The sequence below is a fragment of the Gopherus flavomarginatus genome, chromosome 5, assembly GCF_025201925.1.
Source record: "Gopherus flavomarginatus isolate rGopFla2 chromosome 5, rGopFla2.mat.asm, whole genome shotgun sequence".
Taxonomy (NCBI): domain Eukaryota; kingdom Metazoa; phylum Chordata; order Testudines; family Testudinidae; genus Gopherus; species Gopherus flavomarginatus.
The window spans coordinates 93646636-94585125 of NC_066621.1; the positions used below are offsets into that span (position 1 = coordinate 93646636).

The 938490-nt window shown below is 42.6% G+C and overlaps 4 protein-coding genes across 18 annotated transcripts in view; 2 read left to right on the forward strand and 2 right to left on the reverse strand.

Moving 5' to 3' along the window:
• The first annotated feature begins 87662 nt into the window (after positions 1-87662).
• RGS6 (regulator of G protein signaling 6) lies at positions 87663-580162 on the forward strand. The gene is made up of 17 exons (XM_050953554.1): positions 87663-88051; positions 114099-114203; positions 396273-396372; positions 460720-460770; positions 462798-462904; positions 467700-467751; positions 470884-470948; positions 474670-474746; positions 478869-478950; positions 479551-479625; positions 481286-481384; positions 482906-482967; positions 493478-493588; positions 496204-496329; positions 504639-504825; positions 527443-527532; positions 580033-580162. The coding sequence occupies exons 2-17, from the start codon at positions 114120-114122 to the stop codon at positions 580081-580083; spliced, it is 1419 nt and encodes a 472-aa protein (XP_050809511.1). The 5' UTR covers positions 87663-88051; positions 114099-114119; the 3' UTR covers positions 580084-580162.
• A 56743-nt stretch (positions 580163-636905) lies between these two features.
• DPF3 (double PHD fingers 3) lies at positions 636906-884642 on the reverse strand. Of its 10 annotated transcripts, none has more exons than XM_050953565.1 (11): positions 843349-843395; positions 755605-755765; positions 749828-749935; positions 724273-724400; positions 716616-716711; positions 711284-711362; positions 691562-691699; positions 681213-681341; positions 647453-647565; positions 644777-644858; positions 636906-637322 (listed from the first exon to the last, which is right to left on the reverse strand). In XM_050953565.1, exons 1-11 carry the CDS (start codon positions 843378-843380, stop codon positions 637252-637254), a joined length of 1137 nt encoding a protein of 378 aa, XP_050809522.1. In that variant the 5' UTR covers positions 843381-843395; the 3' UTR covers positions 636906-637251. The 10 variants fall into 10 exon arrangements, 7 of the variants coding, with proteins under 7 accessions (XP_050809522.1, XP_050809520.1, XP_050809524.1 ...); XR_007774468.1 differs by lacking the exons at positions 636906-637322; positions 644777-644858 and adding exons at positions 650973-651054; positions 652206-652564 and having other exon boundaries at positions 647470-647565; XM_050953563.1 differs by lacking the exon at positions 636906-637322 and having other exon boundaries at positions 644106-644858.
• Positions 884643-892691: 8049 nt separating this feature from the next.
• DCAF4 (DDB1 and CUL4 associated factor 4) lies at positions 892692-910280 on the forward strand. Of its 4 annotated transcripts, none has more exons than XM_050953548.1 (14): positions 892692-892784; positions 894129-894246; positions 895759-895850; positions 896746-896903; positions 898329-898411; positions 899189-899291; positions 900672-900815; positions 901533-901582; positions 903189-903268; positions 905316-905411; positions 905522-905619; positions 906364-906540; positions 908229-908343; positions 909855-910280. In XM_050953548.1, exons 2-14 carry the CDS (start codon positions 894137-894139, stop codon positions 910067-910069), a joined length of 1521 nt encoding a protein of 506 aa, XP_050809505.1. In that variant the 5' UTR covers positions 892692-892784; positions 894129-894136; the 3' UTR covers positions 910070-910280. The 4 variants fall into 4 exon arrangements, with proteins under 4 accessions (XP_050809505.1, XP_050809504.1, XP_050809506.1 ...); XM_050953547.1 differs by lacking the exon at positions 892692-892784 and adding an exon at positions 892806-892892; XM_050953549.1 differs by lacking the exons at positions 892692-892784; positions 909855-910280 and adding exons at positions 892806-892892; positions 909343-909582.
• Positions 910281-920309: 10029 nt separating this feature from the next.
• Positions 920310-938490, reverse strand: part of ZFYVE1 (zinc finger FYVE-type containing 1) — a 32230-nt gene continuing 14049 nt past the window's right edge. For all 3 annotated transcript variants that reach the window (XM_050956584.1, XM_050956583.1, XM_050956582.1), the window contains exons 3-12: positions 936910-937414; positions 934577-934791; positions 931054-931160; positions 929569-929677; positions 928800-928897; positions 928571-928688; positions 927631-927801; positions 926415-926595; positions 924284-924397; positions 920310-922422 (exon numbers count right to left, since the gene is read on the reverse strand). In XM_050956584.1, the coding sequence (XP_050812541.1) occupies positions 922190-922422; positions 924284-924397; positions 926415-926595; positions 927631-927801; positions 928571-928688; positions 928800-928897; positions 929569-929677; positions 931054-931160; positions 934577-934791; positions 936910-937414 (1851 nt within the window). In that variant the 3' untranslated portion in view covers positions 920310-922189. The remainder of the gene's footprint in view (positions 922423-924283; positions 924398-926414; positions 926596-927630; positions 927802-928570; positions 928689-928799; positions 928898-929568; positions 929678-931053; positions 931161-934576; positions 934792-936909; positions 937415-938490) is intronic.

Below are 938490 nucleotides of genomic sequence, written 5' to 3' on the forward strand. Positions count from 1 at the left end.
CAACACTTTCCTACTTCACAGAGGTGCTGTCAGGATAAATACATTAAAGCTTGTGAGGTGCTCAGATACTACAATGATGTAAGACATAGAAGTACCTAAGATGGGTGGATGAGGTGGAAGTGCATTGTCCTACAGAAGCTAAAAAAGCATTGTACCTCCAGCAGCTTATGGACAGTGTGATTTGCATTCTACACTTTTTGAAAGCCTGAAACATGCTTTCCTCTGTATGAGGCCAGCTCTCTTGGCTACTGAGAAAGATGAGCAGAGCCCTGCTTTTACCCATCCACTGGGGAGGCTAGCACTGCTGAAGGCACTAACTCAGCACAGACTGTATTTTCCCATGTGCAAGGAACGATTATGCTCAGCCCCTGAGCAGGTTATAAGAGGGAAAGTTCCTTGCTCTCTTTACTTCTGCACAGGGCCTGGCATAATATAGGCCCCCACAGGGCAAAGGGCAAATATCTCAGCTGCCCTGCGTGTAGATGTGTAGCCATCCCTTCATGTCTGTTGTTTATGGTGCTGCATGTTGCTAATGAGTCTCCTACTGTGCAGTGATTTTTTTCCCAAGGATTTTGCATAACTACAGTCAGCTTTATTTATACACACATAACAATGCATTGACCAAATCCCTGATTCAGAATTCTGCTCCACACAATTGCACTCTTGAGAAGGCTGTACCTATCATCAAGTCTGGAAGAGCAGCTGGTGGGGATGTTGTGCAGATGGCACTGCTAGTAACCAAAAGAGAGACCTTGTCCTCATCAATTTTCAGTGCCCAAAGAAGCCTAATTAACTAACACTGGCATCCACTCAAGGACAAGCTCCTTAAGCATCTTCCTAACTTCAGGTTGTCATAGTGGTCGATATCACTGAAAAACAACTATAAATAGGTCTCTCGCCTAAAGGGCAGAGGAAGAGGGATGCTTATAACAAGTCACTTTCAGCTTTGTGTCTGCCCTTTTCCCTTCCCTCCCGCCCACCCTAAACCCTGCATTTACCTCTCCTGAAAAATAGTTCACTTTGCTTGATTGATCATTTTCTCTCTTAGTTGCTATCTCTCCCGGGCGTACAACTTCCAGTGCAGCAAGAGCTATTCCAACTCTGATTCTGGCAAACAGATGGCAGTCTGGAAGAAAAAGTGTGGTAACTTGAAGCACTTCATTAAACAATGAAACGTGGCTGTCACCTGTTAATGTGAAAGGAATCAAATCAAGAATAAAAATGTGTATCATGTGCCCTAAGATTTCACTCAGACAAAATATGCATGTTCAAGTGGGAGTGGCATCCACTTACAGTAGGCCTGAATTTGGTTAGCCCTGAGGTCGAGCAGGGCAATGACAATGGTTAACTATGGCAGGAGGAAGTTCTGGCATGCCCCAAAGGCATGTAACCACATGTTCTGGGCGGCTCTAGCCTGTGATTGCCAGATGCTGGGAGTGGACGATGGGATGAATCACTCAGTAATTGCCCTATTCTTTTCATTCCCTCTGAAGCACGTGGCATTGGCAACTGTTAGAAGACAGGATACTGGGCTGGATGGATCATTGGTCTGACCCAATATGGCCGTTCTTATGGTGTTTATATTGGAGCTTACCCTTAGACCCAAGCTCAGCAAGGGGGCTTCTGGAAAGGTGGTGGTAGTGGCTGGGAAACAACTCAAACCTGGGCTTCCCTCTGTAAGAGACAGTCCCTTCCCGGAAAGGAGAAGAGCAAGACAGCAATATTGGGGTGAAGCTATCTGTTCCAATGGACTATGAACTGAGAGTCTACTAACTGGATGTAAGAATACAACTCCCAGACTTTGATCTTCTGTAACAGAAATTTCCTGACCCTTAGTTGCATAGTGTTCCCAAAGCTTATGTCTGGAAAATAAGAGGAAAGGGTTTTGCTTTATTTTTTCCAGTTTCTCTACTTTTTCTTAAAGGGACACTATACGCTTGCACTTGAGTCAATTTTTTAAAAATAATCTTTAGCTTCCGGTTCTCCATTTGCCCCAGACTTTCTCCTGTCAATTTTTTTCTAGTCACATAAGGTTAGATTGACAAAGGTATTTAGGTGCCTCAATATGCAGATAGGCACCTAGTGGGATTCACAAAAGCACCTAAGCAGGTTAGGTGCCTGACTCCCAATAACTTGAAGACTTGAAATCCAGCCCTATGTGACTCTGAAATCACAAAACTTGAAGTCAATGAAAGTTGGGTGCCTGGGCACTTTTGTAAATTCCACTGGGCACTTGCCTACATCTTTAGGCACCTAAATACCTTTGAAAATCTGTCCTCCATATTTGTATTATTGAAGTGTTGCTGTGAAAGAGACTGTCACAAAGAGAGGAACTGTATAGACTGACCATGTTGGGGATAGTCTGAAATGCCCTATACACCAGGCCCCATCGAAATGCATGAAATAAACAAACTGAAAAAAATCAAAGCTTTTCCCCCTGATCTCTTGTCATAGCTTTAGATGTTCTGTGTAAGAGCATTAGGTCTTTTTTGACAGAAGTGTCCCTGGTAATGAAGGATCCTTCACACTCTGGAAAGGAGAGAGAGAGAAAGGTGGGGTTAACTGACTTGGACGTACCAAAGATCAGAGGAGGGGACATTGGAGATGCTGAGATTATTGCTTATATAGTTGCCAAAACCAGAAGGCGAAGTGTGGGTTGGCATACATTTAACCATTGACTTTAGGGATTCTGGGACACAATGAGCTGTTGCCAAAGGATGTAATGAAAACAAATAAGTCCATTTCTTAGGCTGTCTAATAATATCAGAGGGGTCATTCAAAATTACTGGCATTAAAATTTAGAATAAGTACAAAGAAAATAGGGGCCAGATTGTTAAAGGTATTTAGGCACCTACAGATGCAGGTAGGCACTTGCTGGGGTTTTCAAAAGGGCCTAAGTAGGTTAGGTGCCTGACTCTTATTGATTTCAATAGACATGAAGTACCTGGACACATCTGAAAATCCCATTAGATGCCTACCTGCATTTTTAGGTCCCTAAATTCCTTTAAAACTCTGGCCCAAGGTATATACACAGCAGTTGCGCAGCTGGTGGAATCCACAGCAGAAGGTCACAGCCAGCGACTATAGCTAGATTTTTTAAAAGGTTGAATAATTTGCTTTATGGCCAATGCTATTTGTACATATGCTTGTTAAGATAAGGATAATCAAATCTCAAACTCAGGGGCATAAGCAGATCACTTCTGTAGTTACTAAGGGTGTTTTCCCTTGTGTACCGCAGTACACGTTTAGCTAAGTGCAGTAAAGGGATTTCTGGACACTGCCAGAGGCGGAATACGGGTCTGTATGCAATGGTTTGAGCCAGTACAACAAATCCTGTTTTCTAAATCTTTGGTATGTAAATCTTAGCATGCCACACTGCAAAATTGGTCTATTTTCTTGGACTATGATACAGAAAGCAAGTAATAGGTAGCTGTAATTTACAAGAGAGGTGTGGGGTTGGTTTTTTTTTTTTTGTGTTTTTGTTTTTACAAATTCTTGTTGATATGGCATTGTTTTTTCAAATCTAAAAGCAGAAGTGATTTGGCTCTGGCTTTTATTTTTATATGAACCAAGTGCTGCAGGATGGTTTGGATAAAAGGTTTCAGTTTTGTTACATCCCAATAAGGAGCAAACTGGGGTGGATTTGGTTTTGAAAAATATTGCTGCAGTCAGATTTTGGGTTTGCAAACCCAGTTCCTGGTGGCATTTTGAACCTGGGTTCAGTTTTATCAGAAACACCAAAGTTCAGGAGTGAGAGTGATTGGAGTGTGGCCCAGGTCTACATATCAGGAAATCATCCATTCATCCTTCCTTCCTTCCAGTGATGACACAACCTATGAGCTGCACTTACCTGGATTTTATTTTATATGTGGCTGCAAGTTGCTCTCCCTTCTACAAAATGCACTGTCTCTTTCATGGCTGGAACAAAGCAATCAGCCTGTTTTTAACTGTACGCTCAACTGTCCATTCTAGAGCCACCTTTTTTGTTCTCCCTCACAAACCAGACAATATATCACTTTGACTATTGTAAATAATTTAAATCATAAACACTGGATCCTGAAGCTGAACTGATACATGCAGACAGTGCTTAGAACAAGGGACTAGGTGTTGGAGCTCCAGGGTTCTCTTCTCAGGTCTGGTACTGCGCAGTTGTGTGATGATGGGGTAAGGAGAAGTAATTTTCAAAAGTGGCCACTAAATGTGCTTGTCCAGTTTCAGAGACTGCAATAACAACAGTCTATTTTTAGAGACCACAAGGCCAATCTCGATTTCATGTTGACCACTTCTAAAATAGAGACACCCAAAATTAGTGACAATTTTTTTTTTTTTAAATTTAGCTGTTAACCTCTCAGGGCCTTAGTAGTTAATATTAGTCTGTGCAAAGCTTTGAGATCCTCTGGTAATACCTGTCCTGCGGGATAACAGCAAAGTCACGCTTTGTTATTAATAATGTTATAGAAATCCACTTTGCAGTATTTTAAGCATCTTGTACAACTCTCTGGACTTGGAAAGCTGTCGGCCAAGTCTGTTGTCTGATGGAGAGGGAGTGGTCAGTCTTGGTTAGCTTCTCAAAGTTTTTCCCTCTGCCCACTCTGATCTTGACAAAGGGGATATTGGTAATTTTAATCCCTTTACTCCTGCAGATTAGAACCACATCAATGTCAATAACGGCTGCTGTAGCACTGGTGCTGAGAGCAGATGTGAATGTTGGCAGCTGCTGGAAAGGAATGTAATTGAAATGAGGCAGATATTGGAGTCATATAATTAAATAACATGCAAATTGATCAGCCATGAAGCCTGGAACTACTTTGCTTTTGCTGGTGATGATGATAACCCTGAGTACAAAGGCTATCCCTACGGCCCCGGATAGTACTCTGTGCCACATACTGCAGTCAAGCTGTCCTCACAGCAGCGCTTCTGCTTTAAGGATGGGAAGAGAATTAGAGTAGGTATTTGACATGGAGATGACACCATGTCTGCTAAAGATTAGCAGAGAGAATTTGCACAGCATGGCTCTTGAGCACTTCTAGCCTCAGAGTCTCACGGATGGAAAAATTAACCACAGCTATTTTACTTCTAAAAAGAATAAAGCACTAGAAATAATCCTGTAGAGAATAATCCTTCTCTGCTCCCTGAGGATGGATTAGATGTAATAAAGTCTTTCCCATCTCTAATGTCTGTGATAAAACCAAAAACCTTGGGGGTGGGGGGAGATTAGCTGACACAGTGATATTCTAATGCTCGCTATAATTCACTTTTTATTCACAAGACCTGACATCTGGTCACAAAATGAGCTTTCGCAGTGTTTGGTCTCTGAGAGATTTCTTCCTGGGATGTCAGGTCTTTGGGCACTGATGATTAGGACTGAGACACAATGGTAACAATATCTATCTGTATGTGGTGTCTTCCATCCATATTTTTTAAGAACACCAAATACAAGGTAAGGTAGAAAAGGGTATTTGAAGTCAGGAAATGAGCCCTGTATTTTGTTCTTCTCTTACTCGCAATATAACCTGGATTAAATTATTTAACCTCTCTGCTACAGTTTTCTCAACTGTAAAATGGAGAGAATATCCTACTCTACCCCGCCTTAGTGAAGTGCTTTGAGATAAAAGTTGCTGTCCGGGGGCTCTTCTCACTGCAGTGTTAGCTTGAGTTATCTGCACTGAGTTAACCCCCCAATTTAGCCTAGCTCAGGTGAGAGAGGTCACCCTGCACAATAACACTTGGGCTGCAGAGTGTTTGTATTAGCAGCAGACAGTGCTGAGTGCCCACTGCCTTAGTAGTGCCAGCGTCAGCAGGACTCCAGCTGTAACCCATACCCCCTGCTGGGCAGTCAGCTCGAGTTTAAAGCACCTCTCTGCTCAATCTAGACGTGTGCATGCAGATGGGAGTCGGGCTGGAGTGCCAGTCGGGCTCAAGCTAACTCTGCAGTGATGACAAGCCCACTGTACCAAATGCCATTATATCTGTAACACTTTAATCACTGCAGTTTCCAAGCAGCTAACACCTGGGACCGGGCTGGGAATTGGTCAACTGAGGAAGCATGTCCCAGGTTTGTAAGAGGACTTTCTCCAGGTAGAGTTGCGCTCCCCGGGCTTGACCAGTGCCCACTGAAGTCAACGGAAAGATTCTCACTGACTTGGGTGAGTGTTGAATTGAGTTTCATGTCAGGAAGAGTTTTTGCAGACTGCAAGGTCATCAGTAGGATTAGCCAGAAAACAAGAATTTTGTTTCATGAAAATTTTTTAAGATTGGTTTTTGTTCCAATGTGGAATTAAAATGAGGCCTTTTGAAAATGTTCACAAAACACCCTACAAGTGATCCACCCTAGAATAGCCCACTGGTCAGGGCACTCACCTGGGATTGGAAGATCCATATTCAAGTCCCTGCCTTGCGTCAGGCACTGAACTATTGTGATATGTGTCTCATATAGTCCTAGATTTGAGAAACAATAGACAAGAGCAGCACTCATTGTCAGATGATATCATTATTGTAATGGAAGGGAACTAGCAGAGGAGGAGCAGATTGTGGGAGGGTCAGGCATCTTAGAGGTGGCCCGGGTGCAGGCAGTAGTGGGAGGACGTGTGTGACGGGTTGGATCACAGAAACCCCCTTGGGGCTGCCAACTGATGTGCCAAGACTACTTCTGCCCCTGCTTTCCTGCCCTGGCAGCTTAGGATTTCAGTGCCCTGCCTGGTTTGAGCAATATCCGCTCGGCTGCTGCAAACCGAGACCCAGGGTCTGAACAATGTCCCATAACAGCTGTAGGCTTGACTGAAAGCAACTTACAGAAGTGTTCCTGTCTTTAACACTCAGGTGTCCAACTACCAATGGGGTCCAAACCCCAAATAAATCCATTTTACCCTGTATAAAGCTTTTCCAGGGTAAACTCATAAATTGTTTGCCCTCTATAACACTGATAGCGATGCACAGCTGTTTATCCCCCCCCCACCGCCCCAGGTATTAATACATACTCTGGGTTAATTAATAAGTAAAAAGTAACTTTATTAAACACAGAAAGTAGGATTTAAGTAGTTCCAAGTAGTAACAAACAGAACAAAGTGAATTACCGAGTAAAATAAACACGCAAGTCTATGTCTAAGAAACTGAATACAAATAAAACCTCACCAGTTCCAGTAAGCTTCCTTTTACAGATAAGTCTCCTGCTAGTCTGGGTCCAGCAATCGCTCACACCCTGTAGTTACTGTCCTTTGTTCCAGTTTCTTTCAGGTGTGCTTGGGGGTGGAGAGGCTATCTCTTTAGCCAGATGAAGACAAAATGGAAGGGTCTCCCAGGTGTTTAAGTAGACTTTCTCTTGTGGGTGGAGACCCCCTCCCCTCTTCTATGCAAAGTCTAGCTCCAAGATGGAGTTTTGGAGTCACATGGGCAAGCCACATGTCCATGTATGACTTAGTTTTTACCAGCCAAGCCACATTCCTGGGAAGGCTCAGATGTGAATTATCATCTTCAAGTTCATTGTAGGCTTAAGTGGTTTTTGACTGAGCACTTAATTTGCACTTTTCTCAAGAAGCTGACCAAATGCTTTACTAGGCTAGTTCAAATCAAGCCAGTACACAGCCAACATTCATAACTCTGAATACAAAAATGATACATGCATAGAAATAGGATGACTACATTCAGGAGATCATAACCTTTACATAGATATGTTACATGGCATATGTAGCCTAAAACATATTCCAGTTATGTTACATAGACAATCATAAGCATATTCCATAAAGCCTTCTGGGGGGGGCATCATTACATGTGACCCCAGGCACCACTGCAAAGATATACGTACAAAGTATACGTTGTGAGGTATCATTTAAAAACTAATAACACAGTGGTTAATAATATCATGGTGAAATGTATGTGACAATGCGTGTGTGGAATTATGGATACTCATTGGTATTGTGCTTTAAAATCAGTCACTAAAAGGTGTTTAAACGAGGCATGTCAGAGAGAGTTGATAAACAGGTTTCTCAAGATAAAGGAAAGAAGCCAACACTTCAAGGTGTGGCCAAATTTAATGGGCTGTTCATTTGTATCAGAAGTTGCAGGAAGGGAACATTAACATTGTAAAATTACAGCAAAAAGCATCACATTGGAACACACCAGGAGACCTCTTAATCAGCCCCTTGGAGGAGACAGGAAATTAAACCTAAGGGGATCAGTTTAACCCTTAAAACCAAGGCAGACTTCAAGATTTGAGGACTCCTTGAAAGATTTTGGATGATCCATCCCCTGAGGAGACAAGGAAAACCATGGACTCTGTGGGGATCTTAGCGAAGAGTTAACCAGCTATTGCTGGGAAAGGAAGATTGGTGGGGAAACTACCTTGAATAAAGACTGTGGTTTAAGTTAGGTCTTGGCCATTGGAAAGCCTGTTTTTACTTTTGTTTGTTTGTAACCATTTCTACCTTTATTCCTTTTACTTGGTATCACTTAAACCATGTCCTTGTGTTAATAAACTTGTGTTATTTTTCCTATAAACCAACTCAGTGTGCTGTGTTAGAAGGGAAGGGCATGTTTACCCAAGTTTAGTTAATACACCGTAATATACTGACTCTTAAAAAGAGTTATGAACTTAATATCTTTTCTGACTATCCAGTGATAGGGGCTGTGCATGGCAGAGAAACATCTCTGAGGAGCTCAGGGGTTGGAGTTCACTGATTGTTACCTGCTAGGCAAGGTTTGGGCTAGTAGAGCCTTGAGGGGCTTGCAGGTAAGGAAGACAGACCAGCGCAGCAGGGAGCTGACACAAAGTCGAACTCCAGCGTAGTTCATTCTTGCTGAGACAGAGAGGTAACACAGTGGCTCGCCGTTCTGGGTTTCCCCGCCAGCATGTTACACAGGAATCAGCACTTGTTGGGAGCACTAGGCTAATTTTACAGAGGAGGCAGTGGGAGGGCCCAGGAGTGTGGAAGGGCCTAGGAGCTGTGAACTAGTAGATTTGTCTTTAGTACATTTTGCTGAGTGTGATTATCATTGCCAGCACTTTTGTTAGGATTTATAGAAATCTGTCTGAAAGACACTTTCCCAGCCAGGAGAAAACTGCTCTCACCTTCATCCAGCAGTAATTATATATAATATAAAAATATAATATGGGAGTTATTGGGTTATATAGAGACATGTCAGGTTCCAGTTATATCATCTGGTTTATTAGAAGGTCTAATTTCTTCATAATTAGATCTAACCATGTGTTGTAATAAACTCCCAGCCCCCAATTTGCCCAGAATTAGGGAGGCAGATAACACAAAATTGTTATATTGATTTGTATACATTACTATGCAGCCACATACATACAACCCCAATTTTCCATACAAAGTGGAGAGTACCTCTGGGTGACCTTATGCACATAACTTGGGTAATCTTGAAAATAAGAGGAAGATTAAGGCTTGTAGGAGGCATCCATGCAGTTGCCTCTGAAGAGTGGATTTTGTAAAAATTAAGTAAGTGCTTTGTGAAATTATCTAAAATACATAGTGTCAAGGTTCCTTCCCCACTCTGAACTTTAGGGTACAGATGTGGGGACCTGCATGGACACTTCTAAGCTTAATTACTAGCTTAGATCTGGTACACTGCCACCATCCAGAATTCCAGTGTCTGGAGCACTCTCTGTCCCCCCAAAACTTTCCCCTCCCTGGGTTGCCTTAAGGGACTTCACCAATTCCCTGGTGAACACAGATCCAAATCCCTTGGATCTTAGAACAAGGAGAAATTAACCATCCCTCCTCCTTTCCCCCCACCAATCCCTTGTGAGTCCAGATCCAATCCCCTTGGATCTTAAAACAAGGAAAAATCAATCAGGTTCTTAAAAAGAAAGCTTTTAATTAAAGAAAGAAAAGTAAAAATCATCTCTGTAAAATCAGGATGGAAAATACTTTACAGGGTGATCAGATTCATATAGCCCAGAGGAACCCCCTCTAGCCTTAGGTTCAAAGTTACAGCAAACAGAGATAAAATCCTCTCAGCAAAAAAGGAACATTTACAAGTTGAGAAAACAAAAATAAGACTAACATGTCTTGTCTGGCTATTACTTACAAGATTGAAACATGAGAGACTGATTCAGAAAGATTTGGAGAGCCTGGATTGAAATCTGGTCCCTCTTAGTCCCAAGAGTGAACAATCCCCAAAACAAAGAGCACAAACGAAAGACTTCCATTCACTAAGATTTGAAAGTATCTTGTCCCCCTATTGGTCCTCTGGTCAGGTGTCAGCAAGGTTTACTGAGCTTCTTAACCCTTTACAGGTAAAAGAGACATTAACCCTTAACTATCTGTTTGACACATAGCGATTTACCTACTGAAGCATCCTGTCAAAGAGGGCAGCTAGAAGTGCAGTCAGGAGGCCAAAAGCGATAAGTGGCTCTTTTGTGAAGGGAAAGAATGGACTGATGGATGGCTCGGCAAGACTAGTGGCTCAAGCAAGTTGGAACACTTTTCTGTCTGAACTTGCAGTGCTTTATTCTTTTGTTTCAGGTAATTGAAAGTCTTGGTTTATCTACATATCTCAACTTACATGAGGAGGATGTACAGCACTTTAATGGGAACAGGACTTGCTGCACACTTAATTGTGTAACACTTTTCTATGCTTTCATTGATGCAATGGGCATTTATGGCAAAGAAAATGTGACTCCTCCTGGCACCACAGGGTTAATGTGTGTTGATCCATCCCACTGGCAAATGTGTGTGTTATATTGAATCCCTGCAAACCCCTTATATCAAACAGTGGGATGCAACTCCTTAGGATCATAGAACATTTGGGATGAGGAGGGCGGGTACGGATGGAAGGCACAAGGAGTTTGCTGAAAAGTAAATTTGCACTAAGAAAATCTGTCACATGCTGGAGGGTTTTTGTTTTCTTTTTTCCCCTCTAATCAAAAGGACAACTGCGCCTTTGATTTTATGACTCGCAGAGAATGAATAGCACTGTTTGTCCTGGGGACCCAGTTGTGATGGACAGTACAGCACTTAGTTCTAAGTTTGAGAGATCGTTTGTTCATGAGACTGGCACTGGAGACACCTGAGGTGTTTGGACTACTGCAATGGGAGGAGGGCAGTGCAATCCAGGGTATAGGATTTTGGGCTAGAAGTCAGGACACCTGGGGTCTATTCTCACCTCTGATTCACACTCTGGGCAGATCACTTTTCTGTCTGTGTTTCCACATCTAGGCCCGAATTCAGGACAGTACTTAAGCATGTGCGTCAGTGCCATTGGCTTCAATGAGACTTAAGCATGCTTACGTGCTGTCCTAAATAGGGCAGCTTTCCTGAAATGGGTCCTTAATGAGGATTATAGTGGTTGGCCACGTTTATGAAGTGCTGGGGGATCAGTGGATAAGAAGCGGCATAACTATTTTTAATGATACTCTCCCTTTTCCCTTTTAACTTGTTGATCTTTCTGTCCCTTTGATTGATGGAATGTCTTGCAGCCCACCTCATACTGGAGAGATCTTTCCTGGGCAAGCTCCCCTCTTCAGCCCTCACTGCTTGAGTCTCAAAACATTTAATTTCCATAGACTTACAGCACACGGGTCACAGAACCTCTGGAGTAAGACAATGCTATAGAATAGTCTTGTAAAATTTTACTTCTCTGGTCACCTGGGGTGAGTGATTATTTTGACAAGAAATAAAATATAATTCTTATTATTTGTAATCGTCCACGTGAGTAAATATGAGCAAGTACATTTTGCTCCAGGGCTGATAAATTTTCATGAAGATTTTTCCATGCTTTTGTTCTAACATTATGCTAACTATAGACCAGTGGTCTCCAAACTTTTTTGATTGCGCACCCCATCAGTAAAATCTTTTGAGCTCAGAATCCCGCCCAAACTGCTGAAGCGCCCCCCCAAAAAAGTGCTCCTCTTGCTGCGCACCCCCAAGGATCCTCTTATGCACCCCCTGGGGTGGATGCACCCCACTTTGGAGACAGCTGCTACAGACTAATATGAGCTAGGCTGTAGACTGAGAGCTATACTACAGCTCCAACAATTAGAGCTCAGACAGCCAATTAATCAGTGTCTTCAGGGAATTTTTCTAAAATGCCTGAGGAGGAAAAATAAACCTTCTTGGCATGTTCATCATATCTGCATTGCTGAAGCATCAGCCTCTTCACCCAGTGCTGGCAGTACAGACCCCTATCTTTGTCTATTCACCCAATACCCAGAAGGATTCAGCACATCTAAAACTCTGCATGGGAATTAGTTCCATGTTGAATGACACCTTTTGTACTTCATGGACAGAAGGATCTGCCACTTCCACTAAATTGTTTAATTTTTCACTGAGGAAGATCTCCATGTTTATCTGTGACACTATGACAACTGTATAATAGCCTTCCTCTAATACCCTGCTGCTTTAAGAGAACGTCTAAGATCACAGTGAAAAAAATAAAGATTTGCAGTTCTTACAATTGCCTCAGAAGATTAAGCTCCCATCACAATATTGACACTTAAAGCACATGGTAGAAAGCCTATTAGGTAACCAACAATTAATCACTAATGTAAAAATCAATGCTAGAGCAATAACAGTGAGTTTACTCTCCACCTAAGTGGTGTGAACGCTCATCTGCAGCAGCATGCAGAAGAAAAACCAATCCCACATGGCTTTCTGTGAAGGCTTTTCTGAATTCCCAAGTGAAAAGCTAATTTTAACTACACTTTATTAGTTAGCTTACATCCTCTACAAAAATCTTGATCAAAGCTCTGTGCAAGCAGCTCACCCAGAGAACTAGGAAACTGAAAAGAAGGCTGTTGGCTCCCTCTAGTGTTGGCTTCTGCAAACAAGGTCAGTTCTTTTCTCCTTGAAAAAACATCTATTTAGCACGGGATGTTAGCTAGCTATTCAGCACGTGTTTGACATTGCAGGCTATTCTAAAAGGCAGTGAGAAGGGAAATGTGCATGTTTATTAAATGGGAGTTAATCCCAGAGTTGAGTAGATTGAGATAACCAAGGTATTTTGGATAAACTGTGTTAACTGTGGGAAGGACAACTGAGAGTGTGACCATATGTAGTAAAGGGCAATTAAACCAAAAAGAGGCTTGGGGTGGAGTTAGGATGAGGAGGATGAGGTTCTTTAATATTTGGAGCTGGGCTTGGCCTCCACAGGAATGCAAAAAAGCTGGGTGGAATTAACAATGCTGAAAGGAAATGGATCGCTGAATGCTCATTGGATGTCCAGAGCGGTATTTAATTGGAAAACAAGAATTCACAGAATCAGGTTGATGGCATTTAAGCCAAAATTTCCAACCTGATGCACAAAGTAATTGCCTACATCTGTATGATTGTTCCTTGATAAAAATGGCCTGATTTTCGGAAGTGCAGGTTTCACTAAATTCAATAGCAGCTGCTGGTGCTCAGCACCTCCGGCCATTGGGTGTATTTCTTTAGGCTTTCTCAAAATATTGGCCTTGGCCTCTAATCAGGTTGAGCAGAATTTCTCCATGGATCCTGCCCCAGTGAACCAAAGGGAGAGCATGTTCATCAGGGAGCCAAATTAGCATATAGAATCAGGCTTTTTCAGACTCCCGCCTTTCAATCAGTTTGCCCCTGAAACAATGAATTTAGAACAGGTTACAGAAGTGGTTTTCTAAATGTGCACTCAAGCATATTTCTTATAACTGCTGCACTTATCTCCTTTAACGAATACCTGATCTGCTTATCCTGTTTGCTGATGTGGACCAGGCCTGGGAGATATTAGGAGACGGTAGAAGAACTGGGGCAGAAAACTGTTCCAGGACATTTTTTTTTCTCCTTTCCCTCTCCTATTCCCTTCTGTCTCCTCATTGCTCCTTATGTCTTATTTACATATTTCCATTTCCCTTCATCTCTCCTTATTTTTACTCTGCCACTTTTTCCTTTCAATTTTCTTTCACGTGCTCTGTAAAGTACAACTCTTAGGCAACCCCCCCACCCAATCACTTTTTGGCTCAGGTTTTAAACCCCATTCTCTCGCCCTCTTTTAAAAAGGTGAAAGCAAACTCAGAGCCAAGCACTCTGATGACTTCCAATTTATTTTCTCCACAAGAGGGGTACACAAATAATTGCATGGTTCATTAGGATATTAAGAGGGTGTGTCAGTGCCAGTACTTGGTCTCTGGTGAACAAGGAATTAATATTCGCTTTGATTCATCTTTCTTCCCTTTGCACACATGATGGGGGCAGGGCTAATGAGTGTCTGCTGGGAAGAGGGAGGAGAAGAGAGAATGCCTTTGCGAAGGTGCAGTGGGACTCCACACCCAGGCTCATAGGACTGGATTGAACCCCAAGCTGAGGAATTTTCTGTTTCTACATATGTTAACTTATTCTTCTTTCTGGTTCTAAATATTTTCCCTGAAGGAAAAGATCCTGTTGGCTGCAATTGTTATTTGCTAACCTCCTGGTTGATAGTCACATACAAGAGTCATATGGCTACAGTCAGTTTCTTTCCTTTAGAAATCACAGTACAGGTTTCACCTCATCTTTGAAAGTGTTTGCACATTGGGTCGTTTGATATATGAGTTTCTCAACTAGTAAATTATCCTTCATTGATATCATGTCATTCTCTTGATGTGGGACTGAGTCAACACTGTAGTGAGTGACAAAGAGTCTGGTGGCACCTTAAAGACTAACAGACGTATTGGAGCATAAGCTTTTGTGGGTGAATACCCACTTCATCAGATGCATGCATCTGACAAAGTGCGTATTCACCCATGAAAGCTTATGCTCCAATAAGTCTGCTAGTCTTTAAGATGACACCGGACTCTTTGTCGATTTTTACAGACCTAGACTAACACAGCTACCCCTCTGATACTTAACACGGTAGTGGTTTAGATACAGTTATTTATTTAGTTTTGCTGGTAATATGTGCTCTCAATATGCAGTTTTCTTAATCTCCCTTCCTCTTACATTCCTAATAAATGAGGGCGAGGGCTGGAGTTAAAAGGAACTGTACGTTTGGGGCTATTAATGGGAAAAAAACCACTTTGCCAAATAATTTCCCCCACTGATTTCTCTATCTCTCCTCCTACATTTTTCTTGTTGTAAAACCTTTTAGATGTCTAATATGGTTGTCATAGGCCATTTCCCCCCTGCTGTGTTGAGTCAGGACTTCAGACAGCAGTGCCTCCTCTCAGTAGGGAGAATCAGCTGTCAAGTGATAAGAGGTGTGTAGCTTCCGCTCATCAGATCCACCTCCTACACTAATGGATGCTATTCCTAGCCTTAAGTCTAGCAGGCAGATAAACTACTTTAGCTGCGCTGTGATATACCCTATCTTGGATTGACATTTTAAATTGTCCAAAGTGGATGAAGGGTGGCAGGAGGGTAATTTTAACCTCTATTTTATGTAAGATGGTCATTGAAAGGACGCACAGAACTGAGTCAAAGAAATGATACAAACTGAATTTTCCTAAACTAAAACGACTGTCCGTTTCCTTAAGGGCTTAGAGAGATTGTGCCCCCAGGTGTCAGAACCTGTCCCCTCCAGGATCTCAACCTGGTCTTGTTCAGGCTTACTGGGCTCCCATTCAAGCCACTGGCAATGTGCTCCCTGTTATACCTTTCCTGGAAGTGTCTTCTTAGTGACCATTACTTTGGCCAGAAGGGTTTTGGAGATCTGTGCCCTCACTTTGGAGCCACTGAACATGGTTTTCTTTAAGGATAAGGTGCAGTTGAGTCCTCACCTTTGCTTTCCTTCCAAAGATGGTCTCCCAGTTTCATAATAATCAAGATATTTTCCTGTCAGTTTTCTATCTGAAGCCAAATGCAAACAGGAAAGAGCAGAGACTCCACTTGTTGGACATTAGGCTTGCACTAGATTTCTACATTGAAAGGACCAAACCATTCTGGAAATCCACCCAGTTGTTTGTAGCGGTTGCAGACAGGATGAAAGGTCTCCCTATCTCAGGTCAGAGAATCTCATTGTGGATCATGTCATATATCTGCCCATGCTATGAGCTGGCAAGTGTTCTGCCCCCACCTATCCTAGCTGCTCACTCCACAAGGGTGCAAGCATCTTCAGCGGTGTTTCTGACACAGGTCGCTATTCAGGACATTTACAGAGGAGCGATTTGGTCATCAGGGCACACGTTTTCTTCTGATTACTCCATCACTCAGCAGGCTAGGGACAATGCTGGATTTGGCCAAGCCATGTTGCAGTCAGCATATCCTTAAACTCCGAGCCCACCACCGGTTCTACTGTTTGGAAGTCACTTACATTGGAATGAACATGTGCCAGGACATGAAAAATAAAAAACAGTTACTAACCTTTCTGTAACTGTTGTTCTTTGAGATGTGTTGCACATGTCTATTCCATGACCTGCACTCCTACCTCTCTTTTAGAGTTGGCCAGAAAGAAGGAACTGAGGGGATGTAGGGTCAGCTGAGCCCTTTATACCGGCGCTTTGGACACGTGCACCAGAGGGTGCCAGAGCCAACCTGATGGATACCATTGGGGGAAAAATTTTCAATAACTGTGGCTGGGGCGTGCACACACCTACATTGGAATGGACATGTGCAACACACCTTGAAGAACAATGGTTACGGAAAGGTTAGTAACCATTTATTTTTTGGAGTGAGACATAAAACTGAACGCTTATTTGCCACTGAGCAGAATCACAAGTGCCAAAGATTTTTCATCCATTGAAAGGAACCAACAGTATATGTGAGTGGTGCCCTTCTAATGTCCCAAGTAAGACCGGGAATATGCTGTATAAAAACTTTCTCCCTTTGCTGAGGAAAAAGTCTGTCAGCATATGTGTTTGCTACAGAGTTAATTCAAGTGATTGGCACCTGGGTCTAGGCACCTGGATTAGTCTAGTCCAGGTGTGAGCAGTCACAACTGGAAGGCCATACCCAAATAACTGTGACCTGACAGGTGCTACACTCACCCGTGTGTATCACTAGGATTTCTAGGGAGCATAGCTTATCACTTTTTGTGTTGCAGGATCCTGTTGCTGGGAGTGGTCAGTGCCAAATGCTTCAGAGGAAGGTGCAAGAAATCTGACAGTGAACAATTATTATATAACTATAACCTGCTTGTAATGGAAATATCTTCCTAGCCCTTGTCAGTTAGTAGTTGACTGATACCCTGAAGTATGAGGATGTACATTCTGTATTTTTATCCTATCTAATGTCACTGTGGATGTTCTCATTATTGATATAAATATCTAAGCTTTTCTTGAATGCCACTAACCTATTGGCCTAATGAAAGAGACCACTAGCTTTGTTCACCCTATGGTACAAATGTGTATTAGGTAGTATTAGGTGCTACCAGGAACTGTATTACTTGGAGACGTCCAAGTAATTTCAGCTTAAATATCCTTGTAGAGTATATGTCTAGAGTGCAGTTGGGAGCAAGTTTCCGAATCCCAGTAGCCAGACTTGTGCTAGAGGTATTCAAGCAAGCATGTTAAAAGTAGTAGTATGGACACACAGCTTTGAGTTGGAGCTCAGGTTCTCCAGCTCACCCAAGTCCCTAGGGTTGAGAGTCTGAGTTCCAGCAAGAGCTCCAATGAGCACACTGCTACTTTTAGCATGCTAGCTCAAGCCTTGTTAGCGGTAGTCTGTTTAACTTGGGGTGGAGGCTGTCTCCCTCCTGGAGTATAGATATACTCTTTGTTAGAGAGTTTTTCCTCAAATTTAACCTAAATCTCCCTTGCTGCAGATTAAGCCCATTGCTCTTGTCCTACCTCCAGTGGACTTGGAGAACAATTGATCATCATTCTCTGCATAACAGCACTTAACATATTTGAAGACTGTTATCATGTCCCTTCTTTTCTTAAGATTATACATGCTCAGTTTTTTTTAACTGTTCCTACTTGGTCAGGTTTTCTAAACCTGTTATAATTTTTGTTGGTCTCCTATGGACTCTGTCCAATTTAGCCACAGCTTTCCTAAAATATGGTGCCCAGAACTCATGATTTCCGAGCAGAGTGGGATAATTACCTCCCATGTCTTACATACAACACTCCTGTTAATACAAGCCAGAATATTAACCCTTTTTGCAACTGTATCAAATTGTTGACGCATATTCAATTTGTGATCCACCATCACCCTCAGATTCTTTTTAACAGTTCTGCCACCTAGCCACTTATTCCCCATTTTGTAGCTGTGCATTTTATTTTTCCTTTCCAAATGAAAACTTTGCACTTGTCTTTTTTAAATTTCTTCTTGTTGAATTCAGACAGTTCTCCAATTTGTCAAGAGTGTTTTGAATTCTAGTCCTCCAAGGTGCTTGCAACCAGTCCCATCTTGGTGTCATCCGTAAACTTTATATGCATATTCTCCACTCTATTACTTGTGTCATTAATGAAAATATTGAATAGTACCAGAGCTAAGACTCACCCCTGTGGGACCCAACTAGATAAGCCCCCCTTCCCCCAGTATGACATCAAACCATAGATAATTACTCTTTGAAAATAGTTTTTCAATCAGTTTAGCACCCACCTTATAATATTACATCTAGAGCACATTTCTCTACTTTGCTTATGAGAATGTCATGTGGGACTGTGTCAAAAGCCTCACTAAAATCAAGATATATCACATCTTCTGCTTTCCCACATCCACTAGGGTAGTAATCCTGTCAACAAAGGAAATTAGGTTGGTTTGGATTATTTGTTCTTGACAAGTCCATATTAACTATTCCTTACAACACTACAGCCCAATACATGCCCTGGGAGAATTTATTTAGGTCTCAAAGGGGTTTACTTCCATGCCTTACACTTTTTCATCCTTTCTCTTTCACGTCCTTTTCTGAGAAGGAAAGCTTCTTGTGGGTATTACTTGTACCCAATGGGTGGAGCAGCCTACTGCTTATTATGTGCTGCAAATATTTTCCCTTTCACTCTCTTTTTGGGAAAAAAAATTCCAGATCAAAAATCAAGCTAAATTACAAGGAAAATGGTCAGAGGGGATGGGTGACGCAAAGACTTGTGTCTAGAAATCACAGCGGCAAGAATCCAGCCTTAGTGGATTACCCTTGATGTTTTGATTTTTCCCTAAGTGGGACAAAGGAGATCGCAAAGCTCCATCTCTGATAACCAGCCAGCTCTTCCCCAGTTTTAGCTTTCAAAGTGTGCACAAATGTGTGCTGGCAAAAAATTTAAACTCTGAACAAGGATATTAACCAGAGAAGGAATACTTGACTGGCTGGTACTGCATAGAGCTGCTCAGGATGATTTCAGCACAATATATTTGTGATGAAAAATGGCTATTTGACAAAAATATATCGTTTCACAGAACATTTTCATTTCAGTAGAAATTTTCCAGGTTTTTAATGAAAAATGGGAACTGGACATTTTTACTGAAAATATTTTTTAAAAACTGAAAAAAGTTGTTTTTTTAAATTTTTTCAGTTAACTTTTTTTCAAAATTATATAAGGAAAAATTACTGGGATTTTTTGTCCATCTCTAGCTCTGTTATAGTGAAAACCAAAAACTGAGCCAAAACTCATGAAATTCTCCTTCTTCCTTCTACAGCAGCAAAGGGAAAAGACACTTCCTTACCTGCAACAATCAGTCGCAACCTGCAGAGGGAACTAAAAGGTCACTCACTAGGCTCTGCAGTCTCTTTTCCTTACTCTTCCCTCCAGAGCAGCACAAAGCCCAGGACAGGAGTGACCATACAAATAAATGACATCAAAACTGCTCCCAAAGCATGATGTACCACTTGTCACCAATGGGAAACACCCATCAGAGGAACATGAAGGCAGACACCGGGATCCAGAGCTCAATACAAGATCAATGGTAAGAAACCCATTTGTCATCTACAGTATCATTGTAAGAGACACCTCATGCCTTGATTTGGTCTGTATTGCACTGTATGATACCGCAGGCCCAGGGTTCACTCATCTCATCCCCCCAGATAATAGCCTGCTACAGACCCAGTCACAGAAAACAGAATGATGTAGTGGAGAAAGCCATCCTATTCCACTCTAGTTTCAAATACAGGAGAGAGTCCCTGAGCCAGATCCTTCAGGTGCATCTTTCTACTCTGTTAATGCAGAGAGAAGTCCAAGAAGTGCATCCTGCTGATCTCTGGACCTGTAAAAAGGAGAGGTTTCCTGGAGAAGCTGACAAAATTGCTACCTAATATGGTGTGATGCAGAGGCTCAATGGCAAAGGGGCACCTGTTCTTTGAAAAGGGCTCTCACCTTAGACCTGACAAACTCACTACACCAAACAAGTCTTGCAGGATATTGATCCATAAACAATGACATGTACTATATCTACAGAAAGCTTGTAGCTTGTCAAGATTCATGATGGTGAAATGTGTGCATGGGTAATATTTAAGGAATAATGGAATTATATTGAAAATACGTTTTCTGGCGTTGGGATAAAAGTTAGTCACCAGGGGATAATATGTTTTCATGATGACCCATTCAAACAGGAGGATGTTTTCACCCTGCCCTGGTTAGCTGGTGAAGTAATGCAAAGCTCAATTATTTAGCCTTGCTCCATCCCAAGACTTTCAATGGAAAAACATCAGAGAAAACTGCAAACAATTGAAACCTCCTGCTTTCCTAGGCATCCGGGGCTCTCCACAGGGTCAGAGGCTGCTTGCCCTCAGCCTGGCTATTTTCTGCCCTATGCCTGGCTCCTGGCAACTGCTGTGGTCTCTCCACTTCCCCTCACCAGGGTGACCATGACCTCTCCTCTTCCTGCCCCTGCCCTGTCTCATGCTCCCTAGGCCTGCGTGTGTTCCAGAACCTTCTCAGGGACTTTCCCGCCTTCGGATGCTGCCTCTCCAGACTCTCACCCTCTCTCTGTTTCCACATGTCTGCCAGCAGCAGCAGGAGTGTGGGAGGGATGCATGCTCAATCTTTGACCCACTTGAGGCCCAGCAGCAGCCTTTTTCTTTAGCTCCCCCCCCGCCCATATCCACCTGCTTCAGGGGAGTCAACAATGCAGGACTCTGTCTTCGACCCCACGGGGGCCCGAAAGGTGAGGCTTTTGGGGCACAGCCCCTTGCTAAGGGGGATGGGGTTACAGATAGAACTGGTAAGCTGGGCTACAGTGCTCCATCGGGAGCAGATGATCTGTGATTTCTGTGAGTAGCCAGTGTCATGGGTTGGATATCACAGGGGAATGACTGAAAGGGACTTGTGGACCACGGTGCGCCTCTTGTTAACCTGAGAGGCAGAGACAGCTGGCATAGCCCAGAGGAGAGTGCTTGAGTGGCTAAAAGGCTGGTGGTGTTGTGGAGTTAACAACCAGCCATACTATAGACAAGCCTCCCGCTTGCTAGAGGCAGAGAGTAACAAGATGAAGCACAGTCCTGGGTACCTCGAGAACCACCAAATAGAGTGATGAAGTTCCCATGACTTATTTTCTTGAAAACCTTCAACATCCACACTGGCACAACCTCTGATGCAATGATCCCAGATCTCCTCTCTACACCATCCACCTTCAGTTTCTCACAGGTTATCTCAGAACTTGTACACACAGTGAGTGGTTCATTCCCTTACTCTCACCTCCCAACATAAACCTATTATGATGATGAAAGCTCCTCGCATAGCTGGGATATACATTATTATATTATGTCACAGTGCACTCACGTACAGCACCCCACTCCTATCATCTCTGGTCCTAGAAGCCCAGTTTCCCACTAACTCCTCAAAGTGTTTGAAGCAGGTGGGGGAAAGCAACATGTTAAAATTATTTCACTATTTAATTTATTTCAATGAATTCTTCTCTGAAGAGCCCCTAATGAGAATGACCTTTAGTTGCCAATTAGGCTCATTGAAATGGCATGATCACATGTAAATAGTGTTGTCTTCTTTATACAATAATCCAGATAAGGTCCTCGCCATGATGTAGGTTTGAAAAGAATTTTGCCATCTAATTGTTCCATATGTGGAGGCCAGTCTAGAGATCTGTCACTCTGGCACACTGTGAAAACCAGCAGTTGAGCAGTGCCAAACAAAGCCCAAACAGATGCTGCTTTTTATTAGATTGTAATCATGTTTATTGTATTATAAAAATACATTGCTAAAAATATTTTTGAGAGTGGTAAGTATTCAGAAGAGCTTTCATACACTAGGAAGTACAACCAAAATTCACAAAAATTGTCTGAAAATTCTTATTACTATGTTTCTGAATACAGCAGCAGCAGTTTCACATAGGAAAAAATATCCAATGTCAAAAGTTACACAATCAATCATCCATGTGCTGTGTTATACTAGAGAAACATATGCGCAAGGAAGAAGGCTTGATCAATGCAAAATATATTTATCTGATGGCTTTTAAGAATCTTACGTGAAATGTTTTGGGTTTCTCAGTCCAGTTCTCCAGTGGGCAAGAGTCCACATCCTAAAAATCATCACCACAGTCTGTATGTTTATCATCTTTGGTAGCAGTATAAGCAGATTCATTCCTGACTCCATCCACCTTTCAGCATGCCTTAGAAAACTACCCAACTATAAGGCCAATAGGTAGTGCCCTTGAGTTGGTAGATCAGTAAAACCACCAGATGACGTCAGCCATCAATACCTTGTTCCTAAATCACTATCTTCTGTGGTGACTGAGAATGTACCTGGGGGTCATTCCTATACCAAGTCAGATGAAGTGCACAGCAGAAGGATAGTGCACTGGTCACGTGAAACCCATTTTGAATCCATTTTCTAGCTCTACAAAGATTTCCTACAGGACTGTACCACTGCAGAAAAAGGAGGAGAGTGTGTTCCCTCTTCCATCATCACTGCCAACATCATGGTCAGCAGAGATTTTCTGCATAGTGAATCAGTCTAGATGACATAACCCAGACATCAGAACCAAGCACTACCTGCTGTACACAATCCTGGTACTACTATGCAGAAAACAACCACCAATCCTGCAGTCCTATGCAGGCTCAATTCCTGCTAAAATAAATGAGAGCATTTCCTGCATTGGTGGCTCAATCCTGCAAACTGCTGAGCATGCTGGCTGTGATCCAGGAAAGCATTTAAGCACATGCTTAACTTTAAGTATGCAAGTAATTAGAATATGGTAACATTTTTCTGCATAAAAGGATCTTTTTTAACATTCAGCTTCAACAGAAAGTTTCCTATAAACAAACCACTTGGAGGAAGAAATAATAATAATGACATAATATGTATATATAGTAAATAGTTCATTTATAATAACAACAACAACAAGAAATAATAACTAAAAAGAGTTTCCGTCCCTGTATGCCCATTAACTGCATTTTATGGGAATGGATTCAGTTCTCCAAGGTCTTGACTTTTCTGTCTAAAAGTAAATAGCATTTCATTAACATTTTCAGTATAAAGGATTTTCTTATTCCCCTGGAGTGTTTTAGTACCTCATCTTCTATATGCTGAATCTATTGTTCTGCTTCATCAACCTACCTGTCAAGTGCATTGATCTTTGAATTGAAGGCTTGAGACTTCCCCTCCAACAAGGTCATTCAAGCTTGCAGCTTGTCCATTATTGCGACATTTAGATCCAGAAGGCCTTTTACCAGTCTGTCCTATTCTGAAGATGTTGGTGTATTACTTGCAGCCCGTGTGCTTAGCTTTTGCCATTTGGCTGCAGCTTTTTTTAAAAACCCAACTCTTGTCCCAGCATTAGTTTTGTTCTTATTTGGTGTGATTGCTGTATTCATTCAGCAATTCACTGAATGTTTCTTGAATATAGAGCAGCCTCTGAACACTGTGTCTGCATTCTTATGAGCACTTAGTTTGGAAAGCAAACAAAGCATTTCCTCTGTATTCTATACAGGCTATCCTCTGAGAATTAGCAAATTGTGATCCATATGTTGACAACATACAGAATGATGCAAGACATTAAGCAGTTACCTTGTGATGGGTTTTCCTAAAGTTAAAGGATTATTTACTATCACTGAAGTTAAATATAGGATGGATTAGGATGATAACTTGTATGACTGCATAGTACATATGATTCACAACTGAGTGAAGTGAACGCTATAGGTAAATCTTTAAGAGGATCTTAGCAATATTCGTAGCCATCTCATGTTCACAGGACTGATGTGTGAGGCGTTATGAAACACTGTTTGTCAGATGATTTCATGGTGTTATAGTCTTTAAGTAAAACATGGACAAATTTTCAATGTGCTGCCTGGATGTCCAAGTTCAGAAATTGACTCTCATGCTGCCTCCTTGATATCTACAGAATCTAGAAGTCCTTCCTAAGCAATTTTTTTTAATTCACACAGTTGTTCATTTGTACCATTTTATTATTGCTAATTATTTCTACAGCACATGTATATAGTATTTTAGACACTACAGCATACAATTTCAAAAGTGACTAGTGATTTTGGGTCTTTCAGTTTTTGTGAGTCACCTAAACAGGGGACCAGATTTTCTCAGAGTGGATACTCAGTTGAAAATGTCAGTCAGATACAAGAAGTTCCTTGACCCAAAATCTTTACCATATTAGTTTGCCAATGAATTAGCAGAAGTTGGAAGAGCGGAGGTGATAAGTTCATTTGAGTTTGTGTTGTTTAGGTTTGGCACATAGTAGTTCCAAGATTTTTTTAAATAACATATTAATCATATATTATCAAATCATAATCTCATTTCATAGTAGCCCAGAGGGCAGTTGCAGAGGCAGTTAGTTGTGAAAAGCTAGCCAAAAGAAGTGCATTTTGAGGAGGGGAGAGCAAGGTGCCAAGTTTGTTTAACACTGCTAATTTTCAGTCATTTAATCTTTTTAATTACTGAAACGACAGTGTGTGCTCAGTTAACATATCGGACTACTGCAATAGCCTTCCTGTTGGAATCCTCATGTAGTGATTGTGTTGTTAAATGCCTACTTCCTGCACTCGTGATCGCAGATTAGCTTTAGACAGTCCTGCTACTCAAAGGCTTAACATGGGTTCATTTTCACTTCAGAATGTCTGCCTACATAGGTTAGATGAGGTAAACTAAGGCCCAGAAATTATTGGCATGTGTCCACAGCCCTGGCTTTTGGAGTGACATGTTGGGGTCAGAATCTGTTTTCTTTAAGAATTCAATATATAAACGAATAAATAAATCTGTTTCTAGCCCACTTAGTTGCAAAAATAAACTTAAACATACAAACCAAGTTTAAACCAAATTAATGACATCTGTCTGAGTCTGCAGACAGCCTGAAACAATAGCCCTGTTCACCTTATTGGTGTCAAGTTTCCTTCCCTACTCTGAACTTTAGGGTACAGATGTGGGGACCTGCATGAGAAGCTCTAAGCTCAATTAACAGCTTAGATCTGGTCTGGCTGACACCAACCTGAAGCACTCCCTTCCCTGGGTAGCCTTGAGAGACTCCTCCACCAATTCCCTGGTGGACACTGATCCAAATCCCTTGGATCTTAAAACAAGGAGAATTTAACCATCCCCGCTCCTTTCCCCCCACCAATTCCTAGTGAGTCCAGATCCAGTCCCCTTGGATCTTAAAACAAGGAAAAGTCAACCAGGTTTTTAAAAAGAAGGCTTTTAATTAAAGAAAAGAAAGGTAAAAGAAAACCCTCTGGGAGAGATTAGCATACCAGCTACTTTCACAGACAATAGATTCCAAACACAGAGGATGTTCCCCTGGGCAAAACCTTAGTTACACCAAAAAAGTACCCAAATACCCAATTAGATTCTTCCTCTAATTGCACAAGACAGGTTACAAAGAAATAAACATAAACCTGTTTGTTTCTTTCTAAAACTTACTACTCTGATAAGAGGCTGGTTCCTTGATCTTTTTCACTCTGGCTGAAACTGAAACTGACTAAACAAAGGAAACTTCCCTCCTTCCTTTTGAAACATCTTGTTCCCCCATTGGTTCCTCTGGTCAGGTGTCAGCTAGGCTAGGTGAACTTCTTAACTCTTTACAGGTAAAAGAGGCATTAGCCCTTAACTATCTGTTTATGACAATTGGGATGTTAACTTTACAACTCCTTGCACTGGGAGAGCCCCTCTGAACATAATCCCAGAAGAAGATTCTGGTTTTGGCAGGGGCCATGCTGCAGTCACACCATCATAGCTCGTGAGAGCTATAAGAAGAAACCCGCAGCTCACCTGTGGAAAGTGGTGGTCCGTGGAGGGGGAGACCCTGCCTGGCTAACAGGAGTGATGGTGGCCTTGTCTCCACAAGCCCATTTGATGGCTTTTGTGTGAGTGGCTTGTACAGCTGCCACCCCAAGAAGTGGTAGGACCATAGTGTACAGGGTATGGTCACAGCAGGGGAAAGTGGCTAGAGCATGGAGTCAGAGTGGTAAGTGAGGATGTGCCTAAATCCTTACATTGCCTTAATTCAGTTTTTAGACTGGATGCTGTAGATCATAAACTTTTCCTTTTGGCTTTTCAACTTTCCAAAATTTTGGAACTCCTGTCTGAAAAGGATCCTGGTTTTCATCTAAAGTGAAAAGATTTTTGATCCAAAGGCAGGTAATCTAGTGTCTTACTGCTTATCCAGCTGTACATTTGATAGTATCAGTTGGTAAGACCACTGGTATGAATTTGTATGACAATCAACAAGGACAATAAACATGGAACTAGGATGAGACTGAGTCACAAAGCGCAGATTTGGATCCTAGCTTTCACATAGATTAACAGATACTAAGGCCAGAAGGGACTACTGTGATTATCTGGTATGACCTCCTGTATAACATAGGCTATAGAACTTCCCCAAAATAATTCCTAGAGTATAGCTTTTAGAAAAACATCTAATCTTGATTTAAAAACTGTAAGTGACGAAGAATCCACCATCACCTTTGGTAAATTGTTCTAGTGGTTGATTACTCTCACTGTTTAAAATTTACACCTTATTTCCAGTCTCAATTTGTCTAGCTTCAACCTCCAGTCATTGGACCATGTTATACCTTTCTTTGCTAAATTGAAGAACCCAGTATTAAATATTTGTTCCCCATGAAGATTCTTATAGACTATAATCAAGTCACCTCTTAACCTTCTCTTTGTTAAGTTAAATAGATTGAGCTCACTGAATCTATCATTATAAGGCATGTTTTCTAATCATTTAATCATTCTTGTGGCTCTTCTCTGAACCCTCTCCACTTTATCAACATCCTTCTTGAATTATGAGCACCAGGACTGAATACGGTATTCCAGCAACAGTCACACCAGTGCCAAATACAGTGGTAAAATAACCTCTCTACTCAGACTGAAGATTTCCCTGTTTGTGCATCCCAAAAGAATTAGCTCTTTTGGCCACAGCATCACACTGGGAGCTCATGTTGTGCTGATTTTCCACCACTGCCCCCTAATCTTTTTCCGAAGTCACTGCTTCCTAGGATACAGCCCCGCAGCCTAAGCATGGCCTACAGTCTTTGTATCCTGGTAATATTACAACAAATATTGTTTTCTTGCTCCCAGTTTAACCAAGCAATCTAGATCACTCTGAATCAGCGATCTGTCCTCTTCGTTTATTTACCACTCTAACCCCACAACTTTTGTGTCATCTGCAAACTTTATAAGGGATGATCTTATATTTTCTTGCAGGTCATTGATAAAGCTGTTGAAAAGTGCAGATCTCTGCTGCACCTGACTGGAAATACACCTAACTGATGACGATTTCTCATTTACAGTTTCATTTTAAGACTTACCGGTAACCCTTAGCCAGTTTTTAATCCATTTAATGTGTGCCATATTGTTTTTATATCATTCTAGTTTTTTAATCAAAATGTCATGCTCCTGACAGAAATCTACATGTATTACAACAGTATTACGTTTATTAAAAAAAAGTTAGTTTGACAGGATTTATTTTCCATAAAACTACGTTGATTTGCATTAATTACAGTAACCTCCTTTAGTTCTTCATTAATTGAGTCCCGCATCAGGTGCTCCTTTTATCTTGCCTGAGATCAATATCAAGCTGACAGGCCTATAATTACCTTGGTCATTTCATTTACCCTTTTTCAGAATTAGCAGATTATTAGCTTTCTTCTGGAACTTCCCTAGTGCTCCAAGACTTACTGAAAAATCAACATTATGGGCCAGCAAGCTCTTCCACTATCTTTTTAAAAGCTCTTCTATACAAGTGATCTGGACCTGCTGATTTAAAAATGGCCAATGTGAGTAGCATCTGTTTAACATCCTCCATAGATACTAGTTAAATGGAAAGAGTGTTATCACATATGATGAGACTGCATCATCTGTTTGTTCCCAAATACAGAGCAGAAATGTTTATTGAACACTTTTGCCTTTCCTAAATTATTATTGATGATTCTACCATTTGCATCTAGTAATGGGCCAATATTATTCTCAGGATTGTTTTTGTTCCTATTATATTTAAAAAACTGCTTCTCATTGGCCTAAATTCTGCTGGCCACAGACTCCTTTGACTTCCATTATCAATTTTCTACAATTGCTAACTTCTGATTTGTATTCATTACTATCAGTGTCCTCTTTCTTCCATTTGTTATATATTATTTATTTATATTTTACAGCTGCCTTCTCTTCCCCTCTAAACCAACTTGGTTTTTTAACCAGCACATCCTTCTTCTTCTGTTATGGGATTTTGGCTTTTTGGGTATCTAGTGAGGTGTTCTTAAATGATTCCCATTTATCATTCATACTTCTCTCATTAAATTCTTCCTCCCAGCTGATTTGGCTCATAATTGTTTCTGGTTTTGTGATATTGGCTCTATTAAAGCAGAAAGGGCAAATTTCACCACGTAGCAACACAGTGTCATGATGTGTTGTAGCATGAGCTTTGAAAATATTGTAGAGTATATTAATATCCTGGAAACTATGGGACAGCCCCATGAAAACAGCACAACCAAAGAAATGTGTTTTGTTTTTAATATATAGCAGGAAAAATGTGTGGGTTTTGCTCTAAAGGCCCAGAGACAGAAAACGTTTTTGTGCCATGAAGTACTGCATTTTAATCAAGCTGAGAGACTGTGTCTTTGCAAATATTTATCATAATCCATTGCCAAGCCCCTGGTGGCAACTGCATCTGGCTCTTTTTAGTTCACCCAGCCCCTAAGTTAGATGTTATTAAATGAGCACTGTCATACTTGTTCTGATTTGTAAGCTGAAAAACTTTTTTATACAAAACCTGTTTTGGGGAGCAAATTCCTCAGAAAATTATATTAAGGATCACAAACCAGTTTTTATTTCATTTCCTCTTGGTATCCAAATACTCTACAATCACTGTAACAGAGCACAAAACAGAGGAGTGATTTCAATAAGGTTTATTATCTTCACCCCATTTACAATTCCCATTATTGTTGATTATTAGACACCAAGGTAGTAAAGTTCACTCATGAAGATGGGAAGTCAATATTACATTTTACTTTCATAAGAAAGGGTCAATTAGAGAGGGCAAATCACCACAGTATCAGAGCACTAAACATATTATTACTAATAAATATAACCTCACACTTTTATTTAGCTGAGAATGTCAAAGTGGTTTAACAATGGCAAAGTTCTTTCACTATATGGCAAATAAGACATCTTTATATATACTTGGGCCTGCATTTTCCAAGGGGATTAGACGTATTGGGTATCCAACTTGAACGCCTTAAAAAGGCTTACTTATGAGAAAGTGCTCAGCACCGACCTTCTTGAAAATCAAGCCCCTTTAAGGTATCTCAGATTGAGCATTCAAACATTGAAGCATCTGGAATTACTAGTCACATTTCAAAAGGGACAGGCTCACTTTTTAAAATACAGTCCAGGGAACTTTTAATTTCAAGATGTCAAGTATCAGAGGGGTAGCCGTGTTAGTTTGAATCTGTAAAAGCAGCAAAGAATCCCGTGGCACCTTATAGACTAACAGACATTTTGGAGCATGAGGTTTCGTGGATCACCCAAAACTTCTATTAGTCTATAAGGTGTCACAGGACTCTGCTGATTTCAAGATGGGGGCTTGTGCTAGAAAGGGGATGGTTTTCAGGGAAAGGTATGGATGATGTGGCAAGGGGACATGAGTGTTGTTGCCATCTGGTCTGAGGATGGGGTGGAAGGTGTGCTTGGTTTGGCTAGTGAAGAAGGAAGGAAAGTGAACCAGGAGGACAGAGTGAGCAAAAGAATACTTTGCCTTAGAATAGAACTTCTGTAGGTGAGGGGAAACACTTTGTACATATTATGGAACAATTCGTGCATAACAACTGAGTTAAACCTTGCTCTTCTCACCTCCTATTTCCCCACCTATTGTTCGCAAGTCTCACTTTTGCATTATGCCCATCACTAGATGGTAAACTCTTCAGGGTAGGGAATATCTATTGGTATGTTCTTTAAGGTGCCTACCACACTGTGGGTACCATGAATAAGTAAATGAACAAGTATTAACCTGGTATTAGCAGACCAGAAATTGATGGAAGTGTTGACTTTTTACAGTTATTGAGCCATGTTCACCCCTAGTCTAACCCCAATGACTTAATTACTTCCTGTAAAGCATTCTATAACTGGGGACTGCAAGACTCCTGTGGATTAGCCCTATTAGCAGATGTTGATCCTCCTGGGAGATGCTAAGTGAGTCCTGCTGATTTATTGCTACTGGTGGCTCCTTAACACCACTGTGGCTATAAAGGTGATGGGAGTGTCTCTCTTGAGAAAGAGAAATCTGAGGTGCCAGGCTGAGAACCCCTAGGGAAGCAAGCCCTGAGAGAAGACCAGGGTTGGAACTGAAGTAGTTAATAAAGCCAAACCATAGAAATAAGATGAATTCTCACCCTGAACAACATGTATGAACTGTGATTTGGAGCAGGCTGGAAAAGTCACCTGCTCAGACACACCTCTAATGAGGAGCTTGAAGTCCTTTGGAGTTTTCAAGTGGAAAAGCCTTATAAATATCCATGGGGAAGCATTTGTTCCTGATTTTCAGGGATAGAAGCCATTCTTCATGGGGGCTGCTGCCTCTGCTGGTCTCACTCTTCCCTGACAGTACTACCACTCTGGACCTGTGTCGCCACTGGTTGTCCTTTCTGTTCTTAAGAGGACTACAACCTGGAAGTTGCATGTAATACTGCAATTCCATTTAATTACATTCTTTCCAAACTCTGCCTCTCTTTTCTTCCTTTGTATTCCTCCTGCCTTTCAGTTTGCCTCTTATGTTGCTGTTTGCTGTACTCTTATGTAATTTACACAAGTGCTATTGAGTTTGCAGTAATCCTAATTGCCATAATGATTTAATGGTTTTGGACTTCAGTCACTCTGCTGTTGTATTCTCTATAGTCAGAGCTGATCTTTGTCAGTAATTTCCATTGGGGAAAATGTAATTAACAGTTTATAAAAACCAAAAGCACCATGATTAGAGGTGTGGAGAAAACAGATGTTTTGGTGTGAGCATTTCTGATGGTGTTGAGATGGGTCTGGCTGTGTGATGTCCCAGGTCTTGAACGCAGGTCTTGGAGTCCCCAGAGAGCTACTGCATCCTGGCCTCTGCCCAATATCCGCTGAAACCTGGTGAGCTGAGAAGCTAGTAGGACTATAGCCACAGTCAAGACACCACTCACAGAAGCCCTGATTGGATGATCAGCCGGCTCCACTACTGGTCCAACTGAACTATTTAAGCCAGAAGGAGGCACAGGAAGTTAGTCTGAGCAGCAAGGTGATTTCCTGTTGTGGCTGTGTTGGACCCTAGTTGTGCTCTGCCTTTTGCATCCAACCCTGTTCCTGCTTGTCTCCTGCCTTCACTCCTGTTTCCACCATGCTCCTGTTCTGTGCTTGATTCTTGCCTCTCCTCCCCTCCAATTCCTGCTCTTGCCTCCAGTCATCAGTTACCAGTCCTGGCTTCGATCCTGGCTTCCACCTTCTGACCCTTGTCTTCGGCATTTGGTATCTGACCTTGGCTCTGACCCTCAGCTTTGTTTCCTGGTTCTGACTCTGTCTTGACCTCTGGCTCTGGTAATTGGCAGTTGACTCTGGTGCTGACCCTTGACTTTGTTCCCTGCCACGTAGACCTGACTCCTGCTCTGACTATTAGACCAGGCAGCCTACATCCTGGTCATAACAGCTTGCACCTACTGAACGGTTTGGGTTTTTATTACTCACCATTGGTGTTGCTCTAACAATTATATGGGATGTCTGTATCACTCATTTTCAGGTGCTTGATGATATTTATTCTGGAACCTTTTTCCTTGGACTAGTGATGAGCCCAATCAATAAGGTTAGAGACTGGGTTTTGAGTTTTGGTTTGCCCCATTAAAAGTATAGCCTCTCCATGAAGTTAAGAACTCATTCTTGATTTTCCAAAGCTCAGGGTTGTTCGGATATGGGGTTTGGTTGTATTCACTACCCACTTACAATGTGTAGCTCTCTAGTTTAATGCTCCTCTCTTATATCTCTGCTATTTCATTGACTTCAGTGATGTCTCACCAGTTTAAGAGCATTTGTCCCTCTCTCTTGATTTACTTGTTGGCTTATCTATTATTTTGATTATAGTTTTACAATGATTAATGGGAAAGGTATCTCTAAAATAACATTAGATTTGGTAAAAAGAACAGGAGTACTTGTGGCACCTGAGAGACTAACAAATGTATGTGAACATAAGCTTTTGTGGGCTACAGCCCGCTTTATCGAGTGCATGCAGTGGAAAATACAGTAGGAATATATATATATATATATATATATATATACATACACACACACACACACACACACACAAATAACATGAAACAATGGGTGTTACCATACACACTCTAATGAGCATGATCAGTTAAGGTGAGCTATTACCAGCAGGAGAGAAAAAAACTTTTTATAGTGGTAATGAAAATGGTCCATTTGATTACCACTACAAAAAGTTTTTTTTCCTCTCCTGCTGGTAATAGCTCACCTTAACTGACCACTCTCCTTCAGCACCAGCCCTGGCTTGCCTGTTGGAATGAAAGGTGCACTGGGCTATAACCCGTCCCTTACTGCTCATTTTGGACAGCCTAATACTTATGATATGCCTCACCCAGCTGCATGAACATCATCAGGAGGAGTCTAGCTGCCTGGGAGCAGATGCAGCTGTGGGAGAAGGGTTCCCTGTGTCCTTTCCCTCTTACATGCCCATAGTAGGGAACCAGAATCTGGCTCTAGTGGCTGAGGTTTGGGGAAGCATTAATTATAGCAACATAAGTAACTGGCTGTGTGGAGAGGCTCTAAAAGAGCAATACAAGAGCATTCAAGTCCCTACTTCACCTAATTTACTACTACCAGCAGGGGGAAAAACTGTCAACGTGAATCATTTTAATTAGATGTATTAATACTTAATAAAGTGCAATGCATAATAAATTGTGGCCAGCCCACCCATCAGGGGTGCAAACTGTTCATGAATACTAAAAGCCAGTGAAAAAGAGATCAGAAAATTATCAGACATTTTTCCCTAACACCATCCCTTCCCCGTACCAAACAACAAACCTCAACTCCTGATGACTAAATGACAAATCCTGTGCCACTCACTCCACCCATGGCCATAGCAGGCCTTGAATACATGGGAGCTGGGACAGTCCTGTATGGGGATTGTTGGATGTAGGAAGCCTGCTCTGGGGAATGTTCCAGCTGTGTAGTGTGAAGCACAGCTTGACAGGGGCTTCCAGTGCCTTGCTTGGGAGGGGAGGGCAAGGGGCTATATAATCTGGGGAGGAAGAGATGGTGAGCCCACCGGAAGCAGTTGTAGCTGAAGTGCATGGGTGGGAGGATTTGTTCCCATATGGATGTCCCAATTTCACAACTCCATTCATTTCTTGTCTCATCTGGAGCAACAGCATGAATCAGTCTATACAGGCACCCACATTAGATTACCGCTTGGGCCAACGGGGCAACACTGTTAGGCAATACAGGGCCTTGCCGGGTTGTTTCTGTTAAGAGGAAAACATGATTAAATGAGTCAGGTATGTCTGTAGGGCAATCCTGGTGATTCAAAAGGAATATACACAGAGTGCTGTGTCCCTAAACACAGTGGGAACGAACAGGAGGTAGTTTTCTTGCTCACAATTCCCAAGCCTGCCTTTCTAGCCAGTACTGTGCCCTGAGGAGCTCTGTCTCTGTTCCTTCTCAGGGCCACACTCATGATTTCTTTTCTGGTTGCTTTCATACAGACACACCAGCTGCAACCTAATCAGTGCACCAGCCCCTGCGATTTCACTCAGTTCCCAGGGAAACCGCTTGGCTTGTATAAGTTAGCAGCTGATTGGTCTTGCATGTCTAATGCCTTGGTTAGTGGCTTCTAGTGTGCCCAGTTATCTTACGCCATAAATAACTTTAATTGCTTCCTCCATTCTGTTTGAATGAAGTGTCGCTAGCCCATCATCTTAAATGAAGTCTGTGATTGTCCATAGATTAGAGATGCACTTAAAGGCATTCATTAATATCTTCCAGTATAACCACAGTCTGGAGTTTGGATGGAGAGGGCTAGGATTTGACTGCCAATGCATGGGCACACTCACTTTTGGCAACCTACAACTTTTCAATGTTGCAACATTATTTATTTTATTAGTTTAATCAAGGAGAACAGCCTCTACTCAATAAAGGGGGAGCTTTTTACTTACCTGTTGATCCTTTATTCATAAATATGCAGCTTTTCAGCTTCCTAGTGACACTGTGTTAAAATCATTTAATGTTCTGTGATAACAGAATGAAAGAATTTCACCCAGCCTTAAAACACTGTAAAACTGATAGCCAGGTTACAATCCTGTCTCAAGGATGTACTACTTACTGTTTTGTCTTAGTGAAAACTTTATATGAGCAGCTCCTGTGACAACATCTTTCCTTATACTATATCCCTAGTAATCCAATCTGACTTTGATTAAAGTTAATGGAAATACTCCTTTTAGCTTCAGTTGGAATTTGAGTCCTCCCACTCATGATCACACAAACCCTAGTGCAACATACAAAACATACCTCAGTACAACATACAACATAAGCAAGCATATTGGGTGAAATCCTGTCCCTGCTGAAGTCAATGAGAGTTTTGCTATTGATTTCAAATGGGACCAGAATCTCACCTATTGTCTCTTAGAGCCAGAGTTTTAAAGATATACAGATAAGTGCCTTGTGGGATTTTCAAAAGCACCTAGGTACCTAACTCTCAGATAGCTTTCTGCATCTCTAGGCACTAAATACCTTGGAAAATCTTGCCTTTAGATGACAACATGTAATATTGAAATTCTTGTAATTTTTTTAATCACCTACCTGATAAACATATTTATGGAAGTTTCATTACCTAAAATCTTATAAATAGAATTGTGACTGCTGATGACCATCATGTCTCCAAAAACTGTCTGCCTCACAGAAAGAATTGTAATAGTTTTTTTGTTAATTAGTTACCTCCTTAGATGCATGAACGTGCACTTGGATATTTGAAACCCGATGCAAATGACTGATGGAAATCTGGTTAGAGCAACCAGTGATCTTTTGGTTGCCTCTGATGGAAAGGCCAAATTTGTACTTAGGTATACTTACATTTATGCACATAGGGCAAAGTTGACCCCTGGGTAAAACACCAGCACAAAAGCTATGCATTATTTATGTCCTACTTAAGCCGTATTTTGAGGCAGTAAGGGATGCATAAATCTTCTGCACGTTTGTGAATTTCACCCATATAGTCTAGAGGACAAGTGAGTATAACTGCCAAACTGCTTAAAGGTAAAGACTCTAATAAAGACCAGTAAAAACCTGAGATTTTCAGATTCCTCCGGAACCCAAGTTCTAGCGCTTGTGATTTACTGTTCTTTGTAATTAGATGTATAGTGATTTGTTATAAGAATGACACTAGCCTTTCCCTTTATCTCAACTGCCAGGCTGCCGTTAGCATCCAATTGGAAATACTGTGCAACTTATTATAGTAGTTAAAATTGTTTTCAAAAAAGCACTACCAAAAGTAACCCTTTTATGACAAACCTCCAGCCTGAGATTCAATAACACAAGATTCTCTGCCAGCCTGCAGCCTTTAGTTACTGGATCCTATATAATACAAGTCCCTATATAAAACTGGGGTAAATAAAATCAATCTGATTGTCCATTGGTTTTGCCTACCAGGGAATTCTGCCTTATAAATACAATAGGCTTCATCCCACTCTCTCTCTCTTCAACCCAACTTTACAGTTTTTTCCCCCAACAGCTCCAAATTCAAAGCAGTTTAATATTTATTTGTCATTTACTTCAAATGCAGCTCTATGGGATACGTGTATACAAAATTAGGTACAAGGATAAATATAAAGAAATAGTTTACCAGAAAGACATCTAGCTGATGAAATTGTGAAGCATTTAAAATGTTAGGGATCTCATAATGCAACATTAAAAAAACATAGACATAGATTCTAGGCAAGAGATGCTAATAAATTCCTTACAGGTGGAGAAAATTCATTTCTCCTTAGTCTCCATTGAGCCACCTGAATCTTGTTTATTTCCATATCACATATTTCCCCCCATCACTGTAATCCTTCTCTTGTATCACATTCATTGTGATTCCCATCTGCCACCTTCTACACCAGAGCTGCTCTCTATAATCTCTGTGTTTCTTATCTGTCAATAATGTTGGGGGACTCTATCAGGGCACTGTAGGGCCTCTGTTTCACTGACCTTTCAAGGGGTTTGTTGTAGTTGTAAGAGACTTACTTATACCTCTTAAATGATTATTTAAAAATTGATGTTGCAGGAGTCTAGAACTTAAAACCACAGAGATTCAGTAGGGCTTTTGTGCTGGGCATCCACCAGATGCAACACAGGAGGACAGGAGGTAAAGGTGGTTTTAAATCATCATTGTGCCTTCCTGAATCTGAGCTGCTCCAGGAGCTGAAAATGACAACTGGTATAAATTCGAGCAGGCCCAACATCGAAGGCTACCCACAAGCTCTCTGTAGTCCAGATTTTTTGTAGTGATGTGTACTACGGAGACCGTCCATCCAAGCGCCTCCACCACGATGGCATCTTGCAAGGGGTACAGCTGCTAACACTGGACTTATGCTGTGCCTGCACAAGGGAAATTCTTTCTCAGCCCGTTGCAGCACACTTCTGACACATGTAAGCCATCAACATAGCATATACGGACTGGGATGGGGGCAGAATCTATCCCAGTGTTTCTAGCGGTGAATGTAGGAAACTGAGGTCAGGACTCCTGGGACTCTGCCACTGACTTGCTGTGTGGCATTGGGCAAATCCTTTAACCTCTGTGCATCTCAGACAAGCTACCTATTGATTGATCAATCAAAAACATGTCCCTACTGTTCTAGCCTAACCAGATTAGGAGACATTGTTAAAATTGAAGGTAGGACTTCTTAGGAGGGAGGCCGTGTAATATTTCCTTTTAAGTATATTAGTGTCACTTTCTGTTTGTGTTTTGTGTTTGTTGTGAATATGGCTGTATGATGATTTGAAAATCAATAAAATGTTTCAACAGGAAAGAATCTAATTTCCAGTTACTACTTCTAATTACAAAGAAGAGTAAATCACTCAGAAAAAGAACCCTATGCAAAGAGCCAGCACAAAACCAATTCATTACTAATGTCCCACTTGTGCCATATTTTGAAGTTTTAAGTGGTGCATATACATTGCGCTGAAACCCTGTACAGGAATGAATTGCAACTCATTTTAGGAGTTGTCAAGGTATTTTTCCAACTTTGAACTTCAGCGTCCTAAAAGTGGGGACCTGCATGTACCCTTCTAAGCTTAATTCCTAGCTTAGATCTGATAGCGCTGCCACTAGCCAAAATATAGTGTTTGGCACACTTTCTGTTCCCCCAAAACCTTCCCTGGGGAACCCAAGACCCAAACCCCTTGGGTCTTAAAACAAGAAGAAATAAACCATTCCCCCTCCTTTCCCCCTCCCAGACTTTCCCCTCCCTGGGTTACCCTGAGAGACTACACTGATTCAAACTCCTTGGATCTTAAAACAGAGAGGAATTAACTTCCCCCCCCCATCCTTTCCCCCCACGAATCCCTGGTGAGTTCAGACCCAATCCCCTTGGGTCTTAAACAAGGAAAAAAATCAATCAGGTTCTTAAAAAAGAAAGCTTTTAATTAAAGAACGAAAAAGTATAAATTATCTCTGTAAAATCAGGATGGAAAATGTTTACAGGGTATTCAAAATCATATAGCCTAGAGGGACTCCCTCCCCCCTAGCCTGAAATTCAAAGTCACAGCAAACAGAGGTAAAAATATCCTTCCAGCAAAATACACATTCACAAGTTAAGAAAACAAACATAAGACTAATCCGCCTTTTCTAGCTAGTACTTACTATTTCATACATAAGAGACTGTTTCAGAAAAATTGGGGAAACCTGGGGTGCACGTCTGGTCCCTCTTAGCCCCAAGAGTGAACAAAGAACAAAAAAAACAGCACAAACAAAGACTTCCCTCCACCAAGATTTGAAAGTATCTTGTCCCCCCATTGTCCTCTGGTCAGGTGTCAGCCAGGTTCACTGAGCTTCTTAACCCTTTACAGGTAAAAGAGACATTAACCCTTAACCATCTGTTTATGACAGGAGTTAAAATAGTTTTTAAAAAGCACTACCAAAAGTGTCTGATACTGCCATCCTGACAATTTGGTGATGTAGAGCGGGACTCAGGAAATCTGCTCAGCTCTTGAATATATGGCAAATTAGACTTCTAATGTGTTTTCTAAGAAATTGGTTAATTTAACTCAAGACAGATCCTGAGCTGCAGAATTCTGATCCAGGCATCTCCCACCTTTGGGATTTTTCAGATTCTTGATTTAAGTTTGGCTCCTTACAGAGTTGAAGCCAACCGCAAAGTGCTCTTCAAATCCAAACTTCTAAAATGTTATATTAACTAAAAATTGTCTTTTTAAATTGCAGAAGTTACAGCAACTTTGAAAATCTCTGGTTTCTTATGTACTCAGATGGCAAGCTGAGTCCTTGAGTTTTATTCTGTCATTAGGTTAGGCCTACTATCTGAAAATGTTATTAGCATGTCAGTTCCTACCAAGGCCAGTCAGGGTGATGGAGATAGTGAAATAATGGCAGGTATTGCTTAATATTATTTGAAAATTCATTTTCCATACTCTTATTTAATCAGTATTTATTTAGCTCTCTAAAGTCTCTAGCCATCGATGCAGTTTTCCATCAATAAAAATGTCAAGGAGATAAACTTACATGCTATCTTTCAGTCAAGCCTTTCTTTTGTATCATCAAAACAGCAAGGGACAGGAGAAGAGAACTGTGTTTTTTAAAAGACTAAAAAATTCAAACCTTTTGAAAACTACCTATCAGTTTATTAGCAACCGGATCCTGGCCTGAGGTCTAATGTAATCATGGTGTAGGATTACAGCGGACAGCATGCTGAGAAGGTGCTAATAATGGTTTACCAGTTGAAAATGACACTGTTTCTAATTAGCACAAGTTATCATTTTGGAGGGAGTCATAATAACTGAAAAGACTTCAGAAAATTCTTTTTCTGTTCTTGCTTTCTTGGCCTGTGTGTGATTATCTCTGTACAAGACTATTTCAAAGTGGTGTTGGAGATGGCAGAACTGCAGAGAGCAGAAGTCTTTGGTACTAGTTTTGCAAATATTGCAAATAGTCATACTTACTAACTGAGCCTCCCCCGCCCTCCCCATAGATTTTTTCCTCTTCCAGGCTTCCACACCCAGCTCAATCCCATTCTATTGTCTCAACTCTGACCTGGAGGCAACACGGGTAGATGTGAAAGATTATTTAAGTCTCCAGGCCGCTTAAATCCATTGGCTTCTCTCCTCTGACTACAAACATGGGGTGCCACTTGGTGCTAGTTGTGATGATGCATTTTTGTGACAGGAGAGCTTGCTGACTAGAAAACAGATTGAGGTCACTTTTTGACTACCAAAACCTGATGGTTATTTTCTATCATATCTGAATAAACTCTTGGTGTTTGTCTCCTAAATCTTGAATCATGCACTGGTTCTGCACAGATTAATGCTAAGATCAATGGAGAGTGAGAAAGCAGAACTAGTGTTGCTCTCTCTCTCTCAAACCACAGACGGAAGCAAACTGAATCATTGTCAGTTTCTTCCCATTCCATTTTTGCGTAAGCTCCCTGATGATCTTCTCCAGCCAGGGTCTGAGAGACTGCAGATGACAATGTTTTCTAAGTCCAAGGTTTGTTTGTTTTTTGGTGGTATAAGGATCTTAGAAACAAATACTACCACCTACAATATGTATGGTATGAAGTAATCCTGCACTGGCTCGTGGAGCTGCAAAGAATGAATTGATGAGTTTTTCCAATCCTAATTTCTGTCATTCAGATGATTCACAAAATGAAAAGCTGTCCTTAGAAATATTCCCATGAAATACTATATATCCTTATCATGGGCTAGATTCAACTCCTATTGATGTCAATGGAAATATTCCCAATTGTTTTAGCTGGAGTTGGACCGAGTCCATGTCACCAACCCAGGGTGTAAGTTCACCATGTTACTATAGTTGAACACTGAGGCTGATGAAGAGTCTTGCTCTGCATCTGCTACGAACTCTGCCTTTAACCCACTGATTACGGCAAATTCATAGGGTAAGAAACACTTCCCCAATTTCTGGCCTCAAGAATTAATATACATCGACAGAGCTGTGTGGGAAGCTTGCAAATTTTACTTTCAAGATCACTGAGTTCACTCATAAATATTGAAAAGTGAATAACAAATGATTATATATTGTGTTTTCCAGGGGACAGAAAAATGTTTGCAATAAAGAATAGGGGGAAAATGTTTATTTACTGGGTATAGTTTGGCAAGACTTAAGGAAGGGCACACAGTGAGATTTAAAGGTGATTGTCAGAAAGTAGCAGGTAATGTCTTCGCTGCTTTAATTAAGTGTACTCAAAATCTCTTTCATAATTCAGATCTCTGGCCATGCAAGAGTTTTTGGTCTTTGCCTCAATGTGTGGAAAGAAATTCTGAACTCTGAATCAATCAGCCATTACTGTCCTGTGTTATCCTCATCTTTGAGGGTAAGTAGCTTTTTGTCCTATGATCTGCCAACTGTTGTTTTTTAGTGTCGCCAGTGCTGCTGGATTGCCAGCCATATCTATAAGGCCCCTCGGTGCCCTTTGTATAACTTAGACACATTCTGTTTAGAGACAATCCCACTGATAGGATAAAATTCATCTGCATACAGAGGGCTACCACAAAGTATGTGCACCAGTTAAACCCACTTAAACCCTCCAAGTATGGCTTATATGTTACATAGATCTGGTGCTAACTAACCTACACAGGGGCCATTGTTACCCATAATGAATAAGAAGCAGCAGTAGAAATAAAGATCATGTTTTCTAGAAATTGTATCCCGAAAGAAGAATAGATGGGGAAGGGAAGAATCTTCACCTACATGACATATAGAGAGACCAGTTTCTAAAGGGAGCGCTTTCTAAGGCTCTTAACTCATTTGCTGTTTCCAGAATAGGCCCATATCCTCTCAGCAGCTTTCATTCAAATGAATGGATTGTTGTGTGGGTGCATCGTATTACTCTCTCAGGACAGGGAAGTGCACTTTCCCAGGATAATATTGTATGTACGTTATCCAGTGATAAAGGGCCAGACTCTGCACTGATAGGTGAGTGCATGCAGGGAGGTGCTGCCAGTCCCTATAAGTGTTGTGGCCAATTCCTGTTTGGCTCTAACTTTCCATGCTTGACCTTAACTTCAAAGTAGTTTGATGGACATTCTTTTCAGCCGGGTTTGAGTTATCTCCCTCTTTGAGGGCAGTGGAGAAATAAATATTTATCACTTTGAGCAAAAATATAATTACATCTGTGTTTGTGCGTCGTGACAGACCCAAACCAGTGGGGTACAGGAATCTGGTAGAGGGCAAATATACTGGTCATTGGATGAGTAGTTTTCTGTTCCCTGAGTCACCAGAGCCGGGGCTGCACTAGAGTGATCAGGAAACTACTAGAACCAATTAAGGCAGACAGGCTGATTAGATCACCTGCAGCCAATCAAGGCAGGCTAATCAAGGCACCTGGATTTAAAAAGGAGCTCACTCCAGTCAGGTGAGGGGGAGCCAGAGGAGAGGAAGTGTGTGTTAGGAGCTGGGAGCAAGAGGCACAAGGAGCTGAGAGTGAGAGGGGGTGCTGCTGGAGGTGTAATAACCTTAGTCCCAGATTTGGACCTTAGCGTCCAAAATATGGGGGTTAGCATGAAAACCTCCAAGCTTAGTTACCAGCTTGGACCTGGTACCTGCTGCCACCACCCAAAAAATTAGAGTGTTTTGGGGCACTCTGGTCCCTCTGAAAAACCTTCCCTGGGGACCCCAAGACCCAAATCCCTTGAGTCTCACAACAAAGGGAAATAATCCTTTTTCCCTTCCCCCCTCCAGGTGCTCCTGGAGAGATACACAGACACCAGCTCTGTGAATCCAAACAGAGTGAATCTCCCTCTCTGTTCCCAATCCTGGAAACAAAAAGTACTTTCCTATTCCCCCAGAGGGAATGCAACATCAGGCTAGCAATCCAACACACAGATCTCCCCGATTCCTTCCTCCCACCAATTCCCTGGTGAGTACAGACTCAATTTCCCTGAAGTAAAGAAAAACTCCAACAGGTCTTAAAAGAAAGCTTTATATAAAAAGAAAGAAAAATAAGTACAAATGTTCTCTCTGTATTAGATGATACAACACAGGGTCAATTGCTTAAAAGAATATTGAATAAACAGCCTTATTCCAAAAGAATACAAATCAAAGCACTTCAGCACTTATATTCATGCAAATACCAAAGAAAAGAAACCATATAACTTACTATCTGATCTTTTTGTCCTTACACTTGGAAACAGAAGACTAGAAAAAAGAAACTACTTCTCCAAAGCTCAGAGAAAGCAGGCAGCCAGAAAACAAAGACAAAAACACTCAGTTCCCTCCACCCAAAGTTGAAAAAATCCGGTTTCCTGATTGGTCCTCTGGTCAGGTGCTTCAGGTGAAAGAGACATTAACCCTTAGCTATCTGTTTATGACAGGAGGACTAAGGAGTACAAGCGCTATCAGACACCAGGAGGAAGGTCCTGTGGTGAGGATAAAGAAGGCATTTGGAGGAGGCCATGGGGAAGTAGCTCAGGGAGTTGTAGCTGTCATGCAGCTGTTACAGGAGGCCCTATAGACAGCTGCAATCCACATGGCCTTGGGCTGGAACCTGGAGTAGAGGGTGGCCCCGGATTCCACACAAACCTCCCAACTTCTGATCAGACACAGGAGGAGTTGACCCAGACTGTGAGGAAGATCATTGAGGCTGCCAATAAGCGCAGGACCCACCAAGGTAGAGAAGGAACTTTGTCACAGTGTGTACATGCACACACAAGAAACCTATGTGATAAATTGCAGAATCATGCACCATTGATCACCACACTTTGCATTCTTCCCACTAATCCATCTCTCTGGACTTTTTCTTGCATTCCAACCCCTTGAGCAGCTTCAAAAAGCTGGCAACTCACTCTGGCAAGGAAACATTCCTTTTCCCCAAATGTGACTCCTCCTCCACTCCAGGTCGTGTTGCCTCCCTTTATGGCTATAAGAGTGTGTTTTATTTAAATGAAAAAACAAATAGATTTTCCTTTCCTAACTCACTCATCCCTTCTGCAAGGTCAGACACCTTTGCCACAAGGGGTTTATGTTAATGAGGCACAATACAGAAGAGATTCTATCCCATAGCAGGGTCAGGGCCATGCTATGTGGCTCCCAGAAGCAGTGGCATGGTCCCCTGCGGCTCCTATGTGTAGAGGCAGCCACGTGGCTCTGCTCCGCACACTGCCTCTGCCCCAAGCGCAGTCCCTGCAGCTCCCCCTGCATGCCAAGCCCCCCCTGCATGCCAAGCCCTTCATCCCTGGCCCCACCCCAGAGAACATATCTCCAGCCAGAGCCCTCACCCCTGCCCCAACCTGGTGCACCCTCCCTCCCCCTGAACCCCTCATTTCTGGCCCCACTCCAGATCCCGCACCCCCAGCTGGAGCTCTTATTCAATCCCGCACCCCAACCCTCTGCTCCAGCCTGCTCAAAGTGAGTGAGGGTGGTGGAGAGTGAGTGACAGAGGGAGGAGGAATGGAGTGAGCGGGGGTGGGGCCTTGGAGAAGGGGTGGACCAGGACAAGAGTGTTCAGTTTTGTGTAATTAGAAAGCTGGTAACCTTAGGGTTACCTGCGACCAGAACAGAATTTTCTGTATGTTACAATCAGGTGTCCTGTGATCTAATTTTCTGTGACATCACCTATTGGCTCATCTTTTACAATAATCATGTGGTCTTATTGGCATAGGGTCAGTCTTAGGTCACCGACTCATGTCTAGTTTCCTTAAACTAGTGTGGCTAAGCTGAAATCTTACAGCCTGCAGGCTGTGCTTTACTGCCTTACCTTATTTATTACACACTTGTCACTGCTAAATACTTGTCAGTCTTCTACTTCTGTAATCTTTTCATACTTATCTATACGTCACACAGTGATTACCTATGAAATAATATGTGAGTTAACCACAGCAATAACTCAATTAAATGATAAAAAGAACTAATTGGCTACAAGGAATGAAAGTTAATTTCTAGAATTTTGCCAAGTTGCCTAATTTTCAGGAAAATTACTGACCTTACCAACAATAATAACAAAGTCACTGCAGGAGTAGAGTCTACTTGTTTACATCTAAGTGGCACTGTTCATCTCTCTTACTGTATGGATTTTGTGCTATCAAAACCGTGCCACTTCAGCAATTCATTCTGGCTTCTTTGAGTAGGCTGTTTCTGATAAAGGCAGATGACAGAGTAAATAAATAGAGTCATGTGGGGGTCTGGGACTGGTTGGTTTAGAGGAAGCTGGATGCACTTAAAGAAAGCTCCAGTGCTATTGTGGGAATTGAGGAATTAAAATTCAAATAGTACAATATGACAGCTGAAATTTACTCCAGGAAGAAAACTGTATACTGTTAAGCATAGTTTGTGAACAGACAGACATCCTGAATTCCTTGAGTACCAAATCCATTGCAGGAATATTAGGATCCTAGGAGACCCTGAAGACAAAAGACCTAAACTTAAAAATTTGCTAATCTAGTCCAAAATAAAATTCCTTCATTGGATGTGGATGTAAATGAGGGCCTTGTGTATGTGAAAAAGTGGTAGAGTTTCTCTTACAAAATCTTTCAGAGGGTCTTGAACTGAAGCTGTGATTGCCACACTGCCAGATTTTAGAAGCAGGGAGAGTTTTACAGGCAGTTTATAAGAAAATATCTTGTTATTATAAAGACTTGATTTTTTTCCCCTTAGTTAAGGTGGAAGTAAACCTCCCATTCTAAGCCTGATTTTTAGCATGCATAACCATAACTTCACTGTTGTTATACCAATCCGTCTGAAATGTTATATAGCACCCAAGGGAAGAATTTCTGCTTTGTTTGGAAAGTTTGGTTCAAGTTGAACAAACTCTTTGGAGATTATGGGCTCAGTCCTCATCTCTGTCGAGTCTGTGCTCAGTGGGGCTGAGGAGGAGAGGTGGAAAGGTGGCTTTCCTAAGAAGCACAACAAGCCAAGAGCCAGGACCAACAATTGAGCTCTGGGTTCAAAAACATAAGGTTTTCCATTTTAATTTTTTTTCTAATACTATTTTGGTTCCTTCTATCTCCGCAATGGCTTGACCTACAAACTCCTTGTTTGTTTTACTGTATTGGCCATGCTGAAGTGAAGTTCTTCTCAGTGTGATGAGGCTGGTGAGGGAATTATAAAGATGTAAACAGGTGTTTTCAAATAAATACATCACACAATATGACTGATGTGGTGAAGCTACCCCCGCGTTAATGTATGTGTATAATAAAACGAGGGGCCTCATTCTCCACTGCCTCATATAATTATTTACACCTGAGTAAGACAGATGTAAAAAGTTAATCAGAACAGTAGAATTTTACATCCATTTTGCAAAGAAGTAGGTGACTACTCATGGTATAATGCAGTGGAGAATCCCATCCTAGTTATATTGTATTAATTGGCAGAGCAAAGTGAGGCCTAACATGCAACTTGATGGCATTTCTGTGTTGTCTGTCAAATCTGTTTTAGTTCAATGGTTGAAAGCCCCATTGCTTGAGACAGTAATTTGGAAATAAATAGGACAAAGGACTCAAGAGTACACTGTAGGTAATAATCCTGCACTGGAGCTCCGGGGACTGACTAGATGGAACTTAATAGGTCTCTCCCATCTCTGCCTTCTATGATTCTATGCATGGATGCCAGCAGAGCTCTACATTTGGTTGAAACATGTGAGTCTGTTGCAAATTAATTTCACTTCATAGAAGCATAATTGTCTTCCCAGGTTGCTTCCCTTTTGCTAATCTCCTCCTCCTACGTAATTGGATTATTGAACTGGAAGCATTTTGGGCACTGAAAGACTTAAAAGCTAATAGAGATGCAATGTAAAAGACCGTGTTCCCTTAGGAAATGATGGTGGAACGTGGTGAGATAATGTTAAAATTGGAAGAAAGTAAAAAATATAAGTATTCAGGGACTTGAAGCATTAGGCACTTCTGCTGATTGAAGACTTGAACCACTAGGCACTATCACCAACCCAGAGACTCGCACCATTAGGGGGTATGGTGAGCTTGTGCCCTGGCCAATAGAGGGTTGTCTCTTACATCACAAGGAGAAGATATTTACTGGCCTCCATTAAAGCGACTAGTGATCTTGAGTTCCTTAACTTTTGAGTGCCCAACAGGAGACAACATAAAGGGGTCTGATTTTCAGAGTGTAGGTGCTTAGCATTTTCTGAAGATCTGGCCCTGTTAGGGTATGTCTACACACACACACACACACACACACACACACACACACACACACACACACACACACACACACACACACACACACACACACACACACTGCAGCAGCAGCAAGTCCCAGAGCTTGGGTCTTCAGACTTGGGCTTGCACTACGGCACTAAAAATAGCTGTGTAGACATTCTGGCTCAGGCTGGAGCTTTGGCTCTAAAGCCCCGAGTGGAGGGTCAGTTTCAGAGCCAGAGTTCCAGTCCAAGCTGGAATGTCTATACAGTTGTTTTTAGCTTTGTAGCAGTAGCTTGAGTCTGTAGATCTGGGTTCTGAGACTTGCTGCCAAGTGCCATAAGGTTTATTTTTGCTGTGTAGATGTACCCTTAAAGTGCTAAAGTTAAGCCCTTAAAAATTGAGAAGCCACAAATCGCTAGTCACTTTTGAAAATGTAAGCATGAGTGGTTCATGAATCCCCCATTCAGGGAGGCTAGTCCCCACCCTGCAACTCTCACTCCAGAGCCCAACCCCATCCTGTCCTAGACCGCACTCCCATTCCTCCCCACTCTCACCTGCTGGGGCCAGAGGAGCCCTGAGCCCCCTACCGGGTCTGGAGGAGGCCTGACCAAGCTCCCTGACCTGCCCATCCAAGCTGCCCCGAGCTCCGAACACCTGGAGGAGGCCAGAGCTCTGGCCGCCTGGAGGAGCTCTGAGCCTTGCTGTGGCAGGGAGCATTTGGGGAGGTTTAGCCTCCCCCAGCCTCCATTACGTGCCTCCCATGAATTTAAGTGATTTATTACTAGAAATGTTTTCAATATTAAAAATATTTCTTCTAAGAATTCACCTGCAGAGTTGGGAACCCAATCCACAGCAGCCTTGGGATAGTGCATGAGAACCAGAGACTGAAACTGATCCATCTACTTTCACTGCCCAAGCTTATGGAAGAGCCAAAGTCAGCATATATCAGTTCACTAATGGTGAAATGCAAACCCAATCTTTATTTATTTATTTTTCAGTTTTATTTGTTGTGGGATTTTTACATGGTTAATAGATTTTAAGTGTGATTTTCATCTTGTTGTTTTTCATCTTGTGCACCTTTACTGCATTGCACACTTTTGTTTCTGAGGTTTACAATTGTTCTTTGCTGCTAAGTAATTGAAAAATTGGTGGTCATTGCCTTTGGATAATGGTCTCTTGATGTGACATAAGTGCCAGGGCAAAGCTGAGATTTATTTCCAAATCAAGGCAGGTTTATCTGCGACAATGGCCTTACGATATGTTAATAGTAACATATTACATTTGCAAAATATAGCACCTCCTGTGTGAGAATCTCAAAGTACTTCACAAACAATTTTCACAACACCCTTTTGAGTCTGATACGTATTATTGTCCTTTTATAGATGGGGAAATTGAGACACAGAAAAGTTAAATGACTTGTCCAAGATCACATAGTGAGTCAGGGGCAGAATTAACAACAAAACTCAGGAGTCCTAATTCTCAGCCCATTGCTCTAACTACTAAACAACAAACACTCTGTCACTATTGAACAATAGATGAAGTAACAGTGAATATTAGTGTTGGGAAAAGATGGCTGATGATGGGCATAGATAATGGGAGCAATATGTCCTAATCCTGAATAAACCTGGCGATTACTTTAAGGATAATGAAAGCTTAACATGAACTTTTTCTCCATAATCTCTTGAAATTGAAGGATCACCTCTGAGAACTCTGGATGTTGACTCCCTTCCATGTAAGTAAGGCAAAAATACACTCATAAAGAAATTAGGACTTAGTGCTTTCACTTTGTTTATGACGGTGTTTATCGTATAATTCTGTATATGCCAACCAGTGACTTTAAATCAGTTGCCATCAAATACAATGTCATTGCACATATTTCAGAAATATAAATCTTAAACATATGGACATGTCTGTGCAGCTTTAACAGGTAGAAATGGCTAGAAATTAGTAAGAATGTATCTCTGCAAGTTAAGCATAAAAATGCAATTCCCAGTGGCATTCCTTGTATTAAATTTTCATACAGGTCATTCAATATTAACAAAACATAGCTACAGTAAAATAGAGGAAACATCCATTTGTTCATATTTCCTCAGCTATATAGTACATTATTCTATAAATTACATCAAAGCTTTCTTTTCTAATTCAGCTCTGCATGGACTGGTCCCTCCTGACTATTCAGACTGGCAGAAAATGTGGCCAGAGGGTACCAAATTCAGATATCCTTTTCCTGCTGGAGTGCAGTGCCTATCTTTCCAAAGCACAACGTACCTATTTTTGAATCATCATGAGACTGTAAGCGTATTATCTAATACCCATTCTGCTGCTCTTCATTTGGAGGAATGGTGTATGTGGGAGGAGGATGTACTCTCTTCCATGACAAATTTATCCGTTTGATGAAGGAAGTTTGATCTCTGAATAATCCACAAGAGGTCATTCTGCTGGAAGATGGTAAATGGATCCAGAATAAGGAGAGTTTTGCTGAGAGCCCTGCAGCTTCCATAGAAGGGATAAATTGACTGAGACAGGACAAAAATTTGGACTGGGTTCATAAAAGGAAAACACCTAGTTTGAAGCACCAGAAAGATACATACACAAGACTCTCTCTCTCTATATATATGAGGATTTAGGTATTGATTGATTAGTGTTACATTAAGTACTCAGCAATACTTAAGGAGTATAGCGTCTCGATACATTAGTCTCATTTCTTTAACCATTTGCAAAGAAAGAGTTGGATGAAAGATTCCAAGAAACTGCTGAAAAATCCCATCGCTGGGGGGTCTTGCAACAAGTGAAATGCTTTAGCTGTCACCTTCCTAAAATGCAGGAAGCAGAATTTGATCTCTGAGTGCCCAGAGCGTCATAGTGAAATTTGCATCTCTTCACATTTGATTAGGGAAAGGTAAGAACAAGAATTAACAAACATTTTAGTGATTGACTTATGACTATGTGTCTCCTTTGGAGAAACCACGGTTCCCTGCCAGTCCCCCATTATGAGGACAGAGAACATCGACTAGGCTTGGAAACATCAGAGAAGTGTATGATTGGGGACATCATTTAGGAAGAGGAATGGTGCTTATGTAAATGGATGCAAGGTGAGGTTTTTTACCTGGCAGACACTGCTTTCCTTGTGGATCTAGGAAAATCTGTCACCAGGGTAGCTATATGTGACACATGAGTCAGAGCAACTGCCATCTCCACAAATTATATGCCCTTTGCCCCCAGTTCAGCATTTAATCAGGTGAGAAATCCACCCCTAATCAGCAAAACGCTTAGGCAGGTGGGATGGGGATAGGGAGACTTGTGTGCTCCATTTCTTTGCTGAATCAAGGCATTGATGAAGATCAAAGATAATTAAGAAGACTGTAGTGAGAAACCTGTCAGACCCCTCTTTTGCCTAGACAATTAGTGGTGCCTTGCCAAGCTCCAGGACTTCGCCGTCCTCCTGTTTCCCTCTAACTGCTTAGAACTGCAGCCAGCACAAACTGCATGCAAATCCTGTCAGCTTTACTTAGTTTCCAGGGAATATAAGAAAGGTTTCTTGTCAATTACCAGAGGCCAAACTTTAAAGGAGCAATGGCAGCCTGGACTGTTTTTTCCTAGTGCCCTGATCCTGAAAGAGGTCTTTAGATGCTATTACAATGCAAGTTTATAAGAATGCTGCAGTGCTAGAAAACAGTAATATCATATCAGAGATCTAGTGCTTTCTCTGTGACTTCATTCACTGGATGTTGCTAAGCAATGAATGCTGCTCTGACGCAGATATACACAGAGCCTGGGGTGACCAACTAGGGAAGAGGGCAGGCATGCAGAGAATTGAGTAACCTATGTGTAGCCAAATATGTCGTAAAAATCCATGTAAATTTCCTGGTGGCATAGGACTGGGTTGGAGTGTCTATTACAGTGGTGGGGAACCTGTGGGCAGCACGCCCATCAGGGTAATCTGCTGGCCATCTGCCAGACTGTTTACATTTGCATGGCCTCCTGCAGCTCCCATTGGCCGGGAATAGCCAACCAAGGCCACTGGGAGCTGTGTGTGGCCGTGTGAATGTAAATAAATGGTCTGGCAGCCTGCCAGTGGATTACCTTGTGGGCCGCAGGTTGCTCACCACTGGTCTATTAGGTGAAAATTAGCATATGCAAACTAGCCATTTACCAGTATGAATGAGATCTGGACATCCAGAATAGGGCAGTTAAAAAATCAGGCAATTTTTAAACACTATTGGAAAGTAGTAGAAACCACAGAGTTGGGGAAGTTTCAAAGGCACAATTGGCAATTAAGCACCTAACTCCCATTGAAAGTCATTATCATTTGTGCCTTAGAAAATATTCCAGGAATGGCAAAAGCAACAGCTTCTGGGGTAGGCTCAGGTGATGAGAGGGAATGAGGGAGGGGGAAAAGGAGTCCATCTACAGAGAGCCAGAACTAATACCATATTAATAGCAATGACACCCTTCCCCTTCAGTGAAGAGATGCTTGGCAAGGGCTCCAGGCTCCTTGAGCAGCCTTAAGGAGAAACTGTGGGCTCTCATTTCTGCAGAGGACAATGGCAGGACAGCAGCGAAGATGAAGATAAAATAAAGGGATATCCACAGTGTCAGAGTTCAGGGTAACTGCACCTTTGTTTCCCCATAGTCGTTCAGCAAGGACACCCACTCTCAGGCTTCTGGCCTCTAGCTGTTGCCTTTTTTGGGTGGAGACCTGCATTTCTCTCTCTCTTAACTGGGGTATTTCCAAGATGAATTGTTCCCTGTCTTCACTATGATTTTTCCCAGAAAAAGACAGACTGCCTAAGCAATCCTGTTTCTTTTCTCTTCTAAGAGATGGCACACAGTGTGATTGCCACAGTTATAAGGTATGACACAGTTGTTTCTAAGCAAGCAGATTTATTCTTAAAATAGAAAGCATTACAGAGAAAACATTAAAAACTATAAAAGAACCGACATGCTTGCTAATAAGCTTACCAGAAATCACGCCCTAGCTTCAACAAAGGTTTTGGTTGATGATTAGTCTTTAGAACCCTACACAGGGGTGTTCTCTGTAATTGTGAATTCATCACAGCCTCAGCTCAGAATGAGCACTCAGTCTTATGGGGCCTCAGTAGGACAAGGTCCTTCCAACCTTTTCCTAAGGATTGGGGCTCACCTTGGACAGAACGTCCTGTCCATTCGCTGGATCAGAAAGGTGGCCCTGAGCTAGTTTAAAACAGGCTATTTATCCAAAGATCGCAACTTCACAAACCAAGCCCCATATCTGCACAAAGTTCCCACTCTCCACAATTAGCTAGGCCATATACATTCACCATCCCACCCCCCTTCACCATCATCTATCCAAACTCATCTCTTATTTTCCCAATGCTAATGAAAAAGTTGCATGTATGAAGCTTAAGTGGCTATCCCATATTTATTACATTGTCTGGATGGAAGATCCATGTCTGGAGAGGATGTTTTCAGTGCTTGTTCATGTTTGCTGAGCAACATCTATTCCCCTTTGAGGCACCATCAGGAAAACCTTCAGCCATTCAGCCATGGTTCATCTATGGCTGGAAGATATCAAGTATCTGTGGAAGAAGAAAACTCCACCATTTCTTTCCACTTCCTCTCTGTGCAATGATACATTAACCCCAGCATTGTCAATAGAGGGGGATGACCCTAGGTTTTCCATTGAGACTGTCCTTTTTATCGTAATCTCAGCTCTCCCCTTCCCCAAATAACATTGAGTGGCAGCCTTACATGAGTCCTGCCTTTGGAAATAATGGCAAACTATGGTAAGCTCTATTAGTTTGCTGTGGGTATGGCATGGATATTATGAATGGGGATGCTTGCAGGTATATCTTCAGTTTATTATCTGGTCTTTCTTGATTAGACTCACCTGTTTTCATTTCCCCTCTACTTTTTCTGTCATTCCGTCATTCCCTCCCTTCTGAGTTCTTCCCTTCTAGCCTCCTCGTCTGTTCTTTTTGAAGGTATTAAGGCTGCCCCTCATGCTTCTTCAGAGCTGACCAAGTGCTGAAAGAATCACTGAGCTAATCAGCAAGCTCTGGCTCTCGAAAAAGTGCACCAAAAAACCTCTTTAGCTTTTGACAGAAAGAGATTGAAGGGGAAGGGTTGGCTGGCACCAGCCCAGCACATACATTTAAACAATAGGCCGGCCAAGCCAAAACAATTGTAGGGAAAGTGTGAAAATTGCACAACTGGCAATTTACTCCCATTATTGAGCTTTGCCTGTCCCCACTAATGGCACAGAGATTCTACTACAGGAATACTATTTTAAGTTACAGCAATGTGTATTACTACTGAAAACACTTCACATCCCATAGCATCATCACTCCATAAACACTTGGGAAATGCATCTTTTGTACAGAGACAGTGAGTTGGTAAGTGTAGCTGAATGGATATTATTTCTGATTCTGCTCAAACTGGTTGGATTCTGAGCTGGAATTCCCCCTCTTCTGTTTTTTACCTCATTTCTCACTGTAACAAAGCTATGATGAAGGGGCTATATATTAATTAAGTGAATGTAACTACCCTGTAGTTACACTGCAATTACTTTGTAATTACATTGTGGTTGTGCTTTATGATACCTACAATTACCACTAATTCAGGTAACTGGTTAATTAAATGAATGAATTATTTATTATCCCTTGACTTTCAGACTTAATACATCACATTTTAATTACTCTAAAATTATACTTTGTATATGTACCAAATGGCTTACAGTGATCGAATTACTTATATTTTGTTATAACTTACATTATTATGTTAACCTAAAATAGTCTGGTTTTGAGTGCTTTGTCTGTGTTTTCAGTTGTCTATTATTTATTTGTATTGCAGTAGAGCCTCGAGACCAGACCTCCATTGTGCTAGGTGCTGTACAAACATATAACACAGAGACAGCCCCTGCCATGAAGGGCTGATAATTTAAGTGTAAGACTGCAGACAACAGGTGGATACATAAGCAGATGGAGGCAGCACAAAGAAACAATTAGGGTATATTTATAATAGGGGTGTACCTGTGTCCTGGCTCACGTGCACGGTCAGTGCATTAACTAAGCTTGCTTCCAGTGTCCACACTGCAGAGCGCGCATGTGTCACACCCAGTGTAGCGGCATCCATGACGATGCTGCAGCTACATGTTGTTTTGTGCTTGGATTCATATATCCCACAGTCCCAGTAGTTCGTGAGACCTGGAGCTGCTTTAGTGCTTGGTTTGCAGTCTATTGTGGGAGAACTTGTCCATCCTTCACACACACCGTGTGGAAGTGCTTTCAGCAGCTGTCACTTCTGGATATGCAAGTCGCTCACTTCTGTCTGTTCCAACTCAGGGCCAAGCCATGGATCCATTTAATCAGCTGCTTCTGCTTGCGGGTGAATGGTTTATGCAGCAGAGCAGACATTTGGGAAGATGCTGGATGGCATTTCAGGAATGCTTTCCGAGATGAAAGCAGCACTGGGACTCATAGGAGGCTGTATTCATGCCAGACTGTACAGACCTAATGCATGCCACCAATGGTGCGTATTTTCCATGTGTGGAGCAGGAGTTTTCGTGCAGGACAATTAGCACAGTGTGGTGGGACCACATTGTCCTTCAGACCTGGGATAACCAGTAGTGCTTCCAGAACTTCTGCATGAGAACGCACCATCCTGCAGCTGTGTGAGGAGCTAGTCCCGACCCTCCGGTGCCAGAACACTTGCTTCAGGGTGGCCACAGCAGTGCAAAAGTCGGCTGCTACTGCCCTCTGGAATCCGGCTACTCCAGACTGTTACACGTCTGTGGCTAGCCCGGTTAGTGTCAGCAAGTCAGCTGTGGAGGTTATGGGGGTAGAAATGGGCTAGGCTATCGTTAATTGCCATAAGCTAGGAGTGGGTGACAGGGAATGGATCATTTGATGATTGCCTGTTCTGTTCATTCCCTCTGGGACACCTGGCAGTGGCAATGGAACACTTTTTATAGTGAGGGTGCTGAAAGCCAACAAAACTTCAAAGCCCTTTTTCTACCTCATACCCACTCTTGCCCCTGCCTGTGCCCCCCATCGCCTATAGCTGGGACCAGGAGCAGGACTGTGGCTCCGGGAGAGGGGGACATGGACAGGGTAAGGGGGCTGAGGCTGGAGACAGGCATGGAGCTCCAGGCACCGAGCCAGCAGCTGGGACGCTGGGCACGGGGCCAGGAGTGGAGCTATGGGCCTGGAGGTGGCAGACAGGACCTGCATGGGGGGCTGGGAGTGTAGCCCTGGGCCTGGAGCCAGCAGACAGGACATGCTTGGGGGGCTGGGAGTGAAGCCTTGGGCATGGAGCTGGCAGACAGGACCGGCATAAGGGGTTGGGAGCAGAGCCCCGGGTGCGGGACTGGCAGCTGGGACCTAGAATCCAGGGCTGTGAGCAGAGCCCTGGGCATGAACCCAGCAGCTGGGAGCCGTGTGTGATGCTGGGAGTGGAGCCTCGGGCACAGGACCAGCAACTAGGACTCGTGTGTGGGGCCAGGAACAGAGCCCCAGGTGTGGAGCCGGCAGCTGGGACCCATGTGTGGGGCTGGGAGTGGAGCCCTGGGTGTGGGGCCAGGAGGAGCGGAGCCTGGGCATGGACCGGCATCCTGAGCCCCGTGTAAAACCTGGGGGTGATGCAGCACCCCCCTCACACACACACACATCTAGTTCCCATGCCTATGGCACCTGGCATTGGTCACTGTTGGAAGACAGGATATTGAGCTACATGGACCTTTGGTTTGACCCAGTATGGTCATTCTATGTGCTGTGACTGTGGTTGGCATTGGAAATGTGCAAGGAATAATAGCTGACTTTCACAGAATGGGGCTCCCCAACTGCACTGGGGACTATTGCTGGCACACAGGTGCCCATAATTTGCCTGCAACAGGGAACAAGTGAATATGTAAACTGCAAAAAGTAGTGTGCGGGCTTTGGAGAAAGGTTCATGAATACCAGTGTGGGTAGTACAGACAAGATGCATGAAGTGAGGGTTTTGAGGAGTTCTGGACCATACCTGTTGGGAGGAGCCCTATTTTCCCCTGCTGTTGTTGTTATCAATGGAGTGTTGGTGCCTACTGTTAATTTTGGGGGACCCAACTACCTGCTCCGGCAGTGGCTCATGGACACATACCCGGACAACACCGCACTTGGCAAGAGAAGGTTCAGTTAAATTCTCAGCAGTTGCTGGGTTGTGGTGGAGTGTGTATTTGACAGGCTGAAGACAGAATGGTACTGCTTACAGAACCATGTGGATAATATTGTGGCTAATGCCATCTTTATGATTATTGCTTGCGGAACCCCCTACAACACATGCAAAGTTAAATACTTTTATATGGAGTGAACTCAAGACATCATTGATTTGCAGGCCAGGTACATACAACCAGAAAGGGCACCTGTCCTCTATGGGGCTGCTTCCTGACATATAAGAGAAATAAGGGATGCTTGTGTGCCTCCATATTTGCACATCAGGGTGCTGTAAATGACATATGATGATGTAATGGGGCCCTGGACTGTGTATTGTTAATAACTGTTACCTGTGTTCTCACTTTTCTCCTGTCATTTATGGACGCGTGCCTTACTGCATGGGTTGTTGGGGGACACTGCAATGCAGGGGGCCGTGCATGCTCAGCACACAGCCTGGACGACCAATCACCAATATGCAGTGTGTTGGTGCACAGTGAACTGTGGGGTCAGCCACCTAGGCAGCAAACGGTGATCGATTGAGGCATCACAGACAGTTGTGTGGGTCTGGTGACTAAGGGCCTTGGATGATCCTGGGGTTGTGGGTTTCATTTCTTTTAAGTATGCATCTGATTCTTATACCTTTATTATGATCCCTGATAACTTTCACTGTTCATGCAGAAAGCCATCAGAAATAATACCCATCACTGCAAAACCTAATATGTCACAGGAAAAGACAAAAATATGGCCAAATGTGCAGAAAGCCAAGTGCAACATACTTCCCCACAGTTAAAGCCCACAAGCAATAAGTGTGCATGTAGGCATAAGTGCAACATGCAAAACATACAATTGTATGAAACCTTATCAAACAATTAAATGATAACAAATACAAACCACAATAAATAAATAAATAACTGAAATAGTAATGTACAACAGAATCAATATGTATCATAACATATCAGTAATATTTATAGTAACAGAAACATACTTAATATAGTACTGTACATAATATGACAATAAGATAAATTAGTAAAATAACAGCTAATACATAATTAATAAGTAGATGCATTAATAATAAATAGTATATAACCAAGTCTGCAGCATGAAACTGTAACAGTGAAAACTCCAAATTATATAAGTATAAAAGACAGGCAAGTAAATATGATAGATAACTATTCAAAACTGCAATGAAAACTTAGAATAGTGTAAAACATAATTTTTGTAACTGTCCAACACAGGGAACACACAAATAACCCACCTCAGTGTACCTCAAACTGTCAATAGTCCACAGTGCAATTTCAGCACATTGGCATCACTCACTGTACTGTACTATACTGTCTGGGATAATGTTTAGCAGCTGCTGATTCTGCTGCTTCTATGCCCCTTCCCTTGACTTTCTTCTGCAGGGCTGTGGGAGAGTTGAAGTTTGTGCAGGAGTGGGCTCTGCATTGATTTCAGGATGTGCAGCTATGGAGGAGACTCCTATTGTGCTGGCACATAAACCTGTACTACAGACACTGCAGCTGGCACAGGAGCTCTGATTTCAGGTAACTGTGGACCTGCCAGTGGAACTGGCTGAACCACACTGCTGACTCATGTGGTCATCAGCTGCTCCAGGAACAGTTGGTGGTCCTCTTTGTTCCTCTTCTCTTCTGCAAAGAATCTCTCTAGCGATATGTCCTCATGGGGTGTATCCCTCTCTTCCTTGGCCCTTACCTCTGGAAGGTAAGGTGCTTCTTGCTCCTTTTGGCCACATTCCTCTTTATATGGAAATGATGCTGCCATCTAGTGGTGCCTGCAGTGGTTCACAGGAGGTCACACCAACAGGTGGAGTGCCTCCCAACTGAATAAAAAGCACGGTATATTGTTTGAATTACCATGTGGAGGACAAAAAAATAGTAGTTAGCATTTGTTGTTCTCACAAGGCCATGACTTACAACATCAAGGAATGCTTGAAAATTACTCCTTCAGTTTTTCTAATGAGAAGACCTTCTCACTTCTGGCACTGGAGTGGTCTCCCTCTCTCTTTCTCTCACTCACATGCTCATGCACACACACAGGCTCTCTCTCTCTCTCGTAAGTAACCCTGATATATTATTTTCATAGAAAAAGTTTTGGGAAGTGGAACTTGTTTGGAGAAGGTAGGGTGAAATAATGTATCAGGGACATCTATCAATAGCAGCTCTAACTTTTGTCTTGGGCAAGGGAAGCAACCAAAGACGTACATATTTTCGAAATACCAGAATGGAAAAATAATTGTGAGGGCCAGGCAATGGGTAGCCAGTGTGAACTAGTCAGTTACCAAGTTGCAGTCAGGAGATGTGTATCAGGGTCTGAGTTGAGTCAGGTCAGAATACCAGGAAGCTGGTATCCTTCAGGATCCTCTCCCCAGGGTGATGCCAGTCCAGGCTTCTTGGGGTGAGTCCTATGGAACTCCCTCACAGAGTTTGGGGCAAGGACATGGGAAGCAGGTTCTCTATGTGGTCTTTGGGGCCATATCTCATGTGTCCACTGGGAACTGAGGATGGCATGCATTTCATTCACCTTGTGACCCTGGACTTTGACTGGGAGAGGCAGTGATGTGGTTCAGTCGGGAAAGGGTTTCTCAGTATAGGACTTCAGAAATGAAACTTGAAAAACTGGGTATATTTTGAGGGACTGTGGAAGGTAACTGGGTTGATCTGCTGGCATATTTGGAGGGTCCCAGCAACTGGTGGTACAGTTTTTGGGAAAGTCAATTGGTCTAGAGATGCTTTGTGGCAACCAACAACTGCTGGCCTACTGTGAATACCAGCGCTTCCTGTCATTGATGGTCCACATGCCTCTTGTAAGCCTTCTTCACCTCTTCTAGGTGGTTCTTGAGATCCTCCAGGATGAGCTGGATCTGTTGGATCTGGTTTGGGGAGACTGCTGGTAATGTTAGATGAAAACGGGTGGATCCTGTAATTTGCGAAGAAGGAGCTTTGACCTGTAGATGCATAGTTGATGTTGTTTTATGAAACTCTGCATACAGCAGGAGTGTGTACCAATTATCATGGTGATAGTTCATGAAACACCTCAAATATTGTTCTACTACTTGGTTCACCCTTCTGTTTATCTATTTGGGGTTGGTACACAGTGGAAGTGGATATGTGGATGTCCAATAACTTGAGTCCATTACACCAAAAGTGAGAGGTAAACTGTGGGCATCAGTCTGAAACTATGTGTTCTAGAAGTCTGTGAAGATGAACCATGGTTTGCACCAGGAGTTGGGCAGTAGTTTCAGCATTGGACAGGTGGTAGCAAGAGATGAAGTGGGTCATTTTAATCAGATGATCCATCATTGTTAAGACTATTTTGTGGCCACTGGTAGTTCCACAATAAAGTCTAAGGTGATGGTAGACCAAGGCCTGGCTGGAGTATCCAGAGGTACTAAAGTGCCAAGAGGTCTAGTTCTGGCTGTCTTGGTACATGCATAGCACTCAGAAGAATCCACATAAGCTTGGACTTTAGCCTGTATGCAGGGCCACCAGAAAAAAGGGGCAACAATGCAGGAGGTCTTAAGGTGGGCAAAGTGACCTGCCAACAGCTTGTCTATCCATAGTTGTAGCACTTCCAGTTGGGAGCTCCCTGGGGGAATATAACTGTTTGCACTTAGACTCTTAGGTGCATCTTAGACTCTAATGGTGTAGATTGTGTTCCTTGGGTGACTGAGCCTTCTTTTGTGATGGACCAGATGAGGGAGATCAGGTTTTGATGGATTGCAACACCAGGGCCGCCTGGGGAGGTGGGGGGGGCAAGTGGGTCAATTTGCCCCAGGCTCTGGGCCCCACAAGCCCTGGCCCGGCGGTGGTCCTGGTCTTCGTAGGCATTTCAGCGGTGGGGGGCCCTTCAGTGCTGCTGAAGACGTGGAGTGACTAAAGGGCCCACCACCACCAAAATGCCTCCGAAGACCCGGACTGCTGCCAGGTGAGTACAAGTGCCGCAGCTCCCTTGCTTTGCCCCAGGACCCCTGAATCCTCTGGATGGCCTTGTGCAACACTGATAAAGTTACTGGGTTTGAGGAAGTAGGTTGGGCTCGGAGGTAGGTTCCTTGTTTTCCCAATTGTATTCCACCTTTTTTGATAGAAAGTTTGCTTTCCTGTTTTGGTGCCCCAAGAGGTAAGTGATCATAAACTTGAATTGAGAGAACAACAAGGCCCACCATACCTGCCTCTGGTTCAAAGCTCAAGCCTTGCAGAGGCACTCGAGGTTCTTATGGTCAATAAGACATGTACCGGGTACTGTGCTCCCTCAAGGAGGTGACACCATTCTCACCAAATATGGAGGAACTGGTTTCAAATTTGAAAGTGATCATGAAATGGTAGAATTCATGATTCTAAGGAATGGTAGGAGGGAAAACAGCACAATAAAGATAATGGATTTCAAGAAGGCAGACTTCAGCAAACTCAGGGAATTGGTAGGTAAGATCCCATGGGAAACAAGTCTAAGAGGTAAAAACAGTTTAAGAGATTTGACAGTTTTTCAAAGAGACATTATTAAGGGCACAAAAACAAACTATCCCACTGAGTAGGAAAGATAGGCAGGAGATCTTCAATGATCTGAAAATCAAAAGAGTCCTACAAAAAGTGGAAACTAGGTCAAATTACAAAGGATGAACATAAACCAAAAAAAAACCAAATATGGAGGGATAAAATTAGAAAGGCCAAGGCATAAAATATGGCTGGGAGGGCTGAACTGAGATGTGGAAGTGGAGCGATCCATACACACAAAAGGAGAGGGGTAAACGCTGAGCAAGGGAGTACAAACAGCAGGTTACTTCTGGTCCATAGAGAATAAGTGAGAGAAAACTGAGGAGGCTGAATGGTGGGAAGATACAGGCCACAGAATTGTTGGAATGGTGGTGGAGGACTATGTAGACTCACCACTTCACTGCTGCATTCATACCACAAAATAGGCAGCTAGAGACATGTATCAAATGTTAATACTTTTTTTTACCGACATCCCCAGGCAGGTACACTAACTTACATTCTCTGTGCCCCTGGACACCGGTTAGAGGGTTTCCCATGTGGATAGCGGGGCAGGGGACAGGAGCAAAAACCCACCCCTTGACATGCATAAAGCTGGAAGTGTTCCCATAGATAATACTAGTCTGCATGATTACCTGTGACCACAATAATCCAGCTGCTAGCAGTATGATTATACCTAAACTGATTAGGTATAATCAACTGATTATACCAGAACAAAATCTTGTGTGTTTCAAGGCTAACAGAATGCTCATTACTTGATCTGGAAGAAGAGGGAGGGCTAGTCAGGATGAGGGGGTGGACATTTGGCTTCAAGACTTGCCTCCTGACAGCAAAGCTTTGTAGCGTTCTGTGAGCCCTACGAGCCCTTTGAAGTAAGAGCAGTTCTGGCTCACTACTGCAGTGGCACACAGGGAGTTAGTCAAAGCATGTACCAACCCTACCTTGCACTTTAGTGGTGAAATCCTAAACCCAGTTAACTCAATAGGAGTTTTGCCATTGACTTCAATGGAGCTAGGATTTCACTTAGGCTTACAGTGCTGCATTCCTGGTGTGGACGTTGATTTTACCTAATGTTTTGGTTGTGAGGCGCCATTTAAGTGGCATATCAGAATCACTTGCACTTCAAAGGATTTGCATGATCCTGGGAGCCCTGCAAACCTTTGATGTGAGAAGGTTGCAGGGAGCAGCTCCTTTCTACCCAGCTTTCAGCTTCATTCCCTCCCCCACCGGCCTCGCCTTTTAATCTCCAGCAGCAACTCTGCTAGCTGGAAGTAGCAGCAAGCTGGCCAGCAGAGCAGGGCTGACACACACTGCCAAAGTGCCTCCTCAGCCAGCTGGGAATCATTGCAACATGCTATCTCTAGCCAACAGAAATCCTGCCCTAGCCTCCTTCATCTGCCAGTCTTCCTTCCTCCACCCCAGGAATCGCTCCAAAAAGTCCCTGCTCTCCCCTCCCTACATCTGCCTCTTTTATGGCTCCTGCTATGTTCCCCATGACCCCCAACATCAACTCAAATTTCACCTAACTCTCCTGCTCCCCTGGCTTCCTCACTCTGTTGACTTACTATCTGTTCCCCACTCCGTATTACTCCTCCCCCTGTCTCTCTAGCCATTCCCCCCCACCCCCCCGCAGACACTACTTCCTACCTCCCGAACATCTAGTCATGATTTTAACAGTAAATCAGGAATGAAGAGATTAACAAAACTCACATGTGGATAACTAGAAGCGAACTCCTGAAGTTAACAGAAGTAGGTCACCCCCTTTTTTGCTTTTCTCCTCCTCAAATCTCTAAAAAAGTTTTTTATTGATTTACTTGAAAGGCAAAAACTAATCACAGAAAAAGTTTTAGAGACTGAGTTTCTAAATAGAAAGGCAGCGAGACCTCCACAGCCTGGATTATTGCTTATTACCACATTCTGCTATTTGACAGTGCCAATGACTGACTATGTGACCTTGGCAAACCACTTATTCCTATGTGCCTCAGTTTTGTCATTTGTAAAATGGGGATAATAAGACTTAGGCCTGGTCTACACTGTGGTGGGGGGTGTCAATGTAAGATATGCAACTTCAGCTATGGGAACCCATAGCTGAAGTCGACGTATCTTATTCTGATTTACCTCCCATCCTCACGGCACAGGATCGACGGCCACGGCTCCCCCGTCGACTCCGCTACCGCTGCTCGCTCCGGTGGAGTTTCGGAGTTGATGGGGAGCATGTGTGGGGATCAATATATTGCATCTCGATATAGCGATCCCTGATAAATCGATCGCTACCCGCCGATACGGCGGGTAGTCTGGACATACCCTTACTCCCATCACAGGGAGGTTTAGACTAGGATTTTCAAAGAGGACTAAGAGTTAGGCACTCAGATCCCATTGAAATTCAATGAGATTTTGGCACCGAATTCTTTTATGCTCCTCTGAAAATCCCAACCTAAATTAATTAGTGCTTGTAAAACGCTTTGAGACCCTTCCATGGAAGGCACTGCAGAACAGCACAGTGTTATTATTTTTGTATCTGCTATTCACTGGTATTCAGGGAACATTCACAAACCACTCAGCCATCTACTCACCCATAGAGAAAAAACAGCCTTGGTGTTTTTGTGCAGTAGACTGGGGATCAAAAGGAGGTCCTGGATTTTTACTCCCAGGAATACGTCTAACTGCTGAAATGTCAAGCTTGATGTGCTGGGGTGGAGTGGAATGAGAAAGAAGGGGGCAGTAAGGGGAAGGATGCCTTAAGCAGCCCATTTTTAAACCATCTTTTCTACATGTAGAAAAATTAACATAATTATCTCTCTTCTGGTAAGTGACTGCTGTTGTGCTTTTGCTGTTTATATGTATCTAGAGGGAAATTGTAGGCAGTGCCTGCCAAGTGTATCCCCAGAAATATCTTTGAAACTGTCATCTGCAGGCATTGAACATCAGCAGTTGTTTGATCTCTCTCTCAACCCCCACTTCCACTTGCTGGCTTGCTTATATAGAGGAGTTGAGCATCTTAACTGGATGTGAAGTACCAGACACTTGACTTTAGGACAAAAAAAAGAAGTCCAACTAATATTATAGTTTGAATCCTTGGGGATATCCCCTCATGAAGACAATGCAGCTTCCGTTTGAGATAGAGAATGGGGAGCAGCTGATCAAAGTATGTGCATTTCAGAAAAAGGACGTGAAACTGGGGAAGAATCCCAATCACTAGGAAAGTTGGCCAGTTCTCCCCTCTCCCCCATCAGAAGAGTGAAGGTTTGCAACTGTAGTCAGCTCTTGTGCCAGGGGTATGATGGGGAGGTTCCCTATGCCCTTGTGGGCTGTCCAACCGCACACATGCTAGCCATAATCTGTCCTTGTCTTACTAAATGTGTAGTTTGGTATATATTTTCATGCTAATACATACCATTACGTATACAGTAGGTGACTAAGAACAGGATTATCTGAGTGTGTCTGCCTAAGACCTTATCCTATGAGAGGTGCTGAGAGGCCTCGGCTCCCAATGAAAACAATAAGGTTAGACAGGTATAACTGAGGACATTAATAAAGATCATGCATGTGAAATACTTTGATTTTATCAGTGATGTGAGAGATGAGAAGAAACTACCTTGATTATTGGAGCTGAGTTTTTCACATAGAAAAAGCCTCTCTACTATGAAAACTTGATAGAGTAAAACGATCACTGATACACTAACAATTATTTGCCCAGTCATCTACAAAGCCTGCCAGGGTTAACTAGCAATTTGTGAGAGATGAAGCAGGAAGTGGTGAACTCCAGATTTGGAGATTTTGGACTGGATAAGAATAGATTTTTCAGCTATGGAGTACTGTGGGTTCATGGCACAAAGTTATGCAAGAATCTGGGTAGGGGCTTGTCTACACAGGACTTTATTGTGCAGCAAGCCAATGTGTGAATCTACACTGCACTAGTTTGCTGTGCACTACGTCCAATGTGGACACTGCTAAAACGCACTACAAGGTCAGTAAATTTGCTTTAACATATTCCTGTTTTAAATAGCAGTATGTCAAAGCACACTATGGAACCTTAGTGCACTGTAGCAATGTCCGCATTATACATTACCGTGTTGCCAGCTAGTGTGCTGGAGATTCACACCCTGGCTCATCTTGTACTAATATCCTATGTAGGCAATCCCCAAGACTGCAGAACTGATCTCTATTCTTCCACTCTATGGTAAGGTGGGGGAGCATGTGTTCATTGTGATCAAGAAATTGAAAACTTCTATGCAGGAAAGCCTGAAGTTGTCCAGAACCCCTCTGATAATCACAGTGAAGTTGATTGGAAGCAACAATACTGAGCTGCCAAAATAGGTGATGGGGGAAACCCCCCCCTACAAAAAAGGCAACTTGGAGTAAAACAAAAAATGGTTCAAAAAGCACCGATTTTTGTGGCTCAGAAAACAGCCTCATTCATAGCATACTACTTTGATTTGTAATTGCTTTATGAAAATATTGGGCCAGATCCCAAACTGGTATAAACTGGCACAGATCAACTGACTTCAAGGAAGCTATGCCAATTTACACTAGATAAGGATCTGGCCTATTATCTTCATATTATCATATGCTACAACAAAATTCTGAAACTGAAAAATATTGGCAGAATTAAAATATTTTAAAACTCCCACTGCATGTATATTTACTTCAGTTTAAAAACCAACAGCACCACATTTGCTGCCCACTTCTCAGCTGCCTCAACCAGGACAGAAACTCCTAGATTCAGTGTGATTTCCTGTATATACACCCTTTGATCCATGTAGCAGAAACATCATTTTAAATTATTATTCTCTATTTGTATTGCTGTGGGCCGTAGGAGTGTCAATTGGGGGCCAGGGCCCCCTCATGATACATGTTCTTGAAGGTCTGGAAGTGTGTGAGGCAAATATTAAGAGCTCAAGTCAAATGCTATTGAAGTCACTGGGAAACTTTCCAGAGTACAAGGAAAGATGTAGCAGAAAAGCCCCGTTCTTGTTTCTTTCAAGACACATTCTGCTTGGTAACCATTCAGTGACATCATTTCTGGCTCTCATATGAGATTTCTGGTTCTCCCTGTTTCTGATCAGACTGAAAATACTGTAAGAAATTTTCCTTCTATTGCAGCATTTACATTTTTGGCACCTGCCAGATCTAGGATGTATAGAGTCAGAAATGTGCAGCATGCAAAAATATTTTCAAAAGATATTAACTCAGTCAACCTGTTTGCACTTCTAAAAATGGCCTTTTTAAGACTTGGGTAGAGAGTTGGGTCATTTCTTATTTTAGCTATGGTAATTGGCCAATCTTTAGATATTTGTGTAATGAAGTATGTGACAGATGCAGCAATTTACCTGCAACATGTTTGGGGGATCTTATTGAATTACATTTAAACAATTTTGGAGTCCATTGTATTATAAATATAAAGTTTATGTATTATTGTGGAATTGCATGTAGCTTCTCTATGGGGGGGAGATGTGGCCAACGTAAGCCTTGGAGAGTGTTATGAGCCTCCAAGGACTATTTTCAACAATGTGCCTGAGAAGGAACTTTTGGACAAAGTTAACTTGGTTTCCTGGGAAATACCTGTGGGGAGGGAAACACAAATTCCTACCTTTAGACCCAACTTTTTGAAGCTATGTCTTGAGGCAAGAAACCATTATCTGTTGCCCTATTCTGGAATCTAAAGACCAAAGGGCCAACCCGTATAAAAGATTAACTCAGCTCTGAACAAGCACCCCATGAATCTAACTTATAACTGCAGAAACACCTCTTGGTTGCAGTTGCAGTTTGGATGATCTCTGATAAACCGATTAGCATTCGTGTAGGTTATTTTATTGTTTTTAGGATGGTTCTTTGTATTTTTTTCATTTTAAGAATAAATGTGCTTGCTTAGAAAGGGCTCTGTGATAACTTACAACTGTGAGCAATTATGCTGAGTTGAAAACAAAGTGCAGATGCTGGCCTGTTTAGACAGTCTGGCTTGCTGAGGAATTCACAGTGTAGGCAGGGCACTTGTATAGCCTGGAAAAAACCCGTCAGGAGGGAGAAAGACACATGAGTCTCTACCCCTGGAGACATAAGCAGCGACTCTGTGGGTGCTTCAGGGCTGGAGCACCCACAGAAAAAAATAGTGGGTGCTCAACACACACTGGCAGTCCCAGTGATCAGTGCCTTCCCTTCCCCCCCCGCCGTGATCATCTGTTCAGCGGCATGCAGGAGCCGCTGGGAGGGAGGGGGCAAAGTAAGGGTGGGGCATGCTCAGGAAAGGAAGCAGAACAGGGGCAGAGCAGGGGTGGGAAGAGGCGGGACAGGGATGGGGTCTTGGAGGAAGGAGTAGAGGGAGGCGGTGCCTGGGGTGGAGGAGGGGGTGAGCAGACCCGGCCCCCAGGAGTTGACAAAGTCAGTGCCTTTGTCAAGAGAGGTTATGGCTGAGGAGCTGGGAGCCTAAAAGTGGGATCAGATGCCCTGAACTTTGACAGAGTAATATTCAGATATTGACTGCATATGAATGTCCAGGTGCATCCAACAGACTGGAGATCTTGGGTTTATAGTTTGCTTACAGCCTGTAGATACAAAAATATCAGGTCAATTGTTCTCCTAAGTAATGGATTGACTATGCTGCTCTCTTAAGTGGATGTATACACATTAATTATCTTCTTCTGAAGGGCTTCACCTTTTAAAACCAGCCTGACAGAGATGGAAATCACTTCTCTGAGCTTTTCGCAGAGGGTTAAGAATGCTCACTGGATTCTCAAGCATTTGGTACCACCATTTCTTTCCTCCTCAAATCAGTCCTGTTTGCACCTAACCTCAGGAAAGGGTGCTCTCTACGAGGAAAAAAATCTGACTTGCACTGAATCTTTTGTGCCTTGTCATTATCCTCTCAGAAATATTGTTATTGAAAGTAAAAGCAGATGATGGCAGCAAATCCACTCCCATCCAAGCAGTTCGGTTATGATTTTAGCAGATAGTCTAAAACTTTTTTAGTGTTAGTGTCTTCATGTGCATCCAGTACCATGGGGCACATGCACTTTCTAGATCAGCACCACGCAATCCCAAGGCATGTAAAGCTGACTTTTAAAGAACCGATACATTATTTTTAAAACTAGCTCATCAGGACACAGTAGCACTTTGAGCAGGGATACTTAATCTGCATTTCTCTATTCTGTGCACATTTTATAGACAAAACTCAATGTAGTTCAATATCCTTTCCAGTGAAGAAGTTTTTTTTTTAATTATTAATTATTTACTGAGTGCTGTCATTAAGATTGATGCAGTGCAAATCAGAGGAAGACACTGCTCCTACCATAGGGAACTTAAATTCTGAGTTAGATAACATGGTAAATTAAGTATGTGAGTGGTGGCAGAACGCAGAGATTTTGCATTCTGCACATGTATTGGGCCTGATCTACTTGCTCATCCACCAAGTTACAGTATTGTGCAGCTGAGATCAGATTCAGGCCAATAGTACTTTGGATAAGTAAATCATGCAGTGCAGAATCAGTCTGTGCAAAAGAGTCACTTGCAGCTTCTCAGATGAGTGACCATCACAGCTGTAATTGTTAGCATTGAGGGAACTAGAGTACTGAAATGGCTTGTGTATAGGTTTACGTATCTTTGTAAAAATAAAAAATAGCTAATCATAACATTTGTCTGTACTTCTATCTTCCTTGACAGATGGATAGAAATTGCTTGGCAGTTGAGTTCACCATAAATAATTTAAAAAACTGGAGTTGTCTGTACACCTCACTGAGGCCAATCTCTCACTGAAGTTGATGAAAGTTCTGAGTGGGTCTGTAGGATCAGGCCTGTAACCTGATTTTATTTCCTACATAGCAAGTTACAGAGACATGGAGGTTGCACCCATCTCAGGGCTGCATTTGGCTCTCAGCTGATGCACTGTATTTCCCTACCTATGGGTCTGACTGATCCTGCTTCCACGCAAGTCCAGTGGGCTTGAGCAAATGGCTTTAGATCAGGTCCTATGTGATCTAAATATTGTTTTGATGGTGCTTTCAGTTGCTCCTATGTTATCTTTTGTTCTGTGTTTTAATGGACACCCTGACATTTCAAGAGGATAGGAGGTTTATTTGGGATTGATGGTGTCAATATATTAATAGGGGATCCAACATAAAATTTTTGTTTAGCACCAGCAATCTTCTCAGCACTGAGTAATACACATATATAAAACAGCCCCTTCCCCAAAAGTCACGGTGTAAAAGATAGATGTATATAAGACAGGGCCATGGGAAAATATAATTGGGGAAAGGGAGATAATTTAGTAATGAAATGTCATCTCTTGTCTAAGAATTGCTTAAAGATTTGGACAGCTTGAGTAACTTTCTTCTAAAACATATAAAATGAATGAAATCATAGAATGAATTAAAATGATTGTGTTATCCAGGCTGATTTACCCTGCGCGAACGTACCTTTACCATTTGAAAGAGGACATTTAGGGGGTTAAATTAAGACATTTCTAAATATTTTATTTAGTAAGCAAAAAAGGTCACTTTAATCTCTTGCATCTTGAAATATTGCCAAATCTATGAGCTGTGCTGATTCCAGAGCTGCAGTGTGATTGGTCATAAATCTAGCATCATTTGCCTGATTGATGCAAAATGAATGAGTTTTTCTAGCCTCCTATATTTGTCTCTGTATCTTTGGAAAGGATCTAGCAGTCTGTATGGGGCCTATTGACTTCAGTGAGGCCCTGTTTTGTGATACATGGCAATAGAATGAACAGGACCATACATACGTTAGACAAGAGTCTAAACTATTTTAGCTCTTCAAGGAGTGAAGGCAGAGACCCTTGGAGAAATGACTTATTATATCAATAGAAGTTACATTTAATTAATCTCCAAAAAAATCCAGAGGAAAGCTAACTGGGCCCGCCCCTGTAAGTAATACAGGGATAGTAGTAAATGGACCATTATTTTTAGGTGAGTTAGACAATTTACTTAGTTTGTTAATTTATTTTTAAGAAATATGTAACTACCTCTGGTTTTTTTTTTTTAAATCAATGAATTGCTAATGGAATATTCCTATCTATTACAGGGCAGTCAGAAATAGGTTAGAAGTGTCTTTTTAAAAATGTGTCTCTGCCTGCCCTGCAAGCCTATGAAATCCTCTGGCATTTCCTGGTTCTCTTCAGATCTAGCCTAGAATGCATTATTCTGTGCTAACACAAGAGTCTCATGTAATTATGTCACAGATTAGAGATTTATTTTTCCAGTTGAAATTCACAGAGGGGAATTGTTTTTTAAAAGTTTAGTTAAACTTCTCTGGACTGAATGCACCTTGCAACCTTGCTAGTGGGGGCAGTCAGCACATACTGTACTTGAGTTTAATGCAGGTGATCATTAAAAACCCTTCACATGACAATTACAGGGCTGGGAGGCAAACCCAGTTCTGTTTGTGTTCCATTTATAATCTCAAGTTTGGGTAACTCAACCTCCCCTGCATCATGATGCAATGTCAAAATGCCAATCTAGAAAAATGCATGTTGCATTCTGGCAGGCAGAGCTGCTGACGTTCTTAATTTGTCCAGCATCTTTACAGGTTTTGTCAATCTATCCTAGCTAATTGTTTTCTTGGCCAATATCCCAGGGCTATGATGTCACTGGAGAACGCTGCAGCACTTCTGTGTTCAGAATGCAGCAGTGTCACTCAATTCTACAATCCCAGTCTCCTGACCCTGCTGGCCTCCCTTTCAGATGCAACCTACTGCTCCAGGGTAGAGCTGATAGGTTTTTTTTCTTGGCAAATGCTGATACATCAAAACTAGGTTCTTAGGTAGAGACAGTGTTCTCCAGTCACCCCAGACTAGCCAATGGTTGGGTGATTAGGGTACTTAGCTTGAATGCGGGAGAGTCAGACTCAAGTCCGTTCTCTGTCTGATACAGACTGGGGACTTGAACCTGGGCTCCCATATCCCAGGTGAGTGCTTCAACCATCAATCCATTGGCTATACCAATGTGGTCTGGGTTGTCTGCTTTTTTCACTGAAAGATATAAAAAGTCTCAGTTTTGTCCTGATGCCAAACAGGAAAAATGTTGAAATCTCAAAAATTTGACAGGATAGGGAAACACTTTCCCCCACAACTCCATTGTGCTTCTTAAAGTTTTCAGCAGAAAAAAAACTTCCACTGAAGCCAAGAGGCAGGTGCCAGGACCTAGGAGAATGAGGGGAAATAATTCTGAAGAAATTTAAAAATGAAGTGGCTGAGCTCTTGATTATTAAATCAGCTGCTTTACTGGGAATACCGAAGGGTAGAAAATGTTGTAACTACTGGTCAAAATTGCTGTCGTCTTCTGGGATACAGTGGTCAGTTCTGGTCACCTGAAAAGATATAGCAGAAATAGAAGAGGTCCAAGAATGGGCAATAAAAATTATTTGAGGGCCTGGAGAGATTTCCATATGAGGAGAGATAGAAAAATAGAATTCATAGTTTATTGAGGAGACCAAAATACTTCTTGATACAGTAAATATATATATACACACACACACACCAACCCCATAATTAACTTGTGGAATTCCTTCTCACAAGATGTTATTGAGACTGAGAAGTTTGTAGGATTCAAGAAGGACCAGATACATTTGTCCCAGTTTCAGGGCAACTGCATCTATATTTCTCCTCCATGGGCCAGCAAGGGCACTTACTTTTAAGCTGCTTGCTCCCTAGCAGTCACCTTTCTTGGGCAGAAACACGCATCTCTCTCCCTCCTGACCAGAGTATTTCCAGGCTGGATGGTTCCCTGCTTACACTGTGAATTCCCCAGCAACGTCAGACTGCCTAAGCAGGCCTGCTCTGCAATGCTTTCTTTTCAAAGCCTATGCACAGGGGTAGTTGCCACACTGAAGTTACCACACTGCTCTTTCTAAGCAAGCAAATGTATTCATATGGCTTCTTACATTACAGAGAAAATGTATTTAAAACAGTAAAAGAACCTACTTGCATGCTAATAAGCTTACCAGAGATCACTCCCCAGCTTCAACAAGGGCTCTGGCCAGTGAGCCATCCATCAAGCCACACTAAAGGGGTTTTCTGTAGTCAAAAGTTCAGAACAAGCACATCCAGGAGTCTGTGAATTACTACTGTATCCAGTTTTGCATCTTTGATGTGCAGACACCAGGAATAGGCAATCATACAGAGATAGTGGATTTTTTTACATAGGGGTCTGTAGCCATCCCTTCCCATCAGTCTTGGAGGGAGCCCACACCCTCTCACTACCACATATATATAAAGGCAAGGCTCAAAGGGGAATTAGCAGTTTTGGGGTTCTGGCACCTTTGCCAGGGTAGAGCAATAAATGGTCTTTGGCCTGCCTCCTGGCTCAGGCAGACAGTGGACAAGTTCAGGCCAGGGGTGGGTTGGCTGCAGGAGGTAGGGGGAGTCAGGCCCACCCTACTCCACCAGGTCCCAGCCCAAGGCCCTAACAATGGCTCCTTTAAATACTCACTTGCAGTCAGAGCATTCAGACATGGGAGCAGCGAGAGGCCCTAGTAAGTGTATTATAGTAATACAGGTAAACAAGCGGTGCCCTAGGACTAAGTTTTGACTAAGGAAATAAACCATATGCAAACTTATCTGCTTTCCAGAAATAGAAAGTAGGAAGAAATTTATTGCAAGCTAGGTTGCTTTTGCTTCCCTAGGAAATGAAAGAGAGATAAATAGGAGTCTTGATGGAACATCAAATTAGACAACTTCTATACTGCCTGAAAATGTTTCAAGTAATTGCAGTAAACACAACAGCTCACATGAAATGTAACCAGTTGCATCAAGATATTGCAGCAGGCTAAACCAATGACCTAAAATATTTCTTACAAAGAGCCTATTAGTGAATTTTTACTCTTTGTCAGTATAACTAGGTTGTGTTGCATTACCTACTGCATAGTACAGGGCATCAAAAGCCAACATGGATTTTCATTTCATGCAGCAACTATTTAAATCAAGCTTATGAAGGAAGAGTGAATGAAGAGACTGATCAACATTCTATGGTATTTTGGGGGCTCATCCATTGAAGGGGGTAGTGTTTATATTTATTGGACTATTTAGGTGGCAGATTGCTTCTGAAAACAAAGATTTTATAGCTATTCTATTTAGCTAGCTCTGTGACCCAGCAGACTCATAGCTGTTGCATGTCTAAACAAAGTTGAGGGACAGATATAGTGGGCTGTTTGAGATTGCAGAACATTCCCATGGCCTTAAAGCCCCAAAATAGTATTGTTCCCTGCCTAAGGCCACTTGAAACCTTAATCTAGCCTTGACCAAAATGTTTGTACATGGAAGCAGGCCCAGCTGTAATATTTAAAGCAGATTTTTTTTTCATCTGTCTATAACTTTCTGCACCTCGTGAGCCAGTGTACTGGGTTTTTGCTACAGTAGCTGTGTTTAAATTGCTCTTGCTAAAACTTAAAACTATAATACTTAACTCTCTAATTATACATATAATATATTTGATATCAAAAGTGTGTGGGGAAAACATTGCCTAGCACATTCAGCAGCTGGATACTGTAAATTGGCAAGACCACAGGGACGGAGTTGGCATATAGTTGGCTAGATGCACCTACATGTTGGCAGGATGTATTCAACTACTGGTCAGGGAGTCTAATAGGAGGCAAGGAGCTGTGCAGAATACTAATGTTAGAAGGATGAGATGACAACAGGGGTCTTGCTTATTATCACTTTCGTCTGCATTTCTCTCTTTCTCTCCATTTCCTTCAAGGTCTCTTCTTCATAATCCTGTAACTGCAGATGGCAGTGCTGTGTTCAGGGGCTGAAAATCTGTGTATGCTGGGCTAGCGAAGGAGAAAAATTGATCAAAGTTTTTGATGAGCCAAATATCTTTCCCTCTGCAGCCAGCGCCACATGTAAAGTGCTTCTAATGCTGATCCCAGTTGCTCCCCTTTTGAATATATAGTAATTTGCATCGCTCCATTTGATAACTTTTATGCTTTACCATGCTAGCCTATGATGTAATGTGGTCTCATTACGCTTTGGATTTTCTGAGACCTAGGCAAATAAAATCAGCCATAAGGTTGCAATACTTCATTTAATTTCCTTTACAAATAATTATCAGAATTTGGCTTTAAAGGTTGAAATAGAAGCAAATATCGGAAGGAATTTAATGTGCTCTGACTTATTCTTGCCTTTATTTATTTTTTGGCCTTTCCCCAGGCTCAGGGACCAGTCCGGCAAAATAGCAAGATGCCATCAATGTCAATGAGAGGTGAGAATGCTCAGCACCTCACAGAATGAGGCCCCTTGTGACTAGATTCTATAAGTGTTTTACTGTCCCTGTAAAAGAAAACAGTGCATGTCCACTGCCTGTCCCTGTGCACCCATCCCTCAAACAATACGGTTCTCTATAGGTGATGCTAGAAAAGGAGTGGAATATTTGAGCTTTGTTTTGAATAAATTTACGATTATCTAAATAAACACGATGTCATCTGGACAATTAATATGCAAAGGAACCTAGCAAAAACCAAAACAATGCATCTATTTTACAAAAGAAAGTAAGGATACAACTAAGGCTCGATTCTGTCATGGAGCCCAGAATATAAAAGCTGTGCTTCACTTCTATGCCTCATTTTGGGGACTGTGTGTGGGTGGGTAGGTAGGTAAGTGATGTGCTGGGGTTATTTTTTGTTTACCTGATCATCAGAAAAACTGAATACTTGAGCTTCTAGGGAAACAGAACTCCCTTTCTGTCATGTCATATGATAGAGGGAATTTAAGAGGGATCTTATCATGATAAAGAGAGGAGAACTTTGGGGAGTGAGATTGTAGCTGGCCACTTTAATTGCTTAAAAAAGCTTTTATGTAAAATTAAGACACTAACATCTTCCTTTTAAAATAATTAAAGGAGATGGGCAGTGAGTCATCTCCAGACACTAAACAAATAGTAGGGAGATTTTTACTCATTTGTTTGATGTAGGTTTAAAAGTATAAAAGTGTAAGTATTGCAAATCAAATTTAAAGGAAGCTAGGATACTAGAGATAGAATTGATGAGAAGGATGAGAATTGATGAGAATCTGGAAAAGAAGTTGCAGCTGAGAGAATTGGATACTTGTGCCCATTAGGATGGGGTTAGCAAAAACAACAAAGGAGTCCTTGTGGCAACTTGGAGACGAACAAATTTATTTGGGCATAAGCTTTCGTGGGCTATAACCCACTTCATCAGATGCATGGAGTGAAAAATTCAGTAAGCAGGTATAAATATACAGCACATGAAAAGATGGGAGTTGCCTTACCAAGTGGGGAGTCAGTGCTAATGAGGCCAATTCAGTTAGGGTGGATGTGGCCCATTCCCAACAGTTGACAAGAAGAGGCGAATAATTAGGTTGGGGTTGTGTCTAAAGGATTTACAGATATTGAGGAGAGGAGCTTGTCTCTCATATTCCTCCTTCAGCCTCTATTTTCACTAGTAGCATAACGTGTCCAATTGTTATATTGCAGACTTCAACAACATTATTCTAAGTGAGGTACTTTTACTGTAATATTGCAGTTGCATCATGCGATAGTTGGGCTAAGAACTTGTCTTTTCCCGTATAAAGTGTTCCTGTATTTCAGTATGTTGTTACCATCTGCTGCTGAGCTAAGGGCTAGAGAAGCCCTTTCAGAAGTGGGACCAGGACTGATAGGGGAAGGGAGCTGGATGGAAAGAATTGAGCCAGGCCAAGTCCTGAAACAACAGCTGCATCTCATGGCTGCTAACAGAGCTAAATGGATACCAAAACCATTTCCCACAAATATCCACTTGAATTAAAAGTTGAATTTGCTTCACCTGGGCTCACGACCCTTCTGTGTTTGCATTGCATGAATATTTTAGTGAATTAGTTTACTGGCAGAAAAGTTGACAACAGTGAATTTTAAGCAAATATTCACAGAAGCCAGGTAATTGTATTGGAAACCTGATGCTCAGTTACACTTATCCAATCAGGGAATGGAAAAAATATTGTGTAACCTACAATCCAATCAAAACTAACCAAGCCATAAATGTGTAATAATAAATTCTTGCAGTAAACTGCTGGAAAACAAACCACAGACCAATAATTTGTAGAATAAAGTATTAAATAACAAAAGAGACTAAAATAATAGAAATAAAATATCCACTCAAAATTGTTCATTCAGCTCCACTTGTTAATGTATCTCATCATAGAACCATATCTCAGAAATCAGCTCTAAATTTGAACATTGGATGTAGGTAGGGGTTCCATATTAATCCTGTATGTGGCTGTGACAGCAGAATTTGATCCATAAGAACAGAACGGACTTCATGGGTAATTAAGTCCAATCCATTGCACCTAATGCGGGTTATTCTCTCACCTATTCTCCTGAGTATTATCTTACATGGCAGTTACAATGTCTTCTACAGTCAGTGTTGTTGTGCAACTAATATGTTACCGTAGTGTGTCTCAGGGATCGTAATGTATAAGGTAGAGCTGACTAAAAAAACAGGATGAAATTTTACAAATGATTTTTCCTTCTTTTTGTCAATTTTTGAAATTTCTGTGAAGAATTGTGGCAAAATACCAACTCTGTTATAAGATATGAAGTCCGAAGAGGAGTGACTTCAATTACCTGAGAAATGCAATGATCTCCTAGACCAATATTTCTCAAACTGGGATCTGGGGACCCCTGTGGGTCTGCGAGGGTACTCCAGGGGGTCCGTGGGCCCTGCTGATCAATTCCTCCCCATCTCTCCCTCAACTCCTCCATCTTCCTCCCAGTGCCTCCTGCACGCTGGGGAACAGCTGTTCGGTGGCATGAAGGAGGTGCTGGGAGGGAGTGGGAGAAGCTTGGACAGGGCACACTCGGGGGAGGGGGTGGAAAGAGGTGGGAAAGAGGAGGGGCGGGGGTGGGAAGAGATGGAGTGGGGCCTTGGAGGAAGAGGTGGAGTCGTGGCTGGGTCTGGGGCTTAACGGGAGGCTTGGGCACCCATGGAAAAATTTAAATCAGAACGGGGGTCCTTGGATTGTTAAAGTTTGAGAACTGCTGTCTTAGACAATGTTTGAGGGCCTAAACGGGCCAACCCCTGCTATAATTTCAAGTCCCTCCTCCAAAGCATGGGGACACAAGAGTTTCTCAATGAAAAAGTTGTAAGAATTTTTTAAAATGGGCAAAACAGCTGAAACTTAAAAATTAGCCTGATGCAGACACCCAGGATGGAAAATGTAACCCCATACAGTTAAAGTTTGGCAAAGTTATAAGCAACTAAAAACAGGATTCTATCGAAGAACCTTAACTAAAAGCAGTGCTATCAGCTCTGCCTATAATACTTAATACATCAAAATGGATTTGAGAACTGCGATTACTTCATTAATGTGTGTAAAGCACTTTGAGTTCCTGGGATGAAAGGTGGTATATAAGTGTCATATATCTTTAAATATATTGGGAGATTTGTAATGGTGAAACTGTTATGAAACAGCTTATTGGACAATTTGTTTTTAAAAATTAAAAACCTTGTCTTTTAAAATAGGCCCTCTGCATCGTTGTGATGGCCATTGTGCAAGCATGTTGCTCTGATGTTCCAGCTTAATGGCACAGAACAATTTCACTTTTGTTTTAATTGAATCAGGCCCTATCAGTCTTTTCATAGGAGCTTTTTGATTGGCATATTTAAATAAAGTCTATGTTCCAAATAGGGAGTTTCAGAGGGACTTCAGTGAGTGTGAGAAACTGAAGACAATAAACCCATACCACGGAGCAGAGTACCTGGACCACCATTTGGTATCACCACTATCTTTGCTTTTTTCTAATGTCACAATCCTCCTTTCTCTCGTAGTTAAATAAGCAGTAGTATAGGCTAGATAGTTAAAGAATGAGGCTGTTCAGCTTCCCAATGGAGTTCTTTACTTTTGAGCCAAAGAAGGCAGTTCAGTATCTCACTCTACTAAAGATGCAGGATGAGATTTTTTTCAAAGCTGCCTAAGGGATTTGCTACCCAATTCCTATAATTTTAATAAGAATTGGACATCCTCAACCCCTAATATAGCTTTGAAAATCTCAGCTACACTTCCTTCCTAAGTACATTTTCTTTCCAGAAGATGAGGTGAGGAAATAGTTGGAAAAAATTGTCCATGAATATTCAACTTGAATTTGAAAATGAATTTTAATTTGACCATGTTTACAACACTTTCATGGTAATTTCCCACAAACATTTGAATGCTCAAGCTTTATTAGTGTGAGTACTCACAAAACTAATTTTAGCTTGCATATTTGAATATTCACCAACAGCAAATTTTACATTGCATATTCTATTGTCAAAATCAGACTGTGTGCTGCGGTGTTTACTGTGTAAGTTATTCAAAGAGGGAATAGAAGTAGCACCATGTGACTTACATAACTAACTGATACAATGTAAATTGAATACATTTTGAAATTCAAGCTGTCGGTTACTTACGTCAGTCAAGTGGTGGTGTTTGTTTTCCATGATAGGATAACTTACATAACTAACCAACACATGAACTGAAAATATTACAACTGAATATATGTACTTTGAAATTTGAGCTGTGTTGGTTGGTGACATAAATCATCCAGGCAGGAAAGATAAATAATGTATTATCTACATATTTATTACTGGATTTGCAATAGTACCCACCATATGTGAGGTGTTTTCCAAATGCATGGGAAGATACAGTCCCCTGCCCTAAAAAATGTACAATCTAAGAAGACAAAGTGTGGGGCGGGAGGGATACAACATACAAACAATGTGATCAGAGTGATGATCGGCACGTATCCATCCTGTTGTTGGTTTTTAAAAAACTCAAACACATTTAATTTCTTCCTCCACAATTCAACCTCCTCATCCTCCCTCCACACCACTTGAAAACATGGTTTATGTAACTAACCTATACTGCACATATTTCAGATTGCAAATATCCACAGCAAACTTGAGACTGGTCTGCAGCACAAGAAATATCCAATGAAGAAATCCATGAGAATAATTCTGAATGGCTTGAGAATTCTGAGGTTTGTTCAGACTAATTATAAAGAGATGTTTTGTTTTGTTTTTTAAAGTAAATTTTTTCAAATAAATTATTCCTTGTGAATCTTTCCTTCATCTTGATGGGAAGGGGCCTGAATTTTCTGTTTGTCCTTCACTCATCTCTGCCACATAGCACAGCAACCCTTCATGTATTTTGACATCCACCATGGCCAAAGTGCAGAGTGTTGTCATGTAACATTTCTAAAGTTTAGACTAGTTTAGGGAGGCTGGGCAATGGTTTAGAACTGATGATCCTTACTGAGAGAGAGAAGAGGAGGAATAGCTTTATTTTGCTGTTAGATAGCAAATAACTGAATTCTGAATAGGCGGAGATAAATTATTTCCTTGCAGGTGATGGTGAAATCATGGAATATCCCTAGTTCTGAAAGGTAGGAAGCCAGAATCTTTTTTAAGTACTTGCCAGTAGCAGTGGAATGCTACTGAAACATACTGACTTTTCTTTGGACAGCGCCCCCTCATTCAGCAAACGTCCTAGATTGTTCCAGGTGTCTGGTCACCAGGGGAGAAGGGAAGGGACTGCCAATAAGTGGGGAATGTCTTGCCTATGGTAGAGGGAGGCCCATCCAGGACTAGAATAACATGGAAACTGAATCACTCCCTCCCCCCTTAATAACTGTTACTCCACATCTGGTTTAGGGCTACTGGTATGGCAGTATAAGACACGGGTCCTTATACAAACTGCTGTTTAATACTTGTGGTGAACAAAGTCATCTATGCTGTCCCAGAATGAGTCTGCAAAGAGTGTTTCTTTTATCATGTTCTTCTCTGATTACAAAAATCTAAAATAACAGAGGCTGCACAAGGTATTCTCTGATGTTTTTAGCTTTTTACTGAAAATGTGCTCTTAATGTTTTCAGTTTGCAATTTTCATGCCCATTCAGAGCCAAAGTCAGGGGTGAAAGTAACTTAAGGGACTTACTGGTACGCAGGGCGGCCGGGGTCCTGAGCAAGGTGGGGTGGGGGGCAGCTCAACCATAAGGGGTGGGGCCTCTGGCAGAAGGTGCAGGGCTGAGGCTAGACTCCCCCAGCCGGCCCTTTAACGCGGCTTGACAGTAATTTAAAGATCCTGGAGCTCCTGGCCACTGCCTCCAGCGCTACCACGGGGCTCCGGCAGCAATTTAAAGAGCTGGAGGCCGGGTCCTCTAAATCGCCGCCAGAGCCCTGGGGCTCCCAGCCGCTGCAGCTACCCTGGGGCAGTGATTTAAAGGGCCCGGAGCTCTGCCTTTTGGCCTCCCTTATCAGCCCTGCCAGTACAGTCGGCTGTGTACCAGCTCTTACTGGTATGCCATACCGGACTGGCTTACTTTCAGCTCTGGCCCAAGTTCTCTTGTATGTGAAACCCGCAACCATCTCTTTTTTTCTGACGACAACAAGCCCTATGGAAATCTTGCAAAGTCCATTAAAAAATTTAAGAAGCATTAGAGTTGACATAAACATCATGTGTGCACAGACAGCTGAAATCCCATTGCACAAAGCTATGAATTCAGTGAAGCTGAACAATAAAGTGAGAGCAGCCTGGCTCTGCTTGCTTCAGAATGTTTTTGATTAAGTTTTCCATGTTTTCACGGCTTGCATTATCTTTGAAGATGTAGCGATTTGACTTGATGTTGATTTTTCCATCGTGACTTAGAAACTATCAGTATACATTATGGGCTGGATTCTCCAGTCTGCCAGGTTCAGTGTGTACTGTGTGCAAAAGTGGTGCAAAGTGAACCTGAAGTGGCTGGAGATTCCCACTGGAGACTTCCCCCTGTCTAAGGGGAATTTCCACCAGATAAAGCTGGCAGAGGTGGCTGCATCTCCTACACTGAAATCCGTTCCACAACATAAAGGGAGGGAGCATACATGGTGGAGTGAAGTTCTGCTATGCCTGATTCTCCACTGGTGAAGGTCCCTGAGAGGCCTTATGTCAGTGATGTAAGAACCTGCCCCCTGTGATGATGTCGGCTAAGACACAGATGAAAATCACCATTGGGATGCACGAGAAAAGCCAAGACATTCCAAGCTGTTGTTGTTAGGTCGCTGTTAAATTAAATATTGTTTTAAAAAAATAGAACTTGAACAACTCTGAAAGACTCCCTGCCGCTCTCGTCATTCCAACTGGGAGCTGCGTTTTCTGTCTCTTAATGTTCCCAGTGGGAAGTGATGTTTGAGGTATCAGCAGCACCCTTCTGAGAGCCACCAGCTCTGTTTGGCTTATTAATAAGCATTTAATATTTATATCAGGGTAAATCTAGAGGCTCTGGTCAAGATTAGCGCTCCTATTGTGCTAGGTACTGTACAAACTGGAAGGAAGTCATTATGTCTACCCCAAAGATCTTACAATTAACAGCTGAATTCTGGCCCCTGCTCCAGCCCCTTTGTGTCAAAAGCCTAACCTAAGAGTATGTTTATACTACAAGTGCTGGCCTGCAGTAGCATGGTGGCGGTGCTGCAGCTATGCTGCTGTAAAGCTGCAGTGTAAATACTTGCTATAGTGATAGAAGGTTTGTTTTTTTTCTGTTTCTATAGTAGATTCACCCCCTTGAGAGGCAGTAGCCAGATCACTGGAAGAATTCTTCTGTTGCTGTATCTGTGTCTACAGTGGAGGTTGACCTAACTATGTAGCACAGGAGTTTTGCCATGTGATTTACTCTTTATTTCCTGGTCTCATGACACAGTTCGGGGTAAGAAGGATTAATGCCGCTGTCACATGACAGGATTCAGTCTCCACTGACCCTTTTCATTGAAAAACAAATCCAAATAAAATATTACTGATGTAAGCAGCACCTTATATTATTAAAACTGAAATGATTTTTTACGGTTTAATTTATTTGTGCTTTTTTACTGTTCCTTTGTTGATCTTGAACAATGAAAGTGGACTGGTCACTTTTACTTGGTTAATATTTCTAGTCAACTTCACTTTCTGGTTTTCAGGTGCTAGCATAATTTTTCAATGTTTGGGCTGGAAACACTGCAGGAAAATGTATTTAAAATCTGTTGGCATGAAAACCTTCCCCCTGATCTTAAATTTTGAAAAACATTTTTACAGAGCCTACATTTTGGTCTGAATTTGACCTGGTAGTTTCCCTTTAAGTGCTGTCTCTGTATTCTTTTGGGAGGGATAGAAGAAGAAAGACAGAACAAAACAGAATAGAAATCAAATTTTCTGGCCCTAAAGTGGTATAAGATACTGAAATATTCAGTCCTTGATGTGACATTGGTGGTAGGCAGAGTAATATCCTGGGATAATTTTCTAGTTCAATTTAACTAGTATTAACTATATTTCTAATAAAACCCTGACAGAAGTATATATTTCATAAGTGCTAAAAATATAACTAAGAAGCCTTTATAAGGCAAATACTGTGTAACATGTTTTAGCTTTATTTAAAGTACACTGACAACTAGAGTAAATACAAAACTAATATAAATAGAAATATTTTTAAACACATGAGTTTTCAAAAAGTAAATGATCCTGTGACATTTTGGAAGCACAAATTCAAGCTCTTTGTGTTAATACATGAAGTGAGAGGAACAAAGAAACAATACAATTCAGCCTTATTTTGCATAGCATTTGTCATAAACAGATAGCTAAGGGTTAATGTTCTTTTACCTGTAAAGGGCTAACAAAGGAAGCCAAACACCTGACCAAAGGACCAATCAGGAAACAAGACTTTTTCAAATCTGGGTGGAAGGAAGTTTTGAGTGTGAGTTCTTTGTTCTTTGTCTTGGTTCGGTGACCCTCTTGGCTCTGAGAGTGATTTTTCTATCTCCAGGCTTTCTAATCTTCTGTTTCCAAGTTGTAAGTACAAGGATAGTAAGACAATAGGTTTATATTGTTTTCTTTTGTATTTACATATGTGTAGTTGCTGGAATGTTTTAAATTGTATTCTTTTTGGATAAGGCTGTTTATTCATTTTTTTCCTTTAAGCAATTGACCCTGTATATGGTCACCTTAATACAGAGACTATTTTTAATGTCTTTTTCTTTCTTTTTATATAAAGCTTTCTTTTTAAGACCTGTTGGAGTTTTTCTTTAGTAGGGACTCCAGGGAATTGAGTCTGCAGCTCACCAGGGAATTGGTGGGAGGAAGAGGTCAGGGGGAAAATCTCTTTGTGTTAGATTTACTAAGCCTGACTTTGCATACCCTCTGGGTGAGGGGGAAGAGAGATTAGATCTCTCGGTACTTGTGTTTCCAGGACTGGAAGCAGGGAATCTCCTAGGGTCGTCCAGGGAGGGGAGCCTGGGAGGAAGTAACAAGGAAACAAGGGGAGGGAGTTATTTCCCTTTGTTGTAAGACTCAAGGCATCTGAGTCTGGGGGTCCCTCAGGGAAGGTTTTGGGGAGACCACAGTGAGCTAGGCACTGTATAATTCCTAGCTGGTGGCAGCGATACCAGGTCCAAGCTGGTAACTAAGCTTGGAGGTTTTCATGCTAACACCCATATTTTGGACGCTAAGGTCCAGATCTGGGAAGAAATGTTATGACAACATTCATAAACACTGAACCCCAAAATAGTTTCCAGAGTTAAATAATTGTTGTAATGTTTAAAGGGGGAGATATCAAAAGAGAAACAAAGAAGCTTCCAATGAGATTTTGAGAGTTGAGGACGCAGATATTGAAAAGTTCTACATGCAGGAGCTACAGAGGAGAAAACTCTAGTGCTAACTAGGGATTATGTCAAGGGAGGCCATTGATAGAGGAGTGGAAGAAGTGAGAAAAGGAGTAGAGGAAGACAAGGTCCACTAAGACTGGAATTAGTCCACAGAAGGTTCTCAATACCCAATGCTAAAGTTTCCACTGATTTACACCCCACGAAATCACATCAGCTTCCGTGATGTGCAGAACTTAGCCCCAAGAGGTAGTTTTGGAACAAGATACTAAAATGAATACATATCCAGTGAAGTATCTGAAGATGAGGGAGGATGTATCTACTGCCTGCAAAGTAGGGTTCAACATTCTGCACATGCTAGATTCTGGGGCTTGGGGAGGCCAAATAGAAGGAGGAATTGAAATGCTTAAGACAAGAAGAGATGAAGGTGTGGATTGGGTTTTCAATATAAATGGAGCTGAGGAAGTGGCATATATAGGAAATGTTGTAGAGTGGTTGATAAATCAATATTTTTGTTTGCCTTTTGATTTACACAAAAACATTATTTTCCTTCAGAATGTTGGCGATGGTTATTTATTATTTGTATTATGGTTGCACCTTCAGGCACTAACAATAGCTAGAAACTGATTGTGTTAGGCACTGCATAACCTGGGTAAAAGGCAGTCCATGATCAAAATAGCTTTCCATCTCAATCAACAAAACAGACAAACAGAAATAGACAGTCATAGAGCCAAACAAGAGGAGAAGAGAAGACTGAGGGGGTGCATAGCAGTCTTCAAATATGTCAAAGGTTTTTATAAAGAGGATAGCAGTCAATTGTTCTCCCTGTCCACCAAGAGTAGGACAAGGAGTAATCTGCTTAGTCTGCAGCAAGAGAAATTCAAGTTAGATATTAGGAAAAACATTCTAACTATCGTGCTAGGTAAGCACTGGAACAGATTACCTAAGGAGGCTGTGGAATTCCCATTCTTGGAGGTTTTCAAGATTAAAGTGTTGCAACAGGAGTTGTGATAGAATAAGGGTGGAGTGTGGACACTAGTACAGGGTGGTCTTTCAATTTAAGATCTTTTAGTGAGGTGGCTGTAGTGGAATACACCCATGTATTCACACCCTTCACACTATTGTAATGATATCTGTACAAAATATGCCTTGTAAGGTATCATCTGAAACTCATAATTTGCTGGTCAATATTGTTGTGGTGAAATGTGTGTGACAATATTGTATGTGAAGTTATCAAATTCCCCTGTATGATGATATTAACACATGTTCCAAACCCCACAGCCCTGCCCAGGCAGAAGTCAGGTCTGTCCTAAACAAAGGAAGGAATGTATGCTTGCCTTAATTTTCATTTAAGCAGTAAACTGAGTCATCAAGCAGGAAGGGAAAACAAAGGAAATTCAGACAGGTGAAAAAAACAGCAGGGAATATGCTTCCCACAGACTCTTTGGGCTTGTCTACACTATGCAGCTTTTAGTCAGTGTGTATGAATATTCTCTATTGGTATTTTGTCGGCACTTTTGCTGACAAAATACTTCCATCCCCACGAGCGACATAAGGGTTGTTGGCAGGAGAGCGCTCCAGCTGACAAAGCCACATTCACACTGCCGCTTGCGTAGGCAAAACTTTTGTCTTTCGTGGGGGGCTTTAAGTACCAACGAAAGACAAAAGTTTTGGTGACAATGTCACAGTGTAGACAAGCCCTTTGTTTTCTGGGTCTCAGCTGGAAATATTTTTTTAAGAAGGGGACTGAAACTATAAAAAGGAGAGACAAACAGCCCCAAAGGCCCCTTCTCTTTCTCCCTACCCTACTCATTTTCTGCACCTGAGAAGACAAAAGGAAACAGCTGTTTGGACTCTGGAGGAGGGGTCCTGACCTGAAAGTTTGATCAGTAAGGCTGCTGGAGCATGTAGTGAGAAAATTTGCTTTGCAGCTAAGATAGTTTCTTAAGTAGATACTAGTAAGCTTTCTATCTTTATTTTACTCTTTACTTGTAACCACTTGAAATCTATCTCTTTGTAGTTAATAAACTTGTTTTACCGTTTTATGTAATCCATTGTGTTTAAATAGATGTATCTGGGTAACTCCATTTAAGATAATAACATGGTATTTTATTCCACTCTGCCCTGGTATGTCACAGTGGGTAGCTAAGGTATCATTGTTCTTCTCTCAAGAAGATAAACTACACGAAGGTGAGTGCAGCCTCTCTGTGAAGAAGGTAAGGAGCCTGGACAAAAGGGGGGTAGTTGTGTAGAAACCCAGACTTGTAACCTCTGAACTTTTTGTCATAGGTACTAGTGTGGCACCACATAGCAGCGCAGGTCACATGAGACAGCCAAGGGACTCATCCAGAAATCTCTGACCCCTGGGGCGTTCTGAGATGTTTATGGATCTTGGGGACATCTGTGAGCTTAGTGGGGCTAAATCGTCTGTCATTCCCTGTGGGAGAAGAGGTGCAACCCTATCAGTCTGCACCAATTTTTTCCCTTGAGGAACAATCTATGAGAAAAAACTCAGTTTCTAAGCCCCTAAACAGGTAAACCCTTAGAAGGGCAATCTGTGGCACAGTATGTCTGTAAAGAACTTTGAGTTCCTCAGATGAATGGTGTGATATGACAGAAAAATATTATTTAATATGAATGCATGAAATATCATTGTGAATTTCCTTACATTCATTGCCATGGAAAGAAGCAAGAGGGGTCAGAAGAATGAGGAGGTCTCTTTATTGGGAAGGGGGCTGAGAATAACATTGCCCCACAATTGTGGAAGCTCTGGGGGTGGGTTGCTTTCCTCCTAACTAGTCTTCAGGACCTTCAGTAGCATCAATCATCAACAATTCAGGTTCAATTGAAACTGGGGGCCTGTGGGAAGCCATTTAATGGGGTCCTTCAGTGTGCATTGTCCTCCCTCATACCTACTTCAAACTGCTTTGCCTTGCCATCATGCATGCGTGGGGGAGGATGCAGAGGGGATGGCTCATACAGGAGGGAAGTTTCTCTGTGTGTGTGTGTGTGTGTGTGTGTGTGTGGAGGTGGGAATGTGTCCATAACTGGCTTGCAAATTCCCCTTCTCACCCAGAGGCCTCTATGGCTAAGTGTCATGTATCTCTTGTGACATTAATGCCGGTGGCTGTCCTGTCATCCATTCTGCTTGGCTCAGATTTTGCCTTGCAGTTGCTTGTTGCAGCCATTGGGAGTCGTTGTGGTGCCTGCTCTGCAGGCAGCCAGGCAGCCTCTCTGTTTCCCCTCTTGCTGTTCCCATGCCAAGACAGTATAAAAAAGGGAAAGTGCAGCCTGGAGTAGGTAGCAACAGAGGTGATGTTGCTGCATATTAGTCCCATGTTCTCTTACCACATAGAAAACCCTCCAGAAAACCCACGACCCACTCACATCTGCCAAGGTTTTTACAGCTTCATGTCTCACCCCTGCCACTGATTGGAGCATGCCTGGTGTGTTGAGCAAATAGATGTTCTCTACAATTGTGCAGCCTGGAGCTGCACAGAACTTGGCTATCTGAGCCTTAAATGATCTCCACAGTGTTCTCTGTCAGTACAATACAGCACTCTTTAGGTCAGGACTCAGGAAGACCCTGCATGGAGACATTAAATATCTCACACACAGTTTAGTTAGTCTAGGAGCTGAAAACTTTTTTTATTTTTTATTTTTTTATTTTTTATTTATTTAAAACTCTAGGGTCTGTGTCCAGCAGCTTGAATGAAAAATCCCTTTTATATTCATTACAAGAGGGGGACAGCAACCTTTGAAGTAAGTCTGAAGATCAAACACAACATCTCCTCACAGAAAAAATTGTTTTTAAAAAGTTTTTTCTTCCACCCATCCCCACCCTCCCAACAGGGCATCTCAGCTCCCATTTCTGCTCAGTACTGTAGTGCATTAATGTTATATTTTATGGGAAAGTTGAGATTTCCAGGTACGACAGACCGACCGGGCTTCCCACCTGTAAGGCAGCTCTGCCTACAAGAGCTACATCGTCAGTAGTTACTGCACTGTCTGTCCCTTTGCAAATGGTCTCATTGGACTCCCAACCAGTTAAAGCACTTGACTCTCTATTATAATACTACTACGAATAATAAACAAAATGGAAAACATGGTTCCAAGTTATCTGAGGGAACCTACAGGATTTGCAGCTAGCTTGATGCATGTGCTTTGCCTTAGTCCATCACCCTCTGTCACCCAACTTGTGCATCTCTCCAGTGATGTGTGTGTGTGTGAGAGAGAGAGAGAGAGGGTGTCTCCTATGGATGGAAGGGAAGGAGTCACATAAAGATCTCAAAGCGTGTGGACAAAGGTAAATAATGCATCTTCATCTTCTTGGCTAATAACCATAATAATTAATAAACACACAGCAAAAATGGGGGTGGGAACACAGCCTGAGGCTGAGAAATTATTGAACAATGTTCCAGGAGAACAGATAGTTTGAGAGGGGGGCTGTGGGGATTTCCTTTGCTTTCCTCCATCTCAAAACAAATTTTTGTCCAATCTTCCCCCAGGAAGACCATTTCTAATAGTCAAGGACAGGCGTAGTGGAACATGTGGCATCAACTGAACTGTGGTGAAATCTAGTCTTGTTTTTTTTTTGGGGGGGGGGCTTGTAGGGAGAGGTTAAGGTGCTTTGCGTGATCTCCCAACCCAGTTCCTGCTTCCTTTGTCCCTTACTGCCTGTCAGGTGCACGTAATGAGACTGCAGGTCCTCACTCCTCCCTACAGCAGGCGCTGCTGCTGCAAATCCTTTGCAAGGGACAAATCTTTTACTTGAAGCCGCTTCTCCCTCCCTCCCCCGGTTTCTCATCTCCCTCTCTGTATCTTTCCTGTAACACTGGGCTCCCACAGCTGGCGAGCTGTTTTTTCCCTCCAGTGTGCGCTGAGACACCGGAGTGTGAGTGTGTGCAGAGAGAGAGAGAAGGAGGACAGAAAAATCAGGGAGACAAATTCCGTGGCTGGGGAGAGAGGGGAGAGAGCATATTGCCAGTGGCTGTTAAGCAGCAGCCTTCCTGTTTCCATCTTCTCTAACTGCACCCCAAAGCCTCAGTCTCTTCTGCAGCCAGGGACACTGAGAAGAACAAGAAATTTTGAAAGCGGGGGGAGAGCCCCCAGGAACCTGCAAGTCTCTCCCATTCATTTTTTCCTCCAGTTTTACCATGAACCAGGCTCTTTCCTGTCTCTGAGGAGAAATTAATAAGCAGAAGGGGGAATTCAGCAATTCTTTGGTTGCTAAGGTAATTGGAGTGGTTGCACACAGATTTCTCAAGGAGCTTAATGGACAGATGATGTTATACATTTCGGGGCTTTTTGCTTGTTTGGTTAAAGAGAGAGCTTTTAAATCTGCAATTCAGCTCTGTCTACAAAACCGATTGAGAGTCAAGGCATGTTGGTTGTGCTCAGTGTTTTCAGGAACACTTTTGGGGCACAGGGAGGTTCTTAATATGGGATGAAAAGATTTTTTCTCTTCCAGAGAGTGGGCTGCATGTTCTGTATGTGTATTTGAGAATAGGAAAGGGGTGTATGCGTGAGAGTGAATTCGTTTACTGTCATATAGGACCTGCAACTCTGTTACTCAGAGTAACGTTATTTAAATATGATGGTGTGTTTTGTGCCTAAATGAAAGCCGCGGGATGGTATTTGTGAATGTACGCAAGCTTCTCTGACACAGGCGGCTGGAGAAGGCTTGTTCCAAAGGAAAAGCGATCTTACACGAATGGGAAGGAATCGCGGTTGAAGAAAACATACTGGAATCACTAAGCAACCAGTCTGGGGAAAGGGGGGACTTTTGTGTGTGGTTCTTCAGCTATATTGCTTCAGTTGCATTTATCAATGAAGGAAGATGGGAGACTGGAGTTCAGCAGTAGTTTACAAGAGTCTCTACTGTGCTGGCTGTCAAATTGCAGCCCAGGGCTCAGCAAAAGCACGACAGTGAAATCTTTGGTGAGAAAGGGCAGTACGGCGATATATACTGCAGGGGCTTTGGGGGCAAGCTGGAGCTGCTGCGAGGGCGAAGGGTGCTTTGGGTGATCAAATTTTCTACCGAAAAGGAAGTAAGTTTGGTTTAAAGGCAAAATCTTGTGAGAGCTGTTGCTTATCGAGATTCTTAGGCGGGCGTGTAGCTGCACGTGTTTAAATGATGAGCTCGCCTCGCTCCAAGGATTTCGGGAGAAGTTTTCTAAGATACGTTCTGCAGACAGGTGCTCTCGGAAGGGGTTGGGAGCGGGGGCTCTGGCCGCTGGTTGAGTAGCTTTTGAATGCAGCAGGAAAGCGGTGCGTGGCGTTTTTGCTAGGTTCTTTGATTTTCTTTTGTGGGGGAGCGGGTTTGAGGGACTACGGACTTCATTGGGAGATCCCCGAGCAGGAGATTTCTCCGCACAGCAACACAGCGGAAAGTTTGTCTCGTAATTACAACGAGTAATCCTCCCCTTCCAGTGCGAAGTCCTGCACAATAGAAAATATTGGGAGTATGGTGCTTTGTAGCCGCCTCATCTAACCCACCGCCAGCCAGACAGCTCACTCAGAGTCACATTTTTGTGTTTGAGAAATGTCAGCTCTTGCAAAGCACCGAGGAGGAAGGAAATGGTGTTTAATAGGGTTTATTTTTTAATGCAAATACGAATGTTTGTATCAGCCGTCTCCTTCAGTAATTGCAATGCTCACTGAATCCACATCATGGGGGCGTTAAACAAATGCTGCTGCCTTGTTTTTAAAAAGCCATGTTCTGATGCCATATAAAAGGTTGCAGTAAGGCCTTCTGGGTTAAGAGTATGAAATGGGACACTGGATAGGGAGTTAAAAATAAGCAGTAGGATGTGGCTCTAAACAGCAAGTGAAAACTGCCGAACGACATGCTTTTCGGAGGCAGGTTTGCTTAGTAGCAAATTGAATGTATTTTCGTTCTCAATTACAAAGGACATTTGCTTCAAGACAAGATCGTTGCTTAAGAGATCAGCTGCTACCTGTTCCCCGCACATAATCATTCTCCTCTGTGACACTATCAACATATCTTTAGTAACCAATGTGCTGTCATGAGGGAAGATTAGGGAACAGGTTGCGGAGCCAGCAAAAAGCTTCACAGCAATGCTGTGTGTCAGGGACACCCAGCAGTTCAGAGGGCTAACAAGACCCTGCCCCATCTCTGCGCTGTGGACTGCTGCGCCGAACTAGCAGTCACGGTCACTGCTCCGAAGCGCGCGTCGGCTCGGTGCTGCAAAGCCCAACTCACAGGAATCATCCTTGCTCACGCACGCTGTCCCTACGGACATCAGCGTGATTGCTCACGAGTGCATTACTCTAGCGAGGAAGGATTTACAGGACCTGGCCATTAAAGGTTTTTCCAGGCTTATGCCTTAATTATAACCTGTATATCACAGAGTTGCGCGATGTTTCTTGGCGCTTTTGAAACTAAGGATTATGTGATGCGCCTCAGTAAATCGCTCTTTGCTGGTTTTATTTATGTGTGTAGCTTCCCATGAGTACTGCTGAGAACAACAGGAAAATCTATCTTTTGTAAATAGCCCCGCATTAGAAAACTTCCCCCCGCGGTTGTGGTGATGCTGTGCTCCTGCTTCCCCTCCCCGCCACCAAAGGTGGTTGCATTTCAGTTTCTGCTCTGCCTGTGCTCGCGCGCAGTTTGCAGAGTGCTTTAAGATCCTTGAGCATGAAAGGCGCTTAATAAAAGACAAAGTAAAGTATTATTTGTGATAATTCAGTGCAGATCATACCAAAAGATGCCATCGGTAAATTAGAGCTTTGGGAATTTTAAGAGGATACAAAGTGCATTAGAATTCTGGGAGTGTGGTTTTGTTTGTGTTTTAAGGAACTGCACGTGCTTCTTCCCTTCCCGTCATTACTTCCATCACCTGACTTTACAGTGAATACCACATTTATACTGATTTTTGGATGTCAAAAGAATTATCAATCTTTTGTTTAATTATGAAGTGCAATATTTTCTTTGCCAGTTGATTTAAGCACATTTCATGTGTGCCCTTGGAAATCTGCTCATACAAGTCTCTTAAACAGAATAAAATGCTTGAAGAACAGTTATTTTCTTAGGGACATAAAGGCACAGAATAATAAATGTAATTGTTTGAATCTCTGTGCCAAATGCTGAACAAACTGTGTAGACCCTGCCAAAATTGACTTTATTTTTGCATGGGATGCTGCCTATTCTAATGCCCTGATTTATTAAAATAATTAATGGTAAATGTTAGTATATGCAAGTGTGATGGAATTTAAATAGCCTTCAAACACTCCACCCCCAATTTTGAATTATAGCAAAGACCATGAACTGGTGAGAGAAAGAGAGAGTGTAACAATTTTCACATACTTCAGTGTGAGTTATACCTAGAATAGGTGTTTAAAGGCCACAGTTAAACCATCTCACTAGTTTTATGGTTGCCCTCTTAATACTATTCCAGGAAAAGCTATAACACACAGCTGCATATTATCATTATCATCATTATTATTGACACTGCTTGCCCTCAATTTGTGGCTGATCATTACTGTAAGGGTGATGGTACAGCAAACTGTTTTCATCCAATAGCCTTTGATGATAGGGCAAAAACACATTGCTGCAAATTAGTGATTCCCAACCCTTCTCTCTGGAGGCATAGGAAGTTCTTCAGGGTCCAGCATGAATTTCTGGTGTAGCCCACAGGTCTGATGAAAATGAGCAGAGTGCTGTTCACAGGAATAGCTTGCCGTGTGTGTGACAGCAGAAGCAAAATTGAGTAATGGATCAGAACTGCCAGAATCCTTCACTATCTCTTTCAGCACCCAGGAAGGGAAGAAAAGGAGAAGGAAATATTCTCCCAATGATTGCACTGGGCTAGCAGATGGAGGAGAAAGAAAAGGTACTGTGCCAATTGAAGTCACAGAAAGAGACAAAATAGCTGCGGCGTGGCAACTTGACATTGTTTGTTGTGATGTTACATCAGTCCATTTTAAATTGACTAATGATGTTGTCATGCCATGACTCAGTCTTCCCATGTTGCAATTATTTTGTGGATGTCTGTGAGTCCATTCTATGGTGGTGATGCTCTCCAGCACTTCAAGAATAAAGACCGCTATCTTAAAGAATCTGGCTCAGAACAGTCTTGACCATTTCATTGAGACAAGATTTTACATTAAATCCTACCTCCACCATGATATGTTCACTAAAAACAGCAGTGACAGATCTATCTAACAACAATGATGTCAGAACTAGGGTTGGTTATTTCTCAACAGTGCCCTAAAACAGAGGAACGTAGATTCCCCTTCATGGGCAGGATTTTGCATTCTTACCACCAGAGACAGAGTTTGATTTGTATTATTTCTGGTAAGGCATGCAGGTACGATAGTAAGGGGGATCATATGAGTAGTTAGATTTACTTTACTGAGCAATAGTGGATTATTATAAATTAATATTATTCTATCTTGCTTTAGCAGCTGAGATAATGCCCATTACTTATGAGATTTTCTCAACTGGCTTCTAAATGCATTATTTTCTATGCCATCTTGTGGTATTATCTTTTCATTTCTTATGGCTTAGCATGGTGAGGCCTGTATGTATTTGGATGGAAGACCTCCAAAGGAAACCCTTGGTATTCTCGGGTCTCATGCTGTTGATTCATTAGGGTTCTGCTCCTTCAAATCAGTATTGAACCAACATAATGTGAGTTGACACTTCGCTGCTTGACATGTCAGATCAGATGTAAAATTGACATCCGAGCCACCTGTTGTCACTAAAGATTTTATGGTACTGTTTATAATGGAGGCATGTAGACAGCCAGATAGATATACGAGAAAAGAGATGCTAGTGACCAAGGGCCAGATCTGGGTTTAAAGATGCAGATAAGTACCCAATGAGATTTAAGTGCTAACTCCCATTGATTCTGATGGGAGTTAGGCACATAACCTACTTTTGAAAATCCCAGTAGGCACCTATATGCATGTTTAGGAACCTAATTACCTTTGAAAATCTGGCATCAAATTCCAATTCATTATATTGTTTGCAGTGGTGTTCTAGCATTGTGACCCAAAGAACAGCTCTGTGAAGCTCGAAAGCCTGTCTCTTTCACCAATAGAAGTTGGTCCCAATAAAAGATATAACCTCACCCACCCTGTCTTTCTCTGTCCAGATTATTGCATTCTGCCTACCCAAAATTTTCTCTGCAGTTTCAACTTGATACAGTGTTCCTTACTTCCTGTCGTAAATTATTGTGTAGTGTTGCTGTGTACTGTGAAATAGCCGCTGACTTGCACCATGGAAGTGGCTGCATTACAGTGATGGTTGAGGTGACTTTAGCATATATATACAATCTGAAGTGCTTTGGAATTCTTCACCATACATTTGATTTTGTTTTTCTTCCAAAAACATGTAGACTTGACAAAACTTTTCAAAGACACAGTTGTCACTAGTGAGGCTGCCATTCTTTTTTGACTGGGGAGGAAACTGTTTGTTGTTTATGAGGAGAAGCAAGGAAGAAAAGCTAACCCATAATTTTCTCCTTGGCTATCAAGTGTATAGAAGTGCTGTGGATGCAAGACAGGTTGCTGCTGCCCACTCTCGTTATATCACATTTACTTTCGAGCATCAGTGGCAATGAATATCAACAAATATGTATAAGTTGAAGTGAGTAGTAAGATTTTGACATTTCACTGTGTCAGGAGCTTAGTAGTAATGCTCTGCTCTTCACTGCCGTGTAGGAAACAACTATCCTGTTCTTCTCCTTCCTGACTCAGCTGTGGCGGGATAACACAAAGGCAGTGTGCTTGGACCATTTGAAAATGCAGCTAGGAATATCAGATAATAAAGAGGAGTTACTTATATTGCTCACTAGTGAGCTTGAGAGCCAAAAAAGGAGTGACACACACAGACAAATTCAAAGGGTGTTTCTTCTCTTTCTCTGTAGTTTAGATTCAGAGCAGTAATGAAGGCCTCTGAGGGCAGCTGCAACGTCCTCCTCACAGGGGAAAACTGACTAGTACAAATATCCAAGTAATGGTAGCTGTAATATGCTACATGCTCAGGGCCATAGATGATGAGGGAATATTGACTAATAATCTGGAAGCCTGGCCTCCTATGTTCAATTCATTGCCCTGCCACTGATTGTATGGCCTTGTACAAGTCACTTAACCTCTCTGTGCCTTAGTTCAGCCCTCTGTAAAACTGGGAATAATAATATTTGTCTTGCATGTGGATGCGGCTATTTTGTGGGCCTAAATCTTCAAAAAACAATTATACTTCCCATTTTACTTTAATTAGCAATCTTTAATTTTCTTGAAGGAGCAACCTGTAAGAACTCTAAGCACCTTGAGGAGTTTGTAGTGAGATTGTGTAATAGTCTGATGCAGTGGTGGATTGGTTATCGTGCCATTTTAGATTAAGCTTACTTGAAGGGAATTTATTTAATCAAGCCATGTTCAGCACAGGGAGTTTAAGTCGAGTAGTTCTGCATTTAGAATCTAATTCTATTGGAGTTTATATTTGCCGATTGTAATAATTTGATTTTTACTTTCTGATCAGTACATATTAGAATGTTAGTACTGTACTTTTGATCTCCAAATTTTTTTTTGTACATTAATCTTTCGCTAACAGTTTTCAAACAAATGATTTTGTTACTCGTGTAACAGAAAATTTAGTCCATCCATTGTAAGTCACTTTTGTAAATCATGATTAGCAATTTTTATCGTGGAAAAGAGAACCTCATCCCCCAGACTGAAGTGGGAGACAAAGTATTACTATTTTTTCCTCATCACTGCATTTAGTGGACCAGATCCTGAAGCACTGCTGTGCCCAAGTAAACTGACTTTGCAAAGTGGGGTTTCTCTCAGGGAGAGGAGATTGAATTCTCTTCCCCCTCATGCCCCAGACCATAGAGTGCCAGTCAGAGTTGCCAACTTTCACATGGTAAATAAATAATCACCCCGACTTTCACAAACATCAAGCTAATCCCTTTTCAAAATATGGCCAAAATAAGCCAATCTCTAAGAACCCCAACGCTCTATGTGACCAGATCCCCTCGCTGTGCAGTCTGGGACTGTGGTGGGCCCCCTGGGTACCCCTGACTCTCCCACCCCGCTTGTCCCTGCTTGCCTCCCCTTGCCCCTGCTTGCCAGGAGCCGATCAACAAAAAAAGAAGCAACAAGCTATAAGCCCAATGAGCTACAAGCCAATTGAGCCAAAAACAAGCCCAATTTCTGCCTTTTTTTAGCGAGTTTGGCACCAGTATGGTTACTCATCTCATCCCCTGAAGGGAAGGGTTTGGCCAGTGAATTGGCTTAATTGCAAAGTAACTGGATGCAGTTTTATAGCCCCCCGGTGAATCTCCTCTATGAAGACTGATAGCGCTTAACAAATATTACCATAGTTTGGGATCACTAGTTCAGATGAAGTTTAGGATAGGATTGTTTTTATCCTTTTGCATTTCTGAATTCCTATAGTGCTGACATTTATATTAGTTAAAGAGTCAATGTGTCTTCACTATCATATTCTCCCTGGCTATTCTTGATAACAAGATCTTGGTGTATAGCCTTCCCACAGTGCCACTTTTTGTTGGAAGGTAAAATACTTATGGACAAATTGGGCCCATTAATACCGATTTTAAAAATAGGCTGAACAACAGGAAAAAAATCTGATTGGGCAGCTAAACTGCAATCTGTGTGTGTGTTCAATACCTAGCCTTTTCCCCACCCCTTCCTACTCTGTGCCCTTTTTTTCCCCCTGCTGGTTAGTTTGTTTATTACCCTCACTTGTTAAGTCATGTCAAATTTAAACTTAAAGTTTTTGGGATGGGAATTGTCTCCAGTTGAGTCTCTTGATATTTCTAGCACATTTTAGATGTTCAGAAATAATAAATATGATACACACTTCTGTAATAAATAAAAGGGGAGGAGGGATAGCTCCCTTCGATGGACACCCAACCAGCCAGTTAGCTGTAAACTCCCTCTTGGTAGCTGTTCTTTACTTGTAAAGGGTTAAAAGTCCCCCAGGTAAAGAAAAACAGGCGGGGGGGGGGGGCTATCATAACATTTCTTCCCAGATCTGGACCTTAGCGTCCAAAATATGGGTGTTAGCATGAAAACCTCCAAGCTTAGTTACCAGCTTGGACCTGGTATCACTGCCACCAGCTAGGAATTATACAGTGCCTAGCTCACTGTGGTCTCCCCAAAACGTTCCCTGGGGGACCCCCAGACTCAGATGCCTTGAGTCTTACAACAAAGGGAAATAACCCCCTCCGCTTGTTTCCTTGTTACTTCCTCCCAGGCTCCCCTCCCTGGACGACCCTAGGAGATTCCCTGCTTCCAGTCCTGGAAACACAAGTACCGAGAGATCTAATCTCTCTTCCCCCTCACCCAGAGGATATGCAAAGTCAGGCTTAGTAAATCTAACACAAAGAGATTTTCCCCCTGACTTCCTCCCACCAATTCCCTGGTGAGCTGCAGACTCCATTCCCTGGAGTCCCCACTAAAGAAAAACTCCAACAGGTCTTAAAAAGAAAGCTTTATATAAAAAAGAAAGAAAAAGACATTAAAAATAGTCTCTGTATTAAGGTGACAATATACAGGGTCAATTGCTTAAGAAAAAAAGTGAATAAACAGCCTTATTCCAAAAGAATACAATTTAACACATATCAGCAACCACACACATGTAAATACAAAAGAAAACAATATAAACCTATTGTCTTACTATCCTTGTACTTACAACGTAGAAACAGAAGATTAGAAAGCCAGGAGATAGAAAGATCATTCTCAGAGATGAGAAAAGGAACAGACCAAGAACAAAGGACTCACACCCAAAACTTCCCTCCACCCAGATTTGAAAAAGTCTTGTTTCCTGGTTGGTCCTCTGGTCAGGTGTTTCAGGTTACTGTTGTTACCCCTTTACAGGTAAAAGAACATTAACCCTTAGCTATCTGTTTATGACAGAGGCTCCTGACCAAAAGCGCCAGTGGGAAGGTAGAACTTTTTAAAATTGGGAAAGAAACTTTCCCTTTGTCTGTCTCTCTGGGCTGAAGGGACAGGGCAGCCATGCTATAAGCACCTAAGCCAGGTATGATTATAAGTCATCAGATCATGCCTAGAACTACTTCTCTGAACTCCAGTGTGTAAGTAGATCAGAATGTTTAGCTAGATGTGATTAGGATTATTTCTTTTATTTCTTATTGGTTTGTGGACTCCTCTGTGCTAACCCCAGATGCTTTTGTTTGCTTGTAACCTTTAAGCAAAACCCCCAAATACGCTATTTTGGGTGCTTGATTTTTGGAATTGCTCTTTTAAAATCTATCAAAAGTCTAAGTTCCAGATGTATTTTCTTTCTTTTTGTTTTTTAATAAAATTTACCTTTTTTAAGAACAGGATTGGATTTTTGGTGTCCTAAGAGGTTTGTGCATGTTGTTTGATTAACTGGTAGCCACAGCTAATTTCCTTTGTTTCCTTTTGGAATTCCCAAATCTCCTTTCTGGGTTCAAAGGGGGTTTTGTTGCATTTGTATGGTGGCAGCATTTACCAAGCGAAGGTCAGAGAAAAGTTGAATACAATAAAGTGTGGGAGTTTAATACAAGCCTAGAGTGGCAAGTATTATTTTTTAAAATCCTTGTGGGCCCCACTTCTGCACTTGGAGTGACAGAGTTAGGATTCAGCCTTGACAACTTCCCTTTTTGTTAAAAGAGACTACCAGCTAGTGATTAGAGGAGGAGTCTGGGGTATCAGGAGACCTGGTTCTATTTGGTGTGAGACCTTGGGCAAGTCACTTCATTTCAGTTTCCACGCATGTAAAATAGGTTTAACATCCAACTCTGGAAAGTGTTTTGAGAGCATCTGAAAATATCTACAAATAACTGCAAGTTGTTATGTTTCATTTGTTATTGTATATCATGCTAGTAGAAACAGAATCAATTATGCACATTAACTGTATATTCAAAATGAGATGCAGATTTCTTATGGGAGAAAAATGATCTGTCATCTTTAAGCAGTGGCAATCAAGGAATAGTCTGATCTCCTTCCAGATGAGGGAGACAGGGACCCCATGAACAACAGTTGTAACACTTAATACTTTTTACCTTCAAACCACATCATCACTAACATTCCTTACAACACCTACGTGAGGTGGTTCAATACTATTACTGGTGCTATTACAGATGGGCAAACTAGAGACAAAGTTACTGGTTGAAGACCACAGAAAATCCTTCTCAGATGCAGTCTTAGGTCCCTGGGAGTTTCTGGTTGTCAGCCTTCTGCTTAGACTACTAGACCATGCCTTTTTTTAATCATAGAAGGATGGTTGTCTAAAAGGAGGTTGTTTTTTAAGAAAAGATATAATTGAGGGAGCCAAGTGTTTCAATGGGAAAGAGAACATACAGAAAACAAATGCCTCACATGGGATTTTATAGTGGTGCTGGGTATGACTCATGGGGCATGCAGAAAGAAATCTTGAGTCAGATTTCTCTTAGGAAGCTCATAGGGAGCAACAACACATTGTGGAAATATTTCTGGGGGTAACAGAGAACCAGAAGTCCCCACCCCATTGTGATACTAGTGTCATCAGTAAGGAAAAAGGGAGTGGGCCTACAGTGGTTTCTTTTCCCACTCGCTCACCCCAACATAGCTGGAAAGAGAGAGAGGGAGAGAGAGAGACCACCTCCACACACAGATGGGTGCTGCATCCATAGTCCGGTGGTACACCAGACATCTTGTTTCTTTGCAAAAGGATCCAGTCAAATGTAGGAAATTCAAATTTCAGGCTGGCTCCCAATCCCTAAATAATCTCTGATGTGGTGTGCATACCAAAAAGGGTCAGTTCTCTCAGAATGATCTTTTAAATCCAACTGATGCATGTTTCCTGGAGGGCCATTTTGGGGTGTTATGTTTTTGATTGACTTAGCTTTAATCTGCCCTTGGTGCTTCCCTCTCTGCTCCCCACACTGTTCTTCTGTCTTCATTAGTTATTTCCCTCTCTCATTCTTCTTATCGCAGCTGCTCTTGCTACCCCTGTCCTTTCTGCCAATGCTCCAAGACATCTATCTATAGCTTCAGCAATGCCACATCTCTCCCCAACTTCCATCCGCCTGGTTCTCCTTTATTTACTGTTGATATGACCTTGCCTTCCCCCTCTAATGGAAGTATTGGAAAAGTGATATGCTGCCAGTACTTCCATTTTAGCTTGTGATGAAACCCCCAGTCCCAGGGTTGGATGTGCTCAAAGGGTAGGCACAAGGGAATTGGGAGTCTATTCATTTGTTTCAAATATAAACAAAAATACTTTCTTCACAACCCAGGGAGGAGGCACTTGACAAACAAGTTAATAGTAAGTGCTCTTGCTGGAAATGTTTATACTTTGTTCCTGAAAAAATAGGGATATCTTGACAGTCTACCAGAGTGTTCAGTTTATATATTTTGAAATGATTAGGGGAGGGGTATTGGTGATAATCTGCTATAGTGTTTTGAAAATAATTTCTTTGTAGTGCATTTCTATGGCCATAAGAATTGCTCTTCTGTTTTTATGAGTGTTTGGGATTATCCCTCTCTGACACAGAAGATTTCAGTATCCAGACTGGGGGTAAACTCCATCAGAGGGAAATCACTCCAAGCTTCCCTTCAGTTTAATGGGGAGATGTTAATGAGGGGCTCTGCAAGGACTCTCCAGCACATACCTGCTTCAGTGTGGCTCTCTCCATCTGCTCCATCAGCCCTCTTTTCAACAGCACATATGTCCTGCTGTAGTGGTTATTTCAAGAGGGAGCAAGCACAGCCGGACAGTGTTGTCAGAACCTTGTCATTCACGAGTGTGTGCTTTCACCTCTGTGAGTTTGGTCCATTTTTATAACTTTATAGGAAAGCATCTTAGTTAACAATGAAACCTCCATGTTACATACATGATATTGCATACATGAGAGATAGCATGGGCCAATGGATAGAGCACTGAACTGGGACTCAAGAGCCCAGGGCCTGGTTCTTCTATTAGTCTGCAGTGTGACTCTGGGAGAAGTCACGTTACCCATCTGTGCCTCTGTTTTCCTGTTCAGGCATTGCCTGTCCTGTCAATCTAAACTATAAACAAGGGGTGCCAAACTCTGTTGGAGGAAAGGGCTGGATTTCATGTTTGTTTATGGTTGTCGACTTGGGTATGTAAATTCAGGATGTCAAATTCCTTTCAGCCACAGGGGAAGACCCCACTAATATCCATGGGAGGTTTGCACAGAGATCAAGGAGAGAGCCTTTATATAGTAAATACTTTTTTATTTTTCTTTTCTTCCCCCTTTGCAACAACTCCCAAATCCCACTCTCTGAGGGCTTCATTACCACCTCCATCCCCTGTTCCATCTGCTTTAAATGATCAGGAATGCAATAGATAATGTTGACAGTCAAGGGTCATCATTAGTCCTCAGAACTGGCACATCAATCAGATTAATAGGGGGCAGAAGAGTTTGTGGCTCTTACTCATTGTTTCAGGCTGTCTGCTGACTCAGGAAGACATCATGTTATTTGGAAAGTTATCGCTGCAGGCATGAAGATTAGAAATTTATGTTTTAAATAAAACTAAAGCTGAGATTTTGGATAATCTTAAATCATGCTGGCCACAAAACTACATGATGTGAGCAGGATGCCTGATACACCTGCTATAAACTCTTTGGGGAAGGGACTGTTATTCTCCTATGTGTTATTTTACATTGCCTACCAGTATACAAATCTTGGTTGGCACCTCTAGGTGCTAATGTAATATAAAGAGAATATAAAGATACAGATTCCCTTCTGTCAAGTGGCATTCTAGAGAGATTTATGGCAGCAGATGTGAAACATCAATTTAGAGTTAATGGAAACTAACTGAATTCAAATTAACTAATTTTTTTCCTTGTCCTTTCCCTCCTGTCACTTTAACTAATTACCCAATGAATTGGGTGTAAATATTTCACCCAACCAGGTAGACTTTTTCTGGTAGATAATTATCAGTTCAGCAACTCACATGGCTGTAGAAGTTTTCAAGCACATGAACAGTAGAGAGTTTTAGATATGCATGTTACTCAGTACAGTGAAATAGGGTATGTTTTAATGACATCAAACTGCTTTTTATGCTAGATTTGCACAACTGTGGTCACTATGAGCTCCCAGTCTCTCACATTTGGACGGGAGCATGACATCTCAGACACAGGCAGTTTTTTAAATATAAAAATGATACAAAACCAGTTATTCCTATTAATTATCATATGACATATTATTGCAGTCAGGAAATGCTGATGGATTTTTGTGTGGGTATTCAATTAATATGTTCCATTTTATGGGCTGAAATTTGTGCTCATTACCTAGGCAAAACGTCCCATTGAAATCAAACATGCTAGAATTGTCCTGTTCATCACTTCCATTATGTTGATTGACTTCAGAGGAAGTTTTATGGAAGTGCTGAACTGGACCTCAAATCTGCAGCTGTTTTGCTTGGAAAATCCTACATGCATTTAATGAGAATATTTAGGTACCTTTGCAGAATATCTTCTCTTAATTCTCCTTTTTTCTCACTCTACCCCTCCCTACAAAATGTGTGGTTTACTGTGACTCTGATGAGGTAGTATATTGCTCTCTTTCTACATGCTTAGGTAGAAGATTGCCTTGTGGGACTAGAAGATGGCTCTGGTGTTACAGCTGTCGTACTTTTGATTGACTAGGTACTTTAGAAAGCATATTGAAGAGCCCTGTTAATATTCATGCTGATTAGTTCTGACTGATTTAGCATTTTCTTATAGGGATTCCTATTAACAATATCCTGCATTAGGATGTTGGTATTGTTGGTTGTCAACACCTGTTGTCTCACTTCAAAATCCAGCATTAGGCAAGATTAATAGCTTGGTTGTAGATAAACTAGTGTTTGCATCTCAAGGCTACTGTACATATTGGTTATCATAGTTTAAGTGACGTTGGCGATCTTGATGTAACATAAAGGAACCATTTGTTCTTTACAGTTGATGATCCTCCTGTTCTTCCGAGGAGGTTCCAGGAACCCAGTCAGATAAGAGACGGATTAAATAACCTCTTACACCAACCAAGTACATTTTGTCTAGTGCTGCCTGTCTGCTCTAGTCAGATTATTTTTCAGGGAAGAGTGGAGCTGGGTGTAAGCAAAAAAGAAGGAAATATGTAATGGAAAAATATCAGTAGTAGGGACGTGTGCCAATCCCCCTCCCCCAAAATCTTATCCTACAAGAATCTGTTAGCACATTTATTAACATTTTAATTTGCCACTAAACATTGTTTTTAAAAAAATCTTTTAAATGATCTTTATACCAAGAGCAAAATGTTGAATATTATTGGCTTGCAGTGTGTGTGAGAAAACCAGAATGAAACTCATTTAGGTAACAGGTCAGACAAAAAACTCTAGAGGATGTGAAGCAGTATAGTATGTCAAATGTAAAATATGTGTCTAGATTTTTGCTTTTGATTGCTTTGTGGCTAATGTCAGAAAAGTGGTTTCTGTGAGTGAGTTAGTGGCCTCAATCCAGTCCTGAGTGAATATATGCCCACAATTCAAAATCCAACATCAAAATGGGCACCCTTTTAGGCAATCTCAGCAGAGTGCCTATAGCGGGGTAGGCAAACTACCACCCGCAGGCCGGCTCCGACCCCTCAGGGCTTTGGATCCGACCCGCGGGATTGCCACGGGCCCTGTGCCACTCTCAGCAGCGGCCGGCCCACCATCTCTGCGGCCCCCAGGCTCTTGCCTCCAGGCACCACCCCCCGCAGATCCCATTGGCCGGGAACAGGGAACCACGGTGAATGGGAGCTTTGGAGGAGGTACCTGGAGGCACAACGAGGGCAGCGCATGCGGAGCCCTCTGCCCGCCCCCCTTCCCCAGGGGTCGCAGCACTCCCTGGAGCAGTGTGAGGCCAGGGTCAGGGCAGGCATGAAGGGAGCCTGCCCTGGCCCCAGTGTGCCACTGCCACCCCGGAGCCTGAACTCCTCCTGCACCCCACCCCCCAACTCCCTGCCTTAAGCCCCCTGCCTGCACTGTGTACCCCTCCTGCACCCCAACTCCCTGCCTTGAGCCCCCTCATATAGCCCGCACCGCTCCTGCACCGCAACTCCCTGCCCTGATCCCCCTCCTACACCCCAACCCCCTGCCCTCAGCCCCCTCATACAGCCTGCACCCCTCTTTTGCCCCAACCCCTTGTCCTGAACCCCTTCCTGCCCCCCCCCCACACCCCGTACTCCCTCCCGCACTCCAACCCCCTGCCCCGGCCCTGCATACAATTTCCCCACCCAGATGTGGCCCTTGGCCCAAAAATTTTGCCCACCCCTGCCCTATGGGTTGGCTAACCTAAGCAGAACAAAGTGCTCTGATTACTAGTGATGGTCCCTCCAGACCAAGAGCCCACAGGTCATAATTAAAATTGTAATTTTGCCCCCTTCACAGAATGAGTTTAACAATCCTGCACAGAGATGCTCTTGAGAGCAGTTATTAAAATTCTGTTCTACTCAGGAAAAATAACTCTAAGATGGCATCAAGAGGCTCGAATATTGAAATGGATTCCTTGAAAAGACAAATATACTTTGTTTGCCTGAGTGTTTTTAATTTTTTTTCCTCATGGCCTGCCTTGTACTTCAACCTAGGATCTGAAAGTCAAACTTGGATTTTTCTGCATTGCCATCACCGCCATCACCACCACCACTAAAGATTCTGCAATCTGAATTCTGTTAATAATTGTGTTTAATGATACATAAGCCAGAAGAGAATCCAGTTTGTTGGCCTGTAGCTATATTAGGACTGGGAGGAGAAAAACATAGTAAAACATTTTTGGTCGCGGAAGTATCATTGTTTTATGTTTGTACAATACCTAGCATAATGGGGTCCTGGTCCATGACTAGGGCTCCTAGGTGCTATAGAATTACAAATAAATAATAATAAATATTTTATTTAGATTTAGAATAAATAAAAGGATGAATACACAAACTCTAAGAATCCTTCCAATTATTTATTACACAAACATAGCACAATGCAACGAGCTCCTCCCTTCTACCAAGCAGCACCACATAATCAAATACTAATGTGGTTTTTTGTACCTCAGTCTACTTACATCTCTTCAAAGTCCAGGTGAAACAAATGGTCCCTGAATTCATCTAGAGAACAGATGTATTGCTTAAGAAGACTCTCTTATTTTTACACAGCCACTTATCTGATGTTAGCCACAAAGAAGTCAAAAGCAAAAGTGATACAAATCTAGAAGTATGTTTTGCATTTGATATACTGTACTGTTTTGCATTCTCTAGAGTTTTTTTTTGTCTGACCAGTTAGCTAAATAGGTTTCATTCTGTTATGTCGCTCACAGTGTGAACCAATACTATGGTCTTGAGGTAGCTACAATTTTCAGTCATTACCTACATTGGCTGGCTATGAACCAGTGAACTAGAGGTGATAGTCTCATACTCCATTATCCATCCCCTGGGTCATCTTGTCCCTAATTCTACCATAGCTTGAATTTATTATAGATATTTTTTCTCCATACACTCCCTGGTTTTCATTTTAAAAATAAAAACCATTTTTATTTTCTGTCAAAACATTGTTACCTTTCCTATTGCTTCTCCAACTCTCTATATAAACAAGTAACAACTTGTAATCTTTAGCACAGACTGTGTGTCACATCTGTCAACATTTTCTGTTACATACCTGAAGCATCTCTAAATCCAGCTTTTTTCTATTGTACTGAGGCTAAATAAAATAATTGTATTTAAAAAACAATAAGTTGCAATTGGTAGATGATGAAAAGCCTGTTTGTAAAGCACATAGAATGCAAGTTTATTTGCCAGCATATTCTCTCAGAGCAGTTATGATTTACTAAACTGAAAAATTCTTGGGTTTAGTTTTAGAGTTACATAAAGCAAACAACTAAAGTCAATTGCACATTTATGTATTGCTCACAAAGCTTACAATCCATTTTTAATAAAGTAAGAGTATATCAGATCTAAGCTGACTGTTAAATTTAATACAGTTAAAGATGATTACTTCTATTAACATTATTTAGAAGGCTAAAGTCATACATCATAGGAAGCATGAAAGAAAAAGGGGGAATAGGCAGTAATAAGAAGACTTTATTTTTATTCAACCTCCCCCCCTTTTTTTTGACCATTCATTGAATCCTGAGACTGAAACATTGGCTAATTATTTTTACATCTACATAGGTTAAATTTATAGAGTTCACCTGCCTATATGTAAATCTGTAGTCCAGGTGCTTATCTCTCTTGGTGGTGTGCTCTAAAACCAAGTAAAACAGAAACAGTCTGATTAGAGAAAAATGTTTTTCTTCTCATTTCAGTGACTTTTGACCTTACTGTGATAATACCATAGTCTCTGCAGAGTTGAGTCTGATTATTAATGGAAGGGATAACCTGTAATTTCTTTAAAATGTATGCAAGTATGGTAGGCTTGAGTTACATAGGCGATGGATGAACTGAACCTTTCTTATCATGTAAAGAACAGATTTCTGTTAGCTTAAACTGTGTTTGCAGTATTAAAGCAGGAAAATATTAATCGTGCTGAAACAAAAAATTGAGGAAAACTGTGTGACTTACAAAATTTTATCCTCTTGTTGATTTTTTTAAGAGTAACTTACCTTACAATAATATCCAAAATCTTTTAAACCAAATATAACATTATTTGTAAGGCCATTTATGCTTTGCTTAGTTGCAAATATGGTGTATTAAGATAGCTACTATTAAGAGGATATTTCACTTAGCAAAAAATTATCTTTCTCCTCCATTTAGATACCATATACCTCTGGAGTGCTGGGGATTCTCCACTTTTCTGTCGTGATGGCTGGCCTTTCATCCAAAGAAGGCTGGACTGGCACTTCCATTAGTGTATCAATACTTTTACTGTGTCAGCTAGAATAGCCACTGCAGAGTGACATGAGGCACTTCAGCTGGGTGCCTTAAATACAATGCCAGCGTAGCACTCCCAACCTCTTCTAGTGAAGGGAGCGAGAAATGAGACCTGGGAATTGAATTGAGCCTGGTCACTAACATGCAAGTAAGGCAGAGCTCCACTCAACAGCTGGTGATCTTTTTAGCTTTCATTTAACTTGTACAGTTTATGCATGTGTAAACAGCACAAATGGAACAGGCCTTAGTAGGAACCTAGCACTGTCATGCTTTTCATCTTGAACAGCAGCTCTGAGTACACTTTCTCTCTTTCCCTTTATGTTCTCTTTTTCCTCCTTTTTGCGTCAATGGAAAAAGAAAACTATCTAATAAATCAAAAACAGTTTTCAACTAAGTGCATCAAATGAGGCAAAGGAAAGAAAGCATTACTCCGCAGATCTACTAGGAGCTGTTCAGCAGTGCTTTGGCTGAATTCACTTTGCCACTATCATGACCCTCCCAGAACTCAGTAGCTTATTACTATAAATTAAATGAGACTTCTTTTTTAACTTCCTTTCTTTTCTTGTTGAACTGTACTAGACAAAACATGGCAGAAAACAATCCTGAACTGGCATAATGGAAGACTAGGTGAACTCTCATTCCTCTGATGATGGTGTGTGCATTTTGCGAACATGCCCTCAGGAAAACCTCTCACTAGTGTATCTTTTTTTTTTTTTTTTTTTTAAGAGTAGAAGGATACTAAAGACCTGTCTGAAAAATCAGAAAATATGGCCATTTAAGGTTAAGGATGAAAATTGTGATGTCTGAATAAGATGAAGCACAACTGAGTAACACTGCAGGAGGCTGTTTGACTAGATATCAGAAGTATCATCTGTAAAGTGTGCACTGTCAGTTTAAAATTAATATATTTTTTAAAAAGAAAAAACCAAAAAACCTATGATCTTGATTTGCGATATATCAATGGAGCGCATCTGTGCTCTTATGTCTTGAAGATGGAGCTGGGGAGTCAGGAGACACGAGGCCCATTCTCAACTCTACTTTGACTTTGAGTGATCTTCAGAAAGTCACTTAACCTTTCTGCCTTAATTTCCCAATCCGTAAAATTGGGAAAATAATACCCAAATGCTTTGTGGTTTAAAGTACTTAGAAATCTATGGATAAGAAGTGCTATAAAAGTGTAAAATATATTAGCATCTTATTTAAAGTGAAATAATTTTAGAACTGATACTTTTTACCATCTATTCTATTTTAAATATTTTTTGCATTTAATCATTTTCGATAGAGAAATTAGTTTCATTTTCAGGTTCTCATGCACTTGAACAATATTGCAGGGCTGGGTTTCCAACAATGTATAGAAATAGGTAATGCTACGTGGAATGAAAAACAATTGGTAGAAACATTTCTGTTTATCTTTGTTTTTGTGTTTTTTTAAAAAGCATTAAAATATCTAACTCTTGTGCATGAATTGACCTAAGTGTCTCTACAATTGAGTATTTCCATATTTTTAGGTTTAAGCTAGAATCTTAATGTTGAACTACAAAATGTGTGTGCTTGTGCACATGATGCGAGAATGAGGGTTGTTGGTGGAGGAAGAAAAATATTTTGAACCCACATCAGCAATAAAAAAAGACGATAGTCTTCCTTGGCCCTTGTCCATGAAGAAATCTCTCAACTGATATAGCTAGCCACTCCTGGCTCCTTTGAAGTATGTGGTGTTCTAAGTTGGGCTCAAGGGTTCTCCTGGATGGGATGGAGCAGGGCTGGTAGGTGGTGGGTCAAGATGATCCTGGCCAGATGGAGTAGCTCCTTGGGAGCTGTTATTTGACAATGTAATTTAGAGCAATTTGGGGGCTGCTCTAACATATGCTGGAGTGGTATAGCCCTTGGCAGCCTCCAGGAATAGGGGAGAGGTGTGGAAAAGTGGTGAAAACCATCTCTTTCTCTTCTCAGATTCAATGACTGCTGCTCTGGATCAACCAAAAATGTGGGATCCCAAAACTTGGAAGAGGCAATGGTAGGCAAATTATATTGGTAGGTGTTTGGGGGAGTTTGTAGATAGTACACCTTAGTTTTGCTAGTGTAGAAGAAATCTGATTGGAGGCCCTTGCTACAGGAGAATATAAGTGTTAAGCTTCAGGGAGGGCAGGGTCCTGCTGTTGTAGGCTTTTGTCATGGAAGTACTAGAGGCTTGAACAGCTTAGGGAAGGTCAGAAATTCTTGTCACAGGAGAGATGTGAGAGGATGTTGCAGTTGGTGGGAGGCAGTTCTAGTGTAAGCATGGAAAAAGATACTTTCACAAATCCACAAGAAGTCTATAAGTGCTGGACATTGGGTCTTGAAATGTGTATATCATAGACTCCTTTCCCAGATGCCTTGATAATGCATGTTCACATTTAAATCTTGTTATACTCTTTGCCTCAATGTCTTATTGCTCTGATTTACACAGGTTAAGTATCTGTTTGGCTAACTAAATAACTTTGTCAGTTTTAAATTTGTTGCCTTTTGAATTTAATTGCATATGTCTTTATTTTATTACACAAAGGAATAAACTGGAGTGCCTGGCTGACCTTCCCTAGTGTATTCATTCTTTGATGTATTACTATCATGTCACTTTTTATTTACTTCCTCTCTAACCTAAATAGTCTTAACTTTTTAAATCTCTCATGTGGAAGTGAAGGTATACTGAAGACCCCCTGACTGGTCTTGATGAATATCTTTTAAATATATCATGTTTTTAGCATATTCAGCAGGGCTGGCTGAAAAATGTTGTACAAAATATTATCTTGTTGAAAACTGGGGTTTCATTGATGTTTGTGTGATATCAGTCTTTTCATGCAGAAAATTCCCATGGGGGAAATCAAACTTAACCATTTCATTTTGGTTTCTTGACCCAAAACAAAACACTGCATGTTGAGGCAACATGCAATCTCTGCATCTGCCTGAGTTGCCTCATAGGAGTTGTAGTTTGGGGTTCCCCATGCCTTCATTAGGCACTGTGGCAATTCAACCACAAGGAGAGACCAACATGTATCATGGAGGATGTGGTCCAGTCAGGAGCTGGGCCCCCTAGGCGTATGTTGTCATGGGGATAAAAAACCTGCAGATAGCATGGGTCAACTGACTTGACTCAGGCTCTGGGACTGAAAAATTGCAGTGTAGATGTTTGGACTTGGGCTGTGAGGGTGGAGGATCCCAGAGATCAGATTTCAGCTGACTTGGGCCTGCTGTGGGTTTTTTATCCCTGTATAGATGTACCCGAGGGGAGAATGAAGGACTTGGAACTACAACTCCCATAAGACAGCATGACAGCTCAGATTAATACTGACTAAAAACCAAAATAATTTTTTTGAGAATCTCTAAATGTTTCTGTCACGGTTTCAGGGTAACTGCACCTCTGACTCGTCTGTTGTCTGCTCAAAGGATGCTGTCCTTCGATTTCAGGCTTCTAGCAACTACCTCTCTATGGGCTGTGACTTGCGTCCCTCTCCCTCTATGCCATGGGGCATTTAGGCTTGCAGTCCCCCTGAACTTCACTATGATTATCCGAGAAGTTCAGACCTTAGCTCAGATCCTGTAGTTTTGCTCTCTCCCACAGGTTAAAATAGTTGTTTACCAGAGATCTGATAGCCTTCATAAAGCAAAGTACATTTATTGGACAAATGCCTTACAGAGAAACTGCATCATAAAACAATAAACAATCTATAAGCTTACATAATTTTACCAGGTGTTACCCATCTTCCACATGGAGATTTTCACAGGTTCCAGTCCTTCAAACTCTTCAGCAGGGTTTGTCCCCTTGGTTAAAATTCACATCAGTTTGTTGGATCAAAATGAAGGCCTTCTGGCAGTTCAAACTCTCACTTTTATATAGTTTGAGGCCGTTGTTGCCCAGGCCTCCTGAAACAATCAATGCCTTTTTCTCCTGGGCATAAACCTTCAAAGAGAGGATATCTGCATAACTGGCGCTGGGCTTTTTATTGATCACCCTTTAGTGATTCCAGATTCTACAGGGGATCCACCCAGTGAAACCAGAACACAGAAATATAGTGTGTATTGATACACAGGTCTCTGCATATTCCACAGGCCAGATTATCTGCCCCATCTCAATATCATAGTCTTCTAAGTTTTCATGCTTCCAAGGTCTGGCTCACAAAGAAGAGGCAGATGAGATGGATAAGATGGGTGAGGTAATATCTGTTATTAGACCAACTACTTTTGGTGGAAGGGACAAACTTTCAAGATTCACAAAGCTCTTCATCAGGTCTGGGGAAGGTAACCAGAGTGTCTAAGCTAAATACAAAGTGGGATAGATTGTTAAACATAAAGGGTTCACCCATGTTGTAGGAGACCACTGAAAATGAACACCTCTGGAGCTGTAGGACAAAGGAGGGTGTAGTGGGCAGCACAGTGTTTTACAAATTGTTCCAATGAGCCACAAAACTAGTGTCTCTGTTAAGTCCATGGTTTGTAGTTTCCAGCAGAGTTCTGAATTTAAGTTCACAGGCTTGTCTTTTGAAGGTGTCATGCAGGTTTCTTTTGAGGACAAGGACAGAGAGGTCAGATATTGAACGATCGCTTTGTGAAGTGTTTGCCCATGGGTAACGAGGTGTTTTTGTCTTTTATCATTTTTCTGTGTGAATTCATTCGAGAGCATACTGCGTTTTTGGTTTCACCCACCTAGTTGTTGTGGGGGCACTGGATGGACAGATGTGGTACACTGCATGTGTAGGACCCATCGCTTTTGAGGGGAGTATTTATAATTGTATCAGTGAAGACCTGTCTGCAGGCTTTGCTCTGTTGTTAGGGACGGATTTGGTACCGCTTTGAGTTGTGTCCTAGTCTGTTGGGGAGCTTGCTTCTGATGATGAGCTTTATGCAGGATGGTTTGAAGGCCGGAAGAGGGAGGTTCAGGAAAGATTTCTTTCAGGATGTGTTCCCCATTGAGTACGTATAGGTTATAATTGTTTGATAATATCATGTAGGGGTTCCAGTGTGGGGTGGTAGGTGAGAACTAGGGGTATGTGATCAGTAGTTGTTCTCCCCCCTCACCCTGTTTTGAAGCTAGTTCTCTCTGGGTGTTTGGATGACTCTTTCTATGATGCACAATCTCCTTCTCTGGTGGAGTGTCCTCATTTGATGAAGAGATTTTAAGTGTATCCCGGACTTTCCCTTTGGAGCATATTCTAAACTATTGGAAAGCTGATAACATTTATAAAGTTGATGCAACCATCTCAAATATATGCCTGCATTTGTCATATCTGTCACAATTTCCTTTAGATTAAAAATGTTACAGTGAAATGTGTCCATGTTTCCAAACTGAACTTCTCATTCTGTGGAAAGTTAAAATATTTTGCCTTTTTTTTTAATAAAAATGTGTTGAAACACTGGAATTTCTGGGGAATGGAAATTCTGTTTTTCAGTCAGCTCTAATATTAAAGTCAAGAACAGATAGGTGTGAGCCATTGTGCTTATTATTTGTGGCTCATGACACACTCCCACAAGTGCCTAATCCATCTGGGGCAGTGATGTCAAACCTCTGGGTCTTTAGGACAACTTTGTTAAGTACAAAGTTTTGTATATGACTATGAAGTTAAATTTCCTCTCTGAATTACACTCTGCAATTTTTAAACTGATATGTTAGAATCAAGCCTGTCACTATGGAGAGGAGGCATCACCTCTCCTGTTGCCTCCTACTGCTTCCTCTGCAGCCTCAGAAGCAGCTTGGGTATGAGCTGGGAGAACTCTGAGTAGTTGCTGTCTTTTTCTGGCTGTTCAATAGTTTCATGCGGGCTGCATCACGAGGGGGCAGGGGGATGGGGAGAAGAGAATAATGCTGCTTGCTCCATTACCTACTTCCCTGCTGAGCTATGGGAGCTGCAGGGAGGAAAGGAAAGGAGACTCTCCTTCACAGTGATGCATTCAGGAATCTTGACAATGGGTAGGCTGCTGGTGCACTGAAACCACATACTATTATGCTGACTAATATTGTCTCACTGTTTCCTTGTGCTCCCTGGTCTCCTGTATCCATCTGTTGTCACTTGTCTTATATTTAGATTCTAAGCTCTTTGGGGCAGGGACTTGTCTGTTTCTACCCCTGAGCACAATGGGTTCATGGTTCATGACTAAGGCTTCTATGTGCCACAATAATACAAATAATAAATAATAGATTGATGACCTCTTACTAAGCCTAAGGGAGTGTGTAGGAAAGGATGGCTCCCTTCCCCTCCACAGCCACACAGAGCAATCCAGGAAAGGAGAAGACATTTAAAACCAACAACCAGTTATACTTCCTAGTTTTGGGCTTTAGCCCAGGTTAGAGAAGTGTAGGGGCTGCTGTAACTTGTATCATCTGGGAACAATTCCCTATGGACCACCCACCAGTGAGGGATGGCTGGAACAAAGTGCACTTCCTCTTCCTGCCCTGCCCACTCCACACCCACTACATCAGAGGCTGCAGCAGAGCAGGTATAGGAACTGCCTCTGCCAACTCTACACCTTCTGCCCCATGCTAATGAACTCCCCAACAGGAGACTTGCAGGTGTCTTCCACTCCTTTGTGCTGCCACAGATTCTGCTCTAAAATATTGACTGTGCCCCCTTGATCTATTTTAAGTAAAATGTTTGGCTGCTCAAAGGTGTCTCTGTATAGAGAGAGCACCAGTCACTGAATTGTCTAGGTAGTATCTATTAATTTGTATGGTTAGGAACTGTAGATGCTGACATTTACAGCTAGCTCACACTAGACAGATGCCTGGATATGTTAAAACTAATTCATAAACCCCATGCCTTGATCAAAGCCATTGTGGAGGTAATACTGAAACCATTAAGGTAACTAAGACAGCTGGTGAGACAACCTACACCAGCAATGTCATTCCTCTGGAAATAGCACCAATGGATTTAAAAATTCAGTTTTCATTACTTATCTGTAAGAGAATGGTCTGTCCCTTTAAGGGCTGGGGGTCCTGGGGCCAGCCAGCACTGTTCATTTGTCAGACCAGCAATTATAAAAGCCAGAATGTGGCTCAGTTGGGGAGGAGAGTTGGGAAAGGGAATCTGGATCCTGCAACTGGCCAGGGAGTAGAGGGAAAGGTGTAGAATTAAAGGTCTCTGGACCCCTATAGCCTCTGTTGCTCTGAGGAAGAGCTTTTTTGTGTTATTTTGTGATTGTTTTTAAAAAAATGTGAATTAATCAGGCATTGAGGGAAGGGCGTGAAAGAGACTTGTCTGTGGTGGTAGTTCTTCCTGGGCTGGGGACAGACAGGCTAGCAGGCCTATGCTATTAAATTAAAGAGAACAAATCTCAAGTGGAACAGGACGTTAGTGTGCTAAATGACCTGTAGGAATGGAAACTTCATGGTCTAAAAAATTCTTACTACGTAATAACTTATACTGCACACTTGGGGCCTGATCCAATGGCTGTTGAAGTCAATGGAAAGACTCTCATTGACTTTAGTGGTCAAAGAATCAGATCTTATAGCATGGGTTTTCAACCTGGATGTTGTGAATAGGCCCAGGGGGTAATGACTGCTCTTACCTTCTCTATGGGAGATAGGCCTCCAAACTATTGTCTGTTGTAACATGAGTTCACCCTACTGAATGCTTTGAGAACCACTAATGTAGGAGAAAAACATTAAGGCTGGGTTTTCAAAAGATCCAGAGTGACTTTCAATGGGACCTGTGTTCCAAAGACACTTAGTTGCTTTTGAAAATTTCAGCCGAAGTGCCTAATAAATCACATGTAGACTCGAGCTTTTAGTTTACAGACAAACCTATTATCCTTTGGGTTGACGTTGGCCTCCTCTGGGCAATAATGCCTCCTGTCACTTTTGCAGTCTTTATAGTTCATAACTAACAGGTTCATAACCAGTACAGATCCTGAGACTCAAACTGTGATCTTGACACTGAGGAAGCCGGATTGATGTTGATGTGCCATGCATCCATGACAATCAATCTATTGTTTCTACCAGTGAGAGTCCCCCTTACGAACAGTAGCAATTTGACTTGTTCCTGTGAAATTCATTCAAGTGTATTCTTTCTCTGATTTTTGAATTTGATTTGGGGTGTCTCAGGCACATACAGCATGTAAGGAAAAGAAATAAATTCCTAAGAAGATACCCGTCAGTAATGTGCTATTTTGGGGGGGTTTATTGTAAGGGGAGGAAGTTTTGTGCAAAACACTCATCTCCCCCTTTCTGAAAAGGGTCTTGCAATGTCATGCTGGAAATGGGGAAAGACAGCTATTTGATAAAGACAAATGTTTCTCTGTCTCACACATCCAAGCTATTCTGTGAGTGAGTGTGACAAATCTATGCAGGAATGAGATCAGAGCGCATTTCTCTGTCCCTTTCTCTCTTGTATATCTATCTTTGAATTTGGAATGTATCTTATCATCCTTCTGTGTGACTTGATGTTCCATTGTATTCTATTCTTGTCCTTGCAGTGTGAGTGACAACTGTTAAGCATGGCCCAAGGAGCCACTGATCAAAGTAATGTGGAAACTGCTGACCCAGAGGAGAGTTCTCCAAATATGATTGTCTACAGAAAGGTAATGAATTTGGGTTTATTCATAAAAACTTTCTGTACCATCTGTGGAAGGATCCTATTGACCCTTTAAAAGTTAAATATATATTTTATTCTATTTGAGAGCATGTATGTAACATTTCATAGTGCAGCAAATGCTTATACTATAAGATTTGAGGGCTGACGTTGGTTTCTCTATGCTTGCAAGTATTACTTTTTTGTAACTGTATGGTGACCAGATGTCCCAATTTTATAGGGACAGTCCTGATTTTTGGGTCTTTTATATATGCTCCTATTACCCCCCCCCCATCCCATTTTTTCACATTTGTTGTCTGGTTACCCTATGTGCATGTAATATATAAAAATATATAAAAATTTGCTATATGAAACATAATGACTAGACCAGGGGTCAGCAACCGTTCAGAAGTGGTGTGCTGAGTCTTCATTATTCACTCTGATTTAAGGTTTTGCGTGCCAGTAATACATTTTAATGTTTTTAGAAGGTCTCTCTCTATAAGTCTATAAACTACTGGTGTATGTAAAATAAACAAGTTTTTTAAAATGTTTAATAAGCTTCATTTAAAATTAAATTAAAATGCAGATCTTATTAGTTTAGTGCAGTGGTTCCTAACCTGGGGTGCAGGCACCCCCTGGGGCAGGGCCAGTGCAAGGATATTTTGCGCCCTAGGCGAAACTTCCACCTTGTACTCCTCCTCCCCCCCGCACATCGGTTCACTGAGGGGCAAATCCCAATGAGCCTTTATAGACCACAAGGACCAGCCTGCCCAGGGGCCAGCTGTGCCCAGGGGCTGCTCCCCAGACCAGGTTCCCCTTGAACTCCCCTGGAGGGTACAAAGCCCCCCCCGCAAGCTCTCCCCTCCCCATCCCACCCCACCCCGGTGGCCCCCACCCTGAGTCCACTCACTGGCTTTGCCGGGCTTGGGCCGCTGCAGCAGCTCAGCAGGAAGGAGCCGCCTTCCGGAGGCACCAGAGAGCCAGAGGGTCCCGCTTGCGGCAGCAGCGAGCCCCAGCCATGGAGGAGCCAGTGCTGTGCACAGGGGGCAGCAGCCCTGCAAAGGCGGCAGCGCCGCTAGCAGGGAGCAGCTGCACTCCCCTACTCCTCCTGCCCAGGCTGCGGCCCGGTGCCCCCCCCGGGGGCTCCTGCAGGCTGCATTGGATATATGTGGGCGCCGGCTCCCCCCTCGTCCAGAACTCCAGAACCCCACCCCCTACCTAAGCCTCCCTGCTCCTTGTCCTCTGATTGCCCCCTCCTGAGACCCCTCTACCCTAACTACCCCCTAGGACTCTACCTGTCCCCTGACTGCCCCAATCCTTAACCACACCTCTGCCCCCAGACAGACCCCCGGGACTCCCATGCCCCATCCAACCACTCCCCGCCCCCTGACAGGACACCCAGAACTCCCGACCCGTCCAACCCTCCCCCTGCTCCCTGACTGTCCCCCGGAACTCCTCTTACCAGGCCCATGCTGGTTAGATGCTGGCTCCACGTGGAGGCACAACATGGTGCCGGGCTACTGTGCGCACAGCCCTCCCCTGCAGAGTGCTGAGGCAGCGGGATGGGGGGATCTATGGGAGGGGCAGTGGCGGCTCACACTTCTGGGAGCCGCAAAATCCGAGCATGGTGAGTGGGGAGCCGGGGGACACACCTGCCTGGGCTGTGGCCCCAGTGCCCCCCCTGTTGGGGGGCTCCTGCAGCAGATGCATGCGGGCAGCGGTCCCCGTGCGCCCCCCGGGCTCCCTCCCCTCGCCATGCTTGGGCTCTGCGGCTCCTGGGAATGTGAGCTGCCACTGCTCCTCCCGCAGCAGGCTCAGGGCAGCTCACACTCCTGGGAGCCGCAGAACCCACCAGCCTGGCATTCCATTCACTCAGCGGGCTGAGCGGGGTCAGCAGCGGGGACTCCTGCTGTCAGCCGCGTGCCAGGCAAAATTTGCTTGTGTGCCACGTTTGGCACATGTGCCATAGGTTGCCGACCTCTGGACTAGACCAATACTAATACAGCTTGCAATTCATTTTTTTAATAGTGAAGCAATTATTTACTTATTCAATTTACTAAAAATACCTGTCTAAAAATTACATACTTTACAACCCTTATCCAATATATTGTTCTTCCATACAGTGGATTCATTACAAATTTTTAAATGCCTTTTGCATGTAATTTAGTGTTACCATTTACTATGGCATTCCTTATACTAAATATAGGCAATAACACAAGTACTAGAGAAAAATCAATTAGGCAAAAGGTAAAATTATAAACATGCTAATGGTTACTATGGGATATAGTGGCTGTTAATAACCATGACACTGTAGATGTACACAGAGCTCTGTAATATAGGGTAGGGGAAACTGTCCCTGTCCTGGAATGCACATATGTACATACAATACCTGCCTGCTTGTACTGTGACTTAAATTTCCATTGATGTTAAACCTAACCCCCTACGTCACTCATCTAGTTATTGTAATACACAAATCTGAGGCCCATATGTATTTGGACTTCCAGGAGGGAGTAATGAACCACACTGTCTCCCAAATTCATATACTGGAGAGGTTTCCCTCTTTTTGTTTTTGTTTTTTTAAAAGAAGCCTCTAAGCTTTCTTTAAAATACATTTTTCACAGATTAAAGAATGCTCTGGCTTTGAGGTAAATGATGTATGTATTTAAGAATCAGAGTGCTTAAAACGGGAGGTGGAGATGATTTGAAATCCTGACAAGTGATGTATCTCAGTTGGCAGCATATGAAGCTTAACTTATTAAACTGTACCATAAAACCCCAAGTGTTGTTTTTATTTTTTTTTAAATAGATATAGTACATTCATTCAATGTGATAAAATGTCTCATTTTGAAGTACTCTGGGGGTGGGGGAGTTAAAGCTGAAGGAAAAGCAATCTTAAATTATAGCTATGAGAGCATTGATTTATTTTCAGATTTGTGTGTCTGTGGACTATGGAATTGAGTCTCTCTATAAGGAATAGTAAAACACTGAGAATGTTTTCTATACAGTGTGGAAAACTGCTGTATGGTTCTGCTAAAAATGAAATTTCCTGCATAAATCAGGAATAACTATGGTCTACCATCTGTTTATCTGTGCCCTGAGAGAAATGCTGAGTTTTATTAGGTTAAGTCATTCAGCACAAATAACGTTTGCGTATATAGAACAGCCCTGATTTTAAATTATTTTTACTCATTTCTTTGATTAACAAAATGGTTATAAATAAGGGAAATATGCTGTTGTCACATTCCAAGATTTTGTTTTTTCACTGCATGATTGTGATCTCATATAATTTTCATATGCTGGAAAATAATTTGGGTTGCATCCACAGCACCAAGCTTTGAACTTGCTGTTTTTGATAACCCTGGTTTGGATTTGGTTGTTGCATGTTAGGTCTGGATTGTGATTGTTAACCTAGTACAGTTCTCTGAGTAATTATGGGTTTTGGTTTTAAATGTGATATAAATTCATTTAAGCTGCTAATTGAAAAGTAGCTGTAGTTGTTTACCATCAGATATAGCTACCGTAATCTGAAAGATCTAACCACCACCATAAGGCTCATCTGGGACCTGTACTTTAAAGGAGGCCTCTGGTTTCATCATCCAGAATTGAGGGCATTGGTTTCATTTGAGACTCTTTATCCAGTCCTGAAAATGTGATTATACTTGTATATTCACCAGTTTTCTATTCCTCACATAGTTTTTACACTGATACATTTATTCAGTGTCCGTGACTGCTGCTATTTCACTGTTATCACTGTAAAATAATTGTTGTGTGATCTGCAATATTAATGGGGAAAAATGCTCCTGCCATTTGATTCATTTTTCTACTCTGGGTACATCAGATGTCAGTACTATCGCAATTTCATCCATACTCCATCCAAGTACACTTGTACTTCTTGATTAGCATGTTCCATACATCATTCAGTAAGACTGTTATTACACTAATATATTGCTGTGACTGTGTTTTTTTTCTGGTGCTGGGTTTCGCTGAGGATGTTGCTTTTGTGTTTAGGGCTGGTAAGTGCTGTTCTTTCAACATAGCTCATCCGGTAGCTGTCTGACTTTTTGGGCCTTTGTAGTTGTCTGTTATTAGTGCATTCATTATCTGTGCAAGAAACTACCATAGGAAAAGCTCAACAGGTTGTGCATGTTCAGCCATTATTCTTCCTCAGAGCCAGACACCGATGGAAAAATCTGAGACCCACTTCTGTTCTTTTGGCCACATCCTCTCCTTCCTGAGTAGTCTTTGGCTGTTTATCTCCTCTCATTTCCTTTCAAACAGCCTTATGACCAGTAATGAGTGAAGAGAACATTGGCTAAGACCTCTGAAGTGTGGGCTACACAATCCCCTCAGCAAGTTGATATATCTGTCATTGTATGAACTATACATTACATTTAGAACACTGAATCTACATGTAATAATTTGGAATCAAGGTTAGTTTGTACCTTTCAAAGGAAAGAGTTTTGTTCCTTATTCCTCAACTGCAGAATAAGAGTCAAACCCAATTCTCCCTTTTCCTGATCCCTTCAAAGAAAGAAGCCAACACTTGAATGACAAGAATGTAATGGGTAGGTTATTTAGAGGCTGCTGACATGTCTCCCCAGCCCAGAAAGGATTCGTGCCATACCCAGTATCTGTTCAGGTCTTTTCTTCAGGACACCGTTTACTGAATGCATGGACAATCTTCAGCAAATCCCAAAATAAAACAATTTAACATAAAGCCAACAGCTAACTTTCCCCTGACCCAGGGGCTCCTTTCTAGAGCCCTCCCTGTTCTGGCCATCTCTTCCCCAGTCGTCCTATATGCCATTTTCCTGGGACTCCCCCTGGTCTAGGGCCTGCCACATGAGCCAACCTTCTTCCTTTAGCTTCCAGCTTCCCTTCAGCTGAGCTCTTTCAGCTTTCATAGGAATCAGGTCTTATTAGGTAGTTACCTGACCTCTTCCCATCTGGGTCTGATAATCCCCTCTACCAGGCCCATACACCTGTTATTAAAGGGGGCTCTGCCTCAGAACAGGGCTGTCTGGCCCCAGATCCCTCACCCCTTAAAGGGGCAAACACTCTATTACAGTCACCATTTAGTTTTATGTCTCTGTACACATGAGGATAGACCAGAGTGAAGTATTTTAGCTCTAATTAGTTTGTGCTGCACTTTAAAGTGGCTTCTAATCCTCCTCTTAACTGTTCTGGTTTCTACTCGATTTACGTTCTTTGAGAAATCCTTTTTATTTCTGTTTCCTTCAGAATTAACTTTCTGGTGCTGAGGTTGGTAATAGTCACAAGGCATGTGATCACTGAATGTTGAAAGGGCACTCTCCGGCCACTTCCTTCAAAACCAGCGGCCCAGCTCCTGTCTTACCTGGCTGGCAGCAGGGCCTCGTTCACCTCGTCACAAAAGAAGTCTATGTCCTGTAGTGAGACTGCTCTGTCAGTCACAGAGCGTGGTTTCCAGTCTGCTAAAGCTCATGCTACCCACCTATCTCTGTGTATACCTCAAGATGTAGCCCAAAGAAGCAAACAGGTCTGTCAGATAGGGTGATGTGGGCTTCATTGTAAGAAGTGCCTGCTGTAATTTGTCTTGTTTTGAATAGCTTTGAGCAGGGGTGAAAGTAAGATGAAAGACTTACCAGTATGGGGGCCCAGAGTCAGGCCCCTGGAAGGGGCGGGGCTGGGGGTCAGCCTCCCTTAGCCAGCCCTTCCATGCTGTCTGGCCTGCACTGGCCTGGGCTCTGGCGGCAATTTAAAGGGCCCAGGGCTATGGCTGCTACCATGGCAGTGGTGGCTGGGAGCCCTGGGCCCTTTTTAAGTTGCCAGACCCCGGGGCAGCTTCCCGTTTTGCCCCCCCCACCCCCCCGTCAGTGGCCCTAGGGGGTGAGGGCAGGCCACATTAGATTCCTGTCTAGGGTGACCAGATGTTAAGGGGAAAATATTGGGACCGCCGCAGGGAGGTGTTTTTGTTTTTTTTACATTCACCTGTCCAGGAGTTCGGAGGCAATTCGGCGGAGAGTCCTTCAGTCACGGACAGTCTTCGGCGGTATTTCGGCAGGGGGTAATAAACCTTGCCACCAAAGACAGAAACACCCACTGCTGAAATACCGTCGAAGACTGCCCGCGACTGAAGGATTATCTGCCGAATTGCTGCCAAAGACCAGGAAACAAAATATCGGGACAGATGGCGTCCCGACCATACTCTGGTTGAGACGTGGGACAAAGTCCTCAAAAGCGGGACAGTCTCGATTTTATCGGGACGTCTGGTCACCCACACCTGGCCACTCATGTATTGAGCTGTGACTAAAAAGAAGTAACAATATTTTTTGTGTGGCTCTGGAAAAGATGTTGGATTTTGCTTTTGATGTGATTACAGCAGATAGGAAAAATTTTAATTTTGTATTTTTAAAATTGTATTTAAAACACATTCTTTTATCCTTTAGCCTACTTTTCATGGAAGCAGGTGTTGTCTAAACATAAGGGCTTTCACTGGAAGTGAGTGCAATGCTGCTGCTTATTGCTATCTGTGGGTGTTGCTGAGGGTGCTTCAGGAAGAGGGACAAATGCAAAAGAAGGCTGGAAAGAGGAAAAACAATAGCAGAAAGTATTAATTCATTTTCAGGGCTGTCACTTTTCCTTGAAATCCAAGCTCTGGTGTATCTTTCCAAAAATCTAGCCCCTAAAAGTTCAAGCTCTGTGGACCATATCAAGAGAGGATGCATTCATTGATGGAATCTGGCATTAGTAAATAAACAAAACAAATCTGAGTGACTCACTACCAGAAATAAATTGGTGAATTTGGAGGGAGTTCAGAGACATCAGCAAAAAATGATCAGGGGGCCGAAAGGAAAGATATATGAGGAAAGAGTAAAAGGCTTAACTAAGCAGGGGCATAGCCTTCTAAAATATTCAAAGAATGTAAGCACGAAGGAGGGATAGGAATTGCTTAGGATTGTAGTTGGGAAATATAACCAAGAGCAATAAGATGAAATAAAAAAACTGAGACTTTAGACTGAATATCAGAAAGAGTCTCTCAGTGAGATCTCTTAGGCTGTGGAATAGTCTCCCAAAGGAATTTTGTAAGTCTCATTGCTTGAGATAGGCAAAGCTAGACTGAACAAAGCTCTAGAAAATACATCACAGGGAACAATCCTGCGTGGGTGGAGATGAATTGGATGATCTAATAGGACTTTTCTACCTCTGGAGCTCAGTTTTGCCAGATACACCTGGATTTTTTGGCAGCAGTGAACTGTTTAAATTGTGAATGTTTGTTGTTAGTCATTTTTTCTTTTAAGTAAGCCACAAAATTCAATTTCAAAAGGCAATTGCTATGTAAGTAATTCTAGTGTGAATCTGCAGCTGGCACCTGATACTTTTAAAAAGTCTTAATGGTCTGCTAACCTCAGTGTTTCTCTGTCTTGCCACTTTTCAAACATTTCCATGTTTAAAAAAAAGTTTAGTTAAAACAATTTAAAAAATAACTTTTACATTAGCAGCCTGTGTCCCAGGTAAACTCTGTGGAAACCCAGAACTGGCAGGTACTTTGAATGTAAGAAGGCGAGCAAATCTGGAATGGTGACGTGGAGAGGACTAGTAGGAGAAGAACAGAGAGGGTATATTAACCAGAAGGACAGAGAGAGAGGCCAGAATAACAGCGTAGCTGGTTCAGATTGGTAGAGCATAGAGGTCAGGTTATATGGGGGCAGTAAAAAAAGTAGAGCAACAGGGAGTAACAAAACTTAACTGCACATGGTAAAGAATATATTGCTGATTTTTAGAACCTGCTCAGAAGATCAAGTCTGTACTTTTTTTACCATTCTAAATAGCGGAGGCAAAAACCATCTCAAAATTAGCCATTGCACCCTAATGGATGGGATATAGTCCTACTGGCATTAACACACCCAAATAGAATGAAAAGGCTCCTGTGCATGGTTGAGAACATGAGAATGAGACTCTTTTCATCGATGTAACTTTCATATTTATTGAAAGAAAAAGGGCTGTATCTTGAGGTTTCATTAAGTCTTCCAAGAATATATGCCCCCTTCATGAGAAACTCAGATCTCCTGTTTCATGCAGTAGCACTATAGTTTGTTCTTGTCTGCTAAGTTTCTTTGTATATCTGAGAGTGTTGACTCAGTATTGTGAGCCCCAAACATTCAAAAACAATGAGTCAGGTCTCCCGAAATCATGAGATTGGCTTAAAATTTGTGATATTTCAAAAGAAAAATGTTATTTGCTCTTTATCTGCGGTCTGGCTTTTGAGGCTTTAGGTTACACTCTGGTCATATTTTCAAGCTTTTCTTGGCAACCATGGAGGCTAGAATCTTACTTTTAAAAAAAATTTTTTTTTAAAGAAAGCTGAGATTCTCTCAGAATTACTTGTCTCCAGATTCTGAAGCTTTAAGTGAAATACTATCACAAGACTTGCAATAAAATTGCAAGTGTTGGCAACACTGCTAGACTATAGTGATGCAATTTCCCACTGACATCTTAAAGGAGCTTTGTACTAACCTGTGTTTGTGTAATATTTCCAGACAAGAAAATGACATTAAACTGGAATTAAAGTTTAGAGTACATATCACTAGTTTAAGAGTAAATGGCATTGCAATGATGATATAATTATCCCCAGGCAAGCCAGGAAATTCAGTTAAGGTTAACCCACAAAATAAATCCAGACATGTTAAGAAGCCATGGGCATGCCGAGTTAGGGGACCCAGACAGCCTTAACTATGCCCAATAGTGATGCCATGGGAAAACATATTTGGAAAAACACATCTAATTAAAAACCAATTTAATCTAATATGGGACTGTAAACACTAAAATGTCTTACTCATAATCAAATGTTAATGGAAGACTGAGCTAAAGAACATGAGTTTATAATTTCACATCTGACAGATTGTCACATTTTCTGAAAGAGGTGCCTGAACCAGGAATTTATACAGTAACAAAGACTGGAGTGTGGTTACTGCCTTTTCCACTTTCTTGTTTTGTACTGTTACCTATAAGTCTAATAGAAGTATTTTTGCAGGAAGATGCTTTTCATTGCCAATGAAAGGCAGTGATGCTTGTAGCTTTTCATTACTATACAACTATATTTCAAGGATACAGTTTTTCACTCCTATACAACTGTATTTCAAGGATACAGTTTCAAGGATACAGGCAGTAACAAAACTGAGAGCAAATGAAGCCATTCCAAACAATAATATGAATAATACTGTATCAGAAGTCCCTTGTCTGGAAAATATTTTTGAATCTCTCCACAGCGGCTATTGGGGATGCCCAGCCCATGATAATCTTTCATATAACAAATGGAATCTAGATTGTTTTAGAACATAGAACCTATGTTGAGTATTCCACAGCACTTTCAGATGCTTCAATGACCTAGGCCACTTGGCTTGCATTCAGTAATAACTTAATCGGAATAGTCCCATTGCAACAGTAGGGCTATTTATAAAATGAGATATTACTCAGCATGAATAAGGGTGGCAGAATCTGACCCTTATTTAACAAAAATGATTTTAACAGAGGTGCCTTAATATTTGTTCAAAAAAGTATCATAAACTGAAATACTAATAAGAGAATGGAAAGTTGAGAGAGAAGGGTGTTTTAAAAGAATTGCAGAGTAGATTTTTAAAGGAGATGTGAAATAGAAGTATTGAAAAGAGAGAGACTGTTTATTAAAGTTAGAGATGAGTGTTTCAGAAGAGTTGGAGGGAGACAAAGGTAGCAGAATGCATCTAAAGAGGCATCTAAGGAAAAAGGCAACTGAAATGTAGGGACAATACCTGGAGACTAGGTTGAGAGTGGAGAAGACAAAAAGAGACATGCAAAGTCAGAATCTGGAGAAATGCTGGATCTATGGGCAGGAGAATTCAGAAGAAATCTTTAATGGGTTAAAGGAAGAAACTGGAAGACCTGCTAGTGAAAATGTATAGACATCTAGACAAGATAAAAGCATAAAGAAGCAGTTCATCTGGAAAGGGAAAGAAAAGACCAATTCGTTAGGTATTTAAAAGTGGAAGTGACAAGTTCTGACAGCAGATAAGATAAAATGACCCAAAGATAACGAGTTTAAAAATGATGTCAAGATCAATTGGAAATAGTCGTGGTTATGGCAAGGAATGTTTTTCCATAGTTTTTGGCAGCAAGTCTGAGGTGAAGAGTATGGAAAGAAAATAAAGAACTATTTTATTCAGGGTAAGTCTAGACAGTGGTGTTTACCAGTGGAAAGTTACAGATGGTGACAGAAGTAAGAGATGGGGAAAAAAATGAAAATCTGGAGAGTCATCGGCATATGAATAATAGTAGAAACCAGAGATAGAGGTGAACAGTCTTAAAACTGTACAAAGGGAGGTAGGGACTGAAAAGAAAACCTTGTGGTACCTCAGCACAAAAAATAAGCAGATGAGTTTGCGAGAAGAGGTCATCTGGTGAAAATGTTTAGAAAGATAATCTGGGAACCATGAGAAAACAGAATCCCTTGAGGAGTCTGTAGTCAACAGTACTAAAAGCAAAAGAAAGATCAAGACTGGATTTTTTTTTAAAGATATGCTCTAGCTTAAAAGGAATTATTTTGGAGATGTTTCCTCACGGAAGGTGAGATTAGTGGTATCCTTCAAGTGTTCACCACTTTGAAAATCAAACAAGTGTCTAAATATGCATTTCCAAACCTAACATCAGACTTTGATTTTTTAAAAAAAATCTTGGTCCTATAGGATTACCCAGCTTTTGGGTTGAGCTGCCTAAAAGATTACTGGTTACTAAGTGAAGAGCCATGAGAATCATAAAAGGCCATGGAAATGATAACAAGTCTTATAGTGATAGACTTAAGGAGCTGCATCTGTTTCATTTAACAAAGAGAAGGTTAAGAGGTAACTTGATCACAATCTTTAAAACCCTCCATCGGGAAGAAAAAATTGATAATGGTTTCTAGAAGACAAAGGGATAACAAGATCCCGTGGCTGGAAGTTGAAGGTAGAACATTCAACTTCCATCACTGGCAATTTTAAAGATTGGATGCTTTTCTAAAAGCTATTCTCCTGGTTCAGACAGGAATTAATTCAGGGAAGTCCTATGGCCTATGTTGCACAGGTAAGACTAAAGGATCACTGGGGTTACTTCTGGCCCTGAAATCTATGAATCAAAGAGAAGTTAAAAAGAAGAGGTGAGAAAAAACTTAGTAAAATAGGAATGAATGGAACAGATAGCTGATAAATTGAAGTAGAATGTACCAAAGAAAAGCCTAACAGTAATGGGTGAAGTAGGGTGTGGCATTAATGTTGTAAATGAACAATGCCCTCCAGAACATGAGAAAAATGGGATAAATGAGATTAGATGATCGTTATTCTGAAACAGAGTTTCAGCTGTATCTCTGTAGTGCTTCAATGTAGAGGCTACCTGTGCCAACAGGAGGGGTCTCCCATTGGCATAGGTAATACAGCTCCCCAAGGGGCAGTAGCTAGGTATACAGAAGAATTCTTCTGTCAACCTAGTGTTGTTTACATGGGAATTCAGGTCAGTTTAACTACACTGCTCAGGGGTGTGGATTTTTCAACCCCCTGACCAACATAGTTAAACCAACCTAATGTTCTAATGCAGACCAGGCCTTAATCTTTCATAACTGAGGTAGTAAAAAGACCAGAGCAATGATGAATCAGTGAAAAGACAGAGCATTGCAAGAGTTTACAGCAACAAAGAGGATATGGTCTTACATGAGGAAACAAAACGTTTGAATGTCACATTGAGAGAAGATGGCAATGAGGTAATGAAGCAGTAGGAAGAGTTAAGGAGCAGGTAAGGGACAGAAGAGATGAAGGAGAAAATGAGCTGTTTTCAAGCTAAATGTGGCAAATCCTCTGCAGATAAGACAGAAGATGGAGATGAAGGAGTGAATCAAAAGTATAGGAAAGTTTATGGGTTTGAACTATCAGAATTAATAAGACTGCGATAGCAGGATTGCTTTTACAGGGGAAAGAGGGGGAGTGTGAGGTAATATACCAAGAGGGATTTAAACTATAACAAGTCAGTGGTTTGCTTTTCTCAATGTAAATTCTACTGCTATTTCAAATGGATAAGGCAAACTACTTTGCTACTTGTCATTGGAAAGAGTGACATTTGAAACGGAGTACGTACAACGATATGATTGAGGCCAATTTACATTAGAGGTTAAAAGTCCCAGTGCATGTGACCTGAAACTGCACAGACAAATCTACTCAGCTAATTCTGGAGAGCCTGTACAGTTTTCTGCCCTAAATGGTTAAGTACTCTTGCTGATCACTGTCAAATGCTGCATTCTTTTACCTCAGAGGTGACTGCACCTCAGTGGAGCATTGAGTGATACTGTACAGTATACATGCAGTTTGTACAGTCATTGTTATTCATAAGGACACTATTAGGGGACCGCTCATAGAGACAGATGCACAGTAATAGAGCTCCAGTACTAACCTCCTCATTTCTGTTTAAATCTTGTAAAGTAACCAAGATTTTTACTTCAATCTACACATGAGATGTCAGTAAGAATAACTAGACAACTTACCTACAAAGAAAGAGAAGCAAAACGGATTCTACATTTTAGACTTCAGCAAGGCCACATTCTCTTCCTCAGTGAACACACAAGCCAGTAATCAGAGTGGTAGCCATGTTAGTCTGTATCAGCAAAAACAACGAGGAGTCCTTGTGGCACCTTAGAGACTAACACATTTGTTTGGGCATAAGCTTTCATGGGCTAAAACCCACTTCATCAGATGCATGGAGTAAAAAATACAGTAAGCAGGATATATATCACAGCACATCAGAAGATGGGAGTTGCCTTACCAAGTGGGGGGTCAGAGCTAACGAGTCTAATTCAGTTAAGGTGGAAGTGGTCTAGTCTCAATAGTTGACAAGAAGGGGTGACTAGCAAGAGAGGGAAAATTACTTTTATAGTGCCAACGAGGCCAGTGAAATCAAGGTGAATGTCACCAATTTCCAACAGTTGATAAGAAGGTGTGAGTATCAGCAGAGGGAAAATTACTTTTTATAGTGACCCATCCACTCCCAGTCTTTATTCAGGCCTAATTTGATGGTGCCCAGTTTGCAAATTAATTCCAGTTCTGCAGTTTCTCCAGTTCTTGAAGTCTGTTTTTGAAGTTTTTTTGTTGAAGAATTGCCACTTTTAAGTCTGTTATTGAGTGTCCAGGGAGATTGAAGTGATCTCCTACTGGTTTTTGAATATTACAATTCTTGATGTCTGATTTGTGTCCATTTATTTTTTTGAGTGGAGACTGTCTGGTTTGGCCAATGTACATGGCAGAGGGGCACTACTGGCACATGATGGCATATATCACATTGGTAGATGTGCAGGTGAACGCGCCCCTGAGGGTGTGGCTGATGTTGTTAGGTCTTACGATGGTGTCCCTTGAACAGATATGCAGACAGAGTTGGCAGCGGGGTTTATTGCAGGGACTGGTTCCTGGGTTAGTGTTTTTGTTGTGTGTTGTGTAGTTCTGATGAGTATTTGCTTCAGGTTGGGGGGATGTCTGTAAGTGAGGACTGCCTGTCTCCCAGGGTCTGTGAGAGTGAGGGATCGTCCTTCAGGATACGTTGTAGATCCTTGATGATGTGCTGGAGAGGTTTTAGTTGGGGGCTATAGGCGACGGCTAGTGGCGTTTTGCTACTTTCTTTGTTGGGGCTGTCTTGCCAGAAGGGTATCCAGAAGTCACCTACTACAGGACAGGCCCAATAAAGAAAGTAACATCTTTTCATGTGCTGTGATATATATACTGCTTATTGTATATTTCACTCCATGCATCTGATGAAGTGGGTTTTAGCTCACGAAAGCTTATGCCCAAATAAATTTGTTTGTCTCTAAGGTGCTGCAAGGACTCCTCGTTGTTTTTACAAGCCAGTAATATAGATGAAGCTGCTGCAGATGTGACTGCAGAGAAATTTCCAGGCTGGCAACTTATAGAAATCTGTGTTGGAAATCTACTAGCCAAGCAAAAATTACGGCAATCTATTAGAACTTTAGTCTTGAAACTGGAAAAATTAAGTCCAAGAATTGCAGAGATTGAAGAGAGAGTCTCCTTTGCCAGCAGAGGTCTTTTTTCCCCCAAGCGATTTAGTAAAAGTAACAGTATTTTGAAGATGGGAAGCAGATCGTAACTCTCAGACCTAATAATTATATTGGACAGGAAGCTGAAGGCAAAGGCATAGTTGGTTATAAACCCAGTCTGATGACTAAAACCATGTTGGAAGAGCAGGAAATACCTTCATGCATAAATTGAAAGTTGAAGGAGCACAGTTGAAACCCCCAAAAAAGGCACAGATCAGAGGCCATGATAATGAAACTGCTGAGATTTCAGGACAAGGAAAAAGTTTTAGCACAAGCTAGAAAGCATGGAAAATTCTTCTGTGAGCAATATCTGTTATACATCTTTCCAGGCGTGAGTTTTGAGATGAAAAAGAGATTTGGAGTGAAATTCACTCTTATGCAAAAGGTCATTTCAAAGCTTCTCCAGCACTTGGGCCCTAACTGAGAGCTCAAGTGGGATTTAAGTTGTGCATAGTGTAACCTACTGTTGAGTATTGTTGTGTGTGCCCCTTTGTGTCCAGTCCAGAGATGATGAGAGTCTGGTTCAGCCTGCAGCTAAACAGCCTGGTTCTTTAGCTCAAGCTGAAGAGACTCGTGCATTTAGCTCTGAAAGTCCACAATAGCAGCCAAGGTGGGGACTATCACAATAGGCTCTTGTGCTGAATGGCTGCAGTGGATGAATTTTTCTTTTTTTATAAAGAAAAATGTGCAAACGTAATCATTTAGCAAAGTTATTCACTCTGCTTATAGATTCTATGATGTATTTATATACCAAAATCAATATGATTATTATAAAACTCAGTCATTTAAAAATTCCACACTCTGTAGAATTGGTCACATCCTGCAAACTTTTGAAGTCACTTTCATGACCTGATACATACCTCAGTGAGACACAAGTTAAATAATTCCTCTGAATGTGAATTCCTCTGAAAATTCCGCAGAGGCCAATGCTGTTGTATGGCTCATGAGATCACCTGCATACTCCCGCCAAAAAAAGAAACAAGAGTCTTGAGACTACTTCTGGTCTGTTGTGGATTGCTTTTCCTTACTGTAGTAGCTTTTGTTCCCAATCCCCACTGTGGAATGGGTGGGACTGCAGTAATTTGATAGGCCTGAAACAGGATAGTTGATTCACAAACTGGTTGAGGATGCATGATGGTATTTTTATTCGGGGCCAAGTATGCTGTGGAAGAGGAAGTACCATGAATCTTTGGTTGGGGATAGTTCTCTTTCCCCAGTAAATGTTGCAAATAATCACACAGCGGGAGTTCTGGTCTATAGCTATTTGATTTTATTATTATAACTCGTTATAGTTTACACATCAGAGGGTAGCCGTGTTAGTCTGGATCTGTAAAAGCAGCAAAGAATCCTGTGGCACCTTATAGACTAACAGACGTTTTGGAGCATGAGCTTTCGTAGGTGAATACCCACTTCCTCATGCATCTGAGGAAGTGGGTATTCACCCACGAAAGCTCATGCTCCAAACGTCTGTTAGTCTATAAGGTGCCACAGGATTCTTTGCTGCTTTTATAGTTTACACAGTTGTCTTGTATAGTTAATCAAATTCCTGGATGCTAAGGCATCCCCTTTATTCCTTGAAAATTAAAACCACTTTTCCCACAGACAGATCCCCAGTAAGAGCTGTTCATAGAATCATAGAATATCAGGGTTGGAAAGGACCTCAGGAGATCTAGTCCAACCCCCGGCTCAAAGCAGGACCAATCTACAACTAAATCAGCCCAGTCAGGGCTTTGTCAAGCCTGACCTTGTTGTTCCTTCCTCTAGCTAGGCTGGGCTGTATTGATCTTGTTCTCTGTCCTCCTTGAATGTTCAGAATTTACTTGCTTCTCCTGGTCTATTGTGCCTCTCTTTGTATGAGAAAATATTCACAATACCACTGGAGAGCTCAGCCTTAAATTGCCAGTAACCTTAATTATTTCACTACTATCATAAAAGAAAAATCTGCATAATTTAAAATACAGCTAGATAAAAAAACATTTTTTCTTTCGTGGAGAAAGAGCAGTTTTTACCTATCTTGATTAAATGAAACTCAAAGCGCTTAGTTATTTGAGTCTGTTTTATGATCAGTCACTTCACTAATGCTTAAATATACAGTCCTTAAATTCTGTTCCTGTCATGGTATAATCCCCACTCTGAACCTTAGCATCCAAAAGATGGGGTACCAGCATGAATTCCTCTAGGCTCAATTACCAGCTTAGTACTTGTAGCGCTGCCACCAACCAGGAATTCCAGTGCCTGGTACACTCTGGTTCCCCCAAAACCTTGCCCGGGGACCCCCAAAACCCAGTCCCTCTGGATCTTAACACCAGGAAAGTAAACCCTTTCCCTCACCGTTGCCTCTCCCAGGCTTCCCCTCCCTGGGTTACCCTGGAAGATCACTGTGATTCAAACTCCTTGAATCTTAAAACAGAGAGGAAAATCCACCTTCCCCCCCATCCTTCTCTCCTCCTCCTCCCAGACTCTCCCTGAGAGAGACAGTAATCCTAACACTGAGAGAAATTAACATTTCTCTCCCCCTTCCCTCCTTTCTCCCCACCAATTCCCTGGTGAATCCAGACCCCGTCCCTTGGGGTCTCACACCAGAAAAAAAAATCATGTTCTTAAACAAGAAAAGCTTTTAATTAAAGAAAGAAAAAACAGTAAAAAGTATCTTTGTAAATTTAAGATGGAATATGTTACAGGGTCTTTCAGCTATAGACACTGGGAATACCCTCCCAGCCTAAGTATACAAGTACAAATTAAAATCCTTTCAGCCAAATACACATTTGAACTCCTTCCAGCCAAATATACATTTGAACTCCTCCCAGCCAAATACACATTTGCAAATAAAGAAAACAAACATAAGCCTAACTTGCCTTATCTACCTAGTACTCACTATTCTGAACTTATAAGAGCCTGTATCGGAGAGATTGGAGAGAAACCTGGTTGCACGTCTGGTCCCTCTCAGAACCCAGAGAGAACAACAACCAAAAACTAACAGCACACACACAAACTTCCCTTCCTCAAGATTTGAAAGTATCCTGTCCCCTGATTGGTCCTCTGGTCAGGTGACAGCCAGACTCACTGAACTTGTTAACCCTTTACAGTCAAAAGAGATATAAAGTACTTTTGTTCTATTAACTCCTACTATCAGTTTATGACAGTTCTATCCTGTAATTTTCTGAGAAATAAGTGTAAATTTATCCATATAGATTATAGGAAAAAAGGCACAGTGCTAGTTGTTTGTACTATTACAATAAAGGTAGTAACTGTGTTGTTCTCCAGGCAAGAACAACACAGATGCTGTTCAGGGTTTTAATTCGTTGTCCGGAGGTAACTTTGATATCTTTGAGAATTATGAAGCAGCAGTAGCCTGATTGTTAACCCCTATCTCCAGCTTCTCCCCAAAGAAATCAATCCCTCCTGAAATGTTACATTCCGCACCTCATCCTAGGTAGAATATTTTGGAACATTTGGGAAAAAAATTTAAAAAGATTTTTTTAAAGTTCTGGTCTGGGTTAGGTCTGAGAAATGCAAGCATGGGGCAGAGGCCTGGCAACCCTCCAATATCGGGACAAATGGCATCCCGACTGTACATCGGTCGGGATGCGGGACAGAGAGTTAAATATCAGGACAGTCCTTATGCTTTTATTATTTAAAAGAGCTAACCATTGATTATTTTATAGAGCTTAATAATGTTTCCTCTAAGGTAAACAGTCCCAATTGTTTCCATCTTTCTCCATGTGAGTCTTTTCCGTGCCCCTAATGTTCTCATCACCCATCTCTGAATGCTCTCTATTTCTGCTATATCCTTCTTGAGATGTTTTAAGATGTATAAAGATGGGTCTTTTATATACATTAAAAATGCTAAATATCTTAAAATTTCAATGTGTATAAAAGACCCTTTCTCCTTCATTCCACTCCGTTGTTCACCACCGCTAGGTACCCCAAGGTACTGTAGAACAATAACACCCCTTTCCTCTCAGCTCTAACCACATATGCTTCCCCTTAACTCGCTAAAATTGTCCACTGATGAGCCACAATAAGATCTTGCAGAGTAGGATCATGTCCTGTGAACCTTATATACCAACTCAGTTAAAACTTTTGTCACTTATTCGGAAATAGAAGTTCCCAAACAAAATCCTTTGTAAAAGGAGTTAAGGTTAAAGGTGTTTCAGTAACCCAAGCTAACCCCTAAAATCATGTTATACTTCCTTGCAAAAATTGTATATCACTTATATAAACCCCCAATGTTAAAATCTGGTAAGTTACAGTCTAGTGATCCAGCCACAGTAGGAGTAGTGCTGAACTGATCTCAACTGGAATTTGTTCTTTGCATCTTCCTCCCTCCTTGTTTCCCACTTGTCATTTCCTAAAATAAAAAGGCAGAGCACTTAGTAATTTCCTTTTCCTGCTTCTCCTCCTTCATTTCTCCCTGGCTGCTTTGAATGGACATCTGTGAAAAATTTTGTCATCTCGTTCAGTTATAAGCAGTTTGCCTTACTGAAGTGTGACAGACCTGCATAGATATTCCTGAGCTGAGCTAGCACAGCTGACCCTTTGCTTAATGGGTAGGGAAGCCATGTGATGAAGTGCATTGTCATGGTTTGAATTCTATAGCTGCAGAATGTATATTAACCATCCAAAAGTTTGTATAAAATGGCAAAATATTGGTCTGTGGAAGCTGTGAAGTTGATTGTCAAAAGCTGTCCTGCAGCGGCTCAGGAATATGAATCCCAGCCTCAGGACAGATTGTTAGGAAGCAGGGCACACACCCCAATCTGGCTGTAAGTTCTATACTTAGATTTCAACAGCCAGGTGTCAAGTGTAAACTCCTTAGGCACTATAACAGCCTAACCATGGAGTCACAGACAGTCCCTTTGAATACCCTGGTCTATCTTGCCATGCAGGTAGGCCTGCTTTTGTGATAGATGGTTACTTACACCAAAAATCACAATTATATTCAGGTTACTCCCAGTCCCAAAGGATGGTCACTTACCATCTCAATTGCACTTGAGATCTCACAGCAATGACACAGCTTGTAGCCAGTCCTATCATAAACTATCCAAAGATCTATTAACTAGGAAAAAGAAACAAGAGTTATTTCCCAACTTAAAGCTGGAACGTGAAGGAGTTCGTCTTAAGTTTCAAAAGGTAATAGAAGCTTCCATAATAAGGAAGCTCTTTATGTCCTTTAAGACTAACCCAGGACAAGCACTGGGAGTCCTTTGCTTATGCTTAGAAATCTTGCCCACACAAAATCCAAGAAGCATAGAGATACATTTTTTTCTTAGTAGGGATTTCTGTTCCTTGCCTCATGAGAGTTCAAGTTAATTGAGTAAGTTCACAGGCATGTTTCCTCTTCAGGGGTTGTGGGAGAGCAATCAGCAGTCTTTTGTCCTTTCATGTTCCATAACAGTTTGTCTGAGGTTTATGGACCACCTTTTGTTTGCCACAGGAGGTGTTATCGTCTGCCCAGCTAGTATTTCACACTTGGTAATGCTTCTCTCCTGACTGGTGGTTTACAGTCACAGAGCAAACACTTTTACAGTTACAGAATAAACACTTAAAGATTATCTGATAACACGGGGATACAAATATTATAAATGAGATTAATGCATGCAGCAACTTGCAAGCATTTTATAAAGTCTAAACACTAGACATATTTTTGTAACTCTAATACCTATTTATTTTAACAGTACTAACACGTAGGTGAGCCAGCCTTGCTCTAGCTATGTATTTGTCAGTGTTCAGTTGAGGTAGGGTATTTTTGTATTTGTATTATAGTAGCATCTAGAGACCTCATCTGAGATAAGGTCTCCATTATGCGAGGCACTATGCAAACAAAGTTACTACAATTGTTCATGTAGGTAGGAAGATGCATGCCAAACGGTTATTAGGCAGCAAAATAGTCACTTGCTTATGTTTTTCTCTAATATATGAATGCATTTGAAGTAAGCAGGTAAGCACAGAGTGCATATGTGCAATAATTTTCGTTTGTTTTGCCCACACACATGGACCTCTTTACTTTTGAAATATTGTCCCTTAACTCCTGAGTATTGCTTCTCTGCTTAGAGGAATACTTTTTGCTTAGCAGATAATTCATAAAATTAGATGTTTTTCTTCATACTTTTTTGCAATCTTCTTCATTTTCAGTGAATTGAGTGTCTCTCTTTTATTTACTTGGTTTTACTGTCCTTTCTAGTGATGTTTTCCCTTGTCCCTTTTGTAACTCTAAGCTATCTCTTGGAGCTATCAAAGACTAATGGCAGTGATCCATTGTAATAATTTTTCTCAAATGCCTAGGGACTGAAAAAGGATGAATGAGGACCAGAAGTTATGAACACATTTTGGAGTTGTCCTAGTAGCCAGTGTGTTTTGCAGGAGAGCAGGGAGGGTGTTAAGGATAATTCAGCTAGAGACCTAGGTTATTCCAGCATTTGCACCTGTAAAATTCTTCATACTTGTTATGAGGAGTCCTTTTCTCTCTCTCTCAACATCTTTCTCATATCATTCCATGTGTGTTTGCTGCTGTTAGCATTTTTCAGACATTATGGTCTTGGAGTATTTTCAGTATGTTTGCTGTTTTATTTTCACATGTTCTGTGCAAATAGCTAAATATGAATGTTTTGTTTTCTTTCTGCCTAAAGCATCATTAAGCATTGGATTGTTCATTTAAAAATCAAACCAAACTGAATCGAGAAACTACTTAGCTCAACAAACAATGTTAATACTTGAATATAGGTTATCTCACGCTTTTCAGCAGCAATTTCTAGAAACAAAAGGGCATCTACTATTGGTCCATCCGTATTTTTACCACATTTCTAACCAGGTTGTAACATAGATGACTTCAGATAGAGTTCCTATCTACATGAATAATTCTTGGCTCCTAACATTATTAGTGCACTATATTTGAATCTTGTTTGAGAGCTAGGCTGTATGGGGATAATTGTAAGGCTTGTCTGAATTGTAAGCCTCTTTTTTTACATAGTATGTAGATGAGATCACCTAGCTATGCTTTTATAACTAGGTTAGCCAGTCCTCCCTCTGAACTCCAGGACTTTATGCAGAAAGACATCCCAAAGTGCTCCATGTGTAAAGTAGCCCTGGCACCAGCAACTCAGGGAATGAGAGAGTAGCTCAAGTTTTGCACAATGCACCATGCAAACATAAGATTTGTAGTTTGATAGCTGTGGACTAGCCATCATGGTTGACAAATGGTTGTGCTGCTAAAATGGTTCAGCGTGAACATTCCGGATTATGATAGTTGTAACCATGTCAGATATTTGTTTCAGAGCCTTATTACCCTTATTTCCTTCATTTTTTCCCAATTCTCTTTGCCCCCACCCCCTTTATTCCCCTTTCATCACCATTCTTCCTCAGTTTTTTTCCTCAATCTCCCTTTTCCTCTCACAATTATTCTTTTATACTTGTCACCCTTTCTTCTACTTAAGTATCTTACTCCTTTTTAATTCCTGCATTCCCATGTTTTGCCCCCGAGTTCTCTATATTCCTCTACCCTTCTCTTCTCTCCTACTGCTAAGGTCCAGCATGACCCCCAAATCCTCCTTTAGTGGTGCTGAGTCCCTGAGCAACCTGAAGATCTGCTGGAAGCACAAAAGCCAGTTCCTGCTGCTTTGTGCCTAGCTGCCAGAGGTAGGTTCTTAGGTTTTTACAGGCCCATGCAAGAACTAAACATGACAGTCCAACCCCCAGACAAAAAGTGGGGACAGAATGACATGAATGACAGAATGAAAAATGCTCCCCAAAGCCTATTAATTCTGCCCCAGTCAATAAATATTCTTCCCCTCAAATTAAATTACTGCTTCCTTCCATCAAATAAGTGAATTAATGATAATGCCGCACCTGTTCTGGCACCTCTCATGGATTCCTGGAGGTCCTCAGCCTCCCTACTACTCTGCTCCCTCATTTCACTATTCTATTTTGAGAAAGAGACAGTGGTACATGCACAGAGCTGCTCCCTGCTTCCACCTCCTGGGTGTTGGCTAGGGTGCACAGAGCCAGGAGTGATGAGATGTCTCAAGATTCTAGTAAAAACCTGGTGTCACCAGAACTGAGCGGAAGTCTGGGACTACTCTATCTAAGCTAGAGACTTCATTAAACCAGGGCCTCTGGTTCTTATAATCACAGCATAGCTATCTGGTGTCAATCACACATTTTATTTTTTTTGTACTCCTGTATATTCTGATTTTGACCCATCTCTAATTTGGGTATAATTGCCCCTTCCATACACAAACCATTGGATCTGTTGTTTTTCAGGGTGTGATGAATGGTAACAACCTGTACTTTGTAGAGCAGATCTTAGATGACTTCAGTAGTTTGTAGGGTGATCAGATGTCCCAATTTTATAGGGACATTTGGGGCTTTGTCTTATATATGCTCCTATTACCCCACCACCCCATCCCGATTTTTCAGACTTGCTGTCTTGTGGCCCTAGTAGTAGCTGTGCTGACTGACTCTCTTCTCCTCCTCCTTGAACAGTGCATCTGATAATCTATTAATCCCTCAGAAAAACATTTCTCCCTTTATTTTAATGTTCTCTTACTACCCCACGCACAGAAAACTGTGATGGAATATAAAATAGTTTCTAATCACTTGATGCAATGTAAATCATGACTAAATCACTAATAATTATTTCTTTAAAATTCTCTTTATAAAAAAATTATATATGAAACAATGGATCAGCAAGCAGCCATGTTGTCAGTTTGATGGCATATGTCACGAAGGTAAGTCTAGGGTTGCAGCAGATTTCCACAACTGTTTTTTTTTCTTTTTTAAAGTAGGTTATATATTTCTCTGGTGGTCTTTGATTTAATGCATACTGTGCATCCGGATAATATTTCTGCTCCTTGCCTTCAAGCATCATCTTCCTGTGTCTCTGGCTGCTGCTCTGGTCATCTCTTGTTGATGCATGTGAACAGGCTGAATATATTTATCTTTAAAATGGCAGACCTTCCCCCTCCCCTCTCCCTCCAAGATTACACGCTGCCTGACACACACTGTGATTAAGTGAATTTTTCTGTAGTTCTTTAAGGAAGTAGTAATAATCACTGTAGGTATCTTCAAATATCTCTGGGCTGCTAATTCTCATTATTTTATTATGAATCTCATAATATCTGGTATTTTTCTTAATGCTGGAATCAAGAGATTGAATGAGAATCTCTGCTTTTGTTTTTTTTTTAAAAGTAAGTTTCTAGAGAAGAGCTTGCAAGCAAGAAGCAAGTACGCCCTTAAGGCTTGGAAGCCAGAAGGCAAATTAAAAAGAAATTCATTATTTGTTTTTAAATCTCAAGAGCCAATGGCATGAATTTTTGCGGTCTGATTCATAGATTTTGAATGGTTGGGGCTGCCAATACTGATCTCTAGTGTTTACACCATTGCTCAAAGTGATATGAAAAATATGAAAGAACTAATCAAGGGTCAGCCTTGCTCCTTGGCCCCAGGTCGATAGGAGATTAAGATCTGATACATCCTCTACCTTTGGCCATATCCTGTAGTTGGAGGGGGAGAGTTGTGCTTATCTTTCCATCTCTAATTTCTGTGGTTCTAAAAGCTGTAACACCAATCTGAACTGGAGAAGCACAGCATGTGGAATGGTGATTAAATTAAGCAGCATCAAGCCTGGATAACAGATTGAATCTGACACATGTATAAATGTTCCCTTTAACATTTAAATATCATTATCTTTATACAGTATTTCATAGTTTCTTCATTTATAGTTTCTTTTCATACTGCAGTAAAACAGTGATACTTTATTTTGAAATTCCAGAACAGTTCTAGTACTCAGTACTGCGTATGTGTGTAGGAAGTGCTAGAGTTCATCTAAAGATTTACAAAATTCCAACAGTGTAAAGATTTTTCCCTGGTCAACCATACATTGGATTACTCACTATATTCAGGAATTAAGTAATTTTTCTCATTTGGTAGCACACTTGTAATAAATGTCCACAGCAATTGATTAAGTGCTGAAGTGGATTGGAGAAATGTAATCAATAGTAAAAGCTATTCTTTGATGTTATGAAAAAGAAACCGTGGTTCTATGTAATTGTGAATTAACAATCTGCCCTAAGCAAGGGGCTGGATGGCGTTGTGCTTCCCCTGGAACAGAGCAAGAAGGAGATTGGTATAACAAGTCCCAATCTTTCACCTGGTGTCCCTTCTGCTAGGGGAAGGAGTAAACTGTGCTGGGTCTGCAGCATATGTCAGCTGATGTGCTGCCATCCACATGCCATGGCTTAGTCCTGAACAGAAATGCCACTCTCCCTTAATGAAGTAATTTTGGTGCTGTTTGTGATTCATCCCATTTCAGAGCGGTTTAAGTAGAGCGGCCGCCACCACTCATTTCTAATGACTTCTAGACTTTTTAATGCTGTCTCAAACTTTAAAATCAGATGCAAGAGGGAGGAGTTAAGATGAAAGTGGATATGAGAAAGAGAGAGACTTTAAAAAGAAAAAAGAAAAACAAAACTTCAGCTAAACTTTTTCTCTGTCCTGATTAATAAAATATCACTTTGGAGGATTAGGAACTTCCTTCAAGAGGATCTGAGTTAAGCTTTGAGTGGGAGGATTCATTTCAATAAATGGAATTATGTGTGCAGGACCATGAATAGATGCAAATGAAATTCCATTGAAAAAGCCATGTTTTGTATTTTAAGACATTCCGAAGCTCTTTTTGCCCCCCATGAGAAGCTGTCATATCATGTTCAAGGGGAAGCAATTGCCTGTTTTTTTTTTAAATTATTGTCCTGTTTCTCCCTTTCCCTTCTCTCTGTTTCCAAAGTTGAATGAACTGAAGAAGATAGAAATTAAATATCAGGCAGACTGATTAACCCAACCAGATGCCAAAGTGTGTTTTGCTGCCTCACAGGCAAACACAGTCCTTCATGCCTCATGGCTGTGGGGCAAAGGTCTCAATATTGACGCAAAACAATATTAATAAAATTATATCTTATTTTTTTAAGTTGTTACATACTTGTTTGCACCTTTGCTGAATATTAAAATATACCTACGAGAATGTTATAGCTAAGAGGCTTGTAAGTCTAATAGCACACATAGATAATTATGTTACAAAATATTAAAGCTAATCACAAAAATTCCAAATGATTTCTGCTTGGAGTTCCCAAAGACAAGTAAACATCAAGCAGGCAAACCATGTAAACACTTTTAGGGGAAAAAAGACTAATTGTAAAAGAAATGCAGGTTTGTATTATCAGAGAAATAAATCTAGAGGTAAAGTGGGCCTATACTAATCCTCACTCCCTTTTTGAAAGAAAAACCTGAGTTTAAATCCAGTTAAAGAATTCTAAAAATATCCTTATTAAAATTGATTTCTTTTGTAAACACATTAAAGTCATCATTCTCTAACCTTGGAAAACATTTATGGTGGTATATGTTTTATAGAAAATACTGTTTTTTTCCCCAACTCATGTTTCCTACTTAAAAGTGAAAACCTTTGTTGTTTCTCAAATGCTTAAAATGGCATACATTTCTTTTAATATATATATTTGCAAATATTTTGTATCTAAATGCAAAAGCCTTCATATCACAACTGCCTGTACTAGTTGTTATATAAATAGTGAAATAGGTTATGTACAAATATAGCACGGTCATCTGATGCCAGACTAATTACTAATGTCAGAAGCCATTTAAACTTACAATATTTATAGTAATAGAGAATTAATGAATTAATGAATTACTTGCACTGCACAATCAAACACTCATCCAACTCAAGAAAACAAACAAAAAAAATTGTCACAAAAATTGTCATGTAAAGTCACCAACGTAGGCTACAGACTTTCTAAAAGTTATTTAATGTAAATAAAATAAAATAAAAACCTGAATGAAAATGAAAACTAAATCTCTTTTATACAAAGAACTGAAGTGTTTGGACTTTTAAAAAACAGAATTTCATTTCCTGTTAAACTCTAATAAAAGTAAAAATTATTTTAAAATGGACTAAATAAGAAAAGTTACTTTTAACTTTAAAAGTTATCTAAATCCTTCCTGGTACAAGAAAAATACAGGTAATAATGAAATGTTAGGTATTCATTAAACAAACTGCATATAGAGGAGCTAAAAGTGCCATCTAAGCAAACCCTGAAGGCATGGGACCAATAATAAAAACTTAAGCATAAAAAGGTTTTTCCTATAATTTCATACCAATAAGAAGGAAAAGAGTATAAAAAGACTTTAAAGTAAGCATACCAAACTCATCCCCTGCTACTCTGCTTAAATAGCAAGCACTTCACAACTCATTCTGCCCATCTCTACAAGCAAGGTGCCACAGACAGACAAACAACCCCCTCCATGAAGTTCTGCTTCTGAAGTAGGGCCAAAAGTTTTTTGGAAGTGGCTAGTGTTTGAGGACTGACTTTACTGAGCTGTCCTCTCCAAACTACTACAACATACATTCATAATGAATAGTGTTGGGAGAAGGTAATGTACAGCCCCTTTTCGCCACAAGGAGAGGGAGGGATTGTGTAGCATTTGAATGAGGTAGTTTGGGAAATGTCCTGGAAGCTTGGCATCCCTAAAGGGAAGAGTTAAATCTCAGTGGCAAAAGAATCTTTTGCTAATCTATAGCTGTAAAGAAATGCTTAAAAATTATTTAATCAGTATTGATCTTTGGCACTCTAAAGTTACCATGCTATTGTAACTACTTTCACATAAGCTCCCATTCTAATATTTTATTTTTAAAAATTGTGTGAGATTGTATTATTTGAGAAATATTATTTGACATGCTGTGAAACACACTAAGGCATAATGCAGATGCAAAAGAAGGGAAAGCTAAGGCTGCATGCTCAAATTTAATTTCACTATTTCCTGACTTTTGAGTGTTGCACTTCATAACCATAGCATTCCTATAATGTAGCTTTTGTAAGCTGGTGGACATTAACTGAAGGATGAATGTCATTTGGGTCAAAATGGGTTCCATGGGTAAATTGGTGAATTGTGCTTCTCATCTGCGAAAAGCTGCTATACATTTGGAAATAACATGTGGTGGATGTTGCTCTACTTCAGCTGAAAGTACTAAAAACTGTAAAGCACTGAGAAGTGGTCAATTACTTGAAAAATGAGGTCAGATTAAGATAGAGCTGGTTGATGAGGGCTCCCTCGAGGGTTCAAGCAGGTGTGGCTGAGATATTCTTTTCTAAATGGATTATGAAAATGCTGTGGAATGGACCACTTCTGTTTTCTTCATTCTTCTTCAGTTTCTTCCAGTCTGTTGCAAATCTCACGAGGGCAATTGGCCAACTTTCTGTCACCAGGAATTTAAGGATATCCTCAAATCCTTCCCCAAACAACTCCAAGAAAAAGTCTACAAACTCATTCCCCACAGGCCCACCCCAGGGACCATCTACATTCTTCTGAAAACACACCAACAAGGGGATCCAGGCAGACCCATCATATCTGGCCACAGCACTCTTACTGAAGGAATATTGGGACTCATAGACAGCATCCTCAAACCACTCATCACACAAAGGGCCAGCTTCCTCCAGGACACTGACATCATCCACTAACTCAGCAACAATAACAGTCAGTGGAGACAGACAGGCTCTTTTCACCTGGATCAGTAAAATGACATTTTCTCTCTTATTTTGTGTTCTGTGTTTGCTAACCAGGGACATTAAAAACTGGGTTGCTTCAGATTTTTTTATTTTTTTTTTTTAACACTGGACATCTCTGTCTCAGACATTAAATATTCTTAACTAATGCTGGGATCCTATCCAAAAAACTGCTTTTTACTTTCATATAATTCTTAGTGTATAAATCTCAAATTACTGCTGACAAAATGCATGCAAAATGCTTAATCAATAAACTTTTTGTGCCTTAATTCTTCAAGGTAAGTTTTTTTTTAAAGGAAACTCTGTTTGTTGTTTGTTCAGTAAATTGTGCAAACTTCTGAGCAAATAATTAAATTATTATGAAAAGGCACGAATGCACTGAGGACGTACATGCTATGTAGTAGAACTGGTTGGCAATTTTTTGACACACACCTTTTTTTTGTCAGAAAATGCCAGTTTGACAAAACCATAACTTTTTACAGAAACATATCAGTTTTGATTGAACTTATATCACAAAGATTTCTCAGGCTCAGGATGGCATTTCTTGTCAAAACCAGAAAGAGAGAGACACCAGAATAGCCTAATTCTACTTGATTCAGAATAGGGACTTGAACCTGTGTCTCCTATCTCCTAGATGAGGGCCCTGTCCACTGGGATAAGGCTATTATGGGTTAGTTGTTTGTTTTTTTCTGTATCTATTCATGTTTTTTTGCAAAAAAATTCAAAAGGGCTCATTTATGTTCCATATCAGAATGAAACCAAATCTTATGGAATTCTTGTTTTCTGGTCAGCCTGACTATGCAGTAGCTTGCAGGATACATAGGCTAGGACCTGAACCAAGTCTTACAAAGTTCCTCCCTCTTACCTACTATTATTAAGACAAACCTCAGCATTTTTAGAATTCAGGTTCAGTTCAGATAATCTGTTGCAAAATTAGGCTGGAAACCTCACAAGAAGAAGATCTTGTCAGATTTCTTGCACTCCCATGTCCATATGTGCTGGAACTATCGGTGATGGGAGTGCTGCTGCACCCCCGGCTTGAAGTGGTTTCCATCATAAACAGGATTTACAGTTTGGTTCAATGGTTTTCAGCAACCCCACTGTATAAATTGCTCCAGCAGGCCTGCCTATGTCCCCTTCTGGCTGGTAAATTGAAGATGCGGGGTCAGGACAGTCTACATTTTCTATTCTGTCCAGATAACACTCAGCACAAAGGTGTTTCCACTGTCCCTAAGTGTGGATAATGTTTTCCTGCTCTGGCTGGCCTGTCACAGTTCCAGAACCGCAAATATGTTTCTATTCTAAAACTGAGTGGAAGTTCATCATGTTTTCTCCTATCCTTAATTAAAACCAGGAACACTCATAATCCATAAGAATGGCCATACGGGGTCAGACGAATGGTCCATCTATCCCAGTATTCTGTCTTCCAGCAGTGGGCAATGCCAAGTGCTTCAAAGGGAGTGAACAGAACAGGAAATCAGCAAGTGACTGCTCCCCTGCGATCCAATCTCCTCATCTGGCAATCACAGACTTAGGGAAACCCAGAGTATGGGGTTGCATCCCTGATCATCTTGGCTAATAGTCATTGATGGACCTGTCCTCAATGAATTTATCAAATTCTTTCTTTAAATCCAGTTATACTTTTGTCCTTCACAACATCCCCTGGCAATGAGTTCCACAGGTTCTGTGTGTTGTGTGAAGAAGTACTTCCTTTTGTTTTTTTTAAACCTGATGCCTATTAATTTCATTGGGTGACCCCTGGTTCTTGTGTTATGTGAATCCATTATGTTAATACAGAAAGAAAACAGTATTGCTGCACAATTATGTAAATGAGATGTAGCCCCTTGCCCTTTGGGGTCAGGTCAGGGGTAGTGTGGCTGCGAGTGTGGAATTTGAAACTTTTTTGTCTGTTACTTCATATTGTTGAAATTAATTTTCAGCAAGAAGTAGCTTTTATCATGGAGTATTCCAGTACTTTATAAGCTATTTATATGCTCTTCTGTCTCTTTCTGTAGAAGAGCGCTGTCTTGAGAACAGTTCAGACGAAAGAATTGTACAGTTTCACTTCATGGTCCTCCTCTCAGCCAGAGTGTCTCAAGAAAATACTAAATAAAGAGAGACACTCCAGAAAATGTATCAATATTAGATCATTTTGTTTGGTTTTATCATTTCGGATATAATGACCTCAATTTGCACAAGTGGCACTTTTAACTTTTCTTGCTAAAAGGATCTTGGGCATGAAACCGTTGTAAAAAAAAGTGTTAAATATTTAAGACTTTAATATAACTTAGATATACCCATTGGACTGTGCTGTTGTAGCATCCTTTGTCTGAGGTCTGCGCTCAGATATAATATTGGTGGGAGTTTAAATAAGTATATCCATTGTTAACTTTATAAAAAGTATTAACAGTGAGATCAAATGTTGCACATAAATTGTTTATTTGTAATGTCCTAATTTTTAAAGTTTGTGTTGTCTTTAAAAAGAAAATATGATTTGGTATTGTGGCCCCATTTTGGAATATGTAGGGTGTGGGGGCTCTGACTGATTAAGAACTTGCCCTAGAGTCAATGGTTTTAGAGAGAAAAGTTGCTAGCAATAAATCTGTGTTGCAGAAAAGGGGTGGAACTGATAAATTAGAGTACAGTAATTTGCCTTTTTTATTTTGCATTGTAGCATTGTTGGAATGACTACAGTGAATTAAGAAGTGACATTTATCTGTTGTGCCTTTCAGGTGCATTCACATTACTCCCGCTTAGGGAAAAATTCCTAAAATCTTTCTTGTACAGATGATCTGGGGGCAGGAGACAGTTCAGAGAGACTCTCTACTTCCTAGCACATCCGTGAAGGAGCAGGGAAGATCACAGATCCATGGCTTCCCTGGAGTACTAGATAGGGTGCACAGTTAACACTACTAGTGAAACTTCAGACCCCGATGGAGCATCACTGGGGAGAGCGGTCCAGACACAAGCCCCACTGCATGCATACATCCCTCAGCAGCAAGCACTGAGAGAGCACATGCTGGTTCATTTTGGAGTAGCATTAACCAATAGTGTGCAGTATGGTGTGTCTGCTAGTCTCTTCTGAGGCACCATCTTACCCCATGCTTCTTGTCCCACCCCAATTTGCTTCATTGGTCATTTACACAGAATTTTGCCCTTCCTCTTTTTTCCAGTTGAGGAGCATTAATGACTTACAAGGTGACTTTTGGTTTTGTTCACATACGCGATGCTTCTTTCATTAGGCAAGGACTGCTTAATGGACCAATCAGAGCAATAAATTTTCTTTATATTCTATCAGGTTCACAGGATACATGACACAGTACATCAATCCCCTTGCTTTACACTGCCTATACAACTAGCTATATTAAGAGAGGAGAACACTAGAGACCATCTTTTTCTCATGTTTACAGTTGGTCTTTGAGGGACATTAATTGGCATAATTACTGTCTCCTCAGTCCCATGTGAAATGAGTTGCAATCACAGCAAATTTTTTTTATCTGTTTCCCTGAGCAATGACTGTGAGTCTTTTCCCCTCGAGGTTTTAGAGCTGAGCTGGGATGTCTAATTCTGTCTTGGTGCTGGGGCCAAATGATTGTTTTGTAATACTGAGAACAGTTACAAACAAAGTAAGGCGGAGGAAGTGACGTTGGTGGAGAGTTCGTCATTTGGAATGGGCAGATTGGAGGGCACTGTAACAAACAGGTGTGGGAGGAGCATAGGGATAATGTGGTGGGCTGGGTGTACTTGCCTCTGGGTATTCTAGGAGTAGCATTAGTGGGAACCATTCAGTATTTCATATTAAATGGCTTTTAAAATGTAACCTTTATAACTTCTTAAAATGTTCTCTGAGGACAGGTTGTTACACTGCAGCATAATTTGAAATCATGATCTGGATATCTTTGAAGAAATATGAGATGAAAAAAGAATTTAAGTTATTGTATTTTAAGTGCTATTTCTAGCTGAAGGATATTATTACTAAGGGTATAATGGTATAAATAATGCACATGATCCATTAGCTGGAAGCTGAGGATATCAAAGAGTGGCTTGCTAACAACCAGTAATGCATAATGTATCCTTTCTGTCATCTTTCCTCTTTCCATATTGTTTGTACTTCTTTTGCCTTATTGCATGTCATAGGAATGGATGGGCTAGTGATGGGAAAGAAAAACAGAATGACAATTCTGAACATTAGTTCCCTTTAGCATCTAGATGCTGAGTTTGTGTGTCTCTGTAAAGTAACCCTGGTCAAAGAGAGATGAATGGAGAAATTAAAGTGCCTATATTTCCTTAAAGAAAAAAATAGTGTACTCTTACTAGCTTTATTCCATCACCTGACTTTTAAGTTATCTTTGGCTACGTCTTCACTACCCGCCGATACGGCAGGTAGCAATCGATTTCTCGGGGATCGATATATCGCGTCTCATCTAGACGCGATATATCGATCCCCGAACGAGCTCCTATCAATCCTGGAACTCCACCAACCCGAACGGCGGTAGCGGAGTCGACATGGGGAGCTGCGGACATCGATCCCACGCCGTGAGAACGGTAGGTAATTCAATCAAAGATACTTCGACTTCAGCTACGTTATTCACGTAGCTGAAGTTGCGTATCTTAGATCGATTTCCCCCCGTAGTGTAGACCAGACCTTTGTATCTTGTACTGTCTATTATTCTAGTTTACAGGATGCCAGTTCATGCAGTGACAGCATGTTTGCGCAGCTAGTTCTTGCCGATAACACTAGATGCTACTGACATCAGTCTTCCTGTATAAATTTACAAGGAAAATGAGGTAATAATTTTGTTCATTGTGCAATTCACTCTTCTTATTCTTCTTTACTTCCTTCAATTTTATTATCTCAGCTCTCCCAAAAATCATTAAAGTGCTTATTAGATCTTAATATATAGTTTATTCTCTAGAGAAAAGTTAATAACTTGCCATAACTTGCTATAATTTTAGAGAAAAGTAATTCTGTAATGACAACTTTTTGAAAATCAGAATTAAAAATTGCTTAATCAGGTATACCTCTGTGGAATAGCATTCCCTTCTAGCTAATGAATACTAATTAAAATGAAATAAATACCAATAATATTCCTAGAGCCTTTACTTTAGTATAAGTTAACATGTAATGCAGCCAACTCTGAGGTTGAACACAGCAGCAGTTTAACAGCTCGAATCTATTAAATTTTAGTAGAGGAACTGAAAAGGAATGCTGTATTAGACAAAATTATAGAGAGAGGCTTTAGTGAATCAAAATATAATAACTGAAGCTGGAATTTGGCCAGGATGCTGGGGCTGACACTCCTATTCTTAAAAGAAATATTAGATCAGTAGCTTACTTTAAAGTCTCATCTGAAAAGTGGCCAGTCCAAAATCACAGTGTTCCTTAATACCATGCTGGGGTAGTAGATTAATACTGACTCACCTACTGACTTATCCACAATGCTGTCTGCAGCACACTGTGTTGCCTTGGAGGCCTCCCATACAACTGACTGGAATTTTCCTTGACGGAAAGTTAATTCAATATTAGCTGGCCAAGATCTTGTTACAGGCCTGATCCAAAGCCCATGAAGTCAATAGAAAGACTCCCATTACCTTCAATGGCCTTCCAGTCAGGTCCCAGACTAGTACAATGACAGAATTTGCCATAACAGCTGGATTTTGCACTAAATATAATTGTAAAAAATGCAAGAATAGTTAGTATTTGCTGAAATATTTTTATCTTTGAGTGCCAGCTGTAAAGTAAGAGATCCACATAGCAGTGAAAAATGGAAGTCCACTTTACTTTCTAGTTGAAAGACAGCTCTGATCTGGTGGGAAGTGGAGCTGGATATTTTACAATAACAGTGATATCTATAGTACCATAGTTGTATCTGCCACTTTACAGGTAAATGAAAAGGCAAGACCTCACGTGTTGTAGAGCTCAAAGTCCAAATGCAAGCCTGACAACATAGAGGTTGTGGAGTGCAAAGGTAAAAGAGATCCACAGGAGTGAAAAGTCTGCAGTCCCACTAGATTTAAAGTTAATGCTCTTTCTTTTGTATTTGTATGTTCTCTCTTTCAAAATCTAAGGTTTCATTTCCAGCATTATGCAGAGCTTTTTTAAAAATCCTCTCTGGCTGTGAAGACTGCTTTTGATATGTAGATAAGTGTACTATTGCTAGTGCAATATCTTAGATCTACAGATACCCTAAATCAATAGCTCTGGGAGAGGAGTCCAATTATTCATATCACTAAGATGTCCGTTTAATTCTGATCATTCAGATATCTGTGTATCATTGAGAGTTTATCCAAAATAGGAGCACACAGGTTAGAGTCATTTAGATTCAATGACCAAATCCTCTTGGCAATGCTTAACTACTATGCATGCCTTCTCCCTGATTTCACAGCAAGGGCCTGGGCTAAACTTCCACCATTAACCCTCCACTTACACTTTTGGATACTAATGTTGTAATGGAAAAATGGAGGGCATGGAGAGAAAAAGGCAGTTTAGACAGCTTAATCAGCAGCTAATTGGATGTAGGAAGTGCAGGAAGTGCCCAGGAAAGCCTTTAAGAATTATATATATTAGGTTGTTCTATGCTTTGATGATATAAAGAGAGGAAGGATGATCATGTGATTGAGGTACTGACTGGAACTCTGAAGATTTTGGGTTCAGTTTCTCTTACAGACATCGTGTGTGACATTGGACAAATCACTTAGTCTCCTTTCTCTAGAATGCAGATAAATACTGCTTCTCTTGCTTGCCTATCTTGTCTATCTTAACTGTAAGCTCTTTGGGGCTGGGCTATCTCTTACTATATGTATGTAAAACCCCTAGCACAATAGGGCTTCTAGGAACTACTATTCTGATATATATAATAAATAAAATACTATGTAAATATATGTAGTTATTATTAAGTATACTGTTACATTTCTTACTTGGCAATAATCCCTGATAGCGCAGATATTGTACTGTAAAATAATTATGCTGACAGCATTTAGTTAGTCATAATGCTGTCATGTACTAATCAGAGAAATATCCATATCCTAGCATATGGCACTTCTTGGATTTATTGAGGTTTACTTAATGATAATCATGTAAATAATATTTTAAATTAAATGAAGTATTGTTTTATGCTTTTTGAACTATAAATCAAAGGAATAGATAAACGAGAACCTATTTAAGAAAAAATGTATTACTTTGTTCCCCTTATAAATCTGGAATGAGGCTAATCGTCCTGTCTTGCCCACTGGTGGAAACAGAAACACTGAAGATCTAAGTGACTTCATACTTTAAATAACCATCTTCTTAGAGCAGTTGGAACAAATGTTTGCAACTTACTGGGACTAAACTACTGTATTTCTGTGCTTTTAGATCTAGTATTCTGGAGTGTAAGGTTGACCAGTCCCATCTGTCATCTCCTTGCTCCTAGTCTCAATCCTGAATAGCATCGAGACATTCTGCTTAGTCCTCAGAATCCTAAATGTCTTTAAAATATCCCATTGAGAAATCTTCTGAAATGATTGATACCTCCCATTCCCAAACTGTTGATCCTGGCAGTCCAGCAGACTTTGACAGAGCTGGGAAATGTCTTTCAGATTTAAATTTTTACTAAAAATGCAGATTCAGGCTGACTCAGATATTTTGCAAATTTGAATAGGTTTTGACAAATTGTTTTGATTGATACAAAAAACCCAAAACATTTCAGAAATGTTGAAGCAAACTGTTTCTCAACATTATCAAAAAGAAATGTTTCCTTGACTTCTAAAAATTGTTTAAAAATGTCTGAAAAAAATGAAATGTTTTGTTTTGGGGCAAACATTCCCCCAAAATGTCATTTTCAGCTCAGTCCAAACCAATTTTTAAAATTTTTGCAACTGTCAGTGAACCAAAAACCCAGTAAAATAAATAATAAAATATTATGGTGAATGAACTTAAAGAAATGTTTTCCTTATTTTGGTATTGACTTTACCAGTTGCTTAACGTTAGTATTTTCCTGTGCTTAGATTGCAACATTACACCAAAATGTTTCTGTTGTCATAGGCTAAATATTTCATCTTAACATTTAAAGAGTGCAGTATTAAAACAATGGAGAACAGAAAAATGAAAGGAAATTTTAAAGAAAAAGATGTTGTCCTTTAATACTCTTACACAGTGAATTATATAATCCGGTCTTTTAATTAGACTTGTACAGATTTTACCATTGTTTATGGAGTCACAATTTTTTTTGTCTTCTGCTTCCTAGTTATTTATCATTCTGGTAAGGCTGTAGGCAGTTTAATTAATACTTTATAACAAAAGAGAAGAAGAGTGAATATGCAAGCAGCAGTTTTTATTTGCTTCTCCTTAATGAGTTTGAATTAAAGTTCCCTGGCATTGGCCCAGGAGAATCAATGCAAATACATTAACTCTGTGGCAATAGTTTCCCTGCCACTTTGCTGCAGTTCTATTTGGAAGAGTGATTTTCTGATAAGCTTGGTATCAGACCTATAGCTCTTATCCTAAATGCTCTTTGCTGGAACTAAAACCTATGTCTTACAGCAATGACAGTCTGGTCTTTCAGAAAGATGAATTCCCTCAATTATCAATTTGGAATTTATTTTATTTAATTTCATTGGTTTGCAATAGTACTTTCCCCATCAGTCAGCAGCTGGGTTTGGGTAGTGGGGGTTGGAAAAAGAAACTTAGGGGTGAGATTTTCAAAGCTGACTAAAGTCAACAAAACGTCATGCCATCCAATGGCTGCAAAAGCAATTCCAAATCCAAGTGGGTCTGGCTTTGTGAAGGCTTTTCAGATTAGCAATGGTCGCGTATGTGATAAAGTGTCCAGGAAAAGGCCCATTTTCCGTGTCTGCCTGAAGCTGACACCCATACATAAAATAATTACTTTCAGGAAGAATGGCGAATTTAGTGGTTTTCAAAGTACAGTCAGATAGTCAACTCCCTACCAACGACACATGAATAGATGTTCAAGTACACAAGTTACTCCAGCAATGGTTAGCACTTATTTATACTCATCAAGCTCGCCAAATATCTTCTGGGTTTGGATTTTATCATACATCTTAGTTTGCATTTTGACTAATGCTACTCATTGATGAGCAGGTCATACTCTGTCAGCAAGGTCCGGTGACTAGAACATGGGAGCGGGAATCAGCCTGCCTGAGTTCTGTTCCTGGCTCTGCCACATCTTTGCTATCTAACCTTTGGTAACTTGCTTACCTTCTCTGTTAATTCAGTCTTCCAGTTATAAAATGGAGATAATGATGATTTCCTGTCTCAGTGGCGCTGAGAGGATCAATCAATGTTTGTAAAGTGCTTTGAGACCCTTAAATGAAAGGCTTTATAGAAGTACAAGTGTATCATTTTTTAGGGGAAATAGGATAACGCTGTAAAGATCTCAATATAAATACCAAATTTAACATATCTGTCGTAAGGCTCTGATGGAATCTTATCATTCCTCCAGTTATCAGAATTTAATTCTTAAATGGAGGAATTTGGTCTCTGCAGCTTCTGATATTTGGCAGCTGATATTTTAACATAAAGGTTCTGCTTCAAGCATTGGCGTTCAAGAATATGATGACGGTTAGAGAAAATCTATGGCAGACTTTGGTTTCATAAACAAAATTATCTTAGAGGCTTGTGACAGGAATCAACCTCCATATCTGTGAGGTACACTGTTAAAAGGCTATTTGGCAAGGATTAAAATACATGAAAGAACACAAAACTGGCAAGGAAAACATGGCAATGAAATGCAGTTTCACTAACGGTAAGACAAAGAATAACAGAAAAGAGGAAATGGGCAAGGTTTAAAGTAATAGAAAGGAGTTAAGGAAGGAAACTAAATCAGCACAAGGCATGGAGCTAAGTAACAATGAAAAATGGGATTTAGAGTGTGGGTTCTAATATACTATTGGGTATTTTTAATCCATTCCTTTCCAAGTTCCCCTTTGTCTGTTAATTATCTTGTTATATTTTAAGATCTGTGGGACTGGAATCTGTCTTATTTTACATGTCTGCTCTGCAACATTTAGATGATATGGCCAAGATTTTCAAATATGGCTTCTTAAATGTAGGCTCCTAAATTCATATGTAGGTGACTGAATCAATACCCATGTAACTTTAGTGCCCCTGTGGCCAAGATGGAGTCTACTCTGTAGGCAGCTCTTGCCAAGAGAAGGCGCGTGCAGCAATGCAGCAGGAGAAATTCTTTCCACCCCAAGGGCACCTGTTCCAACCCCCCCAGAGTGAACACACCCACCCACAGGAAAAGTACAATGGATACAAGGGAGATATTTATTTACAGAGGGATGAGAGGAGAAATACAACAAGGGGAAATACAGGTAGAGCAGTAAGACAAGGCTGCATCCAAACCAAGGCCCAGTGGTAGCACAGTCTGGAAGGGCAGACACCGAGCAATGTGTCTGCACTCAGAGTTCAGGAGTCCTGAGCAAAGTTTCAGTTCAGTGGTGAGTTTTGGGTGCTTCTGGTTGTCTTCGGTGCCAGTGAACTCTCCCCAGCAAACCCCTCTGGTGCCCTCTTCTGCCGCTCTCTGCAAAGCCACACTGAGCGACCACCTCCCCACTTACCTATCTAGCAACCTCTCTCCTTGTTCCCAATGCAGAGTCACAAGCCCCAGTACTCACAGCCCCATGCAGCTCTGAGCAGCCATAATACTGGGTCCAGCTCCGGCCTGTTCCTCCTCGGGCGATTCCTGCCTGGCACTGTGCTCCTCCTGGCTCCTGTCCTGGGGTGTCCCTGATCGGCCGCCCTGGCCTTCCCAGGCTCCAGGCAGGTTTCTCTGCTGCTTCCTTTGCCAGGGCCTGCGGGCTGCCCTCTCTCTCCCTCCCAGCTTCCGTGCCACCCCCTGGAATTTCCCTCCTTTTTTCTCACTCTCCCTCTAGGAAGAAGATTTAAAGGGGCCATGCTCTTTAAACCCCAAAGGGGTTACACTCAGATTTGGAAAAGTGCTGTGCCCCTGCAGCTTTGATTGAATTTAGTGAGAACTGCTGGTGGCTCATTTCTGAAAGTGAGAACACTTCTTTATGCATTTGCATTTGGACTTGAACTCCAATTATTAGGCACCCATTTAGATAAATTAGAACAAAAATGGCACAAGCTGGGGTGTATATCATACAAATGATAAGTTAGTGACTAATAAGTCAAACACTTCTTTAAAATGCATTCAGTTAAAATTCATGCCAATGCATTGCTCTGGGCTTATTGTGCTTATGTATATTTTAGTATTTAGAGCCACCCTAAAGACACTGTTGCTGAACAGAGCAAGAGTGAATAAATGAAACACATATGCTAGCGTGCTAGAAGGAGATTCGGAAGAAAGATGAGATGATGGAAGTTGTTGCACTTTTCAGTTTTCTTGCGCAAAGAATCATTTAATCCTAATGACTGTCTATTCCCTCAAAATACAGCTATGCTTTTGTCCACGCCTCATAAGAACATATGAACGGTCACATTGGGTTAGATCAGTGGTCCATCTAGCCCTGCTGTATCCTGTCTCTGACAGCAGCCAGAGGCTTCAGAGGGAATGAACAGAACAAGGCAATTTTGAATGTCATCCAGTCCCAGGTTCTGGCAGCTGGAAGTTTAGGTACCCCCGGAGCATGAGGTTGCGTCCCTGACCATCTTGCTAATAGCCATTGATAGACTTATCCTCCATGAACTTATCTAATTCTTTTTTAACCCAGTTTTACTGTTGATCTTCACAATATTGCATGGCTATGAATTCCACCGGTACGCTGCGCGTTGTGTAAAGAAGTACCTCATCTTGTTTGTTTTCAACTTGTTACCTATTAATTTAATCAGGTACCTCCTAGTTATTGTGTTCTGTAGAGGTTATAAACCTCTAGTCATCTCTTTTGTAAGATGAACAATCCCAGTCATTTTCATCTTTCCTCATATGGAAGCTGTTCCATAGCCTTAAACATTTTTGTTGCCGTTCTCTGCATCTTTTCCAATTTTAATATAACTTTTTTGAGATGGGGCGACCAGAACTGCATGCAGTATTCAAGATTTGGGCGTGCCATGGATTTTTATACTGGCATTATGAGATTTTTTGGTTTTATCATCAATCTCTTTCCTAAGTGTTCCTAAAGGGGCAGAGGGTGATGCATCCAGAGAACTATCCACAGTGACTCCAAGATCTTTCATCAGTGCTAACAAGTTATTTAGACCCTTATCATTTTGTATGTATAGTTGGGATTATTTTTTTCCAGTGTGATTTACTTTGTATTTATCTACATTGAATTTCATCTGCCATTTTGTCACCCAGTCACCCAGTTTAGTGAGATCCCTTTGTAACTCTTTGCAGTCGGCTTTCGATTTAACTATTTTGAGTAACTTTGTGTCATCTGTAAATTTTGCCACTTCACTGTTCACCCCCTTTTCCCAGATCATTTATGAATCTGTTGAAGCCCCACGTATAGCTCTGTGGGCTACTACAGCCCAAGTAATGTAGTAGGGGCAGTGGAGAAGTTGTGTGGCTGCTTTGTACCAAGCCAGTGAGTTGGCGGATTCTTTCCTTCAATGCTTCTTCAGGCCCCTGGTTATATCTTCTTCACATACAGGGAGGGAGTTTCAAAGTGGGGTAGATCAAAGTGCATCACATAACTTTTAGCGTGCTGCAGCTGCAGCCACATGTACATTTAGTGTGTGGCGGACTAGTGTGAGGTAGATTTACTCTCCAGCTAGCTGCAAACTAAGTGTTTGTATAGGCAAGCTTTTACAGTAGCAGATTTTCCCAGCTTTCCATTGTGCTACTGATGATGATGATCCTTCTTGAGTCAAACACTAGATAAATCCTTATAGAAATCCAGTCTGTCATCTTTGAAAATACTTCCCTCTAATAGTGTATATTGTACTGAAATGCTTCATACAGTAAAAGAGGTTAGGCTTCCTGTACTTTCTAAAGAAAAGAACAAAAGTCTTACACTGCACTTTAAGGCAAGGCATTGAGATTGTGTAAAATAGGTCAGAGATGTATTTAATTTTAAAAAGGGTGGAGTGGGGAGGGGGAGAGAATAAAAATTTCCATAATTGCAATCAGGTAACCCTGTGGTGTGGTTATCATAAAATAATTACACCCCGGAGGGATTAGAGGCATCTGCCATTGCCTGCTGCCTCATAATGCCTCAGGGATGTGATTAATTTATGATAATTAAAGATCTTAAAGTGGAAGTACTGCGCAAACATGGGAAATCTGAAAAAGTTTGGAGGATGGGGACTGGCACAATGTTTTATGGAATTTATGTTTTAAGTTTTTTTGTTTCTGATCTTCTTTTTCCATCCCGCATGTTCCCTGGCTCTTAACTGTGGAAGTGGCATCATGGATGATTTAAATTCCCACAGGACCCTAAATATATCAGTGCCCTGCTCACATTAGCATAAGATTATTAGTTGTGTAGCTATCCAAAGTGGGGCATCGCCTTTGGTAAGCAGTTTAATAATTTAAGTACCTGTCACTTTGAACTTGCTCAGGTTGGAGGCTGAGATCACTATTACCACTGTCCATGATAGTGAAAATTTGCAAAAATATATATGTTGTAGAGAGGGCTCCAGACAAATAATTCTGGATTCAAACTTTCCTCTCATTTAGTTGTATTTAGGGTCTGGAGGTTTGGTTTGGGTTCATATCTAATCCACCTTCCCTTCTCCCCTCTAATTAACCAGTGAAATTTCTGCTCTTCTTTCCTCTTATTTAGCTTATGCGTAGGCTATTAAAAATGCTAAGGTTGTAACCACTGTAGGTTTTTCACTATCCATGTATATTTCTGTAGTATGTTCAATACTCCCTTCATTTCCCTCTCAAATCCAAGAGTGCTATTGCAAAGAACATCTATTTCCTATTATCAAAATTATCAAGACTAACAAAAGACCATCACACAATAGATGAGATACTAGCAAACAAACAGAGCAATCTTGAGGTCTCTTTGCAGATGAAATTCTGTGGAGCTGTAAACGTATTTTTTCTTCTTAAATTTCTATAGTTTGGTTCATTGCTAACTCCACTTCAGACCATGCATGGACCAGGAAAGATTTTGTTGTTCTTCTAATTGGTTTAATGACTTAGTAGAAGTAGCTCTTGCCTCTTGGGGGGAAAACCACATTAACCACACAATAAGAGAGTGCTAGATTTTGAATTTTAATTCTTGTGCAAAAGCCCATGTCTGAAGTAGAATTAGCATTCCTCTCCCCACCCCTATATCCACAGTGGGGTATTAGTGACATGTTTACTAGAAATTTCAAACTTTGGGCAGAAAAATCTTTTTTGCTCTTTAGAGTAAATATGGAGACTAACACCACCAAAGGCCAACTTCAGTGCTGAATTTAGTAGCTAGATGTGTGTGACACTATTTTGTGTGCAAATCACTCTTCTTGCTACTTTGACAGTCAAAGCGATGTTTTTTTTTTATAGTAAGCAGTGCAATGCTTCAAAGCATTACAGATAACTCTCTTGGTGACTGACATTGCATGATGAAAAATGATCATTTGGTCAGGTCAATCGGAGATAGGGGTAACAGAAACTTTTCCTCTTATACCAGAGATGTTTTGCCTGTGTCTTGTTGACCTCCACACAACCTCATCGAGATGGGATAGTCATGCTTAGCTGAATGCAAGTGGAAAGATTGGTCTCGTTACTTATGCTTTTAAATGTAGGCTAATTTCTCTCTGAAATCTGTGAGTGCAGGATTCAGATTTAGAAGTTTTTTGACAACTGCAGAGTTAACGATTTTCATTTTACGCTAAGGATATTTTTAGTAATAGTTTGCTATCCAGTGGATTTCTGAAGAATATGTTTTATCTGCATAGATGAGTCTAGCTGTCTACTCTATAACATTACCCGCTTTCATTTCCCTTCATTATTTGATGCCTGCCTATCACTGAACCCTTTCAAAATAAGAAACAGTACCGTGTTCTTTGAACCACTTTACCAGTGTCTGCTCTAATTACACCTTTGTACACCATCCATATCTATCCACAATATAACTAAATTTGTGCATCTTTATGAAACTCAATATTTTTTAAGTTTAATTCTGTTTATGGGCTACTCTGTGTGTCTTGTCCATATTACTTTGCAGAGATGTAAATATGCAATATTTGCCTTTGTCATAATGGCAGTTCTTCCTGTGCTGCATTTACTATATATGATTTTGGTAGTCTAGAAATAATTTAATTTCTAGATCATTTAGTTTAGAAAGAAGGATGGAATAAAGGGAATTGTTTAATGAACAGGTGAATTACACTATGCAAGATTCACTTTCACCCGTTAAGAGAGATAGTAGCTGGGTTTATTCCATGACAGCTCTTTGTATTTTTAAAATGAGGTTATTTGGAATCACTCAGCATGACTGTTGAAGCTTTTCTCTTGTAATGATATTCCGATCAAGTGGTTCTGGATATGACTTCTTTAGGGTCTCATTCACACTACTGCATGTCATTTGGGGTCCTCTACCAACCATGCATTATTGCCTATGGGCAATATCGGAGATATCAGTTAAAAACAGCATGGAGAATTAACTCCATCTTTCCTTGCCCCCTCACTCCAAAGTGGATGAAAATGCTGCCTCCATATTGCTCCCAATTCCTCACAATGAAGACTAGCAACATGCTTGAAATTTGGTACCAGTGTGGTACCATGTTATGTTGCCACTGTCTAACCAAGTCTTATGCTAGCTCTTTACTTACAGGCTTTTTGTGGTGTTGTGTCAAGCTGGAAGGAATGAAGAAGTGTGTGCAGTATCAAGAGAAAGTTAATGATATGTAGTAAAAGGGAAGTTAATTCAGAAAGATGTTTACTGGTATCCCAGTTTATCTTAACCAGCTTGTCTTGTGGTGATGGTAGGACCAAGGAAGAGCTTCCTATGCAAATATAATCAGAAAGCATAAAGTTCCATTTCTTAATTTAGAACAATCTCTCTTCTTATTTACCATTATGTGCACTGCTACCTGGTGTCAAAATGTTAATGCATATGAATTTTGTGCAGGCTGAGGGAGCAGAATTGTCTCAAATTCAGAATTATTAATGCTCTTCACTTTACCATCTGGGGCATACTCATCTGATTGCAGAGGAGGACTGTTTGGTATTTGCAGGTAATCCTTGTATTTATTTCAGTCTCCATTTTGCCTAATGATTTTTGACATTTCTCCACTGACCAGCGTATACCTCTCTAAATGTTATTTCCCAGAGCAAAGGTAAACCTGCAGGCCTTTTCAGGTTTAACTCTTTAATCCTGCCCACTATTTTCTAACAAGAATATTTGAAAATCCATATAATTGTGCAGCATGCCTGACAAACTAATCAGCTTTTCACACTCACTAATAAGGCCTTCCCATTCTCTCTGCATTTTTATTCAAACTTCTCACCTATTCACAGTGAAAGTCATTGCATTTTCGGCATCGTTCATTTCCAGTGAGCTAAATCACCAACAGCTATGGTCAGTCTTTTAATCCAAAAAAAGCTTCGTTTGGATTTGGATGAACATGTATTAAATCAAAGAAAAATCATTCAGCAAGTGCCTGTAAAAATTAGAAGCATTTTCTAAGAATGGATCTGTAAAGTGCTTTGCTTACTGGTATCATGTTGCTCAGTATTTGTTAATGGAAGTTGTTAATGGCCATTAACTCAGTGCGTAAATTTTTTTCTGATTCTGGCATTGGAGATTCAGATTCTCCAAATCTGAACCTTTTTGCTTGACTTTTTTGTCATTAATTTTTAATATCTTAACGTGCAATCACAGTTCTTGGTTTTATCTAAGACTGGAAACTGAGATACCAAAATGCACCAAAGAATTAATCCTGTGGTATTTCTGACCAGAAAGAGAAAAATCATCTGCATCGACAAACTGAAGCGAACACTTTGAATCATCTGAGATTAGAACATAAGAATGGCCCTGCTGGGTCGGACCAAAAGTCCATCTAGCCTAGTATCCTGTCTTCCGACAGTGGCGAATGCCAGGTGCCCCAGAGGGTATAAACAGGACACATAGTGATCAAGTGATCCACCCCGTCGCTCATTCCCAGATTCACTCATTGCTCATTCTCTTCAGTTTGAAAAGTTTGTTTAAATGATTCTGATATTTAGCTCTTGAACTTAAAAGTGGCAGTCTTAGTCTCAGGCATGGCTCTATGTATTATGCCACCCCAAGCATGGCAGTCAGGCGGCTTTCGGCGGCATGCCTGTGGGAGGTCCCCCGGTCCCGTGCCTTCGGCATACCCACTGCCGAAACCGAGGGACTAGTGCACCTCCCACAGGCATGCTGCCGAAGGCTGCCTGACTGCCGCCCTCACGGTGACCGACAGGCCGTCCCTCCGTGGCTTGCCACCCCAGGCACGCACTTGGTGCGCTGGTGCCTGGAGCTGCCCTTGCTTAGCCTGTCCAAACACTTCCCTGCCCACAAAAAAACCTGCTGTATGCATGAGGTTATTAAAGGTTTCATTCTGCTGGGGCAAGAGAGAACTTATCTATTACAGTCCTGGGATATTAAAAGAAAAGAATATAAAATATTTTTAATGAAATAAAATAAAAACTTTCCATTCTGATAAGGTAGAAAATCTTTGTTTTGATTTTTTTCTAAGCAAAATTTAATTGAAGTCAACATATTCCTGCAGAATGTTTTTTGATTTTCAGAAATTGGCAGTTTTTTGATTTTGAGAAATTGGCAAAAAAAAGTTCAGTTGGAAGATTGTCCTCTTTGTTTGGTGAATGTGATAAATTGCTATTTAAAGGATGTGACAATAAAGATGGTCCTTACTCTTGTATATTGTGTATTTTGTGTCACTTCCATGCAGTTCAGTCCGTTGAAAGGGCTTTGTTTAGAGTGTCCCAAAAAGAGGTGGGTCCAGTGAATAGAACAAAAATACCAGCAGGCAGTAAGATTCATGTGAATGTACTAGGTTGAGAAATACAAAATAAAATGAACTCTAATACATTTTAATTAGGATGAGTCTAGAATGCAAAGTTCAGAATTGCCAGGTGCCCAGTTTTCAACTGGAAAGTCAGGTCGAAAAGGAGACCTAGCGTCGTCTGGTCAGATGTATTGACTTGACACCAAAATCCCAGTTACCAGGGAGCTGAGGGGAAAGGAGAGAGGGAAGGGGGAAGTGCACGCTAGGTCATTAACCTCAGTCAAGCCTGCCTTCTACCTGCAGGTAGGCTCCTTGTCAGGCCGGAGTAACTCCCATGCCAGCCCCAGAGCAGAGAGGGGCCAGCTGGTGCGGGGAGGGAGGTGGAGATGATCCAGCAAGTGAAGGGGTGGGGCCTTGGGGGAAAAAGGCAGAGAAGGGCTGGGTCTGGAGGAAAAGGGGGGGCAGGGGTGGGGCCTCGGGTGTCCAGTTACCAGCAATTAGAAAGATGGCAACCCTAAACTGGACATTCCCCAAGTCTAGGAGTGTGTTTGGATCTAAAGTTTTTGGTTTGATCTCATCTAGTGGTAAACAAGGCGCAGGCATCAAACTGGGATCTGGATTCTGTGACACTCAGGTGCCGAGATTGAAAATTCTGTAGCAGCATTATTGTAGGTTTGCAATGAATTAAGTATGAAAATGAATTATACTGTCAGTACAGAAACCCCTGTGATATTTCTGAGATCTTAGTTTATGTTATAAAATTCCCCACTTTTTGTCAAGCCTGCAGATTACTGTATTTACAACTCAAAAGTGAGTCAAAGTTATCGGGAAAGCTGCATGTTTTGGCAGCTGGATAGGGGACAGTTTGGGCTTTTGACCTCTGGTGGGCACCTTAGCTGAATGCTCCTGCTAATCAGCAATGCAATAGTTAAATGTTGATAGTTTAAAGTATATTTAGGAGAATGGGTCAGTTCATAACTCCCAGCAGCTTTAGTTTTAGGTTGTCTGAGAAAGACAACACTGCACTGGTTCACACTTGGTTCGTGTTTCTGGGGTGATCTTCACAACCCCGAGGCTGGAAAGATATTTTAAAATGAAATTGTGGATTCTGGAGCACAATTCTGTGGCAAGGAGCAGATTCCATGACACCCCCCCCACACACATAAAGAGATATACTATGCTCCCACCTTATTTCTGTCCCTAAATGTACACTTCTACGTATAGAATGGAAGAGTGTCATATCACTGATTCTCTGGGTCAGATTCTTCCTTCTGCATAGCACTGTTGACTTCAGATGAGGCTCCTGGGTGCAGCAGAATACAGTCCTAAGCACCATGGCACATCTAAATTGAAATGACCTTTGAAGCTAAAATCCTAGGGTGAAATCCTGGCCTCACTGTAGTCAATGGGAATTTTGCAGTTGACTTCAGTGGAGCCTGGATTTTACCCCTAGTCTCAAAATTTAATTTTAAAACAAAAATGAAATGAACAAAATGGTGACAGTTGCAACGTGCGTTCTTCAGTGCTGGGAATAACTCCAACAATAACATAATCATAGAGAATAAAAGGAATTAGGAATGGTTCCTGATACATGGAGACCTGGACAGCTAATCTGTGGTGTAGACCTATCCATATTGATGAAGTAAAGGATAAAGCTGACCCCAGTAAGACTAGTCTCTGGAAATGTGCCACCACACATTAGATTGTAACTGGGCAAACAAAATAGCTTTTTCGGACCACATATGACTGAAAAAAAATCATACAAGCATTTTGGAATATTTAATATCTCCAATTCAGCAGTGGACTTCGTAACTTTAGCCTGAAGCAGAGAGACCGTCTCAGTTCAGGAATAACTTTGTGATTTTTCTGTAAATCATCCAGGAGACAGAATGCTGTTACAACGTCACATGTGGTGCCAAGACATGAGAAGTCATTCTTTGGCTCTACTCTGTGCTGGTTAGGTCTCAACTGGAGTATTGTGTCCAGTTCTGGGCACTGCATTTCAAGAAAGATGTGGAGAATTTGGAGATGGTCCAAAGAAGAGCAACAAGAATGATTAAAGGTTGTCGTGGAAATGACCACCACCGTGTTGAGTTGATCAGACAGCCTGAGGCTCTTTTTTATTGATTAATCAGAGATACATGTGTACACACGGAGAGACGACAAATCCCCTAGCAAGGGGTAAGTCGCTCTGGGTTACAGCAGTGATACCTGTGCTTATAAAGCTTAAAACCGCAAATTATCATATGAGCTTATACATCCGTCATTACCTTATTTGGCTAATACATGACATCTTCTGAAAACAATTGCTATTAATATTTCTATATATCATAAGTGAGCTAAAAATTGCAAGCCTGTTCTTTTCTACTTCCTCATGGAAAGTTCTCGTAATTGTCAGGACATTGACACCTCGGTTTTCCCTTACTTGCAGTTAAGCTGTTACGCGTCGCTAAGCTTTTTGAGGAACTTGTGTCCAAAAATACATATTGTTTGTACCTTTGGCCAAATTATCATGAGTTATATTTTATGCTTACACGAGCAACTTAATGAACTATAATGAACTAGAAGCTGTTAGTATATTCCGGCAGTGATGGACTGTTTATTTAAGGGACTTTATGTCAGTTCTAACCCCTTTTAGCAGCATTATTCATGGTTTGTGTATAATAAAATCAGAGAGTTAGCCTCAGGTGTGTTAGTAATAATTATTCATGATTATCTTCTTACTTTCTATATGTTAGTATGATTGAGGCCTATGGCCTTGATTTAATTATTAGCTTAATCAAGACCTGGCTCCGGGGCCTGGGGTTTATTTTCTTTATCAAGGTCTAGAGAACATGACCTGCGAAGGAAGGCTGAAAGAATTGGATTTCTTTAGTTTGGAAAAGAGAAGACTGAGAGGGGACATGATAGCAGTTTTCAGGTATCTAAAAGAGTGTCATCAGGAGGAAGGAGAAAACTTGTTCATCTTAGCCTCTAAGGATAGAACAAGAAGCAATGGGCTTAAACTGCAGCAAGGGAGGTTTAGGTTGGACATTAGGAAAAAGTTCCTAACTGTCAGGGTGGTTAAGTACTGGAATAAATTGCCTAGGGAGGTTGTGGAATCTCCATCTCTGGAAATATTTAAGAGTAGGTTAGATAAATGTCTAGACCATCCCGGATAGACAGTATTTGGTCCTGCCATGAGGGCTGGGGACTGGACTCGATGACCTCTCAAGGTCCCTTCCAGTCCTAGAATCTATGAATCTATGTTAATTTCGATGAGATGGCAGCGTGTTTCAGTACTTTGAGCACAGGATTGGGAGTCAGGAGACAGAGTTTTATTATTTTTGACTCTGCCACTGACCTGCTTGGAGTGCTTGGACAAGTGAAATGAGTAGAATATGTACATTTTTTTGTAACCTGCTTTGAGATTCTGTGATGGAAAGTGCTATTATATATTACCCGTCTTCCCCTCTGGCTCCTGATTGTTTGTTCCTTTTTTATGCTTAACCTCGCTATAAGCCTAGATTGGGAACTCTCTGGGGCAAAGACTGTCTTTTTACTGAATGTTTGTAGCATCCATCACAATGGGGTCCTGGACCGTGAATGGGGCCCCTAGATAATACTGCAGTACAAATAATTAATGTCATGGGAGTCTTTACTTTATTAACTTTTCAAAACTGACCTGTTGGATTGAGATACAGGCATAAGAATAACAGAAGGAAGAAGTTTAGGAATGGATTTATGTTATAAGAAACCATAAAGAAAAGGAATAGGAGTACATAAGCCCACGGAAGCTTATGCTCAAATAAATAGGCTAGTCTCTAAGGTGCCACAAGTACTCCTGTTCTTTTTGCGGATTACAGACTAACATGGCTGCTACTCTGAAACCTGTCATAAAGAAAAGGGTAAAGGATAAAGTGAAGCAAATACGAATATAGGTTTTTCTGACAATTTATTTGGCTTTTTAAAATATCAGATAAAATACAAATTAAAATTGTTGAAGTTTTTAAAAAAACACATTTGGACTTGGGGTATATAATGGTAGTGGCAATACCTTGTGGTTCTGTTTGGACTGCTTCAGGAGGCACTTATAACCTTGTTGTGAATCTCGGGAGCTATGCATTTTGCATGACAGCAGAGAGGGCAGGGTTGACGGAGCTTTGCCTGGTTTTACTCCTGAAGTAGCTCATTCTAAAGTTAAAGCTGGTAATGGTTTGCCAGAAACCTCTGCATCATGGAAACATACCTTTAGCAATAGACTCAAGGAGCTTAATTTGCTTATCTTCACAAAGAAAAGGTTAAGAGGTGACTGGATCACAGTCTGTAAGCACTATAATGTGGAACAAACAAATGATTTTAAAAAGAGCTCTTCATTCTGACAGGCAGTGATATAACAAGATCCACTGGCTGGAAGTTAAAGCAAAACAAATTCAGACTAGAAGAAATAAGAGGCAAATTTTTAACAATGAGGGTAATCTGCCACTGGAACAACTTACCAAGTGTTGTGATGGATTCTCTGTCCCTGTCAAGTTTAAAATTAAGATTGGATGTTTTACTAAAGTATAGGCCCCGGTAGGAACAGGAATTAATTTTCAGGGAAGCCGTATGGCCTGTGTTATACAGAGGTCAGAGTAGATATTGACAAAGGTGTCTTCTGGCCTTCTAATCTATTACTGTATGAAAACTATAGCTCTCTGAATTATTGTCAACTGTATATCAATTAACAATTCACAGTGCTCTCACATTCATTCATTAATGTGAATGTATTTGACTCGGGGGATTAATTGCATACTGTTCGCTGTGAGTATTCAGTAGGCAATATTAAAAATGTAAGATCTGTTGCTTACCTGTAATTGGACAGATAAATCTCATGGTATTGTTTCTGTTCCATGACTGGATGAACATGTGCACAGGCAAATATAACATTTGTTTTTCCAGGTACAATCATGGATGTAACGCTAACATTTTGCTTGAGGTGAACATACATGTCAGTAAAACCCCTAGCATTTGAATGTCCAGAAAACACAAACATATAAGGGACACAATTATAGTTGAAACAAATGTTTGTAGGAAATCATTTGAAGTCTTCACTCAGCTCTAGCATTAGTAAGGTAACATTAGAAAACTGTTCTGAAAAGGAAACCTTCAAAATATATTAAGTGTAGTAAACCATGTAGATATTTTACATAAAAATGCCTTCTTTGGCTGCTTTTCTATTTGCTTTTTTGATTGTAATTAAATTACATTGTTTCTTAAATAAATACGGACACACAATTTTTGCACGGCAGCCTTTAATCTCTTTTGAGAATGCTGTTTTTTTTGTTTTTTCCAAAATGGAATCTCATTGTGAACAGAATTTGGAAACCAAAGATCCTGTTAGAAAGGCACTAAAATCTCCAGGGCAATCGCTTTGAGTATGAAATGCAGAGTGGTGTCCACTAAGCGAATGCACTGTAGCTAAAAGTATTTTAGCTTAAACTACATAAAATAAAAAAAGCTGGCAAACTCCTAGAGCATAGGCTTTACTTCAGGGCTTGATGTTAAACCCTTTGCTTCTGGGGATCTGCTGCTTGTTAGCTCTGTGCTCCTGATTTTAAGTTGGTACTTCAAAAAAGGGGTAGAGAGAGGAAGACCCCATAGGCATCTGAGCGATGAAAGGTATGAAAGACCCACAAAGTTCCCATTGTTCTAGAAATGTGCTTTATTTCTTCCAGAGGCCTTATAAAATCAAACTTTCCCCCTCTATGAAATGAAATGTGGGGAGCAGGCAAGAGAAAGATAGGAAGTCTTTATCTAGAGCTTTTTTTTCTTCTTTGCATTATTTTCTGCTCCCTGTTTGATTTTGCTCTTAATGTTTGCTTTTGTTCCCAGTTCAGATTTCTGTCACATTTTTGCCTTTTTGCTTCACATTAATTTACAGAAATATTTCAATCTTTATTCCTACACTGTTCTGTCTGCAGTATATTGTTACAGGAAACATTTCAGAAATCTTTTCTGTATATTCTATATAGTCATTCAGATACACAAAGATCTCAGCTTCAGTATTAATATGTTGCTTTTGCATTTGTAAAAGCAAATGCTGTACAGGTAGTGTCTGATTCATTAAGAGCAGCCATGGGGAGGAGGGTATTCTAGTTATGGCGGTCTTCCTAGTGCTGTTTGTGGCACAAGCCAGAATGCACATAATTATGTGTGATATGCCATTTCTTCTGATCCGCACTTCTGTCCAGAGCATGTCGGGGCACAGTTTAGGGCTTTCTGTGGTGACCCAGTACAGTTCCAATGACGTGATCATTCTTCCCCTGTACCTGTACTCCATTGGAGAGGGTGGAGGGGGCATAATTCCTTTGGTAGATTGCATTTCAGCCTCCATACTTTCTCAAATTCTCCTTTAGAATTGAAACCCACCATATTTGGCTTCAGCCAAGTTTGTGCAACATCGCTTCAGCCATTTTTAATTAAATTAATTTAAATTAGAGCAGGAGGAATTATATAAATAATAATTAAATCTGGTTGAAAAACTGTCAACACAAATTTTTCACTGAAAAATGTAGTTTTGTCAAAATTGAAATATTTTGTGGGAACATGTCGGTTTTGAAAAAAAGTTTGATAGAAAAGTGTTGAAGCAAATCATTTTGACTTTTTCTTTTCATTCTGGAAATGTCAATGATCATCTGTTTTGACCTGTTTGAAATGTTAATTTTAGTATTATTTATACATAATATTATGTATATCTAATAGTATGTAGTGATGCTTGGAAATTATCAAAACAAAATGATATACCTTATCAAAATGATTCAACATGATCAAACAATTAGATTTTTCCAAATCAGTTTTTTTTTAAATTTCTGTTCCCCAGTAATGTTCAAAATTCTGATCTGTTTTTTGTTCTGACTAAAAATTATTTGTTTTCAAAATCTTGGAATTTCACACTAAATGGTCATGTTCCAACCATCTCTTACATATATAATATTTGAGTGTGTACATGTATGATTAGGACTCTTGTGCAGAGAACTCAGAAATGGATGAACTTCAAACTTACTATGCAGCTAGTCCTCAGTGAAGATTAATCTTCAGATGAGTTTCATTTTTATTTTAAATAAAAAAGTAATTAATGTTTGAAAATTTGCATTATTGTATATAGACTAAAACATTTCTATTACTTTTTTTTTGTTTCATGCTTATCTGTGGAATTATGGAGTTGATAAACTTCATAATGCTTTAGCTAAAGTTTTTTTTGGATATCCATACAGTAGAGATGTGTAGAAGATGTGCAGTTGCATAAAACTCTATTGTGTAACTATAGAGTGCCACAATGTTGGCATTTATAACAAATGTACTATATATATAGTTAACTGTGTTACATTTTAAAATCAGTAGTTCTCAAACTTACGTTGTGAAGAACTTCTTAAGACTGTTGTCCTCTTGTGTGCTCTTCTTCCACCATCCCAAATTTTAGTGTAAGAAAATTAAAAATACTTGAAAGATACTTTTAAAAGTAACTGTTACTAAGTATAAGGGATTCACGAACACTTATTGTTTCACAGTACTATATATCTGTGGCTGTTTTATTTAAAATAATACAACACATTTTCAAATATTAATGAGAAGGTTTGCACTTTATTCATTTTTTTCTTTTAAAAAGTATACTATTTTCTACTTTCACTTTAAATGCAGAATCTATATTGCTCAGAAGTAGAGCTCAATGACATTTTAAAGACTTTTTTTCCGCATTCTTGCGAATTCTTATTGATTTTGGCAAATTGTTTTAGCCAAAATGAAAAAAGAAAACAGTTCTGAAATGTGTCTGGGTTTTCCACATCCCAGGTGAGCGTTCTAGCCACTGAGCTAAAGATTAGTAGGGCGACTCCACCACTACCACCATTTTTGTAAGCCCAGCTCTTCATTTCTTTTGCTTTTAGTAAAAATACTCAAAATGAAATTGCATTTTGGGCCAAACAAAAGGTTTAATTTAACCTGAAACAAAACTTTTCTTGACTTTTTTGATTTGCGGTTTGTCCTCCCTTGATTTTTTTCCTCCCCGGAGCTGCCAGTGAACTGAAAAATCAGTTCTACTCAGTAATCCATCAAGAAAACTTACATGTCTCCAAATGTGTTTGTGTTGTTTATATACAGATATGTTGTGACATAATGAGAACTTTAATATTAAGCACATGTAGACAGAATTCTCACTAGAAACGAATGCTGTGTATATGTCATAGGAAAACCTTGAAAACCAGTTGCTCAGTGTTCTGAGTCTTGATGAAAGTGTTAGGTGTAAGGCTAAGATTTTGTCATGGATATTGTTAGTAAAAGTCAGGGACAGGTCACAGGCTTCCATGAATTTTTCTGTACTGCCCATGACCTGTCCATGACTTTTACTAAATATATCCATGATAAAATGGGAAGAGACTGGGCAGTTGGTGGGGTGGCTGGGAGCTCTGGGGCCCCCACCACCTCTGGGGGATCAGAGCTCCAGGGTCCCTCTGCCACAGGCGGGTCCCTCTGCCACCAGTGGCAAAGGGGAGCTGCAGGGTCCCCTTACCCCCTCCCAAGTGGTGGGGAGCACTGTTGGAATCTCCCTGCCACCACCATAGTGGAGAGCTGCAGGGGTCCCCCTGCATCCACATGGTGACTGGGGAGCTGTGGGGGTCCCCCCTGCCCTCCTGTAGTGGTGGCTGGGCAGCTGCAGGGGTACCTCCACTGCCCATGGCGGCTGAGAGCTTGGGGGCCTGTAGCCTTAGTTATGTGGTATCAGATGTTAACATTATTAGTCTTAGGCCATGTTTACATTACCGACTAAATGGTGTTGTCAATTTAGTGGATCTGGTGAAGACATGCTAAGTCGATGGGAGAGCGTCTCCCATCAACATAGTGTAGTGTAGACAGCACTGTAAGCTAACTTAAGTTATGTTGACTTCAGTTATGTAATTTACGTAACTGAAACAGCATAACTTAGATCGACTTAAGGTGTTAGTGTAGACCAGCCCTTAGACTTTGGACCAATGTAGTTTTGGAATGAGGGGAAAAACATTTTCTGTGGCAGATTCTCTTTAAATAGATCAATGACAGCTATTAACTGCTCAGAGTTTGAGTGTTAAAGTAGTGCTGGAGGTGATGGGCAGGTGGGCAGGGTACAGATGAAGAGTTGATCAAAGATGCATGAGAAATGCAGTTTATATTGTAGAAATAAAGCAATTTATCACAAAGATATCATCCCCACTTATATGCTGCATGTGGTTATAAAGTATATCCATTTGGATATATTGAGGGGAAACTACCCAAAGTTGTGGGCTCTGAGAGCTTTAGTTCCCAAAGAAGATAACCTTTTAAAGTTACATGAAAAATATTACTTCATAAGCCAAAACCACCAATGTGTATATGCTATACTCAATACTTAATGTATTACAAATATGAGTGCGTTCTAAGTACATTGTAAGGACTCTCACTTCAGACATAAAAGGGAACTTACGTGTTCTGTGCAGGCAACATTTTTCTGGTCAGTTTTTATGTATTTATTCATTTCTGTTCTTCTAGTAGCATGGCAAGAGTGACGGAAAAATAGGTATTTTAGGGATAAGCTTACCTCTCAACTAGGCATTTAGTTTTATTTCACTCTGGGTGTAGTGGTGACATTTTGTAGTAAAAACTACTGGTGTAATAATTTCATATATTCACATCCTACGCAGCAGTAAAGAGAAGAAGGAGAAAATTCGGAGTAACTGCTCTAAGGTTTGCAGATTGCTAAACAGACATTTATTTTTATGCCACAAAACATATAGTGATGTTGTATTACAGTGAAAGCCCCAATATAGCCTATGAATTAGAAGAGGGGTAGAGCTATTTAGAGGTGTCTGTAGAAATAAAAGGAAATGGAGATGTTTACAGCAAAATGTCTTTCAGACTGACAGCTTGAATGTAGACTGTAGAGATGTTATTAAGCATAACAAAGAGGAGAGGTGTAGCCTTTTAAGTGAAGACTTCCTTCAGCTATACATGAGCTCTATTAGAATAATTGAATATATATACTATTACTTCTGAAAAACTTCTTAATTGAAAATAGTCCATTAATGCTGAAAGTATTCTATTTTAAAAAAATTATATTGCAAATGGAATAAGTGACATCTTTTGTTTTTTCCTCATTCAGTTCCACTAATTTCGGTTGCTGAATCATACCCATGCTCTCATCCAAGTGACAGGCAGCAATGACATTTGGACAGTTTGGATGAAATTCTGGCATGGAATAAGAGATCACAGCTCTTCTTAACTTCAGTGCACAGGGGTGCTGGAACAATTTGTATAGTCAGGGTGCTGAGAGCCATTGAACCAAACTGTAAACCCCGTATATGATGGAAACTACTTCAAACCAGGGGGTGCGGCAGCACCCCTAGTTCCAGCACCTATGTCAATGCACCCATTTTATTTATGCAGGGATTAATGTAGCCCTCTGCCTATTTCTTCCTGTCTCAGTCTCTAGTTACTATATTGGGGTGGGCAAACTTATTGGTGCTCCAGGGTGCATACAACAATCTTCAGAAGTTCTAGAGACGGAGCACACCTGCTGGGAGCTGGGGCTTGAGGCTTCCACCCCACTTCTGCTGAAGCTCCAAGCCCTAGCTGGTGTGCCTCTCAGGGCTGAACCCCCAAACCCTCCTCCCTGCTGGACAGAAGCTTCTACCCCACCACCCCACTGAAAGACAGAGATCCCAAGCTCTCCCCACTAGTTTGGGAGGCGGAGAATTGGAGTGGAAAGGGCTTGTGAGATGCACTTTAATGGTAAAAGACCCCCATGTGTCTCACGAGCCACAGTTGGCCACCTCTGTTCTATATTGTTGATCAGTGAGTAATTGCATCAGTAGCTCTGCTCTATTGATTTTAAGCCCTTCATGCAAAAAGTCGACAGAGAAGTCTCTCTCAAAAGCCGCCTTTGTGGCCCACTGTTATTGGGTCAGTCTGTACATGCTGTTCACAGGAAACCAAGTATTTTAGATGAGTTAGAGCTGGGATACTGGATTTTTCAGAGCTTCCCTTTCCTGGTTCAGTCCAAAAGTAGTAAAGAGCTCTGGGCAGGTGCTCAAGAAGGTAGGGGCTCAGATTGGTATACCTCAGACTTTATACATACGGGGCCAGATTTACTTCATGAATTGACACAGACCAGCTGACAGTGGAACGGTTTCCAGAGGGGCAGCTATAGAGCATTAGGTACCTCTGTAACCTCCTCTCCACTGGGTGACTCACACACATCTCCCAGAGTGCATGGCAATGGTCAGGAAGGGGAGAAGCCATCTATCTCTTTCCTCCATTGAAGAGCAGGCCAGGCTGGGGCAAAGAGGTTTAACTTACACCTCTCCTCACCAAGAAGAATGAATCTGACCCATTTGACACTTCGTGCTAACTCTTTCACAAGTCTACTGGTTTCAAAGTCTTGGGGTCCATACACCTCAGCTGTGACTCCAAGAGCATGGCTATATGAGGCTATAAATATGGTTCAAACAATTCTGGGGCTTCATTTGATTACAAACCCATTTCAAACCTAAGGTATTAGTGAGAGAGTGTTTTTCTGTCCTTACATGCCCCTTATTCCTGTGCCAGGTCTGTGACAAATGGGGCAGCGTCTTGTTCCTCAAAAGAGGCTGAAGTTATCATACAAAGTGGTTCATCTGAACATGTTGTTCACTCAGTAATTTAAGCCTAACAACACTCCCGCAAGGTAGGTTAGAATTACCAACTCCATTTTACAAACGAGGAAACTGAAGCATAGAAGTCACTTGAGTTGCTCAAGGCTACATGATGATTAAAGATGCTGAGGTGGATCCTAAATCTCTTGACACATGACCTCTGCCCTGACCACAAAACCATTCTTCCTCATTGAGAACTAAATGTTATCTAGCATTTCACCGTGAGGCCCCTGGTGAGGGTTGTTAAACCCTTGCAGTACATTTGCTGAACTACTGTTATGTGGACAAAATAGTTAAGGAGAACTCCAATTTACAGCTAAGTAGTTTAATATTTGTTTTGGCTTGTCCTGTAATCTTCATTAAGTATAGTTGTCACCATTTAAAAAGTCGTCATTTTCCAGTTGCTGTCATGCAGTGATACCACTGTTTCTCCTTCATACTTAGAATAGAAGAGAACTGTGGTAAGGGAAGGCAAATGTTTACTCTTTTTAATAATGTCTTATAGTGAACTGTTGATTAGAGAGGGGAAGTAATTTTAAGCAGGAGCACAGAAATAGAATTGAGCTAAAAGCAAAGTGGAGCCAGAATGTATTGCTCAGGTGAGGATTCTAATCCTTGCACTGTGTTAAACTGTACTATGTAATTCAAATGAAACAATAGACTTCATAGACTTTTTTTTCCCTATTACTAATACACAACATAGTCTTGACTTAAGCTAAATGTGGCACAGGCTATTCCCTGTCTTTCGTTACTTAGAGTTGTCTCAGCCCTCAAAGGGTACTTGTTTTCAGCAGTCCCTCTATATCAAAAAATATCCACTTACCAAGCAGCAAAGAATCCTGTGGCACCTTATAGACTAACAGACGTTTTGGAGCATGAGCTTTCGTGGGTGAATACCCACTTCGTCAGATTCTGACGAAGTGGGTATTCACCCACGAAAGCTCATGCTTCAAAACGTCTGTTAGTCTATAAGGTGCCACAGGATTCTTTGCTGCTTTTACAGATCCAGACTAACATGGCTACCCCTCTGATGCTATCCACTTACCAGTAATTCTGATATTTAGGTACATAAACTTAAAATATTTCCCGTTGTTCAGTATAAGTATTGATTTGTAAGAGCATGTATATTAATAATAATTCGGTATAAGTATTGTTTAAATTTTTATTTGCGATGCTATATTTAGAATGTATAATGGCTATGGCTGGTATTTTCCTGATAAATGATTTTATATAGACTTTTATGTGTTGGTAATTGCATTGCTGGAAGCAGTGAGGGTAAGAGGAGGAGTGATGCAGGTGATGTTTAAATGGCCTTTTTATTTGTTTGTTTATTAATCACGGGCAACCTAAACATCAATATATTGATCGTTTTGATGCCATTAGAGTCCTCAAACCCTTAATTTCTATAGTAAACAGCAAATGACCTTTTTGAATGAAGCTATCCTTCCTTTTATTTAGGCAGTGTTCTAAAAAGAGGTCCCATCTGCCACCTTATCATTATGAATAAACCAGACTCTGTATGCAGATATTTAGCACATTGAGGAGAGTTTTGTAGTCATTCAGTTAAAAGAGCAAAAAATTAGGGCTTGAGAAAAAATAAATACTTAAAAAATGTTCACATATGGCTGCAGCCATTCAATAATCAGTCCATATAGCTGTTCTGATCACTGGATTCACGGTTTGACTGGGTGCATACACAGTCTCTTCTGAATATGCAATGCTATTTTAATAATAAACCAATTAAAAACTGCAAGTTTGCTCTGCCACACACCCTCTCCCTCCTTATTCCTTCCAATTTGTGCTGGGATCTATGAATAGCATTTCCAAGGGGATTTCCCCACCTAGCTAACACTACTTTTTCTTGTAAGCGTTCATCACCTTTTTGTCCTTGGACTTTTATTTCTCAGTTAACTACCAAATTATGTAACTTAAAAAACAATCAGACTTTATTGCCATGCTCTGCACAGAATGGAGGATATAACGTACATAATCAAGGCCTAGTCTACATTAGAGAAGTTTTGCCATTATAACTATATCAGAAAACCCTCCTTGAGTAGATGCAGCTTTTGCTGGCATAGTTTATACCAGTTCCTTGAACAAAATAAGCTATACCAGCAAAAACCTTTTTGCTTTTTATCACTTTTGTTTAATACCACTAGAGCATGATGGTCTAGTGCAGGCCTGCACAACTCGTAAAGTGGCAAGGGCCACATTACTCCAAAGAAAACAGCTGAGGGCCGAAACCCCCCAGCCCCGCGGAAACACCCCCCCCCGGCCCAGCGGAAACACTCCACCCCAGCACCGCCCAGCCCTGCAGAAATAAACCCTCCTTCCCCAGCGCCGCCCCACCAAAACAGCTGTGGGCCAAAAAGGAAGGTTGGGAGTAGGGAGGTGATACTTGATTTTAAATCAACCAGGGGCTCCCAGCTGAAAAGCTGGCTGGGAGCCCTCAGGGTCAAATTAAAGGGCCCGGGGCTCCGGGGGCTGCAGGAACCCAGAGCTTTGTGGGGCTGGGGCAGGGATTTAAAGGGCCCAGAGCTCCTGCTGCTGAGGGGAGCCCAAGCCCTTTAAATCTCAGCCCCAGCGCATCTGTTGGAGCCGCCGCTGGGATTCAAAGGGCTCTGGGCTGTCCGTGGCGGCATGGGAGCCCTGAGCCCTTTAAATCTCAGCCATGGCCGAGAATCTCTGCGGGCAGCCCAGAGCCTTTGAATCCCATCCACAGTTGGAAGGGCCGGCTTTAGGAAGTGTGGGGCCCAATTCGAACATTTTTGGCGGGGCCCCGGCAGGGATGACTAAAAAAAAAGAAACATGTAAAAAAAAAAGCCTTTCATTTCTTAGCAACTGGTTCTCTATAAAAAGTTCTGCCACAGTATGTATTTTTTGTACCAGTAGGTTTAGCATACGTCTGTATTTTCCTCCTGGATGGCGATTTAAGATCCAAAAAGCCTGACATGTCCGGGAAAGTACAGATGTATGTTAACCCTACCTAAAGTTCTTTTTTAAAAAATGTGTCTGAACTAGAAATGAGCTCCGCCACTCCCTGAGGGTGTGCTAGGGTGCACGTGTGGGTCCCAGCTGCTCCCTGCCCACCTCATTGAAGCAGGTGTGCAGGGTTACTTCCCTGGGAACTACAGGGCACCAGTGCACATGGGGCTGGCTGGAGGTGGGAGGGAGGTGGCTGGAGGTAGGGTCTGGATGCAGGCTGGGCAAGGGGTGTGGGGCAGGCTGGAGACGGTGTGTGGGATGAGCTGGGTGGCTTCAGGCACGGCCACAGGGGGGGTGCGGCATGGGTTGGCAGGGCTGGAGACAAAGGAGTGCAGGACTGGCTGGCTTCAGGCAGGGGGGTGCGGCAGGGGTTGGCTGGAGACAGGGAAGGGGTGCAGGGCTGGCTGGAGACAGGGGTTGGTGCAGGGCTGAAGGCAAGGCAGGGGATGAGGGGCTGGCTGGAGACGGGCTGGCTGTGGGCAGTGGGTGCAGGGCTGGCTGCAGACAGGAACTGGTGCAGGCAGGGCAGGAGGTGCGGCAGGGGTTGGCTGCGGGCAACTGGTGCAGGTACAGGGGGTACAGCCCATCCTGTATGGTGAATGCCCCCTCCTCCTGCCTCCTCCACCAGGGTAGCAGTAGCAGCCCGTGGCTCAGAAGCTATTTAAAGGGCCTGGGGCTCCCCTGCTTCCACTGCCCCAGCCCCGTAAATAGCTGCAGGAGCCCTGGGGAAGTGGTGGGGCTCCGGGGGGCTATTTAAAGGACCAGGGCAGCAAAGGCATCTGGAGACCCCCCCCCGCTACCCCAGGGCTCTGGGAGCTATTTAAAGAGCCTGCGGCTCCCCTGCTTCTACCACCCTAGCCCTGTAAATAGCTGAGGGAGCCCTGGGGAAGCGGTGTGGCTTCAGCGGCTATTTAAGGACCAGGGCAGCAGCGGCAGCTGGAGCCCTGGCCCTTTAAATAGCCCCCAGAGCTCCCCGCTACCCCAGGGCTCTGGGGGTATTTAAAGGGCCCGGGACTCCCCTTCTTCTACCGCCCCAGCCCTTTAAATAGCCATGGGAACCCTGGGGAAGTGGTGGGGCTCTGGTGGCTATTTAAAGGGCCGGGGCGATAGAAGCGACGGGAACCCCGGACTTTTTAAATAGCCCCAGAGCCGCACAGCCCTACCCCAGGGCTCCAGCAGTGGTGCTCTGGTGGCAATTTAAAGGGCCTGGGAGCCACTGACCTTTTAAATTGCCCCCTGGGGAAGCTGGGCCACCCTGCTACAGCGCACTGGCTTTTGCCGGTACACCGTACTGGGGCTCGGGCATGTGGCCCTCTTAGGGGCGGGCTGATTCAGGGGAATTGGATGAATTGGCCTAAAGCAGGCCCTGGCGGCTGAGATTTAAAGGGCTCTGGGCTCTCTGCGGCTGCGGGCAGCCCAGAGCCCTTTGAATCCCGGCTGCGGCTGAGAATTAAAGAGCTCTGAGCTCGTGACAGCTTGCAGCTCAGAGCCTTTTGAATCCTGGCCGCGGCTGAGATTTAAATGGCTCTGGGCTCCCCACCACTGCGGGCAGCCCAGAGCCTTTTGAATCCCGGCCGCAGCTGGGATTTAAAGAGGTCTGAGCTCCCCGCCACTGCGGGCAGCTCAGAGCCTTTGAATCCCGTCCGCAGCTGGGATTTAAAGAGCTCTGGGCTCCCCGCCACTGCAGGCAGCTCAGTGCCTTTTGAATCCCACCGCGGGCTGCACAGCGAGCCTCTGCGGGCTGCATGCAGCCCGCAGGCCATATGTTGTGCAGGCCTGCTCTAGTGGTATTAAAATTCCCAAAAGGTTAGGAGAATAGGAGGAAGGATACTGTGGTGAATGTACTTCCTTACAGATGCATTTTCAAGGTGGTAAATGTTATCTAGTATTACACATCACTGTCATTCTGCCACTGAACTGCAAACAATATACTTTGGAATGGAAGTTAGAAGGAAAGAAGAATAAATTGCAGATCTTGGCATTATTGTAAATAATTTTGAATTTGTAAACTTTCACTTTTCTTTATAAATGTTTTATCCTCCTGCCAAAATTTTCAATGTGGATGAAATCTTAGTTAAGGAAATGCAAATCTTCTTATATCAAGGGGAAAATACAATGCACAGGGTTATAGGCATGCAAGTCATTATGTTTTGAAATGTCTTCAATCTGCTGGTCTCTCAGCATATGGTCTTTTTAATTTTTATGTAGATTTTCAAAGTCATTTTGTCTGAAGCAGAGTTGGGTGGTAATAGTTATTTATCTCTCAGTTTTCTCACTTATTCTAAATGCTATCTCTCTCTCATAAACAGAGGAAATCTTCAGTGAATGGGCTTTTTGGTCAGTCTTTGAGAAAGCAGTTTGTTAATTTCAAGGATATGCACTTTTAATTTTGGAATAAAAAATTTAACCTTTATCATTCAAACTTCAAGCATGACAGTATTATTGTAATGTGTCCTTTGTTTTTGATGAGTGGAGGGGAAATCAATAACCCCCATCCCCTAACCATAAAATACTGAACCAGTAGTAAGGAATTCAGTATAAATGAATCAGCTGATGAATTTTATATGAGAAACACTCGTTACTAAACAGCCAACAAACATGAGGCATTGTATTTTTTCAAGCCTCTTTATGCAAATAAATCATTCAGCATAACACGGATTTTTTTGTTTTGTATGAAACTGATCCTTTCCACGAGGCTTCTCCAGACACGGATGGCTCGTTTTCATAAGGTAATTGTACCCATGGAGAGTTAGCATTGCTAGGCAGAGCTTTGTGCCTCACACCATCCTAGAGGTAGGATTCTGTGTCTAACGACAACAGCTATTCCCCTTAATGAGCCTGCTTGCTGCCTTCACTGGTGTGTGCTTGGTAAATTGAATGTACAGAAACTGCATGAAGCTAGTGATGCTCCATAGGAGATTCTCAAGAACTTCTTGTTCTGCCATCAAATTAACAGGAGTGTTGGAGTGATTTCCCTGCCTTTACCAGAGCTCACACCTTTTCTGTTTCTCCAGAGCAAATTTTTGGACTCTGCAATAGACTACATTGTATCACATTTCCTCAAGGAAGGATCTGTCTTTCTCCCCTACTTTGAATTATATAAGTTGAACACATTTATGTTATTTGCATAATCAGTATATTTGTACAGAAACTATATGTAAAAACATTTCCAGCAAAGTGCAGCTTAATAGAAGGTTTTTGTGCAGTGTTGTTGCATCCTTCTTTAGTTATTAGTGAGGGCTTTTTTTGCTGAAATGGAAAAACAAATAGGTTTGCCAGTCTCTTGCCTCACCCCTCGGCAAGCCTGCAACCTCTGGGATAAAAAATTTATCACTGTCAAAACTCGCATATGGGTGGTCTGATCTAAAGGTTGGAGCCCAGAGTAGAGTTGTGGTTGTCGTCAGGGGTCATGCCTAGGATCATAGCCAGAGTCAGAAGCCACAAGCCACACCAAGAGTTAAACCAGAGTTGCAGTCAGAGTCACACCAGTGTCAAACTGGAGTCAGAGTCATGTCAAGAGTCATGGGCCTGGGAACAGGAACAAGGTGAGGAGGCAGGAACTTGGTCTCAGGGGTCTGGTCAGCAGCTGGTTTAGAAACTAGTTGCTCAGGCAAGGGATGTTGAAGGAAGCTTTATGCTAAGAGGTGACCAGTCAGCAGACTGCTGCTAGTCAGCTAAGCCCACTGCGTCAGTGAGTATAGCTCCTGTTTGCATGGTGGTAGCTGAAGTTTCCCTGTTGGGCCTTGCAGCATGGTGGTACAGAGGGTAAGATCCAAATCAAGATAAAATGCATGCTAATAAGACTGAACTGTAGGACTTCCTGATGTTCCCGTGTCATCACATCTAAAGATGTGATCTCTCCTGAGTAACTTGACCCAACTTCACTGGGGACCCACCCTCTGTTCCCTCTTTATCTGTGGTGGTTTAGGGTTGTATCAGAAGGCCAAGGATCTGGGACAGGGAAAAATCCATGAAATTATCCCCTACTCCTGAATTAATCAAGGCCCATTGCATGGAAATGCCTGCTTGTCCTATGGGATCTGCAACTGCAGGGGAATTTGTAGAGGTGGGAAGGAATGAGGGCTTCCTGGTTGAACATAACCTTAGGATCTTTTGCTGGTAGTGCCCAGAATTGGAACCCAACTGAACCTTGGCCGAATCTTTTTCTCCTTTTGTTGGGCTGATGGAGATTTTCGCAGGGCACATGGATATTATTTATCCTGCTCTTCCACAGTAGAAACGGAGGTTTTCCTGATTCCAGAGCTCTTGCTCACCCCGGGACAGATGGGGCTACACCATATCTATCTGTCTGGGCTCAGCCATGGCTAAGCTTCCTTAAGTATGAAGGCAGAACTTTAGGCAGGGCCCTTCTGCATTCCATTTGTCATTCATGAAATCTGGTGTCTATCCTGATACACATAAAGGCCTCCAGCCTGGTGGGAGGGTGGTCTTCTACCTGTTTGTCCTTTAAGTAGTCACAGAAGCAGAACCAAAACTGATGGATGGGTGCACCATCATTCCAGGCAGAGAGAGAGAGAGAGAGTGTGTGTGTGTGTGGCCAAGTGTCTAAACTGGGCATCATAGGAAGGGCCTGATGCCAGGGTTTGCTGAAATTTACATAAAGCAGTCTCCACAATAAGAGCTTTATGTGAGTCATCAAAAATGGTGGCAAATGGTTGCAGGAAAGAACTTCAGCTTGCCAGCACATGGTGATCTTTCTCTTGAAGGGGAAAAAGCCTAGACTAAGGGCTCCCAGATTAGCAAGTGAAGAACCAGCACCACCTCAGCTTGGTCCATGGTGTATTCCTGGGGCTGGAGCATAAACAAGAGTCTGCATTGCATAATAAACCTGTGAAACTTGCTGCGGGTGCCACCACATCTCTCTGGTAACAGAACTCTGGGGCTAGTTGTCTGAGCTGGTGATGAAAGGAGAGGATGAGTGGGTACCCACAGCTACTCTGAATGCTGCAACTTGTTGCTTCATGGAGAAATTTTCCATTTGAAGATGCCATACTTGCTCCCTCAGCCTCTGGTTCTCAGCTTGGATTACAGTGATCTGTTCCTGTGGACTCAGACTCTTGGGGCATCAGTAAAGCAGAAGCCCTACCAATGTCCATACTTGGTCCAGGAGTTCAGCAACGAGTCCCAGAAGAGACCAAGAGGGTCTGAGAAAATTGTCAAAACTTGTATGTGAACGACCTGACCTAATGGTCGAGGCCTTGAGTAGAATCATGGTCAGGATCATGCTAAGGGTCACAGCTAGAGTCAGACTCACACCAGGGGTCAAGTGGGTGTCAGTTAGAAGCCATGCAAAGGTCAGACTAAGGACAGAGCCATGACAAGGGTTAAGCCAGAGTCAATAACTGCAGTTAGGGCGAGGGAGCAGGAAGAACGCAAAGTAACAGGAATAAGGAGCAGGAACCAGAAACTTGGTCTCAGGGGTCAGGTAGGTTAGCATCAGGCCTAACAACTAGTTGCTCAGACAAAGGGTGTGGCAGGAACAGCAAGCTTTATGCTAAGAGGCGACCAGTCAGCAGCTGTTAATCAGCTGATCCCACTGAGTCAGTGGTGTAATCACGTTTGTGGAGTATCAGGGTATGTCTACACTACAGGATTGTTCCGATTTTACAGAAACCGCTATTTGGAAACAGATTGTATAAAGTTGAGTGCACACGGCCACACGAAGCACATTAATTCGGCGGTGTGCGTCCATGTACCGAGGTTAGCGTCGATTTCCGGAGCATTGCACTGTGGGTAGCTATCCCATAGCTATTCCATAGTTCCCGCAGTCTCCCCTGCCCATTGGAATTCTGGGTTGAGATCCCAATGCATGATGGGGCAAAAACAGTGTCGCGGGTGATTCTGGGTAAATGTCAATCCTTCTTCCGTGAATGCAACAGCAGACAATCATTTCGCACCCTTTTCCCTGGATTGCCATAGCATGGCAACCATGGAGCCCATTTAGCCTTTTTTCACTGTCACTGTATGTCTACTGGATGCTGCTGACAGACGCAGTACTGCAGTGCTACACAGCAGCAGTCACTTGCCTTTGCAAGTTAGCAGAGATGGTTACCAGTCCTATTGTACTGTCTGCTGCTGTCATGGGTGCTCCTGGCTGGCCTCGGTGAGGTCAGCTGGGGGCGCATGGACAAAAATAGGAATGACTCCCCAGGTCATTCCCTTCTTTACATTTTGTCTAAAGGTAGAGTCAATCCTGCCCAGAATATCGGGCAAGCCTACTAAAGAACCAGAGAGGACAGCCGTTCCGGGTCAGAACCCTAGACATCCTGCAGAAATGATGAGCTGCATGCCATTCTAAGGGGTGCCCTTGCAACAACCCCACGTGTTGCTTCCCTCCTCACACACCTGGGCTACCGTGGCAGTTATCCCCCCATTTGTGTGATGAAGTAATAAAGAATGCAGGAATAAGAAACACTGACTTTACTGAGATAAAACAGGCGGGGAGGGCGGGGGGACGCAGCCTCCAGCTGCTATGATATTCCAGGCAGGACGGAATCTCCATTAAACATTAAAGTGGGGTGGGGAGGAGCGTAGCCTCCAGCTGCCATGATATTCCAGACAGGACTGAATCTCCAGGAGACAAAGCTCAAAGAAGGGAATGACCGGGAGTCATTCCCATTTTTGCCCAGGTGCCCCCGGCCAACCTCACCGAGACCAGTCAGGAGCACACACGGGATGATGACAACAACTACCAGGCCTATTGCAGCATCTGCCTTCAGGAAGGGAAGGGGAGGGGATGCTGCTGTTCAGCGCTGCAGCACCAAGTCTACCAGCAGCATTCAGTAGACATACGGTGACATTGAAAAAAGGAGAGAAATGATTTTTTTCCCTTTTCTTTCACGGGGGGGGGGGCAGGAGGAAGGGGGGAGATTTACGACATATACCCTGAACCACTCGCGACAATGTTTTTGACCCTTCAGGCACTGGGAGCTCAGCCAAGAATGCAAATACTTTTCAGAGACTGAGGGAACTATGGGATAGCTCGAGTCCTCAGTCCCCACTCCCTCCCTCCATGAGTGTCCATTTGATTCTTTGGCTTTTCATTACGCTTGTCACGCAGCACTGTGTTGAGTCTCTGCTGTGGCCTCTGTCTATCATAGCCTGGAGATTTTTTCAAATGCTTTGGCATTTTGTCTTTTGGAACGGCATTCTGATAAACAGATTCATCTCCCCATACAGAGATCAGATTCAGTATCTCCCGTACGGTCCATGCTGGAGCTTTTTTTTGATTCTGGGACTGCATCGCCACCCGTGCTGATCGGCGCTCCACGCTGGGCAAACAGGAAATGAAATTCAAAAGTTTGCGGGGCTTTTCCTGTCTACCTGGCCAGTGCATCTGAGTTCAGATTGCTTTCCAGAGCAGTCACAATAGCGCACTGTGGGATAGCACCCGGAGGCCAATACCGTTGAATTGCGGCCACACTAACCCTAATCCGAAATGGCAATACCGATTTCAATGCTACTCCCCTCGTCGAGGAGGATTACAGATACCGGTATTAAGAGCCCTTTATATCAATATAAAGGGCTTTGTTGTGTGGACGGGTGCAGGGTTAATGTGGTTTAACACTGCTAAATTCGATATAAACTCATAGTATAGACCAGGCCTCAGCTGCAGTTAGCACATCTGGTATTATAATGTGGTGGTGCAGAGGGTAAGTCTTTTGCTTAGCAACCATGCAGATATAGATTACAATATTTATAACAATATTGCCAGTGGTAGTATGAATTTGTACAGCTCTGGAAACCCTGTTGAGAATTTCCCTCATTTTTTTTTTTGGTTAGCTAAATGCTTCCTGAAAGGAAGGGGAAGAAAGTATATATTTGAGAGACCCAAAATGATGATGATGGCTCTTTTTTCCTTTTCCTTTACTTTCTTGCATCATATCTTGAATTTCTTGAAAATGAACTGATAGGATTAAAAACAGTAATGAAACATGGGATCAGAGGTTAATTTCTCATTATAGGGTTCCATTTTAATACTCTGTCCTCTGAGACAAAATCCCAGTGTTGTAAAGTTAAGGTGTTTGTCGTTGCATCTTCACACTGTAATGCAAACATAATCACACAATGACGTAACACCACAAAAAGATGACTCGAGATGTCAGCCTAGATGATATGTTGACATGCTTTTAATTTCATGCAAACCAGGCAGAACACAGGGCACAGATACCAAAATCAAGATGGTTCTATAAATTTTACATGTGGATAAATTAACTATATTGAAGCATAGTAGTTTTAAAATAGACCAAAAGTTAGGTGTATAATTAGAGCTGGTCAGAACCTGAAACTCCTGTTCCATGTGAAATTCCAAAATTTTAATTTTTTTCATTCCAGACTGGAATAAAAAACTAAAATTTTGAAATTTCATTCTGAAAAAATTGAAATGACATTTCGTTTCAACCTTAATAAAACATTGTTGATTAAGGTTGAAATAGTTTTGTTTTGATTTTATTGACTTATGTTATACTATAAAGGTAAAAATATTTAGACTAATATGTTGTCATATCATGAGATGTTGTGAAATAAAATATTTTGAGCCTGTTGAAATTAAATGAGATCTACAATTTTTTGCCCAAAATTTTGCCAAAATGTTTATATTTCCATGGAATGTTTTGATTTTGAATCGGTCTTTCCTGATAGAAAAAGGTTCCCCTGACAAAAATTTGACAATTTTGGATATATTTCATCTTGGATGTATCCTGACATTGCACTAGAGTCATTTTATGGAAAGACATGTTAAAGAAGGATAAAATCTTGTAAGGGAATGTAATTTATCACTGTTCACTGTGCACATTGTAAAGAATGCTTGGGGAACAAGGTCTGATTTGGAAACATCTTGGGGTTCTTAGGCTTCAAGTTTGCAGGGGCTGAAAGAACTACAGAGGTGATTCAATCTTAGTAAGGAGGATTGGCTAACATTACACTATTAGCTTCTTCTATTGGCTGCCAGGGTCTGGGCAGCCCTGGTGACTGATTTCATTCTGATGCTGGTAAAACAATGACAATGCAAGTTATAAGTAACCTTTAAAAGCATCCTTACTAATCAATAGCTACACAGCCTTCTTCCTATCTCAGCAAGAGGGTTTTCAATAAGTCTTTCCAATGTAAAAGTAAGGGGTGAACAAACAGCAGGTTCAGCACATTGCAGCATTGTGACAATAGATGGGCAATAACACTTAATCTTTTACCATTTTTAAGTATCATGGGGACATAAAGAAATCAATCTTTAAATCCAAATGTCAGCCAACTTGGTCAAAGGTCAGTTAACAGTTTCATGTAATAGCTATTAAAGTACTTTTCATTCCATAGTGTTTAATTTTTACCAACACATTTTGTTAGAAGGCATAATAGTGGTAATCCCTAATTGTTATGGCAAGAGATGGTGCAGCTTATCATAGATAAACAAACTCATTTCATATTTGGTAGACTATGAAATGAGTCACGCCTGTTCTCTCCCTGTCATACAGTGACAAATTGCTTTCATTACAGAGTATCCACAGTATGCCTTTTCAGCCAATTGGATCACTTGTTTTACTGTATGTTCAGAAATCTCGCTCTTTTTTTAATCAACTTCTAAAATATTGAACTGCTCCATTGAGTCTGGTTTTGAGATAAGTGGGGAGGGAGTTATTTTCTATACTTTTATCATTTAGATTTTTCAGAATTTTGAGTTTCATAATACATTAGTACAGTGAAAATCTCCCAAGTGACTGCTCAAGGGACCAACAAATTGGCTTCATAAATATGTGTTCTCCTATTAAAGGATAACATTAATCAAAGGGTGCATGAATCAATCCCCTAGATGAGCTGTAAGATGCTGCTTACAACAAAATTGTATTGGTGTAGCTGAGTATTTCTGATCTTTGTTTGTTTGTAGTGAGGCATCTCACAAGGAACTGATTTTGTCTTGAATGGCTTCACTCCCTCCCAGATTTGGTCCAAATGGAATCTTCATGTTTTCCCCGTATTTTCTCATTGTGAGGTCACTATTAATCCTGTATTATCCTCCAAAAGCTGGTGCTACTGATTGTATTGTCCACCAAGTGTTGTTAGTAGGGCTGACATCCAGCAGCACGTTCTTACCAACTGTATTTGTGCGAGCCCCCCTGAGTTTCCTCCGATGTAAGAGAGCGCCCCCATTTCATTGTTCCCTTACATGGCTGTTTGTTACTAGGCTGCTGCTTTAATCAGATCCTGTGCACTAAGTTCAAAGTGAGGGCAATGTGAATATATTATCCAAGTACATTTATTGCACTAATTAATTTCTTTCTTGTGCAGAGGGAACTGATATCTAAGGTGTAAATGTTGATGTGCTTATTTTATAGCACAAAGAAAATTAGCTGCTGGAATAAGCCACTTATGCAAGAAATGTCTTGTCTAAAAACACATCTCTAGTTCACCTAGTCTCTCTAAAAGTAACTGGAAAAAATGTTTGTCTTCTTGTGACTTTCTCTTCATCCCTTGTGTCCCTCCCTTTAGTTCAGGACTGATTTTTTCTCCTCACTTGCAGATATCTTTTCCTTAGGGACACACTACAATTATTTTAATTGAGGGAAGAAATATGCAAAGTGAGTTCTGTCTCCAAAAAAAAAATAATAAAAAAATTTAAAAAAAGGACTCCAATTAAGTGCTCTATTTAAAAATGTTAACAAAACTGACTGATCTTACTTTCCACCACAGGCACACTATTAAGGGGAGATGACACTGTGTTCTACAAATGCCCTGGATCCAAAGGCCCTTTGCTTAAAGGTCATTCTGCTTCCAATTGCTCAAAATCCATCAGCACTCTTTTGGTTTTATGATGATGAATTTCTTACAGTCAGTGTTAACCAAGGGTTACTTGAATGCTAAATGTGCTTCACTTATGTTTACATTTCCATGGTGGAAGAAAGAAATCCTCTGCAGCTGAATGGAACTCATTTTGATACCTGCCTAATTAGATTTATAAAAGGGTGTGGGGATTGTTGCAATCAGGAAACTGCTTACAAAGCAGTAAAGCCCTGTGGGAAGTACTTGGTTGCACAGTGGTTAGAAATAAGATAATTATGATAAGTTCTTGATGAATCAAATAACTCCTCATTGAACCTGTAAACAAAGAACTATAAAAACAGTGATCCTGAAATCATAGGTTTGTTTATACAAGTGTGAAAAAGTTAGGGCCCAATCCAGTGCGTTTTAAAATTAACAGGAGTCTTTCAAGTGACTTTAATAGGTGTTGGAACTAAATCAGCAGGGTGACTAAACAGTTTGTGATGACTAGCACAGAATACTTTTATTTTACTATATTGACATGTATTTAAAAGTGAATCTAAGCCAAAAAAACTAGCCACAAAATATACCATTTCTTTTGTTCTTCTTCCTTCCCCATATCTACAGATAATTAAATGCCATTCTGTTGAAGAAAAGGCATGCTGATCAGGTGCCTTTTGTATTACATTCTAAAGATTACACACACATGCATTGAGTGTGTATTTGTCTCTGCACCATGTCAGTACCAAGTTCCCAGTGAACAAGAGATTAACACTGATTTCTCTTTTCCCCTTACAATTGTTTAGGGAAGAGTAAAGTCCTTGTCTACTCTAGAGAAATTTGGCATGTTAAGAATAACATTGAGGGTCCAGAGAAGAGAACTCCTTTGGGAATGAGGGGCTCCACACCCAGATTCTGACAACGGTATTGAACCATTTCCCTTGGGACCAGCTGGTTGTGGCATAAAGACAGAATCTGGTTATAGAACAGGAAAACTGTTTCCTGAATTGAGCCACCGCAGTTTCAGTAATGATAGAAAGGATTTTACCATTTTTTTCCCTTGAACTCTCCCTCAGTATTTAACTCTTGCACACCTCACATCCTGTGTTCTTCTTGGTCCTAGTGGTGAACAGGCCTTCTTTCAGAGCTTGTTAATGCCACTTACGAAAAAGAAGGAAGGGTGACTCAGCTGAAGCTGCAGTGCTCAGCAATCCTATCCTCCCTCTGGGCTGATCAAACAAGTAAAGAGACTAAGGCTTGGAATGAACCTTGAAGTGTGGCTTGTTTGAATTGTGTTCAGTATCAGTTCCAACTATTAGGAGCAGTGACGTTTCACAAGCAGCTTTCGTGGCCTTGTTTTTCCTTTGTTTTTTTCCTTTCCATCTCCCAGTCAAATAATCATCTAGTCATTCTTCTCTTTGACTTAGTGATGAGATCAACTTTTATTCCTTACAGGAAGATAAAAGCAAATCAAATAGGATCAGGTACTATGTTGATTGTTTTATCCACAAGATGATTTCTGGCCCTGTGAGATGGGAGTAGATTAGAGTGCCTGACCAAAGGTTTGCCTACTCTGCCCAATCCACCCTAGTAGAGAAGTCATATTACTCAGATACTGCCATTTGAACTGAAGGAGAGAACAGTGTCCAGAAAGTTTTGAGTTTTAGTATACAGGCACCTCGGCCTCATATATTCCACAGGTTCCATGATTGCAGGATTTGTCACAGAATTCATCCCTTGCTGCACAATTGTGTTCCAGAATCTCAGATTTTATTTTAAAAATAAGTTTCTAGCCCTTATTATTGTAAACATAACCTTGAAAATGTGAAGACTAAACTAGGGCTTTCAAACGATTAAAAAAATTAATCCTGATTAATCACCTTGTTAAACAATAGAATACTATTTATTTAAATATTGTTGGATGTTTTCTACATTTTCAAATATATTGATTTAAATTACAACACAGAATACAAAGTGTATAGTACTCACTTTGTATTTATTTTTATTACAAATATTTGCACTGTAAAAAACAAAAGAAATAGTATTTTTCAATTAACCTCACACAAGTACTGTAATGAAATCTCTTTATTGTGAAAGTTGAACTTACAAACATCGAATTATGTACAAAAAAATCTGCATTCATAAACAAAACAATGTAAAACTTTATAGCCTATAAGTCCACTCAGTCCTACTCCTTGTTCAGCCAATTGCTCAAATAGGTTTGTTTACATTTGCAAGAGATAATACTGCTTGATTCTTGTTTACAGTGTCACCTGAAAGTGAGAACAGGTGTTCTCATGGCACTGTCATAGCTGGCATCGCAAGATAGTTACGTGCCAGATGTGCTAAAGAGTCATGTCCCTTCATGCTTCAATCACCATTCAAGAATACATATGTCCATGCTGATGGCAGGTTCTGCTTGAGAATGATCCAAAGCAGTGAGGACTGGCACATGCATTTTCATCATCTGAGTCAGATGCCACCAGCAGAAGGTTGATTTTCTTTTTTAGTAGTTCAGGTTCTGTAGTTTCCGCATCGGAGTGTGGCTCTTTTAAGACTTTTGAAAGCATGCTCCACACCTTGTCCCTCTCAGATTTTGGAAGGCACTTCAGATTCTTAAACCTTAATTTGAGTGCTGTAGCTATCTATAGAAATCTCACATTGGTACCTTCTTTGCGTTTTGTCAAATCTGCAGTGAATGTGTTCTTAAAATGAAGAACATGTACCGGGTCATCATCTGACACTGCTATAACATGAAATATATGGCAGAATGGGGGTAAAACAGAACAGGAGTCATACAGCTCTTGCCCAAGGAGTTCAGTCACTAAGTCATTAATGCATTTTTTTTTAAACTAGCATCATCAGCATGGAAGCATGTCCTCTGGAATAGTGGCCGAAGCATGTAGGAGCATATGAATGTTTAGCATATCTGGCATGTAAATACCTTGCTCTGGTTAAAAAAGAGCCATGCAAACACCTGTTCTCGCTTTCAAGTGACACTGTAAATAAAAAGCAGTCAGCAGTATCTCCCGTAAATATAAACAAACTTGTTTTAGCAATTGGCTGAACAAGAGGTAGGACTGAGTGGACTTGTAGGCTCTAAAGTTTTACATTGTTTTGTTTTTGAATGCAGTTATATAACAAAAAGAAAGCTACATCTGTAAGTTGCACTTTCATCATAAAGAGAGTACACTTCAGTACTTGTATGAGGTGAATTGAAAAATACTATTTCTTTTGTTTTTTACAGTGCAAATATTTGTAATAAAATACAAAGCGAGAACTGTACACTTTGTATTCTGTGTTGCAATTTAAATCAACATTGAAAAATGTAGAAAAACATCCAAAATATTTAATAATTTTCAATAGGTATTCTATTGTTTAACAGTGCAATTAATTTTTTTAATTGCAATTAATTTTTGAGTTAATTGCGAGAGTTAACTATGATTAATCGACAGCCCTATTTTAAACCAGTGCCCATCCGAGTTGGCAAAGAGCTTCAATAAATGTGTCTAAGAAGTGTAAACTTCTCAGTCATCTCATTCATTCCCATGGTCTCTGTGCAGTTTAAGTATTTAGTATTTTTCCAAGATACCACAGAATTCAGTATTCTTGCTACAGAATTAATTATTTTGTTGCCTCCAGGCCTCAGCATTTTGTTTTCTGTCTCCATGCCTTGCTAGGATCTGCCTCTGCCGTTCCCTCTTGCTCTGAACTTTCCCCACAATAGGGGTCTAATTGGATTACAGTGAATGCTTCCATCACTATTCTATAGAGTCAGTCCAGAGGGGGAAGTCAAGAACCTAGAGCTAGAGACCAGTTTTTACCCAGAGAGCAGGAGGAGCCAGCATTACAGGTTGGTAGTGGGGCTACTGACAGAATGAAGCAGAAGCCTGGAAAGATGAAAAGATGAACCAATGAAGCTGACTAAATCCACTGATTCCTTTCTTGCATACATGGAGTAGGAGAAGGAAATTCTGAGATAACATTGTAACTTCTGAAACCCATAAAGTTAAAATCTGTCATCAACAATAATCAGTGCTGATACGTACATCAAGGAGTATTTTCAGATACAAGCCTTAGTTGTATGTGATTAGATGCGGAAGAGATGGGAATGAAGGGTATTTCATGTAATAGCATGGAATCATGCTATTGAAAAAAATCAATGAGTCCTTCTCCTGGCAATGCAGGATTCGAGATATCAGTTACTGGAGTTACGGTCAGAAGATCATCTAGTTTGAACTCCTGTATATCACAGGCCATTAAATGTCTCCCAGTTACCCCTGTACTGAGTCCAATAACTTGTTTTTGATTGAAGCATATCTTCCAGAAAGACACCAAGTCTTTTGATGTGAAGACATCACTTCCCTTGGGAGTTTGTTCCAGTGGTTAATCACCCTCACAGATAAAAATGTGTGCCTGATTTCTAATTTGAATTTCTCTGGCTTCAATTTCCTGGTTCTTGTTATACTTTTCTCCGCTAGATTAAAGAGCTCCATAGCACCTGTTATTTTGTCCCTGTGAAGGTACTTCTACACTGTAATCAAGTCACCTCTCAATCTTCCTTTTGCTAAGCTAAACAGATTGAGCTCATTTAAGTCTCTCACTGAAAGGCATTTTCTCCAGTCCTCGGATCACTTTCATGTTTCCTTTCTGTGCCTTCTCCTATTTTTCTACATCCTTTTGTGCATATTATGGGTCAAAATCTTTGCAGCCAAAACTATATTGGCAAAGAGTTTGGCTTCATGAACTTGGTTTAAAAAGTCATCCAAAACATACTACACGTGTATAGAGCAAGATTTTCTGTAAGTCATAATTAAGTCAAATACAAACCAATTTTCACCAGAACACAGTTAGGTCCCATGTAAGTGGTCAAAATATGAGAGGAACTTAAGTGGTGAATAGGCCTTATGCTGCCCCTCTTTCCAGGACTCAATTTTACCCATCAAGGAGGAGCATGTAGCAGACATTGCTGGGTCACTGAGGCAACATGAATAAATATACTACATCCCTGTCGTGGGGTAAGTGCACCCTGTCATGGGGTGCCTGGTTACAAGAGAGGGAAGAGGCTGTGCTGCAGATGTTTAGGTCCTATGTGGAAGGCCCTTACTATGGAACTTGGTAATATGGCCTAGTGACCGGAGTAACAGAGTGGCCCTTCCATTCAAGGTGGCGTGGCCTAATGGCTGAAGTCAATAGTGAAACCCCTTACAATCAGGGTAATGTGGCCCAATGGCCAGAGTTGATAAAGTAACCCTCACAGTCAGGGTAGGGTGGCCTAATGGCCAGATCCACTGAGGTAGCACCCCTCTGTGAGGTTGCATGGCCTATTGGCCCATTGGGGAAGTGGGGCACCACTTGGGGGTATGTGGCACCCCGGATAGGGTGACTCAGGTCTTCCCTGGTCCTCCGAGCCCCAGCCCAGGGCCCTGGCAGTGGCAGGGTTACTTGCCACTGAGTAGGCAGGGATCCTCCCAAAACATGCTGACTGGTTCTCCAATTCACTCACCAGAGCAAGTCCCCCGGGCTGCTTCCTACCCCGTCTTCGCCAGCAATGGACCACTGTTCCCACGGGTGTCCGGGGTCCTCAGGTGGTGAAGCTCCTGATGGCGCAGCCTCCACTCTGGGCTGGTTAGGCTGCCTGGAATCCATCTGGGGCTCGGCAGGCCTTGCTTCTGGGGTCAGGTCCTGTTGCAGCTCCATGAACAGAGCCTGAAGTCTATGTCCTCTCCTTTCAGCAGCCTGCCCAGACTGAGCTTGGATGCTTCCTTTTATACCCTGCCTCCAGGCTGAGCATGCTCAGCAGAGGTGAAGGGGTGTGGCTTCCTTAGGCTGCAATATGCATTTAACCCCTGCAGAGCCAGGGCGGGGGAGGTGCACCCCATCACAATCCCCTAGTTCCTAGACCATGCACAATGAAATTCTTTTGTGCTTCTTTGTTGCAGAAGGCCTCCAAAGCAACTTCTTCATGTTTTATAGGAGTGTCCAACATCTATTTTGTGATTCCACTGTTGCCTGTGGATTTCTGGCATGCACATATTGGTATGCACAGCATTAGCAGTGATTTTGTCCAGCAAGATATTATGCACTATTATTTAACAGATGGATTAAATAATTCTGTTGTTCCAGGTAGTAAAAATTCAACTGCAAAATTTTATATACACAATAGCTCCTGAGATATAATATGAATATCTATAGCTCCATCTCTCTCCCAACTATCATCCTATCTATAATCTTCTCTGAAGAAGCATTTTGTTTGTCTTTTTAACTAAATTCAGGGATAGTTTCCTCTGCAAAAATTTGAACTATTTCCATGAAAATACTTTGCTTTGATGTCTTTTATTTTGATTCTTCCTATGCACCATCATCCTTAATATAGTATAAAATCATTAACAAAAACATACCATAAAAGAAATATGAAAGAATGAATAAATAATGTTGTAACTTTGTATTCTAAGTGAACTAGGACTGAGAACTTCCATCATTCCATCTTTGACCCAAGCAGTAGAATGGAGAGGAAAATAAATATGAAGAAAGACCTAACACTGTATCTACATCAGACACCCTGCATGAATAGAGGAAAAAAGCCCACAATCAAAGCTTTAGTTTAAGTTATCAGAATTTGGCACGTTAGGAACTTTATCCTCCAAATACTTGTTTGGAACTGATTTAAAAAAAACAACCAAACAAAAAAACCCCACATACCCTGTTTTGGAGCTCCACTTATCATGTTCCTGTCTTTGGTAGTGAGGTGTTTCTTTTGAAACCCCCCTATTAATGAAATTTATGTTCTTAACATTGTTTACTTTCGTCTTGTCTTAATTATAAGATAATTCACAGTGGAGGACTATGTAAAACGATATGGTGTTTGCAGGTATTATCAGACATCTCAGCTTCCTTGTACCATTTAATCACAAAAGCTGTTGACTGTGATTATGCTCCAGTTCTATGAACATTATTCTGTTATATGAAAAGGAAGAGAAATGAAGCAAACCAGACAGTAATATTTTTCTTGCCCGATGAGGATTTGAAATGCCTGTGTTGCTGCTTCTATGGTTGTGCTTTTGGTACCACAGAGATTCAGGAAATAACTATTCAATGGCAAGTTCAAGAAGTGAATAATTGTTCAAGGGGCTGATGTGCATGGAAAAGTAGTGATATGACTCCATATGTCTAGTGTCATGGACGGTCATATTCAGTCTTTTTTATGAAAGGATATTTGATTTTCCAAGGCTGAGACTGAAAACTTTTCTTGCTGTATGTTTTTGTGAGTGAGGCAACGGCAGTTTAGTTTCAGGTTGCATAAGGTTTTCTCTTTTAATCTCCTCTTTTCAGTTGTTTATAACTTTCTGAAAGTTTCCCCTTTGGGGATTAACCTTTTGAGATTTGATCTCTGCCTGGAAAGTGAAATTTATTTCTTTTTAAGTTTGAGCAAACTTTGTTTAGCTGTTTTTAATATGAAGCAATGCGTAAAATAACTTTAGCGATTATTTTAAAAAGAGAAAACAGGAATATTTTTGTGATGTTGTAACATTTAATGCACAGCTCCATACAACTTATTTTCAATCAACAACAGAGCCTATGAGCAGTTAGCCACGGAGCTAATTTTAGATGGACTACTGTATACATGCAAGCAAATTTTCACATATACTGTGTTACTATACCTAACCTATAAGTTGTATAAGGCCACAATAAATTAATGGACTCTGACTGCTATACAGTGATTGCACATAGTACTGGAAAATGCTACATAGCTATATCTAAAGTAGTTGGAAAATGGTGTGATATGTTGTATTATGTGAGAAATAGCATGTGATCATATCATTAGATTATGGTAGTGAATGAAAGGGGAAAAGAGTTAAGGTTGCATGTATGACCTTAACTATGACATTTCCTAACTTGAGTGCTTACCTGTGCAACCTCAATATTCTTGCAACATTGCTTGTTTTGATGTAAATTATACATTTGTCAGTGTCATATTTTTTCTTGGAAACACAGCAATTCATCATGCTTTGCATAGCTTTTTATTTAAAAACAATATGTCCTGTGTTCTAAATAAACCTTATAGCTCTATTAATAGGGCCATATTTTGCCCTCCCTGTCCTGTCCATCCCTCCGCATACATCCTCATGTTCCAATCCCCACAGTTTAACAAGTTTAACAAACATCAAAGTGCCAGAAGGGTTAAAGTAATATCCAAGGATAGATACACAAGATGATGGTTCTTCTCTTTCTGGTGCAATGTTTAGGGCAGAAGTCAATCTTGCATCCTCACTAACTGCTGGGAAAGGAGAGGTTGCAGTGTTTCCTACCAAAGGGCTGTCACTGGACCCTGCTTAGCTAGCGCCATAGTTCATATTAGACTCTGCCTTGTACGTTTCTGATTAAATTTGATCTTCCGCTCCACCCAAACCCCTTTGGTGGCAGAAAGAGAAAATAAGCATTCTTTCTCTAGCCCTCCATCTTCCATCACCAAGCCTGCTGGTTGCTATGGTTGGGGGAATGGGTAAGAGGTGAAGATCTTCACTAGTCCCTCTAGAGCGTCCATTTTCGTCCAGTATGTGAGTATGAGTGTCATAAACAGATAGCTAAGGGTTAATGTTCTTTTACCTGTAAAGGGGTAACACCAGTAACCTGAAACACCTGACCAGAGGACCAATCAGGAAACAAGACTTTTTCAAATCTGGGTAGAGGGAAGTTTTGGGTGTGAGTTCTTTGTTCTTTGTCTTGTGTCTGACCCTCTCGGCTCTGAGAGTGATCGTTCTGTCTCCTGGCTTTCTAATCTCTGTTTCCAAGTTGTAAGTACAAGAATAGTAAGACAATAATAGGTTTATATTGTTTTCTTTTGTATTTACATGTGTGTAGTTGCTGGAATGTTTAAATTGTATTATTTTTTGGATAAGGCTGTTTATTCATTTTTTTCTTTTAAACAAATGACCCTGTATTTGTCACCTTAATACAGAGAGACCATTTTTATGTATTTTTCTTTCTTTTATAAAGCTTTCTTTTTAAGACCTGTTGGAGTTTTTCTTTAGTGGGGACTCCAGGGAATTGAGTCTGCAGCTCACCAGGGAATTGGTGGGAGGAAGAAGTCAAGGGGAAAATCTCTTTGTGTTAGATTTACTAAGCCTGACTTTGCATACCCTCTGGGTAAGGGGGAAAGGAGATTAGCTATCTCGGTACTTGTGTTTTCCAGGACTGGAAACAGGGAGGGTGAAGTCCCTCTGTTTAGATTCACGGAGCTTGCTTCTGTATATCTCTCCAGGAACCCAGGGAGGGAACACCTGGAGGGGAGGAGGGGGAAGGGAAATGGTTTTTTCCCCTTTGTTGTGAGACTCAAGGAATCTGAGTCTGGGGGTCCCCCATGGAAGGTTTTGGGGAGACCACAGTGCGCCAGGCACTGTATAGATTCCTGGCTGGTGGCAGCTTTACCAGATCCAAGCTGGTAACTAAGCTTGGAGGTTTTCATGCTAACACCCATATTTTGGATGCTAAGGTCCAGATCTGGGAAAAAAGTTATGACAATGAGTATATAATGAAAGCCATCCTACGTGGTCACACAAGGGTCCAGCAGAGATTGAGAGGAGAGGCATAGGCAAAATCTTAAGGGAGGTCTTCATTTTGAGCTATCCTGTTTACTTTCAGCAGAAGCAGTAGCAGCAGAGATAATACAACGGCTCTTTGGGGCAAATGTATCTTGGGAGTCTTCCTTTATTTCAGCTTCTCAAATATTGTATATGGCTGTGCTTTCAGAATTGGATCTCTGCAATTATGAGAGAAGCACCATTTTGGGGCTAGGGGGATTAGAAAACAGAGTTATCTATTAGTTTAAATAAATTTCCCCAAGTCATTTATACAGCAATAACTTAATCTTTCTTCTAAGGTACCTAGAAAAAATTTTAGATAATAAAAATGATTAATAATCAAAATCTAATTCTTCAGGATCCCTTCTTAAGTCAACAACAGGAATTTGGTTTGCTTTTCCACATGTTCACAGCTACTTATTTACACTCTTAATTTGAAGTTATACTATTTTTGGTCTTAGCATTATGTTTCCATTAACTCTCCTTCCTGTGGGCTTCTCCTGATTGTTAGCTGCTTCACAAACTGGCCCTACTTTTACAACCCTGGTGACCAATTGAGTTGGACAGACTTTAGGTTCGTCAGGTCACTTCTAGACTTCCCAAGGCTGTGCCGAAGTCTTTAGTGCTTTCTCCTTGAATGCTGGCTAAAGTTTCCAAATGCTGTAGTTAGTAAAAATGAGTTGACACCCCCAAGAACTCCTGTTCTCCTTTTGACTTTCTAACTCTTTCTTCTTAAGTTCTTCATAGGTTTCTTTAGTTGTCATCTTGCTTTTCCACATGAATCTATTTGATTCCAGTTAGAACTCATTAGCCTTTCCAGAAAGCGTTTGCCCATTTTCTGTGTCTCAGAACAGCAGTCTTAGTTCATTCTTCATTCCTAGTCAACTAGACCAGTGAGCACAGAATTCCTTATAAGATATAGTTAAATAGTCAGTGGTAAGTGCTGTACTGCTACCAGAGTCAGAAGAACTCTACTTGCACAGGAGAGAGCGGCATATCCATCCCCTTGCTCACACTCAAACAGTGACAGGAAGAGGAGACTGTGTTTATTAAATAAGAGGTCATCTCTAAAAGTGTATTTATGCCATACACAAGAGTTTTGAATGGCTCAGTGAACTTGCCTCTGAAGGCATGGTAGCTTGCTAGATTAGATGTTGCATTTCAGGATCTTACAAAACTAAGTAAAAAGATAACAAAGATTAATGTTTAATTGGAGCTATGTTTTCTTTTGGGATAGAAGGGGTAAATTCACTTTACTATGATGGCAATGAAGCAACTGCATGTTTTCTCTCCACCCATCACCATTTAAGTATAGTGGTGGCCTAAGTTATTTACTGAGCTATCACAAAATGCTTGATGGTGTTTTGTGGTAACTCCATTAAAAACAGTGCCATCTGTATATTTTGACTTTTGTTATCAGTGGATAACATAGCCTAGACCTCATTAATAAATGAGCCTCTACAAATAGTGTTTTGGAGGATAACATTTTTCAGGTAATGATTTTTTCCAGTCTGTTAATTAGGTTATTTGTGAAATCTTGAAAGCTAAAATTGTCACTGTGAATTTATTTTCTTTGAATTACTCAAATAGTCCTTCCCTCAAATAACCTTGTAAAAGGTATCTTTTATTGGAGGAGCTCCATCTTTCTAATACTGTCCTTTGTCTTTTTGCAGTTTGAGTCCTGAGATTGGGTTTAGTGTTGTGTAATAGATCTCAGTCTATGCTATGCAGAAAAGTATTTCATAGCCAATAGGGTGAAGCTGAATAAACATTCAGATGCCATGGTGGTGCTCAGATACTGCAGTGATGGATATGCTTCAAGAATCAAAACAGTGGAGAGTAGTAAAACATAACCGACTGCTTGTCTGGAAGTTTCAGTCCTCTTGTTCAAAATTGGGATCCACAGATCCAAAGTGAGGCCCTGGTTCAGGAATATGTCTTGAGTCTCAAAAGTGATCATGTAAATGCTTTCCTGAATGGGGGCCTGAAACAGCAAGAGGGGAAAAAAAATCACAAGAAACAAACAGATTTTTTGTGTCAGGAACCGATTGTGACCTTTTAAAACCAATGATTAAACAGAATTAATCATGACTTCACAAAGCCATGCTGATGCATCCAGTGCTTTCTCATTGAATACCTGCTAAACCTTCCAAGCATGGTAGGTGGTAAGGATCATATTCAGTTTGACTGTTGTGCAGTCGTGGCTCAAGAGACTGTTGCTAGTATTCATAGAATGTCAGGGCTGGAAGGGACCTCAGGAGATCATCTAGTCCAACCCCCTGCTCAAAGTTGGGCCAATACCCAACTAAATCCCTAAATGGCCCCCTCAGGGATTGAGCTCACAACCATAGGTTTAAGTAGGCCAATGCTCAAACCACTGAGCTATTCTTCCCAAGATACTCTGTTGTCTCTTGGAAGAAGAGGTGTACAAGCACAAAGTTAAGTATACTTTGCTAAATGTCATGTATTAAGATACTTGTGTCATACAATTCCTGTGTCCTGGAAAAAAATGTAGACATAGGCCTTGATTCGGCATAGCACATAGACATATGCTTTACTTCCATTGAAGTCAATGAGATTTAAGCACGTATTTAAGTAATTTGTTAATCAGGACCATAACAGCACTGAATTACTGTGTATGTACTTCTGGTAACGATCACTGAAAAGTTGTGCAGGGAGTCTCCATTTTAATGTGTTTTCTTGTTTTGTAGTTATCTGTATATTCTGCCATTCCTGCAGCTGCTCTGCATAGAGTGGGCTAAGATTTCATATGCTTGGAGTTAGTTTCTTATCTTGAGGCTTAGGATTTACATGCATAATTCCTTATGATTCTGGAAGAAAATATACTAGTTGCCATGTAAAGAGTGAACTTCCCTCTTGATTAAAAATAAGTTTTCATCATGTCACATGTCATTTATTTCAAGGCTGGTGGTGTGTCATGGAAAAATATGGAAAAATCATGCTGTGGTCGTAGGGAAAATAGGCAGAATTTGCAAATGTATAGGGAAAAAGCAATTGGTCATATTATACTAAGCAAAATATCCTTAAGTTTTGCAATAAATATTGTTTAAAACCAGTGAATAATATGTAATAAAATTCATGGAGGGGTCTTCCACAGTAGCAGACCAGCTGGGGTGACAAAGACTGTGGGTAACATTTTCAAAAGTACCTAAGTAAGTTAGGAGCATAAATTCTATTTTCAAAATTGACATATGCACTTAGGCCCAGATTTTTTAAGGTATTGAGGTGTTGCTCTGCTCAGCATTGCAGGACTTAAGTGACTTAGCTAAATCCCATTTTCAGAAATGACTTGGGCACCTAGGAATCTAAGTCCCATTGACTTTCAAAGAGACACAGTCTAAGTGCCTAAGTTACTTTTGAAAATGGGATGTAGCCATCTGAGTCCTTGTTTTTACTTGAAAGTTATTTCAGATTAATTTGAATTTTTTCAGGATGCACCTGCCTTGCATCCACACACAAGAGTTTGTTTAGAATAATTTGACACCTCAACCTGTTTTAATTAATCCACTTTGGAAGTGAGTTTCTTGACTTTTGGAATGAGTTTTCCCATTACAAGGTAGGTGTGTATGCATTACTTTTTTGGATCAACTGTTCTGCCTCTGGCAGTCTTCCCGTCCTGCTATCCTGTACTACTTTGCTGCCCACTTGAGTTGGCCTGTCAGTTTACTGGTGTGTCCTCTTCTGCTCTGAGGTCATCTTGACTGGTGTTGCCTGATTTATTGATTGTGTATTCATTATACTGGTTATCTAAGAATTCTCAATTAACACTCTGGTAGGTTCTCATACAAAGATCAGGCCCAGTATTATTAAAATTACTATTGAGTTGGGACCACAACATGCATGATTGCAATACTCTCACCTAGGAAAACTATCTGTATCTGTAATAATTGTATTAATACAATTAGTAAAGTTACAAACACTCCAACCCAGCAAGGTAGATAGAGGAAATACGGGACTTATGCAGAGCATCCATGTACTCACAGCATCCCCTGCAAAAGGACCTAGAGTGTTAGTCGTCATCCTCATCAGTGGACTCACCATCACTATCATCCCCAGTTGTCAGCATCCTGGCTTCTCCCAAGAATTACATCTCCACAGGCACACAGGCCTGGATACAACTTTTATAATGTGTTAAGCTGACGCCATTGTCATATTCAGTTGGGGTTTCATCCCCTTTTCATTATTTGTTGAGGTGCTCCTCTCCCATAGATTACTAATCCTTTTACCTCTAGCTTATTAGCATATATGTCATGGCACTCTTGTGGTCAGATATCTGCTGATGTTCCTAACTTAAAATATCCCAAGCTGGTATAAACAAGCATTTGGTAGTTACCTGTCAACAGTTTAGTCATACTTGTGTATTACAGAATTCTATCTTGTGATATCTTATGATCTAGGGTTTACTCTTGATTAGCTGCTTAGTGCTCTGACAGGGATATAAAAACATCAGGGACAATAACAGGACCTCTGGGAAAGCTCAGGTGTTCTGTGCTTTCTGTAAGGAGATGGAGGAGATATTTGCAAAAGAGGCCGCCCCTGAACCCTGGCATGTTGTGGACTCCAACAAGGATGCCTTTGTGAATGCTGACCTGGATAACGAGCAGGAGAAGATTGACTGGACAGCCAGGATCTTTTCAACCCAGCCTGAGGCAGAGACATTGCCAGAGAACCCAAAAACACAGACAGAGAACCAACCTGATAGTGCAGGGAGAGGAGGTCTCCCCCAGTAAGTATTATGTGCTATATTATAATATACTGTACAGGAGGTTTTATACATCTTTGTTTCGGGAACCATCAGGGTGCTGGCCATGCCTGATTCGCCTCTCTCCACCACTTTGGCTTTTAGCCTCTGCATGTTCAAAATGGCGGCTGGACTAGAGAATTTAATAGTTCTATGCCATTATTTCTGTGAAATAGCAAATTCAACAATCCACTAAACATGCTGCGTCACCCCCTTCTTATTTGGCTTATTGCTTCCTCTCCTCATGGTCCATCATAGGCCCATTTGCACACACCCCCTCAAGATGATGAGACCACATGGGTTGAAAATCAGACTCACTGCATGGCATGTTTAATTTAGTGGCAGATACAGTAAGAGAAAAGACAATAGAAAAAGTACTCTGGCCCACAGTTTCATTAATGCCTTCAGCTTTCAGCTAACTTGAGTTTTGATGTAAAGTGCCCATCTCAGGCTACATAGGTATTTCAAAATGCATAGATATTTTAAGCCATTATGAGACATTGATGGATATCCCCTTTTAGGTTCAGAACAACTATTATTTATTTTGGAGTGCTTTGCCTTAAGTTCTCGTTCATAACACCCACAGATCAGCACACAATGCGCTGCAAAATAAATAGAATACTGCAGTAAATGGCTCTGTTTTGTCTAAACTATGTGCTCCTCTGCACTGTCAGCTTTCTCCCACCCTTTAGTTTAAAAACTTCTCTACAACCTTATTAATTTTAAATGCCAGGAATCTGGTCCCATTTTGGTTTAGGTGGAGCCTATCCTTCCTGTATAGGGTCCTCTTTTTTCAAAAGGTTTTCCAGTTCCTAAAAAACCTAACCCCCTTTCCCCTACACCATTGTCTCATCTACACAGTGAGACCATGCAGTTCCACCTTTCTAACTGGCCCTGCATATGGAACTGGAAGCATTTATGAGAATGCTACCATAGGTCCTAGATTTTCATCTCTTTCCTGGACACCTAGATTTGGCCTTCAGGACTTCTCTCCTCTCTTTCCCTGTCACTGGTACTTATATGTACCATAACCCCTGCCTCCTCTCCACAGAGCACATAAGTCTGTATAGATGTGTGCTGAGATCTGCAATCTTCACACCTGGGAGCTAGTTCACCATGTGGCTCTCCTGGTCATCACAAACCCCACTACCTGAGTTTCTAATAATTGAATCCCCCATTACTATTACCTGTCTCTTCCTGATAACTGGAGTCCCCTGTCCCCAGAGAGGTATCCTCAGTTTGAGAGGGTAGAACACCATCTGAAAGGAGGGTTCCAACTATGGGATTGTTTCCCTCTGCTCCAGTTTGATGGTCTCCTTCCCTGAGACTTTCATTCTCAACAGCACAGCGACTGTCAGATGGGGTGGGACCGTTCTACTGTGTACTGGAAAGTCTCATATATGTAGCTTTTTCTCCCTTCAGTCCTCCAGTTCAGCCACTCTGGTCTCAAGAGCCCATACTCAGTTTCTAGGGGCCATGACCTGCTTGCACAACATGCACACATACACCATCTGCCCATACGTGTTGCATTCAGTGCAATACACTGGATAGCCCCCATTCTGCAGCTGGACTTCTGCCTGCATTATTTTTGCTTTTGTGGCTTTGGCAGGGGGAAGGGTGTTTATTGGCCTAGATTTAGAGAATGTTAGGTCTATTTAGCTCTATCACATCCCCTCTAAACTCCGTTGTTTGCTGCTCTTGTTCACTACTTCTCTGGTAGCTTAGAAGCTGGCTTTTTAACCCCCCTGTTCTCCCTGAGTAGCCCTGCCCCCTGGTTAAGGGATCCTAAAGGAATTAGGAGCCGAAGCCTCATTAGGAAGCTCTCAGCCTTGCCTAGCAGTTGGCTAGGCTCAGCACAACCCCCACACACACCAAACAGACCACACTATAAACTTCAGTCAAGTAGGCACATGGCAAGCAGCAAGCACACAACAAACAAACAAGACGACAAACTCATTGCAAAGGTCACCTGTTGCTCCTCCTGGAGAATGCTTTCACAAAACTCCGCTGTTTGCTGCCTCTTCTGTGCACTAAAGGGTTTTTTTTTATATTTACTGCTTACAATTTGGTTTATCATTTATTTAAATGTATTAAAATGTTATGAAAACATTTGAAAAAAATCATGAAATTGTTACATAAAGCATCAGGATATCCTCAAAGTATAATATCTGTATGTAAAGCAAGATAAAATCTCTACACAAAGTTGTATACATTTTTCACAATACCCTCGCCTCAAAATAAGAGCACAACACACCTCTTGACTCTGTCTCTTTTACCAGTTGCAGCATTTAGTAGAGCCTGCATCTGACAGTTCATAAGGTTCAGAAGGTCTGTTCACCTTCCCCTCATAACCACTGGTGAGAGTCTCTACCTCTAGCTTTCACAAACATTGTGCAAATGCAGCTGGCAGCTATCACACAAGGCAGATATTGCTCAGCAAGCTCTAGCCTTGTCACAAGGGACCACCACCTACATTTCAGCCTTCCAAATGCACATTCCTCTGTCATTCTTCAGTTGCTCAGGGAATAAACTTCTCCTTTCTTCTGTCCAAGTGTTCAGTAAAATGTTACATAAGCCATGGAAGCAGAGGGTACGCTAGGTCTTCATAGTGTTCCTGGAACTAGAAATTACATTTTTCATTGCAGAAAACAGGCCAGAATTTCTAAAGATCATGGCATCGTGGACTTTTCCGTCTCCACATTAATTAGGGTGACTGGATGTCCTGATTTTATAGCAACAGTCCTGATATGCAGGGCTTTGTCTTATATAGGCACTTATTACCCTCCACCCCCGTCCCAATTTTTCACACTTGCTGTCTGGTCACCCCAACATTAATATTGGTGGATACATGCCAGGGCCCAGTCCCCACACCTCATTCTGGCAGTTAGCACACTTGATCTGAGTCCTGTCCCTTGCCCAGTCTGAGTGTTTCCCACCTGCTCCCCGACAACCAGCCAGATGGCGCATGCTGAAGCAGCTGATCTGGCCTCTCTTCCATGTCCTGCTCTTGCCTTCGCACCTCCCCTTCCTCGGCATGCATACATGGTGGGGAGAAACAGCTGTGCCCCACTCTTGCCTCCTCAAGTTATCAGGCAGAAACATACCTCATCTCCCAGTATTTTGCAGAGGTGCTTTCCCTCATTGTGTCCCCTGATCCGGTTCTGCCACTCCTCAGTTCTGCCACCACTGCTGGTTGCCTCCGGTCTCCAGTATGATCCTGTCCTCCTAGCAAATGCTGGTTGGCAGAGTCCCAACGCAGCAGCTGCTCCAGGAAAAGTTGATGCAGAAGTCAATGGGGACTAGGCACCTAACCTGCTTAGGCACTTCTGAAAATCCTATTAGGCATCTCTTTGAAACTTTAGGCACCTTTGACAATCTGGGGCTCAGGAGCTAAAGTCAGGATTTATTTTTGTAATGGAAGTCAAGACAGATCCAGCTGTAATTATGCCACTTCTATGCAAATTGTGGGAACTGCATTGCAGGTCCCAAAAGTATCTACAGATGCTCCCACAAATCACGTTTCAGGCAATTTCAACACCTTTTAACTGGTAGAGCGAGTGACTGTGAATGTAAAAAGAGCAGGAGTACTTGTGGCACTGTGAATGTGTGACTCCAGGCAGGAAATAGTCTGCTTCTGAATGTCAAGCTTGGTGTAGGGACCAAGTTCAAGATTCATTTCCTTCCACTGTGGGCATGAACTTACTATTATTGGAAGATAACGAGCTCCCAGCAGTTACTGTAGGTGTCATGTGGTAACGGATACCAGGCTTTGATTAGTGGCTTGTGTGTGTTACATCTAGATCACCCCAATTTGTGCTGTCTGATGCCCTGGATTTTCATTTTTTTCTTATTTATCTTTTTCTTATTTCTCTGATTTCTCTTGCTCTTGTCTTTTAAATGGCATTTACCGTTATGTGCATTTTTCTTTTGGAGTTAGTTTTCAAAGGGAACTTCCCAGGAGGCATTTTATGTAACGCTTTTAGGGCTTTTCTAGATTGTGATTATGTGGAAGTGGGTGTTGTTTCATTCTTTACAGGCTGATTTGGCAGTGGGGTGAAATCTATTGTGCCCTCTGGATTTTTTGTTGTATAATATAGCTATTTTAACATTTTTTCCCCATCCCAAGAATAACACTCTCTTTGGTAACTGGTCTCCTTTTATTCTACGAGGATGACCAATGCTTATTTATGAAGCTGCAAAGCAGGTCGCTGGATGTTTAAAAGGTGTGATTACATACTTTGATCCCTCAGTGACCAAAGCACAGAGCAGCAATAGTAAGTATATATTTTTCTAAAGAAATATGATGGCAGAAGTGAGAGTAATGGGAGCTTCATTTCCTGCCAAGAAAAACCAACCCATTGCAGAAGTAGTAGTTTGGGAAGGATAGGGGCTGAGTGCCTGGGGCCTCCAAAGTGTGCCAGGTAGCCATTTCCCTGTCTTGCAACTTGAAAGGAGGGACTACCAGGCAAGAGCCACTCTCCTTTCTTCCTCCCAGCACCCTTCTCCAGTTTTTGAAAGTCATTGTAAAGTGGAACAATGAGTGGCCATAGATGTAGGAGTGTGGAACCTGAATTTCCAAGTGCAAGCTAAACCCTTTACAGTTCCCTTTGTGATAGAGTGACCAGATGTTAAGGGGAAAATATTGGGACCACTGTGTGTGTGTGTGTGTGTGTGTGTGTGTGTGTGTGTGTGTGTGTGTGTGTGTGTGTGTGTGTGTGTGTGTGGTTTAAACTCACCCATCCGGGAGTTCGGCAGCAATTTGGCGGAGAGCCCTTCAGTCGCGGACGGTCTTTGGCGTTAGTTCGGTGGCGGGTAGTAAACCTTGCTGCCAAAGACAGAAGCACCCACTGCCGAAATACTGCCGAAGACTGCCCGCGACTGAAGGATTATCTGCCGAATTGCTGCCGAAGACCAGGAAACAAAATATCGGGACAAATGGTGTCCCGTCCGTACTCTGGTCAGGATGCAGGACAAACTCCTCAAAATTGGGACAGTCCTGATTTTATCGGGATGTCTGGTCACCCTACTTTGTGAGCCCCTCATGAACTGAAGCCTGCAGGGTTCATCTATTGCTATTTATGATGACTCCATTGCTTGGACTGTAGGAATATGCTACATAGAGTAAGCATGCCTTTTTGAACACATCATCGTTCTCTGTCTCTTGATTCTAATTCAATAAAACTGAATTAGATGTCCACATCTTTCATGTGGTTTGGCCTATGAAGCAATTTTCACAGCTCAGTTCACCACAATTCAGTTTTGTTTCCCTACTTAATACTAGACTTAGTGAGAAAGAACTCCTCAAACAAAAAAGCATTTGTGTATCTGCCGGAGTTTACATGCTTGGCTGTTCGTTTATTTTTGAAGTCTGAATAACTTAAAAAGCAAACAACTTAAGAATTCTAGCCAAAATTTTCAAAAGTGACTAGTGAGTCTGGGTGCCTCAACTTTTGGCTTCCCAGTTGAGTCACTATAAAAGAAATTTTTCAGAAAATTCTAAGCACCTACGCTCTGAAAATCAGGCCTTTTTTAAGAGGTCTCAAGTTGGGTAATCAGAATTATTAGTCCTTTTTCAAAATATAGGCCCTTGTCTACGTTATTCCTCTTAGGGCTGGTCCACACTACGGGGGGGAAATCGATCTTAGATACGCAACTTCAGCTACGTGAATAACGTAGCTGAAGTCGAATATCTAAGATCGGATTACTCACCCGTCCACACCGCGCGGGATCGATGTTCGCGGCTCTCCCTGTCGATTCCGGAACTCCGTTGGGGTTGATGGAGTTCCGGAATCGATATAAGCGTGCTCGGGGATCGATATATCACGTCTAGATTAGACGCGATATATCGATCCCCAAGCAATTGATTTTAACCCGCCGATACGGCAGATAGTCTGGACGTGGCCTTATGGAAGATTGTTACCCTTGCTGTTCAATTTTTATTGTCTTTATGCATTTTCAACTATTTTCCAAAATGTCTGTAAATACAGCAAAGAATGACATAATGACAGATTTGTTGTCTGCTTCTTTTTTCTTGTCTGGATGCACTTTTATCAGAGCACCTTCCTTCTAAATTTAAAACAGTTATATTCCTTCACTAGTCTCTTCACTTGGCTGACAATATGTTTTGTGCAATATTAATCACTAAGTTCACGTATTAAATCATGATAATCTTAGATTGGAAGGAAAAATCAAATCAGCAGTCCAGAAAACAGTTTGCTTTTTCTTTTTAAAAATTGGGTTGTATAGAGTGCAATTAAGTATGATACTGGGGCTTATCTTTTAAATGCTCATAAAAAAACCATCATTTTTTCAGCCCTATCCTCGTAAATCTCCTTATTTTATGACCTTAACGGCAGAAGCATATATTCGAAGCATAACATACTGTAATAGTAGTAGTTTGCCTTTCTGTGCCACCTTACATTGGCAAATCTCAATGTGCCTTAAAAACATTAATTAAAATTCTCAAACCCAGTGTAATAATTGGATATTGTACCTATTTCAAAAAAGAGTGAAGTGTGAAATTGAACCCAGGCCCTATATACCACTTAGAGCCTAGTTAAGTTACATATTATGGTGTGTAGGGTCTAAAGCGAGCCCTCTAAACCACTGTAAAATTAACCCAAGAGCCTTACCTAGGGTCATGCAGCCTGTTAGTGGCAGAGTCAGGAATAGAATCCAGGAGTCCTGACTCCTGATCTCCTGCTATCATAGCTACATCAAAAGATACTTGCCACAGAACATATGACTACAAAAGAACGTCTGGCTCTTCCAGTGGTTGGATGAGAGTTGCATGTCTGTTTTGGCCTAATGAAATCACCCATAATGACACGGTTGTTACAAGGACAACAGGCACAGTTAGTTGGTGTGCAATACAAATACAAAACAGAGAGGTAATAGGAAAAGTGCTTATTTTGATTTTTACAATAATATAATGAGGATGCCTGTGCAGAGCTGCAGGTGCCCCTGGCAAAAAATTGATATTGGTCAGTGTCACGGGTTTTGCTCCACTCACCTCTCTGGCCATTCTTTGGAGCTCATCTGAGGATCAGCTCACCACAGGTTTGATAACCCCCTTGCAGTTTCTCTGCTGCTTTTTCCAAGTTCTCACTCTCTGGCCTCTCTCACAGTCCACAAGCTGCAGTGCTTTCTCTTTGTGGCTTGGTCCTCTAGGCAGGTTGCTATAGTTTTCCCATCCTTTTGGTGTATCAAAGTCTCTCTAAACAAACCCCCAGCAGGTTTAAAACAAACATAAGGAAGTACATCTTCACTGAGCACACAGTCAACCAGAGGATGTTGTGAAGGCCAAAAGTATATTTGGGTTAAAAAAAAAAAGAATGAGATAAGTTCATGGAGGATAAGTGCATCAACAGGGCCACCCGGGGGGGAGCAATTTGCCCCAGACCCCCACAAGAGTTTTTCGGGGCCCCTGGAGCAGGGTCCTTCACTCGCTCCGGGGCCCCCGGAAAACTCCCGCGGGGCACGGGCTCCCGGAGCTTCTTCCACTCCGGGTCTTCGGCAGCGGGGGGTCCTTCAGCTCTGGGGCGGAAGGACCTCCTGCTGCTGAATTACCACCAAAGCAGGACCCCGTGCTGGGTCTTCGGCGGTAATTCGGAGGTGGGTCCCAGAGCAGAAGGACCTCAGGCCGCTGAACTACCGCCGAAGCAGGGGTCCCCCGCCGCCGAAGACCCCAGACCCCCTGAATCCTCTGGGCGGCCCTGTGCATCAATGACTATTAGCCAAGATGGTCAGGGATGCAGCCTCATGATCTGAGTGTCCCTAAACCTCTGTCTGCCAGAACCTGGGACTAAATGACAGGGGATTAATCACTCAATTATTACTCTGTTCTGTTCATTCCATCTGAAGTATCTGACACAGACCACTGTTGGAAGACAGGATACTGGGCTAGATGGATCATTGGTTTGACCCAGTATGTCCGTTCTTATGTTCTTCACATCATGAAAAATCACAGATTGTAACAGAAATGGCATTCTCTGATTAGGAAAGACTCAGCAGTGCAAGTCAAGAGTGAGGTGCACTTATAGATTTGTGCTATGGAAACTTGTATAGTGCTCAACTGGCTCCAGCCAGCCGTGTTATTAGACCTTCTCTTTCATGTACAGAAAAATTCCTTACATTGTACAAAATCAGATGAAAAATAGTGATTTGAGACTTCCTCAGCCTGTCTCTTGAGGATCACTGAACCTTTCTCCCATGCCTCATTTCCTGCAGGTGCCAAACATTTTGAAAGGCAGGAAGTTTAATTTGAAATAAAGTGAAATTAATTCCCAAGGAGCAAGAAGAATATCTTACCCAAGAAGAGTAATTATATTTCTTTCATTTGTAGAGAGAAAATTATTTTGTTCACTTTCAAAAGAGTCTTTCACTACAGTAGTTCCTAAGTACTTTGTGAAAGATACGATAATATCCGTCCTCTATGGGTGAGAAATCTTATGTTTCCTGGGATTACTGTCTTTCTCTAATCTAATTCATTATCAGCTATAGCAGGAGGGAAAGAGCAGCAGGGTTTTTCAGCCTCTCTGCACCCGAGAAATTGTCAGTCTCTTTCAGGGAAAGTAGAACGCAGCAGTTGCTGTACCAGATCAGACCAATAGCCAGCTTATTCCAGTATCCTACCATTGACAGTAGCCAATACCTGCTGCTTCAGATTTAAGGTAATTTCTTCCCACCCAACAAATGCACTCACACCATTAATGCATCTGTCAATTTATGTAGTACTGTCCTGGGGAGTGTTGGGGTGGTGGTGGAAATTCCTTCTTCATCTCTGCAATGATCAGATTTTGCATTGAAACACATGATTTGATTACCATTATTATATTAAATCAATATCTGCAAATGTTGATAAGGGCTATACAATTATTAAGAGTGGGCAAACCTGAAAAGATTTGAGGTTAAACCTCAATGATTGATGACCCTTGAATACAGACCTAGTGTGGGGATGTATGTCACCACACCAGTTTCTGGTACTGGAAAAGGGCCTTAAAATTGGGGTAACTGTAATTTAAATGCAATTTTCATCCACTTGAAGGCCCCCTTATACTGCCAAAGCAGTGTAAAATAGCCTCAGTATAAATGAGAATTAGGCCTCAGAGTAGAGGGTTCTTCTTGGTTTTCCGCTTCTCCATTCACCCCTTCTTCATTTGCCAACCAGATTCTAGGAGTGAGATGCTAGAAGATGGAGTTTTTTGAAGTGCTGTCATCACGCTGCAGTTTGATGACATGCTCACAACATTAGATTGAACATGCTGTTCTTGGATTTAATGTCATAAACTTGAACATGACCGGGGCAGCCCTAGACTAGCTGCAAGCAACTGGTGCCCTGGGCGAACCATGCAATCGGCGCCCCCATCCCTAAAGCCCAAGGGCAGATCTAGGCTGAGGTTTTGGGTAAACTGGGAAACATTTTGCCCCTTTTTTCCTTTTAATGTTTTTTAAGCTTTTATTTTTTTTTTTAAACAGAGGCTTAATTATTCGGTTTGTCTGTCTGTCTGTACAACCAATGTTTCTGAGATCAGATAAAATAGAGACACAAAATTTTCCGAATAGATTTGTACAGGACAGTTAGATGATGTTTCAGTCCGATTTAAAATAAAAATGCATTAAAAATGTTAGTTAATTTTATTATTAAAAATCCAAAATCATCCATTATGCTATTCTGTTTTAACTACTATTAGCATCACATCCAATATAGAAAGAAATAAGAAAACTCTTTAATGAACATTAACCTGTATTTACAAAACACTCTGAATAAAACACACTCTGTGCTCTTAAAACATGATTTTTCTTGCTTTAAGTTTTGAAAATTCAGTCACTAGTTCTTTTAGATACAGTTTTCCAACTATTTCATGTGGCAAGTCCAACAAGTCTCTCTTGCACCATTGTTGAACGCAGGTATGTTTTATCAGTTTTAACTTTGAGAAGCTACGTTCCACAGTAGCTACAGAAACTGGCAAAGTTAAAAGAATGCGTAGAGCTGTAAAAATGTTTGGAAAACTGTCTATGAGTTTATTTTTACAAACAAACATCAGTACTTCTTCAGAAGTGGAATGTTTCTTAAATTGTCTTAAAAAAGCCTGAAGCTCACTACACAAATCTGTAGCATCAATCAATGACTTTTGAATTTTCATGAATCAATGCCGACTCCAGTTTTATACAAAATTCTCTTATCTGTTTTGCTGTTTTCTTTTGCAAGCTGTGGATATCATATAGAAAGCCAAATACTGACTCTAGCTGCTGCATCTGTTGAAATCTTTCGTCAACCAAGTGACTAGCAGTATCAAGGACTGTGAATAGAAATTCACTTTGACCCTTTATTTTGGGTTCTGAATGGGTGTGTTTTGTCCTTCATATGAAAACTGCTATTTATTTTGCTGAATGTAAAATGGCTCTGGTTCAAATTCTGTCAGAAAGTCGATTTCTTCAGCAAGCTCCAGAGAATCTACCATGTTCTTTTGAAACCTTAATCACTTTTGAATTCCTCCAGAATATTTTTAGTTTGCTGCAGTTTTTGAATAGCAGAATGTCTGTTCAAATTCTTTTCCTGAAGCTGCTTACTGGTGAGGTTAATCTTGAAAAGGATATTATACCACAAAATGAACGAAGTCACAAATTTGAACTTGGAAAGGCCATTTGCAAGAGCTTCTGCATCTGAACGTATCTTATTGCCAGATGATCCAGTAAAGGTAATATCGTCAGAAATTTCAATCAGGGCATTGTAAATGTTTCCAAGTTCATAGCAAAGAGGTTTCAAAGCATCAATGTGATTCTCTCATCTTGTCTGGTTAAGCGGTTTCACCGTTAGAGAATTCACATGGTGAGTCAGAATCTCCCACCGGTGTGTTGAGCCTGAGAAAAACACAAACACATTGCACCAGGTCAAAGAAACTGCTGGCCTCCAAACAGCATCTAGCAGCATCATTGACAACCAAATTCAGAGACTGCATACTGCAAGGAACGAAAAAGGCTCTTGGATTGATTCCCATCATTCTCCTTTGCACACCATTGTCTTTACTCTTCATATTACTCCCATTATCATAGTCTTGGCCACATAAGTTTTCAATAGATATTGACATTGTTTCAAGCTCTTGTAGAATAGTTTCAGTCATAAGTGCTCCAGTCATCTCCTTTGGTGATACGAAACCCCAAAAATGTTCCTTTATGAGCACTTCAACATTATCCTCATCTGCAGACTTCTCCATATCCACAAAACGAATGATTGTCATTTGTTCAACATGACTCACATCTGATGTGCAGTCCAGTATTATTGAAAAGTATTTTGCAGAATGGGTAGCGTTTACAATTTTCTTTTTAATGGCATTTGCCAGGATTTGAATCTGTTCATTCTGCATATTTTTTCCTAAGTAATGAACCTGTGTTTCATGATCAGTTATTTTATGTAGATGCTCCTTCATGACTGGATCAAACAAAGCTACGTATTCAACAAATTTTAAAAAGTTTCCGTTACCTGGAGTATATAATTTTTTATACCTACTGTGGCCACGGAATGCTAAATTTTGCCCACTGAGAACTCACTAAAGCAATCAGATGCTCTAATATTTGTTGCCAATATTCTTCTTTTTCCTTGATCACATGTAAATTTTCTTCATTGATAGTTTTTCCTTGTTTCAATCCTAATTCAAGTTCTTTCCAATTTTGAAAAGATTCTGAATGTTCTGTACTTCTTTCACATGAAGAGAGAATTGAAGATATGTTTTTCCAGTACTTCGAACCATTTTCAGTAAGTGATATACCTATTGCTTGATTTCTGAACAAGTTGCAGCAAAAGCAAAACACAGAGTCCTTCGACACTGAATATTGTAACCAGTTTCAATGATTTCTTCCCCATTAATGAGTTTCCTCTTGTAATGCTGAGCAGAGAATTTTCTTTTATTTCCATCCTTAGGGAAGGGAAATTCATGAACTTGTTCGGATTCATGTTCCTCGAGAATTTGCCACACACTGTCATCACATCTGGGCCATGAAGCTGGGTCCCCATACTGTAACTTGTTTGTAACTTCCTCATCCTTTCTTCCTTCTACTTCATTTACTTCAATTTCTGCATGTGTCTCTGAAGTCGAATAAGTTTTCTCCACTTCCATACCAGTCTGATGCTGTGAGCTGCCTTCATCTAGAAGTAAGTTTCTATCATCTTGAGTTTCCAAATGGCTTTTTTGTGGATGTGAGCTACCCTCCTCTCCAAGTAAAATTCCTTCACCTGGATGCTGGGAACTGCTTCTATCTTTATTTGGATTAAAGAGAAGATATTTCAGGAATGATCCCTGCTGTTTTTCTTGGTCCATTTCATTCTCAGCCTTTTGTTTATGATACTCAGCTTCTGAGGGTTTTCTTTTTCCTCTCTGACATGGAGTATTTGAATATTGTTATGTACTGTGCTCCCGACTGCAAGCATTATAGTGTTATGGATGGCTGACACCCACCACATGGTTGGCGATTTAAACCACATTGCAGCCATCCCAACACGTCTTTTCACTGCTTAAAGGTTCAATGATTAGTAACATACACTCATTTACTTATTAAAACAGTTAGTTACTGCATTTACATGGAAACCAAATGACCTTTTTTGATTTTATAACCCAACATTGGTTGTTTGGAAAGTAATCCCCTTCCTCATGGTTACCTGCTTGGAGTGTGATGTCATCACTTTCATTTTGGATTTATAATGCTGAAAGACATTATTCTTTATTCTTTGGCACCAAGAAACACAATTTTCCACAATATTCGCTGGATTCTTAACCATCTACCTGTGACGTGTGTTAAAATGACCATTTGACATGTATCAACTTGTGATATCTCCACTCTACATGAATTTCCGACTATGCGACCTTGATGTATATTCGAGTTAGGTGTCACTAGCATTGCAGCTCTTGCCACAGGCGGGTGTGTTTCATTGTGGCTGAATTATTGCTTATCAAAATTGTGGAGTGGGTCATCTTGACCCTACGTCGCAATTTGAAAAAAAAATTCACTAAAATATTTATTTGTGCAGTAAATAAAAGATTTGACATATTAATAAATTGTCAGAAATGTAGAGAAATGAATTATAATTCATATTCCCTCCGTACGTGCACAGGAATTGAAATAATGACATGTTCGTAATTTTATTTGTATTTTTTCCCCCAAATTTGATTTATTTCCTCGAATTTGGTACCTCATTTAACTTGGCACCCTAGGTGACTGCCTAGTTCGCTTATATGGATAGGTTGCCCCTGAACATGACTAGATGTGTGAGTTCATATTTTTCAGCATTTCCTCACAGCCATTTGTAAGTGGCCATTGAGTGTTGAGCTCTTTCCAAAATCCTACAGGTGTACGGAGGAGATCAGATCCAGGTGTTTGGTCTGGGAAATATCAGTCTCTCATTTTCACAAGAAGGCGCTAATTCCAGATGTTAATGAATAAAAACAAAACATTAGACCAATTTACTTAGGGTAACTCTCTGCAACCTGCCATTTTAACCCTTTGTGCAGATGATCAGCAAATATAAAATGGATACTTAAATTACTTGTGGTGGAATTAGGAAGCACTCCATTTCTCTACCAGAATTAAAAGAGAAAGAGGGAACACCCTAGTTGGCACCAGAAGCAAATGAGTCATTCTTAATGCCACTGGAAAGCTAATTCTGCCTGGCTTCAAAGGAACACATCAAAGGATGTTTCACCATATAACTCGGTGCTGAAAGAAGAGCTTTTCCACATTGTTGTGATCCAGGCTGGGGTCACAGATGAGTTTTGCTTGCTCATTAGTAATCTGAAATCATAATTAAATAAAGCATATCAAAATGTTATTTACACAGGGTAGGGATCTGCATTGACAAGTTGGAAAGTGCTCTCCCTGTTTTCTGTTGCAGGATGAGCAGCAGAAGAAAATTGAGAGATAAGACAGAAGAAAATCATTAGGTGCCCCCTCCTTTGCTAAACAAAGGAGCTAAATATTCCTTAAGAGATCCCTTATTTATACTATCTCTGTGGAATCAACCACTTCACTGTATGTTTTCCCATATATAATTAAGAGATTTCTCCATTTTCCCTGCTTGTTACCTTTATCATGTCTGACAGCTAGTAGCCAGACACTGGAGTGGACTTAACACAATCCTCCAACCACATGGTGTATAGAATCATTGTATGGGTGTGCATGTTCTACATATTACTGTAGTCAAGTCTCGATTAAAAAAGAATTGAAGGAGGGCAATTAATTCCAATTAACATGGGTTTATTGAAAATAGATTCTGTCAGACTAACTTGATATATTTTATGGATGAGATTAAAAGTTTGGTTGATAAAGGTTAGTGTTAATGTAATATACATAGACTTCTGAAACACATTTCACTTGGTACTGCATGACTTTTTGATTAAAAAACTAGAATAATATAAAATTAACATGGCGCACAATAAATGTATTAAAAGCTGGCTGACTCGATAAGTTTCAACATGTAATTGTAAATGGGAAATCATCGAGTGAGTGTGTTTCTAGTGGATCCCACAGGGCTCAGTTCTTGGCTCTATGCAATTTAACATTTTTATCAGTGACCTGGAAGAGAACATTAAATTATCGCTGATAAAATTTGCAGATTCAAAAAAATTGCGGGAGTGGTAAATAATAGAGGACAGGTCACTAATATATGCAGTGCTCTGGAACACTTGGTAATCTGTGCACAAGCAGACAATGTGTGTTTTAATACATCTAAATTCATCTACGCATCTAGAAATGAAGAATGTAGACATACTTACTCTTTCCTGGGAAGCAGTTACTCAAAAAAAGATTTGAGCGGGAGGTTGGATAATCAACAGAACATGAGCTCCCAGTATGACTCTGTTGCCTAAAGGTCTAATGTGACCCTTGGATGTGTAAATAGAGGAGACTCCAGTAGATATAGACTGGTTGTTTTACTTCTGTACTTGACACTGGTGCGACTGCTTCTGGAATATTGTGTATAGATCTGATGTGCATAGTTCAAAAAGTATATTCATAAATTGGAGAGGGTTCAGGGAAGAGCCAAGAAAATGATTAAAGGATTAGAAAATGTATTTTACAATGATAGACTCATGGAGTTCAATCTGTTTATCTTAACAAAGGGAAGGTTAAGGGGTGACTTGATTATAGTCTGTGAGTACCTACATGGGGAACAAATATTTAATAATGAGCTCTTCAGTCTAGCAGAGAAAGGTATTACATGATCCAATGGCTTCAAGTTGGGGCTAGACAAATTCAGACTGGAAATAAGGTGTACATTTTTAACAGTGAGAGTAATTAACCACTGGAACAATTTACCAAGGGTTGTGGTGAACTCTCCATTACTGACCATTCTTCAATCAAGATTGAATGTTTTTCTAAAATATAAGCTCTAGGAATTACTTTCGGGAATTTCTATTGCTTGTGTGTGTGTATGTACATTTTATTTTTTGTAAAGAGTAGAATCTGTAGGATGAATGGCTGTCACCATGGCATACAAAGTCGGTACAGACAAGGCAATAGTTGATGCTCTTCTGTAGTAGAAAACAATTGAAATAGGAAACCATTAGTACTGGCCACCAGCAGAGGTGTGTGTATCTTGTATTATACTTCAATCCATCAGGAGATAACTTGAATAAGTAACACTGTTCTACCCTGTCACAGGCTTTTTCAGCAGCCAGAGGGACCAGGTTCCTTTCTGCCTTGATGCAGAGAATAAAGGATATTTAATTGCCTAAATTTAGACACAATCTAATCTAACGACAGACTAGAAATCCTCCCTGTTATAATTTTAACAGTTTAGTAAGCAGAGTGTTTTGTGAAGAAGCCAAGATTTTTTTTTTTAATTTTATTATAGCAGTGTCTTCAGGCCTCAGTCGGGATCTGCACCAAATGCAGAATACAAGACAATGTCTACTCTGAAGAGCCATAAAAGGAAATTAAAAGGACTCACAGTTTTTCTGGTCTCTGTCGTGTTTCTAATTCAGAGAAATGCAGGCCATGTTAGAGTACTGTGGAAGTGACCCCTGTTAAACTACTGGCATCCCTACTTCTTGAAGGTATTCAGAAATATTTTTTTGAGGCCTGTAGAACCATGCGCAATTTAAATTGGACAATGGCTGATATTAACATAACTCCTGTGTAAAGCCATTGAGAGTTAAGTATGTGTTCCTCAGGAAGAAAATACACCCTTAAAAAGAGTTCCTAATTCAGTCACAATAACAATATAATAATTTTACTAGATCATATTGTGGATATTTCCATAAGATTACTATGATAATATGAATAACAGAAAGAAGGCAACTGTTGTGAAAGAAAAATTTTCTATTGAAAGCCTTCCTTTAATAATTAGTTAGTTACTTAATTGAATCCCCACAAAAGGTAGATAGTGTGTGTGTGTGTGTAATAAATAATGAACCAAATTCATCATTGGTTTAACTCTAGTGAATTTAATGCTATTATACCAGGAATTATGTTTATAGAACATGTTTCCAAAGTACTGTACAGCCGAGTATAAATATTACACATTCATGCAGAATGTACTACATGCAGAAGTTTTGGGGTTTTTTTTGTTTGCATCAGAATAGTGTCCTGCTCTGTGCTTCATAAAACAGAAACCTACATTTTTACAAAGCAGGTTCAACAAATGACAGCATGTAAACTGTTGAGATATTTACTGAAAATAACAATGTTTTTTTGGCCATGTATGCAGTATTCTCTGTATTGCTGAGTCTTTGACTTTCCATTCTGAATAGTAACAGTGGCACATGATTCTCAGGGTGGCATCAGTTACAAGTGCTGTGTATGTCAAATTCTCGCTAAAAAGGGACCATCAGTTGTCTAAGCCAAAAATCTGTAATTATGTATGTAATGGGTTTATCTAACTCAGGTCTTGTGCTACATTGTTGGTACTTTGGTCAAAGACTGCCTAATTGCTGTATTACTTATAACTGCTTCTAAAGTTCATGAATTTAAATAAGACTGTAAACCCCTTGGGGCATGGTTCATATCTTTTGATGTTTTTGTACCAAGCATTTCACAACAAGGTCCGACTCTTGCGATGGGGCACTGGGGTGCTAACTCATTTCAAATAATAGCAGTAATCCTATCTTTGTTACTTGATATTCGTTGTGATCTAATCAAATAATGGTACAGTATAGCGAGGCGGTGGGATACCCCACAGCCTCGCTGAGGGACAAACCTCCCCCAACCCTGCTGTGGGCGGAGCCGCTGGGTCCTGCGCCCGCCCCTCAGAGGTCATGGCGCCAACCCGGAAGTATAAAAGCTGACCTGCAGAGCTCAGTAGGAGCCCAGCCACTGCTGGGACCAGACGTCTGCGGCCGCTGCCAGCCGGAGCTCACACCCGGCCAGCCAAGCTTGCTCCGCGCCTGCTACCCCGAGGAGAACTGGCTGAGCCTGCCTCGCGCCCACTACACCGAGGACAACTGGCTGAGTCTGCCTCGGGCCCGCTACCCCGAGGACGACTGGCCGAGCCTGCCCCGCGCCCAATACCCCAAGGACTACTGGCCGAGTCTGCCTCGTGCCCGCTACCCCAAGGATGACTGGCCTAGCCTGCCTCACGCCCGCTACCCCCAGGACAACTGGCTGAGCCTGTCTCACGCCTGCTACCCCCAGGACAACTGGCCGAGCCTGCCTCGCGCCCACTACCCCGAGGAGGACTGACAAAGCCTGCCCCGCGCCGGCTACCCCGAGGAAGGGCCCAGCCTGCCTCTTGCTCACTACCCTAAGGAAGAGTCTAGCCTGCCTCTTGCCAGCTACCCCAAGGAACCGCTGAGCCCACCTTCGAACACTTACCCAGAGGAGCCGATGGTGTTTGAGACCGCTGGTGACGCTACGATGACTCAGGTACCCGACGAGGGGGAGAGTGGAAGTAACCTGGGGGAAGCTGACCCCAGTCTGGCTGCAGTACTGCCAGAGCCAATGTCAGTGTGTTGCGGCCAGGATCCTCACTGACAGCAGCGGGTTTCTGCCACTGCTAGGCCGCGGGCTGGGACGCAGTGGAGTGGGAGGGCCTGCGTCCCCCCTGCCACCCCATTCTGGGGTGGCAGACTCCTCCTTCCCCTGGCCTGAGGAGGCCGAAACCTACTGTTGCTGGTCAGCCCTACCTGAGGGCCTGAGCTGCCCTGACGTAGAACTGGGCTTAAGACTATTGCTGCTCAGCCCTGCCTGAGGGCTTGAGCATACTGACTTAGTGTTTGTTGCCCCGCCCTGACCTAGGACTGGGCTTAAGACTATTGCTGCTCAACTCTGCCTGAGGGCCTGAGCGTACTGACTCAGTGTTTGTTGCCTCGCCCTGACCTAAGGCTGGGCTTGGGACTATTGCCCCCCAGCCTTGCCTGAGGGCCTGAGCATTTGGACTCAACGTTTGTTGCCCCGCCTTGACCTAGGGCCAGGCTTAAGACTATTGGTAGCAAGGTGGTGAGATACCCCACTGCCCCGCGGAGGGACCAACCGCGGCTGAGCTGTACTACATGTGGTACCAGAAGTGAGGACTCTGCCCAGAATGTGGGCTCGAGCCCTTGACCCCTGTGAGAAAGGGTCTGGGGGAGAGCGATCCCCCACAGGAGATATGGATCTGGCCAAGCTCTTTGCCTTTCTAACGGAGAGCCAGGAGCAACAGCAGGAGGCCCAGCTGCAGCAGCAGCAGCAACAACGGGCTGCCCAGCTCCAACAGCAACAATAGCTTGTGGAGCAGCTGGGAGCACAACAACAGCAGCTGATCCAGGAGCTGATGGTACAGAACCAAGAGTTCCAGCGACAATGTCTGCAGCAGCTAGCGACGGCGCTGCCCCAACCCTCGGAGCTCCAGCTGGGAGGCACGGATGGGACCCCTAGGCTAAGCCTGCCCGTAAGAATGACTAAGATGGGCCCACTGGATGATCCCGAGGCCTTTCTGGTGACTTTTGAAAGGGTGGCTCAGGTTGCTGGGTGGGCCCCAGACCAGTGGGCCACTCTCCTGGCCCCATACTTGATGGGGATGGTGCAAACAGCTTACCGGGGTTTATCCACGGCGGATGCCAGGGACTATACCCGGGTGAAGGTGGCGATTTTGGACGCCCTGGACGTCAGCCCAGAAGCCTTCTGGCAGCGGTTCCGGAGTCTCGCCTACAACGCAGGCACCCGCCCCCGGTTGGTGGCTCAAGACCTGAGAGACTTATGTAAGCGATTGCTGCAGCCTGACAGGTGGAACCCCGAAGAGCTCATGGAGCAAATTGTCCTGGAGCAGTTCCTCCACATCCTCCCACCACGGGGAAGGGTTGGTTCCTCCGTCACCGGCTCCCGACGGTCGCGGCCGCTGCCACCCTTATGGAGAACTTTCTTGTGGCAGAAACCCCAGTCGGGCCTGGTATGCAGGGTCATCCTCCAGGGCTCGAGCGCCCCAACCCCGAGAGACGGGTGAAGACCCGCGCCAAGCCACGGACTCCCCCGCAGGGTCAGGAACCCCGCTATAGGTGTCCCAAGGGTCCATCTCAACAAACCGGAAGAGTGGTTTGATCTGGCCCTGTTTCTCCTGTGGGAAGCATAGGCACCTCCAATGGGACTGCATGGAGATGGAGTGCAGCTTTGGACACATCTGCACCGGAGAAAACTGGGCCCGACGGCCGCAGGCTGCCAAAGTCACTGTGCCCATAGTCGTCAGGGACTGCCAGACACAGGCCCTGGTTGACTCTGGCTGTGGGCAGACACTAGTCCGCCAAAGCCTTGGCTTCCCCGAAGACCCTCGACTGGGAACTATCCAGCTGCACTGTGTACATGGCAATGTTCGACTGTATGCCAGTGCCCAGGTCCCACTTACTGTGGATGGAGTCACACGAACCATTGTGGTCGGCCTGGCCCCACAACTTGCCTACCCCGTGATCTTGGGGCGGGACTGGCCAGAGGGCACATATGCAGGACAACCCAGAGGTCGCCCCCGCATTGAAACGGGACTGCCCCAAGGACCCTATGAAGGAGGCTGAAAGGCTGGGACTAAGAGGCAAGAAGGTGCATCGGATGACCTCCTGCTGATGCCCACCAACAACCCCACGATCGACACAGACTTCTGCTGGGACCAGAGGGAGGACCCCACCCTGGGCCGGGTGTATGAACAGCTCACCGCAGTCGACGGCGCCCCAGTTGATCCGGCACAGACTAAGAGCTGGCCGCACTTCGAGCTACATCGCGACCATCTCTATCGGGTGGATCGAGATTCCTGCACCAGGGAGGTCCAGACACAACTGTTGGTGCCTCGGTGCCACTGACGCGCAGTATTGCGGCTTGCCCATGACGTCCAGGCAGCTGGGCACTTGGGCCAGGAGAAGACCCTCGCTCGAATTCTGTCTTGGTTTTTCTGGCCCAGGGTGCACCAGGAGTTGCGGAACTACTGTAGCTCCTGTCCGGAGTGCCAGCTGGCCGCTCCCTCACTTACGGCCCCGGTCCCCTTAATACCCATGCCCATCGTGGAGACACCGTTTGAGCGGGTGGCGATGGACTTCGTGGGACCCCTCCCGAGAAGCCGGGCCGGGTTTCTATACATTCTCGTCATCGTGGACTATGCCACCCGCTTCTCCAAAGCTGTCCCGCTCCGGAGCATCACTGCCAGGACTATTGCCGATGAACTGGTCAAGGTCTTTGCCCGTGTGGGCATGCCCCGGGAAATCCTTACTGACCAGGGTACCAATTTTACCTCCCAGTTGCTGCAGCAGGTCTGTGAACTCCTCAGGATTAAGCAGCTGTGCACCTCCGTATACCACCCACAAACCAACGGCCTGGTGGAGCGGTTCAACCGGACCCTGAAAGGCATGCTGCGCAAGTTCTCTTCCGAAGACCTGCGCTGATGGGACCAGTTGATCCCACCATTGCTCCTGGCCGTCTGCAAAGTGCCCCAAGCCTCCACTGAATTCTCCCCCTTGGAGCTGCTGTATGGCCAGCTTCCGAGGGGACTCCTCGACCTCATGAGGGAGACCTGGGAGCAGACCCCATCCCCCACCCAGGGTCTTCTACAGTATGTCCTCCAGCTGCGGGGCCATCTCACCCAAGCCAGAACGCTAGCTCGCAAGAATTTGAAGGTGGCGCAGGAAGCCCAGGCCCAGACTTATAACCGAGAGGCCTGGGCTCGCAAGTTCCAGCTGGGAGACTGTGTGCTGGCTTCTCTTGCCCTCCACTGAGTCCATGCTACTGGCCCGGTGGCAGGGGCCCTATGAGGTGGTCCGGAAGGTCGGGCTAGTCACCTATGAGATTAACCAGCCCGACCGCCGGAGGAAAACTCAGAGGTACCATATCAACCTCCTGAAACCCTGGCGACAACGAGAAGGCCTCCTGATCAACCCCTGCCCCCCAGAGCCAGAATTAGGGCCCCGGGCTACCCCGCCCGAAGACCCCTCAGCTCAGGGGGTCACTAACGGAGGAGCAACGAAAACAGACCGGATGCCTCCTACAGGCATTCCGTAGGAAGTTCACCACCCAGCCAGGCTACATGACCCTCGAGCACCATACCATCCAGACTGAGCCGGGGGTGGTGATCTGAGAGTCAACTAGGCCTGTACCCTATCGGATGTGGCAGGTCATCGAGGAGGAAGTTCGGGCGATGCTACAACTGGGCGTTATCGAACGGTCGCAGAGTGAATGGCGCAGCCCTGTAGTCCTGGTTCCCAAACCGGACGGCACCCAGCACTTCTGCATCAATTTCCGCCATGTCAATTCGATTTCAAAATTTGATGCATACCTGATGCCGTGTGTAGATGAGCTGCTGGATCGATTAAGCAAGGCCCGCTTCCTCACGACACTTGACCTCAGCAAAGGGTATTGGCAAATCCCCCTCGACCCCACGTCCCGGGAAAAGACCACGTTTGCCATGGCCTCGGGCCTCTACCAGTTCACCCGAATGCCCTTTGATCTCCATAGTGCCTCTGCAACGTTCCAGCGGCTCATGGATCGCCTTCTTCATCCTCATCAAGAGTATGCAGCTGCGTACCTGGACGATGTCGTCATTTACAGTGATCGCTGGGAGAACCACTTGGAAAGTGTGGCTGCGGTCCCTACGGGCCATAGGGTTGACTGCCAATCCAAAGAAGTGCCGTATTAGGTGCCAGGAGACCACCTACCTGGGGTACACTATTGGGAGGGGACAAGTGAGACCGCTCGTGAGAAAGGTCCAAGCCCTATCCACATGTCCACCCCCCACCACGAAGCGGCAGGTGCGCCAATTTCTCGGACTGGTGATGTGAAAGCTTTTCCATTACACGGACAGTCCATATTTTACTATACCACAATTCCATAGGCGGAGGAGAAATCACATTTTTCCAATAATGTGCAAAGTCTGGCTGCTAACAATATAAAAAAAAATGAATTTGTTTTTCTTTTTAAAATGTAGATCCCTTACCGGAGCATTAGTAAACAGGTCAGGGGATCTCTAGGAAGCTGGCATTTTGTCATAAAATGAATCTTTTCAATAATTTTCTCCTGTTACAATCTGATTCCTGTACACAATCACCACATATGCAAGCATGTTCCTCTTTCCCCGCAACCCCTCCAACAGAGCATCTTTCCAGTAGGAAAAATATGATGGATCTTAACTGGAATCAAATGCCATCTATATCAGTGTTTACAAAAATATTCTTTATGAGCTAGACAAATAGAAACTATAAATCCCCTATCACACACAGAGACCCATTCTCTCGGATCAATTTCTTCAGATTCCTCTCTTATCTTTTCATCTGGACTGTTTTCTTGTCAACGTCCTTTTCAATCAAAATTGTTATCTTACAAATTAAACCTTTTGTTCCAGCTTGCTCCTGGGTCAATTCCACAAATGTGGTTAAAAGTCTAGATAGAGCCATCTCATATCCAGATGTCACAATAAAATGTTTGACTTTTAAATACTGAAAATATGGGATCATTATATTAACATTATTATGTATTTCTTGGTAAGATTTCAAATCAATACCTAGGAACAACTGTCCAAATTGAGTAATCTTAGCTCTTACCTACAATGATTAGTCACTTTGATATTTCCTAGCAATACATTTCTGATTAATAATGAAAGTAGCTAAGAGCAAGAGCTTCAGTGACAACAATTTTTTAAAAATTGCCCAAAGTTGTAAGGAGGTCTGTATGAATGGATGATTTTATTTTTTATTTTTGGTGACCTAATTTTTTTCTTTACCCAACAATTACTATGAACAGCTATATTTGGGGTCCAGTCTTGTTCAAGTTTTACCCAGTGTTTTGATGGTCTATTGTTAACCCAATTGATTACATCTTTTAATTGTAATGCATAATAATAAGCCAAATAGGAAAAGCTGGTCCACTTCACTTTGTAAGCTTATCCAGAGCTTTAGCACACACCCTTTGTCTTTTGTGTTTCCATGTAAATTTTAATAGCACATCCTCCCATGCTTTAGAATCATAGAAGATTAGGGTTGGAAGAGATCTCAGGAGGTCATCTAGTCCAATCCCCTGCTCAAAGCAGGACCAATTCCCAACTAAATCACCCCAGCCAGGGTTTTGTCAAGCCAGGCCATTCCATTCCATTCCAGTGCTTCACCACTCTCCTTGTGAAATAGTTTTTCCTAATATCCAACCTAGACCTCCCCCACTGCAACTTGAGACCATTGCTCCTTGTTCTGTCATTTGACACCACTGAGAACAGCCTAGCTCCATCCTCTTTCGAATCCCTCTTCAGGTAGTTGAAGGCTGCTATCCAATCCCCCCTCACTCTTCTCTTCTGCAGACCAAATAAGCTGAGTTCCCTCAGCCTCTTCTCATAAGTCATGTGCCCCAGCCCCCTAACAATTTTTGTTGCCCTTCACTGGACTCTCTCCAATTTGTCCACATCCTTTCTGTAGTTTCAGGCCCAAAACTGGATGCAATACTTCAGATGTGTCTTCACCAGTGCCAATTAGAGGGGAATAATCACTTCCATCGATCTGCTGGCAGTGCTCCTACTAATGCAGCCCAATATGCTGTTAGCTTCTTGGCAACAAGGGCACACAATTGACTTATATCCAGCTTCTCATCCACTGTAATCCCCAGGTCCTTTTCTGCAGAAGTGTTGTTTAGCCCATCAGTCCCCAGCCTGTAGCAGTGCATGGGATTATTCCATTGTAAATTAGGACTCTGCACTTGTCCTTGTTGAACCTCATCAGATTTCTTTTAGACCAATCCTCCAATTTGTCTAGGTCACTCTGGACCTTTTCACTGTCATGTCAGGGATACCAACAAAGATGTACTGAAACAAAACAACAACTTTGGGAGGACATTAATCTTTACTGAGGCTACCCTACCTAGCCAAGAAATTTCTTATTTGTTCCATTCCTCCAAGTTTTTTATTATATTGTTCCACATTGGAGGGTAAATAGCCTTCACACGATTTGTATGTTTCTCCACAAGTTTTATTCCTCAATATTTTAAAGATTCCTTTACCCATTTAAATTTTATGTAGCTGACAGTTTGCTTTGACCCTTTGGGAATATTATTTCCTAAAATTTCAAATGTATTATAGTTTATTTTGAAGCCTGATACCTACCTAAATTCCATAGTCAATTGTTCTATAATTTTTAACAAAGCTTCTGGACCCTGCAAATATAACAGGACATCATGAACATACAAAGCTATTTTGTGTTCTACTCCAGAAGGCATTTTGATGTCCTTTTCCAAGGGACTGTTTCTCATATTTATTGCAAATGGCTCCATTGCCAAAACAAACGACAGAGGGGAAATAACTGGCAACCCTTTCTCATACTCTTAGACAAATTAAAAGGAGGGAACGGGGATTGATGATCATTAACCAAAGCAGATACTCAAGGATGAGTATATAGGGTTGGTATGTCCCTATACAACTGTTTACCAAAACCAAATCTTACTCAAATCTATCTGCTCCATTCAGTCAAAGCTTTCTCAATATTCAAAGAAAGCAGCATGCAAGAAGAATTGTTATAATTACCAATATACATCAAATTCAGAGTTCTCCTAATATTCTCATCTAGATGCCTGCCAACAACAAATCCAGGTTCATCAGGGTGAACATAGTTGGGCAAGATGGCGCTCAGTCCTTTTGCTAGCATGTTGGCGTAAATTTTAACATCCTCATTAATTAAAGAAATAGGTCTGTATGGTGCACAGTTGGTAAGATCTTTCAATAAGAATGATCTAAATTTTTGCTTCTTTCCAGATATCCTGTAATCTTGTTCCCCTGCAATATACCATTAAACAATTCAGTGAAAATAGAAACCAACACTTGCTTTAGAGCTCTATAATATTTCCCAGAAAAGCCATCAGGATCTGGTGCTGTACTGGATTTTAAATTCTTAATGACAACTTAAACTTCCTGTGCAGCAAATTGCCTATCAAGAGCTGCAAAATCATTCTCTGAGAGCTGATGTAGTTTCACACTTCTCAGATATCTATTTAAAAGTTCAGGGTTTAGACGTTCTGAAGTGTACAAGGTATGGAAAAAGTTAAATGTTTCAGAGATCTGTTTGATGCCCAGTTATAAAATCTCCTTTTTATTTCTAATCAGAGGGATCCTGTTTCTTTTAAAAATTTATAGCTAAAAGCTTTATTTCCCTTTTCATAATATATTTTTTATGTATCTCAGTGTTTGCTCAGCCACATCTGTTTGTAACTGGTTAATCTTCTCTCTCATTTATTTTCTTATACACTCTTTTAGATCCTGGAGAATTATGTGTGCCTTCCAAAACATAAAGTTCTTTAACCAAACTCTCTTCTTTAAGAACTCTCATCTTTTTAAGGTATGGTGTTGTATTTATAAGGATTTCTCCCTCATTATCATCCTTCCAGCATCCCAGAGAATATTTTCATTTGATCTCTTCCTTAATATTTTCTTCTGTATAGTTCTGAAAATTTCTTCCAGCTCTTGAATTCTAAGTGGTCATACAACAAAACTCTATTCAACTTCCAGGCCCTTTGTTTTTCCACTGAGTCCCAATCTTTTAATCTAATATATGCAGAGGTGTGATCAAACTAAGTAATAAACCCAGATTAGTTTTTTTTTGACCAAATTACCAAGGTTTTAGAAAGAAATCCTATCACTCCTGGAATAAGATCTATTAGTAGAAGAATAATATGTATAGTTCCTGATATCTGGATTCATCTCCCAGCTGACATCCACCAACAGATTTGCACTTGCCCCTCCCCGAACACTCTTTGTGTACATTCAGTCAATCCAAAATGGGATTAAACTCCTCATTAAAATCCCCTCCAGAACAATATCCCTTTCCCTAAAACTTCCTAAATTCCTAAATAACTGATCAAAAAAAAAAAGAAGATTGTCTTTTATTGGGAGCATATACATTAGCAAAGGTGAGACTTTCAGCTTTACAGGACACCTTCATTAAAATATGTTGGCTCATTTTAACTGAGAGTTATGCTGAAACAATAAAAAGTGTTTAGCGTGATCATTCTTCTATTAGATTGCCTGGAGAGTCATATGATAGCATGGGAACTACCATATATAAATGGGAACTCTCATCTGTGTCTTACATTGTTCTTTCTAAGAATTATGATCTCTTGGTATAGTTTTCTTTACTTTCTAAGGGTGGAAGCTAACAGATCTGGGAAAATGTGTATGGACCGATTAACAGGGCCACTGATGGGGTGTCAAAGGGGACAATTGCCCAGGGGCCCGGCCAATTTAAAAAGACCCAGGGGCCCTGGTCAGTGCCAGGTTTCCTGCCTGCCCTCACTCTGCACCACTCCGGGAAGCAGCTGCCTGGCACAACTCTGGAGCCCCTGGAGTGGGGAAACTGCAGCCAATGGGAGCTGCGGGGGTGATGCCTGCAGTGGTGCCCTGACCTAGCCTGGTGAAAGTGAGTGAGGGTGGGGGAGAGCAAGTGACAGAGGTAGGGTGGATGGAGTGAGCAGGGGGCAGAGACTTGAAGAAGGGGTGGTACAGGGGTGTGGTCTCAGTGAAAGGGCAGGGCAAGGGTCTTTGGTTTTGCGCAATTAGACAGTTGGCAACCCTACTGGGCGGGCATATGGAAGCCCTGGCTGTGCCAGAAGAGCACGCCCAGCAGCGCAGCCGGCAGCTTGCTGGGCACCAGCCAGCACAGGCACAGCACCCACCAAATGTCAGGTGGACCGTGTCTGCACGGGCGCGGCTCATGTGTGCATAGGGACCCATTGACTGCTCTGCCCGGAATTGCTGTCATTGAGTCTGCTGATTAAGAATAATCATTTGGTTCAGCTCTCTCCCTAATTATCCTCAACATTTTAGCCTTGTGTTGATAGTAGTGTAGATGGACTATCACACCTCTTGGGCAGAAGCCAGCTAGGGGCCTGGGGAAAAGGAATATGTGAGTCCTCTCTATATGATTGCGATCCTTATTGCGCAGTTTTAATGTATAATGGAAAATATCATCCCATGTCCCCAGCAGATTTCTTCCTTCAGTCTTCTCTGAATACGAAGTGACACCATCATAGGAGCTAATCACATCAGCCACGCCATCAGGGGCTCGTTCACCTGCACATCTACCAACTTGATATATGCCATCATGTGCCAGCAGTGCCCCTCTGCCATGTACATTGGCCAAACCGGACAGTCTCTATGCAAAAGAATAAATGGACACAAATCTGACATCAGGAATCATAACATTCAAAAACCAGTGGGAGAACACTTCAACCTCTCTAACCACTCAGTGACAGTCTTGAACGTGGCAATTTTGCAACAAAAAAACTTCAAAAACAGACTCCAAAGAGAGACTGCTGAACTCGAATTAATATGCAAATTAGATACAATTAACTTAGGTTTAAACAGAGACTGGGAATGGTTGGATAATTACACTAACTGAATCTATTTCCCTATGTTAAGTTCTCCTCACACCTTCTATGGGTCATCTCAATTATCACTTCAAAAGTTTTTTTTCTCTTGCTGATGATAGCTCATCTCAATTGATTAGACTCTTCCTGTTGGTATGCATACTTCCACCTTTTCATGTTCTCTGTATGTATAAATATCTCCTGTCTGTGTGTTCCATTCTATGCATCTGAAGAAGTGAGCTGTAGCCCACGAAAGCTCATGCTGAAATAAATTTGTTAGTCTCTAAGGTGCCACAAGTACTCCTGTTCTTTAATCCTTATGTATCAGAGGGGTAGCTGTGTTAGTCTGGATCTGTAAAAAGCAACAGAGAGTCCTGTGGCACCTTTAAGACTAACAGATGTATTGGAGCATAAGCTTTCATGGGTGAATACCCACTTCATCAGATGCATGCGTCCTTATGTTATTCCTGAATTCTTTATGTCCTCCAGCTTTAATTCTATTTCTTTTTTTTTCTTGTTTCAGTTATTTGGATTCTTTCATCTAGAGTAGAAATGCTGCCCAATTGCTAATTTATTCCTGTTTCCACGGTTGATATTTCCCCAATAATCTCATTAATTTAACTTTTTATATCTTCGGTGTAAGCCTGGAACTCTTCTCTCATCTCCTTATTCATCTTTTTGATTTCTAACAGGTCTTTCAGGTCCGCCTTAGTGACGTGCTTCTCCACCTGCCTTCATAATTTGTTTGCTGGAGGGGGAGGTAATCTCTGTTTGGCTGTGTCTTTGTTTGGGGGAGGGGAAAGAGAGATCTTTGTACTGGAAAATTTCTTTCCTTTTCCAGCCATCTAGATCTTCTTTTCTTTCCTCCTTGCTTGTTGCACCTCTTTCAAGCTGGCTGCTTCCAGACTTGCCCTATGTTTGTCTGAGATGTCCAAAATGGCCACTGCCACATTTCCTCCCCCAGCCACAACAATAAAAATTTTTTTAGTTATTTAAAAAAAAAATCTCATTGCGCTCACCCACTGTCTCTTTATGGGGCAATGCAGGTCCAGTTCAGTGTGTCCAAGCTTTTGGAGTCATTTTGAATATATTCTGCTGGCTGATGGCACTGGATTCAGTTGCTGGATTTTCTCCCCCAGAGGCTGATTTCTGGGACTGGGATCTGTCAGCTCTCTTCAGCTTTCTCTCTTTCTTTTCAAAACTGGCTCCATGGGTGGTTATTCTTATTCAGGACACATATCTGTGGATTCAGGTTGGCTTCGTTCTTTTTATCTTCTTAAATTGTTTTAATTTAGTTCCCTTTTATTTCAGACGGAGCTGGTTTGAGCCATTCCCACTGCCCACTTCATTGATATATTTTTAAATTTAAATTGTATAGTAAATGCAAGATTGGGAACATTTTTTACTTTGGATAAGTAGTCACCAACCTGAAAAGATTGAGCATCATGGATTTTGTGCTGTTGCACAGTAAAGACATGAATAAGACACACAATTCTTGGATCCAGAGTCAAAAATCCTAAAATTTGGAAGTGTTTATATTGAAGGTTTGGGTTTGATCCCATCACATCACACGAAAAATTTTTTGTCACAGCAATGTGTGCGACCCTAGCTGGATAGTATCAGAGGGGTAGCCATGTTAGTCTGGATCTGTAAAAGCAGCAAAGAATCCTGTGGCACCTTATAGACTATCAGACGTTTTAGAGCATGAGCTTTCGTGGGTGAATACCCACTTCATCAGATGCATGTAGTGGAAATTTCCAAGGGAAGGTATATATATGCAAGCAAGCTAGAGATAATGAGGTTAGTTCAATCAGGAAAGATAAGGCTCTGTTCTAGCAGTTGAGGTGTGAAAACCAAGGGAGGAGAAACTGGTTCTGTAGCTGGCAAGCCATTCACAGTCTTTGTTTAATCCTGAGCTGATGGTGTCAAATTTGCAGATGAACTGAAGCTCAGCAGTTTCTCTTTGAAGTCTGGTCCTGAAGTTTTTTTTGCTGCAGAATGGCCACCTTAAGGTCTGTTATAGTGTGGCCAGGGAGGTTGAAGTGTTATCCTACAGGTTTTTGTATATTGCCATTCCTAATGTCTGATTTGTGTCCATTTATCCTTTTCCGTAGAGACTGTCCAGTTTGGCCGATGTACATAGCAGAGGGGCATATGATGGCGTATATTAGATTGGTGGACGTGCAGGTGAATGAACCGGTGATGGTGTGGCTGATCTGGTTAGGTCCTGTGATGGTGTCGCTGGTGTAGATATGTGGGCAGAGTTGGCATCGAGGTTTGTTGCATGGATTGGTTCCTGAGCTAGAGTTCCTATGGTGCGGTGTGCAGTTACTGGTGAGAATATGTTTCAGGTTGGCAGGTTGTCTGTGGGCGAGGACTGGCCTGCCACCCAAGGCCTGTGAAAGTCTGGGGTCATTGTCCAGGATGGGTTGTAGATCCCTGATGATGCGTTGGAGGAGTTTTAGCTGGGGACTGTATGTGATGGCTAGTGGAGTCCTGTTGGTTTCTTTCTTGGGTTTGTCTTGCAGTAAGAGGCTTCTGGGTACACGTCTGGCTCTGTTGATCTGTTTCCTTATTTCCTCGTGCGGGTATTGTAGTTTTGAGAATGCTTGGTGGAGATTTTGTAGGTGTTGGTCTCTGTCTGAGGGGTTAGAGCAGATGCGTTTGTACCTCAGTGCTTGGCTCTAGACAATGGACCTTGTGATATGCCCGGGATGGAAGCTGGAGTCATGAAGGTAGGCATAGCGGTCGGTAGGTTTTCAGTATAGGGTGGTGTTAATGTGACCATCACTTATTTGCACCGTGGTGTCTAGGAAGTGGACCATTCGTGTAGATTGGTCCAGGCTGAGGTTGATGGTGGGGTGGAAGCTGTTGAAATCGTGGTGGAATGTTTGCAGAGTCTCCTTCCCATGGGTCCAGATGATGAAGATGTCATCAATGTAGCGTAGGTAGAGAAGGGGCGTGAGTGGACGAGAGCTGAGGAAGCGTTGTTCCAGGTCGACCATAAAAATATTGGCATATTGTGGGGCCATGCGGGTGCCCATAGCGGTGCCACTGATCTGGAAATATATATTGTCATCAAATTTGAAATACTTGTGTGTAAGGATAAAGGCACAGAGCTCAGCAGCCAGTTGTGCTGTGGCATCATCAGGAATACTGTTCCTGATCGCTTGTATTCCATCTGTGTGTGGGATGTTTATGTAAAGAGCCTCTACATCCATGGTGGCTAGGATGGTGTTTTCTGGAAGGTCACCAATGCATTGTAGTTTCCTCAGGAAATCAGTGGTGTCACAGAGATAGCTGGGAGTGTTGGTGGCATAGGGTCTGAGTAGAGAGTCCACATATTCAGACAGTCCTTCAGTGAGAGTGCCAATGCCCGAGATGATGGGGTGTCCAGGATTTCCGAGTTTGTGGATTTTGGGTAGTAAATAGAATAACCCTGGTCGGGGCTCTGAGGGTATGTTGATTTGTTCCTGTGTTAGTGTAGAGAGTGTCCTGAGTAGATGGTGCAGTTTCTTAGTGTATTCCTCAGTGGAATCTGAGGGAAGTGGCCTGTAGAATTTGGTATTGGAGAGTTGTCCGGCGGCCTCCTTTTGGTAGTCAGGCTTCTTCATGATGACAACAGCACCTCCTTTATCAGCCTCTTTGATGATAATGTCAGGGTGGTTTCTGAGGCTGTGGATGGCATTGCGTTCTGTACAACTTAGGTTATGAGGCAAGCGATGTTGTTTTTCCACAATTTCTGCTTGTGCACATCAGCGGAAGCATTCAATGTATAGGTCCAGACTGTCATTTCGACCCTCAGGAGGAGTCCATGTGGAGTTCTTCTTCTTGTGGCAATATACAAAATGGCAATATACAAAAACCTGTAGGAGAACACTTCAATCTTCCTGGCCACACTATAGCAGACCTTAAGGTGGCCATCCTGCAGCAAAAAAACTTTAGGACCAGACTTCAAAGAGAAACTGCTGAGCTTCAGTTCATCTGCAAATTTGACACCATCAGCTCAGGATTAAACAAAGACTGTGAATGGCTTGCCAGCTACAGAACCAGTTTCTCCTCCCTTGGTTTTCACACCTCAACTGCTAGAACAGGGCCTCATCCTTCCTGATTGAACTAACTTTATTATCTCTAGCTTGCTTGCACATATATACCTGCCCCTGGAAATTTCCACTACATGCATCTGACGAAGTGGGTATTCACCCACGAAAGCTCATGCTCCAAAACGTCTGTTAGTCTATAAGGTGCCACAGGATTATTTGCTGCCCTAACTGGATAGGATAGCCTGGTAAAATGTTATCTATTTAGTCTTTTTCTGTGGTACTTTCTAGTGTTGTGAAGTCTTCACAAACATTAATGGATGTATTCTGTCAGCACTTCTAAATGATAGGGAAATGTTATTTATCCCCATTTTACAGATGTGCTCTGACACACAAAAATATTAAGCAACTTGAGCAAGGTCATATAGGAAGTCTGTGGCATTCTGGGAATAGAACCTAGATCTTTGAATTCTAGTTCAATGTCTTAACAGCTAGGATGTCCTTCCTCGCTGAGAAGATCTTGGTATAATGAAGTTTGTTGGAATATTTTATGCTTTAATTCATCTTTATTCCAAAAATTCCAGCTTCCTCAGTAGTAATATTGTGATTCTTTCATTTCAACATCACTGTAAACGTGTCCTTATCTTTAATTAAGGCTGGCTAGTTCACTGACAGTTAACATTTAAAAATCACTCATCTGAGACAGAAGTATAGAAGGCAAGAGAGAAATAGAAAGAAAATGCACAGTAGGCTTCTGGTTTCAGTCAGGACATCAGCTTAAAACAGAAGTTGGAAGTGACTATAAGGATTTTCCTGGGACAGTTATAAAATATGAAAATATAGAATGAATGTCATTTTGTGTGGGTCTCCTAAGACAGGCAATGAGTTGTTGACCAATAGGGAAACAAATGATGTTCAGTAAGGCTAAAATGAAATATGTGAAAAAGAATGAATCCAGTTTCCTCCATATTTCATAAGTGTTTCTGCTCTGCTTTTATCTGTTATGATAAATGCATTTTTAATCCATTTTAATGCCACTCTAGATGCATCAGCGAGACTTTTATATTATGGATTCTGCTTTCCTCTTCCTAGCAGTTTCTTCTTAAATTTGTGAGTGAGCTTGATGTTCTTGAAGGTGAGATTGTAATAGCACCTATTAGACTGAGGCTAACCTGGACAGGCTCTGTTTATGTCCCCCCCAGCTCTTCTCAATGCTGCCCTACAGCACAGCCTAGTGTTTCAGTCCAATCAAAGATGACCTATTGCGCCAAACCGTTTTTCTCATCTTAGTGTCCCTTAGGCTTAGTTCAGAAAACTGCCACCCGCTGTTTTTACTTGAGCAAGAATTTGAACTCAGGTCTTAGTAGTGAATTGTACTAATCCTCTGCATCTTTCCTTCCCTCAATCTTACATTCCAGTACCAGCCTTCAGATTTCTGTAAACATGATCTATAGTAGGTGCACACTGGGTCATATTAACAGTACTGAGGTACACTAGAATGTAGGCCCAAAAGACAATTGGGGAAAGTAAATTTCATAGTGAATGAATGATTTTGTGGATAACAAGTTTTAAATCAGGAATGGGTGAACCAGTTTGTTAAAAATGTGAATAGAATCAGATTTTCACACATTCCTTTGAATATAACCCAACTTTTCCCATACCTTTTCTAAGGTTAAAAATTGGCGCAGCAGTCCTCATTTGGCTGTCTTGGCCCCTATTCCCCTTGTCCACTGATATGACTCTCAAATCCAAGCTATCCAACTTCGCTGTGAACTTTTTTCCTGCTTGCATCACCATCTTCACCACTTCACATTTTTCTTGATTTCATTGTGTATCTCAGAACCTCTGGATGCCTGGACCTTCTAGTTGCTTAACTCTAATCTTATGTACTTGGAGGCACATGTTATACTTTGAGCTTTATAATTCCAGAGAATTCAAATTCAGTAGCAATAAGGCCCAGGCTCCAGCAGAGAAGCTTCCGGAGGTGCTGTGCTCTGCCACTGCTTAAAGGAGTTGTCCAAATATTGGGAGTGAAAGGCTCTTATTTGTCATCATAATATTAACTCCTGTGCTCGTCAGCTGCTGTGTCCCACCATAACTGGGGCTGGAAATACAGAAATGTCCACATTGGTTAGAAATGTACAGAACAAGAAAGTGACATGAAATATAAAGAATGCCACCTGCCAAAAAGTAAACTGATCATTGCAAGGTTAGGTTAGAGAGAGAGAGAAATTAAAAAGTAGTAAGGCCTGAAATAGCCAGAAAAAGCAACCTATGACTACACAATCTCCTTAGGAAGCACACAGGCCAGCAGCCAGAAGTTTGCTCATCACTGTATCTGAAAAATAAAGTTTATTATCACCAGACAGTATTACCACATTTATCATAAAACTGTGAAAGAAATACCTATTCGTTCTTTCTTCCCTATCTGTCGGCCTTTTGTCCATATTAGTCTGCTTTTAGCAGCCTTATAAAGGTTTGTGGAACTATGAAGGAAGAATTTAATATATGATATTGTATGGTTTGCCAAGTAACTAGCAAAGAATGAGAACTTTGGGAACAAAGGATGCATTTACTCTTAATCAGCTCCCTTTTCCTCTGCCCTTTGCATGATGAGGTTGTGATCTAGTGATTAGAGATCAGAATGGGAAGCTAGGACTCCTGAGTTCTCTTACCATCCCAGTTACTGACTTTGAAAAAGTAATTTAATTACCTTGTGCTTCAATTTACCCATCTCCTAAAAGGGTGATAAAACTCCTTCTACAGGTGTTGAGACTTGACTGATGTTTATAACATTCTCTGAAAGCCTCAAATAAAAGGGTGAAATATTATTATAATTCTCTACACGAAAAAAGTTGAGCGATGAAGCTTCTTAATTTGCTGCACTCTCCATGCCACTGTTGCAAAATGAAAATAGAACTGTTTCTGGTCTTGTTTCAGGTCACAAACAAAAGGGTCTCTTGATTAAAGGAGGAAAAATACAACATGTCCTGCTTTGAAAGGACTTGTGGATAAATTTAATCAGAGTGGATCAAAAGAAGGTTGGATTTGGGAGAACAGAGATAGCTAGGAAAAATTAAAGGCCTGAATTTAGTCAGTAGGTTAAATTAATGTTATAACTTGTGACAATACACCTCTAGTCAGCATAACTCCACAACAGAATTGTACTCTCAGTATTTAACCAAGCTTTTTTTCCGCTCATTCTTGTTTGTATATGTACCAATAGTATGGTGGCTTAAAAGCAGAAATGGGATAAGTATTTCCCTAAGGATGCTGAAAATACTTACATATACACATTTTGTAATGCTCTTAGCAGGCAGGGAATGATGATCATGATTGTAATCCTAGAAAAACCACCTCTGAAATTGATGCTATTGAAGAAATGACACTATTTGACACCGCGCTAATCCCATTTGCTGCCTTTCTCTGATGCTACAGTGATAATCCAGGCTACAGCTGGTTGGGAATTTTCCAATGAAATGTTTTTCATCAGAAAATATTGATTTGTTGAATCCGAAACATTTCTCAGGAAAGAGTCAGTTTCAATGACTCCCGCTAATTGAAAAAATTTTAAAAATAAAAGTTTCAAAATTATCAAAATGTCCCATTTCGACTTTTTCAAACCAAAGTTTTGGTTTTTTTGGTTCAAAATGATTTTTCATTTCTAGTTTTTAATAAGTTTGTACAAAAATGGTTAAAATGTAAAAAAAAGTCAATATCGGAATGAAATATTTTGAAATTATCTAAAATAAAATATTTTAACTAACGCAATCCAATTTTTTTTTCAGATTATCAGTTTGCTTTTTTTTTTTTTTTAATTTTGCCTTTTTATCCCAATTTGGAATGGGAATTTTTTTTGAAATCTTGAAAAGATCATGGGACAGGAAAACCATTTCCTATCCATCTCTACTCCAGTCATTGCTTCTGTTGATATCTGCCCTTCTTCAACTGATCAGCAAAATATAGTAATGTCTCCTGTGGGTAGAGTTTATGAATTCTGGGTGAGCTTATACACTCCATGGATCTCTACCAAGTTGCAAACTCCATTTTGAATGTGCAGCCTTTTGGCTTCTCTGTAATCTTTTTGCCTCACTGTTGGGCTAAAATTCCAAAGACTGGTGGCAAAAGCATTACAAGAGCGTCATTGACTTAAAATGTTTGACCATTGAAATGTAATTGTTCTAAAGAATAGATTGACTCTCAATCAAAAGGACTGGTTTAGCAAGAAGAGATCACGTTGACACCAAAGTAACAGGGTTTTTCTGGTCACCTGGGGAGGCCAAAAAGGACATCACCTGCTCGAAGGCAGCTAAGAGTTATAAATATGGAGGAGCTGATTTATCTGGGTCTTTGGCCATTTTGTCTTTAGCTCAAAAGGGGAGAGAAGTAACCTGGCATGTTGGGTCCTGCATACCTTCCTGGACACAGACAATCCTCAGGGATTCGTAGAGGAAGAGTGCGCTAGTGTGGGACACTGTGGTTAAATTGTTTATTGTTTTCTAAATAAACTGCACTCTCTTGTGCTTTATATGATTAAAAGAGCAGTTGTCAGTGTGAGTCAGTGTTGTATGCTTCAACTATTGTGTGCCTCCAGAGAGAATTAAATGGTAAACCAGAACATTCACTCCTTTGTGGTGGAGTTCTGGGTGAGAGAGTTTTTAAGTGGGGGGTGGGTCTGAAGGATGAGCACTGCCCACAGAGGGGCTAGCTATCTGGACAGTGGGTTCCAGCTCTCAGAAGGGATTGATTGTTAGACTGCAGTTCTGCACTCTGGTAGTATGCCTAGGGACTGCAAGACTGGGGCAGCATCTGGACTCCGTTCAGACACCAAAGGCTTAAAACACCTGGGACCCAGAGGTGCGGATTCCTCACACAGCAGTCCAAGGGCGGCCAGTAAGTGGTCTCCCAGCTTGATCTGTGACTATAGAAAATTATCTATTCTGCCACTGATTCAGTGAGTGACTTTGGGCAGTTCATTTAATCTCCCAGGGTAAAATTTTCAAAAGCACCTAAATTCCACTTTTGTAAGGCCTGGTCTACACTACGCGTTTAAACCGAATTTAGCAGCGTTAAACCGAATTAACCCTGCACCTGTCAACACAACAAAGCCCTTTATATCGATATAAAGGGCTCTTTAAACTGATTTCTGTACTCCTCCCTGACGAGGGGAGTAGCACTGAAATTGGAATTGCCATGTCGGATTAGGGTTAGTGTGGCCGCAATTCGACGGTATTGGCCTCCGGGCGGTATCCCACAGTGCACCATTGTGACCACTCTGGAAAGCAATCTGAACTCGGATGCACTGGCCAGGTAGACAGGAAAAGCCCTGTGAACCTTTGAATTTCATTTCCTGTTTGCCCAGCGTGGAGCTCTGATCAGCATGGGTGGCGATGCATTCCCAAATCCAAAAAGAGCTCCAGCGTGGACCATACTGGAGATACTGGATCTGATCGCTGTATGGGGAAACAAATCTGTTCTATCAGAACTCCGTTACAGAAGATGAAATGACAAAGCATTTGAAAAAATCTCCAGGCTACACAGTGCTGCGTGACAAGCGTAACGGAAAGCCAAAGAATCAAATGGACGCTCATGGAGGGAGGGAGGGGGTGCTGAGGACTCCAGCTATCCCCCAGTTCCCGCACTCTCCGAAAAGCATTTGCATTCTTGGCTGAGCTCCCAATGCCTGAAGGGTCAAAAACATTTTCCCAGGTATTTCAGGGTGTATGTCATCAATTTACACCCTTCTCCCCCCCCCCAAAAGAAAAGGGAAAAAAATCATTTCTCGCCTTTTTTCAGTGTCACTGTATGTCTACTGCATGCTGCTGGTAGACAGGGTGCTGCAGCGCTGAACACCAGCATCCCCTTCCTGGTGGCAGGTGGTGCAAAATGACTGGTAGCCATCGTCATCATCAGACCGTGAGTGCTCCTGGCTGGCCTCGGTTTGGTCGGCCAGGGGCACTTGGGTGAAAATGGGAATGACTCCCAGTCATTCCCTGCAGACGATACAAAAGGCTTGGTAATCATCATAGCAGCTGGAGCCTGAGCTCCATCAGCCCCCTTACTTTCATGCCTAAAGAAGATTCTGTACTCCTTGGACTATCATAGCAGTGGGAGGCTGCACTCCTCTCCCCCCCCCCATCCTTTAATGTCCTGCCTGGACTATCATAGCAGCTGGAAGCTGCCTCCCCCCATTTTATCTCACTAAAAACTCAGTGTTTCTTATTCCTGCATTCTTTATTACTTCATCACACAAATGGGGGGGACACTGCCACGGTAGCCCAGGAGGGCTGGGGGAGGAGGGAAGCAATGGGTGGGGTTGTTGCAGGGGCACCCCCTAGAATGGCATGCAGCTCATCATTTCTGCGGGATCTCTGGGGCTCTGATCCAGAGTAGCTGTGCTGTCTGGTTCTCTAGTACACTTGCCCCATATTCTAGGCAGGACTGACTCTATTTTTAGACAAAACATAAAGAAGGGAATGACGCGGGAAGTCATTCCCATTTTTGTCCATGTGCCCCCGTCCGACTTCAGCGAGGCCAGCCGGGAGCACCCATGACAGCAGCAGACGATACAAAAGGATTGATAACCGTCATCGCCAATTTCCAGTTGCATATGGTGCAAAATGATTGATAACCATCATCTCATCTCCAGTTTACAATGGCAGACAGTGTAATAGGGATGGTAACCATCTCTGCTACCTTGCAAAGGCAAATGAATGCTGCTGTGTAGCGCTGCAGTACCGTGTCTGTCAGCAGCATCCAGTACACATATGGTGACAATGACAAAAGGCAAAACAGGCTCCATGGTTGCCATGCTATGGTGTCTGCCAGGGAAATCCAGGGAAAAAGGGCGCGAAATGATTGTCTGCCGTTGCTTTCACGGAGGAAGGATTGAGTGACGACGTTTACCCAGAATAACCCGCGACACTGTTTTTGCCCCATCATGCATTCAGATCTCAACCCAGAATTCCAATGGGTGGGGGAGACTGCGGAAACTATGGGATAGCTACCCACAGTGCAACGCTCTGGAAATCGACGCTAGCCTCGGTACATGGGCACACACTGCTGAATTAATGTGCTTAGTGTGGCCACGTGCACTCGACTTTATACAATCTGTTTTAAAAAACCGGTTTCTGTAAAATCAGAATAATCCTGTAGTGTAGACATACCCTAAGTGAATTAGACCCTTAGCCTATGTCTACACTACAAATTACTTTGGCATAGTTTACAATGTTCAGGGGGTTGAATAATCCACACCACTGAGTGACATAAGTTATACCGACTTAAGCACTAATGTGGACAGCGCTATGTCTGTGGAAAAGCTTCTCCCATTGACATAGCTCCTGCCTCTTGTGGAGGCAGGAGTTATTAAGCCAACAGGAGAGCTTTTCCCTGTCAGGTTCCAATGTCTTCAGTAGATGTGCTAGAGCAACACCGTTGTAGCTGCTGTAGTGTAGGCATAGCCTTAGTCACTTTTGAAAGTGGCACTTAGGCTCCAAAGTCACTTATGGCCAGATTTTTAAAGGTATTTAGGCATCTGGCCCTTAAATGCTTTTCAAGATGTTACCATGTGTGCCTCAGATTACTTCTCTGTAGAATGGAGGCATCAACACTTTCCTGTTTCATGGGGTTGTAGTGAGGCTTTATTAATTGATCATAAATTATTTTTAAGGTCTTAAGATGTTAGAAATTGTAGAAGTGCATAGGAGGAGGATACCCTAGGGCAGGTCGGTAAATGGCAGAGAAGTGACATGATTTCACTTAACAGAGGATTATAGAAGCATATACTCATTGCTAAAACTGTTAAAATAGTCTCCATTCGTGCATCCATGTATGTCTGCACAAGTAAACACCAGAGTAGTGGTTTTCAACCTGTGGTCTGCGGTCCACAGACTGTCTAAGATTTCCAAAGGGATCTGCACCTCCATTCAAAATTTGTTAGGGGTCCACAAATTAAAAAAAGTTCAAAAACCCACTGCACTACAGAATGGAGACCCTCAAAAAGTCCAACAGTTCCTTTTGTACACACCTGAACATCTGGATGTTTGTTTGAACCCTGCCAAACTTATAAGACAACTGCCTCCAAGGAAATAATGTCAGGCTTGATAAACATCCCAAATGAATCTGTGATGTCCTGATATGGAAGGAGATTATGTGGATGACTAGTATTCAGTCAGTCAGGGAGATATTTCAAAGGCGATGGATGACCCAAAACTCATTCTCGGGATAGGCTAAAATGGGAAGGCTCCAGCTAAGAGTTAAATGGCTCATCGAGCCAAGGATTGCCTCATCTGCTACTCCCCCAAACCAAACAGTATTTGAGGAAGGGTGTATGTGTGTGTGTGTAAGGATGAATGTGTCAAATTATGATACAATTGTGTATGTTAAGTCTCTTAGTTTGCCTACTGTGAACTAGGTTTCTCCAGAAACCTGAGAGGTGTCACACTAAGCTAGGGGGTTATGCATTTAATAGCCTTTTCTCTAGATAAATCTGTGACTTTTTAAGAGTTTATTGAACACTACCAGCAGGGGGATTGAAGGAATGGGAGGTGAGGGCTGTCCTCTCTCCATTGATCTTAAGTGAAGCTTGAACCAACCTCCAACGTAATTATTCTTAGATTTTGAGTGGCACTTTTAATGTGAAAATCTCAAAATGCTTTTTAAAGTAAGTATCATTATCAACATGTTACAGACGGGAAACTGAGACACAGCAAAGTGCTCACACAGCAGGTGAGTGGCAAAGTTATGAATAGACCCTAAATATCCCAACTCACAGGCTCATGCCCAGTCCCCCAGCTCGCTTTGCCACACAAGACAATTTAAAAACTCGCAGAGCACCCATAATTCATTCAGGCTGTGCCCCCCTCCTTCTTAAAAGGCTGTGCATAGAAGTGTGAACACTAGAGTGTCTAGTGTTGTGGTGTCGACAGAAACAGGTCCAGCCTGTGTTATTGCTTTAGAGCATATGAAGTTCCCTTCTCCCCACAGGAGCTCCTCTGTAAGCCTGGCATGTCAGGTTGATTGTTTTCTCCCAAAGCGGGTAGAGAGGATGTGGGCTTCCAAAACAGGCTAACATTTCACCTGAGCAGGTCAGCTCTGCTCCCAGACCCAGCATCCATGGTCTGTTGGGGCTTGCAGAGCTCAGGAATCTGTGGATGTGTTGTGATAGCAAATACTCGGTTTTGGGGTCTGTTAGATTTGAAAAGAGTTAAGATGAGCTTTGGAAGACAAGCAAAAATCACCAACAGAAGCCTTTGTCAGCCAACAGTATTACATGCATCTTCTTATACAATGTTTATTTCCAATAAACCGTGCCACCACACAAGGGACTATGCTGATCAGAGCTTGGGCATGCTGAATCATTCTAAATGATTTATCATTCAGAGGGAGATAGGGCTGTGATTGACTACTCATGTCTCTCACACAAAGTCTTGTCTCCCCTGTTACTTTCTGCGAAAGCCTCCTGTGTCTGTGCCATTCCCTCAGGACGTTTTCTGGGTGGCCAGTGGGCAGCTCTTTGACATTGCCCCCCTGAGTTGGTACTGCCTCTTGGCTCCTCTACTTTCACACTGTCTATGAGTGGATTTCTCATGCTGCAGAGAGTGTGGGAGCTGGGAGGCTTTGTGAGCTCGGCCAGGGAGTTTGCCTCCTCACTCTACTAAATGAGGAAAACTTCCCACTCATGTTTGTGGCTGAGAGTTGGTCAAAAATTTTTTGACTGAACATTTTTCTGTTAAAATCGAAATGTTTTGTGCAATCGTGCTGGTTTTTACAAAATTTTCATCCAAAGGTTGCTCATGTCCATGATGGAATTTCTGGTGAGAGAGAAAAAACGCACCCACCCACTAGACAATAGCCCAGTGATTAGGGCACTCACCTACAATGTAGGAGATCAGGTTCAAGTCCCCTCTTTGACAGCTACCTGCCAGCAGCTTGAACCTGGGCCTGCTGCATCCCAGATGAGTGCTCTAACCCCCAGACTATTCTTGGTTGGATTTCTCACTTTGTTTTTTCATGAAAAACATGGCAACGTCTCATTTTTGTTCTGATGCAGAACAAAACCCAAATTTTAAAACCTCAAAAAATTTTGTGAAACAGAATTCTTGTTTTCTGACCAGTTCTGTAGTGGTTTAGCGGTTGTCAAGTGACTGGCAGAAGGGAAGAGTGTGCAAGGCTAACAAGCTACAGCAGAGAGTCCTCTAAGTCAGAGCAGGGCAGCTGTGTTCATTCTTTTCTCAGTGCGGAGAAAGAAGGGGGCCACAGCCACCATCTTAAAGTGACTGCTTCACTCGCCCCCAAAAGAGGGTGCTGCTTCTGTTTGGGGAAGTGTCAGTGACAGGCTTCCCTAGGAGCCAATGAATCTTCCATGTTCCCAGGTGAGGAAAATTAGAAGAAAGTATCTAGGAATCCTGTGGGAGTAACCCAAGTTGCTGGGACAAGGAGGGAAATATGGGTGTGGGGATTCAGGAAAGAACACTTTCCCCCTTCTTATTGCCTCTCCCCCCAAAAAGTAAGGCCATCTGTGCCTCTGCACCAAATGTGATTTTTCTATCAAGTGTAGAATTTTTTGTTTCCTTTGTTTATTGCCTGTATAGTGCCCAGAGTGTGCTAGGCTTTTCTCAGACAAAAGGTGAAACCAAGGTCTCTGTCCTAAAGTACTTATACATTCTAATGCTGACAACAGAGATGAAAGAAGAAAGCAACAAAAGCATCTCTCTCATATTCACTTACATCCGCTATGGTGTAAACAGTACTCTGAAGGAAGAACTCCAGGGTTTATAAACCTCATAAAAAAGTGTGTTTTGAGGACAGAAGTGGGGGTGGGGAGGGGGAGGGAAGGAGGGAGTGGAAGCAAAGGAGGGCCTGATCAGAGTCCGGGGTCATAACCATTGGGCCTGCATGGAAGAAGACCTGGAGATGGGAATGGGGTGAAAACATGAAGGAGACAGATGGTCATGGAGTTTGGGAGAAGTGAAAAGAAATGAGAGCAGACAGAAAGGCAAGAGGTAAATGGTGCAAGGTCTTGAAGCTATTGCATAGTGAAAGACTCCAGAATGTAAGAAGGCATCTCCGTCTTATAACCCAATTATGGTGCTTAGGCTCTCAATTGAAATTAATTTGCAAGCCTGTCATATGGAACTGCTGTACTCACTTTTGTTGCCCCCAGGTAGAATCTTCCTGCATCTAGAACATTGACTCTGTTGGAGTTAATTATATGCCCTGAATAATTAATGTTCAGGTTTGGTAAATCAAATATAGTAAATGAGATTTCTTTGTTAAAGTTTATATAACAAAATATACGCTGTGTGTGAACAATAAGGTTTTAACAGCAAAATAATCTCTGTGCGAGGATCTTTATAAATAAACCTTGCACTTGTCCATTACAGCGTGACAGTCTTGCCGTCTGTAACACCGTTTTGTCTTCCATTCCCTACATCCCATGTAAAGGAATTATTGTCATGCGTTTTATTACTAAGTAGCAGGGAAAAATGAAAGAGGGCCACAAGGTTATATTTTGTATCAGGGGGTAGCCATGTTATTCTGGATCTGTAAAAAGTGACAAATAGTCTTGTGGCAGCTTATAGGCTAACAGATGTATTGGAGCATAAACTTTTGTGAGTGAATACCCACTTTGTATTCACCCACGAAAGCTTATACTCCAATATGTCTGTTAGTCTATAAGGTAACACAGGACTCTGTCACTTTTTAAAGGTTATATTTGTAATTATAAATGCATTTTCATACCTACAAACAGCTAATAAATTTGAGTCAAAGTAGGTGTTTATTGTAAGCGGGAAGATAACAGAAAGAGGAACTTAGCTTTTTCTGCATCACTCTTAATTCTACGGCATTTTACTAGTACCTGATATGTTAATCAAGTTAATCAACACACCATTAATTGAGCCTCCTTATCTTGTGAGAACCTTTTTCTATTTAGGTAAATGATGGAAAATATTTATTTGCAGGAATAGATCCAGCAGGATACCGAGGACTCTTACTAGTGATTTAGACAATGAGAGTTGAGGGTGCTTAGCACCTTGCAGAATGAAGAAGTAGGTTTTGAGCTCCTGGAGTCTGGGAACTAATGGATAGTTTAGATTCTAAACTGCACTGAAATTCTAGAATTTGCAATATCCCTAATGGAAATCCTATTCCAAGGAGAGAGATTAAAAATTTTCTCACATCACTGGAATCTGGAGTTCTCATCAATATTAAAATAATATTAAAAAATTGGAATGTACATTATAGATTAGCTTGCTCTCATCCATAGTTAAGGGAGAAGCTAGCTTCCCATTATTGGCTTACTGGAGACCCCATTTGGCCACATTATGGACAAATTGCTCTATTTGAAAAAGTCCCTGTAATTTTCCTACCTTTTTTGGCTCATACTCCAAAATGGTCTGGCCTATGAACTCCAAATTTCTTTTGTTTTGTTGGCCATGCTAAGGAGAATTACGTTTTCCTCCAGTTTTAGGGGATATGGCTGGAAGCCTTAGCTGATCATTTCCATGGTTTTTTAAAATATTTTGTTTAAGTTGCAGAATTTTAGTAAGGAAACTGTCATTTTTGTTGGGGTGGGGAGCTAAATTCACTTGAATCACACTTTCATGCTTCATGTTTTTAATAGATTTTTGCTTAGGAAAAATTTGGTATAGTTACATTTAAGGAATTTAAAAATTCTACTTTGTATGGAGTGGGATGGGAGGGAAGTATTTTTTCTCCTTTTAGTTACTATGTATACAATTTGAATTTACACAAAATAAAATAAAAAACCTCTCTAAAATGCAAGTGAGATTTTAGGTGTTTAGGAAGTTGACCTTTCACTGAATGCTGTACTTTGATGTTCTTTGGAATGTTCTGCTGCTCTACATCTCTCTTTATGGAATGGAGTTTCTCTCCTCTGCAGAGCTCAAGCAAATAGTAATAAAGTATTTTGAGAGTTCAGCATTTGTCTTAATTCCAGTTAGGAACAAAACCTGAAAATATCACTGTTTTTCATGAAAGAAAATTCTGGAAAAAAAATCATTTAGGCATTTTTATGTCACTTTTTAAATTTAATTTAATTTTATATTATTATACATAATATACAAAATAAAAACATTTTATAAAAATAGTTTCAAAATGAAAAATCATTTTTTTTGGTTTTCCTCTTAACAAAGTTTTGGTGAAATCAGCGTGACTTTGCAAAGGGTTTTGACTTTGATGAAAGTGCCTTCTATGACAGAAAGTGGTTCTATCAAAGTTTTTTGACTAGCTCTACTGTCTCTTGCAGTTTGACATGTCATTCATATTTTGTCAACTGTTCTGCATTTCAGCCCTGATCCAACAAAGCGCTTAGGCACATGCATAACTTTAAGCATGTGAATCGTCACTTTGACTTCAATGGGAATACTCACATGCTTATGTGCTTTACTGCATTTGTTGTTTGTGATGGGAATGCATGTGCTATAAAAAGAATCAGATGAACATACTAAATATGACCATATCCATTGACCATGTGCATGTTGCACCAAATTCCTTTTGTACTGAATTCCTTGATGTGCAGAAGTGACACCATTCTCTCTCTAAGGCAGTTTGGTTTTGTGGGTTTAATTTTGTAATGAAGGAGGTGCTGGGGTGCAAGCAATTTTTTTTACTTTCATAATTGATGTGTCAAGAGTAGAGGTGCAGGTGCTCAGCCCTGCCAAGCCCTGGAAAATTAAGCACTGTTGCTTTCCCTTTGTTTAGGTGGGTGGCTGTGGTGGTGCTGATGCTGGAGAGTGGGAGAAGGAGAAAGTGAGCTTGCTAGCAGATGGCTGCATGCTGGCTGTAATCTCAGAAATACACTTAAAATAGAAAATCTGTTTCCCTTAAGAAGGGTGTCATAAGTGTATGGGCTCAGATAGATTGAATGTGTCCAATCACAGAGGACGATTTTAATCTAGGTCAATCTATGTTGTTGCTACCACTCTGTGCCCACCCCCCAGCCCCAAGCAAACACAAACAAACCACCACCTTCACTGGGTTCTTGGATTCTACTACATCAAAACCTGGTTCTTTTCTCCCCTTCAACTTCCTAATTCATCCTACACCCTCATACACTGCTGTCCACATTTCATTTTGTTTCCTACAGTCCACTCTCATTGCTCCCTTAATTTCCTTCTGCTCTTTCTCTTTGTGCCTTTGTCTGTACTGTGCTCTGTACTTTGAACTCTTTCTGAGCTGGTGTAAATTAGCATAGCTCCGCTGATTTAAACTGAGCTATGACAGTTTACACTAGCTGAGGATCTGTCCCCTCCCCCCCATTCTTATCTGCTAAGCACACACACTCTCTCTCCTTCAGATCTCACCCTAAACCCCATTTCTTCCAGGATCTCTTCCTATCTTTATATCTAAACTATTGTCTGTATCTTGTTTCTTAGATTGTAAGTTCCTCTGGGAAAGGAGCATGGTTTACTTTGTTTTGAGAAGCATCATATACATTTGCACCATTATGTAAATAATAAGGCATTCACAATGATTTTTGTGTTATCTCTATTGTGCATTGTTGCTTATTTTATTTAGCTGCTGTGTGTGTGCACCATACTGCAAAGATATATTTGTACCATCTGTTTTGTAGTTACCCTTTTCACATGAATGAAAGATCTCCTTATGTTTCTTTACCAGCTGTTTCTCTGTCATGTATTGCTCTCCTCCCTGTATTTCACAGGAGCAATATAGCTCCCAACGTGGCATTGTTGGCACACACTGTGGATATTTACAGAAAGGTTTTCTGTTAACTATGTAACCAGTGAATTTAAGGATGCTTTCTGGTTTATGAACGTAAGTTGGCAGCTGAAACACCTCCACCTAGAAAACATGTACAAGGAATGACAGAGGTTTTACTGTTTCTTAGAGTGCAAAGTTTAAAAAACCGTATGTTTGTTACATTTTAAACTCAAGAAAAAGTCACTGGTGAGTTTACAGTGAATGGTAATCCATGAGATAAGTAATAGTTGCTTGTGATGGCTTCTGTACATAAGAATAGCAGCTGTCATCTTTTTTTCATAATGGAGACCATATCTTAACAGTTTATCACATGGACACCTCCCCTCTCATTCATGATCACAGGGACCCGCAAGGATCTCACAATTTCCTAGTGAGGATTACAGTTGCTTACATGGATAAGCGGTATTAGGAAAGTGTTTCAGGTATTTTTAGCTGTTTTTAATGCAATGTAGTAGCTGGAGGAAAGGGGGAAAGTCATCCCCATATGACCAGTCAGCAATCCATAGCCAAAAGGTTATTTATTTATATGCATTATAGAAACCCCTACAAGCCCCAATCAGGGTTCCTTAGACCATATTTTGGGAACCAGTGCACTAGCATAAGTGCTACAAAATGTTAGTTGTACTTTGTCCTCTAGTGAAACTTCCATAGTGGTCTTTGAATTTACAGGATGTTCTACATGTTGCTGCTTTGCTGTCATGCTATAGAGAACAAGGACCTCTTATTCTTTTAACAGTAATATTGTAACAAATCAATATGCTGAGGCATTAGACACAATTGCCAGGTTAATTTCACACATACTTGAGGAGCTGGGAGTAGAACCACAGTCAGCGCATCACCCATAAGGATGAATATGCTGAGTTCTCTCAAAGAACTCCAGTTACAAGTAACCAAGGTTTATATCTTCATCCTCCAAAATCTACATCTCTACCACCTGAGCTAAAGAATTGCTTAATTTAATAGTAGCAGGTCCCTTATCTTCTCGGTGAGCCAGATCTTAGGGATCAACCTCTTATCCCTTATTTTTTCTCTGTCGCACACAATACAGAGTGCATTGCAGGGGCAACAAGATGTTGAGTTGAGTGAAATGATTATTGTAGTGTATAGAATTGGGTAATATCCCTTTAAATACTTTGGCGTTGTCTAGCTGTCATCACTGTGTTCTGTGTTTTGGAAACCAGCCAAAGCGAGTGTGCATGTGTATGTAAAAAACCAAGACTTGCATGTTGTGTGTATTCAGTGAATATGTTTATTTAGACTAGATCTGGTTGGAATGTTTTGTTGTAGCAAATTTTTCATTGAATCTATTACATATTTAACAAAACTTTTGCAGAAACATAGGTAAAATCTCCAGCCATTTCTCACCCAACATAGGTAAAATCTCCAGGAGGAGGTCACTTGATATTAACAAAAAAATATGCATACTGCAGAAATCAATGTAACTGTTACAAATATTTAAAAACAAAGGAAATTTGCCCAATTGTTGATAATAAGGTAACATTTAGGGATTGATTGCAGCCCAAAGGAGGAAGCAAATTCAGAGATAAGGACATGGCACAGAACATTTCACATGATCTCAGACTTCCGTGGTACCTAGCTACACTGGTACTTTGATAAACCTTTGAGTTTACCAGGCTGTAAGTTGTTAAAATCAGATGGTGTTTTGAACATCTGCTAATAGTCTATTGAAATCAGAGCAACATGGAAATGGACTGGATATATTCAGTCCAGCAAGTGCATTCTATCTGGATATAACTTGGCACTCAGAAGCACTTGAGCAGTTAATATTATTATAATGTACAATTCTTTTGTGATAATTATACTGTTATGTGATCTGAAACCAAATTATGTGCTACCCTCTTTGTATCTGATTTTTTAAGTACAGGTTTGCAGTGCTAGTGTGCATTATTTATTCTGGTAACTGTTTATTCTTTATATCCCATGATTTAAATTGGAGGCAGAAAACTTCAGTCTCATTATGAATGCAAATGTTTAAGCAATTAAAATAAATAAAGTTGAGTATTACCATTTCCACATATTTTATCTATATGAGCATCTACATAGATACCCTACATAAAATCCTGGCTCCAGTGAAGTCATTCTGATTTGTGTCATTGAATTCTCTCGGGCCAGCATTTCATGCTCCATCTTTCAGAATTCCATGATTTTTAGGAAATTCTGAAGTTATGATTTCTCCATGTTTTTGCTATGCTTTTCATAATACTCTTTGAGCCATAGCTGTAGAAGGATAATCTATAGTATCTATGCAAATTCCAAGAGACATTCAATGGAAGATGTGTTGTTTTTCTTTTCAGTTATACCATTTCCTCCCACAGTTATAGTTGACAGTATGCTTTGGAACTCTTCTTTCATGTACCAGCTGATAACATATGATTTTTAACATTAGCAATGCCCTTATTTCTTGTGTCCTTGTTGTTACTCACTGTTGAGATTTTTATCATGGAGGTATTAACAAAAATGTCACCTGTGTATGTGGTTGGTACTCTTATGAATCACATTGTGGTTCATTGATACTATAATGTTGTTCTCCAGACAACACTTCCAGGAAAGACATTGACTTAGTGGTGTGCAAGTAAAAATAGATACCAACAAGTAATGTAATACCCATTCATGTTTATCCAGAGTATTGTACTTGCTTTTTTTTAATTGACTCACAGTTAGGGCAGGTGGAGCTTCTGCCCTCCACTTTTAGGGGGAGGAATAGCTCAGTGGTTTGAGCACTGGCCAGCTAAACCCAGGGTTGTGAGTTCAATTCTTGAGGGGACCATTTGGGGATTTAGTTGGGGATTGGTCCTGCTTTGAGCAGGGGGTTGGACTAGATGATCTCCTGAGGTCCCCTCCAACCCTAATAATCTATGATTCTGTGATCACTTCATACTGTATGTCATGTAAGAAAATGATTTGGTGTCTCTACTGAACTGCTGGATGCCAGATATACTGGTCCTACAGCCTATTCTGAACTCTTTAATTCTGGGAATCAGTATTTCCCTGTGCCTGTTTCTCCCCCAGCCCACTAGTGATATGACATGATGACAAACATGAGTGGGCTCAATTAAGTTTCAGGGATAATTAAAGTTGACACCACATTAGTTGTATTTTTTTTTCATTTTTGAATGTAATATATCTAGTGATGGTATCTTTCTTCTCCTCCTGTTTCTTGTATCTGGAAGCAAGTAAATGTGAGTAGTGTTTTAAACCTCACTCTACCACGCTTTCTGTTCTCTCGCTTGATTTCTCAACTCCAGCCATTTCTCACCCAACATGCCATGTAGAGGCTTGCTTCTCAGTTGCCCTGGCTTGGGAAATGTGTTTCTCCAAACTTCTGGATTGTTCTTGGTTTCATCTAATAATGGAATGATTAGAAAGCCCATTTTTCACTATCACCACCTTGCTGCACATAAACGCCCCCCAAAATCCCAACTGTATGAGAGGGAGAGGTTTTGCTGTATTTTTTAAATGGGTATATTGTCTATTACAAAATTTCCAAATTGTGAGGTAAATTACCATGATTTCCCTGAAAAGGGATAACAGAAAAAGAGTGTGATTTAGTCTTTTATTAATATGAATCCATTTTGCTGAGCAGTGGACTTTTAGTTTTTCAGATCAATACATATTGGTACTGCCACTTAACCTTGATGTGTCTTTCACTGTGAAAATCCTCCAGGCTGAAAGCAAACTTTTATCACATGCACTGTGATGAGTATTTTTTATTATGGCCTTTTTTGTTGGGGAAGAAAAGAAGGGAATGATTGAACTCCAGCTTACTGGCAAGAAAGTAGTTTTTCTGTTTAAAAATAATCTCAAACATTTTGTAAAAGCAGCAAAGAATCCTGTGGCACCTTATAGACTAACAGACATTTTGAAGCATGAGCTTTCGTGGGTGAATACCCACTTCATTGGATGCATGTAGTGGAAATTTCCAGGGGCAGGTATATATATGTAAGCAAGAAGCAAGCTAGAGATAACAAGGTTAGTTCAATCAGGGAGCATGGGGCCCCAACACAAAGGTCAAAAAAAGTTTCAAAATTAGTGACAGCCCAAGTCTGGCACCCAAGCATCTTTCATGGTTGGTTTAAAAAATATAGAAGAAGGAGAATTAGAAGCAAAACGTGGTAAAGGGACACTGTAAATTTAAATATCTCATTTGCCTGTGGGAACCGTGTAGTTACTATTGTTATAATTTGCCTCTGAGATCAGTGCAAGAGTAAGAGTCAGAGAAAAAATGTTCTCAATTTTTTTCTAGTTAGTTTACTTTGTGTAGAATCACTTTTTGTTTCCACTATGCATTTAGTTAGCTTCCTCTGCTGTTTGTGTCAGACTTTCACACACCAATGAGGAAGAGAAAAACAACTGAAAACCATGATTTTGTAAATCTCCAAAATGGTGTGGGGAGGGAAAACAGGAGAAGGACTCTAAAGCAGGTGGATCTGAAACTGTTTTAATTAATTTTGGTGAAAATGACAGCTTGTCTCTTCAAGAGTTGGCTAACATTCTTTAAAATGCTTTCTTAATGTCTACCCCAATGTGGGTAAGCCATAAGTAACTGCATTTAACTTATTCTCTTATACCAAATTGAGAAGTTGTGACTTATTCAGGCCAGTAGGTGAACGCAGTAACAAATGTGGAGGTGTTCACCTAGCTGCTATTGCAGCTTCCCAACATCTTCCCCCCACCCCCAAATGTTTACTATCCTAACATTTGGAATAAACTATTATAACTTCTCTTTAGAGAGTGCTGCTCCGAACTCTGTAAGATTTACAGTTGGACCATTGGTGAAAGTTGTTATTCCAGGGGATCACTTTCAGACCCATGGCTGCAGTTCTTTTTGCTGTAGACTCTCTTTCCTTTGCTTTAGCTCCCCGGTAATTTAGGCCTGCATATGGGAGATTGCTTTAACACCCATCATTTTAAAGGAATATACTTACACGAATAGGGAGCTCTCTCCTAAGAATAGTTTACTTTGGTATTTATTTTCGTATCTGCCCCAAAAATATATGGTCTAAGTACTGCAGTAGTCAACTTTTCCTTCCAGCTCTAACTCCCTTAGGACTAGTCTACACAGAGACCATATACGAGTATAATTATACCAGTATAGCTATGCTGAGCTAACTCCTTGTACGGACACTTATTTCAGAATTTAGACTACCTTTTTTCAGTTTAGCTTAAATCACTTCCAAAGTGACATAAGCTAAACTGAAAAAGGCACTCTAAATCCCAATAAAGTGTGTCCAAATTTTCCCCATATAAAAAACCCCTTCATTAGATAATCTCCAGTCTCACAGTTATTTTTTACTCAGATTTTGTACCTGGTACTTACATTAGGATGTATAAATTATATTTACAACCAGGAAGGAAGAATCAAATGCACAGCTACAAAATAGGAAATAACTGGTTAGGTGGTAGTACAGGTGAAAGGGTTCTAGGGTGATAGTGGATCACAAATTGAATGAGTCAGAAAAGTGATGCAGTTGCATAGAAGGATAATATCGTTCTGGGATGTATTAACAAAATTGTTGTATGTAAGACATGGGAGGTAATTGCTCTGCTCTCCCTCAGGTGGAGAATTATGTCTACATGTTAAGAAAGTTATGGACAGTTTGGAGAGAGTCCAGAGGAGAGCAAAAAAACTAAAAAAAGTTTAGAAAATCTGACATAAGAGGAAAGGTCTAAGACACTGGGCATGTACAGACTTGAGGAAAAATTGACTGAAGGGGGGACCTGATAACAATCTTTAAATACATTAAAGGTTGCTATCAAGGTGATGATGACCAATTGTTCTCCATGTCCACTGAAGGTAGAAGAAGAGAGACTGGCACTGATCTACAGAAAGGGAGATTCAGGCTGGATATTAGGAAAAGCTTTTAATCATAAGGGTAGCTAAATTCTGGAATAGGCTTCCAAGGGAGGTTGTGAAAAGCCCACCATTGGTAGTTTGTAATATGTTGGACAAACATCTATCAGCAATGGCCCAGGTTTGCTTAGTCCTGGCTTCCAGCTCCACATTTCTATGCTCATTTACAAGAGATGCATAAATCCACAGGAAAACAGAGCTGGATACCTTGTTGCCGTTAGAAATAGCAGGTATTCTAATCAGTTTAGGTAAAACAGTACTAATCCCTGGGGATTAGGGTTAGTGTTAGAAATGTAAGGCTCCCCAATTTAGCGTTAGGGTTACAAAGAGCAGGCCTTCCTGGGCTAGGGTTAGGGATACAAAGGGTAGGGCTCCCCAATGAGGGTCAGGGTTACAAAGTTAGGGCTCCCCAGGCTAAGGATAGGGTTATATAGTGTAGCACTTCCCAGGCTAGAGTTAGGCCTGGGGCTTTTTGGGATCCCAGGTGTGGGTTAGCTGAAGGTAAATGTTCCTGGGGTAATCCTGGGTTAGGGTAAATCTTCCCAGGTTAATGTTTAGGCTTACAAATTGTAGGGCTTCTTGGGCCAGGATAGGATTAGAAAGGGGAGGGCTACCCAGGCTATGCTTATGGTTACAAAGAGTAGGGGTCTCCAATGTAAGTAGTGTCTGAGACCATTAGGGTTCTCTGGGCTCTCAAACACTTTATAAATACGTATTACTGAATTAAGCCTCACAGCACCAAAGGGAAAATGTTCTAAAGTCTGTACATTTTGCTAAAATTGTGATTATATTGTGATACTATCTGGCTTATACAAGTTGATTTGGTTCTCTTTTAGCCAGCCTCTGTAACTGGTGTGGAGATCTCTTCAGGATTCCACATGCTGTAGTTGAGAAGGCATGTGAATATCCAGTTGTACATAATGTTGGGAGAGGAAGAGGGGTGATAAATGGCTATCCCCAACACACTGGAGCAGGGAAAAGCACAAAGATCTGATGCCACTGGAAAAATGTAGCAATAATAATATAAGTAGGGCTGTCGATTAATCGCAGTTAACTCATGCGATTAACTCAAAATTAACTGCAATTAAAAAAAATGAATCACGATTAATCGAACTGTAAGCAACAGAATACCAATTGAAATTTATTCAATATTTTTGGATGTTTTTCTATGTTTTCAAATATATTGATTTCTATTACAACACAGAATACAAAATGTACAGTGCTCACTTTATATTATTTTTAATAAAAAATATTAGCACTGTAAATGATAAACAAAAGAAATAGTATTTTTCAATTCACTTCATACAAATATTGTAGTGCAATCTGTTTATCTTGAAAGTGTAACTTAAAAATGTAGATTTTTTTTTGTTACGTAACTGCTCAAAAACAAAACAATGTAAAACTTTAGAGCCTACAAGTCCACTCAGTCCTACTCCTTGTTCAGCCAGTTGCTAAGACAAACAAGTTTGTTTACACTTATGGGAGATACTGCTGACTGCTGCTTATTTAAAATGTCATCTGAAAGTGAGAACAGGCGTTCACATGGCACCATTGTAGCCGGCATTGCAAGATATTTACATGCCAAATGCACTAAAAATTCATATGCCTCTTCATGCTTCAGCCACCATTCCAGAGGACATGCTGCCATGCTGATGACACTCATTAAAAAAATAATGCTTTAATTAAATTTGTGACTGAACTCCTTGCGGGAGAATTATATGTCTCCTTTTATGTTTTTCCTACAGTCTGCCATATATTTCATCTTATAGCAGTCTCAGATGATGACCCAGCCCATGTTGTTCGTTTTGAGAACACTTTCACAGCAGATTTGACAAAACGAAAAGAAGATACCAATGTGAAATTTCTAAGGATAGATACAGCATTCGAACCAAGCTTTAAGAATCTGAAGTGCCTTCCAAAATCTGGGAGGGGCGAGGTATGGAGTATGCTTTCAAAAGTCTTAGTAGAGCAACACTTTGATACAGAAACTACAGAACCCAAACCACCAAAAAAGAAAATCAGCCTTCTGCAGGTGGCATTTGACTCAGATGATGAAAATGAACATGCATTGATCCGCTCTGCTTTGGATCATTATCAAGCAGAACCCGTCATCAGCATGGACATATGTATTCTGGAATGGTGGTTGAAGCATGAAGGGATGTATGAATCTTTAGCACATCTGGCACGTAAGTGTCTTGCAATGCTGGCTACAGCAGTGCCATGCGAACGCCTGTTCTCACTTTCTGGTGACATTGTAAACAAGAATCAGGCAGCATTATCTCCTGCAAATTGTAACCAAACTTGTTTTGTCTGAGTGATTGGCTGAAGCAGGACTGAGTGGATTTGTAGGTTCTAAAGTTTTACATTGTTTTGGTTTTGAATGCAGTTATTTTTTGTACATAATTCTACATTTGTAAGTTCAACTTTCATTATAAAGAGATTGCACTACTGTACTTGTATTAGGTGAATTGAAATAAACTATTTCTTTTGTTTTTACAATGCAAATATTTATCATCAAAATAAATATAAAGTCAGCACTGTACGCCTTGTATTCTGTGTTGTAATTTAAATCAATATATTTGATAATGTAGAAAAAATCCTAAAATATTTAAATAAGTGGTATTCTATTATTATTTAACGGTGCGCTTAATCACAATTAATTTTGTTAACTGATTGACAGCACTAAATAAAAACATCGTGTCTGAGAATTTGAGAGAAGATGACAAACATTAATCTCACAATCCCTCTGAAGTAGTTATTGTTATTGTCTGGCTATGCCGAAAGGACAGCAGACATTTGACATGAGTTTAATCAGGCCACAACTTTATTATTAAATGTCTCAGCCTTGGTCCATGTGAAAAGGAAGGCTTTAGGCACCGAGCTGCCCCTTTTAAACTCTGCATTTCCAGAGGATGAGCCAACGACCACGCTGACCCCTTTTTGCAGCAGTTTTCATCTTCCCCCCCCCACCTGCCATAAAGCACTGTTCCCTTCGCTCGGCCAGCCAGCCAAACATCCTCCCGTTTAAAGGTGCAGGGTGGTCATTATTCCCATTTTACAGGTGGGGGATCTGAGACACACAGACCTTAAGTGACTTGCCAGGAAAATACTGATCTAGTTGATTAGGCATGTATGTAGAAGTCAGACAAGATTGGGTTCTAATATGAACTTGTGACCTTGGGCTAGTCACTAAACTGCTCTCTACAATAGGGATAGCAACACTTACCATTGAGCTGTGAGAGCACATACAACTCTGCTGTGTAAGTATTACTATTATAGGTGAGAAAAACTGAAACACAAATTATCAAGGTCAAGTGAATCCTTGGCTATACTATGGATAAACTGTATATCCCAGAAATGCTGTCTATGAAGTCAAATAATGGATTTCCTCTTATGACTCCATGTTCGATATTAGCTATGAATTTGTCATTCTTCATTGATTATGTACTTCATCAGGAAGCAAGCATAGTATATCACCTCCTATCCCTATCCACCCTTCCCTTGCCGCACTCATACATATAGAGTGCAGTGACAGTTGACCATCTGGTTTGAATTACTAGAAAGGAAATTGTACATAAAGGCCACTTAGGGACTATTAAAGAGAGACACAGAGGAAAGAGCACTATCTCTTAATTAGCAGTTCATTAGTAGTAACAACGTGAGTGCAGAATTGTGCATAGGAAACTGCTGAGATTTATGTATCTCTAATTGTTTAAACTGGAAATTTGAAAACTTATTAGGATCTTGGGTGATTACTTCTGAAATGCTTTCCACTCTCAACCAAACAACCAAAGTTTATCAATGTGCAAGAAGTAATGAGTAGCAGCTGAGGACTGGCAATAGTAGGAAAAACACAGTTTTCCCTAAATTAAATAAGTTGAATTACATAGAAAATAAGATAATCAAGTGGCCATTTTGGAAGATAAGAAGCAAAACCATGTTGCTGCAACTGCTTTTGTATGGATGGACTTCTGTACTCATGAAAGGCTGCATGGGGCTCCGCACAGGTGTAGTGATTTGCAGGATCAGAGAATGAATTAGGAGCCTATTAAATAAAAATAATTGTGAGCAGTTGATCAAACTGACTGGAGATTAACTTTTGCCACCACCAAAAAAAAAAAAGACTAATTTTACACCTTATTGTGAAACTAGTTTTTCCTTTTGAAAAGTCCTCTGTTATTTGAACTATCTGGCAGTAGCCGGAATATATTTTGGAAAGATGATGAGGAAAAAATACTTTCAAAGATACTACTTTGAAGTTTGGAAGGAAATTCTAAATCAGAAGATTCACATCCCTCCTTTATCATTAACCTACACGGGCCTTATCTTATTTCAAATATACAAATTCAGTGAGACCTGTATTCTTCCAAGTATTCCACATAGGAAAATGTAATACATTTATAATCATTTTAAGGAATAAAATAGCCCGCTCAATGTGTTTCATCTTTGAAGTTTTGGAACTTCTGCATGTCTACAGAGCAATATTGACAATCCCAAGTGTTCAAAGGTCAGGCCCCCCCAAAAATCATGAACCTAGCTTAAAATCATGATTTTAGTATGTTATAAATTTGGAGATTTTTATGTAACTTCTGGTACTTGAGCAATTAGCATTCATGTAGCTATCTTCCACATTCACCAAGGCTAGAAACTTACTTTAAAAGACAGAAAAAAAGAGCTGAGATTTTCACATAATAGCATGACTCCTGGAGCTGAGATTTTAAGAAAATCCCCAATTAACACAACACTTCGGATAAAATTGTGGGAGTTGGCAACACAGATTAGTGTCTTTCATCTGAAGATCGTGCTTTACAAATGCAAAGGTGTGATGGGGTGTTCACACTACACTGGCCATGAAAAGGCCAGTGGGCCACAGCTGAGAGGAATCAGGTGGCTGAGCGATCCCCTGACTCAATGAGAGAGCCTGGGCTGGAGGTATAAAGAAGGAAATTGGAATCAGGTTGGGTGGCAATTTGCAGTCACTCCCCGGGAGAAGTGTTTGGAGGCTGCAGAAACAGGCAGTCTACAGTTACTCCCTTCAAAGAGGGAGTTGTGTGACTGGCAAATCCAGAGGGGAGGGAGCGTTATATGGTTTGGAAAGGGCTCAGGGAAAGGGAGTAAAGTCTAGAAGGTCCCTGAGCTGGAACTTGGAATACGAGGGCGGGTCTGGGTTCCCCTGTCAGCCACTGAAGAAGTGATACAATGGGGCAGTGAGTGGGAAGACTACCTAAGATTGCTGAAGAAAGACTTGATACCCTGGAAGTGGAAAATGCATACAGTGACCTGGCTGAAGGAGCCAAGTCATGAATACGCAGCAACAGTTCATGGAGCAAGAATGGGGCTGTAGAGGTGAAGAGACAGCATGCAACTGCGAAAAGGGGCATCAACCTCACAAAGCTAATCCCTAGAATAGCCACGTGGAAGCACCATCCTAACAGTGAGTCAGGCACCCCCTGTCACATATGTTTTCAAATGTGGATGCCTACACACGGATATGTAAATAAGTGACCTGACTTGTCAGAAATGCTGAGCATCTTCAGCTCTCATTGACTTTGAATGGCTGGTGCTCAGCACATCTTAAAATCAGGTGACTTAATTGGGTGTCCAAAAATGGAGTTGGTTGCATGACTTCAGACTCTGAAGTTTGAAAATTTTTTCCTAATTAATTAATCCTCACAATACCCTGGTTAGGTAGGTAGGGTGGTCATATTGCCTATCACTGAAAGCTTTTTCTCTGGGATGTGGCACAGCAGCTGCTTAGTCCTAAGGACACTGCTTCCTGGATTAGGGTAGGTTTCTAAGGACACTAGTGTGAGGAAGAGTGGCTGGAGCATTCCTGTCATGTCCCATTTGCCTCCTTAGGCTGGCCTTTTCACACAGAAGTAGCAAGGGTTGGGCAACATAAAGGTGAAGCAACTAGAGACAGAAGTTTCCTGGAATAGTGCTTAAAAGCTTTATTCTGAGTTCTATACTAAAGAGGTGGTGACTAGCAAGGTGGTCACTGTCCCCATTTCAGTGTTTGTGGAGAAGGCTAGCGAGGTGGGGGAGACATCATTCAAAAAAGGACAAGAAGGGGGAGGGAGGCAGAGTATACTTTATCCCATTCCTCATGTTAGAATTCTAAGAACATATGTACCCAGTCACCTGTAGGGCTGCAAGGACTAAAAGCCCACTACTGGAACATTACTTAATTATGGTCCATTTAAAACTCTCTCTTTCCATAGATGTTAAAAGTGGGATTTTTGATGCAGTATTGTCTATTTTGTCCCTGTAAGTATCAGGTTGGCCTCATTGGCAATGTCATAAGAGATCTTTCATTCCCATTCTGATAAACAGTGTCTGCCACTGTTTCCTGAATTACCTTTGGAGTGGCAACTTGGCAATAGCAAAAGTCTGATAGTGTGGGCTGTCTGTGAGAGTAATGATCAGCAAATGCAAACTGGCACCAGGACCCCTCATCGGCTCATGTTTTATATACACGGAGTGTTCCAGTTTTATACCGATAACTAGGGCTTTCAAACGATTAAAAAAATTAATCGTGTGATTAATTGTGCTGTTAAATAATAACAGAATATCATTTTATTTAAATATGTTTGATATTTTCTACATTTTCAAATATATTGATTTCAATTACAACACAAGATACAAAGTATATAGTGCTTAATTTGTATTTTTTATTACAAATATTTGCACCATAAAAACAAAAGAAATAGTATTTTTCAATTCACCTAATACAAGTACTGTGGTGCAATCTTTTTATCATGAAACTTGTACTTACAAGTGTAGAATTATGTACAAAAAACCCTTGCATTCAAAAAAAATGTAAAACTTTAGAGCCTGTAAGTCCAATCAGTCCTACTTCTTGTTCAGCCAATTGCTCAGACAAACAAGTTTGTTTACATTTGCAGAAGATAATGTTGCCTGCTTCTTGTTTACAATGTCACCTAAAAGTGAGAACAGGCATTCTTATGGCACTATTGTAGCCAGAATCACAAGATGTTTACATGCCAGATGCATTAAAGATTCATATGTCCCTTCATGCTTCAACCACCATTCTAGAATACATCTGTCCATGCTGATGACAGATTATGCTCGATAATGATCCTAAGCAGAGCAGATGGACGCATGTTCATTTTCATCATCTGATTTAGATGCCACCTGCAGAAGATTGATTTTCTTTTTTGGTGGTTTGGGTTCTGTAGTTTCTGCATCAAAGTGTTGCTCTATTAAGACTTTTGAAAGCATACTCCATAGCTCATTCCTCTCAGATTATGGAAGACACTTCAGATTCTTAAATCTTGGTTCGAGTGCTGTATCTATCTTTAGAAATTTCACATTGGTATCTTCTTTGCATTTTGTCAAATTTGCAGTGAAAGTGTTCTCAAAACGAACAACATGGGCTGGGTCATCATCTGAGACTGCTATAAAATGAAATATATGGCAGACTATGGGAAAACATAACAGGAGACATACAATCCTCCCGCAAGGAGTTCAGTCACAAATTTAATTAATTCATGTTTTTTAACGAGCATGATCAGCATGTCCTCTGGAATGGTGGCAGAAGCATGAAGAGGCATATGAATCTTTAGTGCATCTGACATGTAAATATCTTGCGATGCCGGCTACAACGGTGCCATGTGAATGCCTGTTCTCACTTTCAGATGACATTGTAAATAAGCAGCAGTCAGCAGGATCTCCCATAAATGTAAACAAACTTGTTTGTCTTAGCGATTGGCTGAACAAGAAGTAAGACTTGTAGGCTCTAAAGTTATACAGTTTTGTTTTTGAGTGCAGTTATGTAAAAATACCCAACCTACATTGTAAGTTTCACTTTCATGATAAAGAGATTGCACTACGATACTTGTATGAGGTGAATTGAAAAATATTTCTTTTGTTTATCATTTTTACAGTGCAAATATTTGTAATCTAAGATAATATAAAGTGAGCACTGTACACTTTGTATTCTGTGTTGTAATTGAAATCGATATATTTGAAAATGTAGAAAAACATCCAAAAATATCTAATAAATTTCAATTGGTATTCTATTATTTACAGTGCGATTAATAGCGATTAAGTTTTTTTGAGTTAACTGTGTGAGTTAACTGCAATTAATTGACAGCCCTACTGATAACTAAAATTTTAGTATAAACTTTGATTCGTCCCTGAACTGTGATTCCTGGCGTGTAACTTTCCTCAGCAGGGGACATTGGGCCAAATTCGTCTCCCATTTATATGGGTACTTTTCCCTTGACCTCCGCAGCACCCAGTAAGAGAGACTAAAATTTGGCCCATGAACCAGAGGAGAGGCTTCCTCCATGGAGAAACCGGTTCATCAACCTCTTGAAAACAACTAAGGACTTGTCTCCATGCACACTGGAACTGAAGTTGTGACTGGAAGCTGGGTTAGTTATTTCAATCCCAGTTTGTATGCAGACAAGCCCTCACTGAACATAGCCTTCCTTTTTCTCAGAGGTGGAATATAGATTTATTTCACAAATTATGTGAAGAGACATGACTTCTCTCTATAGAAATTTCCATGCTGAGCAATATTCTGCATTATTGAACATCATACTTACAGTGTCATTTTCATGGCTAGGTAGTTGCAGTAAATAGAATGAAGTGAAATGGACTAAAATGAAAATAGATTGCTACGTTGATTAAACCTGCTTTGATTTTTATTCTAGTCAACAATATCAATAATTATAAGATAAATTATACAGTGCAGTGTTTTCTGTCAAAATAATAAACTAGGATTAATGTCTGTCACCTGTGGTAAGACATTTAAAGCTAACATAATATGTTAAGTGTGTGAAGAGTTATTGATCTGTTACTGTCTTCCCTGAAGAGTTGATAAAATTGTTATTTCCAAACAAGCTTTAAATCTTATTACATGTGTATCCCATATACTATAACATTTAAAAATGGAGTTACGGCCAAATTCCTGCTGATTGGTGTTATACATTGGTAGTGGGCAGGTGAAGATTCTCTTGACCCAACCCTACAGTTTCCCTCCTTCTTGTTCCAGGGAATGCAAAAGATGTTTCACTGTCTGTCAGGTAGATGCTAATTATTGTGACCATAAAACTATACTACATAGATTCTTCCCAGTGTCAGCTCCCTGCCCCAGATTATCAGCCAATGTATATGGATAATATAAAGTGGTGTTGAGGCAGGGAATGAGTACTTCCAAATATTTGACCTGTGGATGCACTGAAGTCTTTAATCCATGGTAAGGAGAACAGGAACACATTTTTTGAGGCACCTGGGGGATTTAATGAAGTGGAGGAGAGAGACTAAATGCCCTAGAACAGACACAAGCATATGAGAAACAGATTGTGGAAGTAATTACTTTCCATGCTTTCTTGACATTAGCAGCAGGACTGGTGTTTTGATGAGAAAATTTAATTAAAACTTTAATTTATTTTAAAGAAAAAATATTCAGCATGGCTCATTGGTGAGTGGAATTTGGGGTGCTCTGCAGTTTTAATTGCTTTCAAGAGACATGCTGTATGAATACTGCTAGAGACAAGAGAAACAAAGAAAATCAGAATTGAGTAGCTACCATAGGTAAAGATACGAACACTTATAAGCCATATCTATAGTAGGCCTCTTTTTGACAAATTTCCCATAATTGCTAGCACAGGTGGCTCTCCATCAGAGAGAGGAAGCAATGGAGTGAGCCCCAGCGTAGACAAGGCATTGCTGGGACCTGGCATTTTTATCACTGTGTTGTGTAAACTTGCTGTGGTGGTGATTAAAACATCAGGGAGCACCTGGAGCATTTGCTATATTAGAGATACCAGTATTGCATCTACTGAGTTGCGACAGGGAACTTCTTTACAAAAATGCCTAGAATATTATTATTTATTATTACATGTACTGCAGTAACATGTAGAATCCCCAGTCCTGGAACAGGACCCCATTGTGCAAGGTGCTGTACAAATATAGAACAAAAAGATGACACCTTAAGCCCTAGCTACACTACATAAATATCAATATTTGAACATGTAGCTCAGTGGTGAATGTGTTTTTTTTCATATCCGTGTGGACAAAAAAAAAAGGAATCATTACAGTAAGGAACCGTTTTTTTTAATGTAGGTACTTACCAAGGTTAATTTGTGGTTCATTAATGTTATGACTTAGTTTATTCTGCCCACACAGGTAAGCAAAAATGTTATAACATGGTTGGTCCATAGCCATTTTTTAAACATGTTTATTTTTATAGTGTGGGCAGAGTCTTACAGTTAAATCTTTCATGGGTAATTTATTCTGTAAGAGAGCAGGTACAGGCTATTTCTCTAAGGTTCTTAAATAAAAGTACAGCTACCATTGACTTCAAGATGAGAAACATAAACATTTGCCAGGTTTCAAACAATAGCTTCAGGGGATTGCTAACCATGCTCCCCTCTGAGCCTGGCTTCTTGCTGTGCCTTTCAGCTTTCCAGCCAGGAAGATACTGTACATCCCATGGCTGGTAGAACGCCCTTCCTCTCCAAGTCCCTCTGCTGTTTTTGCACAATTCTGCGTGGTTCATCTTTCTGTTAACACAGAACTGCAAATATACTAAGGATAAACAACATACAACAGTGTGCTGGGTAGTCCAGAGGAGTTAGGAAGCTTGTATTCCCACTGCCTTTTGTGTAGCCATTGTCTGGAACAGAGCACCAGGGCAAGTCTACACTTAATGGTCTAAGCAGACAGGAGAGAGCTCTCCGGTAAGCACAGTTAGTCCACCTCCACAAGAGGTGGTAGCTATGTTGGTGGAGAAGCTATGTTGCTGACATAATCCCCCACGTAAACAGCACTATGTCGGTATAAGAATGTCGCTCAGGGGTGTGGATTCTTCATATCCCTGAGTAATATAGTTATAAGGCTATAGGTCTGTAGTGTAGACCAGACCTCTGTCTCCAGTATCAACCTTACACTAAATTCACTTAATTTTGAAACTGGAAAGTTTGCAAGCTCCACTTCAGGGATGTGAATCAACTTTTTAATCAACTCAGCTAAATTAGAGAGAGAAAGAGAGACTACATTACATCTTGTCTGTTCTTTCAGCCTTTCTAAAACAGGTCTTTGTTGCCTTAAAGAGAGAGTTCCAGATTTTAGGTGTCAAAACTTGAAAAATCATAGGAACCAGGATTAGTGTTTGAAAAGGAACCATTGTTAGGTTTCCTAATGCCAAGGTAGACTGTGAATTAGAAAACACTGGACCCTCAAAAGAATAGCAAGAGTCTGAGATGAAAAGCAAGAGGAACAGAGCTCTGGTGCATTAATGTCAACATTATGTAATATCACGCACTAGAGAGGAAAAATGGGGTCATATGGAGAAGAGCTTTGTTCTAGTTGGTGAATTATTTATTTTAGTTACCCGCTTCACTGTGTCTAGGAAATAGGCAAGGAGAAGATATGAAAGTAAACCATGAGGATAATGGATGCGCAATGTGGGGTAGGGGTGGTTCTCTGTGGAAATGTACAAATATTGCTTTGTACAGACTGTGTGAATCCTGCATGCTGCTCAGGCTTCATGAAGTACACTTGTGGCAAACTACAACCATTTATAGAAACACAGCTTCCCAAGGAGAGCAGCATAGTGCATGATGAATATGAAGAAGACTCATAAAAAGATGACACAGCACATTTGCTGTAGCTCTCTTTAACAACACTCAGACATTAGTCATGCAACAGTGATAAAGAATCACAGAAGGAGATGCTTTCTTCTAGCATAGACAAGGAACTTTGTTAGAATAAGGCCAACAGGTTTGTCTCTAAAGCTACTCTCTCTCTCTGTTTCACTGTCAAGTCTATACCTACAATTTCCCCATCCTTACTCCTGCTTGGCTTCCTGTTGCTTTTTGAATGAAACAGTACAGAGGGATTCCAAACATTCTCTTCTTCCCACTCCCCTCACACAAAGCCCTACTAATTTCTGAAGGGGTATTATGTGAAATGTTAGCATCCTTTGCTTCTTGCCCATACCTTTAAGCTGTTCCTGATCATGCCATTATAACTCTTTCCTCACTCTACACAGACCTGACTCTTTCTTTCTTCTATATTTATAAATATTGTATTTCAGAAATGTTGAATGATGAAAGTCAGAGTGTAACAATTGTGGGAGTTTTCTGTAATATTTTTATGAGCTCTCTGTATTGCTTTGTACCCATTATGTAGCCTGATGTCCCACAACCAGGGGGAAAAGTGGATTATTTTCCCCCAGTGGGGAGCAGGACAAAGGTATTTAAGACATACAGTGGCTAGGACTGTCTGGGATAGAACCAACACGTTTGAAGGAAAAACCCCACAGAGACAATAGGAGCCTCAATGACCAAAAAGTGACACCTAGCTGCAGAGGCAGCTGAACATGTGAATACAGCAGGGCTGTATCTGCAGAACAGGCAAGACATTTTGTGTCTCTGATAAGAAGAGCAAGGTACACAGGGCTCCTGAAACTGGGAGACAAAGGAGACAGGACAGGCGAGGATGGGCTCAGTGGAGCAGGACATGCCAACACTCTGGCTTCCACCAACACAAACCATATCTTAAGCTTGCCTCTCTTGCGCTAACTCAAAGACTTTGGTCTCCTGTATGCTGGGTGATTAATAAATTGTTATCTTGTATTGAAGAGGCTGCCTAATGTCACTGCAGATACTTAGAACATTGCATGCTGAAGGAGTAAAGCCTCCCACAGGAATCTGGCTTGGCTGGACTTGAGGGAGCCATGGATGCAGGGATTGCTGGCACCCAAAGGTCCAGTATCAGAGTGGTGGAAGTCATGGGGCTATCCCTGTGGATCTGTGTGGATCTTGGGTTCAGCACACTAAAGGGGTCACACTCAAGTCACTGGCTACAGGCTGGAGAATAGACGAGCCCCGATGAATCTGTGACAGAGGGTATAGAAATGATCCCATGCTAAAGAAAGGATCCCATATTGTCTTAAGATAGCTGCATTTTAATTTTTTGTATGCCTTCTTTTCAGAATCTTGTGCTTCTTTTGAGCCTTGTCCAGTTGAGAACAATGTTTTCCTTTCCTTAGTGCATATCTTTTCCCCTGCCCCTGCTCCCTCCACAGTGTAATTTCCCTTTTCACTTATCAGCCGCCCCTGTTTCCTTGTGGGGTGTCACTTCTCCCTGCCATTTTGACTCTTCCATTGCTCTAGTGACACACCTCTCTGTTTGGAATGTGTTAGCAGTAGTGGGAAAGGATCCAAGTCTCTCAAGATCTGGCACAGGGTACTTCAAATATCAGAAGTCTAGTCCATTTCAGTCTGTTGCTGCTACATAGAGAAGTAAAAGGAACAGATCTGCAGCAAAAGACTGCAATTTAGGATCTCAATAGGTAAGAACATCTATAAGAAGGTAGTGTAAATGAGAACCCAGACTCAAATAAAGGAGATACATGCCTTAACAGCATGATACCTTTAATTTCTCTCTGTATATCCTGCGTTCCAAAACACAGAAGCATTACGTAACGAGGGAGTAATGTATGCAGCATATATAAAATGCAGTTCTGTTTCATTTAGTCAAAGGGCTTTCCACCTTATGTAGTTTAAGACAAATGGCACTGAGTGGACAATAGAGTGTTCTGTGGCATCTATCCAGTGAGAATGAAGTTGAAAGTGAATTATCAATAAGGGAGGTCCCCTTCCAAACGTGCCTATTGAACCTGTAGGGCTGGATATCTGGTGACTTAATGCAAAGGACATAATGATGTTACATAATTTCTCTTCTTCTTTGAGTTCATATCCCCTGACAAGGTCCACAGATTTTGTTTATTCCATTAGGATCACTGTGTGAAGAAATATGTCAAAGCTTGGGTGAGGAGGAGGTCAAAGAGACAGAAAATACCTGAAAATATTTTCCATTGGGCTCTAAAACTGACCCTTACATTTCCCATCCCAGCGACCCCACTTAAGGCCACAAAGGTGGAATAGTAAAACCCAACAATGGCAAAGTGTCAGGGGACAAGGGAAATCTATAACGTCTACCAGTCAAAAGTGCTCATGGATGCTTTACCTAAAATGGACTCAGTCTTGTTGGCTCTGCTCAAGGACATTATCATCCCCACTCAAGGTGACTTCCTACCCAGAGATATGACTTTCAGAAGGGTGGAATCAGCTCTTTGCAGGGGCTATGAAGTGGTCTCGGTGACATTTGGAGCCTCAGCGGTAGCTGTCTTTTCACCAGAATACTAAATGCTTATATTGAGTCCTTTCTCCCCAACATTTCCAGAAAGGTCAAACGGTACAAGGGTTAGTGTCTTCCTTAAAGGAAATCTCCCTCAGTGCCTTTTGTTCTCTGACAGATTGTTGGCATTCAGCATGGTGGCAAGAAGGCTCCTTTGGCTATGGACAGGAAAGGCAGGTACTTCCGCAAAACAGTATTTGTATTTGACCATTACGTCAAAGAGAAACTTTTCAAGGAACCAATAGAAAAAGCCGCAGCCAAAACATAGGACAAAAACAAACCAGTCCCCCTCCCTTATTGATAACAGGACTCAGAAGAGAGGTTCTTTAAAGCTTTCTCTCTGCTCTAGGCAGCCATTTTCAGGTGACGGGGCTGTTGATAGGAGAGACAACAAATTTTCTAACAACAGATGTGTGGGGGGAAACCAGGCTCAATAAACCCACAGGTGACTCCTTCTCCAGGAATACCCCTAGGAATAATCAGTGACTATCCACCTCCCTGCATACCTTCCTCTGGGAGGCAATCTGTCTCTGTTTTTTCCCACCAAGTGTGCCTCCACATTGCACAAATAGGTGAGAGGCATCGTTTCCAAGGGGTACTGCTTAGAACACAAAAGGACCTCTCTGCCCCTGATTTCTCCCCTCCTTCCACTCCTCCAAGAGGAAGGAGGCAAATTGACAGTATATATTCAGGCAAATTGACAGTCTTCTCCAACTCAGGGGGTAATAGAGCCTGTCCTAGATCAGGAACAGGGTCGGGTCTTATGTTCCATACTGTTCCTGGTTCTGAAGAAATCAGGAATGCAAAGTTGCCCTAGATATTAAGACTGTCAGTGCATCAATCCACTCCCACAAGTACAAAATGGAGACAGCTCAATCCACCATGGCAGTTGTTACCCAGGAGGATATACTGACTCTGTGAGCTTCCCTACTCACATTTGCAATTCCAGCTCACACTGTAATACTTCTCCCCACATTAAAGAAGGTTTCTCAGATGGTGGCTACGTTCAAAGATAGACACCATAATGATGGATATCAGTTTGGAGGGATGGGGAGCTCTCACAACCTGAGATGTGGTACGAAGTCGGTGGTGGTGGATAGAATCTCATTGCACTATTAACTGTTCATTCCAGATACATGCATGTATTCACAGGCAGCACCACTACCCTGGCATACCCTGGCAGGGTGCCACACAGTCAAGTTTGTTACAAGTGGAAGTCACAGCCTTCTTCAAGAGGTCTGAGAGAAACATTGTCAGTTCATGCTCCCAGAGTGGCATAGTGGCCAAAAGAGCTACTGCGATCCTGGGGTAGATAAGCAAGGGAATCTTGAGTTGAAGTAGAAAGATTACTTTACCTCTCTATTTGCCACTGGTATGACCACTGCTGGAATACTATCTAGTTCTGCTACCCAAAATTCAAGAAGGATGTTGATAAACTGGAGTGGGTTCAAAGAAGGGCCACAAGATTGATGAAAGATTAGCAAGCATTGCTTATTGTGATAGACTCTGAGGGCTCAATCTATTTAGCTTAACAAAAAGAAGTTTAAGGCATCACTTGATTAGTCTATAAGTATCTATGTGGGGAACAAATATTTAATAATTGGCTCTTCAGTCTAGCAAGGAAAGGTATAACATGATCCAATGGCTGGAAGTTGAAGTTAGACCAATTTAGACTGGAAATAAGATATAAAATTTTTAACAGTGAGAGTAATTATCGGTTGGAACAATTTACCAGGGGTTGTGGTGGATTCTCCATCACTGACAATTCTTAAATCAGTTTTTGATGTTTTTCTAAAATATATGCTCTAGGAATTAATTTGGGGAAGTTCTCAGGCTTGTGCAATACAGGAGGTCAGACTACATGATCACAATGGTCCCTTCTGGCCTTGGAATCTATGAATCTGCAGAGTCAGTCCAATCAATCAAAAATATCTGCCTCTGCCTCTTACAATATGGGGGACTGAGGAACCATCATTAGTGAATTTATGGACCCATCCCCCTATCCAGAAAGAAAGTTTCCTGGTGAGTGAGACAGATATTCTCTTTTATATAATATCTGTCTATCTACCTATAATTATATATATTCTCTTTTATATAAAATATAGATCTATATATATTGTGATAGACCCAGACCAGTTGGGTACAGCAGAATAGTAGAAGGGAGATATACTGACCACTGGATTAACAGTTTTCTGTTCCCTGACTGACCAGAGTAGGGGCTGCTCCAGGCTAATGACTCTAATTAACCTGCAAAGAGTCAGGTGAGGCCATTAAGCTAATGTGACCACCTGACTCTAATTAAGGCCCTGCTGATACTATAAAAAGGGCTCACTCCAGTCAGGCAGAGAAGAGCCAGAGGAGAGCAAGTGCAGCTGAAGGGCTGGTTAATGAAGACACCCTCAAACCATCGGTAAGGGAGCCCTAAGGTAAGGGTGAAGAAGGGAGAAGCAGGAGAGCTGTGGGGAAGTGGCCCAGGGAAATGTAGCAACTCTGGCAGTGAAAGGTTGGCTGCCAGCAGCTGCTACCATTAGGGTCCCTGGACCGGAACCCGGAATAGAGGGCGGGCCCGGGTTCCCCCAACCCACTGCTACAGGAACATCTCCTGGGAGGGGAAGTCCGGCCCCTGTCAGGACAGGAGGCTACAATGTTCTGAAATAAGCCCCCAGAGACAACAGAGACTGTGGGAGTTCTCTCACCAACCTCCTTGCTGGCCTATGATGAAAAGGGCTCAGTAGACTGTAACCCTGGCCCTAGAGAGAGAAGGGCTATGTGGAGGGTCACAGTGAGCCACTGAAGCTAGCATAAACTGCCTAGAAATGCAGGACCCACGGGGGCAAGATCAGAGCTCTGCCACAAAATATATATCTTTATTAATGAAAACAGCCAAGTTTCAGTTCTCTGCACGATGACAGACAAAAAGAAAATTACAATCAAAGCAGAAGTTCAAAAGGGTGCAGCTGTGTACAGAATAAAGGCACTTTGCCTCCAAAGAGTCAGGGAACCAGGTGACAAATTGTAAAACTCCATTGTTGCTCAAATGGGTTTAGGGAAGTATCTCTGAAATAACAACTCTGGTAGCTATTGGGTTACAGTTTAACTGATTGGTTTTTTCTGTTTGATAAATTGACCAAAACACTGAACGGTTCCGTTTTCCTTAGGCAGCAACTCAGTGTGTGGAAGTCATGAAAGCTTAGTCGCACACTTCTATTAATAGATGTTGGTTAAGGATGCATAATATCAGAGAAATCAGATATTCCAATTAAACCAAGAATACCTTCCTATAGGGAGTGATGTTATGAATGAACTTATGCCTGTGACAAGGTTTCAGTATGACTTCCAGTGCTGTTAATATCCACTCAACTACTTCAGGCTATGCTGTTGTCATAGCAAAGGTTGGGTTTGGTCAGTACATCTATAGAAAATGAAGGTTTCTACAGGAAGTTGTCATGATGGCAATCTTCCCTCTGAGTCAGCAGTAGATTAATATTTAGGACGATGTTAGAGAGCACTGTTATGCTAGGCATGCTATCTTTTGGATAGGAGATGATGAACGTAACACATTATAGCTGGGGCTTGTGGCACCAGCTATTATTAAGGTTGCCCAACAGTTCCCATTATAAGATGCTGTTTTAAGTTGCTTATACTTTTGCAAAACTTTGAATGTTTGAGCTAAAATGTTCCAGGCTGTGTTGGATGCCTGCCTCAACTTCAAGCTAGATGTTTCTGGAAAATTTCAACCAAAATAGATCAGCTGTTTCTGAGAGTGATGAAAAATACGTTGTTTTGCCCATGTTAAAAAGTTCTGATGACCTTTACTTTTAAAAGCTCTCGTGCCCTTATGTTTTAGAGCAGGGATGTGAAATTTGGCAGGAGGGTGCCCTTTGTGCCAGGAATGTAGCTTTTGCTGTTCCCATCAAAATGTGCCCAAATTTGACCTGTTGTAAGCCTTTGTAATGTAATAGTTCACACATGATCAGTAGATGCGTCTCAGATTTTTAGCAACTCATTTCCCCAAAGATTCCACCGAAATGAGCAGCCTGGGCCTAAGCAAGACTTTCCTTGCAACTGCAGTGCTGGGCCACTCTGAAGTGTGCTGCGTTTGGGTCAGAACTGAAAGCAGGGAGCCTCTGTCTCCTGTTCTCTCAGTGATCCCCTCGCTGGTCCCAGGCAGGATGGAGGAGGAAGATGCCTGATTCAAATGCAGAGGGGGAGGGCAGGGATAGTAGATTGGGTAAAAGGGAACTGGGAATGTGGGGTGTCATGGAGGAGAGGGAAACTGGGACTGGGATTTGAAGTAGGGAACTGGGACTGGCTGGCAAGGAAACTGGGACTGGTAGCCAGGAGTGGAGATTGGGACTGGATGAACAAGGACACTGGGTCTATGAGCCGTGGGGGTTGGGGAGTGGGAGTTGGCTGTGCAAGGAGACTGATACTCAGAGCTAGGGGTGTGGGGAGCTGTGATTGTCTGGGCAAGGAGACTGGGTCATGGAGCTGAGGAGGGGAATGAGGGCGGGGAAAGACAGGGATGCAGTGGTGGTGAAGCAACTAAGATCAGATGAGAAGCTTGGATTGGGAGATTTGGACTGGCTGGAAACTGGAAGTGAGAACCAGTGGGGTGGGGAAGAGGGCAGACAGATCTGCCAGTGAGCTCGGGTGTGGGTGGGAGAACCAGGAATAGCTGCCCAAAGAAATGGGAACACACATCTGGAGGGAGACTGACACCGAGGTTGGATGAAGAGCTCGGAGACAGAGACAGGGACTGGGAACCAAGAGGAACAGAGAAGGAGGGGGTGATTTGAAGCCTGTGTGGGAGGGAGAAACAGATCAGATGAGAAGCTGGAAGTTCAGGACTGGCTGGGCATGGCAACTGGAAGAGGGGAGAAGACTGGACCTGGGACATGGAGTCCAGAGCAGTGAGACTAGGACTTGCTGGTAAAGAGACTGGGACTTGAATGAGAAGCCTGAGGAGTGGGGACTGGGGCTGGCTAGATGAGGAGAATGGGGCTGGGATGCGGAACAAGGGTGAGGAACAGACCGGACAGGTACAAGGGGATGTGTGTGTGTGTGTGTGTGTGTGTGTGTGTGTATAGAATGCTACCAAATCAAACGGTGGTGTTTTATACTCAGAAACATGCTTTGCACCGGTGTAAATGATACCCAAGGTGCAAGGCTTCAGAGAATCAACCCCCCTATTTTAGAACTAAACATGTAGTCTGCTGAAAATTATTTTCAATGACAGTTTGTTTACACTTCTCCTGCCACAGTAAATAAGTAATGGCTGTATAAAGTGCTCCATCAAACCTCCTACTGGGACTCTGAAATATAGGGAATGGTTTGATAAGAGACAAGCCCTTTATTTTGTGTTAGGATGGCCAGCAATCCATCTTCATTTTATGAGATATCCCCTCACCTGTTTCTATAAATTTAACTTTGGTGTCACTAGGGCACACGTTTTAGCTAGGTTTCTCAATGTTCTTATAAGCTGGTTATCCAGATGGAGATAAAAAAAACGTTATGCTTCCCTTTCCTTTTGTAAACCTATTTGAGACCTTCAGATGAAAAGCACTAAATAAATGTGAAGTATTCTAGTTATTTAATATATATTTGGTGGATTTTAGGCTATTTCTATGCTACGCACTTGGGGTGTGATTCCCTGTTCATGTAGACTTATTCAAGCTGGCTCTTATCTGAGATAGCATGAGCTAAAATCGTAGCAGAGCATGGGCAGCAGCAGTGGCAGCACAGGCTAGCTGCACCGAATACAAACCTGCCTGAGTCCAATGGCTACATACTTGACATGGCTAGTCCCAGACCACCTCTGCCCTTGATACCCTGGTTTGAACATACTAGACAAATGAGAGCTGTCTACTTGTATGAGTATGTTTACGTGAAATGGGAATCACACCCCTAGCATGTAGTTTAGATGGAGCCTTAGCGCTGTGAACCATACTGGATTGACAGTACTAGAAAATGAATCTGTCTTTTCATAAAACAAGTACAGTCCTAGCAGAAGCTTAAAAACACGTAAACAACAAATGTCACCTAAAAACTGTTTAAATTCAACTGTTGCTGCCCTGACTCATGGTACTCTCAATCCACTGGAATTAACTGTATTCTCTCCCTGTAACTAAAAATCCTAATTACTCCCTTTCCCTGCTTAATATAAATGCCTATTTTAGGAAAAGTCTTGTATTTTCTTTTATAAGAAAACACTGCACAACTTTAAACAACTATATTTTCTAACTGTTCAGTGACATAACAACGAAACGACGTTAACTGGGACGACGTTAAGTGAGGAGTTACTGTACTGATTTTGCGTGAGAACTGTTCCCCAACTACGCAAGTATGTTCTTATGTATGAAAATCAGAAAGTGAAACTAACCTGTTTCATTGTCCAAACTAAGTGCAAAGAGCAAACAAAAAGGATAGCTGATGGTGATATTAGTGAGAAAGAAAAGGAGATTTCTTATAGAATATTTGGTTTGTATACAGGCAGTAGCCATTTAAAATAGTAAAATAATATGGAAACAGCTAACTGGCAGAAGGCTTCTGAGGGAGATAGTCCACTTTGACAGAGGGTGCGAAGGCCCCAAAAGTAGGAGGTTCTGACTTTGGAGAGAGCTTAACTTGTGCTATCCTGTTATGTACTGATGTGACTCTGAAATGCATCCCCCAGCAGAAATTAAAGCTACTCTTCATGGAAAACTCAAAGGGGGGGAGGGCAATGGTGGTACAACTGCTTACCCTCGCTTGGAAGAATCCTTCAGTAGGCCATGCTGTCACAGGAAGATGTGATTCATGCCTCCTTCCACAGGCTTCAGGGGATTTGACCCTTTATATTCAGGCACTCGTGGCCATTTGAGGAATGACTGTGTTGTTACAAACCAAGAATTTAGTCTACATGTGCAGTCAGGTTGGGAAAGTTGGTCCTGAAAATGGTTTTCTGAACATAACCGTATGTGTTAAATACAACCAACTGTTTTTGAAGCAGTAGAGGAAGCAGACTGAAAAGTAGATGAGCTCATATTTATTTTTAGAATAGGAGTTGTTTTAATTAGTGAGAGCAAAGGTTCACTGGTCAGGGAATACAGTAAATCTTTATTGCGTCTCTATTACAAAGCTGGTATAAGTCTGAAAAATGTAATGCATTTCATCTCCCAAATCCACGAAGGCTCATTATACTTTAAATACCTTTTGTGATGCATGACTAAGTAGAACATGAACAATACTGCCTGCAGTGCTGTGCACTTTCTCTCTGGCTTAATCTGTCACAGTTTGTTTGGAGCAATTGTTTCAAAGTTTGATGAGCATCTATCTACCTGAGCATCATGTTGAAAAAATTTGGTCTGGATATAAGGAGAAAAGATTCTCATACAATCAGCTTTGTTCAAATAAACCAGTGTGATGGGGCGCTAAGGGGTTAATAGAGCCCTAGGGAGGATGCACAGGAGGCAGCAAATCAGAGAAGGGCTGAAGAGAGCAGCCAATCAGAGCCAAGCAGACCTATATAAAAAGGGAAGAGGATGGCACTCTGCTGGAAGCCCAGGGAGGAAGGATGGACTGTGTCTCTGGAGGGCTGAGAAAACTGTCAGCACCCTGGACAGAACAGTGCTGCTAGCAGGGACTGGGGGAGCAAGAGACAGCTTCTGGCTGGCTTCTGGGGTTTGCAGGCTCAGGCCCTGGGGCCATGAGGAAGTGGACAGGCAATTCAGGGAAGTGGTTGAACAGTGGACTGCAGGTCCCCTAGAAGAGGGGAGCACAATATGTCACATGGCTGGAAGGCTGTGTTGCTGAAGAGGATGCTGCGGTCCTTGGAGAGACGTGGATCCTAAAGCAGGAGTGATGGCAGCGAGACACCACCCAAAGAAGGTGCACTAACATGCAGAGCTAATTCCCAAGACAGCCAGCAGGAGGCACCACAGTGGTGAGTGAGCCCCATTGCAACCAGAATGAGTGATGCAGGAATCACTTTCATAGCTTGTTCAAAATAATGCTTACCACTTTCAAATTCTTCCTTGTCTAATTGTTTTTGATTCCCTGCCTGTTACTAAGTAAGGCTAGCATGAGATATAACAAAACTAAAGAAGAAGAGAGAAAGAATCAAGGGTTTAAGAAGAAACTGGAACAAGAGCTGTGCCTGTTACCACACTAACTAGTTTATGTGTGTGTTGCCTGGGTATGTTTTCTTTTAACTATAAACTCTTTAGGGCAGGGACAGACTAGCTCTGTGTTTATACAGTGCATAGGACAATGGGGTCTGGATCCTGCCCTGGTGGGAGCAGAGTGTAGGGCATACTTTCTCCCCTAACACATCAGGTGCAGAGCAGAGATAGCCACTGCTACTAGCAAAGCTCAAGGCCCCAGAAGGATCTGTTGGGACAGCACAGTGTCACATTCTGGTGTGCAGTACAGACCAATGAGGGGTCTTGTCACCACTTGCCCTGCAATCCTGGGTGCCTTATTATGCTTTGCTGCTGTAGCTCCTAGCATGGGATGCTCACAATGCAGGTCACACCCTGAAGTGGCTGTTTGCTAGATAGCTCTAGTTCAGCAGCTCTGACCCCAGCAGCATGTCGGCTTCCACTAGCCTTGGTTACAACCAGCAAGGTGACCCCAGCACACTCCCAGTCCTGAATTTCTCCAGAACTATGCAATCTGCAATATCCAGCCCCCTCCTGAACAGCTCAGAGAAGTGATGAGGTTTGATTGTTCCTCATAAAAGGCAAAGGCACATCAGCTTTTTAACTTAGGTGGGGTAAATACACCTTTCCCTTTAAAAACAGCACTGAACTGGTTAATAGTAAAAATAAAACAAATGTATTAATGATAGGACATCAGTTAAATGATGCCAAGAAAAAGAAGTAAGTTAGAGTTACAAACAAATAAAAAGCAAAAACACGCATCTAAAAGTCTAAAACTTAACCTAGCAAAATACAGGTTTTGTTCAAGATGTGTTTTTTCACCTATATTCAGTACCCAGAGACTTCAAACCCTCCTTCGTTCAGGGACCCATTTTCATAGCTTGTATCTGTCTAGTGATGGATAACTTAGGAGTTTTCTGCCCCTCCCTCTATAGTATAGTGAACCTTTGGAAAGCATCTCTCTCAAAGTTCATTGACCTTGTTTCAAAAGGCAGGATGACCTCATGCTGTTCTTCCCTCCTGTGGTCTTCCCATACCCCAGCTGATTTCTGTGTAAATGGGCTTTCATTGTTTTGGTCACATATTGAACATGTTCAAGTGACATCATACAGGGGGAATTCATAACTTTACATATAATCTTGCTGCATACATTTCATCATCATATTGTTGACCAGTGAATTATATGTTTTTAAATGATATCCAATAGGGGATATTTTGAACAAAGATTATCACAATAGTGTGTAAGGTCTGAATACTTTGGTGCTTTGGGAACAGGTTTTGGCTTTGGGGAGTGCAGCCTACAGCCTTACCAATATCATCAAAGTGGTGGGCATCAGCAGGCTGCTGCTTGCTGAGCTTGTGACTGGTTGGAACACACCGGTCAATCACAAGCCAAGAAGTTCCCTTTTGTATAAACAGACACTCTTTGGGCCTGAGGAAAGACAGCAGAGGATAAATTGCATCCTTTGGATATTTGCAGGGTGATAATGCATGGTAGCAACAAAGCCAGAAATCTCTCAATTAAACAAGGCAATATTGCCAATATTTTTAGAAATAAAGTATTTAAATGTTAATCGCTGAAGTGACATACATAATGTCATGTCCTGCAGAGTAACATGAGACAAGTATCTCAACAGCCCAGTGCTTATGTGAACTCTTGGGAACAAACAAATTCAGAGATGCAAAGCTTGATTTTTCTCTTATTTACACTTGCTGTACATCAGTGTAATTCTATTGACTCTTGATTCTCACTACATAAGAACGGCCAAACTGGGTCAGACCAAAGATATCCTGTATCCTGTCTTCCAACAGTGGCCAATGCCACATGCCCCAGAGGGAATGAACAGAACAGGTAATCATCAAGGATCCATCCCGTCACCCATTCCCAGCTTCTGGCAGATGGGCTAGGACCATCCCTGTCCATCCTGGCTAATATCCACGACAATACCTGTTGATGGACCTATTCTCCATGAACTTATCTAGCTCTTTCTTGAACTTCTGTGAGAGCAGAATTAAACCCAATGTATCTAAGTATTCACAAATGTAAATATTACATAATTTATGTGAATGACAGTGATACAGCCATTGTTCAATAGCCTTTGAGCCTGGGGGTCAGATCTGGGCTGGTTTTCCCCTTGGGAAGCACAAGAAGGTTCCTAGATCTAAACATACAAATGTTTTCTATGTCTAAGATTTCATAGTAACAAAATTAGCAAATACACTCTGATATTGTTAAAGTATATTTTATCTGGTTGCAATAAGTGGATGTTGTCCACTGATTGGAGTTGGTGAGGTGAGGTGCTGGAAATCCTGGGTTCTGATTCTGGTTCTGCCACTGACTCACTTGGGTGACATATTCACTCACTCTTGGCTTCAATTTAGGTATCTGGAAAATGGGGATAATATCTACCCCAAGGAAAATTGAGAGACTTCATTAATGTTTGTAAAGTGCTTTGCAAGCCTTAGATGAAAAGTGTTATGTAAATATATTTTATCATTATTATTAAAGGTTTTTGGCACATTTTCATACTTTATTGGAGCACTGTATATATTAACACCAGTCTGTTGCAGGGTAAATTTCTCTCCAGCGATGCTCCTGTCCAGAATGCTGAAAGAACTTGGCACAGTCTTGCTGCACTTGGACAGAGTGAGTTGGCGGTGATTGGGATACTGTTTGCCAAGTTAGTCTAATCACTGATCTCACCACCACTGCTGAACCTGACAAGAACACGTGTGCTCAATTTCATCATGCTAGAGTGAAAAATAGTCCTAAATTTACATAGCTGCTTAAATATTTCCACTTGCATCTCTACATACCAGGTCTCGTTACTAAAAAATAATGAGGTGTGAGATAGAGACTTCTGTTTCCAGGTTATACTAGGATCAGACGCAATTTCGACATACAGATCACCCTTCCTCTGTGCAGTATTCTTTCTGTGACTTTTTCCATATTCACCTAGATTCCTTCTCTTCATATAACCATCACAGAAACAAAACTTGGTGCCATCTGCAGGAAGCTTCCCAAGATTGCACTATACAATTTCAATAAAATAGCTCACATAAAACTAAAATGGGTAACTTTTTACAAATGAAGAGAGATAATGGCCTGTGCTGTAGCCTTTGATTTTAAGAATAAACATTTCCTTCTTAAAATGCATTCATATTTATAACCAAAAAGCGATAATGTCATTCCAGTTAGGTTATTCAAATAACTTTATACATACAGTACCTGGACAAAACAAAAATCTTAATTCAGTATTTGTGAAAGGTCCCTTAGCAAGAATACAAGAGAGCACCATAGATGTATGCACTTGAACATAATTTGCAAGTCCTCAAGTAGCAGCTGTTACAGTAATGGGTATACACAGCTGACTTTTACTTCATCTTTTCTTAATGAGGTTCAATGTAATTTCTTCTTCAGTTTTTTTTCATTAAAAGCTTCAGAGAATTTTAGTTCAGTTTAGACTCACCAGATTCCTCTGGGAGAAATTCCTCCCACCTATCCCTACTAGTGTGTCAGAAATCCTTTATTATGTGACTTGTTAGGGGCTACTGGAATTGAATTGCCTCCTAATGCATCTCAAATAGCTTTATGGCAGCCAAGAATAGCTGATCAACTATCTTGTAATTCTGTCTCTCTCTCTCCAATTAGCTACCTCAAGTGAAGAAAATACTCAAAGGCTAAATTTATTGTTGTGTATATGTTAAATTTCATTAATCCAGTCTATTTTATTTCTTTGCCCATTTCTAACCAGGAAACACCTCTTCTGAAAAATTGTAATGTTTGGAAGTTGACATTGCCCTCCTGGTGATAGATGGATGAATGAATATGGTATATGTAAGGACAGTGTTTGGAAACTGTTTCAAAATCAGCATTTCTGAATTAGGACAATTGAGTATTTTCTCCTTAGAACCAGCCCTTCAACTTTTAACCCATGAGCCCAGACAACCCATTTTGACCCAAACCCTGATAGCCTTTACTATTTGAGAATCCTGGCCAAAAATGCAAAGCTTTGCCTGCATCTTTCATTAGCAACTTAGCCTCATGATGCTAACTAAATATTCCACAGCATCTGTCAGCATTAACACTCTATCAGCATTGCACTCTATCAAAACTAAGTTATGATAAGGCAGTGTTTATACCGCAGCAGTATTAAAAATAAAAAGGCTGTCAGTCAAACTTCTGATGACACACAGAGTATTGAAATAAATAGCTGATAATGCACAATGTATTGAAATAAATGTGCATTATCAGCTATTTATTTTTATACTAAAATATGCCATGACAGTAATAGCAGGCAGTGTATTAGAGGCAGTTATCAACTATCACTGTTTTGTGAGACAAATTACTAATTGCTCTTTTTGAAACATGTTTTCAGTGAAGACACCATAAATAACTGGTTTGCGCTATTCGTTTGGACACCATTTGTGTTCTTGGAATTACTTGTGCTGGAACACAGTACTACCCAGTTAAGACAATAATACAGCTTTATTTTGTAGAGAAGCTTTCATGGAAAATTGTATCCCCAAATGCCTTATACTTATGCCAGATGGTTAAAACTAGAGATGAGCCCAACCTAAGATGTCCAGATCTAGCTCTAAACTTCTCAAAATCAAAGGGTTTTGGATTCATTGTTTCAGTTCAACAGTCTGTTTGTGTGTAAGGAGCAGGTGAGAGGAGGGGAAGCATTTCCAGTTACAATGGAGAACAACAACAGAGAGGGAGAAATTAAGAAGTTTAAAGCAAGGGGGACAAGATATATTTTCTGATGAGATTTGTGAAGAGCTGAAGATTTGATGACAGAGGTACAAGAAGCTGTTCCAGACGGCCGGAGCTGCAGAGAAGGAGGCTGCTGTATCAGCAATAGTGAGATTACTTGAATGGGAAGATCAGAGGCCAATGTTAGATAAAAATGGTGAGCAGAGAGACTGAGACGCTGGACATACAAATAAGTTTAAACTTCAACTAGAAATCTGTGTGGAGACATTGGACTTATATGAGAACAGTGTGATATGGTTGTGCAATCTATGTATGCTGCAGTTTGGAACTTGACAGGTCAATAGAAAAGAGAGTGACAATAGTCAAGATAAGAGGAGATGAAGGTATGAATGGGGATGAGGCAATAGCATGCATCTCCAGTGTTCTGAAGGTGATGACAAATATACTTGTAGAGGTAGTAAAGGAAGAGAAGAAAAGATTAGCTCAAAAATGAAAGGTCAAAACTGAAGATGGAGATAGATTCTAGTTTGTGTTCTCATGATCTTTTAGGAGTTTGAAAATATCGCTCTGCCTTTAAAATACTGACTGAACCAGAATGTCTGCAGGAATGTTGGGGAACACAGCAATGGGCACCTTTTGAAAGAGTGCAATGTATACCCCATCTTGCACTGCATCTATTCTGCTGACTGGTGCAGCAGATGTACAGTGCAATAGCTGTATTCCATTGGTTCATCTAGTGCAGTGTTTCTCAATCTTTTTAATACCAGGGACTGGCATGCTGCCTTCCTAAACTGTGACAGGGAGATCTCAGGGACCAGTGCTCATCTACTGGTTACTGAGAAACACTGGTCTAGTGTCCCTGTTTGTCGTAGACATCTTGAATGTGGGCAACAAAACAGCAGGTGAAATTCACTGTAGATAAATGTAAAGTAATGCACACTGGAAAACATAATCCCAACTATACATATAAAACAATGGGTTCCAAATTAGATGTTACCACTCAAGAAAGAGATCTTGGAGTCAGTGTGGATAGTTCTCTGGAAATATCCACTCAATGTGCAGTCAAAAAGGTGAACAGAATGTTGGGAATCATTAGGAAAGGGATAGATAAGACAGGAAATATCATATTGCCTCTATATACATCCAAGGTATGCCCACATCTTGAACAGTGCATGCAGATGTTTTTGCCCCATCTCAGAAAAGGTACACTACAGAAAAGGGCAAAAAATGATTAGGGGGTATGGGGAGAGATTAATAAGACTAGGACTTTTCAGCTTAGAAAAGAGACAACTAAGGGGAAATATGATAGAGGTCTATAAAATCATGACTGGTGTGAAGAAAGTAAATAAGGAAGTGTTAATTACTCCTTCTCATAACACAAGAACTAGGGGTCACCAAATGAAATTAATAGGCAGCAGGTTTAAAACAAACAAAAGGAAGTATTTCTTTACACAACACATAGTCAACCAGTGGAACTCGGCCAGAGGATGTTGTGAAGGCCAAGACTATAACAGGGTTCAAAAAAGAACTAGATAAATTCATGGAGGATAAGTCCATCAATGGCTATTAGCCAGGATGGGCTGGGATGGTGTCCCTAGCCTCTGTTTGCCAAAAGCTGGAAATGGGCACCAGGGGATGGATCACTTGATGATTACCTGTCCTATTCATTCCCTCTGGCGCACCTGGAATTGGCCACTGTCAGAAGACAGGATACTGGGCTAGATGGATCTTTGATCTGACCCAGTATGACTGTTCTAATGTTCTTGGGCACTAGGGTTTGGGTTTTCAAAGGCATCTAAAGGTGTTAAACATCCAAATGCCATTGATATGTGATGGGTGTTGGCATCTAATTCCCATAGGTCCTTTGAAAATCTCTGCCTAGGAATGCTGAAACAAGAATTGTGGCTGCATGTTAAACAAGTGTGAACCTTCCCTCCCTGACAAACACACGCACCCAACACAGGCCTAACTACAATCAAGTGCTGCGTATTTTAAAAAGAAAATTGTCAGTTATAGTCTGTCCTATCTCGGGGACTCTCTTTCTGTCCTGCCACCCCCACCAACATGATATAGTTCTGTGGCGATCTGGAAGCCTACTTTCGCCGTCTCCGACTCAAAGAATACTTCCAGGACAACACTAAACAATGCACTGATCCACAGGTGCCCTCCCACCAACAGCAAAAGAAGAAGAACTCCACATGGTCTCCTCCTGAGGATCGAAATGACAGTCTGGACCTATACATTGAATGCTTCTGCCGGGTGCACAGGCAGAAATCGTGGAACAACAACATCGCTTGCCTCACAACCTAAGTCGTGCAGAACGCAATGCCATCCACAGCCTCAGAAACCACCCTGACATTATCATCAAAGAGGCTGATAAAGGAGGTGCCGTTGTCATGAACAGGTCTGACTACCAAAAGGAGGCCGCCAGACAACTCTCCAATACCAAATTCTACAGGCCACTTCCCTCAGATCCCACTGAGGAATACACTAAGAAACTACAGCATCTACTCAGGACACTCCCTACACTAACACCAGAAGAAATCAACATACCCCTAGAGCCCCGACCAGGGTTATTCTATCTACTACGCAAGTTCCACAAACCCGGAAATCCTGGACGCCCCATCATCTCAGGCATTGGCACTCTCACTGAAGGACTGTCTGGATATATGGACTCTCTAATCAGACCCTATGCCACCAGCACCCCCAGCTATCTCCGTGACACCACTGATTTCCTGAGGAAACTACAATGCATTGATCACCTCCCAGAAAACACCATCCTAGCCACCATGGATGTAGAGGCTCTCTACACAAACATCCCACACGCAGATGGAATACAAGCTGTCAGGAACACTATCCCTGATGATGCCACAGCACAACTGGCTGCTGAGCTCTGTGCCTTTATACTTACACACAACTATTTCAAATTTGATGACAATATATATCTCCAGATCAGTGGCACCGCTATGGGCACCCGCATGGCCCCACAATATGCCAATATCTTTATGGCCGACCTGGAACAACGCTTCCTCAGCTCTCGTCCACTCACGCCCCTTCTCTACCTACGCTACATTGATGACATCTTCATCATCTGGACCCATGGGAAGGAGACTCTGGAAACATTCCACCACGATTTCAACAGCTTCCACCCCACCATCAACCTCAGCCTGGACCAGTCTACACGAATGGTCCACTTCCTAGACACCACGGTGCAAATAAGTGATGGTCACATTAACACCACCCTATACTGAAAACCTACCAACCGCTATGCCTACCTTCATGCCTCCAGCTTTCATCCCGGACATATCACACGATCCATTGTCTACAGCCAAGCACTGAGGTACAACCGCATCTGCTCTAACCCCTCAGACAGACCAACACCTACAAAATCTCCACCAAGCATTCTCAAAACTACAATACCCACACGAGGAAATAAGGAAACAGATCAACAGAGCCAGACGTGTACCCAGAAGCCTCCTACTGCAAGACAAACCCAAGAAAGAAACCAACAGGACTCCACTGGCCATCACATACAGCCCCCAGCTAAAACCCCTCCAACGCATCATCAAGGATCTACAACCCATCCTGGACAATGATCCCACACTTTCACAGGCCTTGGGTGGCAGGCCAGTCCTTGCCCACAGACAACCTGCCAACCTGAAACATATTCTCACCAGTAACTGCACATCGCACCATAATAACTCTAGCTCAGGAACCAATCCATGCAACAAACCTCGATGCCAACTCTGCCCACATATCTACACCAGCGACACCATCACAGGACCTAACAAGATCAGCCACACCATCACTGGTTCATTCACCTGCGCATCCACCAATGTAATATACGCCATCATATGCCAGCAATGCCCCTCTGCTATGTACATCGGCCAAACTGGACAGTCTCTACGGAAAAGGATAAATGGACACAAATCAGACATTAGGCATGGCAATATACAAAAACCTGTAGGAGAACACTTCAACCTCCCTGGCCACACTATAGCAGACCTTAAGGTGGCCATCCTGCAGCAAAAAAACTTCAGGACCAGACTTCAAAGAGAAACTGCTGAGCTTCAGTTCATCTGCAAATTTGACACCATCAGCTCAGGACTGAACAAAGACTGTGAATGGCTTGCCAACTACAGAACCAGTTTCTCTTCTCTTGGTTTTCACACCTCAACTGCTAGAACAGGGCCTCATCCTCCCTGATTGAACTGCCCTCGTTATCTCTAGCTTGCTTGCTAGCATATATATACCTGCCCCTGGAAATTTCCACTACATGCATCTGAGGAAGTGGGTATTCACCCACGAAAGCTCATGCTCCAAAACGTCTGTTAGTCTGTAAGGTGCCACAGGATTCTTTGCTGCTTTTACAGATCCAGACTAACACGGCTACCCCTCTGATACTTGTCAGTTATTGTAATCCCATGTAAAATTAAAAAATGTGACTAAAATATGCAATGGAAAATATGGTTGTTTTATAGCAGTGCCTCTCCTGTGTCTAATATTTCCTTGGGCACTTACATTGTGGTGTTTGGATCTATTTACATTGCTTCTGGCCCTGGAAGTATCTCCTCTCTCTCTCTCTCTCTCTCCTGTTCCGAACTGTGCATCCGTATCTAGGTTAGATCCAAGTCTGAAGTCACAATTAAATGTGGTCGCTTGTATAATTTGGCTGATTAATTGGCTAGTGATCTGGCCTATAATTAGCATCATAGGTCTATAAATTACCATTATGTTAATACAGAAATAATTGCAGGTACTGAGCTGGTAATAAGTTGCATTTTATATCCTTCTGTAATAGCAATGTTTTATCACTCATTTAGTGAGAACAATTAAGTTTCAGGCCCAAGGTGCAATGTACAATTCACAGTTGCACACAAATAGTACATCAATTTATAAACCTGTAGGGAAAAGGGTAGTTGAAAGGACATGAATAATACCCCAGGCCTGAAGGAAAAAGAGAGGAAATAAAATGAAAAACAAACAAACAAAAACTGCCAAAAATATGGTCCTTTGAGTATAACCTAGATACAAAAGAGTGCTGCCTTTTGCCACCTACCCTCTCCCCATATCTGAGCTGTATGTGTAGCAGCACTGTATGCTTTTGTGAAGGATATCATACTTTCTAAGAGGCCCAACAAACTAAACTGAAAGCCTGTGGAGCTCTCACAAAGAAATCATAGGGGTCGTCATGCTTGTGTGCCCAGACACAACATTACTGTTATTTTTAATCAGAAAACCTAGTACAAACTACTAGGAGGGCAGTACAAATACTAGGCACTCTTCTGGCTCTCTGTACTTTACATTCATACTTGTGGAAACAGAGCACGTATGATTAGTTTCTAACGTTCAGTGAACAAAAACCAATTTATAACATGCAAAAAAACCCCACTCAGTAGAAAAAACTGATGCTGAAAAAATGTCCCTTTGGAGACTGATGATGGTGTAAATACTCCTGCTGCACTGGGTTCCTTTCTCTCTCCCTCCAAGAGATGATAATGGGCCTGCCTCTCATTGAGACTAGTTTGGCTCACCTTCCACATTCCTGCCTTTTTTCTGTCTTGCTCCGCCAGCTTGCGTTACCTTTATTTATATTGAGCACAGTAAAGCCCAGCCTCTGAAATGCTGAAAGGCTTTTCTCTCATTTTGGCTTAGCTCAAAAATATGAGGTGTTCTGAAGTGACTTCTTTCTCGCTGGGATACAGGACCGTTCCAGACACATGTTCATCAGCACAGCCTGACCTCCTTTTAACCCAGCAGATCTATTTAACAGTGAAACCACATTGTGGAAAGCAGCTAATTGGTTTAAAAACTCATTTTTTTGTTCCTCTAAGAGGGTTTTCTGTAAACTTTCTAGAGGAAACAAAACCAGAATTGCAAACTGTAGTTTGTAAATATATAAAACATCATGTGTTTACATATAATGTCTGTCATGCCAACTGCATTCTAAAACTTTACCAAAGTAAACAGGGTGGTTGAGTACCAGGAAAGAAAATGTTCAGGGTTTTCTTTGTTTCTTTCTGAGTGGTGGATTCAGTTTGCTTTAGAAATATACAATGGCAGAAGGTAAGAAAATTGAAGATTGGATCAAGGAGAAAGGAGGCTGTCAGTTATGATTGTATATGAGATGTAGAGTTTATGAGGTGAAGACACAGGAAGAGTGTATCAGATCCTAGAAGCAGGTAACAGAGAAGATTCTTGCACCCCCAGTGCTAAAATTGTTTGAAGGGAAAAAGAGGAAGTCACTACTAATGAGATCAGCAAGTGGGATAAGAGCAAAGAAACATAAGCAAAAACAGAGACGTAGAGCACCGGGGTGGGTGTGGGATGGATATTTACCTGTGATAACACAGACAACCCATGAAAGTCTGGATTTGAAGGCCCAATCATCTACTCTGACCTCCTATATGATACAGATTATAGAATTTCACTCATTTACAGTGTACTGAGCCCAATAATTTGTGTTTGACCTCATTGGCCTGTGTGTGTTTGAGCTGGCTCGCCACTGGAAAAGCTCTCACTTTATCTATGTTGCTGCTGCTGTTCTTGTCACTTATAGATTGTGTGTTTTTTTTCTTTCTAGACCAAGAGATAGTTTATCACATACAGAGAACAGCTCTTGACATTGGTACATTTTTGTACCCATTGACCTTGGTAAAGCAGGAAATATTACAGGTATCCAATCGACCATACAGGCTAAACACTTAGAGTCCTGTTCTCCTGTTATAATTAGTAATAACTTATGCTGAGAGTAATCCAGAAGAAATCAGTGTGACGGTTTGTGGAATAATGTATTATTCATTGACTAAAGAGGCAGATTTGGGCCCTTGATGTTTAACAGTGTTATTTGACTGGGTCCAACATTTTTGTGGTTGTTATCCTCAGGTTGTTAAGCTGTTTTGCTAGTTTGCAGTGACTTCATGTGGCCAAGTGAGGGAGGTTGATGTAAATGAGGACATTAAGGCAATTGGAAAATCCTTCGCTGATGACTAATTATAAAGCCTCTCTTTTTGTTTAAACAGAGTGGAGGGAGGGGGAGGAGAAGGCAGCAGCAGCAGCGAAGCTAACCCCATTAACCCCCTATCTATGCCACACAAGTACTCCATCTGTTAAATAGTCAGCTGGAAGAGGAATCCTGTCTTTAAAAACAAAACAAAACAAAAAATATCTCACCACTAGGAAGATTTTTGGTGATGTTCTGCCTGATTGTTCCTTTCCTTGGCTACATCTTGTTGCTTGACTGCAAACCCCAAACACAATTCCTCTTCTTCCTATGGGCTTTACATTCTCCATAAATGTATAGGTAGTTATGTCTCCCCTAAGTTATAATTCAATCAAACCAAGCATCTTTAATCTTTTCCTCCTAGTTGATTCCTCTGGCCCCTTAATTATTTTGTTGTCTTTAGATAAGAACGGCCATACTGGGTCAGACTAAAGGTCCATCAAGGCCAGTATCCTTTCCTCTGATAGTGGCCAATGGCAGGTGCCCCAAAGGGAATGAACAGACAGGTTATCATCAAGTGATCCATGCCCTGTAACCCAATCCCAGCTTCTGGCAAACAGAGGCTAGGGACTCCATTCCTGCCTATCCTGGCTAATAGCTATTGATGGACCTATCTTCCATGAATCTATCTAGCTCCCTTTTGAACCCTGTTATAGTACTGGCCTTCACAACACCCTCTGGCAAGGAGTTCCAGAGGTTGACAGTGCATTGCATGAAAAATACTTTCTTGCATTTGTTTTAAACCTGCTACCTATTAATTTCATTTGGTGGCCCCTTGTTCTTGTATTAATTATTATTCACTTTCTCTATACCACTCATGATTTAATAGACTTCTATCATATCCCCCCTTGTCGCCTCTTTTCCAAGCTGAAATTACCAGAATTACCTACAAACAACCTCAAAGCTTATGCAGAAGCTGTAGCCTGAAATAAATGTTAACATTACAATTTTAGCAAGCTCACATGTAAATCCCTAAAAATAGGATTTTGATCATACAAAAACAGACAGGCACTTTTTATTAATATTGTATTTTTTAAATTAAAGTACATGTATATAGAATATATTACAACTAAACACAATACAAGTGACTCACTGATCATGATGTAGACACCTTATAACTATTTACTTTGCAAAGCATTCTCTAGTGAATTATATGTGAGCAAGTTGATACTGTGAAAAAACAGTTAATAAAACAAAATAATCCAAAGGAGAGAACAGAAGAGAGTGGTTGTGATGGGGTGTCCACCCCCACACAATGCCTGAAGGGGAGAAGGTGGCTAGCTGGGCCAATTAACTGCCCAGATTGCACCTGGAGGAGGAGGCAGGGAGTAGAGATTGATTAGAGATTAATTAGATGAGGCTCAGCTGGACAGGAACAGGAGGGGGCTGTATAAAGCCCAGTCACTGGGAGCAGCTGGGGCTGCAGGGAAGTAGTTGGAAGTTATTCCCTAGCTGGTGGGAGGTGTGTATGGGACTATAGAGGCTACAGTTATTTCCTGGGAGGTGGAGTTTGGGCTGGCAAACCAGAGGGAGCCAGGAAAGTAGGAAAGGCTCAGGGGAAAAGCAGCAAGGTATAGGATAGTGCAGGCCTTGGCTGCTGATCAGAGGGTCCCTGAGCTAGAACCTGGAGTAGAGGGTGGGCCCGAGTTCCCCTACCAGCCATTGGGGAAGTGGCACAGACCAGCCAGTGAAGAGTGGACAGTTCACTCTGGAATACTTTGGAATGCTTCCTGGAAAGGGAGACACATACTGACCTGGCCAGAGGGCCAAGTCGCAAAGAGGAAGCTGCAGTTCCTGGAGCAAGAGGGGGCCACAGGATGAGAACGGGTGACAGGCCACCACAGCACCTGGAAGGAGCTAATCCCCAGAGTGACCAGGAGGAAGCGCTTCCTCTGGAGAGTGGCTGCATGACAGGGTGATACTTACTTATCTCCAGATATCAGCAAAACTCTGTCATGGATGCATGTGTGATACGTAGGGTAGTGAGGGGACACATTGAGGTAATTTCTCACAATACAGGTCACAAAATGAGCTCTACATTACATACCATATCCTGCATATTTTACTCAGTGCTGCACGTGAGTAAAGAGTAGGATGTTAAATGAAATCCTAGCAATCATTTTTGGCTTGCCTTAGGAAGGGAGCCTCATCACATTTTGTAATGTTTTATTAAGCATTTTTCCTCACATGGGGTCAGCATAGATGTCCAGTTCCTCAGAATGATCCTTTTTGGAAATGAAGGGTCTCTCTCTTTTTCCACGGGCCTAGAGAACATGTACACAAAGAGTGCTCCTTAAAGGAGTGCCAGTAACTCATTTGCTTTAGCAATCCCCACAGTCTTAGCAATTGAATTCACAATCACACTGCAAATGAGGGCACACTCTAGGACTCCTGCAGATCAGATGTAGCATTTTTGCTTTATAGTCCCAGCTCTTCCAGTATAGTGTATCTGATATGATACCAGGCCAGCACAAGTGGTTGAGAGTCCAAAAGCCTGTAAACCAAACTGTCTTGATTCTATGATCCATAGAAGAGCACTAGATATGTTGACGGATCATATTAATCAGGTTTTGTGGGTAATAACCTGAGATCCTGTAACGGCTTTAAACCAACATTCATGACTCACTGTCTTTTCAAACACTTAAATATGTTTGAGATCAAATTGATTATATATTTTATAGTTCTGTGTATTGTTCGTTCTGGTGTTAGGGGAGTAGAGAGTGAATTTCCCCTAAAATAGCTAAGTGGCAGGTCTTTAGTTGGAGAAATTTTCATAATTGGCTCTGAGGCAGCCCTTTACTACACAATATGAGAAGTCAGTCTAAAAACAGGAGGGTTTATTCCTGCTTTCCCATTTGGATTATCAAGTGCAGTACTGTATACTTAGTAGAGGTATCAGAAGGATATGGTGGCTTCAGTCAGGCTTGTTGTCTTTGATGATACTTAAGAGAAGTTGTGTGAAATAAATTGCTCATCAGCTCGTTGATGGGGATGGGGGAGACATACTGTATTCTATGTATTCTGTGCCAAACACACCTTGCTGTTTCATATGAATTATTATATAATCTAATGGTTTTGTTCACAAGGTTTTTCCTATTTTGTTTTCTCAACTTCATAAGCAGAATTTAAAAATAACACCATGAAAGAGCCTAATGGCTTTAAAAGAAAAAGGGGAAATGGCTCTTAAGCTGACATCTCCAAAAGACTATGAAGTTGCACTTGATATATGCTATAATTCTGCTCCCTAACTAGGAAAAGTTAAACAATAAATTATCACCCCTTGTGTGGCCTACATCTGCATTTACTGTAGGATATTGGTTCCTGAGATACATTGCATTCTGGGGCAACTCAGTGAATTAGTGGGACCATTTGCAATGGCAGCTATTGGACTGGAGGAATCTTTTTTGCATCCTAGTTTGTTGGGTACAGAACAAGTGGCTGGGAGCCCACATACCCTACCCCTATGCAGACTATTTCAGGAGAATTTGAGGGGCAAGTGGACCTATTGACCAGTCTCTGAAAAAGCACGCTGGAGGGGCAGAACAACTGATTCTTTCATTGAAGCGAAAAGAGTTTAAAAACCACTGCACTTCTCCTCAGAAGGCATCTAAGGACCTAACTGGTTGAATCCCATGGGCACTTGCACATGCTTACATACTATGGAAGTCAAAGTAGGACTAAATAAACTTTCTACTTTCTCTAAGAGGTGAATTGAAAAATACTATTTTTGTCATTTTTATAGTGCAAATATTTGTAAAATATGTAATAAGTTTCACGCGGTAGTCTATTGTTTAACAGTGTGATTAAAAGTGCAATTAATTGTGATTAACCTTTTTAATCGCAATTAATTTTTTTGAGATTAATCAACAGCCCTAAACTGAACACAAAGCACAAGAAATGCTTCTGGAAATCGTGCTTACTACCTAAGACATTTCCTACTTTGCCATGCAAAATACAAACAAGTATGAGGAAAAATAGTTCCCCAAGCTGCTGTTTTAGAAACAGTAAATGACTTGACACTAAAAAACAATGAAGAAAAGCTGTTACAGTGGTGGGGGGAAGACCACAGAAACAACTTCATGATGTGCATGATCAGTAATGCAAAATGGACCCACTGTCCTCCTCCTCGCTTTACATCCATGTACTTCCGTTTACTTAACTGGAGTTACCTTTGTTGTTGTAGGCTTGCTTGCAGTGTGCCTGCTTCATTGAAGTCTTATGTGGTCTTTTGCGGGGTGGCGGCAGACATATGTTTAAGCTAGTGGCCTGCTATGCAGGAGTGAGAGCTTCCCAGAGAGGCTGTAGCCTGCCATCCTTTGACTCCTAATCCCTTTAGGATTCCTTGATGGGGGGATGGGGTTAACCCAGGAATTTAAAAAGCCAGTGCCTAAACAACTAGAGGAGGTAGTCAACAGAAGCAGTAAATGGGGGAGTTTTGAGAGGGTGTGTGAGATGAGGTAGATTCTCCACACTAGCATTGCAAGAGCTGAATTAGTCCAGGAAGGCTCAATCAGAGAATTAGACAGCAAGCAGGGGAGATTTAGGTTGGAGGCAGCTAATTAAAGACTGGCTCTCACCTGCGTGGGAACAAGCAGGGCCTGTATAAAACCAGGTAGCTGGCTGCAGAGAGGGGGGCTGCTGCTGTGGGGGAAGGCTGCAGTCACTTCCTGAGTAAAGAAAGTTGGAGGCTGGCAGATCCAGACTGGGGGAAGCCAGCTATGTAGGCAGAAGCTAGGGAAACAGCAGAAAGAGGTAGGACTGTAGAGGGACTGGGGTTGCTTGTTGTAAGGTCCTGGGGCTGGAACCCAGTGTAGAGGACAGGCCTGAGTTTCCCTACCAGCCTCTGGGGCGTGGCCAGGGTGAGTGAGGTGCCAGCCAGACAGTTGGTCTGGAAAGACTGAATTTCCCAAAAGGGAAGGACTTCAGTGACCTGGCTGAAGGACCAACTCATGGAGAGGCAGTGAGTAGGCAGCTGAATGAGACAAGATCAGAGAAGACAATACTTGAGGGAGAGCGCAAGCTGGCAGAGCTAATTCCCAGGACAGCCACCAGGAGGCACCACTCGCAGTGAGCAGACCCTGTGACAGAGTGAGAGGGCCAGATAAAGACACCATAACAGAAACTCATACTTTACGTATACCCAAATTAAAAAAAAAAAGTCAGAGGACCAAAAAAAAAATGCCATAATGGCTTAACAAAAGAGTAAAAGTGGTAGTTAGTGACAAAAAGACATCCTTTAAAAATTGGAAGTCAAATACTATTGAGGAAGATAGAAGCTCGGACTCTGGCAAGTCAAGTGTAAAAGTATAAAGAGGAAGGTGCAAAGAAGTAGAGTTTTATTTAAAGTTCTCTTTTGGAAATTTACAAACACTTTATAAGATTTTAAAATGTAAATGATTTAGGTCAGTTCTTGTATCCTCCTCAGGTGACAAAACTGTTCCACTTTGTAGTTTCCTATCCTCAGAATGTGCGAGATAACCTTTTATTAGCCAGGATTTGTCCATTGATGAACTGTCTGTCTTTCTAGCCTGGTAGCCCATTATAAATGGCCTCATCCTTAGAGGCCTGCAACTCACATTGACATGACTGGGAGCTGTGGTTACTAAGTACTTCTCATGATCATGTCCTAAATGAGCATGTTTGGTATTGTCCCCTCCTCCTGTTATCACACTTATATCTTGTTTCTCCATTTCTTCCTTGGTATCAGCTCCTTGTTGGACTGTGATATCAGTGGTTATTCCTCTCCACATTTTTTTCTTTTCTTTCTTCCTTAGAAACACGGGGGTTATTGTCACACAGGACTATTCTACTGAATCAGTTAGTCTAGTATCCAGTGGCCAATAATAGATATGTCAGAGAAAGGTGTAATACCTACACCTCTAATAATGTGGAAATGAAACCATATTAAAAAAAAAGTTAAGATGTGGGGAAACCTGGGGTCAGCATATATTAGTCCTGCAGCCACTCTCAGAGTGGGACAGGGAAGCAAGGGTTTTGCAAAAAGTTGGAGAGGAAAAAATGTACCCTTAGTTTTTAAATACTTGAAGTGCTTAGATACCAAGTGGTAGTGAGTGTGTGTGTGTGTGTGGTTCTGCCTATGCAATATGGCAACTAGAGCTGGCTGGAAAATGGAATGTCCATCCCATGGGAATTCCAACATTCTGAAATGTCCTTTTGTGCTGAATCAGGCCAAAAATTCAAAACTTTGAAATTTACTGCAGTACAAAGATTCCAAAATATTTATTTTGGAAACATCGAAATGACCTTATTGAAACATAACCTCTCAACATTGTTTGCTAATAACATTAAATATTTATAAAGATTAAATATAATGTTCATTAAAAGTAAAAAAATTGAAATTAATTTGGAATAAAATACTCCATTCTGATTTGAATTGTTTTCAATGTTTTCCATTGAAAATTTCATCAAAATTGACATGTACCTACCAAGCAGTTTGATTCTGACAAAAGAGCTTTTTCTGATGGGAAAACTGCTTAGTCAAAAAAGTTTTGACCAGCTTGAGTGGCAACTTTCCAATACTATACCCTGGAGGAAAATGCATTTGTGTTCCCAGATAGTTAAAGGATTGCCAGCCCTCCAGGATTGCCCTGGAATCTCCAGGAATTAGAGTATGTCATGTGATGAAAGCTCCAGGAATACGTCCAACCAAAATTGGCAGCCCTAGCTTGTGAAGCTCCTATTGTCTTGTGCATGAGAGTTTAGAGGCCTTATCGTTTTAATCAACTGGAACTTCAGCTACCATTTTAACTAAACTGATTTAAAAAAAATAGGTCTATAAAATGACTGGTGTGGAGAAAGTGAATAAGGAAGTATTGTTTGCTCCTTCTCATAACACAAGAACTAGGGGTCAGCAAATGAAATTAATAGGCAGCGGGTTTAAAACAAATAAAAGGAAGTATATGTTCACACCATGCACAGTCAACCTGTGGAACTCTTTGCCAGAGAATGTTGTGAAGACTACAACGGGGTTCAAAAAACTAGATAAGTTCATGGAGGATAGGTCCACCAATGACTGTTGTCCATCATGGGCAGAGACAGGGCTGGATTTTCCATTAGGCACAGTAGGCTCATTCCTAGGGGAGCTAGCATTCTAGGGGCATCTAAAAATTCAAATTTTGCCGCTCCTGGGCCCTGGGAGGGGGCAGGGCCAGGTGACAACCTCATGCAGCCCTGCTGGGAGCACTCCTTGTTCAGCCTGGTGGACAGAGTCACCTCCCAACAATGCCAGGGAGTGTGGCTGGGGAGCAGGGCTTAGGAGAGTGTCTCTGGGGGGATTTGTGGGGGTGCTGGGCAGTGGGGTGTGGAGGAAGTCTGTGTGTGCTGGGGTGCTGGGCAGTGGAGGGGCTGTGGGTGGAGGGGTGCTGGGTGGCTGGGCATCTAAAAGTTAAAAGTGGCGGGGTACCCCTGCGGTGGTTAGGAGCTCTGAGGTGCTGTGCGGGGAGCACTTGCAGCTCCAAGCCCTTTGCCTACGGAGGCCCAAGATGTAAATCCAGCTGTGGGGAGGAATGGTGTCCCTAGCCTCTGTGTGCCGGAGCTGGGAATGGGCGATGGGATAGATCGCTTCATGATTGCCTGTTCTGTTCATTCCCTGTGAAGCACCTGGCATTAGCCACTGTCAGAAGACAGGATACTGGGCTAGATGGACCTTTGGTCTTACACAATTTGACCGTTCTTATGGTTGTGTTTTACAGTGTTTAAAATTTCCCTTTAGAGAGGAAAATCCTGATGAAGTGATGTGTTTTGTGTGACACAAGCAGTGTGAACACCCACTGGAAGAAATGCTTTCTAAGCTGCCTCTGCAACCCCCAGATTTCTTTAGTAAAGAGTAAGGCATCTGTCAAAAAATGTTATGTTAAATTGTGAAGCAGACAGAGAAATCTATGCTTCATGTACTGCTTTCTTTTTTTTTCTTTTTTTTCCCCTGCAGACGTCCACCATAGGTCCAGGTCTTAGGTCCAGGCATTTCATGTGGGTCCCATGGAAATTCCTTTGCTACCAGTTGATGTTGCAGATTAATTGCTTACTCTTTTGTTGAGAAACTGACAAACCCCATTAGGTAATTCTTAGATGGCCTTGCAAATGCTAAGACCGGCTCTGACAGCAATAGAATTTTTGAACCTATCCTTAAAGGAAAAAGGGAAAAACACATCACAATTTACTGCAACTTCACTAGAATTACAAGAGCTGTTGTTACTAGAGCACTTTTCTGGCCTTACTGAAGTGCTGGCTTTTATTACTAATTGGCCTATCAATATATTTTGTTGTAATGTAGGACATGGCTTTCCTCTGATATACACTGGTATAATTCCTAGGACTTTAGTGGAGTTTCTCCTGACATACCAGTGGGGGAAATCAAGCTGTTAGGACTGAGAGTGGGCTGAAACTGTCTGAACAGCAGCAAAACTCTGTCAGTGTTTGCAGGCAAAAAAAATTGGAGTTAATAGTTGCTTCTTACTTGAAATGAATAGCTACAGTGTAAATTATCCTTGTCTCCAGAGACTGTTCTAAATTTTTTAGGTCATTTCTGATTCATTGCTCTATGTAAAGCTATGGGATTTGGAGCTACAACCCTCTTTTAGAAAAGGAAGGAGAAAAATAAAATAACAAAACTTCTCCTGTGCTTGTGATTCTGCATGTACATCCCCAGGTTATAGAATAAAGTCAATCCGTTTAAACAGGGATGGTTAGACCATTTCAGATGAAAATACAAACAAGTATGAGGAAAAATACTCACTCATGTCCTTAACTAAAATTCCATCTTTTCAGGGGAATAAAGAAAAAGTCTTTGTGTGAGAGAGAATTTAGGGTTAGTAAAAACTGACAACCTTGGAGACTGAAGTTGTCAATAGGAGAGGTTCAGCATAAGTAGCAACAGCCGTACAAGCTTTCCCCATGCTGTCTCTCCATTATAATTTAAGTCTAATCAGAGGGGAGCATTTCTAGGGATGGAAGAGTTCAGTGTGATTGGCCTGTTCAGTCTTTGACTGCTCTGCTGAGATGGACAACAAGGGTGCCAAATTTGTGATGGTGGATTCTGAGATGTGAGGCTTGTCCACTAAGAGCTGGAGTGTGGACTAAATAATTTCACATAGCCGTTGAATAGAATGGTTTTGCTTTCAATTGTCATGCACTCCAGTATTCATCACAATAGTTAATTTCATGTAGAAATGTTATATGCATGTGTGCACACTCAAGTGTATCAAATTTGTAAGCAGCAGGACATGCCTTAACATTCCTCTAAAGGGTGAGTCCCTAAGCCATTTTCATAACAGCATCTTTAACAAGACATTAAGAATGTCCAAGCTTTTTAGTGATGAAATTCATCACTGGCTCAGCATGTGTCCCTGTTTTAAGCAACAGCCTTGTTTAAAATTGCTACTTATCCAATTACTCTCTTTGCCACTTGGTATACAGCCAGTGTCAAAAAGTATAATGTCCGGTTGCCAGGTAAACAGAAAAATCCATCTGCCACTCTTTGTGTTTGCCAAATGCAAGGTAGTATTATCACATTTGGTCTTTTATTTCCCAGTTAGGAGGAATGTTTTGCCTGGCCACACATTTGAAAGTAAATTCATGCATTCCTCAGTGGTACTTGGTGAGTTCTATAATTATGCTGATGTTTGTTTTGTGTATACAGCTACTAATCAGCCGTCAGAGAGGGAATGAAGTTTTCCTTCTTGATAGCACAAATAGTTGTTTGATATTATGGTGGCCACTTTCTTCAGGAGTAGAACAATAGCTGCATTTTCACCTGGGGTCCAGTGGTCTCTAATCCCAGCTGTAGCACCAGTACATGTTTTACGTAGCTCTGTACAATAGTCTTTGATCAATGAATTCTAGGATTCAAATAAGGCTGGGGCGTGGCACATTTTCCTCTTCCTATAAAATGAATTCTTCCTGAGGAAGTGGGGGAGTGGGAGCTTCATTTCTTATCATGAGGCAAACCAGCAGCCAGACCAGGGCTGCTCACACAGGTGCCCTTCCAGCAGAGGTGAGGTGAATCACCACTCAGGCATGCAGCAACAATCCATCTGCACTGACTTACCCTTCCAAAACAGCCTGCAGGGACTCAGCATTCAGGCATGTGGTAGCAACTTGTCCCTGAGCTGAGCCTGGGTCAAATAACCCCCAGACTCAGGTATTTCCCCAACCTAGCCAGAGCTGCAGATCAGTCTGTGCAACACTACCTGGCCAGTAACCTACTCCATGCCCAGGGCTGGCTCCAGCGTTTTTGCCGCCCCAAGCGTTGGAAAAAAAAAAAAGCCGCAACTGGCAGTACTTCAGCTGCAGTCAGGGACCCATTGCCGCCGAAGACCCAGACATGCCACTCCTTTCCTTTGGCTGCCCCAAGCACCTGTTTGCTGCACTGGTGCCTGGAGCCAGCCCTGACCATACTTTATGGTGTATCAGACTTTGGAGACAACCAGAGTCTGTTCCTGCCCCAACCTTGCCTGAGCCCTGTTCTGTTCTAGCCCGATTAGTGACCCACTCCAGCCTTGCCTCTGCTTCCTGACTCTGACCATCCAGTTTCAACCCCTGGCTTACACCTAGACTCTGGCTACAGTACTGATTCTGGCTTGTCTATGGACTCTGATCTTGGTTCTGACCTCAACCTGTCCCCAGATCTTAATTCCAGAAGCACCCTTGGCCCAGTACTGACTCAACATCTGACTTTGACTTCTGCTCTGACCATTAGGTCTGGCAACTGGTAGACAGTACTGGACACTTAGCTTCTCTAAGAATTTGGGGTTGGAGAGTGTACAATCAAAGACCCATTCTGTTAATTGTGCATACACTTATATGCCAATATTTAATGCACATTGTTCGCTGTTGATAAACTAATGGAATGTTATGATTTAACAGTCTAGTCTCTTATCTGTATGGGGAGTTCTCCTCCTGTCCCAATCTCCCATTGATTCTAAGTGACTGCCTTGGTGTCTCTCTCCAACCAGTTCATTTTTTTTCCCCTCTGTCAATTTGGGCTTATGGGATAAGTACTGAAGAACGGGGGCGGCTCTAGGTATTTTGCTGCCCCAAGCATGGCAGGCAGACTGCCTTTGGCGGCTTGCCTGCAGGAGGTCCCTGGTCCTGCGGATTCGGCAGCACGCCTGCAGGAGGTCCGCCAAAGCCGCGGGACCAGCGGGCCCTCCGCAGGCATGCCACTGAAGGCAACCTGCCTGCCGACCTTGCGGCGACCGGCAGAGCTCTCCCCACAGCTTGCTGCCCCAGGCATGCGCTTGGCGTGCTGGTGCCTGAAGCTGCCCCTGCTGAAGAGTGCAGTGGGAAAGCTCTAGATTAGTTGCCCCCACCTCCTGCTCTTTTATTTTTCAGTCCTGTGAACACCTTATCTTAACCAAGTCTGACAGGGAAATTACAGTGCCTTTTTCCTCCTAAACTTGATCTAGAGAGAGTCTTTCTCTCAACTGGTTGCTTGCTAACAGAGGCTGGTATAAGGCACCAGGCAACCCAACTGTGGCCAATTTCAAGAGTAGCAATAAGCCAATAAGTAAAAAAACTGAGGCAGCATGGGTAATTCTGTTGTACAGGAGTTTGAAACAATTGGCCAGGGAAGGTGGGATGTTCATTTTGGTGGGGAAGCAGCATCATTCAAGAAAAAGCTCTACTATGGTACCAGGCAATAAAGTCCTAGACCAGTGGTTCTCAACTAGGGGTCCAGGGCCATCTGGGGGGCTGCAAGCAGGCTTCAAGGGGGTCTGCCAAGCAGGGCCAATGTTACACTCACTGGGGCCCAGGGTAGAAATCTGAAGCCCCACCACATGGGTCTGAAGTCTGAGGCCCTGAGCCCCATTACCTGGGGTTGAAGTCAAAGCCTGAGCAATGTAGCTTGGTGGGGGCCAGGGTTGCTAGGCATCCAGTTTTTGACTGGAACACCTGGTTGAAAAGGGACCCTGGAGGCTCCAGTCAGCATTGGTGACTGGGCCATTAAAAGTCTGATCGGTGGCGCAACGGCGCTAAGGCAGGCTCCCTGCCTGTTCTGGTTCTGCACGGCTCCCAGAAGCTGGTGACATATCCCTGTGGCCCTCAGGTGCAGAGGTGGCCAAGGAGGCTCTGTGCACTGCCCCTGCCCTGAGCGCGGGCTCCACAGCTCCCATTGGCCAAGAGCCATGTCCAATGGGAGCTGCAGCAGTGGGGCCTGTGGGCTCGGGCAGTGTGCAGAGCCACCTGGCCACACCTCTGCCTAGGGGCCACAGGGACATGCCAGCCTTTTCTGGGAGCCACCGAAGTTAAGTGCTGCCTGGAGCCTCCACCTTGAACCTCCTACTGCACCCCAACCCCATTCTCCATCCCTGAGCCCGCTTCCCCACTGCAAACCCTGCGGCCCCACCCCAGATCCTACACCCCCTGTCGGAGCCCTCACCACTAACCCCCCTGCCTCAGTCCAGAGCCCTCCTACACTCCATACCCCTCAGCCCCCCGCTGGCCCAGAGCCCACTCCTCCACCCCACGCCCTCATCCTTGGCCCCACCCCAGAGATTGCACCCCCCCAGCCAGAGCCTTCACCCCCTTCCGCACCCCAACCCCATGCCCCAGCCCAGTGAAAATGTGCAAGGATGGGAAAGAGCAAGGGAGGGGGGTTGGAGTGTGTAGGGGTGGGGCCCAGGGTAGGGCAGGGTAGAGTGCGGGGCAAGGGTGTTCTGTCTCCTGCAATCAGAAAGTTGGCAGTCCTAGTGATGGGGCCACCTGTTGCATGGGGCCCCAGACAATTGCCCTGTTTGCTACCCCCTAATGCTACCCCTAATGCCTGCTTTTATATCCAGAAAAAACAGGTGTTGTGGCACTTGTGGGCCATGGAGTTTTTATAATAGATTGCAGGGGATCTCAGAAAGAAAAAGGTTGAGAATCCCTGTCCTAGACTATAATTGCACTCAGGATTTGAGGGAGTTGGTCGCCTATACTTTCCCTTCTTATTAAACATTTGATATAAGTACTTTAAATCAGCTTATTCTCAGTCTCAAGTCTAACCCTACATATGACATAGCAGGATACCCTCTTTATTCTTTCTCATAAATTCTTTATCAAATGTGCTCAGCCACAACATAATTTGCCTACCAGTCAGCTTCTCAAATTGAGGCCGGGATCTGAAAATGAAGCTGAGTTCCTTCTGGTTTGCATATCAGCACCATTCATAAAAAATAGTCAATAGACATTTTGGCCCCAATTTTGAAACCTGTTGAGCACCCACCACTCCCTCTGGCTTCAGGCCAGTAGATGTTAATGTTGCTTATGCATGAGGCAGAATAGAAAAGTGTTCTCAGTTATTTATTATTCATTCCTTCGAATTTCTCAAAATGTAACTAGAGGGGCTCACCCTGTGCTGCAGCTGCCTAGCTGATGCATTACTGTCTGTAAGCACATCCACTTCAGCCTACTTCTTCCTCAACAGCCTTAATGAAAAGAGATAAAACTGGGCATTTCACAGAATCAGAAAGGTTAACAAATTTGGGCTTTGGCAGACCATGCGAGGAGCAAATTCCAAAACTGAGGGCCCTCCGCAGAGAGCACCCTGCCAGCTACTCCTTCAAATTTATGTTGAGGCAGCTCCAGCTTGAGCTCCTCTGCTGACCTCAGTTGGCGCACGCAGCCTGGCCATCTCCAAGCCTTAAATAATCATTAGATTTAAAAACAATAATGGTCAATTTGATGTCCTTTTCATTTACCTTTTGGGTTCACATTTTCAGTCTTTTTCTCTGAAGTGACAAGGACGAGAATTTTTTTTAAATGAAAGTTAAGGAGCTGAGTATTGATAAGTTCTCTGTGGGTACATTCAGATCCAGAGAGGAGATTATTATCTTTTGTATTTGATTGTTCTTTACTTTTGGGGGAAAACAGGATCCTTGAGTTGTGAAGCAAGATACATTAAATATTTTTTTATTTTGAGATCTTTGAGTAAAAGTGTTGGATACTGCAAAGTATGTATGTCAGGACAGGATTATTATCCTCATTTTACAATTGGCAAAATGATGCACGTGTGATTAATGACTTACCCAAGGTCACACAAGTGAGTCAGTGGCAGAGCTGGGAAAAGACTCAATTAGTCTTGATGATCAGTAGTAGCAGTAGTAAAATATTATATTATGGTAGACCCCAAAGGTCCCAATTTATCTGGGGCTCTATTAGGTTGGGCGTTATACAAAAACAGAAAAACAATAATCCATGAAGAGGGGCTGTGGATACAGCGCACCAGCAAATGAATACGGTGAAGAACTGGTACCGCTTAGTTATATATATTGTAAGCTTTGAGGTTTTTTAAATCGGGGGTAGAGGGAGGGAATAGAAAAGGAAAAGAAGAGAAAGGAATAGGCACAGCTTGTTACCTGCTCAGCCATGATCAGCAACATGGGTTTTGTAGGCATCATGGCAAAGTTGAGTCTTAAGGTGAGAGATGTGCCTACACTAACCACTAGACCATATTCATTCATGGAGGATAACTCCACCTGTCCTTTCTCCACCTGACTATTCTGCTTCTTTGAACCTATGCACTGCTGGCTGCTCAGGTAATCGGATACTAATCTAAAACCTGGATCTTCTAGGCTAAATGTTATGAAAAATTATATACTTTTAGCATACTTGAAGGAAACATATACTTGAAATAAAATGAAGTAAGCTGCTACTTGTATAAGGAAAAATAGATGAGTTAGCAAGTTATGCAACATATAGAATCAAATTTAGTCCTGTTATTACTCCATTATAACATGTGAAGTTACACCAAGTAGAAATATAATTGTATGTGCTCTTCTCTCACTCTCATGCAAATTGCTGCTGGTGTCTCCTTTCCCCTTTCCCTTGTAGCAATATGTCCATCTTGAGCTTTTCAGAAGCCAGCAGCTAAACTTATACCTCTGATATCACTTCTGAGCTATCTCAGTCAATGATTATACTTCACCTGAAGCGTAGTTGAATACTGCAATCCCATTGGTTAAAATAAAATGAAGCATTTGCAGAGAAACAAAACAAGACCTTTTCATCCATAGGTCACTTAATCAGAAATGTGTGTCCTTATTGCATGTATACAGGTTGCTGGATTTCAGATGATACCAGTCATTTTAAAATCAGTGGCACAATGGCAGAGCCTTTCACCAGAAATATATTCATTAATGCATGCACTCATACAGACTCGGGAAATTTGTAATATAGATATTTGTGAAGTTTTTTGAACTCTTCAGAGGTAATGTTCCATATAATTGGAAAGGGTTGTTTTATTTTAATTTATTTATTAACATAGACATTTCAGTCTCTCTCCAGCAGAAGCTAGTTCAATAAAAGATATTACCTCACCCACCTTCTCTCTGAGGCCATGTTTACACTAGTGAGCTTACAGCAGTACAGCTGTACTTATGCAGCTGTAAGATTGTGCATGTAGCTGCTCTATGCTGACAGGAGAGAGCTCTTCTGCTGACACAGCACTGTTCACGCTGGTGCTTATGTTGGTGTAACTTAGGATGCTCGGGGCTGGTTCATTCACACCCCTGAATGACATAGGTTATACTGGCGTAAGTGGTAGTGTAGAGATATCCTAATGGCCTGGAACCAATATGACTACAATGACACTGTGTATCACTAGCAAAGATATTAAAGCAAAGTCATGCCTATTGTCTCTCAATTTACATTGACTCCAATTAACAGTCCCAAGGTCTATAATTTTTTCCAGTATTCTCCACTAGTGAAACCATATCCTATTATCCATCCTGGCTCTCAGGATTGCCACCAGAATATAATATATATGCATAATATATCACCTCTGTGGCCACTTCATTTTGCTGTATGTAATTTTATCGTTATCAGGTGATGTGAAGGGACACCATGCAAAATAGTTTAAACTTCAAGTTAGACTGATAGTACCTAGGATATTAGGAAATAGGCCTTAGAGATGGAAAAAGACCTCTTTGATCAAATCTGTTCGCTTTCAAGGGCAGGACGCCACCTCCTACTACAAGATATGTAATTGGGACATGTCCTCTGGAACTCAAATATTATATAGAAAAAAATATCCACTGTTTAACAAAAGGCAACTATATTGGCTGTAGATATGTTTGCAAATCAGCTGGAGAGGGAATGAATGAAATACAAAATCATGAAAGAGTTCTTATTTGTGAAAGTTTCAGAGACATTGTTGTAAATACTGGTGAGTTTTAAAAGAAAATCATAAAGAAATAAGATTTTTAAAGGGCTTGTATGTGGATCTTCTAAGGCAAAAATATTCGAGCAGTTTTGTTTGTAAAGTCAGATTATAGTTTAACTATAGGAGTAATAGATTCAGTATTTTCAAAATTATGCATAGCATGGTATCTAAAAAAACAAAGCACTTCTCAATACTTAGAATAAGAAATAGCTCAGGTATCTTGGAGGATGGATTGGTAACTACTTGTCAGTGTTGACTTTTAAAATCTGATCCCCTTTCATCGATAGAGGTGATCTGTCCATATGTGTTGGAGGCACACTGCTGCAGAGGCATTGTGTGGGAAAGAAGCCTGCTCTGTCAACTGAAAAAGATCTTCATTCTCCAGGGCTTTCAATCTTGTACTAACATTAAAGATGCTGCTTAAAACTGACTGATTTATTTCTGAAGTAGTCAAAATTCTTGACAGACATGGACTTCCTCCTGATATGGAACAGAGTATGGAAAAGAAATGCTGTCTGGCTAAAAACATTGTCAGAGGAGGGATAGCTCAGTGGTTTGAGCATTGGCCTTCTAAACCCAGGGTTGTGAGTTCAGTCCTTGAGGGGGCCACTTAGGGATCGGGGATAAAAATCTGTCTGGGGATTGGTCCCGCTTTAAGCAGTGGTTGGAATAGATGACCTTCCAACCCTGAAATTCTGTGAAGTCAGGCATCTTATAATCTATCAACTATAGGATAGGTGCTGAATTCAGGAGATAAATTTTACTTTTCCTACCCAAAATGCTCATTTTTATTTCCTGATCTCTCACTACAGATTTTGACTAGAACAGGTAAGTTCTGCTTCATAAATCTTTCATCCAAGTGCAGGAAGGCCTTGGTGATGTATTGCTTGCCTCAGACATGAGGTGACTTCCATATGTTTGTCTAGCTGTAAACATTCAGCTAACAGACAGCGTCGAATGCTGGAGTAAAACTACATAACTCTATACAGCTACCCTGCTAGGAGGTAGGTCTACTGGCTGCTCTAGTATCACCTTTTTAAAGATATAAAAGAGTTGAATAACAAAATAATTCTATACTGCATGTGCAGTTAGAAGAGGGATGACCTTTAGGGGCCTGATTCCTGTCCCACCGAAATCAGTGGGACTCTTTTAATGACTATAACAGGTATTAATCAGACTTTACATCTCTGTGACTGCACTGTATTTCTTTCCCATTCTGTATGGAATTCTCCATAAATTAAAATGAATTATGTGAATGAATATGGGTTTATTGTCAATACTGACTTCATTAATGACAGGTTTCAGAGTAGCAGCCATGTTAGTCTGTATCCGCAAAAAGAACAGGAGTACTTGTGGCACCTTAGAGACTAACTAATTTATTTCAGCATAAGTTTTTGTGTGCTACAGCCCCACTTCATCAGATGCATGCAGTGGAAAATACAGTAGGAAGATATATATACACACACACGCAAAGAACATGAAACAATGGGTGTTACCATACACACTCTAACGAGACTGATCAGTTAAGGTGAGCTATTACCAGCAGGAGAGAGAGAAACTTTTTGTAGTGGTAATCAAAATGGTCCATTTGCAGCAGTTGACAAGAAGTTGTGAGGAACAGTGTGTGTGTGGGGGGAATAAACATGGGGAAATAGTTTTTCTTTATGTAATGACCCATCCACTCCCAGTCTTTATTCAAGCCTAATTTAATGGTGTCCATTTTGCAAATTAATTCCAATTCAGCAGTCTCTTGTTGGAGTCTGTTTTTGAAGTTTTTTTGTTGTTGTAATATTACCACTTTTAGGTCTGTAATCGAGTGACCAGGGAGATTGAAGTGTTTTCTGACTGGTTTTTGAATGTTGTAATTCTTGACGTCTGATTTGTGTCCATTTGTTCTTTTACATAGAGACTGTCTGATTAGCACTATTGTTTAGTGTTTGCTTGAGCTAAGCAGACTCTCTTCCATTAAATCTAATGTACAGATTATCTGGAAGTCTGAAGGTTGTTATAAGGGTGTAAGCACCAAGGAGGGAGAAGAACTATTTGGGGAGATAAAGTAATGTATAATAGGACGAAATTAAGAAAGAGAATTTAAGACAAATATCAGGAAAAAGCTCTGCTAATGAGATCTATTACACTGAAGAATCCCCATCACTTGGGACATTTATATCTGAACTGGGCCAAACACTATTAAATGTGCTCTAGGGAGAGTCCTGCAGTCTCAAGGAGACTTGTGTGTAGCCATAGCTATTTCTAATCTCTGTATTGGTAATCTATCAATTGAGGAATTGTTAGCATTAGTACTATATAGTCTCCTCATTTGTGTTTATCTGTTGTGTACTATACTTTTTTACACACACTCGCCCCGCACCACCTTCATTAACAAGGCTTTAAAAGGGCTCTCTCCCTTGATTGGTTAACTAGCTATTAAGTAAGTGTATCACTATTTAATGGTGGAGACCATAGCCCCCACATACTGGGTCTGATTCACTGGCACTCTCCTCTCTTGGCTTGATTTGGGGAAGAATGGAGAGCAGCATTCTAGATGAAGTGCGTGTCCAGTACTAAAGAGATGTATTCCTTTCAGTATGTCCATCCTACTCGGAAGATCTGTTCTCTTTCCATTCCTCTCCCCAAATCCCCATCACCTAGGTGAGAGAGAGCATGAAACTTCCTTGACTCTCAGTCCCTGCTCTGGACTCTGGAAGGCATAGGAAGGAGAAAGAGCTGGAGACAGGCTCCTCACTCTCCAAGCAGTTGAGTGGTGGGAGGTAGCTCAGAATTTGTCAGACACCAGCTAGGTAATTTACTGTCTAAGACTAATACCACAATGCACAATTGCTCTCCACAAATGTATCCAGTGCCTTGCCCTGCTGGGAAGGCCTTTCCCCAATAGCAAAGACAGTGAAGTCATATATATTAGACTATATTAGTGGAGATATAGTAGACTTCCATCAGGGTGCTATCCTTGGATTCTGATGTGCGCACTGTGACTTTGGTGTTGGTATTTGCCAATACAATAGGTTAAAGCTTTTGGCAAATGTGTTCTTTACTGTTCTCAGTACCTTCTAACATTTAGCTACAGTGCTGGAGTGGCCCAGAGTATATAACCACAAACAATTTCAGTAAATTAAAAAAAGATAAAAATAATCCCTTCGAATACGTGCAGCACGAATTCCAGGATGGGACTGTGCAACACCAATTCCTTAGCATGCATTTGATGATGTGCAAGCAAAACTGCTTCCATGTATTCCTCCTACCGATCTACGTGTGTATTAAACAATGTGTCTAATGAAAATTAATCTGAGCAGGGGTAACGATTGCCTAGTCAACCATGGTCCTCAGTTTAGTCAATCAATGGTACTGTATTTGAGTGACCTTCCAAGTCCTCCTTTGCCTCTCAGAGGACATCACCCCAGGAGAGTTATGATGATGAGCTTTAATCTTTTTTTGGATCTGAGCTACTTAATGAATTTTCTTCTCTAAGGGTTGCCAGTCTTTGCTGTCATGAAATTGCTTCTCTGGATGGTGAGCTATCTTTTTGTTCTGCATAAATGCAGTTTCCACTGCGCGGTGGCTCACATAGATTAAGAAACCTTTTCAGAATGCCGACCAGCCACTTGGAACGATCTTTTATCCCCTTCAGTTTTTATAATGGCTGTTGGAATTACTGAACTGACTTACCTGAGAGCATTGTAATGTGGGTAATAAAACAATATGCCAATTTACATCATATAGTATGATACAATTATAGTGAAAGTTTTGTATTGTTAAAACAAAGAAAAAAAACACTGTTTTTTTAGAAGAAGAAAAATCTGTTCAGTCTGTGCTGTGATTAAGTTGCAGCCAGTTACAATATGTTAATCTAACCAATGCACAATACAGAGTTAGGTTGAATGCCTCATTAAGGAAACTGAGTCCATCAGGCTCTTTTTAACCATTTGCTCTTTGTAAAAGATGGAAGGGTGGTCTCTGGTTAAAGGCATAAAGCTAGGAGTCAGGAGCCAGGAGACTTGAATTTTATCCCCAGCTATGCTATAGACTTCCTGTGTGACCTTGAGAAAAATAATTTACTCATTTTGTGCCTCACTTTCTTTATCTGTAAAATGAGGATAGCAGGAGTGTTCTGAGGCTAAAATTAATGAATTTTATAATGTGTTTTGGAGTTCTCAGGTGGACAGTACTGTATTGTCCACCTGTTATCTGCCTACCTTTGTATTTACATGGCCCGCTTCTCTGAAGGTCTGAAGGTATCCCAAGTACTTAAAAATAGAAACAGAATATTGAAAACTCTAGCCCCTGCCCTTCTTCCCTGCCTTTAGGAGAAACGGCTTAATTCTTCAGAGTTGTGTTTTTGTTTGTGTGACTGAGAGAGTGCCTGTGATTGTAGAATTTGGTCAAAGAAAAGTGAGTCAAAGAAATGGCTCTTGCATTTAGTTCTGAAAGTGATGAGGTCTTTGGTCATTCTCATCTTTTGCAGGAGCAAATTCCGAAGTTTAGGTCCAGCTCTTGAGAAAGTTCTGTCTGTCACCACCCAGTGTATCCTACTGGTCAGTTGAATTGCTCAGGCAAAATGTATCTGTTGTGAGAGACTGTAAGTGTGGAATGAGATGCAGTCTCCGAGATAGCAAGGGCCAGTTCTGTGGGCCAGCTTTATAATTCCTGTAATTGTTATTTATTTAATTTGTTGCAAACAAAAAACCAATTCCAAGGGAGTATAGCAAAATTAGTCACTGTTCTGATGGTATTATAGTCAGTCATTGTTAACTGATGTTAATTACAGGTTTTCTTTTTGGGTGAATTTAAATGTGCCATGTGAGGAGAGAGCATAAATATCTGTTAATTTGCAATCCATAATGTTTTCTGCAGAGGCATGCAGAATGTGAGAAGCTGTATTGCCTTATGGGTTGTAGCCATTACTCATAACTAGGTATCTCTGGAGGCTGGAATAAAAAAAAAACAAAAAGCAAATCTTGCTAGGGTGAGTGTAATATTGACTGGTTACTCTGGAATTCTAATCCCAATAGTAATAGAGTTTACAAATTGATTCAGGTTTACTGGGCCTGACTGAACTTCCATTACCTCTCCAGATACATTAAAGAAAACATCTAATTTACAGAGGACATTGTAGAGGGAAGGCAGTTGTAACTCCTTTAATATCAACTTTTTAATTCTATGCTCTAGGCTCCTGACTGATTGTGTGGATAAATGTGACAGATATGGCAATTTCCTGCAATATCCTGGACAAACCTTATCTAATTAAGTAAAATCTTACTGTATTAAGTTCTTGTATCACTGTGGGTGAGAGATTGTCTGTCTTTACTTCCATGAGGGAGGGGATCCACAGCCCTCTAGCCAGGAACTAAGAAGAGTGGAGGGTGGCTGAGCAAATTCACTCAAGTTATAACACTTCCGAAGAGGCACCACAATTTGGAGAACATAAGAACAGCCATACTGGGTCAGACCAGTGATCCATCCAGCCCAGTATCCTGTATTCCAGCAGTGGCCAAGGCCAGGTGCCCCAGAGGGAATGAACAGAACAGGTAATCATCAAGTGATCTGTCCCCATCACCCATTCCCAGCTTCTGGCAATGCGTGATTTTGTATCCCTGTTCATCCTGGCTAATAGCCGTTGATGGATCTATCCTCCATGAACTTATCTAGCTGTGGTTTTTGAACCCTGTTATAGTCTTTGCCAGAGGATGTTGAGAAGGCCAAGAGTTCCACAGGTTGGTTGTGTCAAGAAATACTTCCTTTTGTTTGTTTTTAAACCTGCTGCCTATTAATTTCATTTTGTGACCTCCTAGTTCTTGTGTTATGAGGAGTAAATAACACGTCCTTATTTACTTTCTCCACACCTGTCATGATTTAAGTCCCAGTCTTATTAATTTCTCCTTATACGGAAGCCATTACATCCCCTTCATCATTTTTGTTGCCCTTTTCTGTAGCTTTTCCAATTCCAATATATCTTTTTTGAGCTAGGGTGACCACATCTGTATTCAAGATGTGGGCGTACCGTGGATTTACATAGGGGCAATATGCTATTTTCTGTTTTATTTTCTGTGCTTTTCCTAGTGATTCACAACATTCTGCTAGGTTTTTGTGACTGCTGCTGCACATTGAGGGGATATTTTCGGAGAACGCTTCTCAGTGACTCCAAAATCTGTCTCAAGTGGTAATGGCTAATTTAGATCCCATCATTGTATATGTATAGTTGGGATTATGTTCTCCAAGGTGCAATACTTTGCGTTTATCTCCATTGAATTTCATCTGCCATTTTGTTGCCCTGTCGCCCACTTTTGTGAGATACCTTCATAGCTCTTTGCAGTCTGCTTGGCCTTAGTGATCTTTAATAGTTTTGTATTATCTGCAAATTTTGCCATCTCACTTTTTACCCCCTTTTCCAGATCATTTAGGAATATGTTGAACAGCACTGGTGGCAGTACAGACTCCTGGGGGCACCACCACACTATTTACCTTTCTCTGAAAACTGACCATTGATTCCTAAACTTTGTTTTATTTTTAACCAATTACTGATCCAGGAGAGGATCTTCCCTCTTATCCCATAACTGCTTACTTTGCTAAAGAGCTTTTGATGTTGGACCTTATCAAAGTCTTTGTGAAAGTTCAAGTAGACTATATCCACTGGATCACCCTTGTCCAAGTGCTTGTTGACCCCCTAAAAGAATTCTAGTAGATTTGTCAGGCATGATTTCCCTTTACAAAAGTCATGTTGACTCTGCCCCAACATACTGTTCATCCATGTGTCTGATAATTCTGTTCTTTAGTATAGTTTCAACCAATTTTCCTGGTACTGAAGTTAGGCTCACAGGCTTGTAATTGCTGGGATTACCTCTGGAGCCTCTTTTGGAAATTTGGCATCACATTAGCAAGCGTCCAGTCATCTGGTGGTCCAGAAGCAGATTTAAATGACAGGTTACATGCCACTGCTTCAGAAGTCACAGTGCTCCTGGAAAGTCACAGAATCCATGACCTTCATGAAAGACTTGCAACCTTACCCATTATTACTGAGATTATTTTCTCCCTTCATTTCCCATCCACACTTACTCAGGATCTATAATTTATATGGCTGTTATATGCCATTACCAACAGGGCTCAAAAACTGAAATGGGAGCACTAGAGCCATGGATTGTTGGTGCTGGCAAGATAATGCCCCTAAAAGCCAAGGAATGCATGCGATTTTTGAAGTGTAAAACTAGGCTGCAATGATAGGACTGAGTGCTACTGTCCATACTCTAGCCAAATTCCAATTGGTTTCAATGGCAGTTTTAACAGAGGTCTGTATGTGCCCTTCATCATACAGTAGGCCATGGAGCACATGCTATCATAATGGATATATTATCTGCATCTGCAAAATACACTATGATTACAGCATGCAAAAGGGTTGTCTCTACTGATGCAAGACTATAGATGCTAGAATTAACAATTTTAAGTATTGTGTGGCAGGAGGGGATGGGCTGGCTGATTAAATCTGTGTTGTCTAAAGAATTTTCTATCTTCCAAAGACCCACAGAAGTCAAAGAACAATGGAATCCCACAGTGATGTTTAATTTTCCTTTCTAGGTTCTTATTTCAAGTTTAATGAAACATTTTAAATTAGTCACTAACAAGCATAGAAATAATTACCAACATCAGGCATGCAAATACCCAGATCAAATTGCATGCCCTTGCACATAACCCTAACTCTAAGGAAACAATAATTAAAGCATGCTACAAATGAGTGCCTGGTTGAGGGAAATTGCATGAAATTATAAGCCTGTAAACACAGCACTGGGTCTATTGTGTCAAGTTTAGAAAGCTCTGTGCTCACATTGTGCTCTCTCCTTCACCCCCTCAGTTTTATGATGTTGGGGATGGGGGAGAGCGGAGTCTTATATCTACCAAGATGGTACTCACAATCCCATGTTGTTAATTTTTTTATTCTTGGATATCTAACAGTTGTCATTTCCAGGACCCAAACATCCTGGACATTTGAATGAAATGACACTGAAGCAGAGGCAGTCTGTCTATTGGCTCTGGCCTGTCAATAGTGGATAGGACTATTATGGGGTGATTACAACAGTTGGAAGGGAGATCCTGTGCTCCTAGCTGACCCAATTGCTTGTTCTTCCTGCCAGTGCAGGATTGTTCTTCACAATAGAAGTGACAAATGGACAGTAGACAGTCAGTCATGTGTGTTCATGTATATGCATGCGTGTGGATGCAGGAGAGATTTAACTAGCAATTGTCTATTGCCTGCAGCACATAGTTTTGTGCTAGATTGGCCTCTGAACAAGCACTTGAAAGTATCTCAACTTTCAGGTGCTTGGGGTAAACATTCTCTGACTTGGGGAAAATATACCCTTTGCTGGCTTGATGAGTGAGTGATGTTTCCTAGGGGCTGACTCGGAGAGAGAGACAAAGGGACCTGCTGCTTTGACTAGCAAAGGTTGCTGTTTAGCCTAAGTGCTAGACGCCTCTGTCTTTGGCTACAAAAGATGAAGTTTCTAGTCCCAGCTGCCCATGTACTAGTGTGATTATCTAATACTTGTCTGTTGTCTTCAGCACAAGCATCCTTTCCAGCTTCCCATCTTAATCATTAGTGAAACATAAAACCTCAATTTCCATGAAACAAAACACTGGCCTCTATAATCCTAGTACAATGATGAGTAAGAAGTTTAACTAATGTTCCCCACTGGGCTTTAACATTTCCATCTTATCCTTACAATGTAGCCTTGTTTTTATGTTGTCTTGTTATATCCAGGGGAAACTGAAGCACAGAATATTTCATCTTAAACTTATTTGTAAAACATTTTGGAGTGCAGATGGTCTTCAGAAACATGTTTTAAGAAAATGTTTTAAAAATCATGTATTTTCACCGGAACCCTTTTATATAGATGGATTTAGGAAATTCCCATTTGGATTGTTACACCCAAATGATCGCAAAAGCATAAAGTGAATATCCTAAATCAGAAATATGAATAAAAGCAAAATCTCTAGGCCTTATTGTCACTGCCTAGCACTTTGTATGTGATGGGGGGCTAGGGGGAAGTAGCATACAGCCACATTTGCTCCCTTGGTTTTCTGCCAAGCAGAGCTTTGAGATGAGAATTGAGATTATTGCCACAACTAGGAAATAGATAAAAAAAATTACCCTTCAAAGGCTATCTAAGCTCAGTGATCTCTATACGTAATACTCATTAAAAGTGAATTTTATTAAGTGTGGCTGGTATCCTTTTGTGATTCATGTTTATGTCCATTCATATTTTGCAATGTAAAGCCCCATGTCTCTTTGATCATTCTAAATCAGGGATCCAAACCTGACTATTGCATATATTCATATATGTATTTTTCAGAGTTCCAGAACTGCACAATTTCCTGAAACTTTTTCTTGAGTAGCGTATACTTTTCCCTACCATAGAAGAGTGAATGGGTGTTGCCAGAAGATCTCTTCCTTGAGCAGCCAATTCTTGAAACTGGTACCAGATATAGTGCTTGCTCTTGGCTAGAAAATGAGATCCTGTTAATTAACATGTTAAAATGGGACTTTGTACTCAATGGAGACAGGAACTAGCATGACATCAGCTGGTCATGGATAAGCCCTGCGATGGAAGCATCTATTGATTTTCTTGTTTACCCTAAAAGTATGGTGAATGGTGGGGGTTAGGGAGATTAGAAGCGGTGCAGACAAGTGCTGTAGGGCAGGCTTTGGCAGGAATAATTGTTTAAAAAAATTTGCCTAGGCGTGGCGGTGTTTTTTCCTGAACCTAAATCAAGTTGCTGTTATTACTTTGAAATTACAGTGTATATAATCAACCTGCTCCTTAAAATGTAAAGAGAGATCAATTCTAGCTACCCAAGACACCTAAATAGGAGACATTTGTCAAGTTTGTCTGCCTCAAAGTTTTAATTGGTAAAGGGCAACTTGTTTATAATTTATATATGTTCCAGTGTGTATTTAACATCTAAGTCAAACCTGTAACTCATAGTCATCTTTAAAGTATATTTACTACGCCACTTAGGATGCCCCTTTTTGTAAACATTATTTTGCAATGATAGTATTCTATTCTAAGGCTTAATAGATATGGTTTTCACTTAGATGGGTGGTGAAAATTTCAGATGCAATCAGATGAAGGTTGGGTAGTATTAGACCTTAGGTTCTGAGATAAAATTGTCCAAACTGGTTCAGATTAGCCGCTGTATCTCTGAAGATCTTGCTTGACCTGCAGACCGAGTTCTTCTTGTTGTTTGTTTGTTTGCTTGTTTTTTTTGTTACCCACTGCCAAGGAGACCGAAGTTGTTAACCCAGCCACACCAGTCATGGAAGAGTCTAATGAAGACAGTGGCATTATGCACCATACAGCCCATAGCTCCCACTGCCTCAGAAACTACTACTTTAGTGATGTGCCAGCAGCCAGTTTAGTTTGCCTCTGGCTGTAAGACCATCATTGAGATATTGCCCATCAAAAGAACACTCTACTCTTTTCTTTAGTAACTGTTAGTGCTGGCTGCCAGCCTGAGAGAAACAGTTGTACTCTTGACCACTGTAGACAGGCTGACGTAGCTGTTGAAAACAGTGATTGTAGAGAGACCAGGAAAGCTGAAGTACTTGCACAATATGTATTGTGGCAACAGCTTTCTGGTATCACTCTATGAATGCATGTGCAGTAGCATCAGCAAGACTAGTGCCACAGTCAGTCCCCGGAATACATATTTAAACCTTGAGTAGAGGCAACAGGAGTTGCTAAAATAGGTGCGGCTAAGCCAGATATGTCATTGGTCCATCTCAAAGATACTTTGTGCTGCCTTTTTGCCACCAGCAAGCACATCTATTGTTTTTTTTTAATTGAGCCAAATATATGTAAGGTGCCTTAACAGATATAGATATATGTAATACAATAATAAGCAGGAAGAACTGGAAGTGCTAATAAATAAATACAACTATGACATTATTGGCATTACTGAAACTTGGTGGGATAATACACACGACTGGAATGTTGGTGTGGATGGGTATAGTTTGCTCAGGAAGGATAGACAGGGGAAAAAGGGAGGAGGTGTTGCCTTATATATTAAAAATGTACACACTTGGACTGAGGTGGAGATGGACATAGGAGACGGAAGGGAGGAGAGTCTCTGGGTTAGGCTAAAAGGGGTAAAAAACACAGGTGATGTTGTGCTGGGAGTCTACTACAGGCCACCTAATCAGGCGGAAGAGGTGGATGAGGCTTTTTTCAAACAACTAACAAAATCATCCAAAGCCCAAGATTTGGTGGTGATGGGGGACTTCAACTATCCAGATATATGTTGGGAAAATAACACCGCGGGGCACAGACTATCCAATAAGTTCCTGGACTGCATTGCAGAGAACTTTTTATTTCAGACAGTTGAAAAAGCTACTGGGGGGAAGCTGTTCTAGACTTGATTTTAACAAATAGGGAGGAACTTGTTGAGAATTTGAAAGTAGAAGGAAGCTTGGGTGAAAGTGATCATGAAATCATAGAATTTGCAATTCTAAGGAAGGGTAGAAGGGAGTACAGCAGAACAGAGACAATGGATTTCAGGAAGGCGGATTTTGGTAAGCTCAGAGAGCTGATAGGTAAGGTCCCATGGGAATTAAGACTGAGGAGAAAAACAACTGAGGAAAGTTGGCAGTTTTTCAAAGGGACGCTATTAAGGGCCCAAAAGCAAGTTATTCCGATGGTTAGGAAAGATAGAAAATGTGGCAAAAGACCACCTTGGCTTACCCTTGAGATCTTGCGTGACCTACAAAATAAAAAGGCGTCATATAAAAAATGGAAACTAGGTCAGATCACGAAGGATGAATATAGGCAAATAACACAGGAATGCAGAGGCAAGATTAGAAAAGCAAAGGCACAAAATGAACTGAAACTAGCTATTGGAATAAAGGGAAACAAGAAGACTTTTTATCAATACATTAGAAGCAAGAGGAAGACTAAGGACAGGGTAGGCCCACTGCTCAATGAGGAGGGGGAAACAGTAACGGGAGACTTGGAAATGGCAGAGATGCTTAATGACTTCTTTGTTTCGGTCTTCACTGAGAAGTCTGAAGGAATGTCTAGTATAGTGAATGCTTACGGGAAGAGGGTAGGTTTAGAAGAGAAAATAAGGAAAGAGCAAGTAAAAAATCACTTAGAAAAGTTAGATGCCTGCAAGTCACCAGGGCCTGATGAAATGCATCCTAGAATACTCAAGGAGTTAATAGAAGAGGTATCTGAGCCTCTAGCTATTATCTTTGGGAAATCATGGGAGACGGGGGAGATTCCAGAAGACTGGAAGGGGGCAAATATAGTGCCCATCTATAAAAAGGGAAATAAAAACAACCCAGGAAACTACAGACCAGTTAGTTTAACTTCTGTGCCAGGGAAGATAATGGAGCACGTAATCAAAGAAATCATCTGCAAATACTTGGAAGGTGGTAAGGTGATAGGGAATAGCCAGCATGGATTTGTAAAGAACAAATCGTGTCAAACTAATCTGATAGCGTTCTTTGATAGGATAACGAGCCTTGTGGATAAGGGAGAAGCGGTGGATGTGATATACCTAGACTTTAGTAAGGCATTTGATATGGTCTCGCATGATATTCTTATAGATAAACTAGGAAAGTACAATTTAGATGGGGCTACTATAAGGTGGGTGCATAACTGGCTGGATAACCGTACTCAGAGAGTAGTTGTTAATGGCTCCCAATCCTGCTGGAAAGGTATAACAAGTGGGGTTCCGCAGGGGTCTGTTTTGGGACCGGTTCTGTTCAATATCTTCATCAACGATTTAGATGTTGGCATAGAAAGTACGCTTATTAAGTTTGCGGACGATACCAAACTGGGAGGGATTGCAACTGCTTTGGAGGACAGAGTCAAAATTCAAAATGATCTGGACAAATTGGAGAAATGGTCTGAGGTAAACAGGATGAAGTTCAATAAAGATAAATGCAAAGTGCTCCACTTAGGAAGGAACAATCAGTTTCACACATACAGAATGGGAAGAGACTGTCTAGGAAGGAGTATGGCAGAAAGAGATCTAGGGGTCATAGTGGACCACAAGCTTAATATGAGTCAACAGTGTGATACTGTTGCAAAAAAAGCAAACATGATTCTGGGATGCATTAACAGGTGTGTTGTAAACAAGTCACGAGAAGTCATTCTTCCGCTTTACTCTGCGCTGGTTAGGCCTCAACTGGAGTATTGTGTCCAGTTCTGGGCACTGCATTTCAAGAAAGATGTGGAGAAATTGGAGAGGGTCCAGAGAAGAGCAACAAGAATGATTAAAGATCTTGAGAACATGACCTATGAAGGAAGGCTGAAGGAATTGGGTTTGTTTAGTTTGGAAAAGAGAAGACTGACAGGGGACTTGATAGCAGTTTTCAGGTATCTAAAAGGGTGTCATCAGGAGGAGGGAGAAAACTTGTTCACCTTAGCCTCCAATGATAGAACAAGAAGCAATGGGCTTAAACTGCAGCAAGGGATATTTAGGTTGGACATTAGGAAAAAGTTCCTAACTGTCAGGGTAGTTAAACACTGGAATAGATTGCCTAGGGAAGTTGTGGAATCTCCATCTCTGGAGAGATTTAAGAGTAGGTTAGATAAATGTCTATTAGGGATGGTTTAGACAGTATTTGGTCCTGCCATGAGGGCAGGGGACTGATTCGATGACCTCTCGAGGTCCCTTCCAGTCCTAGAGTCTATGAGTCAAAGGGCCAGAGTCTTAGGTGCACTGGAGCAGCAATTGGTGCACCTGAAGTGGGCAGGGGCAGAGGTAGCTTCCAGCTGGCTTTCCATGATTTCTCTTTCTTTCTCTTGCGCATCCTGAGGTCAGTCTCAGGGCCCAGGTTTGCCTGAGTGCAGGGTTTTAAAATGCCCAGCCCCCTCCTGTCTGCTGTATGGGGGGTCAGGACCACACGCAGGTGCAGCTCTAATAGTATTATGCTATCTGAGGATTCCCCTATGACAGCTTTCAACCCTCTTTCTGCTGCCAAAGTGGTACCAAGAGGATGGAACGAGGCTAGGATTTGATCCAAAGCTGCGGCCCCAGTTGCTTACAATCTAAATAAGAGAAGAGACACACAATTAGAAGAGGAAGCAGGAGAGGTATAGAGAATTTCTCCAGCTTATCACAATTGATGCATCCCAGTTGCAATAAAATGATGACCTATGATGACAAGCCTGAACCTCCTATTGGTACATCTGTAGTCATAGTATATCCACCACTGGTGCATCAACACCAATTTGCTGCTGCTAATAATAATAATAAAACACAACCCCACTGTCCCTTACTCCTTTTCTTCTCACTCTGGAGAAACTCTTAAAATGCAAAGTCCAAGAGCACTAACATTAAGCTACCAAAGAAAATTAAGATCTTATAGCAGGTGGTGCCACCTGCCTACAATCTGCTTCAGAGAGGAGTGCGGAGCATGCTAGTGATTCACAGTGAGGGTGGAGGAGTGAGAGCAGGACTGCTGACTCAGGCAATGAATGCGTTATCGGAGATGAATATTATTAGTTCCCATGCCACCACATCGCACTCTCACTCTTCACACTGTCACTCTCCCTCTCATGTTTATATCTACATATACTGTATGCACAGTTTATATATATATATAAATATATATATATATGTATATTCTAACCAAATAAGTCTCTCTGTGCTTGGCTTGTTAATTACGGCAATACCTGTGGGCCAGATGTGCAGAACTGTCATCACAGCCAAGCCTTCTGTACTGCATGCCAGTTTCTTTACTTAGAGTAGGTCATGAGTGTGGATCTGTTAGAGGATACCTGAAAAGCTAGTTTGTTCTATGTTAAATACACTATACAGTATTCACTGGGGCGGAAGTACTACACTGTCTTTGCAATGACCTAAAGCTTTTGGAAACACGTCCAGGATTCAAATCCTGTAGTCCTGGGTCTGACACTGCAGGGGCTTTCTGTAAAAACTGGTGAATTCTGGCTTGCACATTAGTAAAGCTGCTAAGGCACATGAGGATGGCATATAACAGAGCAAAGTTAAATGTTTGCACTGAAACCTCAAAGCAATTGATATTCAACTTGTTTGGGGATCTATTACAAATATGAAACTCAGACCAGATTTCCTAAAAGGATTGTGAAGGTCTGTGAAACTTTGGGGTGGACCTGAACCCAGTTTGTTTTGCATCAGAATCATGCAAAATTACAGGCTGGAGATGCTGATGCTGATTGATGAAAAATGAAGGGGTTCTCATGACTAAGGTTTGCTTTCAGATTTGGGATTTGTTCAAACATGAGACTCAAAGTGATTGCAGAGCAAAAAGAGGCAGAGAAATGCAGATCAAAACTGAGGCAAATGTTTGTATGAATCCTGTCAGATAAAACCAACCCTGTTTTGGGAAGCTCTATTAATAGCTGAGAAACAGATCTTGTCCCTGACTAACCTCCACTTACATCTAGGGAAGTACAGTAACAGCAAACAGCTTTTCACAAAATATTATTTTTCTTGTATGTAAAATTTTGTGAAAAGATGATTTCACATTGAAGTTGAAATTTTGTATTTTTTGGTAAAAAAACATTATTTAATAAAGTATTGAGGATTTACTTAAAATTTTTTGAATGGAAAAACTATGTTTTTGCATAATTTAAATAATTTCACCCAATCAGACCTAAATATAATGACCTCAGATTTTGTGGCTTTTAAATTTCATGGTGAACATTGTGTTATTCGATGCATGAAAAGCTTCTGTTAAAGTTCAGTTCCAGAAATGGGCAAAAATTCAAGGGTTTATTTTAACCAAATTGCTAACACAGAGGTAAACATTAAAGCTTACATTTTAAAAGTGGCACTCAAAATTAGAGGCTGCTCTAGAAAATTTGGTTCAAATGTACTATACTGTTGATTATGTTCACTTACTATGTCTGTCTATGCCTCCATCTGCCACACAAGAATTTTTTTAGAGTCTGAAAAGGAATACATCCCATGTATGCCACTAAACACAGAAGTAGTCTGCTCACTTTGCCTATCTACAATTTTTATCATTACAACAATAATGCAAATTGGTTCATCCAAATAATTATACAGTTTATACCTATCCATGACAGTGCTCCAGTCATGTGAGTTACCCCACCAAGTCTCGTATTCCAATCACAGCTTGTATGTCCTACAGACGAAGTCGCTTCTATGCTCAGGGAGAAAGACAAACATGGCATATCCTATGCAGGTCAAAACAGCTGATCACTCACTATCCATAATGTCTTTCTTCTAAAAGCCTCTTGAGATCTTGTATTTACTGGTCACAGAAGCCTGAAAGGGGAGAAAAAAACTCTGTGGGAACGCCCAAGCAAACTCCCAGGCAAACTCCCTCTGTTTGCCTGTATCAGAGGCCTGCTGTGAGGGCTGGGATAAAGTAGTAGTCAAGCTTTTCTAATATAAAGCAAAGTCAGGTTGTGAACTAGAGGCAGGGCCTGCTCACAGAACCTGGCAAGAACAGGGATGATATTGCAGAAATATACCTTCGTAAGTAGTGCCAGACACAAGAATACACATACACACACATTCCAGAAGGGTGTTACCAGAATGCCTTGATACCAACACATTCCCCAAAGATAACAGGAACATGCTGACCCATCTGAAAAATAGGATCAGGATGATAGCATAATGGATAGAGATGTTCTGATTGAACCAACACATATACGGTAATAGGTGGCACATAGATACGTCAGAGGGAGGCACCTGGCCACATCAGAGGGGCAATATGAAACTTGTTTGTATCGGTGTATAAAGAGAGATCTCAGAGGGAGGGTCTTTGGCCAGCCGAGGGGAGAATGGAAAATCCCCATTCGCTGAGCTGCGTCCATTGTCATAGGCATATATGTCTTAGTATCATCATAGTATACCAGGTGCTATTACCATGCTTCGTTGACAATAAACCTGGCTTGTCGCCTTCGTACCTTGATGGATCTTGTGGTCATTGGGCGGTTTGCTCAAGGTCTGCTGTGCCAGCTACCTGCGCAGAGCTGGGATGGCACACAAAGAGAGTGCGTGCACACACACACACACAAACACCTGACAACATACAGTAGTAAACTATAACATGCTGAATTCCTTCTTCGATTAATCAGCTAAACAGAGCTCATCAAATACCAAATATGAACCTGGATGATGTCACACAATTGTTTTAAAAGTCTAATTTATTCCACAAGCATTTAAAAAGGGAAATCAGCAAAATATACCATACTCTGTGCTTTATAAGCTAAAACTGCAATACAATGTGCACACTATACTGAATTCTTCAGCCCTGATCCAGCAGAGCACTTGAGCATATGCTTCACTTTAAATCTCAGGCATGGGGCAGAGCCATCGGGCCTGTGACCCCAAATTGTCTTAATCTAGCCCTGTACACAGATGTTTTCTGATGGGGTGTCATGCACTTTGTAAATGTCATTATGTTTTCTGGAATGTGTCTTGTGTGTAGTTTTAGAAATTTAAATAACATATGAGATGTTGACTAGAGATGGCTTCAAAACTATCAACTGTTGATTCATGAGATTTGAGAGAAACCTGAAGGTTTCATAAGAACTTGCAACACTTTTCCACTGAAAGTTTCTCCAGGGATGAAAATTCTTTCAAACTGCCTTCATGGTAATAATGACCCTTCTCTCCCTGCAGTTTATCATGTGGCCCACAACTGCTATTCTGCATGTGCAGGTGTTCTGAGGATTACACATTTTTAAAAAATTGACATCTTTGTCACCTTCATGCTGAGTTTATTCATGTACTTCTCAAGAGATCCTCCTGAAGAGTTAAAAACTGGACCTAACTCAAACACTAGTGAAAGTGTCTGTCAAAAGTGGCAGGCTTTGTGTGTAACATGCACCAAAATGTCTGTACAGGATAAGCAGGATGTAGAGTTTACTCAGGCTGTGTGTTGCTATCAAGTGACATTTGAGTCAGTTAGAGATATGCCTATCTCATAGAACTGGAAGGGACCTTGAAAGGTCATGAAGTCCAGCCCCCTGCCTTCACTAGCAGGACCAAGTACTAATTTTGCCCCAGATTCCTAAGTGGCCCCCTCAAAGATTGAGCTCACAACCCTGCATTTAGCAGGCCAATGCTCAAACCACTGAGCTACCTCTCCCCCCAGGGCTGGTGCTACCATTTAGGCAGCCTAGGCAATTGCCTAGGGCACCAGAATAATTGGTGGGCACCGTTTTGCCGGAGGGGGCAGCAGGCGGCTCCGGTGGAGCTGCCGCAGTGGTGCCTGCGGACGGTCGGCTGCTCGCACGGCTCTGGTGGACCTCCCGCAGGCACGACTGCGGCAGCTCCACCAGAGTCGCGGAGCACCGGACCCTTCGCAGGCACCACTGCAGCAGCTCCACCGGAGCCACGGGACCAGCGCGCGGGGCGGCGAAATGGCCGTGCACCTAGGGCGCTCAAACCCTTAGCGCTGGTCCTGTCTCCCCCCAAACTTAAAACCCCACTGCTCTTAATTAACTGTATGGCATTATAATTAGCAGCTGTCTCTGCCATTGTTTTCATTATTAATTATGGTGATATAAGCTTATAGTGGTAGCAATTTCCACAGGGAATTTCTAGATTTATGCAGCAGTGGAAGAAAGAAAAAGGAAATATTTACACCTTTCTGGTATTTTTGCTGGCAATTCTGAGACTTTGTTTGGATAGTGGTCTGGGAGTTAATCATTTTATTGTATTACTTCTCTCTGATTACAAAATTTCTCTTGTTTGGCTTTCATTTAGAAGGCAATTTTCATCACTTAAATATCACATTGATTGTCTTAAAGTGAGCCTATCTTTTTGTCAATTTGTTTGCTACCAATGCTCATGTTGCAATCTGAATTCTTTAGGCTACTGCTTTAAAATAGGACACTACCAGGACATCCTTCTATCTGGGATCCTTTCCAACTGTTCTTTAAACAGGTGCGCTCCTGCATCCTCAGATAGAAAATACACCTTTGTAGTATCATTGCACAATTTCAGTTTCAAATGTTGGATATCCACATAAGTCAAGTGGTGGAGGAAGTTATTAATTCTAAGGGATCTAAGCATTATCAACAACTGGAGAAGGTATAATTGGATTTGTTCACTGTTCTGTGCCCATCCTTCCATCATTTTAATAGAAATACAATGAGATGACGCCCAGTGGAAATGACAGGGGAACAGAAAATTCCTTGTGTCCTCTCCAAATGGTGCAGACGTAGTTAGGTGGTGTGTGTGTAGGTTGGGGGAAGGTTTCAGCTCTCTCTCAAAACTGTTTTGGCCACTGTAGGAGAAAGGATACCAGGCTAGAAGGACCAGCATTTTTTCCTCAGTGTTGTCATTATTCATATTTACTGAGTGCCAATACTGTGAGGCAGTTTACAGAACATAGAAGATGGTATCCCTGCTTCTAGAGACTTACAGTACATGGGTCTCACACTATGATGTGTTGAGGCTGCTGTGATGCTGTACAAAAAGAATAATCAGATGTACACTACTGTTACAATCACTAATGTATCATTACTGTTGCACAATTGCACTAGACCTGATAAAAAGTATGTCATGTAAGATATCAATATTTGCCCTGTTTCTTACAGTCTGCCCTAAATGTGGCATTCTCAGCTGTGAGCCACACCAGGCACAGTCCACAGTTGCACAGCACTTTGCAAGAGACACTCAAGTCCTCTGATATCTAATATGAGCTTAAGACACTCAGCACACAGCAGCATTGGGCCTTAGATTAATTACAGACATACATTCCACACTAAGCATGCTGGATGTATTGGCAGGCCCTTGCATGACCCCAGAATATGGAGCATGCAGAGGTGGCTTAATGTTCCTCTATCACTGCCCGAAGTAATTGAGAATTAGGCCCTTAATCTAACAGGGGCAGCCAGCTACTTCGCTAGCATCAGTTTGTGTAAAGAGGTCCAAAGGTTTTACTCATGGTTTCATTCACCATCAGATATGCAGCCAGGTTAGTCTTGTGCAACAGAATGTTGAAAATCTGTACTCAGAGAAGTTATCAATGACTTGCTGTCAAACTCTGGGGACTTATCTAATTGGATCCAGTGGGGGTCTGTCCTGGGTCCAGTATGCTTATAAAATTTGCAGATGACACCAAGCTGGGAAGGATTGCAAGCACTTTGGAGGACAGGATTAGAATTCAAAAGGACTTTTACAAATTAGAGAATTGGTCCGAATTCAACAAGGTAAATTCGGTAAAGACAAGTGCAAAATACTGTATTTAGGATGGAAAAATCATATGCACAAATACAAAATGAGGAATAACTGTCTGTGGTAATACTGCTGAAAAGGATCTGGGGTTTATAGTGGATTGCAATTGAATATGAGTCGTCAATGTGATGAAGTTGCAAAAAAGGCTAATATCCTTTTGGGATGTATTAACAGAAGTGTTGTATGTAAAAAATGGGAGGTAATTGACACTGGAGAGGCCTCACCTGAAGTAATGTGTCCAGCTTTGGGTGCCACATTTTAAGAAAGATATGGAAAAATCGGTAAGAGTCCAGAGGAGAGCAACAAAAATGATAAAAGGCTTAGAAAATCTGACCCAGGAGGAAAAGTTTAAAAACCAGACAAACAACCCCCAAACCTGTGCATGTTTTATCTTGAGAAAAGAAGATGAGTGGGGCCCTGATGACTCTTCAGATAATCTAAAAGCTGTTGTAAAGAGAACGGTGATTGATCTCCGTGTCCACTGAAGGTAGGACAAGAAGTGATGGGCTTAATCTTCAGCAATGGAGATGTAGGTTAAACAATCTAGCTACCAGGGTAGTCAAGCTCTGGAACAGGATTCCAACAGAGGCTGTGGAATCCCCATCACTTGAGGTTTTTTAAGAACAGGTTGGACAAACACCTATCAGGGATGGTCTAGGTCTACCTGGTCCTGCCTCAGTGCAGGACACTGAACTAGATGACCTCTCAAGGTCTTTTCCAGCCCTACATTTCTAAGATTCTGTAAATCCCCAGCTTCTTGACAAGTCCATGCTCCTAGTTTCTGGTCCACAGGTACAGGCTGCAGACCCTTGCTTCTGTACTAGGAAGACCATAGCAGAGAACTTCTTTGTGCTTCCCTGGTGCAAAATAAACCCACTGCAATAAATAAGATGACTATCTTTGTTTAGCCTTTATAATAGTGTTTTAAAACTCCCTTGTATTAATGGCTAATGCAGGGTTAGCTCCTGGGTAACATTAAATCCTTGGAGTGTTGTGATTGTTACAGTATCATTGCTTGAAAAAAGTTAGACTCTCAGGAGAAATATATCAAGAAGGAAGGTGTCACAGTGAGGGGGAGAACTTCATCTGTGACCCCTTCTGGTCTCTTCAAATGCATCCCCTCAGGTCTTAGGCCCCTAGCCATCTCCTGTCACTCAAGGTGGAATCCCACAATTTTCCCTCTTGGACAGCACTCTGGGTTGCAACCCACGTGTATCAACCATGATAACTCAGCAGGGCTGACTTGTGTCCAGACCCTGCAGTTCTGTTCCTTTTTGAAGCCATGAAAGTAGCAACCAGTGAACAGCCAGCCGCCTTTCTGCAAAGTATTGTTTGTTAGAACAAAAACATTTAAGAGAAAAAAGATCTTAAAACAGACTAGACACATGTCTGATTTACCAGTTATCTAGCTATCTTCTGCTTGGGGACCTGGTTGGTCTAACTTCATATAGTCTCCTCTTCAGAACCTCTTCCTGTGTCAGCTTGCATCCATGTCACAGCTCACTGATCACTCCCCTGTGTCAGGGAGTGTCACTTTAATTCTTGCCTAGTGTGACAAAGTGGAACTGTTCTTAATGTTTCTTCTGAATACTGTAGGGGTGCCTGAGTTTCCCTTATGCATTTCTTAAGTGTCTAGGTGGTGGGATAAGGGAGTGTGACTGCTGCAGAGCAAAGGGCCGACATTCTGTTTCCTAGCAACTAATGGCCGGGCCCTTCCCCCCTGCAAGGTGATAGCTAAAGGTTTTGAAGAACAAAGGAATCAGGTGAACTCCTGGCCCGGGAAAGAGACAAAGCCCAGAGGAGGAGGGGCTGGAGGGTGAGTCAGTTGGGAGCTGGCTGGGGACATGGAGTGAGTGCAGATATGGGTGTCTGGCTCACTGCTTCCCAAAATGGACCCGGCTGAGGGGTCCTGTTCTCTGTACCTACAAGCTCTGTTTTAGACCGTGTTCCTGTCATCTAATAAACCTCTGTTTTACTGGCTGGCTAAGAGTCACGTCTGATTGCGAAGTGGGGGTGCAGGATCCTCTGGCTTCCCCAGGACCCCACCTGGGTGGACTTGCTGTGGGAAGCGCACGGAGGGGCAGAGGATACTGAATGCTTCAAAGGTCAGACCCAGGAAGGTGAAAGCCTGTGAGCTTCTTGCCCTGAAGACAGAGAGGAGACTTCACCAGAGTCTTAACTGGCTTCGTAGGGAGCAGTTCCAGAGCATCGCCCGGGGACTCCGTGACACCCAGTCCACTGAGCAACTCCTTTACAGGAATCAAGTCGCTTTTAAACTGTAGACCTGTAACTCCCAGCTGTGGTGAAACAAGACAGGAGATAGGATCCTTGAAACTAATAGCCGCCTCATGTCTTTCAAGTGTGTGCCTGGAGTTTCTTATCTGGGAAGCCATTGTGTTGCCTTCTTTCTCAGTCTGTATTGAATTCAAGCATTATAAACATTCCACTGTCCGTAGTATACATTTTTTATCAGTTCAGTCATTCATACTGTGTACGCAAGCATAGTTATACAGTAACTTTACCTAGCTGACCAGGTCACATATGTTACTGCATGTCAGTATTCTTAGATTATTACATAGCCTTTTCATGACTGTCACAGCAGGATTATTGTATTTTTTAACTACAGCTTAATACAATATAAAAAATACCCAGAAAATTCAAGTTTGTCTTGTTGAAATGATACACATTGGTAGGGCTGCATCTGACAGTCAGGGTTAATTTAAAAGATTTAATTCTTGTCTTTGTTTGTTTAAAATTCATCTTTTCCTTAACTACAAACCTGCTACAGCTCCTCCATAATATCAACAACCTGTAAATCCAGGAGTATGAGGCTAAGAATAAGGAAGTTTTCTCCAAACTCCCTATCAAATCCGTCTTTAGGAAAGAATGATCAGTTAGTTTAACTTAAATGTATCTTCCAGTTATGGAGAAAGAATTATTGTTAACAGGCATCCCTTATTTTAGCAGGAGAAAAAAAATAGCTATCCTCCAAAAAAAATTGTATATCATATGTTGTATATTCTTTTAATAGTTTATTTTAGAATTCATCAAGTTCTGGACAATGTTAATGGCGAGGACTTTTGCCTGTTACAGAATGATCTGTGTCTTCAAGTTCATGGAAGGAACATCAGGATCACAGACAGAAGCAGATACAATAGCTTTTAAAATTCAAATGATTGTATTTTAAAAACTGTAGTTAATTGATTCTAAAGAAAGCCCCACCAAAAAAAGAGCAGATGGGTTTATGAAAGAGCAAAATCTGTAGAAAGCAAGCACTTAAAGACTGGAGTATATTCACTTTCGATTTAGTAGTTAATAATCAGGGAAGTCAACTCCTCTGTAAAAAATAAATAAATAAATAAATAAATCCTTGACCTCTCGAAGATGTTGTTTGTTTAAAGTTGCAAATGTCCATCTATTTAATATGATTATGTATAAATAGTATGTTTATAATTTGTGCTGTACTATATGATGTATAAAGTATGTCTACACTAGGAAAACTTTGTTGGCATAGGAACATCAGTATTGTACTGGCAAAGTGCTCCTAGTGTGAACCCAGCTACACCTGCAAAACTGAGCTTTGTATCAGTATAGTAAAATCACCTATAAGTAAAACAAGCTATATTGATAAAAGTGCAGTTTTGCTGGTATAACTGCATCTATATTAAGGATTTCTGCCAGCACACCTCTGGTGATCAGGGATCAAGTCTCATCACATCCCCGACCAGTATAGTTGTGCTGAGAGAAGTCAGTAGTGTAGACAAAGCCTTGGACAGATGTGTACGTTATGAATTGTACCCATAGAACCGTTTCCTCTGTCTTCCTGACTTAGAGAGAGATGCCAAGTGGTGAGTGAAAATGTAGGACAAAACATGGGAGGAGGAAATGGTAGTGGAGGGAAGATGAGTCTATTTTTGGTACTAGCTATTAATATAATTGCCAAGGTCTGAAAGCAGATGCTTTTGAGAGGAATTCTGAGCTTTTGTTGGGAGGCAAGAAAAAGGCTGTTGAAACTTGGAGATTTCCAGAGCTGTAAAGTCTAGTGCCCCAAGTCTGAACTGTGCAGTTTAAATGTTTGTTATGTTTTCCTCTTTCAAATAATGGCCATGGAGTTAGGGTGACCAGACAGCAAATGTGAAAAACTGGGAAAGAGGGTGGGGGGTAATAGGAGCCTATGTAAGAAAAAGACCCCAAAATTGGGACATCTGGTCACTCTACACAGAATGGCATAATTGGGGCTAAACAAATCTGAACTTTCATGGTGAAAAATTGACCTGGTCACTTCTGCATAATGATGTTATTTTGGATTTTAGTAATCCTGAGTTAAAAACAAATATAAGCAAGTGAAGGTTGGATCCCTTAAGCCCTTGACTTTTGCAGTCAGCCTGGATTTGAACATCTTCTTGCAGCTTTATTTATAACAAACTATGAGAGAGATAATTGAAATGCCTGACAAGCAAGAGAATGGGGAACATACCTAAGCTAAGTCTCATTATACTGACACTACAGCTCATTTTCTATCTAAATTACACACGTGCCACATAAATCTGCTTCTATCCAGCTATTACTATATTCTCGTATAAATCACAGAAGCACATCCTACCAATCGTAAAGTAGGCATGAATCTCCAATTCAAGACAGAGGATCTTTCACTCCCAAAGTGCTTAATGTAATGAATTATGGTCTTATGTTTCCAGTCTAAAATGTATGAAAGTAGTTATACTTTTCTTTCCTGATCTGAGTAAACTCCAACAGGGAGGATGTCCCATCTTTCCCCTCACCTCTCTACCCTCCCTACCCCTCGCGCTGACAATGGTAAACCAAGGCAGCATGTACAAGTGTGTGAACTTCATGCAAACCACACTCCCCCTCCACTCCCCCCTCCACCCCCCCTCAAAAAAAATCCTGCAGGAGGGAAGGTAGAAATGTTGCTTTATGTGGTTTGTCCTGGAGAACTCTTACAGTAAACCATGTTCATCACCAGTTATGCTACACCCATTGCTATCACCCATTGTCACCAACAGAGAATATTCCAAGAGTATACAAGACCAAAGGGAACAATGAGAGAGACAAGGTGGATGAGATAATATCTTTTATTGGGCCAGTTTCACGCACCGTGTGCCTCTAATATCCTAGGACCAACATGGCCACAGCACCACTGCAAACAATAAAGGGAACTATGGATTTCCGACAGAATATATTTTCTCCTCACATAGTGCTATGTACAGCACTATTCTGAGCTTCTTCCTGCTGCCTTTACATTGGATCTTGATAAGTAGGGAAGGTAGCAAGGGGTACAATTCCAGTTGAAAACGAGGAGTCCTTGCGCCACCTTAGAGACTGACAAATTTATTTGGGCATAAGCTTTTGTGGGATATAACCCACTTCATCAGATGCGTGGAGTGGAAAATACAGCAAGCAGGTGTATGTGTATGAAAAGATGGGAGTTGCCTTATCAAGTGGGGGGTCAGTGCTAACGAGGCCAGTTCAATTAGAGTGGACGTGGTCCATTCCCAACAGTTGACAAGAAGGGATGAATATCAACAGAGGGAAAATTATTTTTTGTAGTGACCCAGTCACTCCCAGTCTTTATTCAGGCCTAATTTGATGGTGTCACGTTTGCAAATTAATTCCAGTTTTGCAATTTCTCGTGGAAGTCTGTTTTTGAAGTTTTGTTGAAGAATGCCACTTTTCAGTCTGTTATTGAGTGTCCAGGTAGATTGAAGTGCTCTCCTACTGGTTTTTTAATGTTACAATTCTTGATGTCTGATTTGTGTCCATTTATTCTTTTATGTAGAGACTGTCTGGTTTGGCCAATATACATGGCAGAGGGGCATTGCTGGCACATGATGGCATATATCACATTGGTAGATGTGCAGGTGAATGAGCCCTTGATGGTGTGGCTGATGTGGTTGGGTCCTATGATGAATAGATATGTGGACAGAGTTGGCAACAGGGTTAGTTGTAGGGTTTGGTTCCTCGGTTAGTGTTTCAGTTGTGTAATGTGTAGTTGCTGGTGAGTATTTGCTTCAGGTTGGGGGGCTGTCTGTAAGCAAGGATGGCCTGTTTCCCAAGGTCTGTGAGAGTGAGGGATCGTCCTTCAGGATAAGTTGCAGATCCTTGATGATGCCTTGGAGAGTTTTTAGTTGAGGTCTGTAGGTGATGTCTAGTGGCATTCTGTTACTTTTTTTGTTGGGCCTGTCCTGTAGTAGGTGACTTCTGGGTACCCTTCTGGCTCTGTCAGTCTGTTTCTTCACTTCCCCAGTTGGGCATTGTGGTTTTAAGAACACCTGATAGATATCCTGTAGGTGTTTGTCTCTGTCTCAGGTATTGGAGCAAATGCGGTTGTATCTTAAGGCTTAGCTGTAGACAAGGGATCGAGCGATGTGGTCTGGATGAAAGCTAGAGGCATGTAGGTAAGTATAGTGGTCAGTAAGTTTCCAGTATAGGGTAGTGTTTATGTGACCATCGCTTATTTGTACTGTAGTGTCCAGGAAGTGGATCTCTTGTGTGGACTGGTCCAGACTGAGGTTGATAGTGGGGTGGAAATTGTTGAAATCCAGATGGAATTCCTCAAGGGCCTCCTTCCAGTGGGTCCAGATGATGAAGATATCATCAGTGTAGCGCAAGTAGAGTAGGGGTGCTTGGGGACGAGAGCTGAGGAAATTTTGTTCTAAATTAGCCATAAAAATGTTGGCATACTGTGGGGCCATGTGGGTACCCATAGCAGTGCCGCTGACCTGAAGGTCACCTATCCTATATCCCACAAAAGCTTATGGCCAAATAAATTTGTTAGTCTCTAAGGTGCCATAAGGACTCCTCCTTGTTTTTACTGATACAGACTAACATGGCTACCCTTCTGAATTCCAGTTGAGTATGCTGGGATTTACCCTCTAATTCCACTGGTGGAATTTCTGCAAGTCAGTCCCTGGGGATCACACTGAGAATGTTTTGATCACACTGAGAATGTTTGAGATGTTTGAAAAAAAAATCAGTGGGTGTTAGGTGCCTAACTGCTATTCGTGTCTTAGAAAACTTTCCCCTGTAAGTGAGAGGAAAATTACTCCATAGGTTTATGTTTAAATAATGATGGTATTTTGGTGTCCCTGTCTTCCCCTGCAGTGACAATCCCTCTAAAAATAGTGATTCTTATAAAATAACCATGAACTTCCTTCATTAAACTAGCTCCAGTACTTTCTCCATCTGGAAATGCCTGTATTGGAAAGAACAATGACAGTATCTGAGCAGGCTCTGAAAGCACCATTTGTTTCAGAGAGATATTGATGACCCTATAACTCATGCATGATGGAGCAAAGCTGAGCCAAGAATGAGTTATGCAAGGTCACTAATATCCAGCATTCAAGGTCAGCCCACTGATTTATCTGGTTTGGGGATTTCTAAAAAAGTTTTGTTTGTGAAATTGGTGCTCATAAAATTGAAGGACTGTTAGTACTGGCTAGAGTCAGTCCTGGGTTCAGTACTAGCCAATATTTTCATTATTTGTCTAATCAACTGGGGAGTATGCTGATAAAATATGCAGATGACACCAAGATGGGAGGAGTTGCAACCACTTCGGAGGACAGGATTATAATTCAAAATGACCATGATACATCTGAGAATTGGTCTGAATTAAACAAGATGTGATTCAATAAAGATAAAAGCAAAGTACTGCACTTAGGAAGGAAAAATCAAGTGCACAACTATAAAATTAGGAATAACTGTCTACATAGTATGTTTCAACAGGTAATACTGCTGAAAAGGATCTGGGGCTTATAATGGATCACAATTGAATGAAAGTCAACAATGTGACATAGTTGTGAAATAGACTAATATCCTTTAGGGGTGTATTAACAGGAGTGTTGTATGTAAGAAACGGTCTAGGCTTTAGCTAGAGTACTGTGTCCAATTCTGGGTGCCACACTTTAGCAAAGATGCGGATACATTTGAGAGAGTCCAAAGGAGAGCAACAAAAATGATAAAAGGTTTAGAAAACCTGATTTGTGAGGAAAGGATTAAAAACTAAACATGTTTAGGCTTGAGAAAAGAAGACTAAGGGGGAATTTGATATATCTTCATATATGTGAAGGGTTGTTATAAAGAGGATGGTGACTGATTTTTCAGCATGTCCACTGAAGATAGGAGAAGAAGTAATGGACTTAATCTGCAGCAAGGGAGATTTAGGTTAGATATTAGGAAAAACTTTCTAACTATAAGGGTAGTTAAGCTCTGGAATAGTTTCCAAGGGAGGTTATGGTCCTACCTCACCACAAGAGGCTGGACCTGATGACTTCTTCAGGTTCCCTTCCAACTGTACTTTTCTATGGCTATGTCTACACTACTGTGGTAAGTCAACCTATGCTACACAACTCCAGCTACGTAAATAATGTAGCTGGAGTTGACGTACCTTAGGTCGAGTTACTGCTGGGTCTACACTGCAGAAGATCAATGGGAGAAAAATCTCCTGTCAACTTACCTTACTCTTCTCGTCGGGGGCAGAGTACAGGGGTCGACTGTAGAGTGGACTGCAGTTGATTTGGTGGGTCTTTACTAGACCCACTAAATCGACCGGAAGTGGACCTATCTCAAAGTGTCAATCCCAGCCATAGTGTAGACCTGCCCTATGATTCTTTGCTGCAGACAGGTTCTGGGTGGTCCTTTCACTGCCAGGGCTGTCGCAGTCTGGAGCTCTACCAATGGTCAGTCTTGACCTGCAGAACTTTGTGCTATTTCAGACCTGAGCTCCATTTCTTGGGGAAGGCAGTACCATTGTCCATGATCTGGCCTAAATAGAGGGTTCAGAACTAAGCAGTGCTGCTGATTAACCTCCATTGTGGGCTGCTTGGGGCCCCACTACTGATTCAGTTCTTCCTGTGCTCCCTTTTGCAGAGCATCTGCAGAATGAGACCACTGTGACCAGCAGCCCCAGTCCTTACCCACCCTCTTCTCTAAAGCTGATCTGCTGTATCCCCCTTCCCATGTATTTCTGAGCTTTAACAATACACTGCAACCCTAACCTGTACAATCCTCGGCTATTAGCCAGGATGGGCAGGAATGGTGTCCCTAGCCTCTGTTTGCCAGAAGCTGGGAATGAGCAACAGGGGATGGATTACTTGATTACCTATTCTGTTCATTCCCTCTGGGGCACCTGGCACTGTCCACTGTCAGAAGACAGAATACTGGGATAGATGGACCTTTGGTCTGACCCAGTAGGGCCTTTCTTATGTTCTTATGGTCTCCCCGTGCTGATGTTTCAGAACAGAGACTGCCAATTAAATGATGGTCTTGTAATTTGAGTAGGTCTCTATAAACCTAGGAGAAGATCATCAAACTCGCAGTTCACTGGTGATACAACAGAGTAATACAGCTGGGCAAAATTTTTCAACAAAAGCTTTTTCAGTGAAAAATGCAACATTAATTTCATGTTGATTTCACAAAATTGTTTAAAAAATCTGAAACTGAAATGTAATTTTCACATTCATTTTGAATAGAAAAATTGAAAATTTTAATTTCAATTTCCTTTATTTAAACAAATGAAAAATATTAATATGCATCAAATTGAAATGAAATGTTTCATTTTGGCTTGAATGTAACTCAAAACTTTTTTTTTACTTTTGATTCACTGAAATTTTAGAAAAAAATTCATTTTGGTTCAACCTAAAACTTTCTTTTTCCAATTTTTTGGAATTGTCAGCAAACCAAAGATCCATTATTTGCCCACTTGGAGTAATGATGGCTCAGAGTGTTCAGGGAAATAAAATGCCATGCCATCAGCTGAAAAGTGTGTCAAACTGGCCTGAACCTGTACTGTCACACTGCAAACAGCTCATCTATATTGTGTGTGGCAATATAGCTTTATAGGAAAAAGGCAGTAAAATTCTGTAACGCATCAGCGGAGAGTCCTGCAACCCGTACTGTGATATCTTGCCCTTTTTAGCTCTGTACAGTCTGCTGTGAGGAATACTGGTGTGATTGGGTGACAGACCTTGAATGATCTCATAAATAACAGAAGCTGTCTCAAGTGTCAAATATGAGAATCAGGAAGAGGAGGAAGGAGATGAATGGAAAACAGCATCTGCAGACAATCTGTAGCCTCTGCTAAAATGTAATAGCTGAAAAGTGTAATTCTATTTAGATAGCAGTTTAGTAGATTTTGCTTTTTTCCCTCTGCCCCAATAGCTAAGGCTGCTTTAGCAAAAATAAGGGAGCTGCTCAAACTTAAAATGCAAGAGTCTTCATCAAAATAATTTGTATGCCTCATTTGAAATCTAGTTTGTAATTAGATCACTTGTCTTGAGTTACAGTTAACTTTTAAGGAAGATGGTATAGGAAACCTGCAGTTCAGACATAAACTAATTGTCATGGCTGTTTTGCATCTGAATAATACCAATTTCTTTAAGATGAAGGGATGACGTTGAAGGGGTGGGCTGAACGTTATACATTCCTGAGCACAAAGAGTGGGGAGCATGGTCCAGTAGCAGTAGAACTTGTGGATGTATTCCCTCTCTTTTTTAACATCCTGGTAGCTACTTCCAAAATAGTTTCAGCAGCAATAGATAACTTCAGGGATATTTAATATTTGCTATAAACTAGACATAAAACTGTGTATCCATTTCCTAGCAATGGTACAGCTAAGCTAGCACTAGCAAGAGAGTAAGCACTGGTGTAGACAGAGCCCAGTTTTTTTACCACTTCATGGGGAATAAATACCCAAATCTTGTCTATCCTGGTTCTTAGACCATTGCAAGCATTGGTGCAGCTGAATTGTTACTGAAAGTGTGTACAAAGTGTTCTAGGGCAGACACTCCTGTGAAAAGGGTAGTGGAGAAGACTGATGACTTTCTTCTATACAATATGACTCACTGTAACAACAAAATATAATTTTCAGGCTTCCTAATCTCTTTCAGATGCGCTCACTTGTCCACAAAGTTCTCTTTGTTGCCCTTAAATAATTTCAGCCATGAAATGTAGTTGAGAAACCCTTCTATCAGCTGACATTTGAATTGTTTTAGAGTAATCTGTGCTTTCACATGCAAATGGAGTTCAAGATGCTGAAAAGGGATTCATGTGGGCTGCCAGAAAACTCATGGGAAACCCATTGTAGCATCTCCAAAACATCACGGCTTGGTAGAAGAAATTCTCAGGGAGTTGGGGGTGGCGTGGTGAGAGATCCTTGCTTGCAACTGATGCCAACGTACCTAATGACTTTCTTGCTAACGTTACTCATTCCAAGAACATTTGAAACACTGCATCACTTAAGCAGAAAAAGCAATATAAACACTGGGAATACTATACAAGTCTGTTAGCAAACAGCTTCTTCAGTGGCACTGAAATCTTCCCAAATCATCTTCCCTGATGTTGGGGAGCAGTGCCAAGAGAGAAAAATAATTAAATAAATTAAAATAGAAAACTGATGATGTTGGTCCTAAAAATTGCTTCTATATGTGCGTTCCCTCTCTCTCTTTCTATATGTGCGTTCCCTCTCTCTCTCTTTGTACATATATCTTTCTAGGTTCTTATAGTACCATAATAGATGCTGCAGTCTCAGCAGATGGGACAGAGAGTTAAGAATGGGGAGTCATAAGCTGTTTGCTTCTATAGCTGATGGAATGTTAAGATCGCCTCAAGTGTACAGTCTTTGGGTTCCCTCTGCTGGCTGAGCTAGTGGACTTGTTCAGTTAATTTGCTGGGTACAATGTTGTGCTTTTGGGGCCAAAGAACCTGAATTTTATTCACTGTTGCTGCATTTTTGTTTCCTTAGGCACAATATCAACAAACCACCTATGTTAAATAAAGCACTTAAGCATATGCCTGACTTCAAAGGACATGTTTTGGGACTTATGTATTTGCGTAAATTTAAATATGTGCCTAAATTCTTTGCTGAATAGGAATGGATTTAAGCATGTTTAAATGCTTTACTGAATTTAGGCCTTAATGGACAATACAATTGGCTTCAGATTATTAATCCACTCAGACAGCCTTATGAACTATTCCCTTGTTTCTTATCATTGTCCAGACAGTCCTCTTCCACCTTGCCAAATAAATGGTACTTCCAGGGATAATAATAAACCAGTAATGACCACTTGGCCTGGCTTGTTCTCTGTGCTACCTTTCATGATTTTCTTGTTCCCTTTAAAGGGTGAAATGGGCAAAAAGGATATGGTGTGGTTATTGTGACAGAAAAACCTTGAGAAATCTTATTGAATTAAGTTAAAGTATCTCTGGGGTACCATTGTATTAAATGCAAAGTTTTGCTATTATTGTGGCCCTACATTGTATGTAACCTCTCTAGGGGGAAAATGTGATGTGAGACCTGGAGGATCAAAGGATCATATTGAACAAAGCCCCAGACCAAAATGGTGTTGGTGAGGATTTCCTGGGGAATGCCTAGGAGGACGTCAATGAAAACTCCCCATTTGTAACTATGAAAAAGCTCTGCTTTTTGAAGCTACAGCTTGAGGAGAGGGTCTTTGTCTGCTAATTACCTATTACATGAGGCCAAGATCAAAGCTCCAAGCTGTTTAAAGAAAAGACTGAACTATTCATGGTGGTTCTTGTTCTGAATCTGAAACCATTATGATTTTGTAATCATGGACAAAACTCAGGACTGACACCCACCAGAACCTGAAGTTGGAGTTGGGGTGACCTCCGATAAGCTTTTTAACAACTGTGTAGGTTCTTTTATTGTTTGTTTAATGTGTATTCTCTATAGTGCTTTCACTGTAAGAATAAATGTGCATGCTTATAAAGAACTGTGTGGTAACTGCAGCAGTTACACTGTTCAGAACATCTGGAGAGGAAGCAAAGTGCAGATGCTGCCCTGTGTAGGCTGTCTGGCTTGCTGGGTATAACACAGTGTAGGCAGGGAACTGTACAGCCTGGAAAACCCTTACTCAGGAAGGAGAGAAACATGAGTTTCTACTCAAGAGAGGTGATGGCTGAGAAACCAGGAGCCTACAGAGTATGTGACCAAATGCACCCCTGTATTCACACCCTACGAATGATTGTAATCTTGATACAAAATATGCCTTGTGAGGTATTATTTGAAAACTAATATCTCACTATTCAGTAGTATCATAGTGAAAAGTCTGTAGCAACTTTCTATGTAAAGTAATGAAATCCCCCAGTATGATGATAGGGCTATGTGGGTCCTGTGCTACCATCAGGCAGGAGGGGTTAACCAGGGTGTAGCTTAAACAAAGGCATGCGTGTTTAGCTCAATTTACATATAAATAGTAGACAGGGTCCTTGAGACAGCAAGAGAGAGACAAGGCAAATCTGCATTTTGGCATACACGGAAGAAGAAAGAGCATGGGGGCACCTTTACCCCCAGACTCCATGTTGCCGCTTTTACAGTTTGAATAAACTTTGCTTTGAGGGGTAATCCTCAGAAGAATCCAGTTCAAAGAGGAACTGGGCTACAGAAGTTAGCAGCAAAAGCACCCCAATCTCTCTCTCGATCTTTCACCTAAGACGACAAAGGAACCAGCCCTTTGGCTATTAGGGGCAGATTCCGACTTGAGAATTAGGTCAGCTATGTTGCTGGGACAACATGATAAGGATTTTACCTTGAGCCCAGCCTAATTAAGTCTTAGCTATGACTGTGTGTTTTATCTTTATTTCTCTTGTAACCATTTTTACTGTAATACCTTGTACTTGCACTCACTTAAAACCTATCTCTTTGCAGTTAAATGAACTTGTTTTATTCTTTAATCAAAACTAATCCAGTGCTGTGGTTAAACTGAACTCTTTGGGTAACTCCAATTAGAGTACCAAACTGTTGGATATTGTCCCCCTGTAAGGGGTAACGGACCTATACTGTCTGAACTGGCAAGGGCTGGACAGTGCGGAACATATGTTTTGGGGAAAATTCGGGACTGGGAGTATGGTGGATTCGCCCTGCATGTAGTAACCAAGGCTGATGAAGCCAGAGTGGGGCTGATGTGTTACTGACAGGCCGCTGAGGTCAACTGCTGGACTAGTACTGCAGCTATATACAGATGCTCAGGGTGTGACCTGCATGCTGCTTGTGAGGGGTGGGGAGCAATATCAGCAAAGCATTGTGAGGCACCCAAGGTTGCAGGGCAGGTGGTGACACAACCCTTCACAAGTCTGGATTGCACCCCACAGTGTGATAGAGTGCCCTCGAGGGACCACAGGGGTGGGGGATATAGGTACAGTTGCCCAGAAATTGAGACAGTTGTTATACAGGACTGGGACTTGAAAGACCTGGGTTCTCTTAGCTCTATCACTAGACTTGTATATATATGAACACTCAGTTCATGGCAAGTTGGGGTGTAAATGTACTCTGCACTAGCCTGCTGTGCACCAAGTGTCCATGTGGACCCTGCTGCAACACACCAAAGATTCCATAGTTTGCTTGTTTCCTATTTCAAAGTGGAATAGATCAAAGCGCGTTACAGAACTTTTGGTGTGTGGCAGCTGGATTCATGTGGACATGGCAGTCTAGTGTGGGGTAGATTTACATCCCAGCTTGCCATAAACTAAGTGTTCATACAGACAAGCTCACGGATTCTCTGTGTAGGCTTGGGCAAGTCATTTTAGTCCCTTTGTGCCTCAATTTCCCCAGCTGTGAAATGGGAATAATAATTACCTCTTGGGGTGTGATGAGCCTTGATTCATGAATATTTTAAGTAGATAGAAATCATCAGATGGGCAGCACTGTAGACATGCTCATTGTAATCTGAGAGAGGACGTGGGTGAGGTGCTATCTTTTATTGGACCAACTTCTATTGGTAAGAGAGACAAGCTTTCAAGTTACGAAAAGCTCTTCTTGTATGTTATGCAGGCAGGATAGTGCTTCCCCCACCACACACATACAAGGAAAGGTGACCTTCCTTACTTAATCCAATGCTGTGCATGTTCTTAATTCAATGCTGTGCACTATTATTCCCAAAAGGTCAAGGGGCCACAATCATTGCTTAGGGGAACATTTCAAAGGGAACAGGAACAGCCCCCAAGTCCCCCTGCTTGAATGTCTCTGGTATGGGAAAATCCCCAGTGGGTTTTGAGCCATTGTAACTGTCTCCTGTGCCTCCCTTAGGGTGACCAGATGCCCTGATTTTATAGGGACACTCTTGATATTTGGGGCTACCAGCCCCTATTACCCCCCACCTCCTGTCCTGATTTTTCACACTTTCAGTCTGGTCACCTTACTCGCCACAGAGGGAGTGGAGAGGCAGTGGCTGGAACATGCTGCACTATGGCTGTCCCCAGCTGCTGTCTGCCTTGCAGCTGAGCAGAGCCTCTAGGTTGCTTTAATCTGCTCCAGAGCTGGGGCAGAGAATCAGGGAACTGGAACTGATTGTTGGTATTCAGCTTCCCCCCCCTTTTCCCCTTGCCTGGGCTGCCGTGAGTGGGTCTGTGGGGAAGGTGAGCCATCTGGCGCTACCACTAGGTAGCCAAAGGCACAAACACACAAACTGGGGATTAGGCACCCCCCAGATGTTGGTGTCCAGGGCACTATCCTTTGCTCAGCACCGCCCCCCTCCCAGGCTCAGGCAAAGCTATCTGAGCACCTCTCCTACTCCTGGAAGCACCAGCACCCTAGCAGGGGAAGCAGGTGGTAGAACAACAGCCTGACCTACTCTCTCCTCTTTTTCCCTGTGATGCAGTAGAAGGCCAGTGGAGGAACTGCTAATAAGCAGCAGCACAGAAGGGAGCTATTCAAAATGTTGGTGTTTCAAACTAGGGCTTGCATGGGAAGCAGAGGGAGAGCAGCAGGGGAGAGGATACCCCCTAGTGCCTCCCCAAACCAGTGTGGCTGTAGTTTAAAAATCACTGGGTACTGTTAGGGAACATGTCTTCAATTCATAATCAAATGTACATTTTCTTCTTAACATGCTTTGCCTCCAGGGATGGAGTTTACAGCCTCAAGGGTCACAGGTTGGACACCGCTGATTTAATCAAATCAATTTATTATCTATCCATCCATCCTCTAGACTCTCTGTGTGCCTGACTCTGCCCACAAGAAAACATCAGCTGGAAAATGCAAGTTGGTTTCTGCTGTCATCTTTACAGACTTTTACTCTTGAAGAACTAGACTGTATAACACGTGGGTGGATTTTGGGCTTCAAATTTAGTTAGCCCCTCCAGGCCAAGCCTAGGACTATGATATGTCAGCAAGTTAGAACTCAGACAGAGCTGACGGCTGTTGCAGAGAGCAGTCCTGCTAAACTTTTTTTTTTTTTTTGGTGGAATAAAAATGTAAAACTAACACTTACAGATATTATTTAATAGCTCGTTTAATACTTTGTATATTTCACTCTTCACCAGGCTGGCAACAGAGTTTGTCAAAAACAGAGCTCAAAAGTCACAAAACAAAGTCTTTCATCAGTTTCAGCTCAGCACACTATTTCCAAGGCTTCTTTAGGTATTGCATAAAGTAAATAATTAATCTGTACTCCACCCCTTAGGAAATGCACATGGTAAATATAATTCAGCTAGATACTGTGGTGATGGATGCTACACGGAACCCCAAGGTAAATTTTATAGATGAAGAAACTGAGGCGCTGAGTAGTTTAAATAATTTGCTTAGTCGCAAAGAAAGGTTCGTAATCAGAGGCTTGAGTTCTAACTGACAATCCCATTAGCCATAAGCCCTTCCTTCCCCAAGCCTTGGAAATAGTGTAATGAGCTGAAACTGATGAAAGACTTTGTTTTGGGACTTTTGAGCTCTGTTTTTGACAAACTCTGTTGCCAGCCTGGTGAAGAGTGAATTAAAGGACTTTAGACTGGAAACATCATAAGAACAGCCATACTGGTTCAGACCAAAGGTCCATCTAGCCCAGTATCCTGTCTTCTGACAGTGGCCAATGCCAGTGCCCCAGAGGGAATGAACAGAACAAGTAATCATCAAGCGATCCATCCCCTGTCACCCATTCCCAGCAAAAGCATTGTGAGTGTTTACAGGGGTCCTGATGGATTTAAAATAGAGGTGGGTGCTGGCCATGGTAGTAAAACATGTATTCAGATAATTATTTGGGATCTTAACTAGCCTCTTTTATTGATTGGTTTACTTTTATAAAGCTTTTTCATTCCGTTTTGATAGCCCAAAGAGGAGATCTCTGTTGTCAAGTTATGGATCACTGAGAGCCTTCCCCTGCTTCTACCCAAATGGGTTTGATCTACAACCAGCTTCCTTCTGCTTTAATTCATAGTTCCAGTTTATATACTTGTCTCTTCTCTTATAAGCTGAGATCCATGACCAAAGGCTGAGCCCAGAGCCTTCTGGGGAATGGTGCTAGCAAGATAAATATAATAATAGATTGTATTTCAGCCTAGTTGACTTTATGCCATCTCTGGGTTTTTCATTCACAAATGAATAACAATAGAGTGATTGTAAGGAGCTAAAGACTTTAGAAACAAAGTTTATTGGGCTTTGGATGTTGTTTTTTCCCCAACCCAATGTGTGTATTCTCACATAGGTTCAGTCTGGGTGGAGAATGACAAGGTGTTTGTCATTAGCTATTCTCATTTACCCAACTTTCCATGCAAAGCTGATGAATGAGCGAGCACTGCTCAGGACATAGTCACTTGTTGGCCCATCCCACATTGGGGGCTATGCTTACTGCAAGTATTTTTGGTTAGCCCAGATTGTTTTCCTGCTGGCAGTTGTATAGTGACTCCCTATGAGTCATCTGGTAGATGTTTCTTTTGAAACAAAGTTACTGAATAAAATGAATGCTTATTCCCTAATTAAGATTAGCATGTATGTGAAATATCGTATACCTCCTATGCTAGAGACTCCTTCATATTAGAGGAATTGTTACTAACGTGTTGGGTTCCAAAAGAAAGCAGTGAAGGTTGTGACATTTGTAGTATTAATTTAGATAGAATATATGGGTGCAAAGAGTTAAAGATGTTTATATAATTTGGTTACTATTTAACATTAAACCAGTTTTATCTAAGGTTTGGGGTTTGGTATACAGAAACTTCAGCCTGCTTGGAACCATGGTGAACACACGTACAAGTTTGCTGGATTTTTAAAAAACCATTATTAAAGATACAGAAGAGAAGCCAGGGTGGGGAGAGGTTAAAGCAGGGGTTGGCAACCTCTGGCATGCAGCTGGTGGGCTGGGTCAGTTTGTTTACGTGCTGCGTTGGCAGGTTTGACCAATCATGGCTCCCACTGTTGTGGTTTGCCGTCTCAGGCCAATGGGGGCAGCGGGAAGTGGCACAGGCCGAGGGATGTAAAGTATAATGTAAAGTGTTCAGTAGGCTTTTATCTTACTGCTTGTTCCCTCTGCCTTAACTGCTGTAGAGTTTTTGAATGAAAAACATCTTTGTTTGACAGTCTCAACCAGGGATCCGGGGCCCCCTGGGGGGCTGCGAGCAGGTTTCAGGGGGATCTCCGAGCATGGTCAGCATTAGACTCACTGGGGCACAGAATGACATTGTAATATCGAAAGACCCACCGCATGGGGCTGAAGCCTCAGGACCCTGAGCCCCGTCACTCAGGGCTGAAGCTGAAGCCTAAGCACTGCAGCTTTTCAGGGGGACCCTGTGGCATGGGGCCCTGGGCACCTGCCCTGCTTGCTACCCCTTAATGCTGGCTCCAGCTTTTATATGCAGAAAACCAGTTATTGTGGCAGAGGTGAGCCATGGAGGTTTTTATAGTGTGGTGGGGAGTCTCAGAAAGAAAAAGGTTGATTTAGATTTTTTTTAGATTTTTTTTTAAAAAGGTGGCCTGAGGTAAGTAGCTTTTATTGGACCAACATCTGTGTAGCTTGAAAGCTTGTCTTTCACCAACAGAAGTTGTCCAGTAAAAGATATTACCTCACCTACCTTGTGTTTCTAATATTCTGGTACCAACAAAGCTATAACAACACTGCAAACTGTCTTTTAAATAGTAATAACAGTCCATTTTTTGAGGGGGGTGGGGAATAAGTTAGTTAAGATGGGCTGGCTTAGCTGCTGCTGTTTTAAAAAATTTAGAATTAAGAGCAAGACAAACACCTAAGGGGAGAGAGAAGCACAGTGAAGATAGCTAATGCAGCTTCTTCTCTGATGTTGACTCTCATTTGCAACTTCACTGTTGGAAAAACACAGGCAGAACACATGGTCTTATCAGCCACTTTGAGATCTGGCAAACTTGTATCAACATCCGGCTGTTTAACACACTGCATATGGATGCCTTTCTGGTTACAGGATTGCAGCAGTGTTTCTAAATATGCAGTCTTGGCTGGCCAAGCCAGACTTTTTTCTTAAACAAATGGAAAAAGGAAAAAGAAGACATAGGGTAGGAAAGGAAGAAGACATGGGACTGGGGGAGCAGGTGAAGAGGGAGACACAGTCTTATATCCCGGGTGGTGTACAGGATTCAACTGGAGGTGGTGGTGTCATCTGGCTCCCTCTCTGGGCTAGTCTGGTCAGAATGTCTCTTATCAGGAGGAAAGTCTGGGGTCCCAGGAGATGAAGCTTGCTTCTTTGACTTTTTTCTTTTAGTTTAGCTAGCATCATGGTATCCTTCACTTGTTTCGGGGGGGTGGGGGCGGCAAAGTTTTTAAGAACCCCAAAAGGGAGTAAGGGGGTGAATAGTTCATTCTCATTATTTTGTCCACCAATAGGTCTAACTTTTGACACACCTGTTTTGGTTTATTAATGTCTGGTTTTAGCTTACCAAGCATAATTTTAACATAGGCCTTGAGTTACGTGAGTAGGCCTTCTTGTTTGTACAAATGTAGCGGTTTTTGGGGAGGAGTGAGGGTGTTACAACTGTTTCCATTAACTCTTATGGTTGATTATTGTAACACTTCATGAACTGTCACTCTTTACAGATAAACTTACAATTAGGCTAAATCCATAGCCCCAATTATCTCCACACCTCTTGTGGTATGGCACAGCCAAAGATTGATTTTACAAAACAACAAGCGTATGACATGCTTCTCATCTCACTGGCTCACATACTAGGTGTCACTAAGAGCTGCAACTCCCTTCCACATATTGGATTAGCCATTTCATTTCTGTTGCATTCTTTTAGCCATTGTGATGTTAACTATTTAACAGGGAACTGAACTCATTTTGATACAAACGAATCAAGATCATCCCACGTCCAGATAATATTCTAGAATATGTTTAAATGTGCTTGGGTTCCTTTATATTAAGAAATTTGTATTAAAGCATATGATTCCAGCCAGTTCCCTGTGGACTGCAGACTGAATGATTACATGTAGTATGGAATTATTAGCTAACTGTATTGCAGAAGTGTCTACTAACCCTGTTATGCTAGATACTGCAAACACAGGTAAAAAAGCTGGTCTCTGTCCCAAAGAGATTACAGTCTAAGACAAGAGACTATAGGTGGATACAGACATATATATGGGGGGAGCACAAGGAAACAACAAGACAGCATTGGTCACATGAGAGGCAGTGGTCTCAGCACACCTAGCCATTGTCACGATTTTTTTAGGAATAACATGCAGTCTTCAAGTATTCAATTTTCAGATGGCAGGAATTTGTGAAATGGTCCCTGTTCTCATAATTCCGCTTTTAGAGCTCCACTCAAAACAGACTAAAGATACTTGCTAGTCATGTTCTACTCTGATGTGCACCTTAGTGAGTACCAGACATCAGCCCAGGTTCACCTGAAACTGCACTTCTTTCACTCAAAAGGTTCTTAAGCTTTAGTGGCTCTTTCACTGAACATTGTTTGTAGTGTTGTAGCCATGTTGGTCCCAGACAAGGTGGGTAAGGTAATACCTCCAAAGCCAAATGGGTTGGGGAAGGTTAGGTAATATATTTTATTGGATCAACTTCTGTTGGGCTTCTCTTTCACCAGCAGAAGCTGGTCCAATAAAAGACATCACCTCATCCACCTTAGCTCTCTAAGTGAACATATTGTGAGTGTCTAGTTTGTAACCTCTAATGAAACTATGCTAGTTTCACTTGGATTGGGATTTTGTTGCAAACATTTTGCTCTGCTCTATGTACCAATTCCAAAACAAACAATGCATTGGGCTTCCATGGAAAAGTCTGAGCTCTGAAACTCCATGTCTTTCGCACATGTAGATTTCTGTTCTTAAACATCTACTCCATATTACAAATTAGATCCTAACAGTTCTCACTGACTTCAGTGGGAGAAGGATTGGGTTCTAGGAGCTGATTCTTCCATCTCCATCCCCAGAAATTGGACTGAGATCACTACACCTATTTCGTAGAGGCTAGCTAACAGTTGTAAAATGCTCAGAACCTATGGCACTGCAATTCCAGCCCCGGAGGAGGTTAGAGCAGCTATCTCAACTGGCAGTTGTCCCCATGGGCTCATCCATCAGCTGGGGATTGGACCACATCAGCCTTCCAACTGCGCCCCTCCTGACTTTGATATGTCCCTTTGCTGGAGCCAGAGCTAGGGGAAAGGAGATGGTAGGAACTGGTTATGGTGGGGGGTGGCTTCTGGGTCAGATGAGAGATCTGGGGAAATTCTTAGCTGGGCAGATATAGCTTAATCATGGAAGAGAATCTGGCCCTCTACCTCTAACACTGCATATAAGCAATCCCTTTTCTAAGGAAAAACAAAACGCTCAGGGGAATGTATCCTTTGGCACAATAACTGACTGAAAAGAGGAGAACTTGTCAAACTGAATTTGGCATCAGAATAAAATAGACATTTTTCCAAGTATAGCAAAACATTTTTTAAATATTTTTGAAGAGATGGTACAGACACATCAAAATAAAGTAAATGTTAAATTTTCAATTGAAAAGATCATTTTTAATTGAATACTTCAGATTTCAATTTCCATGAAAACTAGAGCTCCTGAAAGCTCTCTTGCCTGATTCTCACTAGACCTGGCATGAAATCTAACTCCAACAAAGTCAATAGTTACAACAACATAGAACTGATCTAATAGTGATGAATCAGGCAATATGCTGTTTTGTGAATACGGAGACTATGGACCCAACTTTGATCTTGCTCACAATGGTGTAAATGGGGAGTAAGTCAATAGAAGACAATGTGGTGACACTGGTGTAAATGTAGCATAACTGAGTCAGGGTCAGGTTCTATATTTTTAATAATCCTCACAAGTTGAGAGCACAGTGACAGCTGCAAAAGTAGTTTGGATTGGGTTTTTGTGGGTGTGAAGGCTATTGTGCTACCAGAGCTTGTACTAACTTTTTAGATTTTTATTTTAATAGGGGGAAAATATACTGTGTTTCAAAGATTCATTGTAACTATAGAGACTGAGATGCTAGGCAATTTTTTTGGAATATAGAAAACGTTAATCAGATCCTTGCAATGCTCGTACAAGTTCTCTTGGAAAATACAAATAGAAGAAAAGCTAATTAGGAGCTTTCTCCCAAGTGCACCATGAGAGGAAATGACAGCTTTGGTAAAAGGCACTCAGTGACATGGTATAAAGGAATGACCTCATTTCAGAAACCCAGAATAGAGGCTGGACTTTAAATGGCAGCAGTCTCCCAGGAAATTTGAGCTCTGAGCCTAGACATGTAAGAATTTTTAGAAATATAAACTTTTGTAAAGGTGAAAGATTCGAAGAACACTTTTCTCACACAAGTTTCTGTGTGAGCAGACTTTTTAAAAATGAATTATCTGTGCTCGTACCTACTTTAAAAACTAAAAGCCCTTATTGTGGTTATTTGAGAACAAACCTTGTCTTCCAAGGTCTGAATTAAATGGAGATGCTTATTAAGGAGAGATTTAGGAAAGAACTCCAGAGATCTAGTCCATGATAAATGTATACACATTTTACCTTTGGTGGAGATGCTGAAAAAATGCAATAGTATTTTAAGCTGTTTTAAAAACCCAAGGGCGAAAAAAATCTAAAGCAACTATTATTTCCTGTCTCCTTCCACAGATAGGATGGACTTAAATCATCCACTGAGCACTACCCACCCCAAAACTCTGTAGAAGACCAGAAGTTTTGCCTTGATTTTCTTTCTAAAATTGAACTGGGCCAAAAATCAGTTTCAGATGCAATTTTAGAGGAGTAACTTGAGCCTAGTCTGGCTAAGAAATCAAACTTCTAGAGGTACTAGAAAGAGATCCTAATAATCTCTTTCGAAAACATAAGAAATGGTTGAGGATAACTACAAGAAGGAGACAGCAAATAACTTGATTTCTTTACACTTTCTTCTTTTCTCTTTGTTTTTAAATAGTTTAAAACTCTATTTCAAATTTTCAGCAATTTCTCCAAAGGAAAAAGGTTTATAAAGTTACCTGAGGCTAGAGTGTTTGGAACTGGATCAGATCCAGATCAGTTTTACACTAGAGTTCAGAGTTTGGATTTAATTAAAGCAGGAGTGTATTTATATTTATACCCACTATAAGGCCCCTTTACACTTGCAAGAAAACTGGGTAATTTTCCTAATGTAGACGAGGCTAAAGAGTTAGAGGAAATGCCACACATCGAGGGTTGCAGGACTGAGCCTGAATATACCACCATAGACAGTGGTCAAATTAATAAAATAAAATTCACTCCACGAAGTATGTGGGCCTATTTGTCTTAGAATATTAGCGAAAGGCAAGTACTAGGCCCACCAGTACAATATTTCTAAAGTCTTTTAATTACTTTTGCTAACCGTTCAGGGTGGTACCAGTTCAAAAGACCCTGTGCATTTTTTTTTATACAGGGGAAGGACTGGTATCTTGTCTACCCAACCTATTATCGAACTCCTCTAAAACAATTTGACATCACTTCTCGCTTATTCTGGGAATAATGCCACTGACCATTTACCTGTATAAGTTTTGCCATCTCAAGGTTCATATGATGTGTGGTGTTGGTAAACAACCTGGAACAGTTTTGTACTGTACCTGTTTCATACCAGCAATTCTCAGCACCTCTAGGAGTAGAAATATGTTTTGTTGGAGGAGAGCACTTACTATGAAACTAGAGTACCCTTGCCAGGCTTGGCAATTGCATTATCAGCTACAGGTCATTGCACAAAGACAGCATTTAAGTCCTGTTCCTACAGTTTGAATGTTATTGTGCAAATGATCCAACTTAATTACTGTGATTAATGGGGGCTTTTTGCCACCCGCATTGTGTACAATGGTCACAAAAGTAGTGTAGCTATATATTTTTTTCTGCTCTATTTTCATGTCATGTAAATAATAATTGGAGATATACCTATCTCATAGAACTGGAAGGGACCTTCAAAGGTCATTGAGTCTAGCCCCCTGCCTTCACTAACAGGACCAAGTACTGATGTTTGCCCCAGATCCCTAAGTGGCCCCCTTAAGGATTGAACTCACAACCTGGGGTTTAGGAGGCCAATGCTCAAACCACTGAGCTGTACCTATCCCTCCCCCCCAGTCATATAGTGCTTTAGGAGTAAAATGACATCTTCAGTGGATGTTTTCCATATTAATTGTATTTGGTATTTGATCACCATTATGCAGACTGGGTTATAATTCAGGATCCTCCCCTCTACAAATAGGTTCTGCAAATAAGTAGATAAAGTTTTGTGTCTCTTTCCAGCATTATGGAAAGTTAAGGTGCCTGACAGTTCCCATTATAAGATCTTGTTTGCAGTTGTTTGTAACTTTGCTAAAGTTGAACCATTATCTGAAACATTCCATGGCAGAAATTGACATAAACTGATTCTTCCCCAACTATCTCATATCACAAAAGGACAAGAAAGCAGAAATAAGACAGAGGTTCTAATTATTCTTATAGACTCATAGATTTTAAGGTCAGAAGGGACCATTATGATCATCTAGTCTGACCTCCTGCACAAAGCAGGCCACAGAATCCTACCCATCCACTTCTATAACAAATCCCTAATGTATGTCTGAGTTATTGAAGACTTCAAATTGTGGTTTGAAGACCTCAAGCTGCAGAGAATCCTCCAGCAAGTGACCCATGCCTCACGCTGCAGAGGAAGGCAAAAAACCTCCGGGGCCTCTGCCAATCTGCCCCGGAGGAAAATTCCCTCCCAACCCCAAATATGGTGATTAGCTAAACGCTGAGCATGAGGGCAAGACTCATCAGCCAGCACCAAGGAAAGAATTCTCTGCAGTAACTCATATCCCATCCCATATAACATCCCATCACAGACCACTGGGTATACTTACCTGCTGATAATCAAAGATCAATTGCCAAAATTAATTGCCAAAATTAGGCTATCCCATCTTGCCATCCCTTCCATAAACTTATCAAGCTTAGTCTTAAAGCCAGATATGTCTTTTGCTGCCACTACTCCCCTTGGAAGGCTGTTCCAGAACTTCACTCTTCTAATGTTTAGAAACCTTCATCTAATTTCGAGTCTAAACTTCCTAGTGTCAAGTTTATACCCATTTGTTCTTGTTTCCACATTGGTGCTAAGCTTAAATAATTCCTCTCCCTCCCTAATATTAATCCCTCTGATATATTTATAAAGAGCAATCATATCCCCCCTCAACCTTCTTTTGGTTAGGCTAAACAAGCCAAGCTCTTTGAGTCTCCTTTCATAGGACAGGTTTTCCATTCCTCGAATCATCCTAGTAGCCCGTCTCTGAACCTGTTCCAGTACGAATTCATCCTTCTTGAACATGGGAGACCAGAACTGCACACAGTATTCCAGATGAGATCTCACCAGTGCCTTGTATAACGGTACTAACACCTCCTTATCTTTGCTGGAAATACCTCGCCTGATGCATCCTAAAACTGCATTAGCTTTTTTAATGGCCATATCACATTGGCGGCTCATAGTCATCCTGTGATCAACCAATACTCCAAGGTCCTTCTCCTTCTGTTACTTCCAACTGATGTGTCCCCAATGTATATCTAAAGTTCTTATTATTAATCCCTAAATGCATGACCTTGCACTTTTCACTATTAAATTTCATCCTATTACTATTACTCCAGTTTACAAGGTCATCCAGATCTTCCTGCATGATATCCCAGTCCTTCTCTGTGTTAGCAATACCTCCCAGCTTTGTGTCATCCGCAAACTTTATTAGCACATTCCCGCTTTTTGTGCCAAGATCAGTAATAAAAAGATTAAATAAGATTGGTCCCAAAACTGATCCCTGAGGAACTCCACTAGTAACTTCCTTCCAGCCTTTCAGTTCACCCTTCAGTATGACCCGTTGGAGTCTCCCCTTTAACCAGTTCCTTATCCATCTTTCAATTTTCATACTGATCCCCATCTTTTCCAATTTAACTAATAATTCCCCATGTGAAACCGTGTCAAATGCCTTATTGAAATCGAGGTAAATTAGATCTACTGCATTTCCTTTGTCTAAATAATCTGTTACCTTCTCAAAGAAGGAGATCAGGTTGGTTTGGCACAATCTACCTTTAGTAAAACCATGTTGTAATTTGTCCCAATTACCATTGACCTCAAAGTCCTTAACTATTTTCTCCTTCAAAATTTTTTCCAAGACCTTACATGCTACAGATGTCAAACTAACAGGCCTATAGTTACTCGGATCACCTTTTTTCCCTTTCTTAAAAATAGGAACTATGTTAGCAATTCTCCAGTCATACGATACAACCCCTGAGTTTACCAATTCATTAAAAATTCTTGCTAATGGGCTTGCAATTTCATGTGCCAGTTCCTTTAATATTCTAGGGTGAAGATTATCTGGGCCCTCTGATTTAGTTCCATTAAGCTGTTCAAGTTTGGCTTCTACCTCAGATGTGGTAATATCTACCTCCATATCCTCATTCCCATTTGTCATCCTTCCATTATCCCTAAGTTCCTCATTAGCCTCATTAAAGACTGAGGCAAAGTATTTATTTAGATATTGGGCCATGCCTAGGTTATCCTTAACCTCCATTCCATCCTCAGTGTTTAGCGGTCCCACTTCTTCTTTCTTTGTTTTCTTCTTATTTATATGGCTATGGAACCTTTTACTATTGGTTTTAATTCCCTTTGCAAGGTCCAACTCTGCATGGCTTTTAGCCTTCTCACTTTATCCCTACATGTTCTGACCTTCACTAAGGTAGCTTTCCTTGCTAATCCCGCCCATCTTCCACTCCTTGGAGGCTTTCTGCTTTTTCTTAATCACCTCTCTGAGATGATTACTCATCCAGCTTGGTCTGCAACTCTGCCCTATGTTTTTTTTCCCCTTTCTTGGGATGCAGGCTTCTGATAGTTTCTGCAGCTTCGACTTAAAGTAATTCCAGGCCTCCTCCACCTTTAGATCCACAAATTCTTCAGTCCAATCCACTTCCCTAACTAATTTCCTTAATTCTTTAAAGTTAGCCCTTTTGAAGTCAAAAACCCTAGTCCCAGATCTATTTTTGTTTATCCTTCCATCTAGTTTGAACTGAATTAGCTCATGATCACTCGAACCAAGGTTGTGCCCTACAACCATTTCTTCTATGAGGTCCTCACTGCTCACCAAAACCAAATCTAAAATGGCATCCCCTCTAGTTGGTTCTTCAACTACTTGGTGAAGAAATCCATTAGCTATCACATCCAGAAAAATCTGAGCCCTATTATTCTTACTAGCACTTGTCCTCCAGTCTATATCTGGGAAGCTAAAGTCTCCCATGATCACACAATTCCCATTAGTGTTTACTTCATTAAAAACATTAAAGAGGTCTCTAGCCATATCCAAATCAGATCCCGGTGGTCTGTAGCACACCCCAAGCATGATCTCAGGGGAGGCTCTAGTAGCTTTCTTTCCCAGTGTGATTTTTGCCCAGACAAACTCTGTCTTATCCATTCCATCTAGGTGATGTTACAATAGATGAACCAGTAATGTCTTATATCCAGCTATTTCCCATCTCAGAGGAAGACAAGAACCACCATTTGCAGAGTATTGTAATAAGCAGAAAACCTTTTCCTCCATCCTGCAGACAATCATTTTATGCCTTGAAGCATGAGATTAGATTAATCTTTACTGTTGTTTTAGCTTTCATAGATGCTGTGATACTCAGTTTTGACCAGCATGAAAGCCACCAAAAATCACTGAATAGTAATTCAGAGAGAAGTCCTGGCACTATGTTTCACAGTGAATGCCAGTTAAAATGAGGTAGGATCAGAGGCTAAAATAGAGAAAGAACAAATTAAAAATTACTCAGACAAGTAAGATGTCTTCAAGTCACTAGGGCCTGACAAAATACATCCTGGAATACTCAAGGAGCTGACTGAGTTGATATCTGAGCCATTAGCAATTATCTTTGAAAAATCATGGAAGATGGGAGAGATTCCAGAGGACTGGAAAATGGGCAAATATAGTGAAAATCTACAAAAAAGGAAATAAGGACAGCCAAGGAATTACAGACCAGTCAGCTTAACTTCTGTACCTGGAAAGATAATGGAGCAAATAATTAAGCCATCAATTTGCAAACATATAGATGATAAGGTGATAACAGTCAGCATGGATTTGTCAAGAACAAATTGTGTCAAACCAACCTAATAGCTTTCTTTGACAGGGTAACAGGCCTTGTAGTTAGGGGGAAGCAGTAGATGTGGTATATTTTAAATTTAGTAAGGCTTTTGATACTGTCTTCATGAACCTCTCATAAATGAACTAGGGAAATATCACCTAGATGGAGCTACTGCAAGTTGGGTGCATAACTGGTTGGAATACTTTTCCCAGAGAGTAATCATCAGTGGTTCATAGTCAAGCATTGAGTGGGGTCCCTCAGGGAGCAGTTCTGGATCTGGTTCTGTTCAATATCTTCATCAGTGATTTAGGTAATGGCATAGAGAGTACACTTATAAAATTTGCAGACAATACCAAGCTGAGAGGAGTAGCAAGTGCTTTTGGAGGATAGGATTAAAATTCCAAATGATCTGGACAAACTGGAGAAATGGTCTGAAATAAATAGGGTGAAATTTAATATGGACAAATGCAAAGTACTCCATTTAGGAAGGAACAATCAACTGCACACACATAAAATAGGAAATGACTGCCTAGGAAGGAGTACTGCAGAAAGGGATGTGGGGGTCATAGTGGAGCACAAGCTAAATATGAGTCAACAGTGTAATTCTTTTACAAAAAAGCAACCATCATTCTGGGATGTGTTAGCAGTAGTGTTGTAAGCAAGACATGAGAAGTAATTATTCCACTCTTCTCTGTGCTGATTAGCCCTCAGCTGGATGTGCCACATTTCAGGAAAGATGTGGACAAAATGGAGAAAATCCAGAGAAGACCAACAAAATGATTAAAGGTCTAGAAAATGTGACCCATGAGGGGAGACTGAAAAAAATGGGTTTGTTTAGTCTGGACAAGAGAAGACTGAGAGTGGACATTAGCAGTTTTCAAGTACATAAAAGGTTACAAGGAGGAGAGGAAAATTTGTTCTTAACCTCTGAGGCTAGGACAAGAAGCAATGGGCTTAAATTGTAGCAAGGGCAGTTTAGGCTGGATATAAGGAAAAACTTCCTATCTGTCAGGGTGGTTAAGCACGGGAATAAATTGCCTCGGGAGGTTGTGGAATCTCCCCCATTGGAAATTAAGAGCAGGTTAGACAAACACGTGACAGGGATGGTCTGGATAATACTTAGTCCTGCCATGAATGCAGGAGACTGAACTAGATGACCTCTCAAGGTCCCTTCCAGTCCTACAATTCTATGATTGTGACATTGATTTGTTATATGTAGCCCTCATGATATGTGGCATTTCATAGTTATGTTTGGGTCATAGCAAGGCATCAGTACAAGGCTCCAATTCCTGTGCAGCACTCCATGATGACCAAATCACCGTCCATCCTATTCTCCCAATCCTCGTAACTTGCTGGAAAGCAGGTGCTTTTCCTTTCTTTTCCCCCTTCTTGGCTGTTAGTAAGGGAAAAAGATCTCTCTGGTCTCCACCATTTCTCCTTTTGACTACTGGCAGTGCAGTACTTTTCTCCTCTCTTCCTTCCTGCTTTTTTGAAGAAGCAGGAGAGATCCTGATGGCTTTAGTCTGTTAGCTCAGCACTCTTCTAATCAGTGCTCCACTTAATCTGCCTGAAAAGTGAGCAGCAGAAGGAAAGCAAGAGCTCTGTGAAACTTGTGTACTCCCTGAGAGCCATGTGTGGTTTCCCAAAGTGTTGAGTATTTTTTTATGGTCATTAAATATCCCACTTCATTATGGTTCAGTAATATCCTGCTATATTGAAACTGCTGGTGGAGTACATTATGATTTATATTGTGGTAATACATGAAGACCCCATCAGCACTGGAGGCCCATTGGACATTATACAGATAAATTAAAAAATCCAGGATTTAAGGAACTTATGATTTAAATATAAGATAAGACCAAACAATGGGTTTAACAAACAATAGTAGCAATAGGATAAGTGACAAATCCATCTAGTTATATTGGGGTAGCTAGTGTGTAAGTGAGTGAGTTTCATGTTTGGATCTAAGCAAAGAGTTGGATAGGACCTGGCTGGGTGGCAATGAGGCCATCCTTCACCTGTGCTAGATATTAGTAGATCCATGGGCTTGGTGAAATCCTTGGCCTCCCTTACAGGATAGCAGATCCCTCCTCTGCAGCCATGGAGTAGTCTGAAACAAATGACACAAATGAAAACTCATGCAGCTTCCACCTCCCCAGTGCATTATTCCTGTGCAGGGAGCACCAGGATCATATACTCACATTGGAGAGATGGGTTCTTTAATGAGCTCTTTCAAATTCCTGATCTGATATTGTCAAGTTCTAGAAGTGGGTATAGTTTTCTGTACAAATGTCTCTTTCCAGTATAAGTCTGAGTTCCAGAAGGGAGGGAACTATGTGAGGTCAAAGAGATTCAAATAGAAGAGTGCTCAAAAAATGGATGAGTTGGAAACGTGTACACTATTCTTACTAGAAAAGGGTATGTCTGGTAGGTGTTCGCTAAGGACATTTCAGTAATTGTTGCAGACCAATTTAGCATAGTAATTGCATTTTATCCTGATGTGCTACATTAATTATGGTCTTGGTAGGGGTTATTTCAGTGGCTGAATTAAGTTAAAGTGACTGGCTGCAACAATGTAATCGCTGTAGAGATAAAGGTGGATAGTAAAGCATTATGGATAACACACTGCAGATGGCTGTAAGGACAGAACTATTTTCTTAGCCTATGAAGTACTGGAAAATGCCTGCTAAAGGATTATCTACTTCATTATAAGAAACCAAAGATTTATTCTGGGGTGACTTTTTTTTTTTAATTGGGATGATAGTGTTTGAAACACTAACAAGTATATATTTCTTTGGAATGAGTATGTGCACATGCACACAGAGAGAAGAGTAAACAGATGCCATGGGCTTTAGAGGAATAAATTTATTGTAAAGGTTTTTTACTTTAATTACAGCTGGGAGGACAATCTCCAGCCAGGCATTAAATTGGGTCAACAGCTAAAAAGGTTTGAGAACAGACATTGGTGTGTGTGTGTGTGTGTGTGTGTGTGTGTGTGTGTGTGTGTGTGTGTGTGTACACATGCACACAGGAAATAAACTACAGTGTGGTGCTGGGCCTGATAAGCTTTTGAATGCTGTAAGGGTCTCGTTAACATTCAAGTAATAACCACATTTTCTCTCATGTATTATCATAAGATAATAAATACTCCTAGGATGTCAAGGCATTAGGCTCAGCAGACAACTTCTAATCCCTTGAGTTTGATTAGCTCATAGTAGCCATTCCCCAGAGTCAGCTTGTACGGTAGCTATTATAAAATGACTTATTTAAAGAAATTACTTGGATGACTGCTGTCATCATTAAAAGATTGTAAGTATGAGTTTTTCAGACACTTGCATATCCTCCCATCACCTCTTTAAAATCTTGCATGGCCAATCTGAATCCTGTGTTATGGTTACAATGATACAAAATCTTGTGTCAATTAATAACATTCATATGTGGGACAGAGTGGAGCTGTCACTTCAAATTCCTAGCACACACAGTGACTGTAGGATTAGGTGATTTGACATCTTATTTAAAAGATGAGCAGGAAGCACCTGCATTAGAGTTACTATTTAGAGGCAGTGAAGATAACAGCTTGTCAGATGGAAGTATGGGTGGAGGAGTGGAAGAAATCCATTCAAACCTGGTGATTTTATTGTTTGGCTGAGACCTGAATGAACTAAGCATCAAACTAACAAATGTAACAATGCTTTGCTTTGTATTTACATAGAGCTTTCCTCCTGAGGATCTCAAATATAAATGAAATAAGCAGGGCTGGTGCAACCATTTAGGCAACCTAGGCGGTCGCCTAGGGTGCTAGGATTTGGGAGATGCCATTTTCCTCAGCAGTGACCATGGTGGCCAGATCTTCAGCCGCCCTGGTCGCCGCTGGCATTTAGGCGGAGGGAGCTGGGGCAGGGGAGCACAGGGAGGGCCGCCTGCAGCAAGTAAGGGTGAGGGCGGCACGCAGGGGAACTCCCCACCCCAGCTCACCCCTACTCCACCTCCTCCCCGAGCACGCCGTGGCTGCTTCACTTCTGCCGCCTCCCAGGCTTGCGGCGCCAATCAGCTTAGGCGCCACAAGCCTGGGAGCTGGGAGAAGTGAAGCGGCGATAGCGTGCTTGTGGGCTTGGGCTTGTGAGCAGAGCAGCAGTGAGCTGGGGTGGGCGGGGGTGCCTCAGGGCGGTGGGTGGGGGGTGGGGAGCTGCCACAAAGTGGGGTGCCTCAGGGTGGAAGGAGAGCTGCTGTGGGGGGGGGGGTGCCTCAGGGAGGGCACAAGGTGGAAGTTTCGCCTAGGGCGCGAAACATCCTTGCACCGGCCCTGGAAATAAGTCTCAGCACCCTGATAAGATAAATTCGTATTCTGATCCTCTTATGAAACTGCAGAATAAACACAGTAGGGCCAAAAATTGCCAAAAGCTGGGCAGGGGCAAATAGCTATTAGGATGTCTGTTCAGAGCCTTGGTTTGAATTGGACACTCTATGGATTTTTCAAATCTGGTGTTTTTTGGTCATGCTTATGTAGTCAGAGTTCCCTGTGGCTTGAACAGTTCAAGAGGATGTGGTGTAGGGGATGGTGCCTAAAAAGCTATTTCAGAATAGGTGCTCCATGTCAGTCATATGTAGTGTGGTAGCCCAGAATATTAAAGAGACAAGGTGAGGGAGGTAATATATTTTATTGGACCGGCTTCTGTCCAGAGCATTTACCCTATTCACTAGTAGATCCCACAGTCTCTGCTGTGCGCTGGTAGAGAGCGTTCGTAAGTGCTAGTGTAACAGCCCCATCCTCAAGTGGAGCATTACGGTAGTTTCTCATCCTCTACCATATTCCCCATCACCTGCGTCTGCCCCAGACATTGCTGTCACTGCCACCATGCTGTAGGTTTGGCCACTGTCACGATGTCAGGAGTGGCTCAGGACTGTGAGTGCCAACCTCAGGGCAGATTGTCAGAAAGCAGCGTGGGCACCACAAACTGGTTCTATAGCTAGATTTCACCAATCCAGCAACACGTGAACTCCTGAAGCATTATAACAGTCTTACCATGGAGTCACACAGTCCCCTTGGGCTCTCCAGTCTATCTTGCCATACAGGCAAGTTGGAGTTAGTGATAGATGGTTGCTTTATTCCAAAAATTACAAAATATTCAGGTTACTCCCAGTCCCAAGAGACTAGTGACTTACCCCAGGTCAACCTGAACCTCAGATCTCACACCAAAGACAACACTTGAAGACAATCCTATAGTAAACTAAGGATTTATTAACTAGGAAAAGGAAATAACTTATTTACACATTAAAGCAGGCACCATATGTACATAAATGAGTTATTGTATGGTTCCAAAAGGTGATAAAGATGACATCTGTCAGCACTGAATGATTTTTAGGGCTAACCTAGGTTCAACCTGGATATCTCTGCTTTAGTTTCCTAGTTGCAGTCTTGTGAGAGTCTAAACAGCAAAGAGATGATGAATTTTCATGTCGCTATCTTTATTCATTCTCCTAGAATTCATATTGATGGGACAAGCTCTTCTTCACATAGCCTATGAAGGGGCAATTAGGAAAGTCTTTTGTATTATGGTGTTTCACAATCGCCCACTTAGTTTTGACAGTGCTCCTTAATGGGCAGGGGAACCGCTCCTGACTGAGTTCACAAGTTCAGAGCAGACATTGTCACAGTTATATAACCCTTATATTGCCTTATAGCATGGGATACTGACATCACAAGTAGGATTAATGTGTGCAGCAACTTACAAGAATTTTATAGAGACTGAACATATTTTTACAAGTCTTGAACAATGTTAACATACAGATGAGCTGGTCTGGTTTTCAGCTCTGACTTTGTTAGGGCTCAGCTGACGCCAGCTCTTGCCAAGACTTTAGGCACCTGCTCTGCCAGCAGCATAGCAACTTACCTATGATATCTGAAACCAGTTTGCTCACCATTGTGCATCCAAGCCTTATTAACTTATGCAAATTGTACTCCTCTCTAGAAAAGGTGTTAAGGATGATCTGGGGAATCATAGACCAGGAGAAACTGTACAGCTCAGACCTATGCTGCTGCATTTGCTGTGTTTTGCCTATTGTTTCATTTCTGTGTAGGTTTAAGAACTACAAGAACAAAATCCCCTACCATTATTGTGCCCCCTTTCTAAAGTGGCTGGTGAAACACCTTTTTGTAGTACTATAATTTTTTAAATTATAGATCGCCTCAAATTTCACAAGCAGTACATTCATCCTAAAATTACATGTACCAAGAGAGCCAGTTTCATTGCTCCAAATGGCTTACTCACATGGATATTGTTCCCTAAACATTCTGCAGTTAATGGCTGTGATAGATTATTGTTTTCATCAGAATGTGACTAATAGCACTGAGTCAGACATAGTGTGGGTAATCTATGTGCAAGGTTCCTCTCACAGCTCTGCCAATGAATCTCATTCCTGATTTCTAGCGTCTCCTGCTGTGCTAGTCCTGGAGCTCCAAGCAGCTCTGCCAATGGACCTCAGTCTTCACCTGCACCATCCTTTGTTCTAGCGGTCCATGCTTACTCATAGGTCTGCCACTGTGCCTCAGTTCTCACCTGCAGCACACCTTCTATTTGGCCATAAATCAAACCCTACTGACACCCAACTCTGCAATAGCATGGTAGTTGATGTGAAAAGGGAGGTAATTAAGTTGTATTAGCTGATTTGCTTAAACATGCAAATACATTTTTAGTATTACACAATTATTATAAAGAATGACAATGCACAATATTTTGATAAAATGCCCTGAGTGAAAGCAATGCTGTAACTTAAAGGGCTCTGATGACATAATGGAGTAACAAAACACACCTCAAAGGGTATAGCCAATCGTATTTATTTTCAACAGTTGTAGTGTTGAAATGGGATGGGGCTGAGTATTGACACTTAACAGAGAAATAATCCCTAGGAAGGAAATGCCTGTGAGCATTCTAGTGCAAACTGATGTTGATGGAGTTATAAGTGTTTGAAAAAATCACACTATTTCACATACACATTACAATTAGTATGATTCTTTTGCAAAAGTGGGCCTAGTATACCTCTTAGTCTTCATCAGCCAGCAGGGATATGGGTTCCCTAGTACTTGCACAGCCTCATTGAACAACAGTGGCCAAAACTCCAGTGGAGATCATGTTTGCTACTTCCTTTTGTAGTGCACCAGTACAGTAAACATTGCCAGTAATAATGCACCCAGATCATCTGAGGAACATGCTGGTTAAATCACTGATGATACAGAACAGAAAGACAACAGGAACAGTATTTGTTTTTACAAACAATTATTTACAGTGGATTTAAACCATAAAATATCTTTTGTCTGTTCATATATGCTAGGTCAAATCACTGTAGCTTGATAGTGCCCTATAATCATCTGCTGTGCATTTAGTAGTTTGATTCGTCACTTAAAAATCAATTTCCAGAAAGTGTACATAATATCAGTTTGAAATAAAGAAAATTCCAGAAGACTGTAATTGGAATTTCTACAGATAAAATCAATTCTTATATCAGTTCCTTTCTGCTATAAATGTGTGCTTAAAATAAAAAAAATTGGATGGTACTGTAAGAGGAATCTGACATTTATCAAGTAATCACAACAAAACTATTACAAGGGAAAATCAAAGCGCAATAGGGATAGTATATATTTATCAGCTGGGGCTGTCAAGCAAGTGATGTGAACAGGATATTGCAGTCTTTCCATATTCAGTCACTCAGCAAAACACTGTCAAGGCTTCTGTGACATTGAAAGGCTTTTGTCAGAGCAGATGAGCACACTTTGGATAACTTGGCTTAATTGTAGCAAACCTTTTTAAAACATTACTTGAAATACTTACAGTTAGGTCACTTTTGCCAGAATGTTTGGGTTTCTATCAGAGAGAATTTTTCACAAATAGGAATATTATCCCTAAATAAAAACCTTTGGCTCTGCAGTAAATTGTATTCTAGTAAACATAGTGGTTGAGAGCCTGCAGAGTTAACAGCTAAAAATTAACCTGCAAAATTGACCTTGATGCAGATGTCATTCATCAAAGCCATTCCTGAGGGTCAGTCCTACAGATGGAGGAGAAGACAGGTAAACAAATGTGGCCCTCTGCTTGTGACTTTATGAATAGAGCCCTAGCAAATTCATGGTCCATTTTGATCAATTTCATGGCCAGAGGGTTTTTTAATTGGTCAATTTCATGTTGTTTACATCTGAAATTTCATGGTGGTGTAACCAGGAGGTCCCAATTGAAAAGGTACTTGTAAGTGCGTCTGATCTCCTCCTCCTACTTCCTCCTCCCCGCCCCCAATAGCTGCCATGCAAGGAAAGGACAAGTCCTGTCTCTCCCCAGCCCAGCAGGGACTCGCATCTAGGAGCTCCCTGGCTGGGGTGCTTCCAGGAGCAGGGGGATATTGGATCCTCTTCCACAAGTCTCCTCCAGCTGCAGAAACCTCCTGGGCTGGAGCTTCCTGCAGCAGGGGGAGGCACTCAGAGGTGGGTCTGATATCCCCCTGAGAAAGGAGGTGCAGGGGAAGGACAAGTCCTCTCCCAGCCCAGCTGGGACTTGCAGCTAGGAGCCTCCTGGCTGGGGCACTCCCAGCAGCGAGGGAGAGATCAGATTTCACGGGGAGGGCTTATTTCTGGGTCTCATTCCCTCCTCTTTTGGCAGATTCTGTTGAAGAGGCTGGGAGAGCTGGCTAATTTGATTCTCTCTGTAGACACTGCAGCTGGGTAGTAACTGCTCTGCACTGTCCTTGTGGTTCTGTTAGCAATTCTCTAAACTCTGGGCTTTCCCCACTCTTTCTTCCTTGGTGAGCACTACACTTGTGAGAGCCTTATTACATATACTTGCCAGATGCCCCCCTCACATGGGAGGATAAACGTGTTGTATTAAGGTTTCATTAGCTAGGATAGTTGTTTCTAATTAATTAGTGTAAAAAATCCTTCAAGGTAAGTGCCGATTGAATTTTCCTTTTAAAGACATTAATGAAAGCCGGTTGCTAATTAAAGATACTTTGCTTTACTAAATAAGGAAATTTGTCTTGGTATTTCAGCACATCCATTATCATTTGCCATCCCACATGCATATAATGATCTGAGAATTCTTCAGTCTAAACTGAGCATGTGGATTGGAAAGAGTTAGGAAAAGAAATCAAAATCTGATAGTCTGCTTCTAAGCTTTTATTCAGGTGCAGTTCTCTTATTCTGGGGCTCCTTTGTGCATCTCCGTTACTTCCAAGGGAGTGTAAATGGCTCTGAAGAATAGCCCCACGTACGTGGGTTCCTCAGCTGGCACAGAGCTGGTGGAACAGCTGTACACTAGCCCCCTCGCAACCTGTAGAATAGAGGAGGCATGTTGGGAGGAGGGCATGAGAGTGGCTAGAGTTCTTTTAGCTGCTCCCAGCCCTAAGACTGCTGGTGATTTATTGGGCAGGCTCCCAACTACCTAGAACACAGAGTTCAAAAGGGACTTAACGCAACCGCTTTCTGCCTCCTCCTCACCTCTGTTCTTGTCCTGGTGTAAGAACAGAACAGAGAATCATGAGCAAAATCTTAAATGATTTATCTGTATGTATATTAGTTTTGTTAAATCAGAGCTGTAATTTAGTCTTGCCTTACCTAAGAACTTCCAGACTCCATCCATGTCTGAAATGGGCTAAACAGCATGCGTCTAACTTTAAGTATGTACTTAAATTCATCTCTATTCAGCAAAGTACTTAAGCACGTGGATGGTTCGAGTTGCCTGGTTTGCTGATGGTGAGTTTTACTGAGGTTTAGGCAGTAACTTAACTTAAAAATACAACTAAGTCAAGTGGATCTAGAGCTTTAGATAGGTTTGCAGCTGGAACATCTGTGTTGTTCCCTTCACATGCTCAGTGACCTTGAGCAAGTCACTTAAACTCTCTGGGCCAGATCCTCAGCTGGTGTTGAAGTCAACAGCACTCTACGTCCTCAGGATCTGTTCTGTGTCAGTCTACCCATTTGTGAAATGAGGATACTACTTGCTTATTTCAAAGGGAGGGGAGGGGTGTGATTAGGTCTACCAATACCAAACATACAATATTGTGGCCAAAATACCTTTTTTAGACAATTTCTTATTTTTTTCATGATGAAGTACAAGTCCAGTTTGCAGGTTGATGCCAACTACATTTAAAAATACCCTTGGGGCAAGTTCTGTTCTGTTAGTGTAAATTCAAAATAACAGTTGACTTTGGGGTTGCTCCTTATTTACATCATGGACCAGCGTTAGGCATATTGAATACAAATCATTTAGTGTAATAAAGGCAGCATATATATGTGGAAAAACATATTTTTACATTTTTAAATTGTCCACATATTGTTTGAAGTTGATATTTAGGAACAGTTTGGTAGTTCCAGTTCCGAAGCTTAGTTAATATTTATGAAATTCTTTAAGTTCTTTGGCTGAAAGGCATCATAAAAAGCCATTAGTATCAAATATTTAAAGATCACATTGTGCCCTCACCCTATGTGGACATGCAGGGACATGCAAATAACACACACACACCCTGCATCCCCATACACAGCTTGCTTTATGGCTATTTGCATACCAGCTCCAGATGCCACTTGGGAGCAAAAGGGTGGAGAGTAGGCACAGCCAGGATTCCACTCACCAAACCCCCCTTCCCCACTGGGCACTGGCTAGCATAGGTGACTGGTTGCTTGAGAGGAATGAGCAATACTTGACAAAGGGATGTCTCATTGCTCCCCATCCCTTCTTTTAGGCTCCTAAAAATATTGACCTGTGCTGCTTTTAGGTACAATGCCTGTATCAGGGCATCACTTGTTATGAGTCAGGGGGCAGTTTGCTCAGACTTTTCATAGCCCTTTGCTATCTCCCCTCGGCCTGTGAAGGATGCGGTGGGGTGGAGTGGGGTGGGATGGGGTTCCTTGTTGGTGCTTTGTCTGTGCTGTTCCCACTCTTCCTGCCAGCTGGACAGGAAGTAGCAGCATACTGGGCTGGAGCTGTTTGCAGAGTGAGCTGGCCCAGATACCTGCTCCAGGATGGCCATTGGTGAAACACCCCACTCCTGGCTTTCTGTGCCCTCTCCCATTCCATGGGATGGAAGTGGCCCACTGCTTCCCCTCCTACTCTTCTCCCCCTCTCAGCCCCTGGGCATGGGACCAACCTGTTAACCTCCCCCTGAGCAGCCATAGCCTCAGTGGGGAGGCAGAAGTGGGGATGCTGCCACAGCTTTGCCCCCTGCCCCCAGATTTGTCTAAAATGATGCCCATGCTCCCTCTGGGGCACTGCACTCACCTTTGCACAGCCCCTTACCATGGCCAGCATGTAGGTAGCACAATCTAGCCCTAAATTAGGGGACTAAAAGACATTTTAGTTGGGGAAAAAAGGGGTAGTCTATTTGGTTTCCTGTTTCCAGTGTAGTTGTGGTGGGTGAAGCCTAGAGAAAGGAGAGAAGTCGGAACGAATACAGAAGAGATTTTTTTAAGATTGCTACTTAAGCTTTGGACACAAACTGGCATTGAACCTCAGTATGAGTGTAACTAATAGTATGATTTATTTGGGCTCAGCAACTGGTATGTGCCAACTTGTTAATCACACATGACAAGTGCATCGGGTTATGCATGATATTTTTAGGTGAGTGAAAAGTATTTAGAATAGGCCTTAAATAATTTGAGACTCAAGAGAAGCTGTGGTCAACAAAGTAGAAAGCTGTTCCTGAATAATAATCACAGATTATTGTGTTTGTGTTACACGTGTAGCTCCTATAGCAATAGCTAATGGTTCTAAAGCTATCATAAACAAAAGTAAGGCTAAGTAGCAGGCAACCATGTCTTTGCTTCTTCATAAAAATGTATCCCTTATCTCCTCTGCTCATGGACCTTTTAATCTGGTGCGTAATGTTCACTGGATTGTAAATATCCAGCACCAAGTCATCAAGATATTTCAAGAAGAACATTCCTTAGCCCGTAGTTTACATGGAAGGATTATAATATGTTTTGATCTGTTGGTGCAGAACCAGAAGAGGGAACTAAAAAACATCCTATCCCCAGAGATGTATTGACATGAATGATGTGTTGCACCAACAAGGGGAACATGTAAATAAAAACCCATTGGAAAAAATGTTTGCCAAACAGAAGCATATTTGTACAGTTGTGAAAATAAGGATATGTTGGTTAAAAGAAAATTCAGTACTGTCAAAAATATAAGGTTATTCTGAGGTAGCATTTCAAATACTGGAAGGAGAACTAACAAACTGTAAAGATATACTTAATGTTATCACTTTACGTAGTTTGTAGAGATTTTATGAAAGAAACTTAATATCCAAATTTCGGTTAGAGCTCCCATAGGTCTGTGTAGAAAAGAGAGGGATGTGAGCTAGTGGAAGACTTTTGAAAGTCACTATGAAACAAGCAATTGGCCTGATTTCAGAGCTGCTGGGTAATGCCATCTCCCATTGAAGCTAACGGGAGCTGTGGGAGTACAGAGGCTTTGGAAATTAGGCCACTCAGCACTAAATGTGCCTCAAGAAAATCAGGTACAGAGAAGGTGTGGGTGTCCCAACCGTAGCTGCACAGAAGAAATATGCATGTCTTGAAAGTGGGCATGATTTATATGAAACCCAGACTAACCCAATCCCTACTGATATATACTGAAGAGTACTCAAGTACCAAACAGCTTGGTTGATCTCTGACATGAAATAAACTGTGGTGAAGGCACACACAGTAAACCTGCTTTGTGGAGTGATTGGAAGTTTTTAAAGATATACTAACATATCTGGCCTGTTAGTAGTCAGTATTGAGGCATCAGTTGCTGTGGCAATTGTCTATTTTGCACTGTTATTTTGGAATCTGAGACTGATGCTGCTCCCATTGAATTCCATGTGATTTTTGTCATTGTCTTTCATGGGGGCAGAATCAAGCCTGTGTGTTGTCAAGAGACAATAGACAGACAGTTATTTAATACCAAAATTCTAACCTAGTTATCACTTCTATCACTATTAACATATTGTTTAGTGTATCTTTCTCCCCCTAAAGAGCCAATACATTTAGAGCTGTCTGCCTTCCAAGCTTCATGTGCTAGAAAGCAATGGTATATTTCATTCATGGTCAGAAAAAATGTCTGTCACTAGAGCGAATAATCCTGTAAAGTGAAAATGTCTTGTTTCCTGAGCTTCCCCTGATTGGTGGGAGAGATCAGTTAGTCTGAACAACTGTTTTTTCCACCACATCTCCTCCAGCCATGTTACAGATTCTAAGTTTTGCTAAGAATTCAGTGAACTGTTATAAACTGTCAAATTTCATGTCCAGTTCCTCTTCCGAGTAGATTTAAAAAAAAACCAAAACATTTTGGTTGACTTATCACCAGAATTTTTAATGTGGTCGCTGCTCCCAGCTTTGCTTTCAGTCTTGGGCTAACAAACTGCTCTTAACCACATGCCAATGCTGTTTTTGCCTTAGGCATTGTTTTCAATCTAGAAACTGTGTGTATAATACAATTTATCTTACACTCATTCCAAAACAAAACAAAAATCAGTTTCAGTTGAGGTTTCTTTGTTTTGCAATTAAAAGTCCCATCCTTATAGAATTTTGGAAAGGACAGAGGAACATCATAGTCCACCCTTTCCCACCAACACGCTCTGGAGTTGCAATTCTGCAGGTCTGACACAGTCACTTTCCATCCAGGGCTCCAAACTCTCCCTTCAGCCATGTAGGATTAGGGAGTAGAAACTCAGTATTGCCAGCTCCAAGTGTTAATAAACCATGAGTCAGCCCCCCACCCCCCAAAATAGTGAGATTGGCTCAAAAGTACAGAGACTTCTACAAAATTACATTTGAAATTCTTTTTTATGTGCTTACCAGTCTGTGAACTCTTAGGTTGGATCCCATTATTAAGCTTTTCCACACAACCATGAGGCCTAAAATCTTATTTAAAGAGCAGAAAGTTGAGATTCTGCACATTGGGGCTTTAATCAAAATATCAGGCATTGTGAGCCAGGCATGCCATGACAGGAAAAGCTCTAGCCCATGTGCAATTTTCAGCCCTGCCCAAAGGAAAATCCCTGTGATTGGCTGACTTTCCCACCCTCTGTGGAAGAGCAGCTTATCATCATTCCTGCAGAAGGCAGGCTTCGTTCTCCCCTCCCTGCTTGGGAGCCAATAGTTGTTTTTGGATATGGGGAGGTGACAAAGGGTCTGGCCAACACCATTCTCACTGAAGGAGAGGGAGCAGCGAGACCCTGGTGGGTCTGTTCCCTCCTCCTTCCCCCTCTTGTGACAATGATTCAGTCTGCTCTCTGCTCCTCTCCCTCCTTGCAGCACCAAGTGTGGGAAGGAGGAGAGGGGATGAATAACCTCTGGAGCTGCCCTCTGAGCCCAGATAGAGGAGAAGAGGACCCACCTGTAGTTGACCCCAAGCCTGGGAGAAAGGTGTAAAGATCCCATGTAGCTGCATGAGGAGCAGAAGTACACTGAGGGGCAAAGTTGATGTAGGGACTGGAGGGTTGAATAATTGATTGCTGGGCTGGGAGATGGGCAGCTGTACCTGGGTGGAGGCATGGAATTAATTGGCTAGAATGTTAGGCTTTGGGGAAAAGCTGAAAGCTCTGAACCAGGGGTCTCAAAGTCCTGGCTTGCAGGCCATCTGTGGCCTGAGAACCTCCCCACTGCAGCCCGCGGAAACTTTTAAATAAGTTCTTTCATCTGGCCCTGGTGGATGCTGACCTGGGTGGGTGGGTGGGAGGGGAGTGGGCAGGAGAGATGCAGCCACGCTGCCGTCTTTGTCTACTGCAGGCGCTGCCCCCCGCAGCTTCCATTGACTGGGGGAGAGGGACAGAGAAGCCATCACTAGTTGCCGGGCAGAGTCAGCCGGGATGGCATGAGGCCAAGGGAGTGAGGGAAAAGGGTGGGAAATGGGTTGGGAGGTGGATGACAGTCTGAAGGAACACGCTACCTCTGTCCCCCCTCCCTGAGTGCTGACTCCGTGGCCAATGGGAGCTCCAGGGGATGGCGCCTACACAGAGGCAATGTGCCTGGTGCCTGCAGATAAGATAAGGTGAAGATAAGAAGAAAGGAAAGAGGTTCTTTCTAGCTGTTGGCACTGTAGGTCTGTGTAATGAAATGAGGCCCTTTATTTACTTTTTTACCCACTGTCCCATGTAATGTTGGTAGTAGGGTGAGCAGATGTCCCAATTTTATAGGGACAATCCTGATTTTTGGGTGTTTTTCTTATATAGGCTCCTATTATCCCCAACCCCCTGTACTGATTTTTCACATTTGCTCTCTGGTCACTCTGGTTGGTAGGTTGTGTAGGAGAGGTCCATCTCAGCAGGAGCACCAGGAGGCACTGAACCTGATGGGAGCATAATCACAGACACACAGGGAGCGTTAGAACCACCCACTGCCCCATCTCTTTGGGATACTAGCCACGCTCCTCACCCCTTGCATCTGACCAGTGGGCAGACCATGACTGTGCCTCTTCTTTAGCCGCTTTTGTGCCCAAGGAGGCCCAGCCCAGCAAGGTCCTGCTGTTAGCAGAGCATGGAGTGTGGGAAAGTTGACCGAATACAGCTATCTGATACACACCTTGCTGCAATCCTGAAGGTTTCAACTGCTCAGTCACTGAGGCCAAACATCAACAAACTGACAAAACTGAAGCGTTGCCAAGAGTCTGGCAAACACTAAAAACTCTCTGGCAGGCGAAGAATGATATAAAGTTGTATGCCAGTTTTTTTTACTTCGAATTTCTTAGAAATAATAATACAATATAAACATTTTCTTTTCTGAACACCATCTTCAGTGACATTATTGGCCCGCTGGGAGGATTTGAGGACTGGAACTGGCCCTAAGGTAAATTGAGTTTTGAGGCCCCTGGCTGAACCATCGGGCATCCAGACAGAAGTCCTGCAGCAAGGGCTGAAATAATCTTACTGTTTAAATTTGGGAGAGTTAGCAGCACTGTAACTGTCACGCCCCCATTAGCAGTGGGCAGAGGATATTCAAAAATTCAGGCAGGTGAAAAAACACAATATAATCTTTAAAAAAAATTTGTTAATTCTTGGGATTCAGAATACTGCAGTCGTGATACTACAGAACAATCTAGGTATGTATTTAATTATGTATGTTAAAGGTGTATAAGAGTTTGGTTCCACTGAAATCAGTGCTAGTCTTTTCTGTGACTCTAATGGGAATTGAATCAGGTCCTAGAATAATATCAGAAAGGCAGGGACACAGACAATGCTATTTGGCTGCCAGCGATTGAGAATTTTACAGTTTAATATCTGTATGGCTGTGAGAGAGAACTTAATGTTAAGATTTTCAGTTTAGGTAATTTAGCTTGATAAGATCGAGTCTATTTTGTACAAGATTGTTAGTAGTTTGTGTTTCTGAACCAAAATTCTGATAATCTATACTGTGAGGTTGTGTTAAAATCTAGTCTGATATCTGGAGTTATGAAACCAGGGTAGAGAAGAATCCGCATTGAATTTCTGTACACACCTTTCCAATGAACTTCCCTCTCAAATTCTACACCATTTCATGCCCTTAAAATGAATGGTACTGCCTCAGAGCACCACCTGATTAGTAAGTGATTCAAAAAGCAAGATATTTCTAACTTAGATTTTGCTTTTCTTTGATGCTCTGTGATGCCTTTGACAATGAACCCCATTCATTCCCTCATAGATATACACGGTATGTTTGCTGGTGTCTTCCTGTAGCACAGGTTCAGAGAAGCCTTTCAAGAATTCCAACCAGCTTTGAAAACCACCATGTAGTTTCCTTCCTTTTTTCTCTCTCTGGCTGTTTTAACATTTATTATTGATGGCCTTCAAGCATCTTCTCTCACCTCCTGCCCTCAAATCCCTTGTGCACTGCTGTGCAGCAATCAGCATGAAGCCCAGACTGCTGATCTCAGGGCTGTCAGGACTTGTTTCTTTTCATGCATACTTGCTAGCACTAACAGAGGGACCACTTGGCACCAGGATGGAAGCAGCATCAGTTAGGGAGGAATTTTTCATTATTTAGGAAACTGATGGCTAGGCTTTTTAAAGATGTTATGTAGACTCCTAGACACTAAGGCCCAAAGGGACCGGCATGATGATCTATTCTGTCCTCCTGCACATTGCAGGCCCCAGAACCTCATCCACCCACTCCTATAGTAGGTCCTAACCTCTAGCTGAGATACTGAAGTTCTCAAACCTTGATTGAAAGACTTCAAGATAGAGAGAATCTACCATTTACTCTAGTTTAAACCAGCAAGTGACCCATGCCCCACGATGTAGTAGAAAGTAGAAAACCCCCAGGGTCTCTGGGGGGGAAATTCCTTCCTGACTTCAAATATGACAACCAGTTAGACCCTTAGCATGTGGGTGAGACCAACCAGCCAGACATCTGGGATAGAATTTTCTGTAGTAACTGAGAGCCTTCCCATCTAATGCCCCATCCCTGGCCGCTGGAGATATTTGCTAATAGCAGTCACAGATGGGCCATATGCAATGGTAGGCAACCTTATCATACCATCCCCTCCATAAACAAATTATCAAGCTCAGTCTTGAAACAAAATTAGGTTTGATTGTTGGGCTATTTTGCCCCACTACTTCATTTGCAGGGCTGTTCGAGAACTTCACTCCTCTAATGGTTAGAAACCTTTCTCTAATTTCAAGCCTAAACTTGTTGATGGCCAGTTTATATCCATTTGTTCTTTTGCTAACATTGGCCCCTAATTTAAATAACTCCTTTCCCTCCTGGGGTTTATCCCTCTAATGTATTTGTAGAGAGCAACCATATCTCCCTTTAGACTTTGTTTTGTTAGGCTAAACAAGCCAAGCTCCTTAAGCCCTGTCTCATAAGGCAGGTTCTCCATTCCTCTGATCATCCTAGTAGCTCTTCTCTGTACCTGTTCCAGTTTGAATTCATCATTCTTAACCAAGGGAGACCAGAATAGTACTCAGTATTTCACGTGATCTCACCATTGCCTTGTATAATGGTAACGACATTTCCCTATCACTACTGGAAATACCTTGCCTGATGCATCCTGAGCCTGCATTAGCCTTTGTCAGCCACATCACACTGGTGGCTCATAGTAATCCTGTGACTGATCAATACACCTTTGTCACTTCCAACTAGTAGGTCCACAGCATATAGGGGAAATCCCTGTGATTGGCTGTCTTTCTCACCTCCTATGGAAGAGCAGTTGATCAGGTCCCCTCAGGGGTGTGCGGAGTAATAAAAATTTGATGGCTTTTGGAGGGACATATTCTATACCCTTTCCGTGGCCCCAGGGCCCATGTTCCTGCTTACACCACCTTGTGCATGCCCCTCGGGTCCTGCAGCAGCTCTCACCCTTCCACCTCTCAGGAGCCTGGGAAAGGGAGAAGAGGGCCCTGCTGCAGTTGTTCCTGAGCCTGGGAGAAAGGTGTGAAAATCCCATGCAGCTTCAGAAGGAGCAGAAGTGCATTGAGGTGGCAACTGACATAGTTTTGTTTAGTTGTGTTGATTGCAGATGCAGTCGTTTGGACCTTTACCAAAAGTAACAGATTCACGATGCTTGTATTATCCCAGCTTTCTTCGATTGGAATACAATCTGTATAAACAAGACATGTGGGGGAGTTTGTCAAAAGGACAAATGGAAGTTAGGTATCCAGCTTCCCCATTATAATTAACCACATTATGGGCCAAGTCCTGCTTGTCATACCCATGCATGGTCCCATTTACTTCAATAAAACTACTGCTGTGAATAAGGCAAAACAGGAATTAGAAATCAGTGTTACATAATTAAGAGACTCTTCAGTTTTCTGTCACATTTAGGCAGAACAGAAATGTATCTCTGAAAGAGTGCTTTAGGTTTAAAGTTTCAAAAGTTGGGAAAATACTAGCTCCCTGTATGCCCTTTATGTCTGTGCATGTGTGTGCAAGTTTAAATATGGATAAATATAGCACCCTGAGCTGGCTGAATGCTGTATAAACCCTGTTCACCAACAGTCACTCAGATTCTGAATCAGTGTTTTGGTTTGACCACGTGTGCCCTTTTTTATTTAAGCACAAACATTCACGCTAATGGGATTTTATCTGCAAGGGTGTTTGGGGAATGGCTGTAGTTCAAGTAAATAGCCATGGCGACAAGCAAACAATTATATTCATACATTACCAAGATTATTTGCTAATTGTCACTTCCACAGTCTCCTCTTCAAGAATTTTTTCATCCCATCAGAGAGCAGAAAATATAACATGTTACTTAGGTAACCACCTCTGCACCATATATAGCAAATAGAAGGCAACAGTTCATGAACAATCGGTAGGCAGAAAAACTGTTTGTTCAAATTATATGACAAATATTTATGAATAGTGAATATATTTGTAGCACCAATATATTCACAATGAATAACTTGACCAGTACTTACCGCAACTGAAAAACGTTACGTCATAACTAGCTCTTGGTTTTAACATCTTTGTCTGATGTCTGCCAGAAGCATAAAAAAACAAAATGCCACACAAGATTCTGTTAGCATGATACTTTGACACTAATTTTGCATTTACAAAGTTTGGCTAATAGTTGGAATGAACAATAGGACAGGCTTCTGAATTTTTGGTTGCTTATCTAGACCAAACCTAATCTCCTAACTTATAAAGGTTAGCCCAGCCCTATGATCTAGGGCTAATCGGCTTCTGAAATCTCATAAACCAAACAACCCTGACTTTGGTAATATTATGTCAGGGGCTTAGAGTATTCCTAGCCATTTCTTCATATCATCCACATGGTCCCAGACTCTCTGAATTTGTTCCCATGTCTTCATAATAATTTTAAGAGTGCCTTATGGTTTTAGTGCTGTAAAGCATTATTGCAGCCTCTAGATTAATGACCCATGATGTAGAAAGAAATAACTCTCAGTTGCGGATATAAACTTTTCCACAGTTTAGGAGTATTCAGATCCAAAGTTTTGTTGTTGCCTATTGTAAAGATTTGGGTTATCTGTGATGATTGGATATTAGCGTAACGATGAAGTTAGGTACTTCATTAATCATCTTCTCTGTGAAAGGCATAGGAAAATAGGGATTGTGGAGCCACCCATCTGATACTGAAGACCAGGAAAGTGAGGACAGTGAGTTGACAGAGTGCTCTTGAGAGAAAGTTTCCTCTGAAAGCCTTTGTTTCCTGTTCAAGTTAAAGTGTAAAGTATGGATTTCAATAGATACTCTTTCTACCCAGCTATAAATAGGCATAAGCCAAGAGACTCACCTGGCTTTCTTGCTTCCCCTCTCCCCACTTGTCTTAAAATTGGGTATGAAGAAATACCTCAATTTAACAGATGTCTGAGGATTACCAGATTGATGAGATTTTTATTATTTATTCTCTAAATAAATCAAATTAGAAGGTTGCTGGCAGCAACACTGATTTCAGTTTGAGCCTATCTTTAATTGCAAGTTTGCTGCAACTCACCAATGGCAATAAAGCAATACACCACAAAACAGCACCAAATGGGCCACATTGCTTATTGACTACAAAAAGTTAGCCTTCTGAAATTTCAGTAGCTGGAGAATCTTCTGGGCTCCTATTAAATTCTGTTACAAAGGTGATGTCCCTTTGTAGCAGGAAAGAAAACTTAGATTATTTCTCTAGAAAAAAGGAAGTTCTGGAACAAGAGAACATTGAATCCATACAAATGGTGAATATTTCAGACTTCAAAGGCTTTAATAAACTATAATACATGGTAGAAGGTGATTTTTATCACCAAGTCAAGACTTAAATTCTTTGAATAATAACTCAGCACTGAGTACTCATGTCAGACTTGAACGCTAATAAAATATGACAACACAAAGGTGCATGTTAAGACTACTAATGTGTAATTCCCTGTCATCAGAGTGAGAATCCCATATCTGAAGGTTGCGAGTGCCTTTAAAACTTGAAAAAAAACTGTACAAAAAAAATCCCCCCAATAGACTTTCCATGAACTTAAAAGACCCTAGAATATACCCCCTAGCTCCATGTAATGTTGTTCTGTTGTTCCATCTCAAGTTTGGGATAATAAAGGTATGTGCTGCTTGAGCTTCATAGTTGTGGTTCATATTATTATTGGAACCTCTTGGTGGTTTTTGTTTTATAAAGAAGGCTTTTTAAAAAAAAAGAAAGAGAGAGCTTATTACTTAATTTATTGGTGACACTGCATCAGATATGAGGATGATGATGGGCCAGATAGATGTTGTACTATGTAGTCATAAGTAACCTTTTGGTGTTTGATAGTTTCCAAACTACTTTCTAGATGTGGGTTTTGTACTCAGAAGTTCTAGCCATTGGTATCAAATAACTACAAACACAATAGAAATAGTATTTTAATTACCTCTTCTCGCACACATACGCATAAAAGAGAGAAAGAGAAACTTAAGTTATATTTTTCCAGTTAAACAAATTTCTTACAGGCATATAGTGCAAGTGGAGTTTACTATAATCCTATATTATTTGTAATGGAATCAAGACTATGCCCTATAACAAGTCAATTACATTTAATAAAATATATAGTGCCACCTACTGAAAGCATGAATGGCCCCCTTCACACTGTGGCAATCTATATAGATGCATAGGAAATTCTAAGGAAAGGTTAATTTCTCCATGCAGCAGTATTAAGCACCATACATGTTGTTGCAGTTGAAAGGACACTTAGTAAGATGAATTCAGTGAATAAATAAGGTATAAAAATGAATTTGGGAAACTATCAACAGTGTGCAGCCCATGTTATTAGGGGACCACAACTTTTTGCCTTTCACAGGAAAGAGGGCACAGATAAGGTAAACTGGATACTAGTGCCAGAAAACAGTAAGCAACAAAACTAGGAATGCAAGTCTTGAGACTGACAGATACTTGGCTTTGTGATAGACTCAGTACCGGGAAAGAGAAACTTATCATAGCTTCAGTCCAAGAGAAAAGGTATAGAAATATTGCTTTGTGAGGGGACTCCCCACTCCCGCCCTTTTAAAAAAACTTTTGGAGCCTCAATTACGTTACAAACCAATGTTTGTGCTGGTAGTTCTGGGCAATCCAGTTAAGAGAGCTGGTTCTTTTAGTCAGTCACTTATTAGTAATCTGTTTTGGATCCATATTTTCATAAAGCTCTTGCCCTTCTATTTTTATACATCTGGTTAAGTTTTGTGAAAATATTCCCTCATTTATATCTTGGAAAGTGGTAGCTATTTATGGACTTCAAAGTCACCCAACTGTTTTTTTTAATCTGGTATTTGTGACAGATTTTGAAGATTAGCTTTGGAAGAGCACTGAGTGAGAGAAATTTATTAAAATGACCACATTCCTATCAGACATTCACTAATATAGGAATATTAGAATTGCCTTATTGAATTGGACCATGGTTGATCTAGTCTGGTGTCTTGTCTTCAATACCAGCCAGTATCAAAGCTTCAGAGGAAGGTGCAATACACTCTAATGGAGTAACCTTCCCATAGAGGAAGCTTCTTTCTAACCTGTCTCATCTAGAGTTTGGTCCTGCTCCCATTGTAGTCAACGGTGAAAGTGCCTTCAATGGAGCAGGATCAAGACCTTGGAGGTTTATGCAATGAATCCTGTAGGGTTACCATGTGTATCATTTTTTAATTGTTTTTATCTTTCTAATGTAAGTGGATGTTTTCATTATCCATATAAATTCCTTTTAAAATTCCTACTATGTCCATGGCCTCCCTAATATGTGGTGGCAATAAGTTCTGAAGTCTGGTACTAAGTTTTGTAAATATTTTTCCTTTTGTCTGTTTTTAAATTGGATGCCTTGTTCTGGAAATACAAGAGACCATAAACAGCAGAGCCTGATTTACCTTCCCCTATACCATTTATTATTTACCTCTAACATGTTTCCTCTGACCTATTTTCTCTGTAGTCTTTACAGTCGCTCCTCATATGGTGGTGTCTCCATGCATATCTTTTTTGCTAGTCTTCTCTAGTCAGGCCGAACCTAAATTATTATTTATAATACAATATTTCCTAGAATTCCTATCTGAGATCAGACCCCATTAAAAAAACAATTGTTCACAAATTTAGCCACTTCTTCCAATTGCTAATATATCAAATATCATCCCTAGTACAGAATCAAGGGGATGTTAAACTTTTACCATATAAAAATTGAACATTTATTCCTGCCTTTTGCTTTCTGTCTCTTAGCCAGAGTCTGATTCATGACTGTAATTTACCTCACCCTATGAATACTTAGTTTCTTTAATAGCCTTTTGTGAGGGACCTTGTCAAATGCTGTTTGAAATTCTGAATAAACTATATCATCTGCTATTCATTTATCCACTCCTTTTGAAACGCTCAAAGAATTCTGTTAGATTGGAGAAGCACAATTTTCCTTGACATATGGCATATTGGGTTGTCTATCATACACTATTTATTAAGGTGTTTAAGTCTATCTTCAGTTATCATTTGAACAAATTTACCTAGCCTTGAAGGAAGGCTTTCTGCTCTGCAATTCCCAGAATCACCCCAGCACCATTTTTATACCTCTTACCCCCTTCCAAATTATAAATAATGGAGATTCTTCATATTTCTATAGCACTTTTTATACAAGGATTTCAAACAGTAATGAAGTCTCACAGCTTCTCAGTGCGGGTATTATTAACCTTATATTCCAGATTGAGAAGCTGAGGTGCAGAGAGGTTGGGTCTTACTCTAAGTCACTTAGGAAATCTGAGGTGGAGCTAGAATAGAACCTAAATCTCCTGTCTCCCAGTTTTAACAAATGGTAACCAGTTTCTTTCTGTGTGCATATGTCTTTCTCTAGACTTCTGTCTGGTAAGATTGAAATCGCACAGGAGTCTTGTCTTAGAGATCAGAAGCCAGCAGAACTTACTTACACTTAAATGGAGATCACTTAAATGTGAGAGTTGTGGGTTTTTCTGAATACCATGAAAACTGAACTCAATGTGGTTCCTAAAAATTAAGATTCTCACATCTCTTTAGAAATCTGTGATTACTGTAAAAATGCAGTTAAACTAGAGGAAAGAACTTAAATGGGTCAAAAGAGCAAATACTTGTCCGCAATTACCTCCTCTCCCATAATGTCATAGGAGATTAGTTGTGACTGCTCTCATCTGACCTGGTTTAGTCTAAACCATATGTTACACAGGGTCTATCATGGAGTATCTATATTAAACTATTTTCCATAAAATACCCCACCAGTCCAGCTCCAGGCACAAACAGAGAGAGGCAGTCAGCATGGATCGGAGTTCACGCTGCACTCCCTGTCAGTACCTGGCCCAACCTGGGGAAGCTAATGATGAAACCAGCAAACCAAATTCAATGAAGAATCCTGGGTGCCGACTGAGGGTATGGCTACACTTGGAGCTGTACAGTGCTGGGAGTTAAACCTGTCTTCGTACAGCTGAGTAGGGAAAGTGCTGCAGTCTGACCACACTGACAGCTACCAGCACACTGTCGTGGCCACATTTGCAGCCTCTGCAGCGGCATTGGGAGAGGCTGCATTATGGGCAGCTATCCCAGCGTTCAAGTGGCTGCAACGTGCTTTTCAAAAGAGGGGGATGGAGTGTGACATGGAGCGTGAGGGAGAGAGAGAGTGGATTTTTGGAGCCGACACTGTGTCAGCTCCCTGCCTTGCAAGTTCCGACCCCCTCCCCCACGCCTCTCTCACTCACTGAAAGCAAACAGCTGTTTGTTTCCTCACAGACCAGATAAGCAGCCGCTCCGAAAGGGACCCCACCTCCCTTCTGCCTGCCACGTGGCTTCTTTCCTCAAGCCCCCTCCCTCCCGCTCTCTTCAAGCAAACACTAGATGTGGGCCTTCCAAAGGGATCCCCCCTGCCTCTGCCCATTCACAGCAAACACTAGCTGTGTTTGTTTTTTCAATAACCAGCTCCGGAGCCTGGAGTTCACAACAAAACAAAGAGAGTTATCTTCACTTAAAAGGATTATGGGAAGCTTCTGGAGGTCAGTCACAGCATACTAAGATTATTCCCTGTTTACACTGGCACCCCAGCACTGCAGCAGCAGCGCTATACTCTTTATTCCTCTCATGGAGGTGGAGTACAAGCAGCGCTGTAGCCATAGAGATACAGCGCTGTATGTGCCTTGCCAGTGTGGATGGGGAGTGACTTACAGTGCTGTAACTCTCAAGTGTAGCCAAGGCCTGAGGCACGTTGTGCATATGCTAAGAAGAGTCTGTAATCTAACCCTGTTCCGAATAGGTGTAGACAAGATGGTAATTAAAGTAGCAGCAGCTGCTGGTGCCCTTGTCTATACCAGCATTCCCATTGTAGTTACCGCCTGTGAAGCTGTAGCAGTGATTTTTGTGATGAGGAAAATTTAGGACCAAAAATGCTAGTGTGAACCAAATCATACAGGCAAGGAACAATTGTTCCCCTCACCCAGGGTGACTGTGCTCCATGTTTAATCCCTTTTCTGCAATGTCAAAGCAATAAGTGAGAAAGTACCTGTATTTATTCAATCCAAAATAATACTATGGACCCTGCTGATAATATTCTTGCTTATAATGAAGCTCCTCCTTGAATTAAATACATAATCCCTTTTAATTATTCCCCGTAGAACTTTGGTCCTTTTACCCACAACTCAAGATATAGGGAACAAGGGATTTCTGAGGGGGCTGATACTATTCAACCAAAGCAACTGAATACCTCCTAGGCTCCTTTCATTGGCTGCAAATCACCTCCAGCTGTGGATTAGGATAATTGAAATGCTAATAGAGACCTATATCCCTTCATTAACATGCTTTAACCCTTTTTAAATGCTGAAAAAATTACACTTCAGACACTGAGCAGAAAGAAACTTAACAATAGCCAAAAGAACCCTGAAGGCATGGGTGAATAGAGAATCTTTGATTTTCTAAGCAGTAGATATCCTAGAAAGAACAATGAATTAAAGAAGATTGGAAGAGTTTTAACTTTTTAAATTTTAAGTGTTCTTTTGACAAATTAATGCAACAACTTCTAACTCAATCATATGCTATATTTAAATAAATGAGCTGCTTAGTGACTTCATAGGCTGAATGTATTTACATCTTACAGACCAGTAGGGTATTGAAAATGGCAATTCTGCTTATAATGAAAATTTGCTTATGGTAAAGTCAGCCTTCAGACACTCCTCACTCCCGACTCTGGCCATGTACACGCTTCTGCCGATAACACCGATGAAACTAGTCTCTGAATTTTCATCTTCGGAGAAATCTGATGGGGGTCAGGGACTGTCCATCCCTTCTTGCCATTACAAGTACCAGTGGCAGCCTTCTACATTGTGGCAGTTTCCTCCACTCTGGGTGATGCAGAGCAACTGGTTCCCTACTCGATAGGCCCTCTACAACATCCTTTGGATCCAGCATGCTGGCAGTATTGGAGATCCTTGCCACAGTACCCACCATTAGAACATGTCTGTTCTGTCAGGGAGGCTTTGCCTATTTCACCCTCACGGGTGCCTTTGAATAGATTCCTAGAACCAGTAATGGAAGATAAGCCACTCAGTCCAGCTCCAATGTCACTGCCGGAACAGGAGATGTTCCTGTTGTCCTCACCAGATGCAGCAGTGGCTTTGGCTTCCCCCACATCCTCTGACTACTGGCAATTTCAGGACCTGCTACGCAGAGTAGCAAGAGAGCTTCACAGTCCCCTGGAGGAAATCCAAGATACTCAGCATAAGCTTCTGAATATACTTCACTCAATGGTGCCAACCAGAGCCACTCTACCAATTAATTATGCCCAGTGGCAGATTACTGCATGGGCTGACAGGGTCTGTGCTCAGGGGCCCCAGCCAATGTGGAGGCCCCAGCAGGATCACTGGAATTCTGGTCCTGCCTCTGTTCCTCCTGTCCTTCCCCCCTGGGCCCTGCCACCCAGATCCTCCTCTTCCCCACCTCCCCGAGGCCCTGCTCCCTCGCCAGGCCAGAAGCCTGAGCCCAGCTGTGGTGATGAGCATATTCTCCCTGCACAGAGCCGCCCAAGCCGCTGCCCCCTCCCCTGCCCGGCAAATCTGCTGGCCAGAGCCCCTCTGTCCCCCCACCCAACTTGGCAAGAGAAAATGGGACAAATGCCCAGTTTTTCTTTAAAAAGTTGGGATGTCTGGGACAGGGCTTAAAAAAGGGGACTGTCCTGGCCAAAATGGGACATAAGGTTACCCTAGGCTGTAGTAAAAGCTGCCCAGGGATCCCTGGACCTTCCACCTGCCCTGGATGCGGGGCTTGAGAGCAGCCCTTAGCCCATGTCCCTGCCCCTCAGAGCACACCACCAGGGCATGTAGAGGGTCTGGGACTCCCCACAGCAGCCCAGACTTCCTGCACAACTCTTACCACAACCCGACTTCTGGCCAGCTCATAGGGCAGGGCCTGGGGGTAGGGGAGGAGCAGGGAGCAGGTGGGCCTCGATCAATTCGGTCACAACACAAGCTTACTTACCAAGGGATGGATTCCAGACTCTGCAAGAACTCATAGCCACAATAATCAACAGTATTTCTGTCTCAGCCTGGACTTACTTATCCCTCCTGGGCCACATGGCCTTGTGCACATGCATCATTGCATTTGCTCATCTCCACCTTCGCTGCCTCCAGATTTCACTCCAGAATTTACTCACAAACGCACTATGTCATGGACTTTTCATGTTGACAGTCCCTCCCCGAGATACTCTCCTCCCTCCAGTGGTGGATGGACCTGCAACAGGTCTGCAGTGGGTCCCCTTTCTTCCATCCTCCCCAGACAGGACAGTCATTGACTGATACGTTTTGGAAAGGCATCATGAGAACCTTCCCATCCATACACCCTATCACTCCCCAATGGGACCTCAACTTAATTCTATTGATACTAATGAAACACCCTTTTGAACCACTGGCTTAATGTTCTATGCCCCTCCTTTCCATGAAAGTTGCTTTCTTTGTGGCTCTCATTTTGGCAAGAAGGGTACGTGAACTTGAGGACATGATGGCAGACCCTCCATTCACCACTTTCCATAAGAATAAAGTCTTCCTGTGCCTGCATCCCAAGTTTCTGCCAAAGATCATATCTCAGTTTCACATCAACCAACCCATCCTTTTACCTGCTTTCTTCCTGAAGCCTCGCACCTCGGAAGAGGAACAATGCCTTCACTCCCTCAGTGTCCACCGGACCTTGGCTTTGTACCTACAAAGGATGTGACCAATCAGGAAATCCCCCTAGACAGTTTATGGGACTAGCTGTGAGGGTTAAGGGACAAGCAATCTCCACAGAGAATCTGGAATGGATCTTGGTGTGCATTACACTGTACCTCAATCTGAGTCTATGCTGGTTATGTACTATGTATGTATCTTGTGAACCTTGTAACCAATTCTTGTAACCTCATAACTCAAGTCTGATGCCAGATGTACAGTACCTTCCTTCTTAACTTGTGTAAATTTGATTTTAAACATTAGCTTTAATAAAATTTTTAAATCTGTTCTTATCAGTTATTGAGACTGCTTCCATCCCTGACATGAGAGTCCATTCCCCAAGAGCTTAGGCATCAACCATGGCCGGCTACCCTCCACAATGTGTCACTTGGGGACAGAGTGGCCACATGGAGTTCAGTACGTACCTTTACTACGCATTATACATTAGTGCAGGACTCTGCAATGGATGCCTCATTTGGTGCGGTTGTCCTCTGCTCAGCTATTCTATCCCCATCCTCATGTCCTCCTCTGACTTAGGTACTTCTTGTTAATCGCTCTCAATAGAATACAATAGGGACTATCACTCGAAGAAGAAAAGGAGGTTGCTTACCTGTAATTGGAGGTCCTTTGACATGTGTTGTCCCTGTTTTCTACTTCCCGCCCTCCTTACACTGTGCTGCAGATCTCTTGTATTCGCAGTGGAGAAGCCTTGGATGAAACAGTCAGGTGAGCCAAGAGTGCATGCATAGACCAAAGGACACTATTACTTTCAAAATCTCTGGCCCTGAATGCATGGTGTGCATGCATAAACCCTCAGTGTAATACAGTTAGGGACCACACATTTTGAAGCACCTCCAGTTACAGGTAAGTAACCTCATTTTTATTACCTCTTAGGCAGTGTGGGGAGAGGGGGACCTGCTGCTGAAAATAGATTTCATTGATGGTTTGGCTCTTTTGTATACACAAGACCATCACCACCAATATGTTTATTTCCTTACTGTCATTTACCACAAAAATTCTAAAGTGTGCTAACATTGTTGCATTTCCTGTAGTTGCCACCCAACCCAGTATTTATGGAAACATCTGAATTTTCCCAATAAAATCACACATGTCCCTCAAATGGTGCACACAGGCCTAAATTTACAGCCATTTGGCTCCATGCACATTGGTCAGCATTGGGAGGCATAACTGTATTATCTAAAGACATTTTTAAGATCAGTTCTTTACACTGTTTTCAGGGCATGGACTGTTTCCGCGTATAGACAGGGCCATAGGACAGTCACAATGCTCAGTCAAGCAATTATACCTAGAGCTGTAAACTAACAGATTAAGATTGATCAAGCAATGCATATCTAAACTGTGCAGAAAACATACAATTGCATTCAGTTTTCAGTTGTGTGCATTATACATTTTCACTTGCAACTATTGGATATTACCCTGTTGTGGGGGTATCATCAATGGGAATAAAGTTGGCTCTGTGCCACTGTCAGTATAAGTGTCCATACAGGGCCATGGTGAAGTGGAAAGGAGCAGGGAGGAGATATGGCCTGCTTTAAGGTGTTACAGGTAGCAGATCAGTCTTGCTTGGTGAATTGTGAAGTCACCAGAAGGCCAGGGCCCAAATCAGCTGCTTGCAGAGAATCTTTAGTGCCAAGCTTTCTTGAATATAACAATGTATGAGTAAGATGCTTACAAAGAGTAGATGTTTGGAGGAAAAAAAGGTATTCCTGTCAGACTTTATGAAAGATGTAACTATTTTTGCCTGACTGAAATGAATGTTTGTGCTCTACCAAGGTGAGGTACGTCTAAGAACTCTAAAGAGAGGTTTCTAGGTGCATTATAAAATATATGATTAAAAAGTATATTGTGTGAGGTAGGGACTGTGGACATTAAGCACTGCTATAAGCTGCAGGTCTTCTGGAAAAGCAGATGCCCCTAGTTTCTGTTTGCTTTCAAATCAGTAATTGTCTTGTCCACTGGAGAAACTAGGTACAAAGAAGGTAATTGAATACCTTAGCAGTTGGCTCCAATTGCTTTCCTGACATAAGGGAGAAAAGACAGATAGCTCATGTAGAAACTACAGTCTGAGATTAGAAATAAAGGCAGAGACAGAATTTTCTGTCATAATTGTCAGCGCAACTGGCAGTATGTTTGATTCATTTTGGGGGAAGAGAGAGAAAATATGGTGGTGTAAAGAGTCCTTCCTTCTAGCCATCTGAAATGAGAATTACATGTGTTTCTTTTAACTATAAAATTTCTTTGTACAGTATTTTATGTTATTCCTCACTGTAAATTGGAAATATAGCTGCTACCAAATAATTTAGCTAGTAGTGGAATTGCTGAATAAATCATGAAATCAGTAGGTGAAGTAAATAATAATGGCAGTCATGGTGAGACTTGTAATCGAGTGATGACAACAGTTGATCCCCTTGCCTTAGTCTGAAAATTCTTCTGCTAAAGGAAAATGCCTATCACCCTGAATATAATAAATGAGAGTTGCAGTGAATTAAAATGTTAATGAATCCAGTAAAGATGACCACATTTCATTATAAACATATCTGATTTTTATCCCTTCGTCTTCCATTTAATTTTTAATGTATTTTCATTATAATTATGACCAGTACAAAAGGGAAGTTGCTTAGGAACTGGGTGGCTCAAGGTAAGAGGCTATGGAACCTGTACCTTTTGTGAACTGAGTTAAAATTGGTGCAGTTTCTATGTATACACAACACATTTCTAAATTAATTTAAGTTGGTTAGACTTTTTTAAATCAGTTGAGTGATTGATACCAATTTAACTTAAATTGAATTATACTAAACAATGTTAGTCACACATTTAAGTCCTTGATTTTGCAAAGATTTAAGCACATACTTAACTTCAGGCCATTGAGTAGTTTCACTGAATTCAATGGGAATATTCATATGGTATTGCTAAGTGCATGTGTTTAATTAAATGCAATTTCTGTGTGTAGACTGGGGCTATGTCACTGGTCCAGGCCATACCATTAGTAAATGATGGCTGTTCGGATGGCTGTTAAAATATTTAACAAAAAAAGAAAATTGAAACATCAGATTTAAATTTAAAAAACTCCAATTTCTTATTTTCTTTTAATTAAATAAGTGGTTTTTCCATTCTCATTGTGGAGCGCCTTTGAGGGAGGGTTTGGGAAATGGAGTGGGGCTCAGAACACAGGATGGATAACAATCCAGAGTAAAATCTACCCCAAAAAGTACAGCTATATTTTCATTTATAATTCCTAGTATTAAATGGAACATCTCCAGCATAAAACCGGAGATCTTTGTAGCCATCTTTTCTCTCTGTGGGTCAGAGCAGACCAGGATCAGATAAAAACAAGGCACAAGATCTCCCAGAAATTCAGTCCCCCCTCCTCTTGCTCCATTTCCAATATCTGTTGCATTATCTTTTTTAATCTATTCTGGAAAGTGACTACTCAAAAGTGTCTTAATATATATGCAATAACTGGATATGATCCCTGTAACTTGCCTAGGAAAATGACTGTGGAGATATTTTTATTAATAGAGTTTTAGCTCACTAAAACCCTTCTTCTGTGCTATGCTATTGGACTCAGTTCTGCAAATACAAGAATATTTGGTTCCTTAGACTGACGCTTCTTGAATTGGCACCATAACTGTATTTTTATTTCTCTGATCAGATAGGATCACACTTGATCATTATTCAGCGTGATTTCTCTCAGATACTGGCTTTGCATGTGGAGATCCTGTGTTCAGGAATATTGGATTAGACCTCTCATTCCTTGCCAAATTGTGAATATTGTTTTCTCTTGATTTTTTCACATTCTGTGCATGGTAGTTAGTGAACTTAACATAAAATTCCTCTGGAAGTAATCAACTTCTGCAATTTTTTTCATGTTGTCCTTTTGATTTTCAGCTGTCTGTTCCAAGTTAATTACTATTACTATCCAACAAAGTGAGTTGTTATTACAGCTGTTAGTTATTGTACTGTCTACTTAATATGTATGTAGTAATGTAGATTTTTTTTTGTATTTGTATTGTTTTGGCAGGCATCTCCAGGTGGTGCTGTTACACACGGTTTTCTAAGTTTCTTCTTCGTGTAGGAGCAGGTCTTTAATTTTAGAAGAAATGCTAGTATTAGTTTTTGGTTATACAAGGTCCTGGGGAGAGGGAGTTGTGTGAGAAGCCGGAGAGTTTGTTCTTAGTCTTGGTCTCTGATTAGAGTCGATACTTGAAGCAGAATTGCCTCCTGGGAGCTGGACACTGCAGTTGGGCTCAGATTCTGGAAAGATGTGATTGCCTGAATGCTGTCTGATCATCTCTGTTCCACGACTGGTGTATACATGTAAACAAAACAAGTTACATTTAGAATATATCCATCACTGATTTCTCCTCCAAGGGGAAGCTGACCTGCGAGGATCCAGAATTATGGTACCATTTGGCAGAGGGACAACACTAGTGTGAGAATAGGACACTGATCTTGAAAGAAGGGACAACAGTCTTTAGTGATTTTGTACAAATCTTTAAATCAATGAAACAACTCACATGCTTAAAGTTAAGTATGTGGCTCAAGGCTTGGCTGGTAATTTAGAAAATGCCTCTGGTCAAGGGGTTAAAATTGCCTTATTTTGTTTCTGTCGACATGTTTCATTTAGGGTATAACATTTATGTTTTCTCTCTCTCATGGACAGTCACTTTCTTTAGATTTGTGTCAGCTACTGTAAACTTACTTTCAGGACTACATGGGGCCCATGCTAACTGTAATAATGCATGGTTGTCAGAATCAATTAGAATGCTCTCATGTTAATTTCGCTAGTAGGCCTTTAAGATGACCATGCTGTCTGGGCATTACTGGCTCCAGCACTAGATTTAGCTTAAGCCCCTAAAGAGATTTGTAAGAGCAATTTTTTGACTCTTTAAATAAAAATGGATTCTGCTGATACCTTTTAGAATGAATATATGTATCTTCTATTCCTCAGTGTTATGCTTCTTAGATTTGACAACTGCTACCCAGCAAACTAGTGTAGCTGCTCTCACACCTTTGATCATATTACAATAAAAGAGCATGAAACTGATAATTTAAAAAAAGAGACCTCATTTGTTAATGTGATTTTGCTGAATGTAATTTTGTAGCTAATGGGGTTTTGTTTAAAATAAGTGTTTTATTTATTGAGCATTACATCACTGTAAAGATGGTCCTGAGCAACAAAGCTAAAATACAGATCCAGATTTTCCCAAGGGTTAGAGTTGTCTAGATGATGGGGTATCTACTCCATTTTAAAAGTGGGTCTGAGTCTGGAACTTTGGATCTGTACTTTGCAAAATCTGAGAGTTCAGATCTGGTGTCTTGATCTGAATCCATTATCTATTTCACACTTTTACATACATGTATGCTAAAAGTTACGTGTGTGCATATAATGTGTGTATATTATTAATATTATTATCACTTGTTTGTGGCAGTGTGCTAGATGTGTTCCATACAGACAAGAAGGAACATGATATGTATACTGTACATGTAATAAACACTTCACATTTACCCTTTTTGGTGCTCGTCCACAAGGTATAGAATTTCTTTAGTAGCAAGATTTGAGTTTTGGGAACATCTTATTTTAAATTCCCTTGTTAGTTGTGCTAATCTATGGCAATAGTCAAAAGTTCTGTGAATTGCTGTATTTAGTGATACTTATTTCCTATCTCTATAGTACCTTATTGTAACTAACTTGTCACTGGTTGAAATTTCAGGTGATTTTTTCCTGCAGTTTTCCAGAATGTTCTCTGCTCTTTTTTTAACTGTTTTTCAACTAGCTTGTATTTGTAGCTATATAAGCTATTAATAATACGAAAAGAGTTAATTGGCATCATAAAACAGTCACAAAGTTGTTAAGCCATTGAAAATATATTTTACTGTTAATGCGAAGTGACATAGTAGGTTAGGCTTATTAGTCTTTCCCCTCTATGGATCTGGATGAAATTCTAGAGGTAAAATTCCAGTGGACTTAGCCCTCTATGCCATTGGCTGGGACATGCTGGCATGTGGAAGTGCGTAAAGACTTGCAGTGCCAGTACTCCAACAGTACCTAATTGTGGATAAATTGAAGACTTCATTGTTCAGAGTTGTTGATCTGGCATTTTTCATGAGCATGAACTTTTAAGCTTTTTTAATACCTATTTTTAAAAAGCATTACAAGAAATGGATGTGCAAATCAGATGTCACTGGAAGAGGTAAGCAAAACTGAGCTGAATATCAACTCCCTAGCAAACAGAATCTTTAAACAGTTTTTTTTTCCCTTCCCTTTTCTGGAATGGGTTCTTCTGGGAAGAACACTTCCACTTAACAGCATTAACATTGAAGAGACAGATAGCAAACTTATTTTCCCCCATTTTGATTGTTGCATTTAACATTTTTAATGCAATATGTTCTTTTAGTTGAACTACTTTATAAAAAAATGAAGAGACAGTGGAGTTGCATACCCTTGTGGGGAGCTATATTGAAAATATGACTCTTTTGATGGTGGTAAACAGAGTTGCTAGTAATGCAAACCACACTGCTTTACATTCACTTTGCCACACTTTTTTAGATCTAATCTTTCTTATGATACATTGCATGGCAATTAGTTAAATCATGCATGAAATGACCTGCTACACTGCATTATGTGGTGCAATATAAAACACACAAGAATCTTTTGTGGGTCTTTAATGTGTTTATGGAGCATTTGCTAATCATTTGGTGAGACTGTCCAGCCTGAGTTGCTTTTGTTAATGTGTATAAAATTAGTGGCCACAAAAATAAAGGTGCGGGGTATAGTGGGTACAGTTTTGCCCATCAGTTCTCTAGGGAAGCCAGTATTTGTGATCCTGTGCTCTTAAATGTGACATTCTTCTCAAGAACATCAGTGCCAAATAGCTGAGTTTCATAGTGAGTATATTTTATTGACTATTCTTTGAATAGCTCCAAATTAACATCTGCGTTATTGTGTGGGAAGCTGGAAACGTATTAATGAAAAATTGTAACTTTGTAAGGAGAAACTATTGTCCAGTGCTACCAGATTTCACAAATATCACAGAGCAGATACTGCAACCTATTATTATGAATTCTTACCTAATTTTACCTATGACTTTTTACAGCATGTTGTTGAATCTACATGTTGAAAACAGAGGTCTGCAGTGTAAAAAGTCAAAAATTATACTTGATTTCACTAAGAAGAACCTTCAGTCCTGCAGACTCTGAAGAGAGACTAAGACCTCAGAAGTGTCATATGTATCTGAGGGCAAAATTAGGCCCTGAGATTTTAAATAGAGAATGTCCATTTTTAAAGTGAGTGATGCTTTGTTTTCAAAACCTTTCCATATTCAGAAACTGGTCCTTTGTACAGTATAGCTTTTGTCCCCTTACTGTAGAGTGTTGCTTTTTGTTAAAGACTTACAAATTGGGTATAAATTTTGTATTCCTTTAAAAAGCAGGAGTGGGAAACCAGACAGTCACATGAGAACCCATTTGGATGGTGACACCATGAAATTTCCCAATTATCTTTGCCATAATAATACAAATCTCTACTGTGGGTATCCATCAGCTCCTCCCCCTTCATCTTTCCTTAACTTATACTTTTTTTTTTTTTTACAAGGGAATTTAGCAACAGCTGCTTGCTGAGTCATTTATATTCTTCCCTTCCACAGTTAGTGCAGCCTGCTTTGTCTCACCTGCCCAGTGTCACTGAAAATCATTCATTCTTTCTGTACTCTGCCATGCTGTGGCTACTTCCAGCCTGCTCCATGGAAAGTCTCCTTTCCAGATGGCACCTTAGCTGGAAAAGAAAGTCATTGCCAGGACTGGGATTTCCTTTTGCTGACTCTGTCTTGGTTGAGCTAGGCAGAGTAGGGTTTTGAAATTCTGTATTTCCAGCTGTGTGAAGGAGGATACTGGACAGCAGTTTCCAAAACATTTGCGCAAGTTTTAGTATGAGAATTTGCTGGTAGAAGTCTGGGTGTTTGGGATTTTTTAAATTGTGGGTGTATATTTTGTAATTGGATCCTAATTTTTGTGAAGACTTGGGAACACAGGACTTGCTCTACCAGAACAGATCCTGGACCCATGTGGTCCAGGATCTTATCTCCAGAAGTGCCCTAGACCTGAATCCCCATCACAAATAATGCACTGGGCAAAGTGGACATTGGAAAGAGACATTTCATCCTGATTCCAGGTTGTGAATAGGCTGTTGGAGACTGGGATTTCCATGTATAAAATGAACAACTGGAAAGCACTAGTCCGAGCTGTGACCAAATTACATATTAATCATGGAGATGCAGAGAGAGTAAAATATCCACCACAATATTGGCAAATAGTCTCCTGTTTTGAGTAGCTGTGCTGACCTTCCAGGTGACAAAAACAGGACTGGAGATATGTGCTGCTTCTGTTAAATGTGGTACTTGGATCTGGGAAGTGAGAGTCTGGAATTTAATTATGCTTGTTATGATCTTGAAAACATCTTCATTTTAGGTGACATTCTGTTCAGTTTTGCATCAAAGTAGCTATGGCTCATTAAGCGGAGTAGAGTATGCATCTTCGTTGAATTAATCTGAAGTGGTAGTTGACTGGTAATTCAGGAATCAGTGGTACACAAACTTCCCTGTTCTGTAACTAGTTGGCTATTCTCACAGCCCTCTCCATTGATTCATTCATAGAATTTCAAAATAAAATTAAGTCTTGTAAAATACTGTTACAAAACCTCAAATCTTGCAAAATTGGCCTGTTGGGTCTCATTACAAACATGAAACTTAGCCCAGGTTTGCTGAAGGATTTAAGATTCCTGAAGCTTTTTCAATGAGATGGAGCTCATTTACGATTCCAGCACAAATTCAGGTGAAAATCCTTGGTTTCTGCAGTATTTAATTTTGTATGTGGGGGATTGGTTCAAAGTGAGCACTCAGAGTGATACACACGGTAGCAAACACCACACAGAGTGAAACTGATGGGAAAGACTGGTGAACTGAAACTGCTTTGGCCAGCTTTTGTTTCTGACAGTTGCTATTTCAGAATGTTTGTATGTATAAGCTTATTTTAGATGAGTTTTGTACAGAAGTAGTTTCTCTGTGGCACAACTCAGCATCTTCATGCTCTTGGTTATTAGATTAATGGGTCTTACCCTGGTACTCTGCCATATACTGAATGAAAATGTGTGTGGGGATGGGGGAAATTCTTTTATGAATGTACAGAATTCGCCCCTTCTGAAACAGCTCCCTTATCTGCATTTCTGTCAGGCAGGTCTGCTGAATTCTATTTTTTAGTCGTCATTGTATAAGCTAATGTAGTCTGAAGACCTGGCTGTTTTTACGTTAGGTGCAGTGATGCAACAGAAAAGAAAATCTTTCCTGTTACCAAGGCAACTTGTGCGTCTAAAAATTTCTGTAGTGAGGCAGCAGACTTCCGTCAATCCCTGCAATAGATCACTCTATTAAAAGCTTTTCTAAACAGAGTTCTTGCTCTCTACCTTCCCCCCACCCACACAGCCTGTAAAGAACTGATTTGTGAAAGAACAAATTTTCAGCTAAATCTACTTTTTCCCACTTCAGATTCCAACCTGTGGTTTTATTTTGCGTTTCATCATAAATTCTTATTCTCTTATTAAACTACAGTTAATTCTTTTAGAGCTTTTAGAAGTCAGCCGTCTGAATCTAGTCAAGGAATGGTGTTGGTCAAAAGTGATTAAAATGAAGGTGGTAGGTGGTCTGCATAAAATGACCTGGGGGTCTTAGTTCTGTTACTAGCTGATAAATATCCACATCAGATCACCATCATGTTTGGCTCTCTGAGAAGAGAGGTTAAGGATTTAAAGGACATAGAGATTGCACTTTCCTCTCATCCCTAGAGATGGTTCCTTCAGGTCAGATTAAGGTACATTTGGGAGGCAGTGTGGAGGAAGCTTGCACTGGTTGTGACAGTGCTATATAGTACCTGATCTGGGCACAAAGAGAGGGCTGTATTACCACAGCTGTCAATTTTCACAAATTCACTTGGGGGGGCTGCACTCAATGACCTTTCAAGGTCCCTTCCAGTTCTAGGAGATAGGTATATCTCCAAATATAAAATTTTAATCCTATCCTCCAAAGCACTTGCAAATCCCCTCCACACCCAGCTTGGCATTGTCCATAAACTTTATAAGTGTACTCTCTATGCCATTATCTAAATAATAATTGAAAGGGAATGGAAGGGACCTTGAGAGATCATCTAGTCAAGTCCCCTGCACTCACATCAGGACCAGGGGCGGCTCCAGGCCCCAGCACGCCAAGCGCATGCTTGGGGCAGCATGCTGTGGGAGGTGCTCTGCCGGTCGCTGGGAGGGCGGCAGGCAGGGTGCCTTCGGCGACATGCCTGTGGAGGGTCCGCTGGTCCCGCGGCTTTGGTGGACCTCCCACAGACATGCCTGCGGGAGGTCCACCAGAGCTGTGGGACCAGCGGACCTTCCGCAGGCACACCTGCGGGAGGTCCACCGGAGCCGCGGGACCAGTGAGCAGCAGAGCGCCCCCCACGGCATGACGCCGTGCTTGGGGCAGCGAAATATGTAGAGCCGCCCCTGATCAGGACTAAGTACTATCTAGACCATCCCTGACAAGTGTTTGTCTAACCCACAGGGGCCAGCTTCCTATGGGCCCGGGGGTGCTCAACCCCCCGCTCTGCCCCAGGCCCTGCCCCCACCCCATCCCTGCCCAATCTCTTCCCACCCTTTCTCCACCTCCTCCTCTCCTCTTCCCACCCAGTTCTGCCCTGTCCCTGCTTCTCCCCCTCCCACACAGCACCTCCTGCATGCCATGGAACAGCCGATTACAGTGGGCAGGAGGTGCTGGGAAGGAGGGGGGACGAGAGGGGAGCTGGTTGTCAGTGGGTGCTAAGCATCCAGTAATTTTTTTCTGTGGATGCTCCAGCCCTGGAGCACCCACAGAGTCAGTTCCTACAGTCTAACCTGCTCTTAAAAGATTCCACAACCTCCCTAGGCAATTTATTACAGTGCTTAATCACGCTGACAGAAAGTTTTTCCTAACGTCCAACCTGCACTGCAACTGAAGTCCATTGCTTCTTGTCCTACTCTCAGAGATTAAGGAGAACAATTTTTCTCCCTCCTCCTTGTAACAACCTTTTATATACTTGAAAACTTATGTCCCCTCTCAGTCTTTTTATCTCCAGACTAAACAAACCCAATTTTTTCACTTTCCCCTCATAGGTCATGTTTTCTAAACCTCTATTCATTTTTGTTGCTCTTCTCTGAACTTTCTCCAGTTTGTTCCCATCTTTCCTGAAATGTGGCACCCAGAACTAGACACAATAATCTAACTGAGACGTGATCAGCACAGAGTAGAGCGGAAAAATTACTTCTCATGTGTTGCTTACAACACACCTGCTAATACATCCCAGAATGATGGTTGCTTTCTTTGCAACAGTGTTACACTGTTGACTCACATTTAGCTTGTGATCCACTATGACACCCAGATCCCTTTCTGCAGTAATCCCTCCTAGGCAGTCATTTCCCATTTTGTATGTGTGCAACTGATTGTTCCTTCCTAAGTGGAGTACTTTGCATTTTGTCCTTATTGAATTTCATCCTATTTACTTCAGACCATTTCTCCAGAAAGTGGTTGGGGGCAGAGAGAGAGAGGAGAAATGCAGATTAAGAGGCTGGGACAAAAGGACTAGTTCCATTACAAGCTTACTGGAAGGAGTTGGCAAAATTTAATCTCTGGTGATCTCTGAACTGAACTCACTAGATGGTAATTACTAAGTACCGATATATGTTCAACAAGGCAGTGTCGTGAAGCTGAAAACTAGCAACCATGACTGGGCCTTCACAGGTGAGACAACTTTATAATTTATTTCTGATTTATCTCCCTTCCTCATCACTCTGCACATGCCGTAGTCAGCTTCTCCATTTCTGACTCAACACAAACCTAGGTCGTTCTGTCTGTATGCTTTAATTCAAGTATGCCATGTGTTGGTGGCTTCCTTTGCTGTGGTCTGGAGCGAAAGCAAGCAAGCTCACAGCAGAGTTAAAAATCATTTACTATTGAATGTGGGATGTTAGATTTTGAGACAATTAGATGACAACCCTGGAGTTGGCAATGAGACGCAGCCTTGAAATTACTTTGGTAGTGGTGTCTATTTCTTTGGACACTGACCGGCCCATATCATCACAGAATTTATTTTAAATTCTGGAACATTTTTGAAAATTCTGTTAAAATGGAGAGAGGAAAATCAAGATAAATCTGATTTTGTTTTGTATAGCTCTGGGTCCCCTTTTGCTTAAATTGTTTTACTAGTCAAATGTAAGTGAGTCTTATTCATACATTGCAAACTACTACATTCAGAATCCTCTTTGTGTTGATAGTCATATACTCCTAGATCCTCAAAGCACTTTGCAAATGCTGTGAAAGTGTGCTGATGTGAAGTGCAGCTATCTTAGGACAGAGGGACCATAAAGAGGGGTGGTTGGAGTCATATGACAGCTTCCAGTTATGAGAGATATGTCTGTGTGGTTTGTTATACACACATTTTGTGGCTGAAATTGTCAGCTTATAAATTAATTTTCCATTGGTTTCTCAAGAAGCTAGTAAGCCCTTGTCCCTGGATAAGTGAAAATTCCCCTTACTACTACAATGGGAGTGAACAGCTAAAAAAAATATCAATGACCACATAATTGAAAAAGATTGCCGCCTCTTATCATGATTTTTGTTTGGCAGAAGCCAATTTTAAGTATTTTGGTTTGCCTTACAACCCCAGGAAACCTTGGAATTAAATTAATTTTTGAAATGTAGAAGTGGAGCCTGAAAATCAAAGTTGACTTGAGATCTTTTTAAAAATGCTTCTAAAGTTAAAGGGAAATCATCCAGTTCATGGCTATAATGCTTCAGTCTGTTATTGTGATGTAGAGAGATTCTTTGCAAGGATTACATTCCTGCCCATCCATCCTGAAGAAAGCATAGGGAAAATGTAAACACTGTGAAAAAGGGGCATCCAGTATCCCCTAGGCATCAGACCTGCATTCCAAAGGGAATGGAAGAATTGCAGAATTCCATCTCCTAGTGTAGCAAGGGGGTACAATGAATATTTTAAACATCCATAATTGGTAGAAGAGGAGCCTTGAATGTGTCATGGACAGGGGGCCTCCTGTAGACCTCAGAACTGTGATCAGAGGAAAGGCTGTCCTGAAGATATTTGATATCTGCATAGCACTGATGTTTAGTTTGTCATTCCCCCTGGAACTAACACCATTGTCTCCAGGTGGAAACAGGGATTGAATGTCCTCAAAAGGGCAAAAAATCCCCTCATATTTTAGAGGAAATAGGAAGGAACTTGGGTTTTCCGCTGCTCCAGCAATCAGACCCTACTGTTATTTTGGCTTTTGGAAATAACTATATGCATTTGTGCAGAATAGGGGCTCTCCAATTTATTGAACTGAATGTCATATGTATGTTTATGATTGGGCAGGTGGCATATGTATGCATTTGGTGCAAAGCAGCTCATGGCTGAACTGGAGGAGGTAAGGAAGATGGAGAGGTACATAGATGAGACTTTCCAGGACACAGTAGAGCAGTCCCACCCCCAGTCTGACAGCTTCTCTGCTTTTGAGGAGGATGAAAGTCCCAGGGAAGAAGACCATCAAACTGAAGCAGAAGGAAATGATCCCATAGTTAGGACCCTCTTTCCAGATGATGTCATGGTATCCTCTCACATTGAGGATACCTCTTCTGGGGTAGGGGACCCCAGTTATCAGGAAGAGACAGGTAATAGTAATGGGGGATTCAATTATTAGAAATATAGATAACTGAGTTTGTGATGACTGAGAGAACCTGCATGGTGAATTGCTTGCTAGGTGTGAAGGATGCGGCTCTCTCAAGACAACTAAACAGACTTGTGTGCAGTGCTGGGGAGGAGCTATTGGTTGTACTACGTGTAGGTACAAGTGACATACGGAAAGATCAGAGTGAGGTCCTGGAGGCCAAATTTAGGCTCCTAGGTAAGAGATGAAAGTCCAGGACCTCCATGGTAACCATCTCTGAAATGCTTCCAGTTCCATGTGCAGGCCAGTTAGACAGGCAGAACTACACGGTCTCAATGCATGGATGAGACAATGGTGTAGGGAGAAGGGTTTTAGGTTAATTAGGAACTGTGGAACCTTCTGGGAAAGGATGACTCTATGCAGGAAGGATGGGCTCCACCTAAACCAAAATGTACCAGATTGCTGGCATGTAAAATTAAAAAAATAGTAGAGAAATTTTTAAACTTAAGAGGTAGGGAAAAGCTGACAGTTGAGGAGGAGCACACAGTTTGGACAGAGACATCCCATAGGGAAGGATCTCTTAACAGACACACTCTATATCCTAGCAAAGAGGAGAGGATAGAAGCTGATAAAGTACTGGTAGGAGCTGAAGAGAAACAGTCAAATGAAAGAGAGTCCCATTTAGTTACATCACAGGAAGGCAGACAAGTAAATATTGACAAATTTTGTAAGTGGTTGTGTACAAATGCTAATCCCAAAAGATCAGCCACATAACCAGGTCAATATACAATCAGATCTTACCCAATAATCATGCTGTTGCCAATCCTTTAGTATCTAATATCTAAAGGTTTATTTATAAGAGAAAAGAAAGAGGAGAGATTTAAAAGGATTAAGAAGTCATATACATACAATCATTGCAAAGCTCTTGGATGAGGTTTGTAGCAGTGATGGTACAGACAGGTTGGCTTGTAACATCTCTGGTAACTTCCAAAACATTGGAAAGTCCTCAGTCCATAGTCAATATGTTTCTTTTAGAGTAAGTCCATAGTCCTGAGATCAGAGCAGGAATGAGGCAAAATGGAGATGCTTCCAGGGTCTTTTATACCTTTGCCCGTGTGGAGGGAATTTCATTGTCCCAAACACAGCTCTCAGCTTTAATTTGTGGAAAATTACAAGCACAAAATGGAATGCAGGGTCATGTGAGCAAGTCACATGACTTGCATGGCTTGATGATTCATAGGAGCAGCCATTACCCATATTCTGGCTAAAGCATCCACAGGAAGGTACACTGGATGAGGAAGAACTTCTATGGCCCATTGTGAGGGTTGAGTGTTCTTTAATAGGCCATCAACTTGAATAGTTCATTCACAATGTGCTGGCCAGACTGGATGTAAATTACCTGGTGAGTGTCATCCCAGGAGCAAATACACTTGAAATAGATAGAGCCAATATTCATCACTTCAGATACAAAAATGATATATGCATATAAACAGGACAATCATACGTGGCAAACAATAACTTCCATCAACACCTTACATAATATACTTTGTACAAGTTGTGTTGCAATCGTCTAACCGTGGCAGTATTAATGATACAAATGGTCATGTCCCAATCATACACCATCACACACAGTAATACCAGCATAAAAAATAAATAGGAACGGCAAAGTAGATCATGCTGGTGGGGGAGTGGCACTATATGTGAAAGAACGCATAGAGTTAAGTATATTAAAAATCTTAAGACTCAAACTGTACCATAGAATCTTTATGGATAGAAATTCCATGCTTGAATAATAAGACTAAAGCAGTAGGAATATACTACCAGCCAACTGACCAGGATGATGGTGATTGTGAAATGCTCAGGGAGATTAGAGAGGCCACAAAAATAGAAAACTGAGTAATAATGGGGTATTTCACATATCTCCATGTTGACTGAGTATGTGTCACTTCAGGCTGGGATGCAGAGATAAAATTTCTAGAGACCATAAATGACTGCTTCTTGATGCGGCTAGTCCTGGAACTGACAAAGGGAGAGGCAACTCTAGATTTAGTCCTAAATGGTGCACCGGATCTGGCCCAAGAGGTTAATATAATTGAATAGCTCAGTAATAATGATCATAATGTAATTAAATTTAACATCTTGCACGTGTGGCTAAATTAGAAGTCATGCTGCAGAACTACCAGAATTTTTAATTCTTGTCTTTTCTTCCATTATTAGTATTAAAGCGGGGGCAAAACCAGTGATTCTGAATGGAGAAATAAAGTGGCCTGATTCTACCGTCTTCCTTTACTGAAATGTTTGACTGCTTTGAGATAGATCTTCTCTTGACCCTTTACCCTTTTGTGCTGTCTGTATGGAAAATATTCTCTAAATTTACAGACTGGTCATGTAGATAGAGAGAGAGAGTGTGGCATGGCTCAGGTGATTATTAAGCTGAGTATTCTCCCTCTAGTTTGCTGATTCAAAGAGAGCCCATATCAGCAGTGACTGTAAAGTGTTCCACACCATGAAAAACAGCCCCTCCCCCAAATTGGCATAAATTCTCAGCTGTAAAGGCAAAAAATGCCAAAATGCCAATTCATGTCTGTTTCTTTAAACTGATGTTTATCAAAAATTCAGAAAAAGATCTACATTTTATTTTGACATTTTTTTTCAAAATGAAATGTTTTGATTTTTCAGTTTGAAATGATTAAATTATTTTTTGTTTCAGATTTCCCAAAAATATTTTAAAATTTTGAAAATGAAACAAAACGTTTAGGTTTTGTTGAAATGAAATGTTTCATATGATCCAAAACAAGCCTTTTTCAATTTCTTGATTTGACAAAAAAAATTAATTTGGTTTGGATCCTGAACCAAAATGAATTTTAGTTTTTTTCATAATTGCCTGCAAACAAAAAAATCCATTATTTCATACAGCTGTAGTTGAGAAGGTAGTATTAGAATGTTTGAGGAGCTGCTGTCACCAGTGTTGTACCTGTTATGTCAATAAAAAAAGACATACTAACTTTCATCAACACTATTTTTTACACATACATCACACGCGCGCGTGCACACGCACGCACACACAAATGTCAACTAGTCAGATGCCAACTAGTAACAACAGTATAGCAATATGCACAGCACCATTGGTCTCACTCCCAGGGTAACTTGCATCACTGCACTTTTTAAGGATGCAAGTTCAGCTTTGATTTGTTCCACTGTTTTGGGGAGAGATCTGGAATAAGAGGGAAAAAATGATGTTGGATGTCATGAGCTAGCTCTTCAGGACGGGAATTTTCTTCCCCTTGTGTAGGGCCTACCACATTATCAGTCTACAACAAATAAATATTATCACGTTTGGATTGATTACATTATTTATGTGCTGGAGCCGTGAGTGTGTGATGCAGCTATTCTCAAATATGTGGCAACCACTGCCAGGAGCAACTAAAACTATCTGAAATTTTACTTAATTTTTCCACTTCCTTCATTTTTTTCCAATTCTTTTACTTTTACCTTTGAAGTACTTTAGTGATTCTGGGCCAACTGTCTTCAATGGGAGTTTTGACTGAGTAAAGAATTCAAGATATGGCCCAATAGGAAAAAATGAAAGTTGTTGACATGTCTGGAACTTAGTCTTCCACTTCTAAGATTGTTCATGTAAACCTTGCATTAACCAATCATATCAATACATTCTCAATCGCTTTTCCCCTTCTCCCCATCGACAAGGGAGTTGGAATAGCTTAGCAAATCTTAGCAAATGACATGAAAAGATTTCATGGCACCTAGTTTTTGGCTGGTGCCAATACTTTGTCAGTATTATGAATATCTATAGTCACTATTCTTGCACACCCAATGTAATCCTTTCCTTCCCCCTTGCCAGATTGAAGATATAATTACAAGAATGCAGGATGACAAAGCAGGTGGAGTTCCTATCCGAACAGTCAAGAGCTTTCTGTCTAAAATCCCCAGTGTCGTCACAGGTAAGAACCACGGTTTGAATGAAAGACTGTGAATTAGTGCTAAAAGGAATATGGCCCTGTAACCTCGCGAAGAAGAGGTGAGTGCTGGAGGAAGAGGAAACGAAGGGAAAAGCTGACTGATCTCGGCCTATTTTCTGGATGTGCCCTTCAGTCAAGGCATAAAAGACGATGCCAAATTGGTTCTCTTCTGTAAAGTGTAACAATTTTTAACCAAGTGATTGGATTTCCTTAGGTTGATCCTTGAAAACCTGTTAAGTATTTGTATAGCTTTAGATTGCATCACAACATTGCCATGCAATATCTTATGTAGTGACATCATACAGGAACAGGGGGATACAGGCTCCCATTTGAGACATTAGAAATAAAATTGGCAAATACACCACGTGATCAGCAAATAGACAAAAAGGTCGGCTAAAGTCAGGAGGCTTGAAAGAGCACTGGGGAGAGCTGCTGGGAAGATAATGTGAGGAATCTGTTTCTTGTCCTCCCCAGATACTTTATCACAGTTCCTTTAGACATATTTCGAGTGCACAGGACCCCCATGGGAATATTTAATCTCTATTACAGGCACCATTCTAGCACAATGAAGTTGTGTCTCAACCTGTGGAACCAGGGGTGACTCAGAAGTGTAGCATCAGAATATAGAGCCATTCCTTCCCATATCTCCAGCTTGGAACTTCTCCATGGCTATTGAGACCAAAAGTCATTGCTGTGTGATAGATGATCTTGGTGACAGATGTAGAATGAGTCAGGGGATTCAGTTCCGTTCAGAGTGGACAGCTGTCCACCTCACACAATCCCACAACGACTACTAGTTCTAATTTTCTGCTTTGTTTGCAATCCCAGCAGAGAATATAAGGGTTTGAATAAACCATTAACCCTGAAATGCCCTCTCAGCCCTGGAGTATCTTTTGCCAGGCCAGGCCTGAAGCACATTGTTGGGACAGTTGGAGGAAACTTTCACTGCTGCTTTACCTGTTCTGTGGATAAAGAGACTTTACTCTCTGTGGCACATTTCACTGACAATGAACTCATTACAATGATTAGTAAAAATGCAAAAAGCCAATATCCTCCTGTAAATAGGGAGCAAAATCTACTTTGAGGAAGGTTGGATTGACCAGAGACTTGCAGGTTGGGCTGATTCAGTCAGAGGGATGAGAAGAAGCATGATTTGACATCTCTGTATCAGAAACAATGGCCCTTGTCCAAGTTCAGCACCAGAGTGAAATACGGACCTCCAGCAATGTAGGAGTCACGGCAAGAATATGGAAAGTGACATGGTGTTGCTACTGATTTAAAGATCAATCCTGCGAATTCCTCTTATCAAGCAATAGGCTCTACTTCTGTGAGTAGTCCAATTGATTTCCAGTGTGTGACTCTATGTAGTAAGCAGTTTGCAGGATTAGGCTAGGACTAGGCATGGAAGAGAAACATGAATCTACAATGAGATGTGAAAAGACATTAAATTGATGCTTATGACTGGAGCATGTGTTGACTAACTATTTTTGAAAGTTCCTAGGAGAAATAATCATTTTATCTAGTTTGAAAACTCATCCTAAAGCTCCAGTGCAGAGTACACAAACAGGATAGCTCAATCCTTATTCAGCTAAGAGAGGTTGCCCGTATTCTTGTTAATATTCATTGACCTGATTAAGCAATTGATCTAGTCATCAAGCCACTAGGAGGAGGAAGAAAACAGGAGACATAACAGCATCTCTGAGCTGATTATATTTATCTTTAAGCACCACCATGGGAGACAGCTCCCTGGTAGAGTGAAAAAGTGCCCTTTTGAATTCTGCTGTTCCAGAATAGCAATAGTGTCACCTTGAAATTGGGTCTCTCCACAGAGGAGAACTACAGTTCCAAACATTTTTAGTAAAGAGGGATGGAGTGAACGGAATCAGATAAAACAACAGAACCTAATCCAAAATGTGTGGAAACCTTTTCAGAGGAGGATGTGGGAAATGTGTTGTGTTGCTCAGTTGACAGTCCCTTCAGCTAACTTGAAACCTCAGCCAGTTCTTCTCAGCCAATTGTGGCTGTGACCTGGAGCTTTGGAGGTTGGGCAGCAGGGAAAAACAGAAGTCTCCTGCATTTTTCCTCTCCTCCACCCCTCGCAAATTGATGCTGATTAGATTTATATCTATGATAAAAAGAAAAGAAAGATTGTTTTGCATTAATACAATGCCAAATTAAGTAAATTTCTTAACCTTTGATTTGCTTAGTGTTCTTACCATAAAAAGACATACTTTCAATGCCTTTGACACTAAGACTAGACTATCTGGAAAGATTTTAATTCCTGAAATCCACTGATGTTCTATATTTTCACAACCAATTCAATTCCACATGGAAAATATAACAAAAATACCAAGACATTACTTACTGTCAGACTAACAATAGCCACGCTGTGATACACATGGGGTTACTTCTTGACTGCAGCAACACAGTATACGGCACTGGCATTTTTTTTCCTCCTTCTTCCTAGCTGTGTGTGTAACCTGTGGAGAGTGGAAATCAGACACAGATCAGGAGGGAAGGTGGAATAGGGAGCTGTCAGAGGAGGGTTAGAATGGAATATGAGGAATTATGGGACTGTGACTCTGGAAAGTGAGGTTTGAGTAGAATAATGTCATTTTTTTTCACTTCAACACCCATCTTTGGCCAGTGGCGTTCATGTGTGTTGTGGTACAGAAGGATGTGAATCTCTCATCTCCCTAAATGCATTTTGTAGTCAGTGTCTAGAACAGCACTTGCTGTAGTGGAAGAAACCACACATTCCCCTCTTGGGTAAAGTAAATGATGCCTCCAATCGTGTTCTGTTACTGGAATGCTCATAAATAAACTTTCAGCTCACCACTCCATGGTATTCCATTGATCAAAAAGTAGTGTCAATACACCTCCTCAGTATAGTAACCACCATTCCACTGCACCTGACTTCTACACCTCTGCCAATGCATCTCATTGTTAACCTGGTATTTCCATACAAGGACCCCAGAGCTTTCAAACACTGCTATTTTTCACGCAAGGGCTCTCTGTACACCATTGCCAAAGCGATGCTGTACTGATCTGCAGCACCTATGCTATTCTGGTATGGACAGCCCCTTTCACCTACAACTCTGCCAAACCTGATTCCAAATCTTCTCCATGTTGGTCCTGAGTTTGTTCATACCTCTGATAATGTAACTCAAGGGTGACCTGTAATTCAATACCTTTTAGCTATTCATTCCCCCTCTGGTTCACCTTAATCCAAACCTATAACCCAGTGATCCTCAACCTTTCCAGAGTACTGTACCCCTTGTAGGGGTCTGATTTGTCATACTCCCATGTTTCACCTCACTTGAAAACTACTTGCTTACAAAATCAGGGTCACAGCACACTGTTACTAAAAAATTGCTTTTGTTCTCATTTTTAACATATAACCATAAAATAAATCTATTGGAAAATAAATATTATACTTCAATTTCAGTGTGTGGTACAGAGTAGTATAAACAAGTCATTGTCTTATGAAATTTTAGTTTATATTGACTTCACTAGTGCTTCTCACATAGCCTGTTGTAAAACTAGGCAAATATCTAGATGAGTTGATGTGCCCCCGGAAGACCTCTACATACCCCCAGGTGTACAAGTACCCCTGGTTGAAACTCACTGCTGTAATCCACTAACATCCTTCTGTTCTAGTACAGCAATCTTCTTCACCCAGCTCCACCAATACACCTGAACTCTGATCTACACACCTTTATTCCAGTCCTGATCCACTTAGCACTTTAATTACTCCTTATTCCTGATCTGTAAGCTACTACATTCCTGCTTTTTCTCTCTGCTGCTCTCAAAAGGTTGCCAATTTGCTTCTCAGCTGTTATATCTCTGCTGTTTCAGGCCTGTTTTTGCAAATTCCCCTGAAACTTGATCTCTACTTGCCCCAAATATGTCAGCCATGACCCCTTACGTCTCGGACATTGTTGCCAAAGGGTTTCACCCCTAACCTGCAGCTTTCCCCTGGCATTCTAATATTCAGGGGAGACTGAGAACCAGGCATAGGGCAGGCAGGTGCAATACAATCTACCTCCACACAGCTCTGCCAATGCACTTCATTCTTGATTTGTAGTATCTCTTTTATTTCAGTCCTGGGCATCTCTGAACAGAAACTGCCAATTTTACTGAAGCTGGTCTGTAGTTTTCTTGGTGTGAACAAACATTCACTGGAGACTAGTGATCTCAGCTAAGCTTAAACTGCTGTATATTTCTCCTTAAAAAGCCAGCATCTATCTTTTGACAAGTGTGCGTGCAATAGTCCCCAAACAAATCAGAATGCCTCCTTTATGATAGAGTGGCATTCAGCTGGAGGATATAAAGTCCATGTTGCTGGGAAAGAGAGAATTTATTATTAATAGTGCTCCTGGTCAATAGAGCTTGTGTTAGAATGGGAAAGTTAGAACCATTTTACCACCTGTACAGGCTGTGCAGAAGGATTCTCAGTTTCTGTCAAAACAATTTTTCATGGCTGGGCCATTGTGGAGATGAACTCTTGAGACCATTGTGAGGATAAGGTTATAGCTCCTTTCCTCAGTAATGTGCCTACTTCAGATTAAAGACTTCAGTTAAGGGGAAACTCCTCCTCTGCAGTCATGAAGGTCTCCTTTGCTGTGAAAGTATGCAAGTGGGGAGGTCGGCATGGGGAGGCATGATACAGCAATCCATTCCTCAGCAGGGCATGGGGACTGGGCATGAGGTTTCTAAGAACAGGTTAGACAAACGCTTATCGGGGGTGGTCTACGTTAACTTGGTCCTGCCTCAGTGCAGGGAGCTGGACTAGAGGACTTCTTGGGATCTCATCCAGCCCTACATTTCTATGATTCTGTGAAGGGCTGCTTTAGTTATTAGCCTGAAAGAGCCTCCACAGATGGTCCCAAAAAGGATTCTTTTTCCCGTGGCCCCACTGCACATCTGCCTACTTAGTCTGGCTATATGATTTTAGCTGAGCCTTGTCCAGCATTCCTGAACTTTGAGATCTAGCATGAAACTTCCCCAAACTTAAAGCTGGACCCTTCTTTGTAATAGATGAAGCCAATATCTCAGATCCACTAACCCATCTGCTTGTCAAATTGTGACTCAGAACTTCTAGTTTGGGTCCATCTTTGTTTCTACAGGTTTGCTTCCTGAAAAACTGCCCTCATGTAGGACTTGAAATCTAGCACGTTGGCTGTATTTTCAGTACCACAAGTGGTGTAAAGTGTAGGTAGTGCTTGGATGCTGCATTTTGGCTTTGGTGATGGTCTCACCTCTAAACAAAGTAAGGATCAGTTTTCATATACAGTTTTTTTGATAATGATGGATGAACCCATTTGGACAAAATAAGAATCTCACAAAATTCAAACCAGCTTCCCAAAATAACTTTCAGGTGAGTGTGTTTTTATACATTTCAGCTTTAATCTAAATGGTTTCTGGTGATTTTCCATACCTATGTTATAAAGTAAATTCAATGGTGTCCAATAGTCACTCAATGGAAACCAGCTTATGAGCCCCATATTCGTATGCACTTGCTTCTCACTGGAAATCAATTACTCTGGGCAAGTTAAGTTTTTAAATTACACTTCTACCCTGATATAACACGACCGATATAACACAAATTTGGATATAATGCAGGAAAACACTGCTCCAGGGGGGTGGGAGGGCTGCACACTCTGGCAGATCAAAGCAAGTTCGATATAATGCGGTTTCACCTGTAACGCAGTAAGATTTTTTGGCTCCCGAGGATAGCGTTATATTGGGGTAGAGGTGTATTTCAAGCTAAGACTGAAGTGGGCTTTTTCACCACAACTTGGCGGTATTCTTTACTATGCATCTCCTCTTTACATTACGTTAGGAAATGTAATCCACTCTGCCCGCAACGGGCAGGCTGTTGTACCTCTTTATTTAGTGCAGTCCAAAGCCTCCATGAATCACATGGTATTAGACATGTCAGTTCCAATACATGTACTGCATGGCTTGCAATTTTCTTCTTCGGTCTTCTCCTAAACTCTTTTGTCCGGTGCCAGGTCACAAATGATCCCAGTTAAGGAAGGAGCAGAAAAGTTATTCCAGCTTTATATGCAATTCCTTCTACCCCTTTTTCCTTTTGAACTTGCTAGTTTTGATTAAAGTAGGGGGGAGAATGAGTTCAGTGCTACAAGTACACTAATTCCCTGCCGATTGCTAAGGCTTCATTCAATTCATTGCAAAGCAAAGATACAGAGAAACTGATGTTCAGAGGGTTTGGGGATATTATAGAGTAAGACAAAGTTGTTAAAATGACCAGGCTTTGAAACTAAATTATTAAAATGTGGGCCTTTCTGCATATCTTTGAGTGGGAGTGTGAGTGTGCATGCATGCACATACACAGACATATGCAGAACATATAATTCTCCAGTAAACAACTAACAAGAAAATAAACTTAAGAATAGTAGTTGAGTTGTACATTATGATTAAATATCTAACAGGGTTCTGCATTATTTCTATCTTCTATCCCTATATACAGTAATGAAGTGGCTTTTGTGTATTATGTGCCATTGCTCTTTGCTACAACCCAGTTGTGCAGGGACGGCTCCAGGCCCCAGCAAGCCATGCGCGTGCTTGGGGTGGCAAGCCGTGGGAGGCGCTCTGCCGGCACCGCGAGGACGGCAGGTAGGCTGCCTTCGGTGGCTTGCCTGCGGAGGGTCTGCTGGTCCCGCGGCTTCAGTGGACCTCCCTCAGGCGTGCCTGCGGAGGGTCCACTGTTCCCACAGATTCAGAGGACCTCCCGCAGGCACGCCTGTGGGAGGTCCACCGAAGCTGCGGGACCAGCGGACCCTCCACAGACAAGCTGCCCCAGGCAGCGTGCCTGCCGTCCTTGGGGCGGCAAAATGCCTAGAGCCGCCCCTGCAGTTGTGCATCAGACTCCATATAGTTAATGTAGATTCACAGCCATATTATGAATATATTGTGCTTTTCTAATTTAAGCCTGATTTGTGCTTATTTTTTTCTGTGCAATTCATCCCCTAATACTGACCTTCCCAGCTCTCTGGCAGAGAAACAGACTAAACTGCATAGCTTGCTTGATGCCACAGCTACTCTGGGCTTGTGAGGGAAGTAAGGAAGCCTTCCTTCAACGATGACTGTATACACTTTTCCCAAAGAACTGATTCTTAGCCAGCTGCCCCCTTCAAGATTGTTTATCTCTGCTTACAAATCATATGGGGCTAACATGATCTGTAAGAATACATATCCAGACCTCAAGGTTTGCCCCTAAATAATTTAAAGTTCACTTTTAAAATGGTTGGAATTAGACATTTTAATGAGCAATAGTTTTCACGTGGCAGCACTTAAAAACAGCCACGTTGGCAGTGGAGAGCAGTAGTAAAGGAAATAGCCCAGTGCACAATGGTTGGGAGGAGTAAAATTTGGCCTAGAAAATTGCAGCAAACTTTAAAGTGTCGTGTGATCTTTCATGTCCACAGAGTAGACAGAGCTATAAGGTATTATCCAAAAGACCCAGACTCTAATGTATCTGCTTTGGAAGAATGAAAGGCTGAACACATCCTTCCAGAAGCTGAATGCGTGATTACTGTAAAGTCAAGGTATGGTGAATCTGAGGCTTTGACAACAGACCTGTTACCTTGAGCTTCTAGTGGATGCAGAAGAATCTGTCTAGCAGACAAGATTTGGCTCACTCTTAAGATTTGTCTACAACTGGGCTAGGAGGTGTGTTTCCCAGGTCACACAGATGTACCCAGCTCTAAAAACAACAGGATAGCCAAGTAACCAGGATAGCATGGGTGGTGGCTCGAGTTAGCCACCCAACAGGTACCCATGCAAACTGGGAATCGCACCTCCCACCTTAAATGGAGATGTACCCTTAGTCAATTTAGACTTTCTGCCATGACTTGTCTTCTCTCTACAGACACTAGAGACATTTTCAAAAAGTTGGGGGGGGGGAGGGAAGACTTAGCCATCTTATCATGTTGGAACATCACAAAAAACATTGTCACCTGCTGTCAAATAGAAGGCATAGAGGTTAATAGGCCAGACTGCTGATGAGAGCAGCCAGCAAGAATTCTGTGCTTGGCAAAAGCAGCCACAGTTATCTTTTGTTTTATCTGATTTTTTTAAGGATTGCTTTCAGGACTTTTAGCCTTCAGCACAGGCTTAGGAATTGGAATGAAATGGGCCTGACATGATGCTAGTTTAACTGTAGAAACAGTGGTTAGATGAATTGATAGTTCACTCGTGGTATCAAAACATTACTAGGTAAGAGTTTTCTTGGTGCTGACTACAGTCTTATAAAACACACTGCATTTAGCTGATGGAATATTGTGGTTAATGGATGGTGCATTAAAAAGAGTTATCGATATTTCACCACCTGTAGAAAGTCATGAAAATGAATGATTAATGACTCTTGCTTTTGTCCTGATGTCTTCAAAAGCACAACGTTATTGTGAAAGTTTATTTCAGAATCTGAATGATATCGCACAAGAGCACAGATTAAGTGTAAGTGTATCATAAGTCGTCATTGAATCTGAACAACTGTCCTGAGGTTGTAATACTTCCACTGCCCACTGTAAAGCAAAGGCAGAACAGCTGATCTGTGGTTGTGGTGGATCCACCAACCAAGCCTCATTTCTTCTCACTCATTACTACTTCTCTGTCCTTTTCTGTCCCACCCCCAATACTTTTGTGGGCTTTCCCTCGATCATCTGTGCAACAGAGCGACATCAGTTCTATGGGAGATGTCCATGCCCTCTAAGGCATGAGGGGAGATTTGACCCTAAGACAAATAACCATTTATACCATTAAGTGCTGTGGAATGAATTATACTAAATACAAAGTGACAATCAATAGCAAATTGAATCCACAAATCTTTATTGAACATAATTTGAAAGGCACCATCCTGAATCAATCAATCACAGTGTATTTCAGCTTTCATTTGGTGGCATTCCAGCACTTAAAAAAATAAATCATTCACATTATTCAGCAAATACATTTACTTGCTCTTATTTACCATTCTTCGGCTGCCTTAGTCAAACAAATTTTCAAGGTATTTAGTGAGAAAGCCCTGACCTTCAGTTAAAGAGGCTTAAATTATAAATCATGATAATTTCTTCTAATGAAATGTAAAAAACCTGTGTTAATGCAATCTATGTACTAAAGTCTGGAAATTCAAAGTTATGGTTTCCCCCAGTAACTGTAACACCAGTCTCACATGTAGCATATTTTATTCCTTTACACATAGTGATAACTTTAATAACAGGATGCCTCCTCTATGTACAATATAGCCAAGTTACAGTTAATGGGGAAAGCATACTTGAAGCCTTCTGTGCTGTTCAAATCTCAGATTGTTATCTTAGTGTAGTTTTAATGTTTATTTTACATTAAACAAAAAAAATAAAAGGAAATAGATTAAAATGGTCCTTCTACTGTCCCCAATGCAGCTGCTTTTTGAAATCACCCAGAATCCACTGCTTTTGGGAACTGTGCCAGGAACAGTGGGGTACCTTCCAAGAGGTCACTGTAAGTGAAAAGATTTAGCACAGCACTAGTGTAGACACAGGGTTTCAGTATTCAAAATGTAATTATAAATGGGAAATTGTCATCAAGTGGTATGTTTCTAGTGGGGTCCCACAGGAATCGGTTTCTTGTATCTACGCTATTTATCAATAACCTAGAAGAAAATGTAAACCACCAGCGCAAGTTCTATGGCCTGTGTTACACAAGAGGTCAGGCTGGATGATCAAAATGTTCCCGTCTGACTTTGGCTCTCAGATTCCAGTACACAAATCAACATAGCCAGTGTAGACACACTGAACTGTCTGTGCTTAACCAGTTCAATTAGGAACGAATCAGTTATTTATTATTTGTAATACCACAGTGCCTAGGACCCCTATAGACTTGCCCATGGTCTTTCAGTGTAGACAAGACATGAATTCATATGTAAAAGGAAAGCAGCCTTTATATATATTATATTTATATATTATAAAGAAGCAAAAATGGACAGAAGCCCAGTTTTATTGAAAAATGTACACAATGGTATATATTTTTCTTTAACTGATAAATCCTTTATTCAAGTGCAGTGTGAATTAAGGAGCTTGGATATTTTAGTTGTATGATTCACTACCATATGCAGGAGAAAAACTATCTATTTTTTGTTGTGCAAAGAAATACAACTCAACAGTTTAGGTCTTCTTTCAGTTAATTCCTATGTGATCCCTGCTTCTGCTGCAGGAAGAGGATATCTGGCATGACATCATTTGTGTCTACCTCAGTATTATAGACATATACTGAACAGGAAATTTCTTGGAGCAGATCCTTCCACAGTATGAGCATGGCTTCACAATGTGTAATTCTTAAAACTGAGAAACTAAACAAATGAGCTTAAAAAAGAAGCCTAACTGAAAATCCCAAGCATGTTCACTTTTAAATCATAATTCCAAAATCACATGAACTTGAAGAGAAAAGTAATATTTTTCTTTTACAATAAAAAGTTAGATATCCAATTATTTTGTCCATATAGTCTTGTATAGTCTTGTATTTAATGGAATTCCCTGTCCTATGGTTTTGGTTTTACATCTGTTGGGGATTGGATGATTCTACTTCTCTGTAAATAATCAGATACAAAGACTATTGGTATCTGGTCAATACCAAATCATAATTGAGATGCTAATAGTCATTATGAAGGCAGGCACTATTTGGATGGAAGGAGCCATATCAGCAGGAGGGATACTTGAGCAATGGAGATGGGATAGAGGGAGGATGGCTAAGGGAATGGGACTCAGCACAGGCTTTGGCTGTCATGAGGTACCACGGCAGAATGAGGAGTGAAGTTCAATTATACTTGGCCTTCACTGGGCGATAACCCACAATTTTAAGTATCTGTATTGTGGCTATGAGGAAAACATTCTGATTTGGGGTATTTGTTACATTTCTACAGTAAATTGCCTGTCTTTTCAGGAGTTGTATGAGAGGGATACGGCAGGAATTAACCTCAACGTTGGGAACTGGGGATAGAAGCACAAGCCATTTGTAATTCAAATAGCCTTGCTTTCATGGCTTAAAGTTAGCAACACTAACACTAACTGAACATTGACAATTGCAGGCTCTGCAGTAACCACTAAAATAAATACTTAGAATAGTAGACACCCCAGAACCACAATCACTGCAGAATGACAAAGGCTGGGTTTTTAATGGGGCCTGCTGTTCTTATGTATTTGGAGCTCCTTGGGTGCAAGGTCCTTTGGCAGTATTTTTTCCCCCATCACTTTCCATACCTACGCCTAGTGCCCCAGGATCTGGTTTTGTGCATGTATTTTCCGATATATGCAATTATTTGGGTTAGGTGTATTCAGTGACAGAAATAACTTGCACATATAGCTTGCTTAACTGAAATAAAACCCCCTTCAGTTGGAGCCAAAACAGAACCAATAGACTTGGAAGAAATTCTGTCAGACAGTTCACAAATCTTAATAGACTCTGAACTGATTTAATATATTTGGGTATGGACATCTGCTCTATTGCTTTTAGCTTTTCAGCCTTGGGTCATAGCTCTTGAGATGTTAGATAAGAGTTCCACGTATGGTATTTTAGTCAATTGAAATTTCATCTTGTTTTTGTTTAATTTTAAATTTACTTGCATGGCTCTTTCTAGTAGACAGATGAGGTTGTGGTCGTGGTCTGCCACAGCTTCTGCCATGCTATCTCCACATCCATACAACAGAATGTCATCAGGTGTGAGACCAATCCCTGTGAGTCCTGTTAGTATGTCTGTCTTCTGGCATTGATATTCTTCCACTGCATGTTTAATCCCAAACAGCTTTCTCAACCACATGTATCTACATACTGGTGTCCAAAATGTGGGGAGGTAACTGCTTTCATTATCCAGTAGCACCTGCTAATATCCATCCATGGCATCAAATATTGCGAATATTTTTGCTTTTGCCAAGTCAAGTGGTAATTTTTCAATTGTAAGCACTTGGTGGCGAGCTCTTTTTAGTGCTTTGTTTGCATTGTTAGGTCTATGCCAATGTACAGTTTGACTGGCTCCTCAATGGTTAAAACACTGCTTATCCAGCTTGCGGGCTCTGTCACTTTAGCAATGATGACTTTTTCCATTTGTCTTTATTGTTCCCATTATTTTTTTTCTTATTGCAAAGCGGGCTCTGCAAGGCAGGTGCTACACTGGAGAAATCATTTTCTCTATTTCCAGGTGTAATATTTACGGAAAACATGCCAGTCCTTGGCAATCTTGTAACAGCTGTGCTGCAGGGGTGCCACAGTGCAGTGTTTGCTTTGGATATGTTTATTGTTGTGCTTGTGTGTCTGTTGAATGAGTCCCTTTCCACAGGCTTAGTTTCAGGGCAAGTGTACTAGTATTCCCCCTCTGTGGTCCAACAAGGGCACCCACTTAAAGGTTTCCAATGCCCAGCCATCACCTCTCCCAGGCAGAGACCTGCATCTGACTACCTTCTGACCAGGCTCTTTTAAGGCTGCATAGTCTCCTGCCTTACATTGCGCTATTCCTACCACGCTAGACTATCTAAACAGGCAGTGACTATGACCAGTGTATTGCTCACAGTTATAAGTTACCACACAGCTCCTTCTAAGCAAGCACATTTTTTCTTCAGGTAAAAACATTATAGAGAAAGTATATTAAAGGAAAAAAAGTTCCTATAGGCATGCTAACAGTTTACCAAAGGTCATCCATCAGTCTTATGGGACCTTAGCAGTTCAAGTCCTTCCAACTCTTCTGCAAGGACTGCCCCTCCCATCCTTGGGACAGAAGGTCCCGTCCATTTGCTGGATCAGGAAAGAAGGCCTTGAGCCAGGCTATTTATCCAAACATCCTGTCTTTGTCTGTTGGTCTCTGGGAAATCCAGCTTGAGTTAGTATATGTAAGAAACCTTCCCAGGAGGGGATACCTCTCTGAGGGGTTACAACTTAGCTGACTTGCCTTAATCACCACCACCACTTTTTACTTCCTGGAGGAGCTGTGGTAGCCTTTCCCCTGGGGAATAGAACATAATCATACATAAATCATTCATTTAAAGCAGTGGACCCCGAAGAGAGTGCATAGTATTGCAATATTTCTCACCTCTTCCTCCCTAGAGAGGTTACGTACAATCCTGGCCCATGGTGATACATACATCTAATATCACAAGTTCTTTCAAGGATATGGCAGGAAATTGCTGTAACTGTCACAGTTATTATCAATAGGTGCACGAATTCATTTGTTTTGAAAGGAGTCATTTCTGTGGTGTTTGTACAACCTGAAACTTCAGCCTGTGTTCTTTACCACGGTATTCTGCTTGCAGTTTACATTGTGCTTGTGGTATTATGATCATGCCATCATATACTTTTAATTTGGCTTTGCTTGGTTGGAATTTTGCTTTCTTCTCTTGCATAATGCTGAGGAAGCCTTTGTAGCCTCGCACGTTCACTGATGCCCCACTGTCTACTAGCACTCAGTTTCCTGTTTGTTTGCCTGCTGCTGCCCTCTCCTTGCATCTGGTGCTAGTTTGAGCTTTACAACTGATTTAGGCTTGCTGTTTCCCACTGCATTAATGTCACATACATACAAATCTCATCCTGAGTCACAGTTAGTTTCCTGAGGGTATGGCTACACTTGAAATTTCAAAGCGCTGCCGTGGCAGCGCTTTGAAGTGTGAGTGTGGTAGGAGCGCCAGCGCTGGGAGAGAGCTCTCCCAGCGCTGCACGTAAACCACATCCTCTACGGGTGTAGCTTGCAGCGCTGGGAGCCACGCTCACAGTGCTGCGGCACTGATTACATTGAGGCTTTACAGCACTGTATCTTGCAGTGCTCAGGGGGGTGTTTTTTCACACCCCTGAGCGCGAAAGTTGCAGTGCTGTAAAGTGCCAGTGTAGCCAAGGCCTAAGTATTTTCCTTTTTTCCTTGTCTACAAGCTTTGGTGTAATAATTTCTCTTGCCAAAATTATTACTCCCCATATATGGGGCATTTTCCACTGTCATGTTTTTCTCCTCTTACTAACAGGTCTTTCTTTGCATTTTGTTTCTCCTCTGTTTTGTATTTGGCCATTTGTTTTTGTATGTGTTTTGGTGTATTTTTTCCTTGTATTTTCATGCTTTCCCTGTGCTCCTTGGTGAATGATCTGTGTCCACTCCACTAATGCTCTGCATTTGTTTGTGAACTTATTTACGTAGCCTTGCACATGTCTGTAGCCCTTTGTACAGTTAGCGGGGGCTCCCTGAGCTTTCTCATTTGTCCTCCTGCATCTTTCATCCATATTACTAATCTATCATGAATTAGTTCATCTTTTAAGATTTGATGATTCATAGATTCTAGGGTCAGAAGGGACCAATGTCATCATCTAGTCCGACCCCCTGCACAAAGAAGGCCACAGAACCCTACCCATCCACTTCTATAACAAACCCCTAACCTATGCCTGAGTTATTGAAGTCTTCAAATTGTGGTTTGAAGACCTCAAGCTGCAGAGAATCCACCAGCAAGTGACCCATGCCCCACGCTGCAGGGGAAGGCGAAAAACCTCCAGGGCCTCTGCCAATCTGCCCTGGAGGAAAATTCCCTCCCGACCCCAAATATTGCGATCAGCTAAACCCTGAGCATGTCGTCAAGACTCATAATTGCAAGAGTCAGCCATTTTGCATAGTTTGGCAATCTACTGATCTATTGCTTCTCCAGATTTTTTATAACTTTTGTTGAAGAGAGAGAGATCTTTCCTAGATGACATCTTTTGTGGGTTGAAAATGCTTTTGGAATGCTTCTAAGACTGTACCCGGGCCCTCCTGATCTGCTGCTGACATATCTAGATGCTGTTGGAGCACAGCCTTTCTCCATTTCAGCTAATGGTGTGGCTGGTTTTACTTAGTTTTCCTTTTAATTCAGCCCCATTGCAATTTTGTAGTTTGCCCATTGTGAGCTGAAGAATGTAACTTGCTAAACACATCCCCTTTCATGTCTAGCTGATGTGCTCTCAGGATTGTTTTCTCTTTGGTTTTTTGGTCAATTTTTGAAATTTTTTGCTTTTTTGGTTGGGGGGTGGGGCAGGGAATGTGGAACAATGACAGTATTCTTAGTTTCTGATTTCACTTACCTGCAGAACCAGCTCGCTTCTGTGTGCAAGCATGAAGAAAAAACTCAGACAATGAAACGTTCCGGCTTTATTTCTTCCTCGCTCATCAAGTAATTCCTGTAAAGTAAAGTTCTCCAGATTCTTAGACATAATTATATTCTAGCCCCCGCCCATTGGGAAGCTGTTATCATAACAGAAGTAAAGCTGGGCAAGAGCTAGGACATCTGAGGCGTCTCTAATGCTGTCAGTGCAATAAAGTGCTAGCACTATTACCCATGGTGATTTCTTTGCTATATCTGATCAGCCTGCTCTTTTGAGTCCTATGTGAGTTAGTTTTGGGTGTAACTTCTAAATAGCTTTCTGGGTCACATTTGACATGTTTCCAAATCTGGATTCCATCTATGATGTTTTTGAATCCCTAAGTCAGAGGCTGGCAACCTCTGGCATGCAGCTCACCAGGGTAAGTATCCCTGGTGGGCTTGGCCAGTTTGTTTACCTGTTGCGTTGGCAGGTTTGGCTGATCGCGGCTCCCACTGGCCGCGGTTCATTGCTCCAGGCCAATGGGGATGGCGGAAAGCCACGGCCAGCACATCCCTCAGCCCGCGGCACTTCCCGCCACCCCCATTGGCCTGGAAAGATGAACCGTGGCCAGTGGGAGCCACGATTGGCTGAACTTGCCGATACAGCAGGTAAACAAACTGGCCCGGCCCACCAGGGTGCTTACCCTGGCAAGCCGTGTGCCAGAGGTTGCCGACCCCTGCCCTATGTAGTTCAAAATCTGCCAACTGTTTTCCTTAAATAATTTCATTCTGAACTGTGCATTAAAGTGTATTGCATCTTGTATAATTGCACCTGCAGCAGACCTGGGGCACTTGTAGGGGATCAGGAGATGTAAATCTCACAAGATTTTGCACTAGCCATTGTATTTTTTAACTGAATCATTGAAGTTTGGATTCAGACCTCTGTCATGGCAGGCTCCTTTAGCTCAGCTCTTGTGCATGTTCTCTGGATTATTTGTGTGTCGCTCTAACCACAACCCCAGCAGCAATTTCTCTTTATGACACAGATCCCTCTAGTCCTTGTCTTTCAACTAAAAATTCTGAAATGACTAGACTAGACCGCCTGCCCCCTTATCATCTCTCCTTTCAAGTATGAAGGCTCTGTTCTCTGATGAACTGTGCACATTTCTTCCAAATAGCCTCAGACTCTTGACGTTCATTCCTGCAATACAAGTGTATTAAGAAAAAGAAGAATGCAAATCAAAAGAAAATAAATTATACATAAGCAGATCAACATTTAACTCACCACAAATCAATCTAGAGAGGTACAGGTAGATAAAGAAAAAGAAATATGAAAACAAAGTTAGTGTGCTGGGCTCTGCTCATGGTCTGTCAGTCTGATGGTGGCTATTGTTAATAAGATGGGATTCAGCCTGCCAGTCCTCTGCTAGTCCCCATCCAGTTTAAAGACTGTATTTAGAGCACACCATCCCCTTATGGGCCATACAAGTGTAGTTGCTACGGTCTTCCATCCTTGGATCCCTGATCTAGGCTTTCTTTGGTTGTTAACCCTTTCTATAGGGAGAGAATATTGAGTATTTATATCAATAGCTCATAATATGCATTTCATTAGCATCTTTACCAAAATAGTAGTTTAGATGAAAAAACTTCTAGCTAGCTGCCCCTGGCTTCTGTGCCTTTCCTGCACTAATTTCAGTCTTTGCATCCTTACCTTCCAGGACCTGCCCACATCTCAGTACTCATTTAATTCTGTTCCCCTTATGGCACTCTTTATAATCCTTTCTGCTTTGTCTCCTCCTGACACTCTCAGCTTCATACTTTCTTCCATGCTGCCTTCTTATACTTGGCATAGCCTCCACAACCTGTATGTGTTGCACCTTGCCGCTTCTCCTCAAAATCCTATGTGGATGTCACCACAAAGGTCTTCATAACGTCCCATGTATTCACTTTTTTTTCTAGTTATTGTATTTGTCTGGGTGAGATTTTGAGTTTTTCAGCATCTCTTTTAATATGTGTTGTTAAAGCATCACGCCCATTCATAGTGCTATAAATATATAATAGTAATAATAAAAGGTACATGCGTGAGAGGGAGCCTGTGAACATACCTTTTTAAAAGTAAACTGGCTATCATTCACTTTTTATTTATAAATTTAAATTAGCATAAAAAGAGAAGCCTTTATACAAGTGCACTATCAACAATACTTTTCATTTACATAGCACCTTTCCTCCATAAGGGAGTTGGTAAGTTTTATCCCCACTTTACTAATGGGAAGGTAAGGCACACAGGGTTAAGTACCTGGCGTAGGGTTATATACACAGTTAATTGTAGCCTTCTATCTATGTACTTCTATGGCCTCCTTCACCATAGAATCCAAGTGGCTCACAGCAGCGCTGTGAGGTAAGGAAGTTTTATCCCCATTTACAGATGGGTAACAGAGGTAGAGAAAAATAGAAGTGACTCACCCACTGTTACATATTTATATATAAACTACTTTTTACTCTTGTTATCTCTGCAAAGCCAGGGCAGCTAAGAGAAAGTGAGTTGGATTCTGGTTCTAATTTTGTATTGCCTTTACCCAGTTCAGAAAATGCCATTCACTTGCATCAATGGGTGAAGGAACTTGATACCATCAGCAGTGAAAGCGGAACAGACCCAGGAGCAAGGGAAGGAGATGCTCGCCGAGGGACAATAGATATCTCCTTGTGAGAGTCTCTGACACCCATTGGCCAGCTGAAGGAGGGAGGTGCTGATTAGCCAGCATTCCTCTGCTCCCAGGATTTAGCCCAGAGCAGGGGCCATGTGGAGCCTCTTTCAGCTCTGTTTTAGAAGCCCACCATACCCACCCAAACAAGGAATGGAAACTCAGCCTGACAGATGCTGCAGCTCTAGCCAATCTAGCCAAGGGTTCAGGAAGGAATTTTTTTCTCCCAGGGGCCAATTGGCAGAAGACCAGGGAGTTTTTTGCCTTCCTTGCAGCACCTGCAAGCCACAGTGGGTTGAGTAGGAATGCACTTAATACCTGACTGAGGTACGGGGTGCGCTGTTTATTTGTCACAACTTGCAGCCAGTTTCTAGTGCAGGTAAGAGAATAAAATGAACAGTTCCCAGAGGGATAAGACCTGGGATTTTGATGTTGAGCCTTGGGCTCATGGTAGGGAGGGTGCAAGGACTCAGATATGAGTCCTATGGGGTAGACTGAGGAGTCCCTACCCCATGTTATGGGTTATATGGTAAGGAGCCCTGGAATCCCTGCCCTGGAACCAATTCAATGCCTGGTATAGGAGAGTATGGGTGATGGGCAAGTAGCGCCCCTCACCTGTGTTAACGATTAATAAAAGTTGCAGCCTGCTGCTTAATTCTATGCGTGTATCTGTTCTCATTTTGCCATGGTGTCCACATCAGGCACTTACCTATGTGTTTAAGTTAAGCATGTGCTTAAGTGACTTGCTGAAATGGGGCTTACATTCCTAATCAGTTACACCTAAGCAAACCCACTGAAGGCCATGCTTTTGCACCCAAGGACATAATTGGAAGATGATGGCATTACACAAACATAACTTGAAGACATAATTTTTGAAATTCGAGTTGGTGATTTTAAAAGGTGAAAAGATCACCAAGTCATTTTCACTGTTGTGACTAGGCACACGCTTCCTTTCCAGATAAAGGCTAGCTCATTAACCCAGCTCTCACCCTAGCCAAAGCACCTGGAGATATTGCATCTCATTTTCCTTTCACTCTCACCAGTATCACTCTGATTTTGGTGGAGTTACTCCTGATTTCCACTTGAAAATTCTTGATACAAACTGTATCACTCCATTGCTGTCTTTTAGGATCTGGGAAGAAAGTTTCTCCATTTGTTCGTCTGCTGTTAACCTGCACATTAATTAAAACCTAACCTGAGTGATGTTGAAAACATTCTAATGCTCCAAGCCAGCAGAATTGTAGTCAACCCTCATTATCTTGTTCCCACACAGGTGCCTGATCCACTTTTTTAATAGATGCTCTCTATTGAGCTCAGAGTTAGACACTCTACTTACTGCTGAGAATTTCCTTTTTGGCGTGGTTTGGAACAGAGACTCCTTGTTTTCCCCTCCCTGTACATGCACAACCTCTATGATAATGCTTCTTAATTGCAGTCATACTTACTAGAGGGGTCAGAGTTTATCAAATACAGCATCTGCACCCCATTCCTGGTGTTCAGTTTGATTTCTCTTGACTTTGTCAAGGGCTTTGGCTTCACAGGCCAGAAGTGATTTTTTTCCTTTTTGCCTTGGATTATATGAACAGAATACAATCAAAAGGCAGAAGTTCCTGAACTGTTGACCCTGAACAGTTGATCCAGGGCTTGAAACAGAAGCTGGAATAGCTAAATTAGTCTTTTCAGCCACTTTGCTGGTTTTTCTCAATTAAGGGGAAGTAACATCTGCTCTTTAGCTATGACCTTGCCTAGTATATAATGCCTAATTAGTCGGAGTAAATTCCTTCATCTCTTAGATGAGCACCTCTGACAGAATGCTAAGTGAGATTGTTGCCTGAAGCATTCATCCTGATTTGTCCCACTAGCCAGCAAATTTGATTTTTAAGCAGTATTGCTGAATTACATTGTCCTTTTTCTCTAAGCACTAATGAAATCCCACTCCATGCTACTGTATAACCCTGAAATGTAACTGCATTTTCTTGTACACCTCATCATTTTTGTTATTAATAATAATGGACCTAGTGGTGTAGGAAGTTGTTTCCTTGCATTATTTTACCCGCTCTTATAAGAGCTATTAAATAGGGAATACTTAAAGCATTTGATTCTAAGTGTTATAATGGAGCAGATCATGGCTTTCTATGGAACCCTCAAGAAGGGTTTTGGGGGTTCTGCCCATGGTGCTTCCTCCCTTCCTTCAATTCTGGGGTGGGATTTCACCTTGTGAGAGAAGGATCCAACCCGCAAGCACCACAGAGATTCTACTAGGCACATAGGGCCCTCTGGAGAGTGATTCCATGGCCCAGTGGTGGTGATGGCACACTTGCAGGGCAGCTTCAAATGGAGCCTTGCTGGTATGGATTTCAACACAGGCAGCTGCCCTTGGGACCATTACAAAGGAGGTTTGTACTATGCGGGGGACTCACCACAAAAGGGAATTAGCCTGGAGACTCCCTGACAACCTTGGAGAGGCAGAAGCTGATGCACATCACCTCCTGCTTCTTCCTTCCTCCTAGCGATATGCAGATCTTGTGGGGCAGTCCACACTGATGAGAGAGAAGAAAAGATGGATTTGTCATGAGATTTTAAATTAAATAGAGTCAATGAGGTGGGAAGATTTGGTAAGAATGTTCCAGGAAGCATGATCTGCAGAGAGGAATACCCTTGCACCAACGGCACCAAGACTGTGACCTTGTGTTTGTTTTCAGTTGTATTTTAATTGTAACTTTCAACTGTTACAGTGAAAAACACAAAAGACATGTGGGAAAATCATTTGAAACCAGATTAGAATGCTCCCAGCTTTTATATTTGTCTGTCACATACAGAGGCATGCTGCCATGGAGGTGGAGTTTAGTGTTTGACATAAAGGACACTGTGAAGGAGCAGAGAGAATGCTACCAGGCACAGTAGGGGTTAAAGAAAACCTGTGGGCTCAGCTAGCCCTGCCCTGTTATACCTGCAGCCAGTGCCAGGCCTGGAGGGGGGAGAAAAGAAGGGAGCCTGGCTCAGTTAGGGGCTGACTGGCAAAGAGGCAGACACACCCTGTATGCCTATCTGAAGGCACAGACCAGCCTGCCAATGCAGCCACTGGATGCAAGTAAGTCTTCCCCTGCCAGGGGGAACCTGCAGACAAGACCCAACTGTGGGGAAACTGGACTAGCGGAGCCATGCCCCAAACTAAAAGGACTTGCATAGGGAGCAGCTTGGGAAAACAGATCCTGAACCCCTCCTCATGGCTGGGAAAAAGATCCATCTCCCCTGTTTAGGAGTGACCAACACAGGACCCTGGGCCAGGACCTGAGGGAGAAGGAGAGGTCAGGTCCCCCTTCAGCCTCCTATAACCAACAATTTTGTTACTAGTCTGCCCAGCCACTGAAGGCCCTATCACAGGCACTCATTCAGATATTTTAAACATCAGCTCTTTTTCAATGTAACTAGTGGTAATCAAGTGGCTAACAGTCATTTTGAGACAGAAGACATTGGTTCAGAAAACACTGCCACACCAACAGCCAAAGCTAATGTGATCATCTCTTCTTGTGCTCCTGTGCAGTATGGCATGGGGAACAAGTTCTTTCAGGCAGAAAGATCTCTATGCTGGTAACAGTTGAGCCTGCTGGGGAACCAGGACATTTATCCCTTTACTACAGTCCGGGCTCGAGAACATGGAGGTCCTGGCTGGGGAACATGTTGGTTCCTTTCCTTCCTATTTAAATCAAACAATCCAACCATTATTTCCCTAAAACTTCCTCTCTTTCCTACCCCTGCACACTGGTCCTGGACATACATGATCTAGTCTGCTATCACTGCCTTTTCTCCTCCTCCCCTTAGACTGCATTGGAGTCACACAGCACAGTTTCACCCCTGTCACTTTGGAGTGATCATGCCAATATGATAGTAATAGAAAATATTTCTTGCTAATGGTCTTGGGGATATAAAAATAGACATGAAAGGTCTAAAAATAGATCTAAGAACATGAATGGCTTTAACTACAGCTTACAGTGGTTTAAAGTTGGTCATACTTCGAGCTTAACAAAAGCTCTGTCCCTCTAATTGTCCCTCTAAAAGGCAAGTCCATACAGACAAGAAATCGTATGCTAATCAGTAGTCAGCCAGTTTTGATCCGTCTAATTGGTTATTACAGAAATAAATCTCTTGCTGCAATACTAGAAGATTGATGTGAGCAGCATTGCTTTTGTCTATTTTCATAGTATATGAACTTAACTATCTCAAGGTTTTCACGGGGTTAAATATATATTTAACACTGAAAATGTGACTGGACAAAATAAGGGTGGTATATCAGCAATCCTCATCTCTTTGATAAAAAGTTGACTGGTAATTTGCAAAGGGAAAAGGAATAACATCATGGAGTATAATCTGGGACTACCTGCAGGCTCAAGGAAGGGGTGATTGCTTGTGAGAGGGTTTAAGATCTTGTAATGTATAGACAAATACCCCTTAGTAAGTCTTATGAGTTTTGTACTGGGAGCTAAGTTCTCTCTGAGTTGCATGGCAGCACAGCAGGCTATCAAGGACCATGCAAACGGGGAGAGGTTCCTCTCTGTGCCCAGCCCTGCCGTTGGTAGGGAGAGGCACATCTCCCCTGGCCCTGGGCTGCTGTGGTGAGAGAGGCCTTCCCCCGCAACAGTCCCAGGGCAGCCTGCACTCCAAGCCCCTTATCTCCAGCCTCCACCTCCAGCTGGAGCCCTCACTTCTCCGTGCTTCCCCTGCCCCCACAGCCCAACCCTCTCCCCCAGCCTCAAGCCCTCTCCCACAATCTGACCCTTCTGCTCCACCCCTGCCACACATCACCTCCATATTAGTGCACATAGCAAAATTCATTCCACATATGGATGTAAAAGAATTAGAGGGAACATTGACTGGGAGTTCAGTGTATGTGTGATGATCCAGAAATGGATGGATATATTTAGTTATATTTGGATAAATACTGTAGAAGCACAGCAGAAATACAGTAAATCACATGGGCTGCATATCTAATAAGTAGATACTGACTACTGTTGAAGTGCACATCAAGACGTATTGGTCATTGAGAGGTAAATATCGAATGAAGCAAAGCTTCTATATTTACCTTGAGGGATAATAATTTTGATGTGTGCCAAAACTTAGTGTCCTTTACACTGACAGTCTATTGGGAGCGCCTTCACTGAAGGCACCGAGATACAACAGGAAGTATATCATTATGGCCTTTCTTGACCATCGCTGTAATACAAGAGTAACAGCGCTGACTAATTTCCAAAGTCTCTTCTTTTCGTTTTCGCAGGGTAAACATTGGGATGGGTTATGTGGGGGCAGTTGGAAACATTTTCAAAAATGCCTAAGTGACTTGGGGTCAGATTTTTAAAGGTATTTATATACTTGAGATGCAGACTGGCACTTAGGTACATCTGAAAATCATACTAGGTGCCTAATTCCCATTGATGTCAATGGGATTTAGGCATCTAGATGCCTTTGAGGATCTGGGTTCTAAATACTTGTCATTTTGAGAAAGAGTTTTAGGCTCATGAGTCACTTAGGAGCTTTTGAAACTTTTAGCCAGCATCTCCTTTTCTTTGTTCCATTGCCTAGTCAGGCACATGTAAAGGATGTCCCCAGGGCACTGCAGCTAGAAGGAGAGCAGTACTGTTTTGAACACTGAAAACATATGATAAATAGCTCTGGGGGAGGTTTTCAAATATGTACAAATGACAGTGTCAATTGGGCTGCCCCTCTGAGGGCGTAGGCACCCAGCCTGCCTTTGACGGGCTTGAAGGAGAATAAGCCAACCCAGATCAACCTGTGGGTAGTTATTAGGATAAGCAGCTGAGGAGAGTTAATTAGGTAAGGAGGACATGGGCCTAATAAAGGCTTATGAGTGCTCAGGTAGGAGGCCCTAGGAGACAGAGAGGAATTTCCTGTGTAGGAAGCTACTCCAAAGGGTGCAGGGAGAAGAACAGCCTCCAGAATACAAAGAGAGAACGTTCCAGAGGAAAGAAACCACAAAGCTCTCCAGGCAGGGAGGGCCCTGAGAGAGACCCTAAGTTAGCAGGGGAGAGACTTCAGAACTCCATGTGGTGGAGAAGCCTGGGGACTTAGAGCAGAAGAAGACTGGTTTACATGCCATGTTTGGCAATTGATTAAATAAACTAGATCCCTGCAGGGGCATTGTTCACTGCATACAAGACTCATTTAACTTCTTGAAAGCCCGCTTGATGGAACTGACAGAGATGCAACCATTTGTCCCTTTACACATATTGGGGAAGAGTTTTGTTTAAAGAAGTAGAGAGATGTAGACAACAAAGGGTTTGGCTACACTTACAGTTGTACAGCGCTGGGAGTTACAGTTGTCTTCGTACAGCTGTGTAGGGAAAGCGCTGCAGTGTAGCCACACTGACAGCTACCAGTGCTGCAGTGTGGCCACATTTGCAGCGCTGTTGGGAGTGGTGCATTGTGGGCAGCTATCCCAGCGTTCAAGTGGCTGCAACGTGCTTTTCAAAAGAGGGGGGTGAGGGGGAACGTGGGGGAGAGAGAGAGAGTGAATTTTTGGATCTGTCAGCTCCCTGCCTTGCAAGTTCTAAGGACTGGAACATACACATCACCAACCTGCAATCAATTTAAAAGTTTCGAGCCCTTCCCCCACCTCTCTCTTATTCACTAAATGCAAATTATGCACTCCTAAATAGCCTTCAGACCACATAAGCAGCTGCTCAACACGGACTCCCCCCTCCCCCTCTGCCGTGTGACTTCTCTCTTCAAGCAAACAGCTGTGAACCTTCCAAAGCAATTCCCCTGCCTGCCTCCGCTCGCTCCAGCAAACAGGAGCTGTGTTTGTTTTTTAGATAAGCAGCTCGGGGGAGCTCGGAGTTCAGCCATTCTTCCGGTTTGTTGTGAGCAGGCATTCTGGGATACCTCCTAATACCCTGGAGGCCAATAACAGCGCTTTTGGTGGCCACACTTGATGAGCAGCGCTGCATGACCAGCGCTGCAATCGTTACACCCCAAGCAGACCAGGTGTACAGCCAGCGCTCCAGCCAGGGAGTTGCAGCGTTGGATGTAGCTTGCAGGTGTGGACAGTTACTAAGTTGCAGCACTGTAAACCCACAACCAGCGCTGCAACTCTCCAGTGTAGCCAAGCCCTTAAGGGAAACAGGCAAAGGACTGAATTTGTTTTACTTACTGGAATCATTGCTTTAGAATTCAAAATTATAGACCACACACAAACATCCAACAATTTTGTCTCATAAAAAGGAGCAATCTAAAGCAGCGTGAACTCCATAATCACTCTACAATAAGTTTTTTTAACCAAAAGTGAGTTTAATAACCAAATGTTAAAATTTCTTCACCTAAGGAGACGTTTCTAGTTGAAACTAAGCCAACAGAGAATGTATCAGTCTCTAGCTCCTGATAGCCACTGATTATTCTTCCTGGAAAGAGATGAAAACAAGATGTTAAAAAAATACTCCTGATGTTTTTGCTATAGATCAACTTTTCTTATCCCCCTTAAATTCGAATGAAGCAATTAGGCCCCATCAGCAATATGGCTGTTTTCATTAAAATGCAATTTGGCAGGGTATGCCATGCATTTGTGTGGACCTTTCAGAATCCTCAGAGAAGATTTCATCATAAATCAAATCAGTTTGCTTTAAAAGGAATAGTTTCTTCCCTGGTACCAAAGCTTAACACAACAACTACTGCCCAATTAGAACAGCTCAGCATGGGTATGTGTTGAACTGTTCACTGAGCTAATTACACAACTTTAATACTTCGGCATGCAGTCAGTACTAGAAAGGTGGGCAATGAGGTCTCATAGTGGTTCAGGTAGGTAATAATCAGTCAGGTGCTTATGGATGCACAGCAACTGTTTCCAAGCTGCATTCTTACTGCCCTTGTGCTGTACATTCTTCTTTTCTGTCCCCACCCTGATTCCTGGACTATGCCCCACGCCCAGCCTGACTGCAAATCTTAAGAACAGACCGTTTTCTAAGAGTTTAGATTTCAAAGGAGCTACAGAACATATGTGGGGCTTTAAAGTTTTGCATTTGAAGCCTAAATAATTGGAAAATCTGTTCTTCTTCATTGACTGCTAAGATAGTGGTGTGCAGGTTTCTGTGTTTCCCATGCACCACTTAATGGGCTCAGAGTTCCCTAACCAGAGCAAGACCAGAGAAACTATTCATAGATGCCAGAATGAAGCATTCCATCATTTAATCTGTATATCACAAGTCATTATATTTCACCAAGTTACCCCTGTATTGAGCCCAGTAGTCTCTGGCTAAATCAGATCTCCCAGAAGGGCATCTAGTTTTGATTTGAAGATGTTAAGAAATGGAGAATCCAACACTTCCCTTGGTGGTTTGTTCCAATGGTTAACCGCCCCAGTCACTAAAAAATTGTGGTTTAGTTCCAATTTGAATTTAATATGTTGTCTTTTTACAGTTGTACTTGCTATATTTAAATCTACATATTTAGGACCCAATCCTATGAGGTGCAATGTGACACTTGTCAGGAACCCTCAGGAATATATGCATTTTTGTCTTTTTTTTTTCCTCTAGGCATTTGCTGTGTTCTTCATCATCATATTTAAGTGCTTATTGACCTGGGTGCTCTGTGACTTGCAGGGTCAGGCTTTAAAAGAGGAGGCAGTGTTTGAATGGGCTGAGTTGCAGAGTAAGAAGCAAGGTATTTCTCAGTTCTAATTCTGGCTGGGCCACAAGTAGGCTGAGGCCATCACAGCTGATACCATTTTCAGAACAAATGGCATGTGCAAAAAGCTTTAGTTGTGGTTATTAACTTTAACAATCAAGTTCAAAATGATTCATTCCTCACTGGCAGGTAAGGACACTACATCTCCTTTGTGTTCTGGTAGCTCTAGTAATTGATATATACTGGCCGTTATTGGTGTAGTAAGTACCATAGGTACAGAAACAAGCCATAGAGAGGATAAGGTACATACTGATTAAGAATCACCATTAGATAGGATAGTGTAAACAGAGAGTCTGTGTGGATCATTGTTTTCTCTCAACCCAATAATCTCAGTAGGAATCTTTTTTAAAAAGTTTAGTGCTGTTTTTTTTTATTTTCCTGTAATGGTTTTGCAGCTGTAGTTTTAGTCTATTTTAAAGGGAGTGTGAAAACAAACAAAGTCATCTCTGGTATAATTCCACCGAGTTTACTCAGTGACTGGCCCACTTTTTACTGGTAGGCCGTACCAGCCCATACCGGCTTACTTTCACCCTGGCTGTAAGGCAAGGTCTGTTTGTTTGGACAGTGTATGTGGAATACATAGTGGTGTGGTCTAAAGGTTTTCTCAGCACTCCTTTGGAATGATGTGCATAACTTGCTCATAGCTTTGCAACTCATCAACACTGCACCCATCCAAAACTCATGCTGAGAAAACCTTTTAGATCACACCATTATGTACCTGTCCAAACAAACAGAACTTGCCTTACAACATTGGGAAGTCTCCAGCTGTTTTATCAGCATGAGTTGGGTTGGGTGCAGTGATGATGAGTGACAAGGTCATGAGTGACTTTGTGCACCACATCCCAAATGGAATGCTGAGAAAACATTTTTTCAAAATATTTCATGGTGGGATCTAAAGACACACATGTTACAGAAACACCATCAGAAGAATGATTAAGGGCATTTTAGAAACTTTTTTTTTTAATCCCTCTCCTTGCGAAGACAGGCTCCTTGGTTACCAATTGTGCAAAGCTCAGGGACTAGAAAAATATACTACATTTTAAACAGCTCTAAACATAGATTTTCTATCTATTCAAATGTTCTGATTCTTAGGTTTACTATCTCTGGTACCTCCAGGGCAAAAAGTGACTGCTGGGTTCTAATAGGAAGGGAAGAATCTCCCCTTCCCAGTGGTTCAAATTCCCTGTTTCTAACCCTGCAAAGGTCTACGTTACTGGCCTTTAAAGTCATGATATAACATATTTATGTATAGAAAAGCAATCACTGGCCCAGCACTGATTCTTGCCCATTGTGGGCTGCATGCAGGTGTAATTTGGGTAGTGATTTCACATTTAGTGGGACAAGAAGGAAACATTTCTCTGGTAGTTTGATTTGATGCCAAGGGCCTTGTAAGATTAGACCCAGGAGAGATGAAATAACATGCTGAGGGTAGATGACGTGGTCAGTGGTGAGTGATATGTTTATTTAACACACGGTTCCATAATGTGTTGCATGGGTCTGCAACAAATCACATAGGTATCACTGCTGCAGGGGGCATGGGTGTACACACACAGACTTTTCATAGCCAGCACTGTCAGTGTGACAATCACAAGTGAATATTTGCTATAATCAAGTGTGAAGGTAAGCCAATACAAGCCGATATGGCATACCGGTAAAAAGTGGCCGCCGATACCGGCCCGTACTCAGCTGACGTTAAAGCACTGCCACGGCAAAGGACCCTGCTTAAAGTGCTGTTGCGGCAGCACTTTAACGTTGTTGCCCCTTTTGCTTCCCCCCACACCAGGCCGCCGACAGCAGCAGCCAGAGCCTCAGGCCCTTTAAATCACCGCTGGAGCCCCGGGAGGTTCAGGTTAGGCAGTGTGGATGGGCTGGCTGGGGGACACTGACCCCCTCCCCAGTCCCGCCGCTTCTGCCTGAGGCCCTGCCCCTTCCAGGGGCCGGAGCCAGCCCCTGTACCAGTAAGTGCTTAATATTATTTTCATTCCTGGCTATAGTTTTCCTCTTCTCTTGCCAGACCAGCCTTTAGCTGTGCTTTTCTGGTTTAGCCAGTGTACAGTAACCGCTATATTTCAAGTCTGTTTGCAACATGGTGGTCATGGGGTGGGCTCTGTGAACTGATGAATGTTTACAGAGTGATATTGATGTACATGGCATTTTGTTATAGATAAATGTGCCAGACAAATAGCAAAACCTCTCCCCAAATAGCTTGAAGTCTCTGGGCGCTACTGAGCTACAGTACAGTACTATGTAATAGAGAATGAAGAAACAGAATAACATGATTATAAAGTTACATGATCAGGATAACTGATTCAGACTTGCATTGATTTGTCTGATTCTGTGCTTGACTTGCTGAGGATATCTACATATTGTCCTTTCATTTAGTTGTCTCAGGTAGGAAATAATATTCTGAGTTCCCTGCCTCAGGATTCTACATTAGTTACTCTGGGCATAACATGAACTTTATTTGCAGAGCAATGACAGCTTTGAGTCATTTACAAAGGAGAAACTATTAGCAAGTAAGGATAGCACTAGAAAATTCTGTCAGGAAGATTTAGTAATATGCAATATAATAAGCACATGCATAGTGGTTTACATTTTGAAACTGCTATGCAGATGCTAATCAATCTTTACAACACTTCTGAGAGGCAGCTAAATGTTGTTAGCCCCATTTTACAGATAGAAAAACTGAGAGATTGTACAGCATATGGCAACCTAGTAAGAACTCAGGAGAAGTAAAACTTGGGAGACCCTGATTGCCAGCCTCAATCTGTTAGATCGGGGAGTCAACACATAATCTGTATCAGAGCAATATTTTGACCTCTTGATTGTTTTTGTACTTTGATTATTTTTGGAAACATTTTTTATTTTGACTCAGGAAGTTGTACAAATAGATGGAGAGAGGGAAAGTCATCTAACTGGTGGGTAAAAACATACCATGTGTGTAATATGATGCTGTTCTTGTAGAGCATAGATCTCCAACACAGAGGTGAAGAACTTGCTGGGGGATGTGATGTGTAATTTTTGATAGGACTTCAAATCAGTTTCTACCACACAACTGACTCTTAATCATTATTACACTTCTGTGCTTAGAGGAAGTTTAGCAAGATGTCTCTTCAGGATACATTCCAAACATAACTAACTGATGTTACATAAATATGTGCAAATGGGCTCCTTCCCAATTTCTACCACAGAAGCAGAACCCAGCTAGTTATTCCTTTTCACACTACCATTTGGTTACTGGTGACTTATGCTTTTCACATTTTCAATGCTCTTCTCAAGGAGCAGAGCTAGAAACAAAGGCTAGGTCTACACGGGGCGGGGGAGAGTCGACCTAAGATATGCAACTTCAGCTACGCAAATAACATAGCTGAAATGGGCGTACCTTAGGTCGATTTACCTGGCTGTGAGGATGGCGGCGAGTTGACCGCTGCCGCTCCCCCGCTGACTCTACTTCCGCCTCTTGCCGTGATGGAGTTCTGAAATCAACGGCAGAGTGATGGGAATTGATTTTATTGCATCTACACTAGACGCGATAAATCGATCCCCAATAGATCGATCACATACCCTTACTTTGAGAATGCCAGTCTGAAATTATGAAAGTTATGAGCCGCTGGAAGCAGGGGGCTGGAGTGGAAACTGTTTAACTTCTGTAGGGCTTGTTTACAAAGTGCAGCAATGCACACTAGAGGAGTGTGACTTCTAAAGTGTGCTGTGCACTAACTGGCCTGTGTCGGTCTTGCTGGCAGGAGCTAAAAGTTCTTTATTGTGCATTAGCATTATGCTGTTTTAAACAGCACTATGGTAAAGCAACTAGGGAACTTTAATTTTGTGCCACCAGAGTCTGTGCAGGCTGGTTAGTGCGCAACACAGTTAGAAATCGCACCTCTTCCAGTTGCATTGCCACGCTGTGTAGACAAGCCCTTAAGTGTAACTGTCACTGGTACATAATACTGGGAAACAGTGGAGGAAACTTATGAAAGGGAGAATAAAAGGTCAGCAGTGAACCAACAGGTCATTATGAGTTCAGCAACTGGTTTCTTAGTACTTATATGGTTTACAAGTTCCATATGCACCACCCTTCACAACTGCAAAAAAACCTAGTGCATTTCTTCATTAATTAAGGCCAAGCGAAATTGAAGTGAAAAATATGTCCCCCTTAGCATTCACAAATGTAATTTGTGTCCATACACCCATGCAGCAGTTGGAGAACACATCCCTTAAAAGCAGAGGGTGGCACCAAATTGCAGGCTTCTGTGAAATATGAAAGACTTGGCAGAAATTAAAGGTCTAGAGGAGAAAGAACTGAGATGTGATTTCCAGGCTGATGCTATAAAAAATACAGGGCTGATGAAGGGAAATAATTTCTAATAATAAACCTAGGATTCAAGTATCAGAAGGGTGGCGGTGTTAGTCTGGATCTGTAAAAGCAGCAAAGAATCCTATGGCACCTTATAGACTAACAGACATTTTGGAGCATGAGGTTTCACGGGCGAATACCCATTTCGTCAGATGCAAGTAGTTGAAATTTCCAGGGGCAGGTATATATATGCAGGCAAGCTAGAGATAATGAGGTAGTTCAATCAGGGAGGATGAGGCCCTGTTCTAGCAGCTGAGGTGTGAAAACCAAGGGAGGAGAAACTGGTTTTGTAATTGGCAAGCCATTCACAGTCTCTGTTTAATCCTGAGCTGATGGTGTCAAATTTGCAGATGAACTGAAGCTCAGCAGTTTCTCTTTGAAGTCTGATCCTGAAGTTTTTTTGCTGCAGGATGGCCACCTTAAGGTCTGCTATAGTGTGGCCAGGGAGATTGAAGTGTTCTCCTACAGGTTTTTGTATATTGCCATTCCTAATATCTGATTTGTGTCCATTTATCCTTTTCCGTAGCGACTGTCCAGTTTGGCCGATGTACATAGCAGAGGGGCATTGCTGGCACATGATGGCGTATATTACATTGGTGGACATGCAGGTGAATGAACCAGTGATGGTGTGGCTGATCTGGTTAGGTCCTGTGATGGTGTCGCTGGTGTAGATATATGGGCAGAGTTGGCATGTCCACCAATGTAATATACGTCATCATATGCCAGCAATGCCCCTCTCCTATGTACATCGGCCAAACTGGACAGTCACTACGGAAAAGGATAAATGGACACAAATCAGATATTAGGAATGGCAATATACAAAAACCTGTAGGAGAACGCTTCAGCCTCCCTGGCCACACTATAGCAGACCTTAAGGTGGCCATCCTGCAGCAAAAAAACTTCAGGATCAGACTTCAAAGAGAAACTGCTGAGCTTCAGTTCATCTGCAAATTTGACACCATCAGCTCAGGATTAAACAGAGACTGTGAATGGCTTGCCAATTACAAAACCAGTTTCTCCTCCCTTGGTTTTCACACCTCAGCTGCTAGAACAGGGCCTCATCCTCCCTGATTGAACTACCTCATTATCTCTAGCTTGCCTGCATATATATACCTGCCCCTGGAAATTTCCACTACATGCATCTGACGAAATGGGTATTCACCCACGAAAGCTCATGCTCCAAAACGTCTGTTAGTCTATAAGGTGCCACAGGATTCTTTGCTGCTTTTACAAACCTAGGATTGGCAGCAGAGCCCTGTGTGAGCTGAGATCAACATAGCTCTAAATGTCATTCATTTGGAAATCCATATATTTTTCTCTGATATTTTCTTTACATGCATGTTCTGTCTCCTGACATGCTTTCCACTCATTTCTGGAGCTGCTCAAGATTTGGTATTTCTGATTAATGAGAAATTGAGATTTGAACATTTTGGTTTTGGTCCAGATTGGAACAAAAACAAGTATTTCTGAAATGTCCCATGAATTGGAATTTTTAAAAAAAAATCAGTTTGGGAAAATGTTTGTTTTGAAATTTATTTTGGTTTTTACATTTTTATGTTTTGTCAGTAGTAGTGGTGTACTGCATAATGCAGATTTCACCCCTTGCATCTTAGATCCTCAGAAGCAAATGTCCCCATTAGCCTTCTTGATAAAAAAAATAAGCAGATTCCCAGAAATTCTTGGCATCCCAAGGATAGAAGACATGCAGAAACCTGGGGCCCAGATCCTGCAAACACTTTTGCATGTGTTTAACATTATGCATGGGAGTAGTCCAGATCAGGGCCTGAGAATGTATTCTATATACAGATACACTCATAATGAATGCAGATTCTTAACTGACTTACACCAGAGTCAATTACAGAGCAAGCAACCCCAGTATGACAAGATCTTTCTTTTGGAACTTTTGTACTGAAAGCCAGTGGCTCTGTACAAAAAACCCAACATCACAGCGACCAAGGTATATTCCTCCTATTGTTTTCAAGAAGGAAGTGAAATAATCAGAGTCAACAGAAACTTCACTCACTCTCCCCTCGCCATCACCTCTTGGGATTCAACTCAGGCACTCTACCCTGTCACTGACTATGTATACTGCTTTCATTCTATTGTTTTTCTCTTTTACCCCATGGGTGAGCTCTCCTCTTTGTCCTTCTCCCTTTCATCTTCTCATTCTATCTTTGTTTTGGTTTCTATTCAGTTGTCTGCCCCAGCCCCTTCTCTCAGGACTGTGTGTTTTATGTTTTTAACTGTAAAATCAGTCACATTTTTAAATCAAGCACAGCCCTTGCAAGAAAGGCTCTGCTGTGACTCAGTGTCAATGGTCTTTTCTCCATTCTCTACATTTCTGTAAATTGATGTTAGATGGATTTCAGCTCAATAGCTATAAAGCTAAGATATTAAACAGTATTGGGAGGGGGCTAATGATTGCTAATTTAAAGGAAATTCAAAATCAATATATCCATTCAGCCTGTAATCTACGTTCAGAAAAGATACCGTAGCTGCTGAAGAGGCCTTTGCTCTGTAATTCATGGATAGCAACACCACCTTGTGGCAAGTAATTGAGCTCTAGCCTAATGATGCTTTTGCTTGGAGGTGCTGCTGAGCTGAGGGGGAAAAAATCTGCCATGAAATGAGTCTAATATTGTACAGCAAGCAAGAAACATCCCTTTCTAGCTGATGGCCCATGAAGCAGTCCTAGTTTTCAGACAGCTTGCTGTTTTCTGCTGGAGTGTTCATTACAGCAGGTATTCTGCATATTAACACTCCCAATTAACTTCTAAAGGAGTTTTAGCAATGAAGAATGAGCAGTTTGGAGAGGAAGGGCATGGAGGAAGATGAGGAGAAGCTCCAGGAAATAGAAAAAGACCAAACAAAGAGAAGTGTATTTATATTTTAAATGAGAGCACTGAGTTTGCCTGATGAGCACAGATGGCTCAGTGAAAGTTCCTTGCCTCCAGCACAGTTGATTCATACTTCTGCAGTAGTGCTGCACTTGAATTGCAGCTTGTATGGGATTTCATTTATAACCAGCTGTTAAAGGGATTACTGCCGCACTCTGTCAAAACAGAGTAGTGATGACAGGTTTCTTCTGACATTTAGATACATTCATTCCTCCTCCACCCCTTCCATGCTGCTGCTACTCCACTTCTGTTCACTAGACAGAGGCCTCACTGGAAAAATATAGATCCTGAACTTTGCCAGAGTTCCAGATGGGGAAAAGAATGTTTGGCTCTAGGGTTTTAGGCCCTTCTGTACCATTCACTACATGTAAATGCTTCTGTGTTTCCTCCCCTCCAGTTTCCTGGGTGAAACAGTGTTCCTGAGAGTAAAGGTCTAATCAGCTAGATCAATGTACAAGTTAGGCAGGGTAAGAAATTCAAAGCACCAGCCCACCTCATCCTTAGCTCTACTATCGTTATTTATCCTGGACCTGCACTATTAGATGAACCTCTATCTTGACTGTCATCTCATTCCTATTCCAGTTTTGGCTCCCTTCTCCCAGCTCTGCTTATCCACTTAACTCTAACCTGCTACACTGATACCTAAGCTGAGCAAAGACTGATAATCGTACCAGATCATGTGGTGTATTTAGCCTGTGAACTAAGGTCCACAGACATTAATTAAGACAAAACCACCTAACTTCTATTTTTCTGACTGAAGTATATATTGACAAGCATGGACTGTATAATTTGCAGCAAATAATTTTTGATCTTTTTCTGTTCCCAAATGGTCCCTGTACAATTTATTTAATATATTAATTATTCAGATAATTTATATGCAAATAATTATTGATCCGCAGACTGATCGCCAACAGCTTGCTGTATTCCAGATTAGAAAATTGAGTTGTTTTGGTCAGCTTTGATGGCCCCAAAGGTCTTGTTGCATCATTTCTGTTCCCTGATTGAATGCATGTAATGCTTAGAAACCAGTTTCCAGTGTGAATATTTGCAACTATGATACAAAATTTGCTTTCCACTAATATCCATCTAAATGTAGCCACTCCTGTAAACATTCCTGCCAGTAACTTCTTAGACTATAATGCAACTTAGAGCAGGGACACTGTCTTCATTTGTGTTTTGTACAGAGCCTTATTAGGCCTCTGGGTGCTACTGAAATCTAAATATTAAACTTATTGTATTTACTGGAAAGTAAACACAAAAGAGATTACGAAGTCAACGCTTTATCTGTGTGAATGTTGTAGGAGGATTCTGAAGTACTCACTCAACTCTAGTTTCTAGAATCTCTTGAAAGGCTCCAGAGATGCATTAACATACCATATAAATATTTCTTCACTTTGAGAAAAAATCCTAAAGCCTTATTAGAAACAATTGAGTTGGCTAAAAGAGCCTTTGGATTAAGTGATGTTAGTTTTTTTATTTGTGAGAAAATAAAATTTATCATTTGTTTTGCTGGAACTATCAATTGACACAGCAGAATTGTGCGTGCTAAGAAACACTGTTGGGGCAGATTGGCATTGCATTGGCATAATTTGGGGCAATGAGAATACAGTTACACTCAGTCATAGCAGTTGATGTGTCTGATATCACTATTTATAGAATAAACTAGAAAATTGGCCTTCATCAGCAATCAGTGCTTGCTTACAGTAGAGCCTCTTGAGGAACCAAAAACAAACAAACCAGGTAGGCTACTGAACCTTGGGCTGTGGATCATTCTTGTCTCAAACTGAAACCAGGACAATAGCCAGGACCAGCTCTAGGCACCAACCTTTCAAGGGGGCTGCAAAAAACCTGGAGCCGGCCCTGATAATAGCAATGGGCAACATAGTGAGCAAGGATATTGCCAACATATGCATAGGTATTATAGGATGTTGCTTTTTGGCAAGTTGCCCTGAACAAGGCTGACACTTAGTTTGTTGCAGAATAAACTGTTTTATCAAGACTATGCCCTGTGCTTGCATGTACAGAAGAGAGAGGTTTGAAAAAATGATGATAACTGATTCAGAATAAGGCACAAGATTCAGTCTCTCATTGAGCCTATTCCAGATTCAAGTCTGTCACCGAATGCAGTCTTCAGTGTTTGCTTTGAAAGCTAAGCACAAATTCTGTTTTCCAGATCAAGATTCGTATTGCCTGTAAAGGATCTTAATAAAATGTTGACTGTAAACCTTGTCGGAAAGAAGGAATATATTTTGCTAGTTAAGCTCTGTCTTTTCTTAGGTGGAAAAAAATCACTTTGAGGCTTTTAGATGTAGATGTTTTGGCACCACAAAGACTGTTTAAACTGCAGGAGTATTTGTTTGCATCTGCTTTCCACTTTCCTGAACTCTTCTTAATTTTATAGATTATTTTGTAAAGCAGATAGAGATCTTGATGCCATAGGGCAGTAAATACATTATATTGCTTATGTATTTAAAATAAGTTAATTGATTTTTTTCACTGCATTTCTTACTGCTCCCAATCCTGCAAAATCAGGCTAGCTTAGGAAAGAGCAAATAATTTCCTACCTGTTTTGTACGTGCTCCTTGATTATAATTGCTACCCAATTGTTTGTTGTTTGTTAATAATAATTTCTATGGCATTGTAAATGTGCCCAGCACTTTAACAATGCAGACTGAGTAGGCTAACAGCATAAGATAACACAGGACAAGATGCTGGGCAATAATTCGGACGAGATAGGAAGTGAGAGTTATGACTCAGAAGAAGGTCGGAGGCGTTGCTCGAATAGGTGTTCCTTAAAGAGTAATGTGAAGGAGAGGGCACTTTGTGGACAGCAGTTGGGAGATTATTCCAAGTGTAGGAGTGCACTAGAGAAGAAATGAGGCTAAGAGAGGAGGAGCAGACTAAGGGAACAGTTAAGACAAAGTACTGGGTGAGAACAGAATGTGAGGGAACAAAATCAGAGGGTGAGTGGCAGCAAGATTATGTAGGACTTTGTTAGATGATGGAGACAAGAAGTATGAATTTAATGTGGTAGCTAATGGAGGTATTTGAAGAAGGAAATGACATGACAAGAGACAATGACTTTAGCAGTGTCAGATTGGAGGGAGAAAGGTGACAGATAGGAGAAGGGTATAGTCAGCAAGGAGAGACATGACCAAAACTTGGACAGGAATTTTAGCAGCAGACACAATGAGGAAAAAGCAACAGGATCTAAAGACTAGATATGAGCAGGGCCGGTGCTACCATTAAGGCGAACTAGGTCATTGCCTAGGGCACCAAAAAGCAGTGCCCCCAATATTTTTTTTACAGCGGTTCCTCCCTGAGTGCACAGTCGCTGCTCCACTTCTCCCGCCTCTCAGGCTTGCAGCGGCAATCAGCTGTTTGGCGCCGCAAGCCTGGGAGGAGAATGAGAGCGGGGGCAGCGTGCTTGGGGAGGACATGGAGCAGAGGTAAGCTGGGGTGGGGAGGTACCGCATGGCTCCCCGGATCGCGGGGGGTGGGGAGCTGCCTCAGGGGTGCCTCAGGGTGGGGGAGGGGGAGCTGCCACAGGGATCCCCACCCCAGCTAACCTCTGCTCTGCCTCCTACCCGAGCACACAGCCCCCGCTCTAATTCTCCCACCTCCCAGGCTTGCAGCGCCAAACAAGTGTTTGGCGCCGCAAACCTGGAAGGGGAGGAGAATTAGAGCGGGGGCCGTGTGCTCGGGGAGGACGCGGAGCAGAGATGAGCTGGGGAAGGGAGGTGCTGCACGGCTCCTTGGGGAGGGGGAGCTGCCACAGGGAGGGATGCCTCAGGGCGGAGGGGGGAGTTGCCACAGGGCTGGGGGGTCTCAAGGTGGAAGTTTCACTTAGGGCGCAAAACTTCCTTGCACCGGCCCTGGATATGAGGAGAGAAGCAATGATGGCAGTCAGAGGTTACATCAAAGTTGTGAGTCTAGGAGACAGGAAGATTGTGGATGTCATAAACAGATAGCTAAGGGTTAATGTTCTTTTACCTGGAAAGGAGTAACCTGAAACACCTGACCAGAGGACCAATCAGGAAACAAGACTTTTTCAAATCTGGGTGGAGGGAAGTTTGTGTGTGAGTTCTTTGTTCTTTGTCTTGTGTCTGTCTCTTTCGGCTATGGGAAGGATTTTTCTATCTCCTGCTTTCTAATCTTCTGTTTCAAATTTGTAAGTACAAAGATAGGTTTGTTTTTTTTGTATTTACATGTGTGTAGTTGCTGGAGTGCTTTGAATTGTATTCTTTTTGAATAAGGCTGTTTATTCAATATTCTTTTAAGCAATTGACCCTATATTTGTCACCTTAATACAGAGAGACCATTTTTATGTATTTTTCTTTCTCTTTACATAAAGTTTTCTTTTTAAGACCTGTTGGAGTTTTTCTTTAGTGGGGAACTCCAGGGAATTGAGTCTGCAGCTCACCAGGGAATTGGTGGGAGGAAGAAGTCAGGGGGAAATCTGTGTGTGTTAGATTTACTAGCCTGACTTTGCATTCCCTCTGGGTGAAGGAGGGGGGTGGGGGGGGAGCTTGGCTCTCTCTCTCGGTACCTATTTCCAGGACTGGAAACGGAGAGAGTGGAGTCCCTCTGTTTAGATTCACGGAGCTTGCTTCTGTGTATCTCTCCAGGAACCCAGGGAGGGAACACCTGGAAGGAGGAGGGGGAAGGGAAATGGTTTATTCCCCTTTGTTGTGAGATTCAAGGAATTTGGGTCTTGGGGTCCCCAGGGAAGGTTTTTGGGGGGGACCAGAGTGCCCCAAAACACTCTAATTTTTTGGGTGGTGGCAGCTTTACCAGGTCCAAGCCGGTAACTAAGCTTGGAGGTTTTCATGCTAACACCCATATTTTGGACGCTAAGGTCCAAATCTGGGATTATGTTATGACAGTGGAAATGTCAGTAAAGAGCTGGATGCACATCCTATTGTTCATAACAATATATGTGTATGTTTTTATATACTAGGCTGGCAATGAAAGCAGAAATCGTATGTGCATGTTTGTATCTTAGGTCTGAGCTTCACACAGGCAAAATGCCTAAAGACTAGGGCTGTTGATTAATTTCAGTTAACTCACAAGATTAACTCAAAAATTAATCATTAAAAAATTAATCACGATTAATCACAGTTTTAATCACATTGTTAAACAATAGAATACCAATTGAAATGTATTAAATATTTTGGATGTTTTTCTACATTTTCAAATATATTGATTTTAATTACAACACCAAATACAAAGTGTACAGTACTCACTTTATATTTTTATTACAGATATTTGCTCTGTAAAAATGATAAAAGAAATAGTATTTTTCAATTCGCCTCATACAAGTACCGTCATGCAGTCTCTTTAATGTGAAAGAGCAACTTTTACATGTAGAATTTTTTTTTGTTATATAACTGCACTCAAAAATAAAACGATGTAAAACTTTAGAGCCTACAAGTCCATTCAGTCCTACCTGTTCGATCAATTGCTAAGCGAAACAAGTTTGTTTACATTTACGGGAGATAATGCTGCTCGCTTCTTATGTACATCACCTGAAAGTGAGAACAGACATTCGCATGGCACTTCTGTAGCCGGCATTGCAAGATATTTATGTGCCAGATATACTAAACATTCATATGCCCCTTCATGCTTTGTTTGTCTGAGCTATTAGCTGAACAAGAAGTAGGACTGAGTGGACTGGTAGGCTCTAAAGTATTACATTGTTTTATTTTTAATGCAGTTATTTTACATTTTTAAAGCGATTGCACTACTGTGCAAATATAATAAAAAATCAGTACAAAGTGAGCACTGTACACACTGTATTTTGTGTTGCAATTGAAATCAGTGTATTTGAAAATGTGGAAAACGTCCAAAAATATTATATAAATAGTATTCTGTTATTGTTTCTGTGTGATTAATCATGATTGATTTTTTTAATTGTGATTAATCACAATTATTTTTAATTGCTTGACAGCCCTACTATAGACATCAGTGAGAAATCTGTTTAACCATTGAGTCAAGAATGCACACACATGAAGAAGCTCACTAAAATTCTGAGCAGCATCTGAGACCTGAATCTACTGATATTGAATGCCTGAGGAAAATCCACTTGCAGAGGTTGCATTGCTGTGCTAGGCACAATATGCCACTGGAGAGCACTTTTTTCAATCCAAGGATCAACACTTTCCTCTTCAAACTAAAATGCTATAGCCTGTGTATGTTTTGTTTTTTGTCCTAAATTTGATGGCGTTTTCATTGGTCCACCACCAAATAGATTGAGTTGTTTAATGCTTATCTGGCTTCAGTCTTCACTGAAAAGGCTAATTATGACTAGATGCTTAACATGGTTAATATTGACAACAAGGGGGAAGAAACACAAGCCAGAATAGGGAAAGAACAAGTTGAGAATATTTTGGTGAGTTAGATGTATTCAAGTTAGCAGGGCCTGTTGAAATACACCTTAGGGAACTTAAGGAAAGAGCTAAAGCAAATTTGGAAACATTAATGATGATTTCCAAGGATGCATGGAGGACAGGTGAGGTCCAAGAGGACCGGTGAAAGGCAAACATAGTATCTATCTTTAAAAAGGAGAACAAAGGACTTGGGGAATTATAGCCCAGTCAGCATAACTTTGATATCTGTAAAGATACTTTTTTGATGCTTTTTTAGGGTACCCAGAACTGAGTCATCTTGTTAATCCCCTATCTCCAGCAAAAAGAAGATCTGCTTGTGCTTAAATGGGTGTCATCTCTCTGACCCCACCAGACTATTAGTCACCCAAACAATCTCCTCAGGGCTTTGCCAGCCCTTACTTTGCCTTGCAGGTTAACACATGCACCCCAGTCTCTGAACCCCCTTGAGACATTCCGCTGCAGCTCTCAACCACCAAACATTCACAGAAATTACCCTGTAAACTGTCCCTAAAAGAACAGTGCACACATGAGCTTGTTAGATGCTCCAAAATAAGATCCCAGCACGATAGATAGATATAATGAAAACAATCATATATTTATTATTAAACGTTATAATTTAAGAGATAGTAAGGGTAAAAAATGGAAGCAGAAATGGTTACATATAAAACAAAAAATATAACACTCTTCCTAGAGTCTAAACTCAATTTTAACAGACTAAACACTCATCTAAAGGAGTTTCTTACCTAAAGCAATCTCTGAGCATCTCCAACTAACATGGCTGGGATCCCTTTTTCATGAATGCAAAAAGTACTATCTTTTTGCTTCCTCAGTAAAGAATGAAGGGGGGGAGATGTCTTTTTTCCCCTTCCTCTTTGATTCCCCAAAGTAATTGATTTGTCTCCAAGGTGACACCCATGGTTTATTCCTTGGACTGTTGGCTTCATGTTGCCTTCACATCCTCAGGTTGATTTAGTATGCGAATGGACTTCAGTTGTCTTGGCTTCTAAAGCCTGTTTTACATGTGAACCAAGGAAGACACGATGAATATACATCCTTTTTCTGGTTAGGCTCTCTTGTCAATCCTGCTTTGATTCAGATTTAAAACACGTTTTCTGGTATATATAGGCTATGGCTACACTAGAGAGCTTGCAGTGGCACTGCTGTAAGCGCTCTAGTATAGCCACTCTAAGTCTCCCATCAACTTAATTAATCCACCTTCAACAAGCAGCAGTGCTGTTCACACCGGTGCTTAAATTGGCATCAGTTATGTCACTTGGGGTGGCTAATTCACACCCCTGAGCACCATAAATTATGTTGACTTAAATTGTAGTGTAGCCATACCTCCTTAAATATCATTCATACATACATCTCACAACAAGTATGAGGATCAATATGACATAAGCTTTTATTAGAACCTCACTTGACCTTCTTTGGCTAAATGCTATGTAAGCAATTGTTGGGCGTAGTGAGTTTGTGACCCATTGCCAGTTCTCACCAATAGGCCTCTGTGTCACACAAATCATGCCAAACCAACTTAATTCTTTGACAGACTTACTGACCTAGTTGATAGGAGGAACATAATAGATGTGATATATCTTAATTTTAGCACGGCTTTTGCCACAGTCATACATGACACTCATAACCAACTAGAGAAATGTGGGCTAGATGAAACCACTATAACGTGGGTACACAACTGTTTTGAAAGCCATATGCAAAGAGCAATTATCAACGATTCATTGTCAAAATGGCAGAATGTATATAGTGGGGTCTGACAGGGGCCTGACCTGGGTTTTGTACTACTTTATTTTCATTAATGACTTGGATAATGAGTTGGAGAGTATGTTTCTAAAATTTTCATTAAAAGGCTCCTGTTGCAGTATCCATAGACAAGCCCTCGCAACAAAACTCATGCCTGAGAGACTGAAGGAAGTGCTAGACAATGCAGTGAAAATGGTGAATTTCATAAAATCACAGCCAACAAATTCCACTATATTTCACGTACTTTGTGAAGAAATGGATAGTATAAACAATTATCTGTTGACCCATACTGAACTTAGATGGCTCTCATGGGGCAAAATCCTTGTGTGCTTGTTTGAGCTTAGTGAACGGAAATCCTAGTTTTTTTCGACAGCCATCCTTTCCACCTTGCCAGCTGTATGGAAAATGATGTCTAGTTCCAGAGCTTAGCTTATTTAGCAGATATTTTCTCAAGAATTAATGACCTAAATTTATCTCTTCAAGGCCTCGATATAACAGTTTTCAATGCGCTTGTAGAATCCATGATAAAGAAGTTGCCATTCTGGGAAAGTTGTTTGGAAAACAGTCAAACTAAGTGTTCCAGTAATCTTCATGACTTCCTGGCAGACAATAAACTTCAGTTGGATCAGTGCACTAAAACCAATATAACTGCACACCTGAAAGGACTTTGCACAACTTTCAGGGAATACTTTCCAGCTATGTCAGGTGATAATGACTGATACCACTTTCTCAACACAGATATTGAACACTGAGGAAAAAGATAAATTGATTGAGATCTCCTATGATCAGGGCCGGCTTTAAACTGATTCGCCCGATTCCCCTGCGCTGGCGCCTTTTTAATTTTTACTCACCTGGTGGTGCTCCGGGTCTTTGACGGCATTTCGGCAGCGGGTCCTTGAGTGCCACTGAAGACCCGGAGCGAGTGAAAGACCCGCTGCTGAAGTGCCACCGAAGACCCGGAACACCACCGAGTGAGTACGAATCGGGCTCCGCACTTGCTAAAGCTGGCCCTGCCTGTGATTATGAATTGAAAAGGAGTTTCACAAATCTGTCATTGATCAACTTTTGGCTGAGTTTATCGTACCCCTTCTGGCAGAAAAAGCTGCTACAGTTGTTACCATTTTCAACAACATACTTATGCGAGAAACCATTTTCCTCATATGCACATCTGAAAACCAAGTACAGAAACAGACTTGATGCCAAACCAGACCTGAGACTTTATCTTTCTCCAGTTGTTCCGGACTTCCAAGAGCTATGCAGAACACAGCAAGCACATCCATCACACTGAGGAAATTTAAAATCAAATCCCTGGAAATGTTCATTTTTAGGTGGGGGTTCACGAGATTTCACAATTTAGTGAAAGGGGTTCACGGGTCGTTAAAGTTTGGGAATCACTGTGCTAGAGCATTCTGTCCAGTTTTGGGTACCATGTTTTAAGAAAGTTATAGAGAAATTAGATAGAATCCAGAAGAGAGCAACAAAAATGAAAGGTTTAGAAAACTTGACCAATGAGGAAAAGTTAAAAAACTGGGCATGTTTAGTCTTGAGAAAACGAGATGAGGGGTCGACCTGATAACAGTCTTCAAATATGTTAACGGCTGCTACAAAGAGGATGGTGATCAATTGTTCTCCATGTCCCTGGAAGGTTCAACAAGAACTGATGGGCTTAATCTTCAGCAAAGCAGATTTATGTTAGATATTAGGAAAAACTTTGTAACTAAAAGATAGTTAAACTCTGGAATAGGTTACAAGGGAGATTGTGGAATCCCCATTACTGGAGATTTTTAAGAACAAGCTAGACAAACACCTGTCAGGGAGGGAGGGTCTAGGTTTACTTGATCCTGTCTCAGTGGCTGCTCTAGCCCTTTGACCATGGTGCACAATGGAGAAACTTGACTGTCCATCCTGCATGTTAAAGGAAGGTTGAGCTGTCCACCAACACAGCCTGCTGAGCTGTCTTTTTGCTCTGTGTCCTCCCAGCTACTAGAGTCAGCAACATGGAGGAGGTGATTTTTCAAGAACTTCTATTGCTTGTGCTTTTACTCCTGTGTCAGGGAATGAACAGACCACCAGTGAGTCCAGAACTTTCACATGAAGAAAACTGCATTTCTGGAGCTTTGCAAGTGGCTTGCCCTGACCCTTGAGCATAAAGATTTTTCAAAATCTGGCTGTGCTCCTGTGATCATGAAGCGGTGCGCTTTGCAGAAGGCTTGTTCCAGTCTCCATTGCAAACACAGAAGGCTCTCTGCTGGTGTGTTTTCAGCTCAGTGATCAAAGACAATGGAAGAGTTAATGCTGACTCACTGAGCTGCTGCCATATTTCAAGGGGAGTGATTTCTGTTTTCACTGGAGTCGACAGGAGATTCTTGGGATAGAGAAGACAAAGGAAGCTTGCCCATGGGATTGTGGGATACTTTTGATGGACTTCCAGGCCCTGAGTAGGGAGAGGGCTGTGCCTAACTGAAAAGTAATAGGGCTTGAACTCTGTTTCATGGTTTGACTAGGGTTTGGGACCTTCCAGCCTCGCAGGGTCCTAGGAGCCTAGGTCTGAGCCCAAGTCTGAGAGATTTGTGTGTAAATGGAGAGGGGGGGAGAGGGGGCTGGACTCAAGCGTGTTTCTGAGACCAGACTTGCTTTGCATTCTAGACATACTCTATGACCCCAAGCACATTGATTCTTTTGAAGGATTAGAGCCTCTAGCTCGGATGAGCAAATTTACGGCCCAGGGGCCACATCCAGCCCTTCAGTGTTTTAATCCAGCCCTTGAGCTTCCTCTGGGGCATGGGGTCTGGGGCTTGCCCTGCTCCATGTGTGCTGTGGTTCCACACGGCTCCTGGAAGCAGAGGCATGTCCCCGCTCTGGCTCCTATGCGTAGGGGCAGCCAGAGGGCTTCACACATTGCCTCCGCCCCAAGTGCTGCCCCCACAGCTCCCATTGACCAGGAACCACAGCCAATGGGAGCTGCATAGATGGGGCAGCGCACAGAACCACCTGGCCACGCCTCTACGTAAGAGTCGGAGCAGGGACATGCTGCTGTTTCCGGGAGCTGCTTGAGGTAAGTGTCACCTGGAGCCTGCACCCCTAGACCTCTCCTGCGCCCCCTCCTGCACCTCCAGCCCTGATCCCCCTCCCATCCTCTGAACCCCTCAGTTCCAACCCAGAGCCCCCTCCTGCACCCTGAACTCCTCATTTCTGGCCCCACTTCAGACCTCGCACCCCCCAGCTGGAGCCCTCACCCCCTCCCACACCTCAATCCTCAATTTCATGAGCATTCATGGCCCACCATACAATTTCCATGTCCATAGGTGGGCCTCGGGCCAAAAAGTTTGCCCACCCCTGCTCTAGCTGCTAAGAGATGGGGAAAGGCAGGGAGTTATGCAGTACAGCCCCTTTTATTTTCATGGTTGATGTTTCAGACTTCAACTCTTGCAGACCTACAAAGAAGAGTAAAAGATCGAGGGCTGTTAGGTACTGCACTCCCGAGTTCATATTCCTGGTGTTTCTGAACTCAGACACTGCACACGGCTGTCCTTACAATCTGAGAGGAGAATACTAGCAGGAGGTCAGGACAGAGTGGGTTCTTCTCGTTGTGGAAAAGCTGATGTTATCCTTTAGTCTGCATCTACACCAAAACAGTACACAGGTAATACTGATGCAGTTATAGTGGAACTGTTTGACCTCCTAGCAAAATATAATGATTTATCATGGCCAGAGCTCTTAGTGTATAATGCTTCAGTGCTTGTGCAGACAGAATTCCTACTGAAATCAATGAGAGCCTTGCGTATGTAAAGACTGCAGAGTCAGATCTCTAGTAAACAAATATTATTCCAAATAATTTGAAATACAGGGTCACTTGGGGCCTGGTTCTCCTCTTCCTTGCACTGTGCATTTTTGTTCATACCTTTACAAAGAGTGTCTTAATACACTACTGTGTGAGTGAAGCATTAGATTTGGTAATGTTTGGTTCCCACTTGGTGTAGGTGTAAATGATGACACAAGGTGTAAGGTAGTGGAGAATCAGATAATCGTGGAGCTATGTTGAATTACCCAGATCAAGTATCTGGCCCTTGATATTTTACAGCTCTTCCTTCTCCTTTAAAAAGAAAATCTGCTATTGAAAAACTATCAAGGTATGATTTACATGACAGAACGTTTTTGTTTGTTTAAAGCTTGTCAATATGAAATATGTATGTACACCAGAATTTTCAAACCTCCTGATTCCAGCAATGTTTCAATTGCTTCCCTTGCCATTTTGTTGCTGAATTATTTTGACAGCATGAGGGCAGTGTCTAAATGTTAGTGTATTGCTAAAGACCAAGCTAGTAAATTATACAAGCTGCTTTCAGTCATTTTTTGGTGTAATTTAATGCTAAAAAGGGTGGAAAAGCAAGTCGAACATTATTAAAAATGTAGATGGGGAGAAAAAGACATCTTTAATCATCTGCAGTGCTTAGCCATTTGGAGAAGGAGCCTATTCTCATATTTCTTGTAAATGCTGATAACTGTGCTGCTGCTGAGGCTGCATGAACACAAAGTAAACGTTTCCATCACTCATGTTCGTTCAGTGAGCAGTGGAGAGGAAGGATGGTCCAGTGGTTAGGTCACTAGGCTAGCCATTAGAAGACCCAATTTCAATTCCCTGCTCTGCTGAAGACTCATATGTAACTCTGGGCGAGTCCCTCAGCCTCTCTGTGCCTAGTTTCCCATCTGTACAATTAGGATAATAGCACTTCCCTACTGCACAGTGACATTGTGAGGGTAAATATGTTAAAGATTCTTGAGGTGTTCATATGGCCAAATAAATACCTAAGATAAAGAGGAAGATCCATCTCCTGAGATATGTAGAGGTGGGCACAAGTCAGAAAATTTGAACCATTGTTTAAATTTGTCCCAGATTTTGGCCTTGTGAGAGGGGGCTACCTCTGGGGCTTTGGTTTGGCCAATTATACAGATGGGGGTCATTCACAAAATTTGAAACTGTACCAGATTCTGATTTTGAACCCCTCCAAAGTTTGTAGATTTTAGATTTAGGGTTTTGGTTCAGGTCCATCTCTGCAGACAGCAAACTTGATTGTGATCTCAGTTACACCAATGTAAATTAGTCCTAGTCTAACTACTGAAATCATTTAAATTACTCCTGATATACACTTCACTGTAACTGAGATCAGAATGTGTCCTGGAATCTCACTGAAAGCAGGTGTCAGAATGTTTAACAAATCAAGGGCCTATATTGGTTTGTCCTAAGTATAGTATAAGTGATATTGTGACTCCTTAGCTCACTTTCAGGCAGTTGGATTCCTCAGCGCTCATTGGCTGGTCTTCAGTGATGCTTTGCTTTATTTCCTTTGGGTGTGAGAATGCTGTGTCAGCCTATGGATTATCAGGAGACTGAGCATTGACCTCCAGAATTCTATATGAGTGATTTGAGCCAGCCTGACTCAACAGTGAGAAACCAAAGATATGTCTACACTGCAATTAGACACCTGCGGCAGGCCCGTGCCAGCTGATCCGGGCTCATGGGGCTCAGGCTAAGGGGCTGTTTAATTGTGATGTAGATGGTCAGGTTCTGGCTTGAGCTCTGCGACCCTCCCCCCAGCTGGGTCCTAGAGCCCAGGCTCCAACCTGAGCCCAAACATCTACACCACAGTTCAACAGACCCTTAGCCTGAGCCCCACAATTCAGAGTCAGTTGGCACAGGCAGGACCGGCGCTAGGGGTTTGAGCGCCGTAGGCGGCCGGCAATTTCACCGCCCCACGCGCTGGTCCCGCAGCTCCGGTGGAGCTGCCGCAGTGGTGCCTGCGGAAGGTCCGGTGCTCCGTGGCTCAGGTGGAGCTGCCGCAGTCATGACTGCGGGCGGTCCACCGGAGCCACGCGAGCAGCCGACCGTCCTCAGGCACCACTGCGGCAGGTCCACCAGAGCCGCGGAGCACCGGACTCTCCACAGGCACCACTGCGGCAGCTCCACCGGAGCCGCCTGCCGCCCCCTCTGGCAAAACAGCGCCCACCATTTATTCTGGCACTCTAGGCGATTGCCTAGGCTGCCTAAATGGTAGCACCGGCCCTGGGCACAGGCCAATTGTGGGTTTTTAATTGCAGTGTAGACATACCCCAAGAGTCTGCCATGGGGATCAGGGAGGGGAAGTTCGAGGAGCCCATTTGGGAGGAGGCCTGGTAGAGGGACGTTTTGGATCGAGGGATCCTGTAATGTTAATCTCTATCTGTTTAGGATGTATAAAGCCAAATTCTGCGTGTGCCTGGCTGTGTGAAATAAACATATAGGAAGGACAGACCAGAATTACAGACTGGAATGTTGAGAGATTTAAAATTGCAGCCTTTACATTATGAACTAATTTAAACTATATCAAAACTGAAGAAGCTTTGAAATCTCTGCCTGGATTCTAGTTACAACAGTGGCACTTCTGTGTCTTTCATGGGTCTCATTCTCTAAGATCTCTGCTGTTCATGTTATTTTCCCTTCCCTCCCCACCTCCCCATGATTACAGTGTGCAGTAGTTCCATTCCCCTTCCAAGGCTATCTCCTCTAAACTCCTTTGCAGCAGGAATGTGCTTCAACACCCTACAATACAAGTTGGGTCTCGGACATTTCCCTTCATTGTGAGAGAATTTTTCCACTCTTGCACAAGTGCTGCCCATCTTGCTTCAGAGCCCAGTGTCAATGACAACAAGTCAAGGAGAAAGGAAAACATCCTAGTCATTCACTTTAATGGGCATTCAATATCTGACAAGGTTAACCCTCTATAATCTGATTAGTGTATCAATTTATTTATGCAGTCATGTTCTCTGAAGCAGCAGAAAGGTGTTGTGCTGCCCAGGTTTGGGGTCAGAAGAGACAAGACACATGGAAATGTTGCACTTTGTGTAATGGTGCAAGCTTTGCCTCTCAGAATGCATCTCACCTCACCTAGAGGATACCATTAAACAGCTTCAAAGAAAGCCATAGACCTTAACTTGTACAGGAGAGCTGAAGGAATGGATGAATGGGAATGGTATATCTGTCCAACAGATGAGCCAGTAGTCCACACACAAGTGTGGGACATGGAGAGGAGCAGAATGTTTGCTACATATTTATCATATGAAGAACCTAATCTGTCCCTCTAGTTGCTATATCCCTATACGATGCCCTTGTACCATTTACCTGGAAAGACCACTGAATGTGTTGCTTCCTGTCATGCTAATGGGTGATTCTTCTGCTTTGTATAAAAGTATTACATAAAAACAACACAAAACACACAACTCCCCACCACCACACACACCTTCATTAAACATTAATGTTGCAGAATCAAGCGCTCAAAAATTAGCAGTTAAAATCAGAGTTAAAATTTCCTGTGCAACCTTAATTTGCTGCCTTGGTGTGTGTGCATTATGAGACAGTCTTTAATGATATGATCATACACTGTTTTTTCCACATGGCCCTGCCTCATTCAGTGAATGGCTGATTATTCAATATTTCTTTTTATCCTCCACATTGAGTGAGTAACCCTGGCCTTATTTGTCTCACTCCATCCAAACCCTGCACTGAAGACAGAATTCTTAATTTCCTCATGGGTGTTACTATGGTGTTCTGACCCACGATAGTATTTGAGTGCTTCACAAGCACTACTGCATTTATCTTCCCAACACCCCTGTGAAATGAGGGAGTGGTATTAACCCCCGTTTATATGTGAGGAACTGAGGAACAGAGATTAAGGCCAAAATTGTCAAAAGTATCCACTAATTTTGGGTACATAGGGCCTGATCACTTTTTAAGAGTGCTTAGCCTTTTTTTATAGCACTTCATGTATTCAAAGCACAGCTCCAATTCTGTTTCAGCTGCAATTGTGAGCCTTTGGCACTTCTGAAAGTTTAGCCCCAAGTGTCTCATATTGGACACCCAGAAAATGAAGAACACACAACTGTCTCATATTGGACATCCAGAAAACGAAGAACACACAACTGTGAAAATTTTGCCTCAAGCGATTTGCTCAGCATCACATAAAAACTCGGTGGTAGAGTCAGGGGTAGAATCCAGTTCTCCAGGACAGCAGTCAATTGCTTTAACTGTGACACCATCAATTCTCTTCCAGCAGTCCAATCCAAAGCATGTGAACTGAGATTTTTTGCAGGTTTATAACCTGGGCAGATTTTCCCAGGGATGGAAAAAGGCCCCTCCCTGGTACCTGGGCAGCCCCTGCTAAATTTCAAAATTCTTTCTCCAGAGCAAAGGGACACTAGAGCTTCTTAGCTAAATGGTTATAAGATTTTTTTTTAACATAGACAAAACAAATTTTTCTTTAAGTTCATTCTTGGAAACAGTTGAACCATTTTAGCTCAAACTACAAAATAATTCAGCCTGAAGCAGACACCTGGCATGGAAAATTTTAACCCAAACAGTTAGTTTGGCAAAGTTATGCACAGCTGAAAACAGGGCCTTATAATAAAGTTAGACAACCTTAACTAACTAGCTCCACCTATAATAAAGTAATCCTTTCCTGTCTCCCTCCGTATCCAACATTCTCACAGTGGCTTTTTCAGGGAAGAGGAAGAAAAGGAGGGCTACAGAAGAAGCCGAGGAACAGTGTTGTCTGTGATGTTTCCCTGCCATCTCAGTTCTTGGTAATTCAAAGTGATAAATGGTCTGTGCGGATGCCTATAGCAATGTTTTGTGCCATGGATCTCTCTATGCAATCAGCATTAAGGAAACTACTAATGGGGTAGAGCAAAATGTAGAAAATAAATGAACTGTAATCAATGATAACATCAATTTAATCGTCCGACACGCTGAAAAGTAAGTAACAAGAAATCAATCAGAAGGAGGAAGAATGCTGTCCTATTAGGGAGTTAAGGAAGAAATTAAAGAGGATAAGATCATTGCAGAGAAGCTAAATGATTATTTTGAATCTTTTTTCAGTATGACACATTTTCAGAGTTAATAGAAGTTGTGAATGATCCACATTTCTGAAAAATCAGGCCAATTATTTAGATGCCTACAGTAAATATGGATTAAAGTACCTAACATTAGGCACCCTCATTTGCAAATGTTCTTAATCTCTCTGTCCATCAGTTTCCCTTTCTGTAAAAAGGACTAAATAATGCTTATCTATCTCACAGTGGATGTGCAAGAATTAGTTAATCCATGTTGAAGGTTTTCAAGATGAAAAGCATTATATAAATTCTTTTGATCACTTTCATAACAAGCTCCTTATATGAAGTTTAAGATACATTTATTGTACTTGAAAACTGCAAAATTTGCATAATAAGAATTTCCCTACCCTTTGCCTTGCAGAGCTTTTCACCTACAAATCAATTCAAGCAGAAGGGGATTATAACTTGCATTTCCCAAATCACATTGCTGAGGATAAGAGCGGTGCCAGGAAATATGGAAGGTTATAAGCCATGATAATTTTTTTTATCTTTAAAGCAGCTGGGTTCTTTCCAGCCCCAGTGTTTCTGAACTCATAAGAACCTGTAAAACATTCACTGTCCCCTCAGATTAATCTTGATTGAACACAGCTTCTTTTTTTACAGGTTTTGATTTTTTTCAAAATTTCTTACACCCCTTTTAGCGAAGCATAAGAGAGTAAAAAAAAAAAGCTGATGGTACAGTGTTTCATTTTACAGAAACACATTACCAGTACTGTTTAAATGTTGTAAGTTTAGTTGATAAAACAGTATTTATTCTTTGATTTTAATAAGATGATAGTTGAGCTGTATCCTTTGCATTCTTCAGCTTTAATTTTGCCTATCAACATTGGGGTTGTTTTTTTTCAAAGTTTCCTCCTGTCTAGTTCTTGTGCTCACCATCCTCTTGCAGATCATATACTTGGCTGCTGAGAAGTGCCTATCAGGTTGTGAATGAGCAGGATATTAACTGATGATTTATGATGTTATGAATCTATCCAGAAGGTTTTATAAAATAAGCCATGAAAGCAATGACATTAGACTCCCCCAGTGTTGATGTCGTACTATGGTAAGCTACCTATCCAGCTGTTTGTTATTTTTGTAGTACTTTTGTAATACAATGCTGTCTACACTGTAAAGTCTTTGGGGATAGGGATTGCCTATTCGCTAGGTATAGTCCTTTGTTATTTTTCATTAGTACTGTGATCACTGCTTAAGCCCTGATCCTGCAATTTATTGCACAAAGGGAAACTTCTATACCTGTGTGGATCCCCAGGGAGGTGAGGGGGGGATCTGACCATGCACAGCAATCTGCCATCATGCTAGGAATTGTAGGATTGGGGGCTTGAATTGTAAACTGTTAAATAGACTGTAAGCTCTTTGGAGCAGGGACTGTCCTTTCATTCTGTATGTATACAGTACTAGCACAACAGGACCTGTAGGTGCTGCTATAATATTAAATAATGCACAGGCAAGACTTAAAGTGCACATAATGTAAAGAAAATCCTAATTGCTAAAAAAAATCCATGCTGCTATTGCTGTGATGAGGATCCATGCTGACACTGAGCAGTGCAATTATCAGTGCTAATGAGGAGGATTAATTATCACACTTTCAGACAGAAGTGCTGAGGCTTTTCAAGCTGACCCTAAACTATATTTGAATGATTTTTTGCAGGCAAATCCTATAAACTGTTTCCCTATATTGTGACACAATGTAAAGAAGAGTCAGAGAGATCACTTTTCCATCACAAAAGTTGGAGCACTACGCAAAATATGTACTGTGGCCAAAATTCTAACTCCCTACCCAGGCAAAATTCCCACTGAGGGGGTTGCCAAAGAAAAGATATAGGGCTGAGCTCTGAGTAAATAAACCATGCTGGGAGATCCCATAATAAACAGTTTTGTCCTTCTGCAAGGGTGGTTTTAGTTCAGGGATAGGCAACTTATGGCACTCGTGCTGAAGGCAGCACACAAGCTGATTTTCAGTGGCACTCACACTGCCTGGGTCCTGGCCACTGGTCCGGGGGCTCTGCATTTTAATTTAATTTTAAATAAAGCTTCTTAAACATTTTAAAAACCTTAGTTACTTTACATACAACAATAGTTTAGTTATATATTATAGACTTATAGAAAGAGACCTTCTAAAAACATTAAAATGTATTACTGGCATGCAAAACCTTAAATTAGAGTGAATAAATGAAGACTCCGCACAGCACTTCTGAAAGGTTGCTGACCACTGTTTTAGTTGTTTGTTTTCTAACATGATCTGGATATTGTTGCCAACCCTCCAGGATTGTCCTGAAGTCTCCAGGAATTAAAGATTAATCTTTAATTCAAGGTTATGTCATATGATGAAATCTCCAGGAATTCATCCAACCAAAGATGACAACTGTAGATCTGGAAGTGAAAGCATGAAAATTAACCCCATCATTCCCAAATGCACCATGGAGGCAAATGCTGCCCTCAAATACACGTTGGTGCAATTCCATTTATTATTTATTGATGTCATTATTAGCAGAGTATGGAATGATCTGTGCAGTTAAGTGTGCAAAAATGTTTATATTGTAAAGGGTTATTTTGGATATTTATGACTTTTTCAATCTTACTGCTGTTAAAGAAATTTGATAGGTTTGGTCTTAGTTTGGGAGAAAATTATTTTGAAAACTTTGTGCCAAAACAGCTCAGTTGTTCTCAAGAATGAAATGAAAGAGGGAAACCTACACTTCTGCTGCTGTTGAAGAAAAAAAAAAGAGAGAGAGAACTGACTTTTGTAAATCGCTTCAGTACATCAGTGATAGATGGGAAATTGGTGGGGAGATAGTCACAGCTCTGCCTTTTGGTGCTCTGGAGATGGTTGTGATTGGTCAAAGTTAATATATGGAGATATACCTATCTCATAGAACTGGAAGGGACCCTGAAAGGTGATTGAGTCCAGCCCCCTGCCTTCACTAGCAGGACCAAGTACTGATTTTTGCCCCAGATCCCTAAGTGGCCCCCTGAAGGATTAAACTCACAACCCTGGGTTTAGCAGGCCAATGCTCAAACCACTGAGCTATCCCTCCCCCCCTTGTGGGAGTATGAACATGTATTTTGCCCATGCACACTGAATTTTGTTATGCAGTCTCTCAGTGGTTGCCAATGGTCAGTAGATTTCACTCACATGCATAACTTAGGAAAATTTGTAGGCTATGCTGCATCTTTCTCTACAATTAGTGAATAAGTATTGTGGGTCATGGGGCATACAGAAGATTGTGTGGCTCCAAAGGATTTCTGTTGTCTTTTGTATGCTGTAGAAAGCTGCGTGTGGAAAGAGGTAAAGGCTTCTGGTTCATTGCTTGCTTATATAGTGCCTGTCCAGAATATTCCACTGATGTCTAGCAAACATGAACGTTCCTCCAGATGAACAGGAAGGAATTTCTTTTATGCTAATTTATTTAGTTTCTTCATTTTTCATTTGGAAAAAAAAGTTTTTGAAACTTCCATTAAAACACACTGTAATATGCTAAGGTTTTTAAGTTAAGCACTCAGAAAGGAGGAAAGAATCAAGTTAAGAGTGGCTGTGGAACGTTACCTGTGCCCCCAGTGCATTACAATCTAGTCTTTTATTCCCTGATCATATAGTATTTTTCTTCAAGAACCTGCCTCATTCAGTGTATATGGTAGGCAAAGAATGAGGCAGAACTGTATGGCAAATTGATCTGGAATTATTGTTGTATGGTATGTAATGAAGGAAATCAGTGTACATTGTACCACTACCTCATTCGCTCCCAAAGTGGCAAATTTTAGTCCTCCATTCTTAATGCTGCAGCTGAGTAGTTTGAGGTCTTGTGCTCCCAATCACTGGAAAGGGTGGGCATTAAGACACTATCACTGATGCTTAGCAGCTTGCCCCATACCTAAAAGTGGCTATTCTTCAACAAAAAAACTTCAAAAACGGACTCCAAAGTGAAGCTGCAGAACTGGAATTAATTTGCAAACGATACCATCAGATTAGGCCTGAATAAAGACTGGGAGTGGTTGGGTCATTACAAAACCTAAACTTAATTTTCCCAATGCTAATTTCTCCCTACTGTTACTCAAACCTTCTTGTAAAACTCTCTGTAATGGGCCTCTCTCTTACCACTTCAAAAGTTATTTTTCCTCCCTTGGTATTCCGCTGTTAATTGATCTATCTCATTAGACTGACTCACACTTGGTAAAGCAACCCTCATCTTTTCATATATTTGTACCTGCTCCTGTATTTTTCACTTTGTGCACCTGATGAAGTGGGTTCTAGCCCACGAAAGCTTATGCCCAAATAAATAAATGTGTTAGTCTCTAATTTGCCATAAGGACTCCTCTTTGTTTTGGCTGATACAGACTAACATGGCTACTACTCTGAAACTTGCCCAAGATCATTATTCAGGTTTTTGAGTAACTCGGAAAAAGAAAAACTGAAACTTTTACAAGCCTGTCTCCTGCTCTGTCTTTATTTCTGCATTTCCTTTAAAGCTTAAGAACTGTTCTGAGCCTCTGAGTTCTTTGTTGTTCAGGGAATTCATTTTCTGTTCTCTCCAATTGTATTTGTATTTCTTACAAATAAAAGTAGTTTTCCGCTCACTAGGGACCTGGGCCTAGAAATATATATGCAGTGACATACACATGTGTGGTGAGATTTTCAAAATGTACTCTGACAGGTTAGGAGCACACCCAATCCACTGATTTAGTAAACAAACCCCTCAGGCTCCAAGTCCCACAGCCCAGAATCAGCAGTACATTCCCTGTTATATGCAGTAAGTCATTAGGGTTTTTAGGTACTGCTAGTGGCGGTTACTTCATTGTACTTGTTTCTTTTTTCCATTCCAGTGCAGGGAGAGGAAGGTAGGTGAATCCCACTGTGGCTTCATTTAGCTTCCTCCAAATGGCCCTTCCAAAGTAGGACTGACTCTTCTACAAGAGGAGGACCAGGCTAGGTAGGATAGAAAAGTGCTAAGTATAGCTGTGGTGATTCAGTTCATTAAATGCATACCACCTGGGGCCCACGCCACTTGAACATCCCTTTGTATTTTATCTTTTCATGGCTGGCTTGCTATTTGTCATGCTGACAGGCACTGGCCTTCTGGAAACACTAGGTACCATTATGAGACCACTAAGGCCTAAATTAAAAAGTAGGAAATGGCAAGAATATAAAGTTGTTCTATCTCTAAACCAGATAAGCAGATGAACGGTTATAGTTATACCTTATGTTCAGATAGATTCAGTCTTAGTGTTGTTATGTAACTTCACCTACAGCTGCTTCAAATAACATCCAAAAGCAATAGTGTCCTTGTATATAAGGGGGAAATAGATGTCTCCAAACTGTTAACTATCTTTGAAGTGAGTGTGTTGTCCCAGAGGAATGTATGTGTATAGATTATAGTGGGGGGAGTGGTAGCAACTCGTTCATTTTGAGTCTCAGAAACTTTCCATTATAAAAAATTTCCAACTGTTTAAAAAAAATACTTCAATGCCTCCACAGTTTGTAGTAGGAACTTGAAACTTGGCAGGGTCAAGTAGCCCAGCCAAAGTATTCTGTTAAATTGCTTATTAGGAAAGCAGGGAAGAAGAGTAGAATATGGACCCTAGAAAACCTCCAGAAGAGACCTTCTTTGGTAAAGTGAATTGTTTGAGAACTTTTAGTATGGTCCCTAGGAGGGCAGTAAAATGAGATTCTGAGAGGAATTTAGTTATGGATGAATGGCTTTAAAAGAATTTGTATGGTGGACATGAAGAAGAGGAGGTCTTGTTAAAGAGAACTTGTTCCCGCTACTCTGACTTTTATAGATAAATGCAAACTTGATAATTTAAGAGATGGATTAACTAGCATTTTATAGATGGCTGAGATTGGGCTGTAGTGATACAGCCTATGGCAGAGATGGATCTGAAGCCAAGGTAAGTCTATAAGTTGAAAGTGGTTTTGGGGGCGAAGTGTTTTCATTGTGACTGAATAATAGTTAGTGACATGGGTATTAATGTGACAGTAATTAACAGGGGAAAGAAAGACTTGTCATTGTCCTGAGGTTGAATAATCGGTCTTGGCAGATAAATAATGGTTCAGCAAACTCAGCAGAAAGATAATCTGCCTGCCTGAGGAAAGGTGGAGAATGGCCATAAAATCCTCCAGTCTCTTGGTAACACTCAGAAATGACTTTTTTTTTAAACCAAGACAAATTAAGATCCATGATTTCAAGTGATGGTTTTGGATTTATTTTTGGGTTATGCTTTCAGTTCCTATATATACTGTGTAGTATCAGAGGGCTGACAAAATGGAATATATTCTTGAGTGGCTGCTCACAGTTCCATCAGTAAGGTTGAAATAGGAGCTGTAAACCAGTAATTCTATTTGAATTTTTCAGGGTGGATCAATGAAAATTGGGTTGAGAAAAAGAATAAGAGTTTCAAAATACCTTTTTGGAAGTTTTTCATGGGATTGTCAGTCTTTTTTGCAGATAAAGCAAACTCTGGGATCTGTGCTTGCTTCCACATGCTGCTCCTTATGTGCTGATCAATACAATATCGATTATGTATTGGGGGGGTTCATTTGTGTCATGATTTTTAACTTTTTTCCCATAATTAAAAAATGCATCAAGCTGAACATACTGTGTTTAGCAGTGACAGTGTAATGTCTAATCAAGACAAAAGTGGAGTCAGAGGGAAAATGAGTCTGGTAGCCAGGGGTGAAAGTAACATTAAGCACTTACTGGTACAGGGGTTGGGCCTCGGGCAGAAGGGGCGGAGCTAGGGGTCAGCATCCCCCAGCCAGCCCATCCATATATTGGCTGCTGATGTAGGAACTGAGTGAATGGACTATGGAGTAATATACAGCAGGAACCAATTATTTTTTCCCCTCCATCTAGAGATGAGCCTGAACCGAACCTTATATCTAAACACCTCTGAACTTTGGGGAAGTTTAAAAGCAGAGCTGATCTTTGTTGCTCATACTATTTAAAATTGCAACTTCTGTACAGAAATCTCCAACCCAGTTTAATATCAATTCATCAACACAATTCTGGTGTAAGTTGGCGCAGTGCCATCCAAGTCAGACTGGCACTGTTGTACATCAACCCTGAGTTTGCCCTTCAATCTCCAAAGTACTGACTAATCCTTCTGTCCTTCTCTTTCATTGTTCTGGCATATTAGAATGTTGTGAATCATTTCTGTGATCCTTAATCTGAGCTCACAAAACATGCTCCATGCAAGGGATAATTCCCCTGGTTTGATTTAGGCAGACTGAACCCCATGGTAATTAGTTGTTGTGAGTATAACACTCTGAGCTCACAAAGCACTATCATCATAGAATATCAGGTTTGGAAGGGACCTCAGGAGGTCATCTAGTCCATCCCCCTGACAGATTTTTGCCCCTGATCCCTAAATGGCCCCCTCCAGGATTGAACTCACAACCCTGGGTTTAGAAGGCCAATGCTCAAACCACTGAGCTATCCCTCCCTCCTCAGTATATAATGCCATGTATTATTGTGAGTACTGAAAAATTGTGCATGGGTGTAAATCTTTCTAGTTAAACTGAATATGTGTTGAAGAAGTCTTGCTGTTGTGTCAATATCCAGAGTGATGTGAAATCAATGCATTGTATTGGAAGGTGGGATTTCCCCAGTTTGGCTCCAGTATAGACTTGCTAAATTGCCACTGACTTGCTGTGTGACTTTGGAAAACTCACACTGGCTGTGTTTTACAAAGCTGTCTAGGGGATTTGGATGCTTACTTGAGACATGGCCTACATCATGGTTAGCTCAGTACATGGTTTAAACAAGGTGGCAGAAATTTGTATCCCATTGTGTTACATTTTACTGATCAGTAATAGCATCTGCTTATGAACTGTGACACATTTTCTGCTCCCATGTGTTTCATGCTGGCAGCAGAGTGACCATGTGCATGTAGGAAATCAATTCTAAAGGTCTTACACGTCTTACAAGAGAACTGCATTTGTTGTACCTGACTAGAGCTGAAAAGCCCAGACCCAATCTCTCCTCCCTAGCCTCCACAAACCTCCAGTGATATCACTAGCAAACAACACATTCAAAGAAAGCTCCCCACCCCCTGGCACACATTGTCTCACTTCTTTCCCCAAGACATTACTTATGTGACTGATGTGAACTAGACTCATTTCGCCGGTCTATGAGTAGCTGCTCTGTTCTACTGCTCTAGCCTAGGAATCACCTCTGACAGTTATGGGTGAAAGTGTTAGTGTATGCATCTGAGGAAGTGGGTATTCACCCACGAAAGCTCATGCTCCAAAAAGTCTGTTAGTCTATAAGGTGCCACAGGACTCTTTGCTGCTTTTACAGATCCAGACTAACACGGCTACCCCTCTGATACTTGAATGTTAGTGCAGAGAGGTTAGCCGGGGCTCATCTCTCTCTGGGGTGTCGGGGACAGGTTCGGGAAGAGGTCTAGCAGGGATTTAGTCCGGCTACAGGAGTCTTCCTCCATAGCCTTTGTGAGAGCAGAAACAACACAGGTAGTCATCAACCCAGGCCCTAGGTTAGGGTGGGGCAATGGTGAGTCAGGTGCTTAGGCAGGGCCGACCTTAGGATTTATGGTGCCGTAGGCGGGATTATTAAACTGGTGCCCCTGTGCCTATCTTGCTCTTAGCAACACAAACATAAGCTTACAGTATTGGAAAACTTGCCACAGGCATGTTACTAAAATCAGTTTAACTTAATTAAGCACACTGTAATGCTGATGAACTAGCACTAAAAAGTAGCACTATAGAAAAAATTCTCATTTGACAGAATGATGCAAATAATATAATTTTTTTAATTTGTCAACATTTTATTGGAAATTTATATGAAGAGATATTGAAACAAGGATTAGTTTTTAATTAAAAGCAATCTTTCTAGCTTTTTTGGCTGCAAAATCAGTAACAATGTCATCATATGACAAAGACAAAGTGATATCTTGTTCAACTGTAAGAATAGCAAGACCAGTCAAGTTTCCTGACTTATTGTAGAGCGGAGATAGTTTTTAATGAGCTTTAGTTTTGAGAAACTCCGTTCTCCTGATGCTACTGTTACAGGAATTGTCAGTAGAATATGAGTGGCAAGTTTGCTGGTATGAAGAAACTGTACAATGTCCATCATTGATTTTGCATGTGGCAACAACTCAATTCTTCGTACAGTTCAAGTCCATTTAAAGCAAAATGATCACCATGCTTCAGGAGGATCTCTAGGTCAGGGGTCCACAACATGATGACCGTGGGCGCCATGGCGCCCACAGGGGCTTCTCAGTGCACCCACATACTGGCCGGAGGACGAGCATCTGCCGAAATGTAGCCGAAATTTGGTGGCATTTTGGCGCCAACGCCTCTGGATGACACTCCTTGCCACCAAATTTTGCCAGCATTTCGGCGGATGCTCGTCCGCCACCACAGTCCTTCGTCTGGCGCCCGCCAGACGAGAAAGGTTGGGGACCACTGCTCTAGGTTCTTGCACTTTGTCATTAGTTGCTCTTGTTTTCCTATTTCGTTGAATTTAGTCCTGCTCAGCCCGTTGCCAGCTGAGTGAATGGAACCTCAGGCTGTCAGCGGGTTGAATGGCTCAGCTGGGGTCTCAGCTGCCGGCCTGCTCAGCCTGCTGCCAGCCTGGGGTTCCTTGGGGGATTCTAGGTCAGCAGCGGGTGCTGAGTGGGGCTGCCAGCCGGGACCCTGAGTGGCAGCAGGGCAGCAGCCGGAATCCCAGAGCAGCGGTGGGCTGAGCCATTCAGCCCACCACTGCATGTCATCAAAAATCAGCTCGCGTGCCACCTTTGGCACATGTGCCGTAGGTTGCCGACCCCTGCTCTATACACTAGTAAGGAGATGAGCATATTACAGTTGTTGGAGGGCTCTATTTAGCAGTAACAGGGCTATAGGAAAGTCAGTCAACATTTTTTGTTTCTCTGATGAAAACTGGCCCACTCCCTTCCCCATACCAAACTTGTCACAAGTAATTGTCAACAACTTAATTTTCTGTTTTTGGCCAAGATATTGATTTTTAAAAAAATATATATTGAAATTGAATTCAGGATTCTTAGCAAACATTTTTGGCAAACAAATTTGCTCAATGACAATCAAAATGGCAACACACTACTGCTTTCATGCTTGGCTCAGCCCCCCACCCAGCCTGCTGGTTCAACAGCTGCAGTAGAAGAGGAGATAGGTGGAAAACTGCAGGACCCCAAAATCCACATCTTGAGGTGCAGAGTGACAACAGCAGCAGCAAAACCTCAGGTCCGATCACACACCAATGGGCACCACCCTCGGCTCAACGGACCATGGTGAAGTTAGCACAGCAGCTGATCTCAGGGATGGGGCATCCATGGAGCCACAGCAGCTCATCCTGTCCTGTGCAGCTCCCCCCGGATGAGATGGATCACTGCCAGTCCGGGGGAGAGATGCGCTCCCCAGCTAGGGTGACCAGATCCAGATATCCTGATTTTATAGGTCCAGTCTCGATATTTGGGGCTTTGTCTTATATAGGCACCAATTACCCCCACCTAGGGTGACCAGACAGCAAGTGTGAAAAATCAGGATGGGAGGTGGGAGGCAATAAGAGCCCTGACAGCCCTCACGCTGGGGGAAAGAGAGTCACACTCACAGGTGAGTTCCTTCCCCCACCCCTTCCCAGAGACTTCCCAGCAGCCAATCCCCTCCCTTAGACTGTGCTGCATTCAGCTCTCTCTAGGACCCAGCAGCCCTGCTCTTACATTCTGCACTGCTTCCCGTCTGTCCGGGCTCCCGGCAGAGTGGTGCCCCCAGACCTTTTGGTGCCCTCGGTGGCTGCCTATTCTGCCTATGGCTAAGGATGGCCCTGTGCTTAGGCCCTCAGGCAGGGGCTAAGCAACAACAGTTTATTAACAGTGAGCCCAGGCCCTGGGTCCAAAGGCCTGGGAGAGGGGAGACTGCCACCCATGAGTTGGGGGATGGCGGACGCAGGCCTGCCCACTCCACTACTTCCCAGACTTCGGCCCTAGCAGCAGCAGAAGACCCACTGCTGTGTCAGTGGGGATCCTGACTGCAACACACCGACATGGGTTTTGGCAATGTTACAGCCAGACTATTATCGGCTGTTCCTGGGCTACTTCTGGACTCCCCCCTTGAGGTACCTGGGTCGGGGTGGTATCCTCAGCGGGGCCCAGCACCCTGGGTTCCTTGGGATTGCTGGTGCTGGGCAGGCTCGGCAAATCCTCCAGGTAGCTGGCCTGGGGAAGACCCGGCCAGCCCTTGGGTCCACCGCAGGTCGCTGGGGCTTCCCAACTGGGAGGTAGGCTAGAGGCATCTGGTCTGCCCAGTGGCTGCTCCCTCAGTGAGCTCTGGGGTCGAGCCTTTATACAAGAAGGGTTTTTTCAGGTATGTTAGCAACAAGAAGAAAGTCAAGGAAAGTGTGGACCCCTTACTGAATGACTGAGGCAACCTAGTGACAGAGGCTGTGGAAAAAGCTAATATACTGAATGCTTTTTTTGCCTCTGTCTTCCCGAACAAGGTCAGCTCCCAGACTGCTGCACTGGGCAGCACAGCATGGGGAGGAGGTGACCAGCCCTCTGTGGAGAAAGAAGTTGTTCGGGACTATTTAGAAAAGCTGGATGAGCACAATTCCATGGGGCTGGATGCGCTGCATCCAAGGGTGCTAAAGGAGTTGGTGGATGTGATTTGACCATTGTCTTTGAAAACTCATGGCAATTGGGGGAGGTCCCAGATGACTGGAAAAAGGCTAATGTAGTGCCCATCTTTAAAAAAGGGAAGAAGGAAGAGCCAGGGAACTGGAAAAATCATGGAGCAGGTCCTCAAGGAATCAATTCTGAAGCACTTAGAGGAGAGGAAAGTGATCAGAAACAGTCAGCATGGATTCAACAAGAGCAAGTCATGCCTGAATAACCTAATTGCCTTCTATGAGGAGATAACTGGGTCTGTGGATGAGGGGAAAGCAGTGGATGTGTTATTCCTTGACTTTAGCAAAGCTTTTGATATGGTCTCCCACAGTATTCTTGCTGGCAAGTTAAAGAAGTATGGGCTGGATGAAAGGACAATAATGTGGATAGAAAGTTGGCTAGATCATTGGGTTCAATGGGTAGTAATCAATGGCTCCATGTCTAGTTGGCAGCCAGTATCAAGCGGAGTGCCCCAAGGGTTGGTCCTGGGGCTGGTTTTGTTCAGTATCTTCATTAGTGATCTGGAGGATGGCGTGGACTGCACTCTCAGCAAGTTTGCAGATGACACTAGACTGGGAGGAGTGGTAGATACTCTGAAGGGTAGGGATAGGATACAGAGGAACTTAGACAAATTAGAGGATTGGGCCAAAAGAAACCTGATGAGGTTCAGCAAGGACAAGTGCAGAGTCCTGCACTTAGGACGGAAGAATCCCATGCACCGCTACAGACTAGGGACCGAATGGCTAGGCAGCAATTCTGCAGAAAAGGACCTAGGGGTTACAGTGGACAAGAAGCTGGATATGAGTCAACAGTGTGCCCTTGTTGCCAAGAAGGCTAACGGCATTTTGGAGTGTATAAATAGGGGCATTGCCAGCAGATCGAGGGATGTTATCATTCCCCTCTACTCGACATTGGTGAGGCCTCATCTGGAGTACTGTGTCCAGTTTTGGGCCCCACACTACAAGAAGGATGTGGAAAAATTGGAAAGAGTCCAGCGGATGGCAACAAAAATGATTAGGGGGCTGGAGCACATGACTTATGAGGAGAGGCTGAGGGAACTGGGATTGTTTAGTCTGCAGAAGGGAAGAATGAGGGGGAATTTGATAGCTGCTTTCAACTACCTGAAAAAGGATGGATCTAGACTCTTCTCAGTGGCACCAGATGACAGAACAAGGAGTAATGGACTCAAGTTGCAGTGGGGGAGGTTTAGGTTGGATATTAGGAAAAACGTTTTCACTAGGAGGATGGTGAAGCACTGGAATGGGTTACCTAGGTAGGTGGTGGAATCTCCTTCCTTAGAGGTTTTTAAGGTCAGGCTTGGCAAAGCACTGGCTGAGATGATTTAATTGGGGATTGGTCCTGCTTTAAGCAGGGGCTTGGACTAGATGACCTCCTGAGGTCCCTTCCAACCCTGATATTCTATGATTGATTTATGCTGCCTGTGCCATGCCTGACGCTCTGGGGTGTGGGCTCAGAGCTCCCTGGCTCCACTCACTCTGGTGTCCTGAGGGGCTCGTCTCTCTCTGGGGCATCGGGAACCCACACTGCCTCACTACCATTGGTAATGAGCAATGAGGTCTTTTCTTTCCTTGAGATACGGGGCTTTCACAAGCCTAACTCCTTGTGTGGAGAGTAGATTCTGTGGCATTCACATGCTGTGTAATTTAAACTATATCAAGATGCCTGTCATATGAGGCACTAGTGCAGGTTTATAACTCTAAATAAATAAATGTGAAATAGTATCACATAGGTAAAGAATCTTCAAGCCTACAGTGGGAATAGGAAAGGAAATGCATTGACCTGAATTTCTGTATCTTTTCTTCTTGCTTAAACATGGTGTCTCTCCACAGCTTCCAAACATCTGTAGTCTTACATGTGTAGTGCCTTCTGTCTTTGCAGGTACTGACATTGTGCAGTGGCTCATGAAGAACCTCAGCATCGAGGACCCAGGTAATATGACTGTTGAAACTGAACAACCTACCAGTTTTGTGTGTGTGTGTGTGTGTCATTAGATGCTAGGTACCTGTCTGTCACTGAGTCTAGTGCTGATAAAGCAATGAGGTGTAGTCATCAGGACAGAACTGGGAAAGAAAAGGATATGAATCATATTTACTGTCCCTCAGCATATCTGTGAATTGTAGAACCTCATCCTGCTAATGCCAGAATCCTATATAATACTTTCAAGCCATTTGTTAAACATTTACCTAGGTGAAAAGGCCTGTTTTGCTTGAAGACTGGGGCTCTGACTGTACACCTATGGGCAGATCCTCAACTTGTGTAAACTTGCATAACTCTGAAGTCAACGGAACTTTGACAGTTTACATCAGCTGGGGAGCTATCCCTTGGTGTGCAGCTTGCATGAGAGGGAACTGAATTTGCCACCGGTGCTGCCAAAAGTTGCAGAGCAGCATCCCTCTGCCTCAGTGCATTTCTCTCCAAGTAAAGCCCTTTGCTCCCTTTTTTAAATTTGTTGCTGTCAAGGTGTTTTCCCCCACTTTGAAGTTTAGGGTACGAAAAATGGGGGCCTGCATGAACACTTTTAAGCTTAAATCTGGTATGCTGCCATCAGCCAGAATTTAGTGTCTGGCACACTTTCTGTTCCCCCAAAACCTTCCCTGGGGAACCCAGACCCAAACCCCTTGGGTCTTAAAACAAGGAGAAATTAACCATTCGCCTTCTTTTTCCCCCCAGACTTTCCCCTCCCTGGGTTGCCTTGAGAGGCTTCACACTGATCCAGACTCCTTGGATCTTAAAACAAAGAGGAATTAACCATCTCCCCTCCCTTCCCCCCCCACCAATCCCTGGTGAATTCAGACCCAATCCCTTGGATTTTAAAACAAGGAAAAATCAATCAGGTTCTTAAAAAGAAAGCTTTTAATTAAAGAAAGAAAAAGTAAAAATTATCTCTGTAAAATCAGGATGGAAAATGCTTTACAGGGTACTCAGATTCATATAGACTAGAGGGACCCCCCCTCACCAGCCTTAGATTCAAAGTTACAGCAAACAGATGTAAAAAATCCTTCCAGCAAAAAGACACATCTACATGTTGAGAAAACAAACATAAGACTAATCCGCCTTGCCTGGCTACTACTTACAATCTTGAAACATGAAAGACTGATTCAGAAAGATTTGGAGAACCTGGAATGATGTCCCGTCCCTCTCAGTCCCGAGAGCGAACAACGAACCAAACAAAAGCACAAACAAAGACTTCCCTCCACCAAGATTTGAAAGTATCTTGTCCCCTCATTGGTCCTCTGGTCAGGTGTCAGCCAGGTTTACTGAGCTTCTTAACCCTTTACAGGTAAAAGAGACATTAACCCTTAACCATCTGTTTATGACAGTTGCCATATTAATAAAGATGCTGTTAGCAGTATAGCATTCCAGCTGTTTGTATAATTTAGAGAAATTATGGGATTCGCTGTTGGAATGGAGTTCTTGTTAATGATAATGCACAGTGTGCTTTGAATTGAATTTCACAGTGTAGAGCAGTGAGACACCCTGTAAGCATCAGTGGGGACATTAAAATCATCAGGTTAACATTTTCAGTAGAGTCAACCAATACTATAAGGTTGGTTTTCACTTTTGTATAATTTGGTTAGAGAACTGAGGGATACACCAAGTCTGACTCTGAGCTACCATAAGATCTGCTGAAAGCAATGGATTCCTTAGTGCAGCGGTTCTGAAACATTAGTAGCCTGAAGACCCCTATTTTGATTTTAAATTTTGCTGCAGACCCCCAAGAGCCCTGCTCAGCCCCAGGCCCCACTCCTCCTGTCCCTCCCGCCCAGTGCCTCCTGCACACGGGGGAACCGTTGTTCCCTGGTGTGCAAGAGGCACTGGGAGGGAGGGGGAGAAGTTGATCAGCAAGGCCTACAGACCCCCCGGACTACCCTTGCAGACCCCAGTTTGAGAAACGCTACCCTAGTGTACATCTGTCTGACAGATTTTCTACTGTTTTCTTTCTTTCCCTCTCGCAGTGGAAGCAATACACATGGGAAGTCTTATAGCAGCACAGGGCTATATCTTTCCAATCTCCGACCATGTTCTTACCCTGAAAGATGATGGGACCTTCTATCGCTTTCAGGTAGGTGAGCCCTCTGCTTCCCACATTGTTGCTTCTATTATCACTGAAATGTTTACCTGTACACTGAGTGCTGCTGAAGTTCATACAATGCAAAGATCTCTATACTTATTGAGGACATTTGGGCACCGCCATGAAGTACCAGTGAAGTCCCTTTAAGAAAGTTTGTTCTACAGTCCCAAAGTATGTTTATCTGATGCCTCTGAATCAAAACCCCAAATCTTGAGGTAAGTCGTTTTCAGAATCTGAACCTGGGCCTGAATTTGGTAGCTAGTTTTCTATGTGTAATGGGCTGGACCAACACAAAGATCGAAATACTTGCAAACACTGAAGTGTTAGAAATCTGCATCCAGTTCCATGCGCAGTTTTATATTAAGTTAGTTGCATCATCTTTCAGTTAAAGCATAGGTTTGGAAGTCAGGAGATCAGGGTTCCAGTTCTGGCTCTGCCACAGAGTCTCTGTGACCTTGGCAAAAATCATTTAAATGCTCCATGCCTCAGTTTCCCCATGTTGACTCTGTTCCCAGTGTCGTGTTTAACTGCAGGGCCTAGTTATTTTACACATCCTTCCTGAAATCTGCTGATCCAAGGCTTCCCTGTTAATTCACTTATTGGGCTCCCGAAGCTCCTTTTCTGTAACAGATTGTCTATTATTGAAATTGACCAGGAAAGAACAAAGGTGAAGCTCGTAGTGTAAAATTTCAGACTGAATTTGTTTCCATCTATCATATGGTCCATAGTAATGCTAATAATACCTGAATACCTGGCTTTTCTATAGCACTTTTCATCCACAGAGTTCAAAGCACTTTGCAAATATTTTATCATTATCCACATTTTATGGAAGGGAAGCTGAGGCTAAGGGAGGCGAAGTGACTTGCCCCAGGCTAACTAGCAGCCTGCATCAGAGCTGGGAATAAGTTCCAGGGCTCTTTCCACTAGGCCACCTGTCTTCCTGTCCTCTCTCTTCTGTTTATTGCTGCTTTCTCCATCATCTAACTCCTCCCTTCCTTCTGTGTTGCCCTTTGTTGAGCTTTTATTGAAAAGGCTTTCATCTCTGCCTCTGCTGCTGCTGCCACTAGCTCCCGCTGCCCTACTGCTGCATGTTGTTTTCACTTGAGAAGCAGAAGTACAGATTAATTACCAAATAGTCATTAACTCACCTGTACAGTTGTACTTTCCCACTGGGCCTCATTACCCTTTCTTGATATGTCTTTTAATTAGCAGGATGTCATCGCCAGCTGTCAAAATCTCTTATCCTCCACCCTGTCAGCCAGGTTCCAACATCAGGGTCATGTTTAACTCCCTTCCCCATTTTCATCCCACATATGCACTGTCACCAGATCATGTTGTTTTTTCCTTCAGTGTCTTTTGCTCTAGAACAGTGGTCACCAACTAGTAGATTGCGACTGAATGGTCTATCCTGGAGCCTCTGCCTGTCGATAGCGATCTCCTGCTGCTAAAAGTCCGGCGATGCAGTGGGGCTAAGGCAGGCTCCCTGCCTGCCATGGCCATGCGCCGCTCCTGGAAGCGGCCAGCACGACCCTGAAAACCTGGCGTGGGAGTGCAGGGGTCTCTGCGCTGCTCCTGCCTGCAAACACTGTCCTCACAGCTCCCATTGGCCGGGAATGGGGAACTGTGGCCAATGAGAGCTGCGGGGGCAGTGTCTGCAGAGAGAGGCAGCACACAGAGCCACGTGCCCACACCCCAGGGGCTACAGGGTCATGCTGACCGCTTCTGGGAGTGACTTGGGGCCAGGGCAGGCAGGGAGCCTGCCTTAGCCCTGCTGCACAGCCGACCAGGAGCTGTCCGAGATAAGTGCTGGCTGATGGGAGCTCACACCTCTCCCACAGCCCTGAGTCCACTTCCAGAGCCAGCACCCTGAACCCCCTCCTGCACCCTGAACCCCCTGCCCCAGCCCTGAGCCCCTTCCCAGAGCCAGAACCCTGTATCCTCTCCTGCACCCCAACACTCTGACCCAGCCCGGAGTGCCGTGCTGCACCCAAACTCCCTCCCACAGTTTGTACCCATCACCCACTCTTACCCCCGAACCCCAGTCCCAGGCTCAGCCCAGAGCCCCCTCCCACACTCCAAACCCCTTGGCCCCAGCCCAGAGCCCGCATCTCCTCCCACACCCCAACCCACTGCCCCAGCCCGGTGAGAGTGAGTGGATATTAGGAAAAATTTCTTCACTAGGAGGGTGGTGAAGCACTGGAATGGGTTACCTAGGGAGGTGGTGGAATCTCCTTCCTTAGGGGTTTTTAAGGTCAGGTTTGACAAAGCCCTGGCTAGGATGATTTAGTTGGGGATTGGTCCTGCTTTGGTCCCTTCCAACCCTGATATTCTATGATTCTATGAGAGTGAGTGACGGAGGGAGGGGGGATGGAATGAGTGGGACAAGGTCTTGGGGAAGGAGCAGGGCAGATCCTGGGTTGCACTTAAATTCAAAAACTGATCTTATGCATAAAAAGGTTGGAGACCACTGCTCTAGAACCTTGTCTACCCATTGTCATCTCTCAATGCCCTGCCACATATTTTGCCTCAGTCATTCTACACAAAAATATTCTGCTAGAATCACTTTCCTATTCCACTAATCTGAATATATCAGCCTCTTGTCTTTGCATGGAATGTGTTAGGGTAGGTGTGACCGGAGGACCAGAGGAGCCACACTGAGGTTACTCAATTAGGGCAAACTGCAAAGCTGGTGAATATTCCAGTACTTAGATTTACCAAGCCAGCATAAAACAGCTTCTGTAATACCTTACTGATTACCCAGAAGCCAACAACACGGTTCCCTTAAATCAACCCAGCCTCAGGCCTCCGCCCAGACACCCAAGTCAACTATGATGAGGATTACTGAAAATCTTTTTCATCATATAAGAAAGTTCTACCAATCCCAAAGGATCGGACACATTACCTCCCAGGTTAATGAATATTTCAGATCTTACCCAAATACATGCTTACAAACAATTGTTATTATCTAAACTAAAATGTATTAAAAAAGAAAAGAGATACAGAGTATTAAAAGATCAGTATAGATACAGACATGAGTATAATTCTGAGATCAGATTCATAGTAGAGATGATGAGCTTTGTAATTGCAAATAGTTCTTTCAGAATTAGTCCAGAGGTTATAGTCCAATGTTCATATTCAGGGTGATCCAGATAGGACTGGAGTTCTCAGTCTTAGGATTTAAGTTTCCCCTGCATGAAGCATCAAGCAGATCTGAGAGTAAAAGGATAAGGACACAAGACATTTTTATACAGTTCCAGGCCTTCTTTTGACAGCTCAGAGTCCTTAGGTGAACAATAGGCAATCATGGAGACTTTGAAGTAGACCTATTTCCTAAGCATCACTGGTAATTAGCTACCTGGATTAACATAAGGCAATTGCCTGTTCTTCCACCATTCACAGGTGATTTGCTATACATTTCAAAGAGAGATGAATATAGTGATATTACTATGTTTACAGTTCATTTAAATGTTAAGATGTCCTTTTGATCTCGGAATTAACAGAATACAGCATAGACAGGGACTATTTGACTACATTAAGAACAGGAGTACTTGTGGCACCTTAGAGACGAACAAATTTATTTGAGCATAAGCTTTCGTGGGCTACAGCCCACTTCTTCGGATGACTACGTTAATGACTATATTATTAACCTCTAACAAGATATGAGTACACACATACAATGAGTATCACTTCTTATTTCTCACAATATATGTTTGCATTTTAAAGTTCTAGCCTATCTACCATGGAATGGCCCTCATTACCATTCGCATACTTTTCTAATATATCTCTAGAGGTTGGATCTGGGTCATTTATTCTGCAGGATTTAACCTTTCTGGCCATGCATCATACTTTGTATAAGATTCGTTGCAATTATGTAACAGTGGTAGCAAAAATGTTTTGCATGGTCATATTTTAATCAGATAATGTCACGGTAGGATTTGTACTAAATATTTTTCGACACCTCCATGTGCTCATTAGCAGTTCCTTTCACTGCTCCTTGGCACAAAGATCTGTCGTCTTTATGCATGCAAAGTGCTATGCCCACCTTTGGCAGAGAAGTTACTCTTTCGTGCACATTAAAACTGCAATGTAACTACCATGTAGTTAATATTATTGTAATTAATTGTAGCAGAAAGTTTAAGCTGGATGGTTACAGTGGTCTCTCTTGAGCAGAATGGAAAACGAATGATGTTAGTTTGGTCCTGCTTTCAAAACTACAATATTAGATGTGGTTTTGAAATTGGGAAAATCAGTTTTGCCTATTCTTAATCTGAATTGTATTGTCTTGTTAATTTAGAATGTAAATTGGGGCAGGAGACTGTATCTTCCTCTGTTTTATACAGTGCCAGGCACATTAACAGTGCTCAAAACCCAATGATATGTACAATGTGTAAAAAGGCCACAGGAATATTCTCACACTTCTTAAAGATGGCTCAAGGTAAAAGCAGGTTCTTCTGGAGTGAGGAAGGTTGCCGTAACAAGCCGATGCTCAAATGTAGGGGTGAGGGTGTCTAAAGATACTCTGAATTTTAGGAACCCTGAATCTGTGTATTGGTCTCTTCATCTATCCCTAGGCACTGAATGCAGAGAAAGTTTGCCGATACCCTACTGATGGCCCAGTCCTGTGTCCACTGAAGTCAACTGCAGTATTTTCATTGATTCTATAAGAACAGGGTTTGGACTTTAGGCTGTCAAGGGCATCATAATATTTATAATTTTCAGTTGCAGTAAGGTTTGTTGTTGTTTAAGCTTACCTGAAATTGTTAAAATATGATGTGCTGTTTTTCAGGCCCCATACTTTTGGCCTTCAAACTGCTGGGAACCAGAAAATACAGACTATGGTGAGAATAAAATATTCTAGTTTTTGAAAATTCCTGTTGAAAGTGTCAGAAGTAACACTATTTCCCTGTAGAAATTATTTATTAGTGATCTACAACATTTCATGCTCAGAGTTTCCTCTTCAACTCCAGATAAGGGCCGTATTACATGCCATCCTTACATTAGGTGAAATACCAGCTCCATTGAAGGCAATGGGAGTTTGCCATTAACTTCAATGGGGCCAGGATTTCACCCATTGAGTAGCACCTTTCTTCTCAAATAGTCCTACTGATTTTAACAGGACTATTTAGGACGTAAGACAATAGTCAATGTGAAGGTATAAGTATCTCCCTTGTAAGAATTAGTAGGGCCTAGTAGCATAAAGATTGCTTCTGTGGTGGAATACTCTCTGATCTGTAGCTCAATTTGACCTATTAGTCAATAAGCGTTAATCCTGTTTGGGCTGGCTGCTCAATAAACAGTTATCTAACCAACAATAACATACGATTAGCAGCGTCAAACAAAAATTAAGCTTTTCTGATACGTGACATTAAAAAACATGAAAAGGAAAAATACGTTTAAATTACCAGATGATAACTGGTGACAGAAGAATAGCAATGGTTTATGAGCTAATAAATCACAGTACTCTATATTAAACATCTGAGTGGCTGAGGACAGGAATAATGCATAAAGAAAATACAGCAGTGTTGTCCTCTTTAGCTGTCTCTGTGCATTATTGCTCTCCTGTAGAACTACACTGTTCTCATATCTACATGATAAAATCAGTTATTCCATCCCACTGTGGCATTGGCAGAGGAAGTGAATGCATCTGTGTGCTCATAAAACAAGGGCTTCTGGAAATGTTTCTTTAAAAGATTTCTGTAACTAAGGCCAATTTATACCCCCAAAAAAATATTTCCCCCCACCGCCCCGGGCAACAATCATTCATCACTGTGGATTTTGGAAATAATATTTGGTAGAGTAAATGGGAAGCTCATAACTGTGTGTAGAGCTCATTTGCAATCCCCACATACAGTGATAGTTATTAATATCTTTCTGTGTTTGCCTAAGTGTAGGGAACATCTATGAAAAGCCATTGTAAGAGTCACAGTAATGTTTATTATTTACAAAGGCATTTCTAAATATTTTAATGGTAACCACTATATATAATGTATGTGCACAGTTACACTGAAAATACTTTCTGTACGTATCATAGTAACAATCTGGAAACAGAAGATTTTTTTCAGTAGCATTAAGTGAAAAACTGGATGTAGATGCAATGCATTGTATGTAATAGTGCCCTTCAAAGAAAGGCGTTCTGTGACCTGCCTCAAGGCTGAAAACTTGCTGCGGATGCATTAGCTTTGAGCCCCTTCGGGCTCATTTTCATGTATCCAATATCAGCATTTGTGTATCACTTAGGCCATGTGGATTCTTCAGAATCCTGAATAAAGCCCAAAGTGGCAGTTTTCAGCTATACCAAATAAAACTGAAGTCTCAGTAGCTGTCTATACATTTTTTTTACCTGCATTTTTGATGCTTCAGAGACATTGATGGGGCTGAAACTGGCCTTCTGATGATAGTTCAGTCCCTGGAATGTGGAAATACCCTGAGATGACTAGATCTGGATTTATTTTGACCCTGTAAATGGCTTCCAGATGAAACTACTGTTGAAATATGTAAATACCAAGAATAACAATACTTGAATTAATCCAATCTGGTCACTGTGCCTCTAATGGAATATCTGAATCTCCTCAGTAGAGGTAGTTGAAAATATTCTGTCAATTTTTAACAGAAAATTGGGTTTTTAAATAAGTGAAGGTTTTTTTGTGGAAAGTGTCTGTTTCAACATTTTTATTTTTTCAGAAAATCAGAAATCTATGTTTTTCAATGAAAAGTTGACATTTTCTATTGAAAATTTTGATGAAAAAAGTAATTGCCCTCAGACAAAACCCTATTTTCTGAGCGGTTCTTCTATAGACTATGGGTCAGATTGTATCCATCCCTGAAAGAGGTTAGGAGAGGGTGTAAAATAGGGACTTTTACCACATTCAGATCCAGGTTCAGGTTTCAAAGACCCCAAAGATTGGAGACCTGGGTCCATATTATGTAAATTGGATCTTAATCTGAATTTGACACAGCTCCTGTGTAGGGTGAGAGTCCGTGTTCTGGTTTCAATCCATAATAGAAGTGAGGGGCCAGTTGCAAAGTCCTGATGCTAACTGCCTCAGAATGCAGGATGGTACAGAATACACTGGGCCCATATCAACCCCCAGTATATACACTCACAGCAATTGCTATGGTAACTGGTTTTTGTGTTGGATAAAACAATGATTTTAAATGGGAATAAGCAAATGGAGCTGATGAATCTTAAAGCAACGAATCAAATCGAAAGAAGCACTCAGCTCCTCTCAGGATTTGGCTCAAATTTTTATTTTCATATCAATAATCTGTAGGGTGACCAGACAGCAAGTGTGAAAAATCAGGACAGGAGTGGAGGGGTAATAAGAGCCTAAAAAAGAAAAAGACCCAAAAATCGGGACTGTCCCTATAAAATCGGGACATCTGGTCACCCTAATAATCTGAATACTTTTTCAGTAAACAAGGGAAGGAAATGCAGAAGATATACAGGGCCACTCGCAAGAACAGTCCTCTCACTCTCTGTGCTGTAGCTGGGAGAAGGATGCTCAAAAAGGGGGTGAGAAGGCAACAGGGTGATGGCTCTGACCCCTTCCACACCAGCTGTGGAGCATGGCCAATGCACTGATGAGAGCATCTTTCACCAGCCCCAGTAGCAATTATGCCTTTCTGAGACTCGACTCCTCCTTGGGCTCCTCCCCATACTCAGGGCTTTGTTGATAAAGCCATAATATAGCCCATAAAATGCAAGCAGAGCTGAATCTAAATAAAATGGCTTTTTTCATGCTTATTAATTGAGATGTCTCCAGATCTTTAAAGGTTATATCCTCCCGTGAGACTTGAGACCCCTACCGTGCACAGGAAATGCTAGCTAGGTATCTAGCTGTATCATGCCTAAGGTCAGGTTTAACTATGTGAATGAACAATACATGCACAACAATGTTTTTGGTTGTTTTTTTTTCATCCTGTAGTAACTGCCTTTTTCTGAATTGTTTTCATTATGGCTCTCCCCTTAGCCATCTATCTTTGCAAGCGGACCATGCAGAACAAAGCTAGGCTGGAGCTGGCGGATTATGAAGCCGTAGGTATACTGATGTTACAGTTCATGGGGTGGGGAGCAATGCTTTCTTCAAAAACTGAATCTTTCTTCTTAGTGATTTGAATTCACCTTTAGCAGTGAGCTCTCTATTTTATTATCACCATTATTTTATTATTTTATTTTATTTATTTTCAAAAGATTCTATTGGTTAATTCTTGAGAGAACGTCAAACTCCTAAACGAGGATGTCTTTGATACACATTTTAGTGTCTCACCTTTAAGTATCCACAGTATACTCCTTCAGAGATCTGAGGCAAGTTGCACAAGAGCTTACACGGGGCTGCTTTTCTGGTTAGCTTTTGTCTTTACAGGAGCCAGTGGGGTGATAAATGTTTAGATATATTACAAGGTTAGCATTCTTGGACAATTACATTGCCGCTGATGCATATCTCATATTTGTAGACTCTCAAAGGAACGATTTACAAAAAAATGAATTTGAGCTAAATTTTCCAAATTCCATATACAGGCATTAGCTATGTTTAGTAAAGAGGCATTGTCAGGCTAAACAGCAGACATGTGAAAATGCCCTTAACCTATGTTACAAGTCATTCACTTTTTGTATTACTCTGAATGTAGGCAATGAAAGCATTCTAGCCAACTGCACTTTTGTTTATAATCAGGCTCTAGTCAATCTAATTTTCAGGTTCTGCTTTACCAGCTCAACAGAGTAGTGGTTGAGTTTCAAATACTTCAGTGGAATGTTTGTTTGAAAAATTGTTTCTATTAGAAATGTTTTTTAATTTTATGAAATCATTTTTATTGGTCTTAGGTTTTGTTTTAAAACAAACAAACAAAACTAATTTCCTCCTCCCTCCTCGTTGTTATAAAATCTAAATTTGGGAGCAAATGTGACCTAGCAGTGACCTGTTTAATATATCTAATTCATAGCCTAGCCTGTCCCCATCATGCCACAGATGTGCCCTGTACTGACTAGAGATAAAGAAAGAACCCTCTATTGATTGCTTTTGCACACAAGAGACTATGTATGCTCCATTGGATCCTTACACACAAGACTTGTTGGTGACAATAGGAATGATATATAAATACACCAAGGACAAAATATGGCCTTCAGTGCCTGACTGGAATCATGCTGCTGCTGAATCCACATAGGGACTGCCTTTCCATGTACAGTAGGAAATAACAGTAGACTGTATTTTCTAGCGACAGTATACTGAGTTAAATTCTGCTCTAACACCAATCTAAATCTCTCATTGGGCCAGAGAGAGAGTAAGCATAACTCTCTTGCCTAGCAGGTAACACAATGTCCAGAGAGACTCAGGCTCCAGTCCCTGCTCCAATGTCTATGTGTGTATTTTATAAAACATGGAAAAAATTCAACAGCAGAGATTGGAAAAGGCCCATCCCAGAGAACTGTATAGCCAAATGGTTAAGGCAGTCTCTTGGGAGGTGGAAGACCTGCATTCAAGTCCCTGTTCCCAGTTGGCAAAGCTGAGATTTCAACCCCGGTTTCTTGCATTCAGGATGAGTGCTCTATCCATTGGGCTCTTGGCTATAAGGGCACCACCTCTTCCTCCTGTGTTTTATACAGAGCTTGATCCAATAGAGGTAGGTGGCTAGATGCCTAGTTTGAGGATCCCGCTGATGCTTCAGCACTGAGCAGCTCAGTGGCGTCAGAACTTAGGAAGATTTGCACATAGCCACCAGAAGAAAGAAAGGGCTTTTCTTCATGGGAAGTTGCATGGAATAAGCTAGGGCAGGAATCAGCAACCTTTCAGAAGCGGTGCGCTGAGTCTTCATTTATTCACTCTAATTTAAGGTTTCACATGCCAGTTAATACATTTTAATGTTTTTAGAAGGTCTCTGTCTATAACATGTAAATAAACTATTGTATGTAAAGTAAATAAGGTTTTAAAAATGTTTAAGAAGCTTCATTTAAAATTAAATTAAAATGCAGAGCCCCCCAGACCAGTGGCCAGAACCAGGGCAGTGTGAGTGCCACTGAAAATCAGCTTGCGTGCCACATTTGGCACACGTGCCACAGGTTGCCTCCCCTGAGCTAGGGTGTGACTTTAAAATGCACTAGCTATTCTACATGAACTCCCCGTGTGGGCACCCTTACTCTGCACTAACAGTGCCTTTGTGCAGTGTAGCTTATCCATTTTTAAGTTACTAAGCTAAACCTCACAAAGGAACTTCTAGTGTGAAATAAGAGTGTCCCCATGGGGAGTTAGTGCAGAATAGCTAGTGCACTTTAAATTCACACCCTAACTTACTCCCTACTAACTTCCTAGACCTCCGGCCCTAGGGGACTTTGCTAGCAGAAATGTAGGCAACTAGGGAAAGTAAGTCCCTTCAAGGGTAGGCAGCAACCAGGCAGTGATTTTGAGGATCTAAATTTGGGACTTAGGCACCTAAAGTGGCAGTTAGGAGCCTAAATTCCTTTGTGGATTTAGGCCACAGATTCCATCCCAGTAATGCTACCCTTGAACAGCAGACAAGCTGTGGAATATTAAAATCCACATGCACTGTATATCCTTTTGCTGATTTGCTGCTTCTGCATATCTCCAGTTTCATTATTTTTAAAAAATTATAATCACTCAGTCACCTGACTAACTAAATTCTATAAGGATCCATTATAAAAAAAACAAAAGGCCTGTTTAGCACCAGCATTAGCACCCACACTTGCACTCATGCAACGAAGCTACAGTACTAAATACTTTTGCATTCAAGTGTCTATTGAGAATAGTAATGCTCTAATGATGGCAAACAATTAGATCTTGATTTTTCTGTCATTTTCTCATTTATTACATGATTAGAGATCACGTCTGAATTGCAAACTTGCACTCTTAATGAGAGACAGGAAGCTGATAAGGGCACCAACTCCTCTGCATGCACATTCATAAGGTCCCTATGTTTCTACTGGTAAACCATAGTATGACCTGGAAGATTAAGTTCAGGTGCCCTTATATTTTTTTCCCTTTGTTGGCCAAATATAAGCCTGATTCTTCTCTCAGTTACACCAGATTTACCTGGTGTCACTCCATAGACTTCAGTGGAGTTACTCCTGATTTACACCAATATACAGTGGGCATAGTTAAGTTTTCTTTTGTACCTCAGACTCAGACAAAATTTGGATCTGGATCCAGACTTAAGCAGCTTGGGCCGATCTCTAGTTATTTCCATTTTCCTGACAAATAATCAGTTTCCTTTCATGAATTGCCCTGACAATACCCAGACTTCAGTACGCTGCACTGTGGAATGCCTTCAGGGTTAATAATCCACTGAACAACTGAGGGATGGTCATCCTTTATGAAACAAGTAATGCCAGAGAATACCCTTCCTCCTTCCCCACCCAGCCAGCCCACAAAAGCAAAGCATGCAGGTAGCAGTCAGCTGCTATCAGAATGGGAAGTTGTCAGTTCCAAAAACTTTCACAGTGAAAAGTACACTGAGGAATACGTGAAAACAAGTCCAACACTGTTTTATTAGTAGAGCACTGGCAGTCTGTTTCACACCCTGTTACAACTCTTGCTTTGGTTCTTCCTGTTTCTGCTATGTGGTGGCTTGAAAGGGGGACACACACCATTGCATTCACATTCATCTCATATTTTGCCTATTGAGACAATTTACCAATATTAATTTCCAGCTTTCCAGGTTAAAAAAAATGATGCAATAATTTAGTTCTTAAACTTCATTTGTAATTAGTGTGATTAATTGTTCTCTTTATTTGCTTCTCTTATCAGGAAAACCTAGCAAGACTGCAGAGAGCTTTTGCAAGGAAGTGGGAATTCATCTTTATGCAAGCAGAGGCCCAAGTAAAGTAAGTTATTCTCAGTTCAGTGAACTGGAGGAGTCCTTAGAGTTTTGTTGGGGAAGGGGATTGGATTAAGACAGTGTTTCCCAGTTAAAGCCTTTATCAATAAATCCCGCGTTTAGTTTTGGCAAATTCTAGTCACTGTCACACTGGAAACAGCATAGGGCTAATTCACAAGATCACATACCGTGAGGAAAAAATGCCAGGATAAAGATGAGACTAATCATCTGTGCGCAGGTCTGGAAGCCAGGAACTCCTGAGCCTCTTGCTCATGTTCAAGTCTCTTGCCATTTGTGCCTCAATTTCCCACTCGGTGTAAGTGTGAAGAATAATACCTACCAGGCAGGTGTATGAGTTAATGTTTGTAAAGTACACCTCTACCCCGATATAACATGTCCCAATATAAGGCAGGTTCGCATACAACATGGTAAAGCTCTGACATGCTGCTCTGAGCAGGTGTTAAGAGTGTCGGGCCAGGCCAGGGCTGAGGGGGTTGATAAGGGGCAGAGGGTCTCAGGGGCAGTCAGGAGCTCCCCCCCAGGATCTGGGGGGCAGGAGCTGTGGGAGGGCACTTTTGGGGGCCCCGCAGTCCCAGAGTGGCCCGGGAGATTAGCAGGGGGCTGGGAGCAGCCTGCTCTGCTTCCCTCATCCCGGCCCCCGCCATATGTCTCCTCACAGGCACTCACCAGCAGCAGTGGAAGCAGAACAGCCCGGCCCCAACCCACTCCACTCTGCCAGCTCCCAGCTGCAGCGCTCTGCTTCCTGCCACAGGTGAGTACGGGGGGGCGTCCTTTCCCCAACCTCCCTACACTCACCGATAGCGGGAAGCGGAGCGCCATGGCTGGGAGCTGGCAGTTTGGAACGGACTGGAGCCGGGCTGCTCCGCTTCCTGCCGCTGCTGGTGAGTGCCTGTGAGGGGGCGGGGTGTGTGGATAGGGGTCAGAGCAGTCAGGGAACAGGGAGGTTGGGTATGGGGTGGGATCCTGGGGGTGATTAGGGATGAGGGTCTCTGAAGGGGGCGGCCAAGGAACAAGGAAGCGGGGGGCAAAGCACGTTTGATATAACGCGGTCTCATCTATAACGCGGTGAGATTTTTTGTCTCCCAAGGATCGCGTTATATCGGGGTAGAGGTGTACTTTGAAGATAAAAAGTGCTGCCATTTCTGCAGTAGCTATGCAATTGGGCTTCACACAGTACATTTGTTTTATAAATATCCCAAATTATTTTTCACGCTGAATAAATCAAGTCCCAGAAAACTCAGTTCTATTGTATCCATACGAACTGACCTCCTTGTGCTACCAAATCATTGTGGACTATTATGTAATACTTCCATAAGGCTTACTCATATTTTACGAGTACTTTTTTTTTTACCTTCCTTCCCCTGTCATTCCACCCAGAACTGGGAATCTACAGTTTACCTTCTATTTACTGATGGTCACAATGTGCAGTCTCTTAGTAGTATATGCAACATGACATTGTTACTCCCACAACATGTGCATGGTTCTGGGTTTGTGAAACTGGGGTGCTTAGAAGTCTGCATGTCCGTGTTGCAGAAGGAGTTGTCACATATGAAAACTACGAGGAAGGTGAAGGTGACATATTAGTGATACAGAATATGGATATTTTATATTCTTGGGAAACACTGAAAAAGCAGAGGGAATTTGCACTTTCAGAATCAAACAGCAAAACAAATGTTACAAAATAAAAAGAGATTACTACTTCTTATTATGTATGTGTATATATGCAAGTGTGTGTATCTATATTTGCAGTGCTTCATTGATTAACACTGTAATTACATTGTAATTATGGACCATTTAAGAACATGGTAATTATCCTTAAAATAACATGGTAATTAAGGGATTATTTCAGTTCAGAATGCTGGTATTCTGATGAGATGAGAAAATTGGAAGTTACAATAATAATTAGTCTTTGAGATGCTTAAAGGTTCACTGCCAAGATAAAAATCATAATTTTGTTTGATTATGTACTTCTGTCACTAGTAGCATAGATCGTTACAACTGGAAGGATTTTAAGTCTTGTTTTCTTTTCACTATCAATGATGTTTGTTTACTTTTTCTCCATTTCATTCACTTGGAGCAATAAAACTCAACTGGTTGCTCTCACTTCCTGTTGCTAGTTGGCTTCATTTCTTGGTTTTCAGACACTACTCCAGTGCTGTTTGGGCTTAGGTTTCCAGCACTGCAGAGTAAGATTTAAATTGAAAAACTACAAGCATCTGGAAACAGTCCTTGTCATATCAAGTTTTGTACTCCCCTCCCCCATCTCGCATATAGAATTCCATTGGTGCATTTACCTGTAGCCTGAATATGCCAAAGCCCTGGGCAACATTAAATGAGCAGTAATATTCAATGTGGACTTCAGTGAGAGCTGTGGTCACTTCGTGTTTTGAAAATCAGGCCACCTGCTTAGTGGATTTAGTTGCAATGCTTGAAAATCATGGCTTTAATGCAATTAATTATGTTGTATTTTCATAATTCAGTATTTCTAATTTTTAAAAAATTGTCATCAATGGCACATTCTTGGAGATTGTATATACAAAAAAACCCAGATCCTGGACTTTGTTGCAACCATTTTATGTTTTATTACTAGAACAAAGCAGCCCTAAAGTCAGTATAACCAGCCACAGGAGGATTACTCACTATGAGCATGGGAATCTTCGAGTGTTGTAAAGCTGGCATAACATCTCCTATTCAATCCCCTTCACCTTTGTCTGACATAAGGGTCTAGGCTGGAAGAAAGTGGGCTGAATCTGAGGGCTTGTCTTCACTACGGGGGTAAGTTGACCTAAGTTACGCCACTCCAACTTAGGTCGACTTACCCTGGTGTTTTTACTGTGCTGCATTGACGGGAGACACTTTCCCATCAACTTACCTTACTCTTCTCGGGGAGCTGGCGTACCGGAGTCAACTGGAGAGTTCTCTGCTGTCGATTTAGTGGGTCTTCACTAGACCTGCTAAATTGACACCCACTGCATCAATTGCAGCAGCGTCGATCTCCCCAGTAGTGAAGACAAGCCCTGAGTCTCGTATCCTCTGCTGTCATGCCCTCGGCCCATTGACAGCCACCTGAAGGCTGCTCTAACTTTATGCTAGGTGACCCAGAACTGGAGCAGCACAAAGCCTTTGCATGCCGCCCTCCCAGGTTGCACTGTATGCTCCTCATCTGCAGCCAAGGATCTGGGTCATTGTCTCAGCCTTATGATGCTATGTTCCAAGAGCTGATGTTATATTCCGTGTATATGTCTGGCTGTGGATCAACAACTGATCGCAACCTCTCCAACAAGGGGTGATGGTGATAAAGACAAATAACTAATAACCCCCACAATGATGGGTTTTCTCCCAACTACTACTTTAAATTATCATTTTAAAATAAAGATGTTGAATTGAGAGCTTTAGAAACAGACATCCTCTGTAAAGGAACAAAACAGGTACAGCATATGTAGTGCCAGTGTAGGCTTCCACCACACTCCTCCATCAATATGCTTCAAACATGTTCTGAAGGGACCACATTATGCTTAAAGGGGATTGTTCATTCTCCTTGTCCCATTCAGTCTCTGACTTGTCTTCTGAAATTCCTTAAAAGTGCCAGTTTTGATGGTGCTACTGGTATTTATGGTGTGGGGGACCTGACCATGAGAAATTTGCAATAATTCTGTTAGTATGTCCCATGTGGAACAATTTTGTGAAATCATGTGTTTATCTGACTTGTTAGACCCTGATACAGGACAGCCATTAAGTTTATGCGTAACTTTTAAGTAAACAGACTTCAGGGGGACTCCTCACATGTTTAAAGTTAAGCACCAACTTAAGTGCTCCGCTTGACTGGGACTGGGAAATCTGGTGTCAGGAAAGCTATTGGCTGCCAGGGGCAGAGCAGATGTTAACAAAAAAGTTTTCTCAGTAAAAGCAAAAGATCCCTTTCGTCAGGCTGGTGGAATGACCACACAAATCACTTGGCATCTGCAATCTGACATTTCTGTATGGAAAAATGTGTGACTAGAACAGAAGTACTAGAATTGCTGTCAATCGAGTCCAAAAATCCAGGGGGAAACTGGGAGCAAGTTAGAAAAGTGAAGTCGTGGATTGTTTCATTTCTTTATTTTCCCAGAATTGACAGAAAAAAGGATAAAACTGAAAGGAAAATTTTGGACAGCCAAGAAAGAGCATTTTGGGATGTGCACAGGCCAGTGGTAAGTCTCTTTTTAAGTTACGCTCCTTAGTGAAGTGATGTTGGATACAATGCAGGGTTAGCTTTAAAACTGCTGAACAGATTTTCTTCACATTTCAATTGTCCATTAGGAGATCTTCAGAACAAGCCAAGTTTGAACAAAATTGTTTCAAAAGTTTTAGATTTGTGCATGCACAACATTTTTTATTTGAACATATAGTGTAAGTGTATTGGTTCTTTTTTTTTCATAAGTAGAATTCAAAAGCAGTTAAACCAGTTTTGTTCAAGTTTTCTAGAAAAACTCAACTTCAAGTTGAGACCAAATAATTTCAGCCTGAAAGGAATTTGTGTGCTGAATTTGTATGCTGAAGTTATGAGCAAATGAATTGGATGCTGAGATTCAACTTAATTAACATGTTCAGTTACTGATTAACAAATATGATTTATAGTACACACCTTAAAGAAAGCATCTTGAAAAAGATCCTATTATGTATTTTTGTAACAATATTTATGCTGCAAGCAAAGGATAAAAACTCTGTTTTTTATCATTGCTTTCCAGGGGGAGGAGGTGGTATGTACTTTGTTAACATCAATGGTAATATTATGAATGTCCCTTTCTTAGCCAGGCTGTGTGAACACAACAGAAATGGACATCAGAAAGTGTCGCCGTATGAAAAACCCACAGAAGGTCAAAAAGGTCAGGGTTGGTTTTTTTTTCAGAATAGTGACAACTATGTTTTACACTAACAGTATATTACATCTTTCAAATGAGAATTTCAAAGTAATTTACAAATATTAATTAAGCCTCCACATTTGTAAGTAAGTTTATGATTTTCATTTTACAAATGGACAGGTACTAGACCAAGTCTTGGCAGAGTTGAGAACAGCACTAGGGAGTTCTGTAGCCACTAGACAGCACTCTTTTTCAAATTAAGACCTGATTATTTTTTCTTTTGCCTGAGATAGTCATCATTTTAATTTCATGACCATGGAGCTCCCATTTTAACAAATATAGGCAAACATAAATGAACTGTTGCATATCAGAATGATGGTCCCAAACATATCAATATGCTGGCTATTAAATGACGACATAACCTTTCAATGTTTCATACAAATATCAAATAAAAAAATTAATTGAACAAAAAGATGCCTGCTATTGCCTTCAATACCTGACAAATAAATGCACTACCAGTGATTTCATGGTGTTTTTCTGTTTTGTTGTTACTATTGTTTTTTAAGGTTTTTGGAAAACTTGGCTCATTGATGCCAAATTAACCCTTTTTTCAGTGTATCAAAGCCTCGGGATTAAAAGTTATTTCCCGAAGTTCTCTTAAAGTTGTTTAGTATCATGTTTAGGAGACAATTGAGTTAGAATTGGATTTCCACCCCTATCTTTTCCTGCCCTCCATCTCAATTACTGATCCCTACAAACATAAACACACATACATAACTTCATGCACAAGGCAGTCTCCCTGAAGCCTGTGTGCCCTGAAAAATGCATAACAACCAAAGTATCACTTCTCAAATATAAATATCTCTATTCATTGTGGAAATGCAATAGACTTGTAGAATAGAGCAAAAAACAGTTATTTTATATCTAGATAAGAGTGCTTGACTGAAAATTAGGTAATTTATAATAAGCAAGCAGATATTGAGAAATTTTGAAGTAAGTGTCAAAAGATGCATATTCACAGAGATGAAGCCTTCATCAAAAATATGAGTTTCATAAAATGTAGAAGTTTCACTTTTGTAACTAACATACTTAGGCCTTGGCTACACTGGCGCTTTACAGCGCTGCAACTTTCTTGCTCAGGGGTGTGAAAAAACACCCCCCTGAGTGCAGCAAGTTACAGCGCTGCAAAGGGCCAGTGTAAACACTGCCCCAGCTCTGGGAGCGCAGCTCCCAGCGCTGTAAGCTAATCCCCACAGGGAGGTGGAGTACTTGCTGCGCTGGGAGAGAGCTCTCTCCCAGCGCTGACGCCGCGACCACACTCGCACTTCAAAGCGCTGCCGTGGGAGCGCTGTACGGCTGCAAGTGTAGCCATACCCTAAGGTAGGGAATCAGAAGACAAACCCTCTCAAGTACCTCTGATTATCAGGCCGAGATCTGTATTTGTTCTCAGTTGGGCTCGTCAGAGAGAAATCACAGTTTTCAATTAACACAGCTGCAGCTACTCACCACTCAGGTATTTGTATATACAACCTCATGTATTAACTTTGTTCCAGATTTAAGAGTTATTGATCTTTGAAAAGGTAACAGTAGATAGTTGCTGGCTCCTTACTTGACTGTTTTCAAGCACAGATTTTCTTTGTGTGCAACAATAAAGCTCTGTAATTTTTCGTGTTATTTGTTTCAGTCAGTATATGGGGTTACAGAAGATTCTCAATCCCAAAGCCCTGTACATATGCCCTCCCAACCCATACGAAAAACTACAAAAGAGGACTTCCGAAAAAAAGTAAGTAGACCATCTTAGAACTCCTCCAAGAACTGAGTACGTTATTTTTAAAAAGATGTTTATATTTGTATTGAAATATCAATCGAGCCAGAAAAATGCTTGTTTCCTGGTGCAAAACAATGGAAATGTAAGGTGATGTTGGCATGCTTTGAACAAAGTAGAACGTATCAAAAGCTAAATATGAAAGGGGACATGCAGATACATTGAGATGAATGTTACATGCCATACTCTTTTTTCAAATTAACAGTCCAAAATTCCACTCACCTTACATACTCACAGACAGCATTTCCCATAAAATGTTACAAATTTTTCTGTGCAGGTTTATTTTAAGTAGTTATACCTTTCAAAATGTTCCAGTCATCCAATCAGGGAGCATATGCAATGCCATGTGACTTTGGTGACCAACAACATACCATGAATAGCAAATAGGCAACACAAACAGTTCGTGAACGACCCACGGTCTGAAAATTATGTTCCAGAATATTTGGCAAATACTTGCAAAGAATGAATGCATTCAACAAAAATCAGGATGGGTTTGCAAGCATCCTGCAGCCAAAAACTAAACCAAATTTATAAAGAATTTTATGTGTGTTGTACTGTCTCTAGCCATAGTTTTGCCTTTCCTTCAGGTCACCAGGGATACTCCAAAAGCAGGCGGTATTGATAAGGGAGGAGGATTATCCAAAGCAGCTGGAGGTTCTGCTCATTCAGTGCTGCTTCCATAGGCAGGGCTTCCAGGGAACTTCCAGTAGGAATAAAAGCTATTTTCTGTAGTAGAACCCCCCAGGGAAAGGCAGGCACTGTACCACCAATGTGTAGCAAGAGCTGAATATTAAGGGGTAATGCAGTTATGATCAGAATCCCTGTAGCCTACAGCCAACCCAGAGAATGCAGGCAGGGAGGGGCAAGTAAATCTGTCTCACACATGGTTATTCCTTGCAAGCTGATGTGTTACTTGAAATGCAAAGCCAAGACTGCATTGTGGCACAATCAGTGGATGCTCTAGAAAGGAGCACCGGAACCTGTGTCGAAGTAGAGGGGGCACTGGTGCCACAACTGTGGCCGTACCTCCGCTGCTCCCTCTCTTCCCTCAAGGCCTTGCCCCTGGCCAGGATGCCTGAGAACAGCCACCCTGGGCAGGTGGTGGGTCTTGGGCTCCCAACAGTGTCCTGGGCTCTCTGGAGGGCTCTTACCGCAGCCCGGCTCCAACTTGTGGGGGAAACAGGAGGAGCAAGGGGCTGGGCCCTGTGGCAAGGCAGGGCTAAGGCCCACCTCACCCCCGCCTACTGGGAAGAGGTTAACATTGCTAGCAGGGACTGCCCTTTGTGGGCAGGGAGCTGATCACCTTATGAGCTCCCCTGCTGTGAAGCGCAGCCCCTGCCACCACCTCTCCGCACCTACCCGACTATGCTCATGTTAAAAAGTGGGGGGGGGGAGAATTGCCCTCCTGGCCTCTCCAGCACCCCTGGCTCTAGATCTGCTGGGTTGTTAATCTCTTTTAATCGTCATCTCTTTCCTCAGATAACCTTTCTGAATGTGCAGATAGACAGACACTGTTTAAAAATGTCCAAAGTAGCTGAAAGGTCAGTTTCTTGATTTACATTATTATAATATGCTCTTGTTGATTTAGTATTTCTTTTTGTCATCTCAGATGATCAAATTTGACATTTTTCCATAAAGTTATGGTGCAAGACTCTGTACAAAGGATGAAAGCAGTTCCATTTCAGTCACAAAATTTCCTAGTTCATTTTGTATGAAAAATAATTTGTTTTTTACTGCTCTTTACTCCTGTTAGCCAGAGCAACTCTGGGAGAATGAGCTGGATTCTTTTTTGAATCATGCATCACCTATAAAATTGCCAATGCAATTTCAATTGTAGGGCCAGATTCTGGCCACGCTTACAGCTTTTCAACCTCAGTGAAGACACTAGGGTTGCACCTGTGCAAACCAAGCATTATTTTAAGACAGTGGTTCTCAACCAGGGATCCATGTACCCCTGGGTTACGCAGAGGTCTTCCCAGGGATGTGTCAGCTCATCTAGATATTTGCCTAGTTTTACAACAGGCTACATTAAAAGCACTAGTGGAGCCAGTACAAACTACAATTTCATACCAACAATGACTTGTTATATACTGTACACTGTAATGTAAATAAAATATTTGTACTCCAGTCAATTTATTTTATTATTATATGGTAAAAATGAGACCGTAAGCAATTTTTCAATAATAGTGTGCTATGACCCTTTAGTATTTTTAATGTCTGATTTTGTAAGCAAGTAGCTTAAGTGAGGTGAAACTTGGGGGTATGCAAGACAAACCAGACTCCTGAAAGGGGTACAGGAGTTTGGAAAGGTTGAGAGGCACCGTTTTAAGGCATTAGCGTCACACAGGTGCAAATGATGGTACAATTTCTCCTGTGGAATCTTTATTGCTGGTGATGAAACATGAGCCAGAAAAGAACCTTCTTGAATTGATCATCCCAGTGTGAGTCTGCAGGGCTGGCAGTTAGAGAACAGCAGCTTTGACCTGGTCTACACTACGCATTTATACCAATTTTAGCAGCGTTAAACCGATTTAACACTGCACCCGTCACCACAACAAGGCCCTTTATATCACAAAGGAACAAGAAACTGCCCCAGTACTGCTCCAGAGAAGCTTTGGGTTGTGGTTCGAAAGGCAATGCCCTGATACTACCTTAGATGGAACATCTCAGATATGCCTTCCCTCCCATCCCAATAATACCACAAGTCCCGCGAAAGATCAGTCACAACAGTACTTTGGGTCATCCTCATCATGGCCTGGTCTACACTAAGCGTTTATACCAATTTTAGCAGCATTAAACCAATTTAACACTGCACCCATCCACACAATGAGGCCCTTTATATCGATATAAAGGGCTCTTTAAATTGGTTTCCGTACTCCTCCCCAACTAGAGGAATAGTGCTGAAATCGGTATTACCATATCGGATTAGGGTTAGTGTGGCCGCAAATCGACGGTATTGGCCTCCGGGCGGTATCCCACAATGCACCACTGTCACCACTCTGGAAAGCAATCTGAACTCGGATGCACAGGCCAGGTAGACAGGAAAAGCCCCGCGAACTTTTGAATTGCATTTCCTGTTTGCCCAGCGTGGAGCTCTGATCAGCACAGGTGGCGATGCAGTCCCAAATCCAAAAAGAGCTCCAGCATGGACCGTACGGGAGATACTGGATCTGATCGCTGTATGGGGAGACAAATCTGTTCTATCAGAGCTCTGTTACAGAAGACGAAATGCCAAAGCATTTGAAAAAAATCTCCAGGCTATAATACAGAGTCCACAGCACAGTGCTGTGTGACAAGCGTAATGGAAAGCCAAAGAATCAAATGGATGCTCGTGGAGGAAGGGAGGGGGGACTGAGGACTCCAGCTATCCCACAGTCCCCGCAGTCTCCGAAAAGCATTTGCATTCTTGGCTGAGCTCCCAATGCCTGTAGGGTCAGATACATTGTCCGGGGTGGTTCAGGGTATATCTCATCAATTTACTCCCCATCCCCCCCCGTGAAAGAAAAGGGGAAAAAAATCATTTCTTGACTTTTTTCAATGTCACCGTATGTCTGCTGCATGGTGCTGGTAGACGCGGTGCTGGGGCACTGAACAGCAGCATCCTCTCCCCTCCCTTCCCCAGTGGCAGACGGTACAGTGCAGTAGGACTGGCAGCCGTCCTCGTCATCATCCCGAGAGTGCTCCTGGCTGGCCTCAGGTGAGGTCGGCCGGGGGTGCCTGGGTAAAAATAGGAATGACTCCCGGTTATTCCCGGCAGATGGTACAGAACGGCTGGTAACCATCCTCATCATAGCAACTGGAGGCTGAACTCCATCAGCCCCCCCTTTCATGTCTAAAGAAAAGATTCTGTACTGCCTGGACTGTCATAGCAGCAGGATGCTGGGTTCCTCTCTCCCCGCCCCACCATTTAATGTCCTGCCTGGACTGTCATAGCAGCTGGAGGCTGCCTCCCCCTCATTTTATCTCACTAAAAAGTCAGTGTTTCTTATTCCTGCATTCTTTATTACTTCATCACACAAATGGGGGGACCCTGCAACGGTAGCCCAGAAGAGTTGGGGGAGGAGGGAAGCAACGGGTGGTGCAGCTCATCATTTCTGTGAGATCTGACATGAAGCGGCTGTGCTCTCTAGTACACTGGTTCTCTAATACACTTGCCCCATATTCTGGGCAGGACTGACTCTATTTTTAGATACAACATAAAGGAGGGAATGACCGGGGGTCATTGCATTCTTGGCTGAGCTCCCAATGCCTGTAGGGTCAGATACATTGTCCGGGGTGGTTCAGGGTATATCTCATCAATTTACTCCCCATCCCCCCCCCGTGAAAGAAAAGGGGAAAAAAATCATTTCTTGACTTTTTTCAATGTCACCGTATGTCTGCTGCATGGTGCTGCCATGCAGCAGACATACGGTGACATTGAAAAAAGTCAAGAAATGATTTTTTTCCCCTTTTCTTTCACGGGGGGGGGATGGGGAGTAAAACGACTGATAACCATCATCTCATCGCCAATTTACAATGGCACAGCAGACGGTACAGAAAAACTGGTAACCATCTCTGCTACCTTGCAAAGGCAAATGAATGCTGCTGTGTAGCGCTGCAGTACCGCCTCTGTCAGCGGCATCCAGTACACATACGGTGACAGTGACAAAAGGCAAAACGGGCTCCATGGTTGCCATGCTATGGCGTCTGCCAGGGCAATCCAGGGAAAAAGGGCACGAAATGATTGTCTGCCGTTGCTTTCACGGAGGAAGGATTGAGTGATGACGTTTACCCAGAATCACCCGCGACACTGTTTTTGCACCATCATGCATTGGGATCTCAACCCAGAATTCCAATGGGTGGGGGTGACTGCGGGAACTATGGGGTAGCTACGGGATAGCTACCCACAGTGCAACGCTCCAGAAATCAACGCTAGCCTCGGTACATGGATGCACACCACCGAATTATTGTGCTTTGTGTAGCCGCGTGCACACGACTTTATACAATCTATTTTACAAAACCAGTTTCTGTAAAATCGGAATAATCCTGTGTGTAGACGTACCCTTAGTTACTTGTAAACTGAGAACATTTGCAATGGAAGTTTTGATACAAATAGGGATCCCCATAATGCTATGTAGAGTTGTTTTGCAGAGCAGAACTGTACTTTAATCTAAAGCATCGGAACAATGATGATTATATTTTTTGCAGTACCTGGTGAAGGCTGGTCCTTTATAGAAAAATAATTAAATAATTGAGAAATATTGGGAATTTGCCATGTTTAAAAAAATTTAAAAGACATTACCTTGCAAAGTGCTATGCTTCACAGAATCAGCTCCTGCCTTCAACATATTTATACTGAATTAGGCAAATTAAGAACCCACATGCTTGAAAGTAAATCCCCTGTTGGGTCATCAAAACTAACCAGTTAAATGGCAGTGTAACTAATTAAAAAGAAAATGTTCAAATGTTTCATAGGACCTTGCACAAATGTAATGAAATTTTGCTGTATTGAAAATGATCACATCCATATTTACACTCTAGGCTTTTTTAATCCATTCTTCCCGTTGGCAGTTAGCAGCTGAATTTTGTGTTTTATAGTAAAGGTCATTTGCATAGATTTTACCATAAGGATGTTGATATCATGAGGCAGTAAAAATCTCCATACAGGTAATTTGTAGACAAACAAATTTATCTTTTTTTTTATAGTTTTTCAGGAATTGTATTAATTCTGAAGGATAAAATCAGTAGAACTCATTAATTTATTAACAGTGAGCATACATGTTCCTCAAGTAGAGCTGAACTGTCATTATTAATAGTAGTATTTATTAATGCCAAGATTTTCAAAGGTAAATAGTTATTTCAACTGGAGCTAGGAAGGAAATCGTTTCCTGTCCCATGAGAATTTTAGAGATTTCAAGACGTTTTCCCATCCAAAATTGGGACAACAAGTCAAAATCTCAAACTTGTTTACAAACGGATAATCTGGAGAAAAAAGTTTTGTTTCAATAATTTCAAAACGCTCTGTTTTTATTTCAACAATTAAAAAACAGGAACAAAAACCTTCTTTAACTAAACTAACTAAACTAAACTAATTTAACTAAAGTTTCAAAATAAAAAGTTTTTTCAAACCAAAAAAAAACCTTTAGTTTCAAAAATATTCTTGTCCTATTAATTTGGCGTATGCAGTCCAGTCAGGCCAAGCCAGAGTGTTCTTATCAACAATGTTTAAGGCACGGAGACCTCCAGGAAGTAAAGGTCATTGTGCTTGTCCTTAAGTGTACAGTCTCAGGTCTATCCTGCCCCCTCTGAAGTCAGTAGGTGTTGTACTATTTACCATAGGTAACTGTAAGACATAAGGAAAACAGATACAGTAGAACCTCAGAGTTACAAACACCTCGGGAATGGAGACTGTAATTCTAAACAAAACATTATGGTGGATCTTTCAAAAGTTTACAACTGAACATTCACTTAATACAGCTTTGAAACTTTACTATGCAGAAGAAAAATGCTGCTTTCCCTTTTTTATTAGTTTACATTTAACACAGCACTGTACTGAATTTGCTATTTTTAGTTTTTTTTAATCTCTGCTGCTTCCTGATTGTATACTTCCGGTTCCAAAGGAGTTGTGTGTTGACTGGTCAGTTTGTAACTCTGGTGTTCAGAACTCTGAGGTTCTACTGTAGCAGACATTGGCAGGCAGGGGGAAGGACAAGAGTTCCAGCAATAAAACCCAGAGGTTACTTTGGTACGTTATTATAGGGTTACACGTTCCTTTTACAGTCAAATCTTGAAATTTGTTCTGGGGTTTAGAGGCATAGTGAACTGGCCAGGAAGAGAATCCCAGACATGGGGAACTGCACTAAATGAGGTGCAAAGACCAGAGCAGGAGATAATAAATGGGGTGATGAGTTGCATGGCTGGACAGAGGAGAGGGCAATTGAGAAGGAATGAGCTGATGTGAACAATTATCTGAAACAAGGAATGTTGTGTCTCGAGTCAGCATGTAAAATGCTGAACACACAAGGACCAGTTCTGTTGAGTAAGAAGGTGCCATTATTGCAGTCACTGTCAGAGTAAGTCCACACTTTAAGAGATTAATTCAGCTGACAGTGTGGCAGTTTAGCATGCTACAGCACAACGGAGACTTTCTTCCTGTGCTCTCCATTAGACAGCCGAATAATGACAGCAGCACCCTATGCAATACCAACTGGCATTTTTTCAGTTCAGTATAAAGGCATTTCAGGACACTCCCTAGAGAACTCCGAGGTGGAGGTGGGGATGGGGGAAAGGGAAACAAGTTGGAGTGTTAGCAAGACATAATACAGTCCAGCCACTCAACCTGCGTGTGCCTTGTGATCTAACTCCCACAGGAAATACCCACCTCGCAGAGTCCTAGAGCCTGAGCTCCAGCCCGTGCCCAAACATTTATATCACAATTAAACAGCCCCTTAGTCCGAGCCAGCTGGCACGGACCAATCAGGGGTGTTTAATTGCAGTGTAGACATACCCTGAATCTCCTATGCAGCTGTGTTTCTCATTTGCAGCTAAATCATGAAATGAGCTCATCACTGGTGGTTCAATCCTGCATGATACTGAGCACTCCTGCAAGATGTTGAGCATCCTCAACTCTAATTGAAGCCAGTGGAAGTTAAGGCCAATCAGCACCATCCAGGATCCAGTGCCAGCTGAGCAGCAGCAATTTCCTTTGAAGTCAGTACTACTACTAACACCTAGCTCTTACCTAGTTCTTTGCATCAGATCTCAAAGTGCTCTACAAAGGAGGTCAGTATCAATATCCCCATTGACAGATGAGGAAATTGGGGCTCCTGAAGGTGAAGTGAGCTGTCCATGGTCACCCAGCAGGCCAGTGGCAGAGCCGGGAATAGTATCCATGTCTACTGAGTCCAGTGCTCTAGCCACTAGGCTGAACTGCCTCCCAATGTGTGTTACAGCTGCTCAGAACCACTAAGAAGTTAGCGTCTGATGTATAAACAGATTCCATATCAGGTGCTGGATAGAGTGAGGCAGGATATGCTTTTACTGTTCTGCAATTTTTTTTGAGATTTTGACAAATTTTCCTATCCCAAACTGGGACTGTGATGAGGTTCACTCACCACTGTGGCGCCTCCTGTCAGCTGTCATGGGAATTAGGTCTGCTCAGCAGGGTGCCCTCCTCTAGTGGTGCCCCACCACCATCATTTTTGTTCCAGGACTCACACCACTCCCGGGACATCCTCTTCAGTGACACTGCCCTCCAGCTGTGCCATACTCTGTATTCCCCCCTTCTGCAGGACCTGCAGTCTCTGTCCAGCCACACCCTTGGTGGCAACTGCAGTTCATTATCCCAGGGCTTCTTCCCATACAGCTCCAGAACCCTCTTCTGCCTTTACCTCAGCCTGCAGGCCCTAACAGCCAACCAGGAGCTCTCTCTAGCTCCCCTGGCCCCTGCTTGCAGCACTGCTCTGTCCCAGGTGCTGGGGGTCCTTCCTGCTGCTAGGAGACTGGTCATCTCCCCTCAAGCTCCAGACAGCTATTGAATCTGCTCTGCATCACAGCCCTTCTTATATGAGCCTGCCAGCCTACAGAGCAGTCTGCCTCACCTCAGTTCCTGAAAAATCATGGAGCAGTCCTCAAGGAATCCATTTTGAAGCACTTGGAGGAGAGGAAGGTGATCAGAAACAATCAACATGGATTCACCAAGCACAGGTCATGCCTGAACAACCTGGCTGCCTTCTATGATGAGATAACTGGCTCTTTGGATATGGGGAAAGTGGTGGATATGATGTACCTTGACTTTAGCAACACTTTTGATACAATATCCCACGGTATTTTTGCCAGCAACTTAAAGAAGTATGGATTGGATGAATGGACTATAAAGTGGATAGAAAGCCAGCTAGAACAATGGCTCAGTGTCTAGTTGGCAGCTGGTATCAAGTGGAGTGCCCCAGGGGTTAGTCCTGGGGCTAGTTTTCTTCAACAACTTCATTAATGATTTGGATGATGAGATGGATTGCGCCTTCAGCAAGTTTGTGGAAGACACTATGCTGGGGGGAGAGGTAGATACACTGGATGATAGGGATAGGGTCCAGAGTCACCTAGACAAATTGGAGGATTGGGCCAAAAGAAATCTGATGAGGTTCAATAAGGACAAGTGCAGAGTCCTACACTTAGGACAGAAGAAAGCCAGCCAGTCCCCAGCCTGTAGCAGTGCATCGGAAAGTGGCAGTTCTGCAGAAAAGGACCTGGAGGTTACAGTGGATGACAAGCTGGATATGAGTCAACAGTGTGCCCTTGTTGCCAAGAAGGCTAATGTCATATGGCATAAGTAACTGGCTTAATCTGCAGCAGGATGGATATATACGTTAGACGTTGGAAAAACTCTCACTGTAAGGATAGCTAAATACTGGAATAGGTTACCAAGGGAAGTTATGGAATTGCCATCATTGGAGGTTTTTAAGAACAGATTAGACAAATACTTGTCAGAGATGGTCTAGGCATACATGATCCTGCCTCAGTCCAGAGGGAAGCACTAGTTGACCACTCTAGGTCCCTTCTGGCCCTAGGTTTCCATGATTCTATGTTGATCCAGCCACCACAGCAATTCCTGAGGGAGCAAACATTGCTCTGTTGCTGTATGTGCCAGAAATACTCAGTAGCAAGAGTTCTCTTTCCTTCCTCCACATCCTTTTTCTCCATTTGACTTGCATACCCAGGGGTGGCTCAGGCACCAGCACACCAAGCGTGTGCCTGGGGTGGCAAGCTGCGGGGGGCAGCCTGCCAGTTGCCATGAGGGAGGCAGTCAGGCTGCCTTCGTTGGCATGCCTGCAGGAGGTCCGCTGGTCCCGCGGTTTCGGTGGCAATTCGGCATTGGGTACACCGAAGGCGCGGGACTGGTGGACCTCCCTCAGGCATGCCACTGAAAGCCACCTGACTGCCATGCTTGGGGCAGCAAAATACATACAGCCGCCCCTGTGCGCACCGCTGCTGGCTTTAGGATTTGGGTACCTTGAGTAAAGTTACTGTCTCAAATTCCACCCACTCCTTTCCACAACATTCGAGCTTTTCTTGTTCGCATTCTGACATTGCATGATTGTGTATTGATACAACACCATCCTGTAGCACCATTCCATTGTAATGACTCCTGAAGTAAATCTGGGCCTCTTCAAATGAACGGCAACTCATTTCCTGTGACCTGCAACAAAACCATGGAGCAGTATCTTGTAACTTTCAAAATGGGTGTCAACCATGCCAAGGGTGTTGTGGATCCCCTGCATTAATAGTATCCCTGTGAATGTGCATGTAAGAAATGCCTAACACCATTCTTGCATGTCTCAGTGAAGCATAACCACTACATCTTCTACCAGAATTATATTACATCACTTGAAAGGCCAAAAGCTCTAGTTTATATTTCTTTCCCTTAGGATTGCCTTTGCCTATAACTTCCATCTAGACAAGCAATGATCCAGTTGCTGTTGATAGGCTGAATCAGCAAAAGGCACTTAGCCCATCTTGTTTTATTTAATTTTAACTTATTTTTTGCTACGACTTGTGGCGCCTGCAATGCATTCTCATTATTTTATTAGGAGCCATTTAACTTTCACAGCAGAGTGCACCTGATTGATTTTTTGACCTCCTCTCGCATATCCATCTCTGGGATTGTTGCTGCTCTCTGAAATTGGATGCCATTCCCTCCTCCAACCCCTAACCCTCAACAATCGTGAAATGTAATTAATGAAATGAAATAAGACATCTTGGGACTGGATGCCCTGAGGGTCTATTGGAACCTGCTACATTTACAAAAGTGTGTGATTTTAATACCTTCTGACAACAGTTAGGACCAAAAAAAGAGGAGGGGTGGTGAATAGGGTAGGTCAGAGCAACTTTCTGGTTTCTGTAACACAAAGAAAAAAATAAAAAAATATCCCTGACTATTCAGTGTCTGGGCTAAATGAATTTCCTTTAGCTATGCTCATCTTCATGTTGTGGATTTCCCCTCCTCCCCCACTGCAAATATTTGATTGATCAAGTTCTACTCACAAACATGTTCCCACAAGAGGAATTCCCAAGTTGTTTCTGCAGGTATTTGTGGAAGCCACTTTTTAAATCCGCAACCCCAGTTATATACCCAGCAAGTACTTTCACACTCATTCAATCAAGGAATAGAAACTATAATATGTGCCTTATCTAACCAGTCACAAGTAAGCAACATGGCATATATATAAAATATATGCAATAAAAACAAAATACTCAACAAAATATTAATCACATCATTTCAGGTAATACTTGGGGGAATTGCAATCTGCTGGTCGATATTCTATGAGAAGAAAAAGGAATATAATTAGCTGAATAACTTATTGTGAATTATTTACTCAGCTCTAGTATAAACACAGCTCAAAAACTTCCTTGCTCAAGAGCACACATGATGCTTGCAAATTAATTTATGGAGCTTTACCAACATGTACACAATTTTTTTTATTTTTTGAAACTTAGATTGTTAAAAGATACAACTATTATTGATTGTATTGCAGTAGCATCTAGAGGTTGCAGCTCCATTGTGCTAGACACTGCACAAACATGGCTAAAAGGTAGCTCATGCCGTGAAGAGCTTACAGTCAAGCTCTGATCCTGAAAAAGTCTATTCCCCCGCCCCCCGTGTGTACACAACGAGCATAACGTTAATCATGTGCAGAAGTCTTTGCAGGATTGAGGCCTAGGTACAAGACGAGACAACAAGGGGATACAACTGACTTGGGCGCACACAGTAATGACGTGATCACTGTGAAAAGCCCTGGCCGTAGCACACCAGCTGCCTAACCATCATTGGGTTTTTCTATACGCACCATAGCAGACATGAGTTTTAAGGAGGACAATGCAGTGGCTTTGTGAAGTTTTTTGGAGAGCAACTTCCATGTGTAAGAGGTGTCATGGGGCAAAGCATCAAGGTACTTGTTGGAAAATATGACCAATATGTAAAACTAAAAAGAAAATTGTTGAAGAATTGTAGTTTGCCAATTCACATGTAAACATGTAGGTCACAGCTGTTCTTTTCTTTTCTTTTTTCCCCTGTCCTAGTTTAATAACTTACTCAGACCAATACGTTGAATATGATCCATTTATAACTCCTGCTGAACCTTCCAATCCCTGGATAAGTGATGATGCTACTTTATGGGACATAGAAATGAGGTAAGAAATTGAAATTCCATGGAAACTATTTGTAACCTTAAAGCAATCCTTTCATTTTATTTTTATTGCGCTCCCCATATAGACAGTAGATTGTATACGCGGGTACGTTCAGAAGCGACACCTGCTTGCAAGAAAGAAGGGCTCATGCTATTTTTTAGTTTTCATAAGTTATATTAAATGGCCACAGAGAGATTTGAGTCTTTCTTGTTTGTTTTGCTCTTCTATGGCATATAATAAATGCCCGAAAAGGTAAAGGAAAGAATGTAGTGGTGATTCTCCACTGCCGAGACCTTGTGTGGTTATTTTATTTACACTCTTGAAAAATGGATGTGCAGTTTTGCTAAACCAGAATGGTCATGTTGTGTACCCACTTTGCACAGGTCTGAATGACTACACAAGATGTAAGGCAGAATTAAGTTTAAACTCAGTGTCCTTATTTACTCGGATCACAATGACAGTAGCACTTGGGATTAGAATCATCATGCCTGAGCACATGTCTAGCAGTTGGAAGAGCAGCTCTGAGTGCAGCCTCAGCATACTTGGGTCCTGGCTCCCCAGCTCATTCACATACACCCATTGGTCACATTGCTAGACCTCAGTTCAGGCACCATGGTGATTAGGCAGTGTCCACTTCTCCAAATCCTTTGCTCTTACTGTGTGAATGTTTAGTTGGCATTCATACTTAGGAACAAATATGACCTGGGTGTGATATTAAAATAGTCAAATATTTCAAAGGGGAGCTACAAATTCGCTTCAGTTCTCATGCCTGACTATGAGATAGAAACCTAAGGTAAAATCTGCTCTTTGGAACTTGGAGGTAAAAAAACTCAAAATCAAAATACTGGGTCTGCCTCTGGAGGGACAGTCCATGCTGAATCATCATCTCCAGGCACATGGTTGCCTGTGGAGAGTACCAGATTCAGCAGCCAGACATCAAATCCTGTCCTAAAAGAAATCCAAGAACAGAGCAAATGGATTTTTGTGTTTCCCTCAGTTGTGAAAGGTACCTCCCTACTTTCACTCCATCGCACACTGGAATCTGTGATCCATTTCTTAATCCCTACTTCCCTTATCTTTTATTTTGTGATACCCTGGACTTATTTTTAATCTATTTCACTTTTGGTTATTGCTTCCCCTGCAAGACCCTGATGCAATTTTAATCTCTTTAAAAGTTTTATATGGACTAAACAGCCATAACTGCAGCAAAATGCCCCTCTGATATTAACAGAGTGCTGGTACCCTGATATCTGAAGCTATATTATTACTGTATCTTCCCAAGTGGTCAGCATGGTGTCTCCTGAAAGCCTTTTGTGCTCCTGAGAATTATGATTTAAACCTGATGTCAGGGCTGCATATGAGTGTAAAGAAATGCCTCGCCGCCTCTAGGGTCTCAGGTCAAGTTAATGGAGATGATTCTTCTGGTGATGAAAATGAGAAGATGATACTGCTGGGAGATGGGAGAACAATAGCTTGATAGGTCCATTTTATTCTCTACTCCAAGAGCATTAGCTGCTTCTGCATCTAGTTGCAACTTGTTTAAATAATTTTGAAAACTCAGGCTCCCAGCCACCTCCTTTTCAGGAAAATGAAACTATTCACACCCCATTTCAAACCCACCATGTGTTGGCAAAGGCCTACCCATTTTAATTTATACAGCTACTGTGACCCTGCAGCTAGTCCTTCCTGTAACCCCACACTTCGGGAAATGCAACTGTAAAGTAATTCAGTTTTGGATACAGCTTGGGCTGTCAAGTGGAGGTCATATCAAATCCTGGTTCACTCCATGCCCTAATACAATGTCAAGACTTTAAAAGACTCCATCCCCCCAATGACATTTATTTTATCTTGGTTTAATCTTTACACCAAAGGAAAATTAAAAGCAGGCACACTAATTGAAACTCCTGCATTCTGGCCCCCTTTGTCCTTTTAGCAGGGACCTATTGTCTATTAGAGTCTCTGATTTTAGGAATTTTTCATGACCAGGCCTCATCTCTAATCTGTGAAACAGAAGAGCATGTCGCTCACTAGGCATTGCTCTTGTCTTAAGGAGATTGAGATTTTAGTACTACTAGTATGAGCAACCATGCTGTATTTTAATGGATGTGTCTTATTTGGTACCTAATATCATGTCAACCTTAATCAGAGACTCCTCAAACGTTTTCATAGTGTGGGCCACATTTTAATGCATTGCTGTTCTTCTGGAAACCTCTCTTCTAATTTGCAATAGCAGACACCACCTCTTCCCATTTACAAATATACCATATCCCTGATGTAACTCTAGAAATTACTGCCGTGGAACAGTAATATTAAGGAAATATTTAGGACAGGATTTTCAAAGGTGACTAGTGATTTTGTGTGCTTTCATTTTTGGATGTGCAACTTAAGACCCCTTAAAAAGGCCTGATTTTCAGAGGGGTGGGTGCCTTAGTCTTCAGTTCTTCTTTTCATATGGTGCATGATGGCTTCCATTTGTGTGAGTTACAAGAGAAGCCTCACCCTTTGGTTTATCATCCTTTTTCCCTTTGATGTTGAATAGAGTCAATTGCCATTCAGCCTTTCTGGACCACAGATGGACATGCATTTACTCTTACCTTTCCTCTCCCTCACCTTGACAGCAAAGAGCCCGGCCAACAACGTGTGAAAAGATGGGGTTTCTCTATAGATGAGGTGCTGAAGGATCCAGTGGGGCGAGATCTGTTCCTTCGTTTTCTGGAGTCCGAATTCAGTTCAGAAAACCTCAGGTAAAACCCCTCCACTTGAGCTGTATGCACAGGTTCATACTCATGTACTGGGCCAAATCCTGAAATCCTTACTCAGGCAAAACTGCTCATTGAAGTCATAGGAGTAAAGACTGAATGAGAGTTATAGGATTTGGCCTACAGCATATGCACTGTAAATTTTACATAAGTTTATACGTGTGGTGCGTTTAAGAAAAGATGTAGATAATCATGACCGAAGCCACCTTTGCCACAGGTCTGTCAGTGTGTCAATAATAAATCTGCAGCTTGCAAAGGTTGAACTTTGTGATGAATCAGAACATACATATGGGTTCATATACAATAAGTAGTGCAGGGGTTCTACGGAAGAAGTAGTATGTGATGATGTAATTAGAGAACATCATAATGCATCCAGAAAAGGGGGTCAAATTAAGGTTGCATAGTGGTGTAAGGCAGTGATATTGTGTCCTGATTTGTCATCATTTCTGATGAAGTTCAGGATCAAATTCATCATGCTTTGTGCCTACAGCGAGCACTTCAAGTTAAACTGACTTTGGTTTGCCACATGTGGAATTGTGGCATCACCAAATGAATGCAGCAGGGAAGAGAAAACTAGGGCAGTTAGAAAGGGGAGAGTCCACCTTATACATATCTGCAATCAGAGGAATGGACGGGCTGAAAAGGGACATCATAGTTTAGTGTGATTTTAGCAAAACAAATTTCTAAACTTTCCTTAATTTAAATAGATTAAGTAATTCATAGAACATGAAATGTGATGTGACAAACTCCCCACAGTGCACTATCAGTCAATAATTTTCATAAAGAATAGCAGAAACAAAAGCTATTCTTTAACAAGAGTCTAACTATACAATTGTCAACAACTTTTAATCTCATTAAAGAGCTTCCCAATGGTATACATGATGGAAACACAATCCATGGGAAGGATGCAGTCCAAAAACTAATTTAAAGAATTGTTTATGTTCTGTGTAATATATCTAATACAGAGCCAAGTCATGCAGTCCTTGAATATGCAAAATCACCATAAAGTGCCCTACAGTAACTTCTTTATAGTTAACACCAGTGCGTAATCGGAAATGTAAGCCACAAAAAATAAGGTATGTAAAAATGGCTTTTAGAGACTAAAAGTCAGGAAATTAAAGCTGAAATTCCCTCAGTCAGGTGCTACAGAAAGTGGGTGCTGACCTCATTTACCAGATGAAGGGAAATACCTTAGCACAGGAGGGTAATGGTAATAGTTGCAGTGAGACTACAGCTTCATCTGAAGATTAAAGACGACTTCCAATTCCCGTATGTTTCTATGGCTTAATTTTGTGTTTCTAAAGCTTTTAGAAATGAGTATTGAATGCTGCAGATCCTATGGAGCCCAGTAAAAATAGACAGACATGTACATTCCAAATTACATCATCACAGGGGCTAGCAAATGTTTCTCTTGTTGGCAATCTCAGTATAGCGGCCAACAGCTGAGTGGGCACAGAGATTGAATCATCCTTTCTCCCTAAGAAGCAGTCCCTCTAGATGAGAGTTAGAGCACTTTGGCAGGGCAATACTGGGCAGCTTGTATTTCTGCTGCCAGCACAATATCTGTTCTGAGGACATAAAGAGGATTAAATAGGGTCCAATTCTCATCAGATGTAAATTAATGTATTGAAATCAATGGAGCGACTCCACTTCACACCAGCTGAGAATCTGACCCCAGTGTCTTTCACTGGCCCTAAATTTGTGTAATTATTTTAACTTTAAGAATGAAATATGAATGAACTGGGTGGACAATGCAGAATCAGAGCACTGAGTTAGTGCATGAGAAAAGTGAAATTCACTGGAAAATTGATTTAAACTATAGGGAAACTGAGTCAAATGAGAAATTTAAAAGGTAAATGAACAGCGTAAACTGTAAAAAAAAATACAATTTTCATTTTTTGTACTATTAATAATCTAAGAAGTTATTTGTAACACAAGCAAGGCAATATTTTAAAATGGTCTTTAACTTTCCCAAGCCCCTTTAAGTGGCTATTGAATTTCTACATCTTCATTGCACTTCTGTACATTTGTGATCTTGTTCTGGCAATTAATCTGCCATTATGAAACACTGATTAGATCTTTGCCATTTAAATATGGTGCATTCCTCAGATTCCTTCTGTGAAATGCATTCCTGCTTGGACTAATGAAGGGCAGAAGGTTTGCCTCTGGCAGGTGTGCATGCACTCAGCCTACTCCAATGAATCCAGAGGGTATCATAATTAGAAATCAAATTGTTACCTTTCTGTGTCACCGCATGCCTCTATGTATTTTCTGTAACCCTGAGGTAAAGCCTATGTACATGCCAAAGGGAAGGAGGCCTTTCACAAAAACTATCCAAAAACCCAGCAGAGTTAAACAACAGTTTACAGGATAGGCCCTGACCCTACATGGGGATCCGCTAACACAGACCCTTGACTCCAGCGAGACTCCACACAAACACAGGGCTCCATATTAGCGGATCCTTGTGCTGACTCAAGCTTTAGATAATAACTAGCACAAGGACAGAAAAATGAAGACCTATTCACAAGGGAAAATTGAAACAGGTTGGACTGTAGAAGGCTCTTGCATCAACAGTGGTGTGGAATTGTGTGGCGGGGCAGAGGGAAGGCCAGTGCTAGACACGATCAAGCAAAGTTTATACTTGTATTTACTAATGAATGTCTGAGAAGTGGTAGGTAATTTCTTTAGCATGAATGCTTGCTAGAAAATTCCCATCTGCAACCATTCTTTAAAGACCCTGGAACCAACAGATACCAGATGTGTGAAGTGATCACAATGGGGCCGTATTCTTCCACTGAGGCATAAATGCAACTCTCATTAATGTTGATAGGAGTTACATGCACACATCAAGGGGAGAATAAACCCATATGTTACTGAGCGGCCAACTAGACAGATACAAACAGGTGAATATTGGAAAACTCAGAAGTTACTAGTGCCGCAACGAAAAAGGTTTCCTGCAACATGCACTTGGCTGGCTGATTTAGTTCCTTGAAATATTTTTACATTCCATTATTATTATTATAAGTATTATCATAATTCCTTGGAGACCCTGTCATGCACCAGGACCCCATTCTGCTAGATACTATACAAACACAGAATAAAAAGACAATCCCTGCCCCAGACAGCTCACAATCTAAGTATAAGACAACAGATGGATACAGAAAAACTGCTGGGGAGTACCAGGAAACAATGATGGTACTGGTCAGCATGATTGGCAGTGATCTCTGTACACCAGCAGTCTAACCATTGTCCAGTTTTATGTAAGCAAGCCACATAGCCCAGTTAAGGAGAGATTTGAAAGAAGATAAATTAGTTTTCTATATGTTTTCAGAGCCATCCTCGCAAGCATGAAGGGCAACATAGAAAAAAGGACAAGGTGTTTGAATATGTGATAAGTGGGCAATGGAGGCAGGCAACACGGGCTGATTGGAGGTGGGAGTCAGCTATTTTATACTGAATGAGAAATGATATCTAAGGTGGGGATTACTTGTGAAGTTCTGTGACAGTGAAGATAATGAGCTTTTATTTGATGTGATAGAAAAGAGGGAGCCAGTGGAGGGATGCAAAGAGAGGGGTGACATGGTCAAAGTGACAGGCCAGGAAAATGATCTTTGCAGCAGCACTCTGAATGGATATGAGGAGGGGCAAGACTGCATTTTTGTCATAACATTTTTCCCAGATCTGGACCTTAGCGTCCAAAATATGGGTGTTAGCATGAAAACCTCCAAACTTAGTTACCAGCTTGGACCTGGTAAAGCTGCCACCAGCCAGGAATCTATACAGTGCCTGGCGCACTGTGGTCTCCCCAAAACCTTCCTTGGGGGACCCCCAGACTCAGATTCCTTGAATCTCACAACAAAGGGGAATAAACCATTTCCCTTCCCCCCTCCGGGTGTTCCCTCCCTGGGTTCCTGGAGAGATATACAGAAGCAAGCTCCGTGAATCTAAACAGAGGGACTCCACCCTCCCTGTTTCCAGTCCTGGAAACACAAGTACTTCCCCCCTCACCCAGAGGGTATGCAAAGTCAGGTTAGTAAATCTAACACAAAGAGATTTTCCCCCCTGACTTCTTCCTCCCACCAATTCCCTGGTGAGCTGCAGACTCAATTCCCTGGAGTCCCCACTAAAGAAAAAACTCCAAGAAGTCTTAAAAAGAAGGCGTTATATAAAAAAGAAAGAAAAGGACTTAAAAATGGTCTCTCTGTATTAAGGTGACAAATACAGGGTCATTTGCTTAAAAGAAAAAAATGAATAAACACCCTTATTCAAAAAGAATACAATTCAAAACATTCCAGCAACTACACACATGTAAATACAAAAGAAAACAATATAAACCTATTATTGTCTTACTATTCTTGTACTTACAACTTGGAAAAAGAGATTAGAAAGCCAGGAGATAGAAAAATCACTCTCAGAGCCAAGAGGGTCAGACCCAAGACAAAGAACAAAGAACTCACACCCAAAACTTCCCTCCACCCAGATTTGAAAAAGTCTTGTTTCCTGATTGGTCCTCTGGTCAGGTGTTTCAGGTTACTCCTTTCCAGGTGAAAGAGACATTAACCATTAGCTATCTGTTTATGACAATTTTCCAAGCCAAAAAAACAAAGGATGTTGCAGTAATTGAGACACAAGGTGATGAGAACCTGGATGAGAGTTTTAGCTGTGTCGATGGATAGGAAAGGAGCAAATTGGACCCAAGTCGGCTCTCAGCTACACTGGTGTAAATCCAGATTCATTACGCTGACTTCAGTGGGGCTACTGCACTCCTCTGTAATGGAGAGCAAAATTGGTCCTTTGAGTGGCAAAGTACCCAGGTAAGAACTGCAGGATTGGGCCCACTACACTCCTGGGTTTGGTTGAACTCTATCACTTATTTAGTTACTGGCTGTTATTTATGTTAGAGCAGGAATGCCCCTCCTTTTTGTTGCCTTTGATTTCACTCTTCTTTCTCTCACTCTTTTCTTTCACCTTTCTGTCACCATCTTTGATCTGCAATTTGATTTGATTTTCTTGTTTTTTTGGAGCTCACGGAAGTATAGCAGATTGCTGAGATGTTCAATCCTCCAGTCAGAAGGTTTTTCCCAGCTTCAAAGAGCGTCAATTGGAAAGAGCTAAAAGGGATCATGGGAGACACCAAGCTTATCCAAGAGGAAGGGAAACTGTACCCCTGACTACAGACCTAAACAGACAGCACATTCATCCTTAGATACTACAATGATAAGCATGATATAAAAATCTAAATAAAATAAAAATGCGAAGTCAGACTGCAGCACACTAAAGCAGGTGTTTCTATGTGTTGATGGGATAGGAAATTTGTGACCAAAAATTGAAAGTATCGTTTTTTGGTTTTCCAATGAAACATCAAAAATGGGGGGAGGAGCAGAAATTAATTGAAAACCCAATTTTCTATTTAATAAAATGTTTATATGTGAAATTTTTGACCGACCGTAGCATTTGCACCGAAATGTAATCGTACTATGGTGAATTTACAGGAGGGCTGAACAGAAGGCAGTGCTGATGTCTGAGTTGTACTATGAGTTTCAGTTACATTTATTAGTGGAATGATTGCACTCTTTACTGAAAATGATGTAATGAAAATCTGAAACTTTACTGAAGTTGAAATGCCTTCACATTCAACATTCATTTCTCTAATCTTCTCTTGGCCACCAGAGGGCACAAAAACTCTATTTCTGAATTTACTGTGGGCACAGAGAAAACTTTCTGCTTCAGCAGTGAGAATAATTTTTATGTCACATTTGCCTGGGTTGCAAATTGTACATAACCATTCAGGAGACTGGGATCAAAATCCTGCTCCTTTCTGTACTCTTATCCTAGAATACACCCACACATTACAACCAGGTGGTGCACTGGAGGGAGCATTTACTTATTTATTTGTAAGTGCTCCGGAGCATGCTAGGTGCCTCACAAACAAGTAAAAAAAGGCACATTTCCTGCCCACAGAACTAAAATGCTGAAATGAGAGCAGTTTCCAGATGGAGGCTAGCGAGAGACAATACAGGGAAGGAAGTATAAAGTTTATAAATATAGGACCAGACCCTCAGTTGAAGAGATCAGGGTGCAGGAAGGTGGCTTCTCCAGCCAGGAGTCAGTTCAGCAGCCTAAAGGCTGCTGTAAATTACACCAGGTGTTGCAGTCTCTCTTAGGAATTGATGCATCACTGCTCCATCCTACCCCTAGCACACCACTTTCCTGCAGCTCCACATCGCAGATACACTCCCTTTTGGGCAGCTTTCTGCAGTCTCATTTAACATTAAGGGGAAAAGTTAGGCTATAGGCATGACACCCTTACAAACTAAGTGGACATCTTGAAAGAAGCAAGAGGAAATAAGGCTACATAGGACATCACAGCCAACCCAAAATAAAAATGTCTCCCTATTTTATAAAACTGATTGCTGAAATCCAACTTAGAGAACATTGATTAAATGGCCTTGATGCAGTCCCAGTGCATTTCACTGACAACATACTGCCATACTGTAGAGTGTGAGCAAATAGCAATTATATATATAAAAGAATCTATATAAGCATTACTCATTGTAAGTCAGGGCTACAGGATTAGGCCCCGTGTGTACCAAAGTTCTGCAAAAGCCCCCGCAAATTGTCACCAACAGCAGCCAGTCATTTCGTGTGAATTAGTTCAGGATAGTAAGTCATGCCTAGAGAGGCTCCTTTGAGTACCATCGCCCAGTGATAGCCAGATAGGACAAGAACAGAAGGAGAAAGCTGGTGCTGTTCTTGGCTTGTCTCTGCCCTTCCTTTGTTCATGGCAATCCATGCGCATAACTTCCTGCTCAGTGTCTGCTGAATGTTACCCAACAGACCTTCTATTTATTTATTTCAGCCCTGGCTCCTCTCTGTTGCTACACTCCCAACTGCCTTGGTGTGGGTGCTACTTCCTGCATAGGTTTACATTATGCACTCAGGGCCAGATTTACACCTTATGCGCTTTTAGGCACAGCATCTTCAGTGCCTCTCCTGCCTACAGCTGACCTTTGCATTGCACACAGTTTTAGAGAGATAAGGTGCCCCAGGCATGTGCCTACTGTACCTAGTTGGAAATCTAACCCTGTATGCACTTGCTTGACCAGTGTGTGCTGTTTGGAGGGAGACTACTTGGGCTATGCTGCTTTTCCAGGGGGCTGTGCTCCCTTTAGTGTGACCATGCGGCTTTGCCCTGTTCGCTTTTTGCTAAGGGCTTCTTATTTACTCTACATGTCTTAGCCAATGAATTGGCACACTTTCCCTTGTTCCCTGTCCCCCTGCAGTCAGAACCTGAGAAGAAAGTTTTTACAGATTAAAACAGACCTGCTTTATAAATACAGTTTGGCCCTGCACATTATATAGTATCTGTCCTGCATTATAATGTCCAAAGAGGACCACACCAGATTGCAATCTTATGGTTGTAATGAAGATGGCTTAAGCGATGAGCTAGTATCATTTGCCTTGAGAATGAAAAATATTCATTGTAATGATTTGTATAAACTGTTGATGCTGGTTGTGGGCCCACACAATTGTTCATCTTTGCAGTGTTCTTCATTTCAATTGGCTGGTTGCCTCTACTCTTTCTTGCCCATTGCAAGGGCTGTAGAGGAGACCATGAATGGCCAGCCAGTCAAGCTGCAGGAGGCTTTAGAAGGTCAAAGTAGCACAGCCCACTGCTGTCTCTCACAGATTTCACAGATGGATTAAGTACCTCAGTCTGGTGAGAGAGTTTGTAACAACAAGGAGGAACAGGAGATGAATCTATTGTTATAATACTGATCATAACAAGAGAGAAAATGGTGCAAATTCAGCTCATTCATATAAGAAGTCCAGGTGTGTAGGAAAGGCCTGCTACTGGCTAGGGAGTTGGGCAAGGAATATTATTTCTTTACAGTGTCATGGGATGGCCCAAGCTCACCAAGTTGTTTTCTTCGGCCTTCCTCTGAAACTCTGGATATTGACTATCCATTCTCCTGTAGCTGTATGGACTCTGCAGGGCTTATAAGAGTGACAACCTGTTTGTATGCATATGGTCAGACATGCAGGGAAGTGGCATGTTTTGAATATGAAACATTCTAGAGTTTCTTTTCTGCCCCTCATGATGTTTTAGTGGATTGATGTAGAGCATATTGGACCTCTCCAAGTTAAGTATGTAAATTGAGACTCTGCAATTGACCCCACTAGGTGTAGGACCAGGACCCACTGGTTCAGGATTCTGCTAAGGTTGATCCAGAAAGTTATTTCTGAGTTTTTTCTTTTCTCTTTCTTCCCTGTTTTGTTACTTCCCATAAAAGGTTTTGGTTGGCTGTCCAAGATCTCAAAAGACAACCTTTGCAGGATGTAGCCACCAGAGTGGAGGAAATCTGGCAAGAGTTTCTAGCTCCAGGTGCACAAAGCCCTATCAACCTGGACTCTCACAGCTATGAGAGAACAAGTCAAAACGTTCAAGACCCGGGGAGATACACATTTGAAGATGCCCAGGTTTGGATTTTGATTTTATTACTAGTAGAAAACTAGTAATTAAATAGCTAGTTTTATTGTAACTCCTTATATTCTGCTATGGCAGCATTATCCACTTAATTTTAAGAAAAAAAGAGAGGTGCAGTTGGAAAGGACTTCAGTGATTTCAGTGCAGGCAGGGTGAACTGTATTTCTCTAAATCTATTGGCTTTAACAGGCTAATACTCCGCTGGAAACAAAAATGTTCCTAAACTGACAAATCTACAATGAGTGCTAAGCTGGAGCAAAGTGTCGGGTCCAGGCCAAGGCCAGGGTTGGAGTCAAGAGACGAGTAGTGTAGTCAGTGCTGAACCAGGTCAACATACCAGGAAGTTAGGATCAGACACCAGTTACAGAGAGGAGGCAAATAGTGAAGTTGGGGCTGAGTCAAGAGATGGAGCCTAAGGTTCACAGTAAGGCAAGGTCTGAAATGGAAGCAAGCAGGTTGTCTGCATCGTGGCTCAGACAGCTCCCTTTGACAGCTTCCTGGTTTATACACTGTCATAGGCCAATCAGAAGGCTGCCATCCAGGCCTCGCTGGTTGGTATGTCCTGAAGTGTCTAGCTTCACAGGGTTCCTTCACAAAAGCCCAGTCTGAGCTCCTGGTGGCAATGTGAAAGCATTAGATCCTGGAACCTCCATGGTCTCAAGTTCTAGTCCCACATGTGCTTACATCACACACTTCAGGCTCCCCATCAGAGTGGTATTGGTCCAGACTTGTTGGGGTGAGTCCTTTGGAACTCCCTCACCTGGAGCATGGACAAGGGAAGCACATTCTCAGGTGTGCTTTTCAGGACTGTAGTCTTCCCAGTCCACAAGATAGTACAGGTAGCCACATGTCTATTGGGAATCAAGGATGGCATGCACTTTGAACTACTCATGACCCTGGATTTTGACTGGTGGTGGTGTGGTTTGGTTGGGGAAGGGATCATTAGTATAGGGCTTCAAAATTGAAATATGAAAAACTGGATGTATTTTGGGGACTTGAGAAGCTGTAGTTTAAAGGTAACCAAGTTGATCCATTGTCGGATCTGGAAGGGTCCCAGGAACTGGTGGTCCAGTTTTTGGGAGGGTCGACTGGGAGAGTTTTTGCCACAAGCCACACCTTCTGGCCTACTGTGAATGTCAGAGCTCTCTGTTATCAAAAAGTGTACATGGGGAGGTAGCTATGCAGACATCCAGTAGCCAGAGCACTCCGCACCAGAAGCAAGAGGTAAACTGTGGGCCTTGGTCTGAAACTATGTGATCTGGAAGTCTGAGAAGATGAACTATGATTGGCCTCTGAGTTGGGCAGTAGTCTCAGCAAAGGAAAGATGGTTGCAGGGGATGAAGTAGGCCATTTTAGTCAGATGGTCTACAACTGTGAAGCCTGCTGTGTGGCCATCAGACACCGGGAGTTCCTCAATGAAGTCTAGGGTGATGGCAGACCAAGACCTGGCTGGAATCTCTAGGGGTACTAAGGTGCCAAAAGATCTAGTCCCAGGCATTTTGGTACATGTACAGCACTCACAGGAGTCCATGTAAGCTTGGACTTCAGCCTGTATGTGGGGCCACCAGAAAAAATGGGAATTCATGTCGGAGGTCTTAAGGTGGCCAAAATCATCTGCCAGCAGAATACTGTAGCACAGTCATAGCACCTCCAGTTGGGGGGAGCTGTGCATCTTAGTCCCTAAGGGCGTAGATTATGTTCCTTGGGTGAATGGGTCTTTTTTTGAGACAGACCAGGTCTTGATGAATTGCAACATTGACAAACTTACTAGGCTTGAGGAGGTAGGGAGCTCAAAGGTAAGTTCCTCATTTTCTCAGTAGTATTCCCCCTTTTGTGATAGAACCTCAGCTTTCCTATTTCAATTTCCTGGGTGGTAAGTGACTGTAAACTCAAATCGAGAGAAGAACAAAGCCCACCTTAACTGTCAAAGCTTGGGCTTTGCAGAGGTACTCAAGATTCTCATTATCAGTAAAAAAAAACCTGTACTGGGTGCTGAGCTCCCTCAAAGGTGGTGACGCCATTCTTCAAAAGCAGTTTGGATTGTGAGTTGCTTCTTGTCCAGTATTTCATAACTCATTCCTGTGGGGGTGAGTTTTCGTAGAGTGGTAAGGAAAAGGGGCAGAAGATATGCTGGGGTCGAAATCGCTGCAGGAGTACCACCCTGATTGTCACATTAGACATATCTGCTTCCATTATAAATGGGCAAGTCCATAGGCGGCAACTTTCCCCAGCACTGGTGGGTACTCATGCCCCCCCACCCCTGGCCCCACCCTGACTGCACCCTTTCCCTGCCCCTTCCCTGCCTCCATTCCAACTCCTTCCCCAAAGTCCCCACCCCAACTCCGCCCCCTCCCTGCCCCTATTGGACTGCTTCCCCAAATCCCTGCCCTGGCCCCGCCTGTTCCCCGAGCGCGCCACATTCCCCCTCACCCCCTTCCCAGCGCTTGCCATGCAAATCAGCTGTTTCGCAGAGCAAGCACTGGGAGCCAGGGGTGGAAAGCGGGCACGCGGTGTGCCCAGGGGAGGAGACAGAGGCAGAGCAGAGGAGGAGGTGAGCTGAGACGGGTGGCAGGGTGGGGAGATGCCAGTGGGTGCTAAGCACGCACCAATTTTTCCCCATGTGTGCTCCAGCCCCAGAGCACCCACGGAGTTGGCACCTGTTGGCAAGTTGGATCGGGATGTGCCAGATTCGTGGCCATGGTGAAGGCTGGTCAAAAGCACACTGAGCTTCAGGCAACCAAGTGAACCAAACAGCTTTATGAAGGATGGAAGCTGTGGAGTTGGGGAGCTATTTGTTCAGAGAAATTGGTGGTGAATTGCCTATAAAAATTTGCAAAGTCCAGGAAGCACTGAATTTCTCAGGGGGTCCAGGATGTTGTCCAGGTGTGCAGGTCCATCTGAAACCCTCTGGGAAAATAATGTAATCCAAAAATTCAATGGTGGACTGGTTGAAGGTGCACTTCTGTAGTTTGGCATACAAATCATGCATCCATAGCCTCTACAGAATGGACCAGCCATGATGGTAGTGCTACTCAGGGCTCTCAGAAACACCAGTATATCAGTAAGGCATATGGTCAGGTATTGGTCCAGGATGTTCCTAATCACATCATTTACAAAATGTTAAAACTTTGTGGGGGCATAGGTTAAGCCAAATGGCATTACTAGATATTCAGCCTGCCTGTATTGGGTTCAAAGAGCAATCTTCCATTCATCCCCAGGCCTTATGCACACTAGATTGTACATCCCTCAAAGATCTAATTTAGTGAAAATCCTGGCAGTCCTTAAGCAGTCCAACAATTCCAGGATGGGGGACGAGGGTACCGGTTATGAATAGTCACCTGATTCAGTGCACAATAGTCTATGCAGAGGTGTACAAACCCGTCATTTTTTTTGCACAAAGAGGACTGGTGCTCCCGTGGGAGAAGTAAATTGCAGAACAAAGTCTTCTGCAAGCTCTTCCTGGATATATGTTGTTTATCAGTCCATAGGACACATTTGCCCCAGGTTGTAGGTCTATTGGACAATCATAATCCCTTTGTGGGTGTAGTAAATCTGCATTTTTCCAGGTAATCCTGGGACTTGTCAAGGAGGCTGGGGTTCTGGTCTGTCATCTGGGCTCTTGCTTCCATCCAGCCCTGCGGCCCAGGGTGTAGGTCCCTGGGGGTTGGTTGGTGACAGTATTCAGAGGGGAAGCTAATGCTCTGCCACTGCCAGGAGATACATGGGTCATGTTGCTCTAACTAAGGAGTGCCAAAAATTATTGAGAAAAATGAGATCACAGAGTACATTATTTCACAGTGCCCTTCCACTGCAGCTTCTAGGGAGAAAGTCTCTTGGCTCATCAGTGCTGATGATAGGAGCAGCCCAATCAATGAGGTCTGCTGTGGCTTTTGGCTGGAGAGGCATCTGGAGGCTTGGACTGCCTTAGTGTCTATAAAGTTCGCAGCAATGATGCAAGTACGGTGGTATGGTACGCCATACCAGTAAAATATTTATTGCTGGTACAACGTACCAGAAAGACACAGGAGGGTCCCAGCCCCTCCCCCAGCCCTTGCATGTAGCTGCATCTCCTGAGTCATCCTGCCTAGGTTCTGTACAGGAGACCCGCCAGAGGACGGGACTGGAGGTGGTACAGCAGCCACACCAGAGGAGCTGCCAGCGTGGGGCTGCCCAGCGGCCCCATGTTCTGCTCCTTTCCCTGCTGTGGTTCCAGAGAGTCCCATGCCGGCCACTCCTCTGGTGCTACTGTACTACCCCCAGCCCCACCATGCAGCTGTGTCTCCTGAGTACTCCTGCCTGGGGTCTGTCCGGCAGAAGTCTCCAGCACAGCAGGAGGAGGACAGAGTCCACTCGGACCCCCACCCCAGATAACATGGGATGGATGTGGATCATGGAGAGGGGACGGGGAACGCAAGGGGGCCCTGGGCTAGGGGCGGGGTGAGGGGGAGTCATGTGGGGGGGTGTCACATGCGGAGGTCATGTGTCCCCACCTTTATGTTCTTCCCATGAGTGCAGTGGACCAACAAAAAATGATTTCTATTTGTACCACTGAGCGCCAGAGTCTATCATCGCCAGTTGTGGGGGAATCTGCCTCATCTCCCTCACAACTGTAATGGCAATGGCAGGGGGCATTGGAAATATGAGGCGACCTCATGGTGTCTGAGTCAGCTTCTACTCAAGAGATGAGCATAAAGTTCTGAGCTGGACAGATGATAAGGACTTATCCTGGTGTTTCACAGTAAAAACAGAGGTTCAATGGCCATTAATGAGCTTTCTCCTCTGGGGTCAGGTGTCGGCAATCCAGGTCAATCTGCATGGGTTCAGGACTCAGTTCTACAGGCTTTGATGGAGCAGACAGATGTCGGGGCATTGGGCCATCCTTTCTTTCCTCCTTCTGCTCTCGCAGCCAAGAATCAATGTGCAGGGCTCTAGGTGGGTGAGGTTTGCAACATGGGCTAGCTAATCTTTTACATCTTCGCTGAGTCCCTATTGGAACTAGTGTAGTTGGGCTGCCTCATTACATTCACCATCATCTGCAAGACATCTGAAGTGATCAGTGTAAGAGATTGCTGTCCCTTGCCCTTGGCGAAGCTTCTGGAGGGTAGCGTCTGCAGAACGGATGTGGTGTGGGACATCGGAGATGGTTGAGAAGGTTGGCAGAAAGGTGTCCCAGCCGGAGAGCCCTTGGCTGTTCTGCTCTAACCAGTGGGAAGCCCAGCTGAGTGCTTTGCCAGTGAGAAGGCTAACTACTAGCCCCACCTTTGGTCTGAGGGGTATGTGCAGGGGTAAAGTAGACAGAGCAACCTACATTAGTTCAGAAACCTGCAGAATTTCTGATGGTCCCTGTCAAACCATTCAGGCAGCAGCACTGCTTGTGCTAGTTCAGGTGATGGGTGGTCTGCTCGGGCATGTAGTATAGCTGCTTCTCCCTGAGAGCATGCTAGCTGCTCATGCAGGGTTTGTTCTTCAGCAGCAAGCAGCATCACCTGGGCCTGCAACCAGGTTAATGGCTCATGCAGGGTCTGTGCTGCGGTGGCAAACTGTGTAGCTTGGGTCTGTAGTCCAAGGTTCTCTGCTTGCAGGCAGGTAACTTGGTCCTGCAGGTCCCAGACCCTTGGGGGACCTCTAGTCAGAGGGTGGCTTGCCCTTTTCATCCTCTGTGGAGGAGAATGTATTGAGGTGGGGGGCCCAGAAGTGGTCTGAGCAAACTGTCAGGGCTGGGCCATGAGCACCTAGTGTGCACTGATCAACTGCCAAGTTGCAGTCAGAAGATGAGTACTAGAGTCGAGCTGGGTCAGGATACCAGGAAGTCAAGGTCAGGTGCCATGTTGCAGACAGGAAGCTAGTAGCAGAGTCAGGGACAAGTCAAGGTTTAAGGTTCACAGTAAGGCAAGGTCTGAAACAGAAGCAAGCAGGCAGTCTACGTCATTGCTCAGATAGCTGCTGTGATGACTTCCTGGTTTACATACTGGCATGCAGGGCCGGCTCAGGTTTTTTTGACGCCCCAAGTGTTGAAGGGAAGGGGCGGGAAGGGGAAGGCCGTGATCGGCAGCACTTCAGCAGGAGCTCAACCACGCCGCTTCATTTCTTGTGGGCAATTCAGCAGCGGATCCTTCACTCTGAGAGGGACTGAGGGACCCACTGCCATATTGCCGCTGAAGACCCGGATGTGCCGCCCCAAGCACTGCTTCGTTCGCTGGTGCCTGGAGCCGGCCCTGATGTCATGAGTCAATCAGAGGGATGGGGTGTGCACACTCCAGCCCCTCTGAGTGGTACTTCCTGCAGTGTGTAGCTTCACAAAGTCCCCCAGCAGAAAATCAGCCAGAGCTTCCAGTGGTGATGTGGAAGCATCAGTTGCCTAGAACTACCCTAGTCTCAGGTTTTAGCCCTCCAGGTACTTACACAAGGTCTCAAACAAAACCGGAAAGAAAAAAAACCTATACAGTACAATAAGTCTTTCTGACCTCCCTACCCCAAACAGAATATACCTCCCTGTCAGAGGCTCTCAGAAGAACTGAAGTCATATCAAAATCCCAGAGTAATGTGTATATATAACTTCTGTTTATAAAAACCACTACACTCAATTGCAGCAACTCCATATAGTCCAACAGGAAACATGTTTCTCAGACCATGCCCCTAGAAAAAAAGATAGGAGAGTGAACCATAAATTGCATTAATCATTCCGGTAAAGGGCTCCAGATTTATCAGGGCAAATTTGCAGATAAACTGTGAACAGAAAATATCTTTAGGAGAAGAAATAATATATGATAAAATGGTGCAGACTAGAACAAAACTATCTAACCTTTTGAAACACTGAAAGGACATTATATAAAGAAGTAAAAAGGGGAAATGGAAGAGCAAATAAGATCAGGAAAACAATGGTGAGAGATATTATCTATAAAAGAGGCAAAGTGAAAACTACAACAAATGTAATGGATGGGCCCTTATTTTAAAAAATCAGCATTGTAAAATGATGCTCCAAAATGCAGCACTAACACTGCTGTCAGCTGTGATGTATTTTGGACCATAACTGTAGAGTAGTGCTTTTTATAAGGCTGGAGAGGAATCTTCAAACTTGAATCAAGTGCTTTATTCCTCTGTAGCTTGGTCACAAGTCAGAAGGGGTGTGTGCAAAGGTTCCAAGGCAGCCCCCAGCATAAATTAAAGCAGCCTGAAAACAGAGGATTCTCCCTTGTGGCAGGAGATTAACAGTGCATACCTTTTTTCCTCAGCCATACCCCAAAACAGGTGACCAGGAGCTGTGGTTTCTCTGTGTCACCTGCAGATTTCCTTTAAGCAGAAGAAATTGTGATGGGAAAATATAGCCCAGAGTGATTACAGACATGACAAGAGTGAGTGCCAAATAAAATGATTAAAATAAGTAGAATTATTATTAAGAAGTCCATCTTGCTTTCAATAAACTTTTTAACTGGAAGAAGCTGGCAGAAAATCTAGACTTGGACTGATCAATTTCAATTTTAATTGCTGCCCAAAGGGAGCTAATAAAATCAAATGGGAGTTCTTAAGACAAGTTTTAGTTAAATGTGGTCACCTTCTGATAGATTTTGATTCCCCCACTTTCTGTTGCAGTTAATGGAAATATTCCCATGACCAAGAGATTCAGTGAGTCAGAGGTGCTGTCCTGTAATCTCCTGTATCCTAGTTGGAGATCAAATCAAAAACAAAGATAGAATTCAGAGTGAGTTCATAGGGATCATGTATCCAAGTTATCTGCTTGTGCACTGTAGATGACTTCTAATAGTTCATAACCCTCAGAAAGCCATACCACTAATTTCTGAGTTAATTGGCAAATTAACTAATGAGGCTAAATAATGAGAAAAAACAGACATAGGAGGTAATATAAATGCCATATGCCTAGTGGAAAATCAGAATATTGGAGCTACCATGGATTCACCCTGGAGAATGGCAGATTCTGTTTGCACTGCCAGCTTTCACAGGGACTCCATGTAAGGTATGGTATGGGCTCAATTGGAGCTTCGTCAGCGTAGGCTCCACATAACGTACCATGAGCACCCTAACTACATCCCTTCCTCGGTCAACATTGCCCCCTTGTGAGACCTTGTGTTGGCTGGCTCCAAAGCCCTGGCATGTTGTGGGCACCTTTCCATTATCTCAGTGTACAGGCACCAAGATCCCATGAGAGTTCAACATATCACATTCCTGTGGTGTCAGCCAGACATAATCAGTCAAAACATACCAATGGCAGGGAGGCAGAAATGTGTCTGTTATGTTAAAACTACACGAGATAGGGGACAGAATAAAACAATGTGAAAGTCCTGATATAAGGAGAGACAAAACCAGTTTACCAAACAGTGCATTCATTAAATGCCAATGACTTAGAGATGCTCTATGAGGGAAGAGAGGGTTGGCTCAGCTGAGAAAAGACAAACACTATATCTGAATTAAGAAAACAGGAAAAGGTGACCATGGAGTAGTATCTTGCCTGTATGCTGAATTATGAGATGGCATCTGTACAAAATGCCAGCAGCACATTGGAAAAACTGGGAAGGAATGTTGGCATAGGAATAAAAGGAATATGACAAAATGTGGTTCAAACTACTGAACACATGAGAACCAAAAATTCAAACTGTAGCATATTATTGTTATAATTCATTTATATAACTGTAAATGTACACAACACTTTACAGAACATAGCTTCCCTGAACTAAGAACTTATACAGAAAAGCTGCAGCCACACAGAAAAACAAGGGAGGTTAAGAAAGCATTGTCAGTGAGCCCCAGGCAAAACCTCTTGATCTAAGTCCCACCCCTACCCCCATTTTCAGGGGGGTTGAATATTGCTGATGGCCCCTAACTTTATACTGAGCTGAACAAAAATCTTAGATCCAAACATCCTTGGACTTTGAAGTACTTATAATCCAGATCTAAATTTTAGATAAATTTAGTGTTCATTACAGTGGTCCCAATAAGATAGATTTAGGCACGAGTAAGTATTTTGCCACCTTTCCCTCACTCAGTTTTGCTAACGTGACTCAGTCCGGCCCTGCAAAGCTCCCCCGTCCCCCTCTGATATTTTACTCATGTATTCCTACACTGCTTTGTTTATGCCATCCATCCTGCCTTCCAGCACCTCTTGCTATTCCAGTCATGTCCCAGTTCCCCATCCATCTTTGCCAGTACACTAAAGTCCTATCTAGCCCTGTTCTCTGCTGTTCCACTCTTGAGCCCAGCTCCCTACTCCCACTCTGATACTTTTACAAGTGCAGCTCCTTCATCTGCACAACCCACATTGCTCATCCTGCCCTGATCCCCGATATACACAGCTTTGCTAATGCTCCTCAACCTTGATCTGCAGCATCTTTTGTTATTCCAATCCTGGGCTCCTCTGCAGGAGACACTGCCAATTTAAATGATTATTTTCTGCTCTGAGACAACTGTCCACTAAGCAAAAGATTATAATGATCAAAACAGTGTTCACCTGGGACTAAAGCAGTTTTTAATACAAGGACACCATGGGGAAAGGTCAGCTCAGTTAAACCAGTGCACCACTTAGCAAGTTCTAAACTCTCAGAACAGGTATCAGCATCACTGAGCAACCAATGTGAGGCCCCAAGACGTGACACTGCCAGGGTCAACTCTGGAAAGTAAATTGGTACCAGTGTATCCAAACATCCCCCTTCTGCAAATGAAGCTGCAGATCATGAACCCATTTCTTAATTGAGGTAGAAATAGGGTCTTAGTTATGTGACACACAAGCTCAGCTTTCTCCTGACGTTCTTTGGGTTGTTTTTTAATAAACTCCATTTTATTTTATTTTTCAAATTTGTATTAGGTTCCTAGCCAGTTGAAATGTCCCCTAGTCTTCAGAGAGCCATTGATCTATGTTCCATTCTCATAGGCCATGGCATTGTGAACCAACAGCACAAGAATGCACTGCTTTTCCTGATATTAATGCTTGGTTGTAGGACATTTCCTGGTAGATTCTGGAGCCATGCATACTTTAATAGAGTGTGCCACATAGTTGCCCTTGAGGTTTCTTTTGTGTATGGTTAGTTGAACTTTCGTTGTTGTTTGTTTTCTGGTTTGATAAATCAAACAGGTATTTTAGATTTATGTTCAATTACCTGAGGTAATCAGCTATTGTTTACTATGGAGATGATTTAGGGAAATTCAGTTCTAATCCCAGCTCAATTAAGGGTTTAACTGTACTGCTCAGATACTTACTTCCCAAGCAGAGATAGATCATTGTGCCAAACTCCGTGCTGTTCAAACTAGAGATGCACCTGGCCCGTAACGTTTGGATCCAAGTCCAGATCTCAGCTGCTCCCAAATTTGGATCCAGTTTGTTCTGGCACATTATAGAGATAGAAACTTCTACAAAATTTTCAAGCAATCAGGCTTTCATTTTTATTCCATCTTTAGCTAAGACTATTACCGTAATAATGTTAGGACCATGTTGAACTCAGCAAACACTTAATGGGTTAATGGAGATGTTCTCCAAGTGTGGGGTGGATTCTCTCAGAGATTCTCTCTCTTTCAGGAAGAAGGGAAAATGAAAGAGAGTGTGTGTGTGTGTGTGTGTGTGTGTGTGTGTGTGTTGGTTGTTTGGTGTTTTCACGCAAGGAAGAAATGAAGCAAGCAGATGAAGGGCAGTGTATTGCATGTTGCCCATTCAGTAGACAGATGTCTTTCTAATGGGTCTTGAGTAGAAATGATTGGAAGAAAGGAAAGTTTAAAAAGAATGCACCTTTGCAGAACTGCAATGTCTTTTGTCTAAAACCCTTAGGGCACTTTACAAACAATTTAATCATATCTTTCAACCCTCGTTCATGTACCCAGCCCACATACACACTCATTCCTGTAAAGGAAAGTAAGTAGAATTATCCCCAGTCTTTAGATGGGGAAACTGAGCCAGTACGGAGAAGTTCAGAGATTGGTCATGGTCAGAGAGCAAGTTAATGACAAAGTGTGGAACAGAACTCAGGAGTCCTGGCTCAGTCTTTTGCTGCTATCGCCAGACTACACTGTTTTTCTAATTAACATTCTCAGTTATTAAACTTTTTGTGATATCCTTCTTTGGAAGAGACTGTGCACAAAGCAGGTGTAGTGTTCTCCCCTGCTCCTTTGGCTGTGTCCAGCTCCTTTGGGCTGTAGGGGGCAACACTTCCTTCCATTTCTCTCCAATTTCTCTACCCATGTGTGGTCTATTGTGATTGCAGAAGTATAGCTCTCCCCAGAACCCTCACCATGTATGTCTGTCTTTTAAGCTTATGTTAATATGCAGACTAAAGGATGAATAAATTCCCTGTGGATTTCACAGAGCAGCCTATCACCAAACATCATGAATCTAATGGGGGAACATCTTCAGGGGAACAATTAAGTATAAGTATCAAATAGTGAAAATCAGGAAAGTGAAGGTGAAGGGTTAGATTTGAGTCCCTGTTACTGTAGAAGCAGAAGACAAAAGATACCAACCAGGGTTCTGCATAGTAGAAGGTATTCAGCAACGAATTCTTTCAATTTCCTGACTCTTTTAAAAAGAACATATGTGCATGCTACAAATCTTGAAGTAGTTCATGGTTTGGAAATGATTTTCATTTTGAATTTGTTGTTCAGTATCCATATTTTGCAACTGGATCGATGGACTTGAAATCTTACCACTTCATGATAAGTGACATATTGTCATAAAGTCTGAAATGACAGCCTTTGTCAAGCTAATGTCTTTCTGCAGGATGAGACCTCAGTGATTGACTCCCTTCCTGTACTGCCCAAGGGTTAGGAAGAGGGCATAAGGAACGAGCTCCCACCTTGTACATTCAGTAATATAGGATCTATCCAAAGCGCATGAGAATGAGATGAGAAGTACGCTGGCCAATGTGTTTGTCCACATAGCATTTCCCCAAGAAACAGTGGTCTGTAGATTACCCGGCATACTAGCTTCCTGTGCCACAAACAATAGCAGCTCCTCCAAGATGACTCAGTATTGAACTTCTGAAGCCAAAATCTGATCTGAGATCTATAGTCAGAGCATATAAACATATGATGATACTTTGCAATAACTTGTGAATAGCACAAATCTACCCATAGACCCAGCATGTGTTCTCCACTTATCTCCAAAAGGGCTGACATACTTTATCACGATAGGGACACTTTTTTTGTATGTAACCCCTGCCATTGACAGTGTTGTATGATATTTGCTATTGTACGCTACTTCCATAGGGCCAAATCCTGACCCTCCACTCTCACCCATGGGAATGCCCAAAATGCAGTAAAATGACACTTCTGCTGTGGAGGGACTCCAAATATACCTGCACACAATGAAACTCAGCTTTGTGGTAGTGTTCTCTTCATGGGAACATGGAAAAGGAAGTGGCAGATGGGTCAGGGCTATGGCAAAATCTTGACCAGTAAGTTTAAGAACCTTGTATATCAGCTGGACAACATGTGGGGGGGGGGTGCAGTGGGCTAGGGCCACTGCTACAGTTTATGGAGGCTTCACTATACAGTGTCTCCTGGTTGAAAGGGGATTCCATTCCCTGCAAAACCTGCCTCCTCCATGAGACAAAGCCTGTTCACTCAGGGTTTTTGCCAAGGACCAGGATTTCGCCATATTGTGAGAATCAACTTCTTAGCAGTGATCATTGCTCTCAAAACCTAAAGCTGCTCATATGACATTAGAATACTGAGTCCACTCTGTCCAAGACCAATGCAGGTTCGAGTAAGGATTTGATTGAGAGAGGAAAATCAAAACTAAAAACAGATTGCAATTCAAAACCAAGTGGTTGTTTATTAATGGGGAATGAGTTGCAACTTGGGCTAGGGAGGAACACTTTTACCAACTAACAATACTATCAGAACAAGAATATACTCACAACTTGAAACAGTCTATTTACACCCAACAACAAGAAACCAAGCAGTCTATAATCAACTGCTCACTAAAAACCAGAACAGATACACAAAACTAAGTAAACTGTGCGCACGTTAACCGAATATTGTAAAATACAACAATTAACCACAATAGCAATCAATACAACAATTCAGCTCTCATATACTATATACACAGCTTGGTATCAAGTAAGGGAGGGAAAAAGGAAAGAGGCTAAACAAAACAGAGTATTTACAGCACACTCCAGGCTCAGCTGACCAGCAGGACAGACATCAAGGTCATGACGAATTGGCAGGAAAATAATCCAAAAAAGAAAGTGAATCGACACGACTCGAGCCAGCTAAATCCGGAGGAGACCCTGGCTGAAAGGGTGATCAGGCCTTTCAGCTAGCCCGCGGATACTCCTGCAGATTCTGGCGTGAGACTTAGTTTTATTCAAAGACTCTTACTCGTGTCAGCGTCTGATTGGTCCCTATCTCCTTCACCAACCAGGTTCCGAGCTGGTGCCCTCTACGTCAATGGGAGCTGCACCCAGCACACTACTTTTGCACACAGCCCTATGCTTTTGCACACATCACCAACTGACCTTTTGACTGACAGAAGGTTTGAGAACAGGCACACTGGTATTTTTGCACACAGCACTAGTCTGACCCTTAGTTGACCAGGGAAAAAGAGCGGGAATAGGCACACAGCACTATAATGTTGCACACCGCACTACAGTGTTGGACATGGTACCAATGTGATCTTTTGACCGACAACTGGCCAAACAGATGCCATATTAGAGCATAGGCTTTAGAGCTGCGACACACTCCTGTCTTCCAGGAGAGCTATTTTTATATTTAGCTCTAAATCCTCCTGTAGTACGAAGCTGACCTCTGGATTGTACCAAATTCCAGAACTCTGCACCTTTGCATGCTCCCACAATGAACGTGTAAAGAACACCTAGCAGTTTTGGACTTCCACCATATATTTGATAGTGGAAAATCCAACTGTCAAATAGATTTCCAGTAGCTCTGATGCTAAAGTTACATTATACTGCATTACCATCTATACATTATAAACTAACTGTAAAGCTTTACATTGTATTTCTAACTATGGATCTATAGGGATAAGCAGCAGATTCCTGTACATTATTCAAAATGAGCTCTGAATGCTTAGGATATTTCTTTTTCTCCATCACCACCATACTGTACCTTCATCCCAATGTTTATTTCAGTCATCGTTTTATGCTTTTCTGGTTTAGCAACAAGCTAAGTCCATATTATGATCTAATTACGCATCAGTTGTTAAATAACAGAATCACTTGTTTGAGTGCAAAGGAAAACCAACAGCTAAAACTTCAGATGTAATTTATTGTGTCACTTAAATAAAAGAATAACTTGAGAATGGACAAATAGATTTTTCTCAAATTTTCCAGAGCAGTTTACTCTTAGGCAAAGAACTTTTGTGTCAATTACCAGCCTGAAACATTTCTTTTCTAAACTATAAATCTCTCAAAATCTAGGGCTCTAAAAGAGTCTGCAATGATCATTTAACCATAGCTATGTTAGCTAGCACCACTCTAGTTAACCAGTGAGCTCAAGCAGAGAACTTTGTAATTTTGATTTAGTTGGTGCATGCAGATACTGCTACAATGATTACACAAAGGTAGTCTGAAAAGTGGGGGAAGGGAAGAAAACTGAAAATGCAATGGAAACGAAAAAAGCAAATGCAGAAGAGTGGGGGGTTTTGTGTGTGGGCTATGGAAGACTAAGGGTATTTTGAATGAAAACCCTTTGAGTTTTTAATGGGTGTCTTTCTTTTAGGGCATAGTAAGGTTAGGGCCTTCCCTCTGCTACATATTTCATGGATACTCTGAACTACATCTGCTACCAATTGCTTCTGCTTCTGGTGCTGATGTGGCAATTCCTCCTACCTAATCTGAATCAAGTTGCAGTGCAGTTCTCAATACTCAGGTAGACTAAATGGTGATCAGATAAGAGTGCTTATTAAGAACATTAAGGTCAGCAATGACACAGAAAAGGTTTAAATGTTGTAACTGACTCTCCGCCAGGGTTTGTTCTGTTCTTTTATTGCACGTAGCTTGCTGATGATCCCTGGGTCTGTGTTTGTGCTGTTGTGCTACAAGAATCCTGTAAGCCAGGGCAGGATTCCAGAGGACAAACTGAAGGAATGTAATGTGAGGCCTATGGAACTTACAGGGTGCACAGGCCTTGTGTAGATCCTCTGTTAAGGGGGCAATTTTTTTATTCTAAAAGAATGTTTTATACTCCAGATGTGATAGAAGCTGTACCTTAAAACCCACAGGGTGTAGACAGTGTCTTTGTCTATCCAAACAGCTACAGACAAGCATTAGCTTCTGCTTAGTCCTAAATATATACCAGAATGTGGGGCACTTTGTTAACAAGGTAGAATCTGGGGGCATGTTGGAATCCTATCTGAGTTGGAAGGTTGCAGGAACGTTATACTTGAGCCCAGAAGTCTATAAGACCCAAAAATCTTGGCCTTTGTGTAGATTTTGCACCAGGCAGGGAGTACATGAGATTTTGGGTGGATATAAAAAAACAGCAACCCACTTTTGAACCAGAGAAACTGCCCTTCTCTTGTACATACAATTCAGAGAAAATAGCCAAGATTTCCCACTAGAAGGGACACTTTGAAGAAAATGCTTACTGAGCACTATCAGGTACCCAGCCTAGAAGAGTGCATTATAAAATTATTTTTTAAATCACTCAGCCGTTTCCAACATCCTTGTCTGGTATTCCCAAGGTCCTGGTTGGTTGGCCGGCTGCCACCCTCTGCCCTAGTCAGGGTCATTGTACTTTGATTGCTTGTGGGAGGGGGAGGGAGAGACTTAAGATCTTGTTGCAACACATTGATTTGAAGCAGGTGCAGCTTTGAGACAGCTTCTGCTATCTCATCCACCTCCCACATTCCCGTCTGGATTTCCAACTTTGATTTTTTTTTTCTTTCCTCTCTTGTCAAGAAAATTTACAAAGCTTGTCCTTCATCTCTTTCCAAAGATGTGGCATGTGAAGGGAAAACAGCAGAGGGGTGCTGCGTCTTATCAGGGTTTACTTCCCCACACTTCAGCTGTCAGCCATAGCCAGGGCGTGATTTCCTTTCGGTCTCTCATAACTCTGGTAAAGAAAGTTTCCCTGATTTACTACCTAGTTGATCCTTTGTTTTCTAATCCACAGAACTGTCAACATTTTCCTTTTTAAAATTTACTATTTCTTTTCACATTTACAGTGTAACGTATGTTGCAACAGTAACTGAGCAATTATTTGCAAAATTTAACAGACAATATATAAAGCTATGCACAGAGAATATGAGATGGAACCGATACATCTCCGGCACCATGTAGTATTCTTCAGACTGGAGAAGAGACAGAATTCACATGTAGTAAACACAAAAGGGATACTTTATTCAGAATGCTGGGTATACACAGACCTGTAGCTCCCAGCTGCTCGAGTTCAGAGGCTGGGGAGCAAAGACTGTTTTCTGGAGATACTGTACAGTCTCAGAGAGTAGACGCAAGTTGCCTGCACTACCTCTGGGATCTTTTAGGAGAAAAAGTTAACCTACAGAAGGGCTGTTCTAATCACGCTCACTAGACCACAGATGTGAGTGAACAAATGATACCCGTAGATCTAATCAGCATGGATACTTTACCTTAGTCCATTTGCTAGAGGATGATAATTAACTATATGTATAATTCATTCTTAGATATGATCATGTCACTCCTATCTAGTAATGGAGCCATATACCCTAAAAAAAATCTAATCATAAAACAGATTGTTGTGAGTACATCACCTCAGTGCTCCATTCTTTACACTTCAAGGTCTTTGTCCTGATATTCAAATTCCTTCATAAATTTGGCCCAAGGTACATGAAAGATTATCTCTGCATCGATAACCATAGCCTCCTGCAACAGCTGCATTCCATAGGAATGATGGAGCTGCCAACCCTGGGGAGGCCCATGGGCACAGAAGACAGAATTTTCAGAGGGGTTCCCATGTAACTCTGTGCAGCTCGCTACCCAAAGAGAGGGGAATGACCACAGACCTCTCTGCCTTCAGAACAAAATGCAAAACTCTTCTTTTTGACTTAGCTTTCCACAATGAGCTCTTCACACCCACATGCACAAAAATACACCCAGGCTAATTGTTCTTGTTTACTCCTACAGGTAGAGAAAGGGGGAGAGACCATTTTGTGACTGTTTTAACACACGTGAGATTTTGGTATTACTGTGACATGGGGCCGTATTACTTGATAAATAGATAAATATGTGAGACTCCTGATATTAGGTGCCCATACTCAAATTAATCCATCCTTGGGAGGGGAGATCAGCTGTGTTTGATATCAGATCACAAAGCAAACCTAAATTTTCACTGCTGTTCTCCATATCCCGTATTAAGAGTATGTCTACACTGAAAAAAATGCATTCTGAACTCAAATTAACTAACTCGGGTTAATGCATCTTTTATCTCAGATTAGCATTTTGAGTGAAAGCCTAAAGGAGCCTGGGGTTGAACTCAAGCTGATAATCTGAGTTAAAAGTCTTATTGCCCGTGTCCTCACTGCTATTTTAACCCAAGCTAGCTAATGCAGGTTAGCTAACCTGAGCTGAGTATATCTTTTTTTGGCAGCACAGACATACCCTAAGTGATTGGCTAAAGCAATGTGAGCCACTACAATTCCAGCTGTGTTATCTAGCCAGGTCTCAGTAATACATAGTAATTATTAAACAATCAGTTTATTCAAACTTGGAGGATAATAGGGTGATAATTAATAGCCAACATGGATTTGTCAAGAAGAAATCATGCCAAACCAACCTACCTGTCTTCTTACTTAGGGTTAGTGGCCTAGTGGATGGGGGGAAGCAGTAAAGGTGGTATATTTGGGTGCCAGACATTAAGAAAGATGTGGACAAGTTGGAGGTGGTCCAGAGAAGAACAACAAAAATGACAAAAGCTTTAGAAAACTTGACCTATAGGGAAAGGTATTTAAAAAAAAAAAGGCATGCGTAGTCTTGAGAAAGGAAGACTGGGACCTGTTAACAGTCTTCAAAAAAGTTAAGGGCTGTTTTAAAGAGGACTGTGGTTAGTTGTTCTCCATGTCCACTGAAGGTAGGACAAGAAGTAATGGGCTTAATATACAGCAAGGGAGATTCAGTTTAGATATTAGGAAAAACGTTCTAACTATAAGGGTAGTTAGGGACTGAAATAGGTTACGAAGGGAAGTTGTGGAATTGACAACATTCGAGGTTTTTATGAACAAGTTAAACAAACATCTGTCAGGGAAGGTTTAGGTATATTTGGTCCTGCAGGCATGGACCAGATGACCTACATTTCTATGATTCTATGCAATATCAGGCACCTCGTCCACTATGATTGGATGGTGGTGCTCTTATGTGACAGAAAAAACATTAGACTGTGGTTTTGTGAGTTGAGTTTCTGAGAGAAGGCCCTAGACAGAGCCAATGGGATGGATAATAAATCCATAATAAGTCAGCCCATTCTTGAAAAATGCTCTTTTCCACTTACTCTAGAGTTTTAAAAGTAGAATGCTCCCTTCATTGATGTTTAAAAGTCATTTGTGAGATTTATATTGTAGGCTTATTTTTTAGAACATTACATAGAGGGGTGTTGTCTTAAGATTAGTGCACAGGACTGAGGTTATATTAGTTTCGTTCTGATTGCTCACGCTGAGAGGCAATACCTAAGGATTGCTAGGGGAGTTGTTGTTGCTATTCCTAAAATAAAAAATGTCTCTTCCTTCTTTTGAATGACAGTGCGAGGCAGGACACAACTTTTCCATGGCACTCCTTGAGTAAATGTAATGGGCAATTCCAGTGAACTGCCCAACCTTCTCCCAATGAAATAGGCTCTACTGTCCAGAGTTGTAACTGAGCTGTTGTGGATTGCATAAGTGGTGTGTTTGCATCACTGTGCGAATTGCAGCTAACTCGCTGGTTTGGGATACATGCTCTGTGAAATGAAATACGCTTTCAAGGTTCCAATGGACAGCCCTGAATTTCATGTCAGCAGCACCATGTAGATAAGCACATCTTGGAATGTGCATGTCTGTAGAGGGCATTGCACTTCCATATCTCCAAAAATGTTGCATCCCTAAAAATAACTGTAGAGGAAAATTATAGCCTCACACCAGGTTATTCAGCCTCTCAGCCACACAGTAAAGAAGAGAAACACATGCAGCTGTTCTGTAGGTTAGGAAATGGGATCACGATAAGTAGCAATGATAGCCCAGAACAAGGAATGAATTAAAGTCATATGCATAATGGGACTTGCCCATTTGCATTATATGAGAATAGTGCAGCTAAATTCCCACGTGCTCCACTGTCGATCTGTCTTTCCCCTAATATTTATTGTTTGAATTTGCTCGTTTTTCTGTGTATTTCAGAAATTGTGAGGTGCTAGACACTATGATTACAAGTCATCTCAGATTCCCTAGATTCTAACACGACAGTTGTATCAACAGTACATTGGTGTCTATTAATGGAGGGTATCAAAGACCAGTATGGACTTAGCCAGTTATTAGAATCCACCATCCAGTGGTCCATTCTCAGCAGCTCTTTCAAGTGAGCCAGTGGGAGCTATGCTGAGCATGTGTCAGCTGGAAGACACTCTGCAGACCCTGTGAGACATGAACGGCTGGTTCAGATGTCCAGTGAATGTTCCAGAAAAGCTATGTTATGAAATGGTCAGCATATCAGTCATGTCATCACTCATGAGTTTAAGAAAACCCTTGAACACTTACAACTGAAGAACAAGATTTTGGTTCTGGAAGCTACATATTTCCCATGCTCAACCACCTTTCCTAATTAAGGTTCAAAGTTTAGGAATAATTATCAACAATTCCGTAATGTCAGTACCCTCCAGAGGAACATTAGAAATATCATTGTTTGCTGGTTCCAACTTGTGAAACCCCGAGAGAATGCTTAGTAAAAATGACATGAATACATCTACATTAGACTTTGGGAGTGATTCTGCTTTGTCTTTCCTGGGAGGGACACAGTCAAGGTGTCAGCTCACTGTTTATTTAATCTCAAGATCTGATGAATCATTGTTTTGTTCTCCCAGCCTCAGATGTAAAGTCCCTACTCTTTCTAACAAAGAACAAATACAGACTGTTGTCTTGGCTTGAAGAAGGACAATTTGTCCTAGTTACAGTACTGGGGCAACAGCTTTACCGTTAATTGACCTTGTTTTGGTACATCTCTCTCTAATCTGCAAACATCTAGTGCCATATATCTGTATGTCTCTACGCCTACGAGGACTGAAAATATTTTTACTCCATGAGGATTATTTCCTTTTGACAGCAAGCCCCAGGATCTGAATACAGGTTTCTCCATTATATAGTAGATCCCAGACATTAGCACTTACTAAAGGCACTGCCTGAGGCAGTGATTCTTGGACTATGGGATTGAGCCATGCAGAAATTGTCGGGTCCTCGGACCTGGCAATATAGGCCACTAGAGTTTTTTTCCCCATGAAGTGGCATCCAAATCCTTCCACCAATAATGTATTGCAGCACATTTTTTGTGCTCAGCCCTCCCTCTACCCTCTCCAAGGCTAGAATATTATTCATATCTATGCTAAAAAGTGATGAAATCAACACTTTCCTCCACCCACTCCTCAGAGACATAGGCCATAATCTCTAACATACTCCCAGCATGTCCTCGGAGGCTGGGAATCTCATCTCTGTGACAGGCCCAGTCCCTCCTCAGACACTGATCCTCTATGATGCTCCAGGCACTCTTACTCTCTAGAGACCATGAATGTCACCTCCATCAATGCCTCCAAATATTCCCAACCTACAGAGAGAATCATCTCTGCAATGCTCCTGGTCTCAGGATGGGGAAACCTTGTGTGTGTTTTGACATAGTTTAATTTCTAGCCCATTATGAAATGCTAGTTACCGGGCATGTAGTTTGTGATATAAGAGGAAATTAACTTGAGCCAGTCATCATCCAGTTGAATTTAATACAACTGAGTCCTACAATCTTACTGAAATACTGTGAGAGTTAGTAAGTAATGTCACATGCACACAAGAAAAATGTAAGGCTTTTAGTGACCAGACTCATGACGTATGCTTTATTTTTTCCCCTCTAGCTGGCTGTGAGTTTGGCTTTCCATGTTCAGTGCTGAACTACTAGAGCAAATATTCCACAGCTGCTGTATTGGTAATGGGAAATAAAGCTATCCTCCCACTTTGTTTGCAGGAGCGGCTTTAGACATTTCGCCACCTCAAGCCACACCACCGGAGCTGCGGGACCAACAGACCCTCTTCAGGCATGCCGCTGAAGGCACCCTGCCTGCCGCCCTCCTGGCGACCGGCAGAGCGCCCCCTGTGGCTTGCCGCCCCAAGCACATGCTTGGCGTGCTGGGGCCTGGAGCCACCCCTGTTTGTTTGTGTTTATGTTTTTTGAGATTCTCCTTCTTAAGAGTGCAGTAGGACAGAGAGACTTTGGCTTTTCTGTAAATGGGCTTTTCTTCTGTAAACTCTTGTGCTGTTTGTGAGATATAGAACATTGTACCAGTGGAGGATGGTGGCATCTGAAAGTGAATAAGCAAAATTAACAGGTAAAGGATTGCTCCAAGCCAGGTTACATCCTAGGGTAAAGATTATACTGTGTCTGAGTAAAAAGATTGCCAGCCATGCCTACCTTACAGAGAACACTGTAAAAAAGCTGAATAGGGTAATACTCAGACACACACATATAACTCCAGGATTGAGCAACATTATATAGATCCTGGAGCTTTGCTTGGTTTGCCACCACTGTGGACATATGGAGCTCAACCAACTCCTTCACTGGTTCTCCCTCTCTCCTAAAGGTTCATATGTACCTAAATACTGAAGTTTTGGGGTGGAGAAAAAAGAGTTTGTATGGTATAAATATACACAATGTAACAGCATAAAAGAGGTTTCCACAGGCAAAGAACTAAGAGGAATGCCCAGTGTTCCTGTTTTTCCTCTTGTGAATTCGAGTCTCTTTTTTACTGCTATTCTCTGTCTTTACTCAGTCAAGTATATTTTGTTGTGTTTGGCACGGGGTTATTAAGAGTTCACAGGGGCAGTAGAAAAATAACTGAGTTTTTCAAGATACGTTCAATTATTAATTAAAACTGAACAAGCAAGTTGATAATGTGGGGTGGGGGAAAACAGCTCTGTCTGATTGCAAAGAAACTCCACCCACCAAACCTCTGAAGCAGAGTATCAGATTGTAAGTATGACATCCTCAGAGTAAACTCTTACTGGCTGTTTGAACCTTGATGATAGGACATTAAGGGACAGATTCTTTCATGCTTATTCTCATTTAAGTAGTACAACACTTCTTCAGTATTTTTTATTTCAATAGCACTAGATGGCAGAATCTGGTCATAATATACTAGCTTCTGAGAGCCTTGGGCTTTACAAATTCAACCCTTTTCTAGGCTGCAGATTAATACATGCAAGCTCTTTGGGGAATGGACCATCTTTTGAGTGGGATGTACAGTGCGTGGCGTAATAGAGTTCTCCAGGACGTGGGCTCCTGGGCACTGCCACAATACAAATGATAAATTATTATAATTAGGACTTTGCTCCCTCTTTCTAATTCTCTCTCTCTCTCTCACCCTCCCCCCCCCGCCCTTTCATTGGACTGTTTTGAATCCCTCTGATTTCTGAGTGGTATTTGGTAACAATTCTCAAACTTTCCTTTCCTCCTGCCCCACAGGAGCACATTTACAAGTTGATGAAGAGTGACAGCTACGCACGTTTCCTCCGTTCTAACACGTACCAAGACTTATTGCTGGCGAAGAAGAAGGTATCTTTTGGGAAGGACATGCTTGCATCTCTTAGCACCTATTGATTCTCGCCTGCTGCTTGCTGCTAGTGTGAAAATGGGAATATTGTTTCATTTACTTTTTTTTATTTTTCTTTTTTAAAAAGGAATGAGAACATTTGTTTCCTTCACCTGAAGGCCCAGGGTATGGCATCCCTATATACAGCTTCAGCCACCATGGCAGGGGAAAGGTAGAAAGGCCAGCCAGTCAAAATACAGAAAAATGCTCAGATTATGCTGGCATCTTCCAAACTCAATGCAGGCAATTAGAAGTCCACTATCTCCTCTTCATGACAAAGATAATATCTTGTATCAGAATTAGACCCCATAAATGTGTTCATTTGCTAGTCAGGGTAACAAGATTGGGGAGATGATGCAGCATCCTAGATGTAACTTTTATGTGGTCCTTCTTTGGGATGCCTTACCTGGGGACCTCCCTGTAATGTCTTACTCCCTCCTCCTTTTCCCCTTTTCCCAGCTCTTTGCTCCCCAAAAATGTTTGCTTTTTATTTTAAACAAGAAATAATTGCAACCCAGAGAGAAATCAAGAACTTCAGTCATATTCTTCACCAAAGACCTGGGCCTCAATTCTTTTCATCCCCTTGGTGTCAGCATGTCCACTGCCAGCAACATATTTTTTGCCATGAATTACCCACTCAGAGTAGCAAAGAATTGATTCTGTAGGATTAAGTCAGCTCTTATCCAGCCAGTTCTATTCAGGCAAGGGGGGTTGGAAGGTAAGATACTTACCTCTGCATTTGGGGCTGTGTTTAAATGCTTTCTGTACCTCCCAGCTTACTCCAGTACTCTGCAAGAGAGAGAACGAGAAAGTATTTGTGTGCATGCACCTACCTTTGTGTGACCCACTTACAAAACACTAGATACAATTACTTCCAGTTACTGCAGCCTGAGCTTGTGGTTTTCCATCACCATGCTTTCTGCTGTTTCTCCACTGCATTCTGAATGGGCTGTCAAATTACAATTCATTGGCGCAACTCAGTGAAATCCCATTGGCTTTTTACAGGCTCATTGCTATTATGGATCCTCAAAGTGCATATTGTGATAGAAAGGGCCAATCTTTACTCTCCTTTATGCCTGGCATTTATTTCAGTTGGATTGCAGTGATGTGACTGAGGACATGAACTGGCCCTGTCTTTTAAAACCAGCTGATTTTAGACAAGTACAGACCAGAAGAAGAAATGCAAAGTCCTAGCTGACATTTGAAATTTTAAGTTGCTTTTTAAACCTGGGTCAGAATTCAGAGGTTGAGGGAAAGAAAGGGGTGCAGTTAAAACTCTTGAACATCCTGTGATGATGTAAAAGAGAAATTAAAACCTTTGCTGTCTTATCCCTACGAGCGTCCCGTATGTTCTCCCTCTCAAGCTCTCCCTTTCAAAACATTAGGACCTGATGGTTCATGTGTTTAATACAAAGGAAAGTTCTCCTACCAGCTCCAGTTTTGAATCAAAGATTTCTTTGGAATTGTTTGCTGTCAGATCAAGTGCTAGACCTGTCAGCATGACTTGAATGATTCTCGTGCCACCTGAGGAACAGATTTCAGTCTCATGCTAACACTGCAGTGGAAATAAGAATCTAGTTTCTTTTAGAAAGATCTGTGGGTACTCACGTAAACATATCCAAGCAAAAAGAAGCCAGTGGCAAAAATCATGTATATGTGTCATTTACCAATTTAGCATATGGTGGGTAGAAATTAAAGTTACTTCAGAAGCTGTAAAGCACATCTTACTGTGTTCGGCTAGTAGACATTGTACCCCGACAGCACAGAGTTATTGACTGAAAGAAAATGAAGCTTCCATATGCTGACCTACCTGGTAGATCCCTAGTAGTTTTACAGCAGATTTGAGGGAGTCCTTTAGGGCTTCTTGAGGCAGCCTGGAATCTGGAGTGGGGGTAAAGGAAGAACAGTGGGATACCAGAGCCTTTCAATATTGAGGATTTGGGTTTAAATCCCAAGATTAAAAATTTGGCCTTAGTGAAGTCAGTGGGAGTTTTGCCATTGACTTCAATAAGGTTTGAATCATTTGAATCCTTGTCAGGAAAACCTCCCGAATGTCCCTTATTTCAAGGGACAGCTCTCATTTTAGTTCCAAACTGGCCTGCATTCCATAACTGTGATGTGCTCTCGCTTTTCCTGTTTACTATTAATTACAGCAGAAATGCAGAATCATGGAACTGAGATTACAGAAAGTTATTTACACTAAAGAAATGAATCCCACTGCATTTTAAGTTTCTTGTATGAATGCATTTTTGTATCCCCCTCATTTTGGGTCATTGCCATACATTGCATCCCATATATGGGCCTTGTGGCAAAGGTACAGGATTGGGAATCATGAGATCTGTGTTTGTTCCCTGGCTTTTCCGCTAATTTTCTTGTGTGACTTTGGGTAAATCACTTAATCTCTGTGTGCCTTATATTCCCGACTCTGTAAAATGCAGGCAATAATTCTGACCTGTGTGGTAGAGATGTTGTGAGTCTTAATTAACATCTGTAAAAATGGCTAGCATATTTTGAGATCCTCAGGTGCAAATCTCTATATAGAATGCGCTGTGTAAGTGCAAAGTATTGTTTTTCCACATCACAAAATAACTGCACATGTGAGTTTCTGATCCAGGGTCTGAAAGTGGAATGAGCAAGAGGGACGTGTGGCAGAGGAGAGGGGAAAATGAGCATACTTTACACAGACTCATGGATGCACAGATGATGGTCATGGGCCAGGTATAGGCGAGGAATTCCTTATTCATTCATGATGGAGTTTTTCTTCTTTCTTACCACTGTCATTGTTATATGTGCTACAATATGATGGCCTAGAGCCTGCAAATCCCTGGTATACTACTCTGAGTGCAGGACTGGGCTCCTGCAGGGGTGTGTTTGGAGGCTCCATGTAGGAACAAGGAAGGTTAAGAGCTAGATATAGGTCTCTGCATTGCACAGAAGTAGGACACCCTTGCATGCCTGCCTCCTTACTCTGAAAAGCACAGGGTGAAAAGGGGAAAGGATGTGGGCAGTTCATGCATGTGTCTGAGGAGAAAAGGACTTTAGCCTGGTAAGCATGCAGATGAGCCACTTAGCTATGTGTTTGTCTGTGGGCCTCACTCCTGCTTCTAGGTAGGAATCATTAGGTTGCTGTTGGCAGCTATCTCACAGTTACAAGATTGGGTTTCTTCACCTACCCATTGCGTTTTACTTCTTGTGCATATGCACAACATGCCACACCTGTGCTGTGCAAGACCAAGCATCAGTCTGCCCATATTTCTACTGATACATACATTACCACATTTTATAGTGGGCAATAACCACATCCCATCCCCTCAGGAGCCAAAAAATGGGCATGCCCTTGGATGACAGTGAACTTTATGCAAGAGAAGAAATGCCTGTTACATTTAGGCCTTGAAAAACCTCCTTACCCACTCACTGAGGGCGAATAGTGATTTTGGCAGGGTATGTTGGCTGAGGGGGGCTAGATAGTCATTGGCTCCTGCTCTGAGGAGAAGGAAAAAAGCAGAGAAGCTCAAGCCCCGGTGCCCTTTCAACAACCTAGATAAATAGGAGGGAGGGAGTGGAGGGACCCTGAGACTGCTAGTTCTCGTTCCGGAGATGGAGCAGTAAGGACAGTGGCTGCTGCACTGGCATTCTTCTGAGAGTGGAATGTTTGTGTGAAATGAACAGCAAGCAACTAGAGCCATTCTCACCAAAAAGGAGGGGCAGGGGGGCCTTTGAGCCACCGTCTTCTAAGAGGAGGACAGGGAAGGGTTGGAGAGTGCCCAGCTGCAGGTGAGGGACTGAGAGCTATCTGAGCCCCAGGAGGGGTAGAACAGTGGAGGAGCTCTGCAAATAGGTGGATCTATCATCAGTTTATTGGAGAGGGAGAGCTGATGTGCCAATGTAAATAAAATATGCCTGGTTTACGAGAGTGGAGCAGTTGTTTTTCTCCCTAACAAGAACACATCGAGCCAGATTCCGTATTACCCTGTGCTAGTGAGTGCAAAATAGATGTAAATTGCCACTCCTTTGATCTAGCAGTGTTTTCCACTCATTCTGCGCTGGTGTCAATGACTAGGTGCAGGGTAATTGATAACCTGACTCTTAGTCCACAGGTGAGCGAGTATCAAGGGAATTTTTCCAGCCTTGCTTATAATTATGCCTAGTAAAATATTGTTCTGTTTGAAAGACATGAATTTCATGCTTCTGAAACACAAAAGCCTTGAGGAGAAATTAGTACCAGGTTCCGATATGAATGGTGACCTACAGTGTAGAATACTGAGCTCTTAGAACTCATTCATACTCCCCTTCAATCAATGGCAAAACTTTCATTGGTTCCAGCACGAGCACAACTGGGACCTTAGTATACATATTAGAAAGAGAAGAGAACTCAAAAGTCATATTAGCATCCATGGGCGGACAGTCTCTATTGCAAACAAGTTCTCTCTGAAAACCAGTCTCATGCTCTCACCTTCTCCGTCTCCTTGGTGTCTACCAAACTAACTTCAGCACCTCCCCATCCCCTTCTCAGTACCTTCAGAGGAAGTGTGACTGTGATAGAGCTTTACCTGAGTGCCATAAGAATGCTAAGAGATTTCCTACTAATCATGTTGTTAATCATTTGTAGTTGGTTTTCTAATGTCTACGCTGCCCTGTGCTAACAGATTCTTTACTCAAAAGAACTAAAATCGAACAGTTTGATAAATAATTAACCTAAAGAAAAAGAAAACATGGAGAGCTGCAGTAAATGGTTAGTGATATAGTCCAGTATATTCTGGATTTTTTTCTGCACCTAACTGGGCTCAGCTGTTTTTAATAAAAGCTTTTAAAATTTTTAAAAAATCTGTATCCTACTGTTAACTTGTACAGTAGGTCAGTCTGTTTACTGTTGATGAGGGTAAGTTTTCTTTTTGTACGTTTGAGGACTGCTTGAACAAGTTTGTATGTGTGTGTGTGTTTGTACGAGTATTGTTGTCATACTTCAAAGCATTTTGGTGCACTTCCTGTGCTTTACCTGATGCGGTCAGACAACATACAGAGATCCTTACTCTTTATTTTTCTACTTTCTTACCACTTTATTTTTAAATTTCCTTCCTCCACTTTGCAAGGCAGCCTCAAACACCTTTGCTTTGAGCTGGACCAAGGCAGGCAAGCAGTTACCTCAATAACACATAGCCAGTCACACATTTTGTAGACAAGTGGGCAGGAAATGCTGGAGAGCAATACAGCTAGCACAAATGTGCGCTCCTCCTGAAACTGTGCATGTCGGCTGCTTGGTGCGCAGCCAAGTTTGAGTGCTTTTTATTTTAATAGAAAAATGTAATGCTTTGTTCAACAACTCGATACGTTGGTGACTGGTGTTCTCTAGATACCTTAGACAGTTAGATTTAAACTTGGGGCTATTGCATTAATACAGTTCACCATAGGTGTGTCATATGGTGGAGCTGGGAGTGTTTGCAAGGCAGGTTTCAATATAGGACCTTAGCCTGGCTAAATTTTCAGATGGTAGTTCCCAGTGAACCCTTTCAGTATTAGAATAAACATTATATGCTGCAGCTTGTGAGTTGATCCAAAATGTCAGTGCCCCAAACTGAATTCTTGTGGTCCATTTACACCCCCGACTCCAGTTTCCCTAAGAATGGGAAACGACATCAGCCTACAATAGCATTCCAGACATTCCTGATTCTGCAGTTGCAGAATTTGCCAGAGAATTGAACCTTTGCTACCAAAAGGAGTTCCAAAGTCTAACTTTTCAAAAACAGCTATGTTTCTAGCTCTCCTAGTTGTGGGCAGCAGCAGCAGCAAAGCAGCAGTTCAGATCTGGGCTGCTGGCCACAGGAATTCATGCTGTATGCAGTGCAGGAGGACTATTTTTTAAAATCCCGCTCCCAGCCCGTCCCACAATACTCACTTCCACTCCCACTCCCTCCCACATTGTTTCCACGCTTCTGCTATTATGGTAGTGGGTCCTATGGCATTTTCCTAGCAATGGCTGGAAATGTTGCTCTCCGAATGTCTCCCCACTAGCATCCACCCTGCAATGGAATGGGAACTCCCAGCTCACTCATGCAGAGGGATTGGAGTCCTCATGCACTTCTACAAGGGCATGAGCAGCCCCTGCATCTCCTTTTCCCCCACACAATGGGATTAGAAAACTCTAACCCTCCAGGCATTGTCATGCAAAGTGGATGGGATGCCCCACCAGCCCCTGTTGCCACCCTTACTTCTGCACTGCTGCTGGTGGCAGTGCTGCCTTCAGAGTAGAGCCCTGCAGCGGGCCTGGGGTCCCACAGGTCCTGCTGCCATAATAGCAAGAGCGGGATAAAAATTTAAGAAACAATGCGGGTGCAGGTGGGAGTGGGTATTGCGGGGCAGGACAGGAGCAGGATTAAAAACATAGCCCTCCCGCAATGCAAACAACATGAACGCCTCAGTCAGTAGCCACTGCTCTCCAGCCGCCCAGCTCTGAAGTTCTGTGCTGCTGCTAGTGGTGGCGGCACCACCTTTAAAGCTGGGCAGCCAGAGAGCAGCAGCTGCTGACCGGGAGCCATGTCTCCCCAAATATAGAAGTTAAAACTATGCAAGTGTTTGCTATAATAATTGTATCTGGGACAACACACTCCAGGGCTTGTGCGTTGTATTGCATTGTGTTATCCCTTTTACAGACTCTTTTTTTCTGTTTTCATAGGTATATATGACCCTATCTCAGATGGGGGTATGTGGTAGACTACATTATTTGGAAAGGGGTACGCAGCCTAAAAAGTTTGAAAACCACTGGCCTAGACATTACATTTCATTGTCAAAACTGTGTCTATAAGGCACTGGGCATTGCTGGGGATGAGGCAAAGCTTCATCACCTCAGTGGGAGGTCAAGAAGCAGGGGCATAGCCATTGGTGGGCCTGAGTGGGCCACAGCCCACCCACTCATCATCCAGGCCCACTCAAATCTGAGTAGGGGTGTAGTGCTGCCACAGCAACCCGGAGCGTCACTCAGGCACCTGAAATCCAGGACAGAGCTATGTGGCTGCCCTTCAGAAAGCTATGTTCTGGCAGCTCTGCCTTGCCATTTTCTGAGCTGCCTCATGTGCGTGCCCAGCTCAGCAGGTGAGGCCCTGTGTCTGGGGGCACCACGGCTGCAAAGAGGGCGTGGTGTTGGGAGAGAAGCTTAGCTAGCACAGTCTGTCATTGCCCACCCACACAAAAGTCAGGGCCCATCCAAATGTCCACTCCTAGCTACACAGAAAGGGACACTGCTTCTAAGAGGCCCAGTGCACAAAGGTACTGCACAATCTGTGTTGTCCTTTAGATTGATGCAGTGCTGCACTTGGCCTGATCTGTGTCGAAGGGCAGCTCTATGCCTCACTTTCCCCCTACCTCTCCCATGTGCCTCCTCTGGAGTGACATGCTCCCCTGTGAATGCATGGAAGGAGGAGTTTCTGCCCTTCCCTGTGCACCGGGACTGCAATTGTGACTTAATCTTACACTGGCCACATATGAGTGAGTCTGGAGGTTCCTAATACTTTCCTCTCTCTCCACACACTGTGGTGTGAATGTTAAACAACCCCCACAGTGCCCAATCCACACAGGGTATAGGTCTGTTATGGCCCCCAGCTATGGAGTCTGGTTCTCTAGCTCCAGTAGTAAAGATCTGTGCTTTCAGCTCTGGATGGCCATGGTTCAGTCCCCAGAGTTGGTCAAGATAGTGGCTGTCACACAATGACCAAATTATGACAGGTTCAACAGAAGTCCAACTCACAAAGATCACCATCACAACTGGCACTAGCTGGGCATCCTGGAAGGTGCTGCACTTTGGATAGGTGGAAGGGTTGGGAGTAATTCACAGGCATGAAGAGTTCGCTTGAGAAGCAGAAATTTATTGCAATAATACTAAGACCATCACTTACAATAACTTCTCCTTAACTTCCCAGAGCAGGGGTCTTCTTTCTGTACTCCTCCCAATCTCGATTTACCTTGGACCCCTTTGGGCGGGGTTGGTTTCTCTGACTCTCCAACAGTTTACCCAATCAGAAGGAAGAGTCCAGTCATCTCCCCCACCCCTTACCTTTCATTCCTTTATATACTTTCCACATCAGCTTTCCTGCCCCCGCCAATTCTTATACTGCGCAGCATGGTGCTGCTGGCGTGCCATATAGAAGCCACAATGAACAGCTCCCCACATCCAGTTTGGAATTACACCTGCCATTTTAACTTATATTTGGCCCAAACCCTCAATTTATCATTGTTTTATATGTGGTTCTGGAATATGAATATCAGTATAACCTGCATAGATGAACACCAGTATTGAAAGCATGGCCTCATTGTTCGTCTTCCCTCCCTACTGAAATGCTGTCCTTAGAATTAAAAATCACAGTATACGAATATGCTTTTTAAAATAACACTATTTTATAGCTCAGCTATAAAATTTAATCATCCTAGAACTTCTAGCATTTGTGTTGGATGCCATATGGTGGCATCTTGGCTGATAGTGTGGCTCTTTTAAATAGTTACACAGGAAAACGTTCTGTGGTTGTCTCATGTAGACAAGGGATATCCATTTCTATGGGCCTGCTGTCTCTGAGGTCTCATCACTGACAGCTAATTCAGTCTGGTCTTCTAGGTATTAAAATGCTGTTCTTTGGTGGTAGAGGTAATCAACTGGCTGTATAATTTGGTAAAGTCTTGGCATTTATCCAGTTACAGGTGTCTTCATCAGTTCACCTGCCTTACTTTTGGATTCTTTTTATCTTCTCTGTGTTGTTTCTGTACTCCTTCTTTGTCCTTTTGGGTGATATTCCAGCAGAAGTCACAATTGGTAGGTAATCACAAGCAGAAGAGTCTAGAGAAGTACTTTTTTTGTATCTGTTTCTCTAATGGGTCTTATCTCATATACATGGCCTGCTCTTCTTCCCTCTTCTCCAGTATAAATTGTATCCTCCCAATAGCATCATCTTTTCCCTGCCTTGTCATGTTCACATAAGTTTCTTTTCAGGACTGTCTCCTGGATGCAGACGGAAAGCTGTCTTTGAGCAGTGCTTGCAATCACACTACTGAATCTCTCCTGTTTTCCATAACAATTTGTAGGTCCTCTTCAGCTATTCTCTTCATCAGTCTGTATAGTTGGTTCAGTCCCCTGCATCTGGATAATGACTCATTACTGTTCCTAACCCTGGATCTCTCGGGCACACTCCATGGTGGACCCTGGGTGTTTGATGCTATTCTTGGGCAGTGGAATATGTCCAATTGCTTAGATATATTCCCCCAGGATCCACCTGGCTGTGAGAGCTCTTGTTTCTCAGCTAACCCCTTCAGGGACAGATGAGCCAGGAATGCAGGCTTAATAAAGGAATTTCTTAACCACACACTTTGCTCTTAAAAAGCACACTAGGGAATTATGGATCTTTGGAAAATGACACACAGTCCTGAGCACAGCCCCCCAGGTCTGATCTCACGCTTCCTCTGAGTCCTGGGTTTGGGCAGCATCCTTAGACTAGGTAGCCTTTCTTGTCTTCTTACTTGCATGTGGCAATGGTCTGGCCTCTTGCTTAGAGAAGCACGCCTCTTTACCCATGTGCTTGCTGGAGAAATTCTAATCTCCAGCCCCTCCCTGGCCCAGTTAGTTTCTGAGCAGACAGTCATTCAAAGTCAATGGCCCACATGATAGAAAATCTATTTTTCCAGTGGGGAAGAGTTCTCTAATGTTGATGGCCCTTGTTAGAATTTTTCAACAGCTGTCAAGTCCCTGCCACAAAATGGGTGTTCTAATCTACCCTGGAGGTTACAACACAGCATGAAGGTCACACTCCAAGAAGAAGGTTAGAGTACAAAGCAGAGCTTCTGAAACAAAATGGGTTTCACAGTTTGATACAGACATCCTCAAACTGTCACTTTTCCCCACTTTATTCTGTACACTGCCAAACCTATCTGTAGGAAATCTTGGTGATGGGAACATACAGCAGTGAAATGGAGACTATGTGTTTATGCTTGGACCAATTATAAATCATGCACTATGTAGTACAGATAGTCCTTCTGAATGTATTGTTCCTCAGACAATGTATCATTACTGAGAAAGTTCTGCAGGCTCTTTTAATTGGGTTCCTTGAAGATCATAGAAGTGGAAGGGACCTCAGGAGATCATCTAGTCCAATCTCCTGCCAGATTTTTACCCCAGTTCCCTAAATGGCCCCCCTCAAGGATTGAACTTACAACTCTGGGTTTAGCAGGCCAATGCTCAAACCACTGAGCTGTCCTCCCCCCCTGTGGTCAGGTGTGGTGGTATGGGTGCTTTGTATCTCAGTATACTCCCCAAGTCTCTTTTAAGAGTTGATTCTCAAATCCCTTATGCCCATGGATCTTTTCAGAAAATTCAGATTGAAGGACAAAGTCTCTGAGTACTTTATTGGCAACTGTTCTGCTGGATGTATTCGCTGTTGGACAGATCTATGTAAATGTAATAAAATGATGTGTTCTCTACTTCCTTTCACTAATGTCTAAATGCAGCCAATCAATGGAGAAAGGTGGTGGCTGTAGTGCTCTGCCAAGGGTTGGTGATTTTTTTCTAATTATTAGGTCTTTTTCATTCAACATACTGACAAACATGCCAATAACTCATCAATTTCTTTCCTCATTAGTGGCCAAAAGAATTTCTCTTGTGCCAAATGAAATACTGTTCAGTCCTGAGGTGAGCCATATTCCTCATGTAAATGCTAATAAGCCAATGGTGTATATGTTTCAGTCTTATTGCAATGAAGTTTTATGACTTCTAGCATATGACTACCCGTAAGCTCTGTGCAAACCAAAACCCGGGCCAAAAACATGACCTCATCTTTCCACAGCCATACACAGTATACATATGCTGTCTCATACCTAGGGGTGGCCTCTCCTGAGAAAAGGTGAGGTACATTGAGTGATGCAGTGCGGTGAAAATCTGCTTCTACCCTCTCAATAAACGGAGGAGTTCAGGCTGTAATTCCAGTGCTGTTTTTCTCCAGCACTGCATTCACTCCCCAGAAAATTATAAAGTTGATGTCGTTCTTCCATCTTTCTAAAATCTGCATAGGAGCCTCCAATCAGCTGTATGGCAGATGTTAACCAGAATCAGAGGTCTCTGCACAAACAACTATAGAAGGAAAGTTCAACAAGAAATCAATAACACTACACGGACCCTGTTTTATAGCTTTGAATCAGCTATGGAGCACATTTTGAATAGAAGAGAAGAAAAGGTGTCATTCTCCAAGGCAGCTGCTGACTCTCATTCTTTAAGGGTTTGCTGTTTGCTGCAGCAAACAGCAGTTGTTGCTTTAAAAAAAAATCCAATTTTTAATTTATTTCTTTTTTTGCTTCTTTATCTTTTTTTGCTGTTTTGAAAAACTGCATTTAAGCTGAAGGTTTTTTTTCTGTATTTTTTCTCCCCACTTTTTTTCCCCTTAAAGCCAGAGAATGAGCAAGGTCGTAGAACTTCTCTAGAAAAGTTCACTCGCAGTGTGGTAAGTTCCTTATTTTTTTTTCTTTCCTCAGCATTTTATTTTTAGTTGTGGGGTGTTGGTGCTTAACTTTTTAAGTTCTTTTTAAAAATTTTTGCAGATAGTCTTTTTGCAGCTTTTCTTTTAGTTCAGTAGTTCATCAAAACTGTAGCTCTTTTAAAAGGGTGGTGGGGGAGGGGAGAGAATTCCATAATGTGCATTCTGGATAAAAATCACCACATCAGTAGGCCAATTTTGGTTTGCGTTAAAAGACAGGTTGTGGTTTTGTTATTTTCACACTACAATATTTGTTATGGCTTCCCCTGCACATTGTAGTAGGACAGCATGGTTATAACAGCATCATTTGTATTGTAACTATATTGATTTCTATGCATGGTTAATGATAACATATATATAAAAACATATATACCCATATTGCACCTTTTATATATCAACTGCAACAACTTCCTTGGTAGCCCAGATTTGTTCGTGGTGGTGTCAGAAGGTGATGTATGAAGATGATAGTCAGAATGTGGTTGAATCTGTAAGAAGTTATGTTCAGTACAAGACTTTGTGAAAAGAACATGATCTTTATTACATTTTCATAAAACCTTTGTAATGGAGGAATTGTACTCTGTGTACATACAGTACATATGCTTGCATTTGTGTGTGTACATACATGTATGTATATTTATCTATAATACATATGTATGCACCATATATATAAAGATCAAATATTTGCATACATAGATAGAAAAGGGGAAACTACTCAGGTAAGTGCGAGCTATAATACAAGGAGTAGGCATCAAAGGAGGCCTTTTTGATGCTGTCATGATAACTATACAAGCGAAACTCAGTTGTGACATCTGATATGTCTGCAGACTCCAGAGACGTGTGTTTGCTCTACTGGCAGGTTTCCTCTGTCAGAAAGCGAGAGAGAGGAAAATGAAAAGAAATATAGTATAGATATTTTTACACTTGGAGCCAGATTCTGCTCCCCGTTATGCTCATATATACTGAGAGTAACTCAGTGACTTCTGTGGAGTAACTGGTTTTACAGTAGCATAACTGAGAGCAGAATATGGTACTTAGGTTTTTGATTTCAAGGTTAGTATGAAAATCTCATCTCAGCGTGTTAGGATTATGATATAAAAGATAGTCAAGGCAATCTCATAGATTGATCTATAGTTTAGATATTGCAGTATTATTGGTAAAAAAAACTATAAATGATTTCCTTGCCTTTTGTAACTAGTATAAATTGATTTAGCTGTAGTTTAATTTTTATGGATCTATGCCAATTTACACCACCTGAAAATCTGACCTATATGATTTTTAACCTGTCATTGTCACTTTAAACAAAAGAATTGCTCTTGTTTAAAATCTCATGAGATCAATAAGCTGTTTTAAACAACACAGGAAAACTGGATCTCTGATAATATTACAGACTGCTAATTTTCCCCCCTTATGCCTCCCGTCAAGTGTCGTGGGAAACTGACACTAGGCATAAGCAAGTGCAGCCCATTCACGTCCTAACATGTTCACAATTTGCCTTCTTTACTGTGTGCTGAGAGCACAGACAGCACCAAGCCCTTTTGTTGGTACTGTATCCAGGGCCGTCCTTAGGATTTATGATGACCTAGGCAGGATTATTAAACTGGTGCCCCTGTGCCTGACTTGCTCTGAGCAACACAAACATAAGCTTACAGTATTGGAAAACTTGCCACATGCATGTTATTAAAACCAATTTAACTTAATGAAGCACACTGTCATGCTGATGGACTAGCACTGAAGAAGTAGCACTATAGAAAAAATTCTGATTTGACAGAATGATGCAAATAATATAATTTTTTAAATTTGTCAACATTTTATTGGAAATGTATATGAAGAGGTATTGAAACAAGGATTTGTTTTTAATTAAAAGCAATCTTTCTGGCTTTTTTGGCTGCAAAATCAGTAATGCTATCGTATGACAAAGACAAAGTGATGTCTTGTTCGATTGCAAGAATAGCAAGATTAGTCAAGTGTTCCTGACTCATTGTAGAGCGGAGATAGCTTTTAATGAGCTTTAGTTTTGAGAAACTCCGTTCTCCTGATGCTACTGTTACAGAAATTGTCAGTAGAATACGAGTGGCAATATACACATTAGGAGATATATATATATATAAAATCAACAAGTTTGCTGGTATGAATAAACTGTACAATGTCCATCACTGCTTTTGCATGTGGCAACATTGGTGACAGTGTACTCAATTCTTCGTACAGTTCAAGTCCATTTAAATCAAAACTATCACCATGCTTCAGGAGGCTCTCTAGGTTCTTGCACTTTGTCATTAGTTGCTCTTGTTTTCCTATTTTGTTGAATTTAGTCCCACTCAGCCTGCTGCCAGCTGAGTGAATGGAACCCCAGGCGGACAGTGGGTTGAGTGGCTTAGCTGGGGTCTCAGCCACCGGCCTGCTTAGCCCACTGCCAGCCTGGGGTTCCTTGGGGGTCCCAGGCCAGCAGCGAGTGCTGAGTGGGGCCCATGGCCAGGACCCCAGCTGGCAATGGGGCAGCAGCCGGAACCCCAGAGCATCAAAAATCAGCTAGCATGCCACCTTTGGCATGTGTGCTGTAGGTTGCCGACCTCTGCTCTATACCAGTGGTTCCCAAACTAGGGTTCATAGAATGTTACAAGGGGTTTGCCAGAAAAATTTCACTAATGGCGGCCAGAGGACCCCGGGCATTGGAGGCAGCAGGTGGGACCCAGTTGCAGGGCAGACACCCCAAGCCCCAGAGAGAGCAGGGCCGAGCAGTTTGGGCTGGCAGCCCAAGTTCCGGTGGTCAGCAAGGGTGCTGGCAGCCTGAACCCCAGGACTCTGACCGGGGCTGGCAGTCCGAGTAACAGGAAGAATGGGGCTGGGCAGTTGAGGCTGGCAGCCTGAGCCCTGCCCCAGTCAGCAGGGGAGCCGGCAGCCCGAACCCCAGCCTGAGCCCCAGGAAGAGCGGGGCAGGCAGTTGGGGCATCCATCACACTGAGGAAATTTAAACGTAAATCCCTGAAAATATTCATTTTTAGGAGGAGGTTCATGACATTTCACAATTTAGTGAAAGGGGTTCGTGGGATGTTAAAGTTTGGGAACCCCTGCTCTGTACACTAGTAAGGAGATGAGCATATTACAGTTGTTGGAGGACTCTATTTAGCAGTAACAGGGCTATAGGAAAGTCAGTCAACATTTTTTGTTTCTCTGATGAAAACTGGCCCACTCCCTTCCCCATACCAAACTTGTCACAAATAATTGTCAACAACTTAATTTTCTGTTTTTGGCTAAGATATTGATTTTTTTTTAAATTGAAATTGAATTCAGGATTGTTAGCAAGCATTTTGGCAAACAAATTTGTTAAATGACAATCTAAACGGCAACACAGTACTGCTTTCATGCGTGGCTCACCCCCAGCCTGCTGGTCCAACAGCTGCAGTAGAGGAGGAGATAGGTGGAAAACTGCAGGACCCCAAAATCCACCTCTTGGGTGCAGAGTGGCAACAGCAGCAGCAAACCCTCAGGTCCGATCACAATAGGCACCTCCGCCAGCCCAACGTACCATGGTAAAGTTAGCACGCCATCTGATCTCAGGGATGGGGCACCCACAGAGCCACAGCAACTCATCCTCCCCTGTGCAGCTCCGCCCGGGGGAGAGAAGCGCTTCCCAGCTAGGGTGACCAGATCCAGATGTTCTGATTTTATAGGGCCAGTCCCGATATTTGAGGCTTTGTCTTATATAGGCACCAGGAGTCTATATAAGAAAAAGATCCCAAAATTGGGACTGTCCCTATAAAAGTGGGACATCTGCTACCCCTACCCTAACCCCGGGGTCCTGATTTTTTGCACATGCTATTTGGCTATCCCCAGCTGAGCCCTGTGCGGCCATTCAAATCCTGGCTGCCTGCCAAGGAAGTGTGTTACTTTCACTTTCATTCCTCAGTAGGCAGCCAGGGATGGGAGAGGGAAGAGAGGGGTGCTCCATGGGGGGATGGAGAAATGTGGGGTGCTCCATGGGGTAGGGGGGAGAAGAATGGATGTTATGGGGAACAACAAAGGATACTGCCAGAGCTACCGAGCCTGCCTCACCTCACACCAGGGGAAAGTCACACTCACAAGAGAGTTCATTCCCCCACCCCTGCTCAGAGACTCCAGCAGCCAATCCCCTCTCTCAGACTGTGTTGCATTCGGCTCTCTCTAGGACCCAGCAGCCCTGCTCTTACATTCTCCACTGCTTCCCGTTTGTCCGGCCCAGCAGAGCGGTGCCCCCAGACCTAGTGGTGCCCTAGGCAGCTGCCTATTCTGCCTATGGTTAAGGACGGCCCTGATTGTATCAGCGGAGGAGGACCTATGAACCAAGGGATATTCACTGGGGGCTGTACCCGCACTGTTTAAGTCTCTCTTGTGGCTTATTATATGTTATAGTTCCTTGTTGTCAGGGCCTGGGAAGTAGGTGGTCTGAGCAGGAGTTGGCCAATGAGAGCAAGGATCAGAACCAGAGGATGGATGCCAGAGCCAAGGGTCAAGCCAGAGTCAAAGCCAGGAATCAGAGCCAAAGGTCAGGACCAGAGTCAGAGGCCAGAGATCATTTAGAGTCAGAGAGTCAAGCCAAGGGTCAGAGAACAGGAGCAGGAACCAGGAAAAAGGCAGGGCTGAAGTCAGGAACCAGCATCAAGGCTGGGAGTAGCAACAGCATGCCAGGATCCACTTTGTTGCACAGAGAACTTCTTGTATCCCCTTGTGGCTTAAATAGTGTACCTGGTCCAATCAGCGGCTCCATAGATCCTCCAACCAGGGCCTTGTGTATAGTACTTTCAGTGGAATGTAAGGCCCTATGGCTCCCAATTTGGTAGTCCCTGCCAGAGCTGCTTGGTGGAGTTGTAGATGTGGCAGCAATCAATGGGCCCAGGTTCAGGATTTGGGGCTCCTCATGCTTGTTTGATAAATATAGAGGTGTGAAAAGAGAGAATCACAGCACCGGAGAAAAAGGCCAAAGCTTGTTTTGTGATATGGTTTCTTCAAACCACAATATAGTTTGCAGTTTTTGTCAGGTAAAATGAAATACAAGCTTTTGTCACGTCCAAAATGCTTTCTCAGTTGGGTGAAATGCTTGTGGGATCAGTCCCTAAGGTATTAAAAATAGTGTTGTGTCTGGGAGCCCTTCCCTGGATAATGTAGTTTAACTCCAAACCACGTAAACTACTATCAGAAAAGACACCATGGCACCCCACTAGCCAACCAGACACTTGAAGCCTTCAGGGAAGACAAATGAGGAGTAAGGAAGAGCAAAATCTTTTTAAGATGATTCTTTTCACCCTGAACCTTAATTTCTACAAATCCATAAGGCCAGGACTTCTCATAGGGTAGTTTCGACTCAGAAAGAGGTTCACAGATGAAATTGCTTAAAATCTTTTCTTATTGTAAAATGTGCCAAGTTTGCCCAAAAGCCAGACACCTCCATTTTCACATTAAACTTGACAGAAATGGCAACATTTTTCCCTTCAGCAGCTTTCAGAATTGTCACAGAAACAAATGTTTCATGTTTTACTTACAAATATTCCTGAAGCAACAAGTGATATCTTTGCACAACTACACGGGGAGGTATTCATTGCTCCATGACCCTTGTAGCAAAGAGTATATTCTACAATTGCTCCCCAGTGGAGTTCTACACTGGCACCAAAGGGAGTTCTACCTGCAGAATCAGGGCATTAAATTTCATGTCCCGGCTCACTTGACCTGATAACTCAGAACATGCCAGATATCCTCAGACGCCTCAACTTCTCTTATGAAATATGTGCAGATCATATTTTCATTGTTGTTTGCCTTTCTGCTTCTGAGTCTCAGGCCTCCTCTAAGCAGCCAAGAAGTAACACATGGGCAATGACAATGCCACTGTACATTGTGGCAGCCCCTGCATCATCAACACTGCTGTCTAGTCACCCCCATGCACTCTCCCTCAAGCTCTGGCTCCACCCCAGCTGCACCACAGCCAAGTGTAACACCTATACAGTCTTAGTACCAAATGTCACAGCCATCAGTGCAACATTGATGGTCCATGTCTGTATTGTGGAGCAAATATATGGACAGATATATAGATCGGATGTAAGCATCTGTAACCCTTCTGTCAGGTGGAGTCGGCAGCAACAAGAGCCAGGTTCAATATCTAGGGATTCCTCTTAGCAATACAAATCAGAACTGGCGCAAGCCTCACCTGGTAGTCTGGGAAAATTAAACACCACCTTTGGAGTGCTTCTAAAAGGCAATACTTCCCCTGTCACAAGCACTGAATCTGTATAGAGCAAGGAAAACTTTTAATAAATGGGGAAAGGAACCCGGCATTAATTTGGGAAAACACCACTACCACAATTTGAAAGCAAATGACCATGAGCAAACAAACACCCCAGAGCAAGCTGGGCAGTATCCTTTGCCTCAGTTTCTCACCTTGCAGCATGAAGTCCAACAACAAATATTCCTTTATCATATCACTCCTCTCTCCTTCCACTGCACCCCATTCACAGTGGTTGTCCTTGGTCAGTGCAGACCCACAGTTCAGAAGTACATTCATATGAATTCACCGCCCATCTAGGGCAAGGGGGGACACATCAAGCAATGCCTCGGCTACCGTGCTGCTGCTGCAACTGGCTCCCAGTTGTTGCCATTCACTCTGCTGCCCCCATTGGTCACACTGCCACCACTGCCACCACCATCCCACTGCCACTGCACTCTTCTACCTCTGTGTCTCTGCTGCAACATGATGGTCTGAGGTTCCACCATTAAACCCAGTCTGAGTGATTTCAGAGGGTAGTGGAGTACCTCACTGCTAGTGCAGATTGTGCAGTGACTTTCACTGCAACACTGTCCCACACCAGCTGTAAGGCTCAGCACCTGATTATTAGTTACTTCAGCTCTAGTGATAACTGAACAAAACAAGGACTCTCAGTGGAGTCTAATTAGCTCTGTCTTTAAGCAGTACAAAGGAGAGAGTCAAATGTTGTCCATGGCTCTTAGGGAGAGCCCATACCCCTATGTCAGAACACTTGTTTCCACACTCTCTCGCTCTCTCTCTCTCCTTCACTGGGATTTGGCATCCCTAACCCCTGCTTAGTGAGTGAGATTCAGTTTAGGGGGAACTCATTCAGGGCCAGGGCTGGCTCCAGCTTTTTTGCCACCCCAAGTGGCGAAGAAAAAAAAAAAGAAAGAAAAACAGGAAGAGACGGAGTGAAGGACCCACCGCTGAATTGCTGCCAAAGACTAAAGCAGAGCACTTGAGCTGCTGCGGAAGTGCTGCCAAAGACCCCAATGTGCCTCCCCTTTCTATTGGCTGCCCCAGGCACCTGCTTCCTTTGCTGGTGCCTGGAGCCGGCTCATTTCCAGGCAGGCTAAGTACAGTTCTGCTAGCTTTTTTTCATACAATAAGGATAACATTTCATTACCACTGCATTCAATAGTAAAGTGATTTATAACCCAACACCAGCCAAAAGTGGTCATTTTGGCAAAGCAGCTCCACCATGCTGCGCACTTAGGCAGAGTAGGCATGTCTATAGAAACACAGTCTGTTCCTGAAGTCTTTTCCCCCACTCAACAGTAAATATCAGGGGAGAGCTCATTCAGACCCTACTTATATATCCATATTTGATGCTCATTCTTTGAAAGCTTAATTTAAAACCTATAATCTTTTAAACTTTTCAAAGGGGCCTTGGGAAGATTCTTGTGGAGTAAATCTAGGGGACAGTCACAGTCAAGGTGGACAGAACTTTGCAAATCTGACAGCCTCTGTCTTCAATGTGCCTTCTAATCCACCTCATTTTAACAAAGATGGCACTGGCAAGTGGCAGGTTTAACTTATTACAGTTTTCTTCAGTGTATGACAAGGAGTGGCATAACCAAAGCTGAGTTATCCATTCTCTCCTTACAAGTATAGATAAAAATCAGACATCAAAAAAATCAGATATCATATATCATATTATAAATAGCACCTGGTATTAAGGGTTATAACTTAATTTTAAAGACACACACACACACACGCAAATAAATCCATATAATCTACATTTCTCTCCTCTGACATGTGATCATCTTGCTAATTAAAAGTAGCCTACCAGTGCTATTTTTAGTCATGCAGTCTCAGCCTAGGTGTTTAAACTGCTGTAGTTTCCCATCTGTTTTGGAAATGATTTAATAATCAGATAGGCAGAAGCTTAGTTTTCATAAGCTGGGATGATCCATCAGGGCCATGAGTAGAAGGAAAATATATTTTAATGACTACATGGAGGGAAAACATTGATGCTTTTATATTACAGTGAAAGCCATTGGGTCCATTCCTGTCTTGTTGCTGGTAGTACATATTTCCCACATTTAATAAAAGGAGAAACAGATGATGGTTCCCGTATTGCATGCTGCAGCGTATTGAATATTTCCATTGCCTGAAGTCCAACTGGTAGTTAGTCCAGTGCCAATTCTGAGATTAAAACCATGATTTCCATCCTTTGCAGGATGCATCTGTGTGACTACCAGAGCTGAGCTTGAGCTATAAAGTTCAGATCAGAATCCAAACTTTTCTAAAATTGTAACATTACAGGAGGTTGCCGCCATGAGAAAACCAGCATGAAAGCCAGTGGCAATATAGAGCACTAGGGGCCCCACACTCCATTCCTACTTGACATTTATATGAACAAAAAGCGCACTTGCAGTTACAATAGCTAGGATTTTTTTTTGTAAATGACCAGGAGTATCAGTCTTCATGCTTCAGGCCATAAAATGCTCACCAGTCATGGTCGAAAAAGAATTCTAGCCAAGGGGTAGTTTTGTATGGCTTAAGTTTATTTGGGTGTTTCAAAACTTCCTCTAATTCATGAGCCACTGTAAGGAGATGGGATACTGGCCTAAATAGACCATTGGTCCTACCTGGTATGGCAGTTCTTATGTACTTCTCTTCCACTTAATGAACAATGCAAAGATAGTTGTATGGCCAAAGAGAAGTAAAAATGTGCTGCTGGCAGCAATGGCCTCCAATGCAATTGTGGTGCCTGTCAAATACCAGCCCAAACCTAAGTGCCTAGCCATAGAGCAAGTGTAGAGGATGTAATGATCGATGCCAAGTCATTGGCCTGGGAAGGTGTATATGTCATACTTCTGGCTAAAGCGGTAAGCATGTTGTGAAGGATAATTATTAGTGCCTATGGAACAATCCCCTCATGTATGTGCTCTCTCTCTCTGCTAGTGCAGTGGAATTTGTTTGTGTCATTTGTATAAACTTGTGTAACCCTTCTGCCCCTCTGAGTTGGCAGCAACAAGGGCCGGGTTCAGTATCCAGGGGTTCCGTTTCAGTAACACAATGCATAACCGGCTCGAGCCGCCACCCAGTGACCTGAGACACTCACATACCACACTCCCCTGGGCGCCTCTAGGAGGCAATACTTCCCCTCTCGCAAGCACGGAGTCTGAGTGTAGCAAAATCTTTTTAATAAAGGAAGGAATCAATGCGGCATCCCATTGGAGAAACACCACAAACAGAGTTATAACACAAACCATAAACAAAAACCCACCTCCAAGTACGTTTGGCACTGTCCTTTTTCCCCTTAGGGTTTTAAGTCCAATCACCCCAAAGTCCAACAACCCAAAAGTCTCTGGTCAATGCAACCCCAGAGTTCGAGAGTTTATCTGTAGAGGTCCCTCCCCCCAGCCTGGGTAGAAAGGGGCACCTTACATGGTCCGGGGCCAACTGCCCTGCCTCTCCGTGGGTCCTGCTTCTGCCTTCTCCACGAACTGCTCCGCTTTACCAGCTGCTCCACTCTGCTCCTCCAGCTGTCCTCAGAAACTGCTCCGCTCCACCAGCTGCTCTGCTCCATGAGCTGCTCTGCAAACTGCTCGGCTCCACTCGCTCTGTGGGCCGCTCCGCCCGTCCCACAGCTACTCCGCTCTGCCAGCCGCTCCGCTGCCACCAGCTGTCCCGTGATCCACTCCAGCCGTCCCCGCAACTGCTCCACTCCACCAGCTGCTCTGTTCCACAGTATAACTTCAGGCTCCCCCACTAGTTAGCACAGTACTCAGTGCTCTCAGCTCAGTTATTTCAGCTCTTTAGTGATTTCAACTCTTAGTGATCTCAGCTCTTAGTAGGGGAGCCCCAGTGCTAGTGCACCATTAGCCCAAAGTGAGTTCAGCTCAGTAACCTGTATTTAGATTCTTGAGGGAATAAAAAAAATCAATTCTGACATTCCACAGTGGAGAGAGGAGGAGGTGGAACTGGTGCTTCTGGCTCCACAAGGAGACTGCACCACCAGGCACAGATACCTGTCCCCAGCCTCTCTCAATTCACTGGGTTTTGGAACCCATGTCCCTTGTCTGGCAAGTACCACCCAACTGAGGGTGAGTCATTTGTCACCAAGCAGTCCCACAGCTCGGCAGTCTGGGATAGGGTAGGCGTGCCTATGCAAATACACTCTCTGACATTCTTTCCACCAGATGTCAGGGTAGAGCTTATCCTGACTCTGCTTACATCCTCCCCCCAGCCAAGAATTTGTCGTCCCGACAAATCACATTCCCTACTATACCAACTTATACTATACCAACTTATCCAAAAGGCATTAGATAGCCTACTTTAGCTTTCACAAACCTGTGTGCTAAATGTATAGGCTCCTCTCTAATCACCCCAGGTGCATCATAAGTTAACCGTTTCACTGGTCTTATTACCCTGTCACGCCTATTGAGAATCTCTGTTGCTATGGTAGGGGGGACATCCTCTTGAGTGCCGGATGGGGAGGTTTCCTATGAGTTCCCCTCAGATACTGGCATAGGCTCCTGCATTTCTAGTTCTAACAGTGGAGGGTCGCAGGTGCTCTGGACATCCTCCATCTGTATGTCACCACTGTCCAATAGCCTGTGTAAGTCATTACACGGGGGTCCCACCAGTGGCTCAGGGATGTCAGGAATGGGCCTAAATACTTCTGCCATAGGGTTTAGGGCGGAAGAGGATGTGCTCTCTTCTGATTCAGCGGATCGAGACTGAAATCTTGTCTTCATCCCAGGATACACCATGGTTGTGTCTTCCTCCTCAGACTCACTGTCAGATGTGCTGAGTAGGGGTAGGTTAGCTGCAGGAGGCTGGCTGTCCACGTTGGAAGGCGGCTTTGGTACAGCACCTTCGTTCTGCCCAGTTGCCCTGTTGTGGCCCATCTCATAAGGGCTGCCTACCAATTCTCCCACAGGGAGCAAAAGGTTTCTATGCACGGTTTTGGTCTGCCCTGGACCCTCTTCAGGTTTGATCTTGTAGACCGGCAGGTCTCCTAGCTTTTCCATCAGTAAGTAAGATATTGCCTTCCATCTGTCAGCTATCTTGTGTTTGCCAGCAATACCCAAATTTCGTAGCAGGACTCTGTCCCCTGGCTGGAGCTCTTGCAGACGCACCCTAGCATCATATCGCTGTTTGTTGCGGTCTGCGTTCTTCCGAGCTGCAGACGTAGCTAAGTGATAAGCATCCCGTAGCTTTTCTCGTAGCCGAGATACATATTGCTGATGGGTTTCATACCTATCGCCATCCTCTGATACACCAAAGCACAAATCTATGGGTAGTCTTGGTTCTCGCCCAAACAGCAAGAGATATGGGGTGACCCCCGTAGCATCGTTCTTTGTGGCATTGTAGGCGTGCACCAGAAATGCAACATGTTGGCTCCAGGTTGCCTTCTGCTGTGGCTGCAAAGTCCCTAACATATCCAATAGGGTTCAGTTGAACCTCTCTGGCTGAGGGTCACCTTGTGAGTGGTAAGGCGTTGTCCTCGACTTTTTAATACCTGCTATCCTCAGCACCTCCTTCAGAAGGTGACTCTCAAAATCTCGTCCCTGATCCGAGTGTATCCGGGCTGGGAATCCGTAAACTGAGAAATATTTTTCCCACAGTACTCGAGTGACAGTGGTGACCCTCTGATCACGTGTGGGATATGCCTGCGCATATCGCGTGTAATGGTCGATCACTACTAGGATGTTCCCAATATTCCTCTTGTCCACTTCTAAAGACAAGAAATCAATGCAAACCAGCTCCAGAGGTTTGTTGCTGGTGATGTTCTTCAGATATGCAGCCCTCGTGGGCAGAGTTTTCCTTTGAACACATCGCGCGCAGGTGTTACATTTCCTGCGAACATCTTCAGCCATCCGTGGCCAATAGAATCTACTGAGGATAAGTTCCAGGGTCCTCTCCATCCCTAAATGTCCAAAGTCATCATGCAGGGCCCTCATGGCCAGGGCTCTGTAATCTTTTGGCAGCACTAGTTGATTCCGTTGCTTTTGTAGAGGGTCTGTGGTCGTGCGGTGTAGCACTCCCTGAATCAGTTTTAGTTTGGTCCATTCTCTCAATAGTAGTTTGCCCTCTGGGGTAGGTGGGACAACCTCAGCTGGGCCTTGCCCCTCTCTTTTGGCAAGTAGTGTATCACGAATGTCAATATCTTGCAGCTGGGCCTCTTGCCAGTCAGCCGTATTGAGCATGGGCAAGGGAGATTGGTCCAAAGCAATATAGTTTACTGAAGCAGAAGGCACGCATTCAGGGGGTAGGCCCAAAGTTTCAGCAACACATCCATGAAGGCTCTCATGGGCCTCCGGCTCTCGGCGACTTACACTGCAAATAGCTCTCACTCCATCCGTGGGTATCACAGCAAGTCGTGGTGCCTGTAGACGCCTGGACAATGCATCTGCATCTACATTGCTTCTCCCTGATCAGTATTGAATGCTGAAGTCATAGCTAGCCAAAGCGGCCACCCATCTTTGCCCTGTAGCATCCAATTTAGCACTTGTTAACACATAAGTCAGTGGGTTGTTGTCTGTCCACACTTGGAACTGAGCCCCATACAAGTAGTCTCAAAATTTCTCAGTAATGGCCCATTTCAAGGCCAAGAACTCCAGCTTGTGGGTGGGATAGCGGGTTTCACTATCAGACAGTCCTCGGCTGGCAAAGGCTACAGGTTTACGCTTGCCTTCCACCTCCTGGTACAGTACTGCCCCCAGACCCTCCAAACTGGCATCAGTATGCAGGATAAATGGCTTGCTTGGGTCAGCAAATACTAGGACTGGGGCATGAGTTAGGCAAGTAATGATTGCTCGAAAAGCCCTTTCACCTCTCTCATCCCACCGTGGCCCAAAGGGTTCGAAGGGGCCATAGTGTCTCTGCACGGAAGGCCTTTTATTCTTGGTCTTAGATTTGTCCTTGCTGGACTGATATCCCCTGGTAAGATCATTGAGGGGTTTTACAATTGTAGCATAGTTTTTCACAAATCTGTGGTAATAACCACTAAACCCAAGGAAGGTCTTGAGTTCTCTGTAGTTGCTTGGACGTGGCCATGTAGTGAGTGCTTCTATTTTATCAGGATCAGTACTCACACCCTCTTGGGACACGATGTGCCCCACATACTTCACCGAGGTCCTGCAGAACTGGCATTTGTCAATTGAAAGCTTCAAACCATAATCCTCCAGCCTATCAAGCACTTTAAGAAGTCTTTCTTCATGCTCCTCCAAAGTTCTTCCAAACACAATCAGGTCATCCAAATAAACTAACACTTGCAGTAAATTCATTTCTCCCACAACTTTCTCCATAAGACGTTGAAATGTGGCAGGTGCTCCCGAAATCCCTTGGGGCATGCGTTCGAACTGATAAAACCCTAATGGGCAGATGAAGGCTGTCTTCTCCTTATCTTCTTCACCCAGAGGGATCTGGTAGTATCCACTCCGAAGATCCAACACAGAGAACCACTGGCTTCCCAGCAAACAGTCTAAGGCATCTTGAACTCGAGGCATTGTGTACTGGTCAACCACAGTACGGCGGTTTAGGGTGCGGTAGTGAATACACATCCGGATTTTCCCATTCTTTTTACGGACCACCACAATGGGCGAGGCGTATGAGCTGCGGGACTCTGTAATGATGCCATTTGCAGCCAGCTCTTGAAGATGTTGTCGCACATCTTCCATCTCGGAGAGAGCAAGCCTCCTAGATCTCTCTCTGAAAGGTTGAGAGTCATGTAGTCTGATGTTATGCTCTACTCCTTTTGCACATCCCACTCATGCAATGAGAACACCTTGGATCTTTCACAAAGTTTCCTTCTTAGGCAATCTTTCCACTCCTCGGACAATGGTGAATCTCCAAAGTCAAACTTTGCTGGGTCTATTGTTGGCACTTGAGTCTCACACTGGGGTTTTACAATTGATTCAGGTTCAAAGAGGTCTGCTATCTTTTGTCCTTGCCTCACAACAACATCTCTACTTGTTTCATTAGTAATCAGTATAGTCACCTTTTCCTGGGCTTCAGCAGGTAGAGTTATGACTCCACTGGGGACCAGCACTCCTTCCGGGAGCTCTCCTTCAGCCGGCTGCTCTATCATTGCTAATGCCCCTTTACTGCCTTTCAGCCTGGTACTCATGACAAGCACTTCTTGCTCCGTCCTTGCAGGCACTGCTAAGGGGGTTGTACCCATGTACTTCAGTGCCCCAATCGGTAGCTCAGATGTCTCCTTTTTAGCGCTCTCAATTTTCCTATAGGCTTCAGCACAAAGCATATGGATCATCAGGGTACTCAGGTACTGGTCCCCAGCCCGTTGTCTGCAGTAATCCACGAGCACCTTGAAGAGGCTGGAGTTGGTCCCTATCAGCACAGACACATCAGAGGTCCCTTTCGGGTCAGGGCATATTAAGGCAGCGGTGTCCACCTCTTGCTTTACCCCAGCAACCTCCTCTGGGAATTCCAGGTGCACTATGACATACCCTTGATAGGGGTAATCATCCATGCTGAGGCCACACAGACCAATGCCAGTCAGTGGCTGTATGGGCAAGTGCCTAAGCATCTGTTGGTAGAATGACTGAAATATAATAGTCACTTGAGATCCAGTGTCAAGCACGGCTTTACACTCCGCCCCTTCAATCCTCACCATGACCTCTGCTCGAGGGCCTATCAGTCCTGCAGGGATCCCAGCTGGATGGTCTCTTCTGGGGGAATCTTCAAATCCTCTAAGCCTAGGTGGTCTCCGTCCTCGGACCTTCTGGCAGCTACTGGATCTCTTCCAACTAATCCTCAGCTTTTCATACACTAAGGAGGGGTTCTCTTCCTTATGGCTATTAGCAGCACTGTGCCCATCCTGACCACACCGGTAGCAAAAGAATTGTCCTTTCCCCATTCGGCGAGGTGGGACGGTGACTCTAGATATTGACTTCTCTATCATCACAGTCTGAGGCTCCTTATTCCTGGAAATCTTAGCTCGGTCAATGATGCTTTGCAGCTCAGCTATCCGTTCTGTCAGGACCTGCATTTGTTGGGCAAGTTCCTCTGTGGTGCTCACCATCAGTACACTGGCCATTGGCGGTGGCGTCGTGCTGGCTGGTTCCAATGTTTGGGCTTCCCAACACTCGCTGGCTGCCTGCCTTTCTTCTTCTTCCCTGACCTCCTTTATCAGCTGGTAGTAACTTGGGGGATGTTCCTGCCGTTCTCTTAGTCGGAGATGAAGTAGGATTGGGTTCCGATACTGAGTCCCTCTTACAACTTGAGCCAGTCTGGTCTGATCCATCTGCTCAGCAGTCGCTGCTCCCCTCATAATAGCTCTCTGAAGTAGTCTCTCCAGCCTCTGTATATAGGCTGAAATTTTCTCACCCCTTTGCTGTCGGGAATTAATGAATTTACAGTAACTGTCCTCAGGGCCCTCTACGCTCCCAAAGGTATTATCAAGGGCCTCTAGGCAGTCCTTCACACTGACCTCAGGGTCAGTGAGCTTCAGGTTGCGAATTACATCTAATGCTGGGCCACTAAGGCTCTCTATTAGATATCGTCGCTTTTCTACATCGGGTATGGCCCACTCCCGCAGCATTTCAGTAGTATGCTCCAACCAGAGTTCAAACTCCTCTTCCTCATCAAATAACCTTAACTTACGACAAGAGTTCGACATAGCATAGGCCAACACAATCTTTTCCAATATATGCCCCAGTGCTTTTGCCCAATCATAGGCTGAGTCTGCCACCCCTGAGCTAGAGGCTGCAGGGCTGGGGCCCAACAAACCTGACATATTAGCCATTATACAAACAGTAGTTTCCTCAAAATATAAACACAATTATTTCCCAATACAGTGGAACACTCAACAGGTGCTTGCGAGGGGTACTGACCCAGGGATCCCAGATGAGCCCCCAAAAATGTAACCCTTCTGCCCCTCTGAGTTGGCAGCAACAAGGGCCGGGTTCAGTATCCAGGGGTTCCGTTTCAGTAACACAATGCATAACCGGCTCGAGCCCCCACCCAATGACCTGGGACACTCACATACCACATACCACACTCGAGGAGGCAATACTTCCCCTCTCGCAAGCACGGAGTCTGAGTGTAGCAAAATCTTTTTAATAAAGGAAGGAATCAATGCGGCATCCCATTGGAGAAACACCACAAACAGAGTTATAACACAAACCATAAACAAAAACCCACCTCCAAGTATGTTTGGCACTGTCCTTTTTCCCCTTAGGGTTTTAGGTCCAATCACCCCAAAGTCCAACAACCCAAAAGTCTCTGGTCAATGCCACCCCAGAGTTCAAGAGTTTATCTGTAGAGGTCCCTCCCCCCAGCCTGGGTAGAAAGGGGCACCTTACGTGGTCCGGGGCCAACTGCCCTGCCTCTCCGTGGGTCCTGCTTCTGCCTTCTCCACGAACTGCTCCGCTTTACCAGCTGCTCCACTCTGCTCCTCCAGCTGTCCTCAGAAACTGCTCCGCTCCACCAGCTGCTCTGCTCCATGAGCTGCTCTGCAAACTGCTCGGCTCCGCTCGCTCTGTGGGCCGCTCCACCCGTCCCACAGCTACTCTGCTCTGCCAGCCGCTCCGCTGCCACCAGCTGTCCCGTGATCCGCTCCAGCCGTCCCCGCAACTGCTCCACTCCACCAGCTGCTCTGTTCCACAGTATAACTTCAGGCTCCCCCACTAGTTAGCACAGTACTCAGTGCTCTCAGCTCAGTTATTTCAGCTCTTTAGTGATTTCAACTCTTAGTGATCTCAGCTCTTAGTAGGGGAGCCCCAGTGCTAGTGCACCATTAGCCCAAAGTGAGTTCAGCTCAGTAACCTGTATTTAGATTCTTGAGGGAATAAAAAAAAATCAACTCTGACATTCCACAATGGAGAGAGGAGGGGGTGGAACTGGTGCTTCTGGCTCCACAAGGAGACTGCACCACCAGGCACAGATACCTATCCCCAGCCTCTCTCAATTCACTGGGTTTTGGAACCCATGTCCCTTGTCTGGCAAGTACCACCCAACTGAGGGTGAGTCATTTGTCACCAAGCAGTCCCACAGCTCGGCAGTCTGGGATAGGGTAGGCGTGCCTATGCAAATACACTCTCTGACATTCTTTCCACCAGATGTCAGGGTAGAGCTTATCCTGACTCTGCTTACACTTGTTACAAAATGTTTCACAGCTGCTTACAGTCTATGTATGCACATACAAGCTAAATGTAGATTACAGTACATCTCATACATCTAGCATCTGTATGGTGTGGTAAAACATGAAGTGGAAAGGAATCCAGCAGTCAGACAGAATGAATGAGTGCAGAGAAATTCAAAGAATCAGGGAGAAGGATTTTTTTTATTAGAAGGTGTCAGGAACCTAGCCTGTAGCAGAACCTGTCTTCTGGCTACTTAATGATGGCTTCTTACTACCCTGTGTTGACTATTGAGCTCTGAACAAAGTGACAGTCCAAAACTACTACCCTTTGCCACTTATTAATGAACTCATTGGAACCGTTCTGTCACAATATACTGTCCCTCATAACCAACTTCACCCCTATGCCTTTTATTCATGAAAACTAACCCTACTGAGAAGAATTATGATGTTTGGGCCAAGGAGCTACCTGCAATAAAGACAGTATTCAAAGAATGGAGGCACCTTCTAGAGGGAGATTAGTTCCTGGTTCAGGACCTTACCAACCACAAAAATCTGGAATATCTCCAAACAGCTCAGAACTATAACCAGAGACAGATCCACTGGTCACTGTTCTTTTCCAGATTCAATTTCATCATAATCTACCATACTGGATCAGGAAATGGGAAGGCAGACACCTTGTCCTACAAGGATGAATATGCTGAGTCAGATACAGCTCCCTTGGCTACTATTTTATGCCCTTCAAATTTTATTCGAGGGTCAAAAAACAGGGACCTGATGTCCCTCCTCTGGTGCCTGCTTCCCCAGACCTCCAATCTACTAAAATCTGTCAGACCCTAGATTATCCTAATAATCTGCCTAGCTCAATATTTCATTTGAAGGATGGTCTGCTTTATTGTAGAAGGCGCCTTGTGCATCCTAGAGGGCCAGCTCAGTCTCAAGATATTAAAGTTGTATCATGATATGCCAGTTGCTGGCCACTTTGGCCACTTCAAGACTCAAGACCTAGTGTTACGGAATTTCTATTGGCCAAGGTTGATTACTGACATTAAGAGGTATATTAGTTCATATGGTCTCTGCTGTTGAAACCAGTGCCCACATGCCAAACCACTCATTCTTCCATAGTCTTTGCCTATCCCATCTTGACCCTGGTCATTGGTATCCTTGGATTTCATCGTGGAGCTACCTCATTCCCAGAGTTGCATGGTTATCCTCAGCATCTCCTCATTAAGATGGCATACTTTATTTCTATTTGCTCCATCACAGCCTCCCAGGAAACGATCTATATTTTCCTAGTACAGATTTTTCAGCTCTATGGTCTCCTGACCAGAATAGTCTCGGATTGACATTTACAATCATGTCCTGGTTTTGGCACAAATTCTGCAAACTCTTAAGAGTGGAACTGTTTACCTCCTCATCCTATCACCCATGGACCAATGGGCAGACAGAACAAATGAACAGATCCTTGAACAATAGCTCCATTGCTTTCTCAATTATCGTCAAGATGACTGAGTGGTCCTTCTGCCATGCACATAATTTGCATGCAACTCCACCCATGCATCCACCCAACATAAAATGTACTATGCAAACTATGATTTCCATCCTCGCCTCCGGTCAGCTGCACCTACAGATTCCAAAGTCCCTGCTGCAGCAGATCTAGTTGCCCACCTTTAAGAGGTTATCAAACACCTGGAAGCTGCCAAGGAGGCTTACAAACATCATGTCAGCCAACAGATGCCAAGCCACACCAACCATGTCAGTAGGAGATGTGCACATCCTTCAGCCAAATTGGACCACCAGTACCTAGGCCCATTTAAGATCATGGAACAAATTAGCCCTGCAGCATTTAGTTTCCAGTTCCCAGAATTCTTGAAGGTCCACCCAGTTTTCTATGTGTCCTGTCTGAACCATTATGTAGAGAATCCCTTTCCTGACCACTGTGATTCCTCAATACCTCCCTGTAAATGTCTGGGGCTAAAAGGAGTACAAGGTTAGGGAAATACTGGACTTCAAGTGAGTTCAAGCCAAATGCTATTATCAGGTGGACTTGGAAGGTTATGGACCAGAAAAACAATCATGGGAGCTGGTAGAAAACATCCATGCTCCAGAACACATACCTGCCTTCCATCAGAAATACACTCTAAAAGCTGGTCCCACGGCTCCTATGAGGCTCCCTTGAGGTGGGGGTAATGTCAGGGGCCTAGCCTGCAGCAGAGTCAATCTCTTGGCAACCTAGTAGAGCACAGCTGGCCCTGTTAGAAGCTGTCTGACTGTACCATCTGATAGGCTGAAGGAATCAGGAGGCTGGTAGTTAAGTTCAGTAGCAGCAGCAGTTCAGTGGCTGTTCAACTTATTCCTAGCACATAGCTGAACTTGGCATCTGTGTTCTCTAGCCTTGCTCCATCCCCAACCTCTACATGCTCCTGCTCAAGCTCCCATCTTCTTCCTGACTCTGGACTCCCGACTCAGACCCTCAGCTTCGCCTTCTGACTGCAATGGCATTAACCCTTTGGCTTAGGCTTCGTTTTTTGACTCGTGGCTCTGACTCTCTTCTATGCCTTCTGACTGTGACTCCGGTTAACCCTTTGGCTTAGGCTTTGGTCTCTGACACCCAGCTACAACTCTTGGCTTCACTCTTGGACCTTCCCTGTCTGGATTCAGCACTAACTGGTAGGCTGGACTCTTGCTCCAACCACTAGGCAAGATTGCGCATGACTCGGTTATCAACAAGTGGTAACTGTTTGGTGTTATTGTGATAGTAATTCTTCCATTCTAGTTTCCTGGCATTTAGTTCTTTCATTACAACGTCAGGTTTTAATTGACTTTGGCTCAAGAAGCTTGTTAGATGTTGACACAAAATTATAGGGGGAAGGTTTGGTTTGGTTTTTCTCTTTCAGCCTGTAAGTCTCTGAACTGTGATCCCAATAAAGCATTGTGTTGTGATATCCTAACAGTGCTAGGTATGGAGCTCCTGAGTCCACAGGATTTTTATTTTTAAAATCAATTCTCTGCTGTTTGTATTGAGTTTTATGCTAACCGATTTAGCTGCATTTTACGGTATATGTGTGGTGTTTGTGAACTGAGACATGAACGAGAATTGCCAGCATAACCTACCCATGAGTTGCAGGCTCCCATGGAATCCTGTCATGAGCATGCTGCAATGAACCATGTGTTGTTATGCTGCTACTTAATGTGTTGTGCAACAGATGAGGGGTTGTTTTTTTTTAAATGTGTAACTACTTCACTAATAAGAGGTAATCTAATCTTTCTCGTTTAAGCCAAATGGACCTTGGCCAAACCTTGGACTGAGGTTGATCAGGAATTCTGGGTAGTTTCAGTAGTTCTCTTCCATTTTGATTCCTGTATTAACTGCAGATTTTACACTTGATAATTTATTGTCAGTGGGATCATTCATGCCTTACCAGAGTAATCTCTATTCTTACATTTATCCAGGATCCAGATGGGCATTGTGGCTTAGGCTTAGCATTTCTGACCTTATGTTGTGAGGTGTTATGACTTGGATGGACCATTCTTGGAGTGAGAGGCTACTTCATATTATCTGCCCATCCACGGGAAGGTTTGTTAATTAGTGCTCATGGTGATAGCAGTTTTTGTGATTTAGGCACCTGTCCACTTGGAGCTGGGCTTAGACCATTTCACACAGGCCACCAAGCAAAAGTAAGATTATTAGAGCTTTAATTTACCACCAACCCAGACAAGATTTGAACTGTCATCCTACAGGTTCCAGCCATGCTCTAGCCTATTAGCATTTCATTTATCTGTCTAGGCTACTTAGGGCACAGATAGAAATATGAAAACTGAGACATTGGTATCAAGAACACTGTAGTATAAATCCTGTGGATACATCTTCCTGAGGAGTCTCCCCACGTCAGAGGTACAGAGCCACCTGACTGGTATCTACACCACCCTTCATCCTGGTATTGTGGATGTGAGCAGGGAAAAGGGGCATGGCCATAGTATTCCTATATCCTACCTATACTCAGTTACCGGGGTTATTGGCAACCATGGGTAATTTAGGACAGCTTTCCAGGAGCCAGGCTGGCTCTGGGATTGGAGGAGTCTAAAGATGCATCTTTGTTTTGTGACACCCTTTTTTGGTATAGAGATGTAGGAAACCATTTTAGAAGCTATGTTCATTTTCAAATGTATTTCACAATAGACTCAGACTGATAACTGTTGGATGGGTGATTAGGAGTTGCAGTAGTGGGTCCCTGTTAGCCAATCAACCTGCAGTAGCTGTAAGATTATTTGTATACTAAAATATTATTGTCTAGAATGCTGTGAAAGCTGATATGCACAAGTCATATATCTTTGAAAAATCATGGAGGAGGGGAGAGATTTCAGAAGACTGGAAAGGGGCCAATATAGTGCCAATCTATAAAGAGGGAAATAAGGACAACCCGGGGAATTACAGACCAGTCAGTTTAACTTCTGTACCTGGAAAGGTAATGGAGCAAATAAGTAAGCAATCAATTTGCAAACATCTAGAAGAAAGTAAGGTGATAAGTAACTGTCAGCGTGAATTTCTCAAGAACAAATCTTGTCAAACCAACTTGATAGCTTTCTTTGACAGGGTAACAAGCTTTGTGGATAGGGGGAAGCGGTAGATATGGTATATCTTGACTTTAGTAAGGCTTTTGATATTGTCTCACATGACCTTCTAATAAACAAACTCGGGAAAAACAACCTAGATGGAGCTACTCTAAGGTGGATGCACAACTAGTTGGAAAACCATTCCCAGAGAGTAGTTATCAATGTTTCACAGTCATGCTGGAAGGGCATATCGAGTGAGGTCCTGCAAGGATCAGTTCTGGGTCCAGTTCTGTTCAATCATCTTCATCAGTGATTTAGATAATGGCATAGAAAGTACATTCATAAAGTTTGTGGATGATACCAAGCTGGGAGGGTTTGCAAGTGGAGATAGGAGGATAGGATTAAATTCAAAATGATCCGGACAAAGTGGAGAAATGGTCTGAAGTAAGTACGATGAAATTCAATAAGGTACAAAGTATTCTACTTAGGAAGGAAGCCTAGGTAACAAGATGGAGGAACTGGAGCTACTGGTGCAGGAAGTGAAACCGGATATTATAGGGATAACAGAAACCTGGTGGAATAGTACTCATGACTGGAGTACAGGTATTGAAGGCTATGTGCTGTTTAGAAAAGACAAGAAGAAAGGCAAAGGTGGTGGAGTAGCCTTGTACATCAATGATGCGATTAACTGTAATGAAATAAGAAGCGATGGAATGGATAAGACAGAGTCTGTCTGGGCAAAAATCACACTGGGTAAAAAAGCAACTAGAGCTTCCCCTGAGATAGTGCTTGGGGTGTGCTATAGACCACCGGGATCTGATTTGGATATGGATAGAGACCTCTTTAATGTCTTTAATGAAGTAAACACAAAGGGGAAATGTGTGATTATGGGAGACTTCAACTTCCCGGATATAGACTGGAGGACAAGTGCTTGCAAGAACAATAGGGGTCAGATTTTTCTGGATGTGATAGCGGATGGATTTCTTCATCAAGTAGTTGAAGTACCTACGAGAGGGGATGCCATTTTAGATTTGGTTTGGTGAGCAGTGAGGACCTCGTAGAAGAAATGGTGGTAGGGGACAACCTTGGTTTGAGTGATCACGAGCTGATTCAGTTCAAACTAGATGGAAGGATAAATGAATGTGGATCTGGGATTAGGGTTTTCGACTTCTCGAGGGCTAATTTTAAAGAGTTAAGGAAATTAGTTAGGGAAGTGGATTGAATGGAGGAACTTGTGGATTTAAATGCGGAGGAGGCCTGGAATTACTTTAAGTCACAGCTGCGGAAATTGTCGGAAGCCTGCATCCCAAGAAAGGGGAAAAAAAACATGGGCAGGAGTTGTAGGCCAAGCTGGATGAGCAAGCAACTCAGAGAGGGGATTAGGAAAAAGCAGAAAGCTTACAGGGAGTGGAAGAAAGGCAGGATTAGCAAGGGAAGCTACGTTGGTGAGGTCAGAACATGTAGGGATAAAGTGAGGAAGGCTAAAAGCCGCATTGAACTGGACCTTGCAAAGGGAATCAAAACCAATAGTAAAAGGTTCTACAGCCACATAAATAAGAAGAAAACAAAGAAAGAAGAAGTGGGGCCGCTATACACTGAGGATGGAATGGAGGTTAAGGATAACCTAGGCATGGCCCAATATCTAAATAAGTACTTTGCCTCAGTTTTTAATAAGACTAGTGAGGAGTTTAGCTATGATGGAGGAATGATAAACGGGAATGTGGATATGGAGGTGGATATTACCGCAACTGAGGTAGAGGCCAAACTTGAACAGCTTAATGGGACAAAATCGGAGGGCCAGGACAATCTCCATCTGAGGATATTAAAGGAACTGGCGCGTGAAATTGTGAGCCCATTAGCGAGAATTTTTAAGCAATCGATAAACTCGGGGGTTGTGTCGTATGACTGGAGAATTGCTAACATAGTTCCTATTTTTAAGAAAGGGAATAAAAGTCATCCGGGTAATTATAGGCCTGTTAGCTTGACGTCTGTAGTATGTAAGGTCTTGGAAAAAATTTTAAGAGAGAAAGTAGTTAAGGACATAGAAGTCAATGGTAATTGGGACGAATTGCAACATGGATTTAATAAAGGTAGATTGTGCCAAACCAATCTGATCTCCTTCTTTGAGAAGGTGATGGATTACTTAGATAAAGGAAATGCGGTAGATCTAATTTACCTCGATTTCAGTAAGGCGTTTGACACGGTTCCACATGGGGAACTGTTAGTTAAATTGGAAAAGATGGGGATGAATATGAAAGTTGTAAGGTGGATAAGGAACTGGTTAAAGGGGAGACTACAGCGGGTCGTATTGAAGGGTGAACTGTCAGGCTGGAAGGAGGTCACTAGTGGAGTCCCTCAAGGATCGGTTTTGGGACCTATCTTATTTAACCTTTTTATTACTGACCTTGGCACAAAGAGCGGGAATGTGCTAATAAAGTTTGCGGATGACACAAAGCTGGGTTGTATTGCTAACACGGAGAAGGACAGGGATACTATTCAGGAAGATCTGGACCACCTTGTAAACTGGAGTAATAGTAATAGGATGAAATACAATAGTGAAAAGTGCAAGGTCATGCACTTAGGGATTAATAATAAGAATTTTAGATATACATTGGGGACGCATCAGTTGGAAGCGACAGAGGAGGAGAAGGACCTTGGGGTATTGGTTGATAGCAGGATGACTATGAGCCGCCAATGTGATACGGCTGTTAAAAAAGCAAATGCAAAATTAGGATGCATCAGGCGAGGTATTTCCAGCAAGGATAAGGAGGTGTTAGTACCGTTATATAAGGCGCTGGTGAGACCCCATCTGGAATATTGTGTGCAGTTCTGGTGTCCCATGTTCAAGAAGGATGAATTCAAACTGGAACAGGTCCAGAGACGGGCTACTAGGATGATCCGAGGAATGGAAAACCTGCCTTATGAAAGGAGACTCAAAGAGCTTGGCTTGTTTAGCCTGGCCAAAAGAAGGCTGCGGGGGGATATGCTTGCTCTGTATAAATATATCAGGGGGGTTAACGTTAGAGAGGGAGAGGAATTATTTAAGTTTAGTACTAATGTAGGCACGAGGACGAATGGGTACAAACTGGATATTAGGAAGTTTAGACTTGAAATTAGACGAAGGTTTCTAACCATTAGGGGAGTGAAGTTCTGGAACAGCCTTCCGAGGGAAGTAGTGGGGGCAAAAGACTTATCTGGCTTTAAGACTAAGCTTGATAAGTATATGGAGGGGATGTTATGATAGGATAGTTTAATTTGGGCAATTGATCTTGGATTATCACCAGATAAGTCTGCTCAATGGTCTGCGGGGAGATGTTGGATGGGATGGGAACTGAGTTACTGCAGAGAATTCCTTCTTGGATGCTGGCTGGTGAGTCTTGCCCACATGCTCAGGGTTTAGCTGATCGCCATATATGGGGTCGGGAAGGAATTTTCCTCCAGGGCGGATTGGCAGGGGCCCTGGAGGTTTTTCACCTTCCCCTGCAGGGTGGGGCATGGGTCGCTTGCTGGTGGATTCTCTGCAGCTTGAGGTCTTCAAACCAATTTTGAGGATTTCAATAACTCAGTCCTGGGTTAGGGGTTGTTATAAAAGTGGATGGGTAGGGTTCTGTGGCCTGCCTTGTGCAGGAGGTCAGACTAGATGATCATATTGGTCCCTTCTGGTCTATGAGTCTATGAGTTGCAAACACACAAAATGGAAAATGACTGCCTAGGAAGGAGTGCTGCGGAAAGGGATCTGGGTTTCATAGTGGACCTCAAGCTAAATATGAGTCAGCAGTGTAACGCTGTTGCAAAAAAAGCAACCATCATTCTGGGATGTATTAGCAGGAGTGTTGTAAGCAAGACATGAGAAGTAACTCTTCCACTCTACTCCGCGCTGATTAGGCCTCCACCGTAGTATTGTGTCCAGTTCTGGGCACCACATTTCAGGAAAGATGTGGACAAATAATGTGGAGAAAGTCCAGAGAAGAGCAACAAAAATGATTAAAGGTCTAGAAAACATGACGTATGAGGGGAGATTGAAAAAATTGGGTTTGTTTAGTCTGAAAAAGAGAAGACCAAGGAGAGACATGATAACAGTTTTCAAGTACATAAAAGGTTGTCATAAGGAGGAGGGAGAAAAATTGTTCTTCTTAACCTCTGAGGATAGGACAAGAAGCAATGGGCTTAAATTGCAGCAAGTGAGGTTTAGATTGGACATTAGGAAAAAATTCCTAACTGTCAGAGTGGTTAAGCACTGGAATAAATTGCCTAGGGAGGTTGTGGAGTTTCCATCATTGTAGGTTTTTAAGAGCAGATTAGACAAACACCTTGCACGGATGGTCTAGATAATACTTAGTCCTGCCAAGAGTGCAGGGGACTGGATTAGATGACCTCTGTAGGTTCCTTCCATGATTCTATGATTCTATGTATGTATTAGTGAAATCTATTTAGATAATAATGTAGGACTTTACATGGTAGCTGGCTGCAGGATCTTTGCTATGTTTGTTAAATATTCACCAGGCTAGAGTCAACAGCTGACAGTAGATACTGGTGACATCTGAAAACAAGTAGGCAAATTTGATGCATAAAAGTGAATTTTAGAGCCAATTTTCAGCAGTAGATAGAGAGTAGAGTATACAGTGTCTAATTCAAATAGGAGGGACACTGCCTGCTCTGAGGGAAATTATATGACTGTAACAGAATCAAAATATTTTAGTGACAGTGTGAACCGCAAGAGTCAATGAAACCCAAAGAACCTTAAAGTCACGATTCTTCTGTTTTTTAATTTATATTACACATAAATCAGACTGCTAGGTCTATGCCCCACGTGGGATGCCATTCCTTCCTTGCTTTGCTGTACCCTATCCCACGCACAATCTTTTTCCCCTCCCTACTATCCCCACCCTGCATGTTATGCAGTCCTTTCCCTGCTGCCTCCCTTTTTGCCACTTTCATACCCCCACCTCCTTTACTTTACCCCTAGCTCTTGGTCACTGCTGCTGCCTCATGCTACTCTGCTTATTATGTGCACTTATACTGTCTGCCATTGGAGTAATTCTTACATCACACTCCAAGAGCCCAGTCCCTATTGGTGTAATGTCATAATCCATGAGAATGATGTCATACATGTGAAAAGTGTGGATGGGATCTCATCATTCATAGATGAATGAATTATCTTTTACATGGATTCTAATGTGATATCTCATAAATGTTTATGATGTGAACACTGTGAAAGGAGGCTTCTGGTTGGCTGTTGGGTAAGTACCTGGGATAGTCATACAACAGGCCAGGACTTTCTTTTTTTTAACTTGTTCCCTGAAAATCATGTAGACCTTTCAGTTCACCTTTATTTACCTGTGGCTTTCCAGAAACTGGACAAATGCAACATAGATAAATAGGTGACATCATGAGAGGGCATGGAAACTATTTGCCACTTGCACTATAAGAAAACAGATATGCCACCTGGCCTAAAATTAAAAGTCAAAGACACCGGTGAACAGAGAATAAATACACCCAAACTGCAACAAGCATAAAGGCGCAGTATTCTGAGATGCAAGCAAAGTAGGTACCAGGAACAGTTAGCTCAGAGAGAGAGACACTGAAATAAATGGCAAAGCTTCTCAAATGTTGCATTAAGGGGGCTATCTGGAGATGAGATTGCTTTACCTTCAGGAAGGATATTTTATTAATATAAAAATAATAGTTTGTTCACTCAATATTTAATCATTTTATATTTACAATCACTCTAAGAGGGATGTGACTATACTAGAGAGAGGTACCAGCACTATTTAGGTGGCAGAAAGCAACAGAATGCACCAACAGTGTGAGAGTATCTAATATACATTCACAACATGTCCTCTGTTCATTGTAACACTTATTGTAATTGGTTAATACCTTCCACTGTGGCGGACATTACAAACATTCTATGCACTTCATGTACTGAATATATGCTGCATGCTTGAATATACTGCATCTATTCCCTGTATCTACATAATACTATGTCTGTATTATGTATATGCTACATGGGCTTACACAGCATGCTTTAGCTACTGTAAAAATAGGCTGCATGTATTGCATGTATGCTGCATATTCTCTTCTACACAATGGCTCCTTAAAGATAGGTATTCATAGTTTCTATTGGATACGTTATTCTTCCCATCCCTTCCTAAGAACACTGTTGTGTAGTGTAGCTGGCGCAGAATGGCTGCTGCATTACAGTCCAGAGGTCACTACATTTGAGCAGTGGGTGAGTGATCCCTATATATACAGTTTGTAAAGTGCTTTTGGATCCTTCTGGATGAAAGGCGCTACATGAAGTATAAGAAAAAACTATTATTCCTCCATTGTCTTTTATTCCAGCTACATCCAAGCTCTGAACGATTAAATATCAGTACATTTCAGCTAGAGATTGAGTCCTGGTTGCTAAATTCAAATCCAGATTTCAAATACCCTCCAACTGACAGATTCAGTTCTGGGCTTTTGTTTGGACCCAGCTCTGATTTCAACTTAGCCTAGTCTAAATTTCCTTCTCAAAACAGGTGCAAGCAAGTGAACTTTGACTTCACGAGTTTCTATTCTTTTCTTATTATGCAGGATATTTACGTAAGTAATCCCTATTTCCACTAAAGGAGGTTAAGCAAGTAAAGCTCCCTGTTCATGAAGAGAATAGAACCCGATGTTGCATCTGCATTGAAACAGTAACATAGAATGCTGGCTTCTTCTTCAGCATTAATAGGACACATTCTGCCATAGAATTGTGCACTGGCTGTAATAATTTAGGAGTTGCATATAACATAATTCTATCTACAATTTACCTATTAGATAATGTAAAAGATGGGATTTAAAAACTATCTTTTCCCTTCCAGTGAACATCAGAAAATAGTATATATGTTATAACTAGCAATCAAGGTATTTTTTTATCTGGAGGATATTTGGGAATTACTTATTTTCACTTCTTAAACATATTAAAGAAGATAACAGCTGTTAGGAGGGAGTTCTAGACTTTGCTGTTTAAAAAAAACCCTAATCGCCTTTTATCAGCTTTGCAATATAGTGAACCAAATCCTGCAGTCTATATTGATGCAAAACTATTTCTATGTTCCAGGCCACATATTTTGATCACAGTTCTTCTCCAGAGTTTGCTTAGGACTGTGCTCCAGTTGCATAAGTTAGAGCAGCCCCAAGGCTGCTCTAACTGATATCAGGGCTGGCACAAACTAGTTCTCAGAATCAAGGAGCCATAACTGCTCCTTGACTGAAGAAGATCTTTCATTAGGTATGAGATTGTAGGGATGATCACCAAGATTTGTAAATGGATCTCTAGGAATCGGTAGGTTTTGAAGTTTGTCTTAGTTCTTTGCTTGTTTTATACTTGGAGGCTATTGTACATTGTACTGCTGTTTGCCATGGTAAAGTACATTGCCTTGGTGTGGTAAACACTTTAAGAATAGGAACAACTCAGTAAACTGAAAATAGAGCAGGGATGGATAATGTTAGTTTTAATTCACCTGTTGTCCAAGCATGTGCCCATAGAGGTATAGCCAGAAACACAACCAGGAGCAGTCGAGGGAGGGCAAAGAGCAAACACCCAAGCTTTTGATTTTGGAGAGGAGTAAACTAGTCGCTTAGACTAACTGTGAGCAGTAGTGAGATAGAATACCACAGTCAAATGTCTCCAGATAAGAGGTCCAGTCTGCAATGTTTTGGAAGGAACTCTTGAGAACACAATGGTAAGGAGTGGTTGGCATGGCTGGAAATGAAGTGAGCTGTTATTTGTATACCTAATGTTAAAAGCTTGGTTTGTATTCTCTGTAAGGCATGTTTTGGGTGGTATTGTCCATTACTTTTGTGTATACTAATTTAAATGTTTTTAATTTATGTGACTGTCTGTGTGGATTTAGTGTTTAACTAAGTTATTTTACTTTATCATTATTGGGTTTCTTTAACTTTCTTTCATATTTATCTTCTGTTTTCTTAATTTGTTTCTTATCTTATGTTGGCAACATGTCTTTTTGTGGAAAAAGTCTAATAAAAAGAACATTAAAAAATGAAACTGCCCTAAGATCCATACAGAAATCTAGCAATGAAAAGATGGACAGTGCTGGAAAATCTCTTTCTCGAGGAACAGTTTGGTGGGTAGCAACACTCTCTTGTTCAATACCCAATTAATGTGCCTGTGCCACTTTATTAAGATTTGCTTCAGTCCAAAATGTCAAGAATATCTTTCACCACATGAGAAATGTCATGTTCAAGCCTAAACCAGGTTTGATTGAAGTACCGTTTGTTTGCCTCCAAAAGAAAATGTTCATAGTTCAAGTCTCAACCCTCCTGGAGGGTGATTTGCATAGGGATCAAACAAACAGGGGAAATGGCAGCAAGGAGTGTATGCGGGGGGATGGCAGAAAACCAACTGTTATATCTGAATCAATTTCCTGAAGTCCTAACTTGATGTCAAAGGAGGGTGGCAGGAACTGTGGACAGGAACTCTCGTAGCTTTATACTCATTTAGTCTGGGTCAGTCTGGTAAGGAAAGTCCAGATGCGGGAAGCCCTCCTATATACTTCCTCTGTGCCATCCCATAACCACCAAATTCCCCATAGAATAAACACTGCCCAGGTAAGTAACTGATAGAGTGCATGCTGATTGCTGATTAGTGCATGCTGATTTTGATAATGTCTGCATGTGTCTGTGTGCTGGCCACAGCACATTAAAGTATTCTGAAATCACAAAACCTGGCCAAAACAAAACTTTCTTTTTTTGAAGACAGTTACTTCACAATTTCCTCCAAATCTCTTAGCTATGAGAACAGCAGCCACTTGTATTCAGTGTTGTATACAAATTCCCGTTGTTTACAGCTTTAGCAAAGTACAAGATGGGGAATAACACAAAGACACACAATCCGTTAAAGCAGGCTGGAAAAAAATGCTGTTCTCTATTTATGCAGAGAGCCTGATGGAAAGTTTGCTTTCATTTGGCTTTTTGCCTCTATGTGGCAGTTGTGCTTAATTACTGTATTACACTTCATTAAGAAGCTGAATGTTAATAGAATTTTAAATCTTAGTTCAGCAGCAGGTCAGCTAGGACCCAAACCTGCAAGATGATAATCATCTCCTGAGACATAGTGAGAACCTTCACTTCAGTAGATCGTGGCATGAGCTGAGGGTGCTCAGCACCTCAGAGGATTGGATCCCTAAGTCCTACAGCTGATCAAATAGTAGAATGGACTGGACAGTCAAAAGTCAGATTCTGAACATGAATTGCCAAAGTCCTTTTTAAGAATTCCCTGAAAATTCCCTTGGGGTTAATCCAGTTTCAAATTACACACTGCTTCCCCACCACAGCCACAGTCTGCCCCTATTTCTAAAACTGCAACTACTGCAAATGGTAGCGTTCAAGAGTAACAAACTCATTGTGCTCCATAAACAGAGCTGAGGAGTAACTTCCCCATCTGCAATAGATATGGACTGGATCCTCTCTTGACACCTACAGTGAAGGACAGTTGTTTGCAGGAGAACGGCTGAAAAAAGGAACTGACACCATTTCCTTTCCAAAACTCTCCAGCAGTACCCCTAAAGCTGTAACTTAGTGTTTGAGTGAGAAAAGTCTGGCTAGTTGATTGTTGCTGTTATAACTACCAATGAAGAACATCTTGCTGCTGAAAGACTTTAGGTGTGTGGGGTTTTTTGGTTGGTGGTTTTTGTTTGTTTCTAAGATTTAGCCCCTGTTGAAGGTCTGCCCCTACAACTGTGCCCACTTTTGTCCTTGACTTAAGTGGATCAGCATATGTATTTGACAGTCAGCAATCACTATTTGGTGGGTATAGGCTGAAATCAAAATCATATACTGTATAAAGCCAGCCAACAGCACCATGGCAGGAGAAGAGGGAAGTTGGGTTGGTTTTACTTTTGATGGATACAAATGGCAGAAAATATGCATTTTGTTTAGAACTTCTATTAAGAAAGTGCAAATCCAGAGTGTCATATTTTACCATCATAGCCACACAGACAGCCAAACCCTGGACTCCTTAGTCAGCGCGCCCAACAAGGCAATTTTCACCAAGTCAGGACTGTGGGATTTGGCCCAAAATATCCTTTGGGGTTTTAACTTTTTTGGATCTAACATACCTAAGTGAGGATCAATTTAACTGCTTCCAGTCTTCCTCCTGGTTGACTTCTACATCTCAAGTAGACAAGTCCCAAAGATGGGACATGATATTGGGATTAAATTAGCACAAACCCATACTCACAGACCCCCTACTCTGCAATCTGTGCATTCAGCTTTGCACCCACAGTCGCTGCCTTCATAAATAACAGAATTTGTGTGAGAAGGATTCAGAAATCCCATTTGTCAGGGGAGGCTGATGATGTCTCAAAGTGAGGCTATGAAACTGACAGCAAATTTTGTAGAAAAATGGCATTGTGATAGCATAGACTGCCTCTTTAAAGGCAGTGGTGCCTAGGGCCCACCAAGCCCAGCCCAGTCACAGGACATGGCCCTTTAAGATTTTGAAAGGTCTGATACAGAATCATAGAAGATTAGTGTCACGGAGTCACCGGGCGATGCTCTGGAACTGCTCCCCACCAAGCCAGGCAGGACTTTGGGGAGCCTCCTCTCCCTTGGAGCAGACTTGTTCAGGGCAAGAAGCTCACATGTCTTCACCGCCTGGGTCTCTCCTTGGAGCATTCAGCATCCTCTGCCCCTCCGTGCGCTTCCCACAGCGAGCCTGCCTCAGTGAGGTCCTGGGGAAGCCACCGGGTCCTGCACCCCCACTTCGCAGTCAGACATGACTCTTAGCCAGCCAGTAAAACAGAGGTTTATTCGATGACAGGAACAGGGTCTAAAACAGAGCTTGTAGGTACAGAGAACCGGACCCCTCGGCTGGGTCCATTCTGGGGGTCAGTGAGCCAGACCCCCACGTCTGCCCTCAGCCAGCTCCAGACTAACAACCCCTTCCAGCCCCTCCTCTCTGCTCAGCCTCTTTCCCGGGCCAGGAGGTCACCTGATCTCTTTGTCTCCAACACCTTCAGCTGGCACCTTTGCAGAGGAGGGGCCCAGGCCATCAGTTGCTAGAAGACAGAGTGCCAGGCATTTAGGTGCACTGGCCCTTGCTCTGCCAGATACTTAAGAACTGCCATGGGGACACTGAGGCACCAACACAGTATTCAGAGAAAACATTAAGAACATTCCCAGTTCGTCACAATTAGGTTGGAAGAGACGTCAGGAGGTCATCTCGTCCAACCCCCTGCTCAAAGCAGGACCAACCCCAAATAAATCAGCCTAGCCAGGGCTTTGTCAAGCTGGGCCTTAAAAACCTCTAAGGATGCAGATTCCACCACCTCCCTAGGTAACCCAGTCCAGTGCTTCACCACCCTCCTAGTGAAATAGTTTTTCCTAATATCCAACCTAGACCTCTCCCACTGCAACTTGAGATGATTGCTTCTTGTTCTATCATCTGCCACCACTGAGAACAGCCTAGCTCCATCCTCTGTGGAACCACCTGTGATGGGTTCAGTCACAGAAAGTCCCCTTGGAACTGTCAGCTGATGTGCCGAAATTACCTCTGAGCCCGTTTTGCCCGCCAGCTTGAGACTGCCAGAACCCTGCCTTATTGAGCCAAACACACTGGCTTGTTGCAATACAGACTCGGGGTTTGGGCCACGCCCCCAAACTGCAGACTTTTACAGAAAACAGCTCAGCAGGTTACCACTCCAGCACCCAGACATCCAGTTCCCAATGGGACCCAGCCCCCAAATAAATCTGTATTACTCCGTATAAAGCTTATACAGACTAAATTCATAAATTGTTCTCCCTCTCTATCACTGATAGAGAGATATGCACAGCTGTTTGCTCCCCTAGGTATTAATCACTTACTCTGGGTTCATTAATAAACAAAAGTGATTTTTATCAAGTACAAAAAGTAGGATTTAAATGGTTTCAATTAATAACAGACAGAACAAAGTAAGTCACCATGCAAAATAAAGCAAAAACATGCAAGTCTTAACCTAATACATTAAGAAACTGATTACAGGTAATATCTCACCCTCAGAGATGTTCCAACAAGCTTCTTTCACAGCGTAGACTCCTTCCTAGTCTGGGGCCAATCCTTTTCCCTGGTAGAGTCCTTGTTAGTTCCAGCAGACATCTTAGGTGGTAAGCCAGGGCCACCCCCCTTTGTCCTGTTCCACCCCGTTTAATAGCTTTGGCACAAAGCAGGAATCTTTTGTCTCTCTGGGTCCCCACCCCTCCTTTTAAATGGAAAAGTACCAGATTTAAGATGGATTCCAGTATTCTGTAACATGGACATGTCCTGTGAGACCTCATTCTTCATTACCCATGGGCTGGCCCACACATACACAGGAAAGCTTGGAGGTAAACCCATTCACAGTTCACTGATTCTGAAGCACCCTTAATGGCTTCCACTAAATATGTTTACAAGAGTATACAAGTTTGCATCTTATTCTCTTAACTCCAGACATAGAAATAATGTATGCAAACAAATAGGAAGAACACACTCAGTAGTTTATAGTCTTTATAATGATACCTTACAAGAGACCTTTTGCATAAAGCATAATCCAGTTACATCATATTCACAAGCATATTTTCAAGGCATATGGAGTGCAATGTCACACCCCACTTCAGATAGTTGAAGGCAGCTATCAAATCCCCCCAAACTCTTCTCTTCTGCAGACTAAATAAGCCCAGTTCCCTCAGCTTCTCCTCATAAGTCATGTGCACCAGCCCCCTAATAATTTATGTTGCCCTCCACTGGACTCTCTCCAATTTTCCACATCCTTTCTGTAGTAGGGGGCCCAAAACTGGATGCAATACTCCAGATGTGGCCTCACCAGTGTCAAATAGAGGGGAATAATCACTTCCCTCGATCCACTGGCAATGCTCCTACTAATGCAGCCCAATATACAGTTAGACTTTTTGGCAACAAGGGCATACTGTTGACTCATATTCAGCTTCTTGTCCACTGTAATCCCCAAGTCCTTTTCTGCAGAACTGTCGCTTAGCCAGCTGGTCTCCAGCCTGTAGTGGTGCATGGGATTCTTCTGTCTGAAGTGCAGGACTCTGCACGTGTCCTTGTTGAACCTCATCAGATTTCTTTTGGCCCAATCCTCCAATTTGTCTAGGTGACTCTGGACCCTAGCCCTACCCTCCAGTGTATCTACTTCTCCCCCCAGCTTAGTGTCATCTGCAAACTTGCTGAGGGCGCAGTCTACGCCATCCTCCAGATCATTAATGAAGATGTTGAACAAAACCAGCCCCAGGACTGACCCCTGGGGCATTCCGCTTGATACCACCTGCCAACTAGACATCGAGTCATTGATCACTACCCGTTGAGCCCAACGATCTAGCGAGCTTTCTATCCACCTTACAGTCCATTCATCTAATCCATACTTTAACTTGTTGTTAAGAATACTATGGGAGACCATATCAAAAGCTTTGCTAAAGTCAAGGTATATCATGTTCACTGCTTTCCACATATCCACAGAACCAGTTATCTCATCACAGAAGGCAAAAAAAGTATTGAGTACTTCAGCTTTGTCCACATCATCTGTCACTAGGTTGCCTCCCCCATTCAGTAAAAGTCCCACACTCTCTCTGCCCTTCTTCTTCTTGTTAACATACCTGAGGAAACCCTTCTTGTTACCCTTCACATCCCTTGCTAGCTGCAACTCCAATATATACAAGGACTTATGAGACAGTGTAGAGAGGAACTGCACCTGGGAATAAGTGGTGCTTGGGAGGAAATCCCATCACTGTTTGTTTATGGGCCCAGAACCAGGAGCTTTGCAGAATGGGCAAAGCAAAGCCCCCTGTTCTCAGACAGTTGGGATAAGCATTAAGGAAGGGGACGAGATTATATGCTGTCTCCACCCTTGCAGCAGGAGAGGACTGACCTGCTGACTCTTGTGATCCTGGGGACCAGCTGGGGGAAGGGGCCAACTGCAAGAGAAGCTACCTAAGGCCCTACAGATGGTTGAAATCATAACCCAGCTCCAAGGAAGAGCATTGGGGACTCCTGTCTTAAGAGTGAGTGACTGACTGAAGTACAACCCAGCTCTGGAAGGAGGGCTGGGTCTTCCCGAACTGGAGCAAAAAAATCTATCATGACTCTTATATGGCGCCAGAGTGGGTGTTAACTTGAGCAACTAAGTGAGTAACACTCTGCAGAGAGAGGTAATAAGCCACACCCTATGAAAGGGATATATGTTTTGAACTAATCTGATCTGGGTGATTGATTGAAAGAACCTAGTGAGTGCTGAGGGCAATGCACCTGCAGGGCCAGGAGGGGGCATACTTGAGGGCAGCTCCCCATGTCCACTTGGTGATAGTAACAAGGGGAGCTGGGACTCTCTCCGATCCCGGATGACTGTGAACAGTTGCAGTTGAAGAATGGAGCAGAAATGCTGGAAGAAGGTCTCCTCTCCCAAGCTGATGTATTGGGGCATAGATGTGATCTCTGGCATTCCCATGCCAGTTGCTGGAGAAAGCAGAGTCATCCAAACAGATCCTGGCAGTCCTCTGGCAAATCTGGACGACACAACAAAAACAGAGGGATCGGCAGCTGGCCAGGGTAGCAGAGCAGCACCAAACCATGCTGGAGAGCCTGTGTAAGGTCGCTGTCTACGGCATCAGGACTGGAGAAAAATGGTATTGTGACCATTTCCTCTCTGTCAATATCGCCTAGATCCTTACATATAACAGACCTTTCAAAATTTTAAAGGGCCATGCCACATGATAGAGGAGCACTGCTCCCTAGGCACCACTGCACTTAATGGGACAGACTACTCCGTCACAGTCATATTGCATCTCTTTTAAATCAGGGAGGAGAGTGCCCACCCTGCCTTTCCTGAGGCACCACTACCGCCTTCTGTTCCAGGTACAGACATTCTGTCATTTGCATGTGAAAGCGATGGTGCTAACAAATGTTGAGGCACTTTTTGAAAAACTGGCATGTGGCTTATGGCCAACCAGAAAGAGCTGGATTTGGAAGGAATGTTGTGTCAAAATGCAGGACTAACTCGCTCTCCCGAGGATGACCAGGTGCATAGCCACTAAGGAACTGTACAACACTATGTCTTTTATTTCAGCTCTCTCAGCTAACTCCACATGCAAAGCACCACACGCAGCAACATTTTGTGGATTTATGTCTTTCCGTGGAGGACTTTGGGAGTATAAAGCAATGAAGGGATTACAAAGGAAACATAAATACAGAGAGTCAGATCCTCAGCTGGTGTGAGTCAACATTGCTCCACCGAAGTAAATGGAGTTACCTTGATTTACACCTGCTAAGCATGTGGCCCAGTATTTTTATCTGTGAATTTTACTCCCCTGTTATTTGTATTAACCACAGGAAATTTGCGTAGTTTTTCCTCACAATATTTAGTTTTCAAAATGTAAAAGGAAAAGAAAGACCTGTATAAAGAGAAAAGGCTAAATCAAACCCTTCCAGCTTTGCAGGTGGTCAGGTCCAGATCCAAGCTTTGTGCCTGGGACCTATCTCTGTAGTGGGCTGAACCACAACCCTGCACCTAAATCCACCCAAACACTGGGGCTCTTTGGTTTCAGAGCTGAAATTTTCACCTAGAGGCCCTTCTCTACCCATTGCCAAAAATATACAAAATCAAATTGTCTAGGTACTCCTGTGATCCCCTCCCCCATTCTAGCTTCACAACGAATATATATGTGACCATTGATTTGGCATCATCTTTTGAAATTTCGTATTTTGCAAAATGGGCATAGATTCTTTTAGTGTTTTATAAAACACCTTGTATCTCTTTATCTGAGCCTCAGCTCCACACTATCTCAATCTCTACCAGTTTATTGACAAATTTATCCTTCCAGAACTCTAAGGGGCAGAGAGATTAAGTGAAATGTCCAAGTTCACACACAAGAAGTCTGTAGCAGAGCTGGGAACATAGATCTCCTAGCTACCAGGCCAATACCTTTACCAAAAGGCTGCAAAGGAGTGCAGAGATGAGTGTCCTGCCTTTGCCTAGGAAGAGCAGAAGCAGATGGTGAGAGCCTGTGGCAGAGGAAGGAATAGCTTCTTGGCAACAATCCCTGTCCTGATTCAAAGGCCTAACCCCTGCTAGCTGGTCACTACGGTGACCAGATGTCCTGATTTACAGGGACAGTCCCAATTTGGGGGCTTTTTCTTATATAGGCTCCTATTACCCCCAACCCCCATCTCGATTTTTTACACTTGCTCTGGTCACCCTCTCACGTCACCAATATTTCACCTATCAGTTACCCCTTCTGCTGCTTTAACAGCTGTGGGGATGGGGCCCCAATCTCCATTTTCAGACTCATTCTCTGCTCTCCATGAGACCATGCAACCCTTCTGCCCTTACTCTGCTGTCAGCTGACCCATTCCCTCTGAGCAGCCTGGCCCTGGGAACAATTTAAACATGCAAACATTAAAATCAGCATTGAGGGGGGGAACCCCCCATTTACTCCTCACCCCAAACTGGACTATTAAATATAGAAGTAACATGGGGATGGGGGACTGGATGCCCTTCTTCCAGTAGAGAAGCTGTGACACTGTTTGAAGCTGTGACACTGTTCGCTGACTGCCTGTCAGCTCTTCCTCCTTCTCTGGACATCCTCAGCCAGCAACTCCCCTCTCTTTACTTGCTACCGGAAGTGGAGACCAGGGTCAAGATTGGGCCAAGTTATTAAGCGTTGCAAACCACACATTGTTCATATGCAGTACATTTTTTAACAAAAATCTGCCAACATATGGATGGGTGGTAAATTGTACTCCACCTGTGGGCATAGTTAATATATAGTTAAAGAGCCACATCTCTGCATAAAATCAAATCTCTATCTACAATTTTTTTTAGCCTGCTATTGTTACAAGTTATACCTAACAACACTATAATGGGAAGAGATCAGAGAGAAATTTTTTTTCTTTATTATTCAGTTTTTTACTTTATGAATTTGACTGTATTTTATATGTAATCAATTTCACTGTGTCATTTGTTTCCCTTTGCTCTTTGTGTGGGTCTTTGAAACAGCAATAAATAAGACTTTTCAAAAAAATTGGATATTTTGGCTAAATATAGTAACATAAAATAAGCTCAGTATAAGACCTGTTAGAGGTAGCAGAGCTCTGCTATTCCTTGTAAGCTTATTTCAATATTTTTTTTATAATAGGAGAGTATTATTGTCACACAAGAAAAAATGACCAGAGAGACTTTGCAGCTGCTGAACTTATCTGAAATTACACGTTACCTATTCTTAAAACCTGACTAGCTGTAATGTTGGCAATGTCCCTTTAACACACACATCTCTGAAGGTGCATAAGAAAGAAGGTAGGGCTGATATGCACTGACCGGGGGCTGGGATCGTATGGTGCAAGGGGAATCCAATGAAGGGATTCTAATCTGGTAGTGACATGGGCATCTGAGTCTTAATCGTATACTTATTGAAATCAATGGCAAAGTTCCTGCGAACATCAGTTCTGCAGTATTGGGGCCCTGGAGAGCAAAATTACTTTAGTGTTTTGAATGGCGTGGAGGAGAGCAAGCAGGGAAGCCAGAGAGGTGGAGTTTGCAGTAGACATGGTGCGAGATGACTGAGGTGTGGAGAAAGGGGGTTGGTAGAAGGGAAGGGAGTGATTAAAACATCTCTAAAATATGTTTATCCTAAATTTATTTCTGTTGGACTGATAATCAGTATCCAGGGTTGTGTGATATGAGTTTGAGCCACATGCCCAGGTGGCTCATGTCCTGAGTACAGCCCAGTGCACGCTGGGAGGAAGCTGTCAGAGTACTCATAGGCTCAATTCTGCAGCCTTTACTTCCACTGAGCAGCACTTACTCTTGTGACTAGCCCTATTGGTTTCAATAGGTCTACTCCCATGGATAAGTACTCTTTGGTGTGAGTAAAGGAGCTAGAAATGAGCTTTCCATTGGCTAATTCTCATACCATCACTCACCTTCTCTTGACACTAAGAGATTACAGTGTAACCCCCTGAGCTAATGCCAGCGGGCAGACTTCAGTGTCTGAGCTGATACCCATCTTGCTGAACATTCAGCTGAACCTCATTTCATAGATGCCAAGGCCAGAAGAGACCACTGTGATCATCTAGTCTGACCTCCCATATAGCACAGGCCAGAGAACTTCCCCATAATAAGCCCTAGAGCAGAGTTTGTAAAAAAATATCCAATCTTGATTTAAAAATTGCCAGTGATGGAGAACCCACCACATCGCTTGTTAAGTTGTCCCAATGGTTAATCACCCTCATTGTCAAAAATGTACATTTTATTTCCAGTCTGAATTTGTCTGTCTTCAGCTTCCAGCCATTGGATCGTGTTGTACCTGTCTCTGCTATACTGAAGAGCCCGTTCTTAAATGTTTGTTCCTCCTGTAGATTCTTATAGACTATAATCAATCCACCCCTTAATCTTCTCTCTGTTAAGCTAAACAGACTGAGCTCTTTGAATCTGTCACTATAAGGCATATTTTCTAATCCTTTAATAATTCCCATGGTTCTTCTCTGAGCCCTCTCCAGTTTATCAACATCTTTCTTGAATTGAGAACTGGACAAATATGCCAGCACCAGTCTAATACAGTGCTTAATGCAGAAGTAAAATAACCTCTACACCCCTTCTCAGGCGCCCCCTGTTTATGTATCTCAGGATCACATTAGCTCTTTTGACAGTAGTATCACACTGGGAGCTCATGTTCAGCTAAGTATCCACCAGGACCCCCAAATCCTTTTCTGAGTCACTGTGTCCCAGGATAGAGCCCCCCCATTCTGTAAGTATGACCTATGTTCATTATTCCATTGCAAGATGAGGTACCTGAGGCACAGAGGGGTTGAAATACCAAGAGTTCGTTACATGCGATTTACTGCCCCTGTGTAAGCATTGGCATGGGTAGGAAACCACATGCTCCCGTCACCACCCTTAAGAGGCAAGCACTTATCCCCTGCACTCAGCTGCATCTGCACCTGTTCAACTATTTCAGTCTCCTGCCCTTCATGCTCAGTCATGGCCCAGCTGATTGAGCAGGCTGGTCTGTTTTACTTGCAGCAGCTTCACTCACAGCTTGGCTTTCGTCTTCTGTTTGTTTGTTTCTCTAGGGAAAGTCTCTGGCAGGCAAGCGCCTCACAGGCCTGATGCAATCCTCCTGACAGCATCAGCCGGACAAGCAGTTGCTGACATCCCTGAAGGACAGCTGCACTCCACCTCCATGGAGGAAGTTTCATTTTGGGCAGAACGGGTCACTGTGAAAGAGAGTGCGAATGAGAGCAAGGGGAGACAAAGGAGCACAAGGTGGAGAGATCAGCTCACCGGAGGTTCCTCTTTTCATAGTTTACATCAATACTTTCTTACTTGTACAGCTTTGTAATGACACTGAGTTCTATAAAGGTACTTTGGTTCCTACTTGGTTTCAAAGGATCACACTTCATTGTATACAAAAGGTCAACAAGGCAGAGGGCTTAGTAGCTTATGAGGAAAGGAATCAGTCCCAACCATAGCCTAGAGAAAGAAGAGCTGAGCGAGATCAGTATTTACCCTTCATCTCTTCTCTCCCTGGTAAATACCACCACCATCACGGCCACTTGCTCTCTTTCTGGTGACCATCTGGGTCCAATCAAATATCTACCAGAAGCTGCTTCTCCTGCTCAAAAAATGCCTAATTCATGTCTGCTGTGGACGGAAGCAATTTCATTGACTTTATATTTTCTTTCGTTCCTCTCCTCTTTTAAACCAATGGTTGAAAAAGCACTTTTTAGCTCTTCACTTGCTGTCCTTCCAAGGGCATGTAGCATGTCCAAAGATACATGGCCAGATCCTCAGCTGAAGTCAGTGGAGCTTTAATGATTTACACTAGCTGAGGATCTGGCCCATACAGTCAGATGCTGATCTCTGTGTAAATCCTCTGCCTTCAGCAGAGTTACTCTGCATGTACATTAGCGTGATCAGCATCTGCCCCATGGTTACCAGGCAATGTTTTAGATGTATAATATATACACACATAGTGATATGTTTTATATTGTATTTGCTTTCCTGTTTATTTTAAGATTTTTTTTACATGCTTATCATTTTTTTTTCAATTTAATTGAAAATAGCGTGACCTGAACCACTTTGGGAAAACTTTTAGCCACTCCAAACAGAGAGAGCCAAAATCTGCACATTTATACAGGTAAAGCTAACTCAGCTGACCTCAGTTGGTCACTCAGGATTTACAACTGAGGGGAAAATTCAGAGAGGAGAGAGTTCCCGGTTAAAGCTACACAAGGGTGGAGCAGAAGCATGTTGTGAGTGGATCAGGGATTTTGACACCAGAGAACACTTTTTGAATAGTAATGGGCACTGCCAAGTCCTTTCTTTAATTCTCAGCTATGCCATTCCTCTGGGATGTGCCATTTCTAATAACATTAGAAAAATGAGGATTAGCTGAAACTTTGTATGACATCAGGCCCAGGAGTACACCTGGAAAAATGACCCAGAGGCTTCCCAACACTGTTCTCAGTAGTCTCTGTAAAGGCTGAGAATGTGTCTTGGGAGGAAGGAGGACGAGGAAAGAACTGAAGTAAAGTAATTCATTTGGCTAATAATAAAACCCAGGTATAGTAGCTGCAGAAGTGGAAAATGACCTGTAGTCACCTGCAGCATATTGTACATATACAAATCCTTCCAAAAAAACCCAATCTTTACCAAATGTGGCTCAGTTTGTTAGTGTCACAAAAACTGCCTAATGAGTGATGATAGTTTTAAGTTTATGAGCTAGCAAGTGGTTCTATTGCCTTTCTTCACTCACACGCTAAGATGTCTTTTGGTGCAGGTGATAGAAACTTCTGATATAGGGTCCAATCCTGCATTCCTACTCAGGCAGAACTAGCTATTTATTTAGCCATGTATCTATCCACAATAGATGTGTAATTCCGACAGACCCCGGTCAATAGTGGGCAGGACTGAACCGTATCTACCGTATGAGCTAAAAGCCACCTGTCTGTTAGCTAAAGCTGTAGAGCAGACTCATTAGTCTCTAAGTGGCCTCGGTGCCACTAGCACATCATACCCAGAAGGCGTGTGAGTTACATATGCACTTCAGATGCACTAGTATCTAAGCTCTGTGTATATACAAAATTAGGATAACTCAATTTCTGTCAGAGAAAAAGGACCTCTTCCTCTTCTCCCTCCCCACTGAAATGAAATGCCCCACAAGGGCACTTTATTGCTTCCAGGAAACTTGTGTTGTGTTTCAGGAAGTTTTGCCTGTGTGAGTGCAGGATCAGGCCCTTTGCCTGTATGAATACACAGTCGAGCTTTGAGGGGTGATATTTGTTATCTTTTGCTTTATTGTCATAAATAGTATGTTAACGTAGAGCCTCAGACTAAACTCTTCCCTTTTGTAGCCCAAAACCACACTTGAGTCCCAGGACTGTAGAACTGCTACATCAGTGCATGTGCACATACGTGTTCAGATGGTCTCATGACGTGAGGTGACATTTGGTCACCTCAGAATCTTACTTTGTCCATCACCACTGGACCAGATTTTCTGTCCTCCTTTATCCACCCAGTCTTTGGTAATAATGGGGCCTTCTGCACAACGGGCCCAGTTAGCTATCCACATGCACTCGTACCTGCAGCATCCCCAAGAGTTTGAGAATGTGATTGCTGGCCTCCCAAAGATATTTTTTTCTATGTAAAACCCATCAGTGGCACATGTCACTGGAGTTTTAGAAGACAATTCCTGCTTCCGCCCCAGACTATCTTACTGCTGCATGAATGCTGCTGCACATCCTGGTATCCCAGTCTTGCTACCTTCACTAATAAGGGGAGTTTCTTATGAAATACCAAGTCAGGCTGCATACAGTGGTCACAGGTAGGATGTGTACATGAAACATAAAGCATATGGGTGTGTTCCATGAGGGGCAGGCAGGTGGGCTGTGTGCACTCAATGTTAGGGGAAGACTGTAGCTGCTTTCATGCAGGTATGAACTCTTATTCATGCTGAATTCCTAGCACCAAACCAAGCCTTTGCTTCACTCTGAAATGCTGGGTTCTGGGAGAGTGTGACGCTGGAGCAGCTGAGCAAAGGTACTCTGAGCTATTCTGTCTGCAAGGGACACATGCAAGCAGAGTGCTTCACGGTGCTGGTGAGGTGTGTGCTGTTTAGTGCTCCTTACCCGCTGGTGCTACAGCAAGCTGGCAGGTGTACAGGGATGGGGGAAACCTGGCCATACTCCCAGCAAGGAGCACTGGTGTCAGGCTATACCTTGGACCTGTGCAGGTGTCCTGGGAGAGGGGAAAGAGGTGTCCTGTTCCTTCTTTCCTTCCCCTCCTCCTTTTCTGTAGGGCATCTGTGTCAGAAAGGGCAAAAGTTAGTGAATACTCTGTTTGTGGCTGTGCAGTGTAAATAGTATTCTGAGCATAGAAGGAAGTTTTACAGAGAGTGTGTGTGTGTGTGTACACACCCAAGGGGGTCTGGATGTTGAACAATTTGCTAGTTAAGTGCACACGCACGCAATCTAATCTGCTCAGCAATGACTAGAGGAGCAGCCAAAGCTGCATTTTCTCTGGAGATCAGAGAGCTTTTCTCTTACTTGGTTTTCTGACTCAATTTCTGTAAAAACAAGAAGCAAGACAGCAGCCAAGTCCTTCTGAGGACACACATACACTCCTCCACATTTGTCTCACTTTCTTTCAGCATGATAGTGTTTATATGCAACTACTGCTATACAAACTGCATTCTTGAATTGTTTTTTAATGCCTTTATTCATATCATGTGATGCTACTTTTGTCTGCTCAACAGGATCCCATTGGCTCTTGCAGCAGCAATCCTGCTACGTTACAGTGTGTCACGTGTTCCAACTACCTCACCAGTTTGAAGATGAGTTAGGAAAGCAGCTTTCCACCCCCACGCATGCGCTAAATGATGTTGTTTCAGGTAAAGGCCTTATGCCAATTAGCAAGGTGGAGGGCTTCTAAAATCTCAGTAGCATGGAAGCTGTTTATAAAGCTTCCCGTGAAATAAGACTGTAAAGATGTCTTTGGATAACGCAGGTGCTACTGCAGTAGAGTAGTATCAGAACAAGGCAGTAAGAAGGTTCCACAAGACAGTACAGCCAAATATTAGACTAAGGCAATAATAAACTACCCAAGGCTAGTGCAGCAAAGTACTCTCAGTATATAAGGTACCACAGAATCCTGCAGTAAAGTGGTATCTGGACAATGCAACCATAAGATGTCACAGCATTCCAGTATATAATAATACCGGGATAAATGTAGCAATTAGGCAACACAGGACACTGAGGTAAGGTAGTATTAGGATAATGCATCAATAAGGCACCATTGGGATGCTACAGTAAATTAGTTTGGGGATAATACACTAATAGTGTGTGCCAGGAAACTGTGCTATATTAGGAGCAGGGTAGTATAGCACTACGATACCACTGCATGCCACAGTAATAAGGTGCTGCAGTGAGTAATATCAAGATGAAGCCCTAGGAGGAGGATGCAGTTAAATAATATCAGGCTGCTAAGATGCTGCAGTCAAATACCACGAGATACTGTCAATGGCCAATGGAGACAAAATACGCTTCCACTCCAGACTACAAAAAAGTTGCTGCAAGGGTAACTAGAAATGTTTTAGTCCTCTCTACACTTCTTCATTTGTCAGTTTGCTTTCAGTGAAACTGGGGTAGTAGGACTCCAACACAGCGCTCATGGCTATTGTCTGAAACTAAACTCAAATTGTCTGATCAGCTAGCGTCTTACGGGCCATATGCTTAAATTCTTCATTAGCCCTTAGTCTGATAAAAGTCCCAGTAACTTAAATGGGATCTTTGCCTTGATCAGGACTTCAGGATTTGGTTCTATGATACTGAGGTGTAGGCAGTGGTTTTTGCGTGCAATTATTTAGCTCCTGAAAGCAGCCAGAAACAGACCATTAATTTTACTGGCCTGCTTCCTGAAATGCACAAATAAAATGAGCAGCCTGGAAAATTGAATCCTGCTCGCTCACTCACTCTCATGCATGCACATGCACGCTTACCTGCACACACACTCTCTCTCTCACTTTTGTCCACTGACGTCTCTCTGGGCCATTTTGCCTAACCACAGTAAGGTGTCTGAACATCACTCTGACAGGCACAGGTCTGATGTCTCCCCACTGAGTCGGGTCTGGATTCCCAGCATAGCATAGTGTTTCCTGTCCTTTTTGTTCTTTTTTTATTGTTTACTCTGTTTGTGTTTTATGTATTCTTAGACGAAATCATGACATTGATTTGCCACAAGGCAGCATGTATGATGTTGCGTGACTAGAGTACAAATCCATTGCTCTTTGTGCACCATTGGGTCAAAGACTTTGCAGACTGTTGTGTGTCGTACCAGATAGAGGCGTCCTATGCAAGGGCTCATCCGAAACTAAAGCAAAGCCAGCAAGGCTTGCACAGTTTGTGTATTAGCTAGCTAGAACAATGATTTCTTGGGGCATCACTGCAATGTATTGAATAGCAGGGACAGATCACAGCTGGTTATGGTTCCATGAACCACTGTCCTAGTGTCAACGTTCTGCCATTTCTTCCTGTCTCTAGACACAGTAGCCTTACTGTCACTTTTTGTAGCATCCTCTTCCTAGAAGGCATCATCAGCTATAAATGGCTTGGTTCATGGTTTGACTAATGTGGTAATACCTTGGCTTGGCTCTGCCTTCAAACTCCTTGGCTTGCCCTAGTTTTGGTTTAATTATTAAGCATGATTCTCACATATTACTAAACTATAGTGCAGGGTAGGGTAGGTTGTTGTGATTTTTGTATTTTAAGTGGTGAGAATTTGTATAGCTTCAAAGCACTGTTTATAACCTGAGACTCAGAATAACCAAGACAGCTGCTCATCGTAACCGTGAGCTATGTAAACAATGTGCTAGGCTCAGGCCCATACAGTCCTTTGAACATGTTTGGAAGAACCACTTTGTTGTCAGAAAAGTAATCTTACTGCAGGAGAAAGTCAAAACTGATCAACTTTTCACATGCTATAACTTTAGCCTCTCACTCCCAAACATCTGCAAAGCTCACAGCTAAGAGCCCACAATCCTCTAATCCTGCTGCTAAGCACTTGAAAACAAGCTTTCAAAGGTTTGCCTTTACATTCTGATCCTATTACTTGGGTGCTTTTAACATCAATTTATGGCTATCACCGTAAGTGTCAGTGTGGCTGCCCTCTTGCCTCTGGGACAGAAGATTGTGGTCTCACCTCCCACAGAGGGCAGCTGGCTGGTGGACAGTATAAAAGGGAGGTAAGTGCATTACTAGAGGTTCCATACTTTGGCTGGGATGCTAAGCCGAGCTCTCTCTTGCCAGTCCACAGGGGCTAGACCAAAGGGAGAGCTAACGATTTCGCAATGGGTTTTTTAAACTGTAGTTAAGAACCCTGACCAGCACTGTCACGGAAAGAGGCTCTAGCTTTGTCTAGACTAGGATTTCAGGTGTGATGTTAGCTATCATGTGCTAACATCACCCCTTTAAATCTCAGGCTAGACAAAGCCTCTCACATCTGCTCTATTTTTAGGTTGTTGCTGAGGGCAGAGTGGGCTGCCTTCTTATCTTATGCAATGAGACCATATAACTACAACCTCAAACTCTTCTGTATGTTGACATAATTCCCTCTTGAAGCAGCCAAGGGTCTAAAATGACTCTGTGTTGTTCTGAAGTCACTTTAGGCCAAACCTTGAAAAATAAAAACCTGTAGGCTTTTTTTCTGAGAAAAATGTGCTGAAATGCAGGAGTGGGGAAAGGAAACCCCTTCATCACTGTGTGATGTAGGGGACCGTCTTCTTCTCCCTTCCAACATGGGTGTGGGCTTTGTGAGTTCCCTCTGAACCAAATCGAGTTCCTTCTCTTGAATGCAGGGGGCTCCATACACTGCAGAACCAGCACTGTGGTCTGCTGGATTGGCACAAAGCAAGATTTAGAGGCTTATGCTGTGGAACCCAGCTCCTCAGCAGTGCCATGAGCAACTACTGCATTAAGGGCAGCAAAGGGGTGGCGAGGCTGGGCCAAGAGAGGGCTGGGGACAGTGAATCTCTCACTAATGGATCTATGAATCAGTGCCACTTCAGGAGCAGTGTTACAACCAGCACAGGGGTTACTGCAGCCTCAGCGTGGATCCACAGCCACTCCCCAATGCATTCCGCCTGCTATAGTACTACCCAGCACCCCACTGTTCAATCTGTGTGCTGATTCCCAGGCTTTAGGCTTTTGTGCATGACCCCGCACACACACGCACACACACACAAGCCTCCTGTCCTCCACCATATTGTCCAGGATTGCCCCAGATGTCTGCTCCACAGTGCATTGAGATGGAGGGGGACTCCGTGTGTGAACTCTGCTGCCTGGCCCTCCAGCGCAGTGGAAATGTATCGGTGCCTCTGAGTATTTTTGGCCTTAAGCACACATGGAAGCATGTTTAAGATTTAGCCTTTTGAGACTTCTAGGGAAGGCTTAGAGCCAGCTGGAAGGTGCTAGAGCACAGCTTTGCCTTCTACCACAAATGAGTTGGTAGCACTCTGCATGCTCAGACTGCAGGGACTGTAGAATGGGTGTTGTGATACCACAGCGCAGCCATCACAGCATTTGTGCTCTCTGCTTTCATTTTGGAGGTAATGTAACCCTTGATTATATGGCTTTTAGTGGCCTATTGATTGTAAACAAAGCAAAGCACGTAATATCAGGAAAATACAAGCCAATGCAAAGGTTTTACTCAGAGTTGGTTTTACTGAATGTAGTGTCCCTGCAGGATGTCTAGCCTAGGCTGGCCTGGAAGCACAGGACAAGTACAGGCCAGGAAATGTGATGCGCTGTCAATGGACTTCTGAGTGGCCTGCAGTTGAGCGCATTCATGTCCTCTGAGAAATCAGACTCAGGAGGGCTGCTACTTCTCGCTCTTTATCCCGAAGGACAAATTTGTTTGCTTATTTTACATATCTTCAGGCAATTCTATGGCACTCATCACCAAGTACCCGAGTGCCTTTTTGTTGCCTCACAACAGTAGGATGTTGCATCACCATAGCATCGATGTTGCCTCAGTCCCCACTGGTTCAGCTCCTAGCAGCCTCTCTTCATTCTTAGCTGCCTCCCTCCTCAGTAAATCTCACCCTGCTTGCCTATCCTCTGCCCACCTTTTAGGAAAATCTGATTGTTTCGATAAGAGGGTCACATCAAGATCTGCCTGATTAATCTGACTAAAGGACTTTGCACTGTATTGAAAACATTGCAATAAGGAGCTGCTTTGTGCCTTATACAAACGTTATGATTAAAAATAAATTTGAAGGACTTGGCTCATCTTAGGCCCTATTTGTGCGAATCTCAAACCCACTGCACAGTTTGGCTCAATGTGCAGATTCAGCCCAGGAGTGGCAAATTGGCAGAACTAATGGGTGCACAATGCTGGTGCTGGTCTTAGCTGTCATTTTCCTACTTTCAGGACAGATAGTCACTGACAGCATCCTTGTATGTTGTACCAGGGAAGGGAACACATCCTCTCTTCAGGCTGCCAGGAACAGTGTGTATCAGGTTTCAGACATTTGACCTCCCACCCCAGAGCACTAATAGGCTTTGGGAAAGTGGTCTATGATTTGAGATAACAGGTGCTTTCTGCAGGTCTAGACTGGTCATGTCTGTCTAACCAAAATCACCTCACCCACGCCAGATCTCACACACTTCTAAAAACTAAAAAACAATGGAAGATCTTAATGCTCAGAACATCTGCAAAGTGCACCCCACCCTTTTACGTGCCCAGAACCATGGAACACCTTCTTAGACCTACTGAAGATTCCTCACCCTCCCACCTGTCTCTGACTGCTTAACTACTCCACCCAGATCTAGAACCTTCATGCTAAACTCCCCATCCTGCCCCTCTTAATGCTTCCAATTTCCAGGTGCCATCCATAAATTGGCATAGTTTCATATATCCCTTTAACTCAAAGGGTTAACACAGCTTTCTATAAAGTAGCATAGCAAACCGTGGTTTATCATATGTGCACCAAATTATCTGACTATGGAAGAGTCAGTGTAGTAACCCGAGTGTGACCAACAGTAAATCTGTAACCATCAAACAGAATGAAGAATTGGTTGCATGTACTTTTCTTTCTCTACATCTATATTATTAAACAGGTCTAGTGACTCTGGTGGCAGAGAATTTTTCATCCCCAGGAGACGAGGGTTTGGGCGTGAATTCTTGCTCCCAGGGTTTTGGGGGCTATGTTGTGTCACAGGCGTGATGTGTCCTGGGGTAAAGGAAACCAGTTTAGCAACCTCCTCTTTGCCAGAGATGGCACAAGTGTTTCACTGATGGCATCTCTGCAGGCCAATGTCATGTGACACATCCTCCCCTCCCCTCAGTGGCCAAGAAAACAGTTCCCAGAAAGTGGCTGCATTACTATATTAAGGTGTTCCTGCTCTTGGTATCGCTTTGTTTTTGTGGAATCCTTCACTAAGGAGAACACCGTGGTCTCTGTGTAAAAAGAAAGGAAAATCCAGAAGGAAAGATTGAGCTTTGAGCCTTGTGTTAGCATTCAGCGTCGACATAATGGATTTCCCCTTCTTGGAAAGCAGCTTTGGCATAAATAAAGCTGTTAACAACTTTGTTATTAAAGTGTCCTTTACTACCAATAATCATAGAACCATAGATAATAAAAGCCCTGGCACCTCAGCATGGGCTGCCCTCTGCAATCAGCAGGATTTTCCCTATTGAATATTTACCTGGGTTGCTTTATCCAGCCTGCCTTTGAAAAATCTCCTGAGATGGAGCCTCTGCAGATACCCTCAGACACTGTTTTCTATACCTCAAGCATTCGCACTGCAACAGAAGAATAATGTCTTCTTCTGTAAAGTCTAAAGAGCCATCTCTGAGCAGATTTAAGCACCATTCTACCCCTTCTGAAGTCCATAGGATGTAAGGCACAGTAGATTTTTTGGTCCTAAAGGTTTTCTTTATGCATCTTCATGCCCTTGCTCCTATTTATTCCTCCCTACACCAATCTTCCCCTTTTCCCTCCCCACTGATATCGCTGACTCCTTGTAGATATTTGTAGACTGTGATGTCTCATTTCAATCTCTTTTTTCCCCTCAGGCTATACATATTTAGTCTCCTTTCAAATGTCAGGTCCTCAAAAACTGTTACCAGCTTTGTTGCCTTTTCTTTTATTAGCACTTGAGAAAAACATCATAACGAATGTACAGAAGGACCTTGCTAACCCACACTTCACTAATCAGTATGCTTTATAGTTCACACAGAAAATGACACTCTCACCCCTCCCTTTCTCAGCAAAGGTTTAATAGCAGATTCTAGATCAAAGTTGCAGCCCACTAAGACCACAGTCTTTTTACCAAATATTGATTTTGTGCAAGTTGATTATGAAGTATTCTCAGAAATAATTAAAACTAAAGTTGTCCAAGTTGTACTGCTGAGTAATGCAGTAGCCTTGCTTGTCTTTTAACTATTTGTTCACTTAATGCCTAACAAAATCCCATTAAAGGCAATGGAAAGACATCCGTGGGCTTTCATAGGAATTGCAAAATTGCACTAATTAGCAAAAGTAAACACCTCACAATGGATTTCCCAGTCATTCATATGAATTGGTAAGGCACTACAGTGTGTATGCGTGCTCATGCAACTGCCACAAATGCTGTGGTGATATCCAGTTGTTAAATACATTTATCATGCATCTTTGACCACTTGGTCTACCCTCTGCCCACATAGTAGCTCCCCCAGGACAGATTCCAACATTCCAACAGCTATAAATGGCTGCCATTTAAAAAAGTTAATCTGCCAGAGAAATGTTTCCTCCTTTCTGCCCCAAAATTACCCCAAGTCCAGGACGGGCAAGATTCAACACTGGACCAGGGACAACTTTGCTATACATACAAATAATATAATTTTTAAAGTCTGTTATCATGACCAAAAAGGTGATTTTTTTATACCACTGGAAAGAGGAAGGTGCCCACCATAACCATGGGACCCAGCACTTGATTCCAGCCCCAAAAGGGCACAAAATGCAAGTCTTTAAAACTGTGACAATTTTAGGAACAGAAAAGCCATTTTAGGTTATTTTTATGGCTCCCTCAGAACCCAGTAGAGTTGGTCTCACAGAGAGTAAGGTGCCTGGCATTACAGGTGGGAGGTGTTCGGAAAGTAGTCCCAGGAAAAGAAATTTACAACTCTTGCATTCATTCCTAGATTCATTTTTCACGTAAAGAATGACTTGCATAACAGACTTGGGCCTCCACCACTCATGAGTGATGCATCAGTTCCCAACTCATGCTGCTAAAAGCTTTATACAACACCACACCATCATGCCTTCGCTCTTTATATTCATACATAATATTAGGATTGATAGATCCAAAGCCACCTTAGGGGTTTAAATGCACAACTGCCATTGAAATTAACACCCAAATCTCCCAGGCAGCTTTGAAACCATCAGCCTGGTATTGTGTATGGTATACTATTGTACAGAGATACCTACAGCCACACATGTCACGAACTGCTTCAGTTAAGTGGGCAAAGCCACTTTCATTATAAATCTGTGTTTGGTGATTTACATCAGCTGAGGCTTTGGCCCATGACATATCTGAAATTATCTGAGTTCACGTTCCCCTAGGAAACAGTAGGGCCCACCCAGCCAGCATCATCTGCAATGGCAACGCCAGGCTGGCAGGAGCGGCTCTGGTCAGCACTGGCAGTGGAGGAGTTGGAAGGGGCAAATGCAGAGAATGGGCTCCCCACTAGGGTTTGGGGAAGAAGCTTCAGGATCCGCACTAGGACCGAGTGGGAGGAAGATGCCCATTACCCTCTGCAGCCCCCCCATAATGGAGGCACTAACCCATCTACCCACCCCAAGTAACAAACAGCAGCTGCAAGTCCCTTCAGCACTCACATAAGGAGGGGGGCCCAGAAAGCACTTCCCCTCTCTGCAGTGGCTCTCTTCCTGCCCCCTGTAACTCCATCTACTTCCTGCAGGACCTGATCCCTGGTAGGTACCACCCACTCCGCCTGCCTCTTTAGTGGATGCAAATAACTCCAGTAATGGCTATAGACTTGATTCTATTCTACTGGTGATAGTACAGTCATCCAGTTAGCATTGCTATAGCTACAAATAAATGTAGTAGTGCATGTTACAGGTATTATCACCACAAACCATTGATTATGAGGGAATTTAAAGCCCTACCAGAAGACGGGGAATTAATTTAAACAAAAATATTGACAAGAAAGCTGCGCCCTGGCTGGCTCTGAGACCCACTCTGAAACTTCATGTAGAGCAACATTCACCCCTGTGCAGAGGACCAGCCTGAGGCCTATGCACCACTTAGGACCCACTTAAGTGCTGTTTTAGGCCTTCAGGGGAAATGAAGAGCTGCACAGACCTTGTTCTGGCCCCAGGATAGGAGTGAATTTCCCCAGAGCAGGATGCATTTTTTTCCCTCTCCCATGGCCAAACTGCCCATTTTAAGTGCCCATGAGTGACACCCGGCTATTCTCCACGTCCTGGTTGTAGATACCAATTTGCCAGAAAAGAGTCTCAAGGTTGGTAACTCCAGGCAGAAACAGCACCCGTTATTAGAAACTGCATTCATTTCCATCCGCCTATAATTCAAAGCAAAGAATTTCTTTAATTCGTCCATCTCTTTTTCTGGCCACAATTTGTCTGTGAGACAACTGCAGTTTTCACAGATCTAGTCACTATTTGAAATAATCTGGCAAGTAATTAGTCTTCAAGTAATTCTTGGTCTGTAGTTCTGCCACATGCAGGTTGTTACCAGCATTTGACATTTGAAATTCAAAATGTATTGGTTAGTTTTGATTGGATGCAAAGGTTGCATTGCATTGTTTCTGCCCCCGAGCATACCATTCAGAATCAGGTTTTGCAGCATGAACTGAGGTAAGTGTGTTCAATATTCACTTTCCAGAAATATTCGCCAATATTTGCTTAAATGTAACTGGTTCCATAGACTTTCCTGGAAATAAATGTCCAGTGTTGATTATTCATGGAAAGAAAAGGGGTGAGCAACCAGCCAAAGTTAATTTTTATTGGTTGTTATTATTTACAGAAAAGTTATTGAGGCATTTACTGTGCTCTACAGATAGGGTCTGCCAGGTGCAGTATGCACTAAGCTGAGTATTGGGTACCCATCATGTTTACTCAGCTAAAACTCCCATGGAAGTTGCTAAAGAGATTGTCTGGGAAAGAACTGCAGGACTGAGTCCTAGGGTAGCCAGCCAGCTCATTCACCAGCACAGCTAATAATTGTACTTTAAACCTACCGCAGAAATACCCAGACTTCAAAAGCCGGTGCTTTTAACTGCATAGAGAAAAGTTCGACCGTGCACTTTGAAAGTAGAAAATAATTCAAACAGCATTTTCTTGCTCCCGGCTAGTATTTTTCTCTTTGGAAGTTGGCAGCCTTTTTAGCGATGGGCATCGCTCAAAAGGCCGAGGGCTTCACTTTGACAGGTTAAAAATGAACAGCTGCAGTTCCCCATGATGTCAGTTGGAGATGTGGTTGCTCAGCACTTCTGAAAAATCAGCTCCCCAGTTTGATTAAGATCCCACTGCTTTGACTGCTTTCTCCTCCCCTGTACAACAAAGTAACTCAACCATTCACTTGGTACCTCCCAAACTAAGATCCTTTCATCTCCAAGACACCTGTCCTCCATTTCCAACAGCATTTAAAGCTTCCTCCTCTGGTGTCTTGTTGGTGTCGTGTTAGTGAAGGATTTTATCCCACCTTTGAGCCTTAGCAATGCTTTGGCAAGTGTATTCTATGTGTGACATCATGACAGCTAGTAGGGGCTCACTTTTGGCATGCTGTGGCCAATCTCTTGGCCCACATAACAAACCGTAAGTGGCCCATAAGGTAAGGTTTTAATTAGAGCTGGACTGAACCAAAAACTGAGCTCCAAAAAGCAACAAACACATTTTGTAGCTCCGGCCCCTCTCTAGGGTAGCATCTCCTGTGCTATGCTACAGCTGTTCAGTAGTCAGAAGGGCAAGCCAGATGCATGTTTTAGTACAATTGAGAGCTGCAGCTCCAGTTTATGCAAGGTCCCATATGTAATTAGTCACCCACCTCCCCCACAACCCATCCTGTTTAGAATTAAAATTGTTTGCATTCCTTATTTTGGTCTCTATAACTATTTATGTCCATAAACCAGGGCAGGGTGGTTGGGAGGGTAAAGGATGGAGCAGGCGGGCTGGCTTGTGGGGAAGGGAGGTGAATGGGGGCTATGCTGTTGAGGTGGGTGAGAGAGGAGGTACATCGAGGGGGACTGACTGGCTGGGACAAGGGGTGCAGAAGCAGAGAATGGAAGCAGTTGAAAGCATGAAACAGCTGGGTGAGACATGAGGCTTAAAGTGACCAGAGTCTCAAAATAAAAGAATAAACAGGCCAGCTATCACTGGGTGGTGGGGAGGATGGGCACGTAATACCTATCACTTGGGGACATCGGACCCTGCAGGGAGCAGCAGCAGCAGCACTGAGTTACTAGGGGCAGGAGGGGAGGGGAAAGTTGTTTCCAAGCCTCCTTCCCCTGGACATGTTGAAGGGCCTTGCAGCAGCTGCATGCTATCTAGGGTGCAGGATGGGCTAGTGCCTCCAGCAGGGGCTAGTGGCCTTTCTTTTCCTCAACCGCTCTCTAGTGCAGATCCCAGTGCTTCCTCCCCTGGCCCTTGCGGGGAACCCATTCCCTGCACTCAACTAGTCTGCACACTACTCCTGGGCTCAAGCAAGCACTCGTCAGGCTCCTGCTTGCTCGAATGTTGACAATGCTCTTGCCACTGGAGAGTTCTGGTGTTGATACCAGCAGCAGTACTGGTGTCACTTGAGGCCACTGTGAGTGGCCTCCACCTGGGGATGCTGCTGCAGCTGCTCTTCTTGGAGGCAGGAGCCAGTAGACTTTATTCCCAGAGCCTGTAGCAGTGCCCCCTGGCTGGTGGGCGGAGGGAGCTGCTGAGCATAAAGCAGGACACAGATGTCCAGATACTAAGGTTCCAAATTTCCCACACAGCCCCTTGAAAGACAATGCTTGTCCTAGGAAAGAACTGGTCAGCTGGGCACCTTACCCAAAGTAAACCCCTCAACTGCACCAAATTGTGCAGGATCTTCTGCATTTTGGTGGAATGAGGCTGCCTGTTTCACTGCAGAGGCAAGCAGTGTTCCACCCCAGCCAAATACTCTGTAGCCTTGGGGAAAGTATATGGTGGTAGGAGGTAGAAAATTATGAGGTCAAACCTCAGCCCTATTGACTGTACATGCACTTCACTACCCTTCTTACTTACCAAGGCTGCATACCACAGCCCTCATGTAATAGCCTCTCCATAAGTCAAGCGATGTCATACCAGTTTATTTCAAGTGAGTCAGAAACAGAACCCATATCGACCCACGTCTTAGCTGTTCTGTCATGCTGCCTATCAGTTATTTAGTTATCCTACCGCTAATGACTACACCACCTTCCCAGAACCAGAACTCATTAGCCCTGAGCACCACTATTCTATGGCTGTCTAGAAAAGAGTTGTGAACTGACTTGCAGCTTGTGTTGCAAGTTCCCCTGTGGTTGGCTGAGTCAGAAAGCTGGCAAGAGCACATTCTGTAGCTCAAGTGGTAGCAGTCTTCACTAGAGATCTGAAATGCCAAGGTTCAGAACCTGCTAGTGGGGCTTTATGGCTTTGTGTGATGGAATTTTTTTTTATGATTTGTTTAATGTATACAGTCAAAAAACATTTGTCAAACAGGTTTAGAGTTAACCATTATAATCTGTCGCTTTTGGTGCCTCATAACAGAATACAGGAGTTCTACATTTCAGTTATTGTCACATGTGTTGATTGCTGGTGTCCAGCACTGGAAGTTGAGCAGTATGCCCAGAATGAATCACCAGTCAGGGGCAGCTTGAAGCTCTTGGGAGGGCAGGGACAGCAGCCACCTGGGCGCCAGAAAGGAAAGGACGGTAACCCAGTATATTTAGGGTAACCAGATGTCCTGATTTTATAGGGACAGTCCTGATATTTGGGGCTTTTTTTTTTTGTATGGGCTTCAATTACCCCCCACGGCCTGTCCCGATTTTTCACACTTGCTGTCTGGTCACCCTAAGTATATTTACACTCCAGACTTCTATGCACCACCACATCCTCTCAAGCCCCCCTCCTGTCTCACTGAGGGGCAATGTGTGGCTTCCTCACTATGGAGCAAACTTAATGCCTCAGCCAATGACTAAGGGACAAGCAAGTGACACCCAGCATGGGCTCAGCTCTGCTTTCTAGCACTCGCATCTTATACAATGTGTGAAGGAGAAGTGATGAGCCAATTTGTACCAACTCTTAACTCTGTGCCTCGCGGTAGGGAACTGTGTGTCTTCCACTTAGCAGAGGCAGCCCTAGGACTAGATAGCTCAGCCCATAACCAGCCCTTTAGCCACCATGACGTGACTAAAGAACTTAAATAAACTATTTCAGCAGCGTAACACTAAAAAGCATCAGAGGCCAAACTGGGCCTTGCATGGACATATGTTGGGTCAGGACACAGAGAACATCCCTTCTTACATACCCCATCCCCATATAAAGGGCCAATAACAATCATTGCCCCTGGCCTCAAGGGAGTACAGGGGTTTTTCCCTTTTTGCATCCCCAGGGGGGACCCAGGGCTGTGAGACACCTTGGTGCCACCTGCCCTTAGCATGAAGAAGCCTTGTCTGTGCCTGCCAGGGGTCAGCTTGCTGGCTTCCCCAGCCAAAGGCAACATAAGCACTCCGCTCTCAGACTATGCAGGCTCCACTATCCTTCTGCAGGTTAATGATAGGGATGCTCAAACCCTCCACATTTCCCCCTGGAGTTGCCAGCTCCTAGATCACTGAGCACTCAGAGAATTCCCAGATTCACTGCTCTCAAAGGAACAATACCCACCCTAGATCACAGCACGGCTTAACACACTGCACTTAGATGTGGTATTAGTGAAAAGAAGCAAACATCTATATAACAACGCATACAGGTTCAAATGACAGTAAGTAGAAATATTGGAAACAAAGGGTTACATGTTAAAAAAAAAGCATAACATGCATGCTAGAGCCTAGACTTAAATAACAAGTACTTTCTGTCTAATGATGTTTAGCTCACCCCAAGTCTTTGCAGCATTTGTCAGCCAGTTAACTATAACCCTCTTTTCATAGGACAGAACACACTGACAGGTCATCTCCTCAGTAAAGAGATTGAGGGTGTACCTCTGCACCCATAGTTATACCCTCCCAAAAGCCATTGTCTTTCCTTGTAACCAGGATTACCTCCCCACTTGCTATTTTTGCTTTTTCTGCCGGTTTCCTTTTATGTGGGTCTCACACTTTTGATTAATAGGAGGCTCAGTAATGCTACCAGGCCACCATTGTGATGCATACAATGCATGACATGCGCCCTAACCAGACAGAGAGACGCATCTCCTATCTAGGGTGACCAAACAGCAAATATGAAAAATCAGAGGGGGGGGAGGTAATAGGAGCCTATATAAGAGAATGACCCAAAAATCAGGACTGTCCCTATAAAATCAGGACATCTGGTCACCCTACTCCTATCCCGCACTTGAACAGAATCTGTCTAAGGCCTGTCATCGCCTAGTGCTTTACTTTTAAACTGCAAGAGCACAATTCCCAGCATAGACACATAACTTCTTAAATATGATACTTACATACATTTCCCAATGACTATGCTGACTAGTAAACTACTGGCTCTTGGTACAGACCTCCCTTTGGTGAATTATTATGCATACACCTGACCAGGGGCTGCCTGTAAGAACCACATGCATCTCCTCTGTGCCGCTGTCAGTTGGCACCAAGAGGCCCCAGGTTCACAGTCACACTTGCCCCAAAGACAGTAGAGAGGCGATGGGGCCAGGCCAGCCTGCACATGCACACGCTTACTCAGATGCACACACACTCCTGCTGTGCACAGACAAGCTCTCTTTGGGCAGGTGCCATTCCTCAAGACCCCCAGTTAAGTGCTATGTTCTAGATAGGGTTGTCAGTTTTTCCATGGATGTGATGCAGGTTACTTTCACCTGCCTTGGTTTGAGATTATTCTATGGTTTAGGTTTAGTCCTGCCGTCTGGCTGTAATACAGTCATAGAATATGAACTAGGTACACTTCATGATGTGTTCATTCTTGTAGAAAGCACAAATAGTGTTGGCATAATCTATGCATGTAATATATGTAAAGTAAGGTCATAGGTTGCTACATGATTAGCATAGCATACAGCAAACTGTAGTCCAAATAAGTACAGTTTAACATTGTCCTTTAGCTCAAAAATAATGCTTAAAAATAACTTATAAAGGTATCAGTTTTTCCATAATGAACTTGCTTTATGATGGACAGCTGGGAAATTGCAGTTTGAACTTGTCACAAACTGCCACTAGCAAAAGCAGAGTGGAGCAGGTTCAACATTATCAGTGGAACAAGCCACCATGAATGATGGGACAAATCTTTGCTCGTCTTACTCCCACTAACAGTCACATTGAAGCCAATGGACCTGCTCATGTGAGTAAAGCAAATAGCATTTGCTCATAATCATGTTACAAATAGCTTAGCAGATGTTGTCTGTAGTTAATTCCCCTCCTGGTAGAACATTCTACTGCTATGGAGGATACGAACAACACATACAAAATTTAAAAAGAATAAAGGATTTATAATAAATAATACAAAGGCACCTATGACTGTTCAGCCAATCAGATTATTCCATTGGCAGTTCCTCATGATGCCTCTTCCAAAGCGATGTCATCTAGTGACTGGCCAGTGGCCTGATGCAGTGCCACCCTTGGAAGAGGCCCTTTTAAACAAACAAAACACAAAACTCTTTTTTTAAATAATCACAGAACTGCAATGCTGTAGTATCTAAATGATGCTGTAGTATCTATTTTCAGGTCTTCCCTGCTTGGGTTTACTAATTGTACAGAATACTCGCACTTGCTGTAGTCCACGGTACTTATTGTCACTCAAGCCAGAAAGTGACAGAGGCAGGGGGATCCCCTACAAATAGGTACCAGGTAGCCTCTGGTGCAGCCTTTATGGTATGAGTGTTGGCTTCTTTGCTTCAGTTGACTGTGCCACGATTATGGTAACTCTCTTATACTATAGGGGGCACCTGGGATAGTATGCAGCTATTTATAGGATGTCACACTACTAGCCAAATGGCACTGATCGTTCAAATTCATGCATCATCACAAAAGCCCAGCCAGATGTTGTATTGCAGGTAGCTGAGAGTCCCTTAAATCAAGGGACTGGGGCTTAGATTGTGATCTTTGTTACATTTAGTATAAATACAGCTTAACACCACTAAATTTAATGGAGCAACACTAGTTTGATACTATTGTAACAGAGCAGAATCTGACCCATACATTTAACAGTGAGAAATCATTAATAAAGCTGATGGTTATGTGTCTGCACTATGTAACTATCCATCCACCTTACATGGACTCAATTCCCAAGTCCTGTCCCACATGCACTGGGTTCAGTGTAACAACAGGCACTGTATTCAAAAAAACTAGTCAAATATACTGATCAAGGATATCCTTAGTTTAGCTAATTTTGTTTAGAAAAAATACAGCACTGTATACTTTATCCAACTTGACATTTGAGGGAAACTGGTTTAGAGAACTCTTCTGAATGAAATCTGAAGGTTTCTGAAGAGGAGAAGAGAGCAATTAAATTCCAAACAAAGCCCTGTACTTCTTATGCAAATATTGTGCCAGATCTCCTCACCTTTCACACCTTCTATCCAAACTGCAAACACAAGCTGGCAAATAATGTGAATATCCATGCAGGCAATGCTCAAATTCAGGTAGGGGTCCAGATGGTGCCAATTTGTAGGTTATACAGCCAAATGTTTAAAGGAAAATAGAAAGCTCTCAGCCGTGAAAGGCAATCACCATGCTTCCTTCTCAATGACTGGCTTGACAGCTTGCTATGGTCACAGATGTATGAGAGAACTAGCCAGGTGTTCGATAGCAACACACACATAATCACCGTGGTTCAGTCAAGCAGTTCAGTGGAAAAAGGAAGAAGAAAACTTTATTGAAAAGTTTAGATTTACATTCATTTGCTAGTCATAGCATCTTGATTTCATCGGCTTTCACTAGGCCTAAGGAGGGTGCTTATGTCTATTAGCATCTTTTGCCCACTACAACAGTAAGTCTCCCTTTGCAAGTAAGTAGACCAGGTTCAATAACTTCATTTTTACCTCCTCTCTAACAGAGCATTAACTTGGAATCTGTGTGGCTCACAAGTGTTTTATCCTTTTCCTGCTTTCCTTTGAGACACTTTTTTTTTTCCCATTGTGATCCAAATTATAGGACACGTCTTTCTTTGTATTGGCTAACGAGAGGAATTCCATGTGAAGCGTCTATGTGGACCTGTTAGAGTAGCAACTCTCAACCTAGTTTTGCTTCATATCATATATTTCAAACTCTAGTTAGACCACCATCTGGTATCTTCTTAGCTAAGCTTGAGGTGGAGTAAACTTGGTACAATCAAGTGGTTGCATGACAAGTCTTACTAATTAATTAATAGATTTTCAGGCCAGACAGAACTATTATGCTCAATTCTCTGACCTTCTGTGTAACACAGGCAGTAGAATTTTCCTTAGTAATTCCTGCATCAAGTTCACATCTCGTGATTTAAAGCTTATTGACTAATTTATAACTGGGGACTAGCTGCTGGGTGAAGGACTCCTACCTCATATGATGAAATACACATGGTCGTTGAGGAGTTATATTGCATTTAAAGTTTTTTATCCTCCCATGTCAAACCTCCATCAAACCCCACATCTTCCCAGAAAGGTTTAATCAATTTGTTTCAAGTATTTGTTATAGACTGAAGAAAAACCAAGAGCAGATCAAACTGAGCACATATATTTCAGTTGAGTAAACTAGCTGGCTTCATGTTGGATTCATAAATTTGATTTCCCGGCCAAATTTATCCCTTATGTAACTTCATTGAAGTTAATAAATTTGTACCAGGGATGGATTTGGCCCATGTTATTTTTTGTGCTTAAACTTGGATAGGTTTTTTTTTTTAAATAATGCACTTTTGGTCAGCTTAATGACCTAGTGGTAGTATTACGCACTGCCAAGTGGAAGACTTTGTTTGGAAACCCAGGACAGGTTTCACTCTCTGAACCAAAGCAGAGAAAGGGCACTTGTTAGAGGCAGCAAGCTCAGCTCTTGGAGAATGTTGGCCCACGATGGCATCCAGTGACCAATTGGGGTTGATTAAAAGTAACTCTGATCAGTGACCTGGGCTCCTTCCTCAGCATCTTGCCCTCTTTCTGCACCCAGATTTCCTCACTCACATAGGTCCCTTTGTGTGGCCTCAGTGTATTGGCAGGGAGACCATAAAAGAGAGGCAGAATCAAAGAGTTGTCATGGGGTAAGGGGACAGGCTAGGGAGGCTTCACTTGCTGACAAAAGGCAGCAACGGCAAACCACAAAAAAGCAAAGCAAACCAGCAACGCTATTTAAATCTCTCTAAGAGCCAATACTGCACTTAGGGCTAGATCTCCAGCAGGCTTCTCAAAATGAACCCATAGTATTTACAGGGGTGTAACTGTACATTTAATTGTGCTCTAATAACCAATTTGCATAGGTAAGTGCAGGCTTTTGCATATACAAACAGATGCATCTGCTACTACTTTGGTAGCTGTTAGAGAGTCAGATGAAAATTTGTTCCGTGCTGTTTTTGGTCTCTAGTTTTAGATATATTTCCAGTTTGAACATTTAGAAGTAAAACTTTCCCTGAGTAAAAACATGATGCTGTTTCTATTTCCTGTTTTCCCATGCCAAACTTTTCACTCCCCAGCATTTCCCCCAGTTACCCATTTCACTTTAGGTTCACAAATCTACCAAATGCTGATCAGATGTCTCTACTGAAAGAGCAAAGTTCTCATGGCTTCAGGGGCAATATTTTAGGTGCTAAACCTTCTCACTGCAATGTGTATCTTTATTGGTTCTGATTTCAAAGACCTGTATTGCTGTTTAACTTGTAATGCGGCAATTCTGTAGAAGCAGTTACTTCTTTGCATGTATATAGATTATCAATAGCAAGAGTTTCTTGAAATGAATAACAAAATATGTACCAAAAACACAATAGATTACTGGAACGCTAAATAAAATCCTACACAAGTTTCATTACAATGACTTGGTGTTTTCTTTCATGAAAAGATTAACAGCCATTGTGTCTTATAAATGTGAACCACAGTACTGGTATGATCCTGGCCAACAGTACAATTTTAGAACAGCATTTTAATTGCATGTTTAATTATCGGTCAGTTCAGGAGGGAGGAGTTTTTAAAAGTGTTACTTTAAATCTTGTTTCTATCTCCATTTCCCATGCTCAGTGATTCTGCAAAAAGTCCCATTGGAATTAATAAGATACTCCTGAGTGTGAAGGGCCTTTAGTGATGTAATGCCCATGAAAAATGCCCTCTGTTGGGTAGTAAATCCAGCCACTCGTGTCATCAGTGAGGTTCCTAAGTGACACAGAGGACACCTTCATGATATAGGAAGTAGAGACTCTAATCAGAGGTGAAGCTATCCTGGGTCTACTTCTTACTGAGTGGAAAATGGACTGAGAATGAATGAGTTGTGGGGAAGTTTGCTTCTGTATCAGTGATCAGAAGTGACTCAAATTCTGCCCAGTACAAATAATTTCCCAGACTGCAGCAATAAAGGACATTAGGTTTCAGGAAGGCAAACGCTAGGCACCAAGAAATTTAGTGAGTAATGTGAAATAGAAGGAAGTTTTTAAAGCTCTCAGATGGAAGAAGGCTGGAGAATCCTGAGACTATTATATTAAGGGACAACAGTGTAAAATGTCTCCCAAAAAGAGCAGTACAAGAACAAGACGTGACCAATGTGCCTACACAAGGCAGTGCTCAAAAAGTCTTAGTGTAAAAATAACCCACGCTGGATATGGCAAGAGGTCCAGTTCTCCATCTTGCCTCACTCTGAGTTAGCTTGTAAACTACTATTTAATAGAATTTCTGCACCAACTCGACATGTTAAGCTAACTGAAGTTTGGTCCAAAACTTATTTCATAGACAAACTGTTCTCTTCCTCGGACAGACGGCTACTCCTAAGCACTGTGAAAAAAAATCTGAATTTCTCTTTCAGTCTGTACTTACTTATAGGTCCCTTATCACCACCGTTTCTGAGCACTTAGTACACGAGTCTAGGTAAAAGGCCAGTTCCCTTGTGTCTTTCCCTCCCATGGTAACTAAAGCAGCCGCTTAGTCTCCCTAGAGACACAGAGTGTTAATATCTGCCTCAGGAAAAGAAAAGCAAGGAGTACAGTTAGGGAAAAATGGTTGATCATCATTAGAAAAGACCATGCCTGCCCCTCCCCTCCCCTCCCTCACCTTGATGCTTCCCTTTTCAGAACCCTTAAAAACTCTGAAAAAATGACTCTAGGAGCTACTCACTTAGCTAAGGCAAGCATGGTGCTTATTGAGCTTCCTGGGAGGAAAATGACTCACTCATCACCCATTCCCATCCATGGTTCTCATGCATCCTCAGCTGGGCTGAGGCTGGTCAACTCATTTCATAGTCATTCATGACTGAGCAGCAAATGGAAACATTTAGCAAGTAATGGAAACCATGACCTGTCAAACGTCATGATTTGGTGCCAAGCAGGTTTCTAATTATAGCCTGACGTGTAAATACTGTTGGAAGATGATTGCACTTATTTGGACTAGCACAATATTAATTAAATATTTTGATTATTTCTATGAGAGGCTGTGTGTGTGAGAGAGAGAGAGAGAGAGAGAGCATGTTTTTCAATGGATTTAACCCTTGCAGCACTGAAAACAAGTGTACTCACCCTTGGATTGCAGTGAAGAGCTGAATCCAAAGTACACTAGACCTCTTGCCAAGCTGATCTCTCCTCCTCCCTGTGGCTTAGTCTCATCACACGTCACCCCACTGCCTTTCTACCCCAGCCTGCCTCTGCTCTGATTCCATGTCATTTTCCTCATATATCCCCAAGGGCACGTACCTGTGGCTTCCTACTGCAGGGTCCAGGATGGTAGAAGCAGCTACGAGAGGGTTGCACTGGGAATGCAGGCCACAGCTGAATAAGGATTTCTGGCAGCAAGCAGGTGAGGCAGGGCTTGCTTTAGTCCAGAGACCTGAGCTATCCAACAGCATAAAACATTCAGATATTTGGTCTGGTATCCTCCCTGGAAAGCCAGGTTCCAGCTGTTAAACTGGTCAGTTCCCAAAGTTCTGCCTTTAAGTGGGTCATGCTGGAGCGAGCTGCAGGACTAGATTAGTGCTGTAGCTCTTGAGATGGCTGATTGACTGAGCCATCACAAACCGTAGCATTCTCTAGCTACATGACCCAGTCATCACGGCAGTGTAGGCTAAAGCCCATTTTCACTGTTGCCACACTGGGGCAGACCACGCACTCACACGATCCAGCAGGAGTCACTTATGTTTTTGGCATAAGTCTGGTTCTGCTGCAACTGAGCTGGGGGCCAAGGGGAAGTAGTAACCTAACGCGCATATTTGTATATCTGCAGATTTGACACCTCAGCAATCCAGAAGCCATCTGTGCAATAGGTGCTGAGGATTTTGGATATTCAGGAATGACAATATGTGACTCCATTGTCTGGAGCACTCATCCTTGGGGAAAAAATAGTTACCTTAGATTTTAAAGCTAAAGCGTTCCAATGTGTATTAGGAAACCTGACACCAAGTAAAATGTGCGCGGCTTTTGAGTTCCTGGTAGACTTGAAGCTGAGCTCAGCCTTCCCTATAGGCTTACTAAGGCTGGTGAATGTTTCGAGTGAGTCCAGAGGCTGGCTTTGGTGTAGGCCTGGAGCCATGTTTCTAGGATGAGCAGTCTGCATGCGAACGCTGGGCCAGCCCCCTTTTGAACAAGCCTAGGGAAGGTTTTTGAGCAACTGAGACCAGAGCAGGGTTTTGAGTAATCTCAGGACCAGGTTTTGAAGAAGATGGGGGCTGCATTTCAAGTGAGCCAGGGCTGCGACTTGAACACGTACGTCCCAATTAATGGTTGCCTGTTGAAACCACGTGAAACTCACAGCTTTGCATTGTTTCAACACGAAACTAGGTGAAAGTGATTGGTTTCAGGTCACACTGTCCCCTCTCTCAGTAGGGCGACTTGGGAAGCATGGTCCATGTTTGCACACTTTCACCACGTGGGTCGCACTTCCCATAAGATGTCCTGCTGATTTGATTTATGCGCTGTGCAGCACAACACTAAACACCATTTTCAAAGAAAAGGAAACCACTCTTCTAATCATCATCTACACATCTGGGAGAAAGGATAATACAGGAAGAAACTGCTTGGTTTTGGCATTACAAATACCCAATGCAAAAAACAGACTTCTGGTCAATACTCCCAATATGTTCGGAAAAGGTCAGAGCCCTGATTCCAGTGCATTCTTCAAGGCATAAGTCCTGACTGGCAGTGTGTCCATAAGCCAAGAAAAATACAGTGAAAACTGTGGGGGATGCTACATGTTCTGTAGCAGAGCTGACTAAGTGAAAGCAGCAGGCTACTTAGAAAAGCAATACTTTCCAAACTTAAGAGCCTGGGCTTAAAGGTAGAGTGGAACCGAGACATGGATGTATAGATGCAGTGGTAGTTCTATGTGCCTGCAGGGGGAATATTTTTTGCATATTCTCTTTGTGAAGAACGGCAGTCCGTTCTTAGTGGGCTAGGTTGGAGTTAAAGGCCCGAAGTTTCCTCTCAGCTACACTGGTTTTACATTGCTGCAACTTTATTTGTGTTATTTCGGATGTACGTGGGCAAAACTGAGTTCAAAATCTGGCCCAAAGTCACCATTTTTTATTGGTAACTTGCTTGATTACAAAAAGTAGATGTTGCTCACGCTGTTTCACCTCATTATGCTCACAAGCTCTGTCCTGCCTCCCCCTCTTCTAATGACCCCATTCCATGCTTCTTTCCTTCTAATTGCATTTGCAGAGAGAAGAATGTTTCAGCATAAATTAAACAAGAGGCTGTATTTAAGCAGCTCTTGTATTCTCTCTCTCTCTCTCTCTCTCTTTTTAATGCAGTGAATTTATGACTGCCAAAGATGCTGGTTTGTCATTTCTGGAGACAAATCCCCTATTGATCCAAAAAAGAGAAGGAATTGCTTGGACAAATTTTTCAAACCATCCTTTTTAACATCCTCAATTCTAAAATTCAGGGACGACATCGACAGGTGAGAAGGAAGCCCATTCTCCATGGCTCATTGCAGCATTATGAGGATGTCACTTAGTGCCAACTGTGATGGTGGTTCTTGTGATATAGACACCTGTCCAGGCCTTAATTTGTGCCAGGGATAAGCCCAGACACCTCTAGGCTTGGCAGTTCATAGACTCGGTACCTCTGGACTTGCCGCATCAGTTATTAAAGTACTAAAATTGCTTGAGCCCCAACACTTAATTGCTTGAGCGCTGGCACTGCTTTCATTACAAATTCAGCACTGCACCTGTCTATCAGGCCTGGCTGGGCTTTTTTACCTGCTGTGTGGATGGACATTCTCTAATCTTCCTTTACATTCAATAGGACTTTTCCACAAAAGATAAACCCTGCTTCTGTTTATATATTTAGATCCTTCCCGTAGCTTGATGTGAAATATTTATTCGCTGGACTTGGCCCTTTTATGCCTGTTCGGATATTATCTGTAGAACAATAATGGTTTTTACAAATGTGTTACCTCTTTGGAATTGGCTGGTAAATCATTCACATGAATATAGTGGTTTGTCTGAGTGGTCGTTTGAGCAGCCAGCAAGTGGTATTTTATCTGTGTGACTAGTCACATGTTATGCTTGGTGGTGTGACCTACCCTTCATAAACAGCAGCAGGGCCTGAAGCAATCATTAAGATGTTGAATCACTGAGGGACAGCATGGGAAGCAGATTGGACACAGGCCTAGAAAATTGTTGGAATAATAAAATTTTATCCTCTTTGGCACAAGAAAGGGCATGGGATTTGGCTATGTGGAGCTCCCTCCAGACTGAGGGAGAAGGCTAGAAGCAAAATGTATTGACTGTCTAGACAATTTCCTTTTGCCACATTCTCACCAACTAACTGCATGTATATAGGTAGGGGGGCCGGACCAGCACTGCCAGTGTGGATATGCTAATATATGCAAAAGGTCTCAATGGATCCATTTATAATAGTTCTCTCCCTCCCAAACATTTGTGCAAGCAAAACCTGGGCCTATGAACATTCACAGACTAGCAAACAAACAAGCAACGAACAAACACGGCTGGATTGAAATAGAAATCAGATTTAGGGAAGATTCATGTTTGTACTAGGCACCTAGCTCATGTTTGTATTAGTCACCCAGGACTCAGCATACATTTAAGTCCTTTCTTTGCCTCTGAAAATTTTATACTGCCCATGGAAAAAATCCAAGAACAAAACAAAACGGCAGTGGAAGAGGGAAGAAGAGTGAGGAACCTGCATTTTTCATTTATCCTAAGAGAAAAGGAAGCCCCCAGAGAGCATAGATATGGTCCCATTAAAAAGGGGGAGAAGGGGATGGCCCTCTTTGTAATAGGATGCTGCTTTTGGCTGTGATCACAGCGGGAGGGAATAGGGTAGTCAGGTTCTTCTTTTCCTCTTTTTATTATTTTAAATATTGAATTTTAAAGGACAGACCCAAGTAGAAAATTAAACACTCACTCCAGAAATGAAGCCAACATCAGCCTCTGGCTTTGCAACTGGATTATTTCTGAAGGCACAGTATGCACAAAATGAGGCCACTGAGGGCTGGCGATGGAATTCCCAGTGGGGGACAGGTTCCTTTAAAACACAGAAGGAATGCACAGGATATGAATATGAATTGATGTGGGGCCCTTCCTGGTCTCAGTCCATTCAATAAAGTACATTCCCTTACTGCATGTCAATTATTTACATTATTTAAACATGTATCCTCTGATGAACATGTCATTATTGAAATATATATGCTGTATAACAGTATATAATGTCTCATCCAGCTATCTATCAGAGAGGGCTGCATACACACGTGTACCCGGCTAACAATAAGATAAAGGGATGCTACAGAAACCAGCTACCTCTCTGTAATGATCACCTTTTGACTGGTCCCTGATGCACTGACTGTGCTGACCCTTTAGCAGAACCAGAGTCAAATCTTTTCAGAACAGTTTGAACACAGGCTCTGTTTAAACATCATGGGAAAGTTAATACCTGAAAGAAGCCGGTGTCTTTCTCCTGTGCCTGCACTAATGTCTGGTACACAAAGCTGGTGGGCTCAGCGATAGTTATTATTCTTCTCTTCATCCACACAAGTTCACAGTGAAAGAAAGGCAAATAGTGTAAATTCCTTCAGCATAGTGATTCCCCAAAGTTAACATTCTCGAGGAAGATGTTGGCTCCAGATATCCTAACATTATTGCCTCTGCTAGCATATAAGGATTTATTGTTAATTCTAATCACTCAGATATGTTTACATTCTGTAATTCTCCCTCTGCCTTGACATATCTACCTATGGTATGTATCTACTTTGGTTTTAATGGTAGGGCAGTGGGAAGGGCTAGATGACAAACCTAGAAGTGCAATTGCCATTAGCCTCTACCCCTACTGCATAACGAGTCAAACTAAAAACCTGGATCTGGATACCCTGTTTTCAGAGACATTCAACATTTAGATCCAAATTCTGCAGCTTAGACCAATCTGTTTTCTTTGTATACAGCAAGGCCTAAATTTTCAAAGACCCCATTGTACATGCAGTGGCAGCTCCACTCCTCTGCCCTCTAGGAATGTTCCCAGTTTGCCAAAGCCCTATTGGTGAAATTGAAACCTGATAAGAACATGCCCAAAGTCTAGACGGGCCCACACAGATCATGGGCATCTGCACAGCTCAGTATACCTGGCCAGATTCAAAAGCAGAGGAGGCAAAGCTTAGCTGACTTCAGATTTCATCAGATGTTCCCTGTTTCTCACCCTTCCCCTACAATTAGCAAACTCAAGAACAACTGAGGAATCACTTAGCTGGGTTCGGATCTGCTGGAACATTCCCTAGTACACAGGATAGAATTACTACAATTTTATCAATCTCCTGTACTGTTAACTAACAACAGTTCTACAGAAATAGAAAGTTCTCCTCAGTGCCCTTACCTCCTGCAAGAGCAAGAAGAAAAAGGGCATTAGACAAAGGGTACATTTTTAAAACAAGTAACACTTCTATTACCTCCAAAATAGAGCCAGATTCTCAGCTGGCGTAAAGCAGTGCAGCAAAGTCAATGGAGCTACACTGATTTATTCTAGCCAACCAGTCCAAAGCAATTATACTTACTCTGCTGGGCAGCTGGCCTGGTACTGCTCTCCACCAATTTCCAAAGGGGTATGTCCTATAGCTCTTTAAAAAAAAAGGGGGGGAAGCCTTAGTAGAGATTAAAATTACACTGATAGTACAGACAGACAGATACTAGGCTACCTCCCACTCATGGACACTGGGTAGTCTAAGCCTGGGAAGGCTAAACCTCCCCTGGTGCAGCTGCTGTCGCCAGACGCCCCGTTTTGGCAGTTTGCACGGGAGAAGTTTTTGCATACTATGGTACCCAGGAAGCTGAGTAGCATACATCACCTCCTCAACCATCCGAGAACCTGCATGGAGCATATAAAAACTCAGGTTCTTTGGGAAGAAACAAGCACTTTTCCCACTGAGTGGCTTGGGGTCTCATGAAGAAAGACTTGGGAGGGGATCCTGTGGCCGCTAGGGGGAGGGGGAATAGGGCAGAAGAAGTGGGGCTGGGGAGGAGGTGCTAGTCTTCCCAAAGTGGGGGGGCTTCACCAATGCTCCCACTCCACCACACATATTTACAGATGCAAAAACAAAGCCTCCATTTTACCCTGCAAACAACTCAGAGTATTTTAAGTTTCTGGAAGACTCTGGAAAGATTCTGCACCATAATGCTCCATCTGAAAAACACAAATCCCCCTCTCCATTCCCTTCCAATTTAGCAGACACCAACATGGCTCTGTGTGTGTTTGACTTCCTAGTTTGGGTTCAGGCAGTCAGTAATGTCAGCCCAGCTTTGGGCTGAGCATCATGTTGTGTGAGTGTTGCTGTGAGCATAGGAAGCCGCTGACCCGCCTTCTCTAACACAGCAAAAACCTAGAAAACACTGCCTAATTTGTGTAAATTAGCATAATTTATGCAAAGTGAAAGCCCATTACACAAATTCCACTCAAACAGCAGGCCATGTCTATGCTTAGAGCTAGAGGTGTGAGCCCATTTCCATAGCCAGGCTTGCACTAGCGCTCATTGAGCTATCCCACTAGAAATAGTAGTGTAGCCTCAGTAACACAGGCAGCAGCAGTGAGCAGCGATCCAGGCAGGGGCGATGCTAGACATTTTGCTGCCCCAAGCACAGTGGCATGCCATGCGGGGGGGGCGCTCTGCTGGTCGCTGGTCCCGGGCTCCGGTGAACCTCCCGCAGGCAGGGGCCAGTCGCGGGACCAGTGGACCCTCCGCAGGCACGCCGCCAAAGGCTGCCTGCCTGCTGCCCTCCCGGCGACCGGCCGAGCACCTCCCGCAGCATGCCTCCCCAAGCACGCGCATGGCGTGCTGGGGCCTGGAGCCGCCCCTTGATCCAGGCCAGCTGTTCTGAATACGTACTCATGAGGTTCAGGAGGGTTTCTCCTTGGCACATCTAGCCCATGCCATTGCCAATACTACTGTGGCTCTGTCATAAACAGATAGCTAAGGGTTAATGTCTCTTTCACCTATAAAAGGGTTAACAAACAGTGACCTGAAACACCTGACCAGAGGACCAATCAGGAGACAAAATACTTTCAAAACTGGGTGGAGGGAAGTTTGGGTGTAAGTTCTTTGTTCTTTGTCTTGGTTCGGTGGCCCTCTCGGCTCTGAGAGTGATCTCTCTATCTCCAGGCTTTCTAATCTTCTGTTTCCAAGTTGTAAGTACAAGGATAGTAAGACAATAGGTTTATATTGTTATTTTGTATTTACATGTGTGTAGTTGCTGGAATGTTTTAATTGTATTCTTTTTGGATAAGGCTGTTTATTCATTTTTTCTTTTAAGCAATTGACCCTGTATATTGTCACCTTGATACAGAGAGACCATTTTTATGTCTTTTTCTTTCTTTTGATATAAAGCTTTCTTTTTAAGACCTGTTTGAGTTTTTTCACTGGTTAATGCTAAGAAACGAAGGGAGGGGGAAAATCTCTTTGTGTTAGATTTACTAAGCCTGACTTGGCATACCCTCTGGGTGAGGGGAGAGAGAGATTTGATCTCTCGGTACTTGTGTTTCAAGGACTTGAAGCAGGGAATATCCTAGAGTACCCAGGGCGGGGAAATCTGAGAGGAGGTAAAGAGGGGGAAGGGAAGTGGGTTATTTCCCTTTGTGGTGAGACTCAGGGCATCTGAGTCTTGGGGTTCCCCAGGGAAGGTTTTGGGCAGACCAGAGTGAGCCAGACACTGGAATTTTCTGGCTGGTGGCAGCGATATCAGATCCAAGCTGGTAATTAAGTTTGGAGGTTTCATGCTAGCTTCTCATGTTCTGAACTCTAAGGTTCAGATCTGAGTAGGAAAGTTATGACAGGCTCCACTACTCTTTTTAGCACACTAGCTGTCATTGAGTATGTCTACACAAGCTGGGACTCATAGCCCTAGCTCATACTGCAGACATAGCTAATCTGCCCCCCCGCCCCAATCCCAATCCAGTCTGCGCCAACAAAAAAAATTCTGCACACACTTTAAAATTTTGCAAAATGCTGCACATTTTAGTTGTCAATAAATATAAATGTGGAGGCTCTAGCATGGCAAAGGGGAGCACACGAAGATCACACTGTTCTCCACCCCCGGGACATAAGATTTGATGGTGAGGCTGCACCCAACTGTGAGAGAGCACCAGGGCTGGGCCTGCCCCAGAAACACCCCCGGTGCCCTGTGTCTCCATGCCAGGTGCAACAAGTGTAGGCAGGCAGGTTGATCCCAGCAGGATCCAAGTGTGTGTAGGGAGAGCCAGGTTCTGTGGGGTGCAATCTGGATATGGGTGGCTCAGTAGGGGCAGGGGTCTTGATGTACATGGTCTTATTGCAGGGTTCCAGGTACAGGAGCAAGAGGACTTTGCAGGGGGGGGTCCAGGTGATGGTGGTTGGGTCTCAGCAGTGGAAGCTGGGTGAGGGGGGTACAGGGCACAGCAGAGAGGGTCTGGGTGTGAGGGGCTTAGTGGGGGGGTGTCCAGGTGCTAGTGAGGTGGGGGGGGCTGGGTGCAGCTGATTGAGGGGCAGGAGACTCATCAGGATGGGGGTTAGCATGTGGGGGGGTGGTCTGGGTGAATGATGGTGAGGTTCAGTGGGTGATCTGACTGTAGGAGGTGAGGCTCAGCGGAGGGGGGGGCTCTGTGGGGGTTCTAGGTGCAGCCTTGAAGGGGGGGGTCTGTGTATGCACAGGGACTGGGCAGACGGTGATGCAACTCCCCATACAGTGTGTGTGTGTGTGTGAGAGAGAGTGTGTGTGTGTGAGAGAGTGTGCACGTGCATCTCTCCTGTCAGCCAGGGAAGGTTTCTAGGTCTGAGTCTGACCTGGCCCAGGCCGCTCCTTTCAAGAGAAGAGAAAGTTTCGTTCTCCCCAGCCCTTCCAGGACTAGCAGCTTAGCCCGACACAGGGCAGGAGCCACCGACTGAGGCATTTCTAACCCCATATCCACCACCCCACAGCCCCTGCAGTGATTTACCTCTCCACCAGCTGCTCCAGGTGCCCAAAATGCTGCATCCCCACTGCTGGAGAGGGGCATGTGACTGTTCTTGTGGCTTCCCTTTGCTTCCTCTTCAGAAAGTCAGAAGCAAAGAAATCTGCAGAGGATATGAATTCTGCACATGTGCAGTTGTGCACAATTCCCCTGGGAGTAGTTAGCAGTGTAACTGATACAGAGATGTTTATGTGAGTCTGCAGTGAGTCTTTAATAATAGCTCTGAGTCATATGAACTGCCCACGTCCTCTCAATAAGGGGTTAACTCAGATGCCCAGTGATAATGTAAATGACAACAATATTAACTATTTTATCCTTCATGTATGAAGAGGGAGGGTCACAGCTCTGCACTAGTTACTGTGTGTCATGTCTCATTTTGGTTCCACAATTGAGTGGGGCATTTGGGAGAAACCACCACCGATTTTCCCACTCAAGAAAGAGCCAAGTCCCAGCCTAGGAGCACATCAAAGTCCCACTAATGGTCAGCTCAGAGAGCACATCCAATCGTATCGTGAATCTCTGCACCCAGGAGCAGCTTCTCATTTTGGCGACTCATCTAGATGGATATTGGAAGAGCACCCCCTCCTATCCCCACTGCTCAATCAGACCTCTGTCTCTGCTTCTCAGGAACAATAATGGAAACAAAACAAAAAGAGGGAAGGATCAGACTGCCCCCTAGGTGCGCAGGAGTCAGGGGCAAGCACGGGAATAAAAATTTGGCCACTTTTGGAGGGGCACTTCTGTGCCCCCGCTGAGGCCAGAGGAGCTGGCTCCCCCCTCCCCCGGACATGGTTCTCCCCACTGGAGCCCTGGGGCCAGTGAAGCTGCTCCCCCTCACCCCCACAGCCCAGGGGCCAGTGGAGTTTGCTTTCCCCCAGCAGCTCAGAGAAGCTGTCATGTCCCAGCCCAGCCCGGGGCTGGAGTAGCTCACTTTCCCTGCCCTGACCCCAGAGGAGTTTTGTGTTCCCCCTAGGAATGTGGGGGGGGCCATGCCCCTGCTTAACCCCCTTGCACATGCCCCTGACTGGAGACCTAGGCCAAAAATCTCCCCCAAATCAACAAAGTGGGTTATCTACTTCTCTTTTCTTCCCTCTGGCCTTCGCGTCTCTCTCTGGTCACGCCCTCTCTGTCTCACACCTTGCTCCCTGCACTTTCCTTTCCTTAACTTTTAGAACTCTCTTCATCCTCCTGCTGCTGAGCTGGAGAATTTATACTGGCCAGCCAGGCTCGCCCTCCCCTGTGCACACCTCAGGGTGAGGCCTCTGAGCAAAGTTTGTTGAGCTCATGGCTCACCTTGCCTTCCGTGCTCATGGAATGAGATGTTTGGACCCTGGGCATCTACTGAATGTAAACAGCCCCTCTGCCTGCTGCTGTGCTCCGGAAAGGGAGGGTCTTTGTGCAGGTGAATTTCTCCCATAGGCCAGGCACTTGCTTGAATATGGCACCTTAGGCAGACTTTCCAGTCAATACCTAACACTTCCCTTAATGCTGAGCGCCAGTGCCAGAACATCAGCTGCTTTAGGAAATAAGGAAACCATTGATGAATAAGCCCAGTTTTTAACCAACTAACTCCCCCACCCCACCCCCACACACACAGTAACAGGCTCATAGTTGTACATGAAGCAAAGCTGATACCTGACTCTTTGCCTGGCTTCCCCCAGGAAAACATTTTAATGAGGCGCTCAGCTGTAATGTCACACAAAGGACATTAATACAGTTAATTACCCAAAGTTGAGCCCATGAACACTCAACCAACCCTACCTTGGAGACGAGTTGTTGTTTTGACCCAAATGACGTGCTGATGGCTTGAAATGCAAGTCCAGGCTTGTGAGGGAACATGAGACCAAGGCATTAGGCTCACAAACCTGGCAATGTTGCTGTTCTGACCGAGCTTTTAAATACAGAAGGTGTCTGGAGAGAAGGAAACTCTGAATCCTCAAAGGGAAATTGCCCTGCAGTGGACAAATCTCTCTTGAGAAAATTCTGAAGGTGTTGATAGGCCCCTTAGCATTTCCACGTAAGCACTGTGTGCAGTATAAAGTGGATGGGGGCTCTGGAAGGAATTCTTCTGCTAGACAGCTGCACCTGTCACAGTCTAAGCTTTAGACTAGGTCAGGAGAAGCCAGGATTCTGCACAGACAGGCAGCACAGAAGCAGCCTCCTGTCTGCAATAATTCCAAGGCTGTTGATTCACACCATATGCACAGTCTAGCTCAAGGTCACGACTGGGGAGGCTGGATGTGTTAGGATTACTGCAGCGAACTGAACAGCTTTACTTCCTGAATTAGCTTGAACCAGTCAAGCTTCCAGAGTGTTGGAGCTTAGACCGTGACACAATAAATAAAGGGCTGTGAACAGCATTGCTTGAAGTTTAGTTTGTTGCCGGTGTCTGTATCGCCTTATCGCAGTCTTTACAGGGTACAGCATGACAAAGGCCCTCCGTCTGCTGGGTGTCAGAACTGGCAGCTCGGGTGCTCCCAGGTGTGCTGCACAGGTAAAGATGAATTTTAGCAGGCTGCACTGGCCGTCTCTAAATGAGCACACAGACATCACCCTGGCATGCGACAAGTCCATTATCATGCTGAGTTCTGCATGCTGAGGGTGAGTTTAATTAGCTTTTGTCCCCAGAGGACAACAGGATGCTCTTTGCAAATCTGGACGGGAGGTGTCAATTGAGCAGCCTCCAGCATCACTAAACCAGGCCCAGACACATCATCTTAAGTCACAAGCTGAACCCTGCCCTTTCGTTTTCTCCTCGTCTGCCTAACGCTGCTGTTCTCTGCGGTGAAACATTTATTATAGTGAGCTGTGGCTGCGGTTGTTGGGTTGCTCGTCTCCTTGCCAAGGTCAGTCTGCAGTGTAGGCGCTTCTGCTCTCGGGACATTCGCTTCGCAACTGACAGGCCCTCCTTCATCTCAGTGCAGGGCTGGCAGCCTTGGGAAGGAGGCTATTTTTGTTCACATAGCTTTTCATTTCCCAGGAATACAGAGGCCATTACAAAAATTAAAACAGCAGCTGTAAGCAATAGGCTGTGTTTGGTATCAAACTAGCCATTTGCACTACAGCCCTTTGGGGAGTGCATAATATATAGACCCATTAAACCAACCTTTAGTGCTTCAGGAAGCCTTACTTTTTACAGTTGGAATCACAGTTTCTACTAACTAGAAAAGCCCAAATACTCCCAGGGTGAAATCCTGGCCCCATTTAATCAACGTGAGTTTTGCTAGTCTCTCAAATGGAGCCAGGATATCACCTTGAGTTTATCCAGGATTTGCTTAGGTGTGGCTTAGCCTTGCATGAAACCTATGTACAAATAAAATGACAAAAAGCTGAATTAGCAGCTACAGTAAGTTAAATTTGCAGGCAACCAACTCTCAAACACTAGCATAATTTGATGAAGAATGAGATCTTTAATGGCTTGCCTACATTACAAAGTTTTGCTGCTTTAACGATACTGGTGCAGTTAAAGCAGCAAAATCTTCCTACTGCAAACACAGTTATATCAGTATCAAAGTACCCAAGAATCTGTGTAAGTCACCTTCATACCACTATCACTGAGTCTACACTAGGGCTTTTAGCAGTATAACTCCACTGGCAAAAAATCACATGCCTGACCAACTAATCTTAAAACTGAAATAAGTTTTAAGACCAGGCCTTACTTAAAAAATATAACAGTGATACTATTTTAAGATAGGTTTGTTAGCAGGTCAGATATATTTGTTTGGATCTGTCTCTCTGTCCAACACTGTAATAGCCAAACAGAGTATCTCATTGCCTTTTGCACCCAAGACAACATTTTAAAAACATGCACTTCAAATTCAAAGTAGCTTCTTAAGCCATCCCGGAGACTGTCACTTGGAAAATCGTTGTCAGGCTCAGGACCGGCACTAGAGTTTTTCGTGCCCTAGGCGTAAGGCCATTTCGCCGCCCCGCGCGCCACTCTCGCGGCTCCAGCGGAGCTGCCGCAGCCATTTCTGCAGAGGGTCCGTTGGTCCACGGCTCCAGTGGAGCTGCCGCAGCCTAGCCTGCAGGAGGTCCACTGGAGCTGCACGGGACCAGCGGACCATCCCCAGGCATGCCTGTGGCAGCTCCACCGGAGCCGCAGACCAACAGACCCTCCGCAGGCACGATTGCAGCAGGTCCACCGGAGCCGCCTGCCACACACACACCCCCCCCGGCAAAATGCCACCCCCCGAAAATCCTGGTGCCCTAGGCGATTGCCTAGTTCGCCTCAATGGAAGCACCAGCCCTGGTCAGGCTTCAGGTTACAAAGGATAGTCTCACTGACTAATAATGACCAATGCAAGTGCATTTCCTGGCAGGTAATGCCCACTTGGAAGAGATTTGCCTCTGGGCCTAACCCAGCCAATCTGTCACTGGTTCACAGGTCATTATGGCTATTGAAAAACTCAAATATGTAAAAATACAGAAAGAACACAGATTACCATTTTCATGTGCTGAAACTTAAATGCTAGTTGCCTGTTACCACAGAGACACGGTTCTGTTTACACTACCGTTCATAACCCAAAGCAAAGCAAGGTGTCCTAAGTGTCTATGGAGACTTTCTTCTGTGGTTAAGATGAAAGACCCACATTGTCATGTGGGGCTTCAAACCCTTATCTTGAAATCAACATTTTTTTAATCCTAGGCTGAAATGTCTTCTCTCCCAGTTAAGTAACAATCTCTTCCATAAGACTTCAACTCTGCCCATGAGTGCATGTGGATTCGTCACCAGGAATATTTCAGACTGTTCAAAGGTAATTGAAAATGGAGGGTTCTGGTTGCAGCCTCATGGAGCTTAAAGGTTCATGAACCTTCTGACTTGTATTTTGGATACACAAAACTAGGCTGAATTTGCACCTCCTTTTTCATGGCAATTTAAACCCATGGATTTGTTGTTGTTGTTTTATCCAGGGTGAGTCAATTTAAAATAGTTTATCTAGCTAAAAGGATTATTGTGCTATATAAAGATATAAATAAGAGTATCTGAAGTGCTCCGATATATTTCGGTAATGAGTGCTGGATAAATACATAGATACAGAAAAAAAAAGACAAGAATCTGCCCTGACAGCTAGCCTGTCACAGCTGGTGGATTGCAAAGATAAGTATATATAGGTATATAGGGCCACTTCCTTAGTTGGTGTAAATTGGCATAGTTGCATTGCAGTCAGTGGAGCGACACTGATTTACATCAGATGAGGATTTAGTCCACGGGATTTATTTTTTCCATTAGAATTTTTGTCTTTGCTCCTTCTCGGGTCCTTCTTTCCCCAAGGTCTCTAATAAGGTCCCACAATAGCTTTTGAGTTGTAAAACAATGTTTGACTTCACTTTTCTTCAGTGTTGAATTCTGAGTTGTAAATTGCTGGCACCTTTAGCCCGTTTGTCAATCTCTCTGTTTTAGCCTTCTTTCTGGGCCCAGTATTCAGCGGAGGTCATGATTTCCACTGAAGTCATTTGGTGTCAAGGTAAATAATGCTTCAGAAGATTGAGCTTGCTAAAACTTCAGATCCCCTTTCCACCAAGCAGAGCAACCTCTTCTTCCCATTCTCCTTAGCTATTTTGTTTTTTCCCCTCCATGGCTCTAGGGCATATGACTCTGGACAAGAGATAACCCAGTATTCTTCCATTGTTGTTTAGTCTGTCCCATTTTAATTGAACCTGTCTCAGGATTACGAAATCTTTGGGAGGAAAAAGAACTATTAGAAAGTAAAGGATCCTGAAACTCTTGGTGGACTGGCTTTTCTTTTTCACACAGAACCGTGCATAATGTATAGCATAACAGACCAATGCTTAGAGTAATTTAGAGCAGTGATTTCCAAAGTGGGGGGCCCTGACTCTTGGGGGTCTGCTGTGGGTTATTCAGGAGTCCATCCCTTGAGTCAGGGACAAAACATATCTGAAAATAGGGTGACCACAAGCCCGCATGTAAATTTCAAGTCCTGGTCCCAGTCTGAATGACTCCAGGACAGCATTTGTCCTGTATTCCTTGCAGTGTCACTCCACGCCTGCCCAAGGTTCAGGGGCAGTGTCAGCCTCTTCCTGGTGGGAAAAGAGAGGCAGAGGCGGGCCTTAGCTCCCATTGCCACAAGGCCATTCCCCCTGCTCTGCCTCTTTCTCTGAGACCTTGCCCCTGGCCAGGCTAGAAGCCGGAGCCGGGCAATAGTAAGAGCCGCCCAGGGAGCCCAGGCTGCTGTGGGAAGCCCTGGAGTTCCAGATCCTCCACCTGCCCTAGGTGGTGTGCCCCCTGGGGGGGCAGGGACACGGGTTGGGGGCTGCTCTTGGGCACCCTGATCCACTGCCCAGGGCAGGTAGAGGGTCCAAGAACCCCCGGGTGGTTCTTACCTCTGCCTGGCTCTGGTTTCTGACCTGGCCAGGTGGGGTGCTCAGAGAAAAAAGAGGAGCCAAGGGCTGGGCCACAGAGGGGCAGGGCTCTTGCATGTGTCCCATTCTCATTCTGAAAAGGTGGTCACTCTACCTGAACAGTGTTCCAGCACTTTTGCCACAAGCAGGACATCATTTTGTTGCCAAAATAGCGGTCTCCTCCCAGCGTGACCTCTCATGCATCATGTGTGAAAGGTCATGCTGGCCGGGGTGTTCCAAAACTGGCAAGGGCATTCTGGTAGTACCGAAAATGAAAGGGGTTTGGTACAATTAGTCAGATGCCAAAGGGGTCCTTGGCAGAAAAAAGTTTGAGAACCACTGATTTAGAGCAGAAATCTGAGGGAGGGGGTGTAATTAAGTGTTGGTTTAAGTGCTGGATTAATTGCCCTGGAGTCTGAAAATCTTTGTTTATCTACAGATCTGGGATGAGGAAAAGAGGTGAAAGCTCTCCGCAACAACAGGCTCAATTTTGACATTGAGGAACCTCCTCTAAAAATGAAAGAAGGGTTCTCTCCTCAGTGCCCATTCACTTTTCCTGTCTGCTAAGAGGACCTCAAAAACATACTAGAGAGATGTCCTTTAGGCTCAAGATATTACAGTGACTGGCTCCATAAGTATCTGGATAGATACTTTAGTATCTTTAAATTTAGTACACAGACTAGGGACAGACGAAAGATTTTCTGGAGAATGTGACATGAACCATTTGTGAGCTCTTTGCAGAGTGAGATGAAGTCCACATTTTTCCAGTATCCCTACAGTCTTTTTGGAAGGGTAACCTTTTCCTCCACTTTCACATCAACAAAGACGTTTAGTTAACTTCTAAGTTATCTCATCATAAAACTAAAGATATAGTAACTCACTGACCATTTCTTAGGACTATGTCTACACGGCACCTGGTACAGTTGACAGGTGTGTGAACTGCAGAGCGCTCTAAAGTGTTGCTCTCTAACTGCCCCATGTAGACCCTTCTTAGTCAAACTAAAAGGTATTGACTACACCAGCGTGAACTAGGTACCTGTTAGTTCACACCATCAGGGTCTACACAGGGCAGATACAGTGCAACGTGTCAGAGTGCTTTGCAATTTACACCACTGTAGTCTGCATCACAGCACCACGTTAACAAGCCTTTAGTTATCAGCTGTACGATAGCTTCACAGAGTTGCACTGGTGACCACTTAGAGATGGTCTAAGTCACAAAGTTCAGGATCTGGATCTGAATTTCCCACATGTCTGGGTGTGTTCAGATCTGAGGTTTGGGCTCAGGCCCAACTTTCACTGGTAATGAACGCTGAGCAGGTGTGACTGAAATCTATTGCTTGCTGAATAAATGTCAACATTTGGAGTTTTGATCTGGGTTTTGCCCTTCTCTGTCTGAAGGAATCAAAATAAACGTGAAAAGAGTCAGGAATCTCCGGCTCCACACATCTGTTTAAACACATAATAAAGGCGCCAGGCAGAAGGATTTTTTCAACATTTTTAATTGAAGTGCTTTAGTATAAAAATGTACAACACAAGTTCTCATGTCCTGTTTTCTTTAATAGTTTACACTTTCTCTAAGTTGCAACAGCATATTAGCTAGGTAAGTTGTCAACACTGCTAACTAACCACAGTACAAGACACTAATAACAGTACAAGATGCTTGGAATACATTCTTGCAGATGTGTATGTCTGTCCAAAAAGTAACGTAAAGTCAAGAGGTCCCAAGCACACATCACCCTCTTCTCTCTTCTTTCTCCCACATACAGGATTTTATCCTCAGTTTTCCTAACCAGCAAATCTCACTAAACGTAGTAGGCCAGATCCTCAGATGGTGTAAATAAGAGCATCTGCATTAACTTCAGCGGAGTTATGCTGATTTACATCTGTTAAGGATCTAGAACACTGTATCTTCACATATCTGCAAACTGAGGGGAAACATAATGTGTGTTTCTATGGAGGACAAATTGATGGGTTTTCTGAATCTGTGCTGTCTTGTAGCTTTATCAAGCATATTTTTCCAAGGGTTCTGGAAGTGAGTTGGTTCCCTTGGGAGAAATTGGACCAAGACTATCTAGAAATGTAAAGAGATTTGGGACCATCCTGGGTTCAAATACTCATCTACTTAAAGCTGTGCACAGTCCCTCAACAAAAAAAATCAAGTTTTAAAATGTAAGCTCCCCCCACCCCCCAAAGGTCTGACAAGGATATCAAGAACTTTAGAAAACCGGGTGTGAGCAAAGGGCATTCTCTAACATACCAGATCAAAACAAATTTATATATACACATATAGTAACAGCACAGTCACTTCAGGGTTTTTTTAAAATGGTTCACACTTTTCAGAGGAAGGTCAAGAAAATATCATGATGAGCTCTGCTGACAATAATGCACTGGTTCCCAAACCTGTAACCCTAATTTCTAACCACCAATAATAAATGAACTCCAGCACCAAGCTGCCCAGTATAAACTCCGATTAGGTGCCACGCAGGCCAACAACAGGCAACTTGGAGGCACTGTGAATGACTGAAAAAAGAAAGACACATGAGAGAACTAACAGAAATACATATTTTTCTCCTAGTCTTGAATGTTCAGATCTGAGAAGACACTTGAGACAAAGAGGCAAGAGATCTAGAGTGTAGGGCCCCCAAGCATAGGTGCCAACACCATGGGTGCTCCAGGGCTGGGTGCTCAGCACCCATCGGCAGTCCCATGGATCAGCTCTTCCCCCTCCCCCTGCCAGCACCTCCCGCCCACCTGCGGCCCCTCCAATCAGCTCCTCCGCCTCTCTCCCAGCACCTCCAATCCACCACGATCATCTGTTCAGTGACGTGCAGGAGGTTCTGGGGGGAAGAAGGGGAGGAGTAAGGGCAGAGCGCGCTCAGGGGAGGGGGAAGAATTGGGGTGGGAAAAGGCAGGGTGGAGATAGGGACTTGTGGGAAGGGACGGAGTGGAGGCAGGGTCTGGAGCAGAGCGAGGGTCCAGCACCCCCAGAGAAATCCCAAAGTCGGAGCCTCTGTCCCCAAGGCACTATGATGAGGTATCTCTCTCACCCATCCCTATCACCACCCCAAAAGCATATGCAAAGGGGTGGCTTTTGTCTATCTGAAATGGTGACTCAAGATTTTGTCTGTTCTCAGTGCAGGAGGTTTCATAATGCTTTTGCTCAGCCCATCGTTCTGAGACACAAACACCTCTCCCTCTGAGTGGCATTCTGCACTCCCTTTGTGACTGAGAGGGCAACCAACTTTGTTTGACACTGCAGTGTTTTCCCCCACAAACACTAGTTCAAAACTTGCACCCTGAAAACCAAGACTCTTAGGTGGGGATCTTTGTTGCCAGCAGCTCAAGATTTCCCATTCTGTTGACTGGGGTTAGATTACTATGGTAAGAAACTATTGGGATTGGCTAAAACATAACAAAGTTGACTCCTCCAGACATCAACTCCATCTGAATTGACTAAATATAACCACCAATAGCTCCACTTTGAAGTAGGGAGCAGAAGCCAAGTTCTCTTCTCCAGCTCAGGTCATTAAAGGCTACTTTGGGGACAGAAGGTCTGGCATCCTGTGGAAAACCTAGTGGTCACTAAAAAGTCAAGAGTGAGAAAGCTTCCTCAGCCTCCTTATATTTTAAGATACCTTGGGTTTAACAGTATGGATTCTTATCAATCTCCAGCCATCCTACCTTGACATAACAGATAATGAATTAAAGTTACTGTGATCCAGTAACTGCACATTGAGAGATATATTTACATAGAAGAAGAGGTAAGGAGTTCTCAACCTGAAGCTAGGTCTCAAACCACCCTTCTCTTTCCTGATTACTAAATGGGAAGGCGGGCCCAGTTAAATGAGAAGGGGGTCTCTCAGAACCTCCCCAGAATGGAAAAGAGGATTGTGGGTATAGAAATAGATAAGAACCTCACAAGAATAAACAGTGACAGAATACCCCTTAAAAATTGTTATACTAACTAAATTGACATTAAAATAGCTCAACAGATTATATCATGCAGGGTGTGCAGAAGAAAGAGAACATTCTGTCTCCTGGATAAGGGATGGATATTGTCGCTCAGTATTGCCCAGAAATTACCCAATCAGCCTGCTCTTCCGCAGTCCACTCCTTTTATGACAACAGTTCATCTGCCTTAAAGGATAAGGGTGGTTATAAATAAATTTCTAAGTCAAGGCATTATGAGACTGGAAATAGATACCCTTCTACTTTTAACAGAAATAATATATCATATATTTATTGCTTATGGAAGTCCTCAATCCACAAAGCAAACAGCCTCACTCCTCACCTCGGGGGACCAACTCTGGAGATTAAAGGATAACTCAATCCCCATAGCCATTCAGTCCTTGGCTTCTCTGTTAAGAGTGCCAACATGGGAGCCAATTCATGCCAGCTGTGTCTCTGATATGGACATTTGTACACTAGGTATTAAATCGAGACCAACAATTCATTCTATTTAGCAACCAAACAGCTATCAGTTAACAGATTCCAGTCCTGACCTACGTTTCTTGGGCTAGATGTGACTTAGAAGCAAAAGACTATATCCCGTGCCCTACAACATTTGAATTGGCTAGAAAGCCTGGTGGAGTGTGCTGAGACTAAATAATTACATAGCTGCCAGGTCAAGAATTTGAGTCAAGATTTGCTCAAAATGTCTAATGGGCTCAGCATTTTATGCTGTGTTGGATGAATGGAAGGTTGAAGCCACAACAGTTGTGACAAAAAATGGTTGGGGTAGGGAAAGACTTCCATATGGACAGAAATTGAAAGGACTGGGAAAGATGACTTTAGAGAAGAGATGAATAAGAGAGGACAGTTTAGAAGTGTGCAAAATAATGAATGGTATAGAGAAGGTAGATCACACTCTTCTGTTCACCCTTCCTCCTTCTGCAAAAACAAGGGGACAATCAATTAAAACAACAGTAATACACTTAAAACTGATAAGCCAATCCCTGACTGCTTGAGTTTAGGAAGAAATTTGCTCTAATGGTAGGTTATTCCATAATTGTCTATTACTGGCATTACTGCATCTTTCCTTGAAGCATGTGTTACTGGCCATTGTCAGACACTAGACTAGACTGGTTTGATGAGGGATAATAATTCCTATTTTCTCATGTGTGTAAAGTACGTTTACTTTTTAGGGAAAAATAATGAGAGATACTGGGTATGGGTTTCGTGCCTAAAACACTTAAATTACTCAAGGGGACACAAAATACTCTAATCTGGCCCTGTTTAAAACATTAGGCAAGATTCTCTGTCATCAAAGTCAGTGGCACTATGCCAGTTTACTTCAGCAGAGGATCTGGTCCACTGCACAAATTCACGTAATATATGTGTCATATACCTTGTCCTGCATCAATAATAGCTCCCCACCTCCCCCATCCCTCATCCTTATAAACACATGCTGAAACAATGGTCCAAATAGTAGATTAGCACTATTGTAAGATGTAACATTTTGTACCGTGATCCTAGAATGGGGTAGCACATTTAATAAAAGGGAATCAAGACTCTCCCCCGCTCCTCTTCCTCGTTCATTGCAAGTAACATTGACACACCACTAAGTTTATCCCTTATTTTAATAAATGATTACAGAATTGTACAGTAATAGTCCCAAGCGCTGCAGTATCAGTAGGCTGAAGTATTTTTATATCAATTCTGTAGTATTTAAAAAAATAACCCAAAGGAATATATCACAACTGTTTCCAAGGCAATGTGCTATGATGTCACACAGGATTTATCCTGCTTCCCTTTCCAATTATGACCAAAGAGGAAAGTTTCGTTTATCATCATGTTAAGGGCCAATAACAAAGAGCCAGAGTCACACTCTCCCAAAGTTTGATGGTATTTGTCTGGAGTCTTTGTTTGCACCCATCTCTAGTTAAAAGGGAGGAAAACTGTTCTTGCACTTACAAGCCCAGAGCAATGCTCAGTCTGAAATAGCTGGGGTGGGGAAAATGTGGAAAGATAATTATTTAAAAAAAACAACTTTGGGCTCGTTGGAGCACTGGCCGCCTGTCATATGTAATGATTTGCTAGAAACTTGCCAATAACATTCCCCCTTGCGCACCAGCACAGAAGATGGCAACACAGCTCTGGGGATAGTGTTTGTTAAGTGACTGTTATTGCAGAACCAGTAAGGGGAGCACATTTGCATGAAAGATTTGTTAAAGTTCTCACAAAATACATAGGCTATTGTGTGTGTATTTACAGTTTTTTTAGTTTGGAGTAATGACAATAAGGAAAGGTCAGATTCTGGCTGGCAGTGCACATAAATATCCATCAATAAATCCATGAGCACAGCATTTAGATGGTCATGACATGTAGCTGCTAATGACCCAGGCTGGGTTTGAATTGGTGATACGGTGATGGAAGTGTTCATTATCAATCCCCTGAGACACCACACCCCAAGAATTATGACTGTCACTTCAGGCATAATGGCAGCATCCCAGGAGAGCCCAAAGAGGCACTTTACATGTTGACATGACTGCAAATGGCCCAAATCAGCACCATCTTAGTTTTCAACAGTTGCTTAAATCTCACAGGACAAAATCTGGCTCTCTTACAGATAAATACAAAAGGGGGAGGAAAACATTTTTCTTAGATGGCACTTGCCTACCTAATGAGGTCCAAAATATGACCTACTTTAGAACTCATCATATCTTGTAAAGAATGTCCTCAGAATCTGAAATAAAAAAAATTTAAAGAGGAAAACCTACTACTGTCCTCCGATAAAAAATCCCACAAGAATGAGCCTGCATTTTGATGCAACAAACTAAGCAATGTTGAGGCTCATGTTGACTTCCGCTGAAGTAGAAAGACAGTAAAATGCAATGCCTGCTGGAGGACAAGGTTGAGATTGAATGGAACATTTTCCCCCTATGTTTTTAAACAGCATTTTACATATAGCCCAGCGAGCAGATAAACCATTACGAGGCTATTAATTCTGACTTAGAATGAGCTCAATATTTGAGTTTCAGCAACCCCAAAATTCCAGGCTCTCCAGATCTTTAGGTTTGGTTCAGCCCTTTATGGAAGAAGGGGCCATTATGAAGTTTCGCTTTTAAACACCATTAAGTTTGGAGATGCTAAGCTTTAGATTGGGGCCTATTTTGACTAGAGAGGTGAACATGCCCCTTTAAACTAGTTTGTGGAATACAGTTTTTAAGAAATACAGTAAGGTTTTATTTTAAGGGAAGAAAAAGAGATGAGACAAGACAGACTATGGAAAGATGCTTCTCAAAAAAGCTTTAATGAAACTGGCCTTTGGAAATTCTTCACTCACTGTCGCCCTTCCATAAGAACTTAGGAGCAAGGAAATAAGAATGAATCAGGCAAGAGCTCCATCTGCTATGTTCCCTGGGGAGCTGTGAGAAGAACGGGTATGTTATGTGTAACATTTTATCTGTTCCCCTGGTTTTGAATAGATTCTCTTTCCATCTAGCTACAGTGGCAAAGGTTGCATCAGCAGTGGGCAAAGGGCATCAAAATCCAGTCTTGAACTTATGATACCTGCAACTGTCAGGTGTGTCAACAAATGAATGAGTTCAAACACAGTTCACAGTGCTTAACTTGCATTCAGCTTCACTCTTTGTTATTGAAACAACATGGAAAGGAGAAGACTCGGAAGTGGATTTTGTCAGTCTATTCATTCATTAGGAATGTGAAGAAAAAAATGAACTAAACCCCTAACCTCATCCTCTGAAAGAGACGGAGCACAGCTCCTGGGTCATTGGTGAAGTGGCCTATGTGGGGTTTCAATGAACTGGACTGAATGAAGTCTGAAAGGATGTCAATAGCTGAGAAAGCTGCAATCAGCAGAGTATGAAATATGGTTTACATTTGAGTTTATAAGCCCTGGGTGAGGAAAATTCAGCTGAAACAATGGCTTTCCTGTTCCAAAATAACAATAATGGTGGATATTTCAAATGAGTAATATAACAATACTTTGCACTTCCACACAAGGGTCTGAAAGCATATTACATACATTAATGAGTTATTGGCCTGATTTTCAAAAGGTGCTAAACACTTCCAGCTCCCATCAACTACTGTAAAATCAAGCCATAAACCCTATTAGGCCCCTCCTGCCATGCTGATAAAGTTATTATCCCCATTTTACAGATAGATAAACTAAGGCATGACAAAATTACATGACTTGCCAAAGATCAGACAGCAATTCAGAGCAGAGTTGGGAACAGAACTCAGCTCCCTGGTCACCAAACCCTGTACTTTAACCACCAGTCCATACAGATTATGCTCACATAGTTTGCCAGCCCTCCTTATTTAAGTGCACACACATTCCTCCATGGTCTTAGGGCACCAGCCGGCAGCTTCCAATCATTCTTCTTTTAGTTTATCCCTTGGTTAACACTATGGGCGAGATTCTGCCACTCTTGCTTATGCTAAGTAGTGCCTTACTGCATAATGTACCTCTTGATGTCAGTCGTGCTACTTGTGTGTGTAACAGGTCATTAGTGAGAGTAAGGGTTTCACATTCTGGCTCTAATTGAAGGTACCAGTGCTAATAACGATGCTGCTGACTGAGAGTGTGTTGTTATGGTAATCATGACAGTGAGGTATTTGGGGGCTGATGTTGCTGCTGGGAGAGTTCCCTTGGGACCAGAAAGACCTCCTGCTCTGAAGGACATTAGCTCCCTTCCCCTCCAACAAAATTGAGTTTATCTCATATAAACCAGACTGGGGTTGGTGCCTGCCCTGAAAAGCCACTTAACTAGCTGCCTGGGCTGGAGGTCATTATTAGTAATTATATCTCCACTGAAGATGGATTTGGCTGCCTGCCAGTCCCAGCTCCTGCCCTTCTCTGACCAGAAGGAGGAAACACAGCCAATCAACAAGAGCTTTTCATTTCCCTTGCAGGGCCTTGACTGTTCAGCATGACACCTCTGAAATGTCACCTGAATCTCATCTGTGTGTGCAGTATCACTGACCTGAGGCTGCCCAGGTTTTCATGGGGTAGGAGGGAACAGTGTTGTGGATAACTAGAAGAGAATTCTTCTCCATCTTCAGCTGTGACCTGGTTTCACATTAGTAAAAAATAGTACTTAGTACTTATCTAGTGATTTTCATCCATGAATCTCAAAGCTCTGTACAAAGATGGGTTAGAATTACTATCCCCACTTTATTTATGGGGAAACTGAGCCAGAGAGATTGAGAAGTAGGAATAACAATGAGATTTCCTGATTCCAATGGACCGCAACAAAAATTTTATCCCATCTGGCTGTGAAGAAAATCTCCCAAGTAACTTAAAGCAGAGTTTACTTCCTAAGCCTGCACGCAGGCAGACAGAAACAATAGTTCTGAGAGGCAGATCTTACCCCATTTAGTTCAATTGCTTGTTAATGCTGAAGCCCAAAGATGACAATTAAAATGTAATTGTTAATTATTTCACTGCTGGTCATTTTAGTAGAGACACTGTGGTTTTGAACTGCGGGCAGAGCTTGTATAGAGTACATTACAGGTCCTGCAATTATTGTGGACCCTGGCAATAGCAGGGGAGTTAAGAACTGTATCTAGCATAGGTTGCTGGCACATAGGGTTCACAGCAGGAAAACACAAAGGACACAATGGGCATGAAGGGGTGCAAGTGAGTGAGAGAGAGAATGCCACAGATTCGGTCCTGGGATTGGGTGAAATAAAATGAGCCCAAATTCAGTTTTCCCTGTCCTAAAACATTAACTGGTCTGATGTTAGCAATGAAATTTTTGGAGAGGTTTATCATGAACTAGGTTAGTGCTGCCCCTTCTCCATTACTTCAGCTCCTCCTCTTCATTCAGATCCCAAATTTGGCTCCTTCCAGATTAGAGGTTTCATGCGACAGTCTCAACAACAGTTTGAACAGAGTCTCATAGAATTGGAGATGGGAAAGACATGTTATTTGTTTGTAATGTGGTAGTATCTTAAAGGCCCTGATTCATTGTGCTAAGCATTGTACAAATTTATAACAAAAGGAGGTCCCTGCACCACAGGGCTTACATTCCGAGTCTACAATGAGAGACAACAGGTGCACACAGCAGATGGACAGGGGGATCACAAGATAACAGTGCAAACCTCTCCAATCTGGCTTCCACTTTCTACACTCCACTGAAACTGCTTTCATCCTCCTCAGCCTATTGGCTGCCTTAGATATAATTGTCCATCCTCTGCAGCTAGAAATCTTGTCCTCCTTCAGCTTTACACAGTCTATTCCCAGGGCCTGCTGCAGATTTGTTCCAGATTGTGTTATTCTCCATTTCTTTATCCAAACTAGTTTTTAATGTCTGAACTGAAGCAATGATGCTCCAATGCTGAAATGAAGCAATGCTGCTTCTTTCACTTTTCCCTTGGAAGATTATTTCTTAGATTAACAAATTTCAGTGTTTAGTCATAGATATATTGGATAGATAGATCTTGCTGAAGGAGATGTTTCTGTTAATCTAAATTTTCCCTTTCTTATTTGTCTTCCTGTTACTGCTAGTTCTACTCTCATATACCACTTTAAATTATTCCTATTGCGCTCCATGGTGTTTAAAATACTTTCCTACAATTCCTTGTTTTATAATAATTGGAGATATACCTATCTCCTAGAACTGGAAGGGACCTTGAAAGGTCATTGAGTCCAGCCCCCTGCCTTCACTAGCAGGACCAAGGACTAGATTTTTGCCCCAGATCCCTAAGTGGCCCCCTCAAGGATTGAGCTCACAACCCTGGGTTTAGCAGGCCACTGCTCAAACCACTGAGCTATCCCTCCCCCCTTTCTAGGGCCATGTCTACACTACAGAGGTTATACCAGCATAGCTACAATGTTGCGGCTATGCTGGCATAACCCCTGTAGTGTAGACACAGCCTATGCTGATGGAAGAGGATTTTCCATTGCTGCAGGAACTCCATCTCCCCAAGTGATGGTGGCTAGGTTGATGAAAGCATTCTTCTGTTGATCTAGCTGTGCCTACACTGGGGTTAGGTCAGCATAGCTACAGCACTCAGAGGTGTGGACTTTACACACCCCTGAGAGCCATTGCTATATTGATCTAAATTTTAAGTATAGACCAAGCCTAAGTAAACCACTTTGATGCAAGATCTTTGAATTAAACAGCTGCACTGAAGAAAATAATCCCCTGGGATATCATTGTGCACAAGGTACACTAGCCCTGCAGCAGTGACAGCCTTAATTAATATTTCTTTCCGCACTCATCCTTTTTTCTCCTCCTGTATGACCCCTTTCAAAAAACAGACAGCAGATAAAGAGAAAACAGCCCCACATCTAATATGCTGTGTAGGAAATTCTCTTTTTGAGTCAGAGTGTAATAAACCCCTTTCCGAGTGCAGAAGAGAAGTTTGAGAATAGCAATTTAAAAGCCATGGGGAGTCATGTTTACTTCATATGAATGCAGTTTAATAGTGGCTTTCCGGTCTCAAGACCTGAGCTAAACCACTATTTGCTAACCCAGTCATAGGACAGTGCTGCCCCAACCACACTAGCAATAAAACACATGCTAGAAAATGGACACCCTCCATCCCTGATCAATGCCGATAGCTGTGTTAGCATATGGTTATATTTAACTGGAGTTGTGCTCAACAACTGTGGAAAGCAGTGCACAATCTCAGGTTGGGGAACCTAAAAATTGAGATACTTAAAATTAGCAGGTGCTTTTGAAAAAGCCCTTTGGGTGGCATGAGGTAAAATTTACTGTTTGTAAAGCTCTTCGAGGGCCTCAGATGCAAGGTGCTATGAAAGTACAAAATTCTGTTAACTGAGGTGAACAAAATGCTAGGTATAATGAAGAGTGACTCACCTTTAGTAGCACAATACATTAGGCTGTTGGTCAAGAATGCAAACATTCCTTTATTTGTGAGAAAGAAGGGAAAAAATGCAGCACCTCATTTTCTTTTTTAGAAACTGTTAATTATTTCCAGGCCCTGCACTAAAGGGGAAGAACTAAAGGTTAAATGAGCCATGAGCACAAAAAAACAAAACAAAAACAAAACCCCAACCCAAACCAACCACCGAACTACACAATATTAAGGCTCTCATGGAGTAGTCACTGTGAAATCCAAACTAATACTATGTGATTCTTTGACATCTCTTTCCAGCTCAGGATAGTAATAGAAACTTCCCTCCGAGCAGAGTGAAGTGTGGTTCTAGTCGGACACAGGACTATGTAATTGGAGAATCCCATATTTAGTTTTCTCTCTTTGCTTCTGCATCAAATGTAATTCATTTAAAAGCCAAGTCGTGGTTCTGCTGTCAATGCTGCCAACTCAATCTTGGATCTCAAAATCAAGCTACTGACAATTTTATAGATGCCCCCTGAGGGAGAATAGGATCTAATTCATGTTTCCAAAGCTGTATTAGCTCTGAAGGCCTAATGGGGAGTGTTTGCTTGTGCTAGTAAAATAAGCATATCTGACTCAGATAGACATAGGAAAGAGACCTGTTGCATGGGTTGGTACTGCTTAGATACAGTCACCTTTTCTGACTATGCATCTGATTCACTTAATCACTGGTTTCCAGGAGAGGTGCTGCAAACTGGCAGCAACACTGTTTGCTCCCATCCATTCCAGTGTGGGACCAGGATCCAATCAGTACAGCCAAGAAAATGGAAGGGCCAGGACCAAGCTGGCTGGGGGATTCAACACATCTCCTGGGCAGCCTCACCCAATGTACCTGAGTTGATAGTTGCTCCTCTCTGGAAGAATCCCTGGGGTAAGACAACTGAAGTGCTAGGCTGCCTCTTTCAATGCAATTGCTCCCATGGGCACACAGGAAGCAGTTTGCAACTCACTGTCCCAACACAGGTGAATCGTTTCCCATACCTGCATTTTAAAGGCTCATCTAAAATAGGATAAAAGATGGGGGAGGGTGGATTAAAATGTGTGACCAAATATGTTTTAATGAAAAACATTTCAGGGCCCTGGTACAGAGAAGAGCTGAATTTTCACATCACCTCGATCAGCTAACGTGTGTTTCAATAGATCCTTAGAGTTTAAGCCAGAAGGAACCATTATATGATCTAATACAGGGGTTTGCAATCTTTTTCTTTCTGAGGACCCCACAGTGTGCTATAAAAACTCCATCCTCCCACCCCCCCACCCCAGTGCCACAACAACTGTTTTTCCGCACATAAAAGCCAGGGCTGGGGTTAAGGGGTAGCAAGCAGGGCAATTGCCCAGGGCCCCACGACACGGGGGGCCCCGCAAAGCTAAGCTGCTCAGGCACGGCTTCAACTCTGGATGCAAGGCTCAGGGTACCAGGCTTCAGCCCTACAGCATTCTGCCCTGGGCTCCAGTGAGTCTAATGCTGGCCCTGCTCAGCAGACCCACTGAAATCTGCTTGTGACCCTCCATGGGGCCCCGGACCCCTGGTTGAGAATTGCTGATCTAATCTGACCTCCAGTATGTCACAGACCATAGAATTTCACCCAGTTACTCCTGTGTTTGACTAACTGTTTGACAATAATTGTGTTTGACTAAAGCACATCACCTAACAAGGCATCCAGTCTTGATTTGAAAACTTCAAGAGATGGACAATCCGCCATTTCCCTTGGTAGTTTGCTCCAATCTGCATTAAAATACTGTATACTGGAGTTTTTAAAAGTATCGGTTCACATGTATTCACTAGCAGTTTTAAAACATATTTTTATCCTAGTCTAACCCTCAGTATTTGGTTCATATCAAGTGCCGCTAACAATTCACACAGCTGTTCCAGAGCCAATGGAAATACCTCTTTACTGTAAACGTTTAGTTTTTAATGTACCAATTTCGTTTTTTAAAAGCCTCTAAGAACAACATTCCCAAGAAACAAATAAAAAAGTTGAAAATTGTTCAACTTTGAATGAATATTTATTCAATTTGCAAAATGTTACTTCCTGCCATGAAAAAAGAGAGAGAAGCATGACGACAGAGTCTCCAAAATGTTTTTCCCTTACACTAGAGCTTAGAATCATCAAATCACAGAAGTGTAACGCTGGAAGAGACCTCAGCAGGTCATCAAGTCCATCCCCCTGCGCTGAGGCAGGACCAAGTAAAACCAGACTATCCCTGACAGGTATTTGTCTAACCTGTTCTTAGAAACTTCTAGAAATGAGGATTCCACACCTCCCTTGGAACTTGTTCCACAACTTAAATACTCATATAATTAGAAAAGTTTTCCTAATATTTAACCTAAATCTGCCTTGCAACAGATCAAGCTCATTACTTCTTTTCTTATATTCAGTGGACAAAGAGAACAGTTGATCACAGTCCTCTTTATAACAGCCCTTAACATATTTGAAGACTTATTCTTTTTTGAAGTCTAAACATGCCCAGGTTTTTTTTAACCTTTCCTCACAGGTTTTCTAACCCTTTTATCATTTTTGTTGCTCTCCTCTGAATGCTCTCCAGTTTTTCAACATCATTCCTAAACTGTAGCACCCAGCACTGGACACAATACTCTAGCTGAAGTCTCACCATTGCTGTGCAGAGTAGGACAATTACCTCCTGTGTCTTATATACAAGGCACTTGTTAATACATCCCAGAATGATATTAGCTTTTTTAGCAACTACATCACATTGACTTGTATTTAATTTGTTACCCACTATAACCCCCAGATCCTTTTCAGCAATACTTCCATCTAGCCAGTTATTCCCCATTTTGTAGTTGTGCATTTGACTTTTCCTTTGTAAGTGAAGTACTTTGCACTTGTCTTAATTGCATAGTCTCTTGTTGATTTCAGACCAATTCTTTAATTTGTCACAGTCATTTTAAATTTTAATCCTGTCCTCCAAAGTGCTTGCAACCCCTCCCAGCTTGGTGTCATCCATAGATTTTACAAGATTTTCTCCACTCCATTATCTCAGACATTAATGAAAATATTGAGTAGTACCAGACTCAGGACAGAACACCACTAGATATACCCCTCCCTTAGTTTGACAGCGACCATTGATAACTACTCTTTGATTACTGTCTTTCAGCCAGTTGTGCACCCACTTTATATTATTTGCTCTAGACCACATTTCCCTAATTCGCCTATGAGAATGTCATGATTATGCTGGGTTACCAAAATTGTCTTATTGTGGATTGTTCCTTTAAATAAGTGTACAGCAAAGGAGTAGCAGAAGGAAATGTGCCCAATGGTTAGAAAATCTGATTGGGAATCAGGGTTCAGGAGTTCTATTCCCCAGTTTTTCACTGTATGACTATTGGCAAGACATGGTATAATTTTTCTGTGCCTCTGTAAAATGGGTACAGCACTATTTACATAATGGGCATTGTGTAGATTAAATAATTAATGTTTTAAAGCACTTTGAAGTTGTCCAACTCTATGTACATGCTAAGAATTGTTACTGAGTAGAATGTACCTGCCTATTGCCTAAGAATAAGGCTGTGAATCGGGGAGATATAAGTTGCAGGAACATCTTAATGTCAGAGAGGTGAAGGCTTTGGATCTATCAGGCTGCTAGAAGTTAACTGGAACTGTCTGTGCACATAGATATATGAGAGTAAAGCCTGAATGAATGAAATGTAACTGGACCATGACAAGAAAGTTACTGTTAATCTGAACTCATACATTTGGATTCTTGAGTGTAGCTAACTAACTCTGCCTTGGTAGATTGGATATGGGATACAGAGGCTGTAAAACAATCAGTTCTTGTTAATGCTTTGAGTAGAGGGTCACAGGTTCAGCTAATAGGCCAACTGAGGCTCCTGGAGTCCTAGGATATGGGCTGCTGCTGCAGTTTCCTGAAAGTGCAGGGTGGAGATGACACACATAAACCCTTGTAAGTTTTCATGAGGATTTAACTGAAACAACAGGCAAATATGAAAGTCATGGCAATTTATTTTGATTAACAAATGTATGCAAATATGTGTGCAAATAAGACGTGGCCATCCAGCTCCTGGCAAGCTGCCAGTGCAGCTTTCTGTACCAAAAGGTTTGGGCACCTCTAGCATCTTGTATCCTACTCAGTCTCTAGTTATGGATCCAGCATATCTGCTGAGAGAAGCTAAGCAGGCAATGTGCATGGCAGCATTGGAGAAATGTGACAGACTCCCTTATCTCTTCCTAAGGGAATTCTTACAGATGGGAGGGAGCTGAAAAGAAAGGCGACGGTCGCTCAGAGAATTGGATGAGACAATGGGGATGAATAGTTTGAAGTGCTTCAGCATGTTGCCCCATGAGGTTGAAAGAAACTTGGTCATTTAAAGTTTTAAAATGGTTTTGTTTTAACAGTATGTCAATCATCTTATTGTAGCCGTGTGGACACAAATCCTATTTAATGGTCTAGGATTGAATAATGTAGGCCTGTAGTAGAAATTTAAGCTCCTATCTTCTCCTCCCAATGCGTGACACAGAGAGACGATTTTTGCACATTTTTCAACTGACACTATCTAGTAGTTTGGGGACGCTAAATTTGGGCATTGTCCCCTACTAATGGATGAAATTAATCCCAGGGGAAGACAATAGAGCTGCACGAGGGGTAGATTTGGTGCAATAGGGCTAGAAATAAAGTGCTCAGGTACCATTTAAAGAAATTGGAATTTAAAGAAAACAGTTTTTGTGGGATTGAAACAATTCTAGGGCAGTTTTGTGAACTCACACACAACTGCACTGTGTGTGAGTCCACAAGAACAAGACTGAGAACCTGACCAGACTGGTTTCTGTGTCCAAGTTGAAAGAAGTGAAAAAGCTAAACAAACCACATAAAAAATTAAAAGTAAATTAAATGTATACAGTTCATTTAAATTTAACAGTCTGAGGTGTTATTAGTAACACAGGGAAGGACCTTTTTAAAACTAAATTACATTTATTTTGACAATGTTAATTTAAATCCTCAGGGTGAATAATTTTGCAGAGAGGCTTCAATTAATACGTATATCCCAAATGCAATCTTAGCATCCTTACCACCTTGCATAGGCATCCTGAGTCACTCATGCTGCTTGGGTTTCATCAACCTATATTACATTCCTCTTGTCATGCAAGCTTTTAAATCTGTTTATAAACAGATTTTATATGTCACACCCAAGATAGGACAATTCTTGTATACTTGGTAGAATCAGGAGTAGAATATTTTCCACCTTAAAAATCATATTTTTAAAAAATAGTCCTTCCATATTTGACCCCTTAGATTACTGAAATGGAGAAGATGGTTAAAAAAAATACTTATTCTCTATTGATCCTTTTGTTTTGTTGTTGTCCACTTTTCTCCATTTCACTTAGTTTGGACAGTGACAATACAGTGACTTACAGTGATGCTTCCTGGTTCTGATACACGAGCTCAAGGCTATTTTGTTTGGGTGTGCTACACAGCAGGGGACTGTTTAAATAAAGGAAAGCTATTTTTATTTAAATTTTAAAACCACCATGACAATCTTTCTTTTCAGGTTCTATAAACCATTACTCTTCACCTCTTTTTAAACAAAAAACAGGCTTTGGATCTGAACAATATAACAGCGCCACTTTAAGATGGTCTCCCTGAACATTAAAAAAAGCTGGAGTAGGTGTCTCTGAGTCTATATATATTCTATTCTTCTTTCATTCACACTAAAATCAAATTTCTAATATCAGTAAAATCAAAGGGTTTAATGATTCAGCAAAGAAACTGTCACGCAAGGAATTTTAGATCAGTTCCTGTCTCAGTGGCAATATGCTCATGTTATTCATGACTCAGGAAGAACGGCACTACCACAACCTTCAAAGCCTCTCTAGATCTACATAGTGTTGCAGTAAAGCAGTTTTCAGTCAAGCCTGTGAGGAGTAACGCTTCTCAATATCCCAACCAAAGCATCTCATCAGTAGTGCTTTGGGAACTATGTTGTCATTTCTTTCTTTATGAAGAAGACCAAACAAAAAAGCACAAGGCCGCACAAAACTGACTTCTTGGTATCAGTATAACAATTTCCCCCTTAACATAATGCATGTGAGCCTATTACAATACAGCATCAACCATGCACAGCAGTGAAGAGATTCCATCTGGAGCATTAAAAGGAGAACATGTTTCTTGTAGTAGAACCCAGGAGGTACTATATTAGTGAAATCTTACTCTTTGACAATAAATACCATTGTTATCTCTTCTTATACTTGAGTGTCCATTCTCTTCAACATATGTGTGTGTGTGTGTGTGTGTGTGTGTCTTTGTGTTCTGGATGGGAACTGTGCGCTGGTACCACAACTCCAGGACCAAATTGCATCTTGATCCCTGGAGCTCCTTAGGCTTGAAAGCCAAAAGCTGATGCTCTCTCTCTGAGTAGTTCCCGGCACAAATGACAACTCCAGCTCCCTGTAAATCAATGAACAATCAATCAATCTCACATGCACAGTATTAACTCTGAATACTGAGATTGTATGCTAGGGATGGTTTCAATGGGACTGAAGGTATCTCCCCCAACTGGAATTTCCAATGTTTTCCTGAAGCAAGTAAAGCATTGCTCCTTTCCAGTTGGTGTTGTTCACTTAGAGTTAGACTAACCCCAGAAGTTACTGGTCAGTTGCGCTATGCAACCTCACAATACTTTTTGCCATTTGATAACTTAATCCCGGCATTCCCAATTAAACAGAAATCTTGGCTATTCAATTTCCAAAAAGTTTCTCCCTAACAGTTTGGTTTGGTTTGGTTTCCTCTTTAGCAAAATTTAAAAAAACATAAAACTCCTGTGGTCTTATACATCATGGCTACATAGTTGATTCGTAATGATTCTTGTCTCAGCCCTGGCGGACATTCCAGTACAGTCCATTAGAATCATTCTGTAGGCCTCTGTCAGTTTCTATTGGGCTCTGTTGATTTTAACTGGAGGCCAACTAACCTCAAGAACTAGTAGATCAATGGGCCAGTTCTTCTGTTTCAAAGTCAACTAACAAATCAGAACCAGCAGAAACACTTTCATGTGCCATTTCTTCCAAGGACATAACTATGTACTGAAAATAATACAGATCTGAAAATGTCTCCCTTTCCAAGGTACAGATAGTCTGAACAGCACTGAAAACTACTCTAAATAGTTTTTGGCTAGTCTAAATATGTCAAGGAGGCACTGCATATGCTGCCTGAACACAACAAGAAGATGGAGTCTCACTGGCCATTATGACTCCATGTTTAATGACATTGTATGTGGATTAACAAAAACAAAACCATTCCCATAAAACATTAGAGACAGGCCTAAACCATAAGACCATACCTAATTAGGGCATTTATAAACTCTACAGGGGAAGAAAAGGAGAGATTCCTTACCTCTACAATAACTGGAGTTCTTCAAGATGTTTTGACCCTATGGGTGCACCGTGTGTGTGCATGCACACCCATGCACCTTTCGTCAGAGATTTTTCACCAACAGCATCCACGGGTCTGTGCCTGCACCCTACATATTTTCATGCTCCAGATGGAGAATATATTGGGAGGGGCAGACCTGCCATTGCTCCAATTTTTTCTCAACCCCAAAGTTCAAAGGCAAGGACTCTCAAGCAGAGAGGAAAGGGAGGGCAGAGTGGAGTACCCCTAGGGACATAACATCTCAAAGAACTCCAGTTACTGTACAGGTAAGAAACTTCTCCTCCTTCGAGTTATTGTTCCTATGGGGGCTCCATGTTAGGTGACTCCCAAACAATACCTCAGGTACAGAGAAGGGTACTGAGCTACAAGTTCAGAACAGCTTGGCGCACAGCCTCACCAAAGGCTGCAGCTGATCTAGAGGTGTGAACAACAGCATAATGCTGGGAAAAGGTGTGCACCAATGACCAGATGGCAGCTTTGCAAATGTGTGCAATCATATGTTCTTAAGTGGGATTATAGAGGTGGATTTCACCTTAGTGGAATGAGCAGTCCCCTACATAGATGGTGTACCCCAAAAGCTTCATAACATGCTAAGATACATCCTAAGACCCATTTAGATAGTCTTTGGGTGAAAAGAGGAGCTCCTTTCATTCTCTCTGAAATGGAGACAAGTCTAGGAGAGGATTTGAAGGGTTTAGTCTTGTTGAGATAGAAAGCAAAGGCTCTTTTCACATCTAGAGAGTTTTGAGACTGGTCTCTTCCCTTGAAGCATGAGGATTGGGGTAAAAAAGAGCAGTAGCTGAATGACCTCGTTGATGTGAAAGTCTGATGAGACTTCAGATAAGAAGCAAGCATGAGGACAAAGTCACCTTGCCTCAGTAGAACACAGTATGTGGTGGATCTGCCATAAGAGCTCCCAATTCACTTATTCTTCTGGCTGAAGCAATGGCCACGAGAAATGCCGGTTTTTGCAGCAGGGAATAACTCCCCATATGTTCAAAGGGTGCTTCTCAAGGCATTGAGAACTAAATTAAGGTTCCAAAGTGGAGCAGACTGTCCTATGTGAGGAAAGAGGTTGGTCAATCCCTTCAGGAATCTTGTAGTGGCAGGTTGCACAAAAAGTGACACCCCTTCAACTGGCTGGTGAAAGGCTGTAATGGCAGCCGGGTGAACTTTAATAAAGCTGAATGATAAGCCTATGTTTTTTTCAAATTAGGAGGTAGTCACATATGATAGAGATGTAAGACTCGGAGGGGGAGAATGACACCTGTGCACCAAAGCCAGAAATGCTTCCACTTTTGCAGGTAGGTGTTGCCAACCAAGCCATGTTCAGTCAGGCCTAGTGGTTGAAATGAGAGTTCAGCCTACTGTTTAACCCTGGGTCCAGGGTGGGCAAAGACCAGAAACAAGCCAAGGTCAGTACCAGGACAGAAGTTGAATGCCAGAGCTAGAGTTGTAGGCCAGGGGTAGAGCCAGGGATCAAAGCCAGAAGCTAATGGGGAATGGGCTGGAGCAAAAGCAGGAACAGGGACTGGAACAAGTTAAGCACAGAAGCAGATATGATATGCACTTAGCAGCTGCTGATCTGCTGGGAGACCAGTTTTATAAGCAGAGCTGCTAAACCAGCTGCCAATGAGGAGCTGTGGCTACTGTGTCAGTTCCAAGGCAGTGAAGCTGGGCTCATTGGTTGCAGTGAAGTTAGTCAGGGTACAGGTCAGCATCTGGCCCCTCACAGTAGGTTTTCATCCGGACAGGCTTCCTACTATTCAGCAGCACAGACTGCAGCTCAAGAGAACAATCTTGTTCTAGGCCCAAGAGCCATCGAGGAAACAAGCCCAGGGGTGTAATAAGGTGTGATTACAGTGGGAACTATATTTGTCTCAACCATTTGGAGCTAAGGGGATAACCACTGCTTTCTGCTGTTTTAGCCTATTCAGGACTCTGAAGAGCAATGGTGTTGATAAGTGTATAGCAGAACCTGAGGCTAACGGCAGAAGAAGGAATCTTCCAGGGAGTTGTGACCAAGTCCTCCCCTCAGGCAGAGGTGATGGCATTTTGTATTGGAGTCACAAAGAGGTCTATCACTGAAGAACCCCAGGTGAGAAAGATCTTCTGAAAGATAGCATCGCTCAGTTCTTATTTGTGATCCTGGCAGAAATTTCTGCTCAGAGTGTCTGCAAAGGTGTTCTGCAGACCTGGTAGATGGGCTGAGATGTCAATTTGGTGGGTGAGACCCCAGTTCCAGAGCTTTATTTCCTCTGCACATAAAGATTGGGATGTTGCACCTCCTTGGTGGTTGACGTAGTATATCCTCACTCTGTTTGTCATGCCTTTTACGGAGTAACCCTGGATCCTGAGTAGGAAGTGAAGGGATACGTACTGGACTGCCCTGAGCTCAATAATGTTGATGTAGGGCTACAATTCCTGGGGGCCCATTTGCCCTGTGCTGTGGAGTCTTGAAAGTGAGCTCCCCAACCTCGCATGGATGCAACTATGAGGATGATCCTTGTGGTAGATGAATCCTTGCGGAAGATGAATGCAAAAATGTAAAACCTTCTTCTGTTGAATTTGGGATGAACCAATTAAATTCCTCCAATAACAGGAGGGATTGAGCTTCCTGCTTCAAGAGACCCTGATGAGAAAGGTTCTTGAAAAGGGACAGGGAGAAGGGGGAAGGAGTTGAATGGGATGGTGTATCCTAATGAAATTATTTCCAGTGTCCATCTGTTTGATGAGCTCCCAGGAAGGTGTGAAATGGGAGAGAGAATCCCCATAAGTGGATGGAGGACAAAATGTTACAGCAAAGGATTCATACAGCGTGGTGATTCATGACTCTCAACCAATAGGCCAAAATGGCCACTTGGATGAAGTTGGTGACTAGGAGGCAGCAATAGAATACTGCTTGTAGAAGGTGAAATACTGAACTGGGCGAGACTGTTGGACTGTCTGTGACTTGTTATATTTTGTTGTTGTTGTTGTTGCAGGGATGTAAATGCCCAAGGATTGCAGGGTCTTTGTGAGAGTTTGGGGATTCATCTGTCTGATTGCTGAAGGGCTTCGGCCCTTCCAAGGGAAGATCTTCTAATGTATTCTACACTATTCTAGGAAGACCAGAGGATTGCAGCCATGAACCTCGACGCATAAATATAATTGAAGACAAAGCGAAAGACTGTGCCAGCCACACTCAGTAAGGCTTACAAGGATGCTTTGGTAATTGTCTCTTCTTCTGAAATAAGGGCTTGAAATTGGTCCTTCTGCTCCTGTGGCAGATGGTCCCTAAAATATTTGATGTAATTGGCGGAGTTGTACTTCACCAACAAGGCATCCCTGAACTGTAGCGCAGCTGAAGAATAACTCTTGCATCCGAGAAGGTCCAGATGTTTGAGCTAATTATCATGAGGATTAGATCTCAACCAGCGCTGTCTGTTCCTTTCACTGATTGTGTTGACCACCAGGGAGGTGGGATGGGAAAAAAGGTATTCAGAGCCCTTGAACAGTTTTTTGTCAGCCATCTTCCATGTAGGTGAGATGTTAGCAGATATCTGCCATATGTTACATGCTGGAGAGAACAGGGCATCATTAACAGACAGGGATATTTTGCCATGAGACATGGTACAGAGCAGGGGAGGCCAACCTGTGGCTCTGGAGCCACATGCGGCTCTTCAGACGTTAATATGCGGCTCCTTGTGTAGGCACCGACTCTGGGGCTGGAGCTACAGGCACCAACTTTCCAGTGTGCTGGGGGGTGCTCACTGCTCAACCCCTGATTCTGCCGCGGGCCCGGCCCCAACTCCACCCCTTCCCGTCCCCTCCCCTGAGCCTGCTATGCCCTTGCTCCTCCCCCTCTGAGCCTCCTGCATGCCATGAAAAAGCTGATTGGGAGATGCGGAGAGGGAAAGGGAGGCGCTGATCAGTGGAGCTGCCGGTGGGCAGGAGGCGCTGGGAGTGGGGGAGGAGCTGATGGGGGGCGTGCTGAGATATTACTGTGGCTCTTTGGCAATGTACATTGGTAAATTCTGGCTCCTTCTCAGGCTCAGGTTGGCCACCCCTGCTATAGAGAATATCCATAAGGAAGTGCTGGGGCTTCTGTATTTCCTAGAAGGGAATCTGTACAGTCTTGGCCACTCTCTTCATCAGAGCTTGACAAAATTTATGATCATCCATACTGAATGGTGAAGGGAGCAAAATGGTTTCATCTGGAGATGAAGAGGATTTATTGGAGAGAGGTGCCTCCTCTTCAGCTCTTAGTTCTTACTCCTTTGAGGAGCAGGAACGTGGGGACAGGCTCACTGGGTACTGGTAGCTGCTCCTCTGGTGGCCCTTTTACATAAGAACAGTCTATCAAATCGGTCATCACAGGGGACCCAGGCTTCCATAAAGCCCAATGTGACAGGGCATATGGGAAAGAAACAGGATCCCAGGGGTGTTTCTGCCAGGGTTGGTGGGATAGATGATGACTAGTTTTTGAAGTCTTATTGTCAGGATACACCACTGGGGTGGGAGGTTGGAATAGGAAGGTAATCAAATCTTAGATAGAGATGTCTGATCCTGAAGATTTGTCATCCGCTGTCTCCAGTAGAGGGGCTAGGAGAGTCAGTACTGGAGGTCGAGTGGGTATTGGCATCTGAGTCAATAATGGTGCCCAAGTTTTTGTGTGAGGGAGCTGCAGTACCGATTGGTATATTTGTATTGTCAGAAAGGCCCTCAGCCTCTCAGGAGAGGAGATTCAAGTCTCTGTCACACAGTGGTCCTCATGGGAGAGGAATGAGGTCAGTACCAGCTTTCCAGGGCAGTACTCCTCAAGCTGAGGTGAACCAAGTGGTACAGAGACAGTACAAATGGGCGGTCTGCACACTCCTTGTGTCTGTGGCCCTCAGAGGGTGCCAGAGCTGGGGTCGATGGAGGTTTCTTTGAAGAATCCCTGTGCTTGGAGGACTCTGAAGGTACTGAGGCTGGTGCCAAGCAGGATTGTTTGCCAAGATATTTTTCAGTACATAGCATGCTGGAGTTCTTTTTCAGTGATACTGGGTTCTCAGTATTGAAGGAAGCAGGAATCTCAACAGTACCCACAGCAGGATGCAAAGTCTCCTTAGACTCTGGTCTCTGGGGTGACTTTTCCCTCCATTTAGACTCCTTGTCAGGAGACCAAGATCTCTTCTTCTTTCAATGCTTCAGGGCCTCTGGAGTTATCCACTGGTTTTTGCTAAACAGAGCTAGAGCCAAAGAAAGCACCAGAACAATCTGAGAAGATGAAGTCAATGTATGGAGGGTGGGGGAGAGGGCAATGTGATCCTGTAGGTCTCAGGGAGCACTCCATAAGGAGCAGTTTCATTCTATCCTCTCTCAGTTTCCTTGATCTGCTCTTGAATCCAGAGCAGACCTTGCACTTCAACGGGACATGAGACTCTCTAAGGCTGGGGGCAGCTAGAATGCCCACTACTGACTGGCAGGTCTGGCAGAGTTTGGATCCTAGGATTTGGGTCAGAGCCCACAGAAGTGAGGCTATAAGTGAGGAAAGGCTGGAGGTGGTGGAGGCCATAACCATGGCCAACAAAAAAGGGAACAGAACCCCTCCCCTCAAAGGCACAAACTTGTGCAGGGGAAAAAGAAACAGAGTACTAAAAATAAAAGGAAGAAAAAGAAAACAGAAGAAATGGAGAATAGATCGCTAAAAGTTTAATCTAGTGGACACCACAATGCTCAGTCTCTAGCCACAGGCAGTTGAGAAGGAACTGGAATGGCAGTAGGTCTGCCCTTCCTATGTATCTTTGGTCCGAAGCACAAGGATGAGTAGCATGCAGGAGGAGCTGCAGACACTGCTGACAAAAAAAACCTCTGATTGATCATGTGGGACACCTGTAGGGTCAATAACTTGGAGAAGAACATAAAATTCAAGTAAGAAGTGTCCAACTATGAACTTCTCTAGTGAACCAAACCTAGCAGATTTCCCAAATCCTCTGAGTCACTTTAAAACACAGGAGAGCTGTTCTCTCGTTTACTAGGTTTTCACAAGGAAATGCCACTGAGATTGCTTTCTCCCTTGAAATGCAGCATAGGTCAAGAAGGACAGCCTACTTCCCACATTTCTCCAACATGGAGTATTGTAAACTTCCCATATTTGAGAGGTAGATTAATGTTAAACAGGGCCCAGACCCACCAAATTATCAGCCCTCATCCCCACTAGACAGGAGGCTTCTAGCTCAGGCTTCCCCCAGTACAGAATCTCCAGCCTTTTCAAATGATCTCTTGTTTTCCTTCAGGACTGGGTCCTTGATCTGCCTCACTGGTAGCCAACTGTCAGCAATCAGACATGCACTACAAAGCTACCTGACATTTTGCCTCTGCCTCATTGCTCTGAGTCTGGTTCCCAATTCCTTCACTCATCTTGCCCAAGGCTACCTTCTGAATTTCCTCCCTCCTTCCCACAGGCCCTGCTGTGGCTCTCAGTGTAGACTTCCAGAACATGTTACCTTCTGGAGGTTCAGATACTGGTGGGTTTAAGCAATACATGTGATAGCCACGGTCGCAGTCATCACAGAAGAGCAGCTGGTCCTGAAGCAAAATTGTTGGCAGGGGGAAGAGGGGAAGCAAGAGAGAGAGAGAGACAGAGAGAATGTTGATTAGTCTATTGCTGAGGTGGGAACACAAGCATATGTAAATCAGCACTGCACACATTTGAACACAGCTTTAACAATAAGCACACAGGGAACATGAATGGATTTACAAAACCTCACATTTCTGCTTCCAGAGTCAACCACCACACTCTCCTCACTTTGCCACAATGACCCCTTCTGGCCACATCTGAATTGAACAAGACAGCTTGAGTTTCTAACTGATAAATCTCCCTTTGAGCTGGGGGAATCCTCCAGCAAGATTAGATAAATGGAGAGACATTTACCCCCAGACCACACCTATATATGAGATTGGATTTCCCACTTCATTATACTCTCATAGACTTTAAGGCCAGAATGGATCATCATGGTCATCTAGTCTGATCTCCTGCACATTGCAGGGCACAGAATCTCATAATAGGCCACTCCTGTAATAGTATCAGAGGGGTAGCCGTGTTAGTCTGGATCTGTAAAAGCAGCAAAGAGTCCTGTGGCACCTTATAGACTAACAGACGTTTTGGAGCATGAGCTTTCGTGGGTGACTACCCACTTCGTCGAGTGGGTATTCACCCACGAAAGCTCATGCTCCAAAACGTCTGTTAGTCTATAAGGTGCCACAGGACTCTTTGCTGCTTTTACACTCCTGTAATAGACCCTGTGGTGGGGTGGCTGCCTCGCCCCCATGCAAGAGGGGCATAGAGTAGACCAGAGTGGCTGCACAGACCGGCAGCCAATCAGAGAAGGGCCTACTGAGAGCCAATCAGGGCCTAGATTAGAGCCAGCCAATTAGGGCTAGACTAGGCCCTATATAAAGGCTGCCTAGGAGAGGAGCAGGCAGTCTCTCCCAGGCTTTCAAAGGGAGAAGGTCTGTCTCCTGGGTGAGGAGACTAGCACCTGGGACAGTGCAGTGCTTGGCAGGCTCAGGGGAGCCGAAGAGAACTCCAGCCCGCTACCTGCCAGGCTGCAGGCCCTGAGGGAAGGGCCTGGCCGGTGCAAAGGAGCTGAAGGGGAAGCGGTCCAGGGAGAGAGATGCACAAGAGGAGAGAAGGAGGGCAGGAAGGCTGCCGCCAAAGGGTCCCTGGGTCAGGATCCAGTGTACAGGGTGGGCCTGGGTCCCCCCCCTTCTCCCTTGCACTGACATCCAGCCACTGAATGTGGCAGTAGTGGACCGCACCAGACCCCTGACACAAGGGGTTAGACTTTGGGGTGTGGCTGACCACTGTGGCTGGGGTGCAGAGACAGACTGCTGTTAACCCCCTCCCCCGGAAGTGGGTGAAGATGGACTAGAGGGCACTACAGTGTCAACGCGGATCCAGACACCAGCGAGGAACACCCTGCCCCAGCCCCGCCCAGCCCTGCAGAAACAAACCCTCCTTCCCCAGCACTGCCCCACCAAAACAGCTGTGGGCCAAAAAGGAACGTTGGGGGTGGGGAGGTGATACTTGATTTTAAATCAACCTAGGGATTCCAGCTGAAGAGGTGTCTGGGAGCTCTCAGGGGCAAATTAAAGGGCCTGGGGCTCCGGCGGCTGGGGGAACCTGGAGCTCTGTGGGGCTGGGGCAGGGATTTAAAGGGCCCAGAGCTCCTGCCCTGAGGGGAGCCGGAGCCCTTTAAATCACAGCCCGGCCACTGGAGCTGCGGCCGGGATTCAAAGGGCTCTGGGCTGCCCGCATGGAACCCAGAGCCCTTTAAATCTCAGCCGTGGCCGGGATTCAAAGGGCTCTGGGCTGGCCGCTGCCACGGGGAGCCCAAAACCCTTTAAATCTCAGCCACAGCCGGGATTCAAAGGGCTCTGGGCTGCCCACAGCGGTGAGAAGCCCTGAGCCCTTTAAATCTCAGTCGCAGCTGGGATTCAAAGGGCTCTGGGCTGCCTGCCGCCGCATGGAGCCCTGAGCCCTTTAAATCTCAGCCACAGCCAGGAATCAAAGGGTTCTGGGCTGCCCGCAGAGTGCCGTGTGCGCAGGATTTAGAATCCCCCCACGGGCCACACAGTGAGCCTCCGCGGGCCGCATGTTGTGCAGGCCTGGACTAGATTATCAATAAAAAGCCCCTTCCAACCCGAATGTTTCCATGGCTTTGGGTTTTATCATAAAGATTGAAGTTCACATGAGCTTCAAATTGGGTGACATGGGAGATTAGTAATAGGAGATAAACCCGCCATCTCTAGACCACCACCCATTCAAATCCAGCCCAGATCACAGCTGTTCAATGACCTATGTGACATTGGGTTTGTGGCTTCAGTCCAGTTTCTATGGGACAAGTGTCCAAATCACAAATACTATCATCTAAAGTGGCCTTATATGGCATCCATGATAATCTCAGGAGAGACAAATGATTAAATGAGTTACTGCAACGGGACTAGAGATGTTCTTTCCAAGTCAGAGCTCAGATATACTGAAGGAGCAATGGAGGAGTGACCCATCGCTGCTGTCAGTGTTTTACAGTTTTGTAGTGAAACAGAGGACAGTATTCTAAGGCAGTCATTGCAGTTTCTTTCACCAGCACTAATTTACATTTAAAGAAAAACCAACTCACATCATTTTCAGAGGTCCCGCAAAGGCTGCAGGATTTGCACTCAATGCATTGCCACTTATAGGTTTTTACAGCCTCCGTCATGTTTGTGGTGAATTGCAGGCAGGTAGGGTGTCCTGAAGAAAATTGGAGAGGTATGTCATTATTACTGTTTACTTTTTTAATGACTTGTTATTAAATTGGGGGACAAAATGCACATGGACATGGACTGATCACAACATGGGCTGCAACTAGCGGATACCGAAGAGGAAAGCAGGCATTAACCCTTTCGCTGCTGGGCACAAAAAAAATCAGAGTAATCCCTGCCCAATTCCCCATTGGCAAAGCAGTAATTAGCTCAGAGCTCTTAAAAACATTTTTAAAAGAAAGTGAGAGAAAGAAAGAAATCAGAAGCTCCCACTTTCAGAGGGAACTCATCCATCTTAATAGGAATGGAATTATGTTTTAACTGGTAGTTAATTTAGCCTGACTGAAGGACTTGGCTGCAATGAGATTTTATTCCTCTTTTCAAAGCTTCCCTTCCCACTGTCCAAAGATTTACAAATAAGAGTGATTCTGTAAACTTTGCTTGAGTGGGAGCAGCAGGGTATGGAAAAGGGGCAAGGGATAGCATGAAGGGAGTGGGGTTTTTTAAGAGCTCTTTGCTACTCGAGTTGGTTGGCACAGAAGAAACCAAATTGCATAGCTAACCCTCCAGGTTGAAAAAACAAAACAAAAAGCCACCAACTCCCGCAAACGAACTAACCAAAAGGAATAAATAAGGGAAAGCTAGCAAAACAGTCACATCTATTTGGGAAGAACAAATTGCCAGAGTGACAACCCTCTCCCCTACATGCGTGTCGACTCCAGCTTTGTGAAACAGCAGTACCATGGTAGCAAGGTCAGCAATGGGCTTTCTGGAGGGAAAAAATATAAACAAACAAGCAAACCAAGGTAGGATGAATGTTCCTTCTGCAAAACAGAACAAGGAAAAAAAAAAGCCACACCACTGAAATAAAGTACTTTACCCCAAGATCAACCATTCAAGGTTGAAACAGTCTTTGGTCACCTGGAGTTAAATATGGTTTTCCTTCTCAGAAAACATTATGTTTTTCACCCCTCTGTTGTACATACAAGTATTAACACTGCATACTCCATGGAAGAAAGTGGTATATAAAGGAAGTGTATGTGTATGTATACAAGACGCAAACAAACTAAATGTAGTTTTGGGCATCTTCAGGAATATTGTACAAATATACAATCTTTCGCCTCTTGCACACCTGCTGTTATTGGGCAGCTATCAATAGGGAGAGAACAAATCCCTTTTAACTTCATTGTTGCAGGAACGTTTGTAGGAAGATGGTCAGAGTAGAAAAATGGAAGATATTTTGCTAGTAAAGAAATTTAGGTCTGTCATTCCTTAGTGGTTACAAATGTGCATGTGAGAATGTACCTTTCACTACCAAATCCCTCAGCAATGTTTCTCTCCTTCTGTTGTACTTTCCTATAATTACTATATAATATTTGGAAGCTTGTATTTTCTCAGCAGTTATGTAAATGGTTTCTCAGTGGCTGGGTAACCCAATAATGCTGACAGAGAATAGCCCTTCTTATAAATCAGTTATTATCACCAATTGCTGTAGGATTCTGGGTCTCTGGTTATGCTACTGTGGGATTGGCGTGAGAACTAAGAACATCTCGTGGTAAAATACGTTTATAAATTAAGAAATGAACAGAACATAAAGGGGATACAGTATTAAAGGAAGGAGAAATCAGTGTTAGAGCCTGTTAATGTTATTCTCTTAAGAGCTGGAATAAATAGTCTCATTGAGAGTAGTGACAGGCCCAGACCAAAACCCTGGCTAAGAAGAACGCCTATCTTTGGAGTGTTTTAAATCTCAACACAAAACTAGATCCAGATTTTGCAAATGGCACCTATTGTTATGATGGATCAAACCAAAACCAAGGATCTGTACATCCTAAACCATGAGGTGTCCAGACACAGATTTTGTGACTTGAGCTCATCTCTAACTGAGAGTGACTCGAGGGATTATTGCTGAGATGGAGCCTGCAGAACCTGACATGACACTTGGATGGTCCTCCAGGGTTAACTCCCGGCAAAACAGACGTTCATTTTAATGTCAGTAATCTGAACAAGCACACCACACAACATGTAAGAGAAGAGTTCATTGCAACAGCAACTAATTGATGTCCACAAAGGCTGCACGGTGCTGGGATATATCAAGCAAACCCACTCAGACAGGGACCCCATGCACTAATCACAGAGTTACTAGCTTCAGTCACACATGAAATCAGCACCGGGAGGAATGGAATGAAATTTAACAGAAAGTAAATTAAGGCTCAATATGCATGCACACACGCACGCACGCACACACAAACCCTGCATTGTCTGTTACTCTTGACAACATCTCCATCCTGCCCAGCAATCAGACCCATAACCCAGAAATCATTCCTTCTCTTTGCCCCCTATATCCAGACTTTCTATTCTATTCCAAATCTTTCTATTCTTCTTCCATAATGTTTTAGAATCCTGCTTTTTATTGTCCAGACTCAAAAACTCTGACCAAGGCATTCATCATCATATGCCATAAGTACTGTAACCTGCTCCTCTTCAGTTTCCCTGACACCAACATCACCTTCTTCCAGTCCATAGAGAGCACAGCTGCTAAAGCCATACTTCCTCCTGTTCTTCTGGCCACATCCTCTTCCTTTTCAAATCCCTCTACTAACTTCCCCTCTTACACCACATGAAGTTCAAGTTTCTTGTTCCCACTTTCAAGGCCCTTCCCAGTTTTACAGCTCCTTCCTTATCTCTGTCTGTCTTTTATCATGTATCAGAGGGGTAGCCGTGTTAGTCTGGATCTGTAAAAAGTGACAAAGAGTCCTGTGGCACCTTACAGACTGAAAGACGTATTGGAGCATAAGCTTTCGTGGGTGACAAAGTGGGTATGAGTCTGACGAAGTGGGTATTCACCCACGAAAGCTTATGCTCCAATATGTCTGTTAATCTATAAGGTGCCACAGGACTCTTTGTCTTTTATCATGTCACCCCAGCCCTTTTCTCCTTTGCCAATGAGATCAGCCTGGACCACCTACTTCTCTACTCCTCACCAAAACATCTTTGCAATTTCTTACACGCTGCTCCTCATCCAATGGATCCCATCCCTGAACTGATCCGTCCCTCTCCTTTAAATCCCTTTTCAAGACTCGCATCTGCCACAAGAGCTACAAGAAATCAGCCACTTTAAGCTGGCTAGGCTGAGTTGGGGAAATAATGATAATGGAGATTGTCAAACATTCCCCTTAGTCGGCTCTACTAGCAGTGCTGGTCTGGCCTATTTTGAGAGGAAATCACCTGAAAGGGGTGCCAGTTTATGCAGCCTGTCATGCCCTGTCCCGGAATTTTCTGACTGTCGAAGGAGTAACTACAGGTGGCCAAATCATTGCACATCCCAAGGACTAGCTCTCTCTGCTAGACCAGAGTTTCTTCACTTTCTGAAGAAAGAGATTGTCTCATGGATACCTGTCCTTCCAGCCTTCAAGTCAGGTTCTGATTCATGTTCACGACCCTCTTTGTTGTGACCATAGCCCCAATCCAGCTTCTCCTGCAGTCAATAGAAAGATTGCCACTGAATGCACTGGGTGTTAGATCAGGCCCTCTAATGCTTGGAGAATTTGTCAATGTACAGTTAACATAAGAACATAAGAACAGCTGTACCGGGTCAGACCAAAGGTCCATCTAGCCCAGTATCTGTCTACTGACAGCGGCCAATGCAGGTGCCCCAGAGGCAGTGAACCTAACAGGCAATGATCAAGTGATCTCTCTCCTGCCATCCATCTCCACCCTCTGACAAACAGAGGCTAGGGACACCATTCCTTACCCATCCTGGCTAATAGCCATTTATGGACTTAACCACCATGAATTTATCCAGTATTAAAGTCAAATGAGTTTTCTTTTCCCTGCTCTCCAGCTCCACTCTAGACTGGCCCTGTGTTCTGTGTGACGCCATGGAAGCTCCATAGCAGCAAGTTCCTATGGCTATGCTCCCACAGAGCATCTAAGCTCCAGAGTAGAGCAGCTTCTGGCATTCCCCCTGCTAAGAATGGAAGAGCCTAATTGAACCTGAGTCTGATAGACATATTTTGGTAGATTCACAGTGATAACAGAAAAAGGCTGTTTTGCAATTCTAGGTATTTCTAAAAAGGCTTACACAAACAGCAGCCCAAGAAATGGCCTAAATGACAGATGTGGTGGAACTGTGTGTGACAGGGAGCTATAAAGGTTTTATTGCACCATGTCTGTGGTTGTGATTGCCTAGAAATACTTTTAGTTCTACAATCCTGTGATAAACTGTATTTACGGTAGCTTGAGATGTGCAGTGACGGTTCTGCAGCTGAAACTCAGTTAATAATCCTGATTATAACAGACTCCAGTTCAGTCTCACATACCCATATGAGCTCTGCAAGCTAACAGGAAGAAGAAGTAGCGCAAATGTATTGTGTCCTTGAAGTCAATAGACAGAATGCTAAAATGCACACAGGTAGTAGCTTGGTCAATGGTTCACACAGTCACTTTCCTAACAGACCATAACTGCACTCTAATGATAAATTTTGCTATGGAACACATGCTATAAACAACACATACAGCCAAACCTGCACTAAGGAAGATAACAGCAAGTAAGCCCTTGGCCCTAAGCAAGCAGTTGAATGCACAGATAGCCCTGAACCAGAACTCCAAATCAGAATGAACACTCACCAACTTTGCGGATGTTCAGATCTGGATCTGAACTCTGTGGCTCAGGCCCACATAGTCAGTATTTTGTAGTTCTCCTAATGTTGCTTCAAATGTCATGTTGTTTTATCTTACAGCACATCCAGTAGACAGCTGATCTGGGGGTAGGAGCAGGGCCAGCTCCAGGCACCAGCTTAGCAAGTGGGTGCTTGGGGCGGCCACTCTGGAGAAGGGCAGCACGTCCAGTTATTCGGCGGAGGGTCCCTCCCTCCCGCTTGGAGCGAAGGACCTTCCACTGAATTGCCGCAGATCACCATCGCGGTTTTTTTGTTTTTTGTTGGGTTTTTTTGCTGCTTGGGATGGCAAAACCCCTGGAGCCAGCCCTGGGTAGGAGAGATCATGTCAGAAATATTTCACTGGGTATGCACACAATGCTAGTACAGGCTAATGGAGAGGAGGATTTTAACACAAATACCTTAAAAATATTTTAAATTGCTCCATCCCTCACGGACTATGTGACACTAAAGACGAAGAATGACATTGCAGCCAACAGTGATCTGCTGCATCCAGGCATTCTGTGATCATTACAGACCTTAGAATGGCTCATTAGTGCTTCTTCAATAATTAATTCTGCATCGCAAGGTTAATTGTAGCCATGTGCACTGTCACAACCACCACAGACTGTTTAAATTAACAATCCAATCAATAATCTTTTCCAAACAATTGCAGAGATGATTTTTGAGACAACAATAAGCACCAGCTTCCTTTTTCTTTAAAGAAACAAGTCTAAAAATATTTATGCTAAGCAAAAGGGATTTTCACTCTGTTTCAAAAGGAACACATAATCAGCATACAGTGCAACTGTCAGACAAGATTATGGTATTTTTCAGTCCTTTCTTCAACCATGTATGTGTGGTGGGGTTTTTGTTTGTTCGTTTTTGTTTTAATCAATAGCATAATGAAAATCCATGGGGATCCTGGTTACCTTCTGTCAGTAGTCCATAAACTATTCAGGTCTTTAAACAACCACAGATTGATGGTACAGGTAGAATGCCCAATGTTGCAGCCACCCCGTATACGTAATGGAAATTCCATGGGCAAAGTAACTGAAGAAATCAAGCCCTTCTTATTGCTATGATGGAATCAGTGTTGATATAACTGGTGTTGCTATTACAAGGAATTAGAGCAATTACTGAAAATAAAAGGGCAAGCTGTAATTCTAATGCAGGGTAGCATGTAAAGTACAGATTCTGTCCTCACTTGTCTGCCGAAAGATATAGTTTATAATGCTTACACATGTGCAGTATTGCCAAAACCCGGCTTTCAAAAATCATGAGTCAGGCCCCGCAAAATTATGAGATTGTCTTAAAATGCATAAGATTTCTAAAAAATAAATAAATTTGGGGTTCTTTTCATTTGCATTCTGGTGTTTGTCTCCCAGGGTCCCATTCTGAAGCTTTCCTCAGTAACCATGAATGCAAGAAACATATAAATATGAGAAAGCTGAAATTCTCTATAATCACAGGAGTCCAGGAGCTGGAACTTTAAGAAAAAGCACCATGTGTCACAAGACTCATGATCAAATTGCAACAATTGGAAAAACTGGGTATGTATTCTTAGCATTTCCATAGCCCTTTCTATCATCAGAGCTCTTTCTCAAAATACTAAAGTTCTAATCATGCCAATATTTATGCAGGTGAGTAGTCCTAGTGACTTAAATGGGACTATTCATGCACCTAAGTGTTTTCAGTATGAAGCCCTAATTCACTAATCATCACAATAGCCCTGTGTATTAGGGAAGTACTGTTATTTCCATTTTACAGGTGGGGAAGCTGGGGCACAGAGAGATTAAGTGATTTGCCCAAGCTCACAGAAAGAATCAGTGTCAGAGCGGGGATTAGAACTCAGGAGTTTCTGGCTCCAAGTCCACAGAACAGACCAAAATTGAATTCACCTTTTGAAATAAGCTGAAAACGTTAAAAGCATCAGTGCTGGATATTGTTACAACCAGCCAATATTTTATTATTAAACAGAGGAAGGAGAAAAGGAGGCACTAAATAAAGCTTATTTCTGCCTCCTGGTGACATAACAGTGAGAAAATCTGCCCTTTTCTTTCAATGGAGTCACTATATGAATACGCACATTGCTGCACCCTACAGAGAGATAGTAGGCATTCTGCAGGCATGCAATACCAGTGCTGCAGATGCTGCTGACCAAATGCTGCTCTGCTACAGAATGAGCCTTAAAGGGTTCTGGTGGCCTTAGTTAATAGACAGGCCATCCTGATTCTGTCAGCTAGCTCCAATATGCCAGTAACTGTGGAATAATTAACTCCATCAATAATTGATGGAGATCTGAGGCCATTCAGCTGTAGCAGAGCACACCATTCTTTACCCCATAGTTTCTCTTTGACCAGTGAGGACAAAAGAGATTCTGATGCCCTAGCACTTGGGAGGTGCAGGCAACTGCATTCAAGAGATGGTAGTTTGCTCCCAGGTACTGCCAGTTCCACTGAAGTAATGCATTTGAATTACAAAAGAATATCAAATAGAATGACCCTTGTTTTAAGTGGTCACCCAAGGGGCCAAAAAAACTCTTGTGTAATAGACATTGGGCCAAATTCTGCTCTGAGTTATGCAGGTATGACTCCAGCTGGAGTCAATGGGAATTGCACATGTGCAACTGAAAGGAGAATTGGCTTGTGGTCTATATTTTAAGTTCTCCTGGAAATGCTAGGGATGTTTTACAGTGGCTGTTTAGTCCATAGTTGATACGCTTTCCAAGTGTTGTGCAGGACTGGAGTCATGCATACCCCAATGATCTCCTAGCTAAATATCTCCCAACCTGAAGCAATTCTTTGAAAATCCCGTACCCTAGGAAGCCAACCAGCCAGATCTCTCTCTCTAGCCTTGACTATACTACATATTTTCCCTTAAAATTTCCCACCATGGCTACCAACCCAATATATACCCTGAGAGTGCTAGCATACATGAAATGCTCGAAATTTTAGGTAAAGCTTAGGTAAAACTGTGAAGGGTAGACAAAGCCCTTCTCTTATAAGGCAAAAACTCCGACATGACTGGCCATATTTTTAATGATTCTTTGTTTATACTAATTGAACTAATCTGCTATCAATTATTCATATTTTTAAAGGGAAAAAATCCAGCACTTGCTGGGCATTAAAAAGTGTAAAACAAAAATACCTGCCACTATTTGTACAAGACCGATAGGCAAACAAACAAAAAAACCACAATGTTGTGAGCTCACCCCATTAATTAACACCCAGGAAACCCATGATCAAAAGAAATCACAAGCTAGTAGCTAAAACAAAGAGCAAAGACTTGGGAGTTCTAGGTTCTGTGCCCAGCCTTGCCACAGACTTCCAATGAGAGCTTGGGCAAGTCATTTAACCTCTTTGATTCCGTTTTTCCATCTGTCAAATGGCATTAATTATTGTAACAGGAGTTTGGTGAGGCATAATTTGTTAATGTTCATAAGGCACTTTGAGATCTGTGGAGACAAGGTGTTATAGCTGCAAGGTCTTTATTAATAGAGCTGATGAAATTACCAGTGCTAATTATTATCATAATTCATCAATGTTGCATAAATAATGAAGTCAAAAATAGATATGTTAATTTCAGCTCCATTATAAATACAGGTGTTGGGGAAAATAATCAATGTCTGCCAATGGTAAAGGACCAGAGATGTAAGGAAAATGTGTTTAAGCGTGGAAGATATTTATAGAGAAAATGAGGAATTCATCAACTGGGGTAAATTCTGCTATTACAGCTAAGCACCTTCACTGTAGAATTAACTGAGAGCAAAAATTCGGCTCAAAGGATGTGCATATCATAACATTATGTACATATCTGCGCAGAGGAGGGGTGCACACACACACACACGCGCGCACACACACACACACACACACACACACACACACACCCCTCTGCTGGAGAGAGAGAGAAAACAATTCATTCTAGAAGGATGTGCTCTGGAAGATTTATTTGTAACAATTTGAGATGACCTGCATAATGCACAAGTGGCAAAGCAATGAGTGAATTATTCAGGCAATATCAAAAGAGTGCCAGTAAAATGTTTATCCCACCTCAAACCATCATGTCTTCTGAATATGCCGCTATTTTACACACAAATACCTTTCAAATGCTTTAGAGTGTTTTTAAATGGTTTTACTGGTACTTCTAAAAATCTTTTCCCTCGTAAATCTAGACTTCTTTAGCACACATAGTCCAGCTGTACAGATCTTAATATACCTACTAGATTTTAAAAGGCTCTAAAATTATCTAAAATCACTTTAATATACATAAAATGTCATAATGTGAGAGTTCTGTATTTTGGGCTAAACCCAGGATACAAGTTCTGTATGTCTCACTGGACAATTAGGAAGAGAAAGTTACTTTCCTGTAATTGGAAGTTCTTTGAGATGTGTGATCCCTATCTGTATTGCAAACGCAGATGCACATGCGTGCCATGCACCGGAGCCAGAAGTTTTCAGTAGCATAGCGGTTGACCCACACGTGCATCATACATTACCTCATGCTCCAGGCAAGGTTATAAGGGGCCATGCAGGGCGATTCACCCTTCATCACTCTCTTACCTCTGAGTAGCGCAGACTGCAGCAGAGGGGACAGTGGGCAGATATTGGAATACAAACAGGGACCACACATCTCAAAGAGCCTCCAGTTACAGGTAAGTAACCTCCTCTTCTTCTTCGAGTGATGGTCCCTATATGTATTCCAAACATGGGTGAGTATCAAGCAGTGATCAGCGTGGAGGTGGATGCGAGGAAGCAAGAGGTATTGCCGTCTGCAGGACGGCCCAGCCCACAGCTGTGTCTTCCGTCACTCCCTGGGCGATGGCGTAGTAGGCGGTGAAGGTATGCATGGAGTGCCAGGTCACCGCCCAGCATATGTCATGCCAGGGGAGTCAACCAGGGAGGTGGAGGTGGTCGCATGTGCCCACGTGTAGTGGGACTTAATCCTGTCAGGCAGCATGGTGTTAGACTGCCCATAGCACTCTGTTATGCATATAGAGGCCTAATTTGATATGCACTGTGAAGAGAAGGCTTGGCCCTGCGACCTCTCTGCAATGGCTACAAAAAGGTGAGCAGGGATGCAAAAAATGTGGGTTCTGTCAAGATAGAACGGAAGTGCGTGGCGGACATCTGATGAGTGCAGGGTCAGTCAGTGTGGCATCCAGGTAGTCAATGTGGAGTCTGCAGACTGATAGAAGCCACAGCTGTAGACAGCGCATGTGCAGACGGGTCTGTGGTGTCACATGGGGGGAGGCTGTCAAGTGGCTGAGGAGGCAGAAACAGCTGGCACTGTGGTGCCTGGGTTGCAGCACAGAGCTGCCACTAGGGACATCAGGGCAGGAAAAGGCCTGAGCTGTCCCAGAATCTAGACGTGCCTTGAGGAAGTGGACTGTCCACCTCAGGACAAGCATAGATTGCTCCTCGTTTATACAGATGCCAGGAGCGCAGAGGGCCAATGTCGTCTCTGCAAGGGGTGGTGCCACCAGAAGCCAGTCGTCTAAGTAAGGGAACACAGAGTACCCCATTTGTCTTAGTTGGGCTGCCACAACCACAAAGACTTTGGTGAAGACCCTTGGAGCTGTCACAACGCAGAAGAGGAGAACTCTGAAATGGCAGTGGTTGTCGCCCACATGGAAGTGAAGAAACTTGTGATGGGCTGCATGGTCGTCAATGTGAAAATACACATCCTTCATGTAGAGAGCTGGGATTGAGGGTATGATGAGAGCGAGTGTCACCACACATAAATTGATTTTCCTAATGAAAGTGTTGAGTAGTTGGACATTGAGGATGGGGCGGAATTCTCCTCTCTTTTTAGAGATGAGAAAGTACAGGAAATAGAAGCCCTTGCTGATTAAGGGGTTGGGCACTGGTGTGATTGTTCCCTGTGTGGCACAGGAGCCTGGACAGAAGGGTGCAAGGCCTGAAAAGGTGGATATTGGTGATGGTATGAGTCCCAGGGTGGCCAGTGTGCCCATGGAGTTGGGTCCTGGGTATACGACAGGCCCCAAGGATACACATTCCAAGACAGCGGTGCAGGAGTGTACCGAGCCCGAGCTGTGCCCTGACACAGAGGAGAATGATGGTTCCCCTAATGAATACCCATCTGAGTCCGAAGAGACCTCCAGCAGCAGTGGAGCCACCAGTGTGGGCCATCTGTGCTCAACCACCAGGTGTGGTCTCTGTCAAAAGAGGAGCAGTGTGTCCACCGGAGTAGGGGGCTGCAGTACCGAGAGCAGTGGAGGGATGGATATGGCCGGTCTAGGTGTGCTGTTGGGAGCAGAGGTTTGATGCACCCAGGCATCCAGGGGATGTCTCTTGGACCACTGGAGCGTGGAGGTATGTGCAGCGTGGAATGTGGAGACTCCGGTCACAATGGGGGAGCATGCCACGGAGGCAGTCTCTTCGCACAGCTGGGACAGCAGTTGCGGTACCAGTGCCTCCTCCTTCCTTTTAGCTTTACACACTGCATGGGGGAGCTTAGGAGGTGGCCCAGTGGGGTCCATATGCGATGCCTCACCCAATCTGGTACAGCCTGGGGAGGAAACACTGTGCTTAGAGGCAATCTGTAACAGGGACTTGTACGGTGCCCATGAGAACACTCACAACCCTCTCACTTGGACTTGCCCTGAACCGGTGATACTGATGGATCTGGGCAGGAGGCAGTGGGTGGAGCACTCACCACCACTGAAGGGAGGTGCACTATTAGTTCCATCAGTCCTGGATCAGATTCCCAACATGGCTGAAGACTCTTCTCCATGAGGAACTTCCGGAGTCGCAAAAGATGAGCCTCATGTGTCCGCGGGGGAAAGGACTTGCAGAGCTCAGAGAAAGGTGCACCTCCCCCAAGCAGTACCAGCAGCAGCAGTGCTCATCACTCACTGAGAATGAGCAAGGGCACAATGCACAGTTTTTGAACCCCAGAACATGGGGCATAGTCCCCCAACAAAGTCGAGACAGGCCCTGAGCAGGGCAAGACCAACTATACTAACTATGAGCTATCTGCACTATTAAGAAAAACTAAACTAGCTACATACATAGACTACAAGGATGAAGGAAGGAGGATTCCGACTCCAACCATGCAGCGGTAAGAGGGAACTGAATGAGCGTGGCCCCACACAGCCTCTTATAACCTCGAGCATGAGGCAACATACGACACACATGCAGGTCAACAGACACTGCTACTGAAAACTTCCAGCTCCATCACATGGCGCAAATGTGCACCCAAGTTTGTAATACATATAGGGACCATCACTCAAAGAAGAATTTTCCCTTTCCACTGGTATCAAACTACCATGTAAAATCCTGTAGCTATAACAAACAGCATCAGACGTTATACCTGTCACTGGTGCAGAACTTAATATTGCACATTCTGCTACCCTGGATCTACAGAGTAGATATATAGTAATATGGAGGACAGATTCCACATTTGATGGAGAAAGAAACAAACACTTCCTGATTGGGTTGCTTAGGGTCTCAAACTTTAAAATCCTAGGGGACAGTTCAGTTACCGGTGTGTAAATTAGAGCAACTGCGAGGCTGCTCTCTAACTTACAGCTGCCTGCAGCAGCCACCCAAAAAGCTGTTGTGACAGCCAGGGATCTCCACAGCACAGTGCATTCTGGCTAAGTCCCATCCCTAGACTAGCTGTTGTACTGGGGACTGAGAGGTTGGATGGTGTTTCAGCTGCTTAGGCCATTCTTAAGAATGCTTTGCGCAAAGTAGCCCTACCATTGCTGAGGATCTGGCCCTGTGTTTCGAGTTGCTCAGAGGTTTGGAATATTACAAGTAGTCAAGGGGAGATGGCGTACTGGGCAGAATGCAAATGAAGGGCAAGGTGCACAATAAAGGCTTATCAACTGGCTCTGCAATTCACAAGAATATCTTCACCACTTATGTAAAGTTATAGAGAGATATAGATGTGATGCACCTGAGTCTCCTCTGGTGCACACCAGTTTTACATCAGTGCAACTCTACTGACTTCAGATTTGCACCGGCGTAACTGTGATCAAAATCAGACTGTGTATAGAAAGGTGGGCCTGATTCTCCACTGCACCTTGGGTAGATGCAAAAAGCTACCATTCCTATTTTCACACAGTACGTAAGGTGCAAGGCAGCGGAGAATCAAGCATGTCCAGCTTCATGACAACAGAAAACCTGATTCATTCCTGGAGTTACACTGTTGTGAAGCTGGGGTAATGGAGTGGTGAAACAGGCCCCAACTGAGAGGTGTAAGAGTGGAACCTGATCTTAGATCCATTGAAAACATTGTCCTCCCAGAATTTCCCATCCTGAATCAAGCAATGTTCTGCTTCCTTCTTTCCCAAACTGACCCCTATTAGACACTGCTGGCTGCTAAGCAAAATGGCTATTTCTTGCCTAAGAAAAATAACGTGGGAGCACTCAAATGACCTTGTATCGAAGCCTCAGCTCATTACTGTACTGAATAAACCATCCAACGCAGTACAATTCCTGGGGGTGATTTAGGTCAGCGCGACCTCCAAAAAAACCACCAGCCCGCATCACAGTGTGCATAGCATTATGGGTAATGATCTGCTAATTGCCAAAAGGCAGTTAGGCTGCTTACCAATACCAATAGGAAAGAAACTGCCCTCAGGCACTGCACAGATTCTGTACACGAGGGCTTTCAGTAGCAGGAACACAGATCCTAATAACTAAAATAATACAACTTCTAAAGTATGGCAGAGAATGCTATTGCTACTGTGCTGAGTTTCTACACCCAGCAAACGTATGTACTGGTGAATGTGCTGTGTAAAGTATTCCTAGCACTGTATTCCTTTCAATCCAAGATGTTTTCTGTATTTAATTGTCTAGCAAAGTGAGGCAGTGGTAAGATGAAAGGGTGGATGGGGGAGATGGGCTGCCTGTCCAGACAGGGTCAATCTCTACAACCTGGAAAGCCAATGTATCACTTGTCTGGGGAACCTTTTTATTATTCCTCAACAAACTGCAGCGGAAAAAACTCCAGCACAGCTCAGACCTTGTCACTATGCATTGCAGGCTCCCCAGCCAGGCCAGCTCACACACCAGAGAGCTTTCAGTCAACTGGCAGGCTCACTAACCCTTTCAAAATGAGCAGTGAAGCAAAAACACTTGGTCATAAACACTAAAATAAAGGATGGAGGGTTACGGTGCTGTTGTATTGGGTTTTTGTATGTTAGTTAGTTAAATCAGCTCTTCCCAGTAGATTAAACACATCTGCCCTATAGCCTATTTACAACATTGCTATCCTAGGGGAGCCAGAGATTTCCAGTGGTATTGTTATAATGAAAGGAATGCCGTAGAGTCTAAGGTGTTTGGGAAGCCATGAACCGGGTATCCTTTTGTCAGTGTGTGAAAAAGAACCTTATTTTTTAAATAAATATGATCTCCACCCTTTCTATATGAGCAATAATCCTGCCATCTGTTAGAACCAACAGCCCTGACTGCTGCTGCCCTAATACCTGCTCCTTCTTCAACATCACTGGTGTTAAACTACTGTGTTAATACAAACAGACAGCAGCACGTCTGCAGGGGATTCTAGCGCTGTCCAGCATACAGATACATTGAAGGTAACCCTTGAAAATAAGTTTTCTAGGCATGCACTAGATCCTGGTAATGCCATCTATTCCCGAAAGGTGCAAGAAGGGGTCCCAACCAACAATGCACTGCAATTTAGAACCAGCCTCGCAAGCTGATGGGACCAAAAGTGTCCCCCACATTTCAAGCACTGAAAACACCTCTTTTCTAAGTTGGTATTTTACATTCCAGGGATGATTTTTGGATAGAATTTTATAACCATTTTGTTGTTGCTATAAAAATTCTGTTTTTAAAATTCATTTCTTCACAGAACTTTCCCCTCCCTGCCACCTCTTATGAGGTTGTTTGGCTCTTTAAAAAAATACTCTCCCCTACACTCTTTTGTAAGGAAGATTTTCAGTGTTGTAAGTAGAGCATTGCCTCAGAACACAATTTTTGCATGAACTTAGTATTCGTAAAAGGTGCAGAATGACAACCCTGACGCACCCTATTTATCCACAAAACAGGCTTTGCTACACTGATCTGTTTCAAACCTGAGCTGGAGGGACCATCGGTAGTGGTGAGAGCATTGGCTGGTTTCTGAGGGCCTTTCAGTCCTTGGCTTCTCTTTCAGACTTCCAACAAGGGGGGCACTAGTGGTGATGCACCACTGAAATTCCACTTAAGCCCATAGGGGCTTCAGTGGTACAAAGACCTAGTCTCTCTATGAACAGGGGTGATTTCCCCATGTGCCACAAAACAGCCATCAGATAAGAATGACTCAGACACAATTGAGTGGATTGGTTTTTAACTTGTGAATTTGAGGGGGGAAATATCTTACCAGTCTTCTCAGCCAACCAATTCTCTTCCTAGAATGCATTAAGAACAGCTCAGAATTAAGTTACTAGCCAGAATGATTCCCAAAAATTCAAATCAAATGGCAAACTCCATAGAAATTATTTAAATTTCACTATTTAATATTAAATGAACTGCAGAAATAACTATGTATAAGACATTATGCCATTGCATACACCGTAACCTCATTGCTGTTACATGAGGTAACTATGTATCATACAGATAGATAAATTCAGCACAATGAGTAAATGGCTCATTATCTACATAAACATATACTGTAAATGTACCAGCTCTGGCTTTCCAATGCAAGTCTGTTGAATTGCCTATAATTTATACTATTGCTAATATAGTAGTGTAATTGTATACTCCAACATAACTAGCGCCACATCACTCAGCTAAACAGAAAGAAAGACAATTCTGAATAAGTTACTTCATTCATTCATTTAAATGGACTCCATCTAGTGTGTATGACTGAGAGAGAGAAAGTATATTATATATAAACATACTTGTCATTGTTTGTAATGCAATCTTAGAAGCTGGAAAATAAAATTGCACTGTCATTTTTCCATTCTCCATTTTTTAAATATTTTGGTTTGCCTCTCTTGCCAATGGAGCATTGGTCAACATGGCTGCCTTTTATTTACTTCTCCATCAAAATATCATCATTTAGTGGGAAGGGCTTAGTTAGTTAACCACACGCTGCAACCAGCAGAGGGCGCTCACACCGTGATTTCAATAAATCATGCCAAAGTGGTGTGGTTTCTGTTTGTTGGTGGAAAAATGGCAGACAAACATAAGTTCATTTGTTAGATCCCAGATGACCTTCGACATCAGAACAACAAGTGAAAAGGTCAGTCGTATTTTAGGCTTTAACAAGCTAATAGCATTCCTTTAATGTATATAAATGACATTTTATATCATCTAAATATCTCATTTGATTAATCAAGCAATTAGCAAGTGCCACAGCAGTGGACATAAATGCTTACAGTCCACTCAGCACCAAAAGGAATTACTGAGAAGAGGCTATCATGCAAATTAAAATTAAACACTATTTTATTTATTTATTGCCTTGTCCTGTTGAAATTAGCTATAGCTCTTAGGCCCCTGATGCAGTTTTAATTTTTGAACTACTAGCAGGCTTGGTAATGGCAGTTCTAGTCATGACAAAGGGCCTAAGGGATTCTCTCATAGAGCCCGCAGGCTTGGAAGTTTCTGAATGTCTTTGACTCCAATTAACTTTAATGGGAGTTGGGGGTGCTCAGCACCTCTCTGATCAGGTTTCTAGGAAGCTGCATCCAGATACCAAAGAAGCCTTTGTAAGAGAACTAGTGCTAGGCCCCTTAAATACAAGAGGGCCTAATTCTTATTTACATAAGGCCAGAACAGAACGGCAATATTCCTAGAACAGTGTAAAAGGGGCTTCAGGGCCAGATTTTTTAAGGTATTTAGGTGCCTAGTGGGAATTTCAAATGTGCTTAGTTGCCTAACTCCCATTGAAATCAACAGGGAGCCTGCTGGAAAAGAGGGCAGGTGACAACTCTCCAGAGTTTCCAGACGAGGCCTGGGAGAGAAATCTGCAAAAAGCAGAAGACTGCTGAGGAATATGCCTCAGCTGAGGGACCTACAGGGAGCAGAAGGCTGCTGGGCACAAAGCCCTAGCTAGAAGGGCTGCAAAAGACTGAGTCTGGAGGAAAGGCTATAAGGAAGGAGACACCCCGATAAAGGACTGGAATGGTGTTTAACTAAGGAGGAGGTTTATATGGCTGCTGAAGCCCATTATAAACTGAAATGACGAATTAAGCCTAGAGAAGATGGCTGAAAGGTTTTGAGTGTTATATTATAGCAATAAGCTACACCAGAAGCAGAGCAGTATTGTGGAAACCCCAGCATTTGTGATGGAAGGAGAAACTGCTGCAAAGGGTGTAGTATGAAGTTCTACATCTGGCATATAGGTGTTATACTGGGTATCTGTTGTTTACTGTGGTTTTACTGGGTATCTGACACTTACAAAAATAAAAACATCCACCTTCGTTACTGTACAGCTCTTGACTGCCTCATGTCATATGGGTTCCTCTCACTTAAGAGAATTGGCTTCAGTCACTTGAGATTAGCACAAAAGTAACTAATGCCTGTTTCCTGGTGAAAGAACTGTTTAACATCTTAAATTAAGTCTCCAGTAACATTGGCATAATTCTTGTAGTGCTCTTTTTAAAACCTCTAATCTGTTTCCGGGAAGCTGGTTATATGTGAAGAACATGCTCCTTCTCCTCCCAAAGCACTGCATGAAGTCACATGGCTGCTAATACTATGACAGAGACCCAGAGGCTGATGAGGCAGAGTGGTTCAGTTCAAGCAAAAATGTCTCAAAGATCACAAACCTTTAGGAGAACATTGATATGAACTGGAAGGTCTCTTAGGGAATTTGCTGTCATTGATGGTTAAGAATAGCAAAACCAACGTGGATAGGTCCTTCTCTTGCCAGGCGGAGCTGTCTATCAGCCAGGAGTTCAAAGGAAGACTGTCCTCTTTAGGAATTTGCCAAAACTTCTGTTGCTTTCATGCAGGCAGCAGCAGTTCAGAGAACTTCAATCCATCATTCAACTTCCCTTGTTCAAAATATGTCATCTTTTCTGTAGCAGCTTCATAACTGGACCCTGTCTGTAGGTCACTCAATACCACTCCATATATTTTAGACAACTTTAAACTGAAACCCAGTCAGCGGTTTCTAATTATATTGTGGATGATGATATACAAAGACAAAACTGCTCCAGAAATCTAGGTTCTTTAAAAAAAAGAAGGTGGCACACTTCCTTATCATGGAAGAATTGGATGCCAGATGGATGAACAATCATCCAAATCTTAGTTATGGTAAGTACTGTTCTAGACACAACCAACGTATATCATGGGAGTACAAATGCATTGTGGTCTTCTAGAAAACAATGATGAAGTAAAGCAATGCAATAAAGGGTAAGTCTCTTGTGTCATCAGAACTAGGATTCAGTTGTTTTAAATGTCCAGATTTGGTGAAGCAAAGGAAATCCCATTTTACAGTGTTTGTCATAGAACAAGAGAGAGCTTAAACAAATACAAGCCCTAATTCAGGAAAACGGTGCCATTCCACTGAAGTTAATTCAGTGCTTTCCTGAATGGGGATGCTTTTGAGTAGGGAAGTTTTAGTGAGTCGGGCTCCTGGTCAGGAAGCATCAAAAAGGGGAATGAGAGGTTAGGTCACTTCAAAAGAATATTAAAGGTTTTGTTTGGGATGGTAAGGGACATGTTCCCTCATACCCCATTGGTTTGATGGTTTTGATTACAATCGGGACTCACAGTTTTAGGAAGGAAATATTAACCAGAAAAAGACTTTTTGCAGGTATGGAGAAGTAGTGGGAATAAACCAGAAATTGTATACTAGTAAAACATTAAATTAGGCCAAACCAACCAACATTTTTTTCACACAGCTCATAGACTATGCCATCACAGCCCTTAGCTGTACAGCCATCGGGATAAATCTCCACATTAATTGGGAGCAGTGCGAGACTGGTGGACACAGGGAGGCAGATTAGATGCAACTGGAAAAGAAAATGTTTCCTTCTACCCTCTTCTCACCACTGACACCAGTGGAAGCGCCCCTCTAGAGCAGAAAAACAAGATGTATTTATCTAACACTTTCCTACTCTAGACTGCTCAGGAGTTGGAGGGAACCTGAGCTCCCTTAAATCCTACATTGTTTCTGTAGAATTAAAACTTTCACCTAAGTACAATTATGTTTCTGGACCTTATGGGTTTAAAAAAACCTTCTATATGGGAGCTCTATGCAGAGCTGTCTTCCGGAGTCTAGCAGTCTAAAACAGTAGCTCTACACTGGTGGGAATGGATGGGACCTTAATAAAAATCTAAGGCGGCCAATTAAATGCCAGCTTTCACTCCTGATCACTTTAGCAAAAATATCTAACTCATCTACTTATCCACAATTATTGGAAACAGTAGCAGAGATGATGGGGGTGGAGTAGGGCAGGGAAAGACGGCCTGTATCAATTTAACAGAAAAGGTACAGTGCTATGAGCAGTGGAATCCTGTAATAACATCTGTTCTATCCTTGATTTGTTAATGGCTAAGCCTGCCCTCTAGCTAAAGTTCCATGTCTAAGAGAGAAGCAAGGGCAAATGGAAAAAAATCACTGGGCTTCCTACCCATTGTCTAGGGAGATACAAGGGAAGGATTTTTCCCTGCAGTTTTCCTCTCCTTGTCAAGGATCAACAGCTGTGTATGGTAGTCCACCCTCATACCGATCTTCCTGCTGGCTGCGTGCTCTGTTCAGCACATCAGGGAGCTGGAAATGATCTAGGATCTAGGCACATTGCAGCTGGGGAGAGAAGGAGCAGAGACTGCTACGATCAAGGATTTGGAAAGGGGAACAGGGATTTACTATGGCAAATCCTCTTCCCTGCCCAGAGATGGGGCAGGGAGGAAGAGCATCAGCTGTCTAAAATCCCTCTGGAAGAATAGTTTTGTGGGTCTGAACTCAAGTAAAGGGGGAGTGGGGGGTGCTTCCAAGAGTGAAGCCCAGAGAGAGTCAACTGGAAGTTGCTGGGTGAGGGGGGTTAAAAGGTACTAAGGGTCAGATCCTAGAGTTTGCTATAGCGACCCTAAGCAGCCTTAGAGCTACCCTAGTAGGCCAGCTGGGGGATTCCACCAGCTCTATGCCAATCTCTCTCAGCCCCCTTCTAGCCCCAACATATGGGATGTGCCAAGAATGGGAGGGCCATGGCCAGTGTACAGGACAATGGCACCTTGATGGCCATTACAGATCATGCAACTTGCAAAAGCCATTAGGTTGGTCTACATTTGGTCAGGGGACAAACTGGCTCCTGGCAGCTACAGTGATTGAGGGAGAGAAGAAGGGGCTTTAAAACCATCTTTCCCTTCCAAACTTTTTTCACCAACATTTTCAAGTCCTCTCCACCCCCGATGCAGACAGGAATCAAACTAGTGATTGAAATGAAAATTACACGTGTGAAAGAGGCTATACAACTGAACAGAGGATGGTAAGCTTTCCATTACAGGGATATTATTACAGGGATATTCCCTCTACTATACTGGAGGATTTAAAAATTTTATAGTCTCATTCTCTATGGGTTTTAGAGTAATTCATCCACAGCCCTACTGGATTCATCCCTATTAAATTCTATAGAGAATTATTGGATTTTCTCCTTTTTGCGATATATTATTTGTCATTAAGCCCAGTTTTGGTTTCACTACTCCAGGGGCTCTATTCCCGAACATCAAAAGACAACTTAAGAACTGCACCCAACTGCTACTATTGCATGCAGCCCTGAACACTGAAAGTGCCTTCTGTAACCTCTTCTGGTAGCCGAGAGTGTGATGGGGGACAGGGAAACCCAGCAGAGTTTCAGATAAATGACAGCACAGTTATCAGAGGAAAAAGAAACAAAGAAAAACCTACCTAAAAAGGCTACTGCTCCCAGCAGACCTGAAACAGCCACCTCTCTCATTCCTTCCCCATCACCCTACCCCAAAATGCGTGTGTGGGAGGAGCAGTTTGATGTTTACATTGTGAAACAACAAAATTAAACAAAAGCTTGAAACTGGCACCTAGATACTGAAGCGATGGCACATTAGAAATATGGTAGATAGGTTCTGAATTTTAAAAAAATGATGTAACCAGTCAAAAATCTATGCTAAGGTGGGCAGAGTCAAATAATTTTGACTCTGCATTTGACCTACTTTAACAAAGTTGTATTAATCTCAAGGGGTAGGTCCTCCAAATACATACACATTTAAGATCCATTGCTATTGCTAAATGATGGAAAACAATCATTCTTATTTACAAGGGCCCTACGCAAAAGCAATATTTTATTCCTCCTCTGGCTACCTCCACAGAAGCAAGTAACAAAAACTGTTCCCAAAATCCAGCCAACAAAGAAAAACAAGAAAACTGTGTTAATTTCAAGCTTCATTAGCAAATACAAAACAAAACTCAAGGACAAAAGTCATCATTTACCAAATGGAAAAGGAAAACAAAATCAATAGAGAAGGAAGTTTTATTTTCAGCCTTGAAGAGAATATTGTAAACAATGGTGAGCTTAAAAAAGTGTATGTACAGCAAGTATATCTGACAGTGGGGTTTTAGAGATGATAGTGTGCACTAAAAAGATCTTGTGGGTTTGTTGATAAAGTAATATTTACAGAGAAATATACAATGGGGGCATCAGGAGACTTTTATTTAATAATAATATTACACAAATTAAATCCAGACCCTACAGTTTGAGAAGTTTCATTACAGTTGTGCATCTTGTTATATTTTAACAGAACAAAACCTGATTATTTTTAAAAGCAGTTTAACAACTGCAGATTTCCGAAAAAACTGGCAAAGTGTCCTGCTCCTGCTCCCATTGATGGCATTATAAGTTTTGCCATTGAATTCAGTGGGAGCTGGAGTAGAATCTACCAGTGATGTTACATTGCCTACACCTGCAGATTTGGTCCTAGGTGTTAAGAAGGGGAGGGGCTCCTCCAGATCCTGCATTCCTAATACACCCAAGATTCCCAGTGAAGTCAGCTGAAGTCTTGGGTGAGCAAGAAACAAGATGAAGAGTCAGGACCTTCATTATCATCACATATGCTACCACCTTCTTGTCAATGGCAAAAGAACAGGTTCTCCCCAGATGCCTTTGATAAATAATTTAGTGACTAAGCAGAGATGACTCACTGGATGAGGAGGGACAAGGATGCTCAGGCCAGCTCTACTCTAGAAATGTTTTCTGGCATAGTAATGTCAGTGTGATTGTTTTGCAACATTTCTTTACTGGCAAAAGTCCAATTATATGAGCATAAAGATGCCTTTGCCAGTACAGCTTATTTTGTTTGGGAAACTGATACCATCTTCACCAGTAGCAGCTATAATGGCAAACCTTTTCTAGTGTAGACTAGGCCTCGGGTTCAAGTCCAAGGCCTTCTTTAGGAGACTAGGCTGTTCTGTATCTTTAATTTGAGACATTCAGAACCAGACTGCACAAAGCACTGTAGGGAACAATCTTGTATTGGCCCCTGGAGATGGACTGGGTAACCAAAGAGATCCTTCAATTCATCCATGAATCAATAACATCTTACCAGGCTGAGAAGATGAGTAACAGTTTAAAATAAATGTATGAACTCTTTCCTTCCCACACATGCTCCATAAAACTAAATTTAGGGTTCTACACATGGCATCTCACACTTGCCTCCTCCTGAGTCACCCCAGCTGCTTATTTGTGAGGTGCTTAAAAGAAGTTCTGCATGCCTTTGAATGTCCAGTAGTTCCCAAACTAGGGCTCAATTATACAATGGAGCTGCACTTGAGAGTGCAGGGGACTTCCACTGGGAGATTCCATACCCAGAATGCTTGAACGCTCAGGCCCTTAGATTGCAAGCATCTCTCAGAATGAGCTGCTGAGTTACTAAAATGAAATGTAGCACTGCTGTAAATTGAGATGTTCCTTTTTTAAACCTCTATTTTCAGCAGCAATATTTCCCAGAACTGGTAAAGCCAAAACTTGTTTCACTCTATAGAAAAGATACATCAATATTTCTTCCAGCCTGGACACAAAAACCGATAACAAGAATTCAGTCTTTGGGTCTGTTCTTTGCTTTTTCAGCAGTATATTTGTTCAGATTTGTGCCTACCACAATAAAGCAAATAAGCTTTAAAGTATCTAACAGGGAAACAGTACCAAGAATTTAGGAGAAAGTAAACCAGAACAATCTTCACTTACCACATCCAATTTGCAAAAAATAAAAATACCCAGCACATGTATGAATGGCTTCTTTAAAGTAAGAGAGAGCAGAGTTGATCTTTATTTTCATAATTAAAAAAAAGGTTTTCCTTAAAGTAAATATTCAGTCTTTATTTTACATTAAGTGCTTTTTTTTTAAATTTTCATGTCTTCACAAAATTGTTTTTAAATTTTGAAGTAAACTGTATTTTAAACAAAAATACTGTGCAACTTGAGCACTTCTTTTCTCTCTTAAATATTGAAATAAATAAAATAGTTGTCTTTTTTTCAGTTTGTTTGTTTGTTTTTCAGTCATTTCTATTGTAGATCAATTCCAGTTTGACCTGGGTTTACACACACGGATAAAGGACAGTGAAATCAAGACGTTTAACAAAGAAAAGGTTTTCTTTGTATTGCACAAGCTTAGGGCATCCCAAAACTTCTGAGCAGGTGCCAGCAGGCTTTCTACAGTCCAGGCGCCTGTGCCAGCTGGGATGGGTTGGGCAAGGAGAGGAGAAATATCAAAGCATTCTGGCTTCTCTTGTCCTTCTTCGGAAATGGCTTGCTTGAAGGATGCTGGAGTCCATGAGGGCAGGGCAGACTGCAGAGGGAAAGGCAATACAAAATAAAACTAAAAAACCCCAAACAGACAAAAAAGCAATGCTTCAAAAAGAACAAAAGCAAAATCTTCCAGTTTGGCTCCCACTCCACTTCAAACTTTTAAAATATAGTTAGACAAAACTCAGTTTCCATTGAATGTGGGTGTCCAAAATGAATACCAAGAGAAGATAAATGGGACGTGAAGGGGTTACATGTAACCAAAAAATCCCCAAACATTGTGAGCTTTTTCACTGTGGAACATGTAGTTACATTTCCCCTCATTACTCATCTCCTACAACTGCTTCTTGACTAGCGGTTATGACCTTTGGTTTATGAGATCCTGAGGTGTTTACGTTTTTATTATTAATCATTTATATAGAGCCACATGTGTATGAAAAGCAGGAACACATGTTCCCTACCCTGAGGAGTTATGTGATGCCAGCCAAATTTTAGAACTCACACACATATGTGGTGGTGACAGCCATGTGATAATTCTGGAACAAGTGAAAAACTGAATATCACACCTTCATTCCCCCTCCTCATTCATCTCCCCTGGGGCTAACTCCTGTATTCCAAACCTCTGAGCAGTGTCAAACAGCCACTACCATAGTCTATCACTAAAATATTTCTTTCCTCAAAATGTGAAATCCACTCATCTCCCTCACCCCCAAAACTGAAATGGTCAGCAGTTCCAGGACAGGAAATATTCAGTCATGGAGCCGTGATGCATTTAAGAGTCAAAACCTCAGAAACTATTGATGACAGAAAGAGATGCTGGGAGACAGGGGAGTTCCCCTTTCCTTCTGGACACACCACTCATTTCTAGTTCCAGTAAATTATGAGATAACAGGCCTTAAAATCATGAAACCTGAAGTTTCAGAATTATATTATAATTTCTCTTCTTTTTCAAGATACTAAAGACAGATAGAGGGATATGAATAGTAGTGCCAACTCAGTTGTTTGAACTCTAAAATGTTTTAAAAGTTTTTTCCCTATTAAATAAACATTTTACAAACACATGAATAATTACAACCTACAAATAAATACAAAAAACAGGAAGAATAGGGCTTATTGAAAGCATCAATTTATGCTACAGTAAAACACATACTGGGCAGATCTTATTTAAGCAAAATTACCGGCCCAGCCAATAAGACATTTGCCTGAGGAGTAGACTAAGCAAAATTGATTGCCATTAGCAATGAGCCTAGGCCAAAGAGTTTGGATCAGGATCCACATTTTTGAACACTCAGAGTTTGGAGGTGTTTAGATCGGAGATTGTGTTTAGAGACCATCTCTAATGGTCATAAAAACAATTCACCAAATTATGGGACAACAGCAGGGGAAGAATGTATTCATAACAGATGGTGTCCCCAGAACTGGCTGGGCTCAGCCACTGTCTGGATGCAGCTCTGATGTGTTCCACGCATCAGCAGGCAGCAATCTGAGCCTCTGTCTCCAACCAAGAACCAAAGTAGAGAACTGTAAAACGGCAAATTGGAACTCAAAATGAGAAACTAATGTAAAAGCTTAAAGACAAAACAACATGGAGGCAGTTACTTTTGACAAACTAAATATGGCATCCGGAAACAAACCAGCATCTCACATTAACTAGTGTATTTACAGTGCGATTTGACTGCAGAAGCAGAAACTAACCCAGAAAGCCCACTGCTGATCCTATTGAAGCTAATGGTGAAACTCTGATGTCTGTTGCAGCAGAACACAGGAGACACTAGTTAATGTGAGCTGCTCATTTGTTTTAGTAGGCGATATTTAGTTTGTTGTAGGTAATCCTCCCATAGTTGTTTCATTCTGACAAAAGTCATAAAATCAGTAAGTAAGGGAGAGGGAGGAAAATATGAGCTAATTTTATTTCCATCCCTTTTTTGCCACTTGCCCAAATAAAGCATTTATTTCCTAGCCATTATATCAGCTAGGCCTGTGTTAATTCCCCACCCGCTTATAAATCACTCAATCAGCAATATTCTGTTTAAGATTTTAAATTGTCATCTTCCAGTAGGAGGCAAGGTCCATCCATGTTAAGCAGGCCCTTTAATTAAATCCCAGGAGTTGGAGCATACCAAGAATGGCCTGGACACTCTACCTGGCCTTTCCTCCCACCAGTCAGTTGCTCAAGTGGTGCTGCACTCTCAAACTCCACTATCCCCACCACTAAGATTCAAGGAGAGCTTGCAGTGGTTGGATCAGGAAGCTGTGGGTCTTCCTGCAAGTGCTTTGAGGCCCTTTGGTATGGAGGAGTTGGGAGGTGTTTGGGAAGGTGCCCCCACATTATTAAGGGAACATGCAAAAGCCTGAAAAATAAAATCTGAGAAACAATGGAACCCGAGCTCCAGCCTGAGCCGCAACTTCAAAGCACTATCTATTTAGCTATTTTTAGAGCCCTGCTAGCCCAAGTCTGTTGACCCAGGCTGGGGAGTTCACTCCAAAATGTTGTGTAGACATACCCTGAGGTTGTAGAGCGTAACATTTCCCTTGGGTTTAAGGGATTATTTCTCTCCTCCAACTCCCGCACACCCAATTTATGTTCTGGAATTCAAGTCCATAAACTCTCTTTATGCCTTCTTGGTTTGGTCAGTGGCTTGTTTTTCTTGGGATACTCCGCTAGGACTGTGCAACTCCCTCACCCCTACTGAGAAGTCTGTGGTGCTGGTGGTGTCAGGGGTGCCTCCTTTTTCCTCTGGCTAAGTACAGCTCCTCTCACATATTCTCTGCCTTCAAACTGCATGTGATCTGACCCTCCTCTCCCTACTCCTACAAGAGTATCAATTAGCACCCCTGTGGACTTGCATATGCTTTCATCTCTGACCTCTATGGCCAACCTTCTTCCCTTATTCTCAATCTCATGCCTCAATACCATTCAACACTCCTGAGTGTATTTAACTTCTATTCCGATGATCACTTCCATAGTCACAATTATAGCCACTCTCCCAACCTGGTTTTCACCAGGCAGTGTTTCCTCTCCCATCACTGCATTTTTGTTTCCTCTCTGTTATCACACCTTTTGTTCAGCATCACTGTCTGTGACATTCAATCACCAGCAATCTCTCAGATTCCTCTACTGCTCTCAACTCTCTTCTCCCTTCCTTGACTGCCCTGCACTCTGCATATTGACTCCATGACCACAGCCTTCAACTCCAGCTTCTCCTTCATGCTCCATTCCTACACTACACTCTCACACTGCTCAGCCTGTCCTATTAAACCCTGAGCTGCAACTCTCTCCTCGCCTTTGTTATTTTACCATAGCGAGCACATCTGAAAATGTTCCATGACTACACTGCCCTCCTCCACAATACATTTATCTTTTCTTCCTTCATCTGTCAGGACCAGATCAATCCAAGGAATGTGTGTGCGCGCACACACGCACACACACGCACACACACGCACGCACACACACACACACACACACACACACACACACTATAGCTACTGGGGATTTTGTACACTACTAATAAATGTTGGCTGGCATTTTTATACATGAGCTTATTGTGCACTCTTAGTGAGAGCAGGGCATTGCCCCTGCCCTATTGCCATTAAGGTGGGCACCTAGTGGCTACAGGCACAAATTGACATATATGATCATCATAACTTTATTCATGAAAGTAAGCCATTATTTAATGCATTATTAATATTTGATTATCATCTGTATTCTAGTAGAGCCCGGATTGTGCTAGGCACTGCTCAGACAGGCAAAGACAAAATCTCTACCCTGAACAATTTACACTTAGACACTAAAACATAGACAAATGGACTAAAAAGGACAAAGTTCCAGCATCTACCTTTCCCAGGTTAACCCACTTCCACATTACTCCCATGAATCTTTTCTCCTTCAAAATATATTCAACTCTTTTTTGGGTCTCTATATATTTAAAGGAACACTGTCAAACTTTTTTAAAAATCACAATTCTGTCTGAAATTTTTTTTTGGCTACTGTAATTCCAAGTAGCCACTATGGCAGTAGTCTCCAAACTGCCTCAGGGGGCACAGAGGAATGTTCAGGGGGGCACGTGGCAGGGCCCAGGCCAGCCCTCACAGTGGGATGTCGTGGGGGTGTCATCCAGCCCCACAACTAGCTCTGATCCCAGACCGGCTCTGCCTAAGCCACAACTCCACTCTTCCCCCTGCTCCACCCCAGCCCAGCTCCAGCCCAAGCTGCAGATGCTCCTCCCTCCGTTCCTCCCCCCTGCTCCACCCACAGACCAACTCAGCCTCTAGCCCCAGCTCCTCTGGCATCCCCAGTTCTGCCCCAGCTCCACCTTCAACCTGGCTGTGAGGTAATGGGGGTGAGGGGGCATGGACAGATTCCATTACTGGTAAGGGGGGCACAACAGGAAAAGCTTGGCATCACTGCCCTATAGTATGATAACTTTAGCAGAGGGACATAAGAAATAACATTTTCTTCTCAACGTATTTTTTAAGTTTGTTTACTTTGTGCATTTGACAGCACTTTGTGAATAAACAGTTCTACTGCTTCCTTTGTATAGTCAGTGTCCTCTGTTGCTTGTGTGGCCTTTAACACAGCAACAGGAGAGAAAAACATGTTTAAAATACAAAGTTACAATGTGACTGAAAACCCATAAACATTAGCTGGGGTGGACAGGGAGAAGGGCAGGTATAGTGTGAAAAAGTACTTTAAACTCATTTTTTGAAATATATTAGATTTCAAGTTCATAGCCTCCTTTTAAATCTCCAGAACTACTGGACCAGATTCTGCTCTCAGCTACACTGACACAAATCCAAAGGAACTCCACTGACTTTATTGGTATTACTCTGGATTCATATTAGGGCCAATAAGAAAATAATGTGGCCAATGTGTCTATTCAACTGCGGACTCTATTCCATACTATCCTCCACCCTGACTTCCATTCCTTCAGTCTTCACATTTTAATGTCTGGATTCTAATATAAATGAATAAAATAACAAATAGATGACTACGAGGCTATTATTCTTTCAGGGATTTGAGATAATCAGACAGCTCTGTTCTTGTGGCTTGCCATCAGAAGCAAGATGGAATTTAAGCTTTCAATAAACACAGAAGAGTTTCACAAACTGCAGACTGTAGAAACAAAATATTAGAAATCTATTCCATGTATTTGTTCAAACAAAACAGAATGATTGTGGAAAGAGTGAATGTTAATGTTCATGTTTCATTGACATGGTTGAGTCAAAATACCATTGATGTGACATTTGATCGATTATAATATGACTTGACACAGCAGTAGGAGCATAGCCCAGTAGAACAACAACAGGAAAAGATTACCAACATGGGGATGCCTTAAAGGAAACTTTCTTTGGGTCACACATGCATTAATATATACTATATATAAAAATACAGATTTATTTTGTAATTTTATGCAGGATCGTTTTCTACAGTTCTAAGGGCAGATTCTTAATCGAATCCAGAAGTCAATGGCTTCACTCCGGATTTACACCTGCATATCTGATGGCAGATTCTGGCCATTAGTTATTTCATTCTTGATGTCAACTATAAAGATGCACAGAAGCATCACACTCAGGATTAGAGTTTATTTCAACACTGGAATGTAACAAAAAGGCTGAAGGAGCCATAAAATACCTGTTAAAAACAGGGCTGGGCTGCCCCAGCAAAAGAAAGTGAGTAATGGAAACAACCAGCCTCTTTTGGACATGATTTGCTCAAGTACTAGAACAATGTGCACCCAAAGTCTACAGTGCATGCATGTGTTTCTATCATGAGTTCTGGGAACATGAACACACCATTCAAGCTTCCCTCTTGGTGTGAAACTGACTCTACTGAAGACAATGGAAATGTTGTCGTTGACTTCAGTGGGGTCAAGATCTCACCTTTATGGTTTATGTTGGCACTATAAAATGACAAAAATATATCCTTACCCCTGATCCTGCAGTCCTTACAATGAGAGCATTAGGACTGCAGGGTGGAACCTACACGCTTAATGTTTGGGTATGCTTTATTCCTAGTTATAACGTATTGGGCCGAGCCTGCTCCTACAAAACTCCCATTAAATTAATAGGGAACAGGATCTAGCCTGCTGTACATAACACAATCACACAGTTTACTTTAAAGGACTTACTGCTATAATAAAACAATAAATGGTTTGTTGAAAATCCACCACACAAAGAGTTCACAGTGGCTGAAAAACATTTCTGTTGGGACATACCTTTCAAAGCTGTCGCATGGCTCCTCGGTCGTGGGACAGTGCTGGGAGGGAATCACTCTCTTCTCCATTGCCCTCAGGACTTTAGTGAGTATTGCTTTGGTTTAATTCAAGAGAAGCTATTGAAAAACAACACAAAGTGCCTCACAAGACACTACAGAGAAAGAAAAAACTGGGCAACAAAATGTGTGTCTGAATTTAAAAAAAGAAAGAAAGAAAGAAAGAAAAATATAAGTGAGGTATTTTTCCTTTTAATTTCTTCAATGATTTATTCCTTCAGCTGTTTTGTCTTTGCAGAGTCTGTGACTTGGCATTTATATTCCATCCCTGTGCTTGGAAATTGCTCTCCATGATGTGGAAGATGAAGAAGAGGGGAAAAAAGAGAAAAAAAGCTGCACGGAGTGAGGAGAAGATGAAAAGGTTGGAGGGGCGGAGGAGGAGATCTCTTACAAGTGCAGAGGAGTCCAGAGGAATGATGGAAATGTGTTCCTCAATGTCATGGTCTTCAGAGCTTCTTGCATTTTCAAGCTGCTAAGGGTGAGTGGTAGAGGAGCACGTAAGGGGGAGTCACAAATTCCACGCGCTACAGTAAGTGCAAAATCTCACATTGCAGAAGTCATCAAACCAAGGGCTTCATTGTCATCTCAAACAATCCACCCCACAGTGGTTTTTCTAGAAACAGTTCTAGTATCAAGTAGATGTCCATTGCTTTTTTGTTTTTTGTATTTTTTATTTAAAAAGTCTTTTTTCTAATAATATATAGAATATATAAATAATAATAATAATTAAAAAATTATTTGGGTTGGGTTTCTGCTCTCCAACCCATTTGTATTTTTTGTGGTTTGCTGATATATATTAAAAGATGAGAAAATCAACTCTGCTCATTATTGAAAAAAAAAAAAACTAAATCCACATTTCAGGTTTCCAGAGAGAAAGAGGGGGAGGAGAAAGGAAACAAAGTAAAATGAAAAAATAAAAAGTGAATCAAAACTTTCTGTCTCTTTGAAGTAGTCTATGTTTTATACGTTTGTGCTTTCAGTGTACACACCCAACAGGGAAAAAAGGGATCTAAAATTTAAAAAAAAACTAGTAATAATAATCATAGTAGTAAAAAGGATAGAAAATCGCTCAAAGAGTTTCTGTGTCTGTTTAGTTATTTTAGCAGCCACCCTTTTTATTTGTAGAGGGAGAGCTGCTACCATGGCCGCCTCCTCGGCTCAAGAGAGGCTCTTCCGCATCATCCTCATCAAAGCCGTGAAATGTTGAGGTGTCGCTTTCCGATGTGGAACCGAACAAGTCCTCCGTAGTGCGTGCTGGCGCTGCTTCCTCCTTCCTGCCTTCTCTTCCCAAATGAGCTGACATGTATGATGAATATATCAGCACATGGGTTAAGCAACAGGCATCATCATTATTTTTAAAATCATCATAATTATCAAACAATGCAGACTATAAACCCGGTAGGTGTGTGTGTGCCCACAAATCAACAACAACATAGGACAGTAGAATAGCAGTAAGAAAAGGTAAAAAGGGGTTGATTTCTCTTTTAAAGAAAAAAACCTACAATAACACAGATGCCCTTAGGTATGGCAGCGAAAGGGTTAATGTTGTTTTCCTCTCTTCAAGAGACATTAAAACTATTCTCTCTTGATTACTTTGATCAGATTTAAAAGATTTTTAGACCACATAAGTAATTAGAAGCTGTTAGATTTAAGTACAATGATTGTCCTTCAGATTGGCATCAACTGTCATGAATTTGCTGCTGTAGAATAACAACTCACTAGGTATTTCATCAGTATTGCAACGGGGTGGGTTTTTAAAAAAATTCTCATCTCTGTCTCTTCCTGTCTCTGCCCTAAAGTAGCTCCTTTGAAGACAAAGTGAAAAACATTTTAAAAGACTAAATATTCATTAAATTAATATATTCCATGTTAGAAATTCCATGGAGTCACTTGTGAAAAACAAAAATGAATCTACACCATCTAGCAGCTAAAATTGCCAGAATAAAGAATGATTTGCATTGGGGGACACTCGAAAGTTTGAAAGTCTTTCATTCCATTTTTTCCATATAGGGTAAGAAATCCTTAGCACAGACATCAGGAGCAACAAACAAACAACAACAAACAACAACAAAACTTTAAAAAGAGAAGTTAAATACTGAAATCTGTAAAACTGAACTTTTTTCTGAATCAAATGTGATATGTAATTTGCAGTACAGATGTCAGAATCCCACTTCAAGAAATGCAGGGCAAAATATGGCCCTTGAGCCCTAGGAAAATGAAAGCATCGTGTTGGTAGGGGAGGTTTGTGGTGCTATTCAGATGCACTAACTAACATGATGATACACCAATTCCTTGGTCCCTTAAGCTGAAGGAAGCAGCTCTGTTGCAATTATACTGTATTTCCTAAGGAACAGACTTAGAATCAAATCCTGTACCCCAAAAGGAAATGAATATAATAAAAGAATCGGCAAGTAAAATAATCACTTCCTAGGGATGTGATTTGACTGACTGAATACTGGGAAGAAACAAAAGAATGCACATGGCCTCTCCTCCATTTGTCTTTCATCACCAAGAAAAGTAAAAATGGCAACCACTAGTTATTAATATTATAGATTAAAAATCTATGTATAGTTGCACCTTAGGCATTCTCATCACACATCTATCACACAGATGGAGAACCCTTGTAAATGACTCAGGCATATGAGAATTTGTAAAAAGTGTTTAATGGAATTGTTTTGTGGGGCTTGTCCACAGATAGGATACAACAGCTCCATGAGGCCTGATAATCTACTTTGTAATACAACGAGGAAGCCAACAAACTAGTGTATCTCAGTCACGTTCTGAAGACAAAAATGAAATTACCGTAACAAATAGCTACGTGACAGAACATTTTGATCCCTGTCATTGTGCAAGATTGGGGCAACGTTCAAATGAGCGAGGCTGGGAAATAACACCCCAGGCAAAAGGGAAAATGGGCGTCATTTCCCAGTATGTCAGTGTAGACAGTGTAAGCTTCTTCTCCCTTATTATGAAGCAAACACAAAAGCACAAAAAGACTCATGTTAGTGTTTGCAGAGCACTTGTAGCAAAGCCCTTAGAAGACCAAGGGTTGCCATTGGTCCACTGATAAGTAATTGTCTTCAAAGGTCAGAACAACGGTAGAGGACATTTGTCATTTAGGGCCAAGTCCTGCTCCCTTTTAATTTGATAGGGATTTTGATATTAATTTCAATGGGAGCTTGAGCAGGCTGTTATTTCAGTACCAGAACACTCTACCTTATATATCAGCAATTATTCAACAAACACTTTCCAGTGAATAAAGAACAGAAGTAACAGCAATTTAGAAGGTTTCAAATTTCAATGTTTTCTTTTGTTTTCACTTATAATCCATGGCCTTCCTCCCCCCTTTCCAAAAAATCACAACAACTGGGAAATTTGAATTGGAATTCCCTCCCCCAGCCAAAAATAACAGCTCAGCTGGGACAAAAAAGAAAAAACAACAACTCAGAAATAAAGACAGCTCAGGATGGGGAAAGATGCAACTTCCTAAATTTAAAAAGAGACACAGAAAGAAAACAGATAAATAAAAACCTCTTTAAACAAAATTAATGATAGTCATCTTGTAAGAAGATAATTCTTGACAGCTACTGCCATGCCTACCCTGTAATTTCCCCTTCTTTCTTTTTTGGATGAAGAAATGCATGAAATGTGTAATCAATGGAAATGCTCGTCATGCAACTTTCATAAATCTTGAAAGTAATTTACATTTGTAATTATGGCATTTGAAGACAGAGCCCATCCTTTAACATTGTCATAGGATTTTCTCCCTCCATTTAAATAAAACCGAGTACTTATGTTCATGGCAGCCAATAAATACAATATAGCATTATATAGATAGATTCATAGATTAGATCATAATTGTCTGGTTAGCCCATTAGCAGAACAGAAACTCTGACAACCATCCTTCCCCACAAATAATAAGCAACTACCCCAAAACATCAGTAAGAGCAAAAAGGGAATCGTGCTAAATTGTTCATCTTAGAAAGTTGCAAGGAGAAGTCACTTACCCGAGCGTCCACAGTCTGAGCATGACACAAGCTCCTCAGGACAGCCACTTTTTTTGTTCATACTGGAGCCTCCAAGGCAGAAGTCACAGTAGTTGTTGGGAATGATGGCCCCATCTGGTCCTTTCTGGGCTGCAGGCAGGTTAGAAATCATATTTACTTAAAGAGCACACACTATGGACATTTCTCCCTTCTCCTCTTCACTGTGACATTAATTTGATGACTTTGGTGAGAATAGCCTTCCCCAAATATTTTCAATTAGGGTGACAAGCAAATTGTACAAATCACTTTCATTTTAAGTACATTACATACCAAAGGCCCAGAGTTCTGAGGCTCTTCTGAACATCCTGTTCAAATGGACAAGTCTGGTGAGCAATGTCCTGCTCTCCCTTAACATGTGGAGAGGTTGTGTTGATATTGAGCAATTCTAAGTGTTTTACTTTTTTTTCAGAAACACTGTCAGCTTAAACATTCCATTTCTTACTCTAAAATTGTTTACCTACACTTATTTGATTTTTATCAATAACTCTTAGGATTTCTATAACAGAAAGAAATTAGAGGGGGGAAAGCATTCTCTCTTTCTTTAGCTTGTGTACTTTGTGCTTTTCGCAGCACTTTGCATACAGTAAATGTCATCTTTTCCTCATATAATCAGTTAGACCCTGATCCTCCACTGGAATCTGCTAGCAATCCTTGTGTCCATACAGAATCCCAAATAAATGGGGTCTCTGCTAATGGAACCACAGGCAAAATCAGAGCCTCAGCAAGTATTCCCTGTCATTTTTCTTTTGCACAGCAACCAGGGAAGAGAAATGAAATAGTAAAAAATTGTAAAGACACAAAACACCAAACTCACACCAGGATTCCCAAAAGTTTCATGAACCATTGACTGAACAGGTCTGTTCAGGTCATATTCACAGGTGCAGTTTGTTATTTCAATTAAATGTGGCTCGGTGTTTTCAACAAAGGCTTTGTCTACATACAGATTTATACTTACCTAACTAAATCAATACAAGACATTTTAAAAATGGTTTGCACCAGTCCACATAAGGGTTTGCACTAGTTTAACTAAATCAGTTGAAAAAGACACCTGTCATCAGACTACTGTGAGTTTTTGTGCAGAAAAGACCTAGGCTCCACTAAACATTTGGTTTAAAACCAAAAGAAAAGGATCTCAGAAATCCGGGCAAATTAACCTTCAAATTCCATAGGGTTCCAGTTCAAAACACATTTTTAAAAATGCTGGGTTTGGCTAAACAAGGTTGTGTTTTTCTTAAAGCCTGAGCTTGTTTGGCCAAACAACTTGGTTAGTTTTAAGAGAGAATTGGGCAAAGTATGAGTGCAATTGACTGATGGGGCTGCTTGTGATGGCAGGGGGCAGGACTCAATAGAAAGGGGGCTCACTTCCAGTTTATTTCTTATTTTCCTAAAGCTCATGCTTCAGGATTTCAACTGGCCACTGACAGGGGTCAGGAAGGGATTTTTCCCCTCAGGGTATGCTGGGAGGTTTTTTTATCTCCTTTCTCTGAAGCATCATGGATGGTCATAGCTGGCGATGGGCCACTGAGCAGGATGGGCCAGAGGTCTGAGATAGCACTAAGTATTCTCTCTCTCTCGGGTACTTGGCTGGATGGTTCTATGCTCAGAGTCTAACTGAATGCCATACCTGGGATTGGGAGGGAATTTCCCCCAGGTCAGATTGTCAGTGACCTTGGAGAGTTTCCCCTTTCTCTGCTGCATGGGGGTGCGGGTCACTTGCTGGGCAAATCTGGGTATATTTCATTTAATCATTTCCCTGTCATTACAGGGGCTTCTAGCACTGGTGCATCTCGGTTCCACCTATTCTCTCACTGTGGCACATAACAGCCTAATCTGCTGTAGGTTTCATTTACTTTTGTCTCATGTCCATTGTTGAGTTTAGTGTATGGGTGCTGGGTGGTGTTGGAGGCCTGTGATCTACAGAAAGTCAGACTACATGATGTAGAGAGCCCTTCTGGCCTTAAACTCTGTGACTCCTGGAGTCATATGAATATATGAACTTTTATTTTAAAAAAATGCTTCTTGTCCTCATGGTTACAGAGAATTTTTGTCCCTGTTATGCATTTCAAAATTAGAACTGTTTCAGCTGTACTTGAAAAGTGAACCACAGAGGCTCATAAACCAGAAGGCAAATAAAAAGAACTCCACATCTATTTTTAAAATTTCATGGATTTTATGCCAATCTCAATTTTTGGGGCCTGACTCATGATTTTTAAATGCATGGGGCTGGCAACACTGCAAAGAAGAGGCGTAATTCTCCATTGCCTTGCACCATGTTGTAGTCCTTTATATTTGTGCAACTTGAATGCAAATTGTGTGTAACATGCTACCATGCGATGCGTAGAGAATTCTCATTCGGTAATGTTTTGCACCTACTTTGCACAACCACCACACAAGTTGCAAGGTAGCGAAGAATCAGGATGGAGGCGTTTGTTTTAGGTTGGGAGTTTTTATTGTTTGCTACTTTAAATGAATACAGCAAATTGCTTACAATTAGATGGATGCTATTAAAAAGGGACTTTCTTACCCTCTTTACTCATCCTCTATCCACCCCCTTCCCATCCTCCTTCTTTCCATTTATCTTATCTTCTCCTAGGTTAATGCACCCACATAAACATAGGCAGCAGGTACAATAGGCAAAGGAAGGCTAAGCCAACCCTGGCACAGCTGCTGCCAACCTGTCACCTGGGCCCCGGTGGCCCTGCCCGAGGCTGCCACCGTCTGCTGCTGCTGCCTGCCCGCTGCCGCTCGTCATGTCCCTCCTCCTCAGGGGTGGGGAAGTGAGGAGAGAACGAGGCGAGTCAGCAGTGGGCCAGAGGGTCTGGCGGGGGAATGAAGTGGTTTGCTCAGCCGTGCGCAGGGGCTAGCCAGGTGTGAGGAGGCCAGCGGCTTGGCCTGGTCCAGTGTGGCTGGGGCTGAGCCGGCAGCTCCAGAGACGCCAGTGGTCGGCCTGGGGCTTGGTGAGGCCGGGGCCCATCCCGTCCAGGGGCCAGCTTGGCTCAGTGTGGCCAGCTCAGGTGGATTGGCAGCTCAGCCCGGTGTAGCTGGGACTGGACTGGTGTTTGGGGAGGGCGGCCTGGCGCGGCAGAGGTGGGTAGACCGCGAGGCTCCTCCAGTTGCTGAGGGGGGATAGAGGCTCTGGCGTGTGGGGGGCAGGGCCTTGGGCAGAAGGGGCGCAGCCAGCAGGCTAGCCTCTCCAATGCGGGGGTTCACCCACCGTCCATACACATAAACAAATAAATAAATGAAACTAACACTCCATTAGCTGCCATCTCAGAGTTCACTCTGCCTGTGTGTTCTACCCCTTCCCCTATCCTGGGTCTGTCTTGTCTATTTACACTGTAAGCTCTTCAGGGCAGGGACCATCTACCACTCAGTGTTTGTACAGTGCCTGGCGCTGTGGGGGCCCATTCTCGGCTGGCCTTTCAGCACTGCCGTAATAAACAGGGGTAATAATAATCTTCACAGCATGGCGGTTCCCTCTATTGCCCTACTCACTTTTGGCTTGATCCAAAGCCCACAAAAATCACTAGAAGTCTTCCAACTGAATTCAAAGGGCTTTGAATCAGACCCTTTGCTTCCACTTGAGGCCAAATATTCCATTATGGATACCTAGAGGAGCATATCCTGAAAGCCCATATTTTGCAATGAATAAAAAAAATGGATTTTTCTTAGAAAATATTACAAGCTTCTTTGTCTCAAACTTAGGTCCAGACTCCCCCTCCTGTACCTGTTCCCCACCATTCACATCTACGTCCAACATTTGGCTGCCAGCTCAGTTCAAAGCCAGCCAATAACCCATCCTGTGTATTTCAAGTTTTCCCTTGGAGAACTCGATGACATATAATCTGAACCTATAGGGTAAGTGCCACTGTGCTTCTCTTGCTCTCTTTGCCCCCCTACTGCTGACAGATCTCATCCCTCTGAAGGGCTGACATGTTTCCATAGCAACCAGAATCCTAGCTCCGGTTGCCTCTGGTCTTGCCACCTGTTATTACTTCATCTCTCAAGTGTAAGGAATTGTAGCATGTCCCCTTATTTTGCTGCTCAAAATGCATCTACAGAGACTAGACAGATTCAAAAAACAAGAAATTAAAATATAAAAATACATCAATGGGAGTTTGGGGGAGCAGCTGCTAGAAGATATACCTCAGGACAAGCCACCCTCTAACAGAGCAAGAGATGGATTCCCAGCTGGAGATGCACCCACTTCTACCTGACTTATTCCCAGTTTTTAGTGAGAAATGGAGAAATTCATGGGGGTGCGTTGCAAAGGGAACGGCTCATTACACAGACTTGCCAGTTTTTTAGTGTAGGGCAGAGCTCTGGATTAGAATAACATAAGGTAGATGGCATAATCTGTGGGTGTAGTGAAGGACAGGCCAAGCGGAGCTCAAATAAATTTTAGTTCACTTCACTCACCTTCTGTCTCTCTCTCTCTCTCACACACACTCTCACTCACACACACACACACTTTTATGTATTGCTCTCTCCTATAAACTATTTTTACAACGTTTTCATTGAAACTCATGGGAGGAAAAATGCAAGTCAAACAAAATGAGAGCCTGAGAAGAAGGCTGCACCATCCAAAGAGATGGCACAATCTGCACATACCCAGAACTGGAAACTGCCATAACAGCATTTTGGCCCCTGTTGGAACCAGTCTCGTGATGACACAAGAAGCTCCGGCCTTCATGTGATTTCTAGCCCTGTTCTATAGCCCTGATTGGCTGGTCTTTCCCAAGAGGTGGGGTACTGGGAAAAGCAGTCAAATCAGACCTTCTGCAGGAGACAGATAGGTTTCTCCCATCCTCCCCTTATGAGCCAAGAGGAGTTTTTGGGTAGGACAGGGAGCATCTGATGCCATTTTCACAGGAACGGCTATGGGGCTGCAGACCATAATTAATTGATGGGCTGTGGGTGGGCAGTTGTGGGGCTGGGAGGACATATTAATTAATTGGATTTTTTGGGTTTAGGGAGAAGGTGTTTGTTAGCTCTCTGAACCATCAGGCAGCACTTTATACAAATCTGAGTAGTTTGATCTCAGCTGAATCTTCTAGCAAGAGTTCCTGCACCAGGGGGCCAAAATCATGTGATTCACTATAAATCTGTAAGAGCTGGCAACAAGGTAATTGTCCAGCACGCACTGGAGATGACCAGGGTGAATTTAAAAATGAGACTAAAAACCCATTATATTAAAATCTCCTGGTTTCTGGGCCAATCTCAGGATTGAAAGGGATCTGATTTATGATTTAACTTTTAGGGTTGGCAATACAGCACTCCCATCACACTGGAAACTAAGGGAGGGATTGCCCTTCCTGAGACACAATCCATCCTGGAGCTCACACTGGGACAGTGCAGCTCTGCACTCATCCAAAATGGGCTAGTACATTATGGGCACACATTGGTCCCTCCTAAATGTAGAGCACTTTGAGGATGGAAATTGCACCCATGAGGCATGTGTGAAACTCATGTTACCTAATTTCAAGCCCAGTCAAACACTGGGAGCTTTCTTGGGTTTGTATTCTGCTTTGGAGAAAGGAGTCTAGAGGTGAGAGAAAAATTATAATAAAAAATATAAATATGTGAATTTATACTATGCAGAGGGTCCGAACCTGAGCCAACCTTGGTTTTTTTGAGGGAGGAAGTGGTAGTGATGCAGTATATGATTTTTAAAGGCCAATTACTCAGTCAAATCAGGATCAATTTCCTCCAAAACACTTTGAAGTGCTTCTCCTTAATGAAGGCTATTTTCCTGCCAAAATTTCTGTGCCCAGCCATTTAAAGTCTCAAGAAGATTTTGTATAATGGGGAAATGTATGTTTTCACCCTCCCTGCATTCATAATGACTGAACAAGGTTTCCTCAAACTTCCCCATAACATTCAGGCATGGAAAATGTCAGCCCAAAAGGTAAATGTTTGGGAAAATTATGATTAATTAAAAACAGAGGGTACAAAAGGAACCTGTTATGCATCCTTAATGCTATAAGTCTGACGGCACCATTAAATTTCATTTTAAAATGACATTTACATTCATTCCTTTATAAAAAACAACAAAGGAAAAGCAAGAAAAATGGAATAAGCTAATGAGATATCTAATCAGGGCAAACACAGCTCTTCACTGAAAAGGCACCTGCTGTAGGATTTCCTCTTGGAAGGTGGGTGTTGGAGCATTCCTGCATTCAAATGTAGCTCTTATCACCTCCCCAGTGAGAAACAGCACTAAGGTAGAGAAAGGGAGGCCTGATGTAGCTTTTCAAATTGATGCTGCTTGTGGAGAGGAACAAACAGTTCATCTCCAACTGAGGGGCTGGCTCTTGTCATTTATTCATCTCCAGACCCCTGCCTGGATGGAAATAAAAATGTTTCAAAGAAGGCTGTGTGGGGGAGCTGGAGGACAGCTTGGAAGCACAGTGAGGTTAGTGCATTAATTTTTTATCTTTGAAGACTAGGTATCTAATTATGCTTAGAATACACAAATGCTGTTGACTGATCTCTCAACTAGAGATTTGTCCACATTACAAGATCTGCCATAGAAATGGGCAAAATTGGCAGATGCCCTGAACTCGTACAGTAGTTGGTTTGACAAGTCAAATCTGCATGTTCGCAGAGCTGTGTGAATGCTCTGGACTGCAGCAGCATTAGCAGAGTGCGTGGCAAGTCCGGACTGGTATTGGAAGAAGTGCTCAGGCACATGAAGTCTGAACACCATCTGTTCACACTATGACTGACTTTAGACTGTACTATAAGACCCTAATTTTTCTGAACACTAGAAATCATCCTAATGTTTAAGTTTTAAAAAGCAAAGGGCCACTTAGATGATTCCCTCCCATTTAAAAGGAGGTTTGTTCCTTACAGACAGGCACACACCTTTCTGTTCCTTTAGCAATTAAATTAGATTTACAATACCACATTCATTGAAACATATATTTAAATAGACAGATATCAAGTTAATAAAAATCCCACTTTACAAACCTTTTAAAATCTGCAGGCATCAGCTACCTCAAGTCATCCTATAACATTAGGTGAGATGTACATATATTGCAACATGTGTTCAGTGGTAGATTCATGGACTCACCCCGGGCTCGAAGCTCACATCTTGCCAGAGCCAAATAGTGAAGGATGAAGATAGCAGAAGAGCAGGTCTGACATGATGTGGAACCATTTTGTTCTATTGTCAGGGTTCAGGTTTCCTTGATTTTTAAGCAGTTTTCTGTAAGTTCTTTTTCATGATTTCAAACCCGGCTGACAAGTATTTGCGACATTATATAACAAGTCTGTATGGGACGAAGGCAAGTCTGGGTCTTGAGGAAGGGACATCCCCCCCATATCAAGGGAGTGAGCTGAGACATATAAGTAAATCAGCGGCATGGTCACAGCCTGTATTAAAAAGCATAGCCTCCTTGTTTTAGGGGAAAATAGGAGGTCAGAGAAGGTGATTTGAGAAAGGCTGAACTATATGTGAGCGAGGGAGACAACAAAATCCATGAAACAGTAATAAGGAGAGTGAGAGGTCAAAAGAAATGGAACATCCCACCTGGGCTGGTTGTTGTTCTGTGATACAGACCCAACAGAAGCCAGTCAGTTTAAATTAGGCTGTTCCTATATAAATCTTTTTTTCAGTCCCTGGAACATATATGTAGCCATCCAAAATGGCCTGCGGGTGATTGAGGGCATGGGGACAGAGGAGCGTTGCGAGAGAGATGAGAGTCCATTAACTGTTAAGATGGCACCAGTCAGAGGATCAATAACTGACTGGCAGCGGCTCTGCTCCAGGGAGGTTCCTTCTATGTCAGCAGGGCAGGTGTTACTGTGGATACTGCTGCAAGCAGTGACTGAATAGGAGACTTGGGAGTGGTAGAGAGAATAAAATGGCAACAAGTTCATACTGGACAGTCTGCCTGAACCTCGCTGCCACAGACCCCACCTCCCATGGCACTGCAAATTCCAAATGGCTGCTTTGGATTTGCTTTGCCTTTTCTAAATTAGGCTGCTTGTATTTCTCTGCCACATTGCTAAGGAAATAATCAGTGCCTGCTGTTTACTGTACTTCTGGCCCTTCTCTTCCGTAGGTTGCAGATTAGCTGTTTGGATTAACATCCCCTCCTCCTCCTACAAGCCCATACACAGAGGATTTTTGAAGCCCAGACCCTGTGACACAGCAGACCTGTCAAATCTAATTCATAACACATGCCCAGCAGTACTTAGGGGAAAGGAAGGATCTGATGCTCTGGCTCCCCACCATTCCCATGTACAAAGGGGCTATTTAATGACTTTATATTAGCAACATGGACAATTAGCATTCACATGGAAGATGGATGGCAGCATAAATTAAATATTGCCAAGTGAAAGAGGAAATATGCAAGAGCTGATCTCCAGGCTGTAAACCAACAAACAGAAAAAGGGAATAAACAGCCAGTCCAGAGATTTGCCTCCCAGCCTACTGTGACACCCCCCAGCACAAATCTCTTGGCACTTTTACATGGTTTCTGTCCCCACCCTCAGTAGCCACTGATTCTTGAGCAGAGAGAACATTCCACACAAAGATCTGGATCTCAGAGTGATTTACAAATGCAAAGGGGATGCTTGTGGCATTAAGCTACTCTCTGTGTTGGAGGCTGCACACCAGCCACCTCTCCCGGAGGCATCATACCTGCATCAAGCACAATGCCTGCAGGAGCTCGGGAGACACACAAGTCCGAGAAGCTCTTGCTGCACTTTTTTTCAGAGAGTGGAGTGCGGTCTCCTCCACAATGGCCCAGATTTGCTGACTGGCATGCAATGAAGGAGGTATATCATTCCATCCTTCCCAGCTCCTTCTGTGGAGTTTGGTACCACTCTCAGTGCTAACCTCTCCCAGTCCCTGAACCTCAGAACCACAAGAACTTGGCCTGCCTCTGGCCCCTGTGCCAAGCTGAATGGTGGGGGACAGTGTGCCCTTCTCAGTTTGCTTATCTGTGCAGGGCTAAGATCAACACAAATTAATTAAGCCTCAAAAGCCCCATCAGGTAGATAAGTATCGTAGACCCTATTTCAGACACAGAAAACTAATCTAGAGACAGCACACAAAATAAACAAAAAACCCTCTCTTACAGCTCCCTGTGAGATAATGGCCAGATGGTGATATGCTAGAGCCTGCCAGAACAGTAACTCCATGGAGTAATGGTCAATTCAAGTTTATCAACAACTCAGCAAGTCAAAACTGCTTCTGGACAAGTCAAAACATCTTAGTAAACATGTTAAACATGAAAAGGTGGAGCGGAAAAGTGATAAAAACTTTAGGATTGCCCAACAGGATCAGCCCAACCCAACAATAGCCAATAGTAGGTGCTTTGGAGAAAGGAGAACCCCTCCCCACAACCACATGACACAATTATGGATTATCCTGTTTAAGGAGGAAATGGCTTCCTAGATCCAAGTTTCTTCCTTTATACTTATGTCAGGAAGAAAAGAATTTGCCCTGTATTTTATACTGATAAGCATTTCATTCGGTTGTCAATAAATAATAAACAACAATAATTACTTTGAACTAAGGACCTGAAAGTATTTTACAAAAATCAATGAATTTAACCACATGATATCTCTGAGTGGGAGGCAATTATTACTTTGCACATGGGGAAACTGAGGCAGAAGAGGGCTAAGTGATACAATGGCACTAATAAAATATGGATTTCCTGACTCCCAGTCCTGTGCCTTAAAAAGGTTAAAATGGCTTTCCTGTGCCAGCAAACACACTATCTTCCCCCAACTTTGCTGATAGGATTCCCAAAGCACAGCCCTTCTGTCCTTTCTTGTGCCTTCAGATCTGTGCAGATAATTTTTTAGTCCTTCGATTTTTCCAGATTAATATTTAGAAAGTGGTGTTTAGGAAAGTGGGATCATGGGGCATTTGTTGATAATTTTATACCATAAAACTGAGAAGTGAATAAAGATCTTTTCTCAAAGAAAAATAGCAGAGAATGCACTGACCCAAATTGTGCATTTTCTTGATCACCACACTAATCACTAAGAGGCTGTTTGATGACAGGCAGGTGGGGTTTCCTTCCCTCTCCCCTTATCATCTCCTCCCCACAGGAGCAGTGATGGAAGAGTGATTTGCTGCAGAGTTAATGCTGAGTTTGAACTGAATTCTTGACTAGCTGAGCTCAGCACCAGGGCAGGCTGAAGTTGATTAGCTCCACTAAACATCCAGATTCTACTAATTCACAAAGAAGCAGAACAATTTTAGCAACTGCTGAAATGCATAGACAAAGGTGGAGGTAACATCCCTGAAAAAAAAGATTGAAAGGATGACAAAAGCAAACAGTACTCACGTTTGTGGTTCTCGTTTCTGTGGACGGGTGGGGAGCGCGTCTCCTGCTCTTGGGCTTCATCCCCCTCTTCGCTGGCTAGGTGAGTGTGAGCATAATGGTAGCTCAGTCCAGGTCTGTTCTTATAACGTTTGCCACAGACTGAGAGGGAAAGAAACATGAGGGAAGGGAGAAGAGAATGGAATATCAGTACCTTCAGCAACAGTGAGAATGGCCTTTAATACATCATCCCCCACTAACATCACTGTACATCCTTCTTGTTGTTGTTATTATCTGAAACTTTGCAAATATAATGCTGATGAAAGATGACAGACTGACAGCTCTGCAGGCTAATGTCCTCTATTTATCACCAGAACATGTACAGTACACTCAAGCTTTCCTACTCTACACCAGCATTGGTCCTTATTCCTGGCCTGGATGGAGCATCTCTAAGGTTGAGAGGGTTGGTCAATCTTCGTGGCCCACTCAGTCCTTGACCTGTCCCCTGAGACTGCCAACAGGGTTGTCTGTCAAACTAAATTAAGTGACATTTGCGGTGTTGGTGTTTTGTGATATAATGGGCTCTTTACCAATGGGAACTGGAGTGAGACCAAGCAGCATTGTTTCATGATTACTGACCTCAGGGAGAAGGAGCCAATATTACTAACAGCAAGAAAAGAAAAAAATATCTTTAAAAGATCTTCTTTCCCGATTTAAATCCAGACACAAAAGTTAGGAATCACCTACTGCTTCTGGTTCAAAGACCATTCAGCAGTGATGCTTCTACCCTCTACCCAGTTAAGTCTCACACTGAGCGGTCCAGTAATAATCTCTGTTGTGTGATAGAGAATCCTCCATTAAATGTTGCATGCACTTATTTGGGCAACAAGTCAACAAGCCTTAACAGACTCAAACCATTGAGACTCATGAAAGTACTTATGCTCCCATGACATTCTACAATGGCTTGAGCTTTATCACAAGACCCATGATAGCTGTAGGTTAAAGTTTTTAATAGGAATTTATGTTCATTCAGGTTATTGCCTGTAAAACAACAACCCAACCCTTAGCACTTGTCATCTTCAAAGCACTTTATCAAATTGTCAACTAATTCTCTTTCAAAGCCATTTTGTGAGCTAAGTCTCATTAGTACAGTTTTACAGATATGATAACTGAGGCAGAGAAGATAAAGGACAGATCCTGCAAACTCTTACTACCAGACCCAGTACTTACTACTGATTAGTCCAACCATCCCAGGAATTACTCATGGTAGTAAACACTTTGCACAGTACCGTTTGCAGGACTGAGCCCTATGTAATATGCCTCAGGACAGAGAGGCAGTTGGTGTCAGCACTGGGAATAGAACCCAGCAGTTCATGGCTCTCCATCCAGTTCTTAGCATCAATACTCCCTCTAAGGTGCTCTGATGGTCCGATTCTGAAAATGCCCCTTAACCATGTGATATGTGTGACTGTAATACACAGTGCAATTTCTAGACAACTTTATTTCACTGTGGCAGGTAGTGCAAAAGGCCAAGCGTGGTACTGCAGGCACACCCTGCACAGTCCACCAGTTGTGGCCATAGGCTTGGCATCATTCCATACACAGCACACTAAAAGTAATGAACTCAAACTTTGGCAGTCTGCACCTTTAAATAAACAAACAAAACTCCAAGACAAATGCCTATCTGCGGTGCTTGAGGGCAAAGCCCTGGTCTGGCCCTAGGCTATCACAGGGAGCTTGCAGCTCCTCTATTCCAGTCTCACTCTGCACTGCCCAGAGAAAATACAGGCAAGCCTTTTTAACTGAACTGTTGGCTATTGATTGGTCAGTGGATCCTCCTGGCCCTTCTAGGCTCCCTGAGGGCTATCTTGTTGGTAACTCGATCTGGATTTTCATTGAGCAGGGAGTGTCAGGGGTCTGACAGACCCCGCACATTCACCTTCCCCACATGCAGGAGTCCAACAATGTTCTAATGCTCAGCAAAAAAGCTCAAAAAGCATTTGTTCATTTACACTGAGGTAATCAGGTTTCACTGTTTAAAACTTTTCTGCTACTTCTCACAAAAAGCAGAAAGATGATCCACATTAAGGAGGAGATTATGTGAAATTGTAGACTATATATTGGTGAAGTAACATTTTAATCTCAATGTACCTATTGGGTGTCTGGGAAGTGGGCGGGCGAAGCCCGCCCACTGCTAAAGGATCCTCCCCCAGCCTAAGGGGAGGAACCACAGGGCCACAGAACCCACTGAGTGCGGGGGACAACTAATAAAAGAACAGGGACAGGAGTGAGGTCAAAGGGTCAGAAGGAGGGAACCTAACGGGGACACCGAGCAGAGAACCCCGGACAGCGCCCACTGCTCCTCGAAGGCGTCAAGGGAGCCAGTGGACGCCGCCCAGAGGAACTCCACCCGGACGCGTGATCGGACCATGGAGCGGAAGCAAGCCCCACAGTCACCGGAGTCTCCATCGGCCAACCTCCCCTTCCTGGTCGCGTGGATGGCCTTTTTCGCCAGGGCGAGGAGGAGGTTGACTAGGAGGTCCCGGGACTTCGTGGGGCCACGGATAGGGAGTGCATACAAAAGGAGGTGAGGGGAAAAGTGTAACCAGAAACGTAAGAGGATGGCTGTGAGGAGCCGGTGTAGGGGCTGCAACCTGGCGCACTCTAAGTAAACATGCGCCAGGGTCTCCCTCACGCCGCAGAAGGGGCAGGTGTCCGGGACAGGGGTAAACCGTGCCAAGTACACGCCCGTGCTCACGGCCCCATGGAGGAGCCGCCAACTGATATCCCCAGTGGGCCTTGGGACCAGGGTGGAGTAGAGGCTGGCCCACCGGGGCTCCTCACCCTCCAGAGGTGGCAGGAGGTCCCGCCACTTCGTATCAGGGTGGGACACGAGGGTGAGGAAGTGAAGGGTGTGGAGCACGAGCGTGTAGAGCTGTTTCCTCGGCGCGGTTTGGAAACGGACCAGCTGCAGGTCGTGCAGCCGGCTTGCGGAGAAGGGGCGGGGGGGCTGGTCGGGCCTACGGGGCAGAGGCCCGATGAAAAGGTCCGGAGGGCTCGGGGTGGGGGGTGGGCGGGGCGTGCCCTCCCGCAGGACCCAGTCGAGGTAGGCCCGAGCAGCGGGCGGCAAAGCGGCCTCCACCTCCTGGAGTACGCGCCGGGGAGTGCAAGGTCTGGAGAGCCCCATGCGGTGAGCGAGCGTCAGGGGATCCAGCCAGCCTCCCCAGTCGTAGTCCGGGAGGTCTCCGACCCTGGTGGCTCCCGCCAGGACCAGCCTCTGGCGCACCGCGGGGGACTCCGCCACCTGCACACGAAGCTGCGGATTGTGTAGCAGGGGCTCCGCGAGGAGGTCGGCCCCCTCGGTGGCCGCCACGGACCTGGTCGCAGAGAACAGCTTCCAGGTCCGGAGAAGGTCCTGGTAGAAGACCGGCAGCCCGGAGAGGTCTCGCGGAAGACCCCTCAGTTCGAGATAAAGGAGCTGCCGGTCGTATCGGAGCCCTCGGAAGCGGCGCAGGAAGGCGTGTGCCAGGGCTCTCCACGCTGGACTACCCGCACTATAAAGGAGCCTCTGCAGTGCCTGGAGGCGGAAGACGTGGACCTGAGCGCGCAGGCACTTCAGGCCCTGCCCTCCCTCCTCCAGGGGCAGGTGGAGTACCCCTGCAGGGACCCAGTGCAGTCCTGGCCAAAAGAACTCCAGAACCACCTTCCGGAGGTCGGCCAGGAGACCCGGGGCCGGGACCAGGGTGTTGAGCCGGTACCAGAGCATGGACAGGACCAGTTGGTTGAGCACCAGTGCCCTCCCTCGAAGGGAAAGGCACCGGAGGAGTCCTGTCCATTTCCGGAGCCGCTCCGTCACCTTGACCTGCAAACTGTGCCAGTTCTCCGGCGGAGACGGATGCGTGGCGGAAAGGTAAACGCCGAGATAGAGCAGCGGACCCGCGCTCCACCGGATGGCCTGGAGCGCGGGTGGGAGGGAGCCTGCCTGCCACCCGTCCCCGACCACCAGACCAGAGCTCTTGACCCAGTTGACCCGGGCGGAGGAGGCCGCCGAGTACACCGCCTGGCAGGCCTCCACCCGCGCCAAGTCGCCCGGGTCCTGGACCACGAGGAGCACATCGTCAGCGTACGCTGACAGGACCAGCCGCAGCTCCGGCTCCCGAAGCACCAACCCCGTCAACCTCCTGCGGAGGAGACAGAGAAAGGGCTCGATGGCCAGAGCGTACAGCTGGCCCGAGAGGGGGCACCCCTGCCGCACTCCCCGCCCGAAGCTGACCGGTTCAGTCAGGGTCCAGTTGAGCCTGACCAGACACTCTGCGGAAGCGTACAGCACCTGGAGAAAACCCACAAACTGGGACCCGAAGCCCAACGCTCGCAGAGTGCCCAGGAGGTACCCGTGGTCCACCCTGTCGAACGCCTTCTCCTGATCCAGGGACAGGAGGGCGAACGACAGACCATCCCTGCACCCAAGCTCTAAGAGATCCCGGACCAGATAGAGGTTATCGAAGATGCTACGGCCCGGGACGGTGTAGGTCTGGTCTGGGTGGATCACGTCCTCCAGCACGGACCCCAGCCGCAGCGAGATGGCCTTGGCGATGATTTTGTAGTCCGTGCTGAGGAGCGAGACGGGACGCCAATTCTGTAAATCGCGGAGGTCCCCCTTCTTCAGCAATAAGGCGAGCACAGCTCGCCTGCACGAGAGAGGGAGGACCCCGCCCTGCAAGGACTCGGCCCAGACGCTGGCCAGGTCTGGGCCGAGGACGTCCCAGAACACGCGGTAGAACTCTACGGTCAGCCCGTCCATGCCCGGAGACTTGTTGGTGGGCATGCGACGGAGGGCGTCCGAGAACTCGGCCAAAGAGAGAGGCAGCTCTAGCCGGTCCCGGTCGCCCGCGCTGAGCGTTGGGAGCTCGTCCCAAAGCACTCTGCGAGCGGCAGGATCGGTCGGATCCGGGAAGAAAAGGCGCGCGTAGAAGGTCCAGGCCCTCTCGCACATCTCCGCCGGATCCGTGAGGGGGGTGCCGTCCTCCGCCAGAAGGCAGGTGACGTGCTTCTGGGCCCCCCTCCGTTTCTCCAGGGCGTAGAAGAAGCGGGAGCCGCGATCCATCTCCCGAAGGAGGCGGATGCGGGAGCGAACAAAGGCGCCCCGAGCCCGATGGTCCTCGAGGACCCGGAGCTCCTCCCGCTTCTCCTGGCACGCTCCGCAAAGGGATGGATCCTCGGGGCTGGCGGCCAGACGCCTCTCCAGCTCTAAGACCTCCCGTTCCAACTGCCCTATCGCCGCATCCCTCCGTCGGCTGACGCCTTAATCTCAATGTAGCGGGATAGTCACCCACTCCTGCCCTGAGGATTTTAAAGATAGCCCTGGGAGAGGGCTGTGGCAGGGGAAAAAGCTGCTAGGCTGATTGGGGAAGTAGCCTCAGCTGGCCCTATATAAGAGGCTGGGAGCCAGGCGCTCAACAGTCTCTCTCTATTTGTAGAGGGAGATGGGTCTGGCTGCATGATGCTAGAGACAGGATACCTGAGTGAAGCAGGGCTGGGGAAAGGCAGAGGAGCTGGGGAGCTCCAGCCTGGAAAGCCCCAGGCTGCGGCCTAGCAGAAGGCAAATAGGTACTGGGGGTTGCAGAGGGCAGCCCAGTGGTAGGCAAAGGCTGCAGGTCCAAACCCAACCTTGCCGGTGATGAGTAGGCTGATACTGCAATCTGCCCCAGGGCGTGGGGGCTAGACAATGACAGGCAGTGGCCTTAAACTGAGGTGAGGTGGGGATAGTGGGTGAGGGTTCCCTGGGGAGGGAGACCCACAGAGAAAGGGGTTACTGCCACAGTGCAGCACCCCAGATAAAGGGGTACTGGGAGGGACACGGGGGCCAAGAGGCAGCAGGACAATGGCCTGCAGAGGGCACTCCGGAGGCTGGAGAGCTATTTCCCAGAAAAGACCAGCAGAAGGCGCCGCAGGGGTGAGGACATTCCTACAGTCAACTTGTTCTAACTAATTTGTAAACTCTCTCAGGGAACATACCTGGTCTTAGGTGTTTGTAAAGCATGCTTATCTATGGCATGATATCAATAAGAATCAATGATTCATAATGATAACCATTCTTGTCCTATTTTCATCCATTCACTATGGTTAAATAACACATGTATAACATTGATCTTGCTTTTGTGTAAATAAAATATATTTAAAAAAATAAAGTTAAAGAAATGTCTCGATATGGGCAGAAAACATACAACCTAGGCAGCAGCAGTGCAAGCTTCCTCTATGCTAGCCAAAAAACATGCTTCAGGAGGGACCAGCTCTCAAAGTGAGAGGAGAATTCAGTCTGAAAGACACATCCAGCCCTTGCCCTCTTTACTAAGAGTTCCAACAAGGGGGTCAAGTGTGAGGGCCTATTATCCAAGAGACCAGAATTTTTGGTTTTTAATAGGAGGCCATAAAATGCTGATTAATTTTACACTAAAGAGAGGCCATTAACTTGGGTCAGAGTCCATTAACATAGGTGCAAGTCTCATTAATTTCAGTGGTAATTGTGCCCATGGAACTCAAAGGATTATCAGGCACCAAATGAATAAAACACATTAGATCTAAGGCACAAAGGTATGAAAGAAGGATAAAATGTTAACACAAATTCCCAGGAGGCTGGCTGGGTCAGGGACTGATAAAGTGATATGGTCTCTCTCACCTCTAGGTCAGCATATCCAATCCAACCCCGGTTGGCAGTTACCAAAAGACACCACTATATTACAGCTGCTTGGTATGCACATGAAAGAGTACTGTGTATATTCCTTGCTGGTATTGTTAAATATTATGTTAAGGCAGAGACTCACTTACCACTGCCAAGTCAAATTTAACCCCTTGGTCCTCAAATGAAAAAAAAAAGATCCTTTCCTCTTCAAATTTTTCAGGTGGCTTCTGTATTGGTTAAATTTGTGGGGAATTATACAAGCCGTTTCTAAGACATGGGAATCAGAAAAATAGGTGGTGTGTTTTGAAGTCTTTTTTCTTTTTTGTCCATCTCAAAAATGATTTGTTCTAGAAACTTCAAATTAAGTATGATAAAAAGATCTTAGCAAGACCTAGTGCACGGGATCAATTCTTGGAGGGGTGGAAGACATGTTTGAGAACTTATTCACTATCCAAATGGAATATCAGAACAGCCCATCAATCCTGGTGGGCTTTTGATGGAGTGCCATGTGACTGATGGGAGACCAAAGCTTTTATTTTAAAAAAGTAAGTCTCTATCCCTTTTCCTTGGGGCAATAGACTCCAATATGTAACCTGATCACTAGGAAAATTTATTATAATTATTAAAAAAAATAAGAAAAAATCAAAGCCATCCCCAAGCATTTTTGTATCACAGTTTTAATACATCACTTGCATCTATATTTGTACAAACACCTAATCACAGCAACAGAAGGTGAGATGGGAAGATGGGGGAAATCTAAGTACAAAAAAACAAACTCTAGGAAGGTCTGAGTAAAGTCCACTTTTGTTTTAAATCTCTGTACCTCTTCTTTCATTGCCCAGATCCCATGGCCACTGGCGCACTATAAGAGTCAGACAGAAATACAAGAAAGTCTCCTCCAAATTTAAGTTTTTCACAGCACTAGACCACAGGCTTCCTATAGCCCTTATGAAAAAAGTTGAAGGGAAGATGGAAAGATGGCAAATATACACTCACTGTATCAGTACAGACTTTTTCCAAATTAAAATGCCTACAGCCATAAGCTTCTTAAAACCCTTTTAAAAACACCTTTAATACAAAAATAATACTTACAGTGAAGAAGCAGATATATCGAGGTAGAATTAAGGTTGTTTGGATGCCTTAAATGTATATATCCAAACTTTAAACTCACTGGGCTGTTGTAAGTGTAACCTTAACTTTGAATTTCTGATGGGGGGCAGGGGAGGCGTTAATAAACAAGACTATTCTTAGGTATATGTCCTTTAAGAAATGCCTTTTAGGTCCTTTAAGAAAGGCAACTTTGATCTCCCACCTTTCAGTATCTGCCAGCTACTCTTTGATTGCATTTCAGAAGAGGAAAGAACTCCCACCCAGATCATCCTTCATTCCATAGATCAGTGGTTCTCAAACTTTTGTACTGGTGACCCTTTTCACATAGCAAGCCTCTGAGTGAGACACACACCCCCTTTATAAATTAAAAACACTTTTTTATATATTTAACAACATTATAAATGCTGGAGGCAAAGCAGGCTTTGGGGTGGAGGCTGACAGCTCACCACCCCCCATGTAATAATCTCACAACCCCCTGAGGGGTCCCAACCCCCAGTTTGAGAACTCTTGCCATAGAACATGGAACACACTGGTGATACAAAAATTATCAGGCAGGCAAACAGCAAGAATTCACAACCCTTAACATTTTACACAAACAAGACAAATAGAAAACACTTATTGTTATATGGCTTATATTAAAAAGAAGTATGATTTTAAAAGATAAATTTGTCTGGTTTATATGACTTTTATTACATACCTTGGAAAAGACAGATGGAGAGATGTTCATAGTAGATTACTTGATTGTTAAATTGATATATCCTGCACTATCCCATTTATGCTCATGTGAATTAAAAGGAAGCTTTAAAAAACAATGACACTGTTCTTGTGAGCTACAGATACTATTCACAGACTTCGCTACAATATTTTAACTTAAGTGTTTTTTGGCAGTTATTTTTTGGGCACAGCCTAAGGCTGTACTAAATTCTACAACTGGCCCCTTTTTTCTGTAGCAATCCTTATGATAGGGACAGGGGGGCTTCCAAGGATAGCAACAGGCAGGGGCATTCCTAGCAATGAAGGAGGCCAGTGAACACTTAAGCCAGAGTGGGAGGGGGCCCACTGTACATGGCTCAGTGGATATCTTGAGGGGTTGGAGGATCTCAGAGGATCTGCAGGTGTTTGAGGCCGAACCTGCAGCTTCTTCTTGATGGCCAAACTTTTTCACTTCTCACACTCATACACTGTCAACTCCACCTGCTGAAACTCTTAGGATTTCCTAGTCTCTGTGCAAGTTAATCTTTTGCAGGAGAGAAGGGTGTCCTGTGTTCTTATCCAGGCAAAACAATCACCACCTTCCCTAGGAGATGCTGGAATAAAAACTAACTCAGAACTTGGCTGTCACATTGGAATCTCCTCAAACCGGCAACAGAGGCTGGATCACTTGATGATTACCTGTTCTGTACATTCCCTCTGAAGCACCTGGCATTGACCACAGTTGGAAGACAGGATACTGAGCTAGATGGACCATTGGTCTGACCCAGTATGGCCGTTCTTACGTTCTTATAAATTCTGCCTACTCTCTTATGTTCCAGATAGAACATATTTTATTAACCTCACATAACACTGTGTTCAGAGATAGGGTATTGTTAATTATTACTGTTTTATAGACACTATCACTTATATAATGTTTTCCATATTCAAAGGGATTTTCAGACATTAACTAATTAATCCTTCCCATGTTCCTGTGTGATGTTACCCTCATTATACAGATGAGGAAACAGAATCACAGAGGGGTTAAGTGATTTGCCAAAGTCACACAGTGATCCTGTGTCAGAACCTCGATTAGAACCCATGAGTTCTTGATTCCCAGTCCCGTGGTTAGAACATATCTCTATCATTTATCTCTCTTATTCTCTTAATTGCCAATGCTGTGATCAGAACACAATCTTACAACACAGATAAAACTCTCCATTGAATGTTATGCTCTGCTACCATGCACCTCCCACTTAAATGAAGAATGTGCACTTCACAAACTTCACCATGTAGCTATGCACGCCATTAAACAGCCTTGGTTTTTTGTTTTTGTTTTTTCACTTTCCTCCTGGATGGACATAAGTCTAGCAATTGACAGATTTTCTCCTGTTTTCTAACACTGAGACAAGTCCACCCTTTATGACTTGGCCTTTAATCAGGCAACCAAGCCAGATTTTAAAGGATTTGGCCCAATATGCCTTTTGGTCCATCCTGCACTTTAGTGATATGTTTTGCATTCAGACAGCTGTAAACCATAGTGTGCTATGTTGTGGGCAAACTGGGTGAGCAAGCCACATAACAAAACAGTGCAGATCAAACTCTTACTAATCATCATTCTCCAACAGATGCTCTTCTGTGATTTATCTTAATTTGCTTCCAAATTTTAAATATGAAATTAACGTATTATCCAACTATTTTATGGGAAAACATGCCCCACTTAGAGACACTTTCGTTACCTACACAAGGAGCCTCACAAAACCAGGTTCTATTCCCAACTCTGTCACTGAAGACGATTGTGAGTTTGGACAAGTCACTTCATCTCTCTGTGTCTCAGTTTTCCTTTAAAATTCCTTCCTATGTAAAATGGGGATAATGATACTTCTTGTTTTAAAAAGTGCTTTGAGGTCTATGGCTCAAATGGCTTTGTCACTAGCTATTTATTGGCTGCACTACTCTCATTCAGAGACCATTACACATGTGGTCCTTGGCAGAGGTGAGCTATGTTCTAGCCAGCACTACACATATACACATACACATACAGTCTGTCATCAGTCAGTACAAGACAGAAGAAAATCATCCACGTGTCAGTGGAAACATGAAATTGCGGGAGGTGTGAGTGCTACATTCTCACCGTACCTTCCCTGATACAGTAACTCCTCACTTAACATTGTAGTTATGTTCCTGAAAAATGCGACTTAAAGTGAAACGATGTTAAGCTAATCCAATTTCCCAATAAGAATTAATGTAAATGAGGGCGTTAGGTTCCAGGCACACACACACACACACACACAGTATAAGTTTTAAACAAACAATTTAATACTGGTACACAGTGATGATGATTGTGAAGCTTGGTTGAGGTGGAGGAGTCAGAGGGTGGGATATTTCCCTTACTGCTAAATGATGATCTAGCAATTGGCTGAGCCCTCAAGGGTTAACTTTCTCTATACACAAGGCAGCAGGAATGGAGGGAGGTGTGCACATTTCCCTTAAGTACACTGCCTTGTTAATTAGATCAGCTTGCTGATAGGCAGCTGCTGCAAGCTCCCTCCGTCCTGAGTCCTGGTCTGTCCCCCCTGCTCTGTGGAAGATGGGGTATCCAGGGTGCAGGAGCAGGGGGACACCCTGACATTATCACCCCTCTTCCTTCCAGGGCCGGCTCCAGGCACCAGCCCAGCAAGCAAGTGCCTGGAGAAGCCAAGGGCAAGGGGAGGCATGTCGAGCTCTTCAGCGGCAATTCAGCGGCGGGTCCCTCAGTCCCTCTCAGAGGGAAGGACCTGCCACTGAATTGGCACCTAAGAAGAAAGTGGCGCAGTGGAGCTGCCGCTGATCACAGCTTTTTTCTTTTTTCCACCGCTTGGGGCGGCAAAAAACCCTGGAGCTGGCCCTGCTTCCTTCCCTCCTCCCCACACAGCAAGCAGGAGTCTTGGGGAGCAGCTCCAAGGCAGAGGGCAGGAGCAACACATGGCATTGGGTGAGGGACACAGCTGAACTGCAGGCAGCTACTGCACAGAGAACTTAGGGAAGTGGGGAGCTGATAGGGGGCTGCCAGTCTCCTCTTATTCCAAGCCCCCACCAGCTAGCTGCAATGGGCTGCTCTTCCTGCAAGCAGTAGACAAAGCAGTCAGCTGCCAAATGACATTAGAAGGGAGCATTACACCACTTTAAATGAGCATGTTCCCTAATTGATCAGCAATGTAACAATGAAACAATGTTAACCGGGATGACTTTAAGTGAGGAGATATTGTACATTGGTCTTCTCTTTGCTTCTGTTTTGCATGCTTTCAAATGGCTGTTCTTCTCAGCTGGAGGGAATGTCCAGTGCTAAAGCCGAAATTAATCACTGCCGGGGAGCCATTTTGTGAAGTAATCCCCACCTCCTATTCTCCACCCAAAAAAGATCCAATCCTGTTTTGCACTGGCTCTGGAATATAGTTTCCATTATTACAACCATTATAACCAGAATCTGGAAGCTGGAGATGTCTAATGTTTTATGGTTGTATTTTGATCTTCATCGGTGGGAAAGCAGTAGGTTTGTCTTGCTGATCAAGGGTGTTATGTTGCAAATCTAGTTAATCACAATGGCAAAATCGTAATACATTTCCCATTGGATTTCCAAACAATGAGTGGTTCTGTTTGGGCTGACCAACTGGATGTGCCCTAATACCTACCTACTGTGCTAATTTCAGGCTACATGCATATTAAAGACTGCAACAAAACATTTAAATGTCATTTTTTTAAATGAGACTATATGTGGTTAAATTAATTGCTGGTGAAAGCTATGGATTGGAAACCCTGAAAACTGATGTCCTCTGTTAATCCCCAGAGCAGCCATAGCAAGGTAGAAAAAGCAACAGAGTCCTGTCCTGCTCCACCCATGTGCCTCAACCCTGATCTAAATGGAGCCTACCTCTAGAGGTCAGAGAAGTGTTAAATCTCCATATCTATTTAATCCTTGGCTTCCCTACTGAGACTGCCATAAATGGAATCAATAAGCACTAAGTGTAGCAGGAGCGATGATGGTTGTTTGTTAGAGGTTTTTATATGGACACTTATCTAAAAGTGGGCTGAGACCATCAAATTCACTTAACATTGTCTCCCAAACAGTTTCACAGGGCACAGGACTGCCATCATCCTACATGGAAACCACAGATAAATAGAGGCCTAGGACCTGCTGCAGGGACAAGAAGCCTCTGAGTGTTGTGAAGGATGGACTAAAAGGTTGATATAATGGCTTTGGACATCTAAATATTATCCAAAGAATAGGCCCTCTGAATCCCAATACTATTTGAATCCAAATGTCATCCTATTTACCCATCCTTAATAGCAACACTGGGTAACCCCATCCACTTCTAACTTCACCTCTATTTTATTCTAGTTCTTAGTGCCTAACAACTACTTTTCTTCAGTCCTCACTAAGCAAGGTAATGTCATCCCGCGGTTTAGCACTTAAGCTTCTAATAGTTATCAAGGGAAGGGTGACACAAACCAGACTTCTGAGGAAGCATGTCACAAGGCTATAATCAGAATATATTCAAATCAATTGGATGCAGTGATATTAACCCTAGAGAGCTCAAGGGGCCAGTGGAAGTACTATTGAAGCCATTGTTAATGTTTTTGAGAACAAAAAAGGCAGGTGAGGTCTCAGAGGCCAGGCAAAAAGCAAACATAACACCTGATCTTGCAGGCCTTGCTCCAGAAAACCTGCCACTGAAATCAATAGAAAGTTTGAGCAAGAGAAGATGGCAGGATCACATCAATTTTAAAGATGTGGGGAAAGACGGAAGGGGAGTATACAGGAGCAAATTTAATTTCAAATCTTGGGAAGTTGTTAGAACAATGAATAAAGCAGTTACTTTGTAAGCACATACAGAAAACATGGTGATAAATAGCAAGAAATATTTGCAAAAAACAAGTCATGCCACAGTTATGTAATATGTTAGGCTGGGATAGCGGGGTGCTCAGTTCTCATTGAAATTCTGTGGAAGTTGGTTGCCTTAACTCCCTTAGGCTGCTTGAAAATCCCAGCCTAACAGGATAGGTTTGGTGTGCAAAGGGAATGCAGAGGACAAGGTGTATTCTAACATTAATGAAGCCTTTGATACTATGACACACAAGAAAATTAGAAGAATATAGATGAGGTCAACCTTCAATGTAGAGGCTGCTTTTTTAAAAAACAAAAATCAAATTTAGAATATTAATAAGTTCAGTGCCAAGTTCAAAATATTCACCAGGGGCCACACTTACACTGGTATTTAGGTACCAAAGGATGCACCTAGTGGGATTTTCAAAATTAAATTGAATTCAGGATGATCCAGTGATTGAGGCATTAGCCTAGGACTTGAGAGACTGGGTTTACTTCCCGGATCTTCCCCAGGCTGACTGTGTGACCCGGAGCACTTGCTCGCTGTGCCATAGTTCCCCAGCTGTAAAATGAGGATAACAGCACTTCCCAACTTCATAGGGGCATTGTGAGAATAAACATATTAAAAGTTGTTAAGTGCTCAGATACTCTGGGGAAAATCCCTCTCGGTGTCCACCTGCATCGTTAAGCACCAAAATACTTTTGAAAAACTAGCCCTAGGTGCTTGCAAGCATCCGTTTTGGGTTCAGTACTAGTCTATATTTTTATTATTGATTTGGCAGGGGGGTGGAGAATACAAGAATGACATGTGCAGAGGACAGATTGTTGGAAAAGATCACACACACTTGGGAAAATAACAAAAAATGCCCTGCATGAGCCTGAGAGATTGGAGAAAGGAGATTAAATCAATCATTTGATTAATAACTAGGAGATCCAACAAAGATAAATGTAACATGTTTCACGTAAGACAGATTAATAAAATGAAGAAATTGAAGCCAGAGGATAACTAGCTGAGGTAGCATGGATAAGGAACAGGTATATTAAATATGAAGACTGTGAATGCGGCAGTGGAGAAAGCCCCTTTGCTTGAGATCTTTAAATCATGAGTGAAAAAAGGCCTGGAGAATACAATCCTGCACTGGCAAAAGAATGGACTAACTAATCTAATAGGTCTATTGCCTCTCTAGCTTTCATAACATGTGCACAAAAGGAATACGCAATATTAGGAGTATTACGGGTAAAACAAGATAGCAAAAATAGTTACAGAACCTAATATCGATCTTCTGCACTAGTTCAGCCTTCTCCTGTGAGCTATGTTTAGTTTTGGCCACCACACAGTAAAAAAAAAGACGGACAAATTGGAGACAGTTCAGAGGACAGCAACAAGCTTGATAAGAGATCTGGAGGAGACACATGATAAATGTCTTCAGATACAGAAAAGGATAGAATAAAAAAGCCAAGAAACAATTATTCTCATTAGGCACCAAGAAGAGAATACAAAGTGATGGGTGTAAGTCTGCAGCACAGAAAATTCAGGTTAAATATCTGGAGAAACTTGATAACCAAAAGGACAGTTGGGGCAACAGAACAACCTTCTAGACAAGAATCATCATCACTAGGGACACTCAAGGCTGGATTAGTCACCAGTCCATCAGGGATGATAGGAAGAATTAAACCAGTTCTGCCATTGTGAAGGAGATGGACTAAAAGGCCCACTTGGGATCCCAATCTCAAAGAGTCTATGTACAAAGGATGCTATATAAAGTAAGTGTCTTAATCAAAGTGCACTATAAAGAGAGGAAGAGCTACACAGAAATGAGATGAAACAGTGAGACAGACTAGAGAGGGGAAATGCTTGACAAAGGTACATGCAACAACTCCTTTTATAGAAGGAAAAAAGAGAAGCCCCACATGTGAAGATAGAGTAGAGGAAAAGAACAATGGAATTTAAAAGAAGATGCAAGTAAGTATATTTGTAGATTAGTTACAGTGAGGTGGGGGAAGGAGTAGAAGAAGGAAGAAGAGTAAGGGTATGTCTACATTGCTGCTGGAAGCATGCTTGCCAGCATGGATGGATAGAAATATGCTAGCAGTGCTTGAGCTAACACACTCATACACTCCAAAAATAGCAGTGTAGCTGGGGTAGCACAGGTAGCAGCTTGGGCTAGCCATCTGAGAACAAACCTGCCCAGACACCCTGGGCTAGCCCAAGCCACTGCCCATGCAGCCCCCAGCTACAGTGCTATTTTTTGTAAGCTAGCTCAAGCAGAGCTAACATGAGTCTGTCTACCCATGCTGGAAAGCATGCTCCCAGCTGCACTGTAGACATGCCCTAAGTAGTGTCTAGATGACTTAGCACAGGTGGACCACTTCAGACAGATGGAAGAACATCAATTCATCTAGTTCAGAAGCTAGAGATGTTCATAGTTTTTTCTTCCAGAACTCATGCTATGAAACTCCATATAACGTTGATGAAGTTTTACCAGAGTGAAGATGTTTGATTTTCAAAGACAGCCAACTCATGGATAAAAACACAGCTGTGGTGAGATTTCTCTGGTTAGTGGATCCCACGGGGCAACATTTATGACTATATGTCATCAATTGTCCTTACTGTAATTTATACATTCATTCATTCACTCTGCCCTTCATTTGAAACTTGTACCCTGTTGTTCATCTGAAGCTGCTGTAGTAGGAGTTCCCCAGTCTTCCCCGGGCTGTGTTGGGTCTTCTTTCTAGCCTGATTTGGTACCCTGGCACCCTACCTGGGGCCATACATACAGGCTATCTCTGGTCTATCTCCTAGTTATATATTCAGGTTGAGTTTGTAAGCAGCAGTACACGTTCCTGCCTACAGCCCTCCCACATGATCTCCTCTCAGTCCCATTCTCCAACCCCCTTTTCAAGGGTATCTGGTAGAGCTGGTCGAAAATGTTCAGATTGACCAGTTTTCCATTAGAAAATGCTGATACAATGAAATGGAAACTTTTCCTGGGAACATATCAGTATTGTTGTTATTTTTTATGTTGTTATTTTGTTTCAACTTTTGCTATATTTAGAATGTAATATAAGAAGTCAAAATGTTTCAACCATTATAGAATGTTGTATAACAAGTCAGAATGAAATCTTTCAATAAGATTGAAATAAGATTTTCATTTCACAAAAATTCCACATTTTTGACTTTTCATCTCGATTTGGAACAAAACCAAATTTTCCTGAGGGACGAAAATTCCATTTTTCAAGCAGTTCTAATTTCTGGACCAACCAACTGGACAAAATCTGCTCAGGTGGCACGTAGCCATTTACCTGTCCTCACTTGGTCAGGGCTGAGTTCCTTCTCTGGAGTAGCATTCCCATTTTCCAGTGGAAGGAGGTCTGCCAGCAAGAAGTCAGAGGTGAAAAGGCTAACCCGGGCTCAGGGGTTAGCTCCTTCACAGCCATGCTGCTGACACATGGACAGGTAGCGTCTCACAGACCTTTATGTGAATACTGACATTCTGTTTCCTATAAGCACGGTTTTATAAATGGGGAAGTAGAGCTGGTCAAATTCCTCAAAGAATTTTCTGTGACTATATCCTTTAAATAAATAAATAATACTTCAATTCAGTTCTGTTTGTGCGCCTTTTGTGTTTGTTCACTTTCCACAAACATTCAAGCAAACAAATTTACTGGCAGGCATGTTTGCAGAAACAGAAAATTTGGGGTGAAAATGAGAGAATATACAGGAAAAGCAAATTATGGACTCATGAAGGCAATTATTCACACCAGTAATGTGATTCTAAGAGTAATGAGACAGGGAACAGAAACGATACTCTGTAACCTGCATGTTCCCATCTAAAACTAACCAATCTAGCTGTGAATTTGTACACAGAATATTGGGAATTAACTTCTCCCAAACAATCTATTGATCAAGATACAATTGAAGAAAATATTTGGCAAATAATTTTGAAGAAGAAATAATTTTTTAAAAATCTTAAACTGTTTGCTGACAATTCATTAAAAGAAAAGGGGTCTAAATGTGTCAAATAAATTATTCACTACAAATTATTTATATAAGTTCTAGTGGATATTAAAAGGAAGGGAGAAGATGACAAACAAGAAAGATCGCAGTATAGCCGGAACAACCCTCTCTCTAGTCCCCCATAGTAATGTAAAAGAGTTCTGTTACTTATAACAACCTTCTCTTAGCCATCTATCTTGGCCCTCGCCTTCTGATAATATGTTTCTTAAAAATGAAAAATTTCATCCAAAGGAAGCTGGAAAGATTTATTTTTCAAAACCAAAAAGTAAATTTATGCTCTAAAATGTAAACCAGGAATTAGGAATGGGCAAAACTACATCAGTACAACATGCACCATAACCTTGGCTTCAGCTCAGATTTCTGTTGCCTGCTTTGATATCTTTGATGTGTCACATATTATCTGTGAATCACCTCTTTGCATGTCACTAAGGTGCCTGGGTGATCCCGCAGCTGAGCTAAATCATTTATACTCTCAGTAGGGAAATGGGAGTGACCAGAAAAGAGTCACAATATGTTCAAAATGCCTATAATCTACAGAAGTGCCATTGCATGTGGGGGCATTTCCAAGAAAGGAGATATAGACAATCCCACGCACACAACCACTCTCACTGAAGGCTCAGGATTTTAAACATAAAATATGTGTTGGACTTCTGGACAATCCTTAGAAGGGGAAATTTCAACCCTCCAATGTAAAAACAGATCCTTAAATAAAAACCTTCAGAGGTGCCCCCCATCCTTTCACCCTAAAGAGTTCCTCCTTCTGTGATCACGTTATACTCACGTGCAGACATATTAGAGACCATTCTGCCCATTCAAGGATTTCCTTTCTCCCTCTCAAATCAATTGCACCATTAAGGAACTCCATCCCTAGAGTCCCCATAGTATTTGCATTGCCAAAGCAAGACATTTGGAATGCCAATCACACCACCATACAAGGGTCATCCAACCTCATCATGACAGAGCATGGCTGGACTGTGGAGAATAAACCTTTCATGTATGTTCCAGATTTCTTCATTTTTAAAAAATTACAGATTCATAGATAGCTATTGTGATTATTGGTCTTTTGGGGCTGGAAGATTTGGGAGGTTGGAGGCAGAAAGGAGTGGGCGTACCAACTCATCCCAAACCCCATCAAAACCTTTTGGAGCTGTGAAGTGAAGATGGTCACCTCTCCTCCTGATTCTATTAGCTTTAGGGAGAAACAAGGTGAGTGAGGTAATATCTATTATTGGACCAACTTCTCCAATAAAAGATATTACCTCACACACCTTGTCTCTCTAATATCCTGGAACCGACTCAACAGACAACAGCACTCTGTTAGCTTTGGTTAGTTAGTAGTGGTATTTGACAGCACAAATTCCCAATGAACACCCAATCTATTCTATACATTGAAGTGGGAGCTTCACAGAAAGACAGGAGTTTAGCCCAGCATGTCACTCACTGAATAGGATGTATTGAAGTGAGAAAGAGTTGAAAAGAAGAAGAAAAAATGCCAATGGATAGATCCTAGCTGTAAAAATAATTCATACTATGCCAAATTCTGGAGTTCTTCCTCAGTCTGACACCCTTGCTCGTTTTGAGTAATGCCTTACTTCACATACAGTCCCACTGGAACCCATCACAGAGTCAGGGTACATCTACACAGAAAATTAAGGTATGACAGTAGTGTGGTTAGGCCCATCCATGCTAGCTTTCATCTAGCTAGCTAGGGTAACAATAGTAGTGACAATACAGAAGCATGGACTTCAGCACTGGCTAGCCACCTGAGCTATGTACCCAGGGTCCCTGAAACCTGTGCTATCACACATACACTACTGTTGGTACTTGAGCTAGCTAGATTAATGCCCACATGCGTATGCCTACCTGTGCTACGACACCTTCCTTTGGTGTTTACTTGTACCCTACAAATGACAGAACAGGGCAGTCAGGTTTTAATCAGTGCTTACTGAGGCACAGCTCCCACTGTTGTCCCTCAGAGCTCTGTCTGAGGAAGGGCTGAGAGAGTTAGGACTTTGAAAGAAAGGGAATCACCACAAAAATAAGTGAGAGATACACAGTGGTGAAGTACCTTTGTTGGAGATTTTTGAGTTAAGCTTTTGTTTGTAACTATCTGAAACAGAGAAAGAAATAGAGGGTGAATCTTGCAAGGGTGGGGGAAGAGAGAGTTAAGGCAGAGAAGCCACAAAGAGAGAGAGAAAATGACAGAGCATGAGAGGTGATTTCACTCTTTCTTTCATGCAAAAACCTCAACAGCAGCAAGTGAAAGACATGCAAGTCAGAGAGCAGCAGGACTCTATGCTGGAAAGGAGAACATGAAGCCCTGATTACATTTTGAGCTGGTTAGACCAGGCCAGAAGCAGAGCTGGTGGTCTGGGTGCTACTTACTGTCACAAACGAAAGGTTTGTCATGGTCATCCTGGGAGGCAGCATCGTTCCTTCTCCTGCCACCTCCAGATCCCCGAGCCTACAATGAGAATAAGGATGTTAACACCATTCTGGTGACCCTCACAGCTTTCAACTTGTCCCAACCAGTATAACCTATGGACTAAATGAATCTTTGACTTCAGTAGAGTTACATCATTGTAACTAGATTACTGGGGCCCTGCCTTTTCCTAAAACACACTGCATATTTATTGAGCTTCCAATGTGGCACAGCTCGCTTAGAATAGATATCCCTACCTGATTAGTCACAGCACTATAATGATTCCTGCCTCACTGCCACTGCATATTTCAGTCAAGTCACAGGAGGTGGTGTTCAAGCATTGGGCCTAATCAATGAATGAATGGATGGGAGAGCATAAATCCATTTGTGGCTAGAAGTAACACTACTGTGAAATCAGTCTGAAAACAGGCTCATAATATTATGAGATATAAGTATGATTCTTTCCTTTTAATATTTTTAAAATACATCTTGTGCTGGTGAAAGGTGTTGGCCCAACAGCCCAGGAGACTGAGGGAGCTGTGCCTCAGTAAGCACCTTGGTTTATCCATAAAGTGCTGCCCTGCATATGTGCATCAGTGTGATCTGAACACCAGGGATAAGAATGGAATTCAGTGTTAATGCCATTCAATCTTCACCATTCTCAGCTGAGAATGCCAACTTGGGCACCAGTTACAATGGTGGTGGTTGTAATGTGGATATTGGGAACTGAATCCAGCCCCCCAAATTAGTTTATGTAGGCCAATGGACAGTCTTTAAATGATACTAACTTTGGGCCTGATCTCTGTTTCAACTAGTTATCTCAAGGGAGAAGGTTACCAGGGCCGGCTCCAGGCACCAGCCGAGCAAACTCGTGCTTGGGACAGCAGATTCTAATGGGCAACATTCTCGTAGGTTTCCCCTTCGCCGTTCCGGCCACCCTATAGGGGGCGGCAGCGTGGAGGAGGGGAGCGCCCTGATGGGAGCGGTGCCAGGTCTGTAGCAAGCCCGGTAGGTTTTTTTTTTCCCTTTGCTGCTCCAGCCCCCCGCAGGTTTTTTTGTTTGTTTTTCTTTCCTCTTTGCCGCTCCGGCCAGCCTGCAGGTTTGTTTTTTGTTTGTTTGTTTGTTTCTGTCCCCCCCCCCCACTGCTCCGGCCACCCACAGGTTTAGTTTTTGGTTTGTTTTTTTTTTTGCTTGGGGCAGCAAAAAAGCTAGAGCTGGCCCTGAAGGTTACATGGCCCTTTCCTAATATTCTGAGCCACTGAGTTCTCAGGCAAAGGCAACACACCTCAATTGTTTCAGTCTTCCAAATAGATAAGTCCTTGGCTCCTGCTTTCCCTCCTAGAGCTAACTGCTCTGAATCCCTTTGCTTTTTGTTTGAGAGAATATGAAATTGAAGCAGCATTATCAGGTAGAACTGAAGATGATGCAGAGATGTAGAAAATAGTATTAGTGTCCCAAATACTACAGGGCTCTATGGGCTAACCCTTGCATCTCTTCGATGTACACTGAACAGCACTCTAGTTAACTGAGCTGTATTCCATGTTCGTCTGAAGACCAGGCACGAGGGACAGTTTTACACTGACATACCATTGGGAGATGATGAAAAGAGGGGCTTACATAAACTGCACAGGTTAAAATGAACCCCATCCCATTGGGTTGCTCAGGTCTCCAGAACAAACCCAAGAAAGCCTCTTAACCACTTGGATGCAGTAGGAATAAGCCTATCCTCATTGCAATCTCGGAGGAAAGGGATAAATTTGTGATGGCGTGGATGCTGTCAGGTATGATCAGTACAGTTTTGCCTCCTGCAAACAGAGTTCAAAGCAGGGCATTACATTCTGACCAGTGTGTGATCTCTTCGAGTGAGTCAAACGTAAATCAAATGAAATGCAGGGGGGCACAAACTCCTCATACTAACTACAAACACAATCTTTAAGGAAGCTGATGTGCATGCAGGAGGCAAGATTTGTAAAAATAAATTAAAGGGTGTGTCTACCCTGAAAAGTGATTCTGTAACAACTGCTTTATGCAATCCATGTTCATTGTCTCTCAGTGATTCAATATCAGTTTCAGCACTCAGTTTACAAATAAAAGATTTTTTTTCCTGACTGCCAGCTCTGCAAACTTACCCAAGGCTCTGAGAGGAAGCCTGGGTTCCTTCCTTCTCTCACAGCGCAAGCCAAATCAGGCCCTTAGGGACACCTATGCAACCCCACTTTCTTCTGTGGGTTAGCACAGGTGTAACTGATTGGACCTTAAACAATTGTGTTGATTGACAGACTATAATCCAATCCCCAGGCTAGGGGCATTGGTTCTGTAGGGCTAAAAGGAATAAAAGAGCAGTAAAGACTTATTTTTGTCACTAGTTAGCAGTATAACTCTGAAGACACACAGGGAGCAGATCTGTAGAGTAAGGTGGTGTCATTTTAATATAGCCACTTTTCAGAGTAGAATGGCAATTTAAGATCCATTGCTTAGCATTTCACAGCCAGCTGTTTCTCTTCTAACTGTTCTTTACAGAAATACAAGTGCAAAGCATTCATGACACGACCACATATAATCTTTTCCATAAATCGAACATGGGGAGATATTCAGATCAAGTCAGTGTCTTTCAATAGGGTGTGACTCCTAAACCCCTTTGGCATTTTTTAAAATGTCCCTCCCCCCAGTAAGTACTTGAAGAACCCTTTACTGTACATGTGCAGCTGCATTGCTTTTATATTTTTTAACAAACTTCATGTCCCAGCTCCTTCCACATTTTCTCCATCCAACAAAGATTCTAAAAATCTTTCTCTGTGTGAATCCATCTCCTTGGCCTTCAGCCTCTTTACTAGCACTTCCATTATTTCAGACCTAGCCTTAGGGGGCCAGAAAACCAGGCAGTCACCCCAGGGGCACAAAACTGAATGCCACGTTCATGCTGTCAAGGCTTCAATCTGTTGGATTCAGTCATCCACAGCTGCCTTCATTCTCCTGCCGGCATGCAGCAGGGACTAGGATACTTGATGTATGAAGCCTGGAAGCCTCAACAGAGCAAATCTGAAGCAGCTTAATGGAGCCAAACAGAAAGAGTAGCCAGAGGGACAGATGTAGGGTCCAGAATTAAAAATAAAACCATGCTGTAGGAAAAGAAAGGGACACACAGAGTTTGGAATATTCAGAGCAATAATTCTGCTGCATTAATCCTGTGTCAATGCCTTCAGTCCTCATTTATTCTCCAAATGCCAAGAGGTTTATGGGCAAAACTTTGCAGAATCTAGTTTCCTTCAGGATGTCCTCCCCTGTAGTCTACCATCCTTTAACAACACCCCATCCCTCCTTTCTAGGCAACAAAGTGCAGTCCTTTCTCGGATTCAGCTTTCAAGTCTCCTCAGTTTTGACCCCTTTGTCCTAGTTCCTACTTCAGTTTGGACACTTCATGAGAAGCAGGGCATTTCAACGGCAGACTTCAGTGGAGCCATATCAGTTTAAACCAGCTGAGGAGCTTGCCCTACATTTTAAAGTATTATTTCTGCTTTGGTTCAATATGCTGACTTCACTCAATTAAAAGTTTATGGCATTTGGAGCTCTTTCTCCCCTCTGCACTCTCATCACTGTGAGAAGAGAAGGTCACCAGCAGAGCAGGAGTCACTAGCAGGGCAAGAGATTCTATTGTGGCTGGTTGCACTGTGCCCACGCTTAATAAGGGGCTTTAGAGCAGAAAGCAATGAGCAGAAAGATATAAATGTATGCTTCCAGTGAATGAGAAGAATAATTAAATGCCCCCAACTCCCCCCCCAAAATTATTTTATTTCTAATGGAAAAGCTAAAAACAATTAGTATTGTTTTCATATAGCTTCCTGGAGAGGGGAGTACAGCAATGCATGTAACAATAACATCAGGGCACTGTTTGAATGAGTTGAAGATGCATGGAAATGAATGCCAGGAAATATAATTCTCCTTGCACAACCTGAATATCTTCTTCGCTATCCATTTGGTCCTTCACTTCCAATGACAGGCATGCCCAAATTGAGTGATAGGAAGTTTATTAGGAAAGGCCCATGTAGCTGAAGTATTAGTCATAGCTATAGTTAAGGTTGTATTCTAATCCCTGTTTTTGGTTACTAGTTCATATCGTTTTCTGAAACTCACACTTTTCTGGTCTGTTTAAGGCTAAATTTTAGAAAATATTAAAGAAAGATTCAGCCAAACCGTTCAGCCATTTTTGATAATGAAGAGAGTGAAAAAATACACTTCTCCAATTATTTAAAAAAAATATTTTAATCTTTATTTAAATAGTCTTAGCACAAAAGTGAACATGAGCAAGAAGCTGAAATAATGGAACATCAGAGGGTTTGCACAAGCACATTATGAGTGAGGTTTCAAACAGCTCTTCTTGGTTTTTTATTTTTATTTTTATCTGTTTTTTATCTCAAAATATCCACCAAGCACACCAAAAGGCATGTTCAGAGATGATGTGCCCTTGCAGCTCCCACTACAGTCAATGACAGCTGTAAGTGCCAAGCACCTCTGAGAATCATGTTCACTTTCATTTAGAGGGCTAGCTTTAGGGATCTACATTTGAAAATTTTGACTCCATGTTATAAAATTGTGACCTTGTTACTTAGCTGATTTACTGCTGGATCTGTGAGAGGACATGATAGGAAACTATGGGGATGTTGTCTCCTGAGAGTGAAATCGTGCCTTATTTAAATTAAGGGGAATTTTGACATTGATTTCTATTGTGCAAGGATTTCACCCTTAGAGAGCTACTAAAAACTTTCACTGCTGACTTTATCTTTGAAGAACATAGGGAAATGTATTTAAATAGTTAAACAAAAAAAACTGAAAATTAAAGATGACTTTGTTTTGGCTTATGGGACTGTAAATATTTTTTGCATTTATCTTTTTAGTAAGGAATGCTATTTCAAGGTCAGGGGATTGTAATAACAGGATAATAAAAATCTTCATTATTAGATTTTATTTTAAAACTAAAAATTAATCATTATAATAAATTTGCTCCATCTTCTAAGTCTCCCAACAGTCTTATTTCTTAGTAATAGGTAGAAATAAACTGAAAACATGTGAAAACATAAAAAACCACTGACTGTGTCATTCCACAATTTACCACACGGATATCATTTCAGCGTGTGTGTGTGTGTGTGTGTGTGTGTGTGTGTGTGTGTGTGTGTGTGTGTGTGTGTGTGTGTGTGTGTGTGTGTGTGTGTGCGCGCGCGCAAGAGAGAGAAACCAACTGAGAATGTGAGACTAGGGGTTTGCTTCCCTTCTTTCCTCTCCCAAAGATTCCCAACCTACCCGTCCTCTGGGCCTGTTCTTTCGTTTTGGAATATCTTCTTCTAATTCCTCTTCCTCATTCACTTCATCAGCATTTTCATCATTTTCCAAAACTCTCTACAGGTAAAAATAAACAATCATTTTTAGATGAAAACTCTATTGTTTGCTAGAAGACACTCAAGGTCAATTATTATTGACAACTGAGATTGTGATAATGCCCAAAATGTGCTCTTCAAACACAAAGAGAGATACAGTCCCTGTCCCAAAGAGATTTCAGAGGTGAAGACAGACAAAAATGGATACAACATGCAAACAAGAGGTCTAAATAGATTATTAAAATTACAAGTGTACTAATTCTCTAATGACAGAATCATATCCAACCATCCCCAATTCCTTCCAGTCAACACCCTCAAAAGTTAGAACAGGGGTAGGCAACCTGTGGCATGTGTGCCAAAGGCGGCACACGAGCTGATTTTCAGTGGCACTCACACTGCCCGTGTCCTGGTCACCGGTCCGGGGGGCTCTGCATTTTGATTTAATTTTAAATGAAGCTTCTTAAACAGTTTAAAAACCTTATTTACTTTACATACAACAATAGTTTAGTTATAGTGATCATGAAATCATAGAGTTTGCAATTCTAAGGAAGGGTAGAAGGGAGTACAGCAAAATAGAGACAATGGATTTCAGGAAGGCGGATTTTGGTAAGCTCAGAGAGTTGATAGGTAAGGTCCCATGGGAATCAAGATGGAGGGGAAAACCAACTGAGGAGAGTTGGCAGTTTTTCAAAGGGACACTATTAAGGGCCCAAAAGCAAGCTATTCCGATGGGTAGGAAAGATAGAAAATGTGGCAAAAGACCACCCTGGCTTACCCACAAGATCTTGCATGACCTACAGAATAAAATGGAGTCATATAAAAAATGGAAGCTAGATCAGATTACAAAGGATGAATATAGGCAAACAACACAGGAATGCAGGGGCAAGATTAGAAAGGCAAAGGCACAAAATGAGCTCAAACTAGCTATGGGAATAAAGGGAAACAAGAAGACTTTTTATCAATACATTAGAAGCAAGAGGAAGACCAAGGACAGGGTAGGCGCACTGCTCAGTGAGGAGGGAGAAACAGTAACAGGAAACTTGGAAATGGCAGAGATGCTTAATGACTTCTTTGTTTCAGTCTTCACTGAGAAGTCTGAAGGAATGTCTAACAAAGTGAATGCTTATGGGAAGAGGGTAGGTTTAGAAAATAAAATAAAAAAAGAGCAAGTTAAAAATCACTTAGAAAAGTTAGATACCTGCAAGTCACCAGGGCCTGATGAAATGCATCCTAGAATACTCAAGGAGTTAATAGAGGAGGTATCTGAGCCTCTAGCTATTATCTTTGGAAAGTCATGGGAGACGGGAGAGATTCTGGAAGACTGGAAAAGGGCAAATATAGTGCCCATCTATAAAAAGGGAAATAAAAACAACCCAGGAAACTACAGACCAGTTAGTTTAACTTCTGTGCCAGGAAAGATAATGGAGCAAGTAATTAAAGAAATCATCTGCAGACACTTGGAAGGTGGTAAGGTGATAGGGAATAGCCAGCATGGATTTCTAAAGAACAAATCGAGTCAAACCAAACTGATAGCTTTCTTTGATAGGATAACGAGTCTTGTGGATAAGGGAGAAGCAGTGGATGTGGTATACCTAGACTTTAGTAAGGCATTTGACACAGTCTCGCATGATATCCTTATCGATAAACTAGGCAAATACAATTTAGATGGGGCTACTATAAGGTGGGTGCATAATTGGCTGGATAACTGTACTCAGAGGGTAGTTATTAATGGCTCCCAATCCTGCTGGAAAGGTATAACAAGTGGGGTTCCGCAGGGGTCTGTTTTGGGACCGGCTCTGTTCAATATCTTCATCAACGACTTAGATGTTGGCATAGAAAGTACGCTTATTAAGTTTGCAGATGATACCAAACTGGGAGGGATTGCAACTGCTTTGGAGGACAGGGTCAAAATTCAAAATGATCTGGACAAATTGGAGAAATGGTCTGAGGTAAACTGGATGAAGTTCAATAAAGATAAATGCAAAGTGCTCCACTTAGGAAGGAACAATCAGTTTCACACATACAGAATGGGAAGAGACTGTCTAGGAAGGAGTATGGCAGAAAGAGATCTAGGGGTCATAGTGAACCACAAGCTAAATATGAGTCAACAGTGTGATACTGTTGCAAAAAAAGCAAACGTGATTCTGGGATGCATTAACAGGTGTGTCGTCAACATGACACGAGAAGTCATTCTTCTGCTCTACTCTGCGCTGGTTAGGCCTCAACTGGAGTACTGTGTCCAGTTCTGGGCACCACATTTCAAGAAAGATGTGGAGAAATTGGAGAGGGTCCAGAGAAGAGCAACAAGAATGATTAAAGGTCTTGAGAACATGACCTATGAAGGAAGGCTGAAAGAACTGGGTTTATTTAGTTTGGAAAAGAGAAGACTGGGAGGGGACATGATAGCAGTTTTCAGGTATCTAAAAGGGTGTCATCAGGAGAAGGGAGAAAACTTGTTCACCTTAGCCTCTAATGATAGAACAAGAAGCAATGGGCTTAAACTGCAGCAAGGGAGATTTAGGTTGGACATTAGGAAAAAGTTCCTAACTGTCAGGGTAGTTAAACACTGGAATAAATTGCCTAGGGAGGTTATGGAATCTCCATCTCTGGAGATATTTAAGAGTAGGTTAGAGAAATGTCTATCAGGGATGGTCTAGACAATATTTGGTCCTGCCATGAGGGCAGGGGACTGGACTCGATGACCTCTCAAGGTCCCTTCCAGTCCTAGAGTCTATGAATCGATATATTATAGACTTATAGAAAGAGACCTTCTAAAAACGTTAAAATGTATTACTGGCATGCAAAACTTTAAATTAGAGTGGATAAATGAAGACTCTGCACACCACTTCTGAAAGGTTGCTGACCCCTGAGTTAGAGAGTTCCTCCCTCACCCACCCTCATTTTCTCAGGGAAATGGATCCTGAGAAATACCAGTCTGAAGGCTGACATCCCAGGACCCTAGCAAGACACAGTCTATGGGGGTGTGAGTGGGGTTGTGGAGTTTCTTTTCAGAAATTAACTCTTAGAAGCTGTAAACCAACGTTTCTTTCCCTTGTAATCTACAATTTTTCCTGTTTAGTGAAACATTCATTTTCTGCATTTCTAATGGCCCTTGAAATTAATATCCTTTTGGGCTACCAGTACCGTAAGTAGCTATACAGCTCTGGAAATAAGGGGTCCTGATTCTAAAGAGTGCTGAGCAAATATAGTTCCCACTGAAGTCAATGGGAGTAGCAGTTGCTCATCATCTTGCAGAATTGTGCCTGGGATTTGTTAATTTTTTCTGTTTTTGAGAATTCCATGCTTGGGGAAAGGTGTCCCATTTGGTAGCTCTGGAAGTATCCACAAAGCAGATATAGCACAGGCAGTGACAGTGCAAGCTTCCCCCCAATACTGATTTGGAGCAAACTCCTGCTGACGTGAAAGGTTTATTCAATCTTCATAACCCACTCAGTCCTTAACATCTCTGCTAAGAGCGCAAACAAGGGTCCACCCAGCATCAGTCATGATGTGGGTGCCTATTCTTTAGGAGCTGGTCTGAAACCCCTCGCTCCAGTCAGGCAAGCCACCACTAAGTCTTGAGATGGCAATATCATTCAGCCATGAAATGGATTCAAACTACTGTGTTAGAGGTGACAGAAAGGACTTGTAATCTGTTACCAAATTCTGACCTATCGTGTCTCCCAGATTATTATTAGTTAAAAGCTGCTACAGAGCCAGCAGAGGGAGAATAGGAGCAGAATACATTAGTTTTGAGCCTTGTGGACCTTAGGCATTGACTGTTGGGGGTGCTGGGAGAGAATACACAGAGAGATTTCACTGACAAGAGATTTAGAATCTGCAGGAACACCTACACCATATTATTATAATCTTATCCATTTAAATTTTTGATCCAAGATATTGGACAGTATCTGTCACAGTTTCAGGGCTATTGCACCTTTATTCCCCCTCCCTGGTCCACCAAGGGCACCACTTCTAGGGTTCCAGCTCCCAGCCATCACCTCTCTTGGGCAGAGACCTGTATCTCACTCATTCCCGTGTTGCCCACAGTTATATGTTACCACACAACTCTTTCTAAGCAAGCACATTTATTCTTAAAGTGAAAGCATTACAGAGAAACATATTAAAAACAAAAGAACCTGCACACATGCTAAAAAACTTACCAGAGATCACCCCTCAACTCTAACAAGGGCTCTGCTAGGTGTCAGCCCTTCAAAACCCACAACTGGGTTTTCCCCATGGTTACAAGTTCATAATTGTATCAGATTCAGAACCAGAACCCAGGCAGAGCAGTTCAGCTGTTTCTTTATACAGCCTGGGCCTTTGCTCTCCAATCTCTGAGACTAGGTAATTAGCAATCTTCCTTCTTCAGGGCATAGCTTCAAAAGACTGGGTTTTTGCATAACCAGAACTGGGGAATTGACCTTAAGCTCTCCTTAGGCATCACCCAGGAAATCCACTTCACAGTTACTATCCCAAAAGTCCTTTTTTGCTTGCACATTTTCAGTACAGTCCTTTGAACTCCCAGGCTTCACAATAATACACAAACTTTGCATTTAATATAATGGACACCAAAGATACTTAAACTTAATTTAATAATGTCTCCCAAGGATATGCAAGAAATTGCTATATCTGTCATGGTGTCTCTTAAAAAAGTTTAAATAAGTTGTAGAATTTGGTGGGAAGTCTAATATTTGTAGGGTTTGGAATTTAAGTTTCTTTCTTTTTTTTAATGCCTCAGAGGGCCATTTATGGGATCAAAACTATTGTGAGTCCTGGTCTTCTCCCATAATTTTAGTTCCTGGAAGGGGGAAACATTAAGTGACTGCCATCATCACTTACAATTATTCTTTCAAAATTCACACAGTTACATACATTGTTAGGGGCGACTTCATACTTTTAAAGTCCAGGGGACGACTAAAGAATTTTTGTTCCTGAAGAGATAAATGTTATGTAAAAAAATTGGAAAACTACTTATAACATCTTCCATTTTCACAGTACCTTTCAACTCCAGCAACTCCATTCTTCACCAGCAACACTATACAACAGCGTTAAGGAGGGATCGTGTAGAATACTTTCTCCAGTTGAAAATGCAGGGCAAACTTAAAGTAGGTAGACCAATTAACAGCATGTAGCATGGCCAAGATGCCAGGTGATGCTTCTAATTTTTGTGGAAAATGCCAGGTCAACTTTTAAAGACTGATCAGAGACTCTGGTTTAAACCTACTCCAAAAGATGATGCCGTTTTCACCTCACTTGAGGCATTGGTTCAACAGTGATCTCACCTGGGGCCAAATCTCAATTCATGTAAATAGCAGAAGAACATCTGGCCCATAGTGACTGCACCTATTTAAGAGGGGCAATCTGTATTCTTTTTTAGCAAAATATCTATTATTTTCCTACTCTGTCCTTCCAAATCACTCTTCCAGTTCACCACATTTCAATGCAGGTAAGCAATGAGTCCCTGCTTTTCTCCCAAGCCACATTAAGGGCTAGTGTGAAAATTTACTCTCAGCCCATAGTTAAGGGCAGTTCCTAGCTGGGATCAAGGAGGGAATTATGACTCTGTCCACCATCTCACACCTGCATGGGAGGAGGAGGAGTAGCAGCCCCACACAGACTGCTTCCTCCTGGACCTTCCCAAGCTAGACTAGCAGAATGTGTAGCCTACGCAGAGGAGTAAGAGGGAGTTTTGCACAACACATATTCTATCCTCCCTTATACCTTTGCATGGGCACAAAGAACTATTGATGATCTTGTCCTCCAATTTTCCAACAATCCCTACCACCTGCTGAAAGTGAGCTATGGTTAAAGTACTTGTTGTGCAGACTGAATCCAACAAAGCTGCACTTGCACAGGAAACAGCAGCCAGGAAAGCCTCTCACATCAGCTCCATGATGAAACCGGCATCCATAAGACAGGTCACAGCTCAGAGAGTACAGCTGAAGGCTCCTTGTACAGACACTTCTCCCCTCCCCACTTTGCAATGCAGTGATGCCAAGACTGCTGTCAATTCTGCTGTCTCTGAAGTCTCTTTCCTCAGGCTGATGCCGGGGAAAACCTGGGAGCTCAGATTGCACAGCAGCATCCAAAGGCATTCATAAGGATGCTGTACCATGACTTCTTGTGCCCTTGGAAGCTGCTGTAATAGAGTCTTTAGGGCTTTGAGTTTATTAGAATCAGAAAGGGGGAGGGAAAGGAGGGTTTTCGCATAGACCTCATTGTGAACATGGAATGCTTCCCTTTTGGCAATTTTCCATCCCACAGAAAAGAAGATTCTCATTTAAAGGGATGTTAAACAGGTTAAAAATCCCTACCTATATTTTGGATGCACCAAGGTGCAGAGCATCTGTCTTTTGAAAAATCAGGTCCCTTTATTGTGTTCCAAGCTGGACACTCCAAAACTGAGGCTTACAAAATCACAAGTCACTTTTGCAAATGTAGACATGTATATGTACAATGTTTCCTTATATGTGTCACTAGTAGCTCTAATCCTGTAGCCTTTACATAGGTGATATTTCAGTGGGGCTTCTCGCAAGCATAAGGGCTGCAGGATTGGACACCAGAGCTATGCAGATTTGATGCTCATGATTTTCAGTTTTGATCTCTGTTGGGCCACATACTAGAGTTTTGCTTCAGCTTTCAGGAACAAATCCCAACACTTGAATCTCAGCCAAAATCACCAAGTTTTGCCGGTTTCACGCGAGTTACACTAGAAATCATAGATCGGTGTAAATTAATTCAGAATGCTGCCTTCAGCTCATTCAAAATTTGCATCTACTTCCCTGAAAGGTTTGCAAACCTCAACAAAACTGGCCAGAGTCAAAGATTTCATTTTGAATATTGCATACAACTCTTCCAGTAGTCCCTTAGATTAGCAGGATTTTAGCTATACCAGAGACCAGCAACTGGTTTTTACTTTTAATATTGGTAAATGATCAGAAGGCAATCCTTATTATTTAATATTTAAAGGGATAATGGCAAGATACAAATAAAGTTTTCCCTGCCTTTGTTACTAATAATGACTGGGATTATTAAAGATGGAAGAATTTTAAAAAACATTAATGCTATTTGCTTTCAGACATTCTGTTTGGACAAAGAAAACAGACTGACCAGTGCTACTTTTTTTTTTAAATCAGTAGCTATGGGCCCAATTTAAGATCAAAATATGAACTCTCCCAAAGCTTGAGGCTGTTGAGATCCAGTTTATGGTTTGGACTCATCTCTCTCCACTAGTCAGTCGCCGTAGCTGATCATCTCACAAGTACAATGCTGCCATGTTTGGGTTGCAAGCCATTAAGAACTTAGCAGGCAGTCCCAATTCTTGTGACACTTTTACTGGATAGTTATACAACATTCTGAATTTATTTTGAGCATCACAACGTAGTGTCAGGGTTTCATGATATTCCATGACACATGGGTATGATATCACCATGCATTAATACAGCATTCTGACACAAAGACACAAATTGCAAAAGATACAAATGGTTTGGGTTTGGAGAATGAAAGGTAAAATCTTAAAGTCAGCCCTGCTGTCCCAGTACGGAGACATAGGCATGGCCAATATAAATGCACTTTTTTACCTGGATTTCCTGTATAGTGTCTTCCTCTTTAGTATCCACTTTTTTCTCAATCCCTTCCCCGCGCAGCAAGGCTTCCAGTGTGGTTCCCTCTGATGTGAACCCATCCTTCTTCAAAGGCAGATCAACTTCTGAGAAACAAAACAAAGAGATTATGTCTATTGCCTGCGCAAAACTGCACAGCGGAGGGAGCAAGACGATAGGTAGCAGGTTGCCTGGCTCTTCACCCTATTCCCATCCTAAAGAAGAAGAAGAAGAAGTACTTTACCTAACCTCCAAACAGGAGATTCATTTCTAGCTTGCTGAAGCTCTGGGACCTTTTCAATTTGCTATGCTGGATTGCAATAAAGGAAGGCTGGACATATCTTGTAGGGGAATAAAAACAAAAACCATTTTCTTTTACATGAACTCCCCATACTCCAAATGGGAAGAAAAGCCGCATAGCTTCCTAGAGCAGGTAGCTAAAAATATTAAGGTCCTCCCCCAAAAAACAGGAAATGTGTATATATACATATATATATTTGGCACAGTTCACAACACTCAGTTGTGTACAGGATCATTTTACATCAGGGGCCAAGAACCAAATATTCCAGGGGTAGGAAAGGGGGAAGAGAGAGATCATACAAGTGGGAGACTGCTGAGAATTAATACAAATAATGAGGGGATGTGCAACCAAATATTGATCCCCACTTTTCTTATTGAGGCCCAGAGTCTACAACCCTCGCAGGGACTTCAATGGGACTACTTACAGTAGTAAATATTACTCTGTGTAAGGAAGGATTGCAGAGCCGGCCCTTGTGAGGAGGACCCTAACTCTAGTTCTCCCACTGCCTGGAGCATGTGCCCCCATTAAAAAAACACGGTGATTAATGAGGAAGCTTGATGCCACATGGCACACAGATGAAAGAGCCGGCAGTATGCTACTTTTGGAGGGCTATCACTGGATTGTGAAACAAGTACCGCAGTCAGAAAAATACAGCATGGGTGTTAAAATACATGCAGGGAAGAATTCCATCTCCTACTCCATTTACATAGGAGTTTGACTAGCATAATCCCACTGTAGCCTCTTTTTATGGGGCACCCTCATTGCCATGGCCACCCTTCTCAAGCCTCCTTCTCTTCCAGGATAGGTTCCTCTTTCCATGCAAATATGTTTGGGAAGGAACTAGGAACAAGGGCTGATGTTTTACAAATCAGTATCTGCTGTCCTGGTTTCACTGCTGTGTCCTAGTCTTTCAACTCACTGTGTACCCCCTCATTTCATTGTTGTATCCACCTCCTATCTCCTGTCATATACTTAGACTGTAAGATCTTCAGAGCAGGGACTGTCTTTTTATTATGTGTTGGCACAGTGCCTAGCACACTGAAATTGTGACCCCCTAGGCACTATCACAATACAAATAATGAATTATCATCATTTGGTGCAGAGGTGTGTAATTACTTCTAGGGGAACCATTTGCCCCTGGAGAATGGCAGCTGTCTGTCAGGGACCCCAAAGCCATGAAAAGATGTGGGGTTCCCTGAGCCAAAGTGGAGGATAAGGGATTTGCAAAGTACTCTCTCCAATTTATTGGAGAGAGGGGACATTAGCTAACTGCATGACCTACCCTCAACCAATAGACCACAGAATGTGGGTTGTAGCCACAGCAAAAACTATTCCACTCATTGAGAGGGAATCAGAGTACAAGCCAAGCAGAACCCCAAAACCTCAGCGGGGGGGAGGGGAGGGGTTGTCCAGAGGAAACTTTCCCAGAATGACTCTCAGAATGGAAGCTGGAATACTGAATTAACAACTTCTCATCAAAGGAAAGGCCAAGCTATTCCGTCGGGATTTCTGAGAATGGAGTTCTCAACCTGCTCCCACCACTGGACCACCTTCTACCAGGTTTCACTGCTTATGATGCAGATTCTCTCCTGTGATGCTTGAGGTGTAAAAAGAGGAAAACTGATCCCTTAAATGTGGGAGAAGGGGTCAGCTTGAAATTCCCTGTATGAGTTTCTGATCCATCCCTCCTTCTCCTCTTCCTTATTCAATTGGTCCATGAAAGGTGAGTTAAATTTGGAGACTAAATTCAGATATTTCAGAGGGAAAGAGAGGGATTTTAGTCCTGATTCAAATGCGAATTTCAACACAGCTTTAACTAAGGAGTCGCTCAAGCACCTCTATAATAACATCTCCCTATGGTCTTGATTTGATTTCAGTTTCTGTGCTGGGGTGCAAAAGGGCATTAGTATTGTTTTTGGGACCTCATAGGACTGAAAACTGCAGCTGGTCATCAGACATTTTGCAAGTGAAGGTGAAGCTTCAAGCAAACTCAAGGGCATCAGTAACACACATGTCTTCATGCTGACAAGCTACATCTGTCTCTGGCTTCTGATACACTCAGCAAACAAATGCATTAGAACAGGGAATGGGGGAGGGAGTTAAACAAAACCCATATTAAATCTTAAACCAAGAACACAAAGTGAGACCTGTATGTTACAGAGAAATTTAAAATTAAACCTAACATGGAAAATACAGGGTTTTAACAGCAAGGAGGTCAGCTGCCTTCTAAAAACATACTTGTTTGCTGTAGTATGGCTACTTGCTACTGCAACTAATACTCAGCCCTCCTACAGTACTTCCCATTTAGGATCTCAGAGCACTTTTAAATTTTTAAACTTACCATCCCCCTGCGAGGTAGGTATTATTACCCCCTTTACAAATGGGGAGACTGAAGCACAGAGAATTTAAATGACTTGTGTGAGAGCACATAGGGAGTGAGCAGAAGACATGGAAAAAGAACCCAAGATACCTGACTCCCAGTCCTGTGCACTAACCACTATACCACTGCTTTCTCTCCTCTTTTAGTACTTTCCTAGCTTCACATTTCAGGGCCATCTTAGCAGTCAAACTGTTCGGTGACTCAAGCATGGAGCATGTAGAGACAGAACGCGGGAGTTGGTCCACACTGGGGACAGGGTGGTGGGGAGGAAATGAAGCCTCATATCATCCAACATTAACACCTTCATGATAAATGAGTTGACCTTAAAAAGAGCTCTGAAAGGAACTAAACTTAATCCTTCTGGAAGATGGATAGTCGGTATAACACAGTAGATGTACAGGGCCGGATGGCGAGAGGGTGGCTACACAACAAGGATGAGGGAGAAACCTTTATAAAAGCACAGGTTGGACTGGGACTTCAACTGCTAATGCCTCAGTTTTCCAGTCCCCAGCTTGGTTACCCAGCCTGTGTGCTTGCACTACAAGGTATATTTTACTGTGGTTGTGGTGGAAAGCCTAGAGCTGAAAGACGTGGCAAAATGCAGAGAATCACAAAAGAAAATTCCTTTCCTCATATCATTTTGTCCTTTCACACCCTTAAGGAAGTGTCCTATAGAGAATGTAATAGAAAGTGATCAGGCTTTTTGAACCCGCCTAGATAATATAATAGAGAATTACATTGCAGCTACAGAAGTCTGAAAGAAGGTTCAAATCAGCCTGCAGAAAAGATCTTATTCTCTGTTAAATACTATCAGGTTCGTAGAATAATTTCTATTAAACCCTAATGGTTTCCCTCCTGTTAAATTCTACAGGAATTTTCAATAAACGTTGTCAAACTGCAGTTTAGTCCCTGTAACCCTACCAAAAGAGATACTGACAAGTAGATTTAGGCCCCAAATTTAGGTTTTGTGGGCAAAGTAAGGGCCTTACAAACACAGGAACTGAGATCTGTCTAGTCCCATATCCTTTCTCTGACAATAGTCAGCACCAGATGCTTCAGAGGAAGGTGTAAGGACCCCACAGTAGGCAGATGTGGGATAATCTGCCCCCCACATCAGGTGTCATCCTGATCTTTAATAGTTAAGCCCTGAAATACGAAGTTTAATATCCTGTCCAAAATATTTGTTATCATGACAACTCTGGATATTCTTGTTTCCCATATAAATGTCCAGTCCCTTTTTTAATCTAGTTAAGTTTTTGGCCTCAACACCCTCCAATGACAGTAAGTTCCACAGTTTAATTACACCTGGTGTGAAAAATTATTTCCTTTTTATTGGTTTTAACTTTTCCACCTTTTATTTCATTCAGTGCCCATTTCCTCTTGTATTATGAGATAGAGAGACCAGAAGTTCCCTATACCAGTCATTATTTTATATACTTCTATCACATCCTCTTTTTATTTACCTCCTTTCTGCGGTAAACAATCTTTCCAATTCTCTTCATGTGAGAATTTTCCCATACCTCTTATTCTCATTGCTCTTCTCTGAACCCCCTCTCACTCTGCAATACCCTTTAGAGATGGATCAGTACTGCACATAGTATTTCAAATCAGGCTGCACAGCTGATTTATGTAAAGGCATGATAATAGTCTCCATATTATTCACCATCTCATTCCTTATGCATCCTAACATCTTATTTGCTTTTTGACCACAGTTGCACACTGGGCAGAGGTCAGCTTTGAGCTGTCTACAATGATGTCCAGATCCCTTTCCTGGATTAATTTAGAACCCTATAAGGTGTACAAGTAGTTCAAATTTTTCACTCGAATGCGTTTTACCTGGCATTTATGGACACAGAATCGTATTTGTGATCATGTTACACATTCAACTAGCTTGTTTAGGTCCCTCTGAAGTTCCTCACAGGAATTGAAGAGGCTGGCCCATAACACCTCTTAAATTTTCGGTTTGCAGCAAAAGGAGAGGGGCACAGGTGCAGCCCAACAGACATGTAGCAAATATCTTCCACCCTCAGGCACATGGAGCGCATGCATACCCACAGTGGAATACACACAGGGATCATCAACCAAAAAAGAACTTTATGTCATCTACAATTTTGCAACCTCGCTACTCCATACAGCTGATTTATTAAACCAGGCACCTAGTACAGAACCTTGAGGCACCCAGCTGGTAGCCTTTTGCCAGGATGAAAGTTGACCATTTAATCCTACTCTTAGCTTTCTCCTTCCTTGACAGTTTTTGATAGGTGACAATACTTTGCCTCTCACCCCGTAACTACTTAGCTTCTTTGGTAGCTGCATATGCAGGATCTTCTCAAAGGCCTTTTGGAAGTCTAAGTTGTTGAGTCTCTTTCTGTATCCGCCCTTATTTCCCAGGGCCTGGGTGTCTCTACTTTACAACCTTGGTGGTTATAACTCTCTTTAGGGACATTTCTGAGGGGGGGTGCTTTATCAGCAGCAGAAAATTCTTTTTTTCAATTTTAGTGATGAACTCCCTGAGTTTCATCCAAGGCTGGTTTAATATGGGAAGGGAGGTGATCAGGTCTCAGGCCTACATCAACCTCTTCCCCTTTTTCCATTACTTTACTACTTCCAAGAGATTAGAGAGACATGATTTTCCTTTGCAAACACCATGCTGGTTAGATCCTACCATATGTTGCATTATTGTATTTTTAATTATTATTTCAACCAATTTGTCGAGTACAGATGTAAAGCTTACTGGTCTGTAGTTCCCTAGATTAGCCTTCAATTGAATATAGGTAACAATATTTGCTGCCCTCCAATCCTTTAGAGCAGTAGCTATTTTTAATCATCAGTTTGCTCCAATGCTGCTGCTTCTGACATCTCAGTCTCTGAGAGTACCTCAACTTTATTACCCCCGAAAGCTGCTACTAAAACTAATATGAATACAAGTTTTTGTGTTTTTAAAATAGAAATTTCAATACACTTTATATATAAATCTCCTCACCATTGGAATTTCAAATGCAACAATACCTGGCTACTGCATGAGATATAGGAGGCAAACTTGACCAGTCTAGTTTCAATGTCAAAGCTAAATAAAATACAAAAATACTTGTATATTTAAGTCTTTTTTCTGTTTTAATTAACTATGATATAACTGGTGATACAGATAAACATTGCGCACACACACACACACAGAGATTACAATTTAAATTTCTGATTTTAACTCGATTGTGTCCCTTTCATAGTGATTAAAACAACATGGATATTTTTGTTTACTAGTTAAATGCAGCAACCTGTATAAGCATCAAGGTCCTTACACTTATTTACACAGAATCTGAACAATCGTCCATGTCAACATCACTTCTGGGTCTGTTCGTTAGTGGACTTGCTACTTCCAAGAGAAGCACATTTTTATAGGTCCTTCAAAATGGAAGGAGGAGTTAAAATATCTGTGTTTATCAAAACAGCAGTACGTTCCACCCTTAAATACGCATAACTTAATTCACAATGAACTGGGGGCTAAACAACTTCACAGTGCCTACTCAAAACACAAATTAAAAACAAGCTTCTCTTTTTCCAGACAATGTAATGCATTTGTTTCACAATGGATCATTTCCATCTCCACGGTAGCAGCTGCCACCGGAGCCATCATCTCTGTGCGCTCATAAGCAGCTCCATTTCCAGGTCTAATTGGGAACAGAGATAGTTATTGGGTGAGTTCCAGCATGATCCATCATGCCAGAGACAGCTACTGTGCAAACCAAAAGCAATCCAGCTTCCAAAAACCCTCTTAGACAAACAGTGACTATGCTATAGGGATTCTTGTGGTTTTTGGTGCTGTTTCTCTAGAACTTAAGAATGGCCAGAGGAAACTATATATTAAGAATCCAATAAGTGCTGTTTAACATAGATAAATCCAAAGACGTAGCCTTAATAGCCACCACCTCTTTAAAATTACACAGGTTGTCAAAAAAAGCCACCTAATTCGCAGCAAACAGATCTACCACTGGGTGAAGGCAGCCACTAAGCTCATTAACAGGATGTGGCAGGATATGCCTGAAAGTGTAAGACAGTGGCTCAGTGAGCAATTAAATCCAATGTCACTTTAAAATAAAAATCTATCAATGTCACAAGAGTGTGAAGCCTCAGCTCCTCTGTTGTTTTCCACCCCCAGACTTGTATTTATCATGGCATATCAGGAACAGTGAAAGTCACAATGATTATAATGAAATATGCCATATAAAAACCAGATTAAGCCTGCTCTTCTTTTGGGAAATATGAAGAGAGAGAAGTTGTCTGTTAGCTGTCGAGTTTGCAAAAGATACCATCTTTTGGGATGGTGCTCCCTGCCAGCAGACAGAGTGCCCCAGGGGAAATGGTGGTGAAAAACTCAGACAAGCAGCATCCATCCATCCATCATACGCTCATCTCCAAGGCACAAATATAGCATTAGCGTGCAAAAGGGTGGGGGTGGGAATACTTTAAGAAGAAATAGAATACAATGCTCTTGCTTGAGTGCTGGATTTTGTAGCTGTCTGGGGCAAAACAAGTGAATACAGGAACTTTTGCTAGCTTGTTTGTTTTTTATATTTGTTGTCAGTTTAGTGATTTTCTTATTGTTCTTGAATTGGATGGATTCACAGCAGTGAGTAGAATTAGGTATACTGAGGCAGAGCGGTGCTCTGCAAGCTTCCTTCTACACACTTCTGCCAATGCAACTCAGTCCTGATCTCCAGGAGCTCTCTCCTATTCCAGATCTGGACCTTCACACAGCCATTGCACAGCCATTGCCATTGCACAGCCGCAATCCCTGTTATTCCAGCTCTGGGTGCCCAAACAGCACTGCCATTGTGTTTCAATTCTGACCCTCAGTACCCTCTGCTATTCCAACCCTATCCTCTACCTCCTTTCCATTCTGTCAATGAATCTCACTCCTGACCTGTAATCCCCTTCTATTCCAGTCGTGGGACCTACACCCAGTTCTGATCATTTACGCAGCTCCATGACACCTCCTGCTAACCCAGTCCTGGACCTCTCCGGAACAGAAACTGCCAATAGTGCTGAACTGTGCAGTGGGTTAGTAATGCAAACAAATATCTTCTGGGGACTAGTTTGAAACCACCACAATCATTTCACTTTTGAGCTGAAGCAGACTGGGAAAAGCCAGGTCTCTAGTGGAAGTGAAAGGCTACTGCATTAAGTCACTGTTGTTCCCACCTTGCCCAAATGTCTTCACACCTAAGGGCCTGATTTTCCTGTGTATCAATGCCCCTTCACACCTCACTGGCAATGTAAAAGGGGACTGAGTGTAAGAATCAGGTCCTAAATCACCATGAGGGAATGGCAAACCTGTCCTTGAACTAATCCTACTGGAAAGTTTGAAGATGTTTGGGAAGCAATGTCTGTCTATTATCTCCCTCTCGCAACACATCACCCTGGGCAGGGTGGATTTTCCTCCCTCACATAAAGGCTCTCTTCAGGGGGCAAACTGGGGCTGTACTCCAGCCTGTAGGATGCTGCAGATTAAGGATCAGTGGAGCCCACTGATCCCTAAAATGGGCCTCTCTAAACAATTTTTCTACATGTAAAGGCCCACTGGGGCTTTCCTTCAGTTTATGCCCCAGAAAGCACTGGTGGATTGGAAAATCCCAGTGCTTCATCCCTTCCTTTCCTGCAAAAACTACTAGACTCGTGGGAGGAGGGAGAGAGAGAGAGAGTGAGAGATAGTGAGCAAGCAAGGATATGTGTGTGCTATGGGATTGTGCAGTTCCATGGGACACTCTGGGTATAAATTGCAGGAAAACTCCAGGATGCCTTTGAATGTTCAGACAGTTCTCCAGGGCCCAAGGGCCCTGGATGCCACTAGCACCTACCTAATTGTACACCGCATGAGGTGACCAACAAAGGGGGAGAGAAATAGGGTTGCAGGGACTGGTAGCAGTCCTCAGAACGCAGTTAAGCATTGTAAAATTTGCCCATTATGAATCTGTATGTTTTACAAGCAGCATATGGTGGACTAGTCTCTAATAGACATCACACTAAAAAAAAAATAGCCCTCCCATTGATTGTGTCTCAGAAGTAATTTACACGTTTATTTCTCAGCACAAATATAAATCAATGTCACATATAACACATTGTACCTGCTTTTCAAAGGCTTCAAATTTACACTACCTGGCTAAATTCTGGAGCAGATAACTTCCCCCAGGGCATCAAATCCTAAAGTAATCTCTCCCTCTATTCTCCCCTCCAAAACCATTGTTCTAATTTCGCAGTCTATGCCATTCATTCTCTCTCTTTAAATAGTATCCTATATACGTTTAAAACAAGACATAATGCAACCCACCCTTTCACAGCATCAGCTCATGTAACACTTATATTATAGTATTTGATGAAAGAGATTGCATAATCCCTACATGTGACAGCAGGCTGTAATTCAGGTGGTACAGTGCAGTGGGGCTAGGTGTGATCTAGACATCCGAGCAATGGACAAGGAATCAGGAGCTGCTACGTTCTAGTCCTGGCTCTGGTGTCAATGCTCTCCATAGCCTTGAACTAGTTACAGCCTCTCCACCTCAGCTTCCCCATCTATTAAATGGGAATATAATTACATACCTTCTCAGGGAAGGGTGGGAGTGTTAATGGGATGTGCTAAGTGCTATTACAGTTTGCTAAAAAAAATGTAAATTTTAGATTCTCCTAAGGCAATTTGTGGGATCTTGTGAGATTTTGCAGGACATCTATAATATCCCATAGGACACCCTAGAGAGCATTTAGCGAGAATTCCCCACATTTTAGTCAGGATGCTTAATAAGCAAACTGCATCACTGAAGTGGGGCAGGTGCTGGGTACTGTTGCAATTGTTGCTAGATCAATTGCTTTATGAAAGTTTAATTGACATACTCTAGAAGGAAGAAAGGTTGTCAAGAGGAATTTCAAATGGGACAGGGAATTGAGCATCTTGGGTGCTGTCTCCAGTCCTGCCACTAATTTGCTGTGTGATCTTGGGCATGTCACTTACCCTCTGCCTGCTGTATCATGGAGATAATCTTTACCTACCTCACAGGGTGTGGTGAGGCTTGTTTAATGCTTGCAAAGCAATCGAATGAGAGTGCCTATAAAGTGTAAAGCTGCTTGCAAAGGTTTAAACCATTTTTTCAGTGAAGAAAAAGAAAGTGCAAAACTTAGTGGACTTTATTTGCACACACAGCAGATTTTAATAGCCAACTGATAAACCTCTAAGAATGAGAATACTCACCCACATTGGTAAAGGCCATCAGACAGATAGAGATATGTAATTGCAATGTATTATTACAAAGAGGCAAGCTGGTAATGCAAACATTGACACTCTTCTCCAGAGGTGCCAATAAGTATTCTTCTGGCATTGGGAAAAAGCACAAAAAATGCATCCACGGCTCTGCCGCCACATGAAGATAAAAAACTCCAACAGTTCCATAAAGATTTTAGATTAAAATGTGAACTCTAGAATTAATACCAAAATGGGTAAAACAGGAAGATTAATGGCTGCTGAGGAAATGCAGATGGTGAAAGGGAGCCTGCAGGTTCAGCAAGACTGTGCATGAAGAGGGAGGAGGAGGAGCAAGAAGCAGCAAGGGGGAAACAAGGTGACATTCAAAGGCGGCAGAATGCCTTCCAAAAGGCCAGCCAGAGGGCAGCTGTGGACACAGATGGGCCATCTGGGGTAGGCAGGCTCATGCTAAAACGGCAATAATTACTTCTTAAAAATTGGCAGGAAGGTGAGAGGGCCAGAAGCAGATAAAAGTGATTTGTTCAACGGGCAGATAACGGAGTAAAAAGGATGGCAAATAGGAAGACGAGGATACAGAGAGAGAACATCTATTTTTAAAAGAATGTACAAATGAGAGAGACTGAGAGACCCCACCAGGAGCCCACTGTACAGAAGTTTCCATGATCACCTGGTATATTGGGCCAACCCCACAAATAGATTCTTTCCCCATGCTAATGTTTTCCCTAAGGCTGTATTATTGAGGTTTAGGGAAAAGAGCTCAGAATGAAAGAAACAAAAGGGTTTTAGACAGCAAATAGTAAAAAAAGCCCAGCTCAGACTGTAACCCTGCCCTCCAACACCACAACATGGAGTTCTGACTCCTCAGAGACTCCTCTGATTTTAAAGAGTTCCCTGGCTTTCTTCTCATTGCCTGAACGGGCCTTCAGCTTCCAGCATGCTCTATTGCTCCATCCTGTGCATCTCTGGAAGAGATGTACCAGGTTTTATAACTGTTTGCTTGCTGGTAGAGAACTGGGAAAGCAAGACCTCCCTTACCCCACTCTGACATAAGAGTGGCTTAAACAGACTCCGGTGGCTTTCTCCTCTCCTATTCCAGGATAGCAACCTTTCTCCAAATCATGACCTGAGTTCATCCTTCAGGTAAGAATTAACCTTTTTACAATCCACTTCCTGGTTTCTATCTGAAACCAGGTTGATAGCACTGGGGAAATGAGGAGCTATGATCCACCCTTCCCTCTGAGCTCCAGGCTCAGAGCCCTAACGAATACACAAGAAGAAATAACCCAGTCAGCTGAAAGGTGCTGACTTTTCTTCCCCAAGAGCTCTTCTCTTATTCCCAGTGACAATGTTCTCTGTCACAATAGCACTTTATAATACACCTACAGTATCGATAAAAATGCAGCTACCTCCAAGGTGAGAGGCCAGCAGATGGCCACACTACGTAGTATAACAGTTTGGGGAAGGCACAACATTGGCTAAAAACATCAAGATAAAATTCCTACTCTTTAAACATTCCCTGGAGTCTTCAATGTCCATATAGAGCAGACAGCAGCTCAGTACTTTAGATCTTTTCTGAAAGACTTTCTTGCATTAAATTGCACTGAACCCAAATAAAAATATGAAGGGCTGAGTTGCCCCAACAGGGTTGGAATGTATGTTTCTCTAGGGAATCTAACTCAAACCTGATGTTTAGATCATTAGGACCAACCTAGAAAATTAAAAAGTAAATTTATTCATCTATATATTAAATGTATCAATCAAACATCACTTTGGTCTGCATGTAATGTGTTTAAATTCACCAATGTCAGGTCTAAATGGACTCCTGCAAAATAAGTCAAACATCCCTCATCCCCCGCCCCTACATACACACCTGAGGCAAAAGTCAGAGAGAAAAAAATAGACAATCCTATTACACTGTGCCCTGAAGGTCAACAGACTCTGTCTCTGTCAATCCAATAGGATAGTGAATTCAGGAGTCCTAGACATCCCTCCAAGTCCTTCCAGCGCCCGTTAGCCCATCAAATCTAGGAGCTGTTAGCAAAAGTGTCCAAGCTGATGGCAAATGTTGCAACAGCAAATAAAGTGTAAGGCAGTCTCTTAGGTAGCCATACCATTTGGCTGTATCAGACTATCATACTACTATAACAGACCAGGACTGGAGCGAGTAGATGCAATGCATACTTAAAAACACTAGATGGGGTGGAGGAAGGAGTATCGGGAAGAAGTGGGGGAGGGAACAAGATGAAATAGCAGCAAGCTGGTGTAATCATGCCCTTGCATATTCAAGGCAAAGTACAACAGGCTTGTTTTGAAAATTGCAACAAAATGTATGAGACATGGATGTTGTTAGCCTGCATTATGCCCTCTGTCTCTCTCTCACACCTCCTCCCTCCCATCTAGCAGAGAGGAACAAAACTGCAGGAAGGTGTGGTAAAGCCCTAGACCCTAATAATGTCTGTCCTCTGCCTCCACTTCACTTCACTGACAATGGAAAGGAGGATGGATGAAAGTGAGGGAAGGGAGAGGACTACATCCAAGGGGAAAAGAAAGTGAAATACAAGAAGCTAAGAGTTGTGATCCTCCCGTATTATCTTTCGTTTGACTAATGATGAGCCAAAGGAGCTGCTGGGCTGGGCTGCAAGATTGATGGCTGCAGGCAGATTCCACAGGGAAGAGACAAATGACTGGTCATTCCCCTCTGATGCACAGAGACACATTCATCCTCACAGCCATACCAAACCCAGTCCTGATCCTTTTAAAAAAGGAGAGATAGACACTGGCAGATGGAGGCACCTGGTGTCCTTTTCCTGCAGAAGGACACAGTTATACTCTTCTGAGTTCCAGAAGAAACCCTGTCCATTCCTGAACATCTGGCTGTGGGGTGTGCTAGCTTCTCTCCCTCCCAGAACAATCATCCATCTCTGGAATTCGGTGCAGGAGTTAAAGAGACTGGTGTGACAAGCTCATCAATCTACGCATGCAAGTTTGGTTATGTAACTTTCTTTAAGCTGTTCCTAAATTGCTACCAGTATGAAAAAGTGAATGGTGGAAAGGGCACAGTGGACTGGAGTAAGTCTTATGACTATTAAAATATTGTCCATGTACTAAAGCAGTAGGAAACTAATTAAGATTCAGGATTGAAAAAGTGGTTCCATCTGTAGCATTTGCTAAGTGCAGGTGTATTTGGCGTATGATTGCTAGCAGGAAGTGTGATTTATTTTGCTCATTTGGATGTCAAAAGAAAGCACCACAAAAGTATATTCAGTTCATAGATTTATAATGCTCCACTCCGGAACCTCATAGTGGAGCCACTACTCCTCCAGATCGAGAGGAGTCAGTTGAGATGGTTCAGGCACCTGGTATGGATGCCCACTGGGAGGCTTCCTTTGGAACTCTACCGGGCATGTCCCACTGGAAGGATGCCCCGAGACCAGCCCAGGACATGCTGAAGAGATTATATCTCCCAGCTGGATGAGGAATGCTGGGCAATCTCTCAAGAGGCACTTGTTGCAGAGGAAAGGGAGGTCTGCTCCTCCCTACTCTCCATGCTGCCCCCACAACCTTCATCAAGAAAAGCAGCATAAAGGGGAAAGAAGGCATAAGAAAGAAGATATTTATAATGCCATCCCCAGTTATAGCAGCTTCAGAGGATACTCAGTCTTGATTCTTGCTCCATTCGATTAGTAGTGTGTTTGCTATTACTGTCCTGGTCTGTAGCATCACTCACTGTTATAGCACTGCTGTTTTCAGTTTTACAGCTGTGCTGCTACCTCACTTCAGCAATGCACATTACACGGCAGATGCATCAGTAGCATCATTCACAAATGTCACATCACTCTTTACATTCCTAGCTACCAGGAACTTAATTTTATCATCATGTACCAAGTATCTCTACCGCATCACTCATGCATATAGCATCACTGAAGTCAAGAAAAGCTACGGGTACTCAGCACCTCTAAAAATCAAGCCACCTCCTGAGGTGCCTAAGTGTAGGTTTAGATGCCTGACAGTATGACCCACATTTGTGAACACTGGCTTTTCTTCCTCTAACACAAGGCTGGTTGGTTGTTGGTCTTTTTAAAGGTCTTCTCAGAAGATCCATAGGTCCTACACAGGGTACACCTCTACCCCGATATAACGCGACCCAATATAACACAAATTCGGCTATAACGCAGTAAAGCAGTGTTCCGGGGGTGGAGGGGGAGGCTGCGCAGTCCAGTGGATCAAAGTAAGTTCGATATAACGCGGTTTCACCTATAACACGGTAAGATTTTTTGGCTCCTGAGGACAGCGTCATATTGGGGTAGAGGTGTATTATTATTATATGCATTTCTAAGGCATCCATCCCAGTAGTATCTAGCTGCTGATACCTATATTTAGAAGTCATTCATTTCCCTCAAGGAGGAGGAGTAAAGTTTCCATCCCTCTCCACCCCATTAAGGGTCAGACCCTTAGATGATATAATGGATGCAGCTCTATTGCCTGAAGTGACACCAACTTAGGATCTGGCCCTAAATTATCAATTTCACTTAAGAGGAATCAAATCTAGTGCATTATAAGAGTGATATCTGGGTCTGGGAGGTGACATTTAAAAGAAACCACATACATGCCTTCTCCCTCCCAATACACAGTACACACCTGCCCTCCTTCCCCCAAGGAGATTATTATTGGCAATGTGCTCAAAGTCAAACACTGGTGGTATCTGAATTCTGATGCATAAAATACTTGTATTTATTATGCATTTAAACACAAAATGCAGGGAATATTGAAATGAATTGTAATCCAGTAAAAAAAATTTAATATCCATCAGGTACGCGTTGATTATGGGGCTGTAAAATGTTGACCCCAGAGAACGAGAATGACAGATTAAAAATGTCCACTGAAGAGGGGGACGGATGGTGGAGTGAAAACTATCACCCAGTTCTCTCTGAGCTCAGCTTGGCTTGCAACATTTTGAACTGGACTTTAATGTTTACCTTATTGTTTACTCCTTTATATTATGCATTGGAAAAAATAATCCACTATAAATGTTATAATATTTCAAGCTACAAAACAACTTCATTTGCCATATACCAAGAAGTTAATAAAACGGAATACATGAAATTGCCATATTATTGAACAAAATGACATTCCACAATCCCTTTCTTATTCTTTTAAGAATTTATTTATTAAAAGTGAGTATACAAGGAGTAGTACATGGATTCCTGGTCTAGTAGTCCTTCCGTTTTAGAGAGTTCAGTACAAAATGCTACAAAATGCTGAGTACTCAGACTCTGACCCAGCAGTTCCATTGATTTCAACAGGACTATTCACATTCATGATGTTACTTATGTGCTTCAGTGGGTTGGGGCCAAAGTGATCAGCACCTGGCAGGATCAAGCCCTAAAGTTTTGAGGCAGGGATAGCTCAGTGGTTTGAGCACTGGCCTACTACACCCAGAGTTGTGAGTTCAATCCTTAAGGAGACCATTTAGGAATATGGTTTGAGTAGGGGATTGGACTAGATGACCTCCTGTGGTCTCTTCCAACCCTGATATTCTATGATCCTGTACGCACTGAATTCCAGGGATTACTCACATGTATAAATGTTTGCAGGATTGGAGCCACAGGGCTCAATCCTCCAGACCTTACTGCCAGTCATAGGGTACCATTCTCCACTGCTTTGCACCTTGAGTAGTTATTACCCCAGTGTCAAGTTGGGGGGGTATCAGACTGGGAGGGCTTAATTTTATCTACAAAAAGTCCCTTTTAAAGGCACCTTAAAGAGAGTCTAAACAACAGTTAGAGCCACTTTAAGGCCCCTTTAACACGGCCAGAATGCTGTGAAGTGGCCTTCCTACAACTAAAAATCAGGCCTAGAGCATTTTACAAGCAATTTGCAAAAGCGGAAATAACTGCACAAGGTGCAGAGCAGTGGAGAGCCAGGCCCATATGCTTACTACCATGAGCAACTCCATTGTCTTCCAGAGGGACTCTTCATGGTAGTAAGCACTGGGCACAGCAGTGTTGGCAGGACTTAGCTCAGAGGCAGTACAGTGAAAAGAGAAGTTTATTTTAGACCATTTCATTTAACCAGAAATTCCAAATTATTTTGAAGCCTGGTTATTCTCTCTCAGCTGTTTATTGGTAGTGAACTGTGAAACTGCTGGGGCCAAACAGTCCTCAAAATTACACTGATGTAAATAAGGAGTAATCATTAAAGTCAATGGAGTCACACCAGTGTAAGAGCAGCATGAGAGAAGAACCAGGCTCCTGTACTGTCAGGACGTTTTCTGACTTCAAGTGTCATGAGAGACAGAAGTTGCTCAAGAGAACAAACTTTGAGAGGTAGATGAATCATCTTCAGCAGGGCGGGCATGTATCACTCATCTCATGTGACAGTCAGGCATTTGGCAGCCCTGACACACCTTCTTGCTGGGATGTCCTACATCCAGAAGAGTAGCAGGCATTCCTCTAGACTTCAAGCTTTTGAGGGTGTACCAGTGTTGGCTGGGGGAGAATTCTTTTAAGACATTTTTATACAGGCTAAAGTCCTAGTGCAGATGCAGGTAAGTGCTTTTGCGGGTTTGGTTATTTTGTTGGTGAGATCCGGAATAAGCTATAATGGCAAAAGCACTGAGTTCTTCGCTAGCTTAAGCTGCATCTACACTAGGAGGGTTTTCTAGTTATAGGCAAACCTTTTCTAATGTAGACTAGGCTTCCAGAGTTGCTCCTCCCCTTTGCTAAGAAGCACTGAAGTACCTCAAATGGCCTAATTTCAAGGGACTTCCTCTATTTTAGTCCTCAGGTAACCTACATTCCACACAAATAAATGGAGATATACCTATCTCCTAAAACTGGAAGGGACCTTGAAAGGTCATCAAGTCCAGCCCTCTGCCTTTACTAGCAGGACCAAGGACTGATTTTTGCCCCAGATCTCTAAGTGGCCCCCTCAAGGACTGAACTCACAACCCTGGGTTTAGCAGGCCAATGCTCAAACCACTAAGCATCCCTCTTTTTTTTTAATTGAAAATTACTTACATCAGAAATAAATAATCGCAAAAGTAACATTATGGAAAAAGTTATTTCCTGTACACTGAAGGAATGAATCCCCACCATTTTACACTGCTAGAAGGAATAATTCATCTCTCTCATTCTGAATCTGTGCTGGAACTAGAGGTGCTGCCACACCCCCTGGCCTGAAACAGTAATAACAAACACCAACATGCTTTACATGGTTTCCATCATCAACACCCCCACTATAAAAATTGTTCCAGCACCCTTGAGTCTGCGTCACACACTGCATCCCATATTTGAGCCTTGGGAGGTTAAGAGATATGTGCTGAGGCACCTCCTCTGCAATATGCCAGGCAGCTTCTCTGCTTCCTGCTGGATCTCAGCCAGATAAACCGCAGACAGCAGGGAGCGGGAAGCAAGAGGCAGAGGAGGAGAAGAACTTAAGGAAGTAGGAAGAATGCAGAGGCAAGGTCCAACCTCAGTTAACACACACACCCACACCTACACCAGCTACACCACCCGGGCACCTGCTACCACACCCAGCTGCCTTAGGCGCTCCAGGCCAGCTCCCAAAGAATTGCTCAGCACTTTGCAGGATCAAGCTCTACATGATGAAGGGTTCTGCAGAAGCCATTATTAGCTTCACTAGTGCCATTCATTCCTTCAAATTTATAATCTTCTCAGTTAACCTCTCTGTAATGAGAGCGACACATGGGAGTACTTACAAGAAACTGAACTTTTATTTCCTGGCACCAGTCACAGGACTTGGGTCACAGTCCCAAAGTAAATAGACTTGGCAGAGAACATGGGTCTGTAGCTACGGACCCTTTATTTAAAATGTAAAGAAGCACAGGGCAGATTCCTACCTGACCTCTACAGACCAATGTGCTCTCACTGCTTTGCTCTGCTCCAGTGACACAAAGCAGCTGGAGTGTCCTTTAGAACTGGCTTTATGGCTTTATTCAGCTACGCAAGAGAAAACATGAAAGATGTAAATTTTTAAAACCCAGGAAATAAATAATAATTTTTAAAAATCTGGGAAAATTCCAAAAACAGAAAAGTTATATCCAAATCTAATTCAAGTCACTATGTGGAAACAATGTACATATCTGACACACTGTTAACAAAATAAAAATAATTAAAAGCAAGGAAAAGTTAAGGACATCACAAATCTCACGCCATCCACATTTAATAAAAAAACAAACAACAACAAACAAATCAGCCAAGAGTTTTAAAACAAACAAACGGTGATTAAGTTTGGATGCTGCCGTTTTTTGAGACCCAACTTAAGAGCCCTAAGGGTGCTAAAATTCTGGTCATTCATCTTCTGAAAAATCAAGCTCCTTTCAAGTGTCTGAAGCTGGGCAGATCATTCTTACCAGATATAAGAGAGTCATCCATATTTCAGCACACCACCACTTTAACTCTCATTCAAGATGAATATTATCTTTCCAGCCGCAATCTCAAAATATAAAATAAAACAAAAAACCCTTTGGTAAAAATTATATATGTTCAAATTAATGGCAGTTTTACACACAGTACTTTTTTGTTATGATTTCTAGGTTTTGCAGTTTTTTCTTTTAACAACTTTCAAATTTTCTTTTGTGTAGCTCAAGGAAGACAATTTTTTTATATTTAAAAAAGTATGTGTCATTAATTTGAGGCCCATACACACACAACTGTGCATGCAAAAATGCAGGATCAGCTACGTGCCTCAATTGCACACTCTGATCTGGCAAACATGTAAATACCTGCTTTACTTTAGTCATGCAAATCATCTAATTAAAGCCAAAGGACTGCTCACCTGCTTACAGTTAAGCATGTGCTTAAGCATTTGCAGCATCAGGGCCACTGGATAACATTTTCAAAAAACAACCTCAAATTTTTAGGAGCCTAAGTCCTATCTGAAAACTCAATAGGACTTAGGCTCCTGAGTGCTTACCTCACTTTTGACAATGAGAGTTGGAGTGCTTGGGAATATTTTACCCAAACTACCACAGTTTTACACATATTTGGTACCTGGTCTAGATTTTCTAGCAATGGTGTCTCAGGGAAAGGCCTAGGTGGCTCAGAAAGGTACAAAATTAACATTTCCCATGTCCTGATTATTTACTATTTTTGCATTGGCCTGATCCACAGCACACTGGAGTTAGTGCATGTCTGACTTCAGTTGGCTTTGGATCAAGTAACTTGAGAAGTTCAAAGCCCCAGTGACTTCTTCAGGAAGCCCTTTTCCTAATTGTAAGAGCTGGCTCATCCAGGCAAGAAACAGAAGCAACACCTTGTGATTTATGAGACCAATCACAGCTAACCAACACAAGTATAATTTCAAATAGCAAGTATCAAATACTCGCCGTGAACTAGTCTAGCTCTATCTACAAAGGAAAGGGGGAGAAAGAGACAAAAAGTTAGTCCCATAAATTCCAATGACAAATTGAGAAAATAGCAATGTACTTGCAGGTAGTCCACAAGTAGAAAAAGTGGTTTAATTTTACTGACTAAATTATCTACCAAGAATTATTTGCTCGTCTCTAGAAATGGGTTTGTTTGATTTTCAGACATCCAAGATCATGAAATTCCATTTGGGGCAATACTACACACTCACTGTCCTGCCCTTGAAGGCTAAAGTTAGAAGGCTAAGAAGTTACAGCTTATCACAAGATAACTGCTTCCAGCAAGAACTGTATGTGCTTTAATTCCCTTAGGAGGGAAGTTATCACAGCTTAGGCAGCCCTGGTAGCCACACAATGCACAGCTCACAGAAGGTCAGTGCAAAGCAAGAAGAGTTACACTGGGCAAAATCAGAACCGTCTTTACAACATTTACCCTGCTCATGCAGCCTTGCAAAAGTCTACTCATTCACTCACCTGCAGTGATTTTTTATGTTATTTATTTATTTATTGATGGATGAGTTTAAATAGTTGTTCTGCATCATCATCCTGGTAAGGGTAGATAAGCAGATTTTGCTCCTGGGCTGGTAAATTTTCACGACTGTTTTGCAAGGCTGTGTGTTGATGACCAAAATGTGGTTTAAAAACCCATGACAAATAACATGTTTTTAATTTATATTGTCCTTTTTACTTGAAGACCTCCAAGCGCTTCACAAATATTCATTAAATTGACCCTTGCAACACATCCCTAACATAGATAAAATAAAACAAGTATTATTATCTCCATTTTACTGACCAAGAAACTGAAGTAGCAAGATTTGGACTTCATTCTTCACTGCATTGCACCTTGTGTAGTCATTTACTCTTGTACACACATGGGTATAAAGTGCTGTGGGCCAGATTCTCTGGTCCATCAGGTTCACTTTGCAGCATGTAAGAAGAGCAAAGTGAACAAACTAGCTAGAGATTTGGACTGGAGAACTCCCCCTCTGGAGGGAGACTCTCTGCTGATCTAAAGATGGTGGAAGTAGCATAGACTGGGCTAAGGATGTGTATAAGGGGATGGGGAGGAGAATGTGTCAAGGGGCAGGAGACCCCCCCACTAGGACAGTTTACACATTTGGCAGAAGTTAGAGTAAACTCCCTGCTGCTAACTTCTGCCAGGGTTGGATGGATGAAGATCAGGGCGTTACAAACGTTTCCCAGTGGCAGCCACTGTCTGCTAAGTACAAACTAGAGACAGAAATAATGGAGAATAGGAGCTTACAGTTCCAACTGTGCACTGCTTTTGCACTCACTAGTCATCTACATGCTGACGTGCTTTGCTGAATCAGAGCTGCAGGGACTTGTCCAAGGGCACAAGAGGAATCAATATTTACTTTAGTCCAGGTGAAAGCTAAAGCTGGTCAAAAATGGGGGAGAAATGCCAATGAATTTCCTCTAATCCATTTTTCCATCAATGTTTTCCAAACAGACTTAAAACCAATTGAAAAAAAAATAGGAGGAGTAGAGCAGTTAGAAATTCTACAAAACAACATAAATGGTCCATTTTGCTTACAAATTTCAAACATTTTGAAATTTTCTGACCAGCTCTCATAAAAAACAAAACAAAACAAAACAAAAACAAAAAAAATTCAGGAGTTTCTGTTCCCAGTCTTGTGCTCAGACAAGGAGGCTGAATTTCACTCCAAAATGATCTAGAAAGTATTATACGTGTACATGCTGTACAACCACAGGGTATACCATATCCAAATGTGCATTATATCTGTTGCTCTTCTATTTTGGCATGCAGCTCTGTACGCTATGAAATACTTGCTGAAAATTAAAGTCTACTCCTCAAAATGTTAAATGTTTCATTGCTTGTCCTCCCCACCACCAGGGGCGGCTTCAGGCACCAACGCTCCAAGTGCATGCTTGGGGTAGCAAGCCACGGGGGGCGCTCTGCCGGTCTCCGCTAGGGCGACAGGCAGGGTGCTTTCCGTGGCTTGCCTGCAGAGGGTCCGCTGGTCCCGCGGCTTCAGCGGACCCTCCCTGCTTGGGGTGGCAAAATGTCTAGAGCCGCCCCTGCCCACCACGTGTGCTGTATGTTGAACAGATGGTGGAAATCAAGGGATAATTTTGAGATATTCTCTAGGTCATCCAGACGTTGTCGGCTTGATGAAGAAATTACAGAGTGAAATTCTATGGCCTGTGTTATGCAGGAGTTCAGACCAGATAATCGTAATGGTCTCTTCTATGAGTCTGTGAGTTGTCCAAACCTAACATTTGACCTAACTGTACCATAAAACTGCCACAGTTTCACTGAGATTGCCCTAAATAAATAAATACATTTAAAAAAATAAAAAATAAACCATTTCTGTCACAGAGAAATCCATACTCAGAAATAAAACATACAAAATGGGCTTAATTCTTCTCACACAAGTTTTATACTCATGTAACTCCACTAACTTCTGTGGGGTTACTCCCAATTCACATCTGTTTAAGTGAAAGCAGAGTCAGGCCCTGCACACACTAATCTCGTGTTATTTGTTGCTCCCTCTGCTGGCCCTGCAGGAGCAGTTATCTGTGCAGACAGACGTCCAAACAAGAAAGTGAGCAGAAATAAGCAAGGTTCATTTCAAATTCTGCAACAAACTTAAGGGCTGGCAGGTGGATCCAGTGACTATCATACGGAAAAGGAAAAAAGAATCTGCTAGAAAAAAAATGTTATTTTTAAGCATTGGAGAGTATGTTATGAATAAAACCCTCCATTGTTTAAAAAAATGCATAAGTGGTTGAATGAAAAGCAGATTTTAAAAACACATTTTAAGTTTAAGATTTGGGGGAATATTGCCAATAAAATATGGATTGGTAAAGGGTTATGGAATTCCTCACCTTTATAGACTCATAGACTCATAGACTCTAGGACTGGAAGGGACCTCGAGAGGTCATCGAGTCCAGTCCCCTGTCAGTAGAGATCCAAAGTTATTACCCTCTTCTGGCTGTCAGGTCAAATTTGGGCCAAAATTTAGCATTTGCAATAATGTTTACAAAACCTGAGATCAGTGCAACACAAAAAACATCACTGTGGTGAAATTAAGTCTGTAGGCACATATCTGAGGTTTGAACGCTGGTAAACAACAATTTTTAGGGTCTTATAGTTCGAGTGCACCTTGCTCAATTCACTTTAACTTTTACAGAAAAGTTCTAATTTAGCCACAGATCTAACCTACCAATTTTGATTCCAATATAATCCTTTTTGCAGATTTTAGGGTTTATAATATAACAGAAACTCAAAGGCAATTATGGAATACATTACAGTTTCCATGATTTTTTTAAACGTTAGTTAAAACACTTTATAAACAAACTTTTCCCTCTGACATTTGTAAGTGAAACATTGCAGTCTTGCACTACTGTATGAGAACAAAGAGTGTAACTGACTAGAAAATTATTGGAACCAATGATGAAATTTATTAACCTATTTTAAATGGCCAAGCTGAGAGAAATGCTAAAAGGGAACAGTCTACATAGTGAAAAGTAGATTTGACTTTTTTTTCAGCTCTAATAATCAAGGATGTTGTTTGAAACATAGGTAAGGAAAATTGAGACAAAGATGATCTTGTGGCTAAGGCATTGGATTGGGACTCAGGAGATGTGGGTTCTGTTCTTGGTTCAATTTCCATCTTTGCCACATACCTATTGTGTGACCATGGGCCAGTCATTTAATCTCTCTATGAGTAAGTTCCCTGCTATGAAGTTGTGCACTGCCTAGCAGAATGGGGCTCTAGCTCTTGGCTGGGTCTATAGCCCCTAACAGAATATAAATAATAAAAATACTAAAACTATCTTTTGAAAATATATGATTTTTAACTTGACTGTCCATTTAATGCCCCCAATCCTGAGAGGCACTGAACTCCTGGGCTATGATAAGCAACTTTCATAGGAGATGAGGGCACTCCTTACTTTACAAAAAGAGTTCAGCACCCTTCAGGATCAGGTGTAATATCAGTAAGAGGATTTGAGGTGCTTGGATGAAGGGCACTATAGATTGCCTATAAAGATCCATGTGCATTCATACACAGATGCACAGTGATTTATTTCCATGAGCCCTAATGCTTATTTCTTAAGATATGAAAGTACCATTGAAAGATGGAGTCCGGCACATGTGAAATTAAATGTCATAAATATTTAGAGTAATTCATAATTGCCTGGTAATACAAAGTGATAATGGTGGCTATATTGTCACTTTAAGTAGCTACTGAAAATGAACTTATGTAGTACTTTATTTCTGCCCCATGGTCTATGTGACAGAATGGCTAGGTTTTCATAATCAGTATTAACATAAAAATTGCTAGACTGTTGATCACATGATTTTACTACAGCTACCCATGCAACTGTCCCAGTCTACAATGGCCAAACAGAGGTGGTTGTCCAAAGGTTGCTGTAGTAACAGCTATTTAGGAGTTAGATCACAAGACGTGAAGACAATAATTACTGTTAAATGAAAATATTTCACAAACTAAATTCCACAGGCACAGCGCTGGACACTAAGAGCATTGTTAATTATCAGAGAGATTTTTGTGAAATGTTCACATTAGCATGAACTAAAATATGACAGAGAACATGCTTTAATGCAATTGCCTTTCACACTAAAGGGGGCTTGTATCGGATGTATTTTATTTTAATCATTAACCTTTTCGATTACCAAATGCAATACTCTAATTAGCTGAGACATGGTCCTGTTTTTTTGTTTTTTGACATCTACAGGTGAAAAGTGTTATATAGTGCAAAAATATATTGTATTATCATTATGATTTTATTATAATAGAGTAATTTCTCCCTTACACTGGTGTGAGATCACGATCAGTCCCCTGGTCTTGATTTTGTCCATGGTTTGTAACCCTTATTTGGCAATTCCAGTATTTCCTTCCTTTTACCCATCTTATTAGTAACCTCTGCTATCATGGGGATAATGAGCCAAAACCTGGTCTCACTGAAGTCAACAAGAATTTTGCCTCTGACCTCCCTGGAGTCAAGACTTGGCTCTGCATCTTTTCTTCCTCCTGCTCCACAAATGACTGTATTAAAACCAGTTCCCTGGTATTGCTGCTCATCACTCAGTTCCCAGACACCTTCTGCTGCCAAACATTTTTTAATATTTTGTTAATTTATATTTTCGGTTGAGTGTGCGTGTTTAATACTGGCTGTGTCTCCCCTCTTGAAAACCACATACAGCTCCCAGTGTAATCCCTCTTTCTCATAAATTTACGACCCTAAAGACAGTACGTCTTTATTACTAACTGCATCGAGGAATGCACCACACTGCACTCTACCGGACACAGCTGCTGATCCTCCACATCCACTTTACAATAACTCATTCAGCATCCAGACTCTCCATTTCAAATTAGTTTAGCTATGGGGAGGAGTACCAAGGATAGCAAGGGTGAAAATCAAGGGGACTAAAACACACACACAATGTGCCACATCCTCACTAACTGTTATGATTAAGTATTTATATTGCAGTAGCACCTTTTGTGCTACGCACTACATAAACTTATCAATGCACTATTCTGCACACAAATCAATGGTCTCACCCCTCTTCCTAGCAAAGATTTCACAACAGATGCCTTAGTGAAGCTTCATGTTACTAACACTTTGGAGGTCACTATACCAGGGTTCAAAAAAGAACTAGATACGTTCATGGAGGGTAGGTCTATCAATGGCTATTAGCCAAGATGGGCAGGGATGGTGTCCCTAGCCTCAGTTTGCCAGAAGCTGGGAATGGGTGACAGGGGATGGATCACTTGATTTCCTCTGGGGCACCTGGCATTGGTCACTGTTGGAAGACAGGATACTGGGCTGGATGGACCTTTGGTCTGACTCAGTATGGCTGTTCTTATATTCTTATGATAACTGATACCTACTTGTCCCTTTATATCCTTATGAATGGAAGATAAGATTCATGTAAGTGGGTTCAGTTCCTGTTGGTTTCAATGAGAGTTACACCCACTTATGCCAGGGATGAATTTGGCCTGCAGACTTATATTTCTTTTATATTCTAAAAAAAGAATAATGCAATGGACTTGATAAAATTTCAAAGAGAAAAAGGAGACAGGCAAAGACAGAGTCCAGAGACTAAACGCCAGTGTTGTGCGTATGCCAGTGTTCACATGATCCATGACACCTCAGTGAATGCAACACAGAGGAGAGAGAAAAAGTGAGAAAGAGACACAAAACACATACCAGGTTTAATTTCCAGAAGCTTCAGCCTGGAGTCCTCAGGAGGATGTAAGCGTCTCTTTTTGCGCCAGCAGCGAGCAGGATATGTGTACAGCTGACCTGGGGCCAGTCCTGTGGGTTAAAAGCAAAAAATGAATGTGGTCACATTTGCATTTGTAAATCCCCATTATTTTCTCTAGCATCTCTGTTTCTTCATACCCAGTATTACCATACTAGAGGGTTCAATTCTGCAAGGTGAGAAGAAGCTCAGGCAACTGAAGGCATTCGGCATCCCAGAAGCAACTCAGCATCTTGCAGGATCAGCCCTACAGAGAAGCCACATGTCTCACTAACATATTTCACTTTGCGCAGGGGTTCACTGCAACCAGAGCTCCTCTTAAAAAAAAAAAAAGAATTATAACAGATAGGATGGGACTGGCTTTGACACCATGGACACAAATGGTCATTTTTGAACAACTTGAGAATATCAAACCCATGTCAATAATGCAGAACAATCCTACCATATGGTGATAGCTGAGTGGTCTAGGCCAGCCTTGCATAACAGCAAAGAACATTCTCCAAACCAAGAACAAAATCTACTCCCCAAACCAGATGGTGATAATTAAATTAATGGAGATATCCTATCTCCTTGAACTGGAAGGGACCTTGAAGGTCGTCAAGCCCAGCCCCCTGCCTTCACTAGCAGGACCAAGTACTGATTTTGCCCTAGATGCCTAAGTGGCCCCCTGGAGGATTAAACTCACAACCCTGGGTTTAGCAGGCCAATGCTCAAACCACTGAGCTATAACTGATACCTACTTACTTGTGAAAACTGGGCCATCCCAGTTGCTCACCCCGAAAGACTAAGCAAATCAAATTTGGCAAGTGCAGCCTAATTCTTCAGCTTGAAATACGGAGACTCTTGGAAAATAAAGTTCAAATCCCAGCAGGGTCAAGCCACCCTTTATCCTCTTGAGGCAGATAAACTGAGCATCAAGAACTTAACTGTGGGATGGGAGGGGCTTTTGGAGGAGATCCTGAGAATAAAGTTCTTATCTGCCCTCCATGGATTGACACCTTCTGTAAGTATGGAGGTCGGCTCAGGTGGCCTTAGCAACAATTTCCCTTCCCTGTTATGCAGTACGACAGTTGTTACACACCCTACCTCAGAGAATGCTGCATTTCAGTGAGTTGTGTACAGTCTACGACTAGCTTTGGAAGGAAAAACACTGTGAATTACCTAGCTCTTCTATAGTGCTTGACATACTTCTTCCAGGCGCTTTACAAACCTTAACTAGTATTTAAATTGCTATTATTAAGGTATACATTGTGACTGGCTGTGGGTCATTGTGGGGGAGCATACAGGAGTCTAACCCTCCCACAAACATGCCCTGTGCAGGGGCATTCACAGCCTTACTCTGGCGTAAAAAATTGTGTGAGAGGAGAATCAGGCTCCTTGACCTGTCCCCTTGGGATGGGGGATTTGCGTAAAATCCTGCACCTGAGCTTTAACCCAAAGCCTAACATTTTTTTAAAAAAAGATTTGAAAAGCTTCTATTGTTTCTTGGTCTCTCACAAATTGACACCTCTATGCTCCAGCAAAGATGGTGAATCACAAACACCAAAATACTGAAAGCTCAGCTGGAATCAGGAAGTCCCAGAAATATTGTAGGAAGGCCTCCAGCTCAATCCAACACCAGATGGACTCAGATAAATTCCTGCAGGCCTCCGAACTGACCCTATGAACCTTTTGATGGGAGCTCTCCTCTGCTAACCAATAAATCCCTGCTCAGCAGTGTTCAGCCAGCCACTAAACAAACTTTTACTTGATGCAAACAGGTTTGATACCATTTTCAAGTGGGAAGATTTACACCATTGTCCCCCACCACCACCCTGACCACCAATCTATCAACACGATGATACAAGTAAAGTGTGAACCTTTGGTCATTTTTGTGGAGGAGGTGGCAAGAGAGGGCCTTTTACATCAGCTTTGAACCTACCTTCCCTACTCTGACTCTGCCTGTGCCCATGGTAAAATATGTACAGTTCTTGCCCTCTCCGGTACTTGCTGGGTTGTCTTGCACTGCTGTGCCTTATAGGGCAACCACAGAAGGTTCCAACCATTTGCTTATAGAGGAAATAGCAGGACCTGCAGTGAGTTATGTTGTTTATCTCATTAGTGTAGGAGAGTCATAACTCAAAGTTTGCGTGAAAGGCTGGGGGAGGAAGGGAAAAGAGGGAGGGAGTTATGTGCAGTATTGTGTGAAATTAACCCTGAACTGTGTCGCGAGAGGCAGCCTTCTAACTCATTTACAAGAGGGCTGTAAGAAACCAAGTTTATCCATGGGGTATCTGACTCTCCTCTCCCCCTTTTAAACCCTGTGTAAGTGAAAGGAGGCTCTGGATCTTTTCTGTTTGCCAGCTTCAGGTTAGAGATGGGGGAAGTGAAGGCCAGTAAACAAAGCAAAGGGGTGCATATAACCCAGACACCAGAGTGGCTGGTGGAGAATTCTCGTTGGTTTAATATTGCCACAGCACACTATGTGCAGCCTGGAAACAGCGATGCTCCCACCACAGATAGATGCTGTGTCTCGTCACAATGGGGCTACAAGAGATGGATGGTACAGAGAGACCCAAGGGAGCACTAAATGAGCTAATCACATCAAGGAACAGCGGATATGGGGGAGCAGGGATTCTTGCTTTCTTTCTAAATCATTATAGTTTAAACTAAAAAAGACCTCAGGTTTGGTAGCCGATGCAGATACAGGAGGCTTCAGCCTACTTAAAGTCTAAACTAAACATGTCTTGCCACTAATCAGTCCTCACCACAGCCCTGTGAGAAAGGGAAACGCTACTATCGCCATTTCACAGACAGGGAAACTGAGGCACAGTGATGCAACTAGGACTAAGGTCAACAAATTTGCCCAAGATAACAGTGAGTTAGTAACAAACCTGGCCAAAGAACCCAGCTCTCCTGGCCCTATGCTTTAAACATTAGACCATGATTCCTCCCATAAGTGAGTCGGGTACAAGTCTGCCTTGTGCCATCCTTGTAGCATATGCTCCCTCCAGCATCTGGCTTCTACATATAATAAATGCATATCTGCTTATGTGAGTGAGAAAGTTTAAATCAATAAAAATAGCTGTATCTCACTCATAATCAGATGCTGCAGGAACAGAAGCTCTTGGGGTAAATACATTAACAACAACAACAACAACAGAAAGCAAAAATTAGCTTGTTTTGCCAAAGCATAATCTCTCTGGAGCAGGGAGATTTCAGATGAAACAAAATCAACAGTGGTCACTAAAGATCCCATGAGACTTTTCGTGAAGGAAGGTCCCCAGAGACCTAGACAAATTCCAGCTCAGGTAACTACATTCTGCCTACCCAAACTCCCCCTGCAGTTTCGAGTGGATAAGATATTACCATCCTTCAGAACTTATCCTAAATGATAATGTAGTGTTGCTGTGCACTAATAACACAGCTTCTACATCTCACACCAGGAGTGGTTGCATTTCAGTGATCGGTGAAGTGACTCCCACGTATCCTTTACATAGAGCTGGTCTTACTTGGGTTTGTGAGGTTTAACTAATTAGGGCCAACCCTACCCTCAGGACTTGTTTACATTGGGGGAGGCGGCAGGAGCTGTTATGCTGGAATAACCATTCCCCATCAATTCCATGAGTGGATACTCTGACCCTGGAATGAGAGCACCTTATTCCGAATTAGTTTCATCTACTACCAAAAGGAGAAACTAATTTGGAATAAGGCAATCTTATTCCAGAATAAAAGCATCCACACATGGAATTAATTGGGAATAGTTAATCTACTTTAAATTCACATGCTATCTTATTCTGGGTTAATATTTATGTACACACAAGCCCTGAGTACTGGTGTATAGGTGGGAAACAGTGCAAGATGCCTTTCCCCATTCTGTGCCCTGTGAAATGGCCAGGGAAAATTCCAGACCCTGAACTTGATGGAATGTAGGAACTGTTTCCTCCGTACGCCCCTGGGCCAGCTATGACTCCACGTGGCCAGTCACAGAGAAAAGAACAGGCTGCACCATCCCAAAACTGTGGAACTGTCTATCACAAGACATAAGAATGACCAAGGACCTCCCCACAAATAGAACTCGACACAAAAGCACATCTTGGACTTAACTTTCCCTCAACCTGCACCCCGTATAAAATGCACATGAACACACACAGAAACCAAAAGCTAGAAACTAATCCAGACATTTCTCCCAGAGGCTAGGAAGGAAGAAAGAGTGAGAGATTGTTATTTCTCTTCTCTAACACTTGAGACATTCAGATTCTATAGCCATTTAAGCACCTAGATAGATTTGCTGAAACACATGCAAAAAAGTGGAGCTAAAATGAGGGAACACAACCTGCTTCCTGCCACTATTCTCATTTGCAAAAGCATTGCTATGGAGTTTGATCTGAACATAACCAGTCTTCTCCCTCCACAGCTGCAAACTCCAAGAACCAAAGCCCACTCACCTTACTTCTACAAGTAGGTCCGTTGACTTCCACGGGACTACTCACAAGAGTACATAAGCAGGACATGGTGCTAGCTGCACACATAGATGCTGACCCTTATTACAAATCACATTCCTCATGAGAGACCCACATTTACCTCTTCCACCCCCGGCCACCACCACCACCACCGTCGCCGCCATCTTGGTATGATTTCGTTTTTGCTTACTGTAAATGATTTACGCAAAAAGGAAAATCATGAATCACAAATTATCCAAAATGCTATTTTGGCTCTCAAATGAATCACATATTAGTTAAGGAGAGGGTGCAACCTCCATTATCCAACCATCAATTATCCAAAACAGAGCTATATTATCCAATGTCTATTGAACTGAGAACGTCAGTTATCCAGAACCCCAATTATTTATAAATATGTACACTTCCCACCAAGACATTTGGATAATCAACCCTTCACTGTAAATGCTGGGTGTTCCCCTCTTATTTTGGGTCGTTGTCCCAAATATTGGGGAAAAAAAAACCCAAACAACTTGGCAGAGATCAAAGTGTCAAAAATTCCATTCTCTCAACAAATAATGCATCTGGCTACATTCTCAATGACTTCCGTGGGAGTTTTGTTACAGTAGGGTGCTCAGGGTTGACCAACAATAATACTTTAACTTCCATGCAAGGATCTCAATCTGTTCTACAAACATTAATGAATTAGAACCTGATTGAAAGCCCACTGAAGTCAATGGAGGTCTTTTTCAGTGGACTTTGGATCAGGCTCATATTGCCCTTGTAACATATTTACGAGGATGTTTATCCTTCTTTCACAGATGGAAGACTGAGACACCAAGATGAGGCCCAAGTGATCTGTCTAAGGCAGAGCTGGGAACAGAATCTAGATCTCTTGATTCCTTGTCCCCTGCTGTAACCACTAGAGCAAAGTGAATTTCAGAAGGTAAGACTCTCCCTAAATTTATGTTTCCTATTGAGAAATAAGGTTGGTGAGAGAGTCTTCCCTCCTTTAGAATATTTCCAAGGCTCTCTTGGACAGAGGTCCTCTATTATGCAACTAACTCAGATCGATAGCAATAAAGGAGCTGTGATGATGCAGCATTAGAAACTATGTCAAGCAATAGAAAGAATAATTAGGCTCTGCTCTCTGCAGTTACCAAAGGGAATTCCCTCCAGTCCAGGAGGTTTAGGCAACTTCTCCTATGTATGTGGCCCTTAACAGATTTGAGTTTTTAGTAATTAAACCCCATGAGGGCTCAGCGGCCTGCCTTCCATATACACATGCACAGAATGCTGCCTACCTGGTCCCCGATGCCTCTTCTCCATCCAGATGTAGCAGTTGTTCTGAGCTACCCCAGTCTGCGAATCCAGGAAGGGGAGGCGGACGCTGCGCTCAGCACACAGCCGAGAGTTGTAGCTGCGGCAGTGCTCAATGGCTTCTTTGTAGAACTGGTCTCCAAGTCTGCCAGGAGGAAAAGAGCAGAGAGTAAGAGATTGCTTTGGTCTCCCTGAACAAGTAATGGAAAGAAGGGGACGTGGAGTCAATTAAAAATGGACGAGCGGAAATACTTTCCCCAGACACATTGTATGCATTAACCTGAGGAGCTTACTGCCACAGGGTGTCACTGAGGCAGAGTAGTAAGAGTCATCAGAAGATTAGATACTGAGGGTATGCCTATACTGCAGCTGGGAGCAAGAGTCCCAGCCCTGGTAGACAGACCTGTGGTAACAGGGCTCAAGCTATCACACTAAAAATAGCAGCGTGGATGTTGCTGCGCTGGCAGAGGCTCAGGCTAGCCACCCACGCTCAGACTCACCAGATCAGGTGGCTAGCACCAGTGCCGTAACATACACACTGCTATTATTAGCGTGATAACTTGAGCCCGATTAGTGCAGGCCCATCTACCCAGGCTGGGATGCTCACTCCCAGCTGCAATGTAGACATACCTTTAAGGATAAAGCAATTGTCAGTCAGGGAAATAGACGGCTCTGGGTAATGGGAGGCAAAGATTTTCTAGTGTCGGTTCAAATCCAGCTTACAAAACAAGCCCATAGTTTCATTCCGTATCAAAAGGCAACTTCCGCAGTATGTTTGAACAACTGAAACGCTGCTTTAAAAAGGGCCTGTTTAAAAGAATTCTACTTCAAAACCTGCAGACACACACCTCTGCTCTAAGGCTAGTCCTGCAGGTGAGATGCAGGCTCTGCCTGCTTATGGGTGTGTGTCCCCTGAGCAAGCAATAGGGACTTATCTGTGCTCCTAGGTAGAATAATCAGGGAGAGTTGAGAGCTAAGTACAGCTGCACGTTAAGGGTTTGGCTTGACATACAATATGTTAGCCCATAGTTTGTAAAGTGCTTATGGTCCCTGAGATGACTGGCACTACAGAAATGAAACATACCAGTATGTGCAACATGGCACAAGGTGACCACTGCAAGGGACAGGAAAGAAATCTAACCCTTGTCCCTTTACAGCTTTCCACAGCTGGCTTAGGGCATTGGCCAGGAAGTAGGGTACTAGATTTACCAGCAGGACAAATTTTTTGTTCTTGAGTTTATAAAGGTGGGAAGATATTTAGAGAGACTTCTCATTATCATATCATTTATTTGAGAAATAGCCATTTGTTCCAAACTTTGTGAACCCTTCAACTTCTATAGAGAATGGTAAAAAAAAACAAAAACAAAAACTGCACACCAGAGATTGCCCGAAATCTCCCAGTTAGCTTCTTTAATAGTGAGAAAGGCATACTTTCAACAATGTGAGGCCAGATTCTCCAGTATGTTGTGCCACTTTTATGACACAGATTGGCCATTGAGCTGGAGTGTCACAAAGCTGCCACTGCATATCCCTGGAGCTGGCCCTCATCCTATTGGGTGAAATTCAGCAATGGGCACAAGTTGATCAGAAAACAGGTGTAAGTGGTAAAGTAGTATAACTTGCACTGAATTTGGCATTCATTAGTCTGCAACAAGAGAGAAAATTGCATGCCAAGGGAGCAAAAGTAGAGGAGGAAGGGAAAGCAGCCAATAAAAAGGTGTCATATATAGGGGCTACACATAACAGCTGATACAGCCTCAAGCTGCGACAGATTTTCAGAGGACTGTCCAATTGTTTCTTGCAGCAGACAACACACATGATGTATCTTCCCCCTCTGTCCACTGTCCCCAGAACCAATACAGGCCTGGCCCCTTGCATGCAATGCTGAAGAGGGGAGAGGACAGTAATGTGGATGTACAGTCCATGCAGACAGAGATCTGCATACAGCAGGATCTTCTCTTCACTCAGATCCCAGGGAGACAATACTAGGCCCCTGCTTCCAGGGGGGAGAAAAAGCTGCACATACTGTATGAGATTGACTGAGTAGAAATGAAAACTTATTAAAAGCTATAATGAAAGCTGGCTTTCACATACATTTGTGTAATCAAAGTCACTAACAAGGAAACTCAGACTGAGCAAAGATTAACAGTTCTCACAAACACTTTGAGTATTAGCATTGCGAAGTCAAATTCCTTCCTGTGTTAAACCAGGGATGTTCAGACATACTGAGGTCTTTATAGAACTAAGAGTAGAAACTGGATGAAAACAAACTGTCACCCACTGCACAGGTTCTCTGTGTACTAAGAATCACACACACACCACCCCCAATGAAATATGAGCATGACTGGCATACTGTATTAACAAAAACTCAACAGAATAAACTACGGCAACCAGGATAGGAGTCGTAGCTGGAGACTAATTCAGTTTCCATCCTGCTGCAAACTGAAAATAACTGTAAATCTTTGACTTAAATATTTGGCTTAAAGTGACACTGTCAAGTATGGTATAAGCCTAAAATTTAGGTTTTCCTACAAGGGGAAGAAAGGTTTTCCAAAACTTAAATGTGTTTGATGATCAGAAGAAGCTGACAGTCTAGTAGATCAAATTCATCCTCCATGTAACTCCATTGAGAGTTATGTTAGGCTGGAGACTAGATATTTCAAACCAACTGTAATTGTTTTTAACTGAGAGCTTTTTCTCATCTAAAAAAAATGTTAATTAGTTAATTGAGATGTGGATGCAAGGTTCTGGTTTGGACCCAATCACCTCTGAACTTTAGGGAAGTTTGGATCCAGATTCAAACTTCACAGTTGGCTCTTTTATGATGAGCAGAATCTAAAAACCCAAAATCCAAACAACTCAAACTTTGGAGAAGCGGAGATCTACAGTTGTGGTCTGAGGGTTGGGCCAAGCTCTGGTTCTGAAGGCTGAAACCATGGAGAATAATTGACATTAAAAAGCAAAACAACGTTTTATTACATTAGTTACATATTAATGGAAAAACTTTATTATTTTGTTCCTTTTAACATTGAACTTCCCTGGAATCACAATACGAGTAAATTTGGGCCCACTCTGAATTTTCATTAAATTTTTAAAGAAATGTAACCAAATGCATTTTTGAATGTAAACATCTGCTCCTGTGCTGCAATCCAAGCATGAAAACTTTTTGCTTATGCAAGAAAACCAAGAAGTAATATTATTAGTATTAAAGGCGTCAAAGGAGGTCAAGAGCCCATTGTGCTGGGCATTGTATGTACACATGAGAGAGAGGCAGCCTGCCCCAAAAAACTTACAGTCTAAATAGATAGGACAGACAAAGGGTGGGAAGGGAAACAGAGACTGAAGTGACTTAAGCAAAACTTAATGGACCAATCTATTTTTACTGACCAAGTTCAACTGAGAGTAAAAAGTAAAACAAACCACATTAATAGTGAAAAGTAAATTACATTTTTAAAATTCTTTCAGGTTTAATCATTTAGTGTAATTAGCAACACGGGTTAGGAAAACCATTCATAAAATATGTAAGACCTGCTTATTATCTCTTTAAACACTGATGTTATGCTGATACAATTACCCTGACTTCAGGGGAATGTCACTGGCATAACATCATGTAACAAGGTGAAGAATCAGGCCCCGTGATTTCTGTTAAGTCTATGTCCTTTTAAATGTTGAGAAATGAAGATTTTCTACTCATCAATAACAGCCTGATCTAACCCTGAGCAAAGTCAATGGATAACAATCCTTTCCTTCTTGCAATCTTTGTCTTGTCTATTTAGGCTGTAAACCCTTCAAGGCAGAGATAGTCACATGCTATTTGTCTGTACAGTACCTAGCACTACTTTAATACAAGAGTTAGATTGGGCCTTAGGTCACTATTAAAGACAGTGATCCTACGTTACACCTTAGCTGCCTTGTACCCCTTCACATCCTTCAGGATTGCTCTTGAATACAGAAAAGCCCAGGCTGGCATAGAGCCAATGTAGCAGCTCTGTGCCACTCCCTTCCATCCTGCCCTGGTACAGGGTACATTGCCAGAGGGTAAGTGCATGCAACCAATCTCTAGCTGCTAGAGTGGCTCAAAGCTAGGCATAATTTAGAGCATTCTTTAGCACCTGTCACATTTCAGATTAGAAACCAAAGGATGAAATACTCGTTAAAAACATATAGCCAGCCAACCCCAGAAGAGATCACACTCACTTATCACCCCCGGAAACTTTATGCCATTAAAATACAGCTCCTAGATGCTTACCAGACCCTGGGTACCTCCACCTTCAGACTTGGATTGGATCCAGTCCCACAGAGTTCAGATCCTTCTCTTCTGTAGTATCATTTCCCTCTACGGCAATGCTCATTACAAACAATGGAGGTGTTAAGATGAAAATAAAAAGAGAGAGAGAAACAAGCAGCCTTTTCTCTCTGGAAGTTTGCTAGTGTCCCTAGCTGTGCTGAAGTGCAGAGAATTCACTATCCTTCCCAGGAGCAACAGCATGTCCACTGAGATTTTATTTTCTATACTTTTTGGCTCTACTCTTATTTTGAGACCAAGTGTCATTGCATGGGCCAAGAAGTGCAAATAGAAAATACGTAAACCTGAAACTGCTAAAGAAACCAATACTTGACACTAGTGACCCAACTAACTACCATCCCATTTCAAACCTTGGCAAGATTCAAGAAAATAGTGATAAATCAACTCCAGCAACACAACCTCAGCAGATAACGTGGACTCTCCCCGCCTGACTTCATAGCAGAGTCTGGAAATGAAGCAGCAATGGGGTTTGGGGGCTCCTCATGGAGGTAGACTGAGATGACTTAATCACACTGATACTACTTGATCTATCAGCTGCATTTGACACTGCTGATCATGAGGTACTGCTGACTCAACTACTTGTCCTGGCACATCATGAGAGAATTGTACTATACTCATTCCTTTCCAACGGATTCCAAAGACCCATGATGGACAGCTGCTCCTCCTCCAAGAGCTCTGACATGCAGAGTGCCTCAGAGCTCAGTCTTGTCACAACTTCTATTTAACAACACCTACGCAGAACCTTGGGGGATATTGTGAGATGACGTGGGCTACAATGTCAGCAATACATTGACACGCTGCTGTATGTATCCTTCTCAACTAACCCAGGGAGCAGGCTCCTAGATATCTCAGTGTAGGAAGGAAGGTGCAAAGGAGGAGAAAGAAGCTGGCCCAACTGGAATCTAGGTAAGAATTAAGTGAAGCTGTCCGGAAGCAAGAAATGTTCTGAGAAACTGAGGAGCTAAGATAGTCCATTAGGACTCCAAGGACTTACACCTTCACTGACATGGACAATCAACAAAAGCAATCACCAAAAGTGCCTTCCCCCATCTCCAACTAGCAAGAAGACTCCATTCTATTCCTCCCAACTGGTGGTCTGATCACAGTCATTTATGTTCATCACCTCCAGCTGGACTATTGTGACTCACTCTACCCAGGCCTAGGTAAGTTCACAAAGAATAAAAAGCTAGTACACAACATGGCAGTTTACCCTCAGATTCTGCTGTGGGATTTTGGGGTATCTATCACACTTGGTCCAGAATCAGCAGAGACAGTTTTGTTTTGTTTTATCTATCTGACCAGCATTTCCAAAGGGCCTGTCATCATCGTATTTAGGTATTGCATATAGGTTATAAAATCCATTGAGAACAGCCCAGAGAAGCACTCAGTCTTTGTTTAATTATAGTCTGATACCCTTATGTACACCATTAAGATTTTTTTCTGTCAGATTCTTTGGGGGATGCTATGGCACAGAGGTGAGGGCACCACATAAGATCCTCAAATGATGTACAAGAGTTTGAATATGAGTGAAGGCAAGGAAGACATTTCCAGAAAGGCCATGGAATGACATGGTCTGTTTGCAAAATAGGTTTTTTGGTTTTTAAATATGAACCTGGCTTCTTTCATGCTGCCTCACACACATGCCCCCCCAGCCTCTCCTGCTTTCTGAGGCTCAGAGTCCATCAAACATCCATCCCACTTCTATACCAGCTGATTGGCTTTGTTTTGCTCTGTTGGAGAAGGGGAATCTTATGCATCTTTCCACAGCACAGGAGTCAGATCTCTATTTTTAATCCAGCCATGATTTCTTAAGACATTTGCAACCTGCTGTTTGGATGCTGTAGGGTCTGGTAGGAAAACAGATGGGGGGTGGGAGGGAGACGTTCCCTACATACTGTTTCAGTGGATAGCATGTGTATATTTTAGTCTATGTATCAGATTGCAAAGCAGTATAAAGATGTAGGAAAAATAATAAATGTGTGTTGTAGAAATGTCTGAAGGTCTCATCAGAGTCAGGGCCCCATTGTGCCAGGTTCTGTACATTGTGCCTGGTAGAGGAAATTGGGAGGAGGGAAGGCATCAGAAAGTTGATTACAGGTTACTGATTTAGTGCCAGCTCAGCCCATGTATTAGAGCAGCCAGGGAGCTACTATAATTTACACCATTGGCATAAGAACCTATGGAACCTTATGCCAGTGGAAGATCAGTGTAACATGCACCCATCCCCAGCATCCCCCCTATATGTTTTTGCCAGGGACAGATCCCCTTGTGAAGGGGAACTCTGCTGGCTATTAATGGAGAGAATCCAGCCCTTCGGTGCTGCCGGAGTGGTGTAGAGGGCTGGATCATACCAGAGAATCTGGCCCCACAGACTAAGCACTCCAGTCATTCTTCTGAATTTTTTTTTAAACATTCACAGGTTATATTTTAATCCAGTTTGAAATTTCAGCTGTCTCATGTAAATAAACTGGCTGCAGAAGGATAGTTACAAATGGAGGCACAGCAAGAAATGCAGTCTGTGAAGTAGATTTGTTTAGTCCCATCACAGCTGTCAGGAAGGCATGTGTGTCTCGGTAGCATCTCCATTTAAAAGAAAGGAACATCAGGCTATGATGCAAGCTCATGCTTCTGGGATGAACACAGTACCTTATTCAGCACCAAAGCATTAACATTCAAGTTTGTTAGCTAGGCACTGCTGTTTCCTACATGTGAAATAATGACTTTCAGGGATCAGGTGAGTTAGTTCAGAAGGTGAATTTCTTTGCAATTTTCAGAGACACTGGGCTTTGAACAGCAGTAATTTATCCACACTGCCCCTTCCTCCCTCCATCCATTTCCACTGGGAGTCACTGTAGGTGGTAGTTTCCACCCCACAAAACAGGGTACCTGTCCAGCTCTATTAGACTCAACATAGTGACCAATTAGGTTAAGCTCAGAGGCAGGTTCCTTGAAAGTATCTCAGAGTATGTACTCTCTATCAGGCCAGACATCCTGTTTTAAAGAGGTGCCATATCATCCACTTAAACTAACAACAGATGGACAAGATAATAACCTAGACCCCTTTTGTAGATGAAGACAGCAACCAGAATTCATATCGATGCTAATCTCCTCAGAAGGTCCTGTGCTCTCTCTTAAATTGCTAAAGATGTGAACTAGTGAAACCTTAAGCACCAAAAAAGGATGATCAGTGACTGGCATCCAAGAGGTTTTTTTTAAAAAAGAGAGACTTAACATTTCAAGCAGCAGGGGTTTGGGACCATAAGAAATCTCCTTAGCTCTGATTAACTTAATCTGATCACAAATCTAGGGCCAGCTTCAGTAAAAAGCAAAGTCTTTCCATCCAACTCTCACAGTCTAGAATTCCCATACTGGGCTAGTCTTTTCCATATGGACAGTTTGGAATGGTAGGAATTTGGACCAGTAAGAAGTGTAGTCTGCTGGTCTGACCTGTCTGGAAGGCAGCAGACTTGAGTTCTAATTCTGGCTCTGACACAGACTCCTTCAGTTAATCTCTCTTTGTCTCAGTTCCCCTATCTGCAACGCAGGGGCAATACTACTGGCCTGCCTCAGTGGTGTGGATTACTTCAGTGATGATTGTAAACACTCTTCGAAAATACAAGCTGTGATTCACTGTGAGTGAAAATTATTGGCCTGTGACATACAGGAGATCAGCCTAGACTCTTGGTTTTAAACTCTTTGAAAGTTATGGTTGTAAAATGCCACTCAGTCAGAATGGTAGAATTTTGTAAAGGTGCTGGCTGCAAAGCAGTGCAGATTTTTCTGTTGGGCTTCCTCATCACACAAAATTGTAACTATGCTAAAATTTCAGGTGCTTCCCCCAGCACAAGACTTTGAATGAATAGGGTCAAAGGACCTGATTTTCCACTGTGTTGCCCCTTTTGTAGTCATTTTGAAACAATTCTTATACAGTACAGTTTTATACCCATTTTGCACAGGTGAAAGTGATCACACAAGAAGCAAGGCAATGGAGTGTCAGGCCAATACTGTACAACAAACACCAAGTGTGGGAGCAACTATTGCTTTCTAACCTGAGCCATTCCGTCTCCTCACTAACTACTTTGCAGTGAAAACACCAGCAACACAATGTGATCCTTGCAATCAAATAATATATTATATAGATACAGAATACATCCACAGAAACTTAATAATTAGAATTTACTTTGAATCTGAGGTTAGCCTTGGAAAAGGCAAAAAATTCAACCACCAAATTTTTTTTTTAAAAACAGTCCACTAATTCTGAATAGATATAATTTGCAGTTTCATTGCCATGGTACAGCATAATTAATACAATAAACATACATAACAAAACAACAAAACCTATTCCATTCAGCTATTATTACCACAACAACAAATACTTGTGGGTGAAAATTAAATTTTCTACTCTCTCAAAATCATACTTAGCTTCAGTAATAAAGGTTATGCCTCTTTTATTTATTAAATCTTTTTATCACAAAGGGACAACTCTGTTACTGAGGTAACTCAAAAGACTTGAGTGAATTACAACAGAGATGCATTTGACTTGTACAAAACCTAACAGTGAAATAAGGCAGAACAACATCGTGAGGGGGATTTGGAATCAAATTTCCCTCTCTCCACCAACAGTGATTTTATCTACTGCAGAAGTCCAACAGAGTGTGTGTATTCCCCTACCACAGCATTCTACTCTGTTCCATCAAAGAAAATCATAGATATTAGAGATGAGAGAGACATACTGGGTCACGTCATGCTGGTACAGGACTGTTCCCTACAGGAAGAGAAATGAGGTGTATTAAAAGTGCACTCTGGAGAATTCAGATTTCTAGTATAGGATCTTCTGCTCACGGGGTGCATGCTGGATATGAACCCAGAGCACATACCAGGTGGGCACGAGTCTTTTACACATATACAATCATTAAATTCTGAGGTTCTCTAAGCACAATGGCACAAGTGAAGAAGAAATACACACATACACCATACTGAGAACACTTACACTACTTAAAGTCAACAAAAATTCAATTTATGTAGATTCTCTAGCCCCATTTTACAGATTAGGATACTGAGGCACAGAGATTCCAAATGATTTGCCCAAGATCATACAAGAAATAAGTTGCTGAACTAGGATCAGAACCCATTTCTCTTGACTTCCAGTCTTGTGCTTCCTCCTCAGTTCAGACTCCTCTCCTTCCAAGAAACCTACAAGGGCACATTCCACAACAGAAAATCGGTTCAGGATTTTCTTTGTTATATTCCAAAAGTCACTGTTCGTGGTCACTGAAATGTAGTTCAGGTTCTTTTACACCAAAATCAGTTGACAGAATAAGGGAGCAGCAGACCAGCTTGCCACTCATGCCGACCTCACTAACGTAGCTTGGAGAGTGATAATCAAAGAAAAAGCCCAAACTGGTGCCCAGCTGACCTGGGTTCTGAGTCTCCCCTTCTATCAGTTCCATTGGTAATGGCATGGAGACATGGATCTGAATGTTCCATAAACTGGGCCAGGAATATAGCAACATCTAGCTGAAGGAAAAGAACCAGGGGGCTCGCTCAACTGTCAAAGCAAGGAGAGGTTACAGAAAAATAGGAATGAAAGGATAACCCCTACCCCTAAAATGATAGCTAGCCTTTAACACATGGCTTCTGCTCCCATCAGTATTTCTTCCTGGACAGGTTATCTCAGGAATTTATGCTTTCCAATAATTACCTTTCAGAGGCCTTCCACTTATCTTGTAAGAGGAATTCGCTAGTAACCTGACCTGCATTGCTCATGCTATTGCCTTCCACCCCCTCTAACCTTTCATCTCATCTCTCAAGACAGAAGCAGACGGCTCTTCCCAGACTTGCAGTGCTGGCTCAGCAAGGGTTGGTGAAGTTGATAAAAAGAAGAGTTTTAGTGCTACACAAATATTGATGAGTTTGAGGGCACAAGCTGTAAAGTGTTGCCAGAGGGTTAAAATAACTCCTGAAGCGATGTTATATTACTCAGAGCTGAAGGATGAACAGGGTATTGCACAATCAAAAGAGCCATTTTAATCTGAGGGTAAGTTTTATTATTTTACTGCTATTGTTCTCTGAGCCAATCAACGTGTGTTTTATTAACCCTTGTTGGACCCTCTACTCAGGCTCTCTGCTTCTCTCTTACCATCCCCCATCTTTCTCTGTCTCTCTCCCCCTCATGTAATCAATTTCCCTCTCTGTCCTCCCAGATTCTAATTCATCATCAGTCACTGGAGCAGTAGCATCAGGTACATGCTTTTCTGAAGCTCTTACGGTCAGAGCTTGTACTGGGGCTGCCCTAGACAATCTAGCAAATACTCATCCCTCCAAGGCCACAGTACCTACGCTTGCGCTCCCACTCCCACCCATGCCATGCCCCTTTGCTTCCCACTCTCTAGGGATGAGCCCCAGCACACTGTGTGCATGTGTATTCTTCTTGGCTTGTGCCAGATGCTTCCTACCACCATTCTGGGGATGGGAGACACGTTTTCTTCTGAGTCTGCCCTGCTGCCTACTCCGGGCGTGATGAGATATTGCCTCAGATTATCAGGAATCACAAAACACAATTTATTAAAAAGCTAGGGAGAAAGAGAAGGTGTTGTGCTACAGAGCACCTGCGACCAGCTCACAAATGCACAGGAAGGCCAAACTGATACAAGGGATCAGACCCCGAACACAGTGTAGGCATCCTGAGTGGACCATAGCCATCTTTGACAGATACCGAAGGGTTACTCCTCTAAGCCTCAGCAAGTAAGAGCTTGGCTGCTACTAAGCTGTGCATCTGCTCTCTGACACATCAGCTCATCTGCCATGCCAGCAAACTCCCCAGGACTCTGCCAATGCAAACCTGGTCTTGCAGGTAACAACCACTGAACCCCAATTGCAAAGTTCCACAGAAATCTCTCTCTGTAGCATCTAAGCTATCTCACTGGGCACTCACCGAAGTTAAGTCACTGCCTCCAAATAGACAGTACGCACATCAGCCTGATTGGTTAGCTGAGGACGCACTCTCCACTTTCATACACAGCACAGAGATGGTTTTGTAATAAGACAAGAATAAATTTATTAACAAAGAACACACGTTTAAGTGATAAAAGGTAAGAATGACAAGTATGGTTACAAAGAAAACAAAACAAAACAAAACATGCCTCCTAGTGACTAAAATTTAATTTCAGCAAGTTACAATCTTTGTCTAAGCAGGTTTCTCACCTATAGTCAGTTTCCAGCCATGGGCAGTGGTGAACCCCTGGCTTGGGGAGTCGAGCCCCAGCCCCACCCCTTCCACACCCACCGGAACCCAGCCCCCAGTGTGGTTGCTGGCCCCTGCCCAACATCCCCAGTTCTCCTCCCACTGTGGCTACTGGCCTCAGCCCCAGGCTAGCGTCTCCAACCCCACCCTCACTTCCTGTGCTTCCGACCCCCAGCTGGCATGCCCCAGCCTCCCTGAGCGTTTGGCAGGTGGGCTGGCAGCTCAGTCAGAGCGCCTCCAGTCCTAGGCAGGTGGCTGCAGTAGCCCCAGCCCCCCCACTGGACAGGCAGAGCAGCCCCAGCCCCACCGCTGGACAAGTGGCGTAGCCCCAGCACCGGAAGGACGGGCAGGGAACAGCAGGCAGGATGGAGTCTAGAGGTGGAGCATGGGTGGGGGGACGTCAGGCTGTTTGGGCAGGCAACTCCTTCCCATGCCTATGATACCTGCCGCCCATGTTTCCAGCTACTCTTGCCTCCAAAGCTAAGAGGATCCACTTTCATTAACTCAAAAAGTGCTGCTCCCCTTTGCCCCTTAGATGATGGACGACTCAAATGTCTCTTTGCCCCCCCCCCCGCCCCTTATAATACTCCAAAGTTCACTTCTCTATTTCAGAACCAGGAACACTTCGTGGGGATGTAGATGCCATCCCCCATTGAGATTGTTAAGCAGTCATCTCCCCTACTTGCTAGTTTGATGGCTTTACATTTAAATGTACTTTTCATTGTCCTCTGCAATCAAGCTGGTCAGACAAGTAAATACATATTCCTTTGTCTAGGGTAGGCTAGGCTTAATGCACTATTGCCTGCAAAAACACATTGTAAGAACTATTTCCAACATGCATTTATACTCTTTGTACACACCCATACATACATGACAAATGATTTCCAGGACCAGCGTGTGACCAGTTAGCATAGGATACTTTACACAGCACCTTTTAGATAGACATTATGCCAACGGTGTGTTGGGGCTATGAGTGTCAGGCCAGATGTGAGTTGTAGTATGGCGTGCCCTCTGCCGGTTGGCACTGAGGGGCGCCCAGGGACAACAGGTCTCTCTCTCTTCTTTATCCTTTGGCAACACTTGCTTGTCATGCCACTAAAAACTCTTACTGTACTGACCTGACACTGGGCCAACCTTTGCCCTCTGTGCATGTGCTATAGCCTGGTTGTATCAGTTTGGGGAAACAGCACTTGTTATTTTCAGTCATATAACAACATTTGAACCCCTGCACACACTCAGTGGTGCTGGAACAAGAGATGCTGCTGCACCCCCTGGCTTGAAGTAGTAATAACAAACACCAAATACATGGTTTCCATCAGCAGTACCCCTCACTATACAATTGTTCCAGCTCCCCTGAACACACACATTTCTTGATAGCCTCACATTTCCATTGGAACAAGACTGTGCCACAAGAAATTCAGCTGGGAGGGCAGGGAGAAGAGAGTGGCTCTTCCCGCATTACACTCCAGTAGGTGTGCAATCCCATGGGTGCTTTGCCACGGTCTGGATTTATGTTCAGAATTAACATATTTCAAAGCACAAAGTTCTCTCTTTTAAAAAAAGAAGAGGAAGAGGCGAAAAACCACATTCCAAGCATTTGGCACAACAACCAGCTTCCCCAGCCATCCTCTGGGAACAAAAAGAGGGGGGAAAGCTTGTCACCACACAATTTAAAATAACCAGTCTGTCCTGGCTCCACTCTGTCTCAGGGGGTAGATCCAAGTTCCCCCCTCCCCCACACACACACCCATCAGAACTGCAGGCTCAAAGCACTTGACATTCAGCAGCAGAAGGAAAACAGCTCTGAGGGAAGGGACACGGGGGAAGGGAACAGTCCTGTTTGGGGTGGGGTGGAAGAGGGGCCTCATAAAGGTCACAAAAATTGGTGGGGAGAGGGAGGTTATAGTTCCCCCAGGATCAATGAGTAGAAGGAATCCTCTGAGCACAGAGCTCTCCTGACCATGGAGTTGGCAGTCAGTCACCTCTGCAGCCCCTTCCTCCTTTGCTCCAGACCCTATGAAGGAGCCACTGTAGGTCTAAGCATTTGTACAAGGCACATAAGGAGGATGCAGGAAGGGAAGTGCATGCATCATCCCCTCTTCCACCCGTCGCCCCAAGCAAAAAAGGTAAATGCAGCTTCATGTTCTGTTAAGTTTCTCATGGCCTCCTCTGCACTGAGGAATAAACCACTCCTGCTGAGGGGGTGTGAGAGAGCTGAGTAGTAAAGGGTGATGGGAGCCCTCGGACCATGGCTCCAATAGAGGAAGAAACTGCTCAGTGGAAGAGAAGAGAATCTTGGAGATGGGGCAAAGGTACAAGGTCTCTGCACAGGTCAGCCTTTGCCAAATCTTGCAATTTTATTACTATTCTCACAACATTTGGTACTTTCCTTAAAACTCAACTGCTGGAATGGAGAGCCTGCACATGAATCTCAGGCTTCATTAACTATGAAGTAAGTTTCTAGCCCTCACAGTGGCAGAGAAAAGCTAGACAACATGAAGCAGGTGCCCACTAAAGGCTCAGGAACCAGAAGGCAAAATTTTTATGTTTTTCAAAATGTCATTATTGGTAAGCCAATCTCCTGATTTTGGGGGCTCTCATTCATGAATGCTTGGGGTTGGCAATACTGCAGATTATCCTTTGCCTCAAGGTCTTGAGGTTTGGGACCCAAATTACTGGCAGTTTCACAGAGGACAGAATCCTGACCCTCTCCCCTCAGATTGAACAATTTGAGGGGAATTCTGCAAGGAGAGCTTCTCTGAGCTTGCCTTCCTGGCCTTCTCCTGTAGGATTGTTCTTCATAATGATTTATATTGGTGCATATAATGTTTTGCACACAGATATAAAGACCAGGGGCCAAATTCTCCATTGCCCTGCATCTTGCAGTCATTTACACCAGGGCAAAGTGGATTTTAAGCACTACCAAATCAGCGTGGGAATGTTTTCCATTCTCTTTGCACTGGCATCAGTGACAACATGGTGAAAGGCAAGGGAGAATCAGGCCCAAGCTTCCCATGCTCAAACTAGTCGAGATCAAGACCTCAACCCCAAATGTCTGAAGACAATAAGCATGATTCTCCACTGCCATGCATCTTATGTAGCCACCTACAACACAAAGTGAGAGCAAAGTCCAGATAAAATGCAACCACTCTAATTTGGCAGTGTTTTAGCCCCTTTGCAAAGCTGTATGTGAGCATGCCTGGTACAAGGCAGTGAAGAATCAGACCAATGGAAGGGGAGAGTAGGTAACAGAAAGAGAACAACAGTAAATACATTGGTGTGCATTCCTCCATGGCGTAACTCCACTGACTTTACTGGACTTCCTGAGGGATGAATATTGCCCACTATATTTATATAAGGATGTCAGGAATCTCCAGACAGGAAAGAACCTTTTGACCTCCAAGTCTGCCCCATATAAAGTAGCTTAAATCCTCTTACTTGGTCTCTTTGTATCCTCTCTCTTAGGCTCATGTACAGAGTGTTACTAGGGAGCACTAGGACAAGCCCGCAGCACTAGACATTGCACTGTTCACAGTGTAACCCACACACCTCCCGGGGGTGGGGTGGTGTTGTGTCCCATCTAGTGGCATCAAGACCAGGGGGCAAGGAAGGAAAGAAAGAAAGACCTTTGCTCTACAGCATCAGCTAACTGCTGGTTGGCCTTTAGCTCATGCAGTAGAGGCTCATGCTCCAGAGGTCCCAGGTTCGATCCTGCCCGTCGACAAACAGGGTCTGTTGGTGTTACAATAGCACCTCTAGAAACCCTATGAGATGAGGTGTGGCCCCAGCTGGAGTGGAAGCCATGGTGCATGGCTGTCTCAATGTTGTCAGTCTGAAGCACTGTATATTCATGCTCAGCACCAAGAAATTCTGGATTCATGCCACCACTAACTGGGTCAGGTTGAAAGCTGGGAAAGCATAAAAGATGGAAGTTATTTCATGAATTGAACCTCCAACTCCCTTAGCAGTCAGAGTTATGATGGCTGGAGGCAATTCCAGTTCCAATACATGGAAACCTTTCCATGGGGGAATGGAATAATTTGGGGTGGGGAATTATCATGGCTTAATTTTAGGCCTGATCCTGAGAGCTGCTAAATTCTCAGACCTCACATTATCTTTAATGAGCATGGTGGGTACACAGCACCTCTCAAAATCAGACTCCTTGGCTGGAGGAGTTATAAGCAGATGGCAAATCACTTCTCCACACCGTCAGACAAACACACACTAGTCCCACTCTGAATCATTCTCTGAATAAACAGAGTGACTAGCTGAAACAGCACCATGTGACCTGATGAAGCATAGAATGTTTTCCAGGAAGCCAGAAAACTCATATAAATCTCAGTTGGGCAAAATCTATTATATAAACCAGTAACAACTTGTAGCACTTTGCAGGATAACATGTGGTTCTGGTGATGCCTGCAGGTTTGATCAGAGCTCCTCTCATTCTGACTTACAAACAAGAATGCTGTGCAAATATACCAGAGCATCTGGGATCCCTCTTTATTCTTCCAAACTGCCATGGGGAAGGGTAGAAAGAGGAAAACATCCCTCCATGTCAGCAGTCAGAAAGAGTGGAAGTAAGGAGAAATGCCATTTTCATAGAGCCACAAAACAATCATGGCATAATGATCTGACATTGCCCTGAGATGTTTGCACATAGCTTACCATCAATATGTTTTTGCATTGACTGTTTTACTTTAGATGAGCTGCAGGAACTTTCATTTAGTTTTTATAAGCAGAGGATGTCTGTTTATCTTATATTATGTATTTTTAGATTCTATGGCTGGAGAATATTCTTTTTGTGGGCAGTGTGAATAACCGAGGGGGATCCTCTTCTTGATTCCTGTGTTACTTTTTGAGGGAAAGATTTAATCAAAACAGAATATTGTAGTTATGGTCCTTTCTTTCTAATGCTCCTACTTTTGGTCTAAAAAGGCAAAATGTCAAAAGTGTCACTTACACAGTGTACTAAGAGAAGGAGCCTCCAGTTCCTAGGCAGCTACTGTACAGCTTTGTCCTCAGTCCATCCTCTCAGAAGAAATTCTATGTCCCACCCCATTCCACCCTTCAGAGCTCATCCATCAGACTCCTCAGCTTTATCCGTCAGTTGACGAGGCTTCTCAATTTGTGTGGTTCATCCAAAAGTGCAGAAACAGCTGGAAACATCGGCAGCAGCTGGCAGGCACCTGTGTCAAAATTCCTAGAGGATTTAAGGTGTGTCATGCTGTGTGTGTGATTAGAATTCTCTATAGGTTGGCAGATTTTAAACTTTTTAATACATAAAGATGGACACATTTTCAAATCTTTCTGTTTCAGGGTTTTTGTGGGGGCTTTTGTTTGCTGGTTTGTGTTTTTTGTGGATCTGAGATGCACAGAGTGCAGCTTGATATAATATTAGAGGGGAACCCCATGGAATGCAGTTCTTTTGAAGAAAGAGGACTCACCCTAAGTTACTTCTTTTTAAAATGTCATTATGTCTGGGAAAATGACAGTGAAAATAGTGTCACATTATTATAAACATCTGCTCCCTTCAGATTACTATGCAGTTTGTACTATAGTCTGCTCTGCAGAACCAAAAGTTACTTTAGAAAAAGTTATTGATTGTCATATAAATTCTGATTCCAGAATCATCATGCACAAAGAAGAGTAGGAAGCAGAAAAAACTCAACTTAATTTTACTCAACTTAATTTTTAGTCACACAATTAACTTTGCACTAACTGGAAGGTTAAAATAAAAGATGTTCTAATTGGACCTGGATTTGAGGCGTACATCTGAACTTTATAGGCCTGATTCTCCACCGCCTTGCACCTCATGTTATCATTGCCACCCGTGAACACTGGCTGTAAGAGGCTACCATTCTGATTTATAGTAGCATCTTACATTCAGTTTACACAGGTGTTAATGACTGCACAAGGTGCTAGGGTGTGATTGTGGAAGACTGAGGCTGTATTTGCAGTATAGGAGTTTTTCTAGCATACAGACAATATAGAGTACATTATTCGTTTCCTAACACCAGGTTTAAAACCACATTATATTGAGAGGTTTGTTCAAAGGGTCAGTTAATAGGGCAGGTGAAGTTTCAAAGTGGACCACTGGGAGAGTTGTTCATTGCAGCTCCCATGTGACAGAACCACTCTGGGAAGGATAAGTGTGAGTGGAGGCAGGAGAAAAGAAAAAAAAATGAGATGTGGGGGCCTATGAGTGTGTGAGGGAGACTGAGAAGTTGGTTGCCTGCAGTAACAGGTGACTAGACAGGACGACCCAGGAGGTCTCTGCCCATCCTGTGTTCCTATGTTCTTAACTCTGAGTACGTCTACAATACCCGCCGGATCAGTGGGCAGCAATCAATCTATCAGGGATCGATTTATCGCATGTAGTGTAGACGCGATAAATCAATCCCCGATCGCTCTCCCATGGACTGATGAACTCCAGCTCAGTGAGAGGCGGAAGTAAAGTCAACGGGGGAGCCGCGGAAATCGACCCCACGCCCTGAGGACGCAAGGTAAGTCGAACTAAGATACGTCGACTTCAGCTACGCTATTCTCGTAGCTGATGTTGCGTTTCTTAGGTCAATCCTCCACCACCACCAGCGTAGACCAGGCCTCTGGGCCCTAGATCAAAATGGGTCCCCTACCCATTACTAAGTGAACTATTATAGTCAGGTAAATCTAATCCAGAGAGATTTCAGGACAAGTCAAAGCTTAGATATGCTCCATACAGAAAGGAGGGTTATACCCAGAGAAGGTAAGGACTTACCAGTAGAAGTTTTTGTCAGTGATTGTCAGTCTTATTGCAATAACATTCTGCTAAACTTGTCAAGTGTTTCTATGCCTGTGTATTCCTCCCAGCTCACCCTCTGTTGAGGATTCTCTGCAGCTTGAGGTCTTCAAACCACAATTTGAAGACTTCAATAACTCGGACATAGGTTAGGGGTTTGTTATAGAAGTGGATGGGTAGGGTTCTGTGGCCTGCTTTGTGCAGGAGGTCAGACTAGATGATCAATTGGTCCCTTCTGACCCTAAAGTCTATGAGTCTATGAGGATGCAACATAAAGCAGTCAAGGATCAGGCCTCAAAACTCTAGAATGGGCCTCCCGATCCCTTTGGATCCATACCTCTAGAATAGGCCAACCCAACTCCCCAGATCCAAATGTGCCTCCACGGAGGAGGGCTCAAAATCCAGATATGAATCTAAATCGCCCCAAATTTGGAGAAGTAAGATGTAGCATTTAGATTCAACCCATTACAGACAGGCCTATCTCTAGTTTTAACTAGAAAAATCATAGAATCAGAAATGTAGGGCTGGAAGGGACCTTGAGAGGCATCCCCCTGCACTGAGGCAGAATAAAGTATAACTAGAGCATCCCTGACAGATGTTTATCTAACCTGTTCTTAGAAACTTCCAGTGATGGGGATTCACTTAGATACTCCAGGGCAGCCATAGGCAAACTACAGCCCACGGCCTTATCCGGCCTGCGGGACCATCCTGTCTGGCCCTTGAGCTCCCAGCCAGGGAGACTAGTCCCTGGCCTTTCCCCTGCTGTTCCTCCACCCCCGTAGCCATGCCACCACATGGGCCACGCTCTGGTCCACCGCTCCCACTGGGCAGAGTGAGGAGCGCAGCTGGCTCTGGCCAGGTGTCGCGGTTGCAAGCTCCTGCTGCTGGAAAGCGGGGGGAGAGCGGAGAGATCTGGAGGACAGTCAGGGAGGAGGGGTCGGTTGGATGGGAGGTTCTGGGTGGGCAGGGGGATGGGGAACAGAGAGGGTTGGGAGTGGCAGTCCTGGGGGGCCTGTCAGGGGGCAGGGATGTGGATAAGGGAGTGGGATCCTGGAGGGCAGTTAGAAACGGGGGTCCCGGGAGGGGGTGGTCAGGGAATGAGGAGCAGAGGGTGGTTGGATAGGGGGTGGGAGTCCTGGGGGGGCTCTCAGGGGGCAGGGGTGTAGATAGGGGTCAGGGCAGTCAGGGGACAGGCAGCAGGGGGGTTGGTTAGGGGGCAGGGGTGGTCAGGGGACAAGGAGCTGGATGGGTTGGGGATTCTGAAGGGGGTAGTCAGGGGCTGGGAAGTGGGAGGGGGCAGATGGGGTCAGGGGCCAGGCTGTTTGGGGAGGCACAGCCTTCCCTACCCGGCCCTCCATACAGTCGTACAACCCTGATGTGGCCCTCAGGCCAAAAAGTTTCCTGACCCTTGCTCCAAGGGCTGGTACTCTACAAATATCCAAAATACTGACAACAAAAAACATTCAAAAATTATGAGTCAAGCTCTCAAAAACAATAAGATTTTTTACAAAAAATCTGAATTTCTTGTTATTTGTCTTCTGGTTTCTGAGTCTTTAGGTTACACTCAGTTCCCATTTTCAAGGTGTTCTCCACAACCAGGAGACTCTCATGCAGTCTCTGGATTCCAAGAGCTGGGGGCTCTAAGAAAAATCACAAGCATTGGCAAGACTGTATCCATCAGACAGAATAAATATGTTGCAATGTGGTTGCTAAAAAGTCGTTTTCCTCAACAAAAGTGCCTTTTACCATTGCACTCTGAACGGAGACCATACAAAAAGTTGACCATATAGAGCGTACGCCGTGTTGTTGTAGATGTGTTGGTCCCAGGATATTAGAGAGAGAAGGTGGGTGAGGTAATATCTTTTATTGGACCAATTTATGTTGGTCAGAAAGAGAAGCTTTCAAGCTTACACAGAGCTCTTCTTCAGGGAAACATACTAAGAGTGTCATAGCTAAATATAAGGTGGGACAGATTGTTTAGCACAGGTAGTTCCATATTTCAAGGGACCATTCAAGGTGAAGTGGCAAATTAACATCTCTGCAGTCACAGGGGAGAACACAAGGGGGCAGGGGTAGAAAGGCAGCTGATGGGGGTTAATAGTGGGTTATAGATTTTTGTAATAAAACATAAATCCAGTGTCTCGATTCAATCCATGATTTTTAGTGTCTAGCAAAGTTATGAATTTAAACTCCCAGGCTTGTGTTTTGAAAGAGTTGTGCAGGTTTCCTTTGAGTATGAGAACTGATAGGTCAGATATAGAGTAATCACTTTGTGACTAGTGTTCACCCACAGGTGATACAGTGATTTTGTCTTTTATCATTTTCCTGTGTGAGTTCATTCGAGAGCATAGTGATTGTCTAGTTTCACCCACATTGTTACGGATTTCACAGTCAACAACTAACATCACATCCACCACAATCTCTCCACCACTGGGAGAACAGCTATACGGTCCCTGAAATCTAACCACCAGAAAGCAATCTAACCAGCAGACAAAAGGAGCGCCATCGTCGTCCTCTACAGTGATGACTACATTAACAAGGCCAACCAACAACTCTTCGACACCACCTCCTATAAAGAACTTGGGAATTTAATCATCAAATCCTTTCCCAAATAACTCCATAAGAAATTCTACAAACTTATCACCAAAGGACCCACCCCAGGGACTTTCTAGACACTTCCCAAGACACGCAAACACAGGACCCCAGCAGACCCTCATATCTAGCCATGACACTCTTACTGAAGGAATATCAGGACTTATAGAAACCATCATCAAACCACTCACCACACAAAGAACCAGCTTCTTCCTGGACACAACCATCATCCTCCATAAACTCCAAAACATTAACAACCTCCCTCCGAACACCATCCTTACCACCATGGATGCCACTTCCCTATACACCAACATCCCTCGCAATGACAGCATAGCTGCCTGCTTCAAGTATTTACAAGGCAATGGACAGCCCTCAGATATCCACCCCAAACACACCACCAAACTCATCCATTTCATCCTCACCCATAACAACTTTACATTCAATAACAAACACTTTGTCTAAACCACAGGAACAGCCTGGGGGAGCAGGACTGCTCCCTAATATGCCAACCTCTTCATGGGCCACCTTGAAGAAGAATTTCTAGACATAGACTCATAGATTTTAAGCTCAGAAGGGACCATTTTGATCAGCTAGTCTGACCTCCTGCACAATGCAGGCCACAGAATCTCACCCACCCACTCCTGTATCAAACCTATGTCTGAGCCACTGAAGTCCTCAAATCATGGTTTAAAGGCTGCAGGCTGCAGAGAACCTTCCAGCAAGTGACCCATGCCCCAAGCTGCAGAGGAAGGCGAAAATCCCCTAGGGCTTCTGCCAATCTGCCCTGGACGAAAATTCCTTCCCAATCCCAAATATGGCGATCAGCTAAACCCTGAGCATGTGGGCAAGACTCACCAGCCAGACACCCAGGAAAGAATTCTCTCTAGTAACTCAGATCCCACCCCATCTAACATCCCATCACAAGCCATTGGGCATATTTACTACTAGTAGTCAAAGACAAATTAATTGCCAAAATTAGGCTATCCCATTATACCATCCCCTCCATAAACTTATCAAGCTTAGTCTTGAAGCCAGATATGTCTTTTGCCCCCACTACTCCCCTTGGAAGGCTGTTCAAGAACTTCACGCCTCTGATGGTTAGAAACCTTCGTCTAATTTCAAGTCTAAACTTCCTGATAGCCAGTTTATATCCATTTGTGCTTGTGTCCACATTGGTATTGAGCTTAAATAATTCCTCTCCCTCCCTGGTATTTATTTCTCTGATATATTTATAGAGCGCAATCATATCTCCCCTCAGCTTTCTTTTAGTTAGGCTTAACAATCCAAGCTGTTTCAGTCTCCTTTCATAAGACAGGTTTTCCATTCCTCAGATCATCCTAGTAGCCCTTCTCTGTACCTGCTCCAGTTTGAATTCATCCTTCTTCAACACGGGAGACCAGAACTGCACACTGTATTCCAGATGAGGTCTCACCAGTGCCTTGTATAACAGTACTAACACCTCCTTATCTCTACTGGAAATACCTCGCCTGATGCATCCCAAGACCTCACTAGCTTTTTTCACAGCCATATCACAATGGCGGCTCATAGTCATCCTGTGATCAACCAATACTCCAAGGTCCTTCTCCTCCTCTGTTACTTCCAACTGATGCCTCCCTAGCTTATAACAATAGTTCTTAATAATAGTCAGTAATAAAAGGATTAAATAAGATTGGTCCCAAAACTGATCCCTGAGGAACTCCACTAGTAACCTCCCTCCAGCCTGACAATTCAACTTTCAGTATGACCCACTGTAGTCTCCCCTTTAACCAGTTCCTTATCCACCTTTCAATTTTCATATTGATCCCCATCTTTTCCAATTTAGCTAATAATTCCCCATGTGGAACCGTATCAAATGCCTTACTGAAATTGAGGTAAATTAGATCTACTGCATTTCCTTTGTCTAAAAAATGTGTTACCTTCTCAAAGAAGGAGATCAGGTTGGTTTGGCACGATCTACCTTTTGTAAAACCATGTTGTATTTTGTCCCAATTACCACTGACCTCAGTGTCCTTGACTTCTTTTTCCTTCAAAATTTTTTCCAAGACCTTGCATACTACAGATGTCAAACTGACAGGCCTGTAGTTGCGCGGCTCACCTTTTTCCCCGTTTCTTAAAGATAGAAACTATGTTAGCAATTCTCCAGTCGTATGGTACAACCCCTGAGTTTACAGATTCATTAAAAATTCTTGCTAATGGGCTTGCAATTTCATATGCCAGTTCCTTTAATATTCTTGGATGAAGATTATCTGGGCCCCCTGATTTCGTCCCATTAAGGTGTTTAAGTTTGGCTTCTACCTCGGATGTGGTAATATCTACCTCCATATCCTCATTTCTATTTGTCATCCCACCATTATCCCTAAGCTCCTCATTAGCCTCATTAAAGACTGAGGCAAAGTATTTGTTTAGATATTGGGCCATGCCTAGATTATCCTTAACCTCCAGTCCATCCTCAGTGTTTAGCAGTTCCACTTCTTCTTTCTTTGTTTTCTTCTTATTTATATGGCTATAGAACCTTTTACTATTGGTTTTAATTCCCTTTGCAAGGTCCAACTCTACATGGCTTTTGGCCTTTCTAACTTTACCCCTACATGTTCTGACCTCAATAAGGTAGCTTTCCTTGCTGATCACTCCCATCTTCCATTCCTTGTAGGCTTTCTGCTTTTTCTTAATCACCTCTCTGAGATGCTTGCTCATCCACCTTGGTCTACAACTCCTGCCTATGAATTTTTTTCCCTTTCTTGGGATGCAGGCTTCTGATAGTTTCTGCAACTTTGACTTGAAGTAATTCCAGGCTTCCTCCACCTTTAGATCCCCAACTTCTTCAGACCAATCCATTTCCCTAACTAATTTCCTTAATTCTTTAAAGTTAGCCCTTTTGAAATCAAAAACCGTAGTCACAGATCTATTATTGTTTATCCTTCCATTTAGTTTAAACTGAATTAGCTCATGATCGCTCGGACCAAGGTTGTCCTCTACAACCATTTCTTCTATGAGGTCCTCACTACTCACCAAAACCAAATCTAAAATGGCATCCCCTCTTGTTGGTTCAGCAACTACTTGGTGAAGGAATCCATCAGCTATCGCATCTAGGAAAATCTGAGCCCTATTATTGTTACTAGCACTTGTCCTCCAGTCTATATCTGGGAAGTTAAAGTCTCCCATGATCACACAATTCCCATTAGTATTTACTTCATTAAAAACATTTAAAAGGTCTCTATCCATATCCAAATCAGATCCCGGCAGTCTATAGCACACCCCAAGCACTATCTCAGGGGAGGCCCTAGTAGCTTTCTTCCCCAATGTGATTTTTGCCCAGACAGACTCTGTCTTATCCATTCCATCCCTTCTTATTTCTTTAGAGTCTACCTCATCATTGATATACAATGCTAGTCCATCACCTTTGCCTTTATTTCTGTCTTTCCTGAACAGCACATACCCTTCAATACCTGTACTCCAGTCATGACTACTTACTATTCCACCATGTTTCTGTTATCCCTATAATATCCAGTTTCACTTCCTGCACCAGTAACTCTAGTTCCTCCATTTTGTTACCTAGGCTCCTCGCATTGGAGTACAAACATCTTAATTCTTGCTGTTTGGCTTCACTCACATTCTTTACCCGATTAGGCCCAGACCTATTAGATGTATCAGCTATTAGAATACGCCAGTATCACCTATTAGAATTGTATCTACAGTACCCTTCCTCCTTAAGTCCATTCTCCTACCCATGACAGTATCCTTTCTTGCTTCATTTTCTTCCCTCTCAATGTTAAAATCTGGCATGGAGATTACTTGGACATCTCCCAACCATCTCCCCCCAATTCCTAGTTTAAAGCTCTCTTAATCAGTTGTGCCAGCCTCCATCCTAGAAGTCTATTTCCCTCTCTACTCAGGTGAAGTCCATTCTGAGAGAACAGTCCTCTGTCCATGAATGCCTCCCAGTGGCCATACATCCCAAAGCCCTTCTTATAGCACCACTGCCTAAGCCATCTGTTGATCGCCATAATCTTGTCACACCTTTGTTGCCCTTCTCTAGGAACAGGCAGAATCTCACTGAAGATCACCTGAGCCTCGATTTCCTTAAGTGTCTTCCCCAGCCTGGCATAGTCTCCCTTGATACGTTCCAGCAAGAATCTAGCCGTATCATTCGTTCCCACATGAAGGACAATCAGCGGATTATTTCCCGCTCCCATTAGGATCCTCTTCAGCCTCAGGTCCACATCCCATATCTTAGCACCTGGCAGACAGCGCACCCTTCTGTTCTCTGGATCAGCTCTGGTTACAGGCCTGTCTATTCTTCTCAGTAAGGAGCCCCCAATCACGTAGACTTGCCTTTTCCTGGTGACGGTGTGATTCTCCGGTCTATCTCTTGTTCTCTCTGGCTGCAAGTCCTCTCGATTCCTATTCACCCTTGCAATCCTCTGCAACCCATCCCGTATCCTCCTGGGACTCATGTTTGGTGCATCTCCATTGACTCTTCCCCTCTCCTTATAGGGCTAGCTGCTCTTCTCTTCTTCCTTGCCCTCTCACCTTCAGCGACCACCTGCTGTGCCCCTTCATTTTCCAACTCCGCAAACCTGTTCCTGAGCTCTATTGCTCCTTCACTAGCCCGTCTTTTCCCCTGCCTGGTTCGCTTAGTCACATGCTTCCACCATCCACTTTCCCCACCCAGCAGTCTCCCCTCAGAGTTCTTTGGTCCTGCTTCCATCTACAAGTCTGAGCTTTTCCCTTCGGCCTCATCATGTCTTTGCTCCATCATCTCTCAAACCCCCTTCTAAACTCAGCCAGAGTTTCCCCTGCATCTCCAATCCTCAGATCTTTTCTTCCATCAGCTCTATCCGGCGGCACTTCATGCAGACAAAACTCTTTTCAGGTACCCCCTCCAGGATCATGTACATGCTGCAGCTTCCACATCCAGTCATCTTCATTGTGTCTTCCACTGCTTGGGTCACTACAACTGCTGCCTCTGTATCTGTCATAGGTTTCCCACCTAAATCCTGTAAATCTGGGAAACACAAACCAACTCAAAACACCACCACACACAGCAAAACAAACCCGCAACAAGCACCAAGACACTTCTAGAACACTGCACACCCCCTTCAGTAGCCTGCGTGTTCCTCTGCCTGCCTCTCTTAGTCTTCCCCCAAACTCCACCTGTAAACTCTCACTCAAACTCCCCTGTTTACAGCTCTGTTTGCTGGCTCCTGTGCCACTGCAACTATCTATATAGACAAATGCACCATGAAACCAATGATATATCTGAGATACAGCAATGATATTTTCATCCTCTGGACAGATGACTTAAACTCCCTCATAGATTTCCACCACAACTTCAACAACCACCACCGATCCATTAGACTCTCTCTGGAACATTCCTGCACCAGCATCAACTTCCTGGACACCACAATCAGCTTCAATATTGGAACCCTACAGACAACTATATAGAAGAGACCCCAGATCACCACACCTACCTTCATAGATCCAATAACCACCCCAAACACATCAAGAAATCTGCTATCTACAGCTTGGCACTCAGATACCACAGAATATGCACAGAGGAGAAAGTCTGGGGTATACACCTTAACACACTCAAAATTTCCTTCACCAAACAAGGACACTTCACCAGAGAAGTAGATCGGATCATGGAATGAGCCACCCAAGAAGGAGAACCTGCTTCGATACAGAAATATCACACACCTCTAGTTGTCACCTACCACCCTACACTGGAACCCATACAGTGCATCATCAAACAACTACAACCCATACTCAATGGGGACCCCATCCTGAAAGAATTTTTTCCTGAATCCCCTCTTCTGGCCTTCAAACAACGTCCCAGCCTCTCCAAGCTCATTATCAGAAGCAAGCTCCCAACAGACCAGGAGACACCAACTCAAAAAGCGGCACCAGACCCTGCCAGAACAACAAATGCAAAACCTACAGACCTATCGCCATTGCTACAATGATCAACACTCCCCAAAACATACCTTTCAAGATCCATGGGTCCTACACATGCCTATCACAACATGTGGTGTACTTCATCTAGTGCACTAAATGCCCCCAATAACATTCCAGGGTGGATCCAGATTATCACTACAGTCTCAAATGAACTAGCACAGGAAAATTACACTGCTCTACAGCCAAAATGCTTCTGAAATAAATGTAGTCCAACTTCACTAATTCTGGGTCACTGAGAATGAAAATGATGCTTAAAATTGTTGATTGGCTCTAGTTTTCAAGATATGCTATTGGGTCAGTATATACGACCCTTGACTTGGGAATGGCGGAGGATAAGTGAGTTATAAAGGGAAGGGATCTCAGTTTAAACCAGAAATGACTAAAATATATCTTTGACTGGATCTATGAATAAATCTATGACTGGGTTTGGACAGTACTTGCTTTTTAGGCAAAACAATGAATGATGCAATCTGAAGCTGGTATTGTGTCATACATGATATGAATTGCATCATGTTATTCCTAGAAGTCATGGATGATGCAATCATAACGAAGCTTACATCACTCTGCTGAACAAATTGCCCTATATCAGCTCTAGAAATCATACAGTGTCGTTCTCTCTTCTTTGTCAGTGTTTGATTTTGCAAAGGGACACATTTCTGTTTAGCCAAAGTGAGCAGAGATGCCTCGTACTTGTGTGAACAGTGCAGAAAACTTCTGCTATGTTTGTGGTGAAGTGACTTTTGCATCACAAAAGCGCAGTATAACCACTATGGTTAAGAAAACCTAGCACCTTTATTTTGGCTGCAAAATTGGAGATCAGGACAAGAGGTGGGCCCCACACATGCTGCAACACTTGTGCAACAAATCTTCACCAGTGGTTGAACAGGAAAAGGAAATCTATGCCTTTTGCCGTGCCAATGATTTGGAGAGAGCCAACAGATCATACCAGAAATTGGTACTTCTGCATGGTGCCTCCAGTTGGGAAAGGTGTGTCAAAGAAGAAAAAGTGGACTGTGCATTATCCAAACATTCCATCAGCTATATGCCCAGTACCCCACGGAGAAGGACGGCCGGTTCCTGATGCACCAGAATCATTCTCACTTGAGTTAGACGAGGAAGAGGAAGAGGATGAAACTTCTGGTCCTGAACCATCAATGGCACAGGACCCACATTTTCTCCCATCCTCCTCCTCTGAACCACACCTCATAACACAAGGTGAACTGAATGACCTTGTCAGGGATTTGGAACTACCCAAGAGTAAGGCAGAGCTGTTGGGCTCCAGACTACAGCAGTGGAATCTCCTGGCGGGCTATCAGGGCAAATGGAGCCCATCAATGCTTGCAGACTATTGCTGGACAGTGACAAGAGATGCTCCATTTAATGAATACAAGAGACAAGCCAAGAAGCGCCGAGTAGACACTGAATAGGACTAAACTATGTACATAATAGTTTTTTGCCTTTTGTTTCATAATAAATTTTATTTATATAACCCTTTTGCTGATTTTTGAAGTGTTACATAAACAGGACAGGTGAAATATTATCATGTAAAGCAACCATAAACACATGAAAAGACCTAGGTTTACAATTTATGATTAAAACTCTACTTTCTACACAATATACTTAGACATAAAATTTAAAAACTTAAATATCTTAGAAACAGTAGCCAGTCAGTTGCTTTAATTGTCATATTTGAATTCAGCACATCAAAATACATAATAAATATCACATTTTATCTCTGAAGCAGACGACTTCTCAAAAATTGTAGACCAGTGTTATAAAAGACAAAATCACCATATCACCATATCACACGTTTCACAAAGCCATCACTCTATGTCAGACCTATCCATCCCCATCAAAGGAAACCTGCACAACACTTTCAAAAGATGAGCCTGGGAGTTTAAATTCATAACATTGCTAGACAAAAAAACATGGACTGAATAGACACACTGGATTTTTGGTTTATTACAACAATCTATAACCCACTAACAACCTCACACGCAGCTCCCTTTCCCGCCTTCTCCCTTTCTCTTCTATGACTGCATGGATATTGACAGGCCATTTCACCATGAGCAGTCCCTTGAAATGTGCGTTGACTACTTATACTAAACAATCTGTTCCAACTTGTATTTAACTATGACATTCTGCATACATTTTACAGACCTGAAGAAAAGTTCTGTGTAAGCTCAAAAGCTTGTTTCTTTTTCCAACAGAAGTTGGTCCAATAAAGATATTACTTCACCCACTTTCTCTCTCATATACTGAGTTTAGTGAGATCTGGGAGTGTTGCCCCGGGGTGAAGTCCTCCCTTATTAAACAAACTCTGAAGATAGCCCATTGCAGCTTGTCAAACAAATTCTGTTCAGGAGGAGCCTGAAATTATTGGGTCCATTGACTTAAGTGGAATTGCTTCTGATTTACATCACTGTGAGAGGCGAATCAGGCCCATTGTGTTCTGCTCTTCCCTTAGCCCTGAGACATTGTCAAGATAAAAAATTATCTTGGTTGAAAGAGACAATTTAGGTTACTCAACCAGAATGAATTTCATAAATCTAGTGTCTCTCACCATATAGGTTGTTTGTTTACCTTTTTACCTTACTTTGAAACTTGGCTGTTCTGTTGCACTCTGTGCACTTAATTCAGTCTTGAGTGGGATACATCAGCTTCTACCAAGATGACTCAGGGCTGGGGACCCCAGATAAGAGAGACTCTGCCTAGAAGGGGCTGCAGCAGAACAGAACAGCCCTGAAAGTTGGTGGAACTGACTGGGAAAGGTTCATGGCCAGAGCATCCCTGAAATTCATTGATTCAGCACATCCCATGGAAAGCCCCCTACCAGCTATGAAGCCTAGATTAGAGCTAAAAATTGGACACCCCTGGAAGAACAAAAATGAATCCTAAGTTTGGGACACATGTACAGAATTGATTTGTCTTCTCTCTTCCCTGAAATCTCAGAGGAGTGGGTGGGATCTGAAAACATCAGAAGAGCAGCCGACCATTGTAACAGTAAAGCTAGTTTAAGAAAATTGTAAATCTACGGAATACAACCAAGTGAAACCAAAGATTAATTTGGTCTTATCTTTCTGCCACTATAGAACATCAAGAGTATTATATTAATAATGAAGAAATAAATAAAATAACAACCATAGTGTGTTCTTTGTTAGGCAAGGCTCTTCATGAGGAGTGACCCAAGGCAATTCTCAGATTTAATCTCTCTTCTTCCTCAAACAAGCAGCTGATTCCTGCTTTACTCCCAGTTTAAAATCTTTGATCAACATTAGGGGTATGAAAGGAGTCCCTGATCTAAGCTCAGATAATGGAGAGAGATGGAATTTGGCTCTTTGAGGTAGAAGTGGACAAAAAGCAAAAAAAAGACAGCTGGAGTCACGAGTGTTAGGGGATTTCAGACACAAGACAGTGTGGGGTAAGGGCCAGTGAAAGAGAGACAATGAGAGACTGTAGCCAGTTTGTTCCATCTCCTTCAAGGTGTCATTTGAGTCAATGGGAATGATTGCAGCAGATGTCAAGGCACACAAGGATCATTTATTTGGCTTTTAAAAATACATTGAGAATAAAGGAAATACTAAAAAAGTGAGCCAATCGCCTCGGTCATGATGTGTGGGAATGAATAGAAAAGGTGAGTGCCAGCTTGTAATAATCTGTGGTATGTAAATAGGCTTAAGCCAGGGGAAGGAATTTTTCTGGATGTGGTCCAAAGGTGTCAACCATTTGCAAGATCTGACTGAGATTAATCTGTGGTTTTCCATGGTCAGAGCACAAAGGGGAAAATACAATAAGTACAGCAGTTGTACTGAGGATCCTAGTGTTGTTCAAACACACATAATGCGGTCAGAACCAGCCTGTGATGACACCTGGCAATGTTCCTTAGCTCTGGAAACATCCCCAGTAAGGAACTGGCTGGCTTGCTTCTCTCCCTCTCTCTCTCAGGATGCAGGCATTGAATACAAGAGACATCAACTGTTTCTACAGCACTATCTCTAGTTCACCATTCCTTTGGAAAACAAACCAAAAAATTGAATTTTACTGAAAGGCAATTTGGGCTACATTCATCATTCCTTATACACATACATCCAGGGGCAGCTCCAGGCCCCAGCACGCCAAGCGCGTGCTTGGGGCAGCAAGCCGCGGCAGGCACTCAGCCGGCACCGCGAGGGCGGCAGGCAGGCTGCCTCCGGCGGTTTGCCTGTGGAGGGTCCGTGGGAGGTCCGCCAAAGCCGCGGGACCAACGGACCCTCCACAGGCAAACCGCCAGAGGCAGCCTGCCTGCTGCGCTTGGGGCGGCAAAATCCCTAGAGCCGCCCCTGCATACATCACACATTATAATTCCCCTGAACACTATGGGCTTACACCAAGGATGACGAGTTTGGCCATTTAATGCTTGCAGTTTAGCAAATTGTACATCTGTTTGGTTCCTTTGTTTCTAGGACATAGTTCAACAAATTATTATTATGAAAGAGATGAATTTAAGAAGGCCTCATCATATTGCAAGGACACACTGAGAAGTCTGCTTGCATGCCCTTCATTCCCCCGCCCCATACACACAATCTTAGAGTTGCAACCTGTCTTCTTATAAGTGTGCAAAAACATTTCTTTGGGTTACAGTCTTCAAACTAGATGTCCGGTCCTGTGGAGAACAATTATGCAGTGATAGGGAGCTGGATAGTCTTTACCATCTTTAACTTCTAGGATTCATGGTAGACTTGTGTTTTAGAGAAGAGATTCAAGGGAAGAGCATGTGTGTTGGCCTTCTGCATAGGTGCTGGAGGGAGGTCAGTGGGAAAGGGAACATTGACAAAATTCCTGTCCACTATTTAAGTCAGTGGAGCTGTGTTCAAATATGCCAGTGTTGAATGTGGCCCAATATATGTGTTATAATATATTCTGAATATCTGGAATGTTCTGCAGTAAAACAACATTTTTCACTGACATCAGCACAACTAATCTAGATGCATCTTATTTGCATATGCAGGCTGATTGACTATAAACTCACTCCAGATCTCAGCATTGTTTACTTTAGAAGTAGCAACAACAGAAACCAAGTGATTGACTGCATGACTTTTCAACCAGTTATGAGTAGGGCCTTACCAAATTCACGGCCATGAAAAATCTTTCACAGGCCACGAAATCGGATCTCCCCGCATGAAATCTGGCCTTCTGTGCTTTTACCCGATGCCATACAAAGTTCACAGAGGAGACCAGTGTTTCTCAAATTGGGGGTCCTGACCCAAAATGGAGTTGTGGGGGAGGTCACAAGGTTATTTTAGGGGGGTCGGGGTATTGCCACCCTTACTTCTGCGCTGCTGCCTTCAGAGCTGGGAGGCTGGAGAGTGGCAGCTGCTGACTGAAGGCGCAGAGCTGGGCTCCCAACCAGCAGCCGCTGCTCTCCAGCTGCCGAGTTCTGAAGGCAGCACAGCCGTTAGCAGCAGTGCAGAAGTAAGGGCAGCAGTACCGCACATCCCCCCTACAATAACCCTGTGACAACCCCCCACAACTCCTTTTTTGGGTCAGGACCTCTACAATTACAACACCATGAAATTTCAGATTTAAATAGCTAAAATCATGAAACTATTTTTACTATTTACTATTTTTAAAATCCTATGAGCATGAAATTGACCAAAATGGACCATGAATTTGGTAGGGCCCTAATTATGAGCCACGATTTTTTCCTTGCATATAACAGTAGCTATTTAACTAGGCTTTTCCACTTTATATTATTCTTATTTTTCAAGCACCCACTTCGTACTACTCACCTGTCATAAACACACTAAGACAAGTTTATAACATTCAAGAACTGTCCCCCATCACTTTACTTTGAGGACAAAGACAAAATGTTGATATAAGAAAAAGTGTAGGCTCTTCAAGACACGGACTCTTGTTTTTACTCCATGTCTGTACAGAGTGTAGCACAACTGGATCCTGATCCCAGACTGGGGCTCTGGACACTAATGTAATAAATAATATTTTCTCCTCTCTGACACTAATAAAAATTATTCAAACTAATGAGAGAAACTCAACGAATACAGTTTGGGAAAGGATAATCTACATGCTTCCTTTATAAATACCAGTAGCTCAACATGTGGCTTAATGTCATTTTCATTCCGAAAGGGAAACCTCCTAGGCCGTAAGTGAAGGCTGCCTGGAATGACAGCCATGGCACCATTACAGCAGCTGGAAAGAGAGAGCAAGCAACAGGCCGAGAAGGGGCAGAGCTCAGCCTTCAGCACAGGAAGGAAAGGCGAGGAAGAATGCTAATTAAAGACGCAGTGTGGATGCAGGAGACTCACAAAGATTCTCCCCCTCCCCACCCCAGCCATCCATATGACAGTGCTGCTCTGTGGAACAGAACAATAGATACATTATGCTAACCTATAATTATCCCAAGAAAAGCGATAGCTAAGTCAAGGCATTACATGAATGTTGGAATACTGGATACAATCCAGCAAGAAGCAAACAAGGGGGAAAAGTCTTTAAACAAAGACTGAAAGCTGCCCAGTGCAGAACATCAAAGAGGAAATTTCATGTTCTCTTCACATTTGTTGGGGGGTTTTTTTCTTTTATTTAATGATTTAAGCACAAATTCCCTCTTTCTTGTATTTCTTGGCTACTTTCTGTCCCAATCAGTTCCAGTTATGAACATTCTCCTTCAGCAGCATGGTGGATTTGGTCAAACAGACCAGATCCCTCTGCATGGATATAAAATAGAGAATTTAGCCCAATGCATGTCTTTGTCACATGTGCAAGCAATGGGAGGCAGGAAGGGTAGATGGAGATATACTCCAAAGCCAGACAACAATAACAACAACAAAAGCAAGCTGCTGGTGCTTTAGAGAGGATGCATAATCAGGAATCACCAAGCTGCAGCACGCACAAGCACTTCAATACCTGCAGTCTGATTCCTCTCAGACAGGGAATACCCAATTATGGGAAGGAGGGAGGACACAACTGTTACATTTTACAGCACTATGCAGTGTTGTGGAAATACTTTAAAGGGGAATAATATCATTGTTTAGAAGAGCTGGCATGCTGGAGTAGGTGGCTTATTGCCTTTCCAAATAGGTTTATACTCAATATATTAAACAAAAATAATCTAGTATACCCTGAGTTCTGCGTAATCACCTTTACATTCTGGGTGTGCATAATCTAGGGCAACCTGATTCAAGTAATCTAGTCCTCAGTCCTCACAGCAGACCTATGCAGTGCCCATTAGGATGCTTGTCAACAACCAAACCAACAGAAACATATTTTTCTTTGCCAGTGCTAAGTGGTCAGAGCTACTCCCTGCAGACCAGAGCAACTGAGTCCCATCCCTGCAGACACAGCACCTTATCTCTCCAGCATCTTGTCCCTCGAAAGGAAGCATATAGAGAAAAAAATATATGCTAGGAAACAGCAAGGCTGGCCCACATGGAATCTTGCTATGCCATCTGCCTACAGCGGTGTCCAAACATGGTCATTGCTAGCACCATTCCAGCAGAATTTCCCTCTCTAGTGTGAACAGATATTTTGCTGAGAAACATGGGCAGGTAGCTATCACCTTTAAACAGTCGTTACACTTAGATATGGCCCAACAGCATTAGTATATGGTTCAAGGCAGGACTAGAATGACAGCATGATTTCCTAACATGATTTGAGCCTATCCCCACAGTCAAAAATGAAATAATATGGTCAGAGAACTAACCAGTTCCCCATTTCTTGTGTTGATTGGCACCTAGTCTCCAGCTCCTAAACCATACTAGCTTTTGGCTACACTGAACCAATCAGGAGGGAACAGAGAGGATATGGCACATTCCAATATTCTGTCACTCCCCCTCTCTCTACATTAAGGAGACAAAAAGGCAGAAACATCTGCAGAAGAGATAAGCAGTTGCCTGGCTCAATTCAGCAGGATGGGAGCCTCTCTGTTCTTACTGCGGGTGTTACTAGAGTCAGAAGGCCAAATTCTGCATTCAGCTGCACCAGTTTAAAAATCCAGAGTAACTGCATTGACTTCAAAGGAATTAGTCTGTATTTTACACTGTAGAAGTCCACTGCAGAATCTGACTCAGAGGCAATTACAGAAATAAGTTGCAGGTGACATGAGTTACCCAAGCCAGCCAAAACAGGGCATAAATACTACTTACTACAGAGCGAGCTGGATAGGTCAGCACTGATCCTTTCCTTCAGCAAGAACAGAGCAATTGCAGTAATAACCATTTTCATAAAGATACTTGATAGCGGAAACCTTACCCAAGCCACTTCAAATTTCTCTCTCTACAGACATTATCAAGCTGATCTTGTCACCCTCTCTCTTCCCCCTCAACTATGCTCCCCATATAGTACAGCAACTCATATTTCATCTATATTGCAGGCTTTGTGTGCTTGTAACCGTGCCACCAAGTGTTACCAAAAAAAAAGCCACCAGCTGGAAGGGATCCTGAAATGAAATCTATGCAGTTCTGCGGCCTCCTAAGTGATTGCAACTGTGGCCGTTAAACCCGCTAATGTGCTAAGCGTTTTCTGGCAAAGCCAGCAGGTTTGGTTAGTATTTTGGGCATGGGGAATTGATTGAAAAGACGACTTTCTAGGCAAGCTTGAGAAGGAAGGAGGGTTGACATAAAGAAAAAAACCCACAACTTAGTACCCAGGAAACATCTTATAAAACTCACTACACTAGGAGTTACATTTCAGAGATCCTGGAGCAACCTCCCCAGGTAAGTTAAAGCTGAACTTTTGGGTTCCTGCCAGCTGTGCAGAAAGAATTTCACGTCCTAGAAGAAGAAAGTTTCCTTTGCTCTTTTCCTTGGCTTGGCTTTAATCAAAGCATTGTCTGTTTGTTTAACTGATAGGCCTGGAGCAGCTTACAATGGGAAAGATCCATCCCTGGTGTAACACCATTAACTTATCTAGGGTGTCTGTGCGCAGGAGTTAGACCCAATCACTCTTGCCGGCTTCCCCAGTTAGAGATGTTAGAAGGTGCCAGCTAGATTTCTGGCATTTCCACTAGTTAGGATGTCTCAACAATATGGTGCAAAGGACTCCAACTTGAAACCGAGGTCCAGATTCTCAAAAGTATTTAGGTGACTAACTCCCAGTAAAATAAATGGGAGTTAGGTGCCTAAATACCTAAGCGCATCTGGGCCCCAGTCAATTTGAAAAAGTGAATTAAAAATAGGTTCAAGCATAACAGCTGCCATTGGGTTTTCCCCCTTACCAATCTTTGTGGTTTTCAATCACACTTTCCTACAGTTGTATGTTTTGGGGGGTTTTTTCCCCTTGTTCTTCTATAGAAAAATCCACACAAACAACATAGGTGAAACTGAGTACATGCAAAGTGTTGTCAAAAGTACACAGCAAATCAACCTAAAAAATAGGATACAGTAGCATTTTCTGATCTCAGTTGTAGCCACCTGAGCTGTTACTTTTAACAATAGCAGGTAAAAAGTATCCTGAGAGAATCATGACTTAAGTTGATGTTCCTATATGTATTAATACTGAAAGAAGGCTAAAAATAAAGGGTGGTAGAAATATTAATAGGCCAAATTATGAAGGAGTCAGTGAGGGTTTGTCATCAATAAGGACTTCAGGACTTGATTGTTTAGTAGTAGTAACCTCCTCAGATAGCGTAACTGAGGAGGAATGTCTTTGGGAGGGGAAAGAGGCAGCTATGGAACTCTGAGCTGGCTTGGGTCACACCAGAGAATGGGGAAATTTTGCAAAATGATGCAGTTTCATGCCTGTAATGATGTCATTACTGTCCACTTACAGGCAGGAGAGGAGTAAAGGTGTTGTATGGCTAGTGGGTTGAAGGAGACAAAGGGAATTTGCTACAGGGAAGCTGTTTTCAAGACCAATCTGGCTTTCAGAACCAAGTTTTCTGACTGAGAAACTAACCAAGGCAGTTCTTCAGGTGTACAATTATCAGCAATGTTCGAAATATGAATGAGCAAGCTGATGAAATAATCCACTTTAAGAATCAGACGTTGGCTTTCAATTCCCCTTTGGGGGCTTAAGAGAAAGCAAATGTAGACTGCTAACAAATGAAAGCTTCGACAAAGTTACCGTGCAAGATTGAACTTTTGGAAGGGGGAAAAATTGTCTTAATACCAAATACCTTCCCACCCTGCTACACAGTCAACATGTCTTCCCTGCCACTGCCTCTTTGGTTCTTTCCTCCCTTCGTATGTGACTCTAGTCATTTTTCTTAATATTTATTTGAAACAGAGAGATAGGAAGCTACATGCTGACCATTGTCTCATTGTTTCCTTATGCTCCCCCCCTGGTCTGTCAGATTCATCAGTTGTCTCTTGTCTTGTACTTAGATTGTGAGCTCTTTTGGGCCCAGGTCTGTGCAGCACCTAGCACAATGGGGTCCTGGTCCACAGCTGGGAATCCTAGGGTACTAGGCTAATACAAGTAATACTATTATTATTATTATTTTAATATCTTCCCACATTGGCCCATGAGGGGCATTGGCTTTTTGCACTCAGAGGTCTCCATGATAAGAAGTATAAATCACCTATTATTTCTTCTTACAATGCTGTCACCCTATAGCCTTTTTTTCAGCTACACCATTCAATTGTTTTCCTTTCTCTCTGTGCCCTGCCAAGCACAAGTCTTTGTCTATTTGGCGGTCCAGCTTCTCTGCTTTGTATGCTATCAGGTCATGAATGCACTTTCACACACACTAAGACACAAGAATATCCAAAGATCCCTCACCTTGGATACAAGCCCTACCATGGCTTCCTGTGCAGCTTGATTGCATTATGAAGGTGCCCAGGCAGAAAATCTTCCGAAGAGGAAGCATGTAGTGTGACAGCAGCACTGTAGTGACTGCACTGAAAAGCTTTACAAATGGATAGTCTGAACGCATCTTATAAGCTATTCTGTCAACAAGGAGCTCACTCTTACGCATTTTTCTACCTAACATACCAGCAAAAAGTTCCTCTCATTTAAATGAAACTGTTCATGTGCAGCAGACGTAATCCTTGCCATATTATTCCCAGTGCAAATATCACAGTAGAATGTGATGGGACTTCACCATGCTCAGAGGCAGAGACCTATCTATTTTGTCCTTTTACCCCGTTCTCTCTCCTTGCATGCTATACAAACCCATTATACTAAATCATGTTGTGGGTGCAGGAAAACACTTTAATAAACAAACAGTATATTCCATTTCAAGTAATGCTGCTTCCACTGGAGGAGAGCTATGCAACCAAGGCTCAAGTAAAGCACCATGGCAGGAAACGCTCTATGCAAGTTGAAAGAGATGGCTTAGCCCACCCCTCACTATGGCACACAAATTCCCTAAGGTCCCACGTTCAAGGGCTGAACTGATACCACCTGAAGTTGATCTATCTAAGGTAGGTATACTGAGTGTCTATCATTTATTTGAATTTTCTCTACTCTAAAATAAAAAGCACCCATTCATCCAATGCTATGAGCAACCTTGACAAGTTTTTAAAATATAGCAACAAACCATCCTTTGTTTTCTTCAGATCAACTCAAATAATCCATTCCTGTATCAAATACAAACAACAAGTACAACTTATTTTGTTTCAGGCAGTATACTACTGAAAGGAGGAAAGCATCTTTTCAATGAGACCTTAAGAGTCAAGGCCCTGTCCAAAATATAGACATTAAAAATCTCATGGAATTTTCCATAGTAGTAGAGGGTCTCTCCACATATTGTTCTCAGCCAAAAAGAGGCCCTGGCCCATTGCAATCCCTGAAAATGCCCGGTAGTTTTTCATATAAGCAAAATAAAAAATGACTGGGGTGACCCACCACTGGCATAGACAGGTGCAACTCTGTTGACTTTGGCTTCTGCCTACTTACCTCAGCAGTGACTCTGACCTAATGTGAGGAACACAAAAGCTGTAGCATACTTTATTTCTAATGGGAGAAGGAGGAGGAAGAGTGTTGTGTTACCTGTGTAGAAAGCCATATTAGCCCAAGAACATCCTCTGGTTTAGCCCTCGTCTTCCATCCTGGCTGCAAGAAAAACTCACAGCAGGACTGGTCCCATTTACAGTGAGATGGGAAGGCTGAAGAGAGAACCGAATCCCTCTTGATTATATTTTCACTGATGAGAGATAGTGAATGATGAGATGATAGTAAAAATGCTCTACAACCTTCAGAAACTCATTCTTGATCAGTCTTTAAAAGGGACATTGCCAACTTAACATAAATCGCACTTCTGTCTGAACATTCTTGTTTTAACCTTGTATTGTCACTGGTCACATTTAGGCCATATGTACTTTCTGGGTACTCTAGTAGTTTAGTTATGGTGCCAGAGCTAGTGTGGGATAACCCCACAGTATAGACACAGCGTACACCATTAGAAGGGGTTTTACCATTGGTGTCAGAACACAGCCTCCCCAAGCAACAGTAGCTAGGTCAACAGAAGCATTCTTCCATTGACTGAGCTGAATCTACACCAGAGGTTAGGCAAGCATAGCTGCGGCACTCAGGTGTGTGGATTTTTCACACCTCTGGCCAACATAGCTATGTAAACCTAAATGTTAAGTGTAGACCAGGCCATAATGTCATTCTCACTAAGAGAGACTAGAGGAAATGTGATTGTTTCTCCATTTTTCAGTAGGGTTGGTGCATGCTTTTGACAGCTCTTTGCACATAGTCAGTTTCACTGTTTTCAGCTGTACAGTCTTACTTGGATTTCCCTGCTATTGTATCAGTCTTTTCACACAGCAGCAGGTAAGAGAGAAATATATAGAAAATAAAAAATGTGATTTTTAAAAATACAGAGTTTGTAAGGGAAGTGTGGTGCCTGACACTCTTTCACTCTTCTTGTGAAACTAAGTTTTAAGTTTATTGTGTCCCTTTACCCTAGTTCTGCTCCTCTCCATGTTCCATTACTCCTGACATCCCAGAAATCTCACAGCAGAAAAGAACCATAGATATGTTTGTAGTGTTGACAGAGCCTCCCAAATAGAAGCCACACATGGAAAGGTCTGAGCTAAATTTCAGTCCATGAACTTGTCTACAAACTAAAATACAGAACTTCAGCTCAAACCTCTGCATTCCAGAAATTTTTAAACCACAAAAGCCACACACACATCTGATGAGCTGTTTTAATCCCAATCTATCTGTTTTTCTTTTTTTAAGTATTCTTACTGTTCTTTGGCAAAGGATCCTGTAACCTCACTAGATTCCATGGTTCAGCTCAGTTTCAATTCTGATCCAAGCCACTTGGTTTTGCAAAGTTAGGATGAAGATTTCATATGAATATAACACTCGTGTGATTTCTGATAATTTTGGATTCCAGAAAGTCCAGACATCTCATAAAAGCAATTGCTCTCACAGTATTTTGGCATTTCCATTTCTGTATGCAACCTGCAAGTGCAAAGGTGAACAAAAAAGTGTGTGGGGGGGGGGGGAAATCAGGGAAGAATTCTCACTTTTGAGATATTTGTCACCCAAAAATGGTTCAATTCTGGTCAGTGTTCAGGTTGCTTCTTATTTAAGATGAATTTATTTGCTCCTCCCTTATTCTGTAAAAATTTTATTAACTTGGAAGTATATTAACTCTTTTTTTAACTAAGAGCTATGTAACTATTTAAACATAATACTTGTCCAACATACTGTTGCACAAGTGATGAGTGAAGGGGACTTAAGCATGACCTGTCATAGGACAGAACAGTCCTTGGCGAAGGTCTGCCCAAATCTTAACTTTTGTGCTTTTCCTACCAAGTTCATGGACATCTAGGGAGAAATTTTGTCTGTGTATGATAAAGTGGAAGTCAAATCGCAATTATATGGAGCCTCCCTATAACAGAATAGAAGAAAGGCTTGTAACTAAAGTTACTAAGGAAAGCAAGGTCTTCTGACTGGGAGTCAGTGTCCTTGCTGGCTTTGATTCCTGGGCAAATCATGCAACCTACCTCTGCTTTATTTTTCTTTATGTAAGTGGGGATAATACCTACACACATACCTCTCTGCAAAGCAGTTGGATATCATGGGGTAAGAAGCATTATTGACAAGTAAAATACAGTACAATTTTTGTGAAGCAGGAGGAGTCTCAACTCAAAGGAGTTGGGAGATCTTTGCGCATGGCTCCCAAACCATCATGTGTTGGCTTTTTGCCATGTCTTCATGTAAAATAGAAGAGAAACCCTGAGAAAGCAGGAACCCAAGGGAAAGAAATGCTGTGCAGTGAAATTAGCATCTGTGTTTTCAGGGTTTATTTAAAAGTGTTTAAAAAAAACTTACTCAGACATTTACAACAATTAGTAGTCCCTGATAGTACACAGAGGGGCTGTTAGGGTTATTTTGTGAATGGTCCTCAGATAATAGGATTTCTGAATCAAATAGTCACTTTGAATTCAAGACAAGGTGCTTCAAAGACGTGTGGAAAGGGTTTGGACACTTTCACCAACCCCTAGCCTCCTCCCAAGTGCCTCAGAGCTTGTAATCTAAATCTCCATTGTGGGGGTACTTACAAGGCAGGGACCCAGAACTCTTTGAATGACAGAATCCCATATACAATCACTAGTTAAAATAGAAAGAAAATACTTGGTTGGGCTACGATAACAGTCTTGGAGATGCTGTCAAGAATAACAGGCCCCAGAGGAGAGTTCTCCTTTAAATACAAATATGCCCCAGATAATGGAAGCCTCTTTCTTTCCCCTGCCCCTACAATCTCTCTCAAAAATGGTCTGATAGTCTTAAAATCCCACAAACTAAAGTTCTCATCCACTTCAGTCCTCTGCTAGCTCCCAACAAGGGAGCCCATGAAGCCCAGCAGTCCATCGCCTGCATAGTTCCCTACATCTTTGTTTCAACTTCTATAGAAATGTTTTGGGACTAGGGGAGAGGCAGCATGAAAGCGGTTCTCATAATCCCAGATGGACGAGCCTATCCATAAAACAAAAGGAATCCATGTAACTCATAAAATGTGAGTTGGGGATTGAAGTTCGCTTTGTAATGGACAAGTTTCCACATAACTAGCACTACCATCACCAGCAGCACACCTAGCAAAGGAATGAATGTGTTTGAAGACCAAACTTTTCTCTAGGGCTTTATCTACACAAGGAAATTGTACCAAGTAAACTAAATCAGTTTGGTTAAATTGGTGCAATTCCCTTGTGGGAACACTTATTTTGGTTTAGAGGTGCCCTCTATCAGTTTAGCTTACATTAATTCCTTACCCATCCACTTGCTAAACCAGTGTAGAGAAAGCTATATAATTCTCCTAGGTTCTTATGGAGGCATGCTGTTGGGATAGATATGAGGGAAGCTTGCACTCCCACTGACCATGTTGTACAGAGTCTTTGGATAGAGAACTTCAGTCTGCAGGTCTGGAAATCCAGAAACTTTCACAGAACCAACGTCACTGAAATCTGTTTTAATAAACTGGGAATGGGAAAAAAAAAACTTGCTGTACATCTTAAATGAAGTGTGTGATCTGAATTATCCTAATGATGCCCTGCCTTTTGATATGTAGAATGTTTTCAGTACCACAGCGTATCAGAGATTATAAAGCTTCAATCCATTATTGGTCTCACTGGGCCAAATTCATTCTTGGTGGTACTCCAAGAGTGATTGTTTCCTTGGAAAAATGTGGAAATAAATGTTAAAACAAAAAAAAGTGTCAGGTGTGGCTTCTAGATGGAAGCTGCAAAGGCAATAAGAGTAGCTAAATTGGCGGCTAACCTTGGGACGAAAATAAGTGAGATCTCAGTATTTGTTTTGCAGAAGGCCAGAGCTCCAGAAAGCTGCACATATGTTTATCAGCACTGGGAGCACACCAGGTAAAAACCTTTTCTCAGCATATACAAACTGTGAAGTGAACTTGAAAATAAAATTCTTGGGTCTTATAAAAAAGCACTGCATTTTTCAGTATGTTTAAATGGATGGAATAATATCAGCATTATAAGTGACTGAGACAGAGCTAAGAGGAGTTTTTGCATTTGGTGTGAATGCCATGAGGTTGGTGGCTATTCTTATCCCTTGTGGGAGTACGTTCCATAGTTGAGGTGTGGCTCCCACTATAGTTCAGCCTCTCTGTATTGACCAGTAGTTTCATTGTTCCATTGGAAAGCCCTGTCAAGGAAGGTTATAGGGGCAGAGGTAAAGGTAGGCCAATCATGTGGAGAGCTTTGAATTCAACAATAGCCCTCCAACACCTTCATTAGTTTCCACTATGAAGTATGAAAAGGGACCCTGAGTAGCTCACCAGACTCATTCTCTCTACTCACCTGTTCTCATGAGCTGGCTTGCTCATCAGCAAGAAGCTGCTCTGCCATTCATGCCAGGACATCCCCAGCCTCTGGCATAGGCATATATTGCTTCCTCACTGCTGCTTCCTGGGCTGACAGAGAGAACAGAACTGGACTACTAGAGGAGGTGGTTCCCACTCAGAGGGCTGTCTGGTGGATAAAGGATGGAGACCATCCACAGGAGAAGCAGGGCAGGATTAACTAACTGCAAGAAGAGATTCCAGGCCACTCCCTAGAGGCTGCAGACCTTTCCTAATTCAGTCCCCACCAGCAGCCTTAGCAAAAGCATAGAGATTAGCCAGTGGCAAGGTTACATCCTGTGAGAACACAGGCCAGTTTCCTAAGGGTTAAAATGTAAATATTTAAACAAAATGTTTCACATTTAAGTTCTTTGACCAGCCTACTGCTGTGCCCTGCCATCCAGGAAAGCCAGATTAGATTCCTGTCCCAGTTTTTCTGCTCCCTGGAGTAGCAGGCTAATTAAAGAGTCCTTTTCAGTCCTCCTTGGCTAAATACATATGAAACATTGAGACTCAGGGTGATTGACAGACCCTTACTGCTGGCTGATGCACAGAGCAGCTCTCCTACCGTATCACACCACCATTTGCTTTTCAGATGAGATGCAAGGAGCCTGATTCCCCTCTCACCCACATGTAAATAAAGAGTATCTCCACTGAAGCTACTGACCGGGGACTATACTATATATTGTTATACAGTGGTGTAAAACAAAAGCAAGGGGAGAATCAGGCCTACAATGTTGCCAAGTGAACCTTAAGCATTGTAAGAAACAGGATAAAAAAAATCACAGGAATCTCTCTCATACAGTACCAAAATTCCACATTCAGTAGCTTTGACTTGGATGAAGGATAAACCACTTTAACTGAGAGGAAAATATGTCTCAGTTTCTACAACAATCATGACATTGGGAGGGAGAACACCTTTAAGTCCAAACTGGTTCAAGACATCTGCAAATTAAAATCTAATGTTGTCCCACTGGTACCACACAATGCCAACTAGAGTTTGGGGAAAACTTGGTGTATTGCTATCTAGGTTACTAAACACAGGTGGTTAGTGACCATTATTGGGAGTGGAAGGGAGGCCTTATATATAAGGGTTAAAAACAATACATTTGCACGTTTGCCCAGGATGACTGGGAAAGAAGCCGGGAGTTTAGTCCTTGTTGATTAGAAGTTCCTGGAACAGAGAAACTGTTTGCTTGATGATGCTGTTGCTCTCTGCTAGGGACTATATATATTTGATACTCAGGTCAGCCTTCTCTCTCTCTCTCTCTCACGCACACACACACACACACCCATGTGAACCACTGATTCTACTTCTATCTCATCCCCAACCTTAATTCCCAGGCACACTTTTTACATGTGAGCCCCAGTGATAGACATAAGAAACTATGGTTAATTTCTGGTAGCATTTTCCTATTTAAGTTAGGACCCAACAGCCACTGCATCCAGCAACTGAGATCTAAACAATGCTTTCTACAAAACAACAACTTTGAAACATGTGTCATTGGGACAGCCAAGGCCTCTAAGGACTCACCTGAGAGACTGACCATGATGTCATACATGGTACTAGCATCCCAGAGGAGGAACTAGTGAAGGAGCACATGGACCACTGTGCTTCTTCTCTCACAACATAGGACTGTGGCAATTCCCTGATTAAGAATGAATAGAGATTAAGTCTGTATGCAAATATTTGAAAAGTGCCCTACATCTGCCTAAACTGAGACTCTCGGGTGTTTATACCTCTCCCATTGTGAAGAAATACAAGGATGGGGTTGGGGGAGAATCTCTATAAACTACTACACCCCCCTTTCTGTTCTCATTTCCACTCCAGGGGGAGAGTCATACACTGAAGCTAGTCCTTCCACAGATGTACTAGTCCCCATGCTGAAAAATTCAGTTTGGTGTGAAGATGATGCAATTCCTTGTATCACTAGAGCTTGGTGAATTTTCAGAAGGACACACTCTCTTGCTCCCCTTGGACTGCTACATTTATACAGTGCACAGGTGTGCATGGCACATTACAACTAATAAAATAGGCAAGTCCCTGCCCTAAGGAATTTACTATCTAAAAAGATATAACAGTAAGAATTGGCCAAAAAAAGGGAGGGGCAGTGGGAGAAAGTATGGGACTTCAACAGCATCAGAATTTGGTCCAACGTTCTCTATGAATGCCAATGTGGAGACCAGCAGAGAAAGGCTAACCAAAAGTAAGGAATATTGAAAGAGGTTTAAAGGAGGGGAGTTAGGTATCATGGCACACAGGGTCTAGGAGGTTAAGCAATAGGAAAATGCCCAGTCACTTATGGGAAATTGAAGGAGCAACAAGAAAAACTGAATTAGAAGACCACAAGGCACTAATGACAGAGCAGGAGGGAATCAGAAACAAGAGGTGAAATTCTGTTTCTAATCATACCAGTATAAATGCACTGATTTCAGTGAGTTACACCAGTGGGAGGGCCAGGGTAGAGTTGTGCAAGGTTTTGAAGGTGAGAATGAGGCATCTGAATCTGATATAGAAGGAGATTGGAAGCCAGTGCTGGGAATCCAGGAGGGGAGAGCATGATACATAGTTGGTTCGAACAATGGGGAGGAAGGAGTATTGGCAGCCTTGAGAGGTGCCACAAAAGAGAGGGAGAGGCCAAGGACAGCTTCAGTGCTAAAGTTGAGGTTAAATGAAAATTTTAATATGGACTTTGAAGCAGAAAACAAAATAAGGAAGGAAAATGAACTATTTTAACGAGACTAAAATGATCTGACTATCTGTAAGGTGTCAGCCTTTCCTCTTGAAAGAGAATGTAAATAGAGCGGCAAAAGGGAATGTTTACAAATGCAATTGCATTGTGCGTACAGGAATGCAAAATAATTTAACTGACAACAATGTAAAAGAAAATTCCCCAGATGGGAGGGGAAATGTCATATCAAAGATCCCGGGAACAGGTTGGAGAGGGGCAAAAAACCCCAGCAACGGGAAATATAATCCTAATAGGATCTTAAAAATCATAAACAGAAGATAATAATCAGCTATGTGTTCTCTTCTCCAAAGAGACCAGAGGGAGTTTCCATGATACAGTGGAGGCATCAGGGAAGAGACCTCAGCTGCATCAAGAATCACCATGGGAATCAGCACCATCTGCTACACAAATCGGGGAAGGAGGAGGGAAGGGGAAAATAAAGCACACACTGAAACTTGCTAATAGAAGCCACAGTTCTACAGAGTGAGAGCTGCTCCTGAGGGGCCATCAATGCAGTGACAAGAAAATAGGCAAGCACAGGATTGCTTCAAACACGGAGAACTGAGTTGATACAAATCCTGAATTAAAATAAGATCTTCACCGAAAAAGTCTGTGACGAGAATGGGCCAGTTTCTCTGCTGGTGTACACTGGCTCAGCTCCATTAAAGTCCATGGAACTACCAAGATTTACTCCAGGTGAAAATCTGGCCCAATAATTTTGTTTCCCTGTATTGCTGCATTATGAATTTGGCAGGATGAAGTTCTTTTTAAAGGGTCTAGTCAGCAATAGCACTATTGAAGAGGTTCTCCAGTCTATGTAGGTGTCACGTGAACTACAGGTGCCAGAAAATCAGGACCTCTGGTTCATGCGTTGTTTAACAGAAATAGCACAACACAAACACGTAGAGCCAAATTTTACTGGCCTTGCTCATGTGAGTAGTCACAATGATATCAAAAGGAGTGAGGACCACCCCGGCCCCCATTCCAACATAATAGCCTTGCTCTCCCAAGTAGTCCAATTGACTTTAATGGAACTATTCACATGAGTAAGGTGACCAAGACTTTCCCCTTATTTCTGAACTTGCTGATGTCACTATACAGAGTGCAGCCATTAAAAGTCATCAATCCAGCAATGTAATGTACTCCCGGGGGAATACTGCACCACTGCACAATGCAGAAATTAATGTTGTGTGCACAGAATTTCCTTTTCCCCACAGAAATGGGCTGCTGTGCTGCTATCCACCACTAGGGGCCACTGAACTCAGCAGAAGACACTGCTGGGGGGCGGGAGCTAGAGGGTTCCTGACAGCTGCAGTTCCCAGCATGCCCTGAGGGAAGGAGAGGATGGCATGCAGGAAACTCCATGCAAGCCTGGGATCAAGCATCAAGCGGTTTCTCCCTCTGGATCCCTGGACTCTGGGAGGGAGGGGGACAGGTGTGTAGGCTGAGGAGGCTCTGTGCTTGGGCTCTGGGGAGGAGGGGTTCAGGTGCATTGACAAGGGGTCCCACAGGTGGGCTTTGGTGGGGAGGGCTTGTGGGTGTCTGGCCCCCTGGTTGGTCTCAGGCAGGGGCAGGAAAGGGCAGAGAAACAGGAACTGGGTTGTCAAAGGGGTTTCTTTAACTCTACTCCTGCAACATTTTAAAATATTGTGCACAGAATTTTTAATATTTTGGCACAGAATGCCCCCAGGAGTAAATATGAAAGATCACCAGGGACACACGTCTCACCAGAAACAAAACTTAACCTCAGAGTGTTTGGAATCCAGAGCTGAATTTTGGGTCCTGGGCATATCTCTATCCAATAGAAGTCCCAGTTTAATTCCTGATGAGAAATAGCTTTTGCTTTGTAACCTTATAGGCCTTGTCTTCTCCAGGGAAAAATGTGAGTTCCTACCTCAGGTTAGTGAATATGTGGTAACTAACATGAGGTATAATCCTAGTCTTATTAACACATGTGAGCAGGTAGAGGTAAACCCCAGGCTCCCTCCCTGCACTTCTCTCAACCTAACATGTGAAAACTACAAATTGCCTTCTCTTCACTAGAATTTCACCTCTTACTAGTTACCATATGTTAGCAAACTTGAGGTAAGAACACACCACTTTTCCACCACCCTAACTCTGGGTCTACACTACAAAATTAGGTTAACGTAGGCTGCCTGATGTAAGCGCCCCGTTATAGCAACGCACAACACCTTCTGCCTGAGCGGCACTGAGCCATGGTTGATAGACTGAGGTTGATGTAGCGCAGAAGTAGACACCGCATTACTTATGTCAACAATGTTCCAGCAGCTGTCCCAGAATGCACGACACACTGCTCTGGTCACAATTGTGAACTCTCCTGCCTAGCGGTCATGGAGACTGGAAGGTCCCCCTCCCATTTAAAGCACCAAGAATTTTTGAAATGTCTTTTCTTGGTTATCCAGCCTGGCAAGCACACCTAGCAGCTCCCTAGTGTTGTGTGCAACTGAGCCAGCTGACCATGCTGGCTACACATTCCAAGCACGCTCTGGCTTGGATTAGATAGGAGATATTTAATCTCCTGGGCCTGGGGGAGAAGATGCTGTGCAGGCACAGCTACGGACCAGCCACAGAAATGTGGATATCTACAAGCAGATTGCACAAGGGATGCAGGAGAAGGGGAATGACAGGGATCAGCAGCAGTGCTGTGTGAAAGCAAAGGAACAACAGCAGGCATATCAGAAGGCCAGGGAGACCAACAGTCAATCCAGTACTGAGCTGCAGACCTGCCACTTTTACAAAGATCTGCATGCCATACTTGGAGGAGATCCTCCCACACCTTGCAGACCACCACTGATACCTCTGAGTAGCCTGGGCTACAGGCCCGTTGTATGAACAATGAAGAGATGGAGAAGGATGGGGGACATCCTGCAACTGGGCGGCAGGGAGGTGTGCCGCGAGCCAGGGCCTGCCTGAGTCTCCACTGCAGACCAGGCGGTCATGGCAGTCGAGCCCAATGTAGAGGAAAGAACCTCGGGTAAGTGTATAATTCTATTTCTCATTATAGTGATTTATTGATGGCTCCTCCAACTTAACAGTACACAGCTATTGACTTTTCATTAAGTTACTTGTACTAGAAAAGGGAGCGGTACAGCAAAGAAAGGTATTGTTGTTATCTGCTTTTGATTCCCCTATAGAGTTAGGCTGGGGAGAGGGGGCGCAGGCAGAGCAGTTTGTTTATGAGCTGTCTCTTGACTCCTCCTGAGGCAGCTCAATGAAATTTTAATGGATGTACTCAGCAGTCCTCTTCTGAAGGTTTCTAGGGATGGCAGCCTTATTTCCCCCTCTGCTGTAGGACACTTTCCCGCACCAGTCGGCAATAACTGTGGCAGGCACCATTGTAGTACAGAAGCTAGCAGCATATGGGTCCAGGCGACTTCAGGATGCCAGAAGCAGCTGTGGTGTCTCTGCTTCTGTTACCCTCAGGAGTGAGGGACCAGCTGAAATCACCACCGTCTGTGGAAAATGGTGCCAGTATTCAGTGGCCATTGCCTTATACTCCTAGTTTCATGCAGCCGAGCAATTCCCTCCTCATTTCCTTCATCCATGGTGGGCCACACTCCCCATTATTGGGAGTGAGGCCAAGCACAGGCACTTGGAAGAAGAAGTGTCAGTAAGCACGTCTTGTTTAAAAAACTTTAGGGAAAGAAGGGAAGGGAGTTCTAAATCTTAACGTTTGCTTTCCATTGTGACTGTACTGAGAATGGTACTTCTGTGTTTTATCTGCAACTGCTGCCATTGCAACCTTGAGGGGTTCCTCTCCACAGCCATGGAATGGCTGAGCCAGATAAGGAGGAGAAAGAAGAGGACTTAGGATGACATGTTTGATGAGACCCTGCAAGCCAGTGCTCCATCAGACCATGAGCAAAGGGCCTGGAGCGTCAACACATCAGACAGCCTAGAGAAGGACAGGAGAAAGGTCCAGCAGGAAAAAGGAGGGAGATGCACCAAGACATAATAATAGGGCTTCTCCAGCAGCAAATACAGATGCTGCAGACTCTTCTGGACCTACAGGTTCAACAATCCCAGGTTCACCTCCCTCTGCCATCCATGGAGAACTCCATTTCAGCACCTTCCCCCCCCCCCGCCCCCCATGTACAACATTCCACATAGCATCAGTGGCATGCTGCCCCATCCCTACCACTCCACCCCGGGGGACATTAGACAGTCGCAGCTTCACATACACTGACCTGTGAAAGCTACGGTTGGTGTATGTGTAGCTGAAATTGACATGAATGTTCTTTCCCCTTCATAAGTTTTGTTCTATTAATTTATTACGTTTGTAATGTATTTGCTTTTAAATTGCACAGATTTTTCCCCCACTATTACAGAATAAAAATCTGGAACATATTTCATCTTCATTAGTTCACAATATATGCTGCAGAGTGCCTAGCAATTACTTGTTACTGTACAGCATAACTCAAAGGATCAGTGACAATGAGTGTTATAATCATCAATGTACAGCAAGCACCACAAAAACAGATGCATTGACCATGTAATATTCATAGATGTACCCCAAGCACCACACAATTCCTAACAGGCCCCAACACAGCAGGGCCAAGTACAGCACAGTACACCACAACACATTACTGTGGCTCACTGTTAGGGAGGCTTTGAAAGAGCACTCTAAACCACATAGCTCTGCGTTATGCTCTTCTAATAGCCTTTGGGTCTGGCTGTTCAAATTCACCAGGCACCCACTCCACCACCACCCTCCATCCCAGTGGCAATCTTTCCCCCTATGATTCACACATACTATGCAGGACACAGCAGGCAGTGTTTAACCATTGGGATTTTTTTCCACTGAAATCCAATCTTGTGTGAGTAAAAAATGCCAGCATCCCTTCAATCTATCAAAAGTGCGTTCAGCTGTCATTCTGGTGTTGTTGAGGTGGCTGGTGTATGGCTTCCTGAGCCAGGAGAGCAAAGGGGTAGTCTAGGTGCCCCAGGTTCACTCCTGCCATTTCAACATTCCCAATGATAATCAACCAGTTGGGGAAAAAGTCCTTGCTTGTAGCTTTCTGAACAGGCCTGTGTTCTTAAAGATCCAAGTGTCATGCAGCTTCCCTGATCAGCCAAGACTGATGTCAGCGAAGCATCCTTGATGATCCACCAATGCTTGCATAACCTTAGAAAAGTAGCCCTTCTGTTGATGTACTCTGGCAAGATGGTCTGGTGCCAAAATAGGGATATGTATCCCATCTATTGCTCCATCACAGTTCAGGAACCCTACTGCTGCAAATCCATCCATTACATCCTGCACTTTGCTGAGAGTCACAGTCTTGTGTAGCAGCAGACGATTAATGACTGTGAACACTTGCATGACAATGGTCCATCACCGTGGATTTTCCAACTCCAAAATGATTTGCCACTGACAGCAGCAATCTGGCATTGCAAGTTTTAATCATTGATTAGTAGGGTTGGAGGGGACCTCCGGAGATCATCTAGTCCAACCCCCTGCTCAAAGCAGGACCAATCCCCAAATGGCTCCCTCAAGTATTGAACTAACTCTGGGTTTAGCAAGCCAATGCTCAAACCACTGAGCTATCCCTCCCACAATTGCCACTTACTTCTCCACTGCTAGTACAGCTCTCAGTTTAGTGTCCCTGCGTTGGATGGCTGCAGTGAAATTGGAACATTGTTCCAGCAATGTAGCCTTTGGCATCCAAAAGTTCTGCAGTCACTGCACATCAACCCAAGCCTGCATTACAATGCGTTCTCACTAGTCCATGCTCATTTCTTGGACCCAGAAGCGGTGTCCCACCATGTACAGCTGCTCTGTGAACACCAACAATCTTGAATTGGTTCTCATTATGTCTTGCAGCAATCTGTCCTCCAAGAAATAGCCATGTCCCCCACTGGTTTGGGTCTTCTTACAGTTCTGCAAATACTGCAAGATCATGCATCCTGTATTTGCAATGCTTACAACAATAGTGCAGAGCTGTGCAGGCTCCAGGCTTCTGTCAGAGATGGTGGATAGGGAGGAGGGCCATGCAGTTTGCAGGATTTTGAAAAAAAGCACAAAAATTATGGGATATTGATAGCATTATGGGATGGAGTCAGTTGCACTGGGAAGCTGAGTCCTTGCTCCAAGTCACCCCCTCCCCAACTTATTCTGGCCCCACCATGAATTGCCAAAGCTTCCCAAAAGATGCTGTGCTGGATGGTGGTGAGTTGCACACGGGGATACATACCCACGGTGCGCTGCAGATTGACACAAGCATTCCTGATGAGTACATGCAGCGCCGGTGCAAGGAGGCGAGTATGTATGCGCATAATCTACTAACTGAGGCAGCTTTATGCCAACATAACTTGCACTGGCCAAAGTCTGTAGGGTGGCCATGGCCTCAGTCTGCTGAGGAGAATGAGTGGGTTTCTTCCTTTAGAACACACACTCTGGAATCAGCAATTTTATAAGTCAAACTACAGTATTTGATGCACCATTATGAAATGTCCATTCCTCATTAAGAATTTCAAGAATCCATTTACACTGGATTTTTCAAATACCAAATACGTTACTTTGCTTGGGTATTTGGTGAGTCCTAAATCCAAATACCATGGGAATATGCAGAGCAACTCCAGGGAAGTCAGGGCGATTCAGGCATGACCAGTGACAGAGGCAGTACTCTGAGCTGTCACTGCAGGGTGGGCAGTAGGATTTGGGGACTGCACTGGGAGGGAGGACCAATGAAGCAACCATTACATTGATCATTGGGGTCCAGGCTGGCACTGCACCAATGGGGACTGACAGTGAAATAATGATACATCCTTTGTGAAGAACAAGTTTCCTCCAAATGCACTGTTGGGAGTAATACAGTATAGATAGAAGGTGTGTTACAGGCATAATAGGAGTCCACACAGTGGTGATGTCAAAGTTTCACTGTGGTATCCAAGGCCCCATGATATACAGGACCTGAGAGTTACTGAAGACCAGACCACGGGGCAGTGTCAGGAGATTCAAACATGTCAATCCTTTTGTCATTGTGATGTCATACCCTACACAAGGCAACCTACTTGCAAGGCAACAAGCTGCATAACCAAATGATCAAATTCTTGCCTCCTTTCATCAGAGTAGGAAATCAGGAACACTAGTGACTTAGGTTAAAATGAAATCATTCTAAAATCATGTCTGAATATCCCAGAATTTTGGGGAGCTTGCACACTGAACCCAGATCTAGATCTGAATTTCACACCTGCCCCTCTCTCTATGAGGGGAAAAACAAAGCTCTGGTCCAACACCCCTGAAGGAACAGGCTCCAATTGTTGCAGTTCGAGCCCATCTCTAGCTCCAGCAAACTGAAAATTACTTGCCTCGTAACAATGCGGTGCACATGTAAACGAGGGAAACAGGATGTGGCAAAACGAACAGAATCATTTAAATTTTATTCTGAATCAATACTCTGCCAGCGTCCATACCGTATATGGAGCACTTCCCTTGCAGGTGCAAGAGGTTTCTGCAGGATCTGCTCTTGCATGCAGCATCCCACAGACTAAAAAACTTTAATAGATGCAACGGTTGATTAGCTGATTTTTTTTTCCGGTAAGGGGTGAAGGAAGAAGAGGTGGAGAGGAAGATAAACAGGCCTGAGCTTTTTTCTTTTTAGAGATGCCTCTGAAAGGAGTGGCTGCATGGTATAGTTCTGATGTGGTAATTTAACAAGCTATCTTTAGTCAAACCATAACCAGGTTTAAGTGAAAGTTTGAGCAGAGTAAGGACTTGACGCATTTCATGTGGGAACAAGCCTATTCTCAGAGTAGGATGGGAGGATTGATTTTAGAGACCCTGACTGCACAGAAGATACAATACATGACAGTGCCAGCAGCTCTAACACAGTGCAGGCCTGTGGTATGACAGCCATACTGAATTGTGAGCACTAACACACAAAAAATGGAGACAAAGCTTATAAGATCAGGGGGATTAGGCCAAAAACCATGCATGTGGCAAACTAACCGTGCACTGCAAAACACATAGTAGGAGTCACAAATCGCTGCTATAACAGGCAGGCCTGAAGGTATTGTTCATTATACATATTTTCCCCCACCCTCAGCCTCCCCAACAGAGCAAATATTCAGCAGCTAGCCTGTAAGTTAAGATGTATGTAGTCACTTGACTTCCTTGTGTCTTAACCAAGCATAAGATTGGGCAAAAGCAGGCACCTTTCCTGGAAAAAAACAGCAAGCTTCCATGAGAGGTGAATAATTTATTGAAAGATAAATACATTATGATGACAACAAAGTGCCCTGCTCCAGTCCAGTTTGGGATTTCTCTTTACTAACACAGGCAAGAAGAGCCAGCTAATAAAATCTGCACATTTCCCACTGTTTTTTCATCTTCAGAGAACCTTACAAATATGAATTGGTCTTCACCCACACCCTGTGTAATAGGGAAGTAGTATATTGCTATGTCATAGATGAGGATCCTGGAGCAGAGAAAGGCTAGGGCCTACATTCTCAAAAGTGGCCACTGATTTTGAGTGCCATAGTTGAGACACCATGAGCCTGTGATTCTTTTTTGCTAACTGTTTTGTCTTATTTCAAATCTCCTGAAATTTTGTGTTCTTCAAACCCCAGTTTCTGGAGTCATGCAACTACATGAGAATCTCAGCTTTATATATACATATGAAGTTTCCAGCTCTAGTTCAAGGATCGGCAACCTTTGGCACACAGTCCGTCAGGGAAATCTGCTGGCAGGCCAGGACAGTTTGTTTACCTGCAGTGTCTGCAGGTTCAGCCAATCACAGCTCCCACTGGCCACGGTTCGCTGTTCCAGGCCAATGGGAGCTGTAGGAAGTGGCGTAGGCTGAGGGATGTGCTGGCCGCTTCTTCCTGGAATGGCAAACTGCGACCAGTGGGAGCTGCAATCGGCCAAACCTGTAGACGCTGTAGGTAAATAAACCATCTTGATCAGTCAGCGGATTTCCCTGATGGGCCGCATGCCAAAGGTTGCCAATCCCTGCTCTCTTGTTTGCAGAGAAAAGCTAGAAAAATGTGACTTCTCAAAGGCCCAAAATCCAGAAGACAAATTAAAAGAATCCAAAAATTACTATTTAAAAAAAAATCTCATGATTTTTGAACACTGAGGGTTGGCAACACTGCAACTCCAGTCAAGGTATCTCAAATAGGACACAGTAATATGGGGCCTCTATCTGTTAATGCCCTCATCTAGCAGGATGGGGAGCTACAGCACCTGACTCCATCTACATTATACCACCACACTCAATTCTGTGTTCATCAAGTTTAGGAGTTCTTGGCTCCCCGTCTTGTGCTCAGGCCACTAAACCATGAACTCTCCTCTCCCTCATAAATAGAACAAACTTAGTCGTGTTCTTGTCTTACAACTTGGGGGTAGAGTTCAGTTAACACTTTTCACACTGTGACAGGTAAATCTAGCTCTGGCTTTAACTGGAGTATACAGTTGAAACTCAGAGTTACAAACACTAGAGCAGGGATCGGCAACCTTTGGCATGCGGCCCACCAGGGTAAACACCCTGGCGGAACGGCTGGTTTGTTTACCTGACACATACGCAGGTTCGGCCGATCGCAGGTCCCACTGGCTGTGGTTTGCCCCTCCAGGCCAATGGGGGCTGTGGGAAGTGGTGACCAGCACATCCCTTGGCCTGCACAGCTTCCCGCAGCCCCTCTTGGTCTGGAGCAGCGAACCACAGCCAGTGGTAGCTGCGATCAGCCGAACATGCAGACATGGCAGGTAAACAAACCGGCCCGGCCTGCCAGGGTGCTTACCCTAGCAGGCCGTGGGCCAAAGGTTGCCGATCCCTGCACTAGAATTACAAACTGAACAGTCAACCACATACCTCATTTGGAACCAGAAGTATGCAATCAGGCAGCAGCAGACACACAGACACAAAAAGCAAATACAGTACTATGTTAAATATAAACTAGTAAAAAAAAAAAAGGAAAAGCAGCATTTTTCTTCTGCATAGCAAAGTTTCAAAGCTGCATTAAGTCAATGTGCAGCTGTAAACTTTTGAAAGAACCATCATAATGTTTTGTTCACAATTATGAACATTTCAGAGTTACAAACAACCTCCATTTTCGAGGTATTCATAACACTGAGATTCATAACACCCTGATTCTAGCTATGTCACTATCCAGCAATTACAATAAAAAAGTTTGCTCCAGTTGGTGCTTCTGTTTCTTCTGGTAAACATTTGCTGATTTTTTTTAAAAGGTCTCGGAAGTGAGGAAGCTGAGACCTTCCATTCTACCCAGACAGGCAAGTAACTGTGAAGGCTTCCTCAACAGAGCTCTGCCAATGAACCTCAAGCCTGAACCTCAGCCTTCTTATTTTAGTGCTGGGCCTCTCCTCAGAGATTGATCCTATTACTCAACTGAACATGTATATATTAAACATAGAAGGAATACACAAAAGCTCATCCTCTCCTTTTTAAGTACAGCTCTTGATGATCAGTGACCTACTATCATTATTTAGACAGTGCCATCAGAAATGTACATGGCACTGGTGAAGCGAGTTGGGGGTCTCAGTCTCATTTTCTGTGAACAAACATCCACATCACTATAAACACTACTACTAGCATTAATTGGCCTCCTTGCTGGCAGTTTCAGCAGAGAAGCTGAGGACTTTAAGGGCCATATATATACTACACACAATTGTGTGTTCATCAACTTTGTCATCCAGCCTCTGGTTGGAGAGAATATCTTTCTCTCTCACTCCTGCCAGAGCAGGGTGGGTGGGAGAATCTTACACTACCACTGCTCAGACCAATTCTGCAGATATACAGATGACTCAGGCACCAGCAAAAGGAATAAGGAAGAGCATTCCCTTTCCTCCTTCAGCACCTCCCCAACCCCCATCACAATACCTTTGCAGGTGTCAGCTCCCACTGAGGTATATTTATTACTGATAAGGGACTTCTTCCCCCTCCCAAATCCCAGAGCTCCTTCTTGAATATAGTGGCAGAGAGGCTGTCAATGCCCTGGCTACCTGAGATGTGCTTGTGTGCATGCAATGTCTAATAGCCATAGTGCCCCTCCCAAACAGCATAGACAATGATAGCAATTTGTCCTGCCAGAGAGACTTTCAAAGCTCTTTACAAACTCCTATACTGTACCTGAGTTTTATTATCCCCTTTTGGGAGCAGGGAAGGGACTGGGTCATAGAGCAGTTAAGCAATCTGTCCAAGCCTAGTTAGTGAGCAGGGAATATATCCTACGTGTCCTGACTCCCCATGCTAGAGCTCTAACCGCCACACACATTCTTTCCTAGCCCTGCACCAGCATATTGCAGCTTTCATTAACATTTCCAGCGAAGGCACATTCTGAATTGTCAAAAGGACTTTCCCACCAAACGGACCAAAGAAAGAAGTGGGGGGGGTCTCCCTTTGGCAAATCTTTACATTTGAGCCCCAATTTTCCAGTTTGCATGATATTCTCAGAATTCAAAGAAGGCAGGGTCCTGGTTGCTAAGCTTTCCAGAGGCATGGTCTAGGAAAGGAGAGGTATCTTCTTACAGAGTTTCTAGGTGTCCTATGATAAGCAGAAAGTATCACATTATCTGCCTTTTCCAGGTGTCATGTGAAGAGGTCAGAGGTCTGCTTCAGTTTAAAAGCCCTGCTTTTATGGAAAGTGTGAACAGTAAGGCAATGGAGTTCATAAGGGTGGGGGGAGGTGCAAAGAGAGAAAGATAAGGACTTCACGGGTTCCCTGTCAAATTAAAAGTTTCTAGCAGCGATCTCTGGTATTACACTTATCTACAATGCATTCAACTCAGCCTTCAAACTATTTTTTTTTCCTAGCATTACCTTTTTTTGGTGCTTTTTACTTCCCCATTATAGTGTAGTGTTTAGTTTTTCTCAGACAAATTGGATTCCTATGTCAGATGCAGGTCTCAGCACATGTAGATAGGAGATTAAGTTCTCGTTTTTGTATCATTATGCACATACAGGACCTTGCCCCAAACAACCCCTGATGCCTCTGAAGCACTCACTGACAGGATCTGCAAATACAGTGTTTCTAAGGATACAGTCCTGAATCAATGAACTCAATAGGAGCAGGGCCTAAAACTTCTAGGAAAGAAACATACTGGATCTAAACATCCTACTTGTGTATTCTATTTTGATGTAGTGGAGTTAGAGGGTTAATCTTATTCTGTTACTAAAATTCAGACCTGCAAAAATTCTGTTCTGTTCCATTTAGATTCATCCATTGTGCCCATCACAAGGGTTGGTGAGTGGCAAAAAAGGACTTAATTTCCCAAAACCAACCACTGGGGGCCAAATCTGTCCTCAGTTACACTAGTAAGCATCTATTTTAGGATTGAATTTAACTCTTGAAAATCTACACTTCACACATTGTGAATATAATAGACACTAAAGGGAACCTGGGTTGTGAACAGCAGGTATTTGTGTTCCACTGAGATTAAGGAAGAGAGTGGACTCCTTTTCTCACCCCCTTTTACCTATTCTCCCATCAATGTTGGCAGAGAGGTTCTCCTCCATGAGGACATGAAGGGAAAAATGGCGATCTAACTCCCTTTAATATTAATAGGATTTATGCATGTCACAAAGAATAAGATTCCAGAGTCTTTACAGTGGTGGGGAGAAATATGGGAGTTGAAGAAAATTCTTGGAAATATGAGTCCTAAGGAGCAGGTTTATCAATGTGGCTTTCCATCAGGATTCAAGTGGTTTTTAATCCTATGCCTACACTATGTAACGTGAGACTCCTGACAGTCATTCAGAATTAAGAATTTAACTTTTTACCCTAATCCTATTGATGTGGGTTTCATTCTGTGAAGTTTCCTTTACATTTTAGCACATACTATAGTCCTTTGGTAAACAGATGAACCTCCTGCTTTTCAGTATTTATGGGCTGAAAATCTCAGCAGCTGGGGCAGTACATTTCAGTACTGCCGCCAAATAGTATGAAATGGGCATTTTTCAGCCTATTAAAAGTGTTCTTTCTTTTCCCTCTCACCCCCCTGGTCCTTGGGTGAAAGAAACAAGAACAGGAGGTGGTCAACTAGCTCTCCATGCGGAGACTGATAGCTCCTGGAATTCCTGGGCTCTGAATGTTGTGTGACAAAGCCATACTTAACTAGGGTAACAGAGAGGTACTGTTTCAATGGCCCAAACAGAGAACTAGGAGTCAGGAACTCCCAAGTGGTGCTCTTGTAGAGCTGGGTCTCCAGGCAGACTGACAACCATGGAGAATTGAAGGGGGGAAAACATATATATAAAATAATATTCAGCCAGAGATACAGCTACATACTAGAGAGAGGCATGATCTGGCACATGACTAGGTGCTGGAACTCCTGAATGCTAATCCCATCTCTCTATGATCTTGGGCAAGTGACTCCATCCCTTTGTGCCCTTGCTTCTCCATCTTTAAAATGTCACAGAGATTTTCATTTTTACTGTTTGGGGAGTACAATGCTTTGAAGATGTAAAGTGCTAAATAATGGTCATCTGACAAATTACTGGCAGCTCCTTAATGCAAAGCACTGAGATTTTACCGTAGAGCTTTCCTGATCATGTCTGCACAGTCAGAGTATTCACATAACACTGACTAAACACTCAAAGTCCTCTCCAGCTTGCCATGGACTCAGTGTAAAACATGGGGAGAAATTTCTGGGATAAGCCTGTTCTGTGGCTGTCCCAAAGTCCTGGGTCCAGATTGTACACATAAGGATCTTCAGTAAAACTTCTCCTCCTCCCATTGTTCCCATACATACATTGGAGAGAGCCCTCTGTAGCACTGAGGGGCAGACTGTGGAGAAGACAACACAGTCTCCCTGGCTACTGACCCTGCAAAGAACTGGGAGCAAAGTTAGTGCAGCCTGAAACTGCAATAACTTGCCTGTGGGCTGCCTCCACAGTGTGGAGTCCATCTCAGGATGGTGTTCTAGGGCAGCAGCAGATGGAAGAGTCCCTGCCACCACTGCTCTGCCATGTTGCCAGAGAGGAGGCAGGACATTCCAGGCCGCACGGCCCCTCAGATCTGGTTTGCACCCCTGTTGCTGCCATCAATAGCCATTGAGATGATGATAAAACCATCACCCAACTCCACAAAGGTAGGAACTGTAGGAAACTATGATGGGGACTTCATAGAGCATCCAGTCTCCTATGTAGAGATTTGCACACAATGCATATATTGGACCCTGGTCAGCAATTAGGAGATGTTCCTAGGCCATTGTTATATCTGTTGTAAATAATACCAAGCTTCTATTAAAGCCTTCTTCCTAGTCAGAGCCTCAGTGAAGTCTCACCCCTTTAAGTGATCTATGTGCTGCTAACAGTCTGTTGTACTCCTGTGACTCATTGCTGAGGTTTGGTATCCCTTTGTCTTAAATCTATCACATGAAAAAAACCTGCACCTGCTATTCTCCCTGCTGTAAAAGTAATAGAGAGCAGGGGTGAAATAGTCATTTGGGGCAGCAAGGACGAGCTGATTCTTAAACCTATGATTCATTTACCATAACACCTGAGTTCATCATTGCCTTGCAGCTTGTGCTGTCATTTACATCAAGCCAAAATGCTATCAGATCAGAACAGGCTTTTACACCCTCTCTCCACAGGTGGAAATATCACCAAGGAAGGTAATGGATAATCATGTCCTGATCCTCCATCTAAGACCTTCTCCTCAACCCCATCCCATCCTTCTAAATCTTGCTTATTGTCAGTATAGGTCTACTTAGACCAAAAAAATGGAAGTGTGGATGAACTAAGTAACAGTTTGAATTATAATTGCATAGAGATACAACAAGAGCTGATTCCCAGCACTTTGTGTATTTGGCTAAGGTATACATTTCTGATAGCTATTGTTAAGTAGTTATGACTATGTGTGTAAGATTATGCAAGGATTGCAAGAACTTTAGGAGGAATTAGAGTGGATAGCAGTTGATGATTTTTTTTAAATAAAACAAAGAACTGGATTTTTATTTAAATCAGATATTTTAATTTAAATTAAAGGTTTGTTTTTTAAAAATAAATGTTTTTAAAAATTAAATTTGAAGCTGACAATACATGTTAAGGCCTAAACTTTCTATAATCCATTAAAATCATTTAAATTAAATTTTAAAAAAATATGTTTGCTACTAAGTTTTAAATAAAATCAAACTACTGAACAAGTGTGTGTCATTAAGTTCCTCAAACCAGAGTTTGTTAAAAGTAGCAAACCAGCTTTTGACAGCAGTAGCCTCTTCTGAAAGGGAAGAGAGAATATTTTCTTCATTTTAGTTTATTCAACTAGTTCAGTTCAATAACTAGCTCATTCAAAGTTAAGAAACCAACTGGGAGTTGAAAAAGTAGGAAAGCTTGTTTTCCTTTTCAAATCCATAAATAAAAACTAGGTGTGAGAGGATGAGATCTACTACTCCTAAAATCCAAAGGACAGAGACAATCAGTTAATTTATTAAACAATTAATGGAGTTAGACTGAACTGCAAAACATGAAAGTACAAAAAGCAAAATGCTGGTTTTGTGCACTTTAATTAAATTTGAATTTCCAAATAGAGCTCGACACAAGTCACAACTAAAAAATTAATCTAGTAAATAAGAAATATATCATTCACCATTTTCTAACATAATAAAAAAATGTAAAAATAAGAATATGAATAAATGTAAGTTAAGCCATATAATTGCTTAAATAGACATGTATAGATATAATGTATCCTGGTTAGCAAAAAGAAGCACCAAACTGAGTGAAAAGGCTATATTTAGAGGCAAATCAACATATTTTAATAGTTACCAACCAATGAGAGTCAACTTCTTTTAGCAAAATAATTGAAGTACAAATGCAAAACATGATTAAAATCAATGATTTAAATCAAGATTTCCTGCTTGCTGATTTAAATGATTAAAATAGGTGATTAAAATCATTTTGACTTAAATCAATCCACTCAGAGGATTTCTAGGAGAAATTAGCAGTGAGATGGGGGGGAAGTGGTCACAAAGGGCCAAATCAGTTGACCACTTCCCACAAGAAACCCCATCTGGAAGGCCTTGGGGAGAAGCCTTACAAGATCCTCCTCATAGCATTTTCTCCAAATCCAGCGGTAGCAAAGGAGGGGGCACAAGATCCAGGGCCTACAGATTCTTGTACAGATTTTGAAGGATCCATGGGAGGCAGATGACATCTGAGCAGATGGTATATGCTACTTCCCTGTCCTTTGTGGTTGAGCCATGATGACCAGACATCCAGGAAGAACAGTGGCCCCAGAAACCAAACCTTGAAAATTTTACCCAGTATCTATCTTTCTTGGAGACAGGATATTGGACTAAATGGACCACAGGTCTGATCTGACACAGCAATTCCTATGTACTAGCCCAAAGACTAAGTCTACTAGCCAGAGCAATAAGTATCTGTACTGTCACATCCCCCCCAAAGCCATGCCACAAGCAATTTAAAGCAATAGTTGTACATTTTTTAAAACTATAACATAGTGGCAATTGTAAGTTCTTTGGGGCAGGGACTGCCCTCTACTATATCATAGACTATTAGGGTTAGAAGGGACCTCAGGAGATCATCTAGTCCAACCCCCTGCTCAAAGCAGGACCACAATCCCCAACTGGCCCCCTCAAGGATTGAACTCATAACCCTGGGTTTAGCAAGCCAATAATCAAACCATTGAGCTGAGTTGGGGCCTCTAGGAACTACCATAATACAAATACTGATAAGCAATTTTCTATGTCATATAGTTTTTAAAATGTAGCTAGCTCCAACTCTCTCACTTTTGTTATATCATCTTTTCTTTCCTATCATAGCTCATAATACATCTTTTCTAACCTTGTCTTCAATATCTTTCCACTTATCCTTTTCTCTCTTTCTTTCCCTACTTCGTGTTCTCTACCCCTTGACAATTTTTCTCTCCTTTCTTCAATCATTTGTGCCTCCAAAAAGCTCTCCTCTTTCCCCTCTCTCAATATCATGCTTTTATTTTATAGCTCATCCCATGAGTCCCATTGGTCTCCCTCTCTTTCCCATACCCATTTACCAACCTTCACATACCCATTCACACATACCAGAGGGCTTGAAATACTTACCAGTCCTCTGCTAACCAAAGACCAATATCCAGGTGACAAGCTATCCCACACCCTCAGCTGCTGGGAAAGAGAAGAATTCTGGGATTCCTACCAGGGTGTCTGGACTCTGCTCAGAGACTGATCATTTATATCATCTGACAGCTAGCTGGCAAACCCTATCACTCTAACTTCTAAAAGGGTAAGGAGAGCTCTCTTGCTCTCTCTCATTCCCTCTCCCACTCTAAAGTCCACTGGATGCTGTGAGAGGCTGCGTCTCTACTACTTGTCTCTAGGATTGCCAAATTTCTGATTGAAGAAAACCCGCCCACCCCTTCCCAAGGCTCCACCCCTTCCCCAAGACCCCACCCTCTGCTCCCTTCATCTCCCACCTCCATTACTCACTCATTTTCACCGGGCTGGGACAGGGGGTTGGGATGCAGGGGGATGTGGGCTCCAGCTGTGGGTGCATGCTCTGGGATGGGGCCAGAGATAAGGGGTTTGGAGTGCAAGAGGGGCTCCAGGCTGGGGTGTGGGACTGAGGGGTTCAGAATATGGGAGGGGGCTCCAGGCTGGGGCAGGGTATTAGAGTGTGCGAGGGGTGAGGGCGCCAGCTAGGGGTGCAGGCTCCAGGGTCGGGCCGGAAATGATGGGTTCAGGGCGCAGGAGAGGGCTCTGGGCTGGGATGAAGGGGGGGTGAGGGCTCTGGCTGGGGGTGGGCACTCTGGGGTGGGGCTGGAGATGAAGGGTTTAGGATACAAGAAGGGGCTCGGCCCAGGGGTTGGGAGTGTGGTATGAGACTCAGGGCTGAGACATGGGAGGGGGTGCAGGTTCCAGGCAGCGCTTACCTCAGGCGGCTCCCAGAAGCAGCTGGCACATCCCTCCGGTTCGGGGATGGCCAGGGGGCTCTGCGTGCTGCCTCCGCCCACAGGCACCACCCCCGCAGCTCCTATTGGCTGCAGTTCCCAACCAATGGGATCTGTGCAGCCGGTGCTCAGGGCAGTGCCTGGGCCATGGACAGGGGCAGGTGTGGAGCTCCCCGACTGCCCCTGCACCTAGGAGCCTGAGGGACATGCCGGCCGCTTCTAGAAGCCACACAGAGCCAGCAACTGTGCCACAGACCAGACTTTTAACAGCCCAATCAGCTGTGCTGACCGGAGCTGCCAGGGTCCCTTTACAACCAGGCATTCTGGTCAAAAAATAGACACCTGGCAACCCTACTTGTCTCTGCTTTATTGAAGATTTTGCCCCCTTCTAGCTTCCTCCTACAGATTTAAAGAAACAGAATTTCACAGCCAGAAACATTCCTTTACAAAGGAATAGCACTGTTGTCAGCTTCTACAGAATCACTGGTGTGGGAAAGCACCTTGCTCACCAGGGTGAAGGAGACAGTGGATTTTCAAGCCCTGCTTACAACCCCTTTAGAAGTAGGGCTATGCTGCATGAAAGGGCTCTTCTTAGAAGTCAACACTGAGGTAGGTTGGCTTGTTGATTATAAGCTCCCTAACAGGTGCTGAACACATTTAACTCCCAGAGGGACAAATCCCAAGTGTTTTACTTAGTCCTTACTCAGGCAAACTTCATTGTTTAAAAAAGAAAAGAAAAGAAAAGAAATCAAGTAAGGGCCTCAGGATTTTGTCCACTGACTTTCATGGGCATTACAGATGCTCAGCTCCTCTCAGGATTTGGCCCAAAACGTGAAACAAGTCAGCAGGCACCTTTAAGTGGTCTGTTGTTTTGAGCTAGTCTATTTTGCAATTGGATGCCTTTGGTTACTGGGCAGATAGTGGAACTGTACAATGGCCACAAAGAAAATCAGAACTATTCAGTTAGCAGAACAAGGACACTCTGAAACAGAGCAGACCTCTCTGAGCTATCATTGTCAGCGTAGGCTGGGGTGAATGCCCTTTGTACAGAGTTACTATTTGCATAGTATAGAATAACTGTTTGCTAAGCCGTGTTTAGGCACCCCTACTACACTATGTACAAAGAAAGAGAACACACCAGCCTCACCTCAGAACTTAAATATTTGAAGAAAAGCCAGTGTGAGATAGGGAAAAAGAGTTGTCACTCCAACCACTTTTCTCCTCCCAATCAAGAAATCATTGTAGGTGGCACCCATTTTGATTGCTGTATATGCAGCAATAAATTCCAGGCACAAGGCAAAATGTATAAGTCACACTTTTGGGGATTGTTGTTTTAATTCAGGACAGATTATGTGAGTTCAGGGTGCGGAGCTCCCCCCGGAGTACACAGCAAAGCATTTCCTTGGAGAAATCATCCCTAGCTTTAACCTAACAGTTTTCATATGCGTTTCAGTACTATATCTTGACAGTCCCCTCTTCTATAGCAAGAGCCCTCTGCCTGTTTCACTCCTCAGATGTCCCCAGAGGCCAGGTGTGGTGGCACTATGGACCTACCAGTGTGTTCTGGAAACATGTACTGCTCTGAACTAGTAATAACATTTCCTTTTCTGTCTTTAACCCTGAGAGAAGCATTTGCTCTACAGACTGGCTCTCTCATCCTTCCCTCCGACCCACCCACTCAACAGATCCTATTTTACCTGTGCAAGACTGAAGTTAGGTTAATAGGTGCCACAAAATCCTTTGCTGGAGCAAGGATCTCATTAAGTGCCTGGGACCTCCAAATATTTCATTTTAAACATAAATGCAAATTTATCCTGGGCCCTGGAGGGATCAAAGCCTCAAGAATTATATCTGTTTGCAGTTCCGCTTCATCTCACCTTCTGAGCTCTAACCAAATCCACACAAGTGGGCTCTCTCCTCCTCTTCTTGACTTGTAATAGCATTGAGGCAAGAGACCACTGAACTCCCAGCACTGCAACACCTCCTTAGACACGGCATTGAAGGAGGCCATCTATGCCTACCTGGCTCTGTCCCCACAATTGTGTTTATTCTCTAGTCATCTCCCCCAAACAAGATTTCTAAGATTTCACAAGTGCACAAATAGAAGTGGATCTTCAGAGCTTACTCCTGCCTGTTGAAAGGTCCATTCATATATACTTAGTGTTCTGAAAAGTTCAGATCCTGCAGCACATACATTTTGGATTTTTTATGCCAATGCATGTAGTGCCCCAGGAACATCAGCTCCAGATTCCTGACCAAGGACCTGCAGGGTCTGTAGCTGCCATGTGCCTATTAACACCCGTTACACTAGTGCAAAGAGGCCACAAAGCAGCTGCATAGATTTCCCCTGTTCAGGAGGCCCAGAGCAGAAGCCACAGAGCACAGCCAGCTCTGAGTCGTCACCCCCCAACAGAGTCCCCAAGCACACAGGGCTGTCCTACAGATGGAACAGGGCATGTGCAGAGCGAGAGGGAGGAGTTGTGGCTAGGACATCTCCATGCCCTGGTTATTCTTCAGCTACACAAACCCCATACGAACATTTGACAGTTAGGTGTAACTCAGGTCTGCTCTAACCTGAGCCGGGGTTGACTGGTCCCTTGAAGCCCTGAAATCAGGTAGGTTCAAGCCACCTCCCCTCAGTATCTCCTGCAAATCTTTGGTCGTTCCAAGGAAGAGGTTGCCCCAGATAATCGATCAAAATTTTATGAATGCGGTGAAGGCTGGGACAGGAATTTGGAATACTTGCGCTCTATTTCACAGCTCACTAATGAGACTTGGATTTAAGGAGCTACCAGTCACTTGGGACCCAACAATCGGACATCAAGAATCTTTCAGTGTATCCTCGAGATTTTGAATGTTCCAGGTCATCCACCAAGTGCTAATGCAAATCCTGTTGCCTTTGGGACATGTCTGCTTCAAAATAAAATACACCAGTTTCCCCATCAGGATTCTCCTCTGTTTCCAGTTCCCTACCACACCGCACCAGGACAAAATAGCCATTTGATGTGAAAGTGCCAACTGCCACTTTTAATTATAAATAATAATTTTAGAAAAAACATGTTTTAAAAGTGTCACATAAGCAGAGAGGTAGCTGCATTGAGCAGCAAGGGTCAGTGATTAGAGCAAGTCTGAGACATTACTAAAAACTCATCCCTCATATACTGACTTCTTGACGGTACAGGAATGGAAAGAAACTGTGTCTAGGAAGCCAAGTGTAGTGCTTCCTCTAGTCAAATCAGATCATTTCAATTTTCCCTATGATTAAAACTCCTAGTCAAGACTCTCCAAGAAACCATCTAAACAGGGGCTTGTGATAACTAATGCAAATCTATTTATCTAACAGGAATTTGAACTCAGACTTTATTCTCTACCTTACTGGAATGACAGTTCTATCCATAAACACTGACTGCAGCAGAATCCTCTTCATCTCAATCTACACCAAGTGAAACAGTGTTGCAACACAATTATATAAAACACCCTGAGCTGCGGCAGTACCTTGCACTCCCAGACAACACTACCACTATTTAGCACTTATAGAGTACATTTCATCCATTGAGTTCAAAGTTTTACAAAGATGGATACGGATAATTATACCATTTTTGAATGTGGTAACTGAGGCACAGAAAGGTTGTGACTTGGCTAGTCAGCAGCACAGCCAGGAACAGAATGCAAGTGTTTTCACTCCCAGTCTGCACGATATTGCCTGCAGCTCTGTACAACAGCCAAATCAGGTATGCAATAAGCATTGGTTGTCTCAGTTTGTTGCAATGCCTGGTATAAACTCTGGGTGAAGTGGTACAATCTACAATGTCCTCTCCCCAGTGTTGACAGGAAGGCACAAGTGTTGCCTTTGTCGTGATTTAGCCAGTGATCTTAACTCCATCCTGCATTTAAGAGTCTTGTGTTTTTAAAACTACTCAAAGATGCCTTCTTGCAGCCACAATGCTAGAATCTATGAGATAGGTGCCTCTGAAGTCTCATAATGCACTGGCACAACCACAGAGGTTGGTAATGGTGTGTGTGTGGACATGTCAAAATGATTCTGTGTAAAAAGATTGAAAAGTCTTACTAGATAGATGCACTACCACACTATTGTGAGACCAGGCAAGACAAACAACCATTTCCCATATTCACTGTTCCAACAATGGTTCCCTCAGTTAGTCCGGGCACTCTCTTATAGTGAAGGCACTTTTCTCATCCTCAGAACATCTTCAGTCACAGTGAAAGTTCACTGTAGCCTGGACTTCAGTTGGCACATTGCAATATGCTGAATGAAAGTTCTTATTTATGTCAACTTCACAACAAATGAGGTTCCAGGATAGCAAAGTCCATGATAACAAGTTTCACTGTATTTGTTTTAGCAAACATACTTCCGAAAAAAAAACAACTACTAAGAACCAGAGTGGGTTTGTCAGAGAGAGAAAAAGACTACTGCATGTTACGCTTGTTGGAAATGTCACGGATCAGAGCTGCTGCATCTCTGACCCTCTCTCTGGTCTCTCCATGTGCACCTCCTCGTGCCATCACCCCTCTCAGAGTAGAATCCTGTGATTCTCCCACGCTTAGCCCAGGCTGGGGAACCCCATGTATCAACTGTTCTTACCCCACAGATCCAACTAGATTTAGGCACCTGAAGTTCGTCTCTTTTGGCAGCTGTGACCAGCAAATACAATGACCCAAAGTAGACTTCTTAAAAGAAGGTATTGTCCTATCTTAAAAGTAGGAACAAAACATAATATAAGAGAAAGGATTTTTAAAACAATGAAAGCTCTACACACGGGCTGTGTTGGTGATGTGGCAGACCTCGCTCCTTCAGACATCCAGGAGTGTCTGAGTGCCCTAGAAAGGGGAAGAATCCCTTTTTTATCCACAATTCTTTGTTCTCCCTTCCTGGGCTTTTCTGACCCTGCTAGTCCAAAACTAGTTTGATGGGAGGTTGAGCCAGTGCCCTCCAGACCAACTGCTCTCACACTGCCTTGTAAAAAAACCCAAAGTGTTTGTTTGAGGGATGCCTTACACTGAGTCCTTGTTTTTGTCATCCTGCTTGTTATTTCCAACAGCCCTATTAAACTAAACCAACATATTCAGACCGTAAACATCCCTTAGAACCATCTGACAAACATATAGAATGCATACTATTCAAAAAGTATTACAGGCCCACTCCAAATCCGTCACAGGGAAGAGGAAACTTTCCAACCAGTACATTCTTGGAACAGCTCTGTCAAGCAAAGAAGCAGCTGTAATGAATTTTTGGAGGGGAGCAAACTGAGAGATCAAAAGGCACTCTCCTTGCAGCAATCTGAGAAGGCCCCTAGTGGTCCATATTGTTTCTTATTGGCTCAAAGTATTGAAACATCTGGTGTAGTCATGGTTTATTTGATGCAGGAACCGTTCTGCAGGTGTCACCAAACCTAGAGATAATTACTATGCATTGGTTTCAGGGGGACAAGAAAGAAGGGGGAATAAATTGATAGTTGGCATTAACACACAGATGAAACACTCTGCTTCAAAACTTCAAAGCAGCAGAGAGTCAGCTGAATGAAGTTGGCACAATGGTAACAAATGAGTTTCATGACTGTGCTATTTTTACTGTGTAATACAGAAACTATAAAAGAACAAACATTGTATGTGTGTTTAATGCCAAACCTAACCGTTGCTAACATTCTTGTTATGATCTGATTAGAATGGCACCACCACCACTTGCTGAAAAAGAGTTCATTTTTTCCCCTCTGCTAGTGTTTTCATTACTGGAGTTTTAAAGAAAGAAAGGTGAACGAAAACCCAGCCCAACGTATTTAAGATCATTTAACCATTCTGGCTCATTGACAAATTTACTCTCTCCTGTGCTTTTAAAGAGATGATGATGCCTTATGGAAAAACTTTTTAAAATATGATACTGAAAAACAATTCTGCCAATGTTCTATATTTTCTGCTTTATCCTTTCCCTCGCGTCTCACTGGCAGAGGTATTTACATGAAAATAAGACCTTGGCTCTTTAAGTAGAGATTAATTCAGATCTGAAATCCCCAAAAGCTTGTGGGTGTTTGGATCCAGCCCGTTATAAAGATAGGAGAGTCATAAAACTTCAGATCCAGCTTTACTGATAAAAGTTGACAAGAGGTACTGGGAACCAATATTTTTGTTCAGATCCCTTTCTATTTCCAAGGCCACGTCCAGACTAGGAATTAAAATCGATTTTAGATACGCAACTTCAGCTACGGGAATAACGTAGCTGAAGTCGAATTTCTAAAATCGAGATACTCACCAGTCTGGACGGGGCGCCATCGATGTCCGCGGCTCTCCGCGTCGATTCCGGAACTCCGTTCGGATTGATGGAGTTCCGGAATCGATGTAAGCGCGCTCGGGGATCGATACACCGCGTCCAGACTAGACGCGATATATCGATCCCCGAGCAATCGATTTTAACCCGCCGATGCCGCGGGTTAGTCTGGACGAGGGCCAAGAGACCATCCGCTCTCATGTTAAATCTGTTTGGGATGTCACAGTTGGCTGCTATTGACAGGACTTTCCCACCACAAATAGAGAATTTTGATGACTCTTCAAATGGGAAAGGAGGAAAAAAACTTCTTGTTTTCATGTAAATGTCTCTAGTAGCAGGGTTGTTCTGAGATAACCTGGACTTGATTCTCCTCTCACTTACACATACACTGACATAACTCCACTGACTTCTGTTGACCAATGTAAATAAGATCAGACATTGACAATAGTCTTTAAAATTACTAAAATAAACATGAAAAAACAAATCAGTATAAGCTATTCTACTGCTGATTGCCATCTTTCATATCTGGTAAATTTTATTATGGTTTCTCTATATTCAATATACAGAAAAAAGTCATTTCAATCCAGACACACAAGCTTCTACTGTTACGTGACAATGGAAAAGAAATAATCACCTTAAATCTCCTTCTCTGTGCATTACAGCATGTGCAAAGAAAACCCTCATCTCACAAAGGTTGCAGATGGAACATAATTACAAAAATAATAATTCACACTTAAATATAGCCACAGTCGAGTGGCCTTCAGGCTCCCTGGTTTATAACACAGCTAGAGCAATGGAAATATTTAGTTGTTACCTTCTTTGGGAATGTACAGAAAGGAGGAGAGCTAACCTTTTACTGATCTTAACCCTATCGTTACAAAATTATGACTCTTACCTTCAGGATTCTGGAGCAAGGCAGGGAAGAGAGACTAGTATGTAGATTCCCATCCTGCTCCAAGAAACCTCTCTTATACTGGTGACTGTGTTTCCTGAAGAGGGCTGAAGGATCCTTGAGTGCTGACAGTTTGAACTTCATTGTTGCTAAGTTATGAGACAGAGATAAAAATGCAAAAGAAGTTGAAAAAGTAAAACTTTGGGGGTTTTGAGTTGACTCCTACCAAACGGACACACAAAAAAGAAAGTATCAGAGGGGTAGCCGTGTTAGTCTGGATCTGTAAAAGCAGCAAAGAATCCTGTGGCACCTTATAGACTAACAGACGTTTTGGAGTATGAGCTTTGCATCTGAAGAAGTGGGTATTCACCCACGAAAGCTCATGCTCCAAAACGTCTGTTAGTCTATAAGGTGCCACAGGATTCTTTGCTGCTTTTACAAAAAAGAAAAACAGTGATCTTGTACAGTTGTTAAAGAAGCATCCAGGAGTCTGCAATGGCAGTTTCTAAGAGTCAGATTCCCATCCCTTTACTCTGTATATCAGCACCTTAGGTTACTAGTAGCCCCGTAGACTTCAATAAGGGGACGGGAATTTAGCCTCAAGCCACAAAGTGTCCTTCCTGTCAGAAACTTGCAGTGGCAACCCACAGCAGAATCCCATCAACGAGGAAGTGCTGGGAGCAGAGGATGGAATGGCCATCATCCCCATTAACAGGTGTGCCCAAGTAGCACACAACAATTTAATTGCAATGCTGTTGTTAGAGAACTGCTGAGCATATCAAGTTATTGCAAAGCCCCATGGAAACTGGAGGAGACACTGTGTGCATTGGGACAGGGATTGACACAGTTACCTTCCAGTGCCAAGGCAGGGACAAATGGCAGGCACATGGCATGGCAGCCCAGCATGTGTGGCTGGACAGCAAGGGGCAAACACCCAGCAGTAAAGCAATTCAACCCATTTCTGCACATATCATAGCTCTAGAGAAGAGCAAATAGAACAAGCATGAGAATGACACACCAAAGGCCTCATCTGTACTAAATCACCTGAAGGCAAATCCTGCAAACAGAATTACTTACAATCTCCATTAAGTGGCACTCATTAAAGATTTTGCCCTTACATCAGTTCTCTGGGAGACGTCGCAGCTAAACATGTTCTAACTAAATGGAGTACACTGTGAAGCAAAGTGTGCATGTCCCATGTTTGACACGTCATAATAGTCCCCACCATAGCAACCAATTACATTTCACAGAGAGAGGGGAAAGGTTTCAGGCTAGGAACAGACAGCGGGCACCAAATGAAATGCACAAAAATAAAAATTCTGGGCCTGACTCTCTACCACCTTGCACCTTGTATAGTCATTTACACCTCTGCAAAGTGGGTGCAAAATGCTACCAAATCAAGCAGCTAGTGATTCGCATTAACTTTGCACACGTATAAATTGATTGCACAAAATGCTGGGCAGTGAAGAATCAGGCCATTCCTTACAAATAAAAGGTCCTTAGCAACAAATGATGAAGGGAACGTAGCACAGAAGATATAGGATGCATAATTCAAATAGTTTTGGAAACCAGTCAATTTAGAAAGGTTACCATGAGCCTGCAGCTGCTCTTTAATAGAAAATCTGCTTCTGAACTCCCATCATTGTCAAACCATAACCCTGTCAATAATATAAAGGGTGCAAAAAAATTATGACCAGATTAGGACATTAGTTTCTTTTCTGGGCAGGAATCCCAGCATAACAGATACTTATGCATATTCTGTCCTCATTTTATCTAATTACAGACATCTCTCTAGGGAAGGGGAGGGGAGAAGAGGCTTGATCACCTGATTTTAGGTCACTTACGTAAGGAGTTTCTGGGATATTCATTGATCCAAAGAGTGCTGTAATATTCAGAAAGTTCCCAGAGTCCTCTTGTAAAAAATCATTCTTTTCCATTACACAAGTTGTTGAAGTCAGACAATGGGAGAGTTAGAACATGGGCCACAATAAATCAGTACAAAGTGTTTGAAAGGCCAGTACATTGATTAGCCAACAATATCATTTTTTCCTAAGACTCATCTACTATAAACATCCGCTCTTTCCTATATTTTTACATACAATCACAAACACACAATCTAGTCATAATAAAATCAATATAATCAAAAATTAGAATAAAGGTCATTTCATAAAATCAAAGATATGCCACTCATTTGGCTTTTGAATTAATGAATGTAATTCTGTTGAAAGATGCCAGGATGCTATACTGTCATATGTATTAAGAGTCAAATTCAGACCGGGTCTAAGCAAGTGAAATTCCACTAAATGAAATGGAGTTGCAACTGCTTACACCAGACTGAATTTGGCCCCAAAGTCCTCAGTATTTCCACAGAACGGGTACAGCACTGCAAGCTTCCCATTGTCACAAAATACCTCATCCCTGCTCGGAGGAACCATCTTTAAGGCTAGGTCTTTGTTCAGTCTTTGTCTTCTCATATAAGGTTGCCCCACGGAGTGGTCAAATTAGTGCTAAGTGGGATAGTGGCTTTCATGATGCAGGTGCTTATCCACTAGAAATGAGATCCAAGATCACCAAAACATTCTAGACATGATACTAAATATTCCACCTGCTCTGATGGTAGTGCAGCATGCAGGAGAGCCAAGTTCGAGTCCCAGTCCTGGTCTCTCAGTTTCTAGGCCAATAAACATCTGGTGTCCCTATAACAGCTATCTTTCCAATCAAGGAGCTCTGGACAGAAATTCGTTCAGACCAAGTCAATATCAATCACTGAATGGTCAGCATCCTCAGTAAGACATTCCAAATGCCTACCCCTAAGGAATGTCTCCACAATGGGATTATCGTTTGAATCAAGCAGAGATAGTGTTCACATTTCAGAGGCTACCCTTTGCCATCCACGATGGCTGGATGGCATCACACACCCAACCCACACAGGCATCATACCCCATAACACATCATGACAGAACATTATGGAGGCAACTAATGCATTTGGTGGCTTCTACCCTGTCCAAGCAACAGCATGAAAACTAACCTAACCTTGCCCATCCCAAAGGGTGAGTTTCAGACTGCCATCTGATTGCAAGACCCATAGCTGAGGCCTCTTTACACAGCTATGCACCTGCCCTGTGGTCAGGGAGTAGGATCAGCCCTCAACTCAAACGCCTGAATGATAGTTAGAACTGGGCAAACTGTCAGCCAACCGGGATGAGGGCAGTCTACCCTAGTGGTCAGAGCAGGTGGTCTAGCCCAGCGGATGAGGTCAGAGCCATAGTCAGGAGCCAAAGCCAAGGGTCAAACCAGAAGGCAGTAACCAGATACCAGAGCCAAGGGTTGAGCCAGAGTCCGTAGTCAGGAGCCAGAGCCAAAGGTTAAACTGAAGGTCAGAAACTGGAGTCGGTAGGGTATCAGGCAAGGAGTGTTCAAGGCAGGGGCAGGACAGAGAAAGATTGAGTGCAAAGCAGGAGAAGCAGGAACCAGGTCACACAGAAGCAGGCACAGTGGCGGGTATGAGCGTTGAGAAGCCAGCAAGCTGCTGCTGCTTCTGGCATAAGAACCAGCCTGCTGGTCTCTGCAATCAATCAGGTTGCATGGTTAATTGGTTAGCCTGCTGCAGGCCAGCTGATGAGGCTGACTGGAGACTAGCTCTGCTGCAAGCCCTGATTCCTGACAGTACCCCCACTTTGAGGGCACCATTTACCCTGGCTTCTCAGGGTAAGTGGGGTGGAAGGCATGCAAGAGATCCAGGGCATAGATCTGTTCTGCAGTTCCCACATTCATCTGGGCCACACCAATCCCAGTCAATTATATATTGTAGTTTTCCTCAAAGCCAGTGAGAGTCTAGAATCTACCAAACCACATATTCTTCTTGGCCCTGAGCAGTTATAGGCAGAGGAGGGGAAGTAGTCCAGAGTGGGAAGGGATTTTTGACTAATGGTTTTAGAAGAGAGATATGGAAGATGGGACGAATCTTGAGGCAATCTGATAGCTGTGATTTACAAGTAACCAGATAAATCTATTTCATGATCTGGAAAGTCCCCAGGTACTTACAGTTCAGCTTTGGAGAGGGGCAAGTCGATCGAAGATTCCAGGTGGACAACCAGACTTTGTCTCCTACCCAGGGGTGGTTCCAGGCACCAGCGCCGCAAGCGCATGCTGGGGTGGCAAGCCGCGGGGGGCGGGCTGCCAGCCAGTCGCTGTGAAGGCAGCAGTCAGGCAGCCTTCAGCGGTATTTCTGTGGGAGGTCCACTGGTCCCGCGGTTTTGGTGGTAATTCAGCGGCGGGTACCACGAAGGCACAGGACCAGCAGATCACGCGCAGAACCACCACTGAATCCATGTGACCAGCGGACCTCCTGCAGAAATGCCACCGAAGGCTGACTGACTGCCGTGCATGGGGCGGCAAAAAACATAGAGCGGCCCCTGCCCTTATCCCAAAGCCAGGTGTTGGCTGGCAGGACCAGTTGGCATACCATTTGTAGGCAGCTTTGGCAACGCCTAACTGCCTCTGGAGTTCTTGACGTACCTGCTGTTCTGAGTTTGGTAAAAGTGGCCATCAACGATTTAGAGGGGATCTCTGGATGAGCAGAAAGATGGAAACCACAGTTAGCAAAGAAGGGAGTCTGCTTGGTGGAGGCATGTATAGCATTGTTATATGCAAACTCAGCATGAGGGATTAGAGACAGCCAATCATCCTGAGGATAGTTTAGGAAGAAATGTTGGTACTGTTCAAGGACCTGATTGACACGCTCTGCCTGCCCATTGATGCTAGGGTGACAGGCTGTTAAGGTTAGGTCTTGATACTAGGAAGTGTAGAAATTCTTGCCAGAAGCAGGAAATAAACTGGAATCCTCGATCAGACACCATGCCCATAGGTAAGTTGTGAAGATGAAAGATATTGCTCACAAACAGGTAGGTTATCTCCTGAGCAGAGAGACGCGCACAATGTGGAACAAAATACACCATCTTGGTTAAGTGGTCAACCACCACTAGAATGTAGTGTGGCCTTGGGAAGGTGATAATTCCGCAATAAGGTCAATGGAAACAATGGCCCAAGGCCAACGTGGAGTGCGTAAGGGCTGGAGGAGACCTAGCAGTCTTGACCGGGGGTCTTGATCCAGGCACCATGGTCACAAGAGTCTACATAGGATGCAACACCTCTGGGTCTCCAAAAGTTCCTGGAAACCAGGTCTCGGGCTTGGAATAGCCGAAGTGGCCTGCTAGCAGAGCCTCATGGCAGAGTTATAGGACTAAGCCAAGTGGTCCCTTTGAGCACATAGATATGTCCCTTATGGTATAGAATCCCACTCTGGAATGTGAAGCCTGTGAAGGTCTGGTCCTGGTCGTGGTCTAAGGCTTGACAGTTTGGATGGTAAAGGGGTCATTAGGTAACTGAGAGCAGATGGAGGATAATAGGTTGGAGACTATCATGCCAGAAATTAAGTCTGAGGGTTTAAGAATCTTAGATGTAGTCTTCTCACTGGGTTTGTAGTACTGATCCTTCCATGACAATGCGTCTTCCTTCCTGTTCCTTATCCCAGCCAGTGGGAGACCACAAACTCAAATTGTGCAAAGAGACACCAGCATGCCTGCTGCTGGTTCAGGTGCCTGGTCATTTTTAGGTATTGCAAATTTTTATGGTCTGTCAGGACTTGGACTGAGAAGCTAGAACCCTTCAGAACATGGTGCCATTTTTCAAAGACTAGCAATTCCTTGTCCATGATGTCATAGTTTATCTCAGTGGGAGTGAGTTTTCACACATAAAAAGTACACAGGTGAAGACGATCATTGGGAGCAGCTGGTTGGGAAAGGACTGCCCCTGGTGCAAAGTCTGAAGTGTCCACCTCTACTGTAAACCATCTGGCAGGGTTTGGGTGGATCAAGATGGGAGCAGTGGTGAATTTCTGTTTCTGATTATCAAAGGTAGCCTGTGCTTCTGGGGACCCTGAAAACCAGTCTCTCTTTCTCAGCAAGGCCATCAAAGGGCTGGCCAAAGCAGAGAATTCTGGGATAAAATTGTCTTATACAAATTTGCAAAACCCGAGAAGCATTGGATTCCACGTACATGCTTTGGTGTCACCCAATTTGTGATGGCCACCACATTGCGAGGGTCCCTTTCCAATCCCTGGGGTGAGGTGATATATCCAAGAAATTCAAGGGTGTCTCAATCAAACTCACATTTCTCTGGTTTGGCATACAGGGATTCTGGCATAATCTTTCAAGAATGCTACACACATGTTGGTCATGAAGAGCTGGGTCTTTGGAGAAAATCAGAATGTGGTCAAGGTAGATAATGACAAAGTGGTCCAGTATATCTCAGAATATAGCATTCATAAAGTTTTGAAAGGTTGCTGGGTCAATTGCATAAGCTGAATGGCATGATTAGATATTCATGGAAGCCATATCATGCATGAAAGGCAGTCTTCCACTCGTCTCCATCACACACACACACACCAAGTTATAGGCCCCGTGCTGCACTTACTTTGTGAAAATACAGGCCCCACAGAGCCAGTTTAGAAGCTCGTTGATAATGGGGAGCAGGAAGCAGATTTGTATGGTCATCATGTTCAAGCCCCCATAGTCATTACACCGCTGCAAAGAGCCATCTTTCTTCTTGACGAAAAAGACTGGAGTGCCTGCTCAGATGTGGATGGACAGATGAAACCCTCGGGTTATCCTGCAAGTAAAGGCAGACAGCTCAAAGTTCAGGTTCGGAGAGGGCATATATCCGACTGAATGGGATCTCAGCTTCAGGTTGGAGATCAAATGGGAAACCATAAGTCCAATGTGTGGATAGGATGTCCGCCTTCCCCTTCTCCAAAACGTCAGCAAATTTATGGTATTGGTGAGGGATCATGGCAGTGCTGCAGGGAGTACTGGGGCTTCTGACAGTCTTGTTGTCCTCTGGAAGATCTCAATCCCCATACAACATGAACCGCAGAGTCTGCTGGTCTGTTTCTCAGATCCTGGGAGAGACGTGATAGCCAGCAATGCCTAAAATTAAAGTGCAGATCCCCTTTCACCAGTGAATGTGGCAGTCACAGGTGGTAAACCAGGGTGTACTTAGGAAAACAGGAGCATGAGGGACGTGGATTAATCCAAATTGTATGGTTTCCTGATACCCGCATTTGCTGATGACCCCTAGCTCTGCATCTCTCACCTCTGACTTAGCAGAGCAAAAGAATGAAATAGTCAATGATTAGATAAGCTTGGGGCTTAGAACTTCTCTGAATACAGAAGTTCTTCTGACTTAAACTAAAGTTGTGACAATAAACTGAGTTAGTTGAACCGTTACTGGTATGATCTGGTGGATTACAGTCCTAAGGAGAGAAGAGACCCATCAATAGTCTTGAGCTGCTCTGGAGGGTCTTGTGCATGATGGAAACCATATAGGTCTTAACAAACTTTAAGTCCATAAAGTTACCCGAGGCTTCCGAGTTGACTAAGGCCTATAGGGAGATTTCAAAGCTTACTAGTAGTTGAATTAATAGAGGTATTCAGAGTTGTGTTGAAAACTGACACACAGGGGTGCTGGGAACCACTGGAGAGGGAAGAACACCAGTTCAGCCCATACACCCTCCTAAGAGCTGGGGACCTGGTATTTCCCAGCCCCAGTTTCACCCAAGTCTTTGCTGGATACATCAAGGCAAAATGGCCGGGTTCCCCATAATACAGGCACAAGCCTAAATCCCACTGTCAGTGCTTCTCTGAGTCACAGACATGCAGGCAAAACCTGGTTGACTTGCACGAGCTATGATTCTAGGAAAGATCTGCATGTCTGGGGTGTCAGGAGCTTGGGAAATGGCAGCTTCCAGAAAATCAAGGTATGCTCACAATGCCGCTCCGTGAGGTAAATCGTCGATTCTGATGCATAATTCAATCAAGTTGTCCAAACCGAGCAGAGGCTCCACCCGTGCAAACTCATTCTTAATCTCCTTGTTTAATCCCAGGCAGAAATAGTGGTGCTGTGCCACCTCTCTCCACCTGGTGTCAGAAACCAAACAATGAAGTTCAGCAGCATACTTGATTACGGGCTGGCCTCCCTGCCGTGAGGCCTGAAGGACTGCCTTGACAGTCTGCACACGGTTGAGGTCACAAAAGATGATGGACATGGAACAATTAGAGGAATTAATTCAACCTGAGAGAGGGATGGATTGTTCTAGAAGCAGGGAAGCCCAGGCCCAGGCCTCCATTGTCAACAAACTTAAGATGAGCTCCCCACAGCCCTAGTCCATGGTGAACAATCGGGGCATAGGAGGAAAAGAAGCCGACAGTGGTTCAGGAACCTCCAAAACTTGTCCTGATCTCTGTCAAACTGATTGGGCAGAGGAATCTTTGGCTTCAGGTGGGGCAAAGTAGGAGGAGCCAACAGAGCAATCTGCACCTGCAAGGCCACATTCTTCGATTTCAGGGTGGTCACTTGCTCCTGCAGGTTCTGGATGGCATCTGCTAGTTCTGATGGTGTCTTAGTAGGGTCTATGTTAGCACCAAGAGCACCTGGCCCCAGTTGTAAGGTCTTCTCAATCAGTCAGCCAACCAGGACAGAGAGGTCTAGCCTAGTAGTCAGAGCAGGCACAGACCTAGTGGTCAGAGTGGACGGCAGGCCCAGTGGTCAGGGTCAGAGTTGTAGTCAGGAGCCAAAGCCAAGTGTCAAACTGGAGGTCAGGAACTGGCGTGACCAGGGTATCAGGTAAGGAGGGTTGAAGGCAGAAGCAGGATGGAGGCAAGACTGGGTGCATGGCAGGAGCAACAGGAACCGGGTCACACAAGAACAGGCACAATGGGAGTATGAGCACCAAGAAGCCAGAGAACTGCTGCTGCTGCTGGCTTAAGAGCCAGCCTGCTGGCCTCTGCAGCCAATTAGTTGCATGGTTAAATCAGGCAGCCTGCTACAGGTCAGCTATAGAATGAGGCTGCCTGGAGATTAGCTCTGCTGCATGCCCCGACTCCTGACACAACCCCAAACTACTGAAATTGTGGGTAGTTTGGGGCTTGAACATGGAAACCATGCCAGGTGAATTTTCTGAGCGTATGTTTTGGGCACATGAACCTTTCAGTGAATATCAAAGCTAAGCTTTTTTACTCTCTCTGGACAAACAAGAATTTGGAGTCCAAGTTTGATGCTTGCATTTTGGTTTGACAATGAAATTTGTGACATATCCTCACAAACATATTTGCAGTGCAAAGAGGTTCTCCAGCTTTTATTAAGCCTTGAATCATAGTGCAGAGAAAGATCCTCTCTTCCCAACATCTTAATCCCCCTTTGTTCTCAAATGATTCATTTGGCCAATCACCTGGAAGAGCTCTCTGATCGGCTGGTGCTGCATAGACCATAGTTTAAGAACCATAGTCAACTTAATGAGTCTCATTGATTCCATTTTTAGTCTCAATTTTGTAAACAAGCCCAAAAAACTCTACAAACCAAAATGGACACAGAGGTTGATTGAAACCCATACAGACTGAAACTAATAAATGTCTTTACTGTCAACGCAAATCCCTAACAACACAGTCAGCACCTGAGATGGTCCCTTTATAATTTTTTTTTTAAAGAACAAAAGCAAAAGGCTATGTCTTACAGCCCTGAAATAGATGTGTCTGAGGGAGAAATCTGACAGGCCCTGATTGATAACCACGCTGGAGGGGGCTGCTGCAGAACGCTGCAGCCCCATAAGCCTGCTGCAGCAGAAAGGGTCATGTGTCTGCTACAGCAGTAGATGGACATGGATAATTGACTGGGAAAGTTTAAGAGGGGTGGAATTAATGCAAAAAACACAGAGCTCAGGTGTGCGATTCTATTACCAAGGAAAAGAACCATTCAGTTGGAATTGCAATCCATTTTCAGGTCAGAGCCTTTCCCAAAGTCATAGCAGCAGTCCAACACACGTCCCTCCCCCTCTTCCAGACAGGACAGATGAGGCTAACCACCCGTGCCAACTGCCCCTTAGTTTCATACCAGAGATAACCCAGAGAAATACACAAGAATTTGCTGACCAGCCTTCAACTTTGTGTGGCGGTTGCTTAGCAATGGGTAACCTTGAAGATATATCAGGAGACAGAGGAGGCAAAAAGTGTATTTTGTGGATAAGCTGGTTATGAAAACAAGACCAGAAAGTAAATAATGAGGGGGAGGGGAGGGAAATCTATTTTCAGATCCACTCAGTGGAACAAATAAAGTCCTAGACTAGTTGCATTTGCAAGTTAGCAAGACAAATTAAGAGCACAGGGAGCACATTTCCTCTTGTGAAAGTAGAATGAATTATATTGTGAAAATAGAAAGGATTAAAGAAATGCTGTCTGTACCTTTAAGAAAAACTGTTGGAATGCTGCAATCCAGGTGTCAGGAATACAGACATTCACATAGAACAATTGCACCATTTAAGGGCAATTGGTGAAGTATTAGCCTCAGATCCATAAAGAGTTAGTAAGGAAGTAGGATATGCATGCTGTGCCCCAGGTGAATTTTACAGTTTTGCTTTCTTTGTTCCTTTGTCTGATTCCCGCTCTTTTATCTGTATAAATAAGACTGTTTTGGCCTTGCATGGCCGCTCACATATTCTGAATGTTATTGGCAGAGCGCTGTGCTAATAAAACAGAGTGGTCTGACAAATTGTGAGTCCTGATTCTAACTTTGACAATTTGGAGGTTCCACCGAGATGGCAAACGTCTTCACTGGGGCTGTGTGATTCCTGACTGTTTTTGTGGGATGACCGTGGCAGCCGGCACCTGGGCATTTGGCCCAAGCGGTCCCCCACTAGAGCGGAAAGGCGCACAGCCACAGTGAGGTCTACGCCATTGAACCTGTTGGTTCCCACTCTGTTCTGGTAGGGATCCCGGGATCTGACATCAGGAATCTGGTCAGGTAATTATTTCTGTGTTTTGTCCGGACTGAGGACTGTCCTGTCTCTGTGTCTATCTGTCCTCTTGTGGAGTGTTTGAGTCTGGGTGCCGTCTCTGTCTGGGGATCGGCCGACCAAGGGGTTCCTGTCCCCGCGGTCTGAGTGAGTGAAATCTGCACAATTGCAGCCGCACCACACCTTGGGTAAAACCCTTAGTGTGAAAGCAAGGGCAATTGAGGCAGTAGCCTGTGGGCTCCTTTTATGTGTTGCAGCAGGCATCGCTCTGACGAACCTGAATTTCCTTCTTGTGTGATTGGTGTGTGAAAGTCCTCCTGTACTGGTAACCAGATGTCTAAGTCGGGACAGTTCCCTAAATGAACGCCGGCTCATTTTATGTATTTAGGATGGGTCCAGACTCCTGTAAAAAGGGTCAAGACTCCTGTAAATTTCTGGGAAAATGGTCTAGGCTAACTCAGGGGGATCCCAAAACTCAGTGGCCACTGTTAAAATCTTGGAACAAAGACTGAGTGGACGTCTTAAAGGACAAACTCGGCCAACCTAAAACTAAATTGGCTAAAGGAGAGGTTAATTGTTTCATGCAGTGGTGGGAAGAGGCAAATCATAGGTGGACAAAATCAAAACTGGCCTCTCTCACTTATTCAAATAATAAGTTAAAAGCTTTATTAAAAGCCTCCTCTCCCACCACTAGACCGAGCGCTCCCCTTTACCCCGTTCTCCAAACCCCGGATCGATCCAAACCCCTTCATACTCCCATCTCATTGTAAAAAGGACAAAAAGTCCCTTGTTCTGTTCCTCTTTGTTGTCTGCCTCAGAAACTGATTCTTTATAGTGTCCCACTACCAATTCAGCAAGGCTCGGGGCGGGGGGAGCTCCTCAACTAGCCCCCACCCTTCCTGGTCCCTTTCCTTGAACATTTCTTTCAAAATTGTGAAATGACCACAATATCATTCACAAACGGTTCATTGAAAAAAAGCAGGATCGGGCCCAGACAAGCAGGCAAGCAACAGAAAAGAAACAGGTTGAAAGCCCTAAGGGAATAGTGTCAGGAGTAAAAAAAAAAAAAAAAAAAAAAAACACACAGGAAAATATGGGGGTAATTCCTCTGTTTTGCCTGCAGTCAGGAAGGGTATTTGTAAAAGAATGAAATCTTTAAGCAATAATCAATGCCACCCCAAAAGGGGTAGAAAACTGTTCTTTTTGTCTTTCAGATAATCCAAAGTACTGTATAATGGACTATGTGTATGTGTTAATTCTTGGGGAAAAGTGTTTAAAAAGTGCTAGCAACCCACCAGAAGACAAATGTAAATGTAATGTAAGTACTGTGTTTACCAATAATCACATTTACTATTTGCCACAACAACAACAACAAAAGAGTCTCCGCTTACTGTAAGCACTGATTTAGCTGAGTTCTCTATCAACCTTGGCATTAAATGGCAAACAGTTACCAATCATCTGTTAAAAGGTAAAAAGGTAACATGGCTCCTAAAAAAAATAAAAACAAAAATGTGGAAAACTGAACTGTTCATATTATACACGCAAATGGGGACATGTTAAAAATTGCCACTGCATAAAAGCATAACAGCTTACCATTGGTATAACATTTTCTGGATGGTCTCCCACAACTACTGGCATACTAATATTACTACCCTAATTGTTTTTGGTTTTACATTGTATGTGTTTAATTGAAATGTTTAAAATGTGCTGGTGGATAAAACAAATGTATGTAAAGCTAAAGCCACAGGCCCAAATCACCTCCCAGTATTTTCTATTACGTGGACTAAATAAGAAGTGACACTGGCGATTAATAATCTTAGTGTCAAAAGGGGGATATGTAGGAGCAGGATTTTATAATATCCCATAAGAATTAAAGTATAATTTGATTTCATCCTGCTAGTCACTATTTTTAAATAGCAGAAAGAAATGACCCCCTGGGACTATAGGATTCTGTTTTCCCATATGCATTACAAATTGGGCCCTCTCTAACTCTTTGTTTTAAGATTTAGGTAGTAAGAGACAGGATTCTCTATTGTGTCTGTGTTAAGTAAATTAGAGAAACATTGAAGGCCTGGGTCTCAATGTAAATTGTCTTAGTTATCAATTGTAAAACTTAGCAAGGTTTAATTTGCAATGCTTTTTTTGTTCTATATAAAATACTACTGTTTGTATTCTCAAATCTATTTGTGTGAATGAGGAATGTATGCATCAGGAAAAGATAAGGTGTGAAGGCCATTGTTACAGCCAGAGTCAAGGGACGGCTGTTAAACTGTCTGGCATCTCAGAGTGGATACATGCTTCGCAGTGTAAGAATGCACAGACCCCAGTGAACCAATCACCACCTCAGGACCACGCAGAGTCAATTTTTTTGACTCCAGAAGAAGACGTAGAGGAACAGCCTGCAATACCTTACAATCTACGCTCTCGTAAGGGTTGCCAGAAGCAGATGACTACATAAAGCAAGGCCCAAGAAGAAGCAGTAGTGAGCCAAGCGCCTGCTGCCTGGTGGACATAAAACTGTGAGTGCAGTTCCCTCAGTTGAGGTTGTCAGAACCAGAAGGGCCTTGCCTCCAACATGCAGCTCTGGTAGCGCCTGTTCCTCGGCTGCTGGTATCTTAAGGTCTGGGGTGCACACAATGACAATTCTTTTATCCAGCAGCAAGTGTGGATAGCTCAGATCCTTATTATTTCTAAATGCTGGGTCTGCAGCCACATCCCAGCCCACTCTCAAACTGGTGTTCCTGTCCTGGCTATCCCACTCAATTCCCCAGACCTCACTGGAGGACCTTGTCTGTTTAACACAATATGGAACAGTAATGACACCTGGGAAGAGGCTATTGGCAGTTCCTTTACCCCACTTGGGGGAGCAATACACCAGGCAAAAAGGCTCCTAAGTAGTTAAATAATGGCAAAATAAAACCAGAGAAAGTTTAAGAGCCCTGGCCAAGGAAACAGAGGCGATCGGACAGGTGGCCCTCCAGAACCGTCAGGCATTGGACATAGTGCTCACGGCCAAAGGAGGGACCTGTGCTCTCACTGGAAAACAATGTTGTATGTTTATACAATACCAATAAGGTAATAGATCGCTACAGCCACTTAGAACAAATCGCATATCTTCCTCATGAAGAGCTGAGTTCTTTATGGAAGTGGCTAAGTAACCTGTTCAATTTCTCTGGCATAGGAAACTGGTTGTTTCAGGGAGCCCTAACTATCCTGTTTGAAATCTTAGTGATTTTTGTATGCTTTCAGTTAATCTGTTGTATCCAGAATTGTGTCACCCAGATGGCTGCCCCAAAACAGAGTGCTAATATGATGATTTTGAATATCACTGATGAACAAAAAGATAAGAAACGGTTAATTTGTGGAACCCAGTAATTGTTGGTCATGGCGTGCGCTTGACCAAAAGGAGGGATTGTGAAAGTAGAATGAATTATATTGTGAAAATAGAAAGGATTAAAGAAATGCTGTCTGTACCTTTAAGAAAAACTGTTGGAATGCTGCAATCCAGGTGTCAGGAATACAGACATTCACATAGAACAATTGCACCATTTAAGGGCAATTGGTGAAGTATTAGCCTCAGATCCATAAAGAGTTAGTAAGGAAGTAGGATATGCATGCTGTGCCCCAGGTGAATTTTACAGTTTTGCTTTCTTTGTTCCTTTGTCTGATTCCCGCTCTTTTATCTGTATAAATAAGACTGTTTTGGCCTTGCATGGCCGCTCACATATTCTGAATGTTATTGGCAGAGCGCTGTGCTAATAAAACAGAGTGGTCTGACAAATTGTGAGTCCTGATTCTAACTTTGACACTCTCTTCCACTAATTTACACTAGTGTAATGCCACTGATATCAATAGAGTTACTCTATATCTACACCAGCACTTGTGACACAAGAATCAGGCCCACAGACTTCGTTGTTGTTGGGTTTTTTTCTTTAACCTTAACTGTGCTGCAGAGGATGGTAAGAAAGAGACAGCATCAGTCATGGGCTATATGACAAGGGTGATCTTATACAGTGATGTGCTGCCAATATTTTGAAACGAGGCACCCACAAATATGTTTCTTTTAGCTGGCAGATAAACTTTGCAGCCCATACGTGCTTTTGCCTACAGACTGGGAAGACTAGGGCCTGAGAATCTATTCATTTGTTCTGCTGTTTAAACAAAAATGCTCTCTTTGAATCATAAACAAAGGGAGGCAAGCAACATCATTGGGTAGACAACTTAGTTGTAAATGCAGTTGCTGGACATATTTATATTTTATTCCAAATTTTGTTCCAATAACATTAATGTTTCAATAACATTATCCTAGAATTTCATCAGTTCAAGTCAAAGAAGAATCTGACCCACCAAATATATTGATAGTATCCCACAGTGTTCAGCGCATGTATTTTGAAATGTGGAGGGAAAGGGGGCCCTGAGGGTGTCATATTTGGGGAGGCTTTTTTAAAAAACTCACGTGATATTTGGTGCAATCTGCTTCATTACAATGGTAAAAGTTTTGCACCTCAGAAGCATCTTCCAGGGACAAGTTATCTCTGGCAGGGATGGTTTAGCAATATCTATAGAGGGAGGGAAATTCATCAGAGGCAGGAAGATAGCCTTAATTCTCCATTTACCTGAAGCCCCTTCCAGGACATCACTGGCCTACTACCTAAAGCACCGAAAATAAAATGTGGAAGAAAATAAAATGTGGCTGCTAAATTCTTGGCTCTGCCAGTGATTCACTACAGAGCCTTGGGTAAGGCACTTAATTTCTATGTGTCTCAGTTGCCCTTTCGATGTCTCAGTTGCCACATCTGTAGAATGGGGAAAATAATATCTCCCTGCCTCAAAAAAGTGTTGTGACATTTACTTCATGAATGTTTGCAAAATGCTTTCTGATCTTCGGAGGGTAGTGTCAAATATTAATATTCTATGTGACAGACGTTCTCACTAATCCCTTTTGTACTGTACCTCCTGCAATACTCACTGCAGGATATGCACAGAGAAAATTCCAGCTGAGAGAAACTTAGCACAGCTGCTACCAGCTCGGTCTGAAGAAATCTCCCTTTGTAGAGCTATACCCATTGAACAAAAGGAGTCATCTTATATTAAGGAGACCAAGTCAACTTGCATGTATTCATGTATAGAGAATTAACTCAGTTTTAAAATACTCATTTTCCAGTAGTGCCTCCTTGAAATAGTTTGTTCTGTATGGGAGCTACAAGTGATCAATACCTCTGAGAACAAAACAATACTAAAAACAAGGTTATAAATGGCTCGTTCAAACCACACAGTGAGTCACCATCCAGAACCAGAACTCAAGGGACTCCTGTTTCCAGCCCCATGCTCTAGACACCAAAGTTGTCTCATTTTGTGCATTGAAAAAGAACACACTGAAATCCATCACACAAACTCCCTCTTCTCCCACAACTAACAGTTGCAAATCTTAGGTAACCGACCCACCCACTCCAGAATCCATTAAACCCTCCTCCTCACTCTGTCTGAGGGACCTGAAAAAATTATTGTGTTTGGGGAAATAATTCAGGAAGACGATGTGAGCAAGAAGAGCCACAAACAACAAATAAGGCAGATATAAATCCAGATAAAATATTAAAATCGTTAAAGAGTTGCTGCTCCCCGAAGGTTGGAAAAAATGAAGACAGTTAATTAAAAGCAATCTCTGCACAGTGCTGAGCCAGACTGCCCTGATAAATCAGCGACTAGGACTGCAGCTTTAGAGGTCAATGGAGTAAGGAGGTTGGGAAGGGGAGGGAAGGAAGGTGAGAGAAGAGAAAACATTTAGCTCAAACTACCAACAAAAATGAATTAGAGTCAAAGACGAAGTTTCCTAGATATTTCCCTTCCAGAGATTGTGGGTTTGATTCTCACTTCCTTAACATTTATTTCACAATAATACACCAGTGATCTCAATGAAGTTACTCCACACCAGCAGGAGAGCAGAGAGAGAAAAAACTGAAGTCTCATTCTACCTGAGAGGTGGTAGCATCACTCTCATCAGCATGATGTCCAAGCACCGTACAGAACTGTCAAGTTTCCCAGGCTGGCACATCCCAGGTGACAAAGAAATGAAACGTTGAGTGTTTGCTGGGAGTTTGTTTATCACCAGACACCAGGAAGTTGCAACAGAGACATCTCAATGCTGCCCAAACTGCAGTCAAACCACTGGAGAGCAGAGAGAGCTCATTCTGAAGTATCGCCACCCTTTTCTCACTCCTGCCAAGGCTCTCAAACTGTGCAGGCCCAAATATAAGAGGCACTGACCTGTTTATTTAAACTGTTATTGATCTGTTGATGTTAAGCAAGTTTATGTTGATAAACTGACAAGTAAAATGAAAACAATAAGAAGCCCACAGAATTCAAACCGGGAGTTTTCTAAACATTCTAGGTTTTAAGAAAATAAACCACAAGCAATAAAGTTAAACATGTTGCTAAAAATGGGCTCACGTTACCACTTCCAATATTGCACACTGGTGTATAATGTAGAACCAGTTATAATTTATTGAAAACGACACAGTACATCAGCTACAGTCATTATTAGTTTTATTCACAGTCAAGAACAAAGGAGTTTAACAATAATGCAGATTTTGATCCACTGGTGTTTCAAATCTCTCTTTTTCACGCTGCAGAAGTCAAAAGAGCCAGCGTAATCATAATCGTAAAGTATATTTTATTCCCATCACTTACCAACCACTAGTAAGAAATAGTATTGAGGCCAAAACAATTAAACACAACAAATTCAGTTCTTCAAGTCATGAGTTTCTTTCTCTGGGCCTGAGTTCTCACAGGAAATGGAAATGTGGCTATTATTGTCCTCTGATATAAAATATTTACTTTGCATTTCCATATAACCCTCATGACAGCATGGTCCAGTGGATAAGTGACTAGAGTGCGAATCAGGACACCCGGATTCTATTCCCAGATCTGTACTTCATCTGGTGTGTGACCCTGGACAAGTTATCTTACTTCTCTGTGCCTCTGTTTCCCTTCCCAGCCCTTGTCTCTCATTTATTTACAGTGCAAGCTCTTCAGGGCAGGGCCTGTCTTGTTATGTGTTTCAGTGCCTAGAACATTGAGGTCCCTATCTTGGCTGCGGCCTTTAGGTGTTGCTTAAATAAAGACTTGATCACAGCTCCAAACAGCCTGGCCTTTTTTAAATGTGTAAAAAAGACAAAATGAGGGCTCCCCAGACAGAAAGCAGGAGGGTAGAAACTGTAAGTTAGGAGGGATTCATTTAACATAGTTAGATTTAACTTTTGTCAAGAGTCAACATGTTTATGCCCATTTATAAAGATAAAGTGCAAGAGAACAGCAAGTTTGTGTAAGGCCTGGTCCACACTACAGCGTTAAATCGATTTAAACAGCGTTAAATCGATTTAACGCTGTACCCGTCCACACTACAAGGCACTTTAAATCGATTTTAAGGGCTCTTAAAATCGATTTCTGTACTCCTCCCCAATGAGAGGAGTAACCCTAAAATCGATATTACTATATCGATTTAGGGTTAGTGTGGACGGAAATTGAAGTTATTGGTCTCATTCTTTTACTGAGCTACCCAGAGTGCACCGCTCCGGAAATCGATGGTAGCCTAGGACGATGGACGCACACCACCGAATTAATGTGCCCTAGTGTGGACGCGTAAAATCGATTTTATAAAACTAGTTTTATAAAACCGGTTTTAATAATTCGATTTTATGCTGTAGTGTAGACGTGGCCTAAGACAGGTAAAATGAGAGACGTAACTGAGCGTTATTTGACTCCACCGTTGCTCAGGCTATAGCCTGGTCTACACTAGGGGGAGTGTCGATGTAAGATACGCAATTTCAGCTACAGGAATACCGTAGCTGAAGTCAAAGTATCTTATACCAACTTACCTCCTCTCCTCACGGCTCGAGATCGACGTCCGCGGGCTCCCCTGTCGACTCCGCTACTGCTGCTCGCTCTGGTGGAGTTCCGGAGTCGAGTGCGTTCGGGGATCAATATATCGCATCTAGATGAGATGCGATATATCGATCCCCAATGAATAGATCACTACTCGCCGATACAGCAGTTAGTCTGGACATACCCTATGTCTACATTACCACTTATGTCAGTACAACATGTCACTTAGGGGTGTGAATAAACCATCCTTCTGAGCAAGACAAGTTACACCAACATAAGCGCTATGTGGACAGCTAGTGTGGATAGCGCTATGTTGGCAGGAATGCATCTCCTGCTGACACAGATACAGCCGATTATGTGGGGAGGGAGATTAATATGTCAACGGAAATGCTTTCTCCCGTCAGCATAGAGCAGCTACACTAGAGATTTTACAGCGGCTCAGCTGCATCGATATAGCTGCAGTGCTGTAAACTCTCTAGTGTAGACATGGCCTTAGGGTGGGAATGGAGATGTAATCTTAAGAGCTTATCTACTGTGACGAAGTGGGAATGTTCTTAATGTTGTCTCTGTGGGTGCCTCAGTTTCCCCTATGCATTTCTTAAGTATCTAAGTGGTGGGATAAGGGTGTGTGATTGTTGCAGAGCCTTAGAGGGCCAGTGTGATGCTGTCTGCACAGAGACTGACACCCTGTCTCTCAGCAACTGATGGCCAGGACCGCTCCCCTGCAAGTGCCAACTGAAGGTGTTGGAGAACAAAGAGATCAGGTGGCCTCCTGGCCCAGGAAAGAGACAAAGGCCAGAGGAGGGGTTGGAGAGTTTCATTTTGGAGCTGGCTGAGGAAATAGAGGGAGGCCCAGGCCCATGGTTGGCCTCCCTGCCCCTAAGATGGACCTGACTTAGGCAGGAGCACTGGCAGCCTTTTTGGAGCCCTAGGCAGCAGAAGGTCCCGCCCCCGAAATACCAACGATGACCGCGGCGGTCACTGCCTCCCAAATGTTAGTGCCCTAGGCAACCGCCTAGGTCACCTAATGGGTTGCGTTGGCCCTGGACTTAGGAGTCCTGTTTCTGTACCTACAAGCTCTGTTTTAGACTGTGTTCGTGTCGTCTAATAAACCTTCTGTTTTACTGGCTGGTCGAGAGTCACGTCTGACTGCAGAATTGGGGTGGAGGGCCCATTGGCTTCCCCAGGAGTCCCGCCTGTGTGGACTCGCTGTGGGAAGCGCATGATGTGAGAAGGGGATGCTGAATGCTCCAAGGTCAGACTCAGGAAGGTCGAAGCTGTGTAAGCTTCTTGCCCTGGAGACAGTATGCTCACAGAGAGGAGGCATGCTCTCCCACAGTCCTGACTGGCTTCGTATGGAGCAGTTCCAGAGCATTGCCCAGTGACTCCGTGACATCTACCCAGAGAGTTATTTCACAATAGTCATTCCAGATTAACTCCATATGGGGATGCTCTTATTTCAGAATAAGAGCATCCACACAAGGAGATACACAGGCATCATTAATCCACTTTATATTCACACCCTCCCTTATTCTGGATTACTTTTCATGTGTAGACAAGCTAAATTGAGCTGGATCAGTTTTGTCCCAGTATCTTCTTTCACGGGGTCTTGCAAACCATGTGGCCACACCATTACAAGACAGACAAACACACCCCACCCTACCCCACCATAAGAATAATAGTGTTGAACACAGAGTCCCCATCAGAACCTGAGTCGGGGGGCAACTTTCTACAGCTACTGCCCAGCAGAAAGAGAAATCAATGACTTGGGATTTGGCAGGCACACCCTGCTGATCACAGCCACCCAGTGCAGAGTCATCAGTATCCCTTCCCTGCCGTGCTGTGCTGTTCCAGTCACTCCCTGGGAAAGCCTTCTCCAGACAGTGCTCCGGTGGCAGCAAAAGCTTCCATGTGGCTACAACTGCAACTCATTGACCACACCCAGTTCAGGCAGGTAGAGTGAAAACTGAGAAGCATACTGACAATCTCCTGTTATTCCCATAGTGGAGGAGATGGCGGGGTTGGGGAAGATATCTGCCAGGAGCCCTCAAGACACTACATTCCTCTTCCTTGTGGCATATGCTGGGAATCTGTGGTTAAAACAGGCTTTGTCAGGAAATAAACCATTTTTTCTTAATTTACCTGTGTTTCTAACAATTTTAGGTTATTAAAGCTATATGAGAATGCTGTTTGTTTGCTTATTACATGTCACTCAGCTGAGATAGTGACACTAGACTTCCCAGTTTCACTTTTTTAGTAGAATGAGTTTCTGGTTCTTAATAGCTCAGTGCTCTTGGGTTAGGTTCATAAACTGCCGGAAAAAGTTTAAATCCAAAGAGATTTAAAAAGGAAGAAGGAAAAGAAGAAAAATATCACTGGAAAGTTTTGTAAAAAGGAAGTTGCCTTATTATATTTTTTTCATATTCTGTTTTGTAATGTCCTTTTCCAACAAATAAAACCTACATGTAGAGCATAAACTAAGTTGACAGTGACCCTCTAATAAAACGGAAAGCCTGATTGTACATACAGGGCAAAATTCACCTTGATGTAACAGGCTAATACATCACTAAAGTCCTACTTAAATCTTCAGAATAAGCCTTGAGGGTTGTATAGGCCCTGTGCTGATTCTTTGCACAGTGGTGAGTTTCACTCAGACAAGTCTTTTCAGATCAGAGGTTTCTAGAAAGACCCTTCAAGCCCCTACAATAGAGAGTTGCTTCTTGCCCAAGGCAATTGCACATACAGATATTCAGATACCAGGGTGATGAGCACGGAATAAGGATCAAGGCTGATAAAACAGATTTATTAGGCAAATAGTCAGAGCTGAACCTAAGTGAATAAGAAAAGCCCAGTCCCAGCAAATGATGTGAGAAGGTGTTATCGTAAGACAGTTTATTTCCTGCTGAGAGAAGCCTGGGGCTATATCATTTCTGCCTTCCCCTGGGACAGCCAATTGTCATTAATTGCAGAGGACAGATTTGCAAGATGGACAAAACGTTAATTTGAAAGCAACCTCAGAATACAACACTCACTGGATTGTAAAGTTGGGGGGCATCCATTTTCAACACCATTCACGGGGGATTAGATACATTACTCTTGTTGCTGCTAACCAGGGCTCAGAGTGAAGACAGAAAGCCATTCTTCTTAGCCTTCTGGGTCATTGTATAGGCTATATTAAACTTTTATCATTTAAGCCCATTTAACAGTTGTTGTGAATCTACTCCAATAAGTGCACTCTGAAAATGAACCCCTAACTCTGACATTCTTTCACACCCAGCAAGTCCAGGGCATTAGTTCCTCTTAACCACTTTACCTCTCATATCACCCATTGTTTTCAAATGCACAAACACGACAAGTAACAGGCTTTAAAAACCTTTTTTCAGTGACAATTTTATGATGCCAGCTCCATCCATCCATACAACCTGACAGACTGTGAAAGACTGGAATGCCAGCAAAACAAATTACAAAGCACTACAACAAGTAATCACGCACAAGTCACTCATGCAACCAAATAAAATGCCATAACTATATCATTTATCAAGTCTCCCACATTAACCCAGCATATCCTTCGGTTTTCATATCATGGCTTTTATCCTCTAACCCACTTTGTTTTTATTCCCATGTTTCCCCATACACATCTCAGCTACATTCATCTATCATGTTATCAGAAGGCCATAGCTGTGGTATGGCAGAAAGCATTGCAGTGATAATGGCAGCTCCAGCCTGAAACACATCGCACTTGGGCATGATTCTGGTTTTAACTGACTTCAAACACTACAGAAGCCACACAAGACGCTCAGAGATTTTAATCAAGTGATTTTATGAACACAACCACCTTGTTAGCAAAAAGCAATTCTGCCTTCCCCAGCCCCATCCAAATCACCTTCACGTCACTTGTAAAAACTGAAACATAAACTTTCCATCCAACCGTCCAGCCTTTTTTATGGTTAACACCTGCTGAAAGGAGCACTGTGCACTATACTTTCATTTTAATATTTAAAACTAGCAACCAGATGGCCATGCAACAACATGCAAGAAATCGGTCCTCATCCGCACTGAATCACAATTTGGGGTTGATTCAAGGAATGATAATGGGATCCAGAGCCGTTCAGCTCTCAGTCACCAGTTGAATTCAATCCAAAGTCATAAGTGACCAAAAGTCATTGTCATCCAAGAGCTGTTCTGTGGCCTGTATGAAATAGATTTGTTATTCAAGATCAGTTCCTCACTAACAAGTTTCCATATCACAAAATCCATTATAACAGTATCCTCAGCAGGTGAATGAATTATCCCCAAAAACAGAAACTGAACGGTAGTATCATCCTAATGGTGGGCTCTCTAGGTCTTGAGCTGGGCATTGGAAGGGGAGAGTTTGCACTGGCACTGCTCTTCTGAGTCCATGCTATCCAAAGGAAATCACTTCTCTTTGGGAGCTACAGATCAAGAATTACAATGTGAGCAAGTCCCAAGCAAAAAAGGCAGCAGCTCAGTTAACATATGCACTAGTTAGCATGTTTAATTGATCATCTGAAATAAAAGTCAGCTGTTGGAGTAAAGATAGTGGAGAAAAAACATCAGCTCTGTTTCTGGATAAGACTTTTTAAATTACAAGATCTTAATTATATTAAATACATTATGGCACCATATGTACATCAGTATGTGGAGAGAAGACGAAGGAATGGAAGTCAAGTTTCCTGAGCTCTAGCTCAAGCACAGGTTTGCTGTGTGAACTTGGAAAGTTTCTTAAGCACTCTTTGCCTCGGTTTACCCTTCTGTACACTGGAGATAACAATACTTCACAGAGGTGTTGTGAGCTTAATTTTAGTGTTTGTAAAGTGCATTGAGACAGCTGAATGACATTTTAAGTGATTCAAAGTATTATTCTACAGTATTTCTACCTTCCATACATCCATGCATCTCATAGCTAATAAGATGTGTGCATTAAAAGCAGAGAACAAGATAGAAAGAAAAAAACAATATAGATGTAGACACACCACAGGAGACTGCTTAAAAAAAATGAATTTAAAACACACCACTATCCACTGATGGTTTCTGAATATGACTGTTTTGTCGAGCCAGGACAATGTATTTATCCAGACACCTGCTGCCTTCTCTTTATGATCTGATGAACTCAGACCTGTAATATTTCTGCCTGTAGCACCATGTTGGCAAACCACAAGGTGTTAAATGGCAGAAACAATGGGCAGTCATGTCAGGTTGATTGGATTACAGAAGCAAATAGAGGAGAGGAGAACAGAGAAGAGATGGAGATATCCAAAGTGATCAAGCAATGGAAAAAGGAGAGCTAGACAGAGAAAGAGGCAATGGTAATGTAAAGAGTCACTGGTCATTAATAAGGGACCCAGCCTTGAGCTATGCAATGTCATGTAATTACACCAGATATTCAGGTCACTGGAAAATATTATCCCATGAGAACTAGTATAGTATAAACAGAGCAAGGTAAGTGTCTATGTACTGGAGCTAAAAGAAATACACACATAAATAAATAAACACACACAGGGCGTTTCACAATACCTGAGCTAGTATTTCAATCTATAGTATCTACATTGTTGCCCATCTCAGAGCGAAACCTTTGTATGGCCAGTTTCTGTAGGGGGCGTCTGTGGGGTTTTTTTGTTTTTTTTTTTCAGACACAATCAAAACGCAGACAGAGGAAATGCAAATGTCATTCAGCTCCTTTTCATTGTCAGGAAGGACACATGAGGATAATACACTGTGCAATGCATCCTCCCCTTCCTCCCCCCCCCCCATTATGTGTCTAAATGCTTTTGTCCTAATTTATCCCTTGCATAATTTATTTACATGTGTATTGTTTCCTGATCAGCAACTTGTAAGAATAAATGGAAATTATAGAATGTTTTATTAAACAAGTTGTTACAAAAAAAACAAAAAGACAGATGGTGTCAGCCAGCCAGTAACAGTCCTGTTTCCCCTACCCAGCATTGGTACTTTAAAAGGCTCACAGAGAAAAGCAAACCCTGCACTTGAGGTCTATTGTTTCCTCTCTTCTCACCCCAGAGGGAGGGGGAGGAATAGGGGGCTAATTATAACAGACCTGCTCCTGCTCCCATTGACTTGGCTTCGAAAGAATTTAACTATAAGTACAAAGGAGGCAGGATTTAGAACGGAGATATAAATCACAGGTGTGAATGTTACATGTACCACAATTACAAAGAGTGCAAAGCTAACACAATACATAATAACGTCGTTCGGAAAGGGGTAGTCCACGTTCAAATCTTCTCCCTTCTTCTCCCAAGTCCTCGGCACTCTCACAGGGGTTTACCACCCCGTAACTCCATGTGGAGTTGCTCCTCATTTGCACCCATGTGAGCAAGAGTAGAATCAAGCTTCCCTTCGCTCTCCGCACACATACACCATCCAGCGCCACGCGACACGAGACTGATCGGACGCCGAGGAAGCTCACCTCCAACACCAAACGAATGACTTTCCCGAAAGAAAAGCATCCCCAACCTCCTTTGTTATTAATATTTACATAGTCACATCAATACAAAAGGCATTTCACACAATACGCAAGCAGGACAGAAGTTGGTCCAATAAAAGATATTCCTTCCCTCCACCTTGTCTCTCTACACACATAACAAAAGATATTGTATAGTTACCTATATTGTTTTCATGCAGTTAAATTGGCAACAATGAATGAGCTAACGTATTTATTTTTTAAACTGAAAAATCAAATGATTTAAGCAGCAGAATGCGAGGTGGGAGAGCACGTTAGTAAGTTGTTCTCACTGGGACAACTATAAAATATGCAGTCTGATTGGTGGAACATTGTATAATCCATACATATTCACGGGGAGCGAGTGGGGTCTTCTTTTTTTCAAAAAGACATCTACTCCTTTGATAACACTGTTCTAACGGCACTTCCCCCTTCTCAACAGATTTTTACAATTTGCTAAATGAAAGAATATTTAATGTAAGAAAAGGTTTGATGCCAAGATGGAGAAAGAGTGATGCAAATATGCCAGCTCTATGCCCCCACCCAGTGTAAAGCTTTCCTTCCCTCCAGACTGCTGCACAGCACAGAGACAGCAGCAGGAAGCCGTGGGGGAAATCTCCAAATATTTTTCCAACTCCAATCGGAGAAAGTTTAATTGAAAGGACGCAGCTGACAGTTTGAATTACATCTCTAAAAACTCAAACGGATAAAAACACGCATTCAGTGTGACTTGAAATTCCAAATGAAGTGTCTCCACCAGCTACTCTGCTTTCTTGCATTATGAGCATCTTGCATTATTAGCAAGAGCTGCCCCCTAGCACCGAAGTCATTTTTAAAAGGTTGAGACAGCCCCTTCTCTCCCCACATACGGTGCCAAATCCCACTCTCCCTAATGCCTTGAGGGATTAACGGTGTGTGCTGCAGACCATAAGGAAATAAAGGACTTGATCCAGAGAAAGATGACTGCCTCCTGTGTGTCCATCCTAAATCTGCCTTAATTCAAGACCGGAGAAGCCAGCACATTTCTGTAGCAGAGGCACCTGCCCCCACACTCTCTTCCTATATCTCCTAGCAAACAGTTGGCCAAATTCTGCCCTCATTTACACCCAAGCGGATTTCGGTAATCAGTGTGTCCTTCCCAAAATGGAAACACAATCAACTCTCGTTGCCACTTTTAAGAGCGAAAACCTCCCGTACGCAAAGAGCTCTCTAGACTTCCTGCCTAAAAATCAACCATCAGTGACCCCGAGTCATTCATTTCAGGCAAGTCCGGCTCTCTCTTCCTCGCACACAAGCCGAAGTGTAATTGCAATGCCCCTGCTGCCCGGCTAGGAAACGCTGTGGCTGATTCTTTCCCCCTCTTCAAGTCTTCCCAACTCCAAGAAGGTTTGCAAAACAAAACTCCGAACTGCTGTCGGAGCGCGGCAAAACCAATAATAATGCCCTCGATTCCCAGGACCGCTCCGTCACCCTTGGACACTGGGTTGTGGCGAGGGAAGCCAGCCCGGACGCCAGGCTCAGGACTTTGTCAAGTGCAAGCACCCCTCAGGGGTCCTGCAGGATCTTGCCGTTTCCAAGATCCACGCAGCCCCAAGAGCTGCAAGAAGCCCCGCGGCCATCCTCCCCTTCAGAACTCAAATCTCTCTTCCTCCCGGCCAGCCAATTAATCACAACACAAATGTAACAATTTCTTCTTATTAATTTCAGAGCAAGACGTCTGTGTGTGTTGCACAAAAAGAGAGGAGTCAGAAAGGAGGGAGGGAGGGAGGAGAGATCAGCTGGGAGGCTGGAAGCACCGGGCTCAGGCAGGCAGCAGCATCGGAAAGGCGCCTTTTTTCATATTTAAACCACGCGGAATATGTACATTTTTTATTCCTACTTACGCTTTCAGGGGGTTGTGAATGACAGTCGCCATTTTGCTACAATGTAACAGAATATTGTGTCTCGGAGTTCTAAAGGTTCGCTCAGGGGAAGCGCCCAGCCAATCAGAGGATGGGATACCGGCCCGCTGCCCAATCCGGGGCTGTGGGCGGAGCCTAGGCTGTGCTAGTTATTAGGGGAGCTGTCAAAGCCCAGAGGTCACTCCCTTTCTGTGGAACTGGAAGAGAGCAGGTCTTAAAGGGGCAGTAACACATCCAAGGGCCTGTCACCACACCGAACTAGATTGAGGGGGGCTAGGATGAGGAGCAGAAGACTCTTTGGAGTTATGTGGCTTTTAATGTCAAGAAATCGAAAGAAAGAAATGAGGGAAAATACATTGTCTTTTTTTATTGCTGTGGCTGCCTTTCATTTCCCAAATGGCATGCCCCCTTATTCATGTGCCAAGGCTGGATGCATGTCATTTAATCAGAAAAATAAATGACATGTGTACTGACATTTGGTGCTGCAGCAGATTATTATTATTATTCCCAGTTTGTTTCCCTTTACCTAAAGCCACTTTCCCCTTCAGGTTTCTTAGAACTATCGTTTATAGTGACTCCAGGGCAGCACCCTCTCCCCCTCCCCTAGGAATTTCTCAATGTCAGTCATCCAGCTCCTGCAGCCAGTGCACTGGTTACATAATGCACAGTGGCCAAACTGCCTGCCTGCCTGTTTTCTGTTTTCCCCACAAAGCAACTTCTGAAGTGATTGTCTTGTCTAGCATGTTGAGACCTGGGCCTCTGATCTTTCACCATAGAGAAAGGGAGGGGGAAGGATTTTAACCTACATTTCATATGACACCTACTTGCATGGTAGCAGAGTAACTTGGAGGCAAGAGTTCTGGAACAGATACAGCTGTAGTTAAAAGTCCATTTCTGGGAGAGGCACCAACTCCAGGAAGTCAGAGTTTACCTGTGACTAATTAAAAGCGTTTGCAAATGAATTATCCAGCATGAGCGAAGACACTGGAGACGTGGCTAATTCTGATCTCACACTACTGTAAATCAGAAGTGACTTCACTGAAATCAGTGAAGTTACACCAGCATTGATCTAGTATAAGCAAGATCAGACTCAGACCTAAGACGTTTCTTCCTGTCTGATATTCATGCAGGCTTTGCCTTACAACATTTCTCCCTCTCTCAAAGGTCTCCCTTCCCTTCAGGCATCCTCTAACCCCAAATAGGGAAACAGAAGCCTGATTCTCCTCTCTTCACACCAATAAGTATCTGGAGAAACTCAAGTGAAGTCAATTAAATTATACTGCTGTGAAGCCAGTATAAGGGAGAGGAGAATAAGGATCATGGCCTTTGATTTCAATCATTCCGGACCCAGACAGTTGAAAGTATCAATGTTTTGTGATCTGTTTGGGTGTCAAAAGAGGTTTGAGAAAGCAGCACTTCTGGAACACAGGGCTGAATTAAGAAAGGGGCCAAAGAGGCCAAAGCTTCTTATAATAGTTTTAATATAATAATGGCCCAGATGGCACTGGATGTGACTTAGGAACCTCATGTTTGACACTTCCCGGTTGGCAGGGGCGGCTCTAGGAATTTTGCCACCCCAAGCAGGGCAGGCAGGCTGCCAGCCGCGGCTTGCCTGTGGACGGTCGGCTGGTCCGTTAGTCCCTCCAAAACCACGGGACCACGTGGCACACCTGCGGGAGGTCCGCCAAAGCCGCGGGACCAGCGGACCCTCCGCAGGCAAGTCGTGGAGGGCAGCCTGCCTGCCACCGTCATGGCACTGGCAGAGCACTCCCGCGGCTTGCCGCCTCAAGCACACACTTGATGTGCTGGGGCCTGGAGCCGCCCCTGCCGGTTGGCCACAGAGAAAGTCAGCTGCAAACTGCAAAATTTTTGTAAATGCATGGGTGACATACTCAAAGAGAAAGAGAGAAATGAACAGGATAACATGTTCAGGTACCAATGACCTATGCTAGAGGCATCAGAACTGCTTAACTGTGTGTCATAGGCTTTATCTTGCTGGCACTCTCCTTTAGCTCAAATGGTAGGAGAATATTGGTTCTATCTCCACTGTCTTAGAAAAATTCTTACTGGCTTTGAACTGCCACACAGAGAGGTCACAATTATCACTAGGTGAGCATAGATTTATTTATATAACATTTATTTTTATAGACCGATGCGTACCACTAAGTTCCCTCTGAGCCACGCAGCCACACAGCAGCCTATTAAGCGCCATGCAGGTGCTCATGGCTGCGGCGGGGAGAGATGCCTCTCCCCCAGCCCTGGACCTGCTGTGGCCAGGGGAGAGGTGCCCCTCCCCTGGCCCCAAACTAGCCCCAGCCTGGCCTGGACCTAGTGCAGCCATAGGAGAGGTGCCTATCCCAAGGCCTCAGCCCCGGAGCTGCCGCAGCAGGGAGAGGTGCCTCTCCTCCAGCCCAGGTGCTGCTGCAGGGAGAGAGAGCTGGTGGGAGTCCTCTCTCCTTGCTGTAGCCTCGGGGCAGCTTGCACCCCAAACTCCTTCATCCCTGGCCCCACCTCAGAGCCCGCATCCCATAGTAATACATCACCTTCATTTTGGTGCACATAACAAAATTCATTCTGTGCATATGTGGGAAAAATTAGAGGGAGCAGTGGGTACCACATGCATGAAGGTGATATTCATGTGGTAAACTGCAGCCCCATGATACATTTTATAACCATGGGATAAATTGCAAAGCTATGTGCGTAAATAACTTATTGTGTCCCGTTCACTGCCTCAGTTGTATTATGCTCCCTAATCCATCTCCAAAGAATTTATTGTAACATTCCCAGTCCCTGAGCAACTTCAGACAGCTGTTATTTTAGTTAAAATGTCTTTCAACCTTTCCAGATTACTGTACCCCTTTCAGGATTCTGATTTTGTCTTGCGCACCCCCAAGTTCTCTCTCTTTTTAAAACTGCTTATAAAATCAGACATAAAAATACAAAAGAGTGTCACAGCGCATTATGACTGAAATTTTGCTCACTTTCTCATTTTTACCATATAATGATAAAATAAATCTGTTGGAATATAAATACTGTACTTACATTTCAGTGTATAGTATACTGAGCAGCATAAACAAGTCACTGTATGAAATTCTAGTTTATACCAACTTCGTTAGCGCTTTTTATGTAGCCTGTTGTAAAACTGTGCAAATACTTAGATGAGTTAATGTGCTCTTGGAAGACCTCTACATACCCCAGCAATGAGCATACCCCTGGTTGAGAACCATTGAGTTAAACAAACCTACTCCAGAAATGTTTTGTCTTTCTCTTCCCAAAACGTAGAATTTCCTCCCGCAAAGTTACAACTTTGCTTCCAGACCTACAGCCCACCCATCCTACAGATATGAGGAATTTATTGATCTATTTTGATTCTTCTTCTTCTATCCCCCATAAAGGAAGTTTTAACCTAATTTTAATATATTTAATGTATTGTCCTGAGGCCCAGGACGGGCAACAGACAATTTTTCTCTATATTAAAGAATATAAACCCAACCTGTGCCCTACTGTGGTAGAAGTTGGAGATTTATGCCACTGGGAAGAGGAGACACCAACACTCTCTCCAAGCAATGGTAAGTCCTATGATAGAGTACTGTAAATGATGACATTTTTAAAGTATACAAAAGCTGGGTTAGATATCTTTAGAAGTTTAATGAGTCTCATTGGGCTCTGTACAGTTGGACTCATGGGCACATTCCTGAGCTGTGGGCAATAAGCTCTTGGTGAAGCCGAGTAGGGAGGAAGTTGCAATGTTTTAAACTATCTTGATGCTCCCCTGATCCTTAGGCCATTCATATGCTAAGCCAGTCCCAGCCTCTAACTAGCTGCCATCAATCCCAACCATCTAGGCTGTTACAGCAGCCACCATCTTCTGAGCATAAGAAAAACCTTTGACCCACCCTATTTTCTCCTACCATTCCCCATCTGCAAGGGGTATCCAAACCGCAGCTCTTTTACCATTCATATGCGGCTTGAAGAGCCCCCCCATTCTCCACCTACCGGACTGGGGGGGTGGTACTCAGGGCTTCTGCACACCAGGTGTCAGGGCTTCAGCCCCACAAGGCACATCTGCCAGGGCTCAGGGATTCCCAGGAATGGGGCTGAAGCCCCAACAGGTGTACCCTGTGAGGATGAAGCCCCGAGACCTCCCTTTCTAATGAGCTAGAGCTCCAAACCCCAGCAGGCACCTCTTGCAGGGCTGAAGCCCCAATACCCAGCAGGCGCGACCTATGGGGCTGAAGCCCCAAGATCCCCCTTCCCACTGGGGTGGAGCCCTGAGACCTGGCAGGCACCTCCTGTGGGCCTGAAGTCCCGAGCCTCAGCAGGCGTAACAGATGAGGCTGAGGCACACACCTATATTTGTAATATGTGGATTTGATATGGACAGTGCTTTGTAAGGACCAAAGCCTGTAAGTGTGCTCCATGCATGGAAGTTCTCAACTTTAGGTGCAGGTCTGTGTTTGCAAAACAGCTCCATGTCTACAGATATTCTGTAACTGGACAGAATCCCCGAGCCCCACCAACCTGCTGCGGGGCTGAAGCCCCAAGCCCCGGCTCTGAAGGTTGTTGTATGCAGCTCAGAAGGGCAGTAAGTGTGGCCATTGCTGCCATATGCCAATGGTCAGAAGAAGGGAGTGGCATAAGAGTAACTACAGTACTGTTATGCCATTCAAGGATCTTTGGATGCAGCTTGAAGGCAACTTTGCAATACCAGAGAAATGGAGAATCTGGCCCATAGTAACTAAGGCATGAAGCTTTACTGGCAGGATATAAAAACAGTACCAAATATTTTTTAACTCTAAAACATTTCTAGAATACATTGTCAGTAACATGTAATGTCATAAAAATACATGATGGTATGGTGTGGGAGATTTTATAGACCCCTGTTTGAAATGACCTAAATAACTTCCTGTTGGCTTCACCTCTTGTGAGTAATGTGACCATCACAAACTCATGCTCATAAAACCTTTACATCACACTCTCATGGATTCCAATTTTATACCCATTAGCACACACATAACCTTCATCATTACCTGATTACATGTGAATGAAATTTTTGGGACCCATTCTCCTCTCAGGAACATTGGTTATATACCAGTGTGACTCCACTGATCAATTGTGACTGCTGATTTGCAGTGTCAGTGGAGAATAAAGACCAAAATACACACATTTTCTCATTTATTAACCCACCAAGTCCTGAATTCAGGGTTTTATGATCCCCACTTAAGAGTTGATGACATCACTCAAAGCCACCTAAATCACAGCAGGGAGATTGCTAGAAGATGGAAATGCTTTTAAAATATTTAGTGTTATAAAAGTAGGTAGGTATATGCTTCCCAGCAGTATAGGGAACATACAAATAAAAACCTAAACAAACTGCATTAAAACTTAAAAAAGAGAGAAAAAATAATGAGTCTATTCTTGTAGGGTAAAACTCACGCATGCTGCACAAGACCCTCAGCAAAACTTGGTGGTGATGCGGGGATGGGAGGAGCAGGTTTGGGTTTTTGTTTGTTTTTTTAATAAAATCTAATTCTACCCACTACAAAGCCTGAGCATTCAGGTTCTATGTGGATGGAATGTGAAGGGCTTGAAGAGGTGAAACCCACCCCTTCAAATCAGGGCTGATGAGCAACATGTTACCATCCCTGCAGCAGAACAGCAGCTGTAGTTCCTCCATACCAATTGCATAGGTGATGGGGACGTTTCAGCCACTGGACTATTGACTCCTGTGACTACTCCTCTGACCTACCCCATTTCAGACTTCTCTTCACTGGTCTCAATGGGGCCAGTGCAGTTCTCCTTTCCGTGTAGTGTAGGGGATGCATGGGCTCACGGTCACCCTGCACAGCCTGTATGCAAGACCTCCATTTTTCTGGGGATGCTGGGCATCATGGGTGAGTTTCACCCTTTTGAAATAGATTCATTATTTTTTTCTCTTTTTTAAGTTTTAATGAAGTTTGCTGAGGTTTTTACTTATACACTCCCCAGCACAGTTGGGAACATAAAGACAACTGCTTGAGAACTGGAAAGTGAAGTCAACTAGAAACTGAAGTGAAACTGACCTGCCTGTTTAATTTTCCAGGCTGAAGAAAATGCAAAAGGCAAACTAATAGATAAAAATGGTAAAAAAGCTACTAGAGCTAAAACATTATTTCAGCTGTAACAATCTAAGGTGTGATCAGTAGCACACACCTATATTTGTAACATGTGGATTTGATATGGACAGTGCTTTGTAAGGACCGAAGCCTGTAAGTGTGCTCCATGCATGGAAGTTCTCAACTTCAGGTGCAGTTCTGTGTTTGCAAAACAGGGCCCCATGTCTACCGATATTCTGTAACTGATTTAGGAACTTAACCCCTTTTTATTTATTTAAAGCTCTGCAGACATCTTGCATGCACTGTTCCTTGTCAGCCCTCCTCCCCATTTCTTTGATCTCCACCAGTAGTTCAGTAATTCAAAGTAAAGAGAGAAAGATATCAGAGTGTCAAAGTTCCAGACTCAACACCCTCTACAAACACATCACCCAAATCTTATATAGTCAGCAGAACAAGGGTAACTGCAGAGCTGCATGGACGAAGTATAATCAGCACCAATGATTCATTCTTTACAACTTCAGGAGTCACGTTCTCAAAAGGTGACCTGCAATCTTTTCTTTAAAAAGCAAAATTCCCTCCACTGTAGCAACATGTGCTGAATGCCTGTAGGCTAGCAAGATTTATTCCACACACGAGGCCTGATTCTAATCTCACATAGTTTTATGCCAATATCACTCCACTGGCTCTCCAACTGAGTTACATCCACCCCAGGAGGCTCAGACTTAGGTCCCTTTTGTTTAAAAATGGGTTGTTCAAATAAAGCTGAGAAAGTGCTGCAAAGTTCACATCTGAATTCAGATCTCAGGCTGAAGTTTCCCAAAGCCTGAGGAGAGGATGGATGTCTCAGATCTCTGGTTCTGGTCCAGGTCTATCTCCACTTTAATAATGCCCCCCTTAGCCTGGCCACTGGTGTATTCAGCACACCCTGCTATAGTTGAGGTATTTTTACAAATGATTGGTAGGAACACCTTTACGAATAAGATATGCAAAGAGTCACACTGGGGAAAAATAAATTATTCCAAACTGCCTTATAAGAACACAGAAGCCTTGCAGTAGTAAATGGAGTGGTGGAGTACTACCAGGTTATAATACCTTGTGCTTTCCATCTTCAGCATTAACTAATAAATCTTCATATCACCATTCTGACATAGATAAACAAGACCCTGTCTTTGGCACAGCAATAACCAAATCAGGGGACCACATTTCTTCTCTGACCAAGATATAAACATGATAAAATTTGATAGATGGGGATTAACTGTATTATCATCTCCAGGCAAAAGATTTACACTGTCCAGGATAACACTTAGGTTTGGTCTTCCCTATAATTTTTAATTAGATTTTAATAAGGTCACGGGATAAACATGAGACAGCCAGGTCTCCTGCCACCATTGTAGCTGGAAGGATTGTATTTTTATCAGTAAATGTTGGTAAACATTCACTTCACTGAAAAAAATATTTCCATCAATAGTAATCAAAATATACAGATAGAAAAAGTAAGAAAAATGCTGTTTGAGAACTTATTAATGTTCAATTTAAAGATATGTACTTTGAATATTGATGTGATGTTGACAATTTCTGTGTTAACTGTTATAAAGCTTTAACTTTTTGAATCTCAACACCTACTGTAATTAAATAAATATTAACTAACTCCCCTATTGTCTGATACACACACCCATTATTTCCCATAATTGTGAAAATGTAAATCAATAAAAATAAAAAATGCTTAGAAATAAACATCGATATTATCCACTGATATGATAAAATATACACATTGGTTTCTGACAAGTCTAATTATCACAGTGATGTAGTTGGAGCCTGAGACACTGCCTCTATGCAGCTGTAACTCTTTTTAAATATGATTGTGGCCCAAGAGTATTATAACATGACTTCCGTTTGCCTGAGTGAATAGAAAAGTACATTTCACAACCATGTTAGGTAACCATGCTTTAACCTTGGTAGAGAGACAAGGTAGGTGGGGTGATATCTTTTATTGAACCAATTTCTGTTGGCGAGAGAGAGGCAAGCTTTTGAGCCACACAGAACTCTTCTTCAGGTCTGGCAAAGGTACTTTCAGAGTCACAGCAACATGCAAGGTGGAACAGATTTTTTAGCATAAGTAGAGAGTACATATTGCAAGGGACCTTTCAAGGTAGAATGACCCTCTTAACACCTCTGTAGTCATAGGATCCTGGTAAATTTACTGACCACCTCTGTGAAGCACTTTGAGATCTACTGCTGAAAAGCTCCGTTTAAAGCTGGGTATTATTATTATTTCATTTTAAAATAAGTTATTTAGCCCTGGTGTTTGTGAAGATAAATTCTGAGACCTGGCCTACACTTAAAACTTAGGTCAACATAGCTATGGCTCTCAAAGGTGTGAAAATCCCACACCCCTGAGTGCCACAAATACGCCAACCTAACCCTCAGTGTAGATGCAGCTAGGAAAATGTAAGAATGCTTCCATAAACCTAACTATCACTGCTCAAGGAGATGAATTTCCTATCGCACTGGGGAAAAACCCTTCTGTTGCTCTGGTCTGCATCTATGCCTCAGGGTTATGCTGGCATAGCTATGGCACCATAGCTATGCAGCTATAGTCCCTGTAGCATAGACATGGTCTGAATGTGCAAGCAGGTTTAAACAATAGCTCTCAGTAGTATAAATTGGCCCTTTCATCTCAATGGGGTGTTAACTCTGAAATAAGCATCAATATCACTGCTGATCAAAACATATAAGAAAGGAGAGTCATGATGAAGATGTTATGAAGACATGCTCAATTTGCTGACACTGGTATTTTATTTGGCATCATGAGTGGGTGGAAGTGACGGCGGTTGAAGCCTTGGGTCGTGGGCAGAGCTTGAGAAAGTACCACCACTTTTTTTTCCAGTCTGCCTCTTGTTTATAATTTTTTTTCTGTTAACACAAGCAAGGAAAAAAGCCATGTTATAACATGGTCCAAAATGTTTATTTTTGTAGTATATGTAGGACTGAAATATTACTGAAAGCCTCACTTTCTGCTACAGCTAGTCTAAATTTTTCCAAAAAACTGTCCACTCAAAAAATATTTTTTTGTCAAAAACAAATGAAAAAGTGGGGGGTGGAGGACACCTGGACATTATTTTTTTTTTTGCATTGTATTTTATTGTCAGAGAGGCGGAAGAAGGATTAAAACATTTTATTTCCCAAAAAAGATATTCTGGAACATTTTTGAAAAAAAAAGTTTTGTCTCAAATCCTGCAAAATTGAATCAACTTCCAAAAATTTTCACAAAATTCTTTTTCTAATTTTCAACCAGTTGTAGTGGTTTAAATGTAGACACAATCTTAAATTTGAGCCTGTCTAGCATTAAGGAAATTTGCAGTGGTGGTGTTAGACCAGTGCAAACCCCTAATATAGACATGCTGGACTGGTGCAACACAGGACGTATCAGGATACGGCCACATGTACATGATATGGATGATAGGAGCATAGCTACGGCTCCATAGCTATGTCAGCATAAGCCGTAACATAGATGTAGCCTACATCAACTGAAGAGGTTTTTCCATTTCTGTTGGAACTCCACCTCTCTGAGCGATGATAGCTAGGTTGATGGAAGTATTCTTCTATCAACCTAGCTGCATCTACACCAGGAGTTAGGTTGGCAAAGCGATGGTGCTCAGAGGTGCAAATTTTTCACACCCCTGAGCAACATAGCTATATCAACCTAAGTTTTAAGTATAGACCAGGTGTAAATTATATTAGTTTAATTCATAGTTGTGCAAGCACTGATTTATACCTGTTGACTGTGTCTACATTAGGGACTTGTACCTATGTGGCTACCTTGCATAAATTTCCCTAATGAAGACAAGGCCCTTAGTGTCAAAACAGTATAAGAACTTTGATATTCTCAGCTGCCAGTCATTTCCTCAGTTCATTATACCGCATCGTCTCTGTAGAAGAGAGCTGAAAAATACCTGTCAAAGATTATTATAAAATTCTGAGTGAAGAAGGCGGCTGATGGGACACTGCTTGCTGCAGGGCACAGTACTATTTTTGCTACTAACCGTGCTGCTTGTGAGGCTATGTGTACAGCTCTGTTGTAGCATCCATGTAAGGCTGCTAGGCAAGGGGTGTAGTAGGCATACATATAGGGCCTGATTCTCCTCTCACATTGGTTTTACATCAGAAAAATGCCATTGATTTCAGTGGAGATACTAGTGCTCCTGATTTACACCAGTATCAATGAGAGGCGAATCAGATGTGTACAGTCCCAATACCACAGATAGTACCTGGGATCTATGAGGCTAGGCAGGCTCCAATGGCTCCAGCCAAGATATTTGCTGGTATGGCCAAAAATCAAATTCTTTCATCTAGGTTAAGACACCATAAGTGTCACTAATATCAATACCAGGTGTGTAACCCAAGTCCCACAGGGCTCACTCAAGCAAGACAGAAAGGAATTGTTACCACCTAGTATTTCAGGGTGAAGTGATAGTCCAAGCACACCATCTTCACATAAGGCTCACAATCTCCATCACCTGAACACTGCTGCACACAAAAGTACACGTTCTCCATCTTCTTATTCCTTTCATAAGAACATAAGAATGGCTATACTGGGCCAGACTAAAGGTCCATCCAGCCCAGCATCCTGTCTGCTGACAGCGGCCAATGCCAGGTGTCCCAGAGGGAGTGAACCTAACAGATAATGATCAAGTGATCTCTCTCCTGCTATCCATTTCCACCCTCTGACAAACATAGGCTAGGGACACCATTCCTTACCTATCCTGGCTAATAGCCATTAAGGGACTTAACCTCCCTGAATTTCTCTCTTTTAAACCCTGTTATAGTCCTAGCCTTCACAACCTCCTCAGGCAAGGAGTTCCACAGGTTGACTGTGTGCTGTGTGAAAAACTTCCTTTTGTTTGTTTTAAACCTACTGCCTATTAATTTCATTTGGTGGCCCCTAGTTCTTATATTATGGGAACAAGTAAATAATGGCTGCTTTCATCCTTTCCCATTTTGCTGAAGGACAGAGCCAGTCCGGGGGCATTTCAACCACTGTATTTGAAAGGGTGCACCAGCCATCTTCAAAATCAGAAAAGATGCCAACAAACTATTTCTGATTATACCTCAGAACACCTAAGATCTCTCAGGGCCTAAGCTCAGGGTTGTCAAAAGTTTAGGGGATTTTTAGTGGGCAAAAGCATGCCCTTTGGAGGCGTTGGACCAGGGATTGGTCAAGTGCTAACTCCTCACCTTTGTAATCATCACAGGTGGTGTAATAGGGTCAGAGAAGGGCAAAGGTATGTCCCCCACTCATGCACACCCTTTTCTCCCTCCTGGTGGATGACAATAGCACTTGGGCACTAGGACTCAAAGGCATTAGAACAATTTAGATGTAAATAAAAATATTTATGAAGACAATACTGTGACTGCTTTTGTGCAAGCTGAAGCATTACAAAATAGTATGTTTTATCACACAGTTTTCCTTAGGGGGATTCACTCCTCCTTAAGGGCTTTATCATCCTCTCCACAAAATACCAACATTTGGATCCCAATGCTGCAGCTGCGACATGTGCCAAGCTTCTGGGAGTTCTTTACACATAATAGCTACAGGATCAAGCCCTACAGTTGCATCTTGCCCACTCTTCAAACATTTAGAAATGACAGCAAGAAATGAAACTGAGTTGTATGCTTTGCTGCCCTTGCTGGGCCTACAGTAGCTTCCCACTATCTCCTAACCTTCGGGTCATTCTTCTTGAATACTTTTTATTAATAGCCTTCTCTCTCTCTATGTAATATTAATCCCTTCAGGCAACCATGATCACCCCTGGTTGCCCTCCCAGACAGATGCATTGGTCAAGTCCATTTTGAGAAGAAGGGGAAGGATAAAATCAAAAATACAGCCTGGGATTTACTGTACTTACATTTGCTGCAGGTGAAAGGCACTTGCTAATTAAGTCTGCACTGGGGTCAGACAAGCAGCCGACTCTCTCACTCTATTTATATACTTAGAATAATTCAACAGCTAGCGCTTTTCCCGGGTAAATAAATGCCCATCTCCTGAAATGGATTCCAACTTCTGGAGCACTGAGGTTACACACCAAGGGTCAGTATGTAAATTGCCATGCCAGAGCCATGCAGCTGTTTCCCTCAGTCACTCGTTCCCTACTTTTATAGGACATGAGAATTCCACTTGTATTCCAAATTCAAATGTAACCATGTTGTATTCCAATGGATGCTGGCAATATTCCAAACTGTGGTACTGGGGACACCCAAGCCTGGCTTTTCTCAGCTACCACAGTATTCAGAATGCTACTGGAATAGGTGGTTATTGTGTGGAATCCTAAAACTAACTTTTCTATTGAGCATGTAAATGAACTCTGACCTGCACATCTGCACAAGGAGCAAAATGTTGTTTTCATGCTCTGCAAGGTGGCGAAAAGCAGGAGGATGACAGATTAATGGCATAATGAGGAAACCACCATATTTCCAAACAACTTTCCTAAGGCCTTTATTTTATTTATAGGCATTTCTAAGGCATATGGGAGAAACATAGGAACTATATTGTTTTCAATTCAGAACAGATATTTACATACATGCCTTTGGGTAGTCAGCAGGACTACTCACTTGCTTAAAGTTAGGTGTGTGCTCAAATACATTGCTGGACTAGGATCTAAATGAGAAGAGAGGTGTTAGCCCTGGGTACCAGGCAGAGATGAGGTGAGACAGGACAGGAGAACAATTCAGGAAGTGGTGGTGTGCCACAACTATGGAACAGCTGGGAGATAGGGTACTGGAGCAGGTTTAGTTCTTCCATTCCTGAAACTGGGTCATGATTTTAATCAAAAATTCAACTGATGCAGCAGAATAAGGCAGGACCCCTTAAGATCAAGGGCCCATGACTATAGGAAACTTGAAAAAAGCAGGCATGAGCTGATGTATTGTTTGATTGCGGCAAGATGGTCATTTACCACAGACACCAGATCCAAGGTGGACAAAGGGCATCCTTCTAGGTCCACAGTGCCGCCCATAACTTCTCAAGTCATGCCACAATGCATCCCAAAGGAAGGGGGTCAAGCAAATATGCGATTCTGATGACCACCATTCATGGCAGAAACTGGGGAGGAATGTTTTTCCAGAAGGAGGGAGCAAAGTTTTGGTGGATCCAGATTCCATACACAAGACTTCTAATACAAAACAGAACTATTTCATCCCATGCAGAGAGATTTGTTTCATCTTTAAATTTTTGCTTTTAAAAAGTATTTGTTAACTCTTGGTCTAAATATATTACTGGCTACAGTCTTAAAACACACAAGGAAAAATATTTAAACTGGCAATGGGTCCAATTCACAAAGTTTGGATCTACATAAAGATCCCAAGTTTGGGATTGGTTAGATCAGGATTTTGGTTCAGTCCATTATAGAGGTAGGAATCAGCATCAAAGATCACATTTGGATCCTAATTTTTGTCCTAAAGATTTGGGGTGTTCAGAGCTGGATTGCTATTTACCTTTAAATAGATAGTTGATTAATAATAGTAAAGAATTACATATTACCACAACAGTTTGTATATGCCAGTGATAATTTCACAATAACACAAAGATAATAATCTTTATCTGTATCAGAGTTTATAAAGATTGGGAATATCAGTGCTGAAGATAAACCAATATTTTCTCATTTAGAAGCCTAAAGTTTGGCTCTAATATTTACTTAAGCAGCTAAATAAGAGGTGTGATTTTCAAAAGACACTGAGCACCCACAGCATCATTTGAGCTCAGTGGGACTGTGAGTGTTCAGCATGTTTGAAAAATCAGACCTCTTATATCTTGACTGCCTAAATATAGATTTAGATAGCTAGCTTTAGGCTCTGAAACTTGAAATTTAAGCGATAACAACTGAAAGTCTTGTAAGGTGCTGAGTTTCTGGATTCAGTGGAAGGTCAGAGTGCTCAGCACCTCCCAGGATCAAACCCTAACTTGCACTGAAACCAACAGAGCTATCCGCATTTACAATGGTATACGTGTAGATGGATTTTAAAAACCCCCACCCATTATATTAGTGGAGTTTTCAATTTCAATGCAGATTTCCATGTTTATATAAAATTCATCCCCAGAGAGAGAGCGGGGTAGTGTCCAACCAGCACTGAGCATTAGGAAAACCTGACTTCAGAAGAATTACTGCAGATTTACGTCAGTGTACCTGAGAGCAGAATTTGGCCCATATATGGTGTTTCTTCTTGAAAAAGTGACCTTAAGAAAAACATACTGAAAAAGCAAACTGACTAAACAAAGGCAGGACTTGCATGCATGAAGTTTTTTGGTGTCACTTTGTATATGAATTAGTTAATTTATCTGCTAGCTTCTCTGGATATACACATCATATATTGGTGTGGTGGAGTTAGACGTTAACATGGATTATACACAGCAAATATCTATGTCCACAGAATCTCTAATGCCATAGACATCCATTTAATTTCATCTCTCCTCTTTACTGTTCCACATTACCAAATATTGTCTCAGATCAATTATAACTTGTTATAACTTCCTTGCCCCGAAGTTAGGAAAGTGAGGAGGCAATAGTAACATGTCAAACAACCTTGGAATCAGCACTCAGCCGATTAACCAGAGCCTAGCCTGATGTTTCATCTCCCTCTAGTGGTTCTTGAAAGGCATTTTGAGCAATGCAAAACTAAGAAACGGAAAGAGTCTGTTACCAGAGAGCACCTCATGAGCTGGTGCAGTTTCTTACACTACATTGGTCCTCACAAACCTCCTGTGTTATGCAGGAGGTACAAGTTAAGATAAGTGTCTGTCAGTCCACCTGACTGGATTCACTTCTCAGTGAAGAGCTGTTATGGATAGTACTTCTCCCCATAGAGTAAGCAGTTAGTGTTAAGGGGGCACAGTCACCTTCCATATGAGGCTTCATACAAAAGTGTTGACTACCTAAAATCCCCCTTGCAATTTCAATTAGATACGGTATTCCTCACTTCCTCTAACTCATTGTGTAAACTGAAGCTGCCAAACTCCAGCTCAGGAAAGACAATAGTGGATGAAAGGATTCCTGTGTTTGTATGTATTTTTATATATGTAAGATATAAACACACACAGGGATTATAGGGGTGCTGCCTGACACCTATAAAACCCTATTTTTCTATGCTTAGAGCATTGCCAAACTTCAGTTGTTCAGGCTACAGTTCATTTCCCATGCAAGGCATCTGCATGAGGTTGAAATTTTTTTTACGTTTCAGCAAAAATAGTTCAGTCATTTCCAAGAATGAGTTAGGGAAAAACTAGGTTGGCTTCCCCTCATTAAATAAATTTTACAACTGTTTTGTTGAGAAGCTCCAACTCCTTCATGCTTTGGAGCAAGGGCATGAAATTTAGCAAAGGGGTTGCCCTGGGGTCAGAGACAATGCAGCTTTCGATCTTCCTGTTCAAAAGCCCCACATTTGGCTAAGTTATAAGCCTTTGAAAAAAATCTCACTTTGCACATGCCGAGTAGAGACTTGGTAGTGTCTAGCAACTAACACATCCAAAGAGTCCATCTGTAATGGGCATGCTCCCTAGGGCCTATGGGGATGAGCAAGACTTTGTCCTCTCTCTGTTCCCAACAGCAAAGGATCACTGTGGTGCCAGGTACCAGAACTGAGAGCAGGGTGACTGTCACTCCTGTGCTCTCCGTGTTCACCCTGTTAGTGTCCAGGCAGTGTGAAAGAGGGAGAAATAATAAAAAAAAAATACCTAGCACTTTTCATAATATGTGATCATGTAATCAAAGGCCATCATAAAGCATATTCACAAGTGGACTGAATTAAGATTGCACAGGCAACCTTAACTCTGGCATTTCCTAACTTCTGAGTACTTGACTTTGCAACCTAAATGTTTTAACATTTTTCTTTTGTATGTAATATATACTGTACATACACACAAAGTCTTGTTTAATCTTTGAAATCAGGTTGGTAACCTTGGGACTACCTTATCACTGCATCCAGAAGCATCAGTGGTTCTACTTCTAGAATAAAAAAACATTAAAAGGCAATTGATACCTACCAGAAAAGTCTTGAAAAACGTTTAGAACTATTTCTACAACATCACTATTAGTTTTTCTTCCCACTCTGGTTTAATTCAATGGAGACATTTGCTTGAACAAGTCTTTCACTTTTAATTGTTCATCTGATCCTTATGTTTTCTCCCCAGATGAAGTCATAATTCTGTTTGTGACATTTTAGTCATTTGTACTACAGCAATTTGGATTTGAGAGAGGATTAAGATGACACTTCACATGAGAAATAAGCAACAAGGTCAGAGGAACACTTGAGCATAAAGTATTGTTTTCATGACCAAGTTCTTAGTCATGAAAAACACAGGGAGGAGGAGGACAGAAAACATTATATAATAGGTAGAATAGTTTATATATAAAAACAGTAGTTACAATTTTCCATGAACTATCAGATGATCTTTAAGGATAGGTCAACTGTAGATGCCTTGGTTCATGTGGGATTTATTATGCAGGATTTATTAAACATACATTATAACTGATGCAGAATATAGGAGGCATTTATTTGTCTGATAGGGGATTTCTTAAATTTCAAACAAGCCATCTTGCAGTATTTAAAACACTCTTCATAAGTGTGCAGCAAGTTTATACATCCCACTTAACAAAAACCTAGTCAAAGGGATCAGTACTAGTCATGAAAAATTAAAACAAGTCTGGAGTTTCTAGATCAAACCATTTTCCAGTTATGACATTCCATGTGTCAGGGAGTTTGGTTTTGGTTTGGCAAAGTTAGAGGATGGGTCAAAATCAAGTTTATAATGGAAGGCATATTTCAGCTTTAACTATGGTAAAGACTTAACTTATGGTAAAATTATCTATCCTTAATATCAAGTCGAGCTAATATTTTTTTCAGACATCAAAAACATGTTCATACTCCCTTACTCCCCATCTCAAAAGGCAGGTGTTAAAAAAATATATACAATCAAAGCAATCATCCCCAAAGTTGCACAGAAATCCTTTAAACAGCCCAAATGTCTACAGACAAATATTCTTTACAATTAGCTGGTTTCTGCTTAAGCATTCGTAGTTCCAGGAATGGTCCTTGTATCGGGGTATAGAAACTGAACCAAGCTCTCAGTCATTGGTGTCAGGCATTAATGTAGCTGCTATTACTCACTTGGGAGTTTTGGAAATCTGGTAGGACATTATTGTTGTCACAGCCAATACAGAGCAAATTCCCACTCTTCCCCGCCACCCACCCACCCATACACATTGACTCTAGTAACAGATGGATGGGGGGCAGAGTGGAATAGCTTGACAAAAAGCCAGCTGCAATATCTGATCCAGATCACTGTCAATGAGCAAAAAGATGTGAGTAAAACGTGTAAAGAATAGTCTTCTATAGACAAGCAGGTGGTATAGTGGCTTGGAATGAAATGTGATGCAAAGGCCAGAAAAGTGAAACCCTATAATTTGCCCAGCAACATCATGGAGAATGGGGACATTAAAAGGACACTATCAAGTTTATATAGCCAAAAATAACACAGAGGGACTAATTCTGCCCTCAGTATAGCTCTATTTCAAATTTAGCCCAGAATCCTTTAAAAGTTGCATAGTCTATTATATTTTCTTATTTCATTTGTGTTTCTTTTTAAATTCAGTGGGCTTGATTTATTTCTGCAGGAGTAGGAAAGTTCAATTTGCATCCCCACTCTTGGAGCATTATCATTGCTTCAGTCAAAGGAGACCCCTTTTGAGAATCAGAGCTTGATGCAAATCTTAATGAAGTCAACAGGAGTTGTCTTTTCAGTTCTTTCAGGCCCTTCATCAGTGTATCTCCCTGATGCCCTTGCCTCCCCCATCTCCGGCCAGCCTTGTCCCTTCGTAAGTGTTCTGCACAGGCTGGCAAAACGGGGAGGGAGGCCTTGTACTGCTGCGACTCCCTTCCATACACTAACCAGACTTTCTGACACTGGGGGCTGGGTTCCACCAACTGAGCAAAGTGGACTGAATTATTCTAAAAAACTGAAACAGGCAAATAATATTTATGGTAGATCGTACACAAACAAATCTGCACACCAGCAAAATTTGATGTTTCTATTGAACCATGTGCACCCTACTTTGTTAATTTGTTTGAAATATGTGGATCTATGCTACAGCATTTAATTTCCAAGAGAAACACTTGAACAAATGAGTTTGACAATCTCATTCCAGTTCCCTGTAGACAAGTTTTCAGCAAAACAGAAACTACTATTCCCTTTGCTGTAATTTACATTCTTGGTGACTGTTTCAAGAGAGGCCCCGAGGTCTAAATAGGCATTGGTGATTGAACTGTCATCTCATCCTTAAAGGTGGCCTCTCTCATTCAGAGTTGAGACACATGGGAAGAAAGAATGTTTGAAGGAACTTGCATGGCTTTATGCACTCTACAGTGATGAGATTCTATGTGATAAGAGCAATAAGAACCTGAACAGAATAGAAATTTGGGCCAAAATCTGTTCACTCATTTACTTCAATGGGACTTCTTGGGTGAGTGAAGAGGATAAAATTTGTCTTCAAGTGGGTACAGAAAGGGCTTCCATCTATGGCCTCTTCAGGTATATCTACACTACAGCTGGGAGCAGAATGGATAAAATGGGAGGAGAATTGAATTGTATTTAAATTGTACAACTGAATTGTATTTAAATTGGATTTTTTATTATTTAAATTATAAGAAGTTTTTCTTTAAAAATAAACTCAGATTTCATTTTAAACAAGTTTAATATAAAATATGGTAAGGCTTAAACTTATTATAATCTCTTAAAACATTTAAATAAAATAAATATGCTGAATCAATGACCCTCTATCAGAAACCCAGTTAAAGGCTGCTTTTCTATATAAAGAATCAGAGGAAAAAACATCTAATTTGTGAGGTCAAGTTTTACAAATATAGCACAATAGATCATGTATTGCATTAAAGACTTGTTTTGTTTAATAAAAATACATTTATTATGCTGTTTTGTGAGTTTAATTAAAGTCCAGTTACCATCCTAATGCAGCTTGACATAAATCATGAGCAAAAATTATCTATTATCTACTAAATAAGCAAAATATCACACTAAAAATGTACAATTAATAAGAATCTGACCATATTAAAGGATATAATTGCTTAAATAGATGTATATGTTTATAGCATACCCTCCTAGGTAGCAAAAAGATGTACCAAATTTTGTGTAAAGGCTCTATTTAGTTGTAAGTCAACATGTTTTAATGGTTACAATCAATGAGAATGCACCTCTCTTTAGAAAATAAAAGAACAAATGGAAAAGTTGATTAAAGTCAATGATTTAAATCGAGGCTTTCCACTTGATTTAAGTCATGATCCAGCCTGGGCAGACAGACTTGCACTGTGTGGCCAGTGTGGGATTTGTATATGCCATCACAAGCCAATTCCCTAAAACAAATCTACCTAGAAGAAGAAGAAAAATTAATAAAATCTAAAAAATGAAAACACAAACACTACTTCTAGCAGAGTTTTTTACCCCAAAAAGGGTGAAATGCCAGAGACTCCATGGAGTCCACTCTTGATCTTGATTTTATGCAAAAGGTGCTCAGATACTCCTCTGAGGCCAGGAGCTGAGCTTGACATTGTAATTTAACACGGGCTACATCTACACTGCCAAAAAATACCCAAAAACCTGAGAGTGAGTCTTATAGCCTGGACTCTGGCCCAAGCAGGAACAGCTATACTTATTTTCAGCCATGTTATGGAAGCCAAGGTCAATTGACCAGGGTTCTGAGACTCACTCGCAGATTTTGGGGATTGTGTCTGAGGCGGGAGGGGCGGGGGGAGGTTGTGCACTGTAGATGTACCCAGTATTAAATTACACCAAGCTCTGCTGCTGGTATCAGAGGAGGAAGTTTTAGCAGTTGTATGTATAACAAATAGCCTAAGGATGTGTGATCATGTCTCCTAGTGGCTGGCCCCAAAGAGAATAAGAGCTAGCTACTTACAGTTGAAGGAGTTCAGCTCAAGAGATAAAGGCCTGTACTTTTCATGCAAAAGTGTGGGTTCTAGCTCTGCTGCTGACCTGTAGTGAATTATAAATATGCACAGCATGGTACAACAGAAATGCAGCTCTTCACTAATGCTTGCTGAATGAATATGACTACAACTCTAAGCACTACCCAGGGACACTTGAGAGTTAAAAGGATGCTATCAGCTATGCTAGCCCCCAACTGCCATCTCCTTTAAAAGTCCTAGGCTACAGTGGACCCAGAGCAGGGCTTAATGAGCTGCTGTGAGCAAAATCAGCCCCACTCTGCTACACCTGCAATAGGTGTCAGGCTTGGAGGGAGGGGTTACCAGGGGGAGAGCCTGGCACAGATGGATGCTGGCTGGGTGGAAGTGCAGACTTCAAGCTCTCACATCACAAGAGAAGCCTGGCTGGGGTCAAGAAGTACTGGAGAGACTGCTAGCTGCCAGAGCCACCCTCTGGGAAGAGCGGCTTCATGCCAGACAACGGTCAGTTTGCCTTCTTGTTGCTGGGACAGACTGCTGCAGGTGAGGCCCTCCCTGAGAGGGGTGATAACCAAATAAAAACCTTTGTCTTATACACTCACCCAAGCAGGGACACAGCAGTGACCACAAGCCCAGCAGTGATTCTATTGCAAAGGGATTTTTTTGGTTGGGGTTTGTCCTCTAAAAATTATTAGGAATAATTTGTACTCTTGGTGCTCCTGTTTCAAGCTACATGCAGACCTCTCTTCAAGTCTGGCTCATGTTGAAGCTTTCCTTCACAACCCAAAGGGCTAAAGCCTTAACTTTAACAGAGAGAGAGAGAGAGAGAGAGAGACCAGACAGACAGAGTTTAAATTTTTGAACATAAAATACCAGCCTCCAGGAAAAACTACCAACTCACCAAGCCACCATGCACTGGCCCAATTCAATCCCTGCTCTTGGGAAGATCCATAGATTCAGGAGAGTTGTTTTTTTAAAACTGGTGGGATCCCTGATAGCCCCACCTGCTCTTAGAATGGGTAAAGATTTCAAAGACCTTCAATGATTTACTTCAATGCATGTGTTTAATTGCTTCTCTTATTGAAGAGCACACCATACTCATAGAATCCTAGGGTTAGAAGGAACTGCAAGGGTCATCTAGTCTAACCCCGTGCCAAGATGCAGGATTTGTTGTATCCAACCATCCAGGACATGTTTAACATTACTTCTTAAACCAGCCCTGCATCCAGATTAGCAGCACTTACATGTACTGGTACAGCCATGCTCCATAAAACCCATTTTTAATATAGAGAAAGGTATCCTCTCTACATGTAAAGCTGAACTACAATAACAAGTCAATAGTTACGATTGTAATGGTTATTTTATTTTAAAGCCCTCTTTTCAATCACAGATTACTTTGGTTGAACTTTTTTATACTTGGTGCCAAGCCAAAATGGTAGTTGTGCATGCAAAACTCTTAGTAACACTGATTCAGAAGCTTGGAAGTAACACAAGATGCTGTCCTGAAGACATCCCCACTATGGTCCAGACCAGAACTCTGGAACAGCTTAGAAACTGCCCAGAAAACAGCGCTTCCAGATTTTAAATGAAACCCAGTCCATGCTGGAAGAGGACATGGAGTCTAATCAGTGATTACATGACTACTAATATAGTGCAAACATGATCAATAAAGTCTAGAGTCTCAGTTCTTTAAAGGTAAGGAGCTTCCATGAATGAAAAAAAAATCCAAAACTTATTTTTTACTCAAAAATGTGTTCTCTGAATGGGTTTTAGATTTAAAACACATCCTTGGGCAACTCATTTGTTGTGAAGCTTCAGATTTAGAATGGACAATATCTGATCTTAAGTGAAGAAATTTGGTTGTGAAATTAAGGAAATTTGCTTTCAAAGAGAAAATTAGCAGCAAACTCAACAGTGGAGTGGCTAGCTACTGCTGCATGATATAGGACCTTTAGGTACAGGGCATACGCTTCCCTTTTACCTGGAAAACAGTTATCTGATTAGTCTCATCTGCATGGGATTCCACATGACTTCACAGAAGAAAGAGCTAGAGTTCTCTTTTAGAACTACAGATCATCCTAGATAGCTTACAAGTGCCCCCTGCACCTACTGAAAAGAGTTTGTCTTTTAACTCTAGGTGAGTAGTGACACTGTTCAAAAAGATAACCCTCTAACCTACTTGTCACCTGATCATTGGGCAAAACATTTTAAAATTAATGGCATACCAAATGACAAGAGTGATATTTCAGATATATTCTTCCCGCAGTTCACTTACACATAACAGAAGTCACAGAAAGTCTCAATTAAAGTGCCAATAGCTGGGTCCCTGAAGGCACAGCTGCACAGAGGTTTCTGAAGGCCTGGGGCAAAATCTGAAACTGAGGCTGTGACACTGGCAGACATGGGGCCAGCTCATGCCAAGACTCCAGAACATTGAAAAATGCATAGCTAGAGCCAGTCTGGCTCACCCGGGTGTTAGTACTGTTAAAATAGGCATCAGTTATAAATAGTTATAAAAATGTGTTTAGACTTTAAGGCATGCAGCCATTACAAGCATTTCATCATCTCACTTATACCTGTATCCCACGTTATAAAGGTAATATTTAAGTGTTTGCTCTGTAATTGTAAATCAGACATGAGAGAAGCATTAACAAGTGTGAAATGCTAGTTTCCAACAGGAGGTATTCTCTAGCCCAACAAAAGAAGGCCCATCAACACCAGACGAACCATTGTGGAACATCAGAAGACAGAAGGTCTTGTGGATTGTGTCCCCTCCTCATGTCACCCCCCATGAAGAAGAGGTGTGCAACTGAATTCCTCCCAACAGCTGAATTTGCAGCTAGAAGCAGAAGGGGGCAGGGCAGAGAGAAATAAAAAGCCCTAACAAGGAGGAAATGTATCTTTTTTTCTACGCGGGTTCTAAGGGGCAAGGATTACTAAGCATAAGCAAAAGATCCCCAGAGCTTGTCCTGCCTTAGCCCTAAAGAACATATAGTGCTTGCTTATCAGAGAAGCTTCTATTAGATTGGAACTCGTTTGTATATATGTTTACCTGCTTTAGCCTTATAAATAACTTATTTCCTTTTCCTAGTTAATAAAATCTTTAGATAGTTTATTATAGGATTGGCTACAGTCATTGCCTTTGGTGTGAAATCTAAGGTGTAATTGACCTAATGTAAGTGACTGGCCCTTTGGTACTGGGAATAACCTGAATAATGTTGTGATTTTTGGTATAAGGGACCATCTGTCAGAAAGACAAGCCTGCCTAGGTGGCAAGATAGACCAGAGTGCCCAAGGGGACTATCTGTGACTCCACATTAAGACTCTTCTAGTTCTTGAGGAGTTTACACTTGATAATTGGTTAGTGAAATCTAAGTCTAGACCTCAGAGCTAATTTGGGGTCTTTGCCCTGCCTCTTAACACTCTGCCTGGAGGTTGTTACTCAGGCTCATGAGCCACTGTAGGACAGCTTAACAGAGGCTCTCTCTTTCCCCCTTTCCAGAAAAGTCACCCTGGAGATGAAAGAATTCAATAGCATTCTTTTAAAACTTTAAAGCTGATTTATTATCACAAAAGAAATCACATCACGTTATCTTTACAAAAACAAAGGCAGCGTCAGATGAGTTATAATTCTGTCTCCTTGCAAGATCATACTCTATTGACAGCATCACTAAGGCCAATACATGCTGTTTACCCATTGTAGATTGGAGGCTTAAAAAAAAAATAAGGAGCGGCAGCAACAGGGCTAATTTGCTAAAGGATCACTCCTCTTTGGAAACCAAAGAGCATAAAGACAAAAATCCTCAGAGCAGTGCAGATCTGTGGGAAAATATTCTGTAGTCCTTTTTAGCAAGTCTTGTTTAACAACTTAATTAAAATCACTTTTCAAATAGTCACTCTCTCAGCTTGTTTAAAAAGGGGAGTTTCTTCAACAGAATCATCTTCCATCAAATCTATCGGGTAGCATTTTGATAGTTGAAACTTTTGAGATACTGTACTTGTCATCATTTGTTGTCAGACTCCTAATAAGTGAAGATATGCTGTTGATTTTTTCAGCAGTTTCAGATTTCCTTGTAATTTTGCATATAATCACATCTAAGGCAATGTAAAATACATCAACAGCCCAAAAGTAAATTATGAACAATGTCAGACCAAGTCACTTCATGATTTGTGCACACTTCTGGAAATGCTGTTGCCATGCCTCATGAAAATTCAGTTCCTGCTGTCCTCATTCTCCTCTATGAGCCATGCTACCAAGATGGACTATGTCTCTCGTGATGCACAGCCTACAGAGGAGAATGGGAGCATGAACTATCCAGACTGCAACTCCCATGAAGCATCCCAGCAGCATTTCACATTTTGGCTGAATTTTTTTTGTTTGTTTTCAGATTTCCACCAAAAGAAAAAATAAATCCTAAGTTTAAACAAACCTTTAAGCCAGGTCTACTCAGCATTTTATAGGATTGCTTTGATCCTGCATGGACGGATCCTTATCCCAGGCCAAGTGCCAGTGAATACAATGAGCCAGGCATAAGGGTTTGCTCACATGGATCCAACTGCAGAATGAGGGTCTTAAACGGTCAGCTCTTCAGGTCAGGAACAGAGCAGTCATTTGTTTGAGACAGAGCATCTAGAGTGCTGTAGTACGTAAATAATAACATCCGTTTGTCATCTCAGTTTTGTTGAACCTCCTTGCTCTTGCATGATGGGAACTATTTTATATACCTCTGTCATACTCTAATATGAGCCTTTATCCCCAAATAAAATACTAATTTTCTTAGTTTCTCCTCATATGAAAGTTCTCCTTGCCCCCAACCACACACATGTACAGTATACTGCATCGATTCTCATGTGTCATTTTGACCAGAGGTAACAAAACCTTAATTCAGTATTCAAGGTAAGGATGCTGCACCAGTTGACACAATTGCATTATACCTTCCCCCTCTCCTTTATCTTGTTCTGTGTCCTTTATATAATCAGGTGTGTTTTATAGAGAAAGTGAGTACATGGCTATTAGTCAATTTACACTCAGTTGTTACCTAGGAAGAAAAATCAATTACATCTTGTCAGGTAATTAATCCAGTTTATACCCCATGGTCTGGTAGCCTCTGGAAGCTCTTAGCCATTTCATACAGCATACTCTATCTGTCATCCTTCCTGATCCCCCACAAGGTCATAGCACAGAGTATGCCATTTAAATCCTACAGTCATTTACCTTAGCAGTTCTTTCCTGGGAACCTGGATAGATTTCCAGTTCCTAATTAGAAAGTACTTTCTTGTGAGGAATGATAACTCAACCCACTCTAAGTCATTTTTAATAGCTCTTACTTACTCCTTTAATTTCCATCCAATTAAGTCCAAAGCCAAAGATTTTTGGAACCTATATACCAGAAGTTATGTTGCTACCAGTATTCTGAATATGAAAGACTGGAACTGTCTCTCAGCTCCATAACATAGATATCCAGTTTCAGTATCTTTTCTACTCCTGAAGACCTTCTCATCACTCTTTACTAAGAATAGAGGCAATATATACAATCTTTGTAGAGGTTTATTAGTTTAGAAGTTTGGTTCATCTATTAGTTCCTTCCAAACCAGTTTACTGCTTCTAAACAGGTCTGTGGCTTGGTCTACACTGTATGCTTACTTACGTATCACTATATGATCAATCTTAACCCCCTATGTAGACAACGTTATGTTGGTGAGAGAGCTTCTCCCGCCAACATAGCTTCCACTTCTTGCAGAGGTGGACTTATTAAGCCAATGGGAGAGTTCTCTCCCGTCAGCTTAAAGCATCTTCACCAGACGTGCTACAGAGGCACAGCTGTGCCAATGTAAATTTGTAGTGTAGACCCAGAGGCGGATTTACAGTAAAACACTGGTTGCCTTGGCACTGGGCCCCCCAATGACAGGGCAGCTGCAGGGGCAGAAGCTTGGTCCTGCCGGGTTCTGGGGCTCCTGCTGCAGGCTCTGCACCCACCGGTAGCCAAGCTCCCCATTCCCCCCACTCTTCCCCGCCTCCTCCCCCATTGCTGCCCCCGTTGCTGAACAGCTGTTTGCCAGTGCTCAGGTCACTCCAGGGGGAAGTGGGAGGAGCGGGGCCGCAGTGCCCTCGGGGGAGGAGGCAGAGGCGGGGCCTTGAGGAAGGGGGTGGAGTCAGGGCAGGGTGTAGCAAAGGCAGGGCCCCTGCACTCCCCCTACACATACCCCCTCAGGCTCCTGCCTGGGCAGGGGGCTGGGAGCACCCCCAGGACCCTAGCCCACACTCCCAGCCCTGACTCCTGCACCCAGCCCGTGACCACCAAATGGGAGTTCCTGCCCCCCTCGCACCAAATGGGAGCTGCCCCAGGTAAGCGCTTCCCACCCCAACCTCCTGCCCCAACCCTGAGCTCCCTCCTGCATCCTAACTCCTGGCCAGACCCTGCACCCCAACCCCCAGCCTGCTTGTTCACTCTAACTCCCTTCTTGACCCTGCACCCCCAGCCCTGAATCCTGCAACCCCCTCACACACACCCAGCCCTGACTCCTGCACCCCCCTCACACACTTCCAGCCCTGACTTCTGCATCCCTCTCACACACCTCAAGCCCCCAACCACCCTGACTCCTGCAACCCCCCGACATCCCCACCTGCACCCCCCGCACCAAACGAGAGCTGCCCCGGATAAGTGCTCCACACCTCAACCCCCTGCTCCAGCCCTAAGCCCCCTCCCGCACCCCAACTCCCAGCCTGCTCCTGCACCTTAACTTCCTCCCAGACCCTGCACCCTCAGCCCTGAGTCCCCTCCCGCACCATAAGTCCTGGCAGAACCTCACACCCCAATGTTTTATTACTTTTTTAAATAAAGCGCTCTTATCCAAAGCACTTTACAATAGTTAGCTAATGGTACAAACAGCATTTGGAAAGATCATTAAGTGGTCGACTCTCAGCGATTTTCAAGTGGTATGTGGAAAAATAAGTTAGACTACAAAAACAATCAAGGTACCTCACTTTATTTTCATTTACTTCCTATTACTTATAGGAGGAGGATGAAGAAAAAAAGAATGAAAAATGGACGCGGTGGGGAGGTAAGAGAGAACGTTCTTTTTCTTGGCTGGGTCCCAAGAAGAGGCTCCAAAAATGAAGCTGAGCACAGGGTCCCACTAACTCTAAATCCACCACTGTGTAAACCTGCCCTGAGTCTCTCCCCCCTACACCCTGATTATTTCACAGCTTTTGATAAGCAAGAGTGAGCTGGGCAAGGCACATCCCATGTACAATTTTTAAGTAAGTTTTACAGTTTCATAGACACAGGACCCAACCTTGCAATCTCATCCTCATGGACACACTCTGGCCCCTGGAGCCTGACACTGTTTGTTTTAATTCCCTGTCACATTCTCCCACACCCCAACAAATAAGCCAAACTACCCACATGCAGCCTCTTCATATGAGGATACAGTCTATAAAGAACCACCTACTTTCCCACGTTAACCCTCCCGGCTCTGACCCCTTTTCCTTCAGCATGTATTCCTGAAAGGTCTCAAACGAAAAACACTCTAGGAATTTTAAGTGATTGGAAAGATCTCACAACTAGCCTTTTTTGTCCTAGCAGGAGAAAAATTGAGAGTTGTGTTGTATTAATTTAGATGGAATAAATGAGCTGAAGGTGTTAACATAACCCAGTCACTGTCCAACATCAAACTGTTAGAAACAAAGACTGGGGATTGGCGTACAGAGACCTCAGCCTGCTTAGCACCATGACAAATACACCATTAAACATCATTTAACCTTTTCTGAAAGATACAGAGAAGAATGAAAAACAGCCTAAGCATTCAAAATTTAAAGTGTTACATAGGGCTTTGATTTTAAACAGCAGCCCTTGTTCCCTTTCTCTTTAGCTGCAGACAGTTTTTAGAAGGAAAAACTCCCTGTTTGACAGTCTCCTAGATTGCATTAAAGATGGTAATAACAGTCCTTTTGAGGAAAAGAGAAGTTTAGTTGAAATGGGCTGGAGTCATTGCTGCTGCTAAAGTCCAATCTTAGAAGGAAAAGCCCCCTTATTTAACAGTCTTTTAGTATCAAAGATGGTAATAACTGTTCATCCCTGGTGGTGTTTGGGATTTAGCTGGGACCAGCAGGGTGGTGATATCATCTGGGTCCCTCTCTCTGGTCAGGACATCCCTCAGTACTAGGACAAAGAAGAGGGGGTCCCAGGAGACAGTGTGGGTGACAGCCATGGTGAAGCTCACTCCAGTAGTCTCCATCTATTCTTTCACTCTGTTCTTTCCCCACAAAAATATTTATTTTAAGGAATCAAAAAGGGGGGCGATGGGTGGAATAGCCCATCCCCTCATTGTTTTGTTCAACAATTAGGCCCAATATTGGCTCATTAACTTCTGGCTCCACATTTCTTGCTTTTAGCAAGTACAATCCCAACACTGTCCTTGAATCGTTATCAACTTGGTCTTTTTATTTAGACTAATCTAGTTATTCTGTCTCCTTATCAGACTTTTTCCCATCAACATTTGTTATTATAGGATATTGTAAGATCTTATGAACTTTTATATAGTTTTTACAGTTGAACTCGTAATTTGGGTAAATGTGTAAGTCCAGTTGTCACAACAGTGGCCTGCATACTTCATAAAACCTTGCACCTCCCTTTTTCTTCAGACACAGAGCACTTGGATACAGGCGATTCAAAAACATAAATCTCCAGCCAACAGAAGGGGAGGCTGTCCTGTGTCCAATGTTAGATATTGTTATGGCAGGAGTAACTAGATATCACTCTTCCACACAATCTTACAAATTTGTTTTCTTCACATGCGAATGGGGTACAGGGTTTGAAGAAATGCTATATTATTGTCAGTTTTGTCACAGTTTCTTTGGGGATGAGCTGTTACAAATAGCAACAGAGTTTATACTCTGTGTTAATATCTCTAGAATTAGAGTTAATTCTTGATACACAGTTGTTTACTGGGAACCAAGCACTGGTTTGGGGCTAAGAGTCCTGAAAGAGGGATTTTGCAACCCTCTCTATTCAAAGAATGTTGTGTATATTGTAAATAAACAAGTTGCCCAAGAAGATAACCAGACTTTGTGCCATTGATTTCCACTCCAACAGGAAATCAACCTCCAAGGCCATGCCCTCTGCTACTGCTCAGTAGAGGAGAAATATTTTCCAGCTGCATGAAGATTCAACTTCACACCTGAGGGAGACTAATAAGGAGCTGAAGTAGCTGACAATAGTTTTATATCTAGGGCAAAATGTTTCCTCTGGGATACTGGCCAGTTCTTTCCACTTTTCATCAGGCCTTTCATGAATATGTTGCAGGATAAACTTCCTGCAATCACTGCATTAAGAATTTGTAAACTGATACAGCGATTCAGCAGAAAGGGGAGCAAGAAAAAAAAAACAGTGGCAGCCAGCAAAGTCTTGTCCTCAAGGGATATTATTTATAACAAGATACCAACCATCTGCAGATCATGGCACACTTTTTTGTGGTGAGGGTGTTTCCTCATAGCCTCTCCATGAGCACATCATCCCTGTATTTCACTCTGTATTGACTCCCCATTGAATATAGAATCCAACTCAAATTCTCTGTCCTAACATTCTCAGCTCTCCGTGGGATCACCTCTGCTTCCATGACCTTCCACAACAGCTTCCTTCCACCAGAGCAATGACACTATCAATCAACAGGGCAGGTTTGGGAAGAGACAGAATTTTTACCGGAGTTGGACTAAGACTATGGAACAAGATACAAGAATGACCATTGACTTCAGCATCTTTAGAACTAAATGCAAGCCATTTTCAAAGCACCTAAATCACTTTGGAAACTAAGGGTATGGCTTCACTAGCAATGTTAAAGCGCTGCCATGGCTTTGTAGTGGCTGTGTAGTAAAAAAAAAAAAAAAAACCTCCACGAGAGGAGTGGCTTTCCGCACTGGTGCACTGTCTACACTGCCACTTTACAGTGCTGAAACTTGCAGAGATCGGGGGGGGGGAGGCAGGGTTCACACCCCTTAGCGAGAAAGTTGCAGCACTTTAAAGTGGCAGTGTAGACAGGGCCCTAGTCCCATTTTCAGACATGACTAAGACACTTAAGAATCTAAGTCCCATTGACTTTCAATGGACTTCTAAATGCCAATGTAACTTTTCAAAATGGTACTTAAGTGTTTTTGAAAGTTTTACCCTAAACTAAAGTTTTTACTACTTTTTACTCCTGCTAGCTCTGCAGAATCAACCAATGAGCTTAATTCCATTTCTCCTTATGCATCCTCAGCAGAACTGTGTATTAAGCCCAGATCAGTTACACTTGACTAATCTCACACACAATAGGACTGCAAAGGGGAAGCAGAGGGCAAAGTTTTACTTATAGACCATCTCTCGCTGCTTACAATGAATGACAAGAAAAGAAGTTGGATTGACTGAGTCCAATTTGAATTGTGAATAAATAAGGCTAGTAGATTATATATAGATTTTACACAAACACACAAACACAGAGATTGTAGGGCTGGAAGGGATCTCGAGAGGTCATCAAGTCCAGTCCCCAGCCCTCATGGCAGGACCAAATAGATAGACATTTATCTAACCTACTCTTAAATATCTCCATATATACATACATATTCATATATATATATATATATATATATATATATATATATATATATATTATACACATACACACACATTATTGAACACATATGATATGAAAAATATTGAGAGTCAATAAGTATAGAACCCACAATGCTCTATCAAGGAATCACTTCTCAGAGTGGAGCAGCATTGTAATGTTGCATTAACACAGCAGCATTGCATACACCAGGACTTATTTTATAAACTGTTATAACATGTAAAAGACTCTGCTGTGAAAGTTCATTTTACTTGTGATCTTTTTGGTGTATTTGGGGACCTCCTTCCTTCAGTGGAGATGAAGTTGATATCGCAGGACACAGAGCAGGCTTCTTCTAACACCTTCAGTAGAACTTCTCTAAGCATCCTCAGCATCCTCTTGGACTTAAATACAAATAAATGCACATTAAAATAAAAGATTAAATTGATTACAGTATTATAAAATTGCAATATGGGCACAAAGCAGGTTACAATACTCCAAAAGGATCACGCTGCAGACTTTGCAGTGTTTTTGTAAGTGCACTACTGCCCTCCAGTGGATGGAATCAGATCTGTTCCAGTTTTATAGACTCTCCTGCATGTCTAGGGAAGCTGCACCTCTAACTTGACAGGCTGAAGCCTATGTACTGGAAGTACAAGTTCTTAGATGCCACACGAATGCAACAAGTGGATGGTCATGATTGTTAGCACATGCTCTTATGATCCAGCTATTGATGTTTTGTGGCAATTTCTTGCTAATGCAAGAGGATATAAACCAGAATTCAATAATTAGGGCCCTGCCAAATTCAAGGCCATAAAAAACGTGTCACAGACTGCGAAATCTGGTCTCTCCCGCCCTCCCCCCCACCTAAAATCTGGTCTTTGTGTGCTTTTACCCTATAAAGATTTCACAGGAGACAAACGTTTCTCAAATTGGGGGTCCTGACACAAGAGGGTGTTGCAGGGGTGGGGGTGGGTCGCAAGGTTATTTTAGGGGGTTGCGGTAATGTCACCCTTATTTACGCACTGGCTTCAGAGCTGGGCAGCTGGAGAGCGGTGGCTGTTGGCTGGGCGCTCAGCTCTGAAGGCAGCGCCATGCTAGCACCAGAGCAGAAGTAAGGGTAGCAATATCATACCATGCCACCCATGGGCGGTGGTATAATAGAGCAGTGGAGGCTAAATCTCCCCAGTGCTGCTGCTAGACAGCCGGTTGAGCGGTTCTGGGGGGAAGTTTTTGATTTATTATGCCCCATGCAGGTTCCAGGGCAGTTGAGGAGACGGTAAGTGCTACCACCTCCTCAGCCGCCCAGGAACCCGCATGGGGCATAGCAAAAGCTTCTTCCAGAGAAAAGAGATGCACATTTTTCTCCAGGTGGCTTGGGGTCTGCGGAGGGGAGACATGGTGTGGCTGCAGCTGGCCCGGGACTCTGGGAAGGGAAGCTTGAAGCTGCGGCTGGCTGGGGGATCCTCTGGGCTGCTGGGGGCATGTCTCGGGGCTCCGGCTAACTTGGCGATCCTCCAGCCAAGTAGGGGAGACTTGGAGTTCCGGATGAAGGGGCAGGGGGACGGGCAGAAGGGGTGGAGCTGGGGCTAGGCGACCCAAAGGGGGGCTCCATCCACTGCCCAAGATGTCACCCTTATTTCGAGCTGCTGCCTTCAGAGCTGGGCAGCTGGAGAGCGGTGGCAGCTGACTGAGGGTCCAGTTCTGCAGGCAGCAGCACAGAAGTAAGGGTGGCAATACCATACCATGTCATCCTTACTTCTGTGCTGCTGCTAGCGCTGGTGGTGGAGCTGCCTTCAGTGCTGGGCTCCTCGCCAGCAGCCACCACTCTCCAGCAGCTCTGAAGGCAGTGTTGCGACCTGTAGCAGCACAAAAGTAAAGGTAGCAGTACTCAACCCACCCGACAATAACCTACTCACACGCACAACTCCTTTTTTGATCAGGACCCCTACAATTACAACATCATGAAATTTCAGATTTAAATAGCTGAAATCATGAAAATTATGAATTTTAAAATCCTATTACCATGAAATTGACCAAAATGGATGGTGAATTTGGTAGGGCCCTATCAATAACACAGTGCTCCCTTATGGGACTGCAAATAAATAGATCAGCATGTTCCCAGAGGAACTGAAGTAAAAATCTTGTTAACAACTTTAATATTTTTTTAATATTAAACAGCCAATAACACGATTACCACAACAAAACTGCAGCCCAAAAGACAAGAGTTCAAGTAATTTAAACATACTGGGCCAAATCCATCCCAGATGTAACCCTACTGAAGTCAATGCAGTTACATCTGGGATGAATTTGGCCCACTGGATCAACTCCTGCTCTTACTTACACCCATGCAACCCCTTTTTAAGTTTTGGGTGCAATGGATGCCCAAAATATGCCCCAATACAAACTAACACACACACACACACACACACACACACACACACACACACACAGGTAAATCCATCCTGAATCTGTATCACCCCATTGGTTACACAAGTTTAAATAAAGCTATTTTAATCCAGCTCTACTCAGCACTTCATCTGGTCCATGGAATCACAAGTGGAAAAAACAGACAGAAAAAAAATGAATAATACATAGCCCATTAGACCTAAGTATTTTTCAGGCAATGCACCTCTCCTTCAGATAGTTACTTTATTTAGAACATTGTTCACCAAGACGTACACTGCTCATTTTCATGAGGATCCCCAGGACACAGAAGTAAGACTGACTTACATCAACAGGCTCTGGTGCCATACAAACAATATCACACAGGAGTCAAAACAGTGACACTATTGGGCCATCATCACTTCAGGTGGTTTCACACTGGTGAGGCTTTTAATAGGAACTGGCCCCTTCTCCCACTCACACTAATGAAACTCAGGATTAACTTGTTGAAGTTAATGGAGCTCTCTGGTCTAAAACTAATCCAAGAGGAGAATCAGGCCCACAGAATCAAAAACAGCTTAAAAAAACAAACCAAAAAAAAAACCAGGTAATATTGGTCCTACTTAAAAAAAAAAAAAAAATTGGCAGCCTATCACAGCCACTTGGAAATTTTCCAACCATCTGCATTCCCATAGGCCTTGCTCTGAGTCACTTTTAGTGCTAGGTACTTAAAAGTTAAAGCACAAGTCACCGAACCAAGAGTTGAATCCTGGAAGAACAGCCCCTTAGAACCGCTGTCCATGCCACACGCGCCTCCCAAGCAGCACATTTTCCCTTGTTTAACAAGCCTGTGAAGGCTAAGCAAGAAAAAGAGGGTCAGAATGTTCGACAGAACAAGTAAATGGATTTCCTGGTTTCCCCAACATTTGAGTTTTCTGAATTAAACTTTTGGGAATGGCAAAAATCTAGTTTGGGCATTTTGCAAGGGGGACCCTAACTCAGCATTTCCCAGTTTTCTTAAGTGTGGGATTTGTGTTTTATTGTAACCTTGACAATATTTCGGAGAGGCCCAGGTGGAGACCTTATCTGACCATTTCCTGTTTTCTAACATTCAGTTTGGGACTGGATAAAGAGGAGAAGGCAAAAAAGCCAGTTGTTCAGAAACAAACTACTACAGGTTAAGAAAGGTCTTTTTGTTTTTCTTTGTTTGTTTTAAGCAAGAGGCTATATGAAGAAGCCACCAGTTACATTTACTTCCTCCTGTTGTTCTTCTGCTGCTACCTTAGCATCCTGCTGACTGACTGCTGTCCATGACTCTTCCTGACACCTTACCCACCTGAGGATTGCCTCTCATTGACTGCCTGCCTGCCAGTGCCCTAGCTTTCAACTGTCTGTTTCCTACTAGTGGCCTCTCACTGACTTGTCCCTCCGTTGCTCACCTTCTGATAACCCTGTGTTGTCCAACCACCTCGAACCAAGTACTGAAAGGGTTATTTCAAAATTTCAAAGAGCCACAGGCAGAAGAGGAAGGGCAGTTTAAGATTGCCATTCCCCTCCTCCCGCCCCTTGCTCTGCCTTAAATTCTTAAGAAATTGAGCAATCTATAAAGGCAACTCCCCACTCATGTTCCCCTTGCCAAACTAGATTTTAAGCAGTTGAAGCTAGGCCTCGGGCTTTTAAAAACCCCATCAATAAAAGGGCTCACTCACTGCAGGAGCACCTGCACATGGGCAGACATGGCATAGCAGCTGTCTCCCCATATGGTGTCACTCCATTCTGCAGTGGTCTCTCGTCCTGAAACTTGGCCTGCCAGCAAGGTCATACTTTAGAGTCCATCCCTTCCAGGACACAGAGAGCTCAACCCAGCTACGGTCCAATGACTTTATAGCAGCTCTTCCCTCTGTCACTGGGATCTGTAGTCCTTACACCCCTTATCCAGGAGACTTCACTCCACCTGCCACAACTGCAAGGAGAACCCAAGCACTCCTTCTACTTTGGGTTCTAGCCCAGAGACCCTACAGCTAGCCACTAAGGTCTACTTCTTCAGACTCCTTACTGACTAGACCTAGACCAGAGATCGGCAACCTTTGGCACACGACCCCCCCAGGGAAAGCCCCTGGCAGGCCAGGTTGGTTTGTTTACCTGCTGCGTCCACAGGTTTGGCTGATTGCAGCTCCCACTGGCCGCGGTTCACTGCTCCAGGCCAACGTGGCTGTTCACGGGAGTGGTGGGACAGAAGAAGAGTCCCCAAGATAGCCTGGCAGAAGAGTCTGTCCTAAGTGTGTGGTTGGATAGATTAACAATATTGTTGGGTGAGTTACAGTTCTGTGGTGATCTGGAAGCCTACTCTCGTCGTCTCCAACTCAAGGAATATTTTCAACACACCACTGAACAGTGCACTGACCCACAGGAACCCTCCTACCAACACTACAAGAAGAATTCTGTGTGGACTCCTCCTAATGGTCAAAGTGACAGACTGGACTTCTACATAGAGTGCTTCCGCAGACGTGCACAGGCTGAAATTGTGAACAAACAGCATCACTTGCCGTACAGAACACAACACAACACCATCCACAGCCTCAGAAACAACTTTGACATTATAATCAAAGGGGCTGACAAAGGAGGTGCATTGTACATGTACATTAGTCAAACCAGACAGACCCTACGTAAAAGAATAAATGGATACAAATCGGACATCAGGAATGGTAACATACAAAAGCCGATACGAGAACACTTCAATTTCCCTGGACATTCTATAACAGATTTAAAAGTAGCCATAGCTGAACAAAAAAAACTTCAGAAACAGACTTCAAAGAGAAACAGCAGAACTAAAATTAATTTGCAAATTTAACACCATTAATTTGGGCTTGAATAGGGACTGGGAGTGGCTGGCTCACTACAAAAGCAACTTTCCCTGTCCTGGAATTGACACTTCCTCATCAATTATTGGCAGTGGACTACATCCAGCCTGATTGAATTGGCCCTGTTAACACTGGTTCTCCACTTGTGAGGTAACTTCCTTCTCTTCATGTTTAATAATGCCTGCATCTGTAACTTTCACTCCATGCATCTGAAGAAATGTGGTTTTTACCACAAAAGCTTATGCCCAAATAAATATGTTAGTCTTTAAGGTATCACAGTTCCTTGTTGTTTTTGTAGATACAGACTAACACAGTTACACCCAGATACTTATTTTCCACAGGAACACCCATTTTTGCTTCCTTCCAACCAGCCCTTAGGATCTCAGCCTCCCTCCTTTAACATGACCCCAGCAATCTCAAGAACATAACCTAGCACACAAATCTCTCCCTTCTTCTCTCCTCAAACCCCATACTCCTCAGGAAATCCACCCCACCCCTAAAATCCCCCCAAATCAATTAAAGTCAGTGGCTAAGGCCCCACAATCCTTCTAAAATCTCTTACAGTAGGGGCACTCGACCTCTTTTTGTAGGGCTCCTGCCACCATTCATTCTCTCTCCTGGATGCCCCAGTGTCTCCTATATCAGCTGCTGTATGGTTGGTTGGCCCCCAATCCCCTCCCTGCCTTGAGAAGATTACATGGCTCCACCCCTCTGCTCTCCCTGTTCTTAAAGGAGCAGGAGCTCAGAGGCTGCTTTGCTCTTCACTCCTCTCTTCCTGAAAAATAGTTTGCAGGGAACATATTTCCAGTTAGTAATAAAATATATTTTTCTTCATAACATGCTCATTCTCAAGATCAAGTCTTAAGAGTCCCAAGGACCTCACACTGGCCACCCCTTCTCTACTCAGTCCCTATGCTTCCTGTTATCTGCTGGCCATTTATCTCTGCCACCTGCCTCTACAACCTGCCCACCATTGTCCTGACCTTCTGCTGCTTATGATTCTTGACACCTCTCTCCTTACCTCCTGTCCTGCCCCGCCTCTGCCTGCCTTTTACTGCCCACCTAGGACTGTCCTGTACCCTTGCCACCTTTTCACATCCAATTACTATGTTATGGTCTTACAGCTGTCCTGCCCAGACTTTATTTGCAATTCTTGTATTTTATTCCCACAGTCAACTTCTCCAATATGTCTTTTAATATCATTTAATTCAGGAAAGCACTAGAGAATGACCCTCCTGAAACAATCTGTCTTGATGGAAGTGTGTGGTTTCCTTCATATCCTTGGTAAATTGTTAAAGAAAGTGAGGTTCTAAGCTTATAATTGATTTTGGGGAGAGTTATGAAAGGGGAGAGAGAATGTGACATTTAATTACATTTACATTTCAAAGTGGGTTTTCCTTTAATCTCCTTACTTGTATCTACTGCTCTCTTGCGTATTTTAGACAAGGAATTTCAGAGGCCATAGAAGCCCTGGCAGCTGACATAGCTTCCAGACCTCTCCTTTTTGCTCAGAGTCCTCAATTCCTTTGTATAGGAGGATTGCTCATCTGTGGTTTGCCTTACTGGTGCTGGAGGGGTACCTGCGAACTTTTATGTCTCCATGGAAACACTGGTGTCACTTTCAAATCTCTCAGTAGATGCTGGGTTTAAGTGAGAGAACACCCATTTCTTTCCCTGTATTAACCTGTCTGTTTCTTTCACAAAAACTTCCCCAATTCCATCAGAGAACACTAGCCTCACTTCAGGTGTATTTATACCAAAATGTTACTGGAATCCACTAGAGTGCTTCAGTAAATAATATTCTGCATTTTTATCCAAGGATAGAAGGATCAAGGATCTCCAAGTGAATTTGACATTACAATACCCCTGTGAAGTGTGTATTATCTCCATTTCACAAGGTCAAAACAGACATTGAGTGTAAGTGACTGGCACAAGATAACACAGCAAGTCAGCAGAAGAGCAGAGAATAGAACTAAATTCTCCCCATAAAGCCCCAAATTAAATTCCTCACACAGTTGAATAAATTCCCACATGAAAAGGAATTAGAGGCACATACCTCACTTACTATGAAAGACTAACATAACTTTTAACATTAATAAACTATATACAGTGTATAGGTTTTGTGGGACAAATTGTAGCTTGAGGCTGTAGGGAGCTGCTGAGGTCTCTAGAGCCTAAGGACAGGGACTTGCACATAATATACTGCATAACAGACTTATTGCTGATCTGTAACAGCAAGATTAACTGCTGGTAAACAAGATAATCTAACAGTCATAATGTACATGATACACTGGGTAGGTTTTTGCCACTGGAATTACAGTAGAATTTGTATATTTCAGATGGCTCTTATATGATTAGTTGCTAGGTCTTCCGATATATTTTGAGCTGCTCTCTTTCCTTATAAAATAGGTAGTGGTGTGGGTTGCCTAGGTATCACATATTGTTGTTTATTACATAACAGTGTACTTATAAAAATACTAAATGCATGTTAAACTATTTATACATATTATACCGCTCATAAAATATTTACTATTGTGGCCCCCACTCCCAGCAGCAGGAATAGTCAGTGTAAGCAAACAACATTGCAGAAGTGAAGTTGTTCTACTAATTCCGTTTCTCCTTAACTTAAGCTAGCAAGCCTACGAAACAGTCGTATTTGCGTGCTTACAGGAAATCATTCATACTCTGTATCAAGCTCACATCCAAAGCCTTCTCTCGAAACCTCTGGGAAGGGAGTTTTCGAGGACGGGCAGCAGGAGCTGACTCGTGACGGTCTAGGAGGCACTGATTGACATCAGGGTGTAACGTCAGCAACTGCCGTATCTGTTTAACAGCCCGGGGGGAACAACCTGGGGTCTCCGTTACCCATGGGCAGCTGCGCACAGAACCGGCCCTAACCTCGGTGCCGGTGCCGGTGCCGGTGCCGGGACACCTCACCCGAGGGCAAAGAAGTGAGCGGACAGCACTGCGACGAGCAGTCACAAGCGATGCCACCCACCACCGCCCCCAACCATTGCAACTGCGCACGCGCGGCCCAAACTCCCCGCCCCATTCCTGGGCACGCCGGACCGCAGGAGCCCGCGGCGCGTTTCTACCGTCAGACCGTCACGTGACATATCATGACCCCTCCCACCTCCGCGAGTGATCACCTGAGGCCTGACCCTTTGCTCACTTGGCAGGGCGAACAGGATGTCATATGATAGATACTGTTCAGAACCAATCAGAAGCCTACGACAATGACAGGTGAACCAATGAGCGGGCTGGGAGCGGCAAGGGGGCGGGGCCGGGTACAGGAGGCGGGGCCATTTTCACGTGTGGCGAGTGGCGACGGGGAGCAGGAGGCCCGGAGAGGTGGGTTTCTGACAGGCGGGGGCCGGGTTTGTGCATGATTCCGCCGGGCAGTAACCCACGGGGAGGGGACCCCGGGCAGGGCCCTGACCTCTTTGGGGCTAAAGGGGGGAGATTCCCAGTTAAGCAGGGAGCTGGTCCTCAGCTGTGCGCGTCATGAAGGTTTAGGAGGGAGATTCTCAGAGGGAGGTTGGTGAAATGCAGATAAAAAAAGCACTGCCAGTCACCAGGCTGCTCTGTGTTCAGGAAATCCAGCAAGCAGTGTACCCGGACTCATGCTACTGGGGGGAGTTATTCATAAAACCCTGTAGTGACGATATTGTTGAAGGTGTCCATGCATCACCAAGCATAAGGGGACACTGCTCCTGATTTGAACTGCTGGGTGTTATGTGTTTTGTTACTGTGATGTAAATCATGCTGCAAGAGGCCATATTGTCATCGTGCTGCAAGAGTAAAATACAAAAAAAACCAAAATAGGTATTATATTCATGGAGAGAACCAGAATTTATCATTTAAAAATATATTCAGTATAACCCAAGCATTGACAAATAGGTCAGCCAAAAGTTATCTAAAACTCAGGCAACTAAGACTTATTTGTAAAACTGATATTTCTCCTTCCATCAATCTGATATTATCTTAATTCCTTGCAGAAAGAGACTTCACACCCAAAAAAGAACATGATGCTATAATCTGAAGAACTGCACTTAACTCACTGCAATGTTTAGTTTGACAGGGAAGAATATTATTGCTGCCATCATACTGTCTCCATAGAGCCAAATTCATCCCTGGTGTTAGCAAGTGTATTTCCATTGATTTACAGTTGTTTACACCAGGCTTGAATTTGGTTCATAGAAATTCTAGGTACCTGGGCATTCATACTTAAACATACATAGAAATTAGAGGAAAATATATATTAAGTCATTGTATTGCTCTCCTGTGGGCCAAATAAGGATTATTGCATACTATATTGTCTCCGGTATTTAGTCCAATATCATTTTAAATTATTGAACCTGTTGTTCTTTCTCTACTTATATTACAAGTGTGTGGCCTTTATATTCTCTCTGTGTTCATCCTAAAATAAGTTTCTTCCTTCATGATCTCTTTAGTTTTGACCAGCAGCGTGTCAAAACAAATTTGAAATATGAGGAAAATTATGTATTAAGAGAATACCCTGTGTGTTGAACCGTTCCAGACGACTGCAATTGAAATTGTAGTTGTGTATGTATCTGTATACTTTAGTGTGAGGAATGAAGAGAAACAATTGGAGAAGTAAAGAAAAGGAGGGATGGAGCAATCGCAGACAAACCTACCTTCCCGACCACTACAGAAGACCCAACCATTGTAGCTTTACTGAAAGGCAAGTATACATCGCTTAATACTTTATTGTTAATACTTTAGACTTTAAGACAGTTCACAAAGGTAGTTTGGGGGAAGGAAGGTTGGGATTTTGGGTGTGAGGTTTTTTTTTTTTTTGTATTTCTTAATTTGTTTTATTAATGTTTACTGTAAAATAGATATGTATTTCCCATTTTTTACAGACTGGGAAACTGAGATAAAGTTTATAGGGACCCTTATCTTGAAATCTAGCCCATTTTTACAATAAAAAGTAGTTTACATATTACACCTGCCTTTGTGAGTTTTTCTGATAATTTTTTTTGGCATTAAATTTTTTTCTCTCCCTTGTTGCTATGAGATACTCACACAAATAGCAGAGCAAACTGACTAAGGCTCTAATTCTGCAAACATTATGGACCATTGATTTTATTGAGACTACTCACATGGAAAGTTATACACATGTTTAAGTGTTTGCAGGATTGGACCCTTATTCTGACTATAAAGGGGAAACAGGTTTTTAAAAGGGTTTCAGATTGAAGTGATTTTTTGTGTGTGTTAATTGTTGTCCTTTAAATAACTAGTTCAATCTCACACAGCAAGCCAGTGATGGAGCCAGTATTAGAACTAAGAAGTTCCTTGGTCCTAATCCTGTTCTCAGAACACTAAATCATGCAGCCTCTAAGCCAGCTTGACCTACTGCTTTCAGAATGACAGGCTATAAGATCCATTACATTTCTTAGTGTGAACAGAAACATTGAGAATTAGTAACACATTATGCATGTAATTTTAAATAGAATCTTAAGAAAATAACCCAGGGAAATTCAATCTAAAGTATGGACCTTGCCAACTTAAAATAGCTTAGTTCTGTTTTGAAAGTCTTTTACCTACTGTTATTGCACAAAATAGCTAAGCTCATTGTGATTGAAATAAAGTAGTAATTTTCTCTCATCTCTTCAGTTTTTTCACTCTGTGCATTTCAAAACACTTTGGGTGAAATCCTGGCCCCACTGAAGATAGAACTCACATTGACTTCAGCAGTACCAAGGTTTCACCAATAGTATCACTTTCATTGTAGAGACAGTGTGTTTTTCCCTGTTATTTGTGTGGATCTTTTACATAACAACATGGAGGCAGGGAGAGAGCAAATCACAAAAATTGACAAGAAAACTCAGGGCAGTTGTACAATATTAAAAAAAACCAAACAAACATTAAAAGTAGTTTCAGGTAAAATGGACTAGATTTTAATATGATGATGACCTGTTAATGTTTATATAATATCTTGAAGATGAAAATGAAGTATTACTGTTTTCACATTGTATGTTCATTCTGTGTACATATCCTGTGTATACACAATATACGTAATAGCCTTGCCAAATTCTACTCACCTAGGGAAAATCATTGTTTTTAACAAAGCAAAATAGTTTTTTTATTAGAATAATATTCATGGGAAAGGTGTATGAGGAGATCTTGTGTCTGGGCTTGTAAATTTTCAAGACAATTTTGCAAGCCGGACATAACAATGCTTTATTGTTAGGTGTGAACAAGAGGAACCATGGAACTCACTGAATGCAGGCACCAGCAACAGCGGATCCTCTTCTGAAGTATGTCATAGTTCTCCAGTGCCTGGTAAGGGACCATTGTGTGCAGGGGCCAAAAATCAGCACCTAAACATTGGGTGTATGAAGATAGAAGATCCTTTCATAGTTTACTTCACCTCTCTAAATCTTCTAGAAGTTACATTATTGAAAGAGTTATGTTAAACAGACAAAGAAAATACAACAGTATAACACGCCCCTGTGGGATGGGAGGATCCCAGAGCTCAGGCTCCAATCTGAGTCCAGAAGCCTACACAGCAGTGAAACAGCCCTACAGCCAGAGCCCGGTAAGTCCATGTCAGCTGGCACGGGCCAGCTGCGGGTTTTTCTTTGCTGTGTAGACGTACCCTGAGTGAGCCAGTGCAGTCCACAGTTAAAATGTCTCATGGATTATAGGTATCTAAGCCTTTGATTTGGGAAGTGTAATTAGGAAAGGGTGTTTGTCCTGGGGAAAGGGGATTGCTGCTTTTATGTTTGGTCGATGATCAGTTGTCCATTGTTCTTGATGTTTGGGGCTTTCTAAAAAAAATTTTTTTGTCAGCAGTGTGCCTTTTGTGACTTATTTATGTTCAAGAAGAGTGGCCGTGTCTTTGTTCTCAAGCGCCTTTCCCTGTGTTTCCCCAATTTCTATTTGCTGAATTTAATTTCCATTACTGCTGGTCTACTTCTTCATATCCCTGTAATGACATTTCCTCTGCAGATAATAGGAGAATGATCTGGCTTTTGCTGAGGTGGCCATTAATGTAATCAATACCTCTCCCCATTTGTGACCTGCCAATCTAGAAGCAGAAGTTTCTGTGTCCTTTTTGACTTGGAATCCCCAAAGTGGCTGTCTCTTGGCTGCTACTATGGAATTGGGTGAGGTCAAAGGGCAATAGAAAAGGTTTGCTCTCAGTCTGATTTTGTTTGGTATTTACTCTTTATAGAACTACCAGGATTTTACTATGACCCTGAAAAGAACCGCTATTTCCGCCTGCTCCCTGGACATAATAACTATAACCCTCTCACCAAAGAGAGCCTCCAGTACAAGGAGATGGAGTGCAAGAGACTGAAGCTCTTAGAAGAGGAGGAAATGCAAAAGAAGGTGGGTTCTGTCTCTGAAATTTCATTTAAACTTTACTGTGCTGTGACCCAAGACACCAGGATGGGCTACAGGTTATAAAACCCTCCAGTTTCAGCTTTGGTATAATCACCTCTAATGCTTGATGTTCAAGGTCAAATATTCAAACATTTGTTCATACCCCCCCCTCCCAAAAAACTGTTAAGATGGAGTTATGGTTGAGACTACATAATCAGTAATTTAGGGTAAAATACATTACAGGGATGATGTAATTATCTCAAAACCAAGTATGATAAAGTCAGGAAATTCACAGTTAAGGTTAAACTTAAAACCTTAACTCTGCCCTGTCACAGAGTCTTCAAACAGTTCATTTATAAAACTCACTAAAATCTTGTGCCTGTGCATTTTTTTCTAATTTTTTTTTGTAAGGATTAATAGTCATTTTTTCTAGTTGTGGAATTCTTTATAGTAGAACATTGTGTCCTTTAGCATGTGCTGAAAAAAAAACTTCTATGAAGAATTAAAAAAAAATATGATTAATTCTCAACACTTTTTCAAATGTAGCTTGAGGACAAGATTTTAGTAAGTTATAGGAAGTTTGATGTTTCTATGGTGTTCTGTTACTGAGATCATGAGGGGAGAAAAAAAGTCTGACACAAGGTGCTAAACATCTAAAAGAGCCAATTTTTAATTTAATTTTAATTCTTTAACTGATTTATTTTTAAGTTTTCAGAACAAATGAATTCTCTGAGAGAGAGTAAATACTATCATTTGGGGCCAGGATATGCTTCCTTCGCTATGGGGTCAGACTGATGTCTCCATTAAAAAAGTGACTACATCAGTGGGCTAGTTTTCACAGGAACTGTGCACTTGCAGATCCCATTAATCTCAACGGGAGCTGTGGGTGCTTAGCACCTCTGAAAGGCCTCAACAACCTGTTTGATTAAAAACTGACTTTCAATCTATGTTAAGACTACAAAATGGATTGTAAAAACCTGGTAAGCTTTGCCTTGCCCCGGTTCCATCTACTATTCCCTCTTTTGCTTTCATGAGCACTGAAAGTATTCAGCCCAACTCTATAATGGCAAATGGAAAAGCCTGGTTATTGCAACATTAAGGTTGCGCAGTTAAAATAAAAAAGGAAATGCCAAAGCTAAAGTTTCGATGGCAGCATTAGGTGGCCATATTGTATTTCAAAGTTTTTGATTTAAGATAAGAACTTGAGACATTATTTTGTAGTGAAAATGGTACATGGATTTCGAACCGCAAGATGAGACAGTCACATAGTATTAATCAAAAATTGGATAACTGTGGAATTCAGTAGACTGAAGGGCACTCAGTTAATTTTGTGTTTGGAAGCAGCCAGACACTATTCTGGAGGTCAAGAGGGCTGCTTTTGATCCTATGCAAGCACGTGATTGCACACTTTCATTTGTTCTTTTTTAATAGAAAACATCCAGAGCTGGACTGAACTCATCACTTGTCTTACGCAAGAGGCAGTTAGGGTTACTCAGCTCCACCAATTATTGCAGGTGAGATAATTTCAAATCCCTTTTTCACCCTATAAAGTTCTACTGCTAATGTTTCTTTGCCATTAATCTGTAGCGTACTCTCTTGTTCCAGTAAGGGACAGAGCTGGGGAAGCATCGGTAATAGATACAAAAGTATACACTGCCTTTTTTATAAAAGACATCTCACTGTTTTCTGTGCAGCTTTTCCATTACATTTTATACAGCACATGCCTACAGAATGGCTCATCAAGTCTTCCCTAAAATGACAAGAATTAAGATGAAAGAAAATATTCTCTAATCATCAGATTTTGAATAGCTTGAGTACGAAATTTCCCATCCTTATTATAAGTACATACTCTCCTGCACTTAATAAGCATATTGTAGAGTTTTTCCTTATGTAAATACACTTTAATGGACCTAGTCTACAGGAAATTTCTCTGTTCCTTAACTTCTATGGCTTCAGTGGTGCAAGTGAGAGTGCTACTGTAGACAGTGTGTCAGCAGATGCCAGCAACCTGCCTTCTGCAGTAGAAGCTGATTGGGAAATTGCATTGGTGGGACAAGGCTGGTGTATGTACAGATGGGGTCCCCGAAGATTATATATGGTGACCTCCTCTGAGTCTTGGGATCTGCAGGTTGCTCGTGCTATACATTGTTGAGGCTAAAACCTGCTAGCTCCTTGGGCTGTTTACCTGTTGCCTAACCTGCTGAGATAAGGAAGCATCTCAGTGCCTTTTACCCAGAATTCCTTTAATTGGCATTAAATATCAGCATAGTTAAACATGTTTTCCTTTATAGATTGGTCCACGAATTAAAGGTGAACTGCATGCAGAGGAGGAAGGTAGAGATTCGGAGCCCAGATTCCTCAGTTACTGGAACCAACAATTTTAAACTAATAGTGGTATGTTATGGGCACTTCAATTTTTAAGGCGAGAGAGCACTTGGCTATAGTTATTTTCTTGTGCACTCTGGGATTTGTAATAACCTATATGTTGGGTTATGTACACTGGGAAGTGCTTTTCTTTGTAGCAGATTGTATTGGCAGTTTCTCTTCCCATGAAGAAGGTATTCAAGATTTGGGGAGCTCTGGGGCCAGCTTAGCATGAATATGGTATCTTTTTCCCTATGACCATTCTCCTTTAAGCAGTCTGCACTGACTATTTTTCATTCTTTTGATGGAATGAATATATCCTTAGGTCAAATATTGCTCTCAATTACATATTTATATTGTGCTAGTGCCCAAAATATGCTGGGTGCTTTCTTAACACCTAGCCTGAAAAGTTCACAATCTGCAAGGACAGAACCAGATGAAGGGTGGAAGGAAAGGTCATGAAGATAATTGGCAAGCTCTGCTGGTGAGAGAGGAGGAGAAGTAGGTGGGTAATGGAGTATAACAAAAAAGGGAGGAGAAAGGGAGAGGATGAGATTGATGGAGTCAATGCGGGTGGAAGTGTCAAGTCAGTGATAAGAGCAGAGTTTATAGTCCAAAAAGTCTGTGTAGATGTTAAGAATGACATCATGAGTCTGTGGATCTGAAGGGGGTTTTTGTGGGTTGTGGGAGAACTTCTGATAGCAGAGGCTACCCAGGAAGCTCAGCCACACTGAGTCCTGGCTGTGTAGATGGGAGTTAGGAGAAGCAGGCTGAGAAGCCCTGAACTTAACCCTACTCCATGGCTCCTGCTATGACTGGCACTGTGGTGTGAAGCGGCTTTCAGGGGCAGGCATCTTACAGAGGCTGCCTTGGAAGCTCCCTGCTGATCCAGTGCGTGTAAGTGAAAGCTGTTGAAGCCAGTGCAGGTACTGAAAATTTCCACTGGCTTAAATGAGAGCAAAATCTGGAACTCAGGACCAGCACTTTGATTGCAACGGCACCAATCTGATCCGGTAGGGAAAGGAGGCTTTCAAATGACAGAAAAGTCTACATTTACACTGAATGAAAATTCTTTATGCAGAGCCTCATTTATGCACTGGAGCCTGTACTTACTGGTTATGCTTCCTCATGACAGCAAGATCTGTCCACAGTGCCATGCCAGAACTCAGCCAATAGGAGACGTCATTCATTGTTATCAGGTGTTGAAGTGCAAAATAGCAAATCTTAAATGTTTTTCTAGTGAATCTCTCTACAATGCAGATGGCCACACACACGCAGTCTCTGTGGTGCTGAACTGCAATCCGGTGATGGTGGGAAAGCACTGTTAATAGATTTCTGATTGCGGACCCAAGCAGACAACCTAAAGCCAGGTCTAGTTTAATTGCCCATCATGATACACTTCTTTTGCAGGCAGACACGGCTTGTGAGCGGATATTCACTGTGAATGATGTAGAGCATGGAGGGTGTAAATACGGCATCATCAACCTCAGTGGTTTAGGGAAGGACTCTCTCACGGTGGAGATGTATGATAACCTCTACTTCACAAACCGCAAGGTACCATTCTTCCACTGGCTTCTCACCCAGGAGGAGTTCCTTCCCTTCTGGAACTCTCAAAATGTTATACCATGGGATGTGTGAATGGAAATGGGGAAGGGCAGGGGGAAGGAAGAGATAATGGAAGAATCCAGCAATAAGGGATTGAGTAAATTTAGAATCCACGGAGACCTGAACGCTGATACTCCTGAATTGCTTTTGGAGAATGGTGTTGCAAAGCAGTCAGTCCAGCACCTTTCATGAGCAGTATATTTCCACAGAATTACTCTTGGCAGCACTTGAAAAAAGAGGCCTTGAGGAATTAATTCTACTGCTGATTTGTTTGCTCTGTTTCGTCTTAAGAAAGGAAAAAAAAATGCCTCTCTTTGAATGGGAAGAACTTTTAGGACAAAATACGACAACCTGTAGGTGCCCAGTGCCATGGAGAAAAACTGTCTTAGTTAAGAGGTGTGCTGAATGGGCCCATCCAGGTTTGGGGAGACTTTTTTGGGTGCTAACCCTTTTCTGCTTCATGCAAATACTAGCAAGAGGCTGAAATGCCTGTGTCTCTTTATTGGGCTAGTCATCACTAGTCATTTTCCAGGTTGTTCTTGGCATTCTCCAGTATACTAAGGGTGTGTGCTCAGTTTTTCAGACTTATGTGGAATGTTTGAAAATGCACTTTTCTGAATTAAACAGGAGACAGCAAGTATTGGTCTGTCTTGCTTTTGTTTGTAGGTGAATTCTGTGTGCTGGGCATCGCTGACTCATCAAGATTCCCACGTTTTATATCCTTTTTTAAAATAAAGCTTCAGGCTTGCTTCCACTGAATGGCAAATTGCTTCACAAAACAGAACATAAAAACGGCCATATTGGGTCAGACCAAAGGTCCGTCTATCCCAGTATCCTGTCTTCTGACAATGGCCAATGCCAATTGCCCCAGAGGGAATGAACAGAACAGGTAATCATCAAGTGATCTGTCGCTCATTCCCAGCTTCTGGCAAACAGAGGCTCGGGACACCGTCCCTGCCCATCCTGGCTAATAGACATTGATGGACCTATCTTCCAGGAACTATCTAGTTCTTTTTTGAATCCTGTTACAGTCTTGGCCTGCACTGACTATTTTTCACTCTTTTGATGGAATGAATATATTCTCTGGCAAAGAGTTCTACAGGTTGACTGACAGCCACTTATCAATAAGAAATCCCAAGTACCTGCCTCAAAAGGGCTTAATGGGTCACTGGAAAATAACAGAAGAAGCCCTAAAGCTGAAAGAAAGTATGTTGTTAAGTCATAAGTACACATGGCAGCATTCAGATATATAGTAAGTCAAAAGACAAGGCTCTTACAACCTAACCTTCAGAGTTAACACAATGGATAAATACCATCAAATCACTTTTGGGTGTAGGGAGGAAAGAGCAGGAATGACAAAATAATGGACTGGGGTAGGAAAACTCTCAGAAGAGCTCTTTAAAGTGTTTTTCTTTTATGAACCCATCAGGGTGTCAAGTTTGGGATTGGCAATGGGGAATATCTGATTAGAGATTAATGGCAGAATGCTACACAAAAGATATGCATCTGTACTGACAGAGGCTTGCGTGGAAGGTGCAGGGACACAAATGGGAAAATGTGAAAGCATGGAAGTGAGGTTGTTGGCAAACAAAGGGTGTGTGCAGGAGTATTAGCAAACAAGGGGAGATGTAGGCAAGTGTTGGATTCTGAAGGACCTGGAAAGGGAGAACAAAGAGTTCAAAAAAATTATTCAGACAATGGCAAGAAGCCAGGGGATAGCGTGAGGGAGCAGAGTGTCATGGTCATACTGCCGGGAGAGGGAGAGGACTTTTCAGAGTGGTGTTTCAGACCTGCACTGCAGTAGGCCTGGAGTTTTCACTCTCGCCCATCTATTGATCATAATTCCATCACACCAATCTGGAAAACTAAGTTTAAATCCTGTCCATACCTGTTACTACCTCCAGAGAGCAATGTGATACAACCCCATTTTTAATTTTTTTATGCATTGGGAAAGACAGACCCAAAGTAGTTTGGAAAAGGTTGTTTTTTATGTCTTCACTCTCCAAAGTTCTATATCTGGATGATATTTTATGATTGGAAAAATTTCCTGTAGGGGAAGATTAAATATTAAAACTAGAATCATAGAATTGCAGATCTTGTCCTGTAATTCCTATGAGAGAAGGGGAATGAATACCTCCTGGATGTGATGAGGCTTAATTCATTAGTGACTGTGAATCACTTTAAAGGTCATCAGAGAGGTATCGTGAAGGACAGAATATTATATGTACAATGCTTCAGAGGCATCTCTTCTCCCCGACCAATTTTATGCAACATGTGCCACTTCTGGGAGAAATCTTGGTTTTCTTTAATAGTTTCCAGCAAGTTGTGCCTCATGGGGATTGCAGAAACTCCAGGCTGTGCCAGTCTGCTTCCAGCATCCTTATTCAGCAATTCTAACCCAGGTAGAATACCTTTCTGTTCTGGTTAGAAGTTGTAGTTTGAAGAGAGCCTGAATGAGGGATGACTTGGAGTAGTTTTGTAAGCGTCACAAGAATGAATATTAACACTGTGTGATGAAGCCCAAGAACTGATTTGGATAGTAATAACTTTAGGAACTAGTTAACAAGGATAGCTTATGGCACCAGTTGTTTACTGTATGGTACTTGGCAGAAAATGTACTCGCTTCTAGAGTAAATATTTATTTGGAACTTTTCCTATGTAAGCTATTTGGCCTCCCTTAATACCTAGAACCTGGATGGATAGATAGCCCATCAGGTGCTCACTCAAACTATCTGGTCCTTTCAAATGGAGTGAACCAGTGCACAATTGTTCTTCCAGGTACAACCTTTGCCCACAGTAGTTGTTCACATGCGTTTATTGATGGGACTATTCGAGATGGCAGTCCTCTTGTAGGCCCCTCTGCTCCTCTTCCAGTACTGATCTCCCACCCCCAGCCCATGGCAAGCACTGTGTATTGTGTTCAGTCATATGAAAACCTGAATATTAAAGAGAGAAGGTTAAAATAAATTGGCTTTAATTTGATGGGTGTGGCTACATTCCCCTACGTTGTATTTGTGCTGTTCCTTTTCATAAGGGTGGAATCTCTCCCTGAGTTGACTTAAGTCCTCACTATGCTGCTCTCTACAGGTCTCTTTGTAGTGTCATTCTCTAATTTTGCTACACCTCTAATTTTTGTGTCCTGTGCAAGTTTGGTCACAGTTAAATTTACACCAAAGAAGTGTCTGGTGAAGACAAACATGTAAAGCATCTTAATGGCGGGGAAATACATGAGTTATTTCCAGAGGCTTTTTAAAAACAATCACATAGCATTAGTGCTAACAGGAAGGGTTGCTGTTTGAAGACTGCAGGATGCTTTACCAGTTGACAAAAGTAGTTCTAGGGCAGTGGTCCCCAAACTTTTTCCATTGTGCCCCCCTCCCCTTACCCGGAATGGAACCTGTCCGTGCGCGCGCACACACCCCAAACTGTGGTCAGGAGCCATGGTCGGTTGCTGAGGCTGGAGCTGTGGCTGGGGTAGAGGGCGGGGCCAGAGCCAAACAGGAGGCAGAGTGGGGCTGGGTGGTGCTCCCTCCCTGCTTCCTGTGGGCACTGGCCCAAGCCCCGCTGTGTCCTCCTGAATGTTCCTCCGCGCCCCCTTAGAACGGTCATGCCCCACAGTTTGGGGACCACTGTTCTAAGATCTTTTGAAAAGCACTGCTTTCAGATACATAAGGCACCTGCAGCATCATCTCTAACCATTAACTGAGGGCTTGGTCTTAACATACTTGTGTGAAATGAATAAAAACTGCACACTTAGGAACTGTCAGTAGATTGGTTTTGAACTGGTTTGGGAGCTGAGGGAACAATGCAAATCTCGCATGTTGCTGTATAATTAAACTTTGCTAATTCAGCAGACAGGAGGGCCAATGCAGCATGTTCAAAGCTGCGTTTGTCCAAACAAGACCCTTCCTCACTTCTCCCCCTTTCCTTCCTCCCCCCCCAGCCAGATGAACATAATTTTAGTGCCTAATGTGCTACTTTTTGAAAATCCTTATGAATTCTCATCAAGGGGAGAGGCAGGGGCATAGATAGTCTTTGGCTGTTGGGGAAGGCAAAATGGTGTCCTTATTCCAATGCAGTTGTATTAAAGCACTAGTTTTTATAAACCTTGAGAATGTGGGTGCATTGTGTAGCTATCTTTTTCAGTCTTCCCTCTCTTCCCCCAGAATCATGCCTATGACTACAGAGTAGTTCTCATGGCAGTGTTCTTCAGCAATCACTCAAGCATCAGGTAGAGCAATCTTCTGTTTCCAGAAGAACAGGCTGGGTAGCAACAGGCCTGTAACTGTGTGGTTTAGTGCACTGGAAGCAGAAAACCTGAACGTTGTAAGAGGTACAGAGGCCTGATGAAATTCTCTAGGGGCACAGTTAACTTGAAGCTTCCTTCCACATCTCCTTGTGGTGCCTGGGGGCTTCACAGTTTGTTCTCATCCCTGTTGCCACCCCTAGGAGATCAGCCTGGAATGCTATGCAGCTTCAAGATCTCCACTGCCTGGTCCTGTGCTTGGTGCCTGAACCCCCAGGCTGATAACTGCTTCAGCACAGGTAAGCAGGAGTGTATTTGTACTACTTCTCAAGGGGAAAGAGCTCCACCATCATGGCCTCCAAGTGGTCTTGCCCAGATGATGGCCATGTATTTGTTTTATCTTTCTCAGGGCTGATGCGACGAGTCCTTGTGACCAATGCAATGACTGGTCATCGGCAGACATTTGGAACAAGCAGTGATGTACTGGCACAACAGTTTGCCACCCAGGTAGAAAGGGACATGGGCCTTTGATTTATTAGACAGATGTATGCATTGCTGATTTTGTGGAACCAGCAGCCCTACATTCACTGTGACTACTTTTTGTGGTGACTTCAGTAGCTGCTCAGTAATGAAGTTGACACTTGATGATGTGGCTGACCATGGAAAAGCAACAAAAATAAGCTACACTGATTTCAAGTTCCATTGGAAATGTGGAGTGGGATGAGGGGGGGAGGGAATCAATTTTGCTAAATAGAAAAGGGTTAAAAAGAAAGTGAAACAACAAATGCAAGGAATTATAATAAGGTTTTGCAGTCATAGTGCCTATTATCTGAGCATCTTAAAGCACTTCACACACACTAAGTATCAGTATTGTTCGCATTTTACAGATGGGGAAAGTAAGGCAGAGAGAGGTTAAATGACTTGCTCAGAGTCAAAGTTTGTGGCAAAGGTGGAACTAGAACTCCCGTTCTCCTGATCTAACCACAAGACCAAGCTTCCATTGCTTTTTTACTGCTAAATGTTTGAAAGCAGAATGAAAGTCCTAAGTTGGTTGCAATGTTTTGCAACGTGACTGTGCAATTCTGTTCTTGTGATCCTACATGTACAGTGATACTATTCTGGCACTACAATGAAGGGCTATCTTATTACTTGAACCCTTCCTATGAAAGTGGCCACAACTGACTAGAGAAACCTGTCTGATACTGTTAAATGTTACAAGACTCATCTCCCTGCATGTTCTGGTTTGTTTAGACTCCAGTACTGTACAATGGCTGCCGTTCAGGGGAGGTTTTCAGCATTGACATTCGTCAGCGCAGCCGGAGGGGCCACAGCTGGAAAGCTGTCCGTCTCTTCCATGACTCAGCAGTCACATCTGTTCGCCTTCTCCAAGCTGAGTACTATCTTATGGCAGCAGACATGGCTGGAAAGGTAGAGTTTCTTTTTATGGAAAGCTAGATAGTGTCTCCTCTGTTCTGTTGGCCAAGAAAGACCTTAAAGAGGATGCCTCTGACTTTAGAGAATTTGTTAGTTCTTCTTTGTCCCCTGCCCAACCTCTCAAAGCTTTCCCAGCTCACTGATTGGTCAGAAGGAAGTTATGAATGGATTGCAGATGTCTATATTCTCTGATCTTTACTGTTTCTGAGATACTTGGAGTTTGGCTATGTCTACACTAGCACTTTTGTTGGTATAATCTGTGTCACTCTGGGGTGTGAAAAAAACACATTGGGTGGGGAGGGATAGCTCAGTGGTTGTGAGTTCAATCCTTGAGGGGGCCATTTAGGGATCTGGGGCAAAAATCTGTCTGGGGATTGGTCCTGCTTTGAGCAGGGGGTTGGACTAGATGACCTCCTGAAGTCCCTTCCAACCCTGATATGCTATGATTCTAAGCACTGGTGTGGACAGTGCTATGTCAGCAGGAGACACTCTCTTGCCGACATAGCTATCACCGCTCATGGAAGTGGTTTAATTATGTCCACCGGAGAGCTTTCTTCCATTGGCGTAGAGCAGCTACATGAGTGGTTTTACAGCGGCTCAGCTGCACCAGTACAGCTGTGCTGCTATAAGCTTGCTAATGTAGATGTGGCCTTTGTCTTCTCCAACTGGTGCATGAGCACGAAGCACTGGAACAAAGACAGCACACTCACTCAAGAACTTGGAATTTTACTGGGATTCCCTGACCCAGATGGAGATGCTGCTTAGAGAGGATTCAAGAGCTGGGAGATCCACTAAGAAAGATATTTTGATAATAAATTAAAGGCAAATGGGGCAAATAGAGAATAAAGGAGAGGAAAATGTGGAGTTTATGGAGGAGGTAAAATTGGGAGGACAGGCAGAGAGGACAGATAAGGAGAAAGAAAGGCAGAAAAATACAGAAGTTCGTTTTTCCTTTGGCTTCTAACAAGTTGCCAGTGCAGTGTATGGTATCACCCTAGCACTCGCATCATTCCCTAGAGAAGGGATTAGTAATGCTTAGCACTTCACATTTAGGTCAGCATAGGTGTGGCACTCAGAGTTGTGAAAAATCCACATCCCGAGCACCATAGCTGTGCTGACTTAATCCCTGGCGTAGACGCAGGTAGGTTGACAGAGGAATGCTTCCATCGACGTAGTGACTGATGCTCCAGAGATGGAGTTCCTACAGCAGTGGACAAACCCCTTCCATTACTGTAGTCTGCATCTAGGCTGCATAGTTACAGCAGCATAGCTAGGTAAGGCATAGCTGTGCTGCTATAGTGCCCCTAGTGTAGACATGGCCTAATCAGGTACTCCTCACCACAGCTTTGTGAGTTAAGTAAGTAAGCAGTGTTATCTCCTTTTCACAGATTGGGAAACAGAGATGGGGGATGGGGTGGTGGTGCTCAATCCACTAGACAAGTTGCCTGCAGTAAAACAAATGGAATGAGCCTTTCTATAAGTGGTTCCCACAGCCAGTATCCTAAACCAGTGCTTCAAATAATGGTGTCTAGGTGGTAATTCCAAAACTGAAGGAATTCACTTGTGAGTTCGTAAAACCTTGGGTGTCTACTCCTTTCTCTCCCTATCACCAGCAACAACTGTCAAAACTTGCCACTGCTTCACTAAAATGTCCTTTCTTCTATTACCATTTTCACTTTCAGATAAAGCTATGGGACCTGAGAGCAGTGAAGTGTGTGAAACAGTACGAGGGCCATCATAACGAACATGCTACTCTCCCTCTGCAAATAAATGAGGAAGAAGGGCTTGTTACAGCAGGTGTGTCAGCTTTTCCATAGTGAATGTATGTTTGGTTCTCTACACTCAGGTATGTGGGGCATTTGTAGAGAGAGGCTATTGGAAATTACGTGGGCATTCATTCCTTTCTGGCTTTGGGAACAGCATAATAAACCACAAGTGTGTAACTCAAAACAAAAATGATTTGGATGCATTTTAATTATGAGGCTGGTCCTCTGGATTTCAAAAGATATGCTCCAGCCATTAGGATTTCTCAGTCAGAAGTTAGGAAGGACATTGGAAGACAAAATGGAAGAGAGACAGTGGCAAGTGTCTGATTTAGAAGTAAAGGAAAACAGTACTAAATCTTTTCATGAATCCATAAAAAGGGAAGTAATTTACATAGAAGGATAAATATCCTGGAAAGTCATATTAAATAACAGGAGTATATTGGGTCTTTTCTTTGATATCCAAAGGAGACAGTAGGATGAAGAGGAATGTGATGGGATGTGTACCCCACACAGGTTCTGAAGAGATTCATGTGGGCCTGAGCAGTCAGTTAAGATACTTGTCAGCAGCTGCAAGAGAGCCAGGCTTAATGGCTAATGAAGCCCCACTGAGGAAGGGCTGGGTTGTGATTATGATGCTAGGAAGTTTGTGGCAGAAAGGGGGTGCAGGGAGAGCCAGCAGTCACTCTCCGGGGGGATAGAAGAGGTAGGAAGCATCTAGGGAGGCAGCAAAGAATCTGAGGGAGTAGGCCTTGGCTGCCAGCTTACAGGGTCCCTGGGTTTGAGCCCAGAGTAGAGGGAAGGCCTGGGTTCCCCTACCAGTCACCAAGAAAAGTACTGTGAAACCACCTGTGGTAAGGCGTGTAAAGACAACAGAGCCCAGAGACAGAAGGAAGAGTACAATAAGGTAATTGGACTACAGTTTTGTTGTACTCTTTTACCCCAAAAGGGGCAGACATAAATATTGTGACCTGGTGGGAGGGCTGAGTTATGGGAAGAGACTTCACTGTGGTGGCAGAGTGCATGTCGCTAGGGGGTGCCAGACCAAAAGACAACTGATACACCATGCCTGGCCACCAGGAGGTGCTGCTGCAGTGAAGGGAGTCCCTTCACAGGGGGCTATAGAAACACCAAGATATTCCTGAATTTGTTTGCTTTTTCTTGCATTCACCATAAGCAGCCAATTATGGTAAGAGCTGTTTTTTTTTTCCTCACTATGTTCGATAATAAAGAACCTAGCAGTGGGATACTGCTTTGGATAGTGGCGTACTAAGCTCTGTGTTGCCTGATTTTTTTGAGCTTTTGCCTACAGTTATTTGTATCCATCCCACCCTATGTAGAGTAAAATATTTGAGTCATGTTTTTCCTTTTTGGTCGGAACTCAGGATTTTTTTCGTGCATGGATGGAGATGGGCATTGGTTCTTTTTTTATACTGTATTAAATACCTTTTTCCTCTTCTGGGACCAGAATTTTTCAAAGCTGGTTATGATCATTTATGTCGAAGTATTTCCTTGTCCTAATTTGCAGTGCTTTTTCCTCTCCAGTTGGTCAGGATTGCTACACAAGAATTTGGAGTCTCCAAGATGCCCATCTGCTCAGAATGATTCCGTCTCCACACCCATCCTCCAGGGACTCCATCCCCAGTGTGGTGTTCTCTTCGAGACTCGGAGGCAGCCAAGGAGTTCCTGGCCTGCTCATGGCAGTCAGGCAGGATCTCTACCACTTCTCTTACAACTCAGATAATCCATATTGTCCCTAGACCGGGTATACGGATCTTCCAGCCCCCCTGGGTGACTCAAGAACAGCTGTTAGGTGTGGCCTCTTATTGTCACCGTTGCATTGACTCAAGCTGTGGTGATGCCCTGCCTGCTCTGTCTGTGGAGTTTTGAACTTCACCCAGCAGACTCAAACTTTCTACTGTATCTGCTCTAAAACTACGAGGCAGTTGTAAATAAAAGTGATGAACTGTTCCTACAAAGTACAGGTTTTTTTAATTCAGCTGAGAGTTTGGAAGGAAGGATCATTTGTGGGATGTGACTTTCAGCCAGTAGCTGAAACTCATTGGCAAAAGTTGCATAGAAAAAGCTAACTGTTCTACTGACTCTCCAATAAGAGGGAGACATGAAAAGGGAATGGGAGAAGAGCACCCCAGACAGAGCAGGAAGTAAGGCTACTCTCTAATACCGGACAGAGATTGGTTAAAACTGGAACAGTCAGGCTTCCAGGGACACAAGCAACCTCAGAGATTAGTGAACGTATTTAATATAAGGAGTTCTCTTCATCCCACAAGGCTCCATACTCACTGATATTTTGTGTGGCACCTTTCTAGGCCTAGTCACTTTGCCTCTCTGAGCCCCCCTCCCTTTCTACTCCCCATCCCCTTTCTCTCATGCTCTCTGCATTCTCCCAACACAGCATGCTGTCCCCTCTTTTCTATGCCACTGTATCTTTGTCTTCACATTTCTTATCCACGCCACCACTTATTGCTGAAATACAAAACTCTGTCCCTGCTAGAACAGTGAAACATTAAGGCGAGTGCTTCCTTTACTGGAAAAAAGTCACTCAGCGGGAATGTGTCTGGACAAATGCCAGTGAATAATATGTGAAGTTTTATGCAAAAACAGACTGAAATTCTCAAATTAACTTTACGGAACAAATAAGTAGGCTAATTCCTTCAGCTACTAATTCTTGGTCTATTTGTGGCTGTTTGTTGAGAATATTTGCAGTTTGCAATTCATGCTTTGGTTATATCTTAAGTCATTGAGATTGTTTTTGTTTTTCAGTTGGATTGGGTAAATGATTTCCATATCCAGTACAACTTGGTACAAATGGTGACCGTTACCATCTACTGTTCAATTGAGAATTGGCTTTTGGAGTATTTGAAGTTTAAAATGTCTTTTGTACAGGCATTTCTGCTAGTATCCCCTGAGCTGTTTGAACATTTGTAGAAAGCAAAATAAACAGGGTTATGAACTCCATTGAATCAAAATTCATTCTTGAGTTTAAAACAGTATATTTAGAACCTCCACCCCCACTGTTCTCCCAGCTGTAGTCAAGACCCTTGGCTGGATAGGATAAGGATCCTGTAATATTTGTGTCCCATTGATGTGGGAACACCAGCTAAAACAAATGTGGCGGGAAGGCATCTTGTTTTTTTTTCCTAGTGCTTTCTTCACTCCCCTTCAGCAAAGCCCATTAAATGCAAGCAGCTCAGCTGCTGTGCCTGCTGTTTCCATGAGCTAAGCATTCATGATGAGCCCCCGCACACACATTCATCCCCACCCCCTGCCAAAGTCCCTCCAGCTAAGGCTTCTAATTAAGCTTGTGACGGGGGTACAAAGGAAGAGCTGGGAGTGCAGGGGAACAAGATGTGATCAAGTGTGCAGGGCATGGCTGAGGGCACTGGAATAACCTCTCTCGAGCAGCAGTAGCTGGGTCCTTGAAGCAGCCAGTAGGTAAGGCAGCTAGAAAGGAAAGGTCCTAGTGCCCTTCTACTGCAATCTCAAATAACCTACTTCCTCTGCCCTGATGTCCCAGCAGAGGGACAGTGGTCTAATAGGAAATGCCCAGACTGGATCTGGTTCATGCTTGTTCACTCAGTCATATGTAAAGCCCTGCAAATCCCCAGACCATTTATGTGGATCGCAGATGGATGTGGATTCAGATTTTGTATCTGTGCAGGGCTCTACTTGTATGGAGGAAGTTGGGGAAATTTTTAAGCTCTGCTTCTCAAACACCTGTTTTCCCAAGGACTAAGCCTATTAGCCCTCATGAAAAATACTTGCGCTGCCAGGCTACCAGAGCCACACACATTTAACTTCAAGTGGCTCTCTTCATTTGCCTAGTGGAAGCCTAGTGATCAGCTCAAGCTCAACATGGCTAAAACGGAGCTCTAAATCTTCCCTTCCCACTACTCCTTTTCTCAATTCCTGTGGCTATCACTGCCACCCTGTCATTCTAGCCTGTAGGTAGCCTCTCTCTAGGTTCTCATATCCAGATTCTTTCCACACATCTCCTCTCAGGTACAGCCTTTTCTATCCAGCCACAGAGCTAAAAACTCTTGTCCAGGCTTTCATATTGCTTCTTCTCTCTGCCTTGACCAATGCAGTCTTGCCCCTCTCATTACCATTCAAACTGCTGCTGCAAAGAATCTTTTCCTAGCCTGTCGCTTTGACCATGTCACCCCTCTCTTTGCATCCCTACACTGGCTCCCTCTTTCCTGTTGCATTCTGTTTTATAGGTTCTGAGACTGCATCAAACACAAGCTGCTTGTCTTCACTTTAAAAGCCCTTCATTTTCTATGCCCACCCCTACCAATCATTTCACATTGCTATCAAGCTGTTAGTGCTTATCTCTGATTGGCCCATCATGGCAATCTCCATTACCCACTCAACTTTTCAAACAAGCACTTTCATGCTTTCTCCCATGCTGCCTCTCACGCTTTGGAGGGGCTTCCTGTAAACAGCCTCAAAGCTACTTCATGAAGGTCTTACAAACCCTCCTTTGCCAGAATACCTGCAAAAAACTTGACAGTAGTTAGGCTGCTGATGTGCTGACCACAGCCTATCGTGCTGGCCGTCATTCCCAGTGTTTCCTTGTGCTTCCTTGTCTGGCTGTATCTATGCATTAGCTTTTGTCTTGTTTTGTACTTAGCTTGTAAGCTCTTTGGGGCAGCAGCTGGCTTTGTATTGTGGGTTTGTACAGCACGTAGCCCAGTGAGGTGCAAGACTGGGGCTCCTAAGTGCTATGGTAATAAATAAAGGCTCTCTCCAGCCCCAATTAAACCCACCACCTGCACTTACCTTTTTGCTGGCTGTGGCTACTGCTTTCACCTCCTAGAGCTGGGCCCTTCGTTCTTCTATCTGCCTCCTCTATGCTTCAAGAGGTCACTCTGCTCCCCCACCCATCTTCCTGTAGAAACAGCAGTGGCTCCAGCTGCTCCCTCCCTGTTAAAGGACCAGCAGCAATTGTTTGCTTTCTGTCTCCCTATATCCTCAAAAGAAAGCGCAACTCCACATTTTTGTGGTGGGGTCCTTCCCAACTGCCTGCTATCCAATGCCAGTATATGGACATGCTCCTAGCAGCAAGAGCAGTTTCCCGGTAAGTGAGGGGAAGAAGTCGGGCCCTGTCCAGGGACAAGCCATGGCTGGACAGCACTGTAGCTGACATCTGTTGGGGGGCGGGACTGCACTGATGTAGGAATCAAGCAGAAATTCTGAGAAGAGCCCCTCTAGGTTTACTGAAGTAAAGAACCTTACAGACACCCAGTTGTTCTCACAGTTATAGCCTCATTTCAGCAGAGAATGAGTCCATGTTTGTTACCTTAGTGAAACATGTTACTGTATGTGCCATGAGGTACTGAAAGCAGCATATGATCCTCTTATTAGTCACTTATCTCTGCCCTGAGTGAGATTTCTCTTAGCACTGAGCTCCTTAGGTCACAAAGGAACACTGAAAAATGGCAGCTCCAAACCTGAAAGTTACAGGAATGACAAGGTGGGTATTGCTCCTACTGAGTGCAACTGCTGCAGTATTTCTCATTGGCTGCTTTTCCTTCACTCCCTGCCTACAAACTCAGAACCATGGAGAAAAGTCCTGGCTGCACAAAAGGCAATGAGAAAACTCTCATTAACATCAGTTGCTCTGCTATTATATTCATGACAATGAACTGTAGGTCCAATCCTGTAAAATGCTGAGTGCCCTCATCCCCTGAAAGAGGGAAGAGATAGCTCAGTGGTCTGAGCACTGGCCCGGTAAATCCATCATTGGGAGCTCAATCCTCAAGGGGGCCATTTAAGGAACTGGGTTAAAAATCTATCTGGGAATTGGTCCTGCTTTGAGCAGGGGGTTGGACTAGATAACCTCCTGAGGTCCCTTCCAATTCTGATATTCTATGAAAATGTATTTGTGCCCTAGGAATGAATCCAACATCAGTTTAAGCTTCCTGGCCTTTCATATTAGTTCATTGCTCCACATCTAGGTCCTGCAAAGTAAGGACAATTGCAGTGGCTAGGTTGAATACCACTGATTTACTAATGAAAATGAATTTTTAAAAACAAAACTTCATAACATGGCCCTTTGAATAAATAGTGTTCTTGTTTAGCAGTGGCAGATGCCTGCAAACACTTGTGTATGTGCATCACTTCAAGCACGTAAGCAGTCAGAGTGAAGTCAATGAGCCTACTCTCATGCTTGAAGTTAAGCACCTGTATCAGTGTTTGCAGGATCCAGACCTATCTGCTAACAGCACAATTTACTTTCTCTAGATTGCCTTTTCCAGCCATAGATTTCAAAACACTACACAAAATTATCATCCTCACATTACAGAGAGGTTAAGTGATGTTTTCAGGGTGTGGGCAAGTCAGTGAGAGGCCGAGTCTGAAAGACCTCAGGTCTCCTGACTTTCTGTGTTCCAACTAGTAGACCACAGCTGTCCACGCTATCTGTCACTGTTGTATCATCACTGTAGCTATGAACAGTTGTGATGTTTTTCTGACAGCCACCCTCTAGGTACTACTGCTTCCCATTAAAAAATCCAGTCTGCCACTATAGAACTGCTTTCCAGAGTAGAAATGGAAGAATTTAACACCCATTTGGAAGTATTAGAAATCAGGGTTCAAAGCCTCCCAAAGGAAATTTCTACAATTAAAAGGCAGGGGGACAGGATGGGACTTATTTAACTCCAGTGAAACTCTGATTTCTAAAGGATGCTGAATTCTACAAGCCGAGCTTTGCAACAGCAGAGCTTTCAGATACATTTTTATTTATGCAATATGTAAACAACATTAATTAGTGACAATCTGTAATTCAGTGCAGAGATCAAATGATTTATTATACTGGAGAAGATATTGTTACACCATATATTTGGATTTTTGTAAGGGAATTGTTCATATTGGTAGTGGTCATTTCCAGGGCCGGCTCCAGGCCCCAGCGCGCCAAGCGCGTGCTTGGAGCGGCATGCCGCAGGGGGCGCTCTGCTGGTTGCCGGGAGGGCGCCAGGCGGCTCCGGTGGACCTCCCGCAGGCGTGCCTGCGGAGGGTCCACTGGTCCTGCGGCTCTGGTGGAGCATCCGCAGGCACGCCTGTGGGAGGTCCACCGGAGACGCGGGACCAGCAGACCCTTCGCAGCCAAGTCTGCGGCACATAAACCGGAGCTGCGGGACCGGTGAGCGGCAGAGCGCCCCCCACGGCATGCCGCCACGCTTGGGGCAGCGAAATGGCTAGAGCCGGCCCTGGTCATTTCAACTAAATACACTTCATTGCTAAGTTGCAATAACTGATCTTGCTCTCTGGCAGCTGTCACGTTGTTAACTTACATTAACTTCCTGTCACAGTGAATTGCTGATTTGCAAGGCTTGACTACAGTAATTTTCCCATGTGCTGGCATTGCTGGGATCTCTCAGCTGAAGTCTTTCCACTGTGAAGAACTTGAATAGTCCCAAAATGCAATTATGTGGCTTATGCTTGGTGACTAACAAAATACACGAGTCAGGATAGTTTTCTATAATAAGCAGAGATGTTTCAGGAAAGATTGTAATTTTTATATGCATATGCATAGTATGATTCCCTCATTCTGTAATAAAATCTCTGATTCTTTTGCTATTGCTGAAAAATGTGAAATGGACTGAAACGAATAGTTATTTGATTTTGGCCACAGCAGGAAAGCAAGACCCCTCCCCTTGCTTTAGTGTGTGTGGTTTTTTTTTAATGTAGAAAATACAATTAGCATTGCCCTGCTCTACCCAATAGTACCTTTCAGAGGCAGCTGTTTTACAGGGGAATAGCTCAGTGGTTTGAGCATTGGCCTGCCAAACTGAGGGTTATGAATTCAATCCTTGAGGGGGCCATTTGGGGATTGGTCCTGCTTTGAGCAGGGGGTTGGACTAGATGACCTCCTGAGGTCCCTTCCAAGCCTGATATTCTATCTTCATTTCATTTTAAAACTGATGCATTCAATCACTTTTAGCTCCACCTGCTGTAACTTTGTGCTAGCTACTCTCAGCAACCTGCATTTCTTAAGCCCTTAGCAGTAGCACTTCAGCGTCAATGGGTGTGCACAAACTGAACAACAAAGGTTAAGGACCTTTTGTGGGAAATTACCAATGATATATATCAGAGGTGGCCAAACCACAGCTTGTGAGCCACATGCGGCTCTTTTACAGTTTAAATGCAGCTCACAGGGCTCCCTCTTCCTCCCCCCACCCCATATTTCACCCACCAGACTGGGGGCCTCTTCTGCCCTGTGGTGGGGCTAGGGGCTTCAGTCCTGCAGGAGGGACCTGCCTGGGCTTAGGGCTTCAGCCCTACGGTGCACACCTGCTGGGGCTAGGGCCTTCAGAAGGAGCAGGGCTGAAGCCCTGAACCCCAGCAAGTACTTCCTGTGGGGCTGAAGCCTTGAGACCCCCCTCCCCACAAGGCAGAAGACCCCCACCCACGCAGGGCTAAAGCCCTGAGCTCCAGTAGGTGTTCCTGCCTCTCAGTCTTCCAAAGATTACTGTATGCAGCTCAGCCGGTCATTATGTTTGGCCATCCTTGATACATATTTTCTCCCATTTCAGTAATTTTTCATGAATTTTTTTACATGAAAATTTTTCAGATCTAATTCTCCCACCTTACATTCACTTTCTGTACTTGTTTAGAAAAAAAAATTAAAACAGTGAGGAAAAGGGGATTCCGCTCCCTCCCCCCTGAAAATGAAAATCCAGTCAATCCCTTTTCATTTATTAGCAGGCAAGGACAAATCTATTGCTACCAAAAGCCCAGATCCTGAAAGGTGTTTAGGTGCCTCATTCCCATTGAAATCAATGGGAATTAAGACACCTTAGCATCTTTGAGGATCTGGGGCAAATGCTTCTGACAGAGGCTTAACTCGAGGTACTAGCACATAGCTACACTAGCTGGCGTTAGTCATTGAAAGTATATGTTGTCCGATTACGCACTGAAAAGGGAAGATGTTCAATAGACAAAAATGAGATGCCAGCACAAACTCTAGTAGGCAGGCTAGAGGTAAGGGAACTACATGTAAAAGAGCCAGTTAGTTCTCTGTATGGCCAGGCGGAAAACCCAAAAGCTTTCATGCTATTAGTACACAGGCTAATCCTCCTTTCATAACAACTTGGGAACTGGTCAGTCTCCCAGGGCTTCAGCTGGGGCACTTGGGGATGCTGTAGCAGGCAGATGGGTGGTTTCTAGTTGTTGCAGGGCATGGCAGAGCTATGGATCAAGGAATAATATTTTTAAAAGCACAGAGTACTTTTGAGACCATGGTCAGAGGAGGGATTGTCTTGTTTTCCAGACCATAGACAAAAGGCCCAATGCAGAAGTGACAAATCGGGGGGGGTGTCAATTACAAGTGAGTAAACTGGAGAGAATATAATTCATAGGCCACACAGACAGCAGAAGGGTGAGGTTATAGCAGGAAAAACACAACACAGGAGGGTCAAAGAAATGTTCCTTTTCTTTCACATACTCCTGCTAGATGCTTTTCCTGTCCCAACCCTGCTCTTCCACCCTCTGGTTGTCTAAATTCCAGTAGTCTACAGTCACCATGTGCTATATATACACACCTTATGTTGCCTCTGAGTTTGGCCCAAAGATTTCACAGTGTGGGGACATCTGAAAGTGAACAAATTTATAGTAACAGATAAACCTCCTACTGTGTCTAGCTCAAAATTGGAGAGGAAAATCCATCCTTTCTATTCAGAGGAACACGCATCTCGTTACAGGTAACTGACACAGTCTGCTCATTTGAAGTAAATAAGTCTGAGCAAAGAATAAAATCATCTGTTTCCTCTTCCTGAAATCTGAGCTGCTTACTGTACAACTTGTGTAAAGAATTATTTTCATACTTGGGCAAACTGTGAGACATATTTGCACATCAATTCACAATTCTTATTTCAATTTTTTTTTTTTTGCCACATTTGCTAGAAAAGATGTAGTGGTTTCTTGATCCACTGTGAATCTGCCATCACTTTTCTGGCAAAAAAATACTATCAAGCACAAACTGCTTTTTTCTGTAAATCAAAACAGTCTGTTATCTTGCCACATCTCAGATAGACTGAAACTAATAATCTTGCCAAGACAAGTGTTTCCTGCAGCCACTGAAACATTACCATTACAGTGAACTGTTCAAGTCGGTGCAAAGGCAAAAATCCCACCTTGATTTACAAGACTTTAAACTGTGACTCTGTAACTGGTAATCTACAAAACCCACAAACTAGTCTTTTAAAAATATACTGAAAGAGAATGGCATTTTTCATCTAATAGGGAAATAAAGTTTTGCTTTTAACCCTGTGATGTTTCATTCCTCAATTCCAATAATAAGTGTTTTCCCCACCTCCCTTGTGAACTTCATTCAACTACTAAACCTCTTCCAGGTTGACATCGTGAAGTGATCTCCAGTTTCGGCTTTTCCAGCGCTCAGGAAAGGCTACCGATGCTCGGAGATGGACTTTTGCAAGAGTCACTCTATTTAGATGCTCTGGGAATGTCTGCAAGAACAGCTTCTCTGGTAAGAAGTTGTGGGCTTAGACTGCAAGCTTGGGGTAGGCATTGTCTTTTTGTCCTGTGTTTGTACAGTGCCTGGCACAATGGGATTCTAGTCTGTGACTAGGGCTCCTAGGTTGCTATGGTAATACAAATAAATAATAATAATGAGCAAAAATGAGTTTATTTCAGGTCTTCAAAATGGGGTTTCCACTTCCTGTCCTGGATGCTGCAGTGTTACCTGCTTAACACTCTCAAGCATTAAAGCAGGCAACTCATTTTTCAGGTGGTTTTCCCAGTTAAAAGTTTATGCTGCTGCAGAAATACAGAGCATTGTCTAAGTTCAAGGGAGTTGTTCAAAGCCATTTTCTTATGAAACACTAATGCCTCAAGCATAGAATCTGGTAATCCCAGCTCCTGCTGGGCTCAGTTAATGCACACATTCTAGGCATATTTATCTCCTTTAAGTGCCTGATCCAACACCCATTTAAGTCAACATGAATCTTTCCATTGACTTCACTAGGAGATGAACAAGGCTCTCAACCAGCAGTTAGTGCTGAGCCATCTAGAAACCCCTGGCTTTCTCATGAGGGCTGTATTCCAACATGAGAGCAGGATCTTGAATATGACTCATTTTGGAACAGAGAAGGGTCTAAAGAAAAAGTCTGACTAGGCTCTGTTCTCCCCACACCCATGATACCTGATGCTGTCAGAACAGGGAGAGGGGAGAGCCTAGAGTGCACAGCTTAGAACAGTGCTCTTTAACCTGTGTGGTATACAGTATTTTTTTCCCCTGGGAGGCTTTTGTAACCTGAGAATCTTTTTTCATGTTCTCCCTTTACCCAAGCACTCTCATTGAATGCTATAGCATAGGAAAAAGCACAGTGCATTAAAACTTAGGCCTTGTCTATCTGGACAAGTTGCACCGGTATAACCTAAGGTGTGAATTTAAACCGAACTAGTTAAACTGATGCAAACCCCCAAGTAGACACTCTTATTCTGGTGTAAGACTGATTTATTTCACATTAGTTTAAATGGATAAGGAACAGATTTAAATTAAACTGAAATAAGCCACTTAAACTGAAATAAGAAAGTCCACACAGGAATTTAAACTGGTTTGAAAAGTGATGCTAGTTAAACCAGAGCAACTTTACTGTGTAGACAAGGCCTTAGCCGAGTCTCTTACCTTTCCTGTTGCTACCTTATTTAGGGTTACCTGTTGCTTCTCTTCTTTATTTTACTGATCCTCAGCGACAACATTTCCCCCAACATCAACCCCATTTAAGGTAAGCACAACAAAAGGCTCTTGCTTTGCTGACACGATCTCAGCACAGTCCCAACACCCCAGAGCACTAGATCTGTCAGTCGGGATTGGACTCCATGTCCCAATAGGCACTCGGATACCACCACAATGCATGTGCTAGAAATGCATAAACAGCACTTTGTCTTAAATGGACTGAGGCAGTACATCTGCCTATGGCAGGACAAAATTCTAACAAGTCAATGACACAGAGATTCTGAAGTGAAGATTTTATACAAGGAATGTCATGGATGGTTTCCTCTTTGTGCATTAACATGGTAGTAAAGCTACATGCATGGAAGCCACACAGGGCATGGTCTTCAAACCAACAACAAAATTGCATTGTTCACCACCTATTCAAAAATAAACAGCTCAAAGTGCACAGTTATGCTGTAAAATGTCTTTTCTAAGACAGGACTGTTACCCACTCCTATCCCCCACTCCCTTCCAGGTGACTGTCAGCTTATGACAGCCTTTTATTACAAAATACAAGTCAGTCTCTGGCAAGTTTAATCAGCAGGGAAGGTTTCCTACCACACATTCCATTTCAGCTTCGGCGTGAAGTCTGGGAACAGGTGCCTGGGGCAGTCACTTTGCAAACAGGTTCCTTCAGGGGTGAGAGCAAGAACTGTTAGTTAAAAGGCCAGAGCCAGCACACTTGTTCAGAAGGTCTAGTCTTTTATAGCAGTTAATTTAATAATATAGTCCTAACAGAGGGTGTCAATCATTGAGCTACACAAGGGCATGTTTAACGGGTAGAACTAAATCAGTTTCAGGGTATCGTGTCAAACTCCAGCCACTACAATTGGAGACAAGTCCCCTCCATGGGAGCATCCCTTGTCTACATAAGCCAAAAGTTCAGTTCATGATGGTCTCTTATTTCTTGTCATGAGAGCCAAAACCCACAGAAAAGGAGTGTATCAGTTGAGCACAGTGGTTTGCTCATTGCTGATAAATTCAGTGGTTCAATGCAGACCTTTATGGAAGGGTAAAGTCCAGTGAGTGCCACTTGCTATAAGAGCTGAGAAGAGATTCCTGTTTTGCAGCTGGATCTGTAGGTTTGGTTGGTTGGTTGGTTGTTGTTTTTATAAAAAAGATCACAGTCAAATCTGTTCCATTTCTATGCAGCCGTCTGCAAGACCATTGATGGCACCATGGATTTGGGGACCCTTTAAAACTTTAGTAAGCCTAGCAAACACTAGACTGCAGGTCATGCAATCTTCCAGAAAACAGGCACTTGCCTCGTTCTGGTCACAAGCCTCTTAGCTTCTGATGAACCTCATAAAGCAGTTAAAGTGCTCCAGGAAGGAAATCCAAGCGCATGGGAACATGGTCAAGAAGAGTCAGGCCTGCAATCTTGTGCTGACGTGGAAATGGGTTCTACCTCAGATGCCCTAGCATTTTCCACATCATTTGTTTTCCTTTCAACAACTCTAGCTTGATCTCTGCCATGGTGCTAGGTTCACCTCCACTCACCTGCACTGCAGTCTCATGACCTGCCAGACTAGCATTTGTTACCACAATTCAAATGGATTTTGCAAACCCCTTCAGTGCCAGCAGGTGGAGCTTCCAGAGGCAGGGCCCTTCCCATTATCAGATGCAATTCATCATGGGGAGCCGTGGACCCTCCTGGCAGCAAAGGGTCCAAACCTTTACAATCGGACTGTGTGATGAGCAAAATGCTTCAAGAGAAAAATTAGAAGGCACTGCAGTGGCTATGAATTCGACCCAATACAGCAGGGTCCAGCTGCATCTCTTATTTGAACTAGAAATATTCAAAACTTCACTAGCCACTGGCATCCTTAACATACTAAATTATATAGATATAGATGTTTAAACTGGAATAAAATACATTGGATTTGGGTTGCTCATTTATGTGAGCCCCCCCTTCCCCAATCAGCTTACAATTAAAACCTGAAGGTCCAGTTTACTCACTTGAGCTCATGTCCCAGCATTCCAAGATGGGTAGAACATGAGAGCAGGCCCGAGATCAGAAACATGCACTCTGGCTGCAAAAGGTGAAAGGGAGACCAAATATTTTTTTCTAACCCTGAGAACCTAAGGAATCATAAAGGACCCAGACAGGAAGCTGGGGTTAAAGATCGCCGGGTTTCTTATTGCAGTTAAAACAGACTCGCACTGGATGATCCCATCCGCGGGAAGGGACTGCTCGGCGCTCGTTTGAACATTCATCGCAGAATCCCTGGCCGCAGGCTCGACAGTGGTGTTTAGAGAGCTTGATGTTGAACTCCTTCTGGCAGTTGTGGCAGTGCAGGATTTCATGATCCGGCACCCAGTAAGCAGGTCTAGCAGCATCTTTCACAAGCCCTACAAAGGATTAGAAAGAACCACGGCAATTAGAATGTCTCCTGTTCTTTGCTAAGGAAGAGGGGGAGGAGGACACAAGGACTACAAGCAATGTCTGTGCCTTTCCAAGGAGCTCATTATGGAAACTGTTAAGTTCTGCCCACAGAACACTTCATTCCAGCAGGCATCTGCTACTAGTTCAGGCTATTCCAAATCTTTCATATTCTGCCCCTACACAATTCAATGGCATTAGTTTAATGGGGACCCTACTACCACTACACCATTGTTTAATAAATAATAATAATAATTAGTTTGAGCTGGTTTGGTAGCCCTAGAGAAGGAAATCCAATAGGAGCAACATGCACTGCAAGCTTCCCCTCCACATTCAACCCTGACCAAGTCAGGGGCCAGATAGCAGATCAGTCTCCAAGTCTCTCTCAATCCTAGACCTTTTTGCTAAGACTGCCACCTAGGACACCAATTTATAGCACATGATGTGGATGCCTGTCTACTAGTAACCAGACTGAGAACTTCAGTTCATTCCACATCAGGCACCAAATAGCAATCAGTGGCTTACAACACTTGGTGACTACTGACCTTGGCTGGATTTGGACCAGTGACCTAAACATAAAAATTCTTGCATTAAATCTTATTCATCCTGGCATAGCAAGTTAAGTAGATCTAATAGATCTCTGTGGGCCATACAGCCCACACAATGTCATGGACTTCTTGTAGTTCACACTGTGGAAGTAGGGCAGCTAGTATTCTTAACCCCTAGTCTTGGCTCCTCAAGAGAACGGGGTGATCAAATCTCCCTGAATTACTGGAGTGATCCCACAAACAGAGTATTATACCAAGAAAGGAAGAGATTCTGGGCTGGGAGAAAAGCACAGCCCCACTTTACTAATTTTTTGTCATTTTTTGCAGAAGGCCATCCAGAATAAGTGGAGGTGGACACCTCCTCCGGCCAGGACTCGTTCAGAGAACATTGGCTTTCTCTGCCTTATCTTCTGTCCATTGCAGTTCAGCTGGGCGGCCAAAACAATGTAATCATCACTCTTTCAGGTATGTGTACAATGGTGGTAACACCAACATCATTTCTGCTACCATTTTATTAAATAATAAAAGATCTACCAGCCTGAGTAAATTCCAGACAGAGCAATGTCGAGAAGGTCTGATCAGTGGTTAATGCAATTCTTCACCCTCTACTGCTGTGTACCTCTTGTGGGGGGCTGGTCAGCAGAACAAACAGCAGTCCAGCTATGGAACAACATTTAAACCCAGGTATCTGCCGAGGCACCTGGGTTGGTATCGAGCGCACTAACAACCAGCATACTGTCATTGTACTAACTTCAGCATTAAGGACCATCCTCCCAGTTACTGGATGTTTAAATTTCTTGGTCCTGATTTGCAGAAGTACCGAGCACCCAAAGATCCCAATTTTGTCAACTGGAGCTGCAGGCACTCAGAACCTCTACAAACCTGATAGAATGTCTCATAGTTTGGCCATGATTTTTTAAGTACAGCCTAGGAAACTCAGCCTGTCAAATCACTGCAATAACCCTACTGGCGTATCGAGAAGTAATACTCAGAACTCAAGGATCTGTGATGCTGGACTGCCAACAGAATAGAAGTGAGAAGGCATAAACTGGAAATAAAATGCTGAGGAAGTAGAGGAAACATAGGAAGAGAGCTTGGCGGGGCCCATGGCCCTGCAGGGGAAGCAGTCAGAAGGGGGACCCTCGACCCACATTGGCACTCTGGGATAAGAAGGGTCAGTGTGCCATGCCAGCTCATTTCAAGCACTGAAGTTTAACAAACAGCTCTGACATACCCAACCAAAATGTTGTTAGAAAAACAATTGGAAGCAAAGAGCACCCACCTAGTGGAATGTCTATGGCAGTCACCACAGCTCCAAGAGTGTTCTGCACTGCCTCACCAACCTTCCTGGCGATCAGCGTCCCACCTTCTTCCTCTGTCTGTGACTCGGGCACATCTGCATGATAGAAAAGTTATGGTTCAAAACCCAAGGCACAGTTCCTGCCAAGTCTCAGTTAATCTGTATTATTAGAGAAACTAATGTTAAACCAAGGTAACTTGGTTGGTTAGGTGCAGCACCTGTAGCGTAGGCCTGGGGTTCTCTGGCATCCCAAACACCATTCAGCCTTTATTTCACACCCACCGTGCCTTCCTTGGGGAAATTTGCATGACCTTCACTGTTACACTTTTCCTCCACCCATATGGACAAGACACCATCTGCTCTAAGACCAGTGCAGAGGGATGCTATCTCCCCACCAGCAGATGTTGCCTTCTGGGATATTGGGATAAAGTCCAATTTAGAAATAATTCCTCCAAGAGATCAGATTTTTCAGTAGTAATTTCTTGTGAATGGTACTTGCAGTAAAAACCTCAACCTCAGCCTAGACCAACCCACACAAGCGGTCCATTTCCTAGACACTACTGTGCTAATAAGTGATGGTCACATAAACACCACCTTATACCGGAAACCCACTGACAGCTATACTTACCTACATGCCTCCAGCTTCCATCCAGGACACACCACACGATCCATTGTCTACAGCCAAGCTCTAAGATACAACTCCATTTGCTCCAATCCCTCAGACAGAGACAAACATCTACAATATCTCTGTCAAGTATTCTTAAAACTACAATACCCACCTGCTGAAGTGAAAAAACAGATTGACAGAGCCAGAAGAGTACCCAGAAGCCACCTACTACAGGACAGGCCCAACAAAGAAAATAACAGAACGCCACTAGCCATCAGCTACAGCCCCCAACTAAAACCTCTCCAGTGCATCATCAAAGATCTACAACCTGTCCTTAAAGGTGATCCCTCCCTCTCACAGATCTTGGGAGACAGGCCAGTCCTCGCTTATAGACAGCCTCCCAACCTGAAGCAAATACTCACCAGCAACCGCACACCATATAACATAAACACTAACCCAGGAACCTATCCTTGCAACAAAGCCCAATGCCAGCTCTGTCCACATATCTATTCAAGTGACACCATCATAGGACCTAATCACATCAGCCACGCCATCAGGGGCTCATTCACCTGCAAATCTACCAACGTGATGTATGCCATCATGTGCCAGCAATGCCCCTCTGCTATGTACATTGGCCAAACCGGACAGTCTCTACGCAAAAGAATAAATGGACACAAATCTGACATCAGGAATCATAACATTCAAAAACCAGTGGGAGAACTCTTCAGCCTCTCTAACCACTCAGTGACAGGCTTGAAGGTGGCAATTTTGCAACAAAAAAACTTTAAAAACAGACTCCAAAGAGAGACTGCTGAACTCGAATTAATATGCAAATTAGATACAATTAATTTAGGTTTAAACAGAGACTAGGAATGGTTGGGTCATTACACTAATTGAATCTATTTCCCTATGTTAAGTTCTCCTCACACCTTCTATGGGTCATCTCAATTATCACTTCAAAAGTTTTTTTTCTCCTGCTGATGATAGCTCATCTCAATTGATTAGACGCTTCCTGTTGGTATGCATACTTCCACCTTTTCATGTTCTCTGTATGTATAAATATCTCCTGTCTGTGTGTTCCATTCTATGCACCCGAAGAAGTGAGCTGTAGCTCACGAAAGCTTATGCTGAAATAAATTTGTTAGTCTCTAAGGTGCCACAAGTACTCCTGTTCTTTTTGCGGATACAGACTAACACGGCTGCTACACTGAAACCTGCAGTAAAAAGGGTCTCTAAGAGTTCATCTTTCCCCACCAGAAGCATTCACAAACATAAATTCGAATCCTGCTCGGAGGTGGCGTGTACCCCAAAGAATGGCACGATCTACACCCATTACAAGGGCATCAGTTGGATCAATTTACGGGCCAACTTCCCTATCTGCCCTAGAATGGGGCTTTTGACAGAAAATCAGTGGTAAGATTTCAGACACAACATATGGTTAATACTGACAGGAAGGTGGAGAATTTCCCTCCATTCCCAGAACTAGCACAGTCAGGTCAGGATTACCTAACCGGATGCCCCTGCTGTCAAGGCAGTTGTCACACACTCTCACTGGCGCCGGTCCCCAGCCCCGCTCAGGGACGGGGCGGGTCTTGGAAGAGCAGCCATCGCAGAAGCCCTCCCCGCAGGCCCGACAGTGATGTTTAGTATCATTATCTTTAAAGGATGTGCCACACTTGTTGCAATTCTGAAAAAGACAAACCAGAAAGAGAAACTATTAGTTTGATTTTCCTAATTATCTCCAGTATGAAAAGCGTCCAAGAGCTAGATCACAAGATGGCAGGGACAATGGCACTCATGAAAGTGACTGGATCCTGCACAAGTGGGGAACGTACTGTAAGTAAGTCTCACAGTTAACTGATCTGTACTTGCACTGCAGAGACTTTTTGATGTCTTTCACTGAAGTGTCTCCGGCATAGACACCACTTGGGGTGGTGCCAGCATTGTCCTTCTGGCTCGATGACTTCATACTCAAAGAAGGGACCCATGGGAAGGCTAGCATGCTGTGCCTAGGCCAGCAGCATTACTATGAACCCCATGGTTGCATCCATGAATGGTTACAGCTACGCTTTCTTGGGTGCCTACAGGTCTAGGCAGTTGATCAGTGGGCACTTGAAAGTTTTCGAAAACAAAGATAAGATGGCCATTTCCATTTTAGCCATCTGCCCAATTCCTTTTAAATGCCTTCTCAAAGGAACTGGGAGTCTCTCTCTAACTGAATTGTAAGGGCCAAGTATTCATCTCCAGCTTCATATTTTGTACAAATTGGTTGCATTTGCAAAAGTGGGAATGCAAAAATGGGAGGCCAGGACTTCAGCTTTGATTATTTAGACTCAAGAGCAAGCATGTGGGAGCCAGCATTTTTACCAACAGTATTGATGGTGGGAATGGGTCCAACTTGAAGAAGCAGGAAGGGTCATTGGAATGCTAAGGGGACAAATTGCACATCCAGGGAAGAAGGCATCTGACATTATCTTTCTCAGGCCACGCCAAGAATGTGAATAGCAAGGGTCCCTGCCATTGGCTCTGAAGAGCTGCTGAAGGTAGGTGAGCTGCAGTTTGCAATCCACAGGAAACAAGGCACCTGAAATCTATCAGATTTTTTTTAACTGGTTACTTTGTAATTTTATTTTTGGAGAAGGTGTGGCGGAATGGTTATGTGCAGCTAAGCAAAGGGAGGAGGTTCCCTCAACAGCATGAAAGTACCGCAGCTGCTACGTACCAGGATTTGAGAGTTGGGTCTCCAGTAGGCAGGGGCAATCTGGTCCGTCAGCCAAGAGGTCACAGCTTTTGTGGGTCCCAGGCTGAGCTCAGACACAGACTGTGCCATGAAATTCATCCCATCCAACAGGCGCTGAGCTGCATTGTTGTTGTCTTTCAGAAATCCATCTGTCTATAACACAATGGGGATTTACATGAAAACGGAAAAACAGACAAGGAAACGTTTTCTTCTCCTAAGTAGATGCTTCTTGGAGGAAATGCCCATCCACTGCTGCTGTTAAAACGGAGAACACCAACTGGAAGAATCACACTCCCATCTTTTTTAGAGACAGGGGATGTCTTAATGGTTCAAAAACATTCACACCAGGAGTCCAAATGTTCACGTCAACCCAGTTCTTCATCCTTCCAAGGTAGGCTGAGTACTGTTCAATTTACTCTGTGCAAAACTTTCAGTGGGACCTTAAAAAACAAGGTCCTGTCCTGACTCCTGTCTCATGTGGCTATTGAATATCCCACGGCACTTTCTGTAAGAGTAGGAGGTTTGCTCATATGTCCCTTACTCCCACTGTTGTTCAGCATGCTGTGCAGCTGGTGACTGGATTTCAGTGGGGATGTGTGTAAGGAGCATATTGGGATGAAAGCCCACTATAAAAATGTAGAGTAATTTTACTTATTAATCAGAGATGGGAAAGACCTGTTGGGTTTTCTAGCTCATATCTTGGGGACCACTGCAACATTGTGATGTGTCCAATCCATTTAAATGTCCACTTGGGTAAACTGCCTCTTGCTAAGAGAAGGCCCACCCTGGAAAGGGCTCCATGCTTCAAACAGCAGGGGCAGCTGCCATAGCAAGAGTCAGTCCATTTTTTCTGCCATTATGCAAAAAAAGAAAAAAAAAAGAAACCCCCACACCTCCAAAGCACCCCAACAACAAGACTTACTCCTGGCCAGACGTGCTCAATTTCTGTCCTCACCACTGTGTCCACAGGATCTTGGTTCCCGAACCAGTACTGCCGGCTGCGGTATACCACTCCACAGTTGGGGCACTCAATCACATACCTGCAGTGAGGAACAAGTAGAACTGATTACCTAGCAAGGGGATGGAGGCCCAAAGGAGTTGGAAGAGGAAAGGAAAGGGAGAGCAGAAAGACTGCCTGCTCCTGCACTCACCCTGACCAGGCGTACTTGGCAAGGCCCATCCAAGGAGAATCAGTGGAAGCAGATGTTTTTGGCACCACATTGACTTCCTTCCCACGCTCGTAACAAGCCTGGAACAGGAGTGTTTGATTAGAATCACATGTTTTGGCAGCCCAGACACCAAGTCCCATGAGACTGTTTGGCCACGAGTGGGTTTAAAGGTCTTATCTGGTGTGTGTTTGTGGAGATTGTTTGCTAAAGGGGCCACCTGATGGACCTCATCATTGATAATGGATTTTTTGTGCATTATAACCCAAATGATGTCATTTGTCTAAACAACAATAAAATTATGGCTGTGGGTGAAGTAACCTCCAGGCTCCTCCATGTGACCTTTGAGTTACATACACCCGCCCCCTCCCAAAAAAATCATCATTAGAGGTGGCTGGTAGGAAATAGAGAGAGCAATTCAGGGGCTTTTACATTCACTGAGACTGAAGAGCAACACCTAATGCTTAACCTGTCCTGAGAAATGGCAGCAGCACAGCCCTTGGTGATTCAGTCCGCGAAAAATTCAAGCAGTGTGACTGGGCTGCCGGCAAACAGAACAATTACCCAAGAACTGTTAAAGATCGACAGGAATCTTGTTGCCAAGTCAAGGCCAAAAGGTTGTTCCCACGAGTCTTCAACAGAAAAAAGGAGCAAGACCACAGGCACATGAGAGTAACACTTCTCATTCCCAGGACGTGGGTTCCCCTCTTCTCCCTCTCCATGTACTGGACCCCATCCCTAGGGTTCTGATTACCTTGCAGGTATAGACTCTGTTATCGTACTGGTGGGAGTATCTGCAGCGGCTTTTGGCTTCATGAGGAACTCCTTCTTTCGCATGGTTCATACTGTTCTTACAGCCACACCTGGAATTCAGAAGCAAACAGTGAGCAGGCTAGAAAGTCACTGGTACAGGACTGATCTCGGGATAAGGTCTGCTAAGTTGCCACAACTAAATCTAGGTTTTATTCAATATCATATGTTTGTATAGTCCTTTTAATACCAAAGCACTTTAAAAGCTATACATCCAACAGTGACTTCATTGGCCATTGAAATGCAGCCACCACGGAGTAGGGTAAGCAGCGGTTTCATATCAACATTATACAGCAATTTAGTACAGGAAGTGAATACTGTATCCAACAGAAGCTTCACGAGGGATCTAGATGGAACTAAGCAAGTTTGAAATTTGGCCAAGACATGAGAACTAACATCTCAGCTGTTACAAAGAAGTGCTAGTGAATCTTTAATGACCATAAAAGACAGAGAAAGTAGTTTTACACCTTATTTGAGAGGCAGGACTTCCAGTAGCACAATCTTCCATAGCACCATGCTGATACAGCTCAGTACAGACTCAGAAGGATGAATGCCACCTACTGAATTATCAGCACCACTTTCCACACTACCTGGGCTTTCATTAGACAGGACTTGCAGTCAAGTTCTGATGCATCTGACAGGTTAGTATGCAAAATCTCATCAGCCCCAGTGGGTGTGGCTTCAGGTCACAGTCCAAGGTTGGACGTGTGGATGTTTTGGTGATGTTTTTGTAATAAACATAACAGAAAGTCTCACAGGGCAATTATTTCTGACTTCAAGGGATTCTTGTAGACCACTCATTTCACACTCTGCCCTTTTGAGGAACTTGCAAGTTCTGAGACCACGTGCTTATGAACACTACGGAAGGGATGTGGGCAAAAAGAGATTACACTGATACTTAACTTGCGATATTGCAGATTCCACAATATTAGGTTTCCACTGCAATTTTGACAGAGGGAGCCCCGGGCAACCACTCTTAGCCCCAAGGGCCGACAGTGGAAAAATCACAGAAAAAGTAATAATGGACTTTTCTACTGCCTGCAAATAAGAATGTCCATTATTACTTTTCCCCAATTTTCCATGGCTTGTCTGCAACTCAGCTGCAATTTTTTGACATTGGTCCCGCAATTCAAGTAAGGCCTTACTGCTATATGAAAACGAGACCATATTGTCTAACTGGGACACAGAGACTGCAGCCTCCACAGTACACACATAGAACTGCTTTTCAGGGAGTTCAAATGGGTTTTGGTGTCAGGGGAAACATACAAATTCTGTATTCAGACTAAGGAGTTACCACACTGAAGTCACTGCCTATGCTGATGATGCTTCTCCAAGGTACTTGTGACCTCACTATGACAATGCATTCTGATGCTGCAGATCTTGACAGTACTGTCTCCCAGAGGGATGAGGGTGTGTCTTGCCTACTTACCCACAGCTGAGGCATACAGTAGAGCAGGTGAAATACTCATCCGGAAAGAAGGAGCTGTGAGCCATCTGGTCATCAGGAATCTCACCGCTGAACCGGTCGCTCAGTGCCTGTCAGATCAAGTGAGAGAAATTGCTGAGGAATTCAGAGCAACAAAGACATTGATTCACCAGGCCAGTGACAGCCTTCTGGAAAGGTACATGTCTTCATGGACATCCTGGGAGGCTTCTCATGGATACTCCATGGGTTCCTCTTTGGGAGAGGGCCAGATGGGCTGTGTAGCTAACAAATGATGGCTCACTGACCAGGAAACCATACGTGTATGAGCTACAAAGGAAAAATATAATCCCTTCTGCCTTCCCTCTAATACAGACCAAACAAGATCAACCATCTTGCATGTGACAGGGAGATGAAATGGATGATCTCAAGGATTTTTTCCATCTCTAACTTCCATGATAGGGCAGAAGGGGTTGGAAGAAGAAGGTTGCACAGAGTAAATAGTTGGATAAAAAGGATTTTGTATTCCACACTAAAGGACACATTTGGTCCTACATACTCAAAACACCATGCAAGGTTTGAGCTAGGTGACTTATACTAACTAGCATCAATTAAGGCCACTGGGAACCATATAGCTAACCCCCTGCAAAACTTTATTTTTAATAATGGTGAAATAGTGCAAGTTTCCCTCCTGGGGCCTTCTCAAAGTGCCTCAATCCTATTCTGCAGGGACCACATATGAGGTGAAAAGGGAGCTCACTCTCCATGGTCCCATTCAGTCCTTGGCTTTTGAGCTCATACTGCAAACAAGCATGATAATTAGGGCCAGCTGTGATGGTAGCTTCTGTGTTGAAGACATGTCTACACTTGGACCTGGGGCTTGTCTACACTGGTAATTTACAGTGCTGCAACTTTCTCGCTCAGGAGTATGAAAAAACACCTCCTGAGTGCAGCAAGTTTCAGTGCTGTAAAGCACCAGTGTAGACAGCACTGGCAGCTACGCCCCTCGTGGAGGTGGTTTTTTCAGAGCACTGGGAGAGCTCTCTCTCAGCACTGCGCCGGAACCACACAAGCCATGTTAAAGTGCTGCCACAGCAGAGCTTTAGCATTGCCAGTGCAGACTAGCCCCTGGACTGTGACCAAACACATTATACACAAACCACTAAGTGGCTCTCAATTGTCAGTGCCTTCTGATTATTGATGTGGGCTAGATGTGAACTGGCAGCACCATAAACAAAATGTGGCAATAGCCCTTAAATACTTGAGAAAAAGAAACCACCACAGCACACATGCTGCGGGAATGGTGAAGCGGTGGATATTCTTCTCTTCAAAAGAAATCACTTTTCTTCTTTCATTAAAAAAACAGCAAAGCAAAACAACAGATTCTTCCCACACCCCTTGCCCATTAGATACTCAGAATTATGTACTGCCCCGGTGGAGCTATGTTCCTGACCTTCACTGGTCCCAAAGGTCAGATCTTTATCTAGAGAAGAAAGGCAAGAAAACACTCTCTCTTGTAGGGAAACTGAGGAAAATATTTGCTTCAAATCTATGTCTAGGTGAGTGCCTGGAGATCAGGTATCCTGGTAACAACATAGATCTCTCCATTTTCAACCATTTTGGTACAACTGTGTTTGTCTTGGGCATTTATAACATGCCTGCCGCTGCTAACACTGAGCTTCAGGGTCCAACCCTACTTTTTATACCTGTATTATAAAGTATTTAAAAAGCTATGTTTAACGCTTTAAAGAGACAGAATAATGTTATTTTTAAAGTTTCATTTTTACAGGCTTTGTTTACCACGAAGCCTGAACTAAACATCACCTCTAATAGGCAACTCTATCCATGTAAGGTATTCCTGGAGAGCCCATCACGATAATACCGAAGAGCAGAACAAATGAACTAAAGATTATGCTACTACTTTAAAGAGTTATCACATTCTCTAATACAATGTTGTTTGACTTTTATGTATGTATCAATCTCTACCAGGCAATCAATTCCTGATGGTCCCTTGGGTGACTATGCACAAAGTAAAATAATAATATTATAATAATTTAAACTCCTCAAATATTTTACTTCGTGAGGCATTTTGTAAAAGACAAATGCCATACTGTTAATCTGTCCATTTGCTTTGGTAAAATAAGTCTTTCAAGGGATGTTATGAAGGCCAAAAGTGTAACTGGGCTTACAAAATTTTTTTTATAAGATCATGTAGGATAGGTCCATCAATGGCTATGAGCCAGGATGGTCAGGTATGCAACCTCATGCTCTGGATGTCCATAAACCTCTGCCTGCTAGGATCATAGACTCATAGGACTGGAAGGGACCTTGAGAGGTCATCTAGTCCAGTCCCCTGCACTCTTGGCAGGATTAAGTATTATCTAGACCATTTTTGTCTAACCTGCTCTTAAAAATCTCCAATGATGGAGATTCCACAATGTCCCTAGGCAATTTATTCCAGTGCTTAACCATCCTGACAGTTAGGAAGTTTTTCCTAATGTCCAACCTAAACCTCCCTTGCTGCAATTTAAGCCCATTGCTTCTTGTCCTATCCTTGGAAGTTAAGAAGAACAATTCTTCTCTCTCCTCCTTGTAACAACCTTTTATGAACTTGAAAACTGTTATGTCCTCTCTCAGTCTTCTCTTCTCCAGACTAAACAAATCCAGTTTTTTCAATCTTCCCTCATAAGTCATGTTTTCTAGATCTTTAATCATTTTTGATGCTCTTCTCTGGACTTTCTGCAATTTTTCCACCTCTTTCCTGAAATGTGGCACCCAGAATTGGACACAATAATACTCCAGTTGAGGCCTAATCAGCACGGAGCAGAGCAGAAGAATTACTTCTCGTGTCTTGCTGACAACACTCCTGCTAATACATCCCAGAATGATGTTCACATTTTTTGCAATAGTGTTAACACTGTTGACTCATATTTAGCTTGTAGTACACTATGACCCCCAGATCCCTTTCCGGAATACTCCTTCCTAGGCAGTCATTTCCCATTTTGTATGTGTGCAATGGATTGTTCCTTCCTAAGTGGAGTACTTTCCATTTGTCCTTATTGAATTTCATCCTATTTACTTCAGACCATTTCTCCAGTTTGTCCAGATCATTTTGAATTATAATCCTATCCTCCAAAGCACTTGCAACCCCTCCCAGCTTGGTATCACCCATTGTACTCTCTTTCCTCCCCCAGTCAGCTTCCTCCTAGGTATGAGTTTGAGATTTTGCTTTTCTGGTTCTCCTTTAACCTTTCCATCTGATTCTTCAGGGGGTCTCCATAAGTTCTTCTTTATTTTCCCCCGTCCTGCTGTCTTCCCCCAGCACAGATCCAACCAGCCCATTCAACTGTCTATATGAGATACGTTGAAGACTTGCCTTTTCTCTAGATATCCGCAATTCTGCATTAGAGCTTTCTGTGGAACTTTATTAGGGTACATGATACTTGGGAATGGTGCCAGACATGAATAAGGACCCCAAGAGCCTCTCCCTTAATCACTGGTGAGCCGCACACTGCAGCAAATGACTTACTTTCAACGCTTTGAAGATAACCCCAGGTTGTCGTGGGGAACGGGTGGTATTGTTCTCCAGCTGGTACTCCACAGCTCTCCTAAGTCCCGAGAAGTCTGTGGGGGGATTGTAAGTCCTCGTTCCCTTGTAGTGGATTGAGCTGAAGGCTTCGGGAAAGCGGCTCAGTTTCCGGAAGCGATCCTGGATGAGTTTTTCAGGCGCCTCAGAGGGGTGATCTAAACCCATTCAAAAGCAGTTACAGGTGTATTAACAACTGCTGGTTTAGCATAATACTATTTAACAATCAGGCAGTGTTTCAACAATGCAAAGTGCTATACTCATATTCCTAACTACTCTTCACCACCCTTCTGTGATGCAGATAAAGAAGTATTTCCCATTTGACACATGGGCAGAATGAAATATTTTCAAAAGCCGCCTCTGTTTTGGATACAGTGTTAGCCCCCTACAACCAAAGTTGAGAGATGCTGAGCACAGCTAAAACTGAAATCAATGGGAACTGTGGGTGGTCAGCATCTCTGAAAATCTGGGTTTACTAGTCCTAAAATGGGGCATCCAAAATTAGAGGCCAATTTGGAATATCTGACATTAAATAAACAAGCTTTATGTTACAGTGTGTTAGAATTCAGCAGTTCCTGGCTCCGGGTCACTCGGCCACACCATGAAAGGTTTAGAGTTAACGCCTTCATTCCCTCCACTACTTATATGTTCATTCTACATGCAAACCATATGGCAGGAAAGGGACAGTCTAGGTCTACCCTCCCCCAGAAAACCCAGCAACACAGAATTAGCAATTTCAGGTCACACCAACAGTCTACTAACTCCTAGAACATGCTTCCAGCAATGGCATATGGTGTATGCTTCACAGGAAGGCAAATCCCTACCCCTTTAAAAAAAAACCACACATCCCAACACTATCCCTCAAGCTGGACAACTCTGCATTGCTGCATATGGTGTGTGTTAGGGGAGTGGCTTCCCTTCTGGCTTCCACAGAGATCAGCTGATGCTCTGAAGTATATGTTTTTATTACCCTGCCTTTGTGCATATAACAACAACTGTCATTATTGGTCATAAAATTAACCAGCTACAGTATTTGACTCTGGCCTCCTGAGGCAGCAAATTCCAGCAGCTAACTACATGCTGTGTGAAATCCTGCTCCCTTATTTGTTCTACATTTACCTACCAAGGTGAGACAGTGATAACATTTTTATATAGCCACTTCGTTGCTTAAAAATACATTCTGAAAAAATAACTGTAGGGAGATGCTGGGCTCAGTTCCTTGGTTTTTCTATTTGCTGAGTGCCTTGTGGTCAGCAAACACCCAGCCTGAAGAAGCCAGCAACAATATTGTGGGCCTAGACGGAGTTGCTGTGGTCTTGCACAGCAGGGCACTTCTAGATGCACACAAACCGAAGGAAGCTAACCTCTGTCTGCACTGATGTAGCCAGGTGCACTGACCAGGGCTCCCCTCAAAATATTAGAGCGTGCTAGTGGTGGGCAAAGTAAAAACAGGGTTTAGTGTACACTTTGAAAGAGTAGGTGAACTCCTCGTCCCTTTGAAGTCAACCACAAAACGCCCACTGACTTCAATGGAGCTAGGATTTCACCCATAGATGTGTAAACAAGCCATATGACTTAAATATGCTTAGTCTGGCATGCAATGAACCAAGTTAAAATACTGAAGAAGGAAATAGACAGTGGTGAGAAATGAAAACAGAGTGGTGCTGACACCCTGTAAGGCACTGAAGGAAAACCTACTGGCAATATTGCATATTTTTAGCGACTCCCATAGGAAGAAGCAGGACAACCCACCAGCCACTGGCGACCACACACTCAGTCTGTGTTTCCTAGAATTCATGCCTGCCTAGGAGTGCTATCAATCCCCAGAAATCCCAGTGCCCAGGGAAGGGTGCAGGTTTATAAACAAGTCCATTTCATACCTCTTACCCATTTAGTTCTGTAAGTATGATCTGTTTTCATTTATTTTTGTGACAGGGTCCTCTACATCCCTATTATAAATGTTAGGGTCCCCCACTTTCACTTGCCCTCGCTCTATTGCCCATCCTCCTGGGCCACTGCCTCAGTCACTGTCCTATGTTGAGGAGGATCACAGGAGATTCCCTTCAGGACTAATCAGTGTTGATCATTAACTGGCTAACTAGGTTGCTACCCTGTGACATAAATCTCTCACTCCACCATCAGAGCATAGCATGCTGCCTCTGCCAGCCTGAAACATGAGCAAGACCAGATTCTCAACCAGATCTTCCACATGGAAGTCCAATTAACACATAACATTTAGCTATATTTTGATTCACTGTTTCTTTTTCCCTACTCACCGGAGCCCAGTAGCTTGGTGTGCACAGTCTCATGGAAGATAATGACTGCAGGACCCAGAGTGGACAAGGGAACATCCAAGCCACAGCGGGCTGTGGTTGCCTTCAGCTCCTTAGTGAAATGTTTCAGGTAGGCCTCTGAAGCATCTCCAAGGAATTTGAAGAGGTCATTGTGGAGTCTGTCAGCATGCGTACGGTAGATAACAAGGTCAGAGATGGCCAGGACCTTCAGAAGCAGCCGCGTTCTTTGGCTCACATTCACTGTGGCCCCAAGCAGACCTTCTGTGTCAATCACCACCACTTTGTGGACAGGGTCATAGGCTGCCCATACACCGACTGTGCAGGATTCTTGGGCTGGAGATGTCTTAAAGACCTCACGACCATAGAAGAAAGTGTGATTAAGGGTGTGTGACTTGCCATCCCCAGTGTTCCCAAAGATGGAAACCACCTTCAGGTGTTGGTCAGGCTTGCAGTCCAGTTTCTTAATAAAGTCTTCTTCATTTATCACCTTCCAAAATAAGAAAATTACATTACAGATGGGAAACTAGAAAAGACAACACTAAAAGCAGAGCTGGCTTCAGAGCTCACAGGGTTCGTGAGGATGAGCAACTTTCATTTAGGTCCTTTATAAACCTTACAGACATATAGGAGTCCCAGGCAAAATTTTCAAAAACACCAAGGTTGTAGGAGCTTAAGTCCCATTGACTTTCAATGGGACCCAGGCTTCCACATCATGTAGGTGCTCTTGCCCTCCATTATCAGTGGCCAAATGACAGCTGCTCCATATCCTATCACCAATTCTCCAAGCCAGTTCCCTCCCCCCCCCACACCCCTCCTGGAGCAATATATCATATGGGATGAGTAGGGGGAAAGGAAAAAAAGACAGATTTAGATCCAGACTTCTGAAGTGGATTAAAGCAATTTTTAAAGCAGGTTTTTAAAAACTGCAAGACAGACCTGATATTCCACCTTGTAATAACTTGATTAGGCCTTTTTTTAGGCTCAGATAAAAGAGATGATCAGATAGACAAGGCAGGCTCACCTGAAATCCTAAATTCAATTGCAGAATAACAGTGCTTTAGAGTTCAAAGTTTTTGTCCTGCTCAAGGTCTGGTCACTGTAGTTTGCCATGTGTGTTCACATGAGGACAAGGCAGCCTTCCTTCAATAGGTGTTTGCTCAATATAATTTGTGTCACAAGAAGAGCAAAATAAAAACACTTACTGAGAGGGATTAAATTCAGTTCATTCCCCCACTTGACTCCTCCCATGGAGTTCCCTACAATAGTGAAGGGCACCGATTTCCCTTCTACTGGCCACTAATTTCTGGATACCTGGGTCATTTCCCAGGAAAAGGAATAGAAAAGATTTCTTCCCATATGCTACTCCTCTCACAAGTGTGTCCCAAAACTCCCCTCCCCTGCAGGTTAGTATGGTTGGAACATCTCAGAACACAAGAGCCACAGAGATCAGGAGGCAGTCAATGGATTCTTTGAATAGGTTTATTCTTAGATCACTGATTCAGATTCTTACGCCCCACCCTGCTATGGAGAAATCTGTGAGCAAAATGTAGACTGTACATTAAA

What these genes read in the sequence shown, in the direction of transcription:
- DPF3 (XM_050953563.1), bottom strand. Translation starts at nt 843,380, where the DNA reads ATGCTGATGAGAGTGATGCTACCACCTCTCAG. An exon ending in GAAGAGGCATCGGGGACCAG is followed by an intron (nt 749,936 to 755,604) that starts GTAGGCAGCATT and finishes TTTAACCCACAG; the next exon opens with GACTGGCCCCAGGTCAGCTG. An exon ending in AGAACAGGCCCAGAGGACGG is followed by an intron (nt 711,363 to 716,615) that starts GTAGGTTGGGAA and finishes TTCTCATTGTAG; the next exon opens with GCTCGGGGATCTGGAGGTGG.
- DCAF4 (XM_050953548.1), top strand. Translation starts at nt 894,137, where the DNA reads ATGAAGAGAAACAATTGGAGAAGTAAAGAAAAGGAGGGATGGAGCAAT. An exon ending in CATCAAGATTCCCACGTTTT is followed by an intron (nt 901,583 to 903,188) that starts ATATCCTTTTTT and finishes AGTTTCCAGCAA; the next exon opens with GTTGTGCCTCATGGGGATTG. An exon ending in CAGCAGACATGGCTGGAAAG is followed by an intron (nt 906,541 to 908,228) that starts GTAGAGTTTCTT and finishes TTTCACTTTCAG; the next exon opens with ATAAAGCTATGGGACCTGAG.
- RGS6 (XM_050953554.1), top strand. Translation starts at nt 114,120, where the DNA reads ATGGCCCAAGGAGCCACTGATCAAAGTAATGTGGAAACTGCTGACCCA. An exon ending in AAGAGGACTTCCGAAAAAAA is followed by an intron (nt 481,385 to 482,905) that starts GTAAGTAGACCA and finishes CTCTTTCCTCAG; the next exon opens with ATAACCTTTCTGAATGTGCA. An exon ending in TTATGGGACATAGAAATGAG is followed by an intron (nt 493,589 to 496,203) that starts GTAAGAAATTGA and finishes TCACCTTGACAG; the next exon opens with CAAAGAGCCCGGCCAACAAC.